Below are 1,153,433 nucleotides of genomic sequence, written 5' to 3'. Positions count from 1 at the left end.
TAGGCCGAGCCTTAATGGGGATCTTCTCTCGAGTGGGCTTCCCCCGGGAAGTCGTCAGCGACAGGGGCACGAACTTTATCTCCAAGTACATGAAATCTCTCTGGCAGCAGTGCGGGGTTACCTACCGGTTCACGACCCCATATCACCCGCAAGGAAACGGACTGGTCGAGCGGTTTAACCGCACTCTCAAGGGGATGATCATGGGCCTAGAGGAGCCCCTACGTCGCCAATGGGACGTGCTGCTCCCGTGTCTCCTCTTCGCCTACCGAGAGGTCCCCCAGAAGTCCCTCGGTTTTAGCCCCTTCGAACTCCTGTACGGACACCCTGTCCGGGGGCCCCTCAGCCTGGTCAAGGAAGAATGGGAGATGGCCCCCCAGAAGACCCCTCCAGACGTGTATAAGTACCTCCTGACCCTCCGCAACCAGACTCGGCGATTCAGGGAACTCGCCAAAGCCAACCTTGAGGCCAGTCAGGAGGACATGAAGAAATGGTACGATCAACATGCCTCCTCCATTGAGTTCGAGCCCGGTCAGCAAGTATGGGTGATGTCTCCAGTCGAACCTTGTGCCTTGCAGGACAAATGGACAGGACCCTTCAAGGTGATTGAGCGCAAGGGCCCTGTCACCTACCTAATAGACATGGAGTCCCCCCGGAACCCCCTCCGGGTCCTCCACGCCAACAGACTCAAACCCCACTTCGTACGCTCAGAGCTCAGCCTACTGATGGCAACAGATAGTGGGGCGGAAGAAGACTCCGAGACCCTCCCGGACCTACTGAGGACCCGTGAAAAAGATGGCTCAGTGGACGGGGTCCGACTCTCCGATGCCTTGTCCCCGGAACAACGCCAAGACTGTCGGGCTCTCCTGCTGCAATTTGCGAACCTGTTCTCCCTCACCCCAGGGGTCACCCCCTGGTGCCTTCACGATGTGGACACTGGGGATAGTCCACCTATTCGACACAGGGCCTACCGAGTACCGGATCGGGTGCGCACCTGCATCCAGGAAGAAGTCTCTAAAATGCTCGCCCTAGGAGTGATCGAGCCATCCGACAGCCCCTGGGCCAGCCCAGTCGTCCTGGTCCCCAAAGCTGCCGCCCCGGGCGCCACCCCCGAGCTCCGATTCTGTGTAGACTATCGGGGCCTGAACGCTGTCACCCGAACCGACGCTCACCCCATCCCCCGGGCAGATGAACTGGTTGACCATATGGGGGCTGCCCGCTACCTGAGCATCTTCGATCTGACAGCAGGCTACTGGCAGATCGGCCTCACCCCCAGAGCCCAAGAACGATCCGCCTTCTCTACCCCGGATGGCCACTACCATTTTAAAGTAATGCCATTCGGCATGAAAAACGCTCCAGCTACTTTCCAACCACTCGTGAACCAGGTATTGGCGGGCCTCGAAGAATTCAGTGCTGGGTACCTGGACGATATCGCTGTGTACAGTCATCACTGGGCCGACCACCTTCACCACCTCCGAGAGGTCCTGCACGCCCTCCAGCAGGCCGGCCTCACCATCAAGGCCAGCAAATGCCAGATTGGCCAGGGGTCCGTGACCTACCTCGGACACCAAGTGGGGAGCGGTCTGGTGGCCCCCCTTCAGCTCAAGATCGCTGCCATCCAGTCCTGGCAACCACCTGTCACCCAAACCGAGGTCCGAGCCTTCCTGGGGCTCACCGGATACTACCGGCGGTTTGTGAAGGACTATGGCAGCATTGTGGGGCCCCTCACGGAACTCACCTCCAAGAAGAACCCCAAAACCATCAACTGGACTCCGGACTGTCAAGCGGCCTTCGAGAGGTTGAAGGCCGCCATGTGCACCGCCCCCGTGCTCCAGGCCCCCGACTACAGCCGGGAATTCATCATCCAGACCGACGCCTCAGATCATGGCATTGGGGCAGTACTCTCTCAACTCAACCCCGAGGGAGTCGATCAACCAGTGGCCTTCATCAGCCGACGCCTGCTAGCCCGAGAGCAGCGCTGGAGCACCATCGAGAGGGAGGCCTTCGCAGTAGTATGGGCCCTCAAGAAACTCCGGCCCTACCTCTTCGGTACCCATTTCAGGGTACAAACAGATCATCAACCCCTGCAATGGCTGATGCAGATGCGGGGGGAGAATCCAAAACTGTTGCGTTGGTCCATCTCCCTGCAGGGGATGGACTTCACTGTGGAGCACCGCCCTGGCCAAGACCACGCCAACGCGGACGGCCTGTCACGCTTTTTCCGCCTCGGCGAGGAGAGTACCCAAGAAGATGGCTGACTCTCCCTGCCTTCAGCTGGGGGGGGACGCATGTTGGACAGGCCTCGTGAAGGGGCCGCTTCCTCCCCGCATCACAAGACTCGGACACCGGCTCTCCCGGTGTCACCAGAAGAACCACCCCGGCAACCCACAGAAGCAACCCGCAACCCGTCCCCAACGGGACGCCTGCTCCCGAACACCCCGACATCGGCCGGCCCGGGGCCACCACCGGCAGCCTTGCCCCGGCCCAGCCGCCATCTTGGACACTGCACCACGAGGCCGCGTGGCCTCAGCTCGACCCCAACCCTGGGCCTGGCCGGGCCCGACATCGAGGCACCACCATCCACCCAGGAGGTGAGCGGACCACTTGGCAGGTCAATGGGAGAAAGGAGTGTCGATGGCTCTCCCCCGCCAGGTGTCGATCACCCCCAGCCTCCCCGGGCACTGGCTCCACCCCCCTGCTGGGTGTCTGGACTCCCTCATCCCGGACCTCCCGACCTCCAAGAGCGAGGGTCCGGATATCAAAGGAGGCCAGACCTATAACTGGGGCAGCTCAAGAGCAGGAAGGCAGTTGTATCCTGGAGTCAAGAGACACCTAGAAGAACTCATCCTTGACAGACTGCTGGCGCTGCCGCAGCCCTGCCTTGTGAATCATCGTCCTGCCTGCTGGCGCTGCCGCGGCTTTCTGCAACCTACATCCTCGTCGGGACCTGCTGGCGCTGCCGCGGCCCTCTGCAACCTACATCCTCGTCGGGACCTGCTGGCGCTGCCGCGGCCCTCTGCAACCTACATCCTCGTCGGGACCTGCTGGCGCTGCCGCGGCCCTCTGCAACCTACATCCTCGTCGGGACCTGCTGGCGCTGCCGCGGCCCATCCTTGTGTGAACCATCGCCTTGGCCGGCTGGCGCTGCTGCGGCCCTTCTCAAGTGAGACTTATCAACCGAGCCTGCTGGCGCTGCCGCGGCCCGACCCTCCAGAGCTCCGAGCTCGAGGATTGTGAGCTATCCATCGTACCACCTCAGTACCGGACCGGTACCAAGACTGTCCCGCTACCCTTTCCCTTCCAGAGACTAGAATTAAGAGGACCCTCGTGTCCCGATCTCCCTGTATCGCTGATATCCTTGCTTCAAGAATCGTATATAAAGAGTGTTAACCTCATCCTTGTGTGGTGTACATCTGTGGGGGGGAAGTTACTTGTCTGTACGATCGCTGGAGACGGCCCTCTCCGGAGGCCTCTCCCCTCGTCCTCGGCCGACCCTCCAGGTCTCCGTCTAACACACCCACAGTTCCGGCCTGGATATGTTCCACAGCAGTGGTCACTTGTCCTAGGGCCCTCGCAACATCCCCACAGAAATGTCCAAGATCAATTTGCATTGCCATGGAGCTCAAGCCAGCAGGGTAGTGGTGTTGCTGAGCTTGTTGGTGGCCCTTGTATTGGCTGACATGTGGATCATGCTCTGGTGATGCCTTCTCCGCTTAGTGCCTTGTCCTGCAAGCAGCGCCCGGGTAAGCTCCTGTAGGCTCCTGTTTGTCTGCCTACTACCCTCAGCAACCACTGTTGTCAGCTCACGCACACTGTCATTGTACTGTTGTTCTTTGCAAGCTTTGATATCTGAAGATTAATTGAGCCCATGTGTCTTCCCTGCAGGCGCTGCACGCGTAACATCTGAGACTCTACGCCTCCATACACATTTGGAGCCTGCTCTTCACGTGCATCAATACGGGCCCTGGACCTGAGCAGTCGTCCCGGTTAGGCCTGTGCTTGTGGTGTAGGTGGTGTTGCAACACAAGGCTGGCTGGACCCTGTAGTGGGTGCAGGAGTCAGCTCTGTTTCCATTGGCTGCAGTGAGGGAACATGTGCCCTGCATTTTGGTGGTGGGGTGGTGTGCATACTGGGGCAACTGGAGTCTCAACATCAGTCTCAGAAGGTGTCTCTGAGATGTGGAGGCGATCAATATCTTCGGAGTCTGCCTCAGATGCATCTGTGATGTCAAACAGTGCAATGTTCATTTTGGTTATTCCTACAATTGTTTTACATTTGGCATACTTTGCTCACATTAAATCACTGACTGCAAACATTAGCTGCCATGCGGAGTTGGTGTGTTTTGCTTGCTATTGTTGCTTTGGGATGCCCACCTGGCTGACATGCCGCCAACTCCCATGATGCATTTGGTGTATGAGGGAAAATGTGGACTGGAGTTTGATCTGTACACTGTGATTTGCCTGGGTGTATGTTCATGATTATACATTACCAAAGGATTATGCTTCCATGCATCTTACCTTGTGGGGTACTTGCTGCACCGAATGTGTCCAGCTGTGGGACTACAACAACTGCCTCAGGCTGGATTGTCACCTCCACAAGGTCCTTCAGTGCTGTATTGTTGTGTGCAGTCGATGACCCCCCTCCTGTGGCACCAGCATCCTTCAGCCTTTCGGCAATGCGTTCTTTGGCACATATCCTCAGGTCTTACCACCTTTTTTTAAGTCATCAATGCTGCGGGGTGTGACAACCACAGCATTCACTTTGGTCTTGATAGACAGCCATATCTTTCTTTTTTCTGCATCTGGTACTTTCAGAGACAATTTTCCAAAGAGCTTGCCATGGCTTCTGCTGACCTCCTCAATGAAATATTCTAGTTCTCTCTCACTGAACTTCATATTCCTCTTTCTGGGCATGGCACTCTCCCCTGATGCTATTTTGTTTATCCTGTGTCAGACAAAGTTGCTGGATACAGATTTGGAAGTGTTTCAGCTGAGCTCCAGTACTCTGCCTCCTCCTCTGAACTCCTCTGGGCGCTGAATGAAGCATGGACTGGATGACTTCTTGGTTGTGATGTCAGCAGCCTGCTTCCAATGCGACATGCTTTTTGCGATTTTCGCTAATAGTGATTTTGCAAATAGCGATCTGGGTAACAGCGATATTGCAAAATGGATTTTTGTGATTTTGCAACTCGCATTTGTGTCCTCGCAAATCGTTTTTGCGATTAGTAGCGAATCGGTATTTATTCGCGATTAGCATCATGCATTCCGGATAGAGATTTTTTAATTGCGGTTCCTTATTTTTCGCAATTAAAAAATCGCTATTTTGGATTTTGATGCATGTGCCTGATGGTGCACTTCTGTTCTCTCTCTTTGACACAACGCAGAGCAGCAACTTCCCTTGCTGCATTGCGTGGCATCAAATTTAAGTAATTCTGAGCCTTAGTTCCTAAATATTGTTGTAAAGGTTTTGATGGCTTTTTTAAGCTTTGTACAATAAAAGTCGTTGTTGTTGTAGTAAACCCCTAAAAGAAGATCCTTCCGAGCTTGCGAACTAACCACAGAAAAGGTCCATCTTCCAAAGCAAGATTTTTAAATATGGGAATGATGACATAATGTGACGTGCTCTTAATGGAATTAATGAAGGGAAGAGTGAGGTCACATATGTGTTATAGGTGTTAGATGGCAAACTGCATAAAACTTTGTGACAAAAGCACAATGCTTTGAAAACTCAGCTCTTGTGCATGGGTAGCCAATGGAGAGACAGGAGATGGGTAGAAACACTAGTGCTTCTGTGTAGCCCTAGGATAAGACAGGCAACAGAATACTGTTTGAATGGTAACTTGTGGAGGAGATAAACAGGCAGTCCTGCAAAAAGAGAGGTTCAATAGTCCAGCCTACAGTTGATAGGTGACTGTACTAATATTTTCCTAGAAGAACTAGGCAGCAAATATAAGATTTTCGCATTGAACTTCTCCATGAAAGGTATTTTGAGGTAAGCTTATTAATGCATGCTTCAAATGAAAGACATAAAAAATAATGCCTAAATTATGTGTGCTGGGTGTGGGTGCAGGACAGGAGCCTAAAGAATGAGGCCACTAGTTTGAAATCCATATAGAAGCTTTGTTAAAGAGCAGGACCTCCGTCTTGTCTGGATTAAGCCTAAGTAAGCTGGTATTCATCTAGCTTGCAGCCAACACAGACTGCTTTTGAACTGATCCTGCAGATACCCAAGCACTCTTTCAAATCGTAGGATATTCTGAGTAATATTGCATAAGTGTAAAAACGAAAAACATAAGTTAAAATGACAGACTGAAGGGAGCCACACAGACGTTAAAAATCCTGGGGCTCAAATAAGAGCCCTATGGGACGCCACAATTGATGGTTTTAAAAGTGGTGCAGAATAGAGTCAACGTGATGGCTTTGACAAATTCATTCAAAAATGGGCTGTGCATTGTGCATATTACACCTACATCAGTTAGTCTGTCCAGGAGGATGTCATAAGAAATTGTGTCAAAAGCTGTAGATAGATTAAGTAGGATGAGGCCCGCTGACCTTCTCATATCTAAGGTTATCCTGATGCTGTTAGCAGCAGAAATTAATATAGCGTTAGAACCCTACCTAGTGGGCTCTACCGGCCATTAAAGGCCTGCTCCGGCGTTCAGGGGCGTAACACAGGCCCCGCATCCCCCGCGGGCCGTGGTGGCCCCCGAGCTGCAGGGGGCTCCCTTAGCCATGGAGCTCCGGTTTAAAATCCGGAGCGGGGGCCCCTATGTGTAACTGGCAGGGGGGCCCCCTCCGATTTCTTTTACACCACTGCCAGCATTACAGGCCCGAGCCGAAGGCCAGGGGAAAGTAGTACACAAGGAAGGCAACTGGAAATAACATGCATCCTTATGGACTGCTTAACCGCTCATAAAAGAAGTGTTTGAAAGCAAGCAGCGGAAGGGCACAAGCAATGATTTCATGGTCCAAGGGAGGTAAAAACAGAAGATGAAGAAGGCAAGGCACACAAGCAAAGAAATACAAAGCAAGCAAGACTGACAGTAAAACCAACCAGTGGTAAACAATGGCAGGCTTTAAGCACACTATAAATTGACATTAGGTCGTTTTGCAAACATTCAGCTTGTCTAGTGTGAGTAAATAGAAATATTTCAGATAGGCATCAGAGAGTAGAAGATGCATGCAGCAAGCATACAGAGGATATGCAGCGAACAGAGGAGATTTTGTTAAGCTTGGCGATAATATAAACTTGATGAAGCGGGGCATAACTGTCCATGACAAGATCAAGGGGCCGGAAGGTGGTAAAGCGAAGAGTAACTAATCCGGTGAGGCTGTGTGTTTATCAGAAAGAGAATTCAAGATTTGAGATATGTTTTACTGAAAAGAGTTAGAGTTGAGAGCAGAGATGCTGAGAGGAAACTACAGAAGTAGCAGCTGCCTCAGGCTGAATAAGGGAGTTGTAAAAAGAAAAGAAAATCGGCAGAGTTGTTGGCAATTGCAATACACTAACGAAAGTACGCAGCGCCAGCTCATTGTGCTAATTTTTTACATGGGCAAAGTTCCCATTGGTGAAATGTTTGGTCGGCAGATGTATGGGGGGCGTGTCTCCACTTCTTTTGACGTTTCTTGCAGCTAATTTTGCTAGAGTGAGTTCCTCCGAATACCAGTGCGCTGCTGATGGAGATGCCCTGTGGCTGTGTTCTGGGTTTTCAGTGGAAGGACGGAGGCAATAGCTGTCTCGATCCATTTATTCCGATGGGGCCAGTAATAGTTGTTTACAGGCCCATCAGAATTATGAGTTTAACAAGAGCACAGCTCCTTAGTGGTAGCCCGCCGGCAGAGTTCATCCACTGCAAGCACAACAAGCATTGGAAATGCAATAGGTCTCGCACTGACATTAGTTTGAGTTATTGACATTGACATTTTTTTTGTTTTATTTGTTTTGTAAAACATAAATAAAATGGACGCTTGATAACATTTGTTTAAGTGAGCCAGTCCCGACCTGTCACTGTGACTTTGGTGGTACTTACCTGCCAGCACCGGTTTGTTGCCGCTGCGCCCCGTCCACCCAGGAGCTATTCAAGTAGCGGGTTGGCCAGAGCTCGAGCTCATTGATACCATTGTACCGGTACTGGGGTCCGTGTGGCTGGGAATGTATGTTTAGAGGCGCAGAGCGCCCCCGGCCTAATGAGGCCCCACAGCTGTCCGTTGGGTCCGGAGTCAGTGACGGGAAGAGGCTAGGGCAGCACCAACCGCTCGGATACTTCGGATTACACTTGTCCATGATCAGGGGTGGAGTATACAACCTTAGAGACCACTACACACTGAATTGTTTCTAGGACTATGAGTAACACATCCTCCACACAGGCAATGAGAAAATGTTACCTCCTTTGCTGACAGCGTCAGAAATATAAACTTGGAAGGGCTTCACTGGGAGAGCACTGAAAATGGACATGGAGACAGACTCAGCGGCCTGTTCACAAAATGGCGGATACACGCAGTTCGGTGGTCCGCCCGGGTGAAATCAGGGCAAAGTAAACACATACATGAGCAGTGAGATGTGTTGAAGACAACATGTGGACTGTGTATCTTTCAAACCTTGCTATATCCTAGTGTCGAACGGAGATGAGAACCAGTGATCCTTGGCAAGTCACTTTCTCTTTCTCTGCTTCTTGTAACCAAAAGCTGGAGTGCAGACAGACAAGCTAAACTACAGAAGTAAGATCCGCAAATAGACTGACTTACATAAACGTAATAAACATTTGTTGCATTATAATGAATGTGTTGTGTTGTTCCGAATATTGAAATGATACAATGGCGCCATGCTGAAATGAGGGGTGCCATGGTGCTTGGGGTGATGGTGGTTTGTGAGAGGCATTGCTTACATTCTACTCCCTAAAACACAGGAGGTACGAGGCGATATCACACAGGAGGTATGAGGCGATATCGGATGTATAACGGTACGACGCGTACCGTCACAACGCGTGATTTAACAACGTGTCCCTTACAACGCAAGTCGTTACCACGACTTGCGTTGGGGGCACGGATTGAGAATAGTATAATTTACTATTCTAACACCAGTCCCCGTGGACACTAGGGAAGGTGTTGGAATAGTAAATACACTATTCTTAATCCTCTAGCGCCCTCCAGCGCAAGTCGTGGTTACGACTTGCGTTGTAATGGACGCGTTGTTAAAGCCTTGGGGAGTAAAATCCGCGTGGTAAAGGATGTTTCCCAGCGATATTTGTTAGATACCATTTGCCAAAGAAAGACAGGCAGCTGCACCAGACTGGTGCGCTTTGGTAAATCCAGATTGCTGTTAAATTAGAAACTAAGGTGCTACAAAGCCTGTGAAGCAGGCACAAAGCCCTACAATTACACAGAGCCCCGACATGAAATGAGCCAGAGCCACTATTGTGGGATTAGTCCCGAGATAAGTGACATCCGCCAGCGCCCTCCCCTGTCTTTCATGTCTGACATCACACACCACGCCCTTTTCCAGCATGGCGCTGGCACCTCAGTGCCACGGTTTGTGCTGCCCAGGGGTGCTTGATGTTTGTAGCGTGATCCCTGAAAGGGCACCTGGAACACTGGCACTGTGTTTACAGCGGTGTAGGTACCTACCTGCCAAACTCATAGCCCTGATATAGCTCCTAGCGACTGCATACTAAGAAATTGAATCACAATTGTGGATCCCTGGTATAAAGACACTTCACACAGAGGCTTTAACAAGCGCGGCCGTGTGGACGCAAAATGAAAAGCACGAAAGTGAAAGCTAATTAGAACAAGCTGTCGGCATTGTGAGAAAAATATAGTGCATCCCGGCTAATGAAGGAGACTGTCTAACGCCGCAAGTGAAAGATCCAGTACAGGTGGGCGGGGGCAAAAGTGAACAGGGCAGTAACAAGGAGGAACTAAGAAGCCTCCTTTTCAATTGTGAGCCAGCGTTTAGCATGGAGGATGACGCCAGCGAATCAAAAAGATGGTCGGGGATTCAAGTGCCCTTGCGAAAGTGTATTGATGGCAATAAGCCTCGCAGAGCGAGGAGCGCATACGCGCTAGGTCTGCGAGCCCTAAAAAGTACTACATACACTTGTACTTTCATGCTAGTGCCCACTTACAGAACCAAGAGAGCAGTGATAAATCTAACAATCCACAAAAAGGAAACACACAGGATTGAGTAGCACACACACACATCCTTTTTGGACAGCTTGAAAGTAAAACTAATACTTGCCAACTCTCATTGTGAGCACTGCCTCTTATCCAAGTTCAATTCTATTGGCCAGCACCATATTGGGGTTGACGCATCTCCCATAATGACATGTCCCAGGTATTCTTTTGAACTCAGCATGTGCTTGCTTTTATTTTTGCAAGTGGTTAACTCTCGCTTCCACGTCACTCACAAAACTATATATATATAATTTGTCATACTCCTAGACAGTCTGCCCATGCATCAGATTGGAAAACTGTATCACTTTTTTTTGTGGGAGTTTTATAGAGAGAAAACTTGACCTGAAGGTGACAGAGTGCTTTACATGAGCACCATTTGCATTACAGATGGACAGATTAATTTTGTTAGGCACGGGTGGATTAAGTGATTTGCCCAGAATCACAAGATGTTGATCGTCCCTGCCCAGAGTCGACTGGTACCCCAGTTTCAAGGTCAACCGCTCTATCTGTTAGGCCACATACTACCTAATCTCAGGCACAATATTGAGTGTCAGTGAAAAACACATATATCAGTCAGATGATGGAAAAATTGTGTTGTTGCCTTCTGTGGTCTGCTAGATATAGTTTTGGCCACTGTGCACAACATGCCATCTCAAACAACATTTATGAAAACGAAGGGGAGTTTTCCCTCAAGGGGAACTCATAGAAATGCTTTATAGATTAGGCATTGGCTCTTTGTGGCCATAATTTGGTTGTGGATAATGAAAGGGCTCCCACCAAAACAGCATCTCGGCGACAAAGTCAACACATATTTTAGTTCTTCAAATCTATATCCCACTTTAGCTTACACAAAAAAAACAATGACATGCATGCTAATAGAGCCCTGGATTCTAGTGGTAGCATATTTGTATATAATAAATCAAGTACTAAAATCCATTCTGTGCATAAACAATGACTTTGTTAACATGCATCAAAGCCTGTGAAAAAGCTCACATTATCAAAAATATAGGAAAACAGGCACTGGCAATGACAAAGCCAGGAGGTCTGAACCACATGAGATCTATTGGCTTTGTCAATGTTTTTAAGCCATATTGTACAACAATACGGATGCTGTGAAGCATGGCTCCAAGTTTTAAAAATGCACTATGACATGGTCAACATTCGCTGCATCAAAGCATCTTTTTTCATTTTGAACATGCTGCGCAGCAGCCATACTGCTGTCCGACATGGCAAAAAAAGCATTGACAAAGCCGATAAATCTGACATAGGTGAGATCTATTGGCTTTTCCATTACTTCGAAAACAAGCATTTACAATGCAATGGTCTCGGCATTATCAAAGGTAGAGCTATTGGCATTGCTCATGACATTTTTTTTAAAATCTTAAATAAATGGCATTGTGTTTTACATTGCCAATAGCTTAATCGTTAAATATATGGCATTGTCATGTACAATGCCAATAGGTTAATCACTCACAAATGCATGACCTATTGCATTTACACTCACACAGAGCCACACACACACAAAGCCACCCACACACACACAGAGCCCCCCACACACACACAGCCCCCCCCACACACACACAGAGCCCCCCCACACACACACACAGAGCCTCCCCACACACAGAGCCCCCACACACACACAGAGCCCCCCCACACAACACACACAGAGCCCCCCCACACACACACAGAGACCCACCCACACACACACAGAGCCCCCCCACACACACAGAGAGCCCCACACACACACACACAGAGCCCCCCCCCCCCCACACACACACAGACAGAGCCCCACACACACACACACACACACAGACAGAGCCCCCCCCACACACACACAGACAGAGCCCCACACACACACTCACAGAGCCCCCACACACAGAGCCCCCCCACACATACACACAGAGCCACACACACAGAGCCCCCCACACGCACACACAGAGAGCCCCCCCCACACACACAGAGCCCCACATACACAGAGCCCCACACACACAGAGCCCCACACATCCCAGTCTTGGTAAACCCAATAGGCCTGGCTTTAATGTGCCAAATAAGTGTTCTTGCAATTCGTGAAAAGCTCAATTCCACATTCTTGTATTTGCACATATTAGCACATTAACACCAGATTACCATTGGCAATGCTTTTTTTTATATATATCTCACAGCACTGTATGTTGAGATTTTAGAACACGTACTTGAAATAATGAAAAATAAACTAGAACTGTGGGAATACAACATGCAACTGTCTAAAACTCCAGGACTGGCTCAAGTAGTCACGACGCCACTCTGCAGTTTAGCTCGCATGCTCACCACACAAACATCTGTTGTTCCTATGCATAGCACAAGCTCTCTCCTCACACACGCAATACACTCCTAATCTACATAACAAACAGATTCACACCTCTGGTTACGCCCCCCTCTTGCAGCGCGCAGTTCTTCGCACGCTATTGCCACAGGCACATTTGCTCCCACATAGACAGCACATGGTGCTCCCGACATTGCACACAGAACACACGCATGAAAACACACACAGATCACAGGGGGCCCATTGCCATGTGATGTGAGACACTTCCAAGTGCTGATGGTATAATCCACTTTATATGCTGGCGTTCCTTTTATGCTCGTCCTAAACATAAAACTGCAAGTCCCGGCATGCAACCCACCGCTCGCTGCAAATCCTATAAAGGGAAAGATAGAGCACATGACAAGAGGTCACATGGCGGGTATGCACACAAAAACAATGTCCCTCAAAAACAGACTCTCATACCCCAACCCCCTGCCCCCACACACAAAGGACGCAACTACCTGGCAACACAGTAAACATATGGCCGCAGCTGCCGAGGCAGTATGTCTGAACGTAGTTACTGTAGATGTAACTTGCTGTACCCTTGTAGTATGCTACTGTTGGAAAGCGCCCCGATGCCTTCGAGCCATGTCCGCGCTATATAAAATAACAAGAAATAAACGGAACGCCCAATGCACGCATTACAACACCGCACGCGGGACACTCACCCAGAAGATGATGTTGAAAGCGAAGAGGGAGTACTTGACGCAGCAGCTCACTTTGGGCCCCCTGTATGGCTGCTGCTTGCTTGACATAGTGCAGGGTGAAATGCAGGTGGCAGGGGGAGGTGGGCGGGCACAGGGGGCAACCAGAGGGCACATACAATGGCCAGTGAAGAGTCGGGGCACACGGTAATGGGGGCAGCAGCAAAGCTCAGCGGAGACTGCAGGGCCCTGGGTGGAGTGCTAGGCTCTGAGGGAAATAGCTGGGCTACAGGAGGAGTGAGAGTGTGCCAAACTATAGAAGCTAAGATTGTTAAACTGCAGGAGGGGAGATTGTCGGGCAATAGAGGAGGAGGGTGTCAGGCATAGAATTTTAGATTGCGAGAGACGTCAGTGTCAGGCTTCAGGGGTGAGTGTCATTTTCTTGCTGGGATGTGAGGCTTGAGGCGAAAGTGTCGGCCTCTAGAATAGAGCGTTCTTCCAAACGGCGAACGCTTCAGGGAGTAAGAGAAGGCTTGCCTATAGTAGAGTGGTCCAGGCTTGGAGAGAAGGAATGTGAAACTCCAGAGGTGTTGGAGTGGGAAGGACTAATGCGAAAAGAGCACCGGATGCGAGGGAGAGGGTGTTGGGTTTGAGGAGTATGGGATGTCAGTCTCTGTGAGCACCTCGTGACAGACTGTAAAGGCAGGGGTTGGCAGTCTTTAAATAAAAGTGCATTGTCGTCTCTCCGATGCGCCACATGCTCAGTCTCGAGTAAGGGGCAGTTTTACGTTGCTTTTTTTGTGGAGAGAGCACTGGCCTCAGCAGTCACAGATGTTCAGGAGAGCAACAGTGTGAGCTTGGGCAAGTGCAAAATACAGGGCGTGGAGGGGAGAGGGCTCCGCAGGCAGCAAGCCGTTTCTGGGAGTGAGGGTCCCACAGGCAGCAGGCTCTGAGCGTGAAGGCTTCTCAGGTTCCGGGCTTGAGGGTCTCGCAGGCAGCAGGATCTAGAAGAGGGACAGATGCAGGAGGTTTGTTCAGACGAGAACAGTCACAATCCGAGCTAAGCAGGCGACAGTCACCGTGGGGTTGTCAGAGCCAGGAAACACTTACACAGGGAGCACGCTATGAGAGGGAAGAGGAGCACACACAAGCAGGAAACGGGCACAGGCGTTCAGGGAACAATCATAAAAAACAGCCACTGCCTGATAGGGAACAGTCACTAACAGCCTGGGAGTACTTAGAGGCACAGGGAGGGTTCGCAGTCAGAGCAGTAACAGGGTAGGAGCCGCAGAGTGCCTGCTGGCTGATCCCCGTGACTCGCAGCTGCCTCCCCAGACGCTGTGTCGTGCGGGCCTCGGAGCTCGCGTAGCTTTGCATGGCGCGGACCTGAACGGCGCTCACCTGCGCGTTTAATTTTAGCCTCGTAGCAGCTCTTGGGGGGCACCCCCCACACTCACAACTGCCGATCAGAGCCCAGCCAGAGGATTAGGAGGGAGGAAAGCAGCGCGCGGCGGCTGGAGTGCGGCGCCGACAATGGGGGGGGTGGAGCACGAGGAGCGCTCTGCGCGTGCTGCCTTCAGGCTCGCGGGCTCAAGCGCTGTTTGCAACGGCCAGGGTAGGCAGGAAAACGGCTCACCTTCACTGTGGTGCTGCCTTCAGGCTCGCGGGCGACTCGAAGAGGAGGCTCTCTGCACTTGAAGACTCAGCGGTGGACAGGCAACAATGGCGGCAAAAAACCTCTGAAAATTTTCGGATTCGGGGCGTGGTTTTGCTGTCCTGAGTGACGGACGACGTCACTGTCTAAAGAACAGCAAAACTTACGCCCCCAAATCCGAAAAAGACGGAGCTTCTTTGGAGGGACGGCTCTCTCCTCCAATGGCTGGCCTCCGTTTAGGAAGCCAGCCAATGGAGGAGAGACAGGGCAGGGAGGCGGGTTCCAAAGCGTTACTAAGGGTCATTAAATCTCCGACCCCAGACTGCGCAAGCACAGCCTTTAGGTCCGAGACCAAAAAAGGAGCATATATGAGTGAGATAAAAGGCCTGGAAATGTCTGGCAGTCGAATAAAGAGGGGGAGGTCGATTCAAGCCCAAGCAGCCTTGACATTTGATGCACTGGCATGTAAATGCACCAGCTGCGGGTCTCAGAGCAAAGTTTCGGGCACTTGCACTTATTCTATTACAAATTAAGCACTTTGCACAGCGGCCACCTGGGAGGGTTTGGTTAAGGGATATGGGAAGGGGTAGCACCTCGAAGAAGGACCGCAGCCAGGCCAGAATAGTCTCTTTCAAAATCATGCATTTGACTTCATTTTAAAAACGGGAATAGAAAAGGACTACAATGTTTAAATAAGTCTAGAACCATTTCAACATTGACAATGTAATAGGGCGGCATTAAAAAGTTAGAAGACCACTGCCCTACAGTTTAGGCCCTACAGCACCTACGTGCAGACCCCCCACCCTTCCCCAACTCCTCCGAGCAGAGTCTGACTCCCTACTCTCTTCAATACCGACAAAACAAACATGCTTTTCATCATCTTTCCTGCATGGTAATTTAAGCAGCCGAGGGCTCACGTGTTGCATGTCTGCAGACATGTAAGTGGTTAATTGCGTGTTAAATTCCTTCCCTCTTTCCCAATTAAACATTTGCGAAACAGTTTACATTCCCCTGTCATGCTGGATTTATTTATGACTGTGTTATAACAACACAGAAGTGTTGTAAAGTGGATCTTTAATCTCTTGTTTGACTGTCTTTACGAAAGTCGCCCACTCACCCTGGCAGTATAGGTTGCGCAGTGCGCGCCCCTCTCCAAACTTGGCGAAACGTGCGATCGCGCGGCGCTGACGGAGACTTTCATCTTCCCACCTAGAAATGTTAGAGATGCGATGCGTGGTTACTCGGCAGGAAAGGGAACTGCTCGTAAACTTCGGGGGGGGGAGGGGGGTTAGGGGAGGGGGGGTCAATGCACAATGACCGTCTGGTTTTGATTCACTGTTGTTCTTAAGTAACATGTCAAGAGGGGCACCTAATTCTCCCATGTATCACATGTATTTATTTGGTCTTGTGCTGACTCCAATCTAACTCCCCACCCCAGGCTTGGAAGGTCCCTGAATTTTTCGTTCCCTCCACCAACCCCCTCCCTCCGCACCCCAGGGATAGAGTGTTACGCCCTTGCTGAATTAGTGTGTTCTAATTGTAAAACTTTTTTTTAAAAATCTTTGCAATTTTATATAGCTCGAAGCCGCGAACTCGACGCGAAGGTATTGGTGTGCTTTGCATGAGCACTAGTTACATTACACAAGGACACGTTAACAGCCTTCGACTTTCTGCCCTGCCCCTGTGCCCCTGTGCCGGTTTGTCTTGTCCAGTCTTCGTGGACCTGAACCGTACAGTACAACACGCAGATGTTTTGCATGTTTTTCCTGTTCGGTGTGTAGCGGGAAGGGGGGGCGGGGGGGGGTCCGCCCTAAAGCGGCACAAGTTTATCTGCAGCATCGCGGCCAACCCCCCCCTCCGCTCAGCTTACATACGGCCGCTGGGACGGGCGGCAACTGTTCTAGCTACGCCACTGCGGTGTGGTGGACCTGTGTCTTTTCGTTTGCATCATGATAAACCAAGGGTTAGACCGCTTACGATTCAGAATGGACTTATCCCTGATCATACTGAAATAGAAAGCAAGCGGTGTCAAAACCAGTAGGTCTGGCTTTCATAAAACAATTGATACCAGCCCTAGTTAATCTATATGTTAAACAGTGCATGCACCACAGCTCTGCAGGAAAACGGCTCACCTTCACTGCGGTGCTGCCTTCAGGCTCGCGGGCGACTCGAGGAGGAGGCTCTCTGCACTTGAAGACTCGGTGGTGGACAGGCAAAAATGGCGGCCAAAAGCTTCTGAAAATTTTCGGATTCGGGGGCGTGGTTTTGCTGTCCTGAGTGATGGACGACGTCACTGTCTAAAGAACAGCAAAACTTACGCCCCCAAATCCGAAAAAGACGGAGCTTCTTTGGAGGGATGGCTCTCTCCTCCAATGGCTGGCCTCCGTTTAGGAAGCCAGCCAATAGAGGAGAGACAGGGCAGGTAGGCGGGTTCCAAAGCGCTACTAAGGGTCATTAAATCTCCGACCCCAGACTGCGCAAGCGCAGCCTTAGGTCCGAGACCTAAAAATGTTGGCTGCTTGTTAAAACGTTTTTTTTGGTGTAGGGTTCAAGCAACAATGGGGGAGGAAATTGGATGGGTACAGGACAATCATCGACAAGGGAGGGGTGTTGGGTATAGGGGAAGCAATGACAATGGGAGGTGGAGGGAGGGGAGGGGTGGTAAGCAACAATGATGGGAGGGGGATGGAGGGGAGGCAAGCAACAGTGATGGAAGGATGAATGGGCAAACAACGTCAGGAGGGGCCAAACAATAACAATGGAGGGTGGGTGCGTGCATGCAACGATGATAGGTAAACAACAACAAAAAAAGTACAAGAATCTGAGCGTGAGAAATGGAATTACACTAATAAAGCAATGAATCAGTACTTGATCAATGCTCCATCAAAATGACAAAAACATGAAGCAGAAAGTGAAACTAACACATGCTGACCGATGAGAAGCAAGGAAATGAAAGTGAAGATGAAGCCAACCAATGGTAAATTGTGGACAAGGTCTGAGGTTGCTTTGAGAGTAAGTTAACTAAATATATCGCTAGCAACAGCCCATGCAACAAAAGAGCGCATGTGCCAACAGAGGTTCTAAGATGCAAAGTAATTGTAAGGAAAGGGGTGGGAGAAACAAGAAAAGAGAAGTTAAAAAAACATGAGAAATGGTAGTAGGGTGCCAGTATAGAGGGAAGTTGAGGGGAGGAAAGGAAATGCAAGAAAATGTGACGCTAGGGCTGGAAAAGAAAAAGGAATGCAGTGAAGCCCCAACAGGAGGAGGATAAGTGTTATGCCCAACATAGTGCTTCCTCTTCAGATTATTTGTCTGTACATGAGGTGCTGCAGACTCTCATTGCTACAGAGTGGAAAGATGTAGTTCAGTTCAAAATCTTTATTCGATTGTAGATTTTACAATCATAAAAGTACAATTTATAAGCACACAATTAAAAACATTACAAACAATTCATTTCAAATGGCAAATAATGACACAGTATACAGTAAAATATATCAAACAATATGAGCATGGGCAATATATGATTAAAAATATAAATAACTGTAATCTTAAAAAGCACCTAAAATTTTTGCAGCGTAGTTAGCCATCCATGCTTTTCCTGAAGCAAATGGCTTTTTTTAAAAAGTTACATACAAATAAAGTGCAATCGCTATTCAGTAGTTGTAAGTAATAAAGTGCGGGTTTAATTTGTGTGAAACTCAATTTTTTAAGGCACGGTTTAAGGTATAATTTCCGTGGGGTAGAGTAATAGGGGCAGATAAAAAGGAAGTGTGCCAGATTTTGAGGAGACTTTCCGTCGCAGCCACAAGCTGGCAACACTTCGCCCCGTTGAGCACCACTTGGGACTGCCAATAGAAGATGATAGAGGTCAAAGCGGAACCTTGTTAACAGAAACCGTTCATAGCTAGACATAGGCCATGTCAGGTAAGGTTCCATTTGCAAACATGTTTTTAATAATAGGTGTTTCCTAACACTGACCTTCTGTATCTCAACCTCTTCTCTGTCGCAACATCTTAACAGTAATATAGCATTCTTAACCGAGCTCACATCAGATTTTGTAATTGAGTTTGGGGCATAGAACAGATCCTGTCGATCAATTGCCGTTAGGCTGTCCTTTATGTACTTCACCCACGGTACCTTAAACCTCCCATCTAGCTGTAAAGCTTCTTTCAGTAGGGCATGTGTTAATGGAATATCATTGTTCAGCCAGCAGTTCAACCAACATATGACTGGGCTTACTGCTATTCTGTCGCCTAAGTAGGGGATCCCCAGCTCCTCATGTACCGAGTAGTTCCCAATGCCCCTGGGCAGTCTCAGAATCTTTTTTAGGAAGTTATTTTCTGTAACCTCTAGGTCTTTAATCTTACGATAGCCCCAGAGCTCACTCCCATAGCAGGCAACAGCAACGCTTTTTGCCTGGTACAGTTTAAGCAATGCGGCCAACGGGCAATTGCCGATTTTTTTTGCAAAGCCAAGGATGGCCGCATTGACCCTTGTTGTTTCTCCCTTCTTCTTGGAGACTGCTGGGCCCCATGATAACTTGTGATCTAGCAGGACCCCGAGGTAAGAGAAGGAGTTGGTTGATGGAATTTTCTCCCCATTTATACTGAAATAGTCAGTTTTCAGAACACCCTTACCTGCTTTCATAACGTAGGACTTGGAGTTATTTATGCTTAAACCACGTGACTCCATGAATTTGTGGAAGGAGTTTAATAGTTTCTGGAGACCGATTGCTGTTCTCGAAATAAGAACAGCATCGTCAGCGTAGAGTAATACAGGTACCCCTTTGCGCTCAACTAAGGGGTAATCTGCTTCTACGTTTAGAAGAAATTCCTCCAGTTCGTTAATATACAGGTTGAATAAAAATGGGGCCAAGATACAGCCTTGTCGGACACCCCGGTTTATTTTGAATTCGTCCGTTACATTAAGGTCTTGGGAGTAACGGACGTTCGCTCTTGTATCTGTATGCAGATCAGCGAGGAAGTTGACAAGGTTCCTCTCTACACCCATTCTCAGCAAAGTAGCCCATAATAGGCTTCTGTCTACACAGTCAAAAGAGGACGACAGGTCCATAAATGCCATGTAGACAGTGCCTTGTCTCGCCAGTGTATACTTGCTTAGGATAAGGTATAGGTTCAGGCACTGCATAATGGTCGAATGACCTGGTCTAAACCCGTATTGTATGGGTGAAAGGATGTTATTATCTTTAGCCCAATTAGATAACCTGTTAAGAATTACACCCCCCACCACTTTAACTACTGAATTTATTAAAGAGATTGGCCTGTAACATAACGGGCTACTGCGATCGCCCTTCTTAAAAATGGGGACTATAGTCGAAAGACCCCAAATTCTTGGGCATCCAGATGTCACCGCTGCGTTTATTTCAGCCGTGAGAACCGGAGCCCAGAAAGGGATGCTGGACTTAAACAGGTCCGGCGGCAATCCATCCGGACCCGGGGCCTTGTTGGTGGTTAGACCCTGTATTCCCCTAACAGTCTCTTGTACTGTGAAACACAGTGGAGTCGCAGTTGAAGTTAAAAGATCATAGTCTTCCCGATGCTCATTACTCTTGAAAATTGTGCTGAAATGGGACACCCACTCCCCCTCTGGGATGTTTGTTCCAAGGGCTGTGTCGTTTGGATTATCAAACACAGGTTTGTTAATTATTTGCCAGAACTTGCTGCTGTTCCCCAACACTGATGGGTCTAAAAGGGATTCAATAACGTTCGCCTTAATTTCCTTTTTTCTAATGGCTGTTTTAGATCCCTACTTGCCTTTGAGCAGTTATGATCAAACCATTTGGAATTATTCTCACTATGACCCTTTGTTGGCGCTGTGAGCATGGAGCCAATTTTGGAGACCAGCCCCTCGAACCTAGACAAAATGTTCGAGGGGATTAAATCAGACGAAAGGCAGACAGACAGCTCCTCTTCACATGCTCTGGTTATTTTAGTATACAGGGTATCTTGGTTTACCATTGACCATCTAATACGACGCCTCCATTTACGCACCTTAGCGTGCCATGATCAATGCGTGACTGTCGTTTTGCAAGTAATGGTCCACCCAAGTTTATAACAAGGGGATTATGATCACTGTATACACTAGTGAGAATAGTAAAGTGCGAGACCCATTGAACAGCATCTGGAGATATTAATATATGATCGATAAAGGATCCCTGCCCGTGCCCTTTAAAGGTTGGGGTGTCAAAGATTTTTGTATCGGGGACCAGCGACATAGCTACAGTCAAGTTGTATTCGTTCACTAAATCGTTTAGGTTCTTACCGCCCCTGCTATGGGAGAAGTGAAAACCTTCCTCATTATTACACCCTAAGGACCCCATTGGCGTACTAGCTGGGTTACCACATGGTTGGACATTAAAATCACCTGCTATCAACAAATACCGTGATACATTGTGAACATTTTTGCTCAAAATATCAATTAGGGAGGCAATATTACAAGCTTCATTACTACTGTTGGCATTATAAAAATTAACCAGTGTCAGCACATTCTTGCCATTTTTTATGTCAATCTTCTGTATGTTCAAGTTAACATTGTGGCAGTTACTTGTATTGCAGCGCAGGCCTAGGTTGATAAAGATGGCCAAGCCACCCTTGGCTCTGCCCCTAGTCGAGGCAACCGCTGGGATAGTAAAGCTTAGAAAACCCTCGATATGGACGTTATTATCCTCTATCCAAGTTTCTTGGAGGCACACAATGCTAAATTTTCTAATGAATGTTAGCCATACTGGGTCTCGTAACTTATTTGCCAAGCCTGCAATATTCCATGAGATTAAATTTACACTATCTTCGAGTGCAGGGCAAATAACAGACTCTCTGGTTAATGGGGTAGATGTTGGGGTAGGCAACACTGCGCCTGCTACCACCAGGCCCGCGGTGCTCAATACAACTGACTCCCGATGCTCGGGTATAGGGACAGATGCCCCATGCTGGGTGTGAGAGTTCTCGATTTTAGATGGAGAATCCATGGTTAACAATAGTATACTGGGGTGGTTTTCGTGATTACCTACTGTGCTTTCTGTCTTTTCGGCGCCACTATCGGTGTCACCATTAACAAACCTTGTATCTGGTAGGAGTGTTGAAGGCACCTCGTTTTCCCCAGAGGGCACTGTAGGTGGTGCTTTAGGGGGACTACTGTTTTTAACAGCAATTGGTAGAGCAGTGTGTGTATCTTTTTCACTGCGACGACACCCCAGCTTCTCAGGTGACCTTATGGTGCATGAAGCACTTACCCCACCCCCGTAGCTTCTGCGCTCCTTAAACATCAGTCGCAGTCCTCCAGGCCGCTAAAGGCCTCGAACCTGTTAGAGAGCTCTAAGGGCGTAAATGGTAACAAGTTTGACATATTCCCATTAAAACCTGTTTTATGATTAAGAGGTATAGTGTTCCATCCATGTATAACTGGTGGTGGAGCCAGTTGGTGCATGTATACAGGGTTCAGAGCAGACTCAATGTTGAGGAACTGGGAAGTGGTGAAGGTATTGTTATTATGGTATTGAGGGGGAAAGACAGTGGATCTGGGGTAAAAGTACGTCAGGGGGCGTGGTACTATGCAGTTCTTTTCATTGCCGTATGGCCAATTCAAGATATGATGTACAGCTTTTCTGTCTCTAAAGTTTATAACCACGACATCACCACCAATGTCCTTCGCTCTGCCCCCCAACCAAGACAGGCGCCGGACGTGGACTATCTCTCCATTTATCGCAATGGGTTTAGGTCTATAAAGAGAGAGCCAATGCGTTATTTTATTTTTTAATTGTGAGTAACCCTCTCTTTTACCATTAGGCAGTTCCGGGACCCCAGTGAGTATGACCACGTACGGTAATGCTTCTGGGGGGAGTTCTGTAGGTGGTATCCTAGACTGGCCCCCTCTTCCCCAGTTATTCTCCTTCCCTTCAGGTCTAGGGAGTCTTTCCGGGAGAGTACTAGGTTCCCTAGATGAAATATTGGCGGAAGTGGTTGTGTTACTGGGTAGTATTGAAGTGGTAGGTCTACCCTGTACAGCAGTTGGGGCTGTTGATAAAGAATTATTACAGGTATTGCCACCATGTGCTTTCGGGGCCACGTTTAAGGGGTTAGGGGCAGCTGGGGTTACTACAGCTGCCTGGCTATTGCTTGTACTAGGTTTAGATGGTGTGGGACCCACAGTATTTTTTAGGAGGGGTTGGGTTGTTGTGATGACCTGTTGGTGTTGTACTTTAGATTGTCCTTGTGAGCGTACAAAATTCCCTAACACAGTCAAGTCCCCCTCAATTTTACCTAGTCTTGACTCCATCCCCTTAAATCTATCTGACAATGCAAGCATGTAGCTACGTATAATCAACTCAATATTGTCCAGAAGTGACTTGGGGGTGGCGGATTGCAAGTCCTCCTCCATCTGGATGTGGGTAGTGTCTGATTCTGTGGATGCTTGAGCTGAAGATGTCGGGGGAGTAGGACTAACTGTTATGGCTTGGTTGGTATCAGGAGCTCCCATTGGTATTATAGTAACAGTGTTCATCTTTTTACCAAACTCGGTGTGACTTATTTTGGGCTTATTCACAGTTGTTGTTTTCCTTCTTCTTTTAGGTGGAGGGGGCCCATGGTTTTTTTGTGTCACTAGCCTCGAGTTTTTGCCTCTTACAACTTTACCAGGCCTTATTGTGGGAGATATCAGGATCTTAGGGGTGTTGTTAAGTTCATTGGTCACTGTTGAAATGGTTTGTTGGGTTTGGGTGGGTGACACTGCCGGAGCTAAACATTCTTGAAGGAGCATGGGTACACTTGGGGTCAGTGAGGTGTTGTCTGCTGGGGTGCTGATCAGATCGTCGTCCAAAGAAACAGACATTATGGGTTCTGAGAATGTTCTGTTTTTAATGCGCTCAATAGAGCGACGGCGGTCTGCCCTCCTCTCAGCTAACAAATGCTCCTTGTTACCATCTACGGCTGGTTTGTGAAAGTAGTCGTCCAGTGTTCGATTGGTGATGTTTTTGTCCGACCCCACAAGAGCAGGGCTTGTAGCCGCAGCTGCCATTCAGTGGTGAAGGGTAAAGGCAAAGTAGAAACAAAACAGAAACAGTGACTTACGTAATCCTCGTGCCAGGACCTCTGGCCCAGCCCAGCCTCCTCTGGCCGATGAGGGCCGTAGAGGGCCCGCCCTTTGCCCGGGCTTAGCCTGGAGATGCCCGTACGTGGTCCCGCGACGCGGGGGCTGCAATGATTTTAAAGCGCCTCCGGGCGCCAACCAGGCAGAGTCACTTCCGGTGCTGGGGAGCTGGGGAGCCTGGGAGATGTGGTCTCCCTCCGCTCGGCGGCCACAGGATGGTGAGCTGCGGCGGCGGGAGGGGGACACAGCAGGGCTACACAGGCACCGGAGGATTGAAGGTCCAGGGTCCACGCAAAGCAGCAGGTAAAACACACGAAATGCCCCCAGTCAGTGTTTCTGCACCGCCCGCTCACCGGGGCTGCAGTGATTTTAAAGCGCCTCCGGGCGCCAACCAGGCAGAGTCACTTCCGGTGCTGGGGAGCTGGGGAGCCTGGGAGATGTGGTCTCCCTCCGCTCGGCGGCCACAGGATGGTGAGCTGCGGCGGCGGGAGGGGGACACAGCAGGGCTACACAGGCACCGGAGGATTGAAGGTCCAGGGTCCACGCAAAGCAGCAGGTAAAACACACGAAATGCCCCCAGTCAGTGTTTCTGCACTGTGGAAAGATGTAGACAAAGCCACTATTCCCTGCTTCATAAACAAAAGGCACTTGTTAAGCAATTGAAAACATTTTTATTACAAGTTCCTACATGTTATCTTCATTATCATTGGCTTAAAAAGAGGCAACATAACCAGAAGTGGTTACAAAAAAGTTGGAGGCTCTCTGAAGAGAGCTTATGCTCTGCAAATTTCTCATTGCGTGCAAATACCTATGCTGCCCATGCAGCACAAGTCCGATTAAAGGAATATAAGACATTATTTGACTGCCCGCAGGACAAATCTGACTCTGTCCTTATTTTAGCTAACTTGGAGCTGCTCTTACAATTTCTATCAGACATCTCATTTGATTCCCTGTGGTTAGCAGAAACATCTGCTGCCATTCAAAGGAGACAACTGCTTTCGATGCGGCACTGGAAGATGGATGCTGGCACTTTTCCTCAGTTCAGAAATTACCATTTCTGAGTCTAAGCAATTTGAGGATGAGCTAAATGGCATGGTCCAGAAATCAGCAGAAGACAAAAAATATTGAGAACATTGACATTTTTGCTGGGGGAAAAATATTTTGTCCAGAAGATGAAATTCCAAATCTAGAAGAAAAATAAGTTGCCCTTTCTTGGCCGGGTCCATGGCTGGGGGCTGCGTTTGGTGGAAAAACTGAGATCCAGCTCTCCCAATCCCAGGAATCACAAAAATGACTATATAATAGTTGGAGGGAGGCTAAAGGATGTTTTCCTCAGTGGGCACAGCTGATAGAGGATACCTGAGTTTCGCTCTATCGTGAGGGAGGGATATTGATTCAGGTTCAAACACGGTCCTACAGTTCCATATTTCAAATGTACTTCATTACCTTTAAACTTACTCAAAAGGGGTGCTCAACTCACAGGAGTACAGGACCTAATGATGAAGGGAACAATAGTATAAATACCGCAATGCCAACTAAAACAGTGATTTTTTTTGGTACTAAAGCAAGATGATTAATTTGCCCAGTTCTGGGCTAAAAGGCTCTAAACGGGTTTCGCAGGGTCGGATGGTTACTCTTCAGACCTTAATCTCTTTAATTGCAATGGATGATTTCCTAGCAACATTGGATCTGAAGGACACTTGTTTTCATGTCCCAATTCACCAGGACAGTCAGAGCTATGTAAGGTTTGCAATCGGTAAGAAACATTATCAGTTCCATGCTTCCCCTTTCAGGTTGGCAACTTCCCCAAGGGTATTCATCAAGGTATTGGAGCCAGTGGTGGCATTATTACATTTGAAAGGAGTTTCTGCTTTTCCTTATCTTTATGATTGGCTTTTATATATTTCTTTGTTTTCTAAGGTGCAGCTAGCGGTGGAGACAGTTTGTAGCCTACTACACCTCTTGGGTCTAATAGTCAACTAAAAGAAGTCCAGATTATTACCAGCCCAACAAGGGACTTTAATATGTGCCAATTCCAATACTCAAGTGAGCCAAGTCTTCTTGCCTACAAAAAGATTTGCAACCCTACAGTTGAATCTGGCAAACCCTCTCTCTCCAGAGTGCCTCATCAAGGACTTGGTTATAGGTCCAAGGTTTCGTGGCAGCCGCGACCGTGGCGGTACCTTTGTCTCGTCTTCACATAAAACCCCTGATAAATCCCCTCCTGGCTCATTGGGATCAGACCTCTCAAGACTTTGATTATCTAGTTTTGGTTAATGTTCAAGCTGCTGAAGATCTCCAGTCCTGGTTAATCGAGGGCAGCATAAAGAAATGAGCCTCTTACCATAGGCCCACCCAGTTGTTACTTACAATGGATGTTAGTCTTTGGGGGTGGGGTGCAGTTCTCAATCATCAGGAGAGGAAAGACAGTGGCCAGACTGGGAAAGGACACAATAGTTCAATTGGAGGGAATTGGTGGCAGTTTTGGAAGCACTTCTATCAATCCAGGATCAGTTAGAAAGTGTGAATCTCATTGTGCCAATAGACATTCTTATAGTCAGATGTTACCTCAAACAGCATGGTGGGACAAGGAATTGGAGACTCAAGGAATTAACAAAAAAAATCTTTGGTTGGGGAGAACACCATACCCTTGCAGTCAGGGAACTCTGTGTACAGGGCAATCTCAACTTGTTATGTTATGTTATGTTGTGTTATGTTATGTTATGTTATGTTATGTTATGTTATGTTATGTTATGTTAAATGAATTTATACCATGCGCAGATACTCAAAGAGTGTCCCAGCATGTACTTGAAGGAGGGAGAACTTCCAAGCACATTTTTTAAATCACAATCTGTCATCGTCCATGTCTATGCACATATCCTAGTCCCACTTCGATCAGATATGTGCCCTATTCGGGATGCCCAGAATATATCTGTTTGTATACCCTGCAATACACCACTTTCTTTCATATGTCCCCGCCTTACGCATGGATGTGTTTTCAATATATTAGCCTGAGAAAATCCTGTATGTGTTTCCTCCAATTCCCCTCCTCCCAAGGTTCCTTAAGGAGATTCGAGAGGAGAGGCAGACAGGGATATTAGTGACTCCATATTGGCCATGAAAGCCATGGTTACCCATTCTCCTACAGATGTCAATCTAGAACCTCTTTCATGTACCATAACATCCTCCTCCTCTTCAGTTTCCACACCTGGATTCCGAATCTCTTTATCACAGCAACTTAGGGACATGGGCACTGAAAGGGACAAGATAGAATTATTAGATTGCTCCAGTCAGGTGGCTCTTAAAATTCAAGCATATAGGAAGCCCTCTACTTTGGCATCATATAGCAAACACTGGCATTCATTCTTTCCACTTGTGGTGTTTGGCCAAAGCTGCAGATCCAAGGACTATAGATCCTTTTAGGGTTCTGCATCTATTGATGGTCGGCTTTTTTAAATGCCTTGAACCAGCTACTATCGCAGCTCAGTGGGCAAGGGAGCTTAGTGCTCCTTCAGATGATTTGTCCATAATCCTACTGTTAGCCAGTTGACTTGGTAGAATTTTAAGCCTAGGAAACCAGTGGTTCCTAACCCTCTTCCTACATGGGATCTGTCCATAGTATTAAAATGTTTCCAAGAACCGCCTTTGGAGTCAGCTAATTTTATTTGGCTGTCCTCAAAAGTTGCATTCTTAATTGCCATTACTTCAGCGAGAAGACTGGGTGAAGTAAATTCTTTGGTTGTTTCTTATCCCTATTTAAGGTTTTTTGTTGATAGGGTAGTTTTTCGACCAGACCCCAAGTTTGTGCCAAAGATCTACTCAAAAGTTCACCTATTGCAGCAGATAGCCCTTACTATCTTCCGGTCTGAGTTGCATCATTCAGAACCATTGTCTCCAGATGTTAGGCGGTGCCTTTCGGTTTACCTTGATCATACAAGTCACTTAGAATGTCAACCCTCTGTTTGTATCCATAAGCTAATCAAGGTAAAAGGGTATCAACTCCAACACTTCGTAGATGGGTGAAGCGGTCTATAATCAAGTCATATAGATCAGCACACATGAAACCTCCAAACAATGTGCAGGGATGATCTACCAGAGCCATTTTAGCAACTTGGGTGGACGCATCCTTGATCGAGATTTGTAGGGCCACCGCCTAGTTACCCCACAATACGTTTTGTATTTTTAACAAAAACTGTATTTGACGAAGAAAAAAAGGTATCTGAAACAGAGGCAAGCAGTTGCAGGACTGTAATAAAGCAAGTAATCAATACTTGGTCCATACTCCATCAAAGGGACAAGCCGGCAAGAAGAAAGTGAACCAGACACACCTTGACCAATGAGAAACAAAAAAATGAAAGTGACAATGAAACCAGCTAATGGTAAGTAATGGGCACCCCCTTTAAGTTAACAAAAGATCTTGCAACCAAGAGCGCATGTTGAGACCCATAGGAGGTCCATGCTTGACACTTTGTCTCATATTGACTAAATTCACAATGGTTTAAAAAAATCGTGGATTGATGAGAAATTTCTTTATTTCTGTGTTTCTTTCCTTGGTGAGTAGATATCATTTATATAGACTGCATTTTGTACAGTGTGACGATTATCTCTCTCAATACTAATCTTGATTGCAGTTATAAAGTGAGGTATAATTTATAGAATAAATCCTAAACAGAAACACTAACAAGAAACAAGGTTGTGCTTGAAAATTTTGTCCAAGATCATACTAGTAGACATGGGTGGCTCCCTCATCATGGTGGAGGAGCACCACACCACTAGGTGGCAGCAGAGATAAACACTTGAAAAATAAAATGATAATAAACTAATTCTATTATCGTTTTATTTTTCTTCTTACCTGCGGCTGGGAGTGAGTGCATCATAGGGTGTAGCCATGCACCCTGCAACAGCAGTGGGGAGGATGGGTGAAGGGAACTACTAAGATGGGCATGACTGTGTGCCGGGCCGTCTTAGGCCGGCCAAACCATCATGCACACTTAGCATTTCTCCACCAGGCGGTGTTGTACAGCTGGGTGGAGAAAATCCACAGGCACCCAGTCTCTGTCTGAGCACCGAACCACGGTGCCTAAACCAATCCTAGTGCTGCTCTCATGCTGGGAATGCTAGTAACGTCAGGATTTGGCATCTGGGAGCCTGCGCAGTGTGATCAGCTCAGGACCAGACCAGCATCAGGATCGGGAAAGGAGCAATGTGGCAGGTAAGTTTTGTATTTTTTATTTACAATGGTTACAGGTGGTGGGCAAAAGGCACATTTTCTTTGCGATTCTGGACTTTAACCAAGAGAGAGAAAGGGAAAAAATGGAGAAAGAACGAAAAAATAGCTTGAGAAAGCATGTAAAAGAGTGAAATAAAGACACATAGGGGATGATATAGCATATGGCAGGCTGTACTCCATTCCAAAAGGGCAGCCGAGAGATGTGCTCTGCTAGACTGGGGGAGTACAACCGCCATGTTTAGAGTTCTCCGCTAGTTAGGTGGACATCTCAGTGCCACTACAGCCGTCTGATGGCACTGAAGCTTTCCTGTGCAGGGGCTTTCGTTTTCAGAAACAAACTCCTAAACCAGGACTTTGTTTTTCAAAAACAAAAAAAGAATTATCCTTAGCACTCAGAGGATAGTCATTTATTTGTTTTCCTGGTCAGGCCTGGCAGGATATCCTTGTGAACCACTAGTTTGGCTGAAAGAGTACTCTGTCGCGTTTGTGGGGGGGGTACCATATCCTGCCATAACATTTAGGTGGTGGGGGAAAGAAGAATGAGGTGGAATCAAGACTAGACATCCTTGTACTTTGTCAGCCCCAGCATTTGTCAGCAAAGGAGGTTGGCTCTTATAAACATTTTGAACCTAAGCAATGGGGTGCTCCAAGGAATAGAGCGACCATCAAGGTGTGACACTGAAACCTTTTTAATGGTGAAGAGTTTTATATCACCACTAGCAGCCCGTCCCGACCTTGTCTGGGAGCAATCTGGCTTCCCCGACCCCCGCCTGCCCCGACATTGCCCAGCAGCCCGGGCCCCCGGCCGCTCCGTCCCCTGCCTGCCCCGACCCCCGCCTGCCCCGACATTGTCCCCCGGATGTCACAAAGGCCCAGTGTTGAGGCGCTCGCATAAATCTCCATGGCAGATACTGTAAGTCCCCGTCCCCCGCCTGCCCCGACCCCCGCCTGCCCCGACATTGTCCCCTGGAGCCTTTCCTCAGCCAATGTAAATTGTACCCCTCTGTTGTGTTGTAACTCCCCGTCCCCCGCCTGCCCCGACCCCCGCCTGCCCGACATTGTCCCCCGGAGCCCTACCTCAGCCGCCGCTCCTCAGTTCACCGCTCCTCCTTCTGTTTTGGTGTAAGTCCCCGTCCCCCGCCTGCCCCAACCCCCGCCTGCCCGACATTGTCCCCCGGGGCCTTACCTCAGCCGCCGCTTCTCAGTTCACCGCTCCTCGCCGCTGGTCATCGCTCCTCCCGCCGGTCCGCTGCTCCTCACCTCCTCCCCGCGCCATGTCCGCCGCTCTTCATCGCTCCTCCCCCGTGCCATGTCCGCCGCTCCTCCTCGCCCTCCTGGATGCCGTACCTCCCCGCGCTCCTGACGTCAGCACGCAGGTCATGGCCGGCGCTACTTCGATGGGACTACTTTTTTTATAATGTAAATATTTTAAATATAACGTATTTTTTAACTTTATATAGCCAATGTCCATCTGCACACCCTGAGGATTACAACGATGTATCGGGTGTGTGGATTGGCGCTGTGGTTCCCGAGTTTACCCGCCTCAAAGTTCTTCCTTTATAATGTATGTATTGGCATTTATATAGCGCACTACTTACCCGTAGGGTCCCAAGGCGCTTTGACCGCTGCGAAACCCTTCCTGGCTTCCCTGAGAGATGGTCCCTTAATGGGTATCTCCAGGGTGAGACCAGGCATCCCCGGCGGTCTGGTGGGGCCGTTAGTGAAGATGAGGCAAGCTAATGCCCAGAGTTGCCGAGTGTGATCGCTGATCAGAGTGGGCACCGAGGCGAGAGAATTATCGAGTCCGCTGACCCTGGTCCAGAAACCTGCCGCGCCGGGAATCGAACCCTGGTCCCGGGCCGTCCTCTGCTCTCGGGTCTGCCGCCTCTAACCAGTGAGCCACACTACTTCATAATAGTAGTATACATATCAAGTTTCACAGTAACAAGCTGCAAAAACCTTTGCTTCAACTAAGTCAAGATAAGCATGACTGGATAAGCATAGATTTACTATTCTTAACTCCACGTTTACAGTACTTGACAATATAGTGGTAGTCGATGTAGTGCTTGCCATATTTTTCTCATGCCTTAAATCGTATGCTTTATAATGACACCACCTGCCCCACTGACTTATCACTAAGGTCAAATCCACATGAGAGGCAAAGAATGTCAACTCCTGTCCCAAGTCAGGGTTTGAGAAGAACAAACTTGGCATGGCTAACGCGGTAAGATATATGTTTCTAGAGACATAAGGTTATCGTGAGCTGCATCTCGTCTTTCACTGGTAGGACCTGTTTACTCCCGAGAGCCGCCCCATTGATCTCTTGGGAAATAATAGTTCTAGGCTGAGGCACGATTATGTGCAATTTATGGAAACAGAACTATCAGAACATAAAAATGGTTCAGCAAAACGAGCGGAGGTCAGGTAGGCATCACCGACTCCATGAAACCTCTGCCATCCTTCTAGGTGGAACAAAATTAAGCTTCAGATAACCTCATAATTAAAGCAGGTGCCAGTTCTCTCTCGGTTATCTCTCGGCTTCTCTTTTTCCTCTCTTCCGCTCATGTTTTGCCCACTCTCTCTTTCACTGTTAGAGTTACACTGCTGTTTGCTTTCTGTTTATCGCTCTTTTTTTGCGCTATGCTTCTTTTCCGTGTTCACTTCTGCACTCTTCGCTTGTCACTCTCTCTTCTCTCTTCTTCTGTCTCTTTCTATCTCTCTCTTTCTCTGCTATTTCTTCCCCAATAAGCGTTCAATGCCAAATGTCACAGGAATACAGACAAAAGTTGGCAGTTCTTGCCTTCAAATTATTTCTGTTCATCTGGGAAGAGGGTTGCACAGAGAATCTGGAAGTTGCACGCATTCCTTTAAAAGCACGAGTCTTTTCACGGTCAGCCCTTTCTCTGCAGGCGACCTTGTGACTTTTACTCTGGTGCAAAAGCACAGTCCTCAAAAGTAACTCATTTTGACCTCTAAGTGTGGAATCACAAATGGTGGAATAATGACATTAATCAGGGATATAATAACAACATTACATTGAATGAAATAGGGATATTAAATTACTGAAAAAATATTTAATAACTAAAATAAAATAAATAAACAAAAATTCCACAAATAAAACTAGCTTAAAGTACCCCAACACTTGAAATTCTGAGTTCATTAAACACAACTTACATATTGATATATTTTGTAAACAGATTTTATTCAGTTATAACAAATCAAGTAAATGCAATACAATGGGATTTTACAGCTTCCATCATGCTGTTGATAACATTTACCGACAGTCATATTTGCTGGTCGCACAGTGCCAGTTACGGATTCTCGCCACATATGAGCCTCTCACAAAAGGGTAACAGTATTCGGCGGTCCAATCAGAGCACTCAGGCAATCTGTGCAATATATTAACATTCTTATACATGTATACCATCCATGTACTTATCTATACTACTATTATAAAGAGAGAACACAAACCTTTGAGCCAGGTAAACTCGGGAACCACAGCGCCAATCCACACACCCGATACATCGTTGAAAATGTCAGGGTGTGCAGATGGACATAGGCTATATAAAATAAAAATTAAATGTAAATTTAAAAATTTAACTTAAAAAAAAAGAAAGTCCCCTGGAAGTAGCGCCGGCCGCGACGTAGCACTGGCCGTGACGTGCGTGATGACGAGGAGGAACGGCAGGCATGAGCGCGGGGAGCAGCGGCAGACAGGCAGGGAGGAGCAGAGAGGAGGGGCGGACAGGCGGGGAGGAGCGGTGACGAGTGGCGAGGAGCGGCGGTGAAGTCAGGAGCGCGGGGAGGAGCGGCGGCTCAGGTAAGGCAAACGGACACGTAGAAAGTCGGGCGGGAGGGGGCCTGGGCGGGAGGTGGCTCCGGGACACGGACAATGTCTGGGCAGGCGGGGGCCGGGGCGGGCGGGGGCCTAGGCAGGCGGTTGGCCCTGAATCCTCATTGCCCCCGGACAACGTCGGGGCGGGCTGCTAGTGTATCTATATACTTATTACTTTGCTACTACTGTAAAAAAAAAACAATTGAGTCTCTCCAATGCACTACCATATGTTTCCCCCTATACCTCTCTCAATATATCCTCTACCTTCACTCTCTGACTCATCCTAAACCTCATTCTACTACTAAGATCTCTAAAATAACCATTTCTAGACTCTCCCCTTCTCTATCCTTCCTTGCATCACCCCAAACCTCATTTTCCTACTAAAATCTCTCAAATAAGCCTTTCAAAATTCTTCCCTCAGGTATTTTTCCTTAGACTCACCTGAGATCTCATTTTCTACCAAGATCTCTCGAATCCATTTCTAGAGACTCTTACCTTCTCCATCTCTCCGTTACTCATCCCAAACCTCCTCCTATTGCTATGATACCCGAATAAAGGCTTTCTAGTCACCTCCCTCCTCTTTTCCTCCATTATCCTTTCAATCCAACTAACAGACTCACATGTCCACTGCTCAAATGAATTCATATTTCACTATACTAATTCCCCACTAATCCTTTTGGGTATCCGATTTGCGGGATACTCGCAAAAATGGAAACGATCTTTACAACACAGTCATCACATTGCACTACATTTACAATGCAGTCATTACATCGTAACATCCTTTACAACGCATATCACTACAACGCAGCCATTAAATTACATGTCACTGCTACGCAAGACACTACAACGCATGTCACTACAGCGCAGGCATTACATCGCATATCATTACAATGCATACCATTACAACGCATAGTACCCCTACACTATCCAACACTTACCCTACTGTTGCATGCCCTGGAGTGAGGATAGTAATTTTACCCCCACACTATCTAACACTTACCCTACTGTTGCACCCCTTGGTGTTAGAATAGTAATTTTTACCCCTGCACTATCCAACACTTACCTTAAATGCAATGTAATGGTATGCGCTGTAATGGTATGCATTGTAAAGGTATAATGTGATGTAATGGAATGCGTTGTAAATGCAGTTTTAAAAAATGTGTTGTAATGGCATGCATTGTAAATGTATGCATTGTAAGGGATGTTGCGGTGTAAAAACTGTGTTGTAAAGGCATGCATTGTAAATGTATGCATTGTAACGTCATACATTCCGCCGAAAAGCACTTTGCCGTCTTGTTGGGGTAGGAAGCGCTATATACATACAATTACAATTACAGCATGTCCTAATAGCTAGCCTGGCTGACTTTTGAACTTGGGAACCAGGTTCGAATCTGGCCTGTGCTCAAAGTCCTGCGATTCCAGGCAAGTCATTTAATATTCCCCTGCCGAGAAAAGGAAAATGCCTAACGCAATTTGGTTTACATAAAGCGATGTAATGCTCTTGGGCCAAGTTAGCGTGATATGAAAAAACATATAAAAACATACTTAAAAATGAGACTGCAAAAGAATGAATAGAGTTTCTACCATGGCACTGAGCTAGCACTGGAAGATTAGCAAGGGAGACCACTTTACAAAATTGAGCACTCGTCCTATTGAGAGACCAATGAAGGTTGCATCTGTACAGCTGGCTCCCAACAGCAGCATGGAGAGGTGAAATAGCAGGAGAAGGTAATTTCTGTTTGTAGTAGAGGGTCACAACCACTGCCAGTTAGATACTGGTTGAATGATTCCAAAGACTTACTAAAATATTAAATTAAAAGATAACAAAACACCTAAACATTATAAAGATGGTGGAAACTGGAACTCACCCGACAGATACAGACTATCTCTACTGGCTGGTTCTGGGCACGATGAAACAAGAACTCTGGATAATCAAAATGTCAGATGCAGCTTGTAAAAGTCTGCAGTGGGTAGATGAAAAGCCTTAATGTACAATAGGGAGGCCCAGAGGGAAAGTACAACACCCTTTAAGTTAAATATGATTGGATTCTAAGCAATGCCTTCACTCACGGGTGATGTTCTAAATGTTTCCTACTCATCAGACAAAACCATCATGTTGAAGCACAAACAGAGCAGCATACTTGACTGATCTAGACACTAAGATCAATAAAGAAAAGTACATGGTAACCCAGATGGGTAGTACCACCAAGGAAAAAACTAACCAGCCTCTATATATCTTTGAGGTCCTCATTAAGAGTAGTCCAACTGGAGAGGTAAAATGTATCGCATATTTTGGAATGTGCTATATACCACAGGAATCAGAATTTAAAAGGTGAGACAATTATTGCTTGTTACAAGTTGCACCCATCAAAGAGGAGCATAAAAGTTGAGATGTGGCCCCTATAACTGATGGATTGCTTTCTGTTCACTTCTGAGCCCGTAAGATATGTGCCATGTGAAGCGCAACTTTACTTGCCGATGCTCGAGTTCATAAATGCTTATTAAGCTCTGCTGTAAAACGCCTTAGCCTTGCAAGAGAGGCATAGTTTTGGTGTCAGGTTTCAAAAGCATCTAGTTCAAATATTGGAGGCAGTAAGACGTCCTTAACCTGATGCACAGCCTTGGTGTCAAGGTGCTGAGCCTTGCAAGACCTGTACAACCTCACGACAAAGTGTCTTGGTCATCAGGAAATCAAACTACGCTCTGGGTTACAAAATGTATACAAGCAAGTTTGTTAATTTAAATTATTTAATTACATGTGCTAATCTGAATTGAATCTGTTACTGCCCCATGTTTACTTTTACTTTTTATATTTTATCCATGAAGAGATAGGATATAATGCAAACACGCATCGTCTTGTTTTCATAATTTGTAAAAGTGAAGTGTGTCCCTTTTTACAACAGAATTGGAGTGTGATAAAATAACATCTAGCTATTTTCTTATGGAACATTCTAAAAGGCTCTGAAGAACTTCATGTACGAATTTTAAAAATTGACACTAAAGAACTTCAGCGTGTCACTGACACTCTTGCCCAGGTGCCTACTTTGACAATGCTTTGATTTTGAGGTTGCAGCTATTGTTTCATAGCTGTATAATGTCTCAATTGAAATGTGGCACATTCAAGCAGTCTTGATATTTAGCCAACAACACGGTGCATTCTGGGACTTGTAGCTTATATTTTGAGTTAACACATTTGGGTTTAACAATTCCAGAGTGCGAGGTTTTCTTGTTTAAAAGGCGTAGGCAGGCACTTGGCAAATGGCAAGTTGGAAAGATTGAGGCCGTATATTAAAGCAATAAAATACCCCCAATTGTACATGAAAAGAAAATTGGAAGGGACCCCGGAGTTCCAAGATCTTGTAGCAGTACTTTCCCTGCATCCTTGTGTCTATAGGTCCATAGAACGCCTCGGTGACTTGCCCTATATTTACAGTGTGGGCATATTTTATCCCACATAAATATATTATGATAGTTGCCATTATTATTGTAAATATTATTATTATAATATATGCTAGTTTGTCTTCCACTTTTGACCAACCAGGTACTAACATATTTTAATACGATGCAATCATTTGTTTAAGAAGTCGCAAACGTTTGCTCTGTCCCTGCCATCATATCTGCGAGCCACAGGACAAAATTCATTTCCCAACTACGCGCTATTTTTCATTCCAGTCTCAGGCCTCTGGTTGCAGATACAGCCATTGATTCAAATGTCCAGTAGATGGCAACACTGCCTCATCAATCAGTGGCAGGCTGGTTTACAAACACCTTTGCATAGCGCATGACCTACACTTGGACATCCTTTTCTGACTGAAATAACTGCAAGGAGCTGCCTCTGCTTAGTATTCCCAATAGAGGAGTTTAACAAGTGACTGTGTAGCACAACACAGTGCCACATGGTAGTATACCTTCCATGTTTGTATCATGTATCTTTATATTCATTACTTTACTCCTGAGGGATTCTGCTTCCTTCACGCGCCCTCGACCTCTCCCGCCATTCTTAAGCACCGCAGGCCTGTGAATGATTTATTCATCACTCAGTCGGGGGTGACCCGAGAGGGGACAGAAATGTCAGCGACCAGGATGTGCTGCAGCTTGGGTTTACCTTCCAGGCCTGATTGTAAAGAGAGGCGTGTCACGGAGAGCTAAATGCTCTCTGCACACAAGTACACATAGACCAGCGAACACACACACATTCAGATATATGAGCACACGTACACGTAGACCTCTGCGCACACATACTCACAGACATGTGCGCACACGTACACATAGACATATGCGCACACTTACACAGAGACCTGTGCGCACAACTACACCTAGACATATGCGCACACTTACACACAGACCTGTGCACACAAGCACACACAGATGTGCATACAGTCATATGCACACATGTACACACAGACACATGTACCCATGTACACACAGACCTGTGCGCATACATGCACACAGACATATAAGCACACATACACAGTGACCTGTGCACACTCATACACGCAGACCTGTGTGTACACATGCACACAGACATATGCGCACACTTACACACAGACCTGTGCGCACATATGCACAGAGACCTGTACGCACACGTGCACATAGACATATGCACACACATAAATGTTGACCTGTGCACACTCATACACGCAGACCTGTGCGTACACATGCACACAGACATATGCGCACACTTACACACAGACCTGTGCACACAAGTACACCCAGATGTACATACAGTCATATGCACACATGTACACACAGACATATGCACCCATGTACACACAGACCTTTGTGCACGCATGCACACAGACATATGAGCACAAATGAGGAAACGTATATAAACAGAGTTGAAGTAAAAGTAAAGATTCCAGAGGAGCTCAAACCGTGGCTGTTTGAAGACTAGGACTTGATAACTAGGCAAAAGCAGCTCTTCTATCTCCCTGCTAAAAAAAAGTGTTGATGCGATTTTGGAGGATTATGCAAATTACAAGAATTCGCGAGGCAACAGAGATAACAAGGAGTATGCAGTGAACAAAGTGGTTGCTGGAATTAAGGAATACTTTAACGTGATGCTCGGCACACAGCTGCTGTACAAGTTTGAGAGGCCACGGTATGCAGAAATTCTGGCTGATCATCCAGATGTACAGATGTCACACGTCTATGGAGCGCCTCACCTTTTAAGACTGTTTGTCCGTATTGGTGCAATGCTTGCCTACACACCTCTGGATGCGAAGAGTCTGGCTTTATTATTGAACTATTTGCATGATTTTCTGAAGTATCTTGCAAAGAATGCACTAGTATTGTTCAGCACCAGTGACTATGAAGTTGCATCTCCTGGAACCACCCCTGCCTGCCATAGACCCTGCTTGGAGCCAGTTGCCAAGTGACCAGAGCCTAGCCTTTACCTTGCCGCCCCAAGCTTCATCCACTGAGCTACCGGAAATAGAGGAAGCAACCACTATCACGAGCACAGCTGAACCTCCGACCCAAACTAACGCAAAGTCTTGCAGAAAGAACAAAAGGAAAGGTAGGAACCGTACCCTAATAGGGGCAAGGTTTAATATAGAAGAACTATCACCATCCACTGCGGTTTCAGACACCGATGCCCGGAGCCCGTCACCCAGTGCCCACAGGTCCTCCTCGCCCGAAGCCCGAGACAGCGCACCAACAAAGTCCCCATCACAGTGCTCAAAATCAACAAATAATCCCATAAAAAAAGATTACATCAAAAAAATGCACCAAACAGAAACTTCTACAATTCAAAATAATTCAGCCAGGTCAGACTCCGGACAACAGCATAATTAAATCGGGTGAAGAAGCCGCAAAAAATAGGCGGAACGCCACCCCTCCGGTTACGACCTCAGAGATATGTTCGGAGTCCAAGCCGAAAACAACTAGTACCACGATTATGACCTCGGAAACTTGTCCTGAGCCCAAGCCGAAAACAAACAGTGCCCTCTGGTCTACGAAACTAGACAATGACCAAGGCGAGGGCTCACTCGCCTTAGGTGCATCATTTTCTAACCATGCCCTTGATCAAGCTTCTCAGGCCATCAAGGGCCTACCGATGGTTCCAATAAAAGTGCAATGTCAGAGCATTCCAACCTCAATCCTGTTTAAACCAGAATATATATCCAGAGGGAATGAAGACACATTGAATAGGGGAACATACTAAGACTCCTGCACTCTTCAACAAATCTAGCAAGCATCAGTTCGAACGATCTCTTACAAATAGGGTTCCAATCCAACACCTTGACCCATCAGCCTGATATTACCAAAACTACCTGGGTCTCGCCGGAGATAGCTAACAAAATCTTGGAAGAGGAGGCAATGATCCAGCAATGGGGAATTGCCTTGAAGCTGGAAAGTCAGCCCCGCTATCCAACTCCGCTTTTACCCACCATCCAACCTCAGCTTCAAAAAAACTCCACTTCAATATTAAAGGGAGCTAGGAGTTGCTCACCGGGGCAATGTTACCAACACATTAAAAGTCCCCAACGGGGTCAATATCGCAATCAAGATACAAACATGTTGTTATCGACAGACCCTAATTGGAGATGTATTCAGCGTACTATCGCGATAACGACTGCTGATGTTTGACAGAATGGGAAAGTGCCCTTTAACCCCTTGGTGGTACGTAGGGCCATAAGAATCTGTTCATGGAACATCAATGGCTTAGTTAATAAAAAGAACGATCCGGAGCTCATACAATATTTAACCTCATTTGATCTCCTGTTAATACAAGAATCTTGGGAAGATAAGGTATTTGATCTTCAGGGGTTTACGTCACTCTGTACGCCAGCAACCAAAACTTCAACCTTCGGCCGTGGTTCAGGAGGACTGATGGTATTCGCCTCTATAACGACAATAGGCGAAATTAGGGCTCTGGACTTTCATATAACCCCCCCCCAAGTGTCATACAGGTGGCAAAGCTCTCACTCCCTCTAACAAAGCAGCACCAGGAAGTCATTATTATAAATATATCTATTCACCCCAAATGGAAACAAAAATCGGTGGAAGAGCTGGGGCACGTTTTACAAAAAATAATGGACTCCGGGGAGTCAGACACCTTCATCCTGGCTGATGATTTTTACATGCTTCTCATCAACAATGAGCAAGGCACTGACTTCTCTTATGAATTAGACACAGCATGGGGCGTTCCGCCGCAAGGTCGAACAAAAAATAACATCTTAACGAAACATTCAAAAAACCTTCTTTGGCAATTGAATATCCATAACTTAAGGGCCCTAAATGGACGTTATGCTGAAGACGATCCACCAGCAGCCACTTTCCACTCTAGCACACAATCCTCGCATTTGGATTACATGTTCATGTCCTTAGACATGTTCAGCTGGATAACTTCATTCAAAATAGACATGAATGATTTCAGCAACCACCAGTGCAAACTTAAAACGGATACGGTGCAATCTTGACAACATCGACCTTATTGGTTCAATCGCGAAAACCCTCTTCCACCAAATTCATTGCTCATCTAAGTTGGCGAATGTCTGGCATGACTTCATCACCACCATCGGGGAACAACTGGGCAGTACCAGGCCTACCGATTCTAGCCTTGTGAGGGGACCCTCAAGCACGAGACAGATGCGGTTAGAAATGAAAACAATAAAACGTTTGATTAACCAAACTCTGAGGCGGATACGAAAGGATCAGGGAAACCCTAGTTTGCAAGTATTGCTGAGAGAAGCAAAAAAGCAACTCAAACGGCTGAAATGGGTAAGCCAAAAACAAAGGAACTAAGAACTTTGGGGGAAACTTGACCACGAAGGAAAGCAGAAAAACAGTTCTAGGTTCTGCAAATGGTGAAAAGAATCCAGAACCCTGACCATCAGGGGCAAAATTCGCACATAGCAGAGGAAGTATGGACCAAATACTTATTGTCACACTTCAATAATGACAATATAGGAGACACCACAACAAAGTCTCCCTGCATGGAAATCACAAAGCTTGGTCGTGATGGTAACCCCAGCAATCAAAGGGGGACAAGCTTGCATGGATTGGGATACACCCCAGCAGACATCGGGCGGCGAATCACCAAGGGACGATCGAATGGGGCCCCGGGACCGAATGGAACCCCCCCATGTTTTACAAATCTGACATAGCCTTTTGGAGTGCATCTTTGGGTCAGGTCTTTAACCAGGCCAGACTTTCTTTATCCCTTCCGGACTCCTGGCATGGGTCCGTCATTAGTCCGATATATAAACATGGGAGCAAGAGCAATCCGAACAGCTACCGTCTCATTGCTTCGCTTGACATAGAAGCAAAATATTTCAGAGGGCTCATTCTGGAAGAACTATCGGCGTGGGCGTCCGAAAAAGCCATTATCCCTCCCAACCAAACAGGTTTCCGTAAAGGCCAAGTGACAACAACCAACATCATGGCCCTGTCCCTTCTGATGGGCGAAGCAAAAACCATCAAGCTACCGCTATTCCTCTCATTTATTGATTATACTGCGGCCTTCGACCTTGTGGACCGAAACAAACTTTGGGAAAAACTATTCAATTGGGGCATTCCGAAACATCTCCTAGACGTCCTAATACTGCTTCACTCTAACACCTGGGTTACAATTAAACTTGGAACTGGCCAGCACATCTCAAAGAAGATTAGGACAACTAAAAGTCTAAAGCAGGGGTGCTTATTAGCGCCAATTCTATTCAATCGGTTTATTTCGGACTTACCGGAAGAACTTGACAAATGCCGCAATCATGCGCCCAAGCTAGGAAAAGTCACCCCCCCTAGTCTGTTATATGCGGACGATTTAGTGCTGATAAGCCGGTCGCCAATAGGCCTTCAGCATTTTTTGAATTGTACCCATGCCTTCTCGGTAAAGAATGCCCTAGAAATAAACCTCAACAAATCTAAGGTCATGACGGTGAACTACAGGAAGAAAAGGATCCCTTGTTGGTACCTGAACGAAGTAAAGCTCGAACGGGTAGCCACATACAAGTACCTTGGCGTCGTGCTGGATTCTAAGAACACGTCTAGGCCTCAGCTCCAGTCCATCTGAGGGAAGGCAACAATGACCCACCTCGCACTGAAATCACTAAAGACTAAACTCCCTGACCTCACCCTTAAACCCTTCCTTGAAATCCTCCGAGTGAAACTTCAACCAACGCTCACCTATGGGAGTGAATCGCTGCATGGGAAGGACGCTGCATTGTTAGACATCGTCATAGCCAATTGTTACAGGGCTATTTTCAATCTTCCCAAATACGCGTCTCCGGCCTAAATTCGTTAAGAATTTGGGGTGGTCAAACAAACACTAGAAAGACGGAGCGCATATGTAACTAACTGGTCCAAGATCCGCGATGCAGACCCTGACTCGTTAAATGCCAGCGTTTGGGAAGAGCTACTTAGATGTCGCACTTCACTGCCTAGGGACTACCTATTTGGATCTCTTGATGTGCTAGGCTTATCCGACATTTGGGAAACCGCCATAGACCACCAGGCCTTCAAAAAGTTGGCAAAAAAATCTGCCCGAATAATTTCGGCAATAGAAGTTAAGAAAGACCTAAACAAGTTAAATTTCTACTATGCTCTGAAAAAATACTAAGAGATAAGTGGGAGGTAAGCAAGTTGCGTAATTTTGAATATGGGGAGAAATGTGGATCATTACTTGCCTGGAAAGCCAGATCTGACAGGTCCAGAAACAGCATTAAAACTCTAATACAACGAGGAACTGGCGCTGTCCTATCTGAGGATGAAGATATTAAAGAGGAGGCCAGGTCTTTTTATGAAGATCTTTATCGTGAAAAAGTGAATATTTCATCGGAGGAAATAGTAAATCTAGACATTCTGAGAAATTTAACTTGTTTGAGCAACGAAGAAATATCTTTTTTAGGAAAAGAAATTACCGAGGGGGAAATCAGATCTCAAGTCGAGAAAATGGCAAGAAAGAAAGCTGCAGGTCCGGATGGGCTCCCAACAGAAATCTATAAGGATAATTTGGATGAATTTATTGCTCCAATGCTTAAACTTTTCAATGAAATCTTCATTCAAGGTCAGCAAATCCCGTCTTCTTGGCTGGACGCAACCATTTCATTAATTGCGAAGCCGAACAAAGACCCACAAAGGATAGAATCATACCGACCCATATCCTTACTGAACTCGGACTCAAAAGTTTATTCAGGTATCCTGGCAAACAGGCTCACTAAGGTGATCAAATCCATTATACATCCGGACCAACGCGGATTTATCCCGGGCAGACAATTAAATGAACTCACATTTCAGGCAATTGGAGCTATTGACTATGCAGTTCAAAATAAAAAAACATTGGCCATAGTCGCAATAGATGCCGCGAAAGCCTTTGACCAAGTAAACTGGAAATATTTATGGTCAACGATGAAGAAATTTGGCTTTCCTGAAATTTATATCAAAAGTGTGGTGTCTTTATATAGAGGTCCCAGGGCCAAGATTCTGGTTAACGGAGGATTGTCAGAATGGTTCAGTGTTGGCAGAGGAACAAGGCAAGGATGCCCCTTGTCTCCACTGCTGTTTGATGTCTACATTGAACCTTTTGTCTGTTCTTTAAGGCATGATTCTATTATTTCTTCGTTTAAAATTGGGGAATTATCAATTAGGACAGCACTATATGCAGACGATCTTCTGTTGTATACCTCAAACCCCCTTGTAGCAATTCCTAGGCTATTTATGCTCGCGGAGAGTTTTGGCTCGGTCTCAGGTTACACTATTAACAAGGAGAAAACCGAGGTAATGTGTTGGAATAACTTACTCCCTATTCCAGAAGCCAAATGTAAGATGAGATATTTAGGTATTTATTTAACCCAGAATATAGATGACACTCCGAAGGTTAGCTGGGAAACAGTGATAAAGGAGATCAAAAAACTTCTGTCTAGGTGGAACACTTTGCCTTTAAACATCTATGGCAGAGTGAATCTTGTCAAAATGATCATTCTTCCCAAGGTTACGTTTTTGTTTAATTCTATTCCCTTAGTTTTCAGTAGAAAAGATATTCTTAATTTGCAAGGTAGAATAGGGTCGTTTATTTGGGCAACAAAATCTCCAAGGATAGCTTGGAAGAAGTTAAGGAGAGGATTAAAATTAGGTGGTTTAGCTCACCCCGACTTATTATTTTACTGTTATGCTTTCCAGCTTAAAAACTTTAGGATACTAGCTAATAAATTGGATTTTACTTCAAATAGTTTACTATTCCAGGCTATGCTGCAGGATCTCCCTTTTGGTACTGATTATTTTCTGTTTAAATTTGGTGACAAAAATTTTTTCAAAAAAGTCAGGCTGAAAGTTTTAAAGGCTGCTTTATACTTTTGGTCGCAGATGTGTAGGTTGCTGTGTATTCAATATTACCACCAATACTCCCCAATTTGGGACTCACCAGGCACCCCGGAATGTTTAATGGACCAATTGGCTCTCCCCTTAAAAAGAGCAGGTCTCCTGAAATGGGGGGACTTATGTGATGAATCGAAAGCTTTAAAGTGGGAATTTCTAGAGGGCGTAACTGGAGGGACGTTAACGAGGTTTAAGTTTTATCAACTATCGGCCTGGTGGGGAAGTCAAAATTGGGACATAAATGACGAGGAACCGTTCTTAGAACTATTTAGTAATTCTAGAGAAATGAAAAGGGAAACGGCACAATGGTATAATATATTATTGAATAATAAAGACAATTTGGAAATAGAGATTGCGAAAATATGGGACCCCTCTACAGTTCAGATAGCCGAGGATGTAGAGAAATTATGCATTGATTCTTTTTCATTATCCCAAAAGATAATCAAACCTTCTAATCTAAGAAGAAATCACTTATACACATTGCACAGAGTATATTGGACCCCAGCGAAACTCTCTAGGATCTCTGGGGCGCAATATTTTTGCCCTAGGTGTAATCTAATGAGCCCAAATGATATTCACATGTTTCTTGAATGTCCTAACATAGCTAATTTTTGGAAACAATTGTGTAAGTTCTTAGAAGAGGTACTGTCGGTCCCAATTCAATGTACATCCAGATTGGTTTTCTTCGGCCTATTGCCTGATTATGTGTTTAACAGCAACTTGTCACAGTTTATTTTCTATGTAATGGCCATTGCTAGAAGAGAGATCTGCAAAGCATGGAAGTCTGTATCCCCCCCGAAATTTGCAGAGTGTCTTAAATATATCGTCGCGGTGAGTAAATTTGATATTTTATGTGGGGGTGATAAAGCTGTCAGGTTGTGGTCAGCATTGAATGCCTGGATCGAAAAGTAACAATAGTCCAATGATTATGCCAGAGGTAAGCGGTCCTGTCCTTCCTTAGCAGCAAGTACCAATCCGAAAGGAAGTTGGACGGGTAACGACCATTCCTCTGGGCAATCTTCTACAGCTATCCACAAACACGAGGGCTGGAAAGGACAGTTTGTGACAGTGGCTTGAAGAGCGCCTACTTTAGAGCAGTCATTAACTGGTGGCATATATGAGGACAAAAAAAGAAGTTAAGAAAGACCTAGCCAACAGGGCGCATGGATGGATAACAGCGGGAGATTACGGCAAAATACGGCCACAAGCATATCTTAATATCGGGATGAAAATAAAAATCAAAGAAAAGTTCCTGAAACTGCGCCTTGGAGCTATCCCGATATTACCGCACCTGCCACCATGGGAGAGAACTCACGCCTCGGCCCTAAGTCGCCTGTGTGAGTATGGCAAGGAGGACATCATTCATGTGATATGCATTTGCCCGAGACTAATGGACCTGAGGCATAAGCTGTTGCTACCATTTTTTAGATCTTAGATCACATGCCGTTCGGACCTGTAGGCAGGCAGTTAAACTGTGTTTTTCCTCCAGCAATATTAAACTGAACTGTCAGGTTGTGAAGTTCTTTGATTTAATGAAGGAAAGACTCAAGCAAACTTGAAAGACTTATCGGGACTTAATAACAACCTTGAATTGACAATAGTAACTGCTGTATTTTAAGTCATTTGTACTGTCATATGGCGTTTTATATTTTGGTAAAGATTTTAATTAATCATATACAAATAAAAATATTACCATTACCATTACCATTACCGAGTGAGGTAAGAGGAGAGAAGCAGCAGATTCAGAGGGGTGGGTGGCTGAGTCTGTGGCTCATCCATGATAGCTGCCAAGGTTTCAGATTGCTATGTGTGGCACTTTCAGAATTACATTGTAATTATGAGTGACATTTCAACGTCTAGAAGTCAAACTTTCTCAGGGGCAAAAATTAAAATCCCTCATGTCTGTGCATGTAACTCGCATGATCGAGGTAACTAGTAGCAGCAATACTTCATGTCTCTCGGACATCTTTCAAGTGCTCACCGGCCTTTTTCCCCAGCACCCCCACCCCCACCCCTCCCCAAGGGGCGGCAATCTGAGGGATAGCCCCGGGCGCCACAAGCTCTAGCTACGCCCCTGCTAACCGAGCTCCCATTAAACCGACCTAGGACAAATACACTAAATAGGTGGAGAAGATCCTAGAACTAGGATTTGCTGTAGCCAAGAAATGCTTAGCTTTACATTGTATGGCAAATCAGCTACCCATGGAAACAATGGCTGTGGGAATACGCAAGATGGTTGTGCACGGAATATGGAGTGAGACACAGATTGGTGGACAGTGGAATGAGGCAAAGGGGGTGGGATGGAAAGGGACATGGTAGAGGTTCGCTTACAGAAGGGAATGGAGGGTCCTGTGGTGGAGCAAGATGAAGAGCCTGTAGATGGGTGATTGTATGATACAGAATTAGAACTGATGTGGTGCAGAATGTTTGCAATTTGAATCTACATGTTTTTATGTGCTCCCTGGATGCTATATAAACAGTTGACAATATGCTACTGCTATGGCATGCTCTTTCTCCTGGTTGGGGGTTGGGGTGTGAAGAAGTTGTGAAGTTGGAATGTTGTACTAATGATGAAAACAATAAAAGAAATATGAAAAAAGCATGTAGTTACATTTTATTATTGAACCGCTATGTCGTTTTTAAACCAGCATAAAGACCTTTAAAATCCTAGCAATCATTCTGATTTACACCTATTTCAAATATACTATGGCCATTTAGTTTCATGTCGTACAATTGAACATTTTCAGCACTGTGTAGTAAGCATAGCCTTGTTCTGAAGACTGGCAAAAAGAAGCAAGAATTTCAGAAAATAGTGGAGTTTGCTCCTGTCTCTGTCTTCTGTATCATGTTGTCAGAGTGTGGTTCTGTGGTACTGCGGTACTGAGGGTCTGTGGTTTCGTAGATTCTGAACCCGTTCAATGAAGGTCGTTGGATATAGACGATTTTGGTATCAGCGGACCGCAAATGACGAGTGCGGTATGTACGAGTGTTTCCGTCATAACCGATCAATGAGAACACTACGTATTCAGGGATTTCGTTTGAACCCTCGGGTTCCATTTTGTGTGTGGCAGCCATTTTGTGTGGTTGCCCTCACATAGGCCGATGACTATGGCCGAACGAGTCCTTGGGACACCTACACCTTAGCTGACTTTTGTGTGACCTGGGCGAACTGACTCCCTTGCCCGAGGCTGACCTCGTTGAGCCAGTTCCTTGTTAAGCAACTGGTCAGATAGAGATCAAAGAGCAGGACATTGCTGAGTTTATGGTACATGCACACACCCTTCTATCTTGCTTCTCATCTGCTTCTGTTCCTTCCTTTATGGCTTAATCATTGATTTGGGTTGAGGTTTTATGATGGGTTTGTCCGGCCCGTTCGAACAAGAATGTTGGCTTTTGCTTGGTCATTTCTGGTGGGCTGGACAACGGAAAGTGGGATTGTCGTCATGCGATATGTTTGAAATGTCATTTTTCTATTGGTCAGTTTGTATGTAATTGATGCTAAGCAGGGATGTGATTTTTGGCATAAAAGACGATGCTCCACTCTATGAATTTGTGCAGTCTCTAGCGAACCACCCGTGTTGTGCTTCGTAGACCTCTGTTCCTGGTTGCAGCCAATAAATTTGGTCTTTGACGTCATCAAGAAGTGTCCCGTGTCTCTGTTTGCCGAGGCAGGGGAATCTGAAGACATCGGGCGTTATCCCTGGCACCGCTGGGTTCTAAAACCCGGTTCTTCAGGTGGCGCCCAACGTGGGGCGACTTCAGCGGTACCGGTCCAAGCCTGAAGATCGTGAGGAGCTTTGTGTGAAAATTCTGGAGGAAGGCCTGCCACTTCATCGACCCCTGTATGTCCTCGTGGTCCGAAAGTCTTTGCTGCGAGGTTCCCCGCTTTCCGACGGCTACGAAGGACTGCTGCCCTGACTGTCGCCATGTCTTGGAGCCATTAGACGGTTTGTAGAGCGAGACAATAGACGGGTCTTCTGGTGACACCATCGGCATTTCAGTTAAGTATGAGTGGAGTGTCTCCCAGTCCTTAGTTTTGTTTTGGTATCCTTCGGGATCGCTTTGATTTGGTACCTGCAGGCCCCAAAGCCGAGGGACTCGTGTATTCATGAGATTATCGTTTTGAGATTTCCCTTGAAGTTTGAAGCTAGACTAGTGAGCGAAGATGCCTGGTCTTTGCAGATTTGGAAAGATATTTGGTTGTGGTTGTACTAGGGATTTCCGATTGGAGGATTCGTGTCCGGTTCCTCCGATTGGAACTCCGACCTATGAGCTCTACGTAAAACATGGAGTGGGCCCCATCGCGTATAATGAAATATGGGTTAAATATACCAGGAAAGATGGTGTCCTACAGTGGCCCCTTTATGGTAGCTTTGAAACGGAGATTTTAGACAAACTCGAAGTTAAACTGTTCAAGAAGAAAGCCCGGCCGGCGATGTTTGACTCTTTCCGCTTATGGCGAAAGGAAGCCAAACAGAAAGAAATTAAGTTAGCGAAGAAAAATAAATGAGAACGAGGTATGTCAGATGCTTAGGCAATGTAAACTAGCGGTAGACAAGTGCTATCCAGCCTTGCCGCCTCAACAGCAAGACGAAAAGAAAGATCTTGTGAAAGATCCTTTAATGTCGCACCTATTGAGTTCGCCACCCCCTTATGTGCAGAATGCTACGCACCTCCGCCAGCTGTAGTTGTGCAACCTCCGGTTGCTTTGCCACCTGTGATTTCTCAACAGCCAGCTCCTCTTCCGTTGGCTCCTATTCCTTTGGTGCAGCCTTCTCAAGGGCCGCCGACTTTGCTAACTCCTTCGTCTGCTATTCCTACGCCTGTCTTGTTTACTCCTTCTGTTACTGTTCCGACTTCTGTTTCCTCTCATTCTGCTCCGTCTCCTGTTCTTTTGTCAACTTCTCCTTCTGCTCGACAGAGAATGACCGATGCTGGTGCTGGTCTCTTTTCTCCTCTGTTGGGTTCTTTGAGTATATCTCCTGTTGTAGAGTGTAAGCAATTGCGTAGTCAGTTGCCTGGTCCTAATGAACGGACAGTGTTAGATCACTTAGCGCATAAATGGATTACGTATCCTTCGCACTATGACCTTGAGGGTGTTATGGATGTTTTCCATCAATGGGAAGCACCGAAACAAAGATATGTTTTCGATATGATGTGTTCTTTCCTTCGTGAAGAATGGGAAGATAGTGAAGAAGGACAAACTCCGCCTGAGTTGGACCGTATACGTTCTGAGTTTGCGAAAGGGACTGTTGTGGGTCTTGAAGTTGAGAAAGCAGTTGCAACGTTGTTGTCCTTTAGGAGTGAATCTCCTTCTCAGCGACTGTTTGAGCCTGATCCGTCAGTTAGGAGGAAGGCACGTCAATATCGATGCGTGAGGTTCCCCCAGTTTGGAGACCTGGTGATGCAGCTGCTCAGCCACCTATTCTTCCACACTTTCAGCGTGTCTGGGTACATGTTCCATGGAAGCGTGCTGAAGTTTTAGCTCTTAAGCAGACTTTGCCTGATCCGCGCAAAAATCCAGCAGGGTTTTATAAGGAGCTATCTCAAACTGCGGATTCATGTATTATGAATCTGGCTGATATAGATATGTTGTTTGGGAATGTTGTTCCACAGCCTATTTGGGGAAAGATTCATCACACGGATTATGCGCATGAATTAGGCGATACATGGAATAATCTTAGAGCTGCAGATACTAGACAAGTAGGTGGTGCTAAGCCTGAAGAAATAATTACTGAACTACTTGGTAGGATTATTGATTATATGAAGACTTTAATGCCTGCGTTGCGTGTTAATTGGGACAAGTTGTCTGCGTGTAAGCAGAAGAAAGACAAGACTGTGTCCGACTTTTTCACTAGATTTGAAGAGACTTTTGTAGACCACAGTGGTCAGGACATGAGTACAGAAGGTGGTCAACGGTTGTTCGTTGACAAATTTGTTCATAATTTGCTTCCAGAATTGTGCAATAAACTGAAGGATTCTGAGAGTGCTTGGGCTATTTCTACGTCAGCGCAGATTTTGGCTACTGCCCAGTACTATGAGAATAGGAACAAGGATGAGATAGAGAAAGCGGCTAGGAAGACTAAGGAATTGAAGACTAAAGTTCTTCTACAGCAAGCTTATCCGCCTCGTAATAATCAGCGCGATTATCAGCAATCTCAGCAATATCAGAGAAACTCGCAGAGGTTCGAGTCTTCTCAACAGCGTTTTACCGTAGGCCCTAATCAATGTGCGTATTGCAAAGAAGAGGGTCATCTCAAGAGTAGTTGTCCGGTTCTGTTACAGCGCACAAATGGTGCTTTTGGTGTGAGAGGTCGAGGTCTTCAACAAGCTCCTAGAGGTAGAGGTCGTGGTCAGAATGCGCGTACTTTGCCTCCACAGAACTCTATGAATAGCTTTGATCAGCAGAATAGTGCATCTGGTAGGATGGCACAGTACTATGCGGACGATTACTATGTTGAAGGTGAGGATGTGGATGGTTATGATTGCTAGGACAGCCATGTACACAGAGGGAGTTGTTTCAGTTCCAGTAGATCAGAGTGGACCCTATGTTGAAGTTATTGCATCAGGTGTGTCAGAGCCTTTTATGTTGGATACTGGTGCTGCGAAGAGTTCTATCATGCACTCTAAACTCCCTGGCGCACCTTTGTCTGGCTTAAAGAATGTTTCAGTAGTTTTTTCTATCGCCCAGGTTACGAATCCGATTTCTAGTCCATTGTCTATTTCTGTTGGACCTTGTGAATGCGAGGCACCCCTCATTCTGACGACTGGTTGTGGTGAGAACTTGTTGGGATTGGACTTGTTAAAGAGATTGTATGTGACGCTATATTGTTCTCCTTCGGGAGTACACCTTACATTGGGTAAGAGAGTGATCTCTCCAATGTATTTATCTAGAGATCGACTTCCACCTGAATTGTCTTCTCTCCCTGATTCTCTTTGGGCTACTGGTCCGAACGATGTGGGTCTTTTAGAGATTCCGCCATATGTTGTGACATTGAAAGCGAACGCTAGATTGCCATGCATTCCGCAATATCGTATTTCCAGTGATGGTGAAAGAGCACTTTTGGCGATCATCTATGATCTGATTGAGAAAGGTGTGATTGAGGAAACGAGAGGTAATGTAATGTGTGCAATAGTCCGGTTTTGCCTGTCTTGAAGAGAACTGATTCTTCACAACCTCCTGTATATAGGTTTGTGATCGATCTACGCGAGGTGAATAAGATTGTAGTTCTGCAATTTCCTGTTGTGCCTGATATCACCGCTTTACTGACTTTGATCCCGGCTACAGCCACGTGGTTTTCGGTGATTGACTTGAAGAATGCTTTCTTCAGCATCCCGATTGCCGTAGAAAGTAGAGATATTTTTGGCTTCTCTTTAGGAGGACGAAGTTTCCGCTTTAAGCTCGCTCCTCAACGCTATTGCGAGAGTCCATTGATCTATAGTCAAGCTTTGAAGCCTCAACTTGACTTGCTTGTTTTACCTGACGGCGCTGCTCTTATTCAGTATGTTGATGATCTGTTAGTTGCTGCTGACAATGAAGGGATCTGTAGAGAGGCTACTTTGTCGTTGTTACATCATTTGTCCGATTTCCATCATAAGGTTTCTCTTTCGAAGCTGCAATATTGTCAAAAAGAAGATACCTATTTAGGTCACCTCTTATCGAAGGAGGGAAGGAAACTGACCCCAGAAAGAATCCAAGCGATTGCGAAAATGAGTGTGCCTACGACACAGAGAGAAGTACGTGCTTTCTTAGGTATTACGTCGTACTGTAGACAGTGGATCCCTAATTTTTCGTTGCTTGCGAAGCCTTTGATAGCTCTTACTGTTAAGGATACTCCAAATCCTATTCCTTGGACTGACGAATGTCAGAAGAGCTTTTCAGAATTACGCGATGAGTTGTGTTCGGCTCCTGTGTTGGGTACCCCCGACTACAGTAAGCCTTTCACATTGTATGTCCACGAGAGAGAGGGATGTGCATTGTCAGTTTTGACTCAACAATTTGGCGATAAGCAGCGTCCATGTGCTTATTTTTCATCGACTTTGGATCCGGTAGCTAGAGCATTGCCAAGTTATTTGAGAGCTACAGCGGCAGCGGCTGTTTCGATTCGACAGTCTGCTGGTTTGGTAATGGACAATACACTGATTGTGATGGTTCCACATGCAGTGGATACCTTGTTGAATCGTACCAAGACACAGCACTTTACTAGTGCTCGGTTGTCGGGGTACGAACTGACCTTGTTAGCGAGTCATATGCATATAAAGAGATGCAACACGTTGAATCCAGCTACGTTGTTGCCGATTTCAACTGAGACAGACGATACCGAACAGCATGATTGTTTCCTTAGGACTAAGGAAGAAACGAAAGGGAAGATAGACCTTAGGGATACTCTTCTTCCAGAGTATGATGGTACTTTGTGGGTTGATGGTTCGTGCTTTAAGCTTCCGAATGGTGATACGACTGTGGCATATGCTGTTACGACTTTGCATACGATTGTTGAAGCTGCATGTATCCCACATAATTCAGCGCAAGCAGCAGAGTTGATTGCATCAACGAGAGCGTGTGTGTTGGCGAAAGGAAAACGAGTGACTGTGTATACTGACATGTAGCAAAAAAGAGCCCAATATCTGGGTTCAGGGACCTGTCTCGTGTGGTGGCTAACTTCCAGATACTATCTTAAGTGTAGCCCAACAAGAAAGAAAAAATGTCTTTCTTATAGTCCCCTCACTCACCGGAGTTTCCTCACGGTGACATGCTTCATCATCGGGGTCCTCCCAGTTCTCTACGAAAAGGGGCGTGCTACGACTTGCGAGCTACGTAGGAGCACTGAGTAGTGAAGGACTATGTGTGGTGTAAGGAATGTGAAGTGGAGTGGATGGGTGTGTGTGTGTTTAAAAATACTGTGCTAGTGGGCCTCAATGTTTTATTCTGCTCCTAGACCAGTATGTTAAAAATGGGGTTATACTGTGTACCAACCAATAATGTAGTTGGGTTCAGTATTTGGTCAACATGTTTCACGCTACCCCCAGCGTTTCTTCAGGACCATACAGGGACCAGCCCTGTATTGTACCACTCCTAAAAAACCTAAAGTTAGGAATTTATTAGTGCAACATATATTTACAGTGATTAACGTTGTCCCTATTCGGTACACACGTGGTTCTACATACATACGCTTGACTTTTAAGGCGAATGTATAGTTCAATGGTGAACTTTTGTTGGCGCTTAATAGCACATCATGGTCTCTTAGGGGGGCGGTATTGCCTCGGTGGAAAACAATGTTCCTAATCAGCAACCCGCGCCGTGTTACCTATCAGCTTCCCCTCGGACCGCGGTCCGAGGGGAAGCTGATAGGTAACACGGCGCGGGTTGCTGATTAGGAACATTGTTTTCCACCGAGGCAATACCGCCCCCCTAAGAGACCATGATGTGCTATTAAGCGCCAACAAAAGTTCACCATTGAACTATACATTCGCCTTAAAAGTCAAGCGTATGTATGTAGAACCACGTGTGTACCGAATAGGGACAACGTTAATCACTGTAAATATATGTTGCACTAATAAATTCCTAACTTTAGGTTTTTTAGGAGTGGTACAATACAGGGCTGGTCCCTGTATGGTCCTGAAGAAACGCTGGGGGTAGCGTGAAACATGTTGACCAAATACTGAACCCAACTACATTATTGGTTGGTACACAGTATAACCCCATTTTTAACATACTGGTCTAGGAGCAGAATAAAACATTGAGGCCCACTAGCACAGTATTTTTAAACACACACACACCCATCCACTCCACTTCACATTCCTTACACCACACATAGTCCTTCACTACTCAGTGCTCCTACGTAGCTCGCAAGTCGTAGCACGCCCCTTTTCGTAGAGAACTGGGAGGACCCCGATGATGAAGCATGTCACCGTGAGGAAACTCCGGTGAGTGAGGGGACTATAAGAAAGACATTTTTTCTTTCTTGTTGGGCTACACTTAAGATAGTATCTGGAAGTTAGCCACCACACGAGACAGGTCCCTGAACCCAGATATTGGGCTCTTTTTTGCTACATTAATCTCTTTAGGAGGATGACCTGTTCTTAAGTACCTCCTTCTCCCCCCTTTTTTGTACATGTGTATACTGACAGCCAGTATGCATTCGGTGTGGCTCATAGTTTTGGACGTTTGTGGAGAGAGCGTGGGTTCCTGACTTCGCATGGGACAAAGATCCAGCATGGTCAGTTGGTGAATGAACTTCTTGAATCACTTACTTTACCGTTGCAAGTTGCGATTGTGAAATGCTGTGCGCATAAGAAAGTTACGGATGATGTTGGTCGTGGTAATACGTTTGCAGATGAAGTCGCGAAAGAAACTGCGAGAAATGTGATGAGTCGAATGTATGTTGCAGGTCCGGCGAGATGGGTTCCAGAAGGAAGTATGTGTGAAGATACGATTGAGATTGTGAAATCCATCCAAGCTGAAGCTACAGAGAAAGAGTTGAATGAATGGAGAGAGAGCAAGGGTAAATTGGATTTGAATGGTTGTTGGATTGATTTGTCAGAACATCAGAGATGGTTGTTACCCGATGCGTATGTACTTCCAGTGGTTACGATGGCTCATGGATTGGCTCATATCAGCGTGAAAGGGATTTGCAAGTTGTTGGCTCCGGTTTGGCAGAATGCTGGAATACCTAAGTGTGCAGAGAATCTGGTTAAGAACTGTATGGTGTGTTTGATGTACAATCCTGGTAAGGGAATTTCAACTCCAGCTGGTCATTTTGCTCCTCCAACGTATCCGTTTGAGGCTTTGCAGCTAGATTTCATCCACATGGAGAGTGCAACAACCTAAAGTATGTATTAGTGGTTGTTTGCTCTTTTTCTAGATGGGTGGAACCCTACCCTTTGAAGGATAACACTGCCTTGTCCACAGCGAAAGCCCTTTTTAGGAATTCTTCCCTAGGTATGGTTTGCCGAGAATGATCTGGAGTGACAATGGGAGTGAATTTGCGGGTCAAGTGATGAAGAGAGTATGTGATGGATCAGGTATTCAGCAGAAGTTCCACGCTGCAAATCACCCCCAATCAGCTGGTCTAGTCGAGTGCTACAATGGCACTCTCAAATTGAAGTTAGCCAAAATTCAAGCGAGCTCTGGTTTACAATGGCCAGATGCCTTGCTTCTAGCCCTTTTGTCCACTAGAATGACTGTGCATTCACGAATGGGTTTGAGTCCGTATGAGGTAGTTTTTGGTCACCCGGCGAATGTTTGGGGAGTGCCGCGGCCGACAAAGTTTAGCGAAATAGAACATCCTGTGTTGCTGGACTACCTGTATGAATTGTGAATTGACGGCTAAATTGCGTGTTTTGCATCAACAGGTTCACGATACATTGCCTCAAGCTTCTGAAGATCCAGGACACGCCATCGAACCTGGCACCTGGGTCCTTGTCAAGAATTTTCAGCGGAGCAAGAACGAGCAGCCCCGCTGGACAGGACCATATTTAGTGTTGCTATCTACCCGTTCTGCAGTTCGAGCGCATGGTAAAAAGAACTGGATCCACAGTGTACATTGTAAGAGGGCCCCTTTGCCTCTGCCGTACGACCGGTGGGTCCAGAAAGGACTTTCTGATTCTGAGACTGAGACCATGCCTCGTTTTCTGCCTTTCAGCGATGCCCGTTTGATTGGGACGAACACTGAGCAAGAAAGTGACGATCTTCTTCAAGAAGCTGTGCCTCCATTGAACTGTTTGAACACTGTTGAACCTGATTTACTTTTCCAAGAACAGAAATTGCCTGGCAAAGAGCGTTATAATTTGCGACCGAGAGTCGCAGGACAAAGAAAGCTTTGAAGTTTTCTTTTACTGATTTTTGAAGGTTAACTCTCCTCCGAGGAACTACTTTGATTTTTGTTTTTTGAACCACCATCCGGGTTCAGCTGTAGGGTCGCGGTTGCCAAGTCTTTGGAGTGCAAGCCGAAGACGTTAGGTCGACGGTTCTGGTTGGTCTAAGGGAGTTGCCCTGGACTGACAGAAGCATTCCTTAGCATAGAACACCCTACCACCGCAAGCAGCAATTAGAGAGGATGGAGTTTTTCGAGATGGAGAGAACTATTGAAAGAATAAGCTTTAAAAGCAAAATCTGTAAATTGATGAGCCGAAAACGATTTTTAATATTGTGTTTGTTTATGTTGCTTAGCTTAATGATGTTTTTAATTGGATATGTAACATTCTCTTTTCAAGTGACGTTCATGCCCACTATGCAACCTATACCTCCTCCTACTGTTCCTTCTCATTCTTTTCACCCTCTGCCTGAACATGAAATTGTTAGAAGATTGGAATTTGCTAATAATTCCTTTATTCAACTTCTGCAACAACACCAGCTAGTAATGAACACAACAAATTGTTGGGTTTGGGGCCTTATGCCCCATACTACCGATAAAGGTATTCCTTACCTGGTTTTGCCTTTCAGCTACAATGGTTCTATTTGGGCATATAGAACGATGTTCATTTATGCTCATGGAGTCTATCCCCAGCATTCCGTGAAAGATAGTCCGAAGACTAGTGCTCTGGTCAAGGGCATAGTCGACATGATTAGAGGAATTAGTTCCTATGAGACTATCCCAAGAGATGAGACACAAGCATACATTGGTTGGAACGTTACTGGATATGGAGTTAGTCTGAGTGTTAACCAGCGAGCGAAAAGTTTTCCACGGATTTGGATAGTGCCCCATCAGGGTCATTATTGTCTGCAAGGTAATGGCAAGAATCCGAGAGCTCAGTTAGGGAAGAGTGTCTGTACTGAGACATATGTATTTGCGTCTCAGACTTCCCCAGCGTTCCTAGCAGCTAAGGGTACCTATTTCATCTGTTACGATAAAGCGTACACATGGTTGCCCCTGACTTCTCGGGCACATGTTTTGTTTCGTTCCTGTCGCCTCCCACTTTTACAGCTGCGGCAGATTACCATAAGACGAGAGTTGCTAGAGGTGTCTTCAGTAAGGAAGATACTGCAGGGCAAGAATTGGGAGATTTCTTTAAGGGTTTTCTGCCGTTCTGGAGACCTATGGCTAACAGCAGGAACATTCAACAGTTGACGAGAGTGGTTGAGTCAACCATAGTCGAAACTGCTGGTGCCCTTAGTAACTTGACTCCTGAGCTCCAGTCGGATCGCCTTATGACCCTTCAGAACAGAGTTGCACTTGATGTCATACTTGCAGATAGAGGTGGAGTGTGTTAACTGATTCAATCGAGCTGCTGTTTTTTCATTCCAGACAACGCTCCGACAGACTTCCAGGCCATTTCCAAGCTACATAAGATCTCCGAGTCTGTACATATAGACAAGGGAGATTGGTCGTTGATTTGATGGTTTTGGGTATTGATATCCACGTGGGGATGGAAGATTCTGATGGTCATTGGGATGGTCATAGCTATCCTTTTCCAGTTCTGTCTCTGTGTACAGTGTGCTCCGGCTATATGTGGCCTCTGTACTACTTCGTGTGCGAGGAGACCTGTCCAGAGAGAGTTGCTAAGTACTACGATGATGCTACAGCAGCATCTTGATGATCTGATGAATGTAGACCTGGATTCAGACTGACATGGGTTTGGGTTTGATGCCTATGTTAGGGCAAAAGGAGGGCTGTGGTTCTGTGGTACTGCGGTACTGAGGGTCTGTGGTTCTGTAGATTCTGAACCCGTTCAATGAAGGTCGTCGGATATAGATGATTTTGGTATCAGCGGACCGCAAATGACGAGTGCGGTATGTACGAGTGTTTCCGTCATAACCGATCAATGAGAACACTGCATATTCAGGGATTTTGTTTGAACCCTCGGGTTCCATTTTGTGTGTGGCAGCCATTTTGTGTGGTTGCCCTCAAATAGGCCCATGACTATGGCCGAACGAGTCCTTGGGACACGTACACCTTAGCTGACTTTTGTGTGACCTGGCCGAGCTGACTCCCTTGCCCGAGGCTGACCTCGTTGAGCCAGTTCCTTGTTAAGCAGGTGGTCAGATAGAGATCAAAGAGCAGGACATTGCTGAGTTTATGGTACATGCACACACCCTTCTATCTTGCTTCTCATCTGCTTCTGTTCCTTCCTTTATGGCTTAATCATTGATTTGGGTTGAGGTTTTTATGATGGGTTTGTCCGGCCCGTTGGAACAAGAATGTTGGTTTTTGCTTGGTCATTTCTGGTGGGCTGGACAACGGAAAGTGGGATTGTCGTCATGCGATATGTTTGAAATGTTTAGGTCGAGTAATTTATTACTCGAAACTATTGTGTTGAAACCAACTCTTAAAGCCAAGGTCTTAGGGAGTCAGATAACGCAAAATGCATGTGCCTGTGCATGTGCTTTTCTCCCGAGACTCGGCTTCACACTTCAAAGGAATTCATTCCACTCCTTATCTCCTCAGGCACTTAGCGTCTACACGTGTCTCCCAGGCTCCTCACAGTGCCATATGTCCTCAGGGCATCACACTTCTAACGTGAACGACCATCTGCTCCTTGGAATACTGGCATGGTTGCCCAGTGCTGCCTGATCTTCTTCAAAGGCAGCTTGTAAACCGAGCTGCCCTTTGCCTTTGCATTCTGAACTCTTTCTTGGATTTCACACACAGTCCATAGCGCTTCCTTCTACCTTTCACCAGGCACACACATACACCACTAGCCATCAGGGCACGCTTTCACCAGGCACACACACACACACACCACCAGCCATCAGTGCACGCATTCACCAGGCATACACACCACCGGCCGTCAGTGCACGCTTTCACCAGGCACACACACACACACACCACCAGCCATCAGTGCACGCATTCACCAGGCATACACACCACCGGCCGTCAGTGCACGCTTTCACCAGGCACACACACACACCACCAGCCATCAGTGCATGCTTTCACCAGGCATACATACCACCGGCCCTCAGTGCACACTCTCACCAGGCACAGACACCATCAGCCATCAGTGCCCGTATTCACCAGGCATACACACCACCGCCGTCAGTGCACGGTTTCACCAGGCACACACACACACCACCTGCCATCAGTGCACGCTTTCACCAGGCATACACACCACCGGTCGTCAGTGCACACTTTCCCCAGGCACACACACACACCACCAGCAATCAGTGCACGCTTTCACCAGGCATACACACCACCGCCCGTCAGTGCACACTCTCACCAGGCACAGACACCATCAGTCATCACATCAGTGCACGCTTTCACTGGGCACAAACACCACCAGCAGTCAGTACATGCTTCCACCAGCAACACACACCACCAAGCGGCAGTGCACGCTTTCACCAAGCACACACACAACCAGCCGTCAGTGCACGCTTTCACCAGGCACACACCACCAGCTGTCAGTGCACGCTTTCACCAGAGACACACACTACCAGCCATCAGTGCACGTTTTCACCAGGCACACACACCACCAGCCATCAGTGCACGCTTTCACCAGGCACACACCACCAGCTGTCAGTGCTTTCTTTCACCAGAGACAAACACTACCAGCCATCAGTGCACGCTTCCACCAGGCACACACACCACCAGCCAGCCAGGCACACACACACCACCAGCCATCATTGCATGCTTTCAACAGGCACACACACACCACCAGCCATCAGTGCACGCTTTCACCAGGCATACACACCACCGGCCGTCAGTGCACACTTTCACCGGGCACAGACACCATCGGTCATCAGTGCATGCTTCCACCAGGCACACACCACCAGCCGTCAGTGTACACTTTTACCAGACACACACACACACCACCAGCCATCAGTGCACTCTTTGACCAGGCATACACACCACCGGCCATCAGTGCATGCTTTCACTAGGCACACACACACACCACCCGCCATCAGTGCACGCTTTCACCAGGCATACACACCACCGGCCCTCAGTGCACACTCTCACCAGGCACGGACACCATCAGCCATCAGTGCACACATTCACCAGGCATACACAACACCGGCCATCAGTGCATGCTTTCACCAGGCACACACACACACCACCAGCCATCAGTGCACGCTTTCACCAGGCATACACACCACCGGCCGTCAGTGCACGCTTTAACTAGGCACACACACACACCACCAGCCATCAGTGCACGCTTTCACCAGGCATACATACCACCGGCCGTCAGTGCACACTCTCACCAGGCACAGATACCATCAGTCATCAGTGCACGTTTTCACCGGGCACAAACACCACCAGCCATCAGTGCACGCTTCCACCAGGCACACACCACCAAACGGCAGTGCATGCTTTCACCAGGCACACACCACCAGCTGTCAGTGCACGCTTTCACCAGAGACACACACTACCAGCCATCAGTGCACGCTTCCACCAGGCACACATACCACCAGCTGGCCAGGCACACACACACCACCAGCCATCATTGAATGCTTTCAACAGGCACACACACACCCCTAGTGCACGCATTCACCAGGCATACACACCATCGGCCATCAATGCACACTTTCACCGGGCACAGACACCATCAGTCGTCAGTGCACGCTTCCACCAGGCACACACAACCAGCCGTCAGTGCATGCTTTCACAAGGGACACACACACACCACCAGCCATCAGTGCATGCTTTCACCAAGCATACACACCACCGGCCGTCAGTGCACACTTTCACCAGGCACACATACACACACACACACCACCAGCCATCAGTGCACGCTTTCACCAGGCATACACACCACCGGCCGTCAGTGCATGCTTTCACCAGGCACACACACACAGAACCAGCCATCAGTGCACGCTTTCACCAGGCATACACACCACCGGCCGTCAGTTCACGCTTTCACCAGGCACACGCACGCACCACCAGCCATCAGTGCACGCTTTCACCAGGCATACACACCACCAGCTGTCAGTGCACACTCTCACCAGGCACAGACACCATCAGTCATCAGTGCACGCTTTCACCAGGCACACACCACCAGCCGTCAGTGCGCGCTTTCACCAGGCACACACACACACCGCCAGCCATCAGTGCACGCGTTCCCCAGGCATACACACCACCGGCCGTCAGTGCACGCTTTCACCAGGCACACACACACACCACAAGTCATCAGTGCACGCTTTCACCGAGCACAAACACCACCAGCCGTCATTGCACGCTTTCACGAGCACAAACACCACCAGCCGTCAGTGCACGATTCCTCCAGGCACACACCACCAGATGTCAGTGCACGCTTTAAGCAGGCACACACACCACCAGCCGTCAGTGCACGCTTTCACCAGGCACACACCACCAGCCATCAGTGCATGCTTTCACCAGGCACACACAGCACCAGCCGGCCAGGCACACACACAGCACCAGCCATCAGTGCATGCTTTCAAAAGGCACACACACACCACCAGCCATCAGTGCACGTTTTCACCAGGCATACACACCACCGGCCATCAGTGCACACTTTCACCAGGCACAAAACCAACAGTCCTCAGGGCACGCTTACACCAGGCACACACCACCGGCCGTCAGTGCACGCTTTCACCAGGCACACACACACACCGCCAGCCATCAGTGCACGCTTTCACCAGGCACACACCACCAGCCGTCAGTGCACGCTTTCACAAGGCACACACACCACCAGCCATCAGTGCAAGCTTCCACCAGGCACACACCACCAGCTGGCCAGGCCCACACACACCATCAGCTGTCAGTGCACGCTTTCACCAGGCACACACACCACCAGCCATCAGTGCACCATTTCTACAGGCACACACACCACCAGCCATCAGTGCACACATCAATTGTTAACGCATCCACAATTAACTATTGTAGCAATCGCAGTATGGTACACTTTACTTTTAAACATATTCATCTAAAGCGCAGCATGCCACCATTCCCTCACACTCAGCACCCTCACACACTCTGCAATGGAACATACACTCCAAATACCACTCAGTGCCACATAATTGCACGCCACATAACTACACTGCACTCAATGCACATTCACTTCAAATACCACTCAGTGCCACATAATTTCACTCCACATAATTACACTGCACTCAATGCAACATACATTCCAAATACCACTCTGTGCCACATAATTACACGCCAAATAATTACACTGCACTCAATGCAACATACTTTCGAAATACCACTCAGTACCACCTAATTACACACCACATATTTACACAGCAGTCAATGCAACATACACTCCAAATACCTCTCAGTGCCACATAGTTATATGTAACATAATTACACTGCACACAATGCAACATACATTCCAAATACCACTCAGTGCCCCATAATTGCACACCACATAATTACACTCTACTGAATGCAACAGACACTCTACACAATACCACTCAGTGCTACATAATTATATGCTGCATAATTACACTGCACTCATGCATCATAAACTCCAAACAATACCACTCAGTGCCACATAATTACACGCCACACAATTACACTCTACTGAATACAACATACACTCCCCGCACAATACCACTCAGTGCCACATAATTATATGCTTCATAATTACATTGCGCTCACCGCAACATAAACTCCAAATACCACTCAGTGCAACATAATTACACACCACATAATTACACTGCACTCAATGCAACATACACTCCTAATAACACTCAGTGCCACATAGTTACACGCCACATATTTACACTGCACTCGATGCAAAATACACTCCAAATACCACTCAGTACCACATAATTACATGCCACATAATTACACTCTACTGAATGCAACACACACTCCACACAATACCACTCAGTGCCACATAATTATATGCTACATAATTACACTGCACTCAATGCAACATACACTCCAAATTCCACTCAGTGCCACATAATTAAACACCACATAATTACACTCTACTGAATGCAACACACACTCCACACAATACCACTCAGTGCCACATAATTATATGCAACATAATTACACAGCACTCAATGCAACATACACTCCAAATACCTCTCAGTGTCACATAGCTATATGCAACATAATTACACTGCACACAATGCAACATACACTCCAAATACCACTCAGTGCCACATAATTACACACAACATAATTACACTCTACTGAATACAACATACACTCCACACAATACCACTCAGTGCCACATAATTATATGCTACATAATTACACTGCACTCAACGCAACATACACTCCAAATACCACTCAGTGCCACATAATTACACGCCACATAATTACACTGCACTCAATGCAACATACACTCCAAATACCACTCAGTGCCACATAATTAAACTCCACATAATTACTCTGCACTCAATGCAACGAACATTTCAAATACCACTCAGTGCCACATAATTAAACGCCACATATTTACACTGCACTCAATGCAACATACACTCCAAATACCACTCAGTGCCACATAATTACACGCCACATAATTACACTGCACTCCATGCAACAGACACTCCACACAATACCACTCAGTGCCACATAATTTTATGCTTCATAATTACACTGTGCTCAACGCAACATACACTCCAAATACCACTCAGTGCACATAATTACACGCCACATAATTACACTGCACTCAATGCAATATACACTCCAAATAATACTCAGTGCCACATAATTTTATGCTTCATAATTACACTGCACTCAATGCAACACACACTCCAAATACCACTCAGTACCACATAATTACACGCCACATAATTACACTCTACTGAATGCAACACACACTCCACACAATACCACTCAGTGCCACATAATTATATGCTACATAATTACACTGCACTCAATGCAACATACACTCCAAATTCCACTCAGAGCCACATAATTAAGCACCACATAATTACACTCTATTGAATGCAACACACACTCCACACAATACCACTCAGTGCCACATCATTATATGCTACATAATTACACTGCACTCAATGCAACATACATTCCAAATTCCACTCAGTGCCACATAATTAAACTCCACATAATTACTCTGCACTCAATGCAACGTACATTCCAAATACCACTCAGTGCCACATAATTACACGCCACATATTTACACTGCACTCAATGCAACATACACTCCAAATACCACTCAGTGCCACATAATTACACGCCACATAATTACACTGCACTCAATGCAACAGACACTCCACACAATACCACTCAGTGTCACATAATTATATGCTTCATAATTACACTGCGCTCAATGCAACATACACTCCAAATACCACTCAGTGCCACATAATTACACGCCACATAATTACACTGCACTCAATGCAACATATGCTCCAAATAACACTCAGTGCCACATAATTACACAACACTCAATGCAACATACACTCCAAATACCACTCAGTGCCACATAATTACACAGCACTCAATACAACATACACTCCAAATACCACTCAGTGCCTCATAATTACACGCCACATAATTACACTGCACTCAATGCAACATACATTACAAATACCACCAGTGCCACATAATTGCACAGCACTCAATGCAACATACACTCCAAATAACACTCAGTGCCACATAATTACACACCATTAATTACAATGCACTCAATGCAACATACACTCCAAATACCACTCAGTGCCACATAGTTATATGCAGAAAGGTATAGGTGTCTTCAAAGGGATTTGTTTAACAAAATATAGTTAAACGTGATTCAATTAACTCTTTAGGACAAGTCAATGGTCCTTTCAAGAATAAGGACCATTGACCTGTCCTAAAGAGTTAGTTGAATCACGTTTAATTATATTTTGTTAAACAAATCCCCTTGAAGGCACCTATACCTTTCTACTTACTCACCCAAGCCCTCAAGGGTATTTTGGGTTGCTCACTGTTCCTTAATCACATAGGTATATGCAACATACACTCCAAATACCACTCAGTGCCACATAATTACACACCACATAATTACACTCTACTGAATGCAACACACACCCCACACAATACCACTCAGTGCCACATAATTACACACCACATAATTACACTCTACTGAATGCAACACACACTCCCCGTATTACCACTCAGTGCTACATAATTACATGCTACATAATTACACTGCACTCAATGCAACATACACTCCAAATACCACTCAGTGCCACATAATTACACGGCACACAATTACACTCTACTGAATACAATATACACTCCCCATATTACCACTCAGTGCCATATAATGACATGCCTCATACCTACACTCTACTCAATGCAACATAAATACACTTTATCTATCTGGCTATATATCTATCACCCTTCTATCTGTCTATCTCTCTATCACCCTCACTCTATCTATCTATCTATCTATCTATCTATCTATCTATCTATCACCCTCAATCTACCTATCGCCCTCCCTCTATCTATCTATCGCCCTCACTCTATCTATCTATCTATCACACTCACTCTATCTATCTATCGCATCACCACAGCATCACTCAGCACCACCAGAGCATCACTCAGGGGTACCACAACATTACTATTCGCTACCACAGCTTCACTGAACGCCACAGCATCACTTGTTGCCACCACATCACTCCGCACCATCACAGCATCAATCTTTGCAACCATTCAACAACTGGTTCAAATATGTTTTCTCAATGTTTCAAGCTTCATTACAAATGTCACAAAAATATGTTAATAGTTCACTTCTGTTCTTGGATTTTCATCACAATAAAATACAATGAACATAATCTTCACAAAAGTTATTTACAAAAGCCATTGCCATTATAAATTACAATAACTTTTAAGTATTAATTATTAAAAAAATTAAAGCCATTTTTATCTGTAATATCAATACATCTAAGTCACGTAAATACAACACATATTGCATTACAAATGCTATAGGTGTCACATTTGCGAAAGTTAAAACTATTGGCATTGTAAATGACAAAGCTATTCAATTCACTATTTTCCAAACCAACACATAAATAAAAAATTTGTCATTTATAATACCAATCGCTCAAACTTTCCTAATACGAGACCTATTGCATTGCAAATGCTTGTTTCTATTGGTCAGTTTGTATGTAATTGATGCTAACCAGGAATGTGATTTTTGTCATAAAAGAAGATGCTCCGCTCTATAAATTTGTGCAGTCTCTAGCGATCCACCCGTGTTGTGCTTCGTAGACCTCTGTTCCTCGTTGCAGCCAATAAATTTGGTCTTTGACGTCATCAAGAAGGGTCCTGTGTCTCTGTTTGCCGAGGCAGGGGAATCCGAAGACATCGGGCGTTATCCCTGGCGCCGCTGGGTTCTAAAACCCGGTTTTCAAGAGTCTTCTTAATGCATGGATCTCCATTAAGTGGACCTCGAGCAGACAGTCCCAGCTATACATTTTAAAATTAATTCAAAGGTGTACTCATTTGTGTATCTTCTTCACAGGAAGAATATACTCATCATAAGGCAGGGTATTGATATTTTATATTTTTCCAATATTATTTTTCAGCTCCTATTTAGCAAACCTCTCAACCTTTACACCATCACTTTAGACCTGTGGTACTCAGAGTACGGCCCGCGGCCGCTAGCTGCCCCGCAGGCCTTCATTGGCGGCCCACGGACTTTGCCTTGCAGTTTCCACGCCGGCAGTAAACACAGAGGATGACCGTAGGAGCATACGTAGTGAATATGTATTAAATAGGTATTCACTGCGACCATCTTCTGTGTTTACTGCCAGCCTCTTTGAAGTTAGGGCACCTTCGGAAAGCTTCCCAAAATGCCCTTTTAAAGTCAGCCGTAATCGCTTTCACCGCTGCATTTTAAAAGGGCCTCTTGAGAAGCTTCCTATTTTAGACAAAGACAGATAGAGGTGCAGAGACAGATAGAGACAGGGACAGACAGAGACAAGGGCAGGGACAGACAGGGACAGACAGACAGAGATAGAGACAGGGACAGAGATAGGGACAGAGATAGAGACAGGGACAGACGGGGACAGAGACAGGGACAGACAGAGACATAGATAGAGACATGGACAGGGATAGACAGAGACAGGGACAGACAGATAGAGACAGGGACAGACAGATAGAGACAGGGATAGACAGAGACAGGGACAGACAGATAGATACAGGGACAGACAGATAGAGACAGAGACAGGGATAGACAGAGAGAGGGACAGACAGATAGATACAGGGACAGACAGAGACAGACAGGGACAGACAGACAAGGACATACAGACAGGGACAGACAGACAGGGACAGACAGACACAGAGACACAGGGACAGACAGACAGAGAAGGGGACAGACAGATAGAGACAGGGACAGACATATAGAGGCAGGGACTGACTGATAGGGACAGGGACAGACAGATAAAGACAGGGACAGACAGATAGAGACAGGGACAGATAGATAGAGACAGGGACAGGCCGATAGAGACAGGGACAGATAGAGACAGGGACAGACACTGAGACAGGGACAGACACAGAGACAGACAGAGACAGAGACAAATACAGACAGACAGGGACAGACAGAGACAGACACGCAGAGACAGGGACAGACAGAGACATAGATAGAGACATAGACAGATAGAGACATAGACAGATAGAGATAGAAGATAAAGACATAGAAGATAAGGAGTCATAGAAGATAGAGAGACATAGAAGAAAGAAACAGCGAAGATGGAGACATAGAGATAGAGATAGAGACAGATAGAAACAGATAAAGACAAATAGAGAGAGAGAGAGAGAGAGAGAGAGAGATAGAAAGAGATAGAGACACAGAGAGAGAGAGATAGCTAGAGAGAGATATAGATAGCTAGAGACAGATAGAGAGAGAGAGAAAGATAGCTAGAGATATGTAAAGAGAGATGGAGAGAGAGACAGAGAGAGGGATAGAGAGAGAGAGATAGAGATAGGGAGAGATAGAGATGGAGCGAGATAGAGAAAGATACAGAGAGATAGAGATAGATAGAGAGAGAGAGAGAGAGAGATAGACAGATAGACAGACAGACAGACAGACAGACAGACAGACAGACAGACAGACAGAAAGACAGACAGACAGATAGATAGACAGATAGATGTGTGTATGTCGGGTCTGGTGGCTCAGTGGACGAATGCGTCCGATGCAGGGGCCTGTGTTCAACCTCATGGTCACAGGTTTTTTATCTTGCTCTAGCCCCGCCCCCCCCCCACTGATCCCGCCCCCACCGTTGTGGCCCTCTGCTACAAACTACACTGTAAATTTGGCCCCCGAGATAAAGTTTGTGAGTACCCATGCTTTAGACTATATTTTGTACTGTGATCATGCCTTGTGAAATTTATGAACAAGAACTTTTATGAGTGTTGCTGCTTGCAGACGTGATGTGAATTACCAGTAATTCCACTAAAGACAAGAGTGTATGGAGCGGATATGTTTTTTTTTAATTAATGAACTAATTTTCTATATAAACATTTGTGTATCAATGTATGTTAACAGCCTTGAAAACTCACCAAGCTTGCCAGCTACTAGGGCGCAAAACGTACTGGCTGTGAATCATGAAGAAATAACGTAAAATAACCAGCTGTAAGCAATCCAGAATCAATGTAAAGAATAACCTCCTAACAGAAACATTTCTTAAGCATTCCGTCCAGGATGTTTGAAAAATAAACAGTTGCTTGATTATCTATGTCCTACACATATGCAGTTCAGAATATTACCATGACGAGCAGAATGAGTCAGTACTATAATGTGTAGACAAATACTTGATACAAAAGATCCAAATGTATTTTTCACATTTTAGGTAGAGTTAGGGAGACTAAGCTCTTCCTTCTCTTAGGATATAACCTTCATGCAGAGCCTAACCTATCTTGGAGGCTTTGGTCAACTGCCATGGAACAAGAAGCCAAACGGTACAATTCCCCACCTTTTCTCTTAGTGACTCAGGTATACACACACTGACTGGGAAAAAATAGCCCTAGCCAGTCAATATATAATATGAAGAATCAGCGATTCGCAATCAAGACATAGGTGTTTATATCACCATCGGGCACCATGCACAATGATCACACTGTACATAACCACCCAACATGCTCAATAGCATCTTAACACTCTTAGCAGACCAGACATAACGATAAGCGACATTCACAGCTCCGATCAATGAGACAGCATAGAACAGAATGGAAACACACATACCCGACCGGGCACAATGCTAGAGGCTATATCAAAGGCGGATGTGCTTTATAGTCCGCAAAAAATGATAGACTCTAAACCTCTGGTAATTATTCTGGGCACATTCCATAACATTGTTTTTAGCTTATCAGGATTTGGTATGCAGTGGGTTCTATGCATGGCTGAGTTGGTGCATTGTGTGTTATGTCAGTTTGTTAAATGCTCCTCCATTCCTGATTCTACCAGTTAAGGGTGGCCCTAGGGGTCTAGATTTGGAGACTGGGCAAGATATGTTTAGCTTCTGTGGGGGCTTCTGTCTGTATCCTGAAAATGAAGTAAAGTATAGCAACCTACATTTGGATCTGCATGATTCCAGCTCCAACAGGCATCTTGAATTTTCACACCATGCCTTACCGTAGCCGGTCAACCATATGCAAATGATTCTTGGCCCTCGTCCAATAGGAACAGTGCAGCCGGAACAGCTAGGCCACATACCTCTGATGGTCATTATCGAAATTATAATACCCTATCTGAAACCCTCCACAGACCATTACTGAGTAGGTTAAGTCGATCTGCTGGGAGGGGTGTCTTATTGCAGTAAGAGGGTGACACATGTCAGTACTAAGATGCAGTAGCAGCTCAAATTGGAGGTGGAGACCTAGGGGCATATGTAGGTAATTTTAATTTTGCGATTCTCAAATTTCGATTTTTAGGGAATCGCATTTAGAGAATCGCAAAATGAAATGTAGGTAGGATTAGCAAATTTTATTGCGAATCCCACTTATTCCTTATTTGCGAATCGCAAATTGAGATTCGCAACTAAGGAATACCTTCTCATTCATTCCTATGGGCTAGAAGGCCCATAGGATTGAGTGGGAAGACATTCTCAATTTGCGATTCTCAATTAGAGAATCGCAAATTGAGAATGTAATTTCAGGGTTGTAAGTGTGTCAATAGGACACCCTTTTGCACCCCCTGAAATTGACACATGTGCACATGTGGCCCACATACATGCCCTAAGGGAATGTATGTGACCCACATGGCACTTTGAAAAAATGCCAAAAAGTGCATTCTTCAAAGAAATCGCAAAATACCACCAACCTGAAGTTAGCAAAATAAGGAATCGCAAATTTTGTGATTCCTTATTTTGCATGTGGGTTTTTGTGTGCTACATAGCACACTGCCCTAATTGCGAATGTCAGCATTTGCAAGCGCAATTAGGCTTCCTACATATGGCCCCTAGTCATTAAATTATAATGAGGGTGGAGGGCGTTGGCTCTGTGCCAGACCTCATGGTTCAAGTAATAACTTTATGTCTAAAAAGGCAAAGGAATTATCAGTAGTAATCTGAACTTTTTGGTTCACCATGGACTACTTTGTAAATATTGATTTAACCAGTTCGACCATTTTTAATAGCAAAACACATGTTTAGGATATGCTAGCTTTAGTAACAGGGTTTTTAGATCGGGCATTAACCAAGGCTGTTCGTTTTTTGCCTAAATCAAATGTATAATATACACACAGGGGCATTCAGCTAACCCTGTTCACCCATTAGCCTGTAATTACATCATTCACGTTTTTCGTCTGCTACCACACCATACAGGGGGCAACAGGTCAGCCCACTTAAGCCATTGGCTAACTTCATTGTTAGTGACAGATGTTTTTCGCCCAAGCCTACATCCTTTGCATTTAACTTACATTGCCATTCCTTTTGCAGCGTCATCATATCAACTCTGAAAGGGGTTCTCCTCATATGTCTGTAGAACCACATTGCTTAATTGTCCTTTTGGCAAAATCTGGGTTGCACATTAAAGTTGATATAATTGGGCACACATTTTTTTCACATTTGTTCCATTCTAAGCACGGTGATTTATTGCTGATACCTATTTCTCACTACTTTATTTTTGTTCGAAGCTTTTTTTATTACTTCCCATTCCTGGTTTATTCTATTTTAGTTTTCGTCTGCAGAGAGCAAATTGTATTATTAATGTAACCAGTCTAGCTTCTCTGATAGCCATCCATCATTAGTCTCAGTGTACGTTTATTATTAGTAAGTGTGTGTATATATATATATATATATATATATATATATATATATATATATATATACACTTTCTTGAATCAGGATTTGGTTTCCATATATATATATATATATATATATATATATATATATATATATATATATATATATATATATATATATATATATATATATATATATATATATATATATATATATATGAGGTACGTGGCGCTCCTTGAACAACACACAGCCAATCAGCCGATCAGTGGACACAGGAACCAGCAAGACCCGTAGTTTGGTGCAAATCTTTTTTATTTTTAGTTAGTGGCCCAGCACCAGTCCGCCATGACGCGTTTCGGCTAGAGATAGCCTTGATCACATGACAACGTCACGAGGGCTGATCACCCTTTTAAAGTGCAATGTGCCATCACATGGTATTAGAAACAGAAAAAATACTATCGATGTTTCTAATTACAAAGATTACGGCATAAATGCCCGTATACTGTTAACGTAGTTGCACAATAAGCATCATAAATTCATGTTACAATTAATGAACAATGAAACTGTACACCATATATAGTATACATCAGGTTTACACACATAGAATAAATGTAAAATACATGAAAATTTACAAGGCTTAGGCAATAATAAACTTTTAAAATTCTTATAAAAGTTAAAAAGGACATATAAATAGTTATATAAATATTAAAATATAACTAAAACATCATTTAATTTATATACACTGTGGGTCAAGGTGTGATATGTTGAAACCCTTGAATCACAATAGTACAATAATGCCCCAGTGGGCAAATCCCAAGGCCTAACATGTAAACAATGTGTATGTGCAAAATATGCTAATTGTGCAACACTAGCTGATGGCAAAAGTGCTACCAAGTATGTGATATTAAATTAAATATGTAAGTTGAATTTTAAATAAAAATAACAATAGTAAGATAACTGTTGGTCATGGAGGGTGAAAGGGATGCTGTGTATTTAAACAGAATGTATAATCCACAGTTCACAGTTAACAATTACTGATTAATTGAATGCAAAACTCAAGTACAGCAGACAGTATCTGAATGACATGAATGACTTGCTCACCAAGGCTAAATCAGATAAATTCAGAGATAGGTGTGGCAGTCCTCCCCTGTGTTAAGGCCAAACGGTGTCTTAGTATCTAGCAAGATTATATAGCGAGTCTCTAGTTTTCTTAAAAGTGACTCCCTATCACCGCCTCTCCTTTGGGGAGGAACACAGTCTATCGCGAAATATCTGAGTAAGGATGCATCCTTTCCATGTTTACTGTCGAAATGCCTGGCCACTGGATATGTTGCATCTGCATTGTTAATCGCACGCAGATGCTGCAGTATGCGCTTATGCACCTGCGGCCTGGTGCTTCCAACATATCTAAGGCCACATGGGCACTCCAAAACGTACACAACGTATTCAGATTTACAGTTAAGTTTTTGTTGGATTTTAACTGGAAAGGGTGAAAGAGGAGTAAAAACCTCAGTCTTACTGATGCCATGTTTACATGCTTTGCAGCTTGAGCATCTTAAAAAACCTTTGCTGTCATTCAGCCATGTTCCTGAAACCACCTCTGGGCTACTCGATACCAGACTATCTTTCATTGAGTGTGCTTTGCGGTAGGTAATGCTGGGATTTTTGCTGATGGCAGATCCAATTACAGGATCATATGAGACTAAAGACCAATTGTCTTTAATTATCTTATGGATACTTTTGTGTTGTATATTGTACGCCATAATGAGTCTAGTCTCACCATCAGTGTTCACAGTGACAGAGCTGGTTGGTACACTACTATAGCTGAAAACTACCCTCAGAGGGCAATGAAAACGCACTCTCTCGTCTATTTTCAGTGATAGCGGTTTTAATAAGTAACCAGTACCCAACGCGTTTTGGGTACTGGTTACTTATTAAAAACGCTATCACTGAAAATAGACGAGAGAGTGTGTTTTCATTGCCCTCTGAGGGTAGTTTTCAGCTATATGCAAACGACTGGCCCAGCCGTAGAAAACTGCACCAAGCCGAGAAAGTGAGCGCCGACACCAATTTGGGCTACAACTGCTTCGCATATATATATATATATATATATATATATATATATATATATATATATATATATATATATATATATATATATATACATATATTACCTACTGGCGGTCGCCAGTAGGTATCTATAGTTAGGATTTTTTCTCTACGGGATTTTTGAAAATTCTATGTCTAATAACTTTGGCGTTTGTGGACGGAATTGGCTGAAATTTTCAGGAAAATGGAACATTTTGTTTCTGAGCAGCCCCTGAAAATTTGGGGGGGTTTCATAAAGGGGGGGCCGAGAAAAAGGGGGGTCCCAAAATGCGTTTTTCCCATGTTAATTTCCATAGGGCGGTTAGCCTCACTTTTAGCTCGAACGGCTGAATGGATTTGCACGAAACTTGGCAAAATTGTAGGGACTGTTAGCCCGATGTGCCTTTGCTAGGTCTCAATATATGTGCTCCAGTGGATTTTGATAAATTAACGTTCAAAAAAATATATATATCTGTGACAGCGCTCCGGGTAGCGCTCCGGTTCGCGTACTTGACGCGTAACGGAACTTTGCGAAGCGAAGCTGATTGGATCTCCGGTGTCTGTCAACATTCTAAACAGTCCGGAGAGGCCGCCATCTTGTCTCTCGGTAGGATCGAGAGACAAGAGGAGGCCAAAACAAAGGGGGAAATGACCATAAGGGGGCATAGTAGATCCTCCCTGACCCCCTAGGTTTGATGTGGAGGCTTTAAAAAGGCCCCGCGGGGCAAAAAAAAAAATCGTTTTTTTTGCGTGGGGAGCGCCCGGTACGCTTTTGTGCAATGGGCGGTGGTAATCTAAATGATGAGGGGGGGCAGCATTCAAAGCACATCAGCGTGCATAAACACGAAAATGTTTTTATCTACCACGTACTTGACTTATCTCTCTGAGATGCATTCCCTTGTGTTTCAGCAATGGTAGTCTGTTCATTACATAGATCGCCCGAGGGCGGTAGTACAGACCGCGCGTAGGAAAGGGTCAAAAGCCAGGGGTATAGGAGTATGTAACAAGCGAGCCATTTAATTGAAAAAACTAAACGTGACAAACGGTTGCAGGATCAGTGAAGGTTGATTTTATAATTGAAAGTATAACAGGATCAGTTAAAATGAAATCGTCCATACGCACACCATGGGCGAGTATCATGGGTAACATTACTTCGAAGCTTTATTAATACAATAATCAATAATGAAAAATCGACATCAATAGGGTTGTCCGTATTCACAGTCAGTACCCTTCCCCGCCCGCCATGTGCACAAAGACCGCATACATCCCCCATAACGTCAAGGCTAAGTAACTAGAACGTCATAAGGAGTTGTAGGTCGCTCCCATACTGGCCCCATTTTGGTCGAGGCCAGGCAGGTCCAGAGTATAGTTCAATGTCTCCAATAAGTAGCAGCAGGACCAGAATCCATTTCGGTAGTTCTGGCTTCGTCATTACGAGCACTAGAAAACAAGACATTCTGGGCAATACCACCCTTGACGCAGCCCTTTATTCTACAAGATGGTGTCTTTCAAAAGCCAGGGGTATAGGAGTATGTAACAAGCGAGCCATTTAATTGAAAAAACTAAACGTGACAAACGGTTGCAGGAACAGTGAAGGTTGATTTTTTAATTGAAAGTATAACAGGATCTGTTACAATAAAATCGTCCATACGCACACCATGGGCGAGTATCATGGGTAACATTACTTCGAAGCTTTATTAATACAATAATCAATAATGAAAAATCGACATCAATAGGGTTGTCCGTATTCCCAGTCAGTACCCTTCCCTGCCCGCCATGTGCACAAAGACCGCATACATCCCCCATAACGTCAAGGCTAAGTAACTAGAACGTCATAAGGAGTTGCAAGTCGCTCCCATACTGGCGCCATTTTGGTCGAGGCCAGGCAGGTCCAGAGTATAGTTCAATGTCTCCAATAAGTAGCGGCAGGACCAGAATCCCTTTCGGCAGTTCTGGCTTCGTCATTACGAGCACTAGAAAACAAGACATTCTGGGCAATACCACTGTTGTAAGCAAGACAACATAGAAGGCAGGAGTTATATTAAAAGGGTTTATTTAGAATAAATCAGGAAAAGTAAACCCACAAGAAAAGGCTAGGAAAAGCAATGCTGTTTTGTCCAGGTAACGGAACAGAATGACACGACAGCAAAACTCAATCATAGAATACAGAACATTGTACATGTCTTGAAGGAACATTATACATGTCATAAAAGAATAATTTAAAGGTACAGATACAACAACCACCCTTGACACAGCCCTTTATGCTACAAGATGGTGTCTTCCATTCAGAAAATATTGTTGGCAGCATTTTGAAAGGAAAGATAAACGGCCGTTCTCCTAGTGAGTCTCACATTGTTACATTTATGAAGAATGTTGAAGAGTAATATGTTGAAAATCTGAAGGCGCAACTCAGCTGGCCGAGCGAGACTTGGGGAGGGGGCAGGAGCTAAGCGCCCCCTCCCAGTCCGCGCCACCACACCGCCCCTCGGGGGCCTCCGTCAAGCGGTTCAGGGAGGCACCGCAGGCAGCCGTTCTTCAGATCAGTGGCTCTCACCGGCAAGGCTCCCCTCCGTCAGCAGCAATCGTTGGCGCTGTGGTTGCGGCCGGAGGCCCCGCCTAGTCAACGCCCCGGCCTCTCCATGTCGTAGGCCGCAAGAGTGGTCGCAACTCAGCTGGCCGAGCGAGACTTGGAGAGGGGGCAGGAGCTAAGCGCCCCCTCCCAGTCCGCGCCTCCACACCGCCCCTCGGGGGCCTCCGTCAAGCGGTTCAGGGAGGCACCGCAGGCAGCCGTTCTTCAGATCAGTGGCTCTCACCGGCAAGGCTCCCCTCCGTCAGCAGCAATCGTTGGCGCTGTGGTTGTGGCCGGAGGCCCTGCCTAGTCAACGTCCGGCCTCTCCATGTCGTAGGCCGCAAGAGTGGTCGCAACTCAGCTGGCTGAGCGAGACTTGGGGAGGGGGCAGGAGCCAAGCGCCCCTTCCCAGTCCGCGCCACCACACCGCCCCTCGGGGGCCTCCGTCAAGCGGCTCAGGGAGGCACCGCAGGCAGCAGTTCTTCAGATCACAACAGAGTCTCATGCTCGATCGATTGAGCTGGGCGAATCAGGCAACAAGAAGGTGTGGGGGGGGCACCTCTTGCTTAACCACCACCTGAGGAGGTGGTACTCTCTTCCTAGGAGGTGGTGGTGGTGGTGGGGATGCAGCAGCTGAAGCTACAACACTTGCTATTGCTAAGTGATGAAAAAAGGTCTTCCTCTCACAAAGATGAAAGTCAGAGTGAGGAAACAAGGAGGGGTTTTCATCATTTGGGACAAAAAATAGTTCTAAACCAATGAAAAGTGTTATTTTTAGGTCACATGACCTAGCCTTGCATCATTAGGAACCCAAAAGTGAAATGAACCAATGAAAAGTTTTATTAACAAGTCACATGACCTGTTATGCTTACGTTACGTGCTCCGCGCCCCGGATCGCTTCCGGGAAGCTGCGCTTCGTGCCTCGCGCACCGGAGCACTTCCGGGTGCGCTAACGCGGCACGTCATATGACGCATTACGCGACAACGTGATACATCACGGTTACGCGACGCGTCACGATGTTGTTTTCTAACACGGCAGTTGCGCAAACAGAACATTTATCGGCCGGGCATATGGAATACATACACATTCATACCATACAATCAGGGCATGTACGCACAGTCACACCATACAATTTTTCACGTTCCCAGTGATGGTCTGCACTCCATGCAATATCTCACAGCGCTTGTCTATGTCTTTCCTTACATGGAGCACGGTGCGGTCCATGTCCACTCCATTCTTCAGTCGGAACTCCGATGTAACCTACAGAGGAGAAAAGAAAGGGGGGGGATACAGCATTCAGCGCGCGCAAACACGAAAAAGCTTCTACTTACCATGTATCAGACTAGCTGCAGGAACGTGTGATACGACAGATCTTGGCTATCCCTTTCGCATTCTTTTTCTGTGTAACATATCCTCCCCTTCTTATAATGCCAAAAAATGTTTCATTTTGTTTGTCTCTAAATTCGAGTTCCCTCTTCGTGTATTTGTTTCTCAATTAGTCTTATTTTATGGGACAAAATACCACACCTTACATTCGGCAGATACCTTAAGCTACGGTCGACCATTTTCTAACAATTCTGGAAAAAGGGCAGGTGTGACGGATACAAATTTCAATCAATCCTAAATTCAGGCAAAGGGTCTGCATTATCTGTCTTCTATTGTTTGGGAATAACAGCCATTATTCTAAAACCTTACCAACCTAGACAATTGTTATGACGCTGATTCCATACTTCCTTCGAAAACTCTTTTTTGCAAAAATGTCAGTATACAAATACGGGCCTACACCACGTGGGCCGGCCATGGAGCAAACTGGAATCGTATATGATGAGGGGACCTTTACACTGTAGAAAAACGTAACGGGCGGACCATTAGGTTGCAGGAATTAAGGTGTCTAACAGTTATAATGAAATTATCTAGATATACATTTGCGGGCAAGTACCATGAGTAACGTTAATTCGAACTTTCAATAGTACAGTAATGAATAATACATCAGAACTTAATATCAATAGGGATGTCCAAATGTTCAATTAGTACCTGTCCCCGCCCGCCATGTGTTCCAAAACTGCATACATATCTCGTGATAGCAAGGCTGAGCAACCAGTACACATCAAGGAGTTGCGAGTCTCATTTATACCTACGCCATTTTGGGCGAGGCCGGGCAGGTCCAGAATATAGTCAAAATGTCTCCACCAACCAGCGGTCGGAACAGAACCCCTTTCAGCAGTCCAAAAAGTTCCGTTAAATGACAACAGAAGGGACAGGCAACAAGAACCATCAGTCAAAGAGGGGAGGGCAAGTTCTTCTCTACCGAGTCACGTTGGGGCTCCACCGGAACTGATCGAATTGGTAGTCTACAGTGTTTCTGGATGTTTCAGACTGAAGCTGGCGTCAGCATGAGCGAACCCCGTGGCTACGTCGTGGCCATTCCGCGAGCAATCATGGCAGTCGCTCCCGACCGGAAGTCTGCGGGAGTCGGGGGCCCCGGTGACTCTTGTAGAATCTTCAAGGCTGAGGGGACGCTTTTGTGAATGGGGCCCATGCCCTAGCAGTCAAGCGTCCGAGTTCCAGGGTTGCCCAGAGCCATCCTTGCAGGCCAGGCCCAAGTCTGTGGAGCCGACCGCCATTTCCTGAGCTCCGTGGCAGCCGCCTGTCGATGTACCGCAAGAGTGGGTGCAATTCAGCCGGATGGCGGGTGAGACGCTGTAATAGCAAGAGCAGGCGCAATTCAGCTGGCCGAGCGAGGCACTGTGCCGCAGGAGCGGGCGCAACTCAGCTGGCCGAGTGAAGCGCTGGGGTGTAGCTGAGAAACCTCCACCTGGGGAGGTGGGGGAGGCTCGTTCGCGCCGCCTCTCCCTTACAGTGCAACCCTAGCCGTCTACTGGCGCAGGTATATATGATGGTTGGACCAGGGCACCACAGGACGTGTCTTCAGGTCAAACGGATTGTGGGACAAGGTCCAGAATGGAAGAGTCACCAAAAGGCAACAAGTTCCGCCTGACCCCGGGAGCCGGCCGCCTATGTCGGGGGCGATCTCAGGCCATACCAGGGCAACAAGACTTGGGGAGGGGGCAGGAGCCAAGCGCCCCCTCCGAGTCCGCGCCACCATACCACCCCTCGGGGGCCTCCGTCAAGCGGCTCAGGGAGGCACCGCAGGCAGCTGTTCTTCAGATCAGTGGCTCTCTCCGGCAAGGCTCCCCTCCGTCAGCAGCGATCGTTGGCGCTGTGGTTGCGGCCGGAGGCCCCGCCTAGTCAACGCCCCGGCCTCTCCATCTCGTAGGCCACAGAGTAGTCGGGGAGAAATCCCGGGAATGGCGGCATGCATTTGGATCGATGTTGCAGCAGGCTTCCATGTAAATAGTTATTTAATAAAACGTTTTACCCTGTTACTTTGCTGGTGTGTTGTATATATTTATAATATTTGCATAGGGTTTGTCGTTGTTTTGGGCGGGGTGGGCGGCGGAGCCGAGCTGTCTTGCAGCCATCATGGCGTCGAGCTCAGTTCCTCTCACTAGTTTCATATTTCTCATGAGGGGTTGTTCCTAATGTTTCTATTTTAGCGAGGTCAAAAAGAGATCCCATTAGTGGCCTACTGATTTTGCTTGATTCCTTTTGTTTTTTCTAACGAATTTTCACTATCTGCAAAGACTAAACAGAGTTTTGCGACTCTGTGCTTGTTTGTAAATAGATAATGAACCAAAGAGAACCAATTCCAAAACAGTAAATGCTTGGATAACAATCTATCAAATGGAGAGGGAAGCAGGCACGACGGATTACAACGGGGGCAAAGGCCTGCGTTACCTACCCTTCACTATCTGCAAAGAGAGAATACTCCTAAAAGAAAAGAGGGGGGGGGGCAGCGTTCAAAGCACATCAGCGTGCATAGACACCATTTTTTTTTTACCTACCACGTACTTGACATTTTAAAGCTTTTGATATTTGCTATTAAAAAAACATTGAAATTCACTGAAAAAACCATAGGTTATAGACCATATATAGTTAGGAATTAGCATTTACAAAAACTTGAAAATTCACTGAAAAAACCATGGGTTATAGACCATATATAGTTATGAATTAGCATTTACAAAACCTTATTTTACTCACACAAAACCATTGAAATTCCATATATAGTTAGTTGCACTAACTATATATCGCGCACCCGCAATCCACTGCTGATGATGTCACATATTACATCATTCATGACATGGTCAGTGACATCACTGATGACATCTCAAATGACATCACTGATGACATCACTGATGACATCATCCAGTGACTGTGTGTTTCTAGCTAGTGGTGAACAACATCTCCCACTTTAGTACCCACGCCGTCCTATGGATAAGATACATAGATGACATCTTCTGCGTGTGGAATGGTACGCTCAAACAAGCACAAGAATTTGAGTCTATTATGAATAACAATGACCTTAATCTTAAATTCACGAGTCAAATGAGCAAAACCTCCTTAGAGTTTCTGGATGTCAGTCTGACAGTTAAAGAGGGTGTACTTATCAGTTCACTATTCCGCAAGAAAACAGCGGGAAATAGCCTCCTTAACGCAGACAGCTGCCACCCAACCTCACTTATACACAGTATACCATTTGGGGAGCTCATCAGGGCCAAAAGAAACTGCAGCACAGTAGAGGGCTTTGAAAAAGAAAAAGAAACAATGAGGAAAAGGTTTTTAAACAGGGGTTACTCAAAGAAAACGATCAAACAGGCAGAACAGAAAGTAGCTCAAATGGAAAGAAAAGATCTCCTAATCCCAAAAGAACGCAAAGAGGAAGAAATGATTCGGTTCATAACCACATATAACTGCCAATCTTGGGAAGTTAGGCGTGGGTTCAAGAAATATTGGGAGATCCTTAGATTAGACAAAGATCTAGAAGAAGTAATAAATGTTACTCCATCAGTTACTTACAAAAAAGCAAGGTCCTTGAAAGACATGCTGAGCACAACATTGATCAAAAATCCCCCCAAACCAAATGCAATACAAGGATTTTATCCTTGTAAAAAGTGTAAAGCCTGCAAAACAAGCAAAAACTGTAAAACAATAAAGCTTTCTCCTGAACAAGATGAACACATTATCATGAAACATCTAAGCTGCTTCACTGATTATGCCATATACGCATTACAATGCCCGTGCAAAAAATCCTACATTGGGTGCACGACAAAACAAGCAAAACTCAGGGTCTTAGAACACCGAAGGGCCATAAAAAACTTGAATCAACAGTACCCAATAGCACGGCATTTTGCCCAAGAACATAATCAAAACCCCAATTTGCTAACATTTGCGGTAATTGACTGTGTAGAAAGCAAGGAGAGGGGTGGCAACAGATGGCTAGACTTGAGAAAACTGGAGTCCAAATACATAATTAAGTACAACACAATCCAACCGGGGGGCCATAACCTCGGAGAAGAGTTAGCAATACATCTATATGATTGAATGCAGTGATATATCCTTCAATCATGTGAACTGTTGCTGCATATTGTGCCTGCTTTTGAAACATATTAATGTGCGCTTGTTTTTAATAATCACTTGTCACTACCTGCTGAGATTATTTGCGAACTTTTAACTGAGTTATTTTTTTTTCACAAGCCAATCACTTTTATTATTGAAGACAATAATACTAAAATATACACGTTGTCCTTTTGTTACAGATCATGGATGCCTGCCCACTGGGGCTTGATAAAGACTGTGTCAAATAAGATCAGCACACCATTTCTGCCCACTGGGGCGTTACGGACTTTGTTGCAAACACAAAGCAGGGTTTAAAAATTGCCAGATCGGTTCACTATGATGTATAGTGCACATGAATATGTTGAAGGTTTCATTGTTTAGCTGGCTAAAACGTTGAAATGACAATGACTCTAAAATTTCACCATTGTGAGACAATATCAGTTTTGGTGTAAATATGAATTGATTGTTTACATAGGCATCAAAAGGAACATATGAAATATTGCATTATTTATGTGCTAAATATGTCACTTGAAAAGACGTGCTGTAACATAATGTAAAACAGTAGCAACAATGTAACTACGTTAGTCTGTCTTCATGTTTAGTTACCACGTGATATGTGCAAGCATAATCCTGTCACTTTAAAAGTTTGGCGCTTTGAATTACACTCCACCCGTGAGCAAGAGGTAGGCGTACCTCGAAACGCGTAGGGTTGTTTTTCTGCCAAAAATAAATCTTTGAGCACTTGAAATCTACCTGGGCTTCGACTCTGGTTCTTCCTACAGGATTGTGGTGCCAGGATTTGGATATATATATATATATATATATATATATATATATATATATATATATACATATATATATATATATATATCAAGTACAACTTGCCCTCTGCATTGGGAAGGCACACTGCAGTGCTCGGCCATCCAGCTATAATGTGCTTCCTGCTTTATCCTCTCTGGTAGTTAATAAGTTTTGCCAACGCGTTTCTGGGCACCACGCCCCTTCTTCATGGGCTTGGAAAAAAGCACACCTGATTCCTGCATGCGTTAGCTTTATTCAGCAGTTTATTTTCCAAAGCATTGTGGGATTTTGAGTTCTGCATTCAGGTTTGTTTCTTTGCAGTCTTCGAGTGTGCCTGTAAATTCCAAATTAAAAGTTCATTATTTACTCTGAGTGAGTTCCAGAGGAATACAGGCAGGAATATATGCATTGATGAGCAGTGCGCTGTGTTTCGTTCGGAAAAGTTCTGAACTGACAGCCTCTTACAGCCCGTGGGTGGCGTGTCCTCAGGCTGCAGATGGTGCTCTTCCCCACGGCCGGGCCGCCGCGTAGACATCAAGTACAACTTGCCCTCTGCATTGGGAAGGCACACTGCAGTGCTCGGCCATCCAGCTATAATGTGCTTCCTGCTTTCTCCTCTCTGGTAGTTAATAAGTTTTGCCGACGCGTTTCTGGGCACCATGCCCCTTCTTCATGGGCTTGGAAAAAAGCACACCTGATTCCTGCATGCGTTAGCTTTATTCAGCAGTTTATTTTCCAAAGCATTGTGGGATTTTGAGTTCTGCATTCAGGTTTGTTTCTTTGCAGTCTTCGAGTGTGCCTGTAAATTCCACATTAAAAGTTCATTATTTACTCTGAGTGAGTTCCAGAGGAATACAGGCAGGAATATATGCATTGATGAGCAGTGCGCTGTGTTTCGTTCGGAAAAGTTCTGAACTGACAGCCTCTTACAGCCCGTGGGTGGCGTGTCCTCAGGCTGCAGATGGTGCTCTTCCCCACGGCTGGGCCGCCGCGTAGACATCAAGTACAACTTGCCCTCTGCATTGGGAAGGCACACTGCAGTGCTCGGCCATCCAGCTATAATGTGCTTCCTGCTTTATCCTCTCTGGTAGTTAATAAGTTTTGCCTACGCGTTTCTGGGCACCACGCCCCTTCTTCATGGGCTTGGAAAAAAGCACACCTGATTCCTGCATGCGTTAGCTTTATTCAGCAGTTTATTTTCCAAAGCATTGTGGGATTTTGAGTTCTGCATTCAGGTTTGTTTCTTTGCAGTCTTCGAGTGTGCCTGTAAATTCCAAATTAAAAGTTCATTATTTACTCTGAGTGAGTTCCAGAGGAATACAGGCAGGAATATATGCATTGATGAGCAGTGCGCTGTGTTTCGTTCGGAAAAGTTCTGAACTGACAGCCTCTTACAGCCCGTGGGTGGCGTGTCCTCAGGCTGCAGATGGTGCTCTTCCCCACGGCCGGGCCGCCGCGTAGACATCAAGTACAACTTGCCCTCTGCATTGGGAAGGCACACTGCAGTGCTCGGCCATCCAGCTATAATGTGCTTCCTGCTTTCTCCTCTCTGGTAGTTAATAAGTTTTGCTGACGCGTTTCTGGGCACCACGCCCCTTCTTCATGGGCTTGGAAAAAAGCACACCTGATTCCTGCATGCGTTAGCTTTATTCAGCAGTTTATTTTCCAAAGCATTGTGGGATTTTGAGTTCTGCATTCAGGTTTGTTTCTTTGCAGTCTTCGAGTGTGCCTGTAAATTCCAAATTAAAAACTAATGTATGCAGGAATCAGGTGTGCTCATTTCCGAGCCCATGAAGAAGGGGCGTGGTGCCCAGAAAGGCGTCGGCAAAACTCATTAATCACCAGAGGGGAGAAAGCAGGAAGCACGTTACAGCCGGATGGCCGAGCACTGCAGTGTGCCTTCCTAATGCAAAGGGCAAGTTGTACTTGATATCTATGCGGCGGCCCGGCCGTGGGGAAGAGCACCATCTGCTGCCAGAGGATACACCACCCACGGGCTGCAAGAGGCTGTCAGTTTAGAACTTTTCCGAACGAAACACAGCGCACTGCTCTACAATGCATATATTCCTGCCTGTATTCCCCTGGAACTCACTTAGAGTATAAAATGAACTTTTAAATTGGAATTTACAGGCACACTCGAAGACTGCAAGGAAACGAACCTAAATTGCAGAACTCAAAATCCCACAATGCTTTGGTAATTATACTGCTGAATAAAACTAATGTATGCAGGAATCAGGTGTGCTCATTTCCGAGCCCATGAAGAAGGAGCCTGGTGCCCAGAAACGCGTTGGCAAAACTCATTAATCACCAGAGGGGAGAAAGCAGGAAGCACGTTACAGCCGGATGGCCGAGCACTGCAGTGTGCCTTCCTAATGCAAAGGGCAAGTTGTACTTGATATCTACGCGGCGGCCCGGCCGTGGGGAAGAGCACCATCTGCAGCCAGAGGATACACCACCCACGGGCTGCAAGAGGCTGTCAGTTTAGAACTTTTCCGAACGAAACACAGCGCACTGCTCTACAATGCATATATTCCTGCCTGTATTCCCCTGGAACTCACTTAGAGTATAAAATGAACTTTTAAATTGGAATTTACAGGCACACTCGAAGACTGCAAGGAAACGAACCTAAATTGCAGAACTCAAAATCCCACAATGCTTTGGTAATTATACTGCTGAATAAAACTAATGTATGCAGGAATCAGGTGTGCTCATTTCCGAGCCCATGAAGAAGGGGCGTGGTGCCCAGAAACGCGTCGGCAAAACTCATTAATCACCAGAGGGGAGAAAGCAGGAAGCACGTTACAGCCGGATGGCTGAGCACTGCAGCGTGCCTTCCTAATGTAAAGGGCAAGTTGTACTTGATATCTACGAGGCGGCCCGGCCGTGGGGAAGAGCACCATCTGCAGCCAGAGGATACACCACCCACGGGCTGCAAGAGGCTGTCAGTTTAGAACTTTTCCGAACGAAACACAGCGCACTGCTCTACAATGCATATATTCCTGCCTGTATTCCCCTGGAACTCACTTAGAGTATAAAATGAACTTTTAAATTGGAATTTACAGGCACACTCGAAGACTGCAAGGAAACGAACCTAAATTGCAGAACTCAAAATCCCACAATGCTTTGGTAATTATACTGCTGAATAAAACTAATGTATGCAGGAATCAGGTGTGCTCATTTCCGAGCCAATGAAGAAGGGGCGTGGTGCCCAGAAACGCGTCGGCAAAACTCATTAATCACCAGAAGGGAGAAAGCAGGAAGCACGTTACAGCCGGATGGCCGAGCACTGCAGTGTGCCTTCCTAATGCAAAGGGCAAGTTGTACTTGATATCTACGGGGCGGCCCGGCCGTGGGGAAGAGCACCATCTGCAGCCAGAGGATACACCACCCACAGGCTGCAAGAGGCTGTCAGTTTAGAACTTTTCCGAACGAAACACAGCGCACTGCTCTACAATGCATATATTCCTATTCCCCTGGAACTCACTTAGAGTATAAAATGAACTTTTAAATTGGAATTTACAGGCACACTTGAAGACTGCAAGGAAACGAACCTAAATTGCAGCACTCAAAATCCCACAATGCTTTGGTAATTATACTGCTGAATAAAACTAATGTATGCAGGAATCAGGTGTGCTCATTTCCGAGCCCATGAAGAAGGGGCGTGGTGCCCAGAAACGCGTCGGCAAAACTCATTAATCACCAGAGGGGAGAAAGCAGGAAGCATGTTACAGCCGGATGGCCGAGCACTGCAGTGTGCCTTCCTAATGCAAAGGGCAAGTTGTATTTGATATCTACGCGGCGGCCCGGCCGTGGGGAAGAGCACCATCTGCAGCCAGAGGATACACCACCCACGGGCTGCAAGAGGCTGTCAGTTTAGAACTTTTCCGAACGAAACACAGCGCACTGCTCTACAATGCAGTCTCACATTGTTACATTTATGAAGAATGTTGAAGAGTAATATGTTGAAAATCTGAAGGCGCAACTCAGCTGGCCGAGCGAGACTTGGGGAGGGGGCAGGAGCTAAGCGCCCCCTCCCAGTCCGCGCCACCACACCGCCCCTCGGGGGCCTCCGTCAAGCGGTTCAGGGAGGCACCGCAGGCAGCCGTTCTTCAGATCAGTGGCTCTCACCGGCAAGGCTCCCCTCCGTCAGCAGCAATCGTTGGCGCTGTGGTTGCGGCCGGAGGCCCCGCCTAGTCAACGCCCCGGCCTCTCCATGTCGTAGGCCGCAAGAGTGGTCGCAACTCAGCTGGCCGAGCGAGACTTGGAGAGGGGGCAGGAGCTAAGCGCCCCCTCCCAGTCCGCGCCTCCACACCGCCCCTCGGGGGCCTCCGTCAAGCGGTTCAGGGAGGCACCGCAGGCAGCCGTTCTTCAGATCAGTGGCTCTCACCGGCAAGGCTCCCCTCCGTCAGCAGCAATCGTTGGCGCTGTGGTTGTGGCCGGAGGCCCTGCCTAGTCAACGTCCGGCCTCTCCATGTCGTAGGCCGCAAGAGTGGTCGCAACTCAGCTGGCTGAGCGAGACTTGGGGAGGGGGCAGGAGCCAAGCGCCCCTTCCCAGTCCGCGCCACCACACCGCCCCTCGGGGGCCTCCGTCAAGCGGCTCAGGGAGGCACCGCAGGCAGCAGTTCTTCAGATCACAACAGAGTCTCATGCTCGATCGATTGAGCTGGGCGAATCAGGCAACAAGAAGGTGTGGGGGGGGCACCTCTTGCTTAACCACCACCTGAGGAGGTGGTACTCTCTTCCTAGGAGGTGGTGGTGGTGGTGGGGATGCAGCAGCTGAAGCTACAACACTTGCTATTGCTAAGTGATGAAAAAAGGTCTTCCTCTCACAAAGATGAAAGTCAGAGTGAGGAAACAAGGAGGGGTTTTCATCATTTGGGACAAAAAATAGTTCTAAACCAATGAAAAGTGTTATTTTTAGGTCACATGACCTAGCCTTGCATCATTAGGAACCCAAAAGTGAAATGAACCAATGAAAAGTTTTATTAACAAGTCACATGACCTGTTATGCTTACGTTACGTGCTCCGCGCCCCGGATCGCTTCCGGGAAGCTGCGCTTCGTGCCTCGCGCACCGGAGCACTTCCGGGTGCGCTAACGCGGCACGTCATATGACGCATTACGCGACAACGTGATACATCACGGTTACGCGACGCGTCACGATGTTGTTTTCTAACACGGCAGTTGCGCAAACAGAACATTTATCGGCCGGGCATATGGAATACATACACATTCATACCATACAATCAGGGCATGTACGCACAGTCACACCATACAATTTTTCACGTTCCCAGTGATGGTCTGCACTCCATGCAATATCTCACAGCGCTTGTCTATGTCTTTCCTTACATGGAGCACGGTGCGGTCCATGTCCACTCCATTCTTCAGTCGGAACTCCGATGTAACCTACAGAGGAGAAAAGAAAGGGGGGGGATACAGCATTCAGCGCGCGCAAACACGAAAAAGCTTCTACTTACCATGTATCAGACTAGCTGCAGGAACGTGTGATACGACAGATCTTGGCTATCCCTTTCGCATTCTTTTTCTGTGTAACATATCCTCCCCTTCTTATAATGCCAAAAAATGTTTCATTTTGTTTGTCTCTAAATTCGAGTTCCCTCTTCGTGTATTTGTTTCTCAATTAGTCTTATTTTATGGGACAAAATACCACACCTTACATTCGGCAGATACCTTAAGCTACGGTCGACCATTTTCTAACAATTCTGGAAAAAGGGCAGGTGTGACGGATACAAATTTCAATCAATCCTAAATTCAGGCAAAGGGTCTGCATTATCTGTCTTCTATTGTTTGGGAATAACAGCCATTATTCTAAAACCTTACCAACCTAGACAATTGTTATGACGCTGATTCCATACTTCCTTCGAAAACTCTTTTTTGCAAAAATGTCAGTATACAAATACGGGCCTACACCACGTGGGCCGGCCATGGAGCAAACTGGAATCGTATATGATGAGGGGACCTTTACACTGTAGAAAAACGTAACGGGCGGACCATTAGGTTGCAGGAATTAAGGTGTCTAACAGTTACAATGAAATTATCTAGATATACATTTGCGGGCAAGTACCATGAGTAACGTTAATTCGAACTTTCAATAGTACAGTAATGAATAATACATCAGAACTTAATATCAATAGGGATGTCCAAATGTTCAATTAGTACCTGTCCCCGCCCGCCATGTGTTCCAAAACTGCATACATATCTCGTGATAGCAAGGCTGAGCAACCAGTACACATCAAGGAGTTGCGAGTCTCATTTATACCTACGCCATTTTGGGCGAGGCCGGGCAGGTCCAGAATATAGTCAAAATGTCTCCACCAACCAGCGGTCGGAACAGAACCCCTTTCAGCAGTCCAAAAAGTTCCGTTAAATGACAACAGAAGGGACAGGCAACAAGAACCATCAGTCAAAGAGGGGAGGGCAAGTTCTTCTCTACCGAGTCACGTTGGGGCTCCACCGGAACTGATCGAATTGGTAGTCTACAGTGTTTCTGGATGTTTCAGACTGAAGCTGGCATCAGCATGAGCGAACCCCGTGGCTACGTCGTGGCCATTCCGCGAGCAATCATGGCAGTCGCTCCCGACCGGAAGTCTGCGGGAGTCGGGGGCCCCGGTGACTCTTGTAGAATCTTCAAGGCTGAGGGGACGCTTTTGTGAATGGGGCCCATGCCCTAGCAGTCAAGCGTCCGAGTTCCAGGGTTGCCCAGAGCCATCCTTGCAGGCCAGGCCCAAGTCTGTGGAGCCGACCGCCATTTCCTGAGCTCCGTGGCAGCCGCCTGTCGATGTACCGCAAGAGTGGGTGCAATTCAGCCGGATGGCGGGTGAGACGCTGTAATAGCAAGAGCAGGCGCAATTCAGCTGGCCGAGCGAGGCACTGTGCCGCAGGAGCGGGCGCAACTCAGCTGGCCGAGTGAAGCGCTGGGGTGTAGCTGAGAAACCTCCACCTGGGGAGGTGGGGGAGGCTCGTTCGCGCCGCCTCTCCCTTACAGTGCAACCCTAGCCGTCTACTGGCGCAGGTATATATGATGGTTGGACCAGGGCACCACAGGACGTGTCTTCAGGTCAAACGGATTGTGGGACAAGGTCCAGAATGGAAGAGTCACCAAAAGGCAACAAGTTCCGCCTGACCCCGGGAGCCGGCCGCCTATGTCGGGGGCGATCTCAGGCCATACCAGGGCAACAAGACTTGGGGAGGGGGCAGGAGCCAAGCGCCCCCTCCGAGTCCGCGCCACCATACCACCCCTCGGGGGCCTCCGTCAAGCGGCTCAGGGAGGCACCGCAGGCAGCTGTTCTTCAGATCAGTGGCTCTCTCCGGCAAGGCTCCCCTCCGTCAGCAGCGATCGTTGGCGCTGTGGTTGCGGCCGGAGGCCCCGCCTAGTCAACGCCCCGGCCTCTCCATCTCGTAGGCCACAGAGTAGTCGGGGAGAAATCCCGGGAATGGCGGCATGCATTTGGATTGATGTTGCAGCAGGCTTCCATGTAAATAGTTATTTAATAAAACGTTTTACCCTGTTACTTTGCTGGTGTGTTGTATATATTTATAATATTTGCATAGGGTTTGTCGTTGTTTTGGGCGGGGTGGGCGGCGGAGCCGAGCTGTCTTGCAGCCATCATGGCGTCGAGCTCAGTTCCTCTCACTAGTTTCATATTTCTCATGAGGGGTTGTTCCTAATGTTTCTATTTTAGCGAGGTCAAAAAGAGATCCCTTTAGTGGCCTACTGATTTTGCTTGATTCCTTTTGTTTTTTCTAACGAATTTTCACTATCTGCAAAGACTAAACAGAGTTTTGCGACTCTGTGCTTGTTTGTAAATAGATAATGAACCAAAGAGAACCAATTCCAAAACAGTAAATGCTTGGATAACAATCTATCAAATGGAGAGGGAAGCAGGCACGACGGATTACAACGGGGGCAAAGGCCTGCGTTACCTACCCTTCACTATCTGCAAAGAGAGAATACTCCTAAAAGAAAAGAGGGGGGGGGGGCAGCGTTCAAAGCACATCAGCGTGCATAGACACAATTTTTTTTTTACCTACCACGTACTTGACATTTTAAAGCTTTTGATATTTGCTATTAAAAAAACATTGAAATTCACTGAAAAAACCATAGGTTATAGACCATATATAGTTAGGAATTAGCATTTACAAAAACTTGAAAATTCACTGAAAAAACCATGGGTTATAGACCATATATAGTTATGAATTAGCATTTACAAAACCTTATTTTACTCACACAAAACCATTGAAATTCCATATATAGTTAGTTGCACTAACTATATATCGCGCACCCGCAATCCACTGCTGATGATGTCACATATTACATCATTCATGACATGGTCAGTGACATCACTGATGACATCTCAAATGACATCACTGATGACATCACTGATGACATCATCCAGTGACTGTGTGTTTCTAGCTAGTGGTGAACAACATCTCCCACTTTAGTACCCACGCCGTCCTATGGATAAGATACATAGATGACATCTTCTGCGTGTGGAATGGTACGCTCAAACAAGCACAAGAATTTGAGTCTATTATGAATAACAATGACCTTAATCTTAAATTCACGAGTCAAATGAGCAAAACCTCCTTAGAGTTTCTGGATGTCAGTCTGACAGTTAAAGAGGGTGTACTTATCAGTTCACTATTCCGCAAGAAAACAGCGGGAAATAGCCTCCTTAACGCAGACAGCTGCCACCCAACCTCACTTATACACAGTATACCATTTGGGGAGCTCATCAGGGCCAAAAGAAACTGCAGCACAGTAGAGGGCTTTGAAAAAGAAAAAGAAACAATGAGGAAAAGGTTTTTAAACAGGGGTTACTCAAAGAAAACGATCAAACAGGCAGAACAGAAAGTAGCTCAAATGGAAAGAAAAGATCTCCTAATCCCAAAAGAACGCAAAGAGGAAGAAATGATTCGGTTCATAACCACATATAACTGCCAATCTTGGGAAGTTAGGCGTGGGTTCAAGAAATATTGGGAGATCCTTAGATTAGACAAAGATCTAGAAGAAGTAATAAATGTTACTCCATCAGTTACTTACAAAAAAGCAAGGTCCTTGAAAGACATGCTGAGCACAACATTGATCAAAAATCCCCCCAAACCAAATGCAATACAAGGATTTTATCCTTGTAAAAAGTGTAAAGCCTGCAAAACAAGCAAAAACTGTAAAACAATAAAGCTTTCTCCTGAACAAGATGAACACATTATCATGAAACATCTAAGCTGCTTCACTGATTATGCCATATACGCATTACAATGCCCGTGCAAAAAATCCTACATTGGGTGCACGACAAAACAAGCAAAACTCAGGGTCTTAGAACACCGAAGGGCCATAAAAAACTTGAATCAACAGTACCCAATAGCACGGCATTTTGCCCAAGAACATAATCAAAACCCCAATTTGCTAACATTTGCGGTAATTGACTGTGTAGAAAGCAAGGAGAGGGGTGGCAACAGATGGCTAGACTTGAGAAAACTGGAGTCCAAATACATAATTAAGTACAACACAATCCAACCGGGGGGCCATAACCTCGGAGAAGAGTTAGCAATACATCTATATGATTGAATGCAGTGATATATCCTTCAATCATGTGAACTGTTGCTGCATATTGTGCCTGCTTTTGAAACATATTAATGTGCGCTTGTTTTTAATAATCACTTGTCACTACCTGCTGAGATTATTTGCGAACTTTTAACTGAGTTATTTTTTTTGCACAAGCCAATCACTTTTATTATTGAAGACAATAATACTAAAATATACACGTTGTCCTTTTGTTACAGATCATGGATGCCTGCCCACTGGGGCTTGATAAAGACTGTGTCAAATAAGATCAGCACACCATTTCTGCCCACTGGGGCGTTACGGACTTTGTTGCAAACACAAAGCAGGGTTTAAAAATTGCCAGATCGGTTCACTATGATGTATAGTGCACATGAATATGTTGAAGGTTTCATTGTTTAGCTGGCTAAAACGTTGAAATGACAATGACTCTAAAATTTCACCATTGTGAGACAATATCAGTTTTGGTGTAAATATGAATTGATTGTTTACATAGGCATCAAAAGGAACATATGAAATATTGCATTATTTATGTGCTAAATATGTCACTTGAAAAGACGTGCTGTAACATAATGTAAAACAGTAGCAACAATGTAACTACGTTAGTCTGTCTTCATGTTTAGTTACCACGTGATATGTGCAAGCATAATCCTGTCACTTTAAAAGTTTGGCGCTTTGAATTACACTCCACCCGTGAGCAAGAGGTAGGCGTACCTCGAAACGCGTAGGGTTGTTTTTCTGCCAAAAATAAATCTTTGAGCACTTGAAATCTACCTGGGCTTCGACTCTGGTTCTTCCTACAGGATTGTGGTGCCAGGATTTGGATATATATATATATATATATATATATATATATATATATATATATATATATATATATATATATATATATATATATATATATATATATATATATATATATATATATATATATATATATATATCAAGTACAACTTGCCCTCTGCATTGGGAAGGCACACTGCAGTGCTCGGCCATCCAGCTATAATGTGCTTCCTGCTTTATCCTCTCTGGTAGTTAATAAGTTTTGCCAACGCGTTTCTGGGCACCACGCCCCTTCTTCATGGGCTTGGAAAAAAGCACACCTGATTCCTGCATGCGTTAGCTTTATTCAGCAGTTTATTTTCCAAAGCATTGTGGGATTTTGAGTTCTGCATTCAGGTTTGTTTCTTTGCAGTCTTCGAGTGTGCCTGTAAATTCCAAATTAAAAGTTCATTATTTACTCTGAGTGAGTTCCAGAGGAATACAGGCAGGAATATATGCATTGATGAGCAGTGCGCTGTGTTTCGTTCGGAAAAGTTCTGAACTGACAGCCTCTTACAGCCCGTGGGTGGCGTGTCCTCAGGCTGCAGATGGTGCTCTTCCCCACGGCCGGGCCGCCGCGTAGACATCAAGTACAACTTGCCCTCTGCATTGGGAAGGCACACTGCAGTGCTCGGCCATCCAGCTATAATGTGCTTCCTGCTTTCTCCTCTCTGGTAGTTAATAAGTTTTGCCGACGCGTTTCTGGGCACCATGCCCCTTCTTCATGGGCTTGGAAAAAAGCACACCTGATTCCTGCATGCGTTAGCTTTATTCAGCAGTTTATTTTCCAAAGCATTGTGGGATTTTGAGTTCTGCATTCAGGTTTGTTTCTTTGCAGTCTTCGAGTGTGCCTGTAAATTCCACATTAAAAGTTCATTATTTACTCTGAGTGAGTTCCAGAGGAATACAGGCAGGAATATATGCATTGATGAGCAGTGCGCTGTGTTTCGTTCGGAAAAGTTCTGAACTGACAGCCTCTTACAGCCCGTGGGTGGCGTGTCCTCAGGCTGCAGATGGTGCTCTTCCCCACGGCTGGGCCGCCGCGTAGACATCAAGTACAACTTGCCCTCTGCATTGGGAAGGCACACTGCAGTGCTCGGCCATCCAGCTATAATGTGCTTCCTGCTTTATCCTCTCTGGTAGTTAATAAGTTTTGCCTACGCGTTTCTGGGCACCACGCCCCTTCTTCATGGGCTTGGAAAAAAGCACACCTGATTCCTGCATGCGTTAGCTTTATTCAGCAGTTTATTTTCCAAAGCATTGTGGGATTTTGAGTTCTGCATTCAGGTTTGTTTCTTTGCAGTCTTCGAGTGTGCCTGTAAATTCCAAATTAAAAGTTCATTATTTACTCTGAGTGAGTTCCAGAGGAATACAGGCAGGAATATATGCATTGATGAGCAGTGCGCTGTGTTTCGTTCGGAAAAGTTCTGAACTGACAGCCTCTTACAGCCCGTGGGTGGCGTGTCCTCAGGCTGCAGATGGTGCTCTTCCCCACGGCCGGGCCGCCGCGTAGACATCAAGTACAACTTGCCCTCTGCATTGGGAAGGCACACTGCAGTGCTCGGCCATCCAGCTATAATGTGCTTCCTGCTTTCTCCTCTCTGGTAGTTAATAAGTTTTGCTGACGCGTTTCTGGGCACCACGCCCCTTCTTCATGGGCTTGGAAAAAAGCACACCTGATTCCTGCATGCGTTAGCTTTATTCAGCAGTTTATTTTCCAAAGCATTGTGGGATTTTGAGTTCTGCATTCAGGTTTGTTTCTTTGCAGTCTTCGAGTGTGCCTGTAAATTCCAAATTAAAAACTAATGTATGCAGGAATCAGGTGTGCTCATTTCCGAGCCCATGAAGAAGGGGCGTGGTGCCCAGAAAGGCGTCGGCAAAACTCATTAATCACCAGAGGGGAGAAAGCAGGAAGCACGTTACAGCCGGATGGCCGAGCACTGCAGTGTGCCTTCCTAATGCAAAGGGCAAGTTGTACTTGATATCTATGCGGCGGCCCGGCCGTGGGGAAGAGCACCATCTGCTGCCAGAGGATACACCACCCACGGGCTGCAAGAGGCTGTCAGTTTAGAACTTTTCCGAACGAAACACAGCGCACTGCTCTACAATGCATATATTCCTGCCTGTATTCCCCTGGAACTCACTTAGAGTATAAAATGAACTTTTAAATTGGAATTTACAGGCACACTCGAAGACTGCAAGGAAACGAACCTAAATTACAGAACTCAAAATCCCACAATGCTTTGGTAATTATACTGCTGAATAAAACTAATGTATGCAGGAATCAGGTGTGCTCATTTCCGAGCCCATGAAGAAGGAGCCTGGTGCCCAGAAACGCGTTGGCAAAACTCATTAATCACCAGAGGGGAGAAAGCAGGAAGCACGTTACAGCCGGATGGCCGAGCACTGCAGTGTGCCTTCCTAATGCAAAGGGCAAGTTGTACTTGATATCTACGCGGCGGCCCGGCCGTGGGGAAGAGCACCATCTGCAGCCAGAGGATACACCACCCACGGGCTGCAAGAGGCTGTCAGTTTAGAACTTTTCCGAACGAAACACAGCGCACTGCTCTACAATGCATATATTCCTGCCTGTATTCCCCTGGAACTCACTTAGAGTATAAAATGAACTTTTAAATTGGAATTTACAGGCACACTCGAAGACTGCAAGGAAACGAACCTAAATTGCAGAACTCAAAATCCCACAATGCTTTGGTAATTATACTGCTGAATAAAACTAATGTATGCAGGAATCAGGTGTGCTCATTTCCGAGCCCATGAAGAAGGGGCGTGGTGCCCAGAAACGCGTCGGCAAAACTCATTAATCACCAGAGGGGAGAAAGCAGGAAGCACGTTACAGCCGGATGGCTGAGCACTGCAGCGTGCCTTCCTAATGCAAAGGGCAAGTTGTACTTGATATCTACGAGGCGGCCCGGCCGTGGGGAAGAGCACCATCTGCAGCCAGAGGATACACCACCCACGGGCTGCAAGAGGCTGTCAGTTTAGAACTTTTCCGAACGAAACACAGCGCACTGCTCTACAATGCATATATTCCTGCCTGTATTCCCCTGGAACTCACTTAGAGTATAAAATGAACTTTTAAATTGGAATTTACAGGCACACTCGAAGACTGCAAGGAAACGAACCTAAATTGCAGAACTCAAAATCCCACAATGCTTTGGTAATTATACTGCTGAATAAAACTAATGTATGCAGGAATCAGGTGTGCTCATTTCCGAGCCAATGAAGAAGGGGCGTGGTGCCCAGAAACGCGTCGGCAAAACTCATTAATCACCAGAGGGGAGAAAGCAGGAAGCACGTTACAGCCGGATGGCCGAGCACTGCAGTGTGCCTTCCTAATGCAAAGGGCAAGTTGTACTTGATATCTACGGGGCGGCCCTGCCGTGGGGAAGAGCACCATCTGCAGCCAGAGGATACACCACCCACAGGCTGCAAGAGGCTGTCAGTTTAGAACTTTTCCGAACGAAACACAGCGCACTGCTCTACAATGCATATATTCCTATTCCCCTGGAACTCACTTAGAGTATAAAATGAACTTTTAAATTGGAATTTACAGGCACACTTGAAGACTGCAAGGAAACGAACCTAAATTGCAGCACTCAAAATCCCACAATGCTTTGGTAATTATACTGCTGAATAAAACTAATGTATGCAGGAATCAGGTGTGCTCATTTCCGAGCCCATGAAGAAGGGGCGTGGTGCCCAGAAACGCGTCGGCAAAACTCATTAATCACCAGAGGGGAGAAAGCAGGAAGCATGTTACAGCCGGATGGCCGAGCACTGCAGTGTGCCTTCCTAATGCAAAGGGCAAGTTGTATTTGATATCTACGCGGCGGCCCGGCCGTGGGGAAGAGCACCATCTGCAGCCAGAGGATACACCACCCACGGGCTGCAAGAGGCTGTCAGTTTAGAACTTTTCCGAACTAAACACAGCGCACTGCTCTACAATGCATATATTCCTGCCTGTATTCCCCTGGATCTCACTTAGAGTATAAAATGAACTTTTAAATTGGAATTTACAGGCACACTCGAAGACTGCAAGGAAACGAACCTAAATTGCAGAACTCAAAATCCCACAATGCTTTGGTAATTATACTGCTGAATAAAACTAATATATGCAGGAATCAGGTGTGCTCATTTCCGAGCCCATGAAGAAGGGGCGTGGTGCCCAGAAACGCGTCGGCAAAACTCATTAATCACCAGAGGGGAGAAAGCAGGAAGCACGTTACAGCCGGATGGCCGAGCACTGCAGTGTGCCTTCCTAATGCAAAGGGCAAGTTGTACTTGATATCTACGCGGCGGCCCGGCCGTGGGGAAGAGCACCATCTGCAGCCAGAGGATACACCACCCACGGGCTGCAAGAGGCTGTCAGTTTAGAACTTTTCCGAACGAAACACAGCGCACTGCTCTACAATGCATATATTCCTGCCTGTATTCCCCTGGAACTCACTTAGAGTATAAAATGAACTTTTAATTTGGAATTTACAGGCACACTCGAAGACTGCAAGGAAACGAACCTAAATTGCAGAACTCAAAATCCCACAATGCTTTGGTAATTATACTGCTGAATAAAACTAATGTATGCAGGAACCAGGTGCGCTCATTTCCGAGCCCATGAAGAAGGGGCGTGGTGCCCAGAAACGCGTCGGCAAAACTCATTAATCACCAGAGGCGAGAAAGCAGGAAGCACGTTACAGCCGGATGGCCGAGCACTGCAGTGTGCCTTCCTAATGCAAAGGGCAAGTTGTACTTGATATCTACGCGGCGGCCCGGCCGTGGGGAAGAGCACCATCTGCAGCCAGAGGATACACCACCCACGGGCTGCAAGAGGCTGTCAGTTTAGAACTTTTCCGAACGAAACACAGCGCACTGCTCTACAATGCATATATTCCTGCCTGTATTCCCCTGGAACTCACTTAGAGTATAAAATGAACTTTTAAATTGGAATTTACAGGCACACTCGAAGACTGCAAGGAAACGAACCTAAATTGCAGAACTCAAAATCCCACAATGCTTTGGTAATTATACTGCTGAATAAAACTAATGTATGCAGGAATCAGGTGTGCTCATTTCCGAGCCCATGAAGAAGGGGCGTGGTGCCCAGAAACGCGTCGGCAAAACTCATTAATCACCAGAGGGGAGAAAGCAGGAAGCACGTTACAGCCGGATGGCCGAGCACTGCAGTGTGCCTTCCTAATGCAAAGGGCAAGTTGTACTTGATATATACGCGGCGGCCCGGCCGTGGGGAAGAGCACCATCTGCAGCCAGAGGATACACCACCCACGGGCTGCAAGAGGCTGTCAGTTTAGAACTTTTCCGAACTAAACACAGCGCACTGCTCTACAATGCATATATTCCTGCCTGTATTCCCCTGGAACTCACTTAGAGTATAAAATGAACTTTTAAATTGGAATTTACAGGCACACTCGAAGACTGCAAGGAAACGAACCTAAATTGCAGAACTCAAAATCCCACAATGCTTTGGTAATTATACTGCTGAATAAAACTAATGTATGCAGGAATCAGGTGTGCTCATTTCCGAGCCCATGAAGAAGGGGCGTGGTGCCCAGAAACGCGTCGGCAAAACTCATTAATCACCAGAGGGGAGAAAGCAGGAAGCACGTTACAGCTGGATGGCCGAGCACTGCAGTGTGCCTTCCTAATGCAAAGGGCAAGTTGTACTTGATATCTACGCGGCGGCCGTGGGGAAGAGCACAATCTGCAGCCAGAGGATACACCACCCACGGGCTGCAAGAGGCTGTCAGTTTAGAACTTTTCCGAACGAAACACAGCGCACTGCTCTACAATGCATATATTCCTGCCTGTATTCCCCTGGAACTCACTTAGAGTATAAAATGAACTTTTAAATTGGAATTTACAGGCACACTCGAAGACTGCAAGGAAACGAACCTAAATTGCAGAACTCAAAATCCCACAATGCTTTGGTAATTATACTGCTGAATAAAACTAATGTATGCAGGAATCAGGTGTGCTCATTTCCAAGCCCATGAAGAAGGGGCGTGGTGCCCAGAAACGCGTCGGCAAAACTCATTAATCACCAGAGGGGAGAAAGCAGGAAGCACGTTACAGCCGGATGGCCGAGCACTGCAGTGTGCCTTCCTAATGCAAAGGGCAAGTTGTACTTGATATCTACGCGGCGGCCCGGCCGTGGGGAAGAGCACCATCTGCAGCCAGAGGATACACCACCCACGGGCTGCAAGAGGCTGTCAGTTTAGAACTTTTCCGAATGAAACACAGCGCACTGCTCTACAATGCATATATTCCTGCCTGTATTCCCCTGGAACTCACTTAGAGTATAAAATGAACTTTTAAATTGGAATTTACAGGCACACTCGAAGACTGCAAGGAAACAAACCTAAATTGCAGAACTCAAAATCCCACAATGCTTTGGTAATTATACTGCTGAATAAAACTAATGTATGCAGGAATCAGGTGTGCTCATTTCCGAGCCAATGAAGAAGGGGCGTGGTGCCCAGAAACGCGTCGGCCAAACTCATTAATCACCAGAGGGGAGAAAGCAGGAAGCACGTTACAGCCGGATGGCTGAGCACTGCAGTGTGCCTTCCTAATGCAAAGGGCAAGTTGTACTTGATATCTACGGGGCGGCCCGGCCGTGGGGAAGAGCACCATCTGCAGCCAGAGGATACACCACCCACAGGCTGCAAGAGGCTGTCAGTTTAGAACTTTTCCGAACGAAACACAGCGCACTGCTCTACAATGCATATATTCCTATTCCCCTGGAACTCACTTAGAGTATAAAATGAACTTTTAAATTGGAATTTACAGGCACACTCGAAGACTGCAAGGAAACGAACCTAAATTGCAGAACTCAAAATCCCACAATGCTTTGGTAATTATACTGCTGAATAAAACTAATGTATGCAGGAATCAGGTGTGCTCATTTCCGAGCCCATGAAGAAGGGGCGTGGTGCCCAGAAACGCGTCGGCAAAACTCATTAATCACCAGAGGGGAGAAAGCAGGAAGCACGTTACAGCCGGATGGCCGAGCACTGCAGTGTGCCTTCCCAATGCAAAGGGCAAGTTGTACTTGATATCTACGCGGCGGCCCGGCCGTGGGGAAGAGCACCATCTGCAGCCAGAGGATACACCACCCACGGGCTGCAAGAGGCTGTCAGTTTAGAACTTTTCCGAACGAAACACAGCGCACTGCTCTACAATGCATATATTCCTGCCTGTATTCCCCTGGAACTCACTTAGAGTATAAAATGAACTTTTAAATTGGAATTTACAGGCACACTCGAAGACTGCAAGGAAACGAACCTAAATTGCAGAACTCAAAATCCCACAATGCTTTGGTAATTATACTGCTGAATAAAACTAATGTATGCAGGAATCAGGTGTGCTCATTTCCGAGCCAATGAAGAAGGGGCGTGGTGCCCAGAAACGCGTCGGCAAAACTCATTAATCACCAGAGGGGAGAAAGCAGGAAGCACGTTACAGCCGGATGGCTGAGCACTGCAGTGTGCCTTCCTAATGCAAAGGGCAAGTTGTACTTGATATCTACGGGGCGGCCCGGCTGTGGGGAAGAGCACCATCTGCAGCCAGAGGATACACAACCCACAGGCTGCAAGAGGCTGTCAGTTTAGAACTTTTCCGAACGAAACACAGCGCACTGCTCTACAATGCATATATTCCTATTCCCCTGGAACTCACTTAGAGTATAAAACGAACTTTTAAATTGGAATTTACAGGCACACTCGAAGACTGCAAGGAAACGAACCTAAATTGCAGAACTCAAAATCCCACAATGCTTTGGTAATTATACTGCTGAATAAAACTAATGTATGCAGGAATCAGGTGTGCTCATTTCCGAGCCCATGAAGAAGGGGCGTGGTGCCCAGAAACGCGTCGGCAAAACTCATTAATCACCAGAGGGAAGAAAGCAGGAAGCACGTTACAGCCGGATGGCCGAGCACTGCAGTGTGCCTTCCCAATGCAAAGGGCAAGTTGTACTTGATATCTACGCGGCGGCCCGGCCGTGGGGAAGAGCACCATCTGCAGCCAGAGGATACACCACCCACGGGCTGCAAGAGGCTGTCAGTTTAGAACTTTTCTGAACGAAACACAGCGCACTGCTCTACAATGCATATATTCCTGCCTGTATTCCCCTGGAACTCACTTAGAGTATAAAATGAACTTTTAAATTGGAATTTACAGGCACACTCGAAGACTGCAAGGAAACGAACCTAAATTGCAGAACTCAAAATCCCACAATGCTTTGGTAATTATACTGCTGAATAAAACTAATGTATGCAGGAATCAGGTGTGCTCATTTCCGAGCCAATGAAGAAGGGGCGTGGTGCCCAGAAACGCGTCGGCAAAACTCATTAATCACCAGAGGGGAGAAAGCAGGAAGCACGTTACAGCCGGATGGCTGAGCACTGCAGTGTGCCTTCCTAATGCAAAGGGCAAGTTGTACTTGATATCTACGGGGCGGCCCGGCCGTGGGGAAGAGCACCATCTGCAGCCAGAGGATACACCACCCACAGGCTGCAAGAGGCTGTCAGTTTAGAACTTTTCCGAACGAAACACAGCGCACTGCTCTACAATGCATATATTCCTATTCCCCTGGAACTCACTTAGAGTATAAAATGAACTTTTAAATTGGAATTTACAGGCACACTCGAAGACTGCAAGGAAACGAACCTAAATTGCAGAACTCAAAATCCCACAATGCTTTGGTAATTATACTGCTGAATAAAACTAATGTATGCAGGAATCAGGTGTGCTCATTTCCGAGCCCATGAAGAAGGGGCGTGGTGCCCAGAAAGGCGTCGGCAAAACTCATTAATCACCAGAGGGGAGAAAGCAGGAAGCACGTTACAGCCGGATGGCCGAGCACTGCAGTGTGCCTTCCTAATGCAAAGGGCAAGTTGTACTTGATATCTACGCGGCGGCCCGGCCGTGGGGAAGAGCACCATCTGCAGCCAGAGGATACACCACCCACGGGCTGCAAGAGGCTGTCAGTTTAGAACTTTTCCGAACGAAACACAGCGCACTGCTCTACAATGCATATATTCCTGCCTGTATTCCCCTGGAACTCACTTAGAGTATAAAATGAACTTTTAAATTGGAATTTACAGGCACACTCGAAGACTGCAAGGAAACGAACCTAAATTGCAGAACTCAAAATCCCACAATGCTTTGGTAATTATACTGCTGAATAAAACTAATGTATGCAGGAATCAGGTGTGCTCATTTCCGAGCCCATGAAGAAGGGGCGTGGTGCCCAGAAACGCGTCCGCAAAACTCATTAATCACCAGAGGGGAGAAAGCAGGAAGCACGTTACAGCCGGATGGCCGAGCACTGCAGTGTGCCTTCCCAATGCAAAGGGCAAGTTGTACTTGATATCTACGCGGCGGCCCGGCCGTGGGGAAGAGCACCATCTGCAGCCAGAGGATACACCACCCACGGACTGCAAGAGGCTGTCAGTTTAGAATTTTTCCGAACGAAACACAGCGCACTGCTCTACAATGCATATATTCCTGCCTGTATTCCCCTGGAACTCACTTAGAGTATAAAATGAACTTTTAAATTGGAATTTACAGGCACACTCGAAGACTGCAAGGAAACGAACCTAAATTGCAGAACTCAAAATCCCACAATGCTTTGGTAATTATACTGCTGAATAAAACTAATGTATGCAGGAATCAGGTGTGCTCATTTCCGAGCCCATGAAGAAGGGGCGTGGTGCCCAGAAACGCGTCGGCAAAACTCATTAATCACCAGAGGGGAGAAAGCAGGAAGCACGTTACAGCCGGATGGCCGAGCACTGCAGTGTGCCTTCCTAATGCAAAGGGCAAGTTGTACTTGATATATATATATATATTAATATATCTATATATTAATATATATATATATATATATATATATATATATATATATATATATATATATATATATATATATATATATATTATCCTTTTCTTTGTTGTACAGGAATTTAATTGGATTTTCCTGAAGAAGGCGTCCAGTATGCCGAAACGTGCATAGAAAATTAACATCTGTCTACCAATAACAACTGTTTAGAGCCACCTTTTGTGTTGTTTTATATGATGTTATTTAGTTTATGCATTTTGTGTATATTGGTTTGCTTATTGTCTCAATAGAAATGTCCTTGTGATAATTTTTCATGTGGTGTTATTTATGTTTAAGAGTGGATATTTATATCCTAAATTTAAGCAATATAAATAAAATGATTGATCATTTTAATTTGTTGTTTAGTACGCTGAGTCCATTCTGATCAATTATGTGTTATGTATAGGACTTAATATTCACTAAGTCCATTGTTGCCTAGGAATGTTATTTTCTTTTGCAGTGACAGATGTTTGCCTTTTACACAAGGAGCACATCCACGCACTAAGCAGTTCTTTTAAGTGCCAGGAATAACTATGGCAAGGTGAACGTTTAAAGACTAAAAATTATTTTTGAATTTATCCAACTTTTTTATTAGATTGAGGAGGGCATGGTAGCTTGTCACACAATATAGTTGAAAACAACAAGTATTAACAAGTAAATGGGTGCATGATGTGTAATATATAGTTATGTAAACACTAATAAACATACCTTACTTCTGCCACTAAAAAATAGATATATAAGATATCTAGGAGGTTCTTCGAAGCTATCTAAAGAACCAGGCACCTCAGAAAGATCCTGATGGACTTTTAAAACCTGATTTTGGATCTCGTGATTGCTTTGTCCACTAATTCGTGCCTCATTATCTGGTTTTTGTATGTTTTATTAATTTTCTTGCAGGTAAATATTGTATGAATTGGGCCCAAGGGCATTAAAGTGTTTTAAACGAGCACCAGATTACATGACACAAATCAGATTCATTGTTTTTTGTTGTTATTTTTTTTTAGGCACAGCAAGATTAAGTGATTGCCCAGAATCACAGGATGTTGAGCTGACAATAGGAACTTGAACATGCTCACCCAGTTCAAAGCAGCCAGGTTCTGCCTGTATCATGATGCGTGCCCAACTGCAGCTGCATGATGTCTAGTACTTTAACCATATAATAATCTATACACGTTGCATATATGTGTAGTGTAACATTTATGTGACCTATTTCTGTAATTTTATTACCAGACTGGAAGCTTTATTATGTAGTCTCTCTTCTTGCTTTATTTTGTACAGCACAGAAAAGAACACTACAACTCCTGTAATCTTGCCGGTATAGGCAGGAAGTTATTAACAGCAAAAGGACCCCCTGCCTATAAATAGCAGCAGTCCATACATCATTTTCTCTTTACTTGCTGTTGGAGACAACTGCATTCGAAAACCGCTATATATTATCATTGGATTGTGATTTACTGTAGATATATTTGTTATTTGTTTGACGTTTAAGCTTAGCTTTTGATTTATTTAGGTAGATTTCACACAGGTGCCTACTTTCTGTTCTATGTGAAATTGTTACTTTGTTTTGAGTCAATTTCACAATGGTGCTTTTTTAAGGCTTGTGTGTGAAATTGCTAATTTGTTTCAATGCACTGTGACTATTTTCTTTATTGAAGGTCGAATTTGATTCTTTTCAAGGCCCATGTGTGAAGAATTTAATTATAACCCTTCTAGGCTTCTAGTAAGTGTTGCCTACATTTATTTCATGGTCTGATACATTGTATTATTTGTTACACGGCAGATGCTTGCATGTGTTTATGCAAGCAACTGCCTGCATTTCTGTGAATGCCATTTAAAGGCACATCTTTTTTTTTGTGTACTTGTTTATAAGTAAGTAACCAGCAGATGGAGGACCGTTTGGACCAGGAGGGTGGGAGAATGAGGGGTAAGGACGACAGGTCGGAATAATGCTGGGAGGTTGAATCCAGCAGTCAGACTCATCCTAAGAAAGGTCTCATTATTTTTATTTTCTGCAGTAGAACAGATGTGACAGACCTGAGATGAGGACTACCCTAGGGGCAGATGCACTATTGTTTTTAGCGGTCACAAACGGGGAATCAGCCCATTTGGAACCGCTAAAACCACCTGTGCAATGTACCAACCCTATTTTACGAATCAGTAACGTATTACCCACTCGCAAAATAGGGTTTACAAATCGCTATTAGGAAGGGGCGTGCCAAGGGAGTCCCTTCCTAGTTGCGAGTCGCAAAGGCATGTAGGACTGTTTTGCAACCGGAAACCAGTCGCAAAACAATCGCAGTTTGCCAACTACTTCAAGTAGGTGGTAAGCCAGTCGCAAACAGGAAGTGGTCCCCAGGGGAATCCTTCACCTTTGTGACTGGCAGTGAAAACGTTTTTTAAAAGCAGGCAGTGGTCCCACAGACTACTGCCTACTCTTAAAAAAATGAAACAGAAATGTTTCCTTTTTCTTTCTGAAACGCATCCCGTTTTCTTTTAAGAAAAATGGGCTGCAATAAGATCAAAAATAGTTGCTTTATTTAAAAGCAAACACAGACAGGGTGGTCTGCTTACCCCAGCAGGCCACCAACCCTGTGTTATTGCCCATTCCCAATGGGTCAAAGAGTGCGGCCTGCCGCATGAATATTGTTGAGGCAGGTCAATTGCGACTCCATTGGGAATCGCTAATGTGTCTGAGACACATTAGTACATTTCATTTTGCGAGTCTCTAATTGTGAGTTGGAAAAAATCTCAATTAGAGACTCGCAAAATGAAATGGTCATACATGTGACCCCTAGTGTTAGCATGCCTTTGCAGAATTCATGTTCTGTGATTACAAAAACATTAATTTGTTCCATTGGGTAGGGTTGTGGGATGTTTACACTTTGTTGGTATTCAGCACAATGTTGCGCTTGTGCACCATATATTGTAAAACTTGAATAAAGAATTGTTGCAAAAGACATGGGAGATGTTTTATAAACAAAATTGTTTGGATCCATTAAGCTAAGCCTGGATGTATTGCATAGAGACTCTCTTCTTAGGGGGGGAGTTAATTATTCATTCATTGTTATGATTAGTATCTTGTAATTGCTTAATGGACTTGGCATTGTAGCATTAAAAAAAACATGCAGATACATTTTCTGCATTCTTGAGAAAGGGAGAGAATGCTTATAGAAGTATTAATGGATAAATATCAGCTATATCAGAAGGACATCAGAAAGTTGAAGACACGCCGGTTTTGAAGTGTATCAGGTATATGCATCGACCTAAATGGAACCTAGGTACTTTCCTTACGGGATGTAGAGCTGGTTTTTCAGCTTTTTCTATAATGGGAAGACACTGAGAGGCTATGTTTGTAACTGTTGTCAGCCAAGTTTGCAATGTGGTTATGTTTTATTTTTCCAAAGGGTATCAGATGTAGAGCACTAGATATTCCTGCCATGCATTTTTCTCCTATGGGGGTTCATTTTACAATATCATGACATACTAAAAAGCCTCTGCTTCCATCGAGTTCCCTGTCTTTTCTCTGCAACCTAAGTTGTATGTGTTCAGTTGTCTTAGGCAATACATAAACGTAACAGAGAGTTTGAGGACATCTGATCTGCAATTTCTGTGACCTTTGCCTCAGCCATTGAAGTATGTGTCTTCGACTACCCTTAGGTTAGAAGCATAATGGCCATGGCATGATTGGAGAATATTTTAAGAATAGCATATAAGTCAAGGGTATCCACATTTAAAACTTTCTATTGCAAATCTATAGAGTGTGCACATTTAGCAGTTGTGAACATTCTTTAAACTTGCATAATAGAGACTCCTATCTTGTACTAAAATTGCAGAATTCCTGGGATTATACTGGAGGACTTTATCAAAGATTAAGGAGGCAAATAGTACCCTGTTTGTGATATTATTTAGCCCTCCCTATGGCTAATGGTAACATATCTGTTTGGTAAGGTTACTTCTTGTGCCAAACTTGACTTGCCAAGCAATGGGTTCAAGCATCTGACCATAATCTGTCTGGATGATATCATGCAACGCAAGTTGAACAATTGTCCTTGGAGAAGGATGCCCAAAGGAAAGTAGTTATTTGCCTGCTTAATGGTTTGCTGTTACTGTTTTTGATTTTTCATATTTATTTTTATGGGCTGGAGACTCTGACTTATCAAGAAAAAGGAAATAGTCTGTGGATTATTGATATTTAAAGGCAAAGCCACTGGAGCTATGTGATTCTCGGGCGCAGCATTTTCTGCTTAACTCTGGATTTGCTGCATTTGCCACATAATCCATTATCTGCTGAGTAATCTGCAGATTTTAGCAAAAAAATAGTTTTTAGGTCAAACGGTTCAAAAGACACTAAAATCGTTGTGGCCCATACTGCCATGCAGTATTTGGCCCTATTCAAAGGCTGACTGCTCATCTTTCAGTTGCTTATTACTATAGTTTGACCGTATACTAGTAATAATTAAGTAAAAGCATTGCCCAGACAGAGTTAATGTGAAAAAAGTAAAAAAAACTATTAATATGATCACAAAATTTGCCACATTAGGTCATATTGTCTGCCTTTTCTTGCTGCATAATTTAGTCAAACCTGCCTCATAATTTGGTCTTCCCCTGCCACTACTCCAGTGGCCTTGTTTATAGGAGAGTGTGTCCTTTATTTGTGTTCATAACTTCCTGCCCAGAGGAGGAGGATTATGGGAATTGTGCTCTTTCAATAGCTGCATAAAAAAAGAACAAAGACTATATCATATTCGCATCCTCTGTTTTTATTATAATCAGGCCTTCCCTTCGAAGTTATCTAGGGTAATCTGCTTATGTTCGCTTTTCTAATAAAACAATAAAAAAACAAAATGGGTTGCTGCCCGGAGGAAATGAATTTGGTCACTGAACTCGGAATTGAGTGCCTCGGTTCGAAGTTTAGAATTTTCACTTAGAAACACCAACTTTTAGCCTCACTTGTTCGAATCGTAACTTAAACAAGCACTGACGTTGCCAATAGGTCTCGCAGTAGGAAAGTTTGAGCTATTGGTTTTCTAAATGGCATTTTATTTTTTTGTTTTGTGATTTACAATGCCCATACTTTTAACATTTCGCATTAGGAAAGTTTGAGCGATTGGTATTGTAAATGACACTTTTTTAATTTATGTGTTGGTTTTGAAAATAGCAAAATTAATAGCTTTGTCAGTTACAATGTCAATAGTTTTAACTTTCGCAAATGTGACACCTATAGCATTTGTAATGCAATGTGTGTTGTATTTACATGACTTAGATGTATTGATATTACAAATAACAATGGCTTTTAATTTTGTAAATAATAAGTTAACTCAGATAGTCCATTTCTGGAGGCTTGGGCTTGATGCCTTTTGTCGAAAATGTAATAAAGATATAGCAACTTGGGGTAAAAAAAAAACGCAATAGAGAAGGACGGCAACTTTGTGCAGCGTGGACGCCCTGTCTCTGCATCGCCAGCACATATAAAATGAGGCCTAACACGTTAGTGTCTGCATGTACACATGATGCATTACCATGCTTGCCAACACTACTATTTCTGTTTTTACGGAAGGTTTGGGCAGACTAATTGAGTTGAATAAAAACACGGGATTTTTATGTGACATCACCCTCTGACCAACAAGTGTAATTTTCTCTGCTGTCATCCTTATGCTAATTAGTAGTTTTAAAACCTGACAGATCTTATTTTTGGTCTTACAACGTTGACAGGCATGTGACTTGAGACTCACTGTGTACCTACAGAAGATGCCCGTATGCAACGAAAGAACCACCATCTGAAATGAGCTGTGTGCAGCTGCAGGCACGCATCAGGCACCCATCTGAAGCGAGGCAGCCTGGCTATGGAGGGGGACTGTATACAGCTGCAGCACATGTGTAACGAGGAAGCCGTCGCCACCTGAAATGGGTTTCATGCTTACAGCCACCCGCAGAACATGACACTTGCAGTTCTAAAGCGCCGCCTGGCAGTAGCTGTCGTGTCAGGCGCTACAAGGACGCGTTCACAGTGCCATCCTGGACAGGGAGTAGTTTGAAGGCAAGGCCGTGGCCCTACAAGGGAGCATGGCGGCTCCCCTTTGTGCCGAGTGAAAGGCAAGAAGCTGCCTAATGACGGGGTATGCGCCTCGTGCGTGTGCAGGTCCTTCGCCGTGTCCAGGGTAGCCTGCTACGGTGCCTGCTAATCACATGCCGGCCTTGTAATTAGGAAGTGGTGTGGCTGCCGTGCGAGGGAGGGGCGTGTAACACGAGCCCGTGCTCAGGGCAGGCTCGAGCTGGCAAGAGACGCCAAGAACAAGTCGGGTGGGGGGCAGGAGGATGAGAGAGTGTGAGGGAAGCGCTGGAGAAGCCCTGGAGAGGAAATGGGCCATTAAAACAGCAGAGTGTCTGCCGGACACACAGCAAGGCTACGGTGGGCAGGCCCATGAAAAATACGTATAAAGCCAAGTAAAACAAGTCGGGTGGGGGGCGGGAGAGTGAGAGAGTGGGAGGGAAGCGCTGGAGAAGCCCTGGAGAGGAAATGGGCCATTAAAACAGCAGAGTGTCTGCCGGACACACAGCAAGGCTACGGTGGGCAGGCCCATGAAAAATACGTATAAAGCCAAGGAAAAAAAGAAGGGACAGAGAGGAGGAAAGGTGGGAGGGAACACGGCCTGGGGGAAGCTGGCTGGGGAGGGGGAGGAGAAATGCAAGTAAGGCTGTGCGCGGGGAGAGAGAGGGGAGGTGCTGGAGCTGGGGAACAGATGGCCTGAAAGTTTATCGCCCAAAAGCGCGTGCCTGTGGCCACGTGAACTCGAAGAAAACCGCACGAAAAAACCAGTGGTTTCACGAGTATTTTGAGCACTTGAATTCTCGCCATTTCCCATTCCTTCGGAATGGAAAAGGCGAGACCTAAAGATGCTCACTTTAATTGTGCCTTTGTGAGACTGAGAGAAGGACCTCTCACAGACATGACTAAGGCACGTCCGTGTGAAGTATTCGCAATGCTTCGAGAGTAATTAAGCCGGTGGACGGAGATGTGGCCTAGCGGACAGAGCTGCTGAGTACGGACGTGCGAAACCACGCTCTCGTCCAGCGTCCACTCAACATCTCATGATTCTGGGTAATTGCTTCATCTGCCCTTACCTGAAAAAAAATCCGACCTGGTGTGGTATAATCTGGTGGACACATAAAGTGCCTTGAATTAAATTATTGCTGTATAACTGTAAAATAATATAATAATAAAATAATTACCTCACAAAAAGGATTGTGCTGACATTTTCAGGCTTTACTTTACTAGGACAGCAGAGGGAGCCACAAGTACAGAAACGCTGAACGGTGTTTCACACCAGTTGCAGCTTGCGGCACTACAAATTACAGAGCGGGGCTGAGTAATTTGCAGTCTGAATCACCTCCATTGGGTGCCTTTTGGCTAAACAAACCTGTATACTCTACACAGCGCCTAATTCAAGCAGTGTTACACCTGGCAGCAAAGAGAGCTCAGGTACATAGGTAGAAAACAAGTTTATTTGGACAATTGTCCATAAAACATTCTAAAACATAAAACTGTTACAGTGTAAAATTAAAGGTACATAGAAAAATAAATAGTTTGCGTATAATGTAAAAAAAATGTAGTGAAGTGGGGATGATTGAATTAGAAAGCAGGTCTTCTGGCTCCATATCAACAATGTAGTCTGTAGACCACAATCATTGAAGCATAACAAGCATTTACAATGCAACGGTCTCGCCTTTGCAAAAGTTAGAGCTATTGGCATTGTAAATGACAAACTTATTATTTATGTGTTGGTTTTGAAAACAGATAAATAAATGGCATTGTCATTTACAATGCCAATAGCTTAATCTCTCGCAAATGCGAGACCTATTTCATTTGCACACAAACACACACAGAGAGCCACACACACACAGACACACACACACCCACACCGAGCCACACACACACAGAACCACTCACACGCAGTGCCACACACACACACAGCCACACACAAAGAGCCACACACACAATCACACACACACACAGAGCCACACACACACAGAGCCACACACTCACACACACACACAGCCACACACACACACACACACACACAGCCACACACAGAGCGACACAGCTCTCTGCAGGCACAGCAATGTCACAGTAGGCAAATTAAAAAATTGGCAGCTATTTGTGGTTGTTATACACCTCTATACGTTGAAGACGATGTACAGCAGAGGTCGACTGAATCAAAACCAAGAGAAATCGCAATGAACGGAGATCCCGAGGTGATCTCTCCAACTTCTCAGTGCAAGGGCGCACCCACTAGTTGAGTTTGCTTTCTGCGTTCCCATGAGAAAGCTGAAGATGAAGTCTGGCACTGTAAATTTTTTTGCTGTACAACAGCTTATGAAAACCCCATTCCTGTGTTGTTACTGTGGTGAATAGGGCTAGTGGGGAATGCCCGGACCGTAAAACCGATGAACCCTGCATATTTTAATTCAAGCTATTTTCTTCAAGCGTATTATTTCTTTTTGCACATCACGTTGTCAGTCATATTGTCGGCACACTAAAGCGTCTCTGTTCCCGTTTTAAAAGGCTGTTTTTTCACAAATTCCAAGACATCCCTTCCTCGACAATACGGAGACACCGCGTTTGGGGCGATAGGGGAAGTGGCGGAGAGAGGCAGTGTTTGGCAGGCGCATAATTGCATAGGCAAGGCATAGGTGAAATTTTAATTACGCCAGAGTAATTTTGCACTACTTCTTTGAAATTAATTATGCCAGTTCATGTAATTATGTGTAATTTGGCAGAAATAGCCTACCAGAGGAAAAATGAATATAGCGAGTACAAGATGCTACTGTTCGCATTCTTTTGCATTTAACGCTATTTACTCAGCGCAGAATACATCCTCAGGTCCATTCTCGACGTGAGATTCATTTTGCACCAAGAGAATAGTACTAAATACTGGGTTACACACTTCGAGCATTTCCAGTTAATCTTCCGCAATTTTGCTGTAATTTTTACATAATTATGCAACAGCAAATTATCTAAGTTACATCCAACCCAAATTTATAGTGGCGTGGAAGCACCAGGTGAGGCAGAACTGTAGAGCCTGAAGCAGTTACCATCCACAGAAAATTGCCTAGTGGGCATAGTGTTTTCGCAAACTGATTCCAACTTAAAGGTCCTTAACTCTGCAAGATCATCTAACACAACTGAATGTGTTTTATAAGTTTCAACAATAACACCAAGTCTAAAGTTAGTAGAATATAGATAAATGTTGTTACATGGTAAAAGAATGCTTTAAATAAGGATTAAGTTACTTTGAAAATGGCAACTCTTACCACCACTGAACACCCAATGTGTCGGGTTATTCGTAGAGCCCAAAACTTTCTCCCTCTCTTCAAATCAAAATAAAAAATCACCTTTTAAAGTAACCCTGATTTGCCTCATTCTGACATGGCGACAATTCTCACCTGCTGATGGTTCTGTTTCTTCACTATCTCAGTCCTGCTAAATATTCAAATGTGTACATCTTGTTTACACTACATGCTTATGTCTCTACCACCACGGAGGTTTGAGCTCACGCCAATGTTATCCCCACTATATTTATATCCTTATGTTACTATTGACTACTAATGTATTTCACAGTCTATGTACTTCATTTTATTGTATGATTATAGCACATTTACACATATCTGTCCTGCTGGTCTACTGCTCACAATTTGAAGTCTCACTGTTGTAATATGGTGAAAATATAAATTTCTTGACAAACAGGGTTTTTATTGTAAAGCACTCCGTCATTCTCAGGGGTCAGCAATATACATTATGAACCAATATACGTATGAAAAGTAGGACAAGTGAAAGACACTTTGAGAAATATTCATATCCCATTGTCGACAGTACAAGCCTTCCTACTTTCATTCAGTTCACTGAGAATTCCCACAGAAAAGAGAAAGTGGTGTGTGTGTAGGAGGGGGTGAGAGAGATCACAGGAAACTGCATAATTCCATGATTTATGGCTCAGAAGACGTATCCCCCTAAACCCACGCCCTTTCCTCCCTTTATAGCCGTGGTCTTATCAGATTCAGTGGCACTTTCCAGTTCTGAAAAAAGATAAATTAGCTTATTCGAGGCCAGAATTATCAGGAACATTTATAAACATAGATGGGTTCTATTTTTTGCCGAGTGCGAAACTCTTTTAGAATCATGGGCCTAGCAGCGTAAGCGGATGATCCTACGTCGTGGTGGCAGCATTACAAGGCTCAAATGCAAAAAGTGAACATTCATGTTTAAACTGCAATGAAAGTATTATATGACAACAAAAAACAGTGGAGGTTGTCTGAGAACGATTAGCACAGGACGTGGACAGTGTTTCCATGGCTCGCACATGCACAGAAACCTTCCGCTGGGAGTGAGATGATTGTCAGATGGTCGCAGGAAGCCCCCGACTGCGAGGCCTTGTTAGCGCCGGAGCCGCCAGCAGTGCAAGTCAGGGGGAACGACCAAAGCCAGCAGAACACGCGACCGCACAGAGGCGGTGAGGCTGGGGAACGCATCTGTAATCAAACCCGCTGCTGGAGGGCCTTGTGTGGTGGGGCCACGAGAGGATGTCCGCACAGCACCCACTCTGGCATAGATTACCCTGGAAGCTCTCAAAGCACTACACGAGCGGTGTGTGTGCCCCCCTCAGCAGTAGAAGGGCCCCATGCCTTGCAGCTGAACAGAGGCCTCCTGAGCTGGAGAATGCAAATCCCATGACCCCCCCTCTCCCTCCCCAGAATTTATGAGGTAAGTGCAGAGCAAGCAGCGAGTGCAGACAGGATAGATTCTCCAGGAGGCGAGCATGTGTGGATTTCTGTAGTTGTTCTAGAATATCACTGCTGTCAATTGTAATTTTGAAAGCCTCCATTTGAGCAGCTAATCAGCGAGGAGTTTACTAATACGATTTTAATTCTGCAAACGTGGGATCTTGGACTCACACGGTCACAATTAATCAAGAAAGTAGTGGGTACTGAAATTTGATTTAGGTTATGTACTACTAATAGCCAGAAAAGCATGTCATTTGTCTCTAAGCCCCGTCCTTTTCGGACGAGGGGGGCGGGGGGGCATGTTTTTGACTGTTGTTTACATCCTAGAAAGAAAGTCAAAAACACGCCCCCCAGTGAACGGGGCTTAGATAGAAAGAAGAACCATTTGTCTCTAAACCCCGTCCTTTTCAGACTGGGGGGTGTAGAAATCAAAAATCCACTTCTCAGGGGTTCCACTAATACAAAGAAGTTGACACAGAAGCTGGAATATAAAATAACATCTTTATTAAACTCAAATGAGTGAGACTACGTCACACAGAAGCCTTAGCAACTGAATGAGGCAGTCTGCTAGAATGGTCTCACTTCACATATTATATACTCTTTATCTTGCTCCAGGCAAGTAAGGGAGTTGTACCAATTACATTCCTAAACAAATGGAAAATCTGGAGGGTCACCAGGTGAATAGCCTTTGGGGTTTAAGCAGGATATTGGCAAAACATTATAATTACATCGTTCACAAAGGTTAATCTGATTTAGATGGCACTGCAGGGCATGGCATGATTACATGTACAGTATACCAACCCAAAAGTTAATCATTAAGAATGTCCCAAATTCAACCTCCAAAAGCCGGACAAACCTATAATTGAAAGCATAACCCATGTAATAAAGAAACAGTAACAGATGATGAACCAGATAAAATTAAAGAATTTATCACATTTATAATCATTAATTACTCAGTTTGAGCCTTCATCCAATTGCTCCGGGTATACAATCCAAAATTGTTTCTAAAATTGCAAGACCCAACATAATCACTTGGAGAATCAGTTAATTTTAATTCTACCAAACACGTATGTTCCTTTTATAATTCAAAGGTTCCAATACAGTTTTTTTATGTTATTATTATTTTCAATATCTGAGTACGAAATTGAGAGTGCTCATAAGAACGTGCATAGAGATAGTGCTCAAGGGTTGACGCGTGTGATTAAGAGGAAGAAGGAAGAGAGGTTTTGTGACAATATAAAAACACACAACACTGGTGCAATAATTTCAAAACAATATCAACTTGTCCACATCCAAATTTCAAAACTTAGTGCTTCAGAATTAAATCCTATTTATTTTACACGTTAGCACATTAGGGTTTTTTTGGTGGTCCAAGGGGGGTTCTACTTTAGGATGTCGACGTTTCGACCCGACTTATTGCTTGTGGGTAATTTGATAACCTCAGCTCGCGGGTCTTCTTCAGGACAGGGAGCACCCTCTGTACTAGAAGAGTATATTTCCCTGATGAGGGTATGGTACACAATATCCGAACAGGGGTGTCTGGGTTCGTGTCCCAGAAAGATTCTGCACCAAGATGATAAATCTAACTAATTATGGTTGTAGTATTCCTCTATTAAACACTTTGTTTTACACAGTTTTCTTTTTATGGATTGGGGTCAGGTGACTCATCCTGATATGTAGATCTACACGAAAAATGGTGAGGTCACTATCTTTTTTACTTGCTTCGGCATTGACTCTCACACTTCCCAAAGCCCGTCTCAGCCGTCTCTGTGGCTGAAGGTGCCTGTCATCGATGCCCGATGTGCATCTAAAATGTACCGGAACTATTGTTTATTATTATTTTCCGGCAGTGGCTCTCCCAACTCTAAAGCAGTCTCGGCCGTCTCCGCAGCTGTCGACACCTATTGCCGAATGCCGACGTGCAGGTTTTGAAATTCGGATGTGGACAAGTTGATATTGTTTTGAAATTATTGTACCAGTGTTGTGTGTTTTTATATTGTCACAAAACCTCTCTTCCTTCTTCCTCTTAATCACACGTGTCAACCCTTGAGCACTATCTCTATGCACGTTCTTATGAGCACTCTCAATTTCGTACTCAAATATTGAAAATAATAATAATATAAAAAACTGTATTGGAACCTTTGAATTATAAAAGGAACATACGTGTTTGGTAGAATTAAAATGAACTGATTCTCCAAGTGATTGTGTTGGGTCTTGCAATTTTAGAAACAATTTTGGATTGTATACCCGGAGCAATTGGATGAAGGCTCAAACTGAGTAATTAATGATTATAAATGTGATAAATTCTTTAATTTCATTTTGGTCAAGGACCATTGTTTTTGATAACGTACTGTACCCAGGTCCAGGACCATTTTGGGTTACCCCATTGTTGATGATGAACCAGATAAGGCATGTGCAAGGAAACTAAAAGTTAACGATGTCCTGAACATTGATTGGCAATCTCAGACAAAGATCGATCAGGGAAATTGGCTTTGCGAGGTCAGTTTCAGGTGAAGAGGTCAGTTTCTTAAAGTTCATTTCAGAGTCAAAAAGAAACCTTAGTTAATGTATACATTAACTAAGAAGGCCAGGCCACTTTATTTGCCAGGCTAACTTCACAGGCCTAAGTGAGGGAAACACAAAATGGTGGCACAGAACAAAATGGAGTCAGACTCGAGAATTACAGAACCTCAGAGGCGTGTTTTTGACTGTTGTTTACAGCCTAGAAAGAAAGTAAAATAACACGCCCCCCCAATCTGAAAAGGACGGGGCTTAGATCGAAAGAAGAACGTCACTAGGACCTCTTCTCCAATGGCTGACCACCGTTTAGGAGGCCAGCCAATGGAGAAGAGGGGCGGGGCTTAACCTCGCTAGTGATGTTCAATCTACTCCTTTAAGTCTCGCCAGCGAGACTGCGCATGTCTGCGCAGCCATCGCAGACTGAGACCTAATAATGCAAAAACCACGAAGAGACTGGATGCAAGCCAGTCAACAGAGATGCGCATCAATGGAGCTGTGCATAGCCCTTCTCACCACTAGGAGGTGCTGAACGGCAGGAGGACTGACGTGTAGCCAGTAGATGTGCAGATTTACTCACAATTGAGGGCTATAGGTAGCATTGTGATACTTAAATATAAGGCATATCTATGCTGTATTTTATGCCTGTGGTGCTCCTGCCAAACAGTAGAAGCAATGCATGCTTTCAATAATAGATTGCTCAGCTGTTGTTTAATTAAACAAAGCATTTAATAAGTAAGATAGTATGTTAACAGCTTTTCACATGTGTTGTCTTCTACTTCCTAGGATGTTCTATGTGTTTGGTGTGTGTGTGTGTATTTGATTGTATAGCTAAGCTCTTATGTTGTATGTCTGTATATTATGTGACGTCATTTATTTAGCATAACATTGCCAATGGTATGCCCATACACCACTAACAGTGTGGGTCCTCGATTTTGAGTGCCCCGGAGGGGTAGGTGATATTTATTGCACCATTAAAACCAGTGCCCTAGGATTCAGCATTTAATGGGTGCAATTAATAGCACCTATTGCAAGTTTAGCCCAGAAAGTGTGGCATAACGTGCAGATCTTGGTACTTTCTGCACCAAAATCAGCCTATTCAGGTTTTTACCAGGCCTTTTTGCCGTGGTAAATGTCAGCAAATTTGACTTGCCAAAATTGATTAGGGATGCAGACTTTATAGCACCGAATAATTACTGGGTGCGGTAAACTCTGACTAACTTCTAATTGTGACCCTGCACAAACAGGTATTGGCACAGGTGATGTCAATTATTGTGGCTCTTGTAATCGAGGCCCAGTAGCTACAAATCTTAACCTTGATTTTAGGCATTCCATCACAGACCTGTATTATAAATGGTGTATTTGTGGTTATTTTACTGTTTCCATAAAGTGTGTCTGTTTGTACTGTGTAAGGAGTATATATGTCCACTGGTAAGTAATTTGTACTGAGGAGATATGTTCTGAGTATATACGAACTGAATCTGTAAATTATTATACTATTTATTTTATTTTGGTATTTTATATGGCAGATGCATATTGTTCAGTTCTATTTCTTTATTCGGTTTATAAGGTAAACCATAAAAGTATCACATCATTACATCCAAATTTTTGCATTCAGAAACATTTCACGATCGTACTTAAAATAAGATAATTAAAGTAAAACACATTAAAAGTAATAAAAATATTATACTGAACTCAGTAAGATATTCTTATCTAAAACCTGGTATCACTCACTTCCAGCTGAACTCTAACAAAAAAGTGTATCCGCTAGGTCTTTTCATTTCTGAGTTGGGACAGTATAGCCACTTAGTGCCTTATTTACGAGACGTGGCGCAACGCTGTGTGAAAACAGCAATGCGCCCTCCTTGCGACATGATGGATGTGTCATATTTACCATATGACGCATCATGTCACAAGGAATTACAGATATGTTAGTATTTCTGACGTATCTGTAGACGCAAAATTGACGCATTGCTGGGGTCTGAAAACAGACGCAACATCAGCAATGTGTATGTTCACATGGGGCAAGCCCCATGTAAATGGGCCTGCATCAGTCTTACGTCTACTGTGAGGCAGGCGTAAGATATTGACGCAATGGTGTCCGAGAAGTGGTGCACTGAAATCTCATATGCTTCAATGCACCACTACTACGAGGCTTTTTCCGGGGGAACGTCCACCCTGGCTTGGAATTGACTTCACAAGAGTTTACAGTTTGAGTGCTTTCTATCAGGGAATAGTTTAAATTGCATGTAAAATGTCTTAATACTGTGCTTGAAGTAAATCACAGTTCAATTCCTTTCTGTTGGAAGATTAACTTGAGAGATTGAACCCAGACATTGAACAATCTATCAGGTTTAGACAGTTAAGAGTGTTTTATGCTTGTTTGGTTAGCTCAGTTGGTGAAAATTTTCTGTGGAGTAAATAATGGTCAAGAATGCAGGAATTCCACTTGATTAATGAAGTTTATAGATTTGCAGACAAAAAGTAGCTGTCAAGGAAGCCCCTCAGCACTTCAACCACACCAAGCTGATATGTGGAAATATAAAATCTGATTCTTTCGTTTTTTAACTAAGCTGTGCCTCATTAATTTTCACCCCTGCCCTGTTTTCAGCCTGGCTCTATCCTTGACACCGCACCTGTATAAACATTTGTAGAGAATCTAAATTGGGACATTGTAGGCTGGGTAAACATGCAACGTCAGCACAAAAGAACAGCTGATGTCTGCACTGGGTATTTTAAACAAAGGTAAAGCCTTAGATACATTTTGTTCAGATAGCCTATCTTGTTGTGTAGCCTCAAAGGTGCAACAGTTACAGAAGGCACCAAGGATGTTGATTCTTACCGATTATCTCATTTGGGTGTTCTTCCCAAAGCTCTATTTACCTCTGGGCATCCCTTGTCTGTGATCTTTGCTATAAAAACCCATGTAACCATCGTTCAGCACTCTTTCTCCTTGAGTATCTCTATGGTGCTTGTCGGACGGAGCCCCATTCATGAATGCTTAATAAATTACATATGGTTTGAACTTAGCTCCAGTGTCGTTTCCTCCTTACTTGTTAAGAACCCATGGCGAAGTGGTGACCATGCACCAGCAGATTAACAATAATCTGCTCCACAGATAATTATCTCTTCTTACCCGTAAGCCTCTGTTTTCCATAGCTTGGAGAACAGCACCCACTCTTTCCGTATGCTTAAAGTCATCCTTGCCATTTACAAGAATATCATCTTGAAAAATCAACACATCATGTGAGCCATGGAAAACATCACTCATAACTCTTTGAAATACTGCTGCAACAAGTCCAAAAGGCATCCTACAAAATTGGTGACCCCACTAGGTGTAAAAAAAGCAGTGAGGTGTCTTTATTCCCCAGTCAGCAGCACTTTATATTACGATAAGCTGAATGCAAGTCCAATTTGGAAAACAAAGTTGCACCAATGAACGTAACAAACATTCCTTCAATTTTTGGTAGTGAGAAACCATCCATCCAAATAGCCTTGTTCAAACTTCTGAGATCAATACACATCCTAAGTTAATTATTCCTTTTCTTGGCTATCACCATGGGAGATATTCAAAGGGAAGACTTGATCAGTTCAATCACCTCTTCCGCACACTTTGTATCCTACAACTCATTAAAGCTCTCCCTGATACTCATTGGTAACCAAGCAACTTGCTCTTGATAGGTATACTGTCTTCCTTGATCTTGATGATATGTTTAAACCCTGAAAGCTTCCCCAATCTCACACTAAAAACATATTTTGCTTGTTTAAAGTACACTCCAAACCCCACAAATTATTTCTGGTATCTTCCACTGTACACAGAACTTGTTGAAGACAACAATGCCGGAGTGTTAAGCCCAAACACCCTTAGTGGTGCCAGCTCAATATGTCAGGACCCACCCTAAACACATAGACCTTCCCTTCCACTTCTTTGTCTTTAAATCTTACAACAGTGTCAAAACAACCCTCCAAATCAATGGAAGAGCCAGTGTACACTTGAGGATGCACATCAGGTACAGGCAAAGAAACATATAATTATTTTTATTTTTAAACTCTCCTTCGAAATAATGGTGATCTTGAAATCAGAATCCGTCAACAGTAGAACTCGTTTATCACTGATTCAAAAATCCTTAATGAGATCCTTCGATTTATGGAAATATTTCTCATTTACTCTCACAGTCAATATTAAATTATCCAAGCTGGTAATTAATCCATAATTGCTCTCCTCCAATACAGTATTTACACCACCAGAAATTGTGGTTTTGCTGCGGACTCTGGCAAAAAAGCCTTTAATGCCACACTTTGCACACTCTTTAACAAGAGCAAGCCAAGTAAAATTTCGATCAACACCATTAACGCATGTTACCTCCACCACCTTGGGACTTATTTCTGACAACAGGCTTGAATTCCTTAACTACACAAATAGCTTCATTAGTGGTTTTGTTGTGGACCATGACTGATTCCTTAGAGTCCTGGATGCTGTTTGCAATGTCAATGGCCTCATTAAGAGAAAGATTTGTGCATATATACGAAGACGCTCTTGGATTTTTTTAAATTGAAATACAGCGTAACAAGTTGATCTCTTATCAATTGATCCATACAAGAGCTAAATTCACAATTCCAAGCAAGTATTGTTAAAGCTGCTACAGACATATCCACAGTTTCCGTGGCATGTTGTTCTCTGGAAAAACATGCATGCCTACGTACCAATAGGTTAGGACATTTAGAAAAATAATTTTCACAGCTTTTCACTGCTTCATCATATTCATCATTCTTCCTCATCCTCCTCGACTCCAATAGGTGGTAAATGTGCAAAATAATTTTTTCCTTTATCCCTAAGTATGTTCTAACAACCATAATTTCCTGTCAGGTTTAAATTTGAATCCATCAATTGCCCCTAAAAATGCTTTAAAGGCTCTTAACTGTTCCTTTCAAAGAATCAGCAGCTCACCAGGGAACTGTAGAAAAGGTGTTGGGCAAAAGAGGGCTTGCATGACTGAATGTAAACACTCAACAGAGGAGAGTACTGAAGTGAGAATAAAAGAATGAGAAGTGTTCATTCACTGTATAATGAAGTAATGACCTTTGGTAAATTAACATTGAAATGAATGCGAAATCTGTGCCTGATAACTGCCTCTGAAAGAATAGTGTTGCTCCACAAAATGAGTTATAAAATATGATCATGTTGTCTGACTTCAGACTGAAGACAGAAACAGGCAATATGCCTATATGACGTGATCAATAAGCAGCAGGATTTGAAATGTGCATTATAGTCTTACCTGCAGAAATGAGGAAATGATTACAATGGATAATACTGTTGTTGGGACCTGCAATTGCCCACAGCTGCCTATTCCTTACATACCTCCAGTGTTCTTGTGCGTGATGCAGCCAGTTATGTTGCTGTCATAATGAAGAACACAGAGAACGTCCTTCAGCTCATCGCCAAATGCAATGAGTAAATGATGACCAAGAACGTAAACATTCCACAGGATCAATTGCGTTTATTTAGTTGTAGAGAGAAGGAAAGTGTCAGGGGAACCCAGAGGCAAATGACCATCACAACGCCTCTCCTCTATCTTCTCAAATGCTCTCAAATTCCAAACCCCGAACACTCCTCATGTCAAATATATGAACATTCCAAATATACCATCACACAATCAAGGAAAGCAAATACAAAAGGTTACCAAGAAGAAAGTCATTTTGTAGTTCGTCTTCAACATAGTGAAGGTGGTTGATGCTCTGGTTACTTCCTTCGCTTCCTTCTTCCTTCAGATTTAATAGCACTGCTCCATATTTGGTTTGTTTGAACATGCCTTGGTGGGCTAATCTGGAACTGCTGGAGTTAAGATGACCTAAAAGCATGTAGCAGGACCAGTTTCTGGTAGTAGACTGATTATGCTCCATCACAGGCTTTGAATAAGGACAAAGGTTCCTAGAATTTCTTCTTTGAGCCACCAACCACCAGTGATGAGATATCAGGATTTGCTGAGCTTGGTAATGAGGGCAAACCTGGTTGTGTTTTTTCAAATCCAAGAAAATATCTTTACTTTGCTTGGGGTGTAGATACCGCTTCATTAGTCCTTGTGGATTGATACAATTACTGCAATGATTTACACCAGATGAAAAGACTGGATCAGCAGGAGTACTCTCTCAAGCATTAATAATGGAAGTTTGTGGGTTTAACTATTGCATTGGTCTACTGCATGGGTACTCACAAACTTTCTCTCAGGGGCCAAATTTACAGTGTGGTTTGTGCCCGAGGGCTGCACCGGTGGGGGCTGGGTCAGATGGAGAGGGGGCAGGGCTAAAGCAAAAACAATGTGTGACCATGAGGTTGAACACAGGTCCCTGCAGCAGACGCCTTCGTCCACTGAGCGACCAGACCCAGCATGCGCACATCTCTTTCTCTATATCTCTCTCTCACTCCCTCTCTCTCCCTCCCTCTCTCTCTCCCTCCCTCCCTCTATCTCCCTCCCTCTCTCTCCCTCACTCTCTCTCCTGCACTCTCTCTCCCTCCGTTTCCCTCCGTCTGTTTCCTGCCATCTGTCTCCCTCCGTCGGTCTCTCTCCATCTGTCTCCCTCCGTCGCCCTCCCTCTGTCGCCCTTCCTCTGTTGCCCTCCTCCCTCTGTCTCCCTTGCTCTCTCTCTCTCTGTCTCCCTCTCTTTCTCCCTCTCTCTGTCTCCGTCCCTCTGTCTCCCTCCTTCGGTCTCCATCCCTCTGTCTCCCTCCGTCTGTCTCTCTCCCTCTGTCTCCCTCACTCTGTCTCTCTCCCTCTGTCTCCCTCCCTACTGTCTCCTTCCCTCCTCTGTTGCCCTCTTCCCTCTGTCACCCTCCTCCCTCTGTCTGTCTCCCTCTGTCGCCCTCTGTTTCCCTTTCTGTCTGTCTCTCTGTCTCCCTCTGTCCCCCTCTGTCTCCCTCCCTGTGTCTCCCTCCCTCTGTCTCCCTCTATGCCTCCCTCCCTCACTGTCTCCCTCCTTCTGTCTCCATCCCTCCCTCTGTCTCCCTCCCTCAGTCTCTCTCCCTCTCTGTCTCCCTCCCTCTCTGTCTCCCACTCTCTCTGTCTCCCTCCTCTCTGTCTCCCAGTCTCTCCCCTCCCGTCTCCATCCCTCTGTTTCCCTCCCTCCTCTGTCGCCCTCCTCCCTCTGTCGCCCTCCTCCCTCTGTCTGTCTCTCTCGGTCTTCATCTCTGTCTCCCTCTCTCTGTCTGCCTCTGTACCCGCCCCCTTTGTCTCCATCCACTGTTTCCCTCCCTCTGTCTCCCCCTCTCTGTCTCCCTCCATCCGTCTCCCTCCCTCTCTGTCTCCCTCCCTCTCTGTCTCCCACTCTCTCTGTCTCCCTCCCACTCTGTCTCCCACTCTCTCTCCCTCCCACTGTCTCCCTCCCTCTGTCTCCCTCTCTCTGTCTCCCTCCCTCTGTCTCCCTCCCTCTCCCTCCTTCTGTCTCACTCCCTCTCTCTCCCTCCCTGTCTCTCTCCCCCTCTGTCTCCCTCCCTGTCTCTCTCCCTCCATCTGTCTCCCTCCCTCTCCCTCTGTCTGTGTCTCTCTCTCTCTCTGTCTCCCTCCCTGTCACCCTCTCCCTCTGTCTCCCTCCCTCTCTGCCTCCCTATCTCTGTCTCTCTCTGTCTCCCTTCCTCTCCCTCCCTCTGTCTCCCTCCCTGTCTCTTTCCCTCCCTCATTCTCCCTCCTTCTGTCTCACTCCCTCTCTCTCCCTCCCTGTCTCTCTCCCCCTCTGTCTCCCTCCCTGTCTCTCTCCCTCCATCTGTCTCCCTCCCTCTCCCTCTGTCTGTGTCTCTCTCTCTGTCTCCATCCCTGTCTCCCTCTCCCTCTGTCTCCCTCCCTCTCTGCCTCCCTCTCTCTGTCTCCCTTCCTCTCCCTCCCTCTGTCCCCCTCCCTGTCTCTCTCCCTCCCTCTGTCTCCCTCCATCTGTCTCCCTCCCTCTCCCTCTGTCTCCCTCTCTCTGTCTCCCTCCCTGTCTCCCTCTCCCTCTGTCTTCCTCCCTCTCTGCCTCCCTGTCTCTTTCTCTCTTTGTCTACCTCTGTCTCCCTCCCTCTGTCACCCTCCCTCTGTCACCCTCCCTCCCTCACCCTGTGTGTGTGTGTCAGCCCCTCAGCCCAGGCTGAGACAGCTTCCTCAGTGCACACACACAGCCTCACCTGAGTACTTCACAGGTCTTTAAAAGACCATTTACATTTTAATGAGGCTTTGTTGTATTTTACCTCCTAGGCCCCTGCATCTCCACTCTGACAATCACTGGAATCCCCCAGCCCCCACAGAGCAGAGTCTCTGAGTCTGCGCTGCTGCGGCGTTGTTTGCTAACACTATTTATTGTATTTTTTTAAAACACAGGTACGATTGCTGCAAGGTTGCGGGCTGCCAAGGAAGGCTTGCCGGGCCGCTGGCGGCCCACGGGCTGTACTATGAGTAACCGTGGTCTACGGAATAAAGGAGATCAGTCAAATAGTTACCAGACCAATATTTGATGTCTAGACTATGGTGTCAGATCTTGCAGACCTTATAGCCCGTTAAACATGCCAGGCTGTATTTCCCGCATGAAAATCTTTGATTTGGAACCACTCAGGCAGAGGTAATTTCCCATCATCCAGATAAGGAAGCGGTATAGACACTCAATGAGGTCGTATTCCATTTCTGTCCTTTCTTCAGATGGAGGTATATTTGCGTATTCTCCTGTGCATTTGTCAAGAGACCTGTGTAATAGTCGAGCAAGATTGGTAGTAATATAGAGCAAAGGTACTCCACCTATCTTCTTTTCAGCTGACAAGAAGGTGACACTCATTCTGATTTATTGACCATGATCAGGAAAAAAATAAGCAAAATTAAATCTGGAAATAGCCTGTTAACCACATGAGAGTACATTTTCTGCTAATAAAGAGCATCCCGAACTAGCTTGCGCTAACATAAGGTTGTGTTTACACAGCTCTCCATCTTGCCTCAACGTCACATTATGCCACATGATGACTACTGCTGATTTCTGTTCTAATTAAAGTATTATAAATGTTCGCATGACCAGGCAGAGAGAGATCTCGCTGTGATGTATCAAAGACGTATCCAATCGTTCCTCGTCTCTTGCTCAAACAATATATCTGTTAAATTTTTCAGCTACAAGCTGTGAGAACGACTGAATCTCAGTATGTTTCTACACTGAGAGAATTCTTGAATGTATTTTGCAGTACAAATGTTTCTTCTAGCTTGTTTCCTATTGGTACAAACCCTTAGAACAATGTATTCCTACAAAATGTATGAGAGCTTTGTCCAGAGCCCAATAAATGGACATGGTGAGGAAATATAAATTTTATGGTCAAGATGTGTTCCCTAGCGCGCACCCCACCGTCTCCATGTACGAATTAAGGTGCATGTAACTTCCCTCCTGTACCAGCTATGAAGACGCAAATACATTTGCGTCCAACGTTAACATGTCCTCTTTCAGACCCACCTTGAATGGGTTGAATGGTCCGTTCCTAAGTATGCTATGCCAACGTCTTTTTGTAGTGTACTTCTACGTTTTTCAGCTCTAGCTGAGTAGGCCCTGAATTTCTGCCACCGAGCCTCTTCCTTGGCTTCTGACTCCAAGGGCCTCTGCCCAGGCTGCCTCTGTACCCGTGAACTCTGACTTACTTTCAGCGCGGCCCCTCGCGCTCAGCTCAGCCTGCTGCCTGCCAAGATTGACTATAACCTTCGAGTTATCTGTTCCGCTCCCCGAAAATACATTCCTGCCTGCTAGTTTCAGTAAACATTCCCCTCAGCTGCAGAGCCAAGGGGCCGGCCTGTCTCTGTGCAAGTAATTCAAGTAATTCATAGCCCTTGTTGCCATGCTCCCACGGAAGGCCCATGCCCCACGCTTCTCATACAGACACTCAGGCGCTTATACACGCACTCACAGCAAGTATAGAATAGCTTCTGCCCTAGAGACCTTTCCGCCCAGATAGCTTAGTTCCTAAACATCAGATATCCGATATGATAGAAGCACAAGTTGATCTGACATGCCAGACTTCTGTCTCTTTCCGTCAGTGTAAATGTCAAGTCCCCTGCACCCTCCAGCTTCACGTCAATCATACGTCATACAGCTGCGCGCGCATCCAAGCTTCCGATTTCTGCTGACACTGCAACATTTCTGGTAGTGCCACCCCTTTTGTGACACCTACCTGTGACGTTTCTAGCACACACCTCTAGTTCACGCCTTCTGATTACGCACTTGTAACACGTGTATACTGTTATCTTGTCTTCTCTCAGCTGTTACGCCCATTACAACTGTTTCTTATGACATAGATTAAGTATATAAGCTATGTAATGTAATAAAGCATTGCTCTATCCCTTCTGACACCCCTGTGGTGGTCAGAACATGATATCCTGGTCAAGACCATTCCTTTCTAAGGAATAAAAAACCCCTAAGAACTCTAACACCACGGACTCTGTTTTCTTTCTTTCCGATTGAGTTATTATTGATTAAGTACTTACCTGCATAGAAATTAAGAGAGTAAATTAATTATTTACGTCATTTGGCGCCCGAATAGGGACCCCTCCCCCACCTCACGCGCCGGTTGGTGCATTTTGCAAGCTGTGTCCCCTGCCATCAGTTAGACGGAATCTACGCGTACTGGCAGGATTTCCTGCATCTCCCTCTGACCCACGGAGGTGACGAAGACTGCGATCAGTACCCAGACGAGGCGGTGAGGAGTGCGGAGGATCCCGATCAGAGCCTAGCCGAAAGAAGCAAGGTCCGAGGTGTCGAGAGGCCCACCAGGTTTCCGAAGTTTTCCGAAGTGTCGAGTCGAGTCCAGTCGAGTTTTCCGAGGCCTTCTGTTTTCCGTGCTTCCCGGTGAGTACCATTGCTGGGACGTATCTAGACGGGTTTGGGTACACAAGTCCGGTCTGCACTGTTTTTAGGCAGTGTATCTGTACTGTTTAGCAGTATATCTAGTATTCTGAATTTCTGAATTTCTGCACTGTTACATCAGTGTATCTGTACTGTTTAGCAGTACATCCGGTATAGGGGGTAGTCATCTATGTCTAAAATATCTCTTTTATGTGATTAATGTCGTGGTATGAATGTGAATGTGACCGTTTTATGTGAATTATTGTGTTTCCTTGTACAATACCCAGTATTAAAGCAAACTAAGGACTGAGCATTCAGTATTAAGTAAGCAAAATGCCGTTTTTCAACAAATTAAAGCAGATAGGAACTAGGAAAGGGATACTAGAGGAAGAAATTCCTATCCCCCCTAGGGACACTCCAGGTAACTTTATGTACCATAAACATGGCATAGACGCCATATTGTATCTAGACTTATGGACTGACTATACTAAACACCTAGACGAAAGACACCGATGGCCCGTTAACGGAACATGGGATGCCGAGTGCATCATGAAGGTCGAGGAAGCACTATGGAAAAAGAAAGCCAGACAATCTCAGAAAGACGCCATAGAATTTTGGCGTAAGGAATCACATAAACGTGCTGAAAGAGCACTCCGTAGAGAAGACAGACTTAAAGAATCAGAGAAAGCACAGGAAAATGAACTAGTTACCGAGGGGATCCGAGTAAAAAGTGAACAGATAGACCGCGCACGACATAATCTTGTGAATGGTATGTATCTTGTGGCCGAGGGTACACCTGAGGCCCTATCAGAAATACCGAAAAACTTACCGTCACCATTAGTTCCAACTAAAGTAATGCATAAGACTACTAAAGATATATTCCTAAACTCTTATCTAGAGGATGTAGCACCGGCTTACACCAATCTGCCTGTTCGCACTTTGCCTACTGACGGGGACGGGGGCACCCCGCCTCCAGAACATGTTCCGCCAGTACCACGACAGACCTCCCCCGTTCCGCCAGCCCCGCCACTTCCTGCACTCAAAACAGACCTACCGAAACCACGTTTGCCTGATCTAACAAAACGACAAATTCAAGTACAAAAACAGACTCCACAGGGAGATAATGCACAAGCCTCCGCTTCAGGGGGTGCGACCGCGGGTCCTCGGACCCCGCCATTGACACACAGATTAAATCTCAGGGATATACAGAGTCCTCTCACGTTCAGGTCACCCCGCTTTGACGCATTCAAGGAAAACATTTCAGTTTGCAGATACGATCCAGTACCCGGAAAAGACGACCTAATGATATTGGCATCACTACGGTTAAGATCTGCTACTGATATGTTGCTATGTTATGTAGGTATGAAGGATCGTCTAGATAGAATATATGAGTTTGTTCAGACAGGGAAAGACCCTGACAGCATTAAGGATGCCATGGAGAAACAGAAAGTTGACATTCAAGCACAGATACTACGATTTTTCATAAACTGTCTAATAAGAGAACGAGATAGGCCTGGAACAGATCAGAGTGAATTAGATGCACTGAACAAGTGGGGTCAAAATATAGCTGAAGGAAAACATGATAAAGGGACCTGCATAGCCACAATGTATAGGAAAATTAGGAAGGCAGTGCTAGAAGTACACCAAAAAGAGAAAGAAAAAGCTTCCTCCGAGGAGGAAGAGGAACTTGAAGAACCAGAAAGAGCTGCAGATACTATAGCATATGTAGGTAAGGGAAATTACCTTAGGAAAGGCATCCGTCCAGAAAGCAAGAGAGTCTTCTTCTCTGCCTTGACAAATCCGAATTCTGCCGAGCATCAGTTCCAGGAAACTGATAAAAGGCTTCGAGATCGAGTTGGGTACCACGTGCTCAATTCTATGGATGAACAAGAATTAGCCCGATCAGCTGTATCATGGGCCGAAAATGCAGACATATATAATGATGACACGGTAGCGCAGACATTTCTGAACCTCTCCCCAGACGAACAGAAATTAGCAGGTGTATACATGATTCAGCACCTCCTCATCAAATACAGAAAACATTATTCTGATCCAGGTCCCTTACACGAAACACTAGAAGCACTACTCATGGATAGATGGAGAGGCTTAAGTACCAAGTTAATACAAATAATTCTAGAACAACGCCGTAGATATGACACGTTCATCAGCTCTGAATATGTTCCCGCCCCGCCTCCAGAAAGGAAGATGTACCACATGCAATGCGGGGGTGGTATTGAAAGTCAGAACCCCTTACGAGAAGTACACCCTGTTATGGGTACGGATCACCTCTTGAAACGCGTATATGTACACACGCCTCTGACCAAGTTAGAACTATTAGAAATGAAGAAGCTAGTACCGTGTCACGATAAAGATCCCGCAGGTTTTCACAGAGAGCTTAAAGACATGTTACTGATGGGGGATTACACATATGATGACATCATGAAAATGTTAAAAGTACTGTTGCCCACGGGCATCTACGAGATACTAAAGGAAAAGGAATGGGAGGTGGGAGACACAAAGATTGCATGGGCAGAAATAGAAGATGAAGAAAGTAAACGGGTCCCAGGGGTAGGCCTTGGGGACAAAACTAAAGCATTACCAGGTTTGATAGTACAGGTCCTGCCAAGATTATTGACGACTAGAAAGGAAGATTGGGACGCGATCTCGTCCTGTAAACAGAAACATGATGAAGATACTAGTGACTTCTATTCAAGATTCGAGAAATGTTTTATTATTAACAGTGGCCTCAAACCAAGTAGCGAGTCATATCCGCATCTTTTTGTATCAAAACTAGTCGAGAATTCCCTACCATTAGTTAAAAACCGAGTGTACAAGGTGGAAAGTACTTGGCAGGCAAATACACCATCCCAGATGTTACAGATGCTCCAATATCATCAGAACAGAATTAGGGAAGAACAAGACCAGGAACAAAAACGCATGAAAGACACGAAGATGAAAATGTTAGTAGCTCAGACGGTCCCAGCCGATGGTCAGAGAAAGGGTGGGACCCAGACAAGTCACACTACAGCCCCCGTTAAAGGGACATGTAACTATTGTAAGCAGCCAGGTCATTACGTACATGAATGCCCGGTCCTGAAACATAATATAGCGACAGGTAAAACAAAAGAAAGACCGCATCCGCCTAGACAAGACCATAACCAGCATCAGTCTTCACAGAATACACAAAATACACAGCCTATGCATGCTTCTTCGCCTCCAGCACAGACAGTAGCGGTACCACAGCCACAGCCCATTGCCGCGTCCCAGCAAGTTTCACAGCAGATGTACCAGTATGCCCAGTCCGCGTATCCAGATTATCCCCGATATACATGAAACAGCCTAGAGAGGGAAGGTGGCTTGCCTCTTATTGAGATTCCTGTAGATCAAGAAGGTCCTTATGTACACAGTCACGTATTGGGAAAAGACAGAAAGTTTTTAATTGACACAGGGGCAAGTCGCACTACGATCAGCCATGATGAAGTCCCAGGGGCACCCCTCTCAGGCTCACAGAATGTTTCCCTGGGTTTTTCAGGACAGCCTATTGTAAATGAGGTATCAGAACCAGTCCCCCTGGCTGTGGGCCCATTATCACGTGTTACAGACCTGTTACTTACAAAATCATGTCCGGAAAATCTGTTAGGGATTAAAACGTTGAAGGCTCTAGGAGCTATAATATGCTGTTCCCCGGAGGGGGTTAGACTCTTTCTACGGGATTTCAAGGGTCATTATGTTTTGCGAGAATTCGATGTCAGATTAAAAAATGTGCCAGATTACTTGTGGGCAAAAGGCCCAACTGATGTAGGTTGCATGCATATCACTCCATACCGCGTTACACTAAAGGCAGGTGTTGTTTTACCAAGAATAAGACAATACAAGTTACCACCCGATGCTGTAGTGGCTTTACTGAAAATTATTGACGAGCTGATTGCCCAAGGAGTGGTCGTAGAGACCGACTCCAATGTCTGTAATTCACCCATTATTCCGATTCTTAAACGTACTGATCCCAATGCACCGCCAGTATATCGGCTGGTGATTGATCTTCGAGAACTAAATAAATGCATTATTCCACAGTACCCTGTGGTTCCCGACATCTCATCCCTATTGACTGCTATTGATTCAGAAGCGACGTTCTTTACTGTAATTGACCTCAAGAACGCCTTCTTCAGCGTGCCTATTGATCCAGAGAGCCAATATCTCTTCGGATTCAGTTTAAATGGACGCAGCTTCAAATTTTCACGCGCACCTCAAGGATTCACAGAAAGCCCCAGCATCTACAGTCAAGCACTGAAAAAACAACTAGATTGTATTCAAATGCCAGTTAACACCGCTTTACTGCAATACGTCGATGATCTGCTGATCACCGCACAAAGTGAACCCGAATGTGAACAAGCATCACTGACAGTTTTACATTTTTTGGCCGACAAGGGACACAAGGTGTCTCCTTCGAAGCTACAATTCTGTGTTCAGCAAGTTGTGTACTTGGGTCACTTGCTGTCCAAAGTGGGGAGACAGCTCACTCCCGATCGCATTCAGTTAATTGTAAATATGCCACAACCCCAGACACAAAAGGAAGTGCGGGCCTTCATAGGCCTCACCTCATACTGCAGACAATGGATTCCTCAATATGCATTTCTAGCTAAACCACTCATCCAGTTAACAACACAGGAGGCCGCGACCTCGACTGCCCTCCCTTGGACTCAGGAACACACACAAGCTTTTGAAGAATTAAAGAAAGCCTTATGCCAAGCACCAGTTTTAGCGACACCATGTTACAGCAAACCGTTTACACTTTTTGTTACAGAACGTGATGGTACAGCTTTGTCTGTCCTCACTCAAGATCAAGCAGGTTCACATAAGCCTTGCGCTTATTTCTCAAGTACATTGGATTCAGTAGCACAGGCACTCCCTGCGTGCTTGAAGTCAGTAGCAGCAACAGCACTAGCCATCAGACAGAGTGATTCAATTGTGTTAGGCCATCAATTAACAGTACAAGTTCCACACTCTGTAGAGGTTCTGTTAAACAGAACCCAGACTCAGCACTTGACTATAGCACGACTGACAGGTTATGAATTAACGCTGTTCCAGCCACACATAGAAATCAGACGCTGCAGTATTCTGAACCCCGCAACACTGTTACCTACAATTATGACAGATCCAGCCCCGCATGATTGTATAGAAATCATTAATGCAGTAACAAAGCCACGACGAGACTTAACAGATGTCCCACTGACAAATCCAGACCTGACACTTTATGTGGACGGTTCATGCATGAGAACAAATACAGGAGAATTAGTGGCCGCATATGCAGTGACCACTGAAACCGAAGTTAAAGAAACACATCGTATTGACACACTGTCTGCTCAAGCAGCAGAGCTCATCGCTCTGACCCGAGCTTGTATACTAGCCAAGAACAGAAATGTCAACATATACACTGATTCCCGTTATGCGTTCGGGGTCGTACACGACTTCGGCATGTTATGGCAAGAAAGAGGTTTTTTGACCTCCCACGGTGCCAAGATACAACACGGTCCCCTCATTCAAGCTCTGCTAGAAGCAATACATTTGCCTTCGGGCATATCAGTCATGAAGTGTAAAGCACATACTAAGGTCACAGATTCTGTTTCCCAGGGTAACGACCTGGCAGACCAGACAGCAAAACATACAGCACTGACTCACACCCAGACAACTGATGTGACAAAGACAATAGTACCGACAAAGTGTATGGCAGTCAAGGATCCCGCTCTAGATGTAATGGACATTCAGGCACATGCTACCCCAGATGAAATAAAGAAATGGATTGAACTAGGAGGGATCCAGACAGATCAAGGTTGGATGACGAAGGGAAAATCTACATGGTTTCTCCCTGACTCTATGGTTCAAGTCATGATTAATACAGCACATAGCCCAGCACATCTAGGAGAGAAAGCGATGTTAGACAGTTTACAAAATCTCTGGAGCAATAAACACTTACGAGCAGCAGCAAAGCAGAAAGTGCGTACTTGCATGATCTGTTGTCAGTTCAATCCAGGTAAAAGCGTCCCGGTAGAACAAGGTGGATTTCATCCTCCCGATCACCCTTTTGAAGTCCTCCAGATGGATTATATCCAGATGGACCGATGTCGAGGATTCAAGTATGTCCTTGTAGTTGTTTGTGCTCTGTCCCGTTGGACCGAAGCATACCCAGTTCCAGACTATACTGCTCCGACCACTGCCCGGCAGTTGGTTCGTGAATTCTTCCCACGATACGGTTTGCCTCGTGTCGTATACTCAGATAATGGACAACCCTTCTCGTCCGAGTTAATGAAGCAGGTTTCTTTACTGTTAGGTTACCAGTGGAAATTCCATTGTGTCCGACATCCTGAAGCCGCAGGCCTTGTAGAAAGGCATAACCAGACACTAAAGATCCGCCTTGCAAAGATATGTCAGGAGAAAGGGGTCGACTGGATAGTCGCCCTGCCCGTGGCACTATTCTACATGAGGATGGTCGCCCACTCGAGATCAGGGCTATCCCCGTACGAAGTGGTTTTTGGCAGACCACCGAATATGTGGGGGACGCCCATTCCGAAAAAAATCACTGATGTTGATTGTAACATGTTGACAGATTACCTTGCCTCCTTGATGTCTGCACTCCAATCATGTCGTTCACAGGTTGCCGCAGCCTTCCCTGACAACACTGATGTAAAGCCGCACGAGGTCCGTCCTGGGGACCTGGTACTGGTCCGAAATTTCGACAGGAAGAGTCCGCTGGAGCCCCGCTGGAAATCTCCGAAGACCGTCCTTCTCACCACGAGGACCGCCGTGAAGATTGAGGGGAGAAAGGGGTGGGTCCACACGAGTCATGTGAAAAATTTTTTCGAACTGAAACCTGATCGAGACTCGTCCACCCCCACCAAAGACTGTGTTGAGCCAAAGGACTTTACAGTAACTGAACGAGAAAAAACTCCCCAAGAAGAGTACAGGTCGAAACTCCGATCTAGCAAGTCAGACAGTTTAATTGTTTAAGTCCTCCCCTAGGTGAATCGGTTAAATAGTTTCTGACATGTATCCCCTAGATCGAGATAGAGAGAGACAAGTTAAAAAAGGTGCATATTGTAAATCACTCCGTAGTCACTGTATAGTGACACTATTAATCATGTTTATTCTAAGTATTTTAGTTATTGTTGCTAGCCTTCTGCTACCTATCTACTGGCCTATTTTCAAGCGTGAACAGTCTGTTTACAATGTCTCTGCTGAACACACTTTTAGTGAATTACCTGCACACGAACTCTCTTACAGACTTGCGCTGCGCAACAATACATTCATTAGTATGTTACACCACTCCCATCAGACGAACAATGCTACAGACTGCTGGATATGTGGCCGACTCCCTCCCTACCAGAACTACAAGGGAGCTCTGCCCCTCTTTCCGTACCCGTTCACTCACAATGGCTCCTGTGGGGCATGGTTTAAAATAATTAATTCCTTAGATCCTGATATTGCTGTTTTCGATGGGGGCTGGGTTTGGGGAAACTTGAACTTAGTCCTGCTCGACGTCTGTTACCCTGATAAGGAGGGACTCCCCACTCGAAGAGGAACTGATCTAGAAAATGAAGTATATAGATTAGGTAACTACACAATTAGTCTTATGATCCTTACTGTTGAATCCGAAGCTGCACCAGTTCTGCCCCATATGCTAGTATTACCAGTCACTGGTGAGTTATGTGTCCGAAAGAAAGGGTCAGTACACTTAGGTCATAGTAAATGCACTACTGTGGTCGAATTCAGTGATCATGGTAAATCATCCTTTAAAGCTATCAATCACTCCTATTTTGTTTGTGGTCATACCGCATACATACGTTTGCCTCCAGATTGGGATGGTACCTGTTATATTGCATTCCTTCTACCACCGGTTTTTCTAGCTCCCCCTGATTACCATAGAAATACAAATCTTGTAAAGAATAGACCCAAAAGAGATATCCCACTTGTTGACTACACAGAAACGGCATGGGAACAGTACACTGACTTTAATAAGGGATTCTTTTTCTTTTTAGGACCTGTCCAAAACAGTAAATTAATACGTAGATTAGCTAGAACACTTGAAGTTGTAGTACATGAAACTGCCTCCGCTTTAGGTAACTTAACAGAGGAGCAATCTGCTATGCGGGTTGTTGTTCTTCAAAATCGTCTTGTTATTGACGTCATCTTGGCAGATAGAGGTGGAGCCTGTAAGGTCATCGGGTCAAGTTGCTGCATTTTCATCCCACAAAATGCGCCATCTGTTTATCAAGCTATTACCCGTCTGCATAAAATTGCAAATCAGATACATCAGAATCCAGGCACCTGGACTTGGTCCGGTTGGTTCTGGACAACGTTAACTGCTTGGGGATGGAAGATCCTATCCTTCCTAGGGTTTGGCCTTGTCATAGTATTCAGCTGCTGCCTGTGCCTACAGTGTGGGCCGGCGATATGTGGACTGTGTGCCACATCGTGCATTGAACATTCCAGTTTCCTCTCAAACCGTCAAAGAAAGAAAGATGAGCAAATGATGTTGCAAGAACAAACTGATCAATTTATGATGATTAATATATCATGAAGGGTCCGTAGGGAACAAGGAGGGAATGAGGAAATATAAATTTTATGGTCAAGATGTGTTCCCTAGCGCGCACCCCACCGTCTCCATGTACGAATTAAGGTGCATGTAACTTCCCTCCTGTACCAGCTATGAAGACGCAAATACATTTGCGTCCAACGTTAACATGTCCTCTTTCAGACCCACCTTGAATGGGTTGAATGGTCCGTTCCTAAGTATGCTATGCCAACGTCTTTTTGTAGTGTACTTCTACGTTTTTCAGCTCTAGCTGAGTAGGCCCTGAATTTCTGCCACCGAGCCTCTTCCTTGGCTTCTGACTCCAAGGGCCTCTGCCCAGGCTGCCTCTGTACCCGTGAACTCTGACTTACTTTCAGCGCGGCCCCTCGCGCTCAGCTCAGCCTGCTGCCTGCCAAGATTGACTATAACCTTCGAGTTATCTGTTCCGCTCCCCGAAAATACATTCCTGCCTGCTAGTTTCAGTAAACATTCCCCTCAGCTGCAGAGCCAAGGGGCCGGCCTGTCTCTGTGCAAGTAATTCAAGTAATTCATAGCCCTTGTTGCCATGCTCCCACGGAAGGCCCATGCCCCACGCTTCTCATACAGACACTCAGGCGCTTATACACGCACTCACAGCAAGTATAGAATAGCTTCTGCCCTAGAGACCTTTCCGCCCAGATAGCTTAGTTCCTAAACATCAGATATCCGATATGATAGAAGCACAAGTTGATCTGACATGCCAGACTTCTGTCTCTTTCCGTCAGTGTAAATGTCAAGTCCCCTGCACCCTCCAGCTTCACGTCAATCATACGTCATACAGCTGCGCGCGCATCCAAGCTTCCGATTTCTGCTGACACTGCAACATTTCTGGTAGTGCCACCCCTTTTGTGACACCTACCTGTGACGTTTCTAGCACACACCTCTAGTTCACGCCTTCTGATTACGCACTTGTAACACGTGTATACTGTTATCTTGTCTTCTCTCAGCTGTTACGCCCATTACAACTGTTTCTTATGACATAGATTAAGTATATAAGCTATGTAATGTAATAAAGCATTGCTCTATCCCTTCTGACACCCCTGTGGTGGTCAGAACATGATATCCTGGTCAAGACCATTCCTTTCTAAGGAATAAAAAACCCCTAAGAACTCTAACACCACGGACTCTGTTTTCTTTCTTTCCGATTGAGTTATTATTGATTAAGTACTTACCTGCATAGAAATTAAGAGAGTAAATTAATTATTTACGTCAATGGATTTCTGTAACCGGGAGAGCCCCTTTAACCTCTATTTAGAAGGCGAATCTATGCCAGATTTTTTGAGAACTGTACTGAATTGTTTGTACTTATGCATTACGTACTGCTGCTAAACATTCTGCTGGCATGTTTATTGTAATGTGAATATTTACCTTAAAATAAACCCCCAAAACACCAACCTTTGTTTGTCCTTCTTATGAGAATGTTTTGGCATTTCTATGTGACTTCTACCTAAACATAGTAGAAGATTACTTCGGTCGGGGAGTACCAAAGTCCATATCGGGAATACACTGCTCAAAGTCCTAGTTGTTGGTGTGCTCCATGAGTGTCCGGGGTACCTTTGTAGGGTGGGAGAGCAGGTCTCTGGTCGGGGACGGTGTCTTGATACCACAATGGAAGGCGTCAGAATGTCGAGGCCCTCATGACGGGGTGAGCACCCGCTCCGCTCATTTTGGCTCAATCAATTCAGTGTCTGAAAAGGGAGACATAATTAAATGGTGGAAACGTCTGGAGGTAAATGAAGGTTTATTTGTAGCTTAATAAAAAACACCAGTTGATTGCATCCTTCGTTGTTGAAGTACAATCTACCAACTGTTAGCGGTAATCGTGACTCAAAGAGGAGTTGGAATGCACAAGAATACACAAGGTTAAATAATAATATGTTATTGTTAGAAATGGGATCTCTGGTTGGCTAAGGCTTGCGCCGAAGCCAGGCAGAAACCACCACTCTAGTCAGGGCAAGGGAGTTACACGCCAAGATAACCCCTGCTCACCCCTTGGTAGCTTGGCATGAGCAGTCAGACTTATCCCGGAGGCAATGTGTAAAGCATTTGCGCAACACACACACAGCAGCGACACACTAGGCACACCACAAAAAGGAACTCCACACAAGGTTATATATAAAAATAGCCTTTGTATTACCATAAACACATTAGATCATAATCACACAGATACACTGTGCCAACTGGCACTGGGCAGTAGTTACAGGGGATTCTTTACACATGACAGGGCCACATGGGCCACTGTCAGAATCAGCACTTAGTAGAAATAGCACTTCTAGAACACTACCAGTGACCACTGGTAAAAGGTAGGTACACATTATGCAATACTAATCACATTAGGCATAGATCACGCAGGGAAACATAAACTTGCTAGCATAAACTATACTAGGCAAAACAACCTCCTAAGCATTAAAGCACAGTTAGAGGTATCACAGGCATAAAAGCATTGCACATTAAGCATAAATCACATTAGGCAATTGTCATCATAAACACAAATCACCAATCCTCTTGCACAAGAATCACATTAGACATAGACACAGTGCACCCCAAGCGGGGGCACAACACAGGCAAATTGTCCCCAGGCCAACTGGCCTCTCAAAGGGCACCAACGCCCTATGTCCAAATGTCAGGGCTGGCTGCGCAGGCAGCCAAAAGCAACAACACAATAATACCAGGCCTAAACATGGCAGCTGCCCACTACTTGATGGGCAGCTGTGGAATGACTGGGGCGAAGGAGTGCACCTCACTCCTGAGTCGAAAGCACAGGTCCCCTCACAAGGAAGAACCTAAATGGCGCAGCTGCCCACTAAGTGCTGGCAGCTGTGCCAAAGAGCATGGGCATCAGCGTGCCCCCCGAGCCCCTCCCTGGGACTTTAAAACCTAGGGCCTCTCAGCAGGCCCTCCGACTGCCCGTTAATGCTCATGGGCTTGGGGGAGTGCAACTCACCCCCCTCTCTCCAAACAAAATGCCCCCAATAGAGCCATGCAAGAATCTAAGAATAAACAAATGTGCCCTCAAGTCCTCCTTGGGACTTCGATAAACAATGTGCCCCCAATGCTGGAGCAGCTGCCTCTGACAAGCGGGGCAGCTGCGAGCACCGACAATGTGCCCCGGAACGAAGATAGCACCAGCAGGAGGAGAGGCGCAGGCACCAGCAATGTGCCCCGATGCCCCTTCTACAAAAATGAACACAGGGGCCCCACTCACCGGCTCTGCAGGACTCCTCCGGACTCGGTTTCCTGGGACCTCTCGGACCCCAGCTGATGCCGCCGTTAACTCCTGACAAGCTGTGTGGAGCCCGCGAGGCTCCTCTACTTCCCATTCTCTGTCGGGCAATGTGCCAGCGGGGTAGGTCCCCGCCTGGCTTCCTCATCGTCACGGGGCTCCTTCCGCACCACGGGAGCCCCTTGCCGCTCTTCCAGCTGGCTTCTTCCTGGCAGTGCATGGGGCCGGCGCTCCAGCCGTGCTCAGGCTGCCATTGCCGACGTCCTTGAGGACGTTTCCTCTGTTGATGGGAACTCCTGGGGTGAGCACCAATCACAGGGCGGCTCCCCTCTGACGTCAGCGGGGAGCCAGCCCGGTGCTCCGGGAACTCCCGGGCCGGCAGCCGTGAAACGGGGCAAATGAGGGATAGGCTCCCTCTAATTCAAGATTTAAAACGGGGTGGGCATCCATAATTAAAATCACAAAAAATGGGCAGCCATAACGCAGGGTGGGCACCCGCGAGGAATTAAAACTATGAATGCAGGCAAAGTTGCGGGGTGGGCACCCGAGCAATAAAACAATTGCATAAGCGGGGTGGCACCCGTAATTTATGTAGAACAGATACCCGGCCAGAATGCAGGGTGGGCACCTGCCAAAGTAAAGGCAGGGTGGCCACCTGCTAGACGTCAAAACATAAGGGGGAATCCCCAGGCAGCCTCTCCGTGCTGCAGGTCCCCAGCAGTCTTCCTGGGCAGAGCACAGCGCTCCTCAGGAAAGCAAAGCCCCCTGTTTGGGATGAACAATAAAGCGCTCCCAGGCGCTGGAGAGCCAAAGTCCAGGAAAAGTCTATTAGCAGGCAGGGGGGCAAGGGCTGGGCCTGGGGGCCAGCTCACAAGTCCCTCCAGCAGGGAGGCAGTCCCCAGTGGCAGTACCTCCTGGAGCCCACCAGCAGCAGGCCCCCTTAAGATAGGATCAGTGAGAACATTTCACATGGGGGGACACCTTTTCCTTTGTCTCCTAGCACAGGGTTAAGGGAAAACCAGATGCAACTGATTTTGGAGCACTTTGTTGTGCTCAGCCCCTCTCCTTATTCACAGGGCAGGCTTGGGACATCAGACGCACCACAGGGGGCGGAGCCAGCATTGTGGAGGGAAGGCCCAGCCCTATTCAGGTCCCAGGTGCACTCCTCCCTGCCATCAACACGCAGATCTCCCCATTCACCACCGGGCAGATTCATCCTGACTCCTGGAACCAGGCACACCAGCCAGCTCCAGCCAATCACAAGCCAGACAGTCAATTCACATTCACTGCACAGACATGCGAACTTCTGGAAGTGGCACTTCTACACTAGACACATTAAATCTGCGCACACCATCGCGCAGCATTTAATCTCACGATTGCGCACAAACCAACTCGCCCTTGCACTCCCCCCACATCAGGAACTACCATGGACACACATATTCTCCCTGCATTCCTATGGGAGGGCAGGCCAATCTCACCACACACACTGAGATTGCGCATGCACTTTACACGGGGACACAGTGTTAAAGTGAGCAGAAGCCAATAACAACTAACACCAGGTCACATCTAAAAGCAAAAGGTTTAGGGGTGAACCTTCAAAAAGGGCCAAGTCCAACACAACCCCCCTTCCAGCCAAAATGCAGGGCAGACCAATCACCACCGTGATGGGCTTCCCTGCTTTGGGCGATAGAACACGGACGCGGGCCCGCAACTGCAGGGACACCCTCCTGTTCTACGCCATGGTGAACCCATGTGATTCCTTCTGAAAAAGCTGTCCGGAGCAACTGGGCTACCCCACTGATACTCCCAAGCTGTCCGCGGCCCGGACCAGGCCCTAGGCCACCCAGGTGCCCCTGGTCCTTGCCCATTCGCAGAGCGGGGGGTAGTAACCCCTGGTACATAGTAGCCATTCTCCACTCTTCCTCTCTCCAGGACAGTTCTAGACTGCCACTGATCCTCCTGCCTAGGGTCTGTACCCTCAGGTTGACCAGAAGTCACGGGTGAGGCTCTCCTTCCCCTAGCTCTCCTTCTAGGGTTCCTCCCTCTCCTCCTTTGAGAGGTACCCATAGAACACCACTCTCCCAACCTAAGGTTTAACCCCTCAGGTTGTACCAGGGTCAGAGGCGGGGACTCCTTCCCTCTGCACCCCTTCCAGAGTTCTGCACCCTCCCAACTGGAGTGGTACCCCTGGAAGATGAACCGGTCAGGACACTGGTTACAGACGTCCTTCCCTCCGGGTCAGGCAGATCCTGAACCTGGTCTCCCAACCTTGGGTCTAAAACCTTTGGCGGAATACTTGCCTGGCACTCCAGGACTTCCTGGGACTCACACACCATCCCCAGAGGGTGACACATGACTCATGTGTCGTGTGACCGTCTGTCTGACGCAGATCCATCGTCTCCTGTCCACCTGACAGTACGCGAAGATCCCCCAGAACAGAAGTGGTGTCACCATGGTCACTCCAAGGGAATGTAGCCCTACTGGCTAGTCCCTTACCCACTGGTTCTTCCGCTGGGGAACACATCCCCCATTTACTCCTCACTTCGGACTTCTGTGCCCTCCCAACAGGAATGGCACGGCTGGACACTAGAACCGTGGGAGCTCTGTTTACAGACACTCCCGGTCCTCTAGACACTAGGAGATCCTCCTCAAATGGACTAACAGGACAGCCTAGGCCCGAACCTGGTGTTCCCTTAAGAAACCATCCAGGTTCTGAGACTGGGTTTCAGGCACCTGGGAACACTCAGTCCCACAATCACTCCTACTCCACTGAGATAAGACATGAGCCCCTACACCCCTCTCACTACACTGGGACCTAGTTGGGCTACTCTGAACCTTTTCCACCACTCTGGGCTGTAAGATACCTGAACCTGAACCACTACTTTTGGGATCACTCACCAATGCCTCTTCAGAACCTCTGGCACTTACCCAGCGGTCTACTTCCTCTGTAAATTCTCCTAGGTCAGAAAGCCAACACTCCAACATGTGTTGGCGCAACCCCAAAGAAAAACAATTGAGCATTTGCTCTCTAATAACCAGGTCGTACAGTCCGAGAAAACCATCCTTTGTGTTAATCCTGATACAATCAACCAGTGCATCATTACATTCATCTGCAAAATCCCCCCAATCCTGGTGAGGCAGCTTCTTACTGTCCCTGAACTACAACCTGTACTCCTCCTCTCGGGAACAAGGTGCCATACTTTGGGAGCTGGGAATGGGACTTCCTGCACTGGACTCTATATGGCTGCCACCACTGGACTCCACCCTCCCTGGGGAATCCAGAAAACTATAACTGCACCCTCCAGAGCTAATTTCTCCCTGGCAAAGGCCCTCTCAGCCTAAGCAATCCTCTCCTGCACACCCAGCTGCGCTATTTCCTTGGCATGCTCTAACCTGAGCTTCTCCAAAGCCAGCTGGTGCTCCCTTTCTTCCCTCCTATTTACCCACTCCTCTGGGGACAGGGAAAGGGATGGGGCGCTGCTCCCGACACTGGACCCAGCAAGGGACTCCCTATCTATAGGGTATTCACTATCTACTGGCGTCCATGTCCTGTCATTTTCTTCCTCCTCTTCAGACTCTTCAGGGCTCCTCTCAGACCCCCCCCCACCGTCATGGCAAGCGGCCCGGGCCCTATCTTCCTCGCTGCGCTCACGTTCCCAGTCATCCTTCTGCCATTGGATTAGGTTGTCCCTAAGTTTGGACGAGGTGTCTGACTCATTCACTGCTATGTCTCTTTCTTCACAAAACTCTACCGACTCATACATACGGTATCTAAACAGACCACAGAAGTTAAAAGCAGACTCCATCTTGGCAGGAGGCTCAGAGACCTGTGCTACACAGGGGGCCTAACTGTCTGAGCTGAAGCAAGAGTACACATTCTAAGAATGACTCTCTTAGGAGAAAAATAAAATAAAACTCAAAAACAATAATCCCCAAAAATGTGATTATCTAAATGCAGAGTTTGCAGTGCAGCCAGTTGTCGCTGTGGTATTGCGCAAACACAAGTCCTATGACAACCAATGTTGGAAATGGGATCTCTGGTTGGCTAAGGCTTGCGCCAAAGCCACGCAGAAACCACCACTCTAGTCAGGGCAAGGGAGTTCCACGCCAAGATAACCCCTGCTCACCCCCTTGGTAGCTTGGCACGAGCAGTCAGACTTATCCCGGAGGCAATGTGTAAAGCATTTGCGCAACACACACACAGCAGCGACACACTAGACACACCACAAAAAGGAACTCCACACAAGGTTATATATGAAAATAGCCTTTTTATTACCATAAACACATTAGATCATAATCACACTGGCACTGGGCAGTAATTACAGGGGATTATTTACACATGGCAGGGCCATGTGGGTGTAGCGACAGGGTAATTTTAGTCTATTTTCAGACTGGTGGTCACTATAACCCACTACCATCTCAGTCCTAGTTGCATTTGCGTTCATTTGTAGGGCTTAACTATGCGCTTTGACAGGGTTTAGTGCCTTTTTCCGTTTTCTTGGGCCTACAGGCCCGAAAGCTAGAGAGAAGCGATTTTGTATTTCTGCCTCGACTGTGCACTAAAGGTAGTGTTTAGAATTCATCCTGTTATTCGCTAGAGAGGAACCGGTCAAGACTGGCCCTTATCAAAGGAATGTGTTTGTCTCCCCGGCTCTAGACGCAATACGCAGGTGGCCACTGGGGAAGGCGAAGGGAGCCGGGGACTGGTACAGGAATTTGGTGGGAGTCGGCCTAATACCAGAATTTTCCATAGAGAAAGTGAGCCCTATATTATCAAGCAGCAAGTAGAGAGGAGAGGGAGAGCAGCGTGTGGAGTGGATCGAAGAAGTTGGTCCAAAGGCTGGTGCATAGAGATAGATACCATCAGCTAATTGAAATCTTGAAACGAAGAAGGAGAGTGATTGAGAATCCTGTAGTGATATCATACAGGAGTGGCAGAGACTAAGTCCAGAAGAGGGTTTGAGTATTTCGGAACCATGGCAGCGTAGATGAGGCGTAGCGGTGCAGACGTGTATTCGTGAGCCATAGAGGGAGAGCAGAGTCCCGAGCACATTGAAGACAAAGCGAGAGAGAGAGGGATCAGCTCCGCTGCTGAAATGGAAAGACACATGTCTAAGGTGAGGCATTCTGAGCTTAGTGTAGAATATATCTAACCATTCATTTATATCCCCTTTTAGGTTATAGGTAGCGACTAACTTAATTCATGTGTCTTTTGCTCATTCTGTCATGCTTGATTGTAGAATAAAGATTTAATGATAAATATCTTTGAATGTTGTTTTTATGAATGAGATTAACCTTTCCTTTTACCCAGGTGCTGACATACAGAAGGATGGGATATGTCCTTCTGCAAAGGTAACTGATGATGAGGGGAGAGTGTGAACTTCATTTGGGAAATAACTCTTAAAGGTGAATCCCCATTAGTATCCCCATTAGTGTATATCGGCGGGTGACGTTAAAGATATCGTCGGGTGACGTTAAAGACATCGTCGCGTGACGTTAAAGATATCGTCGGGTGACGCTAAATATATCGTCGGGTGACGTTAAAGATATCATCGGGTGACGTTAAAGACATCGTCGGGTGACGTTAAAGATATCGTCGGGTGACGTTAAAGATATCGTCGGGTAATGTTAAAGATATCGTCGGGAGACGTTAAAGAATGTAAGATGAGGTAATTATAGGATAAGATATGGAATCCATTAGGTGTTAACACCTTAGCTGCTTGTAAACATCCCTCCCCAGTGCTGCGCTGTCCATTGGAACCAGTGCTGAATGGACGTCCAATGGTCGTGCGCAGCACTGGGGAGGTAGCGCTGCTGACGACCATTGGCCGTCAGCAGCACTTAAGGGGTTAATGGTATCTTTGATTATACAGGCTTGTAAATAGCTTCTTTTCATTTTCTCAGGTGAGTATTCTAGATATCTTGTAAATAGTGGCCCGAGAAGAGTGTCGTTACGTGACGACTGGGTTAGCCACGGTTGGTGAGCTGCCTGTTCTGAGAATCCGGTCGTTACATTTGGCGTCACAAACCGTTTTCGATTGATGGGTGCGGGTATGCCTTCGTGATTCCGTATGGGGGTCCGTTGGTTCTCGTCGTGAATGATTTTGTATATATTTGTTTGATTGTATACTTTTTTGTTTGATATTATTTTTTCATTTGTTCTTGTTTGTTTGGTACGATTGTATGATGTTTTCGAGAAAATCGAAACCGTCTTTTAGGCTGCCTTTGGCAATTCCTGGTTGGGAATCAACTGCTTATGAAGCGCTTGTTCATGAATGCGATAATTCTACTGGTTTGAGTGAGAAATGGAATTCATGTTTCGTAGATGCTGAGCCAGCTCAGGTGGTTGCGTGCCTGCAGAAAGTTCCGGTGGTGAAAGGTGAAGAGCTTCCCATATTGGGACGTAGAGGTTGGATTTTATTAAATGCGTACAGGCTTGTACATGAGAATTGTTCTCGATTACAACGTGAGAATAAAACTTTGGAGGAACAGTTTGTTCAAGTTCAAAATGATGTTACTCTTTTACGATGTCAGAATAAATTGCTTTCTGACAAGTTAGAAACGTATCAGGCTGTTGCCGAAAGGGCTGCTGTGCGCATTGCGAAATACAAGTATCGACACAGATGTGGTAGAGTTAACACCAGGAAAGTGCGTATGGTTGTTGCGAAAGTAGGGACTCGATTGGAACCCTGACGAATGGGATGGTGATATTTGGAATTCGTCGGATTCATTTTCTTCGGCTGAAGAAAATGCTGCGCGTGCGCCTTCTCGCACTAGACGTCATTGTCACTCTAAAGACCGTACTGAGATTTCTGCTCAACCGATTTATCGAAGTAAATTACAGGGCAATCCTAATGTTCCCCAGGGAATTCCTCTTGACAGCTTAGAGGATTATACTCAACAATAATTAAATGACATTTTGGATAGGTTCCGGCAGAAGTCGGGTGAATCCTTGCTTACTTGGATGGTTCGTCTTTTTGATTTAGGTGCTTCAGGTATCTCGTTGGATAAAGGTGATGCTGTGAAATTTTGTACTTTGAGTTCTGATCCTACGGTTCAGGAATGTTTTTGTAATTATAACAGCAATGATCAGACTAATCTGTTGTAGTTGGCCGTAGAAGGTTGTAATCACAAGTACCCTACTGAATCTGATTGGCCTCTTAATGAGAAGCCATACTTTGAGAGATGCTTCTCAGCGATTGAAGGAGGAAGTTATGAAGACCGCTATCTTTTTAGGTACAGCGAATAGGTTAATGGATGGTTTGCTTAATGCCTCTGTGAGGAACAGAATCATTCGTACTTCTCCTCCTGCATACAAACAAGTGATGATGACTTTGCTGATTAATCAGACTGGTAATGCTTTGTCTGAAGTGATTGAGGCTGTGCGTGAACTCGGTGAGTTGGGTGAGTGGATTAAACCTGAACGACAGTCTCGACCGGAAGGTCACACTAATGATTTCAGATTCTCTAGACGTGACATGTTTCAAGCTCTGATAAAGGATGGTGTGAAAGCTGATGACATTCATGATTTGCCTAATAATCTGTTGTGGGCTATGTTTCGTAAGCGTGGCCTGGACAGGAAGGAAGGAGCTAGAAAGGTCAGTAAACAGGACTTTGTTGTTATTCATTCTGATGGCAGTGGTGATGATGCTATGCCATGTCGAGAGATGGGCAGAGAGAGTGGGAGAGAGAGAGAGAGAGAGTGGAGTAGGACACAAGATGAATCGTCCCATTCTGGAAGAGAGCGAGAGAGAGACAGAGAGGAGAAAAGAGATCAGTCTGAACGCAGAGATAGAAGAGAGAGAGATCAATCCCCAGAGGTGAGATTGAGAGACAAAAGATCACGATCCCTTGAACGGAGATCACAATATTTTTCAAATGACAAAAATCCTTTTCTTGAAGAGAAAGGGTATGAACGAGAGGTGACATTATCTAAACGATATGAGAGTCTTTATCCTGATTTGACTTGGGTGACAGAACACAGTAAATGAGACTAGGAAGTAGGTCAAGCTCCAGTCCAAAATTGGGCTCACAAAGATTACAGGCCTTATGTAGACATTGAAATTTATTGGAGACATCGAAATATACAGAGGGCCTGAGCATTGGTGGATACTGGAGCGGAGGCCACTCTAATTTCTGGAAATCCCAAAAAGTTTAGAGGACAAGGCTACACGATTACTTGATTAGGTGGTAAAGAAACCCCCGCAGTACAAACTAAACTCGAATTGAGAATAGGTAGGAACCCCCGAAAAGAGTATCATGTATTGGTGGTACCTCTTGATGAATATATAATTGGAATTGACATTTTGAAAGGTATGACATTGTATTTAGATGACGGATGTTACAAATTTGGACACAAGCATTACATATCAACAAAATCTGTGAGAGTCGGACGTTTAAAAATGCCTCCGATTAAAATTCCCCAAGCCACGAAGGTGGTTTCAATGAAACAATACCGTATTCCGGTGGGCACGATGAGATCAGTGCTACCATTCAAGACTTGATGGATGCAGGAGTGGTAATTCCCATTACTTCGGCCTGGCACAATCCTGTTTGGCCGGTACGCAAAAGTGATAATTCTTGGCGCATGACTGTTGAGAATTGAACAAACATACACCTTCTCTGACTGTTGCAGTCCCTGATGTTATTACTTTAATTGAAAGAATACAGAAACATTCAGGTACATGGTATGCAACCATTGACATTGCTAATGCTTTCTTTTCTATTCCAATTGCCCCTGAATGTCAAGAACAATTCAGTTTTACATGGAATGGCCGTCAAATGACGTTTAGATGTCTTCCCCAAGGCTATGTACATAGTCCGACAATCTGTCACAGGATAGTAGCAGAGCATTTAGATGAGGTGACTGTGGATCTAAATAGTCAGGTGTGTCATTATATAGATGATATACTAGTTCAAGGTGAGACACAAGATCAGGTGCGAATACAGTTAGAACGAATTGTTGCACATTTACAAAGCAAAGGCTGGGAAATTAATCCTGATAAATTGCAGGGTCCAGCGCAACATGTGAAGTTCTTGGGTATTCATTGGCATGAAGGGAATTGAGAAGTGATTCCACAAGTAAAACAGAAAATTGCAAAATTTGCAGTTCCTAAAAAACAGAAAAGAAGCCCAAAGATTCATTGGTTTATTTGGCTTTTGGCATCAACACATTCCACATTTGAGTCAGATTCTGTCCCCTTTGTACAAAGTTACACGTAAAAAGAATGCGTTTGAATGGAACAGAGCACAGCAAGATGCGTTTGATTTGGCGAAAGAAGCGATTCAGCATGCTTTGGATTTGTGGCCAGTGCGTGATGGTGATGTGGATCTGAATGTATCTGTACAAGATATGTATGCAAATTGGAGCCTATGGCAAAAGCATGGTAAAACTAGAGTACCCCTAGGTTTTTGGACTAAAAAGTTACCTGAGGCTGGTGAGCGTTAAACACCTTTCGAGAAGCAGTTGCTTGCATGCTATTGGGCTCTAGTGGATACTGAGCAGTTAACATTAGGACATGATGTGATTTTGAGACCAGAAATTCCAATAATGCAGTGGGTTTTGAGTTCGCCGAAAACTCATATGATTGGCCATGCTCAGGAAGTGAGCATCATAAAATGGAAGTGGTATATACAAGATCGGACTCGCGTGGGCCCAAAAGGAGTTGCAATGTTGCATGAGAAAGTGGCGCAGGCGCCGATGGAAGAGAGAGAGAAAGAGTTCTCCGTACCTATAGTACAGGAATCTCCTCTTAAGTGGGGTATGCCGTTCGATGATCTGTCCGTGGAGGATAGAAAACATGTATGGTTTACGGATGGTTCAGCCAGGTACATAGGAGAAAAGAGACATTGGAAAGCAGTCTCGTATAATCCCACGACTCAGAAATTGTTGAGCACTACTGGTGAAGGGCGAAGTAGTCAGTTGCAGAATTGTATGCTGTGTACCACGTTTTAAAACAAGAATTGCCAGGAACATGTCATATTTTTACTGATTCATGGTCGACTGAGAATGGATTGGTAGTCTGGTTACCTACATGGCAGTCCCATAATTGGATGGTTCATAACAAAACAATCTGGGGTAAAGAATTGTGGCAGGAAATTTACAAATTACTTCCTCAAAGCAATGTCACAGTTTTTCATGTTGATGCTCATATGCCTATTGACTCACTTGACAAGTTATTTAATAACATTGCAGATGAGAAATCAAAAATTTCTGAGGCAGTGGTGGACCAACAAAATTCTGATTTGGCGGGATTGGCGAAATGGGCCCACCAAAAAGCAGGACATTTTGGAGAGAAAATTACTAGCAGGTGGGCTACTGATAGAGGCATTCATATTCCTCTTGATTTGATTAAAACAGCAATACTTCATTGCCCTATATGTCAACATTCCCGACAAAGAAAGGTGCCTAGAATAGTGAAAGGGCAGCTACATCGAGGTAAATCCCCCACACAAATTTGGCAGATCGATTATATTGGTCCTCTGCCCATGAGTAAAAATTGCCAATATGTCTGTACAGTTGTTGACACTTATAGCAGTTTTCTAGTCGCTTTTCCATGCAAGAGAGCTACCCAAATAAATACAATGAAGACATTGGATTTGATTACATTATATTATGGTACTCCACTTCAGGTGCAGTCTGACAATGCCTCGCATTTTAAAGGAAGATTGGTACAAAAATATTGTGCAGAAAACAATATCGATTGGTTGTTCCAAATTCCTTATTACCCGCAGGCTGCGGGTTTGATTGAGAGAATGAATGGATTATTAAAAGACCAGTTGTGCAAATTGTCAGACGGTACCCTAAAGAACTGGAGAGACCATTTATTTGATGCTTTATTGATTTTGAATAACAGACCTTATTTGTATGCAAATTCTCCTTTAATGCGTTTGTTTCCTCCCCACGTTGATGTTCAACCTAATTTAGTTAAAAATACAGTTTCATACTGGGAGATCACTCCCGGAGCTTTGGCTCCACATAGAGCTACCCCTGGATCCACAGGCTTAGACCTGCATTCTTTGAAAATGACTGTTCTAAAAATCAACAGTATTGTGATAATTGAAACAGGAATTGGTGTTCAAATACCAGCAGAACATTTTGGATTGATTGCCCCGAGATCTGGTTTGGCTTTAAAAGGCATCCAGGTGCTTGGTGGGGTAATTGACAGTGATTATCAAGGAGAAATAAAAGTCATCCTGTTGAACAGTGGCGATTCTGAAATCATAATCCACAAAAGTGATTGAATTGCTCAATTGGTCATTATACCTGTTTTCAGTGACGCGATTCAAAAGGGCACTGCCCTAACTCTGTTAACAATGCGCGGAACCGGTGGATTTGGTTCAACTGATAATCCTGGAGCTAGAGTGTGGGTGCAGTCGCCGAAAAATCCCCCTGAACAGGCTGAAATTATAGCAACAGGATCTGACAACACGATACTAGTGATGAGGCCAGGGCAGGAAAGCTGGGATGTAGTCCCGGCTGATAAATGTTATCTGCGAGAATGAGTAATGCCTGTTCTTTTATTGAAGATCATTGCATGGATTGCTGCTGCCGGATGTGTCGTCGTTGGACTCCCTTTGGTCTGCTGCGCCGAGAGTCAAGAGAGCGCGCAGGACCGGACTAATGACAGAGAACGTCGTTCCATTGCTTCGTGGGACATCACTACTAACTTTTGGACGCATCTAGCCCAGACTATCATTAATTCTGCCCACTTTTGTTTAGCATCTTTGAGATCTGTCAACGACCTCCTCACAACGTGCTTTGTGGCTGTACCAATCTCAACAGCTTCCCTTCTACATTTCTTCAATGTATCTGAAGTTTATCCTACATTTATTCATTCTGATTTTTCAGCGTATGATTATTGCATTTCATGTACTGTTCTGAGTGAACCGGAGTCCCCATTGACTTTTCAAATTTTGACATATAATATCACGGAAAGTGATATTTGCTATAAAATGACCTGCGACCCTAGATATATAGGCAAATGTGCCCAATTACGATTAGAACTTTCGAACTCATTTTCTACCCATGAAAATTTTTTATGTATTACCAGGACTCCTGCTGCGTGTACTTCAGTCCAAAATCATATGAGTTGCAAACGTCTTATAGTGATTCAAAGCCATTATTATCATGTGTTATTACCGCCCGGATGGCTCTTTTCCTGTGGCAATGTGTCCTGGTCCTATATTCCTGCAAATATTTCTGGAGGTCTATGTGCTTTAACACGATTAAGTCTTTTGATGTTTTCTTCTGATGAGGCTGCGTCATCCCGCATAGTGCGTGATGCACCTCCACTTTCAAGAGACTGTGATTCTTCCTTGCATTTATTTTCTAAAACTGAATATCTTAGTTTAGCTGCTTCTATTATTGGTGTTCCCGCGTTGTCTGTATATAATGCCAAGACTATAGTCAAACTTGCTTGCTGGATGGTGAAATCCCTGAATAATACTTCTGCTATTTTAACCGACTTATTATCAGACACTCAAGGCGAGCGCCGTGCTATTTTACGGAATAGAGCTGCGATAGATTATTTCCTACTAAAACATGACCATGGCTGTTCAGATTTTGAGGGCCTATGTTGCTTTAATTTATCAGATCATTCTAAATCCATTAGATCTCATCTTAATAAGTTACATGAGCTGACACAAGAAGTTAGGGAACATTTAGATGTAGGGTGGTTTGATTGGCTTTTTAATTGGCTGCCAGATTTCCATTCTTTACGCCAGATATTAGGTAGCATTTTCTTAGCAATTAGTTTTTTAATTATTATTTGTTGTTGTATTCAGTGTATACCATCCTTTTTCCGTATGTTCCGTCCACGAGTTATGGCTAGATCCTTAATATTGTTTCCTACTATTCTTCAACTGATATACGTCCTGTTTGAATTCCCCTTTTGTTTTATTTTTTGACTTTCGATGTTAGTACATTTAGTCAGGAGTGGAATGTAGCAACAGGGTAATTTTAGTCTATTTTCAGACTGGTGGTGACTATAATCCACTACCATCTCAGTCCTAGTTGCATTTGCGTTCAGTTGTAGGGCTTAACTATGTGCTTTGACAGTGCTTAGTGCCATTTTCCGTTTTCTTGGGCCTACAGGCCCGAAAGCTAGAGAGAAGCCATTTCGTATTTCTGCCTCGACTGTCCGAGGCGCTTGCAGGGTAAAGGTAGTGTTTAGAATTCATCCTGTTATTCGCTAGAGAGGAACCGGTCAAGAATGGCCGTTATCAAAGGAATGTGTTTGTCTCCCCGGCTCTAGACGCAATACGCAGATGGCCACTGTGGAAGGCGAAGGGAGCCGGGGACTGGTACAGGAATTTGGTGGGAGTCGGCCTAATACCGGAATTTTCCATAGAGAAAGTGAGCCCTATATTATCACGGAGCAAGTAGAGAGGAGAGGGAGAGCAGCGTGTGGAATGGATTGAAGAAGTTGGTCCAAAGGCTGGTGCATAGAGATTGATACCATCAGCTAATTGAAATCTTGAAACGAAGAAGGAGAGTGATTGAGAATCCTGTAGTGACATCATATAGGAGTGGCAGAGACTAAGTGCAGAAGAGGGTTCGAGTATTTCGGAACCATGGCAGCGTAGATGAGGCGTAGCGGTTCAGACGTGTATTCGTGAGCCATAGAGGGAGAGCAGAGTCCCGAGCACATTGAAGACAAAGCGAGAGAGAGAGGGATCAGCTCCGCTGCTGAAATGGAAAGACACACGTCTAAGGTGAGGCGTTCTGAGCTTAGTGTAGAATATATCTAACCATTCATTTCTATCCCCTTTCAGGTTATAGGTAGCGACTAACTTAATTCATGTGTCTTTTGCTCATTCTGACATGCTTGCTAGTAGAATAAAGATTTAATGATAAATATCTTTGAATGTTGTTTTTATGAATGAGATTAACCTTTCCTTTTAACCAGGTGCTGACATACAGAAGGATGGGATATGCCCTTCTGCAAAGGTAACTGATGATGAGGGGAGAGTGTGAACTTCATTTGGGAAATAACTCTTAAAGGTGAATCCCCATTAGTATACCCATTAGTGTATATCGTCGGGTGATGTTAAAGATATCGTAGGGTGACGTTAAAGACATCGTCAGGTGACGTTAAAGATATCGTCAGGTGACGTTAAAGATATCGTCGGGTGACGTTAAAGACATCGTCGGGTGACGTTAAAGATATTGTTGGGTGATGTTAAAGATATCGTCGAGTGACGTTAAAGATATCGTCGGGTGACGTTAAAGATATCGTCGGGAGTCATTAAAGAATATAAGATGAGGTAATTATAGGATAAGATATGGAATCCATTAGGTGTTAGTGGTATCTTTGATTATACAGGCTTGTAAATAGCTTCTTTTCACTTTCTCAGGTTAGTTTTCTAGATATCTTGTAAATAGTGGCCTGAGAAGAGTGTCGATACATGACGACAGGGTTAGCCACGGTTGGTGAGCTGCCTGTTCTGAGAATCCGGTCATTACAGTGGGTCACTGTCAGAATCAGCACTTAGTAGAAATAGCACTTCTAGAACACAACCAGTAACCACTGGTAGGTACACACTACGCAATACTAATCACCTTAGGCATATATCAGATAGGGAAACATAAACTCGCTAGCATAAGCTATACTAGGCAAAACAACCTCCTAAGCATGAAAACACAGTTAGAGGTATCACGGGCAGAAAAGCATCGCACATTAAGCATAAATCACATCAGGCAATTGTCATCATAAACACAAATCATCAATCCTCTTGCGCAAAAATCACATTAGGCATAGACACAGTGCGCCCCAGGCGGGGGCACAACACAGGCAAATTGTCCCCAGGCCAACTGGCCTCTCAAAGGGAACCAACTCCCTATGTCCAAAAGTCAGGGCTGGCTGCGCAGGCAGCCAAAAGCAACAACACAAAAAGACCAGGCCTAAACGTGGCAGCTGCACCACTACTTGCTGGGCAGCTGTGGAATGACTGGGGCGAAGGAGTGCGCCTCACTCCTGAGTCCAAAGCAAAGGTCCCCTCACAAGGAAGAACCTAAACAGTGCAGCTGCCCACTAAGTGCTGGGCAGCTGTGGCAGGGAGCATGGGCACTAGCGTGCCCCCTGAGCCCCTCTCTGGGACTTTAAAACCTATGGCCTCTCAGCTGGCCCTCCGACTGCCTTGGCGGCACTCTACTGCCCGTTAATGCTCATGGGCTTGAGGGAGTGCAACTCACCCCCCTCTCTCTCTAAACAAAATGGCCCCAATAGAGCCATGCAAGGCTCTAAGAATAAACAAATGTGCCCCCAAGTCCTCCTTGGGACTTCGATAAACAATGTGCCCCCAATGCTGGAGCAGCTGCCCTCTGACAAGCGGGGCAGCTGCGAGCACCAACAATGTGCCCCGGAGCGAAGATAGCACCAGCTTGAGGGGAGGGGCAGGCACTGGCAATGTGCCCCGATGGCCCCTCTACAAAAATGAACACAGGGGCCCCACTCACTGGCTCTGCAGGACTCCTCCGGACTCGGTCTCCTGGGACCTCTCGGGCCCCTGATGATGCTGCCATTAACTCCTGACAAGGAGCCCGCGAGGCTCCTCTATTTCCCGTTCTCTGTCGGGCAATGTGCCAGTGTGAGTAATGCTCCCGCCTGGCTTCCTCGGCATCACGGGGCTCCTTCCGCACCACGAGAGCCCCTTGCCGCTCTTCCAGCCGGCTTCTTCCAGGCAGTGCATGGGGCTGGCGCTCAGGCCGCCATTGCCGACGTCCTTGAGGATGTTTCCTCTGTTGCTGGGCACTCCCGGAGTGAGCACCAATCACAGCTCAGCTCCATTCTGACGTCAGCGGGGAGCCAGCGCAGATCTCCGGGGACTCCCTGGTCGGCATTGGTGAAACAGGGCAAATGAGGGGTAGGCTCCCTCTAATTCAAGATATAAAACGAATTGAAACTATAAATGCGGTAAAAGCCGAGGGTGGGCACCCGCGTAATAAAACAATTGCATAAGCGGGATGGCACCCGTAATTTAAGTAGAACAGATACCCTGCCAGAATGCAGGGTGGGCACCTGCCAAAGTAAGTGGACAAAAGGCAGGGTGGGTACCTGCTAAACGTCAAAACATAGGGGGGAATCCCCAGGCAGCCTCTCCGTGCTGCAGGCCCCCAGCAGTCTTCCTGGGCCGAGCACAGCGCTCCTCAGGATAGCAAAGCCCCCTGTTTGGGATGAACAATAAAGCGCTCCGATGCGCTGGAGAACCAAAGTCCAGGAAAAGTCTCTTAGCAGGCAAGGGGGCAAGGGCTGGGCCCAGGGGCCAGCTCACAGAGCCCTCCAGCAGGGAAGCAGTCCTCAGTGGCGGTACCTCCTGGAGCCCAGCAGCAGCAGCAGGCCCCCCTCACGATAGGATCAGTGAGAACATTTCACATGGGGTCACAGCCCCTTTTAATACACCTTTTCCTTTGTCTCCTAGCACAGGGTTAAGGGAAAACCAGATGCAACTGGTTTTGGAGCACTTTGTTGTGCTCAGCCCTCTCCCTATTCACAGGGCAGGCTAGGGACATCAGACGCACCACAGCGGGCGGAGCCAGCATTGTGGAGGGAAGGCCCAACCCTATTCAGGTCTAATGGTGCACTCCTCCCTGCCATCAACATGCAGATCTCCCCATTCACCACCGGGCAGACCCATCCTGACTCCTGGAACCAGGCACACCAGCCAGCTCCAGCCAATCACAAGCCAGACAGTCAATTCACATTCACTGCACAGACATGCCAACTTCTGGAAGTGGCACTTCTACACTAGACACATTAAATCTGTGCACACCATCGCGCAGCATTTAATCTCACGAGTGCTCACATTCCAAACTCACCCCTGCTCTCCCCCACATCAGGAACTACCATGGACACACATATTCCCCATGCATTTCTATGGGAGGGTAGGCCAATCTCACCACACGTACTCAGATTGCGCACGCACTTTACACAGGGACACAGTGTTAAAGTGCGCAGAAGCCAAAAACAACTAACACCAGGTCAAATCTAAAAGCAAAAAGTTAAGGGGTGAACCTGCCAAAAGGGCCAAGTCCAACAGTTATGCTAAGGTTTACATACAAAGGAACAGAGCGCATGCAGGAAGCATAATGTGCGCATGTAATCCAGTGGTGGAAGCCTGTGTGCATGTACACTTACTAATGAGCTCACTACAGTACCCTAAAAGCCAACGCCACATGTCTGTAGGGCAGCACTGCCCGCTGGCTCAGGCCTACAGTACGGTCCAGCAGGTCCTTAAAATGAGACAGAGATAAGACTGAAGCAGGTCAGAGATCACATCATTACGCACGGCAACATCGCTTGTTCACACCTGTGCACCCAGGCTGATGCAACCCACCCCTCCCACAGCACCCTGCTTTACGCATGTCTGTAGGGTAGCGCTGCCCGCTGGTTCAGGCCTACAGTACGGTCCAGCAGGTTGTTAAAATGAGACAGAGATGTGACTAAATGAGGTCAGAGATCACATCATTACGGAGGGCAACATTGCGTGTTCGCACCTGTGTACCCAGGCTCATGCACCCCACCCCTCCAGCAGCAATGCTCTCAACACATGTCTGTAGGAAAGCGCTGTCCTCTGGCTCAGGCCTACAGTATGGTCCAGCACGTCCTTAAAATGAGAGAGAGAGAGATGTGACTGAATGAGGTCAGAGATCACATTATTACGCACAGCAACATCGCTTGCCTGCACCTGTGCACCCAGGGTGCTTCACCCCAGCACCTTCCCCCGCACTGTGCTCAATTGTAGGTCCTGCACACCGAGGCTTCACTTCTCACCTGCCATCATTGGTGTGTCCAACGATGTGTCGGTGCAAGCTCCGACTCCGGGGTGCCTCTCGCAGGGTGGCACAGCAGGTCTCCGGTCGGGGACGGTGTCTTGATACCACAATGGAAGGCGTCAGAATGCCAAGGACATCATGACGAGGTGAGCACATGCTCCGCCCATTTTTGGGCAATTAATTCAGTGTCTGAAAAGAGAGAAATAATTCAATGGTGGAAATGTCTAGCTGTAAACAAAGGTTTATTACAAGCTTAATGGAAAACACCAGTTGAGTGCATCCTTCGTTTTGAAGTACGATCTACCAACTGTTAGTGGTAATCGTGGTTCAAAGAGGAGTTGGTGTGCACGACTATACACAAGGTTAAATAATAATATGTTATACCAAGGTTCACATACAAAGGAACAGAGCGCATGCTAGAAGCATAATGTGCGCTTGTAATGCAGTGGCGGTAGCCTGTGTGCATGTACACTTAGTAATGAGCACACTACAGTGCCCTAAAAGCAAACGCCATGTGTCTGTAGGGCAGCGCTGCCCGTTGGCTCAGGCCTACAGTACGGTCCAGCAGGTCCTTGAAATGAGACAGACATGTGTATTAAAAGCAGAACGACAATCATAAACATTACCTGCGCCATCTTATCTGGTGAAAGTTCCTAAGTGCACATAAACTGCAGTCATTCTGACCGACCACAGTCATTTTGTATTCTGTTAGTCACCTTTATTTCTCCCTGCCCTTACTAGCATCCCTCTGATCAATCAATCAGGAGTTTGTTAAAGCGCGACTACTCACCCGTAAGGGTCTCAAGGCGCTAGGGGTGGGGGGGTGGGGGGGTGCAGGTTCCATTCCATCAAGGAGGGGGTCTGTCGAAGAGCCAGGTTTTGAGGTTTCTTGCGAAGATGGGGAGCGATGTTGTCTGTCTGAGGTGGAGCGGAAGGGCGTTCCATGCTTTGGCCGCGAGGAAGGAGAAGGAGCGGCCTCCCGATCTGGTCTTTCTGGTGCGGGGGACCACGGCGTAGGAAAGCTGGGCTGATCGTAGGGTCCTTTGGGGTGCGTGGAATTTGAGTCAGCTGTTCAGGTATGCTGGTCCGGTGCCGTGGAGGGCCTTGTGTGCGTGAGTGAGCATCTTAAAGGTGATTCTCGCCTCGACGGGGAGCCAGTGGAGTGTGCGCAGGTGCTGGGAGATGTGGCAGTGTTTTGGCAGGTTGAGGACCAGTCTTGCGGCGGCGTTCTGGATGTTCTGTAGCTTGCGGATGAGGTTTTTGTTTATTCCGGCGTAGAGTGCGTTGCCGTAGTCGAGTCTGCTGGTGACCAGGGCATGAGTGACTGTCTTTCGGTGTTCGAGGGGGATCCATTTGAAGGTCTTACGAAGGAGGCGGAGGGTGTGGAAGCAGGAAGATGAGACAGAGTTGATCTGGCGGTCCATTTTGAGCTCAGAGTCCAGGATGATTCCCAGGTTGCGTGCGTGGTCTGTGGGGGTTGGCGGGTTTCCGAGGGCGGTGGGCCACCAGGTGTCGCTCCAGGCATAGGGGTTTGGGCCCATGATGAGTACTTCTGTTTTGTTGGTGTTTAGTTGAAGGCAGCTGTTTTTCATCCATTTGGCGACGGCTTCCATGCCTTCTCGAAAGTTGCGTCTGGCGGTGTTGGGCTCGTTGGATAGGGAGAGGATGAGCTGGGTGTCGTCTGCATATGACACGATGTTGAGTCCGTAGGTGTGACCAACCTGGCATGTGAGCTGGGGGCTATAAACTTTATTGCTACGACGAACATCAACATCGCTTGATGCCACAAACTCGTTTTTCCTCTCATCTCTGTTTACAGGCAAACTCATGGACACTCTTACACAAACAGGTTCCAAATACCAAACAGACTCTTGCAAACATGGTTTATTGCACTGCACACAGCAAGACTTGTTTTTGCCAACAATGGGACCTGTTTTTATCAACAGAACAGACTGTTAGATCTGTCCGGTCTCACATGTTTTAGACCCTGAAGTAAGGTCCAGCTGCAAGAAAAAATTGTCTGTTTGGCATGGGTGGGATGATGAAACAATGTTGGGTTTGTGTGACAACCTGCCCGGGGCGGGGGCTCAAGCTTGTGTAACCATGTTGATGAAACAATGTTGGGCTTGTGTGACAACCTGCGCGGGGCGGGGAATCCAAGCTCGTGTAACCATGTTGATGAAAACAAATGCATTGTGTCAAACCTGTATAAAAGGAAGAGCCAAAGGTGTTGCCGGCAGAACACCTCCCTGAGACATCCCGGTGTCTGCAGTTGACGTGGTCTCCTCTTGAGAGTAATAAACCTTTTTCTTGTCTTCCAGTTTCCAGCGCTTGCCTCATTATTTTGATAACGAATCCAAGGTGAATTAGAGGTGGGACCCTGCCCCCGGGCAGCATTGGGGGTCTTAGAAGACTCGCTGCTTTTCACATGTGACTGAATGAGGTCAGAGATCACATCATTATGCACGGCAATATCTCTTTTTCGCACCTGCACACCCAGGCTGATGGAGCCCAACCCTCCCACAGCACTGTGCTCAACAAGTGTCTGTAGGGCAGCGATGCCCGCTGGCTCAGAACTACAGTATGGTCCAGCAGGTCTTTAAAATGAGACAGAGATGTAACTGAATGAGGTCAGAGATCACATCATTATGCAGGGCAGCTTCGCATGATCGCACCTGCACACTCAGGCTGATGCAGCCCACTGCTCCCGCAGCACCACACTCAATTGGAGCCGCTATGCACCCAGGCCCCACTGTTCACCTGCTGTCATTGTTGTGTGTTGAAACATGACCGGCAGTAGTGCACACAATTCAGAGCCAGTGTTGATTGCAGGAGGGTGGACACCTCATGGATCCCTTTGGAAACACGACGGGCAGTAGGGTTCACAATTTAGAAGCAGTGTTGATTGCAAGGATGGTGTAAACCTCATGGATCCATTTCTTTTATTGCGCATTGTGATATGCGAGGTGAAGGCGGCCATATCACCTGACAGCCGCGTGGAAGAAGTGGAACATGTGGCGGTGTTATTATACTATTTATACGTACGCAAAGTGGGCTGGGCTTGCGTACACCAGGCCAGCATAGGGGTGTGAATAATTGTTCCAGGGATCTGGGCGTTGTTCAGTTCCTGCCTGGCCAGGAAGTGTACCTATGTGTGTTTCTTTTGCAGTTTCGACGTCGCAGAATGCGCAATTTACATTAATGTAGCATGTATCGGTAGGGCGGCAACTATCACTAATGAGATGTTGTTCGAAAAGATTGAATGGCGAATATCACATGTCGTTGTCAAGGTTGTGGATATTCGCAGACATGCATGTCAATGGTGTGTGGTATTAGCGAAAGTGTTGCCATCGCGAAGAGTACACATGTGAATGTGCTCGGATGGAGGGAAGAGCAGCATTGAGGCTACGTCATACACAGGGATAACGCTCATTACAGTCAAACAATGTATGTCAAACATGAATCTGAAAGTCTCACATATAACACACTACTATATGGTAAAGCCTGACAACAGAGCGTACAGCCATACAAAACTACACATTACTGTTTACTGTTTGTCACATGTGATCTAGGATGTGCACTCTGCCCGTGGCTGATGATACTTCTTAGAGCCACCAATACCCAGGCCAAAAGGCAGCACAATAATGTGAACACACACACACCAGGGGCATCGTGTAACACACATTTGTTTTTTGATGTAATGTTTGAAATGCATGGCCATCACACGTGGAAGGCTAACGCACATGCCATGAATAATGATCAAGATGATCGTTGCATGTTGTGTGTAGTATAAGATAGGTGTATACAGCAAAAAACTTTTCAAAAAAGCTGTTTAAGGTGAAGAGGTGTCTCTCATCAAACGCTGTAGAGAGAATGACTAAAATATGTGGGGTCGTACAACTGTTACAATGAAAAATGTTATGAAGCAATAAAATGCTTTTTTTAAGGTCACATGACAATCGCGCACTGAGCGTGCAGGGAGGCCGTACCCGCGCTATTTTGAAAAAATATATAGCATAATATAAGTTTATTACAGTTAGAAATATGCAAATGTTTAAAATATTTTAGATTATGACTTGCTGCCATATACTGTTTAAAGTTATTTAGATTTACTTTTGAGAAAAAAAAGAGGGTATGGCTTACTTGGCATGACACCATACGTCTGTGATGTAGCACAACGCGCAGCGGGTGCGACCCCATACATACATGACATAACGCGTGGCTTGGTACTGCGTACCCATCGGATACCAGAGTAGCAACTGAGGCGACTTCATGCATATATGATGTTACGCGGGACGCGGTGTCACTAACCCTTCAGATACGAAATGTGCATCATTTACGAGTTTAGCAATATGGTGGATCGGATTCGCGTCGTGATGGAGCTTGGTACGCTACCGGTTTGGGAGTGCAGCTTCCTCAACAACAAAAAAGAAGTATAATAGAGTTCCAAAATATTAAAAAATATAATAGAAATAATATATGTTTTATAAACATTAAAATATGAAATTAACATTTAAAACACCTTTGAAATTTACTGAAAAAAACCATAGGTTTTACAGACGTTAGAGTTAGGAATTAGCATTTAAAAAACCTTAGAAATTCACTAAAAAAACTATAGGTACCCCGCTGTGGGACTCTCGAGCCCTCGGCAACATGAGAAACAGCAAGGGTTTCTCACACTGGGACACAATAGGAATTTCCACAGTGAGCAATCTTTGGGAGAGGGGTGGGGTGACACCCTTCCAGAGACTGAAAGAACTATACGGACTCAGTGACAGTGAGCTCTACAGATACGTCCAGATTCACCACGCACTATTAACGGCCTTGCCCGCAGACACTGACTTGCCTGAGTCCTCCCCGCTGGAAGACCGCCTCCTTACAGACTTCATGGTCGAACGCGCTACATCCCTTACGTACCTCAAACTACTTAATAACCTACCAGACCCAACACTGCCCTTGAAGGAAAAATGGGAGGGAGACACCAGTGAGATGGACGAGCAGGAGTGGAATGAGGCACTAGCCTCACCTAAGGAAGTGGGCATCTCAGCACGGCTGCGATTAGTTCAATTAAAAATTTTACAAAGAGTGTACTACACAAGGACAATGCTACATCGTATTCACCGGACACAACACCCTTACTGCCTACGTGGGTGCGGGGAAGAGGGTACATTTTTTCACACCATATGGGACTGCCCCCGGATTCAGGAATATTGGAGACAAATACTGCGAACGATTTCACAAACACTAGAAACATCATTATTGCCAGAACGAAAAAGGTGCCTTTTAAACGTGTGGGAGCCTACAGATATTTCTAGACATGGTCAACTCTGGGTCACAGTGGGGTTGCTTATAGCGAAACGGGATATTGCACAAAAATGGGGAGTGGCGGAGGTACCAACCAAGTCAGTATGGTGTAGGAATATGGATAGAGTAATGTTAACGGAACGGGTGGTATACTCCAATCGTGCCAGCCCGGGGAAGTGGAATAAAATTTGGACCAAGTGGAATGTGTATAGGGGGGAGATTTGTGATCCTTTGCCAGAAGACGATCAAGATGATTCAGATGAGGAAGAGGCGGAGGGCTAATATACCGCACTTCTTAGAGAAAGAGTGCGCTGGAGGCGGGGTGGAGATATTCAGCCATATTGGGGTGCAGGGAACCCGTGGGTGGACTTTGGGGGTCACTACTTGGGTGAGATGTCCACAATGACAAGTATATAGTAACTGGGATCAGACTGCGGGAAGGGAGGGACTCTGGTGAGGGACGTCTTGGGAAGAAGACTACGTAAGTACGACATTGTTATTTACATGACCGCTTTGATATTCCTAACAGTTATTCTGTTTTCCTGTTGTTCAGGGGGGGAGGGGGAGAAAACACAAAAAAATCACACCAAAAACCAATAATCTTTGAAATGACTTATGCTTGTGCTGCACCTTTTCCTTTCGGCAGCTGTATCATCGTTTCTACTACTGGAAAATGGACTATTGAATGTACACCGTTGCCATTTGATCTAAAGACTACTATAGCGGCCGGCCCATTGGGTTGTAGGCGTTCCACTGTGTACTTTGAAGGTGCAATAAAGGTTTTTGCAACAAAAAAAAACTATAGGTTTCAGGGATGTTATAGTTAGTTGAACATTTGACTAATATAAAACCACAGAAATTCGCCTGTTATAGTTAGTTGAACTAACTATAACTCGCGTGCCCGCAATGCACTGGTGATGACGTCACATATTATAACACTCATGACATGGTCAGTGACATCATTGATGACATCACTAATGACATTTCAAATGACGTCACTGATGACTACACCGATGACATCATCCACGTGAAAATCTGATGCATATACTGATGCCCGAATATAAAGTTTTATACACGCACTCTAAAATACAGACTACTATTTTTGAAAGCATACACACAACAATGCCAGATACTACTTACCACCCACTATTTCCTAAGTCTATACACACATCCAGTCACTTATACATGTAGTTACTCATCAATACAGTGCTATAATATGCATTCATACACCTATCCATACAGTAACACTCCACTACTCATCCATAGAGGTACTCACACACCTAGTCAGTCATGAAAAGAATCAATCACATACCAATTTACTCATGTATATAGTTATACACACCAACTCAGTTATTTATACACACACCACATCCCTTATTTATGCAGATACTAACACATACTTGCTGTCTTCTACAATCACTGATACAAGTAGACACTCATTTATACACACACTTGTCAAATAACTTATTCTCATGTATAGTCATTTATATATTCCAACACTCACATATACTGCCTTAAAACATATGTAGTTACTCACACATATACCACTGAGACATTCATTCACTCACCAACACACCCATACACACACTAACTCACCCATACAGCCCTTCCCAGATGCACTTTTGAATCCGGACAAACAGTGAATCACCCACTCAGACATCTATGCACAGAGTCACACACTCTCCCACCCACCCACCCACACAGACACTCAGGCACCCATACAGATACTCAGACAGCAAATCAATAACCCATATAGACACTCATGTAGCTACTTACCAACCCATGCAGCCGCTTACACACCAACTGAGAGACTAATACAGACTTTCACACAGTATAGTCACTAACCCATGCATTCAGTAAGACACGTTCAATTACTCACTTATACAGTCAGTCACGCACCTAGTAAATAATCCATTCAGGCACTTGTAAATCCACTTATTCTTCAATACACCTTGACATAGATATATATGAAAAATATTTAAACTTTCCAGAAACACACATTCACTGGATGATGTCATCAGTGATGTCATCAGTGATGTCATTTGAGATGTCATCAGTGATGTCATCAGTGATGTTACTGACCATGTCATGAGTGATGTAATATGTGACTTCATCACCAGTGCTTTGCGGGCGCGCGCAAGTTATAGTTACCTCAACTAACCATAACAGGCAAATTTCTCTGGTTTTTATATGAGTCAAATGTTCAACTAACTATAACATCCCTGACACCTATGTTTTTTTTGAGAATTTCCAAAGGTTTTTGAAATGCTAATTCCTAACTATAACGTCTGTAAAACCTATGTTTTTGTCAGTGAATACATATATACAAACACACTCACATATATATGTATATATATATATATATATATATATATATATATATATATATATATATATATAGTACAACAGTTACCGGTAGTCCAGGGCTCTGTCAATGCGGCGGTCCCTTCCAAAAAAACGGCGTTTTTTAAAATATATCAACAAGCTTTCTCCAAACCAAATAGGTTAAGAAAGGGTCGGGACACTCCGAGATGCTTCAAGTAAATTTATTCAGCAACAAGGTTCACCTTGTTGCTGAATAAATTTACTTGAAGCATCTCGGAGTGTCCCGACCCTTTCTTAACCTATTTGGTTTGGAGAAAGCTTGTTGATATATATATATATATATATATATATATATATATATATATATATATATATATATATGTATATATATATATATATATATATATATATATATATATATATATATATATATATATATATATATATATATATATATATATATATATATATATATATATATATATATATATATATATGACACTCCAACTTTCCTTCATTTTGCTGAAGAAAACAAAACAGCACTCGAGGAGTTCGTGTCAACCACGCAAGATTTGATTGTGCGGGGGGCTTACACAGACACGTTTTGGCGTGCTGCCTTCGTCAGTGTGAATTACACATATACAACACATATACAACAACCGGCATGTTAATAAGGCATTATGTGAGTCACGGAAAGTGACAGAGGACTAACCCCACTCAGGTCACTAAGCGCGCCATCTTGGAGTTGTTTAAATGCACCATCTAAGTCTATGTAAGGTGCAGATAAAGCCCACCAATGGGCTGATATACGTAGACAGGGGGTATTTATGACATCAAAATTGTTTAAGAAATAAACAAAACATAAAGTCGTGGATCGGCAAATGTCCTCTATCATTTCATTTTATCATAATAATACTTATATACAAAGATACATATCCTATTTTATACCGAGTTATCATAAGATGCCTCAAATTTCATCCATCAAAAGTTCATATGCATCAGGCAGTTTAAATCACATCTATAGTCAATTTACACATTTTCACATTGTCAGTTCACTGGTCATGTACTATAGAAAAATCTACAAGATTATATATAGAAAATGTTATACTGAAACAACTCAGCAACAATGGCAGATTCATATGTATGGCTATATAGAGCTGATAGGTGTTCTGCTCACAGAGCATGTATAACAGAACATCTATCAAAATTCACAAATCAAGAATCAAAAAATCACAGATTACAAAAGTAGATCAAACAATATGGGAACCGGCTTAGAGTTACATACACTCACATTCACTATTTCTACGGCCTGTAGATTGATCTTGGGCTACTTCATAGGTTACATCTTTATTTTCCCAGATGGAACGCCATCTCTTCCCCACTATTGAAGCCTTTCGGGTGCTTCGTGGAGAGATCTATAATGTACCTCAACTCTAGTCTATGGAGTCATCTCAAACGATCACCGCCCCTTACGTTTGGAGGCACAATGTCTAGGCCAAAGTATTGCAATTGTTGGCGGTCCCGGCCATGAACTTCAGCGAAGTGGCGGGCCACCGGATAAGCTGGGTCTGCTTTGTCTATGGCCCTGAGGTGTTCTAATATTCTCAATTTCAGCTCCTTGATTGTACTACCGATGTAGCGAAGGCCACAGGGGCAGTGCAAGCAATATACTGCATATTGCGTACTGCAGGTGATGAACTTTTTGATATTTTCTTCCCTGGCTCAGATATTATGTATGATAGAACCCTTTTACTGCCCACACAGGCTTTACAGCGGCCACAGGGGTAAAACCCTTTTTGGTCCCTTAAGGTATTCATCTTGGACACAGGTTTTTCCAGATGGCTAGTGACAAGCATGTCTCCCACTGACCTTGCTTTACTGAATGTTAATAGTGGGTAAGATGGTAAGTCCTCTTTTAGCACATTGTCTGTTTGCAGAATGTGCCAGTTTTTCTGAGCATCATTCTGAGATCATTTGCCCCTGCTAAATATGGAGTGATGAGCCTAAATGTCCCTTTATTGGTGGTTGCATCCTTCTCACGGCCACCCATTGCCGGTTTGGCGGTGAATAGAGTCCCTCTTGAGATCTTTTTCACTTTTCTGAGTGTCCTTTGCAACAGTTCGTCGCCATATCCCCTGATCTTGAAACGAGATAGGCATTCAGAGGCAGCCGCCTCGAAATCAAAATCCCTAGAGCAATTCCTTCGGGGCCTCAATAGCTCCCCATAAGGAATGCTGTTGATGAGTTGGGGGATGGCGGCTGCTGGCAAAGAGTGTGGAATTACCAGCAGTCTCCTTTCTGTATAGGGCCGTGTGTAGTTGTTCTCCCTCTATAAACACTCTCAGATCCAACTCCTCAACAAAAACTTTATTTATACAGTTAGCACACAAGCCAGTTACATACAGTAAATCACTATAACTTAAATGCCCATCCTCATAGGTTTATGCAGCAATCAATTCATACATCTCACAAAAATTGCACCTATATCATTTTTATATTTTTTTCATTTTTATGAAAGTAAAGACAAGAAAAAGAGAGAGAAATGGGAGGAAGAAAGGGGATGGTGAAGTACCTTGTTTCTAAAAAGAGCAACAGAAATCATTCTAGTCTGGCAAGCTCTTTTATAATTCCTTCAATTTGTTCAATGTTTCCAATGTTCCCCTCTCAATTCAAAGTGCATGAATGTTCATAACCAAATGTAATCACATTTTTAATCTTTAAATTTTTTAATTCAACATGAGGAGCACAAAAATCTGTTTCCTTTCTATTGTCCTGGAGCGTCATTAAGGAGATATGTAAAACATTTCAATTTAAGTTTTTAAAAAACAGTGCCCAGTTGTTTCCATTAATTATCTAGCAGATAATTGTTACCAATTTCTGTAATAGCTGCCCCTGAAGTTTATAAAGTGTATTATGCAATATTTCACTAAAGTGAATGGTGCTTGAACCTTATTTAAACCTTAAATATCACCTCTCACAATAATATCATCACACATTGCCCAGGTTGAACTACATATTTTTCCACAAATAAGCTTCTCTCGAAGTTTTAGGAAGAGCATTATACTTAAAACTTACTTACTTACTTACTTAAAATATTTTCTCAAATATCACTTCTTGGTAAAATATCATTGCACGTTGCTCATATGGCGATTAATATACCGCACCCAATATGGGCCACAATTGGCCGAAATCCCAATCCAATAAAGTGCTGGTAATAAATAGTTATTCTCTAAAAAATGGTAAGGAAATAAATAGTGCAGTAACTTCCTGAAGCCTATTAATGTGCATTAGTGGCAGAATGAACAAAAGGGATTATATGCATCTCTCTCACAAAAAAGTGTTGAAGTAATAATGGATTCCCAGAAATGAATCCTCCATCATCCTACATTGCATGAGGCCCATAAATAGGTAGAAAATATTGTACCAAATGTTATTGTATTCCACTGTCAGTATGAGACTTACCACCATTGGAATTCGATAAAGTGCTATGTGCTATATATTTCCAACCAAAGTTGAGAAAGGAGAACAGTTTAATATATAGTTTAATATATAGTAGCTTTTTGGATTCATCAAAGTGCAATGTGCAAAAAATGTAAACCATGGGAGGTACATGCAGGTAAAAAATGTGAGGCATGATCCACAATAAGAAAATGTCACTTTGCATTGTACCAAAGTTCTGAAAGATCAGCATTTTTTGTGGAAAAGGGTGACAAATAAATATAGTCTCCTTACACCAAAACTCTGTTAGAGAGCCTTTGCTGTTTCTCAAACCTTCGCTGTATGGGGAGAAAGGGAGAATGGAGGACATGATTATGTGTATTGCATTACATAATGTTCCATGTAACCACCCAAAATTCATTCAAGATGCACATATAGCTCTGCATCTATATTCAATTCAGTACCCATGGAGAGTATCCATCTTGATTCTGCTCCCCGTAACTTCAACTCCCTATCACCTCCTCTTGGGTTCACATATATCTGTTGGATTCCATAGTATACAGATTTACAATATCATCATTGTGATACTCCCAAATGCACGTTGCAATGACTTATGTAAAGTCTTTATTGTAACAGCCTGGATGTGCTGCAGTACTCGTAGCTTGAGTTTATTGATGGTGCTTCCTATGTATGTCATGCCACATTCACATTCATATGCATGCACAACATGGGTACTTTTACAGTGTATATGTTCTTTGATCCTCTTCAATCTTCTATTAACCAGTTTCACTTCTGTTCTGGTGTCTCCCCATTTACAAGCGTTACACGTTGTACATTTATGCAATCCACATTTTTTAGGGAGTGTCCAACCACTAGATTGTTCTCGGTTTGGTATTAAAACTTCTAACCAGATAATCCCCAAGTGAGTGCATTTTTCGATAGGTTATGCTCGGATGATTTTGTACAATAGCTTTTAATTCTCCATCTTTCTCAAAGATCTTCCAGCTGTCTTAAATTAGTGTCTTTACTTCCTTCTCTGAACTACTGAAGTCCATGATATATCTAATTATGCACTCTCCATCACCATTCACTAACCTTTTCCTATTTGGCAGCATGAGGTCACTCCTTTTCTATTCTTTCGTTCTCCTAAGAGCATCCTTCAAGTCTGAAGCTGGATATCATCGTTTCAAAAACCTGTGTGTCATCTCGGATGCTTGTTCCTCAAAAAACTCTTTTCTCTGAGCAGTTCCTTTTCACCCTAAGGAGCTGCCCTTACAGAATACTCAATTTTTAGAGCTTTTGGGTGTGCACTATTTGCAATCAATACATTGTTTCCACTGGTGTATTTTTTTTTTTTTACTTTAGTGCAAATTTTGTCCTTAGATAAGTAGAGTTGGATGTCAAGAAAAGTGAGCTCTGTCTTGCTGATTGTGTAGGTGAATGTAAATCCTTGGGGATTAGTGTTCAATGAGTCCAAGAAGGTGGTCAATTCGGCTTCTTCTCCTTCCATCAGCAGAAAAAGGGTGTCGATAAAACATAACCACAATGCAACATTTTTCAATCTCCCTGCATGGTCTCCTGCGCCCACTGTTTCCATCTCCCAGAAGCCCATCACAAGATAGCCAAAATCCCCCAAACAAGGTACAGCTCAAATGCATATACCTAGATTGTAGAATCAACCGCAATGGATCGCACACCGCTAGCCCCTCCTCCGGATCGTCCCTGAGGGTTCTGGTACATATAGTTCGTAAGTGGTTCACCTAGGTAGGTGCAAGTAAGTACTTGTTGTTGTGAAGATCTCTAGACCCGAGACATGGCCCGGGTTTCGGGATATCTTCCCTCATCAGTAGAGAACGTAGTTGGGGTGGAAAAGAAGGCCGCCAAGCAACAGTCACAGGCCTCGATGCCCAACCGGCATGCAGGTGCGTCGTCCAGAATCTCGTCAGCTTAAAGGCTCAAGGGAGCCCATTTGTAGAAACAACCGCAATGGACCGCACACCGCTAGCCCCTCCTCCGGATTGCCCCTAAGGATTCTGGTACATAAGGTTCGTAAGTGGTTCACCTCAGTAGGTGCAAGTAAGTACTTGTTGTTGTGAAGATCTCTAGACCTTGAGCCGGTGGGACTGATGAGCTCATGGTTACGCACCTGCGTGCCAGGGGCGGTACCGGACCTGAGAACATTTTTCGGCAGCCTACGCAGTGACCCTACATACATGCCTATTACCTGCTGATGAGAGGTAACAACCTCGAAACACGTGTCCAGGGATGGCCAACGCGATAGTGATTTTTGCTTAGAGGCGCACCCGCTGATGCTTACTTCATGAACCACAATGCTTTGGGGTAACACGCTGGTAGGACGAGCAGTGTGAGACCAATTGGACTTTCATATACCTAGATTGGGCAGACAGCCAGGAACTCAGCAAGTCCAAAGCGGGGAGGCTAACAGAAGAATTCTTTAATCACAAGCAGATCAGAAGCCTCAAGCCTTACCTGGACATAATCTAGGTCCCACAAGATAGGGCATTGTATATCCATTTTAGGCTCTGCACACTTCCAGTCCATGCACTAACAACAAAATGGCATCCACCCAAACACGCAACAGAAGGTTGCCCTTGTTGCAGAGCCTCGCTGGAGTGTGTTGCCCATGTCATGTTTGCCTGCCCAGCCTGTAACACCGCGAGGTCCAACTGGCTGAAACCGATCTGCAGACACATGGGCACCCGCGATCATCGGGTTGCTCTGAGCATTTTGAAATCTGACTCAAGAGCTCTGTTTGTTTGTGGGGGGCTAAGTTCTTAAGCCATGCTTGGACAGTTAGGCAAAAAGCCTTGCGAGTGGTGACTTAGTTTTATATTCTAGGTTACATTGAGAAGTTACCTCAGTCCACAAAATCATCTTTATAACGTAAAAGCACTGGCACTTTATACGAGCCCATTGGGTTGCATTGTCAAGTTTTTACTCTTTTAACTATTCACATCTAAATTTTGCATGATTTTAGCAATGAATTTGTAGAAACTTTTATTGTATAGTTTTGTCTTGTGGTGCAACAACATGTTTCAATGCACAGCGCAATCATATTCTTCTGATCAACCATGTATCAACTGATTACTTGAATTATCTCAATTTTGTACCTCTTGTATAAATGTTGCACAATGCTTTTATGATACAAGCTATCGAAATAAAGCAATCGATGATGATGAATATGAATATATATATATATATATATATATATATATATATATATATATATATATATATATTGCGAGGAATATCGCAAGGGGAGAGAGGAGGCGGCATTGTGCTGCCTGACTAAGGGGACGACAAAGGGTACGACGGAATCAACTTACCGAGGTGCTGTGTGGCGGCAGAGTTGTTCAACGCCAACAAAGGGGGCATCCTAGAGGTGCTTGGTAACCAGTCACTGTACTAGGCACCACGTGGGACTACGTCGACCATCATGCAGTTCACTTACAGGAATCAGCAATTAGCACACACCTGCAGCCGGGAGGAGGAGCTTGGGAACTACTTCATAGGAAGCGGTGACCGATCCAAATCCAGGGATGTACGGCGTTCTGTGAGACCGGCACTGAAGACGGCCCACTGAGGCCAGAAACGCGTCTGCCTGCATTCTACAGCGTTTCACAGACTTGAAGGACAAACTAATTGTGCTTGCCACGTCGAATAAAATCCCTTTGTCTAACCCGGAGCATGTGTCCCGCTCATTTGTCAAAGAGGTGAGCATTGGATTTGGATATTTATCCGGTTTTGCTGAAGACCGGGTGGGGGCACGCCCTCTCGTTCTGGTGCTCCGCATTGTTTCAGCAAACAAACTTTGGATATAGTACGGCAAGTGCTAAATGCGGCGCCCCCCCATGCGTGTAATTTGCCAGCTGGCGAGGAATATCGCAAGGGGAGAGAGGAGGCGGCATTGTGCTGCCTGACTAAGGGGACGACAAAGGGTACGACGGAATCAACTTACCGAGGTGCTGTGTGGCGGCAGAGTTGTTCAACGCCAACAAAGGGGGCATCCTAGAGGTGCTTGGTAACCAGTCACTGTACTAGGCACCACGTGGGACTACGTCGACCATCATGCAGTTCACCTACAGGAATCAGCAATTAGCACACACCTGCAGCCGGGAGGAGGAGCTTGGGAACTACTTCATAGGAAGCGGTGACCGATCCAAATCCAGGGATGTACGGCGTTCTGTGAGACCGGCACTGAAGACGGCCCACTGAGGCCAGAAACGCGTCTGCCTGCATTCTACAGCGTTTCACAGACTTGAAGGACAAACTAATTGTGCTTGCCACGTCGAATAAAATCCCTTTGTCTAACCCGGAGCATGTGTCCCGCTCATTTGTCAAAGAGGTGAGCATTGGATTTGGATATATATATATATATATATATATTTATATATATATATCTTTTTTTTTTGTTAACAATGCCGTCCAAAAAAAAGGGCGCACTTTTCACAGCTGGTGCGCGCGCCGAGGCTGGACTTGCCCCGAACAACAATTCTTCACCAAAACAATTATCATGCTGCAGTCTCCCAGGGTTTGTTGTTTCAATAAAGATTTATTCAGGCCATCTCCTGGTCACGGTGTATAGCGTTATTCCCGGAATGGTAGTTTAGATTATCAAAAATCACGAGATTGCGTGCCATCGAAAATTCGATGTAGAACATTTTGTCATATCTATCAAATACATTACTTTTAGAGGTAATTATTCTACATTTGTCCCAATTCATTCGTATATTATATCAAATTATAAACAAGTGTTGATTTTCTAGGCAGTCCATGGGGCATGAAAATACATAGGCAAATCCTATGTTTTGGTATATATATTATATATATATAGAACTCAATTGAATGAAGCCACAAAAGGAGTTTTCTTGATCAGCTTGTTTCTTTATTTAGCATCTTGCTGGCAGGCACCCAGCCCAGAAACACGCCAAAGTTTAAAATGCCAGGACGCGTTTCAAGAAGTCAATCCCTTCATCAGCAGCGTTAGTTCTTGGAGGGAAATGAAAGCGCCGTTAGTAACACACACTTTTATTTCACGCACCTGCCCCAGTGGGCGTGGTCATACACATGGACTTCAGGGATGCGTACTATAGGCTCGTAATCCCCAGTGGGTGCGCTGAAATTTCCCTCATCTTACGAATATATATATATATATATATATATACATATATATATATTCCACAGACGTTACCTGTTGTAAAGAAGGAAGCCGCACCAGAAGATTCGTATTCAGCCACATTTATTCTAGGAGGCAAACAGCGTAGGGGAACACAGCATGCAGCAAATTCAATGTCCTGCCTGATGCGTTACGTGCGCTCAGCACTTCCTCAAAGGCACTGGACTCCACAGGAACTGACACAGCGATTTTCTGGTACCACTATAACATCCTGCCTGGGTGGGCGTAGCCACCCCGTGGCCTGATGGTACTTGTAGTACTATCTTTCACAAGTGTGCTCTTCGTGACAAGTCCCCTTTCTTTGTTCACATAAAACCACAGTGGGTTGTGCAGCAGTGCTCTCATCAGCGCTGTTTCAATTGTTCTCCAAGAACTGGCATCTTCCTCCATATGCAAAGAAGTAGTTGGCTTCTCTGCTGGAGTGCTGAAAACAGCCCCGGGGCATCAATCGCGGCTCAGGCAAGCCGCCATGCATTCCACAGAAGTTGCCTGTTGTAAAGAAGGAAGCCGCACCAGAAGATTCGTATTCAGCCACATTTATTCTAGGAGGCAAACAGCGTAGGGGAACAGAGCATGCAGCAAATTCAACGTCCTGCCTGACGCGTTTCGTGCGCTCAGCACTTCCTCAAAGGCACTGGACTCCACAGGAACTGACACGGCGATTTTCTGGTACCACTATAACATCCTGCCTAGGTGGGCGTAGCCACCCCGTGGCCTGATGGTACTTGTAGTATTATCTTTCACAAGTGTGCTCTTCGTGACAAGTCCCCTTTCTTTGTTCACATAAAACCACAGTGGGTTGTGCAGCAGTGCTCTCATCAGCGCTGTTTGAATTGTTCTCCAAGAACCGGCATTTTCCTCCAAATGCAAAGAAGTAGTTGGCTTCTCTGCTGGAGGGCTGAAAACAGCCCCGGGGCTTCAATCGCGGCTCAGGCAAACCGCCAAACATTCCACAGAAGTTGCCTGTTGTAAAGAAGGAAGCCGCACCAGAAGATTCGTATTCAGCCACATTTATTCTAGGAGGCAAACAGCGTAGGGGAACACAGCATGCAGCAAATTCAACGTCCTGCCTGACGCGTTTCGTGCGCTCAGCACTTCCTCAAAGGCACTGGACTCCACAGGAACTGACAAGGCGATTTTCTGGTACCACTATAACATCCTGCCTAGGTGGGCGTAGCCACCCCGTGGCCTGATGGTACTTGTAGTACTATCTTTCACAAGTGTGCTCTTCGTGACAAGTCCCCTTTCTTTGTTCACATAAAACCACAGTGGGTTGTGCAGCAGTGCTCTCATCAGCGCTGTTTCAATTGTTCTCCAAGAACCGGCATCTTCCTCCAAATGCAAAGAAGTAGTTGGCTTCTCTGCTGGAGGGCTGAAAACAGCCCCGGGGCTTCAATCGCGGCTCAGGCAAACCGCCAAACATTCCATAGAAGTTGCCTGTTGTAAAGAAGGAAGCCGCACCAGAAGATTCGTATTCAGGCACATTTATTCTAGGAGGCAAACAGCGTAGGGGAACACAGCATGCAGCAAATTCAACGTCCTGCCTGACGCGTTTCGTGCGCTCAGCACTTCCTCAAAGGCACTGGACTCCACAGGAACTGACACAGCGATTTTCTGATACCACTATAACATCCTGCGTAGGTGGGCGTAGCCACCCCGTGGCCTGATGGTACTTGTAGTACTATCTTTCACAAGTGTGCTCTTCGTGACAAGTCCCCTTTCTTTGTTCACATAAAACCACAGTGGGTTGTGCAGCAGTGCTCTCATCAGCGCTGTTTCAATTGTTCTCCAAGAACCGGCATCTTCCTCCAAATGCAAAGAAGTAGTTGGCTTCTCTGCTGGAGGGCTGAAAACAGCCCCGGGGCTTCAATCGCGGCTCAGGCTAGCCGCCAAACATTCCACAGAAGTTGCCTGTTGTAAAGAAGGAAGCAGCACCAGAAGATTCGTATTCAGCCACATTTATTCTAGGAGGCAAACAGCGTATGGGAACACAGCATGCAGTAAATTCAACGTCCTGCCTGACGCGTTTCGTGCGCTTAGCACTTCCTCAAAGACACTGGACTCCACAGGCACTGACACGGCGATTTTCTGGTACCACTATAACATCCTGCCTAGGTGGGCTTAGCCACCCCGTGGCCTGATGGTACTTGTAGTACTATCTTTCACAAGTGTGCTCTTCGTGACAAGTCCCCTTTCTTTGTTCACATAAAACCACAGTGGGCTGTGCAGCAGTGCTCTCATCAGCGCTGTTTGAATTGTTCTCCAAGAACCGGCATTTTCCTCCAAATGCAAAGAAGTAGTTGGCTTCTCTGCTGGAGGGCTGAAAACAGCCCCGGGGCTTCAATCGCGGCTCAGGCAAGCCGCCATACATTCCACAGAAGTTGCCTGTTTTAAAGAAGGAAGCCGCACCAGAAGATTCGTATTCAGCCACATTTATTCTAGGAGGCAAACAGCGTAGGGGAACACAGCATGCAGCAAATTCAACGTCCCGTCTTACGCGCTTCGTGCGCTCAGCACTTCCTCAAAGGCACTGGACTCCACAGGAACTGACACAGCGATTTTCTGGTACCACTATAACATCCTGCCTAGGTGGGCGTAGCCACCCCGTGGCCTGATGGTACTTGTAGTACTATCTTTCACAAGTGTGCTCTTCGTGACAAGCCCCCTTTCTTTGTTCACATAAAACCACAGTGGGTTGTGCAGCAGTGCTCTCATCAGCGCTGTTTCAATTGTTCTCCAAGAACCGGCATCTTCCTCCAAATGCAAAGAAGTAGTTGGCTTCTCTGCTGGAGGGCTGAAAACAGCTCGGAGCTTCAATCGCGGCTCAGGCAAACCGCCAAACATTCCACAGAAGTTGCCTGTTGTAAAGAAGGAAGCCGCAGAAAATCGGCTAGAATTTGGCGAAACACTGGCCATACTGAAATGGAATAATTGGGACTTCTACTCCTGGCGTTTTGTTTACTGGAGAATGAACGCCAATAAAGGGACTGAATGCAGAGGTCCGGTCCAGGTCTTGCCACAAGCCGCCCCATGACTAAGATGCTTGTTAGCATTGAAACGCGTCGGGAAGGAAACAGACAATTGTGCAATCATGCCGCTTTTTGAAATAAAAGGTTTTGTGAAACTCACCTTCGTGGGGTGCTGCCTCAAGCTTGGAGCCTTTTGTGAATAATGTAAACGCGGCCTCTCCTGCCGTAGGAGGCTAGCACCGCCACTGAAACCGGACTATGTTCTGAAGGGCTGGTGAATGCACGTCAGCCTTTACAGCACGAGGGTGTTAAAGAATCAAAGCGGATGAGTGGCACAGGGGCCCACTGGAGGGATGTAAAAATATGCAGAAAATCGGCTCGAATTTGGCGAAACACTGGCCATACTGAAATGGAATAATTGGGACTTCTACTCCTGGCGTTTTGTTTACTGGAGAATGAACGCCAATAAAGGGACTGAATGCAGAGGTCCGGTCCAGGGCTTGCCACAAGCCGCCCCATGACTAAGATGCTTGTTAGCATTGAAACGCGTCGGGAAGGAAAAAGACAATTGTGCAATCATGCCGCTTTTTGAAATAAAAGGTTTTGTGAAACTCACCTTCGTGGAGTGCTGCCTCAAGCTTGGAGCCTTTTGTGAATAATGTAAACGCGGCCTCTCCTGCCGTAGGAGGCTAGCACCGCCACTGAAACTGGACTATGTTCTGAAGGGCTGGTGAATGCACGTCAGCCTTTACAGCACGAGGGTGTTAAAGAATCAAAGCGGATGAGTGGCACAGGGGCCCACTGGAGGGATGTAAAAATATGCAGAAAATCGGCTCGAATTTGGCGAAACACTGGCCATACTGAAATGGAATAATTGGGACTTCTACTCCTGGCGTTTTGTTTACTGGAGAATGAACGCCAATAAAGGGACTGAATGCAGAGGTCCGGTCCAGGTCTTGCCACAAGCCGCCCCATGACTAAGATGCTTGTTAGCATTGAAACGCGTCGGGAAGGAAAAAGACAATTGTGCAATCATGCCACTTTTTGAAATAAAAGGTTTTGTGAAACTCACCTTCGTGGAGTGCTGCCTCAAGCTTGGAGCCTTTTGTGAGTAATATATATATATATATATATATATATATATATATATATATATATATATATATATATATATATATACATATATATATACATATATATAGTAGGTAGTTATAGTTAGGACCTAGTTTCCATAGGAAATCTGCAACATTCTATTTGGAATAACTTTGGCACCGGTCGACGAATCTTCGAGAAATTCTCCAAGAAGATAGGGCGCTTCGCTCCGCTCCAATCCTGAAAGTTTCCGGGTGATTTGTCAAGTTGGGGCCGAGAAAAAAGGGGGTCTCAAAAAGTGTTTTCCCCATGCAATTTTCAATAGGGACCTTCAGGCACGCCTACAGCCTGAACTGCTGAACGGAATTACACAAACTTTGGCAAAAAGTTAGAGTTTGGTTCACAGATTACGCTTTTTGTTAAATGTTGTAAATCCGTGCAGCAGTTCCTGAGAAAATCAAAAGTAAAATCATAGATATAGCTATAGACAAAGTACCGTACGCTTATCCTCCCGAGCACGAGCTTTATGCTAATTGGCTGTCAACACTCCAAACCAGGAAGTGGTGGCAGCCATCTTGTGCCTCGGTAGAACCGAGGCACAAAAAAACTGAAAAAGAAATGCGAAAAACAAGAAAAGGAGGCAGGGTAGAAACACCCTGACCCCCTAGGCCTGCTTAGGGGGTCCCACAAGGACCCCCAAGGCCCAAAAAAAAATAAAAATATATTTTTTTTTAAATAGCGGGATGCGCGTAGTGTACGTGTACCCTGCCGATCCCAAAAACAAACGAAACGCGGCTCCCGCGCTTTAATGTAAGTTAGCCCCCGGGCCAAGTCCCGGGGGCTTTATACAAATGAAGTGTGGGGGGACCCCAATCCCCCCCACACTGCCCTAGGGACCGCCACACCCGGGGCAAAGTATGTATTATAGCGGGGGCACACGGGCCCCCCGCAGCCCCGGGTACCGCCACCCCCGGGGCATAACTGTATAATGATGGGGGCCTCTAAGGCCCCCCGGGGACTAATATGAAGTATGTGGGGGGCTCAAGCCCACCCACACGCCCCGGGGACCGCCACCTCCCTAAGGCACATATTTAAATTGGGGGGTCCATGACAGACCCCCCAGCCCCGGTGACCACCACCTCCGGGGCTTTTAAATGTTGGGAGGGGGCCGCGCGGCCCCCCTCCTGGAGCCATATTGTGGCCCTGGGGACAGCCACCCCCAGGGGTGGCTCCTGCAGTGTTCCGGGGTGCCCACCCCGGGACACTGCTGTTTGCTGGAAACCTGGGGCCCGATGTAGGTAGCCCTTTACCAATCGGAATCGGCCGAAAATACCGATTTTCGTCCGTTTCCGATCGGTAAAGGACTATCGAGATGTAGGGGCACATTTTCGGTAATTTAACCGAATCGTAATCATTACCGAATCGGTAAATTTACCGAATCGGTAATATTTACCGATTCGGTAATTATAACGATTCGGTACAATTACCGAAAATGCAATGTAGGTAGCCAATGTTCCATCAGCACATGGCTTACAGAATCGGTATTTTACCATGGAATACAAATCCATGGTAAAATACCGATTCCTGTGTACTAGCCCACCAGGTACCTCCAGTATGCTCCACGGAGCTGCATTGCAGAGTGTTATAAAAAGGGGGCGTGGCCTCTGAACCCGCCTCTCTGCAACACAGCTCCCTGGCACATACTGGAGGTACCTGGTGGGCTAGTTGGCCCACAGGGGACCTCAGGATTGAAGAGGAATTAACTCCCCAACTTAAAACGTGGCACAGGGCGTGTTTGCACACATGTCACCTCAGGCCCCGCCCCCTTCCATCACTATTGAGCAAAATATTCCTTTAAAATCAGCCAAACTTTGATTTCCGATTTACTCACCTGTTATCACGAGAGACATCAGTGCTGCATCTTTGAGCCCAGTACGGACCCTGAAAAGTAAATCTAAGCGTACTTACCAGTAACTTGTATTTCCTTCCATAGGAATCTATTGTGTGGTTTTCACCAGAAAAGTTTCTGACTATTTTTGAAACGTACAAATATTCTTCTAAAATCAGCGGAACTACGAATTCCGATTTACTCACCTGTTATCAGGAGAGACCTCAGTGCTGCATCTTTCAGCCCACTACTGATCCTGAAAAGTAATTCTAACCGTACTTACAGTAACTTGAATTTCCTTCCATAGGGTAACATTGACTGGTTTCACAAGGAAATTCTTCTAAGTGTGGAGTTTTGGAGCTTTAAAAAATTCCTCTAAAATCAGCTGAACTACGAATTCCGATTTACTCACCTGTTATCAGGAGAGATCTCATTTCTGCATCTTTCAGCCCACTACTGATCCTGAAAAGTAATTCTAACCGTACTTACAGTAACTTGAATTTCCTTCCATAGGATATCATTGCCTGCTATATAATATATATAAATCTTTTTAAAAATTACAATTTCAATATTTTTTAAAACATTTTTTTCAATTTATATTAAAAATATGTCATGTAATTTAAAAAATGAAATATCTAAAAATAAATAGTTTAAAACAGTGTAGTAAATCAGTATAAAAAAAGATAACAATTAATACATTTAAAAATTATCATTTACAAAACCTTTGAAATTCACTGAAAAAACCATAGGTTTCAGCCACGTTATAGTTAGGAATAAGCATTTAAAAAACCTTAGAAATTCCCTGAAAAAACCATAGGTTTCAGCCACGTTATAGTGATGTCATGAGTGATGTCACTGACCATGTCATGAGTGATGTAATATGTGACGTCATCAGCAGTGCATTGCGGGCGTGCGAGTTATAGTTAGCTGAACTAACTATAACGGGGGAATTTCAATGGTTTTGTATGAGTGAAATGTCCAGCTAACTATAACATGTGTGAAACTTATGGTTTTTTCAGTGAATTTCTAAGGTTTTGTAAATGCTAATTCCTAACTATAACGTGGCTGAAACCTCTGGTTTTTTCAGTAAATATATATATATATGCATTTTAAATCAAAATACATTTTCGCTGACTGACTAGACAATGTGCACCAAGAAGATGTGTACTGAACAGACGTATAATGAATGAGTGGATGATATGTTCTAAAATGATCTGTACTTCAAGTTGTATACTATGCAGATAATATTTATTAAGAAGGTGCGTCCTGCTCAGATGATGCGTACTCCGTACACGATGTGTATTGACCAGATGTATACTCAGTAAATGGCATGTACAAGCACGACGCATACTGAATATGTGATGTGTACTGGTCTGATACTTACAGACAGAACAGATTTGTACTGAGAAAACAATATCTACTGAATGGATTTGTACTATGTGTATGATGTCTACTGAGTAGGAAATATGTCCTGAATAGAACTGCACTGAATAAATAGTGCGTGCTAGGTAAATTTCATTTAGTGTGTCACTGTGTCCTCAGTGAATGTCAAGTACAAAGTAGATGTGCACTGAGTATCTGATGTGTAAGGAGCAGATGTGTACCAAGAAGATAGTGTTCACCAAACAGATCCATACTGAGTAGATGATGTGTATTGGGAGGGTGTCTACTGAGTAGATGTGTACTGAGTAGGCAATGTGCGCTGAGTAGTGTGCATTGATTACAAGATGTGTACTTAGGAGATGATGTGTATTTTGTAGAAGTTTACTCAGTAAATGATCTGTACATAGTAGACGTGTGCTGCTGTATGATGTTCCCTGGGATGAGGTCAACTGAATATATTAGTGTTTCTCAAACTGTGGGTTGTGACCCGATTTTTGGGTGAGTCCTAATAAATTAAGAAATATTGCTGCACTTCAAACTCAGAGGTCCAATGTCATGCTATGTCTTCCGACAAATTGCTGCTTTTATTGTTTTAACTTGGGGATTACTGTTTACAATCTCCTCTCATTTTGAAGTCAGAGAAAGAAAAGTAAAGTGAATTATGTGACAATCTTGCTGGGTACAGAGAGTATGAAATGAAAGTCTGTAGTAGTTTTTTAAAACACCTTACAAAATGTAAATACCTGTAAATGAACTGTACACATTCAGCAGTTAGGAAAGTATAAACATAGCACATTGTTTTGTAATTCTGAAGTATGATGGAAACAGAGATTTTAATAGGATCAAAACAAATGAAGACATTTGCTTGGTGATGAACAAATGATAATTATTCACTAAAATCTGATCTCAAAACACATATCCAGCCCTTGCTCGGTTAGCGCCCTGGGTGGCAGGGAGGCTCCTTCGCGATGGCGGAGGAGGGCAGCCCCACTGGCTCAGAGCCAGCACCTGAAAAATAAAACGATATACTATAATCATTTTATTTTTCAGTTGCTGGCTGAGCCAGCATGTGTTGGGAGGGGCGGTCATGGGAGGTGGGAGGAGGACTGGTTGTGCACTTTTAAGTGTGCATGTGTGTTTGGCCGGCTGTTTTAGGCCGGGGAAACACACATGCACACTTAGGTTTCTCCAACCCAGCTGTATTGTACAGCCAGGTTGGAGAAACAGCAGAGATTCCTGAGCGGAGCGTCAAACCAGCCGAGTCTGTGAGGCTGTCCCATTGTCTGCTGGGACCAGGAAGAAAAACACGAACGTGCACCGTGGGAGTTGGCTGGCAGCTTCAGATAGGTTTTCCTTTCTTTTTTTACCAAACTCCCACCTACGATCCCATCCACACGATCACTTTTTGTTTGTGGCGGCCTCCACTGCTCGGCAGAAAGATGTTTGTCATCCTCCCTGCAGCTGGTGAATAACATACATTAAAGTATTAACTGACATCTGAACACAAACTTCTCTGCATCTCCTCCAAACATTCTGATTCACGCACAGAATAGCTCAATTACGATGGTGCCAAGTTGATGATGGTGCGAATGATGGTGTTGGTGTGTGTCAGGGGGTGGGTGAGAGGATGATGGGCAAAGAAGGATTAATGATGTGTAACACTGCACCCACAGCCAGTAAAAAGGATTTAAAGCAGTTTAGTCTGAATCAATGGAGTTCAGTAAGTGGGACGCTGCGGTCTGAAGGACTTTAATGCAGACAGATCCATGCACCCCTCTGAAATTTGGCACCCGGGGCCTGCGCTCAGCTCGCCCACATAAACAAAGGCAGCCAGGTCCACTCATTATCATTTGTATAAAATATACTTTAATCAGTAAAACTTATGTCCCTGGAAATTTAGTTATTACAAAAACCAGTGGACCCTAGTAGTTTGGGAGATCAGGATAAGAATAGACACAAACTGGATAGTATGTATGTCCTTTGTCCAGCCGGACAGGAATTTATTTTACCGATGCACACAATCAAAAAGTAATGTCAAGGGGGCAAAACCTGTGACCTACAGTGAACAAGACAAAACAACATATATAGGCAAGAGCGAGCAAATCGTTCTGTATACTTATATTCAGTGAACAGACTTGATTATAGTTTTGAGCGACCATTGTACATAGCATTCACAAGCATATTAAGTACATATGGTCCTACTGTGTCGACGACGTTTCGATGCCGAAAACTAAGATACATGGCATCATCTTCAGGATAAATATATAAATCATGTTTGTCTTGGAATTATAAACAGTTGTCTTTCATACAAGGCTGATCCTTAAAACGGGGAAGGTAACTCAGGTCAGGATGGGCGGTTGGAGTCGGACCATCTGTGGCGCGTACATTTCAGGATATCCCGCGTGTTCTTCAAGGAGACCGTCCAGATCACGGCTCAAGTTGTACCGTTGCAGGATCGCAAGACGCGGCATCTCTGGCGGGGATCGCTGATTTATATATTTTTTCCTGAAGATGATGCCATGTATCTTAGTTTTTGGCATCGAAACATCGTCGACACAATAGGATCATATGTACTTAATATGCTTGTGAATGCTATGTACAATGGTCGCTCAAAACTATAATCAAGTCTGTTCACTGATTATAAGTATACAGACCGATTTGCTCGCTCTTGCCTATATTTGTTGTTTTGTCTTGTTCACTGTAGGTCATGGGTTTTGCCCCCTTGACATTACTTTTTGATTGTGTGCATCGGTAAAATAAATTCTGTCCGGCTGGACAAAGGACATAAATACTATCCAGTTTGTGTCTATTCTTATCCTGATCTCCCAAACTACTAAAGTCCACTGTTTTTTGTAATAAGTTAACGCCCAAGGTCCCTAGTGTACTACCTTCGGGTTCTCTTGTCTCTCATAACAACCAGGAAATTTAGTGGCAGTTTCAATGAAAAATATGCTGTAAATACACAACAGCATGCTACCAAAAGATGCTTTAGTTACATAAAAAATCATATGCCTCATCTCCATTAAAGCTAGGTAGATTGGGAAAGTTTGGCAGTCTAAAAAGTTGGTTGTGGCGCTAAAAAGTTTGGGAATCACTGAAATAGATATTGTGTACTAAGTTCATCTAGACTGAGTTGGTGATAAATATTGAGTAGATATACCCTGAGTAAATTATAGTGGATGAGATATCCTGATGAGATGTGTTCTCAGTAGATGATATGTGCGGGCCCCAAGGGATTAATACATACTGAGTAGATGTGTCCTGCGTAGATATATTCTAAGCGGATGCCAGCTCATGGATGCCACACAAAATTATCTCCTTCATGCGGTCTCCTAGTCAACGGCTGATATCACACGGAGGAACAAAGATGAGATGGAAAACCCTTAAGAGATTGAGTTTCCAGCTCATCTTTTGCTGCCCTACACAGCAAATGTCCATTACAGAATGTAAAACGTCACCAGGACATCATCGAAAGCATTAGAAGCTTTGGCCTTTCTATTTTTTTTGGTGTAGGAATTGGTGGTGCTTGGAACAAGGCCCCACCTCTCCATGGCCCTGCTCCCTCCTCAAACATGGTGAAATGTTGTAAAAATTGGCAGGTATGTGGATGACACTCAGTGGATAATATACAATGAGCAGGTGCTATCTACAGTGCTGTAAGGTGTGCCCTGAGTGGTTGATATCTACTGTGTAGAAGTGTCCTTCCTAAGAAGATGATGTGTGCTAAAAAGATGTGTTCTAAGTGGATGATTTGTAGTGATTAAGCATGGGCGGAAAAAACGTTACGCTCGCGGATTTTGCGGATTTTCGGTAAATTCGCAATCCACGAACGCTCGCGAATTTACCAAAAATCCGCAAATTCACACGCAGCGGATTTTTTTTTCTTGGTGATACAATTTTGCGGCGCGCGGCGTTTACTTACCGTCATTCAGCGTTTGCTGTTTTTCTCAAAATGTTGCTAGTGCTGCGCCATTTTGGATCTTGCTGCGGGATCCCGCGGAAATTTGTCGAGCGCGATTACGTCATCGCGGCTTGCCAACTTGCACAGCGAGAGTTTGTCAACGCGAGTACGCTGTGATCACGTATCGCGGGACTTCGCAATTGCGAGCTTGTAGATGCGGCAAGCAGCAACAATCTCGCACTCGCGAAAATACAAAATTTGCAATTCTGCACAAGAAAACCACCAGCAAGCAGCATAAACCTTCTGGAAATGATGATTTTTATCTGAATAACTCCTCAGGTTGACATTTGCCTGCACTTTTTTTGCGAGGAGTCCATTTTGGGGAGGGGGGGTGGGAGGAAGGAAGTGCCCCACAGTCTTCAACTTCCTGTTCCTGTCCAGCAGGCTCCTCCCAGTGCTTTGTCCATCTCCTGGTCACTTTTCATTTGGATCTGGAGCTGGAAGGATTACTTTTTGTGGATGCTGCTGGATATTTGGATTTGAGGCCTTTTTGACTTTCTTTGGATCACTTTTGGATTAGAAATTTCACAAGTAGGTTTGTTTGGGGCATTACAGTTGCTGCAACTACAAGTTTGGAATTTTCGATTTTTGGGCTGTTTTGGGGCATTTTGCCCAGGGGTACTCAGTGGTGGGTGCACTGAGTCTTTCTGTGGGGTGTTTTGAATTTAAACATCATGGAGGGGCTGGATGGCTTGGGATTGTGCTGATTGTTCTGTGATTTTCGTTTTTTTGGCCTGTTGTTGTGGCCTTTTCACCAGGGGTAGTGAATGGTGCATGGGCCTAGTCTTTCTGTGGGTTGTCTTGAATTTAAACATCATGGAGGGGCTGGATGGCTTGGGATTGTGCTGATTATTCTGTGATTTTCGTTTTTTTGGCCTGTTGTTGTGGCCTTTTCACCAGGGGTAGTGAGTGTTGCATGGGCCTAGTCTTTCTGTGGGGTGTCTTGAATTTAAACATCATGGAGGGTCTGGATGGTTTGGGATTGTGCTGATTTTTCTGTGTTTTTTTATTTTTTGGGGTGTTCATGGGGACAGGCCATGTGGGTGGGGGCCATTTTGAGTGCTGCTACAGGCCCTGGCCATGTGCTGGGAGGGAGGGGGCCATTTTGAATGCAGGCAGTGTTGTTAGGCCTGCAACCATTTTGCCTAGTTTTCAACCTTTATGCCCAGGGGTAGTGAGTGTTGCATGGGCCTAGTCTTTCTGTGGGGTGTCTTGAATTTAAACATCATGGAGGGTCTGGATGGTTTGGGATTGTGCTGATTTTTCTGTGTTTTTCGATTTTTTGGGGTGTTCATGGGGACAGGTCATGTGGGTGGGGGCCATTTTGAGTGCTGCTACAGGCCCTGGCCATGTGCTGGGAGGGAGGGGGCCATTTTGAATGCAGGCAGTGTTGTTAGGCCTGCAACCATTTTGCCTAGTTTTCAACCTTTATGCCCAGGGGTAGTGAGTGTTGCATGGGCCTAGTCTTTCTGTGGGGTGTCTTGAATTTAAACATCATGGAGGGGCTGGATGGCTTGGGATTGTGCTGATTTTTCTGTGATTTTCGTTTTTTTGGCCTGTTGTTGTAGCCTTTTCACCAGGGGTAGTGAGTGTTGCATGGGCCTAGTCTTTCTGTGGGTTGTCTTGAATTTAAACATCATGGAAGGGCTGGATGGCTTGGGATTGTGCTGATTTTTCTGTGATTTTCGTTTTTTTGGCCTGTTGTGGTCTTTTCACCAGGGGTAGTGAGTGTTGCATGGGCCTAGTCTTTCTGTGGGTTGTCTTGAATTTAAACATCATGGAGGGGCTGGATGGCTTGGGATTGTGCTGATTTTTCTGTGATTTTTGTTTTTTTGGCCTGTTGTTGTGGCCTTTTGACCAGGGGTAGTGAGTGTTGCATGGGCCTAGTCTTTCTGTGGGGTGTCTTGAATTTAAACATCATGGAGGGTCTGGATGGTTTGGGATTGTGCTGATTTTTCTGTGTTTTTTGATTTTTTGGGGTGTTCATGGGGACAGGCCATGTGGGTGGGGGCCATTTTGAGTGCTGCTACAGGCCCTGGCCATGTGCTGGGAGGGAGGGGGCCATTTTGAATGCTGGCAGTGTTGTTAGGCCTGCAACCACTTTGCCTAGTTTTCAACCTTTATGCCCAGGGGTAGTGAGTGTTGCATGGGCCAAGTCTTTCTGTGGGGTGTCTTGAATTTAAACATCATGGAGGGCCTGGATGGCTTGGGATTGTGCTGATTTTTCTGTGATTTTCAATTTTTTGGCCTGTTGTTGTGGCCTTTTCACCAGGGGTAGTGAGTGTTGCATGGGCCTAGTCTTTCTGTGGGTTGTCTTGAATTTAAACATCATGGAGGGGCTGGATGGCTTGGGATTGTGCTGATTTTTCTGTGATTTTCGTTTTTTTGGCCTGTTGTTGTGGCCTTTTCACCAGGGGTAGTGAGTGTTGCATGGGCCTAGTCTTTCTGTGGGGTGTCTTGAATTTAAACATCATGGAGGGTCTGGATGGCTTGGGATTGTGCTGATTTTTCTGTGTTTTTCGATTTTTTTGGGGTGTTCATGGGGACAGGCCATGTGGGTGGGGGCCATTTTGAGTGCTGCTACAGGCCCTGGCCATGTGCTGGGAGGGAGGGGGCCATTTTGAATGCAGGCAGTGTTGTTAGGCCTGCAACCATTTTGCCTAGTTTTCATCCTTTATGCCCAGGGGTAGTGAGTGTTGCATGGGCCTAGTCTTTCTGTGGGGTGTCTTGAATTTAAACATCATGGAGGGTCTGGATGGTTTGGGATTGTGCTGATTTTTCTGTGATTTTCGATTTTTTGGGGTGTTCATGGGTACAGGCCATGTGGGTTGGGTCCATTTTGAGTGTTGCTACAGGCCCTGGCCATGTGCTGGGAGGGAGGGGGCCATTTTGAATGCAGGCAGTGTTGTTAGGCCTGCAACCATTTTGCCTAGTTTTCAACCTTTATGCCCAGGGGTAGTGAGTGTTGCATGGGCCTAGTCTTTCTGTGGGGTGTCTTGAATTTAAACATCATGGAGGGGCTGGATGGCTTGGGATTGTGCTGATTTTTCTGTGTTTTTCGATTTTTTGGGGTGTTCATGGGGACAGGTCATGTGGGTGGGGGCCATTTTGAGTGCTGCTACAGGCCCTGGCCATGTGCTGGGAGGGAGGGGGCCATTTTGAATGCAGGCAGTGTTGTTAGGCCTGCAACCATTTTGTCTAGTTTTCAACCTTTATGCCCAGGGGTAGTGAGTGTTGCATGGGCCTAGTCTTTCTGTGGGGTGTCTTGAATTTAAACATCATGGAGGGGCTGGATGGCTTGGGATTGTGCTGATTTTTCTGTGATGTTCGTTTTTTTGGCCTGTTGTTGTAGCCTTTTCACCAGGGGTAGTGAGTGTTGCATGGGCCTAGTCTTTCTGTGGGTTGTCTTGAATTTAAACATCATGGAAGGGCTGGATGGCTTGGGATTGTGCTGATTTTTCTGTGATTTTCGTTTTTTTGGCCTGTTGTGGTCTTTTCACCAGGGGTAGTGAGTGTTGCATGGGCCTAGTCTTTCTGTGGGTTGTCTTGAATTTAAACATCATGGAGGGGCTGGATGGCTTGGGATTGTGCTGATTTTTCTGTGATTTTTGTTTTTTTGGCCTGTTGTTGTGGCCTTTTGACCAGGGGTAGTGAGTGTTGCATGGGCCTAGTCTTTCTGTGGGGTGTCTTGAATTTAAACATCATGGAGGGTCTGGATGGTTTGGGATTGTGCTGATTTTTCTGTGTTTTTTGATTTTTTGGGGTGTTCATGGGGACAGGCCATGTGGGTGGGGGCCATTTTGAGTGCTGCTACAGGCCCTGGCCATGTGCTGGGAGGGAGGGGGCCATTTTGAATGCTGGCAGTGTTGTTAGGCCTGCAACCACTTTGCCTAGTTTTCAACCTTTATGCCCAGGGGTAGTGAGTGTTGCATGGGCCAAGTCTTTCTGTGGGGTGTCTTGAATTTAAACATCATGGAGGGCCTGGATGGCTTGGGATTGTGCTGATTTTTCTGTGATTTTCAATTTTTTGGCCTGTTGTTGTGGCCTTTTCACCAGGGGTAGTGAGTGTTGCATGGGCCTAGTCTTTCTGTGGGTTGTCTTGAATTTAAACATCATGGAGGGGCTGGATGGCTTGGGATTGTGCTGATTTTTCTGTGATTTTCGTTTTTTTGGCCTGTTGTTGTGGCCTTTTCACCAGGGGTAGTGAGTGTTGCATGGGCCTAGTCTTTCTGTGGGGTGTCTTGAATTTAAACATCATGGAGGGTCTGGATGGCTTGGGATTGTGCTGATTTTTCTGTGTTTTTCGATTTTTTCGGGGTGTTCATGGGGACAGGCCATGTGGGTGGGGGCCATTTTGACTGCTGCTACAGGCCCTGGCCATGTGCTGGGAGGGAGGGGGCCATTTTGAATGCAGGCAGTGTTGTTAGGCCTGCAACCATTTTGCCTAGTTTTCATCCTTTATGCCCAGGGGCAGTGAGTGTTGCATGGGCCTAGTCTTTCTGTGGGGTGTCTTGAATTTAAACATCATGGAGGGTCTGGATGGTTTGGGATTGTGCTGATTTTTCTGTGATTTTCGATTTTTTGGGGTGTTCATGGGTACAGGCCATGTGGGATGGGTCCATTTTGAGTGTTGCTACAGGCCCTGGCCATGTGCTGGGAGGGAGGGGGCCATTTTGAATGCAGGCAGTGTTGTTAGGCCTGCAACCATTTTGCCTAGTTTTCAACCTTTATGCCCAGGGGTAGTGAGTGTTGCATGGGCCTAGTCTTTCTGTGGGGTGTCTTGAATTTAAACATCATGGAGGGGCTGGATGGCTTGGGATTGTGCTGATTTTTCTGTGATTTTCGTTTTTTTGGCCTGTTGTTGTGGCCTTTTCACCAGGGGTAGTGAGTGTTGCATGGGCCTAGTCTTTCTGTGGGTTGTCTTGAATTTAAACATCATGGAAGGGCTGGATGGCTTGGGATTGTGCTGATTTTTCTGTGATTTTTGTTTTTTTGGCCTCTTGTTGTGGCCTTTTCACCAGGGGTAGTGAGTGTTGCATGGGCCTAGTCTTTCTGTGGGTTGTCTTGAATTTAAACATCATGGAGGGGCTGGATGGCTTGGGATTGTGCTGATTTTTCTGTGATTTTCGTTTTTTTGGCCTGTTGTTGTGGCCTTTTCACCAGGGGTAGTGAGTGTTGCATGGGCCTAGTCTTTCTGTGGGGTGTCTTGAATTTAAACATCATGGAGGGTCTGGATGGTTTGGGATTGGGCAGATTTTTCTGTGTTTTTCGATTTTTGGGGTGTTCATGGGGACAGGCCATGTGGGTGGGGGCCATTTTGAGTGCTGCTACAGGCCCTGGCCATGTGCTGGGAGGGAGGGGGCCATTTTGAATGCAGGCAGTGTTGTTAGGCCTGCAACCATTTTGCCTAGTTTTCAACCTTTATGCCCAGGGGTAGTGAGTGTTGCATGGGCCTAGTCTTTTCGTGGGGTGTCTTGAATTTAAACATCATGGAGAGCCTGGATGGTTTGGGATTGTGCTGATTTTTCTGTGATTTTCGTTTTTTTGGCCTGTTGTTGTGGCCTTTTCACCAGGGGTAGTGAGTGTTGCATGGGCCTAGTCTTTCTGTGGGTTGTCTTGAATTTAAACATCATGGAGGGCCTGGATAGCTTGGGATTGTGCTGATTTTTCTGTGATTTTCGTTTTTTTGGCCTGTTGTTGTGGCCTATTCACCAGGGGTAGTGACTAGTGAGTGTTGCATGGGCCTAGTCTTTCTGTGGGGTGTCTTGAATTTAAACATCATGGAGGGCATGGGATTGTGCTGATTTTTCTGTGTTTTTTCGATTTTTTTGGGGTGTATAACTGAACTGATGTTCCTCTGTCTTCCATTGCTTTCAGGTGCACAAGACTCAAGAGAACCACCAGTGCCAGGAAGAAGTCCTGCAGCGGTGTGTGTGTGCAGCATAACGTCACGCAACGTCACGTCTGGCCACAGACAACTCTGCAACTCGTGCAACTGAGGCCTGCTGTTCTGACCTGCTCTGAAGAAGATGGCCCCAAAAAGAGTTCCCCTTAGCTCCTCTAGCAAGAAAGTTGCCAATAAGGAGCAGAAGAAGCAAGTTACCAAGGAGGCTGGTGTGCCGCCCGCCACTTTTTTTGGGAGTAAAAAAAAAAGTACGCCTGCAGCAGCAGCGGGATCTGCTGGGGACCAAGCTGGGAGCAGCACCCCCGCTCCATTGGGCTCAGTGCCAACACCACCACCACGCCAACTTAAGTCCAAGCCCTTGAGTGCTGCAGAGGCAGTCAGTGTACTTCTTCAATCACCATCGACCAGTGATGTTCGCAAGAAAGTAGCAGCAATGTCCCTGAATCAACACAGGTTGTTGTAACTCATCTGACAAGTGTTGAACAACCACAGCCGCAACAACAACCACATGTGCAAGTACAAGCCCAAGTACATGTGGAAGGAGAGGCAGCGCAAGGAGATGCGCAAGCAGAGGTGCATGGAGGGTCACAAGTGCCCACAATAGTTGTTCCTCCCGAAGTAGGGGCACATCAGGAAATCGACAATCAAGCCGAGGTATCATTTGAGGAAGCCACTCCTCCTGATGATCATTCATTGTCTTCCACATCCCTAGTAAGGAAAAGATCAAGGGGGGTGTCTACATCTTCTTCAAGCCCACCTCCTTCTGATGATCTGGATGAAGATTGGGAACCATCACGGCCGTCTGAGAGTGAGGCACACCATGATCTGACAAAGGTACTTAAGCGTAAAAGGAAGGTCGTCGAAAAACTCATAGTTATGGAGTGTGATGAGGCTCAACAAGAAGTGGCGGATACTGCTGCTGATGAAGCCTCTCACGACGACGAGCCAGTCATCCTAAAGGTCACTGCAGCCCCAGCGGGCATGCAGCAAAGAGACATTTTGACCCTAGCCCGAGAAGCTGCTGAGCGTGATGATGATGTCGACGAGGAGGCAATGGAAACACAACAATCATTGGAGTTAACTAGTACACCAACACCTACCGCTTCCATATTTCTTCCTCGCAAGAAGGGACCTCCTTCCACCTCGACCTCAATTAGTGGTGGTGAAAGTGCACAACGTACTAAAGTTCGGCAATCCACATCCTCCAATTCATCTGGCATTAGCAGCAAGACCACCGCCACCAGTATCGCCGCCTCCTCCGGCCCCCACAGACAATTCAAGTCCCCAGCTTGGGACTTCTTTAGTGTTTGCCCAAAAAGGGAAAACTTTGCCATTTGTAGCATTTGTAAGGTTGCAGTTAGTCGTGGTAAGTTTGGTACCAACTATGGTACCGGAGGCCAGAGAGGTCATCTTAAGAGACAGCACGCTGTCCAATGGTTTGCACACCTACAGGCGATCAAGTAAGCCCTAATTGCACGTAATGAAAACGTTGATTTTTCATCTGATGATGATGAGGAGGAAGAAGACGTGTCAAACACTTTACTTACACCCAGTACCCCTGTCAGCAGCACACCTCATGTGAGCCACACTAAGAGTGTGGGAGAGAGTGAGACACCAATGCGAAAAAGTTCATCAGCGAGCGTAACTGGATCGAAGATATCATCATCATCATTATCCCATAAATGCTTGGTCCAGGGCAACATTAAAAAGATGTTGTTTACAGAAGCGCAATATGAACGCAACCACCCACTGACGCGTCTGTATAACACTAAGCTGGCTAAAATGCTAGCTCTGGACCTTCTCCCTTTTTCTTTTGTAGAAGGGGTTGGTTTTCTAGAATTAGTGGCAGCGCTCTGCCCTAAATGGAAGGTTCCTAGCCGGTTCTATTTTGCCCGAGTTGCGGTTCCAGCACTACATGAAGATGTTCTGGAGGTGATTGGGGCAGCTTTGCAGAAGAGTGCTGTTCACACTATACATCTGACAACAGACATGTGGACCAGTGGCGCAGGCGCTGATTGCATGTGCATCACTGCACACTGGGTCTCTTTTTCAGGGGTTAAAGCAAAGCTAAACGCAGGTGTTGACCCGGACCAAGTTTTTAAAGCTGCTCGGAAACATGCAACACTAGCCATGTTTGGTTTGGAGAAACGTCACACAGCAGAAAACATTTTGGATGAGTTTAACACAAAGGTCCTTGACTGGCTGTCCCCAAAAAAACGCCAGATTGGTTATGTTTCCACGGATAATGGCGCCAATGTAGTTAAGGCCATGGAGCTGGGTGACTATTTCAGAGTGCCGTGTTTGGCACACTGTATAAACCTGGTTGTCAAAAAATTCTTGAGTGATAAAGACAGTGCAGCGTACAGGGTAGTGGACACCTGCCGAAAAATGTGCAACCATTTCAGCCATTCTTTTAAGACCCGGAAGCATCTGAGGAGCCTGCTACATGAACGTCAAATGCCAGTGAAAGCACTCATCCAGGAGGTGGCAACACGTTGGAACTCAACCTTCTACATGCTTGAGCGTCTGTATGAGCAGTATACTGTACTCAATCACTATTTCTTAACACAGGGTACAGCTCAGAAGGAGGACCTGAGGATGGGTGCGGCGCAATGGGACATAGTTAAAAGCCTGACACGCATGCTTCGTCCTTTTTAGGTCTTCACGCGTGCAGTCAGCAAGGAGGACTGTAATTTGGGAAAAGCTATCCCATTGTGGTACATGCTGGAGCACCAACTGAAGGAGGTGTGTTCTGTGTAGGCGTCATCCTGGATTCTTCACTCTCAATGAACAGACAAGTCAGCGCCGTTTCCTCTTCTTGCTTCAACATTCTTCGCATGCTCAGGAAAACATTTCGCTGGATCCCCTCCGAAACGAGGAAAACAGTCACCCACGCTCTGGTCACGAGCCGACTGGACTACGGAAACACCCTCTACGCAGGTACTACCGCAAAACTCCAGAAGAAGCTCCAACGAATCCAAAACGCCTCAGCCAGGCTCATATTAGACATCCCACGCAACGAACACATCTCCGATCACCTTAAAGACCTCCACTGGCTACCCGTCAATAAGAGGATCACTTTCCGCCTGCTTACCCACGCACACAAATCACTCTACGACATCGGACCAGATTGCCTCAATTCACGACTGTCCTTCTACACCCCCTCCCGCCAACTACGTTCTTCCAGCCAAGCCCTCGCCACTGTACCTCGCATCAACAAGACCACCATGGGAGGCAGATCCTTTTCCTACCTGGCTGCCAAAACATGGAACTCACTCCCCGCGTACCTTCGCCTTACCCAGAACCACCTAGCATTCAGAAAGCAACTTAAAACATGGATATTTGACAAGTAACCCTCCTCTCCTTCCTAAGCGCCTTGAAACCCTCTGGGTATGTAGTGCGCTATACAAATTCCATGACTTGACTTGACTTGACTTGTTTCAAAAAGATGAAAAAAACCAAGACCCTTTTGTTTTGGCGGATGAACGTCTTAAAATGATCCACTCAAACCAGCATTACATTTGTGCTACTATTCTAGATCCACACTACAAAAAGGCGCTGGCAGGCCGAGCATTCTTTCCTTTTGCTGATGAAGATGTTACAAAGTACAAACAGTGGCTAGCCTTCTCAGCCAAGAGGTTTGAAAGAGAACGGCAGAAAATTGAAGGAAAACGCAGTACATCAGCATCAGCAGGCCATCCCCAGTCAAAACAATCCACTTCTGCACCTGTGGCTGTGGCACAAGTGACCTCTCAGCCGTTAAAGACACCGGCAACCGGATCATCTGCACCAGACACAACAGTAACACTGGAGGCTGAAGAAGATTGGCTAGCTCGGCTTGGGTTTGCTTCTCAAAAGGTCACAGCAACAGCTAAGCAAAGTGGAGGAACCTTGGAGGAGGACCTTGAGTCGATGGTGAAGGACTATCTGAATGACTCAACAGAGGTCTATGTTAATGCTGACCCATTGGCGTATTGGCAATGGAAAAAAGAATTGTGGCCACAGCTCTCCAACCTGGCTTTAAACTACTTGTCTTGCCCACTCGCAAGCGTGTCTTCTGAACGTGTTTTCAGTGCTGCTGGTGGCATTGTAACTTCCAAACGGAGCCGCCTCTCGCCCAAAAATGTGGAGAGGTTAACAATGATCAAGATAATCAGCAGCTCAGACCACCAGATTACAGAGTACGAGAAAGCACGCCGGATGAAGACGAGGTGGACAGCAAAGTAGATGAGGGAATTTCTACTCTGTCAGGTGACAGTGAGCTCACCCTGCCTGAATTCGCAGAGTATGATGACGAAGCCTTATTCTTATTCCTGGACCCTGACACCGAGCCCTGAAAATGAGACCATGAATCAATAACTTTCTTTTTCGTCCTTATTCACTTTTATTCCTAGGTGTCTGTCTTTCTTTGTTGTGCACAGTTAATATAATTCAAACTTTAATCACCTAATCACAAAAACAAGCCCATCAGCAGAACTGTATTCACTTGTTTGCTTATTGATTTGAAGGTGCCGCAGTCTGCATTCCTCAGGTTCACAAGTTCAGAAGAACATGCTCCTCTATCCTCCTCCAGACTACTATTTCCATCAAAGCAGAGGGCTGGTTTATGCCCAATGAAGAAAGACTCAGCACTTGTGGGGGTGTTCTACCTCTTTGCGGGTGAGTTGACGGTTCTGGGGCCATTGCTGGGAAGCTCTAATACCGGATAAAAGTGGTTTGGACCAAATCGGAGGCGGAATTTTTTTGTGTGTTTTTGCTGACTTGCTTGCCTTTGAGGTGCTCTTTGGGGGGGTTCCGGCTGTTTGTGGGTGAGTTTTGGGGTCTGGGAGCACTGCTGGGACACTCTAATCTTGATTGCATTCGCTTTTCAGGAAATCCGTGGTGGAAAACTGGAGTTATGGCCTAGCTGCACAGCGTGTTTGGACCGAAGGCCGAGAAATATTGTAAGTATGAGATTTTGTTTTTTTGGCTGTTTGGGGGTGTTGTGCTTTTTGGCGGGTGGGTTGGCGGGTCTTGGGGCATTCCTGGGTGGGTCTAATACCGGATAGAAGTGGTTGGGACAAAATCCACGCTGATTTTTTTTTTGCTATTTCTGACATTTTGCTCAATGTAGTGTTTTTGGGGGCCTGTTTGGGGGCTTCCTGGTGTTTGTGGGTGGGTTTCGGGGTCTGGGAGCAATGCTGGCTATGGATACTTTAGTTTGCAAGAGGTTTGAAGCAAATCCATGGTGGCAGAGGGGAGTTAGGGCCTAGCTGCAGAGCGCGCGCAGAGTGATTTGGGAAATTGGCAAAAAAATGACTGTCCCCATTTTTGTACTTTTGCTCTTTGGCTGTTTGGGGGTCTTCTACTCGTTTTCTCCTGGGTTGACGGCTCTGGGGCCATTGCTGGGAAGCTCTAATACCGGATAAAAGTGGTTTGGACCAAATCGGAGGCAGAATTTATTTTGTGTTTTTGCTGACTTGCTTGCCTTTGAGGTGCTCTTTGGGGGGGTTCCGGCTGTTTGTGGGTGAGTTTTGGGGTCTGGGAGCACTGCTGGGACACTCTAATCTTGATTGCATTCGCTTTTCAGGAAATCCGTGGTGGAAAACTGGAGTTATGGCCTAGCTGCACAGCGCGTTTGGACCGAAGGGCGAGAAATATTGTAAGTATGAGATTTTGTTTTTTTGGCTGTTTGGGGGTGTTGTGCTTTTTGGCGGGTGGGTTGGCGGGTCTTGGGGCATTCCTGGGTGGGTCTAATACCGGATAGAAGTGGTTGGGACAAAATCCACGCTGATTTTTTGTTGTTGCTATTTCTGACATTTTGCTCAATGTAGTGTTTTCGGGGGCCTGTTTGGGGGGCTTCCTGGTGTTTGTGGGTGGGTTTCGGGGTCTGGGAGCAATGCTGACTATGGATACTTTAGTTTGCAAGAGGTTTGAAGCAAATCCATGGTGGCAGAGGGGAGTTAGGGCCTAGCTGCAGAGCGCGCGCGGAGTGATTTGGGAAATTGGCAAAAAAATGACTAAGTCCCCATTTTTGTACTTTTGCTCTTTGGCTGTTTGGGGGTCTTCTACTCGTTTTCTCCTGGGTTGACGGCTCTGGGGCCATTGCTGGGAAGCTCTAATACCGGATAAAAGTGGTTTGGACCAAATCGGAGGCGGAATTTTTTGTGTGTTTTTGCTGACTTGCTTGCCTTTGAGGTGCTCTTTGGGGGGTTCTGGCTGTTTGTGGGTGAGTTTTGGGGTCTGGGAGCACTGCTGGGACACTCTAATCTTGATTGCATTCGCTTTTCAGGAAATCCGTGGTGGAAAACTGGAGTTATGGCCTAGCTGCACAGCGCGTTTGGACCGAAGGCCGAGAAATATTGTAAGTATGAGATTTTGTTTTTTTGGCTGTTTGGGGGTGTTGTGCTTTTTGGCGGGTGGGTTGGCGGGTCTTGGGGCATTCCTGGGTGGGTCTAATACCGGATAGAAGTGGTTGGGACAAAATCCACGCTGATTTTTTTTTGTGCTATTTCTGACATTTTGCTCAATGTAGTGTTTTAGGGGGCCTGTTTGGGGGGCTTCCTGGTGTTTGTGGGTGGGTTGCGGGGTCTGGGAGCAATGCTGGCTATGGATACTTTAGTTTGCAAGAGGTTTGTAGCAAATCCATGGTGGCAGAGGGGAGTTAGGGCCTAGCTGCAGAGCGCGCGCGAAGTGATTTGGGAAATTGGCAAAAAAATGACTGTCCCCATTTTTGTACTTTTGCTCTTTGGCTGTTTGGGGGTCTTCTACTCGTTTTCTCCTGGGTTGACGGCTCTGGGGCCATTGCTGGGAAGCTCTAATACCGGATAAAAGTGGTTTGGACCAAATCGGAGGCGGAATTTTTTGTGTGTTTTTGCTGACTTGCTTGCCTTTGAGGTGCTCTTTGGGGGGTTCTGGCTGTTTGTGGGTGAGTTTTGGGGTCTGGGAGCACTGCTGGGACACTCTAATCTTGATTGCATTCGCTTTTCAGGAAATCCGTGGTGGAAAACTGGAGTTATGGCCTAGCTGCACAGCGCGTTTGGACCGAAGGCCGAGAAATATTGTAAGTATGAGATTTAGTTTTTTTGGCTGTTTGGGGGTGTTGTGCTTTTTGGCGGGTGGGTTGGCGGGTCTTGGGGCATTCCTGGGTGGGTCTAATACCGGATAGAAGTGGTTGGGACAAAATCCACGCTGATTTTTTTTTGTGCTATTTCTGACATTTTGCTCAATGTAGTGTTTTAGGGGGCCTGTTTGGGGGGCTTCCTGGTGTTTGTGGGTGGGTTGCGGGGTCTGGGAGCAATGCTGGCTATGGATACTTTAGTTTGCAAGAGGTTTGTAGCAAATCCATGGTGGCAGAGGGGAGTTAGGGCCTAGCTGCAGAGCGCGCGCGAAGTGATTTGGGAAATTGGCAAAAAAATGACTGTCCCCATTTTTGTACTTTTGCTCTTTGGCTGTTTGGGGGTCTTCTACTCGTTTTCTCCTGGGTTGACGGCTCTGGGGCCATTGCTGGGAAGCTCTAATACCGGATAAAAGTGGTTTGGACCAAATCGGAGGTGGAATTTTTTTTGTGTTTTTGCTGACTTGCTTGCCTTTGAGGTGCTCTTTGGGGGGGTTCCGGCTGTTTGTGGGTGAGTTTTGGGGTCTGGGAGCACTGCTGGGACACTCTAATCTTGATTGCATTCGCTTTTCAGGAAATCCGTGGTGGAAAACTGGAGTTATGGCCTAGCTGCACAGCGCGTTTGGACCGAAGGCCGAGAAATATTGTAAGTATGAGATTTTGTTTTTTTGGCTGTTTGGGGGTGTTGTGCTTTTTGGCGGGTGGGTTGGCGGGTCTTGGGGCATTCCTGGGTGGGTCTAATACCGGATAGAAGTGGTTGGGACAAAATCCACGCTGATTTTTTTTTGTGCTATTTCTGACATTTTGCTCAATGTAGTGTTTTCGGGGGCCTGTTTGGGGGGCTTCCTGGTGTTTGTGGGTGGGTTTCGGGGTCTGGGAGCAATGCTGGCTATGGATACTTTAGTTTGCAAGAGGTTTGAAGCAAATCCATGGTGGCAGAGGGGAGTTAGGGCCTAGCTGCAGAGCGCGCGCGAAGTGATTTGGGAAATTGGCAAAAAAATGACTGTCCCCATTTTTGTACTTTTGCTCTTTGGCTGTTTGGGGGTCTTCTACTCGTTTTCTCCTGGGTTGACGGCTCTGGGGCCATTGCTGGGAAGCTCTAATACCGGATAAAAGTGGTTTGGACCAAATCGGAGGCGGAATTTTTTTTGTGTTTTTGCTGACTTGCTTGCCTTTGAGGTGCTCTTTGGGGGGGTTCCGGCTGTTTGTGGGTGAGTTTTGGGGTCTGGGAGCACTGCTGGGACACTCTAATCTTGATTGCATTCGCTTTTCAGGAAATCCGTGGTGGAAAACTGGAGTTATGGCCTAGCTGCACAGCGCGTTTGGACCGAAGGCCGAGAAATATTGTAAGTATGAGATTTTGGTTTTTTGGCTGTTTGGGGGTGTTATGCTTTTTGGCGGGTGGGTGGCGGGTCTCGGGGCATTCCTGGGTGGGTCTAATACCGGATAAAAGTGGTTGGGACAAAATCCACGCTGATTTTTTTTTTGCTATTTCTGACATTTTGCTCAATGTAGTGTTTTGTTTTTGGGGGCCTGTTTGGGGGGCTTCCTGGTGTTTGTGGGTGGGTTTCGGGGTCTGGGAGCAATGCTGACTATGGATACTTTAGTTTGCAAGAGGTTTGAAGCAAATCCATGGTGGCAGAGGGGAGTTAGGGCCTAGCTGCAGAGCGCGCGCGGAGTGATTTGGGAAATTGGCAAAAAAATGACTAAGTCCCCATTTTTGTACTTTTGCTCTTTGGCTGTTTGGGGGTCTTCTACTCGTTTTCTCCTGGGTTGACGGCTCTGGGGCCATTGCTGGGAAGCTCTAATACCGGATAAAAGTGGTTTGGACCAAATCGGAGGCGGAATTTTTTGTGTGTTTTTGCTGACTTGCTTGCCTTTGAGGTGCTCTTTGGGGGTTCTGGCTGTTTGTGGGTGAGTTTTGGGGTCTGGGAGCACTGCTGGGACACTCTAATCTTGATTGCATTCGCTTTTCAGGAAATCCGTGGTGGAAAACTGGAGTTATGGCCTAGCTGCACAGCGCGTTTGGACCGAAGGTCGAGAAATATTGTAAGTATGAGATTTTGTTTTTTTGGCTGTTTGGGGGTGTTGTGCTTTTTGGCGGGTGGGTTGGCGGGTCTTGGGGCATTCCTGTGTGGGTCTAATACCGGATAGAATTGGTTGGGACAAAATCCACGCTGATTTTTTTTGTGCTATTTCTGACATTTTGCTCAATGTAGTGTTTTCGGGGGCCTGTTTGGGGGGCTTCCTGGTGTTTGTGGGTGGGTTGCGGGGTCTGGGAGCAATGCTGGCTATGGATACTTTAGTTTGCAAGAGGTTTGAAGCAAATCCATGGTGGCAGAGGGGAGTTAGGGCCTAGCTGCAGAGCGCGCGCGAAGTGATTTGGGAAATTGGCAAAAAAATGACTGTCCCCATTTTTGTACTTTTGCTCTTTGGCTGTTTGGGGGTCTTCTACTCGTTTTCTCCTGGGTTGACGGCTCTGGGGCCATTGCTGGGAAGCTCTAATACCGGATAAAAGTGGTTTGGACCAAATCGGAGGCGGAATTTTTTTTGTGTTTTTGCTGACTTGCTTGCCTTTGAGGTGCTCTTTGGGGGGGTTCCGGCTGTTTGTGGGTGAGTTTTGGGGTCTGGGAGCACTGCTGGGACACTCTAATCTTGATTGCATTCGCTTTTCAGGAAATCCGTGGTGGAAAACTGGAGTTATGGCCTAGCTGCACAGCGCGTTTGGACCGAAGGCCGAGAAATATTGTAAGTATGAGATTTTGGTTTTTTGGCTGTTTGGGGGTGTTATGCTTTTTGGCGGGTGGGTGGCGGGTCTCGGGGCATTCCTGGGTGGGTCTAATACCGGATAAAAGTGGTTGGGACAAAATCCACGCTGATTTTTTGTTGTTGCTATTTCTGACATTTTGCTCAATGTAGTGTTTTGTTTTCGGGGGCCTGTTTGGGGGGCTTCCTGGTGTTTGTGGGTGGGTTTCGGGGTCTGGGAGCAATGCTGACTATGGATACTTTAGTTTGCAAGAGGTTTGAAGCAAATCCATGGTGGCAGAGGGGAGTTAGGGCCTAGCTGCAGAGCGCGCGCGGAGTGATTTGGGAAATTGGCAAAAAAATGACTAAGTCCCCATTTTTGTACTTTTGCTCTTTGGCTGTGTTGGGGTCTTCTACTCGTTTTCTCCTGGGTTGACGGCTCTGGGGCCATTGCTGGGAAGCTCTAATACCGGATAAAAGTGGTTTGGACCAAATCGGAGGCGGAATTTTTTGTGTGTTTTTGCTGACTTGCTTGCCTTTTAGGTGCTCTTTGGGGGGTTCCGGCTGTTTGTGGGTGAGTTTTGGGGTCTGGGAGCACTGCTGGGACACTCTAATCTTGATTGCATTTGCTTTTCAGGAAATCTGTGGTGGAAAACTGGAGTTATGGCCTAGCTGTACAGCGCTTTTGGACCGAAGGCCGAGAAATATTGTAAGTATGAGATTTTGCTTTTGGGCTGTTTGGGGGTGTTGTGCTTTTTGGCGGGTGGGTTGGCGGGTCTTGGGGCATTCCTGGGAAGGTCTAATACCGGATAGAGGTGGTTGGGACAAAATCCATAAGGAAAAGCCTTTTGGCACTTTTTGTAACTTAGGGTATGTTAGGGTTAGCCCTAGCAGCAGGATTGTATGTGTTTGGGGTGTTCTAGATTTTTGCAACTGAGTTCTGGGGTCTTAGAGCACTCGTGAGAATGTGTAATTTTGGTTGCAAGTCATTTGAAGAAAATCCATGGTGGGAAAGGGGGGATTTGGCATAGTTAAAGAAAGCTTCTGCCACTATTCTTAACTTAGGGCTCGTTAGGGTTAGCAGTATTTCTATTGCATGTGTTTGGGTGGGGGGGTTTTCGAGTCTTGGAGCGATGCTGGCTATGGATACTTTTGCTTGCTTGCAAGTGGTTTGAATACAATCCACGGTGGGTAAGGGGGTATTTGGGCCTACTTTTACTTTCGAAGTACGTTTTGTCACCAGTTTTCTGCTAGGCCTCGTTTTTTGAGATCTGATTGGGGGTCTTCTACATTTTTGCAACTGGCTTTAGTAAGGGTCTGGGTGGAAGCACTGCTGGGGAGGTCTAATTTTGTTCTAAAACACAGTTTACAGTACACCTAGCTTGAGGGGAAAGATCTGCTAAATTAATTTGCCCATACTTATTTATCCTTCAAAAGGTGACTCAGACAGAGTACGCACTTTCAAAAATGTTGTACTGTCTATTAGGAAAATCAAAGTGTGACTTTTTGCACTACACAGCGTACATACCTTATATTTATTTATCAGTGCTGTTTTTCGTTCAATAATTACAGGCCAGGTTTCAGTCTGTGCAATGGGGAAAAAAGGATGGAGTCGGGCTTCAAATTAGCGAGTCGCAATTCAGCATCCGCCAGGCAGGCAGTGGACAGGGTGTCTTCTGGTCACCAACATTGATGGACGAAGCGTCAGCTGGAATGGAGGAGTGCCGCTAATAAGAGGAATTGTTTGCTGCTTGCAACTTACTTACCAAATTCAACAGGACAACTACAACAATACAGATACAGTATCCATTCTTTTCTTCAATGAGTGTGTGTGACTGCATTTCTTGGATCTCTCTCTGCTTCTAAATTGATCCCTACAGCCATTCTATAGGTTTTACTTCAGCTATTTTTTAAACCTAATTTAATGTAGCCCTGTACTGTCACATTCTGTCATTCACGGTTGTCGAAAGTACTACTTACTTTTCTGTAGCAATGCATTCAGTAGTGCATGCACTTCCTTTATGTCACGTAAAAGATTTATGGTTAGCTTTGTACCCAAAAATGTCTTTATGTTCAATGATTGTTTGTCCATGCTGTGCTTTTTTTTTCTCTCAACAAAACCTACCCAAAAAGAAACCCCCATTCCCATCCATTTTACAAACCCTAACCCTCTTCCCCCGGGTTGTGTGGTTTTGCTTGATGTGTGACTAAATGACATCAATAATTCCACACACTTGCTGGGGAGGATAAGGTCATAGCAACAGGCTGGTGAAGGAATCCGAGGATATATTCTAGACTTACTCAGCTTCAGTAGTATTTGTTGTAGTAGTAGCCAATGTCAAAGAAATCCTACACAAGTACAAGTTATACTATCAATACTTTACCATTTGTTAGGCTACATTGTGGCACTGTTGTAGTCTAGTGTACTGTCACCTGCTATATTCTCTATCGTACTGTTGTAATGCTACAGTAAGGACAAACCAGGTTTCATTTTCTTTTTTTCCATAGCCATGCAACTGCCACTGTGTCACACCACTAGTACCACCGCAATGAGTAGGAAATTTCAGCCGCCCTGGATTGCAACCTTAATCGCCATTTCCCGTGGAGCCAGCCCTGGGCCTAGCCCTACTTTCCAACAGAAATTACAGGTAAGATAAGCGTTTGGTTGGAGGTAGTATAATGGAGTATTAGGAGAGACGAGAGATTGACGGTAGTACTACTAAAGTCCTAGGACTATTCAGGAAAACAAACTTACTGTTAAACCCCCACCCACCAGACTCAAAAGCAGTAAAAAACAGGTATGGTCAGATAAAGTTTCAAAAAGTATATTTTTATAGCCCTAACAAAATAATCTCCCGCAAGACCCTCCCTAACCCCAACGATTGTCCTTCAAAAGTCCCCAAAAAACCCAACTCCCAATTCCCACCCCCCAAAAGTCTCTAAAAAAGGGGCAAGGGACACTACGGCAGGGTACTGTTGACTTTAGCAGCCAGGGCATCATGCTACTTGCGGAGGGTCGCATGTTCGAAGCGGAGGCCCTCCACCAAGTTCTTATAGTTCAGGACCTCCTGCTCCAGGTAGGACAGTCTGAGGGATAAGCGGCGCCGGCGTGCCTTGCAAATCCTGTGGGGGCAGCTGCTGTCTCTGCTGCTCGGCGGTGGCGTTTGGCTTTGGTAGCCTGGCTCCGTACCGCTGGAGCACTGCGCTGGCTGGCAGCCCGCACGGAGGAGGATGCAGCTGTCCCAGGGGACGTTGGTGTAGTACCAGACTGCGTCTCCTCCTCCTCCAGGGCCACCAGCCGCCAATATTCAGCGACAGTGGCATCCAGCCTCCGTTGCCGGGCCATTCCAGCCAGCTACCTCCTCCTTGATGGTCTCTTGGATTTGGAAGGAGCAACTATATGAAGAAAGAAAGACATAGTCTGTAACCAATGCTCCTTAAGATTAACACAAAATGATTGAGCAGAAAGTTGTGTCACAGTACAAGTAGCAAATTGAAAGCACAGTACATAACTATTGAGGACAGTATCTATGTAACCTCCGACTTCTTCATCCTTGCTCTAACATTAGTGGGAGTTTAAGGAACAAATTCTACGAGCACTATGGACTTCCATTACAGTCGACTATGACAGTACACCAGTCTTATTCTTCTTCTTATCTCTTGTTTAGGAAAATTGGTACGTTATCTTATGCAAGCTGGCATAATGCCAGCGCAGTGAACTTGCACCAGAGAAAAACAGACGCACACCATTGTGAGTGAGACAGTCTTGCGTTACTGTACCGGTCCAGTACATGCAGGTGGTGAAGCTCTTACTTTTCTATTACGGGTGGCACTGAGAATACTCTGTTAAAAGGGCTACTGCTTAATTAATTTAGCTTTCACCCTACAGTGCAAATGAGTATTAGAAAAGGAAAATGAAGAAGCTAAATAATCTGATTATCTATCACTTCACATGGGATGTATTTGATGGCATATGGGATGACTTTAGGTGATTTGCTTATTATTGAGTGAACAGTGATACACCCACACATGAATGACGTACTACTACTAAACTAAAGTTATTAAGAGAGGTAGGGAGTGTCCACCGTAATAACCGGATATATGCTGTGCTTGCAGTTGCAATACAAACTACTGCTACTATTCATGGTAGTATTTGGACAAAATTACAACTTCTTTTCCTTGCCTTTCCTACACTGGAATGGACGTGTGGGTGCGGTGTTACATGCTCTTCAAAGTAACACTAAGTTCATCCAGTGACCGTCTACTCTCTCTAGATACACATATGCTATCTAAGAGTCAGATAGTACCATGAATGATCCAGGCATCCATCCATTCAAAGTATATGCACACATACAGTTTCTGTTTCACCCACCCAGGCTGTTCTCCTTCCACCCATCCTTGCTTCATCATTCACCCAGCCATGCACCATGCCATATTCTTTCCTTCCCAGCCACCTCGGGAACCAAGCAAACACATATCATTCTTCTTTGCCAGTCATTATTACATTTCTCGTCCTTCCACATTTACTTACACCCTTCTTTCGCTTTTCGTTCATCCCATCCATCAAGTTCATCTCAGATCTGATTGGGATTCTTCTCGCCAAAAACTTCACAGTTAAGTCGAAGTACATTTAGAGGAGGCTACTACCTGGTTTATTTATAATACACCCGTGCAAAAAGCACACTCTGCAGTCTTCAATGTCAATAAGTAAGGAATATATAGCTTACCTCTGCCCGCCACCACCGTGTCATCCCCCACAGAATTGTCCGGCACTTCCACCGCCTCCTCCCCAGAGTTGTCCTCGTCCAATGCCACCACCACCTCCGCGCTGGCCCCGCCTCCAGATGTTCCACCTACAAAGTACATTTAATAATATACCACTCACTACTATATAATATTTGGTCTAGGAGGAAGAAAGAAATGTGAAAAAAACAGTAGACAATTTAATAATTTGTGACTGTCTACTCTAAAGTAAAAATTTCCCTTTTTCCAGGGAAGGCTGTTGTCTTGCTGCACTTTTTGGCACAACTGATGAATGCTTGCTTTTTATTTTTAACACGCACCACTTTTTCTCCTAACAGACAGAAGCTTGACTTCTAAGAACACGAGCAGGATCAAGTTCAAACCAGGTGAGAGCTCGGCTCGACCACAAGAAATGTGTCCAATTAATCGTCAGCACTAAGCACTTTTCCATTTTCAGTTAAACGTTTACTTTTATGACAAACTTGATTTTAATAAATGTGTTTACTTTTAATAAAGCTTTTAAACTTAAATAGACTCTGTGGTTTTTGGTCCTCCAGACTAGAGTGGATGAGCTAAAGGTTTTGCAATTTTTGCAAGCATGAGTCCGTGCCTCTGACATCATTGGGGAATAATCATCAGTGACTTTGGGAGCTAAATGACTCTGCCACACTATCTAGTCAGTAAGGAGATTGGGGGTTCAACTACAAAGTCTGTTATCACTGAGGTATGTGGAAAGTCTAACAGCACCTATTATAATTGATAAGCTAAGCAATGCATTATTTAGTGTCCATAGTTCTGTTTGTGCAGATTTGTCCCTGCAACAGTAGTAGAATGGATTGTCCTCCTATCCAAACCAAAAGTAAAGTAGTATCTTATTCTTTCTTGGTGGTCATTCACCTTTTTATTGTTGGCAATTGTCAAAGCATAAACATTTAGAAGACTTGAAAAGACATTATGGACAATCCCAGAGTACTGCACTCAGTGCATAGAGCTATTGCTGACTAGAATGGGAGTCCAATGGAATTGCCAAATGTGCAATCTTAGTTAGCTACACAGACAGACTAATAAGAATAATCTAGTAATACCACACGGAGTCATAGTCTAGGCAGAATAAGAATTTAGATCCAGTCTACAAGAAGATCAAAGACGATTTAGAAAAAATCGAATGAGGAACGCTGGGAAAAAATAAGTACTCTATATTAAAATTAAAACTTACTGGGGCCAGCAAAGGAGCCCTCGCCTGCCCGATCCTGGCCTGCATCCTGAACAGCACCCTCCTCCTCCTCCTCCTCCTGTGTCCTCCTCTTGCCCCTGGGGGAAGCTGATGTACAACATGAAAGAAAGAAAAACAGAAAACATGGATGATATTTGTCAACCAAATCAAACATTTCAAAAGAACTAACAAAATATTTTGGTGAAATAGCAAATAGACAACTATTCCACGGGATATATTATTGACCAATCTCATGTGGTCTACTACGTTATTAATATTGCTTGATTTGCGGACCGTCGAATTGGAAACTTCTTATGTAACTCACTAAACAAAGTACTAAAAAGGTTTGCCTAGGATTGGCAGGCAGCAGTCCGCAGCACGCAAAGTGACAGCCAAAGTCCATCGTGATTGCAGATCAGCGACAACACTAAAGTTTCCTACTACATTAACCAGTCATTAAAATACTCAAACTATCAATCCACCACCACTATTTCTTCTTATCGCCATGTGTACAAAGGAAGGACTGGACTTGAGTCTGTAGGGGCTGATTTAGAAGCCCCTTGCGGCTCTTTTGCTCCATTGTTGCGTGACTTTTTGTGACGCAGCGGTAGCACGAAAGAGGCGCAATGGTGCGGCGTATATTAACAACGTGATGCATATGGGAGATGCATCACGTTGTAAAGCCCTGCGCCATTATGGGGCGTTCTTGCGCAAAGGAGGGCGTTCCTGCGCAGGAACGCATCCTAAAAGTGGCTGAGGGAAATCTACAAGATTTCAATCACTCACTTTAACAACAATGATGCGTGACTCAAACCCTGCGCCTGCTTGAAGCAGACGTACAGCTTGACGCAGCATTGGGGAGATAGGGCACCCCAGAGCATTGATGGAGCTGCGCCATCGTTGTGACGTAAATCCAGCAATGCGCCGCCCTTACGGCACAGATGCGTAACGCTTTGGTGACGTTTTGGGCCCATGGTGCGCCGCATTGTAAATACGGCGCACCATGGGTGATAGTGGCGTGGCGCACAATTACTGGCGCATCCCTGCTACTTTGCAGGGATGCGCCGGTAATTAAAAATCTGAACCTTAGTGTGTAGCATTACGCAGTTCTTTAAACTACACTCATACATAATTTCACAGGCCAATGAAATTAACACAAAATCGAAAACAAATAAGCATAGTAGCAACACTACTGAGAAGGAGAGCAGTGCACCTGAAATGCACAGAAGATTTTGAAATATAATTTACCTACAATGTAATGAGCAGGATTATTGCTCTTGGTAAAAAACAAAAATTTGCAATATAATAAAACAGCAGGAGAAAACAGAGTAGTAAAGAAATAGCTGCTACTACTCACCAAGCCTGGGGATCTCGAGGCCAAGCAGGTCGAGCAGATCTCGTTCACGGGTCAGGACATCCATCCAGCGGTGGGCGGCCTGGTTGTAGGTGCGCCGGACCCGAGAGTGGTGGTACATGGCCCGGCACACCTTCTCCCACCGCTTCCGGCGCTCCCGCATCCCGTAACCGCTTCCGATCTTGCCGCCTGCCATGATGGTCCTGGGGAGGTGGCACTGTACATAGAACACTAGTGCGGCCACCTCCTCCGCGCTAAAGATCTCCCGTGGCATCACTAGCTCCCCCCTCAAACGCCCGCACGGGAGCCGGGCACGGACACTCGCAAAATTGTACTGGCGAGCGCACACTTTGCGAGATTACACTTCGCGCCCGGAAACGGAAATACGTCATGCAAACAAGATGGCCGCGCCCTTGAACGACCGCGAGGGTAACTTCGCGCCTTGCGCTACAAGCGGCTTGCGAAAACGCACAAAACCTTGTGAACTAACACGCCGCAAAAAAAGAAATCGCATATTCGCACGAATTCGCGGCTTCCGAATCCGATCTTGCGCGTGTTCGCGCCCCGCGAATCCCGCGAAATTGCAGAAAAACGAGTTTTGCAAAACTGAAAGCACTCGGCAGGTGCAAGAGTTCAAACTCATCATTAGTAACCATTCCCTGTAGTGCCTCCTGACTGGGGCCCCTCCAGAGTTCAGTTGCTAGTTGCAACAATTGTATGACCCTGCTCTGACCATCACAGCAGGCTCATAGAATAGCTACAAGTAGGCCACAAAGGTCCTGGGAAAAAAAATTGCACTGCAACAGAAAGCAAATTACTGATAAGGAAGCAGGTGCCAGACCTGGAATTTTAAAACAGTGACACATTAATAAACTAACCCCAAATTAATTCATGTCAGTTGAAGCAGGGCAGGTGTGCTTGCTTTTCCCCCCCATAATCTACAGTGATGATGAACCAGAGGGTGGCATTGATGTAACAGAGGGTGGCATGGGTGAAACAGAGGGTGGCAGTGGTGAAACAGAGGGTGCTGGGAACCTGTGATGATGAACCAGACGTAGAAACAATATAGTCGCGACCGTTGCGAGCCGACAAGTAAGTTCGCAATTGCGAACTAGTACCAAACCCTCGTGAACTGGCAGAAACCCTTGCGAACACAAAAACAAAAATCCGCTAATTCGCGAGAATTCGCGGATTTTGCGGCTTGCGAGTTCGCAAATTCACAAAATTCGCGAACGCCAGATTCGCAAAATTCGCCCATACTTAGTAGTGATTAGATGCATTCTGAGTAGATTACACTTAGTGAATGATAGGACCAATATGTACTGAGTAGTTGCATACTGAGCGATGTGTACTGAGTTGATAATATATCAGATCCACTGAACCTGGGTCTCTGGCTCAGTCGACTAATGCATCCATTACAGGAAACCGTGCATGCTTGAACTCCTGATCACAGGTTCAAATCCCAGCAGATCCACTAAGCCAGAGTTCTTCAAACTGTGGGGCGCGCCCCCCCACCATCCTTGGGGGGGCGCGAACTCCTCTCTAATTTCACAACTACTCTCTAATTTCACCTTTGTTCTCTGTGGCAAGTCGAGGGAGGAGGGAGGGGAAATCGATGAGGCACGAAGTGCCCATTCTTTTATTATGTTTACCCTCCCAGGAGGGGGTTAATTCATTCAGCTTCAGCAAGGAGGCAGGAAGTCTCCTCTGCTAAACCGAAAACTGCCTTTCGAGGACATTTAATTTAGGAAAAGAGGTCTGTGATGGTTTCTGATGATATTCACAGAAGCCATGGTGACGTGGGAGGCGCTGCTTTAGGTGACTGAGCCCAAATGCAAATTATGGTTCGTGAAAAAATGGGAACAGCAAACAGGAAGCATTTAAAGTTGACACGGAGCCCGGCCCCCCTTTGAAATGAAGTGAATGCATACCAAGAGCACAAAATCGTAAAGAACAGAAATTAGGCAAAGTCACAACATTCAGACCATGAAACAGGACATATTGTTGCAGCCTCATTTTGACACATTTATAGCAATTGATTTGTGGCGCTTGCCAATGGTCCCTTAACCCACATTCCTGATTGTCTGTCCACAGAGGTGAAATACAGAAGCCTCGTTAACATACAAATGGTCTTTTAAAGACCTGTGAAGTGCTTGGGTGCGGGGGGGGTGCCCTGAAGCTGTATCAGCCCGGGCACAGACAGGCAGGATGAGATGAAGAGGGTGATAGAGGGAGGTAGAGGGAGGGAGACAGAGGGAAGAAGGAACAAGCATTTGCAATGCAATAGGTCTCGCATTAGCAAAGTTTGAAGTTGTTGGTATTATAAAAATGGCATTGTTTTTTATCTTTTTGTTTTTAAAAGCGTCCGTGGTGCATTATTTATTATAGTTTTATGTAGCACTATGTTCTAACGTTGCATTAGGGGCGAATTAACACATTCCGTGCTGCTTGACTCCCGCACAATAGGAGCATCAGCTGAGAGGCCACTATTTGAATGGGCACAATAACAAAGCTGTATTTAACTGCCTTGAGGACACCTCTATTTGGAGGGTTGCGGCTAAGTACTGTAACAATTCCTGCATCTCCATGATAGTCATTTTCCTGACAGTGGGAGGACGGTGCGCAGCCGGCCCTGCTAGGGTTCAAACTCACACTCTGCAGCCTGCGAGGACGTTTCTCCAGCAGATGTGTGAACCCGCTCAGTTACCTCCTACCACCATCATGCACTCTGGCTGAAGTTACGAGGGGTCAGCTGGGCTATAGCGCACACAAATTATGATGACCTTGAGGCGCTTTCAGGCAAAGTCCCATCTTAAAAGAGTGAGAAATGCTAAAGCAAGTCAAGGGTCCATGATAGTGCTACAAGGTGTACATCTGACTGTTGAGGCAAGCTAGTCCAGATGCATTAGGGGCGAATTTACACATTCCGTGCTGCTTGACTCCCGCAGAATAGGAGCATCAGCTGAGAGGCCACCATTTGAATGGGCACAATAACAAAGCTGTATTTAACTGCCTTGAGGACACCTCTATTTGGAGGGGTGCAGCTAAGTACTGTAACAATTCCCACATCTCAATGATAGATGTACTTTTTAGTGTGTTTTTGATAAATATACAAATATATTTTTAAACACGTTAAGGAAGCTAACAGAAATGCGTTCTTAAATTATAATATTAAAAGCACCTTACCTTATATTTACGTACTAAATATAGCAAGGCTTTCAGCTTTCCAATTCACCGAAGTGTCTCCGTTGGAACAAATGTTTGCAAATGCTTGCTTGTGTGTGCTTAAGTAGAGGAGCGGGAAAGGGAGGCAGACAGAGGGAGAGCGAGGGAGGGAGGGAAAGGGAGGGAGAGGGATGGAGGGAAATGGAGGCAACAGAGGGAGAGCGAGGGAGGGAAAGGGAGGGAGAGGGAGGGAGAGAAAGGGAGGCAGACAGAGGGAGAGCGAGGGAGGGAGGGAAAGGAAGGAAGGAAAGGAAGGCAGACAGAGGGAGAGCGAGGGAGGGAAAGAAAGAAGGGAGGGAATGGGAGGCAGACAGAGTGAGAGCGAGGGAGGTTGGAAAGGGGGGAGGGAGAGGGAGGCAGACAGAGGGAGAGCGAGGGAGGGAGGGAAAGGGAGACAGAGAGAGGGAGACAGAGAAAGGGAGACACAAAGAGGGAGACAAAGAGAGGGAGAGGGAGGGAGACAGAGAAAGGGAGACAGACAGAGGGAGACAAGGAGAGGGAGGGAGACAAAGAAAGGGAGAGGGAGACAGAGAAAGGGAGAGAGAGGGTGACAGAGGGAGGTAGGGGGAGGGCGACAGAGTGAGGAGGGCGACAGAGTGAGGAGGGTAGGAGAGAGAGGGAGACAGAGAGGGATAGGGAAGGAGAGAGAGGGAGACAGAGAGAAAGGGAGACAGAGAGAGAGGGAGACAGAGAGAGAGACAGAGAGAGAGAGAGGGAGTGAGACAGTCAGAGTGAGTGAGACAGGGAGGGAGAGAGAGGGAGTGAGAGGGAGTGAGACAGTCTGAGTGAGACAGAGGGAGAGATGGAGAGAGAGAGAGAGAGTGAGAGAGAGATGTGTGTATGCCTGGTCTGGTGGCTAAGTGGACGAAGGCGTCTGCTGCAGGGACCTCTGTTCAACCTCTGTTTTTTTGTTTTCTCTAGCCCCGCTCCCTCCCCCACTTACCCTGCCCCCACCGGTGTGGCCCTCAAACACACTGTAAATTTGGCCCCTGAGAGAAAGTTTGTGACTGCCCATGGTTTAACACGTTTGAAACCCTACTCTGCCCTCAATAACATTCAGAGTTACTTCAAGTGTCGTGGAATGCACCTTGCATTCAGACAACTCGCTTCTCATTCTCAAAAATCCATCCACAGATTGAGCGTCTGTGACGAAAAACGGGCACACCCGTAACATTTATTTTCGTGGTGTTATCAATCAATGTCATGTGTAAAACAATTTAGAAAAGGGGGTGGTGATGAACAGAGTGTCTGAATTAAGCAGACCACTCTTACCCAGTCCAAAGATCAGGGCTTGATCCATCACCGTTATTTATCTCACTGCCCCATCCCAGCTCAGAACCTGGCTATATGCAAATCAGTCTGTCCCTGGCCCAGTGCATCATGGGAACAGGGCAGACTAAACTACCAAGCCAATTCTTCACCAGAAAGGAGACAAGCTACCGGGGACCGGTTTCTGGCATTTCAGCCGTCTTCGGCCCGGCTTGCTTGAATCCTGATGGAGCAGTGAGAAAGGGACTCATGTCTGAGTATACCCTGCCTAATTCAGAGACTCTGTCCCTCACCACCCCTTGTTGTAAATATTTTTGTCCACCCTAAGCGTGGAAGGGTATTCTCAGATGTGAGACCCTTGCTCATTGCACCATCAGGATTCAAGCAAACCGGGCCGAAGACGGCTGTAATGCCAGAAACCGGTCCCCGGGAGCTTGTTTCCTTCCCAGTGTAAGAATTGGCTTTTGTAGTTTGGTTTGCCCTGTTCCCATCATGCACTGGGACAGGAACAGACTAATTTGCATACAGCCAGGTTCTGAAACTGGGATGGTGCAGTGAGCTAAAAAACGGTGTGGGATCTAGCCCTGATCTGTTGACTGGGTGAGAGCTTTCTGCTTAATTCAGAGACTCTGTCCCTCACCACCCCTTGTAAATATGTGTAAAACAAAGCATCCTAGTAAAAACAATTTGCGCACATTTTATCTAGGAAAATGGTGGTTTGAGCTATGTAATAATCTGTCATTTCAGCACCCCCACTCACAAACCTGCACTTAACTAAACACTCTTATTATGTTGGACATTATATGCTGGATATGGCCCCGGGTTTGGCGCGGCGGTAAATTATGTAGTGTACCAGATTCCAGAAATTTCTGTCAGGTTTTGGGGGGGGCCCAACAGCTGAAAAAAGTAAGCTGGGGGGCTCAACCTAAAAAAGTTTGAAGACCTCTGCACTAAGCCTTTCATCCTTGAAGGTCTGATAAATAAGCACCGTTGAGCTGGCTAACTCTAAATCAGTGCTTAATTTGAAAAAAATTGGTGCCAGTGCTCTTGTGAGTACGCCACTGCAGCTTGCACCACACATTGCTGCTGCCAATGATAGTATCACACTCTTGTAATTCTGACTATTCCAGGAACCTGAAGCAATAAGAATGGCTTGGGCGGCAAGTAATAGTCATTTTTAATGTATATCAAATTAATAATTCACTGTTGTTGTGGTCATATCAGACAGCTCCGCCTTGTGGTAAACTGTCATAAGAGCCGGTGTTAGCAATTAAGTACAGGTGCAGAGTAAAGGAAACCACCAGCTCAAATAAAATACTGCTCTAAATAGCCGTTAACTGTCTTAACTCTTGATATCACTCACACACTCTGAGGTGATGTGCACTCTACAAATACAGCTGTTATGTCACGTGTCCTGAGTAGATGGTATTTACCTGTGTTTACTAGGTGAGCCCCCAGTAGATTTCTGATGCTAAGTAGATGCGAGCTGAGTGAATCCCCTCTACTGCGTGCTGCGTGGCTGACAGGCGTTCGGCAGCCGTGTGCTGACGTGATGACGTGTTCCCGGCAGATGTGTGCTCATTAAACGCCGGACAGCCTGCTCAACTCCTTCTGCCCCTCCTGCCAGCTGTCTGTCTCCCAAACAAAAGACCATTCCCCCTCATTGCCTGCGCTGATAGGGAAACGTAATGGTTCAAGTGCCTGAATGTGCTCCAGTCCACCCCGTCTAATGACTTGCCCTCTCCCCCATCCCCCCAGATGATTTCGGAGATGACACTAAGGGGCTGCGTGACGCGCATACTTAATCAGGCTTCTCTGGACAGGGGCCCTCCTCATTTGCATACATTTAGGTTCCATGATGCTCCAGTGAGAATAGAGGGAGGGTGTTTGGGCTAAAAAAGGGGATCACAGTCTCCAATCCTCCTCTCCCGCTTCCCGGGTTGCCATGACAGCAGCCAATAAAGAACACAGCTGGTTATCTCATTTCATTTATGCCGAGCATCGGTAATACTCATGCCGAGCATGTGTTGGAAGGGTGCAGGGGAGGGACTGCACCCATTAATTACTCAAACACGTGTCTATCATAATAATAATATGGGTACCACACTATGCCCTATGGCATTATGTATTCCTTATTGATGAGTATCGACCCTGTGTGTGTGTGTGTGATTCTACTATATAAATGTGTTTTTCTCCCATCCCTTTATTGCATCCTCTTTGATTTCGAAATGTGTAACATGGCGCCTTGTCTAAATGTTTATTTATGTCCAGACATCAGCGTTCAGTTACATTAGGAGCAATTATCTTTCCATGGTTATAAGTGATGCCCGTTTACACTATGGTTAGAAGTCTGCTTAAAAAAATTTTATCAGCTAAAATAACTATATATTTCCTACTTCTATTTAGTCTAATTTTGGTGTTATTCAGAATGGTTGATTATTTTTGGCTAAATGAAAGGATTATGGTTTCATACACCCGTGCATCTTCTATTGTGTATAAAATATTGTATTTGTAGTCTCCTCTTATTTAATGTTTTAAGGCTTTTATTGATACCCGGAAGTATAATGCTTGCAGTGCGGCCTTTGAAGCAGAAATGACCTGGCAGTGCTAAGAGAGAAGTGATCAATGTGCCTTGAATGATAAAATTCAGACATAAAATGAGAACAATGCCAAAGCCTTAGGTGCCGCATGTATTCTTTTTTTCTGGTTTAACTTGAATACGTTTTAATGGGTATGAATAATTTATTAGTAACAAATATATCACCGTGGAGGCTTCATATTATATTCAAAGTGGGCGGAGTTTGTAGCCACCCAGCAGCATGATAATACAATCAGTGGCGGCTCATGGGCGCGGCAAGAGGAGTTATGGACTGACTATAAGATGGGTGCGCCGGGCTATTGTGTTCTCAGTAAGTAGCGGGGAAACTTCAGTGGGTGCCCGGGCTCCTCATTCCAGCAGCTGTAGCAGTTTGTGTAATATGGTAATAATAATAATGAAGATAATAGAAGCAATAATATGAAATGGTGTGATTATTATGATTAGTAGTAGCAGTAGTACTAATATCATTAGTAGTAGTAGTACTAGCAGTAGTAGTTGTATCATGAGTAGTTGTAGCAGTAGTATCATTATTAGTAGTAGTAGTAGTAGCAGTAGTAGTATTATTATCATCATTATAATTATTATTATTTGTGAAGTAGTAATAGTATCATTATTTCTATTCTCCTAATTATTATCATTATTATTATCATCGTTTTTATTATCATTAATATTATTATTATGGTCCTTATTATTATCATTATTATTATAAAAAAATTATATGGCAGTCCTATTAATTATTTTCTTATTGACAACACAAATAATACTGTTAAATACTGTTATTATTATTATTAGCACTATTATTATTGCGTAACCATCAGCCCCCCAGTATCAGCTGGAGTATATAGTAAAATAATGTTAATAATAAAAAAAATGATAATAATAATAATAACCATGTGTTATTGTTATTATTATTATTAGTTTTTATTATTATTACTGTTATTGCTGTTATTATTTAACTAGCAGGGGAAACTAGAGTTTCCATACTTGAAGTTGTAGCGGTTAGTATTATAATACTCACACACTTATTCTTGTAATCAGTATTAATAATAATAATCATTAAAAATATTAGTAGAAGTAGTATTTATTATTTACAGTGTTTCTTAATATTATTATTATTATTATTGTTATAATTCCCGTAAAAAACCCTGTCTCTAATTTCTTTATAATTGGCGATTTGCGACGCTCCCAGTCATCGATTATAAAGAAACATTGTCAGAGCTCAACTGTCATAAGTTATTGCAGTCATGTTCTGACATTACAATGCCTGCTGCCATAGCCAGCAGCTGAGGTGAAAGACAGGGTAACTGGACATAATATCGACTACATAATATCGAATGGACAAAATATCGACGGAAAAATATCGACAATACCAAAATATCGACTATAGGAATATCGTTGAACAAAATATCGACTGCAAAAATGACCCAAAAATATCGAATACAAAAATATCGACTCAAAAATATCGACTAGACAAAATATCGAAATATAGTGAAAGTAAAAAATATCGAAAAAATGTTAGAAAATATTGATTTAATAAAATATTATATATATAATATATTAATAAATAGTACCTAATGTTTAGGAGCGGGTTGTGGGTTTATAGGGGAATAGGGTGGGAAGTAATTTAATAATAATTAATTAGTTAATATATGTTTGGTAATTGTTTTAATTAGATTTTAATTGGTAATTAATTAATATTAATTAGTTAATTGTTTAATTGATTAATTAGCATATAAGTTAATTGATTAATTGATTAATTGATTATTAATATTTTTTTTTAATAATTATTTTGTATATGATTTTAATTGATATATTGGTTATTAATTAATAATAATTAGTGATTTTTTGTATTAAGAATTAGTATATTATTGACATTTATTAATTGCTAACACATTAATTATAAATAGTTAATGATGTAATTAATATATTGCATATCATTTAAATAAATTAATTGGTAATTAATTTATAATAATGACTTAATTACATTAATTGTATACATTTAAATGTAATGTGTTAATTTATGTTGTAGTTAATTAATTAATTGGAATTAAACAATATTAATTAATCTAAATTATTATTATTATAGGTAATGTGAAAATATATTTTATAATATTTTTTTACAATAAATATGTATTTTTCATATATATATATGTTTAATGTTGTGTTCATTATTATTTATAGTGTTCTGGCTTAGTTTCATAGTTTTTGTTATAGGTTAATTTTTTAGGGTTTTGGGTCTTTTTTCTAGTCGTGAGTAAAAGTGTATTTAGTGGGATTTGGGAAATTTTTACGTTTGTGGGTAAATGTGTATTTTTGAGTTTGAGGGTCAGTTTTCAGTTCTTGTGTAAAGGGCTATTTGTAGAGTTCAGGGTCAGTTTTTAGTTTGTGGGTAAAGGGGTATTTGTAGGGTTCAGGGTCAGTTTTCAGTTTGTGGGTAAAGGGGTATTTGTAGTGTTCAGGGTCAGTTTTCAGTTTGTGGGTAAAGGGGTATTTGTTGGGTTCAGGGTCAGTTTTCAGTTTGTGGGTAAAGGGGTATTTGTAGGGTTCAGGGTCAGTTTTCAGTTTGTTGGGAAAGGAGTATTTGTAGGGTTCAGGGTCAGTTTTCAGTTTGTGGGTGTAGGGGTATTTGTAGGGTTCAGGGTCAGTTTTCAGTTTGTTGGGAAAGGAGTGTTTGTAGGGTTCAGGGTCAGTTTTCAGTTTGTGGGTGTAGGGGTATTTGTAGGGTTCAGGGTCAGTTTTCAGTTTGTGGGTAAAGGGGTATTTGTAGGGTTCAGGGTCAGTTTTCAGTTTGTTGGGAAAGGAGTATTTGTAGGGTTCAGGGTCAGTTTTCAGTTTGTGGGTGTAGGGGTATTTGTAGGGTTCAGGGTCAGTTTTCAGTTTGTGGGTAAAGGGGTATTTGTAGGGTTCAGGGTCAGTTTTCAGTTTGTTGGGAAAGGAGTATTTGTAGGGTTCAGGGTCAGTTTTCTGTTTGTGGGTAAAGGGGTATTTGTAGGGTTCAGGGTCAGTTTTCAGTTTGTGGGTAAAGGGGTATTTGTTGGGTTCAGGGTCAGTTTTCAGTTTGTGGGTAAAGGGGTATTTGTAGGGTTCAGGGTCAGTTTTCTGTTTGTTGGGAAAGGAGTATTTGTAGGGTTCAGGGTCAGTTTTCAGTTTGTGGGTGTAGGGGTATTTGTAGGGTTCAGGGTCAGTTTTCAGTTTGTTGGGAAAGGAGTATTTGTAGGGTTCAGGGTCAGTTTTCAGTTTGTGGGTGTAGGGGTATTTGTAGGGTTCAGGGTCAGTTTTCAGTTTGTGGGTAAAGGGGTATTTGTAGGGTTCAGGGTCAGTTTTCAGTTTGTGGGTGTAGGGGTATTTGTAGGGTTCAGGGTCAGTTTTCAGTCTGTTGATAAAGGGATATTTGTAGGGTTCTGGGTCAGTTTTGGCCTTTAGGGTGAAGGGGTCTTTTTAGTGTTTTGGGACAGTTTTGGGTATTTTAGAGTGCTGATAGTTTAAGTTAACAGTGATACATTAAATTTATTACACAAACATAGCTATTATTATAACTTTACATTAGTACCCTTTATTTAGATCAAAACTATTTATGTATTAGCATGTTTTCAGACAGTAGCTAGAGTGGAGTTGGAATTCTAATTATTAATTGGTTGGTGTACAGCACCATCAGTAATATTACCAACAGTGGAGTTGGATTAATAAAAATACATTGGTTAGTCTCCACCACATTTTATGCTATTACCTTGAGTGTAGTAGGAATAGTACAATAATTTTTTTAAGTGTCCTGCAGCTTTTATGATTTGAGATTGACTGGAGTAGTAACAATATATATACAATTGGTCAGTGTGCAGCACATTTGTATACATTTGTTCATTACTGTAATTTACAAATAATAATTAATGCAACATAGATGTTTTCTAATAACTTTATTAAACAATTTTTCATTTTTTTATTGTGTACTACAATAAAATCACAAACAAATATAACATCATATTTTTTGAAACTTTTATTATTCACACAATAACATCTTTACATTTATATACATGTGGTCAATGTAAAACATAATTTGGATTACTAGATTTTTTCAGTAAATTTTACATATTCACATCAGTCACTTACAATTTAAACTATTTATATAGAAATATATTAAACAATGATTTTTTATATATTTCTTATATTAATATTTAATAATGTTAATATTAAATATTAATATAATAAAATATATAATACATATTTCTTTTTAACAAGTAACATGAGTAATATTACATTTTTAGGATCAATTCAAATACAAAAAAAAATTTTCTTGGTGTATATTTCACACAATGTTGTTTTTACATAAAACATATAAATCGATTTGGTTGTAAAGTTTATAATTGTATAGGGAAACAATATGTTTAATTATAATATCTGGTATTTATCAAATATTACTAAAGCAATTATATAATTTTGTTACACTTAGAAATAATTATATAACTTTTTTTAATAATTAATAAAAATAATAATTTTTTAATTAATTATTATTATTATTATTATTAATTAATAAACATAAACATTATTTTATTATTAACAAAAATATATACATTCACAGATAAAATAAAGACTTTTTTAAGGCCATTCTTTATATACTAAATGGTTCTACTTGTTATATTAATAACAATAAATAAGTTATATTATTTATCATTATTAATTATTCCCATAAACATTTTTAATGTTTTAGTAAAATTATACACAAATTTATTCATATAAATATACTGATTAACTAAATATTTACATCTTTTATTCAAAGTTTTATATAATTATTTAATATTATTAATATATAATACTTATTATATATTAATTTATATTAAATATATATTTTTTTTTAATTAAGGAAAATTGTCATGAGTATAGTGTATTAATTTGTTACATTATACATGTGTATGTATTATATATTTTACATTTAACATTGTTTATTCTATTATCCTTTTACACAAATGGGTTAAGGGGACTACTTTTTTACCGCGTAAGGTTATTGCGCTCCATTCAGGACTGGAGAAGTTCGCGGTTGGGAGTTGCTTCGCGTGGAGAGAGGTAAGGTTATTTTTAACTACAAATTATAAGTAAGTGGTCATGTTTGAGGGTATAATCAAACTCTGTAGTGTTTTTTGGTGTATGTATTAATAGTTTAATTTGCGTTTGGGTGAAAAGTTTCCGTTATAGATGTGTCGTGCTTTTTTTCCTTCAAGTCTAATTTTAAGTGTTCGGAAATGTCTTCTTACATGGTTAATGTTAATTGTTAGTATATTTACAAATGTGAAGGGGGTATTTGTGGGTAGCTTTCGTTATATATGTTATTTTACAGGTTTCGGTTCCTCGCACGAAAACTACATGGAAGGAAGCGTGTTTTTTAATGGAGAAACTAATGTTTAAGTTATTATGCTTACATTTTGACTTGTATCTCCTATTTTTCGTGTTTGCCAGGAGCGGTTTTTTCACTTTTTAAACCTTTTTCGGGTTTTTTGGAGGGTTTCGAATCGGATTGATACATTGATATGCGTAACCGTTTTTTTAAAATAGTGTGTATATAACTTTAAATCCTAACGTGTACACACTACTGTTTTTGGGAGTTCCTGGAGCGTTTTTTTACGTTTTACAATTTATTTTCGGGTTTTTGAGGGTTTCCCACATTGGAATAGTAAGATATTGGATTGGATTGTATGGATTGATTTTTCCTTCATTGCGTCTCTCAAGTTCAAAAATTGTAAGTATTTATTTTACTATTTTGAATGGGTGGGAAATGTCGATTTCTAATGTTATGTGTATGTTATAAAAAATTATAAACATTGCATATTTGTTACGAATTTATTTACATAAATTTTCTAAGTTTGTCAAACAAATATGTTTTATTTATAATTTATTATATATGTTTATGACATGTGAATTTTATTAGTATTGTAAGAAGACATTCGTACATTTATTTGATATTTTTAAAGTAGACTTTTTGCTATTATTGCCAGGTATTCTAAACCTCTAGTTGTAGGGTATAATGTGACTTGACTTTGAAGTAGTCGGAACATTTGTTGGGTTTGTTTAGTGAGTTTGGGCCCTATTTGTGACACTGATTGTTCCATTCTTAGTTCCTGATAGCTTTGTTCTTTTTTCAAAGCTTCAAGAAGGTTGTGGAATGTGGGTTTGCCTCTGTTTGTAGTTGCTTGGAAAGCATTATGCCACCCTTCAACACTGTTGTTGGTTTTAGCCTCTTGGTTTAAAGTACTGAGATAGACATTCCACCAAGGGATTTGGAATTTGGGCTGGCGTCGATGTCCTGATCTGTGCAACCTTCCCACCCAAGTGTCTTCAAAATAGTCTAGCAATGGTGTTAACTTATCCTCATTCCTCTTATAGTATGCGCTGTCAATTAATAAATTGTAATGTTCAGCAACATCTGTAACAGGGACGTAGGCCAGGGCTATTAACTTTTTAACTTGATAGGCAAAGGTGCTATCTGTAGAGTATAGTACACTTAAAGTAGATTTTTGGAGATGCCTCCATATACTCTGATTAAAATGATAATAGCAACCCTGGATTGCTGTGTGGGGAAATGTTCTCAAAATGCTATTTATCATAGCTAATTCGAAATCAATAATTATTTTTTCGGGAAAATAATTATTGATTTCCGTTTTGAGAACATTTAAAATTTCGGTGTAGGTTGTTTGCTGTTTGTTGGGTAGCAAACAGTAAATGAAAGGTATGTTAGAATGATGGTATAAACCGTGGATGGAATACAGTTGGTAAAAAGGTTTTGGGCAGGGTTTAAAGGTTCCATCCATCATCCATTGGGGACACTGTTGGATTTTTCGTAAATTACTTGCAGTTGCAAACATAATTATTCGGTTTGTACTGCTTTCATTATCAAAAAGAATAAATTTATCTTTATTGTGTGTGATGGCCATTTCGGGTGAAATAATAATTTCTTCAAAAGAAGTTGGGTTGGGTTGGGTTGTGCTAGTGAGTCGTTTGGTGCGTGCAATTGTGCGCTTCAGGGAGTCAATAGAGGGTAGTTGCCCTGAAGCATGGGCAGGGATTTTTACCAGTTCTTCTTTAAGTATTTGTGTGGTGGGGTTGTCACTTTGTGTGCTAGCACTTTTAATACTCTCTAAGGCATCTCTAATTTCAATTTCGGTGACATTTGGGGGATGATTATGTTCTCTAGTAAATAGCACATTACTTTCCTCGGTAGTGGCCCTCCCATAACATTTGTTGGAGTAATATTTTGTACACTTCCAAAAAACCTTTCTGCCACTTTGTCTCTCCTGATTATACACATAACCCATGTAGCATAATAGTAATTTGTTTTTCTGAGACATGACAAATTCTGCACCTTCAGTCATTTTGATTTACTTGTTCTAGGAAAGAGTAGAAAGAAACAAAATCAGTACACATTTTTTTACTTATGTGGTGCTAACATCATTAGTGATGCATTTATACTTACAGTTAATTAAAGTAGTAGTCACAGAAGCAGAAATGTCTTTTCAATGATGTTCTTGTATGTATGTCTTTATTTGCTGTTGGTATGAAAATATTGAAAAACAACATTAATGTTTCTATATAACAAACGTATTTCCTACTCAAAAGCAGTTGTCATTTTTGTTTACTAGTGCATTTGATGTAAACATTACATATACTTACTTGTTTAAATAGTAGAATAGTAGTAATTGCTGGAGTTCATCAATTTAGTACAGGTATGATCTGTAGAGTAGATAGAAGAAATAAAAGCAAAATATTATAATTTTAATACTGAACTGTTTGGAAATGTAACAGATTTAAACGTATACTAACTTCTAAATATGTCGTTTTCTTTGTTGTAGGTAGAATAGCTGTATTATGTATTCAGAATATCTGTAGAGGAAATATAAAATAGATAAGATGTTGTTAAGAACATAGTCTGTGTTATTTTCGGCAGTTTTAGAGAAATGATAAATATACTTACATTTTATACAAGGCTATTCTTCTATATTGGTATATTTTTTGTAGGATGTTTTCATATGAGATGTAGAATAGATGTATGATGTTTTCTGAATATCTGTAGAGGCAATTCAAAATAAATAACATGGTGTTAAGAATATAGTTAGCGTTTTTTGTGCCCACATTGTAGCTAATAACAATTACACTTACATTTTTCTGAAGAGTATTCTTGTGTTTTGCTATAGTTGATCTTGGATCTTTCAAATGATCTATAGGGAAGATGTAAAAAGCAAGATATGTTGTTTAAAAATGTGCATTAATGAAATTGGCCGTTTTATAACAAACACATCTATACTTACATGTGTAATTAGGGTAGTTTTATAGTTTTTGCTGTAGAAATAGCACAATTTCAGTATATCTGTAAATAAAATGGTAATGAAAAATAAATACTCTTGTAAATTAGTGTTTAAAAAAAGCAGTTGGTGTGTAACAGAAAATTATTATATACTTACTATCTGAATTTGCACATGAAGAAATATGACCATGTAATAGGATTTGTGTTGGAGTAGTTTCTATCAGAAAAGTAGGAAGACATGAAAATAAAATTAGTGTAAGACTTAGGAGATGTAAGGAAAATAGTGCACTTGTAATTTATTTTTCTACAAAAATGTTGTGTTACTTACTTGATTAATTAGCTAGTAAGCTGGATCTTTAAAGATGTTTATTCTGCAACAAAATCTTCAAAGAGTTGGCATCTACTTTCCAGAGAGGTAGCAGCAACAAATGGTAGAATGCATGTAGCCCTTTTATAGTATATGTGTTATGTGTGCTTTGATTTGATTGGTTGTAGGATGTAAGGAAGCATAGTATAGGCTAGTTTGAATTTTTTTAAGTTAATTGGAGTGTTTGTTGATGTGAGAATGGTGGTATGTGGTTATTCCCGCATTAAAGCAGGTTCGTGTTTAAATGAAATATATTTATATGTGAAAATAAGTAATGAAAATGTTAGTTAAATGCAAAGATTAATAGAAAAAGATAAAATGCATGTAATAGAATGTATAGCAAATGTGGATTAATAGTAATTTTATGTAAGAAACCGGTATGATATGTGAATCGTTTTTTTTAGTGAGAAATGACTTTTATTGATGATAAAGATGGTATTTTAGAAAGAAAAGTGTGCAAATATGAACTCGATATTTTTTTTTTAACGATATTGTGGTAGTCTATATTTTTGTAGTCGATATTTTTGTAGTGTTAGGGCTAATTTCATGTCCAACGATATAATTGTAGTCGATATTTTTTTAAGCGATATTTATGTACTCGATATAGTTACTACTCGATATTTTGTACTCGATATTTTTGTAGTTTGTGTAATAAGTATAGTAAGTCGATATTTTTGTCGTCGATAATTTGTCAACGATATTTTGGTAAGTCGATAATGTGTCCGTCGATAATATTTCAGTGATCCGAAAGACAGGTCACGTCACTGAGCAACTGTTTAAAGCAACGAAAATGAAACATGCTTTTCTTTCTCCTGCCCTATTTTTCCATCTTACAGTGACAAGTAGAAAGAATGTTGATTTTTTGGCACTTTTAGATAATTATAGAAAAGTTTGAATGTTTTTGCATGTTTCTACACATTACGAACTACTGCAGCTTTGCATCTAACTTGTATTGAACTTTTTCTGACATATTTTTGCAACAAATATCTAATGTTTTTTGATGTGTTTAATTGTGGTGTTGTGTAGTTCCTATAAAAACGTATACAGGATCTGTGCGGTTGAACAACATACACTGTAGGACTGGCGTCAGACTGATTCTAAACACCCCCACCGGGTATGTTGGCCTTCTGTATCAGCTAGCTCACAGTGCCACTAGAATCTCCTCTTACCAAGGAGAGATTAGTTCTTGGCAACCATTGAACATGACAACCCTGATCCCTCAGGACTATGGAAACAGTGCACTACTTTTTGCCTAGTCACTCGTGCTCAATTAGGGGTCTATTAGGATGGCGGTGGGAAAATCACATTGACCGCCTTGGTAGCAAAAAAACACCACCTGCTAGGACCGCAGGAAAACCGCCGGTCCAGTTCCATTGTGGCGGTCCAGTTCCACCCGCTAGGGATGCGTGCTGACTGCTACCGGTGGAAAAGTGGCAGGCGGAAATTCTCACCACCGCGGTCATCACCGCCATGCTCATGGGACCGGCGGTTTTCCGGGTTGCGATCGCTGGCGAATGTCCGCCGCCAGTCCGGCGGTTGCTACCACCGGCCCGGCAGCAGCCATCTGTCCACCATCCTAATAGACCCCTTAGTATCAGAGAGATACACAGAATAAACTGTCTGGACATTTTTCAATAAGCATTTATTGAACAGTTGTTATTCTAGTGTAAAATAGATGAGCTACATTAACCACTAGACAGTAACAGATATAAATGATTAGAAGCACTATGAAAGTAAAAGGATGATAGAGTTCTATCATCTTGCAATAATCATAAAAACATACGAGTATATAAAATACATGATAATAAAAGTGGGAACTCCTACAATGCCTTAACTAGATGTACCTAAGTGTAACTGACATACCTTTTGGACAGTGTTTCTCCAATGAGTAGCACATGAGCTACTGGCAGCTCTCTTGCTACCTGTAAACAGCTCACCTGTGCACAGCCCAGCCTACCAAATTGTCAGCTTTTTTTGGTTTAATTAATATAGGTATATAAAAATTGAAAAGTGTGTATTTCTAGACGAAAATGTGTCTATTTTCAGAACTCATAAGCTGCTGACATTTGGAGAAAAATGGTTGCATTTCCATAATCTATTTAAAGCTGATATTTGAATGATAAATCATGTGGTGTTTGGAAGACTTATTACCAATAATATTAACTTAATGCCGGGGGCATTGCAGCTATCACTATTATATGTTATCCATTTAGAGGCACTGCACGCTGACAAAGCATTTTTTACATTACTGCTGCCTGATGCACTGAAGAAACAGTGCAACAAATGGTGGCCACTAAGATAATCTTGTCTGTTGTGGTCACTATTACAACTCTAATGATATTGGTAGCTCAGAATGATTCATTGAAAATAAGTAGCTCTTATCACTGAAATGTTTGGAGACCCATGCTTTAGAGAGACAGAGGAGCTCCCTGCAGCAGTCTTCATCTGAACTGGCTCCAATGAAAAATGCATTAAAACACTGTTTCTCCAGGCTGCATTTTGACTATTTTTCTTTTAATGGCTCTCCTTCCTCTTGCCCCCCTCACCTTCACCCTATCCCTCTCATTTTTATCAAAATACAGACAGTTAAAAGGGAGTATAGGAGAGGGCACCAAAATTTGATTTCTCCCAGGGCATTCTGAGCAAAGGTAAGCGCTGCTCCTAGCATCTGCAGTGCTGTACCACCTCTCACAGCAGTTACCAGTGTGCCATTCCTTTCCATCACTGTCCTTGGGTGAGGCTCAAGAACATGCCAAAATTGCCTCCCTGGTGTCAATGCCAGCACCACGCCACCTGGTCGGATTTCTGATGTTATAGCTCTTCTCATCTCTATCTCCAATAGACTGGAATTTACAGGAATCCATCATCGTGAAAGAGTATAGTGCCTGGAATGAGTAGACCTGGTTGCATAGTTTCTGGACACATCCAGTCAAGAAATGCATTATGCTCCTTATTCTGTGATGAACCAAAACAGAACCCATTCTGAATCCATTATTTGTTTTATTCTCACTTCAGAGTATTTTAAGGTCTGGCTCGACAGTGCAACCATACTATAATTAAGAAATGGAAAAGGGATTTTTAAGGGTAACTAGTGGGAGATGGACTTTGGCTCCACCCCCTTGAGTACAGCATATGATTGGACCAGCCTGTGCTTCTACTGGGAAAGGGTGCTAGCATTGCACTTTTTTGCTTTGTGAGAAAGCTAATGCCACGTACAGCAGAACTATGTTGGTTATCAAGACAAACGAATGAATGAGGCCATAGGCCATAGGCTTCGTCTGTTTATTATTTAAAGGTATCCCTGACATATTTATATATGATAAGTATTTGCTAAAGTCAATTGGACTTTGAAAGTGGATTGCAATAACAATGAGTAAAGGTTGTAGACCAGTATTTTGTTTTGTAGTTCTTCACAGATCACTATAATAAACAAGCAGTTTGGTTTTACCAGCATCTGACAGACTCTCCTAGGAGAGTGCATTCTATTTTGGCAACTGCACATTTTCTATATTTGTCATTTTAGGATTGTGTGCCAGATGGTTGCCTTGTGTGAAAACTCATGCTCCATACATCAATCCAACGTAAATGCTATCGGTTTGATTGTGACACTGGGAAAGAGTAAGATCTATTTATTATGAAAAAGATTGAAAAAGGCAGTAGACCTCAATTTGGATTTTAAAGGGTAGGTTGTTATTACATTGTGTCAAAGGCTGTAGACAGGTAGTTTGTTACATTGAATCTCTCAAATCAGTTACAAACCACTGCTTGCCTTTGCAGTAAACATGAACCATACAATCTCTCAATTCACCAGGGGCAGCGTGGTTTGATTCTGCAATGTTGAACTCCCTAGGCCTCCAAATCCCACTGGTATTCCTTTTCCTGAAAAAACGACCCATCATCTACCATCCTCTTTTGAGGGAAACCATAAGGTCGAGCTCAAATTTTCAATTGGCCTAAATAAGCTTTCATAATTCCCGTTTTATGCCGTGTCACGTGTTGCATATTTTTCCCTCAAGCTTGTAAACGCTGTTTCGCATCATCTTCAGAAGTGGGAGATTCATTTGAGTAAGAAATTTCTTGCGTGAACTGCGCCTCGAGATACATTTAGAACAAATCTCCCACTGGTATCTCAATGGACGTCGTGTGGGAGGCATACCATCTTGGAGAAAAGCACTGGAGATACCTCCAAACTTCATTGTAATTGATATGTATAATGTCTGGCACAATAATCCTTATTACATTAAATAAACCTTTCACAGTTACTCCCAGCCCTAGAAACCATATGCAGCCAACACTCGTAATAAAAACACATAAGGCAATCAATGCAGCAACCCTTTGGTGTTATCTGACATATGGTGTTAGTAACAGTCTTTCAGATCCAAGATGATCTCAGATTCCTGTTTTCTCTTCCATACCCACAACCAGATAATACCAGGAACCGTTTTACAAACTGTGAAAGTGAAAGGGTAGAAAAAATGGCTACTGGTAGAAAGCACAGCACTTTTTTACAGCAATGGACGAAATCCAAAAATGTTCAAGACAAAATGCACGTTTAATGACTGAACAGAAAGTACATCTCTTGCATTAAACAAGAAAAAATACTCCACTCCTCCCAAGGATAATCCAACTTGAAGGGGCTGATTATGATACAGCCCGTAAGGACTCCGACCGAAGTTCGGACCCTTTAGGGCTGCATCGTAATGGCTGGGTCAGATTCCTTTCCGACCGCCTCATGTTGATGGAGGCGGTCGGAAAGGAATCCGACCGATCATTTCAGCTCTCTTCTGACGAGAGCCCGTCCGCCAGTCGGAATGGTGCCTGTAATCTCAAGGGCAGCTCTCTTCGTCCTTGAGATTACAATGCACACTTTCCGACATGGTTTCCATGCTGGTCTGTCCGACATGGAAACCATGTGGGAAAGTATATTAGGGGACCCCCAGCAGGGCCCCCTTTGGCGCACGGCCTCTGGTTGGAGGCCGAGGGGGCACTTATGGTGTCCCAAAGTTTATCCCTGCACCTTGTGGCAGACACCTTGGGGTGCCTGCCACGGGGTGCAGGGATGAACCGCACCTCCCATTTCACTATGGAAGCATGCATTACGGCCAGTTTACGGCCGTACTGCCTGCTCACATAGTGTAATATAGGAATGCGACCGAACAGTGTTTGGTCGCATCCTAATGGGGTGGTTGGGACCGACAACCGGGTGTCAGTCGGCCCCACGACCAAGTCAGTATCGGGTGGAAATGATTCCCCGACATCATAATGAGCACCGAGTTCAGCCAAATACAGTCTACTGGTCCCAGCAGCGAGTATTTAGCTAAAGCTATAGGTACTGGTGGAAACCTCTTGCCAAAGATGCTAGGTTGTCAGGTTAAAAATTAAAACTCTGGCAAAGAATAGTGACAAGGTCTTGCAATGGCTGTGTTCCATGTCTTTCACAAAGAAGGTGAACAACAGGAACCAGCTAGTGAAATAAATGTTACTTCCATGAGAAGCAGTAAAGACTGATTGAGTTGTGTCACTACTTTGTGAAAGGTCTGCTCTGCAGAACACAAAGAAATGGGTCACAAACAGCTGTACATGGTGTATGTTATATAGCCTGAGCAGAAAAAAGCTATCTCCAAGCAGATAATGAAACAGATGCATGTATGCCAGTCTTTTGTAACTAGGCACAGCTTCGGGCTAAATGTGTACTGCAGACAGAAACCAAAGAAGAGGGAAACGTTATGGTCTCAGTTGTGTAGAACCATAGGCTGCTTCCACAGATGGAAGATGCACTGGCCAGACACTGATCATGAAACCAACTTCATCTTATTGTAGACACATTTAATGCTGTGTATAGTGCATATGCATCAAGCATGTAAATGTAAACACACCACACACTTATGGGGAGCAGAACAACCACAGTGATTCAGTTCTGAGTAGATTTTACTCAGAAGAGCTGTTGGCTTCACTCTCTGTGGGTACATTTTGAAAGGACTGTAGGCCTTAGTAGGATCTCTGCTTCCACCAACAATCATTCTCCTCATAGCCTATGAGGAGTTAGTAGCTGTCCTCATCTATGAGTCTATGAGTTGGTGGTGTGGATTGAGAGACTCACTACTGCATCATCTGAATCCTGGATGGGCTTAGAAACAGACAACTATACACGTTGGAAAAAAACTCAAAGAACTTACCTGCCGCTCAACGCTCTTTTCCATGTCCTCAATGCCGCGAAGGCTCTGGATGCAGTCTACTTTTTCCTCCAGGCGCTCTCTGACCTGCAGGCTGCATTAGTAGTGCAATCACACTAATCAGCCCTGCCACCTGCCATCGCCCTGTAACATTGCAAGCCTGGGACACAATAATAAAATGGTATTTATTACCATTTTAATAATGTGTCTACCTGCTACGAAGCAGGCAGGGCGATGCTCCACCTCCAAAATGGAGCCGCCGCTGTAATATACTTCAAGCAACAGTACAAGTGAAAGAAACTGAAACATAGAATGAAAAAGCACCTTTGAAAGACACAAGATATGTAAACTTCCAGATGCTGAGCTATTCATTTGTGAATCCTCACTTAGCAGTGGCAAGGAAGAGAGAGAGGCTGAATACATCAGAGGTAAAGAAGCAGTATGTGCTATACAGAACATGGGCAAACAAAATGTCAGTAAATGAATCAATGTGGTGTCAGTTTTAACAGTGTTTTCAAAGCAATAAAATGCACTTTCTCACAACACCAGAAAATATCCAAAGAAAGTACTTTAGAAACTACCTGTCAGTGTTCTGGGTACTAACCTGTTTTAGGCACGCCCACTGGGAGCAACTAGCCTCCGGATAGGACCAGGCTCAGCTTACTGTAAAGTAGATTATCATTCCAAGCAAGTTTACAGTGTCCAACAGCATCATTCACTGACCACCTTCACCATTTGATGAAGCCCATCACTCTTTCTAGGCCTTGAACATCTAATCTCTCTTCGGCAGGCAAAAGACCAACAACTTCGACAGCACTGGTGAACTCCCAGGCTCCAAAGTCTGGGGACTTGCATACAGGAAGTTCTTACTACAAAGTTTGAAACACTGTTCCTTGTATCTCTTCCTCAAACCGAAGCCAGTCCCTGATCCTGATGTTATAATTGCCAATGGAAATTGTAACAAGTGGATAAAATGTTCCATAGACCAAGTTCTCCCTATAAAATATACCCAGATGAAAACTGGTATCAACAGAAGGGTATGGTACTCGCCAAAGCTCCAGGCATTGAAGCAAACCTGAAAGAAATTAGAAAGATCCTGAAGGGAGAACTTTTCCGTTAATAAGAAATTAGAATATAGGGAAGTTATTAAACTGTACAAAACAGAAATTAAATCAGCTCAGGCTGCCTACTATGAAGAAATAATATCCTTGGCAGCGAACTCTGCACACAAGATTTTTCACAAAGAGAAGACTCTGCTCAGAGCCCCCACCCCCACCCCTTGTGACCTCCGACAATTTAGGCTCACACTGCAATAAATTAGCAGACTTTTTTTCTTAACAAAATTCAAGACATTTACACATCATTCCCCCTGGCAGACGGCCAAACATGGGATCCTAGTCCTCACAGCTTTGAACCCCCATCTGGAGGGAATCCCCCTGATGAATCTTGAGGCTCTGAAAAAAATGACAGCACAGGTAAAGAGCGGCTCGCCTAGAGACCCAGCACCTCTCTACATTCTGAAACAAGTTGCTGCAACCATCTCTCTCACTATACTGGAAATGATCAATGCCTCACTTGCCTCCGGGGTGGTCCCCTCTCTACGGAAGAAAGCGATGGTGAAGGCACTCCTAAAAAAACCTAGCCTTAACCCTGACTCACTGGGAAACTATCAACACATAACACTTCTATCAGGGATCAGTAAAATAGCAGAAAAATATGTTAATTCAGTGCTGTCTGCTTTCTTAGAGACTCACAACCTCCTCATTCCATCACAGACCGGCTTTCGACCACTCCAAGGAACAGGAACAGCCCTGTTACCAGTAGTCGAAGAGTCTAAAAAAATCTTGGATGCAGGCGGCACTACTGGGATTATCAATTGGAGTAAGACGACAAGCTAACCACAAGATATATATTACACTTACAATGAAAAGTATAAGGCCTTCATCTATGTGAAAACAGTTCACATTAAATAAGCATATGCATAAAATTTACAAACACTTATTATTTGATACAAAATTATATTTCTTTATTTTAGTGATTCGATTTTTTTCTGGTTCATAATCTCTTTATAATTTCATTGCACGTATCAAATATATACTTCTTTTTATATATTTTTGATAAATCTTTTAGTACATTAATAGCAAAACAACACAGATTGTTTTTCACAAACACAACAGAACAATAATATACACAGAAAAAATGTTTTTCCATTAAAAACCTAGAGAAGGAGTTATTGAACAATTCAAAGACTGGTGGTCGTCGAAAAGAAAACACGACGCGTGTTTCAGCGTTAAAGCCTTCGTCAGGTGAACCTGTCTCAACTTTCTCTGTTATCTGTTCTTGAACTCAAGATTAATGACTGAGACCATACTTGAGTAGAGCTTCTCCGTGGACAGGGGCACACCACCAATACTGTGGTATCTGGTTAGAATCGATCTTGTTACGGCATATAGGTGGTAAGGTTTCAGTTATTGCTTCCCGAACAATATATGTAGTAGTATATTTACAATTAGATGGTCAATTCATTTGGGATATTTCCATAAAGATCATTCTGCATAAAATGTGTTCTATTAGGTGCCTTCCTATGCAACACGATGGCAGAAAGATAGAACTTCGATAAAACGAGTCCTCTTAATTATATGTGCTTTTAATGATGACCAGGGTCGCCCTGACATGGCTGCAGTCCTTCTTGGATGACAGATTCCTCCAGGTCTTCGACGCTGAAGTAACCTCAAAACTCTCTGCTGCAAAGTCTCCCAGGGATCATCCTTGAGTCCTATCCTATTTAACATTTATTTAAGCCTGTTAGCGGAGATCTTGCTGCCTTTTGGGGTACACATAGTGGCCTATGCAGATGATGTGCAACTCGTGATGGGACTCAACCAAGCTGACAACTCTTCTCCAAGCCTCTCTCCTTGCCTGAAGGATGTAGCCAAATGGATGAATAACTCCTTCCTGAAATTAAATGGAGAAAAAACTGAGATGATGATTTTGGGAAACCTGTCTCTTTTTGATCCCAATATAATATGGCCAGCCGACTTGGGCCCCGCTCCGGCCCCAAGACCAAAATAAAAAGCCTCAGTGTCTGGCTGGATCGAGATCTGACTTTTAAGGTCCAGGCTCGCAATTTGGCAACTTCCTGCTATAGCATCTTAAATATGCCCCGCAAAGTTGGCCCACTACTCTCCTTCCAGGCAAGGAAGCTCATGGTACAGGCACTCATTCTATCGCATCTTGACTACGGGAACGCCCTTTACCTGGGGGCCCCATGCGCAACCTTCTAAAGACTCCAGACTGTACAGAACTGGGCAGCCAGAATTCTTCTGGATACCCCGAAATGCCAATATGCATAATCAGCCCTGAAATCTCTCCATTGGCTACTCATCAGGGAGAGAGTTCGTTTCAAGGCCATGTGCATTGTACATAGGACGTTAGCCGGAAAGGGCCCTTCCATCAATTTTTCTATTGCTCGGCCTTACCGTGCTAACAGACGCCTCCACTCGGACGTTCTGCATCTTGCTACAGTTCCCAGGTTTATGAAAGCTAGAAATGGGGGTCGTCTGTTCTCCTACAAAGCCGCCAAACTCTTGAACTCTCTTCCTCTCCATTTGCACAAGGAACCCAACCATCTTGCCTTTCGTAAATTGTTAAAAACCTGTCTTTTCCCCTAGTCCGACTGGCTCTTTACTTCTTGCCGCTACTCAGCGCTGGGATGCGCTCGGGTAGCCATGCGCTTAACAAATTTAATTTTCCGTTAATTTCAGTTTCTTAGACACTTGGTAGTTGGTCTGTGGCCGAGTATTTGCTCTGTGTCCTCTCTGCAGTTGCACCTATTCAAGAGGGCACTGGAAGATTTCACTCACTGCTGCCTTTGCAGAACCTGTGCACCACTTGAGATACGTCTTGTGGTCCAATAAGGGGGGTGGACAATAGTCATGCTGAACCCATAATCCAAGAGACCTGGAATAAATTGGATGCAGATGTGAGTGTTCCTGTCATTATTTTGTATGCATTGGCTACCTGGTGACAGGCCCAAAACAATACCCTAATTTTAAAAAAAAAACGGTGGTGAGAGCTGGGACAGAGTCAGTCACATTTTAATATAATGGAACTTGCTTGCAGGAGGCAACCTAGAAGTTATTTACCTTAATTAGGACATCATTTATAACCTTAGGGTGACAGGGGGTAACAGTTGGGTGGGATTATTGGGGTACAGGCTTTCAAATATTGCTCTATTGTCGTTTCTAAAGATTCAGCTCAACTTATTAAAGTGACAGTAGAAAAGGTTCCAATTTAGTGTGGATGTAGCTTCCTTTTCTAGCATTAGCACTTTATTTCTCCCTCACTGGAACTGACCCAAAGTTTCATGCGATGTGAAAGTGACACGCACCTAAACGAGAGTAGGTGCTTGCAGGTCAGGCAAGTGTAGGCTCCACTACTCAGACGTGGATACAACCAAGCATGCTTGATTGTCAGAATATGACGAGTTAAAATATCGACCTGTTATAATATTTTGCCTAACTTATATCGACTACTAAAATATGATGAAGGAAAACAAATACAAGAAAGCATAGCTCTACTATTCTTGTACCCACGTCTACATACGTTGCGATATATATTTAGTTATGGTACATACATGTGGGGATGAGTATGGTCAATCCACACATACCTATATGTGTTTGCCAACATGATTTTCTGATCATCGATATTTCAGGTTGCTAATAAATTACCAATATTCTGGAAGTAAATCACTAGCACAGAGACGGACATGTCAGAGAAACAAACATAAGAACATTCAATGTGTCTTACGCACAATAAGTCACCATAATATACTCATTGATATCCCCCAAATATAAGCACCTTACACCAACATATAAAAAAGAATAATTCAATAATATAACAGATTAAAGAGTAGCCAAAGGAGCAGCTGCCCATTTTAGCTTTCAGTGAGTAGTTCTGATCTGGGTAAAAAGGAGAGAATTAATTGCAAATAAATGTCTGCACAGATCAGAGCTTCTCAGTTTCACAGCTTGGTGCATGTCCATAGAGACCTGATCATCACTCCTCCACTGCTGTATGCAGGCACTGTACTTGAGACTCGCCTATCGCAAATCCTTCGAGTCATCTTCCAACTTCTTCAAATATATTTTACTCTCTAATCAGGCCCTTAAGTCTTTAAAATGGTATAAAGGTATTGGAGCTTTTTACCTGAGCGCCAGTTAAATTGCACAAAGTCACATTCCATATGTTTTGTTTATTTATTATTTTAGCCAATTGGAGATTAATGCCCAGATGCATCAAAGTACTTTTTTGCGATTCCTAATTTGCGAAATTTACCGAATCGCAAATTAGGAATCGCAAAATGGTATGCATAATTTTTCTCGCATTTTTTTTGCGATTCGGTAAAAATCGCAATTTTTACCGAATCTCATAAAAAATGCGATTTTCAAATTGCGAATTCGCAATTCCCATTCATTCCTATGGGCTGAAATGCCCAAAGGAATGAATGGGAATTGCGAACTCGCAATTTGAAATCAGAATTCAACAAAGCATTTCAAGGGTGGAGAGGGGGGTCCAAATGACCCCCCCCCCTGCACCCATGAAATGCTCTTTTACCTATAAGTTACATACACACATGTCCTAAGGACATGTGTGTCTGTAACTTAACAGTTTAAAAAAAGCATTTTTGAGCATTTTTAAACAATTTTGCAAATTACCACGAGGTTCAACCTTGTGGTAATTTGCACTTGCAATTTGTGAATTCGCAATTTTTTTTAAAATGATGCATTGCATTTAAGGAATCGCAAAATTGCGATTCCTTAAATGCAATCGCATTTTAGAAAATCGCAAAATTAGCGATTTTCTACAAAAACAAATGATGCATCTCAAAAAGCATTTTTGGAATCGCAAACGGACGATTTTAAGGAATCGCACCGTTTGCGACTCCAAAAATGCTCGATGCATCTGGGCATATGTGCCTTGCCCAGAATCACAGTATGTTGAGCCGATGTTGAGACTCGAACCTGGTCTCCCGCCTCATATCCCCGTTGCAGTGCTGAATTAAATGTGTGCACAGGTAAGCGGGTACCATATTGTTGTGCCTGATTGGTAGAGTGTGGTAAGCAATGAATCATGTTGTGGTAAGCTGAAGGCTGCGGGTATGCATGACGGGATGCCTAAAGATGTAAGACAGATAAATGCACATTACCTGATTGAAAAAGCAAGGTCTTTATCTTCTGAAGGAAGGGGTGTACAATAATAAGGCCAGGCTGGATTGGAGGATCATTTTTGGCTTTAGATGCAAGAATAAGCTGAATGAAGAGCAATTTTCACATATGGTCCAAGCCTCAAAGGAAATATTCAAACACAATAAGATGATAGACAGAGCTCAGAAACTTTTCAGATACTCACCCCCAGTCACTACTAGATCTGGGTTGAATCCATCATCTTTCTTTAGCTCAGTTAGCCACCCCAGTTCAGACCACCCAGCCATATGCAAATCAGTATTGACCCTGTTCATCATGGCAACAGTCAAGCCTGAACTGCTAAGCCAGGTCATCCCAGGACCGGAAACAAGCATCCTGGGACTGGTTTTGAGGTAACACCCCTCATCAGCCAGGCTAGCTTGTATCCAGTGGGAAAGTGAGCAAGGGACCCACGTCCTCTTCATGCCACTGGAGTCAAGCTAGCCTGGGTGATATGGGGTAATACCCGAAACCGATCCCAGGATGTGTTTCTAATCCAGGGAGGACCTAGCCTGGCAGTTTGGGTAGGACTGTTCCTGTTGGCAGCAGGGTCAAGACTGATCTGCATATGGCTGGGTTTAAACTAGAACGGCATTGGGCGCAAAAAAATATGGATCTAGACCCAGATCTCTGTACTGGGGTGAATGTTTGACATTGGTCAACATTCTGTCCATCAATTGTTCTTTTTGCATTTCTCAAAGGAAATATGTCTGGCCACAGACAGCAAGTGCAGAGTTTTAAGGACTAAAGTGATGGGGCACCTTCCTGCACAAACACAATCCTGAGAGGCTTTTTCCCCTTTCTATGTGTGCTGCAGAATGCAGAACAAACAGAAAGAGGAAAAATCAAGGAGAAATAAGCATAGTTCCCTCATTATGACTCCCCTGGGAGGCTTATCGTTTTGGCACATTCCCAATCTTACAAGATCTTGTAAATCTGGGAATGTGTTAAAAACCATGGGAGTTGTGTGGGAACCCCAAAGCAATGCCTTTGGAACACCTGCCCAGGGCAGAGTAACACAACCAAGCGATTTGCGCTGTGTTGCCTTACTCAATATTTTTGGAGCCACTCAAAGCCATGCAAAGTAGCTGTGCCTGGCTACAAGAATATGACTTAAGGTTTGCGTCACTCTTGCACCACGTTGCGTGGCACAAGAGCGATGCAAACTAGGTTTTTTAATTATAGGCCTTAGACTTCAAGTCTAAACTTAGACTTCAGGTCTGTCAAAATGCATCGGGTGTGTACACTGACAGGCTGAAGCAGTGCGAGGACGGCTGCTCGGACGACATGGGAACTTCAATTTGCAGCAGAACTTGCGTTGAAGACATTATATGCAATATAGTGCGCGACGTCAGGAAACCCAGAAATATCCGGGAAGACTTCAGACGGACCTGCTGTTTATTCGTTTCTCCGACATTGGTGGCCTATTTTCCTGGTCTGATGAGGGTGCTGGATGCACCGTATCTTTTCTTGATTTCTCAAACTAAGGTCCGTTCATTCTTTGAATTACGCTGAACTTTGGCATGTTTGGTATGATCACTGATTAACTCCCCTTGTTGGCGAGTCTAGTTTTCTTGGAGGACTCATGCGGGGGAGTATGTGATTTTGCATGACTTTCTTGAAGTGAGTGCTTCATTGCTAAACATTCTGTCTCGTATTTCTTTTGCGAGAATACCGTTCTTGGTCTTCCCCATTGGCGAGTCCGTTTCTATGACTCATGCGGGTAAGAGTATATATGGTGCAATTACTTATCTGAAAGTTAAGGAGGTAAATGGAGAGTGATGGTAACTCTCAAAGAGCTACTGCATCTCCAAAGTGCTACTGCATCTCCTATCTGTTCGAGATACAACCATAACATTCTGTGCAGTACTGTTTGCAAAAAAGGCTGCTCATTTGCTCGTAAACACAGTCACTTTTTTAAGAAAGGTGGCCAGAGGGGTACAAATGTTCGTTTGGAAAGATTGGCTGAAAGGACATCCTGAATGGAAATTGCAGCAGGGCATTCCAGCTAAGGGAAACCACATCCTAGTTCCCACTCAAAAGTTAAGAAAGCTAGTTTTCCAATGGTGCCATGTTCTCCCCAGCGCAGGGCATAATGGCAGTGAAAAAACAATGGAGAGAATACTGCGGCAATTCTGGTTGCCAACTCTCAGAAAGGACATCATTTTGTGGGTGTGAGGAAACGTACAAAATGTGCTCAGATGAAGACTATCAAAGGTAAACCACAGGGTTTACTACAACCATTACCAACCCCGATAAATCATGGGAAAGGTTCTCTGTGGACTTCATTTTAGGACTGCCCAAAGATCAAGGTCATACTGTTATTTTAGTTGTCATTGACTATCTAACCAAGATGGGACATTTCATCGCCTGTAAGCAGATCCCTTCAGCAGGACCGTTAGCAAAGTTACTGCTAGTCCATGTGGTTAAACTACATGGCCTCCTGCGATTGATCATTTCTGGTCGGGGAACTCAGTTTACTGCAAAATTTTGGAAGGTATGGTGCTCAGCATTGCAAATATCTTCCACACTGTCGACCATCTTTCATCGGCAAACTGATGGACAGGCAGAATGATTGAATTAAACCTTACAACAATTCTTGAGATGTTATGTGGACATTAACACTGAGGCATGGGTGGAGTGGTTATGGCTTGCAGAAATCTCATATAACAGAGCCAATCATTGTTCCACTCACCACACACCATTCTATAGTTCTTATGGGTTTCATCCCAATTCATTCCGTTCTTAACACCATGCAACAGTCAGAGACTCCCTGAGGTGCAAAATCAGATAGCTCATATCCAAAAGACATTGAAAGACACACAGAAAAATCTTCAACACGCAAAAGAACAATACAAAAAACAGGCTGACAAACTTCGAAGGCAGGGCCCTGTATATGCTAAGGGAGAGTGTGGCTCTCCACAAGAATTATTCGCTTTAAAAGATAGATTGTCTTCAACCCAAAATATATAGGTCCCTACAAGGTAATAAAACATGTGAATCCTGTTGCAGTTAAACAAGCCTTGACAACCCACTTTAGGATTAAACCTGTTTTCCACATTTCATTACTGAAACAATCCATAGTCTGGAAAATAAACAGCCAGTTCTTCTGTGGGTAAACCAGGAAATGGAATACGAGGTTGCCGGTATTCTTGATTCCAAAATCCTGCAACAAAAATTGTGGTATCTGGTGGCATGGAAGAGTTATGGTGCGGAGGAAAACTCATGGGAACCGGCAGTATCAGTGCATGCTCCTAGTTTGGTTACTGCTTTCCCTGAACGGTTCCCTGCCAAACCTTGTGCCTGTCAGTGTTATCCGAGGAAGGGATGTACTGTCAGAACGCTTCAGGTGCGTACACTGACAGGCTGCTCGGACATCATGGGAACTTCTATTCTCAGTAGAACTTGTGTTGTGGACGTCATGTGCAATGTATTGCACGACATCAAGAAACCCAGATATAGCCGGGAACACTTCAGACGGAGCTGCCGTTTATTCGTTTCTCTGACATGGTGGCGTATTGTCCTGGTCCGGTAAGGATGCTGGATGCACCGTATCTATTCTTGATTTCTCGACGTAATGTCCGTTCATTATTTGAATTACATAAACTTTGGCATGTTTTGTATGATCACTGATTAACTCCCCTCGTTGGGGAGTCCGGGTTTCTCGGAGGGCTCATGCGGGGGAGTAAGTGATTTGGCATGACTTTCATAAAGTGAGTGCTTCTTTGCTCAACGTTCTAGCTCGTATTTCTTTTGTGAGAATACCGTTCTTGGTCTTCCCCTTTGACGAGTCTGTTTCTATGACTCATGCAGGGAAGAGATTATATGGTGGAATTACATATCTGAAATGGAGAGTGATGGTAACTCTCAAAGTGCTACTGCATCTCCTACCTGTTTGTAAAACAACCATAACATTCTGTGTAGTACTGTTTGCGAAAAAGGGTGCTCATTGGCTTGTATTGTTTGAAGTGGTGAAAACAATCATTTTGGAGCGCAACCCTTTTATTACTTTGGTGGTACTTTGATGTTTTTCTAAATTCATGGAATATCTCAAGAGGGATTTAATCAGCAGTGGCAATTCTTTTGTTCATTTGATAGGAGTTGGTCAGTAGTGGGTGATTGGAAACCAGTGGCTCCTGCTCTTATTGATTCATCTCAACCTGCTACAGAGGGTAGGTGTGCTGGTTAGTATTATCTCTGAAGTATATCAATCAATCATGGCTTTTGTAGAGCACACTACATACCCGTGAGGGTCTCAAGGTGCTGGGGAGTGGGGCATGCTGCTACTGTTCAAAAGGCCAGGTCTTGAGGAGCTTTCTGAAGGTCAGCAGGTCTTGGGTCTGCCACAGGTGGATGGGGAGGGTGTTCCAGGTCTTGGTGGTGAGGTGGGAGAACGATCTGCCGCCGGAGGTTGCTCTTCAGATGCGGGGGACTGTGGCAAGGGCGAGGTTGGCGGAGCGGAGCTTGTGGGTGGGGGAGTAGAGGCTGAGTCGTTCGTTGAAGTACGCTGGTCCAGTGAGGAGCTTGAAGGTTATCCTCTTGTTGACGGGGAGCCAGTGCCGGTCTCTTAGGTGGGGTGTGATGTGGCTGCGAGGGGGATGTTGAGGATCAGGCATGTTGAGGCGTTCTGGATGCATTGAAGCCGTTTTTAGAGTTTGGCTGGGGCTCCTGCGTAGAGGGTGTTTCCGTAGTCCATCCTGCTGCTGACGAGGGCCTGGTTGACCGTTCTTCTCGTTTCGGTGGGGATCCACTTGTAGATCTTGCGGAGCATGCAGAGGGTGTTGAAGCAGGAGGAAGAGACGGCGTTGACCTGCTTATATGAGCTTCCCTAACAGAAGGAGGGGTGTTTACGTTATTACTTGTTTCCTCCTTTAATGTAATGGTGTTGAGAAATCAAATTCACCCGCTCACCTCCCCTGTTACGGGGTTACATCAATTTGTCTTTTACAGGTAGTTATATAGGTGGTTTTCACCTCTATTACTGGTCATAATAGCCTTTCTTGTATCCAAGAGGTATTACAAATTTATTTCTCTACATTCACAGGTCTCCCTCCCTGCAGTCCCAATCTTTTCCTTTCCCGACTTGACCATCCTAAAGTCTACGTAAATATATATTTCCAGACATGGGGCTGTCGAGAGGTGGACCCTTCTGAGCATCGTGCGACCCTGAGGATACACTTGGTTCAAGACAAGGTCTAAGCTTTGATTTTAGGTCTAAACTTAGACTTCAGGTTTAAACTTAGACCTCAGGTCTAAGTTTACCTTTGTGAATTGGGCCTCAGTCCTTAAGCTTGAGATGGTTGTGTCACATTGAATGGTCCACTTCCTTGGAAGCACTGACCTAGGACAAATGGATCAAGGGCAAAAGGATTGTCAAGCATTAGGAAGATCCTGTATCATCTGCATTGTTGATGTTTGTACTGTTGAAGGAACTGAGGAGGACCAGTAAAAGGCCCAGGTATGTGTTGAAGAGGGAAGTAGAGATTGTGGAACGTGGTGCATGACCAGCAAAAGAGTTGAAAAGAGTGATGGAGTAGGATGAAAAGATTGACTGCCATAAATAATTACTAAATCTGACTCTGGAATGTCAAGGGTCTAGGGGGCCCCCTCTGTCTTTTATTGAGCCCGTTTCTCAGATACTCATTTCCTAAGTGCCCAATGATTCATGTTTCTAGCTAAGTCTGTCTATTCCTACTGACTCTGAATGATATTTCCTGCAGAGTCTACCTCGGAAATGCCCAGTTTCTGGAGCCTGATAATTCTGTCTGGAACACTCCTATGTCAAAGCCCCTGTTAATGCATCTTCCTTAGTGTGCCTCATTGCTCAGGCACCAGAAGTCCACTGATGTCTGTTATTCAGTCCTTCTCTGGCAATATATTGGGCCTTATTTAGAGTTGGCTGATAGGTACTCTGTCACAAATGAGACAGTTATCACATCCTCATTATTACAAGTGTCATAGGCTATAATGCACCTGTAATAATGCGGCCTGGATATCTGCCAATATCCAATTCAGGCCCGGATTTCCTTAGTAACAGCAGGAATTCCTTAGTCTTGGCTTAGAATTTCTTAGTGCCCACCCTCTGAACTGAAGCTTAGTGCTGATTCTGCCTCTTATCCCCGTACAAGGCATAAGTCAGGGGTACACGTGGGTAGATATAGCGTGTAAAGGGTTTAGGTATTAACTTACTGGTGGACAGGGCCTTGCTCTAGCAATCCCAAGGTGCTCTTTATGGGGCAGTGTGGTCGAGCAGCCTTAGGCTCATCAGAGAGGAATGTTAGACAGCTGCAAACACACACAATTGTCAAAAAATTATGCACATGACTCAATAAGGAGATTATTAGACTTGGCATCTTTTAGCGTGTTTCTCCTGACTTTTTTGCTTTTTGACCTCCCTGTTTTGACTCTGCTTTTGCTGGCGTAACGTTTCAGCGCACTTTTCGCACTGTGAATCAGTGGTAAAGTGCAGATGCTCTGTGTAAATTGTGCTATGGATTGGTGTTTCTATTATTGGATATTTTATTTACTTGTTAGTACCTAGTAAAGTGCACTGAGTGTGCCAGGGCCTTTGAATCAAATGCTACTCGTGGGCCGCAGCACTGATTATGCCACCCAGGTGAGTAGCCCTGAAAAGGTACCTCAGACCTGCCATTGCAGAGTCTGCGTGCAGTTCGTAACTTCCATGTCGACTTGGCCAGTGCACACACTTGCCAGTCCCCAGCCTTCCCTTTTCTGACACATCAGGCACCCCTAAGGTAGGCCCATGGTACCCCTGTGGACAGGGCGCAGTGTAGCTGAAAGGTAGGACATGTCCTGGTGTGTGTGACTAGTCCTAACAGTGAATTACAGCCTATTTCGTTTTTCACTTTTGCAAGGTTACCAATTCTCCATAGGACAGAAAGGGGGGTTTGTTTATAACATCTTATAAACATAACTGGCCCAGGTAATTAGGTAAGAAAATAACATTTAGTATGCCTGAACTCAGAATCTAAAGATGCAACTTTTAGTGAAGGTGATTTTTACATTCTGCGTTTGAAAATACCACTTTTAGAAAGTGGGCTTTTTCTTGCTCAGTCATCCTGTGTGCCTCTGCTGGAATGTGGATTGCCTGCCTGCGTTTCGGATGACAGAAGGCTGGAGGGGGCGGAGGGGCTCCAGATGGTCTAGGTAGGCCAGGAAAGGGCTGCATAGACCTATGCTACGATGGTAGAGGAAGAGGAGATTTCCTTGCACCTCAGAGGGACTGATCTGCCTCTGACAAATCCCGTCTCAAACTCCTGCCAGGAATTCACACCAGAGAAGCCCAACTGGTCCTGGCCAAGCACAGACACCCTCTGCCTGAAATTCAAAGGATTTGTGGACATAAATACTGGGTCCCAGACCCCTGAATTTTAGAACTCATCTGGATCAAGAAGACTGCCAAGAAGAAGTGCTGGAGAAGCTGCAAAAAGGAACAACAAGTGCTTTGCTGGGTGCTTTGCTGAGCTAACCTGCAGTGGCTGCTTCTGTCTTGGGCAGTGAAAGGCCTGGACTGGACTCTCTGCAGACTAACGTGTGAGTCTCTCCAAGGGCTTGAGGTAGAGCTTGCCCCCTGTTCACGAAGTCTCAGGAACAGCAAAGACTTCAAGTTCTTTGACCCGCAGCACTGGGGACTGTGTGTTGTGTGCTGCAACCCGAAGAACATCAACTCGACGAAGTCTACGACGTCACTGCCGACTCCGTGTCCTGAAGGCACCACAGAGGGCACCGCCGCAGCGCCCCGTAACCTTGGTCTCACCGACAGCGCCTGTTGACGCCGCCGCTTGCACCGCAACCTGTGGGCACCACACTCCGCACCACCTCGCTTCACGCCAAAGCTTTGACACTGTAGAATGCACCGCCGCAACGCGTCTCTGGTCTCACCGATGACACCTGTTGATGCCACCACCGAGCCGCTGCTCGCACTGCGACCTGTGGGCACTGCACTCCGCACCGCCTTGCTTCACGAGGACGCCTTGGCCGGCCTAACATCGCCTCTTCCCACCGAAATTGACGCCACTGCTTGCACGGCGGTTCGAGGGCCCGCTCGTAAGTCACATGACACACAGCCCTCATCCTGCACCGCAGCCTTGGCCTACTGACGCCGTGCCATCAACTCCAATTCGTCAGCTGACGACAGCGCTCCAGCAACGACGACGACGCTGCTTGCACCATGACCTGGTAGCACCGTGACGGGCACCTCCTTCATCTCGCACCCAACCCTGGTCTCACTGACAACATCATCTGACGCCACCACCGAGCCGCTGCTCGCATAACGACCTAGGGGCACCGCATGCCGCACCGCTGCACCTCGCGACGCAGCACCTGATGCCTACCGGCACCAGCGCTCCTGATTCCATCAGAGAGGAGCTCGACCGCAACGCGAGTGACGTCAAGGGCCTTACCGCCCTGCATTACTCACAGGCACTGTTTTGCGGGTCTTCCCAACACCGAAGCTGGCCCGCGACCCCGCGACCAGCCATGATTGTTGGATTTTGTTGTTCACGATGCCATGGTAGCCTGGACGGAGCAATCCCCACAAGGAACCCTTTTTAATCAGCATATTTTTGGAACTGTTAACTTTTAAGTATAGTATTGTGGATTTTTTTAGGTCTCGCCTAACCCATCTCTTAGCGATACTTTGGCGAGATATTTAGTGGGGCTTTCAAACGTGCTACCAAAGTGTTGGATCGGGTACAGTGCATGTGCGCCCGGCGCACGCGCCATTTGTCCGCCTGCTGATCACTTTTGCGGCCGCTTTGATGTTCTCAGTGAGCCGCATGGCCACTTAGAACATCAAAGCGGCCACGAAAGTGATCAATTATCATTTGCCATCAGAAACCCTTTACTACTTTGCTTGGGTATTGTGTTCCACTGGAGTTTTTTTCTGCTCGGAGGCTACATTACTCGCACCATTTCCACTCTACACTAAGTAGCCCTCCACCTCTCAATACCCAGTGCCCCCTCCTCAGTTGTATTCTTGATATGTTGCCCTTCATTTGCTACAATGTACTGTCTGCGGTTGATGGTAACGCTTTAAAATATAAATATCCCAGGATGTCCACATGTCTTTCTAGACTAGAGAAACTGCCCCCATTTCCCCTGTTTCTTGGTTTGCTTGTTTTACTGGGAATTTAGTATTTTAGAGAATTGCTGCATAAGTTCATGGTAGTTTGGGTTTCACTTTTAATGTTACTAGCATATCCACTTAATTGTTACACTCCATGTTACATGCTTATACCACAGTACATGGAGCTAAGTTGTTGCTGAAGTTGGCGACCTTCTCCCAACGTCATATATTTTATCCATGTTGCCAAAGGAATCACGCCTGTGTCACAAGAGTCTAATTTGCCTAATACATCTATATGGGGTGATATGTTCTACGCCTATTGCGTCTTTATTTCTGATGTGATGGAGGTGTTTGTTAACCATAATTGTTTTTTTAGGTGGTTAAAAAGTATATTCGTATCTTCCCACCGAAATTGACGCCACTGCTTGCACGGCGGTTCGAGGGCCCGCTCGTAAGTCACATGACACACAGCCCTCATCCTGCACCGCAGCCTTGGCCTACTGACGCCGTGCCATCAACTCCAATTCGTCAGCTGACGACAGCGCTCCAGCAACGACGACGACGCTGCTTGCACCATGACCTGGTAGCACCGTGACGGGCACCTCCTTCATCTCGCACCCAACCCTGGTCTCACTGACAACATCATCTGACGCCACCACCGAGCCGCTGCTCGCATAACGACCTAGGGGCACCGCATGCCGCACCGCTGCACCTCGCGACGCAGCACCTGATGCCTACCGGCACCAGCGCTCCTGATTCCATCAGAGAGGAGCTCGACCGCAACGCGAGTGACGTCAAGGGCCTTACCGCCCTGCATTACTCACAGGCACTGTTTTGCGGGTCTTCCCAACACCGAAGCTGGCCCGCGACCCCGCGACCAGCCATGATTGTTGGATTTTGTTGTTCACGATGCCATGGTAGCCTGGACGGAGCAATCCCCACAAGGAACCCTTTTTAATCAGCATATTTTTGGAACTGTTAACTTTTAAGTATAGTATTGTGGATTTTTTTAGGTCTTGCCTAACCCATCTCGTTAGCGATACTTTGGCGAGATATTTAGTGGGGCTTTCAAACGTGCTACCAAAGTGTTGGATCGGGTACAGTGCATGTGCGCCCGGCGCACGCACCATTTGTCCGCCTGCTGATCACTTTTGCGGCCGCTTTGATGTTCTCAGTGAGCCGCATGGCCACTTAGAACATCAAAGCGGCCACGAAAGTGATCAATTATCATTTGCCATCAGAAACCCTTTACTGCTTTGCTTGGGTATTGTGTTCCACTGGAGTTTTTTTCTGCTCGGAGGCTACATTACTCGCACCATTTCCACTCTACACTAAGTAGCCCTCCACCTCTCAATACCCAGTGCCCCCTCCTCAGTTGTATTCTTGATATGTTGCCCTTCATTTGCTACAATGTACTGTCTGCGGTTGATGGTAACGCTTTAAAATATAAATATCCCAGGATGTCCACATGTCTTTCTAGACTAGAGAAACTGCCCCCATTTCCCCTGTTTCTTGGTTTGCTTGTTTTACTGGGAATTTAGTATTTTAGAGAATTGCTGCATAAGTTCATGGTAGTTTGGGTTTCACTTTTAATGTTACTAGCATATCCACTTAATTGTTACACTCCATGTTACATGCTTATACCACAGTACATGGAGCTAAGTTGTTGCTGAAGTTGGCGACCTTCTCCCAACGTCATATATTTTATCCATGTTGCCAAAGGAATCACGCCTGTGTCACAAGAGTCTAATTTGCCTAATACATCTATATGGGGTGATATGTTCTACGCCTATTGCGTCTTTATTTCTGATGTGATGGAGGTGTTTGTTAACCATAATTGTTTTTTTAGGTGGTTAAAAAGTATATTCGTATCTACGCAAGCAAAATTATGAGATAATCTAGAAGCCACCACACTCAGCACAAAATATATTTTTTAACCGGGCATTAGTTTATTGCTTGTCACTGCTGTGACACACCACCTCCAAGCCCCTCCTGTCATGCTTTTTTTTTCGCCATGCACAGTTTTAACTCACATTTCATAACGTACTCTGATTTGCTGAAACATCCAACAGGGCTTATCTGCTTTGGAGACGGTCACATACCAGTAAGTATTGAGTAGTCTGTGGCCAGCATAATAAGATGACACTTTTGAGGGAATAGGCCCAATCATTCACCCAGTACAGTTGACTGATTTACCAAGCACACATTGGTGGTATAGGTGCTTAATTTGAGCTGGTGGCTTTTGGTGCTCGTAATCCGCACTTAATTCTCCACAGTGACACTATCGACAGTCCACCACATGGTGGCATTGGCTATCTGTTTATTTTTTTCTAAAAGATAAGCGCAACAACCGTGTTTTATACTTGTTTTAATTTGCGCAGCTACAATTATTAATTAGCAAGTGTTACTTAGAAACCGACAACTGGCACCACTGGGGACAAGGCAGACAGAGCCATTCTTATGGGGGTACCCCCCTCCCTTCTCCCTTAGCAGCGTGTGCATCCGCCTTCTCCAGCTCTTTCCTCTCTGCTTGAAACAGACAACAGGCGCCAGTGGGCAACAACGTAGACAGAGACATCCTGCTTGACGATGGGTTTGTCAATTATGTGTTAACACTAAACCGACCCGAGGTGCAAGGAGAGCACAGGCTAGACAGAGACATCCGCCTTTATTGATGTCCTTAATTCACGCTTTACTCTGAACATTTTTAACCAGCAAAAACATGTACTTTTTAAAGGATACTGTCTTAAACAGTATTGTTAGTGTGATCACATTTTAATATAAACATGGTGGAATACTTTCAGCCTTTCACTATATTGAAATTAAAGTCGGTAGGTCTGCTTAACTCTGTCTGTTTGTCTATCTGGATAACTCTGTCTATCTAACTACGTCTGTCAGACTATGTCTATCTAACTCTCTCAGTCTAACTCTATCTGTCTATATTGCCATCCCGGAAGGATACAAGATCATCCGTAAGGATCGCATCGACCAAACAGGAGGAGGCATCGCTATCGTCCATAAGAACTCCATCCGCATCTCAACCAGCTCAGACGTCAACCTTACCAGCGCCGAACACCTTCACTTCCAGATCCACACCGACCCCAAGACCACACTCAGAGGCACCCTCCTATACAGGCCTCCAGGACCCCGTGCAAAATTCAGCGACGTTATCACTGACTTCATTACCCCACACGCTCTCCCCTCCGAGGAATACATCCTACTAGGAGACCTCAACTTTCACTTGGAAAAGAGCAACGACAGCAACACCACCTCCCTTCGGGACAATCTCGCCAACCTCGGACTCAAACAAATTGTCTCTACGCCCACCCACATCGCAGGTCACACACTTGACCCCATCTTTACCTCCAGCAAACATGTCTCCTTCAGTCACACCACTACCCTCCAGTGGACGGACCACAGCTGCGTACACTTTTTCTACAATAAAACCACCACTCGCAACCAACCCCAACCAACTTTACGAAGAAAATGGAACAAAATCACAATCGACCAGATCTCCTCATCGCTTCTTCAAAACCCCCCTGCCCACTCCTCAAACCCCGACCAAGCAGCGATTAACCTCACCCAATGGCTATCCAACAGCGCCGACATCCTAGCACCGCCGAAAAAACGTCAAATCAAACTTGGCAGCAAAAACGCCTCCTGGTTCAACGATGATCTTAAGAAATCGAAGAAACTCTGCCGCTCCCTCGAGAAGGCCTGGAAAAAAGACCCAAACACCAGCACCAGGGACGCCTTCAAAAACGCCACCCGCATACACCACCAACTGATCCGGACTGCCAAGAAAGCCGCATTCAAAGACCGACTAGAAAACAACGCCCACAACAGCAAGGAACTATTCAACATTGTCAAAGAATTCACCAACCCATCAGCCAACTCCAACGACATCACCCCTTCCCAAGCCCTCTGCGACTCCCTAGCTTCCTTCTTCCACAACAAAATCGCAGACATCCACAACAGCTTCGACAACCGACCCGGAGACCATCCCACCCAATCTTCCGCCGTACCTTCACCCCTCGAACATCCTTAACGACTGGAACCCAATCTCCACCGAGGACACCATCCGCCTGATGAACTCCATCCACTCAGGATCCCCCACAGACCCATGCCCTCACCACATCTTCAACAAAGCAGACTCCATCATAGCACCACACCTCCGAAACGTCATCAACTGCTCCCTCAACTCTGCCACCTTCCCGGAAAGCTGGAAACACGCCGAACTCAGCGCCCTTCTGAAAAAACCCACAGCGGACCCCACCGAACTCAAAAACTACCGCCCCATCTCGCTCCTCCCATTCCCGGCCAAAGTCATCGAGAAAGCCGTCAATAACCAGCTTGCCGCCTTCCTCGAAAGCAACAAATTCCTCGACTCCTCACAGTACGGCTTCCGAGCCAAACACAGCACGGAGACCGCCCTCATCTCAGCAACAGACGACATCCGAACTCTACTGGACAATGGAGACACAGTCGCCCTCATCCTCCTAGACCTATCCGCAGCCTTTGACACAGTCTGCCATTGAACTCTTCTACAGCGCCTCAAAAACATCGGAATCCAAGGAAAAGCACTGGAATGGATCACCTCATTTCTCACCGGTAGAACCCAGAGAGTCCGCCTCCCACCATTCAAGTCCGAGGCCACTGAAGTCATCTGCGGCGTACCCCAAGGTTCCTCACTCAGCCCCACCCTCTTCAACGTATACATGAGCCCCCTCGCGACCATCGCTCGCCAACACAACCTCAACATCATCTCCTACGCAGATGACACCCAACTGATCCTATCACTCACCAAAGACCCCAACACCGCCAAAACCAACCTACATGAAGGTATAAAAGAAGTAGCAGAGTGGATGAAGCACAGCCGTCTGAAACTGAACTCAGACAAAACAGAAGTCCTTATCTTAGGCACCTCCCCCTCCGCCTGGGACGACTCTTGGTGGCCAGAGGCCCTTGGAAAAGCACCCATCCCGACGGACCACGCACGGAACCTGGGCATCATCCTGGACTCATCACTCTCTATGAACAGACAAGTCAACGCAGTCTAATCTTCATGCTTCAACATTCTCCGCATGCTCAAAAAAACATTTCGCTGGATCCCCACCGAAACCAGAAAAACAGTTACCCATGCACTGGTCACAAGTCGCCTGGACTACGAAAACACCCTATACGCCGGTATCACCGCAAAACTCCAGAAAAAACTCCAACGCATCCAGAACGCATCAGCCAGACTCATACTAGACATCCCACGCAAAGACCATATCTCCAGCCACCTGAAAAACCTCCACTGGCTCCCCGTCAATAAGAGGATTACCTTCCGCCTCCTAACCCACGCTCACAAAGCACTCTACGAACTTGGACCCGAATGCCTAAACAAACGACTTTCCTTCTACACCCCCCCTCGCCAGCTACGATCTTCCAACCAAGCCCTTGCTACCATTCCTCGCATCAATAAAACCACCATGGGAGGTAGATCCTTCTCCTACATCGCAGCTAAAACCTGGAACTCACTCCCCACTCACCTACGCCTCACTCAGAACCACCTAACATTCAGAAAGCAACTTAAAACCTGGATATTCGACAAGTAATTCCCATCCCTTCCTCAAGCGCCTTGAGACCCTCTGGGTATGTAGCGCGCTATATAAATTTCTGACTTGACTTGACTTGACTATCTACCTGTCTAACTCTGTCTGCATGCCTGTATGACTCTATCTGTCTGTTTATCTAACTATATCTGTCTAGCTCTGTCTTTCTAACTCTGTCTGTCTAACACTGTCTGTCTGAATATATTTATATGACTATGTCTGTATTCACTGTCTCTCTAACTAACTCTCACTCTATCTCTCTCTCTCTCTCTATACATACCTATCTCACTCTCTACACACCTCTCTCTCTGTCCCTCTCTCTACATACCTCACTCTCTATCTCTTTATACACCTCTCTCTCTCTCTCTCTCTCTCTCTCTCTCTCTCTACACAACTCTATCTCTCTCTCTCTCTCATTCTCTCTATCTAGATACACACCTCTATCTTTCTCTCTCTTTCCTATAAACACCTCTATCTCTGTCTACACACCTCTCTATCTCTCTCTTTCTCTCTACATACCCCGCACACTCTCTCTTCCTCTATCACTGTCTCTCTACACACCTCTCTTGCACTCTCTCTCTCTACACACACCTCTCTCTCTCTCTCTCTCTCTCTCTCTCTCTCTCTCTCTCTCTCTCTCTCTCTCTCTCTCTCTCTCTCTCTATATATATATATATATACATATATATATATATATATATATATATATATATATACATATATATATATATATATATATATATATATGTGCAGGTTCCATATCCAAGCATACAAAACCACAGTCCTCGTGGAAATGAAGATACAGACACGGTCCTCAATTTTGTGCTGAAGTTTTATTTTCGGTGCTCAAGCGCCAGTAGGTAATATATATATATATATATATATATATATATATATATATATATATTACCTACTGGCGGTCGCCAGTAGGTATATATAGTTAGGATTTTTTTCCTATGGGATTTCTGAAAATTCTATGTCGAATAACTTTGGCGTTTGTGGACGGAATTGGCTGAAATTTTCAGGAAAATGGCACATTTTGTTTCTGAGCAGCCCTTGAAACTTTGGGTGGGTTTCGTCAAGGGGGGGTTGAGAAAAAAGGGGGGTCCCAAAACGCATTTTTCCCATTCATTTTTCCATAGGGCGGTTGGACTCACTTTTAGCTCGAACGGCTGAATGGATTTACATGAAACTTGGCAAAATTGTAGATATGGTTTGCCCGACGTGCCTTTGCTATGTCTCAATATATGTGCTCCAGTGGATTTTGAGAAATTAACGTTTTAAAAAATAGATATATCTGTGACAGAGTCCCGGTTAGCGCCCCGGTTCGCGTACCTGACGCATAACGGAACTTCGCGAAGTGAAGCTGATTGGCTCTCCAGTGTCTGTCAACATTCTAAACAGTCCGGAACGGCCGCCATCTTGTCTCTCGGTAGGATCGAGAGACAAGAGGTGGAGAAAAACTAAGGGGGAAATTAATGAAAGGGGGCAAGGTAGACCCCTCCTGACCCCCTAGGAATGATGTGGGGGCTATTAAAGGGTCCCGTGGGGCAAAAAATAAAAAAAATTTAACCTTTCGATTTTTCGCGGTAGAAGCGCTACCCGGTACACGAACCGGGAAGCTCACCGGTAGCGTAACGGGAGTTCGCCATTTTGTGTTTCGCTCAAATTTAATTACAAGATGGAGGAAAAACAATGTGGGAAATGGGTATAAGGGGGCACGGGTGACGTATCCTGACCCCCTAGGTTTTGTGAGGGTGGCTGAGGAAGCTCATATATGTCGGGAAAAAAAAATTGAATTTTTCGCACGGTTAGCTGCCGGTACACGAACCGAGTAGCGAACCGGGAAGCGAACATAAGTGAAAAATAGTGAATAAAGGTACATTCAAAATTTTTATATATACCACAACAATAATGGCGAATTGAGCCCACGCCGCTTTTCTCTGGCGGGTTTCACACCAGATATAGTTAGCTGGAAATTTTACTGACATAAAACCATTGAAATTCCCACGTTATAGTTAGTTGGACTCACTATAACTTGCGCGCCTGCAATGCACTGCTGATGACGTCACATATTACATCACTCATGACATGGTCACAAAAAAGTTGCACAGTATATTTTAAGTCTCAGTTCATATTTTACATTTTTGGGTACTATTTCATAATTTTCACAAAAAAAAGAATAATGTCTCAAACAATTTTAACTTTTAAAATTTAAATTTATTGTTCTGATTTTTCAAAATCTAAGAGAATTTGTAACATTAAATCATCAGGTATGTCCTCCTTTTCATTCCAAGAATCACATTCTTCAGCACATTTTAATAATTCTTGGTCTGTTTCATCCATAAAGTCTAGTTCTTTTTCTTGGTTTGGATTGTTTTCAATCTTAATTTCAAATGAAATTGTATTTTCTTTTTGCTGTGCTTCCATTTTCTTGCTGTAAATTGCATAAAAAATAAATATATCAGTGGAGATAGGGCACTGTTGGGCTTAAGTTCAGACAGGTACTTGTGAGTTTTTAACAGTGAAGTCATCTTTGGGCAGTGCATGGTTTCAGGCAGGAAGTAGAACTATTAAAAAGTGCCTGTGATGAAGCCTAAGTAAATTCATAATTATACCACAGAAGCCTAACTCAATCAATAATTTAAATAATTAAGTCTTTCTCAATGACTAACTCTTATAGAGGGACAGTATGTAACTATCTGAAAACGTTCTCCTAAATTAATTTAAATTGCATAACATAGTTCTCCTTTCAAATTTTTTAAATGATATCTTACCTTTGAAAAAGAAGTTAAAGTTGACAGTGAAAATGCTCTTGAACTGTACTTCAGGAAGTAGTAGTCAAAATGGCTGTGTTTCTCTCTCTTTCTTTATATATATTCAGGTACATAACCAATCAAATGTCTTGAAATAATAGTAGAAAATGAAAGTAACATTTTAATTGGTTGTCAATTCTATCACTTCATATGTGTTTTTGTTATGTAATTTACCTCAGGATATTTAGTCAGGCCTACAGCATAATTTTCTCAATGGAATTCCATGAAATTTGGGTAAATGGTAGGGACTGCTATGTAGTAGGGCCTATTCTATATTTGATGAAAGTGTCTCCAGTGGTTTTTCTGTAAATTACTTTCCCACCTTTTTTTAGCGAGCTCTCACCGGTGCGCGCCCCGGTACGCGTACCGGCAGCGTTACGGGAGTCCTCCATTTTGTGTATTGGTAGAATTGAGACACAAGATGGAGGGGAAACAATGTTCGGAATGGGTAGAAGGGGGCACGGTAGACACTTTCTGACCCTCTAGGTTTTCTGAGGGGGGCTTAGACGCTCATATAGGCAAAAAAAAAAAACATCGCGTGGGGAGCGCCCGGTACGCGCACCGGTAAGCGAACCGGGGAGCGTACTTTGGTGAAAAATAGAGAAAAAAGTTAGAAAAAGATAAACGTTTTGAATGATCAGAGGTAGGGTAGCTCTGAAAAGAGCTATTGGGTTCTGTGGGTAATTTAGGTACCTACAAGTAGGTTTCAATGCACAGTTTTAAATTCAGGAGGAATATTCTATTCCCCTCATCGGAGAAGTGCACACCATCTCCTCTGTAGATGTCTTGCATGTTGTAACGCAAGTTATTGTTGTATATTAAACCCATTCTAAAGTCTCTCATGTAAGCAGAAACAGATTTATTCACATGTTTCCGTGCTTTCTCAAATTGTGTAAAAAAATTGGTTGGACCACTTCCATTTCTGTCTTTGGCATATATTGGAATATACCATGGCAGTTTGGGGGAAAAGTGTCATCAATTGATGAAAGGTGTCCTTTAAAAGCATTTCCAGACCAACCCCAGTCATAGTCCCAAAATCATTTCCACCACAGTGCACTATTAAGAGGTCAGGGTTTGGCAGATGCATAAACAAATTATATTAAAAACATATAAAATGTATTTTTCATTTAAAAGAATTATAAATTTTACAGCTTTTGATATTTGCTATAAAAACTTTGAAATTCACTGAAAAAACCATAGGTTACAGACCATATATAGTTAGGAATTAGCATTTACAAAACCTAGAAAATTCACTGAAAAAACCATAGGTTATAGACCATATATAGTTAGGGATTAGCATTTACAAAACCTTATTTTACTCACACAAAACCATTGAAATTCGCATATATAGTTAGTTGCACTAACTATATATCGCGCACCCGCAATCCACTGCTGATGATGTCACATTTTTTTTTATTTTTTATTTTTTTTTTACTTTTTAAGTCTGTTTATTAGACTTCACCCCACCAACGCGTTTCAGCCACAACTGGCCTTGCTCACGGTCGGTTAGTCCCTCCACAGTGTTACTTTTTATACTGGGGTGAAGTCTAATAAACAGACTTAAAAAGTATCCTGGTTGTGCCGCCTCTTTTGTATGACATATATATATATATATACACCTCTCTCTCTCTCTACACACCTCTCTCTCTCTTTCTACACCTCTCTCTCGCTCTCTCTCTCTACACACCTATCTCTCTCTAACTCTCTCTCTCCCTCTCAACACACCTATCTCTTTCTCTCTCACTCTTTCTCTACACACCTCTCTCTCTCTCTACACACCTCTCTTTCTCTCTCTACATGCATCTCTCTCTCTCACTCTCTCTCTACACACCTCTGAAGAACCAGGTTTTAAAACCCAGCGTCGCCAGGTGCACGCCCAAAGTCTTCGGATTCACCTGTCTTGGTATACAGAGACACGGAATACTTCTGGGTGGCGTCAGAGACCAATTTATTAGCTGCAGCTAGTAACAGAAGTCCTAGAAATACAACACGGTGTACAACTCAGGAAACTGTTCAATTTTGTAAGGCAAGACATCCCTTTTTATGCCAAAATTCACATTACGAATGCACACCCACTGCGCAAAATTCTAGCCAATAAGGTACATTCTCAAAGTATCACATAGCAAAAAACCTCAGTTTACATTGCCCCAACCCACAAGGTAATTATTAGGAATGTCCCAAATCCTATCTCCACAAGCCGGACAAACCCATAATTGAAAGCACAATGCATGTAATAAAAGAGCATAGAAAAGAAACAATGACAGATAACGAGCAAGATAGAGCATGTGTAAGGACCTAAAAGTTAACGATGTCCTGAACATTGACTGGCAATCTCAGACAATGATCAATCAAGGAAATTGGCTTAGCGAGGTCAGTTTCTTACAGTTCACTCAAGAGTCAAGAAGAGGCCTAGTTAATAAGTGCATGAACAGCGAAGTCCATGCAACTTCATTCGTTCGGTTACCTCCACGGGCCCACGGGCCTATGTGATGGCAACACAAAATGGAGGCACGGACAAAATGGAACCCATATTCGAAACAAGGTTTCTGAATACGTAATGAACTCGCTAGTTAACGCGACAAATTCACTCCATATTATCTGCACTTACTAAATACGGTACAACATCACCAAAATCGTGACGGAACCATAACCTCACAAGACAAAACAGAATTTTACAGAACCTCAGACCTCCTTTTGCCATTACTTAGGCAATAACCCAAACTCACGTTAATCTGAATCTAGGTCTATATCAATATTCATTAGATCATCAAGGTGTTGCTGGAGCATCATCCTACTATTCTCTACTTCTCTCGAGGCAGGTCACCGCACACACAAGGTAGCACAAAGACTACAAACGGCGGGACCACACTGGATGCAAAGACAACAAGAGAAGAGAATAGCTAAAACCATACCAAAAAACATCAGAATCTTCCATCCCCATTTGGACAGTAGTCCCCAAAACCATCCAGTCAATGACCAGTCTCCTTCATCCACATGAATAGACTCGGAAACCTTAAGCAGTCTAGAAATGGCCTGGTATACTGTAGGGGCATTGTCTGGTATGAAAACACAACAACTAGATTGGATTAATTTGCATACCCCTCCTCTATCTGCAAGTATATTATCTAAAACCATACGGGTTTGTAACGTCATAAGACGATCTGCTTGAAGCTCAGCGGTAACATTACTAAGGGCACCTGCAGTCTCATTGATAGTGGCCTCAACCACTCTCGTAAGTTGTCGTATGTTCCTGCTATTGGCCATAGGACCCCAAAATGGTAGGAAACCCTTGAAAAAGTCTCCTACTTCCTGTGCTGCAGTATCTTCCTGATCGAGGACACCTCTACCATATCATGTCCTATGATAGTCCGGAGTAGCAGTGTATGTAGGGGGAAGCAAAAATGCCACATAACAAGTTCCCAAAAAATCAGGTGGCAACCATGTGTAGGCTCTATCGTGACAAACAAAATACGTGCCTTTAGCTGGCATGAACGGAGGAGAAGTCTGAGATGAATAAACATGGGTGTGAGCACACACACTCTTACCTAGCTGAGCTCTCGGATTTCCATCACTACCTTGCAAACAAAGGTGGCCTTGATGTGGTACAATCCAAATCGGGGGAGACTTTTTTCGTCTCTCCTTCTCTGTCAAACTGGTACTATATCCAGTCACGCTCCAACCAACGTAAGCCTGCACCTCATCCTTAGGGATAGCATTATATGCATCAATATCTCGGATCATATCTACTATTCCCTATATTAAGGCACTATTACTCGGATTGTCTTTCATGAACGTAGGGGATATACCTCATTCACATAAATAAACATAGTCTGAAAAGCCCATACAGACCCATTGAAAGAAAAAGGCAAAACCAAATAAGGCATACCTCTATCTGTCGTAAGAGGCATAAGACCACAAACCCAGCAATTAGTGGTATTTACTACCAACTGATGCTGATGCAACAGCTATATATACGAATTGTTGACAAATTCCGACCTCCTTGTCTGTTCATGTTCAGGCAATGTATAAAATTGGTGCAAAGAAACAGTAGTAAAGGAAAGCATAGATTGGGAAGTGGGTGCAGATTTCAGTGGTGTAGCATAAACAATCCAACCCACACAAGCTAATGTGATACTTAAAAACATAAAAGAACACAATATTATAAAACGCTTGCTACGTATTAATATACAAAATCTCATCTTAAAATCCATTTTATCAACAACTCTCTCAGTTACAAAAAACTCCATCCTCTAACGTGCTGCTCACAGCAATTTTCCCTCTTCACTTAAGTGTGCGTCCAGGCGTCCTAGACGTCCTTAGAACCGCAGACCTTGTGTGAATACGTGGGTCACCCCTTAAGAACTTATACCGTGACCCTGCAGCTGAGCTAGGATGGTAACTCAAAAAAGAAAAATAGAACAAAAAAAGGTTCTTGTCTGAAAGAGTATAGTTCTCAAAAACAAAAAATTTGAATTTTATTTGTCCATGTTAGATCTCGGATTATAAGGTTCATTACCAGACACCGTCTGATCCTGAAAAAGCAACTCTGGTTGGGTAGTATCAAGTCTCAAATGCAATGGCACAGCTTCTTGTAGAATTTCATCATCCGCACGTTCCGACTGAGTCCATTTGAAACATGCATCACTAAAAGGCACAAATCTTGGGACCCTTTCAGTCTCGGAATCAGCAAGACCATTTCTGACCCATTGGTCATATGGTAAGGGCAAAGGTATGCTTTTACAATGGGTGGCATGCACCCAATTTTTCTTGCCGCAAACCTTGACAGCAGTCCTAGTTGTCAGTAACACCTGGTATGGACCCGTCCACCTCGGTTCCATATTCTTTGTCCTCTGGAAATTCCGTACTAGAGCCCAGTCCCCAGGTTGAATCGATTGACCTGCATCCACAGAAGCTGAAGGTAAAGTATTGTGCACCTGTTGGTGAAGAACACGCAATTTAGCAGTCAAGTCATGTAAGTAATCAACCAACATAGGATACTCGATGTCGCTATATTCATTCGGCCTCGGCACACTCCAAACATTCGCCGGGCGACCAAAAACAATTTCGTATGGGCTAAGTCCCACACGAGAATGTACTGTCGTTCTCGTTGACAAAAGTGCCAACGGCAAAGCATCGGGCCATGTAAGGCCAGTGCTCTCTTGTATCTTAGCCAATTTAAGTTTAAAAGTGCCATTGTAGCATTCGACCAAACCAGCTGACTGGGGGTGATTCGCAGCATGAAATTTCTGTTTGATTCCCAAACCCGCACATACTTTCTTCATAATCTGACCCACAAATTCACTTCCGTTGTCACTCCATACCATTCTCGGCAAACCATACCTAGGGAAATATTCTTTGAGCAAAACCTTGGCTGTAGATAAAGCAGTATTATTCTTTAGAGGGTACGCCTCTATCCATCTGGAAAAGGCACAAACAACCACAAGGATATATTTAAAGTTGTTGCATCTTTCCATGTGAATACAATCCAGCTGTAACACCTCAAACGGAAACGTTGGAGGAGCAAAATGACCCGCTGGAGTTGGGATTCCCTTGCCAGGATTATACATCAAGCAAATCATACAGTTTTTAACCAGATTCTCAGCACATTTAGGAATTCCAGCATTCTGTCATACCGGAGCCAAAAACTTACATATCCCTTTTGAACTGATGTGAGCCAATCCATGAGCCATTGTAACCACTGGGAGCACATACGCATCAGGCAACAACCATCGCTGGTGCTCCGACAACTCAACCCAACAGCCAATCGAATTCAACATTCCCGTAGTCTCTCTCCACACACGCAATTCTTTCTCAGTAGCTTCCGCCTGAATCGATTTCACACTTTCTATTGTGTCTTCACACATTCCTCCTGCCATAACCCATCTAGCAGGGCCTGCAACATACATACGACTCGTCACATCTTTGCCGTTTCTCTCGCTACTTCATCCGCAAACGCATTACCATGACCAACATCACCCGTAACCTTCCTATGTGCACTGCATTTCACAATCGCAACTTGTGTCAGCAAGGTAAGTGACTCAAGAAGTTCATTCACTAATTGTCCATGCTGAATTTTCGTACCATGGGAAGTAAGAAATTCTCTCTCTCTCCACAAACGTCCAAAGCTATGGGCAACACCAAATGCATATTGGCTATCAGTATACACATTCACTCTCTTTCCTTTCGACAATACACACGCTCTTGTCAGTGCAATCAACTCAGCTGCTTGAGCTGAATTCTGTGCAATACGTGCAGTTTCAACAATCATGTGCAAAGTCGTAACCGCATACGCTGCAGTCGTATCGACATTCGGAAGCTTAAAGCATGAAGATCTACCCATAGGGTACCATCTTGATTCTCAAGAGGAGTATCTTTCAGATCAATTCTACCCTTTGTTTCCTCCTCTGTCCAGAGAAAACAATCATGCTGTTCCTGAGCATCTGTCTCTACAGAAATCTGCAACAATGTAGCTGGATTCAACGTGTTGCACCGCTTAATGTGCACATGACTAGCCAAAAGCGTCAACTCATATCCTGACAAACGCGCGCTAGTAAGATTCTGAGTCCTTGTTTTATTCAATAAGGTATCTACTGCATGTGGGACCATCACAATCAATGTATTATCTAATACCAAACCAGCAGACTGTCGGGTAGAAACAGCCGCTGCTGCTGTAGCTCTCAAACAACTCGGCTACGCTCTAGCTACCGGATCTAAAGAAGCTGAAAAATACGCACATGGACGCTGCTTGTCTCCAAATTGTTGCGTCATCACTGACAATGCACAACCCTCTCTCTCGTGTACGTAGAGTGTAAAAGACTTACTGTAGTCGGGAGTACCCAACACCGGAGCAGAACACAATGCATCACGCAACTCAGAAAAACTCTTCTGACATTCGTAAGACCAAGGAAGAGGATTCGGTGTATCCTTAAGGGTAAGTGCCAACAAAGGTTTCGCCAATAGAGAAAAATTCGGAATCCACTGCCTACAATACGAGGTGATACCCAAAAATGCACACACCTCTCTCTGTGTGGATGGCACAGTCATCTGAGTAATCGCTTGAATACATTCTGGGGTCAATCGTCTTCTCTCCTTCGACAAGAGATGACCTAAGTAGGTCACTTCTTGGCGGCAATACTGCAACTTCGAAGGTGACACTTTATGGTGAAGGTCAGACAAATGTCGCAACAAAGAAAGAGTAACTTCTTTGCAAATCTCTTTATCATCATCAGCAACCAACAAAGCATCCACGTACTGGACAAGAGTCGCACCAGAAGGTAAGTCAAAAGCATCAAGCTGAGTTTTCAAAGCCTGACAATAGATGGAGGGACTCTCACAATAACCTCAAGGAGCGCGCTTAAACCGGAAGCTTCGGCCTCCTAAAGAGAAGCCAAAAATATCACTACTTTCTTCAGCAATCGGAATACTAAAGAAAGCATTCTTCAGATCAATAACAGAAAACCAAGCAGCTGAAGTAGGGATCATAGTCAGTAAGGCAGTAATGTCCGGAACAACAGGAAACTGTGGCACGACAATTTTATTGACCTCTCGAAGGTCGATCACAAACCGATACACAGGTGGCTGAGAAGAGTCAGTACGCTTAAGGATAGGCAGAACAGGACTATTACACACATTACCTCTCATTTCTTCAATCATATCTTTCTCAACGAAATCAAGGATAATCGCTAAAAGAGCTCTTTCACCATCACTAGAGATCTTGTATTGGGGAATGCGAGGTAACTTAGCATTCGACTTGAGGGTAACAACATAGGGTGGAATCTGCAAAAGGCCAACATCATTCGGACCTGTAGCCCACAGAGTATCAGGGAGCAAACGCAATTCCAGTGGAAGCCGATCTTTAGACAAATACATCGGAGAGATCACTCTCTTACCCAATGTAAGATGTACTCCCGAAGGAGAACAATGTAATGTTGCATACAATCTTTTCAACAAATCCAAACCCAACAAATTCTCACCACAACCTGTCGTTAGAATAAGGGGTGCTTCCAATTCACAAGGACCAATAGAAAGAGGCAAAGGACTAGAAACCGGATTACGAACTGGGGCGCCAGAAAATCCTACCGAGACATTCATCAAGCCAGACAAAGGTGCGCCAGGGTGCTTAGAGTGCATGATAGAACTCTTAGCCGCACCAGTATCCAAAAGAAAAGGTTCTGACACACCTGATGTAATTACTTCAACATAAAGTCCACTCTGGTCTACTGGAACTTACACTACTCCCTCTCTTTGTCCATGGCTGTCCTAGCTATCATTAAAACCAGCACTCTCGCTTTCAACATAATAGTCATCCGCGTAGTACTGAGCAGACTGAACAGACGGAACATTCTGTTGACCAAAATAATTCATAGAATTCTGAGGGGGAAAGGAACGTTCATTCTGAGAAAACGTACCACGTTCTCTACTCCTAGGCGCTTGTTGAAAACCACCACAACCTGTCTGACCAGACACACCATTCGTACGTTGTAGCAGAACCAGACAGTTATTCTTGAAATTACCTTCTTCCCTACAATAAGCACACTGATTAGGGCCTAGCGGAAGTCGTGGAGGAAAATACTCAGGCTTCTGCAACAATCTCTGAAACTGTAGGGGCTGTGAAACTGGGAAGGTTGCTAAAGTTGACGCTGATTAGAGCGATGCGGATAAGCCTGCTGCAAAAGAACCTTCGTCTTCAATTCTTTAGTCTTCTTCTCTGCTTTATCCTTCTCATCTTTATCTCTATTCTCATAATATTGTGCAGTAGCCAATATCTGGGCCGAAGAAGAAAAAGCCCATGAACTCTCAGAGTCCTTCAACTTATTACAAAGTTCGGGAAGCAAATTAAAAACAAACTTGTCCACAAACAATCTTTGACCACCTTCTGTACTCATGTCCTGACCACTGTGATCAATAAATGTTTCTTCAAACCTAGTGAAGAAATCAGACACACTCTTGTCTTTCTTTTGTTTGCATGCTGCTAACTTGTCCCAATTCACTCGCATAGGAGGCATCAAGGTTTTCATTAAATTAATAATCTTACCAGGTAATTCTGCAACTAAAGGCTCAGGTTTGGCACCTCCTACCTGTTGACCATCTGCAGCAGCAATATTAACCCACGTATCTCCTAACTCTACCACATGATCCTCGTGACGGATCTTCGCCCACAAAGGTTGAGGGACTACATTACCCAACAACATATCCACATCAGCTAAATTCATAACACACGCATCAACTGTCTGGGACAACTCCTTGTAATAACCAGCAGGATTCTTACGGGGTCAGGCAAAGTCTGCTTAAGAGCCAGGACCTCTGCTCTCTTCCAAGGAACATGTACCCACACTCGCTGAAAATGAGCTGGTGCAGCTGCAATACCATTATTAGGATCCGCAGCAACTGCCTCTCTCCATACAGGAGGAACCTCTCTCATCGGGTACTGCTTCACTTTCCTCCTAACAGAAGGATCAGGTTCAAACAACGACTGAGAAGGAAGTCCACACCTAAACGCAAGAAGCGTCTCTACCGCTTCCTCAACATCGGCACCCACTATCGTCCCTTTAGCAAATTCAAACTGAACATCAAGCACTTACTGTGGAATCAGGCCAAACTGATTATTTTCCAATTCTTCACGAAGGAAAGTACACATTACATCAAAAACATACTTTTGCTTAGGCGGATCCCACTGTAAGAAAACATCCATAACCGCTTGTAAATCATACCTAGAAGCATTTGAAACCCATCTTCAAGCCAAAAGATCCAACACTGCCCGCTCTTCGGGACCAGGAAGCTGACTACGACTCTGCTTACGTTCCAAAACCGGGGTCATACTCAGTGACCCAAAGAGTGGAGACAAAAGACTAGCAACAGTCTCAGTCATCCGTTTTCGAGTAGAAGGAGAAGAAGTTGACATAAGGACAGGAGACAAAGTGTTTTGAGGCGACAAAGACATAGGGTCAGTAGAAAAGGAAGTCAAAGGTAAAGGAAGAAGGTAAAGGAGTTTGAGGCAGAACTGGTAGCAAAGCTGGTGGCCCTAGAGAAGGCTGCGCCAATGGAGGAAGGACCAACTGTGGAAGAACAGCTGGCGGGACAACAACAGCAGGGGGTTGAACAACTGGGGGTCTGCACATAAGGGGATGGTAATCTCAACAAATGCGACATCAAAGGATCCTTTTCATGGTCATTTGTCGCATTCAGAAGAAGAGGTGGCAAAGCCGGATAACATTTGTCAATGGTCATGCAATGTTGTCTATCTGACACCTCAATTGCACGATCTTCTTCATCTTCTTTAAACTGCCTAGCAGCTTGCATTATCGATATATTCCTTTCTTTCCTATCTTTCTTAGCTTGCTTAATTTCTCGCTGTTTGGCTTCCTTACGACAGAGGCGGAAAGAGTCAAACATCGCTGGCCGGGCTTTCTTCCTAAATAGCGCAACTTCTAGGTTATCAAAAACCTCTGATTCGAAACTACCATGTTGGGGCCATCGTAAGACACCATCTTTCTTCGTATAACAGATCCATACTTCATTAAACGTAATTGGACCCACGCCATGCTTTGAATAGAGCTCATAAGTTGGAGTTCCAATCGGAGGTATCGGACACAAGCCCTCCAATCGGGAATCCCTGTTACAACTACAACAAAACCATTTCATACATTTGCTAAGATCAGGCATCTTATAGCTCACTAATCTAGCTTCAAACTTCAAGGGGTTATCAAAACGATATACTCGCAAATATACGAGCCCCTCGGCTTTGGTAATTGCAACAACCAAATCAAAGAAACCCAAGAAACCAAACAAAGTTGTGGGAGCGACCCACTTGTACTTAAGCAAAATGTCTGTCACGCCACCAGAAGACCGTCTATCGTCTCGCCTTACAAATCATCACAAACAGGTCCAAGACAGGGCGACAGTCAGGGCAGCAGTCCTTCGTAGCCGTCGGAAAGGGGAAGCCTCGCTGTAAAGACCTTCGGTCCACAGTCGACATACAGGGGTCGATGAAGTGGGGGCCCTCCTCCAGTATTTCCTCACAAAGCTCCTCACGATCTTCGGGCTTGGACCGGTACTGCAGAAGTTGCCTCACGTTGGGCGCCAACTGAAGAACCGGGTTTTAAAACCCAGCGGCGCCAGGGGCACGCCCAAAGTTTTCGGATTCACCTGTCTTGGTATACAGAGACACAGGATACTTCTGGGTGGCGTCAGAGACCAATTTATTAGCTGCAGCTAGTAACAGGAGTCCTAGGAATACAACACGGTGTACAACTCAGGAAACTGTTCAATTTTGTAAGGCAAGACATCCCTTTTTATGCCAAAATTCACATTACGAATGCACACCCACTGCACAAAATTCTAGCCAATAAGGGACATTCCCAACCAAAGTATCACATAGCAAACAAGCATTGGCATAGCCAATAGGTCTCGCTTTTGGGACCTTATAAGTATTTAGTTATGCAGCACAATATCCTAAGTGCAACAACAACTGTTGCATGGCTAAACACTAATAAGGTCCCAGAGGCGAGACCTATTGGCTATGCCAATGCTTGTTCTGTACTGTGACTTAGCTGCCCGAGCAACCCGTGAAAGATCCCAACTTAGAAAAGGAGGAAACAAATATTTATTCGGCAGGATTCCTTTTGCTCAATGCATCATCACAACCGGTATGATAGCTCTGTGAGTTCAGGGCTCACTGCTGTAATTTGTGTGTGATATGCAGGCCGCACAGTAATATACCCTCCGATCATTGTGAGGCTAACAGAGCAAATGCCACTGGGATAATCACAGCAGCAGGGTTTGCTAACAAGGAGTTGCCTCCTCTACGTAAAACATTTTTCACTGTTGTATTTTATCCCGATTTCTAGCTTTCAGCAAGCTCGTGGGCGACTGCGTTGATATCTCTGTATACATAAAGGCTTGTTCAGCTCCCCTCCCATCCCCCTCCCTTTGCCGCCTGCTTGCTTTGTGTGTGAGTGAGAGGAAGGGAGCAGGGCGAGGGAGAAAGAGAGTGAGAGTGTGTAAAAGGACCACATCTTGTAAATGAGATAAACAAATGTTTCTTCTAAGGGACTCCCTTTGGCTGTAATGTTAGCAGGTTATACAAACATGAACGCTGGTGTTTGGAGATATGCAGGGTTATATTACTGCGAGACAGCAGTAATTCACAATCCAAACAGCAAAAAGATCAAATGCTTTGACTTCCAAGCCCTATTTATGAAAAGCCCTATCTGATGGTATATATTATACCAGTAAATGTGCATGTTTAAATGCCTTTTGTGGATAAGCGTTCCATTAAACACCTGTTCAAATTAAGCTCCTTAATGGCTATACGGCAAATGCCAGGAGTGCTGTTTTTTTTTTACCTTCATAATGTGGATATTTTTTAATAGTAAATATAATAACTACTGTACCATAGGGCAACTTGATTTGTGTTAAAAAGATGGCCATTATTATAAAAATATAGACCCATGACAACATATGAAAAAGCCAACACACAGCACGGTACTAATAAAACATAGTTGAAGCGCACTCACATGTGTGCGAGAGGCAGGCGCTCATGTGGAGAAGCGTCCTCGGTTACAAACACCTCGTGTAACTAACAGCGGCAGCATTTTAAAACATTGTTTGCACTTTAAAACAACGAGATTACCACAAACATATGTTTAGTTTAGAAGAAAGTGCCTGTATTTTAGCCCACCTTAACAGTACTATAACAGTGCGCTATTGAAGCCAAAGGAGGGTAGGGCTGGGGGAGAGTCAATGGTTGCAGCGCTACCCAGCGTGAACCCAAACAGCCCATGTACATTATAAACGCACCAAAGAAGACGCAGCCTTGGTTACAAACACCTCGTTTGACTAAGGCGAGAGGGGGAGGTGGGGGTGCAACTCTGTGTGGCTTGTGCTCTCCTGGCGCCTCTGGTCTGTTTACTGTTAACACATGGAATTCCAAACCAATCATTAAGCCGGATGGCTCCGTCTATGTTGTGCACCACTGGCGCCTTTTGTCTGTTTCCAGCAGAGGTGAAGGAGCTGGAGAAGCAGGAAGCAGGCACTCCCTATACAGCCGACTGTGAAATTGTAGGCACAGTTAGTATGCAAGATCTGCAATTGCTAAATGTAAACACATTTTATTAAACGTAAGAAGAGATGTCCACATGTTTGGGGCTATAAAAAAATGCATCCATTGGCTGAGGGGAGGTGAACAGTTAACGGAGTAATGAAGTGGGAATGAGGTCGATTTATTAATATTATTTTGCACCCCATGTACCTGGTTCTGTTTGTTCTTTCTTTACTTCCGGATTATTTATTTTTTTAAATCAGAGGCGATGCTGGAAAGAATGACAGAGGGAATGCTGCAGAGAGTTGTTTAGAAAAGAAAGATATAAATATTGAGGAGATGGACAGGAGGGTAACATTCTAATGATTGATGCAAGTCTTTCTGTGGAAAGCCTGTCACTTTTAGCCAGTCCTTCGTCCTACATCATTTGGCAAGCTGGGATTTATGAGAAGTTACTTTAAAACAAGAGCGGCCGGGAAACTGAAAGTACGGCCGGCCACCGGCCAGCCATAAATAATTAGGGGAGGAGAAGCCGCAGACCGCACGCTAGGAGAAGCCCTTTGATGTGGTGGCGGCCGTGAAAAAAATGCAATTAGGAGGGAGGGAGGGAGGCTGATGCGCGTGCTTGTTTGGTCATGTGATTCACGTGAACTCAAAGAAAACCGCACCAAAAAGCCCTTGGTTTGACGAGCATTTTGAGCACTTGAATTCTCTCCAATTTCCATTCCTTCGGAATGGAAAAGGCGAGACCTAAAAACCTCAGTTTACATTGCCCCAAACCACAAGTTAATTATTAGGAATGTCCCAAATCCAATCTCCACAAGCCGAACAAACCCATAATTGAAAGCAAAATGCATGTAATGAAAGAGCATAGAAAAGAAACAATGACAGATAACAAGCAAGATAGAGCATGTGTAAAGAACCTAAAAGTTAACGATGTCCTGAACATTGACTGGCAATCTCAGACAACGATCAATCAATGAAATTGGCTTAGCGAGGTCAGTTTCTTACAGTTCACTCAAGAGTCAAGAAGAGGCCTAGTTAATAAGTGCATGAACAGCGAAGCCCATGCGACTTCTTTCGTTCGGTCACCTCCACGGGCCCACAGGCCTACGTGATGGCAACAAAAAATGGAGGCATGGTCAAAATGGAACCCATATTCGAAACAAGGTTTCTGAATACGTAATGAACTCGCTAGTTAACGCGACAAATTCACTCCATATTAGCCGCACAAATACGGTACAACATCACCAAAATCGTGACAGAACCATAACCTCACGAGACAAAACAGAATATTACAGAACCTCACCTCGCGTACTCTCTCTTACTCTCTCTCTCTCTACACACCTCTCTCTCTCTCTCGCTCTCTCTCTCTCTCTACACAAATTTTATTTAAGTATTAATTATTTTAAAAAAATACAAGCCATTGTTATTTGTAATATCAATACATCTAAGTCATGTAAATACAACACATATTGCATTACAAATGTTATAGGTGTCACATTTGCAAAAGTTAAAACTATTGGCATTCTAAATGACAAAGCTATTAATGTTGCGATTTTTCAAAACCAACACATAAAGAAAAAATGTGTAATTTACAATACCAATAGCTCAAACTTTCGTAATACGAGACCTAATAGCTGTAAGGCACTTCATTACTGCGCGCTGCGCTTGGCTACGTAGGCGCTTCTGTTAATTTTAAAAATACCAGTTTTTGTCTTCCTTATTTTAATTTTAGTTGCATAATTATCCCCTGCTTTTAATCTCACCTTCCGCATTCTTGCACCATAATAGTGGCCCGCACCGCGACTTTGGCGGATTGTCCATCGCGCCTTACACTAGTTTGAGCGCCATCTTGGGGGTATTCAGGGGACGCTGACGCCATTCACACAGCGCTCTAGCAGTCAGGTTGACTGGCTAGAGGCAATTCGGCGTACCTACTTAAGGGTCAGGAAGAGGTTGGGTCTGCCTGTAAGGCACTTCATTACTGCGCGCTGCGCTTGGCTACGTAGGTGCTTCTGTTAATTTTAAAAATACCCGTTTTTGTCTTCCTTATTTTAATTTTAGTTGCATAATTATCCCCTGCTTTTAATCTCACCTTCCGCATTCTTGCCCCATAATAGTGGCCTGCACCGCGACTTTAGCAGATTGTCCATTGCGCCTTACACTAGTTTGAGCGCCATCTTGGGGGTATTCAGGGGACGCTGACGCCATTCACACAGCGCTCTAGCAGTCAGGTTGACTGGCTAGAGGCAATTCGGCGTACCTACTTAAAGGTCGGGAAGAGGTTGGGTCTGCCTGTAAGGCACTTCATTACTGCGCGCTGCGCTTGGCTACGTAGGCGCTTCTGTTAATTTTAAAAATACCCGTTTTTGTCTTCCTTATTTTAATTTTAGTTGCATAATTATCCCCTGCTTTTAATCTCACCTTCCGCATTCTTGCACCATAATAGTGGCCCGCACCGCGACTTTAGCGGATTGTCCATCGCGCCTTACACTAGTTTGAGCGCCATCTTGGGGGTACTCAGGGGACGCTGATGCCATTCACACAGCGCTCTAGCAGTCAGGTTGACTAGCTAGAGCCCTATATAGCTCCGGTATGATGGTGCGCGACGCCAGAGTCACGCCAGAGTCCAGCCCGTCTGCGCCCGTCCGCGCTGAGGACAGGCTGGACGGCTGGCCGACCGGACATGCTGATGGTGTGTTCATAGGTGTCAGGTATTCTTGCCATGACCTGCTAAAGCTAAAGCCACCTAAGCATTCCTGCCACCATAAGAATGCTCCTGAGGATTTTCTAAACCCCACCCCCCCCCCCACCCCGTTGCAGTTGCTTGCTAGAGGGCCACACAGGGTCTGTCTTTCCCTTAGTTCCCTTTCTGTCTGGACAGAGTGGTAACATGGGAGGTAGTGTCTCGAGGGAAAGTGGCTTCCTTAATAATGCTCGATCATTAATTAAGCATAATGTCGCGTTCAGGGACTTTGTCCTAGATAGAAAACCCTCTTGGGTTTTTGTCACTGAAACCTGGGCAAAAGACTCCTCGGGTCCAGACCTAGTGGAAGCAGTCCCAGAAGGCTACTTCTTTGCCAGGCAGGATATAGTAGGACGTATAGGAGGAGGGCTGGGCATCTTATATAAGGACAATCTCCTATGTCACACTACCCCTCTATCTGACCCTCAGGATGTTTTTCAGGCCCTGTACTTCTCCTTAAAAGGCTCCTCTGAGATTCCTTTCACAGGTGTCCTGATCTATCGACCTCCTGGGTCTAGAGCTGATTTCGGACAAAATATGCTCGATATCTTAGAACCATATTTTGGTTGTGAGCATTTAACGGTCTTGGGAGACCTGAATTATCATTTAGAGAACTTGGAGTCTAGTGAAACTCACTCACTGTTGGATGCTCTATCTGCCTGTGTGCTGAACCAGCTTGTGAGGGGTGCTACCCATCAAGCGGGCCATACGCTTGATGGAGTTTTCTCAAATGATAGCAGGTTGACTGTTAAAGACCCTCTCCCTCTTTCATGGACAGATCACTATGCCGTCCCAATAGAAATGTCCTGTATCATTACGAATAGCAATGGAAAGGGCCTGAGTAAAATGGAATCTCGGCAGAACTTTAAGAACATCTCAAATGACACTCTCGCCCCTAGGATTCCCAGTGTGACTATCTCTCAGGAAGAAGATGTGTGCTTGGCGGTCTTTCCGTTAGAAAAGGCCGTCACAACGGCGCTGGATGAACTTGCCCCCGTCGCATGCGCTGTTCTGCTAGGAAAAAGCCGTCGGCCCCTTGGTTCTCTGAGCCATTAAGACTCCTTAGGCAGGGAGTTAGGAGGCAGGAGCGTCTCTGGTGGGCTAGCTAGGATCTGAGGGAGAAAGAAGCTCATAAAATCCTATTGAGGGGCTATAAGGCTGAGGTAATAAGAGCTAAGCAGGAATATTTCACTGCCCGTACCACCTCACTCTCCTCCCCGAAAGAGCTTTTTAAAATTGTTGATTCCCTTACTTCCCTTCAGATTCCTGATCCCGTTATTGGCTCTCAGCAGCTTTGCAATAACATAGCCCTTTTCTTTCAGGCAAAGATTGTTGACATCTATTCGGCCCTAGAGCTACAGAAGGCTTTAATCACTGATTCTTCCGGTCCTTCTGCTTCTGCCTTAATTCTCTTTAACAAAAGACAAGGGAAACCCTACTCATAGAGGAACCAGGGCCAACAATTATATCAAGAACAATGGTTCCAGTGGTGTAATCAAAATGATAAGAATTAATTATATTGCTCAATGGCGATAAACATTACTACTGAGGATTGACAAGGATGGCAAAAAGAAGTACACTCACAATTATATATATTTCTCTCGTTTTTACTTCATAGTATAAATTTTATGTTGAAATATGTCATACAGTACATTCCATACAAAAAACATAGACAATACATAAAAGTGTGGTGTGTCCCAAGTGTATCAGAAAAACCAAACCAAAATGAAGGACATCTGGTTTCTATTCTTATGTTCACCCATGCATGGTGAGAAGAAGAAATAAAATTCACACACTTACAAGTGACCCAGCCGGGCACACTTGTAGTGGTCAAGGAATATCAATACGCAATGTGCGACCAAAGACAATTGTAATAGAGTTTCAAGGTAGTATCTGTTACACCTGCAATGGGTGTGTAATTGGCTCGGGTATCCAGGTCCTTAAATCAATGTTTGAGTCAATCGAGAAAATTGTCTCGATGCTGTGGAGCACGGTCGCGTCTCACAGCTCTCTTTTTCCGGGTATGCATACCATCGCGTTATGTGAATTTTATTTCTTCTTCTCACCATGCATGGGTGAACATAAGAATAGAAACCAGATGTCCTTCATTTTCCTGTCCAGACGAGACCCACATCTTAAAGGGTCGAAACGCCATCGACGCCACGTGGAATAGAACCCTTAAACAGAGTGCCTACGATTGTGTAGACTCACTCATAACAATCATATTGTCTTTCTTGGGTCTTTTTCCTGTACATATATTCATTTTGAAACCACTGTGCCTTTAGAGAACTTATGTTTTGTTTATTGTTGGTTTGGTTTTTCTGATACACTTGGGACACACCACACTTTTATGTATTGTCTATGTTTTTTGTATGGAATGTACTGTATGACATATTTCAACATAAAATTTATACTATGAAGTAAAAACGAGAGAAATATATATAATTGTGAGTGCACTTCTTTTTGCCATCCTTGTCAATCCTCAGTAGTAATGTTTATCGCCATTGAGCAATATAATTAATTCTTATCATTTTGATTACACCACTGGAACCATTGTTCTGCCTTAATTCTGGCTGAGGATATTTCCTCGGGGTGCTTGGCTTCTTTTCCACCCCTTTCACTTCAGGAATTAGAGAATCTCCTAGGTAAGACCAGGTCGGGCTCCCCTTTAGATCCTTGCCCTCTTAAGCTCCTTAAACAGTGCAAGGAGACTCTTTTGCCTCCCCTCTTGGATATCATGAATAGGGCAATGAGGGATGGTACTTTCCCCTCGCAATGGAAGAGGGCAGTGGTAAAGCCATTGCTTAAGAAGCCAACATTGGACCCAGGGGTACTTAAAAACTTTTGTCCAATTTCGCTGCTCCCCGCTCCTGCTAAGATGCTGGAAACCCATCTCAACCAGCATCTTGCAGTCTTTCTGGAAAACTCTGGTCATTTGGATCATTCGCAGCATGGATTTAGGAGGGGGCATAGTACCGAGTCGGCCCTTACCATAGTGTTGGACAACATCTGCACCCGAGTTGATAGGGGCCAGACCACCCTCCTCATCCTGCTAGACCTTACGGCTGCGTTTGATACCCTCTCTCCCTTGGTGTTAACATCTCGCCTGAGGGAGATTGGGGTGGAGGGGTCCGTACTTAGCTTGCTGACCTCCTTTCTTGACCAGAGGGAACAGAGAGTGAAGCTGGGGGAGTTTCTATCTCAATCCCTGCCTGTGCATTGTGGGGTCCCTCAGGGGTCGGCACTAAGTCCGACCCTTTTCAAGATCTATGTGACCCCACTTGCCAGACTTATTAGATCTTTCGGGATGGAGGTAGTCTCCTACGCCAACGACACCCAGATCTTGGTCTCCCTCTCCCAGCCTGTCAGCTCGGTTGCCTCCAATTTGAGACTCTGTATGGAGGCAGTCGCTCAATGGATGATCTGCAATTCATTGAAATTAAATGGTGAGAAGACGGAGATCATGGTGTTTGGAGGAAAGGAGGACATTTGGTCGGCGAATTGGTGGCCCGCATCATTGGGAGCATGCCCGGTACCTGCTACCTTAGCTAAAAATCTGGGAGTCCTGATTGACCCTACCCACAGTATGCATCAGCAGGTGAATAGAACAGTCTTCACCTGCTGGGGCTTAATCTACCTCTTGAGGAAGATTAAGCATTATCTATCTAAGCAGGCGAGAAAGCAAGTCGTGGTTGCACTTATAGGCTCCCGACTTGATTACTGTAATGCGCTGTATGCAGGAGTCAACAAGGGGTTGCTTCAGCGACTACAAATGGTCCAGAATGCGGCGGCCAAGTTTGTGTTAGACCTACCCAAACGTGCGTCAGCCACTTCTGCTAGGAAATCTCTGCACTGGCTCCCGATTGAGGACAGGATTTCCTTTAAAATAATGTGTCTGACCTATGGGGCCTTAGCAAGAAATAGGTCAGGTGGGATAAGAGACCTTTTGGTTCCTTATATCCCCTCCAGAAATCTGCGTTCCACTAAAAATTCTCTGCTATCAGTACCCCGCGTCCGCAGAGCTAAATGGGGTGGCAGAGCTTTCTCTAGCTTAGCACCGAAAATGTGGAACGCTTTACCTGTGGAAATTAAGTCCCTTCCTACTATGCAGTCCTTTAGAAGGGCCCTGAAGACTCGGCTATTTGCCAAAGCCTACCTGTAGTTTTGTTTTGCCCTCTTTTGAACTTTTTTGATAGGCGCCTTGATGCCTTCGGGTTTTAGTTGCGCAATATAAGTTATTTTTCATTCATTCATTCATTCACCTATTGCATTGCAAATGCTTGTTGGTCTTGTCTTAATTATACACAAATATTGGATATTTTTCTAAACTGGTGTGGTGTCCTTTTGTAGTGCATACACTGTATTACTGTTGGTTATGTGCAAATGCTTTACACACTGCCTCTAAGATAAGCCTGGCTGCCTGTGCCAAGCTACCAAGGGGGTGAGCAGGGGTTATTTTAGAAGTGTAACTCCCTTATCCTGACTCGAGTGGTGGTTTTTGCCTGGCTTTGGACAACGCCCTAGCCTACCAACAATCCCATTTCTAACAGAGATCCACACAAATTTATAAAAATAACATGTATCTTTCTATAACTTTAGGCACAAAGATCATCAAAATCAGCTAAGTACTTTTTAAAATAGCAGGTTTGAAGAAAACAGTTTTATGATACTTTCAATCACAATTGAAGCACTTCACTGCAATGTTAACGACTTACTGGACCAATCTTCAGGATTTAAGGTGGAAACGGGACAAGGTCAAAGGCAGCACCAACAGTTCACTTTGGGCAGCACTGGGGCGCCAGGGAGAGTGATGCCATACAGTGTCAGGCGCCCCTTTCAAGTCTATGGAGATCGGTCTGTCAAAAAAGAAACTGCAAACTTGGACTGGGGTACCAGTCAGGCTGAACCAACAAGGTGGCTCAACTCTTACAAGGCTTGAGGACGTAGATACGCCTTTGGCCTCTTCTCCAGGGGTCAGAAGTGACAGGTGCAGAGGTGTCTTTAAGTGTCGGGTTTTCATCACCGGGAGTCCTTGCGGTAGGTGGGGCCTGCAAACAGCACTTGTAGGCGGTGTTGGGAAGTCCACAGTGGGCATTTCTAAAGTGGGCTTTGTCTATGCTGGCACCATTGGCCCACTTCAGCTTGGGCTAGGAAGCATAGGTGCAGCATTGGGTTTTCGAGGTCCCGGTGTCTCACAGTTTCTTCGAGGTGCCTGCAGGATGCTGGGAAGTAGCTCTGTTGCTCCACTGTAGTCCTCGGTTCTTTGTTGAAAGCAGGCAGGCCTCCCAGGTTTTGGAGGCACAGAAGCTGCAAGACAAGACAACTTTTGGTGCACTCTATCGGAAACAGCAGACAGGCCGGTGGGGCTGGGTTTGGGTCAGTTGCTACTTCCACGATCTCTGCTTTTGCAGCTCTTCAGCTTCCTTCTTCTTCGAAGATTGGCAGAAATCTGGGGACCACCTTGGCACCATTGGCCCACTTTAGCTAGGGCTAGATGGCTCGGATGCAGTGGTGCTTTCTGCTGTCAGGTTTTGGCATCTTGGAGCCTCACAGCTCAGTCTTTGGCATCTCCAAGAAGCAGGGGAGTTCCCTAGTATTTGGAAAAGGGCTGGCAGTCCTTCTATGCTTTGGAGGATCAGCAACTTGCAGGGAGAGATGACTTTGTGCAATTGTCGAAAATAGATGAACAGGTCGGCAGGGCTGATGCCAAGTCAGGTGCTTCTTCTGCAGTTCTTGCTTTCACGGCTCTTCTGCCCTTCTTTTTTTGGTCAGCAGGATCTGATTTCCTGGTGCCAGGGCTCTCCTAAATACTGAATTTAGGGGTGTTAGAGGAGTATAGGGTAGTATCCAATGGACTGCTTATCGCTGGGGTGCCTAGCCCCCCATATGACCACTTCCTGGGGGAAATGGGCATAACCCTGTCCCAGAGATCCTAAATTTGTCATCACCAAGATGGTCACTTCTGAAAGGCTGCATCTACTTCAGGTAGCCCAGTTAGTAGGTGGTGTTCGCCAGAGTGTGGACACATCTATCTTACCTAGATAATGTTAATGCCTGTCCAGGTGCCAAAGGGCTCTGGACAAAAGGGGGTCACTTTCCTTTCCTATGAGAGAAACCAGATTTGCATACCAAATGCGGTGAGCCTCTTTGAAGCTCCCCAGTCTTGGAATGCTAATACGCAGGTCATCTATGGATGGGGGCGCCAATCCCCCTCTGCTCGAGCAGGCTTGGTTTATGGCCCCCAGAGGCCCTCACCCTTGTGGGTCAGTAACCTGTCTCTGGTGGCAGGCTGGCGAATACCAGTCTGTCTGTACTTCAGCAGCTGGTAGGGCTTCAGAGGGCACCTCTAAGGTGCCCTCTGGATGCATGTATTACTAAACCCAACACTGGCATTAGTGTGGGTGTATTAATTTGAGATGTCTGATACCAAACATATCTATTTTCAGTGAAGTCCTCATATATATGGAGAACTAGTTTTCACAAGTGTCTCCAGCACATGCTTTAAAACGGCTTCCCTGATCACTTGTACTGATAGTAATGGAACCGACCAGTATGGGGGCATATCTGCTCATGGAGTTATGCCCTCATATGTAGTATGGTGCACCCTGCCTTAGGGTGGTAAAGCCTGCCGTAGGGCTGACCTACTTATACTGCAGGCAGAGTCGGCAGGCAGGGCACACAGGCTGTATGCCATGTCGTGTTTTCACTTTTGTCTGCACCAAGACACACAGGTTGCTGTGGCAGTTTGCGGAGCTTGGTGAGGGGCCCCTTAGGAGGGCCCAATTCAGCTACCAGCCCCTGGTGACCTTTAATACCTCAGGTCCTAGGTACTAGAGGTACCATTTACTATGGATTTTCAGAGGGCACGAAAGGTACTGCCAAATGCGGAAAAAGATGGCACAGTTTTGGGAAAGAGATCTGGAACTAGGGGCCTGATTAGAAGGAACCCAGTGCACTTCCAGTCGAAATCACATCAAATCTCAGGCAAAAAGTGGGGGGCACCATGTAAAGAAGGGCACTTTCCTACGGTAAGCCAAGAAGTTAGGCCCCACTGAAATATGCTGAACTTGTCCTGATGTCATTTTCAGACACCAGGACAAGTTCAGCAGCGCCTGCACTTGTCTGCTTTCATTCCGAGTATCAATGTGCAGGCAGGGAAGGGACTTTTTGTTTTCACCTCTGGATGGGCAAAAGGTAAAGGCCGAAGTTAAGGGGCCATTATGCTTCCTTTTTTTCCAATATTGTCTTGGCTGGGTGCGTTCTAGAGCCTCACAATTAGATGCAAGAGGGGAAACAAATGCACACAGCTTGCTAACACTTCACAGATATTTAAGAGAGAGGCAAGCTTTTGGCTTTCTTCAGTCTGTGTATATAAGCATAGGTATGCACTGTAAGAAAGTCAGACGTATTTATCTGTTCCAGTTTTTACACAAATAAGAATTTAAATATCACTATTTTATTTCTTTTATAGCGCTACTCATCCCAATGCGGGGTGATGGAGCACTTGACATCACATGTAAACATCATACATTGACAATAAATCATGTTAGTGTGTAAACCAATGTACAAGATGTGTTATATAAGAGTGTAACAAGGTATAGGAGTCACATGTCCTTCGTTGCTCACTGTGCTATATTAGAAGGACTACATTTTATGAATTGCAAGTAAAAAAAGAATTTCTGTGTTAAAAGCAGTAACCCACTTACCTATCTACATAAAATAAAAATCTGTCATCTGCGTGTTGCATGATGTAGTTAGCAGGTGACACCCTCTATGCAACTTTGATTACAAACTGAGAGTATACAAAATGCAAATGCATGAACTTACCACTATTATTATTCCCTGTGATTTACTGGGCATACAAAGATCTCTGCAGCAGGTGCCTTAACCCCATAAGATATTTTGAAATAACTTTGCACGCAATTAAGCAGAACAGATTTACTGCCATCTTCCTCCTTGTTGCTAATTTATTTGCAGCAGAGTTTTAAAAAAAAATGTTTTCGTTGAGGCCCTGATTTTGCATTGTGGATGCACCCCTTTTTTGGCCCAACCCGGACAAAAAATTCTAATTTGTCAAATCTCGTAATAGCTTAAATGTATTCATGATAAACTTGCTAAACATATATGTGAAGTCTTTTATCTGATGACATTTCTTGTCAAATCACTTCCTGTGACGCTCTGTTCCTGGGACGTTCCTGTTGATGCTTCTAACTGGATCGGTTTCGGGAAGCCCAGGAGACGGGTCCCTCCCCACTCCGGTTTCTGGCATAATCCGCTCGCCTTGGCACCTAAACTTCAGACAGCTGTAAAATGACGTTGCAGCTAACATGCGATCTATGCCAGGGCCAGATTGAGGAGCACGTGGGTCATTAACGCTACAGGGCGACTCTGTGGTGCGCCATGTGTGCAGCCAAACCTGACTAATGTGGCAGCCAATGACTTAGAGGCAGACATAGTCATGTCAAAGGTGCGGTAAACAGGATATTATATAGCCTTTCATGCCTGCTTGGGAAAAAAGAGGCCTGGCTGCATATTAGTATAAGGGATTTTTTTGAAGATGTTGCGTGCGCGCAACGCGCTAAAAGCAAAGGGTGCTGATAAAAGTGTTTCCTACCCACACCCTCTGCTGAATGCGTGCTCCGCAACCACAGCGTGTCGGTTCATGAGGGCTGCCGGGTTCATGGTATTTATTTTTTAATATGTCAGTCCGTCTATATTCCTCCACATCTATTTGGTACTCATCCTTTCAGTATTTATTCATATTTGTTTTTAGGTCTCGCCTGTCGATGCGCATGCGCATCGAGCTTGCGAGTCTATGGGGGCTTATCCACTCTTTATCCAACTTGCAAGGAATCGTGGCGATTCCTTGCAGTGCACGAGAAATTTAAGCTCAATGCGCATGCGCATTGAGCTTAAATGCGCGTGCACATGCCCCCAGCCGCCTGCCTTGCCTACTCTCTCTCTCACAGCCTCCCCCAGCTCCGCCCCCTCACTTCTTGATTGCACGGCCGCTAGGCCGTGCCTCCCCTACTCTCCTCCCCCCTCCTCCTCCTACTCTCCTCCCCTGCCTGCCTGCCGTGTCGCACCTCTCCCCTCTCCGCCCCCTCCCCTGCCCGCCGTGCTCTCCCCTCCTCTCCTTTCCCACGCTCGCCTCCTGAAAGTCGTCTTCTTTTTGTCTCACCGCTCTCCGTTTACTTTCCTGCCTCCCCCCCTTTCACCCCTTTCTATTTTATATCTCCAATTTTCTCCTTTTTAGTTTTATTTATTCCAGTTCGTGTGTCGCCTCTTTCTTCCTTTGCCCATCCAACCTCCGTTTTTGTTCTTCCTTTGTCCCTGCTCAGCAGCCCCGCATGCCTTCCCCAGCAGCACCGCACACACGCCCCTCCCCCGCTGTCCCCGGAGCAGCGCGCAGACACCCGCCCCCTCCCCCGGTGACATGTCTCTCGCTGCCTCTGTTTGTGTTGGTGCAGCGAGAAATGTTCTGTCACAATCCCGGGAAATATCACCACCTCCGGGGATTATTTATTAACAAGCGGGCTCCTGCACCGCCTCTCTCCTCTCCTCATTCGATCTCTCTCATTCGGCTTCTTCTGCTGCTCTCCCCTCCTCTCCTTTCCCACGCTCTCCTCCTGAAAGTCGTCTTCCCTCCAGCTCACCTACCCTAAACTATGTTTGCATCAGTACAGCAGATTTGTACGTATTCCCTATCCCATTTCGCCTTTGTATTTGTTCGCTTTGCTTACACCTACGCAGTTTAGTCCAGCAGACCCTTCCCCCAGCCTAGAGCCATTTGCTTGCATTTAGGCACTTCAAGACATCCTTTCCCCCACCCTACAGCCATTAACACGGTTTCGTCTTTCATTAGATTAAAAACTGTTACAAATCACAGGGACACTTTAGAAGATACTTAGCAGGCGCCACCATGTCTGCTTTCAGTTTAGGAACAGTTAGCAAATGTTCAGCTTATTCGCCTTAAGCAAATAAAGTGTCACGATTTAATCAAAATGTAAAAAGAGAACTTAAAGATGCTTCATGTGAAGTCTTTATAAAAGTGTGCCGTCGGCGCGAGAACTAAAGTTTAAAAATGCTCTATGTAAATGTTTTTATAAAAGCTTGCTGTTTGAAAGTACGATAGCCAATGCTTTCACATAATGTATTTTTCTATACTGGGAAGGTGGTGTTAACTACACATTCATTTCGTTAGGCACGAAGAGATTAAGTAATTTTCCCAGAAACACAAGAGGCTTTTTGGCAACATTACTGAGACTGAAACTGGCTTTTCAAGGCTGAAGTTGAGCGCTTTTTACGCAATACATGTCACATGCAGTATCTTCAGCATATTTATTTTGCTAATTTTAGCGCAGCATATGTAATTTGCATCACACAAGGGCACACATTCATTTTGTTAGGCACGGGGAGATTAATTGGTTTGCCCAGAATCACAGTTGATATAGCGCCAAATAGACCTGCACTCAACGTAGTATCGCAGTGCTTTACATAGCACCAGTTACGTTATACAAGGGCACACATTCATTTTGTTAGGCACAGAGGCATCAGACATACACAAGCATCAGACATTCACAAGCATCAGACATCCACAAGCATCAGACATCCACAAGCATCAGACATCCACAAGCGTCAGACATCCACAAGCATCAGACATCCACAAGCATCAGACATCCACAAGCAACAGACATCCACAAGCAACAGACATCCACAAGCAACAGACATCCACAAGCATCAGACATCCACAAGCATCAGACATCCACAAGCATCAGACATCCACAAGCATCAGACATCCACAAGCAACAGACATCCACAAGCATCACAAGCATCAGACATCCACAAGCATCAGACATCCACAAGCATCAGACATACACAAGCAACAGACATCCACAAGCAACAGACATCCACAAGCATCACACATCCACAAGCATCACAAGCATCAGACATACACAAGCATCACAAGCATCAGACATCCACAAGCATCAGACATCCACAAGCATCAGACATCCACAAGCATCAGACATCCACAAGCAACAGACATACACAAGCAACAGACATCCACAAGCAACAGACATCCACAAGCAAGAAGACATCCACAAGCATCACACATCCACAAGCATCACAAGCATCAGACATACACAAGCATCAGACATACACAAGCATCAGACATCCACAAGCATCAGACATCAACAAGCATCAGACATCCACAAGCATCAGACATCCACAAGCATCACAAGCATCAGACATCCACAAGCATCAGACATCCACAAGCATCAGACATCCACAAGCATCACAAGCAGCAGACATCCACAAGCATCAGACATCCACAAGCGGCAGGCATCCACAAGCGTCAGACATCCACAAGCATCACAAGCAGCAGACATCCACAAGCAACAGACATCCACAAGCAACAGACATCCACAAGCAACAGACATCCACAAGCATCAGACATCCACAAGCAACAGACATCCACAAGCAACAGACATCCACAAGCAACAGACATCCACAAGCAACAGACATCCACAAGCAACAGACATCCACAAGCAACAGACAACCACAAGCAACAGACATCCACAAGCATCAGACATCCACAAGCAACAGACATCCACAAGCAACAGACATCCACAAGCAACAGACATCCACAAGCATCAGACATCCACAAGCATCAGACATCCACAAGCATCAGACATACACAAGCAACAGACATCCACAAGCAACAGACATCCACAAGCAACAGACATCCACAAGCATCACACATCCACAAGCATCACAAGCATCAGACATACACAAGCATCACAAGCATCAGACATCCACAAGCATCAGACATCCACAAGCATCAGACATCCACAAGCATCAGACATCCACAAGCATCAGACATCCACAAGCATCACAAGCATCAGACATCCACAAGCATCAGACATCCACAAGCATCAGACATCCACAAGCATCAGACATACACAAGCAACAGACATCCACAAGCAACAGACATCCACAAGCATCACACATCCAAAAGCATCACAAGCATCAGACATACACAAGCATCACAAGCATCAGACATCCACAAGCATCAGACATCCACAAGCATCAGACATCCACACATCCACAAGCGGCAGGCATCCACAAGCGTCAGACATCCACAAGCATCACAAGCAGCAGACATCCACAAGCAACAGACATCCACAAGCAACAGACATCCACAAGCAACAGACAACCACAAGCAACAGACATCCACAAGCATCAGACATCCACAAGCATCAGACATGCAGCAAACACACTCACTGACGCTCACACACCCTCACACACCCTCAGCTTCACACACCCTCACTCACCCTCACACACACACACACACACACACACACACACACAAATACAGCATCCAAAGGAAGAATAGAAATAAACCATCCTAATCCACACTCTAACTCCAACATAGAAATCCAGAGTCCTAATCCACCCTACTAAACTAACAGCCGAATTCACCCTCCAAATACACCCTCAAGATACGCAACCGAAATACATCCTAGAAAACAAAATCCAAAGGAAAAAGACGCCATCCTAATCCACCAGCCAAATAAACAATCAAATTAAACTAAACACAACACAATATAAGTAAAGACTCAAAAAATAGCCTCCTATTCCACTCTATTAAAAAAATGATTGTGCATTTAACAAATTGATAAATTTTATGCCATTTTCTGAGACATAAACAAATTTTAGGACGAAATTAAAAACAAAGGGGGTCAACGGAGTCGTGCATCAGATACGTTACACACAAAATCTACTTCCCAAATGTGAGCTACAGCATGCAAGGATGTTTATCAGGCTTCAGGTCACAAAACAAAAATGATTCGGACAATATAACACCAACAAAACAACAAAAAATATCTGGCAGGAACACGGTTTCGTCTTTCATTAGATTAAAAACTGTTACAAATCACAGGGACACTTTAGAAGATACTTAGCAGGCGCCACCATGTCTGCTTTCAGTTTAGGAACAGTTAGCAAATGTTAAGCTTATTCGCCTTAAGCAAATAAAGTGTCACGATTTAATCAAAATGTAAAAAGAGAACTTAAAGATGCTTCATGTGAAGTCTTTATAAAAGTGTGCCGTCGGCGCGAGAACTAAAGTTTAAAACTGCTCTATGTAAAAGTTTTTATAAAAGCTTGCTGTTTGAAAGTACGATAGCTAATGCTTTCACATAATCTATTTTTCTATACTGGGAAGGTGGTGTTAACTACACATTCATTTCGTTAGGCACGAAGAGATTAAGTAATTTTCCCAGAAACACAAGAGGCTTTTTGGCAACATTACTGAAACTGAAACTGGCTTTTCAAGGCTGAAGTTGAGCGCTTTTTACGCAATACATGTCACATGCAGTATCTTCAGCATATTTATTTTGCTAATTTTAGCGCAGCATATGTAATTTGCATCACACAAGGGCACACATTCATTTTGTTAGGCACGGGGAGATTAATTGATTTGCCTAGAATCACAGTTGATATAGCGCCAAATAGACCTGCACTCAACGTAGTATTGCAGTGCTTTACATAGCACCAGTTACGTTATACAAGGGCACACATTCATTTTGTTAGGCACAGAGGCATCAGACATACACAAGCATCAGACATTCACAAGCATCAGACATCCACAAGCATCAGACAAACACAAGCATCAGACATCCACAAGGATCACAAGCAGCAGACATCCACAAGCGTCAGACATCCACAAGCATCAGACATCCACAAGCATCAGACATCCACAAGCAACAGACATCCACAAGCAACAGACATCCACAAGCAACAGACATCCACAAGCATCAGACATCCACAAGCATCAGACATCCACAAGCATTAGACATCCACAAGCAACAGACATCCACAAGCAACAGACATCCACAAGCATCAGACATCCACAAGCATCACAAGCATCAGACATCCACAAGCATCATACATCCACAAGCATCAGACATACACAAGCAACAGACATCCACAAGCAACAGACATCCACAAGCATCACACATCCACAAGCATCGCACATCCACAAGCATTAGACATCCACAAGCAACAGACATCCACAAGCAACAGACATCCACAAGCATCAGACATCCACAAGCATCACAAGCATCAGACATCCACAAGCATCATACATCCACAAGCATCAGACATACACAAGCAACAGACATCCACAAGCATCAGACATCCACAAGCATCACAAGCATCAGACATCCACAAGCATAAGACATCCACAAGCATCAGACATACACAAGCAACAGACATCCACAAGCAACAGACATCCACAAGCAACAGACATCCACAAGCAAGAGACATCCACAAGCATCACACATCCACAAGCATCACAAGCATCAGACATACACAAGCATCACAAGCATCAGACATACACAAGCATCAGACATCCACAAGCATCAGACATCAACAAGCATCAGACATCCACAAGCATCACAAGCATCAGACATCCACAAGCATCAGACATCCACAAGCATCAGACATGCAGCAAACACAATTACTAACGCTCACACACCCTCACACACCGTCACACACCCTCAGCTTCACACACCCTCACTCACCCTCTCACACACACACACACACACACAAATACAGCATCCAAAGGAAAAATAGAAATAAAACATCCTAATCCACACTCTAACTCCAACATAGAAATCCAGAGTCCTAATCCACCCTAATAAAATAACAGCCGAATTCACCATCCAAATACACCCTCAATATACGTAGCAGAAATACATCCTCAAAAACAAAATCCAAAGGAAAAATACGCCATCCTAATCCACCAGCAAAATAAACAATCAAATTAAACTAAACTAAACGCAATATAAGTAAAGACTCAAAAAATTGCCTCCTATTCCACCCTAATAAAAAAAATTATTGTGCATTTAACAAATTGATAAATTTTATGCCATTTTCGGAGACAAACAAATTTTAGGACAAAATTAAAAACAAAAGGGGTCAACGGAGTCCTGCATCACATACGTTACACGCAAAATATACTTCCCAAATGTGAGCTACAGCATCCAAGGATGTTTATCAGGCTTCAGGTCACAAAACAAAAATGATTCGGACAATATAACACCAACAAAACAACAAAAAATATCTGGCAGGAAGCGAGGACGAGGATGTACAAACACAAATGTGAAACAGCCTACTTTTTATTGGGGGAATAAATAAGCCTTAGTCACCCGGGGAATGGGACGGATTAAAAACAATTGTCAAGAGTTACACAAAAAACCGTACGCATATAACACGAGCATTTATTCACACGAAATTACATCAAATATACCAAAAAAAAATTCGATACTCTACAGTAATGTGGACATAAGTCAGGATTCTGATAGCAACATGGAGAAAGCATATATAAGAAGACAATATTGCTTTACAAATACATCGTAACACAAAGCGGAGACATTGCATTCATTATTAACGAAAAGGAAGTATCACAAACAACAGCACGAAATTTACATACACATCAAAATAAAAAGCTATACAAACATACATTTCTTAATAGCTAAAATAACAGAACGTAGAGTTAAAACAATATAAAATATTCACGCAGATATACAACATACTACACAATTACACACAAAAAACACTGCTCTCATTATTAACACAACTACTAACTAAAAGCAAACATATTAAAAATTATATCTGAACAATAAGATACTATGCATTACATACATAAAGAGCCGACAATTCGAAATAAACATCCTTCGTTGCATTACATATCAACAATTAAAAACAAGACTTTAATTTACATTACATTACAAACATTTACAAATATTACGATCGGGAAAATAAAATTTGTCAAGTTATAAAAACACACTCCTATTCAGTCGTTCACTTAAAGATAGTATAGATACTACATTACATTACATAAAAAAACACTTTGGAATACATTCTTACCTGTCAAACGACGCAGCAACAGCACAGGAACAAGAACACGCCTTCCGCGCACCAACATTCTCGATCTCTGGGGAATTCCACCGTTGACGTAAGCAAATCGGAACGCTACGTCAAAAACGTCGCGCTCCGATTGGCTAGAAAAAAACGTCAAAAAAACGTAAACACTCACAATACAAAAATAAACTAGAACGCTAACCTAGGGGACGTCAAGGTGACGCATTGCGTCGGCCATTTTTCAAAAAAATAAAATAATTACGGGTCTCATCAAACACCTACAACACACATAACACCACACAGTAAGTAAAAAACATACACAGTTCGATTACATACAAATATACACATAAGGCAGGACAATTACAAAGGGAAGATCTATCACGTTTTTTTTTTATTCAACACATATTAAATAATTAATATTAACATACACACACTCATAACATCACCCTCACACACCAAAAATATCACACTCCTTCACACACACTCAATCACCCTGACACAACATCTCCCTCACACACCATCACACACCTTCAGCCTCACACCCACTTACTCACACTCACCCTCACACACACTCACACCCCCTCACACTCACACACACTCACACACCCTCAAAAAATAACACCCCTCACAACAAGCTCACACTCACTACACCGGACAGCTGCACCCACTCACACCCCTCACACTCTCTCACCATCAACAACGCTCAGCCTCACACAGCCTTACCCTCATCCCCTCACCCTCACACACCCTCAATCACCCTCACACACCCTAACTCTCACCCTCAACAACTCACACACACTCACACTCCCTGGCTCACCCTCACCCTCACACACACACACACCCCCTCACCCTCACACCCCATCACCCTCACACCCCCTCACTCACACTCACTCACAATCACTCACACTCAGCCTCACACACCCTCACGCTCACACACCGTCACACACCCTCTGCCTAACAACACCTCTCTCACCCTCAATCACCCTCACACACACTCACACTCACACACCGTCACACACCCAAAACATCACACCCCCTCACTCACCCTCACACACACACACCCTCATCCTCAAACACCTTACCCTCACATACACACGCTGCCCTAAAACACATGGAATGGAATGGAATGGAATGGAATGGAATGAGGATTTGTAAAGCGCGATGGCTACCCAAAGGCGTCCCAGCGCTGTAGACAAACTGGTGGGTTGAACTGTAGGAGCGGGAGTGAGGGGAGCAGAGGGAAAGGTTAAGTGAGGGATTTATTAAAAAGCCAAGTTTTTAAGAGTTTTCGAAATGTGAGCAGGTTGGGTTCTGACCTGATTGCTAGGGGAAGAGTGTTCCAGATCCTGGCCAGGTTGTAGGAAAGAGAGCGACCTCCGCATCTGGCTCTTCTTATACGTGGTACGGAGGTTAGGTAGGAGGTCGCGGATCTGAGGGCCCGGGAAGGATGATAGGCTTCCACCAATCGTTGATTTATGGCGGGGCCTGTTCCCCAGTAGGAGTGGTGCGCGACGCACATGCTCTTGAATTCTATTCTAGCTTTCATTGGGAGCCAGTGAAGGTCCTTTAATCTGGCTTTGACTGAGGATCGGCGAGGAAGGTTCAAGAGGATTCTTGCCGCGCAGTTTTGGATAACTTGCAGTTTGGACAGTGTGGATTGTGGGGCACCTAGGTATAGGGCGTTACCGCAGTCGAGGCGTGACAGGATTAGTCCTTGGACCATGATTCGTCTAGAGTGAAACGGGAGGAGGGGGAGAATCTTGCGGAGCAACCTCATCAGCCCAAAGCAGATAGCAGCTAGTTTGGTGGCTTGGTAGTTGAAGGTGAGATTGTGGTCGAGCCAGATCCCAAGGCTCTTGATTTGATCCTTAGGTTGGGGGGGGCTACCTAAACAGAGGGGCCAGATGGTATCAATGGATTTAGAGATGTTATTTCCAAGGAGCATTACCTCTGTTTTGTCCCCATTAAGTTTTAGATAGGAGATCGACATCCAGGACGCAACAGCTTTCAGGCAATTGTGTAGGCTGTGGTTGGAATTGAGAGGGGGGTCCAGTGCTACCACCAGCTGAGTGTCGTCCGCGTAGGTGACAATTTTCACCCCAAAAGGGCGGACGACATCAGCTAGGGGGCTAAGGTAAACATTAAAAAGGGTAGGGCTCAGGGAGGAGCCCTGAGGCACTCCACAGTTAAGAGGTTTACTAGAGGAGGTGAACTCCCTTTCGAAAACCTGGAAGGATCTGTCTGTGAGGAATGATTCAAGCCAGGTGAGCGCTATGCCTGACACTCCAATCCTACTAAGGCGATGGAGTAGGATGCTATGATTTACAGTGTCGAAGGCGGCACTTAGGTCAAGTAGGACGATGGCCGTGGAGCCGCCACCGTCCAGGATCCTTCTTGCCTCCTCCGTCACTGCAATCAGGGCAGTCTCAGTTCCGTGGCGGGGCCTAAAACCAGTCTGGGTGGGGTCCAGTATGTTGTTGGATTCTAGAAAGTCTGTCAGAGCGGAGTTGACATGTTTTTCCAGAATTTTACTGAGCCAGGGTAGAAGGGAGATGGGTCGGTAGTTGGAAGGGTTGGATTGGTCGAGGGTAGGTTTCTTTAATAGCGCTTTGACCATGGCTCTCTTCCATCGGGGGGGACAAAACCCGTATCGAGGGAGGAATTGAGCAGATTTTGGATGATGGGTGAAATCTGGCTGGTAATTTGGGAGAGAACCCTAGGAGGGGCTGGGTCAGTTGGGGATCCAGATTTGACCATTCTTATGTACTTTTCCAGATTGATTGTATCAAGAGCTGGGAAGTTGTTGAGGACACTGAGTGGGGCTACCATAGGGTCAGTGTCGATAGGGTCTCTGGGCAGGGAGGTAGGATGGGGGAAGGAGGAGTTGATCAATTCTATTTTTTGATGGAAAAATTCCGCTATTTCCTCGCAATGGTTCTGGGTGTTATTGTGGACTTTAGAAGTCTCAGGAAGTCGCAGGAGGGTTTTGGCTATACGGTAAATCTCCTTAGGTTTATTCGCAGCCTTGTCTATTTTTTGTTCGTAGAATGTGGCCTGAGCTTTTTGGATGTCTGCTTTGTAACTTTTAATAGCTGCTCTGTAACTGACTTTATCTGCTGGGCAGTAGTCGAGGCGCCATTTTCTTTCCATCTGCTTACAGGCGCGTTTGGCCTTCCGTAAATCGTCTGTGTACCATGGGGCTGTTGGATTGCCCCGCTTGGGACGAAGACTTTTCATAGGGAGTACCAGATTTAAGGAGTTGGTGATCCACCTATTGTAGTTGTCATTCCCCTGGATAGGGTTCGATGAGTTTGGGGGTTTTGTACATTGTAAGGAAGTTTGCCATTCGGGTAAGGAGATTTTTTGCCAGTTCCTTGATAGCAAAGTCGTCGGAGGTTTTGAAGGAGGGAGATGGGGGGGGGTCCAGGTAAATGGGATGAGAAAATGGTCAGACCAGGGCAGTGGGAAGGGGTTTTTGACAAGAAGGTTGGGACAGTTACTGAAAATGGGGTCTAGGAGATGCCCTTTTTGATGTGTGGGCCCGAGGACAAGTTGATGTAGATCCAGGGCTTGTAAGCTTGATATAAGTTCTCTGGCAGAGGGGTCGGTCAGAACATCCAGATGGATGTTGATATCGCCCAGGATTGTGTAGTTAGCAGAGCTGAGTGCCAAGTTTGCAATTGTTGGAGCAAGGTTTGAAAGGAAAGGACCCTGGGGTCCTGGCGGACGGTATATAAGTATACCAGAGAAGGTATGAATGGGACTGAATTTTATGGAGAAAGAGAGACATTCACTGTCTGGGAGGTGCACCGGGGTGCTGGCAACTTCATAAATAGCTTTGTGGATTATTGCTAGGCCACCTCCAGTTCCCTTTTTGCGGTCGAGGCGACTCACTCTCACACTCACTACACCTCACACACTCTCAGACTCAAACAACCTCACTCATCCTCACCCTCACACACACTCCCTCACCCTCACACCCCATCACACTCACACACGCTCACTCACCTCACCCTCACAACAACACACTCACACCCCCTCACTCACACTCACTCACACTCACTCACAATGACTCACACTCACCCTCACACACCCTCACACACCGTCACACACCGTCACACACCCTCTGCGTAACAACACCTCTCACACCCTCACTCACCCTCACACACACTCACACTCACGCAACGTCACACACCCGAAGCCTCACACCCCCTCACTCACCCTCACCCTCACACCCCCTAACCCGCACACCGCCTAACACTCACACCCCCTAACGCTCACACCCCCTAACAATCACCCCCTAACCCTCACCCCCTCACTCTCACCCCACACCCTCACCCCCTCACCCCTCACCCCCTCACCCTCACCCTCACCTCCTCACCCCCCACCCTCACCCCCTCACCCTCCACCCTCACTCACCCTCAACCCCTCACCCTCACCCTCACACCCTCAACCCTTCACCCTCAACCTCTCACTCACCCTCACTCACCCGCACTCACCCTCAACACCTCAGCCTCACCCTCACTCACCCTCACCCTCACTCACCCTCAACCCCTCACACTCACTCACCCTCACCCTCACTCACCCTCACTCACCCTCACCCTCACTCACCCTCACCCACACTCACCCTCACCCACACTCACCCTCACTCACCCTCAACCCCTCACCCTCACCCTCAACCCTTCACCCTCAACCCCTCACTCACCCTCACTCTCACTCACCCTCACTCAGCCTCAACTACTCCCCCTCACCCTCACTCACCCTCAACACCTCACCCTAACTCACCCTCACCCTCACTCACCCTCAACACCTCACTCACCCTCACCCTCACTCACCCTCAACACCTCACCCTCAACCTCAACCCCTCACCCTCACTCACCCTCACTCACCCTCACCCTCACTCACCCTCACTCTCACTCACCCTCAACCCCTCACCCTCACTCACCCTCAACTCCTCACCCTCACTCACCCTCACCCACCCTCACCCTCACCCTCACTCACCCTCAACTCCTCACCCTCACACAGTGCAATAGGTCTCAGACCATTTCAGTTAGAGCTTTTAGAAATGTTTATGGCTTTTTTTATTTGTAATTCTTTAGCATTGGCTACAGGAAACAAAAATGCTAAACATTTACAAAAAAAAGCCATAAACAATTCTAAAAGCACTAACTCTAATGATTTTTTTTTTTTTTAAATATATTTTTATTGCAGGAATCAGTACAACAATACAGTAACGACCAGCATCATATTATAGCCAACTTTTACCAGATATTGCCCACCGACCCCCTTCCATAGCATTACTATACAGCCAAGCAGCCCATATCCCTGGGGTTGGGCGGCGAATGTAGCTGGGGTCAGTAGGATGCGGGAGCTGGTCCGGATAATACACTGTCCGTCCTCTGCTTTTCTAAACAAACCCCAACCCCCAAAAGGTACTCCCCCCTCAAACTTCCAGTCATTATGAAACTCCCCCCTCCCCCCCCCCCCCACCATCAGCGCCAGGGAGCTTATCGCTTTAGGATCCACTTCTTGACCCACGGGGAAGGTAATAGTGCTGTTAATGCTAGTGTCTAACGGGACTCGGGTCTAGTTGCTTCTTCGCTTTCGGAGTCGCTGGGGGCACAATAATCCCTGAGGGCCTGCACCAGTGTTTCCCATTCTAACGCGGCCTCCTGCGCCTTCTCATTACTTTGCCTCCAAGCCAACTGATATCGCAGCGCGCTCTCCCCCGCCGCCCATTTCAAAAGTTCACCGTGCCATCTGCCGCCTGCAGGACCAGCACGTGCCTTCCAGTTCCTGGTCACCTCTCGTTTAGCAAGTAGGAGCCCCAGGTCGATAAATTTACTGGTGATTTTATTCCGGGGGGTATGGGGGAACCAGTGCAATAGCCCCACCGCCGCATCGAACGATAAGTGCCTCCCCGTCACCTCTTCCAAAGTCGCCGCCACCTCCTGCCAGTAGGACGTCAATCCTGGACAGGCCCATAACATGTGTAGGAGGTCCGCCTCCTGAGCCGGGCACCTAGGGCATTCCGCCGAAGCCGTGGCAAAATAACGCCTGATCTTAACCGGGGTCAGGTACGCCCTATGGAGAACATAATAGTGGACCAGTTGGAAACGGGCGCTACGTGTACCCTTCCATGCTCGCCTCACCAGCTGGGACCAGGTCGTCTCCGGAATCTCCCTACCGATGTCCTCTTCCCAGCGGGACTTCAGTGTAGTGAGAGGGACCAACCCCTCGGTAATCAGCCTGCCGTACAGGCAAGTGACCGCCTTCACTGTGCCCGCCGACATCATTACATACTGGCACACCTGGGACAATTGAGGTTCCTCTAGTCCGTTTTGCCAGTGCGCCTGGATCACTCGCACAATGGCCGAGTGCAGCAAAAAGTCGCCCCGGGAGATCCCAAAGCGGTCAATGAGATCCTGAAAGGACAGGAGCACTCCGTCCTCATACAGGTCCCCGACGAGCTGTAAACCCGAATCCTCCCAGTCCGCCAGTCGTGACCAGTCTCCTCCGTGGGGGAGGGCCGTCAGCATCCCCAATGGAATTTCAGGTGCATATGGGGTCCGCAGGTGACCTCTGTTATGAGCCCGATTCCAACAGAGTCGGATAGTCCGCTCCTCCATCGACAGGTCCCGAAGGGCCAAACGCTGTCGCAGCGCGATAAAGGAGAGGACGTGCCTGGCCATACCCGTCCCTCTACCGTCTTCCGGGCCTCTGAACTCCCTGGCTATCTCCTGGGTGTATGTCTGGAGCTGCGCCGCTAGGTAATACTTCTCGAAGTCCGGCACAGCGAGCCCCCCCTCGCCCTTCGGCCTCATCAGGGTATTGAGGGCCACCCGCCGCCGGCCCGTGCCCCAAAGGAACCCGACCACCATGGAACGCAAGCGGCGAAACGTAGCCGGCGGGACCCAGATCGGCAAAGTCCGAAAGTAATACAATAATCGGGGGAGCGCCACCATTTTGAGCAGGGCGACGCGTCCTGCCACGGAGAGCGGCAGCGTGGCCCAAAAGTCCATGCTGCCTCGGAGTGCTCGTATGCAACGGGCAATGTTTCCGTCTAGGAGGTCGGGCTGGTCGTGGTACACAAATACCCCAAGGTATTTAAAGCAGTCGGGTTCCCATCTGATCTCCTTACTTAGCGCCGGAGTGGGGACACCCCTACGCATCGGGAAGAGGCAGGTCTTAGACCAGTTCACACGTAGGCCTGAGACGTCTCCGAACTCCGTAAGCGCTAATTCCGCTCCCCGTAATGCGTCGACCGGATCCTCCAGGAAGAGCAACAGGTCGACCGCATAGAGCGAGACGTAATGCGGGCCCGCCGCTGTCCGGAAGCCCGTATAGTGGGCTCCCGAGCGAAGATGCATCGCTAGTGGCTCCACCGCTAGTGCAAAGAGAAGCGGGGATAAGGAGCACCCTTGCCGCGTGCCACGCTCCACCGGATATCGCGATGAAATCAAAGGGCCCGCTCTAACCCTGGCTGAAGCGGAAGCGTAGAGAACTGCTGTCCATTTGATAAATCCTTCCCCGAGGCCGAATTTCCGCAATACCGCGCTTAAGTAGTCCCACTCCAGGCTATCAAAAGCCTTCTCCAGGTCCACCGACAAAACTACCGGGGACGGGGCATCCACGAATGGTTCCCCAAGCAAGCGAAACAACCTTCGGATGTTCATGGTCGTATTTCGCCGTGGGATGAAACCGGCCTGGTCCTCGTGTACTAGGGAGCTCATATGTCCTAACAGCCTCGAGGCCAAGATGCTGCTCAATATTTTGTAGTCCACCGTCAGCATTGAGAGGGGACGGTAGGACCCCGGGTCAGACGAGTCTCGGCCTGGCTTGAGGAGAGGAACCACCAACGCCTCACACATCGAACCGGGGAGGCGACCCAGCCTCTTCGCCTCCCTGTAGACCACCAGTAATCGAGGGGCCAGGAGGTCAGCATAAGCTGCATAGAACTCCACCGGCAGGCCATCTAGGCCCGGGGTCTTGTTCCTCGCCATCCGTTTGATGGCCCCGCGGATCTCCCCCAAGCCGATGTCAGATCCCAGGGCGTCCGCCACTTCTTGTTCCACTGTGCGGAGTTCCAGCGGGCTAAGATAGTTATCAAGCCGGTCTGGGTCACGCGCGGAGCGACTGCGGTATAAGCATTCGTAATAATGCCGGAAGCAATTAAGAATCTCCGGTTGGGTGCACACCTCAGTCCCATCCGCCCTACGCATCCTAGTCGTCGTTTGGGACTGGCGCGCAGGGTTGGCCAACCACGCCAGTAACGCGCTCGATCTGTCGCCCTCCGCTATAGAACGGACCGTGTAGGCCTTATAATCGAAACAGCGGAGCCGTTCGACCTCCACCGCCACCTTCTCCCTCGCCTCTACCGTTTGTGTTTGCAATTCCGGGTGTCCGGGTCGGCTAATTTCGAGCTCGCGGAGCGTTCGGTCCGCTGCGTCTAGATCAGCCAGGATAACACGCCGCATGCCCACCTTCTTAGAGATACAGTACCCCCTCACCACCACCTTGAAAGCGTCCCATTCGAACGCCCTAGTACTCGCGGAGCCGCCGTTGGATGCAAAATAATCCGTGATTCTCTCCCCTAGGTCTGCCTTGAAGACACTGTCCTCGAGGATCTCGGGGCGCATCTTCCAGGTGGGTACCGCCGGCGTCCCAGGGAACCAGCGAATGTCCAGCAGGAGGGGGTTATGGTCCGAGATGGTCCGCGATAAATACTCCGATCGGGCCGCTGCCGAGACTAATTCGGACGAACCAAGAAAGCCATCCAGTCTGACATGTAGCTCATGAAGGCTCGAAAAGTACGAATAATCTCTAGACGCGGGGTGATGCGCCCTCCAGATGTCCGTCAAACCCCAGCGGGTCTGCCAATCTTGACGGCCCTTAGCCGTCCGCCGGACCGGGGAATCGGGGAGCGGGGGGTGCGAACGGTCTATGTCTACATCTACCACGGAGTTAAAGTCTCCCCCCAGCAGGAGGGGACCGGCGAAAAAGTGAGCCAACGAGCCCGACAACCTGGAAAGGAAGGCAGTCTGGTCCACATTAGGGGCATACACACAACAAACATTCAAGTCCCTCCCTCCCAGCGTGCCTGATATGGCCACGAAACGCCCCTCTGGGTCCAACACTGTCCTCGTGACCTGGAAGGGGACTCCTGCCCTGATCCATATGAGCGCCCCCCTGGCATAAGCAGAGTACACCGTGGAAAAGACCTGCCCTCGCCACCTACGCTGAAGCGCCGCCCCTTCCGCCCTGTTCAGATGCGTCTCCTGCAGCAGCGCCATTTGCACTCCCCTACGCACTAAATAAGCGTGGACCTTGTGACGCCTGGACATAGTGTGAAGCCCCCTCACGTTCCAAGTAATACATTTCAAGTTAGCAACATCAGCCATTGTCCCAGAGTGTTCTTGCACAGTCTCCCCGTCCGGGTCCCCACAAAAAAAGGACATCAATTCTCCCAGCGCTGACGGCGGCCATTTTCCCCAACCAGATCCAAACCCCCCAAAAATCAACAAAACCCCCTCCCAACCACCCCAGAACAGGACCCAAACTGCGCCATCCAGATCCCATCCAAACTACTATGAAGAACAACCCCAAAAACCCCACTAGTCCCACGGTCGCCACCGTAGGAAGGTCTTATGGGCCAGGTGCGGGCTGAGCGGAGGCAGTGGGCCCTCGTCGCCCAGGCCACCAGGACTATAATAAGCCCCCCCCTGTGTCAAAATCTTTCGGGGCAAGAGCAGAAGCCTCCCAACCCTCCCTCTCCCATTGTCAGCAATAAAGAACGGCAGCCGCCTCCCCCCTGCCGGGCCCCCACCCAAAACAAGGCAACCTATCCCATTACCCTTGTCCGTCCAAAAGGTCCTCCACCGATTTCGGTGTGATCACCGGTGTGTGGGTACTGTCTGCCACTGAGTCTTCCGAGTCCGATGGTGCCCCCTGAGCACCCGGGTTGTCTTCCTCCTCTTCGATGTCTTCGCCCCTCGCTCCCGACAGTTCCGACAGAACTTCCAACACTCCCCTCCGCTCAGATGATGTCTCCACTGTCGAGGGCCCTCCCGTGCGGCCGCGGCGGTTCCTGACCCTTTTAGAGCGCCTCCTTTGTTCCGGCTCCTCCGCCTGATGGGTCGAGGCGTTATAACCATCCTTCCCCGTTCGGTACAGTTCGAGCCAGTCACAGACCTCCTCCGGGGTGTCGAAGAACTGGGTTTTGTCGTCGACAATGACTCGGAGCCTCGCGGGAAATAGGAGTGAATATTGGATGCCCTCACTCCTGAGTTCACGCTTAACCGCCAGGAAGGAGAACCGCTTGCGCTGCGTCTCGTAGGTATAGTCAGGGAAGATATTCACCTGACTGTTTGCAACCTGGAACGGGCCATTGTGTCTGGCGGCATTTAGGATCAGATCTCTGTCCCGGAAATGGAGCAACCGCGCCACCACCGGCCTCGGGGCTCGTCCCAGCTGTGGGGGCCGCGCTGGAACTCTGTGGGCCCGTTCTAGAGTGTAAAAGGAGGACAGGCCCTCCGGGACCACCGTGTCTCGGAGCCAGGTCTCCAAGTAGCGCACCATATCGCCTTCCTCGATCTTTTCCGGCAGGCCCACTACCCGAATGTTATTCCTCCTGTTTCGGCCTTCCGCATCCTCCGCCCTCCGTTCGAGGGTCTCGATTCGGGACATGGCATCCTTGATCGTCGCAGCCAGGGTCCTCTGCGCTGGTTCGATAGTCTTCACCGTGCTCTCCACCTCCTTGACCCGGTCTGAGAGTTTACCATGGTCTGCCCTAAGGAGGCCCAGGCCAGTCGCCACCTGGGCAATGTCCTGTTGTAGAGCCGACCGAGTTGCCTCTATGGCTTCCAGTACACGGTCGAATTGTTGCTGGAGTGGTGCGCCACCAGGTCGTTTAGGATCTCCATGCTCTTCCTTGTCCTGGGCCTCAGAGTCCGAGGTGGCCTGGCTGGATCCCTTGGCTCCTTTAGGTTTCCCCATGCTGCCAGGGGCTCTCCGCAAGGGTCCCGGAGTAGGCGTCTCCGTGTGCAAGTGTCCAGCACGACTTTCCCGGGATTTCGCCCTCCAGTCCGGAATGGGCGACCTCCTTCTCCAGAGCCTGTGGAGACTTCGCCGTTTCGGCTCACGCCACCGCCACGGCGTCCGAGGGCACCGATAAGGGGGTGGAGACACCCATCTCCGAGTCGGGCAGGCCCGTTCACCCACTACAGCTCTGGGGCAAGGGCCACCAACTCCCCCGGTTGTCCTGTGGCGCCCGAGTGTCGCGCCATCCATGTAGTCGGGGTGGCCAGGAACTCGCAGCTAGTTGCGGAGTCGCGGTGCAGTCCACCGCCTGGACCTGAGGGCACCCGTGCCCGGCGCCCTCTAACGCGTGGGCACCCGCCTGGTCGTCCAATCGAGTATGGTCCCGCTGTGGAGGGTCCGATCTAACCAATGTCCAATGCCTAAAGCCACTCCGCAAACTTCGGCATTTCTTCAAAGCCACCCCCGTCCAAACTCCACCAGGGCCCTCGGCAGGGTGTCGTCGCCTCACTCAACCGAATTCGGGGTCTGGGGTGCCCCTCAGCCACCGATGTTCAGGATAATTTCGGGCTTAGTCCCGGAGCCGAGCTCTCAGGCGACCATCGCCATCGGCGCCCAAGCCACGCCCCCAAGCACTAACTCTAATGATGCGAGACCTATTGCATTTCCAATGCTTGTTTGTTCTGTGTTTAAAGTTGCATTAGACTGTTTTTGCATTTAGGTAACCAGTAAAGTGCCCTAAAACTTGGATGCCTGTTGGCGAGTAGCACTACGAAAAGTCACGTATAATACACCAATGCTCACATTAAAACATTCGCATTATTATACAAATCTCCATATCTGTAGTTATTTACGTGTTTTTATATAACTCCCATCTTTGTCAATCTACCCAGATTGTGGTGTAGCAGCTATGATTGACAGCACAGAGAGTCACTATAAAGAGACCAACTTTCTACATTTGTCCATTCCTAAAAATGAATACAAAGAAAGTATCACAGTTTTTTCTGTCACAACATACAACTAGCATTGGCAAAGCCAATGGGTCTGGCTTTGGCTGCTAGACTTTAGGCTTTGACAATTAGTGTTTTCACAAAACTTTGTTTTTGATGAAGCTGCTGGGTCCTCGTCGAACAACAAAAAAAGAAAAACAAATGCTAAAAGAAAAAAATATTTTTGACATCAAATAGCACACTTTGCCATTGTAGTCCCTGGCAGTGAAGGGATCTCCTTTGTGTGTGGATGTTCTCCTGTGGAAAAAGGAGTAAAGCAGTTACTCACAGTGAAGTTAGCAAATTAGTAAGTTGGGTGACCTATCGCCCCATGCTGTATGCTTTGGTGGGCAGTAAAAAAAATTGAATTACACAATTCCAGACCAATTGATGAAGATGGCTGGCTGTAAGACCCTATATTATGCATGTCATTTTAGTAAAATCAAAAGTCTGGGCTAACGCCAGACCTAAAACAGATAAGTAAAAACTGGAAACTGTTAGCCCTATGCCTATCAAATTTCAATCTTGGAATTGGCCTCCCAGTCTGTAAACAAGGGGAAAACAGAGTGTGGAATGAAAGCAGTACAGGTGTCTTTGCAGGGGATAGTCCAGTTGAAAAGTTAAAAATATTTTTATGGATTAATTTGAGGGATATGGCCTTTTGGACATTCGACTGTGTTAGTGCATTTGAAAAGCACGATACTGTTCATTATCCACTGCCGTTTATGATTCAGCTGACATGTTCTCCAAAGCAGGTCAGTAAATGTCCCCAAGCCCATTTTGCCAGTGTCTGGACCCACTTGAGACCATTTGTGACTGGTCAATTAGGATATATTTAGCAGGACCACTTCACATATTCGATATGGTGCTGCATCCTTATTCCATTATGTTTAGATATATTTAAGATAAACATCCCCAAGGGCCATAGTTTGAGTGGACAGGCTGAGACGGCTCAGCCATTAGTGTAGCTAATGTGTCAATGCGCCTTGTGCAAATCAAGGTGATGGCCCCCTATGGACTTCGCATCATAGTAAAATAAAGCAATAATCAGGGTCTAGGAGGCCCCTAGGGCCACTGGGCTGGTGTCACTGTGTCTGCTGCACCTTTGATAGCTGCACCCTAGGTTCACCCAGTCAGTATTTACTTCAGGCTCAAAGGACCCTGGCATTAGGATAGTGAAGACTGCTCTACTATTGAACGGTGTAGCACATCGTGAAACAGTATTTGCCTCTGAATTTGGACAACGTGGAGGCAAAGGTGCATTTCCAGAACAGCCAAGAATTAGTAACACGTTCTCTTCATTGTTACCTGCCAGCTGTATTTATGGGTTTGTTCAGAGAGGGGAAAAAAGTGATTGATAGACAGATCCTGCTTGTGCATCTCGGAAAATTCTTCTTCTCAAATCCTTCCATAGATTCCAGCTGCATTATCCTGGGAAGGTAGATCAAGTTAGAGGTCAAGGTAACTCTCTACATGCTGCATCCTATATACAAGGTGTTCTGCTCAACAACAGAACTGCAATTCCCACAATCCACAGTGTTGTTGGTTCGTAAGCTGCTACTGGCTGAAGGAGACCTTCATGGCAGGGTTCAATTTGGCACTTCTGCCCATCTTCTGTCTGAGCCTCGGCGAGAAAGCCCTCTGGGGCTTCAAGGGTTAGATGGGCACATGACGATCAGGTCACTATGAGGGGTGTCTATCAAATCCAAGGTCACACACAGAATAAAGCTTATCGGTCGAAGCTCAAAGGGGATGAGCTCTTCCTGATATTAAACGGTATCATTGGGTATCTATTTATGTATATATTCAAGCTTGATTTACGCATAAAAATGCAGTTCCTTGGATTATTATCCTATAAGGCTTTTCCATTCGTTCTGGAATTGACAGGCACATGTCCAAATTCTGTGTGCCAAAATTCTTTAACAAGTTGTACCTCAAAACTGTCTTGTGTTTTTAAAGATTGGCATGCTATCCAAAGATATATTGATATTCTAGTAGTAGACTTACTTACTAATGTATGAGTTAATAAAAGGGGGAAGTTCACTGGTGTCAAGGAACAAACAATTAAGGATATTTTGTTTAATGTTGCAATAGCATCAATATGTCTTGATTCCTTGAAGACCTTATGTATTCATTTGCAGAGTGTTTCCCGTGTTTGGAATGAAGCTAAAGGTTTAGACGAGAAATACTTAATAGCCTTCATGGCCACCGAAAAGGCCTTTGAATCCCTGTCCTGAAAGTCCCACCTCCAGGAGCTCCAGTGGAGGAACGTTGAACTCAAACTGGTTGATTGAATTAGGCTGCTATACAACAAGATGACTGGAAGACCAAGAGTCTGAAGAATGGGGGTAGTTGTGCAGTGAGCAACCAGACATGGGTGGCCAATATCTCTATTTTTTAGGTCGAGTAATTTATTACTCAAAACTATTGTGTTGAAACCAACTCTTAAATCCAAGGGCTTTGGGAGACGGATAACGCACAGTGCATGTGCCCGTGCACGCGCTTTTCTCCCGAGCCTCAGCATCACACTTCAAAGGAATTCCTTCCGCTCCTTATCTCCTCAGGCACTTAGCGTCTATGTGTGTCTCCCAGGCTCCTCACAGTGCCGTATGTCCTCAGGGCATCACACTTCTAACGTGAACGACCGTCTGCTCCTTGGAATGCTGGCATGGTTGCCCAGTGCTGCCTGATCTTCTTCAAAGGCAGCTTGTAACCCCAGCTGTCCTCTGCCTTTGCATTCTGAACTCTTTCTTGGATTTCACACACAGTCCATAGCGCTTCCTTCTACCTTTCACCAGGCACACACACACACTACCAGCCATCAGTGCACGCTTTCACCAGGCGCGCACACACACACACACCACCAGACACCAGTGCACGCTTTCACCAGGCATACACACACACCACCAGCCATCAGTGCACCCTTTCACCAGGCACACACACACACACACACCACCAGCCATCAGTGCACGCTTTCACCAGGCACATACACACACCACCAGACATCAGTGCACGCTTTCACCAGGCATACCCACACACCACCAGCCATCAGTGCACGCTTTCACCAGGCGCACACACACACACACCACCAGACATCAGTGCACGCTTTCACCAGGCATACACACACACCACCAGCCATCAGTGCACCCTTTCACCAGGCATACACACACACATCACCAGCCATCAGTGCACGCTTTCACCAGGCACACACACACACACACACCACCAGCCATCAGTGCACGCTTTCACCAGGCATACACACACACCACCAGCCATCAGTGCACGCTTTTACCAGGCATACACACCACCGGCCGTCAGTGCATGCTTTCACCAGGCACACACACACACACACACACACCACCAGCCATCAGTGCACGCTTTCACCAGGTATACACAACACCGCCCGTCAGTGCACGCTTTCACCTGGCATACACACACACACCACCAGCCATCAGTGCACGATTTCACCAGGCATACACACCACCGGCCGTCAGTGCACACTCTCACCAGGCACAGACACCATCAGTCATCAGTGCACGCATTCACTAGGCATACACACCACCGGACGTTAGTGCACGCTTTCAACAGGTACACACACACCCCACCAGCCTTCAGTGCACGCTTCCACCAGGCATACACACCAACGGCCCTAAGTGCACACTCTCACCAGGCACAGACACCATCAGCCATCAGTGCACACATTCACCAGGCATACACACCACCACCGTCAGTGCACGGTTTCACCAGGCACACACACACCACCAGCCATCAGTGCACGCTTTCACCAGGCATACCCACCACCAGCCGTCAGTGCATGCTTTCACCAGGCACACACACACACCACCAGCCATCAGTGCACGCTTTCACCAGACAAACACACCACCGGCTGTCAGTGCACACTCTCAACAGGCACAGACACCATCAGTCATCAGTGCACGCTTTCACTGGGCACAAACACCACCAGCCGTCAGTACACGCTTACACCAGGCACACACACCACCAAACGGCAGTGCACGCTTTCACCAGGCACACAAACTACCAGCCGTCAGTGCACGCTTTCACCAGGCACACACCACCAGCTGTCAGTGCACCCTTTCACCAGGCACACACACACACCACCAGCCATCAGTGCACGCTTTCACCAGGCATACACACCATCGGCCGTCAGTGCACGCTTTCACCAGGCACACACACACACCACCCGCCATCAGTGCACCCTTTCACCAGGCATACACACCACTGGCCGTCAGTGCACACTCTCACCAGGCACAGACACCATCAGCCATCAGTGCACGCATTCACCAGGCATACACACCACCGGCCGTCAGTGCACGCTTTCACCAGGCACACACACACACCACCAGTGCACGCTTTCAACAGGCATACACACCACCGGCCGTCAGTGCACACTCTCACCAGGCACAGACACCATCAGCCATCAGTGCACGCATTCACCAGGCATACACACCACCAGCCGTCAGTGCACGCTTTCACCAGGCACACACACACACCACCAGCCATCAGTGCACGCTTTCACCAGGCATACACACCACCGGCCGTCAGCGCACGTTTTCACCAGGCACACACACCACCAGCCATCAGTGCACACTTTCACCAGGCATACACACCACCGGCCGTCAGTGCACACTCTCACCAGGTACAGACACCATCAGTCATCCGTGCACGTTTTCACCGGGCACAAACACCACCAGCCGTCAGTGCACGCTTCCACCAGGCACACACCACCAAACGGCAGTGCACGCTTTCACCAAGCACACACACCACCAGCTGTCAGTGCACGCTTTCACCAGGCACACACCACCAGCTGTCAGTGCACGCTTTCACCAGAGACACACACTACCAGCCATCATTGTATGCTTTCAACAGGCACACACACACACACCACCAGTGCACGCTTTCACCAGGCATACACACCACCGGTCATCAATGCACACTTTCACCGGGCACAAACACCATCAGTCATCAGTGCACGCTTCCACCAGGCACACACAACCAGCCGTCAGTGCACGCTTTCACAAGGCACACACACCACCAGCCATCAGTGCACGCTTTCACCAGGCATACACACCACCGGCCGTCAGTGCACGCTTTCACCAGGCACACACACACACCACCAGCCTTCAGTGCACGCTTTCACCAGGCATACCCACCACCGGCCGTCAGTGCACACTCTCACCAGGCACAGACACCATCAGTCATCAGTGCAGGCTTTCACCAGTCACACACCACCAGTCATCAGTGCACGCTTTCACCGGGCACAAACACCACCAGCCATCAGTGCACGCTTTCACCAGGCACAAACACCACCAGCCGTCAGTGCACTATTCTTCCAGGCACACACCACCAGATGTCAGTGCACCCTTTAAGCAGGCACACACACCACCAGCCGTCAGTGCGCGCTTTCACCAGGCACACACCACCAGCCATCAGTGCATGCTTCCACCAGGCACACACAGCACCAGCTGGCCAGGCACACACACAGCACCAGCCATCAGTGCATGCTTTCAAAAGGCACACACACACCACCAGCCATCAGTGCACGTTTTCACCAGGCATACACACCACCGGCCATCAGTGCACACTTTCACCGGGCACAGACACCATCAGTCATCAGGGCACGCTTACACCAGGCACACATCACCAGCCGTCAGTGCACGCTTTCACCAGGCACACACACACACACACACCGCCAGCCATCAGTGCATGCTTTCACCAGGCACACACACCACCAGCCGTCAGTGCACGCTTTCACCAGGCACACACACCACCAGCCATCAGGGCACGCTTCCACCAGGCACACACACCACCAGTCGGCCAGGCCCACACACACCACCAGCCGTCAGTGCACGCTTTCACCAGGCACACACACCACCAGCCATCAGTGCACCATTTCTACAGGCACACACACCACCAGCCATCAGTGCACACATCAATTGTTAACGCATCCACAATTAACTATTGTAGCAATCGCAGTATGGCACACTTTACTTTTAAACATATTCATCTAAAGCACAGCATGCCACCATTCCCTCACACTCAGCACCCTCACACACTCTGCAATGGAACATACACTCCAAATACCACTCAGTGCCACATAATTGCACGCCACATAATTACACTGCACTCAATGCAACATTCACTTCAAATACCCCTCAGTGCCACATAATTTCACTCCACATAATTACACTGCACTCAATGCAACATACATTCCAAATACCACTCAGTGCCACATAGTTATATGCAACATAATTACACTGCACACAATGCAACATACACTCCAAATACCACTCAGTGCCCCATAATTAAACGCCACACAATTACACTCTACTGAATACAACATACACTCCCCACACAATACCACTCAGTGCCACATAATTATATGCTTCATAATTACAATGCACTCAATGCAACATACACTCCAAATAACACTTAGTGCCACATAGTTACCCGCCACATAATTACACTGCACTCAATGCAACATACACTCCAAATACCACTCAGTACCACATAATTACACGCCACATAATTACACTCTACTGAATGCAACACACACTCCACACAAGACCACATAGTGCCACTTAATTATATGCTACATAATTACACTGCACTGAATGCAACATACACTCCAAATACCACTCAGTGCTACATAATTAAACTCCACATAATTACTCTGCACTCAATGCAACGTACATTCCAAATATCACTCAGTGCCACATAAATACACGCCACATATTTACACTGCACTCAATGCAACATACACTCCAAATACCACTCAGTGCCACATAATTACACGCCACATAATTACACTGCACTCAATGCAACAGACACTCCACACAATACCACTCAGTGCCACATAATTATATGCTACATAATTACACAGCACTCAATGCAACATACACTCCAAATACCTCTCAGCGTCACATAGTTATATGCAACATAATTACACTGCTCACAATGCAACATGCACTCCAAATACCACTCAGTGCCACATAATTACACACCACATAATTACACAGTACTGAATACAACAAACACTCCACACAATACCACTCAGTGCCACATAATTATATGCTACATAATTACACTGCACTCAACGCAACATACACTCCACACAATACCACTCAGTGCCACATAATTATATGCTACATAATTACACTGCACTCAATGCAACATACACTCCAAATTCCACTCAGAGCCACATAATTAAACACCACATAATTACACTCTACTGAATGCAACACACACTCCACACAATACCACTCAGTGCCACATAATTACACGCTACATAATTACACTGCACTCAATGTCACATACACTCCAAATACCACTCAGTGCCACATAATTACACGGCACACAATTACACTCTACTGAATACAATATACACTGCCCATATTACCACTCAGTGCCATATAATTACATGCCTCATACTTACACTCTACTCAATGCAACATAAATACACTTTATTTATCTGTCTATCTATCTATCACCCTTCTATCTGTCTATCTCTCTATCACCCTCACTCTATCTATCTATCTATCTATCGCCCTCACTCTATCTATCTATCACCCTCACTCTACCTATCGCCCTCCCTCCATCTATCTATCGCCCTCACTCTATCTATCTATCTATCGCACTCACTCTATCTATCTATTGCATCACCACAGCATCACTCAGCACCACCAGAGCATCACTCAGGGGTACCACAACATCACTATGCACTACCACAGCATCACTGAACGCCACAGCATCATCAAAATATGTTAATAGTTCACTTCTGTTCTTGGATTTTCATCACAATAAAATACAATGAACATAATCTTCACAAAAGTTATTTACAAAAGCTATTGCCATTATAAATTACAATAACTTAAGTATTAATTATTAAAAAAATAAAAGCCATTTTTATTTGTAATATCAATACATCTAAGTCACGTAAATACAACACATATTGCATTACAAATGCTATAGGTGTCACATTTGCGAAAGTTAAAACTATTGGCATTGTAAATGACAAAGCTATTCAATTCACTATTTTCCAAACCAACACATAAATAAAAAATGTGTCATTTACAATACCAATAGCTCAAACCTTCCTAATGTGAGACCTATTGCATTGCAAATGCTTGTTCTATGCTTGTGATCAAACCCCTTGTTTGGGCAAAAAAGGAGCACTTTTAGGCAAGAAGGCATCTTTCATGGTATCAACACTGAGGTAGTCCCTTATATGGCATCCCATTCATTATATGTGTCAGAACCTACTGAGTCACTGCTTCTTGTCTTAGAGGAGATTGAACATTTACAACTCATCTCTAGTGTATGAATTCATTGGGCAGAATCTTGACTATTTCATAGGGTAGACTGAGTGGAAGGGACTTAACTAAGAGATTCCCTGAGCTTTCTGCTATCATAAGACTTAAGCACTTTGTGATATCTTGGCTTACATATATGTTATGCTGACTTCTGGGGAAACCACTTTTGGAGAGTTGCACAAGGATACAGATAGGTCGGCCAAGATTTCTTGAAACTAAGGCGACAGAGAAAGAGATTACAATCTGATCTGATTACATTCTGATCATTAATGAACTGTGGAAATGGCAGAATGCCCATTCCTACCTCATACCAATCATCACCGGATAGATCAGGGTCGCTAGAAATGTCTGTTTAAATATATTAATTGTATGTACTAACCGAGTATTAAATAAGGTGAACCCGAACCAATGCCCGCCTCAGAGGCCCCGTGAAGAAGACTGGTGGACTGGGTCACCCTGTCACTCTCTCTCTCTCGTTCCCAACAGGAGAACTGGTCTTGGGACATTGAGCACAAAGAAAAAGAGCAGGGAGCCTTTAACTGGGCTTACTTCTGTGACGAGGCTCTGCCCACAATGAAGGTAAGCAGGGAGTCACTGGATATAATCCCGGAAGCCCAGCAGATGGTGTGCGACGTCACCGACGCGGAGAAAGAGGAGAGTAGCGGAGCCTCTGGAGAATCGAAAACAGTCAGCGTATACAGTCCGAGAAAGAACGAAGGACTGCATGCAGAGTCGGCGGAAGCAGAGCCCAGAGGCCAACGACCCCACTCATCCCCGAGCCACGCTCACAGGAGAGGGTGGCTACTCCAGGTACGAGACCGTCTCTCGGGTTGGGCAGGGAGGCGGGGTCGCCCTTAGTTCGACTAGGAGCACGCCGCTCCGACTCACACGGCTAAGCCTTCCCGACTCCATCTCCTACCTTACCTGTGCCCTGCCACCTCACCCCCCCCACCAAACGCCACTGTAAATACAAGTGCACAGGTGTTACAGGTCTCCTCAGCCCCAGTCCTTTAGTAGTGGGAAACGCTAACAGCCCAACTGGCACCTACCTATTTTTGTCTTGCTTGCATTACTCGGGAGCTGATACTGCCCTCGCTGAAGTGGTCCAGAAGAGGTTGCCCTGGTCTCGAAACCATCAGGAAGACCCGAATACTACACGCCACCACGGACCCGTCACAGTTTGCCGCTGAAAGACTCACCAGCAGACGCAAACGTGTATTGAAGAAAATAAAACCATACCTACCTCTAGCCAGTTTCCGTCCTGTTCCTTCCACGCCCCCACACCCTCCTTGCATCATCTGACACCTCTTTTACTATACCGATACCCCAAAACAAATCTTTCTAAACTCTTCCCTCTGACTCTTCCCCTCCAGAAACCCTTTTTCCTCATCCAAAAGCCTCCTCCTATTGCTATGACCTAAAAAAATAAATCCTTCACTCTTCTATCCCTCCACTATCCTTTCCATTTAAAATAACAGACTAACATGTTCACTTCTCTAATTCTATATTCCACTATACTTATTCACCACTAATCCTTCTTTGGTTCCAGAGTAGTGTGCTACTCACCAACAAAGCGTTTCAACACCTCAGTAGGGGTACAAACGCTATATAAATGCAAACCTTTTTCCCTTTTTTACCCTTCCCCAACCCTTCTCATTCCAAATAACTGACTAACATATCCACCACTCAAACTACTTCATATTTCACTATACTCATTTTCAACACTAATCCTTTATGGGTTCCGGAGTAGCCTGCTACTCGCCAGAAAAGCGCTTCAACACCCCATCAGGGGTAACAGGTGCTATATGAATGCAAACCTTTCTTTCCCTTCTATCCTTCCGCTATCCTCCTCACTCCAAATAACTGACTAATATCCACCACTCAAATTACTTTCATATTTTCACCATACTAATTCACCACTAATCCTTTATGGGTTTCCGGAGTAGCGTGCTACTCACCCAAAAAAGCGTTTCATCACCCCATCAGGTGTAATGATTACATTTTACTCAAAATGGGCATTTTTCAGTGTAAATTTGTTTAATAATATTAGAGATATTTACGTTTCGAAAAAAAGTTAGTCAGGATTCAAAGGGTTATTGTTAAGAATGTCTTAATGATTTATCATTGAATTATTATCAGTTAAGAAGATAATTTAAGGATAAAGAAGGTAAAGATGAATTAAGCCTGATTCGATGAAGGAGCTTTTTCTCCTGCCACCTCCTGCAGAATCTGCAGACCTTCATTATTACCACCGAAACATTTCTGATTTGAGAATTCAACTGACCTCGTAGGATGTCACCGGAGGAACACTTTTGGATCAGAAGGTATTTTAACCATGCAAGGGCTCACAATTTTATCCAGTAGCCATCTTTGTCAGGGTAGAAACAGTCTCCTGAGTTCAACCTCACCCTTAAGGCTGATCAGCCAACACCCTAAAAGGTGGAAAATGCCCTCTCAAAAAATAGCAAAATAAAAAATGTTATTGCAAGAGTCTCATAACACTTAGGGCCTCATTACGATGTGACTCGGAAAGCCTACGACCAAAGGTCGCAGACTTTCTGATTCGCATCGTAGGTTTCCCTTTCGACCGCTGCATTACAATGCAGGCGGTCAAAAGTGAAACCGGCGGTCATTCCGGCTGGATTCAGACAGGCTCAAGGAGCCCATCGGCCAGTCAGAGGCCTCACTGTAATCCCTATGCATGGCGTTTCCGCCATCGGGATTACGATGTTGGTTTTTGATAGGCTTTCCATGTTGGGATTTTGTACATGGAAAGCCTGTAGGAAAGCGATTTTGGGGGCCCCTAGCAGGGCCCCCTTCTCCCTGTGGCATCTGGTTGGAGTCCGACTGGCCATCTATGGCGCCCCACTGTAAATCCCTGCACCGTGTGGCAGGTACCATGAGGTGCTTGCCACATAATGCAGGGATTAACAGAAAGTCCAATTTCTCTAAGGGAGTTTGTACTACGGACGATTTAGGGCCGCAGCACAAGCTCCCATAGAGAAATGGAAGTATGCAACTGCACCATGTGCGGTCACATTGTAATATCGGTGCCAGAAGTCGGTCGGTCACGAGACCACAAAATCGTAATAATGCGAAAAGGTCTTCTTATTATATCCTGAAAATAAATTTTTATAAAATGCTACATTTATCCAGCCCTTCAACATAGGGTGATGGGCATTTGCATTCCCTAATGAGTCAATGACCAATAAGCCAAGAAAATTTAAATAATACCCAGGGATTTAAAAAAGATGAGTGACAGCAGCCTGACCAAAGTGTGTATTCCAGTAACATCTAAGTCACAATATAGCGACCAGGAAATTTTCCTTGCAAAAAGGATACTGCCATCCTTACCCAAGCCTTCCATGGAACAGGGGTAGGGTTGGGGTTTAGAAAATACTCTCAGACTTCTACAAGAGTCAGAGCCCATTTGTAGATGCTTGTTGCCACAACCACTGGTGGATAACCCTCCATAGCCTAGTTCTGTGTCCATGGATGAAAGCATGAAGGATATGTGTTCCTTTTGTAGTCCTCAGACTGCCTCATAGACAAACGGCCCTACTGGAAATTTCCCTCAGCAATCTTTTTTAGAGCTCTCATGTGGCATATAGATCACATACCATACCGAAATCTTTTTGAATTGCACGGTTGTAGTTCAAGCCTTGTGATAAGATGGCATGGTAAATAGTGCAACCTTCAATTGTGCGCTAATTTGGAGTTCCTAAAATCTGTGGGGCAGCACAGTGTACTTGAATAAATAGTTAACCCACCTAGAGAGTTTGCTAATTACTGTATTAGCCACAAATATTGTCTGCCGTCAGCCAGTGAAAGAATATGAAAGGTGGTAAGTAAGTAGGATCTGAAGAAAATGTATATCTTCACTTAAACAAAGCAGTATACCTCATGTAGCAAGTGTGTGAAAGAAAACTATTAACCGTATTGGAATATGAATACATAATCTGAGAATTTAATTGGTAGCATGTACATAGTACACTCCCCACACAAACCCTCAACTCTCGGAGCCCAAGTTTAGTGTGGCTGAAGAGGTTCGCCATCTTGAAAATGACTTGACAGATTGAATTTTGGGCATCTTAGCAGTAAAATAAACAGGAACTTCAACAAAAGTAGGTATGTCAAGGCCAGGGAACTTTTACCTCATTTGTTAGTGAGGGGCCAAGAGTCACCCACACACAATAGCTGGTGTAGGGCATAAATGTGTCACCACCAGCCACCCACTTCAGAACACTCTGGACCTGCAGGAAATCAGAATAGGGTTGTAGTTACTGTTTGTGACCTCAGATGAGCCCTGAAGGACTGGACCTGCTCCCTCTTGTACTCAGGGCAAGGAAGTGGACTCCAAGGGTTCTGTTGGATGGGATGTATGTCAGTACAACGCGATCTTTTAGATCGCAGTACTTTACAACGCTGCCATTACAACGCAAGTCTTTACAACGACTTGCGTTGGAGGGCGCGGATTGTGGAATATTATAATTTTATATTCCAACACCAGTCCATGTAACAGTAGGGAAGGTGTTGGAATATAAAATTACAATATTCCTTAACCAACAGCGCCATCCAGCGCAAGTCGTAGTAACGACTTGCGTTGTAATTGCAGCGTTGTTAAGGTAGTGCGGTGTAAACACTGCGTTGTAAACGATGTTCCCCTGTTGGATAACCTCTTGTGTAGGTATAGAGAGACAACAAGCTGCAGGAGGCCTTTTCCTGGAAGTAACCAGCTGTCCAGTAGCAAATGAACCTGGACTTGACCTCGATGTTAGGCTCAACCTACACCCCTGGAGTCTCTATGTTCTTCCCATGAGGTCCCGGGGGCTAGAGAAGTGTACTCTTATGGTGGATTGGGGCTTAAAGTACCTAGGGCCTTAATTAATTGTGGGTGGATGGCCCTGGGGCCTTATTTTATTGTGGGTGGACTGCCTATTGTTCTGCCAGGGGGGCGGTGTAAATTACTCCATCCTCCTGGTGGAGAAACCGCATACCACATTTATAAATGACCACCAAGCAGGCTGTTATTTTAGGGCATTGGCAGGAACCAACATCACAGCGGTGCCTGCCAATGCATTCTGCTGTTTAGTGCAGGACTACATCATGCTCAAGCAGCCCTCCATCAAACAGTTTTCCTTTTTTTATTTTAAAAAAGAAAAGACAATCCCAAAACAGGATTTTCTTTTTGAAAATAAAAAATGTGATTCTCCACTCACCATGGAAGCTTTATGACCATTTTACTGTCCCTCACTGCCAGGGTTTGCCTGGTGGTGATGAAGAGTAAAAAATGTGGCTATATGTCCGTCCATCATAAATGGGCGGGCAGACCTATAGCCATTTCTCCGACGGCCCTTACTCTGTTGGGCAGTCGGAGAGGTTTGGCTATGGCGGTGACGGAGTAGCCACAGCCATAGCCAAACGTATGGGCCAATTGCATCAAAAGCGGATGTGTTGGTGGTATGCATACACCATCGCTGTTGCGATGGAGTATACATACTGTCAAAATATAAATTAGGCCCTAAGTTTTATGGTAAAGTCTTTAACCTAGATGCACCTGGTTAGTGTCTCCATCAAAGTCAGCCTCAACTTGCACCAAAGTCCAGGTCTACCGTTACCATAGATGATCATTGCTGCTTTGCTTTTGTTGGCTCTATTTTCCCTTAAAGTTTTAAGAACTCTTATCTCGGTCTCCCTGATTGCTTTTTTGCCATCTTTGTAGTTTTATTTCTTAAATTGTAATGTATTTTTCTTACTCAGTTTCAGATTTTCATTTGCTTTGCATTTTGACTTTGTTACTGTTTTGGTAACTCATAAATACTTTACACATTGCCCTTAGTTAAACTTGTCTGCTCCGTGCCACAACTACCTGGAGGTTCAGCTCAGGGTAATTTAGGGACATTGAGGGTTCACTCTGACAAGGGTTGTAATTATTCATTGAGGTGGGTAATCACCCACTGTAAATAATTCCAATTTCTTACAGTTTGCTTTTTATGGTTAGAAACCCCTGCATCCCCTTTCTTCTCCTTTTTTCCTGTCTTGTCAGTGGGTCGAACCCAAGACTCTCTCCTCTTTACTCGCCTCCTAGCCTCATCCTTCTTTCTATACCTGAGTCAGGTCCTCCCCTTTCTCCCCCAACTGTTTATTTTATTGCCCGCCCTCTCCGCCTATTTACTTCTAGTATTTCTCAATGCCTATACCCTAGTAATGCAGCCATTGTCATACCCTATGATCTCTACCAATGGTAATACCTCTTCTGGTCCATAGCTTTACCCAGTGCTTAATTTGTAGATAAATAAGTGCCAGGGCCCTTGCCAGGAGGCCACTGCTGCTTGCCCCACCCATTGCCCTTACCAGCGCTGCAAGTGGCAGGACCAAAACAACAATTAACCATCATACATCTACAAGTGCGACATTTTAGACATATTCCAGGCCCCCAAAGCCATAAGAATGGCTTGGGTGGCATGTATAAGTCCTTTTTAATGTATATTGAACTAATAAACAAATGTTATTGTGCTGATCTTTAAATTAGACAAAGAGTGCCATTATGTGGCAACCTGTCATAAGTTCTGGTGTTGACAATTAAGTTTTGTTGCCGAGCACAGGAAACCACCGACTCAAATTAAGTGTACTGACCCCTACCTATAGCACCTCAAACATTGACAATGCCTGCTTGTATCTACTCCTATCTGTACCCTACTTCCTCTATAGCGAAAAGGTTCTCCAGGCTATGTTTTTGGAGTCACTGCGAACCCTATAAACACTGTGGCATGGTGAAATATGTGTTCTGCAATGGGGTGGGAGAATTCTAACCCAAGCACAGGCATTACTGGTGAGTTGGAGCAATTTTAATCAACTAAGGAAAGAGGGAGTGGAGGAAGAGACAAATGGGCCAGACCCACATATGGAAAAAATACGTATGTGGGAGGGTCTAGGGGAGAGTGTTTATAGACCAACTTTACTCCATATCCCAATCCAAGACTTGCACAGATACCAGGAGAAGGTCAGTCTATTGCTATGACAAAACAACCTTGCCAGCTCTAAGGGAACTGTTCACCAGATGCAGATAGCTTGCTCAATACTTGGCTCGAGAGAAGTCTCCATCAGCCCACCCATTTGGCGGAACTTCGTCATTTGGAAGACTATGAGAGGGAGGTCAGATGTAACCAAATGTTGCACCAAGGCTAACATAAATAGATAACTGACCAAATACTCTCAGTGTTCTCAGCCAAAGTAGTTATTTCAAGGTATGAGACAACTGATGGAGTGCAGTGCTTGTAAAAAACAGGTGCAGTTAAAAATGACTATGAGGACAAAAAAATACGTTTATTGAGTATTGTCCAAATGTCATAAGATAAAAATAGATCGCCTGATAGTGTGTAACAAATTTACTATCTCCCGGCGAGTAGTGAAGTCGACATGTTTCAGCCGTATGGCAGCCTCGCCCGGCTTTCTTCAGGACCTAATGGTTGTTTAGAATGCTACTGCAAGGAAAGCAATCAATGTAGAATTTTGTACATAGTGATTTGCGCGTGAAAGAAAATAAATCAGTGGTTTGTTACCACCCTACCCGACATGATTCTCATGTGTATGTAGGTGAGAACATTATCTTCATTCCTGAAACACAAAAACTTTGTAAGTGCAAGGATCAAACTAATACTGGTGGACAGAAAAAACTTCGAGCTTAGCGGTTAGAAAGTCAAAAAAAGTCGATTTGGAATTTTAATCGACCATTCCCGTTCATTCTGTAACTTTAATAAGGCAATTTTATATTTTAAACAGTAAATTGGTACTCCCCCAGATTTCTGTGGGAGTACGCCTCACCTCAACCGGTGACTGCTCGGTGATAGAGGCCCGCTCTATTCGTAGGTAAAACAAGGAAAAAAAGGTGATTGTCTCATCCTTCTTATATCCTAATGTTTATACTCATAAAATCGAAATTTACAAAAACCTCAATCAAAAAAACTAAAACCATGGCGCTCCACCCCATGAGTAACAACAGGCTGGCATTTGACAAGTGTAGTTAAATCTGAAATAGATTCAGTTGGATAGTGTCTAATCTAAGTTCATATAGGCAGGTGCTCAACACCTATAGCCATGAAATTTGTCTCTATGTTTTGTTGAAATGATTGCCTTCATGGTATGCCCCTTCCTACCATGGAGAAAAGGACCCAAGGGCAATGGGTAGAGACAATGGAAGGCTATCCTTAGCATATATGTTGAAGAAACTAAGGTATAAGCAAGTATTAGCAAAGTCCAGTACATGCCTGTAGTTTCTAAGTAAAGAATATATATTCTAGGTTGGCCCAATACTAAGTCAAAAGGTAGCAAAGACTCCATTAAACATAACAAAAATAGTCAACACACCAAGCACAGAGCCTCTTACCTGTCCGTCGGTGCCTCGTTCCGATCTTCAAGCAGTGGGGGAGGTACCGATGGCAGGCCGAGGTCTCCTAATACACTCCTGCTGATTGGCCCAATTAGTCTAAATTGAATATTCGACCAATCTTTCTTGGCTAAATTAGTAACGCGCCAAAACCGTGGTTATCCGTACGTCATTCCCGGATGCTTTCTCAATTCACTAGCACTTTTGTGCGCATGTGCCGAAAGAAACTGCTGCCCTTGTGAAGAACACCTTAGATCAGACGGAATCGGGATACTCATCTACCGTGCATGCGCATAGGTGAACCACCATTCTTTCGCGCATGCGCGCTCGATGCGGTATTGTCAGCATCGGTTGTGATATGTGCTGGTATCAGAAGCGTAATTGCAGTGCTAGTGTTCGTATAGTTGGACTACAAAGTATTTAATATTGTGATTGCCTAAATTACTAATCAAATTGAAGCCTATAAGTAATTATGGAGTATTATGATAACCTTATTGGTATGATCGGGCTGCAACGTGTGTAATAATATAATTACCGAGATTTCTGGTCAGTATGCAGACTATAATTATTTGTGGAGTGTTCTGGTAGTCTTATTGGGATAGTAAGATAGTCTATCTGCTGTCGTTGATTTATCAGAGATAATTCAAAAGGGATATATTTATAAGAGCAAAGATTAGTGTGGGTTCTGTACCGCCAATAGTACTGAGATTGGTTTCATTCTGATATTGTTCATTATTTTAAGACTATCGGGCCAATCTCTACCCCACAAACAGTTTTGCAGAAGTGTAAAAACGGAGGTTTAAAGCCAAATATGTCACTGTTATTATAGGTATCACTCGCGTTATATGACTATTTACAACTCACATCATATCTATTACATGTACTACAGGTTAGTCAGGCTCGATGTCTTGAGTTAGGGATACCTTCCCTGGCTGGTGTTGTGTCCTGGTAATTTGTGAACTCACTATACAGACAAGTTTGCAGAACATATTTATAGTACAGAGCCAAACTATATGGAGACCCACGGAATATTGTCGTTCAGGCCTGCTGTATCCGTTTTAAGCTTGAAAATCCATTTCTGTTCCTTGATGAACAGAAATCTCGATATATCGTCACATGCTGGGGAATCTTAGGATGTTCCAAGACCAACCACCTCATTTCGTCTGCATGATGTTTCAGGAGTAGGAAATGATTTGTTAGGCACATTGACTGTTTGTTACACCGTATTGTACTCTTATGTTCACTGATGCGCAACTTGATTTTGCGGGTCGTATGGCCGATGTACCTCAATGAACAGGGACATATGATCATGTAGATCACATGGGCCTTGTTGCAATTGGTGTGACTTTTCAGGATCCATGGTCGGCCAGTGCCGATGTCCACGGATTCCGTCTTAGTGGTCTGTGGACACACACTGCATGAACCGCATGGATAGTGTCCACGTACCGGCGGAAGCCCCCAGAGAGTGTTGGTATCCTGGTTCGACTGGAGCCTTGGTCGGGTATGTACAAGGCTATCGCGTAGACTTGGGCCTCTCTTAAATGCAAACAGTGGCGATGGAATGTTCTCTGTTGCGATGTTAAGGATGCGCCAATGTCTGCGTACTGTCTTCTGGACTTGATTTGACAGTGTATAGAAGATGTTCGCAAATGTTAATCTGTCAGTTGTAGGTTTAATGATCTTGAGATCAAGTAGAGCATCTCGATTGGCATTAGAAGCTCTCTTCAAAGCTCTGCGCACGAGACGTTTGGGGTAATCGCGGGCCTGGAGTTGAAGAGAAAGTTCTTGGGCATGTTTGTCAAAAAGTGCTGTTGTTGAGCAGTTTCTACGCAACCTTAAAAACTGGCCCACAGGAAGGTTATCGCGCAGGGCTCTAGGATGAAAACTATCATATGTAAGCAAGGAGTTCCTTTTTGGAAAAGGTGATGGAGTTTCTGAATGATGCAGAATACTCCTACCCAGTCAAGAGATCAGGGCTTGATCCATCACCATTTTTTAGCTCACTGCACCATCCCAGCTTCAGAACCTGGCTATATGCAAATTAGTCTGTTCCTGTCCCAGTGCATGATGGGAACAGGGCAAACCAAACTACCAAGCCAATTCTTATACTGGAAAGGAGACAAGGTACCGGGGACCGGTTTCTGGCATTACAGCCTCGTCGGCCCGGCTTGCTTGAATCCTGATGGTGCAATGAGCTAGGGACTCACGTCTGAGTATACCCTCCCACACATAGTGTGGATAAAATCAATTTTGGAAAAGGTGATGGACAGAGTTTCTGAATGATGCAGAATACTCCTACCCAGTCAAGAGATCAGGGCTTGATCCATCACCGTTTTTTAGCTCACTGCACCATCCCAGCTTCAGAACCTGGCTATATGCAAATTAGTCTGTTCCTGTCCCAGTGCATGATGGGAACAGGGCAAACCAAACTACCAAGCCAATTCTTATACTGGAAAGGAGACAAGCTACCGGGACCGGTTTCTGGCATTACAGCCTCGTCGGCCCGGCTTGCTTGAATCCTGATGGTGCAATGAGCTAGGGACTCACGTCTGAGTATACCCTCCCACACATAGTGTGGATAAAATCAATTTTGGAAAAGGTGATGGACAGAGTTTCTGAATGATGCAGAATACTCCTACCCAGTCAAGAGATCAGGGCTTGATCCATCACCGTTTTTTAGCTCACTGCACCATCCCAGCTTCAGAACCTGGCTATATGCAAATTAGTCTGTTCCTGTCCCAGTGCATGATGGGAACAGGGCAAACCAAACTACCAAGCCAATTCTTATACTGGAAAGGAGACAAGCTACCGGGGACCGGTTTCTGGCATTACAGCCTCGTCGGCCCGGCTTGCTTGAATCCTGATGGTGCAATGAGCTAGGGACTCACGTCTGAGTATACCCTCCCACACATAGTGTGGATAAAATCAATTTTGGAAAAGGTGATGGACAGAGTTTCTGAATGATGCAGAATACTCCTACCCAGTCAAGAGATCAGGGCTTGATCCATCACCGTTTTTTAGCTCACTGCACCATCCCAGCTTCAGAACCTGGCTATATGCAAATTAGTCTGTTCCTGTCCCAGTGCATGATGGGAACAGGGCAAACCAAACTACCAAGCCAATTCTTATACTGGAAAGGAGACAAGCTACCGGGGACCGGTTTCTGGCATTACAGCCTCGTCGGCCCGGCTTGCTTGAATCCTGATGGTGCAATGAGCTAGGGACTCACGTCTGAGTATACCCTCCCACACATAGTGTGGATAAAATCAATTTTGGAAAAGGTGATGGACAGAGTTTCTGAATGATGCAGAATACTCCTACCCAGTCAAGAGATCAGGGCTTGATCCATCACCGTTTTTTAGCTCACTGCACCATCCCAGCTTCAGAACCTGGCTATATGCAAATTAGTCTGTTCCTGTCCCAGTGCATGATGGGAACAGGGCAAACCAAACTACCAAGCCAATTCTTATACTGGAAAGGAGACAAGCTACCGGGGACCGGTTTCTGGCATTACAGCCTCGTCGGCCCGGCTTGCTTGAATCCTGCTGGTGCAATGAGCTAGGGACTCACGTCTGAGTATACCCTCCCACACATAGTGTGGATAAAATCAATTTTGGAAAAGGTGATGGACAGAGTTTCTGAATGATGCAGAATACTCCTACCCAGTCAAGAGATCAGGGCTTGATCCATCACCGTTTTTTAGCTCACTGCACCATCCCAGCTTCAGAACCTGGCTATATGCAAGACGTGAGTCCCTAGCTCATTGCACCATCAGGATTCAAGCAAGCCGGGCCGATGACGGCTGAAATGCCAGAAACCGGTCCCCGGTAGCTTGTCTCCTTTCTGGTGAAGAATTGGCTTGGTAGTTTGGTCTGCCCTGTTCCCATCATGCACTGGGACAGGAACAGACTAATTTGCATGTAGCCAGGTTCTGAGCTGGGATGGTGCAGTGAGCTAAAAAACGGTGATGGATCAAGCCCTGATCTCTTGACTGGGTAGGAGTATTCTGCATCATTCAGAAACTCTGTCCATCACCTTTTTCCAAAATTGATTTTATCCACACTAAGTGTGGGAGGGTATACTCAGACGTGAGTCCCTAGCTCATTGCACCATCAGGATTCAAGCAAGCCGGGCCGATGACGGCTGAAATGCCAGAAACCGGTCCCCGGTAGCTTGTTTCCTTTCTGGTGAAGAATTGGCTTGGTAGTTTGGTCTGCCCTGTTCCCATCATGCACTGGGACAGGAACAGACTAATTTGCATGTAGCCAGGTTCTGAGCTGGGATGGTGCAGTGAGCTAAAAAAACGGTGATGGATCAAGCCCTGATCTCTTGACTGGGTAGGAGTATTCTGCATCATTCAGAAACTCTGTCCATCACCTTTTTCCAAAATTGATTTTATCCACACTAAGTGTGGGAGGGTATACTCAGACGTGAGTCCCTAGCTCATTGCACCATCAGGATTCAAGCAAGCCGGGCCGATGACGGCTGAAATGCCAGAAACCGGTCCCCGGTAGCTTGTTTCCTTTCTGGTGAAGAATTGGCTTGGTAGTTTGGTCTGCCCTGTTCCCATCATGCACTGGGACAGGAACAGACTAATTTGCATGTAGCCAGGTTCTGAGCTGGGATGGTGCAGTGAGCTAAAAAACGGTGATGGATCAAGCCCTGATCTCTTGACTGGGTAGGAGTATTCTGCATCATTCAGAAACTCTGTCCATCACCTTTTTCCAAAATTGATTTTATCCACACTAAGTGTGGGAGGGTATACTCAGACGTGAGTCCCTAGCTCATTGCACCATCAGGATTCAAGCAAGCCGGGCCGATGACGGCTGAAATGCCAGAAACCGGTCCCCGGTAGCTTGTCTCCTTTCTGGTGAAGAATTGGCTTGGTAGTTTGGTCTGCCCTTTTCCCATCATGCACTGGGACAGGAACAGACTAATTTGCATGTAGCCAGGTTCTGAGCTGGGATGGTGCAGTGAGCTAAAAAACGGTGATGGATCAAGCCCTGATCTCTTGACTGGGTAGGAGTATTCTGCATCATTCAGAAACTCTGTCCATCACCTTTTTCCAAAAAAGCAAGGAGTTCCTTGACATCGTTTTTTTGAATAGCTCACATTGTAGTTGTCCATTTTCAACAAATATGGAGATATCCAAAAATGATAGTAGGGGTTCACTGTACTCAACAGTAAATCTCAAAAATGGATTCTGTTGGTTGAGCAAGTCGTGGAACGCATTGATCTCTAGGGCAGTTCCACGCCAAACAACCGGCACATCATCGATGAACCTCTTCCACAGCAACACCCGATGGAAATACGGGCTCCTGTGGTTGAGGACACATTTCTGTTCGAATAGATGGACGTACAGATTGGCGAGACTGGGTGCAAATACACTACACATAGAGGTCCCTGAGATTTGCAGAAAGATCTGGTCCTCAAATTGAAAAAAAAATTCCATCATAGCTATCCTGGCGCACTCCATGATGAAGTTGACCGGGGTGATGGTTTCGAGGTCACGAGATTCAAGGAGGCTTCTGATGGAGTCTAAAGTGTCTTGCTGGGGGATACATGTGTATAAAGACTCCACGTCAAAACTGACTATCAAATCGTAGGATGGATCAAATTCGATATCTGGCAGCATACGTAACAAGTCAGCAGTATCCTTTAGATAAGTGGGCATCTCTGTTACAAGTGGTCGTAGAAAAAATTCAACAAATGTTGATAATGGCTCTAGCAATGAGCCAATACCAGAAATTATGGGACGTCCTGGAGGTGGACGTTGGGCTTTATGTATTTTGGGGAGGCAGTAAAAGTAGGGCATCACAGGATGAGTAGTTATTAAATATCTGGCCTCATGTGGTGTTGTCCACCCCTCAGCCTCTTCCTCTTCAACTAGTTGTTTTATCTCCAGGACTAATCTGGGAGTGTGATCTGTGTCAAGTGGACGGTAAGACTTCCTGTCCTCCAATTGTCTGCGACACTCAGCCCGATATACATCTGTATCCAGCAGAACAGTGGCTCCCCCTTTATCTGTTGGCTTGATGATGATGGAATCATCTTTCGTGAGATCCTGAAGTGTCCGTCTGTCGTTAGTAGAAAAGTTGTGATAATCATTCCTTCTGGAGTTACATAGTGTCATTACATCATGAGTTACTGCCTTTTCGAAGGTAGCAACCTGAGAAGGAACTTGGTGTGCTAGGGGATTAAAGCTTGATTTTGGACGTAGTCCAGTATTACTTGCCCCTGTCTCCAGTGGGTTAGCTTCATTTTCTCTATTCTTAAAGAAAAAGTGTAACCTAATCTTCCTAAAGAAGCATTCAAGTTCACATCTGAGTTTGAAAGGATCTCCTGGGTCAATCAATCAATCAATCAACACACTTGTATAGCGCGCTACTCACCCGGAAGGGTCTCAAGGCGCTTGGGGGAGGGGGGCCGCTACTGCTCGAACAGCCAGGTCTTGAGTTGACTCCTGAAGGCGAGGTGGTCCTGGGTCAGCCGAAGGTGGATGGGGAGGGAGTTCCATGTCTTGGCCGCCAGGTAGGAGAAGGATCTGCCTCTGGTGGTGGCTCTTCGGATGCGTGGTACGGCGGCGAGGGTGAGGCTAGCGGATCTTAGCTGGCAGGTGGGCGTGTGGAAGGTCAGGCGGTCGTTGAGGTACTTGGGGCCCAGGTTGTGGAGAGACTTGTGTGCGTGGGTGAGGAGTCTGAACGTGATCCTCTTGTTGACGGGGAGCCAGTGCAGGTTCCTCAGGTGGCTGGAGATGTGGCTGCGTCGAGGGATGTCCAGGATGAGTCGGGCGGAGGCGTTCTGGATTCGTTGTAGTCTTTTCTGTAGCTTGGCTGTGGTTCCGGCGTAGAGGGTGTTTCCGTAGTCCAGCCAGCTGGTGACGAGGGCCTGGGTGACCGTCTTCCTGGTTTCGATCGGGATCCATCGGAAGATCTTGCGGAGCATGCGGAGGGTGTGAAAGCATGAAGAGGAGACGGCGTTGACTTGTCTGGTCATCGAGAGGGAGGAGTCCAGGATGAAGCCCAGGTTGCGTGCGTGGTCTGTCGGCTTGGGGGCGGTGCCCAGGGCTGGGGGCCACCAGGAGTCGTCCCAGGCGGAGGGTGATGGTCCAAGGATGAGGAATTCCGTCTTGTCTGAGTTCAGTTTCAAGCGGCTGTTCTTCATCCACTCGGCGACGTCTTTCATCCCTTCGTGGAGGCTGGTTCTGGCGGTGTCGGGGTCTCTGGTGAGGGAGAGGATCAGCTGGATGTCGTCGGCGTAGGAGATGATGTTGAGGTTGTGTTGGCGTGCGATGGCTGCGAGAGGTCTCATGTAGACGTTGAAGAGGGTGGGGCTGAGTGATGATCCTTGCGGGACGCCGCAGATGACTTCGGTGGCTTTGGAACGAAACGGGGGGAGGCGGACTCTCTGTGTTCTTCCAGCGAGGAACGAGATGATCCACTTCAATGCCTTCTCTTGGATGCCGGTGTTGCTGAGGCGTTGGACTAGGGTGCTGTGGCAGACAGTGTCGAACGCGGCGGAGAGGTCCAGCAGGATGAGTGCCGCTGTTTCCCTGTTGTCGAGAAGGGCTCGGATGTCATCGGTGGCTGCGATGAGGGCGGTCTCGGTGCTGTGGTTGGCTCTGAAACCTGACTGCGAGGGGTCGAGGGATCCATTCGTCTCGAAGAAGGCGGAAAGCTGTCTGTTGGCGATCTTCTCGATGACTTTGGCAGGAAAAGGGAGGAGCGAGATGGGGCGGAAGTTTTTGAGGTCGGTGGGGTCCGCTGTTGGTTTCTTCAGTAGGGCGCTGAGCTCGGCATGCTTCCAGCTCTCCGGGAAGGTGGCGGTGTCGAAGGAGGTGTTGATGACATCTCGGAGTTGGGGTGCGATGGTGGAGTTGGCCTTGTTGAAGACGTGGTGGGGGCAGGGGTCAGTCGGAGAACCGGAGTGGATGGTGTTCATCGTGCGGGCTGTGTCTTCGGTGGTCACTGCGGTCCAGGTGCGGAGGGTCATGTGGTGGGGTGCGTTAGTTCGACGGTTGGGTGCGAGGATGGTGTGCCGAAGCTGTTGTGGATATCGGCAATCTTGCGGTGGAAGAACGAGGCGAGGGAGTCGCAGAGATCTTGTGAGGAGGTGATGTCGTTGTTGCCGGTGCTGGGGTTGGAGAACTCCTTCACGATGCTGAAGAGTTCCTTGCTGTCGTGGGCGTTGTTGTCCAGTCGCTCCTTCACTGATTTCTTCTTGGGTGGGTTGGAACATATCCTAGGCCTTTATTAAGAATTCTACGTTCGTTCACTGTCAATGTACGCGAGCTAATATTAACCACTAAGTCCACTACTCCACTGGTTGATTGGTTGTCTGCTGTTGGCCTCGCCTGCTCCTCGTGTTGGGGAAGGATTGGTCTGCTTCCTAATTTACTGTTGGTGTACCCCTTCTTTTTCCTCGGCTGCGGCCTCTGCCCTGTCCTGAAATAGACTGGTCTTGAAAAAATTGATGAGGAGGGTATGGTTGCATATGTGGTGCAAATGGAGGGGTTTCATAACCCCATGGGCCCGGTGGCCACCATTGGCCTTGATTCTGGTAGAAGCCCTGCATACCACGCCTCCTGTTTGGTCTACGTGACATACCTCTGCCCCTCATCTGAGATGTCCCTTCATTGGATGAGTCTGAGTCGGACCCTGGATGTGATCCTGATGTTGAATAGTTAGACCCATAACGCCTGCCTTTGTTGTTATATTCTGGGGCCACATAGGTATCACTTGTGTAGGGGTAAATTTTGACAAGGGAAAATTTGGTCAAGTCTTTTTTAAATTTGTCTATCTTATTCAGTAAGATGTTCTCTCTGTACTCTCTGTTGGTTTTGTTGGTTTCATCCAATTTGTCCCTCAAGGACCTGGATTTCTACAAGGATGGCATCTGCTTGACGCTTTGCAGTGCTTATGATGAGAATTAACCAATCACGAGTACAGCGCCATGCGATTTGTGACCAATCCCTCAGAAAGATTTTGTCAGTGAGGAAGAGTAGAGGTGTATTGGTTACTATAAGACCAGTGGGGGCACACTTGCCCCGTAGGTATTCCGCCATAATAACCCCATGAACCGATGTACGAGAATGAGATTTTTTTAGGTTCAGTAGAGTGAGCCAGTTGTCTTTAGTGCCACTTGTTATCTCAGGCAATGAGTCTAAAATGCTGGGATTGTTAGATTGAATAGTGTTGAGAACCTCGTCATCAAATGCCAGGCCTGCAAATTCAGCCATGGTGGAACAGCCCGGTTCCGGTTAATGAAAAAGGTGAGCGTGTACTATAGGCTTCTATTAGTATTTTCAGCCTATGTAATGACCCGCAGCCGTGGCTGCTCTATAAATGGAAAAAATACGTGTGTGGGAGGGTCTAGGGGATAGTGTTTATAGACCAACTTTACTCCATACCCCCAATCCAAGACTTGCACAGATACCAGGAGAAGGTCAGTCTATTGCTATGACAAAACAACCTTGTCAGCTCTAAGGGAACTGTTCACCAGATGCAGATAGCTTTCCCAATACTTGGCTCGAGAGAAGTCTCCATCAGCCCACCCATTTGGCGGAACTTCGTCATTTGGAAGACTATGAGAGGGAGGTCAGATGTAACCAAATGTTGCACCAAGGCTAACATAAATAGATAACTGACCAAATACTCTCAGTGTTCTCAGCCAAAGTAGTTATTTCAAGGTATGAGACAACTGATGGAGTGCAGTGCTTGTGAAAAACAGGTGCAGTTAAAAATGACTATGAGGACAAAAAACAAGTTTATTGAGTATTGTCCACATGTCATAAGATAAAAATAGATCGTCTGAAAGTGTGTAATAAATTTACTATCTCCCGGCGAGTAGTGAGGTCGACATGTTTCAGCCGTATGGCAGCCTCGCCCGGCTTTCTTCAGGACCTAATGGTTGTTGAGAATGCTACTGCAAGGAAAGCAATCAATGTAGAATTTTGTACATAGTAATTTGCGCATGAAAGAAAATAAATCAGTGGTTTGTTACCACCCTACCCGACATGATTCTCATGTGTATGTAGGTGAGAACATTACCTTCATTCCTGAAACACAAAAACTTTGTAAGTGCAAGGATCAAACTAATACTGGTGGACAGAAAAAATTTAGAGCTTAGAGGTTAGAAAGTAGAAACAGTAAATTGGTACTCACCCAGCTTTCTGTTGGAGTACACCTCACCTCAACCGGCGACTGCTCGGTGATAGAGGCCCCGCTCTATTCGTAGGTAAAACAAGGAAAAAAAGGTGATTGTCTCATCCTTCTTATATCCTAATGTTTATACTCATAAAATCGAAATTTACAAAAACCTCAATCAAAAAAACTAAAACCATGGCGCTCCACCCCATGAGTAACAACAGGCTGGCATTTGACATGTGTAGTTAAATCTGAAATAGATTCAGTTGGATGGTGTCTAATCTAAGTTCATATAGGCAGGTGCTCAACACCCATAGCCATGAAATGTGTCTCTATGTTTTGTTGAAATGATTGCCTTCATGGTATGCCCCTTCCTACCATGGAAAAAAGTACCCAAGGGCAATGGGTAGAGACAATGGAAGGCTATCCTTAGCATATATGTTGAAGGAACTAAGGTATATGCAAGTATTGGCAAAGTCCAGTACATGCCTGTAGTTTCTAATTAAAGAATCTATATTCTAGGTTGGCCCAATACTAAGTCAAAAGGTAGCAAAGACTCCATTAAACATAACAAAAATATTCAACACACCAAGCACAGAGCCTCTTACCTGTCCGTCGGTACCTCGTTCCGATCTTCGAGCAGTGGGGGAGGTACCAATGGCAGGTCGAGGTATCCTATTATACTCCTGATGATTGTCCCAATTAGTCAAAATTGAATCTTCGACCAATCTTTATTGGCTAAATTAGTAACGCGCCAAAACCGTGGTTATCTGTACGTCATTCCCAGATGCTTTCTCAATTCACTAGCGCTTTTGTGCGCATGTGCCGAAAGAAACTGCTGCCCTTGTGAAGAGCACCTTAGAGCAGACGGAATCGGGATACTCATCTACCGCGCATGCGCATAGGTGAATCACCATTCTTTCGCGCATGCGCGCTCGATGCGGTATTGGCAGCGTCAGCACTGGTTGTGACATGTGGTGGTATCGGAGCGTAATTGCAGTGCTAGTGTTCGTATAGTCGGGCTACAAAGTATTTAATATTGTGATTGCCGAAATTACTAATCAAATTGAAGCCTTGTGGTTCTGTAATTCTCAAACCTGACTCCATTTTAGTCTTGCCCTCACGTCGGCCTGTGAAGTTGGCCCAACGAACAAGTGGCCTGGCCTTCTGAGTTCGTGCATATATTAACTTGGGTTTTTCTGACTTTGAATGAACTGCAGAGAGAGTGACCCTTTTCACCTGAAACTGACCTTTTGCAAAACCAGTTTCACTAGCTGATCGTTGTCTGAGTTTTTCAATCACTGTTCAGGACTTCGTTAACCTTTAGTTTCCTTGCACATATCTTATCCCAATCAAAATCTAAATTGTTTCTTTCCTTACGACTTTCTTTTCAAACATGGGTTTTTGCCATGCGTCGTGACTGCCATCTGGTGTTGCCTTTTATGTAGGCCTCAGAAGTTAGTCTGCGAGCAAAGCAGTCTGACCTTTTGTGGGTCATGTATACATTAACTAAGGTTTTCTTTGTGCGCTGGAGTTAATTTCAGAAGCTGGCCTTTCACCTGGAATTGACCCTGCCAAGCCAATTTCCCTGCAAGATCATTATCCACTTTCCCAATCACCATTCAAGACATTTGTTAACTTTTAAGTTTCTTTACGTTTCTGTTATCTTGCACATTATCTGAAACTACTTTTCTTTACTGTTTCTTCATTTCATGGGTTACGCTTTCAATTAAGGGTTTGTCCGGGCCTTCCAGATTATTATTTAGATATGCCTAAATATTAACTTGTGGGTTGGGACACTGTAAAATGAGCTTTACTGTATGATGCTGTGTGATGTCATGTATTTTCTATTGGTTGAATTTTGGTGCAGGGGCATGCATTTTAAATGTACCTTTTTGTGTATAAATAGGGATGTCTTGCCTTCGTAAAATTGAGCAGTTTCTTGAGTTGTACACCTTGTTGTATTGCTGGGATTTCTGCTACTAGCTGCAGCTAATAAATTTGATCTCTGACGCCACCTAGAAGTATTTTGTGTCTCTGTGTACCAAGGCAAGGGAACCCAGAGGACTTTGGGCGTGTCCCTGGTGCCGCTGGGTATTTGACATCCCAGTTCTTCAGTTGGCGCGGCCAACGTGGGGCGACTTCAGTGGTACCGGTCCAAGCCCGAAGATTGCGAGGAGCCACGTGAGGAACTTCTGGAAGAGGGCCCCCACTTCATCGACCCCTGCATGTCGACGACGTGGACCAAAGGTCTTTTCTGCGAGGCTTCCCGCTTTCCAACGGCTACGAAGGACTGCTGCCCTGACTGCCGCCTTGTCTTGGACCCTCCGATTGATGTTTGTAAAGCGAGACGATAGACGGTCTTCTGGTGGCGTGACAGATAGTTGGTTAAATATAAGTGGGTCGGTCCGACGACTTTGTTTGGTTCCTTGGCTTTGATTTGGTTGCTGCAGTACCCAAAGCCGAAGGGCTTGTATATTTACGAGTGTATCTTTTTTTATTCCCTTTGAAGTTTGAAACCAGACTAGTGAGCAAGATGCCTGGTCTTGGTAAATTTGGTAATTGGTTTGTTTGTGGTAGTAACAGGGATTCCCGATTGGAGGATTCATGTCCGATACCTCCGGTTGGAACTCCGACTTATGAGCTCTATTCTAAACACGGAGTGGGCCCTATTACTTATAACGAAGTATGGGTTCGCTACACGAAAAAAGATGGTGTTTTGCAATGGCCCCCACATGGTAGTTTTGAAACAGAGATTTTAGACAATCTAGAAGTTAGGCTATTTAAGAAGAAAGCCCGGCCGGCAATGTTTGACTCTTTCCGCCTTTGGCGTAAGGAAGCAAAACAGCAAGAAATTAAGCAAGCAAAGAGAGATAAGAAAGGTAAGAATATGTCAGTACTACAAGCTGCTAGACAGTTTAAGGAAGATGGAGAAGAGCGTGCGAGTGAAGTCTTAGATAGACAGCGTTGCATGGCCATAGATAAATGTTATCCGGCCTTGCCATCTTCTCCTCCGAAAGTGATGGAAGACCTTGAAAAATATCCTTTGATCTCTCATTTACTGAGATTGCCTTATCCCTATGTGTAGGGTGCTACTGCGCCTCTATTACCCCCGGTTGTTCCACCCTTTGTTGTTCAACCTCCTGCTGTTGTTCAGCCACCCGGTGCTCCACAGATGGTTTTGCCTCCTCCTGCGCAACCCATTCTAGGGTCGCCAGCCTTACTACCAGCTTTGCCTCAAACTCCTTTGCCTTCTGCTACTGCATCTTCGACCTTTACTGTTCTTGTCCCTACACCTTCCTTGCCTCAGAATACTTATTCTCCTGTTCTTATGTCTACTTCTTCCCCTTGTGCTCGAAAACGAATGACCGAGACTGTTGTTAATCTGTTGCGACCATTGTTTGGGTCACTGAATATGACCCCTGTTTCGTAACGTAAACAGAGTCGTAGTCAGCTTCCTAGTTCTGAAGAACGGACAGTGTTGGATTTGTTGGCTCGTAGGTGGATTTTAAATGCTCCGAGGTACGATTTGCCAGCAGTTATGGATGTTTTCTTTCAGTGGGAACCGCCTAAGCAAAGGTATGTTTTTGATGTATTGTGTACTTTTCTGCGTCAGGAATGGGAAGATAACGAGTTGGGTCCGATTCCGCAGGATGTGCTCGATGTTCAGTGAGATTTTGCTAAAGGGATGATAGTGGAATCTGATGTTACAGATGCCGTAGAGACAATACTTGCTTTCAGATCTAGACTTTCGCCTCAGACATTGTATGAACCTGATTCCTCTGTTAGGAGGAAAGTGAAACAGTAACCTATGAGAGAAGTTCCTCCTGTATGGAAAGAAGCAGTTCAGGCCAATGTAAATCAGGGTCTTGTTGCCGCTCCGGCTCATTTTCAGCGAATATGGGTACATGTCCCTTGGAAGAGAGCAGAGGTCTTGGCTCTTAAGCAGACCTTACCTGACCCTCGTAAGAATCCTGCTGGTTATTACAAGGAGTTGTCCCAGACACTTGAAGCGTGTATTATGAATTTAGCTGACATCGATATGTTGATGGGTAATGTAGTCCCTCAACCCTTGTGGGCGAAGATTCATCATGAGAATCATGCTGCTGAATTAGGTGATACCTGGGCGAATATTGTTGCTGCAGATGGTAGACAGGAGGGAGGTGCTAAACCTGAACCTTTAGTTTCAGAATTACCAGGTAGAATTATTAATCTGATGAAAACAATGATGCCCACTTTACGAGTGAATTGGGATAAGTTAGCAACATGTAAGCAAAAGAAAGACGAGAGTGTATCTGATTTCTTCACTAGGTTTGAAGAGACGTTTATTGATCATAGTGGTCAGGATATGAGTACTGAGGGTGGTCAAAGGTTGTTTGTGGATAAATTTGTTTTTAATTTGCTTCCCAAACTTTCTAATAAGTTAAAAGACTCTGAGAGTTCATGGGCTGTCTCTTTATCGGCCCAGATATTGACTACTGCACAATATTACGAAAATAGGGATAAAGATGAGAAGGATAAAGTGGAGAAGAAAACTAAAGAGTTAAAGACAAAAGTTCTTTTGCAGCAAGCTTATCCGCCTCGTCAGAATCAGCCTCAGTTTCAGCAACCTCCACAATTTCAGAGATTGTTACAGAAGCCTGAGCCTTATGTTCAGCGATTCTTTCCTGGCCCTAATCAGTGTGCTTATTGCACAGAGGAAGGTCATTACAAGAATAGTTGCCCGGCTTTGTTACAGCGTGCGAATGGCGTATCTGGTCAGAGAGGTCGAGGTGGTTTTCAGCAAGCTCCTAGGGGTAGGGGACGTGGTGTGATCCCTCAGAATGAGGGTTCCTCTTCCCTACAGAATTCTGCGAATTATTTTGACAGACAGAATGTTCCGAGTGGTCAGTCTGCCCAGTACCATGTTGAGGATTACTATGTCGAAGGTGAGAGTTCTGGTTATAATGATAACTAGGACAGCCAAGGACAAAGTGAGGGAGTAGTGTCAGTTCCAGTAGATCAGAGTGGACCTTATGTTGAAGTGATTACATCAGGTGTGGCAGAACCTTTTCTTTTGGATACTGGTGCGATGAAGAGTTCTATTATGCACTCTAAACTTCCTGGCGCACCTTTGTCTGGCTTGACCAATGTTTCAGTAGGATTTTCAGGTGCCCCAGTTCGTAATCCGGTTTCTAGTCCTTTGCCCCTTTCCATTGGCCCTTGTGAATTGGAAGCTCCACTTATTCTAACGACTGGTTGTGGTGAGAATCTGTTGGGTTTGGACCTGCTGAAAAGATTGTATGCGACATTACATTGTTCTCCTTCAGGAGTACAACTTACCCTCGGTAAGAAAGTGATTTCCCCAATGTATTTGTCTAAGGATTATTTGCCACTGGAATTGCGTTCGCTTCCTGATACACTTTGGGCTACAGGTCCAAATGATGTTGGTCTTTTGCAGATTCCACCTTATGTTGTCACCCGTAAGTCAAATGCTAGGCTACCTCGTATTCTCCAATACAAGATCTCGAGTGATGGTGAGAGAGCTCTTTTAGCGATTGTCTATGATCTGGTTGAGAAGGGTGCAGTTGAGGAAACGAGAGGTAATGTTTGTAACAGTTCTGTTTTGCCTGTCCTTAAACGTACTGATGCTTCTCAGCCACCTGTGTACCGGTTTGTGATCGACCTTCGAGAGGTAAACAAGATTGTCATGCCACAGTTTCCTGTGGTGCCTGATATTACTGCTTTGTTGACTTTGATTCCTGCTTCGGCAGCTTGGTTTTCTGTCATCGATTTGAAGAATGCTTTCTTCAGTATTCCTATTGCTGAGGAGAGCAGGGATATTTTTGGCTTCTCATTAGGAGGCCGAAGCTTCCGGTTTAAGAGAGCTCCCCAAGGTTATTGTGAAAGTCCCTCCATCTATAGTCAGGCGTTGAAAACTCAGCTTGACGGTTTTGTGTTACCTGTTGGTGCTACTCTTATTCAGTACGTCGATGATTTGTTGATTACTGCTGATGATGAAAAGATTTGTAAAGAGGCTACTCTTTCTTTGTTGCGGTATTTGTCTGACCTTCATCATAAAGTGTAACCTTCAAAGTTGCAATATTGTCGCCAAGAAGTGACCTACTTAGGTCATCCCTTGTTGAAGGAGGGAAGAAGATTGACCCCAGAATGAATTCAAGCAATTGCGCAAATGAATGTACCATCCACACAGAGAGAAGTGCGTACCTTTTTAGGTATTACATCGTATTGTAGACAGTGGATCCCCAATTTTTCACTTTTGGCGAAACCTCTGTTATTATTATTATTATTATTATTTATTTTTATAAAGCGCATAGTCACCCGGAGGTATCCCAGCGCTGGAGAACCCTAGAACAGTAAAACTGAGGACCGAGGCTGAGATCACGAGGGGGACAAGGAGCTAGGGAAAAAGATGTGTCTTTAACAACTTCCTAAAACGCAGGTATTGGGGTTCGAGACGTAGATCCCGAGGAAGGGAGTTCCAAAGACGGGCCGCTTGTACCGAGAACCGTCTTCCACCTGAACGGGTTTTCCTAAATCTTGGGGCGTTGATAAGATTTTCTGCGTTGGAACGGAGGGATCTAGTGGCTATGTAAGGGGTGATAAAATTGCGGAGAATTGGGGGGCCTTGGTTGCTCAAAGTTTTGTGAACCAAACACAAGGCTTTAAATTTAATTCTCTCCCTTATAGGGAGCCAGTGAAGGAGTTTGAGGGCAGGTTTGGCCGATGATCTGGCCGGGGTATTGGTAATAATCCGGGCAGCAGTATTCTGAATCCTCTGCAGTTTATTCAGTGTCGCTTCCGGTGCGCCCAGATAAATCGCATTACTATAGTCCAGTCTTGATAATATAGACCTTGGACTAGTAATTTTTGCGATTTAGGAGGAAGAAGGGGCAGGACTTTCCTCAAGGATTTTAGGAGACCGAAGCAGGTCCCTACGACCTTCTTTGCTTGTGGGGCGAATGAGAGTTCAGAATCTATCCATACACCCAGACTTTTCACCTCTGTCTTCGGGTCTGGGGGAGGACCTAGACAGGTTGGCCACATGTCCAAAGGAAGTGAAGTTCTGTTAGCATTGACTCTGAAAGATACTCCGCATCCTCTTCCTTGGTCTGACGAATGTCAGAAAAGTGTTTCTGAACTACTCGATGCATTGTGTTCGGCTCCTGTGTTGGGTACTCCAGACTATAGTAAGCCTTTCACGTTGTACGTGCACGAGAGAGAAGGTTGTGTGTTGTCAGTGTTGACACAACCATTTGGGGACAAGCAGCGTCCATGTGCGTATTTTTCAGCAACGTTAGACCCAGTTGCTAAGGCGTTGCCGAGTTGTCTGAGAGCTACAGCTGCAGTGGCTGTTTCTATCCGACAGTCTGCTGGTTTGGTATTGGATAATACGTTGATTGTGATGGTCCCACATGCAATGGATATGTGCTGGTTTTGGAATAAATCAGAAGTTCCATGCAGCGAATCACCCCCAGTCTGCTGGACTTGTTGAATGTTACAATGGTACCTTGAAGCTGAAATTAGCTAAGGTACAAGTGAGCACTGGTCTTACATGGCCGGATGCCTTGCCGTTGGCTCTTTTGTCAACAAGGACGACTGTGCATTCTCGAATGGGACTTAGTCCGTATGAAATTGTGTTTGGTCGTCCTGCGAATGTTTGGGGTGTGCCTCGTCCTAAAGAATACAGCAGTATTGATTACCCAATGTTGGTGGATTACTTACATGACTTGACTGCTAAATTATGTGTTCTCCACCAACAGGTCTATGACAGTTTGCCAACAGCTACTACAGAGCCAGGGCACACGATCCAACCTGGTGATTTTATCTTGACAAAGAATTTTCAGCGATCCAAGAATTTGGAACCGAGATGGACTGGTCCCTATTTGGTATTGATGGTCACTAGAACTGCTGTTAGAGTAGCTGGTAAAAAGAACTGAGTGCATGCCACCCATACGAAAAAAGTTCCTTTGCCTTTACCGTATGATTAGTGGGTGAGGGATGGTATAGCTGACACAGATTGCGAGAGAATCCCCAAATTCGTTCCATTTAATGATGCTCATTTGACATGGACACGGTCAGAACGCGAGGATGATGATGTTCTGCAAGCTACTGTGCCTCCTCATCTAAAAATTGACACCACCAATCCGGAACTTTTATTTAAGGATCCAACTGTACCTGATAAAGAACGCTACGATTTAAGGCCAAGAAAGCCTATTGCCATAGAAAAATAAAACCGAATTTTTTATACAATGAATTACACCTTGTTAGATCAGAAGACTTTTTTGCTTTTTCCTTTTTCGAATCACCATCCGGACTCAGCTGCAGGGTCACGGTAGGACGTTCTTAAGGGGTGAGCCGCGTATTGACACAAGGTCTGTGGTTCAGGGTCGTTAGTGCGATCTTGGCGCACACTTAAGTGAAGAAGGAAAATTTCCGTGAGCAGCACGTTAGAGGTTGGAGTTTCTGGAATCTGATAAATGTGTTAGAAAAGTAGATTTTAAAGTCCGAATATGTATATTGATTCGTAGCAAATGTTTTTTAATAATGTGTTTTCTAATGCTTGTGAATATTACGTTAGCTTGTGTGGGTTGGATTTTCTATGTCACACAATTGCCACTTACTTCTACCTCCCAACCTACTCTTTCTTTTTCAACTGTTTCTCCACATGAGTTTCATACGTTACCTGAACATGAACAGACACGAAGATCAGAATTTGTGAACAATTCGTTTATACAGATGTTGCATCAGCATCAGCTAGTCATAAATACCACGAATTGTTGGGTGTGTGGTCTTATGCCACATACTACAGATAAGGGAATGCCATATTTGGTTTTGCCTCTTTCACCTAACAGGTCAGTTTGGGCACTCCAATCAATGTTTATCTATGCGAATGAAGCCTCTCCTGTATGTTCCGTCAAAGATAATACAAGTAATAATGCCTTGATATGGGGAAGAGTTGATATGATTAGAGATATCGATGCGTATAACGCTATCCCTAGATATGAGGTACGAGCATATGTCGGTTGGAATAAGACGACATATAGTGTTAGCTTGACCGAGAAAGAAAGGCAGCAAAGGTCTCCTCCTATTTGGATTATACCCCACCGAGGTCATCTCTGTTTGCAAGGTAATGCTCAGAATCCGAGAGCTCAGCTTGGTAAGAGTGTGTGTGTTCACACATACGTTTATACGTCCCAGAAATCTCCTCCGTTCGTGCCAGCTAAAGGCAGGTATTTTGTTTGTCACGATAGAGCATACACATGGTTGCCATCTGATTTTTCCGGCACATGTAACGTGGCATTTTTGCTTCCCCCTACATACACTGCAGTTTTCGACTACCATAAGACAAGATATGGTAGAGGTATTATCGATGCGAAAGATACTGTCGCACAAGAAGCTGGAGATTTCTTCAAGGGTTTCCTACCCTTGTGGGGTCCTATGGCTAATAGTAGGATTATTCGTCAGCTTACGAGAGTGGTTGAGGCCACTATAAATGAGACTGCAGGTGCCCTTAGCAATATTACAGCTGAGCTTCAAGCGGATCGCCTTATGACATTACAGAACCGTTTTGTTTTAGATATTATACTTGCAGATAGAGGTGGGGTATGCAAATTGATTAGATCTAGTTGCTGCGTTTTCATACCAGATAATGCCCCAACAGTGTACCAAGCCATCTCTAGACTACATAAGATCTCTGAGTCTATTCATGTGGACGAAGGTAACTGGTCGTTAATGGGATGGTTATGGGAATCGCTGTCCAAATGGGGATGGAAGATTCTGATGTTCCTTGGTATTGCGTTAGCTATCCTTTTCTCGTGTTGTTTATGCATCCAGTGTGGTCCCGCCATTTGTAGTCTTTGTGCTACGATCTGTGTGAGAAGACCAGTCCCGAGAGACGTGAAGGATAATAAGATGATGTTACAGCAACACCTTGATGACCTGATGAGAATAGATATAGACCTAGATTCAGATTAACATTAGTTTAGGTTATTGCCTACGTAATGGCAAAAGAGGGTCTGTGGTTCTGTAATTCTCAAACCTGACTCCATTTTAGTCTGGCCCTCACGTAGGCCTGTGAAGTAGGCCCAACGAACAAGTGGCCTGGCCTTTTGAGTTCGTGCATATATTAACTTGGGTTTTTCTGACTCTGAATGAACTGCAGAGAGAGTGACCCTTTTCACCTGAAACTGACCTTTTGCAAAACCAGTTTCACTAGCTGATCGTTGTCTGAGTTTTACAATCACTGTTCAGGACCTCGTTAACCTTTAGTTTCCTTGCACATATCTTATCCTAATCAATATCTAAATTGTTTCTTTCCTTACGACTTTCTTTTCTAAACATGGGTTTTTGCCATGCGTCGTGACTGCCATCTGGTGTTGCCTTTTATATAGGCCTCAGAAGTTAGTCTGCGAGCAAAGCAGTGTGACCTTTTGTGGGTCATGTATACATTAACTAAGGTTTTCTTTGTGCGCTGGAGTTAATTTCAGAAGCTGGCCTTTCACCTGGAATTGACCTGCCAAGCCAATTTCCCTGCAAGATCGTTATCCACTTTCCCAATCACCATTCAAGAAATTTTTTTTTTTCCTTTTTATTGAAGTTGTATTCAGATTTATGCAGTATAGATCATTAAATACAAAAAATCACAGCAAAGTAAAATTACATTTGTTTTCAATTTAACGTAATATCAAACCAATTTACTCAAAATAACATCCCCAAATTTGATCGAATTTTCTAATACACCCAACTCTTTGAGCGTATAACAATTCGCTTTTCCTAACCCTTTTCATTTTTTTCCAGCCATTCCTGCAGCGTCGGGATATAGGTTGAAAGCCAATTCTGCAATAGTAAAGATCTAGCAACGGCCATTATAATATAGATCAATTTTGCCAAGTGACTTGGAAAATGTACATTCAGGATCATAACTAAATAATAACATTGTTGCATTGCATGGGACTGATAGCATACAATAAGTTTCTAAAAAAACAATAATTTCTTCCCAAAAATGCTTAATTTTAGGACAAAACACTATAATGTGTGACCTATTGGCTTGTTCGCAATTGCAATGTCTAAAACAAAAAGCAGACGCATTGTTATACATTTTAGCAATTATTACTGGTGTACGATATAATAGCCATTTGCTAAAATACAACATCCGGCGCCAATTGGCACCACGCAGTACACAGAAATTAAACTGATTAATAGTTTTCCATATTTCCGGTGATAATATTAAATTTTCCTGAGTGTACCATTTACGGATAGCTTTAGAAGTCAACTCTACCTCCCGACTTTGTATCAGACACTGTTTCCATGCTCCAGGTTTCTTCTCCAAGTTATTAACAAAAAGATCTAAAACAAGAGTAGAAGTATAATTCGAAATGGTACCGGGATCTAATTGCGCCAACATAGGATAAATCAAATTAGTATAGGAACCAATTAGCAAAAAATTGCCAACAATTCGACCTGACATCTCATTGACAGAGAGCCAAGTCCCGCTGACCAAAAAATCAGCTAATGTTCTAAACCCGGCCCGGCCCCAATTTTCTATAACAATGGGATCGATTTTAATCCTTAAAAAGAAAAACACTCCAATTAAAGGAGTTAGTAAATGAAAGGGTGGAAGTGAATATCTCTTAAGCATTGCATTACGTCGTTTAAAAAACCAATTTAGGATTTTATACCGCACAAATTTGGGTGATTTCGGTACAGACAAAGGGGATGGAATTTGAATTTCTAAACATATCAAATCAAAGAAAAAATTTATAAAACAACCAGTTGCTGCATTCCTATTCTTAAATCTCTCTAAGTACTGTGCAAAGTAAGCATAGTAATAATCTTTCAAATTTGGTAAGGAAAGACCGCCATAATCAGTTTCTGCAGTTAAAGTCCGTATGTCTAATCTGGGTGTTTTTTTTTTGCCCAAATAAATTTAGAAAACATAGATTCTATTTTGGAGAAAAAAGTACCAGGCAAATAGACTGGAATTGATGCGAACAAAAAGTTAAAAAGAGGAAGGATTGACATTTTAATTAAATTGATGCGGCCGAGAATAGTTAAAGGCAGAGGGTCCCAACGAGCAAACATTGATTGAACTTTTTTTATTAATGGAACGAAATTGCGTGTATATAAATCCAGAATATTGGAAGAGAACAGAATCCCCAGATATCTTTTAGGTTTTTAATTAATACAACCTTGCAAATCTTTGTGTAAAACTGGGTCTGCACCCCCACAAACCAATATTTCTGGCTTTTTTTTGTTAATTCGGTAACCTCCCAGAGATTCAAACTCTTCAAAGATTTGAAAAATATAAGTCTGTGATTCCAAATAAGGTTTAATAAGTAACATAATATCATCTGCATAGAGTTTGATTTTGGCCATGGAGGTAACTGGTGATGTGATCTGAAAACAATTCCTGATAGCAATAGTTAACGGTTCGATAAAAAAAGCAAAAAGAATGGGTGATAAAGGGCAGCCTTGCCTAGTGCCACGTTGTACTAAGATTGAGCCTGCTAATGATTTATTAATAATTATGTTTGCTCTAGCGCCCACATACAAATTCTTTATCAAATTGATGATGCGTTGAGAAATGGCAAACTTAGATAAAATAAGAAAAAGGGTGTCCCATACCACCAAATCAAAAGCTTTTTCAGCATCTAAAAGTAAAACCAAGCAGGAAGAACCGCTACGGTGGAGTTCCACGCCTCCACGTAGCACCTGAGCGCTCCTGCCTCCTTGCTCCTCCCCCTACCATGAACACGAGCGCAATGGCGTCTATCTGAAGCAGATGCCGGGCCGATGGCGTTTCATCCGGAGTCGAATGCCGTCCTGATAGCCTGATATCGGTCCTCACGCTGCTCCGCTGTTAACCCTACCGCGAAGGATCCGAGGCGACGCTTTGAAGCAGTACCGGCGTGCTTTTGACTGACACTGGTGAAGGGTGGCCCGGAGCCTAGTTTGGGCTGCCGCAGGGGACTACAATATCGGTTCCACCGTCATTCTTTGTATTATTGTACCGGTATACGGTGTGAGGTGGATTCTGCGGGGTCTGGTATGCTGGATACGCTGAATGGATCCTAGTAGGCATTGACTTTCCATTCCTCGATAATAAACGGCATTCTTCAGTAAAGTAGAGTTCTTAGTACGCCTGGATTTTGCCGTTACTATTTTGACAGCGTTTCTTACCCAGCAGTCGCATTGGCAGTGTTTGAATACTGTATGCTGCATACTGGACTACATCTCCCATATTGCCCTGCTTCCCTGTAATCTCGTTGTTGACTCTATTGCTCTATTGCTCTGTTTTATGCGAGAGTGTTTCTATTGTGTGACTTTCCCCATTTTGATAAACTTCTGGAATAACTGCAGTCGTTAATGGGCAAACTAACAAACGTGCGTGCTAAGGCGAGAGCCCGACGGCTTAAGGCTATAGAAGAGGCCGCATCTGAAAAGACAACTGACCAGATGGAAGGCAGGGCGGAGATTTCTTTGGTGAGCTCCGAGGGGGAGACTGAGGCAATTATAGAGTCTCCTGATACTCCTGATACATTGGGGAACGCTCGCCCACTTGAGACTCTTCAAACTGACTCCATTCAACAAGATCCCGTGCCTGTAGTAGATACTAGTGCACAGCTGAAGGCGATGTCTACTAACAAACCTTTAAGACAATTTCCATTGTTTGAGCCTAGAAATAACTTGCTCATGTCGAGCTGTTCTGTTTCCACCCAGCCTAATCCTGGTTTAGTTTGCGCTCAAGATCTAAGTACAGCTCCTGTTGCAATAGTAGTCACTAACTTGAATGATGGAGCTGATAGTCAGGTGGTTCAGGACGCAAGTTATGGAATACAAGTTGGGGAGGAACAAGCGGGAATGGCGAGCCCCATCCTGCCTTTGAATACTAAGACTAACCAGACAATGGGTTTAAATGCACTGCAATTGTCAGTCAAAGACATGCTTAACCTAATTTTGGATGAGATTCGTGAAGTGAAACAGTCTCAAAAAGCAGAACTTGCTGGGATTCAAAATTGTTTGGACAAAATTGAGGATATTGTTACTTCTTTCCCACCTCGTCTTCAGGAGGCTGAAGCCAGAATTTCAAGTTTAGAGGATGAAATCCCCAAACTTCAAAAGGACGTCAAAGATGTTTATAAATCGTCTAAGACCTTGGAATCCAAGCTTGATGAGTTGGAGAATTACAATCGTAGATCAAATCTGCGAATAGTAGGTGTCCCGGAGAAAATTGAGGGCTCGGATATGGTTCAGTGGGTCACTTCTTTTATATCGCACAAAGTCATTCCGGAATTTAAAGGTGATTTGACAATCACCCGAGCTCATTGTGTGCCCGCTCAGCCATTTCCGAACTCCCCTTTTCCCCGTACTATTTTGGTTAATTTCGCTGACTTTCGGGTTAAAGAGACAATTCTGTCAAGGGCCATAAAACAGGGTCAATTCGCAGCAAATGCTACTTCAAAATGCCGGATTTTTTCCGATATGTCTGCTGCCGCTGCGAAGCGCAGAAAGGAGTTTGTGAAACTTTTGCACCTGTTTAAAGCTAAAGGGGCACAAGCCTCTATAGCACAACAGTCGAAATTAAAGGTGCTGATTAAAGGCAAATTCCACTTGCTAACAGATATTGATGAAGCCAATGATTTGCTTAGCCAAATGTCACCCGGATAGATGTTGTAGGCTAACTCTATGTTTTCCTAGTACACTTTTTGCTTGTATTTGTCTCAGGTGATTTTTTTTCTTTCTTAGATGATGGTCATACTATGGTTACAGATATGGTGGATTTGGTGGAGGGGTGAGGGAGCGGGAGGGGGAGGGCTGGGCAGGAGACGGGGTGTTATTCCAAGACACCTCTATGGTTGGGGGCAAGACCCGGTGGCAAGCGTGGGGGAGAGTAGTAGGAGGAGGGCCATGGGTGAAGGGGGGGGGGGGGGGGAAATGGAAAAACTGAGGTTGTTTTCAGTAGATTTGAATGTGGTAAGATCTTACATTATTGGTACTCTGGTAGACATTTTTGCATATATATGTGTAAATTAAGTTTTTTTGAGATTAAAACTTTTGTATTTCTTTGTGCAATTAATTATGCTCCATGTGGTTTAATACGGGGTTGAAATTGATATCCTTTAATGTGAATGGTCTGAATAACGCTAGAAAAATGCGTGCAATAGAGTCCTGCATTAGAACTGAAAATCCTACAGTGATCATGTTACAGGAGACTCATATAGCTGTTGCTAAAAAAGAGGATTTCAAGATGTTTAAAACGTGGGCTTCTTTCCGGGGCTTTTCGTGCGCCATGGGTTCACAACGAGGTGTCGCTCTATTTTCAAATAAAAATTTAGAGATTGAGATAGTCCAGACTGAAAATGATTCTTCAGGTCGTTGGTGCTGGGTTTCATGTAAAGTCAAAAACCATCACTCTTTAATTACTTTTGTTTGCTTCTATGCCACTATAGAGGATAATCCCCAGATTTATGATGCTCTGTTTCAATCTCTTCTATTGGTCGGTGGAGATATCATTATAGGTGGCGATTTTAATATACTCATGAACCCTAATTTAGACTCCACATCATCTCTTAAGAGGCAGTCTAAGCCTAGATCCCTTAAGACTATCCTAAATTATATATCTTTACTTGGTTTATGTGACCCATGGCGTGTGAGAAACCCTCTGAAAATGGAGTATACCTGCTGGTCAGGAAGGTTTAAATCCTCATCTCGTATAGACTTTTTTCTAACTTCTAGACAGCTTAAATTTAGTACTCAGAGATTTTACCACAATGGCTTTTCAGACCATGCTATGGTAGTGATTAATTTTGACTATGCGGAGACTACTAAGGTCTCGAAAAGATGGATGTTTAATAAACTGTATTTACAGAATTTGAATTGGATATCAGCATTAAAGTTGGAGATAGCAGAGTACATTAATCGAAATATAGGCACGGCCCCTCTTCAAGTTATCTGGGATTCGGTAAAGGCTTTTTTACGGGGGATTCTTATTAGTAAGGATGCGGCTGAGTGGTACGTTGTGAAAAGTAAAAGGAACTCTTTGCTTCAAAAAATTCAGGATTTAACATCAAGCTATCAACGTCAACCAAATTATGCAGTTGTAAATCAATTGAGGGAAGCTAAACAAGCGCACATTATTATGAGCAAAGTGAAATGGTGTTTCGGAAACAATCACAAAAAGTGTACGAAGAGAGTAACTTCTCAGGGAAATTTCTAGCCTGGCAAATAAAAGAACAGGCGGCTTCAAATTTGATTCATTCCTTAAAAGACCCTCTTACTCACATCGATACATTTGACCAGGCTGAAATAAATACTATTATGCGTAAACACTATGATAGTATTTACTCTGTAAAACATATTTTTGATCATCAAAAATTATCAGAGTTTTTAGACCGACATGAAATTCCAAGTTTACCCCTCGAAGATCAGAGGCATATGCAAAGACCTTTTTCTAAAGCAGAATTGGAAGAAGTTGTAAAAAACCTTCCATTAGGTAAGGCTTGTGGTCCCGACGGCTTCCCCTCAGAATTCTTTAAAGTTTTCGTTAGTTTCCTCAGTGACTTATTTTTGTTATTGTTGAACTCAATGCTGGAAGGAGGGCAAGTCCCGGAATCCTTCCATGAAGGTACAGTCATTAGTTTTTTTAAAAAAGGGAAAGAATCCAAAGATCCGAATTCTTACAGGCCAATTACTTTATTAAATTCAGATTATAAAATAACTACTAAGCTGCTCTCACTCCGTCTTAATGATCATACGGCGGATTTGATCCATCCAGATCAAAACGGTTTTATAATAGGCAGACAATTATTTACTAATACACACTTTTTAGTTGAAGCATTAGATTATTTTGAAGCACGTGGGATACAGGCCTTGGTTTTACTTTTAGATGCTGAAAAAGCTTTTGATTTGGTGGTATGGGACCATTCAAGACATTTGTTAACTTTTAAGTTTCTTTACGTTTCTGTTATCTTGCACATTATCTAAAACTACTTTTCTTTACTGTTTCTTCATTTCATGGGTTACGCTTTCAATTAAGGGTTTGTCCGGGCCTTCCAGATTATTATTTAGATATGCCTAAATATTAACTTGTGGGTTGGGACACTGTAAAATGAGCTTTACTGTATGATGCTGTGTGATGTCATGTATTTTCTATTGGTTGAATTTTGGTGCAGGGGCATGCATTTTAAATGTACCTTTTTGTGTATAAATAGGGATGTCTCGCCTTAGTAAAATTCAGCAGTTTCTTGAGTTGTACACCGTGTTGTATTGCTGGGATTTCTGCTACTAGCTGCAGCTAATAAATTTGATCTCTGACGCCACCTAGAAGTATTCCGTGTCGCTGTGTACCAAGGCAAGGGAACCCAGAGGACTTTGGGCGTGTCCCTGGCGCTGCTGGGTATTTGACATCCCAGTTCTTCAGTCTATAATTAATTATGGAGTATTATGGTAACCTTATTGGTATGATCGGGCTGCAACGTGTGTAATATTATAATTACTGAGATTTCTGGTCAGTATGAAGACTATAATTATTTGTGGTGTGTTCTGGTAGTCTTATTGGGATAGTAAGATAGTATATCTGCTGTCGTTGATTTATCAGAGATTATTGAAAAGGGACATATTTATAAGAGCAAAGATTAGTGTGGGTTCTGTACAGCCAATAGTACTGAGAGTGGCTTCATTCTGATCTTGTTCATTGTTTTAAGACTATTGAGCCAATCTCTACCCCACGAACAGTTTTGTAGAAGTGTAAAAACTGAGGTTTAAAGCCAAATATGTCACTGTTATTATTGGTATCACTCGCGTTATATGACTATTTACAACTCACATCATACCTGTTACATGTACTACAGGTTAGTCATTCTCGATGTCTTGAGTTCGGGATACCTTCCCTGGCTGGTGTTGTGTCCTGGTAATTTGTGAACTCACTATACAGACAATTTTGCAGAACATATTTATAGTACAGAGGCAAAATATATGGGGACCCACAGAATATTTTCGTTCAGGCCTGCTGTATCCGTTTTAAGCTTGAAAATCCATTTCTGTTCCTTGATGAACAGAAATCTCGATATATCGTCATATGCCGGGAAATCTTAGGATGTTCCAAGACCAACCACCTCATTTCGTCTGCATGATGTTTCAGGAGTAGGAAATGATTTGTTAGGCACGTTGACTGTTTGTTACACCTTATTGTACTCTTATGTTCACTGATGCGCAACTTGATTTTGAGGGTCGTATGGCCGATGTACCTCAATGAACAGGGACATATGGTCATGTAGATCACACGGTCTGTGTTGCAATTGGTGTGACTTTGCAGGATCCATGGTCGGCCAGTGCCGATGTCCACGGATTCCGTCTTAGTGGTCTGTGGACACACACTGCATGAACCGCATGGATAGTGTCCACGTACCGGCGGAAGCCCCCAGAGAGTGTTGGTATCCTGGTTCGATTGGAGCCTTGGCCGGATATGTACAAGGCTATCGCGTAGACTTGGGCCTCTCTTAAATGCAAACAGTGGCAATGGAATTTTCTCTGTTGCGATGTTAAGGATGCGCCAATGTCTGCGTACTATCTTCTGGACTTGATTTGACAGTGTACAGAAGGTGTTCACAAATGTTAATCTGTCAGTTGCAGGTTTGATGATCTTGTGATCAAGTAGAGCATCTCGATTGGCATTAGAAGCTCTCTTCCAAGGTCTGCACACAAGACGTTTGGGGTAATTGCGGGCCTCGAGTTGAAGAGAAAGTTATGGTTCTGGTGTTAAGAATTAAGTTTCATTGCCGAGCACAGGAAACCACCGACTCAAATTAAGTGTACTGACCCCTACCTATAGCACCTCAAACATTGACGGTGCCTGCTTGTATCTACTCCTATCTATACCCTACTTTCTCTATAGAGAAAAGGTTCTCCAGGGTACGTTTTAGGAGTCACTGCGAACCCTATAAACACTGTGGCATGGTGAAATATGTGTTCTGCAATGGGGTGGGAGAATTCTAACCCAAGCACAGGCATTACTGGTGAGTTGGAGCAATTTTAATCAACTAAGGAAAGAGGGAGTGGAGGAAGAGACAAAGGGGCCAGACCCACATACCCTTAAGGGGTAAATATAGCAATACATTACAGTATTTCAACTCTTAGGCCCTGATTATGAGTGGGTCAGTGTTTTCTGACCCTGTGCAAACCCCAGTTTGCGCAGCTGTCGAAATTCAGAGCTAGGTATATTTTAACAAACCCAGTAATCCCTGGGTGCTTTAAATACTTCACCCTTCATTAAATTTCGACTTGCCAAGCCGGCTGACATTTAACAGGGGAAAAGTGTGCATATTTACCATACCATGTGGATTTTGTTGCTTTAAGGACCAAAAATCAGCATGGTATTTCCCAAAAACTCAGAACAGGCACTATTTATTGCATCTGATAAATAATTACCCTGGGGCATCTTTTTTTATGAGATGCGACAAATAGCATCTTGATTCTGAGGAACTAGGAATCGGGCCCTTATTGTATTGATTTTAACTGGTTATTTATATAGCGTTTTCCATATCCTTTGCTAGTCCACAGCATTTATGGTGTTCAGATTATTGGCAGATTATGTCAGATTTATGTAAAATAACATGGAGTGTCAATAAATCAAACCTAATGGTTCTGCAAGTAAAAAACTTTGCGACTGAAAGTCAAATCTTACATACCTCGAGATCAGAAAAATGTGGGGTAGTAGCTCTGATGGATAATTGTCTATCGAATACAAAATATTTTCAAATGTGTTTCTTTTTATAAACAAAAAAGTATCTAATGCTGATATCTGAAATGTCAGCGCGAAATTAAGACCGTGTGAGACCACAAAAGAGACAACATTGAATTTTGGGGAGTGTCTGCATCATCCCTGTCTGTAACTGTAATATTCAGCCTCTCCTGTGGCGCGCAAAACCAGGTTTTTACATAATGTATATAATTAATATTGCCAATAATACAGTCTAATGTTTGCAATAATACACTGATATTTACACAAAGGTAACATTCTAAGCACCATTTACAGTCCTGCAGGGAATCTGACTAATAAAAGACCCAGATGCTATTTTTCTCATTAAATTTGCAGCCGAACATTACCATATAATTAAGCAGCCATTATTTCTGCCTGTTGTTTTGAAATAGAGTATTCCGTGAATGTAAAACCTGGTAAATCAATATTAAATCATCCCCGGCATGCACAGCTTCGAATGTGATTTTTCCACATAGTTTGGCTGAAAGGGATCCTTGCTGCACACTCAATATTATTGTTTTGTTTGAATAGACAGTTGCACCGTGCGATGCATTAATCCAGGTTAATATTAAATGTCCCTTCCCTTTAGTAAATTGGACATCGGCGCTTCTCTTCCCGTTTTATTCTAGGGGACACCAGGAACTGAATTGCTTAATATGAAAGAGGAGCCTTTATCCCCACCCCCTCCTAATCCCCCTGCGTTGCTATGGGAAATGGTAGAGGCCCATAGCACCACTGACCTGCCAAGACTGTTTCACTACAGAAAGGGGGAGGCGGATCCGAGCCCACCCATGCAAGACCCGGATTGGTTCCTGCTGCCATGTGATCCACACTGGAATGCAAATGAATTATGGCATTTTCTTCCCCTCTCGCTCTCTGTTCCCCTCCCCCTTCCCGGCTCTCCCCTTGGTATGCTGTCTGAGGGACGGTGGCCAGATACAGTATGCTGCAGGAGGACAGCGGGGAGCCCGGAAGGACGCGGGAGGCAGCAGAGGTGTGAGAAGCTAAAGGTACAATATAGCACGAGCCGCTGTATGTCTCGCGCCGTCTCATTGCAGCGCGTTGTCGTTAGGTGCGCGCGCTCTGAGGAAGCGTTTTTCATGATTCTAGCTTACTTGCACAGGCACCTCAGGTTTAACCCCTGCAGTGCGGCTCTGTCTCTGAAAGGGGCATAGAACTACTTCTGTATTTCATAGAACTACTTCTGTATTTGAATTAAGCAGAGACTAGTGGGTTTACCTGTTCCACACGTGTGCATGTACGCATGATCTTTTTTAAAATATAGTATTCCTTTTTAATTGCGCCTGAAACTTTCAGATCTTGTTGCAGTTTAGGGATTAGACAAAGGGGGGCAGGGTTTGGCAGTTGACAGGAGTCTTTGAGGCGCTCCTCAGCTGGAGTGAGGTGAGAGCTGCTGCTGAAGCAGCCAGCTCAGTCCTGGATTCTGCAGCCATGCTCTCCAAATTGTAAAACGTCAGGTGTGGGAGAGGCCATCCTTTGTGCGTTTTTAGTCCCTGGTTTAACCACAATCAACGGAATGTATTGGAATCAAACATTTAGGTGCATTGCTTTCCGAGGAAACTTATTTCATTTCCCGAATTGTTTCGACACCTGCGAAATTGTTGAGCTTTTTTTCTTGGTGGTTGTTTGGTATTTTTGTAATTTTCTTAAATTTTAAATTTTGGTAATGGGTCTTTCAAATGGGTGTATATGTCCTGATCGTATCTCCAACTATAGGTTCACAGCAAAATATGTTGTCGCAGGTCAGGTATGAGTAGTAAATCGAACTCTTTTTTTTGCAGTGTGTGAGTTCCTTTATTCCATTTTGGATGCAAATTCCAGAAGGAATTCTAAAACTGCAGATTTGAAATACACATTGAAGCGTCTAATGTAAATACATTTCGAGGCATTTAAAATGTAATTCAGTCCTGATTTCAGCATGCTTGACCAGTGACGGACTTTTCTTGGTATTTATTGTCTCATGAGAAGGTTTAAGGGTACTCGCTGTAGTCTATACACTTTGGAACAGTAGCATTTTAGCTTGTTTCTACCCACTGCATTACCGATGCGTAACACAGTAAAAATGCCCGCTGCTTCTTCCCAACTACATTCTTAAACCCCGGAAGGATGAAAGGCTGAGCTTAACAACTTGAGATTTGAACATATGAACAGCGGACTTTAAGGAGATTATCGCCATAACCCCAGTTTAGGCGTTTTCAAACGAATCGTTATAGAACCATGAAACAAGCAGAAAGTATGGTTATGTAACTGTATTTTCATTGACCGAAGTTTACCCTTTTCTTTCAGTTATTTCAGGCTTAAGCTCGAAATGCATGGTAATATTCATTTAATAGCGGTATATGGATGTCTTGCGCCAATCGTATTTGGGCGCTATACATAGAGCTCTAGATATCAGTCTGATAAAGGAGAGCATGGAACAAAGCAGACTAGACTTAGGAATTTTAAACAAGGAAAGGGGAGTGCGACATAGTACAACTTAATGTAAAATTGTAGTTTTTTTTGAAGGTGGCTTTGTCCATTTTCTTCGCGTCGAGCTCATTGGTCACGGCTTGTCACCCCCACGTCCTCAGAGGTGGTCTCCACAGATCAGAGGAGCCAGACTTGTGCTGCCGCTGCCGGAATGGCGGTCTGGCGTACTTGATATTAAAGGCGCCATCTAGTGAAAGATGCTACAGTCGGTCTTAAAGCTCACAGCTTCATTATCTTGCAAATTCTGAAAGGGGTGGGTGGGGGTGGGTGGTGCTGCTGTTGTGAGACTGCACAAAATCACAACATTAAAGTACTCTCCGAAAAAATTTAGTTTTATCAATTGCATTTATGATCCATACCACGAAATTAAGCATCTCTCTGTCTAACTATATATTATCATGAGAAATGGCTGGAGGTACTCGTTTTAGAGTGACCACCTCATTCCAAGTCATTACTGCCAGTGTCCCCACTGCTACGCTTTTCACCAACAAATCATTGTTTTCAGGTGTGTTGGTCTAATTAGTGGAGAGGTTTCCAACCTTTTTTATGGTGAGGCACTTTTCTTCAATGAAAAGTATCATGAACTACTATTATAAGTGGAATAGTGACCACATCCGACAAGATTACATTAGTGGCCACTCTATGCAAGATTAGCAGTAGTGATCATCACAGTGTATCAGGAGGGTTGCCAACAGTAATGTAAACAAATAAAAAAGCTTTTCCAAGTTGGAATACCTTTCATGGGTAATAGTTACCGCTATTGCTGCAATGACCCCAGCATCAAGGTAATACTGATAGTAGTAAGCCTCCCAATAACCACATGGTTTATCTCTCAAATATCAACTTTAAATATTTTTTTTAATGCTACGATTTCTTGCAAAACATCATCTGAATAAAGACACACGTATAGAGGAAAGAGTGGTTATAAATGCTGTGATCATTCATGCTTATTTCAGGTGTTTTGTGAAGCTCTACATTATTTTTGCCGTCACTTCAGAGCGCTAACCCTCTAGATATACAATGAACAGGTATGATTCTAATAGAAATACAAAGTGTTCTCAAATTTGGCGTGGGGGTGTTTAAAAGCTCCATTCTCTGCCAAATAAGAGCGCTTAAAAGAAGACTTAGCTGTCATTACGAAGCATTTCTATACTTTGTTGAGGCATAAATAATCAGTGTAGGGCCTATTACATCCGTGTTCTTTCTCTTTCAGATAGCTCTGCTAGGCCTAGCAGCAGGGCCCGAGTTCTAAAAAGAGTAGTGGGGGGACGCTGTCACCGGAAGTGACATCACAACAGGAAGTGACGTCACGAAAGGTGTGCTCAGATCTCATCCCAGAGAGGCCAAAGAGTGAAGTCCAGCTGTTTGGCAGGGGGAACGGCATCCAACCGGTAAAATAAGTGGGGGGACGCCGTCCACCCCCGTGCTACCCCGACTCGAGCCCCGCCTAGTAGTTAAAACAGCTAAAAGTACGTCACCCAAACTTCCAGGGACCATTATACTGTATCTGACTAGTGAAAACGAGTTGGGCTGGGGCACTGACTGTGTCCAGGAAACTAAACCCTAATAAATTATTGGTTTCAGAAGCACATAACGGCCTATCTTATTTGGTAGGTTAGATCTAGAGGGTCCTTGGAAGTGGGCGTGATCCACGCCAGACTTCAGCTTAATAACTTTATATCTAAATATGTTAAATTTACATTTATTGTATGATTGGCATGTAATCAGACCTCCTGGACATGTGCTTGACACCTTTGACTTATCTGCACAGGCCTGCAGGACTCTCTCAAGTGATGGCTGTCTCATATGAACTCGAGGCCTTGAGTCTGATTGCTAAAGATTCCTGCGGTAAGATTCTGAGAATCCCTAAAGTCCAATTGGTGCCAAAGACTCTCTTTGGTTGATTCCCAGCTCCTTTTTGGGATTGCTTTGTTGACCATCCCTTCACTACGCAGTGGCTACCATCTTGGGTACAAATGTGGCTCATAGTGTTCATGATTACCCTCTTTCTAAACAGCTCCAATCAGAGCAGAAACTGAAAAATCCAGAACTGGCTCATAAAGGATTTTTCCTGAATCACACAAATTTGTCACCCCAGGATTCAAAATCTGGTCCTCTGGTTGATCGGTTGATAGTTTATCCAGTGTGCCACATCTTGTTCTACAGTACAAGGATGCCTAGGGAGCCACTAAATCTGTGCGATGGGAAAATTGAATATATTTGTTAAATGTAACTATTAAAATATATTTTAGATAGTAAGCAATAATTATTCCATCTTTCAAATTCCGAATACTTCAGTGCAGGATTTTATTGTGTACATTGATTATTTCATCCAACAGGAACCACTCATAGTCAGACCCTTTCTGTGACAAATGCTTATGCATTTTGTAGATTTACAACTGATACACAGATTTACAATCCAACCATTTGAGGGAAGTAAAGTATATTTAGTTCACAAAAAGACCTGCCTTAAAAAAAAAAAATCCTATGTGCAGTGCCTAATTTGTAACTGGGTAAGTCCCTGGTCCCCAAACGTTTTGCTTACAAGCCCGCAACTAGCACTATAGAATGTCGAGTGTGCCGAATACCAAAACTGTTTAGTCTCGATTTCACCTCATGCCTCTTTCATCCTCCACTGAGACATTTTTAGATTGTTTTTCGTCCCTACTTTTACCATCTGTCACTGTTTCTCTTTTTTTTCTTACTCGTCCTCTCTCCTTTTGTGTTTTCATCTCTGTTACTCGGGGTCATTCTTATGGTGAAAAATACGTTCTGGTTCCTAAAAATGAGTGTTGGTGGCCCACCCTGCAACCACAGGCTCAAATTAAGCACTGCTGCACAGAGCTTCTTAGGTTTGGCATGCATATTTTTGGGAAGTTATAAAAATACAAGTTATTTTGATTTTGTTGTCTTTAGGATTATTTCTCATTATTTCTTTCCTTCTTAATCCCTCTGTGAAATTGTGGAACATTGTTGCACCTTGCCCAACCTTACATACCATTTCCAATTTATTCGTAGAAGGGCATAGAAATGCAGAAAAGGCACTACACATATTTGTGAACAGTCATGACTGTGTGCTCCTGATTGGTATTGCATTTCACTGACCACTCCTCACGCGTTCCCTTAGGATGGCCCAATTCTCAGAATTAGGTGTCACTTGCGATTGAGGAAGTTATCTCTACATTATGTGTATCCCGTATACCTAGGCCCCTCTGCGTGTACAAAATAGATACGTCTGTTTTTGTGAAACACATTTAAGTGATGCATGTGTGGCTTACAGGTTTTACATGAACAAATCACTCATGCACAGCCCTTGAAATGGAACAAATAAGTGAAAGCACGCTCTAACTTAGAATAGCTGTTTTGCTGCTGCTGCATGTGCCTTGCACAGACATTCATGTTTGGGGACTAAGAGTAATTTTCATCATCAGACAAAACTGAGAGGAGGAGACAGAAAGGCAGAAAAAAAAGAGGAAAAAATAGGAAAAGAGTGGCTAAGAGTGAAGGCAGTGATGAACAAGCAATGGCAAAGCCATAAAGTTCTGTCTTTCCAAGCCTGAGATTTTTTTTTCCAAGTTCTTTTTTGCACACATTTGCAATAAGCATTGACAGTGAAAAGGTAAAAGGCGACTGTCTAAGGGTTTAGTGTATATGCTTGTAAGAAAATATAAAAATATCTATCAGAAAAACATACAATAAAAATAAAAACAAAATCTGAGATTAAGCTACTAATCCTGGCTCTCAACTGGACTAAGTTTTAGACGTATGTGCACAAATAAAATGCAGTCCCTCGCAGTAAAGAGAGCCAAAGGCTGAAGTGGTCTGACCCAATGCTCCATTCTGTGTCTTTTGGACAGACACATAATGTCATGTGAATGACGTGAAAAGACCAGCAGATGGGGAGAGTAAACTATAGCCCATATATGTATGTATATATGTTGTATTTGTAGTATTAGTTTTTAGGTCTCGGACTAGCGTCCCACGCAGTGGGCAGAGTCCGAGATTTTATGTTTTGGCATTATGGGGGCTTGAACCCGCCCCTCTTCTCCATTGGCTGGCCTCGTAAATGCTGGCCAGCCATTGGAGGAGAGGGGCGTCACTCGGTTTAAGCCCCGTTTTTTTGCGATTCGCGGGCATGTTTTTTGCAGCTTTTAAGCCGTGACGTAATCCGTCACTCAATTGCTAAATACGCGCACCCGAATCGTGAAAATGGCGGCGCTTTTGTTCTGTCATTTCTCCCCGACTGCCGCCGGTGCTACCCGCGGTCTCAGCTGGCCCTATCTGCGCCAGTGGATCTCCATGGCACTGGCAGGGCTCAGCTGTCCGAGGATGTGCGTGCTTCCCCCTTCGTGAACTGTGCTAGTGAAAGCGCCTGCCGCTGTTCGTGATCGGCTGCGGCGCGTAGCACGGTGAGGTACGTCCTGTACCCTTTGACGTACCCTGCAGCTTCGCCCCGCACAGAGTGTCTGCCCCCTCTTTCAGGAACAGTGCTTGCATCCCGAGGGAGAACTGCCCAACAACGCACCGTCCCCGCCGAGTACCGTGACCCACGAGCTCCCCGAGCCGCAGCTCGCACCACAAGGAGGAGGACATCACGACGTACGGCATTGCCCCCCCCCCCCCCGGTTGTCCGCACTGAACCCAAGACCAAAGGTATTGTGACAACTACAATTGGGCTGAGTGCCCTCCCCGGACTGCGGTGTCCGTGGAGCGCACACTCCTGGTGATCGCTTTGCCCCGTGAGTACTGTTCGCAGCATCTCCAACGCGTGCGAGCCGCCTGGCAGCCTGTACGCCTCATCTGCCTTGTTGCCTTGAAAATGCCATATCCTTGGTACGCAAGATGCGTGAGGTTTGGCAAGGCCCGGCGCTTGCAGCCGTACAAGACCTACGAGAGCGCTACGAAGCGCACAGGCTGAAGGCGAACAGCACGAGCAAGCGTAGAACAGTCGGCCATGCAAGGGTTCAAACATGCTACTGTCTATTGTAATTGCATTTATATAGCGCTTACCACCTCTGACGGAGCTATGCTATTGCCAAAACGCGCTGCTCATTCATAAAATATACCTGTCCACCTTTACTTTTAACTTAAGTATGAAACGAAAAAACTTCAGTTTACGGCTGTGGTCAGGCACATGGCCACAGAGGTGCGAGTGACAGAGCAGGCAATGGTGAACGTCGGAGCAACGGCTGCTGGTCCACTGAGTGAGACTCGAGTGAGACATAAGGGCCACAGCAAGGACAACACGGAAAATGCAAGGATACTAAGGATGGAATATCAACCTGTTTTACATAGCGCTTTCTGCCATAGTAAGGCTGTTTCCAAGCACTGTTAATAATAGGTGATAGTATTCCCAACTCCAGGGCGCCCTTTTCTCAGTACCGGAAGAATGAAAGGTTGAGTCGGCCATGCAAGGGTTCAAACCTCTGACCCACTGGTTACATTTGTTATATTGTGTTCAATAATTATCCTTATTATCCTTAAACACTTTCCAGGTGTAAGTCTAACTTGCATTTGTATGGAAAAGGGTGTTACTTGTGCAGACCTACGTTACATCTGATTTACAAAGCGTGAAATTCTGAATTCTGGAACTGGTTTCAGGCATAGTTAAGGAAACCTACACTAGTTTAAAAAAAAAATATTCGATTTTCTCTTTACAATGATTGACATGCATTAATCAATACACTTTTCAGCACTTCTAAGTTATGTCTGCATGACGTAAGTGAAAGTGCCACCGAAAGTGGTCTCCCTAGGTCTCACAGGTTCTGTATAAGACACAGACATATGCAACCGAAACTGATTTAGAAAATATACAAAAAATAATTGTAAAATTCCTCAAATATCATATTGACATCGATTTCGCCCTGTACACTGTGCGAAGAGAGGCCATGCATAGGGCATGGTAACGTGTGCATCCGCTTCTCTGTGCATGCCAGGCACTTACATGGGTAATGCATAACATGCATGCATTTATCACCTGCAAGATGAACTTCTTTCTGGGTGAGCCAGACGTGTGTAAATTAAGACCAAAACCTAGGCGTAAATTATGTGTGTCATAGTTTAAACTTATTTTTTTTATCTCTGACCATGACCTTTAGCAGTGAATTGTATCCCACAGCTAAATGCCTGATCACCATTAATTACAACACCATAATTAGTTTAAGGCTCCTGCAGCTACCTATCACATTTACATGTTTGCCTGCAGCATCCGGTTAACCAGGATACTGTATCTGTTTACCATTCTGCACCTGATACACATATGTACAAAGCGAAAGTGAATAGTATAAATGTGCATTTAATAGATGCTTGCTTGCTCTTGCACAGCTCACCAGCACAGGCACTAGACTAGAGTGTTTAACCTGCAGGTGGACAATCATTCACTTCTGTGAGATATGCAACGGAGCAGGTACAGTTCACGAAAAAAGTCCATTGGGCCTAAGCGCCCACTACTGAGATCTGCGCATAGGTCTCCGAAGCACTACAGGCCGATACGAAGAGGAGTCAACGCAATAACTGGTGCTAAAATCTGTGCAGTCCTCAAGACAAACAATTAACATTTAACTGAAACAAAATAAAACCCCTTGCCTCCAACAAACGGTTCCGGCTACGAAAACTTCAAAATATAATCTAAATTATTTTCCTGTCAATTACGACAATATTAACATTATCATGATATTAATAAAATAGAGCCAAGGAGACCCATATCATGTATGATTTGAAAGTAATGTTCTGATTTCTCCGTACAAGAATTGTTATTATCTGTACTTACAATGCACTTAATTCCACTGAGTTGCAATTAACTAAGAGTAGCAAATGACGTGTTATTGCTACGCATTTTAAAGGTACTGGGTTTGAAATTTGCGACTTTCTGCTCACACTGTGACTCTTTTAAAAATACGAACTGGATTTAATCTTCATGACCCCTTAACGTAGGTTGCCTAGTGAGCGTAGACCCGTGGACGGTGCTATTTTATTTACAGGGATGACGGACATGGTTGTATTGATCATGCAGCAGTAGCTGTAAAATATTCGATGCTGCAGTGCATTAAGCAGATCTGGTCGGAGATTCGGAGTGTGACCACTGTACCTTTCAGGTTAGGGTGTGGGATGAACAGAATAGTGGGGTGGTGGCTAGACCCTTTCAATAGTGCTGATGAGAGGTTGGGAGTTGCTTTGGGCAATTCGTTAGCTCAACATAAGCGGGGCCTTTTGAAGCTCGAATGGATCTTATCGGAAAGCCATATTTAGAAGCCCACATCTCAGTGATGTCAGGATCAGGTTAATGCATAATACATTCTACAGTTATTCATTTGGCCAGCCACGCAACATGCAGTGTACACCAAACGTATGTAGTGGACTAGCAAGTACCCACAGATTTTAATGGCAGTAACATCATTCTGAGCCTAAGTTATCCGTCTCTTTGTTGCAGCTGTGGAGGAAGAGTAGAGTACAATTGAGGCCTTAGTATCTTATAGGAATTTTTCAGATATTCTAAAGAAGACCTTATTATAGATTCTATATCTGCCATGAAAGAATTGTTTAACACCTTCATAGCTGTGATCGTTTTCCCAAAATAAGCAAATGACTAGTTCCAGGTCAAATCCAAGCTAGGTAGACGTGATAGCAACTTAATCGTACTATTCGTTACATATAGACACTTGAAGACCCCACTTAAGTACGGTTATAATGGTGTGCATCTTGCATTGTTTACAGAGGAGAGTATCTTAAACTAGGTGGAAAATCATCACCCAGATCAGATGTGTATAAACAAAATACAAAGTGGCTAGGGCACAGGTTTTTTTTAGGTTTCTATTTGTTATAATATGTTTGTGTGGTCTCTTGATCTATACCTGAACATTTACCCATATATTTGTACGGAGCTCAATAATAGTCCCTAGAAGATGCGAGAAGGGGGCCATAAGGCTTGCACTTTTGTAACAGGTTGCACATATTTATACTGTTGAATGCCGGGGTGAAGTAAATGAAATGTGTATAAGGATGCCTGTTGCCTAAAGACAATGCCATTTATTTAACGATTAAGCTATTGGCAATGTAAATGACAATGCCATTTATGTATATGCTTAAAAAAAAAATGTCATGAGCAATGCCAATAGCTCTACCTTTAATAATGCCGAGACCATTGCATTATAAATGCTTGTTTGTAACTGTGATGCCAGTGTGAGAACTAGAGCTACCACTAGGCCAGACCTAAAAAGAAGAGTGCAATAAATAGGCGTTAAGAGTAGGGTGTGACGGAAGGAGGCATGAGGTGGAGTCTAGGCTCTGCAGCCTTGGCATTCACCACCGTGCCATTTAGCAGCAGTCGTAGGGGCTACGAAGAAAAGCATTGGGACTCAGAATGTATTTATTTTTTCAAATTGATTAACGATATGAAGCTGCAGCCCATGATAAAATAAAAAGGTCTAGTAGTTACCGCTGCGTAACTATCCAAATCCCTATCAAACAGATGTCTCCTCTACACATTTAGCAGGAGACAGGAGCTTCCCCCTTCCATGCTCATTGATCATTTGATTTAATGATTTGTTTGATACATGGACTGACGAATGAATGAGCTGAACTATAACATTCTTCTAACCTGTGATATATTGTCCTGCAGAAGAAAGATTTAGTGTTGAATACAGAACATCTTCTTTTGTCGTTGGAAAAGAGATATTTCCCTTGATCATCTGTATGCCACATCCATCCTTTCTCTCTGCCCTTTTATTGAGTCTCTTAAAACCAGAATCATTGCGCACAAAAGCTGTGGGGGCGCAGGTTTCCTTTGAAGGGATCATCAGCCAAAGACTGACATCTGGCAAGGATGTTCTACAATCATGGGCAGCAGTCACAAGTAAAGCACCATCATTAGCTTCCCCTTCTGACTCTTTGCACCACTTTGCCATGCTGAGCCACGTAAGAGCTGCAGGGTGGGCGCGCATTTAGTGGATGTGATTAAACATATTCTTAATGATCATCATACTGTTCATTAAATTAGTTCCAACTAAATTTCCAGCTTTTATTGACATTGTTAGGCGCTTCATTCCAGAAGGGAACTGTCTTTATATAAATTAGGCATAGCCATGCCCTAGTCATCACACAGATTTCTAGACAATGCAGGCTCTTCAGTTGGTCACAAACAACCCTCAGGGCATTCCTACTTTATTGGGACTGTGATGCAGTTGAGGCTGTGCCCCTAGACACACAGAGCTTGTGATCTACCTCTGGCTTATCCCTGCTACTGGGGAAAATACATGTTTACAGATGGAAATACTTTTATCAAGTGAAGGCACATGCTCTGCAGTCCTTATGACAGGGACTTTTCACACACACACTCACACAATCTTTCTCTCGCCCTCTGTCTCCCCTCCTCCCCTTTCTCTCTCTCAGACTTTAGGTTATTTTGTATAAATCGATGTATTTTGTATAAATCGATGCCCCTTCATATGATGGAGGAGATCATACCTGGGTTACAAGATCCCAGCCAACATTTGTCTGAGTGAAAATTTTCACAGTAAAAAGATCATTCCCAGCTACTGATTATGTATGATACATTGAGTGGGATATAGACCCCTGGGTGCATGTGGAATCTTCCAGTATCGAGTGCCGGCTTTAAGTACATAAGTGGTACTGATTAAACTTAAGAGTACTCCTAAATTCCTTAAAATATCAATCCCCTCCCCTCAAGAAACACAAGTGACCGAACGACAAGGTGAATGTTTAGACCAGAACTGTGATGATTTCTGTTTGACTGGATGGGTCGCAGTTCCAACCTTATTTTTACTTTTTTCCTTCCAGTATTTACTTTTGTGTAGACTGAACCTTTCTGATGGCGCTCCGACTGCTGAACAACAAGCTCATAACACACTTAATCATTCAGTAAACTCAGCCAATTCTATAAAACTGAAAGAAAATTAAAACAGAAGCTGTTCAAACAGAAATTCCTTCACTTCATTTCTAAAATTTAGAAAGGTGGGTGTGAGTCTGAATGTTGGTGGAAGAGAGTTCCAATGCCTGGGGGCATCACTATAGAAAGCCTGATTGAAGGTGGATGCCCTACCTAAATAAGGCGATGCCAAGATAAATGATGCATTCATTGCGAGACCTGCAAAGATGCCCCAGACATCTGTAATTAGGAAGTACAGTTTGTTGGTGAATGTAAATCTTGTACCGAAGCCAAGCCAGCGTGTACTGGATACATGCTTCCATATGCAGTCAGATCTGACGGCAGGCAGGTTACAATTATATTTCCTAATTCTAGTGATATGTGTAGTGGATGAGTGCAGGACGACTCTCAGCAGGAGAGCTCTTCTTGGAAGTCCGGTCGGCTGTATATTTCCACCTTTAACATGGGATAGTGCAGGCGCAGGAAGGTGAGGATTTTATCAACCAAGGATGGAGAGCTGAAATTGGGCAGTCTAGGCCTTTTTGGCAATGTATGCCAGCATAGTTAATTTGGAGTCTAGAAAGAACCCCCAAAGATAGAGCAGAATCAACTTGTAAATAATGATGATGATGCCAATCCAAGTAGGTACAGAAAGCAAAGATTGAACATGGAATTTACCCTGACCTGTAGAGAAGAGAAACTCAGACTTATTGGTATTGAAATCCAGAAGGCTTTACCCAACCACGCCCTGGTAGTTTACAGGCAGCTCTGTTTGAGTATGACATCAACTAGTGATGGTACAATATGGTGGAGTAGAGAGTCGTCCATCTTGTATGGTGACCTCACTAAGTGACTCTTGGCAAATCAATAAATCAATCAATCAATACATTTGTAGGGTGCGCTACTCACCCGTGAGGGTATCAAGACGCTGAAGGGGGGGGGCTGCCGCTACTGCTCGAATAGCCAAGTCTTGAGGTGTCTCCTGAAGGTGAGATGGTCCTGGGTCAGTCGTAGGTGTGCGGGGAGGGAGTTCCATGTCTTGGCTGCCAGGTGTACTGGATAACCCAGTTTCATCAGTTGACACCATATTTCCGTCAGTGCTGAAGTGTATCAAATGTCAGTCTGCACCAGTTTTTATGGTGCTATTTACCCTGCCAGCTCATTGAGGGCCATGGTCTCAAAGATCCAAGGCGTCTTTGTGTCTCTTCAGTGTGTGATGTCCACAGCCCACAGTTGATCACTGATATACTAGGCTTGTGGTAACCGCTTCCCCAGCAGGCCTCTTTTTCAATGTTTAGTTATTATCAGTGCTCAATCTTAAGGTATTTGTGTTTTCACTGCCTCTCCTCCGATTTACGAGGGGGTAGTCGTTGAATGTCCAAAGAAGTGTGTTATTAAAAGTTAGATTGTTATGTAATCATGAACATTGTTCACTATAACAGTAAGTTTCTGCCTTTGAAGTAAATTCACATTTGCTGTTGTCATTCTCAGTCTCAAAATTGGTGCTAAAATCCAACCATCTTCATATGCTCCCCTGGACTTTTCCAGGCGCCAGAGAGCAACTAGCTCTTGTTGCACCTCGATATCTACTTTAGTCCAATGTGATTCTAAGAAGATGGCAAAGAACCTGGTTTCCGTTGTTGGCATTTGCCTTTTGGTTAATCCCATGAACACTTAAAATCAAAAGCACTCCATACAAATTCTCCCAAAGCCCCTTTCTACTGTTTTGGCACAACTAAGAGCCATAGAAACTTGGATGCATGTTTTACGTGTTAACCTGTGGTAGAATCTGCGAGTATCTTGTTGCATTAGAAAAGAGCAAAGGGTAGGGTTTTTCTTCCGTTGGGTTCTCCAGGCAAAGACGACAATTCACAAGAAGATTTCAATCTCCTAATTTGTGCGTTTGCCTAGAAAGTTTAACAGTGGATCAGGCCTTCAACGCTCTCGGATTCTGGAAAGCTAATGTGGAGGGAGTTTGTGATTGAGGATTTATGGAAACGAAGACATATTCCCCAAACCATGTATGCTTGTTTATTTTGGGAAGCCAGCTTTGGAGGTCTGGTTGATCAGGAAAAGTCAGATGAGGTTAGATCCAGAGATCCATTTAAGGCGTAGCAGGTTAAATAGAGTATCTTGGTATCAGCGTCAGCGGATTCTGTTGGTGAAGTTAGATAGTTTGTATTTTTCCCAGCCATGTAGGAGGCATGCTTGTATCCTGCTTTGACATGTAAGAGCTACCCTCGGCAGCCCAGTTGGCTCGCAAGTTAAAAAGATGGAAAAAATAGGAGTACACTTTTGTTGTTGTTGTTGTGTTTGTATAAAGAGATTTTTTGCATTCCAGAGACATTCGAGTTTATTGCCAATTATTCTTCCTCTTTAAGTATGGTCCACTGCTACCTGTGTTTTGCAATTAAGAAATAGAAGAGAATCAGACATTGTTATGGAACATTGTCCCCCACCTTCAACCTTCCGTGCCGACCTACTGCTTCCCTTTTAATTATCATTACACTGTCATTGAAAGGCCCACATTTTCTACTGTGGTCGGAGCAGCAGTAATGGCGAACAAACCAAGTAGATAGAAATACCACAAAATAACAGACACTATCAACCAGTTGTTCCTCCAGGGTGATTGATGTCCTTCCCAGATACACGTGAAAGAGCACACAGATAGTGACAATGCCTAACAGTGGTGGTTTCTACCATTTCAGGAAATGAAGGGGATACAGACAGATTGCAGACCCGGCAGTAAATTTTGAGCCAGATCCCGGATCCAGACTGGCACCAGTGAATTATGCTGAATTTGTCCCGGTGTTATTGCCGAAAATGGGATCCACTCAGAAGCAACCATACTTTGTCAGCTTTCTGTTTGGATCAGCAACTTGCAGGTGGTGGTTGGACTTGCCTATTTTCAATTTCATCTAGGCCCAAAACAAAGGCCCGATTTAAAGGGCTGCTAGCCCTTCTTTTCTTTGAGTATCATAGCGGCTGGGAGCTATTTGGAGCCTACCACCTATATGCCAATGCATTAGAGGGAAACAAAGAGACAAGACTTCACAATACTTAAGAGAAACTATGATATGGAGTCAGGTAATAGACTTTGTTCAACCACTGTATGTAAAGATGTGCATGCACTGTAAGACTGTCAGATGCACTATGATTAATTACACAAATACTGACTTAAATAGCACGTAGTAATTTATTGTAATTTTAATCTTTTATAGTGTCACTAGCCAACATACGGTGTCAGAGTACTTTACATCACACACACACACCCACCCACACACAGACGCACACTGTACAGAGACAATAAATCATACAATAAATCATACAAGTAAATCAATGTACAAGAAAGGTAACATAAGACAATGTAGGTTACAGGATGTAGGAGTCACATATTGTCCATGTCGAGAGAAACACAAAGTCAGGATTTTAAAGGTAATGCAGTGGTTATAGTTGTCTGTATTAATAAGACTTTAATACTAGCCAAAGGAACCCTTTATAGCTACCTTATATTAGCAACAGGTTGAGAAAATAATACTAAGGTTCTAAACCTGTACCTTGCTGTTTATATGATGTACTATTTTTGGAGGATTGCAACTGCCAGTAATAAAAGGATCTCTTTGTCCAAATAAGTTACCCACGTGCCTATCTACATAAAATACAAATAGGTGATTTGCGTATTACACAATGTGCTCTTCAGCTGGCACTTTAGCCCTCCATTCATATTAAGGAGTCAAAATTGCGTCTAAGCAAAACACAGATCTTTCCAGGAAGTGCATTAACCACTAGAGTTATCTTACTGTTTATATATAGGCAACTGGTGTGCTAACATCGTTTGGGGCGGAGCTTGTTTGAACTTTCAAATGGGTGGCAGGACGCTCTTCAGAGCAAAGGACAGCATCCTGAATACTCGGGCGCTGAAGAAGGCAAACCCACGCCGAAATGCATTCGCCCGTCATTTCTTGTGAATAAATGGCTTCCTCGTTCATCTCATGCTGTGGTCTCTGCTTTCTTTCATGTGAAGGAGGTGTTCTTGGAGATATATATATATATATATATATATATATATAGACAACTCTGTCTCTCTCACGCTGAAGCCTTGTTTCCGAACAGCGTACAGGAACAGACACGGACCCGGCAATATAGATGCCAAATGTTTATTAAAGTGCTGCCGCCATAACGTTTCGGCTCCACAGAGCCTTGATCATATTTATATATATATAGATAAAAATTGGAGTGAAGTTTGAGAAAATAATAAATACATAAAGCGGTACAACCTGTTGATTTAAAAAAATTATTTAAATCAGTTTTTATTAATTTTAAAGAACAGTACTGCATTGCACTCAGTACAGTCTGTTAAAGTAATGCCATGCATACAAGATGTTTTGGTACAATTCCTCCAGGACCTGCCCAAGCCAACACAATTGATTTATGCAATTAGTTTCCAGGAACCAACCACCACCCTATTACAGGGCTTCATTTTATTCTGTAATTCTCCCTGGAGGTTTAGTGTGGAGGTTCCACTATGTGTTGATCCTATCTCTTCTCCCCCAAGTCCATAACGGTTTCTCTTTTGGCCTCAGAATTTCTCAGGTTTCCTGGGACTGCCCCATCCCGCTTACGTTACCCACTGTGCCTCTGTACGGAATTATTTTATTCTTAGCCGTGCACTTCAGAGGTCTACAGCCAACACGTGTTTTGCAGCTGATTGTCATGCCGTCTCTGACCCTTTTCAAGGCAAAGAGGGAAGATCATTATGTATAACATAGCAAGCGTGGGAGCCAAGCACAAATCTTCTGCCTCTGTTCGCTGGCAGTTACTAGAAGTGCCTAGCCTGTAGGCAATTTGGCGAGAGAACCTGTGTTGGAGCTTCCTTAGGTGCCTCTCCTTTTGCCTGGCATCTGGAAGATGACACATTGTATGGAGACAGGTGAAGGTGTATAGCACACAGAAACAAGTGCAGGCTGTGGGCCATTTGGTGAGAGAACTTGAGGTTTTATTTTCCCCAGTGCTTCTACCTTAGTTGGATAGTCATGCCATATGATTAGTCAAGGCCATTCTTGCATGTCGATTTCTAGAGTTTTGTGCATGACCCCCATTCCTGTTTTAAGCTGGATCCAGGTACTCTGTAGCTTGAAGAAACTTTTTCAACTATCTCCTGCAATTGACCAATAGTTGTTTCACAACAGCTTGAGGATGAACCCTGCCAAGGAGCTATACGCTTACTATTGTTTGGCGCTCAGGATCCTATGTGGCTGCTGTGATCTCACTCTGGCACCTAAGGTTCCTGGTATGCTTAAGCCTGGTTCATGCCATCTAAAAAACATATCAAGAGACTATTTTAGCCAGACAGTTTCCTTCTTCAACCTCCGTCCGGAATGTATCTGGCATTCAAGCAAATTGAATTGTGCAGATTGAGAATATTATGCTCCCAAAAATATATTTTTAATAATCTGCAAGTAGCTATGAAAACTGACAAATATTGATTCTGCATCTCCATCACAGAAGCCATGTGTCCCCAGTCTTTCAGGCCCTAGACTGGCTGCTGATGCACAGAAGAACTGAATTTAAAGAACTCAACATATTACACCGGACAGCATGGAGGAGCGTAGCGGAACTTCAACTGGATCCAACCCTGTATAACCAGTCCAACAATGGTCGTAAAGCTGTTCAAGAAGACCTTAACAGATGGCAGAGCATGCACAGCTGGCCGCATCCTGTAACATAATTTCCAAGAAATAAGGCAAATCATTTATAAGCATCTCACCTTCAATGTTCTCTTGGAAACAGCTGTGAGCTGTATGACCCAGCGACGCCTCTACTGTTGTATCATCTTCAGTGTTGCTTTTCGGTAAGAAGATTGCAACGCTAGTGCGTACTTTTCACTTTATATAATTTAAAACAAAAGTGGTTTTCATTGGTCAGGAGGGTTGGTGCCGTGCTAGATCAGTAACATGCAAATGCACCTATGATGTCGATATCCTGAAAAATTGGTCTTGATCCGGCCCTTGTGAAAGATGGGTACTCCAAATTATAAAATAAAATAGCTTGTGGTCTTTATACAAAAGTTATTAATGAAGGCTTCTGGGATACCAAACTTAAGCTAAAAACTTTAACTGGTGTTGCAGAAAAACAAAGACAGAAAGATGGAGACTAATGAGTCAAACTTAAGCTAGTTTGTAGTGACATGGCACAAGATTGCACTGGGCATTGCCTGCATGCCCAATGGAGTGAAGGGTGGTACAATTCCCGGTGAGAGTCATACTGCTGATGAATGTTGAAGCTGAGGAAGCCCTTCGTACAGTCGACTGGGTATATGGGACATTAAATGACTGCGGACATTAGTTCAGCCTTTGATATGGTAGACCACAAGGCTGTCACTCAATCCACTTACATTTGGGTTATGGGCGTTTTTGCCAACAGATCTCAGATTTAAACTAGAGCATTTTTGTTCCATTGTGTCGTACTGTCTTGCATCGACGCACTTGGTTCTCCTAGCCTTATGTCTTGTTCAACCTCTGGGCAGGCCATCTTTACTGCTTAGCAGTGCAGTTAAATGAGGGCAGTCCTGTAGTCTTTTTTTTCTCATCCTCTTAAAACAGTCCCTTTGTTATCTGCTAGTTGTTGTAACACTTAATGCAAAGCAGCATTCATCACCCGAAGAACACATAGATCGAGTTAAATATCTTACACTGCAATGGAAAATGGTCTCCACAGGAAACTTCTCCTCCTCTGCTCTTTAACTTACAGTTTCCAACAAAGGCAAAAACCGTAGGGTGGCCTTAGATGCGAGCATGGGTACTCAGAAACATTTGTCATGGGGCCACAAGTAGGGGCTGAGTTGTGGCTGAGGGCCGTACCGTTGCCAGCAGAGTGGCAGCAGGGGGCCTGGGTGGGTCTGGGATTGTGTAAGGTGGTCGTAGGGGAGGCGAAGCATTTACAACTAGTGGCTGAATTTCACAATGTGAAACCAGAAAACCTGGGATCAATCCCTGCTTTCCACTTGACCAAATTGCGTGAACCTAGGCAATTTGTTTTTGCACTTTGCCTCCTTTTTCTTCATTATGAAATATAAGAGGGCTTCGGAATGCAAGAGTTGAGACTGTGCGCGGTGCAAAACCTTCTCCTGTGTTTGATTATAATGCTGTCCACATATATTAGCAACTTAGGCCACCCAGAGGGTGCACCTGACAACTGACTAGTTCACTATTGGCATTGTTGTCAGGGTGGGTTGGGGAAGCATGAATATTTCTAAATTTATGTTTGAAAATAATCACTTAAAAAAATACCTCTCAATGCAGCGGTATGCTAAAACGCTTCTGCGTGTTAATGAAATACACTTTTTTGAATTTTGGAGAAATATAACCCTTTTTTTACACATTTGTTGCAAGATGTCTTTAAAAATAAAGGTGTTCCTAAAGTTAACCCCTTCGCTGCTAGGCCTTTTCCCCTCCTGTGCTAAGCCCTTTTTTGGCGATTTGGGGTAGTGCGCGCTTAGGCCCTTGTAACTTTTTGACCACATAAGGTATCCACGCCAAATTTGCGTCCTTTTCTTCCAACATCATGTGGATTCTAAAGGTGCCCAGGGTTTGTGGATTACCTTGGAGGGGTCCCAGAAATTAACCAAAATATAGTGATTTTTTTGTTTTTTTCAGAAAAATGGGAAAAACGGCCTGCAAATGAAAGCCTCTGGGTTTTTCCATGAAAATGTTATCAAAAAAGGGTTTGTGGGGCTGAAATCTCCATTTTCTCAGCTTTTAGGAAATGACAGTCTTTTGTCAGAGAACCGACATTTTTCACACAGTTTTGGCATTTTTCTGGGACATAGCCTATTTTTGCTATTTTTAGAGCTTTCCACCTCCTTCCAGTTAATGGTAGAAATGAGTTTGAAAGCAATAATGGATCCTAGAAAGCTGTACATTTTCAAAAAGTAGACAAAATTCTGAATTCAGAAAGGGGTCATTTGTCTAAATCCATGAAGGTTTCTTTATAGAAACTAACAGTTAAATATTGGAATAATTGAAAATTTGTTGAAAAAAACAGCCTTTTGTCTCAACGTTTTCACCTATAACTTTTTCTAGTTTTGACAGCTCTTAGAAAGCAATATACCATTACATCCGTTAGACCTTCCTGGTTGTGGGGATATATAGGACTTGTAGTTTCACCAAGAACCCGACGAACCCAGATCCAAAAACTGAGCAGCAACTTGCAATGGTATTTTTTCACTTACTGGGTATATAGCACTTTGTCTTGGAAAATGTATACATGGAAAAATCTGTATGAAAGACACCTATGTATTTCTGAATTGGGTACAAAATATAGAGTTCAGAAACAGTATATTATTGCTAATTTTCAAAATTGGGAATACTCATACTAGCATGAGAATTATTGGTCATTTTTCAAAATTATTTTTTTTTTACACAATGTCTTTCATTGAAAGGGAGAAATGCGCAAAAGCTCAATTGGTAATAACAGTTGATTTACAAATCTGAATTACCCCAAGTCTCCCGATAAAAACGGTACCTCACTTGTGTGGGTCGCCCTTGTGCCTGCGACAGGAAACGGCGCAAAATGCAAAGTGGTGACACCTAAATTTTGCAGTTACAAATTGACCCTTGTTTAGCAAAGTGCCTACCTGTAGTTTTTGCACCCTGGCTCTGCCGGCACCTAGGGAAACCTAGCAAACCTATACATTTTTGAAAAGTAGACACCCAGGGGAATTCAGGATGGGGTGACTTGACTGCCTACCACCAGGTCTTGTTACCCAGAATCCCTTGCAAACCTACGAATTTGACAAAAAAAACACATTTTCCTCACATTTCTGTGGAGGAAAGTTCTGGAATCTGCTTGGATCAACAAATTTCCACCCACCCAGTGTTCCCCCAGGTCTCCCGAAAACAATGGTACCTCACTTGCGTGGGTAGGCATAGTGGCTGCGACAGGAAACAGTGCAAAACGCAACGTGGTCACAACTCAATTTTTCAGTGAAATTGTGCACGTTTTGGGCAAAGAGACTACCTTTTGTTTTTGAACCCTAGCTCTGCCGGCACCTAGGGAAACCTAGCAAACCTATACATTTTTGAAAAGTAGACACCCAGGGGAATTCAGGATGGGGTCACTCGACTACCTACCCCCAGGTTCTCATACCCAGAATCCCTTGCAAAGCTAACAAATTGGAAAAAAAAACGCATTTTCCTCACATTTCTGTGGTGGAAAGTTCCGGAATCTGCGTGGATCAACAAATTTCCACCTACCCAGCGTTCCCCCAGGTCCCCCGAGAAAAATGGTATCTCATTTGCCTGGGTAGGCATAGTGGCTGCGACAGGAAACAGTGCAAAACGCAACGTGGTCACAACTCAATTTTTCAGTGAAATTGTGCACGTTTTGGGCAAAGAGACTACCTTTTGTTTTTGAACCCTAGCTCTGCCGGCACCTAGGGAAACCTAGCAAACCTATACATTTTTGAAAAGTAGACACCCAGGGGAATTCAGGATGGGGTCACTCGACTGCCTACCCCCAGGTTCTCTTACCCAGAATCCCTTGCAAAGCTAAGAAATTGGAAAAAAAAAACGCATTTTCCTCACATTTCTGTGGTGGAAAGTTCCGGAATCTGCGTGGATCAACAAATTTCCACCCACCCAGCGTTCCCCCAGGTCTCCCGAGAAAAATGGTACCTCACTTGCCTGGGTAGGCATAGTGGCTGCGACAGGAAACAGTGCAAAACGCAACGTGGTCACAACTCAATTTTTCAGTGAAATTGTGCACGTTTTGGGCAAAGAGACTACCTTTTGTTTTTGAACCCTAGCTCTGCCGGCACCTAGGGAAACCTAGCAAACCTATACATTTTTGAAAAGTAGACACCCAGGGGAATTCAGGATGGGGTCACTCGACTGCCTACCCCCAGGTTCTCTTACCCAGAATCCCTTGCAAAGCTAAGAAATTGGAAAAAAAACGCATTTTCCTCACATTTCTGTGGTGGAAAGTTCCGGAATCTGCGTGGATCAACAAATTTCCACCCACCCAGCGTTCCCCCAGGTCTCTCGAGAAAAATGGTACCTCATTTGCCTGGGTAGGCATAGTGGCTGCGACAGGAAACAGTGCAAAACGCAACGTGGTCACAACTCAATTTTTCAGTGAAATTGTGCACGTTTTGGGCAAAGAGACTACCTTTTGTTTTTGAACCCTAGCTCTGCCGGCACCTAGGGAAACCTAGCAAACCTATACATTTTTGAAAAGTAGACACCCAGGGGAATTCAGGATGGGGTCACTCGACTGCCTACCCCCAGGTTCTCTTACCCAGAATCCCTTGCAAAGCTAAAAAATTGGGAAAAAAAATCTGCGTGGATCAACAAATTTCCACCCACCCAGCGTTCCCCCAGGTCTCCCGAGAAAAATGGTACCTCACTTGCCTGGGTAGGCATAGTGGCTGCGACAGGAAACAGTGCAAAACGCAACGTGGTCACAACTCAATTTTTCAGTGAAATTGTGCACGTTTTGGGCAAAGAGACTACCTTTTGTTTTTGAACCCTAGCTCTGCCGGCACCTAGGGAAACCTAGCAAACCTATACATTTTTGAAAAGTAGACACCCAGGGGAATTCAGGATGGGGTCACTCGACTGCCTACCCCCAGGTTCTCTTACCCAGAATCCCTTGCAAAGCTAAGAAATTGGAAAAAAAAAACGCATTTTCCTCACATTTCTGTGGTGGAAAGTTCCGGAATCTGCGTGGATCAACAAATTTCCACCCACCCAGCGTTCCCCCAGGTCTCCCGAGAAAAATGGTACCTCACTTGCCTGGGTAGGCATAGTGGCTGCGACAGGAAACAGTGCAAAACGCAACGTGGTCACAACTCAATTTTTCAGTGAAATTGTGCACGTTTTGGGCAAAGAGACTACCTTTTGTTTTTGAACCCTAGCTCTGCCGGCACCTAGGGAAACCTAGCAAACCTATACATTTTTGAAAAGTAGACACCCAGGGGAATTCAGGATGGGGTCACTCGACTGCCTACCCCCAGGTTCTCTTACCCAGAATCCCTTGCAAAGCTAAGAAATTGGAAAAAAAACGCATTTTCCTCACATTTCTGTGGTGGAAAGTTCCGGAATCTGCGTGGATCAACAAATTTCCACCCACCCAGCGTTCCCCCAGGTCTCTCGAGAAAAATGGTACCTCATTTGCCTGGGTAGGCATAGTGGCTGCGACAGGAAACAGTGCAAAACGCAACGTGGTCACAACTCAATTTTTCAGTGAAATTGTGCACGTTTTGGGCAAAGAGACTACCTTTTGTTTTTGAACCCTAGCTCTGCCGGCACCTAGGGAAACCTAGCAAACCTATACATTTTTGAAAAGTAGACACCCAGGGGAATTCAGGATGGGGTCACTCGACTGCCTACCCCCAGGTTCTCTTACCCAGAATCCCTTGCAAAGCTAAAAAATTGGGAAAAAAAACGCATTTTCCTCACATTTCTGTGGTGGAAAGTTCCGGAATCTGCGTGGATCAACAAATTTCCACCCACCCAGCGTTCCCCCAGGTCTCCCGAGAAAAATGGTACCTCACTTGCGTGGGTAGGCATAGTGGCTGCGACAGGAAACAGTGCAAAACGCAACGTGGTCACAACTCAATTTTTCAGTGAAATTGTGCACGTTTTGGGCAAAGAGACTACCTTTTGTTTTTGAACCCTAGCTCTGCCGGCACCTAGGGAAACCTAGCAAACCTATACATTTTTGAAAAGTAGACACCCAGGGGGTTTCAGGATGGGGTCACTCGACTGCCTACCCCCAGGTTCTCTTACCCAGAATCCCTTGCAAAGCTAAGAAATTGGAAAAAAAAACGCATTTTCCTCACATTTCTGTGGTGGAAAGTTCCGGAATCTGCGTGGATCAACAAATTTCCACCCACCCAGCGTTCCCCCAGGTCTCCCGAGAAAAATGGTACCTCACTTGCCTGGGTAGGCATAGTGGCTGCGACAGGAAACAGTGCAAAACGCAACGTGGTCACAACTCAATTTTTCAGTGAAATTGTGCACGTTTTGGGCAAAGAGACTACCTTTTGTTTTTGAACCCTAGCTCTGCCGGCACCTAGGGAAACCTAGCAAACCTATACATTTTTGAAAAGTAGACACCCAGGGGAATTCAGGATGGGGTCACTCGACTGCCTACCCCCAGGTTCTCTTACCCAGAATCCCTTGCAAAGCTAAGAAATTGGAAAAAAAAAACGCATTTTCCTCACATTTCTGTGGTGGAAAGTTCCGGAATCTGCGTGGATCAACAAATTTCCACCCACCCAGCGTTCCCCCAGGTCTCCCGAGAAAAATGGTACCTCACTTGCCTGGGTAGGCATAGTGGCTGCGACAGGAAACAGTGCAAAACGCAACGTGGTCACAACTCAATTTTTCAGTGAAATTGTGCACGTTTTGGGCAAAGAGACTACCTTTTGTTTTTGAACCCTAGCTCTGCCGGCACCTAGGGAAACCTAGCAAACCTATACATTTTTGAAAAGTAGACACCCAGGGGAATTCAGGATGGGGTCACTCGACTGCCTACCCCCAGGTTCTCTTACCCAGAATCCCTTGCAAAGCTAAGAAATTGGAAAAAAAACGCATTTTCCTCACATTTCTGTGGTGGAAAGTTCCGGAATCTGCGTGGATCAACAAATTTCCACCCACCCAGCGTTCCCCCAGGTCTCTCGAGAAAAATGGTACCTCATTTGCCTGGGTAGGCATAGTGGCTGCGACAGGAAACAGTGCAAAACGCAACGTGGTCACAACTCAATTTTTCAGTGAAATTGTGCACGTTTTGGGCAAAGAGACTACCTTTTGTTTTTGAACCCTAGCTCTGCCGGCACCTAGGGAAACCTAGCAAACCTATACATTTTTGAAAAGTAGACACCCAGGGGAATTCAGGATGGGGTCACTCGACTGCCTACCCCCAGGTTCTCTTACCCAGAATCCCTTGCAAAGCTAAAAAATTGGGAAAAAAAACGCATTTTCCTCACATTTCTGTGGTGGAAAGTTCCGGAATCTGCGTGGATCAACAAATTTCCACCCACCCAGCGTTCCCCCAGGTCTCCCGAGAAAAATGGTACCTCACTTGCGTGGGTAGGCATAGTGGCTGCGACAGGAAACAGTGCAAAACGCAACGTGGTCACAACTCAATTTTTCAGTGAAATTGTGCACGTTTTGGGCAAAGAGACTACCTTTTGTTTTTGAACCCTAGCTCTGCCGGCACCTAGGGAAACCTAGCAAACCTATACATTTTTGAAAAGTAGACACCCAGGGGAATTCAGGATGGGGTCACTCGACTGCCTACCCCCAGGTTCTCTTACCCAGAATCCCTTGCAAAGCTAAGAAATTGGAAAAAAAAACGCATTTTCCTCACATTTCTGTGGTGGAAAGTTCCGGAATCTGCGTGGATCAACAAATTTCCACCCACCCAGCGTTCCCCCAGGTCTCCCGAGAAAAATGGTACCTCACTTGCCTGGGTAGGCATAGTGGCTGCGACAGGAAACAGTGCAAAACGCAACGTGGTCACAACTCAATTTTTCAGTGAAATTGTGCACGTTTTGGGCAAAGAGACTACCTTTTGTTTTTGAACCCTAGCTCTGCCGGCACCTAGGGAAACCTAGCAAACCTATACATTTTTGAAAAGTAGACACCCAGGGAAATTCAGGATGGGGTCACTCGACTGCCTACCCCCAGGTTCTCTTACCCAGAATCCCTTGCAAAGCTAAACAATTGGGAAAAAAACGCATTTTCCTCACATTTCTGTGGTGGAAAGTTCCGGAATCTGCGTGGATCAACAAATTTCCACCCACCCAGCGTTCCCCCAGGTCTCCCGAGAAAAATGGTACCTCACTTGCGTGGGTAGGCGTAGTGGCTGCGACAGGAAACAGTGCAAAACGCAACGTGGTCACAACTCAATTTTTCAGTGAAATTGTGCACGTTTTGGGCAAAGAGACTACCTTTTGTTTTTGAACCCTAGCTCTGCCGGCACCTAGGGAAACCTAGCAAACCTATACATTTTTGAAAAGTAGACACCCAGGGGAATTCAGGATGGGGTCACTCGACTGCCTACCCCCAGGTTCTCTTACCCAGAATCCCTTGCAAAGCTAAGAAATTGGAAAAAAAAAACGCATTTTCCTCACATTTCTGTGGTGGAAAGTTCCGGAATCTGCGTGGATCAACAAATTTCCACCCACCCAGCGTTCCCCCAGGTCTCCCGAGAAAAATGGTACCTCACTTGCCTGGGTAGGCATAGTGGTTGCGACAGGAAACAGTGCAAAACGCAACGTGGTCACAACTCAATTTTTCAGTGAAATTGTGCACGTTTTGGGCAAAGAGACTACCTTTTGTTTTTGAACCCTAGCTCTGCCGGCACCTAGGGAAACCTAGCAAACCTATACATTTTTGAAAAGTAGACACCCAGGGGAATTCAGGATGGGGTCACTCGACTGCCTACCCCCAGGTTCTCTTACCCAGAACCCCATGCAAAGCTAAACAATTGGGAAAAAAACGCATTTTCCTCACATTTCTGTGGTGGAAAGTTCCGGAATCTGCGTGGATCAACAAATTTCCACCCACCCAGCGTTCCCCCAGGTCTCCCGAGAAAAATGGTACCTCACTTGCGTGGGTAGGCATAGTGGCTGCGACAGGAAACAGTGCAAAACGCAACGTGGTCACAACTCAATTTTTCAGTGAAATTGTGCACGTTTTGGGCAAAGAGACTACCTTTTGTTTTTGAACCCTAGCTCTGCCGGCACCTAGGGAAACCTAGCAAACCTATACATTTTTGAAAAGTAGACACCCAGGGGAATTCAGGATGGGGTCACTCGACTGCCTACCCCCAGGTTCTCTTACCCAGAATCCCTTGCAAAGCTAAGAAATTGGAAAAAAAAACGCATTTTCCTCACATTTCTGTGGTGGAAAGTTCCGGAATCTGCGTGGATCAACAAATTTCCACCCACCCAGCGTTCCCCCAGGTCTCCCGAGAAAAATGGTACCTCACTTGCCTGGGTAGGCATAGTGGCTGCGACAGGAAACAGTGCAAAACGCAACGTGGTCACAACTCAATTTTTCAGTGAAATTGTGCACGTTTTGGGCAAAGAGACTACCTTTTGTTTTTGAACCCTAGCTCTGCCGGCACCTAGGGAAACCTAGCAAACCTATACATTTTTGAAAAGTAGACACCCAGGGGAATTCAGGATGGGGTCACTCGACTGCCTACCCCCAGGTTCTCTTACCCAGAATCCCTTGCAAAGCTAAAAAATTGGGAAAAAAAACGCATTTTCCTCACATTTCTGTGGTGGAAAGTTCCGGAATCTGCGTGGATCAACAAATTTCCACCCACCCAGCGTTCCCCCAGGTCTCCCGAGAAAAATGGTACCTCACTTGCGTGGGTAGGCATAGTGGCTGCGACAGGAAACAGTGCAAAACGCAACGTGGTCACAACTCAATTTTTCAGTGAAATTGTGCACGTTTTGGGCAAAGAGACTACCTTTTGTTTTTGAACCCTAGCTCTGCCGGCACCTAGGGAAACCTAGCAAATCTATACATTTTTGAAAAGTAGACACCCAGGGGAATTCAGGATGGGGTCACTCGACTGCCTACCCCCAGGTTCTCTTACCCAGAATCCCTTGCAAAGCTAAGAAATTGGAAGAAAAAACGCATTTTCCTCACATTTCTGTGGTGGAAAGTTCCGGAATCTGCGTGGATCAACAAATTTCCACCCACCCAGCGTTCCCCCAGGTCTCCCGAGAAAAATGGTACCTCACTTGCCTGGGTAGGCATAGTGGCTGCGACAGGAAACAGTGCAAAACGCAACGTGGTCACAACTCAATTTTTCAGTGAAATTGTGCACGTTTTGGGCAAAGAGACTACCTTTTGTTTTTGAACCCTAGCTCTGCCGGCACCTAGGGAAACCTAGCAAACCTATACATTTTTGAAAAGTAGACACCCAGGGGAATTCAGGATGGGGTCACTCGACTGCCTACCCCCAGGTTCTCTTACCCAGAATCCCTTGCAAAGCTAAAAAATTGGGAAAAAAAACGCATTTTCCTCACATTTCTGTGGTGGAAAGTTCCGGAATCTGCGTGCATCAACAAATTTCCACCCACCCAGCGTTCCCCCAGGTCTCCCGAGAAAAATGGTACCTCACTTGCGTGGGTAGGCATAGTGGCTGCGAAAGGAAATGGTTCAAATTGTACGGTGGTGAATTTACAATACCAAATTGCAAAACAACCTTGATTTTGGGGGGGGTCACCAGAGTTTTTGGCCCGGGGCTCGGTGGTATTCTTTGGAAAGTACAAAACCCAAACAGTTCTGAAAAGTAGACCCCCGGGGGAGTCCAGGGAGGTATGGCATGCGTGGGTCCCCGAACGTTTTCCTACCCAGAACACCTTGCAAACCTTAAAATTAGGTAAAATAATCACTTTTTCAAACTTTTTTGCGTGGAATCACCGTGCCGGCAAAAATGTCCTACCACCCAGCGCTCCCCTTGTTCTCCCGAGTAAAAGGATACCTCACTTGTGTGGGTGCCCCAAAGCAGAACAGGCCAAAAACGAATGTTGAAAAAAGTAGTATTTCAGTGTAACAAATTAAGCCCCCCTGCCTTAGTCACAGGCCTTTGGCCCACCCACACAAGTGAGGTATCATTTTACTCAGGAGAACAAGGGGAACGCAGGGTGGTAGGACATTTGTGCCGACACGGCGATCCCACGCAAAAATGTATGGAAAACTGTTTTTTTGACCTAAATTTGTGGTTTGCAGGGATTTCTGGGTAGGAAAACATTGGGGGACCCACGCATGCCATACCTCCCTGGACTCCCCCAGGTGTCTAGTTTTCAGAACTGTTTGGGTTCGGTAGTTTCCAAAGATGCCCGCCGAGCCCCGGTCCAAAAACTCAGCCCCCCCCCCCAAAAAAAAGAAGATAATCTTGCTATTGGTTATTGTAATGTCTCCACCGTACGATTTGGACCGTTTCCTGTTGCAGCCACTATGCCTACCCACGCAAGTGAGGTACCATTTTTATCGGGAGACCTGGGGGAACGCTGGGTGGGAGGAAATTTGTGTGAGCCCAGTGACGCCACGCTTTCCCACACAAAAAAAGTGTGTAAAAACTGATTTTTCCATCAAAAATTGAGGTTTGCAAGGGATTCCGGGTAAAGGAACGTTGGAGAATCCACGCAAGCCATACCTCCTTGGAAGCCCCCGGGTGTCTACTTTTCAGAAATGTGTGGGTTTGGTAGGTTTCCCGACATGGCCGTCTCGCACGGGGCCAAAAACCCAGGTAACCCCTCTTGCAAAAGCTGGTGGTATTGAATGTCAATCCCACCAGCTTTTGAAAGAGGGGTTACCTGGGTTTTTGGCCCCGTGCGAGACGGCCATGTAGGAAAACCTACCAAACCCACACATTTATGAAAAGTAGACACCCGGGGGCTTCCAAGGAGGTATGGCTTGCGTGGATCCTCCAACGTTCCTTTACCCAGAATCCCTTGCAAACCTAAATTTTTGCAGAAAAAGTCAGTTTTTTCACACTTTTTTGTGTGGGAAAGCGTGGCGTCACTGGGCTCACACAAATTTCCTCCCACCCAGCGTTCCCCCAGGTCTCCCGATAAAAATGGTACCTCACTTGCGTGGGTAGGCATAGTGGCTGCGAAAGGAAATGGTTCAAATTGTACGGTGGTGAATTTACAATACCAAATTGCAAAACAACCTTGATTTTGGGGGGGGGGCACCAGAGTTTTTGGCCCGGGGCTCGGTGGTATTCTTTGGAAAGTACAAAACCCAAACAGTTCTGAAAAGTAGACCCCCGGGGGAGTCCAGGGAGGTATGGCATGCGTGGGTCCCCGAACGTTTTCCTACCCAGAACACCTTGCAAACCTTAAAATTAGGTAAAATAATCACTTTTTCAAACTTTTTTGCGTGGAATCACCGTGCCGGCAAAAATGTCCTACCACCCAGCGCTCCCCTTGTTCTCCCGAGTAAAAGGATACCTCACTTGTGTGGGTGCCCCAAAGCAGAACAGGCCAAAAACGAATGTTGAAAAAAGTAGTATTTCAGTGTAACAAATTAAGCCCCCCTGCCTTAGTCACAGGCCTTTGGCCCACCCACACAAGTGAGGTATCATTTTACTCAGGAGAACAAGGGGAACGCAGGGTGGTAGGACATTTGTGCCGACACGGCGATCCCACGCAAAAATGTATGGAAAACTGTTTTTTTGACCTAAATTTGTGGTTTGCAGGGATTTCTGGGTAGGAAAACATTGGGGGACCCACGCATGCCATACCTCCCTGGACTCCCCCAGGTGTCTAGTTTTCAGAACTGTTTGGGTTCGGTAGTTTCCAAAGATGCCCGCCGAGCCCCGGTCCAAAAACTCAGCCCCCCCCCCCCAAAAAAAAGAAGATAATCTTGCTATTGGTTATTGTAATGTCTCCACCGTACGATTTGGACCGTTTCCTGTTGCAGCCACTATGCCTACCCACGCAAGTGAGGTACCATTTTTATCGGGAGACCTGGGGGAACGCTGGGTGGGAGGAAATTTGTGTGAGCCCAGTGACGCCACGCTTTCCCACACAAAAAAAGTGTGTAAAAACTGATTTTTCCATCAAAAATTGAGGTTTGCAAGGGATTCCGGGTAAAGGAACGTTGGAGAATCCACGCAAGCCATACCTCCTTGGAAGCCCCCGGGTGTCTACTTTTCAGAAATGTGTGGGTTTGGTAGGTTTCCCGACATGGCCGTCTCGCACGGGGCCAAAAACCCAGGTAACCCCTCTTTCAAAAGCTGGTGGTATTGAATGTCAATCCCACCAGCTTTTGAAAGAGGGGTTACCTGGGTTTTTGGCCCCGTGCGAGACGGCCATGTAGGAAAACCTACCAAACCCACACATTTATGAAAAGTAGACACCCGGGGGCTTCCAAGGAGGTATGGCTTGCGTGGATCCTCCAACGTTCCTTTACCCAGAATCCCTTGCAAACCTCAATTTTTGCAGAAAAAGTCAGTTTTTTCACACTTTTTTGTGTGGGAAAGCGTGGCGTCACTGGGCTCACACAAATTTCCTCCCACCCAGCGTTCCCCCAGGTCTCCCGATAAAAATGGTACCTCACTTGCGTGGGTAGGCATAGTGGCTGCGAAAGGAAATGGTTCAAATTGTACGGTGGTGAATTTACAATACCAAATTGCAAAACAACCTTGATTTTGGGGGGGGGGCACCAGAGTTTTTGGCCCGGGGCTCGGTGGTATTCTTTGGAAAGTACAAAACCCAAACAGTTCTGAAAAGTAGACCCCCGGGGGAGTCCAGGGAGGTATGGCATGCGTGGGTCCCCGAACGTTTTCCTACCCAGAACACCTTGCAAACCTTAAAATTAGGTAAAATAATCACTTTTTCAAACTTTTTTGCGTGGAATCACCGTGCCGGCAAAAATGTCCTACCACCCAGCGCTCCCCTTGTTCTCCCGAGTAAAAGGATACCTCACTTGTGTGGGTGCCCCAAAGCAGAACAGGCCAAAAACGAATGTTGAAAAAAGTAGTATTTCAGTGTAACAAATTAAGCCCCCCTGCCTTAGTCACAGGCCTTTGGCCCACCCACACAAGTGAGGTATCATTTTACTCGGGAGAACAAGGGGAACGCAGGGTGGTAGGACATTTGTGCCGACACGGCGATCCCACGCAAAAATGTATGGAAAACTGTTTTTTTGACCTAAATTTGTGGTTTGCAGGGATTTTTGGGTAGGAAAACATTGGGGGACCCACGCATGCCATACCTCCCTGGACTCCCCCGGGTGTCTAGTTTTCAGAACTGTTTGGGTTTGGTAGTTTCCAAAGATGCCCGCCGAGCCCCGGTCCAAAAACTCAGCCCCCCCCCCCCAAAAAAAGAAGATAATCTTGCTATTGGTTATTGTAATGTCTCCACCGTACGATTTGGACCGTTTCCTGTTGCAGCCACTATGCCTACCCACGCAAGTGAGGTACCATTTTTATCGGGAGACCTGGGGGAACGCTGGGTGGGAGGAAATTTGTGTGAGCCCAGTGACGCCACGCTTTCCCACACAAAAAAAGTGTGTAAAAACTGATTTTTCCATCAAAAATTGAGGTTTGCAAGGGATTCCGGGTAAAGGAACGTTGGAGAATCCACGCAAGCCATACCTCCTTGGAAGCCCCCGGGTGTCTACTTTTCAGAAATGTGTGGGTTTGGTAGGTTTCCCGACATGGCCGTCTCGCACGGGGCCAAAAACCCAGGTAACCCCTCTTGCAAAAGCTGGTGGTATTGAATGTCAATCCCACCAGCTTTTGAAAGAGGGGTTACCTGGGTTTTTGGCCCCGTGCGAGCCGGCCATGTAGGAAAACCTACCAAACCCACACATTTATGAAAAGTAGACACCCGGGGGCTTCCAAGGAGGTATGGCTTGCGTGGATCCTCCAACGTTCCTTTACCCAGAATCCCTTGCAAACCTCAATTTTTGCAGAAAAAGTCAGTTTTTTCACACTTTTTTGTGTGGGAAAGCGTGGCGTCACTGGGCTCACACAAATTTCCTCCCACCCAGCGTTCCCCCAGGTCTCCCGATAAAAATGGTACCTCACTTGCGTGGGTAGGCATAGTGGCTGCAACAGGAAACGGTTCAAATTGTACGGTGGTGAATTTACAATACCAAATTGCAAAACAACCTTGATTTTGGGGGGGGGGCACCTGCGTTTTTGGCCCGGGGCTCGGTGGTTTTCTTTGGAAAGTACAAAACCCAAACAATTCTGAAAAGTAGACACCCGGGGGAGTCCAGGGAGGTATGGCATGCGTAGGTCCCCCAATATTTTCCTACCCAGAACTCCTTGCAAACCTTAAAATTAGGTAAAAATATCACTTTTCCAAACTTTTTTGCGTGGGATCTCCGTGTCGGCAAAAATGTCCTACCACCCAGCGTTCCCCTTGTTCTCCCGAGTAAAAGGATACCTCACTTGTGTGGGTGCCCCAAAGCAGAACAGTCCGAAAATGAATTTTGAAAAAGTAGTATTTGAGCTTTACAAATTAAGCCCCCTGCCTTAGACACAGGCCTTTGGCCCACCCACACAAGTGAGGTATCCTTATACTCGGGAGAACAAGGGGAACGCTGGGTGGTAGGACATTTTTGCCGGCACGGAGATCCCACGCAAAAAAGTTTGGAAAAGTGATATTTTTACCTAATTTTAAGGTTTGCAAGGAGTTCTGGGTAGGAAAACATTGGGGGACCTACGCATGCCATATCTCCCTGGACTCCCCCGGGTGTCTACTTTTCAGAACTGTTTGGGTTTGGTAGTTTCCAAAGAATACCACCGAGCCCCGGGCCAAAGACTCAGGTGCCCCCCCCCCCAAAAATCAAGGTTGTTTTGCATTTGGGTATTGCAATTTCTCCACCGTACGATTTGGACCGTTTCCTGTTGCAGCCACTATGCCTACCCACGCAAGTGAGGTACCATTTTTATCGGGAGACCTGGGGGAACGCTGGGTGGGAGGAAATTTGTGTGAGCCCAGTGACGCCACGCTTTCCCACACAAAAAAAGTGTGTAAAAACTGATTTTTCCATCAAAAATTGAGGTTTGCAAGGGATTCCGGGTAAAGGAACGTTGGAGAATCCACGCAAGCCATACCTCCTTGGAAGCCCCCGGGTGTCTACTTTTCAGAAATGTGTGGGTTTGGTAGGTTTCCCGACATGGCCGTCTCGCACGGGGCCAAAAACCCAGGTAACCCCTCTTGCAAAAGCTGGTGGTATTGAATGTCAATCCCACCAGCTTTTGAAAGAGGGGTTACCTGGGTTTTTGGCCCCGTGCGAGCCGGCCATGTAGGAAAACCTACCAAACCCACACATTTATGAAAAGTAGACACCCGGGGGCTTCCAAGGAGGTATGGCTTGCGTGGATCCTCCAACGTTCCTTTACCCAGAATCCCTTGCAAACCTCAATTTTTGCAGAAAAAGTCAGTTTTTTCACACTTTTTTGTGTGGGAAAGCGTGGCGTCACTGGGCTCACACAAATTTCCTCCCACCCAGCGTTCCCCCAGGTCTCCCGATAAAAATGGTACCTCACTTGCGTGGGTAGGCATAGTGGCTGCAACAGGAAACGGTTCAAATTGTACGGTGGTGAATTTACAATACCAAATTGCAAAACAACCTTGATTTTGGGGGGGGGGCACCTGCGTTTTTGGCCCGGGGCTCGGTGGTTTTCTTTGGAAAGTACAAAACCCAAACAATTCTGAAAAGTAGACACCCGGGGGAGTCCAGGGAGGTATGGCATGCGTAGGTCCCCCAATATTTTCCTACCCAGAACTCCTTGCAAACCTTAAAATTAGGTAAAAATATCACTTTTCCAAACTTTTTTGCGTGGGATCTCCGTGTCGGCAAAAATGTCCTACCACCCAGCGTTCCCCTTGTTCTCCCGAGTAAAAGGATACCTCACTTGTGTGGGTGCCCCAAAGCAGAACAGTCCGAAAATGAATTTTGAAAAAGTAGTATTTGAGCTTTACAAATTAAGCCCCCTGCCTTAGACACAGGCCTTTGGCCCACCCACACAAGTGAGGTATCCTTATACTCGGGAGAACAAGGGGAACGCTGGGTGGTAGGACATTTTTGCCGGCACGGAGATCCCACGCAAAAAAGTTTGGAAAAGTGATATTTTTACCTAATTTTAAGGTTTGCAAGGAGTTCTAGGTAGGAAAACATTGGGGGACCTACGCATGCCATATCTCCCTGGACTCCCCCGGGTGTCTACTTTTCAGAACTGTTTGGGTTTGGTAGTTTCCAAAGAATACCACCGAGCCCCGGGCCAAAGACTCAGGTGCCCCCCCCCCCCAAAAATCAAGGTTGTTTTGCATTTGGGTATTGCAATTTCTCCACCGTACGATTTGGACCGTTTCCTGTTGCAGCCACTATGCCTACCCACGCAAGTGAGGTACCATTTTTATCGGGAGACCTGGGGGAACGCTGGGTGGGAGGAAATTGGTGTGAGCGCAGTGACGCCACGCTTTCCCACGCATTAAAAGTGTGGAAAAACTGATTTTTCCAGCAAAAATTGAGGTTTGCAAGGGATTCTGGGTAAAGGAACGTTGGAGGATCCACGCAAGCCATACCTCCTTGGAAGCCCCCGGGTGTCTACTTTTCAGAAATGTATGGGTTTGGTAGGTTTCCCTAGATGACCGTCTAGCACGGGGCCAAAAACCCAGGCAACCCCTCTTGCAAAAACTGCCGGTATTGACATTCAATACAACCAGCTTTTGCAAGAGGGGTTACCTGGGTTTTTGGCCCCGTGCGAGACGGCCATGTTGGAAAACCTACCAAACCCACACATTTCTGAAAAGTAGACACCCGGGGGCGTCCAAGGAGGTATGGCTTGCATGGATCCTCCAACGTTCCTTTACCCAGAATCCCTTGCAAACCTCAATTTTAGCTAAAAAAAAAATCATTTTTTTCACACTTTTTTGCATGGGAAAGCGTGGCATCACTGGGCACACACAAATTTCCTTCCACCCAGCGTTCCCCCAGGTCTCCTGATAAAAATGGTACCTCACTTGCGTGGGTAGGCATAGTGGCTGCAACAGGAAACGGTCCAAATCGTACAGTGGAGAATTAAGTTTTCAATTTGAGAGCGTGTGATTCAAGGAAATTGTGACAAGCAATTTCAAGTTTGCAGGAGATTCTGGATAAAAATCAACAATAGAATTCACCAGAAAGACATGACCATATACTTCCATGGTTTAACAATAATAACTAAATTTAGTAAGTTATTTATGGCTATAATGTACACCGTAACAGAGTTACTCAAAAGTCAAACATTCAAGGCACGGCTAACTATTCCTCAAAGACACACACATACAGGTTGGATTTGGCACGAGGGCGAGTGATGGTTCAGTACATAAAATTTAATTAACAAGATATTTCAAAAAATGAAATGCTCTGTCAATAAATAAATGCATAAAAACCGAACCAGTGACTCGCAACTCGTGAGCTGTAAAGCCACGACAAGGCACCAACCGTTTTACAGGCCATTCACGCGCCTTTCATACCTGATACAAACCAGACCATTGACACCATCCGGAAAGAACAGCAACACATTACAACAATCACAATAAGGGACAAGGTACACCCTACTTCAGAAAGAGATAAAAGACAAACATTACTGCACAGCCATCAAATCCGCAAGCACACACACATTTTGGTTGGATTTGGCACGAGGGTGAGTGATGATTCAGTACATACAATTGTATTCGCAAGTAATTTCAAAAAATGAAATACACTGCGTATAATTGAAAGTATGATAAACTGAACCACTGACTCACAGCTCGTGAGCTGTAAAGCCACGTCAAGGCACCAACCTCTTTACAGGCCATTCATACACCTTTCGTACGTGTGACACATACAAAACATTCACACCGCCAGCCGCGGACCCATCACATTTCAACACTCACACCAGCAGACAGCGCCATTCAAGGGCCCATCACTTTCACACGCCCACATTTCTGAAATTTCAACAACACAAAATGATGGACTGCGTGGAGTGTCACTCACCTAGCAGTGTGTGTAGTGACCAAAGTAACTACTCACACACCGCCAGCCGAGCGCCAGTCCACCGACACCACCACCCAAGCACCAGACCATGCACACCACTAGCCAAACACCACTCAGCGCACACCGACAGCCAAGTACCACTCCACACACACCACCAGCCAAGCAACACACCACGCACACTGCAAGCCAAGGGGCACTCCACACACAACGCCAGCCAAGCACCACTCCGTGCACAGACAGCCAAGTACCACTCCACACACACCGCCAGCCAAGCGCCACTCCACGCGCACCACCATCCAAGCACCGGACCATGCACAGCGCCAGCCAAACACCACTCAGCGCACACCGACAGGCAAGTACCACTCCACACACACCACCAGACAAGCACCACTCCACGCACACCCCAAGCCAAGTGCCACTCCACAAACACCGCCAGGTAAGCACCACTCCGTGCACAGACAGCCAAGTAGCACTCCACGCACACCACCAGCCAAGCGCCACTCCACACACACCACCAGCCAAGCGTCACTCCACACACACCACCAGCCAAGCGCAACTCCACACACACCGCCAGCCAAGCACCACTTCGTGCACAGACAGCCAAGTATCACTCCACGCACACCACCAGCCACGCGCCACTCCACGCACAACACCAGCCAAGCACCACTCCACGCACACCACCAGCCAAGGACAAATCCAAACACAACACCAGGCAAGCGCAAGAGCACGCACATGGCCAACAAAACACCAGACCACGCACACCGCCAGACAAGCACCAGTCCACAGACACCGCCAGACAAGCACCAGTCCACAGACACCGGCAGCCAAGCGCCAAACCATGCACACCGTCAGACAATGGACACTACACGCAAACCAACATCATACTTTAGTTTTTTTTGAAAATGAAAGAAAAACAAAAACAAATTGCAAATTGATACAAATCTACTAACTCAACAACTACACTAAAAAGACTACACAAATGCAAACTTTGAAACTGAACAATAAGACCAACCAGTTCACTTTACCACTCATTGATACTCCCAAAAATTCTTTGGCGTGTGGTACAATCTATAACAAGCAGGTACACACAGCCCGGGGTTTGAAGGGCAGTCAGGGCAATACATACGAACCTCCTTCCGCAAACCTCTTCGCCAACAGACTCTACATCTCCGACTGGGAAAGTCTTTTGAGGTTGTAGGAGGAATTTGACCAGGAAAATGGCGATCTTTCAATCTGGCAATATCCTCCACCACTCCAACTCTAGGAACACTTGCCTGTTCAACTAAAACAAGGCTGCCTATTACAGACTCCTGAAACTTTTCAAAAGTAATCTTTGACTGGGGACAAGATTTCTGGAACACAACAAAAGCATTAAAGGTTGCCAAGTGGAAAAGATGGATAGCCAACTTCTTGTACCAAATGTAAGCCTTACGAAGAGCAGCATACGGTTCCAACCTCTGATCTACTCTGTCAACACCACCCATGTACTTATTGTAGTGCATTATGCACACAGGTTTGCGCACTTCTGCAACCTGACCCCAAACAGTCACCGGTTCAGTGCTTTCATCATGTATTGTAGTCAACATGTAGACATCTCTCCTGTCTGAAAACTTCACAGCTAGAAGCTCCTCACAACGCAATGCACTACACTGTCCCCGAGCAAGCTTCTGACACACAAGTTCTTTTGGGAAACCTTTACGGTTTGAGCGGATTGTGCCACAAGCAACAGTGTCCACTTTGCCCAATTCCCTGAACAACCGCACACCAGTGTAGAAGTTATCGACATACAAATGAAGGCCTTTGTTAAAAAATCCACGACCAAGTTCCCACACAATTTTCTCAGTCACTCCAAAAGTCGACGGACAACCAGGGGGGTTAATCCTGGATTCCTTACCAGTGTACACCCTGAAATTAGAGACATATCCAGTCTCACTGTCACACAGCATATACAGTTTGATTCCATAGCGTGCCCTCTTACTAGGAATGTATTGCCGAAAAACCAAGCGGCCTTTGAACAACAGCAAAGACTCGTCCACTGCAATTTCTTTCCCAGGATAAAAGATCTCAGAAAATCGATCAACGAAATGATCAATGACAGGCCGAATCTTGAAAAGACGGTCACAATCAGGGTGATCTCGTGGCAAAGCAAGACTATTGTCAACAAAATGCATCATCCGAAGCAGAAGCAAATACCGATCACGACTCATGACTGCCGGAAATATAGCTGTAGCCATCAAGGGACTAGTAGACCAATATGAAGCCATTGATGGTTTCCTAAGCAAGCCCATCAAAAAAGTTAAACCCAAAAACTTTTTCATCTCCTCCAAATTTGTGGGAGTCCACCGGGTAGCTCTAGCGTGGGGCTTAAGGCTGGCACTGTTCACCCTCAAAAAATTTTCAGCATACAAATTAGTCTGCTCTACAATCTCTGCCACAAACACATCATCCATAAACAACTTGAAAAAATCAATAGGCAAAAAGTTTTCTGTGTTCACCCTACACCCTGGAACACCAGTAAATTCAGGCAATGCCGGCTGCACCATGCCTGGTGCAACCCAGAGGTCAGAACTTTCAACATCAAGTCTTGCAGCCGCAGGCTGCCGCCCAGCTGCCTCTCGTCTTACTGCACCAACTGGAATACTAGCAACCCCAGGCTGCAGCCCAGATGTCTCTTGCCGCACTATTGGCACAGGAATGTCCTCCGCAACCACAGACACAACAATGTCCTCTGCAACCACAGGCGCAGCAATGTCCTCCGCAACCACAGGCACATCATCCACACCAAAAGTAGCTTCATCAGCACTCAGAGTGTCTTCATCATCAGATGAAGCCATGTGTAGAGAAAACTCACTACCTGAATCTTCACCTCCCACCTCTGGTTCAGAATCAGAGTCAGACTCTGGACCATGGTCAGAGGAAGAATCAAAAAGCAATCCAACAACTTGCTGAGCAGTAATCCGGCGGCTAGCCATTATCCTTACAAATAAAGGAGTCTGCACAAACAACAACAACCCCAACACTGCGCAAAGTAAGATGAAAAATGTAAGCCTTTTTCAAAAAAAAACTAATTTAGAAAATATATACAATTCACTTACAAGACACAACTACACTCACCAGCACCTACTCTGCAAAGACACAGCAAAGGGGCAACGATATCCCACTAGAAAGAAGAAGAAAAAACACTTACATCTACAGAAGGACACATCAAAAACAAATGCAAAACATGTTTTACAATCACAACAAACAGAAACCAAACATACTCGTATTTTAATACACACTTTTCAAAAAAAATACAATCACAGTACAATTGAACAAAAAAGAGGTCTCTTACCAAACACATACAACTACAGAAACAGCAGAACAACCAGTAACGGAACCGCACACTGCAACACTCTAAAGAGAAAAAAAAACAACACACATTACAACAGGCTATGTCACAGGGTATGTCACAAATGGGGTGTTTGTCCCCAAGGGGGGAAGATTATAAATCATTATAAACGTGGGCCCCCTGGAAGCAACCCTACGGAGGGCAGAGAGGCCAAATAAAGACACGGCAGAACATACTGAAAACAAATGGGCCAAAGGAAGCAACCCTTGGCCAAGGGGTCACCTCCCTATAAAAAACAAAAACCTGGAGTACAGTGGGCTTTTCTACACCCCCCCCCCCCCCCCCCCCCTGGGACCAGAAACTGTAAAAAAAACAGCCACTCCGCCCCCAGGGGGGGGGGGGGGCAGAATAGTCTACAATATTTATAATGCCCCCTGGAAGCGACCCTTGCCCAAGGGGTCGCTTCCGTTATAAATATACTAAAATCCCTGGTGTCTAGTGGGCTTTTCTACCCCCCCTGGGTCCAGATGTGGCCCAAAAAATGGGTGATCTGCCCCCAGGGGGGGGCAGACAAGTCTACAAAAAATTATGGGCCACTAGGAAGCGACCCTTCCCCAAGGGGGTCGCTTCCTTTACAATTAGAAATAAATCCCTGGTGTCTAGTGGGCTTTTCTGCCCCCCCCCTGGGTCCAGATAACGCACTAACATGGGCGATCTGCCCCCAGGGGGGGCAGAAAAGTCTGCATTGAAAAATGATGGCCCTAGGAAGCGACCCTTCCCCAAGGGGTCGCTTCCTTTACAACTATACATAAATCCCTGGTGTCTAGTGGGCTTTTCTGCCCCCCCTGGGTCGAGATCACTCGCTAAAACGAGCGATGTCGACCCAGGGGGGGCAGAAAAGTCTGAATGACAAAATAATTGCCCCTGGAAGCGACCCTTGCCCAAGGGGTCGCTTCCTTTTCAAACATAAACAATCCCTGGTGTCTAGTGGGCTTTTCTGCCCCCCCTGGGTCGAGATCGCTCGCTAAAACGAGCGATGTCGACCCAGGGGGGGCAGAAAAGTCTGAATTATAAAAATATTGCCCCTGGAAGCGACCCTTCCCCAAGGGGTCGCTTCCTTTACAATTATACATAAATCCCTGGTGTCTAGTGGGCTTTTCTGCCCCCCCTGGGTCGAGATCGCTCGCTAAAACGAGCGATGTCGACCCAGGGGGGGGCAGAAAAGTCTAAATTACAAAATATTTGCCCCTGGAAGCGACCCTTGCCCAAGGGGTCGCTTCCTTTTCAAACGTAAACAATCCCTGGTGTCTAGTGGGCTTTTCTGCCCCCCCTGGGTCGAGATCGCTCGCTAAAACGAGCGATGTCGACCCAGGGGGGGCAGAAAAGTCTGATTTCCAAAATAATTGCCCCTGGAAGCGACCCTTGTCCAGGGGGTCGCTTCCTTTCCAACAAAAAACATCCCTGGGGTCTAGTGGGGGCATTACTGGTGCAGGATCGCGACGCTGTGCGCGATCCTGAACCAGTAATGCCCAGCATTGGGACATCAGGGGAGAGGAAACAGTGTTTCCTCCCCCCTGATGCCTCAAGGCACCGAGAAATGGCCCCCCCGCCCCACCGGAGCACCAAACACCGACCTTGTTCCTGGACGCGCTGGAAACAAATGGCTTCCAGCGCGTCCAGCGCTTCCTGATGACGTCGGCGCGCGCTGTGCGCGCTGACGTCACCAGGAAGCGTGGGGGGGCCAGGGGGTGGCAGCGGAAAGCCTTCCGATGCCACCCCAGCAAAAAAAACCAAGATCGCTGCACAGGGGGGGGGAGCGCCAGCGCTCTCCCCCAGGGCTGTACTGATGACGGAGCGGTTCCGTCATCAGCACAGCCCAACCGATGCTGATGACGGAACCGCTCCGTCATCAGCATCGAAGGGGTTAAGTGGTGCGTGACACCACATTAGTTACTTTGTAACGTCAGCTAATCTGCACATAAATATTTGCTGTTTATTTAACATTTCTTTCAGAATACTTGTGCAGAGTAAGTAACCAGCAACCCGTGCTGCTGTTCACCAGGGGGGCCGCATTTAAAGGTCAAGAGGGCCACAATCACTGCTATGATGTCACTGGCTCCACAGTTGAGCGCTCTAGTAAATAGTTGCTTTTTCAACTAAGAAAACTGAGACACTTTCTACCTCTTCAATGCAGCGTTATTTATGCGGGACTTCCAGGCATTATTATAGGTAGGGCTTCCGGTTTTATGGTATTTATTTTTCTGAAACTTCCATCTGTATTTATCCATATTTCCTTTTTGCTAATTTTATCAGTATTTATCCATGTATGTATTTTAGGTTTTGTGAAAAAATTAGGCAGAAATGTGTATATTTCTTCATTTATTTAACCAGTTAATGTGCACTTGTGTCTGAACACCTGACAGGTCTCAATGCTATAAACATACTCTGATGATAAAATACTCACTTATAACAAAACATGCACATTTTAGTATCAAGGTTGTGCAAATCTACTGCAGTTTTAGGTTCTTTACCATAAGTCCTTTATTTTTTTTAACCCCCTTGCCTGTCAATCTGCACAGCGCCTGGCAGTTATGATTGACAGTATTTAGAATCACTCAAAAACAACCCAAATTTCCTTTTCATCCAAATTTGAAAATAAATATAGACAGGAAAATAAATAGGTTTCTATCTCTACTTATGTTTAAAAATCCGTAAAAACAGAAAATAGGGAGCCTTAATTATAGGTAAGCTACAGCAATTTCAGATCTCAGCTGTCGACTGGACAATTGGACTTTACAAATGAAACACATTTCTGCGGCATGTCAAGCCTTGCATTGGCTTCCAGTCAACAACCGGATCCGGGTCAAAGTTGCCTGCTTTCTCTACAGGTGTCAACATAGAATATCACTTTTCTATGTTTCCTATAGTCTTTCTCCTTATATCCCAACCCATGCTCTAAGAAGCATCCATCAATTGCTTCTAACTGGCCCACAGATAATGCTGAAAAAACGCAATAATAGGCATTCTTCAGTCCGGTCTACTGAGGCTTTGAATTCTCTTAACGTAATCCTCCACTACTCCTCATCTTTGATCTGCTCTAAAAAAATCTTTGGAATTTCTCAGAAAAAAATATTATCTCAGACCACTCCACTCCAGATTTGAGACTGTTGAATACGTTTTGGAATGTAAATAATGTAGACACAAAGTCAACTGTTACACACACAAGCGCTACACACCTTGTTGGGGAATTTAAAAGCCTCCCTATTCAAGTTAAGTTAGAGGTGGGGCATATCGTCTGGGACTTTTTACCCCTACTAATAAAACAAATGACTGTTAAAAGTAGTTAGAATCAAGGGACTTCCAGAGGTATGGCAGGAAAAGATGGGCATAAGGAGCACAAGTGCGCTAACCTTTTTTTGGTTGTCTTCTTGACTACTTTTGCATGACTCTATATTTATAGAAAGTTGTCTTTCGAACTATGTATTTGTATATTTGTAATGTGCACAGTGTTTTTAGTATGTTCCTATGTGCAAAATCTGCATATACATTTACACAAATTTTAATGAAACGAGAATTCTAATTTGGAAATTCCACATTAGCACTATTACAAATAACGTTGCACACTTGCTTTAACACATGCACAAAATATTTTGCTTGTGAGCACCTTTCAATGATAATGTAAACGTTTTTTTATGGTTTGTAAACTGTGCCCTAGAAATGGCCTAGATGCAATCTTTATTGCCAGCTCTACAATAGATAGAGGGGCGAAGATCGTGCATATTTTAGCTTGGGCATCGATTCACCAGAATGCCAGGGTTAGCAGAAGTGACGTCACATACCCTTTGACCTTAGTGACATCACAGGAAGTGACTTCATATGACCCCTGACCCTGAGTTTTTCCAGGAAGGCATGTCACAAACCCTGATAAGTATCAATGGGAGAGGGAGGCAGGTCTGGAGCCAGTTCACTTCCTCTGTATGTGTGTTTATATCAAAAGGAACTAGCTCTGGAGTAGGTGCTCCAAGCGTTTGTATGTCTTGAAAGGAAAACATTATGTTTTGAAAAAAGCCCTCATTCACCAACCTAGTTGGTGACATGCTTCATCATTGGGCCCCACCCAAGGTGCCGAATGCACCTAGTGTGTGCTGCCACGCCTGGATACAGCGGAGCGGGTATTGTATTGTGAGAGTGCAGTGATAGTGGGTAAGTGGATGTTAAAAAGACTGTCCTAAGGGTCCCACAGGGTAAAAATTACTATTTTAATATTTAAGCCCTATTTAAGGCAGTGAGTACAAATGAGAGGCAGATATAGTTGGAGAACTCCATTATCCCAGTCGGTCAACATGTTTCAGCCATGTTCCCTTTAAAGATATTGCTTTCTTCAGGACCTATGTGTAGTTCAAAGTGAGTGGGCAAATTTTTTTTATTTAGAAGACCAATTATGTGACACATGAGCTAAGGTGTGCTATGTGGTAGAGGAGTTTTTCCTCTAGCGGCGCATTCTCAGATCGTTTTTGAGAAATGCCCCATGAGTTCCATGTGGGAGCATACCTGTAGTTTCACTTTCGTCAAGGTCTAGAGCCCTGCTTGGTACCTGCAGTGGCCGCCTCGGAGCGACGGAGTTCCATGGCGGCCACAGTATCTCTCTCATACTCACTCATGCCTGCTGAGACCCAGGTCCAGGTTTACTAACGCTTTGCACTGTGCTTGCATCACCTTTGTGACGCAAATCCGGCACAAAGTGGTAGGGTGTGATTTAATATCCAATGCAAATTCCTGATTTGCATTGGATAGTTACCCAAAGGAAGGCAAAATTGCCCTATGAGCTGCTTTGCAATATTTTGACTCATGGGGTGTTCCATGGGAGGTGCTTTGGCGTTCCTAGGAAACCACCCATGGGTTTAAATGCAACTCTCTTTATACAAAAGTTGGTAGTCAGGAAATAGTGGCAACATCTTGAGGCTCCTCGAGGTAGGCGTAACAAGGATAAATGTTTTAATTTCTCCTTGTTTTTCTAACTTTGCAGGTGTTTTTACAGTGTACAGCGCACATGAAGTGTGCAAAACCATAAAGCATAGTTTTTGAACTGGAAGGGACCTTTTAAACGTAACACTGGTGCAGAGAATTTCTGCTCATGTGACACTTACAGTCTTTGCAACAGGTAACATTGGCTCAACCACATTTCCCTCGGGGGGTCTATATTGGGATGCAGAAATAATAGGTTGGGTTTTGTTGATGTGAATGTGATTTGGGTAAGAAATTAATGTTCCTAGAATAAAAGTTTTTTGATGTTTTCATTACCATTAGGTCTTTTAATATATATGGTCTTCCTTGGCTGCAGCTGGGGTGTTCTTGTGCACATCTTGCCGTCAGGGTTTGGGGACTCCAGAGAGGACTCTGGGCCCTTATTTTAAAATCCACTGAACATGGTGATGATTTTCTGTTTTTCTCCATATGGTTTGTTTCTCACTCATCTCGTGGGGAGGCATGTTCCTTAGCTATATCTGTCATATAATTTGTTTATTGGGCCAGAAGCTGCCTTGTGTATCCATGGCTACTCTTTTAGGACCAGGAGACTGCAAGTTGCAGGGGATCTTGAATTTCATCTGGGGTCAGCCAAAAGTGATAGATTTCCCCCCTGGCACTCACAAACCAAGTGGGTACTGACAGACCATTGTTCAATACAAGACCAGGAGGAGATGTGAATGGGTGGAAGAGGAATTGAGACTCACTGCGATGCAGGGTTATTGATACAGGGTACATAGTACCACCAAGCAGGGTCACTGTTTCAGTCTGCTCACCTGCACATTTCTTCTAGTCACTGGGCGCTGGATATCCCATTTCATCAAACAGCTCCTTTGTCCCATGAGGATTCACAGGCTGATCCTGGGATGAGGCTAATACTCTACTTTCACTGAATATGCTTTTGTCTACTTACACACACTTCAGACATACACACACTTTGTTTCTGGCTCAACAGCAGAGCTTCATTGGAGTCTGGCTCTATCTGGAGGTAGCAAGCAAACCCTCATCCAGGAAGTCATCCTTAGTTCCATCAGGACGTTCTGAGAGTCTCTCTTCAAAATTGAAGTCACAGGTTCATGACTTATTCAGTGCATGGGTGGTGTTGACCCCAAACTGAAAGGAGCTTTGTTTAATTTTAGAGGGAAACCTGCACGGAAAAGGGGGTATTTTAGCAGGCACATATTGGGAAGACTGGTTTATTTTGACTTGCCAAAAATGTATATATACTTTGGACATATTCTCTGTTTGGCCTTGCATGGCATGGCTTGGCCGTAAGGCCTGGCCAGTCAGTCAGTCAAAAATACTTTATTCGGTTCAATACGTAAACCACAAAAGTATACAAAAACATGCAAGAGAGGTCCAAAGGCAATAATATACACAGTTACATATAAAAAACCTCGGTTTTGGGTGTAGAAAAAACTCAAAACCTTATTAAGAGATTACAATAAATATACAATTACATCCTATCCGATTTAAAAATACATATTAAAAGTAGTCCATGGTTAAAAATGACGATCAAAACATTATAGATAGTATTTTGTGAAAAAATAGCGGGTATTAAAATATATCTATGTCCAGTTAATCTTTTTACTTAATCTCATTGCAGTGGTTAAAAATTTGGCAACATTGCAAATTTCCCAGATGCTTGGCAGTAATTGAAGGAACATTAAAGCAGGCTTCACTTGGTTGAACCCTTTCCCCTTTAATAAGGGTACAATAAACTTTCTCCTAATATTGGTGAAATTACCACAAAAAAACATGAAGTGGGCGGTATCCATAAGGGAACACCTATCACATTTGCACAGCCCTAGGTCAACAGGTTTCGTCCAACCGGGGCGACCACAGATCAATAGGTGGACTTTATTTAAGCGAAACTTGGTTAACAAATATCTATGGTTTGAGATGTTTACCACTTTTAGATAAAGTTCCAGTTCACACCCAGAAGATACGATCAGTTGATGCATTCTCACTGTGGGCTTTGCCAGTTCCAGGCCTTCTCTATCCATCCCTCTAATTTTCAAAAAGGTACTTTTCACCCACTTTAGGTCACCCTTTACCAATTGAGAAGGCATATTAAACAGTTCTGGCCAACCCAACTTTTTTGATAGGAGTTGAACATATTTCAACCACGGAATGTGGTCCCAATGGTCAAGTGCAAGGCAGTCATTTAAAACTATGTGGTTCACCTTCAATTTAGAGTTCAACCAGACTGAGATCCACTTCAGTAGCGGGGCCATCGCAATTCGGTCCTCCAAGTAATCTATGCCACATTCCTGATGTACTATGTAACTGGCCGTAGATCTTGGCAAGGATAGAATTGTTTTAAGGAAGTTGTCCTCCGCTACCTGGAGAATCTTAGCTGGTCTAAGGCCCCACAGATCTGCACCATACATCGCAATAGAAATACATTTTGCTGTGTAAACCTTCAATACCGCCTCCAGAGGTTTCACCCCTAATTTGCGGGAAAAACCCAGGACTGCAGAGATGGAACGGGCGAAAGCATTTTTTTTCTCCTGCATTTGGGGGTTCCAGGTAGAATATTAATCAAAAACAACCCCCGAGTAGGGAAATCTAGATACTCTTGACAGTTTATGGCTGTTGCAATGTAAAACCAACGCCCTTTTCTGGGGCCTGCTTTTACTACCCACAACCATTACATGAGATTTGCCATAATTGACACTAAGGTCAAGAGATGACATAAAAACATAAAATGAATTTAATAGGCATTGGAGACCCACTGCGGTTCGGGCTAACAGTGCAGCATCATCGGCATATAATAATGCTGGTGCTTGGCGATTCCCTGCCCTGGGTATGTCCTTACATGATTTTTCTAAAGCCGCTCCCAAATCATTGGTATACAGTGTGAATAGTAAGGGTGCTAAAATGCATCCTTGCCTTACACCATTGGAGATACTTATCTTCCCTGTGCTATTACCTTTGCGATCGTACCTCACAGACGCTGTTAGGTCCCTATGGAGGTCTGCCAAGAAGTACACAATGTCAGGGTCTATACCAATTCTTAAAAGCAGGTCCCATAACTTGGACCTATTTACACGGTCGAACGCCGAGGATAGGTCCATAAATGCGATGTACAGGGTTCCTTGCTTTGCTAATGTATACTTCCCTATAAGCAGTTGTAGATTTAGGCTCTGGTCTATTGTGCCACGCCCTTTTCTAAAGCCATACTGAAGGGCGGAGAGGGTGTCAGTTTCTTCCAGCCAATCAGTAAGCTTGCACAACACCACTCTCCCTAGGACCTTTACAGCTGAATCAATGAGGGAGATTGGACGGTAATTGCCCGGGTCGCCTCTATCACCTTTTTTGTAAATCGGGACAATCACCGACTGGGACCATGTCTCCGGAATGCCTATACTAGATATTCTATTAAAAACATTAGTTAAGATTTTGGACCAAAATGCTATGTTGGATTTAAAGAGGTCGGATGGAACGCCATCCGGTCCAGGGGCCTTATTACTTGTCATTTTACCAATTGCGTCGGCCACCTCACCTTCACATACTAATAACGTATAAGGGAGCCTCACAAAGGTGGTCGATGCCTCTGCCCCAGGATTCTCAACCTCGTAGACTGACTTGAAATGCTGCAGCCACCTATCTTCTTGTATTCCGCAATCAAGTTCATTATTACCAGGATCAACAAAATAAGATTGATTGACCACAGCCCAGAACTTGGCGCTATATTTCAGCACTTCAATTGAAGTTAACTCTGCCCAAGCGTCCTCTCTAATCTCCTGTCGCCTCTTTTCCACTACAGCCTTATAATATTTCCTAAGCGTGGCTACAAGCTGCCTATTCACCGGTCTACATTTGAGCGCCAGTTTTAATTTTTTATTGGCCATTGTACACTTTTTGTCGAACCAGCCTACCCTCCCGCAGGATTTACCTTTACCATATTGTGTCAAGTTGGCGGCAATTTCATAACAAACTTTTTGGTACGCCTCCAACACGTCTTTATCCCCGGCATCGGGGTTCATGCAGAGGTCCAACTCCACCGACTGCTATTGTAGAGGTTAGAGAGAAACACACTCGGGACTATCTTACTCCACCTAATTCTGCGTGCTTGGTCAGTAGGCCAAATATCGCCCTTGTTCACCATGTTCGGCTTACTCTTAGTCATTACTATAACCTTTCTCAACCTTAGCAGGACTGGGTTATGATCACTAAAGTGTGACCTCACCACGGAATAACTGATAATGTGACTGCGGCTAATACTGCTTAAAAAAATAAAATCTATCGTAGACCCGCTGCCTTGTCCTGTGAATGTGGGAATATCTTCTCCTTCCCTGCTAGGTAACATCAGCCCGTTTTCGGCCAAAATGGCTTCCAACAGGACACCCTGATCTGAGTGCTCAAAATGTGTGCCAACCTGATCCGGCGACCCCAAAAAGACATCTGGTGGGCATTTGTCCGGGCACTCATGGATGTTAAAGTCCCCCAACAAAAGAATAGTACACTCAGCCTCAGGTGACTCTTTGAAGCTTATAAGAAAGGAGTTTAGCATTCTTAAATTACTGGTGGACTCGATCCTATCAAAGGAGTTATAAAAATTTACCACAAGGACATTATGGCGACCCTTACATGAAATGTGTACTGCCAAGCAATACGGGCAACCAGTGGCTATTTCTTTGTAAGTATCAATCAAACACTGAGAAGGGACCTGCCCGCAATAATTTTAGTCAATGGCCTAGGAGAGGTCCTTTGTATTATAAAAATTGTCCTGAACCCAAGCAACTCATATAACAAATTAGATTTTATCAAAATATATTTTTTATTTTCATGAATTCATTATCATTGTATATAGATATAAATAATTATACGTCCAAATAAATAAACATCTTGACAACAATTAAATAGTGGTTCTGACTTCATACTAACATACCCTTTACATTCTTACAAAAAACATTCACACATCATGCATCCTACAACACTAGGCAGAGATGATTTTTAGATGACAAGGGGACCGATGATCAAATGTCCGGGTTGGTTCAGAAGGTTCCTGAATGGGAACAGACGCCAACGCGCGTTTCGGTGTATGGCCCCGTCCGGGGCAACACCTTCATCAGGGCAAAGTGGGGTAGAGAAGAAGGAACCACACATGTACAAGGAATCTGTATGGGGAAACATATTAAAAACATGTATTTTAGAACACATACTTGCGTGGGTTCAAGGCACAATAAGGCAGGAATATACAAATACTTATACAAATAATGACTAACAGTTTGTATCGTCCAGACTAGGCCCAGAGACAACAGTTATGCAGTAGAGAAACCACACCGATATTTAGACATTTTTAGAAAAAGAGAAGAAAAAGCACTTTAATGCCTAGATGGAAATATTAACGAAGGACATCTCCTTTAGCCTGATATAATGTTGCCGCTGTCTAAAAAGTTTTTTTTACCTACTGGTAGCGGAAGGAGCTGGCGTATGGTTAACCACAGTTGAAGGCAATTTGCTTATGCCTGGGAAAGGTCGTGTGGACGTAGGTGAATGGCTGGGGTAGAAGGAATCCCGTCCCCAATTATATGTGGCGGAGTCAACCCCAAAGGGGGTAACGCAAGGATACGTGAGATTGAGAGTCCCTGGGATGGAACAAAAGGCAAATCAGTAAGCTTGTCTAGCCCTGAATTAGCTTTTGCCTAAAAGTGGAATGGTAAGATACAGTGTCACAGTTTTTAAACGCATACCTTCACATCAGGAGGGAGATACCGTGGAGGACAGTTGGAAGATGCTGACCTTGTCTGCTACCCGTATAGAATAAATATACCTGAAACATCGGAAATGGCAGTTTAGTTTAAGCGCTAACTATCAGTATCGTCCTGACCTCACCAGAGACATACGTTGTAACAACATAGAGAATTATTTCAGGGGTACCTTTTCTAGGTTGGGGCGAAAACCACAATTGGATTCTGGTCAGAGCTGGGGCCGCCGGCTGGGAGTGTGAGTTAGACTTATCTGCAACAAAGGGAAGAGAGGGGAAGTGGGATGAGAGAGGATTAGGCTGCACGGAGCATCGGCTACAGATAAACATCACGATAGGGGCTAGCCTACCACAGAGGATGTCTTGGGTGAATTCGTTAGTACTGCCGTCAGGTTGATTCCGAATTAAGTCGAATCCCTTCTAGATGGAACCTGGGGGATGACAAACGAGTATTACCGGGATGCGGGGATTATGCAGAGGAGGCGGTTAAGGGTTAAAGTTATGACTGCTAATTTTGGTCAGCAGGCTTACCTGGCGCATAGGCGTGGGGCAGTCTCCAATCGGCGGTCCGGGTCGCTCGCACGGGGATGGGCAGAACGTACGGCGTTTGAGTGCGACTATATATACGGAATATGGGCGCCAGTATTGGATTCAGGTGTAGGGGCGCGAGGGAATCCTGGCGTTTGCGCGACATAAAGGACGGGCTTAGAAAGGTATTCGTTCCTACAGTGAAACCGCGGCGGCCATCTTGTAACGGGGGCCCATCATTGCAGAACAGAGGTTGAGATTTAAGGTACTTTAAGACGGTCGATAGACCAGAGGAGTACTCTAGACAAATGGCGGAGTGCAATTAAACCAAAATTTACAGTAGGGCGTTCGCCCACGGGCATTCCTCATTCAGGCCCTTCTCCATGCTATTGAGAAAAAAGATCCAAAAGACCTCACGTTTTTTTCTCAGCGATGTGGGGTTGGTGCCTGCAGGAGTTTGAATTTTTTCCAGTATTGACCACTTGAGGTCGTTTTCGGAGTGTCCCTTGGATGTCCAGTGTTCAACTAGGGGCGCTCCTCTTTTGCCAGTGCGTATGTTGGATTTATGCTCTCCGATGCGCAACCTGATCTCCCTTCCTGTTTCACCAACATATGGTGTTTGGCATGGACATATGATGATGTAGATACAATTGGAGGACCTACAATTACTCATTTTAGAGAGGTGGATGGTACGGGTGGGAGTCACTATTTCATTTCCCACTAGGGCATTTGGGCATGCATGGCATTTACCACATTTGTGGTTTCCCGTCACTGGACCGGTCCCAGTGATGGAGCTCTGTGTTAAGGGTTCCGGCCCTCGCATTTTACCTCTTACTAAATGATTTTTGAGGTTTTTGTTGCGTTTAAATGCAAAAATGGGTTTCGGTAGCGCGCTTTGGTCTTGGTTTAGGTTAAGCAAAAACCAACTGGAGTTGATTGCTTGTCTAAGTTGATTGTTTATGGTCGAGTGTCGGGTGATACAGACAATAGATTCCCTGGGGTTAGGGTCCCTAGGTTCGAACATGACTTCTCGGTTATAATACCGAGCCCGTTTGAAGCTATCCTTGACCAGCCGGTAAGGATACCCCCGTTGCAGCAACTTCTCCTTAAGTACATCTCCCTCCGTTAGGAAGTCTTTGATGTCTGTACAATTCCTTCTGATGCGAAGGAATTGACTGAAGGGGATGTTGTCACGTTGGCAACGGGGGTGGTAACTTCCATACTGCAGTATGGTGTTTCGGGCGGTAGGTTTGGTAAAGAGAGACACCGTGATCTCCTCGTTGTCATGTTCGACCCACAGGTCCAAGAATTCAATCTTGTCTTGACTGAAATGGCTCGTGAACCTCAAATTGGGGTCTGCTGAATTGAGCCATGCAATATATTCAGTTAGGGTGATGTCATCCCCTTCCCAGATGAAAAAAACGTCGTCAATAAAGCGAGACCAAGCTCGCACGTTCTCGTAAAAAGGCGACATCTCGTTGTAGACATGGATGCGCTCGAATTCGCCCATGTATAGGCAGGCAATACTGGGGGCGCAGGCAGCGCCCATGCTGACTCCGCCTACCTGATGGTAAAAGTTGTTATTGAACTCGAAATAGTTTTCCTTTAGTACTATTTTTAGGCAGTCCATAATGAAGTTGGAATTTTGTATCTGAGGATTGGATGTTAGGATGTCTTGTACTACCAATAGGGCACCTTCCTGGGGGATGTTGGAGTAGAGAGACTCCACATCCAGGGTTACCAGGAGTTCCCTGTTGTGATGATAGGAGGTTCCCTCTACCTTGGAGATAAAATGGCCAGTGTCTTTGATGAAAGAGTCTAGCGCTCCGACCAAGGGTTGGAGAAATTGGTCAATGTATTTGGATAGGGGCTCCAGGGCGGATCCTATCATGGATACAATAGGCCTTAGGGGTGGGTCAAGTTGGTTTTTGTGGGTTTTAGGAACCCCGTAGATAATCGGTATCCTGGTGAATGAAGGGGTGAGAAACTCAGCTTCTTGTTCACAAATATCACCGTTCATGACTCCTCTTTCGGTCAGTTGTAGAATACGACGCTTGAGGGCTGGTTCCGGGTTCCTGGTGATTTTTACGTAATATTCAGGGGCAGATAGAAGGATGTTCATCTTATCTATGTAAGTAGGAGTGTCAAAGATAACGATACCCCCTCCCTTGTCACAGGGTTTTATGGTGAGTGAATCGTTAGTTTCTAGGGACTTTAGGGTTTGTTCCTCAGTGTTACTCAGGTTTTTGGGACCTGTAGGGACAAATTTCAAAATTCTGTTAATTTTCAGGGTTACCGTTTTTTCAAATGTTCCTACCTCATGGCCGATTTCTTCCAAACACGGGGTAAAAGTGGATGGAGGTTTTAAACCTGATTTATTATCAGAGTCCACTAAGGTCGGACGGTTGGAAAAGAATTTTTTGAGACGTATTTTTCTGAAAAAAGAATGTAGGTCCCTCAGAAATTCAAATTTGTTGAAGTGGGTAGTGGGCACAAAGGATAGGCCCCTGGTCAGTAGTCCTACTGTCTCAGGGGTCATATGCTTGTTGGACAGGTTAAATACTGGAATGGTTTTCACCTTGTCCAGTATTGTTGGTGTCGGGTTTGTACATATGGCTGAGGAGGACCCTGATGGTAATTCCCTCTGGGAGGATTCCGATTTCTCGGTCTGTAATTCCCCCGGCGGTTCCCTAAAAAACGGTTGGGTCGTGGGGTTCGATCTGTGTTATCCTGTCTGCCTGTCTGAGGGTAATTGGTGTCGTAGTTGGGGTCATAGTTGGAGTTGTGTCCATCGTCACCCTCGGAGTCCGTGGTATCGGAGAACGTGGTTATACGTTGATGGCCCCATCTTTGATAACCACTTTGCTGGTCAGCATTGTTATGAGTGTTGTAAAAATTGCTGGTAAGGAACGGATAGGCTCTCTCTTGGGTGAACAAGCGGATGTCCTTGCGGAACTTATCCGTTTTCCTTTTTAATAGATACTCAGAGAATGAGTCCAATTCTACTTCAATCTCCTCAAGCTTCTTTTTTCCTAGGTCTACGGCATCTTCAGATTTTAATTTGGCCTCCAATGTCTCGATTTCTTTGGCTAGGAGATCTAAAACCTGCCGGGCGGTCTCAATGATGAGCATCATCCAGTCCCTGGAGCAACGGTTCGCAATGAGAGCCCATTTCTCCAGGAACTGTCTGATCTCAACAAAGAGACCCGGGATGTTCCTCACTCGGAGGCCAATAGGGATGGTGCCTGCCTTGAGGTAGTCTAGGATAAACTTTGCATGTAATTCTGTGCGTTTGGATTTTTTGCGAAGATTGAGGAGTTTAGACCAATCCCCTTGTAATCCTTTAGGTAGGGAGAAGGTCGGTTCATTACTAGATGTAGCTCCGACCATTTTAGCAAATTCATCGTCAGAAAAGCCAAACGATTTAATACTTTCCATCTCTGATATTTCTTTGTAAGTGCCGGGGATTTTTGCGGAGATCAATGTTATCAAGCCACCCCGCGCCCGCCCCCCGTTTAGAGGGAACTGCTAAGAGATGGAAGGTAGTGAACCCATCTAGTGTTAAAGCATTTTGGGTGTCCCATGTTTCCTGCATGCCGATGATGTCCATGGAGCCTAGAAAATCCCTCCAAATAGGGTCATCAATTTTGTTTCTGAGACCAGCAATATTCCATGTGGCCATTACACACTCCCCCATCCCTCTTACCTCCTGTTTCCCAATTGTTAAATCATATTTGGCCCCATCCGTGCACAAATCACTGACTACAGGTGATGGGCTTGTGTCTGCATTCAACTCCCCGGAATTTATAACATTGTTTGCCTGGTGTAGTGGGGTATGTATAGTGGTAACTAACTCCTTAGCCAATGATCCCTGTATTTGTCAGTCTACTCAGCCCAGATTAGAAAGACAATCATAACGGTTAGCCATAGGGATGTGAAACAGTTGATCTTGGTGGTTGTTAAAATGAGGATAGCTGTTACAGTGGCCATTTAGTGACTCGGTCCCAAATCCCCCTTGCATAGGTCTACCCCCTCTACCATGAACCGTGCTCCAGCCACCCTCTCCTCCATCTCCCTATCCCTGAGTGTTTGTGTTCCAAGGAAAAACAGTCCTGGTCCTACCCTTTTGTTCATTTGGAGCATTCAGCCAGCTCCATCTCTTGTCCACCTGTTCAGTTCGTTGATAAAAATAAGAAAGTGGTCTAGCAATGACTAGACTGGCTTGATGGCGTGGGGGTCTGTTACAAATATATTCCACCACCTGAGGATTTTCGAAAGTTACCACTATGCAATCACCTGTTAATCTTTTCCTATTGCCACCCACCCATGGGGCTCTCTCCACCATCAAGATATTGCTGGGGGTGTTCACTGGAAGGGGGTAATTGCTTGATAGCCAGTGGCATACCTTGTTCTTTAATGTTTGAAAAGATTCCACGTGGGGTGGTGATAGTTCTATGACCCCGGTCAATACCACAACATAGGGGCTGGCATCTAAGGGGAGATGAATATTTCTGCGGGGCTCAGCCTTTTCTAATGGGGCTGAGTCCAATGTCGGGGTCAGAGGGGTCCGTGATGTCTGGGGTGTCTGATCCTTAAACTTAACCTTAGGAGTAGACTTGGGTTTAGCAGTGACAGGCGTGGGGGTTTTATTAGGGGCAGATGTATTAGCATTAGCATTGGAACCTACCAGGGTTGAGGTATGACTAGGTTTCTTTAGCGTTGGTTTTTTACCCACTGCCACGTTACTACTTGCCACGGGATGCGACCGATTGCTGTTGGTCGCAGTGGATGCCCGGTTCCCAATTGGGCCAGGAGTACTCATTTCAATATGGATATTTTTTAGTACATGCTCAATGCGACATAGCCTTGCCTCCAAAGGTGCTAGTAGGGTTTTCAAGGCCTCGATGAAATACGGGGTTACTTCTCCTCTTTCTTGTTCCGAGACCCCCGGGTTAACATTTCCCCCACTTAATTCTAAGATGTCATCCAAGCTGTCGTCTGCAAGCGTGTCATCAAGCAAACTCAATGACAGGCCCCCAGCCGCTGGCTGTACAACCCCAAGGTCATTGACTCCTGCGGCCATTGTCCCACTAACAGCCGTCATTACTTTGCCACCTGTTGTCTGATTGGAGGTGGATTCCACCTTCCTCGTTGTATTAACTGGTAAATTAGTGGGTCTATTCTTAGGGATCGCCTCCTCTTTCAACCCCCTTACATTTATATCAGGGATATCAGTGATAATAGATTGATTATTCACAAGCGGAGTGCCAGGATCATTACCCATATTAAGGTCTAACACAGGATTAGGTTTAGGATCAAGTGATGCCCCTGGGTTTTGAAGGGGGCTGGGCCTTTCAGGAAGAGTACCACATGCTAAAGTATCTGGGGACTGAGCCTGGGCAATATGGCCTAGAGAGGATATTTTCGCTAATGCCAGGTCTTGAGACACCCTTCTACCCATCAAGACAATCCCTTCATCTATGAGTGAGTTTGTGCGAACTATGAAGTCATCAAGGGTGCCAGTCAACTTTTTGGCCCCTGCTGTCCTACTTCGTGTCTCTCGGCACTCCATTTTAACTCTTCTCGTTATATTGGTATTAGTCTTGTGGCAGCGAATAACAACTTCTTAGCAATTTGCACCCCCCTTGTAAGTATCTGTGGAGCTAAAGTCAAAAGAGAGCTCCAATGCTTACAGTTCAGATGTCCAAGCGTTGGAGGTTGGATGCAAATGGACCAGGATCCGGGGCCCAGGCCAGACTCCTCAGGCCTCTGAGGCCACAGAGGGCCCGCCCTTTGCCCGGGCTTAGCCCCGGGCTGTGTCCCACACGCGTCCCGCTACGCGGAGGGGGTGTTGGGGTTTTAAGCGCCTCCGGGCGCCAGTTCCCGCGTCACTTGTAGCGCCCCCGCAAAGGCTCCTGGGGGTTGAAGTCCCCCCGCTCTGCGGCCGCTTCTGGTATCGAAAGCGGCGGCGGGGGGGACTCTGCTCCGGCGACTCTCCTCCTTTCCCCTAGCTTCCCTCGCTCCACTGGGCAGCACAATAGTCAGCACGGCAGTCCGGTAAGTAGTTAGGTTGAGTGTGGCTCCCAAAGTGCTCCGGGAGCGCTAGCGTCTTAAGCGCCTCCGGGCGCCAGTTCCCGCGTCACTTGTAGCGCCCCCGCAAAGGCTCCTGGGGGTTGAAGTCCCCCCGCTCTGCGGCCGCTTCTGGTATCGAAAGCGGCGGCGGGGGGGACTCTGCTCCGGCGACTCTCCTCCTTTCCCCTAGCTCCCCTCGCTCCACTGGGCAGCACAATAGTGAGCACGGCAGTCCGGTAAGTAGTTAGGTTGAGTGTGGCTATAGCAAGGCCTTGCTTCCAGTCCCCCGCAGGCAGCCAACCCCTCACTGAGAGGTGGCTAACCCACCCGAAGGCAGCCAACCCCCTCGAAGATTGCCATGCCACGCCATGTACAGCATTTGGCGATGCAGCATAGAGTTAACCTTCAGGCCCCAGAGTCCCCATCACCTGGTGCCAATTCGTCAACAAAGGGGAGGGGGGCGCACAGCCACCCCACCTGAGCCTTATTAGGCTTATTAGGACCCTATACCCCGGGGCTGAATTTTAAGGGGAGGGGGCTTTCGTCCCTCCTCACCAAGCGTTATCAGGCCCCAGAGACCCATCCCCTCGGCCGTATGCTAAGAAAGAGCAGAGGGCGATAATAGATTCATACTTGCACGATAAGGGAGAGTGCGCTCACTTTTTTTGTGAATCCAGGAGAAGTAAAGGCTGTCAGAGAGAGAGAGAGAGAGAGAGAGAGAGATAGGTTGTGTGTGTGCATGTGTGTCTGTGTTTGTGTATCAACTCTGGGTAGTTATTGTTAGGACCAGGTTTCTGTAGGAAATGGATTTTTTGGTTTGCTAATAAGTTTGGTGCCATTTGACGAATCCTCAAGAAACTTTCCAAAAAAATGTTCATCCGCCTCAGCTCCTTCCTGGAAAGTATTGAAGTGATCCATCAAATAGGGGTCAAGAATAAGGGGGTGTTCCAAAACATGTTTTTGCCATGCAGATTCCCATAGGAACTTTAGACACTGCTACAGCTACAACAGCTGAACTAAATTACACCAAATTTGGCAGAAAGCTCATTCTTTACCCAGAAAAGGGTTTTTCTGTAGTGTGGTGTAAATCTGTTCAGTATTTTTTTGCCAAACTAAGGTTCAAAATGTATAGATATCTAGAGATGCAGGAGTACTGTAGGCCAGCAGATCAAAAGATAAGATCTGATTTGCTGCTGCCTCACATCAGCAAAGAATTTTGACAGCCATTGTATGACTCGGTTACTCAGTCCCCCTGTCCTGAAAAAAACATAAAAAACACATAGGAGTGCAGGGATACCCTGACCAACTAGGCATTGTGGGGCAGAGAGGCCCCTTCCACTGTGCCAAAAGATTTTTTTTTTCATAACAGTAGTACTGTATTGCAATAGTTCAGAGGGCCCGTTGGTAAATTAAAAATAATAGAGGTCCTTGACTGTTTTCCCCTAACCCTCAGGGTCGGCCATGACCTGTGTATTTGGTGCATCCTTATTTTGAGGAGTGGAAGACGTGAGCCCCCGCCCCCTACTTTCCAGAGCCATTTGATAGCCTGAAGACCCCACACCTCGGGCCTGAGGCATTTTTTTTGTAAGGTACGCGCCCCCTCAGGAACATTTTAAACGTGTATGCTTCCTGGGTCATTGAATGCATGGCCCCCCAGAAATGCTTACCATCATTTTAAAAGCCCTTTCGATCATTCCATCCTTCTCGACCGTGTCGGGGCAGCGGGCATCCATGGCACCGCCCTCTCTTGGCTCACGTCATTCCTCCAAGGCCGGTCGCAGGCTGTCCGACTCTTCGGCTTCTCTGCCCCGTCTCGTCTGGTGTCTTGTGGGGTCCCCCAGGGTTCCTCTCTTTCCCCTCTCCTCTTTAACCTCTAAATCTATCCCCTTATTATTTCTTTGCTTAGCATGGAGGTCTCCGTGTATAACTACGCTGATGACCTTCAGCTAATTTTTGACCTCTCTTCTTCCACGAATTCTCTTCTTAAATTTCAAACCACACTTGTTTTTATTTCTGATTGGATGAGCCTGAATCATCTCAAGCTCAATCCGGACAAAACGGAGCTGGTCCTGACTGGTGGGTCCTCCAGCCCCTGGGCTTCTGCCTTTTGGCCTTCCAGTTTTGGCCCCCCTCCAGCCCCCTCTGCTTCGGTTAAGACCCTCGGCATCAAAGTCAGCCAGGACCTCTCCATGTGCCCTCAGATCAGTTCCGTTGTCTCATCCTGCTTTCTCTCTCTCCGGATTATCTGCAAGATCTCCCGTTTTTTTCCCTCGATGCCCTCAAAATTATTATTCTTGCCATGGTCCTCTCCCGTCTTGACTACGGGAACTGCTTGTATGTGGGCATTCCCGCCTATGAACTGCGGCGACTCCAGACTGTTCAGAATCAGGCTGCTCGCCTTATCTACTGGCTCCCCAAATTTCATCACACCTCTCCCCTTTTAAAATCCCTTCACTGGCTTCCCATCTTGTACCGGACCCTCTTCAAAATGGGATGCATAGTCTTCATGGCCCGCTCCTGTACTGCCCCTCTCTTTATTAACTCATTGGTCACCCATTACCTCCCTGTCCGCAATCTTCGCTCCTCTAGCCAGGCTCTTCTTATGGTTCCCCGCTTCCGCAAGGCTAGAGCGGGTGGCACCAGGTTTTCCATTCTGGACCCTCGCTTTTGGAACAGTCTCCCTCCTACTATTAGATCCATCACTGTCTATTTTCACTTCCGCAAGGCGCTTAAGACCCATCTCTTTGCTCAAGCATTTTCAACTCACTGATCACTGCTGCCTCCCCACCTCACCTGTAATCACCCAGCACCAGGAAACCGCTTGGTCACAGTGCGCTATACAAGCATTTTCAACTTCAACTTCAACTTCACTTTGAGCTGGAACTCTAAGCTCTGCAGAAGGGGTGCAGGTGACACTTTGTGGTTGGTTCTATGGATGCAGGTTTTGGCCTGAAGAGTGTTTAAAAAGGCTGAAACACCCACTTATCTGTGTTTGGAATATAAATGCTTTCTTTTTGCGACAATTATTGTTATGCATTACTATGTGTGTATTCATAAGAAATATTTTGCCTTATGGCTGTTGATACATTTATGTGATGGCTTTTGAGTAAGTCATTGTCTGCTTTATATAGGTTGATGTGAGGACCCCTTGTTAAAGCCAATAGGCCAGCCTTTTAAATGTGTATGTCCTGATCTTTTGACAAAGATAGTAGGTAGATCTGCCTTACTTAAAAAATATCTTTAAATAGTGCTACTCTACAAAAAAAGCATAACCCCTAGAAATTCCCTGAGAAAAACCCAAGGTTAAAGTGACGTTATATTTAGGTCTGGGTACAATAATAATATACTTTACATTAAAAAAACATACACAGTGATGTTAGAGTTACGTGAAAATATCAGTTAAAACATAGCGTTTACAATTTTTAAAAACACTGAAATTCGCTAGTTATATTTCAATGAAATACCTATAACTTGTGCCCTTCCCATACACTGCTTATGACTACAACACTCATGAGGTGCTATGACATCATTGATAACATTACTGATGACAACTGAAATATCATTGATGACATCACAGTTATAGTTACTTGTTTTTTTCAAATGTTTTCATCTTTTTGTCCAACTAATCTGACTTCCTCCCTTTTTTCTTTTTTTCGTTTTTTGTATTAGTGTACATTCCTTGATTCAGGAGCAAAATCACAAGTTACCTTTTTGTTTCAGACACTGGCCTTATGGGCACTCTTAGAAATAATAATCTGAAGAAGGGTCATCATTTTGAAGTTGCTTAAATGTGTTGTTTGTTGGCAAAGTGTTCACATCATCCCTGTTATTCGAAGCACAGGAGTTATGCTGGTACTTTTTACAATAGAGCAAAGTATGGCAGTGACCAACACATTATCTCATGTAGCACATACATACTTTCAGTTCTGCATTCTATTTATCTACCTGGCCATACTCTTTCTGATAGGTTTTTAATGTATTTACTACTACAGATTAATAATGCTCCTGGGTGCTGTGACAGCTTTTAAAGTATCTGATTATTGTTTGAGCTACTTTCCAGAATGCCGTCTTTAATCTGTGCCTTTTTAGGTCTCGCCTTGCGATGCAGGGCATGCGCTGCTCGCCTTGGTGAGACCTATAGTCGTCGGTTTGGTGGCCGAAGGGGGACAGGAATGTGCACACACACAGCGACCGGACAGCCCATGTGCACGCTCACGGCATCTCTTTCAGCGTGCGCCTGGACAGCCGAGATGCACGCTCACGGCGTCTCTTTCAGCGCGCACGACCTCAGAGACTGCAGGCTCAAATATCAGCACATTTTGGGAACAGCAAAGCAGGTCAGCATGAAAAAAAAGATACAGCAAAATACACAGCAAGCAGAACGCGAAGCAGTGCAACATCACTACAAGCAAGTAAGCAAGTAAACATCTTATATTTTCTTTATCTATCACAGACCAAAGAGAGCGCCCCTGAACTGTCCCTGCTGTTGACCCGTCTCCCCAGTCCACCCAGGTCAACTGACTAGCGTCACACCAGCACACAAAAATGTTGTGACTCGTGCCTAGTTTCCAGCTGTGTGCAGTGGTGTTGGGAACGCTCGGAGCTTCGGTCTCTGCGCCTAGATGACTATTGTGTGACTGAGTCCTTCATCCCTGGAACTTCTCACTCCCACTCTCTCGTCCCGCGAGCGCCGCACAGCACCAGCGTCACCCTTGGCGTCACCCCTTCAGCCACCTCAGACTTGTTACACTTGTAACCAGCGCACTCCACTGTGTGCACAAAGAAAACGTGTGGGCTGGCCCTCGTGGAGCACCTACGCCGACGACCAGCTCAAACTCACACAGCCACAAGATTAGATGTTCTAATTTCGTGCTTGCACGATTCAAGGAGCAGAGGGGAAGACATGGAACGTGCTGCTGTTTGGTTGTGGACTCAGACGTTGCTCACAGGTGTCCAGCGCAGTGCCCCAGCCATGAATGGCCCAGCCTGCCTGCGTGCTACTTTTCCTTTTGGTCACTCTAGGGCAACATGCACACAGGATGCATCAAAATGTGTGAAAGAACAGACTTGCCTAGCATTGCGACAGCCGGGCCAGTCTGTATATTCCCAGACCAGTCACTCTTTGGCTGGTTGTGACACACTAACAAACCGGCAGGGCCATACTGGGGACCATAAGCAGTCCATGAAAAAGTACCCAAACCATTCTTGTTTGTTGGTCTGTCTGTCTGACACTCATTTTTGTTTTTTTTTGCTTTCATTAATCCCCAGAAGCTTGACACATAGACAGCAGCTTTCCACTCTCACAAACCAGCCTTCACTGGCTCCAGCCTCCCGGGAAAATGCCGGATGGGATAAATGGTCAATCCGGCACTGAGGCCAGCATTGAGCTGTGTAGCAAAAGCAGCCCCAGAAAATGTTGTCATAGCAGCCACCAAATTGCAGAAAGCAAGAGAGTGCAGCTCCCTTATGAGATCCCTGACCACCACATAAAAATTTTGTACGAGAACTGGTAAAACCAATGGTCTGGCCTTTTTTGATTCTGATATCACACTCACAATAGCTCTCCCACGGTATTCACCTGTTACAACGCATTTTTTACAACGCACTACCACTACAACGCAGGCATTACAACGCATACCATTACAACGCATTGCGCTGGGGGGCGCTCTAGGATAAGAGGTAAGTTTAATTTACTATCCAACACCTTCCCTAGGGTCCACGGGGACTGGAGTTAGAATAGTAAATTATACTTACCACTATCCAGCACCCCAAAGCGCTATGCGTTGTAACGGTATGCATTGTGAATACCGCGTTGTAATGGTATGCGGAGTAAAAGTATGCGTTGTAACGTCATACATCCGCTCTCCCACATATACCAACATCACCCATTTTATTACACACACACATACATTGTCAATCATGCAATGTTCTAACCCACACAAACATAGAACGTTATGGTGGGGGAAATGGTGCTCATGCACACAATGACAGTTGCTCTGAAAGGCTTCTCCCCAGCACCTGCCCCACCCTCCTATTTGATGTAGTCAGCTGAGCTGGGCTGTCAGTTGGTAATCTAGTTCCATCCAGGTAGGGCTCGAGTCGAGGGTAGACGCAGGTAGACACCATCTACCCCGCTGCAAAACTGGCCACTTTCATAGGAGTGCCACATTCCTTTCCTACTTCTCTGGCATTCACATATGCTGAACTTGTCCCGGTGTAATTTTCTGACACTGGGACACTTTCAGCAGTGACTGCACGTTGTCTACTTTTGTTCTGAGCTGCCACATGTAGGCGGGAAAGAGGTTTATCAGATTCCAGCTTTGCCCGTAACAAAAGCCGGAGTTAAGGGGGCATGAGGCCTCTTTTTGTTGGAGTATCCTGGCTGGTAGCTATTGGGAGCCTCACCCCTATATGCAATGGAGGGGAAACAAAGGCTCACATCTTATCACTTCACAGGTATTTAAGAGAGGAATACTTTTGACTTTGTTCAGTCTCTGTATATAAGTGATATGCATACACTGTCAGAATGTCAGATCTGTTGGTCGCCCCAGTATTTACACAAATAACAATTTCAATACCAATTTTCTAATTGTATTTCTTTTATAGCACTTTAAGACCACTCATCCCAAAACAGGGTGTCAAAGTGCTTTACATCACATGTACAGATTATACATTGACAATAAATCATATGTGTGTACATCAATATAAAGGATGTGTTACATAAGACGGTGCAGGTTACAAGGTGTTGGAGCCACATGTCCTTCAGACCCCAAAGTGCTTTATTAGACGGATTACAATTTATGAACTGCCAGTAACAAAAGCATCTCTGTCTTAAAAGCAGTAACCCACTTACCCATTTCCATTAAATAACAAGCATTTGCAATGCAATAGGTCTCGCATTTACGCGTGTTTGAGCTATTGACATTGCAAATAATAAGGCCTTTTATTTTTGTTTTTGTTTTAAAAACATAAATAAAAGGCATTGTTATTTACAATGCCAATAGCTGAAACTCTCCTAACTGCGAGACCTATTGTATTGCAAATGCTTGTTAATAAATATGTATGGAAATTATGCTTAAACGTGCAACGTTTGGTTTGAAATTTTACAAAATGACCTGGCTCACTTAGTGACCTCTGTGATTTATGTGAAACTGAGCTAGTGTCAGTCTGGTAGAAAAATGATGTTCACACTTATCGTAACCTCGAAAGGTCGGGAATTGTGTATGGAAACTTGCACTCCCAGACAAAAAAAATCTGTCTCAAGCATATCCATCCAATAAGTGAAAAAAACACCTTCTCGGCCCTTTTACTTGTTGTGTAGTGCTGCTCAGAGGTGGCCCCGTAAGGCCATTGCTTACTCATGCTTATAGAAATTCTAGAAACGCTAACCCTTTTAAAAGTAGTGTTACCATCTTATAAATCATAGAAAACAGTAATTGTTGCATATTACAAAATGATTTTACATTCAACACAACATCCCCTTGACGATGAAAGACGTATATATTTCAATAGAACGTTGGCATCTCCCTTACAATGATGCTCTACTAGTGGTTCTTCAAATATATGTGACATAATAAGCTCGTAGATCCTTTTTTTTTGCAGAAAACTTGAACCGAAGGTATTGGAGTGCTGTAGAATGAGCGCCAGGTACATTACACTGCGTCACAATAATTTGTAGGCACAGGGAGATTAAGTAATTTCCCCATAATCCCAGGATATTGAGCTGACACTGAGTCTCGAACCTGGTTTCCTACCACTGGTGGAGTCAGAGTCTTTTGTGGAAGTGAAAGTTGTTGAGTGAGGTCTTACTGAACCCTATTCTGCAAGGCTGGTTTCTGCTTTTCCTATTGGCTGTTGGTGATTGTGCTGGTGATGAAGTTGTAGTAGTACTAACTGCTTATAAAACCACTGTATATTTGCACTTCCTGTACTCCGAGCTCGGCTACTTCAAAACTCCCATCTGTTCCTGTTCCTGAATTGCATGTTTTCCATCGCTAGCCAATGAGTACTGTCTGGGTGACATTGTCCAATGAGTACTGCCTGGGTGACATTGTCCAACATTGTCCTATGAGTACTGTCTGGGTGATATTGTCCAATGAGTCTCGGCTGGACAATGCAGATGGTTGGTATATCATAAATCACTCAAAGCTGAGCTGCTTCCTAGGAAAAGAGCACGAGGCAATTCAATACTGCCCCATCCAGTTCGGGAGAGGAGTTGGCTTAACGGCTAGGGCGGTCAACCCCGAACCTGGGGAACTGGGTTCGAGTCTCGGAAATGACGCTGAACATCCTGTGATTCTGGGCAAATCACTTAAGCTTCCTGTGCCTAAAAAAATGTAAAAATGAAAATGAATGTGTCCTCCTGTAATGTAAAGCACTCTGATGCCCGATGTGGGTCAAGTTTGCGCTATATAAAACTCTGTAAAATAAAAAAAATTAAAATAAGTCATACAGGAACCAGACTAGCCTTAGTTCTCGACACCTTAATAAATATTGAGCCAAGGAAAATCGGCAGCCGATACCAACTTTCTGGTCTTTGATGCTGGAAACCCTTGGCCTACAGAACTGCTGATGTCCTTGCCTCTCATCTCAGATATGAGATGTTCATGGAGGCCGGAAGTCGAATAACTGATAGGAAAACATTTAAGCCCAGCGAGCAGATACTTTGGTTCTGGATTCATCCATGCCCCAAAAGGGCAAACAGAAGCACACAAACACACACTCGTCTGACTCACAATCCCCTGGCACTCTGGTCATTCATGTCCATTTGAGACTTGCACTTTTTCATCATCTGGGTTGAGTTGTACTGAACTGATGGCCTAATGAGTTAAGATGGAGAGTTGAATTGCAGGTGGATGAACGTAGTCTGTAGGTACAAAGCAAGGAGGAAGACCTGTGTGCTGTACAGCAAATTAGTTGAGGCAGGCAAAGACTGTGTAGGGAGTGCCGCATGAAGGAGATGGTGTAGTCGCCACCAAGGTTAGATCCTTTTCTCTCAGATTGCCAGCTGGGCAGTAGTGTATCATTATACTTTCCTGTAGGTGGTGGTGGGACGTCACTTGATGCATTTTTTTAAGTTTCTGTTGTGGAAGTGTTTTTGTTGGTGGTGTGGGAGGGTGGCAAGATACAATGTTGGGTGGTTTTTTTTAACACTAGGGTTGGTTGGGAGGGTGTTTTGTATGGGGTGGTGGTGGAGGGTGACGAGATCAAGTAGAGGTAGCGTATGTAGCAGGAGGGGCTGAAGATGGTCGGGAGTACACCAGCTTAATATTATTTGTAAATTACAGTTAGGGGAAGGGCGGAAGGAGGGTTGTCATTTAGTGCAATGTGTGTCCTTGACTCTCCTTCCCCTGCACAGCTCATCCGAGGCATCAGCTGCTCAGGCGAAGTGGATACTGGGGCAGAATCTAACAGGCACAAGACAATTGCTGATTTCACTAGGAATGTATGATTTCAGTTCAAAAATAATTTCTAAACAATCATTTTTTTTAAATACCCACCCTAACATTTCTTAAATGTATTTAATATTGAGGACTTTGATAAGCAATGTGTATCATTGTTTTAAGTAATTGACATTTTTAGAACAAAAGTTTCCTTTTTTTTGTTACATCTAATATTCGCCCCGGTCAAACAAACGCAAATTCCGATTAGATTTTAGGGGCAGATGTATCAAAGGGTTTTGCCCATTATGTGTATATGGAGAGGAATAAAAACTGCGCATCTGTTTTTATATACGGCTTTTAAGACAAGCAAACGGATGTGGCAAAAAGTAAAATGTACTGTAAATAAAGATTCGAGAAGATAGGATTTTTTTCAAGACATCCCAGGCGCATCCCACGAGTGCAGATTCCATTGCTATAGAAGCCGGATCAGGACCGTGGAGAGCAGAGAGGAGCGACCGTCTTTGGTACCGTGGGTTGTGGCCATGAACTCTTGAACCTTCTGATGCGGCCATTGCCCTGCACTTCACCCTTCACCGCCATTTACACTTAACTGTTATCCATCGAATCGCCCTTTGTGTACCCGATAGAGAGGACAGGATGAGTCAGCCATAACAAAGATTTGAACTGGTAGTGCTCACTTGAAAAGATGTTCGATTACATGCCGTCTACTGTTGTAGAGAAGGAAGTGCTTAGTACATTCTCAACACCTACCACTCAGCCTTAGCCCCACCTCCGCTCAAAGCGCCCAATGAGCAACCACTGCCTCTCTTTACATCATAAACAGCATACTTGCTTGGAGACTTCAACCTTTTGTTTCATGCTAGCACTTCGGTTCAGTGACATCGACTTGAAATTACATTTCAACCCCGACAACTCCTTTGCACTTTAATGCATTCTGAACCTTCAAAGCACCTTTGTGCAGTTTCCTTCACGGCGCAATATTAGTATTACGATTAGAAAAATGTAATTTAATTGTGTAACTTTCTGCAGTGTCAACACCTAGCCTCATGGCACATTCAGACCACTGGTGTTCAGTGCTTGAAATTGATAAAGACAAGTGTAGGTAGTCACTATCCGAGAGTTTCTGCTTCAAAGCGGGAAGTGCTGGTACTCGCCCGATGATGCTAACAAATCCCTAACATGGAGTGCTGGTTCAATCCATCAAATGTAGTAAAGTGCAGGAGCTCTGAATGGTGATTGTCAACATCAGCTCAGCTTTACATGAAGTGTATGGTATAGGGCCAACACTGCACATATAAGGTGCTTGCTTCTGTGGGGACGGTTCAGGGGAGGCGGTGGGGCTGAGGCGGAGGGGGGGGGGGGGCGGGTTCTATGTGTGATAGCATAAATGATAATTCTTTATTTTTCTGACCTATTTTGTACTTACTTTCAGACATCTAATGCCATACTTGTTGTAGAGTATTGTCTATGAAGAAGATTGGATGATGTCATCGGTGATGCCATCAATGAAGTCCTTTGAGATGTCAACAGGGATGTCATAAATTATGTAATAGAACATGTCATGAATGATGTAATATATGAGGTCAAAAGCGCGGGGGCACAAGTTAAAGTTAGCTCTGTTGAATTTCTTTTTGTTCAAAACATTATGTTGGGGCGGCATAAGGATGGCCTTCGGACCGCAGGAACCCTATTCGGGGCATTATGTTTGTTAAAGGGGGAGAGGGGAAACCCTGAGCCTTATTCGGCCCTGGGTACCCATTACCCCAGGGCCAAAGTCCATAATGGAGGGGGCATGTGGCCACCCACACCAAGACTTCTCAGGCCCCAGGGACATCATCCCAAAGGTACAAATTGGATAAAAAAGGGGATTGGGACCACGCTGCAAGCCCTTCCCGAGCCTTATTAGGCCTTGGAACTCCATACCCCGGGGCCAAATTTCATAATCAAGGGAGAGGGGTATGCAGCCACCCTTAATCCCTAGGGCCAAATTCCAATGAAAAGGAGAGGGGCTGCGCGGCCCCTCTCCCCAAGCCTTTTGAGTCCCCTGGGACTCCATCCCCCATGGTCGAACTGGATAAAAAGGGGAGGGGCTATGCTGCCCCCTCCCCTTGCCTGGTTAGGCCCTGGTACACCATTGTCCAGGGTCAGATTTAATAAAAAAAAATAGGAGGATGTCCCCCTATGAAAGCCTTAATAGGCCCCGGAAACCCCAACACCTGAGGCCAGATGCAATTAAACAGGGGAGGAGGCATGCAGCCCCCCTCCTCAAGCCTTCTTGGGCCCTAGGGACCCTGTCCCTGGGGTCCCATGTAATTAAAAAGGCGACTTGGGCCGTGCAGCCCACCTCCCTGAGCCTTATTGGGCCCTGGGGACCCCATCACCGAGGTCCAAAACCAGTCAAACAGGGAAGGGAGGCATGCAGCCCCCTTCGGTGAGCCTTCTTTGGCCCCGGAGACCCCAGCCCCTCCCCGAGCCTCAGGGCACCCGTAGCTCGGGTCGGCTCCCTGCATCTTACAGGAACCAGCATTGCTCTCGCCCGGAGGGAGACGTTGTTTTCTACTTGCTCTCTCCGAGCTGGAGCAATATCTGTTTCCCTGCCCGCATGAGCATGTTTACATCTCCCTAAAGCCGGAAGCAGACTTGCCTTCCCGACTCTCAGTCATGCAGGTAGAGAATGTGTGTTTGCTTCCGTTTGGCAGGAGATTTAACAAGCATTGGTAAATGCATTAGGTTTCGCCTATGGGATTAATAGTAAGTTAAGAGGTGTGGGAGCAGTGTTTAAGAGTAGGGAGAATAGTGTGAGTGTTCTCCTGCATGGTGAGTGGTGCATGAATGAAAGTTGACAAGTGTCTGAGTGCATGGTGAATGTGCCTCAATGCATGGTGATTGATGTGTGTTCAGTGCTGAATGAGAATAGTGTGAGTGTTTACGCTGAAAGATGTTACCCCGTACAAAGTAAGAGGTGTGCAAGTATAGGGTGAGTGGTATGTCAGTGGGATAAGTGCAGGATGAGTGTTTTGCGTTCAGGGTGAAAGGTGTGGGTGGAGGGTGAGAGAAATGTGAGTGCTGGGTGAGAGGTTTGTCAGTGGTGTGTTAGTGCAGAGTCAGCACTGTGTTAGTGGTGGATGAGCAGTATCTGACTGCCAGTCTGAGAGTCCGCCTTGCCAGTGCGGTAAGCCTACGCCCTGATCCCCCGTGACTTTTGTTTTGCTCACTCTGACGCGAAGAGTGTTCTGCCTACGATCAACCCGAATCAGGAGTTCTGCTTCTGGATTCTGTCAGGTTCCTGTTCCTGGTTTGACATGTGTGCTGTGTGAGATTTATCACAGTTGCAGGAGCACGACTTTGTTCAACACCTAGGTTCCTGTGTTGGCCTGGTTCTCCTTCTTCGTTCTCAAGCGGCGTGTGAGACATATCACACCCGCCTGATGGTTTACGTTCATCCTATTAGCGCATACTCTCAAGGTGAGGGTACTTTCCACGCAGACATTTGACATTGATACTTACCTGTTGGTACCCCAGTTCCTAGCCTGTTCACTTCCTGGCTGTGTTGTGTGTATGAGTCTCATGGAAGTGGAATGACACGTGGTGGGGTAGTTCAGTAACCTCTCACTGGAAATTGAGTGTTTTTTGTGTGTGTGGTTACGGAATTAATGATGGCGTGCGATGTCTGCGAGGGGGCTCATGTACACGTTGAAGAGGGTTGGACTGAGCGAGGAGCCTTGAGGAACGCCGCAGATGACTTCGGTGGCTTCAGATCTGAACGGGGGGAGGCGGACTCTCTGTGTCCTTCTGGCGAGGAAGGAGATGATCCACTCCAGTGCCTTCTCCTGGATTCCGACGTTGCTGAGTCGCTGCTCTAGTGTACGGTGGCAGACAGTGTCGAAGGCCGCGTAGAGGTCTAGGAGGATGAGGGCCGCTGTTTCTCCGTTGTCAAGCAGAGCTCGGATGTCATCGGTGACTGCGATCAGGGCGGTCTCGGTGCTGTGGTTGGCCCGGAAGCCAGACTGCGAGAGGTCGAGGGATCCATTCGTCTCGAGGAAGGCGGCCAGCTGCTTGTTGACGGTCTTCTTGATGACTTTTGCAGGAAACGGGAGCAGCGAGATGGGGCGGTAGTTCATGAGGTCGGTGGGGTCGGCTGATGGCTTCTTTAGTAGAGCGCTGAGTTTGCCGTGCTTCCAGCTCTCCGGGAAGGTAGCGGTGTCGAAGAAGGCGTTGATGATGTCCCTCAGGTGGGGTGCGATGACAGCGTCGGCCTTGTTGAAGACGTGGTGAGGGCAGGGGTCGGTAGGAGATCCGGAGTGGATGGAGTTCATTGTGCGGACGGTGTCTTTGGTGCTGATCGGGGTCTAGGCGCGGAGGGTGGTGGTGGGGGGTGGTGGTTCGGTCGTGGCGTGCGTCTGTTGAGTGCTGAAGCTGTTGTGTATGTCCGTGATCTTGTTGTGGAAGTAGGAGGCGAGGGAGTTGCAGAGGTCTTGCGAAGGGGTGATGTCGTTGTTTCCGGCGTTGGGGTTGGAGAGCTCTTTGACGATGTTGAAGAGTTCCTTGCTGTTGTGTGCGTTGTTGTCCAGTCGTTCCTTGAATGCGGTTTTCTTGGTGGCGTGGATGAGTAGGTGGTGTTTTCGGGTGGCGAGCTTGAGGGCAGTCATGTTGTCCGGTGTTGGGTCTCTGCGCCAGGTTCTCTCGAGGGCTCGGCAGTTCTTCTTGGAGCTCTTGAGTTCGTCGGTGAACCATGGGGCTTTCTTGCTACCGGGTCTGCTAGGCGGGGTCTTCAGCGGGGCGAGGTCGTCTGCGCAGTCGCTGATCCACTTCGTGAGGTTGGTGGCCGCTTGGCTGGGGTTCGTTGCGCTGGTGCGTGGGTTCTTGCTCAGGGCGGTCGCGAGCTGGTCGGCTGTGATCTTGTTCCAGCAATCTGGGGCACAGGTAGGCTGCAACTCACAAGATGGAGGAGAATGATTTGGGGTGCACCCAGCAATGCCTTGAGGGGCCTGGGCAGGTGTGAGAGGAGGGCTCAGACTTGCCTGGTAGCTGAATAGCCAATGTTCTGCTGGCCTAGGGGTGGGGGCTGGGCAGCTGCTTCTCCAATTCAGAATCTCATAGGAGACAGACAGGCTCAATCCACACTTTGGACTTCAGCAGGTGCTCCCACTAGGCAGGAGGAAACATATGTTTCCATGCGCGCCTTGGTACAGGCACAAAACTACTATTTCCCAGGGGTAAGCTCCCCGGAACACAGTCAGTGAGCCGGCCACAGGAGATGGGGTCTCTAGGGCATTTAAAGGCTCAAGTAGGGGGGCTACACAGCCCCTCCCCTTTTTTTAACTAATCGGCCCCAAGGGATGGGATCCTTGGGCCTTTAAAAGCTTGGTAGGAGGGCCGCGCGGCCCTCTCCCTTTTGAAAAAAATATTCAGCCTTTAAAGGCTCAGGAGGGGGCACAAACCCCCTCCTTTTTTTTACACAACAAAATGTTATTGTCAAAAGCCATAACAGCCCTGGTATATTCAGGGTTTTTGGAAATACGATATACATAGTAGCAGTGCTGATGTTGACATTTGCAATATCAAAATTGAACAGGTTAAGACCTTAGAATATATGAACAATAACCCAAACAATAAACAGAAGTGCAATTTACCTGTTACATATTCTGACATGTTCCCGGCCCACCCAATCGAATGGCTTTACAGTTATATCTTAATATAGCTCTAACCATCTTGTCGTCACAGCGATTCCATACTTGTTGGTGTAAGATATTGTCCACGGTTGTCCACCCACCTCTTCAAAATCTTGGGGTCCACACCTTGATTAATGGTGGAGACGTATCTTTACATACCCTGGGGATATCACGTTTCGCCAGTGTGAGGCCCAGGAGTAGTAGATGGCGCTTGTACCTGTTACCTCCTATTCCTATTCCCTCAGTGATGTGTAATATGACCAATCATGGTGAATATGGAATATCCTATCTCAACACTTCCGAGAGATATGCAAACACCCCCAACCAGAATCTTGATAGCACTGTACATTGCCACACTGTATGTATGAGAGTGCCTTGTGCACTTCTGCGGCGCAGACAAAGAGGAGAGTCGAGTAGTCCGACCCTCGAAAGCCTGTGCCTAGTGAAGTAGACCCCATGAAAGTATTTGAATTGTATGAGTTGTAGATGTGCCGCGATGGAAGCACCTCGCCGCTACTCCAGCGCCTCGATCATCATCGTCTAGTGAACCTAAGTCCTTTTGCCAGACGTCACGTGTTATGTCCAGTGTTGTGGGGCTATTAGTCACAAGTGTTCGGTATATCTTGGTGACCTTGTGGTTGTCCAGCTCCCCCATAAAAGCTTCAGCCTCTATAGAGTTGAATTTGGGTATGTCCTCTTGGTGTGCAATGTAAGGGGAGAATGCATGACGGAATTAGAGATATTTATAAAACTGCGAGCGAGACATGCCATATTCTTTTTGGAGCTCCTGGAATGACTTTAGTGTCTGACTGTGCATGACCTCCCCCACCGTAGATATGCCGATGGCTTCTCAACTCCCAAAACCGGAAAACATCGATAGCTGTGGTAGAAGTCCATTATGCCACAGGGGGGTCTCTTTTGTCAGTCTACCCCACCACCCCATTCGATGCAGCGACTACCTCCAAGTCACAAATACCGTCCTTGTTACTGACGGTAACATTTTAAGCGTTGGTCCTGAGTATAAGACCGTATGTGGTGTCATATTGTCCATTAACCAGCGTTCAACCGTGTATGCTGTATCTCGTCTAGCTCCATACCAGTCATTAAGAATGAGAAGGTGTGAAGCTGCATGATAAGCCTTGATGTCGGGGGTCGCCACACCGCTGCAGTATGTGGACTAAAAATAGGTTCTCAGGGCCACCCCTGCTGAGCTCCCGCCCCAAAGGAAGAGACCCAGGATTGCATTCATTTGTCGAAACCAGGTGGATGGTATTGGATTGCGTGGTTTTGGAGTTGATAGAGAAGGCGAAGTAGGGAAACCATCTTAAATATAGAAGATCTGCCAAACAGGGATAATGGTAGGTGAGACCAGTAGAGCACCTGCTCCTTGACTTGTACCCATAATGGGGCAGAATTTTGTCCCATGAGATGGACTGGGAAGCCGACAAGAACTCCCGCAGGTATTTGAATCCATCCGGTACCACTGTCACATCCCTTGACCATTCACCTCGTATTGGCCATAGGAAGGACTTATGGGCATTCATATAGAGACCAGAGGTCTTGCCAAAGACCTGCATGATCCAAAGCAACCTCGGGCCCGATCGATTGGGGTTTGAAAGAAAAAATAATGTGTCATCCGCATATAGTGCTATGTGATCCGAGACCTCCCATGACAAGTAAAAGCCACAGACCTGGACGTCCATCCTAACCCAAGCTGTGAGCGGTTCCATAGCCAGTGCGAAGATGTAAGGTTAAAGGGGACATCCCTGACGGGTGCCCCGCCTGATAGGAAAAGTCTGCGAGCCCGAATCCGCCACGCGAATAGAGGCAGTAAGGTCGGTGTATAGAAAATGAATATAAGTGTGGGGAACATCAGGAGAGGAAAACTTGCCTGGGACGCCAACGGGCGGTGCCGTGAGGTGAACGGAGGTACTTTGCTTGGCAGACGGGGAGCGCCGGGAGACTCCCCGAACTACAGCCCCCAGCAGCCTCAGGGGCGGCGCGCCCGTGACGCGCCTGGAGCACCCGGAGGCGCTAGAAAAACGCTGACCTCCCTCTCGCCCCGCGAGTCGCGCGCGGGAGCGACCGGGAGAAGCCCCTTGACAAGGGCGGGACAGTCTTTGGCAGTCGTTGGCAGGAGATGGCAGGGCAGGGCCACAGACCCTGCTCCTCGCAATGGGGAAACGCAAGCTGACTGTGAACGGCGGAGAAGGTAAGAAGGCCAAGGTTCCTAGGAAATCAGAGACTATTATAACTTACCTGACATCTGCTGTGGGGGCTCTTAATGACGAAATTGCAAATGCGGAAAAAGAACTGGGACTCGGCCAGCCCGCTCTAGAGCCCGGGGACCTAATCGACCTAGTTGTCCCTGAGTCCGCATCTCATATTCCACTGGAACCCAATGTTTTTGTTAGGGCTCCTACCATTCCTCCCGCACCCAGGATTACCACCTCACCTCCTCAACCAAGTAGTGAAATTGTATATCCTGAACTGGCTAATAACATACCACCTAAAGCTAAAAACAAACGAGGCAAGACAATCCGTAAGGGTGACTCAGGCAGTGCGGACAAACTGATTCCCGAGGATGTTCACGCCAACCTGGCCGAAATGATCGAGGGCTTATTTGAATCGCGGTTGGAACCATTGTTGGTAAACATAGCGAAAGACATTGTGGACACCCTGAAATCATGTGTGAATAACATTATGAGTAAATGCGACTAGATTGATAAATATTTACATGAGCGCAATGCACACAGCGAGACGCACTTTAAAAGTAACTTAACACCTGAGCAACAAGGGAGGGTCTCCATGACAACTAATGAGCCAGTTAGCTCGCATATGCAATCGCATAGCACTAACTGTGCCCCCATGGTCATAGCACATGATGATAGGATTGCATCTTTGCGGGGGGCACAAAAGGCTGACGGTGCGGGGGTTGGGGCACCAAGTGTGGCAGCGACCCCAATAGCCCAGGGGCACCAACCCAATGATCCTTGTAAAAGACTGACCCGGGCAGTGGATCTTCCACCGGATGCAGCCCGTTTAGTCGTTATTTTGACCGGGATCCCGTGCCTTAAACCACACCAGAGTGAATCTGAGTCCGAGCTGCTAAATAGAACTAGAAATTGGTGTTCACAGTTCAGTAGTGGGAGTGTGGATGTGGGCAAACACATTATAGCTGCTCGAAGGGTGGATTGGGTGGGAAGGAAGGTCAAATGCATCCCCGGAGACTGTGTAATTGTTAACTTTAACAGATGTAATATAGCAGATACTCTTCTCTGGGATGGTTCTGATCTAGTTGGTGTTGGTATTAGACCACTCCCACTAGGGTATTTTTATCCCCCTCCCACACACCCTCAGCCAAGATCATCCCACCCGCCTATCCCACACCTGATAGGAAAAGCAGGACGGATAGGGGCTCCGCCACACATAACCTACCAAACCCACCAGGCTCTACTGCGGGTGAGACCAAATCCCGTAGTAGCTCCACCCACCCAAGAACATTACATTGGCAGTCAGGGGACAGGGATCTTACTTAGTAATAGGTTATCCCCCCTTTCTACTGACTCTCCCCTAGATTCCAACGATTGACAACCATCCACCGTGCCCTCTATCACGGAGGTCACCCCTGCACATAGATATCGCCACATACCAGTGGTAAGCTGGAACATCGCAGGGCTAGGGAAGAAAGCCACAGACGCTAGATGGTTAAACTTTGTGTCCCAATAGGAGATTTTGGGTTTCCAGGAAACATGGGATGCCAGTGATAACTTTTTCTTGGACGGGTTCCGGAGTTTTTCAGTCAAGGCAACCCCCGGGGAGGGTGGCAGGCACAAAGGAGGGCTGCACATACTTTTCTCTTTAAAATTGTCGGGTGTCACTAGTAAGATTGATTGTACCATCTTATGCATCGAGTGGGCCAGGCCAAATTCTCCGCTAACTCTGATAGTTAATCACTACAATGCCCCTACAAGGGATAGAAACTGTTCACACTTGAAGTCCCTATTTCTGTTTTTATCATCATATAAGTCAAAGCAACATGCTTCATTCGAGATCCTGTTAATGGGAGATTTTAACGTCCACCCATGTGGCTGGGGTTGTTTGGCCAAAGAGGTACTGGGCCCCCCGGGAGCTGTCAGTACTCACTTTGAGCACATTGCACAGGGGGCGGACTTGGAAGATCTACTCGCAAATCTAAATTTATATGAGGCTGAAGGGTCATGGGGAGATGTAGGCAGGGATGACAGTACGATTATCGATTACATTTTCATTACTCCCGGGCTAATCGATATGGTGGTATCCTATGAAGTGTGTACTTCCCCTTTCAGTGACCATAATCCTGTAGTCTTGACCCTGGACATGGGTAGCAACATTGTCACCCAGGTTGAGCGTCTGGGGGACCGTGGTGATACCCTCGTCCCTAGGGAGCAGGGCCGCAGATTAAATTGGGCAAAGGTCGTCCCGGATAGCTTTATGGACAACCTTCTACATAACAGACAAGCTGACATCACAATTTGCACGGACAGCACATCTGAAGGCACCGCCATCATTAGTTCTTTCACCTCTATATGTACACAAATCAGCCATGACCTGACGACCATAAAGAAACGAGCGGATTCATCTAGCCCTAGATGGTTTGACAGGGAGTGCTCTAAAAAACATAATGCTCTCCTTCAGGCTCTTAAACAGCAGCCAAGAGATAGGGAGTTGGTGGGCCGGCTTAGAAAAGAATGTAGGCAGGCTACCGAGACACGTAAAAAAACAATAAAAAGTGAGGCCTGGGACAGCTTAACAACGGTTAGTGTACTGAGAGACAGTTCCCAATTCTGGATGATTTTAAATCACCCTTACTTTGCCATCTCAAATAACACCGTTCTGGATTGTGTGATTCCCGAGGATGCCTGGGTGAATCATTTTAGTAAAATATATAATAGCGAAAATGGGCCAGCTACACTCTGTCCCCAACAGCCTTTGACTGAAGCATCTCCTCTGTCCTTTTCTGAATTTGAGGTTATCAGGGCAATCGATGAAATGACCAAACATAAGGCCCCGGGACCAGACGGTGTCCCTGCAGACCTATACAGCTCCCAGTCACCATTATGGGCCAAAATTCTTACTAACGTTTTTAATTCAACTGTTAATGTGGGATTCCCAAAAACCTGGTCCACCTCAACCATTATCCCTATATTTAAGAAGGGCTCCAGATCCGATCCGGCCTGTTATAGGCCGATCTCGCTAATCGATTCTGCCGTAAAGATTCTTGGCAGAGTAATTTTACACAGACTAGGCTATATCAGTAAGGAGAAGGGGGTGCTCTCTGACCTACAATATGGTTTCAGAGAGAAACGAGGTACAATAGAGCAGTGTTTGAACCTCCACATGCTGGTCAGTAAATACACTATGGCAAAGGAGGGCCATTTATATCTGGCCTTTATGGACCTCTCCTCGGCCTTCGACCTGGTCAATAGGGCCAAGTTATGGGCCATATTGGCTGGCATTGGGATTGATCCCCCTCTGGTAGACTTCTTGGCCGCACTTCACGCAGACCTATCAGCCACCATTAGAACTAACCGTGAAGGCAGTACCACCAGACCTTTTAGTTCTAGAAGAGGTGTGAGGCAGGGCTGTATTTTAGCCCCACTTCTGTTCACCCTTTATATTAACTCCCTAGATAAAGCCTTGGAGGGGTCCACACCTGATATCCCCTACGTGGGGGGGTCCGCAGTACCCGTACTCCTCTACGCGGACGATGCGGGGCTCTTAGCCCGTACAGGGGTGGGGTTACAGAGGCTTCTCGACGTATTTGGCCACTTCATGACTTCGTTAGACCTCTTGGTCAATAACAAAAAATCACATATCATGCTGGCAGGGAAGCGACCTAGGCCAAAAAAGTTGAAATCTTTTAGCTGCTGCGAAGAGGGATTTCGAGGGTACAAGTGTTTACCTACTTGGGTGTGATATTTGAAGAGAAGGGCTCGTGGACCCCACAGGTGGATGCGAAATCTCTAGCTGTCACTAGATCCACCTCCGCACTTTTGAGTTTCGCTAAGCGTCTTGGGTATCGACCGATGGAGGCATTATTGAAGGTTTACAAAACCAAATGCTTATCTATAGCCTCCTATGGAGCCCCACTGTGGGGTTACTCTCACTGTGGTAAACTACAGACAGTAGAAAATCACTTTCTTAGGTCTTTATTGGGTGTTCCACAATCTACACCAGTCCTATCAATACACACTGAGTTAGGGTTGGGATATATCACTGACTTGCTCCAACTAGCGCCCCTAGTATGTTGGACCAAAACCTGGCTGAACAAGGACATTCCACTAAACCATACTATTCTTAGGGACTGCATGTCCTTGGATAATGCCTCAAAGATTCCGTGGCTGGAATGCGTAAAGGGGGAGATGGGCAGACTTGGCAGGCCTGACCTTTTTAGTCACCCAAACACTATACTTAGGGAAGACCTGAAATGGATTAAAGAAAACTTTATGAGGAGGGCAACCCAAACACGGGAGGAGAAAGAACTAACTAAACCTAGAGCTAGAGCCAACTTCCTCCTTCTGACTACGCCCCAAATTGAACCTTATCTAAAAATCGTGAGCAGACCATTCCATCGTCATTTGCTCATTAGATTTAGGTTCAATATAATCCAATATTCCCTGGGTGATTTCCCTGTGTGGGGTGTTCCTGATGAGTATACCCCGTGTAGCTGCGATAATTTTTCTGAGCAGACCCTCATGCATTTTGTCATGTTTTGTAGCCACTACAAAGAGAGTAGAATGAGGTTTTTGGCACCCATTTTAAGAGACGCAGGTTTTGTCCAGGTACGCCCTGCTCTACTTTACCTGCAGTTATTAGGTAGTACCAGGACAACCCTCGGGGTTGCTAGCTTCCTGGTCGCAGCCATGCGTACGAGGACCAGGATGCTATCCCTGAGGCAACTGGAAGGGTGACCCCACTATCTTGTATTCGCTGCTATTGTTTTTTAACTATATTCAACCTTTTTATACTGTGTATGAATTATATTGGTGTGAACTTTTATATCTACGTACATTGGACATTGTCACAGATTTTGACCCTTGAATGTCTCTTAACTTCATGAACTTTGTTACATTGCAATCAATTTTTAAATTTATGCTGTCTTGTTGCTTTTATGATTTTAAATGTAATCGAATAAAGCTTGTTTTGACTTGACTTGACTTGAATATAAGTGTGGACCCCTCCCTACCCCTCCCTACAACAACAAAAAAAACAGCCCCGGGGATGGGGTTTCCGGGGCTTAGTAACGCTCGGAGTGGGGCCGTCAGTGTCGGATTGGTAACGCGCGCACTAGGGCAATGTCCGAGGGGCCAGTGTCCTGTTCCAGCTGTGGGCTGCTTTTTTGAGCAGTCTGGGGGCCTTTTGGCGGTTTCTGCGGTGTTGGATGCCGCCAGCGGCCAAGTGGGTGCTTGAGTGGCCTTTCTGGAGGCAGATGGGCCTCCATTACCTCCCTTTTATCAAAGGGCAGAGGTATCATTCCCTTTCCCTCGATGGGGCCGGCCCATTAACATATGCATATTAAGCGGGGGCAGGGGGCCGGAGCAAAACTGGCCTCACTTGGATTCAGGTCTGTTTCACCAGTGTAAGCTAATCCATGCATTTTTTTCACCCCCTCTCCCCCACCTTTTTTAAATAAAACTTCGCCAAAGCAGTGTTTTGCAAAGGCAATATGCAAATGTGGGCCACTCTTTTTTTGTGTGCCTGGGCCGATTTCTAATCCTAGTCCAACCCTGGGGGCGTACATTTTCTTTCAATGCAATTTCATCTTCCCAGTGCATCAATATTTGGTTCACTTTACGCCCTCTTATCTGTCATATTCAGTGACCTTCTCAGCATTACCAACAGTCACCTCACATGGTTCTTGGAATGCACCCAAGTCAAGCCCCGCACACTCCTCGCATCCTTATTACTGACCTTATTGTCAGTGCTTGACTATTCCATAATATTTCTTGACAACCATCCTGCACCCTAATACCTGGAGTTCCCCCACTTTCATTCCTCAGGAAGGTGAGCTAGATCTGTCCCTCTGATTCCCACTGACTCCCAAGGCCGCCACTATGCATCTTTTCCCTTGCCATCTTCTTCATCTGTTGCTGAATTTCCAACCACACACTCCCTTTGGCAACTGGTTACTATCAGCCCCTATGTCTTCCTTTCTCGCATATACATCAGCCCCATCATCCATGGTGCTCCTACCTTTGGAATGCTCTACACTGCCTACTTTTCCTGAAACTTCGTCACCATATTCAAACTATTTCTCAAGAGTTGCCTGTTGCACACAGCATTAAAAGTCTTACGTACTACAGTCCTTTTCTGTATTGTGTCAGCCTTTGAGCCACTTCAAACACACTATTACACAACAACTTGAACTGTGCAGTAGTAGTAGACATTACGAAACATGGTGGAGGGATAAGCTCTGCTTAGAACATGAGAATAGTCTTCGTTTCTTATAATGGGGAATGGTGGATAGCAGGGGTGAGGCAGTAATGGAAGAAAGAAAGGAGCCTACCTAAGAGGATACTGGCGTACAGAGTCCATTTGATAGTTATGATAGGACATCCTTAGGCCTTCCTTGGTCTTTGTGATCCGTGTGGAAGGGGACCCATTTGCAAGAGTAAACCTTTGTTAAACGGGGGTGAGGAGTGGCTTATGGATCACAAATAATTGTTCTCTTATTAGGCCATAGTAATAGTTATCTGTCAAAAAGCTGTAAAAATAGCTAGCATGTCTACTTTCCAAGTGCACGTCTATTGGTCGGATGATTGTCTGACTTACTTTGTCTTAGAGTTTCCTAAATTTAAGGAGCTTAGGATCGCCTCTTCAGGATAGTTAGAAGGCATTCCTGATTCAATCCATTGTATTGGATTCCGTCCATGTCTCCAAATGACCGTTCTGAGTACTTCTGTAGTTTGAATCTAGGTTGGGTTAATGTTTAGCTGTAATTTTTCTACCTACTTTTGGACTTGGAAACTGTATGAGTCAGACATCTGACTAATAGTCACAATCACGCATTGATTAGTAGGGAAGCTATGGAAGATCCCTGTGGGACACTAATAGAGATCTTCACACAGACTCAGCTGAACCAATCTGGGGTTGCTGCCTGCAGTTTTGAAGGAATCATTGAAACCACTCCAGAGCCAAAATTCCCATCCACTCTTTCATCCTGTTAAGCTATCAGGGTCTACTGTATGTATCAGATAGATCTAGTAGTGTCTGTGATGCTTTGTGGACTGTGTTTTTTTTTTTTTTTTTTGCTAAAATGTATTTTATTTTATTAGCCAGTACTGTTTCAACTGCTTGCACCTTGATCAGCCTATCTGTCATGGGGTAAGCTGTTAGATTCAATGTATGCTTAAAGTTGTCAGGTGTACTTACTTTCCATGATTTTGTTTTGGAAAGGGGGGGTGCGAGAAAGACTTCAGGACATTTGATGTACTTCCCCATATGAAGGGTGTGTTTGCCATAAAGTTGACCACGTTTCCTCTCATAATACTGGCAAGCCGCTAATGTTAAAAACTGGACAGTGATCCATGTTACAATCCACTGTCATAATATTGGCAAATGAGTCGCCAGCTTATGTTGTTGCCAGTAGTCAGTGCCATAATGTTAGCATAATTTCCTGCAAAGTTGTTGCCATCAGTACATGGTACACTACTCCCCCCCCCAACTTCACGGGCCTGAACTTAGATACTGACTCCATAGGTTGCCATGTTTGAAAGTACAGTATTGCTGAGTTTCCAAGGGAATGTGGGGCTGGGACAAGTTTTTTCGCTTAGCAAGAAGGACTCTAGCTGGAACCTGCTTTCTTCAGGATCCCACAAACACGGACGCACCCGCCCGGTTCTTCTTTTTTTGAGTTATCCTTTTCCTTATCGTGTACTACAGAACCCTTGCTTTTATCAATACCCGCCCCGACCGGGTTGGAATTATCACCGGTCCACCTCCCTGAAGAGTCACGGTTACTACCCAGGTGACGAAACACGTGTCGGTTGGTGTATTCATTTGACAAACTCCAAGTTTTGCATAAACATCTTCTCTCACATGAAACTACCGGTGTCGAACTCTGTAATTTTTCAGTAATCGGACACTACATTTGTGCACTTGACATTGTAAATAACATTATCCTTGAACGTGTGCCCAAGACTTGGTTCTAATTGGCTATGTGGGTTTTTTACTCTCATAATACGCAGGGGTTATTCGGGCTTCCCCTGACCTGGTTGCACCGTAAGCACTTGTTTTTTCTCACATACTTTACTGACTGGCCTGAGCGCCAATCATCCTGCCTATCCAAAACCCATCGCAGATTTTGCATTGTGATATGTGCTGGACCGGTCTGTAAAAATGACTCTTCTGCCAGCACTTAAAGGCAATGGGACGTCACACTTGAGAACAGTGATTTGAAAGAAAGGTAAATCAAGCGTTGGAACGTGACGTTCCTGATGACATTAAGTTATTTGATAACCTTACTTCTGCTAAAAATGTTGGAATTCCAACTGCCATTTCTGTGGGGAATGCCTCCTCATACATCAGATGGTATATCCACACATATGGAATGGCATCCCAGACTGGCCTATTAAATTCAAATAAATACTTATTCGGGATAATTTGTGGCTAACACAACGCAAAAAAGTGATGAATGGAATGCTTGAATTATTTCCCGTCTTTGGTAAACACTCATGATTGCATTCCAGTGCACAATTTTTTAACTCGCCTTTGCCATTACAGACGGGCCAACTATACAATAGGCAAACTTGAGAGTTGATTACTTTGAAGCTTAGCCAACACGTCGAAAATGCACTGATTTTACTGATTCATGATGCCCTCCTCATAGGAGGCACTGTGGATCTCCTAGCCCATGCTGAGCACAAGTCTTCACATGTCACAAATATTTATAATTTATACATATAACATTAATATGGGCACAGTAAGTGAAATGTCTTTTCATAAAGGCCTCTAAGTTTACTCCATTGGCTCAGACAGATTTTTTTTCATTGAAATCTGTTTTTATTGGTTATACTTTTTCACTTTCCCATTTTACAAATACAGCCATTAACTGGAGTAGAATAAAATATCATAAAGTCAAACATGTTGCCGCTTGTTGGGCAGACCCCCAACTTTCATGCAGTCACATACCCTCCCCCGCATTTTTCAAACAAGCCGTACCTATTTTTTTTAATGCTTTCAAAGTTTGCATGTTTTCATAAGCATGACCATGATAAAGTTCTGTTGAGGGGGCATATACACTAGTTTTTTAAAAAAAGGAATCATGTAATAACTAAGGGCCAGATGTAGGTCACCAAATACCGGTCGGTAATGGCCGATTTCGGCCGTTACCGACTGGTATTTGGTGATTGAGATGTAGGGGGCCTAAATTTTACAGAATCGGTAAATTTACCGATTCAGTAAATTTACCGATTCTGTAAAATACCGATTCGGTAAATGTACCGAATCGGTAAATCTATATGTAGGTGGCACTGCAAACAGTGCCACAGGCCCCTAAGAATTAGTTATTTACCATGTAATACTATTGCATGGTAAATAACGAATTCTTGTGTACATGCACATGTGTGCATGTACACCTGTGCCATGTGGCACACAAGCCTGAATCAGGGGTGCAACACCCCTTGTCAATTCGGTAATTTTACTGAATCGGTATTTACCGATTCGGTAATTGCCATAGGTGGCAATTACCGAATCGGTAAATACTGATTCGGTAATTACCGAATATTCCCGATTCGGTAATTGATTTGGTAAAAATACCTACATAGCATTTACCGATTTGTAAATACCGAATCGGTAAAATTCGGTATTTACGAATCAGTAAATACTAATTACCTACATCAGGCCCTATATGTAGTCAGTCACATAACCAAGAACCCGTCAGCAGATCACCTGGATGCCAAGTCGGCCCGCCATGGGAATTGAGGAACTTGACACATCACGGGTAACAAGTGCTATATGAATACAAACCTTTCTTCCCCTTTTACCCTCCGCCATTCTTCCCTCTCCAAATAACTGACTAATATCCACCACTGAGATTACTTTCATATTTCCCCATACTAATTCACCACTAATCCTTTATGGGCTTCCGGAGTAGCATGCTTCAACATCACATCAGGGGTAACAAGTGCTATATAAATACAAACCTTTTTTCCTCCTCTATCCTTCTGCTATCATTCCAAATCCAAATAACTGACTAACCTATCCACCACTTAAAATGTACTTGCATGTTTCACTATACTAATTCAACACTAATCCTCTATGGGTCTCGGAGTAGTGTGCTACTCGCCGAAAAAGCGCTTCGACGCCTCATCAGGGGTAGTAAGCGCTATATAAATGCATTTACAATACAATACAATACACTGACCTATATAGAGAAGAATAACTGAGCATCTCAACAATGTAATGACAAGTCGAAAGAGGAGTCAGTGCTCTCAGGTGTAAGGCATCAAAGGCTCCTCTGCTTCAGAGCATATCAAAAGGCATACAAAAACAAGCATTGGCATAGCCAATAGGTCTCGCCTTTGGGGCCTTATAAGTGTTTAGCCATGCAACAGTTAATGTTGTTGCAGTAAGGATAGTGTGCTGCATAACTAAATACTTATAAGGTCCCAAAAGCGAGACCTGTTGGCTATGCCAAAGCTTGTTGTCATAGTTGCAGTACTACAAGTTCCAGAATACAAAGTTTAAAAGAAAACGAAACTAGGGGGCTTATTTACAAGCCCCGTGCTCCACTGGTACGTCACTTTTCCCATGTTTAAAAATGACGCAAAAGTGGCGTACGAGGCTTGTAAATACGTCCCCAGGTGATTAACAAACTACCTACTGTAATGTTGGACCATGCGAAAGTGTTGCAGAAATAAAAGAAGGGGTTGGTAGGGCGGAGGTTCTTCTGGAGCAGCAAGTTGAGATGTGGGGGGGGCTTATTCAATAGAAAGGGCGAAAGAACGAGAATAGAGTCAGACTGCACGAGGGAGTGCAGCAACGTCGGGTTTATTGAGGGGGCGGAGCCCGAGAGATAATATCCCATAATTGCTTCTGCCCTTGTTCCTGGCAAATTCCGCTCCGTGGGCCCCAGGGGGCTGACAGGAGTGACCCCCACCCCCTCCCCGCCGCCTGGGGGTAGCAGGAGCGCGCAGTGCCTCTATAGCCCGCAGTATCAGCTGTGCCTCGCGCCGCCCTCTAATGGCTCATTTATATGCTAATTACTGAGCAGGGAATCGATGGGAGCCGGTAATCAATATGATATCAGAGCAGCGAGGGACTCGCGCTCAGCCAGTCTGGAGGGGACAATGCAAGGCAAGCAATTATGTGCACACTGGAGGGGTTGGGATGGGACCCGACTGTGGGAGCCCAGCTGCACTCTCTCTCTGAGGCATGCGTTTCCGGGAGCCATCAATGTATACATAGCCTGGTAGGCTAGACTGTAAGAGGCGAGGCCATTGTTACCGACTGTGCAGGCGAACCATTGTTTCAACGTCTGCTCATAGCTTTTATAGCTTTGGAAAGGCTGCGTTTGTTTACATTCAGGCTTGCTGATAATGACGAACATGGTGGCCACTAACGTCATCTTTTCCTATGATTTTCATTGAACAGAAGTAGCTCTTATTACACAAAAGACTGGACACCCCTGGTTTAATGCATAGTTACTTAGGGCGTGACTGAACTTCTCCTAAAAAATGACTGCTAAGTTATGGCTACTTCAAGAGCAGGTCTCCGATTGACCTGTAGCAGGATTTTCCAAATGCTGATGTGGAATATCATAATTTAGGAAGGTGTAAAAACATGTTTAGTTACTGTTCATTCACCTATACATTTCGCTCAGTGTTTTAAGCGCCCATACCAGAGATTTCTGTAATCTATACAGCACTCATGCCTTAACTGCACAGGTTCTGCGAGCGAGGGAAGCTTGCCCCGCTGAATGTGTTCTGTGTGGAATGCCTGGAAATTGGAATATTATTGTATTTGCTGCCTTATGTGAGAGAGAGAAGCTTGCTTTGCTGCTTCCCTGCTGCACCTGCTGTGTGAGGAAGCAACGCTGGCAGAGCTGTCTCCTGGTTTGTACATGTCCAGTGACGGTGAACGTTTGTGGTGCTGCGGTTCTGTCCTTCTAAGCACGGACGTTTGCACAGTTTCTGCCCAAGTTGTAGCTGTTATATGAAGACGTGGTCTTTCCACTGCTGTTACCCTAGTTGATGAAGAAAACAAAGGATACATTAAATGAACTAGTCCACCATACATACCACATGAACCAAGTCCTGTTTCACAATGTTTGATGTGTTAAACAAAGACCCATATTCTTGAGGAAGGCGTGTGACCCCGTGGAGCAATTTTTGATCACCAAAACATTTAAATGGAAAAGATAACCAAAGGTTCATTGTTGTAACTGGCTGTTTTTATTAATCTTGGGGTAGGGAAGCAGCAGTAACAACCGTTTGTAGTTCACCCACACACAATTTTAATATAGGTCTAGCAGTTTACCAATGACATAAATGTCAACATAAGCGACCGTACCATACCAACATAGGGACCCACTTTCAGTTAAGGGGATAAGAGACTGCCTCTGCAGCAAGGTCCCCACCCCTTCAAATGCCGAAAGTCTTCAGGGTCACCAAAGTTAGGCGATAGACCAGCAAGGGTGTGGAGGATCTTTGTGCAGTGGAAGCCTTTGAGGCTCCAGCCTTTTTGATTGTGGGTGCAGGCCCACAGAAATTTAATTTCCGAAGGATTCTGTCGGCCTCGCTCCCTTGTGGCAGCTATGGGAGTGCTTTGCCCACCTTTATTATGTTGCAGCTTCTTTCGCTGCTGATCCACAGCTGTCTCCTGCCCAATGGACCTCTCACGTCTTGACGTTTTCCTGGTGTTACCGCTAGGCTTGTTGCTTCTTGCCATCTCTTGCCACTGACACCTCCATACTTGCTCACCTTCTGGGTCTAGTAAAGGTGTTGGAGCAGGCCATTTTCTTGATAGTGGCAATGTACTGATTGTACAAGCAACATTTCAACTCTCTGGTTTGTCTTATACCCCCCCCCCCACAATCAGGTGGACCTGCCATCTGTAGTTGGTGCTGTGGTCGTTGCTGCCTCTATGGCTGCTAGAGCGATGGTCGGTAATGAGAGTAACATTTCCTCTCTCACGCAAAACTCCGCAAAGTGACAAAAAAAACTCAGCCAAGCTACACGTAGTTCCGCAAGTGGCGGAATGCATTAACTTGTGCAGTTCACACTGCTTTTTAGCCCCTGGTATTTGTCCTAAGCTGTAAAATCAGCATGGACGACATCATGCGCAGCGCAAGAAGGCACTGCTGCTTTCTGCCGCTTGAATAGAAGTTCTACTCGAGCGGCATCTTCCTCAACGCAAATGGAACATTTCTCAATGTGAGCGGCAGCGACCGTCTGTGACTGCCTGTATTGAAAAATCTCGCTGAGAAGCGGTCTAGCATTGGATTTTCTTCACTCGCGCTTGTCAACTTACAGTTGGTGAGTGCGAGCGAGGAAAAAACTCAGCTCTGCGGAGCGTGGAGTGCGAAAAACTCCTCAAATTCCCCCCCCCCCCAGTCCTAAAAACTCTCTATTAGTGTTAATCTACATTATCGGGTTCAACCTGACTCCTAAAGGTCAGGTTGGACTCGACCGTGTTCCAGGGAGCTCTTATTAAGACAACAGACTAGAGGGTTTAGCTGAAAGATAAAAACCTCTCATTCACTCCAAGATATCCCTTTATTTGTGGAGTGGATGGGAACGATTAAGTCTAAACTATGGAAAGGGATTGCAGAAAGTCAACCCAACCCAATTGAGCTGCCATTGCTGCAAAGTGTTATCTCAGTTAGGGTCAGAGGTGTTTTTATGCTTTCTCTCTGTCTGAAATGCAATAAGTGCTGGCCTGATTTCAAGTGAACCAAATAAGGCCTGGTGTCCCAACCCCCGATTCCCCAACTCACTGGGGGTTATGAATACTTGTATTGGTAGTGATTAATTTGTAAAGCAAAAAAGAAGCAGGTGCCGTAGGGTTTTTCATAAGAAGCCGCTGTTGTTGCCCAAAGTTGGGGTTGCCGGATTCCAACACTGCCTAGTTTTGATTCCAGCTTATGCCTCTAACTACAAGCATCTCCCTCTTTCTGTCGCTTTATCTCCCTCTTTCTGGTTATTTTTCAGCCCTACTTTCTTTTCTCCCTTTGTCACTGTTTTCCTTTCTTACTCTCACACCTTTGATCTCCCTTTTCTGTCTTTCTCTGTACTGCTCTGGGTCAAAGTCTGCTGATGAAAATATGTCCTGGGCCCCAAAAAAATACGTTTCTTTGTACACCACCTACCACCACTGGCACACGTTTAGCACTGGACATTGGTAATTTTGGGATATGTGGGAACATACTGTAGAATTATGAGTTTACGGTGAGGGTATCCTCACAAGTGAAGGATTATTGGGGCAATGGGGAAACCTCACTTGTTTCCACTGGTAATCCCTCATTTTCACTTGGAGTTTAACCTGAATTTATCTGCTGGTTTGTGGCAAAAATGCAATCCTTACATGCCTGGTAATTCCTGATACTGCCCCTATCGAGATTAGCAGGGAACTCTTAATCAGACCCCCATAACCGCAGAAATCCACAGAGTTCTACAGGTCATGTTTTAAAGGCAGATTCCGCCCTTACCATAGGTATTAGGTACGCATTTATTAACGGCGACCAGAAACGCATAACGGTCGTATTAAGTATTATATAAATGTTGTATAAATGTTTTTAAATATGAAGGGAAAGCTGAAAATTTGCTTCTGGTAATCATTGTTCAATGTTCCATCCAGGTGTGACAGACAGATCAGCAGAATTTCCCAGAGGCGAGTTGACATTAGTGTAAAGCTGATATGGTGACTACCGCTGCATTACTGTATCATTGACAGGCTTCACAGACAAGGGCCACTGAAATTATGCGGCAGGGGAGGGACAAATTGTGCGTCAGGGTTGAGTTAAGAAAAGTCAAATTGTGCGGCAAAATGCAACACATTTTGCGATAGTATTACTTCATTCTTTATCCATTTTTAGACTTGTTAGCACTGTCTGGGCATTGTTTGCACCCCATTAGTACCAGTTTATCACTCAAATATAGCAATAAGCAACAGAAAGGTGACAAGTCAACCGTTGCAAAAGGCCTTCCAGTATGCGGCAACACGTGTCGCTGTACTTTTGGTAACTTTAGAACCATTTGAGTTAAATTGAAAATGTTTTTGTTAAAATCCGCAGATTATGTAGCAGATGATGGATTATGTGGCAAATCTATAATCATGCTAAAATCACAGCCACAGACTTTCCATAAGGCCCCATTCTGCTTGAGCCAGTCTGTAATGAGGTTGAATGGTGGTGGTGGGAGGGGGGGGGGGGGGGGGGTGGAGACCGGCATATCCCAGGCTGTCCCCTTCATAGTGTGTTTTTTTGTCTCCATTAATGTGTCCCAGGGGGGATGAATGGATTGTTCGGGACTACCCTGCAATTTCTTGCAAGTATCTGCTTGAAATACTACAAGTGAAGAAAAAAAGGAGGTACCCCCTGATTGGTCGTTGCCCGGTAACATCATAATCATCAGGAAATTAGGTTGTTCCTTTTTTTTCTACTCAGGGCGTGCGAATGATTGCAGCACGGAAGAGAAGGGAGAAGGGAAGCCGTTTCTCACGGAACAAAGAGATACACGGGGTGGTGCGACGCCCATGGATCCACAGAAGCAGCCTCAGCCCACGGTAGGCCGCGATTTCCATTTCTGCCTTTTGTCAGTGATTGATGGTAGGCCAACAGAGTGCCCAGCCATTGTTCTTTTCTTGATTATGGAGAACAGAACCCTAATGAAAACACAGGGTTCAGTTTGGGTTGTTCCTGTAGATGTGCATACATTTAGCAGTGTTTTCTACTCTAGGACGTAAACGAGCGTGGTGGTTTTGTTTCTGTGTTCCTGTGTATTTTTCTGCCAACTTATATGTATCTTTTCATTAGGCTGTATGGCTTTCTTGATGTTGTTCCAGAGCGTGGTGTGCAAATCTGTGCTCATCTTCCACGTGGATCTGTATAGGCACATCTTTTGGCATAAATGAGTATGTGTGCGCTTTGGTGGGTGTTTGTGATTATGCACTCAGATGTTAATATGTTGGTCAGTGTGTATATATATATATATATATATATATATATATATATGTGGTTCTCTCTGCGCTCTTATGTTAGCATACTGTCAGTATGTTTCCTATCTGTATACATTGTTCGCATGGCTACATTGAAGCCTGCTTACTCGGTATTCGTAAATTCATCTCTTGGCGTTGGCATGTTTGTATGTATGCTTATCCGTTTACCACGGTTGGCATGTTTTTGAGTGACTAGTGTTTCCCTAGACCCAACTTTGTGTCCAGGTCCCTGTGCAGAATTCAGCCTCTCTCTGTGCATTCCGTTGAGAGTGTGTGATTATTTTAATGCTTAGTTCTTGGTTCATTTGTGGTAGTTTAATTTTCTCTGAGTGTATGTGTGTGGCTTCATTCTGGGTTGTATATGTGTATATTAGTGATCATGCCCTTTTTTGTGGGGGGAGATGGAAGCTTAGGCTCATATCTTATCTCCATGCTTGGGAGACGCTGGCTTGCCTTTTTGTGTGCATTTATTTATTGTTTTATATGTGTACCGTTAAGACGAGGAGAGGTTTAGGGACAGATGGCTATTACGTTTCTGGTCAAACAACACAAGAAAGAACAATACAAAATAATTCATTGGTATGACAAATCTGACAAGTATTGCCACAGTAAGTACAAAGGGTACAATATTTGACAGATGAATAACAATTTGTACATTGCCTTTCCCTGCTGTGAAAGATTCATGTTTTCTGTGTTTTATCTCGTCAGGGGGCATACAGGCGCTTCCTTTGCTTCTCTCTCTGCTGTTGTCAATATTTCTGTGTTAATAAGGCAGATTTTTTCTACTCGGTTGCCCTCAGAGTTTATATTTTCCAAGTAAATGTGGGAAAATTCGAGTTCTGAATGTCTTTGTGTGCAGGACAGTGGAGGAGGAAGTGTCTCGCATTCTTTACTTCTCTCAGGTTCTTGGTGGGTGTTTGGTTTGAGTGGTGCAGCCTGTGTTTATTAATTCACCGTAGGTCAGTCAGCCTGTGCTTGATGCACATTTGCCTGTGGATTATTATTCGGAGCACACACCAGTGGTGTTACATTTTGAATGAGGAGGTTGAATAGTTTCAGTAGGGCGTTTTGGATGCTGAAATCTATTTCAGGTTCAAATTCAAATTATACTTTGGGTCCAAGATATTGTTTACTTTTTTGTGGTCTTTTTAATTCCTCCATTGGTTTGTTTTTTGGTCTTTGGTCTTTGCGGATCATAAAGGATGTGTTCCTCTGTTTTGTTTATTTTTCTGAACATGTGTGAGTTTCAGCAGGGCTGTGGGGATACAGGTTTTAGACGTGGTCAGGCCAGACTTTTCTACAGCAAGGGACTAGTATGGTTTTAAAATTGGTTTTGAATTTCTCATAAATGTTGCAAAATTATTTCTGCCAATTGCAGCTCCTATTTGTTTCAAATTTGTAATAATATATTTCTGGGTTTTTTCTTGATGTATGATTTTGTTTCACATTTTTCAGTTCAGACATTTGGCTCATTATCTCGAATTTGCTGGCTTCTTGTGTTTCAGCTTTGCTAAATGTCTAATAAGCTCGCCTGTTAGTTTAGCAGTCTCTACAGATACCTATTTGTGGAGAGTACATGCATCAGTGCTGCTGTGAATCTTATTTACAACCATGTCGGTTATGTAGTCATTGTGAGCCTTACATCCAAGCAGCCATATATCATCATGAGCTTGAGGCCTCAATTGTGCTTCTGTAAACATCATACATTAGTAACCAATGGGGAAGTAGTTTTGACAGTGCTTCCTCACATCACATGATGTGCAATTCGCTAGCTGCTTGATTAAGTTTTAGGAAAAAAAACAGTATAAGGGCAAGAAAAAAAAAGGTGTTCGTATGTATGCTTTCCAACGCGTCACAAAACTGATATTTCTCACACAACCCACTCATTATGAGTGGCGCGAACTTCGGTATGCTTACCGGTTACAGCTGTTTACCCAAAATGCAGCCTAGTCGCCTGGCTGGGCTTTAAGGAAACTGGCAGATTTTACAACCGAGCTATACCTCTGATAGGCCAGGAGGACTAGGGAAGGGTAAGCAGTATGTCAGTGACGTCTCAGCTTCCAAATATATTCTAATTTCGTTTTGCTTTTACATCATTTGTGTGCTGTTGGCCCATTCTTTCTTTTCTTGCCTTAAGGGAAGTATAATCTGTGAAACAGAAGGAGTCTCTTTACTGCCCATCACCAGCTAAGTGCAGATGCAGAAAGGTCATGCTCCTTGGAGGTAGAGGAACATGCTCCTGCTGTAGGGTTCCCCTTTGGGTAAGATGGAGAAGCAGGTGCCAGAGCAGAAGCGCGGACAGCACCAATGTGCATTGAAAGTGCAGTGCCTGCACCTACATTTCTTATGAATGCGCCTTCGCCCTGGAAAACCGCGCTTTCAGCCCACGCTATGGAGGCCAGGATGCTGTCGAATCGGCTGCAGGTGCTTTGCCTGTCCCATGTAAACCATAAGTCAACAAAGGTGTACAAAGCAACCCAAATGACTGCAAAAGTCAACAAATGGCATCATTGTGTATGAGGAAATTCCCAACATGAGGAGCGGAGCGAGGGTGCCATACTTTTTTCCTGAAGACTGACCCCTACTTTGGGTGCTTGTCGTTAGAAAACTAATACATATACTGACATGTCTGGTGGACAGTGCGTTCCTGCCGTTGCTGGTTTTAGGCCTTGCTTTTGCCTAGTTGACAGAACAAGCTGTCTGTTTGTGAAATAGCTATTATGAACTTGCAAAAAGGGCTTACAGCCCAACCATTGCTTACTGATGACTGGCTGTATTGTCACTCTCATTTGTTTTCTTTGTATTTGATGGCTTCCCTTATCTTGTGTTTGCCCCTCAACTGCAGTATACCCTCTTTACAATTCTTTTGATTATCAGACTTGTATCCTCCCACTGCTCAATTTTAGGGAACATTTTGTTTCATTTTCCTTTTGCACTCCATGAAAGTGCATGCGTTTTCTAGCTCTCTCCCTTTGGTGTTCTTTCCCCCGCTTAAATACCCAGCCATCAGCGCTGTGTTGCTCCCCAATCCTCCCTCCTTGTCTGTAAAAGCAGAGCACTAGGATATTTTTGGTAAGTTATATATGGCTTAAGAATATACTTTATAGGTTGTTTTGTGTTTTCTCCTGAATTTCACGCATTGCACAAAAGCACAAGCTTTTGCATTGAATACTTTTATAGTGCAGGGACTCAGCTGGCATTTGAGGCAGAATGTGTACTTAGCATGACCCTTCTCTTAGAGGTCCATAAATCTGCTCCCCGTGCTATGGCAGATTACCAATGTCTGGATCTTGTGGAAAGTGAATTAGGCATTGCCAAGCCTTTCCATTCTGACAGTTCCTTCTTTTTACATTTTGTTTACAGTTTTCTGAATGAAAAGTTTATGGAAAATAAATGAGGCCATTTATAAAGATAACATTGATTTCAGTGCACAGTTTTGAGATACCAAAACATACGTTTGCTTTTCCCCCAGCATTTTGAAAAAAGTTGTCTTTTGCATTTTTTAAACAATACTTCACTCACAAAAATTGGCAAAGCCAACAATTTGGCACTCACATTATAAAAGAAACACCTACTGCATTTGTCAATGTTTTTGTTTAAAATGGCTCTGGGCATGGACAGGAGCTGTATCAGGGTAAAAAAGACACTGCCATGGTAATGGGCAAGCCATGAGAAGGATGACTGATTTATCACTGCTAGTCCAGTTGGGACCAAAATAGGCCATCGATTCTTACACATGCTTTTTTGTGTCACCTATGTGTCTTCTTCTCTTCCAATAGGATTTCACTTGAATCAAATCGGAGGCCACTCGTCAAGTTGCCAAAAAATGAGTACAACTGCACAGAAAACATGCATTGTCCTTCTCCGCTCTTGCCATTTAATGAAGGCTGCTCTTTCGTGATCTCAGGCCCATCTGAGTGTCAGATAGGGGTTGCTCCGTGCAAACTTTCGAGAGCTGACATCATATTCACAAGACATGACATCTCTGCTTGTGCAACCAATGGAATATCATAATAAAATGTAATATAATAATTCAACCTTCATCCCTGAAAGGGATTTACAGACCTAACACTATAAATAAGGAAATGGTATAAATCCCTTTGAAAATGGAAGGATTCCAGACAGTGACCTCCTCGTAGATATTTGCGGAAGTGGAGTTTGACTGCCATATATCACCCGCAGTGATTTAACATGGCATTTACTGCTCCATCCTAATAATGAGACATTGTACTTTAAAAAAAACAAAAAATTGAAAACTTGAGGCAGCCGAATGGTAATTAAAAGGACGCACACACAACAACAGTGGCGGCCAGCACAGATCGGGGGTGGCGAGGCGGGGGGAGGGGAGAAGCGTGTTAAAAAAGATGGGGTAAAAACATACCTCCTCACCGCGCCTCTCCTCTGTCGTCGCCGCATCTCTCTTCCGTCTTTGTGCCGCGTTTCTCCTAGCTAGGAACAGGAAGCACATCCAGGCTCCCCTGACCAATCACAACGATGCAATGCAGCGTTGCGATTGGTCTGAGCAACATGGTTTGGTGCTCAGCCAGGGAATGGGAGCCTGGGCATGTCCTCCACCCAGACTATAGTGCAGCCTGGGTGGTGAACATGCAAAGTACGCATGACTGTTTGACCTGCCCAAAAGACTGCTGCTGTGCCTCAATTTTGTGTGTTTTTATTCTTCCAGCTCTCCTAATTCTTACCCTCTCTCTTTCCCCCTACTGCTCTAATTTTTTCAACACAACACCAATTAAAGATGGAATGTGGGCGTGGGTGCTACATTTTATTTTGCCCAGGGAGCTATCTGCACGAATGCCAACTCTGAAGTCATTTTAATAGATGAGATAACTAGACAATGAGTCATTAGAAATGGAGAAACAAAAATCCTCCTGGTGTTCAAGCGAGTGAGAAAAGCATGAGCAAAGAGGTAGCAAAAGGGGAAGGTGGCATTGCATCCGGACTGCTACGTGCAAGTCAAGTCCTGGTCGGTTAAACCACACAAAATAATCCAAGATATCCTCCAGAAAGGGTGTCCACAAATATAGAGGTCAAATATATATGATATAGCTGTTATTGAGTGTGTATTGATAATTTCTCAACCAGAGTAGCCCTAAGCTAGATGTGTTCAGTAATCTCCTTGGCAAAGCAGCAAACTCTCTTGTCCCAGAAAGTGAGACTGAACAGCATGTCCATTATAGCAAAAACACCAAACCCAGGACTGTACAACTCCTACTCACCTAAAAGCAAATTACTTCCATCCCCAATTGACGTGTACTCATCAGTTTTGGAACATACTGAAATTATTATCAGTCACCTGCTGGAAGACAACAGAAAAGAAAGTGCACAGGAAACAGCTTCCTTGAATGCACTCGGGGAAGTCACAGGATTGTCTTCTCAGACGAAACCAAACTCTGCTACATTACCTGACATCCGGAGAAGCTAAGTGGTGGATATCAAGCCATACATTTTACAACTTGCAATGAGAAACTTATAAGAAAGTTACTTAATCACAGGTTCCTTCATAACCCTGCCAAAAAAAATGGAAAAACAGTTGTGGCATCTGAGAGATATGAACCTAAAAGGGGGGGCGAACAGAGGAAGCTGAGATCATAAGAGGGAGAAAAAGGAAAACAGAACTTTCTTTTTATGAAGTGCCATTCAAAAACGTTTATCATATTTACAAACTCAACTAAAGTACCAAAATGATGAAGAACAACTTGTTACTTTGGCTAACGCAGAAGTTGTGATCAGTCACGGTTCCTGACTAATGACCTGAAAGTCTAAAAAAGAATCTCCCAATCCTAGAATGATCAATGCAGAAGGATTGCATTATGGTCTGAAAGGCAGAGTTTGACCCTGGTTCTTCAGTCTACTAAATACTGCGAGATGCACATTCTCACATCTTAAAATTTTCCTAAAAGACATGCCGTACCAATTCCGAGCCACAAAGCAACATAACTTTGTAGATGTTCCTTGCAAGAGATAAGAAAATTCACCTGAGCTGAAGGTCAAATATAAATAAGGAAATAGCTAAATATTTGCCAAAAATCTTAAGCATAAAGGACAAAAAAAAAGATAAAAATGTGCCTATACCACCAAGAAACGCCCATCTATAGACATGGGTATAAGACGCAGTTGACCGACGTACTGTGGGTGGGACAGTACAATTCACGGGGCAGTAAGATACAGCCTTTGTGTAAGTTCGGATTGGCACTCCATGACAACACAGAGAAGGCATACAATCCTTCTTTTTATTTGTGTTTTTTTGTGTACCACGAAGTTGATAAATTATTCACTTTTCTATGTTATACTTCCCATTGCATTATTTATAAAAGAAAATTGTACTGCCTCTAGAGTCTGGCTGAAAGTATTTTGAGAATCATGTGAAAAACGTAAAACAGGAGGATTCCACTTGGCACCGTGCCCAGCTATTAACTTTCGTTCATTTTGCAAAGGAATTCATTAATTTCCTCAGCTTTGTGCACAGAAATATTTGGAATTTCAAAAAAGTAGAATGATTTTGAAGTTGAAGTTAAAACATTTATAAAGCGCTCGTATACCGAACGGTTTCTTGGCTTTGAGGACAGACATACCGGAAAAAGGCAGAAAGGGGGCCGCCTATTGTGAGAAAGCGCGTGAAAAAAGCTGGGTCTTGAGAGCCCTGCGAAAGATCGAGTAGGAAGCAGCTGTCCTAATACTGAAGGGAAGAGCATTCCAAAAGACAGGGGCCACGGTGGAGAACCTCATGCCGCCAGGTTTTTTTCTCCTAAATCGGGGGACGCACAAGAGAAGCATTGGATTAGGACCGCAGATCCCTGTTAGGAACATAAGCTGTGATTTTTGAAGCTAGAAATGCTGGCCCGGTGCCTGCTAAGGCCTGAAAGATCAAGCATCTCATTTTGAATAAAGAGCGTTCAGAAAGAGGGAGCCAATGTAAGGATTTTAGCAATGGAGTGGCGTGATGATGCTTGGACAGTTTAAAGATTAGACGAGCAGCTTGATTATGGATCAGTTGGAGACGGCGCAGCTCGTATGCGGGAGCCCCAGCATATAGCGCATTGCCGTAGTCCAGGCGCGATACAATCATAGCTAGTAGGATGATTTTCAGAGCTGCAGTGGAGAAGAAGCGAGAGATCTTGCATATGACACGGAGCTTGAGGAAACAAGATGATACCACAGCGCTAATTTAAGAGTGCATCGAGAGATCAGAGCTGACTCTTATCCCAAGAGTTTTAACTGAGGTAGAGGGAGGGGGACAGGGGCCCATGGAGGGGGGCCAGAATGCAGAGGACCAGGTGCTGGAGATGTCACCCGTGAGTACTAGCTCGGTCTTATCGGGGTTCCGTTTAGGATAATTAAAATTCATCCAGTCCCTGATAAAGAGCATTATGGGTTGAACGTAGAGAGCAGGAGCAGAGGAGGAGGAGAGTTTGAGTGAGTTTAAAATATTTCTTGAGCGCGCGTACACCAAGCGGTTTCATGGCGCTATACAAGTACTACGACTCCCTGAGGGTCGGAGATTAAAGATACTTTTAAGTATTGAATTTTATGACAGTTCCTCCAAAACAGTTAACTGGAGAAGGATTTGCAAATCAATACATAGATGTCGGAAGCACCAATAGTTCTTTTCGGTCTCTCAGTTATAGTCCTTAATTAATTACCCAGTGCCTAAGCAAGTCACAAATATGTTACCAAACAAGCATTACGTTTCTAACCGCATAAGCATAGTAAGATTTATAAAAATGTCATATTAATATATCCTGACTGCTGCATGAATGTGAGAACAAACGTGGTTCTCCGTGTTTTACTTGGGAACAACAAATAGCCAAATATTTTTGTGTTTATCGTTTACTTATGTGGCAAAACAATTTTCCTGTCCTTAAGTGTATGGGGGAGAAAACAAATACACATTTGCAAAGATAGTAGATTTGAAGTTTGCACTCAAGCTCAGAGAAAAGCAATACAAAACTGCTTGCTGCTGTGCAAAATTTGAGGGGCAAGTATGTGAGGGAGACTGCTGGAAAAGACATGCACTCTAGTCATGTGCTTAAACATATGAAAAAAGTAGCTCCCAAAAAGGAGTACTTGAAGCACACAAGTAACGCGTCCATGCACCAGGGGAGGAACAAACAGTGGTATAAAGCCCACAAGGAAGACAACCAATGGTAAGTAACGGGCGGGTTGTCAGCTTACAAAATATCTTGTAAGCAACAGCACTGTCTCAGACGAGACCTAAAAACTCTGCCTTAGAAGATTAATTTGAAAACTCTGGAGCTTGCTCCCAGCTTGGCAGCCTCCATAGGAAGGAATTGTTGGCTGATAGCCATTAGGAGTGCTACCTGTATTACTGCAGCCTCGTGGAACATGGCTGGGTGTCTTAGATGTCTTAGACATCAGAAACAATGGCAGCTCAAGGTAAACGAGCCACTAAAAGCTTGAGCCAGATGCGCAGATTGAGGGCCTGTTGGTCCCTTGAGTTCAAAACAAGCAGAGCGTTGATGTGGATTGTACCTGTGTCTCACATGCCAAGAATTAGGGGCAAGCAGTGACATTTTGATGTAAAAAAGGGCTAGAGAAAGAGACACCCATATAGTGGCCGAATTTGCACAATGTGAATCCTGAAAATCTGGGATCAATCCTGGCTTCCCCACTTGACCAAGGTGTGTGATCCTAGGCAAATACTTTATTATTAGCCTCCTTTTTTTTCATTATCACATATGAAAGCACCTTCAAATATGTGAGCTCATGATGTGCGATGTGCAAAAAACTTTAGGGTTTGATTTAATAGGCTGTACGTTGCTTCACCTTTGATAAACTAGGAAACCTGTAGGGTACAGATGACAACTCGCTTGTATCTTAGTAGACTGGTGGAATTGTACTCAGAGCAGGGCCTGAAAGTTTTTCAAGTTTGAGTTTAAAAAGTGTCACTATTAGTAAATACCCCTCAGTGCATTGATATAAAGTGATGTGTAAAGGTGAAACACTTCCATGTGTTAAACCAATACACTTTTTTAATTTTAAGGAGATGTTATGATATTTGTACTGGGTTTTTGTTGCAGGATCCTCTTAAAGCCAAGTCAGACCAGTGGCTCAGCTCTGGTTGGTCGATTCTCCCAGTTATTTGCTGGCTCACCAACCTCTAGTGGCGGCCCTCAACATATTAAACAGGTCCAACACCTAGTCTGGGACTGCACTGCACCTGTTGAGTGCGCATATAAAACTTTTTAAAGAGGTTGGCACCTGTATGCCTGTCTAGTGCATATTTACTCGACTGGGACTGAGGTGCTCCAAATAACAATGACCTGGTAAGTTATGGCTACTTATCGATATGATGATAACCAAATAATCAACTCAAACATCATGTCCCTGGATGAGAGTCAGGGCCGGACTGGCCGTAGCGGGCACCAGGCGTTTCCCCGGTGGGCCGCTAGGGTGGGGTGTTGGCAATATTGGCCTCCGTAACAAAATTGGCTGAAACTGGCCCTGGCAAACTGCTCAGCTGCACCCCCCACCACCCCAGGGGCGTGCCGGCCGAGCAGTTTGCCAGGGCCGGTTTCGGTTCCCAGTTCGGCCCTGATGAGAGTAGCAGGTCCTTCAGGATGCTGATGTTGATTGTCACCTAACGGAGAACAGTGTCAGAGCCATGTCATATTCACTCACTCATCGACCTTTATATGCTTTTAGTAAGTTAGGCACTAACTCCAGAGAGCTGTCTGCAGCCCTATGTCCTCATAAATTAACCTCTCATGTTCTGTGAGGGATTAAACTTTGTACTAGCCTGTCCTGCTGATTCTCCTCTGGAGAATCGAAGATCACATTTGCTGCATTCTGTTAGAGAGAGATGCTTGATTTTCTGCTGCTGTGCTGCATCTGTTCTGTGAAGGAGACTACTGATGAAAAATAGTATACTAGGTAGATAAGGGTTCATTATCTTCTGTGAGTACATGAATGTATGGTAATTCCTTAAGAGGTTTGACTGTTTCATGCAGGAATGTTGTACTATTTGTATGTTTGTTTGTTTACGGGAAGTGTACAACAGTTCTTTGACCCCTCTAACTCTCTCTTTAGTTTAGTGTGTTATCTGTTCTGTATGTGCGAGAGAATCGTGTTATTTTCCTCCTGCCACTGCCACCTATACTTTATGTAAAAGTAAAAGGTAGTTCTGCTGCTACCCATGTAGTACTATGCTAGCTCTGTACCTAAATCACAAGACAAAATATGTTAAGCATAACAATTATCAAAAAATATTAGCTGAACAAATCTCAGTATTTTGGCCTACAGTTTCCCTTTTTGTCCCACAAAATGTTCTAGCCCATTGCATAATATCCTTGGGGGTGTCAGTGAAATCTTAGAGTTTGGGTACCCATCAGTCAATGCATACTCGCTCTCTGGCAATGTGTAAACGGTTTTACTTATGCGCTTTGGAGAACAATTTACATATTTTTGTCCTCCTTCAAAACCAGGCATACCTTGCTACTTGGTTCACTTTAAAAGCAGACTTTGTTATGTTCTCAGTATTTTTATATTTGATGTTGTAGAATATAGAATGTTTATGTATTCTATGCTGGGTGCATTCCTGCCTCAGCCAGTATCCTGCTGCATCTGGTGCGGACGGACCTGTTTCCTTCCTACCAATAAAGAAGCATTAATTGAATAATTGTTGTGTATCCTAATACAACAGACTTTTAAGGTACACCTCTGTAAGGGTGCAGTTATCTGATGACCACCGACGTTGAACTTCAATACGATGTTGACCTGCCTATCACAGCGTCCGTTTCAAGTGATGCACGCATCTTCACTCAATCATCTTGCCTATTGGTTCCTATGGCTTCACAACATAGATTTAATGACATCCAGGTAGCCACAGTAAAGCAGACCTGCCCACATGTAACTCGGATTCTATTCCTTTCCCACATCAATCAGACCCTTGAATTATCCTTTATTGTTGATACAAAGTTGGCAGCAGAAGGGAGTTTATAAACTTTGGATGTCAGAAGACCACCCCGTGCCTTGCATTGACAATATTTTTTTTTGTGAAAAATATTTTTATTGTGAAACATAAAAGGCACAGGTATTTATGACTTTGCAGGCCAATTAAAGGCAAGATCATTTACATGCAAGTTACAGGACAGTACACAGCCATATAGGCCCACATCCCGGAGGCTGGGCGGCGTAGAATTGGAGCATGTGTCAGGGAAACTTAGCCATGCATTGAAGATACGTATATATCATTGTATTCGCTGTTTTTACAATATACTCCTCTTCCTATGTCCTTCATGTAATCCCACCTCTATTCCTCTGGAGAAGCATTTTTCCTACTGTTTATAATAAAACACTGTTTTAACATAGAACAAAAAACAAACCCCCCCGTGCGTGGCATCATTAATATGTTGCTTACAGAATCAGGTTATCCATGTGAGGCCCAAGAAGGTGCAGTCATTATATCTAGGAGAAGACCTTTAGGGATCACAGCTAATCATAGTTATATTGAACAAGGAACATTAGTGTGCAGCTAGTGGGGCACTACACCTGATCCGGGTCCTCCAACCGGACTCCCTCCCCGGCACTCTCAGACTCGGCGGGGGTGAACAGTTCAGCGCTAGTGGCATCCGAATCATCTTCTGTGAGCCCCTCCATACACATCAACCTCCAGGCAAGGAGGTCATCCTGTAGCTTCCCATCTCGGCGAGTGCGCTGCATGTGCGTCTTTTCAGCTAGTGACCATTCTCTAGCATCTCGCAGCCAGAGGGACACCTCGGGAGCCCTCTGACCCATCCAGGTTATAGCTACGCGCCGCCTTGCCAAGACTAGTGGTAATTGTAAAAACTTATAGGACAAAATCTTCTTTTTAGGTTTGGGTACCAGGGCCAAAAGACAATGGAGTGGATCCAGCGCCATCCTGAGTTTTGTAGCACGACCAATATGGTCCACCACCTCCCTCCAAAAGGCACTGACCTGAGGACACTCCCACGCTAGATGGAAAAATCCCACCTTCTGCGCGCCACACCTAGGGCAGGTGTGTTTCCTATCCGCAGAGATGCGATTCAGGGAGACCGGAGTCATATAGGTACGGTGAACAAAGTTAAAATGTATTAGTTTGAATCGGGCATTACACAAGACTTTTCGGGTCAGAAGCCCAATTCGTTTACGCTGTCCCGGCTCCAACTCCACCCCCAGGTCTGCCTCCCAAGCCGCCCAGGATGGTGTGGTCGGAGGGGTCGAATCCCTATGCATGGCCAAATACAGCAGGGAAATCAGCCTTCTGCCCCTACCACATGACAAGATGATGTCGAGGGTGTGGGTCAGCGGCGGTGCCTCCGGGAACTGAGGCCACGTCATTCTAGCTATGTCTTGGAGCCCTCTGTAGTGGAGATACTGTCCTCTACCTAACCCAAAGAACACTGTAGCCCGTTCAAAGGACACAAAAGAGTCATCTGGATAGAGGTCCGCCAGCGTCTCGCATCCGCCGCAATGCCACTCTCGATAGGACATATTCTCCTCCATTCGGAGCACCGGGGCTAAGATCCACACCGGCAGTTTCCTATGGAAGGGGGCCCTTCGTAGTATTTTCTCAACAAACCGCTGCCAAATTCCTGCTGTGTGTCGTACCACATAGGGTAAAGCCTCATCTGCACCCCTTCCCTGCATCAGGGCCTCCTTCAGAGCCTTCTTGTTCACTGTGCCCGCCAGTAATGTCAGTTCCCAATTCTCCTCATCTGCGAACCACCTTGCGGCAGGGAGGAGCTGCGCCGCATAATAATATAAGTCAAATCTCGGGGCCTCAAGGCCTCCCTCCTCCTAACAATGGGTCACTGTGCGCAGAGCTACTCTGCTACGCCCGCCTGCCCAAAGTAGAGACATAAGGAGCGAGTCAAGTGTGCGAAACACGCGGGGAGGAAGTGGACACAGGGTATTCTGCAACACGTATAAAGTCCTGGGGAGCATCACCATCTTGGCGATTGCTAATCGCCCCATAAGAGAGAGAGGGAGGGTGTTCCAAAAAGTGATAGACTTGTGAAGAGCCCAGAGCACTCGATCGATGTTGCAAGTCAGTAGGGCCTTGTCAGTTGAGGCCACCTGTATGCCGAGATAGCGGAACGCCTCCTGCTCCCACCTGAGGCCTAAGCACGAGAGATCTGCGCTCGGGCCAGGGGCACAGCCTGTCAGTGGGAAAATCAAGGATTTATTGAGATTAATACGTAATCCAGAGGCCGCGCCAAAGCGGTCCAGAATTCGGATCAACGCAGGGAGGGATGCATCAGGGGACGTCAAATAGAATAGAGCGTCGTCGGCATAGAGAGAGATCACGTTCGTGGTGTCGCCTACCCTGATTCCCCATTGCTCCAACTCGGCGCGGACAGAAACCTCCAGAGGTTCTATGGCTAAAGCAAACAGGAGAGGGGAGAGAGGGCAGCCCTGTCGAGTGCCCCTCCCCAAGTACCACTCCCCCAAGCCGGCCGACCCCAGTCGAACTCTAGCACGGGGTGCCCCGTAGAGCACTCGGATCCAATTGCAAAACACCGGTCCGAACCCTGTCCTCTGGAGCATCTCCATCAGATAACCCCAGCTTACCGTGTCAAAGGCCTTAACCAGGTCGATCGACACAAGCACGTGAGGGTCCTCTCTCCCCCTCACCTCGTGGAGAATATGATTCAGGCGCCGTAAATTCATCGCCGTATTACGGCCAGGGATGAATCAACACTGGTCCAGATGGATCAAGTGGGTCATGTGCGGGGCTAGGCGAGTGGCCAATAGTTTAGTAAGGATTTTTGCGTCCGTATTGATCAGGGTGATAGGTCTGAATGCTGCGGGGTCCGAACCGTCCCCGCCCGGTTTCAAGATCATGCAGACTTCCCCTTGGTTCATGGTGGGTGGAAGAACGCCAGACTCCAGGGCCTCATCATAAACCTGCAGTAATAGGGGGGCCAGAACGTCTCCGAACGAGTGGTAGATTTCAGTCGGGAAACCGTCCCCGCCTGGGGTCTTAGCTCGGGGCAGAGCGGCCAGTGCAGCGCCGATCTTGCTCAGCGTCAACTTCGCATCAAGTTCCTTCGCTGCCTCCTCCGAGAGGGTATGGAGCTCCAAGTCCCGAAGATAGGGCCGATAGGACTCCTCCGTGACCGAGGGGTCAGCTGCGTATACGGACTGCAAGTGGGACCGGAGGACCTCAAGGATAGCAGACTCGGAGTGTACCATATCACCACCTGAGTCTCGCAGAGCAACAATCCTTTCAGGCTCAAATTCACGTCTAAGGATCCAGGCCAGTAGTCGGCCAGATTTGTCGCCCTCGCGATGAAGACGCTGTCTGTATTGGCCTAATGTGTATTTATCAAGGCTGGTGAGGATGTCATGTACCGAGACCTGTGCCTCTCTCTCTGCCTCCTGGTCTGAAGCGTCAGGGTCTGGTCGAGCCTGGGTATGTTGAAGCACAACCTCCTCATCTCGCAACTCAGACAGTAGCTGTTTTCCGGACCCCGTATGTGAGGCCCATACAGGCTCCACGTACCACTGCTTTCAGGGCCTCCCACTTAGTGGAGTAGGGTAGATCTCCGCTCCCCCAGTTCAGATCTATGTAACCCGATAGGGCAGTTGCCACGTGATCCTTACCCACCTGGTCTTGAAGGATGTCCGTCGGCATCCGCCAGGTGCAGGGACGGGCAGCTTGAGCAGCCCATTGTGCCATGCATGACACTGGGGCATGATCCGACAAGTATCGGGCCTGATGCGTAACCGTCAAGGTAAGAGAGGGGGCGAGATTAGCCGCAAGTAAGCGGTCCAATCTACTATGAGTGCCATGGGTCGGGGTATAGCAGGTATAGAGCTTCTGAGTTGGATGACAAGTACGCCACACATCAATCGCACCTAAGTTGTGCATTACTTCCTGAAGACGCACCGTCATACGGGTCTTCGTGCCTGGCCTAGGGGGGTGTCGGTCCAAGTCGGGGTCTAAGACGCAATTGAAATCTCCAAACCAGAGGAAAGGGGCATCTAGATCCGAAGCAACAAGATCTTGGAGATGAGAGAAAAAGGTCGGGTCATCAATATTCGAAGCATAGGAGTTCAGGAGTAAGAATTCCCTGTCATCTAGCCTGATCCGCACTAGCAGATATCTGCCTCCAACATCAGCTTCAACATACTGGACAGCGCAAGGGATCCCTGGCGCCACCCAAATGAGGACCCCCCTGGCGTATGTGGAGCAGGAGGAGTGAAAGAGCTGATCTCTCCATCTCCTAGAGAGTAGCTGGGCGCCTTCTTCATCTAAGTGGGTCTCCTGCAGGCATGCTACAGAGACCCCATGTCATTTAAGGAAGGAGAGGACCCTGTGTCTCTTGGTGCAAGTACCCAAACCGCGCACATTCCAAGTTAAGAATTTGAAACCCATGGTCGGTGATTGCGCCCAGCCGGGCCATAGCATATATACATTGCGACCTGCCACCTCCGGGCCCCCACTCCAGCCAGACCGGATGGAGCAGCCCACCCAGTAAGCCACACATAAATCCGATTCATCATACATTTAATGCCAATAACATTTTCCGCACGAACCCCACCCCGCCCTCCAAAAACTCTGGAACGCAAAACCTCCCCAAATACACACTCCCCCCCCCCCCACCCACGAGCAAGAGGACAGCAACAACCAAAAACGCTACCCCGCCCTTCCCCTGCCAGTGCCAGGACGTACACAGCCACCCCATACAATCCACTCAATACACACTCACACACACACAGAACCAACCAGACCCACCCACCCTTCCCCCCAGCTCCCCAATGTTCCAGGACAGTCCCCGTGCATGTCCACTGAAGACAGTTTCTAGTCTGGGCGGCGTCCCGCCAGGAAAATGTGGACCCCGCACCCCGTACCTTCGTCCAGTGGGATGCAAGTCCTCTGCTTCAGCCAGTCATCCAGCGCCCCCAGCACCAGCCAGGGACCACTTTGGACCAACACAGATCCAAGAGGAGGCCCACCAACTCAGAGGACAACAAATCATTAACAAAACAGTACCTCAAGTCAGCGCTTACTCAGGTCGTGGTTCAGAAAGGGCGGTCTCCGGGATCACAGGAGCCGTGGAGTCCGTATCCGGCAAAGTTTCCTGTAAGGTATCTGGGACCAAGACCTCACCAGGGGTGGACGCCCTAGGAGACTCCGGAGCGGCCCCCGTCGACGATGTTCTCATGTGGAGTGCTCTATCCGCTCCCACAGTAACCCGAGGCTCGGCAGAACCCCGGGATCCAGATCGGCGCCTTCCTCTGTCTCGACGTCGCCGCTGGGGTCGGGTTCCCCAGGTCTCGCGGGGGGGGGCGCGCTCACCAAGGGGTAGGTCGTCTCCCCGTATTTCGAGCCACTCCCAGACCTCCGCCGGAGACTCGAAAAAATGAGCACGGCCCTGAGAGAGCACCTTGAGCTTGGCCGGGTATAGAAGCATATATTGGAATTTCATTTCCCAGAGTTTTTGCTTAACTCCTAAGTAGGACTTCCGCTGCTCCTGCACTTGTTGGGTATAGTCAGGATAAATGGAGACTCGGCTGTTCTCGATTGTTAGGGACTCCGCTTCTCTTGCGGCCCTCAGGATACAGTCACGATCTTTATAGTTCAGGATCTTTGCGATTAGGGCTCTAGGAGGCTCGCCTGGGCGTGGAGGGGGGACAAGGGCCCTGTGCGCCGGCTCAATGACAAAGACATCGGACAGTGCAGTTGGGCACAGTTGAGTGCGGATCCAGGTCTCCAAGAAGCGTTCTGCATTTCCCGCCTCTAAGCTTTCCGGTTCACCCAGGACCCTGATGTTACTTCGACTGGCCCTACCTTCCGCGTCCTTAGCTCTTCTCTCCAGCGCACGGGTAGTGGATGTAAGGTGCGCAACAGACTTTTGCAAAGAAGCCACCTCACTCTGCATTTGGGTGATATTACCCTCCGCGTTGGAGACCTTGTCCGGTACTTTGCGAAGATCTGTTCGCAGTAGATTAACATCTATGGATACAGTCTCAATCAGCCTCTCCAAGGCAGTATGGGATCCCTGAATAGCCTTCAAGATCTCTGCCCGGGACGGTTCCGCTGGGCCATCCCATCCGTCCCCCGGGCCCGTCTGCCGTGTAATCCTCTGTGAAGGCAGACGTGGAGTAGTGTGCTGCACTATGGTGTTGGGTTGGGAGGACTTCGAGGACCTATCCTTGCGGGTCGCCATCGGGAGGGGTAGAACGTGCACCCTCCCACTATGTTCCAGAGGGTTCCCCCCAGACACCACCGGATAGGCACAGAACGCAAGAGTGGTCGAAAGAGAGGATTACCAGGTGAAATGGCAGTGCTAGATAGCTTCAGACACCTGCGCTCCAGCTGGCATCCAACCCAGGCAGGGGACCAGATGGAGGAAGCAAAGGCGGAGGAGTAGACTCCCTCTCTCGGTGTAGATGTACCTATAGAGGCAGGAATCCAGTACCCCCAACGGTAACGATCAACTGGGCGGCCAGCAGTATACTATGCACCCCCCCAGGGCAGGCAGTGGGATCTCAGGTGATCGGGACGGTACAGTCAAGCAGGCTCCCCCATCAACCAGGGGACTCGAAGCGGCGCCCCCCACCTCCAAAAGGTAGCAGCAAGACCTCCAAGTCTCCAAGGGCGCACCCCCAGGGGAGCGCCCGGCTGCAGAGTAATGTGGGCCAGAGATTCTCCAGGTTGTGCGCTGCTGCGGGGTGTGGAAATAAGCGCCTCAGGACCCGGACAAGATGGCGGGCGAGCGGGGGAGGGGCGCCAGTGGACTGGAATCACAACCCCACGGACTGCCGCAGGTCCCACAGCTATAACGGGCCCCCAGCGGAAGGTCCGCCACAGTCGATTGTCTAGAGGGGGGCAGGCGCCGTAAGCTCCCCGCGCGGAGTCAGGTCGGATCAGCCCAGCCAGGCCGCTCTGCAGCTCAGGGGTTCAGGTCGGCCGCTGACGGTCACCGCCTCCGGTGAGGGGAGAAGCGACCTCCGGCTCTCAGTACCGCTGCTCGGCTTGGCCCTCCGCAAGTCCCCCAGGGTCTCAGGGAGCAGGTAGGCACTCACCCGGGGGAAAGCTCCCCGATCGGCGGTTTCACTTCAGCAGGGCATCAGGGGGAGGGGCGGGCGCTGCGATCTCCACGCAAGGGCCGGCGCGACTCGCCGAGGCCCCAGATCAGCCGCCAGCCCCTCCTCAATGGTCGCCAGCCGCCTCCCCAGCAAGCAGAGGTCCGTCAAGGATGTGGCCAGTCACGGAGCGGCGAGATACCCCGTTCGGACAGGCCACCCGCACCGCCACACTCCTCCGCAGGCCCAGACCCCGGCCTCGCGTAGCTCAAACGGAGCTCTCGGATCGCCGAGAGGATCTCCGGCAGTGTTTGCGGAGGTTCCACGGGTCGTCCCAGCAATGTGAGGGTCTCGATCATTGCGGGGAAGTTTCCGGCCCATCCACTCTCGATCAGACAGCCCGGGCAGGATCTTTTTACAGGATTATCGGGTCCTCGGGACGGAGCTGGTGGAGCTCACGTCCTGTCGGCCATGCTGCTTGGCCACGCCCCCCTGCATTGACAATATTAAGAAGATAAAGACATCTGTATTAAATGCCCCACATCTGGTGTGATCTGCAGGTCTCTATTTTACATCCCTGCAAGGACAGCACATCCTTTCTTTCTTCTGAGGTCAGCAAATTGATTACCAATAAATTGGGTAATAATACCTCCTGTTCTCTCCATTTGCTTAGTCTCCCTACCATGTTGTTCCCTTTCCCTTCCTTCCCCTCTTTATGATGCATTTCTATTTTTCCTTCCAGTGTAATATGATTGCAAAGTTTTATTGCGTTTCACAACTTTTATCCTTATTGAGTTAGATTTGTGTCATTTTATCATATTGTTGTTTATTCTTTTCCGTTTCCTTAATAAACTCAAACTTAAAAAAAAATAATAACACCTTTACTTGGTAGCGCTTAGAAATGTCGGAAACTGTTGTAGACAGTTCTAAATGAAAAGCAAGGTTTATTTTTAAAAAAAATCACAATTTCTGTATCTTTCATGGTGTTTCTGTCCTGTTGGGTGGAAATGAAGTACAGGTGCCAATGGGTGTATTTGCAGTCTTAAATTTGCATCAGTATATTCAGGTGCTATATATGTGCCAGGGGTTTAGATGTGTGTGGTTGCAGTAGTGCTACAGTGCCGTGGCAAATTGAGATGCAGTTGTGGTATGAGTAGCCGCGCGTGTAGTGATCCTGTCTGTGGGTACAAAGCAAAAACTTGAGCATAGGTGTAATAAAGGTGTCTTTGGGTGATGTTACTGTTCAAGTGTAAGCGGACGTTGTGTCCTTGTGGGTGCAGGCAGGTGACAGCCCAGTGTTCATCTTTAGGCTGTCAAGTGCAAGCACCCAATCTCTGACTGGCAATTGAGGCCAGTGTTTATCCTGTTGGCGGATTCCCCCTTGAGTGGTGAAGCCCACTCGCATTGGCATGATGAGTAGAAAGAGCTCCGGGCAGGATCTCCAGGACAAGTAAAAAGTATAAACGTGATGGCCCATTGGAAAGGCGATGTAGCCTATCCCTGAGGCATGATAGCCAGGCGGGACTCCTGACTCGGCAGGAAAGAGGTGAAGCCTTGTAATGGTAGCTTAGAGTGAGAGTGTCACAGAGGGTATAGAGCTGAGTGATGAGACTCCAGGGTAAGTAATGAGGGTATAGACCGAGTGGAGCAGTTTGAGGCAGGGGCATCCTCCAGTTTAGCATCACAGTTTGTTTTGTCCTTGCTGCTGCGGTGAAAATAGGCAGCTTTCTAGCGCTTAAACGTAAGCAGTGGCGGCTGGTAGGGAATGGTGGCACGGGGAGTTAGAAAATAAAAAAATAAAGAAATAAAAAAGAGAACTTAACTGCAGGTCGCGTCGCCAGTCACTGCTCTCCTCGTCCCAGGAAGCACCTGGGCTCCCAGGCTCCCTAAGCCAATGACAATGATGCTATGCAGCATTGTGATTGGTTCCCCTAAGCCAATCTCAATGCTTCATTGCAGCATTGAATTTGGTCTGAGCGCTGTGGTTCAGCACTCAGACTGGGACAGGGAGCCAGTGCATGCTGCCCGCCAGGCTGTGTAATGCAGCCTGGGGGGAACATGCAAAGAGCGCATGAATGTTTGGCCGGACAAGACGAACGGTTAAACATTCATGCGCACTTCAAGTGTACCGCTTTTGGCCGCCATAAGTGTGGCAGGGTATGCTCAGACGTGAGTCCCTACCTCACTTTGCCACTGGATTCAGGCTGTTCCCATGAGGCACAGGGTCAGACTGATTTGCATATAGCCATGTCTGAACTGGGGTGGCAGAGTGGGCTAAAGAACAGTGATGGATTAAACCCAGATCTTTTGACTGGGTGTGAGTGTTTGATTGGTTCAGATGCTCCGTCCATTACCACCCCCTTTTGTACCGCTTTTGGCCGCCATAAGTGTGGCAGGGTATGCTCAGATGTGAGTCCCTTGCTCACTTTGCCACTGGATTCAAGCAAGCCGGGCTGAAGACGTCTGGAATGCCAGAAACCGGTCCTCGGAAGCTTGTTTCCGGTCCAGGGAAGGCATGGCTTGGCAGTTCCGGCTGGACTGTTCCCTTATAGCCATGTCTGAACTGGGGTGGCAGAGTGGGCTAAAGAACGGTGATGGATTAAACCCAGATCTTTTGACTGGGTGTGAGTGTTTGATTGGTTCAGATGCTCCGTCCATTACCACCCCCTTTTGTACCGCTTTTGGCCGCCATAAGTGTGGCAGGGTATGCTCAGATGTGAGTCCCTTGCTCACTTTGCCACTGGATTCAAGCAAGCCGGGCTGAAGACGTCTGGAATGCCAGAAACCGGTCCTCGGAAGCTTGTTTCCGGTCCAGGGAAGGCATGGCTTGGCAGTTCCGGCTGGACTGTTCCCATATAGCCATGTCTGAACAGGGGTGGCAGAGTGGGCTAAAGAACGGTGATGGATTAAACCCAGATCTTTTGACTGGGTGTGAGTGTTTGATTGGTTCAGATGCTCCGTCCATTATCACCCCCTTTTGTACCACTTTGAGTGTGCTCACCACTCCTCCCCCAGTCCCTTCTCTGGCCAGTCACACCCCTCTCCACACCTAGGAATAGAGAAACTAAATTATAATAACGTTTTGTTATTATCATTTTATTTTTCCTCTGCACTGTTCTTAAAGCAATGGGGCGGTGTTCCTCCGCCTTAGGGAATGAGCCGCCCCTGAACGTAAGCTGATCGGAAGTTTTCAGAAATTATCTTGCATTAATGTCAGTGCAGAAGTCCCTACAGACAAGGATTTTCCTTTGTTTTCATATTTTCTCTACAACGTTTCAGGTCCATATTCAGTGATGGCAAGAGGCAAGTTAATTTGACCTGCATAGTCATGGCCAAAGGTTTGGTTTTCAGGACTTCATCAGATTTTGCCATGTGATGGGCTCACTGGTCTTTCTCATCAATGTGTAGTTTCCAACCTTCTCATTTTGTATCTCGAAATTTGTGTGTCCCGCCCCTAAAAGGTTACGGTATGAGGATGCAAATCTGTTAAATTACTGTTTAGAACGTCTTGAGACACCGCCAAATTATCTAATGAGGGGGATTACTGTATAAAACAGAAAATATTGTCTGTTGCTTGTATTAGGAAACCATTAAGTCGTCACTCAAGAAGGAATATATTTATTATTAAAATATGTCAGCAATAAGATGTGCTTTTGGACATTTTCTATTAACGAATGTACTGCCTTTGTAGTTTGTAAAAGAATGTGAGTAACTTCAGTGGCCTATTTGTTTTACACAATAATATAACAGATTAAGAGGATTTGTTTCCTAATATTGATGAACTCCCTTTGACAAAACTTCTTGATCGATTATGGGTATTATAAATCGTTGTGAGATAGTTGACCAATGTGACTTGAACCTGGTCACTTTCGAAGGTGAATTGTAGTTGTCAATCATTTATACAAGAGAGGTTAGTGAGATTCAACCTTCCTACACAGCCCAAGAAAATCCTGTATTCTGTCAGGATAAAAGTGTTGTGTACAAATATAGACTCCACATTCAATGGTGTTAGGTATTCTACTGACTCAGTCTGGAACACCTACACTTTCATATTGGAGACAAAAAAACACCAATGAAATAATGTGCCACAAATTGCCTTTCCATAAAGAGTGAATTGTTTGGATTTTCTGAAAATATTCAGGATAGCTTGAGCACATTTGCAAGTGACAAAGGAATACATAGTCTTTCTCAGAGTACCAAGCATTTATCTGTCATCCTTGTCGAAAAGACATGACCTTATCCACTTTAGGTTTTCTCTTTAAGATCCAATCAATATCAACAATGTTAACCTTTTTGTTTCCTACCTTCGAAATGTGAAGCACTGACGATGTATAAACTATTTTCGTATAGCAAAGATTATTTCTGTGTAAATCATGACACCAGAGTTGATGGCACGTTTGGTACACCAGTCTACAGATATGTGTGCTACAGCATTTAGAGGTTTTTGTTTATGATCACTTTTATTCCTCATCTCACACCATCCATTTTATAAACTGGTTGTAAAGCCTTTCAGTGATCAGAATTTACCCAAATACGAAAATGCAGTAAAAAAGTTACACAGTAGAGTGATGGCTATCGGAATTCTATTCTTTATTTTAATATTGCAGAATCTAGATGAAGGTGGCTTTCCATGAACCATTGTGGACATACCCTTGCATGATATAGGAGTTATCTATAAAGTTAAACCTTTGAAGGATGTGGTTGCAGCAGCTTCCCATTGCAGTGCCATCATTTGATTGAAAACAAAAATGTCATTGAACTTACACTGGTACGTTTCCAATGTTGGTTTTAGGTATGCAAGCTCTTTCACTGAATATTGTTCATCTTGCCATGCAGCATTCTGCTGTTGACACCTTAAACCCCAGCACAGAAGCCATGGATAGTATTGCCTTTCTGGCATGGTCCATGGTTCCTGCTAGATGTGCAGTGTTCTTTCAGATTAAGTCATTCGTCATCCTGGCCATTCTTTCTACAGCCTATCAGATCTGACTAGTTTTCTAAGCATCTCAAAGTTATTAATGATGTGTTATTCCCAAGTTTGATATAAATAGCAATAAATATTGGATTTGCTTTGCGTTTCTTAAATGTAAGTTAACTGTAGTGATTCAGACAGCTTTCATGATTTCTCAGTGTGGGTTTTGGGGGTTCCGTCTGAGTGTTTGGGTGAATGGCTGGACACATATATCAGAAAATATCAACAGCATTAGACTGTGCTCAAAAAAAGCAGTTACGTCAAGATCATAGCAAAGTGAGGAAATATGTGTGTAAAAAAAATCAAACACTGAAAAGGAGTTTCTGCAGATGCTGGACCAGATATCTTTTGACATTCATCCTCAAGTTTAACTCCCAGTATTTTTTTTTATAATCAATTTTATTAGCATTTGAAGAAATAAAACATACAGAGACAGCATGGGAGTGCATATTATATCAAAATCCATCATCTGGAGACAATAGGAGACCTGGCCAAAATGTAAGACCCCCGAATAAGCCACCTCGTAGAAGGAAACATAGAAGGAAACAATGTAGTGATACAGGAGAAAAACATGCATAGAACTCAAAACAGCAGATTTAGCCACTTGCCCCAGACCTTTTCAAAATGTTCCGGACATTCCCGGGCCTCAAAGAGGGGTTCCTCTTGGGCCGCGCACCAATCCACCCCCGACGTCACTTACGTACGGTAGGGGGTTTGGCCAGTGACCAGGCCGCTGCAATATCTCGTTTAGCCACTGCTACCGCAGTGGCCAAGAAGCGCTTGTTGGCTGTAGAGCTGTCCAGGCCATGAAATACTCCCAGGAGAAGGCGTATGGGATCATGTGGGACCCGCCACCCCAGAGTCTGTGTGAGCTCCGACTCCACACCCGCCCAGAATGTAGCGAGACCAGGACACAGCCAGACCATGTGGTAAAAATCGGCTTGGGCGTGGCCACATCATGTACAGTCTGGGGAGGGAGGGAGTCCTTCCCTGTGTAGGCTCGTGTTGGTGAGATATGCTGTGTGAAGGTAGTATAGTTGGATGAGACGTAATTTAGAGGAGGTCGTCTGAGTTTTGGGAGCCATGAGGGCATCTCTCCAGTCTGCCTCGTCTAGGGGACCCAGCAATCCCTCTCAGCAAGTTTGCAGCGAGTCGAAGGTAGCCGGGCCATTGTTCACAAGAGGCGGAACTCTCCTGTGAACAGGCACCTGTCAGGGGTCACAGCCAGTGGAATTCCCATAAGCTCTAGCGCGCTTTGCCGCTGCAGTGCCTTTTTGCAGCGCCCTGCCTGCTGAGCTCCTTCTTGCCACTCATAATTGGTACACTCTGCTTCTTCACTTTCAAACGTGTAATTATTACATTGCAACACATGTTGCAAAAATAAAGTTTCATCAAGGACTACGAATACAAGAATGTTGAAGGCCAGGAGTGGGAGGAAATGGGGATTTACATGGCCACTTGTGTTAATTAGTTTTGAAATCCTGTTCATTTCTCAAATTCCATATTCAACAATACAAATTAAACCACTAAGCCTTTATGGGTTCCGGAGTGGCGTGCCTCAACACCCCATCAGGGGTAACAAGTGCTATATGAATGCAAACCTTTCTTCCCCTTTTATCCTTCCGCTATCCTTCTCACTCCAAATAACTGACTATTATCCACCACTGAGATTACTTTCATATTTCACCATACTAATTCACCACTAATCCTTTATGGGCTAACAGAGTAGCGTGCTTCAACATCCCATCAGGGGTAACAAGCGCTATATAAATACAAACCTTTTTTCCTCCTCTATCCTTCTGCTATCATTCCAAATCCAAATAATTGACTACACTATCTACCACTTAAAATGTACTTGCATGTTTCACTATACTAATTCAACACTAATCCTCTATGGGTCCCAGAGTAGCGTACTACTCGCCGAAAAAGCGCTTTGACGCCTCGTCAGGGGTAGTAAGCGCTATATAAATGCAATTACAATACAATACAATATAAGCCAGAGGATGAATTATCATACAGTCACCTCAAAGGGAACAGTTAACTAATCCCTACTCTACTCTAAGTTATGTCAAAAGTGGACAAAGCATGTCTGCAAAAAGTTTCTGAGCTATCTTGTACATTGCACTCGCTTAAATCAGCAAATCTAACAATTGATACACCTGCTCATGGTTCCCATAAAACGCTCAAATGAGGTTAAAGCATAGAGATAACATTTAGAGCTCCGTAGCCTCCAAAATACAGCTTCTCTAAACGTCCTTCACACTTAGTTATCTGCAACAAAACAAGACTCATTAAACTAGCTTGCAGTCTGCAGGTGTACTGGTGCAACTAAATAGGTCATTCTATAGTTATCGCGTAAAAGAAAACAATTCACACTGGAATGAAAACAAAATACATTGTGTTTGATAATTCGTACTTTAGCTTCTCCCAGAAAACAAATGCGCACGTCTATGTAACAAAATGGCAACCGGACGTTAGCTATTTTAAAATGCAGGCTGTATTAGCTAAGATGAATCTATTCTAAACATGAATAATACACAGTCAATACATTTGTGTGTTTACATATTAATGACGATAAAATCCAAAACATTTAATATGAACAAAAAACTTTTAGGTCTTTGTTGAGCTGTGCACTCTACAAATCCCCACAACATAATGTAACAAGTCTGCCAGCTCCCTCTCATTCCAGTTTGCCAACTCCCTCTCATTCCAGTTGTCTTTTGTCTGAGTGTCCTCGGGTTATCCGCTTCCTCGTGTCAGGTCTTTCCTTCAAAAGGATTTAACATTGCTTTCGTATCTGTGCGCACATGGACACACATGTTGGGAACGCTTAAACCCATTCTGGAATTAGTAAATTAATTATGGACATATGACGTTTTCCCTTTTTGTCGTGAACGCGGTCTGTCATATCTAGCGCCCTGAGGCTGTCTGTGTACACGAGGTGCTGTGCAAACAGCAGGTCGGCTCCACTGAGTGCGTTTGTGCCGTGTTACTTCCCGCCTTCAGCGCAGCGGCGGTGAGGTGAGCCAGGTGGCGCTCCAGAGAGTGCTAATTAGGTGCAATGTGGCACGAGGCGCAGCGCAGTCTTCGTGTCGGTATAATCAAGTGCTTGCACGAGCCCTCCCGCTCCCCCTCCCCCATGTCTCTCCTCTCCTCATCCTATTTCTTCACCCGTCCAGGAAACCGCTTGTTTGAAGGGGCGGTCTTTGATGTGTGTTTGTTTTAGGGAGGCAGAAGGCCTCGTGCCCCATTTGTCGGTGGGAGGGGCTTCGACAACTGCTCGACATGAAGGGGTTTGTTAGGGAGGTGTGAGGCTAGACCTCCTAGGGTTGTTGTGGGGGAAAAAAAGGGGGGGGGGGGGGTACAGGCGCAGAAAGGTGGGAGATAGGCACAACACACTCACGAGATCGGAGCAGCAAAACACCCGTGGCCAGCTCCATTCAGCCGGTAAGTGTAGCCGAAAATTGGGTCTGGGGAGATGGATTTAACAGGCACCCATGAGTTCCCCATCCTGTTGCCAAAGTTGGAGGGTAAAGTGAGCCGTTGGGAAGGAGAAGGGAGCTGTTTGTATTTTTTCCAGCTAGAGTGCAACACAATGAACGTTTATTGGCTTAACGTGCAGACATATAGGATTTAATGCATTTAAAAGTGTTGCTGGTATACACGGTGCTGCTGTGAATGAAGGCGTCTTGCAGATTTTGATCGTTGTTTGTGTTTCTCTCCATCCTAAATAATACGCAGTACTGTTGTGCACTTGTTTCTTTAAGGTGCCCCTTTTAAAAAGCTGGCGAGATAGCTCCTTGGGTTTGCCACAGAGAACAGTATGTCTCCCTCGTGTCAGACTAGTTAATTCCTAGCCCGATGCACGTTATAACCTGGCTTAGAAACAGTACTGTCCAGACAAAAACAGAAAACACACAAACAGTTTACTAGCAAAGCTCTTACGCAACTATCTATTTATATAGAATTTTAATAGAGTGCTGCGATTCTCCTCTTTGTATTGTTTTTTCCACTGATTGCAAATGAAGGGGAAAAAAGGCCCATTTCTAGGGTTCTTTTCAGTATATCAACTATTAAAACCAAGTATCAGCAGAAATATCAGAAGGCACTTTAAAAATACAAGTTCATGGACAGTAGGACTTGTGCCAAGTGAGTGTTCTTTTTTTCTTTCTTAAATTGTAGTACTTTCAGAATATATTCCACTTTAAACCAATAGTTTCTATTCAATCTGCGGCAAAGGCTCTTCATTGGTTCCCATTATACATCCGCATTAAATTCAAGGCCCCGCCTTCCCAGTTCATACCCACTGCCTCCTGTTAACCCGCAGGTGCATATTACCAAGCAATAGCGATAATTATCGCTATTGCTTGGTTAGAGACAAAAATTTACAGCTGAGCTGCGGCGATTTTTACCGCAAATAAACCTTTGTATTACCAAGGTTTATCGCAAATGCGATAAAAATCGCTGCAATGCATGAATATCGCTGAAAAGTCAGCGATATTCATGCATTACTGAGCTAATGCTCTTAGCCATGTTATCCACCTCTCATTGGATAACATGGCTAAGAACTGCTCAGGGCAGGTGTTAGCTTTTGGAGATATTCGCGCTTAGCGCGAATATCTCCAAAAGTTGGTAATAGGAGATAGCGATGGGTCGCTAACATCTTGGCACGCCCACTTTCCATGCCATTAGTGATAAATATCACTGACATGCAAAGTGGGGCCTAAGATGGTCGCTAACTCCTACTAGCTGTCGCTAACTGGTGTTAGCGACAGCTAGGTAATAGGGAGATAATTTTATCTCCACTTTCTTGGCTTTTAAAGCCAAAAAAGCAGAGATAAACCCCCTTGATAATATGCCCCTCTATTCGTTCAAGAAACCGTGTTACAGATGTAAATTTGTCTCCCAATGAGGGCTCTTCTTACGAAAATGAATCTTATTCCCCAGTCAACGCCAATCTCCTCAGAGAAGAAACATTTCAACACTGTAGACACTACAAACGAGTCTTTAATATATGACAGCTTTATGGCTCCCCATACTCTGGAAATTTCTATCATATGAATTTTAAAATGTTTTATTTAGTCGTAATACAATTGATAGTAAGTGAGTTAAAGACAAGTGTTAACCAAATGTTAATTATGTATCGATGCTGAATGCACCGTCATTAAACCATTCAAAGTTTAACGGGTGAGGGAAGACCAATTGTCTTACAAGAATGTGAGAACTGTAACCAAGCCATTTCTCGACCGATGTCTGTCTTTTTTAAGATGTTCTGTTGAGGGATAGTGTATGGTTGTTTTAATGGACAGTGCTGTTGAAGGCACTTCAGTACCCATCTATAGGGCATGCTTGTGCTGTTTTGGATGTATATGCCATGTTCAGTGTGCTGTTGGCAATTAAGCATGTGATCCATTACATGTAATTAGTGATGTATGCTTTATTAATAATCAACTACATGGTGTATCTGAGCTGTGTTGAATATGTGTGGTATGTTCTGTCCAAGGTGTCCTGCTGAGCTAAGTACAGACATTAAACTTTGCATTGCTATAGTGAGAGAATGTAATATGTCGTTATAACTGGATTGAGGCTGAACCAGATAGTCGGACAGGCCCTTTCATATGAGAAAAGGACAGTGAATGAGATCAGATTGTACTGGTGTCCTTCCATATACTACTGTTACAGCTTCATTCCTATTTCATCTACTGTTAAACTTATGCTGGTCCGGGGTTCACTGGCATGGTATCCTAATGTTTGGGCTTAAGGTGCAGTTACAGTATAAAGTGAGGCCTGTGTGATGGAAGGAATTCCTATGGTGGTAATTGAAGGTAGTTGTAAGAGGTATACTTCTAGTGGGTTGTTGTAAATTAAAGCACTTAAGCTTATGTCACTGGTTTAAAATAATTTCACGATTTAAGCAGTTCTCACCCTTGATAGTTACAGTTGTTTTTAGGTTGCCCCTTAATAGTTTTCACAAAATCTCTAAAATAGTGCAGTCAAAATATTTTTCTTATACTCCATTTCCCTCCCTCCTCCCACCTGAAATCACAGATGTTAACAATAGTTTTTTTTACATATTGCTTCTTACAATTCTACGATTTCTAAGCAGCACTGAAAACGAATAAATATTACTATTATGGAATGGTTTTCCATTTGTTGACCTTCCAGACAATGAAGAGTTAAATCATCCTTGCCAAGTTTCGAACTTGACCACCGACTTGTTAAAAAAACACGTTTAACTCAAGGTATTCCTCTGACTTTCAGATACAGGCCCAGAAACTCAAAAAATAGTATACTTTCAAGAATGCCCTGTGACATGCCAAGAGACTATGGCAACCTGGTTTTCTTGCATCTTTGGTTTTAAGTCCTTAAGCCAGAAGGATTGCTTGGCGGCTCTCCAGTTAACAAGTGAGTGTAACTACATTGATTCTTGCTGCATGAAGTGAGAAAAATCCTGTGTTCTGCAACCTTCTCCTGTGGGGGAATCCATCCTCGCGTGGATGTCCAAAATCAAGGACAGAAGAAGTCCAAGGTGAATCAGGTTTGTTCCTGTTAAGTCCAGGAACGGGCCACGCAGCCACCACTTGGTGAGACCTCAATCTTCTCTTAACCCCTTGCATGCGGCCACGATTCTGCGCCTGTGCGGTGCTTTTAAAGAGTGGGCGGGTTCATGACGGCCCCCAGCCGTCATCCGTACATGAGCACTGCGCTGCATGACGGACGGGGCCGTCATCAGCACGCAAGGGGTTAAAGCACATTGAGGTGAACAGCTTCACATTGGGTATGCTACAAATCACTTTTCAATTCTGTTTGTCATGATTCAGTCTTGTACTATTTGCTTCTGGCCAAGAATATGGGCTTGACTACTGTGTGTTTCTGGCTGCTCCTAGATTAACATATACTTGCTGTCTCGTTCTCTAGTTTTGCTGGCCCTATGACCTTCAAGGCTGCTGTATCCTGTCTGAGAAGGTGTTGTAGAAGCTGCATGACCTGACTAGAATCCCAGTTGTATACCACTGTGTTAAAATTATCTGATGATCAATAACAGAGATTTAAACAAAATGAGCTATTTTGACGATTAGAGCAGGTCGGGCCTCACCAGAGTTCACAACTGCAAATATAGTAAATCCAGTGCACCTTATTAGTTATGCCAGCAATGCTCAGGCATGATCAAAAATGTATGTAAAGTCATATCTTAAACTCAAAGTCTGACAAGTTTGAACCTGCCTGTTGCCGACGGTAAGTGTGTCAGGACCCCTGTCTACTTTATCAAACTGGTCCATGGAAAAGGAACTGGAGCTTTGGACGCCTGAAATCATGTCAAGCAACAGGGAGGTGGTGAGGAAACCATAACTGACTGGGATTAGAACCCTTCGCTGCGTGCTCAGACTGTATTCCTCTTCTCCCTCAGCCCCACCTATTTTCAATTGGGCTTCGGGTTTTCTCCCCTCCTTCACTGCCTTGGTAAGATTGGGTAGCTGATCCACCCTACTGATGTTCCTATTTCTTCTTCCATCCCTGAGCATACAGATCTGATATCCAGGCAAAGGGGTTGAGAATTTAAATTGTCTCCTGTTTTAGCTCACCTATTTGGACTTGTAAGGGCTCGGAAGGGCCAACAGATCGGATCAGCACCCTTGCATGGTTCCACGCACTCATATCCTTTTATGAAGGACAACTTGTAGATCCCCATCTCTTATTCAGTTACAAGACATGCATTCTTTCTACAGAATTTGAGTGACGCTCCATCTCTTCAGGTCCATAATGTCACACACTCAATGATTGATTTGTGCTGCTCCCACTGAGGGAGGGCGTTCCCAATTGCAATTGGGGACGCCCTCCCTCAGTGGGATATATTGAAGTATATTCTTTTCACATTTTCTGTTGTTATATTGTGCCGAATGCATTTCGGGCCTTGCCCTTCATCAGAATAAAGACAGTCATGTATGGTGCTTTTTTCAAGCTACGGCAACAGTGGAAACCATTCCTTTTTTCCTCACGGTGCTTCAAAAGGTCATGTCATAGTTGGCCCTTTAATACATTCCAGACTGGACTAGTCAGCTGACAGTGGGTTTCTCAGATAGAATAGATGCTGGTGGTTAACACAGTGGCAAGTCTGGGCTTGGAAATGGAAGACATTCTGCTGCACTCAAGCAGAAGGCCTCGCACTGGCTCTCATTTGGAAGCAGATAGATTGTGAGATCAGACACTTGTCGTACAAGTGCCTCAATGCTATGGCTCCCAAGTACCCGAAGAAGTAGATTGCCCCCTCTGCACGTTTACCTAATTCACACATTCCTGATCCCAAAACCTATTAGTGGAAGGCTCTGAATGTCTCAGTTCGTACACCAAAATTATTGCGTATGCTTCCGTATGAAATTAGGTGGCTTCCTGGCTACACTGCTTCAGTTCTGTAAGACTTGGCATACATTATTGTTCAACTCGATGGTTCTTTTGACGCCATGCAGTAACGTGACACGCATCTCGGTGTTTGAGAAAATAGACGAAATAAAAATAAACTTCGAAAGATGTATGCTGTTTTATTTATATAACTTGACACGTGCAATCTTCTGCTTATTGAATGTTATCTTGTTACTTGCCGTCAGCGATTTCTTAACTGTCTCTCATATCTCCCTTTTCATCCACATCCTCTGCACCCTAAAGTTTTCCTAGTAACTTTCAGATTCGAGGACTGTAGACATAGCTGATATTTTAAAAGTCTCATTGATTGACTCGCTCTTCAATGTATACCAGTGTAAATTATAGATTAAGTTGTTTACCGTATCATTTCTGAATGAAAACAATAGTGGACACTCAATCCATCAAAAAGCCCAGCCACCCACTGTCGGCTCATAAGCCAACTCTTTGAAGTTTAAGTGACTGCCATGAGGCACATTTTCCCGGGGTCTTCGATTTTGTTTTGACTGGTGCTAATTGGTGCGGGACAGCTGCAGTGAGGGTGGCTGGCGGAAGCGGGGAAGGGGGCACAGTTACAAGCGGATTTAAGTTTGCATTAAACATGAGTGCTAGAGACATGCCGGGATCGGTCGTAGAAATCATGTAGGTGATCTTGCGAACGATGTACTTTGAACTGGGTTTACCTGGACCCCCCTCCATGCCACTGGAACGTCCAAGCCTTTCTTAACATTGCACTCGCTAAACAAATGCACCAACCACGATTATTCTTTTGTGATTTGTATATAGTAAGATTTTTTCAAGTTTGAGTACGACTCATACCACGTGCGTATATGCAATAGAAGCGTCTGTGTCTCTCATGCACCGCATTAAACTGAAACCCAAATGTTAAAGATATACACTTTAATTTTTTTAAAAAATGCTATCTTAATATGCCCGGGGCAATAGTGGCGTGAGTTACATGCCAGGTCTTGTGATCTGACTCGGTTCTCCCTCTCCGTGGATTTGTACGTCTCTTTGGAAACAGCAGTTCACGCACACCTTCACCACTTAAAACTTCCTCGCAAGACAGATACAGGAAATGTCCCTGACAAATACAGCTACCTATTGTCTTTCTTCACACTTCCACCAGAATATTTTTCACTTAATGCATTAGTAGGTTATGTTACATTCTTCTTTGTACACACCTAGAGAGAAGACTTCAAATTCCAGCGGCTTGCTTTGTGCTTGTGGTGTTTGGTTCTTGAAAAGAGAGGAAAGTGAATAGGGTGTCAGGAAAAGGTGTCAGTCTGACCACATCTTCCTCTCCTCCTTCTGAAGGCCCTTCATACACCTGCAGCGACATCTTCCTTCTTTTACGACTGACTGAGTACAAGTAACAACGTCAATAATTCTAGACCACTTGCTAATCCCTCGAGGAGAGAGGCCTACAGCTGTGGTGCTGTGAGCTGCGGCCAGCATCGTATTTGCCAACTTGACCGAGAGAGTTTGACATTAGTAGTGATTTAAAAAGGATGAACATGTTTCAGCTTGGAAAAACAACCCTTTGAAGATTGTGCTTCTGGATAGTTTAAAAATGCAGACAGAGATTTCACAGTCTTGCTGTGCTCAGTGTTATGAAGATTATGCTGACCTCCATAATCAAAGCTGTCTCACTTATGGCACATAATTTATGTTTAATGATGTAATCTGGGCAGAGGCCACTTGATTTTTTTCTCTCTGAGCTAGATCTGAATTCATATCGTGCTTTCCTGTGATATTTCTTGCATAATGGTCTTTTAATGTAATTTGTGGTGAATGCTAATTAGCCATTCTCATGTCTGAAAGTTAATAATTTATTTTGGTCATTGAATGTTGGCAAGTAAGCAGCATTCTGGCTCCTGCTTCACGATCTCTTGTATAAAGAACCTGATGCATGAATAACGTTTGCTCTCAGGGCATACATGTTTCTGAGGGATACTTCTAACTGCAGATTCTTCACCTTTTTGAATAATTCCCAAGCGCCATACTGAATCCAGATACTTTAAACAGCAGTGCCTCCACACACCAGTAGGTGGTGTCACGTCGCTCTGCATTGGCTTTGTTCTGTCTTGAAAGTGACCGATTCGTACTAATGTGCTCCCTGACGTCTATTCCCTTCTTTCCGCACCTTCACTTGGTTCTCAAGCTCTGCTTTTTGTTTTCGTCTTCGTTTTGACAAGCTTTTTGCCAAAGGTTTTCATTATTAAATAAATACTTTAGACCAGTGTGCAAGGTAAGTATGTCCCTTACGAGGACTACAGGATTTAACCCATGCAGGGACACCTATGAACACAATGCATGTGTTTTGTGTTTGACCTCAGGACATGGTTCCAAATCATGTGAGGAATGCGCTCTCATAAACCCTAAAAAATTCCAGGAATGTGAAGCGAAGCATCTCAGGAAACCGCCCAAGTTTGTGCCCCTCAAACCCACTTTGAATTCTGTCCGGCATTGGTACTGAACCTCTGCTTTGGTGCTAAAATCTGCGCTAGCGACATTGACATTGATGTCAGTACCAATGGCACTGGAGGGAGACCACATACCGATTTCGGCATCTGAGTCCGACTCCAAGCAAAACTTGTCTTGTTTTGACTGAGGTTAAATCGGGAATCCACATTGAAGCACCCTGTCCGCACTCATTCTGATTCCGGCAAAACATTACCCCTGCATCAAAGCCGAATTCAAGTAATCCATCAGCTCTTAGGTTCAGACTGATCAGAGTTGCAGATGGCAATTCTGATTATGAGGATGTTACCCCCCATACTCGCTACGATTATGACAATTTGTATATGGACTTGCAGTAGGTCAGTGTGTAGTGTAGTGTCTATATTCCCAATAGGCTCTGAGCATTGGAATAATATATCTTATAAATTAGACGTAGGACTGAGGTCTATTAGGTCTCTATCAAATAGACTAGACTTAATTGTGAGTGCCCGCTAGCTCAGAGGTCACTAGAAACTTTCTCGAATGAACAAGAAGGGATTCGTTTCTGACACCGCATAAACATGACAACTTTGTTTACCCAAGATAAAACTGACCTTCAGAGTTGTGGAAAGAATAGATAGATATTTTACTCAGTCATTCGTGCATGCTTCGTTTCACCAGAGGTGCAGAGAAATAGGGAGACAGGCGTTTTCAATAAAAAGTGTTTATTGAACAGTCTTCTTTCTCATGCAGAAGAAATGAACTGCTACAATCGTAATACTGGCTGTAAAGTATAATGCGTAGAGCAATAAGAGTATTATAAAATAATACTGTAAAAGCATGGTATGGTTTCTAAGCCATAGAATACATACATAAATAACAGAAGGTTAAAAAGTACTCAACTGTTGCTTCTAAAATACGCCTACCCCGGTGTGCCTAACCTAAGTCTGGTACGAGGGAAGGAGTAAGTGAGGTGTAGTATAAATCTAGTGTTCTTTTTGCCAAGAATCTATGCAAGATTTCTTTAAGGGTCTAATCAGCTCCGTACCTTGGTTTAGAATGAAGGAGGTCTGGTATCTCTCTGTCTCAGGACTGACTCGATTTCCCAACAACCCGCAAGGGTAGCTTGAAAACACTGGAGCTGGATTTCTCGGCAAGAGAAAAGCCAGTGTCTCTCTCAGTGCATCTGCTGGAGGGTCGGCTTCCATCGGCAATTGCTGTAACGATCTGCGTCGGGCAAGTAGATAGTCGAACTGCTCCAAACCACCGTGTGTTTGCTAAGGCAAGTGTGGGCATATTTATACCTTGAAGGTGCAGAGTTTGACGTAAAGGTGGACATAATAATGTAATAAAAGAGTCTCAGTTCTTTGAAAACTCCATGAGTTCATGAACAAATCAATATTCAAGCAAGGGGAAGTCCCTAACTTCTGAAGCTGAGTTTTTCCAAGAAATCGTTGTGGCTTTTCAGAACTAGTGGAAGTAGCCATGCCGTATTGGGACTGCATGAGCTATGTCTAAATAAGGGTATGATTTCTATGCCTATATAAGGATATAGTGATTTATACCTATATAAGGGCATGAATCGGGAAAATTACACTGGGGTCCTAAAACGCTATACAACACCTACTCCATTTTATTATGTTTAATATTACTAAATCTTAAGCACTAAAACATATCTAAAGCATGTGTTCACAATTCAACCCAAAAATACATAAAATGCATTTGAAAGTGGTTGTACACATAAAATGAGCATTTGTACAGTACGCATTAAAAAGCAATCAATCCATTGTAAGCATATATTGCGATATCGACAATGCTAACTGAATGAATCATGAAATTATATTTATGAAATGGCTCTTAGTTACAGGAAAAAAAGTCTAGACCATCCCATGGCAGAATATATAAAATGTTTTGGTTTGTGGATAAGGTCAATATTGTTTCTAAGAAGTATTCAAAGAATTCTTGTTCTCTACGAATAGATCTACTTTAACCCCATCGCTGCTGCCGACGTTCAGAGGTGCTGCGCACTACTTCAGTAGTGCTGCGCACGTCCGTTGAACGTCACGGCCCCGCCCGCGCAATAGAACGTTCCGCACTAGCGCGGAACTTTCAGCGCAGGCAAGGAGTTTAGCAGATTACTTTGTGCCAAAAAAAAGAAAAAAAATTAAATTTTTGGAAAAAGTCAAATCAAATCGTAGGAAGATAGAGTTTCAAAGTTAGAAGTTTTGTTTTGAAAAAGCGAAGGTCGAATTCAGAGTTCATAGAACACTGTGTGCTAATTTTCAAAAGTTATTCTCGGTGTCAGGAGAAAACATTAAATCGTCAAGGCTGGCAAAGAAGTCGTCTACCACAGTAGATGAAAGTTGAACCACTTCATTAAGTAGATCAATTGTACACAGATGAGAAGCATCGCCGTCAGCGTCAGTCGCATTAGCAATGTTCGCAGTAGATGGTACCTGTGTGCCTGTTGGTCCACGTATCTCACCCTCAGCTGGAATTGCTTGTGAGACCTCAATGAATGCCGTCATCAGGATTGGTAGCCGTTGGGGGCAACACAATGCATGAGCCGTTACAGAACCAAGCAAAGCGTCAACGTCCGTTGGCAGTGCTGATGGAAGTGTCAGACAGATATCCAACACGCAATCCTCTCCACAAAGCAGGCATTGTAGAACAGGTAAGATGCAATCTTGCCAGATTGGTCTGAACGATAGGAACCACTTGGTATTCAGATCTCTCAAACGAGCCAAGCCAAGAATCTGTGTTATGCGATCACAATACTGCATTGCCAGAAGAGCGTTCTCCATGGTAATCTGGGTATCGCTGGTGAATGTACTTGCCACAATGGAGCAGGAGGAATAAAAATAGTATCCCTGCTACGAGTCCCAAGGTGAGAGGCAGACCGCCGAACACAGGGTGCACGAAGTTTGGAAAAATGCCTAGGACTGCTTTAAAAGGTGCTTAGAGTCCCGAAAAAATAGTCTTAAATACATGTACAATACCACTGGTATCAGACATGTTTAAGATACGACCTAACATTTCTGCGAAATGTATTGGGCAATTTGTTGATAATAGGGCATGTATCTCTGCAGAGGACCTTGCAACTTGCAGATCATACCTCTCTCTGGACGAGGTCAGTGGCACAGTTTTTTTGTAAAAGAACGGCTTTCATTCTGCTTAAAGTATCAATTCGTATAGAAGAGATGTTCAGTGAAGGCCATAGCGGTGACTCCCCGTCTGTCTTACTTCTAGGAAACAATACTTGCATATAAGTGACCCTGGCTGACACACTTACAAGATAGGCTATTCCTGGCATCATTCCACAACAGCTGTGATCATTCAACATTATGTAGCTCCCATTGTAAAGCTGCCTAAAAATTGGATCTATCACTGCTGCCGGGGAACCCTGCAGGTGGCATGATAAGTTGTTTAAAGAACCATCGCAGGCTCCATGCCGATTAATGCCCTGATAAGTGTACCGCTCAATGTGGTTTTGCAATTTTACCACTAAGAAATACCTCCTTTTCCCCACTCCAACATTTGTGTGTGTATGGTAAATCCCAGGGCGACTTTATGTATTCTTTACCCAACCTTTCATACAGGCCCGCTGGTATGTGTTTTAAGCAATACTGAAACTGGAAAATCGCCACTGGTATCGTGATGGTGCCATGTATTATCCATTCAACGGCTGGTTTCTCAGAAACGGTTAATGGTAATCTCTCCAGTTTTTCTATGCTCAGCACCGTATAGTCTGCTCCTCTCTGTGCCAAAGAGATTTGTTTATCTGTAAGGTTAACTCCAGTAAACAATGACGTGGTGTTGATTAGACGCCAAGGCACATAGCCTGAATGAAGGTTTTGTAACGTCCAGCCTAGCAGCATTATAGAGCGCGATTGAGACTGGCCATGTTGTAACATGAGCAAGTCCTGTTCCATTATGTCTAAGGCAGATGATACAATGCTGTCCAAGGAATACATTCTGGATGACAGTGTTGTTAACCCATTGTCAACTACAGAGAGAGCTTTCTCTAAATTAACACAATCAATTTCTCGTATTCATTCTGCTGTTTCCATTTGCGTGATTTTCCATGCTTCATTATAAGCAGCGTATATACCGGTGTATATGAAACATTTATGACGTTGTTTGTGAGGTCCTAATAAGAATTTTCTCAAATCAATGCCATCTTTAAGTAAAGTTAAGTGTTGTTTTATATTTGGGAGTGTGGATTTTTGTAGCCATTCAAGGCACAGTTTTTCTACACTATAAGTTGTTATTATCCCTGGATGGTGTCTCTGGACATATCTTGGATCTGGCCTAGTTACTGTAAACCCTTGTGTCTTGTTCAGTAAACTATCTTGACAGTTATTCGTGTCTGTTGGCCAGATTAACCACTTTTTTCAATCAGGATTAGTTCTGTTCTGTTGTAAAATGTAGTTTACGTCTACCTCCTCATCTGTAGTTCCATTACTATCAGGTGTGGGTTTAGGTATCAACAGTTTGTTTAAATCTTTTATCTTAGCCAGTACAAGATAAGAAGTCTGTTGAACAGTTTAATTTAAAAACAGAATTTGTTCTGGGATGATGCATGCTCTAAATAAGGCTTCTAAACCTTGCACTTGCCAGTCTTTTGTGCCCCAGACATTTTTTGTCTCAATGTTGTCTTTTCAAAAGTTAAAACCAAATGTGGACAATTGAACATAAAAGGCCGCAGAATAAATTTGATTCGTATTAGTCATCATACTTTTCATTCCTGTATGATTAATATTTCTAAAATAAAATGTTTCTGGATCAGTGGTATTGAAACCTGAAAAGTACGGAAAATTTTAATAAAATGTTTTAGAGCTACCCTTTGGTAGCGCTGGACAATGTTCCCATTGATTATAAGTTAAAACATTTCTAGGATTTGCAGATTTGTGCAAATAATGATGACCAAAATGATTAAAACAATACATTTGTTCAAAATATGAGAAGCCTTCTAAATGTTCATATTTTGGAAATGTTGCTGACATTTCTAAGTCTGCCATCATGTTATTAACAGTCTCAAAATCCCAATCATCAGAAAATGTACTGGGTGAAACAAAATCACTCAAGGAAACCTTAAATTGTTGTGGAATCTTCAACAGCTCAACAAGAACATAAATGTCATAATCAGTTCTGTCCTATGCTATACCACCAGGTAGAGGAATGGCTGAGATGTTCACTGATGACAGGTCTCTTTGTTCACGATGAGATGAATTGTGTCGCTTCAGGAGCAAGTTGATGTTCTTACTTGCTGTGTCCATTTTACTATATTTTTTGTCTATCAGCTTTCCCAAACTTAAAACGAGAATCAGCCATAATAAATGTAAAAGTACACCTAACACAATCCAAAATTCAACCTAGGGTGAAACCAGATATGTATTTGCAAGCTGGTGACAAAGTTCCGTTAACTGTTCCTTGAAAGTTTTATTTGCTGGCATTGTTTCGGACTCACTGGGATCCTCAGAAAAGTTATCAAAGTTGATAAAGTAGCCAGAGTTTCTTGACGAACTGTTATTTGGGTTTCAAGAGGCACACATTATATGGCTTTGTTGCATAGTCCTTCTTTTCTCACTGCAGATTCTTCAAAGGTGATCAGTCTTTCAGTTTGAACCTCTTGGATAGTAGCAAGATTTGGTCTTCTGCTACATCTTTGGAGTCCACTGGCCTACTACTTATTATTGGCCATATGATGTGGTTTTACCAGGTCGATGGATACGGACCTGTTCTCTTTTCTTCCAGCAAGGGGCGGCAGTAATACTGCTCTTGATCCGTGGACTTCTAGTACAGGTACTGGTTTTCTGTAAGAAGGCCCAAATTCCTTCTTATCCGCAATTTTTTCTCTGACTAGATCCCCAATCTTTGGAATGCAGACAGGTCTTGCGGGGACAGATGTTTTTTCTTCAGTGGTCGTTGGCCTTTGTATGGTGTTCCTTAGACTTTCTCTTGTTTCATTTAAGTCCTGCAAAACAGCCAAACGGTCTTTGATATTAAACCGTTTTTGTTTTACCACTGAAGTATGATGATCGAGGTTTTCGACAATCATTCTAGTACCAAACAGGATTTCATATGGAGTGATTCCACCCAGAGAATTTCTTGGCAGGTTATTAAGGCTACGTTGGACACTTATTATCACCCAAACCTAATACTCTTGCTGTTATAGATTGCTTTATGTCACAGTTTTTTCTTTCCACTACCGAATTTCCCTCAGGATGGATTGGACTCGAAAACCACAATGCAACGCCCAAGCTGGCCATGGCCTCTTTATAAGCTTGGGAGCTTAACGCAAGACCCTGGTCAGAATGTAGCGTGCCGATTGCGCATGTGCTGATAAAGACTCGCAAATCTTTTATAACAGTTCGGACGTCAGCCGAGCGCTGAGACCACATCCAAATTAATCTTGTCCTAATAGCTGTGAGACCACATTCGTCCATGGTGACGTCTGCGTGACGTCTGCGTGATGAAGAGCAGCGAGACTCCCAAGACTTTCGATGCCGCTTGGTGCAAACCACCTCTAATTCACCCTAAGATTAGCAATCAAAATAACGAGGCAGGCGCTGTAAATTGGAAGGCGAAGAACAAGTTTATTTCTCCAGAGGAGAACACATCACATCAGACACCGGGGCTATCGTCAGGAGGTGCTCTAACTGCATCTCTGTGGCATGGCCTTTTATATGCTTTTTAGTCAGTTTATTACATGGTCAAACATCCTTGGAATCCCCGCCTCAAGCTAGTTCCCACACAGACCCAGCAACAATCTTCCCTCCACCCAGATCTAACAGATGATCGCTATCTCGCAGCTGGACATTCCAACAGGATCTAAAAGTACGGGGGATAAGTCAGATCTAAGGGTTCGTGTCTTTGATTAGATCAGGCCCCTTTGTTGGTGAAACAAGCCCTGCCGTGTACGGGTAATAAACTATGTCCACAGGGGTTGGTTAGTGCCTGGGACCGGATTGAGTGGCCAGGTGCAGGGAAGTGACTCCGGGGCATTGTCATGCTGACAAGGTTTTACAACCCTGGTACATGTGTTCAGGCTTGGTCAGAGCGCGGGGGATGATAGCGAGGCCGGGGTGACTCACAGGTGACCAGCAGAGTATGAAATGGCCGCAATGTCTAAAATGGTTGCTGTTTACGCGCACATAAAGGCCCTCACTAAGCAAGATGGCGCTGGCAATGTTCATATTTGTCGTTTTATTTTCTACAGACCTCCCTTTGAACATAGTCCCGCCAGCTTGCTAGTCTATTTCAATGTCCATAATGTCCTGTATCTCTCTATCGCTTATTACTCTCATCTTCGTGAGCTCAGTGTCCATAGTCTTAGGGTGCAAATAGTTTAGGCAAATAGAACACAAAAGTGGTATACAATGTATCCCCAAACAACAACCACATATTATGAATATTGGAATCAAGAGGATCATCATTATTTTCCAGACCCATTCTTTCAAAATACCCCAAAACCAGCTTCCAAGTGTCCAAGTCTCTGACTCCTGATGAATTTCTGACGCCAGCCTGTGGAGGTGTTCAATTGCCTTGAAAACAGAGGGTGAGTTGTCAGGGACGTAAGTACAGCAATTGGCTCCGATGATGCGGCATGCTCCTCCACGATCTGGTAGTAACACATCTAGAACAATGCGGTTCTGTAAAGCCACCAGGCGGACCGCCTGAAGCTCAGCTGTGTTGTTGGTGAGGATGCCAGCAGTGATGTTCAAGGCTGTTTCAACTGCTTGAGTTAGGTGCCGGATGGCTCGACTGTTTGCCATCGTACCCCATAGCGGGACGAGTCCTTTTGCCGCGTCAAGGAACTGTGATGTGGCGGAGTCTGCTTGTTCTGTGTCTTTGGAACGACTTTCTCTGTGGTGATCTGCAGGTGCTGTGTAGGTTGGAGGCAGAACAAAAGCGATGTAGCACGTGCCCCCCAGCCTTTTGGGATCCAGGTGTAGGATTTGTTACCACAGATGAAGTGTATGTTGGGTGATGCAACAAATGAAGGGGGGTTGGCAGTGTTCAGAGTCTTCGTTATTTGGCAAGAGCTGTGACCCACGATCTTAGTCCCATGGCCTTCGATGCAGACAAGGCCTGAGACGTTCACCACAGATAGGGCCACTGTCAGAGTTGCGCCAGTTCATTTCTTTAGATAGGAAAAGGTAGGTCTGGGGGGGTTGTTGTGCACTTGCATTTCAACTCGTTCTTTGGCGGGAATGTTCATTGGAAAGGTTGCATTCGAAGTTAGAGGGCAGAAGGGAGCGGATGTTCTTCCCGTTTTGTTCAGCCAGAACTCATTGTAAAATTGTTTGATTGTCCCATCGGATGTGGCATTGTCTTTGTAGCTCTCTTGCAGGAGCATTAAACAGGCAAGGCAAGATCCATGAACAGAAAAGGGTAAAGGGATGAAAGGAATGGAATGTTCAGTGGCATGAGGTAGCAACCCACAGATCCCACAGTTCGCGGCATTTGCGGCAAGATTGTTTTGGTTCAATAATTGTACGAAATAGCGTTTCTCCTGGTAGCATTTGTAGTGTTAGCTACCGATCTGAGACTTTTGACTCAGTTAGTGGCCTGCTTGTCGAAGCACTCTCCTTTCGTCGATCTCAAATTGTACCCTTTCTTGGATGGTACTGTGGGGTCGGGAAACTCTGCCAATTCAAGTGTCTCTGTTTGTGGGTAGCAACTCAGGGCTGGTAGATCCGTCGTCAGAAGCTCTTCATGGACGTCCACTTCCTCGCAGGTTGTCAGCGTTGGGGAGATCTTCTTACAGTGATGTGCGTGCAGCCAATTTCGCTTTCCTTCCACTCGAAGAACAGTTCGGGTGGTTATCAAGACTTGCCAGGGGCCCGTCCAACTGGGTTCCAGACTCTTTGTCCTTTGGAAATTCTTTGTCAGCACGAAGTCTCCAGGCTTGATATCATATCCTGGGCCCCTGGACACGTCTGGTATGGCATGCTGCACCTGTTGGTGGATAAGCGTTAGTTTGTTCGTTAATTTGTAAAAATATTTGGACATTAGTATGTGTCCGGGACATCATTAATGGAGGTTGACTTTGGTGCCGCCCAAATGTTCATAGGCCTGCCGAAGACTACTTCGTAAGGGGTCATTCGGTGTTTGGTTGGGGTGTAGCGCATTGACAGCAATGCCATGGGAGGGCGTCGTGCCATTTCAACCTAGTCGTGGCGACTATTTTTGCTAGCTTCAGTTTTAGCGCAGCGTTGTGTCTCTCTACCAGGCCCGCTGATTGGGGGTGGAAAACGGCATGGAACATTTGCTTTACCCCCAACCCTTTCAGTATGTTCTGTATAACTTCTGCTACGAAGTGGGGGCCATTGTCGCTCCATAAAATTCTACAAAGGCCATATTGGGGGAATAACTCTTTCAGTAATACCTTCGCAGTAGCTAAGGCGGTGTTGTCACGGTTGGGGTAGGCCTCCACCCATTTGCTAAAGGCGCACACGATCACTAGTACGTATTTTAGACCATGGCACCTCTCTAGCTGGATGTAATTCATCTGGAGGGCTTTGAAGGGGTGATCAGGGACTCCAAAGCCTCCCCGTGGTACTACGGTTGCTTTCCCTGTGTTGTGTTGCAGGTATGCTATGCATTGCTGTACTAGGCGTTTTGCTGATTCTGCTATCTTGCTGTTATGCCATACTCTGGTGATCAATTCGGTCATGGGGGCAGATCCTATGTGTGCTGGTAAATGTGCCATGGTCAATATGGGGATCAGATAGGCATTAGGTAGCAGCCATTTGTTTCTGTCTTTTGTCCTCCAGCAGCCTTCCTCATCTCGCAGACCCACCCGAGCCCATTCATTCAGTTCGTCCTGTGTGCCTGTCGTTTGTATGTGCCTTATAGTCATTCTAGCGTCAGTTCATTGTTCCGCTTGTGACCCGGTCAAATACATTCGTGTCGTGGTTATGTCCTTTGCTGTGGTTCGGTCAGTAATGTCGGCTAATGCGTTTCCCTGTCCAATGAGGTCGGTCACTTTCTTATGTGCCTGGCATTTAATCACTGCTAGCTGCTTGGGAAGGAGGACTGCTTCTGTCAATGCGGAGACTAGATCTCCATGTAGGATGGGTTTGCCGTGTGAAGTCAGAAATCCTCTTTCTCTCCACAGGAGCCCAAAATGGTGAACCACCCCGAAGGCGTACTGGCTGTCGGTGTATATGTTTACTGTTGTACCAGCTGCTAAAATACATGCTCGTGTGAGGGCAATGAGCTCTGCTGCTTGGGCGGGTCGATGGGCAATGCGGGTTGTCTCTAGGATGGTTCGGGCTGTGGTGACGGCATATGCAGCTGAGGTGGTGCCATCGGGAAGTTTGATGCACGAGCCGTCTACCCATAGTTCCCCATCTGGCTCTGAAAAGGCAGTGTCTCAGAGATCTACTCTACTCTTTGTCTGTTCGTCAGTGAGGGTCACACAATGGTGCAGTGGAGTCACACCAGGGTCATTTTCGGGTAGAGGTAACAATGTGGCTGGATTGAGAGTGGTGCATCGCTTCAGGGTGATGTGTGGTGCTAGCAGGGTCAACTCGTAACCTGTCAGTCGTGAGCTAGTCAAGTGTTGGGTTTTGGTCTTGTTTAGTAGCGTGTACTAACACAGTGATTGGATTGGAGAGCCCTATTCCTTCGCTCTTGCGTATGGATACTGCTGCAGCTGCCACAGCGCGCAAACACGCTGGCAACGCTCTAGCTACTGGGTCGAGGATGGCAGAGAAATATGCACAAGGGCGATGTTTGTGACCAATTGATTGCGCTAAGACTGACAATGCACATCCCTCCCTTTCATGTGTGTAGAGGAAGAATGGTTTGGAGTAGTCCGGGGTTCCTAGAACAGGTGCTGAACAAAGGGCATCTCGCAATTCTTTGAATGCTGACTGGCATTCGGTTGTCCAGGGGAAAGGTGAAGGGGTGTTTTTGGCTAGGAGGAGGAGAAGGGGTTTGACAATGAGGGTAAAGTTCGGTAACCACTGTCGGCAGAAGGAGGTGAGGCCTATCAGAGAGCAGACTTGCTTCTGATTCTTGGGAACGGGAGTGTCTAGAATTGCTTGGATCCTGTCAGGTGTGAGTTTCCTCCCTTCTTTCAATAAGAGGTGACCTAAGTATGTTACCTGTGGTTTGCAGAACTGCAATTTCTTTCGAGAAACTTTGTGGCCATTTTCTGCAAGGAAGCGTAGGAGTTGGATGGTGGCTCTGACGGCTAGTGGAGTGGTGTCTGCTGCTAGGAGGATATTGTCTACATACTGTATCAACACCACCCCGTCTGGTAATTGAACGGCATCTAACTGTCTTTTGAGCGCCTGGCTATAGATGCTCGGGCTCTCGGTGTACCCCTGGGGTGCTCGACAAAATCTATATGAGCGGAATCTTAGAGTTAATACGAAAAGATAGTGACTGTCTGGGTGAATGGGTATGGAGAAGATGGCATTTTTTAGATCAATAACGGTGAAAGTGGTAGCAGTTAAAGGAATTAGGGTCAGGATGGTGTTGATGTCAGAAACTACTGGGTACTGTGGTACTACTATTTTGTTTATCTCCCGCAGGTCGATGATGAAGCGGTAGGCTTTTCCATCTCCCTCTCCCTGTCTCTTTATGATCGGTAAAATAGGACTATTACAAACATTGCTCACTACCTCTTCTACCACTCCTGCCTCTACTAGTGACTGTATGATTTCAGTCAAAGCTTTATCGCCCTCTGGTGATATCTTATACTGGGGTATTTTCGGTAAGGTTGCGTCTTGTCGTATTGTCGCGTGTACTGGGTGAATCATCATTCGTCCTACGTCTGAATCAGCCCTAGCCCACAGATGCAAGAGTAAAGTGTCTAGTAGGGATATGTCTGTCTAAGAAATGGGATACATGTGTTGGGATGGATTACCTCTCGGGTGTTGGTGATTGTCGTATAAGATGACTCGTACTCCGTCTGGTGAACATCTGATAGTCGCACGGAAATGCTTCAGTAGATCGAGACCCATAATGGCGTCTGGAGTGTTGGAGGAGAGAAGGAACGTTGTGTCGATAACATTGTTTTCAAGTTTGAAGGGGATCGGTCTGGACAAAGGGTTGGTGGAGGGCGTACCGTGAAATCCTATTGAGGTTATATGTGAGCCAGACAAGGGTGCACTTGGAATCAGTCATTCGGATAGCGCACTACGTGTTGCTCCTGTCTCTACCAAAAATGGCGACTCTGTGCCCAGGACCTTTGCGGTAACATAAGGGCCTTGCTGATCAACATAGAGCTCGACTGGATCCCTCCCTTGCCCCTGGCTGTCCTATGCAAAGTCATACATGTTGTTGTAATCTGTCTGTTGACACTGGTTCTGTCTAGGGTGGTCAAATGCGTTCACTCTTCCTGGTCTTCCTTCGCTAGCTTCACTTGCGTACCCTCTCCCACGTCCTCTTCCTCTCTGTTAATTTGTTATTTCCCTTATCCCTCTGCCCCTACTAGCTCCTGATAAGGCTGGGCATTGGGATTTCCAGTGTCCGTATTCTTTGCAAAATGCGCATTGATCCTGTCCTAAGTCCTGGCGTCGTACATATGGTGTCAATGAGTCATTTCTAGGAGGCTGTACTCTAGGGACATTCTGTTGGTATCCTCCTTTATATTGTTCCCATCCTGTATTCACCCCTTAGAGTTGGGCTATCATTACTCTTTCCTTCAAGTCCTTCTTTTTCTTTTCTGTGGCTCTGTCATTCTTGTTTTTCTGATGTTCATAATACTGGGCCATTTGGAGAATAGCCGCTGGCTTAGAGGCTGCCCAACTACTTTAGCTAGTTTGTAATTTCTGTGATACCTCCGGCAGCAGTCCTTTGACGTAATTTTGCACGAATAAGTGGTGTCCAGTTGCGGTGGACATATCCTGTCCACTGTAATCGGAGAACACTGTTTCGAATCTCGAGAAATACTCAGAGACATCCTCTTGTGGTTTCTGGCGGCACGCTGTTACTATGGACAAGTCTATCTTTTTCTCTGGTATCAGTGTTTTTACCTTCTGCACTATTTTATCAGGAAGGTCCAATATAGCTTTAACTGGTTTTTGGCCAGGATTCCGCTGTTTATCTATTTTGCTGAGTTGTTCCCAGGTATGGCCGAGCAATTCTGTGTGGTCTATCCTCCTAATCTGCTTCCACACATCGGCTGGCAAACATAATCCGAAGAACAAGTCAATGTCGGCAAGTGTCATTATTGTGGACCCCAGAGCAGTACCTAGTTCTGTGTAAAAGGCAATGGGATTCTTTTGCAAATCTGGAATAGATTTACGGACTGTCATGATGTCCTGTCTGTCCCATGGCTGATACACCCAATTGTAGACCACCCTTTCTTTCGCATCCTGGTGGTTTATGTCATCATTGTTCCCTTGTCCTCAATAAGGGGCAGCTTCTTTTATTGGCATTGTGGTATCCGGTTTTTCTATCGAGGGCCCTGTCATTGTAGATGTCTTATCCTTAACTACCAGTCCTTGTTCTATGAGATGGTGGAATACATCTAGTGTGTACGAGAAGAGTTCCTCTATATATCAGTTATTTTCATCTCCTGTATCTACCTTTCTATAAAGAGCCATTAGTCGCTCGGGCCCTACCTCTCTGTACTTTTCCTCGTAAGCAGTGAGTGTGTGGTAACAGAGGCGTACAATGAAGTGTCGCTTATGGTTTTCGACATAGGAGTTGCATATGTCGGTTATATACTCTTTGGTCTCTTTCCTATCTACGAGCGTTTTAACTATTTTATCAATACCTGCTCGTTCGTTTTTACTTAATCGTGGGATCCTCTGCAACCCTTTCTCTTTTGATTCAGCTTCTACTGACCTGCCTTTTGATGAGGCATTAGGCACAAGAGACTCTGTTGGTGCTGAGGCTATGGTAGTCAATGCAATGGTGCTGCCTTCAACTACGCTTTGGGATTCCTGACGTTGTACTGCAGGATGGGTGGGGCATAAGGAGGTGGCATGTAGATGATCGGAGGGCCTAATAACAAATCATCATCTACTTTCTGTTTAGTTGGTAACTCAGGTTAAAGAGTCAAAGGCGTTCTAACAGGGCACTGGCCTCATATTTTTGATTCTTGTTCATTTCTGTCAGTCTCTCTTTCTTTTATATCTTCTAACTTTTTACAAGCTTGGTGAGCTGCTTTTCGCATCTCTTTATCTAGTCTAGCTTTGTTTCTTCTCTTTCATTGGGTTGCTTCTTTTTGCCCCAGACCAAAGTTGTCAAGCATGGCTGGCGTAGCTTTCTTTTTGTGGAGCGCTATTTCTAAGATTTCTATTTTAGCAAGATCAAAAGATCCCGTCAGTGGCCACTGATTTATCCAGTCCTTTCTCGTGTATTTGTGCCATAGTTTGCTATAAGCAACGATGGCTACTCCATATTTAACATACATGTCCTTGTTAGGGTTGCCTTCCGGCGGTGCTGGATGACTGACCTCTAACAAACGGTCCGGTCCCAAACAATCAAACAATTTTGAGAAGACAGGCATGAAGTACAAGCGGTCAATATAAATATCTCAATAGGTCCTGGACAAAGGTCCGCACTACTTGCCCTTCGCTGCCTGCAAAGAGGGAATATTCCTATTCTACGTTGTTTGCAAGCAGGGAATGTCTCAATTACTACCAATAACTTCAAGAACGGAATACTAGTGTTCGAGCAAACAATTTCAATACAATCAGACAATCAGTTTTGTCGTATATCACGACCTTACCCGGACCGTTATGGACAGTTTCCTGTCGTCCCCTTCCAGCGCCCATTTGTCCTCTCACTCCAAAAATGCCGCGTTCCTGTAAGGTCCCAGTCAGGACAGCAGGTCACTCGAGAGAGGTCTGTTCGGAACTGGTGAAGTTCAGTTGATCGGCCGCCAGACGAGGGTGTCTTTCAGGCAGGTGCACTTCCTGATCGTTTAGATGTTCATTCCGTCGTTAGGACCTCTCTCACCGGACCCACGTGTTGCTGATGGGCCCTACATTGGGCGCCAATTGATGAAAGGCAGAGAGACAACCAAGACTTTCGATGCCACTTGGTGCAAACCACCTCTAATTCACCCTAAAATTAGCGATCAAAATAACGAGGCAGGCGCTGGAAATTGGAAGGCGAAGAACAAGTTTATTTCTCCAGAGGAGAACACATCAGATCAGACACCGGGGCATCGTCAGGAGGTGCTCTAACTGCATCTCTGTGGCATGGCCTTTTATATGCTTTTTAGTCAGTTTATTACATGGTCAAACATCCTTGGAATTCCCTCCTCAAGCTAGTTCCCACACAGACCCAGCAGCAATCTTCCCTCCACCCAGATCTAACAGATGTACGCTATCTCGCAGCTGGACATTCCGACAGGATCTAAAAGTACGTGGGATAAGTCAGATCTAAGGGTTCATGTCTTTGATTAGATCAGGCCCCTTTGTTGGTGAAACAAGCCCTGCCGTGTGCGGGTAATAAACTATGTCCACAGGGGTTGGTTAGTGCCTGGGACCGGATTGAGTGGCGAGGTGCAGGGAAGTGACTCTGGGGCATTGTCATGCTGACAAGGTTTTACAACCCTGGTACATGTGTTCAGGCTTGGTCAGAGCGCTGGGGATGATAGCGAGGTCGGGGTGACTCACAGGTGACCAGCAGAGTATGAAATGGCCGCGATGTCTAAAATGGTTGCTGCTTACGCGCACGTAAAGGCCCTCACTAAGCAAGATGGCACCGGCAATGTTCATATTTGTCGTTTTATTTTCTACATGCGCGTAGAAAGTCTAATGCTGTCTAACAATGGTGTCTGTACTGGACTGACTATACTTTAGTCAGGTATCTGGTGGCACTCCAAGCTGTGATCGCTGTACAGACATCGCAATGAATTCCAAATTCGTAAATATGGGCGCTCATCCCTGGCCACCAGTACATCTCTTTTAATTCTAGTAGAGATTTTGACATCCCTTGATGTATCCGACCCTCTCCCTTTTGCATCTTTGAAACCGTTTTGAACCCTGTTCTGCAAATATTCATTGTAAGACTGGACGCAATAATACGAATCAACACTATGAGTGTGGGGAATTCGCGATCGGCATTTTCAAGCTCCATCTTGAAAGCCTGTAGGTCAGCTCGCTGCGCTGTACGGTCTCCGAGAGATTGTGTTTTTGTGACCATAGGTCTGAATTTACTATCGCACCAGTGACCTTTAACAATCGCGTACGCAGCACTATAAGCTTGTTTACCCCCAATTGCGGGCTGTGCTGATCCATCTGTATAAATTATACATCCGTAATGTTCTAGAGGGCTCTCTCTTTTGCTACTGCAGTTTGAACTGCTGTCAGAATTTTTTCAGTTGAAGTGAATTTCATTTCAGCTTGTGTGTACAAGTGTGATTTGTGAGCTATTGGTACCCTTTCACCTTCATTAAAGGTCAGGTATGTGAATCCGCATCTTCCTGGAATGATTCGGATTACAAGGTTGCATACGGTTTCGCGTGTCTGTAAATGTGTTGTTGCTAACATGTCTGTTTGCACTGAACCCAAAATTTCTGTGTGTTTTTGAGTCCAATTAGTTGGTTTGAAATCAGGTTTGATTAATTCGTCAAGAGGTTTAACCCTTTCTGCGTAATTTAGAATGTAAGTTCTTCCGAAATTCAGGAATCCTAGAATCAACTGTAAGTTTTTCAACGTTTTTGGAGGTTGGAGCAGCGCACATTTCTCTAAAAAGTTTGCTGCCAGGCTTTTTCCTTCACTTGAAAGTTTGTATCCTAAGAATAGGACGTTGAGGTGGGCAATTCTTGATTTCTTAAAATTGAATTTGTACCCTTCAGATGCGAAACCTAGTATTATGGTGTTCACTCTGTTCAAGTGCCTGTCCTAGTCGTCGTCCGTAAGATAGATGTCATCGACATAAGATAAAGCCTCATCATCATACGTTTGTATTAACTCTGTTACTCTGGCTGAAAATAACCCAGGACTGTTCTTGAATCCCTGGGGAAGACGACAGAAGTGATGCTGTGTCCCCATAATTGAGAAAGCGGTCAAATACCTGCTTTCCGGTGCAATGTTTTGACAGAAGAAACCGTTAGAAATGTCTAATGTTGTTTTATATTTTTTGCGCACAATGTTATTCATCAGTGCTCCACTGTGTGCATTTTGTACTGCAAAGGTTTTGCAACAGGAATTTAAATGTCTGTAGTCCAAAACTAGATGATATGTATTGTCTGGTTTGGAAACAGGAAACAAAGGATTGTTCATTGGCGTGGTGCATGTTTCATTCACCCCTTGGTATTCATTCATTTTTCAAAATGCTTTATTCGGTTTGTACAAGTACAACCATATAGCAACATACATCAATACAGTTTGAAAACATATTTGTGTAAGTTAAATAATGAAACTTATTAAAATTACATCTGTATCCATGTCAGTCTTGTTAAGTCCATAAGATATATCTCGTTGATATACAGAGTTAAATTTGGTCACTGTATATTATTTAGCAGCAATTAAGGTTTAGTGCAAAACACGTCAAGTATAATAGTGCAAATCAGAAAAGACCTATGATGGGCATAAAGTGCAGTTGGTATGTGCAAAATATGCAAAGTTATAAGTAAAGTGCAACGTCTGTTTGGACTCTTAGGTATTTTAGCAGCGGTTTGTTTACAAAGAATTTGTAAAAAACGTTAGTGCAAGGAAAAGTGCAAAGCCGGAAGATAATCATTATCAAGGGTACAATCAACAAGTAAAAATACAGAGTGGATAAAATTCATATAAGAGAAATGCACATAGTTGAACAGTAACTCACAGTTGGTCATTAGATGTGTTTACCAACGGGGGGTAAAGGAAAAAAGGGGACTCATATAATAATTGATTTCCTGTGCCCAATGCATTTAAGAATATAGATGGCTACACGGTAACACACATTCGGGGAGGACAAGTCAAACAACAATTGCATTGCAGCTCTTATATTGCACGTGCTGTATTCCAAAAATAGTTGCTTCAGATAAAACTTTCTAAAACCAGTATAAAAATTACAAAATAGTAAAAAGTGGCAGATACTCTGTTTAGATTTCCCGTCGCATGGGCACGGACATAACCCGGGTTTTTTTACAGTAGGGAAAGCCACCAGATGGTGGACTATACCCAACCTCAGGCGTGCTAAAACAAAGCGATGGGAGTTAATATTAACAAATGTAAGATAGGATGAGAATCCTATGCTTAGATTATACTCCAGATACAGTTTAAACGTACTTTGCATAGCATACTCCTTCATTCTGGTCCCTTTTGCGTGATCCATAAAGGCGGTTTTAAGGTCACGCTTCGTTAAAACTGATTCTGTTAAAATATCTTTAAAAATGTCCTGATCAAAAAGGATCTTGTACCAGGAGAAAATGTGTTTTAACCAGGGGATTTTCGAATGCTGATCCAGTTTAATACAGTCTAAAATTACTTCCTGGGTGAACTTAGTTTCTTCTTTAGCCCATATGGATCGCCAAAGGGAAAGAGGACGCAGTGCGATCAAATCTGTGGCATGATTTAAACCTAGCTCTCTATGAGTGATCTCATTTGACGCTGAAACAGGGAGACATAGTAAGCGTTTCAAGTACCTGTTTTCCTCTTGCTGGATGTATTGGGCAATCTGGGGATTATATCCCCATATCCCTGCTCCATATAGGGCAGAGGACATGCACCTTGAGTTGTAGATGGAAATCATCTCTCTTATTCTGCGACCCCCCAATTTAGAAGCGAATCTGAAGATACAATTTGTATTTCTAGTCATCTTCATGCCTACACAGGATTGCTCGTTTACCCATCTCCCATCTCCTGAGAAGGTAATACCTAAATAGCAAAAATGTTGAACAGACTCAAGTTTATCCCCATCTAAAAAGAATGACTTGATTTTCTTTAGTTTCTTTCCACAGGTCATGGTCATAGTCTTGCCCTTGTTAATTTGAAGCTTTCTGCCCTTAATAAAAATGTAAAATTTCTCAATTAGCTTTTGGAGCCCATTCGCGGTCCTGGAAATCATGACCGCGTCTTCCGCATATAAGAGGACGGGTATTTGTTTTCCATTAATAATGGGGGCATCAGCAAAAGATTCTTGTAGGGATTGGTCAACCTGATTTATAAAAAGGGAGAATAACAAGGGAGCAAGCACACACCCTTGTCGGATCCCTCTACCGATATTAAAAAAGGGGGTGCATTCTCCGTCTGATCCGAATCTGACTTTGCTTGAAAGGCTGCTATACATTCTGGCCAGTAGGTGAATGATCTCTGGGGGTGCGCCCATAGCGAGTAGTGTTGGCCAGAGCAGTGCATGTTCCACTAGATCGAATGCAGAGCTTAGATCGGCAAAGCACATAAATAAATTCCCCTCCTTGGCTCTTGTGTACTTGCCGATAATAAGTACAAGGTTCACGCACTGCTCCATGGTTCCTATACCTCTTCGGAACCCATACTGAATAGGTGAAAGGACATTTTTATCTTCAACCCAGGATTCAAGTCTTACCAGAAGCACGCGACTCAGTATCTTTAGCGACGAGTCTAAGAGAGAAATTGGGCGATAGTTTTGTGCTTCAGCCCTTGAACCCTTTTTGAAGAGTGGCACCAAGATGGATTGACCCCATGAGGTTGGTAACTCATCCTCGATAGCAGCATTAAAGTAGCGTGTTAAAATAGGGGCCCATAAAGCGATCTCGGATTTGAAGAAGTCCACAGGGACCCCATCTGGGCACGGGGCTTTCCCCCCCTTACTCTTCTCAATTGCCTCAATCACCTCATTTAAAGACACCGAAAACAATAATTTCTCCCATTTAAAACAGGTTGGCATATCAGTTAAGACATTAAGATTTGAAACGGAAATAAAATCATGAGTAAAATCAGAGTTAAAAATCTCAGTAAAGTGTACAATCCAGGCCTGACAGCTGACATGTGAGGTTAGTTCAGGAATATTGTCGTTCTTCAAGAACGGACTATTTACAGTGTCCCAAAAAAGTTTATGATCTTTGGTTTCTGCAGCCTGATCTAATTTTGCCCAGGCCTCGTCCTGTAGTTCTTTCTTCCGGGTGGATAGTGCAATGTTATAGTTATGACGCTCTTCCCTAATCCTGCAAGAGTCTCTTGGTGTGGCATCAAGCGAAATTTTTAACCTTTTTAATGACTGAGCACAATTGTCATCAAACCACGCCGTCTTGACTTTTCTTGGTTTCCGGATATTGCGTGTCAGTGATTTCTCAATAGTTTTTGTTATAGTTAAAAATTTAGATAGCAGGGTTTGTGGGCGTGGTGTCGGGGATAAGCAGTACTCCACCTCTCCGCAGCAGTTTGTGATTACATTGGTAACAAATTTAACGGGGTCAACTTTTGTCCACTTCACCCTCGTCCCGTTCGGTCTTCCTACAGCGATGTCCTGGATTGGTTGACCATAGGTATTCCTTTTGGTCCCCCAACCCAGCAGTTCGACAGTTACACTGTTGTGATCACTGACCGTTTGTTCAATCACCCAAACATTGATATAGGTTACAGAGCAAGATACCATGATATGATCAATAAAAGATTGGCTGTTCCTTCCATGGAATGTCGGACATCTGGCGTTGTTTGCATTCTTATTGCATTCAAGGAGTTCCAGGTCGTATTTAGCCAATAAGTTATTCAGAGCGCTGCCAAGGTTGTTATGAGGGAAGTGATTGTATACACATGTTGTTTCCCTTCCCGAGTACTCCTCCCTATGGCCGCATGCCCCCTTGAGTGCATAAGTACATGATTTGATATTAAAATCTCCTGCCCACAGTATGGCAGCTGGTTTAGGTGTACTTAGTAGCATTGCATCAATGGCCTGCTCAATATCAGAAATAAACATTCCCTGTTTGTGCCCTGCAATATTGTTATAAAAATTCACTATTATTAAGTCTCTATATCCGCTGTGGGCCAAACGCAGAACGGAAGCATGTTCTCCTAAGACTACCTGATCACTAACACAGAACTCAGTCAATGCGGTAGATATCAGAGTCACTAGCCCACCCTTGGCTCGACCGGCCTGGGAAGCCACGGCCAACACATTGAAAGAGGTATATCCCTCGACGTGTACTTCAGCCCTATCCCAGGTTTCTTGCAGGCAGATTATGTCATAACCCTGTTTAATAAAATCGGCCCATATGGGGGTGTTTACCTTAGAAGCTAACCCAGCTATGTTCCACGTAATAGCCCTCAAGGTCTCTTCCAAGGCTGCTTGAGATGGATCAGTAACAGTTGTGGCTGATGGTATTATTGGGTTTCCCAGGTGATTTTCAACAGTACATGTGATATTTTCTATCACGGTTAAATCATTTGGGCTTATTACAGGGATGTCTGTTGGAGGTTCCCCTGCTGTATTACCGGCCATTAACCTAGGGGCCTCATTTGCCGGAGGTTCTTCAACCGGGGTATTCTCGAGTCAATCATTTTCGTCTAAAGAATTAAATATCTGGAATCTATTTGATGTTGGGACTGCAAATTGACCATAAATGTTCGTTCCGGACCCAATGGCATTGTGGTTGTTAAAGTAGTTGGGGTTTGGCATACTATATAGATTCATAGGATGTTGTGGAACATACTGATTATTGGGGTCATGAAAGGTCAGGGGGTACCCAACTGATTGCGCTGGAGCCTGCTGTACTAGAGGATAAGGCGTGTTAATTACTCTGGGGCGTTTAAAATTCTGCACCGGAATCTTGAAGCCCACCAGATTTCTATAAAAGTAGTCCAATGGGAACAGGGTGGTATTGTAATCGTTATCTGAAGGGATGGGCGCGTTCAAGATGGAATCTCTTGCCCATTCAGTGGTTTTGTAGTTTATGATTACACAGTCCCCGCTAATTTCCTTTTTACTGGGGCCCACCCACCCTACCCTTTGAGTTGAAATGATCTGGCCTGCCCCACTTAGGGGGAATCCACAATTGTGGACAAGCCAGTGTAAAATTTTGTTAGGTCTCGCCTGTCGATGCGCATGCGCATCGAGCAAGGCGAGAGTATTGGCACTTATCCGCTCTTTATCCACACTGCAAGGAATCGTGGCGATTCCTTGCAGTGCACGATAAATTTAAGCTCAATGCGCATGCGCATTGAGCTTAAATGCGCGTGCACATGCCCCCAGCAGCCTACTCTCTCTCTCAGCCTTCCCACAACTCCGCCCCCTCACTACTTGATTGCACGGCCGCTAGGCCGTGCCTCCCCTACTCTCCTCCCCCCTCCTCCTCTCCTCCCATGCCTGCCTGCCTGCCTCAACTCTCCGCCTCCTCGATCTTCTGTAAAGAATAATTGAAGTATACTCATTAAACCAAACAAGGAACTTACACGTCTATCAAAGCTAAATTAACCCGTAAGAATAACACACAGCGTGTCATTCGTATATTACCAATCCTTACCGAATAATGGGACCGTCTGATTTAAAGCGTCCCGAGTCGATCACATTTTTTCAATGGGCTCTACACAGTCAGCGCAACTCAAGTCACTGCTGGGTAGAAGATTAAATCCAACGGGGAAGGATCACACGGTAAGAGGATTCCCTCCCGTCAACAATCCAGAGTAAAAGTTTGCGTTTAGGCGTTTGTCTCTCGCGCCATATCAGGGCTTAGAAATAGAGGGCGGACCAACTAGACTTAAACCGGGGCACACAATCCCAACTTTAGAGCGGAAACTAAAAAAGGACTAGCGCCGCGAATACCTCTAAACTCACTCATCATGGCAGTGCTCTAAGTAAAGTAATATATCCAAGTTTATAACACGCAAATACTCGAATATGCCTCAGTTTACCCAGAATGAATTTAAAAAATCTGAATTATACCAAATATAAACACATAAAAATAAAATGTTTGTCCTAGTATCTTATTTATATACTTTCAACACAGCGAAGTGTAAATAATAGTCACCCCTTATAACCCAGTGTGTTGCCTCAACCCCTTACATTCTGCAGATTTTGTAATACATTTGTCAATTGATCAATACATAAAACGATTGATTTCAAGTACAGCAGTAGTGCAAAATATACACACAAACAGGTATATCTATATTAATATTCAAGACCCTCAACCCCTCACCCTCACCCACCTTCACTCACCCTCACCCTCACTCACCCTCACTCACCCTCACTCACACTCACCCTCCCTCAACCCCTCATCCTCACTCACCCTCAACCCCTCACCCTCACTCACCCTCAACCCCTCACCCTCACTCACCCCCACTCACCCTCAACCCCTCACCCTCAACCCCTCACCCTCACTCACCCTCACCCTCACTCACCCTCAACCCCTCACCCACCCTCAACCCCTCACCCTCAATCCCTCACCCACACTCACCCACACTCACCCACACTCACCCACACTCACCCACACTCACCCACACTCACCCTCACTCACCTTCACCCTCACTCACCCTCAACCCCTCACCCTCACTCACCCTCAACCCCTCACCCTCACTCACCCCCACTCACCCTCAACCCCTCACCCTCAACCCCTCACCCTCACTCACCCTCACCCTCACCCTCACTCACCCTCAACCCCTCACCCACCCTCAACCCCTCACCCTCAACCCCTCACCCTCAATCCCTCACCCACACTCACCCACACTCACCCACACTCACCCACACTCACCCACACTCACCCACACTCACCCACACTCACCTTCACCCTCACTCACCTTCAACCCCTCACCCTCACTCACCCCCACTCACCCTCAACCCCTCAACCCCTCACCCTCCCTCACCCTCATTCACCCTCAACCCCTCACCCTCACTCACCCTCAACCCCTCACCCTCACTCACCCTCAACCCCTCACCCTCAATCCCTCACCCTCACCCACACTCACCCACACTCACCCCCACTCACACTCACCCTCACTCACCCACACTCACACTCACCCACCCTCACTCACCCTCACCCTCACTCACCCTCACTCACCCTCACCCTCATGCTAAAGATTTACAAAAAAACCCATTAACAATTCTAAAAGCACTAACTCTAATGCTGCGAGACCTATTGCATTTCTAATGCTTGTATTTGTATATGCTGACTGGGGGCCGCCTGGAACCTTACATTTAAAAGTAAATGCCACAGAGGGAAACAAAGACACACAGCTTGCCTTCTCTTCACAGGTACTTAAGAGAGGCCTTTGTTCTGTCCCTGTTTATAAAAGCAGACACTGTAAGACTGTAATATGGGTTAGTCTGTCCCAGTATTTACGCAAATAATTTAAAATTAGCTGGTTGAAAGCCATTAGATCCCTTCTAGGGAGAATGGGTTTGATTGATCTGTGGGATGATCCAACAAATGCTATCTTCCCTTCTAAGGTTGAAATGAAGAGGATATATTGGGAGATGATTATCTCAGAGAAATGTGCCATTTGCTCCTCAACTCACCTCACAGAGCGCTTTCTTGAATTTAAGGCCTATCCAGCTTTGGAACCATATTGGGATGCAATTGAGAAACCATTAGATCGTAAGCTCCATTTCCAATTTAGGGCAGGAACCCTTCCCATAAGGTCATTCACCGCAAGGTGGGCAGGGATCACTGAGGATAAATGCCCTAATTGTAAGGACAAGAAAGAGTCTATAAGTCACTTCATGTTCTTTTGTCCTTCATATGCAGCACCACGTGATAAATCGGTGAAACCAATATGTCGTCTAATTGGCTTACGGAAACATGATGAGGAATTGAGAATATTATGTACTGATCCTAGCCTCCCGATTGCTATTGCTATGGCAAAGTTTTTGAAATGGGCATGGGTAATTCGACTGAAAGAAGATTGTCAGTAGTAAGGGATGATGTGTAATACTATGATGTGGGGTCTGCCCCTGGTGTAATTAACTGAGCCTATGTGATAACTAGATGAACACTGGATATATCTCCCATCCCCTATTTTTAAGGAAAATTCGACATTAACTTTGTGGTGTTTAATTACTTTTTAAACATTTTAAATATTTATATTATTTTTTTTTTAAAAAAGGTTTTGTATTGTGAAAAATGTATGCTTGTGATGCTTTTATGACCAATTTGTCGAATAAAGTTTGAAATTAATTTAAATAGCACTATTTTATTTCTTTTATAGTGCTACGTCGTGACGTCATGAGGTAATTTGCATATTGTATTACGCGGTCAGTCCCCCCACTTCTTTTTAGGTCTCGCCTCCTAATGCGCATGCGCATTGAGCGAGACTATAGGGGCTTAAATAAGCTTTACCTAGACCTGCGATTGACTGGCGATTTGATGCTGTGCCCGTGGCTTTTAGGTCAATGCGCAAGCGCATTGACCTAAAATGCGCGTGCACAGCATCAAATCGCCATCTGTTCCCCAGCAGCACTCCACCCACACCTTAAAGGCCCCTGCTGCTTATCACCCTCCTCGCCGCTCTCCCTGCTCGGCCCCCTCCCCTGCCCGCCGTGTCGCATTTCTCCTCCCCCCTCCCCTTCTCTGTCTTCCCTCCGTCTTGTTTCATGTGTTAGTTTATATGTTAGTTAGTAGGTACTGGTCCACATTTTTCCCACACTCGTTCTGACGAGACAGCCCATCCTTCCACCCACACACTCGTAGGGGACATTTTTTCACAGTGAGAGACAGCCACGTGGTGAGCATTACTCTCTGTTTTTCAGTAATTACGTAACGCTCTGACACGTGGCAAATATATTTACAGCAATTTCCCACACTCGTTCTGACGAGACAGCCCATCCTTCCACCCACACACTCGTAGGGGACATTTTTTCACAGTGAGAGACAGCCACGTGGTGAGCATTACTCTCTGTTTTTCAGTAATTACGTAACGCTCTAACACGTGGCAAATATATTTACAGCAATTTTTGAAGAGCCCAGAATGGACACGTTACAAACTCAATTAAAAGTACATTGAAAACAGGTGGACGTTTAACCCTACAGCAAAAAGCGCGGGGAGACACAGGGGGTGGGTTCGATTCCCCGCCCACCAGAACCGCCCAACTATTCTCGGGGCAAATTACCAACTGTAATAATTAGAAAGAGAAGGAAGCGCCCGTGACAGCACTTGACAGAGGATTAAGCTAATTGTTTCCGATTGTTCCATGCAATTGCAACAAACCCCGAGACAAAAACAATTTGATCAGCAACCCAGGAAGGTACAATGAAGCAAGTGTGCTGTGGGTGTTGTTTGTTTGACTGCGAATTCCCCCTGCACCCCAAATGTTCTCATTTGTTTCAGAGTGCAATTGGTTAATTATGCAACTCTAATCTGTTGAGCACGGCGCATCCAATGGCTCAAAACCACCCAGGATGACAAGCGCTCCATTTTCTTGCAAAGGAGACAAGCCGCCCCAGGTGTCAGAGGTCACAATTGATCCATCCAGAACACATAATTAGTGCCTATGGCATGTTGGAAATAGAAGGCCTACACTAGTCGCGCGGGCAGGTGAAATTCCACGCTAGATGAACCTGGCAGTCTAAATCTGCAGCTAAAATTAATTTCTGAGTACAATGCCGATTTTTTTAGTTTCTGCAGATTTTGGGTGTTTTTGAATTATATTAAAGTGTTTTATTTTTAGGACATTTACAGCAGATTTTTAGATATTTTGGAACGTTCATTAAGATTGACAATTTCTGCTGAATTTCCAGAGTGCAGAAGAAATGGAAATTAAGGCAGAATGTCTGATGCTAAGAAGTGCAGCAGCCACTTTATAGTTAGCTGGCACTGCTGACCCTCCCTTTCCCTCTCTCCCTTTCCCTCACTTCCCTCTCCCTCTCTCCCTTTCCCTCTCTTCCCTCTCCTCTCTCCCCGTCTCCGCCTCTCTATACCCGTCTCCGTCTCTCTCTCCTCTCTCCCCTCTCTCTCCTCTCTCCCCTCTCTCTCCTCTCTCTCTCCTCCCTCCCTCTCTTTACCCTCTCCCTCTCCCTGCTCTCCTTTTTCTCCCTCTCCCCATCTCCCACTCAGCACCACCACAGCATCACTGGTTCAAATATGTTCTTTCAATGTTTCAAGCTGTTTTCAAGCTTTCAAGCATTATTACGATGTTAATATTTCACTTCTGTTCTTGGATTTTCGTCACAATAAAAAACACTGAACATAATCTTCACAAAAGTTATTTAGAAAAGTTTAAGCTATTGACATCACTAATTAAATAAATTATTTAACTATTAATTATTTAAAAAAATTAAAAGCCATTGTTATTTTTAATGTCGACACTTCTAAATCACGTAAATACAAAACATGTTGCATTACAAATGCTATAGGTGTCATATTTGCAAAAGTTATAACTATTGGCATTGTAAATGACAAGGCTATTATCTTAGCTATTTTAAAAAACAACACATAAATAAAAAAATAGTCATTTATAAGACCAATAGCTCAAACTTTCCTAATGCGAGACCTATTGCATTTGCAATGCTTGTTAAGTGTTTCACTATTTTCAAATTGGGAGGGTTTAAGTTTTGGGATGTTGGCAAGAATAGCCACGTATGGCCTACTTTCTGGTGGGAGATTGATCACAGCAGGAATAATATTATTATAGTAACTGCGCGCTGGTGGGTTCCCACTTACTGAAGAGTGACCCGTGTGCATCTCTCCTCTTACCCTAGAGGAAGAGGATGTTGAAGGCCCATTGGAGGTATTGGCTGGAGTATTGGTATGTGAATTTGCAGGCTTTCCAGGAGCTGCCATAGGGTTCACATTTCTGGCGAGTGGAACCTGAGGTTTAGATGTGTTGTTGACAGTCGTATTAGCCTTATTCGCAGTCGGTACATTCAAGATGGTTTGGGTAACTTGTGGGCCCAGATGTCCGAGGATGTCTAATTTGGCTAAGCCCAATTTCTCCAGGTTTTCCACCTTTTTACATATTTGCTCAAGCTTGTCATTGAGAGGAGCAATAAGGAGCTTCATAGCATCCATGATGTGACCCATTATAGACTCCCCGTTGACTGTGGTTCCCAAATTTGACTGTGGTGGTTCACTTCCATTAGTCTGTTCTGATAATGCTGGTGGTAAGGTTGCCTTCTTTCTTCTACCCCTTTGTTTGGCACACCCCCTAACAATGGCAGGTAGTTTTCTATTATGCATGTGTCTGGATCTACGATGGACAGTGCCATGATTAGTCGTACTATCGAAACTGCTGTTATTAGGAAGGTCAATTGTGTGGATGGGATCTTCATTGTCACAGGAAATCAAGATTGCACTAGGCGCCTTGCTGGGCCCCGGTTCCTCAGATGATGTTACATTAATCTGTAAATTAGGAGTTAGGGACAGCCGGCTATCCCTATCTTGAAATACTGCTGGAAGTGTAGGAGGATCTTCCATCGGGGGTGGCGCAGCCCCGGGGAGACCTGTGTAAGATTGCATCAAGATGGAATCATTTGATAATGCTGTCACATTTATGTTATGAACATTACTGTCGGCAGGTTGTGCTATCTGCTGAATTAGGCAAGTGCTGGGTGGTAGGGACAATCGTCTCTGGGTATTTTCGATGGCGTTCGCTACCACCACGATTGTCTGTTGGAGCATGCGATCAATTGCAGTTAATGTTGGTAACGGTGTTTTAGTTTGAGTGGTGTTCCTTGTGACGGAACGTGTATTAATGGGCGTTTTTTTTGCCGTGCTCTTAGCGGTGGATTTGGACTCCATGGGGGCCATTTGTAGTATGCTTTAAACAACCGATATATAATACCTTAGTGATCAGTGCTAAATTGAACAGGGGGTAGTGCCCAGCCCAGACTCCTCAGGCCTCTGAGGGCCACAGAGGGCCCGCCCTTTGCCCGGGCTTAGCCGCGGGCTCAGTCCCGCGCGTGGTCCCGCGACGCGGGAAGGCCAGCCCCTTAAACGGCGCCTCCGGGCGCCAAGCCTCGACGCGACTTCCGCTCGTGTCGCGGAGGCTTCTGGGGGTTGTAGTCTCAACTCCCCCGCTCTGCGGCAGGACCGGTGTTGGAGGGCTGCGGCGGGGGGAGGAGACAGCAGGCGCGGTGGTGGAGGCTCTGGACCCCTTTCAGGCGAGGCTGGTGGCAGATCTGGGTCCCAGGATGTGGACAGGCGAGCAGGAAGGCGGACAGACGAGGAGGTAGGCTCGCGCGCTGAAACACAGTTAGGCGCCAACACCCGCTCCCCAGCAAGGCCAGCCCCTTAAACGGCGCCTCCGGGCGCCAAGCCTCGACGCGACTTTCGCTCGTGTCGCGGAGGCTTCTGGGGGTTGTAGTCTCAACTCCCCCGCTCTGCGGCAGACCCGGTGTTGGAGGGCTGCGGCGGGGGGAGGAGACAGCAGGCGCGGTGATGGAGGCTCTGGACCCCTTTCAGGCGAGGCTGGTGGCAGATCTGGGTCCCAGGATGCGGACAGGCGAGCAGGAAGGCGGACAGGCGAGCAGGTAGACTTGCGCGCTGAAACACAGTTAGGCGCCAACCTTGGTATTCAAGTTCATCTAGGCTCTCTCTGACCTGTTTTTTAGCTTCCTGTTTAACTGGATACTGCCTCTGATCAGTAGGTTGATTCTTTAACTGGATCTTATGGTGTGGAGAGTCCTCATCCCATATGATTTTTATATAATGCTGGAGCCTGTTTTACAGCCCATTTTCCGGCATAGGTGTATTTTTTATGAATAGGAATATGATTTGAGAAGGCTGGCATAATGATGTCTTCACCATGTAGGCACTCCCTGACAAATGCAGGTGGCCAGTCTTTTTCAGCCAGAAGAATGTCATAACCCGTTGATCACTAGAAAAATAAGAGCACTCTTTTGGGAGAAGCTATGTCCCCCTCTATGCGGAATTTTATTTCATATAACTTATGTGGTGCGCTAACCCTGGTATCAGCAGTTTCAACTTGAATTTATTCATTCAGTTCCGCTGTCTCCAGATGATCCTTCAGGATCCTGCGAGCTATGGTAACTTCTGCTTCGCTGTCCAGCATTGTCAGGGTCCACGCCCCGTTCTTAAGTTGTGTCCTCAAGATCTTGAGCATGTCTGATTTTTAAACTTGCTACCTTCTTTTTGGTGAGTTGCGTTTTCTTATTTTTTGGAATGTGTTGATCGTCTTTGGACTTCACGCGTTCTTCCTTGTGTTCTGATCGCCCTCTTCTTTCGGATTTCTGCGAGGAAGTCTGAAAGGTACGAGGGTAAAGTGTATCAGTATCTTGATATCTATCAGGTTTTCTCAAGTTTTCCCTATTTCTGAGATTATATCTCTTTTCAGAGTGCTCCTTTTGAGAATTACAAGGTTGCATACGTTTTCGCGTGTCTGTAAATGTGTTGTTGCTAACATGTCTGTTTGCACTGAACCCAACATTTCTGTGTGTTTTTTAGTCCAATTAGTTGGTTTGAAATCAGGTTTGATTAATTCTGCGTAATTTAGAATGTAAGGGGCAGATGTAGGTAAAATAGATTTACAGATTTTTAATTACCGAATTTTACCGATTCGGTAATTAAAAATCGGTAAATCTAAGGGGTGGATATGTAGGTATTCCAGATGTGCTGGAATACCGATTCGGAAGAATTCGGTATTTACCGATTCAGTAAATACCGAATCGGTAATGCCCATTCATAGGAATGAATGGGCATTACCGATTCGGTATTTACCGAATCCGTAAATACCGATTTTCACAAGGGTGCAGGGGGTGTCACTTTGACACCCTCTGGCACCCCCAAAACAGTCTCGGGTGCCATATGGCAGGCATACATGCCCTAAGGGCAGGTCTGCCTGTCACATGGTATAGGTGTGCATGCACACATGTGCATGCACACCGGAATCGGTATTTTACCATCAAATTGGATTTGATGGTAAAATACCGATTGGGTAAGGCCTCTGGGACTCTGAAGAGTCCCACCTACATCTGGGTGCCTCAGAATCTGTAAAATTACCGAATTTTTATTTTACCGAATCGGTAAAATTACCGAATCGGTTATTTTACCGATTCAGTAAAATAATACCCCTACATACCTGTCACCCATTTACCGATCGGTAACGGCCAAAATTGGCCGTTACCGCTCTGTAAATGGCCTCAAACGGCCACCTACATCTGGCCCTAAGTTCTTCCGAAATTCAGAAATCCTAGAATCGACTGTAAGTTTTTCAACGTTTTTGGAGGTTGGAGCAGCGCACATTTCTCTAAAAAGTTTGCTGCCAGGATTTTTCCTTCACTTGAAAGTTCGTATCCTAAGAATAGGACGTTGAGGTGGGCAATTCTTGATTTCTTAAAATTGAATTTGTACCCTTCAGATGCGAAACCTAGTATTATGGTGTTCACTTTGTTCAAGTGCCTGTCCTAGTCGTCGTCCGTAAGACAGATGTCATCAACATGAGATAAAGCCTCATCATCATACGTTTGTATTAACTCTGTTACTCTGGCTGAAAATAACCCAGGACTGTTCTTGAATCCCTGGGGAAGACGACAGAAGTGATGCTGTGTCCCCATAATTGAGAAAGCGGTCAAATACCTGCTTTCCTGTGCAATGTTTTGACAGAAGAAACCGTTAGAAATGTCTAATGTCATTTTATATTTTTTGTGCACAATGTTATTCATCAGTGCTGCACTGTGTGCATTTTGTACTGCAAAGGTTTTACAACAGGAATTTAAATGTCTGTAGTCCAAAACTAGATGATATGTATTGTCTGGTTTGGAAACAGGAAACAAAGGATTGTTCATTGGCGTGGTGCATGTTTCATTCACCCCTTGGTATTCAAGTTCATCTAGTATCTCCCTGACCTGTTTTTTAGCTTCCTGTTTAACTGGATACTGCCTCTGATCAGTAGGTTGATTCTTTAACTGGATCTTATGGTGTGGAGAGTCCTCATCCCATATGATTTTTATATAATGCTGGAGCCTGTTTTACAGCCCATTTTCTGGCATAGGTGTATTTTTTATGAATAGGAATATGATTTGAGAAGGCTGGCATAATGATGTCTTCACCATGTAGGCACTCCCTGACAAATGCAGGTGGCCAGTCTTTTTCAGCCAGAAAAATGTCATAACCCGTTGATAACTAGAAAAATAAGAGCACTCTTTTGGGAGAAGCTAGGTCCCCCTCTATGCGGAATGTTATTTCATATAACTTATGTGGTGCGCTAACCCTGGTATCAGCAGTTTCAACTTGAATTTATTCATTCAGTTCCGCTGTCTCCAGATGATCCTTCAGGATCCTGCGAGCTATGGTAACTTCTGCTTCGCTGTCCAGCATTGTCAGGGTCCACTCCCCGTTCTTAAGTTGTGTCCTCAAGATCTTGAGCATGTCTGATTTTTAAACGTGCTACCTTCTTTTTGGTGAGTTGCGTTTTCTTATTTTTTGGAATGTGTTGATCGTCTTTGGACTTCACGCGTTCTTCCTTGTGTTCTGATCGTCCTCTTCTTTCGGATTTCTGTGAGGAAGTCTGAAAGGTACGAGGGTAACGTGTATCAGTATCTTGATATCTATCAGGTTTTCTCATGTTTTCCCTATTTCTGAGATTATATCTCTTTTCAGAGTGCTTCTTTTGAGGAGACCTCCCTCTGGATTGGGAACACTTCTCTTTAGGAAGTGTGTGTCTAGTATTTTCCCACTTCTTTTTAGGAGTAGTGAGTGTGTTTTTTAATGAAACCTTTTTCAGGATTTTCTGTTAGTTCAGGCTTTGCTGGTTTCCCTCCAAAACTATCTCTACCTAGTTCTTCATACGATTTTTCTGTTATTCTGGCAAGTTCATACGGTTGCTCAGTTACATCAAGTTCTTTTAGTTTTTGTCGGATTGCCACTGATGCTGCTTCACCTTTAATATTAGCTAATATTATAGCTGAGACCTGTTTGAAATCTTTCAGTAATTTCATACCAAGATTTAAAGCAGGCTCTGCCCCGTATTCATTTTGAATCTGTTTCAGGACATCTGGTATCATCGCCATAGATGGTACACCATTTTTTTTTGTGTAGATTGCAGCAAAGACTGTACCCCAAGTGTCACAGTCCTCCAGGTGTGGTGCGATCCCCATTGGTAAACAGATTGCTAGAATCCTGTGTTTCTCATGAGTTTTACTATCGGGAAATACTGACTTGATCTGAGTAATCTTTTGAGCTAACCAGAATGGAATTTGTTCCCTTTTTGTGGGTAATTTACCAATGACCGATTGTATAGTCTGTGGTGTAATTGTGTTTGTGTTCCCCTGATGAGGGGAGTGCTGTGGAATTCTTATAGGAGGTTGGACTGTTAGAGTCCGCATGACATATTGAACCAATTGTCTATGTATAGGCTTTCCTGTTTTCAGTTTCTATTTTTGGCAAATTCTGGTGGTGTTTTTTCAGTGTTTTCCAGTGATTTCAATACCTTTCAAAAACAGTGCTTTTCAGTGGTTACCCATTTTCGCGCCATAAAAAACAGCAGAAACAGTGTTTTACCGGTGTTTATGGAACGCTTTGCTTTTATTATTGCTTGCTTTCTTCACTGATGCATGGTATGTAGACAGTGTACGTACAGTGTATATGAGGCTCAAATATATTTTTATAAGTCAAACTTATTGTAGTACACTATGCAATACTTCTTCAGTCAATCTTTGGAAAACAGACGATTCACAATAATGAAAGACAAGAGCAAACTGAATTGAAAAATGTGATCATACAATTTCTGCCACAACAAGGAGTCCAGAAGCTACTTGTTTTCCCATCAACAATGGTGATGAGGTGCATTTTACCTAACAAATGCAGGTCTAGCAAAACCACCACAGTAGTCCTACATGTATTAGCAGCCTGCTGCATTTGAAAACGCATGGGGATTGGGGTTGATACTAGAGCAGAAATGTTTAGAGTTAAAATATTTTATAAAATATCAAATATAATTTGGAATGTCTAACACTTTGGCGCTTCATTAAGGCAACTTCTGCATAACCAGAGTAAGGTTTAACAGTTGCTTTTTGCAGCATATATATTTGTTTTGGGGTGTGTGCAACCTTTGATTTATTGCGGGAGGAGAACTATCTACGTAATTGTGGACCCTGACCTAACTGCTGGTGTCCTCGTACGTGTACCCCCAATGATTGGTGCCACAAATAGGCCAAATTAGCCTCTTATGCAGCCCAACATTACACCCCCACCATCCCAGTGTAGCACTGGCACCACCCAGACAATCTTCCTTGCTCCTTGTCTGTCAACAGAGGGGACACAATTAGCCATCTGTAATCTTTTTGCTTCTGCCATGCCAGATACTCAAATTATTGCACGCTCCGCCACCTGTGTGCCCACCAGCGTACCACCGACTGTTCCTTCCATCTCCAGCATCATCCCCCTGTGTCCTTACTGCCTCGTGCCATGAGACCCCCCCTTTCATGAAGGTGATCACCCGCTCCCCCACCACCTGCGCAAACTACTTCCAGCCTCCCTTGCATTTCTCCCTGTAGTGCGCCCCTTCATCCCACCCCAGACAAGTCCCCTTGAGCACCACCGTAGGCACTGTGGTTATTGGCAACGAGTTGTAACTTATATAATTAGTCTCAGAAGGATGAAAGCTGTGGAATAAAGACTGGGCCCGAAACCGCTATCCAAGGAAACCAGTGGCTCCTTGAATCCACCCTGCATCCAAGTTGGAGCCAGCCCAGCATTAGATTCGAGGGCGGAGAACAGACAACCTTGCCCTATGTAGGTGGCCTTTGGCGATTAATTGAGAAATCTGCTCCGGTCAGGAGTGTGGTTAAAAATTTAATCTAATTCTTCTGGAACAAAAATAAATGCACCCTGAAAAGTATTTTTTACCTTTTCCGAGTTTGAAAACGATGGGGGATATTTGATATTTTTGTAAAGTGAATTCCCAGAAAATCTGGAGTAACAAAGAAAAAGGCCATGGGTACATGCTCACCTTTACCTTCCTTAGCAGGTATGCAAGCACAGCTGTGGCCAGCGTGAGAGGATTGCGCAGCTCCTTCGAGATATATTCTGAATGGCCATGTCAGCACGACATGCCCTTTTTATTTGAAAACAGGAGCCTATCTTCTCTTCTCAGTGATAACATTTTTTGGAAATCTGAGAAAAAACACCCAAGCACTCAATCTGCCCTACAAATCAGCTTTAACGCACAGTGAAGAGCAATGTGGGAAGTTTGCACTTCATTGCTTTCAACATGGCAATTTATGACCTCCCCATGACCTCCCAATGCCCTGCAAGTAGATAACACTGCCAGAGGGCTACATCCAGAGGACACAGGCAATTCTTAAAGCAGGTGCTCAGACGCCTCTCTATTGGGCTCTCACCCTCATGGCGATTTTTTTTATCTCTGCAGCAGTGCCACTGCTCAAAGCATTTAATGTAACTTCAGTGTCTCATCAATTTAGCATGGAAGCATTTTTAATATTATATAAACAAAGCCGTGGTTGCTGCTTATTTATCTTTTGCTACTGACAACCATTTGACTAAGCCAATAGTGTAATGGATCCGAACCGGCCAGACTCAATTCTTACCTTACAAAAACCTCCCCGTGGCAGCCTGGTTCCCTGCATTAACTTAGTAATTAGACCCCTATCTGCCCTGTCTTAACCTGGTGAAACGAGAGCCCCCTATGCACCTCCCTTCTCGCCAACCCCACGTACACGCTTTGTCTCCCTCCAACCCGCCTCTGATATTGAAGTGTTTTGCTGCCCCTGTTGCGTCACCCCATTGCAAATACATTCTTTGCAGTATTCTGGGACATATATCATCCCCCCAGGCTCACAGGATGTTGAGCTACATCGAGATTCAAACTTAATTCACCTGCTCCTGAGTCAGCAGGCCGAGCCCCGGCCCCCCTCGCCTCCCTCATTTACAACTATTGCCTTGCGTAACAACCTTGTGCTCCTGCGCCCAATTACGATGTGCACAACTCCTTAAATGGACCTCCTGCATCCCCTCTCGCTGCTCCCATTCGCACCCGCTCTGTCAGCCCATCAATCCGATACCGGAATTGTAAATCGACTCCACACTGAAGCTCTCCCCCCACCAGTCAGTGCTTGACCCCCAGGCCAAAGACCTCGTTTGCGATCGCCTGAGGACATTAACCTATCTACCCAGGATCACTATGTTGAGCCGCTCTGCGCATAGGGCCGCATCGCTTTTCCCCTTGGTCAACACGGAGACCAATAAATCTTATTTTACTTAAACTACCAGTCTCCTGATCTTACACTCCGCTATTGCCTGCTGTTGTCCAGCGGGCCCCATTGATCTGCACTAAGCTTCCAGATAAATATTCGCCCTCACGAGCGTTACACCTACCCCAAGCGTTTCTCGACCCCCTGCCGTATTAAGTACCGAAGTACCGACCATTACCCCCCCCCCCCGCTCCCCCACCATATCCATATTAGTGCCTGGACGTCCCTCCCCCGCCCAGCTATCCACGAGCAATTCACCACTTTGAATTATCCTTATCCTCTGCTCTCCCTTTATATCTTACGTGTTGCAGCTTGTTAGGACCCAAGTACCCATCCCACACCTATGAATGGCACTTGAATCCCCGCTGTGCCCTTCCCACTTCTCTGCCCATTTATAACCCCTATCAAGCCAGCCCCAGACAACAGTTCCGCCCTACCATTATCACACGTCGTTACCTCCTCCCCTGCACATAACTCCACTGCTGCGGCCATGTGAACTTCAATCGGGCGGCCATTGTACTGCTTTGGCGCCACCAAGTGGCCAAAAGGTTCAACAAATTGTGCAACAAATAAGAAAATCAGTGACACTCGGTTTAAACCGGGTCAGCTGATTTTTAGCCGGTAGGGTATTTTCGAGTACATTCAGTTTTAACCGAATTCCGGACAGCCTATCTATGTATTTTAATTAATTGTTTTAACTGAGCTAACAGTTCTGGACCTGTCATTTGTTCAATGGCAGGATGTGGTGTATAGCTGGCTATTACCGGCCATGTAGCTCCTGGTCTACCTAGTGGACCGAGCCTGGTAATGTGATTTTGATGTTGTAGGGCGCCTTTAAACCAGAGCTGATGCTCTTGGTATGTTAATGGAATTTCAACGTCCTCGAAAGGAGCGTATTCCGCTGGAGATTACTCTATCTTGTAGAAGTGGAACACATGTGTTGTTGGATTTGCTTCTGCGAAGATAATCCATGAATAGAATACCTCTGTCTGCCGATATTCTTGTGCCTCTATGACAAAAAATACCCTACCACCTCTCAGTGATAGGCCATTTTCTATAAGCTTTATAGCTATTGTTTTACTTAAATGTTCCGGGATGATTATAGCATCCGAGTCATCTTGTTGGAGACCTGTAACGTCTAAATCCGGTCGGGCATTATTGCCTGCGGATCTACCGTTCTCTTCGTCGGTATCCGACATTTTGTTGAAAGTCTTGCAGAGCAAGTTTCAAGGAAACAAAGATAAGGTGCACAATATTTTGGAACACTGTATCCTTCAACCAAAAACTAATACATAGGATTTTTCGTCTTACTTAGTTATGGCGGATATTTTATCCTTTAACCCACTCCAGACGTCTATCGGAGTATTTTATGGGAAAAAGGGGTCTCTGTGAAAAGCACAACTGAGTTACTCTAATATCTAACGTTTAATTAGTGCCTTACCAAATGTTGGGCGCCATGTAGTGTAGTTCCTATATTCCCAATAGGCTCTGCGCATTGGAATAATATATCCTATAGATGTGACGTAGGACTTATGTCATCTAGGTCTCTATTGAATATATTAGACTTAATTGTCAGTGCCATCTAGCTCAGAGGTCACTAGAAACGTTCTCGAATAAACAAGAAGGGATTTGTTTCTGACAACCGCATAAACATGCCAACTTTGTTTCCCCAAGATAAAACTGATCTTCAGAGTTGTGGAAACAATAGATAGATATTTTACTCAATCAATCGTGCATGCTTCGTTTCACCAGAGGTGCAGAGAAATAGAACGACGGGCGTTTTCAATAAAAGTATTTATTGAACAGTCATCTTTCTCATGCAGAAGAAATGAACTGCTGCAATCTTAATACAGGCTGTAAAGTATTATGCGTACAGCAAGAAGAGTATTATAAAATAATTCTGTAAAAGCATGGTATGGTTTCTAAGACATAAAATACATACATGAATAAATAAAGACTAAAGGTACTCAACTGCTGCTTCTAAAATATGCCTACCCGATGTACCTAACCTAAGTCTAGTACGAGGGAAGAAGTTGGTGTGGTGTAGCATAAGTTTAGTATTCTTTTGCCAAGAATCTATCCAAGATTTCTCTTCGGGATTTCTCGGCAGGAGAAAAGACAGCATCTCTCTCAGTGCGTCTGCTGGAGGGTCGGCTTCCTTCGGCACTTGCTGTAGCAGGATGCGTCGGGCAAGTAGATAGTCGAACTGCTCCAAACCACTGTGTGTTTGCTAGGGCGAGTGTGGGCATATTTATACCTTGAAGGTGCCGAGTTTGATGTAAAGTTGGACATAATAACGTCATCAAAGAGTCTCAGTTCTTTGAAAACTCCATGAGTTCTTGAACAAATCAATATTCAAGCAAGAGGAAGTCCCTAACTTCTGTAGCCGAGTTTTCCAAGAAATTGTTGTGGATTTTCGGAACTAGTGGAAGTAGCCATGCCGTATTTGGACTGCATGAGCTATGTCTAAATATGGTTATGATTTCTATGCCTATATAAGGATATGGTTATTTATACCTATATAAGGGCATGAATTGGTAAAATTACACTAGTGTCCTAAAATGCTATACAACAGTCTGGGACATGCATTTAGGGTAGAATGGAGCGCAGGACTTCTGTATGCCTTTCTGCCACTACCTCTCCTGCCTCGAGTTTTGAAGATCAGGAACAACCGAGCCTAAGTCATCCTAGTGACTCTGGACTAGGCCAGGAGACTGTGGTACCCGGAACTTTTCGGAATGAGCATCCGCCCAATCAGGCTACTTCCTCAAGAGGACCTTCTCTCGCAGCAGCAGTGTAAGGTTCTGCACCCAGGCCAGTGCAGTCTACACATCAAGGCATGGAGATTGAGTGTTGGCATTTGCCTGCATCTAGTCTGCCTCCTGAGGTTGGGAAGATCATCCTTGCTGCATAGCACACCTTTATAAAATCTATTTTTGCAGGGCACTGGGACAAGTTTGTAGCACAGACCCATTACAGGCTAAACTTTCTTATGTGGTATTGTTTTTGTGTCTTTGGCACAGCAAGGATGTGCAGTGGTCACAATTAAATGTTATCTGTCAGCGCCTTTGGTCATTTTCTATTTGCCTTTCCAGCTGTTCTTGTTAAGTCACGTGTCGTGATGAGTTTTTTAAAGATTTGACACACGCTTCCTTTGTGATGCCACAGTGGGATTTTAATGTGGTCCTGATTTTTCTTATGTGCTCCCTTGTTGCCAAAAGTTGCAGCATCTTTTCACAGTGGGCAATCTGGCACCCTCCCAACTTTCTTTGTTCCACCTCACCTCTATCGACCGGACCCCCAGAGAGCATTACGCCTTTACATTGATTGCACCACAGACCATTGGGTGAATGATCAGCTCTTTGTTGGCTTTCTCTGGGGCAAAGGAAGGCAATATGGTGCAAGAAAGAATTTTTTCCAAGGGCATAGTTCTCTGCGTTAAGATACTCTGCACGTTGGCCATAGAAGAGAGATTGAGAGCTTACTCCACTAGGGCTCAGGCTACTACTACTGCATTGGCACAAGGAGTTCCTATTGTTAACTGTGACGAGGAGTGTCTATTATGAACATTTGTCTAGCTGTGATGTGAGCATCAGTGCACACGTTCACAAAGTGCTACTGCCTACACAGACCCACCACCTTTGGGAGGTGCTGATGTGGAATTTATTCTAAACGTGAGTAATGTGCAGTGAGAAGTATCCATCAGAAGAAAAAATTACTTACCTTTGGTAATGCTCTTTCTGATGCATATACGTTTTACCACTGATTCTTCACTGACCTTACTGTTTTGGGAAATGGTCTCTTTACCCATGTAAAAAGGTGCCAATCTACAGATCTTCAAATTGGTACATCTAATTTTTGGGCTATGTGTCTGAGGGCACAGACAGAGTCAAGAAAGAAACTGATGTCCATATGCAGGGGTGGTGCCTGTATTGCCTCTTCTTTGTCACTTCCGGGGTGGAACGAAGACAGTGCAGAGCCGCACAACGCCACCAACTGGTGTGTGGAAGCGATACTGTGAAAGGGCTTCAGTATCCTACCTGGGGAATTATTCTAAAGGTGAGGAGTCTGCAGTTAGCAGACTATCCACCAGGAACAATGTTCCCAAAGGTAAAGAACTTACTGTTATGTAAGCAAAAATATAATAAGTTGCAAAGGAAAATTATGTGACTCATAAATCATTTGAGGGTCACACGTACAGTGTAAGCATAGCAACGTCTGTGGGAATGTAGCTTGTGAATTCAAGCTCACACAGCTTTGTGTGGGGGATGTCGAGCATCAGCAATGTCGTGCTACATTGTGGCATTTTCAGTGGGCTGTGAGAAATCACAATGCCTTCTGGTGACCCCATGGGAGATTCTGCCTTGTTATGGGTGATTGGCTGACAGGTGGAGCATACCTTCTTCAGCCAAACAAGAATTTTGGACAACAGTGTTTTAAAGCATAGGGTGGGGCGATGCACAGATGATTCACACAAGGTATGTTCACCACAGAGGCTCATGGTGTGAACTGGCCCAGTCAGGCAGGCAACTGTGTGCGGCCTTATGTCAGGTCTGTAGTAGAGGGGTGTCCATGCGGGTGGTAAAGATCGGGCACAGCCTAGTTACACTAATGCCCCTGTTGGGGAAATTCTACCACTGCGTCACCTTCAACATGATCTCACTGCCGTAGTTAATTATTCTGAGTGGCATGTGTCATTCACTTAAAATATTGCGCACATAATTGGTTTCTCTCAGTAGAAGGGATGAGATTTCATATCTTCCATTTGGCGCAGCCCAGGACATACTCGCTAAGATGGCACCCGTCCTAGTGCTGGCGTTATTTTTTCAACAATACCACGGTGAAGTGACTTATCCGAAGGCGGCGTGCGTGACTCATTAAGCTGAGCACTATCTGTGGACTACCACCACACCTGAAGTAAGGACTTTACATTACTCTGCCTCTGGGGCCTTCCCTATACTCGGTTTACAGAGATGGCTTGTTAATACAACAGATGTATCAGAAGAGGTCATTAGTTAGAGGGTTTGACATTTTCTGAACTCTGTGTGGAATGGAGGGACACGAGGAGATAGAAAGAATTAAATTGTAAGTTTATTATGATAAAACAAAAATCAGCTTATGTTGCATGAAGTACCACCCACCAGATCTTCACGTCCAGCATTCTGTGAGTGAATTGTGCAGGGTGCTACTAGTCACTAGTTACTGGGGCCGGAATGGGACAGAGTGAGTGTATGGAAGAAAGGAGAGGAAAGAGCCTCGGCCTGTGTGAATCTCTCCCCGCCCTATGGTCGTATTGTAACCTAAACTGCTACCACAAACCAAGCAGGACATGTCAATGAAATCCCATGATATGCCCTTATCCCATTTCACTATCCTTTCGCCTTAGGGACAGGCCTCCACCTGAATACCATTTTTTTTGTTGTTCATTTGCTGACAGGCTCTTTTCCTCCAGTTGCTGGTCAATGGTAATTGTGCCTGGCGCCATGCATGCGCTTTGTATTAAACGCTGAATCTCCCCAACGACTGATTTTATTTTAATTGTATTATTTTAGTTTTGTATAGCGCAATCTGGAGCCGAAAGTATCTGAGCGCTTTTCATGAGCACCAGTTGCGTTACCCAAGGACACATTCTTTTTTGTTAGGCACAGGGAGATTAAATGATTTGCCAAGAATCACAGAATGTTCAGCATCTCTGCCGAGACTCGAACCCGGTTCCCCAGCTTCGTGGTCAACCGCTCTAGGCCTAATCCTCTACCCAAAACAGGTGCCTTTGCCAGGGTACATGTGAGATAGAAAAAGGGGGTGGTGATGAACAGAGTGTCTGAATTAAGCAGACCACTCTTACCCAGTCCAAAGATCAGGGCTTGATCCATCACCGTTTTTTAGCTCACTGCACCATCCCAGCTCAGAACTTGGCTATATGCAAATTAGTCTGACCCTGGCCCAGTGCATCATGGGAACAGGGCAGACCAAACTACCAAGCCAATTCTTATACTGGGAAGGAAACAAGCTACCGGGGACCGGTAGCTTGTCTCCTTTCTGGTGAAGAATTGGCTTGGTAGTTTAGTCTGCCCTGTTCCCATGATGCACTGGGCCAGGGATAGACTGATTTGCATATAGCCGGGTTCTGAGCTGGGATGGTGCAGTGAGATAAATAACAGTGATGGATCAAGCCCTGATCTTTGGACTGGGTAAGAGTGGTCTGCTTAAGTCATACACTCTGTTCATCACCACCCCCTTTTCTGAAGGGTACATGTGAGGCAGAGGATTAGGATTATAATACGGTTGATGCCCCTTTTCTCTGTACTGTCCTGTTTGGGAAGAGGCAACGTCTGATAACATCAGCTCTGCTGAGGCTGTGTTTATTTCCACAACTGTGTCATTAGCACGTTGAACAAAATGTACAAAAGGCCAAGTGGCATATGTATCAATCCCTTTTCCCGTGAGCAAATGGGCCAATTTTGAGAATCGGCCCATTTGCTAACGGGAAAAGGCCTTTTGGGATGTATCATCCCAAAAGGGCATCGCAAATTAGAGAATCGTAAAATTTGCTATTCTCTATTTTGCGATTGCATTTAAGGAATTGCAAATTGCGATTCCTTAAATGCAATGTATGAAGCACAGAAAAGGTGCAATTTGGCCTTAAGAAATCGCAGATTACCACCAACTTCAAGTTGGTGGTAATTTGCGGTTTCTTTGAAAAATGCACTTTTTTGCATTTTTCAAAGTGCCTTATGTGTACACATACATATTTCAGGGGTGCAACAGGGTGTCCTTTTGACACCATGGCACCCTTGAAATTGCATTCTCAATATGCGATTCAATCAATCAATCAATCAGTGACATTTATAGAGCGCGCTACATACCCGTAGGGTCTCAAGGCGCTGGGGGGGGGGGGGGGTGCCGCTACTGCTCGAACAGCCAGGTCTTCAGCTTCTTCCTGAAGGAGAGGTGGTCTTGGGTCAGGCGCAGGTCGGGAGGGAGGGAGTTCCAGGTCTTGGCGGCCAGGTAGGAGAAGGACCTTCCTCCTGTAGTCGCTCTTCGGATGCGGGGGACGGCAGCGAGGGCGTGGTTGGCTGATCGGAGGTGGCGTTTGGGAGCGTAGAAGTTGATCCGGCTGTTGAGGTAGCTCGGGCCTTGGTTGGTCGTGTAGGGCTTTGTGTGCGTGGGTGAGGAGGCGGAAGGTGATTCTCTTGTTGACGGGGAGCCAGTGAAGGTCTCTCAGATGTCCGGTGATGTGGCTGGTTCGTGGGATGTCGAGGATGAGTCTGGCTGAGGCGTTCTGGATCCGCTGGAGTCTCTTCTGGAGCTTGGCGGTGGTACCGGCGTAGAGGGCGTTGCCGTAGTCCAGTCGGCTGGTGACGAGGGCCTGGGTGACGGTCTTCCTGGTCTCGGTGGGGATCCACCAGAAGATCTTCCGTAGCATGCGTAGGATGTTGAAGCACGCCGAGGAGACGTTGCTGACTTGCCGGGTCATGGAGAGGGAGGAGTCCAGGATGAAGCCCAGGTTGCGTGCATGGTCTGTCGGTTTGGGTGCGGTGCCCAGGGCAGGAGGCCACCAGGAGTCGTCCCAGGCGGAGGGTGATGAGCCCAGGATGAGGACCTCCGTCTTGTCCGAGTTCAGTTTCAGGCGGCTGGTCGTCATCCACTCGGCTACCTCTTTCATCCCTTCGTGCAGGTTGGCTCTGGCGGAGGCAGGGTCGTTGGTCAGGGAGAGGATCAGCTGGGTGTCGTCGGCGTAGGAGATTATGCTGAGGTTGTGTTTGCGTACGATGGCCGCGAGGGGGCTCATGTAGACGTTGAAGAGGGTGGGGCTAAACGAGGATCCTTGAGGGACGCCGCAGATGACTTCGGAGGCCTCTGACTTGTACGGTGGTAGGCGGACTCTCTGTGTATTTCCGTCGAGGAAGGAGACGATCCATTCCAGCGCCTTGTCCTGGATTCCGATGTTGCTGAGGCGCTGTACTAGGGTGCGGTGGCAGACCGTGTCGAATGCCGCGGAGAGGTCTAGGAGGATGAGGGCCGCTGTTTCTCCATTGTCCATCAGGGCTCGGATGTCATCGGTGGCGGCGATGAGGGCGGTCTCGGTGCTGTGATTGGCTCGGAAGCCGGACTGTGAGGGGTCGAGGGATCCGTTCGTCTCGAGGAAGGCGGCCATCTGCTTGTTGACGGTCTTCTCGATGACTTTGGCTGGAAACGGGAGGAGCGAGATGGGGCGGTAGTTCTTGAGTTCGGTGGGGTCCGCTGTTGGTTTCTTGAGTAGAGCGCTGAGTTCGGCGTGTTTCCAGCTCTCAGGGAAGGTGGCGGTGTCGAAGGATGTGTTGATGATGTCTCGCAGGTGGGGTGCGATGACAGCGTCGGCCTTGTTGAAGACGTGGTGAGGGCAGGGGTCGGTCGGTGATCCGGAGTGGATGGAGTTCATCGTGCGGATGGTGTCATCGGTGCTGATCGGGGTCCAGGCGTGGAGGGTGGTGGTGGGGGGTGGTTGTTCGGTCGTGGTGTGCGTTGGTTGGTTGTGGAAGCTGTTGTGTATGTCCGCGATCTTGTTGTGGAAGTATGAAGCGAGGGAGTTGCAGAGGTCTTGCGATGGGGTGATGTCGTTGTTTCCTGCGCTGGGGTTGGAAAGCTCTTTAACGATGTTGAAGAGTTCCTTGCAGTTGTGTGCGTTGTTGTCCAGCCGGTCCTTGAATGCTGTTTTCTTGGCGGCGCGGATCAGCTGGTGGTGCTTCCGGGTGGCAAGCTTGAAGGAGGTCTTGTTGTCCGGTGTAGGTTCCCTTCTCCAGGCTTTCTCGAGGGCTCGGCAGTTCTTCTTGGAGCTCTTGAGTTCGTCGGTGAACCACGGGGCTTTCTTGCTGCCGGGTCTGCTGGGCGGGGTCCTCAGCGGTGCGAGCTCGTCCGCGCAGATGCTGATCCACTTCGTGAGGTTGTCGGCGGCCTGGCTGGGGTTCGCTGAGCTGGCAGGAGGGTGCTGGCTCAGGGAGGTGGCGAGCTGGTCTGCTGTGATCTTGTTCCAGCTTCTGCGGGCGGCCTGTTGCTGGTGGTGGTGGGTCGTCGTTCTCTTGAAGGTGAAGTGGACGCAGCTGTGGTCCGTCCATTGAAGCTCTGTGGCGTGGCTGAAGTCGATGTCTGTGCTGGAAGAGAAGACTGCGTCGAGTGTGTGTCCAGCGAGGTGGGTGGGGGTGGACACCAGCTGCTTGAGTCCAAGATTGGCGAGGTTGTCGAGCAGGGTGCTGGTGTTGCGGTCGTTGTTGTTCTCCAGATGGAAGTTGAGGTCCCCCAGGAGGATGTAGTCAGCGGAGGGGAGGGCATGCGGGCTGACGAAGTCGGCGATGTCCTCGCTGAATTGTGTGCGTGGTCCAGGGGGTCGGTAGATCAGGGTGCCTCTGAGGGTGGTGTTCGGGTTGGTGTGGATCTGGAAATGCAGGTGTTCGGCGCTGGTCAGGGTGTTGTCGGTGCTGGTTGTGAGACGGATGGTGTTCCTGTGGATGATGGCGATGCCTCCTCCCATCTGGTTGGCGTTGCGGTCCCTCCGAACGATCTTGTAGCCCTCTGGGATAGCGATGGCGATGTCGGGAGCTGAAGAGGTGTTCATCCAGGTCTCCGTGAGGAAGGCAACGTCAGGGGCTGTGGCGTCTAGAAGGTTCCAGAGTTCGATGGCGTGTCTGTGGACGGAGCGGGTGTTGAGCAGGATGCACTTGAGGTGGGTGCTGCTGGTGTTCGACTTGGCGGGTGCTGGTGCGAGGCAGGTCCGGATGCAGGTGAATTTGCAGGCGTGGCAGCTGAAGGGTCCGTGGGTGCGTCGTGGTGTGGCTTGGTGGCATTCTGGGAGTCGGCCGGTGTTAAGTGCGATGAGGGTGGCGGCGGAGTACGTCAGGCGGGTCGATCGGGGTCTTCGGGGGCCAGGGGTCCTGGCGCTGGTCGCGATCCGGTCGCGGACGGGCGCAGACGGGCTTACCTTTGGCGCGCCTTCGGCGCACAATCGGCGCGCCCGCTGCGCGTTCGCACGGTCGCCATATAAGGCGAAGTGCGCGGGTGGGCGGAGCAGCTGGGAGGCGGGAGCGGGGAGGGAACAGAAGGAGAAAAGGGGCGGGGTCGGCGGTGTGGCGGGAAGCGGGGGGCGGCGAGGGAGGCGGGAAACAGGACGGGGAACGGGCAGAGACTGCGAAGAAACGGCACAGATGGTAAACAGAGCACGCTTAACACGGGAAAAGGACTATGAAATAAAAACAGGCACAAATGAGTGACAAGTACGCTTAACACGGGAAAAAGATTATGGAATAAAAACAAGCACAAATGAATGACAAAGCACGCCTAACACGGGAAAAGGACTATGAAATAAAAACAGGCACAAATGAGGCACAAATGAGGCGAATCGCAAATTGAGAATGTCTTCCCATTCTTTCCTATGGGCCTCCTTTCCTATTCATTCCTAGCCCATAGGAATGAATGGGAAGGTATTCCTTAATTGCGAATCGCACTGCGAATCAAATCAAATATTAAGGAATCGCAATTATTATTGCAATTCCTACATTCCTTAATGGTAATTCGCAAAAAATCGCTATTAAGGAATCGCAAAAGAGCTTGTTCATACATGTGCCCCGAAGAGAGGTCCATAACATGATAGGCAGATTGGATGATTAACTCCATAAACCAAAGTAAACGACTTAGGTATTTTGCAAAGGTGATGCTGGTGTCAGATAAACGGGTGAATAAAAAACAATAAGCAAGCAACATAATTACATTTCATTAGTACCTGTCCTTAAAGTTTAAATAAATCAGCCCCCTCTTCTCAAAATCTCTCTGTGTGGTGTCTCATAAGCTCAGCTTTACCCAGGGTATGAGGAAATGCCTCGATCTCAGTCCTTCATGGCTGTTCCCACAGCGTCTGTCTCAGCAGTACTATGCACCGTGCCTACAGAGTCTTTAAGACAGTTATAACTGGGTGGTACCAGAGCTGGGAGCTGTGCTGTGAAGCTGCCTTGGTATTGATATCCCAGGTGAAGAATCAACTTGACTTGTTGAAATATATTCCTTTTATAATCCTATTTCTCCATGCGGTTACTGCACTATCACTGTGTACAAATGAATACCATGTAGAATGCAGGATTTAGTAAGGCAGTCCACATTCTCTGGTTTTATCTTTTCTGACACCGTATCTTTGCCTTATAAAATACATATATCTCCAGCATTAGTCAATGGCAGCCCCTGAGGGTTGGCAGATAAAAGATGGGCCCAGGTCCCTCTCTCTTACTTGTCGAATATCAGAATGTCACTAGTCACACTACTGAAAGCTAATATAATTTTGAACATAGTGTACGAACAAGGTACTCTGAAACTTGGCAGCAAAAAAGCACTAAGTGAAAGTCAATACGCTAGAATTGATCAAGTTTGAGAAATCATTTCAAGATGGCTCTGGCAGTAAAGAGTACATTTCCACAGCGGTTGTTTAATTCCTCCAAGAAGGTAAGTTCTGTCTAATGTTCAACGTTATGTTTAAGGGAGACTGTCATTCATCTAATTTTCAAGGCATGGCAGAATAGTTTTTTTCCCTTTTCAGAACGACTTAACATGCTGAAGTTCATTTTAAGTCAATACCAGAGGATCCAGGTAGATTAATGGCAAGATAACAAATGCTTGTATGCCCTATAGCAACATACTGTTCAATCAGAAATGTTGCACATAACATCTGTGGTGGTACAGAGCTCAAGAAGTATGAATGATTCACGCATATATTACATTTAACAGATTGGTCTAATAAAAATAACCCGTGCCAATATCCAGATGTGAGTTTCAATGACTTGTAGTGCCCGACACAAAAACGTGCAAGAATGCATCTAGGAATTACTATATATATGGACCAGCGAGCAAGGCGTCAGGTACGCCGAAACGCGTTTGGTTAGGCACGGTAATGCATTTGGAATAATTGAAAAAATAAAGAATCTCAGCGGCTGCTGAATTTGAAAAGAGTCTCTCTTGTTTTTTGTGGACGCCGTATGGATGTTGGCGTTGAGAGTGGAATCAGGATATATATATATATATATATATATATATATATATATATATATAGTAGTTACTTATCCAGTTTGCATCCCTTATCGTAATAGACGACCAATCAATATCGAGCACTTAGAGTGCATTAAGGCCTCCCAACAGCTTGATTGGCATTCCTAGCAGATAAAAGGCACGAAAATTGGAAACGACACATGGTGGTTTTGGTGTAGTCAAAATATGGTGATCAGTGGACCGAAGGTTACATAATGGAAAGAAGAGCGTATCAGCTAGATAGCAGGGGCAAGGTTGTTTATTGGTTTGTATACTAGTATTAGTAATTTATATAACTTCCTGTTTTTGATTGTTAGTGATAATACTGGGTGGCAGTAGGTGGAGGTGTGGGTGTTCCTGGGAAGATTAAATAAAGTTTGGGTTGCATTGCTGGGAACCTTATCCAGGGAGAATGGAAGGAAATGGGGAGGTGAACCCGAAGACTAGTGCAGTAATCTAAACTGCTAAAAATTAGTTAGAAGATGAGTGATTTGGCTAGGGATGGGGGGAATTTGCGTATTCGCGTTACGCAAATCTCCGCGAAACTGTAAAATATCTCTGCAAACACGCAGAAATTCCGCGAACACGTGGAATTGCTTGTTCGCGATGCTTTTTTACTGTTCGCAATTGCTGTTTGCGTGCTCGTGGGGAAATATCTTGCAAACACGCATTTGAGAACGCGAACAAGCAAAACATTTCGCAAAATCTCGCAACACAGAATTTTGGGCAATTCCGCGTTCTCCGCGGAACGCGAAATTCCGCAAGTTCCATTAGCAGAACGGAAGCTATCCCCTTAAAATGATCAACTTAGAACTGGTACAATATGAAAGTTTTAAAAACTATCTTTGCTCAACAATTACGTAAAAGCTATTAGAAAGCAGGATGCCTTGCGGGTTTCTTGGTACTTGTGATGAAAATAAGGTGATATGTATGTACCTTTCAAAGCAGGCCAGTTTTGTCACACTCGCCACCTCCAAATCTATAAATGTCTCTCTGTGAGCCAGTGAAATACATATAAAGGTCAATCTATTAGTCACAAATTAAGTTTAGCAGTAGGGCTCTTTATTTATCCAAGCAGAATTCAATCAATATGTCTGGTCTCTAAAATCTGCTTACTGACAAATCATGCACCCTTCTCTTTAGACTGGAAAGAAATGTCTCTATGTCTCATATGTCCTTGTGGAAAGATACAGAACTCCCCCTTTCCGTGTATTTTTAGTCCATGCTGTCTCTTCTAGACCTTTAGTTTTCTGTCAGTGGGCTTAGAGATCACCTCTTGCCTACCATTGGTTGGCTTCGAAGTCACTCTAATTTGTTTCATTCTCATTGGTCAGTTGCCATAGGCTTCCTTCTTCTTTGTATGTTTGGCCTTCCCCTGGAGCATGGATGGATTAACTTGTGTGCTTCCACTTCACTGCTTATTTTTGTAAGTGGTACTTTTTTCTTTGTGTTTAAACACTGTACCAGAGTGCGTCTTTCTCAGCTGGCTTCCTCGTAGTTCTTCCCCCTCTACTGTTCATCTTCTGGCCGCATCAAAGCACTTATTTAGGTTTAGCCTAGGCAGTGCACATGCGCTGTCATCGAGACATTCTGTTTTCACTCTGTAGGCTTACTGCCTGCCCACAGCTTTTGTTAGTGTCTTTTAAAAAACGTTGCTTCTAAGTGGTAAATGTTTCATGTTTATCCCATCTTTTTCACAATTGTTAACTCCCATGGAGTACCGCCGCAAGACTTGTCCTCTTCCATGGGGGGGAGGAGGGGGGGGCGGGGCATGGGGCTTGTAAATAAGCCCTCTAGAGTAAAGCAACCCAGCGCAAATTACTGCATTGTGGTACTTTGCCCCAGGGAGGTGTTCCCTTGGTGGACTGGGGGTGTTCCTGCGCATCTACCCATTGATTTTAGCGCATTCCTATATTTACCATTACTGGTAGACCTGGGAATGTGTCAAAATGCTACACCTCCCCAAAGGAGGCATAACGAGGAGAAATATCTTTATTTCTTCTCATTTTGTTATTTTTATTTACATGTGCTGCATTCTGCAGCACACATAGAAAGAGGAAAATACCTCAGAGAACACAGGCCCTCTTGCACCACAGCCCCAGAGTGCCTGCGTTGAAGCTATGCAGTACATTGTGTGCCAGCGCAAAGAAAGGACAGGGATGTGCAGTATCATGTTAAATACAACGCATTCCTGCCCTTTACCTTTCACACAGTGGAGCACATCAAGGTTGCTTTCTGCGCTGAGTGAAATATTGATATATATTGATATAGAGGGGTCTTGCAGATAGAGCTTGCATTTTAGGATCGTGATTTTCATCTGAGGTAACCTGTAAATTTGAATAACAAGCATTGTCAAAACCAACTGGTTGCACTTTTTAAAAACAATTGCCCAAGCATATGATTTTGCAAATATTTGTTCAGTTATAGAGGTAAAAAATATAATGAACAAGGATTGACAAAGCTAACAGCCTCACCTTTGGGACCTATTGACTTTGGTCATGGTTTTAGAGCAAATGTACATCATCTTCAATGCTGTGTAGCACGACTTACCATCGTGGACTCAGCGAAATCGCTGGGAATAACTCTTGACAGTAACCTCAATATGCAAAAACACATCAGCAACACTACAAAGGGTGCAAACTTCCAGATAAACACACTAAGGAAGATGAAACCCTTCCTGCCAATCAATGACTTCAAGCAGGTGTACAAGCTCTGGTAATCCCTAGAGTGGACTACGGGAATGCCTCTCTTTGTGGTCTACCCATAGCTACAACTTCTCCACTAAGAGCTTCAATCAATGCTGCAGCAAGACTCATAACTGGTTTTAAAAGAAACGCCCACATTTCACCAGACCTAAAATCCCTGAATTGGCTACCGCTGGAAGCCAGAATTAATTTGAAAATAGCGTGTATGACGCATAAAGCCATTCATCAAGAAACGCCCAGCTCTGCCGCAGAAACTAACGATCTCGGGTGGGATCACATCTTCAAGAAGTGCGGAAAACCTACTCTAAAACTGCAAAAATTCAACAAGAAGAAAACATATAACAGATCCTTCTCAGGGATGCCGCCCAGAATTTGGAATGCCTTACCACCAGAAACCAGACTTAACTCCTCCACTGCCTCTTTCAAAAAGGAAGTAAAATCGATTCTCATGGCCAAATTCACCTGAGTATGGTGTAAAGAAATCTCGAGATCAAATGTATCCTCATTACATACCCTTTTTTATAACAAAGGACCACCTAGGCAACCTAGTCTTTATATCTTCCCTTTATTTAACGCTATGTGATAGTTTCATGTTGTACCTTTACATGATCTGATATATTCGTGCTCTGACCTGCCTTCAATTGATGTATAAAGAACTTTATTTACTGTAAAGCGCTCTGATATCCGCAAGGATCTTGTTTGCGCTCTATAAAATGTTCAAAATAAAAATAAAATAACATATATAATTGTTTGTGTTTGTTTCCCTGGCTCATCGTGGTACCTGCTTCACATCTGCTGTGCTTTATCTTTTTTTCGTGTGCCTCATCCTTTAAGTAATAATGTCAGCTTGACAGCATAATGCTGCACTGCGTACCTGTGTAGTGTTCAGGAATCAGAGGGTTTTTCCGTAGTACTCCCCATGCCGTTGACAGAACTGGCAGGCGACCACTGAGCACCGTATCTCTCCCCACCCTCGAGAGCAGACCGGATGGCTGCATGCGGCCAGTTCTTTGCGGGTCAGTGCAGCCCTGAAGAAGTAACCGGAGTAGAGTTCCTCCCCTCGATGGATCGGCGTCGCGCCAGCAAGCTCTCTTTGTGGCTAAGGCTGGAACTGTGTGCAATGGCAATGGTGCGTATGAGAGTTACATGAGAAGCATGTGCTGACCTTGTACCCCCTCCTCCGAATCACTTTGGTTACCGCACTTTTAGATTCAATCTGAGTTGGGATAACTTTAAATTGCAAACTTACTGGGTTTGTTTTTATGTTATTTTTAAGACCTGCCCAGTTGCCCATAAATGCAGTTCTTATATTATCAGCATACCTTGCCACAAAAAAGTGCAGCCCTGGAGTTACTGTAGCCATGACACCACTGCCACTTGACATGTAGTAACAGTGTCCTAGTTTTATTGCTAAACACTCATCCATCTCCAACATTTACATGCAAACCCTTCTAGAGCAGACCCCAGGGCACGCCCTTGTCAAAGAACGTTGTTTTTGGTTTTGCAGCACTTAACATCACACCTCTCCTGTTTGTAAGCGTTATAAATAACACGTGATACTATCTTCCATGTACGTGGTACTTCGCTTAACAATCTGTGTAGAATGATAGGCTGTGTTACTGTTCGAACGCACAGTAGAAGTAAGCAGTGAGTATAGCTTACCTAGCTGTCTGCTTCCTGTAGGGAAACATGACCATAATAGCTAACCATTGTACCAGGTAAAAAACATCAGATTTTTCTGTAATATTTTTTTCAAGCTGTAATGCACATTATATATCTTTGTGGTGGTGTGGAGTGCAAAAAAACGATGGATTTAGGCCCAGATCTTTGTACTGGGGTGAATGTAAGACATTGTTCTGCATTGTGTCCATCAACTGTGTTTTTTGCATTTTTCACCCCGAGTGGGCTGGGTATGCTCAGACGTGAGTCCCAGGCTCTCCACATCACTGGAGTCAAGCTATCCAGGCTGAAGAAGGCTGATAGCCAGAAACCGGTCCTTGGATGCTTGATTCCGGTCTAGGAAAGACATGGCTTGGTAGTTCGGGCTGGACTGTTCCCATGAGGCACAGGGTCAAGGCTGATTTGCATATAGCCATTGTCTGACCTAGGGTGGCGTGGAGTGCAAAAAACGATGGATTTAGGCCCAGATCTTTGTACTGGGGGGAATGTAAGACATTGTTCTACTTTCTGTCCATCATCTGTGTTTTTTGCAATTTTCACCCCGAGTGGGCTGGGTATGCTCAGACGTGAGTCCCAGGCTCTCCACATCACTGGAATCAAGCTATCCAGGCTGAATAAGGCTGATAGCCAGAAACCGGTCCTTGGATGTTTGATTCCGGTCTAGGAAAGACATGGCTTGGTAGTTCGGGCTGGACTGTTCCCATGAGGCACAGGGTCAAGGCTGATTTGCATATAGCCTTTGTCTGACCTAGGGTGGTGTGGAGTGCAAAAAAACGATGGATTTAGGCCCAGATCTTTGTACTGGGGTGGATGTAAGACATTGTTCTGCATTCTGTCCATCAACTGTGTTTTTTGTAATTTTCACCCCGAGTGGGCTGGGTAAGCTCAGACGTGAGTCCCAGGCTCTCCACATCACTGGAGTCAAGCTATCCAGGCTGAAGAAGGCTGATAGCCAGAAACCGGTCCTTTGATGCTTGATTCCGGTCTAGGAAAGACATGGCTTGGTAGTTCGGGCTGGATTGTTCCCATGAGGCACAGGGTCAAGGCTGATTTGCATATAGCCATTGTCTGACCTAGGGTGGTGTGGAGTGCAAAAAAATGATGGATTTAGGCCTAGATCTTTGTACTGGGGTGAATGTAAGACCTTGTTCTGCATTCTGTCCATCAACTGTGTTTTTTGCAATTTTCACCCCGAGTGGGCTGGGTATGCTCAGACGTGAGTCCCAGGCTCTCCACATCACTGGAGTCAAGCTATCCAGGCTAAAGAAGGCTGATAGCCAGAAACCGGTCCTTGGATGCTTGATTCCGGTCTAGGAAAGACATGGCTTGGTAGTTCGGTCAGGACTGTTCCCATGAGGCACAGGGTCAAGGCTGATTTGCATATAGCCATTGTCTGACCTAGGGTGGTGTGGAGTGCAAAAAAACGATGGATTTAGGCCCAGATCTTTGTACTGGGGTGAATGTAAGACATTGTTCTGCATTCTGTCCATCAACTGTGTTTTTTGCAATTTTCACCCCGAGTGGGCTAGGTATGCTCAGACGTGAGTCCCAGGCTCTCCACATCACTGAAGTCAAGCTATCCAGGCTGAAGAAGGCTGATAGCCAGAAACCGGTCCTTGGATGCTTAATTCCGGTCTAGAAAGACATGGCTTGGTAGTTCGGGCTGGACTGTTTCCATGAGGCACAGGGTCAAGGCTGATTTGCATATAGCCATTGTCTGACCTAGGGTGGTGTGGAGTGCAAAAAAACGATGGATTTAGGCCCAGATCTTTGTACTGGGGTGAATGTAAGACATTGTTCTGCATTCTGTCCATCAACTGTTTTTTGTGCCGGAATTATGTGGTGCTGCTCAGTTATGCCACTGAAAGCTGCTGCTACTCAGATATCCCATGGTTTCATTCAATTATGCCCTGTAAGGCAGATTTGTTCAGTTGCTGTGCAAATTAATTTCCCCATGTGGTGCAGCTCAGCTACAGCTCTTTGACCGTTAAAATATCGGAACTATACCATGTGTTAATGGTAATTTATGCCCCTTTGGTGGCTCACTAACTCCTGTGGCACTGCTCCGTTATGCCAAATGCATTTACACCTGTTTGATTTCATTGTGCAGTTCAACTGTGAACCTCAGCACAGGTCCTGTAGTCATCTGTTCAGACTAACAATGCCCTGTGGTATGGCAACGTATAACCTGGATATATTTGCACTGGGAGTATAGGTCGATATGTGGAAAAGCGTGCACGTTTCGGTAAAACTGCATCCGCGTGTTAAATGAAATTAAATGAATTTGTACTTGTAAAGCGCTCTTATACCCCAACCAGGGTTTCCTGGTGCTGTATGCATACCGCTGTGGAACTCTTCCTGGCTTTTCCCTGTGAAATGTCTACTCCTGGGCACCCCTAAGGTGAAGCCAGGCATCCCAGCGCTGTTGGGGCCATTGTGGAGATTAAGCAAGCTATTACCCAGAGTTGCAGAGTGGGACCCATGATTAGAATAGGCACTGAGGCGAGAATTATCAGGTCCGAGGAAATTGAGCCCAAGACCCGCTGAGGTGGGAATTGAACCCTGGTCCCGGGCCAGACCTCTGCATCAGTGTCTGCCGCTCTAACCATTGAGCTGCACTCATTATTCTCCATTGCAAACTCAAGCCATGGTCCATGCTCCAGTCCGGTGTGTAGGCCAGTGTGATATTAAGCTTTTGGCTTTCAAGGGCTTTTTGGAGGGTTGGTGGAGCTCATTGGTGCAGGATATCACATTGGTGTCACATGGCATATTTCAGATATGTACGTGGATTGGAAGAAGGAAATCTTTACTTCTCAGTGAAATTCCAGACGGTCAGCTTAATAAAACTTGGTGCCAGATGTACGAATGCATTTTCTGGTCACAAACTCTGTGATTCGAAAACGTGTATTTTTGACTGCACGAAATCCATTTAGCAATTCAGTAAAATGTTATCAAATCACTAAATGGGTTTAGGAAACTGTTAAGAATCACTATTCGAAACAGGCATATATAGGGCTTCATTTCTAAATAGCAATTTACTATGGTATGTAATAATGTTTGGGACCGTAATCCGGAATCAAAACATTAATATTTTACTGACTACTGAAAGGTAGTGATAACCCGTTCTTAAAATGGACGCGGCCCTGTAAGAAATTGGATTATTAATTGGCATAGGTGACTACCTACTTCAAGGAATATTCACAACTCTTTTAAGGGTAAACCATCAAAGTCAGTTAATTAACTTAAGTTCAACATTGGCACAGAGCAGACAAGCTTAAATTAGGGCAATGTGTAAAGTAGGTATGCAGTATCAAAACAGTAATAAAGTCGAAATGCAACACAATAAAAATCCCAAACCAAATTAGCAGACTAAAGTAACATTTAATAAAACAACATATAGATGACAAAAATCCAATAAGGGGAACTGAACATATGAATTTTAAATGTTGTAATTAAGAATAGCGCAAAGAAGCATAAAGTCCCAATGAAAGTTAATGGCTGCAATAGTCTGGACCTAGGCGTAATTTGAGGCTGAACATGATGAAGTGTGGTCAGATACACCAACTAGGTTTATCCTGGTCAAAGATTTTACCTACTGACTTTAGTCCTTTATCCACCACAAGATTACACTTCTAAAGCCCCTCAGGCCCTTAGGGAGGCACTTAGAGACTCACAGGGTCTCAGACAGAGGCCAAACAGGCAGGGTCTAGTCGCAGGAAAACGCCTCTTGTAGCTTGTTGTATCTCTTTAGCTTTAACACGAGGTCAGCCTTATGCCCTTAGAATCCACTTCTTTGTCCTGAGGAGAGGGGTTCAATTCCAGTCTTCTTGACTTTTCTCACTTCTCAGAGAGCAATAGACATCAAGTTCATTCCTCTTCTGATTTTACACGTCAAGAAGTGTTCTTAAGTGGGTGCCTGGAGGTGCCTCATTTATGTCTGACATGTGTTGGTGGGTGGGAATGACCAATTGGCATACCCTAACCAATCCAGTCAAAGATCTCGTGGCCACCCCTACCCAATCTGGGCATTTTCAAGATGGTGAACGTCCTTGGCTACACTATATTTGGCTTGTGACGGCTGAGGGTGTGTTTGGGAAGTATACCATGGTAATCTCTTTCACATTTAACACTAAAATCCAGTTTGGGGCAACAACTGTACCCCTAATAAACCCGGACACAGAAGTGTGGTAGAAGAAAGCGTGGATTTCCAGCAACCATACAGTTGATACACAAGAATTCCTTCGACATTCTGTTCTCATCCTTTGTAGCACACCCCCAATGTTATATGTAATCCCAGCATACCTGTCAAGCAGGATTTGACACTCCAACAGGATTTGACACTATATTATCAAAAAAAGGCCCACTGTGAATAGTAGAGCCTGCCTGGTTGGGAGGGACAAACGACGGACCCAGCCCAGGTGTTGGCTAACATTTGCCTATGACAGGGGTGGCCTCTTTGAAGTGTGCCCTAAGTATTGTATGTAAAACCCCAGCATACCTGTCAAGCAAGATTTGACGTTAAAACAAACTTTGATGCTGTAATGTCAAAAAGGATGCCCCCAGCTCCACCCTGCATATTCTGTCAAGCAGATCAATCATCTCTTCCCATTCAGGTCAGCCTATTAATTTCTCAAGGAAGGCTTTTCACACCCATTTACACCTATTCAAATTCTACCTACTGGCTGGCAGAAGTGGGAGAGCAAATGGGCGTTCAGAGAAACGGGCAGGGAAAAGGTAACTTCCAAAAGGTTACTTTTCCTTTATATTTATTAAAAACACAACTTTAAAAAAAGTTATTTCATTATTTTGTAGCTAGTCCCATTATTCGACACAGTATTAGGATTTTAATCTGTACTCTCTATTAGGATATTAATCTGTTTCTACGTTAGACAGCTATGACTATCACAGTGAAAAATAGCTTTTGGGCAATAACACATGTAGAGGCATGTTAACATTAAATTTCTACATCTCCTACTTTTAAATAGCATGCACCCAGCCTTTTCGGTGACCAGGCCAGCATAGGTATGTCTTCTTCATATTTAAAAGGGAGGTTTTAAACTGTCAAAAGCATTTATTTTGACATGTCAAATTTGATGTTTTACACCGCTACAATTAGGCTATGCTGGTCTGCCTGATGCCACGTTTTACACTTTCACTATAGTAGATGGCACAATAGGTGCTGCAGTCCACTAAGGATTTTTAACTTACAGGCACTGGGTACACTTTGTACCATATGCTAGGGACTTTTAGGTAAGTTAAATATACCAGTAAGGTATGTGACAATTCAACCATGTTTAGAGGAGGAGTACTGACCCTTTCTACTGGTTGTCAGGGATGAAGTGTACAGAGTTCTAGTACCAGCAGAAATATAGAATGCAGCAAAAGAGGAAAAAATATGAGGTGACAACGTAGAAGAGGAAAATTTCATACAGGTCCCCAAAAGACCCTTTGCAAAATACAATAAGATTTGCCAGTAGTCGTTGCACTAATAGCGTCCACTTTTTGGGAATTCTGTCTTAGTACATCTGGCCCTTAGTTCTTCACTTAATGTAAATAAGCAGTTATTCTTGTGCCCTATTGGGACTCTGGCCCACTGGAAGTACCTGATAGGTCAATGGTCTAATCCAGGCTTGATAGTGACAATCTGTTATAGCTACAGAGGAATAAATATAATTGTGTGCAGTGCACACCAGACAGCTCAGGGATATGGTAGAATCAAATTTGGATGGGTGCCAAGAGGCAAAGCAGGATCTGGTGATTGCTTTAGACTCAACAAAGGCTTTTAAAAATAGAATGCATACAAGGATCTGGATGGGGCAGACGCAATACAAGCAGAAGAAAACCAAGCATTGGCAAAGCTGATAGGTATCACTTTTCTGACTTCCTGGTTTTGCCGATAGTTTTAGCAATATGTTATTGTATATATGCTGCAAATTTTGCATAAGTAAAGACTTGAATTTGATAACATTTGAAAGCTCTCTCCTTGCCTTAGTGTAATTTTGTATTTAAATTATAATTTACTAAATTTGAACAAAGCAAAGATTTCTGGTCCAAGATTTGCTGAACTATTGTGTTTTCCAATGCTTGAATGGTACATGTGAGAGTAGTACAATTTAGGTGAGTTCTGGCTGTGAGACGGTGTTCATATTAAGGCATGACTGGAGCTCTGACTGAAGGCAGTGTGAGTCAGTGGGCCATAACATTGTTCATATGATTTGATCCCCCAATCCTTAGCATCGCTCCCATACGCACATAGTGGTGGTCACATATGTCCCATTAATAATTACCATTTCTAATTAATTACAACAAAATTATGGTTGCTACATCTTCATATCTAACACTTAACAATCACTCAGAGAGCCAGTAGGTCGGCCTTGTTCTAGGTGCATGTTTCTTGTTATGTGATATGTCTTGATGCAATAGCAGAAAATCATGAATAGGCACATAAATACTGGTCAGGCAAAATGACGTAAAGAAAGCACAGGATTATAGTGCCCATGTTTTAAGCCACACTCTTCAATACTTTTAGAGACCCCTTCCCAATCCCACCTTTTTCATATTACTTAAAAGGAATGTGGGACATATTAGGCTGTTGCCTAGGGACAGCTGAAAGCTCTCTCTTCTCTTAGGTGAGACCTAAAAATTGTAATGTTGTACAACTGTTGAATCCTTGAAGTCACATCTAAAACATGTGGAGCAGAATGAGGTGACCATTTTACAGTGTCTCTGAGAGGGCAGGAGCACAGCTGGTGCAACGTATCAGACGGGGTGAGTAGTTCACTTCAGTTAAAGAAAGAAAGGAGCCTGACCTCCTCCTCTGTGACACCCCTGGCAGTGATTGTATGTCTTGGGGCTCTTAGTGCCTCTGTACCCCTTTAGAAATTGTGCTGCTGTATTTGTTCCCCAGCGTTGTTGATCCAAAAGTTTTGCAGTTTATTTGTTCTCCGATAAAGCTTATCCAAATATCCTCAGCTTCTTTGGGAGTCCAGCGCAAAGGAAGACATACAGGTGAGAGACAGCAAAGTGGAGCGCCGGGGAAGCTGGGAAGAAAACGATGAGCAGCGGTGGAATCACGGAGAAGAAGGAGTTTGGGAAGCGGCAGGAGGGCATGGGGAAGAAACAGAGTGTGGTGCGGATGCAGCACAGAGGGCCCTAGTATGTTGGAAGCAAGACTGAGGGGCGCAGGGTAGAGAGCAAAACAAAAATGGGGAGGTTGAGCAGCATCGAGCTCTGGTGGAGGAAATGTAAATGGGTTAGAGAGCAAAGGAGCGGGTCAGTGAGAAACACAAGGGCACAAGCTAGAGCGCAACAAGGAGTGCAGAGGGTAAAGAAACACCTGGAAAACACATACACTCTTTTGGCATGGTTAAAGAAAGTAAATCATAGTTCCTGGAAAGTGAGCAGTGGAGTGGCCAAAGTAATGCGTCAATGCTCCAGTGGAGGGACAAACATGAGAAGAAGTAAAACCCTCTCAAGGTCACAATTAACAACAATTAGTGACAATAAAGCCAACCTATGGTAAGCAATAGGCAGGCTCTAAGCCCCCTGTAAGCAAACAATACTTTTTGCAACAGACAGCACATGTGCTGTCTAGTGTAGGGTAGACCTATTGAGAGACACAGATGTGATTAGGTCACTTCATTTAGACCAATTTGATTTCTCATTTGAAGGAAACATGGCAGACCCTAACCCTTCCTAGAAAAAAGACAGAGATTGGACCAGATATGTTTTCCAATACATGTTTTTGCCTTTATTTGCATGTTCCTCTATAACAGATAGTAACACTCCATGAGGACTGAAAAGGAGAGTCAGGGGATTTATGAACAGTGCAACCCTATCGCAGCTACAACAGAATGTGGACTTCTTGGTACGTGAAAGCTTGTCAGATGTATAGTAGCAAGAAGAATTTTATGGACCATAGCCCCCCTCAAGAGTTCAAAGAAAATTAATGTTCAGCAGAAACACATGATGACAGACTTCATTGAGGTCGAAACCCCTTCTTGCCTGTAACAAGTGGGAGTCAATGGTATTTGATAATCTATTAAGGCTACTCCATCAGTGTGTTTCATAGACCGAAGCTACTCGTGAACAATATAAAGGAAAAGCCTAATAACTCATAGACATCAACACACCAGCATGCTGAGAATGGGCTGTGAAGTTTGTGGAGGGTGACCCATAAAATGTCTATAAGAGATTGGTAAATGGACAGCAGCGAAATGTGAAGAATAGCTGGGGTGTGGAATTCCCAGTTTATGACGCCCTGTCAATGCTACAGTCATGGTGAAGTTCATGGACTAGAGCACCTTGTCAAGGCTAAAGTAGGAGGATGCAGTTTACAGACCAGGACCTCTCTGAAAGATAAGACGGCATGCTGGAAATGAAAGCGAGCGACACCCCGCCCTCGCGGGAGAAGTTCATGAATAGTGGGACATCTCATCAAACCTACGTTTGCTTGAAGATGGCTACGGTAAAGGAAACGATACAGCCAACTATGGGAGATGCTAGCTAGCGAGCTTGCCTCCCTCTCTTTGCTCTCACTTGCTTCATTGTAAAGCAAAAAAGTTCAAGCAGCTTGCTGCTGAATGAGTGAGCGTTGCGGTAACACTGGCATGAATAAAATGGGAAATATGTGTTCTCCGCTTCCTCTGAGATTGCTATTTAAAATAAAGGAATAGAGAGACATCTTAAAATATGTGTAGGGACCACAGCTTGGCTGAACTTACCATATCTGCTGCATGAGGTAAAGTCATGTCACTTTCGATGAATTTACTGTTAATGAAGAAGGCACCTTTTTATAGAGCGGAAACGTTAAATAGGTCAACGACAGCAACCCACTGGTCAACAGAGCAGGAGGCTCCATGCCAAGGTGTAGAATGTACCTATGTAAACCTACTCCGCGTGCCACAGTTCTTTTGTTGTTTTCAAATATTTGTATTGGAGAAAAAGCATCAGCATACGATACAGTAATATTGGCACATACGGCGAGTTATCTACATCCAATAAAATATATACCAATTGAAGATATAAGTAAATGAAGATATATGTATGAGTTAGGTCCCTTACAGCAGAGTAAGGAAGAGAGGGAGAAACATGAAAGAAAAAGCTTGAGAGCAGTAGCCACCACAGCAGGAACATAAACTCGGCGAAGCTGTAAGCAGTACACGAACATTAAGGCATGACATCACTGTCTGTTTCATTTCTACCTGGTGGTAGGGTGCACCCTCAAATAGCTTTATTTCTAAAGTCCAGGAAGGCCAGCGATATTAATATTTTAATAAACTGCCACAGCTGCCAATTTTCAGTTTGCTCAAGTGTGCTTAGTTTGCCTGTGTGAGACATTCCAATGCTTTATGTGTGACACTACGAGTGATACTTTATCACAGGTATACCAAGGCAGTGCGTCATCGTAACGAGGTAAATTTCACAAATTAAACCATCCTTTGCAATTTAATATGGTAGAACAAGTCTTGGAACGTTGTCGTGCTTTTGAAGTATTCATTCTCTCGAGGGCTGGGGACCATGTCTATTCCGTAGGCGCACAGAAGTCCGACAGCCTGCTTCAGATCACAAGACAGCATGGTGTGAAGGATTCACCGGAGAGGAGAAAAAGCACAGGCTACCTCACAAAAGCATGTCCATGATATGATCTTAATCCACTGTTCCAGTATTTACCCAGCAAACACAGCCTTCTGTTGACTTTACCAATATATCTGCAGAGGGAACCAATTCAACCACTGAGGAAACAGCATGTCTCTTTTCCCTGACTCGTTACCCCATCACACTGGTTTGTGCGCTGCATTTATACCAAAAGGTTTCTGAGGGTGCAGCCTACCTATGCAAATGCAATTTGTTGAGCAACTGGAACCTACTTCCATATTGTTGGTGCATAGCAATTTACTTAATTATGGGATTTTCTTTCTAGGACAGCTGGGGCAACACATAAAGTTGCTCGACTATTACCAAATGTTTCACCTAACAAAACACCAGACCTATTGACTTTGTCAATACTTATGTTTTAAAGCTGCTCTAAAGGCTCAAACACATAGCTGTCTTTTTGTGCGTTTTTTGTTGATTTTTAGGTTAAGCCTGGGCAGCGCACGCGCTGCTCTGCAAGGCATGCTGTTTTCAGGTAGGGACTTGAAGCTCCGCCCACACTCCACCCATATTTTTAATCGGCTTGTGTCATTGTCCCCTGTAAACTGAGGCAGTTCATTGGTCAATAGGCTTAGTAGTCCCTCTTCAGTACTGCCTTGTCTCATTTTGTAACCTCCCATGGCGATACCCCCTGTTGCTCAGTAGGCTTTAATTTACAGCCTCCGAGCACTATTTTCTCAAATAGCTTTGTCATGCCTGTTGTTGCAGGCAGTACACACCCTCTATCCAAACGCTTTAAAAAAATGTTATAGCCCCAACGCATTTGCAGTCCAATAGGTCTCCCATTTGCGAGAGTTTAAGATATTGGCATTGTAAATGACAATGCCTTTTATTTATCTGCTTTAAAAACAACACATAAATGAAAGGCATTGTCATGTTCAATGCCAATATCTCAAACTGTTGTAAATTCAAGACCTATTGCAAATGCTTGTTTTACATCTACCTAAATTGATGTTAAGAAAGTGTGGATTTCAACATGAGATTAGGCGAATCAGTGTAATCTAATGGATTAACTGAAATTTAAATTAAAAAAAACGAACATTTGTTAGATTTTTGAAAAGTCTTTCCAGATTTTTACATGACATTTGTTGCATGATTTATATGGTGGGTCTTTGTGTGACTTGGCTCTTACCTTGTCCCTTAAGTCCAAGCCAGACAAAAGCTTGAGCCTTCCCTACATACACTTTGTGTTTTCCCATCTCTTTTTAAACTGCCCTGGGAATGCCCACCTCAGCTCTTACCTGTTAGATGCAGTGTAAGAGCTTACTCTTGTAATGATATCAGAACTGGAATGAGTGTTGCCCTTTGGGAAGCAAGCGTCCCTAAAGACTCAAGACGAAATTACCATAACATTAAACCGCCCTATTACAGATCTACCAGATATACCAAAAAAATGCGTATTTTTTTAAAGCATTTCCGTACATTATTGAGTGTCTCTGATATCCATCCTAAAAGCGTCTATTGGATTATGTTGGCTAAATTCTCATGCCTGTCCTCTATTTCCATTTTAGGGCGTATGTGCTTATCAAGAAGAGATGTAAATTATTTGTAATTATTAAACAAACTGAACATAGACCCGTGTTGTTTTACTTGCTTCTGTTCACAGTGTGGCAAACTCTTCTGTGACTAATGGAAGAGCATTTTGTGACAGCAAATGAGAAGAACATTGATCATGCTTCCTGGGTGTTAATGTCCTGTGCTAGGGAGAGACCTCCAGGAGGAATTATTGAAAAAGAAAATGTGCAGACCATGGCCACTTTTACTGTGATGAAAGATAAACCTCTTTCAATAGTATTTATACGATAATTTACTGGTCGCGCTAGATGACCTCTTTTATTCTTGACTGCCACTTACAACATAACACTTTAGCTAATTGAGGGGGTAAACAACGTTTATAGCGAAACGCTATCCCCGCGGGGAATCACAACGCTGTCGTTATCACGACCACGTTGTTATTCCCCATACCATTACTCCGCAAGTCGTTCCGACTTGCGGGGGAGGGGGGGGGGGGCGGTGTTGGATTTAAAATTCAACACCTTCCCTAGTGTACGCATAGACTGGAGTTGGAACAGTAATTTATACTATTCCAACTTCCAGCGCCCCCCCCTCCGCAAGTCGTTGTTGCGACTTGCGGAATAAAGGTATACGGATTCGTGATTCCCCGCGGAGAAAAAGGCTGCAGGATTAGATCATACATTCAATTGAGGGAGAGACACTCTCACTTCTGGCCACTCTTGAAGAAAATTGGTATTTCTTGAAGACAATTGGCTGATTTTTTAAGTAGAAAGAAACCTTTTAGGTCAAAAGATAGCTCGAAAATCCCCATTAGCAGTGAGGAAAAGTTAAGACACTGGAGATTCTAAATTCATTAGGCAACAAGGGTTGGCGAATCCAATAGGTTTGATCTAGGCAGGCTACTGAGAGGATTATTATCTTTAAATTTTCATTTAGCAAGAAAGTGTGGCAAAGTTAAAAAGAAAAATAAACATGCAGTCTAATTGTGGTGGCCGTATACTCCATTTCATTTCAACAGTAGGAGTGCTTCCTAGTAGTTAGATGTACCTACAACACGTATAGAAACTCTTTTCCGATTTAATGAGGAAAATGTGGCTCCTGTGGTGCTAGGAAAATGGACTATAGCTTGTGAATTACTGTTACATGAACGCATACTTTAAACGCACAAGAATGACTAAAAATAAAATGAAAAACCAGGCCTGGCTCTAAAGCAAGCTTCCTTTTAGGATTATGTGCACATGTGATCGGGCAAAATGCTGTCACTCATAGTGCAAAAAGCCAGGGGTTGAATAGGGAGGCAATTATTGCCCCATGCTGGGTGGGTAAAGATCTACATTTTTAGGTCTCGCCTGTCGATGCGCATGCGCATCGAGCAAGCGAGACTATAGGGGCTCATCCACTCTTTATCTAACTGCAAGGAATCGTGGCGATTCCTTGCAGTGCCCGTGACTTTTAAGGTCAATGCGCATGCGCATTAAGCTTATGCGCATGCGCATTGACCTTAAAAGTCACGGGCGCGTGCACGTCCGTGTTTGTTTACCCTTGCCTACTCTCTCTCTCCCCTCTCCGCCCCCGTTCCGCCCCCTCCCCTTCCCGCCGTGTCGCATTTCTCCTCCCCCCTCCCCTCTCTTCCCTCCGGCTTTTTTTTTGTTTTGTTTATTTTACCCGCCGTGTCTCCGATCCTTTCGCTCTCCTCCCCCCTCCTCCTCCCCTCCCATGCCTGCCTCAACTCTCCGCCTCCCGATCTTTTCCTAGCTCCTGATCTTCCTCTCCCCTCTCCGCCCCCGTTCCGCCCCCTCCCCTTCCCGCCGTGTCGCATTTCTCCTCCCCCCTCCCCTCTCTTCCCTCCGGCTTTTTTTTTTTTGTTTTGTTTATTTTACCCGCCGTGTCTCCGATCCTTTCGCTCTCCTCCCCCTCCTCCTCCCCTCCCATGCCTGCCTGCCTGCCTCAACTCTCCGCCTCCCGATCTTTTCCTAGCTCCTGATCTTCTCCTGCCGGGGTTCCGATTTCCCTTGCACCCCCGATCGTCCCCTGATTTCCTCTTGTTGGCTCCAGAGCTGCATCCATTCCGGAGACGAAGTGAAATATATAGCACATCACTAGAGTCAGTGGGAGCTGTAATGTGTCCGTTAGACCCCTAGGAGTCCTGCATTGATCTACATGCCGCTTTGCACATCCATGAGAAATGTGGTATTTTTTTTGTTCTGAGATGTTTTCTTGTGTTTTTCTCACGTGTGGAGCTTTCAAATGGGGAAATGTATTGCAGTAGTAGTGGAAATGTGATCGAAGGGCTTTCTTTGGTTCAACTTAGCTGTTGTGTGGCAGCCTGCCTTCAGCATAACTATTTGCTGTTTAGTCGAACTGCCTGGACACGTGGCTTTCTTCCATAAGCATTGTTCATAGCGTCTCTCGTTTTGTTGTTCAGTTTTGCATCTAGGGACTTTCATGTTTTGTTCGTGTATGCTGATGTACTAATTAATGGCTGTGGTCCTCAAAGTGCCTACATGCGCATCCCCTCCGCTCCCCCATGTTGTCGTCACTTACTTTGTAGTGTTCTAACTTTCTGAATCCTTCTTCTTTCTACCTTGATCGTTTCTCCTCCGCGATCTGTTGTCCGCCTGCTTCATTCTGCCTCTCCCCACCTCACCCCCCACCCCACCCCAATCCCCCGCCCGCCTTCCCAGCCCATGCCGTCTTCTTCCAGCCCACAGTCGCCCCTTCAAGGCCGTGTTTCGAAGCTGTGGCCGCCTCTCTCCCGGTGAACGCACTTGGATGTTACGGTTTGACTAGAGCGCCATGAACACATCCCCTCTCTGGCCCATGACGTAAGCTGGATTCCTTGGACGGACCACAGTGTTCTCGTGCTGCTGTCTCCATGTGGCTGTTGCTTAGCGACATGGCAGATTTCGCTTCTCAGCAGACAAGAGCAATGGACGTTTGCAGCACCACAGGCAACTTGCAGGGAGGCTTGCGCACTTCAAGGGGTCTCTTTGATGGTTCAAGGTAGGTTTTTATCTGAAACCTCCCGTGTATCTGCTCCCCTAGCATTAGATTGCTTTACTAACCTCTCTCTTGTGGGAAGCTGCACACCGCTTCCAATTCATCACTTTCTTCCTTCCCCAACCTGCATCACGACTCGCAGTGACCACAGTCCCCCAGCACTTGTCTCCATCCCCACACTCGTAGTGAACCATTCCACTCGCAGTGACGGGATCTGCTCGTCAATATATATCTCACATTGCCAGGGAAGTTTCCAGGCACTAAGCATAGTAGATAAATGAAAACATCTGTATAGTGCCCTTAGAGGAAACGATCCCTACGTTCTATTCATTGGAGCGACTGCGGGTTAATAGGTGTGACGTCATAAATACGGCACTCAGTTCATTTAGACATGTTGGCGCCAAAAGCTTTGTGCACTAGCGTCTCGGGAATACTGCAATCTAGCGCTCAACGAGGCCGGACAGCTGTGTTTCATCCTCTCGAGCACAGACCATATGCACAAACACAGGGGCAACCCTGACACCCAAAAGCTCACTTACGTACATTTGTAGTAAAATCATACATTTTTAAGGTAGTAAACTCACTCACTCACCCTCACTCATCCCACACCCTCACTCAACCCCTCACCCTCAACCCCTCACCCTCAACCTCTCACTCACCCTCACTCTCACTCATCCTCACTCTCACTCATCCTCACTCACCCTCAACCCCTCACCCTCACTCACCCTCACCCTCACTCACCCTCATCCACCCTCAACACCTCACCCACACTCACCCTCACTCACCCTCAACCCCTCACCCTCACTCACCCTCAACGCCTCACCCTCAATCACCCTCAACCCCTCACCCTCACCCACCTTCACTCACCCTCACTCACCCTCACCCTCACCCACCCTCAACCCCTCATCCTCACTCACCCTCAACCCCTCACCCTCACTCACCCTCAACCCCTCACCCTCACCCTCACTCACCCCCACTCACCCTCAACCCCTCACCCTCACCCTCACTCACCCTCAACCCCTCACCCTCACCCTCAACCCCTCACCCTCAATCCCTCACCCTCACCCTCACCCACACTCACCCTCACCCACCCTCACTCACCCTCACTCACCCTCACCCACCCTCACTCACCCTCACTCACCCTCACTCACCCTCACTCACCCTCACTCACCCTCACCCACCCTCACCCACCCTCACCCACCCTCAACCCCTCACCCACCCTCAACCCCTCACCCTCACTCACCCCCACTCACCCTCAACCCCTCACCCACCCTCACCCTCACTCACCCTCAACCCCTCAATCCCTCACCCTCACTCACCCTCAACCCCTCAGCCTCACCCTCACTCACCCTCAACCCCTCACCCTCACTCACCCTCAACCCCTCACCCTCACTCACCCTCACTCACCCTCAACCCCTCACCCTCACTCACCCTCACCATCACTCACCCTCAACGCCTCACCATCAACCCCTCACCCACCCTCAACCCCTCACCCTCACTCACCCCCACTCACCCTCAACCCCTCACCCTCACTCACCCTCAACCCCTCAATCCCTCACCCTCACTCACCCTCAACCCCTCAGCCTCACCCTCACTCACCCTCAACCCCTCACCCTCACTCACCCTCAACCCCTCACCCTCACTCACCCTCACTCACCCTCAACCCCTCACCCTCACTCACCCTCACCATCACTCACCCTCAACGCCTCACCCTCACTCACTCACCCTCACTCACCCTCAACGCCTCACCCTCAACGCCTCACCCTCAACGCCTCACCCTCAACGCCTCACCCTCACTCACCCTCAACACCTCACCCTCACTCACCCTCAACACCTCACCCTCACTCACCCTCAACACCTCACCCTCACTCACCCTCAACACCTCACCCTCACCATCACTCACCCTCAACCCCTCACCCTCACTCACCCTCACTCACCCTCACTCACCCTCAACCCCTCACCCCCTCACCCCCTCACCCCCTCACCCTCACTCACCCTCAACCCCTCACCCCCTCAACCCCTCACCCTCACTCACCCTCAACCCCTCACCCTCACCCACCTTCACTCACCCTCACTCACCCTCACTCACCCTCACCCACCCTCAACCCCTCACCCTCACTCACCCTCAACCCCTCACCCTCACTCACCCTCAACCCCTCACCCTCACCCTCACTCACCCCCACTCACCCTCAACCCCTCACCCTCACTCACCCTCAACCCCTCACCCTCACTCACCCTCAACCCCTCACCCTCACTCACCCTCAACCCCTCACCCTCAATCCCTCACCCTCACACTCACCCACACTCACCCACACTCACCCTCACCCACCCTCACTCACCCTCACTCACCCTCACCCACCCTCACTCACCCTCACTCACCCTCACTCACCCTCACCCTCACTCACCCTCACCCTCACTCACCCTCACCCTCACTCACCCTCACTCAGCGCAACCACAGCATCTTCACTAAATATATGTAATAAACTTTAAGCTATTGGCAATATAAAATAAAATCCATTTTATTTACTTATTAATTATTGATTGTTTTTTAAAGCCATTGATTTTTTTAATATCAATACATATAAGTCACAGATAAGTCCCGTTAATACAAAACATGTTGCTTTACAAATGCTAGAGGTGTCACATTTACAAAAATTATAACTATTGGCTTTGTAAAGAAGAAAGCTATTAATTTAGCTATTTAGAAAAAACAACACATGAATAAAAAACAAAAAAATAAATAACACCTATAGCTCAAACTTTCCTACTGCGAGACCTATTGCATTTCCAATGCAATAGGTCTCGGAGCATTTGAGTTAGAGCTTTTAGAAATGTTTATGGCTTTTTTTTTTAATTCTTTAGCATTGGCTACAGGAAACAAAAATGCTAAAGATTTACAAAAAAACCCATAAACAATTCTAAAAGCACTAACTCTAATGCTGCGAGACCTATTGCATTTCTAATGCTTGTTCTGGTTGTATTGTCTTTAAAAGTATGCATCCGTGTGCTCTTTGGTTCAGTGCTCTGCGAGTAGAAGCTTTGCATCTTTCTCAAACATGCATTGGTAGAGTCAATTAGTCTTGCTTTAAAGTGCTAAAGCCTGCAAGCATAGCCGCCCCTTTCTCAAACGCAGTTTACAAGTCTTGCGTAAACAAAATGCTGCTTAGCATGTTAAAGCCATACCTTTGTCTTTGCCGTTACTAAGGAAAAAATAGGAAAAATAGATCGCTTTATTTATAGACTGCATACAGAAGATATAGAATTGAATGTGACTAAGTGATGCTTCATTCTACTCTTTAGATGTAAAACTGTCCCTCATGAAGTCCATTTGAAACTCTTCTTAGAGTAAAGAATGCACACCAGCCAATAGCATGAGGCGAGAGAGAAATACGTCTGGGAATGGAGCCGAAGCCCACTCTTTGTATATGTTAAAAGTTGGTGAAGCAAGGCGTTGCACAGAGTTGTGCTTCTTGGCTACTTGCACCATGCCTCTATATTTCTTTTATGATCTAGTTTTGACCTGACTTGTCAAATGGAATAACAAAATTACATAGCTGCTCAACTGTAATTGCTTATTATAGTTGAGTTGTGATGTTACAATGCTGCTGTCAGAGTCAGCAGAGGGCCTGTAAGGCAGGGCATTGAAGCAGAACTACAGCTGCTGTTTAAACAATGAAAATGAAAACAAGCTTTTCAGCTCGCCTGAACTGTTTTCTTGAAATGATTTGTTATTAGTAATTTTTGAGGGACTTTCATTGAACTACCGATAATATATCAAATACTTTTTACAACATATTTCTAGCTGTTTATTGGTGTGGGTAATTTAACACCACAGACTCCACATTTATTCTACCTAGTGGCAACCATTCTAATTCATATTATGGAGCATGAGAACAAGGATTTAAGCTTTTTGGCTGAACTATAATGGTGTGACTATGAATAGTAAGGACTACAATACCCCTACCTTATTTTAAAAAGCTCTTCCTGTGCAGATAAACTCTGTCTCATCTTCCTGCTTCCACACCCTCCTTCGTAAGACCTTCAAATGGATCCCCCTCGAACACCGAAAGACAGTCACTCACGCCCTGGTCACCAGCAGACTCGACTACGGCAACGCACTCTACGCCGGAATAAACAAAAACCTCACCCGCAAGCTACAGAACATCCAGAACGCCGCCGCAAGACTGGTCCTCAACCTGCCAAAACACTGCCACATCTCCCAGCACCTGCGCACACTCCACTGGCTCCCCGTCGAGGCGAGAATCACCTTTAAGATGCTCACCCACGCACACAAGGCCCTCCATGGCACCGGACCAGCATACCTGAACAGCCGACTCAAATTCCACGCACCCCAAAGGACCCTACGACCAGCCCAGCTTTCCTACGCCGTGGTCTCCCGCACCAGAAAGACCAGATCGGGAGGATCGGGAGGCCGCTCCTTCTCCTTCCTCGCGGCCAAAGCATGGAACGCCCTTCCGCTCCACCTCAGACAGACAACATCGCTCCCCATCTTCGCAAGAAACCTCAAAACCTGGCTCTTCGACAGACCCCCTCCTTGATGGAATGGAACCTCACGTTTACACAAAAGCATTCATACTGGCTTTTATAAATCGCACTAAAATTGCCCCTTCTCTTTCAATATTCTATGTCGGTGTCACCAAACGCAACAGTATTCCTTTCATCCACTCCCAAAGAGCAGGAGGCTGCGCAGTTCCTGCCTAGATTTGAACCTTCCACAGGCACTTCACACACACATCTCTGCAGCATGCACTGTCACCCACTGAGCCAGCTGTCCAAAACAAGGGCAAAAGACAAGAACAATTCTATCATGCAAGAGAGCTTCTGCACCTTTCAATGACGCACTCCACACAAAAAGTAATGTTTCCTGGCCCTTTAAAATATAAGTTGTTACTCAAACTCAGCGATGCTTCTTTTACCAACGTTGGGAGTATGAAATGCTGTGCTGTCCCTTTCGAAAGTACAACCAGTGACATATAATTTACACAGCTATCTCGGTAGGTGCATCAGCCCATTCAGCTATACAAAGTTAAGAGAAATAGTGACTATTTATGAAGACACAAAGGCGTGAGACATATTAACAATTTAGAGAGAAAACAGTTCACACTAAATTGTATCTTGACTTTTGTAAATATAGAATGCTATTATTATCAAATTTATTGTGTTACTAATTTTGAGCCACTATCCTCTATTGTTGTATGAATAAATGTTGTGACGATCATTGCACGCCACTGCAGTCCTTACACTTAGAACATGCAATGCTGTTGTTTTCTTGATTGCAGTGGTATGTATGTTCAGGCTGTGCATGGTTACTTTGAGATGGACCCCCTTTTTTTGATGTATGTAAATATATAATGTATGTACATATGGTTATACTGCCTCTGAATTGCAGACGAGCCAAGCATTGCACCATTTCAGTAGTCAACACTTCCGGACTCGAAGATGGGGGGCGTTAGTTGAAGCTTCATCGTTAAAGACCAGAACCATCGCCCTGGTTCGCAAAAATGTCAAATAAAAAGTTCAGACACCGATGTTATCTTAGGTTAAACAGCTCTTAACACAGGCTTCTGTCATGAAACAGATCTTACAGGCTCAAAGATCAAAGAGGAAAACTATCCGTTACTTGACACCGATCTCACAGGCTCGCGCCCTTTGCAGCAGTTCTCTTGAAATCGCGGGATTCAGGCTGCTGCCTCCAATTTACCAAGTTTTTAGAAGGCTATTTATGTGTCTGACAGCAAAGCTTTCCTCAGGTCACACCGATTATTCATGTTCAGGGCTTTGACGGCTACTGCACAAGATGTTACAGAGCTTTTAGACACACAGACGTATAACTGTAAAGTATCCATCAGATTTCACTGAATCTACAGATACGTTTCAGACGACAACCTATGACTTGGTGTGTACACAAATCTTACAACCTAAGCAATCACAGGAACATTCTATGCAACGGGATACTAACATATAACATGCACAGGCTTTCAGACAGCAGAGCTATATTCACATGATACATTAGTCAGTGCAGCATCGCTCCGGTGGAAAGCAGGAAAACATCGGACAGTGAAGCTGCCGAACACTCGCTGCATTCATGGCCCGAAGCGAAGCCTTTCGATGCCCGGTTTGGGACCCTATGCCAAGAAAGGACGCAGCATGTAAACAGAGGGGCTGCTGCGCAGTGAGAACATAGGCAGAGTGGATCAAACCAGCGTCAGTGTGTTCAGAGCGTCGCTGCAGTTACTGGGACTGATTTATTTTCGGCGCTCACTGAAACCTCGAAACTGTGATAAAGTGATTTTCCGCAATCGTGTTGAAAATGAAGCAGCCATAAACACAACAAGCACTGGGGAATGCAGTGCAGATCTGCGCAGAGCGCTGGAAACCGGATGCGGGCCTCACTCAGCTCTAGTCTAGCAAGAGAATGCACTGCACCCTTTCGGTGCTGGTGCCGGGAAACTTGCACACTGCTGTTTTGATGGCAGGCGGATTAGGGAGATACGCATGCTTGTGTGGTCACGTGACCCGCTTTTGTGGTCACGTGACTCACATGCACTGTGAAGAAACCGCAGTGGTTTCACGAGTTGATCGAGCCCTTGAATTCTCACCTATTACATTCGCAAGCGATGATAATATGCGAAACCTAAAAATAAATACATACATACTAACCATTGCTCAGCCAAGAGCCTGCCACGGCATCAGACATAGCAGTTTTTTTGTAACTAAACCGTTCGATCTAGAACAAATATTTTTGTTAAAATCTGCAATGTATGCAGACGATGAGGGATTATGTGGCAAGATGGGCAGATCCATAATTATTCGGAAAACACAGCAGCAGCAAAAATGCATAATTCCAGTTTCCCCGGATATTGTATTTGAACGTGGAGAATGTACCTTCTCACATATTGATCTGCATTACAGTCAAAATATTTATAGTATATAGACCTTTATATAATTATGATGAATGCGGTTTACAATGTAATGATTTATGATGCATTTGCACAACTAGGTCACATGTATGCAGGATAGAACTCTATCAAAGGGATCTTCTTGCACACTATAAGAGCTAAAAAGTTTTTTTTTAAAGAATAATTGATCTTTGTGAATCACATAGTCATTTGTTCAGGGCGTCCCTCTAAAATGATTAGATAAGGTAGGATCCTGTGTAAGAGGCTAGACCCCAATTTATATTCTGCTAAACATGAGTTTCTGGAAATGGTCCCATGAGCTTCACATATAGAATACAAGAAGGTGCTTGGCTGAGCTCAGGATGATGTGAGAAAAAGCAGTAGAATGAAAACGTGAACACTTTTTGGCTGAGCAAGTTATTCATTTATTTCCCACCCTGAGATCCAAAATGCAAGTGGCTTAAAAGCTGGCGATGAATTCTGTACCTCACTGCGGGAGAATGCATGCCCAATTGGGCGTTGTGATACTGCCATGAAATGTGTACTTAACTGGGACATTATGAACGTGGCATGGAGGGTGCACTTACCTAGGGCAAGGTGGCGTGGCACTGTGTACCCAGCTGCTTTGTTTTATGACTCTCAGATGGCTACATTAAAGTAAAACAAGAACCCACGTCCGTGCATACCAATAGACTTCCACGTGAATGTTACAGTAGCACACAGTAAACACCATTTCTGAATATCGCACAATCATCCTACACAGCATCACCACAATACGCAACACCCCACCCCATCATCATGCAGTCACATCACACACCTTAACACACTCTATGCACCATCATCCGAACAACGGTACACAAACTGAATCGGTGAATCTTGCCGCTTCTGAACATACTAAATCTAATATATACCTGTGATGACAGGCCTACTGCTGCTACTCATAGGGTAATGGGTCTGTGTATACTATGGAAGTTTGAACTGCGGCTGCACATGCAGTACCTGTTCCGTGTGTGCATTGGCATGTCTAGATGGGGGCTAGACCTGGCCCATGTCCCAGCTCTGTTTGTCCTGGAACCCCACGCCCCACCCAGTTGGCCCTTTCACCGTTGCTGTTGAATTTGTTGGGAGCTGACGAAGCAAAAAAAAGAACAGTCAATGCACTTTGCCATACGCTATTTGTCCAACTAATGTTCACTGCAAAGCAGCAATTCGTGTTGGTAATATATGAACCCACGTGTTCTTAAAATGTTTAAATCGGACATATAATGTACATGTGTATATCTATATATAAATACACACATGCATACATATATGTTAGTCAGATTTAAACATTTTAACCTAATCTGTATGTATAATACATATAGATATCTGTGTGTGTATATATATATATATATATATATATATATATATATATATATATATATATATATATATATATATATATATATATATATATATATATATATATATATATATATATGTATGGATATATAAGTGATAAAATACCCCATGACCTACATTTTAAGGATATTGCAAGTCTCTGTGGAATTCCATAACCATATAGAGGAAGATCAAGTTCTTTTCTAAGGTTATAGAACCCCAAGGTGACTTGCAATATCCTTATCATGTACAGCAGGGTGTACTTTATCCCATATAATACATGGTCACACCATCACCTTTCCCATAAGTCACTTAAAACCTTGGTGCATAGCTCTTTCATACGAAAGACAGTATGTTTGCAAACATAAAGAATAAAAATAGAACCTCTAGTGCAAAACTAAACACATCGAAATCCTGTTAGGTATTTGTTGCAAAAAGATATTTCAAACAGTTCAGTTACAAGTCAGTATAAAAAAAGCTACAGTAGTTTAGAATGTGTAGAAGCATGCAAATATTATAACTTTTCTTTCATTTTTTAGAGAAAGCCAAAAATAATCATGTTCTTTTCTGCCAGTCACTGTATGCTAGAAAAAAGAGCAGAAGTAAGAAAAACAACTTTTATTTTCGTTGCTTTATATAGCTGCTCCGTGACCTGACATTTTTTCACCTCAGGTGCTGGCAGCAGGCATTGTCATATCAGGTCTCACCTGCAATACCTTATTACAATTGAGTTCTGATGTAATTTCTATGTAATCATGTAGGTAGTTATAGTTAGGACTTTGTTTCTATTCAAAAAGCGTTTTTTCTTTTCCAAATAACTTCGGTGACGGTTGACAAATCTTCGTGGACTTTTCAAAACTAGTGGGGTGCTCCGGTCAGCTCCTATCTTGAAAGTTTTGGGGTGATTTGGCAAGCGGGGCAGAGAAAAAATAGGGGCCCCAAACATGTTTTCTCCATGTTAATTCCCATAGGAAATTTTAGACACGGCTGCAGCCCGAACTGCTGAACGGAATTACACCAAATTTTGCAAAAAGGTAGCCTTAGTTTCAGAAAGAACTCTTTTTGTTAAAGGGTGTAAATCCGTTCAGTAGTTCCTGAGAAATGTAAATAAAATGGTGAACAAATGCATTTCAAAATCAATGGAGGGGGATAGGAATACGTGATCCAATCAGTTTCCTATATTACTAGCAATTTATGATCAATGAGAAAGGATCACTTGTCCTGCATAACATGGGGTATGTATGGATGGTTCCTACTATTCCCAATAAAAACCCTCATACACGTGTTGGAAAGTTACGATGTTTTAGCGGTATATCTTGGTTCTCCGCTGTCCCTCACACGTGTTTGCATAATCACAGGGTTTGGTAGTTTATGCGGCCTCCAACCAGGAGGTATTACCCTTGTTAGAACAGTAGTGATCAGAAATCGTGATTGTGGAGTGAGGTGGTGAAATTATAAAGAAAATAGATAAAAATTGTTCTCTAAAACAGACAATAATTTTAATAGTTCTGGTCTTTAGAGGACAATATTAAAATTAAAGTGAGTGAATTTAGAGCGATTATGACTCTTTTACATTAATTACGTGGTATAGGTCGACATGTTTCAGCCCTCTAATTGCCAACAGGTCAGTGGGGCTTTCATCAGGACCACAGTGCTCAAATGACTAGAGACTTACTCACGTCTCTATGGGTACAAGAGAATTCAACATCTGGTGACGCTGTTCTCTGACAAGGTCAGTTAGTACCTGTAAAAATTGAAAGGACAAACCAGACAAGGGGAAGGGTGTAGGGAAAAACAATTAAAAAGGTTGACTGGTATTCAATTACCAGACTTTCATTGCACAATGGCATTGCAATTAAAAGAATGACAATACTTTTAAACTGAACACTTTAACACCCAGAATGGGTCAACTCTCTCATGATTGGCGTATTCTTATTGCAGATCTTATACATTAAGTGTCGCATTTAATGGGATAGTCAGGCTGATTTGAGGTGTAACTTTTCGATTAGCAAAGAGTACTATTAGACTCTGTCTGTTCCATTACGTGGCTTACTGCATGTTTGTGCATTAGTAAATTATCACAGTTATTCATGCATCGCTATGTATTTATCAAATACGTTCGAAAAATAGACAAAACTAGTCCGATTGGTTGTATAGCCTCAACGTGATTCACACGGGTCAGGGAGAATAACTTAAGTGCAGGTCTAATGCAATGAGTTGTGTGGCCTGTGTCATATCGCATTTAGCAGTTTAGGGAAGGATATGTTTCAAACAGACTCTAATTGGTCGGGCTCGCTGCGCAGTGAAACATTCAACATTATGGAAACTACCCATTTTTTTTTTTTAATTTGTTTTTATTGCAGAATTACAAGCTCGACATCGAAACAGGTCACCCATCTCCCTCATAGTATTGCATAACACATCCATTCGCCGTTAAGATTGTACACAGCCATTCAGCCCACATTCCGGAGGCTGGGCGGCGCACCAATTCGTTCCTGCAATCCATCATAGTGAACATCTCAGAGTTGACTGGGTGTCAGCACAATCTAGTATCTGCTTTTTACCCCAAACTCCCCCCCCCCCACTGACCGTTGATCTAGTCGGTGAAGCCCCCTGTGTGAGCAACCCCAGTGGCACCAGTGCGCACTGGAGCGGGTCCGGTCTATACCGTACTGCAGTGGTTAGCTCTGATGACCGCCGACCGTAACTCACTACTATTCCCAGTATGCCGCTCAAAGCCTTATATCCCGTGTCCACAACCCCGAACCCTCGCCACAGGCACTCCCCCTAATGGCCCCACGGTATTCTAGTAACTCCCCTATAAACCCCACCCTCCCAACTTGCTGCTGATACTGGTTACAACTGTCAATCGGGAAAGAAGGGTTCACTATTAGTCGAGCATGTGCAATCTACCATCCTATCTCCACGGAACTCCTCGCTCCGAAAATGCCTATTCTTCGTCCTCAATCAGGTAGTCTCTCAAAGCCTGCACAACCACTTCCCAGGCCCTTGCCATCTCTAAGCCCTTCTCATTGTCCATTCTAGTAGCCTGCCGCATTCTGATCACACTCTCATAGCAGGCCCACTTCAACAATTCATTTGTCCATCTCCGCACTGATGGTCCCTCCCTAGATTTAGGCCAGTATAAGTCCCAGTTCAATAAACTTACTCGTAACCTTTGTCTTCGCTGTGTGGGGGAACCAGAGCAGCAAGCACGCTGCCATATCAAATTCCACCTCCCGGTCGGTAACTGCATTCAGTAGCTCTCCCACCTCCGGCCAATAATCCCCCAACTTTGGGCACCCCCACAACATGTGATCCAGCTCGACCTCCGATGCCAGACACCTCGGGCAGACCGCGCCTTGCACTTGAAAGTGTCGCCTGAGTTTCCCCGGGGTCAGATAGGCTCTATGCAGTATGAAGAAGTGTATCTGTTGGAAACGGGCGTTCCTGTTACCCTTCCATGTCCGTTTCAATATGTGACCCCAGACTGTATCCGGTATGGGCTTGCCTATGCTCTCCTCCCACTTCGATTTCAACGTGTGCAACGGCTCCAGACCCTCGTTCAGCATTCGGGATTGGAGGCAGGTCACTGCTTTAAATGTGCCCGCAGCCATCACCACGTACTGACAGGCCATAGTCACATCCGGTTCAGCCAGCCCACCCTTCCAATACTTTTGAATCGCTGCAACTACCGCTGCATGCAGGAGAAAGTGCCCCTCCGGGAGACCGAACTGATCTCGCAATTCCCCAAAGGGAGCCAGCTCCCCATCTACATAGAGGTCCCCCACCATCTGTAGTCCCAGCTCTTCCCATTCTAGTAACGGAGACCAATCACCCCCGTGTGGAAGTGCCGTCAGCATCCCAAGAGGGATCTCCGGAGCGTACGGCCTGGCCACCTTCGCCCGCTTCAGACTCCTCTGCCAGCACAGCCGAAGCGTCCTTTCCTCCATAGTGAGGGCTAACAACTCTAGCTTCTGCTGCATCACGATATATGTTAAGACATGCCGCTGAATACCTGTCCCCTTCAAGTGGTCCGGACCTCTGAATTCTCTAGCAATGCTTTGGGTCAATACCTGTAGTTGTGCTGCCAGGTAGTATAGTTCAAAGTCCGGTACCGCCAGTCCCCCCTCCTGTTTGGGCCTGACCAGGGTGTCCAATGCCACCCTACGTCGCCCCTGTCCCCAAAGGAATTCTATGATCATTGACCTCAAATCCTTAAAAATCCGCTGAGGAATCCAGACTGGTAGGGTACGGAAGTAGTATAGTAGCCGTGGTAGTGCCACCATCTTCAACAATGCCACTCGGCCTTGCACTGATAGGGGGAGGGAGGCCCAGAAGGACATGCTACCTTTCAATGCCCTTATGCTTCGTCCCACATTCCCCTCCAACAGGCTGGCGGCGTCGTGGTAAACTCGGACTCCTAAATACGTGAAGGACGTGCCCTCCCAGACCACCTCCACCGCAAGAGGAGGGTACAGTACACCTACTCGCAGCGGGAACACGCAAGTCTTGTTCCAGTTCACCTTGAGGCCCGAGAGCCTCCCAAAGCCGGGCAACATCTCCACTGCCCCTTCCAGTGCCCTCTCCGTGTCTTCCAGGTAGAGCAACAGATCATCTGCATATAAGGAAATATAATGTATTTCCTCGCCCCAGCTAACCCCACTGTACATTGCTCCCTTCCGTGCTTGCCCCGCAAGCGGCTCCATCGCCAAAGCGAACAACAGAGGAAACCGAGAGCAACCCTGTCTCGTCCCTCTACACACCAGGTAGGCCTCGGAAACCACTGATCCCAATCGCACCCTGGCCGTTGCAGAGGAGTACAGAACTCTCGTCCAGCGCCCAAATCCATCCCCCAGTCCGAATTTCTTCAGGACCTCATCTAGATACTTCCATTCGAGGCTATCAAAGGCCTTCTCGATATCCACCGACAGTACCGCTGGTTTATGGTTAGAATCCTGGGCGGCATCTAAAATACGGATCAGGCGGCGTATGTTTATGGAAGTGTTCCTCGTCGGGATAAACCCCGCTTGGTCTTCGTGGATCAGAGTGGTCATGTGTGGCAGCAGCCTAGTAGCCAGTATATGACTCAATATCTTATAGTCCACAGTCAACATGGATAGGGGCCTATAGGATTTCACATCCGAAGCCACCTTGCCGGGCTTCAGCAGCGGCACTACCAGGGCCTCCCTCATTGATTCAGGCAAACGGCCCAACCCCATAGCCTCAGAGTACACTGCCAGTAGATGGGCGCCAAACTATCTATATATTTCACATAGAACTCGATTGGAAGGCCATCCACTCCCGGCATCTTATTTCTAGCCATTTGTTTAATGGCCACTCGGATCCCCGATAGAGTTATTGAACCTCCCAGAGCCTTCGCATCTTCACTATCCAGCACCGGAAGACGGACTGTCTCAAGATATTCACCTATCTCTGCTACCTCCACCCCAATCTGACTCTCATACAGTGTGGTGTAATACGTTTTGAAGCGTTTCAGAACAGCTGACTGAGAGTAGACCATCTCCCCTGATTCCTCACTAAGGCTCAAAACAGGACATCCCCTAGGTTCCGGCGTAGCTAGTTTCGCCAGCAATGTGCCCACCTTATCCCTTTCTGCATGCACCTTGACATTGTAAAGCTTGTAGTCGTAACATCGCAGCCGCTCTGTCTCCTTTGCTACCAATTCCTTCGCCTCCAGCAGCCGATCCTGTCATTCCGGTCGCTCAGGTCTATGTCTCTCTAGTTCCCTTAGCTTGCATTCCGCCTTTTCCAGATCAGACATTACCACCGTCCTCGCATTCGAGAATCTGCCCATGCAGACACCTCTCACCACCACTTTCATCGCATCCCATTCTATCGACCTCGTAGCAGCTGAACCCTCGTTCTCAACAAAATAGTGCTCAATACCCTGCGGGATCATGTCGCTAAACACCAAGTCCTCCAGCGTGTCAGGCCGCAGCCTCCATGTGGGGACCGCCGACCTCGCCTGTTGCCATTGCATCTTCACCAATAAGGGGTTGTGATCTGAGATGGTCCTAGCCAAGTACTCTGTGTGTGTGATCAGTGCGGCCATCGGCCCAACGCACAGTACCGAGTCTATCCTGACATGCAATGCATGAAGAGCCAAATAAAAGGAGTAGTCCCTAACTTCCGGATGCTGCGTTCTCCATACATCCACCAGGCCCCACCGCTTCTGCCAATCCCTCCTGTGTGTGGCTAATCTGCGGACCGGGGAGTCAGCCAATGGCGGATGCGACCTGTCTAGCGCCACATCAGTGATTGAGTTGAAGTCCCCTCCTATAATGGCGGGACCCGCTAGGAAGTGTGCAAGCGAACCAGTGAGGCCATCAAAAAAGCGGGCCGGATCAACGTTGGGAGCATACAAACTGCATAAGACCACATCCCTGCCATAGAGTCTCCCCTCCACTGCCACATACCGCCCCTCAGGATCCACTAGCTGGTTCGTGACCTCGAACGGGACCCCTTCTCTCACCCAAATCAGCACCCCCCTAGCAAATGCAGAGTACGTGGTGCCAAACACCTGCCCATGCCACCGTTTCTGTAATGCTGTACATTCTTGTTTAGTTAGATGAGTCTCTTGTAACATTGCTATTTGGACACCACGCCTCACCAAATAGGCATGTACCTTATATCGTCTAGACATTGTTCGAAGTCCGCGGACATTCCATGTGACACACTTCAAATTAGGTAATGTCCCCATAGCAGTAAATTCCCCTCCAGTTCCGCCATGTCCGTTGAGCACCCATATCAAAGCAGCATGACCCCCCACTCAAAACACCCCAGAAAACTTCCCAAACCCCACACCCCAGAACAGGACCTAATAGCGTAGCATCAGCCCCCATCGAAACCTGTAATACAACACACATTCTACTATCCTGTAGTCGCCACTACAGAAAGCCTTAAGGGCAACAGGAGGGTACTTCAGGGCCGACCAGGGGCAAACCCGGCACCCGCCCCGCGCCCACGAACCCATACTGCTGTTGCAACACAGCACCTGTCAGTACGCCAATCTTCAAGGCAAGCCAGTCCCACAGGACCAACCAACAGAGTTCTCACCCCAGCTATCATTCATTAAACAGTCCATCCGCTGTCTGTGGGGTGACCTTTGGACCAACAGAACTGTCCACTTCTGAGACGTCACCTCCCGATTTCCTGCTGTCGTCTTCTGTGTCCGAGCCCATCGATATACTCCCTTGTTGCGACCACGTGATGATTGCTGTCGCCGCCACCGCTCCCTTCCTGTCCGCTGCCAGTTGATCGTCCCGCATCGCTCTTTTGAGTCTGTTTTTCTTGCGGATACGTTGTGATTTCCGAATAGGGACTGATTTCGGGCGCTCTCTCACCCCTGTTCTGTCTGTCCGTGCCAGAATGGTACAGTTCAAGCCACGACCAAACTTCGTTAGGCGTCTGAAAGAACTGGGTCTTGCCATCCAGGATCACTCTTAACCTAGCTGGAAAAAGAAGGGAGTATTGGATACCCTCTTCTCTCAGTTCCCTTTTGACGGCCAAAAAGGACGCTCTGTTCTTCTGGACCTCCTGGGTGTAGTCTGGCAAAACCGTAACTGAGCTATTGTCCACCTGGAAGGGGCCCTCTGAACGCGCCCTCCGGATCAGCAGGTCTCGGTCTTTAAAGTGTAACAGTCTGACAACCATTGGTCTGGGAGGGCCACCCGGCGTGGGTGGGCGGGCCGGGACCCTGTGCGCCCTCTCCAGGGAAAAGAAGGGCGAGAGGCCCTCCGGGGCCACTACTGTTTTAAACCAAGTTTCCATGTAGGCCACTGCGTCCTCCCCCTCAACTTTTTCCGGCAGGCCCACGACCCTCACGTTATTTCATCTATTGCGACTTTCGGAGTCCTCCACTCGTTTTTCCAGCGTCGACAAGCGTCCCAGGATATCCGATAGTTTATGTTCCGCGGTCACCACCGCTGGTTTGAGCTCCTGCAGCAGCTGTTCGGAGTTCTTCACCCTATCTGAGAGTTTGGCATGGTCCGCTTTGAGTAGGCCCAATCCTGTGGCGACCTGCGCGATATCGTGGTGCAGTGACTCCTTGGTCGCCGCTATGGCCTCCAGTATTTCATCCAGTCTTTTGTTCAGCCGCTGTTCCTGTGCATCTGTGTCCGGGGCACCCTGCAACCCACCTCTCGCTTCCAGAGCGCGTGTCATGTCCGTCCTCTGCTGCTCTAGCAGGTCGCCTCCCTTGGCCGCCATCTTGGGCTCAGCGTGCACCCGCAGTTGCTTGGCCCCCGGAGGGATCTCGTCCCCGCCTCCAGCCGCTGGACGAGCAACGGGCCCCAGTGTCTGTAGTTAAGGAGACTGTCACTCCCCGCAGCCACCTCCCTTCCAGGAGTTCAACCACCACTGATCCGGCGCACCTAATTCAAAATGGCCTTCCGTTATATTCCAGCTTATCCATCCTCCCTGCAGCCCTGTAGGTATCGCCAGCATGGTCACATCTCAACCTCACAAGGGGGTCGCAAGGGGCTCTTTTCTAGTTCGCGGAGAGACTTACTGCGTGGGGCCGGAGCAACCGGCAGCGTCCAAGAGCACCAGTGTGCAGCCCTCACTTAGGCACCATCCTTCTCACACTCAGTCCGATGAGTCGCCCCTCCACCGCAGTGCCCGTGCACCACCAGGGATTGTCGGGCTATACCAGGCAGAATCAGCCGTCGGATCCGTGTCCCGAGCACCGCACGCCCCTTCCAGGAGCACCCACAGCGGCCAACACCTGCTCAGGAGGACCCTCTCCCCCACTCAGGGCTCCTGCTCGGTCGCTGCGGGCAGCCCCCACATCGGGTGCAAGTCCACGTCTTCCGCGGCTTCACTCCCTGCTCGCCTAATCAGCTCCACGTCGGTGGTCCGCTTGCGCGAGGGACTCGGTGTGCCAAGGGCGCCCCTCGGTTGCGGGGCCGTGCATAAGCCTCCGCTACGGCATTGATGGGGGAAGGGCGTCCCCTCCGCCGAGAGGAAAGGCGGCATCGTGCTCCCCCCGACTCTCTTGTTGCCTCAGTAGGTCGGACTGCCGGGCTCTCCTGCCGCCCGCTCCCAGCTCGCCTCCACCGTCACTGCAATCCCGCTGTGGGCCGCAGCTCCTTTGTGCTCCGCTCAGCTGCCGTAGATCCGGGCCGCCGCCATCTTAGCTCGTCCGGTCAGTGCCGTCCGCCTCCCAATCTCGACCTTCCGCACTGTCCTCCGGCCCCCGCTGGCTCGCAATCTCGGCTCCGCACCTCTAGGACGCCGCCGGCAGAGATTCCGGCCCCCGACCGGTGCTTGTGTGGCGGATCACAGGATAAGTTTCGGGATCAGGCTCAGAGCTTCAGGCTCACGCCGCCATCCTGATCGGCGCCCAAACCACGCCCCTCATGGAAACATACCCATGCACTCAAAAGGTATTGGTTATCTCACACACGCTCGTATTTTTAACATACCTTATCGTGAGGTTATACTAAACCTCAGCGGGATCCAGCCGGGTCAGGGAGGTACACTAAAACCAAATGGTAATGCTTTTAGTGGCTTCTTAAAGAAACAAAACAAAACAAAACGGGGAAATACGTTACGGTTTTGAAGTTTACTCGCTACCTATGACGCTCCGTAAGGCTGCTTGTTCTGATTCTGCCGATTCTGGTCCCGAAACCGGGATGTTCTTCCGGGGACTGATTTTGTATTATCGGTATGGAAACTGTAGACAGACTTGATTCTCGGGCGTGCACTGTTATTTTTACGAAGTGGATCGTATTATATGACACTAATTGTCTAGGTACACAGATTTTCTAACAATTAATAACAACGGGCTAAAAAACGAAAGAATGGCGATTTACAAAATTAAACATTATTTAAAAATTAAATATACACTATTTTGTGAAGCCCAGTGTGTATCAACCAATTATTCACGTTGTTGTGGTACGGAGTCTGGATTTGTCCAAGTATATCCATAATCTATGATATTGATAAGACTGCGGAATAGATGTAGGATAGCGCATTACGAATGGCTTATCATATCTAGTCAGATTCTTTTGCTAAGTAATAGTTTGTCATATGATCATCTATAGATGTTCCCCAATGGGATATTATCGTTTAGTCCATTTTGATCAGTGCCAAGTCTGTGGACCCACCTTTGCTCCTTTTCGAAAAGAATCCTTTCTTTTCGAAAAGGCACAAGAAAGCAGTAAGCAAAATGCGTAAAATGAGAGAAGGGGCAGAATAGAAACACCCTGACCCTTTAAGCATGCTCAGGGGGTCCCACAAGGAACCCAGGGGGCAAAAAAGCATTAACAAAAAAAGAAATCGGCCAAATTCGCGCTGGGTGTGCGAATCCGGCCGAGAAAATAAAAAAAGCAAAATGCGTGCTCCCGCGCTTCGTTTAATTTAAGTCCCCGGGTGGGCCAGGTCCCGGGGGCAGTGAAAAACATGTGTGGGGGAGGCCCAATCCTCCCCACACTGCCCAGGGGACCGCCACCCCCCCCCCCCTCCGGGACTCTCATTAATTAAATTCACAGGGGAACACTACCCCCCTGCAGCCCCGGTGACCGCCGGTGATTAAAACATTTTTTTTACCCGTGTGGGGGGGCTCGAGCCCCCCCACATGCCCCGGGGACCACCACCTCCCGGGGCACTAATATATAGCCCTGGGAACCACCACCTGTCCGGGGCTGTACCATAGGTGGGAGGCGGGCCGCACGGCCGCCCTCCTGGAGCCAGTGATGGCGCTGGAGACCGCCACCTTCCAGGGCCGGCTCCTGCAGTGTCCCGGGGTGCCCACCCCCAGGACACTGCTGTTTGCAATGAGAGGTCCGGAGCCTCGCGGCTCCCGCCTTGACATTGCAAACTCTGGTTTGGTTTTTGGGAGAGAGAGCAGGGAACCTGCTTTCTCTTCCAAAAACCAAACCAGATTGCTTTTCCACACGGGGAGCGGCATGTCAGCAGCTCCCGTGTGGAAAAGCAATGCCGGCTCCCGCAGGAGGCAGGGAGCCGCAGGGACTGTGGGGGAATTGGGGACTCTCCCACGGTCCCCAACGAGAGGCCAGGCCCTAGGGCTGGGGTCCCCGGGGTCATGATTGGCCCGGGAGGGGGCCACGCGGCCCCCCTCACTCATTAGAATTTTTTTAAACCATTCAAAGGCCACCCCGGGGGATGGGGTCTCCGGGGCCATAAGAGTACAGATTCTTCGAGCTTGGCGAAGGGGAGCTATTTTATTGTGTTTGACTTGTCCTGCATATCCGCCTGCCTACAGCCGTCATGATCATGTTTATCATTTTAAAATGTGTGTTTTTTCAAACTATATATATTGGGTTTTTTATTGTAACATAGTCCTGGCATTACAGCTTTCTGAGGTAAGTCTTGTTGCATAAGAAAAGGCTTTTGTCCTCAAAAGTAGCAGAGAACATACCCGAGTAAATCTTGTAGCACACGACTGAACTCAAAACAAACAATGAATATGAAGGTCGTATGAAAGAGTCAGCAGTATAGAATGTAGATGTAAAGGCTTGGACCCCCATAGATTGCCTAATGTATTTTGGCTGGTTTTGCGTGACATTTCCTTAGTTGGTCAGATGGCTCCAGGAGTTAAACATATGCTACTGATATCTGCTGTGACTTGCAAGTTACAATTTTGAATCCCTGAAAGGCCACCTCAGCCCTCTATCGTAACTTGAGTAACATTATATGGGATAATAGTAACTCCTGATACTTACTCTGTACGTACTCTGATCGCAAATTTCACATTACTGGAGCTTTGGTAAAATGGAAGTGACCTTAATACCATGCAATTAGGAGTTGAACTCCATGAAATGATAAATGATTGCATGGAGTCAGCCTTTCTGGTTGTCAAACTACACTTAATGTTATGGGATTTTACCGCCTACATGTACCAGCAGCTCTGATCAAGTTGTAAATGTATGTGCAGACTTGTGAGTGCAGCGGGGATGAGGAAGGTTTTTGGGGACTGAGAAAGGGAAGCTTTTTTCTAGCAAGGGAGTATTGTATGACCAGTTTTCCCCACATGTAGTAAAATTGGATGTGGAAACATCAAACAAATCCTAATCAGATTGAGCGAAATTAATGCATAAAAACATGAATTCATTTCGATCCATTTAATTTGTAATGAGGCCCATAAACTTGAAAAAATGTGTGATATTAAGTGCTATATTGTCACGAGTTGTTGTAATCTGTGTTGAAGTCTGCCGTCTAGGAGAGTGGCGTTATGACTGTCTGTAGTTGTTCAGTGCCGTGCAATGTTGAGTATGAGCCTCGCTCTCATGATTTAAAGACAGCTTTCCTTTTTGCACTGTTCTTCAAGTGACCAACAGCACATCTTTTGCCTTGATTACATGTCTCCAGGACCCTCGTGTGGTCAGATTCTGTGTGCCTAATGAACACGAGGAAAGAGTAACTAATATTCAGCACTATATGCATGTGTGAATGTTGCAATATTTCTGTAGCGCAAGCCTAAATGGAAAGCAAGGATGCATTATTGACATCACCACAGCGTGCTCCAGTGACTCTGAGTATGTCTAGTGCAGAGTTGGATTATCAGAGTAAGGTTAACTTGCCACTTGTATTTGTCGGTCTTGTGGTTTGTTGTGTGTTGTGCTCGTCCTGCTGGGTGACTGTTCCTCAGTTTACTAAGAATGAGAGCATCTTTCATCCTTTGCCTGTCCGTGGCCACATCATCACGTCCTCATGCCAGCTCCCCCTACGAGTGTTTTCCTGTCCAGCTTGCTTGCTGTCTGCTACCCTCTGGTGATTGTCTACCTGCAACCCTCTGTGCCTTCTCTGCTCGTGTAATGCTCTTTTTTCCCTTTTCAGCCCTCTGTTTTGCATTTTCAGCTCGTTTCTTCCCTCTTACTGTGGTTTCCTTCCTCCTGCTGTTTCCCTCGACTGAGTCAGCACCCCAACGCCCAGATAAGATGGTCCCATGGGGTGACAGTGCGGTTCAGAGGAGATGACCCCACTGTCCGTTTAAACGTAGGATTTTGCGATCACCCTTCACTGTATTCTGCTTAGCAGCAAAATATAGTGTTGCTAAGATTCCACTCTGTTGGACTCCCTGTAACAGACACTAACCTGCCTCTTGTAAAAATTGAATAACAAATGTGGTCTCTAAATCCTCAAGACAGTTTGGCCTATGTCCCCCACGTAACCAGTGTAGCATTCACGCCTGCGGCATATAGTTTTCACTAGGAAACGCCAACAAATGCAGACCAGTCAAATAGTACTTAGCACTTGATTTACATTTGTTTTCCACGGTAGTGCTGAAGGAAATATTTCAAAAATCATTGTTTCACAAAGCTACCATGCAAGCTGCAAAGCACAGTGGATTCTACACTTGAACGCCCAAACCTGTCTACCTTTCAGCCAATGCATTACATGTTTCACTCACCAACCTTTCTTAAAAGAATGTTTTAGCTAGATAAATGGAAGGTAAATGTCTAAGCGTATTGTTAACTGGACTGGGTTGTCGCCTCTGGATCTTGAGCTGGGGGCAGATAACTTTTGCAATGTAGAGTACTTTTGACCGGATGACCCGGGAGAACTTGGTAATCTACAGGGAAGAGATAAGGTAACTGACTTACACAATTTGTATATCTGACTTTTTTGTATTATCTTACAGTACTCTTGATTTCATGTCAGTTAAAGCAAAGAACAAATGTGCGAATATGACCAGGTGACACATCTGATATTTATACTTGTCTGTTTTAAGTCTGTAGCTTTCTAGGGTCATATGCTCATTCTTTCTTTCTCCCCCAATGAGTTCTGGTGCGTCCTGATCGCAATAATTATACTTTAGCCACCTATCTGAGGCACCTCTATAACTAGCCTATGTTGGAAATGCTAAAACAGTGATGTCAGTGGCTTTAACAGAAAAACACTCTGGATGCAATTTTTTAATCCCTGTGTGTAACACAGGGATTAAACACATAGTATTTTACTTGTAGTATCTTTAGAACTGCAGAGTCTCAACCTATAAAACAAGCATTTGCAATGCAATAGGTCTCGCATTAGTGAATGTTTGAGCTATTGGTGTTCCATTATTATTAGCCACGCCAATAGCTCAACCTTTAATAAGCTAGACCTATTGCATTGCAAAAGCTTGTTCCTTTTTCAACCACTCACAGAGCAGTGGGCGACGCTCCTCCGACTTAGCAGAGGAGCTGCCCCTGGGCGCATGGTAGTGCTCGCTACCCCTCTGCTAACTTCTACTGTATGTGCAATTCTGCACTGTGGGAATACACCAAATTCTAAAAAAGTCACACCGCATGGATTTGCAGTTGCATGACAATTCCAGCAGCATGCCAGCTGTGACGGGCACATATATTTTGAGCACTACAATGTGTGTGAATGGCAGAAGATAGTAAATCTGCATCTGCTAGTCGAGTATCTGTTTCTACGATTACAGATCTGTGATTCAGGCCCTCAGAAATTACTGGAGACAAGGAAAGAGTGGAGGTTATACGCTTATACTGGTTGCTGAAACCTGGATTTATTACAGCAAGTTTCTGGTGCGTGCGCAGTAAATAGAACCAATAAATGCGGAGGGATACAGTAAAGCCGAATTCTTAAACTGTCAGACCGCGCCACCTTAGCATCTACCTTAGGATGCTGGAATGCTGGCTGGCTGCCAGGCAGGGCACATGGGGTGCTTAACACAAACCAAGTGAACCCCCAAGAATTAAACAAGTCAACACACTTACACCATGTTCTTTTACTTTTATTTTTCTGCAGAATTTCCCCTGATGAAGGCACTCCAAAAGTGCCGAAATGCATTGGGCTCAACAAAGGAATATTGATTATATGTGTCATGTACAATATTGAAAATGTTGGAAAATATGATGAAATGGAATATGCACTGAAATAATGTATTTTATAGCAAATTGTTATGAAAATGGTGAATAACAAAACCATAGTTTATATGAAGTGGTGAACATAAGCACAAATTAAAAACTAAAGAAAAAAATAACATACACTGTTGGTTTAAATTGAGTTTAAAAACGTAAAGACAAAAAGGTGCGGCAGCACTAAGTGAACAGTGCGCGATTGGGTGGATACTCTTATCCACCATAACGAGTGCTTAACACCTCAGCAGAGACGTTTTAAGGCATGGCCAAAGAGGGCTCTGGCACAGGGCCGAACATTTTATGCCCCACCTTTTAGTGACGGAAAAAGGCTTGCATTTCATTTAAACAATTTTTTAAATCGTGCTTATGTCATGTTTTGCCTGCCATCCAGCTCATCATCTCATGCCTCGTGTATTCTTGCAAACTGGTACAGCCTGGGTTAACGATGACGTTGTGTCAATACCAGATACCAGTTGCTTTGTGGTTAAGCTGGGCACGCATAGTGGTGCACTACTGTGGCTATGCCAAGGACAGTCTCTTGACTGCCTTTGGGGACCATGAAATGTCTGGCTGATCCTTTAAATTGGAATAGAGTGTTTCCCTTGGCACAGTTTATTCGTTAAGCCCACATGTTAACTTTGGATATTTAAACATTTAAACACTATAAAACAAACCAATACGTATATAAAAAGGCTGATATAAATTTATTTTTCTTAAAAACAATGACAGTCACAAATTTAAAAAATATGGTGTTACCATATTACACATGATAAAAACAAAGGGAAGAAAGCAAAAAACCTTTTCTTCTAACAATTTATAATGCAACTGAACACAATTTTTTAATTCGTGCTTATGTCATGTTTTGCCTGCCATCCAGCTCATCATCTCATGCCTCGTGTATTCTTGCAAACTGGTACAGCCTGGGTTAACGATGACGTTGTGTCAATACCAGATACCAGTTGCTTTGTGGTTAAGCTGGGCACGCATAGTGGTGCACTACTGTGGCTATGCCAAGGACAGTCTCTTGACTGCCTTTGGGGACCATGAAATGTCTGGCTGATCCTTTAAATTGGAATAGAGTGTTTCCCTTGGCACAGTTTATTCGTTAAGCCCACATGTTAACTTTGGATATTTAAACATTTAAACACTATAAAACAAACCAATACGTATATAAAAAGGCTGATATAAATTTATTTTTCTTAAAAACAATGACAGTCACAAATTTAAAAAATATGGTGTTACCATATTACACATGATAAAAACAAAGGGAAGAAAGCAAAAAACCTTTTCTTCTAACAATTTATAATGCAACTGAACACAATATCAGAAGGAAAATCAATGACGAGCTCAATGGACAGTACAGGATAAATAAATCAAATTCTGCTACACCACAACAAAGAGAGACACATAAAGACAATACAATTTTGTCATTCCAGCTATGGCACACCGAGTGTATCAATCTCAGACTGACAATCTTGGGTACATATACTTATTGTACTTTGCAAAATTGACACGGTTACTCAGTTGTGCAATTCGTTTTGCGTCGACGCGTTTCGATGGCTTATTTCATATTCTTGCCATCTTTTTCAAGACTGTTGTATTTTCGTCTCCCTTTATCAGCGGCACTGGATGGTTGCCTTAAATTAGAAGTTCCTATGAGCAAACATATGGCCATCAGTATCTATTTTATATTGCCAATTTAATCATTACATTACCGCACCTATCCCTAGTGCAATCAAACTTTATACATCCAAGGTAGTGTACATCTTGTTTAAAAAACCTCTCAATTTCATTTCTCATTTGCTATGTTAGAACCATTTTTCTAACCACCCTTAGCGACTGCATCAGGTTATACCAATGTCTCATCATTAGTAGCCAACTTAGTACCTACAGTTATCCAATCTTACCATGTGTGCTACTACAATTCAATGTCACCCACCCGCATATTGGCAGTATAGACTTATACTTGGACTGAATTCAATACACACGGGTTAGGGTCAGTTTTTACCTTTTATGTCATATTTAGGAAGAATTTCTCTGTTTGTCCTGCACAGGCATATTATAGGGCAGGGCTAGTCTGAAAGATAAGGAGATATTTACAGCTCCGCATTTTACACTATTGTAGATCCATTACTTAGATCTCCTAGAGTTGGCTTGCTTTTTACATTTTATACCTGCTAGGGATTTCCTTGCTGCTTATTCTTTCCACGTGATAAAATCAAGTCAACAGTCCTGCGCAGGGGTTATCTGTAAAAAGTATATATTGGTCCTTCACTGCCGCTTATCATTAAACATTTTAATTTATCTTAATCATTAGGACTTCTAATCCGGATTTACCTTTATTTATTGTTATCTAGTTGGCGGTAACCCCCTGGTCGCGTCTGCTGGAAGGGCACGTCCCGCCTTATTTAAAAATTGCTTGTCTCTAGTGATAGATAATGCATATTTGTTAAATTTTGCCACCCCATTTTCCTAGGATGCCTTCTTAGGCCCTTTCAACACGACCCACCTTGCTCATTCAGTCGCAGTGTTTGGTACGGAGCGGATACTTGGCCGGGTCAGTCTTTTAATCTGAGGGGCAAAGAGAGGATAGCAGGAGCAAAAGTTAATGTCTATTCTTCCTCCCTCTCACACCTTCCAAACGCTACATTCTAGCCTTCTTACCTTGCAAAGCGGCAGCACTTGTCTCTCCACTCCCGGTCCGTTGCAATCCTACGTCTGGTTTCCCGTAGCGTTCTGAATTACCCGCGCTTCGTTCCTCTTTTTAAGGCCCACTGATTGGTTACATCCAAATCAGCTGGGTAACTATAATGAGCGGACGGATGTTATTAGACCGTGATTTCCGCTTTTTCCTATGCGTGCCTCGCCTCTTTTTCATTTATTGTGTGCGAGCCAGCCCACTGGGCGGATCCCATAGTTGTTTTGTGCACGCATCCTAAAATGCGTGCTAAGCCTCGCTTTGGTGCGACTTTCGCGGCTCGTTTTTTTTAATATATTTGTATTATTGGGTCCGTACTTGTTTGTTTATATCCACACCATTTGCGGATTACTGATCACTCCTATTACTCTATTTAAATAGGGCATGCGTGCTCTTTAATGCTCAAATACTTAAGCACGGCTCCTGTGAGTCGGAGAGGTTTCTGAATATATAGCCCCAGTAATTGATTCAATCTGAGTGAGCTATTGAGTACTAACCACCGAATATTAATCTTTGGGGTTAAAAAATAGATAAAAAATAGATAAATTTATCACATTTGGATATACAGAAGATCAGCTGAGCAAAATGTTAAATCATAACCCTCAAATTAGAAGTACTGTAATTAATAGTAAAGATGGACATGAGGAACTACTAAAAATCTTTAACCTAAAGAAAAAATTAATAAGAACTGAACTGCACGCCGAGTTTCTTACAGGGTATCTAAGAGCCGGGGTTATACCCCTAGGGCTACGAATCCGGAACGAACCAGGCCTGTTCACGGATAATCAAAAATTCTTAGAAATATGGACTCACATCGCGAATAGATGCAGTCGTGATTGGCTGATTCTCATAATTGAGACAGCCCAAGGTATCATGATCCTTGAAAGAAAAGAACTTGAGGATCTAGAAACAGCATTTAAACAAAATTCACTAATTGAGGACATAAAAAAGAAACTAGATGAATTAACGCAGGAAACTGAAAGCTATCAAGAGTATCTAACAAACAAAAAATCGATCAAACTTAGGAAAGACATTGAAAAGTTCAGTGCTGAACTTGTATATCCCTTTTTAAATAAGGATTATTATACAAATAAAAATGAACAAAGATGGGAAAAACCTCAGTACTCCAAACCAATTTACTCTCGAGGTGGCAACAAAAGAATCACATTTTCTGAGACCTCTGGGTCCAGCGATGAGGATGAGCATACCAATGACCATACAGGAAGAACAGTCCCAAATTACCAGCAGGAACCTAATTCTACTTTTTTAGGGCACCGTCCCTACAGAGGGAGACGAGGTTATCGGAATTTCCCCAGGGAAGAACCGATGAGGAACCATGTACCTCAAAATCAGAACACTCCCAACTTTCTGAAAACAAGGAATGCGAAGTACTGGAGGTAAACCAGTTTCCCATCATAAACCTTTCCGACAGAGAGCTGTCAAAAGAAGAAAAGGAGGTTTTAAAATTTGGTTTTAGTTTTGCCCCAACTGCCCCTCCTAATAAATTTGAATTAGAGAAGGATATGAAATGCTTTTTCAGAAAAATCAGGTTAAATAGGTATTTTGCAGACAAGGAGTATGAACCCAGACTCAACATAACAGGCTTTAAACCCAAATCAATTTTTACCCCAAATTTAACGCAAGTAGATAAAAATGTGGAACTATTTGAAAGAATAGTAGAATTAGAGATTAAAAATAGTCTTGATAACACCCGACCACAGTCTAACAACTTATCGAGAGCACATAGAATTGCTCTGAAGAATTTACAAGATTCTGAATGTATAACAATAAAGCCCGCAGATAAAGGCGGAGGTGTGGTGATTTTTAATACAAGTGACTACGACAACAAAATGAAAGCACTACTTGATGTCAAAGAACATTACATATCGGCTTCATTTAGAGAATTTGATGGATTGAAACGCGAGGTTGCCACTTTTCTTAAAGAAGGCAGGGACAATGATCTGATCTGTGAGGATGAATATAAATTTCTTTTAAATAATAACCCTATCACCCCGGCAATCTACGGGTTGCCCAAAATTCATAAAAATACATTAGACCCACCAATGCGGCCCATAGTTAGCAGTCTGGGATCCTTATTGGAACCTCTCAGTAAATATGCAGACTTTTTTTTAAGGCCCCTAGTCCAACAACAACGGTCATACTTAAAAGATACTGCACATACCATTGCAATAATGGAGGGCATGAGCTTCGATAAGGTGACCCAATTTTTGGTCACCTTAGATATCGAAGCTCTATATACCAATATCCCCCAAGACCACACCATCCAAGTACTATCATCTATTTTGGAGGGGAAGGATCTTGGTGGAGGAAATAAAGATTTTATCATTGGCTGTGCAGAACTGGTATTAAAAAACAACCTCTTTTTATTCAAGGATGAGCTGTTTAAACAAGTCAAAGGGACCAGTATGGGGGCTAAATGTGCCCCCAGCCTGGCATGCCTATATGTCGGGCATTTTGAAGACAAACACATTTACAATGAACTGGCACCCTATTTTGAAAATGTGTCCCACTGGCACCGTTTCATAGACGATATCATCTTTGTCTGGAACGGTGCCAGGGAGGAACTACTGTCCTTTCTGGAGTGGCTAAATCTGGGGGACAGTAACTTAAAATTCACTGCACATTATAGTGCCCACTGTGTAGACTTTCTGGATATAAAAATTAAAGAGGTTGAGGGTTTTTTGGAAGTCGAATTATATACTAAGCCGACAGACAAAAATACCCTCCTCCAGTACCAAAGCAATCATCCAAAGTCCCAAAAGGACAATATTCCCTTTGGAGAATTTTTAAGATTGCGTCGAAATTGTACAAGTCTAACAGATTTCTATGAACATGCAGAAAAAATGAGCAAAAAACTGGGTGAGAGAGGGTACCCAAAAAAGTTAATCAAACAATCCATGAAGAGGGCCAGATTTTACAACAGAGAAAATCTATTAGAGATTGATAGGGCCAAGAAAAACATGGCGGACAACAGAATTGTGTTTGTCAGCCAATATTCGGGTCTCAGTAACAAAATAAAAAATATAGTAAATCGGAACTGGAAGATCATTAATACGGGTCTCCCAGCACCGATACCAAAGCCCCTGTTTTCGTTCAGACGAAATAAAACAATTAAGAATGCTCTGGTCAAGACATACAAAAACCCGTCTACCTTGGTACAAACCACCCTGGCTAATAAGAACAAAGCAACAGGAAACCACAAATGTGGAACCTGTTCAATATGCCCGAACTGTATTGAAACAAAGAAACTGGTATTCAATGGCAAAACTTTGGTACCAAGGACTCTTAATAATTGCAGGAGCAAAAATCTAGTCTACTTGCTAGTCTGCCCTTGCGGGTTAGGCTATGTAGGCGAGACAGGCAGGGAGCTGCGTACAAGATTACTGGAACACAGATCCTCACTGAAAAATAAGAAAGATAATGCTCCCCTAGTACACCACTACCAAAAAGAAAACCATGGGTGTAATGAATTTACATGGTACATTCTAGAGAAAATAATTGTAAGCAGAAGAGGAGGCAATATAGATGCCCTAAGAAAAACACGAGAACAATGGTTTATGTGTTTTCTAGACACAGTGGACAAGGGTTTAAATTCCAAAGAAGACTGGATGAAAATTGTAGCCTATAATTAAAAGTAACCTGGAATAACGAGACTAACTAATAATTAAAAGAACCAGAGCCTACAAACCTGTAAAAATAATTGAGGAAATCCGCTAATTACTTGACCTCTCTAGTAATAGGATGAATGTAAGAAAATCATTATGCCCGTGTGTTTTGCCCCTTTGTTATACTCTGAGATTCAAACTGTATACTGCGGTGCATTAGTATCACATAAAAACAATGGTGGCAAATAAATTAATAGGTACATGCAAATGGAGCATTAAAGAGCACGCATGCCCTATTTAAATAGAGTAATAGGAGTGATCAGTAATCCGCAAATGGTGTGGATATAAACAAACAAGTACGGACCCAATAATACAAATATATAAAAAAAAACGAGCCGCGAAAGTCGCACCAAAGCGAGGCTTAGCACGCATTTTAGGATGCGTGCACAAAACAACTATGGGATCCGCCCAGTGGGCTGGCTCGCACACAATAAATGAAAAAGAGGCGAGGCACGCATAGGAAAAAGCGGAAATCACGGTCTAATAACATCCGTCCGCTCATTATAGTTACCCAGCTGATTTGGATGTAACCAATCAGTGGGCCTTAAAAAGAGGAACGAAGCGCGGGTAATTCAGAACGCTACGGGAAACCAGACGTAGGATTGCAACGGACCGGGAGTGGAGAGACAAGTGCTGCCGCTTTGCAAGGTAAGAAGGCTAGAATGTAGCGTTTGGAAGGTGTGAGAGGGAGGAAGAATAGACATTAACTTTTGCTCCTGCTATCCTCTCTTTGCCCCTCAGATTAAAAGACTGACCCGGCCAAGTATCCGCTCCGTACCAAACACTGCGACTGAATGAGCAAGGTGGGTCGTGTTGAAAAGGCCTAAGAAGGCATCCTAGGAATATGGGGTGGCAAAATTTAACAAATATGCATTATCTATCACTAGAGACAAGCAATTTTTAAATAAGGCGGGACGTGCCCTTCCAGCAGACGCGACCAGGGGGTTACCGCCAACTAGATAACAATAAATAAAGGTAAATCCGGATTAGAAGTCCTAATGATTAAGATAAATTAAAATGTTTAATGATAAGCGGCAGTGAAGGACCAATATATACTTTTTTACAGATAACCCCTGCGCAGGACTGTTGACTTGATTTTATCACGTGGAAAGAATAAGCAGCAAGGAAATCCCTAGCAGGTATAAAATGTAAAAAGCAAGCCAACTCTAGGAGATCTAAGTAATGGATCTACAATAGTGTAAAATGCGGAGCTGTAAATATCTCCTTATCTTTCAGACTAGCCCTGCCCTATAATATGCCTGTGCAGGACAAACAGAGAAATTCTTCCTAAATATGACATAAAAGGTAAAAACTGACCCTAACCCGTGTGTATTGAATTCAGTCCAAGTATAAGTCTATACTGCCAATATGCGGGTGGGTGACATTGAATTGTAGTAGCACACATGGTAAGATTGGATAACTGTAGGTACTAAGTTGGCTACTAATGATGAGACATTGGTATAACCTGATGCAGTCGCTAAGGGTGGTTAGAAAAATGGTTCTAACATAGCAAATGAGAAATGAAATTGAGAGGTTTTTTAAACAAGATGTACACTACCTTGGATGTATAAAGTTTGATTGCACTAGGGATAGGTGCGGTAATGTAATGATTAAATTGGCAATATAAAATAGATACTGATGGCCATATGTTTGCTCATAGGAACTTCTAATTTAAGGCAACCATCCAGTGCCGCTGATAAAGGGAGACGAAAATACAACAGTCTTGAAAAAGATGGCAAGAATATGAAATAAGCCATCGAAACGCGTCGACGCAAAACGAATTGCACAACTGAGTAACCGTGTCAATTTTGCAAAGTACAATAAGTATATGTACCCAAGATTGTCAGTCTGAGATTGATACACTCGGTGTGCCATAGCTGGAATGACAAAATTGTATTGTCTTTATGTGTCTCTCTTTGTTGTGGTGTAGCAGAATTTGATTTATTTATCCTGTACTGTCCATTGAGCTCGTCATTGATTTTCCTTCTGATATTGTGTTCAGTTGCATTATAAATTGTTAGAAGAAAAGGTTTTTTGCTTTCTTCCCTTTGTTTTTATCATGTGTAATATGGTAACACCATATTTTTTAAATTTGTGACTGTCATTGTTTTTAAGAAAAATAAATTTATATCAGCCTTTTTATATACGTATTGGTTTGTTTTATAGTGTTTAAATGTTTAAATATCCAAAGTTAACATGTGGGCTTAACGAATAAACTGTGCCAAGGGAAACACTCTATTCCACTTTGAACAAGTACCTTATTCCCCTGGTCTAAGGGGTCTCTCTCTTTTAAATTAAATGATCCTTTAAATGACATCTCCTTCGATGTCTAGCATTTCTGGAATGATCCCATTAAAAGGTGAGAATTTCACAGGCTATTCTAGTAGTAGGGATGCACCGCCATTTGCAGAAATTGCTTGATTTCCCAGCATGTCAAAGCCTCTGAAAGGCCATAGTGCTGGGACAGATTCATTCACTTGTCAGTCTAATGTCATGTGAATGGCCTTGTCCGGACCTTGGCACCAGTCTATTGGGAAAGTACCCAGTTTCCTCATGGGCAAGTCTAATATTGATCAACGAGGTGAGACCCATGCTAGCTTTTTCAGGATTACTAGTAGTCTTGTCAAATTAGTTAAAAAAATGGGCTAACCTAGAACTAATTGCAATACAATTTCTGTGAGTTGATTCTTATTGAAAATTTTCCGTAGAAAACGATGGTAAATAGTCTACCACTCTATCATGACGCGTTAATCCAATATGGGGGATTTTCAAAATGGCTGCCCATTATTTGAGATATAGGGTATAACTGTTTATATGCCCATGTGTGGTATCATTTTATGTTTTTAAGGACGGGAATGTCAAAAATAACATCAAAAATTGTTTCTGATGACTATAACATCAAATTGGGATTAATACAATAAACAACGATAATTATATGTCGTTATGCCAAACATAGTTTTGAAATTATTTTTTATTTACATTTTTTCTACATCATTTGAAAAGGATAAACAAATATTTAGCACTTCTCAATACACTGACAAATGAAAATTGTTAGAGATAAATTCAAACCGCACTCCTTTGTATAAGAATAGCATGATTTCAATCATCGTCCATGTCCACTTCCATGGAATTGCAACAGCCTAGTCCTCGACAATCCGTGCACGCATCTGTGCACACTATTCCCTGTCTTTTGCATATACATTGCAGAGTCGCACATTGACTCTTGATACAGCCACATTTCAAAAATTTTAATAAATGATCTGGTGCTGATGTTTGACTCATTCTAATTGGAGCCAATCTTCCATCTTTCACTTCAAATCCCCACTGTAATGGATCCATATGAATACCCATCCATTGCTGCACCTGATGATATACTCTGAGCGAATGAAATTTGCAGGCATCCTCTGTAGGAAGCAAGACTTCCGGTTTCACACGTATTGTTGATTTAGTTGCCTTTGAAGTGAAAGTTCGAAGTCTCATATCATGTAGTGTGCTGTCTCCTGTTATTCCTCCATACAACGATATATTAGCATTAAGACCAGCATTTTCAATTTCTTCTGTTGAATTTTGTGAAGTTTGGAATTTCTTTGAGCTGCCTCATTTTCTTAGCAACTTTATGGAGTCACGTTTTCCTAATCCAAATGGTTTGGAGGTGGTATCGCATCCTAATACGGCGTGAGCAAATAAGATGTGAGAGCAGAAGTCATTACCTAAAGCTTTTGCTAATTTCCAAATATCATACACAGTTATGTTTTTGGAAGATGCCTTAGGTTCTGGGCAAAGGAAAATATCAAATTGGTTTTCTTGAAAATGATGAAAGAGTAATGTGAGAAGATCGGTGTCCTCGCCAACAATGGCTGTAGGATGTGTTTTGGCCGACTCAATAGCCTCCAAAACGACCATGAAGTCTGCATCATTATGAGCTTGCATTGTTTTACACCCAGCTTCTTTTAACTTTTGCGATAATTGAGCAATGAAGGCTTGTTTATTTTCATTATTACTCAAAAATAATTGTTTCTGGATGGCGATGAAGGTAGAAGTTATGAAATTTACTTTAGGTCCTACAATACCTCCGTTCTTTTTAGATGGGCTTCTGAGTTTGTAGAAAACATATCTCCATATCCGTCGAATACTATTATTGCTTGGCCATACTTTGTTAGCACAAATCTCTCATAGGCACAAAGCAGCTCATGGAATGTCTGATTTGGACTCCAAGGAAGGTGATGTAGTAACCACCCACCATCAATGACGAACTGCATATTTTCGGGCATGTTAGCAATGGCTGGTACTTGCTCTTTAATATAATTGGCAAGCTGCGACTTGCCAGATTCCCTCATAAGTCCAAGCTTATTGAATAAACTAGCTGGGTACGAGAAGCTCATAACGAAACACCTAGTGCAAATCCACGCCACTAGTCTGAGCACAAAGCAACACACGCTGAAACAATAGTTCAGGATCCATAACAAAGGTTTCTTCTTTCAATTTAACAGATTGAACTGATTTCATTACCTTCACCTGGTTGCTTTTTCTGAAAGAGAACTCAGAGACTCTTTTGTCCGTCATCTCATTAAGAATTCTATTTCCAATTTCTTCGGCAAGCTCAGGATTAACATCACTGCCATAAGTAACTCCTGTGACAATGTTACGCAGGTTGCTCTCTCGCTTAAAAACATTGAGTTCTACATATACCAGTACTTTCTGTGTATCTCCTTTATCGCGTTCAATTCTTAAACTAGTCATAGTAACATGATGCTCACTTGCTGCGTGCTTCACTGAAGCAAAGTCCTGCATGCATTCATTCAAATGGGCGCAAATATGGCGTGACATAACCTAGACAAGCTGCTGCTGTTCTGCCATACTTTTTCCATGGGTGATTCTGCCGAATCCTTTTATATTCTTCATTAGAACTTGTTCAATTACCAAATCAGTGGAAAGGCCACCCCAAAACCTATCACTTCTTCGGACAACATGCAGACCATTTGTAAATGCTGTGTATACATCAGGAGCTTCAAATTCAAGCTCAACCATTCTCTCATAATACAGTCGTGCAGAACTGGCATATAAATTATGGCCACATGCTGCAAAAAAAGGTAGCATCTCCTTTACCATTCAAGATGTAGATGCCAATTTCCTGTTCTTTCAGCTTTTAAGAATTGTTTCAAGATGTTGACCATTTCCAAATATTGCAACCAAAGTCGAGGAGTCCTGTAAAATGTAAGTTCATCTTTGGCCTTCAGCAGTTTGGTTGCAATTTCGACAACAGCATTATGTGTAACATCCTCAACAGAAAGCTCCCTATTAAGAAGATTATTAAACAATGACCTAGCTGCCTGTAAATCGTCGTTATTATCTAGGGCTTGCGTTGCTAAAATCGTGTTGAAAACTGATGAAACAATAAGATGACCACGAATCGCTCTTGCAATAGCTTTATCAGAAAGCATGTTCTTTACAGCATTTCCTGCATATATGATCTCAAGTATATCAACCAAGCATGCTCCACTCATCAAAAAAACGATACATCCAAGAAATCACACGATTGTGTGCAGGCCTCCTAGTCTAGGAATGACCTTCTTTAAAGGACTATCCTGTGATTCATTGGCTATGATGTTAAGTGCTTTGTGGAAAAGCGGCTGGTCGAACGTTATAATAGGGGTCTGGCTGTATCTCTTGGCATGGTCAGAAACAAAAAACTGTGTTGAGAGAATACACGTCTCATTTGTTAGATCCTTCACACTTTGTCATATAAGTCAACAAATATTATGGTCATAAGAAACAATTTTTGATGTTATTTTTTAACTTTCCCGTCCCTAAAAACATATAAAATGATACCACACATGGGCATATAAACAGTTCTACCCTATATCTCAAATAATGGGCAGCCATTTTGAAAAATCCCTCATATTGGATTAACGCGTCATGATAGAGTGGTAGACTTTTCACCATTGTTATCTGCGGAACTTTTCCAATAAGAATCCACTTACAGAAATTGTATTGATATTAGTTCTAGGTTCCGCAACAAATTGACTAGTCTATAGCCATGTAAATGATTCACCTTTAGAATGAATGGGTATACATCTGTTACATGGATAGTTAGGGGCATTTGGCTCCAGCCCCCATAGCTCAAATTAGAGACCCCTGCGAGAAATACTCACATGTAAGACCCATAATACCTAATACTCGAAAGCTCTAAAATTGGGGACAACTCAAATAATAACTTGTACAGTGTTTCAAACCACACTTTCTAAGCACTGTATGTTATTGTTATCCATGCTTAATTTACTGACGAACGAAGAACGGACAGCTGCATCTGTCTTACTGGGATTCAAACTTATGGCCTTCAGAACTTGGCAGATGTCTGCATTTTTCCTAATGTAACACTGGCCGGAGTAGAACCAAGGGCTCTCACACTAAGACTCCTAATGACTTGGGGTTCAGTGGACTAATCTACAAGCTCCCTGAATCCATCATGGTCACAGATTCCACTCCAGGGGTATATCCAGTCTTTGCTCTTTCTGAAGTCGATGAAATGAGCAACATTGAGTTAAGTAGCAATACACATATGTTATTCAGCACCAAGGTGTGAATATATGTTTTGCAGATACACATTATATGAAGCACAGCACAATACACCTGATGTGCTTATGCCCCAGTGGTCACTGTGCTTAAGCTCCTGCTGCTAGTGACACCTGTTCTGTATCCTGCTGGGGGCGTTCCCAATTTCCCCTGCTGTGAAATCTGGTACAGAGAAGTTGGACACACAAACCTAAATCTTAAAAACAGAAAAAAGTGTGAAGTTTGGGGTGTTCACAAATGCATTTGCACCAGTCAAGGTCTGAGTAAGCATGTCTATGCTGCATCCTAATGCTACATAACGGGGCTAATGGAATTGTCCCAATACATAGCTTTGAACTACACCATATTTTTTCTGTATTGATAACAAACAAGCATATATATTCTGTCTTTAAAAACTGTTGCTGCATGATTGAAAAAACATTCCTACTCAACTTAAAAGATAAGCAAATTAACCATACAACTAACACTTGTCCATAACGGGAACCACTGTGTATTGCCATTTCTATGTGAAACCTGTTTCACTTAGTAAAAAGGAGGGACTGTACAGGTCACATGAACCTTGCATGTTTGAATATACAAATGGCAGTCCTACAAAAATGGCCTTTGAGGAGCTACCACAAATAATATTTATTAAGAAAAGGTTAGTGAATTTAATCTCAGTAAACAATGTCAGCTGTGGGTTTAGTACCAATATGTGATGTAACACCACGTGGTGTTACCACGCGGTAGGTAACAACAGTCGTTACATCGTCCACATTGTTACCACGCATGGAATTACATTGCAGGTTGTTTCAACGACTTGTGCTAGATGGCGCACTGGATTTAGGAATAGTATAAATTACTATTCCTACTCCAGTTAGCGCGACAGCAGGGAAGGTATTGATTTTTAAAATCCAACACATTCCCTGGTGTTGCACGCCACCTAGCGCAAGTCGTTGAAACAACTTACGATGTAATGCCATGCGTGGTAACAACCTGGACGATGTAACGTCTACGTTATCAACCCACATGGTATTACCAGCGTTGTAAATACTGTCTCCCATTTAGCACTACGAGAGTGAGCTCATCAAATAAATAATAGGACTTTCAGCAAAGTGAACCATTGTGGTATAGAGGTAAACCGCTTCCTGTTGTGTAAAGTGCCTGAAACACACCACCACCCCCCAAGTCATGAATACTCACAAACTTTTTTCTAGGAGCCAAAAAAGTACGGTCTGTGATGTGACCAAGGACTGCAAAGATGCTAGCAGGGTAGGGTTTGGGGGAAGTGGAGGCGTCTAAGGTAGGTATAGGAAAAGTGAAGCACGTGCATGGTGTAGATAGCTTCAGTTAAAATAGCGAGTGCTATAAAATTCCTTGACAGAGGTGTGCAATGCAAAAAGAATAAATTGTGGTTTGCAGACACAAACACCCAACTACCATCGCTAGACTTGGGTCATTAGGAGTGTTTTAGCCATAGCATTAGGAGAGCTGACATTTAATGTTGGCTTTACAACTTTTCCAAAATATGCTGGGTGTGAATTCTGTATTTAAAGTCTGGGCAGGTATCATGGCATGGTGGCATTTCTTTGGTGGAAGTAGTCCCTGAGTCTCACCCGCAGAACCACTGATACCCCAGTTATTTTGTAATGAGCAAGATGGAACTAGAAGCCATGTTTTTTCATAATCTCTGCCTCCCCTTCTGACCAAATTTTGGAGTCCTGCACTGTGGTGTTAAAACCGTGGTTCCATGGGATCCTCGAGCCTGAGCTGAGTCTTTAAGTGGCTTCTGTCTCCCCGCCACACCCTAAACTCATCCACCAAGAATTAAAGACAAAGCATTTGATTTTGATGTAAAATGAGTGCAGGAATTAGATAAACATCTAGTGGATGAATTGCACAATGTGAATCCAGAAAACCCGAGATTAATCCTGGGTTCTCAACTTCGCCAAATTGTGTGATCAGTGGCAATTGTTTTATTTCACTTTTGCTTCCTTTTTTCAGGATCACATATAAGAGCACCTTGCAATGAGGACGTTGAGGATGTGAACTCTACAAAACATTCTCTTGTGTTTGATTTAATACATTATCATGTTCCACCTGTAATAACAATCAAGCACAGCCATCTCTAATGATAGACAGCACTGCCAACTACAGTACCTGAGAGAGTAACACTCTGTAGACTCTGAAAGTACAGTTCTGTAGGAAAGTAGGATCTGCTTCTATAGCTACCCCTACTTTGTGCCTAGTGCTAAGCTGTTGTTAATTAGTCTGACTGGGATCCTGCTAAACAGGACCCCAGTCTATCTGCTTTATCTTTAAATCTCCAAGTAGCCCGAACCTCAAGCACCTCCAGTGACCAAAGTCTTCGTCCACATCACATTGTTTGCACCGTGGCCTGCATCTTTTAGTGAGCTGCTCAAGGTCCTGTCACGACTCCTTTGCATCCTGCCTGTGGGGCCCTTTGAGGGTCACCTTTGTTTCTTTTGGGCTTCCCTGATTGCTCGGGCCTGCCCTGACTCCCCGGCTTGTGGTGAGTCCCCTACACCTTGGGGGTCCCTACTTTACTCCTTCAACTCCTGCATTGATTCATTTGCCAAGGCTTGTTGGTTCTCTCACCAGACTCGACCCCCTCAGCACTTCACATCCTTTGTGGGACAGCTTGTGCACTGCTCCTGGTCTTACTCAGCGGTGCCTAGTCCTCACAGCTGTAGAGTCAAGGACATTGCCATCTCTCCTACAACACCCGACATCGGAGCGCATTCATCTTCCAAGTCTCCTGGTCACTCCTGGGTGACATAGACTCTGTCCCCTCAGCTTACTGGTACCTCTCATCTAGAATCCACCTTTGCATTCCACGGGACACTTTCTCCTTCTTCAGCAGTGGCACTTTTCTGAAGTTCTCCATTGGGACCGAGGGCGGTTGCTGACACCACTTCACACCTACGCACCTGGCTTCCCTGGTTTAGGTAACGTGGGTACTAGGGTATCCACGAGTAGGGTGGCCTCCCCAACCTTCTGTTTTTTACGGTGTTTCTTCAAGGTCCACTGGGAAGGGGCCTTAATCTTTAAAAACCCAACAGCGACTCACACATAGAGTTGTGCGGAACACACAATCGTGTTCCCACACCTCACAAGCTCTCGGTGGAGTTCCTAGTCACTCACCATGGGTGGTTCCTTGGGTTCCCATCACTTCTACGTTCTCTCGACACTGTCTTGATCCGGGTTGTGGTTCTTATACTACTTTATTAGTATATGGTTTGGTCCCCCATGGGGTCCGCTGTGTATTTCATGCTGTGTACTGTAATTTCTGTGCAAATTATTGTGTGCATTAGGTTTATCTGCATGTAGGAGATATCTAAATGTGTCAAAGAGTATGATATAATAAATACATATTTTTATAAATACCTTGTGTGGGTCTTTTTCACTTAATCTATACTATAAGATGGCATTCTGGTAAAAACAAGCTGCTTTACACTGCTTCTGGGCTAAGCCTGGAGGCTGCTCTCCACAGCTACCACTTAGAGAGCTTTCTAAGGTTGTCTAAGACCTCTTAAATCACCATATGGGTTGTCTGGACTGGTGCAAGGTGCCCACTTATATAAGTAAACATCATATACCAGGCCAGCTTCTTACAAGTTCCAGGTAATGCTGCATTTGCAGTACTTAAGGTTCAGCCATGCTTAGTACCCGAGAGCACGGTATACAACGGTTACCACGCATTTTTTACAACGCGGTACCGTTACCATGCTACTTTTACCACGCAGGTCGTTACAACGAAATGCGCTGGGGGGCACTCCAGGATAGTAAATACTTTAATTTACTATCCAACTCCTTTCCCTAGAGTCCACGGGGACTGGAGTTGGAATAGTAAATTAAATAATTTACTATCCTGCGCCCCTCCACGCAAGTCGTTGTAACGACTTGCGTGGTAAAAGTAGCGTGGTAACGGTACGCGTTGTAAAAGTACGCGTGGTACCGTCATACATCCTGAGAGCACTGCCTTCTAGTTCCTAAAAACTCTAAAATTGCTTGAGTACAAGAGTGCTGCCACCTTTAATACTTATGCGCCCTGACATTGTTTGCCACCGGAAGCCTTTTATGTTTTTGTGCTATAGTGTTGTAATATATAACTGAGTGAAGTTATCTCTAGTTCCAAGAACTCTATAGTTCGGCAACCCAACCATCTGTAGTACTTAGAGTACAGTTGCCATTCTCACCTGTCATTCTCCCCTTTGCAATAGACTATGTATTTAATATAATCTGTGCAGTTTATGATTTCTGAAATTTCCACATTAAATTCAATATAGCTTGCTATCATTGGGGTGTGAATGAGCTGAAAGTAATGAATTGAAAGTTGTTCCAAACAAGGGTCCCCAACATATGTTTGGCCCAGGGCCCCCAAAATCCTTAAGATGTCCCTGCTCCTTAGCGGTTGCTGTGTGAAGGAGGCAACGTAGATGTGTCACACTGCCTTTTGTTAACCAACTTTATTCATACAAATTTTGCACATTATTGCAAATATATCAGTGTGGATGTCAATATAGTTTGTTTCCTTACATGCTTAAGAATACTGAAGCAAGAAAATATTTTCAGAGGATTGATACATTGCAACAACCGCCTTTGATACAGTTCTATCAATACAACATAAATACAGTGTTATCTGTCATTACCAATGCAGTTTCATTTAAGTCATCAGATGGTAGTGTTCCATAGTTTAGATCATCTCTAGGGCTATGTAGGCTGCATGTCTGAACTGGGGTGGCAGAGTGGGCTAAAGTACATTGATGGATTAAATCTAGATTTGTTGACTAGGTGTGAGTGTTTGATTGGTTCAGATGCTCCGTCCATCACCACCCCCTTTCATACCGCTTTGTTCGCAGGGTATGCTCAGACGTGAGTCCCTTGCACACTTTGCCACTGCATTCAAGCAAGCCTGGCTGAAGACGGCTGCATTGCCAGAAAACGGTCCTAGGAAGCTTGTTTCCGGTCCAGGGAAGTCATGGCTTGGCAGTTCGGGCTGGACTGTTCCCATGAGGCACAGGGTCAGACTGATTTGCATATGGCCATGTCTGAACTGGGGTGGCAGAGTGGGCTAAAGAACGGTGATGGATAAACCCCAGATCTGTTGACTGGGTGTGAGTGTTTGATTGGTTCAGATGCTCTGTCCATCACCACCCCCTTTTGTACCGCTTTGTTCGCCATAAGTTGGCAGGGTATGCTCAGACTTGAGTCCCTTGCTCACTTTGCCACTGGATTCAAGCAAGCCTGGCTGAAGACGGCTGTAATGCCAGAAACCGGTCCTAGGAAGCTTGTTTCCGGTCCAGGGAAGGCATGGCTTGGCAGTTCGGGCTGGACTGTTCCCATGAGGCACATGGTCAGACGGATTTGCATATGGCCATGTCTGAACTTGGGTGGCAGAGTGGGCTAAAGAACGGTGATGGATTAAACCCAGATCTGTTGACTGGGTGTGAGTGTTTGATTGGTTCAGATGCTCCGTCCATCACAACCCCCTTTTGTACCGCCATGTAGGCTGCAACATTTCTATCCAATGCTCATGTTTTACATGTGTGGCAGGCTGCCTCCATAGCCTCAAATACCTTTCCTTTCTGACATGAACAGTTGCTGCTTGTTTTTATGTTGCATACGTTGTCCATGTCGTAGTCTGCCATAAACTCATCAAACATGATTCTTCTTTTTCCAAAACTGAGCTGTTGAGAGCTAGCCACTAACAGAAAATGTGTAATGCAGTGCTGATATTAAACATAAGCGGGGTAAAACAATCACTAATGTGTATCCAAACATTATCACTAGTGGGTTCAGATCAAATGTGATTTCTATTCTGTCTTTACTTGTATTACTGTTGCCCAATATTTTGGATTTTTGGATATGCCCACCACATCCGCATCCATGGTTTGTTAAATAGTACAAACTTTCCAGCATCACTCAGAAGACCTAAACATAGACTTAGTCTTACCTACGAGATATACCTCTCATTAATTTTTTTATCCATTTTATTTAAGTTATGAGCATATTAAGGTCTGTGCAGCTTTGATACAGTTTATTATTATCAATGTGCTTTCAGGTATTGCTAAGTTGAGCTCTGTCTCCCACTTTTCCATGACTGTGTTTGTGTAATTGAGAAGATCGATTCAGTATTTTTTACTGTTTTGAATTACCTTTATTCAAGCAGAGTTGAAAGAAAAGTCCCACCATACATGTCCTTTTAATCCTGCAGCCCACTTCCCTTCATTATTATCAATGTGCTTTCAGGTATTGCTAAGTTGAGCTCTGTCTCCCACTTTTCCATGACTTTGGGTTTGTGTAATTGAGAAGCGTGATTCAGTATTTTTTTACAGTTTTTAATTACCTTTATTCAAGCAGGATTGAAAGAAAAGTCCCTCCATTCATTTTTTTTTAATCCTGCAGCCCGCTTCCCTTCATTGATTTGAATTGAGTTACCCTTAACTATCCATGGGAGAAAGATCAAATACCTCAACACATTTGTCTCTACATTTACCCTCCCCATTTTCAAAGAGTTTGCCCAAGAGAATTGGGATGGACCATCTCCAACTGGAACCTGGGAATCTGTCACTCCTGGGGGAAACTCTAGATTGTGGGCTATTAAAGTCACTGGGAAGGGGTATTAGGTAATATTTCCTCTTCTATTTACTATATCCCAGTGTTATAGAATAATTTTTATTGCTGTGTTCTTGTTTGTGCATTTTGGCAAAAACCATAGCAGGTGAGGTAGTGGGTCTGTACAGCTGTGTTCCATTTGGGCCCCTGCTTTTGAGTGAAGCCATCTAGACCATTCAAGTGCCAACCATGTCTGGGCTGCTCCTGATATATAGATCTGTCCTTCTAAATCGTACCTCACTCTCTGCAGCTGAGTTGAACAGCATATTTCTGGGAATTCAATATATCCTGATTATTGTGAGTTGTAGTTTCTGGTATTTCCAAGGGTTGTGTTTGTACTAGCTATAGATATTGTTGGTTAAAATGAGCTGTTTTGCCCGGGGATATCTAAATCGGAACTACAAAACCTGATGAGGCGACAGAACTTACTAGCCCTACATAGATCAGCAACCCTGGGCAGGCTGTCTGCAGAGTTCCTCTTAGTAAAAATGGAACCCCGATTTGAGGAATTCTTAGATACAATACAACCACCTCTTTCAAGGAAGTTGTACCTTCAGCTAAGGCATGGCAGTCTACCACTCAGGGCATTCACCTGTAAATGGACAAAATCAGATAAGAAAGCCTGTTCGGCATGTAATTATAAACGTGAAGATGTCTCCCATGTCATGTTCTTTTGTCCTGCGTATGTAACAATAAGGAAATGTTGGCTAATCCCGCTATGCAGGATCCTTGGATTTCGACACTTTGTTCAGGCTTGTCGGGTCTTAATTTATGAGACCCACCCCCCTATTGTTTTCGCTGTATCCCGCTTCCTATTTGGCATGTGGCATAAAAGGAAAAGTTTTGTATAATATATGTAATCAATTATGAATTTTATATTGTTGCTTTCTGATAACTCTTGTGTTTAATTCAATGTTACCTCTAATAGCGACTTGTTTGCTATTTATTGTTTTAATGTCTTGTGCGTTGTATGTATTTTATCTGCACTTTTATGGTCTTTCGACCGAAATAAAGTTATCAAACGTAACGTTAAAATTATTTTTTTTATTACTGAAACCATGAGATCTCAAGTTGGCCCATCTACCCAATTCCCAGTACAGTGTATCCAGGTCATGTTTGCATCTAGGCAGATTTCTATGTTTTAGTTTTTTTTGTTGGGAGGGGGTTCCCGGGTTCTTATCCTAAGAATTTTATTGGTCCTTATTAGTGGTCTTTTCCAAAGCAGTGTTCGTGAATTAATATCCTGTGGATCTGCTACACTCATTTCCACTGATTTGGCATGGTAGATTTTAAAACCCTAAATTTCTGAGATTAACTGACGGAGGTCTCAGGGTGAGTTATAAAATAAAGGATACTGTCTGTAAATACCACTATTTTTTTGTCCGCTTGCGGTGCGAGTTCCCTGATTTTCTATGCTTTTTTTGTATTTTTGTAATGACTGGCTCCATTGACGGGGCAAAGAGGAGTGATGAGAGGGGGCACCCCTATCTAGTTCACCTCAATTAAGTTATCCTGTCTGAAAACACCCCATTACCTCCGGTCCCTCCCTCGCCTTCCTTCAACACAATTGAGGCCCCGCCTCCCACCCAGACCCACCCCCAGCATAAAAACTCTGCCCGCCCCCACCTCCACCTGTTTTTTTCTGTCTCCCTAGTGGGACTTACCTTTCAGCTCCTCCCTGTGGCGGTGCCGGGGAGTCTTCGGTCTGGTTCTCTGCTACGGCGTTGCCTTCAGCAGCGTTCTCCTGGCGGTGCCTCCTCTCATCGTCTCCCTCGTGGTGTGGGGGCGGGGCGGTGGCTCAGGAATCCTCGGCGGTGTCCGGCGGTCCTCCTGTGGCTGGGGCTGCGTTTCCGGGTCGGGCTGTGTGGCTGCCGCCTCCCGGTATGCTGTCTTCCCGGAGGCCAGGTAGGGCGGGTTTCGGCCCGTTTTTCCTATTTTGTTCCTGCTTGGGTGGTTCTCTTGCCCTGTGGGGCGGCCCTTGGTGCTGTGGCTTGGCGGCTGTTCTCGCGCCTTTGGTGGCTCGGGCTCTCGCTGCCTGGGGTGCGTCTCCGGCCTCTGCTCCATGTTTCCTTGGGTGGTGCCCTTGGCGCTTGTCTGCCCCTGGGTCGCTGGGGGTTGTTGGCGCCTGCTGCCTCTTCCCTGCTGCTGGTTCTCCGGTCCCCCTGGGGTGCCCTGGCCGCATGGGCTCCGTTTGGGGGTGTTCTGCCTCTCGTGTCTGCTTCTGTTGCTTGACTTAGATGAGGCTGCTCTGTCCAGTGTTCTGGGGTTCGGCGGGTGGCTTCTGTGCCCTCCCATCTTCGTCCTGCGGCTCCTGTTCGGGGCTGGTTCCTGGGATTAGGGGGGTCCTTCTGCCGCCTTTGGCGTTGCGTAGGGCTCTGGGTTCTTGTCATGGATTTTCGCTGAACTCCTGCGCTGGTCGGGGGTTGGGGGGGCTTTGCTCTTTTCCTGCCGGGCTGAAACTGTGGGGTTCTTTCTTTGCTGTTCCCGGCCCTTCTGGTTAGGGCTTGACCTTCATGCCCGGTGTGGTATGTGGTGCTGTGGGTGTGGCGTGCGTTGCCCGTGCGTGTTTTTTTCCATGCTGTTCCCACTGTTGTGCGCTGCTCTGTCCACGGTGGCCTGCCCGGCTGGCGGTTGCCTGTGTGACGTGCCGGGGCGGTCTCTCCTCTGCCCTCTGTGTTCCTTCTGCGCTGTGTTGGTTCTGGAGGGTTTTCAGGTTTCTTTACGCGCTCGGTTGGTGTCTGGGGTTTCGCTTCTGTGCTACTCTTCCCTCTCTTCCTCCAGTGGCTTTGCTTCTTGGTGGTGGTCGCCCCTTTCCTCCCGTTGTGCTGCCGGACTCTGTCCTGGCCGTGCTGCTTTGTGGGTCTGATGTTCTGCTTGGCTGCTGCTGTTGCACTGGTTGGCCTGTTCTCTGCTTCTTCCGGCCCTCCTTGTTGTTGGGTTTCATGGAGTTGGCGTCGGCGGCTCGTGGTGGCTGGGTGTCGCCGCCTTGGGCCCTCTGTTTGCCTTTCCTGGGATGGGGCGTCCTGCCTTTCCCGCGTGCCTTGCACTGGGGCCTTTCCATTTTTCCCCGCTGTGGGTGTCTCCTCTGGCTTTCGGGTGTTCGTGGTTTTGGCCTTTTGTTCGCCCTGGATTGCTGCCTCCTTTTCTGGGTGCCGTGCCCTGTTGGGTTCCTGTCACTGCTGTCTGGTCGATTCAGTGGGTGGTCGTCTTTGGCATTTCCTCCTCTGTGGCTGCGGGACGTTTCTGTTATCGGGGTCCTGTGTGCGGTGGTTCATGGGTGCTGGGTCACCTTGGTGTCGGTTCCTCCGGTTCGTTGAGGGTTCCTCTGCCGGTGCCCGTCTCCGGTTCCTGCTGGGTGGCTCTCCTGGACTGGGTGTCCTGTTTGCTTGCCTTTTGTTCCCTCTGCTGGGTTCCTGTCGGTGGGGCTCGGGTTTGTGGCCCGCTCCATTTTCTTGCTGGGGCTGGGGTGTCCGGCGGCTTTGTGCCTGTTCCGGTTCTCCTGGGGGTCTGCTCCTGGCTTCGGCCCGATTTTTTGCTGGGGCTGGGGTGTCCGGCGGCTTTGTGCCTGTTCTGGTTCTCCTGGGGGTCTGCTCCTGGCTTCGGCCGGTTCCCTTCCGTGTGTTGGCCTTTCGGGCGGCTTTTCCGCGGGCTCTGCCTGGTGGGTTTTGGCATGCCCTGGGTTTTTGAGGGGGGGGGGCGCTTCTCTCCGCTTCCCTGACGCTGCTTCTTTTCTGCGTTTCCGGTGGTTCTCTGTGTGGTACGCACGTTTTCTGAGTTGCGTCCTTCCCCTTCGGCCTCGGGCCTTCAACCTGGGTCTTCCGGCATGTCCGGTTGCTCTCGTGGTTCTCCATCTTACAGCAGGGGTGTTCCCTCTTCCTTCTCTGGTCAGCCTCTTGCGACTTGCAGCTGGAGTGTCTTTTTGCTCGGTCTGTTCAGTAGGTCCTTTGTGGTTCTTCTATTGATCGGGTTTTTGGTGGCCCGGGGTGTGTCTTCGCTAGTCCCCTCTCTGGGCCTGGGGTTTGTCGGGGTGCCGTCTTCAGGCTGTGCTCGGCCCCGTTCCCTTGTTCGGGTGCCTGGTCTCTCTTCCTTCGTGGGTTTGGGCCTTTTTGTCCCAGGGCTCCTCGGGCGGTCCTGTGGCTGCGGGTGCTGGGGCACCTGGCTTCTGTGGTGTTTCTGGTTGCCTGGGCTCGTTTTCTTCTTCTCTGCCTGTCCGTCTGGCTCCTGTTGGGTTGGTCTCCGGGGTCTGTTGTCCCTGCTGCCCTTGTCGGTCCGTCCCCGGGGGTGCTCTCCTGTTGGCTCGGCCTCTGTTGCCTTCTGGATGGGTGTTCGCTGGCTCTTCCGGCTCCGCTTGTGGTGGCTTCGGTCACCGGCCTGTTCTGGGCTTGGCTGGGGTCGGTTAGGGTTCCGGTTCTGGTTCCTGCTGCTCTCCCGAGGGTCCTCTTGCTGGCGACTGTTGTATCGTTGGGGCTTGCCCTGGTGCCCTTTCGGGGGTCTCTGCGGTTCTGTGGGTGTTGGCTCCGTGGTCGTTCCGGTGGCTTGGTCCTCTGCCTCGATTGGATGGGTCCTGTTTCTGGTCCTTGTCCTTGGTTGCCTGGGTCCTGTTTCTGTGGGCTGGGTGCTGGATCTGTCGGCTCTCTGCCTTGGTGGGTGACCTATGTGCTGGCTGTTCTGCTTTGCTGGTTTCTTGCTTCGTCCTGGGTTTTCTCACGACTTCCCCTTCCTGGTTTTTCCGCTGCTCTGGCCTTTCCTGTGCGGGCTCCCTGGGTCTGTGCTCGGGGGTTGCTGCTGCTCCTCGTTGGCCTTGGGCTCTTTGTTTTCCTCTCCTGTCCGGGCTGTGTTGCGCTCGTTGGAGGTTCCTTCCGGTGGCTCCGTGCCCTTTGGGGTTTCGGGCTCTTCCCCTGGGTTCTGTGCGGGGTTTGTGCCTGCTGCCTGGTGGTTGTGCGCCTGGATTCGACTGTGTTGGGGGTTCCGGTCTGGTGGGCGGTGGCTTGCGGGCTTCCCGTCGGTCCTCCTCTTAGCTGACCTGTGCTTGGTGTGTGTGGGCCTTTTGGGCCTGGTGTTCTGCTCTCGGTGTTGTTCCCTTGCTGCTGGCCTCCTGCTGGGGCTCTTCTGAGGTTGTCGGTGGCCCCTCTGCGAGTGCGGTGGGCGTCTTTCCGGCTTCTTGGTGCTCCTGCCTTCCTTGAGTGTTGCCTGGGGTCTGTTGCCTGGTTGTTTTTCCGGGTCTGCTGTGTTTGTTTCCCCTCCTTGTCCGGTCCTTCCCTTCGGGGTCTTTGCTCCTGGGGTTGGTTGTCCTGTCCGGTCTTCCCTCTGGGCCCCTTGCGGGTCTTGGGTTTCGGCTCTTGCTTTTTGGGTTTGCCCTCCCGCGTGGGCCTGGTCGGGTGGCTGTCTGGCCTGCTGCGTGCACTGTGGCGGCCTGTGTTCCGGTTCTTGGTCCCGGGTTCGTGTCCTCTTGGCCTTGCCTCCTTGGGGGGTCGGCGTGGTCGGCGACTCTGCTTTGGAGTGTCGTCGTCCCTGTGGGGAGCTTGGGGGTCTTGTGGGCCCTGTCTGGGGCGTTTCCCTTCTGTCTGGGCTGTTCGGACCTGTTGGTTTTGGGTCTTGTTCCGTCCTCTGTCTCTACGGTGACTCGACGTTTTGGCTCTGTTGCGGGTTGGTTTTGCCTGTGTTCGGTCCTGCTCCTTCCTTGGCTGTGGCTCCTTTGGTCGTTTTGACTGTCCGGCCTCTTTTTCTGTGATGCCTGCTGGTTGTGGTGTCCTTCCGGGTGGAGGTCTCGGTTTGTTCGTTTTGGTCCGGCTCTGGTGTTTGCCTTCCCCCGCTCCGTGGGGTTGCTGGTTTCGTTCCCCTGTCTTGGTGGCTTTTCCTCTTGTGGGGGTTCGGGCTTCGGAGTCTTGTCCTCTTTGCGAGGCCGGGGATGTTGATCTGCTGTGTTTGGGGCACTGTTTTGTGTTCTTTGTCACTCAGTTGTCCGTCTCTGTTTTCTTCTGCTTGCTATGTCCTCAATTGTGTTGAAGGAAGGCGAGGGAGGGACGGGAGGTAATGCATCCATTTCTAACGATAATGGCATTACTCCTAGTCCTACTCCCTCGCCTTCCTTCAAGGACCCTCCCTCCCTCCCGGCTCAGTACAACTGAGTGCTAGCTCGGCTTGTTTGTGTACAGGTGGAGGTGGGGGCGGGCAGAGTTTTTATGCTGGGGGTGGGTCTGGGTGGGAGGCGGGGCCTCAATTGTGTTGAAGGAAGGCGAGGGAGTAGGACTAGGAGTAATGCCATTATCGTTAGAAATGGATGCATTTCCATTGACTCTTGCTTTTGGTTACATGTAACTGGCTCTAAGGAATAGCTTCAGTGTTATGCCTCACCCTGGTTTTATCAGGCATGCTTTTGCCCAGTCAAACTAATTCAGAGCGTCCAATGTTAGAAGGAATACATTAGTGTTCATTTGCTAGAAATGTATATAAAAACGCCCAATTTAGTGTAAATTATCCCACATCTGCATATTTTTGATAAAACTTGTTTGGTAGCCTAGCCATATTGGATTGAGAATTGTGACAAGCATTCTAGTAAATACTTGTCAATCTGTGTTCAGTAGGCCAATAATTCTATAATAGGTTCATTTGGGGCCTGATTTAGATCTTGGCGGATGGATTACTCCATCACAACGGTGGCGTATATCCTTTCCGCCAAAATATAAATCCCATAACATACAATGAGATTTATATTTCGGCGGGCGGGATATCTGTCACTGTTGTGACAGAGTAAGCCACCCACTAGTATCTAAATCAGGCCCTAAGTCTAATCCTTGTCAGATTTCAATATCCACGAGAGTCAATCCATCATTGTTTCTGTTATTTTTCCTGACTGTATAAACAAGGTAAAACCTTTGTCAGGGGCTTTGCTAGTATCTAAAAAAAATGCTTTATAAAACATGGCCATTAAGCTGTCTAGCTCCTGGGGCCTTATTGTTTGGTAAATATTTCAATGTATGTTTCACCTCAATTGTTGTTATAGTTTCCTCCAGTTGTGCAAGATCTGTTGTGTTTACAGTCAGGATTTGGAAATCTACTCCTCAGAGGATCACCACCCTGAAGTGATCGAGGGGCTAGCATGTCTCAGTGACCTGCAGAGCTACACCGGCGGGAGCTTAGTCTCCTGGTAGGGTTGCCCAAGCCAGACAGGTCAAAGGGTACAGACCAGATGAAGCGCGATTCATTGGTCCTCCAGGTTGGGGGTTGGGCAAAAGGCTGACAACCTTGTTCCATAAAAAGTATTTGTTACCGAAACAGAAGCTAGAACCACTAAATATTCTGGGCACGCTGGACTCTCACAGTCACAGCATGAGGCATGCATAAGTGACAGTAGTCAAAGCCGCAAGGAAACTACTGGCAGGATGACGGAAGTTCTGAATACCAAGTGCAAGACCTGAATCAGGTTCCGATATTGCACGGTTTCTGGAATTTGGACTTGGTCATGTCAGATTCTAACATTCTACCTCTTGTTGTATTATAGGCTACACTCCCTTCATTGGTAATGCTTGTGTATGTAATTTATTAACTTTGAATGCTAACAGCCAATCAGCTTTTTTTCCATATTCATAATATTTCTGGTAAGCAAATAACTGTTTAGTCATTCATCTAGTTCATCTCTAGCCTGAAGTAGGGGTGTATAAGCTTGTCTCAGTCTCTTGTATTAATGTGGGTCTTCTTACTGGTGTATTTTATTTTTTAAAGCATTTTCTCTTTCTAAGCATAGAAAGTTAGTTGTAGGTGATATTCATTATCTCCCAATTACTGCTTTTGCCATATTCCAATCTTAAATATATCACATACATCAGCACCACATTGTTGTTGTTATAGGTGAGGCAGGAAACAAAAGAGCAGTTCGAACCCTTTGCTCGTTTGGCTTTCACCTTGCTCACATTCACCACTCACCGCCTCTTGCAATCCTTCCTCCCTTTTCTCGGGTCCGCTCCACTCAGCTTTCCTGTACCTTTGGTCGAGACAGCACCATTGGTTCTTCGCTTTCGGCTCTGCTTTGCCCGAGAGCACTATGAAAATATTCAGCAATGGAAAAGTTAGGATACAGGCAAATGCTAAAAAACTGGAAGAGTTGGACTGCAAATTTAACTTCCTCAAATATACAAAACACTTTGGACTGAACAATACAATCCCAAGGGATGTTATCCCAATGTTCCAAGTGGCACAGTCTCTCAATGTCTCCACTAGTCTAATCAATACCCAAGCATCCAATGCTTCTCGTTCCTGTTACACAGAAACCCTGGACCATAACTAATTCAACGTGAACCATATTTAAAGATTCTGCACGTAAAAGTTTATATGTCCTCTTTCCTCCCCTTAAATAACTAAGCCTGTGTAAAAATAACCATGAAAACAGAAACCCCTGCTATCACCCTATTGTTATTTTACCCCAAATATCCTAATCGCACCAAATTTAGTTAGTATTGTTTCCATTGCATTCTTTGGTTTAATCAAGCCCACCTGTCCCCTGGTACAATTACACAGGTGACAAAAACTCCCTCAAACCCACTTACACCTCGCACGTTAATTACTCCCAACTCTATACTTTTGGCATTAGCTGTAATATCCATCCGTGTAGATGTGTACCCCCATATGCCTCTGAAGCTGACCCCGATGAATGTCTGCTGCCTGAGTAAGAGACTAAGACAAAATATTCCCTAGACATTTCCCCCATCATGGAAATTGCCGACTCTCAAACTTTGCATACACTCTCAACGCCTAGGCCACACCTCACTAGACACCTTTGCCCCCCTCTTAAACTTAAGAAGAAATGCTGAAAATTCACACAAAAGAAGGAAATTCCAAAAGCATAGAAACGAGTAATGCCAGTGCCACCTTTCACTGCACCAGCCCTCTTGGTCTTACATTTGACCTGCCAGATAAGGTTCACAATGGCTGTCTTCAAACAGCTACCATGAACACATTGATACACAGGACACAGGTTACGCAAGACCCCCTCACACAATATTACACAAACTAAAAAAAAACACTGTGAATGATCTAATAAGCATACAGAGGAGCTTGCCCAGGGGCTACCCACATTCCAATCCTATAGATACCCGAGCATCATTGTGCTATACAGTTCAATTTATCTCTTCAAAGACCACAGTTGAAACTCACATACTAGCTATATCGAGCTGTTGAAGGACTTTCAAAACCCAAGAACGGTGCCATGAACTCAGACTTCTCTAATATCTATGCAAGACAATTTCGAACCAATGGGTATTTATTTATTTATTTATTTATTTATTTATTTATGTATTTATTTATAAAGTTTTATATAGCGCGAACTTGATCCCGAAGGATATCAGAGCGCTTTCCCTGTTACAGAAAGATATAATATGTGAGGCATATGTGTTGTGTGTGGATGGGTTTAATCTTGCAAACTGATCCAAACCAAACAACTATCCATGACGAGATCCGTACAACTAGCATATGGAAGGCCATGTGATACCTTCCACAAAACTGCAGACACCAGGGGGTCACCACTTTGAACTATCTGCAGAAACAAACTCCATCTCATTATGCTAACTAAAAGCTGGGTCAACGCATCTTATAAAGGCTATGTTACTGTATGTTATTCACTGACTTTTCCATTTTTAACTGGATTGGGTTAAGTGACACAGAAACTAGTTTGCACTGATTCACAGAAACTGATTCACCCAAACACAACTTTTCTTTGACCTACTTGCCTTAGATTGACTTGTTGTATGCATTTGTCCTATTAGGCAATATATTATTTATGGAAATATGGAATATGCTATATATGGACAAATTCAATACCCTCTGTACAAAAACGTTGGTCAAGTGCTGATGACAGCATCTTCATCAGTGACTTGGTATTCTCAGGGTGACGGTTCAGCTCTGATAACAAAGTTCTCATCGTTTGTGAATGGGAATGACTTGACCCAACATTATAAAACAAATGGACAGGCAATTGTAAAATGGCCAGTGCTATAACAATCTGTCATTGATATAAGTATATCCAAATCAGCCTTCTTCATATTAACTCTTTTTGAGTATACTCGTTAGTCCACTTCCTCATTGACCCTGGACATTCCAAAAATATTAACCAATAGTTAGCTAAAGTGCATGAAAAGTTAGTCCAACACTTCAAATTGACTGCAGATTTTAACACATTTCAGGTCTCCTCCTGCCTTCTATAAGCAATAGTGATGATTTAAATCACCCCCATACCTGCCGTAACAAAACTATGGATGACAACGCAGATAAATTAGTGCCAGTAACCATAAAGTCTACTCATCGATTCTCTGTTAAGTTATTTAATTATTTATTTGTTAGTATTTATGTAGTGTGGACCTAGCCACAAGGGCATGGGAGCGCTTTTCATGCAACTGGAGAAGGTAACATATTACATACACAGATTCAACAGAGGATAAAGGGAACTGTTAATTCGGTAAATACATTTTAAAGAGATTGGTTTTTAATGCTTTTGTTGAAGAGCAGGCAATATAGGTTAAGTCTGTTATGATCAGGGATATATTTCCACAGCCTGAGGGCTAGGGAAGAAGACAGCCTGTTTGGGTGTTTTTGTTTTTCTGAACCGTAGTATTTTCAAGATTAGTTGGCTTCTGTTCCTGGTGTTTCAGCTTCCTACAGTGATTTGAAGGTTTTTTTTCAAGTATGGTGGTTGGGCAGTATAAAACGCCCCGAGTTAAGCGGGCAATCTTGAAGTCAATTGTTGCTACCAAGGGGAAGCATTGGAGGTGTTTTAGAATGGGTGAAATGTTATCAGACTTTCTAGGTCTCAGGACCACGAAGATCTGAAGGCGCTTCTGCTCAAAAGACACACTGGTGAAAGGCTCACACCCTGATCTACTTCCAAACCTTTACTCACTGATCAGAAGAACCAAGAAAAACGATAAAGTAGAATCCAAAAGGACATGCATCAAGACACACATTGATAGAGCTGGTAGCCACCGTAACAAAATATTGAAGATTGTTAGACACAGACCGTCCACCCCCATGATTTGTCAGTCGTCTGCGAAGTTTTAAGACTTCACAGAGTTCACTGTGTGTATTGTAGAGGGTCAGGTGAGAGATAGCACTCTGTCTGTTCAAAATCTTCTCTGCCCATGCAAGCAAATATTGTGCTGCCTGGTTTAAATTCTCCCCAGTCTACGATTGACTTACAACAATTGATGAACTGTTTAAAACACTTGAGCTTCCGGATGTACTCTGTACCTTCCTGCTAGGTAAAGTCTGTATTTCGGATCATAAGTCTAACATAACAATAATAATACTTCGTTGCACCAAAGAGAATTTCATGACAGCTAGAAAATTGAGATAGGCTCTGCTTGAAAAACATAAAAGTGTGCATAGTAGACTTAAGCAACTCCTTTCCTGTAATGGCAAACAGAATCAAAAGTTGTGTATCCACAAAATTCAATATCTTGATTATTAACCTCTTTAGGATGTACCATTCCAGTCGTCGACCAGGATATAGCACCAAAATAGTCACATGGCACATTGCAGAAGAGGCGCATTTCATTGTTGTCATAGGATACTTCTTGACCTCTCAGTAGCCTTCCGCACAGTTGATCTATTAGTATTTATCAATGGCCTAAAAGGCAGGTCGGGCAACGTGGCAAGGTGCCCAAACGGTTTAAATTCTTCCTGCAAGTCCAAGATTAAATATCACAGATCCCATATCCACACCATCCCAATAATATGTGAAGTTTCGCAATGCACTGTACTATCCCCAATTATTTAATGCTTACATTGAGTCTCTAAAAGGCTGGCTTTGAAAACTAGGCCTCTGTGGGTATCAGTATTTGGATGTTACTCCTCTCTTTCTCTCAGAATTAAACATTCCCCACCCATACTAACTCATTCATCCATGAATGGATGTTCATAATTTGTAACTGAGGTCATAGAAACTAAACTTCTGATCCTGACACCGAACTCTATCTCTTTAGTTAACCCCCTTATTGTAAGTAAAGATATTCAAAACAAATATGCCTAGAATAAAATCACTGGGATTCTTGCTGGACAGCAAACTCCTCCAAGATTTCCGTATTAATAACTTGGCAAAAAAGCATGTTATTACATGTTCAGGAGTCAAATAGTTCTTGTCCCCATCAACTTCATGTGAAGTACTCCCATGAGTGGGAAGAGCTGCTTTCCACATAAGAGGGTGACACTGGCAAGATGGCAGGGAGGACCCAGACAGTGTAGTGGGGTGCCAAACTACGAAGGCAGCTTACACCCTGTTCTGTGGTTGTGCGGCTGTCTTTAGGTGGGTTCTTAATTACTGTGGAGGCTTTTCCGGAACCTTCGCAAGCATTTTCTGTCAGATAATGCAGTTACAAGGTGGTTTGCTCTAGCAGTTATCCCTCACCATTCTAATATAAAGCTCATCCCTCTAACCACACCATTAATTTCAACTTCCATGTGGCTAGTTCATCCTACAGGCCTAACCTGAACAAGAAAAGACTAGATCTACTGAAGCCAGATATCTCTGAATGAATTTTCATTACCAGATAGAAGATGCTCAGCTGAGAAAGACTCAACCAGACATCCTGAATCCCCTCCTCTTGACAATATGTATGCAGAAGGGACCAGGAATGCATTTGGTTGATAAAAGCTGGGAACATTTGAGAAATAAGATAAGACCAGGAGATATAGGGCTGCGGACCTAAATAGTGCCAGACCGCATTGTGCATGAGGGTTGATCCCCTAGTAAAATGGGGGCACATCTGTGCATATGATCACATTCCTCCGTATTAGAACACTGGAATGTTGGAAGCTTCTTTGAAGATAGCAGGGTGGATGAGGGCCAATAATGGTTATAGGGAACTTCTGCTTCAACAGTTCCTTGTTTGTCTAGTGTTTCTTCCTATGTAAATTACAACATTCTACCCTCAATGGATGGATTGTTCTAATAGCTATATAGCCTTTTGCTTTTTAAAAGCTAACCCTGGGGGCGTGGCCAAGATGGCGGTGTGAGCGGACGTGCTTTGCTGAGCTCCCGCCGCCGGCCGCCGATTCTAGCATAATTACAGCACCTACCCGGCCGTGACTGGTCCCGAGGATCTCCTGGCGCCGACAGCGCAGCAGCGGTGATCTGCAGGTCCGGTCCTGGGCCCGGGGACGGCCGGACTCGTGACCGGTTGGACAGCGGAGGTGACGACCGTTGGGGCCTGGCGCGCTCAGTGTGCCGAGAGCGTGGCCGAAAACGAGGCCGAGGTGGGCGGGGCCACAGCGCCGCCTGAGGACGCACGGAGCAGGCATCGGCTGAGGCGGCGGGTCCGGCCCGCGCGGCAAAGCGCGAGGCTTCCCACGGCTCTGCGTGGAAGCTACTGCGGACCTGCCAGCCACAGCACGCATTGGAAAGGGACGCTGCCCGGACTGCTGCCGGCTCCCATCGCCGGACCTGGTGCCACTGGAGCCCCGGCCTGCAGCTCATTGAAACGGAGGTAAGGGGGGGGTTGGGACAGAGGTACCAGGCGCCCCCCCCCCCTCGCCACACACACGCGACCCAGCCCGCCGAGCCGGGCTCCACCAGCATATTAGGCGCGCTCACTGGCAGGAGCTTCATCGGCGAGTGAGGGGTGATTGCCAGCGGCAGCCCGCCCTTTTCTGGCGCACCGGCGCTGCGGCTCCCCCACCTCCTGGACCACTGACCAGCACGACGACGCGGAGGCGTCTGGGGCCTCGCCAGGCACAGTGCCACCACGCAAGCGGGGAGCCTGTCCACGTGGCCTGCGCTGCTCCCATTCCACGGGCCCTGCGGCGCCCCGACACTTGCCCGGACCCCCGAGGAACAACGCGGGCCCACCCCGCACCTGGTTGGCACCCCTTGGCGGACCCGCTCACCTATAACCGCACTGCGGAGGCCGCGCTGCGCCCGGAGCACCGCCTGGACTCGCAGAGAGCAGGCGCAACGCACCGCCTTCCCCAGACTGGGCGCCAGGAGACACAGCGGCGTCGGCGGCCTAGGCCTGCGGTCCACCACCAGAGTGTTACTGGACAGGAGAAGCTACACGGACCATGTCCACCGCCAGGACGAGGAAGGACCGCTCCATCGCGGACCTCTTCACCCCCGGCGCTCAGGGGAAGAAGGCGGACGCCTCAGCAGCCAGCCAACGCGGGGGCGCCGAGAAGAAACAACAGGCCTCGCCAGCCCAGGGGCAGCCGGACACTGAGGGCCCCATCACGCGCTCCTTCCTGGAGTCACTCTTCATGGGACTTCGCGAGGACATTCAGGACTTAAAGAAGGAACTCCAGGACGAGATAAAAGAGGCGCGCCGCGATACCGACGCCATTGGTGAGAGAGTGGCGGAGCTGGAAACGAAGAGCGACGCACGGGACATGGAGATCGAAGCACTGCGGCAGGAACTGGCGCGCATTCACGACCAACAGGTGGACCTTCAAACACACGCCGAGGATTTGGAGAACCGCTCCAGGCGGCACAACATAAGGATCCGGGGGGTGAAGCACTCCCCTGACACGGAGGACCTCTTCCAGTTCACCCGGGAGCTGTTCAACCACATCCTGGGACGACCGTCGGAAGCACCCCTGGGACTGGACAGAGTGCACAGAACGGGCCCGCCTAGGGTGGCCACGGCTCATCCAGCGGACATCCTTGTGTGCGTCCAAGACTTCCGCACCAAGGAGGAGATCCTTGCTAATGCGCGCAGGATGGCGCCGGTGTCCTTCGGCGCGCACTCCCCTGCCCTCTATCAGGACCTCGCAGCACTGACCCTGGAGAAGAGGCGCCTCTTCCGACCCGTCACGGCGGAATTGCGGAAGCGCAACATCTCATACAGCTGGGGGCACCCCTTTCGCCTTGTGTTTAAAATGGGCAATAACCTCCACCAGATACGCTCCCTCAAGGAGGCCTGCGCCCTTCTAGACATTGAGGAGCCGTCGGAGGCCGAGAACCCCGGAGCGGGAGTTGCACCCAATGAGGACGCGCCGGGGAAATGGCGGCAACAGCGGAGGCGACACAGGCCACGACGTCCTGCCACCAAAGAAATAACAGAGGGCCAACGAGCGGCGGTGGAGACGGTCGCGCAAGGCCTGGCGAATAAAGAACATGATTGAACTCTGCCACGGCCACACGGCGCTGCCACGACATGGCCTGGCCGGGACGATTCACCCGGCGGCGGGGGCGAAGCCTCGCTGACCCGCGTTGTGTCTACGCCGTCCCCTTGATGGCTGACCCGCGTGGAGAGGCGCGGTGCCCGACATCACCGTCGCCATTGCCCACACACCAAGTGTTTCCTTCACCACGGGTCCAGCGGACTCACACCTGGACCTGGGACTATGTTGATTTGGACTTCTTTTTGGTTGCAGGGGCGAAGGGAGGGAGTGGGGGGGGGATTCCACAGGTGCTTGCACCTGTAAAGAGAATCGAGCGTTGCACTGTTGGGGTTTGGGGGGAGGGGGGAGCTGCACCAGTTGGGGTTGGGGGGGAGTTGGGGGTAGAGGGGGGGGTGGGGGGGTTCTCCTGGGAGGTTGGGGGGGACAGTTGGGGATGGGGGGGTGTTGGGGGGGGTGGGGGAGGGGCGGGTGGGCTCTCCTTGTCCAGGGGACTGTGGCATCAGGGTAGGAGTCGGTAGGACCCCCTGCGCAGCGTCTCTTGCGGCCTGTTGGTCTGTGGCGGCCACCTCCGGGTGGGGAATAGCATCTCCCTTGTTAACCCAGACATGACACGTCACCTAACGGTGCTCTCACTCAACGTGCGAGGTCTTAATAGCCCGAATAAGCGCAAAGCAATCCTCTCCTGTCTCGAGCGCTCCAAAGCGGATATCTGCCTCCTCCAGGAGACACACCTTGTTCGCAGCGATCAGCACAGACTCAAGTCACGCGCCTTTCCCTGGCAGTTCTTCTCCTCCTCCCCAAAGAAAACGGCGGGGGTGGCGATTCTAGTGGCTAAATCCTTCGAGGGGAGGGTCCTCCAGAAAGAGGCCGAAATTAAGGGGCGACTTCTGCTTTACAGCTTCCAGGTTGCAGGCCTTACCTTGCTGGTGGGCTCAGTCTATGGCCCGAACGAGGGTCAGGAACGGTTCTTGCATACGGCACTAGAATCCGCTACATCCACCACACACACGCATTTGTTGTTAGGGGGGGACCTTAACATTGTTTTTCACAACACGGCGGACCGCTCAGGCCAGAGATCCGGGCAAGTGGGAGCGCTCACGGCAACAGGACACACGCACGTGGCGGACCTGGGCCTCATAGATTTATGGCGACACATGCACCCCCAGACCACTGCATATACGTACTACTCGGCGGCACACAAGACGTATGCGCGGCTGGATTACTTCCTGTGCTCCACTCAGCTAGCGCAGCACGTCGAGGAAGTGGAGATTCTGCCGGCCGCACTCTCGGACCATTCCCCAGTTGTGACGACGCTTCGTATAGGCGCTATGCCAGCCCCGCAACGACACTGGAGGCTGCGAGACGGCCTCCTGCAGTTGCCCGACACCCAAACACGCCTCACTGCTGCGATCGACCGCTTCCTGGAACACAACGCCAATGATGACACTTCAAAGGCCACTCAGTGGGCTGCCCTCAAGGCGGTCCTCCGCGGGGAACTCATCTCCATAGCCACCGCCAACAACAGGGACAGGGCGCTGAAGCGTGCTGAGCTTACCCAACGGGTGGCGGAACTAGAACAGATGCACCAGCGCACGGGAGCAGCGAGGGCATGGCGCCAACTATGCGCCGAGCGGAAAATGCTGGCGGCTTTGGACCAAGATGTAGCAGAATACGCCGCTATGCGCCTTAAGCACGCCTATTACACCGGAGGCGACCGGTGTGGGAAGCTTCTGGCGAGCAGGCTACGGGCGCAAACCCAACGGCAACAGGTGCGATCCCTCCGGTCGGCCGATGGCAGCCAGATCACGGAGGACGCGGCGATTGCGGCGACCTTTGGCACCTTTTATGCGGCGCTATACGACGCGGACCGCCTAGATCCACTCGCCGGCCCGGCATACCTGCAGGGCGCGGAGCTCCCCTCCCTCAACCAAGCCCAAGCGGACTTCTTGGAACGGCCCATTGGCCTGGAGGAAGTCATCTCTGCTATTGCCCGCCTCAAGGTGGGGAAATCCCCGGGACCCGACGGCTATACCGCGGCCTTCTACAAAACCTTTTGCCAGCAGCTTGCCCCCCTCCTGCGAGACCTGTTTAACACCTTTGACACGCCTGGGGCCATCCACCCCGACCTGCTGGAGGCATCCATCTCTGTCATCCCCAAACCGGGCCGCGACCCGGCGACGTGTAGCTCATACAGGCCCATCTCGCTGCTGAATGTAGACTTGAAGCTCTACACGGGCATTCTGGCGGGCCGCATTGCACCTTACATGCAACAGCTGGTAGACCCTGATCAGGCGGGCTTTATCCCCCAACGGCAGACTAGCGATAACACCAGGCGAGTGTTACACCTCATTGAGGCCGGGTCGCGCACTAAACCGGGCTGCATGCTCCTCACCATTGACGCGGAGAAAGCATTCGACAGAGTGCATTGGCCCTATCTCGACCAGGTCCTCCGCCACTTCGGCTTTGGCGAGAAGCTCCGCCACCGCATCTTCAATTGCTACCGCCAGCCCAACGCCACGGTCAGGGTGAACGGCCACACCTCCCCGAGGTTCGACATTGGCAGAGGCACGCGCCAGGGCTGCCCCCTGTCGCCGCTTCTATTCGCCCTATACATGGAGCCGATGGCTCAGAGGGTACGGCAGCACGCGCTCATATCTGGTATCAAATTCGGTGCCGATACGCATAAGATCAGCTTGTACGCTGACGACGTCCTGCTATCTCTCACCAACCCAATGCAGTCCCTGCGTGCTCTCTTTGTAGAGCTCCACACCTTTGCCCTGGCCTCAGGTTTCAAAATCAACGAAGCTAAATCTGAAGCCCTGAATATCTCCCTGAATCCAGACGTGGTGGCCGAGATTAAGTCAGAATTCAAGATACAGTGGTCAGACGCAACCGTCCCGTACCTGGGCGTCCGCCTGGCCCCCTCTGTTAGGAGCACCGCGCGTGTCAACTACGAGGCCCTCACACTCAAACTTCGGGAGCAGCTCCGGCGTTGGAAGCCGCTCACACTGTCATGGCTCGGCAGAATTGCCGCAGTCAAAATGACTCTGCTGCCGCAGATTCTGTATTTGTTTCAGACGCTCCCCTTGAACCCCCCGCAGGGTTGGCTTCAGCAAACCCAATCGGACCTGTCACAGTTCATCTGGAACGGCCGGCGGCCCCGGTTTAAGCACGCTCTCGCTACCCTACCCCCGGCGAATGGGGGGGTCGGCGTACCCGACCTCACCCTGTACTTTCAGGCAACGCAGCTGCGCACTTTGGTAGAATGGTTCCAGCTGGAGTCCGGCAAACACTGGCTCTTCCTGGACCAAGCAGTGGCCGGCCGTACCCTCCAGGGCGTGCCTTTCCTGCCACGCCGCCACCGCCCCCCTAACCTGTACGCCTCTGAAATCACTAGCACCGCCCTGCGAGTGTGGGACAGAGTGGCCGTGGCCAAGGGGCTGACCTCCTTCCCCTCGCCTATGACTCCCATCTTTGAGAACCCGGACTTCTCGCCGGGCCTGGTCCCCGGAACATTCACAACGTGGCGGACGACGCCCTGCAGGGCGGCGGGACACATGTTCGACACAAAGGGAGTCCTCCCGTTCCAGCAGGTCAAGGCGGATTATGGCGTGGCCGAATCGGAACGCTTGCAATATCTGCAGGTGCGCCATTGGGTGCTCCACCCCTCGATCCGGCCCGGGGCCCAACGGCACCTCACACCTTACGAACGGTGGCTGCTGACGCGCACCTCCGACAAGAAATTGATTTCAGACCTTTATCAACAGCTACTCCTCACCCAGGCACACACATACAACGCAGGTCAGGCCCGGTGGGAGAGGGACCTGGGGAGGCAGCTCACTAGGAAAGAGTGGGAGGGGGTGTACCATAGGGCCAGACACTCGGCGCACCACACTGGGCTCACAGAGACAATGACTAAAGTAGCCATGTACTGGTACCACACCCCTGAGCGACTTCATCAATGGGATGCCCGGGTAAGCGACAGGTGCTGGAGGGGATGTGGGGAACAAGGGACACTGGAACACCTGCTTTGGAGCTGTAAGGCGCTGCGCCCCTATTGGGACCCTATCCTGGATCTTATTGACGCACACCTGGACACTCAGCTGCCGCGGTTCCCAGCATACATTATTCTAGGCCTCCCGAACGCCCTCATGTACCCCCTGAAATCCTGGAGAGGCCGCTTGATCGCTCTGGCACTCGGGGCTGCAGTCCAAAACATTGTGGCCCACTGGAGGGCGACTCAGCCCCCGCAGCAACTGGGGTGGCTTCACCGGCTATGGGCGATCCTGGGCATGGAGAAGCTGTCACTGGCGGCGGCAGGGAGGGGGGCGGACTTTGCGGAGCTCTGGCGACCATTCCTCACTCTGCTTACCGGGGAGTTTCGGGAGGTGAGCTGCCCACGCTACCTGCGCCTGCTACGGCTGGCAGAAACACCGCTCCCGGACCCCAAGACACACACCCGCAAGCGCACAAACACTGCGCGCGCAGCACCACCTGATTGTTAGGCAGGGACCACATCCGTTAGACTACGCCCGGAAATGGACAAGGAGAGGGGAGGGTTGGGGTGGGAAGGGTAGGGAGTTGTTTACAGTTCTTTGTTTTATGAATTGCACTAGCGCTGATCAGCTTGCACCGTTGTAGCACCTCTTATGACGCGGCCGGCCCAGTGGGGTTGTAGGCGGCTTGCTGTGTTAACACATGATGTTCCCGCTGGCCCCGTGTTGGGTGCCAGTGTGGTCGCTGACCTGGGTCCCCCGGGAGTGGGGCCGGCTCTACAGATGCCTCGGAGGTGCATTTCATTGCCTATGCTCAATAAAATATTTAATACATAAAAGCTAACCCTCCTGGCTACCTCCCACCCCATGGCGATACCACTTGTCAAGACTCTCTCCCTTGCCCGTTGCTTGGACCTGTAACTGAGATAGACAGCTTATAATGGCCAGTATAGCTCTTGGCAGTAGACTACTGTGCTAAATTGATATCACTAGAGATGAACACTTTTCTAAAGCCACGTTGTGCATTACACCTTCTGTGCTGCGAGACCCTTCCCTCCAGGTCTACCATTTAAATGTTGCTGGTCTTTGACAGGCGCTCTTTTTGGGTCATGTTGACAGTGTGTGAGAACATGCAAAGGGCAATCTTACCTGGGCCAGTCTAGGAACCCCAGTCTGTTCCAGTTGGGCCTAGTTTCCAAGACCTGCTTGTAAAAGACAGAAATCTTCTGCTTTCCCCCAACATTTAGATTAGATTTCCAATAATGTGCTTCTACTTCCCATAATTAAATCCTGCCAATTCTCCATTACAATTGATACTTACTTAAGTAAATCTTGCAGGAATGTTAATTTGAATAGTTGACTTTTTAAATTTGTTTTTCACCATGTGGAAAATATATTTCCTTTGGCAATACCCATACTCAATTAAATGTGGTGGAGTTTTCTTTCTTTTGCTATCCTGGAAAATAACTTGATGTTACCTTTAGAAAGAGTACATTTTATGTGTTTTCCCACAGGAACAATCTAAATATGAGGGAATAGCCACAAACCAGTGAGTTAGTGCTTTCACCATATGCCTTCATTTAATGAATGCCCCTTTTCACAATTCTCTATTCAACTCAATCCAGTCTGAATATAGTTGCCATTCAGTGAGCTGTCTGAGGCTTTTAATAAGTTGCTTGGCTTTCTTACCCTTTGCCTCCAACATTTGAGACCTTTAAGCGGGAAGTTGTAGTATGTTACCTTTTTCTATTTACACACACTAGCAACGTTATTCTTGATCAGGAAAGTAAGTGGAAACATCGTTATACTTTATAGAAAGTATGCAAAAGTAGAAAATGCATTTGAGTGTGTCTATTTGAATATCTTTGTCTAAAACGAATATGACAATTTACAACGCACTTGTTACAACATGTGTCATTACAACACATTTTTTAAATTGCAAAATCCATTACAACCCATGTTGTTACATCGCATGTCGTTACAACGCATAATCCATTACAAATCAACTACTATTCTAACTTTGCTGGGGCGTTTCTTTGGGGAATACGTTGTAATGGATTATACGATGTAATGACATGGATTGTGATGGATTTTGCGATGTAAAAAATGCATTGTAATGACACGTGTTGTAACAAGTGCGTTGTAAATGATGCTTCCCGTCTAAAACAGAAGGTGAAATGTTTTAATACTGAATGACTCTCAAGTGTAATGAGTTTTTATGAGAATCCGTAAACTTGTTCTAATGGTGTTCTGTTCTCCTGTTTCTCCCTAGCTTTAGTTTGGATATTCCACATTCTTAAAATAGTGGCACAGACGGATTTGTTCCATCCAACATCTTACCTGGTGCTGCCGTCATGGAGAATGAGCAGCAGGCCCCACCCCCAACCAGCAGTGCCGCCACCACCACACCCAGTCGCCAAACAGCCCCTCAGATATCCGTGTATAGCGGAATGCCAGATCGGCAGACAGTCCAGGTAACATCTAACACATCTGAAAAATTAAAGCCTATTAACTGTTTAACACCCCAGTAATGTATGACTATAACTTATTGTTATGGGTACTTTTGATGAAGTTCAGTTTTTAGGTCTCGGATAGCGTAGGCTGCGCACATGCGCGGTCTCGCTGGCGAGATTTAATGAGTTCGAGTAAGTTTCACTAGCAAGGTTAATCCCCCGCTTCTTTTCCATTGGCTGGCGTCACCGTTCATGCTAAACGGTGGCTAGCCATTGGAAAAGAGCGTCCTGTGATGTACTCTTTTCTCTTTTAGAGCCGTCCCTTTCAGACTGGCTTCCTTGACTTGCTGCTGTGGTAAAAGGTTTCTTATTTTCTTTATGGGTCCAAACAGATGGCCCCATAAAGAAGATAATAAACCTTTTACGCCAGCAGCAAGTCAGCCAAGCCCACCAAGTGGGACAGCTCTAAAAAAGAAATTTCTTTCATTTTAGTATAATCGCGGCACCCGCGCTTTACTTTTAAAATTGTTACAAGTAAAGCGCGGGTGCCGCGATTATACCAAAATAAAACAAATAGAAAAAACATCTATTTCTTTCATTTGGTATAATCGCAGCACCCGCGTTTACCGCGATTTTGGTCGAATGGGCGGACAGGCATGTCCTTTTAAATACCTGATGGAGCATGCGCAAACCCGCCGCACCGCGTTTACCAGTGCCGACCACCACTTGCGCTAACCGTGGGAAGGGGAGGGTACCTAAACAGAGTAAGACATATATAACCAAGAAATTCTTAAAGGCGGCCAAGTTCGCAAACACAGGCCATTTGTGTTATCTTTCTAATTCACTAAAGGGGTGAGAGGGGGGCTTTTATTTTAATGGCCGGGTCTATTGTCTGTCCGAGTCGGAAAGTTCAGAGCTCCATCCCTTGTCAGCCACCCTACACTTCCTCCCTCCTCACTTCACTTCATTTGTAGTGGGGCAGTGGTTACACTACAGGATACTACTATCCTTGTTCTGATGAAGAGGGTCTGCTGAACAACAGAGCAGGAGCCTACGGCATTGTGGTGCCCCCTGCACACGAAGATGAGGGGACCACATTTGGCCATATGAATTTTTATAGTCAATGTCACCCTGATTCTAACTCTGGCACACGTCCGCAACATTTACTAAAATTTTGACAAAGTGAAATCATATTTTAATATTAGTCCTACAGTGATGAATTGGGGTTAAAGCTGCTGTCTCTGGTGTAATAAAAACGAAGAGTTTGGACTCAATGTACTCCCATATGTGAACACCGGATTACATTGATTTCATCCCGCGGACTTCTGACACGTTGTCCCAGAAAACCACTTGCTTTATCGACAAAGCCCACATTTTTAAACCGAAAGTCCTTATTTTTGTTCTATAAACCCACCCAAGTGAGTCGCAAAAAATCATTATCTGACATCTCGAACACCCCTACACTTACCGTCCAGAGATCCCTTTTTGGTGTCTTTGATAATCTGCTGATGAACCCAGCGGTCCCTCCCTTGGGAGTGTGACTCACCCAACAGCTCCACCAATCTGTAGGTCCGAGACAAAGAACTTTCACGTTTTTTATTAGATCCACGACCACGCCTAGGTCATGCAGTTCATGGTTTTTCTTTGCTTGCAGTCTTGTTTATCTAATTATTACAAATTCAGGGCTATAATGCAGATGAAAAGCAAGGACTGGATAAGTTTGTTGTGGATGTGGGACCCTTCAAAGCTCTGCAGAAGCAGGCCAGCAGCCATACTTCTGAGTCAGTGGCTACCAATATCCAGGCACCGAGAAGTCCTGTTCTACTGTGTCAAAGACCTCTAGTGTGCACCTTAAAATGTCACACCAACATCTGAGGTCCAAGACACCATCTGGGCATGAGCATACAGAATCTAACCAGAACTTCGTTTCTGGAAAAAAAAGTTAAACGTGGGTAGATCACGGTTTGAGAGAGCCCTTCCACCAGAAAATTAGAGTGCAACAGTCACCGTCAAAGAAAGGTGGTGGCTTGGTGTTGTGTGTGTGTCTGGCTCTGTGTGTGTGTGTGTGTGTGTGTGGGTCTGTGTGTGTGTGTGTGTGTGGCTCTGTGTGTGAGGCTCTGTGTGTGTGTGTGGCTCTGTGTGTGTGTGTGGCTGTGTGTGTGTGTGTGTGTGTGTGTGTCTCTCTGTGTGTGTGTGTGGCTCTGTGTGTTTTTGTGGCTCTTTTTTATGTGTGTGTGGCTCTGTGTATGTGTGTGTGGCTCTGTGTGTGTGTGGCTGTGTGTGTGTGTGTGTGTGTGTGTGTGTGGCTCTGTGTGTGTGTGTGGCTCTGTGTGTGTGTGTGTGTGCAAATGCTTATGCGAGAGATTAAGATATTGGCATTGTAATTGACAATGCCCTTTATTTATCTGTTTTCAAAACCAACCCATAAATAAAAAGTTTGTCATTTACAATGCCAATAGCTCTAACTTTTTCGAAGGCCAGACCTATTGCATTGTAAATGCTTGTTTTTGTCGAGATTACATTCTCCCCTGACCAGTGTTACCTTGCACTTTGTCATCAGAGAATGAAACACATGTAAACATGATCCAGCATAGAACTCCTGTATTGTCATACTCCATATAATGTCATAAGTCTGTGATTGCTTATACAGAGATGTACTTTGGTTTTATTAACAAATGTATGCCTTGAGAGCCACAGTAAATTCTTTCCTTTCTTGTTATATTGTACATAGGGACGTGAAATATCTATTAGAAAACACATTGGCCTGCTATATAAAATTGTTCATTATTATTGCATGATACAAAGGAGTAATTTAGGTACATTGTTAAGTATCATCTAACCATTATTTAGTATGTTGTCCTTACTGAGGAATGTGTTCCCAGAGGCGGTTTTCGCAAAACCAGCATAGAAAATAAAAATCATAAAACATATTGAACGTGACAGAGCACTTTAGGTGAGCTACTTTAGTCAGGCCAACACCACCATTTTCAGTTCCATTTAGAATGTGATCTGCTTGAACTGGCCAAGATGTTCACGTTAGGCGAGACAGTTGGAGACACGCTCGGAAGTGAGGGTCTGGGAAAGTCACTCAGAAGATAAACTATGTGAATGCAAACCTGTTGAAATAAAGTTATGACGAGAAAGGCATTCACTGTGTGCCTACAGGATACGCTAATGCATTATACAAAAAATTGACATTCTTCACTTAAGCCTCCTAAAGTAACGGCACGGCAAATATGCAGATTTGGAAGCTCTTTGGGGCTCCGGTCTTAATACAAACACTACAGAGTTGCCTTGAAGTCAGTGTTTTATGGTTAAAATCTCTTTATTAGTTTCAATACACAGAAAAAGAAACATAGGCTCCCTGCTCCGTAACAATGCTTGTAAGCCCAGCGGGCGCTATGAGAAGTTTTACCAAAGGCAAATAGCAATGAGCGGGCCTTCAAACAGAAGACAGTCAGAGACCGCCCCAACAAGGAAACAAGGAAACACCCTCTCCCCCCCCACCTTCCGTCCCCCCCTCGTCCACCATGGATTAAAAGGAAATGGAAAAGGGAAGAAGCTCAGGAGCCAAAGTGGTGTCCTCAGCGTTTTGTTTGACGTGGCTTCAGGGTGTGGCATCCGGAATTGGCGTGTCAGGGAGACGGAGAAGACGTAGATATCTAGGACACGTCAACTCCCGGAATTCAGTTGTTAACAGTGTGAAAAAAGGTCGCCAGGGCTCCGGAATTTCAGACCCCTCTCCCTGCCATCGTCAGTGTAAGTTTCTCCATACCCAGGACTAACCACAATCTGTGAAGCCATCCGATGTGTGTCTGGGGTTGAGTGGAGTGCCAGTTGGCTAGGATATTCTGGGTCGCTGCTCCCAGAGCAATGGCAATCAGGCGGCCTCTATGTGATTTAAGAGGATAGGTCAGTGGGTTGGGAAGGCCCAGTAGGACATATGATGGAAAACGGGGGATCTGGGTGTCAAGGTGTTTGTCTACCACATCCAGGATCTGAGTCCAATAGGCTTGTATGGCTTGGCAGCTCCAGAGGATGTGTTCTAGCGTGCCCGCCTCCCCGCAGCCCCTCCAGCAACGGTCGCTTCTACCTTTGTCAGAGTGATGAATGCGCTCGGGGTGTAATACCAGTACGTGGCGACTTTGGTAAGCGTCTCCGTGAGACCCATCTGATGCGCTGAATGTCTAGCCCTATAATATACTCCCTCCCACTCTTTATGACTTAGAGTCCTACCTATTGCATAGCAAATACTTGTTTTATATTGTAGTCTGAAAAAGGTATTTTTAAATAATCATGGAACTCCTACCTATGATCATGATTAGAGGTGATTTAGAAGATCTGTGTAGTCCGTTTCAGTAGCTAGGTACATTTTATTTAATTTCTCTGGCAATTAAGGCAAGGCAGGCCCTGATTATAGAGTGACTTAGAAATCATTAATCTATTGGTAACGTTTTATAGTGTCCACATCTAGGCTTTAACTAGGGGGAGAGCCGTTAAGGTTGAGGTCTAGAATACACATAGAATAGCTCATTTGTTTTGGTTTCTCTAGTAAAACGTGCAGCGTTAATGGGTTTCACTGCTGTTATCCACGTAATATTTGTACAATCTTGCTGCCACCGTACAAACGCGGGGTACAATTACCAACCGTGCTTTTTAAAAGACAGCAGGAGACATTGTGCTTATTTTACCCCATCCCGACCCTTTAGTTTTAAATACAAGCGCATTCGTTTGTCGGTACTGACCGCTTTTACGTTAAAAAATACTTTTACAACCATAGACTGTCAAGTTGTATCAGCAGAGACCTGAATGAGTCTGGTGGGAAATTACACACTGAGGCTGCAACAGCAGGTAACTGCAGAAATATTCAGATAAAAAAAAAAAATAATAATGACTTCTACATAGTACGTCATCTCCACGAGGTAAACACCACTGCCTGTAATAACAAATGTTCCTGACACCTCTGGCCCGCCATGCGACCTTCGGGCAGGGCGTAGTTTTCTGTTTCAGTGGATTAAACCTCACCCAGCCTTGCCAGATCCCCTCAGAGTCTTTGTTCCACCATTTCTTGGCTGTAATTACTGTCCAGCCCCCCCCCCCCCCCCCCCCTCTTTAACGTCACCCCAGTCTGTGGCTCTCCCGATCAATCAACATCAAAGGCTGAGGCCCTCTACCTCGGTTTGTCTTCCGGAAGAAGTGACCGACCCAAGGGGTATTTGGGGGAGACTCTGTCCAGCCTGTTTAGCGGGGCCCTCCCGGGCTTCAGGCCACGTGGTATAAATTAAATCTTAATTGAGAGGCTAATGAAGGAGTCGGCGCGTTACAGACTTGTCTGGCTTTTGTCCCTGTGAGCTGGAGTGCAGCCTTATTGAGCCTCGGGGGTGCGCAGTGGACAGGAGCCTAAGTGACCTCCAGACACATCACGCTCCTGGCGAGACTCGCGGGTCCTTTGACTCTGCTGAAGCCCCGCACACGAGAGTCGCCATTTGTCTAGCTTTTCAGTTTTATTTAAGAGTCTCAGAAGCTTGCCCTGGTGCGGTGTAGTGTCCGCTGCCAGGAGATATACAATACAAATAGATGCCAGAGAAAGTTCTTTCAGCGCAATACCTGTAACCAGGAACCACTAGATTTACGCAACTCTGTGGCTGTGGTATATCCCACATATTATGGAGTTGCCTTATTTGTCACATAATCCATCATATTCTGCATAATTGGCAGATTTTAACTATAAACTGGTCTCTAGCTTAAACGGATCAAATGTTACTTAAAACACTACCACACAAGTTGCCGCGCTTTTGGCATGCCTAGGCATGTGATCTTTCAGTTGCTGATTGCTGCATTTAGAAGTTACACTCATATGTACAAGGTGAAAACCTTTGCTTATACACTGTGTAGGAATTGTGTAAAATCTAAAAATAGTGAATTAATACAGCTTCAAAATGTGCTGCATTATGGCACATAATTTGGCTTTTTTTGCTGCCTAATTTAGTCAACTCTGCCACAAAATGTGATACTCCCCTGTTGGATAATTCCATTTGGATTTCCAATAATATTTACGAGAAAGAGACAGGGTATCCCTATATGGCATGCCTCTTAATAACAGTTAAAGGCACATAACGTGAACTCGAATCCTAGTGGAGGCTGTTTGTTAACCAGTGAGATGAAACCAACATACACCGATGGTGCCCTGTCGATGCCAGAGATGTTGCAAATGGCATCTACTGGTACTAATTCTATGGTCATACTAGTCTGGGCATTTAAATCAGAAATGCTCTGTTGCAAGTAATTTTACCGTAGATAAAGACGCAATCCAGGTAGATTTCTGGTAGATATGTTCTAGTCAACTAAAAAGGTATCGACTATTAACCATTGTTTAGGGCCACTCATCTCCATCTGTCAAACGATAGACTCCCCAGCCCAGATACACTCAATGACATCCTTAATATTTCTGTACATGAGGATGGCATAAAGATGTAAATGAACTAACGGAAACGATTATCAAAGTATACATCCAAGACATATGCTCTACTCAGAAGGTACCACACAGTGCTACCTCTGTGTTTTATCATGTATAGAATGTAATTCGCACTTTGTCACTCTGTGCTTGGCACTTCAGTGGCATAATCATCTAAGGGTGCAGTGATCCAAACACTGAATACCAGATAGTGCCGTACACACACATTTGTGGGCATAATGTTACAGTGTTTGTTTGCAGAGGCTTTTGTCGACTTCATGGATGTCAGCGTGAGGTTCATTATATGTGTGCTGCTCTACCTAGATCATTTTCTCATGGTTGGGAAAGTGCAAAGGCGAGTGTGCAAGGCTATTAAAAACCTTTAAAGAAGTGACTGAACATTTGGGGTAAACGATTCACTAAAGAGCCGACAGAGGGCCTGACGACGTGACTACCCTACTTAGGCATATAACTGAACCTGCAGATGAAATAGAGTCCTCGGGAGGCTTGCTTGAGCCTTCACAGAGAAAGTTGCATCTAATTTAATAGATTTTGGGGCATCTACATTTTGCGTGCAGAGTGGGGGCCCTGGGTAATGCTTTTACCAGACACTTGGAGTTCACGATGAGGAGTGCCCCCTAAGCCCCATCATTGCGTAGGAATAACTGAACGAATGAGGGACAATTTTCGGATGTGGCAACAATTTCTGGTGTCAAAAAATGGGGTGACAGTGTGGCAACACGTTGACCAGGTTGACTGAACAGTGGTAAAATCTTCTGATGCATCCGGCGAGGGATGTGTTGAGCTGGATTGGAAAGGGAAATGGTGTGTTGAAGGATGGCTGAAGAGATGGAGGACACAGCAGAACCTTTCTGGAATTTATTCCAGTATCGGTGGCCATCAGACTATGGGGCAAAGTTTTGTCGGATACAAAGATGCTTTTCTGGAAAGAAAATGATACAATAGTAAATGCCATAAATAGGCAAATTATGATGGACCGGTGGGTACTTTGTCTGTTGAAAGAATCTGTCTTAATGAGCTTGCACTGTAACACTCGTTTTGGAGCAAAGCATATTCCTTGGTTGGAAAATCAGATAGCTGATGCTCCATTTCATTTATAATGAGAGAGGTTCTGTGGTTTCGCCCTGGTAGTGGGTGCCAAGGCAGTAGCAATGCCAGCTGAGATGTGGTAACCTGTGGAAGAGCGAGATGTCTATTGGAGCTATCAACCCAGAACCTCATAGGGCGCCATGAAGTGAGTTTGTGCAATCAGGGATACAACGCGGAGATCATATGAGCTAGAGACTAAGACAGTAGTACACTATCCGTTATGTGATTGCGTCGATAAAGAATTAATGCTCCTTGGTCACCATCCCTTAAAAGATAGCCAGGGATAGTATTTTATGGAAAGTGCTCCTTGGGAATATGCACCTGGGAAAGGCGTATTGGTAATGAGAATATTGTAAGGTTGTGCTAGAGAGCATGGAAGAGAGAAAGATAAAAGAAGGCCAGCAAAAAGCAAAACAAATCTGGGGATAATGGTGGTTCAGGTGAGACATCCACTTGAGAATGATTTCTCTTCTTATCAGTTTTTGCAATTATGTTTTTTGGGCCATTGAGGGTCTCGGAGGTGGTGGGATCATGGGTCTTTGGCAGAATTAGAATGTAGGACGTGTGGCTACAGGAGCATAAGGTGTGGATGCTCATTTGGAGGAGGAACACTGATCAGAGGGAAAGGCACATGTGTGTAGATAGGTGTAAGAAGAGGCGCTGTTACATGTGCTTTGCGGGAATTAAGAAATGGTTGAAGGGGAGGGGTCATTGAGATTGCTCATTGTTTGAGCCAGTGGACATATGTTTGGTGCTGACTTTTGCTGGGAATTTTACGACTTGGTTTACATTGTGGGGGTTTGAAGGGAAATTACTTTGGGATACATTCTTTTCTGATAAGGGTTGCTATGGAAGGTTTTCAGAAAGATATCCACAAGAGGGGGATAACAAGATTGGGTTGTGGAGTAGCGATTTTATTTGGTGATATGTGAGACTGAATTACAAGTAATAGATAAAGAAGATTTTGTTCTCACAATGCAAGGGAGCATCAGATATGAAGTAGAGAGCAAGAACTGTGGCTATTGGGACACTCCATGGAAAAATAGGTGGAGTGCAAGTGGAACATTTGCCGGAAGGAGTACAGCTGGGAGTAGGCAGGGAAAAGAGAATAGCGAAATGGTTTGCCAAAAAGGAGTTGAGGTTGCAGCCGTTGATGTTGAAGCTATTGAATATCAAATGGCTATGGAACCAGCCAAATGTTTTAATAATACGTGCAGGGAAAACCATCTTATGCAGATCACAGGTTTCGAACTCTTAAAAATAATAAAGAGACTTGGGGGCAGTGAGAGTATGGTGGCCAGAAGCTCATATATGGTGGACCCAGTAGTTGCCAAGAATGGTATGGCAACAGCCTAAAAACCCAGCTGCTCTCAACAGAGACATGTGGGAGGTTAACAGTAAGGTTTCAGGGTTCTGCAAGGCATAAGGCATTGACGATTTGAAACACTAGAGAATAGTTTGACATCCCAGAACTATTTAGGGGGGCACCTATCCCCTTTGGGTAACTGTTAGGAACAGGGTCTCTAGTTGGCAGAGGTATGCACCCTATCCAAGTAGGGACCACCACGCAACTCAGAGTAAGTCATATACACACTAAAAGATAATCCGTGCTCACCAACTCTTAGCTTGGCACAGAACAATCATGCTAATCTAAAAAGGCAATGTGTAAAGTATTTGTGCAACACACTCACACAATGAAAACACAACGAATAGACTACACACTGCCTTAAAAAAATAGACAATATTGTAATAAATAAATCAAGACCAAAATGACAAAAGTTCAATTAGGAGAAGTTGAGTTATGAATTTTAAAGAGTTCTAATGCTTAGAAGCAATAAGCGCTTATGGGGGTTGTCTGTTTGCGCTGGAACCGGGCAAAGTCTACAGTTTAACCGCATGTGCGCTAGCGGGTTTTCCCGCTGCGCACTGAAATTTGAAAATCGCGGCTTTCATGACAAAGTCAGCTCGTCATGCGCGCAGCGCAGGTAACGCCCATGACGAGCTGGCTTTGTCATCCGCATCAAAGGGGTTAAGCTCACTGTGTTTGGAATGCAGGCCAGGGACAAGAGCCATACAGGCCAGTTGAATAGAGTACTTGGATCCTCGCTGCAACAGTGAGATGTGGGATGTAGACGAGCAATGCATTGATTTCGAGCCCGCAGTCAAGGCTATGCATTTCCTTCACATAGCAGTGGTGATGTGTTGAGTCCTTTGAGTGAAGCGCTGGTTCGGAGTGTGGCGGTTCCGAAGAAGATGTGCCAGGTCAATCTGCGCTGGAAGACGATGCCACAATCTTCTCCACACAGTGGCGGATGCATTGATTCTGAAGTGGAGGTTCAGGTTGCGATGCAGCAGTTCTGAGTGCAATGCGCCAATTCTACTGCGGCAACAGAGTCGATGCACTAGCTCTGCTACACGCAGACTGGAGATGAGTTGAATTCTCTGGTGCAAGTATCTAGGTCCACTTCCATTGAACCAGGCACAGGAGCGGGGGTAGAGACTTTTGATAGCCCTGAGTCTCAAGCAACAGAAGGCATTCTAACAAGCCCTTGGAGATCACTTTGGTGCAATGCAGAGTCTAGCTCGCCTCAGCAAGGTCAGAGAGAAGAAGGCAGCAGGGCAGCTCAAGAGCAAAGCAGGACTTCCAGGTCAGCAGTCAGAGTGTCAGTCAGTCCTTGATGCAGGAACAGCAATTCTTCCGACAGAGTCCAGTTGTAGGTCCTGAAGTGTCTGCTTTGGTGGGATCGAATACCAGTTGTGCCTTTGAAGTGGGGGTGACTTCAAAGAAGGGTCTTTGAAGTGCACCAAAGCCCTTTCTTTCCAACCCTGCCTCCAGACTAACTGTAGAGTGTAATCAGCCCTTTGTGTGGGGCCAGGACACTCCTTATTCAGTTGTGTCACCTTCTACCTCCCTTCCTGCTTTGGAAGAGCCATCAGAATGCAGATGAGTGCTCAGTCACACATAACCTTCCTGGGTTTGTGGCAGTCTAGAGGAATTTGGTATTTAAAACAATTTGTCAAGCCTTAAACTCCCCTTTTATTACACATAAGGTAGCCCATAGGGTAAGGGGCTGTGCAAGTAAAAGGTAGTATATCCTACGATAAGCCATGAATTACCACTATTTTGTCAGGGTGAGCATTATGTAAGCAGTGGGCATAATCCTACCATTGAAGCCCAAACTCTAAAATGAATTAGCACCTTTATACTGGGGTCAGAATAATTCCATATATGAGCATTAACATCTCCGGAATACCCTACCAGTTACCACTGTTATGCCAGGGGCCGGTAAACTCATAAAGATGGTAACCACGATTATGTCAGGGCAAGCATTATTCTAGGTGTAAGCATCATCATAGCATTATTGACCAAAATATGTCTTGCCTTATCACCATTATGCAAGAGCCAGCATAATGACGAGATGGAAATCAACATACCATGGATGCAACTACTTTGCCAAAAAATTACCTCCATTATGGAGGGCCAGTATTATCCAAATTGAGTACCAGCATCCCATGACAAAATGCAGATAATTATCACTGGTATGTCATGGCCAGTAGGATACAGTGTATGAGCACCATCATGCCAAGGATGTTCAACATATGGCATGACCCTGTGCCTCATGGGAACAGTCCAGCCCGAACTGCCAAGCCATGTCTTCCCTGGACCGGAAACAAGCTTCCGAGGACCGGTTTCTGGCATTCCAGCCGTCTTCAGCCCGGCTTGCTTGAATCCAGTGGCAAAGTGAGCAAGGGCCTCAGGTCTGAGCATACCCTGCCACACTTATGGCGGGCAAAAGCGGTACAAAAGGGGGTGGTGATGGACGAGCATCTGAATCAATCAAACACTCACACCCAGTCAAAAAATCTGGGTTTAATCCATCACCGTTCTTTAGCCCACTCTGCCACCCCAGTTCAGACACGGGGGAAGCTTGTTTCCGGTCCAGGGAAGACATGGCTTGGCATTTCGGGCTGGACTGTTCCCATGAGGCACAGGGTCAGACTGATTTGCATATAGCCATGTCTGAACTGGGGGTGGCAGAGTGGCTAAAGAAGGGTGATGGATTAAACCCACATCTTTTGACTGGGTGTGAGTGTTTGATTGATTCAGATGCTCCGTCCATCACCACCCCCTTTTGTACCGCTTTTGGCCGCCATAAGTGTGGCAGGGTATGCTCAGACGTGAGTCCCTTGCTCACTTTGCCACTGGATTTAAGCAAGCCGGGCTGAAGACGGCTGGAATGCCAGAAACTGGTCCTCGGAAGCTTGTTTCCGGTCCAGGGAAGACATGGCTTGGGAGTTCGGGCTGGACTGTTCCCATAAGGCACAGGGTCAGACTGATTTGCATATAGCCATGTCTGAACTGGGGTGGCAGAGTGGGCTAAAGAACGGTGATGGATTAAGCCCAGAACTTTTGACTGAGTGTGAGTGTTTGATTGATTCAGATGCTCCGTCCATCACCACCCCCTTTTGTACCGTTGTTAAAAGGGTGAGCACAACAGACTTTACTACTGGCTAGCAGTTGTAAAGTGTACAGAGTTCTAAAGCCAGCAAAAATATAGGGTCCTGCAAAAGGCTTAAAATCTGGGGTGACCAATCAGAACATGTTGACTTCCTACACCAAGTTACTTGCATTCAACCAGGACACCAACCTCACCCTAAAGGAATACAATGTAAATGTAAATGTAAATGTAATTGAGCTTATATAGCGCACAGCTACCCGCAGTGGGTGTCCCGGCGCTTGCTTAGGGAACCCGTCCTGATATTCCCCTGTGTGATAGCCCCAGCGGGTATCCACAAGGTGAAAGTCAGGCATCCCGCCGCGAGGGGCCGTTGTGGAGATTAAGCAAGCTATTGCCCAGAGTCGCAGAGTGTGAACCCGTGAGTCGAGAAGGCACCGGAGCGAGAATTATCGAGTCCGTGGAATTTTTTTAGCCCAAGACCCGCCGAGGCGGGGAATTGAACCCTGGTCCAGGACCGATCTCAGATTCCGGGTCTGCCGCCTCTAACCCCTGAGCCACACTTCTCCACTGCCTTAAGTGCAAAGAAGGCATTGTAGCAGTTCTCTCTTCTGAACGGATTAAAGCTTCTTCTTCCGTATAGCGGCTTCAGAACTGCTGTTGAACCCTCATACTCTGGATGGTGGCCCCAGACACCACAATGGCATCTACTATGGCTATCCTACTTGTCAAAATAAGTATAATCTAGGGCGTGGAGAAATATTATCACATCACCTCCATCCTGATGGATTTCTATCAGCTCCCCTTGCTGGCTTGCACCATCTTCAGAATCAGCTGCATCATTTACAATTCCATCACTACCAACAGACAAGCTCACCCTCTTTCAAGATTGTTGGCTCCTCTGCAGCCTGGACACTACCAAACTGCAGACTAAGAAATATAGAAAAGAAAAAACAAGTCAGCAGGCCTTTTATATTTATGCGCCCATCATCTGGAGCAACATTCCTGTATCCAACAGGAATGCCCCAAATCTGCTCCAGCTTAGGAAATAGTTAAAGACGCACCTCTTTAAAGAACACTGCATCATAATACATGTACCGTCCACAACCCAGCCACCTCTCCCAGCACTTGTTGACTTCTTGCTTGCCTTTATGCTTTTCTTCTCTATCTTTTAGCTAGGTTTGTGCTGCAGAAATATGTTCCACATAGATACTGATCTCTCTGCGCGAATTATTTGTCTGACAGCAAAATGGCTTTTACAATTCACAGGTGTTGTGGCGCCACGAGGCCCATTTAATATTGTATCCCTTTATCTCTATGCACGACCTTGGGTTCTTTTTCTTGGTCCTTCGATGGATCTTGAATCGTGCCGAGAGGGTCGGAGATAGGGGACCCAACTCCAGTTGTCCAATTAGGACCAGGATTTGGGTAACTGACTTACAAACCCGTAATTAGATTCATATATTTAACTCTCAGAACTAAGCTATACAAGTAAAGTATTCTCACTGCTAGACCAAAAATCCCGAAGAAATTCAGTCGAACTAAGATCAAGCAAAACAATAATTCTGTTCAATTTATACAGAATAATAACATTAGTATCTGTAGTACAGAGAACTCTTTATTAGAATGTCCATCCCTCATTAATACCCCTGTTGGAATACATAATCAATTATTGGAGACAAGTCATGGAGAGACGGAAACAGAGTTTTAGCTAAGGTTAGATTTTTAACAGAAATTAAGAGTAGTAAATACATCAATATTAGGAATTTATTTTTAAGACTGCAGGATCATAAAAAGAATCTCTTGATTGCCATTAATTACCAAAGCTCTGGAGGAGTTCAGGAAGGAACATAAACAATATCAGCTCAAAGGTGCTCTCCCATGAGGGAAAGAAGTCTGGGAATAGGACACATCACGTATGCGTCAGCCAAAGGAAAACTAATAGAGTCTGCAAAGAAGAAGCAAATGATGTGTCTCTCAGTCTGCGAAAAAGAGCAGATGAAGAATGTGGAATGTCCTTCCGTCTCCTCATTGTATAATATCCTCAAGTTCCGGGGTGACACTTCCTGGTTCACCTCATCTGGTCAATCCATTGTTAAGTTTGTATAAGGTGATTGTCATGCAGCATTAAGAAGACACATATTATAGCAAAAAGGTGGTGATCATCACGTAAGCTGCTTAACCATCCAGATGAAGAATGTGGAATGTCCTTCTGTCTCATCATTGTATAATATCCTCAAGTTCCGGGGTGACACTTCCTGGTTCACCTCATCTGGTCAATCCATTGTTAAGTTTGTATAGAGTGATTGTCATGCAGCATTAAGAAGACACATATTATAGCAAAAAGGTGGTGATCATCACGTAAGCTGCTTAACCGTCCAGTGTATATAATTCCCAAACAATAGTCTTTTTGCAAAAGCGCATGAGTAAGTTCAAGAGGACAGTTACTCATGGCAGAGGTTCCCAAAGTAACAAAATTGTTGCGAACTGCCCTAGTATGCGAATCGGAACCTTCCAAATGAGACATAGTTACACTTCACATTGTAAGTTTATGGAGCCTTTCAAAGAGAAGAGAGTCAAGCAAAGTAAGGAAAATGCAGGCCTATATTGAATTTGGTTAATAAAATACAGAATATTAAAATAATGGAAATATATATGTAATTTAGAATCGTTTAAAGCCTTATATGTTTCTTTCAACATATTTGCACTCACTAAGCATTTTAGTTTTGTTGTAAATATCACATGCAACTATGACATATAACTGCATTCTCAAAGTATAAACGTGTAAAATTATCTCAAAACATAAATGATTAACATTGTTTCCAGTAATTTACATCAGTACATGTATGGAGATTATACCCTAAAAGTTTCAGAGCATGTGGTTTCAGTATAAACTTGCAGCACCCTTTTCTCCTTTCTCACCTGGTGCACAATCTCACATATACAAAAGATGAAGTTTCAGAACAGAACCTTTCGATGTCACACGTAAATATCTCTAAAACATGTTAGATTTAAGTAATTCTTCACACACATTATTATTTTGATCAAAATCTTATAACACCTAAATAAATCATATTAGATACTGAAACAGATTAAACTATGAATTTATATTACTTAGTGTATATGTTTCCATCTGTCCTACAATTTATCTGCATGCTTTTATGATGCTTTAACTTAGGGCCAGATGTAGGTGGCCAAATACTGAGCGCTAACGCTGAAATTAGCAGAATTTCAGTGTTTGCGGTCGCTATTTGGATGCGAGCAATGTAGTTGAGTTTAAACCTACTAGCAAAATAAGGAATCGCAAAATTGTGATTCCTTATTTTGTTCTTGCATTTAAGGAATCGGAAATTGCGATTCCTTAAATGCATTGTAAGCACCACAAAAGAATGTGCACTTTAGCCTTAAGGAATCGCTAATTATCACCAACTTCAAGTTGGTGTTAATTAGCGATTTCCTTTTAAAAAAGCACTTTTTTGCTTTTTAGGTCTCGCCTGTCGATGCGCATGCGCATCGAGCAAGGCGAGAGTATTGGGACTTATCCGCTCTTTATCCACACTGCAAGGAATCGTGGCGATTCCTTGCAGTGCACGAGAAATTTAAGCTCAATGCGCATGCGCATTGAGCTTAAATGCGCGTGCACATGCCCCCAGCCGCCTGCCTTGCCTACTCTCTCTCACAGCCTCCCCCAGCTCCGCCCCCTCACTACTTGATTGCACGGCCGCTAGGCCGTGCCTCCCCTACTCTCCTCCCCCCTCCTCCTCTCCTCCCCTGCCTGCCTGCCGCTAGGCCGTGCCTCCTCCTACTCTCCTCCCCTGCCTGCCTGCCGTGTCGCACCTCTCCCCTCTCCGCCCCCTCCCCTGCCCGCCGTGTTACGGTGAAAGGCTTGTGTATTGATGTTGACAGGAATTGTAGTCCAGTCTCTCCCGGGTGCAGCAAACCAGAAACAGCCATACAACCGCACCACAGAATTCAAAGACACCCCCTGTGGTGGAAAGGGGCTGCTCCCACAAATTCAGACGCTCCTCTGGAATTTTCTGGGGACACGTTGAGGGCCCTGATAGCCTCTAGTCTGCTGCTCTTCTAGGTACTACGGGCTCCGAAACGTATCCCAGTGTTCAAACATCCCCCAAATCTCTGCATCTTTTCAGGGACCACCATCCCACTCTGGCGACCTTCTCGTTCCTGGCTCCGACTTTCTCCCGACTACTGCCCTTCTCCTGCTGTCGCGCTACTCCTAATTTTCTCCTAAACTTCCCCTGGTAGGCAATCTTCTCCTGATTTCTTCCGGACTCCTAATCTTCCCCGGACTCCCGATCTTCTCCTGCCTCCTGATTTTATCCTAATCTTCCCCCGGCAGACAATATTCTCCGGATCCTGCCTTCACTCTCGATCGTCCCCTGGCTCCCGATCTTCTCCTCAACTCTCCGCCTTGATGTAAATAATTAATTTACTCTCTTAATTTCTATGCAGGTAAGTACTTAATCAATAATAACTCAATCGAAATGAAGGAAAACAGAGTCCGTGGTGTAAGAGTTTCTAAGGGTTTTATTCCTCATAAAGGAATCAGGATATCATGTTCTGACCACCACACAGGGTGTCAGAAGGGATAGATGAGCGCGCTAACGTTTATTGACAATACATAGCTTATATACTTGATTTACATCATAATGTTCAATGTAAGAGGCGTAACAGCTGAGAGAAGACAAGATAACAGTATACACGTGGTGCTAGTACATCATCAAGAGGCGTAAGCTAGGCGTAACTAGGCGTGTGTGCTAGAAACGTCACTGATAGGTGACGCAAGTGGGTGGCACCAAGGGGTGGTGCTAACAGAATGTTGCAATGTCAGCAGAAATCGGAAGCTTGGATGCGCGCGCAGCTGCATGACGTGTGATAGACGGGGTGCAGGGGACTTGACATTTACCCTGACGGAAAGAGACAGAAGTCTGGCATGTCAGATCAACTTGTGCTTCTATCATATCTGGTATCTGATGTTTAGGAACTAAGCTATCTGGGCAGAAAGGTCTCTAGAGCAGAAGCTATTCTATACTTGCTGTGAGTGCGTGTATAAGCGCCTGAGTGTCTGTATGAGAAGCGTGGGGGCATGGGGCCTTCCATGGAAGCATGGCAACAGAGGCTATGAATTACTTGCATAAAGACAGGTCGGCCCTTTAGCCCTGTAGCTGAGGAAGGATGTTTACTGAAGCTAGCAGGCTGGAATGTATCTTCGGGGAGGAAAACAGATAACTCGAAGGTTATAGTCAATCTTGGCAGGCAGCAGGCTGAGCTGAGCACGGAGGGCCGCGCTAGAAGTAAGTCAGAGTTCACGGGAACGGGGGCTGCTTGGGCAGAGGCCCTCGCAGTCAGAAGCCAGAAAAGAGGCTCGATGGCAGAGATTCAGGGCCTTCTTTCAGCCAGGCTGAAAAACGTAGGAGTACACTTCAAAAAGACGTTGGCATACCATACTTAGGAACGGACCATCAAACCCATTCATGGTGGGTCTGAAAGAGGACAAGTTAACGTTGGACGCAAATGTATTTGCGTCTTCATAGCTGGTACAGGAGGGAAGTTACATGCACTTTTAACTCGTACATGGAGTCGGTGGGGTACTCGCTAGGGAACACAACATGACCATAAAATTTATATTACCTCATTCCCTCCTTGTTCCCTACGGACCCTTCATGATATATCGATCCTCATAAATCGATCGGTTTGTTCTTGTAACATTATATGTTCGTCTTTCTTTCTTTGACTATTTGAGAGGCAACTGGAATGCTCAATGCAGGATGTGGCACACAGTCCACATATCGCTGGCCCACACTGCAGGCATAGGCAACAACTGAATACTATAATAAGACCAATGCCTAGGAAGGATAAGATCTTCCATCCCCAAGCCGTTAACGTAGTCCAGAACCAACCGGACCAAGTCCAGGTGCCTGGATTCTGATGTATCTGATTTGCAATTTTATGTAAACGGGTGATAGCTTGATAGACAGATGGTGCATTTTGTGGAATGAAAACACAGCAACTTGACCCGATGACCTTACAGGCTCCACCTCTATCTGCCAAGATGACGTCAATCACGAGACGATTTTGAAGGACAACAGTCCGTATAGCAGACTGCTCCTCTGTTAAGTTACCTAGAGCGGAGGCAGTTTCGTTCACTACTGCTTCAAGTGTTCTCGTTAATCTGCGTATTAATTTACTGTTTTGGACAGGTCCTAGGAAGAAAAAGAATCCTTTATTGAAATCAGTGTACTGTTCCCATGCCGTTTCTGTGTAGTCGACAAGGGGAATATCTCTTTTGGGTCTATTCGGTGCTAGGTTTGTATTTCTATGGTAATCAGGGGGAGCTAGAAAAACAGGTGGCAGAAGGAATGCAATGTAACAGGTACCATCCCAGTCTGGAGGCAAACGTATGTATGCGGTATGACCACAAACAAAATAGGAATGACTGGTAGCTTTAAAAGACGATTTACCATGGTCACTGAACTCGACCACAGTAGTGCATTTACTATGACCTACGTGTACTGAACCTTTCTTGCTAACACATAATTCACCTGTGACTGGTAACACTAACATATGGGGCAAAACTGGAGCAGTTTCAGATTCAACAGTGAGGATCATAAGGCTAATTGTGTAATTACCTAATCCATATACTTCATTTTCTAGATCAGTTCCTATTCGAGTGGGAAGTCCCTCCTTATCAGGATAACAGACGTTGAGCAGGACTAAGTTCAAGTTTCCCCAAACCCAGCCCCCTTCGGAGACAGCGATATCAGGATCTAAGGAATTAATTATTTTAAACCATGCTCCACAGGAGCCATTGTGAGTGAATGGGTACGGAAAGAGGGGCAGAGCTCCCTTGTAATTCTGGTAGGGAGGGAGTCGACCACATATCCAGCAGTCTGTAGCATTACTTGTCTGATGGGAATGGTGTAACATACTAATGAATGTATTGTTGCGCAGCGCAAGTCTGTAAGAGAGTTCATGTGCAGGAAGTTCACTAAAAGTGTGTTCAGCAGAGACATTGTAAGCAGATTGTTCACGCCTGAAAATAGGCCAGTACATAGGAAGCAGAATGCTGGCAATAATAATTAGAATACTCAGAATAAACATGATTATTAGTGTCACTATGCAGTGACTACGAAGTGATTTGCAATATGTTCTTCTCTTTTCCTCTCTCTCTCTAACTCGATCTAGGGGATACATGTCAGAAACTATTTAACCGATTCACCTAGGGGAGGACTTAAACAATTAAACTGTCTGACTTGCTAGATCGAAGCTTCATACGGTAAAATTCTTGAGGAGTCTTTTCTCTTTTAGGCACAGTAACGTCTTGTGTTTCAACACAGTCTTTGGTGGGGGTGGACGAGTCAGAGTCCTGTTTCAGTCCGTTTTTTAGTTCATTGCATAGCTTGATGTGACTCGTGTGGACCCACCCCTTTCTCCCCTCGATTTTCACGGCGGTCCTGGTGGTAAGCAGAACGGTCTTCGGAGACTTCCAGCGGGGCTCCAGCGGACCTTTCCGGTCGAAGTTCCTGACGAGTACCAGGTCCCCTGGACGGACCTCATGCGCCTTTACATCGGTGTTGTCAGGGAAGGCTGCGGCAACCTGTGAACGACATGATTGGAGTGCAGACATCAAGGAGGCAAGGTAATCTGTCAACATGTTACAATCAACATCAGTGATCTTTTTCGGAACGGGCGTCCCCCACATATTCGGCGGTCTGCCAAAGACCACTTCGTACGGGGATAGCCCTGATCTTGAGTGGGCGACCATTCTCATGTAGAATAGTGCCACGGGCAGGGCGACTATCCAGTCGACCCCTTTTTCCTGACAGATCTTGGCAAGACGGATTTTTAATGTCTGATTATGCCTTTCTACAAGGCCAGCTGCTTCGGGATGTCGGACACAGTGGAACCTCCACTGATATCCTAGCAAGAGGGAAACTTGTTTCATCAACTCGGACGAGAACGGCTGTCCGTTATCTGAGTACACGACACGGGGCAAACCGTACCGTGGGAAGAATTCACGAACCAACTGTCTGGCAGTGGTCGGAGCAGTGTAGTCTGGGACTGGGTATGCTTCGGTCCAGCGGGACAGAGCACAAACAATTACAAGAACATACTTAAATCCTCTGCAACTATTCATCTGGATATAATCCATCTGGAGGACTTCAAAAGGGTGATCGGGAGGATGGAATCCACCTTGCTCAACAGGGACGCTTTTACCTGGATTGAACTGACAACAGATCATGCAAGTACGCACTTTCTGTTTTGCTGCTGCTCGTAAGTGTTTGTTGTACCAGATATTCTGTAAACTGTCTAACATGGCTTTCTCTCCAAGATGGGCAGGACTATGTGCTGTATTTATCATGACTTGAACCATTGAGTCGGGGAGAAACCATATAGATTTTCCCTTCGTCACCCAACCTTGATCTGTCTGAATCCCTCCTAGTTCAGTCCATTTCTTTATCTCCTCTGGAGTAGCATGCGTCTGGATATCAATTACGTCTAGGGCGGGATCTCTAACTGTCATACACTGTGTTTGTACTATTGTCTTTGTCACATCAGTAGTCTGGGTGTGAGTCAGTGCTGTATGTTTTGCTGTCTGGTCTGCCAGGTCGTTACCCTGGGAAACAGAATCTGTGACTTTAGTATGTGCCTTACATTTCATGACTGATATGCCCGAGGGCAAATGTATTGCTTCTAACAGTGCTTGAATGAGGGGGCCATGTTGTATCTTGGCCCCATGAGAAGTCAGAAAACCTCGTTCTTGCCAGAGGACTCCGAAGTCGTGTACAACTCCGAAGGCATAGCGGGAATCTGTGTATATGTTAACATTTCTGTTCTTGGCTAGAATACAAGCTCGGGTCAGAGCGATGAGCTCTGCTGCTTGAGCAGACAGGGTGTCAATACGATGTGTTTCTTTAATTTCAGTTTCAGTGGTCACGGCGTACGCGGCCACTAATTCTCCTGTACTTGTTCTCATGCATGAACCGTCCACATAAAGTGTCAGGTCTGGATTTGTCAATGGGACATCTGTTAAGTCTCGTCTAGGCTTAGTTACTGCATTAATTATTTCTATACAATCATGCGGAGCTGGATCTGTCATAACTGTAGGTAACAGTGTTGCTGGGTTCAGGATGCTGCAACGTCTGATTTCTATGTGTGGCTGGAATAGTGTTAATTCATAACCTGTCAGTCGTGCTATAGTTAAGTGTTGAGTCTGGGTTCTGTTTAACAAAACCTCTACAGAATGTGGTACTTGAACTGTTAACTGATGACCTAGAACAATTGAATCACTTTGTCTTATTGCTAACGCTGTTGCTGCTACTGACTTTAAGCACGCAGGGAGTGCTTGAGCTACTGAATCCAATGTACTAGAAAAATAAGCACAAGGCTTATGTGAACCTGCTTGGTCTTGAGTGAGGACAGACAACGCTGTGCCATCACGTTCTGTAACAAAAAGTGTAAACGGTTTGCTGTAACATGGTGTCGCTAAAACTGGTGCTTGGCATAAAACTTTCTTTAATTCTTCAAAAGCTTGTGTGTGTTCCTGAGTCCAAGGGAGGACAGTCGAAGTTGCTGCCTCCTGTGTCGTTAACTGGATGAGTGGTTTAGCTAAAAATGCATACTGGGGAATCCATTGTCTGCAGTACGAGGTGAGGCCTATGAAGGCCCGCACTTCCTTTTGTGTCTTGGGTTGCGGCATGTTCACAATTAACTGAATGCGATCGGGAGTGAGCTGTCTCCCCACTTTGGACAGTAAGTGACCCAAGTACACAACTTGCTGAGCACAGAATTGTAGCTTCGAAGGAGACACCTTGTGTCCCTTGTCAGCCAGGAAATGTAAAACTGTCAGTGATGCTTTTTCACATTCGGGCTCACTTCGTGCGGTGATCAGCAGATCATCGACGTATTGTAGTAAAGCGGTGTTGACTGGCATTTGAATACAATCTAGTTGTCTTTTCAGTGCTTGACTATAGATGCTGGGGCTTTCTGTAAATCCTTGAGGTGCGCGCGAAAATTTGAAACTGCGTCCATTTAAACAGAATCCGAAGAGATATTGGCTCTCGGGATCAATAGGCACGCTGAAGAAGGCGTTCTTGAGATCAATTACAGTAAAGAACGTTGCTTCTGAATCAATAGCAGTCAATAGAGATGATATATCGGGGACCACAGGATACTGTGGGATAATGCATTTATTCAATTCTCGAAGATCAATCACCAGCCGATATACTGGCGGTGCATTGGGATTAGTACGTTTAAGAATCGGAATTATGGGTGAATTACAGATATTGGAGTCGGTTTCGACGACCACTCCTTGGGCAATGAGCTCTTCAATGATTTTCAGTAAAGCCACTACAGCATCGGGTGGTAACTTGTATTGTCTGATTCTGGGTAATACAACACCGGCCTTGAGGGTAACGCGGTATGGTGTAATGTGCATACATCCTACATCAGTTGGGCTTTTTGCCCACAAGTAATCAGGTACATTTTTCAATCTGACGTCAAACTCACGAAGAACGTAATGACCCTTGAAATCCCGTAGAAAGAGTCTAACCCCCTCCGGGGAGCAACATATTATAGCTCCTAGAGCCTTCAGTGTTTTAATTCCTAACAGATTTTCCGGACATGATTTTGTTAGTAATAGGTCTGTAACGCGTGATAATGGACCCACAGCCAGGGGAACTGGTTCTGATACTTCATTTACAATAGGCTGTCCTGAAAACCCAAGGGAAACATTTTGTGAGCCTGAGAGGGGTGCCCCTGGAACTTCGTCATGACTTATTGTAGTGCGACTTGCCCCTGTGTCAATTAAAAACTTTCTATCTTTCCCCAATACTTGACTGTGTACATAAGGACCTTCTTGATCTACAGGAATCTCGATAAGAGGCAAGCCACCTTCCCTCTCTAGGCTGTTTCATGTATATCGGGAATATTCGGGGTAAGCAGACTGGGCATACTGGTACATCTGTTGTGAGACTTGCTGAGTTGCAGCAATGGGCTGTGGCTGTGGTACTGCTACGGTCTGTGCTGTCTGTGCAGATGCATGCATGGGCTGTGTATTCTGTGTAGACTGATGCTGGTTATGGTCTTGTCTAGGCGGATGCGGTCTCTCTTTAGTTTTTCCTGTCGCTATGTTATGTTTCAGAACTGCGCATTCGGGTACGTAGTGACCTGGCTGCTTGCAATAATTGCATGTCCCTTTAACAGGAGCTGCAGTGTGACTTGTCTGGGTCGTACCTTTTCTGTGACTGTCGGATGGAACCGTCTGTGCTACTAACATTTTCATTTTCGTGTCTTTCATGCGCTTCTGTTCCTGATCTTGTTCTTCCCTAATTCTATTCTGGTGATATTGTAACATTTGTAACATCTGGGATGGCGTATTTGCTTGCCATGTACTCTCGACTTTATACACTCTATTTTTAACTAACGGTAGGGAATTCTCGACTAACTTTGATACGAAAAGATGTGGGTACGACTCGCTACTTGGCTGGAGGCCACTATTGATAATAAAACATTTCTCGAATCTTGAATAAAAGTCGCTAGTATCTTCATCATGTTTCTGTTTACAGGACGAGATTGCATCCCAATCCTCCTTTCTAGTTGTCAATAATCTGGGCAGGACCTGTACTATTAAACCTGGTAATGCTCTAGTTTTGTCCCCAAGGCCTAACCCTGGAACCCGTTTCTTTTCTTCATCCTCTATTTCTGCCCAGGCAATCTTTGCGTCTCCCACCTCCCAGTCCTTTTCCTTTAATTTCTCGAATATACCCGTAGGCAATAATACTTTCAACATTTTCATGATATCATCATATGTGTAGTCCCCCATCAGTAACATGTCTTTGAGCTCTCTATGAAAACCTGCAGGGTCTTTATCATGGCACGGTACTAATTTCTTCATTTCTAACAGTTCTAATTTAGTCAGAGGCGTGTGTACATACACGCGTTTCAAGGTTTTATCCTCACCCATAACAGGGTGCACTTCTCGTAAGGGGTTCTGGCTTTCAATACCCCCGCACTGCATATGGTACATCTTTCTTTCTGGAGGTGGGGCGGGGACATATTCAGAGCTTACAAAGGTGTCATATCTGCGTCGTTGTTCTAGAATTATTTGTACTAATTTAGTGCTTAGACCTCTCCATCTATCCATCAGTAGTGCTTCCAGTGTCTCGTGTAAGGGACCTGGATCGGAATAATGTTTTCTGTATTTGATGAGAAGGTGTTGAATCATGTATACACCTGCTAATTTCTGTTCGTCGGGGGAGAGGTTCAGAAATGTCTGTGCTACGGTGTCATCATTATATATGTCTGCATTTTCGGCCCATGATACCGCTGATCGGGCTAATTCTTGTTCATCCATAGAATTGAGTACATGGTACCCAACTCGATCTCGAAGCCGTTTATCAGTTTCCTGGAACTGATGCTCAGCAGAATTCGGATTCGTTAGGGCAGAGAAGAAAACTCTCTTGCTTTCTGGACGGATACCCTTCCTAAGATAAGTTCCCTTACCTACATATGCTATAGTGCTTGTAGTCGGTTCTGGTTCTTCAGATTCTTCTTCCTCCTCGGAGGGAGCCTTTTCTTTCTCTTTCTCGTGTACTGCTATCACTGCTTTCTTAATCTTTTTATACATGGCCTCTATGCAATTTTGTCTGTCATGTTTTCCGTCGGCTATATTTTGACCCCACTTATTCAATGCATCTAATTCACTCTGATCTGTTCCGGGCCTGTCTCGTTCTCTTATTAGACAATTTATGAAAAATCGTAGTATCAGTGCTTGCATGTTAACTTTCTGTTTCTCCAGGGCATCCTTAATACTGTCGGGGTCCTTTCCCGTTTGAACGAACTCATATATTCTATCTAGGCGCTCCTTCATTCCTGCATAACATAACAAACTATCAGTAGCAGATCTTAACCGTAATGACGCTAATATCATTAAGTCGTCCTGTCCGGGTTCTGGATCATATCTACAAACTGACATATTTTCCTTTAATGCGTCAAGGCGGGATGAATTAGAAGAACGGGGGGATCTGTGCGTAAGAGGACTCTGCATACCTCTGAGATTTAATCTGTGAGTCGGTGGCGGGGTCTGGAGACCCGCGGTCGCACCTCCTGAAGCGGAAGCTTGGGCATTATCTCTGTGTGTAGTCAGTATCTGAATTTGTCTTTTAGTAGGATCTGATTGGAGTGGTTTCGGCAAATCAGTTTTAGGTGAGGGAAGTGGCGGGGCTGGCGGAACGGAACTAGCCTTTTTCGGTGTCGGCTGAGCGTGATCTTGGGGAGCAGTACCACCCCCGGCCCCGTCAGTAGGCAGGGCACGAACAGGCAGATTTGTGTAAGCTGGCGCTACATCTTCGAGGTATGAATTTAGGAATATGTCTTTAGTAGTCTTATGCATTACTTTAGTTGGAACTAATGGTGACGGCAAATTTTTCGGTATTTCTGAAATGGCGTCAGGGGTACCATCGGCCAAAAGATACATGTTGTTCACTTTGCCATTTTGGATACGATCTATTTGTTCTACCTTTACTCGAATTCCCTCAGTAACTAATTCGTTTTCTTGGGCCTTTTCTGATTCTTTAAGCCTGTCTTCTCTACGGAGTGCTCTATCAGCACGCTTACGTGATTCCTTACGCCAAAATTCTATGGCGTCTTTCTGAGATTGTCTAGCTTTCTTTTTCCGTAATATTTCTTCTACCTTTATGATGCACTCGGCATCCCATGTTCCGTTAACTGGCCATCGGTATCTTTCTTCTAGGTGCTTGGTATAATCGGTCCATAACTCGAGATACAGGATGGCGTCTATGCCATGTTTATTGTACATAAAATTACCTGGAGTGTCCCTAGGGGGGATTGGAATCTCTTCCTCTAGCATCCCTTTCCTAGTTCCTATCTGCTTTAATTTGTTGAAAAACGGCATTGTGCCTACTTGATACTGAAATGCTTGATCCTTAATGCTTAATTTCGCCTGTAACTATTTAAACAAGAAAACACAATAATGCACAAAAACAATCACATTCATACCACGACATTAATCACATGAAACATTTAAAGACATAGCTAACTTCCCCCTACTCTGAATGTACCCCTCAACGATACAGATACACTGCTGTAACAGTGCAGAAATTCGGAATACTTTATATACTGCTAAACAGTACAGATACACTGCCTAAAAACAGTGCAGACCGGACTTGCGTACCCAAACCCGTCTAGATACGACCCAGCAATGGTACTCACCGGGAAGCACGGAAAACAGAAGGCCTCGGAAACTCGACTGGACTCGACTCGGAACTTCGGAAAACTTCGGAAAACTTCGGAAAACTTCGGAAAACTGGTGGGCCTCTTCACACCTCGGACCTTGCTTCCTTCGGCTGGGCTCTGGTCGGGATCCTCCGCACTCCTCACCGCCTCGTCTGGGCACTGATCGCAGTCTTCGTCACCTCCGTGTGTCAGAGGGGGATGCAGGAAATCCTGCCAGTACACGTGTTGTCCGTCTAACTGATGGCAGGGGACACGGATTGCAACGCACCTTCCGGCGCGTGAGGTGGGGGAGGGGTCCCTGTTCGGGCGCCAAAATGATGTAAATAATTAATTTACTCTCTTAATTTCTATGCAGGTAAGTACTTAATCAATAATAACTCAATCGAAATGAAGGAAAACAGAGTCCGTGGTGTAAGAGTTTCTAAGGGTTTTATTCCTCATAAAGGAATCAGGATATCATGTTCTGACCACCACACAGGGTGTCAGAAGGGATAGATGAGCGCGCTAACGTTTATTGACAATACATAGCTTATATACTTGATTTACATCATAATGTTCAATGTAAGAGGCGTAACAGCTGAGAGAAGACAAGATAACAGTATACACGTGGTGCTAGTACATCATCAAGAGGCGTAAGCTAGGCGTAACTAGGCGTGTGTGCTAGAAACGTCACTGATAGGTGACGCAAGTGGGTGGCACCAAGGGGTGGTGCTAACAGAATGTTGCAATGTCAGCAGAAATCGGAAGCTTGGATGCGCGCGCAGCTGCATGACGTGTGATAGACGGGGTGCAGGGGACTTGACATTTACCCTGACGGAAAGAGACAGAAGTCTGGCATGTCAGATCAACTTGTGCTTCTATCATATCTGGTATCTGATGTTTAGGAACTAAGCTATCTGGGCAGAAAGGTCTCTAGAGCAGAAGCTATTCTATACTTGCTGTGAGTGCGTGTATAAGCGCCTGAGTGTCTGTATGAGAAGCGTGGGGGCATGGGGCCTTCCATGGAAGCATGGCAACAGAGGCTATGAATTACTTGCATAAAGACAGGTCGGCCCTTTAGCCCTGTAGCTGAGGAAGGATGTTTACTGAAGCTAGCAGGCTGGAATGTATCTTCGGGGAGGAAAACAGATAACTCGAAGGTTATAGTCAATCTTGGCAGGCAGCAGGCTGAGCTGAGCACGGAGGGCCGCGCTAGAAGTAAGTCAGAGTTCACGGGAACGGGGGCTGCTTGGGCAGAGGCCCTCGCAGTCAGAAGCCAGAAAAGAGGCTCGATGGCAGAGATTCAGGGCCTTCTTTCAGCCAGGCTGAAAAACGTAGGAGTACACTTCAAAAAGACGTTGGCATACCATACTTAGGAACGGACCATCAAACCCATTCATGGTGGGTCTGAAAGAGGACAAGTTAACGTTGGACGCAAATGTATTTGCGTCTTCATAGCTGGTACAGGAGGGAAGTTACATGCACTTTTAACTCGTACATGGAGTCGGTGGGGTACTCGCTAGGGAACACAACATGACCATAAAATTTATATTACCTCAGCCTCCCGATCTTTTCCTAGCTCCTGATCTTCTCCTGCCGGGGTTCCGATTTCCCTTGCACCCCCGATCGTCCCCTGATTTCCTCTTGTCTCTGCCCTCGCCGGATCCTCGGTTTCCTACTTCCTGGCTCCCTTTTCCCGGCTTCCTGGTTGCGCCTCACCGAACCCGGGGCATCTCCCGGGCGTTGCACCCTCCGGTCGGCGGAGCCTGAAAGTGAAACCACGCGGGCTCTTCCTCCTGACGCTGCTTTCGGTTCTGAAGGAACACGTGTGCAGACTACAGATGAAAGCCATCTGCCCCGCGCCCCCTCCCCCTAGCACCCCCAGCCCGAGGCAGCTTCCCCTGCACAGACCTGCTCTCGGAGGTTCAATTATCGATCCTGTTTCCGGTGCCTTTGTGTGTCTCCGAAAGTGGGAATTGTACTGAACGTGAGAAACACACACACAGCTACTGCTGCCTTGGAAGACTGCCAAAAGGGCGCTGACGCTGGCCACAAACTTGCACCTCTGCATTTTCTATTCTAGTCTTTTAGTTTCACTTTCATCAACGCGCACGACAGCTGGGACAGAAAACTTTCTTACAACTACATGGCCGTGCGTGTTCTTGCCGCCTTTCAGTAGCAGCAGCAGCTGCGTAATGTGGTTGTAGTTCCCCACCCACCTGCAATGCTGGGAACTGCAGCTCGGTTTACATGTGAGCAGCGGCGCGCGGGGCTGCAGCTCGGTGCACGCGGCTGGAGAGGCGCGAGGCCCGTCCCTAACGCTCAGAAAAACAGGAAACTGTGACGTCTACTCGTGTTCACGCCTTTGGTCCATGTACTTTGTAGCTACGCCTGCGTATGCAGCACCTCTTGATTGTCTCGTTTTGTATTACGGAGAACAAGCCTTGCGCTCTTAGGTGTAGGGCTGTCCGCGTTTCATTCTACTTCTTTCTTTGTTGCGGTAAAGTGTTTTGGAAAACTGTAAGATGGAAAGGCAGTAGTGACCAGGATCTCTATTTTCTAATGAGCTGACGAGAACAAAAGGGCGTTTTTCATTAAATGGACTGTAAAATGAAAGCACCCTGATACCTTTTGTGATAGACTGAGGGTTCTATTAATTATTGGCTTCAGATTGCGGCAGCGGAAGCACTTTTAAACGGTCGTTACCACCGGGCAGATAGGACTGCTAAAGTTTCGCAAGCTTCTCGCTATACTTTGCTACAAAGGCATTGGAAAGAACATTTGAATGTCGTTGTTGTTTTTGGTGGTTTTGTCTTAATCAGAAAAATCTTTATTTTGGCGCTGACATGATCAACCAGTGACAACTCCAAGTTTTATGGAGTCAATTAGTACTATTTTTGTGCCACCATTCATCACTTTTTTAAATAATTGCTTTGGTAATTGAAGTATAAATCTGTGTTCTGTGTGTTCGGAATTGATGGTCTTTAGAATGCAAATGGGTCTGCTGGAACCCTAACAACCCCAGGACAGCGTCCCCGCGGGGCGTATTTAAGTTCGGGTTCACACTGCTCTGTTTACTCTTGCTTTGGCAGCTCACCGTGGCGCCCTGCTGCCAGCCTTTCTCTGCGCTCTGAAAACAGGCACGTTGCTGACATGGCGGTCATCGATCGCCCTCCGTGGGGCAGGCTCCGCCCACAGCACTGCTCACAGACAGGAGGCGCTGGGGTCTGCGCCGACTGTGATAAAACACCCATGCCCATAAAACTCGGCTCTTTCTTCAAGGCCTAGTTGCAGAAAACAAAGGAACATGCAAAAAGAAACTTTTATCGTTAACTTCTTCAAATTATAGTAAGATTTCAATAACCCCATCTTGTATTCCTCGCTGTGTGCCTCACATTTAGGACAAATACATGCATATATATTTCAAGGGGCCGCAATCGCAACCCCTCAACCCCTCACCCTCAACCCCTCAACCCCTCCCCCTCAACCCCTCACCCTCACTCACCCTCAACCCCTCACCCTCACTCACCCTCAACCCCTCACTCACCCTCAACCCCTCACCCTCAACCCCTCACCCTCAACCCCTCACCCTCAACCACTCACCCTCAACCCCTCACTCACCCTCACTCACCCTCCCTCACTCACCCTCCCTCACTCACCCTCCCTCACTCACCCTCACTCACTCACCCTCACTCACTCACCCTCACTCACCCTCACTCACCCTCAACCCCTCACTCACCCTCACTCATCCTCACTCACCCTCAACCCCTCACCCTCACCCTCACCCTCACCCACCCACCCTCAACCCCTCACCCTAACTCACCCTCACCCTCACTCACCCTCACCCTCACTCTCACTCACCCTCACTCTCACTCACCCTCAACCCCTCACTCACCCTCAACCCCTCACTCACCCTCACTCACCCTCACTCACCCTCACCCACCCTCACCCTCACTCACCCTCAACCCCTCACCCTCACACAGTGCAATAGGTCTCGGAGCATTTGAGTTAGAGCTTTTAGAATTGTTTATGGCTTTTTTTATTTGTAATTCTTTAGCATTGGCTACAGGAAACAAAAATGCTAAAGATTTACAAAAAAACCCCATAAACAATTCTAAAAGCACTAACTCTAATGCTGCGAGACCTATTGCATTTCCTCACTCACCCTCAACCCCTCACCCTCACTCACCCTCACTCACCCTCACCCTCACTTACCCTCAACCCTTCACCCTCAACCCCTCACTCACCCTCAACCCCTCAGCATCACCCTCACTCACCCTCAACCCCTCACCTACCCTCACCCTCAACCCCTCACCCTCACCCACCCTCAACCCCTCACCCTAACTCACCCTAACTCACCCTCACTCACCCTCACTCACCCTCAACCCCTCACTCACCCTCACTCACTCACCCTCACTCACCCTCACCCTCACTCACCCTCACTCTCACTCACCCTCACTCACCCTCACTCACACAGTGCAATAGGTCTTGGAGCATTTGAGTTAGAGCTTTTAGATTTGTTTATGGCTTTTTTTTATTTGTAATTCTTTAGCATTGGCTACAGGAAACAAAAATGCTAAAGATTTACAAAAAAACCCATAAACAATTCTAAAAGCACTAGCTCTAATGCTGCGAGACCTATTGCATTTCCAATGCTTGTTTTAAAGTGCCATGTGGCACACATTCATGCCCTTAGAGCATGTATGTGCGCCACATGTGCACACATGCACATTCAGGGGTGCAACAAGTTATCCTATTGACACCCTGGCACCCTTGAAATATCGCCTATTTGCGATTCATTAATAACGAATCGCAAATAGTTAATATCTTCCCATTCATTCCTATGGGCCTCCTAGCCCATAGGATTGAATGAGTAGGTATTACTTATTAACAAATCTCAATTTGCAATTCGGTATTAAGGAATATTAAGGAATCGCTAATATTTTAGCGATACTTACATATATTCAATTTTGCGAGGACTCGCAAATTTGATTTTACCTACATCTGGCATCTACATCTATCTTTTCATAATTTTTCAACCTATAATAAGCACAGTTGGTGCACGTTTGTCATTTTTTCTCTCAGATGTGTCATAATTGGTTTTGTGTCAGCTAAGGGATTCAGCCGTTTATCAGCTTCATCATGGGTGTCTTGGTCTTGTCATTAGCTCCCATATTCAGTATCTTTTTTTCAAAGAAGAATGTCTTTCCCCACATACTATATGAACCTTTGTGCATGAAAAGTCTGCAAGGTGTTATAATAATACAAAACGAATAGAAAATATGAGCTGGATTGCACCTGAAATGATCATGGGTGTAGCGTTGCACTGCCCCTCCCCCCCTCATGGTAATGAAAACCGCATGGATTCCCCAAGATACAATAAGCAGGTCATCCATTCCAGCACTGGGGGCTTACAAAAATGTCTTGCCTGTCCACTCAGTGCAGAACTGCCAGCCTCCATGTCAGAGGTCATCCTTGTGTTTCTCAGGAAAAAGAGAAGGGTGGACAGGGGGTGATTGAGTCAGAGGCATCACTTGTGTCAGCCCTGAAAGAAGCTTGGCCCACTGCGGCCTCAGTATTCGGCAGCCTTAGGCTCCCTGGCAGCCAATGGATGTGCGAGGCTGCCAAGGCTGTTGTGTGATGGTGCTTGTATGAGGTAAGATGAAAGGACCCCTTCGCTGGCTGAGCTGCCCCGGCTCCATACGCAAAGCCACACTGGACCAGGCTGGGTGACGCAGGACAGCTGCTCCGCATCTGGACACTGGGTCTTTCACCCCCGAGTGCCTCGGCACGTCAGCTGTTCCCGCCGTTTTTATTAAGGTAAGAACACAACACAACACTGGCTATTGGCGGATACTGATGATGCGTTTACATTTTACATTTACATTCATTCCATGTTGTGCATGCACCTCCCATCTCTCGCTTTGCTGTAGTAGAATATAGTCAGTTGTTTCTCTTCTTCTCTGTACTGAAGAAGGTTGTTTCTTATTGAGCAAAACATTGGCCTGTTTTTACAAAAAAAAACGTTTTTGTCAGCAAATTATCACCCAGGCGTTAACAACGTTAACAATGTGGGACTGGTTCTCCCAACCCTCTAGTTGTTTGCTCTGTGGAAGCTATTCAAAAGGATACAGCAAAGTGGCCACAAAATGAATGTTCTCTCACTGTATTTCTTAGGCTACTGATTTCTGGTTTTAGCAGATGTCTTAAAAGGACATTATTTGTTGTTTACCAGCCACACATACTGTGTTGAACCACATTCACAGATATAAATATTTACCATTACTGCAGGAAGACGTGTGGACGCTTACAAAGAGAGCAAGGCCAGCAGTTATGGGCAAGGTACATTTGATGTTTGTGGAAGAGTGACCGGGATAGGCCGATAATATACTAATCACGCAGTCGAGGTCACGGAGCGAGGTTGATATCACATACCAGAGAAAGAACCGTCTTGTCACAAAGAGAGACAGTTGGTACACTTATCATAGAGAAAACAAACAAGCATTTACAAAGGCAAAAGGAATCTGGTTCCAACCTGTTGGGGTTGTCAACACTTATTTTGTCATTTTTTTTGTAAAACTTTATTGATGAAGGATCGTCCGAGCCCTCACCAAAATAAAAACTAATTGGCTAAAAGGAAAAAAATTTTTGGACTCAAAAAAGCTCACAGAGTCCCAGGCAATGAAGGGAAATTCTTACGGGCAGATTTACAATTACTGGCGCATCCCCAGGGATGCGCCAGTTATTGTGCGCCACAGCTCACCACCCATGGTGTTATGCGGCGCACCATGGGGCAAAAAACGTCACAGATGCGTGACGCATCTGTGCCGTAAAGGCGGTGAATTGCTGGAGTTGCGTTGCAAGCGCGATGCAGCTCCAACAAGGCTCGGAGGTGCCCTATCTGTCCAATGCGTCGTCAAGCCTTACGCCTGCTTCAAGCAGGCACAGGGTTTTGACGCAGCATTGCCCTAAAAGTGACTGAGTGAAATCTTGTAGATTTCACTCAGCCACTTTTAGGAGGCGTTCCTGCGCAGGAACGCCCCCCCCCCCGGTCCCCCTCCCCCCCCCCTCCGCCGGAACGCCTCCTTATGTGGCAGGGCTTTACAACGTGACGCATCTCCCAGATGGGTCATGTTGTAAATACCCCGCACCATGGTGCATCTTTTGCGCCGCTGTTGCGTTACTTTTGTGACGCAACGGCGGCACATAAGATGCGCAAGAGGCTTGTAAATCTGCCCCTCATTGTGCAGATGTGCTTCTTGTGAAAGGGCAGAGAGCAGTCACTCTCGGTGACCTCAGCCAATGGCTGAAGTGGGCTTACCCAGTGCTCATGCTGTATGCTTTGGTAGGTGGAAGAAACTCGTGAGTGACACAGCAATTAATGCAGAGGGTTGGTTATAGGCTTGATGACTGGCAAAGACGGGAAATAAGCACTTCTGGTTTGTAAGTCCATTTGTACGTTGTATCTCAGTTTTCTTACTCGCACTTTTAAAACTTGTAAGTATAGTAGAGGAAAATTCTGTTAAACAAAACAGCCAATAAATACTACATTTCTGAAAATCCCAAACTCTTCATATGTGAGTTTATAGTTGCTGAACCTTCAGCAGAGATTTAGTGGGTGGACATTCTTCCATTAGCAGGGCCTTACAGCGCGACTTTGTTCATTCCTTTCTTGCCCAGACCTCAATGATTATATTGCAGACCCGAGTCTCCTTGTGAGTTGTACCGGACTGTGTGTAAATACAGTACCATAGCGAGTGTGGCATGGGCCCCAGTGCAAGGAAGGAAAAGGGCCCTCAGCTGCTGTCTGAAGCATACAATGCACCTATAATCAGGATTCAGGGGTCCCATCAGGCCTCTGGGCGCCGGTGCCACTGCACCTGCTGCACCAATGGAAGCAGGGCAACCATCACATTCTTAAGGAAATGTGTTAAAATACTTCGAAAAGTCTACCTGAATCAAAAGGTTAAAAGATTGTTATACACTGAAAATAATGCTACAATTTAAAGGTTTATGAAAATATTGGATTGTTTTGACGGGCCAGATATTAACAAGGCATAGGTTGAAGGTATGGTGTTGTACGCTTGAATATTTAGTGGCCAGCTGCCCTGATTGGTATAAGCAGGACGGGATTCATCTGTCCTTTACAGTAAAGAAGATCTGAAAATGGGAGGGGCCAGGGTATCTGCCCCACCGAACTAGAGAAGAATACATGGCACATCAATTAATATTATCATCGGCCAGTATTGTGACAGCTTGTCTGGTATTTCAATGCGAAAGCTATTTAAACAGTTGGAAAAAACAGCAAGTCCCCGTATTTTAAGGTTTTGCCTGCCAGCGCTTGCACTGTGCTTGTGAAATCTCTAATATTTAATACATCTTAAAAGGGGGTTCTCATCAGTTCCCAATACCGAATTAATGTGCTCAGAAGAAGACCAAGTTACACTAAGCACCCTCTTTGAAGTCCAAAGTCAAGGAACAAACATTCTTTTTTGTTTCCAAATACAAAATTGATATTATAGTTCTTTTTCACCAGTTTCGACAGTCAGTTCATAAGTAATAGGGAAGCTTCAAAGCATGGATCCAAAACCGTATGTAGTTCTTTCAAGATCTTTATTTCAAACACATTAAAAAGTTTTTTCCAGCTTTGCACTGCCGACACGTGTTTCGCCCTCTGGGGGCTTTTTCAAGGCAATCTAGATGTGGATGGGCAGGTCTTATTTTCGAAAGGTTCTTGTTAAATGGGCGAAGCAGGTACGATGTGGCTATATTAACAATCCTATTAGTTCAGATGCTGACAGTTACGCTGATATAGGTGTACGTTCCAGTTTGATTGTCAAAAGGGTCGCGTAAGTCACTTTGTGGAGATCAGTTCCTTATGTTCATGTAGTTTGGAGTCCCGTAGACCATGATAAGTCTTGTTAGTTGAGCTGGTATGGCTCAGATCTCCACTGCTGGGCGCCCATCGTACCTGCTTCGCCCATTTAACAAGAACCTTTCGAAAATAAGACCTGCCCATCCACATCTAGATTGCCTTGAAAAAGCCCCCAGAGGGCGAAACACGTGTCGGCAGTGCAAAGCTGGAAAAAACTTTTTAATGTGTTTGAAATAAAGATCTTGAAAGAACTACATACGGTTTTGGATCCATGCTTTGAAGCTTCCCTATTACTTATGAAGTGACTGTCGAAACTGGTGAAAAAGAACTATAATATCAATTTTGTATTTGGAAACAAAAAAGAATGTTTGTTCCTTGACTTTGGACTTCAAAGAGGGTGCTTAGTGTAACTTGGTCTTCTTCTGAGTATTGATACAAGCATTAAGTTGCTCTGTGTAACACCCCGGGTGGTGGGTGTCTTACCAGGTTCTCAGTGCACCTCTTCCCTTGACATTATACACACGACCTGCCCAGAGGAAATAGTCTCCTACAGAAGGTGCGGACGTTTTCTCTCACTGAGAAACGCTACCACCAACATTACTGTATTACCGAATGAATGTTTTCATTCATTTTTGCGTGGAACTTTGTTTTTGTTAACTTCCCCTGACTGCATGCATTTACAGTACTTCTGCTCAAGCTGTACAAGCTGTTTAAACCCCATTCACTGTCAAGACAAGAGCTCTTCCCACATAAAAGGCAGACAACTTCTAACAGTATTATGGAATGCTTGCTTTTTATTACTTTGTTGTGTAAAGCAGATGTTTTTGCCTTATAACATTTGTGGCATTTCCTTTTCATGCCTCAGTACCTTTCTTTGCATTTTGTAGGCATTATCGGATTTCTTTTTTTCAACTTAATCTATCTGGTCATTATGATCAAATTCTAAATGTTGTAATACACATTGCACGTTAAAAATTAAGTTAATATACCAGAGCTATGCTATATTTTTCTAATAAACAGGCAGCCACAAGTGCAATTACCTTGCAGACAACAGGGTCATGATTTGAATGGTGCAGTAGCACCAGGCCCAAAAGTTGTCAGAACTCCTCCAAACACATAGTATTGCTATATTTGACTACTAAACAGCAGTCACAATTGCATTTATCTAGAAGTTAAAAGGGACTTGGTTTGAATGGTGCTGCATGTGCACTGGCACCAGGGCCAAAAGCTCTAGGGACTCCACTAAACTCATATTATTGCAAAAATGTTAAATTAAACAGGCATTCACAATTGCAGTTACCTTTAAAACAACCGTGTTATGATTTCAATGGTGTAGCAGGTGCAGTGAGCCCAGGACCAAAAGCTCTAGACCTCCACTAAACACTTACAATTGCTATATTTTACTACTAAACAGGCAGTCACAAGTGCAGTTACCTTGCAGACAACAGGGTCATGATTTGAATGGTGCAGCAGGTACAGTGGCACCAGGCCCAAAAGTTGTCAGAACTCCTCTAAACAACTAATATTGCTATGTTCTGCAACTATACAGGCAGTCACAATTGCAGTTACCTTGCAGTTAAAAGGGGCTTGATTTAAATGGTGCAGCAGGTGCATTGGCACTGGGGCCAAAATTTGTCTTAACTCCACAAAGCACCAAATATTGCTATAATTTACTACTAAACAGGCAGTCACGTGTGCAGTTATATATCAAGCGCTTGGGTCGTGATTTGAATAGTGCAACAGGTGCAGTTGCACCGGGACCAAAAGTTCCAGGCAGCCCACTAAACACTGATTATTGCTATATTTTACAACTAAACAGGCAGTCACAAGTGTGGTTATCTTTCAGGCTTTAGAGTCATGATTTGAATGGTGCAGCAGATGCAGTGGCACCAGGCCAAAAAGTTGTCCGAACTCCTCTAAACACCTAATATTGCTATAGTCTACTACTAAACAGCCAGTCACAATTTTAGTTACCTAGCATTTGAAAGGGGGTTGATTTAAATGGTGCTGCAGTTGCAGTGGCACCGGGGTCAAAATGTCATAACTCCACTAAACACCAAATATTGCTATATTTTACTACTAAACAGGCAGTCACAAGTGCAGTTATCTTGCAGGCAACAGGGTCATAATTTGAATGGTGCAGCAGGTGCAGTGGAACCGGGACCAAAAGCTCCAGGCACCCCACTAAACACCTAATATTGCTATACTTTATTCTTAAACAGGCAACTATGAGTGTCATTACCTTGCAGACAACAGGGTCATGATTTGAATGGTGCAGCAGGTGCAGTGACACCAGGGCCTAACGTTCTAGGAACCCCTCTAAACACCAAATATTGCAATATTTTACTACTAAACAGGCAGTCACAAGTGCAGTTACCTTACAGGGAATAGGGTCATGATTTGAATGATGCAGCAGGTGCAGTCGCACCGGGGCCAACAGTTGTCATAACTCCTCTATGTAGTATTCCTATTTGATGTCATTTCTAGAACTCTTGATGTCACTTAGAATGCTGCTGTGTCTTGAGCTCTTTCTGCTGTGAGCTGCTCCTGTGTTAACTGCCTGTTCATACTTGTGGATGTCAAGTTGTCATTTCTTCATTAAAAGCTGTAACTCAGAACCTGCGTTTGGATTGAATTACTACATAATTTCTGGCGACGACTGGGTAACTACAGCTACAACTTTCAAGATAAAGACTTCTTTTTATGACAACGTTCACTCTCGCTTATGGAAGTTTGTTCCCTGCCTACAGCTCTACACCGCTGGATTTGCGTTTTATTGCTGCCATTCTCCGATGCAAGAAAGCGACCCGTGAGTTCTACAATTATTTCTTCATTTTTGGCGCTTATTGCTCTTACCGGGTATTGGATTCCGTTACACGCATCTTTTAAATCGCGTGGAATCTCTGCACCCGCTCTGCCTGCACCCGCAGCATCTAGGCAACTCAGAAGCGCCTAGCAACACCCAAAGCTTCCATCTTCGTCTTCCGATCCTCCGGAACGCGCTGCATTGTGGGTATCACCTTCAACCTTCTGACGGAACGCGCAGCATTGTGGGTATCACCTTCAACCTTGTGACGTCTGACGTCACGACGTGCCGCCATTTTGTTTATTTACATTCTACATCGGAAATCTGTACTCACGAAGACGCTCTTCTTTTCCTCATATCTTCTTCGTTTTGCCTCGTTTTTCAAGCGGATTCATTTTCCTGCAGTTCACTAACATTAAGGTACTGGAATATAACCTTACTTTATTTATTTTTTTTTTTTTTTTCTCTTCTTATTTCACTTATTTTACCACCGTTCTCCAGACTGTTACAAAAATTATTTAAACATGTCCAACATTGCTGCGCCACCTCACTTTTTACAAACTGCTGGTGATCCTAATATTGAATGGGATCTATGGCATCCAATGTTCTTAGCCTATGTTGAGGTGTTGGAGAAAGATGGGTGCTCCGCTAAACGCAAATTAGCTCTTCTCAGACACTGTCTTGGTGGAGCTGGCATTAAAGAATTTGACAATCTTCCATCACTTGATGATGCTGGAGACTTAGATGTGTTTGAAAAAGCATGTGCACAAATGAAAATTCGTTTTGGAAGGAAGATTAATACAGTTATGGAACGTTTTAAATTTTATTCCCGAATTCAAAAACAGGATGAATCCATTGAGGATTATGTTTCTGCTTTAAGATCTCTAGCCTGTTCTTGTGCTTTTGAGACCATTTCTTACGAACAAGTGCTCAGAGATCAGATTATGATGCGCACCAAGAGTAAGAAAATCCAAGAAAGACTCTGGTTAGGTACTGAATCTTCTTTAAGCTCTGTCATCAATATTGCCAAAGGCATTGAACAATCCGAATTGTTTGTTTCAGAAATCAGAGGTCAACCACCCAAGCCTCAAATCACTGAAACTGAAGTCGCATTAGTAAGAAATCAAAATTTTTCATCCAGTTCCAACAGGTCATTTCCCAAAAAAGACAATGAGAAGAAAGTAGTTGAGAATAAAACTATTGCTGAAAATAAATTTTCCTACAGGAAAAATATTTACTGTTACAGGTGCGGTAGCTCTAACCATGTTGGAAACTATAGAGGATGTCCAGCTTGGGATAGAGTATGTGTAAAATGTAAAAGAAAAGGACATTTTTCAAACGTCTGTCGTTCTTCCCAAAGAGTCAATTACATCTCCCAAGAAGAAGAAGAAGTTTTACAAAGCTTTAATTGCATTTTATCTGTTGATGACTCAGAACAAAAAGAATTTCCTTCTTTTACCATTCTAGTTGATAACCAGCCTATCCTTTTAATGATGGATTCTTGTTCATGGTACTCCATCATTGGTTTGAATCTATTTAAAAGTCTCTGGGGGGATAGGAAATTATTGACCTCCGACATATCTCCAGGGGGTTATACTGGTAAGAGAATAAATATCGAAGGTTTCTTCTGGGCTGATTTTCAAGTTGCTGATCGTTTTGCTAAAGGGAAAGTTTATGTCGCCACCAAAGGTGTTGCAATTTTTAGTTGGCCACATCAACGCCTACTCGGCATTAAACTTGATCCCAATGCAAACCCTCCAGTCTACTTGGGAGAACCCTATGTTTTAAGTATCTGCGATGCTGAAGATAATTCTTTGTTTGTAGAGAATACAAAAAAATGTTTTCCTGATGTTTTTAAAGACACTTTGGGTAAATTTGTTGGCTTTCAGCATAAAATTATGCTTAATGACAATGCCATTCCTGTAAGACACAGGGTCAGGAATGTTCCACTAGCCTATCGGGAGAAGTTAAAAGACATTTTGAGTGACCTTGTATCCAAACAAATTATTGAACCCATAGAATCATCCCCTTGGGTTTCCCCCATTGTTTTATCACTCAAAAGTTCTGGCGAGCTTCGTCTATGTGTGGACCTCCGCAGCTTGAATAAGGAGATCTGGGTAGACAAGCATCCCCTTCCCAACATTCATGAGTTAATTTCTTCCCTCACTGGCGCTACTGTCTTCTCAACCATCGATTTAGCTAGCGCCTATCATCAGGTGGAGTTACACCAAGACTCGAAGAAACTCACAGCTTTTGTCACTCCGGAAGGCATGTTCCAGTATTTGCGCATGCCTTTCGGTCTCGCAAGTGCTGCTTCTGTGTTCCAACGCCTGATGAAAGAGGTTCTTCTTAATTGTAAAGGGGCTATTGCGTTCCAAGACGATATTTTAATCTTTGGTGTTGATGTCGAGGAACATGATCATAATTTGCATTGTGTACTGTCCAATGTGCAGAAGAAAGGTCTCACTCTAAAGTTCAACAAATGCAAATTCCGACAATCTAAAGTTGAATACCTAGGGCATGAAATCTCCAGTGATGGCATAAAACCCAAACTAAATCATGTAAAAAGTATCACTGATGCCCCTACCCCCCTTTCGAAGGAACAACTATTATCCTTCTTAGGACTTACCGAATTTTATGGAAAATTTGTGAAAGACTACTCTACCATTGTACATCCCTTACGCTCTTTGTTAAAGAAACAAGCCAAGTTTGTGTGGGGTACAGAACAGCAAACCTCCTTTGATTTGTTGAAAAGCAAAATTGTTAATGCCCCTTTCCTCAAACCCTTCTCTGTCCATAAAGACTGCATTGTATGCGTAGATGCCAGCAATGTAGGACTTGGTGCTGTTTTGATGCAAAGAGATCGTTTTGGTGAATATGTTGTTTCCTATGCTTCTAGGACCCTGAGAGATGCCGAGTTTAATTACTCTACAATAGAAAAGGAACTCCTTGCTTGCACTTGGGCTACTCAGCATTTTCGACAATTTATTTGGGGTACGAAATTCACTTTGAGGACCGACCACAAACCCCATGTCAATATGTTGTCAGCTGGGGGTGGCAGAACTCTCACCGCCCGATTGGCCCGTCTTGCTGCTAAACTGCAGGAGTACCAGTGTGAAGTGGTCTATGTTCCAGGACGACTTAATGTACATGCAGACTGCATGTCACGTCTTCCTGTCAAAGAAATTTCCAATACGGTTATCTCTGACGAATGTGATGTTGCTTTCTCCCTCTCTGATGTTAATCTAATTTGTGGTAAGGGTTCAGATAATTCCATCACCGAAAGTGTTTGGTCTGATGCCATGCGTAACGATGAGGTCCTCACCAAAGTTAAGTCCTTTTTGTGTGCTGGTTGGCCTGAAGAGCGGAAGTTGTGTGGTGATTTAGCCTCCTTTTTCAAAGTAAAAGACGAACTGTCAGTAATCGATGATATGGTTTACAGAGATGACAAAATTGTCCCGCCCCTTGACGTCCGTGAATCCATTTGTAGGTTGGCCCATGAAGGTCACATGGGTATGTCCACCACTAAAAGAAGAATCCGAGAGTATTATTGGTGGCCCAGTTTAGACGCTATGGTTGATAGGTGGGTAAGGAATTGTTCCCCATGTTCTTTAAGCGACAAGTCTGTAAAACCCATTTCCTCTGGGTTTTCCCCTATTGAATTTGTTTGTGGACCTTGGAGGAAGTTGGGTATTGATATCATCGGCCCTTTTAATTACCAGTCAGGAAAGGACATGTTCGCTGTGGTACTTGTGGATTACTTCTCCAAGTGGCCCGAACTCAAAATTGTTGATAAAGTTAATTCTGAAGTTGTTGTTGAATTTCTGAACGAAGTTTTCTGTAGAGAAGGTCTACCTGAAGAGATTGTTTCTGACAATGGACCGCAGTTTGCCAGTGAAGTTTTCTCTGCTTTTCTTGAAACTTGTGGTATCCTCCACAAAAGAGTTTCCAATTATTCTCCCCAATCTAATGGCCAGGTAGAACGCTTTAACAGAGTTATTAAGGAATCTTGCCAGTTGGCCCTACGGAGTGGTTTAAAATGGAAAAAAGCTCTACAAGCTACTCTGTTTACCTATCGTATGTCCCCCAACTCTGTTACTGGCTTGTCCCCTTTTGAAATGTTGCGTTGCAGGAAACCTGGTACCAAAATTTTTCCTTGGTGGTTGAAGTCAAAGGACTCTGGATATTTAGAACTGGATATGAGTAGAATTAGAGACCGCGTTGGTAAATATCAAAACAAAATGGTCAGGTACTCTTCCCCCAAATTTGTCTCGCCCAAAATCTCTGTTGGCGATTTAGTCAGAGTAAAGTTTGGTGGCATCATCCCTAAAGGCATTTCCAGGTGGTCTTCCCCTGTCAAGGTTACGGAAGTTTTCAGCAAAGCTGTCAGGGTTGAGGGCGGTAAGATTTGGAATTTTAGGCGTGTCTCTGTTTGCAAGTCGAATGGCATAAATGAGAAGCTTGTCCAGTCTGACCCCAACCCATCTGGATCTGGTTTTCAGGGTTCCCATGAAGCTTTTGACAATCTGCATTTTTCCCAAGTTCCTCTTCCCCTAATTTGTCCTAACAATGTTCCTTTTCAGACTGCCTTGTCCGACACTCATGATGATGTATCCCAAAATACTCACGATACTGCTTCTCAAAATACTTCTAATGTTGTTCCTCCGAATTCTGTTTCTCAGGCGTGCTCAGCCCAACCTGTTAGTTTACGATGTAGTTCTCGTGTAAAGCATGTTCCCGTAAAGCTCAAGGACTATGTTTGCTCTTAATGTTCTGTTTTTCTGTTTCTCTCTCTTTTTGTTTTTGGGTTTATTGTTTTTTTTTTTTTTTGTTTTTCGGTGGGAGGTGTGTAGTATTCCTATTTGATGTCATTTCTAGAACTCTTGATGTCACTTAGAATGCTGCTGTGTCTTGAGCTCTTTCTGCTGTGAGCTGCTCCTGTGTTAACTGCCTGTTCATACTTGTGGATGTCAAGTTGTCATTTCTTCATTAAAAGCTGTAACTCAGAACCTGCGTTTGGATTGAATTACTACACTCTAAGCACCAAATATTGCTATATTTTACTACTAAACAGGCAATCACAAATGAAGTTATTTTGCGGGCACTAAGGGCATGATTTGAATGGTGCAGCAGGTATAGTGGCATCAGGCCCAAAAGTTGTGAGAACTCATCTAAACAGATAATATTGCTATTACATCAATTAATTCTATTATTTCCCTCTTTCATTTCATTTTTCAAAATTTTGCTATTACTTACCCGCAGTATACCACTAGTAACAGCACAATATATTGACTTGTACTTAAACAAGTCATAACATGTTAAAAGACTTTCTGTAACTTATATTGTACAACTACTCAGCAAGCTACAAATTATAACAAAAACAGCTTATTATTTATCACATAGGTGAAAACTAATGCATTTACCAATGTTTGTTTCCCTTTTAAATGTAAACTGAAAATTACCAAAGGTAGATAAAACATTTGAAAAGTATTTTAGGGCAATCCAAACTATTTAAATTAATACCAAAGCAATTTGAGTCAGTTAAGAAATAGTAAAGAGAACTGTACACAAAATCTGGAAATTGCAAGGCTTTATCTGGAGCTCTTCGTGGAAAGAAGAGGTGGACTGGCTGCTGGCTCTGGATTGGCCCCTTCAATTAGCTAGTCTTATGACATCACAGAATTCTGTTGTAGTTGTTGAATGTGTTGTTTCCTTGGCAAGTGTATTATGATGTTGTGAGATTCCATGAGATCAGCGGCTGGGTCAGTTTCAGTGATTGCTGTGCTGGGAAGCAGCTTATCAGGGTTATCTTTAGTTACACTAAAGCTTTACAGTCCAGCTCCCCTTGTTTGCTTCAGATCCTTCCAGGACAGAAAAAAACAACTTAGGAGTCAGGGGTCCTGCCTTCCTCACTATCATTTTCTCAGAAGTAAGGTGCTCAGGTAAGGTGCTTAAACATTCATTGGACTGTAAAGCCGGAATTTACTGGGACTGACTGTCCCTAATGAGAATCATTCCTGAGGAGATGAAAGTTTATGAAGACTGCCCCTGCCAAGGGTTCTGTCTTCTGCTGGTGCACTTGAATTGAAGACCCAAAGAAGGATCCAGTTACTGTGACTGTAGGGCCTGCCTAGGTCGGTTCATATTTAACAGCAGAGGTTGCCTGTGTGCCCCCAGGAAGATGGACATCTTGGGTAGGCACAATTGCACTAATGCCCTCTCAGTGCCTGAATACAAAGACCAGTTACTTCTCAATCTATATTGAGCCACCACACTCAATCCATCCCAGCTAAGCAGATTCCTGCTGCTACGACCCACTGGACAATTAAGGGAGGTCTTTTGTTTCTCTTAGGGGGATACAGTGGGGATCTTATAACCCCATAACCCAGCCCATGGGGACTTGTTACACACCCGTCTCAGGCCGTGCCTGACAGCCTTAGCAGTTTGTGCCTCAAGTCCCCGAAATGATGACATTTTCTCATCTGGTGACCATTTCTGGTGATCTAGGATTCCAGCATATACCATGCTTTCACAGCCTGCCTGTTTATGCCCATTGTAGTGTAATGTACTCGTGCTAATAGTGTAATGTACTCGTGCTAAGCTCGTGGATGCAGGTCCTATGCTGGCATGCGACCGGAATGTATGTATGTGTTCTTTTGAATGTGGGGAGCCTTCAGAAGCCAGGTGTCCGTTGTGGTACTTCAGTTGCTTCTTGGACTCCTGGCTGATGAGGCTCCTCCTGTGTTGGAAACCTATCTTGGAATAAACCTTTCTTTGGATGTAAACGTTGTCTTGGACTCATTTGGATCACCACCAACTTTACATATTGGCGACGATCGGGATTGTTTCCTTCACCAACCCACGCTAAGATGATTTTTCTTATTTTTTTTTAATTTGGTAATTGAGAATCTTCGTGGCAACTCTGGATTTTGGCTCTGGGTGACTATACTGCTGGAAGTTCATACGGATGTGTTCATTTTTGCCAAGATTTTCATCGACGTGAGGAGCGGATTTTTGGTGAAATTTTAATTTATCGCTTGTCTCTTTCATTCGAGACTCTTTGCAGTTGTCGGAGGTTGTTTTCTGTTCACCTTTGTCTTTATCGCAACTGCCTTTGGTTTAACAATTAGCTGATTGCTGGCTCGATTCTATGACTTTGGGTCTTCGCGTGAGAAGCACTTGCACATTTCAAATTGCGCGCTTACCGGATTTTCTGTGGATGGATTCCTGAACGTGAAGTTCTTCTCTGCCATTCCACCGGAATCTTCATCGCTTCATCGCTGGACATTCGCCTGGAACCTCGATCTCCTCGTGACGCATTGAAACTTCTTGGAACTCCGAGTTACACTGCTACACTGCTGGCTGCAGCGCGTCTGTTCTTCTCGCTTGGGATTCTGGGATCTGGGATTCACGTCTACGACGCTACGCATTACGCACGGCGGCCATTTTAGTGAAGTCGGAAGCTTCAACTATTGGCGCTTGCACTTTACCGACGATTCACACGTCTTACTTTATTATCTGCGTGTGACCTCGGCGATTCACACGCCTCACAGACAAGCGTTAACAGCTGTTACTAGAAGCTGTATTTCGAGACATTAACGAAACCTTTTTCTTTCCAGCAAATCGTGTTATACAGGTTTTATATTTTACTTATGTAAGAAGTCTTGCACGTTTATTCACTAGTTCTATTGCATTCTACTTGTTTGAAATAAGCCTTACTAATTTTATTGTTACTCATTCTGTATTTTATCTTCTAGCATTTACTGTTTAATATTCATAACATGGCTTCTGTTAGGGAGGTCACTCAACCCCCTCCTTTCCTTGAGAAACCTGGAAAGCCTACTTTGTTATGGTCTGAGTGGTTTGGCTTGTTTGAAAATCCCATTTTGGCAATTGATGCATCTGACTATTCTCCTCCTAGGAAGTTTGCTCTTCTCTTTGGCAGTCTTGGGTTAGCTGCTCAACGCATTTTTAAGAGTCTAGTACCCATTCCACCTCCAGCCGCTGATTCAGGAGATAGGGAATGGAATGTTTATATAGAGGCTATTGCTAGATTAAAAAATCAGTTTGAAGAGTCTCCTAATATCATGCTGGAGAGACACAATTTCTATAAAAGAAAGCAAAAGGAGGACGAAAAAATTGATGAATATATTTCAGCATTAAGGGTTTTAGCGATTACTTGTGATTTTGGCCCTTTGCTAGATAATTATATTCGTGATCAATTCGTATTCAATTGTTCATCTACCAAGGTCAAAGAAAGAATTCTTAGTTGTAAGAATCCATCGTTATCTGAAGTTATTGACCTTAGCCTTAGTATTGAAAGATCAATAACTTCTACCAAAGCCATGTCAGTAGATACTACAACGAAAGTTAATTTTATTTCAGACGAATCTGAAGATGGTCTATATGCTGTTTCTAGTAAATAAATTAAGGAGAAATGGCAAAGTAAAACTAACGGTAATCTGAATAAACAAAATTTTTGTTTTAGGTGTGGATCCAAATTCCACATTGGAAATTTTAAAGGATGTCCTGCCATGAATAAACGCTGTGTCTTGTGCAAAAAAGTGGGGCATTTTCAAAAGGTTTGCAGGTTACAAAAGAAATCTGTTAAGGTCAACTATGTGGATATGGATGAATGTTGTGACAACTTTGATAATCTCATGTTAATGGTGGAGTGTGAAGATTCCGAGCCTATTAAAGGGCCTTTATGTGAAGCAATAATTGACAATGTTAAGTTACAAGTAATGGCAGACTCTGGAGCCCCCATTACTATTCTCAGGGACTCTACATTTTTTGATAAATGGGGAAATGATATGAAATTAAATCAATCTGATGTTAACTCAAAAGCTTTCGGATATTGACATGTTAGGCTTTTTCTTGGCTAACGTTCAAGTCTTAGGTAGATCCATCGTTACAAAAGTCTATGTGGCAATTAAAGGGAAAGATATTGTGGGTTGGAAGGACCTCGCTAAGATGGGCTTATATCTTGTCCCGGGTGATGAGAATCCAATTAAAGTGCGAGATTTCCCTATCTGTTTTGTAGAGGATGCAAAAATTGATAGATCTGACCTTTTAAATGAGTTTAAAAATGTGTTTAGCAACAAAATTGGTCTGGTTAAAGGGGCGGAACACAAGATTAGACTTATTCCAGGAGCATCTCCTGTTTGTCATAAGGTTCGCCCTGTTCCTCTTAGTGTCAGGGCTGAACTTAAAAAGATGCTTGAGGATTTGGTTAAAGACAAAATTATAGAACCATCGGAATCCTCTCAATGGGTTGCGCCCATCGTCGTAGCACGCAAGAAAAATAATGAGATCAGGCTATGTGCGGACCTCAGGGGTCTCAATAAAAACATTAAAGTTGACTGCCACCCTCTCCCTAAAATTCAAGAGCTGTTAGCAAATCTAGGTGGAGCTAGATGGTTTTCATTGTTGGACTTAAAGTCCGCTTACCATCAGATTCCCTTGTCTAAAGATTCGCAGGAGTTAACAACCTTTGTTACCCCATTCGGGGCTTTTAACCTCCTAGCTGCTATTAAACATTCCTCCCCAGTGCTGCGCTGTCCATTAGAACTAGTGCTGAATGGACGTTCAATGGTCGTGCGCAGCACTGGGGAGGTAGTGCTGCCGTCGGCCAATGCACCGAGGCAGCACTTAAGGGGTTAAGTTTCTGAGGCTTCCATTCGGGTTAGCGTCAGCAGCTAGCGTTTTTCAAAGGTTAATGGACTCTTTGTTTGGGGATCTGGTGGGGGTACAAGCTTATTTGGATGACATTTTGATTTTTGCAAAGACAATGGATGAACATAATATTCTACAAAAAAAAATTCTGTCCATTCTGGGTAGTAGAGGTATGACTGTCAGGGAAGACAAATGCAAGTTCGGGGTGTCTGAATTGGAGTACTTGGGTCATTCAATTTCGGAATCTGGCATTAGACCTAAATTTTCTGTGGTTAGGGCTCTGATGGAAGCTAAACCTCCAAGCGATAAGGATACTCTGCGTTCATTTCTGGGACTGGCAGAGTACTATGCCAGGTTCGTGGAAGGGTACGCTCAGGTGGTGGAACCTCTGCGGTTACTCCTTAAGAAAGGTCAAAGGTTTGTTTGGACCAAAGATTTAGATGAGACTTTTACTAAAGTCAAGGATTTGATTGTCTCTGCACGTTCTCTTCAGGCGTTTAGGGATGATTCCATGTGCATTATTGCGGTAGACGCGAGCATGAAAGGTCTTGGAGCTGTGTTATGTCAACAGGTAGAGGGCAAAGAACACACTGTAGCCTTTGCTCTAGATCCTTGAAGGATTTTGAAAAGCACTACAGCACAATTGAGAGAGAGGCGTTGGCCTGTGTGTGGGCGGCACAAAAGTTTAAGATGTACATCTGGGGTCGCAAGTTTGTGATTTTATCTGATCATAAACCCCTTTCATTTATTTTTAGCAAAGTCTCTGGTACTAATAGTCTTTCCCCTAGGCTAACTAGACTAGCTTCTAAGCTTCAGGAATTCAACTTTGAGTTAAGGCACACTGCTGGGGGGGAAAAACTTCAGAGCAGATTGCTTGTCCAGAATGTTGATGGACAAGGATGATGAGGATGACATGGTGGAGGAAGATGTGGAGTGCGTGTCAGTGGTGGACGCTGTTGAGGAATGGAATTCGGTTGTGTCGGAAAAGGATTGGAAGGAGGCTAGTGAAAAAGACGGTATTTTGTCGCAAGCTTTGAAGTTTTCTACTAATGTTTGGCCAGAGGTTAGAAATCTTTCTGGGGATCTAAAGAATTTTGCTCAGGTGGCAGAGAACTTTCTGTTAAGGATGGAGTTTTGTTGAGAGGTGATAAATTCGTTCCTCCCAGTGGGTTAAGAAACACTATTGTTAAGTTAGCCCATGAGGGTCACCTTGGAGTGACTAAAACTTGTATGAGAATCAAAACTCATTATTGGTGGCCGGGTATTGATTCCCAGGTAAGAGCTACTGTTGACAATTGTGAGGAATGTTTATTGTCTGATAAACATTGGAAGACTCATCAGACTCCATTACAACCTTCTCAATTTCCGGGGATGGCTTGGGAGAAGGTTGCTTTAGATTTCTCCGGTCCATATAAAGTTCTTCCTGAAGGGAAGAGATACCTTATTTTAGCAATTGATTATTTCTCGAAATGGATGTACTATAGATTTGTTGAGGCTCCGGATTCAGATAATACTATTTCTTTTCTAGATAGATTGTTTCTTTTAGAAGGAGCCCCTCGGGTCTTAGTGACTGACAATGGGACCCACTTTGTCTCTGACAAAATGTGTAAATGTTTGAAAGCTCACGATGTAAAGCAGCTGAGGTGGCTCTTTATTCGCCCTCTTCCAATGGACTGGTAGAGCGTGGTAATAAGGTTTTAAAAGAAGGAATTCAAACGGCTATTGCCTCTGGTGTGGACGTGTTTAAGTTTTTGGAAAAGAAAATTTGGAATTATAATGTCTCTCCTCATTGTACGACTCAAGTGTCCCCTTTTCAATTGTTGAGGGGTAGGGAACTACATTCTCCGTTGTTTCCTGCTTGGTTAAAGAAGGTGGAGAGCAAACAATTCCCTACTTCAAGTAGGGATAACATTGACGTTACAGTTAAACAGAAGCAGGCAGTAATGAAGGAGAATTTTGACAGGGTGAAGGGTGTGAAGGACGTACAAATGTTTGTGGGGGATTGGGTTATGATCAAAAAACCCTATAAAGTTGTGAAAGGGTTGTCTATGTTTTCAAGTCCTGTTCAAATTGCTAAAGTCAGTAAGAATGCTGTTTTCCTGGGGGACAAAGGCTGGTGGAACGTGAGACAACTGGCAAAGTTGACTGCGGACCAAGCAGACTTAATTTCTAGGAGGAAAAATGTATCTACCCAGGAGGGGTGTGATTGGTCCCATTGGTTACAACCAAATGTGGTTCAATCAAATGTTGGTTTAGATACTTCTGGGGGTCAATCAAATGTTGGTTTAGATTCCTTCTCAAAAGGTTCCTCCCTTGTGCAAGGTCCTACAGTTACCCCTGCAATTCCATCTTGTAGTCGCAGTGGCCGTATCAGAAAACCCCCTGCGAGGTTTAATGAATTCATTGCTTTTTAATTTTGTTTTTCCTTTGTGCTTTGCATAAGGGGGAAGGTGATGTAGTGTAATGTACTCGTGCTAATAGTGTAATGTACTCGTGCTAAGCTCGTGGATGCAGGTCGCATGCTGGCATGCGACCGGAATGTATGTATGTGTTCTTTTGAATGTGGGGAACCTTCAGAAGCCAGGTGTCCGTTGTGGTACTTCAGTTGCTTCTTGGACTCCTGGCTGATGAGGCGCTCCTCCTGTGTTGGAAACCTATCTTGGAATAAACCTTTCTTTGGATGTAAACGTTGTCTTGGACTCATTTGGATCACCACCAACTTTACACCCATGTTCAGCCTTGAACCTAGTTTTTCATCTACATCAACTCACACCACTTTTGCGCCCCCCGCCCCCAAGTGTACCCTTCTTGCACATTCTTTGCTGGACTGGGGATCAAACTGCTCACTTTTGCCTCATACCCTTCCATGGACCCAGACGCTGCTGTTTGCCCCATACATACAACCTACCACCAATGTACCACACATCCGAGGGTCATTATATTCTAATACAGTTTTCCCATTTTGGACCACCAATGTGCTTGAACTCATGTGTTTCCCCAGTGGTGAAGTAATTTGGTTCCATAAATGCCTTTTACATTTCTTTTTTCTGTATGCTATGTTGTTTGTTCCATGTGTGTGTCTGTTGATCCATCTGGCCCAGCTAGCATATATCTAGCACCAGACTGGTAACTCTGCAAAAACGAACTCTGGATGCACTATTCTTTCAGTTAATGGTTTCATGACTTATTAATTTATTTATCTTTTACATGGCACTAGTTCGTCAACAAAAGGCTACTCCAAAGCTCTCAGAATCCATATCCATTCCAGGGCCCTTACAATCCCTTGCTGGGCCCTACTTTCTCCAGTAGAATTCTCAATTGCTCCTAAGTGCCCAGAAACCGGCAAATCTTCGCTTTTCACTCATATGCAAACACATTCTTGTTCTATGAAATCTTATAGCTCTTGTGGTCTGTTACTTTCTAGCGGATGTTGGGATCTTGGTCGGTCTTACGGTAAATGTGTGTAATAAGATGATCGGTAGCCGAGTAGTATTGATTGATGATGGTTTATTGATGGATTTCAAGGTTAAGTCATGTAATCATTTAAGTATCATTCAAGTCTCTCCTAAGCCCCCACACACTCAACATTTTACCATTCACCCAGATAGGCTGAGTAGCAAGACAGGTTAATTAGAAAGGCACATGGTATCCAAACCAGGATACTACAATGTGATGATTATTTTATGCGACTGTTGTATGTTGCATTTACCTTTAAGGTTATTTATTATGTCATGATGTTCTTTTGAGTCTTAGGATTCCACTGTTTTCCAGGAAGCCAGTCTTGCTTGGTTTTCTCACTGAACAACAGTTGCTCCTTGGGCAAATAGTCTCAGGAATAGACATCTCTACAGTCATCTCATTTTTGGACAGGCAATTCTTGAGTGAAGGGTTACCCAAATACGTGTTCACCGACAATGGTCCCCTATTTTCCTCTGAGGCATTTAAGTAATTTCTAGAGAGGAATTGTATCACCCACCAAACCACCTCACTCTATCATCCTGAAGGTAATGGCCTCATTGAACGCTTTAATCGTGTCTTGAAAGGACACTTACAATTGTCAAGGAATGCCAACCTCAACTGGGAGGAAGAAGTGTTCAAACTCATCTGGGCCTTCAGGATCTCCCCTTGTGCCAGCACCTGTACAGCACCTTTTGTCCTCATGAGAAGCAGGCAGCCCTTGAGCAAAGAGCTTGTTTGGATGTCAGTTTCCAAACAGTTGGAATGGTCACCAGCCATCATTAGAAATAACATCATCAAGGCTCAAAAATGCTATAAAGATTGATACGACTCTAAACATGGAGTAAAAGAACACTCCTTTAAGGTCGGCGACCTAGTCAAAGTTCGCCTGGGAAGAAAAGTCAGAAAAGGAGAAAGCAGATTCATCGCTCCTCTCCACATCAACAAACTTTACAACAACGCGGCCAGACTCAGTGATGGCAAGGGCTGGCACATGAACAGATTGGCCAGATATCATCTTGAATCCAATGTACAGAATCAATTTCAACATAATAGTTCCAGCAAAGACTTGTGGGTCGATTTCGATAAAACTAGTATGGACCATGGTTCCATGCTCAGAAATGAGATAGCACATGATCCCCTACCTATCACTGACTCGCTGTTTGTCACACATCAGACCAGTCTCTTGATGTCTGTCCTTGCGCTCCGGTGCTCAACCGGAGTTTTGATGGTGACTCACACTCTGACGCTGAAGCCATGTCAGACAGTAATAGTTTCAGTGGTAGGTCCGGTAGAACCTGTAATGATCCACACTCCGACACTGAAGCTGTGCCTGACCCCCACAGGGTCATGGGTAGGTTTGGCAGAACCATCTACAAACCTAAACGTTATAATGATATTGTTTGTGAATAATTGTGCATAGTTAAATATACATGAACGCTTAAAATGTTGCATTGCATTATTTTTGTTGTTAAACATTCAAGAGAGTGTTGTAATGTATTATCGCAATACACACGAGGTGCAACCAGCGCATGACAGCTAATGCCCTCGAGCTCTCCGGCATGAGAGCACCCATTGTCTCTTCCACCTCCCATTGTTTCCCCAACATTCTATCGTCCCAACTGTTCCACAACCAACTCCCAACTATCATTCTTGAGATTCCTCCCCTGACGTGCGCACCGCACTAGGTGTGGGGCTGTATTGAATAAAACTTTAGAATCCTTTCCACAAGTCTGCTTCATTCCTACAGGCTCCTCATTTTACTCTCTTCATGGGCTAATTTACATCTTTGCCTGGATAGTTCAATACATATTTCTTTACAACTTTACTTTTGTCATTTGGCTTTGTGGATTACGTCATATTTTGGCGAGGAAGACTAAAAGGATTAAGAATTTAAGCCCACAGAAGGATTTTAACACTCACTGTTGCCAAACCGTGGATAGAACTATCTCAGGAAACCTTGTTAGTGGTATGTTTATAGTTTACATCCATACTACGTTGTGACGGGGTGGACTCGGGTCCGCCAGGCTTACCTGTCTCCCCTCTCTTTGAACAGCACACAGGCACCTGGCGGGGACCTACTGAACTGGACGACACTGACACGGAAGAGGTCGGAGACCACTGTTTCTTTAATTGGGCGGAGCTAGACAGCGAGAGCCCCATCGGACACGCCTCCGGGACGCAGGTAAAAGCCGCCCAGGAACCCAATCAGGTGTGTTATACACTCGGAGGTGAGAGAGACGGCGAGCGAAGAGAAGGTGAGGACGAGAGGAGATCGGGAGCGGAGGCGGAGGAGAGTCGGGAGTGGAGTCGAGCGGAGGCGGAGGAGAGTCGGGAGTGGAGTCGAGCGGAGGCGGAGGAGAGTCGGGAGTGGAGCGGAGCGGACGTGGAAGGAGAGGAGAAGAGGGAACATCAGAGGCAGGAGACAGGAGAGGAAACGGGAGAGGATCGGAGGCGGGATACCGAAACAGGACCAGCCGAGAGAGGACGACGGAGAAAGCCAGGAGGCCAACAGGAAGGCTCTTCGCCCAGCCACACTTCATCGAGGGAAGTGTGGCTACCAGAGGTACGGTCACGGCTTGCGGGCTGGGCGGGCTTTAAGTGGGCGAAACCGCCATAGGAGTCTCACACTCACACCCTGTGCACTACCCCACCCCTCACTATCCGGCACCTTAAAACCTAGCTGTGCACGTGTGAGTCCTCACCCCCTTTCCCTGTGATAAAGGTCTGAACAGGAGGCTAAAACATTGTTTCTTTTCCTTACACGTTGACGAGACGGCCCGACACCGTGGAGCGGAAGATTCGGACTCCCAGTCCCAGAAGACACCGGGAGGAGAGGAAAACAGCAACGGAGAAACGCTTACAAAGACTCACGGAGGAAGCAGAGACAGCGCTTCCTTACTATCGTAAAACCACGTATCGGAAGCGTACTTTAAAAGCAATAAAGCCTGCGTTACCAAGATTCCCAGTGTCCGTGAGTCTACTTGAAGGGGCAGTTCCTACCCCCACGAACCCGTTCATTCCCCTAGCTATAGTCCAGGACCAGGTTGATCCCGAGGCGTCACAACTGGTGGAGAATGCGGGCAACTCGATAGCCATCTGTGACACTAAGATGGAGGAATTATTGCAACGACTAGTCAAAGGACAGGAGCAGCTAGGCTGGGCGATAGAACAACAGATAGCCACTGCCCAGGCGGATAGAGACGCGCTCAGAGACTCGGTGGTCAAAACCTTGGGGGAGTTGCAACCGATCAGGATTGATCAAGCCGGCAACCCGGTGCGAGAAGTGCGACCAAACCCCACCCCATCAGGCATATCATTACAAAAATATATTGCGGGTGAAGACCCGGATGCCTTTCTGGTAAACTTCGAGAGGGTAGCTCTCGCCTGCGGATGGCCATTGGAGAAATGGCCCTTTTTTCTGGCCCCCCTTTTGACAGGTGAGGCCCAGGCCGCATACCAGGTGGCCAATGGTAACGGTCAAACACCCTATGCCCAGATAAAGGTCATCATCCTTGACCACCTGGGACTAGACGCAGAGGCCTATCGTGTACGATTCCGCAAGGAAAGAGGGAACCCCGGCGAAAACCCTAAGACTCTCTTCTTTCGTCTGAAGGCAGCCGCCGATAAGTGGCTAACACCCGCCCAGAGCAGTAAGGAGGATATAATGGACAAAGTATATTTAGAGCAATATCTAGAGGCTCTGCCATTCGGCACTCAAAGATGGCTTAGGCAACACTCAAACTTGACCACGGCACAAGCCATTGAAATGGCCTCAACCTTTTCACGGGCCCAACCCCGGGTACATCAGGTGGAGCCCGAGAAGAATGTCAGAGCTCCACTGCGAATCGACTGGAAAATCCGACCACCCCCGGGATTACCTGCACCCAGACCGCTGCATTTAGACCCGGCTCCCTTCAGAGGCCCACAATGCTTCGACTGCGGCACTTGGGGGCATATAGCCCGCTTTTGCCCTAAGAAAAGGATTCAGGAAGAACCCATGGAGGTCGGCTATCTACCCCGACCGGTGATGTTTTCAGCGGAGCTAGGAGGGGCATACCACGTGAGTGTTCAGGTGAACGGTAGGAGCGTTAAGGCTCTGTTGGACTCCGGGTGCAAGCAGTCGGTGATACAGAGTAAGTTTGTGTGTGTTTCCCAGGTAATACCAGAGTCTCTAGTACACATAAAATGCGTCCATGGCGATGTAAAGAGCTACCAGGTCGCATATGTCCCCTTAGGGTTAGAGGGGGGGCGGCAGATAGTGGTGAAAGTAGGCCTATTGGATTGCCTACCAGAAGAGCTTATACTAGGGACCGATAACCCACACTTTCTAGACCTTTTTTCTGAAACCTTGCAAAGAAGAGGGGGGAACTCGAAGATAGTACTTATAGCCCCTGAACCCTGGGAGGGAGACAGAAGCTTTCAGTTTGCCCAAGCCAATGACTCCACCTTGCTTAATGCCTGGGAACAAGCTCATGCCGATCAAGTTAACCCCAATCCCAGATATCCCCGATTCCTGATACAGGAGGACCTGTTATACCGGCAGGCGAAGGCAGATGAGCCTAAACAACTACTCGTCCCGGTATGCTTCAGAGAGCAAGTCATGTTTTATGCCCACACCCACCTCCTAGCTGGACACATAGGCAGTGAGAAAACCACACAGAACATCCTAAAGAATTTCTACTGGCCCGGAGTCTATCAGGACATCAAGACACACTGCCAGACCTGTGACGTGTGCCAACGGAAAAACGTACACCGACCACCGGCTGTTCCCCTGCAACCACTCCCGATCATTGGGAAACCATTTGAAAGAGTAGCGATGGATCTCATCGGACCCCTCCCGAAGACAAGCAGAGGAAACCAATACGCCCTGGTCATTGTGGATTACGCCACCCGATATCCCGAGGCGTTTCCCCTCAAGTCACCCACCTCCAAAAACATCGCGGAGAAGTTCCTTGAATTATTCTCCCGGGTAGGATTCCCGGTTGAGATACTTACCGACCAGGGCACCCCTTTTATGTCTCGAGTAATGAAAGAGGTGTGCCTCATGTTAGATCTTAATCAAATTAAGACATCGATCTACCATCCCCAGACGGACGGTCTGGTGGAGCGATATAACGGAACTCTAAAGCGTATCCTGAAGAAAATGCTTGCGGCCAACCAGACCGATTGGGACCGTTTGCTTCCCCTGGCCCTCTATGTGATTCGTGGGCAGAAACAGAGTAGTCTGGGTTGTTCTTCCTTCAAAATGTTATACGGAAGACAACCCAGGAGCCTTCTGGATATGACCAAAGAGTATTGGGAGGCAGAACCCACAAGAAGTACAAAAACCCTGTTAGAATATAGCCAGGCGCTCAGAAACCAGATAGGAAAAATAAGGGAACTAGCCTATTCCCAGCTAGAGAAAAGCCAAACCAAGCAGAAAACCCATTATGACAAGGGAAAGAAATGGAGAAAACTTGAGGTACACGATTGGGCCCTGGTACTGCTGCCCTCAACCACGAAGCGATTTCAAACGGAATGGCAGGGACCATATCAAGTCCTCGAAACCATCGGCAACACCACCTACCGCCTCCAATTGCCGGGACGAAAAAGTCAGATATTTCACATCAATATCCTAAAAAAGTGGCTAGGGAGCCCTCCCCTCACAGCGTACACGATGCCAGAGGCAGGACCCAAGAAAGACAACTCTTTACACCACCTGATCATTAATGAGGAGATCTTCCAAGACCAGCGAGAAGGGTTACAAAGGGTCCTCAAAAGATGTGCGGGCGTCTTCTCGGACCTCCCCGGATCCACGAACCTGGCGGAGCACCGGATCGAAACCCCAAAAGGTGTCATCATCAAACAGAGACCCTATCGGATACCGGCGGCCAAACGGGAAGCTATCAGCAGGGAAGTGAAAGAAATGATCCGTCTAGGAGTCGTCCGTCCCTCAAAAAGCGAATGGTCATCCCCAATCGTGATGGTGCCTAAACCCGACGGAAGTAGCCGGTTCTGCATGGACTTCCGCGCCCTAAACGCGGTATCATCCTTCGATGCCTACCCAATACCCAGGATAGATGAACTAATCGAGAAGTTGGGGGAAGCTAGATACATCAGCACCCTGGATCTTAGGAAAGGCTATTGGCAGGTGCCATTGCGCGAAGAAGACCGCAAGAAAACCGCGTTTTCTACACCGGACGGATTATACGAATTTACCGTGCTCCCCTTCGGACTTCACGGAGCCCCCGCGACGTTTCAGCGATTAATGAATGAGGTGCTCCGGGAACATCAGGCCTACAGTTCAGCGTATCTGGACGACATCATCATATTCAGCCCCAACTGGGAGACACACCTCAGACATCTGGAAACCGTCCTACATCGGTTAAAGACAGCCGGCCTGCTCGTCAATTCAAAAAAATCCAGGATTGGATTTCAAAAAGTAAAATACCTGGGGTATGTGTTGGGCCACGGACTCATCGAGCCCCAAGATGAAAAGGTCCGCGCTATTGCAGACACCCCGTTCCCCACAACCCTCCGAGACATGAGGGCCTTCTTGGGGCTGGTGGGGTATTACCGGCGGTTCATACCCTCCTTTTCAGACATTGCAGCACCCCTAACGGATACGTTGAAGAGCAAAACCCCAAAAGCCAACTTCCTGAATCCGTCCCCTGAAATGAGACAGGCATTCGTATCCCTCAAAAAAACAATAACTTCCCACCCGGTACTCGCCTCACCCGACTTTTCCAAGCCTTTCATATTACACACGGACGCCTCTGATTTCGGGATTGGAGCTGTTTTATCCCAAGTGACGGGGGAGGGCATAGAACACCCAATCTTGTACATAAGCAGGAAATTGTTCCCCAGAGAGGTGAGGTATCCAACTATAGAAAAGGAATGTCTGGCGATTAAGTGGGCCGTGGATAAGCTACGGTATTATCTGGAGGGACACACATTTAGCTTGTATACTGATCACGCCCCTTTGCTATGGATGAGCCGCAACGCCTCCAATAACCCCCGAGTCATGAGGTGGTTCCTCACTTTGCAACCTTTTTCCTTCCAAGTACTGCACCGTAAAGGGAAGGACAATGTTAGCGCGGACTTCTTGTCCAGGTATCCTCTCCCTGATCGGGAGAATCGTGGGGGGGAGGTGTGTGACGGGGTGGACTCGGGTCCGCCAGGCTTACCTGTCTCCCCTCTCTTTGAACAGCACACAGGCGCCTGGCGGGGACCTACTGAACTGGACGACACTGACACGGAAGAGGTCGGAGACCACTGTTTCTTTAATTGGGCGGAGCTGGACAGCGAGAGCCCCATCGGACACGCCTCCGGGACGCAGGTAAAAGCCGCCCAGGAACCAAATCAGGTGTGTTATACACTCGGAGGTGAGAGAGACGGCGAGCGAAGAGAAGGTGAGGACGAGAGGAGATCGGGAGCGGAGGCGGAGGAGAGTCGGGAGTGGAGTCGAGCGGAGGCGGAGGAGAGTCGGGAGTGGAGTCGAGCGGAGGCTGAGGAGAGTCGGGAGTGGAGCGGAGCGGACGTGGAAGGAGAGGAGAAGAGGGAACATCAGAGGCAGGAGACAGGAGAGGAAACGGGAGAGGATCGGAGGCGGGATTCCGAAACAGGACCAGCCGAGAGAGGACGACGGAGAAAGCCAGGAGGCCAACAGGAAGGCTCTTCGCCCAGCCACACTTCATCGAGGGAAGTGTGGCTACCAGAGGTACGGTCACGGCTTGCGGGCTGGGCGGGCTTTAAGTGGGCGAAACCGCCATAGGAGTCTCACACTCACACCCTGTGCACTACCCCACCCCTCACTATCCGGCACCTTAAAACCTAGCTGTGCACGTGTGAGTCCTCACCCCCTTTCCCTGTGATAAAGGTCTGAACAGGAGGCTAAAACATTGTTTCTTTTCCTTACACGTTGACGAGACGGCCCGACACCGTGGAGCGGAAGGATCGGACTCCCAGTCCCAGAAGACACCGGGAGGAGAGGAAAACAGCAACGGAGAAACGCTTACAAAGACTCACGGAGGAAGCAGAGACAGCGCTTCCTTACTATCGTAAAACCACGTATCGGAAGCGTACTTTAAAAGCAATAAAGCCTGCGTTACCAAGATTCCCAGTGTCCGTGAGTCTACTTGAAGGGGCAGTTCCTACCCCCACGACCCCGTTCATTCCCCTAGCTATAGTCCAGGACCAGGTTGATCCCGAGGCGTCACAACTGGTGGAGAATGCGGGCAACTCGATAGCCATCTGTGACACTAAGATGGAGGAATTATTGCAACGACTAGTCAAAGGACAGGAGCAGCTAGGCTGGGCGATAGAACAACAGATAGCCACTGCCCAGGCGGATAGAGACGCGCTCAGAGACTCGGTGGTCAAAACCTTGGGGGAGTTGCAACCGATCAGGATTGATCAAGCCGGCAACCCGGTGCGAGAAGTGCGACCAAACCCCACCCCATCAGGCATATCATTACAAAAATATATTGCGGGTGAAGACCCGGATGCCTTTCTGGTAAACTTCGAGAGGGTAGCTCTCGCCTGCGGATGGCCATTGGAGAAATGGCCCTTTTTTCTGGCCCCCCTTTTGACAGGTGAGGCCCAGGCCGCATACCAGGTGGCCAATGGTAACGGTCAAACACCCTATGCCCAGATAAAGGTCATCATCCTTGACCACCTGGGACTAGACGCAGAGGCCTATCGTGTACGATTCCGCAAGGAAAGAGGGAACCCCGGCGAAAACCCTAAGACTCTCTTCTTTCGTCTGAAGGCAGCCGCCGATAAGTGGCTAACACCCGCCCAGAGCAGTAAGGAGGATATAATGGACAAAGTATATTTAGAGCAATATCTAGAGGCTCTGCCATTCGGCACTCAAAGATGGCTTAGGCAACACTCAAACTTGACCACGGCACAAGCCATTGAAATGGCCTCAACCTTTTCACGGGCCCAACCCCGGGTACATCAGGTGGAGCCCGAGAAGAATGTCAGAGCTCCACTGCGAATCGACCGGAAAATCCGACCACCCCCGGGATTACCTGCACCCAGACCGCTGCATTTAGACCCGGCTCCCTTCAGAGGCCCACAATGCTTCGACTGCGGCACTTGGGGGCATATAGCCCGCTTTTGCCCTAAGAAAAGGATTCAGGAAGAACCCATGGAGGTCGGCTATCTACCCCGACCGGTGATGTTTTCAGCGGAGCTAGGAGGGGCATACCACGTGAGTGTTCAGGTGAACGGTAGGAGCGTTAAGGCTCTGTTGGACTCCGGGTGCAAGCAGTCGGTGATACAGAGTAAGTTTGTGTGTGTTTCCCAGGTAATACCAGAGTCTCTAGTACACATAAAATGCGTCCATGGCGATGTAAAGAGCTACCAGGTCGCATATGTCCCCTTAGGGTTAGAGGGGGGGCGGCAGATAGTGGTGAAAGTAGGCCTATTGGATTGCCTACCAGAAGAGCTTATACTAGGGACCGATAACCCACACTTTCTAGACCTTTTTTCTGAAACCTTGCAAAGAAGAGGGGGGAACTCGAAGATAGTACTTATAGCCCCTGAACCCTGGGAGGGAGACAGAAGCTTTCAGTTTGCCCAAGCCAATGACTCCACCTTGCTTAATGCCTGGGAACAAGCTCATGCCGATCAAGTTAACCCCAATCCCAGATATCCCCGATTCCTGATACAGGAGGACCTGTTATACCGGCAGGCGAAGGCAGATGAGCCTAAACAACTACTCGTCCCGGTATGCTTCAGAGAGCAAGTCATGTTTTATGCCCACACCCACCTCCTAGCTGGACACATAGGCAGTGAGAAAACCACACAGAACATCCTAAAGAATTTCTACTGGCCCGGAGTCTATCAGGACATCAAGACACACTGCCAGACCTGTGACGTGTGCCAACGGAAAAACGTACACCGACCACCGGCTGTTCCCCTGCAACCACTCCCGATCATTGGGAAACCATTTGAAAGAGTAGCGATGGATCTCATCGGACCCCTCCCGAAGACAAGCAGAGGAAACCAATACGCCCTGGTCATTGTGGATTACGCCACCCGATATCCCGAGGCGTTTCCCCTCAAGTCACCCACCTCCAAAAACATCGCGGAGAAGTTCCTTGAATTATTCTCCCGGGTAGGATTCCCGGTTGAGATACTTACCGACCAGGGCACCCCTTTTATGTCTCGAGTAATGAAAGAGGTGTGCCTCATGTTAGATCTTAATCAAATTAAGACATCGATCTACCATCCCCAGACGGACGGTCTGGTGGAGCGATATAACGGAACTCTAAAGAGTATCCTGAAGAAAATGCTTGCGGCCAACCAGACCGATTGGGATCGTTTGCTTCCCCTGGCCCTCTATGTGATTCGTGGGCAGAAACAGAGTAGTCTGGGTTGTTCTTCCTTCAAAATGTTATACGGAAGACAACCCAGGAGCCTTCTGGATATGACCAAAGAGTATTGGGAGGCAGAACCCATAAGAAGTACAAAAACCCTGTTAGAATATAGCCAGGCGCTCAGAAACCAGATAGGAAAAATAAGGGAACTAGCCTATTCCCAGCTAGAGAAAAGCCAAACCAAGCAGAAAACCCATTATGACAAGGGAAAGAAATGGAGAAAACTTGAGGTACACGATTGGGCCCTGGTACTGCTGCCCTCAACCACGAAGCGATTTCAAACGGAATGGCAGGGACCATATCAAGTCCTCGAAACCATCGGCAACACCACCTACCGCCTCCAATTGCCGGGACGAAAAAGTCAGATATTTCACATCAATATCCTAAAAAAGTGGCTAGGGAGCCCTCCCCTCACAGCGTACACGATGCCAGAGGCAGGACCCAAGAAAGACAACTCTTTACACCACCTGGTCATTAATGAGGAGATCTTCCAAGACCAGCGAGAAGGGTTACAAAGGGTCCTCAAAAGATGTGCGGGCGTCTTCTCGGACCTCCCCGGATCCACGAACCTGGCGGAGCACCGGATCGAAACCCCAAAAGGTGTCATCATCAAACAGAGACCAGGTTGATCCCGAGGCGTCACATACGTTCATGTAGAGACGAGCCGTAGAGCTTCTGAAGTTTGTATGTTCTTTATTCAATTATTACAGGCCCCAACCGCAAGATAGTAAAGGAGCAACCTACTCCCTTCTATATCTTCTCCTCCAATTATCTGCCCCACTCACCACATTCTAAACTACATCACATTGCTTACCTGATGACCTAGTAAGACTATGAATGCCCATAAGGGACAGTCCTGACTTGACTTTACATCACAACAGTTTTTTTGTTGAATTTGCCTCTTCTCCCAATCAGTACATTGATACCTGCTGAATGGGCTGCCATTTTGGAATACCTGGCTCTTGTTCCCTGTAATTCTCACTTCGGCCGCATTCAGTATTGTATATTACATGGAGCTTATTTCTCTCCAAACAAGATAAACCAATATTATTCTCATACTGATACAGTTTATCCTATATATACCCTGCCAGATCCTACTCTTATCCACATGCTCTGGGCCTTCCAATCACTTCACAGTGATTGGCAAGGCATGACCACACACTTGTCGACTTGCACTGGGCATCCCACACTACATACAAGGGAGATGTGCCTCCTAGACCTGCATTGCAAGATTAAAAGACACATTCTTACAGATGCTGGGAACTCTCCAGTCACTCGCCCTCCATCAGATGTATCAGACACTAGGCCCTGAACACCACTCCACATATTACACCTCTTCACATATTACACCTCTCATTTTATAGGTCATTGCTCTGTAACACTGCCTCTTTTTCCTTTTTTCTTGTCATGCTATGGAATGGCGTATGCTTGTTTTTATGATCTCTCCACATATTACACCTCTCGTTTTATAGGTCATTGTTCTGTAACACTGCCTCGTTTTCCTTTTTTTAGGTCTCGTTTAAGCAGTGCGCATGCGCTGCATAGGAGACCTTTAGCCGTCGTTCAACTCTTTTTCGAAGCAAAAACTCGTGCTTGTGGCGGCATACACCTTGCGGGAGCGCGCATGGGTGCGCCACAAGTACAGGTGTGTGCTTTGAAAAAGAGCAGGCTGCTCTCCCAATCGCGTGCGCCTCGCTCTGCCTCTCTGTCTTGCTTGTGCTTCTTGTTAAAGAACTGTTGGTGTTTAAAACCTAATTACTTTCCTTTTTTCATAAGCTGAGTTTCCTATTCCTATGAGTGCCTTAAACGGAATATTTGTAACCGCTCCTATTTACGAGCTTAGTAATGGCAGAAGTGTGACATTTAGAGCTACATAAAAAACAAGTTGCTAATATGACGGTCTGTTACAATTTCTGATGTGCTTACCACTACCCAGAACCGTACATTTATAACTTTTATATTAATATATAACGACTGCATGCTGGATAATATTTTTTACTATTAATGGGCCCTGAGTCTCACTTTCATTACTGTTTTTGTTCTTTCGACGTGAAGTTTTCCTCATGGAAAGAAAGTTATATACCCCACATATTTGGTCTTAGAATTAATAAGCTACAGTGCTTTGTTGTATTGAACTCGCGTCGCTAGGAAACAGAACTTTTTCTGTTTACATGCTGCATATTAACGACAGCGCACATTTATGAGGCACTTTGTTAGGTCTACAACTTATTGACATAGGTCCCACACCTTAGGCTCTAGTTCCACTTTGGCAGAATGAGGAAGTCTCCTCCCTCAGTCACAGCTTTGCAGCTGATGCTGCACTCATCCAAAGGACATTTCCCACTAGCCCCCCATGAATGCCTCCTGGAAATACCTTTATTTCAATGCTTCCCCCCAGAGGACTCGGGGGAGAGGAAGAGACGCATCCCAACTTTTCGATGAGAGGGTAAGTTATTATCCTACTCCTGGACTCAAATATTGGGGAAGGCGTGTTTGTGAGCCTTGCCGTACTTTCAGCAAATGGGGAGAGTATTATTTGTAAACCTTTTATTCGATTTATAAAAAGATACATCACCAAGGTACAAAATAAGCACATAGTCCTTCAACAATAAAAATATAACTCAATCAGCACATTGAGTTCAGTACGTCTCAGAACAACCCATATGATAAAAAAAACTCTTGGCCACGTTTCAAAGGAACAAGCATTGCCATAGCCAATATGTCTCGCCTTTGGGACCTTATACGTGTTTAGCCATGCAACAGTTGATATTGTTGCACCAAGGATATTGGGCTGCATAACTAAATACTTGTAAGGTCCCAAAGGCGAGACCTATTGGCTTTGCCAATGCTTGTCTTTTCATGCTATGGAATGGCGTATGCTTGTTTAGGTCTCGCCTAGGCAGTGCGCATGCACTGCTCTAGGAGATGCCCTTTAGCAATCGGTCTTGACTTTTCAAGCACCCACACTCGTGCTTGTGGCGGCATCCACCTTGCGGAAGTGAACCGCGGCCACGTTAATTACAAACAAATGGCCCCTGCATGCCTCTGCTTGCTCCCGCAAGGTTCATTCTGCATGCCTTGAAACATGACACTTCTACCGTTCTCCACTTCGTCAGCGCCTAGCAGTTACGAGCAGCGCTGCTCGCTCCCGCGCTCCCTAGGACTGCACTCCTCACCTCCCACTCCATCAGGCCATGCCGTGTCACCTTTTCCTCCAAGTCTTCTAGTTTGAGTGGTTCCCCTACTTAGTTGTCCGCTGAACAGAAGGGCCCCATTGATTTCGCCATATTGTTGTCTTTGTTTATTTATTGCAGCATGTCGTCTGCTGCTTTTACAAATAAATGTTTCCCATCGAACGGGCTGTTGACAATGTTACCCTGTACTTAATTCTTGAATCCTAACATAGTTACCCATACATGGCGTCTTAATGTTGTGCCTGTCACCAACTGTTTTGATGCTGTATCTTCAGCTTCTAGTGCTGACTTTAGGCATGTGTCTGCAATGCCTTTTACCTGTTCAGCTAGGGTGTTTGCTCTTTTCTAATATTGCTCAGGCGGTTGTCTCATTTGCTCCACCATCTCTTCCCATTTGTGATGGGCATATCTATTTAGCACATTTCCTGGGGTTTAATTTCAAGTAGGCTTAAGGCGTCCACTTGAGTATGATGGAGGCGGTATCTCATGCTGTCAATGCTGCTGTCCATTGAGACCACTCCCATAAATACTGCAACCCACAGAGGAGGGGTTTAACAGGGCAATAGGGCACAGGGGTAACAGAGCAACAAAGCAACACAACTAACATATGTTCGCTATCAAACAAACACCATCACAAATACAGTGACGGTGCTGCTGTCGTTTGTTTTGGTGCAAGGTAAGCATGCACTGCTGCTGCATTTGTTCCGTGTACGTGAGGAAGCATGCACTACTGGGGCCTTTACCGCTACTATGCTGTTTGTGTGGAGGAAGCTTGCACTAACGCTGCACACGGATCGTGCTCGGTCTCCATCTTTACCCCTGGCTGACTCAGTTCTTTTGATTTTCGGTTCTACACCACCTGCTTACAACAACAAGCATTGGCATAGCCAATAGGTCTCGCCTTTGGGACCGGATAATTGTTTAGCCATGCAACAGTTAGTATTGTTGCACCAAGGATATTGTGCTGCATAACTAAATACTTATAAGGTTCCAAAGGCGAGATCCTATTGGCTATGCCAATGCTTGTTTTATTATAACAGTTTTCTGTTTTATTTTTAGCAGTATTTGAATCACGTGTTAATTTCCCTATAACTGTCTGACCCGAACATCCAACGATTATATGAGCTATGTGCATGTTGTACTATTTTGGAAATCTTGAAAAACTCAATAAACAGATTCAAACAAAAAAAATCACTACATCGTTACCTGCTTCATGCGCAGATTTTGAACCCCACATCCTGCTGCCTTGAGTCTGTTGAGCGCGCTATTCCAAGCTGTGCACGTCAGCCTCCTGAGAATGCGTGCTGTTATGGTTGTGTGACGTTTTCTCCATGCATGCTGGGAATGTCCTCGCCACCTAATCATACCCTTCCCGCCCCAATTGTTCCCGTCCCGTCCCAGGACACACTTCTCTTCCTTCCCTCCCCCACTCTCCCCACCCCTATTCCTCTCTGCTCGCCTTCCCTTCCCTCCACCCCTTCCCTCCCCTCACCCCTGTCCCATCCCTCCTCTGTCCGGCACCCTAACCTTTCCCCTTTTCGCCCCACAGCACCCGAAACAAGACAAACTTGTCCTGAAGATGGTCCACATTGGTTAAGGACCGAAACGTCGTCGACTCCATAGCGCAAATTATAGGCGCATCTTGTTGTGACTCCATTGAAATTGCGAATTGTGCAATATAAAGTCACTGATTCTGTGTCACATGTTGAGCTACTCACTGTAAATACTTCACTTTGCTCACCTTGCGCCGTCCATCGCTGTTCACTCTCTCACTTGCGTTGCCACACATCACTTGTACATATTGAGCACCAAGCCCTATCGGTTGTCATTTGAATTGTCTAATTGTGTGCTGTACATAACTATTTCTATATGAATTTTCCCTTCCTTGTTTGAATACCAAAATACAAAAATTAATTTTGACTTTAAATCATTTGAATAAGTGTCTCCTTTTTCTGGTCTATGTAATGCCTTGTGCATGCAACATAAATTGCCTTTTCATTCATACCTTTTGGGATATTGTTTTACCTTTATATGCTGGGAATGTCACACACGCTCAGTATAATGTGCTTGAGTACAGTGCGCTGTATATAGACAACTTTTCACTGCTCACACAGTTTATTATTGCAACAGAAGCTTATATGCAGGAACGCATTGAGGCAATTTTCAAGACTTTTAACTATCTTTGAGGTGTGTTTCCTCTGCTTATTTCATTGTGAACATTATTTGACTTGTTAAAGTATGGCTTCAAATCAGTTATTTAATCATTAACCCAGTCCATTTCTCCAGATTCCTGGTAAACCGCAGGTCAAATGGCAACTGTGATTTAGAGCATTTGAGAACTGTATTATCGCAAATGATGGAAAAGATATCTCACCTGAAAGAAAAAAAGGACTTTTGTGTGGCATGCTTGGAGGTGCTGGTCAGGAGATTTTCGATAATATTCTTGAAATCGATCCTCCTGCTGAGCAGTTTATCCTTTGGGATGTTTATACAGACTCTATTAAGGATCTGGCAAAGCGTTCTACTGAACAACAAACCATAATGCTGTAGAGAGACAATTTTTTTCCCCCAAAGAAAACAATTTGCTAATGAGTGTATTGAGTACATTTCCAGCGTACATGTTTTAGCATCTAAAAGCGAGTTTGGTGAAAACATTGACAGATACTTGAGTAACAAATTCGTCTTTAAAATGTTCTGGAACATTTATTAGTTTTATAAATTAAACTGAATGAAGTATTAGACACTGCTAAAAGCATTGAACGTTCTTCCATGACTACTAAAGCTATAGCTGGCATTAAACTAAGTTATAATGCCGTTTGTATAATTTCTGACAAAGTGAAATGCGTTGGATCAGACAGAGGAAACATTGTTCTTCACAAAACAAGATGTCCTCGTGTTTTAGATGGGTTTCTCAATCACACATTGAAAAAATCCTAATTGTTCTTCACTGGGTAAAAGATGCAATAAGTGTAAAAGGTTTGTACATTTTCTGAAGGTTGGCAAACCTATAGGAGCAATTTATCTATAAAGGTGAATGTTGTGGAAAAATTGGAAGATGACGTTGTTAATAATTTGGTGCTAATTGATGACATCGAGAGTGGTGCCACCGATTTCACACCTTTTAAGGCACCATTAGGGTTGGTTCATATTGGTGAAATTGTTCTTAAAATTATGGAGGACTCTGGCTCTCCCATAACTATTTTCTCTGACATTACTTTTTATAAAAACACATTCTTAAAAAATTGATTGCGCTAAATGTTCACCATAAAGCATTTGGTGGTCAAGCCATCAATATGTTGGGCTATTTTCAAGATACATTCAATTTCATGGGGTGCAGCATTGTTACAAAGATTTATGTAACTGTGAGAAATTGTTTTTTTTGTTTGATTGAGGGGGTTGAAACCCTACTCAAGCAACACCTACAGGCCTTGTCAGGGTGGACCACAAAAAGGCACTAAATAAACCTGTGCTTAACAAGCTGGTAGCTTGTAACCAAAGTGTTGAAAGTTAATCTCGATAAAATGACAAGGTGTAGCCAAGAGGTCTTATCATGTAGAGGTTTATTTGTTGTCCAAAATAGTTCCAGGGAAGTCCATAGTAGGTCTCAATAGTATAGCTTAGTTGGTAAAGGGAATCCCCCACAAGCAAGCACTCTCACACATTCCAATCACACTGTCATCAGGCATTCTAACATTCTACACACACAACTCATTCATCCTTGCTGAGCAGCTGTCTGAGAGAATGTACTAAGATAAATTAGATCACAACACAAAGCAGTCAGGCTTAACTTAGAATAAATGTGTGAAACATGTGTGCAACACTTTAACAGTAATAAAGTGGATACACAACACAAGAAAATTTTAGAAAATTAGAGTCCATTATAATTTATTATTGAACACCAAAATGACAAAAATCCAATCAGTAGAAGCAGAGTTATGGATTTTTAAATATTAAAGTGTAAAATAGTGCCTATAAAGATCAAAGTGCCAACCGCAAACATCTAGACCAGTGAGACCAGAGCAAATTCGAAAGGTATGGCTGTCCGCAATGGAGTGCATTTCGGATACAAAAAAAGATTTGGGCCCATTCTCCACTTACCTACGGACTAAGAAGACCTTTTCTAGAAGCATGTCTGAGAAGGTAAAGTTCAGCAGGGCGAGGTAGCAGCAGTGTTAGAGGATGAGGTGTCATCGTTTGGGAGCCACGACAAAGTTGTGGTGAAGTTTTCTATGTTTAGATATAGTCTCCTTTATGGAAGTCGAAAATCTCTGGTGGGATGAAGCTGCAGGCTGTAGCCAATGAGGACTCCACAAGGCCGGATACCCCTTCTGCAAAGAGCCACTCAACAGGATTTGCTGCTGTGGAGAAGAACATAACGGGAGCTGCAGTGAAATCAGGCCGACGTGCGATACACTTTGGGCGGATCAGCGGGCAGGTAGGTTCCGGTCTCCTTTTGGTTCTCAGAGAACTTTTGGGATTTGGGCTACGTGGGCACCTTTAGCACCACTTTGAAGAGTCCAGGAATAGAGAGGCGCCAGGCTGGGTCCAGGATGGTGAGCACTTGAAATAAATCCCACCGTACAGCCCAATAGCCCGTTAACTGTCAAAAGCAAAACCTTTTATTCACATCTTTTTTGTAGAATCAATCACATGATTTGCATAAGCTTTTAGCTTGTTTACTGCTGCAACAAGTACGCAATTAATCTCATAATCACCCCCACCTGTCTCAGCTGCTTAATAGCCCTTCCTCAGCCTCTGTGGTGGTATTTCTACCTCAGAATGTATTCATTTTTGCAGTTTTCCCAACTTTGCCTTTAGACAGTGGCATCATTTCTAACTGACAATCTATTAATTAGATAATTATGATGAATGGGAAAACTTAATAAATGCATGTAGGTTTATTGATATGCATACACTGGCGAGTCCTAGCTTCCTTAGATCACTTGTCTAGGATTATGGAGCAGGTCAGGCCTCAAGCACTAGTATGACACAGTTGTAGACAGTCAATAGAACACAGTTATGAAAAAAGTCAGTGAACAAGATTGTACAGCCAGAGACATTATTTGTAAAGGAAATAGCTTTTTAAACGAGCGTCAAGCCTAAAATGCGCAGGCAATAAATGGATTGAAGAAAACGCAGCATTTCAAGCTCTGAATGTATCACCTGAAACAGGTGGAATAAAGCTGGTGACCCTGCAATACAGGAAATTATAAGAACTGTGTCATTCTCTGTGTGCAATGCTCTCCAATGGCAGTTTCGCAGAGAGAAAAAGTGAATGGGGTGTTCTGATTGTTACAGTGCTGTGCAGGCCAGCACCAAGGTGTGCACTGACAATATGCATTCTTAGAGGAAGCAACTTTGGTAATTGAGACTGCAACAGAGAGCTCCCTAAACAGCGCAGAGAAGACCTTGAAGCACTTTAAGGCGACCCCACACAGCTGTGGGCTGCACATGGACAGCGTCGAGAACCCCCGCACACTGGTTTCAGCACCCTGCATTAATAGCATAACAACATCACCTGGGGGCGAACATACAGGGGCCTCACAACCCTTGAGTGGGGACCCTATTCAACCCCAGGCCAATGAACGAATATCTGTGAGCTACTGGAGAATATGGGCCCCTCCTGACATTCTGCATGGGGTGGTCAGCTGCGTCACACCGCCCCTCCTATTTTTATTTATTTATGCATTTTTATATAGCGCAGACTTTACCCGAACGCGTCAGAGCGCTTCACAATAGGAACAGTAATTATACATGAGGAGAAAATTACAAGTGAACAAATTACAAAAGCAGACGTTAAGTTACATGAGGCAAAAGTGACAATTGTGAGCAAACAAAATACAAGAGGTAGAAAACTGTGCATTACAGGAGGAAAAGTGACAAGAGTGCAGGTTACAAGAGAAAACAAAGTACAATTAGAGGTATAATACTTCAATATATGGCAGACACTCAGGCACAAGAACAAACGTTACGTAGGCAATGGTGGCACTTGTGGAAGTATCAAAAGCCAACAAAATGTGAGAGGTAGCAAACAGTGTGTTACAAGAGAAAAGTGGCATGTGCATGTTACAAAATAGTCTTTTCAAGCAGGTATAATGACACTAATAAGAACTGAGAAAATCTACCAAGCTCCAGTTCCCTCACTGCCTACATTGTATTCCACCGTCCTGCCACTCACAGCTTGTTTAATGCTAGGCAGACATTGTCCAGAGCAGGGGGCCCTCTCAAGGCTAGGCCCCGCTCCACATCTCTTGCCCACCAGTATCAGGATGTACAGTCCTTGCTCCCCCATCACTTATTCATATCTGCCCTCCTCAAGACGTCTTTGCCAGGGTGCCCAATGAAGGCTGAAGGAAAAATGGCACATTCCCTGTTTACTCCTGTTGAGACTGGACAAGGGAGCTAGTCATTCTACATAATATTTTTTATTCCAAAATGGTATAGTGCCTCGGAAGTTATGAGTGCTTTACCAGATACTTCAATCATGCTATATGAGGGCTCCTATTCAAAGTCTCAACAAACCACAGTATGTACCATGCTATTTATTTTTGAGTGTGCTGCCTGTTCTAAGCTAACAACCTGCTCATTTGCTACACACTCCGATAACCTACCTACAATCCCGCTACTTAGTATTACATAATGCTTTCAAAATTATGTTATTACCAATATTATTAATTTTCCAGATAGATCTTCAGTGTTAGGTATTTAAGGTTTATTTGAACATTCCCTCCATCCACTGGCGCATGATCTCCCTCTACTTCGCTTATTCTCTACTTTAAATTGCCTCTTGCACATTAGACACAATTCTATTGCACCAAAGCAATAATTCAGTGCTACCTAATAAAATGCGCTAATGAAACAGCCTGATTTTGAGCCACCCCGGCATCTCTTCTACCCACAGGACAATGTGCTTAACGTTGCTACCAGGCACTTGTTCAACTTGTCTAGACATAATACCCCCCCTTTTCTCCCATGGTTGTTAATTTTAAACTTTATTTCTCATTTTATACACATATTATGCATAGGCAATGGTGGCACTTGTGCAAGTATCAAAGCCAACAAAATGTGAGAGGTAGCAAACAGTGTGTTAAAAGAGAAAAGTGACGTTTGCGTGTTACAAGAGAAAAGTGACGTGTGCATGTTACAAAGGAGCACCAAACACAGGTACAAGGATAATACTGCAATAAATCAATGGCAAACACTCCAACCACAAGAACACACTGGGAAGGCATTTTCATAGTCATGGAGTCGGACAAAGGTTGCCACATATTTCGTTGGGCGCCATCAAGCGGCCTCTGGCAGCGCCCACTGGGGTCTCTGGACCTACAAATCAATTCAGCCTCACCTGGCTTGTTGTACTGGATGTCCGGCACCGGGATGGCCGCTGCTGCAGCCGAGAAGCTGCGGTCCGGGTGGGGCCTCCCCCCTGGAACAGTCCCACGAGCTGCGCACTACAGTGATTACTGATTGACGCCCTCCCCCCTGGAGGACTCTGAGGAAGGCTGGGCGGGGCGTGGGGGAGGGGAGCAACAACCACACGGACGGACGAGGACGTCACTAATGCGGCGGCGGTACTTAGGCCGCGCCCGCTCTGCAGCCTGCACACTCCTGGCCTACTTGTAAGTTTTTTTTGAGGTGTAACTGCAGCAGTCAGGCACAGTGGGTGAGTGCAAACAAACGCGGGCGGCGGCACTGGAGGCCCGTTGCGGCCGCCTTAATAATTTATGTGGGACACTGTGCGCCTTGTCGTTAAGAATCCCAAATAAATTATAAAGGCGGCCGTGGCTGCAACGGGCCTCCAGTGCCGCGCGACTGCGGCCGCCTCAAAAATGGTGCTGCCTGGGGCGGACCGCCACCCCCACCCCGCCTCCCCCTAGCTACGCGGTTGAGTAGGTGATCTCACCTTCGTCTCTTTCACCTCAAAGACCAATGGTCTTGAAGGGCCCTGGGCTTCACAGACTCCATCACCCACACATTCTGGCCAGGTTGAAATTTTTCCAGAGTGGCCTTCTGGTTGTACCAGAGCTTCATGACTCCTGGCTTGCTTATAGATTTTCTGAAGCCTTTTCCTAGAATTTGTGTCTGATTCCTGAGGGCCAGCATGTAGCTGACTATATCCTGGAGGGTTTTCTTGGGAGCTTTCTCCCACCTCTTGTTATCCAGACTGAGAGGTCTCCTAATAGGGTGACCATAGAGAAGCTTAAAGGGATAATCTCAACTCCTTTCTGTCTCACCTCCCTGTAGCCAATGAGCACCCATGGCAAGAGGACGTCCCACATCTTCCTCATCGGCTCAGGCAGGCCCATAATCATGTGCTTAAAGGTTTTGTTGAATCTTTCAACAAGCCCATTTGTTTGAGGGTGTTAGGATGTGGAGAACTTGTAGGTTACTCTACACTCAACCCACGTGGATTTCATGTAGGCAGAAAGGAAGTTGGTGCCCCTGTCAGACACCACTTCCTCTGGGAACCCCACTCGGGTGAAAATCCCCATCAGGGCTCAAGCCTCTGCATGTGCAGTTACAGATCGTCGCGGTATGGCCACTGGGTATCTCATGGCATGGTCCATCAAAGACAGCATGACCTGGTGGGCCAAACTTATGACTGACTGCATTATAATGCCGTTTGGATACTCAAAGTGAATTCGGCCTGGTCTCCACTTATCTTCAGACTTAAATATTTTTTCTAGAAAAATGTCCGAGAGGGTAAAGTTTAGCAGGGAAAGGCAGGCGGTGGTGTCTGAGCAGGAGTCGTCATTGCTGGGGAGCTGTGGACAAAGTCACAGTGAAGATTTCCATGTTCGGCCGCAGTCTTATGGAAGTCGAAAATTTCTAGCGAGACGAAGCTGCAGTATGTAGCTGACGCAAGGCCAGATACCCTTTATGTAAATTTCCTGCCTCTCTGTCCTGCTCCCAGTCTGTTTGGTGGCACAGTAAAGTAGTGTTAAGTTCTTTGTATGTGAGATGAAGCAGGGTTTTTGAAGTGCAAGTAGGGCTGGGCACTGCTTCCCCCCTCCATCCTGCTGATACCCAGTCCCTCTATTGTGTTGCTGTCTGTGAGGAATACACAAAGGCCAACTACACATAGTACCCAAACTAGCATGTGAATTAGAGGGCATTTTTCAAAATGTCTTTTTTTCTACAAAGTGTGTTACATATGGAAGGCAGAAATGCTTGGAATCCAACCTCAAACAGTGACTAAAAACAAATTTTCCCTCACATTTCTGTGATGGAAAGTTCTGGATTCTGCAGGGAACCACAAACTTCTTTCTTCCCAGCATTCCCCCAAGTCTTGAGATAAGAAGGGTATCTCACTTGTGTAGGTAGGCCTATTACCCGTGACAGGAAACAGCCAAAAGTGCAACATGTATACGTCACATTTTCCCACTCAAAACTGACCCTTTTTTTTTGCAAAGTGGGTAGCCGTGGAATTTGAACCTCAGCCCAGCTGGCTCCTAGGCAAACATGAACCGTTTAGAAAACTAGATGAGCAGGGGAGTATTTACTGTATTAGTTTCTGATCCTGCCTCAGAGCTATCCTCCATAACCTGGGTTAGGGCCTGGGCAGCAGTATTCCACTGAGACACCATCCCTTCTACTGGCTAAAACTGTCCTTCTAAAACACCATCCTATGAAGAAGCCAGAAGTATTGTTCTAAATCAGTCGGTGGTTGTGTGCGTGTGAGATGTGTGCACAAGTAAATAAACACAAAATTACTTATCTGGTTTCCTTAATCTGGAGGTTCTCCAAAGACATTGCTGAATCCAAAAGTCTACATTTGTAATTAAAAAGCGCACATTCACTGAGTAGCCCCTGCAACTTTGCGCGCAGGCGAGCTCCTTGTAAAAACTCACAGAACTATCACCAGGGTCACTGGAATTATGTGGCCAGAAGAGCACCAAATTATGCAACAAGGTGGACTAAATTATGTGGCAAGAAAACCCAAATTATGCAACACAGTGCTGCACTTTTTTGACAGGATTACTTATTTAGTGATTGGAACACATAATACTAACTAGGCAAACATTATGTGGCATTTCTTTTCTTTTTTTTAAATGAATGTGTGTTTTTCCCCGTGGGAAAAATAAAAAAAAATGCTACATAATCTATAATTTCTGCATAGTTTGCATATTTACATAATAAAAAATGTTAGCATATCAAATGGGCCAAAACGATTCCCTGACTTTGAAAACAATTTTTTTAGGAAATTTGTGGATTCCCATGTGGGCCACGATTGCCCCCTCCTCCGTGGAGAACACTGAGAAAAATTAGGGCCTACCGAAAGTCGGTCCATTTCACAGTATGGGCGAACCACTAACAATTTCTTTTTTTTTGTCTTTTCCTTCCCTCCGGGACTCAATCGCATACCCAGGAGAAAATGACTTTTTTTTATTTTTTTATATTTTTTTATATTTTTTTTAAATTTCTAGCGAGACGAAGCTGCAGTATGTAGCTGACGCAAGGCCAGATACCCTTTATGTAAATTTCCTGCCTCTCTGTCCTGCTCCCAGTCTGTTTGGTGGCACAGTAAAGTAGTGTTAAGTTCTTTGTATGTGAGATGAAGCAGGGTTTTTGAAGTGCAAGTAGGGCTGGGCACTGCTTCCCCCCTCCATCCTGCTGATACCCAGTCCCTCTATTGTGTTGCTGTCTGTGAGGAATACACAAAGGCCAACTACACATAGTACCCAAACTAGCATGTGAATTAGAGGGCATTTTTCAAAATGTCTTTTTTTCTACAAAGTGTGTTACATAGTGTAAAGTGTGCCCCAGAAAGGGGAGAACAGTACCGGGGGGGGGGGGGGGGGGGGGGGGGAGGGGGGGGGTACTGTTCTCCCCTTTCTGGGGCACATATTACAAAAAAAAAAAAGAGTTTTCACCCACTCCCCGCCCACCCTTTCCAAATATGATCCCTAGTGTCATAGTGGTTTTCCTCTCTGTGGACTACGGTCGCGTGAGATGACCGTGCTAAATTTCGACCCTGTAACCTGCTTCAAATTCTCCCACATTTACCAACCGAAATGTAATGTTTTCAGAGTTCCAGTCATTTGCCAAATTAGACGTCAACCTGTTTTACGTGGTTTAGGAATATTATGTTCCGATGAAAGCAAACACCTTAATTGAAGGAAATAGAAATTGTAAAGAATTTGTGAGCTTCAGAAGCCTGGCCACGTTTGTCGCAAAATGGTATCCGATTGTTAATGTGTGTGGCCCGCTAATGGCCCACTGCAGCGTCAGCAACTCATTGGTGGACGTCTGCAGCATCAGTGTTTATTTTGTTATTCCACGGTTGTTTCCAAACTGCGCAGCGCCTGTGTTTGTTTGGGTGAAGGCTGCACGTACTGAAACCCGGGAAGGCCAATGTTTAGGGACGCGGCGGACTTTTTTTGTCAGGGCGTGATGGATTGCCCTGGCAGAGGAAGAGAACTGCCCGGCACTTTGATCGATGGCGTGTTGGGCTTCTTTTGACAGTGCCCAAATAGGGGTGGAGTGGGGGGTTTGAAGCAGTCTCAAAACAGGGAAGCATTAACTTTGTGGTACAAAGGCTGGGGGGAAAGGGGGTCACAGTTCCGTGTCTCTTTTGACCTTTTTTAACCTTTTGTCATTTACTTTAATAAGTACTAGTTAATATGTTCCAGCTGGGGTAAAGTGGCGCACCTGAAAGAAACATACGTTCATGAGTGATTGCTGACGAGTGGCTAACAAATGAACGAGTCCACATGGCCCCCCCAGCTAGTTCTAGTCCCAGAAAATGCTGAGATTTCTAAATTAGTATTTCTTGCCGATTCAAAAGTGAGCCTGTGATGGGAAGGTTTGCAACCGTATTGTTCCTTTCTTTCCACCATTGAAATCTAAAGATTTATCTATCTCACGTCCAAAATCTAGAGCAGAGGGAGAGCTCTGTCATGCTTGGGGCCACTACTTTGGAATAAGCTTCCGTTGGAGATTAAATCTATTGGTCCTTTTATGTCTTTTCGGAAAGCCCCAAGGAAATATTTATTCTGTTAATGGGGTATTTAGTTATCTTACCCCTGTGGCTCTAATAGGTTATTTGTCGTCTTAGCTCCAGAATGCCTTTTGGGTTCAACGTTTGCGCTCTATAAGTGTTGAGATCTCTTTATGCTCGTTGGGGGGTATACTTAGTTGGTATAACTAGACCTGGATGTAATTTAAATGAATCCGGCAAAAGAAGATGTGGTTCTCCTAGGAACTTGGAAGTTGTAAGCTATTTGGTTCCAACTGGAAGGGAGTTCATGTGCAAAAAGATGTGGAGTATGAAAAGAATTAATTCTTATTATAGATCAAAGTGGAATACAAAGGCAACTGATCAAGTTTTGCCCTCTGAACACATTTATTGACCCTGGCATTAAGGTGATGCTAAGGAACACTAAGCAAGATTGACTAAATGCACATTTCTGATCCGGAATCTAGAGATAGCGGATATCTTTATTGTAGTTCATCTGAGGGCCTCTGGCCTTAAAAGACATGACTGTGTGGTAGCTATTTTTAATCTCTGTCATTGACTTAAGGTAAGGGCATAAACGTGGCTGGATAATGATTCACTTGAGATTCCTATTCTGAACCACAGATCCTTATTGAGAAGTGAGGGACAGGGGAATGGCAGTGGAGGATTGGCTGTGATTGGAAGAGTAATCTAAGAATTCATCAGTAGGTCTCACCTTCTATGGGTCATTTAAGAATATAGTTGTTAAAGGGCAACCAATCCAATGGAATCTATTATTTTTGTTGCAATGTATGGGCAATCTGGGGGACCCCCATCATTTGAAACAGCTGTCTTGGCCTACTACTTACTTCTTTCAATTGGAATGTTAGTGGTACAGGACAGTTCAGGGTATGGCCCCAGAACGCTAAGAAAATGGGAAATGTATGGAAGCTGTTAAGCATTTGCAGTCCCAACAATGTTTTTTTTTTTTTAATCTCAAAATATTTTTATTGAAAATAAATTTGACATATACAAACAGTTTGTCACAATTCTTGACTGCTTAGACCAAAATATAATGTCTGGCTTGTGGTGGAGCACGAGAGAGGAAGAAAAGAGAGAGAGAGAAAAGTGGGGGGGAACGGGGTTATCGTTCCAGGTGGGCATCCAGGGCCGCCCACATGTCCCCTCTGGCCGTGTGATTCGCTGGGTGGTGGTTGGCGCTAATGTTGTCGGCCCCTCGCAGAAATGTTACCCAGTTGAACCAACGTTTGAACGTGGCTTTACTCGTGTTTTTCCAGTTACCTAGAATTGTTTTGGCGGCTGCGGTTAGCAAGACGTCAACTAGTTCGCGGTTCTCTTTGGAGTCGAGCTCTGTGGCCAGGAAGGCCATGGTTATGCCTGGTAGGCCGTGTTGTATGTGGCAGCCTGTAAGCGTGTCTATGAGTTCGTAAACTTTGCGCCAGAAAACCTTGACCATAGGGCATTCGTATAGGACGTGAGCAAGGTCCCCCCTTGCTTTGTGGCAGTTCCAGCAGGTGCCGCTCTCGCTGGCTCCTGGTTGGCTGGGGTCCAGTGTAGTCTGTGTAATAGCCAGTATTTTGTTTGGGCTAATTGTGGGGTTATCTTGTTTTTGGATGCAGAGATCCATAGTCTGGCCCTTTCATCTTCGTTTAGTGGTCTCTGTAACTCCCCTTCCCAGAATGCTAGTGTTTTGTTGTTTAGTGTTGTGGTGTGGGGGTGATGAGTTTGTAAATGTGAGCAGTTTGGTGGCCTGTCTTGTTTAGGTTTTGTGAGTACTGTATGATGGATGGTTTGTGTTTCGAGAGGTTAGCTTTGGTGATGGTTGCCTTGATCCTGAGGAATTCATAGAACTCCTTGTTTGGTAGTTTATGCGTGCGCTATAGTGCTTCGAATGTGAGCGGGTTGCTGTCTAGCTCTAGTTGGGCCGGCGTCGTGATGCTTCTGCTGTACCACTCTGTGTTCTCTAATGTCCCCCCTTTGTATGTCACCTTGGAGTTGTACCATATTGATTCCCATTCGGACCCTTTGATGCTGACCTCCAGTTCTCGGTCTACTCTGAGTACTGCCGTCTTTGTGTTCCTGATGATTGCATTCTTTGCTTCTGGGTGTCTGTTGGCCGTCAGCGCCATGATTGGGTCGGCCCCCCCCAGGATGCATCTTTCCAGGTCGAGCCAGACCGGCATGTACTCTGGTGTGGGGGAGATCCAGTGTATGCCCTGTTTTGCTAGGCAGGCCATTTGGAAGGCCTTGTAGTTCGTAAGGTTTAGCCCACCTTGGTACTTTTTTAGTCTAAGTTTCGATAGGCTGATTCTGGCCTTCTTGCCACCCCAGAGGAATGAGTTGATTGCTTGATCTTTTTTTTTGTGAAAGTCCGTAGTTAAGGTTAGTGGTAGCATGCTCAGCAGATAGTTTAGCATTGGTGTGATTATCATCTTGATCGTCTCGACTCGACCCCACCAGCTGATGAATTTGGGGCTCCAGGCTTCTAGCTTGCTCCTGATCTTCCTCAGCATTGCCTCCTCGTTGTGGTCTAGGGTCGACCTAAGGTCTCTTCTAAAGAGGAGACCCAGGTACTTCAGGGGTTTCCTCTGCCACGCAAGTCCGGACGTGCCTAGTACTGTCCTTGTTGTGTGGCAGTTCATTTGCTTGCATTCAGATTTGTCACGGTTTAATTTATATCCTGAGACCTGCGCATAGTCCTCAATGGTTTGCATCAGGGCTTCTATTGATGTTTCTGGGTTGTTAGTGGTGATCAGGATGTCGTCGGCATATGCTGCCAGCTTGAAAGCTTGTCCTCCGACTCGTACTCCTGTTATTAGCGGATTATTCCTGATCATGTGAAGGAGTGGTTCTAATGCGAGTAGGAATAGTCCCGGTGATAGAGGACACCCCTGCCTCGTCCCCCTCTCCAGGGTGAACATCGCCATCGTGGTTGTGTTGACCACCTCTCGTGCCCGGGGGTTTTTGTAGAGTGACATGACCATACCTCGGTATTTATCCCCTAGGCCGAATTTGCGCATGCATTGTCAAGGAAGGGCCACGAGACTCTATCGAAGGCCTTTTCTGCGTCAAGCGCAATCATGACTGCCACCTCCATGCTGTTAGCTGTGCGGTTTATGAGGTGGCAGAGTAGTCTGGTGTTGTCTTGTGAGAGTCTGTTTTTTAGGTAGCCTACTTGCGATTTGTGTATGAGGTGAGGTAGATATGTGTTTAGTCTTGCAGACATTACTTTTGCGTATATTTTACAATCTACGTTTATTAGTGAGATCGGGCGATAGTTTTGTGGGAATTGTGGGTCCTTCCCCTCTTTGGGGATGACAATGATGTTTGCCACCGCCATCGAATTCGTCATGCTCCCCCTGTCAGCGCACGTCTGGAAGACTCTGACCATGGTCTCTTTTAGCAGGGGCTGAAACTGTTTATAGAAGGCTGCCGTGAATCCGTCCGGCCCTGGCTCTTTATTTGGCTTCAGTGAGTCTATTGCCATCCCCACCTCGACTCCAGTTATGTCCTGCTCTAGTGAGTCTCTTTGTTCGTTGCTTAGTTTGGGCAGATTGAGTTTGTCTAGCAAGTTTGCGCCGCCGTCTGCCTCTAGTGATTTGTCCGCTGTGTACAGTTTCTTGTAGAAACCCCTGAAGGTTTCAAGGATTAGCTTGTTGACTCTGTGGGTTCTGTTATTTTTGTCTGTAATCGCTACGACAGAGTGCTGCCTTTGTTTGGCTTTCAGGTATCCTGCTAGTGCCCTGCCTGCTTTGTTTGCTGAGCATAGGTTTATGGATTTGTATTTGTTAATCCAAGTGCTTGCCCTTTCACTTAGTATCCTGTTCAATTCGTACTTCATTTTTGTGAGTGAGGTGAGGGTGTTCCTATCCACCAGGTTCGTGCTATGGTTCCTTTCTAGGTCCTTTATAGGGCCTTCCAGTTCTGTAATTTATTTGTTCCTACTCCTGTTCATCCTGGCTTTGATGCTCAGGAGCTTCCCTCTTATTGTGGCTTTTAGTGCTTCCCAGAGGGTGATGGTGTCAGTGTCTGCGGTGTCGTTGAACGTTAGATATTCCTTAATCGCCTCTTCTACCTCAGTTATGTTTGTCGGGTTCTCTAGTATGTCGCTGTTGAGGCGCCAGCTACGGTTTGGCTTCTCGTTGTGCTTCCCGCTTATGGAGAGGGAGATGTGAGCGTGGCCTGAAATTGTTATGGGCCCTATTTCTGTTGTTTCAGTCAGATGTGTGTGAGTGGAGGACATGAGTATGTAGTCAATTCTGCTATATGAGTTGTGTGGGTTTGAGTAGAATGTGTATTCTCTGGCGCTGGGGTGTTATAGTCTCCATGGGTCTGACAGTGCTAGCTTGGAGCATAGGTTTTTGAGTGTTGTCTGCTCTTGCGTTATGTGGCTGGGTCTATGTGGATGTCTGTCCGTGGCATTGTCCATCGCTTGGTTCATGTCTCCCACTGTGATTAGCAGCTCTCCCAGGGGGATGCTGTTGAGCTCGCTTTCTACCTCTTCCCAGAATTTTTTGTCTGTTGAGTTCGGGCCATAGATGTTGGCTATGTGTATAGTCTCTTCCCCTCTTTTGATACAAGTGAGTAGCCTTCTGCCCTTTGTGTCTGCTTGGTGGTCGTGTACCCTGAACTTTGCTTTCTTGCTGATGATGGTGATCACTCCCCCCTTCTTGTTTACGGCTAGTGAGCATACTACCTCGCTTATCCAGCCTTATCCAGCTCGCCTTTAGTCGGTTCGCGTCCTCTACTGAGACTCTGGTCTCTTGGAGGACATATATGTCGACCTTGAGTTTATTTAAATATTCTAGTTACTTCCGAATTTTAACGGGATGGTTAAGGCCCTTGACGTTTAGGGATACTATCTTGATGTCTGCGGCTATTTGCACTGGGGTCTGTGTGGTGAGTGTGGTCATGGCGGTCTGTGTTTTTCGCTTGTGCCTACGCAGGTACTAGAATTAGTCCTTGGTGTCAGACTTGGGCCCAGAGAGGCTACCCCCGCCACATGTTGTCGCCCCCCCCCCTCTGGGATCTGGGATTTGTAGTAGGACAGAAAGAGGGAAAAAGAGAAAAAGTGTCTCCACAAGGTTACGATTGTCCATGCCGCTTGGCTCCCCGCCCTGCCCACTCCCCCCCTCCCTCCCCACCCCCTCCCCCCTGTCAACGTACTGTAAACGTGCGTCAGCAACGGTCCTCCCCGCCCCCCGAGATCGATACTCCCCTGCCCCCTGCTGTGCTGTACACATCTGGTAAAGGATATTCTTTTCAGACTGCTGGAGCCTGCACGTGGTCCGGTCTTCCCTGAGAGATACATAATACCTTAGGTAATAGTTCGAGTTCCGAGTTCAAGTTCAAAGTTCAAAGGTCCGTTAAGGTAGATGCGTCCTTCAGAGTGTTCTGTGGTGTCGCTGCGGTGTGGCTGCAGCCTTTCTGAGTGATGCAAAATACTTCAGGTGGTAAGCCTAGGTAACTGGCCTATTCAAACCCTGAACAGGATCAACCTGCTCTAGTGTGCACTGTACCTAATGAACACAACGTTCACAATATTTCAAACATTGATTATTTTCAAATTATACTCGTTGTACCACAGTATCAGTTTGTTGTATACTGGTGTTTACATTTTGTTTTATAACATAATTTTATAGCTTTTTCACATGCATATTCATAGTCATATAACATTCATATGCTATTTCATTACTTGCAATAATTGTCCATATTATTTTTACTAATACAAATTCTCCTTTTGAAACTTAAATTCTTCTACAATCATTGCATCATAGCTACTGAACCATATTTAATCTCTGGCCCAATGCATTTCGGAACGCAGGTTCCTTCCTCAGGGGCTGTATTCTGTAAATAAAGATTTATAATTACTCTACATATATCTAGACATCAATATATACATTTCATAAACTCATTTGAATCTACGGGGTCTAACATACCAACCAACAATTATCTTTGTAATATTTGTTCATAGATGTACAATCCTCACTCTGGACATTGTCTGTATGGTAACATTCATCCTATCCGGTCTTATGATCATATTCACAACAAAGTGTAATATATTAGTTGTTAACTGTTCTACAACATCATTAGCAACCATCCTAGTGCTGAAGTGGAATCTCATGGTGCAAAAACAGATCCTGCTGTCGATACATATCATTGACTATTTTTACAAGGAGAGAGCATCTCTTCACTCATACATTTATTGTGGAAGCTCAAAAATGTAAACCCGCACAAACATCATGTCATGTGCAATGTTTGTCTCTCTAAATGATTCCATTTACTCAAACTTCATGGCAAATCGCGGTAATTCTATTCCTTAATGTGGTGAAGTATAAAATTTTTACACATCCTGAATTACCTGTATCAATACCCATGTTCTTATGGTTTAGCTCACCTTAATTATGGTAAGCAAAGTTTCCTTCCGTATGAATGTTAACTCGGTATATGTTCAGGACAATACGTCTGCCTTCTCTGCAACTGAAATAGTCACCATTAATCTATTTACCTACTCTATATTTGCTCGTAACAATGTTATTAGTAGCCTCCGGACTCACCTGTCAGAAAAATTGCTGTCGACCTTCCTTAATATGTGGGACTACTTCAGATTCACGTGTAATGGCCCGTTACTAAAAGGTAAATAAATAAATAAAGGACCGATTGGAATCCTCAACTTAATGTTAGTTGAGGATTAACTGGAGTCTCAACTTACTCGGAGTGTCGCAACCCTGATCATTATTTGTACGCCGCAGAGACGGTGATTGAAGGAAGTTGGCTCGGATTAAACTTCCCCTTACGCTATGAATAAACAAACAAGGTACTGTTATTTCCTAATCCTGCAATCCATAACTACTACTGAACTCTGTGCCACCCTCGTTTCTGTTAGCACTTACTTGTAAGAGAAGCGCTGCTCTTCTAGACCTTATCCGTGACTTCCGACATTAACAAAGGGATTCTCCTGTTTATTATTTTTCGCGCCAAACGCTTTTGACTCGAACGCTCCCAATTGATGTCATGTGACTAAAGAACGCTGGGATTTGTAGTTTATCTCTATATCCATAGTATGAACCCTTTCTGTTAGCTCAATAGTATCACTAAAACCTTTCTTGTCAAACGTGATCCTGAAAACCTGTAGTGCTCCGTAATCACAGAAATCCTACCTTCTAATACGACATATTTTCCGGTCCTCTCTATGCCCTGTTGTTAAGATTTGGGCCCAGAGAGGCTACCCCCCGCCACATGTTGTCGGTCCCCCCCCCGGGGCAAGTTGGGGATCTGGGATGTGTAGTAGGACAGAAAGAGGGAAAAAGTGTCTCCACAAGGTTACGATTGTCCATGCCGCTTGGCTCCCCGCCCTGCCCACTCCCCCCACCCTCCCTCCCCTCCCCCTCCCCCTGTCAACGTACTGTAGACGTGCGACAGCAACGGTCCACCCCCCCCCCCCGAGATCGATACTCCCCTGCTGTGCTGTACACATCTGGTAAAGGATATTCTTTTCAGACTGCTGGAGCCTGCACGTGGTCCGGTCTTCCCTGAGAGATACATAATACTTTAGGTAATAGTCCAAGTTCCGAGTTCAGAGTTCAAGTTCAAAGTTCTAAGGTCCGTTAAGGTAGATGCGTCCTTCAGAGTGTTCTGTGGTGTCGCTGCGGTGTGGCTGCAGCCTTTCTGAGTGATACAAAATACTTCAGGTGGTAAGCCTAGGTCACAGGCCTGCCACGCTTTAGCGGTCATGAGGTAGATACGTGTTTGTAGTGATCAGTGGTGTCGCTGCACTGTGGCGTGGTGAGGTAGACGTTGTTTAGGTATGCTGACGCTGCTGTAGTGTTGGCCTGGCTTGTGTCTTATTGTCCGCCTGCTGCGCCTGTTTCCGAGCCGTCTGATGATGCCCTCCTTTTCGCTGTCCCTGGGCTTGTTTCTTCCATTTCCTCCAGTTCGGGTCCTTGGAGGTATCTACGTAGGACGGCTGGGCCGTCAAAAGTGCGCGTGCCTCTCCTGTCCGTTATTTGCATTTTTGTAGGCCCTGCAAAGCTGCACGTGATGTTAGCTTTCTTTAGCCTTTCCCTGAGTGCTAGGAAGCCTTTTCTAGTTTTCGCTGTCCCTTTCGAGAAGTCTTGGGTGATTATTATCTTATGGCCATTCCACTTGACTGTTTGGCCTTTTCTCGCAAACGCAAAAATGGCGTCGGTGTGATTGGCTCGCAAGGGTTTGCAAATGATTGTTCTCGGACCTTTTGTCTGCTGTTGCTTCATCGCCGGTACTCTATATGCCTTGTCAATCTCGAAGGCTCTTTCGAATTTGAGGCCCGTCAGTTTTGGAATTAGGGTTTCTAGCATTGCTGCGCACGACCCTGCGGCCTCTTCTTCATCCTCTGGCACTCCCAGGATCCTGATGTTCTCGTTCCTGTTTCTGTCTTCCTGTTCCGCAAACATTCTCTGAAGGTCGCTGGATACCTTGGTGACATAGCGTACATCTCTGTCAGTGCTGGCTGTTCTATCTTCTATGTCGCTAATTCTCCTCTCCGCTTCACCTACTCTGCTGGCGATTTTGTTTTGGTCCGCTCGTATTGCAGTGAGTTCTAGCTGACTGTTATCCATGGAGTTCTTAGTGGCCTTGGCTAGGTTGTTGGCTTCCGTTATCTTTTTGAGGAGCGTTCCATCGCTGCATCAATGGTGTGGTTGTTTTTCATCTTGATTGGAGATTCCACCATATCCTTCCTTTGGTTTTTATTGTCATTGGCAGATTTGTCGTCTCTGCCGGCCATCTTATCAAAACCTCTTCTTGCGAGGTATATGGACAGCCTGTCCTTCTTCTGTTGGTCCGTCTGTTGGTTCTCTTGTGGTAAATAAATATTTACCGTCGAATTTCTATGCGGTAAAGTTCAATAAAATAACTCACTCGGAAATGAGAGGCAGAGTCCGTGGTATCTGAGTTATAAGGGTTTTATTCCATAAAATGGAATGGTTCGAACCATGGTATCATGTTCCTTTCACCACTAAGGTTCAGGAAGGGATAGACAATACTTTATTAACAGAGTACAATATATATAGTCAATGCATATAGCGGTGATGGATACAGAAGGCGTAACAGCTGAGAGAAACGAGATAAGAACACATGTGCGTAACAGAAGGCGTGCACGAGGGCGTACACAGAGGTGTGTGCTAGAAACGTCACATGAAAGTGTCACAAGTGGGTGGATACATAGAGGAATCTTGCAGTGTCAGCAGAAATCTGTAGCAAGGATGCGCGCGCAGCAGCATGACGTGTGACTGACGTGAGGCTGGAGGGTGCAGGGGACTTGACATTTAGCACTAGAGGAAGAGACAGAAGTCTGGTATGTCAGATCGACTCGTTCCTAAATCATATCTGATATCTTGTGTTTGGGAAACTATATTATCTAGAAGGAAAGGTCTCTTGGGCAGAGGCTACTCTATACTGACTATTAATGCGTGCATATGTGACTACGTGTCTGCGTGTAATGCGAGGGGCCATGGGCCTACCATGGTAACGAGAGCAATGAATTACTTGCATGGAGACAGAAAGGCCGGGCCCTTTGCTCTGCAGCCGGGGATTGTTTATCTACTCTGCTAGACTGGAATGTTTTTCGAGGAGCTGAGCTCGGCTATACTGATAACTTGAAGGCAAAATACTGTCTTTGGCAGGCAAGCAGGCCGAGCCGGGCACCGCTCGCCACGCAGGGAGTAGGACAGAGGTCAGGGATGTATCCCACGTTGCAGCTTTCAGGAGGCAGAGAGCAGAAAGGGCTCGATGGCAGAAATCAGGGCCTAGCTCTGCAGGGCTAGGAAAACGTGAAAGTGCACCATGAAAAGACGTTGGCAAGGCATACTTAGGAACTGAATTATCAATCCATTCATGGTGGATCTGAAAGAGGACATGTTAACGTTGGACACAAATGTATTTGCGTCTTCATAGCTGGTCGAGGAGGGAAGTTACATGCACTTTAAGCACGTACATGGAGACGGTGGGGTACACGTTAGGGGACATTTCTTGACCATAAAAATTCAAATTCCCTCCTTGTCCCCTACGGACCCTTCATGATATATCGATCTTCATTAATCCATCTATCTGTTCATATAACATCATTTGCTCATCCTTTCTCAGGCGGGATGTAGAGCGTGAACTTGAACGGGGAATGCAGGCTGTGGCACACAAGCCACATATCGCTGGCCCACATTGAATGCAGAGACAACAACTGAATACTATGGCCAATATAATCCCTAGGAAAGAAAGTAGCTTCCATCCCCAGGCTGTTATCGTACTCCAGAACCAACCGGACCAAGTCCAGGTGCCTGGATTCTGATGAATCTGATTAGCGATCTTATGAAGACGGGATATGGCTCTATATACTGACGGTGCATTTTCTGGAATGAAAACATAGCAACTCGATCCGATGACTCTACAAGCCCCGCCCCTATCGGCCAGGATGACGTCAAGGACGAGACGATTCTGAAGAACAACAAGTCTTATAGCAGACTGTTCCTCCGTTAAGTTACCTAGGGCGTAAGTAGTTTCATTCACTACTGCTTCAAGGGTTCTGGTCAATTTTCGTATCAATTTACTATTCGAGACAGGTCCTAAAAAGAAAAAGAATCCTCTATTGAAATCTGTATATTGTTCCCATGCTGTTTCAGTCTGATCTACAATTGGGAGTTCTCTCTTGTGTCTAGATTGTATAAGCTGAGTATTTCTATGGTAATCAGGAGGAGCTAGAAAAACAAGGGGCAGTAGGAATGCAATGTAACAAGTACCATCCCAATCTAGGGGTAAACGTATGTATGCGGTATGACCACAAATGAAATAGGAATGACGGGAAGCTTTGAATGTGGACTTGCCCTTATCACTGAATTCGATCACAGTAGTACATTCACTATGATCTAGGTGTATTGAACCATTCTTTTTGACACATAATTCGCCTTTAACGGGTAGCACTGACATAGAGGGCAAGTCTGGTTCGGTTTCAGACTGGACATTCAGAATCATAAGGTTAAGTGTATAATTACCTAATCCATATACTTCGTTTTCTAGATCGGTACCTGTCCTTTGTGGGAGACCCTCCTTGTCTGGGAAACATGCTTGATGCATGACTGTGTTCAGATTTCCCCATACCCAATTGCCTTGGTAAACTATGGAATCAGTGTCTACAGAATTAATTAAGCTGAACCAGGCACCACAGGAACCATTATGCGTAAACGGATACGGGAAGAGTGGCAGAGCTCCTTTGTATTTCTGATAGGGAGGGAGTCGGCCACATATCTAACAATTTGTAGCATTGCTGGTCTGATGGGAATGGTGTAACATACTGATGAATGTATTGTTGCGCAGCGCAAGTCTGTAAGACACTTCATGTGGAGGCAGTTCACTGAACGTGTGCTCTGCAGTGTTATAAAGAGTAGAGTGTGCAATAGGAAAGAACATATGCAATAATACACTTATGCCAATAACCATAAGACTCAGAAAAAACATAATCAATAACGTAATGATGAAATAGCTCCGGAGAGATTTACAGTGTTTCTGTTTCTTGATCTGTTTCTGTCTATCTCTCTCTCTATTGGGGTCTAACTTGTACATGTCAGGAACCTGTCTAACCGCTTCACCTAGGGGAGGACTTCAACAATTAAACTGTCTGACTTGCTAGACCTTAATTTCAGTTTATACTCCTGCTGATGAGTTTTCTCTACCAGGGGGAGTTTATTATCAGTCTCTGGAATGGGGCAGGGCTGAGAGTCTGTTTTTGGCGGCAGTCCATAGTATTTCTTGATGTGGCTGGAGTGGAGCCAGCCTTTGCGGCCCTCCACCTTCACTGCTGTCCTTGTGGTCAGTAGAACAAGCTTCGGCTCCTGCCAGCGGGGCTCCAGCGGACTCCTCCTGTCGAAATTCCGGATAAACACCAGATCTCCAGGGACGATCTCGTGTGGCTTCACCTCGGTGTTGTCGGGAAAGGCTGCAGCTACCTGTGAACGACATGATTGTAGTGCAGACATCAAGGAAGCAAGGTAATCTGTCAGCATATTACTATCAACATCGGTTATTTTCCTCGGCAAAGGCGTCCCCCACATATTCGGTGGCCTACCAAAGACCACCTCGTACGGGGATAGCCCTGTTCTAGAGTGTGCGACCATTCTCATATAAAACAATGCAACTGGCAAGGCGACTATCCAGTCTACCCCTTTCTCGGCACAAATCTTAGAAAGACGTGTTTTCAGTGTCTGATTGTGGCGTTCCACGAGGCCTGCTGCCTCGGGATGTCGGATGCAGTGGAACTTCCACTGATATCCTAGCAGGAGTGATACCTGCTTCATTAGCTCGGACGAGAATGGCTGACCGTTATCTGATTACACGACACGAGGCAAACCGTACCGTGGGAAGAATTCACGAACCAACTGTTTGGCAGTGGTCGGAGCAGTGTAATCTGGGACTGGATATGCTTCTGTCCAACGGGAAAGTGAACATACAACTACGAGGACATATTTGAATCCTCGACATAGTTCCATCTGGATATAATCCATCTGGAGGACTTCAAAAGGGTGATCGGGAGGATGAAATCCACCTTGCTCTACAGGAATACTTTTGCCTGGGTTGAACTGACAACAGATCATGCAAGTACGCACTTTCTGTTTTGCTGCTGCTCGTAAATGTTTATTGTACCAGAGATTCTGTAAACTGTCTAACATGGCTTTTTCTCCTAAGTGTGCTGGACTGTGTGCGGTGTTAATCATAACTTGAACCATAGAGTCGGGGAGAAACCATGTGGCTTTTCCCTTCATCATCCATCCCTGGTCTGTCTGGATCCCTCCTAGTTCAGTCCATTTCTTTATTTCGTCTGGAGTAGCATGTGTCTGTATGTCAATTACATCTAGTGCGGGATCCTTAACTGTCATGCAATGAGTCGGTGTCGGAACTATTGTCTTTGTCATATCAGCTGCATGTGTATGAGTCAGAGCTGTGTGTTACGCGGTTCGATCGGCCAGGTCGTTACCCTGGGAAATAATATCTGTAACTTTAGTATGTGCTTTGCACTTCATGATAGCTATGGCTGATGGCAAATGTATTGCTTCTAACAATGCTTGAATGAGGGGACCATGCTGGATCTTGGCTCCGTGAGAGGTCAAGAAACCTCTTTCTTGCCAGAGTACACCGAAGTCGTGTACGACTCCAAATGCATATCGTGAATCTGTGTATATGTTAACGTTCCTGTTCTTGGCTACTATACAGGCTCGAGTCAGGGCAATGAGCTCTGCAGCTTGAGCAGACAGTGTATCAATACGGTGTGTTTCTTTGACTTCAGTTTCAGTGGTCACTGCATATGCGGCCACTAATTCTCCTGTGCTTGTTCTCATACATGAACCATCCACGTAAAGTGTCAGGTCTGGGTTAGTCAGTGCAACATCTGTCAAGTCTCGTCGGGGCTTTGTTACTGCATTAATGATCTCTATACAGTCATGTGGAGCTGGATCTGTTATGTTCGAGGGTAACAATGTGGCAGGATTGAGTATATTGCAGCGTCTGATTTCTATGTGGGGCTGGAACAATGTCAATTCATAACCTGTCAGTCGTGCTATAGTCAAGTGTTGAGTCTGTGTTCTGTTTAAAAGAACTTCCACAGAGTGTGGAACTTGTACTGTCAATTGGTGTCCTAACACTATGGAATCACTTTGTCGGATTGCTAGGGCTGTCGCTGCAACTGATTTTAAGCACGCAGGCAAAGCCTGGGCTACTGGGTCTAATGTACTCGAAAAATAAGCACACGGCTTATGTGAACCTGCTTGGTCTTGTGTGAGGACAGATAATGCTGTGCCATCACGTTCTGTAACGAAAAGTGTAAAAGGTTTGCTGTAACATGGTGTTGCCAAAACTGGTGCTTGACATAATGCTTTCTTTAATTCATCAAAAGCCTGTGTGTGTTCCTGAGTCCAAGGGAGGACAGTCGAAGTCGCTGCCTCCTGTGTTGTCAACTGTGTAAGTGGCTTGGCTAGAAATGCGTACTGGGAAATCCATTGTCTGCAGTAAGAGGTGAGGCCAATGAAGGCCCGCACTTCCTTTTGTGTCTTGGGTTGCGGTAAGTGTGCAATTAACTGAATGCGGTCGGGTGTTAGCTGTCTCCCCCTCTTGGACAGCAAGTGCCCAAGGTACACCACTTGCTGAACACAGAATTGTAGCTTCGAAGGGGACACCTTGTGTCCCTTGTCAGCCAGAAAATACAAAACTGTCAGTGATGCTTGCACACATTCTGGTTCACTCCGGGCGGTGATCAACAGATCATCGACGTACTGGAGTAGGGCAGTGTTAACTGGCATGTGAATACTGTCAAGTTGTCTTTTCAAAGCTTGGCTGTAGATGCTGGGGCTTTCTGTGAATCCCTGAGGTGCGCGTGCAAATTTGAAGCTACGGCCATTTAAACAGAATCCGAAAAGATATTGACTTTCCGGATCAATGGGGACACTGAAGAAGGCGTTCTTGAGATCAATTACAGTAAAGAACGTCGCCTCTGAATCAATAGCAGTCAAAAGGGACGAAATGTCGGGGACCACGGGATATTGTGGTACAATACATTTATTCAGTTCTCGTAAATCGATAACTAATCGATAAACTGGAGGTGCATTTGGATCTGTACGTTTAAGAATTGGAATGATAGGGGAATTACATAGATTGGAGTCGTTTTCTACAACCACTCCCTGTGCAATGAGCTCTTCAATGATTTCCAGTAAAGCCACTACAGCATCTGGTGGTAACTTGTATTGTCGGATTCGGGGTAATACAACTCCTGGCTTGAGTGTAACTCGATATGGTGTAATGTGCATACAACCTACATCAGTTGGGCCTTGCGCCCACAAATGTTCTGGTACATTTTCCAATCTGACATCAAAATCTCGTAATACATAGTGACCCTTAAAGTCACGCAAAAACAGCCTAACTCCTTCCGGAGAACAACATATTACAGCTCCTAGAGCTTTTAGCGTCTTGATACCTAACAAGTTTTCTGGACATGATTTCGTGAGCAATAAGTCTGTAGTACGTGACAATGGACCAACTGCTAGGGGAACAGGTTTCGATACTCCATTAACAATAGGCTGTCCTGAAAATCCAAGGGAAACATTCTGTGAGCCTGAGAGGGGTGCCCCTGGAACCTCGTCGTGACTTATTGTTGTTCGACTTGCCCCTGTGTCAATCAAAAACTTTCTATCTTTTCCTAATACTTGACTATGTACATAAGGACCCTCTTGGTCTACAGGAACTTCAATGAGAGGCAAGCCAACCTCCCTCTCTAGGCTATTTCATGAGTATCGCTGATAATCAGGGTAATCGGACTGTGCATACTGGTACATCTGCTGTGAAACTTGCTGTGTCGCGGCAATGGGCTGTGGATGTGATACCGCTACTGTCTGTACTGTCTGTTGTGGAGCAGGCATAGGCTGTACGTTCTGTGGAGTATGTTGCTGGACCTGATGTTGGACCTGATCCTGTCTAGGCTGACGTGGTCTCTCTTTAGTTTTGCCTGTTGCTATATTGTGTTTCAGAACTGTACATTTGTTCACATAGTGACCTGGCTGTTTACAATAGTTGCATGTCCCTTTAACGGGAGCCGCCGTATTATTAGACTGTGTCATACCCCTTTTCTGACCGTCAGCTGGAACTGACTGAGCAACTAGCATTTTCATTTTCGTATCTTTCATACGTCTCTGTTCGTGATCTTGTTCTTCCCTAATTCTATTCTGGTGGTACTGTAACATTTGTAACATTTGGGAAGGCGTATTTGCTTGCCATGTGCTTTCGACTTTCAAAACACGATTCTCAACTTGAGGCAAGGAATTCTCGACTAATTTTGATACAAAGAGGTGTGGGTATGACTCGCTACTTGTTTTCAGGCCACTGTTAATAATAAAACATTTCTCGAATCTAGAATAAAAATCCCTAGTATCTTCATCGTGTTTCTGCTTACAGGCTGAGATTGCGTCCCAGTCTTCCTTTTTAGTCGCTAACAGTCTAGGCAAAACCTGTACTAATAAACCTGGTAATGCTTTAGCTTTATCCCCAAGGCCTAACCCTGGGGTACGACCTCTTTCTTCGACTTCTAATGCAGCCCAATCAATCTTTTTGTCTCCCACCTCCCATTCTTTCTCCTTTAGTTTCTCGTAAATTCCTGCAGGCAACAGTACTTTTAACATTTTCATAATATCCGAATACGTGTAATCGCCCATGAGTAACATATCTTTAATTTCTCGGTGAAAACCTGCAGGGTCTTTATCATGACTGGGCACTATTTTCTTCATTTCCAATAATTCCATTTTAGTTATGGGTGTGTATACATACACACGTGTAAGGGTATCATCAGCATTCCTGACTGGATGTACTTCTCGTAAAGGATTCTGTCTGTCGAAGTAAAGCATTTTTCTTTCTGGGGGTGGTGGAGCTGAAATAAACTGTGGTTTCAGGAAGGCACTATATTTGTGTCGATGTTCTAGAATTTCTTTAATTAAATCAGTACCTAGGCCTCTCCATCTATTCGAGAGTAGTTCTATTAATATATCCGGTAAGGGACCTGGATCAGAATGTTGGCTTTTGAACAACGTAATGAGATGCTGAATCATGTATACACCAGCTAATTTCTGTTCATCAGGGGAGAGGTTCAAAAACGTCTGTGCTACTGCATCATCATTATATGTACTAGAATTGTCAGCCCATTGTACTGCGGACCGGGCTAGTTCTTGTTCATCCATGGAATTGAGTACATGGTACCCCATTCGATCTTGAAGTATTTTATCGGTAGCCTGAAACATATGTTCAGGAGAACTCGGATTTGATATAGCAGAGAGAAAAAGTCTTTTGCTTTCTGGGCGTATTGTTTTCTTAAGGTATCTTCCCTTACCTACATATGCTATCATGTCGCTAGTTGCTAATTGCGACGTTTCTGCTGTGGTCTCTGGTTGTTCTTCCTCCTCTGATGTTTTCCCGTCATCTGACTCTAGTTGCTCTTCAGGTTCTCTGCGGGCATGTATATCTATTATTTCTTTACGGATCTTTCTAACCATAGTATGTACACTGTTCTCCTTATCATGTTTACCTTCCGCCATATTCTGGCTCCATCTATTCAGTCTATTCATCTCACTTTGTGGAAAACCTGCCTGATCTTGTTCTCTTATTAGACAATTAACCAAAAATCGCATTATTAAACCTTTGTTCTCAACTTTCTGACGTGACATGGCTGCAGCAACACACTCCGGTCCTTCTCCTGTTCTAATAAAATAATACAATTTGTCTAGATGTTCTGGCATTTCTGGTAGTAACATCAAATAATCTGTAACGCGTCTCAAACGTAGGGACGCTAACAACATGGGTCCTGTCGTACCAGGCACTGGGTCATATCTGCAGTCTGTAAGTTCTCTTCTAAGTTGTTCGGCCGGTGCACCTTTAGGTGTCCGAGCCTTTGCTAACTCTCTCATTGTCACTCGGTGTAACGGTGGGGGTGTTTGATAACCTCCTGTAGCACCTCCTGAAGCGGAGACTTGAGCATAACCTTGCTGTAGGGTCGGTACCTGCTGTAGCTGGGTTGGATCCTGGACCACGCCAGTCCCAAAAGGATTAGATGGATGCAGTTGTTGAATACCATGGGGAACAACGGGAGCGGGTGCAGGTAGCGGACCTGGAGGGATCTGCTGTTGCGGACCTGGGGGCTGATGATCATGGGGTAGGTGGACGTCAGCAGGTGCAGGTGGTGCGGGTACATGGGCAGGTGCAGTAGTATATGTAGGAGCTACATCATCCAAGTAGGACGAAATAAAAATGTCTGCTGCGGTCTTGTGACGTAATTTAGTCGGAACCAATGGAGGGGGCAGATCTTTCGGTATTTCCGGAGTGGCCTTAGGTAAACCCTCGGCCAAAAGAGGATACATACCATTCACAAGAGTGTTTCGTTGTCGGTCTACTTGTTCTGCTTTAACTCGTATTCCTTCTTCAACTAGTACGTTTTCTCGAGCTTTATCTGAATCTTCTCTATGTTTTTCTGCTTTTCTGAATTCTTTCTCTGTACGTCTATGCGATTCTTTACGCCACAATTCTATGGCGTCTTTCTGAGATTGTCTGGCTTTCTTTTTCCATAGCGCTTCTTCTACTCTCATGATGCAATCGGCATCCCATGTCCCTGTAACGGGCCATCTATATTTCTCGTCTAGGTTCTTAGTATAATCGACCCATAAATCTAGATATAATATGGCATCTAAGCCGTGTTTGTGATACATAAAATTTCCCGGAGTGTCCCTAGGTGGGACAGGAATCGCTTCCTCTAGTATCCCTTTCCTAGTTCCTAACTGTCTTAACCTTGAGAACAATGGCATCTTGATACTTTGGCACTTGACACTTACTCGAACTTGAAGACAATTTTTACACAGAAACACAGTAATGTAGATCAAACAGTCACTCATACCACGACATTAATCACATAGAAACATTTTGAACACATATTGACTATGCGTGAATTCTATAACGAAAACAAAATCGAACCGTTGAAGACACGAATTACTTGATATACTGCTAAACAGTGCAGACCGGGTCTGTGTACCCAAACCCGTCTTGACCGGATACATAGTAATGCACCCGTCTAGATGCGTCCCCAGCAACGGTACTCACCGGGAAGCACAGAACGGAAGGCCTCGGAAACTCGTCTGGACTGGACCGGACTGGACTCGACTCGACTCGTGACGTCACAGGTACGTCGGAACTGGTGGGCCTCTAGACACCTCGGACCTTGCTCTCTCGGCTGGGCTCTGGTCGGGATCCTCCGCACTCCTCACCGCCTCGTCTGGATGCTGATCGCAATCTCCGTCACCTCCGTAGGCCTGAGGGAGATACAGGAAATCCTGCGGGTACGCGTAATTGTCCGTCACGGCTGTGGCAGGGGGCAAAGCCTGCGACGCGTGGGGTGGGGGAGGGGTTCCCTATTCGGGCGTCAAATTAATGTGGTAAATAAATATTTACCGTCGGAATTTCTATGCGGTAAAGTTCAATAAAATAACTCACTCGGAAATGAGAGGCAGAGTCCGTGGTATCTGAGTTATAAGGGTTTTATTCCATAAAACGGAATGGTTCGAACCATGGTATCATGTTCCTTTCACCACTAAGGTTCAGGAAGGGATAGACAATACTTTATTAACAGAGTACAATATATATAGTCAATGCATATAGCGGTGATGGATACAGAAGGCGTAACAGCTGAGAGAAACGAGATAAGAACACATGTGCGTAACAGAAGGCGTGCACGAGGGCGTACACAGAGGTGTGTGCTAGAAACGTCACATGAAAGTGTCACAAGTGGGTGGATACATAGAGGAATCTTGCAGTGTCAGCAGAAATCTGTAGCAAGGATGCGTGCGCAGCAGCATGACGTGTGACTGACGTGAGGCTGGAGGGTGCAGGGGACTTGACATTTAGCACTAGAGGAAGAGACAGGTGTCTTGCTTGTAACCTGCCACAACCTGCCTGGGGGTGCCGAGCTATCAGCTTCCAGAGTCCTCAACGCTCACCTGCTTTGGCGCACTTCGGTTTCCTTCCCGCCGCCGCTCGAGTCTCCCTCGCGGCCGCTGGGTGAAGGGAACTACACTTCCCAGACTGCACTCTGACCCTTCCCTGGGGTCACCGCGCCCGGAGGCGCTTGAAATTCCCGCCGTCCTCGGTGGAGCGGGTGTCTTGCTTGTAACCTGCCACAACCTGCCTGGGGGTGCCGAGCTACCAGCTTCCAGAGTCCTCAACGCTCACCTGCTTTGGCGCACTTCGGTTTCCTTCCCGCCGCCGCTCGAGTCTCCCTCGCGGCCGCTGGGTGAAGGGAACTACACTTCCCAGACTGCACTCTGACCCGGAACACCTTCCCTGGGGTCACCGTGCCCGGAGGCGCTTGAAATTCTCGCCGTCCTCCGCGTCGCGGGACGCGAGCGGGACGCCCGGACGAAGCCCGGACAAAGGGCGGACAGTCTAAGACTGGCCACGACTGGACTGGACCAGGAGAATAACTTCTTCAGCACCGTGAGTCTTTAGTCGCAGTGCTTACTTACAATTGACGGTTTACACACGCAGGGGCTTTTTTGTGACTCTCACTTTGCCTTCTTGACTAAGTATGTCAAAACAGAAAACACCTATTACCCCTGCCAATACCATGGAGAACTATCTAGTACACAGGGTGACAAAAATAATTAACGATCGGAGGTCCTCTTTAGGGCTTAATGACTCCCCTCCCTGTGCTCAAACAGAAGCTATCCGTTTAATCGATCTGGACACAGAAGTAATGAATCCCAGTGATGCTGAAAGTGTGGAAAATGTTGTTTGTTCAGCATTAAATGCTTCTATAAATGTTCCACAATCTGCTATAAATATTGAATTGCAAACGGGAGATGAAACACACTCGCTATGTAATGACTTAGTGTTAGTTGATGGCAGCATTACCTCGCCAACGCCAGTCCCTGCTCCAAGAGCAGCTAAGAGGTCTACTAAAGCTCCCTCTAAAAGACCAGGACTACGATCTAATAGTAAAAAACCATCAACTCCGCCTAATACTAAACACAAGAATGTAATTGATGACATAAGGGAGGAAGGGAGTAGCTCTATAGATTGGGATGATTTGTTATCGAACAAATTTATGGGCATGTTAGAATCTAGGATTGAACGAATAATTAAACCGCTTATATCCAAAATAGATCACTTGTCCGACAAAGTACATAAACTGGAGTCCCTTATAAAATCAACAAATGATAATATGGGGGATATTCCGAACCCGATCATAAACAAAATAGATGAGCTTCAGGTGAATATGATTGAGAACATAAAAGCTACATCTGTACCAACGCAGACTGGTGCAACTAGTGCCAAAACCGATCTTAACAACCACACAGTTGCAGTTCCCCCTCCAACACAAGAGAATGTTTTTACATCTGATTCCCTCCCAGAATTAAATCCTGTAGAGCTGATAGTGGAAGCGTCACCTCTAGTTTTAGTACTTGCTAACGTCCCAAAATTGAAAAAAGATCAGATTGAGACTCCAGATTCCCTTTTAAATAAATCATTGCAGTGGTTAGGCAATAATATTCAAGCAACTCCTTGGGGCAAAGAAAAGTTGTCTGATGATCTGTTAACTGCAAGAAGAGTAAAGTGGATAGGGTCCAAACCTAAGAAATTTGCCGGGGATTGTGTGGTACTAAACCTAAAGGGTCCAGATGTATTACCAGACATCCTACAAAATATTCTACCACCCCAACGCAGAACGGCGGAAATAGTGCCGCTAACGCTGGACTTCTTCTACAGTAGAAGAGGCCTACTGGCAAAACCAAGTATCCTTAGAACTAAGTGGTCAGTGGTTGGATCTAGAAGGGCTAGGGGTGGTCCTAGTGGTGACTGGGGGTTAAATTTGGAAAACTGCTTCTCGGCTTTATCTGATTTAAACGAATGTGATTGACTCAAGAGCCCCGATCCAGTCTCTCATATTAGGCCGATGCAGCAACCACATGTAGGATTAGGAAATATAAAATGCACCAATCTGGCCAATCAGAATATAGAGAATCAGAAATTATCACACTTGGTATGTAATAACCCCGCTTCAAATGAGCCAAAGATAGCAACCGATGTTTTTGTATGTGCTACTAAGGCGAAAGAGACCAGGATTATCCCAAGGGAGGGAAAAACATAATTATTAGAACTGACAGCCAATGTAAGCGGCCAGAAAGAAGACCAGTTATTAGACCAGCGCCAACCTAACACACTATCCCTTGTATCATGGAATATTGCAGGCATAGTAAGTAAGATAAACACACTGGAATGGGCTGAATATATCAACCAGCACGATATTATTATGCTGCAAGAAACCTGGTCTCTTACCCCAACATTTAGAGTGGGATATTTAAATTATCATATTCCGGCAATTAGAAACCGCCTCGGACGTCCTTCCGGAGGCTTGTTAATATGGATACGACAATCCTTGAATGTCATCATAACACAACTATCAATACCATCTAATGACATTATGGCCCTTACTGTCAGATGGGATAACGGCCAAGAGCTTACCATCTTTAACGTCTACGCCAGGGGAGTGGCTAGGGGTCAATCTTCTAATACTTTAGTAGTTTTAGAACAGAACATCGAATTGTTACCACCACAAAATCAAATAGTAGTAGGTGGTGACTTCAATGTAACTTATGAGCCCCTGGGTGAGGAGGACAGGATTTTGTCTGAGGAAGAGGATGCCAAGTGGGGAATCCCCCAGTTGGAGCTGCCTGCCATTAAAAAATGGAGTAATGTGGCAATCCAGTTAAAAAGTCTTTGCCTAGCCAGAGGGTTGAGAGCGGCAAATGGGCGCTCGCCATCCGACCTAATAGGTAATAATACGTTTGATAATGGGCGATCATCCAGTAGAATCGATTACATACTAATAGATGTAAGATTTTGGAGTAAAATGCTAGACATGGTTGTAGAACCTAGACTAGAAAGCGACCATAATCCCTTGCGACTAACCTTCCTTTCCTATCACAAGTCCTCACCGCATTCTAATGATAATGGAATGGTGACGCAGGATGTAGTATGTTCAAATAACCTGCGCCACCTTAAATGGAGAATGATGATAGAAGATAATGTAAAATTAGAGGCACTTAAAGCATTAGTAGTAAATGAAGTAAACAATATCAAGTCTAAACAAGGGATGCCTAGCTTCCAAGACTACATGATGGAGGCTCATGACAAACTTTTCTCTAAACTGCACAGTTTTTTTATCAAAAGAGTAGATCCTAGCAAAGAGGGTAAAATCCAACCGAGGCAAGGTTGGTATGACAAAAGTTGCAGGTTGGCACGACATAATCTGAGTTTAGAGCTAAAAACAGGTAATACAACAGCAATTAGGAGAGCAAGAGATGCATACAGACAAACCCAAAAAAGGGCCAAGAAACGATGGGATGAAGAAGGGTGGCAGGAATTGAAGGAAGCTTGCGCTGCCAAGGATTCCAAGCGCTTTTGGGCTATAGTAAAATGGGAGAGGGGAGGAATAGCTGCCCAGCCACAAAATAATGTTCCAATAAATAAATGGACTGAGTTTTTCAAACCACAGTATGCCCGCAACCCGGTCCATGCTTCTGTTCAACCTCCGCCATCTATTTTCTTCAAAAATCAAATATTTGATGAGAACGAAGTAACTAAAGCATTGGATGGTATAGCAGGAGGAAAAGCGCCAGGCATGGATGGCATTCCGGCCGACGTATTTTTGTCGGACCGGAATGCCTGGTGCTCATATTTTAAAATGCTGGCAAACGCTGTGGCAATGGGGGGGGAAGTGCCCCACTCATGGAAGGGAGCAGAAATAATCCCCATATTTAAAAAAGGAGACAAAACACTAGCCCAAAACTATAGACCGATTAGTCTCATAGACACAGCGCAAAAACTGATGGGTCGTCTAGTCCAGAACAAGTTACAACAATGGATTGACGACAAAAATATACTATCCCCATATCAGGCAGGGTTTCGTCCTCTGACTAGTAGTGTTGACCAAGTTCTCTATTTTTTAACCATCTACTGGAGAAATGTCACACTCAAAAAGGGTTCGTTGTACGCTGTCTTTGTAGACCTAAAAGCAGCCTTCGACCTAGTCCCCAGAGAAAAATTGTGGCAGACCCTGGCTGATGTAGGTCTAAGCCAGGAATTCATCACCCTCCTTGTCCGCCTCCACGACAATAACTTTGCCAAAATTAGATGGGGCAAGCAAGGAGAAGCCACAGACCCCTTCCCAGTAGAACGAGGAGTCAGACAAGGCTGTGTGCTAGCTCCAACACTATTTTCAATTTACATTAACGGAATTGTTGATCATTTAATGAAATCCCCAAGTGACGCCCCAATTATAGCAGGTCGTCGCGTCCCAGTTCTAATGTTCGCGGACGATACGCTCCTACTTTCACGCACTCCGAGCGGTCTCCAAAAAGTGGTTGATGCCTTTGGGGAATTTTGTGATAGTAGAGGACTTGAATTGAATACCACTAAAACTAAATTCATGTGCCTAAACTATCAGTCCTCTTTTAAAGGAGTAATTAAATATAAAGGTACCCCCCTAGAGAAAGTGGACGCTTTTACCTATTTAGGCATCACCCTGCAAGGAAACATGAAGTGGAAATCGCATATTGATAATACTCTATTAAAGTTTAACCAGCTTGCTGGTGCAGTAGCACTGAAACATCGCAAATCACTAACAAAACCGGTTAAATCTGCACTTGAGATATACAATATGAAAGTATTAGGCGCCTGCTTATATGGGTCTGAACTGTGGGGGTTTTCAAATCTGAGAGAGCTGGGACGTGCAGAAAACAGGTTTTTGCGTGGGCTTGTTATGGTTCCTCAAAGCACACCCATGCTTCTTCTGAAACTGGACCTCGGCAAGAAAAATATCGAGGATATAGCTAGACTACGGCCACTCCTATACTGGAGGCGCTTGATGGTGACCCCAGAGCTGAGTCACTATGCTGAAGCTCTGAAGGATGTCGTTGAGTTTGACCGTTTCCATTGTATCGAATGGCTAAAGGAACTCCAGGGGCTTCTTGTATCGTTAAAATTGGATCATTTATGGGGAAACTATGATGTGGCTAGCTTTCCCTCGAAAGCAAAATTGAAAGAACTGTACTGGGAAATGGTGTACGTAGTAACGTTTTGTAAAGGTTCCCAATCAGCATTGTCAACTCGCTTTTGGGACATTAAAATGTATCCGTCCTGTGAAACATACTGGGATATTATAGAACGTCCATACGATAGGAAATTGTATTTCCAATTCCGCATTGGAACCTTACCAGTAAATGCATTTAAAAAACATTGGTCTCCCATGTGGGATGATCATTGCTATTTTTGTAAGGACCAAACTGAACATATTTCCCATCTGCTGTTTTGTTGTCCACTATATGTTACCCCTAGACGTAAATGGCTGAAGCCAGTGTGCCAAAATATCGGCACACGTAGTCAATCGATAGCCCTGAGAATACTTGAAACGGATTGTTCCACACCTTTTGTAGTTGCCGTAGCTAAATTTCTTGCCTGGGCATGGTCAATACGTACACGCACTTTAAAGTCAAATGTGAATATGTTATGAAATAGTATTGTTCCATCAAATTATCCTATTGCATTGTATGAATTGTTCTTTTATATAGAAATTAATTGAAATTTTAACTTTATAGTACTTACTATGTATAATATTCGGCTGTCAAATGTTTAATATGTGTTTTAAAATTATTTTTAAATGTAGTATTTATTGTATCAGGGATAGGAGAATGCTTTTATGACAATTGTCGAATAAAGCTTTAAAATTGATTGACAGAAGTCTGGCATGTCAGATCGACTCGTTCCTAAATCATATCTGATATCTTGTGTTTGGGGAACTATATTATCTAGAAGGAAAGGTCTCTTGGGCAGAGGCTACTCTATACTGACTATTAATGCGTGCACATGTGACTACGTGTCTGCGTGTAATGCGAGGGGCCATGGGCCTACCATGGTAACGAGAGCAATGAATTACTTGCATGGAGACAGAAAGACCGGGCCCTTTGCTCTGCAGCCGGGGATTGTTTATCTACTCTGCTAGACTGGAATGTTTTTCGAGGAGCTGAGCTCGGCTATACTGATAACTTGAAGGCAAAATACTGTCTTTGGCAGGCAAGCAGGCCGAGCCGGGCACCGCTCGCCACGCAGGGAGTAGGACAGAGGTCAGGGATGTATCCCACATTGCAGCTTTCAGGAGGCAGAGAGCAGAAAGGGCTCGATGGCAGAAATCAGGGCCTAGCTCTGCAGGGCTAGGAAAACGTGAAAGTGCACCATGAAAAGACGTTGGCAAGGCATACTTAGGAACTGAATTATCAATCCATTCATGGTGGATCTGAAAGGCGACATGTTAATGTTGGACGCAAATGTATTTGCGTCTTCATAGCTGGTCGAGGAGGGAAGTTACATGCACTTTAAGCACGTACATGGAGACGGTGGGGTACACGTTAGGGGACATTTCTTGACCATAAAAATTCAAATTACCTCACTCTTGGTGTGGGCCGCTGTTTGTTGATGTGGTGTCTTTGTCCCTCGTGTTGCCACTGAAGGTGAACCTGCTAGGCCACCTTACTGTCCTGGTTCTTGTTTTGCTGGATGCCAGGACTTCTCTGTGCACTGCTGTTGCTTGCTTCCCTGTGCTCGCTGCTGCTGCGATTGTAGCCGTGTGTAGTGCTACACTGCACCTTCTACGAGGTAGGACCGTTTGTTCCGTTGGCGTTGGCTCTGACGAGCTGCCCGCCGTGGGCTGGTAACACTACTTGCTGTGTTGGCTCTGACCGTGTCCCTTTCCACAGACTGACTTACGGTGCCGTTGGGGTTTGGCTTGCGGCTTGTTGTTATACTGTGTCAGTTCGGTGTGCTCCCCTGGCGTTTGAAGCTAGTTCCGTAGTGTCGTCTAGCGCGCCTGGCGGTTGAGCTTAAGAAGGATAATACCACACTTCCCGGCTGGGTCGCTACCTCTTGGTTGTTCTGAGATGGCCGCCCACAGCGAGGAATGAGCTCCGGTGTCTGTTGTGTCGCAAGCTCTGGGTGGTGGCATACGTTTGGGGGCTCACCTCCAACCACTGTGGAGTTGCTCTGGGCTTATTGCGCCGTGCCGCCAGCCTCCCTTTGCAAGGTGGCCGCCGTGTCTGTGTGTCCTGTTCTGAGGTCTGTGCCCCCGGCCCTTTCTTGTTTCGCTTTGGTTTTGGGGAGGCCAGGTGTCGCGCGCTTGAAGCTCGATACCGTCCAGCGGTCGCCTCCCGTGTTCGTATTGCTTGCGCTTTAGTCACCGACTGCCCCTTCCAAGATGGCCACCGTGTTGCTATCCAGCGCCTTTATACGCCCTTCCGGCTTGGCCACTTGGGCAGTCCTTTTTGTTTCTTTGGCTCGGGGGTTAGGGGTGGTGCTGCACACGCCTTGGGGCTTGCTCTCCCCCCCGGCGCGCTTGCCTTCCGTGCTCGTTGTGCCGCCGCCTGCCCCTCTCAAGATGGCTGCTGTGTTCCGGTATCAGCCTCTGTGACCTTCATAAATGGTGCCTGGTTAGCGGTTCCTTTTTTCGGTTAGGTCTTTAATTGCTGGGACTTTAAATGGCTGGGTGGTGGCGCGCCTTTACAAGTTTTACCCCCGCCTTCCAGTGTGCTCACATCTGCTGCTGTCCGTGCTTGTGTGCTGCCAGCGCAAGATGGCCGCCCTGGAGTGGTGAGTTTCGGTTTCCTTTCTTCCGTTATCGGGGAGTTGATTGCTCGCGGGTAGCTCCGAGAGTTGTTTCACCTTCTTTTGTGGCTCTGAAGTGGCTGCTTCTCCTGAGCTTCGACCCCTTTTGTTTCTGCTTGTTGTTATTAGGGAGGGGTTCTGGCACCGCAGTGTGTGGTGGTTGCTGTAGCCTTCTTCAATGCGCCGCCTGTGGGAGCGCAGGTCGGATAAACAGGCGTGGAGGCAAAAGATAGTTTCGGATGAGTAAATGTTCGTGAATCAACGTGAATGTCCTCGTCCGTTTCTTCCGCTGGTAGAGGGGCTGTGTTAGAGATGTTTCCCGGCTCCTCGTCTTCGGAGTCTTCAGGGTTTCCCCGGAGGCTCATAAAAGAAGCGGAAAAAGAAAGGGGCCGTCAGACTACTGATTCTATATAACAAGTATAGGAGGATACCGTCACCACACCACGTGTCTTGCTTCTAATACTTTCGGTGTCGATTTAAGAAAAAAGGATCAATTTAACGGAGAACGTAACCTGTGTTAAACTAGCTAAGGTTGAAATGAATGGAGTTGCAATGGTCATACTAACACCATCAAGTAAAACAAATATGGACCATCGGTCACCACATCCTATTGGGATGCGTAACCTACAACAATCAATGAACTGTGCAAAGCGATTTAACACTTTCTCAAAATAACCACCCGGTTCACGAGTTACACTAAACTTCTCCGCTTACCAAAAGAAAACCACGTTATGTCAGGACAACTGAGTTAGGTGGTCGTTAAGTCAGAGTACCAGTTTATCTAACATCACTGTTTCGCATTCTACCCTCAGACCCTTGTAACACCCCACTCACCGGCCCTGCCGTAACTCTCCAGAGTCACGGCCGCTCTCCAGCATCCTCCGGGGGACTCCACCAGTCCTCGCACCACGGTTCGTCCGATTCCTCTTCGGCGCCGTCGTCGTTCCGGAGTCTTGTTCCGCTGGTCTGGTTCCGTTGCAGAGGTTCCGTCTTCTCCGCTGGCGTCTCCTCCGCTGGCGTCTCCTCGGCTGGCGTCTCCTCCGCTGATTTCCTCTTCCAACCCAACGCGCCTTCGTCCCTGTAAACTCGCCTTTTCATTGGTTCATTAGGTGTACCTCCTGGGTCATGTCCAACCCCTTCCGGGTCCTGACTATCGTTGGCTCTCTGTAAGAACACGGAAAGACGGCATGGAGTTTCAGATTTGGGAGTGGAATTTTCTGTGTCCGAGTAGTCCGTTGACGAATTATGAGGCGTAACTGCCCATGGAGCTACAACGGTGAGTTCTTCCTCACACCGCCATCTTAGGTGCGCCTTACCGCTTGGCAGTGCTAGAGATCTTTTAGCTAGTTGCTGTTCCTTCTTGTGTTGCGTTAGGGAAGGCTCGCACCACCTTCAGCACCAGGTGTTCCCACATTGTTCGATGTGCTTCTTGTGGGGATTGGGGCAGTTCTCGCTGTATGGCTCGCTGTTGTTGTCCCGGGGTTGCGGAGCTCTTGGACTTAGGCGACTGCCTGCGTCGTCATCCAAGCCACGCCCCCACCTGCGTTGCCATCCAAGCCACGCCCCCCCAACAATTCTTACTCGCTTCTTACTCGAAATATTAGTCCACATAATATAACGTTTCTTCATTCCAATGGCAATGTCACACACTACTATATTTCCACTTGCCTTGGTGCTTCTAGTAAATCAGATACCACATCTACACCGAAGCAAAGTATAGATTTTAAGCTCATGACTAAGAATCCTTGGGATTTTATTGAAGGGTCTAATAACATGCTGTTCTCTACAGTGAATGAAATAGTCCTCATGAAACTTTGCAAAGTGAAAAATACTACAACAATTCATAAACCCTTCTCTCCCGAGTTCAAGAGCTAACAAAGCTACTTAAGGAAAAGCCAGACAAGTGGTATGAATCGCCAACTGACAAATATTTAGTGGCAGTAAAGCAAGATTGTATGAATGATAATTCTGTTCATGAGGTAAAAAAAACTTTGGTCATGCACTCTGTTCTGAGAACTGCTTGGCAGGCGTGGAAGGGCGGATGTAGTTGTTCTTTGCCTTATTTTACTATAGGCTGTATTGTCGCGTTCTAATCTAGGACCCTGATCGATACTGTGAACCTATGCCCCTATACAGCTATAATCCCTTTGTACCCCTATATTGGCATAACCGATCAATGTAATATTCAGAAACTCGTCTCTGGCCTCACACGAACAGAGCCACATTTCAGAATCGCTTCCTCTGCAACTTCCTTTGCAGCTCATTAGTGCAAATGACACAGCGGAGGCCACTATCTAAGATTCCTAGATTAACACTCCGAGTTCTTCAACAAGATAAAACTCAGCAACCTGGGAAAGCCCCGCTTGCTATGTTTTGATTAGTAATAGAACTCTAATGAGCACTGATAGACGATCACTTCCTAGTGACATCTTTATTGACGTCTTATGTCCAAAAACTTACGTCAAGCAAGGCACCTTTCAGGTATAAATATTACCAACGTTGCCTTAAGCAAAGGCTGAAGCTGCTGCTGATGATACCATCGCTGAAGCTACTATCGCTACTGCTATCACTGCTAATGAGCGAACGATGGTGTGGTGAACTTAGGAGCTGTGAGCCGTCCCCCTGCAAGAGCCCAGCAGATGCAAGCTGCCCGCGGACGCTGCCCCTCCTCTTCCTCGACGCGCTGAGAGAGACGCTGTCTTTTCTCCTGCCGAGAAATCCAGCTCCGGCGTTTCCAGCCTACTCTTGCGAGTGACTGGGATATCGAGTCCCTGAAAGGAGATACCAGACCTCCATCATTCTATTCCAGAGGTATGGTGTTGACTAAACCCTTAGAGAGAATTCTTGAAGCAAACCTTGGCAAAACCAACTTAACTTAAAGCTACTTACTTACTCCCCTCCCAAGTATTAGGCTTAGGTCAGGTACACTGGGGTAGGCGTAGTTAGAAGCACCAGTTGAGTACGTTAGCCTAATGTATATATGAATGTATATATGTTTTATTAATTTTAAACCATTGTATGGCTAAGAAACCATATCAATGCTTTTACAGTATTATTTCGTAATACTCATTTTACTGTACGTACTTTTTATAGTAACAAGTCTTGTAATTGTGGCAATTCATTTCTCTTGTATGAGAAGAAAGACTGTTCAATAAATAATACCTTTTATTGAAAACGCCCGTCTCTCTATTCTCTACATATTGTGAAAGTAATCTGCACAACAACTGACTTAGTAAAATTACTGTCTATTGTTTCACACGACCCTAGAGATTGACTCTTATCTGAGGAGCAAAGTTGTCATGTTGCACGGTTGTTGGAAAACTGAATCCCTTCTTGGCTGTGCCAGGGAAGCTGATCACTTCCTATTCATTCAAGAAAGTTTCCAGTGACCTCTGAGCTAGTTGGTAACAAACCCAATTAAGTTTAGCATAGTCAGTAGTGGCCTGGAAGATCCGCACTTCTACGTCGATACTACTGTTTATGTTATTCCAATGCGCAAGGCCTATTGGGAAAATAGGAACTACACTACATGGCGCCCAAACGTTTGGTAAGGCGATAAACTAACGCAAGAAGTTAGAGTAACTCAGTCGTGCATTTTTCACACAGACCCCTTTCTCCCGTAAATACTCCAATAGACGTCTGGAGTGGGTGAAAGGTGAAAATCCGCCCGAACTCAGTAGGAAGAGATTCCTATGTAAAGCTCTGGTTTATTCAACGTTGAAGGATAGTGTTCCAAAATATTGTGCACCTAATCTTTGTCTCCTTGGAGACCTACTCTGCAAAACCTGCATTTATAAAATGTCAGTGGAAAACAACGGAGCTGATGCCGCAGTAAATGCGACTCAGCAGGGTCCCGACGGGACTACTGAACCGGGTGCAATAATCATCCCGGCACATTTAAGAAAATCTATAACGTTAAACTTATAGAAAATGGACTGACCACACAAGGTGGCACAGTCGTCTTCGTGATAGAGGCACACGAATATCGGCAGACAGAGGTATTCTATTCATGGATAAAATTTCCAGCGGCAAACGCCGCAACACACGAGTTCCACTATTACAAAATAGGGGATCCACCGGGAGAGTACGCTCCTTTCGAGGAGATTGAAATCCCATTAAAATTCCAAGAGCACCTGCTCTGGTTTAATGGCGCCCTAAAACACAATGATCATATTACCAGGCTCGGTCCACTAGGTAGACCAGGAGCAACGTGGCCGGTTCTAGCCAGCTACACACCACATCCGGACATTGAAAAAATGTCTAGAGAAGAACTTTTAGCACAGCTAAAAACATTAATTAAAATACATAGGCAATTAGTCCAATATGTAATGCGGACTGCTACAGTCCAATCAGCTGTTAATGTACCACAGCTGACCCCTCATCAGGGGAACACAAATAAAATTACACCACAGAACATACAGTCATGTCTTGGTAAAACACCCGTAAAACGGGAACAAATTCCTTTCTGGTTAGCGCAGAAAATCACTCAAATAGAGGCAGTATTTCCGAATACTACCCCTATTGAGAAACACAGGATCTTGACCATCTGCCTTCCTATGTGGGTCGCACCACATATGGAGGACTGTGACACTTGAGGTACAGTCTTTGCTTCCATTTACACAAAAAACACATGGTGTTCCGTCTATGGCGGTAATACCAGAAGTGCTAAAACAGATTCAAAATGAATACGGTCCAGAACCTGCTTTAACTCTTGGTATAAAATTACTGAAAGACTTCAAGCAGGTCTCGGCTATATTATTAGCCAATATAAAAGGAGAAGCAGCATCTGTGGCAATCCACCAGAAGTTGAAGGAAACAGATATAACAGATCAACCAATTGAGCTTGCCAGAATAATAGAGAAATGCTATGAAGAATTAGGTAGAGACAGCTTGGGTGGAAAACCAGTAAAGCCCCAACTGCTCGAAAATCCCAAAAAATTATTTATTAAAAATAATTCAAACACTCCTAAAAAGAGCTGGGATCGAAATAAACAATCCACTCCCAAGGAAAAAGCTTTCCAATCCAGAGGAAGGTCTCCTTGACGGAGGGAAAGAACTCCGACTCGAGAACACCAGCCTCCCCAGAGGGAGCCCTCTGAGAAAAGATATAACCTTAGAAATAGGGATAATTTGAAGAAGCCTGATAGATATCAAAGTATTGATACACGTCCCTCTCAATCTTTTTCGCAGAAATCGGAAAGAAGAGGACGGTCAGACCCAGGAGAGCACACCCAGTCCAAAGACAAGGAACCTGCTCAGAGTAAAAAATCTCAATTTCCGAAAAAGAAGGTAGCCAGTATTAGAGTAATCAACCATGCCGAGAATACTGAGGACACAGTTGAAAAACGGGGAGTGGGCACAGACAATGCTAGACAGTGCAGCAGAAATCAGTATAGCCCGCAAGATCTTGATGAGTCATCTGGAGACAGTGGACACGAATGAATACATTCAGGTTGAAACTGCCGACACCAGACTTAGCGAGCCCCATAAGATATACGAAATAACATTGCGTATAGAGGGTGATAAGACTAGGAAAATAAGGGGTCTATTTTGGGATAAACTCTCAAAAGGCTATGATATTCTGTTAGCTGAAAAAGATTGGCCCCCAGAGTTTGTCAGGGAGTGCCCCCGTGGCGAAGAAATGATTATGCCTGCCTTCTCGAATCACATTCCGATTCACAAAAAATATACTTATGCAAGGAAATGGGAAGTGGCCCAGGCACCGGCATTATATAAAAATCATGTAGGATGGGATGAGGACTCTCCTCCTCACAAAATCCAGTTAAAAAGTGAACCAACTGCACAAAGGCAGTATCCCATTAAGCAAGAAGCTAAAAAACAAGTCAGGGAGATTTTAGATCAATTTAAATACCAGGGGGTGATTGAAACATGCACCTCTCAAAGACCAATCCTTTGTTTCCTGTCTCCAAGCCAGACAATTCATATCGTCTAGTTTTGGACTACAGACACCTTAATGCATGTTGCAAAACTTTTGCAGTACAAAATTCGCATAGTGCTGCACTAATGAATAACATAGTTAGGAAAAAATACAAAACGACATTAGACATATATAATGGTTTCTTTTGTCAAAACATTGCACCAGAAAGTAGATATTTGACCGCTTTCTCAGTAATGGGGGTCACAGAAAAATTTCTGTAGGCTCCCACAGGGGTTCAAGAACAGCCCAGGACTATTCTCAGCTAGAGTAACAGAGTTACTACAAATATATGATGATGAGGCATTATCTTACGTAGGTGATATCTATCTCACAGACGACGACTTGGATACTCACTTGAAAAGAGTGAACACCATTATACTTGGGTTCGCAGCAGAGGGTTACAAATTCAACTTTAAAAAGTCTCGAATTGCCCATCTGACAGTATTATTTTTAGGATACGAATTATCAAGTGAAGGAAAAAGCCTAGCGGACAACTTCTTAGAGAAGTGCGCTGTACTCCAAGCTCCAAAAACGCTGAAGAATTTACAATCGATTCTAGGCTTTCTGAATTTCGGTAGAACTTACATTCTAAATTACGCGGAGAGGGTTAAACCTCTCTACGAACTAATTAAACCTGATTTTAAACAAATCAATTGGACTCAAAAACACACAGAAATTTTGAGATCACTGCAAACAGACATGTTAGCAAAAACAAAATTAGATACACGTGACAATACACGCAATCTTGTAATCCGAGTCATCCCAGGAAGATGCGGATTCACGTACCTAACCTCTAATGATGGAGAAAAGGTACCAATTTCAATTAAATCTCACTTGTACACACAAGCAGAAAAAACATTCAGTCCCACAGAAGGAACTGAGAAAGCAGTAGAAACTGCATTAGCGAATGAGCGAGAACTAGCACATGGCAAAAGGATTAATATCCTCACAGCGGAATCCGCCTTCGAGGCGCTATTCAGCCCAGTAAACCTGCCTACAGTGTCACTGGATCCGAAATGGATACAGTATGTAGATTCTCTAGGAGCGGAAGATGTGAAATACTATTTCGCCTCGCAATTCGAAGAACTGAATGATTTAGAATATGAAGAAGAATATCCTCTGCCAATCGAACTTCTGCCTCTCCCACAGTACGCCTGTATAATCTATACAGATAGATTTGTACAGCATTTCAACGTAGAGAACAAATCCTACGATGCAGCCTGTGCGATTGTTAAAGGTCGTTGGCTGTGCGGTAAATTCAGACCGAAAATAACAAAAACTGAATCAGTAATATACTTTTCAGCTCAGAGAGCTGAAATCAGATCTTTAAAGATGGCGCTTGAAAATGCAGAACGTGAATTCCTGACACTAATCGTGTGCGATTCTCATTTTTGCGTCAATTCTTACAATAATAAGTTGCAGAGCTGGATTGAAAACGAAAAGATGACACAGGTGCCACAATCAAGGTAGCTCTTTTTCAGAAAGAACTACAAAAGACTCATGTGATACACGCACAGAGTCTTCAACGTGATGGCGTTCACGTTGCAGGGAATTCATTGGCTAATGCAGCCACAGCGGAAGCAACTAAACCGGCTTCCGTAGCCACAATAAAGCGTGCAGAAAAACACATAGACGGGGAAACTATGCTGGCAGTAAAAACAACCATAAAAGGCGACTGTGCGGCACTACCCGTGAACTATCCACTCAATTATGCATACGTAATCGATGCAAACTCCGTTCCTTTTGCTTGAATCCCTGGAGTGGGGGATAGGGCAATTCCAAACATGAACAGGAGAATATTTTTAATAGCAGACGCACACATGGGATTGGGTCTGAGACACCAAACAATCAGGGACTCTCTGACTGAATTACAATCAGTATACTGGTGGCCGGGAATGAGCGTGCAACACCAAATATATGCAAACAACTGTGAAAACTGTAACAGGGATCGCAGTAGTGAACTACGCTACCGGCTACCAATCAGAAACAGCGTAACACTGTCTACATCCCATCCTGCGTCCTATTAATCATTAAGGCTAAACCCACTTAAAAAATGTGGCCCCAGCGCTCGGCTGACGCCAGAACGGTTATAAAAGATCTGCGAGTCTTTATCGGCACATACGCAATTGCCATGTTCCATTCTGACCAGGGTCCTGCTTTCAGCTCTCGAGCTTATAAGGAGGCCATGGCCAGCATGGGAGTTGGGTTGCGGTATTCTTGTCCATCACACCCCGAAGGGAACAGTGTGGTAGTAAGAAAAAACCGGGACATAAAGCAATCTATAACAGCGAAGGTATTAGGTTCGGGTGCTGGGTGGGTCAAACATTTAATAAGTGCCCAGATCAGTCTTATTAATTTGCCAAGAAATTCTCTAAAAGGTTTCAGCCCATACGAACTATTGTTCGGAACTAGAATGCGAGTTCAGGACTTAGATAGTCAGGTATCAGTGGTACAAGATAAGAAAACAGACTTTGACATCAAAGATCGTTTGGCTGTTTTACAGGACTTGAACGAAACAAGAAAATCCTTAAGCAACATAAAGTTAAAGCAACAGCCAGCTACCACTGACGAGGCACCACAAGCACCTGCCCCAGCAAGGCCTGTCTGGATTCCAAAGATTGGGGATCTAGTCAGAGAAAAAATAGCGGTGAAGAAGGAATTTGGGCCTTCTTACAGAAAAGCAGTACCTGTCTTGGCAGTCACCGGAACAAGATCAGTAGTACTACCGCCCCTTGCTGGTAAAAAGGAGAACAGAGTTGTATCAATCGACCTGGTAAAACCACAAGCATGTGGCCTATAATCAACAGTAGGCCCAGTGGACTCCCAAGAATCAACAGAATACCCAAACTTGCAACAATCCAAGAGGTTCAAACTGAAAGACTAATCACATTCGATCAGCCTGCAGTGCACAGAGAGGGACTATGCAATAATGCCATGGAACTCGTGCCTCTTGAGACACAGATTGAAACAGTTCGTCAAGAAACACCAGTCTACAATGATGTGGCATCTGAATGTGCTACCGAAAGACAAATTGAAAGAACAATCCCAACAATTGACAGAACTGCCTCTGGCTATTTCATCAACTTCGACAACTTTTCCGAGGATCAAAGTAACCCCGAAGTGATGCCAGAAACAAAAAAGACTTTTAAAGAAAAAGCAACAGAACTCTTTCAACAAATCAAAGAAGTATATCTGGATGCACCATTGATTGAGCATTGGATTATTTCAGGGGTATTCATACTCCTACTATGCCTAATTTTAGTTTTAATTTTGGGGAAGTTTATTACAATACAATGGACACAGCAAGTCAGAACATCAACTTAGTCCTCCAACCACACAGATCATCTCACGTAAAGAAAAGAGAACTGTCAACAGTAAATGTCACAGCCATTCCAATACCCGGTGGGGTAGTATGGGAGAAAACTGACTATGAAATCTATGGTCCGGTCGAGATCCTGAAGTATCCTCATCAATTCAAGGTTTCCTTAAGTGACTTTGTAAAACCTAGTACATTTTCTGATGATTGGGACTTTGACAGTATTAATAATATGATGTCTGATTTGGGAATGTCAGCTAGATTCACAGAACATGATTATTTACAAGGTTCGTCTAGTTATGAACAGATGTTCTGCTTCACACATTATGGTGACCATTACTTGCATAAATCAGCACAGCCTAGAAAGGTTTTTAAGTATAATCAATGGGAACATTGTGCTACACCACCTAAAAGCAGTTCTAAAACATTCTATGAGAAATTTCAGTACTTCTCAGGGTTTAACACCAGTGATGCAGAAACGTTGTATTACAAACTATTAGATAAAACAGGATTGAAAACAATGCTGACAAATACTAAATTGATATATTCAGAAGCATTTAATGAAAATATGATGACATTTGGTTTTGATTATTGGAAAAATAACATTGAAACAAAAACCATCTGGGGTACAAAAGATTGGCAGGTACAAGGCATAGAAGCATTATTCAGAACCTGCATGATCCCAGAACAAATTATGTTTTTAAATGACACAATTCATCAAACATCCTGTCTTGGCCTAGCTAAGATTAAAGACCTTAACAAACCGTCTATTCCGAAGCCAATACCTGAGAATGCAACAACAGATATTGAGATAGACGTAACTAAAATTTTACATTTAAACAGAACACATCCTGATTGGGAAAAGTGGTTAATCTGGCCCACTGACACAAACAACTGTCAAGATAGAATCCTGAATAAAACACAGGGGTTAAAAATGACCAGACAAGACCCTAGATACTCCCAGAGACAACATCCAGGGATAGTAACAACATACAGTGTAGGGAAACTCTGCCTCGAATGGCTAGGATCATCCACACTGGCTGAAATTAAGCAACACTTATCTATACTTAAAGATGGTGCTGATTTGCGCGATTTTATTATGGGACCACGCAAACAGCGTCAAAAGCGTTTCATAGCGACCAGTATCTATGCGGTATACAACGAGGCTTGGAAAGTCACACAAATTGAAACAGCTGAAAAAATACGAGAAATTGATCTTATTAATTTGGAAAAATCACTTTCTGTAGTAGACAATGGGTTAATGACTCTGTCCTCCAGAATATATTCGTTGGACAATATTGTATCATCTGCCTTTGACATAATACACAGAGACTTGCTAATGTTACAGCATGGCCAGTCACAATTACGTTCTATTGTACAGTTAGGCTGGACGCTGCAAAATCTTCGTTCACGCTATGTGCCTTGGCGTTTAATCAACACAACGTCATTATTTTCCATTTTTAACCTTACTGATAAACAAATCAGCTTGGCACAGGAAGGAGCAGACTATACAATCCTGAGCATCGAAAAACTTGAGAGATTACCTTTGACAATGTCAGAAAGTCCTGTCATTGAATGGATAATACACAGGATTATCACAATTCCGCTAACAACTTTCCGATTTAAAAAGTGCCTTGAATACATACCTACTGGCCAGTCTGAACGATTAGGTAAAGGATATGTTAAGTCAACATGGAAATTACCATACACACATTCATGCTATAGTGACAGCAACAAAAATGTATTTCTTAGTGGTGAAAACTGTAAACGTTCACTAAGCGGTATACTTTTGTGCCAGGGTATTAATTTACGTGGAGCCTGTGAAGGTAATTCTAACAACCTTTCATGCCACCAGCTTGTCACACCTGCAACGCAGATAGAGCCTTTCTTTATGCAACTCGCAAATGGGAGTTACATTCTAAGAACGGATCACAGATGTTGTGGCCTTTTGCCAGAGAAAGCCTATCTCGTAAGCGTAACTTCCATGGTCAAATGCTGTATGCAAGCATTGTTTCCGAGCGGGCCTGGAGACATGGAGACTCCCATCTGGCCTCGTCTGAATTTCTATTCTATACGAATTGATACTTTAAGCAGAATGAAGTCTGTGCTTTTGCAGGCAACAGTGCCCATCACGTCATCAAAAGAGACGTATGATCTCCTAGTTGCAAGGACAGTTACAGAGATCCATGACCTTTTATCAACAAATTGCCCCGTGCATTTCGTAGAAATGCTTAGCCAACTCCTTAACATGTCTAGTGCCACAGGCATCCCAGGCATATTTAACACGATGTTTACGGGACTGCTAACACCATTCAAAGCAATTCTGGGAATCATTCCTAATTTTGTCCATTCAGTCTTTGGCGGCATACCCCTATTTTTGGGACTTGTAGCAGGCATTTTATTTTTGACCCTCCTGCTCCGATATGGCAAGCCAAAGCTCAGACATGACTCCTACGAGGATGGAAGAAACAATCCTAGCAGTGCGCTACCGGGACAGAATAACTAAAGTCCTTGGATTGGCCAGGCTGAGAGATCTAAACATGACCTGGTTCCTTTCATTCAGACCGATATGGCAATCCTGCATCTTACCTGTGCTACGATGTATGCTATGCGGAGATGAGTGCGTGTTGGACATCTGTCTTGCACTTCCATCAGCAGTACCAATGGATATTGATACTTTTCTCAGTCCAATAACGGCTCACGCATTGTGTTGTCCCCAGCGGCTACCAATCCTGATGACGGCATTCGTTGAGACTCCTGTACTACGACTAGGTGGTAACAGTGGAGCGAGTGACAAAAGCAACATCACCCAGGTACGACCTTCTGTGAGCATTGCTGATCCAGACTTTGATGACAGCAATCATTCTCACACCTGCCAAGTCTCAGCACTATCGAATTTGGTCGAACTGTCACCTGATTTTGTAGACCAATTCTTTGAAAGCCTGTCTGATATGAAGTTCTCACCCGAACAGAAACAATAACTTAAGAGAAGCATTCCGACACACAGCGTTCCCATGAACTCTGAATTCGGCCTTCAGTTTTGAACAACAAAAACTGCTAAAAGCGTTGGAACTCTATTCCCCCGTTCACCAAGAATTTTTTTAATTGAACACTTTTTAGAAAATATTCACCTTTTTTTTTTGGCACGAAAATTCTTTGCTTAAAGTAGACCTATTCATAAAGAACAGAAGCTTCTACTTCTATTTTTAGGTAAATCTAGAGACATAATAACTTTACACCAGCCTCTAGCACATTTACTGCAATGCATTTCTATGTGATGAAATTATCTCGCCCTTCTTTTCTGTATTAAGAGATATTTCATGTGTAATATTTTCGCAAAATCGTTCATTGATTACATATGCTATAATTTTGAATGATTTCTATGCTTAAAAACGTACAGTACCTATATTTTCACGTATTTCAAATATGCCTATTTCAAATGCATATATGTATTTTAGGGTGGGGAATGTTACACATGCATCTTATTGCTCTAGTTTTAGTAATTTGATGGACATAAATTCGTGGAGTGGGTGTCGCGTTCTAATCTAGGACCCTGATCGATACTGTGACCTTATACCCCTATACGGCTATAATCCCTTTGTACCCCTATATTGGCATAACCGATCAATGTAATATTCAGAAACTCGTCTCTGGCCTCACACGAACAGAGCCACATTTCAGAATCGCTTCCTCTGCAACTTCCTTTGCAGCTCATTAGTGCAAATGACACAGCGGAGGCCACTATCTAAGATTCCTAGATTAACACTCCGAGTTCTTCAACAAGATAAAACTCAGCAACCTGGGAAAGCCCTGCTTGCTATGTTTTGATTAGTAATAGAACTCTAATGAGCACTGATAGACAATCACTTCCTAGTGACATCTTTATTGACGTCTTATGTCCAAAAACTTACGTCAAACAAGGCACCTTTCAGGTATAAATATTACCAACGTTGCCTTAAGCAAAGGCTGAAGCTGGTGCTGATGGTACCATCGCTGAAGCTACTATCGCTACTGCTATCGCTGCTAACGAGCGAACGATGGTGTGGTGAACTTAGGAGCTGAACAGCCGTCCCCCTGCAAGAGCCCAGCAGATGCAAGCTGCCCGCGGACGCTTCCCCTCCTCTTCCTCGACGCGCTGAGAGAGACGCTGTCTTTTCTCCTGCCGAGAAATCCAGCTCCGGCGTTTCCAGCCTACTCTTGCGAGTGACTGGGATATCGAGTCCCTGAAAGGAGATACCAGACCTCCATGATTCTATTCCAGAGGTATGGTGTTGACTAAACCCTTAGAGAGAATTATTGAAGCAAACCTTGGCAAAACCTACTTAACTTAAAGCTACTTACTTACTCCCCTCCCAAGTATTAGGCTTAGGTCAGGTACACTGGGGTAGGCGTAGTTAGAAGCACCAGTTGAGTACGTTAGCCTAATGTATATATGAATGTATATATGTTTTATTCATTTTAAACCATTGTATGGCTAAGAAACCATATCAATGCTTTTACAATATTATTTCGTAATACTAATTTTACTGTACGTACTTTTTATAGTAACAAGTCTTGCAATTGTGGCAATTCATTTCTCTTGTATGAGAAGAAAGACTGTTCAATAAATAATACCTTTTATTGAAAACGCCCGTCTCTCTATTCTCTACATATTGTGAAAGTAATCTGCACAACAACTGACTGAGTAAAATAACTGTCTATTGTTTCACACGACCCTAGAGATTGACTCTTATCTGAGGAGCAAAGTTGTCATGTTGCACGGTCGTTGGAAAACTGAATCCCTTCTTGGCTGTGCCAGGGAAGCTTATCACTTCCTATTCAGTCAAGAAAGTTTCCAGTGACCTCTGAGCTAGTTGGTAACAAACCCAATTAAGTTTAGCATAGTCAGTAGAGGCCTGGAAGATCCGCACTTCTACGTCGATACTACTGTTTATGTTATTCCAATGCGCAGGGCCTATTGGGAAAATAGGAACTACACTACAGTATGCTTCCCACATCAAAAACATGAATTGCATGACTGGAGTTTACATTTTGAGTGGGTTTGTCTGTGTGAGGGATCCATATACTTTCATCTAGGGAACCTTCTAGGGCCAGTCAGAGTTGCAGTGTTCTGTGACATCACCATCGACTGTTGGGCTCAATCTGACTGAGAGCTGGTCAGAGGCAGTTAAAGGTTGAACCCTTGGAAATTTCTTTACCAAGTCTCTTGACTAGCCTGAATTTAGAGTGGTCCCAGGAGGTTTCCTTGAAAAACCTACCTCATGTTAAAACGTGTGAAGAGGCCCAAGTGTACTGATTGTGACCCCACGTTTATGTAACCACTGTCTTGCTGAGGTGCAGTGCTGTGATTGGTGGGCCTAGCAATAATATAATTGCTGGTGAACCATCTGGATCTACATTTAAGCAGCGTTATCATAATATTTTTCTCCTGCCGTAGACTGATATAGCACTCAGGTAAAATTTAGTAAGGAGCTAAGGTGGATGTGTGTTTCTTCAGAGTCATTTGTATGTAGTACTTCAGAACAGCTAACAGTTCAGGCTGCAAAGTACGCAACGGTATTCAGATAAGTTCACACCCTCAGCAGGGGAACACTTAAACCTGAGAATTAGAAACCACTGTAGAAGTCAAGACAAACTTACATGGCGGGCCGAGAAGAGAAAATGTAATGTAATGTATGTGTCTTGTAAAGCGCACTGCTGCCCTGAGGCGTCCTGGCGCTGTAGACCGTTGGGGAACCCGTCCTGGCTATCCCTGTGAGATGGTCCCTACTGGGTATCTCCAAGGTGAAACCAGGCATCCCCGGCGAATGTGGGGGGCCGTTGTAGAGATTAGGCAAGCTAATGCCCAGAGTTGCCGAGTGTGATCACTGGTTAGAGTAGGCACCGAGGCGAGAATTATCGAGTCCGCTGACCCTGGTCCACGACCCTGCCGCGTCGGGAATTGAACCCTGGTCCCGGGCCGTTCTCTGCTTCCAGGTCTGCCGCCTCTAACCAGTGAGCCACACCACTCCAAACCTGGGCTATTCATCAAGGTAACTTGCACTTGTGAGTAAGTTACACATGTGAGTTTACTTTACACTTTTGAGTAAGTTTACTACTTTTGGCTGTTCACCATTTATGAGTGTAAAGTTAAAAAACAGTGTAGACTTGCACGTCTCCACCTCCTGAAACAGGGGGTGGAGTCACATTAACAAGTGGAAGTTACTACTACCATTAAGGCGCAGTAGTAAACCCAGCACCACACATGACCAACCACTGATACTGCAACATCCTTCTGTAGAAAATAATGGGAGAAGGTAATTAAAACAGAACCGCATGGGAAATTATGTTAAATTAAATTAATGTATGTAGAGTTTTTAAAAACACTTATATGCAATGTTAATGTTAAACTTAAATATAATTAAAAAGACATGTTATGTTATGATAAAATATTTTAATAAACATTTTTTAAAAACAAAATGTAACTTTAGTTTAAAACTTACATTATTTTTAATGAATTCTACACATAACCTTTTGCAAGTTTTAGTACATAATAAATATAAATATTTTACTTTAGGTGAAATGTTTTTAATACATCTTTAAAAAATATTGATAATTTAATATATTTAAATTAATTAAATATTTAATTCAAAAGTAAGTTAATGGTGCTGTAGAGTTTTGGTGTACATTTAAAATAAAATGTATGATTAAATTACATTATTATTCAACCCAGAAATATTGTCACCATTTTTTTTTAATTTAATAAACTCTTTGCCTTTCCAGTAGACAAAATAAATATAGATATTTCAGAGGTAAATGAATAAAAAATAAATACCATAAACTGGGTAGCATAAATGTGGTAGAGACAAGATGGTTCTTTGATATTGATTTACCACAACTGAGTAAAGTCAGGCAAAAATATGTGATAACATAGTGTTCCAGATGGTACCAGTTTTTCGCTTGTTGCTGCCAGCTACTCGAGCTGGGGTAAATAGTAATGGTACTTGCTCTTGATAGGAACAAGAGTACCTCTGTCAAAAAATCTGTTAGATGTTTACATTTACCGATAAGTGAGTGTTACCTAAAGCTGGTAACACTCTTAAATTTAAAGGAAACACACACACACACACACACACACCCACACACACACACACACACACACACACACACATATATATATATATATATATATATATATATATATATATATATATATATATATATGTATGTATGTATGTATGTATATATGTATGTATGTATATATGTATGTATATATATAATCAAGAAGGTTAGGTTAGCGTGCATAGTTTAGCTTACAATAAGTGGAGTGATTAACACTCTCCAGTGTGCCCTTTTAAACGATTGAAAATGATACCTCTGCCCACACTTATGCTGATAACTAAAAACTGCTTAGAAAGGAGAATAGCACAAATAAAAATCACAGCCACTTTCCCACTTGTCCTAAGAGCTCTTTCAAAGCTGTTACAAACGTGAAAAGCTTGCAAAGAGGAAGGATTACAAATTTAAAAGCATCAATTAAAGCATATACAAATATTTTCCAAACTGTTTGTGTAAAGTTAAAAAAAATTTCAACACAACTTAGCTCATGGGTAACTGTTGTATTTACATTTGCCCTCGTTTCATTTATTGGACGTAGTGAGATTTTTGTCCGAAAAATCCTAGTTATGAATTTTTGGGTTTATATCTGAATGGTTGCAGACCACAACTAAGTTTGAAAAATGACTGTACATTCTATTTTTCACCTTACTCAAAATGACTACATTCTAATAACCCCCTGACTCACTGGTCCCTTTCAAGGCTGCATATTGGTTCAGAAGCGAAAAAACTCATATGCCCCCTTTTGACTGCACATCATGTTTCCCAGTGTTTGCCCCACTGATTTATAGTCCACTACACAAGATAGGTACAATAGCTCTCATTAGGTCTACTTAGAAAAGCACCTGCAGCTCATTGGCAAATGTGACAAAAACCCTTAACCTAACCAGGGTGAAGGTCCTAAGTTTGGGACTATAACCATCCAAGTTTGGCAAAGTTTGCTGTGTCAGAATCTTCAGAATTGACATCATCATGTTCCTGGCCCCGAAGACCAGATGAAGACTGTAAATATGTTTGTGTCCTTGTCTCTCTCTCTCTCTCTCTCTCTCTCTCTCTCTCTCTCTCTCTCTCTCTCTCTCTCTCTCTCTCTCTCTCTCTCTCTCTCTCTCTCACTCTCTCACTCTCTCACTCTCTCACTCTCTCTCTCTCTCACTCTCTCACTCTCTCTCTCTCTCTCTCTCTCTCTCTCCTTTTTGGGGGAACTAGAGAAAGGGGCAGATTACATGCCTAAACACTGGAGAATCACTTATGTTCTGCCTGCTAGTGTGCCCCCAGCATACTAGTTATACTGACAAGGACTATTCTGAATGACTTTTAGCAGCCAATTGGAATGGGCGAACCACAGAGAAACTAGCTTTAATTGGTTATCAATCAGAAGTAGTCTATGGTATTAGGGCGTTCCCTTTGGCAGCTTGAAGCTATTCAGATTGGCTCTGTCGTGGTGTTCCAGTCCCACGACAAACAGTCATTGACAGGATCAGTGCCGTTTTAACTCATGGGTACACTCGGCAGTTGCCCGGGGCCCCACGAGCATAGAGACCCCATGCAGACCAGAATTTAACAAAAAATTTCCGTTAAACATTTTTATTCCCTTGAGTGGGTGTGTAGACAGGGCCTAGTGCACTGCTTTGCCCAGGGGCCTATATTGCTGTTAGGACGGGCCTGGGCAAGATGCGAGGGCCACCAGTCTCACAGTGGTTTGTGGGTCATTGCGAGATAAGTTTATGATTTTTCTCTTTTCGCGTGTGCTAAGCAAATCATGAAAACAGTGGATTCGCTTGATGATTTGAGTCTGTTTAGCGCAGACAGAAAAACTAAAAAGTGCCCTTCTCGTTCAACAATTTGTTCAGTGTAAAGGTGCCCTTCTTTTATTATGGAATCCTTATTGTTGTCGATTCTTAGACATGTAGGACTGATCCAAGAAAATTAGATTGCTTTACAGTATAACCCCTTTAGATATAATTCTAGCTGAAGTATCAAATTTGTATTTGTTACTTGGGGAAGTCGGGATTTCCCTTTGCCCTTCTTTCCCTACTTTTATACAACTTCCTGGAGTACCTGCCCTAAAACGATGGTGGTGATTGGCTTCTATTTTTAGGTCTCGCCTCTCAATGCGCATGAGAGAGACTGTAGGGGCTTAAACAGAGGTTTACCTAGACTGGCGACTGGCGATTTGATGCTGTGCCCGTGCGCTTTTAGGTCAATGCGCTTGCGCATTGACCTAAAATGCGCGTGCACAGCATCAAATCACCAGCCATCTGTTCCCCAGCAGCTCTTCCCGCTCCGCCCCACAAGCTTCCCCCAGCGTGCGCTCTGCCTCAGCCGCACTCCTCCCACACCTTTGAAGTGAAGCTTAGCTTCACTTCAAAGGCCCCTGCTGCTTCACACTATTCACGGCCGCCAGGCCGTGTCTCTCCCTCATCGCCGCTCTCCCTGCTCCGCCCCCTGCTGCAGGCCGTGTCGCATTTCTCCTCCCCCCTCCCCACAGCAATGCCCTCCGTCTTGTTTTGTTTAATTGTCGACTACTAGATTTGGTTATGCATTTTCCTGTTCGTTTAGCATGGTCTGGTGAGCCAAGCATGTGCTTGATACGTGCAAAAAATTATAAAACTCGAATTGTTGGTGTCCTCTTTTTTTGCATCATTGACGGAAGCCAAGTTGCCTCAAAAGTTGTGCGATTTGTTGCTATAAATGAGGGGTTTGTTTTTGAATTTTAAAATATGTTTGAAATGAAATATATTTGGGTTGAATGTATATTCAGTTGTGAAGGACCGGGTTTTAGAACCCAGCGGCGTCGGGGAAAACGCCCGATGAAGCAAGCCCTGATCTGTTGACTGGGTACGAGTGTTCTGCTTAATTCAGATACTCTGTCCATCACCACCCCCTTTTCTGAATCGTTTTGTCCACCATAAGCGTGGAAGGGTATGCTCAGACATGAGTCCCTTGCTCATTGCCCCATCAGGATTCAAGCAAGCCGGGCCGAAGACGGCTGTAATGCCAGAAACCGGTCCCCGGAAGCTTGTTACCTTCCCAGTAAAAGAATTGGCTTGGTAGTTTGGTCTGCCCTGTACCCATGATGCACTGGGCCAGGGACAGACTAATTTGCATGTAGCCAGGTTCTGAGCTGGGATGGTACAGTGTGAGCTAAAAAACGGTGATGGATCAAGCCCTGATCTGTTGACTGGGTACAAGTGTTCTGCTTAATTCAGATACTCTGTCCATCACCACCCCCTTTTCTGAATCGTTTTTTCCACCATAAGCGTGGAAGGGTATGCTCAGACATGAGTCCCTTGCTCATTGCACCATCAGGATTCAAGCAAGCCGGGCCGAAGACGGCTGTAATGCCAGAAACCGGTCCCCGGAAGCTTGTTTCCTTCCCAGTAAAAGAATTGGCTTGGTAGTTTGGTCTGCCCTGTTCCCATGATGCACTGGGCCAGGGACATGCTAATTTGCATGTAGCCAGGTTCTGAGCTGGGATGGTGCAGTGAGCTAAAAAACGGTGATGGATAAAGCCCTGATCTATTGACTGGGTACGAGTGTTCTGCTTAATTCAGATACTCTGTCCATCACCACCCCCTTTTCTGAATCGGGTTTTATAACCCAGCAGCATCAGGGAAAACGTCTGATGCCTTCGAGTTCCCCTGCCTTGGCAAACAGAGACACAGGACACCTCTTGATGACGTCAAAGACCAAAGTTTATTGGCTGCAACCAGGAACAGAGGTCTACGAAGCACACACGGGTGGTTCGCTAGAGACTGCACAAATTCAATGAGCGGAGCATGGTCTTTTATGCCAAAAATCAAGCCTCAGGCAATATTCCAAATTAGCATTGGGTTCATACAAACTGACCAATAGAAATGTGATATTTTAAAAGTAGCGTATGACGACAATCCCACTTTCCGTTGTCCAGCCCACCAGAAATGACCAAGCACATTCCAATATTCTTGTTCGCTCAGGCCGGACAAACCCATCATAAAACCCTCATCCCAAATCAGTAATTATGTCGTAAAGGAAGGAGCAGAAACAGATTGGAAGTAAGATAGAAAGGTGGGAGCAGTGTACCATAAACTTCAGCATGTCCTACCCTTTGATCTTTATCTGACCAGCTGTTTAACAAGGAACTTGCTCAGCGAGGTCAGCCTCGGCCAAGGGAGTCAGTTCGGCCAGGTCACTCAGAAGTCAGCTAAGGTGTACGTGTCCCAAAGACTCGTTCGGCCGCAGTCATCGGCCTATGTGAGGGCAACCACACAAAATGGCTGCCGTACACAAAATGGAACCTGAAGGTTCAAACGAAATCCTTGAATACGTAGTGTTCTCATTGATCGATTAATGCGAAAACGCTCGTACACACTACACTCGTGATTTGCGGTCTGCTGACACCAAAATCGTCTATTTCCGACGATTTTATTGAAGAGGTTCGGAACCACCGAACCTCACCCACAAACTACGGAACTACAGTTGCTGTAGGTAGTGTAGTATCCCTGTCTGGGAGTAGTTGTCCCTCATCTGTGTACACGTACCACTGTCCGAGACGCAAACTCCCCATCCTGACCACCCCGCACCCACACATTAAGCCATGTTTCACAGCAAGGCAAGAACTATTGGCTCTGTCAGTGTTGTTTAAGAGTGCAGGCTTTTTTGCTGATTTTCAGTCTGTCCCCTAGGTGAGATAGACCGGCACACTAGTGATTGTCGATGCACCCCCCTCTATCTGAATGTTTTCTTGGGCACTGTGTGTTCTTTTGTACTGCAGAGTACTTCTCTACGTCTGGGTTAAGGAGGAGGAACTGCAGTGAAGTGATGCTTCATGACCTCCGCTGTGCTGTATTTGTATAGATTAAATCGCTCTAATGCTTGGAGTTCCCTAGCCTGGACACTCTCCAATGCGTATCCCTCCTTGTTCCCGCCACTGCAGCTGCAGGCGGGCGGGAAATTGACGAACTTCACTCCTGGACATATATATATATATATATCACAGTTAAACCTTCTTTTTTAGTGTTCCTCAGTGAAATATATATATATATATATATATAGGTATATATATATATATATATATATATATATATCTTCTAAGCGCCATGTCACCCAAAGTAAGGCGATACAGTGAGAGCTGCATCAGTGATCACATGTGATCAAGATCCGATGTGGGTAGAAATGCATTGCGTCTCCCTTAGGCATTTCTTGGTAATGAAATGGATTGTTCAGCAAGTCCTACATGTCTCGCCGTATCGTCCACACCTTTGAAGTGAAGCTTAGCTTCACTTCAAAGGCTCCTGCTGCTTCACACTATTCACGGCCGCTAGGCCGTGTCTCTCCCTCATCGACGCTCTCCCCGCTCCGCCCCTGCTGCGGCTGTGTCGCATTTCTCCTCCCCCTCCCCACAGCAATGCCCTCCGTCTTGTTTTTTCATTTAATTGTCGACTACTAGATTTGGTTATGCCTTTTCCTGTTCGTTTAGCATGGTTTGGTGAGCAAAGCATGTGCTTGATATGTGCAAAAAATTTTAAAACTCGAATTATTGGTGTCATCTTTTTTTGCATCATTGATGGAAGCCAAGTTGCCTCAAAAGTTGTGCGATTTGTTGCTATAAATGAGGGGTTTGTTTTTTGAATTTTAAAATATGTTTGAAATTAAATATATTTGGGTTGAATGTATATTCAGTTGCTGTAGGTAGTGCAGTATCCACATCTGGGAGTAGTTGTCCCTCATCTGTGTACACGTACCACTGTACGAGACGCAAACTCCCCATCCTGACCACCCCGCACACACACATTAAGCCATGTTTCATAGCAAGGCGAGAACTATTGGCTCTGTCAGTGTTTTTTAAGAGTGCAGGTTTGTTTTGCTGATTTTCAGTCTGTCCCCTTGGTGGGATGTAAATGTATTTGAGCTTATATAGCGCACAGCTACCCGCGGTGGGTTTCCCGGCGCTTGCTTAGGGAACCCGTCCTGGTATTCCCCTGTGAGATAACCCCGGCAGGGTATCCACAAGGTGAAAGCCAGGCATCCCGCTGCGAGGGGCCGTTGTGGAGATTAAGCAAGCTATTGCCCAGAGTCGGAGAGTGTGAACCCCTGAGTCGAGAAAGCACCGGAGCGAGAATTATCGAGACCGTGGAATTTTTAGCCCAAGACCCGCCGAGGCGGGGAATTGAACCCTGGTCCAGGACCGATCTCAGCTTCCGGGTCTGCAGCCTTTAACCCCTGAGCCACACTTCCGGGATAGACCGGCACACTAGTGATTGCCGACGCACCCTCTCTATCTGAATGTTTTCTTGGGCACTGTGTGTTCTCTTGTACTGCAGAGTACTTCTCTACGTCTGGGTTAAGGTGGAGGAACTGCAGTGAAGTGCTGCTTCGTGACCTCCGCTGTGCTGTATTTGTATAGATTAAGTCGCTCTAATGCTTGTTCTCCCTCTCCCCATCTCCCCCTCTGACTGCTCTCCTCTCTCTCCCCCTCCCCTCTCTCTCCCCTCCGTCCTTCGCTCTCGTCCTCCCCCTCTCTTCTTACCCTCCCTCTCTCCCTCTACCCTCTCCCCCTTTCCCTCACTTCCCTGACCCTCTCTCCCCGTCTCCGTCTCTCTCTTCTCTCCCCCTCTCTCTCCCCTCTCGCTCCTCTCTCCCTCTCTTTACCCTCTCCCTCCTCTCCTTTTTCTCCCTCTCCCCATCTCTCACTCAGAACCACCACAGCACCACTCAGCACCACCACAGCATCACTCAGCAACACCACTGCATCACTCAGCACCACCACAGCAACACTCGGCACCACCACAGCACCACTCAGCGCCACCACAGAACCACCACAGCACCACTCAGCACCACTACAGCACCACTCAGCAACACCACAGCATCACTCAGCAACACCACAACATCACTCAGCACCACTCCAGCATCACTCAGCACCACTCACCATCACCACATCATCACTCAGCATCACCCCAGCATCATTCAGCACCACCACAGCAACACTCAGCATCAACACATCATCACTCAGCGCTACCCCAGCATCACTCAGCACCACCACAGCACCACTCAACACCACCACAGCATCACTCAGCACCACCACAGCACCACTCAGCACCACCCCAGCATCACTCAGCACCACTCACCATCACTACATCATCACTCAGCTTCACCACAGCATCACTCAGCATCACCACATCATCACTCAGCGCTACCCCAGCATCACTCAGCACCACCACATGATCACTCAGCACCACCACATTATCACTCAGCGCCACCCCAGCATCACTCAGTGCCACCCCAGCATCACTCAGTGCCACCCCAGCATCACTCAGCGCAACCACAGCATCACTCAGCGCAACCACAACCACAGCATCACTCAGCACAACACAGCATCACTCAGCACAACCACAGCATCATTCAGCGCAACCACAGCATCCCTCAGCGCAACCACAACATCACTCAGCGCCACTCTAGCATCACTCGGCGCTAACCCAGCATCACTCAGCACCACCACATCATCACTCAGCGCTACCCCAGCATCACTCGGCGCTAACCCAGCATCACTCAGCACCACCACATCACCACTCAGCACCACCACAGCATCACTCAGCACAACCACAGCACCACTCAGCACCACCACAGCACCACTCAGCACCACTACAGCATCACTCAGCACCACCACAGCACCACTCAGCGCCACCACAGAACTACCACAGCACCACCACAGCACCACTCAACACCACCACAGCATCACTCAGCACCACCACAGCACCACTCAGCACCACCCCAGCATCACTCAGAACCACTCAGCACCACTCACCATCACTACATCATCACTCAGCTTCACCACAGCATCACTCAGCATCACCACATCATCACTGAGCGCTACCCCAGCATCACTCAGCACCACCACATGATCACTCAGCACCACCACATTATCACTCAGGGCCACCCCAGCATCACTCAGTGCCACCCCAGCATCACTCAGTGCCACCCCAGCATCACTCAGCGCAACCACAGCATCACTCAGCGCAACCACAACCACAGCATCACTCAGCACAACACAGCATCACTCAGCACAACCACAGCATCATTCAGCGCAACCACAGCATCCCTCAGCGCAACCACAGCATCACTCAGCGCCACTCTAGCATCACTCAGCACCACCACATCGTCACTCAGCGCTACCCCAGCATCACTCGGCGCTAACCCAGCATCACTCAGCACCACCACATCACCACTCAGCACCACCACAGCATCACTCAGCACCACCACAGCATCACTCAGCACAACCACAGCACCACTCAGCACCATCACAGCACCACTCAGCACCACTACAGCATCACTCAGCACCACCACAGCACCACTCAGCGCCACCACAGAACTACCACAGCACCACCACAGCACCACTCAACACCACCACAGCATCACTCAGCACCACCACAGCACCACTCAGCACCACCCCAGCATCACTCAGCACCACTCAGCACCACTCACCATCACCACATCATCACTCAGCACCACCACAGCATCACCACATCATCACTCAGCGCTACCCCAGCATCACTCAGCACCACCACATTATCAGTCAGCACCACCACATTATCACTCAGCGCCACCCCAGCATCACTCAGTGCCACCCCAGCGTCACTCAGCGCCACCCCAGCGTCACTCAGCACCACCCCAGCATCACTCAGCACCACCCCAGCATCACTCAGCACCACCACAGCACCACTCAGCACCACCAGAGCATCATTCAGCCTCACCACAGCACCACTCAGCGCCACCACAGAACTACCACAGCACCACCACAGCACCACTCAACACCACCACAGCATCACTCAGCACCACCACAGCACCACTCAGCACCACCCCAGCATCACTCAGCACCACTCACCATCACTACATCATCACTCAGCACCACCACAGCATCACTCAGCATCACCACATCATCACTCAGCGCTACCCCAGCATCACTCAGCACCACCACATGATCACTCAGCATCACCACATTATCACTCAGCGCCACCCCAGCATCACTCAGTGCCACCCCAGCGTCACTCAGCATCACCCCAGCATCACTCAGTACCACCGCAGCATCACTCAGCGTAACCACAGCATCACTCAGCGCAACCACAGCATCACTCAGCGCAACCACAGCATCACTCAGCACCACCACAGCATCACTGGTTCAAATATGTTCTTTCAATGTTTCAAGCTGTTTTCAAGCTTTCAAGCTTTATTACAAATCACAAAAAGATGTTAATATTTCACTTCTGTTCTTGGATTTTCGTCACAATAAAAAACACTGATTATAATCTTCACAAAAGTTATTTACAAAAGTTTAAGCTATTGCCATTACAAATTAAATAAATGATTTAAGAATTAATTAAAAAAAAAAGCCATTGTTATTTGTAATAACAAATACATCTAAGTCACGTAAATATAAAACATGTTGCATAACAAATGCTATAGATGTCAGATTTGCGAAAGGTATAACTATTGGCATTGTAAATGACAAAGCTATTAAGTTAGCTATTTTAACAAACAACAAATACATTTAAAAAAATGTCATTTATAAGAACAATAGCCTCAAACTTTCCTAATGCGAGACCTATTGCATTTCCAATGCTTGTTTAATCACTGTAGGTTTTCGGTTTCCTAATCAGCACCAGCTTCAAGGGACAAAGTCACTAACGGTATTGTATCTAGCACAGATCCCTTCTGGGTTATTTATTTATTAAGCAACTTGTATCGCGCAAACTAAACCCGAAGGTGTCAAGGCGCCTATCAAAACCAAATCAGAAAGTTTGCAGAGCACCACTAGGGGTATGCACGTGTAAAAAGGTGGGTCTTTAGAGCAGATCTAAAGGCTTGTAGAGTGGGGCAGGACCTTACTTCCAAAGGGAGGGCATTCCACCATTTAGGTGCCAAGTTAGAAAAGGCCTTGCCTCCCCATCTTGCTTTTCTAACACGAGGTACAGAGAGCAGAAGTTTGTGAATAGAACGAAGATTCCTGCCGGGGTTATATTGAGAAAGGATCGATCCCATGCCTGTCGGGCTGGATTTAGATAGGGCTTTGTACACCATACACATGGATTTAAAAAGGATACGGTCCTCAACGGGGAGCCAGTGAAGCTGTTTTCGGGCTTCGGTGGCAGAGGCACGTTTAGGTAGGTCAAGGACAAATCTCGCTGCCGCGTTCTGGACCACCTGCAAGCGCTGTAGCTGACTCTTGTTCAGTCCTGCATACAGCGCATTGCAGTAATCCAGTCGCGAGCCCAGAAGTGCGACAGCAAGTTGCTTTCTCGCCTGGGGTGACAAATAGTGCCTGATTTTCCTTAGAATGTGGATAATCCCCCAGCAGGTCGATACAGTCCTGTTGACCTGTTGGCACATACTAAGGGTGGGGTCGATCATGACTCCCAGGTTTTTTGCTGACGAGGTGGGCTCGGGACATAAGCCCAGCGAGTTCGGCCACCACTCAGCCGACCAGATCGTTTCTTTTCCTCCAAAAACCATCACCTCCGTCTTCTCCCCATTCAGTTTTAGTGAGTTGTGAATCATCCACTGGCCAACTGCCTCCATACAAGATCTAAAATTGGCAGCAGTTGACGTAACTGACTGGGAGAGAGAGACTAAGATCTGGGTGTCGTCCGCGTAGGAGACTTCCTCCATCCCAAAAGATCTAATGAGTCTGGCAAGGGGGGTCACATAGATATTGAAAAGGGTAGGACTAAGCGCTGACCCTTGAGGGACCCCACATTGCACAGACAGGGATGGAGATAGAAACGATCCCAGCATTACCCTTTGTTCTCTGTGATCGAGAAAAGAGGAAAGGAGTCCCAGGGCGGACCCGCAGACCCCGATCTCCCTCAGGCGAGATGTTAACACCGCGGGAGATAGGGTGTCGAAGGCCGCTGTGAGATCTAGAAGGATCAGGAGGGAGGTCTGGCCCTCATCAACCCTGGTGCGGATATTATCCAGCACTATGGTGAGGGCAGACTCGGTGCTATGCTCCCTCCTGAATCCATGCTGGGAGAGATCCAAACAGCCCGGGCTCTCCACAAATGCAGCCAGATGTTTGTTCAGATGGGCTTCTAGCATCTTTGCGGGAGCCGGGAGCAGAGAGATGGGGCGAAAGTTTTTTAACACCCCAGGATCCAGAGAAGGCTTTTTAAGCAACGGTTTTACTGCAGCATTCTTCCACTGCTGGGGAAAAATGCCTTCCTTCATCGCCCTGTTCATGATGTCGACCAGAGGGGGAAGGAGAGATTCTCTGCACTGCTTTAGGATCTTTAGCGGGCAGACATCCAGCGGAGAGCCAGATTTGGTTTTATCAAGCAGGATTTCAAGATCCTGACAGGAGAGAGGAGGAAAGGATACCAGATCCTGATGTTGAGATGGTTCAGCATCAACGGGCTCAGAAAGAGCAGGCAGCAAGGGTACGGCGGTCAAGGATTTTTGGACCTCCAAAGCAGTGTAGATGTCCGCGATCTTTGACTGAAAGAAGGCAGCTATCTTGTTGCACAGGTCCTGTGAGGCAACCACAGGATCCGGGGTCTGGAGGGAAGTAAGGGAATCAACAATCCTAAAAAGTTCTCTAGGAGATGAAAGTGAGGAAGTGAGTGCCGTGAAATATTCCTGCTTGGTCTTAATCACTTCCAATTTGTAGTTTTTAAGCAGGACCCTATGAGCTTCTCTATCCCTAGGGGCCCAGCTAGAGTGCCATAGGCGTTCCTGCCTCCTTACTTCCTGTCTACGAAGTCGTAGTTGTTCAGAGAACCAGGGAGCTGAAGGTCTTTTCCTGGCAGAGTAACAAGACCTAGCTGGAGCCAACTCCTCTAGGGCCTCCGAAATGGTGTTTTCGTATATAGAAACCGCTGTGGAGGTGTCCACCTCCAGAGGAATGGACAGACTAGATGTCCATGGATGGAAAGAGTCTTCCCTGATCTTTTTAAGGTTCCAAAAAGGAATACCCGCTTTCAAATTTCAGTCACTCCAGGCAAAAGTGTGTCACTTGCATAAGACTTATGAGCGCTGGCTGAACCATGCCTGTGTTTAATAAATATCTTTGAGAGTAGTGTTAGTGAGCAAAATTTACATTGACACTGACTTTAAATCATGAAATCACTGAGATTTTCTTGGAATTTATTAAGCAAAAGACTCGGTGGTCCATGTTGGAAACTTGCCTATCTACGGTTACTACATGTGTCTCGATTCAGGGGTAAAACCATAGCTGCCAAGGTTTCAGGTTGCTTATGTGTGATATTTTTATGTTTGTGTGTTTTTATGTGTGACTTTCAGTGCCATATGTGCGCCATTTTGAGTGACATTTTATTGCGAGCAGCATACAGCAGTTTTGTCCATGTTTCTAGATGTTTCTGCATATTATCCCTTTCTTTGCTATATAATTGGTTTGGAAACAGCTGTATTGCATTCTAACAGCTCCTATGAGCTACTTTTGCTGTTCTGTTTCTCACTCAGAATATCAACGATGAGGTGTGAATATGTGGGTAGGCCCAGGAAATACAAATCAGAATTGCATACTACACTAACACTAACAAACATAGGGGCCGATTAGGATGGCGGTGAATCCACATCCTCCGGGCCGGCGGAAGCCACCGCCGGCCTGGAGGATGTGGATTCACCACCGCGGCCACAGAAAACCCCCACCGCCAGATTAGGATGGCGGTGGGATTGCGGTGGAACCAGCGGCGGACGGCGGGTCCGTCCGCCGCTGATCCGCGGGGTGTGGAGGGCTATTTGGTGGCGGTGTCTGCAAGACACCGTCAGTCAAATTACGATGTGCATTTCAACATGCTTTTCCACGGCGGCTTTTCCGCCATGGAAAAGCATTTGGTGTTTTGGGGCCCGCTGCGGGCCCCCAGGGTGTCGGGGGGTGGGGGGTGCACATGGGGGGTACCTATGGTACCCCCCAGCATTTACATGCACAAAGCGGCAGGCACCGCAGCGGCAGGCACCACGCGGTGCCTGCCGCTTTGTGCATGTAAATGTAAAACATGCATTTTTAACCTTGCGGCGGGTGCTGCTTCAAGCTGCATCCACCGCAAGGTTAAAGATACAGGATGTGACCGCCAGGGTGGCAGTCACATCCTAATTGCACCGGAGAAACCGCCGCTGCCCCTGCGGACGGTCCCTCCACCTCGGGGGTGGCGGACGGACACAGGTCTGTCCGCCATCCTAATAGGCCCCATAATGTGGTCCCCAATAGGGCTACCTTACATGGGGTGAGCAAAACCTAAACACAGCTCACCACACTGACATTCGATACCTCATTACTAAAAATGCACACTGGGTTGGAGAAGTATCTCAGTGGCCAACCATTCCTTAAACAGGGATATCCGTGTGACACGTCCCTGCAAAACTGACTTTTTAAGCCAACATCGCGTGAAAATGCCTTCTGGGACTTGCAGTTTTGCTTTCCACATGGGCTATTGGGTAAAAAAACTGCAAGTCACTGAATTTGGTCACTTGGTCCTTTCTCTATAAAATCCAGAACTTCAATCTAAAGCAAGTAAGAAGCTTGGTGAGTCTTGGTTTCGTAGTTGGTGGGGCGGGGGCATCTGGAGAAGGTTGCAGATTCCTAGGTTTCATGGGTGTAAGCACCTGTGTTCTTATGACCCACAATTATCTAAAATGCAAATGCTAGTCTTCTACAGGCACTGAAAAATCCTCTATAAACTGTTGTAGGAGAAGCATAAGGGTTTTGCACTGCAGTGCGCATGTGTATTTATTCTTCTTGACATCTTGCATATCTGACTCTTCGTACTGGATCTAGTTCCATGTTACACTGCCCACATGTTCTGTTGTTTTGCTCCTGTCGCCAGGTTATCCAGCAAGCCCTGCACCGCCAGCCTAGCACCGCAGCGCAGTACCTCCAGCAGATGTATGCAGCGCAGCAGCAGCACCTCATGCTGCAGACAGCAGCCTTGCAGCAGCAGCAACAGCAGCAACAGCAACACCTGAGCAGTGCCCAGCTGCAGAGTCTAGCAGCCGTGCAGCAGGTACCTTGCTGTTTCAGCAGTGCTGTGTGAGTGCCCAGTGCTGTGGCGATCCTGTTGCAAGAAACGGGCAGTGTGAACGTGCAGTTGGATGGGCGGTTTAAAGGTGGGCAGTGACAGGTTCAAATGTATATACAGGGGCTGCGTTGACTCCTTGTAGGACAGTGGGCAGACTTCAGTGATAGACACACTTCACAAACTTTGGAATCACAAACAACCTTCTTCTAGGGGTCAGCATTGGCTTTAGTGTCACCAGACATTGTCTCATTGACTAGCCAGAGGATTAGTAGGGAGCGCCCCTTCACGCTGACCAGGCCCTATTCTTTACTTCTTCCACTGGCCACCCCACCCCTTCTTTCATGTACTATGGCATTGGTCGGAGAATTTGTCCCATCATCCTTTTTCGATAGGTCGGCATTGTTCGTAGAGATAACTCACAGTTAACAAAATGCTGTCACGCCAACTTCATTGAGTTACTAGTAGAAGACGCCCCTACACCTTTCACACTCCTCAGATACTAGCATCCCCTTCTTTGCCAAGACTTGCTACCCTCTTTTTTCCCTTACCATCCACTAATTCCCATTAAAATAACTGTGGTGTGCAGTGCAGTGCTGGAGATGGATGGCAGATGAGGGGACGCTTTTGAACTAGGGGTTTCATTTCCACCCAGTGAATTTGTGGGGCTCCCTGGTTACCCGTATGGAGAGGTTGCAATGCAAAGCCTGGCCCTGACGAGAGCGGGCTGACACTGCTGCAGTCGGCAGAGGGCAGTGATTCTTTTCCTGCTGTGCACGGTTGGATCACTGGCAGCACGAACATGGCTATGGTTTATTAATGCATTGATGCCAGAGCAGGAAATATTCACTTCTCTCTGTTGTTTTTCAGGCCAGCTTGGCTGCCAACAGGCAGGGGGCCTCACCCAACAGCAATGCATCACCACAGACCTCAACCCAGTCATCGGCGGCGGTAAGTGGTCCAACAGTCTGAGGGGGTAATGCATAATGAAGCATTTCTTCCCAATTATTTTTTGATTTAAACTATTGTATCAAACCCAACATATTAAAATAGAATGACAGGTGTGTGTTTTGCTTGTTGCAGAAATCTGAGATCCCTGATATGTTCAACTAACAAAATGGAGAAAAACATTCACTGGATCTATAACATGCAGTAGAAAACGTAATCCTCGTAGTTACTTTGCACAGCACAGCGTTCTGTGTTACCAGGACATTGCTGTATGCAGGCTGCGTTAACTGATATGAATTGCCGACCTGCAGTTATGGCCCACGCCCCACGCTGAAAGAAAGCGGGTGTAAGGTCCCCAGTGGCTTGGTGTAGGGCCCCCTTTCTCAAATCAGGGATGAGCAAGTTGCACACTGGGACCCGGGGTGCTGTGTATTAAGAGCATCATATATTGTAATCTGGCTGGAGGGATGGTCGCAAAATGGCCTACCTAATTAATATTAATTAGTACCACTGCGATTGTTCACCCCCTGTGATTGGCTGTGATCGAAGGAATGAAGACCTGCCAAGGACAGCAGACCTAACAGGTGCCTCTTTTAATAAAACAATGTTTCCGAGTTGACAAGACAAAGGGGCGAGCAGGTAGTGGCCCTGTGGCCTATGACCACTTCTGACTTCCTCTGAGGTCGCCGACAGCAACTACAGGGACCTGCACCCTTTCCTTTGCCAATCAATTTGCACCCCTGTTCGTGGGTCGCCATCTGATCAGAGATTTGTAACTGCAATTGCAGACACTAACATTTGATGCATACCTGTCCGAATCGCAAATAAGAGGAGGATGCTCTTTTTACATCCCCTCCTATTTACAATTTGCAAAGGATCACGGTAGCCCTTTTACAAGCCTGAAATACTTACCTGACTTGAAAAAGGGCTTCAGTACATTGTGGAAAGACCTTTCTGGTCGCATACATTGTGATTTTTTGAGACATCAAGATGTGCAACCGCAAAAGTGTTTACTACATTAGGCTGTCTAACTCTGATGCTAGCGGAAACTTCAAGGACATTGTTTTAATTTCTATAGTTTTCAATAAAATAACTGAAACTGCAGCCAAATGGGTATTTTGAGGAGTAGCCAGATATACTGTGTTCTGCAAAAAAATGAACTTCTTTGTCACCACTGTCATGATTACTTACTCTCCATTTGCATGCAGCAACGATTTCACTTTAGTGTAATTTCTACTTCTTGTCTTGGAATCATATCAGAATGGTTTTCTTGGAGAGAAACACCAGTACTGGTGCAGCTCCGACACCTAGTGGCTAGTTAGGGTAATGAGTGATCTCGATGGAGCATGCAGACCGCTTCATTTTCCCAGGAAAGGATGTTAGCAGACTTCCACCTTTTATGAATCACCGACAGCACCAAGAACTAGTGTATTTTCTAAAGTGCCTTATCTTATATATGCTTCATGCACAGTTAGCTATTTCTGTTTTATTTTCTTCTGCAGGAGTGTTTTTTAATGCTTTTTAGTTCGGACTGAAATACAAGCAAGACCTGTTGGCTTTGTCAACGCTTGTTTTCTCTCTCTTGGTATGAAAATACCGGTGAAGCTGGTATAGGACCAGTCAGGTAGCACCCCTATTTATAATGCCTTTTTGTGCTTTATAGCAGATCAACCTATCAACGTCCCCAGCGGCTGCCCAGCTAATGAATCGGGCGCAGAACGTGAACTCCTCTTCCGCCTCAGGTATTACCCAGCATACAGTGCTGCTCGGAAACGGCAGCAGCCCTGCACTTACCGCCAGCCAAGCCCAGATGTACCTGCGCGCCCAGATGGTAAGTAGGCCCACAGGCCTTTCCTGCTAAGAGCAACTATGGCACAATAGCTGCATTTAAAGAGAGGCAGGTCATTGGTCAAGTGGATTAATATATATATATATATATATATATATATATATATATATATATATATATATATATATATATATATATATATATATATACGAGAAGGATGCAGGAAGGCGGGGGAGGGGGGATATCTGAAAAAATATTTTAGCGAGACGTCTCCATGGCAGTGGTTTAAACGGGCAGTTACAGTCAGGCTCAAAGTACCTACACCAGTGCCTGAAAAGGAAAAATAGAAGTGCAGGTTCTTGTTTCTGAGAAGTTCCCATTCTCTCCAATTGAAAGTATAGAATTTCTCTTGAGAAGTGCCAGTACTGTCCCTCTCAAAATAAAAAAAAGTGCTGGTACTCTGTACCGGCCAGTACCGGACCATTTTAAGCACTGACCTACACTTATTTTGATTTCGAGATTAGCATCACTTCTTAGCAGGGGATATGTTGCTATCAGTGGGAGAGTACCAGCACTCAGTGTAAAGCATGTTATCAAGGACACAGTGTGCCTGCACTTCTCGCCATCCATTACAAGCACTGATTACACTCGTTTGTAGATAAAAAGCAGTCACTGTTACTGTTGTAGTAGTGTACCTAACTATCATAATAATTCCATTCTTGTGTGCTCACAAGTTCAGTCTCCCGCGTTGAAGGCCTAGTGAGTGTGAGATTGGTGGAATAAAATAGTGTGTACATATTGTCTGTCTTCAATTTTGTGAAGACAAATGTGGATTTTCTGTCTGGTCTGGAAGCTTTTCTATTATAACAAATTACTGTTTAAAACACGCAGAGATTCTCCTTGAGACTACTTGACGAGGCTAAATATTCAGTTTCTGCTTCTGTAATTTTTAAAGGGGACATCCAGTGTAGAGAACATACAAGGAGTCATCCAGTTAGAGGCATACATACATAAATAAATACACAGATGCGCACATGCATACATGCATAGAGGAAAAAACAGTTATCTTCAATCAGTCCTGCATCTGTCACCAGTTACCAACACTAGTTATTCGACAGTGTTGCCTAGTTTGATGATGTCAGCTGGAGGGGAGGGGGTCTGAGATCTATTGTGAAATCATTCACTAAGCTGCTCCTTTAAGATAACTTTTTAAAGTACATTGGGGCGTGCCGTGAGAACTCATTCAAACTTTAAAATGATGACACCTTCTGCCCGAGTCCTGAATATCAACCCAGCTCATTCGTGATCGGTGCAGCAGTGTGGTGGCTTGCTCAAGAGCTTGAGGTAGTCATTCTTGAAGTGTCCTGGCAGGCATAGCGTCCTCACCAAAACCCTTTCATGGTGCTTTTTTTAAACCTTACATGACGTAAATCGATGGAATAAGTAGCTCTGTTAAACTATAAACTTTCCAGATGTCGCCCTGTCACCAAGGACACAATGATCTTGTCCCCGGTGTTATTTTACACTAGTAGTTTAGTACAGTAGATTTAAGTAATTGGAACTAATTGGAAAAAATACTACAACTTTCAGACTGCATTTGTCAAATAAAGTTGCCTTTAAATCTTATAAAGTAAGAGGAGTTGCGTTTATAAACGTTTCACTGGAGTTCCCTCTCTTGGGTGATTCGGAGCAGCTGGGTGCGACTCGCAGGCTGGCAAAAACATGCTCGAAGTGGAGTGTGTCTCCAGTTTCAGGATTGTTCCTCGCCTTTGGGTAGCAGGGTGGAGGGAGCACCCCACCTTTGCTGAAAAGAAGGAGCACTCTTTATGGAATCTTGAGGTTGCTCATTCAGTCAACAACTTCTGTTGTTTGCCTGCATTCTAAGTTCAGTAACTCAGACATGTTTATTTGCTTGTGGTGGGTGAAAATAGCCTTATTACCCACAAGCTGTCAGGATCTAAAAACTTTTAATTATACATTCATGCATCAAGTTGTGTCGTCTTCGGCATCAACCATAACAACAGCGCGGCTAATAAATACCAAGACCTTCTGCAGATGTTAATAAGAACTGTGACGTCCCTAAGCACATGGCAGTGTCTCTTAATTGTATTTTTAATAAGCCTCATCCCTTCTCTGCTTCCAGCTTTGTCTGTATGTGTGCATTCTGCAGATAATTAATACTTAAAACAGAAGAGCTTGTAAGCAGGCTTTTGTAACAGCAAATCGTGCCGCACAGGGCATTTCAGAAACAGTGTTTGTGCTATTTCACAGCAGACAGACGTAAAGCAAAAGTCTGGGCTAGAGCCTCATACAACTAACAAGGGATTCCTTATTTGTAAACAGTGCAGTGGCTCTGTAGACTGGTGCATCCACTGCAGGGGCCTGTGTTTGGATCTAAATAGTCACAGAGTTGAACCCCAAGTCGTTAACTGAGCCTGGCATTCTTCTGTTAAACTATAACGTGCACGAGTGAGTTTGATAACAGCTAGACCACTTAATTTGTGTGATTCTGCAGTACCTAATTTTTGTGCCTGAATCTTTGATTGTTGTACTTGCTACACAATCTACCATCTGTTACCTAATTTACAGTTAAGACAAAAAATATTATTTTAGATTTGGTGGATCAACAGTTATAAAAAAAAGCTGCACCTCTGCACTATCAAGCTTTGCAAAGGGTAATTGATCACTTTTCAGGTGCAGATTGCTGTATTCAGAAACTAAACTTCTACATCTCGTTCAAGGCTTTGATCACTTGAATCTTTAAATGCCTCCCCTAGATAAAAATTAATAAATATGTAGTTTACGATACTGCAAGAAAGGTCTATTTCACAATATGAAAAAAGGTGCTTCATGATATAAAATAACATAAAGAGATACTCTTTAAAATGGACAAAGGAGAAACACAAAATCTGTTGAAAATGTAAGTGGAATTCGCTGAATAAATATAGCACATATTTTATTACAAGGAGTGTATACAGTAGGTGTGTCTTCTGCTAAGACCAACATTGTGCTTGTGGCAGGATGCCTTATGGTCTCCTCATGGTGGGAGTCTTTCATATTCTCTCCTGATGTTGGAGGCAACCTATTAGGCATTACCCCAAAAAATGTGTCTTTGAAGGAGGGAATGAGTTGTGTGACTTTCGCTTAGGAGAGAGGCTGTTGCTGTCATGAGAGTGGATGATTCTAGCTAGAGGGATTATATGTGTTGAAGAGGTTCTTCCCACCAGGAAGATGCTTGAGGAACTCCGCAGATGAGGTTGCTGGTCTCGGGGGTGTACAGTGCCAGGCTGGCTGGGTCCTTCCAGTCAGAAGGAGCAGATCTACCGGGCTGCGTGTCCTTAAATTCTGAGGTCATATAGGCGCTGGATGAGGATGGGGTGGGAGACTGTGTCAAATGCTACAGCGAAGTCTCAGTTTACCAGAGTCACTGACAGACTTGCAAGGGTTACACACTAATCAATATCCACTCCAAGTCTCTTACATTCCCTCACTCGCACACCTATTCTCACTCACTTCTCATTCTAACTCACACCCCCTCTTCTCACAATGCTTTACACTCATTCTTAAACATTCATTTAAACTTACTCACTCTTGCTCATATTCACTTGCACTCGTACTGTTAGTATCACTCTCATTCAGTCTTACATGCGCTCTCTTACAGTTACACTCAGTGTCATTCACTTATTCTCAATCTCTCCTCTATCACTCGCTCACACACACATGTTCACACTCGTGTGTTTTTGCTCACACATATGTGCTCTCACTCATTTATGCTCACTTACATTCAATCAGATTCTCATGCACACTCTCACACTCTCCCTCCTTCACACTCTCTCAATAATTCTCACTCTTCAGTCTCACTCTGTCACTCATGCTCAGCTCACTTGCACTCACTCATACTTCCCATTTTACTCTCTAATTCTCAGTCAGTCTCACTTATTCTGACTCACTCATTCTCACTCACAGTTACACTCACTGTCTCTCAGTCTCGCTTATTCTCACTTCCCTAGCCACGGCCCGTGGAGGGAGTTTCTTTGGGCGGAGAGGCGGGCGGGGGAGGGGCAGGGTGGGGATGTTAAAAACTGGAGTATGGACAATTGAAGGTAAGTAAACAATTTAATTAAGAAAACCTCCAGCAGTATTGTATATTTAATGTGAGGTGGTAGTAGTCAGGACTGGTCCACCATGGAAAGAATAGAACAAAATATGTAAGTAGCATGTTCCAGTTGTAAGTAATCCTCTAGAACATAATCAACATCCCACCAATCGATCTCTCTTTAACAGCAGCTGTTTGCATGTACGTTCATTTGTGGCATTATCTGTTAAACTGTTTATCCCTGGGAGATGCAGCTTCCCTTTTCTGTTAACGGGTAAAAGAAGGAGGTATCACCTAGTGTACATACATAGCCTTTGCTAATACGTGCCTTTGAGAGACTGCGGTACCCGGCAGTCACATAAATGATAATGATAAATTTATTGTCAGATTAACAAAAATCCTCACAAAATAGCACTTCACAATACATTAAATACACATATAGAAATAGGTACCCGGTAGTCACATATACTTCCATTTCTAAGGCCAAGTGTTGTCTGTTTGCCTGGCCCTCCTCTCCCTGCAGGGTGTTTCATTCTACACTGGTGTTGGCTCTCTTGGACCATTGAGGCGGGACACCCCTGCTGTCTTTTGGTAGCCAAAACACAGGCACAGCGTGCCTTGTGGCATGCCAGCTGCTGATAGTCTTATGAGAGAACATGTCCAGTGCTGTGCAAAGCAAGCACTCTGTTCCCTACAAAGATCAGAGAGCTGAGGTACAGTAAGTGGTCTGTGTCCACAGAGCCATCATGAGCTTTTTATAAGCACTCACTTCACAAACAAACCTGCACACTGCTGCCATTTTCGCATCCTTAGAAAATCTGTATCTAGTTTCCAGTTGTTACATAAATGTATATGTGTGAAAAAGGCACTGCATATCTACGTGTATGTAATGGGGTTGCCACTCAATGGTGAAAAGAAAAGCCACTATAGAGATGAGGTATCAGTTCCAGTAGCCTTGCTGATGAGATCTTGCTGGTGTCTCAGGCGATTTTATGCAGACTGTGACAAAACATATAATTTCTTTAAAAAGAATAGTAATGCCTCTAAGTTTTGGGCATTCTGAGTTCTCAGAGAAGGACACAACCCAGTGTCTGCATTCAAGCAGATCGTAAGAAGGGTTTTCTTTTTAAACAGTGTTTTTTATGGCTCCTGCTCCTTCTGTTGCTGGTAATGCAGTCTGCTGCGGAGTTTTTCATATTCCCTCACATGGCAGAGAGGTTTATAGCATGAACTCCCCAACATGGAGTAGACTTAATGTCTGAGGCTGTGCACTGCCATGCGCATGTGCTTTCTCTGTGTCTCTGCCCTTGTGAATACGGCTACACTTATTTTGTGTGGTAGACCCAGTGTAGACAGGGCTCTTGTATCCCACTTTAATAATGAGCCCCCTGGTGAGAAACGTTTATCTATTGGACTGCATTTATCCTGTCTCCTTGAAAACAACAATCAATTTAATAGTGCTACATCTTCATTTGGAATATAAGAACCCTCAGAATGAAATTGTGTGGGTAAATTCTTTAATTCTGGGCCTTTACCTGTTCACACTTCTGTCATCTAGTTGATTTAGAGGCGATTGGGCGTATACTCTTGATGTTGCTCTTTGTATGAAATCTGTTAATTTCAATCTCACAATGTCTAATGGTATGCCCTTTGAGTGTGCCAAGGCTCACATCGCAGGAATGCATCTTCTTCTCTCTTTGGCTTGCTTTAAATTTGGCAACCTTCCTATATGCACGTGTTTGTTCATATTGCATTATATTTGCTTGCACTGTGCTGTATTTTTGTATATACTGTTTGCTTTGCCACGTTGCTGATCATGCCTGCTGACCGTGTTGTTGTGTTCCGTGTTGCTGTGCCTCCACTGGTTGTGCAATGTTTTGTAACAAAGTCTGTGTTCAAACATGGCCTCCTTCAGTCAAATGCAGTCAAAAGTCTAAGGTGAAATCTAGATTGACCACACCGTGGAAGCAAATTCTTTGTAGCAGAAATGACAATCTAGGATTTCCCCTGATGTCAGACTGTGGTTTTGGGGAAAAAAGAGGTAGAATGTCCATAAAACCAAATTACATACCTGTTTATTACAATGTTTGGTCCCCACAGAGTCGCAGTGTACTCAGTTTTATTGTCTGAACCTCCTCGTTGTTATCACTACGCACCGTTTTTGCTCCTAAGTAAGCTTTTTTGAATATTTATTTTCCTAACAGTTATCTTGTCGTTTGTCATTATGTATACCTGCGCCTCCAAGGAACATGCAGTGTGGGGCAACAGGTGGACTGAGACTCTCCCAAAGATTATTTGAGAGAGAACCCTTTCAAAGCATTGTAATAGCTAGAGAAATACACATAAAATCCTTGTAATTGTGCTTTGTCACCGTCCTAGATGTGAGATGTATTCATGCTCCACATACACCCTGTGGTCCCAACTCTCAAGAAGATTCTGCAAATTAAACAAACATTTGTGCAAGTCCTTCCTAGATGGTCGACTCCGCTCTTTGGTTAACTATACAAGAGAAGTCCTGCTTCGGCCTCCTTGCGGAAGTCCTACTAGGTATGCAGGAGTGGGGAGGCCAGCTTGGACTGCACACCTGTTGACAATCCCTCTGTCACTGGAGTAGGCTTGAGGCTGAGGGAAGGTGGGGAGGGACTGCCCTCTAATCCCTGCAGGACTGTAGAAATGTTGGTGAGGTGCCATAACAAGTAGAGAAAGGGCAAATTTTGGGACGACCTACTAAGTCGGTGCACAATGGCGTCATGACACTGCGCATGCTGACAGACTTGTTTGTGACTCCACTCACCTTACTTTCCAATATAATCACCAACCTCTAGTACATCCTCTTGTGGAAAAAGTAGTGTGCAGAAGTATTGTAGTCACCAACCACTAGTACACCCCTGTAAGTAAGTGCTGCATGGAGCCTAGAAAATACCCTGGCAGTCCATCAGAGTAAGATGTCATAATATTGTGTCCTGTTTTATTATATTGGAAAGTAAGGTGAGTGGAGTCACAAACAAGTCTGCACCCAGACCATTCCCTATGACTACATATTAGCAGTTGACTGGTTGGCCACTGGCTTTTGTCAAAGCTAAGAAACAAATGAGTCAAGAAACCAAAGGTCTCATTAATCAATCAGACTCCCCCCCCCCCTTTCTTCCCCCCATATGATACTATGGTGCTGGGACTCTTGCCACTGGATCTACAGAATTAGGCAATTAAAAAAAAAGAACCCTTATATGCTCTGAGAAGTAGGGATGCTAGTGGTGTGGCCTGAAAGGCGGGGTGGCGCTGGCCGGCCTCTGCGGAGTGCGGCTGCCATGGAGCGGCCCTATGTGATTTTGGACTTGCGTCCTGTGCTGGCAAGGATGCTCGTAACCCCATGAGTAGCGGCGTTGTCCGGCCCAGAGCTGCATGTGCCCTCTGCAACTGCAGACGCCGGATCTCAGAGAGACGCAAGCTGCTTTGGATGACTGACATTAGATTGCCAGGCCTGGCCGTCCTTGTGAGTAAGACTGATACAGCATACTGTAAAAATGCACCAAGCAAAGGGAAGCACAGGCCTACTGAAGAGCCCACACAAACTACGATTGCTGCCACTAGGGAACCGGCACTCGCTGGGAACTAGAAAAGTGCAGGGGTGACAATAGGCCACTTGTTCTCCAGATTGATGCAAGTTCTATGATGTAGAACAAACACTGCGATGGGCAAAGAAACACCCGCCCGGGCTAGATAGCATTTAAAACTAAAAAAAGCTCTTGCACCATGATTGCAGACACTGAGGTGGGTCAACATGCCTCAAGTAGGTGGAAGGAGGGGTGAAGGCACTCCTAGAGGCTATGAATAAAAACTTAGCATGAGCAGCACTTAGATATGTCGGAATAGCGGATGATGCCTTGATGGATGTGAACAAAACAAAAAAGGACATCTGGCGGAACTTGCAGCAGTGAAGAGGAAAAATGAGGACCTCAAAGCCAGATACAGCAGAAGCAATACACGGATCATGGGGGTGCCACAATCCACAGCAACGGGTAAAATGGAAACCTAGGTGGAGAAGCTGATCATGGAACTCTTTGATACGGCACAGCTGTTATCTGCGTTTGCGGTGGAGAGGGCACACCTCGCGCTGGGCCCACGACCTGTGTAGGGTGCCCCACCGTGACCCATACTGGGCAAACTACTGAACTTCAAGACCTTGATGGCAAGAGAGCGAAAGGATATCACCTACGAGGGATCTTGGGTAGCGTTCTATTCTGACTTCACACTGGGAATGCAGGAAGCCCAGCGGAAATTTGCTCTCTTAGGCCACCCCATGGCAGATACTGTTTTAACGTAATGGGTATTGGCATTGGGTGTTCTGTTGTTGATTAAGTTCTGGTACAGGGGATGAGTAGCTAGCTGGGTATCTGGGACTCGGCATAGGTGGGGGTGGAGGAAGTCATGGAAAACAGAAAATGTTTACATAGGTGGGTGCATGGCTGGGCATTACATAATAGAGGCATCTCACACGCAATTGAACACTAGGGCCCTCTGCCAGGGATGTAATCACAAAGACACCATTAGATTCATGGCGTGGAACGTGCAGGGTCTAAATAAGAAACCAAAATGCATCATGCGATGGCCTATTCTAGTAGACATCATTTGGACATATTACTATTACAGGAAATCCACATTTGCCCAGGGACGTAATGGGTATTGGCATTGGGTGTTCTGTTGTTGATTAAGTTCTGGTACAGGGGATGAGTAGCTAGCTATGTATCTGGGACTCGGCATAGGTGGGGTGGAGGAAGTCATGGAAAACAGAAAATGTTTACATAGGTGGGTGCATGGCTGGGCATTACATAATAGAGGCATCTCACACGCAATTGAACACTAGGGCCCTCTGCCAGGGATGTAATCACAAAGACACCATTAGATTCATGGCGTGGAACGTGCAGGGTCTAAATAAGAAACCAAAATGCATCATGCGATGGCCTATTCTAGTAGACATCATTTGGACATATTACTATTACAGGAAATCCACATTTGCCCAGGGAAATCAAAGTGGGTGGCGTGCACTCGGAGTACACATCGCAGACTATTCTGCTTACTCAAGAGGGGTAGCTATAGTAATCCCCAATGGGGTCCCCTATCACCACATTACTGCCATAGCGGACCCAGACAGTAGATACTTGTTCGTCCAGGGAGTGCTTTATCACATACTCATATCACCATAGCGAATGTGTACTGCCCACACCATGTGGACTCTCAGTCCTTCCGTACTGTGGGGGTGTAGTGCAGCAGAATGAACCACCAAAGGATTATATGGGATGGAGACTATGTCACACTGGACAGTACATTAGTCTGCACTAATGTGAAGAACAGGCAACAGATGGGGATGAGAAAGACCCTAATCAACCCTATGCAACAATAGTCTTTTTGATGTCTGTAGAGCAATACAATGTGACAAATGAATATACACATTCCACTCCGCTGTGCACAGGACCTCGTCCAAGCTGGACTATTGGGTGGGTTCCCAAGATATGGTGGGGTGCACGGAGCGGATAGAACATCCTACACGCTTACTCAGACCACGCCTCAGTGGTGTTGACACTATACTTCCCTGATTGTCCACAGGTGACTAGGAGCTGGAGATTCCAACCGTCCATTCTTCTGCATAGTGTCTTCAAAGAAGAGAACTAAATAAAGACTCAGTGGAGAGCAAAGGGGTCCTTTGGGCTCAAGGTGGTAACCAGGGGAGAGTGTATTGCTAAAGGGCACAGTATCCTCAAATCTATTAGGGTAGATTGGCCACGCTATAACAAGAGCTCGGGGGCCTAGAGCACAGTCAAATTGCAGACCACCCCCCCCCCACTGCAAGCGACCATATAAAACACTCTTCTGGAGTCCAAGGGAGAGGCAGCGAGGGAAGCTCATTACCTAGGGAAATATGTGACTTCAAGAAAATCTGGAGGGGGAGCTCCTTGGGCGCACACTCGCCGGCCTCTTAAAGCCGAAGTGAGCGGCTGACCACATTGGTACCATTGATAAAGGAGAGGGATGCGCAGCCCATTGCACAACTGATATTCTGGCAGCTTTTACTGACTATTATACTAGATTAAACATCTCCTCATGCAGTGAAAAGATGGGTAACATGGGCTTGTATCTGTTTGCAGCAACATTAGCATGGGTGGAGATGGCTAAAAGGGAGATTTTCTGTTCCCCCTTTATGGAGGTAGACATTAAAAAAGCAATCAAGAATCTGAAAGTGGGCAAGGTGCTTGGCAGCGACAGTCTGACGAGTGAGTTTTATACAGTGTACGAAGATTTGCTTGCGCCACACTTGTGAGAAATGTATGGAGAGGCCATGCTAAAGGTTGCATTAACCTCAAAGGTACAGGTGGCGAGTGATAATTCTTATGAAACCAGGGAAACCTGCGCACAAGTTCGGATCATATAGACCGCCGTCACTTATAAACTTGGATAACAAGATACTGGCTAAAATACTGGTGGCTCGCCCTTTGCCACTGATGCATGGACTAGTTCTACCGGACCAGTACTGCTTTATACCAGGATCCTCAACAGCGTACAACTTGCGAACCCTGTTCACCACAGGGCATCAGCTTGATTAGGAGCGGAGAGTGGTGGCAGTGTTCCTTGATGCAGCCAAGCATTCAGTTCAGTAGAATGACGTGTTCGAGGCATGTGGGCTGCTGAATTCATATCTTTGCATAGATCGCCGCCTAGTGTTGGGTTAGGATGATTGCACTTTGTTGTCTTCGAAGTATCACGAGATAGGTGACTCCTCCCCTAGACTACAGTGCGCATGGGCATCTTCTCCATCCTCAGATTGTTTTTTCCAGGAAACATCCTTTACGACGCAACTTTTACCACCCAGTACCTTTACAACGCAGGTTTTTCAACGCAAGTCATTACAACGACTTGCGCTGGGGGGCGCTCTAGGATAGGTAATAGTTTAATTTACTATCCAACACCTTCCCTACTATCCAAGGGGACTGGAGTTGGAATAGGAATAGTAAATTAAACTATTCACTATCCAGCACCCCCCAACGCAAGTCGTTGTAACGACTTGCGTTGAAAAACCTGCGTTGTAAAGGCATGCGTGGTAAAAGCATGCGTTGTAACAACGTACATCCTTTTTTTCCGCCATTGGGTTCGGATGCTAACTCCTATACTCCAACTTCGGAATCGAAAACAAAACTTTTCTAAAGGCCAAAAGGCCTTCGACTTCGACGGTATTGTCCTCATTCGGTACCTCTCTACTCGATCCAGCCTTCCATCTTGAATCGGTCATCGACGCGGGCCGTTGGGCCTTTTCGACGCCACGTGAGCCGAACGTCAATGGAAAGAAGCCAGTTTAAAAGGTGCCCACAATGCCATTCCAAGTTCCCACATACTGATAAACACTCAGTAGGCAACAAGTGCCTTTCCCCAGACCATAGGGAAGAAACCTGCCCAGCCTGTGCCCAGTTTTGATCTAAGAAAACAATACGAAACCGACGGGCCGCTAGGCAAGAAATGCAGCGACAGGCACCGGAACCGGACAACATCTTCGATGATAACCAGGATCTACCGGAAGCTCCAGACTCGGACCTAGGAATCGTCACCGTCAAGGACTACTCGGACTCCGATGACGAGATCCCACCGGGACAAATCGTGAGTACCCTGCCCCCGACACCAATTAGTCTGTTACCAAAGGCTCTGGTCGAGGCATCGCCAAAAGGCCTTAGCCAAGATCATAAAAAAGTTTTGCCAGCCCCGCCATCCGGCTCGGCTCCGAAACCTTCAGAGACCCCAGGGCCCAGTACCATCGTCCCGAAGAAGGTTCCAGAGCCACAGAAGGTCGTCGACCCGAAGGGCGTCGATCCGAAAAAGGCCGTACAACCAAAGAGCGTCGAGCCAAAAAAGACTGTCGACCCCAAAAAGGCCGTTCAGCCAAAAACTGTCGACCCCAAAAAAGTAGTCGAACCGAACAAAGGCACGCTGCCGAAGGGCGCCGAACCAAAGCAGGTTGCCGACCCGAACAAGCCCACTGTTCCGAAATCCGTTCACCCGGCAAAGGGTACCGTACCGAAGCCGTACCAAGGCCCGAAAAACCTGTCGACCCAAAGATAACTGCTCCAAAGACACTAGTCGATCCAAAAAAGAACATCGACTCGGAAAAAGACACTCATCCAAAAAAGCCTACGGAGCACAAAAAACGTGTCGAACCGAAAGTTCCAGTCGACCCAAAGACACTCGTCAACCCGAAAAAAGGGTCCGAGCCGAAATAATCCAACAAAACACCAAAAGTCGTCGAAAAACCAGGTGTTATTGACCCAAAAAAGTCTAACACTCAACCCAAGACTGTAGAGGAAGAACTCTTCCACCCAGATCCATCAGACGACCAGGCAAATATATATATTAATCCAGAGACTGGTAAAGTTACCATCCTGCATAGGAAAAAGAGGCCTTTGGACCTTGGCTCTCATTCCCCTATTCCATTGAAGAAAAAGGACTTTGGGACTTCTCCCTCTAGACCCTTCATCGCTTTTCAGCCTATCATGCCTACTACACCTTTTGTTCCCTACTCTCCTTACTCTCCTTCTCACCACGGGGACAATGAGGGTAACATGGGGGATGAGCCACAGTCTCAATATGATTTCCCACAAGATCCTCAACCACAAGAGGAACCATGGGAGGAGCCAACTGACCCTTACAACACCCATCCCATCCCTGATGTAGCCTCTTATCCTACTAAGCCGTCACCAACTGATGACACCGTAGTCTTCAATCAACTCATAGACAGGGCAGCACAATTCCACAATGTAGACATGCATAATGACCCCGTTGAGGAAGACTTCTTATTTGACACCTTCCCTACTGCAGAAAAAAGTGTCAGAACACTTCCCATGTTAAAGGGAGTTCTAAAACATGCAACTGACATATTTAAGGCTACAGCCAGGGCACTGGTAATCAATCCCAGAATAGAAAAGAAGTATAGGGCAGCTCCTACAGACCCTACTTACAGCAAAAGGCAGTTACCACTAGACTCACTGGTAGTGGCTAATGCACGTAAAAGGGCCAACTCCCAAACAACAGGGGAAGCACCTCCCCCCGATAAAGAGTCAAAAATACTGGAGGCATCAGGCAAAAGGGTAGCAGCACAAGCCTCCTACTCATGGAGAATTGCTAATACACAAGCCCTACTGGCTCACTACGACAGGGCGCACTATGATCAGCTCGAAAGGCTAATGCAACACCTACCTGAGCCTTTTAAAGGACAAGCTGATGACCTCATTCAGGAGGGAAAATTCATAACAAACGCCTCTATCAAATGTGCGCTTGACGCAGCAGACACCGCAGCTAGGTCAATTAACACTAGCGTCTTACTACGCAGACATGCATGCCTGCGTATTTCTGGTTTTAAGAATGAGGTGCAGTCCACCATTCTTAACCAACCTGTCAGTCAGGATTTTCTATTTGGCCCTGCTGTCAACACCATTTTGGATAAAATGAAAAAAGACACAGAAACCGCGAAATCAATGGGGGCATTGCAATTTCAGCAACATAGAGGCTCATTTAGACGCTCCTCATACAGAGCAACTACACGAGGAAATACCTCTCAAACATCTGCCTCATACAAAAGTAGCACACAAGGTTCCTTTAATAAAAACACAAACAGAGGAGGTTACAGGGGCAACAATAATAAGGGAAGAGGACGTGGAGGCAATAACACCAGAGCCTCCACTGCCACGAAACTGTAACTTCAATACGCTACCTCCAGACCACCTAACACCGGTCGAAGGCAGACTCCAACAGTTCCTACCTGTCTAGAACGCAATTACCTCGGACAGGTGGGTGAGAGAAATTATCCAGTTTGGTTATTGCCTAGAACTGACTTCTACACCACCAAACATACCACCCAGACATCGTCCTATGTCCACAGAACACATCACCCTGCTACAACAAGAGGTGAAATGCATGCTGGAAAAGAATGCCATAGAGCAAGTCCCTTTCCACCAGCTAGGGACAGGAGTATACTCCCTATACTTCCTTATTCCCAAGAAGGACGGTTCCCTCAGACCAATATTGGACCTCAGACCCCTAAATCAATATATACTATCGGAGCACTTCCATATGATCACACTACAACAAGTGCTCCCGTTGCTACAACAAGGAGATTTCCTAGCAACACTGGACCTCAAAGATGTGTATTTTCACATACCCATCCATCCAGCCCACAGAAAATACCTCAAGTTCAGAACAGAAGGTCAACATTACCAATTCAAGGTTTTGCCCTTCGGGGTTACCACGGCTCCAAGAGTGTTTACAAAATGCTTAGCGACAGTGGCAGCACATCTCAGAAGGCAACACGTCCATGTGTACCCTTACCTGGACGATTGGCTAATACAAGCAAAATCGTACCAACAGTGCGCAGCACACACGTCTCAACAATTCAGTTGCTACACAGCCTAGGCTTTTTAATCAACTACACAAAATCGCATCTGCAACCATCCCACGTACAGCAATACCTGGGAGCCACTATAAACACTTCAGTGGCAAAGGCATATCCAAACTCAGCAAGGATAGCCAGTAGGTAGATACTCATTCGCAAATTCCTGCCACAACACTCTCTACCATCTCGAGTCTTTATGCAGCTCATAGGCATGATGGCCTCCTACATATTCATTGTCCCCCATGCCAGACTTCAAATGCGCCCATTACAGGAATGCCTAGCACAGCAATGGAACCAGGCTCAAGGACAACTAAAAGACCTAGTGTTGGTAGACAGTCGCGCTCACAACTCTCTGCAGTGGTGGAACCCACAAAACCTTTCTAAGGGGCGACTGTTCCAAGATCCGGTTCCACAACTAGTACTAACAGCGGACGCATAACTGACAGGCTGGGGAGCCCATCTCCTTCAATACACAGTACAAGGGCTCTGGACAACCAAACACAAAAAGCTGCATATCAACCTACTAGAATTGCTAGCAATATTCCTAGCCATAAAAAAAATTTCAGAAATACATGTACCACAAGACGGTGTTGATCCGGACGGACAACATGACCGCAATGTACTATATCCAGAAACAGTGAGGAACGCACTCTCCACAGCTGTCCCATCGGGCACAAAGCATATGGAAGTTGGCTATTCCAAAAAACATTTTTCTCCTAGCAGAACACCTTCCAGGGAAGGACAATAAGATTGCGGACATGCTCCGCAGGCACAGCCAACAACTACACGAATGGGAGATTCATCCCCCAGTTCTCAAGCCATTCTTCAAAGAGTGGGGTCATCCAGAAATAGACCTGTTTGCCACAAAAGAAAACTCAAAATGCCAGTACATTGCCGCCAGATTCCCACATCCGTTGTCACAGGGCAATGCGATATGGATGAAATGGTCAGGCAGATTTGCGTACGCTTTCCCCCAGCACCGCTGATCCAGCTTGTGGCACTCAAACTGCAACAAAACACTCACTCACGCTAATCCTAGTTTTGCTCCCACATGGGCAAGACAAACGTGGTACACAACGTTCCTGGAACTTTCAGTAGTTCCTCATCAAAGACTGTGCCTTGCACCCCATCTTCTAACTCAGAACCATGGAGAAATCAGACACCCAGATCCCAATCAGATGAACCTAGCGATCTGAGGTCTTAGAGTTTGGATACCTTAACTTGCCCCCAGATTGCATGAACATCATTAGGGAGGCAAGACGACCAACCACACGAGCGGGCTATGCAGCTAAATGGAAGAGATTTGTTATTTACTGCAACAATAACCAAATCAACTCTTTAGACGCTTCCATACAAAACATTATATGTTACCTGCTGCTTCTACAAAGATGTAACTTAGCCTACTCTTCTATACAACTACACCTCGCTGCTATAGCAGAATACCTTCAAAACAGGCAAAACCTTTCACTGTTTAGAGTACCAGCAATCAAAGCCTTCATGGAGGGTTTAAAAAGGGTGATCCCACCAAGGCACCCCCCTTCCCCAGTCTGGAATCTAAATATAGTACTTACCAGACTTATGGGCCCTCCTTTCTAACCTCTACACTCATTCGAACTACAATTCTTAACGTGGAAGGTTGCATTCTTGGTTGCCATTACCTCACTCAGAAGAGTGAGCGAATTACAAGCACTAACAATTCAAGAACCTTTCATGCAGGTACATGCCAACAGGGTGGTTCTTAGAACCAACCCTAGGTTCATGCCTAGGGTTGTATCCAATTTCCATATCAATCAATCTATAGAACTGCCAGTTTTCTTTCAAAATCCACAGTCGGTAGCTGAGAGAGCCCTACACACATTAGATGTAAAAAGAGCTCTACTTTATTATGTGGACAGAACTAAATCATTTAGAAAAACAAAACAACTATTTGTTGCTTTTGCACCACAACACAAAGGAAAATCCTATTTCAAAATCAGGAATAGCCAGATGGATAGTTCAATGCATTCAAATATGTTATCAAAAGGCAAAACGCACTTTAACCGTCCCCCCAAGAGCAAACTCTACAAGGAAAATGGGGGCATCCATGGCTTTCCTAGGAAATATTCCTCTTGAAGATATCTGTAAGGCAGCCACATGGACCACCATACACACTTTTACAAAACACTACTGTGTAGACGTACAAGCAAAACAGCAAGCTGCTGTAGGCCAGGCTGTCCTCAAAACTCTTTTTCAAACTGCTGCAGCTGGCACAGGTAGCCACCGCTAAAGGAGATACTGCTATACAGTCTATGCACAGATATGAATTCAGCAGCCCACATGCCTCGAACGGAATATGCTACTTAACAGTATGCATCTGTTCTTGGCATGTAGGGCTGCTGACATTCATATCACTCGCCCTCCTCCCCGGTGCCTGTCGCAGCTGCAGCATTATCTCTGGCATGGCCATCTCTTTCTTTACTTATCTCCATCTCTGCCACAATGGCGAAAAACAATCTGAGGATGGAGAAGATGCCCATGCGCACTGTAGTCCAGGGGAGGAGTCACCTATCTCGTGATACTTCGAAGACTCTTCCAAGACAACAAAGTGCAATCATCCGGACCCAACACTAGGCGGCGATCTATGCACAGATATGAATGTCAGCAGCCCTAAATGCCAAGAACAGATGCATACTGGTAAGTAGCATATTCCTTATGTTAGCGACGCTTACCAGTATGGGACTGTGTAGAGCGATGATGTGCTGGATTTCTCTTTTGTATGAGAGCCCGACGGTGCATATACGGATTAATAGGCAAATATGGTATCGCATAGCCATCCAATGTGGCACACGTCAGAGATGTCCCTTGTCACCTCTGATTTTGGCATTGGCAATTGAACCGCTGGCGTGCCAACTATGTGAAGCACACTGCCATAGGGATATATGGTTTGACACGGAACTCCTACTGATATCCCTTTGCATGAATGATGTACTCCTGATAATGAAGGACTTGGAGGTAAATTTACAACCAATAACCGCAGAAGTCATGCAATTTGGGGAATGGTCTGGCTTGACAAGCAAAAAAGGCAAAATCTGCTATGATGCAGTTAACAGCTAACACTACACAACCAAATTTAGACCAGCCAGTACAATGGCAAGAATCACTGATCCATTTATCTCGGGATCCACTTTCACAGAGACCTGGGGTTATGCTGCGTGAAAACTATGGCACCACAATCGATAAAATTGCGACCAGTGCTGAAAACTGGATAATACTGCCACTGTCAATGGAAGGTAGAATCGCAATAATGAAAATGGTGGTATAACCACAACTATTATACTTTTTTCCAAAACGTCATATACCTCCCAAAACGGCATTTTTTCTGCAGCTTAAGTCTTTGATGATAAAACTGGTATGGTGGAGGACAACAGCACAGTTTAGGTTGAAATGTTCTGCAGAGGCAGTTTAACTAAGGAGGATTTACGGCACAAGATTTTGAAGTACAGTACTTCAGTACAGTTTGCCTCGCATTGGTTTCATGAGCACCGTAAAGTCTCACATTGAGGTTAGGAGTGAGCCCTGGTAAACCCCGATAATCTCAATACGGTAATACTGAAAGACCCCAAAAGACCCAGAAATTAAATTAACAACGTGAATTGTACAGTGTGGGCATGGCACAGACTAGCGACTGTGTGTGATATCGAAAATATATATTCCCCGCACGTTCCTCTGGTCAGGAACCCTCAGTTTGAAATAATATTTGGACCACTGTCCACTAAACGCTTGGCGGCAAAGGGAATCCGTAAAATGGGAGACCTTTATAAGAACAATACCTTCCTCCCTAGGGCAGAGAGCATCTGACATAACTGATGAGCAGTGATCATTTTGCTCTATGCACACCAAAGAAGTATTGGTAACCCAGTTTAATTCACTACAAGTTTTTACACAGGCTATACTATATGCTTGTATTGCAGGCACAGTTCACTGGGAGCCGGGATGCCCAATGCTTACGGTGCCGGGCCCAGAATGAGGATTTTCTGCATCTGGCATGGGCGTGACCCTGATTAGAGATTATTGGAATGAGGTGTTCGGACACTAAAAGCAGTGACTGGACTGTCGCTGACCACGGACCCACTAATGATGCTGCTGGGCTATTGTTAGAAATTGGGTTTCTGGTTAGCTAGGGTATGTACCTAAGCCAGGCTGAACTCACCATTCTAGTCAAGGCAAGTAAGTTACACACCAAAGATAACCCATGCTCACCGTCTTCGTAGCAGAGCGTTTGGGCAACACACTCACACCAGTGATACAATAAATACACAACTAAAGAGACTCCACACAATATTATATGAAAATATAAGATATATTATACATAAATAATAGACCAAAATAACATGAGCCATTAATTACTTTGCCAATATACAATTGTCAAGTATCACAATGAGCGCAATAAGAGAAAGGTTTCTATGTCGCATATGTCCCAAAAACACCATTACTATGCATATTATGCAGGGCCTGAAGTAATACTTGTTCTCCTGACAGTACAGGGCAAAATGATACATATTATACATTTAGGGAAGGTAATGCAGCATGTGATGGCTCTACGACCTTCCGGACCGATGCTGTTGCCCACACGGGCCGCTCAACAGGAGAAGTCTCACGGTCCCTTTGTGTACCTTCCCAGGGCACCTTCTCTCTTTGGAGCTCCGTTGCTGTAGGCCAGAGAGGGAACAGCCGGGGTACCTTCCCTTGTCATGGGGTGAGGCGAAAGCGAACCAAGAACACCTGTAAGCAGGCCTCGAAAACGGGGCCAGCGTTTGAGATTCTCATGATCCTCTTTGCACACAGCACTGCTCCAGCAGGGGGCGTGGCCGGACTCCACTGCTGAAGGAGCAAGCCTCCTTGCAGCCGAGGCAACACTACCGGATGTGTGAGCAGCGCTGGATTCTCTAGCGCCAGTGTTCCTGCAGGACCATGGCTTCACCGGGTCACAGTGCTCAACACACGCTAATTGCTGGCATAAGGGGCACCCGATGAGACAGAAGAGAAACAAAGCACTCACCCTGCAATTCTTCCTGGGGCAGATCCAAAGCCAAAATCACTTCCCCATGAAGCACTCTATAAGCGCTGGAGGGACAGGTTCAGGTGGCCAGTCTCCTCGTCCCACAGCCAGTTCGGGGCTACCACTGAAATCCTGGTTACAAGTCCCATGCAGTGTCTAGAAACATGGGGTCACAGCCCTTATACTTATATTCAAAATGTCTTTGATATGGGGGAACTTAAAAAAGAAACAACCCCTTTCAACTCTATTCCACACTATTCCAATCATAGCCACGCTACTCCTTTCAGGTCAGGAATTACCACTTAAGTACCTTAAGGCAGTTCCCAATTTTAGCCTTTGAGAGGAGTAGGACTCACAGCAGTGAGAAATCAAATAGCCTGTTTGTCACTACCAGGACAAGCCACATAATAAAGGTACATATCCTACCTTTTACCTAGACAGCACCCTGCCCATAGGGCTACCCAGGGCCTATCCTAGGGGTCACCTTTATGTAGTAAAATGGGAGTTTCAGGCATGGCAAGTAACTGTAAATGCCAATTGAATGTGGCAGTACACTGCGCGTGCAGGCCCTATGGTGGCGGAGCCGAGACCCGTTTGAAAGGATACTTCTGTGGGTGGCGCAAGCAGTGCTGCAGGTCCACGAGTAAGATTTACTTTACATGCCCCAGGTATAGAAGATGACACTGTACAAGTGACTTACAGGTAAATGAAATATGCCAAACAGGAGTAAGCCAATCAAACCATGTTTTATAGGAGAGAGCACATGCACTTTAGCACTGAATAGCAGTGGTAAAGTGCCAAAAGTCCCATAGCCAACAAAAAGAGGGTCAGAAAAATACAGGGGGAAGGTAAAAGGTTTGGTGTTAACCCTGCAAAAGGGTCAGGTCCAACTGGTATGTTAAGAAGGTCCCCAGGTCCCCAAGAATGTGCAAAAAATTGTGGGGTTGTGCTTTTGATGAGCAAATGAAGAGTAGCCATGCACTGGGGTAGTGTTAAGGGGACCCACAAAAGCAAACTGGATCCCAGCCATAGTAACATATCGGTCACATGGCAAATTACTTCATACAACATCTTGCTCGAAAAAATATGGGGACCCCTGAGATCGCACCTCGCAGAGGCTGTTGCTATCCCAGATGGTGATACATCAAGCAATAGGGACATGGTGGTATAGTCACAACGACTACATAACATGCCGGGTGCAACACCTACCTGGGATATCAATCCTGTTGCTTTGTGATGACATGGTGAAGTACAAATATATGTTTAAGTCTATCTGGCTACAATATGGTAACTGTATCCTGTGTACAGCATATTGATCAGTGCTGTTTTGCTAGTATTGTACAACACTTATGCGATAAAGATACAAAATAAAAAGCAGGGATGTTTCTGCGTTGATTTCCTTCTGTACAGTATATAACAGAGAATGGAATGGCTCAGATTGTTGTACCACGATTCCATTTATGATGTGTGTATTTATATGGTGCACATCCTTCTATTGGTACGCAACCTTTGTCCGACAGAATCCCAGATGGCTGGGATTGATGCAGTCACTATGGACAGGCAGGAATTCAACTTATGTGGCAAAGTTGTCATTGAAGGATTCCCCAATGTATTCGCTGAATTGGAAGCCAATTACAGAGAGAGACTGGCAGCAATGAAGCATTTCGCAGTTATTTTTGAACATATTTTTCCATACTGTTATCAGTCATCTTTACGGGGTATAGAAATGGCTACCAGACAAAATATATGGCCAAAGCGGAAACATTGGAATAATTTTCCACTTTCCAGGCACTCTCCATATGCTCTTGAAAATTATATTTTCCATGCCTTTTGGTATATTTTGGCACAATCAATTGGTGGTTCCTTAGTTATTCTTCCTTATCTCACTTTATGAAAGTGATGTATGTTGGTCAAGAATTGGAAACTGATACAAACCTGAGAAACCTTTTACTAAAGTCATAGTCTGTGTGGTGCCAAATTGGAAGACATGTAAATCTAGCTCCGAGTCACCATGGTTTCATCTAAACACATGTGGATTTCAGTCAGAAGCCAACAAATTGTCCCAGCGTCGGTGGCAGTACAGGTAAAGGTTGTTTATAAATCAGCATGGAAAGATGTGATACATTCAAGATTAAATGGACGGCCTGTAGTTCCGTAGTTTGTGGGTGAGGTTCGATAAAGATCGTCGGAAATTTTGATGTCAGCAGACCGCAAATCACGAGTGTAGTGTGTACGATTGTTTTCGCATTAATCGATCAATGAGAACACTACGTATTCAGGGATTTCGTTTGAACCTTTGGGTTCCATTTTGTGTGTGGCAGCCATTTTGTGTGGTTGCCCTCACATAGGCCGATGACTGCGGCCGAACGAGTCTTTGGGACACGTACACCTTAGCTGACTTCTGGGTGACCTGGCCGAACTGACTCCCTTGCCCGAGGCTGACCTCGCTGAGCCAGTTCCTTGTTAAGCAGCTGGTCAGATAAAGATCAAAGAGCAGGACACGCCGAAGTTTATGGTACACTGCACCCACCTTTCTATCTTGCTTCCAATCTGTTTCTGCTCCTTCCTTTACAACATAATCACTGATTTGGGTTGAGGGTTTTATGATGGGTTTCTCCGGCCTGATCGAACAAGAATATTGGAATGTGCTTGGCCATTTCTGGTGGGCTGGACAACGGAAAGTGGGATTGTCGTCATACGCTACCTTCAAAATGTCACATTTCTATTGGTCAGTTTGTATGAACCCAATGCTAATTTGGAATGTTGGAATGTTGCCTGAGGCTTGATTTTTGGCATAAAAGACCATGCTCCGCTCATTGAATTTGTGCAGTCTCTAGCGAACCACCTGTGTGTGCTTCGTAGACCTCTGTTCCTGGTTGCAGCCAATAAACTTTGGTCTTTGACGTCATCAAGAAGTGTCCCGTGTCTGTTTGCCAAAGGCATCGGGCGGTTTCCCTGGCGCCGTTGGGTTCTAAAACCCGGTCCTTCAGGCCAATCACTGCCAGCTCTCTAAAGACAGGAGCACTTCAGGATGGAGTTTAGAATTTTTCTAGTTATCATCAAGGTACCACCAGATGAGTAAAAATGTTGATTGTTTCACATTTTTGCAGTAGTGAAGATGTCAGGATGTTTTTAGCAAGTGGGTGACTGCAGGTCAGGTGAGGATGGAAACTTTGGAGCAGAAATTCTGTTGGTGCATCCAAGGCACTTGAAGTGTAGGACATGAGCTGCGAAGCACATAAGTACTAGTAACAGTTTGCAGTGTTGTTATTTAGTTTCAAGTCAACATCAGGTTAGCTTACAAGGTGATGAGTCCAGTAATTGGACTGCTATGTGCAGAATGTAAACAGATACTCCCGTACATAAATAGTTTGCATCTATGCATAGCAACATTCACTGAGGATGTGAAACCGGGACGGATTTGGGCCTCGTGATCAGTTAAATTAAGACCATCTACAGCCAGCCCAGAGATTGAACTTCTCTTATTCAAGATGAATGTCAGACAGGCTATCTTCTGGTAAGAAGGACACAACGGTTGATGGAGCATCAGGGTGGACTACTGAAGCAGGAAGCAGCCCTTGATCTGACTCTGACTCTAAGTCTAGAGATACCTGCAAGCATCTTTTTTTCTGGTGCCTTTGGCTAATGTGCATTGAAATAGCCATTGACGCATTATCTTCTAAAATGCTGGGATTCAGTGTCACAAGATTTTGAAAACCGATAACCAGTGTTTTCTCAGATTTGCATAGATTATCAGTTGGCTGCCTCTTGAAAACTTACAGGATGGGCCACAGCTGTACTCCCATCCCCATTTCGAGAGTGGTCATGGCAGATGATGGAGCCAAAATGATTATTACACTGACATCAAAAGTGGCACATGGCCCATCTTCTACAGCACCAGCAAAGGCGTGGCCCATCTGGAAAGAGCTGGAGGCCTTCAGGTCATCTCTAGGATTCCAAGCTGACCTGAAAGGTTCTACTCTGTAAGTGCACACCAGCAGTGTGGCACATAGGCATATGTCAGCGCATAGGGGTGCACCAGATTTCTAGTTCTGGTGAAATTGGCTACTTTCTGGTGCAGTGGGCAAAGAGTAACATGGTCTGTCATGCTCAATATTGTATGTCAGAGGAATTCACCATCAAGATGTAGACTCTCTTTCCCCCCATTGCAGAGCCCTTGTTTTTCACAGATATTCAAGGACGTCTCAAAGCAGTTCTGCTGACTTGTGATAGATCTCTTTACAGCCAGAGGCAACAGAGTATTTATAAGGATGTGTCCCCAGTCCCTGGACTTAGTTAGCATGGAAAACTGACTACCAATCATTTATCTAATCTGTTGGTCTCCCATCCCTGTAACACAAATGTGGTTACAAATGTCATAAGGGATTTAGGAATAGTGCTGATAGACGCCTTTTCCACTTGCAAGCATGCTTATGTTGCTGAATTTGATTTTCATTTCGGATTTCATAAGGCGCTGGGTGACTTAAAGCCTTACTTACTTACTTATTTCCACAATTGCCATCAGTTCTTTGTTTCCCCTGAAAGTATTTTTGTCCTTCCATTAAGCTCAGAACTAGTGTTGCTGGCATTACAGTCAGCTAGTCCACTTAGAATGGTAGATACTTAAATGGTCTGAATGCATGATTTGAAGCAGTGGTGTTTGGGTGACGACTGCACTGTTACACCACTATGATAATCTATTTGCGGAGTTTGATGTACAGTATAGGGTTCAAAATCTAGTATCTGTGACATTAAGTAACAAGATATATCACATTACAACAAAGGCTTGTCAGTTGTCGGGCATTCAATTGCTAGCCATTACTAGGGCCGGACCACTTATTGAGTAGTGGCATTCTTAGACAGAGGCTTTAAGTATTCCAGTTTAGTCAACAAATAAAAAACCCAGTCAGGGAGAAGAAACAAAACTCTCCACCGCAATGGAAAAAAATCAGGAAAACTTAATTCTTCCTAGAAGAACCCTCACCCAACAGGTTTGCCCCTTGGTGGCATGCTTCATCATTGGGGTTCATCCCGATCCACTGCGGATCAGGCCGTGCTGCGACCAATATGCGGGAGCACTATAAACATTGCGTCTATGATAAAGACTGAAGTTGGTGAGGGAAGTGGAAAGGATGTGCTAACAGGTTAAAAATGACTGTCTATTAGCACTCTTACTTCATTCCTGCCTCTAGTCAATATAGTTAAAATAAGGGGTTGCAGTTTGAAGAGGTAATGGTAATGGGTTTACCTCTTCAAGGTGGTCAACATGTTTCGAGCCTTTCCCCTAATGGCTCTTCTTCAGGACCGATAGGAAACCTGTTCCTACTGGTGCCACTCCGTGCTGTCTTCTAATAGGATCACTTAATTATTCATGCAATGCGCAATTCACATAACATACATATGATTGGTTAAGCCTGTAAACGTCATTCCGTATATTTTAAACGCCTTCTTAGTGCGTCATGGTCGTGCCCAGGAGGAGGTCGTGCTTTGGCAGATTATGCCTAACTGGAGCCCCGGCTCCAGGGTTCCAGTTAGGCATAATCTGCAGAGGGTGGCCTTGATGAAGGTGTGACTACAGGCCCCCAATAACCCCCCCCCCCCGCACCCCCGGGCAAGACCATTACCTCTTCAAACAGCAACCCCTGATTTTAACTATACTTACTAGAGGCAAGAATAAAGTTAGAGTCCTACTAGTGAGGCCGTTTTAACCTGTTAACACATACCTCACACTCCCCTCACCAACTACAGACTTTATCATAGACGCTATCTTTATAGTGCTCCCGCGTATTCGTTTGGTTGCATCACGCCTCGATCCGCAGAGTATCGGGATGAAGCATGCCACCAAAGAGCAACCCTGGTGGGTGAGGGTTCTCTAGGAGAAACAAAGTTTTCCGGATTTTTTTCCATCGCGGTAAAAAGTTTTGTTTCTTCTCCTTGACTGGGTTTTCTATTTGTTGAGTACATAGTTACAAGGAGGGTGAACCCAGTTTTTCCTCTTTCTCCCCCCTTTATTTTGGATAAGTATTCCAGTTTAGGATATTTGCTGAGGAGCTACTTGAGTTTTCTCATGGAATTTCATTACACTTAGTCGCCTCTCCCTTGCCATGTTCCTTTTGCCTTGCCTTCAGAAAAGGCAGGCATAGAAGCCCTAAGGAAACTTATATAAGCCCGGGAGGTAAATGGGGGTAGCTTAACCGAGAGCACAATGTCACAAGCATACTTTGTGGTAAGGAGGAGCGACTCGCCATTGGCTTATACTCACTGTAACTAGCACTTTACTAAATGATTTGGGGATTGTGGAAATACTTTGGAAAGACTTCGGGCCAGCTTGTTCGTGCTGTTTCTGCACAGCACTATTGTTGACAGCCATGCAGCCTCCAAGCAGCACCACAACTCTCCTTGTTCTTTCAGCCAGAGAATCTGACACAGGTGAGACCAATACCGCTCATAATGTCAACAAACCTAAAACAATTCAATATTTGTGCATTGATTGAAGGCAGACCAAGAAACGGGTAGACTGTCCCCCACATCCCGTTTGCTTCTATGAGACCAAAGGTTCACAGGTAAAACCTGCAAGCAGAATTTGGAAGGCCGAAAAAAAACACAGGTGAGGTGAGCAGGTATATTAAAGAAGCGCAGTAAACCTCCTCTAGAGTAATGCCTAAGACTTTTGACTGCAATCTGAAGGAGGCGTGGATGAAAGGGGCTTCAGGGACCTACATCACCGCCTCAATCAGCATCGAGAAACGTTGTGACTGGGAACAATCATAAATAATCTGCTATGTACGTTTTATGCTCTCGCGTCTTCACATGGCTGTCAACTGGTACCGGGTCACGGCGGTGATTTTCACCCAGTCCTGTTTTTTCAGCAAAAAGAAGTAAGCATGCTTGGACTCGTGAGAAAGGTGAAACTACAAGATCCATCCTGCTTAATGCTTTCGGCTGAAACCCGGGCCTGCTGTAAGTCTTCACAAAGGAGCTACAGCCCATGACAGCTCGATCCCAGTTTCCCCTCTTACGAAGTTTTGTGACACAGCTGTGCTGATTGTTTGGCTTCTTGGTACCTGAACATTGTGCTTCAAACTAGTGCTCTCTGTGAGTTGTAGTTTTGGTGGGTCACTTCCCTTAAATCAGGAGACTAGAGGATGAGATTCTGCAGTTTTTAAAATGTATGTCCAGTACTCTAAACATTATACACAAGATGACTCAGGGGTCTTCTTTCATAGTAAACCAGAACCGGTCAAAATGGGTCTGATGTTAGGCAATTCTTTGTGCTCCAGTAAAAATCATTCAGAACATGAAAAAAATTAAAAATGGTGCTTCAGAACTGTGCACACATTACAGAAAGCGCACTTTGTTTCTGAACAAAAAGGATTTAAGTTTGCTATGAAGTTTCGAGCTAAGTTAAAAACCTACCTCTACACTAGATAATTTTTGACCTGCCAGCACTGTTTCCTTGTCTTATGCTTTTCTCACTGTCAGCGCGGGGACACGCCGGTGCGCATAACTCAGCGCTCTACAAATGCCCCTATTATTATTATTATTATTATTATTATGTTTTAAAATGCATTTATTTTAGAAGTTTTAAGTTGAGTAGACCAAACCATAACAGACTCATGCAGCCTACAGGCTACAAACAGCAAGGCCTCAGTTGATTGAGTTATATTACATTACCTCCTCGTAAGTCTTCCTCACCACATGACTAACGTAGTGAGCTTCAGCTCCCCAACAGAACCCTCCAAGCAATTTAGTGCACTAGTCTTCCCATCCCTCCCTAACATGGCCGACCTCCTTCATTCCTGACCTAATATAAGAGGAGGCATGACCCACCCCACTTACTGTGTTTTTTTGGTTCTGCTCTGCAGGCTCTCCAAGAGCAAGTTTCAGGTAAATGGGACAAGGTTGTGCCATAACCAGCCCTGACGCCCAGGGTAGAAGCCTTGCTAGGCGGGCTCATTGTTAGTGCCATTGCTGTTTTTTGTTTTTAGTCTTTTGTTGGCAGCTTTGCCTGAGCAGGCTCTTACTGTATTTGGAAGGCCCTGCTTCAGCGGGCTCATGCTGGAGGGCCGTTCGTCACAGAAGTTGCGGTTCTGGCCCCTATGGTCACTTTCCAAGTTCACATATGCACTACTGGGAGTGCGCTGCTGGTCCGGCTTGGCTGAGGGCCTGAGAGCAGGGTCACTGTGGGGACATTCTTTGCCTGTTGATTTGCATCAGGATGGAGCCTGATGAGAGTCTACACATGGAGGCAGGCTCTAGTTTGCAGGCTCCTGCAGAGGCGTCTTCCTTGCAGGCCATCCAGCAGATGATCCATGCTGCTGTGGCTGCGGCATTTAAGGAGCTTGAGGGCCCTTCTTCCCCAAAGAAGCAGAGCATTGAGCCTTCCACCGTTGCTGAGGCTGACAGTGAGGCGGATGATCTCCGGGGCAGATATGTGCAGGGGCAGTAGCTGAAGGAGGTCCTGCAACATATCAAGGATATCCTGGCATTTTCTGTGCCTTATCTTGAGGATGATTAGGAAGATTATTTTCATGCAGTACCAGAAGCGTGAGCCTGAGTCTCTTCCTTTACACCCAACGATCAGGACGGTGAATAGTAATGAGTGGCTGAAGGTGGAAAACCAGTTTCTTGCTCTATCTACCGAAGCGTTATGCCATTCAGGACTTTGCCACAGACTTTCCCGCCGTTGTGAAGGTTAAATCTTTGATGGCTGAGTTGTCTTCTCAGGAGTCCATCATTTTGGAGGATGCCTCTCCTTCGGACCCAGTTGACAAAATGGTGAAGGGGGTGGTAAAAAGGTCTTACACCGCAGCCACCTTCTCTATTAGGGCATCAGCTTACCTCTCCTACTCCATCCAGTCTCCTTTGAAGGAATGTTGGTCTCTTGTTGAACTTATGGAGCAGGGGCCGGACATCATGTCTACCCTGAGTGTCATGAACAGCAGACAAGGCTGTTGTCAGACATTTCTTTTGATACCTTGAGGGCCGCGGCTGCTTCGGCAGGCACTGCTATTCAGGCCTGGCGCCAGATCTAAATGCGCCATTGGAAGGCCGAGACGGTGCAGAAGTCCCTTCTGATGAAGCCAAAATGTTTGGCGCTTCCCTGGAGGAGATGGTGGAGAAATCTGCAGAGGATAGGAAACTTTTAGCTTCCATCTGTCCTTCTATGGAAGATTCTTTGGCCCAAGGGGGCCTCCAGGCTGTCTTCTGCTCCTAGGGGGAACCTGCCCTTTTGGGGGAGGGGTCACAACCTCTTCAAAGTCCCGGCTATCCGAGGGGCCCCTGGGGTTGATTGTTGAATTTCGTTGAGACTTGGGAGAGTTCAATCTCCGTTCAGTGGGTCCTACTAGTTGTCAAGGAGGGCTACACAGTTGTCTTCGATTCTCCGCTCCAGAGTTTTTTGTTCACACTCCTCATCAGCTGCACCAAAGAGGGAGGAGCTTTTGGTCAGTATTTGGTATCTTCTCGAAAGAGGGGTAATTCGTCCAGTTAGGCCTGTCAGAGGGGTCAAGGTTTCTGCTCTATTCTTTTCCTAGTAAGGAAGGTCTCAGGGGACATCCGTCCTGTGCTGGATTTGAAAAGGCTGAACTCATTTATCCCTCATGTTAAGTTTAAGATGCTGTTTTTGCAGTAGATCTACTGCAAAGACAGCATCTTAAACTTTCTTTGCTGCTTCAGGGGCACATGGTGGTTTCCTTTGATCTGCTTGATGCCTATCTGCACATGGCCATTCACCCGGCATCCCAGCGGTTTCTCAAGTTCTGTGTGGGGCCTGTTCATTTCCAATTCCCGATATTGCCCTTTGGTTTGTCCTTTGCCCTGAGGGTCTTTTCAGAGGTCCTGGCTCCCTTGGTTGGGCTCATCCATAGGGACGGGATTCGGGTGTTCGGTACCTTGATGACTGGCTGAATTCTGTCTCTTTTTTTTCCAAGGGGACTCTTCATGTCCAAAGGGTCTTCGAGATTCTGGAGGTTCACGGCCTCCTGATCAACCACAAAAAGTCGCATCTGGTTCCCACCCAGGACTTGGTGTTTATCGGGGGTCACCTTGACATGGTAATGGGTCTGGTGTTTTTGCTGGCCGAGAGGAGGGAAACCTTGAGGAGGGACCTGGGTTGTCTGCTCACTCTTAATTCAGCCCAGGTGCAGCTGTGGTTGAGGGTACAGGGTTTGATGTCGGCGGCAATCAATGTGTTGCAGTGGGCTCGGTTACACCTGTACCTATTGGTGAAGCATGACCTGGCCCACTGGTCCCCTTGTTCCACCGATTACAATCTTCAGGTGGTTGTGTGCCCTCAAATTCGGATCATCCTGGGTTGGTGGATGAAGGAGTCCAAACTGGCGAGGGGTCTTCCATTTCAGGTGTCCTTCTCCCGGTTGGTGACAACGAATGCCAACCATTTGGGCTGGGGGGTGGCGTTGGATTCTTGGTCTGTGCAGGGTCACTGGGTTCGTCTGCAGGTTGATTGTTCATCCAACTTGCAGGAACTGAAGTTGGTTCAAATGGCTTGTCTGTAGTTTACTTCAGCCCTCCGGCAGCATCATGTTCTGGTCTGAATGTACTATCAGGTTGTGATTGGTCATCTCAATCACCAGGAGTGTTGCAGGGTTTTGTCCTTGTGGCTCCTGGCTCAGGAGATTCTGAGATGGGTGGCAGGCACTGTGTTGTCTCTACAGGAGTTGTATCTCCCGGGGAGAGCGAATTATGCGGCGTACCACCTGAGCAGGGTTTCCACACATGAATTTGATTCTTTTGTTGACGGGGTGTTTCATGTGTTGCAGACGAGGTTTGGGTGTCTGCTGGGGGACAATGCTCTACTGCTCTGCTTCTGCATAATAACTCCCCATTCTGAGGCGTGGCGAGTGGATGTGATTTCATTCAGTTGGCCGGCTTTACGCATTTCCTCCGACCCCATTGATTGCCAAGGTCCTATGCAAGATCCACCCGGAGAAGGCATTTGTTCTGTTGAATGTACCAGGCTGGGTTCATCGCCCCGAGTATCCCCTTCTGAGAGTGCTTGGGGTTCAGGAGTGTTGGGCGAGTCCCGACCATCCGTATCCTCTGAGGGGTTTGCATCTTCCGGTGGGGGTTCTATGTTGGCTGCATCTCCAGGCCTGGCTCTTGAGGGGGTGAGCCTATTGTCCTGTGGCTGCTCAGCGGAGGTGGTGGGCATTCTTCAGGGTTCCAGATGTCCAACAACTCTTCTGTCTTATTCTCCGCATTGGGGGTCCTTTTCTAGGTGGTGTGTCTCTAAGGGGCTGGACTCTGGTTCGGTGGATCCTGTCATGATACTTGATTTTCTGTCTGATGTTTTTTCATTCGGCCTGGCTCCATCTACTCTTCGGGCACAGTGGATGGCTTTGCGGGTGTTTCGTAGTCCGCCTTTGGATGAGCTGGACCTATTGGTGGCCCAGTTGATGCGTAGTTTTTTTTTTCATCGTCCTCTGGTGATTTGTCCTGTCCCGACCTGGGATCTCCCTTTGGTTTTACATGCTCTACAGGCTTCTCCTATTGAGCCCTTGGGGTCGGTTGATTAGAAGTTCTCGACCTTGAAGGTTGTGTTTTTGGTAGCCATTCTGTCCACTGGCCGGGTTGGGGAGTTGGGGTCGTTTTTGCGGTCTGCTCCTTTCTTGCGTGTCTTATCGGATCACGTTGTCCTTAGCCCCGATCCGAAGTTCTTGCCCGAGGTCTCCTCCATTACCAATCATTCCAGGGAAGTCCTTCTGCCTACCTTCTTTTTGGTGCCTGGGTCTGGGGTGGATGCTGGTCACCCTCTATTGGAGGTCAGGAGAGCGGTGTTGGTATATCTGGAGAGGACCATGGCATTTTGCAAGTGTGATAATCTGTTTGGCACTTTTGGCTCGGTGAGGTTGAGTCATTAGCCTTCTCTTTCCACCTTGAGCAGCTGGATTAAGCAGGCGATCCATCTGGCCTACGCGTAACAGGGGTCCGAGGTGTCTGCCTGATCAGGGAAGTCTACCCATGGAATTTCTGTCTCCTGGGCTTCTTTCAAAGGCTGTCTCAATTGAGGATATTTGTAAGGCCACAATGTGTACCTCGCCTTGCATGCTCATGGACCTCTATTGGGCTGGCTCTGCCTGAAATTGATTGCCGCCCGCAAAATAGGCATCTGTTTTTCCTCTGTTTGGTGCTTGGGTTGAACTTTGTTTTTGCCTCGCACTTTGGTCTGTGGTTTCTTTTTGCTGGACATGAAGCAGTGTTGTCTCTGGTATCTGCTCACTACGTTAGTCATCTGGTGAGGAAGAATTACCAGGAGGTAATGCCCCGGTTACTTACCGTTAATCTTCATTACTTCGAGTGTAGTCTTCCTCGCCAGATGAAATCCCTTCCCTGTTAAGCTATCGGCTTCATGTTGTTGGATGCTGAGGCTTGGTACTTGAACAGGAAGTGGGGTGGTTCGTACCTCTTCTAGGACTAGTTCAGGGCGAAGAATGTTGGACATGTTAGGGAGGGAAGGGATGACTAGAGCGCTAAATTGCTTGGAGGTTTCTTTTGGGGAGTTGAAGCTCACTACAGTAGTCCTCTAGCGAGGAAGACTACACTCGGAGTAATGAAGATTATTGGTAAGTAACTAGGGCAACACAGCTAATCTCAGACACAGTGAGGCCCGCATATACATAGCCTTCACATTGTGGCGGGATAGACATAACAGTGCATATGGGCACATATATACACAAGTGGGTTCCTGCTGAAATTCCTATCAGCAAGGATTTTCAGGTATTCACCCAGTCCAAAAAAGGCTCTCCAAATTACTGGGGCCTCTCCAGCACCTTCTCTTTGGGCAGTTAATTAATATACATTTTTTTGTATTGGAGAGTTTTGGTGAAATTCCTTAGTGAGAAACAGAAATCTTTTGAGAGAAGTAAGTGGGTGTTATTTTGGTAAACCAACTTCATTGGCCATGATCTGATTCAAAGAGAGACTCAACCTAAGGTATAATTGGTAGATTTCTTGAAAGACGGTGCAAATGAAAGGCCAGTAGGAATAGAATTGAGTAAGTCACCTGTCTGCATGGCTTTACAGGTGACTGACCGTGTAATTGCCTCTGACCTAGAGATATTTCAGAGGAGAGGCTCTACGGTTGTTTCCCAATGTCCCGTAGACCTGCCTTCCTCTACTCAGGGTTCGATCAGAATCCCAGCACTTGAATCTCAGCCCTATGTTTCTCGATGCAGGCATGGTGATGTGGCCATACTCTCTGGCATGGGCTGTTTTTTAGGGCAGGTTCAGACCATTAGCTTTCTAACGATGACTGAAACCAGTTGAACATCTGTTCATAACTGACTTCAGGGACACTTTTATAGGCTTACATGCACAGGCCTAATAGTGTCTATTCCAGGTTATAGTATCTGTTTTTTGGCTTCTGTGGTTAAGGTAATTGGAACAACACTCAAACCATGCCCTCCTAGCTTCGCAGACAAAATAGAACTCGCTATGCATGCACCAGTTTTTTTATGGGAAGGATTCAAGTAGGCAGGCAAGGTGGGCTAATTTCACTGAATGGACTGAAGTTGAGTTCCCCCCTGTGCACTCTCTCCCTGCCCCATGCCTCCTCCCCTAGTAGCCAGATCATCACAAACTATCAGATGCGTGGCTGCAGTCGAATAGATTAAACTGGAAAGCCAGCCGGAATGCCCAGAGTGTAAGTACAGTGGTAGTCAGGAGTTTACTGACCTCCACAGAAACTGGGAGATTTTATGACAGGCCTAAACGAGTGCCCGGCCTTTAGTACTTGTTCAACTCCGATGTCTGATTACGTGCCTCCATCCTCCTGGCGTTCCAAAGGCACAGGAGCATCTCCCAGTATCCCTTTATAGCAGACTGCACGATGACTGGTATCGTGTTTACCTTTCTTTGTTGTTTATCAACAAACTGATTTCAGAACCTCCATCTGCTACCTCACATAGTACCAAGATTGTATCCCTGAGAGAAAAATGTCTTTACTAAATCTCAGCAAGATGTAAGTACATGCTGGTGTACCACATGGAGAATTTTAGGCAACTTTGATCATGTTGTTATTGCTAAGTAACTCTAAAAATGTGGAGCTTTCAAAACCAGTGACAGTCTACGAGGGTATTCATAAGCCCTTTGTATGATCCCGTAAGAGCAATCAAAGTAAAATGTCCAAAATCTCAACATCCTCAGTTTGGAAACTTTACATGACATCTACAAGTTAAAAGGAACTGAGGTTCTGCTGCCTACAATGCATAGCATATTCATAACCTGCCCAAAGTGTGAATTAAGGGTCACATACAAATACATACTCAACTTGTGGATGCCAACGTTGCCAAATATAGAAGTACCGAGATAAATACAGGTCCTTGTTTTAAACTTTGTTCCAACTACCTTAAAGCACAGCCTCCGAAGATCTAATGCTATGAATCTGCCAGAACAATTCAGCCCTTGCCTTTTCTTTCTACTCTTCTTTGCCTGCCCAGTGCTTGGAAGAGGCAAAATCGGCAACATGCATCTCATGTGATTTACAGGCCCAGCAAAGTAACCTTGTGCAAGTAGCTAGGAGCCTAGGACGTGCTGTTCCTTTATCCCCGCAGCTCATCTTCACGCCCACAGCCGCTGTCACCACCATGCAGTCCGATGTCAGCACTGCACCCACATCCCAGTCACCGTCTACCACGACATCTCAGGTAAGAGCATAAATGGGCTTCTGCTTCTGCTGCTTATGTCTATGTCAATCTGTTTGTCTACCAGTCTGTCCATCTTAATTCTGCTGCTATTTTCAGTTTTCCAGATGAGAGAGCGCGTGATGGGATGCTGATGGGTTGAAAGACAGAAAGGTCGCTCTTGTACCGGGACAGGCCACTGTTTCATTTTGTTGAGCAAGAGCACTAATTGGTGTTAAAAATCCCATCTGAGGGAGAAGTGGATGCAAGAGACTACTTTTTAACTCCTATATACTACTATCTTGCAGTTAAATCTGAAGGTGTATAAAAAAAATTCAAAGAACACACTCTTCTTTTTAACTGAATGTTTTGGTTTTCGTCCTGGTTCTGGTGCAAGTTAATTCAGTTTTGATCTAGCTACTGTAATACTAAGCGGAAGGTGGTCCGAGGTCCCATTGGACATGACATAGCTACCTCTCGGTGGGTTAAGATTTCCCCAAGGGTTAGTATGTAAATGTTGTCTTTCTGTACGACCACAGTATCGACATTTGTACAACGCCCTATTGCAGTCGGAGAGATTGCTCCGCAATGCAAAGTAAAATATAACAAATAGGCGCAATGTCATACACATAATATTGTTATGTAAGGATGATTCTCCTGCTTAAAATGTGAATGACTGCTCCATCCCTACTGGACTTTGAAACGAGAACACCAGTTCTTGAGCACCTCCAGTGCCTTTTGATCTGACAAAGAATCAACTTCATGATCCGTTGCCTGACACACAATGCTTGTTTGGTGTAGCCTCCCTCTACTGTCGCAACTGGTTATGACTACCCCAAACTCCTGATCCTAGCATCCAAGCAAGTAGGGAATTGATTCCGACCCATCCTCATCCTAGCCCTTACGTTCTGGTAAACCTCACAGCATGCATACAAACGTGTCTACACTTCTGTCCTTGAGGCTTTGATTTTCATTCTTCAAAAGGCTTTTGCTGAGGCCAGTGAAAAATGGTATAGAGCACACTTAGAGAAGATTATGTTCACAATGCATGCGCTACAAGACATTTAAAAATGTAGTTGTGTGCATCTACCTCCTCTACTGGAAAGCTGTTCCCCCATCCACCAATTTTGTTTATAGTGTGCCATGCTCCCACTAGCTCTACTGAAAGGCTAATCTTCTGCGAGGCTGCTTTATTAATGCATTCTTTGTGTTGAAAAGTTGTTTCAGCTACCACAACCTCCGTTTAGACACTATTCCAGATATTAACTAGTAAGGCATTTTTGACATTTGCCACTTCTATAGGTAAGTCCATCAGCAGGTCCTTAATAAATTGTAATTTGTTCAGAATGCTGCTGCTCGGGTGCTGTGTAAAAATTCCAAGACCTCAGTCTGTTTTCCAACCATGTCCAAACTCCATTGGCTCCCGGTGAAGCAGCAGACTACATTCAAGGCTTTGTGCAGTGTGTTTTATGGCACTGCTCAGGACAGGCCCTAACTTCCTGAGGAGGAGTTCCAATTGATTACTCTCGCAGTCGGTCCTTGCGCTCTACTTCGGCCCATTTGCTGGCAATTCCCAGAATCCGATAGGCAAATTGGGGATGCTGTAGCTTTTTGCACTGGCGCATCTAGGGCATGAAATGCTCTTCTATTACACATTAAAACCCTGCCCAATCGTTTGGCCTTTAGGAAGGCGTTAAACATTGTGCTTCTCTTCCTGATTTTATTTTGTCTTTTCTCGAGCTTCCGTTTACTCAACTAGCGCTAAGACTCCCTTTTTGGGTATATGAGCGCTTTGCAAGATTTATTCATTTGTTCACAGGCAGGTGGTCACACATCACCTGTTCTTCTTGATTTTGGTAAATTACATCAGTGACTGAATAATACTTGACAATGCACCAGTGTGAGGCTTTTCCATCTGGTCCTGGGGAAGTGAGACACTATTAGGCATTACCTTTTGTGGGTAATGCTATTTGTCGCTTATTATGTAAGACCACAGAACTAGTGCACCTAAAATAGGATAGACAGGGGCTATTTTGTGTCATTTCACTCTTATCAGGGTCGGAACGAGCAATTTACAGAAGTACCAGTAGTCACCGGACTGGTAGAGGAAATCTTTGGAACCGTAGGGGCTAGAAGTAGGATTTAATTTTTCTGGATCCTCCAGGGGCCAATGTGATGGGGTCTCATTAAGGGGATGAAGACATTCTATTTATTTCCTGGCCATACTGAAGTAATAGAGTAAGCAACTCCAACTATCTCGCGTGCATGCAGAGGGTCAGAAACCATGCAGGCTCATTCGTCTTATCTTATGAAGGTGCTGGAACACCCCGACAACTTCGAAGCATCTCTTAGGGGCATCCGGACTCGTAGGTCTTGGGCGCCCCTGGTTTCATGGGCTGTGCTTGTGATAAGACTGGACCTTGGTCTTACTTTCTTTGGATAAAGTCACTCCTCTTAGCAGTGCAATCCAGCTCCTCATGCAGATAATGTCTTCCTTCACTCCTAAGGTTATAGAGCAATGCAATTCTGCAGGCTTCCTCTTATTAAGCCTAGCATGGAGGAAGAATTGATTCCACACATACGTTCCACTCCTGGTTCTTGTAATCTTCTGTATACTGGTGCCTAGTCCTCCTTGTTCTCACTGTGTTGAATGAAGTAATGGCAAAGTAGGCCAGGCCTTTCCCTCCTCTTATGTCCTCTTATGTCCAAAAGTGGACTGTCTGGCTAATTAAAAAGGGATACAATTTTTAAAAGTCTCAAAGCGTCTTCATCCTTGGGAAGCTTTTTCCATGTTGTTGTGAAGATATTTGCAGGTTTCCTACCCCATTGTCCTGACTGAACCTAGTTAGGGTCTGGCCTAGTTAGGGTCTGGCCTAGGTGGGGCTTTCTTTGCTTGAGAAAATGGACACAACACCAGGAACAGGAGAGGGGTGATTTCACTCTGTCAGGGGAGAACCTGCTCTAAACAAAGTTTCTGGGCTCCCACTCTTCTCCACACTCCAGGTATATCAGCGATGTGAAGGGATAGAGTTGTACTTATTTGCAGGCTGAAATGTCTGAACTGGATATGGACAGTTCAGAACAAATTTGTCTTTAATATTCCTAGTGAATGATCCAGACACTAGTATAGGTATTTGCCCATACGATAGAGAAAATAATAAAATTGGGAAGAACGCCCGGGACGGTCTGCATCTTGTTGCCCAGCACCAACCTCAAACACTGCTAATGTAGCATTGTAAGTTATTCTAACGGGTTTCTAAGCTACTCTTTTAGAAGTTTAGGCACGTGATCCTTGCCAACCGGTCTGAAAGCAGAGGTGAATGCAAATAGGACGAATTATGATAGACCCAACATGATCCTTCACCAAATCAGGGTTGAAATTATCATTGAGAAGGGCGCCCAAGGTCATCCCAGCTTCGCAAGTGAATGATCGCCCATGAATGTTTGCTTATCACAAACATTGTCATTAGAATATGAACGCTCTATTGTACCTGTGAATGAGAGCTTGGAGAAAACTGTACTCAATGTTCAGGTTGTCTTCTATTAAGGCTTCTGGGCGTGGGGGGTCTTTTTGTGCCAATTTCAGACAACTTTCTTATGGGGGCGTCACCTCTCTTTTCATAAGAATCAATTTTGTGTGTAATCGCTATGAGATTTGCCACATTTCCTGTGCAATTTCTTTGACTTTCAATGAGGTTTGACACACATCATATTCATCTCCCTTCTTTTAAGCTCCAGGGAGGTGGCCTCCTCGTCAGTCAGTGAGGTACCTGCACTACTGATTATAAGGCTCCTCTAGAGAAGGATGGGCCATATGCTCTATGTGAGGAGGTATGTGAGCGGACAAGGTGTGCTTTAATACCGCCTTCTCTTGGCAGTGGTCAAAGTTTGCTGTCTTTGAAATTTATCTGTGTCCCCTCATCAAAATCAGAATTGGTCTGTAGAGCACCTAGGCAATCAGTAGCTGATGCCATCGTGGTCCACATTTGGTTTCTATTCAGTCACATTTTCTAATTTCACTTTCCACGGTTTTCTTTTTACTTTCAAAGATTGCAATATAGTAGTATTATTGTATTGTTGTTTAATGAAAAATTCAAATACATTTATCTGAACTAGCCACTAATTTAGATGGTCTCAAACATGGATGTCTCTATCAGTAGTTTAGCAAACACAGTACTACTCTAGGAGAAAAGGGGCCCATTGTCCTTGCTTGCATTAGGACCAATGGCGTTTATACTCTACCAAAGGCATCAAACCAGACCATGTCATAAATTTGAATGCCATGGACCTTGCCAGCAGCGGTCATTAAGAAAGCGTGTGAAAAAATCATTGTATGCAGGCTTTCCTCTTAGAAGAGTTTGAAGTATATGTAGCCCAAACAAATATTACTCTCCATCCACATGGAGAGGTAGCCCTAATTGGAAGGTATGCCACTTCTCTCCGACCTCAAAATAGTCGGAGTCCTTGCAAGATTATCTAGGGACACATGAAAAGTGCTGCAGATTGTATTCACAGGCCCTGCCATCGAAACATTCCCTGTCTTTTTGGCAATTCGAAAGAAAAGTGGTGGAGTGGGTACAAGGAGGATTCCCTTCCACACTTCTGCTGTGGCCTCTATTTTCAAAATCAAATTCACGCATTTGCAATTGTAATGGAGGTTATGATTCCTCCAAATTAATAAGAGAAAACAACATCAAGTTACAGCAAACATGTCAACCTAAACCAACTCCATCCCTAAAAAAGCTCCTCAATTACACCGGCCAGAACTAGTTGACTAATGAATAAAACCCCACTATTAGACCAAAGACTAACTTACAACGTGTTTCCCTTCTTTGCCCTGCATATCTCCCCTTCACCAAGATCTTTGGATTAACACTTGCTTAGTTCTACACAACCACCCCATGGATCTTGTCCACTTGTGAGATCAGGTACAGTGTAGAAGTGACCGGGTGTCTGAGTCCGATGTTATACACGGTAGGTGTGCATTTGAGTGTGCTTTTTCTCCTTTAATGCCAATTCCTCTCTCTCTCTCTCCTGCAGACACTTTGATGCTATGGTGGTTATTGTAATAACTCTGGGGGGTTGCCTTATCCTCATTGTATTGTGGTTTATGCCAGTAGTTGGAGAATAGGATGATCCCCTGCCTTCGTCACGACATGGGGTATTGACAAATCTTTGTATTTTCTAGTTAGATCCCTCTTATATCAAGCATGCCCTTGAGATGTCCAGTATACAGTTCTAGGTTCCATTTTGTCTGACTTTCCTTCACTAATCAGATTCCAAAATGGCCTGAAGGGCGATCTAAGATTGAAAGCTATCAGCACTGGCATCAATCCAGCCTATCGCAGCAGAGGAAGCCCATAGTGCTTGGCTGGTGGCTGTGCATAAAGTATACAACCCTCGCTTTTAACTTTATTTGTACAATAACCCTGTTTTTTTAATTTACATTGTGAATGAAGGGGGGAACATTATTCTTACACTGCATTTGTCTTCCTTTCCTTTCATCTGTCTTTTAAATTCATCTCCCAAATATTATCTAGCAAATATTAAAGGAGTATGAAACAAGAGCACTCCCATATTATAAGGAGAGCATTAGCACGTAGAGTAAATCTGGACTAATGCGCACTGGCCTCAGCATGTGGCGTTCACATTATAAAAAAAGATTGTAATTAGTTACATGAGCTAAAACAGAACGAGATGCATTGAGATGAACAAATGCATAAAACTGTGTATTGTGTACTTGTGCCCACACTAATTCAAGGGCTACTTCTGTTTGCTAGGAAGGCAACATGAGTGTCTAATTGGAACCCAGCACAGAACCACCGATGCAGGTTCTCAGGCATTTGACTCTTCACCATCTCAAATCTTGGTTTCAGGTACAAAATTTGGCCCTCAGGTGCCAGCCGACAGCTTGTGTCAACTCTTCCCAGTCACAGCTCCCCAGTCTGGCCATGAAACCAGCTCAACCAGGTCCCAACTCTGCTCAGGGCAAGATGGCAGGCCACAGCCCAACACAGGGAGCTAAAGGGGGCCAAGCTGATGGGCCCGACAACCTCAAAAAAGGAGATCCACAACAGCATCCCAGCAACGGCAGCCTCAGCAGTGTAGAAAGCAGAGGGAATTCCACGAGCCGAACGCCAGTCCCTGTGACCACACACTCACTCATTGCACCCGGTAAGGAAACTCATGCTTATACGATGGGCATAAAATGCCACCGTTGAGTAACTGTGTTGATTTATGTGAGCTCCGTTTTTCTACTATGGGGTAAAAGTGGCCTCACTATTTGTTGAATGTTTTGTTGTCTATTGTCGCACTCTGTTTTCCACATTCAGAGCATCTCATTCTCACTCTCCACCTCCTAAGAATGTACTCTTCGTCGTCCTGCCTTTCGCTTTATAACTCCAACTACCTCTCTCCTTCCATACCCGATGCCTCTCTGCCCTGACTTGGCCCTCACACCCAGTATTGCATCCTACTTTCGCTCATTCATTTCCATTTTCATTATCGATCTACTTCCTCCCACTCTGCTTCTCACTTTTAACCCACCCTCTCCAGGTCTCTGCATTCTCTCTTTCTCAATTTTCTCACTTTGCACCTGACTCGCACTCGCCATGCTTCAGTCTTTTTATTTTTTTACTTCCTCTTGCAGTCTATCATTTTTATTTCCACATCCCATATATTGATCTTTTTTTTTACTTCTTACCACTTGACTCTTACCTTCTCTGTCTCTCTCTCTCTCTTCATGTTAGTCCAACTTGTCTCTCACTTTGCTGACAGTCCTCATGACTACAATTTCACTTGTGTGTTTTGCTCAGATTCCTAGCTGAGAGACCATCCGGAGAGAGGCCTGCCGGTCATAATTTTGTAAACTGGCATGGTTGGCTCAGTCTTCCATTGTTTCAACATTGCCTAATTGTTACTGGTTTGTCATGCTTCCATAGTTATCACCTTGTCGTTTACTGGTCTGTCTGGATGATACTTAAGAAAACAGACATAGGATTTCTGGCAAACAGGAGTATAATTAATGAAAATGTTGGACTCTCACGATTCTAGCATGACTGTCTCCCAGTTTTAAGCTTTTGTGTCTTAATATCCCTAGTGTATTTCTGCCACTTGTGTCTCTACCTGTCTGTAGCTGTGTGTTTTCCTCGGTGCCTGTTTGTGTCTCATGTCACATTATACTCGTTATTCAAGCATCTCACAGTACCTGTCTCTTCCAGGCCCTGTGTTTCCCTCTCCGTGCCACAGTTCCCTCACCCCCCCCTTTTTTTATTGAGGCTTCTAACCACAGATTACTCACCTTAACATACTCCCCAGTTGTCGACTGGATTTAGTAAACTTTGAACCAGTACCACTACACACCGGGAGTGGGTTCCTGCGACTCCGTATTGCTTCCGTCCTCACCAGATGTGATATGCTCAGGCCTATATAGGTACCAACTATGCACATAGACATCGGTTCCTTTCTTTTTGTGCCTACAGACGCAGTTCCGGACCTACATCTTGTCTCTCAGGACCATTTAAAAAAAAATGTTTCCAATATGTGCCGCCGATCAAAGTTTCTCCTCCTATTGACGTCGAGGCATCGCCTTCTCGATGTCAATCGGTGTCGGGCATGGAGCCGATAGAGCAAATTTGGGGGGAATGTGGCATGTTCACTTCCTTCTCAGGGTGAGACTTTGAGGGCCACCTTGTAGCGGTTGATGCAAGGAGGCCTGGACCCTTTCAGCCCATTTCTGAGATTATTCCATCTCTGGTGGAGGAGAGTTGGATCTCGGCTCTTGGTGAGGATAGTGGGCTGGTGTTCTCACCAGTCTCAGGGCTTCTTTTCCCTCCTAGTCTTGCTACTGAGGCAAGTTCCTACTTTACAGATATGTTGAGGAGAGCGGCAGCAGTTTTGGAGTTGTCACTACCTACGGTGAAGAATTCCACCAACCCTCTAATTGATGTACCGTACCAAGGTCAGTCAGCATAAGAGCCTGTTCTTCCTTACAGTGAAGCCCTGTTTGGCATATTGTTAGGAACTTTGGCCAAGGCTGATTCAGGGGCCTTGGTGGACTGCACTATATCTCGAGGCATCTGCCTGCTCGAGAAGATCCATGTTGTCTCCTCAGACATCCTACCTCTCGTAGCCTGGTAGTTCAGGCGGCTACAGCCTCTCCAGATATGGATTCTTTGCCTCAGACTCCATCAAATAGGGACTCTAGGAATCAAGATGCATGTGGTAAACACATCTTTGCTTCTGCAAGTTCTGCGTTAAGGTCTACCGACACGTCTTGTGTTCTAGAACATTTTCCCCACACTCTATGGGATTCCTTGTAGACTGTGTTGCCTTCGCTTCCGGATAGACTCCGTCCTGATTTTGAAAACTTGATAAGAGATGGCTACCAGGCAGCTAAGCTAATAATCAGATGTGGCATGGATGCTATGGATTCAGTAGGGCGAGCCGTGGCATGTTCGGTGGCGCTCCAGCGTTGTACATGATTAATACCTTCAGGCTTTTCAGAGGCGGTGCAGGTGACTTTAGTCGATATGCCCTTTGACGGCACCCATCTCATTAGGGCTCAGGCTGATTCAGCAATGAGAGGCTTCCGAGAAGTGTTGCAGAGTTTTAATTACTCTTTCTCTGGTTACATGTTCCTTAGTTTTGTCCCTATACTTGGGTTGTATAGGTGATACAGGATTTTTATTTTGTCAAGGGACTAGCCCTGTTAGGGCATTGACATGTCCGCCTTTTGGTTACACCAGATTGATATCCCTGTGTGGAGCCGATGTTTTTGTTTCAATACTGTCTTTAACAGTTTATGTGATACAAGGGTACCTGAGGTATGGTTTTTCAATTTTTTCCTCTGAAAATGAGCTTCATGCTCAAGAGCTCATTTGCAGGTGTTGTCTTCTGGTTAGGAAGTTTACCTTTTAACATGCTTCTTCAAAACAGTTTGATATGCTGGTAAGCATTGCTGTTGGCGTACAGTATTTTTTATAAGAGATGTACTTATGCTAATTATGAGACCTTGTACAGAGTGTATACATGTTTTTTGTGAATAATCTGAATTTCCACTTCAGGGTAATTTTGGTCTCTGGTTTGTCCAACAAAGTGCTTTTCGCTACTCTAGTGGAGTTCACTTTTCATTAAATTCAAGTGGTATATGGATAGCTTTTGCGGTGGATAATTTTTAGGGTTTGCTTCCCGGCACTAGGGTCAGGCCAGCTTTATTGTGTAATGGGTTCCTTAACTGCACATAGAAATGTGTTTCATGGAAGTGTGCTCCTTTTTACTAGAGACATTATGTTTGGCACTTCAAGGTGTCTGATTGGTATTCTTCCATTTTTGGAGGTGATATTTATTCTTATGTTCAATTTTGGATCATAGTTGTCCAGTGAGCTCTGCTTCTGAAGTTATCCGCATATTTACCCTAGGGTTGTACATGTTTGAAAATATTTCTGTTTTATCAGAAGAGAAAGTTCGCTTTTTGATTCTTCTTCACTTTAAGGACATACTGGATATTTCCATATTCTTCGGCACTATTGATACATACATTTCCTATCGGGAATTTGGATGTTCTCTGTCTCCTTAGAGACATTTCTCTTTCTTTATTAAGCATTTGTTATTTTCTGTACCTTACAGCCTTGTAAGGGATCATAGTGTGAACGTATGATCTCTTGCTTTGTGTGTTCTCACAGAACTAAAAATGTATACTTGAGCCCTTGTCTGTCTTATGGTCAGATTGGATGTTGGCTCATTTTTATGTGGGTTTTCTTAAGGGTAGTAACAGTCTGTTAAGATACTTTTGACAGGCAGCATTATCTGAATGCTTTGTCACCCAAGGTATTTCTTTGAGGGTGCAATATCACTCTTGATTTTATATTGTATGATATTTTGGGACAGATTTTTCAGTTCCTTTTTTATCCATGTGTGTATACAGACTTCACAGAGGTGTGTTGCATATGTGTTTACACATGCTGAGATATAGGGCCCGATGTAGGTAGGCCGTTACCGATCGGTAACGGCCGAAAATACCGATTTCTGGCCCTTACCGATCGGTAAACAGCCATCGAGATGTAGGGAACCAAAAAAATAAATAATCGGAGTGAAAACCGAATCGGAATGTGTACCGAATGGGATAGAATCCGATACGTACATACCGAAAATCGGATATGTAACGAATCGGCAACACACCGAATCGGATGCAAACACCGAATCGGTCCATGTACCGAATCGGTAGTAACACCGATTCGGAAAATAACCGATTCGGTCCATGTACCGAATCGGTAGTGACACCGAATCGGAAAATAACCGATTCGGTCCATGTACCGATTTGGTAGTGACACCGATTCGGAGAATAACCGATTCGGTCCATGTACCGAATCGGTAGATGGACCGATTCGGACATGAGCCGAATCGGAAAACATACCGATTCGTATGAATCGCCGATCGGGAAATTCCCCGATTCCGACAGATGGGGAGATGTAGGGAGGCACAAAAACACCGAAATCGGCTCAGAATCGGTAGAATGCACTCGGTATTTACCATGGATTCCAATCAGGTGGTAACCAACTCCCACCCATATAAACAGTCCCAAAATGCATTGCAAGTTGCAGGATGGCAGCTTTTTATGTCATTGCGAGGCGGCTACGGCTACAGCAGGAAGGACAGAGGGAATGGCTACGAAATGAACAGGTCTACAGACAGAGGATAACCCTGTTCATGCTCACAGAGGCAGAGATCCTACAGAGATACAGGCTGGACTCTGACACCATACTTGAGCTCATCAGGGATCTCAAACCATTCTTGGACCACCACACCCCAAGGGCACACGCCATCCCTGCGCACATCCAGGTGCTATGCAGCCTACACCTGCTAGCGTCTGGTAGCTATCAAAGTGGAGTTGCAGCGGCAGGAGGGGTGAGCCAGAGCAGCCTGTCAAGGTTCTTCCACACATTCCTTGACGCCATGATACACAGGATGGACCAATACATCTCTTTCCCTGCAACCCACGCAGAACTGCTACAAACTAAAGCTGACTTCTACCAGATGGCACAATTTCCCCAAATCATTGGTTGCATAGATGGCACGCACATTCCGATTTGCCCACCAGCGGACACCGAATACATATACCGCAATCGGAAATCTACACACACCATCAACGTGCAGGTGATCTGCAATGCAAAGTGCACCATCACAGACCTGGTTGCAAAATTTCCAGGGAGTACCCATGACTCCTATATTTTCCAACAGAGCGGCATCTATGCACGGCTGATGGCTGGCGAATTTGGTGAAGGATACCTCCTAGGTGAGACACATCATCAGACCCCCATAACACATAGTAGCTAGGTGGAATACATGTATGCATGTGTGTAATGTAACCCCTTTCTCTTGCAGGCGACAGTGCATATGCCCTCCGCTCATTCATACTCACCCCCTACCTCAACCCCTCCACACCCAGCCAAAGGAGGTATAACCGGGCCCACATACGCACAAGGAATGTTGTCGAACGGACCTTTGGCATCTGGAAAAGTAGATTCAGATGCCTGCACAAGAGTGGAGGTGCAAGGCAGTATACCCCCATCACCTGCTGCAAGATCATAGCTGTATGTGCAATGTTACACAACCTTGCGGTGAAGAAGGGCACTGAGGTGGAGTTGTCTGACTACGAGGACCATGACGACGACGAAGCTGTGCCACTGACACAGCCAGCTGGGGTGTGTACGCCAAGTGATGGCAGATACAGACGTGAGGAGATTACTGAAAACTATTTCTGAGTGAGTACAGATGCAAAGACAGCTAAATGGTTGTTGGGTAAAAACACATTTTAATACTGTTGCAACACAGTTACTGCACTGATGTGCAACAAAAAAATGGTGTAATGTAAAAGAAAACAAAAGTCCAAGTTCTAGGTTGCCTCACCCGCCCTTGCAAGTCTATTTCTTTGCCCGCTTGCCAGCCCCACTGGGGTGTCCCTCAGCCCCCTCTGAATGACCAGCAGCATCTGCCACCGCCTGGTGCTCCTACGTGGCTCAGACGCTGCGCTGGCCGGGCTGCTGCGGCTGCTGCTGTCCCCAGCATCCCCCAGGTCCAGGGCAGGATTTGTGGCTGTGTTCGAAATGATCATGGCCTCCATAGCAGTGGTGATCCGGGCCATTCCCCTTGTGAGCTCAGCCGTATTCTGACTCAGGCTAGATTCCATGTTTGCGCTGCGCTGGCACAGTTGTGCCGTTACCGCAGCAAGGCGGCTCATGGCGCGGTTCAGCACCCGGGCATCCCGCCTGCGCACCAGCTCATGCTCCTCCTGTCTGCTACATGATTGGGTTATGGCAGTGGTTAGCCTGCCTAAACCTGCTGCCACCTCCTTGTTTGATTCCACGAAGGCCTGAAATCCCTTTACCATTTCTCCCATCTGCAGGTTGTGCTGCAGGAGCTGGCGTTGGCAGGCCATCGTGGATTTTGCCTGCTGCCTCTGTATCCTGACCATCTTTCCCTCGAGGCCCAGGAAGACACTGCCCTCCCGTGCTGGTGCAGCAGTGGTGGTGATGGCACGGCGCCGGGCACTGCTGCTGCCGGCCTGCTGAGTGGGCTGGGGTGCCACTGGTGGGGGTGTGGTGCTGGCCGGTCCCTGAGCCCCTGCTCCCAGGACAGGTTGTACTGGTGGCAAAGCCATGGTTGTGGCAGCAGGAGCTGGTGTAGTTGGAAGGGGGTCCCTTGTCGGGGAGTTCTCTGGGGAGAACTGCAAGGGGGGTGTGCTGGCCATTTGTGGGGAGTGCAGTGCATCGAAGTCTATCACCAGGTCTCCCTCCATACCAAGCCCTAGGGTGTTTCCGTCCTCCTCCTCCTCGGCAGCCTGGCTGGTGCTCGGCCCTGCGAGTGCAGTGTCAGATGGTGCTGCTGCCTCTGATGACAATGTTTGTCCGCCTGATGGTGCCCCTAGGTACAAAGAAGCATTTGTAAATTGGGTGCCGATGTATTACAGTCAGTACAATTAAAGCATTCCACATGTCCTTGCATCTCCTTAGACTGTGTTACACTGTTTCCTGTCTTGTGATTCTGCACTGCCATATTTTGCTAACTTCTGCTGACTACATGTACCATGATGCTTGTCTCTTGTATGTTGGTTACAGTACTGTGCTGGGGTTTGCCTATGCATTGTGTCTAATGGGGAGGTGTCTGGTAGGGTATGTCATGATGCGCATGCTTCTTACCTGTAGCTGTAGCTCTGGCAGAGCTGTCCAGGGTCCCAATTCCAGTGACACTCTCCCTCTCAATGGTGGTGGAGACCATTTCCTCGAGGTCTGTGAGGGGTGGCGCCGGGTTCCTGCCTCCACCAGTGCCTCCAGCCTGCCTCTGGATCTCTGCCATCTTCCTTTTTGTGAGGCTGCGGATGTCGTAGAATCTCTTCTTGAGCTCATCCAGGGACCTGGGGGTGACACCCACAGCATTCACCTTCTGGGCGATTTCGCTCCAGATCCTCCTCTTGGTGCTGTCTGGCACATTGAGGGACAGCTTTCCAAACAGCTGGCGGTGCAGCCTCACCACCTCCTCGACCAACACCTGAAGTTCGGTGGTGCTGAACTTAGGCTTCCTCTTTTGGGAGGACTTCTGGCTCTCGCTCTGGTTTGCCATGTTCTTCACTACAGTTCACAACCTCCTACTCCCACTGCTGCTAACTGTGATTGTTGAGCTCAGGCTGGCTCTCCAGAAACTTCTTAATTAGCTGCACCTGCCAGGGTTGCCACTCCCTGTTTGGGTGGGGGAGGGGGAGCCACCTCATTGGCTGAATCGGCTTTTGACGAATCGGCTTTTACCGAATCGGATATTACCGAATCGGTAAAATCCGAATCGGTAATATCCGATTCGTATTTTACCGATTCGGTTTCTTCAATGCATTCCTATGGGCTTTTTCGCCATGGGTGTGTTTTCATAGCTACGATTCTATGATTGCCGAATCGGATTTTACCGATTCGGCTATTTCCGAATCGGTGTTAGCCGAATCGGCTATTTCCGATTCGGTGTTAGCCGAATCGGTACTTTCCGATTCGGTCCGTGCCGATTCGGAACGTACCGATTCACATTACCGATGCCGACCGATTCGGAATTAATTCGCCTTTTTTTACCTACATCTCGTTTTCCGATTTCAGAATACCGAATCGGACCGCCTCGGTATTTTGAAATCGGAAAATCACGTTTACCTGCATCGGGCCCATAGTTCTGTTATCTGTAATAAAATGGACATTACGTTGCATTTAAAAACATATTAAAAAAGATTTCATGTTGAGATACGATTGCTTCTCTCTTAGCTGTAAATTTTGGATCTATATCCATGCGTGGAACTTGGATATATAGAGCTGGTATAATTGATCAATATTTATAGCAGATTCATATCTGTTTAATTGCCATCTTTCTGTCTCTACGGGCTCTATGCATTGTAAACCTTAGGGTGGTAATTTTGTTTAAATAAACAAAAGAAGAAAGTTTCTTTACTTTAGGGATGGACTATGGCGTTCATCTGCCTAGATACTTGGAATAATCTTCCTGACCTTGGAAGGATTGGGTTATTTTCTTGGTTTTAATGGGAAAAAGATTTGGTTTCCTTAACATATTTCTTTACTGCAATAAGGATCCGGGTTAAGTTTCTTTACTTTAGGGATGGACTATGGCGTTCATCTGCCTAGATACTTGGAATAATCTTCCTGACCTTGGAAGGATTGGGTTATTTTCTTGGTTTTAATGGGAAAAAGATTTGGTTTCCTTAACATATTTCTTTACTGCAATAAGGATCCGGGTTACAAAGTATTCGCTTTGACTTTGACCCTTCTAGTCCAAGGGCTCACTTACACTTTGGGGGTTAAATACTATTGTTTGACTGTTTTCAGATGTCTTCTGACAGGGTATTATCCTGTTCCCCTTGAGGCTTTGTTTTTTTTGTGGCTGTGGGGTTGCTTCTTATTTACATTGTCTGTGGTCATTGCCATGGTTATTATGGAGAGCCATGCTCTTTTTCTTTTAATCCCTACGTACATATGGTCTGTAGTCCCTTTCGACCAGCTGGTTCTCTTTGAGAGTTTTGGTAGGATTAGTTCCAAGACCCTCTCCCGGGTGAGTATAGCTATGGTATTCAAAATTTAAGGAATCTGCGGCCAGATATCTCTGTCAGATGAACTAATTACTTACCTAAGACTGTTTTGCCGCAGATTTCTTAACGATGTGCCCCTCCTCCCCGCTCTGCAAACGATATGTACTATAAGGCTTATACCCTTTTCAGTACTGGTTGTATATACTAGTGATCGCTGTTTCACGTAATTGTGTAACTCAATGGACCATTTGGTCGTACCTCTTAAATCTTGACTTGATCTTGCCATACATTTCATTTCCAATAGCTTTGTCACAACATTGGGTCTTTCCTTATGGACCTTGTCTGGGTATTAGCATACCTTTTATTTACATTTTATAATTATGGTTTAAAGATAAATTGATCTTTTTTGGCACACTGTTTCCACAGCCACATTTTGGTGTGGAAGATTTCACAGAAGAAACTGATGTCAGAGTGCCGGGAGAGACTTATATGACTCCACTGGCGTCACAACCAGAGTCGAATTAATCACAGATGTAAGGTGCCGAAACCCGGTGTGCAGAGGGACTGCTGAAATATTTCCGGTTACAATCTGACACCTGGAGAGAATTCAAAATTTAAAAGGAATATGCGGCTAGACTGTGTCTCTAGCAGATGATATGTTACCGAAGGTAAGTAACTTGTTAACTAGAACTAAAAGGCAAGTCAGGGGTCACTTGTACCCTATATGTGGGCTACATTCTTATTATGCAAGGAGCAAACATTTAGTTTATTAAACCAAACCAAATCAAGTTTTTTGTACAGCAGGAATGCTGAACTCACAGATTGGAATGTGTTGTCATATGTGATAACAAAGAAAATGGGGCTCTGGAAAATAAAATATTTGCCTAGGATGACATTATGAGACCACTTTATGGGTCAAGTACATTACAGTTTAATTGAGTAGATTTTTCAAGTTACTAGACTGCAGGTCTCTAGACTGCAGGTCTAGTGACATTTTAATGATTTTTCGAGGCCTGTGATGGCCTTCTGTAATCCTGCTGATCAGGCACGCTGGTTGGCATATCTTAATATTAATGTTATGGGAACTTATATAGCGCACGGCTGCCCCAGCAAAGGGGCGTCCCGGCGCTTACAGAAAGAAGGAGAGTAAGCAACAGCGGATGGTGATCAGGGATTAAACACCTAGAAAATTAGCAGAAAAGGTGGGATTTTATGGCCTTTCTGAACGACCGCAGGTCGTTAAGCCCGCAAATTTGAGAAGGTAGAGCATTCCAGAGCCTGGCTGCTAGGTGCTGGAAGGAGCGACCGCCCATTCGGGCCAGCTTGAAACGGGGGACGACTGCCAAGTTTTGGCCCTCCGATTGGAGGGCACGACAGGGTGAGTATGCTGTTAAAAGAGGGCTCAGCATAGGTGTCGAGGTAGTTTTCAAGACCTTGAATGCGAGGCATAGGGTTTTAAAATGGATCCTCTTCTCCACCGGGAGCCAGTGAAGTTTAATGAGCGTGCTACTCACAGATTTGCAACGAGGGAGGCCTGTTAGGGCTCTGGCCGCTGCATTTTGGACTCGTTGAAGTCTGGATTTTTTTCGGCCTGGTTCGCCCCTACAAGTAGAGAGTTTGCATAGTCCAGTCGTGAGAGGATAGCTGACTGCACGACTAGCTGACATGTCTGGGGGTCGAAAAACTTTAGTATGGGCTTAAGGTTCCGAAGGATCCCATAGCACGTTGCCGCAACCTTTTTTGTCTGGTGGGTAAAGTTAAGGGCAGAGTCTATCCAGACTCCCAGATTTTTCACCTGGCTTTTAGACTCTGGCAGGTTACCAAGTGCCTCGGGCCACCATCTGTCATCCCAGGCCGCCGTCTCTTTTCCCACCAGTAAGACCTCAGTTTTGCCAGCATTAAGCTGTAAGTATATGCAGCCACAGCAGTCTCAGCACCAGGTATCTCTCTGAGTTAGTCAAAATTTGGCAGGAGACGACAAAAATCTACAGTTATGGCTACTAGACTGCTCTTCGGTCAGTGGCATGTCCCTTTCGTTTCCCCATCCAGAGTTGACAATAGTGCATCACTTAGAGGGAGGTGCAGACCTGAGGCATCTGGTAACTGGTGGAGGCTCAGCTCCACCTTGGTCTGTTGGAGCTGCGACCAATCCATTTGGCATTGAAACCTTCCTACCATAAATCAAATGGAAATTGGTCCAGGTGTTCATGGACAACTTTACTGCCATGTGGTACTGCAGCAAACTGGGACGGGTGGATCATAGACTCTGTGCCAATAGACCCTGCATCTCTGTACTTGCCTGAAATGCCAGGAGATTTTGCGGGTGTTCAGCACCTGGCATGATATTCAAACATCAGGGCAGACAGACTCTGCTATTGACACCTTGGAAATCATGAATGGTGATTGCATCTGTAGGTGATGCAAGGTCTCTTCCACAAATGGAAAGAACCTTGACTTGACCAGTTCACCACTGCCAAGATTGCGCAATGTCACCACTTTTGCATGTAGGAGTTTCCAAAACGGCTCTTGCTTGGACACACTTTTTCTTATAATGGAACTCAGAACTCCTGTACACCTTCGCGCCAATACCTCTCTTGCTCTGAGTTTTGAGGAAGCTCAGACCTGATGAGGCCGAAGTTATTCGAATGGCTCTGGATTGGGCACACAGAATATGGTATCCACAACTCTTGGGCTCGAGCATCTGTCCTCCATTCAGGCTGCCGCCTGATGGAGGACCGCCTGTCGCAGCAGCAGGAAAGTATCCTCCACCCTAACCTGCGCATGCTCAACCACCATGATTGGAGATTGAGCAGCGGCAGTTGAGATCCTTTGACCTCCCTCCTGAGGACGTAGATGTCATTCTGGCAGCCAGACATCCCTCAAACAAGTCTGTATACGCCTGCTGATGGCACACGTTTGTGGCCTGGTGCACTATCAAGCAAGTGAAACCACTCCATGCCTTGGTGTCCGAAGTTTTATGTATTGGCAGTGTCCCTAGCCCAACAAGGCTGTGCTTTGGGCTGTGTTAAAGGGTAGCTTTCTGTTATTTCTGCCTTTTTACTTTTGAAGGACCAGGCCTCTTTGTTTAAGCCATTTGTGATGAGGTTTCTTAAAGGGTTACTACATTTGTTTCCACCGTCTACTTTTATCAACCCTAGTGGGACTTGAGTTTAGCTTTGACTTTTCTTTGTTGTTCCACATTTAAACCAATGCCAGCTGCCCTCTGAGGTTACTGGCCCTTAAGACTCACTTTCTGGTTGCTGTGACGTTGGCATGGAGGACGGGTGAGCTTTAGGTTGTCTCAGATACCCCCCTTACACTACTTTCTACCAAAACAGGCTAGTTCTTCGGACTCATGCCTCCATTTTGCTGAACATGGTGAGTCATCTTTTCATTGGACAATCTATTACCTTTCCGAGGTCCTTACTCATTTTCACCCCTATAAGGAGGAGGAGAGACTACACTCCTTGGATCCAAAAAAGGGTTGCACCTTCTAAATCGATCATACCAGAGAACAAGGAGTGGGTGATTGGCTGTTTGTCGGAAGATCTAAGAAAGTGCAGTGCAGAAACGGACCAGCTCACGCTGGATCATACTCTAACTAAGATCTGCTACGCTTTCACTGACAAGCTGTCTCTGAAAGGCTACAGGCTCATTCTACCAGAGCCAAGGCTGCTACCACTGCATTGGTTCAAGGAGTGCCTGCCCAAGGCATTTGTCAGGCGGCTATGTGGGCACCTTTCTGTATGTTCACGAAGCGCTTTTGTCTGGACAGCCTGGTCCGTCAAGATAGGCCTTTTGCCCGCTATATTCTGCAGAACCTTTTGGTTTTAGCCAGTTCATTGAACCACTACCTGTGAGGCGTCGTTTGGGTATCTATTTTAAGGTGAGAAATCTGTGGTATAAAGGCTCTATCAAAAGACCAGGTTACTTTGCTTCGGTAATGACTTTTCTAGTAGAGACTCTATCTAACCGCAGATTCTTCCCGTCCTCCCCATTCCGTGAACTGGTGGCTTTCACCTAAAAAGATCCCTGTCTAGGAATCTGCACACTAGTCACAACCAATTAGATTTTTGGCTCTGCATCTGAGAGCACAGGCAGTCCAGAAAGTAATTGTCATTGCGCCTGTATAGGCCTGTTCAAGTGACAACTGGCGAGGATGGTGTCAACACTAAGTCGCTTGGACAGAGCTGGGTTTTGGGAGGACCCATTGTCCATTCCAGCTAATACAGCCTAAATGGAAAAACGAAGGCACTGGGAGATGTTCGCTGTAATAATGAACAGTCGAGTTATAGAGGGAGGCTCTCGCTGTGTTTTTTATTGCTCAAAGCAGAGAAATTTCATGAATATATTCACCCAGTGCATGCTCATATTTTGTTTCTGCAGTCTATATGGGCGTCTGCCAATAACTGCTTTTACCGCACTATGGGATTCCTCTAAGGCAGGTTCGCCAAGTTGCAGCTTTTGTCCCTCCACTGATGAAGCTGAGGAACATTTCATGTTCTTTAGCCCCAAGTATGGAATCGCCAGGCGCAGGTGGCTTGTTCCCCATGCCGGAGTTTATCACTCACAGATCGAATAAATGCCATTACCATCTGTAACAGCTACTCTTCCCCTGTGGTTGTGGTGGCAGTCTCTAAATTTCTCTATGTGGCAAGGTCTCTCAGGCTAACATTATTAGCACAAGTGCAGCAAACAGATATGGAGAAATTATTTAAGCAATATATTTGGACTATTATTAATCAATTAACTAACTTGTTTTATGAGACATTGATTTTATTGATTGTACCTTTTTTGACGATGACATTATTTTTCATCTGTCAATTAACTTTCACAACAGAACGTAGAAGCGCTAAACATCAGCAATATTTCCTCAGGCTTTAAACAGCAGAGCGATCATTGCGAAGATGAAAATATACGGTTCAGGCGTCAGAAAGCAGAGTTATCCTTCAGGCAACAAAGATTTTACAGATTTAGGCTCTGCGTAGGAAACGAGCGCCAAAGGTTTATACAGTTTGAATTTATACAGCAGACGTAACGCATGTTACGCAGACCTTTGTTATGCTTGTTTTAGGTGGCAAAGCTAGCCCTTAGGCTACACCGAACAGTTTCAAATCTGTGATAGCAACTCTATAATGTTCCAAGCTCAGTCCTCAGGCAGTAGACATACCTGTTAGGGTCAGGCCTCGGACAGAAGAACTATCTCGTGGGTTATACTGATCCTTTTACATGACTTGCATCAATACAAAGGGAGTTATATGGATCACAAAGAGTGTCACCATGCAATTGGGATCTCATTGATTGAAGCGCAGTCCCAGCGTTGCATGTCCACTCTCCACCCTTCATTTACTTGTTCTCTAATGGGATAGTGCACCATGGCTTTTCAGTATTCGCAGTTTACTTTGGTTATTTTAATTTAGTACTAGTTTCAGTTATGCAGCATCTGCTATACTGCACTGGGTCATTTTAGAGCTGGTGTCCTGCTAGGGCAACAGAGTCACTGCTCTGCCTGCCTCACAGGTGACAGACAACCGTATTTTAAGATCCAGGCTGCTCGGCTGAGAATATTTTTTACTGCCAGCGCATCTACTGACGGGGCAGGAACACTTTCATTAGAAATATGATGTCTGATGGGCTATCGTGTCATTTCAGCCTACTCAGCGTAATTGTTGTTTCTCAGAAATAAACCCCTATTTTGTGGGGTAGGGTTGTTTCTAAGACACAAAAAATCATTGGCCCTAGCTTGTAGCGAGTTTTCTACAAAGATTACAAGATTTTTCACTTTTATTCTGTTAAAAAAAAACTTTAATCGAGGTCAATGAGTGAAGTGAATTCTTTCACATGAGTGCCAGCATTTGGAGATACTAAATGTATTTTGGTCTACTCGTAAAATTATATGGCCTGGGAACATCAGGGGCATAGCTTCATTGGGGGTGTTACCTCCTCCCGCTAATAAATATATTTAGTGATAAGTATTTGGGTGCGGATGCTTTCAGTCAGGAATGGTGAGGTGTCTGTCGCATTTCACTAGGAATTTTTACACCCAGACAAAAACGCACACACTCTCTAGCTGTCTGTTTGGAAAGACTTCAAAAAGGTTGGTTAGTTCACAAACTAATGTTCTTTCTCTCACTTAGTACCACTACCAATCCACATTCCACATTCCTCTCCCTTTCCGCTGCCCCAAAGGCCCCTCTTGTGCACCCTGCGTGTCCTGTTATAAATTATAACAATATATGCCAGCGTGAATGTTGGGAAAATCTGAAGCTCCCCTCCACCCCCCAAGTCTTAGTGACCAAGCTACGCCCATAGGAAACATAGGAAACATCCAGATGCTAATTGGCGCACTGAAATTTCACATATGATCACTTCAGGTGCCAACTCTAAGTGAGGAACCTGTTAGAACGGTATTTCACGTCCAGCCCACTTGAAGGCAAAATACAGACCTGAAAAGTCAAACGGTATTTGGAGGTAACATTCCTTGTTATCCATCGCCCAATGTTTCTAGATTCTCTTTGTCTTCTCTCCCTGAACCTCTTTGAGGTGTGAATGGCTAATGGCCAGGTTTGTTTTCCCTTCTGAATGTACAAAGTTCAATTAGCCAGCTATGTGGCCAACAGGCACTGACTGCATTACCCTCGTTGAAATTAAGGCAGGAAACACCCTCATATGAAATTTGGTGCAGTCCATGCACCTGATTTAGAGTGAGGCAGCGTTTGCACCTAAACCCTCAGCATTCATGTTGTTATTTATGTGTTGGCGAGCGCACTCACTTATTTGAAGATGTGGCAAATGCTTAATTCAGATATACCCCCGAAATAATGGAGATATATGGTTCACTTTTATTGCCCCCCTAGTGGTGCCAAAAATACTACCCAGTGTGCTTCATATGTTGGTTTTTTAAGGCATTTTTAATTAGTTCTTTTAATGAGGGTGATCATGGTGCCAGACACCTGAAATCTTACTCACTCTGTATGTGGCTGTGACTCCTTAGAACACAGTCGAATCTTGCCCACTCTTGACAGCGCATTGGATTTTATCAATTCTTCGTCCTAAAGCCATAAAGTGGCAAATCTTTTGTTTGGTAGACCTTGTTAAAACTTTAGATCCGATTCACACAATTTCATGTTTAAATTTAGAATGTCAATTTCTTAATTTTAAATTCAAAAGATTGTTATAGTCCGAAACCCTGCAGAGTAAATCATGTTGCTGCAAATCGCACTTATTACCACTAGAGGGCCTACTAATAGTCTTGAATACTTGTTTTCTCTGTGAAGCATTTTCATTCTAGGCCCATGCACACCCAAGCCACATCGATATAGGAGAAATTAATATGGGTTAATCCGGTCTGGGCTTAATATCCAGTGATCTTGGATCTTGTACTATCCTTTAGATGTTTGCAACTGGAATCATGTACCAGAATTCCCTTAAATTCCTAAAAGAATCCTTAAATAAATACAGTCGATGCTGTTACTGGTGTAGTGATGTTTGATGTGCAGCATCTGCCTAAGAAATGCAAGCAATTCCAGGAAGGCAGGCAACCTTTGAACTTGCTTTTGTGCACTATAAACGCAGACTCCATTTTGGCACCTTACGCCTAGGTTCTATTGTATTTATGCAGGAGAATCGTAGCGAACTCTAGGCGCTTATACCATTGGTTGTTAGTTAATCAATGTAGTTTCCAGTTTCAGAAAAATCATACATGCAATCTTCAGTCATGATAACAGTTTTAAAACGCTCCTGACATCGTAATTTTGTAAAAACTCACGCATATTAAATCAGGCTTAGAAATACTGCGTTTACTCATAGTGGACATGAGAATGAAGAATAGTATGCAGCCTACAAGGTCTACTGAGGCAAAGGACCCTGATGCCTCCAAAAATTTGTACTGCAATATACCCCACACGAAAATCTGCACTACTCGGCATCAAGCCTCATCACTCACCTAGAGGGACATTGCGCGGAGTAGAGACCTTAGCCTGTGGAATGCACTGAACCTGAATGACGGCAGAACCCAACCTTGCCATTCTAGTAAGTCCTGAAAGCAGAACTAGTCAGGAACACTCCTAGTCTTGTCAAAATTGGAGGGAAGCAATTGAAGACCATTGGATCATGACTCGTGTGCCGATAGGGCTACACTTACCCCTCTAATTCCTCCCATTTACACCAAGACTGTTTCTCACTTCTACCACTCAGAAGTATCGAAAGATGACAGCCCGCACTTGATAGAACTCTTCCCTGTAATGTACACCTGGCAGGTTGAAATGCATGTACTAATGTACCATAAAGGCAGATAATTCCACAGTAGTAAACCTCGCTCAAGGGTGCGAAGTTAGTGAAAAAGGACATGCTTAGCCTTGTAATCTTGTAACATGTATGTATGTGAAAATTCACAAACTGAAATCCAACGCACTGCGGAAATGGTATGAAACTACTGGCCTAGGAAGAAAAGGGGAATGAATCACCATGAAATATGCCGGGGCGTGAGGGGGAGGGATAAAAACCTTTTCCCTCCAGTGCACATGAAAAGGGGGTATGCTTGCATTTGCACAGGCGGCTCCATTCCTCGTGTGCCGAATGTAATACTTTGTAGAAATCAGCAAAGCAGTAATAGGAAGTATGAGAAAATATGCATTACATTCACAGTGCTAAGCAGAGAAACTAGCGCGGGTGCAGTTTTTGAGTCTACAACTGGGAATGTTGGTGGGTTTCAAAATAATTGTAAAAGTATGTTCAGGCGCACACATAGCTCTCCACCTGTACTTCTGTTATTTTTTTTTATTTAATTTGTGCCGATTGAGTCTTTTTTTTTACTGATCCATACTGTTTCTGATCTGCCACCTTCTAATGTCATGCTTCACTGGTCAGGGATGCTTCCTAAGGCTGTATTCTCGAAAGTGATACGGTGCACAACTGGTTTATGCGGTTGCTTTTTGTACCCCCTGGAGATCTTTGGCATTATAGAAAGTGTCTGCAGACACTTATTTGGCGCTTTTTTTAATACAGATTGCGCCATTACTAAATTTGCAAATGAGTACATTCTGAACCTTGCGTGTGTGCCACATTACAGATGCAGGTGCAGACACAAAAAGAACGTCAGGCGGGACAATGACGGTTGGTCGCACAGAGGTGGGACTAAGTTAATGCACCTATTCCCCCACCAAAAGTGCCCCTTTGAGAGGATGGTACTAAGTTCCAGGGAACCCCACACATACATCCTTGTGCAGGCAGATGCAATCACTCACTGCCCCATTTGAAATGTGTTCCAAGTTGCTACCTGCAGTGAAAGATGGGCCAGAGACTTTGCACTGACTCACATAAAGTGTGTAACGTGTGCTTGTCTCTGGAGCACAAAGAAGACAACTGCAACACTTGTAAATCATTTCAGTCCAAAAAGACTTCAGGATCGACGGGCTCGATGTCTTGAAATGCAACGTCAGAATATTCAACACACTCATGAAATCTTCGGTGAAGAATCTGAGCGTGAAGAATTTTGAAGCATCAGCTGCAGCAGAAGAAGGAGAGGCCACCTCGGTTCCAGAGTGGGATTGGGAACTCAAGATAGACATGGTGTCTCAAGATGGGCCTCTGGGACAGTGTGCCATGAGTACCAATAACCCCATTGCCCCTTAAGCCCATACCCAAAACTCCTAAGGGTTCGGCACCACCTGTCAAGGATCCCCTTCGAGAGAGGAGGTAGTTCGTCCACAGGAGCAAAGATGAATGTCCCACACACTTCCAGACAACAACTACCCCAGCGAGAAGGTATAACGTCGCTAACAGGCAGCTGCTACCTAAAAGTGTGGGGGGAATTTTCCCAGGGAGTATACCACTCTCCCCCAGCAAGGTGGCGTAGCTGCAGTCTTGATGGCAGGAGACTGGAAAATAAATAGACAACAATACTAACCTCACCTGTACTTTACAAGGCTGATACACAAGTGTTCAACATAACATTCCACTTACCACATAGGTGAGTATCAGGGCTTTAAGCTAGAAGTCCAGGCAAGAACCAGGAGATACAGCAGAGAATCTGGAGGACAACTAGCCAGGATATCTCCAAGGTAGAATGCACCAATGCCCGTTCTACTCATAAACTTAAGACAGAGCAGGACTGGGCGCCACAAGTGCAGCTGATGACAATAGTATCACTTATAAAGCTAAAGGCAAAGTGATACAGATCTTCCCACTCCAGCGCATAAACTTAAGACAGCGTGGAGCGAGTGACAAACATATAACACAGACAATTCCTTCCTCCGACTTATAAACTTAAGACAAAGTGGAGAAAGGAAACAAACAACATAAAATGCGGACAATAGACACACCCCGTCTGAATGGGAACTGAGGATCAGAACGGAGTGGGCGTAACTACAACAAGACGTGTGAGCCAAAATACGCTCCACTCGTAAGCTAAGGACGGAGTGAAGCGCAAATCACAAATATACACAAAACCTCCTCGATCACAATTGACCGCTGAGAAAACACACGGTGAAGGACATTGACACTACAGAGGAGAGAAGGGCAGGCGGGGTATCCAGGAGGAAGGGGACGCAAGGCACCGGGGAAGGGCGTGCCGAGACGAGGAAGGGCAAAGGAACAGGGCGGAAGGCAAAACAACAGGCAGGACACAAATCCAAAACAGAAAAATACCGTGACCCAAAAGGTGGAAATGTCAGGAACTGGAAAGGAGCACAAACGGGAACAAGAGTATTCAGCAGGAGCTCTGAACACTACGGGAACCTCACGGAGCAGAACGCTGAGTAGAGGGGGCGTGGTCACTAACCGAACAGTAAGCCAAGCACTGATTCGTGGGTGAGATTCCTCTTTAACCTGCCTAGGGAGCGTCAACAAACTCCATACCATACACAGTAAGAGACTTTAGGGAAAGGAGCAAAAGTCTGGTAGGAACACAAGAGGGCTTCTATACTTGCGCATTCTACGCCCTGTGGAATTCATCTTGAACACTTATGATTAGGGTCTAATTCGACCACCCCTAACACCACCTCTGCCTTCTGGCCAAGGTCGGCACTGAGACGATGTTTCTGACTCCCCACCTTCTGGCTTGGCGCCGAAACAGTTAGTCAAGCCTGTTGGTTCAGGACTGAGTCAACTGAAAACCACTTCGGATCCGAAACATTCCAGTTCAAATCCCAAACCTGGTTCGTAGCCGAAATCCTCCACGCCGAAAGGAAAGCATGTTACAGAGCTGAAATCTTCTGCTCCTAAAAATAAGTCCATCCCGGCATTGAAGCCTTCAGTTCCAAAATCAAAAGAAAGCAGCTTTGAACCTTCTGACTCTAACTTGGACATTGTTCATCCCAAACTGGATCCCCAAAAAAAAGAAAATGTATACCCATCCTGATAGAGGACATATTCATGCTAAATCTTAAGTTAAACGCAAGCTTCCTTCTGAGGACTCTCACTATAAGATTCCTTTAAAAAAAAAAGAAAGATGTGGCTACCATCCCTGTTAATCCTGCTCCACCATCCCCTCCATTTCCACCCTCTTCTTCACATTTAGATCCTTTACACATTTCACCTCCGGGGTCTCCACTTTCACAGCATGAAGAGTAAGATATTGATGAAGAAGATATTCAGTTGCCTGTAGACTCATGGAAGGATCACACCATTGGCCATCCTTTAGAGAATGACCCAGACCTTTACCCTGCTAAGCCCTCCCTACCTGATGATAATGTGGCTTACCAGGAACTCATTGCTAGAGCAGCAGAGTACCATGGAGTGGAGTTACATAAAGAGTCGTTAGATAAGGACTTTTTATTTGAAACACTTGGGGCCACACACAGGTCAAGTCAGACACTCCCTATGCTGAAGGGCATGATGAGGTATGCAAATGATATTTTCAAAGACCCAGTGCGAGCATGTATTTTGGATCCATAGAGTCGATAAAAAATACAAACCTTTGCCCTCTGATCCTATCTTTATTAAAGGTCAGCTGCCTCTTGACTCCCTTGTAGTATCCAGCGCTTGCAAAAGAGCTAATTCACAAAATTCTGGTAATGCTCCTCCCCCTGATAAAGAATCTAGGCTCATAGGTGCTTCAGGCAAACGTGCAGCAGCTCATGCTGCTAATCACTGGTGCATCACAAATACACAAGGCCTGTTAGCTAGGTATGACAGAGCACATTGGGATGAGATGGAGCAACTGCTCCAATATCTCCCAGAAGAACACAAAACAAGGCAATAAAAGTTAGTTCAAGAGGGGAAACTTATTTCTAACTCTTCTATTAGATGTGCCCTAGATGCTGCTGACACTGCTGCTAAGGAAATAAATACCAGCATTCTCGTCAGAAGACATGCTTGTCTTCGGATTTCAGGTTTTAAACCTGAGGTACAACAATCCATTTTAAACACCCCTTTTGACAAAGAACACCTGTTTGGTCCTGTAGTCGACCGATCCATAGAAAAAATGAAAAAAGATACCGAAGTGGCAAAGTCCATGGGAGTGCCTTAGTCCCCATCAAACAAAGGCTCCTTTTGTTGCTCTTTTTACAAAGGAGGATCCAAAACCATATCTTCAGACCCAATGGCTTCCACTTGCAAAAGAAATACCCAATCCTCTCCCTCTAGAGGTTCTTTTAGAGGGGGTTATAGAGGAAATAATTCCAAAGATAGGGATAGAGGCGCCTTAACAACAGTGACTTGCCCACACTTTCCACCAATCACTTAACACCTATCGGGGAAGACTTCAACAGTTTTTCCCAATTTGGCAATCCAGAACAACAAACAAATGGGTGACTGACATTATCCGTCATGGTTATTGCCCTTTAACTTACAACCAATCCTCAAACATTCCACCTCGCACTTACAAACTGTCAACAGACCACTTAAAGTTACTCATACAAGAGGTGCAAACCCTCTTACAGAAAGGAGCTATAGAACCAGTTTTGGTAAACTACCAAGGTTCACTGATTTATTCTCTATTTTTCCTAATTCACAAAAAGGACAGCTCCTTAAGAACCCATTCTGGAACTCAGAGTGTTGAACCAGTACATACTCTCCGAACATTTTCATATGGTAACACTTCAACAGGTGCTTCCGCTTCTACAGCAAGGCGATTTTATGTCCACACTGGACTTAAGACGCATACTTTCACATTCCCAGCAAAATGTGGAATCAGCACCCATCAAAAAGTACCTTCCATAGCCTCTAGTATTCTTCAGTTAAAGATAAAGTTGTTTCCAAATGAACAGGTCCGTACTTGAATGTGGTTTGCTTTCAATTCTTTATTGTGGTATTCAACAGTAGATAAAAAACGATCCAGTATTACAGCAAATTTTTCTTTTTTTGCCTCTTTGCTGTAATACTGGATCGTTTTCTATCTACTGTAAACAAACAACTTTATCTTTAACTGAAGAATACTAGAGACTATGGAAGATTCTTTTTGATGGGTGCTGATTCCACATTTTGCTTTGTATTTTGGGTTTTGCCCTGAAAGGAACAGACAGGGTTGTGTTCCTTGGTTTCTTGAGCACCATCGCGACATTTCAAAGTCACAGACTATAACAGGTGCAGGTCTTTTGCCTCAACCCATGTGTGTATAAGTGTATTTCCCTTTCACATTCCCATACATCCAGATCATCGCAAATTCCTCCGATTTGTGATAGCAGGCAAACACTACCAGTTCAAAGTACTTCCATTCGGAGTAACTACTGCCCCAAAGTGTTCACCAAATGTCTAGCAGTAGTGGCAGCTCATCTCAGAAGACAACAGATCTACGTCTTCCCATACCTAGACGACTGGCTCATCAAAGCCAGCACACACCAAATGTGTCTACAACACACTCGGGTCACGGTAGACTTACTCCACCGGTTGAGCTTCACAATAAACCCATCAAAGTCTCATCTGCAGCCTTCACAGACACAATCTTATCTGAGAGCCACTCTCAACACTCGAAAAGCTCTAGCCTCTCTCAATACAGCCAGACTGTGCAATATCCAAGCTCTGTTACTTCAGTTTCAGGCCAACCAAATTTTACCAGCTAGAACCTTCAAGCAATGGCTGGGGATGATAGCGTCATGCATATCAATAGTGTTTCATGTAAGACTTCACATGCGTCCCCTACAAGAGTTCTGAGCACGTCAGTGGAATCAATCACAGGGTCAATTGACAGATCTAGTATTGGTAGACAGCCGCACCCATCGCTCTCTGTAGTGGTGTAATCCACAAAATGTATCAAAAGGGTGGCCCTTCATCGACCCTATTCCACATTGTGCTAACAGCAGCCGCATCTCTATCAGGTTGGGGTGCCCATCTCCAAGATTACACAATCCAGGGTCTCTGGGATACCAAGCACAAACATCTACACATCAACTATCTAGAGCCGTGGTACTTAAAGTACGGCCCGCGGGCCAGTGGCGGCCCGGCAGACCTTTGTATGCGGCCCGCGGACCTTTTTCACCAAACCACATTTATAGCAGCCAGGCTCGCTCAGTTTAAACAAAAGGGAGCTGCTGGAATATGTGCGTGAAAATAACTTCCCTGCTTATTCTCCAGTGCCCCTCTTTTGTGGTTCTAGAGAGCCTCGGTGACTTTGCACGCCTGGCACTGGTAGGAAGCAAAGGCCCCTTTAAAGGCAACTGTTGCACATTCACAGCTGACTTTAAAAGGGCCTTTTGGAAAGCTTCCTGCTGCTTCTGCCGATGACGTTGCCACCCAGAGCCTGCTCTTTTCAATGGCGTATGCGGCCTTTGAGGACTACAGCAGGGGGCATCCCGTAGATTTGACCAGCCTGCAACCCCCCCCTCACCCTCTCTTGGAATCACCAGTAGAAGACGGCGCAGAAGCAATTCCTATTACTCCTCTGCACTTAAATATCACATTTCAGATACAGTTCGAAGGCGTTTTTGAATAAAAGTTCCCCTGGATGTAAGGTTTGGTTTGTATCCAGTTGCTTTTCACTTCAAAATGTTTTCTGCTTCAATGTGCTTTCAGGAATCAGACCTTCTCTTCCGGAAGTCATGTTTAAACAGCCTTGCAGTTAGCAAAACACTCTGGTTTGTATAAGCAAAATGCAAAGCTATCCTTCATAATCCTTTTGCAGATCATTCCACGCATAAATCCAGTTACATGCTACTGTATCTAGACAGGGTCTAGCACTAATTATCATTTCACACAACTTTGAGTCGATAAATCACTGATCACTGTCATCCGACCATACACAGAAAAGGAGTAGCACCTTACTCAACCAGCCATAAAGAGCTTGGTGCTCAGTGCAGAGCCCGGAAAACGGTTTAAAAGTTCTGACTTCAATATGCTTTCTATTTAAAAAGTGCTTTGAACTCTGTGTCAAGGTATGCTTTTATCATGTCATATTATCAACGGCATTCTTTAATGATATCTAGGTTTACACGGGCGACCATTGATTCTGTTTTAACTGTAATAGACATTTACTTCCATATTGTGATAATATACACTGACCCTCATTATGGATGAGCCTGTATGGATACGATAAATACTCTTATTCTAAGTTTATCTATGGAAAATTAAGAATAACAGGAGTGTTTCATGCTTTCCATACTACTGCATGTATTGAAACTTAATGCATATTGGGTTGGCGTGTAATCAGATTTCCAATCCCTGCGCAAACTAGAATTTGGCTAAGGTTTCGAGTTAAATTCCCCCTTGTGATGGATGCCTCTGTTTCAAGACTACCTTGGGCTTGATTATGAGTAAGGCTGGTGGTGGTGGGGTATTTACTGCGCCTGGTCAATATCAACACCTGGGAGGAGGGCCGGCCCTACATCAGAATTGACCGGGACAGTGCCCTGGTCAGTGGGTCATTGCGGTGTGACGGCTGAGGTATGCGGAAGATTGGGGAGAGCAGGGGATTGATGGGGGGCTAACAATTACGCTGAGGTACATTGAAGGCTGATTACAAAGTCTTTTTAGGGAACCGATGGAGACCAGGTGGGATGAAGGAACTGCTGTTTGCATGACATTGTCAGGTAGCTCCCTGCTGCACCCCTCAGAATATTGGCGCCCCGTTGCCTGGGCCCAGCTCCCCTATACCCAGGGCTGGCCCTGTGGGGCACTTATCAGATGAGTGACATGCCCCATATTCTGAGTATGCCCAAGAAAATGGTGAATTGTACTGCAACATTTTCAGTTCTGTACTGAAGTCTGCATTTATTAGAATTTGTCAGATATTTACCTTCACCTGAAGGGAAGCGTCTGGCAGATGAGAGCCTGCCCATCCCTCCACCTCTCCTGACCCCAAAGATTTCTAATCCAACTATCCTTAGCTGGCCCCCAGAGGCACTCCTGTCTATCCCCCTTTCTTTACCATCCGCTCAGCCACTTGAAGTACTCTTAGTGGCCCCTTTGCTCCCTTTTCACAGTTACAGCAAGCACACCCAATGGAGCCCTTCCATATCCTTTATTGGCTGTCAAGCACAGTGTATGACCCCTCCGCCCTTCCATATCTTACCTATCAAAGCACGCACAATGTCCCCCTTAATCCTTTGTATAAACTGAAACACATCCAATGACCATCTCCATTCCTCTCTCGGCTTCTGAGGCCCATCCAGTGGCTCCCATCGCCTTCGTTCCACATCCAGAAAGAACATGTGATGCCCCCTTTTCTGTCCTCTCAGTTGCTCAAAGCACATCCAATAACCCTCTCTGCTTTTTTTGTTAACTGCCTAAAACTCAATCTATGGTCCTCTGTGCCTCCTTACCCTGCTCACGCAACCCACACACAATCGCTCCTTCACCCATTTGCTTGAGACATGCACATATTTATCTCCCTCCTCCTTAGAATGCCAATACTAACTTTGCCTGCAATATTCCAGCCATGAGCAGGAGGGGAGATGCAATCCCTGGCAGTGGGAGTGAAGTATGAAAATAAAAACTGGAATGCCTCAAATACTTTGTGTATGTATGTGAGTGAGTGTGTGCATATACACAACATGTGTTTGAATGCTTGTGTGTGTATGTGAGTGTGTATCAGCCTTGTGCCCATTCCCACCATGGTGCAATAAATAATTCTGAATGCATTAAAGTCAAAGTAGGCGGAGAGAAGAGAGGAACCAATGGAGGTGGATACATGCAACATTACACTACAGTACAGACTTAACCAACCCTCTTGCCTCTTCCTTGTAGCTTTGTAGTTACATCTGCCTTTGAAATACAGCGCTTTCAAGTAATGTTTTGAAAAGGTGGTGATTTGTCTTGACTCTAGTAGCCCCGCCCCCACTGCCCCTGCCCCACCTAACCACGCCCCCACCTGCCGGCCCATCAGTGCGGCCCTCGGCCACATACCAGACTGTACTTTTGGCCCCCGAGATAAAGTTTGTGAGTACCCATGATCTAGAGCTTCTAGCAGTATCTCTTGCACTCAAAGCTTTTCACTCTCACCTGATAGGCAAAGTTGTCTTAGTCCGCACAGACTCCAACTGCCACGCCTCTTTCAGACCATTTGAAGTTGGGCAATCCATCTCCTGTCAGAACATCTTCCAGGGGTGAACAATCAGATTGGCGACCTCCTCAGCAGAAGGAGATAGCAAATAAATCAGTGGGAACTTCATCCCCAAATTCTCCTTCCATATTTTCAAGAATGAGGATTCCCACAAATAGATCTGTTCGTCACAGTGGACAACGCGAAATGCCCAAACTTAGCCTCCAACACCCTCTCTCCAAAGGCAATGTCCTACGGATGAATTGGTCATGGATATTTGCCCATGATTTTCCGCCTCTCACACTCCTTCCGTTTCTGGTTTGGAAGCTCAGGTAAACATCACTCACTGATTCTAATAGCCCCCACATGGGCTCATCAACCTTGGTTCACCACATTGTTAGAACTATCAGTGGTTCCACATCAAAAGCTGCATCTCAACTCTAGCCTTCTCGCACACAGCCATAAAGAATCAGGCACTCAAATCCAAAGGAGCTCAATTTTGCGATTTGGCTCCTGAAATCGCAGAGTTTGGAAATTTAAATCTGCCACCTTACTGTATGCATATTTTAAAGAAGCAAGAAATTGTTATGCAGCAAAATGGAAAGGTTTTGTTATCTATTGTGTAAACAACAAAATTAATCCATTAGATGCTTCCGTTCAAAACATTTGTTACCTTCTGCATCTACAACGTTCTAGTCTAGCTTATACATCTATTAGATTGCATCTTGCAGCAGTCGCTGCATATGTGCAAAACATACAGATTTGTTCCTGTGATTAAAGACTTTATGGAAGGCTTAAAAAGAGTAATTCCATCCAGAATACCTCCGGCACCAGTGTGAAATTTTAAAATTGTACTTTCAAGACTCATGGGTCCACCTTTTGAGCCTTTACACAAATTTCATTTGCAGTTCATTTCATGGAAGGTTGCCTTCCTCATTGCAATCACTTCATTAAGGAAAGTTGGAGAGCACAGGCATTAACTTTAGAAGAACCCTCCTTTCCGCTTCATGAACATAGGGTAGTTCTTCGCACCAATCCTAAATTTCTCCCTAAAGTCGTTTCTGCGTTTCACATTAACCAATCAGTTGAGTTGCCTTGTTCTTCCCTCAACCGGATTCGGTAGCAGAAAGAGCGCTCCCCACACTTGATGTCAAAAGAACATTATTGTATTATAGTTATAGGACAAAACATTTTCGTAAAACAAAACAACTTTTGTTGCGGTTAAATGCATTCAAACCTGCTATGCTAAAGCTAACAACTTTATCTATACACCCTAGAGCGTTTTGAACTCGCAAAATACGGGCATCCAAGCAGCGGCGTAGCAAGGTCAGGTGGTACCTGGTGTGGAAAATTTCTTGTGATCCCCGGCTTGACAAAATGGCAAAAATATGTGTTTAAAACACATTTTTGCCATTTGTCACCCCCCTCAGTAATGACACGCAGGGCGGCCTGCACCCACTGCACCCCCCCTTCCTATGCCACTGTATCCATGGCCTTTTTAGGTAACATTCCTATAGCTGACATCTGTAATGCAGCAACATGGTCTACACCACACACACTTACCAAACACTATTGTGTGGATGTGTTAGCAAGTCAACCAGCCAATGTAGGGCAAGCAGTGCTAAAAGCACTTTTTCAAGCAACTGCAACATCTACTGGTTAGCCACCGCTTTGGGAGAATACTGCTATATAGTCTATGCATAGCATGTGTATCTACAGCACACATACCTCGAACGGATTATGTTACTTATCCAGTAAGCTTCTGTTCTTGGCATGTAGAGCTGTAATGTTTTGAAAAGGTGGTGATTTGTCTTGACTCTAGTAGCCCCGCCCCCACTGCCCCGCCCCCACTGCCCCTGCCCCACCTAACCACGCCCCCACCTGCCGGCCCATCAGTGCGGCCCTCGGCCACATACCAGACTGTACTTTTGGCCCCCGAGATAAAGTTTGTGAGTACCCATGATCTAGAGCTTCTAGCAGTATCTCTTGCACTCAAAGCTTTTCACTCTCACCTGATAGGCAAAGTTGTCTTAGTCCGCACAGACTCCAACTGCCACGCCTCTTTCAGACCATTTGAAGTTGGGCAATCCATCTCCTGTCAGATCATCTTCCAGGGGTGAACAATCAGATTGGCGACCTCCTCAGCAGAAGGAGATAGCAAATAAATCAGTGGGAACTTCATCCCCAAATTCTCCTTCCATATTTTCAAGAATGAGGATTCCCACAAATAGATCTGTTCGTCACAGTGGACAACGCGAAATGCCCAAACTTAGCCTCCAACACCCTCTCTCCAAAGGCAATGTCCTACGGATGAATTGGTCATGGATATTTGCCCATGATTTTCCGCCTCTCACACTCCTTCCGTTTCTGGTTTGGAAGCTCAGGTAAACATCACTCACTGATTCTAATAGCCCCCACATGGGCTCATCAACCTTGGTTCACCACATTGTTAGAACTATCAGTGGTTCCACATCAAAAGCTGCATCTCAACTCTAGCCTTCTCGCACACAGCCATAAAGAATCAGGCACTCAAATCCAAAGGAGCTCAATTTTGCGATTTGGCTCCTGAAATCGCAGAGTTTGGAAATTTAAATCTGCCACCTTACTGTATGCATATTTTAAAGAAGCAAGAAATTGTTATGCAGCAAAATGGAAAGGTTTTGTTATCTATTGTGTAAACAACAAAATTAATCCATTAGATGCTTCCGTTCAAAACATTTGTTACCTTCTGCATCTACAACGTTCTAGTCTAGCTTATACATCTATTAGATTGCATCTTGCAGCAGTCGCTGCATATGTGCAAAACATACAGATTTGTTCCTGTGATTAAAGACTTTATGGAAGGCTTAAAAAGAGTAATTCCATCCAGAATACCTCCGGCACCAGTGTGAAATTTTAAAATTGTACTTTCAAGACTCATGGGTCCACCATTTGAGCCTTTACACAAATTTCATTTGCAGTTCATTTCATGGAAGGTTGCCTTCCTCATTGCAATCACTTCATTAAGGAGAGTTGGAGAGCTACAGGCATTAACTTTAGAAGAACCCTCCTTTCCGCTTCATGAAGATAGGGTAGTTCTTCGCACCAATCCTAAATTTCTCCCTAAAGTCGTTTCTGCGTTTCACATTAACCAATCAGTTGAGTTGCCTTGTTCTTTCCTCAACCGGATTCGGTAGCAGAAAGAGCGCTCCCTACACTTGATGTCAAAAGAACATTATTGTATTATAGTTATAGGACAAAACATTTTCGTAAAACAAAACAACTTTTGTTGCGGTTAAATGCATTCAAACCTGCTATGCTAAAGCTAACAACTTTATCTGAACACCCTAGAGCGTTTTGAACTCGCAAAATACGGGCATCCAAGCAGCGGCGTAGCAAGGTCAGGTGGTACCTGGTGTGGAAAATTTCTTGTGATCCCCGGCTTGACAAAATGGCAAAAATATGTGTTTAAAACACATTTTTGCCATTTGTCACCCCCCTCAGTAATGACACGCAGGGCGGCCTGCACCCACTGCACCCCCCCTTCCTATGCCACTGTATCCATGGCCTTTTTAGGTAACATTCCTATAGCTGACATCTGTAATGCAGCAACATGGTCTACACCACACACATTTACCAAACACTATTGTGTGGATGTGTTAGCAAGTCAACCAGCCAATGTAGGGCAAGCAGTGCTAAAATCACTTTTTCAAGCAACTGCAACATCTACTGGTTAGCCACCGCTTTGGGAGAATACTGCTATATAGTCTATGCATAGCATGTGTATCTACAGCACACATACCTCGAACGGATTATGTTACTTATCCAGTAAGCTTCTGTTCTTGGCATGTAGAGCTGTAGATGCACATGTGCCCTCCCACCTCCCGGGACATCTGTAGTTGTTGCAATTCTCATTATTTACATTATATACACATGGACATCTCTGTACTAACTCACATACTCCATTCTCACCCTCTTGCGGAGAAAAACATCTAAAAATGGTGCTGATGCTCTTGCGCACTGAAAGGAGGAGTCACCATACCTCGTGACTGGAAAGACTTTTTCAAGCAAAAACAACTAGCATACATCCGGACCCAACACTAGATTGGCAGGAGTTTGCAAAGCATGTGAATCTACAGCTTTGCATGCTAAGAACAGATGCTTACAGGGTAAGTAACATAATCCTTCTGTTTCCACAATCATTTGACCCATCAATTCATGGTTTCCCAATGGAGAGACCGATTTCCCATTCTCTGCCATCAACTCAATGCCACTCTTTGGCAAGGAAGAAAACAGAGGTTTGAGTAAAACATGGAATACAATGCAATTTGAATGTAGGTGCAAATGGCTCCATATGAGTAATTCATTTAGTCATGTTTTTCAAACTGATCAACGACTGCTGTAGTTTTACATAGGGAACCCTCATATACAAATAAATGAAACTGACATTGTTTCTTAAGTTCCATTTAAGGACACATTATGAATAGTTGCCCCAGTATTGGAACTTTCATAGATTCCCATGCTTTGTATCATTCCCCGTCGTCGGAATGGGAGCCTCAGTAAATAAAAAAAATACCATAGTAATAGGTACAAAAGAGAAAACAAGGCCTAGGCCTCATCTCATTTTGTAGCTTATCAGCCTCCTTTTGTAAAAGAGACCAAACTTTCTGCAACAACCAATCAGAACAGCCTCACACCTTGGAACCTTCCTGAGAGAGCCTCAGAGCCTCAGATTTTCTAAGTCACGTTGTGCTGAGGGAGTCTCCACTGGGCTTTGCTCAGTTTTTTCTTCTAAAACTTTAAGATAACCTTTTTTCTTGAAAAATGTCTGATAAGGAAAAGAAAGCTTTGTTCAAGGCTTGTGCTACTTGCTTTAAAATGCGTCTGCATGTAGATGACAAGCATACAGATTGCATTTATTGCTTGTACCCAGACCACAAGGCTACAGAGTGTAAAATCTGCAGGACCTTCTCTACAAAAACTTTGAGAGACAGGGAAGGACGTCTTTTGACCTGGCTCCAAAAGATGAAATCGAGGAAGGAGGTTGTTTCCAGTGATGATAAGGATTCTTCTTCGGCTTCCTCTTCAAGGAGAGCAATGAAAAGAAGTAGGTCATCCCCTTCAACCTCTACTGAGCCTCCTTCTAAATCCACTCAAAAGATCTCTGATAGGTCTGGTGGTTCTGGTCCCCTAAAATATCCTCACCGAGGTGTAAAGGAGAAAGTGGGATTGAGTGCTGAGGGGATTTCTACTCAGAAAGGTCCCCAGGATCCTTCGGTGGCCTCTCCGCCTTCAGAGAAACCAAAAGGTTTTAAAAAACCTGCTTCTCTGCCTCAGGACTTAAAATCCGTGAAGAAAACCCGCTCGTCGACGATGACATCATCAGGTACGTCGACGAAGAAAATCCATCATACTGCCAGTTCTGCCCCATCGACGGGACCATCGACGGTGGCGTCAACGAGGTCGTCGGCGACGGCAGCTTCAACGTCGACGATTGGACTATCTTCCTCATCGACGAGATTGGTATCCTCGACAAGGATTGCGCCGACGGTGGTGTCGACGATAACATAGACGATGTTGGCGACGATGTTGCTATGACGACGGCAACCTTCATATTGACGCTGAGCTAGTCGACGGTGCCGTCAACGCTTACACCTTCGTCAACGATGACTAGTTCTCCATCGACGGTGCTCTCGTCGACGAAGGTTCCATCGACGGTGTCCGCGTCGACGGTGGGAAAAGTACAGATTGTGATAAAAAAGACGGCAAATTACGCCTGAAATGACGTCCCCGCGAAGGGTGACGCCCCTACCTCCTGCTTTACTTTTTGATGAGGATAATTCAGAGGAGGATGAGGATGAAGACAATGATGGTCCTTATGGAGATGCTTATAGTCCTTCGCAGCTCCAGGTGAAATATCAGGACTCGGATTCTGATGGCTATTATGAGGAGGTGCGTCAACCTCCTCCCAGAGAGAGACTGCAGGAACAATTCCAGCAAGGTATGGTGGCAATGCCTTCTTCGCTTATATCAGACCTTCAGATGATGCTCATGGACTACAGGAAGCGATTTCCTTCACAGCCTCCTGAAACCATTCACATGCCTCCTCCTCTTGTACCACCTCCCACTACAACGGAGATTCGGCCACGGAATCCAGAACCTGAGGAGGTTCATCAACCATCGATTCAGGTGCATACAGTTCAGGATGATGATGATTTCTCAGACGGTGGGGATGTGATGGAGGTCCCTAATCCGAATAGAGAATGGGACGATTACGTGCTACCAGGTCCATCTTCTCCTTCACCCGATCCAGTGAATTCACCACCTGCAGACATAGGTGGTTTCCATAACCTCATGGAGCGGGCTGCCAAACGGTTTGGTTTGCCAGTTACTACAGTTCAAACGGACTGTTTTTTATATGATTTCAAAGAGCCATACAAAAGATCCGTCCACTCTATTCCCATCATAGACCATGTGTGGTCTGAAGGAGTGAAAGCTATGCAATCACCAGCAACCATCATCCCGGTCTTACAGCGACTAGAAAAGAAGTACAGGGCACCTGATGGTAGTCCTGCGTGTCTGGTTGGAAAGCCAAGGCCGGACTCCGTGATCTCCCAGGCGACCCAAAGGAAGTCAAAGAACCCGGCGGCTCCTCTGACCTCTCCACCGGACAAGGAGGGTAGACGCCTGGACAATGTGGGGACGAGGTTTTCCTCTAAGTCAAGTCTAGTTCATGCCTCCAATGCGTTGGCGATCCTAGGCCGCTACGATCGCCAGATGTGGTGTGATATGGCTCCGTTGATAGACCAATTACCAGAGCCTACTAAGATGGATGCACGGAAAATCTTGGATGAAGTAGATCGGTCTTCTGCAGAAATAATTGACTGCGCCATGGACATAGCGACAGCGGCTTTCAGAGCCCTAGCAGGTTCGGCTGTCCTTAGGAGACAAGGCTGGCTTCGGGTGACCTGTTTTGGCCCTGAGGTTCAGAACAAGAAATTGGATTTGCCTTATGACAGTGACATGCTTTTTGGAAAGCATATCGATGAGGCCTTACAGGATATCAAAAAGGACACTGAAACAGCCAAGTTCTTAGGCACTCTTCAATATCGTAAAGTGCCATTCCGAGGAGCGAGGGGGAAGAATTTTAACAACAGAGGAGGATACCAACAACGTTACTCCTCGTATTCTCAGTCATCACAGTCCTACAGACCCCAGTATACTCAGAGGCAAGGTCAATCTGCTTCTTTCTCTCAGCAGCAAGGCAAAAGCCGTCAAGGTCGCCAGGGAAGAGACAATGCTAAGCGTCAATAGCGGCATCCTGGCTCTTTCTTCTGTTCCTACCCCTCCGATAACATCAGTGGGTGGCAGGATCTCTCAATGCCTGAGAAACTGGAAAGCGATTACATCAGACCAGTGGGTCTTGAATATCATTTGGTGTGGCCACACCTTGGAGTTTCAACAGCTTCCTCCAACCAGAGCTCTGGGCGCCAGCGAGTCTAAACATCTACGGCTCTTACGTCTCGAAGCCCACCAACTCTTCATTAAGGGGGCAATAGAATAGGTCCCTCTCTCACAAAAAGGGAAAGGTTTTTATTCCAGGTTCTTCCTGGTTCGCAAGACGGAAGAGAAATGGCGTCCAATATTAGATCTACGGGAGCTCAACACCTATCTCATAAAACTTTCCTTCAGGATGGTCACCCTGCAAGATATTCTGCGTCTTCTGATCAAAGGGGACTAAATGGCGACACTGGATCTGGAGGACGCATACTTCCATGTTCCAATCCATCCAGCTCACAGGCAATACCAACGCTTCACGGTAGGCAAGAGCCATTTTCAATTCAAGGTGCTTCCGTTTGGTCTCAGGTCGGCACCACAGATATTTACAAAGTACTTGCTCCAGTAGCAGCATTTCTCAGAAAGCAATCTCTAGAAGTATTTCCCTACCTAGACGATTGGCTTATAAAAGCTCTGACCTTTCAAGCAGCTACCAGGGCAGTCTCAAGTTACATCCAACTTTTCAGCCACCTGGGCCTGCAACTCAACAAGGAAAAATCGATCCTCTGCCCATACAAGTCAGCAAAGTTTCTAGGATCTATCCTGGACATGGATCAATGCAAAGCATTTCCAACAAAGAACGTCAGAACAAACTTGTACTGTCAGCTGAAATCTCTGTCTGTCCGTCTTTACAAGTCCCTGCTAGGATCGATATCATCCTGCATATCATTGATTCCGCACTGCAGACTTCGAATGCGCCCGCTGCAGGAACAGCTGAACAAGCAGTGATACCAAGCGGAGGGCTCGTTCGACGACAGGATAACGGTCACACCAGCAAAGAAAAAAGCGTGCAGCTGGTGGCTGGTAAAGGACAACATCTCAAAGGGTTTGACCTTCACGCTTCCTCTGTCTCCCATGGCTCTCACCACGGACGCCTCATTAGAAGGTTGGGGAGCTGTTCTGCAGGAGCTACATGTGAGTGGTCATTGGGATCCAGATCAGCGCAGGTTCCACATAAACCTATTGGAACTCAAGGCTATTCGCTTGACCCTACAGGCCTTTCTGCCACGGATTCAAAATCGTGCAGTGCTGGTCGGCACGGACAACACGATGGCCATGCACTATGTGAACAAGCAAGGCGGGACGAGATCCCGAACACTTTCCAAAGAAGCTCAAGAGATTTGGAGCTGGGTGATTCTCCACAACATTGCTCTTACAGCAGAGCACCTCGCGGGGCTGCTCAATACAGCAGCGGATGCGTTAAGTCGCCAAAGATCGATCAGTCACGAATGGGATTTGAACCAAGCCATTCTCGACGAGGTCTTCGCATGCTGGGGAACCCCAACCATAGACCTGTTTGCGACTCCAGAGAACGCCAAATGCCAGCTCTACGCAAGCAGGGATCACCATCGGGGATCCATGGGGAATGCGCTTTCGATTGCCTGGTGCAGCGCATTTCTCTATGCCTTTCCACCAATACCCCTGATCCGGAGACTAATCAGGAAGATCAAAGCGGAACCTTGCTGAATGATTTTGATTGCACCTGCGTGGCCCTGACAGTTCTGGTACACAGAACTCCTCCTACTTTCTCGGGATCTGCCAATTCATCTGCAGCCGGTTCCGTCTCTCTTGACGATGTCTCAAGGTTAGGTGCTCCATCCAGATCCGAGCTCACTCCACTTGACAGCGTGGCTCCTGAGTACCGAGAATTTCAGGACCTGAACCTCACCAAGGAGTGTGAGGATATTCAGTCTCAGGCCAGAGCCCCAAGTACGAATACGACCTATCGGGCTAAGTGGAAAAGGTTCTGTCTCTGGTGTCAGAGACATAGCCTCACCCATACACTTCAGCTCCGCATCAGATTTTGTCATATATTCTTTCTCTGGCTAAATCGGGTTTGGCTCATTCTTCGATCAAAGTACATCTGGCAGCCATCTCTAGATACAGACGGACATCTTCAGGTCCTTCGCTGTGGTCTGCGAGGATTGTGAAACAGTTCCTGAAGGGCCTTTTCAGGGTTTTTCCTCCAGTCTGGCCTCCTCCACCAGTATGGCAGCTTAATTTGGTATTGGCTCATCGGATGAGAACCCCTTTTGAGCCCATTCATAGGGCGGACCTTAAATTTCTATCATGGAAGCTAGCTCTTCTCTTAGCTTTGACATCGGCTAGAAGGATAAGTGAGCTCCAAGCGTTTACAATTGGAGAACCTTTTCTACAGTTTAAGAAGGACGTTCTGATTCTGAGAACAAATCCAAAATTCATCCCGAAGGTTCCATCTGAATTCCATCTGAATGAGCCGGTAATTTTAAAATCTTTTTTCCCACAACCTTCTACACCAGCTGAGAGGTCTTTACATTCTTTGGATGTTCAGAGATGTCTGAAATTTTATATGGAACGCACAAAACCTTTCAGGAAGTCTCCTCAACTGTTTGTCTCTTATAGTGCCCCGTGGAAGGGACTTCCGCTGTCAAAGCACAGTATCTCTCGTTGGATTTTCAATGCTATCCAATTTTGCCATCAAGAAGCGGGCTAGCCGCTGGAAAGACGAGTTCGTGCTCATTCAACGAGATCTATGGCATCGTCACTGGCTCTATTTTCAGGAGTCCCTATCAAGGACATCTGTAGGGCAGCTACGTGGAGCAGTACCCACATCTTCCCGAAGCACTACTGCCTGGATTCTTCTATGAAGAATGATGCAGCTGTTGGACAGGCTGTCCTGAGAATCTTTTTCAATGAGAGGTGAGCTTTCCCTACAATCCCTCCTTCCTGTATTGCACATTTTGTATCACTTGTTGTATTCCTGGCTATGATAACATTTATGGTTTGTTTCCTGTGAGGATTACTATGTAACATGTAATGCTATTCATGTAACAAAATTTGCTTTTATGGCTTACTGCTAGCTATTCTGATACAAAGCATGGGAATCTATGAAAGTTCCAATACTTGGGCAAAAAAAAAATAAGTTACTTACCTGTAACTTTGGTTCCCCAGTATTGGTAACTTGCATAGATTCCCATGCGCCCACCCTTCTCCCCTGGGAAAGCTTGGCCTCTTTTTCATGTTATGATTGCTGTTATACAACGGCTACGAAAATCAGAGGCTCTGAGGCTCTCTCAGGAAGGTTCCAAGGGGTGAGGCTCTTCTGATTGGTTGTTGCAGAAAGTTTGGTCTCTTTTACAAAAGGAGGTTGATAAGCTACAAGATGAGCTGAGGCCTAGGTCTAGTTTTCTCTTTTGTATCTATTACTATGGTATTTTTTTTATTTACCGAGGCTCCCATTCCGACGACGGGGAATGATACAAATACTGGGGAACCAAAGTTACAGGTAAGTACCTTGTTTTCATTTTGAACATATAGCTCTTCAAGGATGACTTCACTTCTTGAGATTGGCACTTGCAGTAGTTTTTGTCCAATCAATAAAGCCTGCGTTGATCATCCTAAGTGGAGTACGGTCAGACCACAAGTTAGTATATATTTACAAAAAGGTTCATGGGTCATAGAAGTCTAGTACTGAATTAGTCTACACATGTATGTGTAAAAGATGCAAAACTCAGGAATAGATATAAGGAGCCAAAGAACCCAGTGATCCCACTTTCTTTTTTTCTAATTCAGAATCCAGTGGCTTCGAGATTTTCTTGTCCGTTTCTCTGTTTGGAGAATTATTTAGCCTTAACTTTTTACCACCAGGTTCCGCCAAAGTCTTTGGGCTTTTAATCCATGTGGCCAGTGTCAGAAATAAATGCCAGTCATTGATCCACGTAAAAACTGCCTCTAGTGCCGTGGTTCAGTGAGTGACTGAACTGTCAACTAAGAAAGAGAAATTTCATACATCCTACAAATCCTACTTCAGAGCCTTTCTCTTGAACCATACCATAGAAAGGCCTCATCTAAAAAAATTAGGAAGCACATGCGCCCTAGGAAGCACAGTTAGGATTTGTATTCCTTTTCAGAGTCACCTAAACTTGTCCTTTAGCTGATCAATTCCCCTCTTCTGAGGCCTCCCAAGTAATGGAGGCATTTGAGAAGGCTATATTGGTTATCTTCTGGGAGAGTCCCTCTAGTGTGCCTTCTTGAGACACCAGGGTTGGGCTATATTATATGAAGAATATTTACATATCAAATAGAATTGGCCTCATTAGTTGTACTTTAACTGGATTTAAATTGGTTAACATCAACTACTCAGTGTATATGGGTACAGAACGTCAGCAAAGTCTTCAGCAGTGACTGGGACATAGGCATGTCTGTCCTGACTCCAGTAGTTTATTCCTTGATTCAGGGAGTCTCGTTTAACCCCTTTTCAGCTTCCTCATGCTCATTGGAGGTGGGGGGCCCACAGGGTTTGGCTCTGAGCCCAACCCATTATAACATCTACCTCACTCCTTTAGCGGAGGTGGCTGAATCCTGTGGAATTAAAATTGTGTCCTATGTAGGCGACACTCCGCTGTTTACATGGAAGGCTAACGATCCCTGTCAGGGTGTTCTAATCAGTTACTGCCTCACATCTGTTTTTGGGTGGCTGGCCTCCAACGAGTTGAAATGTAACACTGCTAAAACAGAACACCTCTTCTGTGGTAAAGCGCCATAGACCCCTCTACATGTCTTCTGGCCTGCGGAGGCTCCGGCCCCCTCAGCGAATTGCCTGTTGGTGAAAAATCTGGGGTTCAAACTGGACAACCAGCTGCTCTTTCGCGCTCAGGTGAATGCAGTAGTTGGCACCTGTTTTGCTCTTCTGCGTCTTTTACGGAAATTCCTGTTTTTTCTATCTGAAGAGGCCAGACAACAGGTGATCCAGGCTTTGATCATATCAAGGCTGGATTATGGGAACGGGCTCGATCTGGGGATGCCTGGCTTTCTGCTGGTCAGGCTTCAACTGGTCCAGAATGCAGCAGCCCGGACCATTTTTTAGCTCCCCCGAAATTCACTTGTGTCACAGCTTCTGAGGAGCCTACATTGGCTCCCATTAAGGAATAGAATAATTTTTAAAACTCTGCTTATCACACAGAAAGCTCTCTACGGGGAAGGACCTAGCTACCAAACGTAGAATATCTATCTACTCTCCTCGTAGACCGTTACGCTCCGCCGACCTGCTGTTGGCCAGTGTCCCTCGATTTAAAAAATCTAGGTCAGGAGGCAAGTTTGTCTCCGTCCTGGGACCATGCCATTGGAATAAAATGCCACTTCAGCTGAGACACATCAAATCCATTCCCCTGTTTCGGAAAAAGATGAAAACTTGCCTGTTTTCCTGCCCCTAAGCTTTCTCTCTCGTGTTGCTACCAGCCAGTCAGCTCCAGGACACTCTTTGGAGTAACAGTGCGCTTTACAAATACTCCCACATAGACATACAGAGGCAGCCTGAGGCAGTGTCATTCGCATTGGTGATAAATGAGATTCATGTTCTTTTGGAGCTGTCAACAGCTGCTGCAGGATTTTTTGTCAGATCCCACCCTAGTTTTGGCAAAATTGGTGGCACCAACGATGACTGGCCTCATCTTTAGAATTGAGTGAAAGTAGTCTACTAAATACTGGGTAGGTCAGGGTACCCCCAATGCCTATGGCTAAAAAGTATTGCATATTCCAAGGAATAAATTAGCTCTTTGGGTCAGATTCCAGTGCATTATAAGTTGTTAGGAGGGCAGTAACACAGGTAGTTTAGTACCTCACAGACAGGCTAGTGAGTTGCATATATCATCTGAAGTAGAATTTCCAACAAGCGGGCTGAATCATTGCTGTGCAAGGCCACATTTTAAATATCATTCAGCATGCAGCATAAACGCATGAAATTCTGCTGCCTTTCAACCTTCTCCAGTCTGCTCTCTTAAATAAAATCCTAGCAAGCCTTAGAACGAATATTTTCTTTTAGTGAGGATCTACTTTCTATCACTAAAGAAGTCTTGCCGAAGCCTCAATCCTCTCCCCCGGTAGGAAGATTTACGTCCAGGAAGTAACAACCAGCTCTGTCAGATCCAGTAATCCTCTGTGCATAACCTACCCTGGAGTGTCTGGGATGGAAGCATCTTCTGTCAAACTTATGCCAAACAGGTTCCCCACCTTAACCCCTTCACTGCTGGGTACATTCCCCCGCTGTGCTGGGGGAGGGGGGCGCGCGCAGCGCTCCCATGCTCATGACGAGCACAGCTCGTCATGAGCTACAGTGCTCCTGTGCTCATGACGAGCTGAGCTCGTCACGGCCGCACCCGTTTCTTTAGAACGCTCAGCACAGCAGGGGAATTAGCCCAGCGTGCGAGCGTTCTAAAGGCCATGACGAGCTCAGCTCGTCATGAGCACTGGAGCACTGTAGCTCATGACGAGCTGAGCTCGTCATGAGCATGCAAGGGGTTAACATTATATATGTAATCTTAATAAATGAGTTGCCCTAGGGTGTAAAGAATTGCTGCTTAGCTTCTTCCTCACTTGTGCTATTTATTTATTGGCCAGTTGCATCTGTGATCTCTGGAAGATAGTCATATTGGAAGTGCCCAGTCTTCCCATGCCAGACCATGGAAATAAACCTACCTGCTTACACTCCCACAGACACATTTTTAGGTTTCGTCTGGACCGGAGCACTAGCTCCGCCCAGGCGAAATCTTATGTCTACAGTGTGGGGCTTAGTCCCGCCTCTGTCTTCCATTGGCTAGCTCCATAAATGGAGGCTAGCCATTGGAAGAGATTAGCTGTCAGTAACTATTTCCCCGTCGGAACGCGATTCGGGGGCGTTTCCGTGTCTTTTTTTAAGTCCCGCCCTCTCCTCTTCCCATTGCCTGAAATTTTACCTTCCAGCCAATGGGAAGGGGAGAGCACAAAAAACACGCCCCCCGAATCCCAAAATGACCTTGTGTTTGTATTCCTTTCCATGCACTTCGTTGCTTGTTTTTGTGTGTCATGCCTCTCTCTGCTTTTACTTAAACAGTTTTCTGCTGCCTTCTATCTCCTGATTCGTGTTTTACTGCAGCATGGCTCTGCTCAGTGAACAAATCTTTCTCGTTTCTTCCCTGGTTAGTATTGCTGTTTCATGGTTGGTGGGACATGCCCGTCCTGCCACTTACACACTTTTCATCTCCCTGTAACCGTGGGGGCATTTTGTTGCAGTTTCCTCCTCTGTGTGTGTGCGGTTTCCTGCTGCTTCCTGTGCTAGGTGTCTGCAGTGACACAGTGCTGCCTCGGTGCTGTTTACCGCTGGAGGCGGCATTTTCTCAGCACCCTGTCCCCCACCCCCGGCGGACCAGGGCGCCTGCTGAGAGCCTTAGTGCAAGAACAGTGCAGGGGGGCTGCCGCTGACACCCTTACCTGGACCCCCCCCCCCCCCCAATATTGTAAATGTGGGCGCCCAACCGTCTCACACATGTAACCTCGCGCCTCCGCGGCTGCTGTTTTGAATTAGGGGCCATGGGAACTAAAATAACCTCCCTGTTGTAAACAGACCCTACAAACCCAGGGCACTAATAGAGTTTGAAAGCCAAACAGCTGAATATTACCAGCTCGCTGCACTCCGATTGGCTCCCATCTGGCGAGGGCTGACCAGGAATGTTTACAGCCAGGAAAGGATAGATGCCTTGTTACAGACAGGCCACGCTGCTCTGCCTGCAAACACGTGCCTGCGAGCAAGCACGTCATTCTAATGAAGAACTTGAGACAGGCTGCGGAACACAATATCTCTTTCATCTGCATACGGCGGTATTTGCATTGAACATGCAGATTAATTCGTTTTTTTTGTGCAGCTGAAACCCCCATAAGTAGGGAAACACGTTATGTATCCTTTAAAAAATTAATCAGATCTATGATCGTTATTTTCATCTAGAGAAATGTTTATTTAAAAGCAGCGACCTTCTCGATAGTCACAATGGCACACTTTAGCTTCTGTACCTGTAAGCAAACACGTGAAAAGGCTGTGGGTTACACAATATGATTATTTATAATTTTTTATTATTAAATAACGTTTCTATTTGCTATTAAGAATGATTAATTAAGCTGCATAGAGGTAAAAAGTGAACCGAACGCTGCGTGGGTCATTTAGGATTTTGTAGAATGGACTGCGTTCCACCGGGGGCAGCAGAGGCATGCACTGGTGGTGTACTGACAGCACACATTTGAGAGAGCTCTTGCATGGCAGGCATTTCTAGATCTTAAGAGGAGCCGTTGCCATGGCGACCCCTCTCAAGGCGCGGTGCGTTTCTTGAGTGGCTGCAACGTTTCCCGCAGCTGTGCAGCAAACGTTTGTTTTTCAAAAGCGAACTCCAAAAGCAGGAGTTTGTTTTTGTGAAAAACAAAAAACGAACGGCCTGGACACCCTGTGAGTTTTCTCCGTTCAAAGCCCGCCAGTATTTCCCTGTCAGTCCCGAAAAGGAAAAAAAAAAGATGTCAGGCCTGGTCTGAGGTACTTAGAGCAATGAATGCAATAGAGCAGGTGGACCGCCCGCGTGGAGGACAGTGTACCCCATCAAGTCTGTGGGGGAGTACCTGTCTAACAAATACTAAAAAAACACATCATGTACTATGCTTGCAGTATCATCAGCCCATAAACCTAATTAGTATACAACCGTGAGCGAGCATGGATTTGAATGTTTGTTGTTTAAATATATATGCAGTCATTCATGCAATCAAGAGTGTAAAGTACACACCAGTACAGCACCATGAGATAAAATACTAGTTGATGTTTTACAAACTGCGTTGTAATTAGAGCAGCCTTCAATGGAATGGAGGCGAGAAGGGTGGAAAGTGCTGGAGTAGAAACTAGGAGGTTTACGCTTGAGAAACGCTGTAGCAAGACTTTAAATCACCTGTGCGTTTCTGTGTTGTAACTGACACAACCATGATGCTTGACCAAAACACCCCTAAGTGAGCAAGGATGCTTCTTATTTCAACACACTCTTGTGATTCATACCTTTGTATAAAGTGTGGCAAAAGACCTCCTTCAGACCCATTTATAAACATCACTCCGTTTAGGATTGCTGATGTTCATATCTTGCATTTTATTTACAATTAAAAAACAGTGCAGTTTCATGCATGGGGGCATCTTAAAGGGCACAAAATGGGATAGAATGAAATCGACTATCTCCAGCCTCTTTTTGATGGCCTGCCATCCTTCTGAGCACAGGAACTGGTCTTTCTCAACACAGGATCTAACTACAGATTCCCAAACATCTAAAAATCTATTCAAGGAGGTATAATGGATCTGGTAAAGCCTTCTTTGGCTCCCAGAATGCACTTCGTTATAATATGCATTGAAACCACAAACATTAAACCCCTTCTTATTTAGGTCTTACAGCTTGCTTCACAACAGATACAAAGCCAGATTCATGGAGTCGGTAGAGCCTTACCTGTGTCTGCATTAAAAGTTTCTATTCGCTAGTTGCTCACCAGTACTCTGGTGAAACTACATCTGAACACAATAGAATCAAATGACGACTGACTACTGAAACATAAAGCTGTAAGGGAGGAAGACTCCTGCCCTGTCTACAGTCCGACAGCCCCACCACTGACTGAGCAGCCTGGTCTCTGTGCAGATGAGTTTACCTATGCTGGCCAGGGTGGAGGATTCAGCGCTATTGCTACCAGCAATAGTGTAACAAACGCAGCTTCAGCCCCCACTGAAGAGATAGGGCTCAGTTTAATCATGTAAAGTGTTTAATGTTAGGGGATAAAAAGCAACCTAAATCACCCTGAGCTACTGTCCTGGCACCCTAAAAAGCCACTTGGCACAGTGTACCAAGCTGTCCTAAAAGAGTTGATCTACACATGCTCAATGCGTGCAACTGGGCCAGATATTCACATTTCCCATTGTGGGTTTGGACTGCCTGCCCAGTTGTATTTTTACCCAGCCTTTTGAACAGCATTCATTTGTGTCAAAGTGCTGTTTATTTTAGGAGGATTACGGAAGAGGTGTACAGTCGGATGAAGTTGTTTGCTCAAAATCACATAGTTTGGTCCAGAGGGGAACCTGGGATTAGAATTATTCTCTCCTGTTTCAAAGTCAGAAGCATAACCACCAGTTCACATCGCCAAGATCTGGACCGGTTGGCTTGGCGCACAGATCTTTTCTTGACTGTCAGTGGATCTGGTGTCGTCTGCATCCGGAAGGTCCAGGTGGCTAGTTGTTATTTTATGTCCGTCAATGAAGTAATATGGACGATGATGATGTCTGAGGGACTCTGCGGCACTTGGAGATATTCTTCAATATAAATAGTCAGATGAGATTCTGATGGATCCAATAGATGAAGGACGGGTCCTCATAATTTCAGGCGGTCTCTGAGATGTCTACCATGTGATGCGGCCGCCCGTGAAAAAGGATGGTTCACCATGCAACACTTTCCAGAAACTTCCAGTAGTGTGACTGCTCCAGAGTGTGTGTGTGTATGACTGCTCCAGTGTGTGTGTGTGTGTGTGTGTGTGTGTGTGTGTGTGTGTGTGTGTGTGTGTATGTGACTGCTCCAGAGTGTGTGTGTGTTTGTGTGTGACTGTTCAAGTGTGTGTGTGTGTGTGTGACTGCTCCAGAGTGTGTGTGTGTATGTGACTGCTCCAGTGTGTGTGTGTATGACTGCTCCAGTGTGTGTGTATGTGACTGTTCCAGAGTGTGTGTCTGTGTGTGACTGCTCAAGTGTGTGTGTGACTGCTCCAGAGTGTGTGTGTGTGACTGCCCCAATGTGTGTGTGTGTGTGTGTGTATGTGACTGCTCCAGAGTGTGTGTGTGTGACTGCTCCAGTGTGTGTGTGTATGTGACTGCTCCAGTGTGTGTGTGTGTGTGACTGCTCCAGTGTGTGTGTGTGTGACTGCTCCAGTGTGTGTATGTCTGTGTGTATGTGACTGCTCCAGAGTGTGTGTGTGTGTGTGTGATTGCTCCAGGGTGTGTGTGTATGTGACTGCTCCAGGGTGTGTGTGTATGTGACTGCTCCAGCGTGTGTGTGTGTGTGACTGCTCCAGAGTGTGTGTGTATGTGACTGCTCCAGAGTGTGTGGGTGTGTGTATGTGACTGCTCCAGTGTGTGTGTGTATGTGACTGCTCCAGAGTGTGTGTGTGTGACTGCTTCAGTGTGTGTGACTGCTCCAGTGGGTATGTGACTGCACTGGGTGTGTGTGTTTGGGGGGGGCTCTGGGTGTGTGTGTGGGGGGGGGCCTGGGTGTGTGTGGCTCTGGGTGTGTGTGGCTGGCTCTGGGTGTGTGTGGCTGGCTCTGGGTGTGTGTGTGTGGTAGTAATTGCTGTCTGCTGAGCTCGTCCGTAGGGTACAATAGGTCTCACATTTGCGAGAGATTAAGCTATTGGCAATGTAAATGGCAATGCCATTTATTTATCTGTTTTCAAAACCAACACATAAATACAAATTTTGTCATTTACAATACCAATAGCTCTAACTTTTCCAAAGGCGAAACCGTTGCATTGTAAATGCTTGTTTATTTTGCTGTGACATTAGCACGCTTCCATTTACAGAGGACTGATGACATATTTATTGGCAAATGACCCAACTAGATTAGCAGACGGCAAAAAAAACTCTGCCACTGCTAGGATCACTCTCGAGCTAGGATTACAAAAATTTAGAATTGCATATATCCACTAACAAGGTGCCAAACATTAAACATAATTTGTAGGTATTGGCATTTATTCAGGTGTGGAGAGACTCCCAGTCTAGTAACCCCTCTTGACTCCTTTGATTTTGCTCCTCAGCTTATGTATCAATACCAAAACAATGCCCCATCAAAGAGGTGGGTCTGAGAAGTGGACTTTACAACTGGAAGGATCGTGAGGAAAGTGAGGACTAAATTCAGATTCCACTGCGGATAATGAAGGGGACTGGAGAAACATGTGAAAGTTCTGTGAGAAGTTGGCCTGGTACATGCCGTCCACTAATTAAAGTGAGCACCTTGCACCAGTCCAAACGACCCTTATGATGTTTGAGGTCAAAGATAACCTTTAGAAATCTATCCTAGTTGTAGCTGTGAAGAGCAGCATTCAGGCTTAATCTTGAAGGACTGTAAAGCAGCTGCTTTTACCAGAATATCACCTCTTGCGTTAATTAAATGGAAGGAGAACCACACAGTAGTTATATAAAAATATGTATTTATTAATATATCACTCTCTAGTATCCTCTACCAGAGGATAGAACACAAAGCACACAATACGAAATCAATATAACAGTTGTAAGTAGCACAATACACAGTGGGCTCCAGGGGTAGACCAAACCATATACTAAAATAGTGGTATAACAACCACGACTGTGGTCAAGACAAGGTCTGGAGCACGTAGAATCATTGAGACCCCAAGGAACCACCCAAGGTGAGTAGATAGGGACCCCACGGAGGATGGGTGCAGTGTGCTAACACGACCGCCGGCTTCGTACAATTCGATGAGGAAGTCACAGTTGCAATTTTACAGTTTAAGGATCCTTCTAGGAGGACTTCAAGAAAACCCTTCAGAACTTAAGAGGTTGGAGAGCCACCCCACCCGTGGATACCGAATTACCAGAGTTACCTATCCCAGAGGAGCTGGTGCATATGGTTGAAGTGGCGTTAGAAACCGCTGTCGTTCTCTATGAAAGGCTTAGAAGAAGTGCTCCTGCCCTGAAGGTGAAAAGGGTCTGATGGAATCAAAGGATGGATTCTTGAAGAAAGGAACCTGAAAGCAGAAGGGATGGAGTCTGGGTCACTTCCGAGTGACCAGAGGCTCGGGAGACGAGTGCCCAATGATGTTGGGTGCTTCAGGTGCGAAGAAGGGATGTTTGAATCTGCAGCCACGAGGACCAGGAGATGTCGATGATGACCAGAAGCCAGATGTGAGCTGTCCCATTAAGGATGTCGAGTGCTGAGGGGTCAGTGTCCGGCTGGAGCACCAAAAGCAACCCACGCAGGAAGGTTAAGCAGGTTACAGTGAGGACCAGTAAGGTCCTGGGGATTCTCCAAGCAATGGAGAGTCAGGGAACGTCTGGAGCAACCAGGAAAGCCCAAGAGAAATCAAGAGGACCTTCAGGAGGACACCCAGGCCGAATGACCTGTAGTCACGAGGAGACCTTGAGCAAGATCACAAAGTACCAGCCCACTGCTCAGGGTCAGGACTACACTGAGTCTAATGCACAAGCTCAGCAATCGCCAACAAGCATTTGCACTTGCAATAGACGCAGTGCACAGGCGTTCGGTCCTAAAGCCAGAAAAAATAAAATCCAGCACACAGTCTAAAACAGAAGGTCAGAGGCAAAAGGAAACCTGGAAACCACACCAAAAGATGCCAGGTCTACCACTACAAACAAGCATTGGAAATGCAATAGGTCTCGCAGCATTAGAGTTAGTGCTTTTAGAATTGTTTATGGGTTTTTTGTTGTAAATCTTTTGCATTTTTATTTTTTGTAGCCAATGCTAAAGAATTACAAATCAAAAAAGCCATAAACAATTGTAAAAGCGTTAACTAAAAATCCTCTGAGACCTATTGCACTGTGTGAGGGTGAGGTGTTGAGGGTGAGTGAGGGTGAGGGTGAGTGAGGTGTTGAGGGTGAGTGAGGGGTTGAGGGTGAGTGAGAGTGAGAGTGGGTGAGGGTGAGTGAGGGTGATTGTGAGTTAGGGTGAGGGGTTGAGGGTGGGTGAGGGTGAGGGGTTGAGGGTGAGTGAGGATGAGTGAGGGTGAGTGAGGGGTTGAGGGTGAGTGAGGGTGAGTGAGGGTGAGTGAGTGTGAGTGAGGGTGAGTGAGAGTGAGTGAGAGTGAGTGAGGGTGAGGTGTTGAGGGTGAGGTGTTGAGGGTGAGGGGTTGAGGGTGAGGGGTTGAGGGTGAGGTGTTGAGCGTGAGGTGTTGAGGGTGAGGTGTTGAGGGTGAGTTGTTGAGGGTGAGGGGTTGAGGGTGATTGATTGTGAGTGAGTGAGGGTGAGGTGTTGAGGGTGAGTGAGTGAGGGTGAGGTGTTGAGAGTGAGTGAGGGTGAGGTGTTGAGGGTGAGGAGTTGAGGGTGAGGGGGTGAGGTGTTGAGGATGAGGGGTTGAGGGTGAGGGCGAGTGAGGGTGAGGGGGTGAGGGGTTGAGGGGGTGAGGGTGAGGTGTTGAGGGTGAGTGAGTGAGGGTGAGGCTGAGGTGTAGAGTGTGAGTGAGAGTAAGAGTGAGGGTGATTGAGGGTTTCAGTGTTAGTGAGGGCGAGGTATTGAGGGTGAGTGAGGGGAAGGGTGATTGAGGGATTGAGAGTTAGTGAGGGTGAGGTGTTGAGTGTTAGTGATGGTGAGGTGTTGAGGGTGAGTGAGGGTGAGTGAGGGGGAGGGGGAGGCGTTGAGGATGAGTGAGGTGTTTAGGGTGAAGTGTTGAGGGTGTGGGTGAGGAATTGAGGGTGAGGGAGGGTGAGTGAGGGTGAATGGTTGAGGGTGAGTGATTGAGGGTGAGGGGTTGAGGCTGATGTTTTGTGGGTGAGTGAGGGTGAGATGTTGATGGTGAGTGAAGGTGAGGTGTTGGGTGAGGCGTTGAGGGTAAGTGAAGTTGAGGGTGGTTGAGTGAGGATGAGTGAGAGTGAGGGTGAGTGAGGAGTTGAGGGTGAGGTGTTGAGGGTGAGTGAGTGAGGGTGAGGTGTTGAGGGTGAGTGAGTGTGTGGTGTTGAGGGTGAGTGAGGATGAGTGAGAGTGAGGGTGAGGGGACAGCGGGTTATATATCCTCCTGGTGGTAAGACCAAGGCTGAAAACAGCGTACTTTGGTTTTTCTATTAAAAAAAAGGAAAAAAAGGAAGTAGATTCTTCAGTTGTGATCCCTTGAAGATGACAGCCGCTGGCAGGCTCGGACACTGCACTTCGGTTTCAGGGACGAGTGTCGGCACTTATTAGTTGTGTTGTTGGCACAGGAGGCGCTTCTCTGCGACGAGGAAGTATTTTAAATTGGACAGTTCTTGCATTTCTCACCCGGTATATCACACTCATCAGTGGGACAGGTGCTAGATTTTCTCAGCGTGGCTGCTTGCTTTTAATGGGAGAGTTTGCATTTCTCGATGTAATACAAGCACTTCACCAAGGCTGCTCTATTTCTGACGGGGCAGTGCCGGAACTGCTCTGAAAGGCTTGTACTTATAAAGGCACAGTATCACCACTACTTATCTTGGATGCTACACTTTAACTTAGGCATGACATGCACTTCTTGGGGCTAGCATACTGAGGCTTTGGGTCTGTACTGGCAGTACGTAGCAACGCTCATATACGTTTTACCTGAAAATGATATCACTTTGCATGACTGTTCATCTAATGTTATGGTACTAGCACTTCTCGGCGAGGCTTCTGTACCTTTAAATTGGCAATACCACTGTCACTGCATGGCTGCTGTGCATCAAATTAGAAAGTAATGGCTCTTCTCAGGACTGGTTCATTTTATTCTCTGGTACTGATGCTTCTCAGCAGGGCTGCTGCGCTTTTACAAGGGTAGTAACTGCGCTTCTCATCAGGACATATGCATAGGAAACAGTGTCTTATTACCTCGCTTTTCTCAGCAGGGTTCACGCATACTCAGTCGAACCGCACTCTTGCTTCTCAGGAGGGTTCAGGCATACTCAGTCGAACAGCACTGGCGCTTCTCAGCAGGCCTGCCAGAAGGAGACGCGGCGCAGCGCCGTTTGCTATAATAGCTGAGTGGGTTTTGCACCTGCTGGGTGTGATCTACAAACAGCGCACGCGAGAAACAGCGACGAGGTCGCTCTTCCGTTTAAACTTCCAGGGTCGTTAATAAGTAGGGCCGTGTGCCAGGTTACAATGCCACCTGATATTGTCGCTGGAAGTTAGAATGACGCAATATCAAAACCCGCATTATGTACAATAATGTCTAAACCCCTAGCAAAGAGGCGCGTGCTTAAAACCGGGACCGGCACAGGGCGAGGGAGGGAGGTTTTCGACGCCGTTTATTCCACAAACGGAAGGGATATTTATTGCTGCATTTTCCGTGCTGCAAACGTGCCGGGCGCTTACAGGCTTATGCATTATGTATCGAGGGCTGCGAGTTGTGCCTGCCTCTGAACGCAGCTCTGGCGTTGTGAGCACAGACGCTGCCTAGGGTGCCGGCTCTGGAAGAAACCTGCGCACACTACATACATGAATACTCCGTGCCCTAGGGATTGGCCGACGGATGCAGGCAGCATAGGCAGGGACTGTGCAAGAATTCCGACCCTCACACAGCAATGATGCTGCCTTCTCCACCAGTGAGATGATGTGATGGGGAGAGAGACAGAGGGAAAATAGGGAAGAAAGATAGTTGCATGCTCGGTGCTGTTGCAACAGAAATAAAAGGCGCTTATGGGAATTAGTTGAAACAGGGGTTCCCTGGGAGCACATGCCATTAAGTTAGCTCAGTGGGCTGCGCACATGCTGCAGAAACCCGTGTTTCTAACACACTGGTCACACTGTAGCTCGAATCCCAGCAGGCCTGGCTGAGGCGTTCATTCTATCTAGGTCTATCGCTGTGAAGTTAGAACACTTGTTATTCAGAGCGCCAAGAGGCCCTTCACTTTACTGTTGTGTGCGTGTGAAAGGCCAGTACAGCACCTTCTCTAACGCTGCGTCTGAACGACTGATTCAGCTGAGGATACGTTGTTCTGACTCCTGAACGCATATGAACATCTATTGCATTCTGGGAGTTGTAGTTAGTGCTTCGAAAATGAACGTTCTGCATTGCAAGTGTGGGGTGCTAGAAATGCAAATCTGTGCTGGCTGCGCAGGCGGTGACGCAGTCGCCTGGTAATCCTGTTCCTGGTTCACACGAGCAGCGCCTCAGACATGTTCTCTGAGAGGATGAGCAAACTTGTTTTCTGTCATTCCTGCCTGAGCCCGGGGTGGGACCTCGTCCTCTCCTCTCAGAGGAATGCGCCACACAAAGCGACGGCTCAGAACAAAGGCGGCCCTGCGCGCGTAGGCAATGGTTATTTTTAATTATAATCCTCGAACAGGGCAAGCGGATATTTTAACCGAGCAGTCGGTGCCGCCGCAGCTTCCTGCGAAGCTCTGGGCTCGGATTGTGGCGGGAGAGCTGGCGGCGGAGACACCAGGCCGCTGCCGAGGGGCACACGGTGCGACAGAGGAGGGCTAGAGGGACACGGGGACAATCTAGATCAGGGGCATGGCAGGGGAGGAGGGGGGAGGAGAGTAGGGGAGGCACGGCCTAGCGGCCGTGCAATCAAGTAGTGAGGGGGCGGAGAGGGACACGGGGACAATCTAGATCAGGGGCATGGCAGGGGAGGAGAGTAGGGGAGGCACGGCCTAGCGGCCGTGCAATCAAGTAGTGAGGGGGCGGAGAGGGACACGGGGACAATCTAGATCAGGGGCATGGCAGGGGAGGAGAGGAGGAGGGGGGAGGAGAGTAGGGGAGGCACGGCCTAGCGGCCGTGCAATCAAGTAGTGAGGGGGCGGAGCTGGGGGAGGCTGTGAGAGAGAGTAGGCAAGGCAGGCGGCTGGGGGCATGTGGCAAGAGTTGTCAGTCAAAATCATCCTCTGTGGCCATGGTTGATGGAGCGCTTCCCTCTGAAAAAACGATGCCAATGATGTGAACAGGTAGGTTTGAATTTCCATCTTGACCTTTATGGAGGCCACCATTTTAACCACTTAATTATTCAGAGAGATTCCACAGAGACCACACTTTTGGGAGTTACTGAGAATTTACGGCACGGTATCGATAGCGGAGATACATCTGCACTTATCCTTTTGGACTTAAGTGCGGCGTTCGATACCGGGTCCCATTCCATCCTTCTTCCATCTCTCCAATCTCTGGGAGTTGGGGGGCTCAGCTCTGGCTTGGATAGCCTCTTTTTTAAGTGATCCTACCTTCCAGGTTTTTTCAGCCAAAGCATCCTCGAAAATATGTGCATCGGTGTACGGCGTTCCCCAGGGGTCTATTCTTAGTCCACTACTATTTAATATCTATGTTAGACCCCTGGCCACCATTGTGGAGGAAGCCGGCTTGAAGTTATTTTCTTACACCGATGACACACAAATCATCTACTCCCTCTCCAACAGGGAAGGTGATAACATCTCGGCTCTTAAGCAGGGTCTGACTCGAGTGGCAGAGTAGAAGCAGGAGAATTTCCTTAAGTTAAATGGGGATAAGACCGAGGTTGTGATCCTGGGCAAGGGTAAAGATCTATGGGGTCCTCAACATTGGCCCGAGAGCATGGGTCCTACCCCTCAACCCGTTGCTCAGGTTCGCAATCTCGGATTCCTCATTGACGAAAAGCTCACAATGCGGCAACAGGCCGTCAGGGTGGCTTCCATCTGCTTTGCCACCTTAAGATGGCTTCAAAAAATCTTGTGGATGCTTCCGGCCTCTACACAGAGGACTGTGGTCCAGGCATTGGTAATATCTCACCTGGACTACGGGTATGTCCAATATCTTGGTGCCGATGTAACAACAGTGAATAAACTTCAGGTTGTTCAAAATGCGGCCGCACAGCTGTTACGTAATGTTCCTCGGAGAACATCTGCCTCTCAAGCCCTTCGCGATCTACATTGGCGGAGAATAACGTGTAGAATTAAATTCAAGGCCTTATGTTATATCTTTAAGATAAAACAGGGCTCTGCCTCGAGGTACCTACAGAATCTCATTCATTCTTATAAGCCCAGTCGCAGTGTCATATGGATACTTCATTACATATATTGCGTTAAGTTAGCATGAGTGTATTACATGTTTAAACAGCCGCTTTGCCTTCGGCTTCAGTTTTGCACACGACACGTACTTGTTGTTGTAGCTTTCACCCTAGAAGCGGTGAGGTGTTTTATTTGAGAATAATATGTTATTCCTATGCTATCAGCTTTGCCTCGTACACTTGGTACAACTGTCTGCACACTGAGAGCTGCACACTCTAAGATTAACCTAACACAAGGTTGCTGGGAAGTCTGATCCTCGCACCACATTAGACATTAGACATAACACATATAATGTTGATGCCAACATTTTGGGCTCTACGCGGGTTTAAGATAGAGTTACACGGAATGAACGTAGACACTTGGTACTGCGCATGGAGAGAGCTGGTAGCTGTTGATGTGAACTGCTCCTACTGACATTGAGAGGTATGGGGCCGCCCTGCTAAAGCCCGAATGAGACCTTCTTAGATATAAAATAATATACTAGATAGGGTGCGCGAAATATAGGTGATATCGATTCTATAGGTTTTTGCATTATAACATGCTAGCACCTTTTGCTTACTATGGATTAGTGACTATGCTGCTAACTCTGATTTTTATAATCTGCATTTTGGTATTATACAAGATACTGCGTTTGAGAACTTTGCATTGAATAATAAATATTTCAAACTTGCATGTGTGTTCTTTGACTCCCAGTTTTGGTTTGAAATGATTGTATAACGAAAGAGTGTTCATGTGTTCCACGACTCCTGAGGTATTCTAAAGATCATGTTCTGGTTTGTCTAATACATGTATCATTTCATAATGATCCATGAGACACTGTAGCTAGCTAGGTAACGAGATTTCTGACACTGAGATGAGTTTTGGATCATCCTAACTCACTGAGGTTCTAGATCTCTATGCACAGTTCTGTGGGAGAACGGAAACCCTGCTACATGGCGCCCAACGGATTGGTTGGCCGTATTTCATGACACTCGAGTAGTATATCATTCAAACCTTAACACCTTCATTCCCGTTTCCGGTAAACGGTGGTGTCGGAAAAACCTACCTATTTTTGAAATAGGTCTTTTCAAGCTTGAATTCTACTTTAAACGGTTTCTTTGAATTACTACCCAGTTGTGCTACAAAGTGTTCTTTGTCCTTTCTTCGCTTCCGGTGCTACCATGGCCGTGGAAATAGCGCAGCATAGCCGCGTCGCGGTTCGCGACCACTTGAGGGCATATAATGTCCCTGCGGAAGGTTTGGCTGTGGTTCTAGTGGTGAGTGCGGAACATGCGTACCCGTACGAATTGTTTTATTCCTGGGTGACGTTTCCGGAAGTAAACGCTAATTCGGGCGTCTACCACTCGTACACTGCCTCGGCTGTTCCGGCGGCTTATGCTCCGTACAGAGCACTGGAAGTACCTATCGATGCTTGGCAGCACGGAGTTTGGTTTGGTGGCGTCCTACCCCACTCTTTAACGGCTCCGAGGTTAGGTCCGTTGTCCATTCCGGGCACAGCCTGGCCCGCCTTGGGCGGATTTACTCCTCATCCTAATCGCGCCACTTGTAATGTGGGTGATTTGCGGCGTCTGCATGATGTCGCGGTTGACGTGATTAGAGCGCTTGTTCATTACATTGGTCGTAATATACATGGCGCAGCCCCCGCAGGTGCGCAGCTTCGAGCGGAACAGGCTGGTTTGAAAATCAGTCCTGTCTTGGTGAATTCCGTAATGGGCAGAAAGCCAGACAATAAGGATGATTTTCCTTACTGGCTTGCCGAGAAATTCGACCAGCTGGAGGCTGTGTTTCCTAATACGACTCCGGGTGAAAAACACCGGATTCTTACGCTTAGTTTACCGAAGGATTTAGCCCCTGAACTTGCTGACTGTGAAACATGGGGTAAGACTTTTGCAGCGGTTTACTCGAGGTGCTTTGGCACACCGACAGTGTCGAACCTGTCTGCGATCCTCAAACGTGTTCAAGATGATCACGGACCTGAGTCGGCGGTTGAGTTGGGTATGCGCCTGAACGGTTCATTTGAGACAGTTTGCGGTATTATCCTTGCCAATGTAAAAGGGGATGCTGTGAACTTTCAAGTGGCCAATGGTCTGGCGTTAATTCCCGATGCCGAGAAACCCCGTCAGCTGGCAAAAATTATTGTGGCAGCTTATAAAACGGTTGGCCGCAATTCTAAGGGCGCAAAGGTTTTTCTTGAAAAAGAAAGGAAGCAGCCCCAGGGACAGTCTTCGGAAACAGGTGGACAGCCCAAGTCCAAAAAACAAAATTGGCCTAAAAAGCAGAATCAGGGTAAGCAACAACAACAACAGACACAGGTTTCGAGTCCGGCGCCTTCACAACCTGCGCAGTCAGAGCGAGTTTATGAATTGCGCGATCGCGCTACGATTAAATCGCCTGATAGATATCAGGCAACTGACCAACGCTCTCCTCGTTCCTTTCAGGACTCATCGGCTCCGTCAACCGGTGGTGGAGGGGGCGGCAGGGGCAGGGGTGGCCAGCAAGGACGTGGCCAGCCCCGCACACGAAGTGAAGGGGATCAGCGGGACGACTCTACGCCAAAGAGACCGCAGTTTGCCAAGAAGAAAGTCGCTGCCTTAACGGCGCATCGATATGCCCCAGATAGTGAGAACGCGGCTTCGGAATCTGACGTGGGCTCTGACCTTGCTGGACAGCGCGGCGGAGATTACCATAGTGAGAGAGGCCCTCCGTCCACTGTTGAAGGTGACAGCGACTGAGACTTTTATTGTGATTGAAACAGCTGATACACATGTTGCTCCCCCTGAAAGACTTTTTGAAATTGTCCTGTTAATTGAAGGTGACATGCAGCGAACTGTAAAAGGGGTATTTTGGGAAAATCTTTCGGATACGTATGATATTTTGCTTTCGGAGGCTGACTGGCCCCCACCTTTTGTTCTCGCAGCTCCGCGAGGGGAGGAGGTAATCCTCCCCAGTTTCGCGCACACTGTGCCAAGAATGGAAGCTCTGCAATTTGCAGAAGAGTGGGCTCTGGCGCTTGCGCCGGCTGTGTACCGGAATCAGTGTGGCTGGGATAAATTGTCCCCGAGCCATGAGATTCCGTTACGGTCACAGCCGCAGCCACAACCCCAATATCCCATACGGCGTGAAGCTAAGGCTTCGGTCGCGGCTATCCTTGAACAATTGGAATATCAAGGTGTAATTGAAACGTGTGTGTCACCGATGAATAATCCCCTTTTTACTGTTAACAAGCCGGACGGATCATATCGTCTGGTTTTGGATTACCGGCATTTGAACTCGCATTGCCGTAACTGTGCAGTACAGAATACTCACGGCTCTGCCCTAGTGAATAGTCTTGAGCGTAAACGGTTCAAAACCACGCTTGACATTTCCAATGGTTTTTATGCACATAGATTAGATGGTCTAAGTTCCCAATGGACCAGTTTTACATGCGGCGGCGTACAAAAAATGTTTAAACGACTCCCAATGGGATATAAAAATAGTCCTGGGGTGTTTTCCGCCCGCATAGTCTCTCTTTTGGAGAGTTTCGATCCAGTTGCATGTTCGTATGTGGATGACATTTATCTCACAGACGACGAACTTTGGGTGCATCTGTGTCGTGTAAACAGCATCATTTGTAACTTTGCAGACATGGGTTACAAGTTTAACTTTGCAAAATCACACATTGCGGAGTACACAGTGTTGTTTCTAGGTTATGAACTTAACCATGAAGGAAAGGGATTGGCTCCTCACTTCCTGGAGAAGTGCGCGCAGTTGCGCTCTCCGACAACGCTGAAAAAATTACAGTCTTTACTGGGTTTTTTAAATTTCGGGAGGACATACATTCCGGAATATGCCCAGCGTATCAAGCCTTTATATGCCTTGGTACAACCATCTTTTTCCAAATCATGCTGGCTGCCTGAGCATTCAGCCATTCTGCAGTCCTTGCAGGCTGATTTGCTCACTTCTGACTACTTACAGACCCGTGATAACCAGACCAACCTGGTGATAAGAATTATCCCTGGGACGGTGGGTTTCACGTACCTGACTTTTAATGAGGGGGATACTGTACCTATTGCTTACAAGTCACACTTGTACACTTCGGCTGAATTGCGATTTTCCACTGTGGAGAAAGTTTTAACGGCTGTGCAGATGGCAATTCTTAAGGAACGTGCCCTGTCGCAGGGAAAGCGCATGTTGGTTGTTACCCCGTGTCCGGCCTTGGAGGCGGTCACGAAAGCCAGTGTACCAAATTCTAAAGCTTTGCACCCTCGGTGGATTCAGTGGGCTACATCCTTGACATCTCAGGATGTCACGTTTATTTTTGACGCCGCTTTACGGTCGCAGGAGTATTTACAGTATGAATTTGTTCATCCTGCGCCTTTAGCAATGCGGCCGTTGGAGGATTTCCACTGTATCATTTACACGGATGGTTCGGCGCAGGTTGCGCATGGCTCTAAACATGCCTACGTTTCCGCTTGCGCCATTGTGGTCGGTGCCATGGTGAACGATGAGTTCGAGTCCAGCGTCGTGCACACGCAGACGCTTGGGGACTGCACCGCACAATTAGCTGAGCTGCGTGCTCTAATGCTTGCATTGGAGTACGCTGATCCTTGTGTGACGACTTTAATCGTAAGTGATTCTTACTACTGTGTCCAGTCTTACAATGAGAACTTGTTCTTTTGGATTCAGAATGATTTTCGTGATTCCAAAGGTAGCACAATAAAACATAAAATGATCTGGGTCCGAGTGGCGGAACTTAAAGAGAAACTGCCGCTCGTGTTTGTGATTCATACTCTCGGCCACCAGCGCGTGGGAGTCCACGCTGTTGGCAACTCGCTTGCTGATGAAGCAGCGAAGTCAGCGGTATCAAAATACTTAGTTGCAGCGGTCACGAGGTCCAAAAGCAAAATAGATGATGACATCTTGGCGGCTGTTGCTGCCACAGCGAAGGGAGGTAAATATCCTGCGGGGTTCCCTTCGAAGTACACATACCACTTAAGTCCCGATAAGGTTCCTTATGTGAAAATTCCTGAGGTTGGAGAGCGTTTAGTTCCCAACTCGGATCGCAGAGCTTCTCTGATTACAGCGGCTCATGAAGGTGTGGCGTCTGCGCATGCGGGCGTCTCAGCCACTGTATCTCAGCTACAACAGAGGTTCTGGTGGCGGGGACTGTACAAACAGACGCGCGATTATGTCCTTATGTGTGACATTTGTCAGCAGATTAAGCCTTCTACTGCTGCGCGTCCGCCTCAGACACAGTTGTGCATCTCTAATAAACCGCTTGGTTGCGTTTATTTGGATCACTGCGGTCCTTTTTCTTCTGATACTGCTTGTAAATACATCTTAGTAGCAGTTGACTCATGCACACGCTTTGTATGGGTATGGCCGCATCGAAGCGCTGATTCGCGAACTGTCATTAAGGATTTGCGTGTCTTTGTGGGAATCTTTGCTTGTGGTACTTTCCATTCGGACCAGGGTCCGGCTTTCGCCTCTAAGGCGTATAAGGATGCTATGGTTTCGTTGGGAGTACAGGTGAAGTTTTCAAGCCCCTACAGGCCTGAGGGCAATTCTGTAGTAGAAAGAATGAACCGCGACTTAAAGCAATCTTTGACAGCCCGTGTTATAGGCACTGGTAGAAACTGGCTGACCCACCTCTATGGCGTGCAGCGTGCGCTTAATAATCTCCCTAGAAGGTCTCTGGGTGGGCGGACCCCATACGAAATGCTCTTTGGTATCAAGATGTACGTCCCTGACCTTGATGGTGCAGACTGCCAGGCCCAGGCCGCGGCCTTTGACGTAGATGAACATTGCAATGTTTTACAGGATCTACAAAAGACCAGAGACAGTCTTGCAAAGGAACACTTGCCCTCCACATCGGATGATGCGTTGCAGATCCCGGTAGTTGGCTGGCTACCCCAAGTTGGAGAACTGGTTCGAGAGAAGATCGATAACAAGAAAGAGTTTGGTCCCTCATATCGACCGCCGGTTCGAGTCCTTGGAGTGAAGGGCACAAGAACAGTCATTTTACCACCACTTCCAGGTCGTAAAGAAAACAGATTTATTTCTATTAACAATGTCAAGACACACAGGGTGGCCGATTCTTCATAGCATGACACCGGCTGCATCCTGTCCTTCCATGGTGAGGAACTCTGTGCTGGCTATTACATCTGGTACAGATCAGGAGGTGTCCCTCGAGATGCCTGCTTTATCCAATCCTTTATTAAATACTATTCCTCTTGCTAACATTGATGAGCTGACCTATGCAGATCCTGCTGATTTATCTATGTCCGACCTACATGCCCGTTTGGCTAACCAGTCCAGATTCTCTTTTGACTCTGATTCGGAACTTTCAAAGAAACCATCGACTATTGCAAAATATGCCACGTTGTTTAAAAAACATTTTCTAATTCCACCTTGGACATACGTTTGGCTGATACTATTTTCATTTTATCTTTTTATGTCAATTGGTTTTGTGTTTTATTTTTTCCGCATGATCGATGGCCATTATGTGATAGAAAGAACAGGAATTCGGTACCTTAATGGAACATTGGCCCCTCTGTCCTCCTCACATTCAGTACACAGACTAAAGAGAGACTTACATTCAGTACAGATTACTGCTTGGCCAGTCCTTGATGGGATTGTGTGGGATGCGGTTAGGTTTCAGATACATGGCCCCACAGAAGTTATTAATGTTCCTAATGTGCTTAGAGTAAACATGGGAGATGTGATTAAGCAAAATATTCATTCTGATGACTGGGATCTTCAGGCTGTAGAAGCATTATTCTCTGATTTGAAATATTATGCGGCCTTTGATGCTGAGGATTTGTACTTAGATTCTGTCAATTATGGGGATTTGTTTTGCTTTCAACATTATGGGAATCATTTCTTACACAAGACAAGTTCCAGGAGGGTTCCTGTGAATTACACTCAGTGGGAACATTGCCCTGCTCCTTTACAGGGGAGCTCAAGTACGTTTCTGGGAAAATACTCTTATTTTACAGACTTTAATCAATCAAATCCTGAGTCGTTTTATTTTAAAGTAAACCAGAAATTCATGCCCAAAGTCAGACTTACTGATACAAAATTGCTGTATTCAAAGTCCTTTCTAGAAAGGTTATCTGTAGATGGCTATGAGTTATGGAAGGATACTATTGACCTTAAATCGGTTTGGGGTACCAAAGATTGGCAGGTACAAGGCACTGAGGCTTTGCATCGTGCATGTCTCATCCCGAATCACATGTTGTTTTTAAATTCATCTATTTCCCAAACAACATGTTTTGGATTGGCTACATCTAAAAAGTTAAATACCCCTGCTATCCCTGATTTGGAAGAATATTCAGGTTGGAGTAATTTCAGTACATTGTCCATCAGTGAGATACAAGCACTTTTGCAGAACTCCTCCTTTAATGTTTCCCATTTCGACCCGGAGGGGTGGCTCTTGTGGCAGAGGAGCTCTGATGCTTGCCAACGTCGTTTTTTGGGTTTGTCTGAAGGGTTTACACACGTCAGGCCAGATCCCAGGTTTGAAACAGATCACACTGTTACTACTTATTCAGTAGGAAAATTGTGTCAGAACTGGTTACAACATTCCACTTTGGCTGCAGTTAAACTGCATCTGTCCCAGTTGAATGAAAATATAGACCTAAATGATTTTATAAAAGGCCCAGCTAGGGGTAGATCTAAACGCTTTCTTTATGCTATATACAATGAGATTTGGAAATTTTCACAAGTTGAGGCAGCAAAGCGCCTGAGAGCTATTGATCAAGCAAATTTGGAAAAAGTGCTTGCAGTGGTCGATAACAGTATTAACATGCTTTCTTCCAGAATTTACACATTGGATAATATTGTTTCTTCTGTTGTTGATATTGTACATGATGAAGTGTCCACGTTATACCATGGTCAAAATCAATTGCGTTCTGTGATGCAGTTTGCATGGACGCTACAGACTCTTAAGGCTGGTCGAGTTCCCTGGACCTCATTGAACGTTTCATCCCTTTTTGCTCCTTTTAATCTTACTGAGAAACAGCGCATGCTTTCAATGCGTGATGCTTCATTTTCTATGCTACATATTGAAAAGCTAGAGTCCTTGCCTTTCTCTGTTGCTGAAACCACTACTGCCACGTGGCTTATTCATGGATTAATTACATTACCATTCCCTTTATATAAATTTACTAACTGTATGCGTTATATTGCTATAGGACGATATGAACCGCTAGGCAATGCATTCCTACATGAGGCATGGTCATTACCATACACATACAGATGTCTGAAAGATGGAAAAGAGGTTAATCTTAATGGTGAGGAATGCACACAGTCACCTGACCATTCATTAATATGCAGACACATTCAGTTACACGGTTCTTGTAATCAGGACCGCCCAAATTTAGCATGTGTTTTAAAAGGCACGCCAGTTCCAGCAGTAGTGCCCACATTTACATTATTAGCTAATGGGAGTTATTTGCTTTTAAACAACGAATTATGTTGTGGTTTATTAATTGGTGTGGCTTATATAGTTACTGTATCAGAGCGTGTAGTGTGCTGCAAGAACGTGCTATACCCACCCACGCATGGCTCTTCAGATGTCTCCATTTGGCCACGGATCCCAACCTTGGAAGCGAAATTCAATGGTTTAAGCAGAATAAGGGCCCTTTTGTCTCAAAAACAAGTGACCCTGAGTTCGGCCCGGGAAACTTATGTCCTTCACATAGCCAACACCCGCACAGAGGTGCAGGCGCTCTTAAACACTGATTTGCCATTTCATTTCTGCGAGCTGGTACACCAGATTTTTAATGCTTCTTCAACGACTGGCCTTGCACATTTTTTTAAACTAGTAAGCAGTGGCCTCGTGACTACGTTTGAAAAAGTTTTTGGTATCATTCCCACGTTTTTCCACACTATTTTTTCGAGTTTGTTTGGTGGACTACCTGTTTTGCTGGCTGTGGCCGCAGGCTTTCTGTTGGTGTTTTTCTTCATAAAACATGGATGCCCATCCTGCGCAAGACGACGTTCAACGCCTCCTGACCCTGTGTCGTAATCGGATGCTCAATTACTATGGAACATTGCCGCTTGCAGCATTAAGCACGGCCTATAGATTGTCATTTCGGTTCACCGACTTCACGTGTGTCCAACCTGTCTTTCACTGCCTGAGCTGCGAGTTCGATTGGGCCATTGATTTATGCCTATGCTTGAGGACTGCTCCTGACGTCGATTTTGATCAGCTAATGCGTCCCGTTGTGGCTCACGAGCTGATCTGTTCTGGCGAGAGAGTTATGGCCTTGGCAGCAATAAATGGAGTTCTGGGCCAATGGGAGATCTCTGCAGCGGCGAATGCCTTTCTGACACACAGCGAGCTGGTGAACCCACCGAGTTGTCCTCTGACGTTGCAGGAGGATCCGATGCTGGAGGAGCACGTATGTTCTTTCCCATTGCTAAATTGGATGGCTGAACTATTTTCGGATGATGGCAGTGATTTCATACTGGAGGCTGTTGCAACTTTCTTTGCATATACTTTCCAATCGTGAGATGCCTGGAGGGAATGCTTTGTGGTGATATATAACTTTCCCCTCGCTGAAGTGGAGGGATGGACTATGTTCAGCTGATGGAAAGTTCACTCACGTGATGTCGCTGGAGATAACGTCTAGGTGGCACATGACTTTGGATATCGGATAAGTGCCTTGGTTTTTTCTCTTACAAACATTTGAAAGGATGCGACCTGGTCATACATTTCATAATTTTTGGACCTGGCGGTGGACTTTTGGTTCAAGACTTTTGTTCTTTTTTTTGATTTGAGGCCACTGTAGGCATTCATACATATTCATTCATACATATTCATTCATACATATTTTTAGCTTATTTTAGCTCAAGATTATTGAATTTTGCTTTCAATTTTTGTATCTGATTTAGTATTGCCTTTTCCCTTATGATTGGCGGTGCTCGGACCAATGGGGGGGTGTCATATGGATACTTCATTACATATATTGCGTTAAGTTAGCATGAGTGTATTACATGTTTAAACAGCCGCTTTGCCTTCGGCTTCAGTTTTGCACACGACACGTACTTGTTGTTGTAGCTTTCACCCTAGAAGCGGTGAGGTGTTTTATTTGAGAATAATATGTTATTCCTATGCTATCAGCTTTGCCTCGTACACTTGGTACAACTGTCTGCACACTGAGAGCTGCACACTCTAAGATTAACCTAACACAAGGTTGCTGGGAAGTCTGATCCTCGCACCACATTAGACATTAGACATAACACATATAATGTTGATGCCAACATTTTGGGCTCTACGCGGGTTTAAGATAGAGTTACACGGAATGAACGTAGACACTTGGTACTGCGCATGGAGAGAGCTGGTAGCTGTTGATGTGAACTGCTCCTACTGACATTGAGAGGTATGGGGCCGCCCTGCTAAAGCCCGAATGAGACCTTCTTAGATATAAAATAATATACTAGATAGGGTGCGCGAAATATAGGTGATATCGATTCTATAGGTTTTTGCATTATAACATGCTAGCACCTTTTGCTTACTATGGATTAGTGACTATGCTGCTAACTCTGATTTTTATAATCTGCATTTTGGTATTATACAAGATACTGCGTTTGAGAACTTTGCATTGAATAATAAATATTTCAAACTTGCATGTGTGTTCTTTGACTCCCAGTTTTGGTTTGAAATGATTGTATAACGAAAGAGTGTTCATGTGTTCCACGACTCCTGAGGTATTCTAAAGATCATGTTCTGGTTTGTCTAATACATGTATCATTTCATAATGATCCATGAGACACTGTAGCTAGCTAGGTAACGAGATTTCTGACACTGAGATGAGTTTTGGATCATCCTAACTCACTGAGGTTCTAGATCTCTATGCACAGTTCTGTGGGAGAACGGAAACCCTGCTACAGCAGTCTGAGATCCTCAGGAAAAGGAGATTTTATCGTCCCTAGATTTAGGTTAGTGAAGATGGGCGGCCGCTCCTTTTCTCATCTAGGCACCAAATCCTGGAATGCCCTGCCTGTGACCCTGAAGTTGGAGACAGATCTTCGCTTCCGCAGGGGTTTAAAAACTTGGCTCTTTCAGCAGTAATTTTGAGCAGTTTTCTTCAGTAGCTTCATTTACAGATGCCTGATAGTTCATTCTTCTTCAGTCTATCCCTTGGCGCCGGGAAACCCACTGCGGGTAGCTGTGCGCCTTATAAGTTTAAATAAATAAATAAAAATAAATAAAATTGTCAAATACAATTTTTAACATGGAAGGTGGCTGTCCTTGTAGCAATAACCTATCTATGAAGGGTTAGCAAAATACATGCGCTCACTGTGAAAGAACCATACTTTCAAGTGTTCCCAACAAGGTGCATTTACCCACAATTCCAAAATTCTTACCTAAAGATATATCTCCTTTCCATTTAAATAAAACTTTTTCTTTCCAAAACCAGAGACAGCCACAGAGCGCGCCTTGCATACACTTGATGTTAAATGGGCACTTCTGTACTACTTGGAACATACAAAGCCCTTCAAGAAAACACAACAGCTATTTGTTTCATTTTCAAATCCACATAAAGGAAAGGCTATTTAAAAAGCAGGGAAAGCAAGATGTATTGTCAAATGTATTCAAATGTGTTATGCTAAAGCAACACTGACATTAACAACTATGCCAAGGGCTCATCGAACAAGGAAGAAAGGAGCAACCATGGCTTTTTAGGAAATATTCCTCTTAGTGACATTTGTAAAGCAGCAACATGCATGAACCCACATGCATTTACAAAACATTGTGTGGATGTTCAAATAAGACACAAAGCTCTAGTTGGACTAACAGTCCTCCAAACATTATTTCAAACAAACTCGCCATCTCATGCCTAAAGCCTCCGTAAGAGGGGTACTGCTTTACAGTCTATACATAGCATGTGTATCCGGAGCAAACACATGCTACGAATGGAGTATGCTACTTACCCTGTAAGCATCTATTCATAGCGTGTAGTGCTGCAGATTCACATGCACTGTCCCGCCTCCTCTGCAGATATTAGATGGTGAGAAGAATACACACAAATACAGCATGTTCAACAACAAATGCCCACTTAGAATTTATTCTCACTCCGTTTATGGCAGGGAGAAAAAAAATTATCTAACAAAGGAGCCGTTGAACATTTGCAATACTTCGAGGGGAAGAGAAACGACGCACAACACCAATCATAAAACTTCCTTGAGGGAAAACAACATCAGAGTGTGGGCCCAACACTAGATGGCAGGAGTTTGAATAGCATGTAAATCTGCAGCACTACACACTACGAATAGATGCTTACAGGGTAAGTTACACTCATTTTCTAAACTGGTGTGGAGTACTTCTGCTGTGTTTTCACTGTGTTAATGGGGGTACAAATAGTTTACACATTTCATCTGAGCCTGACTGCTCTTGCCAAGCTACCATGGGTGTGAGCATGGGTTATCCCCATTTCTCACATTGGTGTTTAGTGGTGAGGATAGGACATGTATTTGTATACTTCATACAGTGATTGGTGTCCACTACTTCCATATCGTAGACCATTACATCCCAGAATACAGTTTTTCTTTTTCTCTTTTTGCAACTCTTGAACTTTTTGCCACTATCAGGTCTCAGTCTGGAAAGCCTTCAGCTGCACCTGCAGATTTGGAGTTTGAGCAGGAGAGGTTGGAAACCTATACGGTGCCCCAGCTTAAAAAAATCTGCAGGGATTTCAAGTGTTCTTTTAAAGGCCTCACTCGGAAGGAAGAGCTGCTAAAGGCACTGAGGGCTTGGTTAGCAGCCAGAGAGGCTGTGGAGCTCCCAGACGATAAGAATGGTGAAGTGCAGGGGGACGAACAGAGCCTGAACAGTTGATTTTTGGAAAATCATGATCTGCCTAGGGGGAAGGCACCCTCCAGGGCAAGTAGCAATGTTTCTTCAAAAAGTCTAGCCTAAGAGGAGCTGAAGGGCAAACGGGAAGCTAGGAAGCTTAAGTTAGAACTTGTCAGTCAGTCAATCACTTTTATTCGATTAATAAAAATCAGAAAAAGACACAAGATACAAGTAATCACAATTAATACAATACAACGATACATATGAATACAATCAATTACAAAGATAAAGGGTAAAGACATATCAAATTTAAAATGAACATATCTCATGTGTTCAATAAAACATTTAAAAAATATAAATATTTCCATTTAAAAATCAGCTTCAAAGTTTTAAAAAGGCACCAAGGCTACTAAGATCAATTGATTGCAATGAGTCTGGGTCGTAGATTAGAACGCTTCTTATTAATTCGAACAGCTGCCACTAAGAAGCTTGCCACGTGAAATGTTATGCGTGCACTAGATAAAAGTTGTAAAAACAGGAGTGCTGGCCTGACCTGTAGAAAGCCCGCCTCCCGTAAGATAGGTAACAAATATTTTTTCCTAATCAGTGCATAGTGTTCACAGAACATAATAAAATGGAGTGGGTCCTGTATAGAAAAGTGATTGCAATCGCATGGATTAGCATTTGATAGAGTATCCCAATTAGGATAAGATCCCAACATAAAATGTATCAAACTGAGACGGAATCTAGTTAGGAGAAAACGATGAAATGGTCTAGTTACAAAAACATGATAGGGTTCAGGCCCTGGAACAGTTATAAGTGCATAGTTCCTTCTAACAAGTGGTTTTCTCATGTCTAACTCCTCCCGCTCTACCATGAAAAGGTTTACCAGTACGCATTTTATCTCCAAGACATCCTCTTTTTTTATACGTTCTGGAAAATGAAACAACTCAATGCGCCCCACACTCATAAGCATTGCTTTAACATAAACCAACCATGGGATTCTATGGGCTCTATCCAGAGCAAGGCAGTCTTTAAGAATCAGGTGATTTAAGGAAATTTCCTGGTTAAGCCATGTTTTAACCAGCAAATTACAGGTGCGGATTTTATTAAGTCTGTCACAAACTCCATACCTAGCTCTGAATGTATTGTAAAAGTGGGGGTGGACTGGGGAACAGAAAGCAAAGGATCTAAAAAATATGTTCTCCACCTTCTGGATGTTATCAGATTTGCTGTAACCCCAAATAGCTGAATCATAGGAGGCTATAGCCAAACATTTGGCTTTATATACTTTAAGGATAGCCTCCATTGGTCGGGCCCCCATCCTTTTAGCAAAGCTTAACAGGGCTGCAGCCGAACGTGCTACTGCGTTGCTTTTTAACTTGTGTTGTGGGCCCCAGGATCCTCTATCATTAAAGATGACCCCCAGATAGGTGAAAATTGGAACCCTCTTTACTTATTTACCTGTGCAAGAAAAAGTCATTTGTTTCCTTTTACTGCTAGTCGGTCCGACAATCATGACCTGGGATTTTTGAGTATTAATTTTCAGGTCTAATAAGGTCATGAAGTCTCCGAAAGAAGCCAATAGTCTATTAAGGGCCACACCTGTGCGTGCCAGGAGAATGGCGTCGTCCGCGTACAAGAGGACCAGGATATTGGTCTCCCCTGCACGCGGAACGTCCACCGTTGAGACAGCCAGGGCTGGCTTGAGGGCATTTATATATAATGTGAAGAGGAGGGGGGCAAGGATGCACCCTTGCCGCACCCCCCTCTCCGAATTAAAGTGGCTGGTGCACCTCCCCTCACGAGTGACTCTGACAGAAGCCTGTAAACCGCAGTGAAGGTCAGCTAAAAAACCAACCAGTGGTGGGGGGATGCCCATGTCCAAAAGGATCCTCCACAGCCTCGACCTGTTGACCAGGTCGAATGCTGAGGAGAGGTCCATAAAGGCCATGTACAAGGACCCCTCCTTCACAATTGTATATTTGCTGATAAGCATTTGAAGATTTAGGCATTGATCCAATGTACTCCTTTTAGCCCTAAAGCCATACTGGGCATTAGACTGGGTTCCTCTGCCTTCTAGCCAAGATGTCAGTCTACCTAAAATGACTCTGCCCAAGATTTTAACGGCAGAGTCTATTAGGGAAATAGGCCTATAGCAGGCAGGATCACCCCTTTGGCCTTTTTTAAAGATTGGGATAATAGTGGACCTTGCCCCGTACTCAGGAATGTTGTTTTCTCTTGAGGCATTAAAAACATTGGTCAATATCTTGGCCCAAAATTTCGGTGCACACTTATATAAGTCCGCCGGGACCCCGTCCGGGCCCGGGGCCTTATTTTTAAGTGTCTCATTTATAGCTTTTTCCACATCTTCCTCTCCGAAGGCCAAAACTGGCCCTACAAGGTCGAAAGATAGAGACTCCTGTGTGGATCCCGTGTTTGGCTGGCTATAGATACTTCCAAAATGGGCTAGCCACTGCTCATCTGGAATGATACATTCCACACCTTGATTTTCCACCCCGAGAAATCGGGCTGATTTATAACCGCCCAGAATTTAGAACTGTCCCGCAGAACTTCATCTGATTGCAGGTCGGTCCAGGCCTGTTCCTTAATCTGGGTTTTACGAACCTGAATGGTCTGTTTATATTGCTTCCTAAGGAATGCTATGTGTGATCTGTTTCTAGGTGTTTCCTTAAGTGCTTTTAAGAGAGCGGAGTGTGCCTTAGTACAGTTTGAGGCAAACCACCTTTTTTCACTTAGCCCACCTGGTTTGGATTTAACTGTTAAGTCTATATTCACTTGTTGGCATATTTTGTTAAATGCATTAACTTACTTGATATTGGAGCAATCATGATCTAAACAAATACCAACCTCCACTTCAACCTTAGCCAAAACATCTTGTAAAAAAGTGACCGGAGTCACTTTGGACCATTTCAACCTCCTGCCCTGATCTCTTGGTATCAGGTTCGTTACACAAGAAGCCTGAATGTCTTTAAAATCCAATAACCCCCCTCGGGCAACTTCTAATGTCACGGGGTTATGGTCATTAAAAGTAGAATCTTCTACCCTATAGTTTAATACCATAGGCAAAACAATAGAAGATAAAAAAATATAATCTATAACTGATCCTGTGTCTTTTCCTTTAAACGTGAAGGGTCTAGACCCATCTACGCAGCAGCCTGATTCTTAAAGATTGAAGGAGGCTCTCCAAAGTCTCCCCTTGTTTTGTATGTTCAAAGTGCGTGGGCAGCGAGTGAGGAGGCCCCCCGTTATCATCCATGGTCCACTCTAATCTGCATGGATGTATATTTAAGTCACCCATAAGGATGACCTCAAAGCTATTGTGTGAAGCTTTATATATATCTAAAAATTCACCAAGGGATTCTAAGTGTTGATTTGGACTGACAATATCTGGTGAATTATAAAAATTAATGAGTAAAAAAATAGGGAAGTTAGCGACCAACAGTTCTACTGCTAAGCAGTGTTGGGAACCTGACTCTAGCTGCTTTGCTGTACCTTTCATATTCAATGAAATTAGTAGGGCCAGACCTCCCTTCGCCCTCCCCGCTAAACTAGGTTTGGCAGGAATGCTAAAGTGGACGTACCCGTCTAAGAAAAGGCTATTTGCTGTATCCCAGGTTTCTTGTAGGGCTATTATATCATAACGTGTAACGAAACCCATCCAGTTCTCATCCTGGCTTTTCAGTCTGCTACCTGCGGTATTCCAACTGAGGATTCTCAAGAATCCCTATTGCGTAGATTAGAAGCAACCAAGTTTGTAGTGCCACATTGAGTTTGTAGTCAATCAGAATTTTCTAACTGAAGCAGGGGTGAGAAACGGTTTGACAAGGACAAGCCCCCACTCTCTGTAACTTCAGGGATTTGTGACGCTATGGGAAGTGAGGGGGGATACTGAGGTGAAATAACAGAGACGCTACTCTCAGGATGCCTAGCGAAGTCACACGGTCCTAAAGTGGGAGTATCTCTTTTAAGTGTTAATCTCTGGGTTCGGAAACATGTTTTCGGACTACCTCGGGGGGGATAAAAATAGCCAAGAGGTAGTGGTCTGATTCCGGTATTTGTAAGGTCAGACCCATCCCAGAACAATCTTTCAGCAACATCTCTCCCACAGAAATTTACAACAATACAGTCCCCTGTAATGTTCTTGACTCCGTGTCCTACCCACCCCACCCTTCTGGCCATAATAAGGGGGGGATATGTCGCTTTCCCCGCTTGAATAGTGTCTGCACCATTCCCTAGATTTCTCCAAGAGGTCCTCAGTTGTCTCTCTCCCATTGTGTTCAAGAGGTGGGACCCCGGTTAATACTGCCACAAAGGGGGCAGCATCCGGCGGAAGGTGCAACCTAGGGCCACTAGGGTTAAATGCAATATTGGTGGCGTTAGGGAAAAGAGCTTGTTTCTTATGAATAGTCAATTTAGCTGGTGCAACTCTTGAATGAACCAAGAGACTTCCTGTGCCAGATCTTGCAGTATCCAGGTTTCTTGATGGTGACAGAGATTTGTGAGACACATGCGGGCGCGGACTCCCTGATTGTACCAAGGGCTCTATATCTTGATTCCCAACAGTCTTCAGATGAATTATCGGGTTGCGCTCTAGGTTTCGAAATTCTTTTATAAAAGAGTCAATTCTTTCGCACTTCTTAAGTAAACCAGCTACGCATGTATTCATACAATCAATAATGTCTTTGCCAATACCCAAAAACAGAGGCTCTATAAGTGCATTGAACAGTTCCTTCATCCTATCCCCCAAGTTTGTAAGAATTACATGATCCTGTTCATTGTGCAGATGGTTAGCTTTGCGAGCGCGTTTTTTGGTCTTTGGTCTGTCTGAGCTTGAGGGTTCACTAGAGCTGGGACCCTCTACGGGTCCTAACAAAGAAGTGTGAGGCGCAAAATCCTGGATGTTTGGCACTTCAACGAGTGAGCGCTCAGATAAGACCTCTGTAGGTACAAATGGTGGATCTAGTGTAGGTGATTCATTTGCTCTTTCTAGTTCAAGCTCCTTTTCTGCATTAGCAATTTTTTGATTGATAGCACCGACTGCAGACGTTGGGTAGGAGATTATAGTATCGCCTTACGAGGAACTTTAGTATTTTTGGCCCTTTGACCCTCATTGCCCAAATGTTTGCGCTTACCCATGTCTGTAGCTTAGTGGAGTGGCCCAGCCCGGCCTCCTCTGGCCACAGATGACCCGCCCTCTGCCCGGGCTCAGCCCGGCGCCTCCCGCGTGCGTCCGCGACGCGGAGGGAGCTTCCTGTGCTTAAGCGCCTCCGGGCGCGAAACTGCCGGGAAGTGGGCGTGGACGCCGCCAAGCGTGCTGGGGCTGTAGTTCTGTTCAAGCCCCGGCCGCGATGTGAGAGCGGCTGAGTGGCGGTATGGTGTCCCGCTGCCCCAGCGCCGTGATCAGGTAGGACCTGCTGCCTGCTGCCGTTAATTGTTCCCCCGCTCCACCGAGGGAGCCTCCTGTGCTTAAGCGCCTCCGGGCGCGAAACTGCCGGGAAGTGGGCATGGACGCCGCCAAGCGTGCTGGGGGCTGTAGTTCTGTTCAAGCCCCGGCCGCGATGTGAGAGCGGCTGAGTGGCGGTATGGTGTCCCGCTGCCCCAGCGCCGTGATCAGGTAGGACCCGCTGCCTGCTGCTGTTAATTGTTCCCCCGCTCCACCGAGGAAGCCTCCTGTGCTTAAGCGCCTCCGGGCGCGAAACTGCCGGGAAGTGGGCGTGGACGCCGCCAAGCGTGCTGGGGGCTGTAGTTCTGTTCAAGACCCGGCCGCGATGTGGGAGCGGCTGAGTGGCGGTATGGTGCCCCGCTGCCCCAGCGCCGTGATCAGGTAGGGCCTGCTGCCGTTAATTGTTCCCCCACTCCACCGAGGGAGCCTCCTGTGCTTAAGCGCCTCCGGGCACAAAACTGCCGGGAAGTGGGCGTGGACGCCGCCAAGCGTGCTGGGGGCTGTAGTTCTGTTCAAGCCCCGGCTGCGATGTGAGAGCGGCTGAGTGGCGGTATGGTGTCCCTCTGCCCCAGCGCTGTGATCAGGTAGGACCTGCTGCCGTTAATTGTTCCCCCGCTCCACCAAGAGAGCTTCCTGTGCTTAAGCGCCTCCGGCGCGAAACTGCCGGGAAGTGGGTGTGGACGCCGCCAAGCGTGCTGGGGGCTGTAGTTCTGTTCAAGCCCCGGCTGCAATGTGAGAGCGGCTGAGTGGCGGTATGGTGTCCCGCTGCCCCAGCGCCGTGATCAGGTAGGACCTGCTGCCGTTAATTGTAACTTGAAAATTTCAGAATGGAGCACGAAAGAGAAAAAGATTTGGAGGAAAAGAGACTAGCCATTGAGGAGGAGAAAGTTCTTTTGGCTCATGAGCTTGGTCTAAAGGAACTGGAAGTGAAAGCAAAGAGGGTTGATTCCAGAACAGGTGGTGGCAGCATAGCTTCAGTGCAGTCTGAGGGAAAAGTGCACCTACCCAAGGGCCTAGTGAAGGATTATACCAAGGAGGAGGATATAGATAGGTGGTTTCAGAGCTATGAAACAGCTTTACACATGAACAGGGTCCCTGATAGAGATTGGGACAGGTTTGTTGAAGCAATTTGAAGTGGAGGAAAGGGACACCCTGTTGGCCCTAGGTACTGCAGAGCATCTCAGCTACTCCAGCATGAAGGCATCCCTGATCAAGAGGTGTGGTCTTACTCCAAGCTGAGGAGCTCATTGATTGGGTTCTGGCTGCCAAGTTTCTCAGCACGTTTGACCTAACGTCTGGGAGCTGGCAGATTTCTTTGATCGAGAGGGCACAAGAGAGGTCAGTGTTCTCAACACCAGAAGGGCACTCCCAGTTCTGGGTCATCCCTTTTAGGTTGAAAAACGCCCCTGCCACATTCCAGAGGTTGTTCAACCAGGTCCTGGTTGGTTTGGAGAACTTCAGTGTCTCCTACCTTGACGACATTACAGTTTTCAGCTTCAGTTGGGAGGACCATTTGTACCACCTTCAGGAGGTGTTTAAGACCCTACAGAGCACAGGCCTCACTATCACTATCAAGGCAAGTAAGTACCAGATAAGGCAAGGGTCTGTGGTGTAGTTAGGACACCAGGTAGGGTGCGGCAAGGTGCAGTGTATTTGAACGGTAGTACATGTACTGTTGTGTTCTACATGTCCTGGTAGTGAAATACTGCTAATTTTGTTTTTTTCCCTACAGTGAGGCCTATCTACCCCATGGGTTAGCATTCGATCTGCCTTGGAACCTCTCACAAGTGTATCTTCCAATTGGGAGCTGATAAAAAAATTAGAGTTTGGTGTCTCTGGACTCAAAATTTAAAAATACATATTTTAGTAAAGTTGGTTTTTAAATTGCAGGTCTGAAAATGCCACTTTTAGAGAGTGGGCATTTTCTTACTTAACCATTCTGGTCTCTGTCTGTCCCTAGAATACATGTCTGGGTTAGATGACAATTGGGCTTTGTGAATTCGTTTTAGACAGTCACACACAAAGGGAGCTGAGGTGTGCTCTGCATATCCTGATAGCCCATCACCAGGCTGATGGATCTTCCTGAGCTAGAGTAGTGGGAGGAGTTGACACTTGCACCTCAATGGGATGTGCCTGTCACTTCGCAAAGCAGTATCTGCCCTCCTGTAGTGTGTCTGGAGCCAGGGCCAGGAAGGGCAGGGTCTTATGCACTACAACAACCTTTATTTGAAGTTTGTCTACTTCAAAGGCTGAAATGGGTATACGTACTGAACCTCTGACACCATATACTAGGAGCACTTCTGGATTGAGGACATTCTTCCAGAAAGAAGAGCTGTGTTGCTGTCGGGAGGGACTGCCACTTTGTTGTTTGCTTTGCTGTGCTGGCCTGCTGCTGCTTCTCTCCTGGGAGATAAAGGACTGGGCCTTGCTTTCTACATCCTGCTTTCAAAGTTTCTCCAAGGGCTTGAGTTGAGCTTGCCTCCTGTTAAAGTCTCAGGGTCACCAAAGACTTTACCCTTAGCAGCTAGACTCTTCTGCTGAAAGCCCTACTCTTCATAGTGGTGCTAAATCCAGTTCCTGGGCCCTTAGAATTGAGTTTCTGTGTTCAACAAGAAGAAACCAGCACATCGACTTTGAGTTGGACTTCGGAGCCTGCCCCGCTTTCCGACACTGCGCCGCTGCTTGCACCAGAGCTGTGGTCCCCGCTCAATGCAATGACCGCGACCTGCTGCGCAGGTCCCGATAAACAAAAACAGAGGGAATCCCAAGTATCAAGTAACCAAAGTACATGGCTCCCGCCTCCGCCGGCGCACCGGTGGCCCCATGGTGTGAAATCGGCGTTGTGTGGCTTGACTCTTCAGACTTCAACTCCACACCACCAGTGGAACCGATGCCTTGCTGCCAATGCCGCATCACCTCCCCTGTGCCGTGCAACGTCCCGAGCACTGACGTGCCAACGACCTGCACGGACATTAAGGAACTGACACTGCACCGACCCCAGCGACACCTCACCTGCCCTGTGCCTTGCAACATCTTTGTTTCATCATCGTTTCCAAGGTACTCTCACCGTGGTCTGTACGACTCCGTAGTGGCCCATGCTCCATCGCAATCGACCCCGAACTTGTTTTTCTAAGTGCTGCAACTGCTTTTAATCTTTGAGAATTCGTATTTTGATTTGTGTATGTCGATTTTTTGTCGTTTTAGTCTTGTTTTATTGAGATAAACTTTAGCTATTTTGTAAACTTGTGTGTGTTTGTGTTTTCTACACATTGCCTCTCAAAATAAGTATGACTGCTCTTGCCAAGCTACTACGGGGTGAGAACAGGTCATTCTGAGTGTTTAACTTACTTACTCTGACTAGAGTGAGGGTTCCTGCTTGGACAGTGGGCAAACCACAGCCAACCAGAGATCCCATTTCTAACTCTACGCCCTTCCTCCAGGTAAGAGTGGAGAGTAGAATCTGTGATGAGTGAGACCTGGTTATTAGCAGCTTTACTGTGACCGTTTTTTAGCTGCTGGTGACATATAAATTGGGAGGGCAGGCTGGTTGAATTCTTCACACAGAGCCTTGAAAGATTTGGATATGCAGTCAGAGAGGACATGACATACTACTTGTATAACCCAGTCATGCCTTTAGCAAAATGATATGCCAGTCATATTAGCGTACTATTTTCGGGAGTCTCCATCTGCGTGAGGCAGTAGTAATATATAGCTAGGGCATGACCAATCTCTGTGTCTCGTCTGGCCAAATTTATCATTTGATAGCAGCATTTATTGGCCAGAACTGCGATATGGGTACTGGTGATGGTAGCATACTAAAGAGGTAATTGTATCTCAGAGCCACCGACATCTTTATAGTTGGGATATGACCCCACGATTACAACTGCAGTTTGCTCATTTTTAGGTCTCGGCGTCAACGCGCGGAAGCGCGTCTCCGCCGAGATCTTTTGTCAGCGACTATCATTCCCAGGAGACAGTCCTGGCCACGCGCATCCTTCCAGGCGATTTGTAACTGGAACGCGCGCTGTGGCCAGGCGCTGTCTCCTGGGAAGCGCAAGCACCACACGCATGCGCATACACACACACACGCGCCCATGCACGCACGCACATACATACATACAGAGACACCACCCCTGACTCATACACACACGCGCGCACACACACAAGTGCACCGAGGCCCCCCCCTCCCCCTCCCCCGCCGTCACCGTCGCACACATACATACACACACACACACACACACGAGCATACACACACACAAGTGCACCAATCGCGCTCCAGAACTTACCTTACCTCAGCACGCGGCGCCCAACCTCCTGCTGGCGCGGCCCCGGGGCTCTACACCGCTCACAGGAGCCCCGGGCCGCGAGACGCTACGACTCCGCCTGCCTCCTTTTCCGGTGTGAACGTGGCCCCGCCCCCGTCACAGGCGACCGTGCCTGACTTCCGGGGCGGCCGCGAGTTCAATGAAATGCAACAAATACCATAAATGCAATTGTATTCAATAGCTGATTAATAGGTTTTCCAAGCCCTCACCTAACGGTGTTTAAACAGGATTTAAATTAATGCTTACAATTCTGCCCGGAGCATCCTGCTCCTACTTCATTCTAAGAACAAAGTTACCATAACTCCTTGCTAAGCAAAGCTCAGCAGTTGTATGCACCCGTGTTTCATCTGCCAACAATTTACATGTTTAAATTATGAATGGTTGAGTATGCAATCATCCCCTTTTGCACAACACAAATACAACACAGGCAACGTTCCAGGGATTCGCTGTTAGTTCTCAAAATGGACACTGATGAAAGACGCTTTGTTTACATCACCCATTGATTGAACTCATGCAAGAAAATCGATTGCCGTACTGCCAAATTCTGTCTCTCTCTCGTTGAACCCGCATCAACATTTTGGATTAAAGCATACAGTGAATTCCAACAGCCCTCAAGCCAACGTGCGATAGAATGTGAACGTTTATATTCAAACATATTCAGAAGGACGCGACCACAGAGTTAAAAACAAGCATTGGAAAAGCCAATAGGTTTCGTCTACATAAGGTATTGGGTTTGTCAAAGCTTGGTGGTGGTGAGTGGTGAGTGGTGAGTGCAGAGTGGTGAGGGCAGAGTGGTGAGGGCAGAGTGGTGAGGGCAGAGTGGTGAGGGCAGAGTGGTGAGGGCAGAGTGGTGAGGGCAGAGTGGTGAGGGCAGAGTGGTGAGGGCAGAGTGGTGAGTGAAGAGTGGTGGTGAGTGCAGAGTGGTGAGTGCAGAGTTGTGAGTGCAGAGTGGTGAGTGCAGAGTGGTGAGGGCAGAGTGGTGAGGGCAGAGTGGTGAGGGCAGAGTGGTGAGGGCAGAGTGGTGGTGAGTGCAGAGTGGTGGTGAGTGCAGAGTGGTGGTGAGTGCAGAGTGGTGGTGAGTGCAGAGTGGTGGTGAGTGCAGAGTGGTGGTGAGGGCAGAGTGGTGGTGAGGGCAGAGTGGTGAGTGGTGCAGAGTGGTGAGTGGTGCAGAGTGGTGAGTGGTGCAGAGTGGTGAGTGCCGAGTGGTGAGTGCCGAGTGGTGAGTGCCGAGTGGTGAGTGCCGAGTGGTGAGTGCAGAGTGGTGAGTGCAGAGTGGTGGTGAGTGCAGAGTGGTGAGTGCAGAGTGGTGGTGAGTGCAGAGTGGTGAGTGCAGAGTGGTGGTGAGTGCAGAGTGGTGGTGAGTGCAGAGTGGTGGTGAGTGCAGAGTGGTGGTGAGTGCAGAGTGGTGGTGAGTGCAGAGTGGTGGTGAGTGCCGAGTGGTGAGTGCCGAGTGGTGGTGAGTGCAGAGTGGTGGTGAGTGCAGAGTGGTGGTGAGTGCAGAGTGGTGGTGAGTGCAGAGTGGTGGTGAGTGCAGAGTGGTGGTGAGTGCAGAGTGGTGGTGAGTGCAGAGTGGTGGTGAGTGCAGAGTGGTGGTGAGTGCAGAGTGGTGGTGAGTGCAGAGTGGTGGTGAGTGCAGAGTGGTGAGTGCAGAGTGGTGGTGAGTGCAGAGTGGTGGTGAGTGCAGAGTGGTGGTGAGTGCAGAGTGGTGAGTGGTGAGTGCAGAGTGGTGAGCGGTGAGTGGTGAGTGCAGAGTGGTGAGTGGTGAGTGGTGAGTGCAGAGTGGTGGTGAGTGCAGAGTGGTGGTGAGTGCAGAGTGGTGAGTGCAGAGTGGTGAGTGCAGAGTGGTGAGTGCAGAGTGGTGGTGAGTGCAGAGTGGTGGTGAGTGCAGAGTGGTGAGGGCAGTTTTATTTTTGATTTAAAGAAAAAAAATGTCATGAGCAATGCCAATAGCTCTACCTTTAATGATGCCGAGACCATTGCATTGCAAATGCTTGTTGTAAACTTTCTGTACATCTGCTCATCACCATCGACATATTGTCCTTGATCATCATGTGTAAGTTGCATCTAATAGAAGTTCCCAGATAGTTAATCTTGTGGGCATCTAACAAAACGGATGCATGTTGAAAGCGCTTATGTTGGTGTGAGCCGTCATGGATAAGGCTTTGCTTATAGTCCAGTTAATTTTATAACCAGAGGCCCCAGAGAAGGCAGATGCATAGAGTTCCATGATGAGACTATTGTAAGAAGTATGTAATTTGAATAAAGAATTATCTTGAGGTTGCGGGCTGGAATGTCAATGCCTTGTATTTTGTCTGCAAAAAAACTGAGTTTGGTCCTGGGACAGGGGGTCAACTGGACCGTGATATAGTAGAACAAAAACAATGTTGTCCCCCAGGATAATTTTCTCTCACAACTTTGAGAATACAAACAAGGGAAAGAAACCTATTGTTTGTATGGGTTATTTTATTTAAACCCTTTTAGCAATTTTTTGTTAAATCATTTTGAAAGGCATTTTAAGGTTGAGAAAAACACTACTTACACACATTTACACTATTTACAGCTATCATACAAACAATTCTATACACAAGACAATATCAATATATACAAATGAATTCACAGTTATAAGCAAGCTTCTTTTACAATAAGAAAAACAACAATTTTGTTCACACAAATAATCAATCTTTGTGAAAAATTCAACTTATTAGAAAGCCCAACCAGGGTCAAAACAACAGGAAGAGGCAACAGAAAAATCACTTTGTACTCAACAATCAGTTACAGTTGACAAATGACTGTTAACTTTGCTTAATCAAAAGTGCCTATTCGCCGTTATGCCGTATTTTGTCTGAGCAGCGTAATGCAATCTCGAGTGGTTCCAGGGCCAATATAAAGAGTAGTGGTGACAGTGGACATCCTTGTCTCGTCCTGCAGCCAATGGTGATATTTCGTAATAAAAAAACTGTTGCAGTCAACCACGGCTGCGTCCCAAGTGCCCTGTACTGGCACTTCAGAATCTTGAAACAGAGAAGATATATATCGCAACTACAACAAATTCCTGCTGCTGGATGTTCCGCCCATGTTACAAGGGACATGTGATGAGGAGAAATGGGTGAATATTAACTACTCCACTCGAGGCAAATGCAGTACGCTTCGTTCTTCATGATTTCTGAAATTCCCTGAATTCACACAGCTATTGCCCACATCTCAGTGAGCAACAACCTGCTACAACTTCCTGCAGCAAGCAACCATGGAGGTGAAGGCCAAGAACGGTGGTGCACCGTCGACAACAGCACTCGCCCTGCAATTATAAATCCTGCTTTGATAAGGGAGCATTAGAACTGAGCTTGCCACAACCAACATGGATTTTTCACTATTGCCTTCTCCACTTTAGAGTGATGATAGTAGACAGAAGGTCACAAAGATATGCTTATCCGACTCTTCAAGGCATTCAGAGCTAAGCATTCCTGCACAATGCTGCCTGCATCCTTAAGACTGTGTATGGGCTGCATATTACTTAATCGAGTATGATGACTTAGTAGCTGGGTCTGGTGGCTTAGTGGACTAATCACTAATGCATCCACTACAGGGGCCTGTGTTTGGACTCATGGTCACAGGTTCAAATCCCGGCAGGTCCACTCAGCCTCTCATCCGTTCTGAGGTCGACAAAATAGGTACCGGTGGGTTAGAATAAACTCTGTTATTAAGCGCCAAGATGCCCCATTGGGGGTGAACGTGTGCTTCACAAATACATATGTTATGTTGATATATTATTACTTGTTGATCAATTTATGAACTCCCCAGTCTCTCGTGGTGGTGCTGCATGCTATGTTTGCCTTTACTTTTCCCAGGTCTTTGCATTCAAGAAGTCCTTATTGCATTATGGTAGATGTAGTACTTGCATCTTCCATTTCATTTTCAATCTTCATTTAACTGTAAAATACTGACCAATTTTCAATGAGGTAATCTACTTCCATTCGAATTTTTATTTTCACCAGAGTACTTTTCGGGCATTATGATGTTTCCTTGCTATTGAAGCTGTTCTTGGGACCTTATTGGGTTGTGCTGACCTTGAATGCAGCAGAACAATTCCAATGGCATTCGTCCAGCGTGGGAGCAACCCCTCTGCACAGACCAATGGCCCCATTTTTAAAACCCAAATAAGGAATTGTTAATAAAGCACTTGCTCGCTGAGGTTTCATGCCAGTTGTAATTACGCCTCTGCACTGTGCAACTATGAGTTTTTGTCCCTGGAATTTCAGGTTACAAATTCCAATCCCGGGGACAAATCAGCTCCTGTTTTCCACCCTCTCGGAGGAGGAGACAAAGCAAAACCTGGGATGGATGAGCTAAACCCACGCGAACCTAAGGAACTTGAGAGCTCCGGCAGGCGGGCGGGGGGAGGGGAATGGAATCTACATTTGGATGGGTCTTTGGGAGAGACCAAGTAGTTTGTCAGGGTCAAGCATTGTATTTATTTTTTTAAGCACCAAACACGGTATAACCGTTCCGGTTTTAGAAATATGTGCTGCATTGCTCCCCTGATGTGCTTTCAATGAGAGAGACCTGTAATTACCTTTGTAGGCGATAACTCGCACATTATTGTATTGTCACTATTTCGCACACTTCCGAGAACCGTGAAAAAAAGCGAAGTGACATAACGATAGGTACAAATTTCACCTCAGAACACGAGACATTTTCCACATTGTAAATAAAAAGATCCTTCTGTTTTTCTAAATCCGCTTTCCTTAATTAGAAGCCAATTACGTGTGTGGCCAATGCTCTGCTCACAGTGCTGTTTAAAAATAATACAGTCCATGGAGTTAAAAACACGTGGACACGCATCCTTCCTGTGGGTGCTAGAGAAGCAGACCTTTGTGGGTAGAAGTTTCACTCGTGGGAGTTGGCAAATATGGGCATATTTGTCAGCCTTGGATAAGAAACCCTGAATTATAATGGCGGTTTCACCCATTTCACATCTTGTGATCTTGCTCAATGTGTATAATTTTTGTGTACCTTATTTCTACTGTCTGCCCTGACAATGAGGATCTACAACGTCTAGCATACTGAGCCATCTGTGTGCCTCTATATAAAAACGGAACATTTACGCTTAAATCCTTCCTACTCCATTCTGAATTACACGTTGAACGTTAAAGGTTTGGCACGCCGACAGGAAATGGCTTGTTTAATTAAAGAATATGTTAACCGGTAGGCCGGTCATGTCGCTCTGGATTTTTTTTTTTTTTATTAGAGTCTAGACACCATGTCGCTGGATGGCTGTTAAGATCCAGAGTGCCAACTTCAACATAATATAACAGGGTACCCACTTCCTATTTCAGTAGCGAAAGTACAGCTCTCCACTAGAGGAGAGCGCAGGACAGGGCCATACCAGGTTGATTCCTTGCTGGCATGTGGTTTTCTACAGCCTGTGTTTGCCGGAGGCCGCAGAACCAGCACAGAGGAAAGCTTTGTGTTTTTTTATGCAAATACAATAAGCTTCTAATGCCAGCAGCCCAGGAGGCAGCAGCATGCTTGAGTGGCAGAGGTGAAAGAGCAGGAGGAAGGGCCTTCCCTGCCCCCTTCAGTCCCGGGGGTTTTCGCTTAGTTGCCGCGAGATCAGGGGTAGGAATGCTCATTTGTCTCCGATGTTCGCCAGACAGCAGCACGGAGAGCTGGAATGGGGGGACGAGAGCACGGATTCAAGAAAGGGTGAACTGTGCCAGGCCTTTGCTAGCCCTTTAAATGTCCCAGGAGCCGACAAGATATGTCTGCTGCAGGATGTGAGGTAATTCTGTCGGTTTTTGTTTTCAAACTGCAAAATTATATAAACTTTACTTTTTCTAACTAATAAAGGGCTTAAGTTTGGGCTACTGGGAAATGCATTGGTAGATCGTGTGACTAATGTGGATGAAAGTTCACAGGAAGAAGTGGGCTGGTCAGTGGAGAGATGTCCTGGCATGCTGGTGCGTGTGAAAAGCCCGTGTGCACAGTCACTGAAGTGACTCTGCTTGTGATGTGACGCACTCATCCTCAGACCCGCTTGCCGTTTAGAGGCTATGACCTCCAGAGAAAACGTCACATTTCCCACGGCCACGCCTGCTTCTTCCCAATTCCACGCTAAAAACATTAAATGGCGTGACGGAAGAGCGACTCTACTTATTGGAACACCCAGGCTCACTTGAATTCCCCTTTGAAAGGCTGTGATGTTTTGGAGGATCAACACTCGAAATGTATTTGATTTGATGGAGAACAAGAATTCCCATGGCTGCAGCTTGCCACGCTGTACTTCGGCGTGTGTTGCGCCACCCGCGGACTGCAGCATCTCCTGTGTGTCCGGCGGGGGCCGTGGGAGTCAGGATGTGTGTAGGCGAGCTGCTCTCTTGTGGATTCCACGCCCTCTCGATGCTGCCAGCCCCGGTCACGCGGGAGTACGCGGAGGCGCGTCAGGCCGGGGTAGCTGTGGAGAGTCCAGTCATCTGTTTTCAAGCAAGGCATGGTTTCAAGAAAACCATGGACGGAAGCCAGGAAGCCTCTCTAAAACCTAACGTGATTGGCCTTTGGTACGGATGTGATCTGAACCCATACTCTCCAATCCCCGGCCGCCAATTCTCCCTCGCTCATTACTTTTGAGAATATTTTTTTTTACCCCCATCTCTTCATTCCGCGCATTTATTTTTATTTTTTTGTGGCCAAATGAATGTTTACAATAACTAGAATGCAGAGGTAGCAGAGCGATGTTTCCTGACACACCGCGAGAAGCAGGAAGTCTCACAAGAAAACCTAAAAGGGGCCTAGCTATCATTGGTGCAACAGGTGCAGTTGCACCGGGCTTTGATGTGTGACCGTGTGAGGCCCACTGCACTTACATTATGTTATTTTTACTAACCTGTAGGGGCGGCGAATGGAATAGTTGGCCTTGTTTGTATTATCGGGTATGGCATTGTCCCCCTTTCTAAGCGTCTGAGAGGTGGGGAGGGGTGGGATTGAAGGATGTTAAGAAAATCGGGGACTTGTTGTGGTGCTGCCAGCACCGATCCACTTTGATGGATTGCAGATGGAGAATTACGAAGAGACCCTTTTTTCATCAGTCCTGGAGCATTTACAGTACCTGTAAGTACAAACTGCTCGTGGTAGTTATCTTCATGTGAAAAATTTAGGATAATACTTTTAAGGTGGAGAGCTGCATCTATCTCAGATTGCATGTTTCACGCATTTGTAATTTGAACTAGTAACACACTTTGCTTGGGAACAGGTGGGGGAGAATGCATACATAAAGATCGCTTGTATTACAAAGTAAAGCACAGCACAGATATCACAAAATACATTTCCCCAGCATGGAAAGTGCAATTGAAGGTACTTACGTCGGATACTGTCGATGGCCACCGCCACACCCACCTAAAAATTGTTTCAGCAGCACTGGGGGGATGGGTGTCCAAAAATCCAAACTGATACCGTCTTAAGTACCTTCGATTATACTCCCATGCTTTTAATATCTATATACAAATAAGTAGTGGATACAAAGGGCGTTTGGAAGACCCTACTTTTAAGACTGGAGTGTATATAGCATTCATTTTGGTATTTAAAAAAAGCACCCAAGCCTCCCTCTAAAGCCTCACTCGGGAGCTCAACAAAAAGTGTGACTGATTGGGACGCCACCCAGCCTTGAACCGACTTTCAGACTTTATAAATGTTACTCTGTGGGGCGTGATAGCGTTGGAGCCCTTCACCCTCCTCCAGTAACGTCTTGTTCCTTTCTCGTGCGAGTGTCTGCTTGAGGTTCCCATTGTCGCTGAAGATGGTAGCGGGGTATGGCGAATCTTCATTTTGCATAAAATAAGCAGCCCTTTGGCCTCGCTTGCCGCCCTGTTCTCCAGGGATCTTTTGTGAGTTGGGAGAATGACTGCAGTTGTTAGGGACGGGGGCGTCTTCACAAATAGCTACGCTTTGCTCATTAATACCAGTCAGGCAAGCTCACACGTGTAGCCCATTGCAGGGCCATGACTGCAGATAGGAAGAGGCTTCACTGAAGGTTTTCGCTTGGTCATGGATATAGCTGTGTTTGTTGTGAAGTCGCTGATACTTGTGCGCTCCGGTCAGGCTGGTTACTCAGTAGGATGTCATAGAAAATGACAGTGATCATTTAAAATGAACATTCTGGCAGAGCGGAGTACATTATTGTGTCTACGGCATCCACGCCGCGAGACCTAATTAAGAAGGACAAACTCTCAAGACGTAGACGTAGACTTGGAACGTTCTGAGTGATGTGCAAGAGAAGGGTGTGTAGGGTGTAGTCTGCTCTTTTGGTGGGTGATCACATTGCAAACCTTTTTATTGAGAGGCACTTAAAATCAGTTTTGTGGCTGTCGGGAAAACCATCAGAAAAGAAGATGGAGGGTTTTCTTAAAGAGCAGTGACCACTGCCATTCATACACCAGAGTCTGCAAGGACTCAGCACCGACCCTTTCCCCTACCACACACAGTTATTCAGGACATCTGTCTTTTGTGTTTATAGAAAAATCCCTAGCCTAGCCTGTTGTTCCTTTAATTTGAGATTATTCTATGCGGTGGTAGATACTTTCTAGGTCTCAGCGAAGCCTGGGATAGCCGGTCTTCTTCTCCTAAAGCGACCATAAAGACCCTCTACTGGAAATGGGTCACCACTAGAATTAGCACTGATCCAACCCTTGGCAGGCTAACAGAAGAGTTCCTAAGACATAAGGATGTACCATCCCGGGAACTCTACCTAGATATGGTTTGGAAATCTCATGATAGGGCTCTATACTTTAGGTTCTGGGTAGGGGCCCTTCCAGTGCGCGCCTTAACTGCTTAACTCCTTAACCCACACAGAGTACCTCAGGGCTCCATCCTGAGCCCGCTGTTTTTCAACCTTTACCTCAGACCCTTAGCTGACCTAGCTGACAGCGTAGGACTCACCCTCATGACCTACGCTGATGACTCCCAAATTATTTTTTCACTGTCTGACTCAAAACCTTCAGCTCCTTCCCTTCTCAAACATGGGCTCCATAACATTTTCAGCTGGATGTCCACCAACCAGCTGAAATTAAACGGTGATAAAACCAAGATCCTCCTGTTAGGAAAAAATAAAGAGCTATGGAACTCTTCCCATTGGCCCCCCGAAATGGGAAATCTCCCCACTCCAGTAACCCAGGTAAGAAGCCTAGGGGTCATCATTGATAATGCCCTATCGTTGAAACAGCAGGCTCATAAAGTGGCAGGTCTTTGTTTCACCCTCATGAAGTGGCTGAAAAAAATCTTATGGATGCTGCCCCTTGCCACCCAAAAGACCGTAGTCAACGCACTGATTACATCGCGTCTTGACTACGGCAATATTCTCTATCTGAGCTCAAACCAGGCAGTCATCAAACGGCTACAGCTGGTTCAAAACTCAGCTGCGAGACTCCTGTGCAGAATTCCAAAAACGGCCAGGGTGTCAAAACATCTGAACGATCTACATTGGCTCAGGGTGGAAAAACACATCAGTTTTAAAGCCCTGAGCTACATGTTCAGGATAAAATCAAAAACGGCACCGGAATATCTGCAATCACTAGCCACTCCCTACCTACCAGCGAGAAATCTGCGCTCCCTAACAGCAGCAAACTTCGCGGTCTCCAGGTTCAGACTGACAAGAATGGGAGGAAGATCTTTCTCTGTCAGAGGGCCTATTCTGTGGAACACACTTCCCCTACACATACGTAAAGAAGAAAACTACGCCAAGTTCAGAAAGAACATAAAGACTTGGCTCTTCCAGAAACAATTATGTTAAATCATGCTCATCACATACCTTGTGCTCAACCATATGTCATAGGCGCCGGGAAACCCTTTTTGGGTAGCTGCGCGCCATACAAGTGTAAAAAATAAAATAAATAATAAAAATAAACTGCTCACTGGAAGCCCCCGTCCCAGACAACCCCTTTTTGCCCCTTCTGTCAAACTAGCATAGAGACTGTATTACACATCCTGTTTGTCTGTCCGGCCTATTTGCATTAACACTTCGACTTCAAAGCCTTCCAAAATGTACCATTTGGACAGTGGCTGCTTCACTTTGTTGTGAGTGGCAAGGGGGCGCAGTGAAATGGTCTTGGAAAAAACGTTTGATTTTAAACCCATCCGTAGCAGTATTCCAGTGCTGTAAATTGTATCTCCGAATGATGTAAGAAAAATCATGTCTAACAGTAAAAAATATACCTTTCTGAGCAATTTCCTTAAGTAGTATGAGTAGGGGAAGAGAAGGGTGAGACAAACCAAAAGGGAAATAAAAGGGGAGGGGCAAAGCTGCAGCCTGATTGTGCTTTCATTTTAGCTTTAAATCGTTTTCTACCAATGTTATTTCATCCTAAATTAACCTGGGTTTATATAGCATTGGGTAGATGTTGTGGAATATGTCTTGGGTGAATTTTGTGGTTGGCAGACTCTGGGAGAAGGCAGGCGTGCCTCTCAGCACAGATGCAAATCACATCATAGTTTTTCGCCTACCCTAAACCTTTCTTGCTACTGTATATTTTATTTTGAAAGCAGCCTCTATTAGTTAGGCATGGAGGCTGCAGTTTTACTAGCTGATTACTAGATGAGATTAATTTTTAGCATTTACTAAAACCATGGCCACTGCTTGCGTTTGTAAAGGGAACTTGGAAAATCCGAAGCATGTTTATGGTTTTCTGTCGCCGCCCTCTTTTTTGATGTTAAGGCTTTGCTGGGTGTACCCCAAACCATTCTTCTCCATCTTGTGAGCTGCAGCCTACGTGTACCCCAGATTGCAGTGAGCAGAGTCCAGGAAGTGGTAAGGAGGCAGACTAGTGCTGTCTCTTCCCTAAAAAACGATTTTCCCTACCTGTGATTGTATTATCTTTTCTTTTTAAAATGTATTTAACTGTCTTTGCCTGTGGTTTTACAGTTGAAAATTGTAGTTTTAACCTGCCTGTGTTTGCATACATTTATCACCTGTTTTATGTTTAAACTTGTGGTTTTTCCTGCCTGTGACAGCTTCCATTTAACCTGTTGAATTGTGGGATTTGCAGTCCAAACTCTGTAGTTTTTCCCTCTCATTCCCTGTAACTACCAGTTTCCCCTCCAAATTTCTCCCTTTGCTCCGTGCTAAGTAAGACCTGTATGTTAAGCAGTGCACCCCCTGCCACCCTTTTGTGTTAACAAGTCAGTGACCCCCTCCCCAGCAACAGGGATATTCTAAATCAGAGAGTGCTCTGAGAAAACAGTAATCTGCTGTGTGCTGTTTAAACTGTATTTAATAGGGACTGTGCACTTCGTTTTTTCGAAGGAGAGGGAGTACAGTTTTATTCAAACAGTATTTTTAAAGGACAAGTGTGTTAGGCCCTTACCTGCAGAAGTCCAAAGTGTGGATTGAGCCTGTTTGTCTCCTAGGAGATTTCTGAATAGAGCAGCAGCTTCCAACTGCCTGAACAGAAAACCTTGTCTGGGGTAGCTGGCACCTTATACAGTCTGCTATTGTTTGGTACATGTGTACCCTGATTGGTGGTTGTATCTGGTGTTTCTATTGGATTAGGGTTAGTGTCCTCATTGGTTGGGTATTTGAGGGTTCTGATTGGTTTCTGGGTCTGTGATTCAATCAATGTAGGGTTCGGACTAGGGCTAGGGTTAGGGTTAGGATTTCTATTGGAAGTAGGGGCTAGGGCTTCCTGTGTTATTGGTTGTTGGGACTAGGGTGGGCCTAAGGCTAGCGTTAGGCCTTTAATTGGAAGTAGTGATTAGAGCTTTTGATGTGATTCGTTGCTGGACGAGGTGTGGGACTAAGAGTAGGGTTAGGCTTTCTATTGGAAGTTGGGACTAGGGCGTCCTGTGCGATTGGTTGCTTGGACTTGGGTTGGGACTACTGGTAGGGCTAGGGCCTCTATTGGACGTAGCGATCATGTTTTTTTGTAACGGATTGGTTGCTTGGACTAGGGCTAAGATTGGCTGTAAGGCCCTGGTCTCCTACTGGTTCCAGATTTTAGGGGTAGTGTTGTGAATGGATAGTGTTAGGGCTAGGGTTCCCATTGGCTGGAGGGTTTACCTGATTACTAGGGCTATAAAAGGCCAGGGTTAGGGCGTCTCCGCTAAGAGCAGAGAGGACAAGGGCAGTTGCCTGTTTGAGCCTGTTAAGGGCTTAGAGGACATGGGCAGTTGCATGTTTGAGCCTGTTAAGGGCGGAGAGGACAAGGGAAGTTGCCTGTTTGAACCTGTTCGAGACTGGTCGGTACCAGGGCCAGAAATGCTGCCCATGTTCCTATTCAGTAATACCTACCACAATTTATTTTCACTATAGATATGTACCTATCTTTGTGTACTGCTTTGTATAAACATGTAGCATAATTATGTTTTTTTAAAAATCTATGTACCTTCATGTTCTTGGATCTGTGTGTTACTTTTCTCCTGAAAAGGCATATCCAATGCACTACCCTATTTATCATCCTGTACCTCTATCAATATCTTTAAACTACATATACTTACCTTCTTTATGCCTCTATATACTTTCAATGTACTTATGGATCTATACATTTATTACTTTCTTCTAATTTGTTATTTTCAATGCACTACCCTATATCTCAGCCTATACTTCTCTCAATATATCTTCTTGACCAACTTTCTGACTCATCTCAAACTAATTTTCACTACTCCTTCCAATGCACTACCCTTTTCTCGCCCTATACATCTATCAATATATCCTCAACATCCACTCTCTCATTTATCTCAACCCCCATACCACTACTATGATCCCCAAAATAACCCTTTCTAGACTTTCTCCTACTCTACCCCTCTTTGCATCACCTGACACCTCTTTTACTATACTGATCCCCCAACACAAACCTCCCTGAACTCTTCCCTCTGACTCTTCCCCTCCAAAAACCCTTTCTACTCATCCAAAAGCCTGCTCCTACTGCTATGACCTAAAAAAATAAAAAATCCTTCACACATTTAACCCTCCCCTATCCTTTTCAATCAGAATAACAGACTAACATGTTCACTTCTCAAATTCCATATTCCACTATACTAACTCACCACTAATCCTTTTGAGTTCCAGAGTAGAGTGCTACTCGCCAATAATGCGTTTCAAAACACCATCAGGGTTACAAGTGCTATGTAAATGAAAACCTTTTTCCCTTTTCTACCCCTCCCCAACCCTCCTCAATCCAAATAACAGACTAACCTATCGACCATTCAAATCACTTCATATTTCACTATATTAATTTTCAACACAAATCCTTTATGGGTTCCGGAGTAGCGTGCTACTCGCCAGAAAAGCGATTCAACACCCATCAGGGGTAACAGGTGCTCTATGAATGCAAACCTTTTTTCCCCTTCTATCCCTCCACTATCCTTCTCACTCCGAATAACTGACTAATATCCACCGCTCAAATGACTTTCATATATCACCATACTAATTCACCACTAATCCTTTATGGGTCCCCGGAGTAGCGTGCTTCAACACTTCATCAGGGGTAACGAGCGCTATATAAATAGAAACCTTTTTTCCTCTTCTATCCTTCTGAATCCAAATAACTGACTGACCTATCCACCACTTGAAATGTACTTGCATGTTTCACTATACTAATTCAACATTAATCCTCTATGGTCCCGGAGTAGCGTGCTACTCGCCGAAAAAAGCGATTCGACGCCTCGTCAGTGGTAGTAAGCGCTATACAAATGCAACTTTAATACAATAAAATATTCGAAGAACTCCATATTGATTTTTTAAACATTAACTATTTCGTTAGGCAATGAGATTAATAGTAGAACACTTGTGTTAGGCTACCATGGAAACTTTGTCACGTACATGCAGTTTATCAGGCTGTTGACAAATAGTGGAGATCCTTCAATAATTTATCAGGATGCCAGCATAATAAAAAATATATTTTTTATTTTATCCGATGGAGGAGAGGTATCCAGGTGGGACATGAGTTTCCCAACTGAAAATAAGCATTGGAAAAGCCAATAGGTCTTGCCTATGTGAGATCTACTAGCTTTGCCAGTGTCTTTTTAGCCATGTTGTAAAGCAGCATGTCTAAAAGTTATAACAAAAAAAAGTTATGTGCGTTTTTCTTTTTAACTTCCCACGCATGGCGGTGTTTTTAGATAATTTTTATAGCATGTTTTTTTAATAACTTAATCATGTTGCTCTACAAAATGGCTAAGAGACTATGGCAAAAAGCCATAGCTCTCAAATAGGTGAGACCTTTTAGTTTTGCCAGTGCTTGTTTTCTAATTCCCTGCAGCATGATGTCCTGCTAAAGGCCCTATTTGGGAGAGAGGTCGGTACACCAGTCTTTATCACACCTAAAGCTCAAATGTTTTTTTTTCCACTTTCATCAGAGAATCATTCAGTCACAGTCGAAGAATAAAAACTATTTAGGTTTGGCTTAGACTCATTCTCATTAGCCTGATGTAAGGTAAAAAAGAAAACATAAAAAATATAGATTTAGAAATCAGAAGAGGAGCTTTGAGTAAACCATTCTCCTTCCTTTGGTCTGTTCAGTTGTCAATCGCAATTTTCTTCCACTCACTGCAGCATAGAGTAGAGTCAATGCATTCCAGCCACTGGCTCTCTGGCACTGTGCATGATAACTATTTCCCTGCTCTTATGTACACATTCACTCATAGAACTGCATTTCAGGGCTGGTGGACCAATGCTTTTCCGGTGCTTTTTTATTTCCATTCTTTAGCCTTTATGTATTTTAGTCATTCGCCAGTGTTTAAATTAAGTTTTCAGGTGCCATTAAGACAATGGTACCTTTTGCTTGCACCAATAAGAATCGTATCTTCCTACGATGCACATTAAAAGTATAAAGGGATTCTATGCTTACTCTAAATATACCTGCCTTCTATGAAAGACCCATATGTTCTAATAAAACGATATGGCTTTTTTTTTTTAATTGAATTTTAAATTTGTATTAAAAAACATGTCCACCATGTTTAACAAGCGTCCTTTTTGCCTTTCTAATACAGATAAATGTACGCAAATGTGTAAGGTTGTCTGCAGGGAGCGAAAACACAAAAGGGTAATCTGTTATCCTAGATAGCAGACACTTGATGCCAAAGACAGGTTTCTAGTTTTTATTTCTATCTCATGGCTTCCGGGAAGCTCTGTCAGGGCCGGACTGGCTCTAGTGGGCACCGGGCATTTCCCCGGTGGACCAGAGGGGTGGGAGCGGTTTTGTTACTGGGGGTCGGTTTTGCAGCAGTTCTGCAATATCGGCCCCCTGAAACAAAAGCGGGAGCGGTGATTCTCACTGCTGCTCAGCTCACATTTGCACAAAAAGTCTTCTTCAGAAGCATAGCAGTTGGTGGATGAGTCGGCATCTTGTCTGGCTAGCAAAAGAGTAGTTTCCATAAAAAAATAAACTGTGATCTTTGCCTTCCCAAAGCCACAAGGCTCCTTTGGGAGACAGGCAGCTTATTCCACACCCTGTGGTCCAGGCGGGATTGGGGGTTGGGGATGAAAGCCACATCCTGTTGAGAGAGTAAATGGTGCGACCATTGCTATCCCAGAATACTCACCAGAGAATATGGACACAGAGTTTACCCCCACCCAAAAAAACGGTGACAGAAAGGGAACATGAGCGTGGAAATTTGTTCATCCCAAAGGCGTTAGACCAGGCTTTTGTTTACACACACACACAAAGGAATTTCCAGATTAACGCAAGGTTTAGACTTGTACAGTTTAATCTCAAACTACTGTTACCCAAAAGTAGAATAACAATCCATGGTCCGGGATGTAGCTATTGGTTGTATAATGGTTGACCGATGAGAAGGCACACCTCAAACTGGTAAGAGAAGATGAAAATCTTAGGGAAGATCTACTAGACTGCCACAGTGATGACCAAGGCCTCCTATATCACCAGACCAACTTCAGCCCTGAATACAACAGTAGAATTATTCTCTAATGTTGCTGGCCAAATGGGCACAACAGTCAAAACCAACACTGTGCCATATTGAATCCGGTCAATTGCAACAACTTCACTGGGATGTTGATGGGATTTTGAGCTATGCCATATCACCAGAACAATGGCACATCCTACCATCAAGTGCTGCTTGCATGTCTGGAAGTTCACTTTTGTAGTACCAGTGATAGCCAGTTGCACCTTTTTGTATGTAGTTTTGTTTATTTTTACTTTGTTGTTGGGTTCAGTGTTCAGCCATGTGTGGAAACAGTTCTGAGTGTGGTGTGAACCTAATAACGCCCAAAAGAAAAAAAACATTGGAAGGGAAAAGCCTGAAGAAAATGTGAAATCATACGTCATAGTTTCATACGTGGAGGCAGGCAGAGCTTACTGATTCCTCTGGATAGCTGGCTCAGATTAAGGAAGAGGACACTTGGCTGTGGCAAGGGTTTTTCTCCTTAAGTCTGTGCCCTCAGCACAGTGTAGGTAGATGGTAAAAAACTGTTTGATGCATAGGAATTGCAAGTCCATGTTTGAAGGGAAACATGTAACTATACTTGTTGAACAGAAACGATATAATATTTGAGTATATGTTCAGTGGAGAAAGACGTGCCACTGTTAAGATAATTCCTCTGACATAGTGTCTGAATGTCCTCTATTCTTTTCATGTTTCTCTGCAGCCTACACCAACCTTCAGTCTCACCATCTCCTGCAGCAGCAGAAGCAAATCCAACATCAGTTTGTGATACAACAACAGATTCAGCCACGGCCTGCCTCTCAGCTCCTGCAGACCAGCGCCCCATCGCAGCAGCCATCACAGGCCCAGAGTCTGGTCATGCCATCAGTTACCCTGGCCACGTCCATCCAGTCCCATCATGCCCCTCTCTCCTCTACAGCCACATTGCAGCATCCACCGCCTCAGTTCCACCTCTGTAGTGCCCAGAAGCAGGGTACCATTCACCAAGTGCCACCTTCTCCTCATCCTGCAACAGGCCTTCAACCGATGGTACTGGCAGCGTCACAGGGGCACGAGACAGGGACTCTGAATGGGCATGCAGCTTGCCTGAACCATACTGCACAGCGAAAGTTTCCTCAGGCCTCAGCTGTTATCCTGCAGATCCAGCCTGCGCCTGCAGCGGTGAGTTCCTAACTCTGCATTTACGGTACTGCAACTGTTACTTACTTTATTGTAGCCACTATATTGGAATCCACCAGTGACATCCAAGTCCAATCAGCTAAGTTTTACATAGAACGGGTGGGTGCAAAAATGTATGCAAGCCTTCATCTGCAAGCTGATCAAACGTGCCATGATAAAATCTATTGCTGGACAAATCAAATATACTCTGATAAGCATTATTCTGCTAAGCAATTACTTAGCACATTCATGAGTAACACATAGCTAATTGTCATTTCATGGCATAAGTTGCCTGTTCATTCTTGGCATCAAACGCATAAGGTATATAATTGCAATCTAACTAGTTTGATTTTGTTGTCTGTTGCATTTAACTAATGTGCCCCAATGTATCCGTGTTGGTTTTATCTGTACATGCTTCGGTTTTCCTTTTTCAACACATTTGGCTCTTCATGTGAGGAAGTTGGTTAAATATGGTCCTGAAGTGCATATAAATGACACTATCAGCCATCTGTACGTGTAGACCTAGCCGTTACCTACAACAAATTCTGATTTTAGCCTAACACTAACCCAATGCCAGCCTTGAAATGTGGTGCTGATCTGAAAATGAACATTTACTCTTTTAACAGACGCTCAACTGACCACTAACTCAGACACATAAACCTACACCAAATGTAAAACTTGTGCCTAAGCAAAGACCATAGTTATGCCCCTAAACCACAAGAAATAACCTTGCAAGTTACATATAGTCGTTCAAATACAGTTTGCAAAAGACTTGGATAATAATGTCCGCATTAACATTCTATTTGCAAATGTTTTCAATTTCTGTGAAAAAGAACTGCCATGTTTTAAACACAAATATTTTAAAAGTCCACCAGCTCTATATTCGAGTCTTAGTTTGTAAATCATGCCAGTATACTGGTGGGAACGCCATACAAGGGTGCTCCTTTGGTAGCTGCTAGACGTATCCTTATAGACGAGGGGGTGTCTCTATGAGTGACCCAGATTACTTATAACAACAAATAAATCTATTGGGCTCCTGCAAGACAAGTACCCCTGTGAGGTCTGTTGCGTTCTTCCTTCAGGAAGTTTTAGATTGAATTATCGGATACAGCAAGATAACATTTAACTGCAATAGGCCCTAAATTACATGTTAGTCTAGAGGTGCAACCTGCTGATTGCTAGAGGAGCACATACTAGTCAAAACACAAAATAACAAGTGTATGAAAAGCTATGAACTAGGTAAGGCCTTTGTGAAATCATAAACAACCAGGAAGCCATGAAGGAATCGCCACACATGTAGAATAATGAACGAGCCCAGCTGCCATGCAAAGCAATGGGTATTAATGCTCACAGTAAGTCATGAGGTAGGACAGTCAGAAACAGATAGCTAGTGCATAAGGTAGTATGACACAAAGCAGTCCAGACAAAGAACATTAGAGCTGGAACTCCACTCGTAAGCAAGCTGTTGGGCAGTCAAGATGCACTGGAAGCAACAAGTGCAGGTGGTGAACATGGCCATTTACAGAGCACCCAGCACTAGGTTTGTCAGAAGCTTTTTTTGGGCCTGGGTCCCAAATGCCTTGCAAAGACCCTCTCTGGTTTCATGGTAGTATTATTGTCTCAACAGTTCTGGCCTGGAGGAAAGGTCTTAAGATACTGGAGAACTCTACACCATTCACAAGGGGTAGCCCATTTGAGGCAAACTGAACTTTCTCTTAGCAGATGACCGCTGGAGAAAATTCACTTCCTGGGTATCAGAACAATCGACCATGTGCTAGAAGACAATCGATTAAAGACCTTTGCCGAGATGCAGGAGACTTACAAACTCCCCCATCGCTGATTTGGGACTATCAGACCGTGCAACATTACTTGAGAGGTTCCCTATTGCCCCATCTTCCCAATATATCTGTTTCTACAATCTTTCAATGCATCTGCAAATAGGGAACATTCAAAGGAGTAGTATTGGCTATTTACAAACTGCTCAATGATCACTCTCACTCGACCTCCTACAGAGCACTAAGGTCCTGGTGGTCAACTCACTTGCGCTCAGATTACGAGGAAGATGATTGGTTCGACCTCTTGAGAGATCCCCATAAGACCCTTAGGGAGGTACGCCTGAAACTGAGCTATTACAAGATCCTCCACAGATGGCACTATCCACCCCTCCCACACACCTACCCAAAGATTAGCCACAACCAGGATGCTGTCTGGTGCCTCATGCTGAAGGTGCAACGACCCAAGTAGTGATGTAGTTCATATCTTGTGGGAATGCCACAGCTTGTCATACTACTGGAGATCCGCCTGGGACAAGATTAAGACCGTCCTAGAATTCACAGGTCAATTAGGCAGGTATGCAGGACTACTACATGAACCCGGCATATAGCCCATCTCACACATCAGACACTCTGATGCTTTTCAACAGTATTAGTGGTGGCCAAGATATGTATACTGCGACAGTGGAGAACTAACCTTCACCCTACAGTACAGACAGGGACCTACAACACGGTAGAGTATGAATGGGGGATTTATCGTTTAAATTATCAAATGGAGTAATTTGATGCAACAATAGTCAGGGTCTCCACAGAAACCACAGACTGAATGCTCATCCCTGTACACCCCAAAGCTGATTCGTGCATAGCCACTGACACTGGTCCAGCCCAACTGGGAGGTTCAGGATTTGCTGGCAAGAGCGATACAATGGACACATGCTGGAGAACCAATGGACCGCAATGCGCTACAAACCGGCAGTATTGGACTGGGATATGTATCTCTTGCTTTTTGGGCATAAACCTGTTCAGGGTACATAATTCAGGCCTAATATCTTCTAACTGTGGGAGAACGAGACACCTTCCCACACCTTTTTGCACTACAGAGGGTGCTACCCACAGGGGAGAGACAAGGCAATGGGGTCAGGGGACCTATGGTGCACATTACACCTATATGCCAAGGTACGACACAGGTCTTTAAGAGAGAACTAAGCCAACGTATATAGGTAGTTCTAGAGCAGCCAACAACCGGAGGAAATCATATAAAAGCTTGCAAAGGAATTTGTGTACATCAGAAACACTCTGGGAATCCTAGACTAGCCACAAATCCTAAATACGACAGAGAAGTGGGCAAACATATGAAGTCAAGAACAGCATACACCTCACAGAAAGTCATGTAATATGTACACAAGTATGGGAAGATGGACAGATTAGTCACCAGATAAATCCAGAGATAAAACAGAAAATGCTATTGGTGAAGTTGAAGTTAAAAACATTTATAGAGCGCACTGACACCGAGCGGTTTCATGGCGCTATGTTCAGATATTGACACAGAGAGGGGAAGGGAAAAAGAGGGAAGAGGGCCAGTAATTACGAAGGGAAAGCTAAAAGAAAGAGATGAGTTTTGAGGGCTTTGGTGGACGTCAGGAGGCAATTGTAAATAAGGGAGTTGACATAAATTATATGAATTGAATACCATTATGCCTGACTTCAGTGAGGGCACTTTCAACCTTATATTTTTCTCTTCTACTCAGCCGCAGTCCCACCTACAAGAGAACACAAGGAAGGATCCTACTTTGGGAGAAAAGAATCTCACTGAAAACCTATCTGCACAAAGTCTCACATTGCATCCCCAGTCATCCACAGTACCAACATCCTTACCCCCTGCTGAGTCTGAATTCACAGGCTGCAACAGGCCTTCCATGCATGGTAAGGCAAATCGACATCATAATCTGTTCATTGAACTATTAGTTTGTGCTTCTCTGGCTTTTGTTGGAAAGGACTTGTCTACACAGAGTCCATGAGAAGACCTCTGCCAGTTCTTATTTGTCCACAAGTGTGTGGTTAATGCATAGACTTGCGTGCTTTGCAGAGCGGCTGAAATGTTCCATACGACGTAAGTTCATGATGTGGAATTTCTATTTATCTCAACTTTTTTAAAGCAGCTCAGGCCAATAAAAACGCCCTTGAAGATGCGCAGTATTAACACCTTTGACGCTCATGACGAGCTCAGCTCGTCATGAGGTACAACCCCTTACACTCATGACGAGCTGAGCTCGTCATGAACAATGGGGAAACCAAAAGCTCAGCACAGGAGGAAAATAACACCAGCATTGATGGTGTTAATGCTTTTTCGCTGCAGAAGATAATGCCTAAACAGCTTTGACAAGAAGCTGGTGGTCCATCAGGATATTGTATATAATATTTCTCTGTGTCGTATTGTCATGGCCTGAATGATTAAGTAACTCGGTTATAGAGCTGTTCACTTGAAAAGGCAACGATGGGAGGTGAGTTGTAGTCACGGGTTTTGCTAATGACTGGGTACTTTTCTGACCATTCCTTCCTCTAATATAAATTTCCTCTAATTTTCTGGTAAGAGTAATGTTAATACTCATAGCCCCAGGAATGTGCAGCTGTTAGAGGTAAAAATATGTATATATATATATACAAATGTTATTTCTGGACAAATTGTGTTCTTTGATAAAAGTGAGAAGCTACTTAATGTATATGTTTTTATCCTTTTGAATATGATGGAGCGCGCAGGTCACCCGACTATTTTATTACCAAATATGCACACTTGGGCCCATCATTTATATTTCACACTTATTTAATCGGGTAACCTACACTCTGCTACCAATAACCCTGTTCCTTTCTATATATTTCCAATGTACCTGACTTGCCAATCCTCGTCACAGGTACCTAAGATCACAATGGATCAAGGAGCTAGCTGAAAAGATAAGCAGTCATCACAATACAATATCAATTAAAAAAAATGTTGCACTCTTTATAATAACCACAGACTCAGGAAGTTTGGAAAACCTTTATCTAATCATCATCGTCATCATATGTCATGAGCATAAGATTAACACAGATAAGACTATCTATAACTAGAATTAGAAATAACGTATAGCTATGAATAAGGCAGAGAATACTAATCATTTAGAAATCGGAAAATAAAGGGAAGATGAAAATAAGGAACATGCTAATTTAGATCAACAGACTTTCACAACTTCACTAAAGGTGGGTCAAAAAAAGGGAACATGCTAAATCAAAGTAGACTTTTGTAATTCACTAACTGTTAAAAGGAAATGAAACTTCTGCAATTTGATTTATCCAGATTTTGCTTATTCACTATAGGGAGGGTAAGATTGGAACATAAACTATAAAATAATGATTTAGCATTTGGCTAAAGGTAGGTAGAAAAGTGGAACATGCTAATAGACAAATAATACATGAAAATCTCATTTATAAAGGGACAGGGGAGAAAAAGGAACGTATGCAATTATGCTTTGCAATAGTCGAGAATTAGAAATGCAAATATAGATAAGCAATCACCCACACAGACTTTATATTCACCTAGGATAGAGTGAAGACTAACCCTGGCCACGGGTCAGTTGGAAAAGACAGGAAAGGACCCTCAGGGACTTAGGTGCCAGTAGGCGAGCAGGTACAGCTCATGGACAGTCAGGACAGGATAACCCCAGAAATTGGATCAGGACCGGGTTCACCAAAGGGTACGACCAACACCCGCAGCTTCGGTTGCAAAGCCTGCGCTACTCCCTCTCTGCAAGGAATCTGCCAATAACCCCGATTGAGTTCTCGAACCTCCAGGCAAAGTGCTTTGCCAGCACTTTAAGTCTGCATAAACCGCAAATGGGTTTCTCGAACCTTCCAACAGAGTGCTTCGCAGCTCTCTGAGTTCAGTCACCTATAGAGTGCATTGGGTCAGTGACGGGTCAGCTATTCAGACAAGTCGGACAAATTCTCTAGCTAAACCTACGCTAGTTATACTGTTTTTCGGGTCAGTGTACCACCCCCCAATTTTGCAAGTGTAAGGATCCCCAATTTTGATTGGACAAAGGAGGAGGTTAGGTCATCACACCACCTAAAATTTAGACTTTCTCGTGCTCCTTATTTGAATTTTCTACCCGCCTCTCAAATTTTACTTTCCCATGACTTATCTTTTCACATAACAATGGTAAATGCAATTTTCATATACAATTATTACAAATGTAGTACAGTTCGGCTTCTTCGACTAGGTGAGAAGGCTTTCTCCCAGGCTTATCTTGGCTTGGGTTGCCATCTGGCTTCCGTCCAAAGGTCATTTCTGTGGAGACTCGTAGATCTCGCGCAGACTCAGATTCAAACAAGATCACGTTAGAACAGGCCAAGTTTTCGAAGTGTTACATGAAATGGAAAAGAACAGTTTTAGTACATTGGAATAAATGATTTCACTGTATACCATGAGTTGCTATATTATTCCCATTACTTTATAATAACTAAAGCATTAAGTATTAGGCAGAACAGACAGCTTTGCGAAAGCGGCAATGCAAGCTCGGAGCATGTGAGAACACAAAGCGGCCATGTCAGCTGTATTGCGCATGAGCAAACACTTTCCCACCAGAACTGCGAGCAAGTCACATCACATGGGTATGACCGACGCATGCGCAGTCTAAATTCCGGCGTAGCAGCAACCATTTTAATGGCAAGCGTATTAGGTTTAGTAAACACATAGGCAAGCGTCACTGGGACACCCTGTGTAGTGTAAAAATGTGCAATATTTGTAAACATGAACATGTTGATTTAGTTTATTAACATTATTTGAGGTTCTTGATACAAGCAAGTCGCTTAACATGCGAATCCTTGCTCCATCAATCCCCTCTTTGATGATATTTCCAATCATCAATATTAATGGAACCAGATGCCAACTTTTCACATTTCACCCGTTTCAATCTCTTCAAATTTTCTATTCAGCTTTTTCTCTGCATCTTTATTAGGATGAGAATGTTTCATCTTTTTATATATTGTATTATTCAATTCTTCTAGTTCGAGTTCTTCAACATTTCGTTTCACTCCTCTCTTATTCACAGCATTCTTCTTTTTGTGTTTTCAACATTTACAGCAAATTATTATGATGAGCACAAATAAGCCTATTCCCGCTATTGGCATCAGTATTTTACTCACACAACTTTTACCTAGATTAGAAAAACAATTACCTACAGAGGAGAGACCATCAGTTAGTCTCTTCCAGGCACTATCAACCTCCAGTGGTTTGAGCTCTTTTTCCAAATTAGTAATGTTTCTCACGTATTTCTTAATTCCAACACTTTTATCTGTAATATAGTTGCAACAATGTTGCGCTTTCAACATTCTACAGACTTCGCTCTCTTTTGCCAATAAAGTGTCAAGAGCAAGTCGATTTTGTAAAACCATAGATCTGATCGCAACAATTTCGGTATTAACCATTAGGAAACCTCCAGCAGTGTCAGTTGATAACCGATCTACTACTGTAGACAATTTGCAAATTCTGTGTGTATTCAGAGCCACTCCCACTGTAGGTATCATTGCACTAAACATATCTCCTATTATTTCTCCTACACTTTCTCTTTTACTACGTATTAATCCATTAGTGTTTTCAGTGCTTCCAGTGATATTCCCCATATGGTATATCTTTGGGAAGACGATACCAAAATAACAACTTCCGTACCAATAGGCGGGCAATTTGAAGTAAGCCTTGTTCCCACATATATAATAAATTCCAGGAAACACAGGCTCTGACCCATCTTTGAAACCCCAACTTCCAATTACCTTGTAATTGTGTTCGCATTCACTGGAACCAAACCAATGAATATGTTATTATAGTAACTAGTCTTTTCTCTGTGAAGACAAAGTTTCCCTTTCTTTTCGAAATCCAGCAACTATGCAGCATTAGCTCCACCATTTGAGGTGCTCTCTATATTTTCAGCCCACTTGGTAATTTTCTGATTTTTGTCCTTTGCTTTCTTTTGGAAACTCTCTCTTCTTTTCGCTACCATATTTAGAAACATTTTTTCTTGTTCGTGTAATATACAGGTCAAGTTATTTCTGTGTGCATCATCTATACTGATCTTACCTATAGTTAGAAAATATTCACTCATGTATTTTGCTACGTCCCTAGTAGTATGTACAGGATTCAGATTTCTTCGCACAGGAAGTTCAGAAAATATCACATCTGAGTTAGAGTAATAATACTGTAAAGGTCCTTTTTTATAGAATAAACTAGCTAAAATACTACAGGAAATTCCATATGTTAGTGGCAAGTGATGGTAGGTCACACCCTCAGCTACTGAAGTAGGTAGCTTCATACAGACGTAACAGTCTTCTATTTCCATTGCTTCTACATAATGTACTAAAAGGTTTGCAAATACATTTAAATTAGTTTTGTTCTTGATTCTATGATAATGTAGTCCTTCCTCATCTGGTGTATCTAAGTCCATTCTAGTTTGTTTAAGGCTAACTGCTTTCTCTAGTGTATCTACTCTTTGTGGTGCGTATTCTGTTTGTAGCTCTTCTGTGTCCTTTGTCACTGGTTTAGTAGGGTACAAATTAGTATCTTTACTCATCATGTAAGGAATAGTTATTGTTAGTCCTATCCATAATATCAGTACTAATGCTATACTACACAAACCTACTTTGCAGCATGTTTTGCAACAATTTCGTCTTGATCTTCCATTCACAGAGGAATCAGACATTTTGGCTCAAAAGAAGCTTCAACCCCTCTTTGTAACGTTACACAGGTTGCTTACACAGGGTAACTTTCAGGTTGGTTTCACTTCTTCCTCAGTCTGGTCAGCAATCAATTCTTCATCACTTTCGTCGCTTATGTCAAGGTTTTCAAAGTCTTCCAACACCAGATAAGTCCATTCAGGACTCTGATACTTGTTGTTTAGTCTTTTTATTCGGGCACTTCTTCTTTTAGGCTTTGTTCCAGACTGGTCAGGTTTACTGGAGTCTTGATTTTCTTGCTCAAGTTCTTCGTCGATAGTTTTTATTCTTAGTCTCAGTCTTTTGACAAATCTCGGTACTTTTATCTCCTTTCTTGAATCTCTTAACTGGCCCTGTGCTTTGGCCCTCTTCAAAGGCTCTTTTATTTTCACTCAGTAGTGGCACATCTACTTCAGTGTCTTCTTCCTTCTCTGTCTGACTAGTTCCAGGTCTTATTTCAGTTTCTTCTGCCTGGTTACTAAACTGGCCTTGTTCAGGTATTTGCTGGATTTGGCTTTGTTTTGTTTCAATTTCTTCTTCCTGAACACATTTATCTAGTTCTATCTCATCTTGTTCAAGCACTTCGAACTTTTGATTTTCTTCCGCTTGAACTTCCGCCCTAATTTCTATCTGTCCCTTTTCAGGCTCAGGAGTTCTTGGAGGTGTATCGATAACCTGCTCTGTCCCTACCTTGCCTTCCTCATCATCAGATTTGATTTGGATTTCGATGATCTGATTATCTTCTTCTATTCCTGTCTCGTCCTCTCTATCCCACTCTCTATCTAAGTAGGTTTGTCTTCTGGTTCTTATTGGATCGACAGTCAGATCGATTACTGGGACCCAATCATCTTGACTGGAGCTCGGTTGTTCTTCTTCAGCTACTTCAGGACCAACTTCAGGAGACCCTTCAGCTGCACAACCTTCAGCCTCAGTTTCATCTGGTTCAGTCACTTTTTTCGTATGACTGGCATGAATCCACCGTGGCACACCTGCACACTTCACCGTTGTTGTGGTAACCAGAATCACCTGTCTTCGTTTTCCCCACTTCGGTGCAAGGCAGCTCTTCCGAGTATGTTTCTTTATTACAACCCAATCACCTGGGTTCAAGTCATGGGCTGGAGTTGCTGGTCTAGCGACGGCGTCTTCCCCAATCTGGTGAGAGATAGAACGCACTTGGTCACCCAGTTGCTTGCAGTACTCTAGCACCAAATCATCAGATATGTTCATCAGTTTGTGTCCTGGCACCCATGCTTGCTGCATTGCTCTTCCCATCAGAATCTCATGGGGACTCAGGCCTGTCTTCCGGTCTGGAATACTTCTAAGTCCCATCAAGACAAGGGGCAAAGCGTCAGGCCATTCCATTTGAGTAGATTCACACATTTTTCCCAATCTTGACTTGATAGTGCCATTCAGTTGTTCTACCACTCCAGAAGCCTCTGGGCGATATGCACAGTGTAGTTTTTGTGTAATTTTGAATGCTTCACAGATTTGTCTTATTATTTCGCTATGGAAATGTTTACCTCTGTCTGATTCAATTGTGACTGGAAAACCGTACCTTGGTATCAATTCCCTCAGTAACAATTTAACTACAGTGATGCTATCGTTTCTGCATGCAGGATAAGCTTCTACCCATTTTGAAAATAGGCAGACAATGACGAGGACGTACTTCATTCCTCGACGGGGGGGTAACGGAATAAAGTCAATTTGTAATCTTATGAAAGGACCTTCTGCTTTTCCAATTGTACCTGGTAAAACTACTGTTTTCTTTCCGGGATTGAATTGCTGACATACTAAGCACCTCTGGCAGAGTGCCTCTGCTATGTTTCTCAATTTCGAATTGAACCATATCTGTCTAAAGACACGAATCATTGCGTCTCTTCCTAAATGTGTATCTCCATGTATCAATCTAGCCATAGGAGCAAGCAAGCAGTCTGGCAACACAGGCATATCATCAAGGTAAACAATGACACCATCCTCATTCCTTCTCCGACAACCAAATTTTTTCCACCTTTCCTTTTCCTTTGGTTCTGTTGCATTCTGCAAATCTCTTAGTTCTTCCCATGTTTTTATTTCATCAAACACCATAAGTTGGCAGCTGTTTCCGCCTACCCCCATCTTTGTATTGATTGCTATTTTGTATTTGGCACAATGTTGGGCCAGTTGGTCAGCACATCGATTACCTGCTGTCACTTTGTCACCGCCAGATTTGTGAGCAGCACACTTGACCACTGCCAATTCTTTTGGTAACTGGATTGCTTCCAGTAATTCTTGCACGCAATTTCCATTTCTGATAGGAGTACCTGAAGAAGTCAGGAACTCTCTTTGCAGCCACATTTGGCCAAAGGCATGCATAACCCCATAACCATACTGGCTATCAGTGTATATGGTTATTTTCATGTTCCTCCCAAATTTACAGGCTTTTGCCAATGCAACCAATTCGGCTACTGGTGCAGACTTGATTCCATACAAATAGGATGCTACCACTGGACCTCTTAAAGCGCATACTGCATAAGCAGCACTTAAGCCTCCATCCTCATGTCTCGGGCATGAGCCGTCTATAAACAGCTCGTAATCTTCATCATTTAGGGGCACTCCCTTTATATCTGGGCGTGGCAGTCGGATCAAAGCAGTCCTGCTCAACTTCTCCCTTCACTCCTGCTGTGAGTGAATTTGGTAGGAGGGTAGCTGGATTCAAGATATTACATCGGACAATGGTTACATTTCCTGCACCTACAAGAATTCTCTCATACTTAGTCAGCTGACTAGGTGTGAGGTACTGAGTTTTGGTTCTGGTCAACAAGATTACAACTGCATGTGGAACATACACAGTTACAGGATGTCCCATAATAATGGATTCACTCTGTTCAAGACTCAAGAAAGTTGCAGCTACTGCTTTCAGACTTCCAGGTAATCCAGCAGCCACTGGATCTAAAGTAGAGGAAAAATACGCTACAGGTCGTCTTGTTAAACCATGACTTTGGGTCAGGACTGAAAGTGCACAATTGTCTCATGTGTCACAAAACAGTGCAAACTCTTTTGAGTAATCAGGCATTCCTAATGCGGGAGCTGTACACAGACATTCTTGTAATTTTATAAAAGCTGTCATGCTTTCATCAGCCCACTCCACTGGGTCTTTTGATCCTTTCTTTGTTAATTTTATTAATGGTCTTGCTAGGACTGCAAATCCCACAATCCACTGCCTACAGTATCCTACAACTCCAAGAAACATTCTGATTTCTTTCTGGGTATTGGGCAGTTGCATGTTTCGAATTATCCTAATTCTTTCTGTGGTAACCTTCCTGATACCTTTCTCTATCTGGTGCCCCGGATATTTCACTGAAGAGGTACAGAACTGTAGTTTATCTGGTGACACTTTATGTCCCCCTTCACCTAAATGGTTCAATAAGGCAATGGTGTCAACAACAGTCTTTCCTGCTTTTAGACGCCACCAAGAGGTCGTCTATGTATTGCACCAGGACTGATTATCTAGGCAATACCAAGGATTCAAGGCATTTTTTCAGAATTTGATTGAAAATCGAAGGACTCTCTGTGTACCCCTGAGGGACACGATTCCAGACGTAAACATGACTGTCGAATTCAAATGAGAAAAGAAATTTGCTGTCTGGATGCAATGAATTGAAAAGAATGCATGGCATAGGTTGATGACCGTAAACCATCCAGCATTCCATGGTATTTGGTACAAGATCACTGCAGGGTTCGGCACAATAGGACAGCAAGGAACAACAATTTTATTTACCTTGCGCAGGTCCTGTACTACCCTGTACTTGCCACTTGGTTTCTTTATTTCAATTATAGGTGAATTACAAGAACTGCTCAATACCTCCTGTAGGATGTCTGCTTCCAGTAATCTTTTTATTTCAATAGCAACCCCTGCTTTCACTTCTGCACTCATTTTATACTGTTTAGTATTCGGGTAAACTGCATCTTCTTTTATGGAAATTTGAATTGGGTCAACATTTGCCATTAATCCTACATCTTTTCGAGTAAAATCCCATACTTCTGGTTTCACTGTCTGTTGGAGTTCTTCCTGTAAGTCTTGTATTGTTAGTCTTTTAATTTCTGAGTCAGGTCTTATTAGCATTAATTTGTAAATTCCGTCTTCATCTGGGGTCTGAATTTCAACGCCATTTGGTGTGCAAAAGATGGTGCAGTTCATTTTGCACAGCAAATCTCGCCCTACCTAGTAAGTTCACAGGACTTGAATCACAAACAACGAATCTACGCCTCTCTTTGAAATTCCCTATTTTAATTTCCATGGGTTATGTGACTGGGGTACTAATTAATTTATTAGAAACGCCCTCTACTTGGATCGCTTCTCCCGAGAGGGGTAGGTTTGGAACGTCTGGTGTTCTCACAGTAGAACAGGTAGCACCAGTGTCCAACAGAAAGGTGACGTCATTTCCTTCAACCTTTCCTTCAATGTATGGCCCTGACTGGTCCACCGGCAAGGAGGCGCCAAGCACGCACTCCTCGTCCTCCCCCCTCAGGCACCGTCAGTAAGGTTCATCACAGAGGAATGTATCATTTAACAGAAATTGCGAAGTTGCTGCATTTCTATCCTCTCTTCCTTCCCAAACCTCTGCTTCCTCACCCTGTTGTGCTTTGCTCCTATAGTTTGGCCTAGGTGCACGGGGCAACTGATTCTGTTTTACCTGTTGCCGTGTCTTCCGTGGTCCGTCATTCTGCGCCTGTGGATATAAATAATTAATTAGCACATTATCATTCTGCACAGCCTTACACTCGTCCCTCCAGTGCTCTATCTTTCCGCACACATGGCAGGGGAACTTCTTCCTGGCCTCCTCTCTGCTAATTTTCACTCTTGGTTTTCCTCCACCCCCAGGGTTCTGATTCTGAGTATTCGTCATTTTGCTTAACTGCTGTTCTTGGTGCTCTGATAATTTTACTTGTGCCACATGACTTTTTCTTTTAGTTCCTTTTTCTTGTTTTCCAGCTCATCTTCACAATACTTTGCCTATTTCAGGACATCATCTATAGGTTTAGCTTGCCAACAGATTTTATTGCCTTTAATCCACTGTGAAATTTCAGGTCTTAATCCTAACACAAATCGATAAATGAAGTGGGTCATGTCCTTCATCTCAATATTATTTAAGCCACTGTATGTCTTGAACACCTGTAACAGTCGTTCATAGTATGAATGTACAGTTTCATCTCGATTCTGGGTAGTTCTATCTATTTGTGTCCAATCAGTTTCTTTTGCAGGCACCTTTCCTTTCAGGTACAGCATTACCTGGTTGTACTTCCTCATCACCTCCCCTGAGGGAGCTCCTGTTTTTGGGTCTCTGGCGTATTCTTCACTTGGCCAATCAACAGCAGTTTTACATTCTGTCCACAAATCTACGGGAACTACAATATCAAAGAACCCATCTAGATCTTTCAGGAGGCATTTTTGAACTTTAACAAATCTCTCAACTTGTCTGTACTACTCTACAGGTTTCTCTCGTAATTTTGGGAAATCATTTGTAAATGACACAATATCTTGTCTGGGCCATGGAACATGTACATATCCTCAACCTGCCACTTCTCTCATAGGATATCATTTTTCTGCCTTGTCAGCTTCTTTTAAGACATATTCAGAAGTCTTTTGTTTGGATCTACTATCTTCTTTTTTCTTTGCCCACCTGGCTTTCCATTTTTCTAAGTCTCCCCATTTCTGTAACAGGTTCAGCAATTCTCTTATCTGCACCTTTTTTCCTGATATGTTCATGTTTTCTAAATCCTTATCAGAAAATTCTGCTCTGTAGGGTTTTTGCAACACTTTAGATCTGCTGTCGTCTATTCCCATGCTAGCTGCGGTGTCCATTAACTTTTCATGGAACACTCTGGTGTTTCGAGTAATACTTTTGCAAATGAATAGTAATTCTTCCTCACTAAGGGTGTTCAGCCTGTCCAATCCCACATTCCCAGCCATTAATTCTTCCAATTCTATTCTTAATTTGTAAAGATCTAATGGTTTTGGCTGAGGATTTATTTTCTCTAGTTCTCGGGTCCATCGATCTATTTCTTCAGGAGTCACTACTGTGGCACTTCTAGTACCAGATGAGGACTCAATCTGGACTTCTTTTGAACTAAAATGAGTTCTTTCTCTGTGAACTGCCTTCTGGTTCCCTTATGGGTAAATCCATCAGGGAAATTACAGATTCGCATTCACTTGCCTGGTCATCAACTATTAAGGGCTCTTTTCTTTGCTGCACTACAGATGGAGTAATAACTGGAGTTTTTTGACTGGCTTGCTTATCCCCGTACAGAGGAACAACTGGGCCAATAGTTACTGGAATTGTCAAAGCCTCAGGACTTGTATTTAACTGGGAAATCTTTTGGATAAGGTCAGTTCTCTGTTTAATTAAAGCCTCCCTCTCTCGGTCCAGTAATACCTTTTCGATGGTGGTTTCATGTACTATCTGTGGAATTAAGGGAGGGTAAATATTCGGTGCACTCGGATTTGCCATACTTGGTCCCTCATCATAATTTGATTTCAGGAATGGATTTCTCGTATTCAGGAACCTGGGTTCCTCATTATACGGTGGTGGATTTTTCATTAATAAATCCTCCAGGTATTCATCCTCAGACTCACCAGCAGTCATTAAATGTCTAGTTTTCTCAGTCCTTTTACCTCCCATAGGCTCCTCTACGGTTAATACTGGGTAAAGTCCTTCCACCATCATGTTCTGTCTCCATTCTTTCATTCTTTTCTCTCGGGTCCCTTTCTGTACTTTCGGATAAAATTTTGCTAACCCTTTGTCAATTCGGGGTCTGTCTCGCTCAAAAGCCTCTATTTCCCATTCTTCTAAGGCCTCATATTGCATTAGTCTGGGTCTGGGATGTAATTCATTCATTCGAGTCCTCAAATTAAACAAAATCCTACCATTAAAGGTACCTTCTAAGGGAAATGCTAAAATTCTGTCATCTTTAGTGTATTCCACCCAATTTTCCAACCATATGCAAGCATGGTAGCCTCTATCAAACATCATAAATGATGCAGGAGTATTAGGTGGTGGAATAATGACTCCTTCTCTAGTTTTGATTTGCTTGTCTTTCTTAAAATAATTCTTTACTCTGTCTAACAGTCATTTTTCTCTTTCTTCCGTGCATAGCGTTTAGTCTACGGCCTTTCCACTGATCTCTCACAAAATCTTGATATCTTGGATGAGGTCGAGTCTCGGGATGAGTTGAATACCACATATATTTCGCAAAGACTTAGATCGTGTGAAAAATACGTACTTCTATTTACTATATTCTTCCAATGCTAGCGCGTCTTTCAATTTTTGACAACCAATCAACACTGTGGTTGCAAATAATTTCGACCAATGGATGCGTGACTTTTCTCGTGAGAAAAGTTCTCACGCTCCTGCGCTCACCCCTCCTTTACAATGCTATCTCAGCTACACGCCTGCTGTTTCGACCAATACCAGCGCAGCACAGAGTGACGTCAGAGCAGCTCCGCGACTGACTCCCTCCTTCACAAGGTAGCGGAAACTCAATTTTTTTTCTTAAAGTGCAAGTGCTTTATTTAATTTACAATGTAAAACATTTGCCACTGTACTCGAGTGTCTAAAAAGGAAAGATTTGTTTCACTGCAAGTAAACCGGTTCTGTCTACTTTTCATATACTGCGGATAGATCCCTTCTGCCTATCCTTCACACAAGCATTAGATAACCTGCTACTTCTTCGACTCAATTCAATTCAACGAATCTTTATTCGGTGATTAAAAAACACCATAAAAGCACACACATATTTACATAAGTAAAAAGTCATTAAACATTTTCAAGATCCTTATACAAAGTGTTAGTGTTAACATAAAACACAGGCAGTAAAAATTATATAACACTTTAAAAAGATAAAATCGGAAACATTTCATTCATCTCCCCTAGTTAGCCTTAAACGGACCGCTATCTTGATGAAATTCATAATACAACACAGTGTTAGGGGGTCCGAAGCTTTTTGTAAAAAGACTAGTGCCTCCCTAGCGTGTTCCAGTTTGGCTTTTTTTAAGAGATTTACAAGAAATCTACGCCTAGGCATTGAGAAAAAAGGACAAAGTAAAACAAGATGAAGGGAGTCCTGCGGAGACCTATTGTCGCAGCCGCAGGGTCCCTTCTGTTCAATTGATGTTACAAATCCGGCTGGTGATGCCAACATGAATGGGAGTAAGTTCAGTCTAAAACGGCACATCAAGAATCTATCCTGTGCGTTATGCATGAGGTACAAATATGGCTCCATACCCTCCACACTCTTCACCAGGTTGTGGGCCTTCACTGTCTTTTTACACCCTTCAGCCTCGGCTCTGCATAGGTTTTTCCGCTCTAGGAAAGTTTTCCCTACTTGCATCTTATGCTGGGCTACAATTGTTGCGGGGTTAGTGAAGAGGTTCCCAAAGCTTAGCTCCTCTAGGGTATTCTTTACGTAATAGAGCCAGGGAATGCGCATACATTTGACCCTCTCTAAACAGTCCAATAAGATTTCTCTGCTAAGAGACGCATCAGGATTAACCCAGATTTTTAACCAGGCCACAATTGGCCTAAGTTTTACCAAATCATCTAGGTATGGCCTCCCTAATTCCCTATGTGCTACAAAACCAGCAGTACTTTGGGGTGCCCTCAGGAAGGATTTCAAATATTTGTTTTCTTCCTGTTGGATTCTAGTGGTGTTAGCGAAGCCCCATACTTCTGCCCCATAAATTACTTTAGAGCATGAAACAGAGCTGTACAAGTTCATCACCTGTTCCGGGCACCATCTACCTAGCGTCCTGCCGTAGCTAGCTATTGCCCCGTTAGAGGCAATCATTTTACCACAGCGCTCCTCCACCAGGGAATTAAACTGTAAGTTGCCATCAAAGGTTACACCAAGGTAAGGGAACGTTTTGACCTCTTCTACTATGTGGCTTCCTATTGTGTAAGTGAATTTAGAGGAGGTCTTTTAACCAGCCAGAAGCACATAGGATTTACCCAAGTTAACAGAGAGATCTAAGGCACCCACGAACTTAACAAATCCGTCGATCAAGATTTGTAAGCTCCTGGGTGTGCGTGCAATCAGGACCGCGTCATCTGCGTAAATCAGAACAGGAATATGACGCGTCCCCACCCTTGGGCAATCTGCCTTTAGCCCTAACAGAAACTGCTCCAAATTATTAATATAAAGGGAGAACAAAAATGGGGCGAGAATGCAGCCTTGCCGGACACCACTCATACAGGGAAAAGAGTCGGTCAGTCCCCCCTCCCTGTTGAATCTAACCTTAGCCGTGGTGTCACTATGCAGTTCCCTCAGTATATTAATTAAGCCACTCTCTATTCCCATACTGGACATCATAGCCCACAGTTTCTCCCTGTTGACGTGATCGAATGCCGCTGCCAAATCCATGAATCCCATATAGATCGATTCATCGCTGGCCTTGGTATATTTGGCAGTCAGCATGTAAAGGTTCAGGCATTGATCGCTAGTGGACCTCCCTGTCCTAAATCCATATTGAGTGTCTGAGAAGATGTTATTTTCTTCGGTCCACTCGGACAGTCTATTGAGAATTGCCCTACCCAGGAGTTTAGCCGATACGTCAATCAGGGAGATAGGGCGATAGCACTTGGGATCGTCCCTATTGCCCTTCTTAAAAATCGGCACAATTATCGCTTTGGACCAGGACGGTGGCAAACCACAGGTGATGGCAGTATTTATAACCCTGGTCATTAAAGGGGCCCAGAGTTCTACGCTGCTCAGAAACAGGTCGGGGGGTATTCCGTCAGTGCCCGGGGCTTTGTTTTTAGTCAAACCCTCTATCTCAGCAGTGATCTCCTTGATGGTAAATACAACCGTTGAAGCCTGAGTTGGAGTAACAGGTAACTCTACAAGAGTACCGGGCTCATGGTTGTACAGACCCCTATAATGTGTGACCCACTGTTCTGGGAGGATGTTAGACCCTATCTCCGGGGTGTCGTTTTCCTGGAAAGTTGGATTATTAATAATTCTCCAGAAACCCGCTAAATCCTTTCTTTCCCCTGTTTCTCTTAGGTCTGCCCACGCTTCTGCCTGCAGGGTAAGTTTCCTCCTCTTAGTCTCTTTTTTATAGTTTCCCCTACACACCTTGATTTTATGGGGGTCCCTTGGTTTAAGTTTAAGGCAGCTTTTCATCTCCCTCAGTGCTTTGGAGCAATCTTTATCAAACCATCGAGGGTTACCGTGGTTCCTAATGGGCGCACTAGTTTTTAATAAGCCATCAATCAGGTTAGCAATCTGATCGAATGCTTCCAGTAACCTCGATCCGTGGACTTATGTATCTAAACAGTCATTAATGGCAGATTTGCCAGCGTCCACCAAGGCCTTATAGAACTTTTCCCCATCTATTTTAGACCACTTTAATCTCCTGCCTTGATCTATTACCATCTCCATGATTGTACAATGGTCTCTATTTCTTGGACCCACCCTATACATCAGGTCCAAGACAAGTGGGTTGTGGTCACTAAAACTGCTCCATTCAATCCCTACACTGGTTGTCTTATTTAGCAGAGATCTTGAGACCAGGATGTAATCTATGAAGGATGAGCATCCTCTGCCCTTAAATGTGGGTGGGAGTGTACCATCCTTCTGTGTGCCTATCATATTAATAGTATGCTCAAGATCATACTTGAGCCGGAGCATACTAAAAGCTGACCCTGTCGGTGTATGGGAAAAATGCGGTCCCTTCTCCATGGGACATTGGGACCAGTCTGTATTTGTTTGGACCAATGCCGGGCACAGGTGGCAGTTAAAGTCTCCCATGACCAGCAGCGCACATGACTGCCCCTTTTTTTGAACAATTATTTCCTGACCCAACCTGTAATCCAATTCCGCTGCAAGTGAGGTATGGTTTCCCGCTATCTCATTATTATATATGTTAAAAACTACAAATCTTAGCCCTTTCCCGGAGAACCGAACTGCCTGAATCCCATGGGAATTCCAGTCTGGGGAAGACCAACTGCCCGGGAGGTCTAGATCAATGTAAATGGATAATCCTCCCATGGCTCTCCCTGATCTTGATTTTTGCGCCGGTACAAAGAAACACTTATACCCCTGCAAGTGAAAGTTATTCTCCGTGGCCCATGTCTCCTGCAAGCTAATTACATGAAATTTTCTAATGTAATCAAGCCACTCTTTATTGTTAAATTTACCTGCCAGGCCAGCTATGTTCCAAGAAATCATTCTTAGTGCCTCACCACTCAGCGCTAATCCCCCCTGGGGCCCCGTTTGCGTCTCACACTCTGACTCTTGTGTGTCCAGCCCGTATCCCCCTCCTATGCATTCAATATCTGCACCCCTAGGTCCGTCTAGCACAGACTTCCCGACACAACTCGATGGAGTTTGCTGTGCAAGGAGACTATGCTCCTCCATCTCCTCTGCCAAAACCCCTTTTTCCCCATCTCCCAGAGGGACAATATCTTTTTGTCAATCCACCCCCTCGAGACCGTTCAAACAGTTGAACCGGTTGAAAGTATGAAAGGATGGCTCTGGGCGGCTAAATAATGGCCTGGGGTTAGATTCGTAATGTCTTCCCCTCCGACCAACCCTCTCCCAGTTATCATAGGTTTGATGCTTATATACAGGGGCAGGGATAGGGGGGAAAGAAGAAGGACACTTGAAGGGCTTGAATGGTTGATTCCCGGGATCAATTTTTTCCTTGGCATATGTGAGACACAGTTCCAGCATCCCTGAAGCTCACCAATATGCAGTCCCCTATTATGGATTTGTGTGTTCTCCCCACCCATGGCACCCTTCTAACCATTATAATTTCGTTGTTTAGATGTACCGGGAGGGGTCTGTTCATGTTTAGCCACTTAATTACCCTGCTTTTTAAGGAACAAAAATCCTCGGCTTCACCCACTTCAAGTGGGGGGACACCCGCCATAACTACAGTGAAATCATTTGCCTCTGGTGGTAAATTAGGCCTACATGGCCTGGGGGGAAGCTTCATTAAAGGTGTTGGTACAACACTGTCTATGGGCTGTGGCAGAGGGACAGAAACTTTGGGGGAAGTGGTCCTATTGGGATTAAGTGACTTAGTTGGTACAGGGTTAGACCTCAGTGGTTGTGGAGGGGCCACCGCATTCGCAGCCTGTGGGGGGGCTAAGCTCGTTACGCAATTTGGAGGCTGGTGAGGGGCCATTGTGGTGGGAATGAGCTCGGGAGGGCTTCCCTGGAGGCCAGCCAAAATTTCATGCTACTTATTGTGGCCTCCAGGATGGTAAGTCTAATTTCGACCTTTTTGATGCACTCGCTGATTGGTAATAGTAGTGACCTGAGCAGGAATTCCAGGTTGCCTAGCGGAGCAACAGAAAGGGGGACATTAGCAATGTTATTTCCTATGTCTTTAGTCAAAACGGGGGCCAAGTCGTCCTGTGCAATAGGTTTAGGATGTAATTCATCCACTACTGTCACAGTCGGTATGGAGGGTTTTGATGACCTCCCAAACTCAGAGTGAGGGGTTTTAGATTTGTTTTTGCCCTGGACACTCCTCGACTTCCTCCTACGTTTGTTTGGGGGGGGGCCCAAATACTCCTTGTGCAGCGGCTGGCTTAGGTTTAGCTTTCCTAGCTTTCGGAGCTGGGGGGGGGGTTGTGAAATTAGGTCAATAGTCACCCTGCTAGGGCTTAAACGGGTCGCTGGGGTTAGGCTCGTAGATGGGACTGGGGGGGTGCTCGTACAGTCCCTTAACAGGAGTGGGACATCGTCTATAGAGGTCGACTCCTCGCTAGGAGTCGTGGGAAAATCTCCAAGTGGTCTGTTTTTCAGGTTATCTATAGAGCGTCTCCGCTCTGCCCTGAGCCGAATTAAAGTGCTCTCCTTGTCCCCATCTCCCACGGCCCGGGAAAGTAGTTCTCTAGAGTCCTGTTTTTAACTCCTCCCTGTTTCATGGGGGTACCCTCCTTTGCCAGGGACGGCATGTCAGCTAAAGTTGATGGTAGTCTATGGGGCGCTATATCAGCGAGTTGGAACGGGACTCAGATAACCAAAACAAGAGGGTAGGCCCAGCCCAGCCTACTCCGGCCTATGACGGTCCCGCCCTTGTCCCGGGCTGCTCCCGCGAAGCGGAAGCCCAGATCCCCTTTATTCACTGCTACTACTGCTACAACCCCCTCGTGGGCTGATAGGCGGGTGGGCGTGGCCAGCGGGGAGAGCAGCCCAGATGTGACCGATTGGGCGCGCAGGGACTCCTGGACGCTGGAGTCCCTGCCTCTATGCTCGCAGCCCCGCCGACACACTCGCCTGCCCCGCGCTCCCAACAAGGGTGTACAACAACCAGCAGCAGCTTCCACAGTCAATCAAGCGCTGCGGGACCCGCGAAGCGGGTCCGGCGAGGCGCTAGGCAAATCCTCACGTGCTGGGATACAAAGGCTTCCCACAGAGTTCCAAAGTCCTGAGACAGGTCGTCGTAATCCGCAGAGGGGTCCGACTCATCCACTTAGTTTCGATATATATACTAAGTCTAAAGTTTCACTAGCGAACCCTTTTGCTATCACTCAAGCTCAGACGAACCTACTACTCCTTCCGTGTGACCCTTACTAGGTTATATCACAATAGAAGTTTTGCTAGCGAACTCGTTGCTATCATTCATTCAATTATTCATACAGAAAACCCTAATTAGCGCTTCCAGTTCTGCCCAACCATGCACTAATTTTCCTTGAGCCACTGACCTCACTGCGAGGTGGATTCTCCTCACCACCTGCTATTCTGCCCCCAGGGATTCCAGACAACATATAACAATTACTAACGAGTTGTGTTAATACATGAATCAATATGACAGCATTTCATCGAAAATATTTCAAAAACATTTCATAATATTTCAAAGTAATTTTACATTTGATCGATCGATACTTTTAGCAGCAAAAAATGTTTTCACCGTTAGCAGCGAATAACCTAGCTACCTATCTTTAACTAGTCCTTAACCATCATTCTGCTACCAGAAAATTACTGATAGAGTGCGTAGGTCACCCAACTATTTTATTACCAAATATGCACACTTGGGGCCATAATTTATTTTTCACACTTATTTAATCGGGTAACCTACATTCTGCTACCAGTAACCCTGTTCCTTTCTATTTATTTCCAATGTACCTGACTTACCAATCCTCGTCACAGGTACCTAAGATCACAATGGATCAAGGAGCTAGCTGAAAAGATAAGCAGTCATTACAATACAATATCAATTAAAAAAATGTTTGCACTCTTTATAATAACCACAGACTCAGGAAATTTGGAAAACCTTTATCTAATCATCATCATCATAATCATATGTCATGAGCATAAGATTAACACAGATAAGATATCTATAACTAGAATTAGAAATAACGTATAGCTATGAATAAGGCAGAGAATACTAATCATTTAGAAATCGGAAAATAAAGGGAAGATGAAAATAAGGAACATGCTAATTTAGATCAACAGACTTTCTCAACTTCACTAAAGGCGGGTAAAGAAAGGGAACATACTAAATCAAAGTAGACTTTCGTAATTCACTAACTGTTAAAAGGAAATGAAACTTATGCAATTTGATTTATCCAGATTTTGCTTATTCACTATAGGGAGGGTAAGATTGGAACATAAACTATAAAATTACGATTTAGCATTTGGCTAAAGGTAGGTAGAAAAGTGAAACATGCTAATGGACAAATAGTACATGAAAATCTCATTTATAAAGGGACAGGGAGAAAAAGGAACAAATGCAATTATGCTTTGCAATGTTCGATAATTAGAAATGCAAATATAGATAAGTAATCACCCACACAGATTTTATATTTACCTAGGATAGAGTGAAGACCAACCCTGGCCTCGGGTCAGTTGGAAAAGACGGGAAAGGACCCTCAAGGACTTAGGTGTCAGTAGGCGAGCAGGTACAGCTCATGGACAGTCAGGACAGGATAACCCCAGAAATTGGATCAGGACTGGGTTCACCAAAGGGTACGACCAACACCCGCAGCTTCGGTTGCAACGCCTGCGCTACTCCCTCTCTGCAAGGAATCTGCCAATAACCCCGAATGGGTTTCTCGAACCTTCCAACAGAGTGCTTTGCAGCTCTCTGAGTTCAGTCACCTATAGAGTGCGTTGGGTCAGTGACAGGTCAGCTATTCAGAAAAGTCGGGCAAATTCTCGAGCTAAACCTACGCTAGTTAGACTGTTTTTCTGGTCAGTGTACCACCCCCCAATGTTGCAAGTGTAAGGATCCCCAATTTTGATTGGACAAAGGAGGAGGCTGAACTGGGGTGGCGGAGTGAGCTAAAGAACGGTGATGGATTAAACCCTGATCAGTTGACTGGGGTGAGTGTTTGTATTGTCAACGCTCCGTCCATCATCCCCTTTGGTTTTTCTTTGTTCGCCCTAAGTTGGCAGGGTATGCTCAGACGTGAGTCCCTTGCTCACTGGATTCAAGATAGCCTGGCTGATGAGGATTATGAATCCGAAACCGGTCCCAGGATGCTTGTTTCCGGTCCAGGGAAGACATGGCTCGGCAGTTCGGGCCGGACTGTTCCCATGAGGCACAGGGTCAGACTGATTTGCATATGGCCATGTCTGAACTGGGGTGGTTGAGTGAGCTAAAGAATGGTGATGGATTAAACCCAGATCAGTTGACTGGGGGTGAGTGTTTGATTGGCTCAAACGCTCCGTCCATCATCCCCTTTTGTATCGCTTTAAGTTGGCAGGGTATGCTCAGACGTGAGTCCCTTGCTCACTTGGCCACTGGATTCAAGATAGCCTGGCTGATGAGGATTATGAATCCGAAACCGGTCCCAGGATGCTTGTTTCCGGTCCAGGGAAGACATGGCTTGGCAGTTCGGGCTGGAGTGTTCCTATGAGGCACAGGGTCAGCCTGATTTGCATATGGCCATGTCTGAACTGGGGTGGCTTAGTGAGCTAAAGAATGGTGATGGATTAAACCCAGATCAGTTGACTGGGGGTGAGTGTTTGATTGGCTCAAACGCTCCGTCCATCATCCCCTTTTGTATCGCTTTGTTCGCTTTAAGTTGGCAGGGTATGCTCAGACGTGAGTCCCTTGCTCACTTGGCCACTGGATTCAAGATAGCCTGGCTGATGAGGATTATGAATCCGAAACCGGTCCCAGGATACTTGTTTCCGGTCCAGGGAAGACATGGCTTGGCAGTTCGGGCTGGACTGTTCCCATGAGGCACAGGGTCAGACTGATTTGCATATGGCCATGTCTGAACTGGGGTGGCTGAGTGAGCTAAAGAATGGTGATGGATTAAACCCAGATCAGTTGACTGGGGGTGAGTGTTTGATTGGCTCAAACGCTCCGTCCATCATCCCCTTTTGTATTCGATAAAAATGTATACCATCCCTCGACAATCTCTACTACTGTAGAGCACGAGTGTGACATTGGCTTCAGACAAGAGTAGTACTTGAATCATTTCAGCAACTGTAATACCACGCATGTGGTGTACCGACTGCTATGCCAATGCGGTTTGCAATATATCGGGCTCACGTCTCGCAAAATCAAGGTTAGAGTGCAAGAACACTTGAGCACCATAGGAGCAGGGAAACTGACGACCAAGCTAGTACAGTACTGCTTCAATGAAAAACATAGCTTCACTTGGACTGTCTTAGAAAAAGTCAAGGGGACTACACAAAATATGGATAAGCTGCTGTTAACCAAGGAAGCGCGATGGATCTATAGAGAAAAAAGCGACCAAATTGGGCTGAACGAGATCATAGAGTGGAATAGAATTAAGCTATAGGCACCTTTTGGTTCATACGTTCTGCTACTTGGTGTCCACTGGGGCTTCAGTGGACTTACCTGCTGTTGTGGGTAGGAAGTGCGGCCGTGTAATTGATTATATACTCCTTTGCATCAGCAACCTTAGCCTTCTTTGAATGCATTAATACTACTATCCAAACATGTTCCATAGGTATATCTAGGTAACTGGGTTGGTGTCATATTTTACAGTCATTATGGTGCTTCACTGCTGAAACTGGCAGCTCTATCTTTAAGAAATTCTAAAATATTGTTAGGATGTAGCACACTTTTCGACACCACTACAAGATGGCTGCTCATGAGGATTACCAGTTGCGTGGTCCTCTCTGTCTTTTTTAATCTTGTGCCTTTTGGGCCTGTATCCCCCTTTATCTAAGTTTTTTTGTGCATGGACCTATGATCAGGACTGCATTCAGTATCAGAACATTGAAACTACACCTTGCTTCATTGCACTTTAACTCGCCTTTGGCCATCTTAAGATGGCGGCCACCCATACTACCGCTGGTCATGTGACCTATTTCCATTGGCGTCTCAACGTAGTGACGCTTTATTAAGGAAAAGCCGGGCGTGTCTCCGAAATCGGTGGAGACAACTCGCACCGCGTTCAAGAGTACGGTGAGCAGTAGGGGATCCGGGACCCGGGGGCTCTGTATTGATCTTTTACTTACGGGCTTTCTCGAGGCACGAGCGACATGACAGCCCCGCGTCTATATAGTAGTAGAGATTGTCGAGGGACGGTATACATTTTTAACATACATTTTTAATCAACAATTGCCGGTATGTTTTCTCTATCGACATTCAATTGCCATCACTGTGGTATCACATCATAATTAGTTGCGTGAAAAACTAAACTCTGCCATTGCATACCTGTGCTACCGAGTTCACGTAGAATGAAGGAGATAAATGTGCTAGCTCCCCGTGCTTGAATACTATATACTATAAGTGTTGCGCTCGTGTGCATGTTGGAAATGGAGATACAAGTACTTTGTACAATGGAGGTAGGCGGGCTTACATTTTTTTAAGTACTCACGAGTCCCTGGTATACCTGCATTAAACATGGTGTACAGCGCACATGTGGAGTGTGGTCGGGTACTAACTCGAGCATGGTCGTTCAGTAACAGCGATGACTTGGATAATTTGTAATAACAAGTTTTAAGGAATACCCTTCACTTGTGTTCTGGCTGTTCTTGAATTCGTGAACCTATGAGTGAGCCAAAATACTAATGTGAGATTGTACAGAAAGGAGTCAATCCTCTGTGACCGTAGAAAATTGGACAGTTTGTTTTTTAACAGTCTGACAACGAGTATTGATGATTGTGTTGTCCGTGTGGTGTCTTGTCCCTTTTCTTTCTTCTTTTTTATATGTGCACTTCAGATTGATGATTACAATTGTGAGGGCCAAAGTGTATTTTAAGAAAACCGCACTGTTGGAGGATCATGTTGGAGCCCATTTCCCTCGACAGCCGGTATGATTCAAGAGAGCTGCTAGAGGGTAATTACCGTAGATGGTGCGATTTGAATTAGACTTTGAAACAAGGCAGTCTGGTCCTTTTTAATGTGTTGTATTGTTTTCTTCTACTTGAGTCGCTACAGAACAATGTGTCCAACAGTGGTGTGGTGAAAAGGTGTGTTGCCTTGACGAATCTGCTGTTACTTTTGAGGCTGAGAAACATGTTGGCGATAGGCAATGGTATGCGAGGTTAGCTACCAGCCTTTTTAATTCGACAGTCCACGGCAAAAAACTAGGAATAAAACGGTTGCGAATAGGTGTGCCCAGGGCCGGCGCTAGGCATGGGCAGTGTGTGCAGCTGCCCAGGGCCTCGCGCTCGGCTGCAAGAGAGGGGGCCACCACCGCTTCACTGTGAAAGGCCACACTTTCACAGATTGCCCATCTGCTCCTGCTGGGCCCCCTCCCCGCACAATCACAATACAATACACATGGTCTGGAGTCGACCTTGCTGATCACCGCGTGTTGGCATTCCTGGGGGTGCAGGGGTGCGGGGAAGGCAGAGCAGCCAGCCAGCATCACAGTGTCAGGGGCGGAGCAGCACCTCTGTTAAGTACCGGCCATTCCCTGTCTGCATTTTGTTGCCAGGTTACAGAAGGCCCCCTTTGTTTTCAGGACCAGCCGGGCTCAGGTAAGGGAGGTGGGTGAGGGGAGGAGGGAGCAGCCAGATCAACTGGCTTTTGTTAACTTAATGTATGTAGAACTGCCAGTGCTAGGGCAATGTTTTACGAATTGACTCGCAGCTTCAAAGGCCCAGGGGAGGGGGGCCCCTTTCCCTGTGCCTCTAAGCACCATAGAAAGCTGCAAGGTACAGATGTGGGGGCCCCCTTTCTCTGGGCCTCTAAGCACTATAGAAAGCTGCAAGGTCCAGGTGTGGGGGCCCCCTTTCCCTGGGCCTCTAAGCACTATAGAAAGCTGCAAGGTCCAGGTGTGGGGGCCCCCTTTCCCTGGGCCTCTAAGCACTATAGAAAGCTGCAAGGTCCAGATGTGGAGGCCCCCTTTCCTTGGGCCTCTAAGCACTATAGAAAGCTGCAAGGTCCAGGTGTGGGGGCCCCTTTCCCTGGGCCTTGTAGCCAGTACTACTTTATTTGTTCTCAAGTGAAATGAATCCAAAAAATAAAAACAGTTGCTGGAAAGGTCGTCTTTTTTCTGACATTTTTCTCTTCCAACCTGCAGCATTGGGATGGAGAGAAATAAAAAGTTCAAAATGTAAGTTTCTCCCAGTGGGGCAGTATGGTGTTCAGTGAGGGAGAGGATGTGGCACTATGGTCAGAGCGGCCAAATTTGGAACTGGGGAACCAGGTTCAACCTTCATGACCAGTCCACCAGACCACTCTCCCAAGAGAGCACATTTAGTAGGCCCCGAAAGACTTTAGAAGAATGGTGTCTGAACACCAGCAGGTGGACCATAGCGGTGGCAAGTGTGGGTTAAACTTGAAGGCCTGTCCATTACAACCCTTATTGAAGCTCAACTTGAGTCTTTTGGGCAGGCCTTCGAAGCAGCACACCCTAGTGACTGGCATTGAGGTCATAGGACCCTTGAGCAGGAAGGCTCTAGGGCGGTTCGACCTATGAGATCGCACTGAGTGCTGACTTCGGGTGGGGGAGTCATGTTTGTGAGTATATTATGTTTCTAAAAGCACTTGTTGCCTTCTTCCTGGCCTCCAACAATTTTGGCCACAATAAAATTGTCATGAATACTCCGATGATTAATGTTCTTCCTAGAGAGAGATGGAGTTTTGTCAAGTGGAAGTTTTGACTTCTTTAAAAGGTAGCGCAGAGGGTTAATGTGCCTGCTGCAAAGAAAATGTACCATGCAGATCACTAAATCCACATAATTTAAATAGGCCAATGGGTTACTGCTTTTGTCGGAGAGATGCTATTGTTACTTGCAGTTTATAAGTCAAAATCCTAACATTGAACAATGAGCTATTAACTGTCATAAGAGCTGCATGCAAACTACAAGGTATAAATTACAGCGTTATGGTTTTTTCCCCAGTCTTTGAGTATCCCAATGTTGCAAAAAGACAGAAATCAATTCTAGTTATTAAATAGAACCCTGAACCATGGTATTACATTCTAAATTCAGAGTTTGTGTTTTTCCTGATCAATCACTAATGCACCATACTGCCTACTAGTATGATTGTAATGTGACTCCTAGTCCTTTGTCTTATGTTACATTACCTATTGTGATTTACACACGTAGGATTGATTGTCTCCATGTAATGTGTGATATAAAGTTCTCTGAAACCCTACACTGGTATCAGCGGCTCTGTAAATTAAATTAAATGTATCTGAGAGAGAGTGTGGTTATGGAGACTTGAGTGGCACTGTTAAAGGGTGGCACTCCATGGCAGAGTCATTGAGGGTCACCAACATTGTCGCACAGGGCTCCACCGGCGCTAAAGGCGGCCACTTCTACTTCCTACAGTTCTACCACCAAATCAAAAACGTTGATTTGACAACCCCTTGAATCTGAAGTTTACCTTCAAGTCAATGTATGATTTAGCAGTGGTCTTGGTTTTTTCAAGTCTTTTTTTATTTATGTACAATCATTATTTGTTTGCAATGGTGTCTTGTAATTTTGTACTAGGCGTTGTGTTTTTGCACTTAACACAATTCTGGCGAGTAAAGATCCCACACACAAAAAAGATTGTCCTACATCTCTTAGCATGTGTATGCGGGATACTGGTGAGAGGATTTATGTTAAAACAAATTAAGAAGTATTAATATCATCCTAAGGTAGCACAATAATGGCACAGAAAGATAAGGGAGCCTTTTCAAATTTGCAATTATTTCCATGGTGTGAGAGATTTTCTCTTGTGTCATTTTTTGAATGATCCCACCCCTCATTACCTCAACAGGATCTCCCCCCCCTTTATGAGGCAGAACTGGAAATTGAATCTTGCACTCATCTGGAAACAATCAGTTAACGAGGAGTAAATAATATACATTTTTGTGAGAACTGCACCTAGCTTTTCCATCCAATGTGACAAATGTAATCCATTTAATACAGTTTTAAAATATATGGACTTATTTTATATGTATATTGATCTTTTTGTCCATGTTACTGGTATCCAAGTTAGGTCTCTTCGGGATGCCAAATAAGATCAATTGTGCTGAGATGCCAATTTCAGTGATGTCACTTCTTGTGATGTTACCAAGGGCGGCTCCTCCACTCGGGCGGAGGAGTGCCGCCCTACTGCTTTCTCACAGTGCGAGAAGCAGAAACACAAAATTCTAAAACTCCCATTTTATGTTTCTGCTTGTCGCACTGCAAGAAAGCAGAAGTGTTTGGTTGGGGGTGGGCGGGTCTGCTTTAGGGCAGGGGAGGAGTCCCTTGCCCACTGCTAAGGGCGCTGACTGTTTGGTCGGCCCTCTGGGCCGACCAAACCAGTCATGGGCACTGCACCCTACATGGGGAAAAAGGCCTCCCCATAGGCGCCTGGCTGGTCGGCGTATCGACCAATCACAATGCTGCCATTGCAGCCTTGTGATTGGCTTAGGGAAAGGAGGCTGCCTGCTTCCTGTTCCTGCCAGAGGCAGGAAAGCAGGAGAGCAGAACAGGAGCTGAGACGACTACGAGACCTGGGAAGGTAAGTTTATTTATTTTTTTAATTACCCCCGCGCCGAACCCCTATGAGACCCCCCTCCCGTGCATCATGCCGGCCGCGACTGGATGTTACATAGAAATTAGGGGGGCCTCACATCTTCCCCTTCGCCCGGGGCCCCAGAAGTTCTAGGACCGGCCCTGGGTGTGCCTGTTGATTTTAATCACACTATACTGTCACTAGCAGTTCCAATGGTTCTGCTTTAGCGCACTTTCACTTTGTTGGGTTCTGTTTGGACACACTTTTTTCTCTTTTTTTTTTTTTAATTGAATGACGACCAGTGATGAGAAAAGGGGCCCGGTCTGGTGAGAACTCTGCAGTTTCCCCGAGGGTGGTGTTCCCATGAGGTGTCATTCTTTTCGCCACACATTTTTTTGACAAATGATTTTTCTGCTAATGGTGCTTTAACACTTTTCTAAATACTTTTGAGGGGTTAGCACTGTACAGACTGAATTTTCAGTCATCGTGTGTTCCGTGCGACTGCCAAGAGATGTTAACCAATATACCAAATCTTCCCTATTTTTAATAAGAAATAACATTTTTTTCAAGAAAATAGTTTAGGTGTTGGTTGCGTTGCAGTAGATACCCATGAAAATACGATAGATGAGAGGGTATTGCCAAGGCAAACATTGATACAAGACTGATCTGTTGCATGGCACACTGACTTGATCTGCGTCCATAAGACAGGGTTTCATTGGTATTGAATAGATATATTTGAAAACTATCTACTAGCCCTAGATGGCCACAGTTTTAGTGCAGGGAGAATAAAAAAGTGTTATTGTTAAGTGTATTGGGGAGTGAGGGTCAACACTTATTTAAGTACCTACCAGACATTTTAGATCCTGTAAATCAGCCCATTGAAGATGAGTTTACGGGAACGAAGTCACGCCTGAAGCTTAGGTAAAGGAGACTAAGATAGCAATGTTGAGATATAAATTTATACGCACCCTCAGAAACCGGAAGAGTCCATAGATGACTTTGTTTCAAGATTACATTAATTATTCATGAAGTGCCAGTTTGGTCAAAGGACTGATGAACTAATAAGGGACCAACGTATAATACAGTGTAGATCTAAAAGAAAATCGGGAAAGATTGCAAGCAGCGACAAATCCCTCGTTGACAGATGCTATACAGATTGCTGAAACAGTGCAAGAGTCAGATTTTTGTATTTGGGAAATGGGGAAAAGAGACGCGGCTGAAGAAGGAGATGTGTCCATCGTACATAAGGAAGAAGGGCAACAGGAATGTGTTGGTGTGTTAAATAAGTATTGGGAAAAATATAGAAGAAAGTCGTTGCCGAAAGACAAGGTCAAAGGACCTGCTTTAGGTGTGTAAGCAATTTTCACTTAGGTGATTCCAAATCCTGTTTTGCCACAAATAGTGTCTAAAGTGTGGACGTTGCAGGCATTATACTCAAGTGTGCAAGGGAATTGCTAAAGTGAGTATAGCCGTAACAGAAATGGGAGAAGTTCACATAGACCGTTATGAAGATCGCATTTAAATGGTGGGGCACAATGGTGATTGTGAGGGCAGAAGAAACCGTCCTGTAGCTTCTTTCTTGGTAAATGGTAGGGAAATGGATTTGATGGTGGATTTGGGGTTCATGTTTAGCATAATTCCTAGAACATTGTTTTGGGAAAAATGGCCAGATGTTGCAGAGTCCCCCAAAGATATCAATCCTGTGGGGGTATCATCGTAGACATGTTTGGTTACTTTTCTACGCCTATCAAATTTGAGTTGTGCGAGGTAATGGGCAACGTGTATGTGGCAGAGAGTGGACCTCTAATATTGTGGTGGGTACACCAATTCAATTTGCATACTAACCAAAATCCCACCACGCCTAACCAAGTGATGGTGGTGGGGGACACTAATCTTGAAAGTATATTTGAAGAAGTCAAGGATGTGTTCAGAGACGAATTGGGCCAGCTGAAAGGTTATGTCCATGAGATTAAGCTCAGGCAGGAAAGGAGCTATCCCAATGAAACATAAAGTGAAACATTGTTGGATGACATGCTTTGGGAGGGTGTAATTTAGCCAGTGGAAGCTTCTAGTTGGGTGTCTCAGGTGGTCATTACAGAAAAACCAGATGGTTTGTTAAGTTTCTGTGGGGACCTGAGAAATGTGAATCGTGAGATAGTAACAGACAACTTCCCATTGCCTAATATAAACAAGATGTTTCTCTAACTAAGATCTTGAAAATGCATACAATCAGATTCGCTTACATGAAAAGTAAAAAAATATAACAGCTTTTATAACGATGCAGGGGTCATAAGAATTGTAATGCTGTTTGTCCTTTCTTCTGTGGCCATTGTTTGAAGCTTGCCTGCACATTGTAGTACCAAAGGCATCAGTGGGTATATAATGATGGAAGACAGTGACTTGATTGGTAATAGGAGGGAGATGAAAGGTTATGTTCGTAATGGTCAAGGCCACTGGAATTATGCGATTGTGCAGCCATGGTGATTTCTTTTTCATAATTATAGATTTGCTGTGTGGGCCACATAATCTGCAGATTTTAACAAAAATATTTGTTGTTGCTAGCTGAAATGGTTCAAACGTTACTAGAAATGCAGCAGCACATGTGGCCATGCAATGGAAAGCCCTTTCCAAAGCGGGACTGCTCACCTTTTTGTTGCTTATTGCTATATTTTGGTGTTAAACTGGTGTAGGAAAGTTCTCCTTTTTGCATGGTTACCCCCCCACTTTTTGCCTGATACATGATGCACTTGGTGTGCCCGGGGTCCTGTCAATCAGGTTCCAAGGGCCTGTGTTCTTTGTCAAAGCTGTACCTTTGTACCCACAATTGGCACATCTCCGGCCACAGGTAAGCCCCTTGTAAAAGGTACTATGGGTACTAGGGGCACTGTGACCAGGGAAGGCATCTAAGGACTGCAGCACCTATTGTGCCACCCTTAGAAGCCCTGTACCTTAACACCCACAAACTGCCATTGCAGGCGGCGTGTTTTGGTGTAGAGAAACGTGGAGTCGACATGGCACACACAGGGGTGTGGAATTTAATAAAATATCTACTTGTCCATGGAGCAGGGTGCTTCATAAATCTACTTGTCCTGTTACAAAATCCACTTGCCCACTTGGTGTCATGTACTACAGCGACAAATTATTGCCGCAATCTCATTATATAAAAGAGTTCTGATATAGCCTCCTTGATTATGCCGGGGCTCATACCATAGTAGTGTTTGAATACTTGCAATCCCCTTATGTTGCCACGTTTCCGCAGATCTACATACTGGGGCTGAAGGTAGTGATAAGCAATAGTTCCAGGGTCTGAGTGCCCTTTTGAGTCGGTGCAGACCTACTAACTTGCATGTTTTAAGGGTATCAAAAACTCTTTTCTAATATATTCCCATACAGAGAAATGTTGGAAATTTACTCCTGACAATGCTAGACGTAAACCTACTTCCAGGGTTAGGAAAAAAGTGGTTGGCGGGAAAGTGAACTTGCAAACACTCATATTTTTGCATGAGCAAATCTACACATGCATATTTGCCCATACAAAAATGCAGTTCACAAATATTTTCTAGGAGTACTATTTATTGTCCTACTTCTGTAAATTCTTGGGAATTCACGAAAGCCACATAACTACCCTTAATGCAAGGACATGTACCTTGGGTGCACTTTTGAGATTTTATTTAATAATTGGGCCCCTAATATGGTCTGGCGTTGACCATGACCTTTTGTGTTTCTTAAAGATCTGCTTCACTGTGAGTTGACAGCATTCCGTTCTTTCACAAGGAGCATATCAACACACAAAGTATTTTTGTTCATTGCCAGTTACTACTGTGGCAGTGTGTGCTTTTTGAGACCAAAAAAATATTTTTGCTTTTGCCAATGTTTGTTATAATGGTGAGGGCCTAGCAGCTCGCACCCCAATAAGGTTTTACAAATACCATGCATAAACAAGTGACACATTGACATAACTAAAAAGCTGACTACTAATTTCAGACCCACTGGCTTTGCCAATGCTTGTTTCCCCCCCATAATCATATTGAAACTGGTTACACTGATCTTCCATTATGAATATTTTTGGGAAACACTAGCATGCATCAACACGTTACTAAATGATAATGCAAAGAAAGGGTACCTGAAACTTTACAGTAGTTTAGCTAAATATTTTTTTTTCCAGCTTTCATTTTTTTAATGAACATTTTATTTTCAAAGCAAAGAATCAATTGTGATTTCAGGCTTTTGCAAATATTTGCATCAAATCAGAGAGCATTATACATAGCTTCATTTTGCTAAAATTTGAAAATCGTGTGCATACATTTTTGTACTGGAACCACTGTCAGCAGTGTAGTTGGCGCTTACAACATTTAATTAGAGCGCTCAGCCTAATAATAAAGGCTTTCAATTAATGAACCATAAATAAAAGTTTGAACAGCAGTAACATATGGGCAAAAATATTACCTTAACTGCAGATAGTCTCCTTCCCTGATCCATAATGTGGTACTGCAAACTGGCAGCCAAAGGGTTTGTGCTGCAAGGGATTGGGCCTACTTGTCCCAAGGACAAAATAAACATTAAAACTTGTTGCCCTTGACCCCAAACAAAGTGTCCTGGGAGTCGGGCTATAGGAATTCCACATCCCTGCACACATGCCTGCAACCCACTGCCTGGGGCCTAGGTAAGTTACCCCTCTAGTAGGGTGCAATAGCCCTCAGGTGAGGGTACAGTGGCATTAGCCCTGTACCCCTACAATGTCTAAGTCCATTCTTAAACATTGTAAGTGTAGTAAAGCCCTAAAGAGTATATGGACTGGGTTTTGGTCATTACAAACTCCACAGCTCCATAATGACCTTACCCAAACCTGGGAAGTTTGGTAGCAACGTCTCAGCATATTAAACTCACACTGATGCCATTGTGGGATATAATGCAAAATGTACTCAGAGGGCATCTTAGAGATGCCCCTGGAAAACGACCAGCCTTGGTGTGGTTCCTGATGGCTGCCCGCTATTTGCCACCACCAGATAGGTTTCTGGACCCCTGGGTAGATGTCCTCCGCTCTCTGGGTCCAGAAACAAAACCCACCCTGGGCATAGGTATCATGCCTCCTCCCCCAGGATGGCCGGGACCACGAATGGGAATCTTCAAAGGCCTGCCACCTTTGTAATCTGTCCCTGCCTTTTGCTACCCCCAGCAACTGGCTCCCACCTGTTCTGACCGCAACTTTGAGTGGGAGAATAGGCAGGAAAACCAAGTTAGGAGGAGAGTTATACCCAGGTGGGGGAGGAGAGGTGAAGCACACATCTCAGTCCCCTCCATCTTGAAGATGAGGGGACCCAGCCAATTAGGAAGAGGCTCATTCCCCTCCAACTGAAGGGTGGTATAATAGGGGGTATCCACCCCAAGGAAGGGACCCATTGGTCCCGTTCTGCACACCCCTTTAATGCCCCTAAATTTAGTATTATGGGGCAACCCTGAACCATGTCCCCTTGGATTCAAGGATGAAAGAAGAAGGACCAAAGAGTTGTGCTATCCCTGGAAGAAGAGGACACCAACTGCTTTGGCTCAGTCCTACCGGGATGTCCCGTCTCTGATATGACAACAGCTCAGTCCTACCGGGACGTCCCGTCTCCGACATGACCACAGCGGAAACTCCTGCAAGTCCAGTAGCCCCCCAGAGCCTGGAGGACCAGCCCTGCACTCAACTTAAAGACTCTGTCTCCCGCAAGCAGCGGATTTGCTCAACAAAGACTTCAAGACCAGAACGCAGATCCAGGCGGCTCCGCGGTTCTACACCACTCTGCACCAGACGCCACGGCCTGAGTGGCCCAACACCACGAGGAGGTCTCCTCAGCGATCCTAACCTGGGATCTGGTGATCCCTGACCTTTCTCAAGCTTGAAGCTGACGCCTGCAGCCTCACCCTGAAGGCCCCACCTCCGACCAGAGCTGATAAGATGACCCGATGCCAAAAGACACCCCTGCACCTGACACCCCACGGCCTTGGGTGGCCCAACCGATGGTGTCCATGCATCCCCCAAGAACACCTATTACATCTCCTGCTGGTGGTCGCCTTGAGGAAACCTCCCTGCCCAAACCTGTAGCAATTTTGCCAAACCAGAGATCTCCATTGAAATCCAAAGGCCCCCGATATCGCTTTGGCACTCTGCACCCAGCCGCCCCTGTGCTGCTGGTGGTGCAGCCCCTGTGCCGATTGTTGGCTCCTACAGTGCTGATCTTAAACCCATGAGCTTTGCTCCCCCAGCCAAGTCTCCTCTCATAAGCAGTCCTTGACCGAAGGCCCCCTTAGCCCCATTGTCTAACCTTGGGCCCCTGCCCTCTGCATCCGGCCGCCCCAGTGCCGCTGGCGGTGGAACTTGAGTGCCCAACTGGACCTTGGTCCTAACCCCCAAAACTCCAACTTGTAAGTTGTTTGCTTACCTGAGAACTGTTAATCCTTTTTCTCCCATAGGAATCAATGTTACAAGTCTTGTATCTAAAAATGTTCTGTCGAGCTCAACTTTTGTATGAAAGAAAAGTAACTATATTGCAAACCTGAAAAAGTCTTACTTACCTTGTATTATAGAATCCACAGTGTGGTATCTAATCATACCACCCTGAGTAGTTGATGTAATGCAAAAGTAATCAAAAGTAATTTCTACGAGGAGGAGCCTAGCCTGCAACCATGATGGCCGCCTGACTCCTCGGCTCCGCCGACCCGCCCGCTTTCCTTCCGAAACGCCGTTCATCCTGATGTCAATCCTGATAAAGCGTCGGCGTTTCGGACCCGGGTGGCGATCCTGATTCCGATGGTGTGCTTCCCGCTGAATATCTTGCGGCAGAACTGGCGATGCGTCCCTGCCTTCGTTCCAACATGGCGCGCTGGTGACCGGGTCTTTGTTCCCGGAGACTGCTGTTCCAGAACTCGACGAATGCGGATGCTTGCAGCGGAGGGACGGGCGACTGGCGTGCTACTGTAGCAATTCCTTCCTGGCTACATTGTATCGCCCGGCCCTGCGCACCACTACGCTTGCTACCTTGCAATTGTGGCCGATGCCTTCTTGTACTTCCAAATTGCCCTGTGGCTGACACTGGGAGCCTTATTGCCCTTCAGCGCTACGTGGGTGCCTTCTTCACCGAGCGCCCGATATTTGGAACGGCCGACCCCGGAGGACTGATCGGATAGCTCATCGAGGTGCATGCAACATTGTAGCCGGGTCTTGGTGACCAGGGACAGATTCGCTGTTGTTAACCCCGTGGCTGCGGTGCTTCGTGGATCTACCATTGGCGCTTTGTAATGGAGATGGGCACCGGTGGACATTTTCGAAGACGACAATATGGGGCGTCCTCCGGGTGCATGAAACTGATGCAGAGGATCCTCCTGGGATTGCTGTTGTCCTGGGCGCTCTGAATAACCTGCGAGCGTCTATGCGCTTACAAGCCCAGGACCTAGAGGGCCGACTAGATGCAATACTGCTCGGCGGTGCTACCCATCAGGCTCTGTGCGCCTTGCCCTATCCTGTGCCCGACGGAGGAGGCCAATCTACCCAGACGTATGTAACGACACTGGACGCCCAGGAGCTAGTGGCCGCCGCGCTATCCATTCAAGATGTGAAGAATTTGCTGACTCTCGACCCTATCCGTCGGCTGGAGGCATTTTTTTGGTCGCCATGTATAGGGTTTACTCTATGGCCCCTCAGTGGATCCCTTTGTCTCATCATGGGGTTGCTGCTATGGCCCTGGCCGGTCAACTTTCTGGTATGGCTGCCGTGTTTCCACCGTTACTGGGTAGCTCTGCTCAGTTTGGCTTCGCGTTGTACAGACCACTGTGGATGGTGTTATGCTCGGTCATGGTCCTTACATTTGCGATTCCCATCTAAGATGGCTGCTGCTCTACTGGACTTTATTGACTGGCTGGAACGACAGGGACAAGGCTGAAGCTGTTTTCTCTTTCTCTTCTTGGTTCTGCTGTGGACAACGCTGGTGATTACATTGGACAGCTGGGGAGGTGAACGTTGGTGCGGGGTCCGGGTGGGGCCTGGGGAGGGGCGGCCGAGGTGCGAATCCATTGATTGCTTCTTTGTTTTCTCTGGCCCTCCTCCGGTCTTCCTTCCTCTCCGGGGGTTGTCTTTCCCCCCGGCTTTCCCTTATGTGGGTACTCTTGGGGCGACAGGCACGTTAGTAGGGGGGGGTGGGCCATAGCCTCTTCGACGTGCAGGGTGGGGGGGTTGGGGCTATATTCCTTTCTCTTTTCGTTTCTATGGCCTTCCTTTTATCTTTCTTCTTATTTTTCTTCTTCTTCCTATATATCTTGGGTCAGACGGGAGGTTGGGTTTGGTTCTTTATGAGAAGCCTTTTTTCTCTGTGTTTTGCGTCCACGTCCTTAACACATGGTTTATTGATTCTATGATTTAGATATCGATTTTAATACACAGTCATCTAATGATTACAGAACTTGCTCTTCCTTCCTTTTTCCTCTATCGATTGAGGGCGCATATCCTGTCACGAATCTTGTCATGCAATAACTGTTCTATTTATACGTCATTTGATCCTTTATTACTGCTATATAATGATCCCTTCTATATCCCATCATACCGTAGGCAAGCTAGATGTAACTCCTGATGTATACATTGATTGGGTGGGCGCTAATTGGGGCGACATCTACCTCTGTGATTATGTATCCTTGTTGTGAATGATTCACGCCAGTATTTCGATAAAGATGAAACACTGTTGGATATCCTTCATATGGCTCGCCCACTCAGCTACCCTGTCTGACTTTAGGACGACTCGTCAAAATTATAAAATGAAACCCTCGTTATCCTTTTCCTGGGGCTCCTTGCAAATCCATCGTTGTGTTCTTATTTTTATCTGCTGCATCGCAAGGTACCTCGGAATGGTTGTATATTGTCATAGCGGCCGGCCCGCAGAGGTTGTAGGCAGACGCTGTGTACTATGTTTACGGAAAATAAAGGTTTTCAAAAAAAAAAAAGTAATTTCTATGTAATTTAATGTTTTAAAAGCATATACAAACCTGTAACAATTGCAAATCCATTTCCACTTGCATTACCTTGTAAAGTCTTACGATTGAGAGTACATTTTACCTACCTGTACCAAGTCCTGCCTAGTACCAAAAATAAAACATCATTATACCTTTTTTATACTTACCCAATTGGTCTTGATTCGGTCTCTGAGTGTGTGAAATCAGTCCTTGATTGAGTGAATACAATAAATGCTTAACACACCATTCTGATAAGCCTAATTGCTCACCCACACTACCACAAAGAGAGCTGTTAGGATATGTCTAATTTAGCCTCTGCTATACCTCAGGGGACTCCCTGCACACTATACCGTACGTTGGTATCGTCAATGCAGAGACAGCTTTGTACAACTAGTACTATTGAGGTGCAGCCAATGCCCAGAAATTGTTACTAAGTTCAAAAAGGATGAAACAATGGAGTAATACTGTTATGATATGTGCCGCATAATTTGTCTTTCTTCTGCCGCATAATTTGGAGCTGCCAATGCCCAGAAAGTGTTACCAAGTTCAAAAATGATGAAACTACTGAGTAAAACTATTACGATATGTGCCACATAATTCCAGTGGCCCTGGTAATTGTATTAGAGAGGACGTTGGGGGCTTGTTGAGTAGGAGTCTTGAGTATGCAGACCACCTATTTATCTGAAAGATTATGTTGAGAAATTATACCTATTTTATACTGGGTTGCAAAACGTGAATTTTATAACTGTTTAGAAACTTACATTGGTATTTGTGGTTAGGGGATTTCTTTTCAGCATCTTTTTAAGTTTCCTTTGCATTTTAATGCATTATATATATATTTTTTTCGTAGCATCATTTTTATTATTATATGGGTGGGAGCTGTTTATGACTTTAAGGGACCCTTGTCTGCTTCGAACCATACCTGCTGCCACTTTTCCACTCTGCAAGCAGCTTTCTGCCTCCCTCCCGCCGCCGCTTCTTCCCGCCAGCGGCCGCAGAGAGGAGGGGGCTCAGAGGGCACCAGGGTCCAGGAACTACACATCCCAGACGCCCCGCAGCGGAAGCCGCACCCACCGCTATTTGCCGCGCCAGGAGGCGCATTAAAAGGAGGTCAGCCCCGGTGGAGCGGGGGGAACCTAGTCTGCTTCGAGCCATACCTGCTGCCACTTTTCCACTCTGCAAGCAGCTTTCTGCCTCCCTCCCGCCGCCGCTTCTCCCCGCCAGCGGCCGCAGAGAGGAGGGGGCTCAGAGGGCACCAGGGTCCAGGGACTACACATCCCAGACGCCCCACAGCGGAAGCCGCACCCACCGCTATTTGCTGCGCCAGAGGGCGCATTAAAAGGAGGTCAGCCCCCGCGTCGCGGGACCGCGCGCGGGACTGTGCCGGACTAAGCCCGGACAAAGGGCGGGCCGTCTGTGGCCGTCCGGGGACGGTGGAGGCCGGGCTGGGCTAGCCCCTTAAGAACTCGCGCTAGAGACTGGGACTATAGTCAAGATAAGTGACCTGTGTTTGCATTGTCTTTGTACTTTAATCTTTGGGCTGAGCTTTTGTCTTGGGACGATTGGGGATTCTTTTTGAATTTCACATAGTGAAGGTTAGCTATGAGTAAAATCAGTCGTAAAGGGGGAATTGGGACACTTGATGCCTATCTCCAACGAGCAGAGATAGCTGTGGACAAGGAGATCGAACTTGTAGAAAGAAGGCTCTCAATCGACCCGCTTTGTTCACCTTCAATTATGGACCCTGATCCAGTTACCAGGAGTAGTAATGCTCCACAGAGCCCTAGGCAGGTCTATTTACCCCCCCCCCCCCCCTAGAAAATGATGCTGCTTTGACTAATAACTTAACTAACTTAGCTTGTCCGCCTATAGTGAGCCCCACAGCTTCTCTTCCCATCACCAGTTCCAGACAGCTAAGGGGTGCACCAGGTACCTAGGGTCGGGACCCCCCGGGGAAAAGGAAGGCAATTAGTGCCCCTAAAGTCCCCAGACATAGTGCTAAGCATGCTAAAAAAGGTAACTCCACACCTGGGTTGGGAGTAGAACACGACCAAGAAGAAGGCCAACTGACCGTCCCTGTTGTTGTTGGTGGGAATAATCCTGCCATTTTCAATCTAGACGAGAACAGGGGTGCCTTTAATTCAGCACTTCTGACCCAATTGGAGGACAGGTTGAGAGCTTTACTCTCTCCTGTTATGGACAAGCTGGTTTCGATTGAACAGAGACTGTGGGCCCTTGAGGAGCTCTTTCTTACAGAACGACCACCTCAGACCAACAGATCAACTCCTGATGATAGCCCAAATCATGTCGCAGTATCACAAAGCTCTGGTCTAAGTAAAGCTCCAGCGGTCCTAGTAGGGTCATCTACTGATACTGTGGCCTTGGGTATGTTAAATTAAACCGGAGTTATGCCCAGGGCCAGAGACCAGTTGTGAGCCAGGGAAATCTGATTAACGTTCACACAGATGAACCTCCTCTCCATCTCCCTCCTGAGGCATGCCCATACACCATTATTCTGGCTAATGTACCAAAAGTTTTAAATGGCAGGCCTGAGAATTGGGTGCCTCTTAAAAATAAAGCCCTTCATTATCTGAACACCAAAACAGTTCTGGGACAAAACCTTTACAAAAGTTTTTAAGATGGTGAGAAGAGTGGCCTGGGTGGGGAAAACAAGGAAAAAGCCTGTTTGGGGATTGCATTGTGATAAACTTTTCATCTCCTGCTCTGGTGGAACATATCCTTAGACAGGCAGGCTCTTTTAGGTTACATAACGATTCCATTAACGTTCTCCCACTAGGCTTTTTTTATCCACCCAAAATTGCTTCAGGGCCGGCCATGTTAGAGGTTAATACGCAGGTTCCAATGTGTTTTGCATTCCAACACAAAATAGATATGAGTCCCTCTCTAACCTTGAGAGAATGATTGACTGGATTACATGTCATCAGAAGACTCTAAAATATCCAGCGAGCCTGTAGTGAACATAGAGACCTCTGGTACAATTCCTCCAGCGAGGGCTCCTCGACCAGGAACTAGGATCCTTAGCTGGAACAATGCCGGGCTAAATAATAAGGCAAATGATCCTAAGTGGAGGGACTGTCTTACTGATTGTGACATCATTTGGCTTCAGGAAACCTGGGACACTAAAAAGACTTTCCTTTTGGATGGGTACGCAGCATTTTGGTCTCCAGCAGTTGCCTCCCCTATGGGGAGGGCGATGGGTGGACTTTTAACCCTTATCTCACTAAAAACTGAGGGCACTTACACTAAAGAGGAGACTGGTACGCCTTACTGCTTGGCCGTGGAAATTTCAATCAAAACCACTGGTATTTGGCTCATTCTTAATTTTTATAACTCTTTTGACAAGGCCGTTTTTAATGAACAATTAGTCAGTCTATATGAATTTTTAGAATTGTATAATGTTAATAATACAAATTGCTATTCGGTTATAGTGCTTGGAGATTTTAATGTCCATTGTTGTAATGGAAATTGTTATGTCTGGGACAGTTTAGGACCAGCTAATCAAGATAATATTCATTTTGAACACTCCCCGCAGGGATCATATTTAGAAGAAGTGGTGGCTGGAAATGATCTGATCTACCCAAATCAAGCTAAAGGGGATGTCCCTACTTTTAGAGGCTAAGGATCTGGATCAACTATTGACTATATCTTTGTCAGCTCAAATGTGGCAAACAAGGTATGCCAGTACAATGTTTCTTGGTCCACTTATAGTGACCACAACCCGGTTATGCTGACCCTGGTAGATGACCTAAAGCAAAAAGATAAATTTAACTTGACTGCTGGTATGTTAGATTTAAGACCCACCGACCAAGCACGACGATTGAAATGGTGCCGGGTGGTGCCTAAGGAGTTCGAGGACAACTTGCTGGTAAAAGTTGGCCATGAAATGTCTATCTGCTTGACAGACGGCATAGTCGGTGAGGAAGTCCTAACGGCCTACAATAGAATTTGTACCCAGATTGATAGCGATCTTAAAAATGTAGCTAAGGGTCAACCAAATAATGGGGAGAAATGGTTTGATCACAACTGTTCAACAGCCCATCGGAAGTTGCTGGCAGCATTGAAATCCAACCCTCCCGACAAAGCAGAAGTAGCTACCCTTAGGAACTCATACAAAATAGCACAAAAAAAGCGGAAAAAGGAAATCAGGGAGGAGGCTTGGAATGACCTTTTATCTATCGATGTGATCAAAAATAGAACCAGATTTTGGGCTGTGGTTAATATGCCATTTTTCCAGGACAACAGCAATAGTGAGTTTGACTGTGGTATTCAGGAACATGGCTGGCACAGTCATTTTAAACAGGTTTATGATGGGGAAGGGATGCTCGCAGGTCCAGACCTAAATATGGAGAATTACTCATTGTCATTTACAGAGCTAGAGGTAACAGAAGCAATAATGCAAATGACGAGCAACAAGGCCCCGGGACCAGATGGTGTGCCGGTAGACCTTTTTAAAGCAAATGTTAAGATCTGGACAAAGATATTGTATAATGTCTTTGTCAATGCTTTTCAATTGGGCCTGCCATCCACATGGGCAAGATCTGTCATTATCCCAATCTATAAGAAAGGGAACAGAGGGGATCCGAGTTGCTATCGTCTGATATCATTAATTGATTCCTCTGTAAAAGTACTAGGCAGGGTGGTGTTAAGCCAACTAACTGGATGGCTAGAGGAGACGGGAACACTTTCTGTTGCCCAGTATGGCTTCAGAAAAGGGATGGGCACAATAGATCAATGCCTAACTCTGCAACTATTGATAGGCAAATATACTGTGGCGAAGAAGGGAGCACTATTTTTGGCCTTCATGGACCTGACCTCGGCCTATGACCGAGTAAACAGGTCAAAGCTGTGGTCCAATCTTCTAACCATAGGCGTAGACAAAAACATTGTCTATTTTTTAGCGGACCTGCACAGGGATCTATCTGCAACAGTGAGGTATGACCAGCAGGGTATTTGTACCGATGGTATACCCATTTCAAATGGAGTTAGGCAGGGGTGCATCCTGGCGCCCCTGCTTTTTACATTATATATTAACAACTTAGACTCCTTCCTAACTGCCTCCTGTAAAGATAGCCCCTGTGCAGGGAAACGCATGATTCCCGCACTTCTTTATGCGGATGACGCCGCACTCTTAGCCAGAACGGCAGTGGGACTCCAGTTACAGCTAAACTCCTTTTAGCCTTTATGAAGTCATTAGACTTAAGTGTAAACTTTTTGAAATCACATATAATGGCCATTGGTCAGAGATCCCTAAAGATTAAAACCCTTTACTGTGATGAGCATATACTAACCAGGGTGTCATCGTTCCCATATTTAGGAGTATTATTCGACGACCAAGGGTCCTGGGGAACCCAAATTACAGCGAAAAAAACTGTTTTGATCAGAGCCACATCGGCTGTTTTGGGTTTCGCCAGGAAATTAGGAGCTAGGCCAATGAGGGCGCTACTCCAAATATATAGAGCGAAGTGTATATCACTAGTAATGTATGGGGCCGATTTGTGGGGCATTAAAAATACGAAGGCCATCCAGACTGTTGAAGACAGGTTCTTAAAAAATCTTTTAACCGTCCCAAAATCAACAGCCAATTACATCGTCCATCAGGAATGTGGAATTGGCTATGTTGAAGATGCAATTGCCATGGCACCTCTACAGAAATGGATAGCCACTTGGCTAAACCCTGATTTAGTGCTAAACCATGATATATTGAAAGATTGCATGTCACTTGATCGTGGGCTGTGTATACCCTGGCTCAAATATGTCCAGAAGTTGTCAGTTAAGCTGGGTAGACCAGAATTATATAACTCCCCTGAAACATTAGAGAAGGGAGATATAAAATGGTCCAAGGAAACATACCTGCGCATAGCCACCATGGACAGAGAAGAGAGAGTATACTTTTAAGGTTGTAATTAACCAAATAAAGTTTTCTTACTGACTACTGAGAGAGAGCTGGAAAAGACGACAGTAGGGGGCCCACCAGTTATGTAAAACAACATTATCCATGGAACCATACTTAGGCTTTGGCACAAATGCCAATCACCGATTTGTATTGATCAGATTTAGATTTAGTCAATTTCATTTTCTTCTCGGTGAACAGAAAGGCTGGAAGAAGGTAGATGACCTTGGGCCATGCACCTGTGACAATTTTTCGGGGCAGGCCATCATACACTTTAAACTTTTCTGTGAGCACCTTACTGTCATTTGGAAGCGTTTCATTTTTCCAATTCTAATTAACAAAGGTTTTATGCAAGTGAGACCAGCCCTTCTCTATCTGCAAATGCTGACAAATGAATGGGAAACTTTTAACATTGCTAATTTTTTATCTGGAGCTGTAAGAACCTTGAGGAGAATAACCTAATATTTTACAAGTGTGTATATCTTAATTATTGTGCTAAAATGTAATTAGTCTGTACTATTTTTTATTTATTGATTCTATAAGTATTTATGAGCACTAACTGTATTTTATACATCATGGTTTTACATTTGCTGACACAACTTGTTTTTTAGAATTCTTTTATGGTTTGCACGTAAACCGAATAAAGATATTTGACTGACTTTAAGTTATCCCTTTCATGTATGTTCCACTGTTATATTCATTAATACTGTTGGGATTCGTGGATTCCATGTGTCCCTTTTATGATTTTTAATGAAATCAAATAAAAGTATTTTGATCATGTGTGCCAGGAGGTTTGCAGGAGGGAAGCCACGTGCATGGAAGGCTTTCCTAGAATGCAGTTTACTTACCCTGTCGAGTGTCTTCGTCTCATTTACCACTAATACCTAATACTAGTGTTTAAATGCGCTGCTTCTGCAGAATGGGTAAATGCTAAGGGAATATTACTAACTAAAGCTTCCTTGTAAAACTCTAAATACTGTATTGTATTCTACAGTTCTATCTTGGTATTTTCAACTAACTCCTTCCTCCACTAGATTTTTTGTTGACTCTATTAGTTTATTACTCATACTGTTAGAGGATAAGGGTCTGTTTTAGTGGAAATGTCCCCATTATGTGTTCTCCGAGAGGTATGGATTTTGCTGCTTCCTAGCGCAGCAAATAACCGGTGTTATTACTTGGATCCGTGGCACTCGTTTTGTCATTCTCAGACTCATGACAAGTTGAGGTAAACAGGACATATGCCCTGCAGGTTACACAGATCACAGCGCGTCACCGCGGGTAGTCCGGAGTAGCTGTCCCCTGAGAGCGGAAAAACAGCGCACCAAGAAATGCAAAATGATTACAGATGCCATAAAACTGACTACAAAAAGCAGTCCTGCGTCTTTCTTTTTCTTCGCCCTGGGATACTTGTGCGAGGATTGATTGCTGTCACCAAGGCGTGCTCAGGGTACCTCGCATGCTGGACAGACAGCCTTCCTTTTAGGGAGTTGTTCGTATATTTGGGGAGTGGCAAATGTGCGGGGAATTTGAGTTTGGATAACTTCCCCGGAAGTCCTCTGGCCCATTTCTGTTGGCGCTAAGAGCCTTCAAGCCTGTTCTGTGCAGCAGGGATCTCTGTCGAGTGCAGTTAAAGCTGTGTGCGCTTCCTCCCGTGCTGGCCAACATGGCAACGGGACAGCTGGGCCCTTCCCATGTGCAGCTGCCGGCTCGCCTCGGCCCTTCTGCTTCCCTCTCCCTACCTCCTCCTCTCTGTAATCAGGCCCCTGCCCGCCGTTCCGTTTCTAAAACTGGCGTTCATTGGCTTCGAGGGCAGGCGGGGGAGCCAATGGGCAGCCGCGGCGCTTCTCAATAGAGCCCGTACAAAGACTCCGGAGCCCACGCCCGCCCGCCCGCCCTCCCCGGCTCTTACGCGTCCTCCTGAGAGGGCTGGACAGACGGCGCTGTGGCTGCATTGTTTGTGCTGGCCCTGCGCTGAGCCAGGCGCTAAATACAGGCAAACAAAAGCTGCCTGCGATCAGATGCCTGCTCACTCATTTTTTTTATCCGCATGTTTGAGCTGGGTCTGGAAACGCAACTTTCAACTCCTGCGCTTGAGTGCAGTCTGCCCTTTCCATCCTGACTGTCGAAGCAAGGCAGAACTCGAAGGGAAGCGCTGGGTCGCCGGACGGGTACTGTTCTACTTTGTGGAGGGCAGCCTTTTGCGTTCTTCTTTATTCCCATAACCGAGTTTTGTCGTTGGACTAAGAAGTCAAACTTAAATGGGACGATTGACGTCCAAACTGGAAGTTTCAGGCGTAGAATCGGTCGCAGAGTTCGCTTGGATGTTCGGGAGGAACAGGTGTTTTGTTCTGGCGGTTTTCTGCTTTGTGTTCATTCGTTACTGGGTCGTTGCCTGAGACTTATCGTTTAACGAAGCAGGGCTTGTGTCAGCAGGCCATTGCCTCTTTCTTAATGAGTGGTAGACCCATATGTGCTGAGTTGTGGTCCCATTCCAGTTAGTCACACTGGGCCTGTACGAGTCCGTTATAATTGGGATTTCTCCAACAGACGGTGATCTGCTAAGCTCTTTCGCATCGCCTTGTTTTATTTTTTCCCCGCGCCCCTTGGAGTTGGCAGCAGTATTTGTAATGTTGAACCCGCTTAACCTGGCTGCGGTGTCAGGAGTAAGGGAAAGATACTGCATGTACCCTTTCTTCTGACTCTTATGGCATGGGATGCATTGAAGAAGCTTTGGTCTAAAGGATCGTGGACTGGTGACGAGGATCTGCTGCTCATCAGAGGCTGCCCTTAGTTGCCAGGTGAGTGCATGTTACATTTTCTGGCTTTTCTGTAGTGCAATGTTTTCCTTTGGCTCTGATGGTTGTCTTAGGTGGCACAGCCCCTTGGGCCGAACGACAGACACAGTGAGTGTCAGGTCTCACCACTTGCTCGCAATCTACTGCGCTAAAGGCTGCTTTAATGAAAACAACCTGCACATTGTTAACACATTGCAGCACTTATCTCCCCCATCCTATTGACTAAATCCAATTAAAATTCTAATATAATCAACTCTTGTCCCACATCCCTCAAAATGGCCATCAAGGTGGGCTCCTAACTTGGACCCCCTATTTTTTTCCATTTTTACTGTGTGTGCAAGAGACGGTACCCCCAGAGTTCTGCATGCCCCTCTATTTGTACCAACTTGTGCTTTATTATTTCCAATATCTATCGACCCATCCTTTCTAAAGACATCCCTTAAACTACTTTGACTTCCAGATCACTCCTTTTGGACCCGTTGGCTAACATGCTCCTAAACTCCACCACCCTAAAGCTGTGCTGTCTGCAGAATGCCCCCCCCCCCCAGACAATCCCTCATGCCCCCCACAACTCTGTCAGCCATTTCATTGTCACGCTTGTGACAACCTAATCTATTCTAGATGCGCCCTGAATTGTCCATCGCCCAATCAGTGCCCAGTGGCACCAATACAACCTGGCTATTGTTCGTATGATTACTGAATATTGTGGTGTCTTCCCTCAGTCGGAGTGGCTACTGAGGGGATTTCTAGAGGAAGGAGATTTGTTTGTACAGAGACCTACACCCATCTGCCTACACTTCTCCAGGCACAATGTCGTCACTAGGCGTAGAGGTGCCTGCAGTAGCTTTTTTTTAATCTGAGTGGAGCAGAGTCGGAAGCCCATAAAGTTCCCACAAAGCTCTCACTCATAGCCCACAATATACTAAGTAGCTTGCTATCCTTCCACTGGATTCAAAATGGGAGTTGGCACCTGGTCAGGGTTATAATGCTCTATATTAATGTAGTTGAAAATCAGTGCATAGTTGGTGTTGTGCTACTGACTCTTATGTATAGTATCGAAAGACAATATCAGTTAATCTGCTGTACATGTCCAGTTTTTATATAGCACTTAATACGAGCATTATCAGTAGTAATGAATTAGAACTTTGGAACAACCACTAGTAGATTGTTAGGCAGTAAGTCTTTTAAAATATTGTTTTATGGGAAGTTAGCATACAGAGTAGGGATGTGCGAAGTTGTCTGTAGTTTCTCCATAACGTCATTAAGTTTTTTTTTTTTTTAATTGCACATTAAAGAAGTTTTCAAAAATTATATTAAAATTCAAATATTAATCAGTTTATATAGATAGATGGCAAGAGAAAAGTTATGCTTTGGTTGTGTTTGTGGGAGGAAACCTAGAAAAAGCCACCTTCTGCTAAAAAAAAACCTCAATGGGTTTGTGATCAATTTCTCCTAAAAACCTTTTTTTTTTTTTAAGATAATCTCCTGAAAGTGAAGTTGGGCAAACCCCAAACGTTATGGAGTTTACTACCTTTTCACAACTTTGGGAGCTAAGTGTGAAACTGTGCCCGCACCTAACGCAAATATCTTCTAATACTTTTTGCTCTCCCATACAAAATTAATTGGATGATTCATGCATGTTTTATAGACTTTGGCCATACGAGACACTGTCGCTCCATTTTGGAGGGATTTTAACGTGTGAACTGTATATCCTTATGACAGGGGTTCGGTCTGCTGAGCTAGCTTAAAGCATCAACTCATTTATTTCTCAGCTTTATTAATACCCATACCAGTGATAAGAAATCCTAGCCTGTCCCATGTTGTTATGCTTCCCATCTTGGTTTCTACCACCACTTGCTTCTGTTGTGTTTCTCCCTTACCAAGGGGTTGACATGCTCTACAATGGCCAAAAATTGGCACATGGAACGCCGCATAAACACATATGTAAATATTGTCTGATTATGCAAGCTCATGGGGCATGGAGGTATCCAAGATGAAATTTGGACTTGAAGTCCATGGGGTCTAGTCCAAGCTCATTCCCTGAATTCTTGTGTAACCTGGTTGAAAGTGATGGAAAAAATAAGCAAAGATTCAATGTCACATAAGTAACTTACCACACAAATAACTTGCCACACAGTGTCGCTCAAGAAACTTGCCATTGCACGAACAATGCATGCTAATTGTGTAGCACACGTCACAAAATGCGTTGTCCCTTGCTATGAGACACATTTTCACGAAAATATTTGAGGTAGTGGATTTGAAATCACCCGGCCTTTAACCGCTTTTGGATGGCTTTGCATGGAGTGCCTTCGCATGGCCTTTAGCTGCATTGAATGGGTAATGTTTGTACTTAAAAAAAAAAGAAAGAAACATGGAATGTCAAGGATTAACATGATTATTTGAAGATATTCATTCACAAAAACATTGAACAGTAAAGAAATGAACAAATGCCATATGTGATTAGTCAGCTTGAAATAAATAAGGAACGTTAATGTGAGAACATCGCTGTTGGCCCGAATATACAACCACTCAAACTAGTCAAAGCTACAGAAATATTTTCTGTTTAAAAATCATGGATCAGATTGATTGCTGTTTGCTAAAACTCCTATAGCGTACAGTATGTCTTTAGTATGGCATCGCAACGGATTTTGGTTGTCTGGACGATGATTTTCCTTAACTTCTTTATCGCTGACCAGAGTCCGATTCGGTTTTGGGACAGAGCGTAGTTTGTGTAGGATGCGGATGTTAATGAGTTGTCCGTGACGTTTTTGGGTGGCTGAGGTCACACGACCGAACCAAAGTGCTTAAAGTATTTCCTCTGTGGGTGCTGGTGCCCTTTGCCCGGAAAATGTAATTGTGACAAGTAGCTGATGCCAGCATCAATCACAGGTGTTGCAAGCATGCCTTACCCCTCAAATGACTCATATCCTTTTGGTGCCTGTGTAACGAAAGTTATTACAAAACTCGGTTGGACTTAATCGTATTCACCACACCATATGCTGAGTAAATCGTACTTGAATTCTGACTTGTAGCTCACACAGATCTCTTCAGTTTGCTTTTACTGCAGGTAGCCATCTCACTAGCCTGTATTGATGGACCAGAACCCAGCCCCACAATTATAAAAATCAACACTTCTGTAGGCCCAGTACTTGTACATTTTATTGCGGGCTATTAATCTGCATAATGGAGGCAGATTGGCCTTCGGAGAGGATTGATGTCCAGTTGGCAACTCTGAAAGGCCCCCAGTGATGGGTCAGTTTCATTCTTATATCTAGCATCCTGTGTTGAAGCTGGCTCGGCACTAGCCCTACTTGCCTTTCAGAATCACTGCCAAGATTGCCTTCTGATTTCCTCGTAGGGCAGTCTGAATCCCAACCCCTCCCGTGTTAATTTATTTATGGCGCAGAACAGCCGTTCTCCTGTGCCTCCCCGTCCTTTGTTTGCATTCGGTCGCTGGGAGTATACTCTTTCGCTTTGGTCTGTAACTCTTTACAGCAGCACAATATGATATGTGTGCCTGCACGCGTGGTACATCCCTGGTGGACAGGAGGATGCTGAGGAGCCTGAGGTAATTTTGGTCCAGATAAGCCACTATCGGCCCAGGACAAGTACGTTGTTTGCTTCAGAGGTCTCGTTTCTTACTGCTGTTTTTGGAAATTTTATGTAAGAGTGTGCTATGGACGTGGATTTGTCAAAATGCCAGTGGTGGTATCACATGACCTTTGATTTCCAAAGTACATCACTGGGCTGACCACTATAAGCCTGTCAGAAACTACTGAAAGTAAGCAGGGTTCTTAGCCCTGTTTATTTTTTGTTCCTGCTACTTCCCTGGTAGCCCCTGAGGGGACCGGGGGTAGCAGTGGAACCAAAGTGCAAATCGGAGGTAACCGCTCCCCCAAATGACGTCAGTATGTGTGAATCTATCTTTTTCTGCAGGGGGGGGGGGTGTATGTTGATAGCATTTTGTAGTCAGAAGCCACGTTGTGCCATTTTACTGCACCTCTGAGTTACAGTAAGGTCAAAATCGGTCTGTTTTTGCTTGTTCCCTGTCAGAGGGTACAAGAGCTGGCAGTTCTGTTGGACCATTCTCTTGGAGCAGGGCTAAGATTGATTGGTTCCCCTTAAGCAATATCACAATCACAAATTATGTTAACAAAAATTCTGTACACGTAGTCACATTAGTTACGTGGGTAGTCAACTTGGAAGCATGTTGGCCATGAGTTGTCACGCACTGCTTTGGGTCATCCATGCTCTATACATGCAATTCTTTTTGTTATGTAGATAAGCTATGCAAGTAGTCTGTGTACAGCATTTAAGATTGTGGGATTGGGAGCATGGTGCGGGTGGCAATGTGACCGCCCGCCACTGTGATGGAGAGATGTAAACTAAAATCCAAAATGCTTTCTTACATTCTTAGTTGCTGTACTTCAGAGTACTGAAGAAAGTTAGATTGTCTTCATGCCAAAAATAGATGACAGGCTTTAATGTGCAAATTCGATCAATAAGCTCTTAAGAAGGGCTTCCAGCAATTCTGTTATCTCCTATGTTTTTCTCTAAGACTACTGTACGGACTTTGAGAAAGTTAAACGGGTGGTTTAATTTAATTTCCCAAAAGCACTGGGTTTGAAACCTGGGGCATTGCATTAATGACTATACAGGGTGTTGTCTGTCAATTCTTTTGATTGGTAGGCCAGTGTGCCATTACTAGGCTATGACACGGTATCCAGATATCACGAGTCGTGATCCATTTGGTGATGCTGAAATTAATTGTCATGGTCCCAGGATAGTAAACCTAGCTAACAAAAGAAAAAAACAACTTTCTAGTAAAGCTCCACTAGGATTACAAATAGTCACTGGCACTGTAACCCACCATTCACGGCTGAGGCATACCTTTGGAGGAGGGGGGCAGGAATAGTTATGTGACTGGGCACATCACCTTACAAAGTAGCCTGATGGCTGTTACTAACATTATCCCATCCTTCCTGAACCCCACTGACCCTGCCCACGTTGGCACTCCTTTGCTGCACCCCTTTTGAACCTAGTAGTAGTGGTTCTCTGTACCTTGGCCTACAACTTAATTATTTCCCCCCCTGGACCTACCAGCTTCCTAAAGCACTAATGCCAATAATTGGAAAGAAACATGGAAGGGGGCATTTGGATACAAAATAGCATAATAATAATAGTTTCCATTTACTTGCTTTGAATAGGAAAGCGTTTTAAAAGCAAATGTTTTTGGCAAAAAAAAAACATGGGAGTCTTCTACAGAAATCAAGAATATATATCTTCTGTACCTCCTGTTCCACCACCTCCCGATTGAACCCCTTCCCCAAACACCTGATCGGCCTGCCCATGGCCAGCACTTTGACATACGTGAATCCAAGTGAACAAACACATTTTGGCTGTGTTCTTTGTGCACACACATTACACATGTTTAAGCAAGTACATTAGTGTAACTCAAGCGACTTGTCTTCAGATCCAATTGTGCTTCCTCGATAAGCCCCACTCCTACTTCCCTTCAGCACACGTATTACACATGTCTGGCTGTTCATCAAAGGATGATGTAGCTCCAGACATACTGCCACAGTTTGGATATTTTTATTCGTTTTTGCGTAAATTAAGTTCCTGGTGGCAGAGAGGTCACACTTATTTTAGTTGACTTACTGTGCATGTTGTCTACGCCTCGCCATTCCAAACACATCTTCGGTATTAACGGGCGAGGCCCTGGTTCACTGGGATTTGTTCTGGTAACACCAAACACGTCCTGTAGTTCTCAGAGGCCTCTGGGAACGTTTTGAAACCATAGAACAGCCGTAAGATTCTTGCAGAAACCGCGTTTTCCGCTTATTTCTCGCATCTAAATATGACTGAAAGAACTTCAAGTAACTGTATTACCGGTTATGCCTTTTCCACTATTTCCCACAAAGTTCATAATCTGTTTATTTACCCGGAAGTCACGAGTTAAAGGCTAACTGCAGCAGGGTGAACGTGTCGTTCAGAAAGATCGCTTTATTGTTCTTCCCTTAAGTGTTGACATTTATATAGCCTCTTGTCCCCACTTAGTTGATTAAGGACCTACTCCGTAGATCGAATTCATACAGGACATTGGTGCCTTTATGAGGGCCTGGAAGTGCTCTGATTTTTCATCAGCTTCCTAGTGCCACTCTGGTGTATGATTAAAAGCGTGTTGCTGAATTTCTGGGTGAGACTGCACTAACAAAATGTGCTGTTCCGGTGTGTGCATTAATCATTGATGTACTGAAATTGAAATGGTCTGTATTTATGTGGTTTGTTTGCAAACCCTGTGCCCAGCTGGGGCACCACTGCACCTGTTGCGCCTGTACTTGAAATCCAAATAGCTTTTTGAAGTTTAATTGTATATTAAAATGAGATTAGCATAGTAAATAATATTCATCCGGTATTATTTTTCGAACTTGTGAAGTTAGTTGACGCTGCTTGGATTTGTTAGTACATAGAAAACTATTTCTGTCTAGGCAAAATGTACTTTTCATTCCTTTTATTTAACTTCATAGCGATTGCCCCAGGCTCCACAAAAAGCAGTTCAACACGCAGCAGCTAATTTAGCCTCTGGGTATAAATGGAATGACCATATCTCATTAGTACTTTTAACGCTTTGTTGGCTTCCCTTTGAGGCCAGACCTATATTCAACATGGCCTGCATCACTCAAAAGGCCTTCACACCTCAATTGCACTATACCTGGCTCCTCAACTAAAGAACTCTGGTGGGGGTAGACTTTACGTTATGCTGAAGCACTGCTTCTAGAACCAGTAACCTTTAAAAAGGAACAGTATATTGTTTTATCATTTTCAGAGTGCGGCCCAAGCCTGGAACTCTTTACCTTCTGGGGCTTACACACCTCTACCTCACTGAAAATGTGTACATGCAAAACGGATAGCTCCTTTGTTTAAAAGGCATTTAATGTAATTGTTTTTCCCTACCACCCCTCAGACTTAAATTCTCTACTATCTCCCGAACCACCCCCTCCCATGCTGCAGAGGTCGACCTCGCAAGAAGTCCTATTGGGGCAGACAGCTGCAAGCAGTTAATGGTTAACACTTCACGCTCTCATTCCTGCAAGAAACATTAACTTGGTGTGAGCAAAGAAATCTGGGCTTTTGACTGGATTCTTTAGAACCACGCTTTAGCCCCTGCCCAAGTGAAGTTCGATTGGGCAGCATACGTTGGGGAATTGGTGGGTGTGATAAGTGAATACAGAGCCTCATCAGCCTAACTAAAATGTTATAGTTTAAGAAAGCATTGGCATTGTTTAACAAAAATTCACAATGATCTCAGTAGACATTTCTCTGAACATGGCAAAGTCCGATTGCGCAGGGAAGTGAGATCTGCAGCCTTTGGAGTCATTTGCAAGTGATTACAATTATTTAGTGCTGCATACATACTTTTCTCATGCACAGAACTGAATCCTGTCTTGCACAGACCCGGGAGGTTAGGGTATGGTAAGCTCATAATATTTCATTCAGTTTGACCTGTCACTTTTCTGTGCCTCAGTGTGGCACATTCTTGCATCCCTTTCCTTAATGGAATTCAAACTCTTCTCATGGAATATTGTGAACCATATCTCTTTGTTGATCACATTCGGGCCCTCTAAGAAACTCTGAGTATCTTTACTCTTAATCAAACGTGCATTACAAATGGCTGTTGCGACACCAGTTACACATGTTTATGATAGAATATTTGATTCTCATAAATGATCTCTGATGAAGTGGAATAAGAGGCAACCTGTTAAACACTTGTGGGCCAATTAGTTATGATCAAACACTAGGAGATTATGGACGGAGCGCTGAAACTTTTCAGACACTCACCCCCGTTCACAGATCTGGGTTAAATCCATCATACTTCTTTAGCTCCCGTCGCCACCTCAGTTCAGACCCAGCTATATGCAAATCAGTCTTGACCCTGTGCCTAATGGGAACAGTCCAGCCTGACTGGCAAGCCAGGTCTTCCCTGAACCAGAAACAAGCATCCTAGGACCTTTTTTGGGGTATGTATGTGATATTTTTATTTATATTGCACAGTTACTTAAAACCATTTACAATACATCTTAAAAAGAAAGGCAGTCCTAAAAAATGCATTTGTATACGAAACTTTCAAAATCAGTATATAAAAATCAATATATATATTATTTGTATCTGTGAATAAAAACAGCAAGCATTTACCAGTGTGTCCACATTAGTGACTTGCTTGCTTAAGTTAAGATATTATAGTTATTAAAATGATGTCTTATCCGTCTGTTTTGTGGGGCAAGTTGGCTTATTGGTCTAAGGTGACTTTCATCATGCCTGACCTTTCATTTTCCCAAAGCCTGTTTCGAAGCTTGGCCATGTATTTCCCAAACTTGGCCAGGTCTGATGGAAGAGTGCAGGAGAAAAGTACCGATACGGCTTCTTTTACTGTTCAAACCCCGTGTCGTAGCCAGATTTGTTTTAAAAAGATCCGTCGGGGCAGGAGCATCTCGGGGCAACAGGAAATCATGTGTAACAGAGATTCGTTTTTACAGTTGCAGAGTCTGCATCTTATTTTGTATTCCAGGGACCTCCACCGAGGGTTTAGCTCTTTAATTTTGAGGAGCACTAGTCTGGCCCATATGATGTTTTTTGAGTGCTTTCCTTCCAAGTGCTTGGCTGAGGTTAGGCTGTGTTTTATGCCCTGTATATGATGTTGCCAACCCGGGTGGGCCCCTTTCTGTTACGAATTCTGCTAGATCATTTGTAATTAACGAATAAAGACACTGTTGGTTTATTGCATTTTTAATCGCCAGGTAGCTTGGGGTAACACCCCTCATCAGCCAGGCTAGCTTGAATCCAGAAGCAAAGTGAGTAAGTGACCCACGTTCAAGCATACCCTGCCAACTTAGGGCAAACAAAGCAAACATGATGATAGATGGAGCGCTAACTTTTCAGACACTCACCCCCAGTCACAGATCTGGGTTGATTCCATCATCATTCTTTAGCTCACTCGCCACCTAAGTTCAGGCTCGGCTATATGCAAATCAGTCTTGACCCTGTGTCTCATGGGAACAGTCCAGCCCGAACTGCCAAGCCGGGTCTTGCCTGAACCAGAAACACGCATCCTGGGAGCGGTTTCGGTGTAACACCTCTTTTCAGCCGTTATGATGGCTGGCTTGTTACCCTAAAAATGTATTTTGTCTGTGGTGACAATACCCATTACTACCTTCATTTGGAAGATATTACCTCTTATACTTTGTATTTGTTGTGAAGTGAAATTATTTTACTAGTCCTTAACTTGGAAATACACAAAGAGAACTGCTCAAATTGATTTAAATATTGTGACCTTCTCATCTCTTGAATATTTAGAATGGGCCTTTATCTGTTTCATATTTATAAATTAAATTCTTTATGTAGAACTGTGACAATTGGATTGATTCTAATCTTTTGATAAACTTCTCATAAAATTAGAAGTTGAAAATATGTTCCTAATCCGGATATCTCTGCATATACAGCTAGCCTCCAATCGCTGCAGTAGTCTTTTTTGCTTTCTTACATTACCTTATATCATGGCTATTTGAGCTAACAGCTATATTTGGGTACTGTACGTGAGGCATTAGGACTAAAAAGAGAGCCACTTTTGGCCTCTCTCTTTCCAACAGATTTCCGTGTGAATATTTTTGAATATTAATAAAGTCTTCTCTTCACTTTGGGATATACTTTTCAATATTGACTACATTTCTTTCAATAACGTAACATGTAATACTCCCTTCCCTTTGAACATCATTACATTTCCATTCAGCACTGCTATTGCTACCAAGTAAATTGCAGTATACAATTTGTAGTTAATATATTTCTCGATACATTTTAATTCGTTTTTAGGTTAGATTATGTGTCAATTTGAATTCAAGTCTATATTGCCTGTGCTGCTAGTTTATTATGTAGTTTCTGTTAGTCCCTAGTGGCATGAGTTCTCCAGGCTCTGGCACAGTTGGTTATGCCTTTAGTGAAGACCACATCTGGTACAACCTGTAATGGTGAACCGCTGAGGCGCTCTCTTGTTTGAAGAGTGGATTACAGTGTGCATTGTGTTATGTGATGGTCCTTGGGTCTGTCCCTAGGGTAGGGCTTCCACATGGATTTTACACAGTCTCTGAACTGACTCCCCTGCTCCTATGGGAGGCAGGGGCTCCATCTCATGTGTGCTTAGTTACTTTAATGAGAATTTTTAGAAATGGGGTCTCTAGTTGGCAGTTGTTTGCACCCAGTCCAAGTAGGGAAACTCTCACTCTAGTCATAATAAGGGAGTCACGCAGCTAAGATATCCCCTGCTCACCCCCTTGGTGGCTTGGCACGAGCAGCCAGGCTCATCTCGGAGGCGATTCGTCAAACATTTGTACATGTGCACAGTAACACAGTAAAAACACTACAAAAGAAATCCACACCAGGTTATAAAAATTGCCACTGTTTATCTGAATAAAACATGACCAAAATGACAAAAATCCAACATACACAAGTCGATATATCACTTTTAAAAGATTACTGTAAATATATATAGCTCATAGAAAACAGTAGCTCCAACCGGGGCTATCTTGCTGTCATGACGGGTATAAATCCAGCAGTTCGGCGCCGATCCCCAGAAGTGTGGGCCAGCCTCACATGTACCCCTAGTGCCTTGAAAAAGATGAAAACAAAGGACGCTGCACGGCATCTGGAGGAGACGCGTCGCTGGTTCCTTAATGCTGCGCGGTTTGGGTGCTATAGCGTTGGCAGCACAGTGTCGATTAGTTGCAACAGTAAGGTGTCGAATTCAGGAGGTCATCCACATCGGTTATCTAGTCCTCGATGATGCGGTTGAGGCGCTGGCCTCGACAGGCGTCAGGGCTGCAGTGTAAGTTGGGGGGGGGGGGTCGTGCTCTCGTTCCAGTGCAGGCAGCGGCATGGCCTCGGTGGGAAGTAATGTTGTCTGAAAGGTTGGGGCAGTGCGTCAGGCACTTTACGAGTGTCGCCCTAGCTGCGATGCAGGCAGCGGCTTTGTTGATTGCGTCAACGTTGCTCTTCTTGGATTGCAGCACTAACCGTTCGATTCCAAGGGTCCAGAAACTGGATTTGGGCTCACTTGGCAATCAGGAAACCCAGCATAGAGGTCCAGGTGCTATTAGCAAGAACCAGGTGAAGACTTTGATAGCCCTGAGACTTCTTAACAGGAAGCATGCACACACAAGCCCCTGGAAGCAGGATTCAGAAATCAAAGTCCAGACCTTTTGCTCCCAGGACATAGGCAGCAGGCCAGCACAGCATTGCACACAGCAAAATTGGCTGTATCTCCTGACAGCAATCAGGCTCTTCTTCCTGGCAGATTGCCCTCAGTCCAGAAGTGTTCTGATTTGAGAGTGTCAGAGGTCCAATACTTATACTCCTTTCTGCCTTTGAAGTAGGCAAACTTCAAAGGAAAGTCTTTGTAGTGCACAAGACCCTGCCTTTCACTGACCTGGTTCCAGACACACTACAGGGGAATGGAGACCGCTTTGTGTGAGGACAGGCACAGCCCTATTCAGGTGCCAGTGACAACTCGTCCCACCACTCTAGCTACGGAAGGCCCATCTGCCTGGTGATGGCCCATCAGGATATGCAAGGCACACCTCCGTTCCCTTTGTGTGACTGTCTAGAAGGACTGCACAAGAGCCCAACTGTCACCCTAACTCAGAAGTGGATTCTACAGACAGGCAGAGGCATAGAATGGTTAAAAAAGAAAATACCCACTTTGTAAGAGTGGCATTTTCAAACACTCAATTTAAAAATCCACTTCCCTCAAAATATATACTTTTAAATTGTGAGTTCAGAGACTCCAAACTTCAAAGCTCTATCTGCTCCCAATGGGAAATTTAACTTCAAATGTAACTCTGCCCAAGTAAAGGCATATAAAGCTGTGCTCCATATTCCAAGGTCAGCCAGGAACCAAGGCTAAGACTGGAGCTAGGCTTAGCAAGGCCAGACCTGACATGCCAGGGGAGATTATAAAGTTATATTTAAGGATACGGAGGGCCTGAAACACCACCTTAGAATCATCTTCGATGGGTCAGGCACAGCCTGGCATAATTTCCCAGAAAAGCGCTTAAAATATTGAAGATCAAGGAAGACAGCATACCACGGCTGGACATCCCCCTGAACACTTGGAAAAGATCCATAAACCAGTAAATTTCGAAACCTCCTTTGATCTGGACATTAAATCTTGCAGTTCAAGTGCCCACCTAGATCCTCTGAATAACTCCTACAAAGCAGGCAAAGCACAACCCTACCTAAGTGAGGCTCTCACTCAACTGGCCCAAAGCAAAATACTCTACATGAGGCTAACTACATTAGGAATTGCCAATTTCAACCCGCATGGGCCCATAAGGGGGAATCTATGAACTGCAGACTATGCTCCTATACGAGGGAATCCTGGCTGCATCGCCTAAGCTGCTGCCCGAACATTAACTATGACCGCTGGCGACTCCTGCATCCAATCTGCATTACGAATGGAATAGAGACCTGCAGTGAGGCGTCCTCTTTGTGCCTATCCAACAACGACACTAGCAAGACTGGCAAAATTCATCCTTCAAATCAGGGTTGCCCTAAAAGCTGCTAACGAAAGCACCAAAACTCTGGTGAAGGGTACCACAAATCGGGTGGAAGGAAGCTCAGCAGCCCTAAACATCACCAGCCCGCCAGCATAATGACAGCGCTAACATCAGCGAGGGCCAAAAGGAATGTAAGAGTCGATGTTCACTATTCTGTATAGCTGTATACCCAGCAAGGCTTAAAGGGGACTTCATGAAAGCGCGCATGGCCACACGGCACTAACTATAATTCCCGGGAAGGGGCGATCTTGTTGGCACAGGGGTGGGGTGCTCAATTTTATGTAAGATAAACCAATGTTTTTAGTATCCTGGGTTGTAGCTTTTATATGTCGATTGTTTTACTGTAATGCTTTAAATTAATTGACCAGTTAATAAATAAATATAAAATACAAAACGTAAAATATATGCCAAGTCAATCCCCATGTTACCCTACGGGAGAAGTAGTCCTTGCAACAGTGAAAAACGAAATTAGAAGTATTTCACTTCGGATATGTAGAACACACCAGTACATGTTCTACCTTTAATATACACTGCCCCCCTGCCCTTAGGGCTGCCTTTGGCCATCCTTAGGGAGGACTTGCATGTAATAAAAGGGAAGGTTTGGGCGTGTAAACAGTTGCATTTGCTTATAAGGTCCCAAAGGCGAGACCTATTGGCTATGCCAATGCTTGTTTCAAGATACAAAATAGATGTATAAAATGGGCTTTGTGTCAGCGCCTGCTTGGATGGTTTTCTTGTCTGTCTTTTTCTTATTCAGTGGCTTTCCTCACTAGTGTTTGCCCAATCCCTGGAGCATTTTTTTATCACCTTTTGATTGGGTGGCAATTGTATGTCCACTGCTTATGTTCCCAGAACAACCTTTTTTAGGTCTCGCGCCTAGCGTTCGCCTCGCTGCCGCTGCCTCGCTCCCTCTCCCGCGCCCCCCCTCCTCTGTGGTGCGCGTGCGCACCACTGGTTGGTTTGGCTGTCGCGGTTTAACATGTACATTAGGGGCCGGCTGATTGGGACTTTCACCTTGAGTCCTTATTGAGACCTGTCAAAAGGTCAGCTGCAGATTTCACCTGGCTGTTAAATGGTCCCATGTCAATGGTTGGCTTCAAAACAATCTTGACGTTTTAGCCCACAAGCATGTTGGGACTTGTAGTTTATTGTTTCCAGGTAGTGGGTACAAGTCTACAGGAAGCTTACTGCTGCCGTAATAAAACAAACTCCACAGAAAGCCTTCTCTGTGATGTGACTCGGTTTACAACTGTCTTGCGTTCCTTAAACGTCCATGCTGCCCGACCTGTTTTGCAGCGGAAACAGGAACATGTAACATTTCACCTCCAGTATCTCTGGATGATGTGCACGTTTTACTCTCACTGTAAACACTGCTAACACCACACGTCCCTTCACCCGCACCACCCGTATGAGTTCAGGGGCCCAGCGCACACCAGTTAAAACCACAATAAGTTTAATTTTCTCATAGGGTCGAGGCTCCCCCGACCCCATCCACTGAGGCAGGCTTCCAGCCACAGTATGTCAAGGATGAGATGCTGAGCTGTCCGCCCCCCTCTGGAGTCTTAGGAAGTGCTGGGGATGAGTTAAATTACTCAGAGGAGGAGACCAAGTGCCAGGTATTTGGAGAGGGGAGGTGGAAAACGGGTAAAACCAGTAGAACAACCTGGACAGGTTGCTTGCATATAGGTGAGGGATGGGGCTGGCTGCCGCTCTGCTAGAAGCGGTTCAAGCGGAAAATGCAGAGAGCCGGGTGTTCTGTACGTCACTGAAGGCGCAGATTCACAGGTAGGATTTGTAAGTTAAACCCTGGCTTTGCCAATCTTAGTGATCTTGGGCAAATAATATACAGACTCAGGATGCTAACCCAAAAGTATTGATTCATGAACTCAGTCAGGCATTTACATGAATGTTGTTGTAGGAGCCAACCTAGAGCAGACTGTACTCCAACATTTTTAGGTCGAGCCTGGGCAGCGTATGTGCTACTCTGCTAACTATGATGTATTGGAGTACGTACTTGACGCCCCACCCACTCTCCGCCCATATTTGTCATTGGCTTGTGTCATTGTCCTTCTTAAATGCTGGCTTCTGATTTGTTATTAGGCTTGTTAGTCCCTCCTTAGTACTGCATGTCTTCATTTGTTCTCTTCCATAAGGACTGGCCCTTTTACTTCAGTTGTTACAAGGTACGTCTTTAGTTTGAAAGCACTATATTCTTTAATGAGTTTCTCTTACCTCAGGAGGGTCTCTCGTGTGCAGTTGTGACCCCCAGCTTGTTTGTTTAACTCGTACCAAACAGGGAGTTCTTCAAGGGCCATGGGAGACGGAACTCGGCAATGCCTTCCAGCATTTGAAAGGCAATAGGTCTCGCATTTGCAAGCATTTAAGCTATTGGCATTGTAAATGACAATGCCTTTTATTTTTTATAACTTGTAACGATTTGATGCACACACTAGTTACTATAGCGAGAGAACTCAAATTCACTTTGCACGCTTGTGCAGTGTTCTAATTGTAAACGTTTTACCTCCGTAATAAGTAAAATACATTTCACATTTGTATTCCCTTTCTCTTCATAGAATAATCTTTTATTTAAATGTTTTCCATTCCTGCTGCCACCTTGTGGCAGTATGGAATATTATTACTCTTTCCTGGATTGTTCAGGTGTACCCGTAGAAGTGCAGGTAAGTGCTGGAAAAGCAGGGTAGGTGCTTTTGAATAGCCACAAATGTAACATAGTCACCCTTTTTCCACTGCATGGCCTTGAGCTCAGTGTTGGCATTACAGAGAAGGCTTGTCTACTCATCTTAGTGTCACGCTCAGAGGTATAGGATGTACGTACATTGTGTGACTTTTTGCCTGAGTCTCCGATCACAAACTTTTTAAATGAAGAAATTACACAAGAACGTCCACTGTGAATTATTCCCCCAAAGTGCATGCTTCTGGGATATGGCGACAAACTCATCTCTTGCCTTTGCCCCAGGCAAGGTGGAATGCAATAGTTCTCGCATTACTGAATGTTTGAGCTATTGGTGTTGCATTATTATTAGCAATGCTAATAGCTCAAACTTTAATAATGCAAGACCTTTTGCATTGCAAATGCTTGTTTTTCTTGTCTGTGAGCCCTCCACTCTTGATCTCCTCTGTGGGCTGCTTCCCTCGTCAGAACATCGCCCTTCTCATGCTTTCTGTGTTGGTGACCCAAAACAGCTCCCGTTTCTAATAACACTACTTTGTGCATTGTTATAATTTTTTAAAATGTAAACGGCCCATAGCATCCTCAGTCTTTGAATGGTAACTTTTGAGGGAGAAAATGGTTGCTCGATCATGATGTGTACTTGTGCCTGTTTGGATGCATTTATGCTCATTGAACATGGTGACTGACGAGGAATGACTGCTGCAATTGAGTGTTTCAATGAAGTCATTGCCACTAACCTTCAGGTTGTGTACCCTCTTGCCCATCAGGATGCAGCCATCTTAACAGCTCTGTGCTTGGAGGTTCCCATCTTCATCACTTTTCTCAACAGTCCTCACTCAGTGGCTCTGTCAGTATATCCCACAGCGGCACCTCCAGCAGAGGTACACCGTCCTCCACAGCATTGCATCTGTTCTCAGCAAATATTACTGCTCTTGGTATTCTCCAGCCAGCCACTTTGTTGTACTTCACTACATTTAGCTTTTTGAGTTAGGGTGCTAGGTTCCTGAGAATGTGTATGTCATAGTCCTTCAATATCTGATCTAAGTCTGCTCTTGATACCTAGTTGTTGCCTCAATTTATCAGACTCTGTCCCTAAATGTTTGGTCTGCTGTTTAGATGTGGCGCTCTGGCTTCCACTGCTCTTGCCATGTTTTTTCAACCACTATTTGCGACCTCTCATGGCCTTCTTAGTAGACCACTTGTCATGTGATTGGTCATGACCAGTGATGGTTCACCAGTATTGGGGATAGTTTTTTTTTGTTGGTATATCCAAACTCTTGTCCTCCTCACCCAAGGGGAATGAGCAGTAGAACTCTAATTTTGAAGAAGATAACTTTGAACAGGCAATGTGAGAGAGTGTGCATTTGTTAAGTTCATTTAGAAACCAAAAATGTATTATCACAACCGCTTTTGCTGTTACTCTATAAACATAAAAGGACACGTTTACACAAAACTAGAAAAGTTTACCGATAGTGTACCAATACATGTATTCCAAAAGTAACACAATTGTGGACCGTTGTGTACAGCGACATAGTCCCGTATTTGGTGTTGAGGTCAGTGGTAATAAGTATCAAAGGACACCACTGCTTGAACTTTCTTAAAAATGTTTCATCACTGCTCTGAAGCTTCGAGGGGCCGATTCACAAACTTTTTTGTGTGAGTAGGTGCAACTTGCTCCTAGAGAAATGTTCGTGAATCGGCCCTGTAGTCGGCTTTTAATATATTTGTAGCTCACATTTACTCGCTGTTTTATAGGACATTTTGTTTATAGCTGGTACTCGGTCTCTTGCTCTTTTTCTCACTAGCTGCTAAGGTAAAGTAGCCACAGGTTATGGGGAGCTCTCAACAGACCAGTGCCTCTGGAAGGTTTGCAGAGCTCTACCGGCCTTCCAGGAAATGTTGGTTTACCAGTGAATGTGTATGTCTCCTTTCGTGCTATCAAACTGTTACTACTCTTCTCTTTCAATCTCCTTCTCTATTGTCTCTTTCTGGCTATTGTAATACTTGTACTCTTAGTCATTCTGGTTTTCTCTACTTTGTACAGTACTGCTACTCTTGTGTCATTCTGCTTACTTTGTTTTGTCTTTCTCTTGCAATAATTTCATTCCCAGTACTATTGCTTCTGATGTGTTTGTTTTGTTTTGCACTGGACTCCTGTCCTATAGTCATTGCTCATGTCTTACATTTTTTGCTTCCTTAATACAGAGGTGGCCAGAGAAGTTGTTCATGCACATAACCTCAACAGCACCGGAATGACATCAGGAAACGGAAATTCCTCCTCGACCGTTGCTGGCACCACACCGCAGAATGGTGAGAACAAACCACCCCAGGCCATTGTGAAACCCCAAATCCTGACGCATGTCATCGAAGGTTTTGTGATCCAAGAGGGTGCAGAGCCCTTTCCGGTAGGAAGTTTTTCATTTCTTATTGTCCATTTGTATTTAATAAACCTATTTGTAACCAGAAAGAGTATGTTCAAGGCACATGGGCTGTAGATTGTATACTTTTGCATATATCGCCATCTGGTGTTGAGCTCGGATGTTGCACTTTGTTATTGTAGAAGTCTTTGTAGTCACGAGATAGGTGACTCCTCCATTAGTAGTGCGCATGGGCATCAACTCCATCTCCAGATTTCCACCATCAGGTTCGGATGTTATTTGCTGCGCTCCGGGTCGGTGTCGTATTCGATCTCCCTTCGATGCGCAAGATCTCTATTGTTTCTATCGCGATCTCCCTCCGTGCGTATCCCAAGTACCAACAATATCTTTGAGTCTGGTCGTCGACGCGGGCTGTTCGGTCAAAACCAGCATATGGAAAGGACCCATTCAAAAAATGCAAGTGTGGTGCTAAATTCCCACACACAGATCTTCACGAGGTCTGCAACCTTTGCCTCTCTCGAGAACAAGAGAGTCAACACTACCACTGTGATTCCTTCAGGTCCAAGAAAATCAAACATGATCGCCGGGCTCAACGTCACGCAATGTCTAAATCAACCGTCTCGGCGGCGGACAACATCTTCTATACTGGCTCGATGATCTAGAACCAGAGACAGGAGATGTTCAAGTCAGCGCCTCCGAAGTCGATAAATCAGACTCAGACGATTACTCAAGGTCAACGGAGCGTGAGTACTGACATCGACGCCACTGCCCCGAAAAAACACAAGGCTAAGGTAACACCTTCACCTTCACGTCTAGGTCGACACATTGACAATACTTCAGAAGCCCCGCCTTCAGGCCCGGCTCCGAAGTCCTCAAAGCCTTCAGGCAGCTCGGGATCGAGCCAGCCATCTTCGGCCCCGAAACAGAAACCCAAGGTACCGTCAACACTAGACTCTTCGGCACCGAAGCAAAAACCCAAGGTGCCGTCTACGCCAGACTCTTAGTCACCGAAGCATAGTCAACCCAAGGCTTCGGATTCCAAAAAACATTCTAAACCTTCAGAGCTGAAGAAAATTTCGGAGTCAAACTCCACCTAAGCAGAAAGAGACTAAAACCCTCCTAAAGCTAAAGACTACAAACTAAAGCACCACTCGGAACCAAAGTCCTCGGTGCCGAGAAAAGACAGTGGATCAAAAAAACTGTTTCATTCAGAGCCACCGCATCCTAAACAAAAAACACTCAATATCGCCCGTTAACGGTCAGGTCACTTCTACACCACCTAAAAAGAGGAAATTGGACACCTCAGAGACACCCGAGATACCCTTGAAAAAAAAAGACTCCGCCACTTCACCTATGAGGCCTCTCTCTCCATCTTTAAAGCTTCCAAACATAGGGGCGTGGCTAGCAGCCGCTGAGAATGGCAGCTGCCTAAGTAAGCTCCAGTTTCCCCGCTCAATATCTTGCACTATCCTGTGTCATCCATGGCCGTAAAGTAGTTAAAATCGAGCTGTGTCTTGCTCATTACCCCCGGGGGGAAATTCGGCAGACTCGGTGGCCGGGGGACCTCATTGAATTTCTGCTGCCATCATTTCACAGCGGGCGGGACGGACTTACCTCCTTTTGCGTGCCGAAGCTAGGGACTGCTTGTTGCCCTGCGGAGGACTCTGTCTCCCAGCATCCCTGTGCGGCGCCCTTTGACCGCGTCACTCACCAGCACTCGGAGGCGCTAAAACAACAGCATGCCTCCCGCAGCGGGGGACCTCATTGAATTTCTGCTGCCATCATTTCACAACGGGCGGAACGGACTTGAACCTCCTTTTGCGTGCCGAAGCTAGGGACTGCTTTTTGGCCTGCGGAGGACTCTGTCTCCCAGCATCCCTGTGCGGCGCCCTTTGACCGCGTCACTCACCAGCGCCCGGAGGTGCTAAAACAACAGCGCGCCTCCCGCAGCGCGGGCCAAGGTCGGGCACGTCCCGCCCCTGTCGATGGCAGGGCAGGGCCACCCCCCTTACATCGGACTCGTCAAGGACTTGGTTAGTGTGAACCTAAACATTACACTGAATATTGTTTGGGAGTCACTGCACTAATTGCTATTTTTCTGTTTGTGCTATTTAAATTTAAACTAATTCAAGTATGGGTAAAGGTATTCGTAAGGGGGTAGGAGGTCCCGGGGTTGTGGGCACCTTAGATGCCTTTCTGTTGCGGGCTGAGTCTGTTATCAATCATGAGATACAGCTCACCGAAAGGAGACTTTCCATGGAACCTCGATTTTCTTTAAGTAAAGATCTTATAGCTGGTCCCCCTCCCCTTACTGATCCCATCTCTGATCGCATGTTTCCCCCGGGTCGCAACAATTACAAGAAGTTATCCTATCGCCTGCACTCACTATCTCAAATACATCCATAATACCTACTCCCACTCCTCCTCCAGTAGGGCAGATTCGCACACGTAAGCAACATTTAGTGCAGGAGAAAGAGAGGGAGGGTGTCACTCGAGCCACTCAGGCAAAAAAAAGGAAAGCGGGCACTTTACCCCTATCTTCACATCAATCAAAACAAACAGCAAAAATAGGAGGGGTGGCTAGAGGGGAGAAAAAAATTGTTTTGGTGGACACAGAAGCAGGCTCCTCTGGTAATTGTGTCCAGGTACCCCCAGGTCAGACAGAGCCAGCTTCTGAAGACTATATGTTAACAAAACTGGAGGGGAAGATTGCGCAATGCTTAAACCTGTACTAACCAAACTGTTCAACATTGACACAAGGCTGGAAAAAATAGAGAAATATATTTGTCCTTTGAAACCGAATGCAAATAACGATACCATTAGAGGTTCACAGAAGTTTGGGCCAGTAGCAGCACCTGCTAAAGTGACATATTTTGCTGACGCTGTAGCTAGCTCTTGTAAAGTAGTGGGTTCCCCCTCTGCAAATAGTTGTAATGCGCAAGCTACAACAGTTAGGGTGAGGACCCCTCTAGAGCTGGGGAAGGGTAATGACCCAGGAAAGTTCAGGGATGATTTTCACCATGTTAAGGTTTTCCTTAAATTACCACCAGAATCCAAGCCCTATACTGTTATCCTTGCCAATGTTCCACCACTTAATTCGGGTCTGGAGGAACATTGGTCAGCACTTAGAAACAAGGACCTTCACTTTTTAAACAGTAGAACTGGGCTGGGGTAGCTGCCTCTTCCAGGAATTCAAAATGATTCGCAGAACTCCTTGGGTCGGGTCTTCCCAAAAAGTATGCAATGGTGATTGCGTGGTTCTGAATTTCCGGTCCCCGAAATTTGTAAAAACCATTTTAGAAAGGGCAGGTGCGAGACATTTGAGTAAGGATGGAATTTCCATATTGCCACTTGGGTTCTTCTATCGCAATACAATGTCGCATATTTCTAGTAGGGATTACTGTAGGAACGGGCCTCAGACGCAAGAGCCATATGATTTCAATGTCCCTGTTTATAACAGATTTGATCTTTTCTCAAGCTTGGAGGAAATAGATTGACTGAGTCATACACTATCAACTTTGGCAATGTCACCCAAACAACAAGTTTTATTTTCTGGGACTCAGGCAAATCTTGCTTTTTGCAGGCTGACAGCTTAGAGATCATTATAAACCCTAGCTCATATGTACCACATATCATATCTGATCATCATACAGAGTTTCAGACCCCTGACTCAAACAGAACATTAGCAGATGTAGACTTGGCCCGCATACTATTACGGAGTATGGTTTAGAAATTTTGGGGATTGATTCAGATATTCCACTGAGGCAGAATGTCCCAGATTGTAATCACCTGGAAGAAACGAATGAAGAAATATGGAACATTTTATTTTGGAATGTAGCGGGGGCGGCGATCAAAAACTAGTAACGATATATGGCTCGCTTTTGTTGCCAAATTTCAGGTGCTTTGCTTACAGGAGACATGGGCTACTACAACAATCCATATTGAGGGGTTTAAGACTTATTTTTCGTCTCCTGTTCCTTCGACCTCTGGTAGGGCTAATGGAGGTCTGATAGTCTATATCTCAAATCTTTTGGGGTCCAGGTCATTAACTTGTACGAAATGTGATCCTAATTACCAAATTATAGTTATTAACACAAACAAGCGAGAACAGCTAGTCCTGATTAATTTTTATAATAATAAGCACAAGGAACACCTGATTCCAATCCTAAAAGAAGTTCGCTTCAGCCTTCTGGAGATTCAGGATAAGAGTTCTAATCCACCTTTAGTGATATGGGGGGGCGACCTTAACTTATCGCCATGTAATCAAAGCAGCAATTTAACATGTGGTTTATCTGATGAAAACAGTGGTAATGTAACTCATTTCCCCCACACTATAAGTGGTGAATGCCTAAACGAGACACTATTTTTTACTGGAAATGGGATTTGCTAATGAATTAATCTCACCACCAATTCCTTTCTCGCAAACATTTAACGGAAGAGGTGCCAGTACCATCATAGATTTCATCTTTTTAACGAGTAGGGCTGCCCCCTGTTTGACGAACTTTAAGCCCCACGAAAATGCAACCAGTGACCACTTTCCAAATAGCATTTCTCTCTTCTGCCATTCTAATATGGGTAGCAATAAATCTGAAAGAAAGTTAGGGCCAATAAATGTGTCCATTGATAGAATTAATGGATATTCCCTCGGATGGGCTAAAGTTGATCCACAGAAAACTACTAAAGCAGTAGTAGTGAACTCCTTTGATTCAGTAATTAAATGTTTAGATCCCTCATCCTCACACCAGGAGGTTCTAAGTAACTTCTTGGTAATTACTAAGGAGATAAATAAAATACTGTTTGTAAAACAAAAAAACAATAATGGGAAGAGCAAAGGTTGGTTTAATCAGACCTGCATCAAGGCATATCATGCGCTAAAAACCGCCCTACATGCTGTGGAGAGGGATAGAAATCTTATTATACAGCTAAGAAGAGCCTACAACCAGGCCATAAAATCACGAAAAGCTGAGCTGAAAAAAGAACTCTGGGATGAACTACATAAAAGCTGCAGAAATAAGGACAGTGCTGCCTTTTGGAAAGTTCTTAAAACCGCATTTTTTTCTGAAGGGGGTCAAGGGCCGACAGTCGAAATTGCTATTGATGAAAATCACTGGATCGAACATTTTTCCAATATTTTTAGCTTAAATATGGATGTAAATTCTGTGATAGACAATAACTCCACGTCAAGCTGCCTTCCTAGTCCTGTATCTTTCCCCGTAGACCTTGATATTAATCTATCGGATTTTGAAAATGCCCTGCTGGCCAGTAAAGGAGGAAAGGCCCCGGGCCCTGATGGGGTTCCAGTGGATCTCTTCAAATGTAATATGGACTTCTGGTCACCAATACTGACAAGAGTATTACAAGCTACTTGTTCCGAAGGGCTTATCGACTCATGGTCAAATTCAATCCTAGTCCCAATCTTTAAAAAGGGAGATCTACAGAATCCGGCCTGTTATCGTCCCATATCCTTATTGGATTCTCTGGGTAAGGTGGCAGGCCGTATTCTTCTTGAACGCCTACAGCAATGGGCAGAAGATAGCAATGTACTGTCTGATCTCCAATTTGGGTTCAGGGATGGCCTGGGCACCATGGAGCAAGGCCTCAATCTGTCACTCCTGATGGGAAAATATGTGAAAGCAAAGGGGGGAAGGCTTCACATGACCTATGTAGATTTGACAGCTGCCTTTGATTTTGTTAGTCACACCAAACTTTAGAGTATCTTAGTAGAAATGGGCGTGGATATCTCTATAGTTAATTTTATCAGAGACTCTTACACAAATGCTACTGCCAGGGTGCGGTTTGGTGCAGGTGGGGAGCTCACGGCATCGTTCAAAGTAGAGAGGGGGGTTAGGCAGGGTTGTGTCCTGGCTACTTTCCTCTTCACACTCTATACCAATGGTCTTGAAAAAGCCATGCTGGAGGGGAGCCGGGACCTGCTGCTGCTAAAGAAGCGTCCAATACCCGCCCTACTCAACGAGAACGATTCTGTGATTTTAGCACGAACATCCCTAGAACTACAACGCGCCCTTAACAGGTATCATGTATTTATGGCTAACCTAGAATTAAAAATCAATATAAAAAAGACATTTGTAATGAGCTGTGGGGCTGGGTGAAAAAAGCAGAAGGACATCTTTGTAGAAAATGAAAAACTACCGTTACATACCGCTATTTAGGCTTTTTAATTGATAATAAGGGCTCCTGGAGACAAGCTATAAATGCCAGGAAACTCCTTTTTGTGAGGGCTACCACCTCATTGGTCAATTTTGCACTGAGGCTAGGCAAGAGGCCCCCGGCAGAAATGCTTCAGATATACCAAGCCAAATGCATTAGTACGGCAATATATGGGGCTGGAATCTGGGGCTTCTGTGGGGTAGACGCTATACAGAATGTGGGAAATGCTTTTTTGAGGAACTTTCTGGCAGTTAAGACTTATTTAACCGCACGCATAAACAACGCGACTAATTCAAGTAAATAATTATTTAAAATATTTAAAGAATTTACTTCACCCAGGGCCGAAGAGCCTCCTTTTGCACCCACTCAAGAATGGGTCGAGTCCATGGCTATTTTTTTTAATAATATAATTAAATCAATTTATTCCTCCTTCTCGAACATTGACTCTAGCCCATTCACGCAAAATAACTACCCACTTACAAAGTCCCCTTCTACTAATTGCAAGAACATTCCTTGTTTGACTAAATTTGATCCTATTACTGTTACTGAAATACTTGAGGGCCTAAAGAAGGTAAAATCTGGTTCCCCTCTGGACCCCTTCCCAGTCGTCGTAGCCCCCCCACCAGCCGCTGCACTAAAATTACCCCATTACTGGCTGACTCGCATGAACATTTTTAACACCGCACTAGAGCAAGCCATTTTGCCAACCAAATGGAAACATGCACAAGTCAAACCTATCCTAAAAAAACCTCCACTGATCCCACATTACCAGTTCACTACCTGCCTATTTCACTGCTACCCTACTTTAGTAAAGTGTTAGAATATCTAGTCAACAGACGGCTTACGGCCTTCATAGAATCCCACGGGGTTCTAGACCCCTCTCAGTCTGGTTTCCGTGCCGCTCATGGCACGGAGACAGCGGTCATTGAGATCGTGGACAACATCTGGCTCGCGGTGGACAGAGGTGATTCAGCTATTCTCATCCTTTTGGACCTATCCGCTGCTTTTGATACCATCTCCCACAGCATCTTGAAACATCGACTGTGGGAGATAGTTCTCAAGCCAACGGAGGGCCCTTCCTCTGATACCTATCTCACTGACTGCCTCACCACTGTGCGAGTAGACACTCTGGTCTCAAGTAGCCGCCCTGTAACCGTGGGGGTACCCCAAGGATCGATTCTTAGCCCTTTACTATTCAATGTATATCTCTCCGTTGGCGAAGATCATCAACTCATACGGTTTTATAACCGTTTCGTACGCTGACGATACCCAATTGCTTATCACATGCGGTACAGATTATTCTGGTACCCGTTCTCGTTTTAAAAACTGCATGATTGAGATTAGCAACTGGATGAATAACAACAAACTGCAATTGAATGCTAGTAAAACCAAAGTCATTCTGTTTGGCAATGCTGAAAAATCTTAGTCGCAAGATTGGTGGCCTCCTGAACTGGGAGCATGTCCCTTCCCAAAACCAGCAGTACGCAATCTGGGAATAACGAGTGACTGTGCCCTATCCATGAAAAACCATGTTAACCAGGTCACTGGAATCTGTTATGGTATCATGCGGAATCTTCGGAAGATTTTCAAATGGCTTCCTATTGAAGCCAGGAAATCTCTGGTACAGGGCCTGATTATCAGCCATTTGGACTATGGCAATGCCCTGTACGCCACACTCAACGAGGACCTGATTTCAAAGTTGCAGACCCTCCAGAATGCTGCAGCCAGATTGGTTTTGAATCTCCCTCCCAGAACTGTCTCTGCTCCATGCTTGAAAAAACTCCACTGGCTCCGTGTTCGTCTGAGAAGCCATTCTAAGATCTTGAGTATGACCCACAAGACTTTGTACGACACCGGTCCTGAATATCTTCGAAAAAAACTCAACTGGTATGTACCCAAAAGACCCTTAAGGTCTAGTAACAAATCATTCCTGATTCAACCACGGGTCCGTACCTCCCGTTATGGCCATCGTTCCTTTTCCTATCTCGCTCCTCTGCTTTGTAACAAATTGCCCCCCCCCCCCCCATCTTGCTATCCATTACCGAGCACAAACAATTCCGTAAAACTCTCAAAACTTGGCTGTTTTCTAAATAACCCTCTACACTTCACACAACAGCTCTTAACGTTGTCTACCGTTTTTGCTGCAAGCGCCTTGAGACCTAACGGTGTAAAGTTGCGCTATATAAAAACATGTGACATGACATGACATTTCCCCGAGGCACATCTACGTATAATTGCCATGTGGAACTAGGAATAACTTAGATCTCTGACACAATAAAAGCACAACCAATTCTATTATGGCATCGTATATGATCATCTCCAACAACAGAATTTAACTGGGAGATACTGAAGGATTGCCTCGTCCTTGAAAATGTTGATAAGATTGGGTGGCTCATGTATGTGAAAAAGTGTCTATTTGACTTGGGCCTTTCAGCGTACTATTATAATCCAGCGCTGATAGCTCAGATCCCAAGGAAATAGTTTAAAAAGCAGTGCATGGGGCATCTGGAAGGGGCTTAGATTGCTTACTGAAGCAATTAAGTGTTCGGAACAGTATAATCTAATGATCCAAACCACTCTAACAATACAACCATACCTGACCTTCACTTTGAATGGTAGGTTTGTGCTAATACGGTTTAGGCTGAACACATTCCATCATTTGACATCCTTTCCAAAAGTGAATGTCTGGACAAAGGTTTTGTCATTCTGCCCTTGCGACTACATATCAGCTCAGTCGACAATGCACGTAGTCTTGTTTTGCAAGTTCTATAAGGAGTGGAGGGGAAGATGGATAAAACCAATTTTAAGAATTTTTGGTTTGAGATCCTGTCTCCCAGCATTCTCTGCCTTACAATGTCTGGAAACAGAGTGTTTTGCGAAAAATATTGCAAAATTCCTGAAAATCTGCATTAGGCATAGGAAAAATCTTGAATAGAAATCTACACTGTATATTCTTAATGTGAATAAGGTTCGTTTTAAACTAGCTGTTATTAGCTTTTAACTATATCTCCTTTTTAACCGTTAAAATAATTTCAATTCCTGAATAAGACACGTTTAAATTATTTATTGTACATAGCAAATTAAGTCTATTTTTTGAAATGTAAATTTTATTTTTTACTGTACTTTTATGGTTTTTCTATATCCTATGAAAATCGAATAAAAGAATTGATTGATTTAAAGTGACCTGTTGGTATCGTCGACGGAGCAGCACTGGCGGTTTTCCGGTGCCCTGAGGCGGAGTTCGGGCCTCCAGAAGATAGGGGCGCTCCTGTCCCGTGGTGCCCGTGAGGTCCGTAGGTGACTCCAGATTAGAGGAGGACTCGGCGACTACAGTGAGGACGATCGGACAGGACCATGCCCCACGCTGGGACCTGAGAGGTGTGAGCCCAGGGGCTGCTGCAACTAATTGAGGTCCCGGCTCAGCGGCCTGGAAGATACAACGCACTACAATAGACGCCGGAAGCCTAGCGAAAGAAGAGGGCGCTGAAGCCGGTGAAGGGTGCTAACAGTCTGCTTAGCACCGTAGGGAAGGAACTGGGGCGCAGGGCTCGGCGCCTCGGCTTGGAAGAGGAAGTACGCACAGCTGCGGCCGCTGTCCGGTGGCCTGGTGAGGAGAGGGCGGCGTGCTTGACTACCTGAGCCCCCGGCTTCCACGGTCAGCTGGGCCATGTCCGGCCGGATCGCGGCCAGAAGATACTGGTGGTGCCTGTGGCTAAAGTGTGGGCCCGACAGCACTGAAAGATCTACAGTGCTGGGAACAATGGACCCGGTGCGCGCCTCGTAACCAGGCGCGTTAATACAGTGGAGCCTGCAGGAGCAGGGACTCGGTGCAGCCCAGGAACCTGGATGTAGGGGAACACACCCAATTGGCCTACTGGACCTGACTGAGTGCCCAGAAAGTCCACATTAGGCTACACACTGGCTTGCGTGACTTCCACTATAAATCTGGGGACCGCAGATAACACTTGCCCCCGGCTTGACTCATAGGTGGGGAGTGCAGCGATCTACAGCCCCGCTAGGAGGTAGAATACCTCCGCGGGAAAGGACAACCTATTAGGGTGCCAATTGAAGGGGGGTCGGCATTGGAGCTGCCGGTGTGGCAACAGACGCAAGGCGCCTGGCCTGGCCTGCCCAGGTGGGGCCGGAGGTGGGCCACTACCAAGCTGTCCTAAGGGCCCACGGCGACGGCTGGATACTGTTGGTGGAGAGTTCTTGCCTGTAGTATTTGAACTCACGTGGTCAACGGAGTGGTGGCGATCCCGGAGGGGGCATTTACAAGCAGACAGTGACATCTGCATACTCGCTAAGGAGGCTGCCGGTAACCTCCAGTTTTGTCCTGGACTTTTACCCGACATATGTGTCGTCGCCCTGCATACATGGCGACAGGAGGAAAGGGTCCCAAGGCTAAAGCTCAGAAGCAGCTGGCCAAATTTGCCTGGTCCAAGCGGGAGACAAAAGTGAGCCACCACCAATGGAGAAGGACTGGGTACATACTGCCCCTAAACAGAGGACGGAGCCAACCCTGCATGATGTCATGGCGGCGATTAATGGTGCAAGTACCTCGCTGGATTTGGTCACAGTGGAAGTTTCCCTTATCAGGGCAGACTTTTGGAAGGTGGATGAGAAAGTCAAAGAGCTAAAGATAGTTACCAACGCTTTGCAAACGGATATGTCAGAGCTTCAAACGCAGATGATCGAATTACAAAAGAAACAGGAGCGAATGGCATAACAGCTTGAGGACTATGAAGGCTGCGCACGCCGTAACAATATCCATATCTTAGGGGTTCTGGAGAGGGCCGAGGCGGCGGCTGCGTATCTACATGTGGAGGAACTATCACCAAACACCGCATACCCAAGAACTTGTCCAGCTACTTCTCGATCGATAGGGCTCACAGAGTGCCAGGAGGTAGGCCAAAACCTGGGGCACCCCGAGGCCCCTTATAGCCTGAGTATTCAACTACAGGGATCGAGATATTATCCTGCAGACTGGGAGATCCAGTCCCCCACTGAAAACGGACAGTATCGAGGTGGCCTTCTTTCCTGACTTCACGGCCAAGGTTCAGGCCCAAAGTCATAGTTTTCATGCAGTGAAGAAGGAACTTCGCGACCGTGAAATAAAATGCGCAATGCTATTTCCAGCGAAACTGAGAGTGGAGTTGGACGGTAAAACTTGGTTCTTTGAGTCTCCTGAGGAAGTGTGGGACTGGATGGAGGGGTGGAGCAGAGTGGGAAGCCAGAGGAGAGACCGCGCTGGCAGATAGGGCCAGCTAAGAGGTGGGCATACTGAAACTCCTAGAAGTGGCTCAGTGGAGAGAGATGGTAAGACGAAGGAGCTGGAATTACTACCCCTTGAGGACGTCGCAGAGAGTTGGAGTCTCACTGAGAGTGCAAGTATGGGGGGGGGGGGGGATAAGGTTCCCGATAATAATTTGTGCAAGACACTGCCGTTGGGAACTGGTGATTTGGTCGCGACATGCAGGCCTAATTGATGTGGATTTGACCAGGACTAGAGTAACCACACATAGTGGATAGCTGAACTTATACAAATCAGATATGTACATGCGAGGATGGGGACTGACTAACCCCGTGCATTTTCAGCATTTCAGGGAGGGGGTGAGGCACTCTGCCATGTTTGGGAGTGGGTAGTTCAAAATCTACAGGCAGGGAGGGGGGGGTAACCGTAGGGTGGGAAGAGGGGAGTGTTCAGTTGTTTATTGTCCTTTTGGTGTGCAATGTGGTTGTTTGACTTTGATGCACAAAGCGGCCATACTGAAGTGTAGACTCGCACAGATGACTTGGCAATTACGAGCTATTTCTCAGTTTTAATTGATCCGAACATTGGGGAATGGTGCTAGGGACGGCTATGGGGGTGGGGGGATAGAGATCGAGTACTTTCTGTCCTAACTTGGAATGTCATTGGTATGGGTGACAGGATTAGGAGGAGTATAGTGCAACAATATCTAAAGAGGCATTCCCCTGATGGAGTGCTGCTGCAAGAAACGCACCTTCTGTGTCAGAAAACTAAGCCCTCACCAGGTGAGGGTACAAACTCTTGGTTCATGCAGACTATACCACCGGTTCGAGGGGTACGGCAATCCTGGTAAAGAAAAGCACACCCCTTATGGTTCACAAGACATGGACCGACCGGGGGGGAAGGTTCGCAGGGGCAGAGGCTCAGTGGGACGGAAGGGACATTAACATACTCTTAGTCTATCTGCCACCGGCTCTGGGTAAGGTCGCCCTGGGACGTCTGCTGACAGGACTCCAGGCGGGCTCATTAATCATGGGTGGGGTTTATAATATAACATCAGATGGCACGACTGATCGACACCCACCAAGGTCAAAAGCAAAATCAAATGGGCTAATGGCTGAATTTACGAGGGCACTAGATTTGACTGTTGTAGGTCGGGCGCTCCAACCCACTGACAAATCATTCACGTATTTTTCTAATGTACATCAAAGCTTTTCTCGTATTGATTATTTCCTCACACACTCTGCCTCAATAGTGACTTTTGGACAGATCCGAGTTCTGCACAGAGGTATATCGGACCACTCCCCAGGAATACACACACTGGAAACGGCAGGCACGCACCACCATCACCCTTAACCCGTGGCTCCTACACATACCAGACATTAGGGAGGAACTCCGTACACAAACCGAGAACTACTTCACAGAGAACGTGGGCTCCGTTGACTCCGCGCAAACAATTTGGGAAGCCTAGAAGGTGGTTTTGAAAGGGCAGGCCTTATCTTTAAAGACGGGGTACATCACCAGGAAACGCGAGCTCTTGGTTCAGGTAGAGACGGACCTCTTCGCACTGGAACGGGAACATGCACAAAATCCCTCAGCTAACACTAGTCATAGACTCTTAATGAAGCAAGATGAATACCGAATAAAGACTAGGGAACACATGATGGCTAAGTATCGCCATACCCAGCACAGAATTTACGAAATGGGAGATAGGGCAGGTAGGACTTTAGCATGGCTGGAGAGTCGGGAACAAGGATCGAGGTGGGTACATAGACTGACAAAGCCAGGGGGTACAATAGTGACACATCCACGGGAAATAGCAGAGGTATTTGCAGATCACCTGGAAGAGGTGTATTCCCCCTCTACCCGATACACAGCTGATGATTCACATCAGCTCCTCCAGGACAGTGATGTACCAGTCCTCTCAGACGCTGAAAGAGAAACTTTAGACGGGGATCTATCGAACGAGGAGATTAGTAAGGCTATAGGACAGATTAAATCCTGGAAAGCAATGGGGCCATACGTAATACCGGTTGAGTTCTTAAAAGCCACTGCCTCTCGGACTGTGCCACATTTACGAGCCATGTACGAGGAGAGCTTGGAGGCGGGTAGGCTACCTGTGGATCAACGGTTGGCTTCTATTGTAGTTATTTACAAGCCGGGAAAACCAGCGGATAGCTGCGGCTCTTATAGGTCGTTTCGCTGATTAATGTGAAGCTATGGTATTGGCGAAAGTCCTGGCCAATCGGCTGGTGACGGTTATTTTTTCACTGATCAATCCGGATCAGTCCGGTTTTATGCCAGGGTGGAATACGGCATATAAGACGTCTAAACAATGTGATGGCGCGTAGGGAGTATATTGAAGAAGACGCAGCGGTGTTGTCGCTTGATGCCTCAATGGCATTTGACTCAATAGAATGGCCCTATATGTTCGCAGTCCTGGAAAAGGTAGGATTGGGCCCTAAATTTATATCCTGGGTGAATTTGCTATACACCAATGTGTTGGGACAAGTGAGGGTCAACAGCTACACATCTCGGACATTTAGGTTAAACAGAGGTACTAGACAGTGGTGTCCATTATCCCCGCTGATATTTTCTCTCATGTTGGAACCCCTAGCGGCATGGGTGCGTCGATATGTAATGCTGCGGGGGTTGCGATGGGCGGATGATGTGGAAGATCGTATATCCCTCTACGCCGATGACTATGCGATAAACTGGCATAAATCCAAATAGCGGTGGCAGAGGAGGGGTTTCGATATTTGGGGGTCTTTGTCTCTTCGGACCCGGCTCTTTTTTATAGCTCCAATATAGCTCTCCCACTTGCTAGACTACGCGCTGATGTGAAGCACTGGAGGTCTCTGCCTCTTTCGCTGTTGGGTCGAGCCGCCCTCTTTAAAATGTTGGCTCTCCCTCGTTTACTGTATATTCTCCATAATTGCCCGTATAGAGTCCCTGATTCTTATTTTAAAGCTGTAGAGGGCGAAATCCGGACACTGTTGTGGGATGGAAGGGTCCCCAGGGTGGCAATGAAGAAATTAACAAAAGGCTGGTACGACAGAGGCATAGCGCTACCTGACCTGCACTCTATTACTGGGCGGCTCAGCTTTTTACCATTAACCATTGGCTATACCACCCCCCTGATGACCTGGCATACGCTCTTGATAGGTTTCAAACCGACCGGTTATCTTGGGGCCTTATACTCAGTGGTAGGAAGAATAAAAAGAAATACTTTGGGCCCACCCTACATACACTTGAAATATGGAGCATAGAAATTCTCGTCTGGGTTGGGCGGGAGTCCTTTCTGTTGCAACGCCGCTGTCGTATACACAGAAGCTGGGCATGCTGTGCTATCAGCCTGAGTTTGACAAGTGGGACCTTATTGGTATATCAGCAGTGAAAGACCTGGTGAAAAGAGGTTCTGCACTTACTTTTGGAGAACTTCAGAGCCAATATCACCTGGCCCAAGGAGAAATATACAGATACTTGCATATAAGACACGCACTTCAGGCTGCGTTTCCGACCCTTAAGGACATACCGGAGTCCTCCCCATTGGAGGACCGCCTATTGGATGGGCCTTTGGTCGCCAAAGCTATATCTCTCACATATAAAAAGTTGAGTAATAACCTGCCAGACACTTTTCCAAAGCTTAAAAAGCAGTGGCAGGATGACTGAGGCCCGATAAGAGACGAGGATTGCAACTGTTCCTTATGTCCCCTAGAGAAGCAGCAATCACACTTATATTTAGGCTTATACAGCTTAGGATACTTCATCGATCATACATGACACGGAAGACTTTGGCGAAACTGGCGTCCAGACCTGATGACCTTTGTTTGAGGGGATGCAGACAGCAGACCACCTTTTATCACACTATTTGGAGTTGCCCAGCCATACGTATCCTTTGGGAGGGAGCCTCAAATCTTATGCAAACGGCTTTGGGAAAGGAGGTAGTTTTGACTCGGTAACTGGGGCTCCTGAACATATAAGCTGCATCTGATCTCACTGAAGTCGAACAGCAATTTACAACACTGGGGTACACGTTGGTCAAACGGGAGCTGGCGAGAGGGTGGGGGGGAGCGAACACGCCGTTGACTACCTTGTGGCGAAAGAGCTCGACAGGTGCATGTTGGCGGAAACGAAGGTCTTTGTAGCTAGGGGTTGCCCCAAAAAATGGGATCGAAAGTGGTTAAAGTGGAATGTATATCGTGGAGATATATGTGTGTCCCCTACGGTAGAATAGGAGATGCGCAGAGCAGCTGATAGAGATGGGAATGTTTGATGTATAGCTTGAATCAATATATGCACATGTAATGTACTGAATAACCTGAAAATTGTTGTCTAACTGTTTCTGTATGGCTGTCATTAAAACCAATAAACACATATATATATTTTTTTTAAAGCACGCTACGGCCTGCTGCAGTATAGAGAGGTTGGGGGGGGGGGGAGTGGAGGCCAGCAGAGTGATGCGATCTGTGGTGGGGGAGGGAATTGAAGCGCTGAGAGAGGCTTAATGAGCCTTGACAGAAACCCACATGGTGGCTGCGCGTGTGCACACACATGTGCACGCAAGCTTGAGGACAGGAAAAGCCTGTGGTAGCACATAGAGAAAGGCCTATCATACTACTCCAAAACAGCAACTCAAAGCTGTAGTTGTCTACACTAGAGGAATCACAGGATCCAGTTTCTTAAAAGTACCAGTCCTCAAAGAGTTCCTGGAAGGGTCAAAGAGAATAGCCCACCGAGAACAGTACCTGCATTGCTATGGAACCGGAACCTGATACTAACCCAACTCATGACTATCTCATTCGTGTCCATGCCAATACTCCAAGCAGATGTTAAGCACCTAATCCTCAAGACAGCCTTTTTAATCGCTCTCATTTTTGTTATGAAGAGTTACTGAGTTGCACGCACTAACACTAGAATCCTGCTTGCAAGCGCACAACAACAGGGTGGTTATGAGGACAAACACTTTAATGTCAACCAAACATAGCAATTGCTAGCCTTCTTCCAAGTCCCAAAGACACAAGCCGAAAAGGCTTTACACTATGCTTAAGACAAGTAGTGGTGTACTACTTACAAAAAGCAAGGGATATCAGGAAAACAAGCCAGTTCTTTATCTCATTTGCAACAACCAACAAGGGTGCATCAGTCACCAAGGGAACCTTCGCAAAGTGGATAGTACAAACTATCCAGGCATGTTACAATACGGCTGGCGTACCATTAACACAGAGATCAACAGCCCATGAGGTAAAGAAATAAGGGCCACACTGGCATTTATATCCAGAGAATCCATTAAAGATAGATTTTAGGCACATAGTCTTCCAGACACACAAAACATTACTGCGTGGACATCCAAGCAAACAAGGAGGCACAGGTGTGACAGAAAGTAATTAAACAGATGTTCGCATCTTCTCTCTTTTCAGCCCAGCTATCTGAGAGGGGACAATACTGCTACGTAATCAATGCACCTTGTGTAAATCCAAAAAAGAATTGCAAATTGAAATGGTTACTTACCTGCAGGAGTAGTTTTGCAGCTTGAAGAATTTGGTGTATTCACATGTGACTCACCCACCTTCCCGTAAATGAGGAGGAACTGAAAACAAGGAGACGGAACAGGAGTAATGGAAAATACAGGGAACCCACAAGGAAAGAGTTGGCAAGAAGCAAGAGAAAAGTGAATCTGAAGAGGGCAGCCAAACAAACAGATTTCAGGAGTAGGCTTCCGATAACACAGAAGAAGGGACTAGTACAGCAAAAGGTCAACTCTACCCAGCAAAAAAAAAAAGGCTAACAGAAGAATTCCGGGCCCAACTACTAGATAGCTAAATAATGCACAGCATGTAAATCCAGAAATATTCTTCAAGCTGCAAAATTATTCCTACAGGTAAGGCCAGATATATTTATTTGTATACTTTGGTGCTTCTAAAGTGTAAGCATAACTGGGAAGCAGTGAGCACTCTGTTATACTGGGAGAGGCTTTACAGTTGTATAGAAGTAGGTAGAAGGTTTTTCACATAAATGCTATAGGACAAGAGAAGCTGGAAGGTTTGTGTGGACAGCGAGTGATAGTTTTTGTGAAATTTCATAACGGAAGCATAACCAGTTTGCTTGTAAGTATTGTGTTTTTCTCCATCTCAGTGCCTCGAGCAGATGCATCACAAATGAAGGTACTTTCAGCTGATGCTGCTTCCTTTGGGGCATTTATGTTACAGTGATACTTTTTGATGTTCAAGGCTTTATAGCACACTCATATTAATATGTTTGTATGAGGCCCTCCAACTCCTAAAAGAGTTTTTTTACATAATGATTTTTTTATGTCTGTCACACTAGTGATTTGAGGTTTTATGACTTGACAATCCCTCTGTTCTGATGAAGTAATATCATACCACTCCTTCTTCAATAGACGCACAAGACATCAAAATCAGCTGTTGGGTCCGAAAAAAGGCACAAAAAAGGCGGTGACTCCTTAGTTGATGGGGTAAGCATTATGAAATATACTGAACCAAGCAAAACTGGAAATGAAACACATTTTAAACAATTCAAGTGGTTTTAAAACTGACTCATGCTCTGTGTTGTCTGCGAAAGCAGGTTCTAAATACTGGAATATGTGTGCCTCAGTTTAACAGAACTCAGACTCACTGCAGGTGTGCTGCCTGCAATAGCATATTCAAGGTCATATATCTTATCATGTTTAATCTAGGAGGCGCTGTGCTACACAAGTGAAATATAATAGAACACATGTAGAATAATTTTAGATTAGTCTCTGAAGTGAAACAGTTTTACAAACTTTGCCCTCTGTATATTTTTTCTACAGTTGTAGAATGGCTGGGCAGTGCTAATTTCAACAAATATATTTATAACACGGTTGTATGCATAACCATTTCAGATTCATATAAAACAAGAACTACACCCAGAACATGAGTATTCGGCTCCATGAGTGTTAGGCTCCTCACACCTTGCTTAAAATTCAATGGACCAATGACCAGCTATATTAATAGTATTTTCTGGGCTGGTTATTCTGCTAGCACGTTGCTGTTGCTTGAGTCACGATTCTTCATTATGCTGGCTTGCTGCTGTGTGTCAGGCAGAGGCCAGTTTTGCTCTGGCAGTGAAAACTGCAGTTCTTTCTCGAGGCAGGGTGTTTTTTTTTCCTTTTTAGAAATAACATGATAAGCAATGCATTGAGACTTTTCAGAAATATAGGTAGATCTGATTTCAAGCAGAATTGTTTGAATGGCATTGCCCAATTTTGTTTGCACAAACTATTAATCCTTCATCTTGCCTTCATCATAAAGATAAGCTGAAGAGTCATGGTGGTGACTGTAATTCTGAACTCCCACCTTGCTTTCCTAAGTTTCTTGAGAAGGCAGACTAGGGCATATTTGGAAATGGACTTTGTGGCTGATGAAGGGTCTTTAAAGGAGTAGTTGACATCTAGAGTAATCCAATCTGGGATTTTTTAGAAGAGGTTTGGATAGTAGAAGTTATGTGTTCAGATGACTAGCCTAAGGGCAGCGTGAAGGACTCAGTCAGTCAAATTAACTTTATTCGATTCAGTTAAAATCATACAAAGGACATAAAAACAAGATTATTTACAATTAAAAATTATTAAACAGTTTCTTTGCAATCGAATTAATTTGACATGATAGTTAAAAAAGAATTAAAAAAATTATGCATACTGGTTTGACTAGTTCATACATTTTCTTGTTCTGGACGCTGCCACTAGGAAATTTGCCATGGCAAATGTGATGCGTATGTTTCCCAGGGATTTTAAATAAAGCATGGCTGGTCTCACCTGTAGGAAACCAGCTTCCCTTAAAACAGGTAACAAGTGTTTTTTTCTTACTACAGAAAAGAAATCACAAAACATAACAAAGTGCAACGTGTCCTGAACTGAAAAATTGTCACATGTGCAGGGAGGTGCTAACTCAGGTTTCATCCAGGAATTAAATTTACCCAAATAAAAATGTATAAGATTAAACCTAAATTTGGTTAACAAAAATCTATGAAAGGGGTTTGTGACAAAACATAAATAGGGCTCGATTGCAGGGGAATTGAGTGAGAGATAATGCAATCGTACTGTAGGCTTTTGCAATTCTGATTCTTCTCGGAGCAAACGTTCCCTTGTCATAAACTGTTTTTTAATTATGTCCACGTCCTGCTTTGTTATACCAGAGGGAACAGTGAATAAATCTGGGCGACCCAGATCATTGAAGGATTTTTTTACATAGACCAACCATGGGCACTTAAAACAATTCTCCAGACTCATCACATCCCTCATGATCATATGATTTAACGTTAATTCTGGGTTTAACCAAGTCTTAAGCCAATATATCAAGGGTGCCAGTCTCAATTTATCCTGAACGTAATCCAGGCCAAGTTCCATATGAATGGAGAAAGTCGGGGAAGATTGGGGGAGGGACAGGAGAGAGCGTAAAAACCTATTCTCCGCTAGTTGGATTTTATCTATGCATGCATAGCCCCATAATGGTGCACCATATAGGGCCACGGGAAGGGATTTACTATTATACACCTTTATGATTGCTTTCATTGGTCTATGTCCCAACCTTTTGGCAAAACCTAGGGTAGCCATAGATGTTCTTGCAACCGCTAAACTTTTAGCTCGTATCTGAGGACCCCAGGTCCCCCTACTATCGAAAAGCACTCCCAGATATGGGAAGACCTGCACTCTCGACACTACCTCACCTCTGCAACAAAATGTTTTTGCTTTGGCCCTTTTCCCCTGGTGGCCTAAGACCATAGTGTGAGATTTAGTGGCGTTAACCCTCAGGTCGAGCCGGTCCATAAAGGACCCAAATGCGTCTAAAAGCTTTTGGAGGCACACCCCTGTACGTGCTATGAGTACAGCATCGTCCGCGTATAGGAGAGCAGGGATCTTAGCTTCTCCTACACGCGGAACGTCTGTAGCTGCCCCTTCTAGGTGCTTTCCTAAATCATTTATGTAAATTGTAAATAGCAGGGGGGCTAGTATGCAGCCCTGCCTGACTCCCCGCTTCGAATGGAAACGGGTAGTACATCTTCCCTCTTTTGTTACCCTAACTGCGGCGAAAAGGTCCCGGTGTAAGGACGCTATAAACGCCACCAAGTCTTCCTCAATGCCCATCTTTAGTAAGATTTCCCATAACTTGGATCTGTTGACCAAGTCGAAGGCCGAGGAGAGGTCCATGAACGCTAAGTACAAGGACCCCTCCTTGACCACCGTATACTTGGCGGCCAACAGATGCAAGTTTGAGCACTGTTCTATTGTGCCTCTCCTTTCCCTAAAGCCGTACTGAATGTCAGCTAGACCCCCACATCCTTCCAGACTGTCCCTCAGCCTTCCCAGAAGGACTCTGCCCAAGATTTTTATTGCAGAGTCCAAGAGGGATATAGGGCGATAACACCCTGGGTCGTCCCTTTGGCCCTTTTTAAATATGGGGACTATTGTGGAGGTCACCCATGTACTTGGAGGGGGTGATCGGTTTACAGCTGTAAACACCTTTGCCAGGATTCCAGCCCAAAGTTTGGGGGAGTGAATATAAAAGTCGGCTGGTACCCCGTCTGGGCCTGGTGCTTTATTCTTTGTAGTGGCACGAATTGCCTTTTCCACCTCCTCACTGTTGAAATATAGGGGTATGGCCACCGGACCCGGAGTGTTTTGTGAATCGGTGCAATCGCCCATATCGCCATACACGGTACTGAAATGAGCCAACCATCTCTCATCTGGTATCACACAATCAATATCTGTGTTGGGTGAATCCGAGAAATATGTGTGGTTAACCACTGCCCAGAACTGCCTACTATCCCGCAATATGTCAGTGGAGGTAAGTTTTTCCCACGCCTCTTGTTTAATACTGTCCCGTCTGGTTTTAGTAGCCTTCCTGTATTCTTTTCTTAGATTTGCGACCAAGGCTCTATCCCTAGGAGTTGTTTTAAGGGCAGATTTCAAAGCTTTAAGGGCCTTGGTGCAGGCTAGGTCAAACCACCTGTAGGGCTTTGACTCTCCCCTGCCACTATGGGCCGTAAGGTTAGAGGACACTGTATTACATATTGCCTGAAAGGCGTCCATGATGTCCTGGCCTTGAGAGGTCTGATCTAAGCAGACCATAATGTGATCATCTATCTGTGGGCCGATGTCCAAGTAAAAATCGTCTGGTACCACGTTACCCCATTTTAGCCGTCTACCCTGATCTATAGGGCGTAGGGTAGGTCCGGGGCTGGTCTGTCCTGGCATAGGTCCCATAAGGTCCCCCCAGCAGATGGTCAGAAGGATAGGATTGTGGTCACTAAAGGGGGATGGCACAGTGCGATAAGAAATAATGTAATTAAAAATACCAGGTGTCACAAAAATATAGTCAATAACAGTCCCCGGGGATGTCCCCTTAAATGTTGGTATTATAGGTTCCTCCTCCCGTGCTGTAGATTCGAGGAGGTTGAGGTTGGCCAAAAGATCCTCAAGTTCCTCGCCAGCCCTAGTATGTTCAAAATGTGGCGCCTCCTGATTCCCTGTCTCGGACCCTCCAATTGTAGTACAACCGAGGTAGCAGGGGTGGATATTAAAATCGCCCATTAATACAATTTCATAACTTGTTAGGGTGTTTTGGCAAAATGAGTTTAGAAAGGCATCCAATTTTGAAATATTATCGCCCCCAAACTCCATGTTAACAGAATTGTAGAAATTAATAAACAGGATGCTCTTTGCCGTACCAATTTGCCTTTCCACTATTAAACAGTTTGGAGATTCATAATTGATCTGTTTCAGAGATCCACTAAGGTCAAGGGAAAAAAGAGTCAAAAGACCACCCCTCGCTCTGCCCGAGTTACTGGGACAAGCTGCGACTGAAAAGCCTGAGTAGCCATCCAGCCAAAAACTTGAAGACATATCCCACGTTTCCTGCAAGGCAATGACCTTATGGTCTGAAACAAATGAGACCCAATCAGTGTCACTGATTTTTGAGGTGATTCCCGCAATGTTCCAGCTGAGTATTTTGCAGCCTGCTTCCTTCGTAGCTAGCATGTTGGTCCTTAAGGTCTCCGGGGGCGTAATAGGCTCATCCCTTGTTAGTCAGTCCATCTCATCCAGACCAGATAGGGGGGAAAACTGGTTGCTTATGCTCACGCTTATCCCCTCCTCCATGGGTACTACCTGTGGAGCGTGGTGTGGCGTAGTGGAGGGGGCCGGGCAAGATATTACTGGTTGCAGTTGAGTGAATTCTTTTGGGCTTCTTCTTGCCGCTGCTAACCTTCTGTCCTGCCATCTTGCTTGGTAAGTTATGTAAGGTTTGTGGCTGGATATTGGTTGATAGAAAAAGCCCAAAGGCACGGGTCTTATGCGATCCCCATATGATATTATTGAGCCATCCCAGAACAACTTGTTCGCCACATCAGCCTTACCAAAATTTACAACCACGCAATCACCATAAGTTGTTTTTGATTGTTTGCCAATCCATCCCACCCTCCTTGCATGTATGATCAAGTCTGCTATGTTTCCTCCGCAACATTTCTCACCAGCCCACCACTTAGCTTTGGCCAGTAATTCCCTTGCTGATTCCCGTTCCCCCTCACCCAGAGGGTCAACCCCAATGAATACTGCTACCAAAGGGGCCGCATCCGGTGGAAGATGCAGCTTGTAAGTACTTGGTAAAGCCTTCTCTTAAATGATTGGGGCTTTTCAGGCAGCACAATTGGATCAGGTACTATGCTGCGATTACTTGTTGTGGGTTGCTGTGGGGGTGGGCAGGAGTCCTGAGGCCTAAGTTGTCTTGGCAGAGTTCCTCCTATGGGATTAGTCATATCCCTGACCCCCTCGACTCTCTTGTCTCTGCACATCTCCACCAAGTTGCCATCGCTCGCTTGTGTATTGTTAGGGGGAAGCGAGTGGATAATTCTATCTATAAGGGAGCATTTTTTTAGTAATCCTTCTAGGCATGTATTTAGGGTGTCCACGATGTCTTTGGCAATACCCACCAACAACGGTTCAATCCTCGCCACAAAGAGTTCCTCCAGTTTTTCCTCCAGGATAGCTGGTGTGTCTCCAGTCACTGGTAAACTATTGGGTTTTTTCCCTCTCTTGCGAGTGCTAGTTTTAGTGGCCGGCTGCAATTGTTCTCTGGCCGGAGGTTCCGGTGCTTGGTCATGTACTAGTTGGCCATGAGGTGGAGGGTTGACAATGGACACAATGGGTTCCAGGGGGACACTAACTAAAGTGCTTGGGGGGGGGGGTTCCAGCCTCCACAGTAGGTAATGCAACTGATGTTAAACTTGGGGATGTCATTGCGATGCCGAGCTCTTGCTCGGCGTTTGCTATCTCCTTCGTTAAAGCCCCCACAGCCGAGGAGAGGTAAGACATGATGGAGTTAGAGTGCCTGGGCATTTTCGGATTTTTTCCCTCCTCCTCCACATTTGCATGTTTCTTTCTCTTACCCATCTTTGTTATTTGCTGTTAGCGGGTTGGCCCAGCCCAGCCTCCTTCGGCCCCGGACGGCCCGCCCTCTGCCCGGGCTCCGCCCGCGCGCGTCCGCGATGCGGAGGAAGCTGTCTCCTTTTCTGCGCCTCCTGGCGCTGTCTGCAGGAAGTGGGCGGAGTTGTGTCCAGGCAGGCTGGGAGTTGTGGTCCGCCCCGCTCTGCAGCCGTGGGGTGGTGCTACATGGCAGCGGGGGCGACCACAACGTCAGGGGCCCAGCGGCGCTGTGCAGGTGAGTGCTGTCCCAACCGGCGTCCCGAACGGCGTGCTGTTCGCCGTTGCGTCCCCTCCTGAGGCCGGTGACCGAGTGTCAATGCTCCCGCTCCGCAGTGGGAGCTGTCTCCTTTTCTGCGCCTCCTGGCGCTGTCTGCAGGAAGTGGGCGGAGTTGTGTCCAGGCAGGCTGGGAGTTGTGGTCCGCCCCGCTCTGCAGCCGTGGGGTGGTGCTACACGGCAGCGGGGGCGACCACAACGTCAGGGGCCCAGCGGCGCTGTGCAGGTGAGTGCTGTCCCAACCGGCGTCCCGAACGGCGTGCTGTTCGCCGTTGCGTCCCCTCCTGAGGCCGGTGACCGAGTGTCAATGCTCCCGCTCCGCAGTGGGAGCTGTCTCCTTTTCTGCGCCTCCTGGCGCTGTCTGCAGGAAGTGGGCGGAGTTGTGTCCAGGCAGGCTGGGAGTTGTGGTCCGCCCCGCTCTGCAGCCGTGGGGTGGTGCTACACGGCAGCGGGGGCGACCACAACGTCAGGGGCCCAGCGGCGCTGTGCAGGTGAGTGCTGTCCCAACCGGCGTCCCGAACGGCGTGCTGTTCGCCGTTGCGTCCCCTCCTGAGGCCGGTGACCGAGTGTCAATGCTCCCGCTCCGCAGTGGGAGCTGTCTCCTTTTCTGCGCCTCCTGGCGCTGTCTGCAGGAAGTGGGCGGAGTTGTGTCCAGGCAGGCTGGGAGTTGTGGTCCGCCCCGCTCTGCAGCCGTGGGGTGGTGCTACACGGCAGCGGGGGCGACCACAACGTCAGGGGCCCAGCGGCGCTGTGCAGGTGAGTGCTGTCCCAACCGGCGTCCCGAACGGCGTGCTGTTCGCCGTTGCGTCCCCTCCTGAGGCCGGTGACCGAGTGTCAATGCTCCCGCTCCGCAGTGGGAGCTGTCTCCTTTTCTGCGCCTCCTGGCGCTGTCTGCAGGAAGTGGGCGGAGTTGTGTCCAGGCAGGCTGGGAGTTGTGGTCCGCCCCGCTCTGCAGCCGTGGGGTGGTGCTACACGGCAGCGGGGGCGACCACAACGTCAGGGGCCCTGCGGCGCTGTGCAGGTGAGTGCTGTCCCAACCGGCGTCCCGAACGGCGTGCTGTTCGCCGTTGCGTCCCCTCCTGAGGCCGGTGACCGAGTGTCAAAACTCTTTTTAAGGAGTTTAGTGTAGATTTTGCCAGCACTGCTTGAAGGGGGTTGCTGTAGTCAACAGCTGTCAGTTCTGGAGCTTGGATAGTTAGTCAGTGTAGGTGGATGATATAGATATGAATGTGTACATCTTCAAAAGGAGAACAAACCTACAGTTTGAAGCTTTCACTGCTTCAGGTCATGATTAAAGCAGTGGATTGTAGTTGTCTAGGTGAACCAGAAGGAAGTTTCTTGGTCTAAAATGGTGACGTGGCTCCAGATATTAGAAATTGGTGCAGCCAATTATCACCCACTAAATTCCTAGTGTAATAGTCCGTGATAAATTATTCACTCCTTGATGGTTATTGGTTTAACAGACTTCTCAGGCATCCAGCTTATGGTGTGAGTGAGGCACTTTTTAAATTGGTGGCCAGAGATGCTGCGACTCACTGAGTGCTCTCCCAATAGCTATCTAAAGGTTGAAGAGTGTAAGGGAGCTTTGATGAGCCTACTGAGTCATTCCCAAGTCGAGCCTGAGGTTTCCATTCCTACCGGCTGGCAATTGATAAAGAATGGGGGAAGCACATCATTCCAATCCTGGAGGTCAGGATCTTTTCTGTTCCTTCCCGGAGTATAGCATTTTTACTATCTTTTAATTGGCTGACTTGTATCCTGCTAATGCTCACTGTTGAGGAGATACTTTTTTATTAAGTGTATCTGTTTTACAGCTCTCTCCCTCATGTGATTTCTCCCCAACCCCACGGTCTGTGTAGCACCCTCCCTCATGTGCTTCTCCCACTGGAATCACCGCCCCACCTGCGACCTGTATTGCTTTCTCCCTCTTGTACAACCCCCACAAAAATATACCAGTCCTCCACGTTGCTTTCATCCGTCAATGCCCATTGTCCTCCATACTTTTTTCTCTTTTTATTGTGCTTCACCGCCAAACAGCCCAGCTACTGTGCTTCATGTTCCTCTCCCCCTCATGTGTTTTCCCCAACAAACACCCCTGCCCTTGCACTATGCTCTGTGTTGTTCTTTCTCTTATGTTCTTACCCCCGCAAAACGCTTCTGTCACCCGTGCTCCATGGTGCTCTCTGTCGAGTGCTTCTCACTACACTCTTGCACTGTGCTGCATTCGCCCTCCCCATAACCCTGTATTGCTCTCTCCCTCGTTAGCTTCTCCTCTACCCAAGACCCTGCATGTGTTGCTTTCTCCCTCATGTGCTTCCTCCCTGCCAAATAGCCAAACATGCTCCTACCCCATCTCCATCTTGGTAGCTTCCTCCTGTGCTTCCTTCCCCCTGCGAAGGACCCATGATCTCAATCTTGCTCTCTTGCTTGTTGCCCCCACCACAGCACCTTCTCTCCCCCACACCTCAAAACATCTCCCTCACCCTGCAGTACATTATTGTCAAGAGGCATTGGCAAAGCCAAAAAGGTGAGCTACCTCATGTCAAAGTCGAAACATATTGGCTTTTCCGATACTTGTTATTATTGGTTGTGTTGACTAAGTGGCGGCATATATGCCCAGCATATGAATCTTGAGGCGTGAGTCACGTTTATCGATGAGTGATTTGTTTCAGATGTTTTATTGTTTTCAAAGTACTTTTTAGAGGAACCTTATTTGAAGCATGTTACATTGTGACGATTTTGTGCGAGCGCTTTTTCATGGTACAGTGAATATTTCTGCCTGTTCAGTCTCCAGTTTCAGTTGGGTCGATAACTTCACACTGTCTTATGTATGATTGAGACACCTTTGTCAATTCATTAAGGCTTGTATTTGTGGTATTTATTGGCTAGAATTTGTATGTTTCCAACTTATTATTGGTGGTAGTCTGGTGCCTTCTAAAACCTCATTAGTTGTTTGAACAACTGTCACTCCTATGGTTGAGTGGTCGCTAGGTGAATTATTAGGAGAGGTAGATGTATGATTAACTAGAATGTTGTTGGACAAGGACCGCTTTGGTGAGACGTGGATATGTTGCAATAATTACTTTGTATAGATGATATGCAGGGATTGCTTTAGCGCTGGTGGCGTTCGGTTCGACAATCTTTGTTGGCACCCACGATTGACCTACTTCTCCACGGATTCCCTCCTCCGCCACCCTCCAACTGTCACCCTCATCTCTCGATATCCCTTCTCGCATGTATTTAACTTTGTTTATGGAGCTAATCATACCAATGTAGGGTGTCAGAGCACTTTACATCACACAGGCAAATTATACAGAGACAGTGATTCAAACAAGTACAGGAATTGTTACATAAAACAAGGAGGACTACAATTTGTAGGAGTCACATGTCCTACATGTAGAGGGTATATTTTAACAGGGCTAGGTTTGGAGAAGCAAAAATACTGACTTTAAAACAAAATACAATGATTAGAGTTGGCATTACAAATAAGAATTTGTTTCTCACTAAAGTAACCCCTTTTAGCAACATTAAGATAATGAAAGGCTGGGGTAAAAACGTAACCTTTATACGTATACCTTGCAGTTGCATGCAGCTTTTTGATGACCGTTCATAGCTCATTGTGCTGTATTGGGATTATAATTTACGAAATGTAGGTAATAAAAAGATCTCTGTGACAAAAGCGTAACCCACTGAACTATGTATATAAAGAACAATTATGTGATCTGCTGGTGACACGTTTTTTGCAATAGACACATTAACTCCTTAACCACAGCGCGAATTCCGCCGCAGTGCCTGAGTTTTATTGAGTGGGCGGGGCTGCGTCGGCCTGCGGACGTGCGCAGCACTAGCCAGGTAGTGCTCGCGACGGCTGTTGCGCCCACGGAAAGGGTTAACTCTGCGCTGCTTTGTTATGAGCTATGTGCGTCGCTGAACCTGAAGGCCATATAGGACTGCAAGGTGAAATTGTACGTCACTAAGCAGTGTCAAGATTGGTCCAGGTCCAAAAGTAGTTTTTAGTCCCATCCCATCCCATCACCACAAGGATTATCCCGTATATTACATTCCTTGTTTAGTGCCGATTATGACGCGGGTGCTGAAAATCAGGCAACCTTACCATGAGGAGAATTGGTATGATGACCTCTGAGAGGCCAGTGGCCTCGACACCTCCCCTGATTCTGGTCTTTTTATACCCGTAGGTCTTGCCACTCAAGAGTGCTTCCTTCGCAGTGGCCATGCGGAGGGTGTCAAGTTCTCGAATTTCATCTTATAGGTCAAAGCTATTGTCCTGACCAAAAATCCTCCAGCCGGAGCAAACCACAACTGAGCCCCTGCTCCCTTTTAATGAGGCACTCACAGGTACTCTGCTAGGGGCCTGGGCCAAACCTTGCTGTGGCCTCCCAGTATATAACCAATTGCAAGACACCCCTGCTCCAGGTGACTCCATATATTTGTCCCAGCAGCTTTCACTCAATAGCTTAATGGTACTGTTATTTCCCAGTAGAACAAACCAAAAAACTTTTCCGAACACTCCCCCAGATAGGGAGTCTAAGAGTGAAGACCCTTAGGAAGAGGGTATTTTTTCCGCCAGTTTGGTCTATAGTTCCGTTAATGCCAGTTGCCTGCTGGTCTGCTATTCCCACGCTCTTTGCGATCTGGTGGCTCAAACCCTATCGGGTGTCCCAGAAGACCTCCAGCGTGTCCTAACCCAATCTGTAGAGGGCGGCCGTTATGCAACCAAGTTCACAATTTGTTGTGGCTTGGATATGACTGATTCCATCAGGCAAGCCATTGTCACAAGTGTCTCCATTCGCCACCATGCCTGGCTGCGGTCACAGATTTTTCAGGTGATGTCTAGTTGTCTGTTATGGGTATGTCCTTGGACTGTAGTCGCCTCTATGGGCACAAGGCAGATTCTACTCTGGAGAGGTTCAAAGAGAGCAGGGCACAGCACTCTTCCTAGAAGGCTTATTTGCCCTGCCTCACCAGCCACATCAGCTCAACTGTTCCTTTCGCAGTTTCGGCAGAGGTACCCCCGTACCTGCTGCCAATTCAGCCTCAGCAAGGGCCCGAGGGCAGCGGATGGAGGACCATCTGTCCATCTTATGGCAGGAAGTGCAAGCCCTTATGGCAAAAGGGGCTACAGAGAGGGTCCCTGGGCCAGAAATGGGTTGTGGTTGTTATTCCTTTTGCCAAAGAAGAACGAAGGTCTTCATCCAATTTTAGATCTGTGCCCCACTGAACGCCTTCCTCCCTCCAGAAGGGCACATTTTAAATACTTACACTGGCCCAGGTCTTGTCTGTCTTCACCCCTGAAAACTGGATGGTGACGTTGGATCTACAGGACACCTGTTAGAATATACCCGTCCTGCAGACCCATCGGCGCTACCTGCAGTTCGCAGTGGGTTTTTTCAGTTCACTGTGCTCTCCTTTGGTCTCCAGTGTTATCGAAACTAGTGGCAGTTATAACAGCATACATTTGACGTTCGGGTGTCCCAGTCTTTGACCGACTACCTGTTGAAGGAGAGCACATTCCAGGCAGTCATCAACCATCTCCAGACAACGACGAACCCCCTGTCATCTTTGAGGTTCACTGTCAACATGCCAATTTCGTGCCTTTCCCCCGGAGAGAAGAGTAAAGGACATTGTCTATTATCTGAATGTATCGGCCTTAGTCCTGGATCTCAGTGAGGTTGACTCTGAGGCTACTGGAACTGATGGCCTCCAGCTTATACGTTATGGACAGAGGGGTCCCAGACTAGAGAAAGCAGTCAATATGCAGTATAACTGCGTCTCTCGTAACCGGGGAGTTGTTACGGGAGACGCGTTAATCTTTTGCCTCGAGACCTCGTACAAGCCCAAAATTTGGTTGGAATAGATACAGGCAGTTGAATGATCCTCCCCAACCCTTCTCTCCTCTGGAATATAAGAATAACTACGGAGCGATTTTGGCCCGACTCAGCGGCACCTGATTTGTAAATACGGCTGGCAATAAATTTGTAATTGTAACTCCCCGGTTACGAGAGACGCAGTGATTGACATCTCCGGGACCTCGTACAAACCTTGAATTTTCGTTTAAATAGATACGGGTAGCGGAACGGTCTTTCTCAGCCCTCCCCCTTCCTCTGGAAGATAAGGAGGTTTGCTCAACGTTCAAATCCCCCTACCTCCCTTCACCCGTTTGTCCTGATGAAGACCCGCGTTGTAAGGGAAATCCACCCTACATACCTCTAGGGTCGAAACGTAGACTGCTGCCTACTGTTATCAACTCCTATCACTAGCAGGATATATACAGCCGTATAGGAGTCTGATTATGTAAAAAAACGTATTGATTTTTGCATGTGTTGTGTGGCCCTGAACCTTGGGGACCACTCTGAAGAATATATACATGAACTAAAATGTATGTTGTCTATAGTACATATTAGTGAATACTGAGTCACAACTTTTCCTTGACCCTCACCCAGCACTCTCCTCCCCTCCCCTCCACTCCCCTCCCTCCCTCCTTCCTATATGGGCACAAAATAATGTCTCCTTTTGATATGTTTAACCATAATAAGGTTGATATAAGTACAGTGTGAATAATGAACATTGAACTTGTGATTTGTTCTTCCTCTTCATTTATCTATAAACTTTTGTTATACTGCATATTGACTGCTTTCTCTAGTCTGGGAACCCTCTGTCCATAACGTTTACTCACCCAGGTCCCTTTGACTGCATGGGTACAACCCTGTTGTTTGCAACACACTCCAGCTTATATAGCATGCCAGGTTGCATATGCGGATTCTGCAGTGGGATTTGAAGTCTCAGTGGGCTCATCATCAAGGGGACCTCTTTAACCTTGTCCAGATTTTGGAGTAGACTGCAAGAGATCTGCGGTGGTGGTTACTGGACTACGATTGGGTCGACAGCAGACCTCTCTTCCTACATCTCCCAGAGCCGACAGTGGTGACCGATGCATCCCTTCTGGGTTTGGGTAGCTACCTAGGAGAGGTGGAGCTCAGAGACCTCAGATCTCCAGCAGAATTCTAGCCCCATATCAATCTTCTGAAACTGAGAGCAACTACTTGGTGTTGAAAACCTTCCTGTATCCATCAAGGGCAGGCTGGTACAGGTGCTTACGGTCACCACCATCACATTGTGGTATTGCAATAAACAGGGAGGGTGAGGTCGCAGACCCTTAACCGAGAGGCCCTGTGCCTCTAGAAATGGCTAGACTATCAAGGACTTTTTTCTGATGGTGAACCACCTGGGAGGTTCTTTGAATGCCAGGACAGGCGGGCTGAGCTGTTCCACTCGGAGGTGAAGCTAGGGCTCTTCTGCGATTGGGGAGAACCCTGGCTCAATCTATTCACCACTACAGAGAAGCGCAATGTCAGCAGTTCTGCTCATTGGAATTTCCAAGGCAACTCTCTCTAGAAGACGTCTGCCAACTAGAATGGAACTTGGGACTATTGTATGCCTTCCCTCGGATACTTCTCCTGCAGCAAGTCCTAAAGCTCAAGAAAGACAGGGCCCAAATCATCCTAGTGACCCTGATTGGGCACAAAGATTCATCCTCGGCGCCGGCTGTGTGCATCAACGCCGGAGCCGATAAGACGCCGACAGGACACGGCCCAAAGGGCCTTCTCAGTCGCCCGTCCAGCCCACCCCTTCAGTCACCGCATAGCCCTGAGCGGCTTCCTGCGCTGACGTTGGAGGCGGCACCAGGCTCAACACCCTGTCAACCTATTTCTTCCCCACATGTTGCAGTGAGATCAACGTCAGACGGCACCCATGCCGAATCCCCTTTAAAGGTCGTCGACGTCCAGACAACTCAGACTTAGCGTCGGCGTGCTCTTTTGCATGAGGTTGGTGTCCCATCCGACTCTTCGGACGTCGATGCGACTCCCACACGGCATCGGTTGACGCCGGCTCCTACGCCTCCTCTTATGCAAGAGGGTGACGCTACTCTGGACTCCCCAGACCTGAGGTCGTTCGGTCCATGGAGCAGGTACCTTGTGTTGCGTGGCCTTCGGATCAACCTCCGGCTCCTCCACTTTTGCTGTCTAGTGGACGGGTTAGTCTTCAACCGTCTCCTACCGATGGTTTATTGTCACCTCCCCGGATGGAAACTGAGGCTAGTGCTGCCTATGCACGGGCTATTCACAGGGCGGCAGCTTTTCTTCGTTTTCAGCCCCCTGTGATTTCCCTGCCTTCTGATCTTTTGTTGGATCTTCCCCACATGGAGCCGGTTGAGGTGGAGCCTTTGCTGCCCCTTGGGGTATCTTTGTTTGACATCATGCTTGGCACATGGGTGAGGTCTTTCTCTGGTGACCCTGTTGATCGGGCCATTGCTATTCTACACCGTCCTGCCCCGGATGATCCGCTCTGCCTGTCCCTTCACCCTAGAGCTCAGGGCCTAGTTGTTCAGGCAGCTTTTGACTTGGTCTTCCTCCTCCTTGCCACTGTTACCTCCCACTAGGGAGTCTAGGTGTTTGGACACATGTGGTTACCAGCTTTTCGCCTCAGCAAGTGCTGGCATCCGCACATTAAATGCGACTTGCGTGTTTGCACGCGCATCCTCTACCCTTTGGGACTTGGTTGAGAGCCTTCTTCCTTCTATTCCAGAAGGTCCGCGGGTAGAATTACTTTGCCTTCTGCATGATGGCAAGGGAATGGCGCAATTTTCCCTCCGCTCTAACCTTGACGCCACTGATTCGGTGGGACAAGCTCTTGCTCGGTCTGTGACTTTGCGCCGCCATGCATGGCTGCACGACAGTCGTTTCCCTGACAATGTTTGGGATGCTCTTAGGGATCTGCCATTCAATGGCAAGGAACTTTTTGACCGCCACGCGGATTCAGCGGTCTGCCTCTTGTCTGGGATACCGTAAATCTTGCGGCACAACTTCCTGCCCTATGTTTTTCTATGGTATAGGCAATGTTGCCTTGTTGGTTTGATTTAAAAAAATAAAAATAAAAACACGGACCCGGGTTCTTGCATAGTGCCTGGATAGTGTAAGCGTTTGGTCCGTCATTTCAGTATTCGTTCAGTACAGCTGGATGGCTAGTTCTGTCATCCTTCCTCTCCTCTGAATGTGTCTTTTACCCAAGAGGACCCCCCTTGCAGGGGTTGAGACCTACCCTATGTGGGGTATTTGCTGGCTATGGGATGACAGCCTTAACACGATCCTATGGAGTCTTCTTCACGGACATCCTTCTAGGGGTCAGGCTGTCCCTATTTTTCTGCTGCAATCCTTCTGTTAGCATCACTCTATTGCACTTCGGTTGCAATTGGCTCCAGTTGTCTGTAGTGCTTCTAGATCTAGACATGGATTCCTTGTTGTGCGGCCTCTACCTCGCCTGCCTTGACGAGGTCTTTATGTTTTTTCAACGTTGCAGTGATCCTCTTGTCTATAATGGCTGCTCTTCTTTTGACAGCCACTGTCTCTCGGGGCCCTTGTTCCCTTCACTTCAGGCACAGTTCTTTCACGGCTGAGGCCCTTTCCTCGCTTTGTGCCAGGGACAAAACTGCTGTGCGGCACACTCATTACTATTGGTGCAAACTTGGGTACACCCTGGTATGTTTGAGTTGTTGTTTCTATGGTCAGCCCTTACTGGGCTGGTCTTTCAAGGTAGCGGATTTACCATGTCCGTCTCTGCTGTACATTATCTTATGACCTCATTTTCTGGCCAGTTTCCCAAAAGCAGTTTTTCTACATCCCCTGCTGCTTCCGCACAGGTGTTTTCCACGCTTCTGCTTTGGGTTCATTCTGTCACACTCGTAACGGGAGTGTTCTCTTCGGGATACTCATTTCTTGGGTCCTGGGACCTTTAAGTTGGTCCTGACTGTTTTCACTATCATGCCTAACTCCATCTCCTCCACTGTCTTGCGGGGGACCGTTGTTCCTCCCGAGCGAGGGGCAGATGTCGCTTATGGGCCTGGACATTGTCCTGTCCAGTTATGTCTGTTGGTACTTTTCACGTGCCAAAGTCTATTCCTGTGTTACGCTTCTTTTTTGAGCGTCTTTCTTCTTATTCGAAATCTGCTGTGCTCTTGCACAGTAGAATCTTGCTGGCAATGTTCCTTCATGTGGTGTCCGTGGTCTTTGACCCTGTCTGCTTGTGCTACAAGTTCTTATATGAGTGTCCGGCTTGCCTGGTTCCTTTTTTGCTGGTTGCCTTCTTGCTGTTGCATCTCACGCATCTGGCCTGCTCACACTGCCCTACAGGAGGGTCTTTGCTATACTATGTGTGGTTCTAAAGTCCACACGGTCTGCTTATGTACCTTCCAGTCTTCCACTTTACTATTGTTCTTACTGTAAGTCCTGTTTTGCGTGCATATGCTGGTTGCCGTCGGCCCTTTCACATATCTGTGACAGACCGACTATGTACTGGTGCGTCTTCTGTTTCTCGTACCACCAGCATTTTCTGGCCGTGGTTTGGCATCCTGCCACTGCTGTCACACGTATTCTTGCTGGTGCGGGTTTCAACAGTGCTTCTTTCCGCTGTTGTGCATACTTCACTGGTATGCGCTAACTCTGTCATACCAGTTGCCATCTCTCTGGGTCTTACCTACGGTCGGCACGCCGAATCCTGTGGATCTATCAGACCCTAGGTTCAGTTCCACTTCTTCCGAAGTGCTGCACTTTTCCTTTTCACACCTACATATCTAGTATGTGTTTTCTTTCTTTCACCTGGTATACATATGGGGTTTTTTATGCTGTTCTTGGACGGCTTGTGGTGCCTTTGCCTCCCCATGTTTTCCGCTCTTTTATGAGCTTCAATGTCTGGTATGGCTGCGCTGGCTTGCGAATCCCCACCGTGTTTTGTCACCTTGCTGACGGCTCCGTTCCCCTGGGAACTTCATGGGGTTCAGTCGCAGACCCGCCTCCTCTATGGGTATGGCTTTGGTATCTATTCTAAGTTAAGGAATCTTCGGCTAGATGTCTCTACCAAATGGACGAGTTACTTACCTTCGGTAACAATGTATCTGGTAGAGACAAAGTCTAGCCGCAAATTCCTGAACGCCCTCCCGTCCTCCCCGTTCTGCGAGGACCTTTTCAGGTGGGGTTTTCTATACTCCCCTCCCTCCGGGGGGCTTGCTTTTCTACAGGGTGATTTTTTCGCTTCACTCCGACACAAAGTATTCTTTCTGTTTTCATTGCTCTACTCCGCCCGTTCATGTGATTTGGCGGTATGCTTATATGGATTGTACGGTGTGGGATCTATTCAGGTTTATTCCCACCCTCCGCTCTCCCCTTCTCCGTCGTCTTGGAGTCTCTTACCACACCTCCGACCCTTGGTTCAAGTCTGTCGGCTCTGCCACATTCTATTGGTCTTTTATTGGGGTTGCAACGTCTCTTCTGGTGAGGTCTTATAGTGAAATTGTCCTTGATCCTATGTTCTGGACTTGCCGTACTTCACGGTTATACATTATAGTTGCAGGCTTCTGTCGTCTGCCATGCTGTTTTTTCACATCTTCCTCTACCTCCACAGGTGGTTTGGCCTTCGCATTTGTGGGGGTGCTTCTCAGAGCAGTGCTCTGCCCTTCCTTCTACTAGTTTGCAGGATACAGTGCCTGGCACTGTCCTTAATGATTCTATTTTTCTTCAGTTTTTGCACACTGTTCCCGTATTCTACGTTTTTGGTGGTGGTGGCTCCGCATTGTGGCGCGGAAAAGTTTCTCCAACGAAAAACTGACGTCAGCTCGCCGGTAGGGGCATATATGGCTCCGCTGATTTCACGTCTGCGGACGACGTCAGGGCGGAGCCATGCAGCGCCGCCCCCGGCGTGCAGGCGTGCTGCTGGGGAAAGTTTTCCGGATCCAGTCTGACGCCTGGGGATATTCTAAGTTAAGGAACCTGCGGCTAGTCTGTATCTCTACCAGATACATCGTTACCGAAGGTAAGTAACTCGTCCGTTACTGCTATTGAAGCTTGGTTGACTCTTGGGCCTCCAACTACCTCCAGCAACACATACCTTTGTCTGTTTAGTGTGTAAATGCTACAGATAGGGACAGTTTTGCAGCATGAATCATTTATGGATTCACATGCTGTGCCATATTCTGCTATCTAGTGGTACCTAATTCTCCAATATTATAGTAGTTCCTTTTCTATCGGGTGGTGTTGATGATTCCACCATTTAGTGTCCTATCCTGTCACTCGCCCTGCCCGGAAGCTCCCACTTGTGGTCACCATCTTCAGATTCTTTTTTTCCACCGTTGGGTCTGGATTCTTAGCTGAGGGCTCTCAAATTAAGGAAAAGGAAGAAGGTCAGATGAAGTTTGTCAAAGAAGTCGAAAAAAACTGAAGATCACTGAATAAAGGTACCGGGGAAGATTTCTGTCATCAGAGGAGTTTTTCAATGTCGATTAGAGACTGCCCAGACAGGAGATTGCTTGTTCTGTGACAGAGAAGTCTCCATTTCAATTCTGCTCGAAATGCCATCATAAATTTGAGTAGAATGACCAACATCAGATGTGTAACCTCTGTCTACCACTCAACCATAGAGGCTACAACTGTGAACTGTGTGGGGTTTAAGCAGAAGACCTTGAAGGCAATAGAGAAGCAGGAACTGGGGCAAACACCAGCTTTAAAAGACCTGGGTCTGTCGAGCGACAACCTCGCAGAAGAGGCAGAGGATGAAGCTTCAGACGCCGACCGAAGAATCATCTAAGTCTAAGGAGAATTTCGCAAGACAACAGAAAAGAAATAGGTAACACCTAAAAAACATTCATTATCAGAGTCTCAAAGACCAGACTCAAAAATAAAAAAGGGAGCCTCAACGTCAAAAAAATCGCTGAGCGAAGGCAGACCTAAAGACAGAGTGTCCTTTGGATTTTTCCACAGGGACACCACAGGAGGCGAGTGCCCCGAAAAGGCTAGTGCATCAAAAGATGTTAGAAATCGAGATATAAGCGTTTCGGAGGATTCAAAAACCTCAACGATCAACATATCATCGAAAGATTCCTCGACGACAAAAAGAAAGTAGATGCTGACGCTCGACCCCGAAGAGCGCTTGGCAGAAATTGCGAGGATAAAAATGCAACTCGAGGCAGAGATGACAGCTTTAATTTAGAAGAAAGGGGATTTTGAAGCTACACTCGGGGAATTGCACAAAAAACTTTGACACCAAAAAAACAAGTTAAAAAGGAGGTCGACAATCTGATCGTCCCATGACACCAGAGCCTCTAGAAGAAGAGGAGGAATCCTTCTATGAGGAGGAGGGTCAAGATTGTTTGGTATAAAAAAATGGAGAGTTTGGGAGGATTCAAAAACCTCAACGACCGACACATCGCTGAAAGAAATACTCAATATGAAAAAGAAAGTAGACACTGATGCTCAACCCCGAAGAGCGCTAGGTGGTAATTGCGAGGATAAAAATGCAACTCGAGGCAGAGATGGCAGCTTTAATTCAGAAGAAAGGGGATTTTGAAGCTACACTTAAGGAATTTCACAAAAAACATTGACACCAATCAAAAAGATCGACAAGTCTGATCCTCCAATGACACCAGAGCCTCTAAAAGAAGAGGAGGAAACCTTCTAGGAGTAGGAGGTTCAAGAAGGTTTGGGAGTGTTTCAGGGATATGAGGGCTGAACAAAAGTGTAAACATTCATCAAAAGATCCGTCATAAATAAAGCAAACAATGTCTGCAGACTCAATCATTACGTCCACGGCAAGGAAGAAAGAAAGCCAATATCCCAACATCAGACAAGGAAAGTGAGAAAATCGATCTAATGGCCAGGAAGTTTGAGAGGAGCGCAGTCACTCAATGGCAAATATTAAATTCCAACATCCTTCTTAACATGTATGCGCACCAACATTGAGAGTAAATGGCGAAATTCATGAGGCACCTACCTGACTAATAAAAGAAAAAGAGAAAGACTGCAGCGGAGCACACACACAAAATACCAGGATAGATGTCTGGCTAACTTTGAGGATCAAATTCTTTTTCTCCCGAACCAGCTGATTATTCCTTCAACAGCCAGCTTACAACAGCATTCACTTAGATCTTAAAGACTGCCTCACTTGATTTGCATCAACAACTCAGAGTTTTCCTGACATTTGCAGATCAACAGCAACCTTCACTCATCGAGGGACGTCCCAGGGAATTCTACCCTGCGTGGGGCTGTCTCCCTTACTGTTGTCCTGAAGAAGACCCGCCACAACACATTAATAATGGGTTGTCAGGGTCGAAACAATATATGGCTTAGATCAAGTCTCTTGGTTCAAATCAATAAGCGCTTGTGCTAACCACCAGAGATATTGCTTTCTCCTGACCACCCTTAGTTCTTTTACTTTGTTAAATCTGTACATAACTCAAATCGGCATCAGACGTGGCAGACACCGCAAGTCGCAAATGATTGCAGGAACAACCTTAAGACGCTACTCTTAGCCGCGAATCTCCGGATTCAAACCTGAGGTACAGGCAAATATTAGAAATACACCTTTCAATGGCGAACAACTTTTTGGCAGCACAGTGAATGAAACTCTGCAACACCTCAAGAAAGATAATGAGCTGATAAAATCAAGGCGACCAAAGATAAAGGATCGATCAAACGAGGAAATGTCACATCTACTCAAGAAAGTAGAGGAGTTGCTGGTAAAGAGGGCAATAGGAAGGGTGCTCGGAGAAGAGATCAAGAAAGAAATTACTCAACATATTTTCTGATCCCAAAAGTAGACGGATCTCTATGCCTTTTTCTAGACCTGATTTATAAACAAGTTTTATAAAGCCACAAAGATTCAAAATTACAACATTACAGGAGGTAATACCACAGTTACAAAGAAGGGATTCCATAGCAACTATAGATCTAAACTACGCTTACTTGCACACCCCAATAAATCCAAAATTCAGAAAATATTTGTGATTTGTAGTGAATGCGACTTACTATCAATTCACGGTGCTGGCTAACAGGATAAAATCAGCTTCAAGAGTGTTTACAAAGTGTTTAACAGCAGTAGCGACACACTTGAGTAGACAGGGGATCCGGTCTATCCTTACCTAGACAATTGGTTAGTGAGCGCAAACTCCTTCAGTAAATGCAATGCACATATACAAGACTTGATGTGGACTCTAGTCACACTGAAATTCTCTATAAATATAGAAAAGAAAAGCACCAAATCCAGAACAAGAATAACAGTTTCTAGGAGCAAATATCAATTCAATAGTAGGGAAGGTATAACCCAGCAAAAAGAGGATAGTGTCTCGACTTTAAGAAACTTGCCTTGCTAGATGGGGCAAGCTCTGTGGGGAAAACCTTGTGGAAGATGGCCTAATGCATCCCTTTCATTACCTATGCGAGATTACTTATGAGACCAATTCAGGAATGGCTTCAGAAACAATGGTCATAAGTTACAGGGAGTTGGGAAAATCTAGTGGTCGTCACACAGAAACTACAAGAGGAAATGGAACAGATCACATATAACAGAAGTAAGGCAATTTGCACAACCAACTCCCAACAGAAATCATAACTTCATATACCTCACATATGGGTTGGGGAGATCTTATGGACTCGTATCAAGGTCAGAGGTGTTTGGAAGAACAAGATTCAATCCAGCATATTAATGTCCTGGAACGAAAGACTGTGTTCCTAGCCTTAAGTGCTTTTCAGAAAGAGCTGTGGGGAAGAATAATCTTAATTCAAACAGACAATACCACTACAGTGTGCTATATAAACATACAGGGAGGAGCTCAATCCTTTGCCCTATCAAAGCTAGCCTAAGAAATTTGGAAGTGTGCAATTCAGACTCAAATAGATCTAACCGCTGTAAATCTACCAGGGAAAGACAATGTATAAGCAGAAAAATTGAGCAGACTAGCATCAAGCGCCCCCGAATAGGAACTCAATCAAGCAGTACTCAAACAGATATTCAGGCCATGGGGAACTCCAGAAGTAGATCTATTCGCAACTCCAAGGAACGCAAAATGCCAATACTTTGTGTCCAGAAAGCCAAATCACCAATCACTTTGGAATTCTCTGTTAATAAACTGGACAGGGATATTTGTCATACGCTTTTCCCCCTATACCACTGTTACAAAGTGATCAACAAATGCAAATAGGCCGAAATCACACTAATACTGATTGCCCCTCTGTGCGAGGCAAACGTTGTTTTCGGAACTAATAGAATTAGTGCAGGTCAATATTCTGAGATTACCAAAACAACAAGACCTGCTGTCAATGGTGAGGGAGGAGAGTTCTACAACCAGAGACTTTGAGTTTGGCAGCATGGCTCCTGACGATTTAGAATGCAGACATCTAAGTCCACCGGAAAACACAATGGCTGGTCTCAGAGAAGCAAGAAGGCCAACATCAAGAAAGTGTTACATAGCCAAATGGAAGAGACACTCATTGTGTCGTAAGATTAAAAATCACTACACAATCAATGCACAGCACATGAATCCAAAAAAGATTCACAATTCCAAACTAAATGGTTTCTTGCCTGTAGGAGTAGTTTTGCAGCTTGAAGAATTTTCTGGATTTACAAGCGGCCCACCCACCACCCTTCGAAGAATGGAGAAGAAAACAAAAATCTGAAGATGGTGACGATTGGGAACTTCCGGAGAGGGCATATGACATCAGTAAAGGTGGGATAGGAGACCAAATGGTGGAACCGTCGACGCCCAACAAAAACAAAAAACATTGAGAAAGGACTACCACTATTTTGTTGAATTCTGGACCTAACCCAGTAGTTGACAGAATAATGCACAGCATGTAAATCCACACAATTCTTCAAGCTGCAAAAGTACTCCTACAGGTAAGAAACCGTTTCGTTTTCCCTGTCTTTCCCAAATTTACCAGTACCACTAGATATTATTTTGTCGTACGTCCCAACTGAGGCCTTAGGCTCTGCACGGCCCCCTTAAACTGCTGTGACACCGCTAAAACCATGCCTCCAGTCAAACAACTATGCAGTGGCATCCAACACCTTTTGTTCTCATCGTTTGTCTAGTGTTTCTAGATCTATGTGTCTGTGGCAGACATACTGTCTAAATGGTCCAAATACAGTATCTAGTTTGATACTGTTATGACATGCTAGGAATGCATCTCTAAAACATTACAAAAACTTTAGTCACTCTCCTTCCACACCCATGTTAAATCATATATATATATTCCAGGACCTCTGTATCATCCTTGAAGACATACATTTCAAAACTATGTACCTGGTACACAAACATCCCATTCTTCAAAGTCCACACCATGAGGGCCACTATTATGACACTATCATTGCTGGCCTTTCTTTCGAAGTAATCTCTCGGGTATCTGGAGCTCGCATCTGGCTAATTTTGGGGCCAAAGCAGTTCCGGTAGCTGTGTGATGCGCATCTGTTTACATAAACTTTCCATCCGGTGTTCACCAGCCACACAAACCTGACCCATCTAAAAAGTCACCTCAAAACCATTTCAAGAACAACCGACGCATATTTTTCTGTATGGGAACTATTTCTTTGTGAAACACAATAACAATATAAATGCAGTCTGTAGTGTTATGTGCATTGCATAGTATTTAAATAAAAATAAAAAGGACTTGGTAGATGAGACAAGATTTCCTTTCAAAGGATAGTGGTGCCTCCTGTGCTAAGAACTGCATAGGAATGCCCGGCATATGAATAACTCTGCCTGTCAGGCACCATTTAAACCAAACAAACACCTGTTTTCTCTTGCAGGTAGGACGTTCATCTCTGCCAGTCGAGAACCTGAAGAAGAAATACCAGCAGGCCCTCTTGGTTGAGAAAAGCCCGCAACAGGACACTACAACTACCACCACCACTACCACCACAACAACGGACTCCGAGATGGAGGAACCTTTCCCTCAAGGTAAACTTAGTTGGCACCATGCACCCTATTCCTATTTAGCTAGAGTTTGAATTTTTTCTTTTGTTTCGTCCAATTAAGATTGCAAAGAAAAGAAAATATTTACATCTGCCCTGTCTATCAAAATATTAGATTTCACACTTTTTGTTTGACCCTTGAACATCTCAGTGCATGTTTCCTTATGTTCAGGGCATGTTACCAGAAATTTGGATACAATTCTAACTTGCAAACTGTGGTATCAGGACTTGTGAAATTCTGCTACACTTCTGAAAATGCTGAGGTTAGATGTATCATGTGTCCAGTAGTGTTAAATGGGAAATATTTTGAGGTTTTCTTATTTCTTCACCAGGTTTCACATGCCACCCTTAACTTTGACTTACACTTTACCAAACCCACTTTTGTGTACACTGCTTCCAGTTTATTTTCAGTTTAAAAGATGTGCAGAGTTACCACTGTTGTTAAGCCTCTACTCATCAGGGTGGTAGCTGTTTTAAATTGAGCCAATGCCCTGCTTGGGTCTTTCAGCTGACTCCTTCTGGAATCCTGGATTAGTACAGTCCTGCTCCTATGCTCTTACGATCTTGATCTACTAAGACCTATTGGGGCGTTTCAATCTTTCAAACTTGGCCACCAGTTGACTTGACCAGGAGTATCCACACATTAAAACGCAGGAAATCTCCGAATTACCATTTTAACAGTACCAGCCTATGACCTATTAAATTCCTTAAGTCCACAAGGCCAGGTACTTTTTAACCCACTCACCTCATCCACCCCTGACCCTTCCTCTCGCTACCCATACATCACACATAGCACTACAATAACAGTGCTCCAGCGTAGTCGCTAGTCGTAGCACGCCCTGTCCCACAGCGTGGCAGGAAGACCCCCCATGATGAAGCATGACACCAAGGGCCCTTTTGGTGTGTGAGGGGTATTTAAGCAAAAAGTGTGGGTGACCATGTCAAAAGGGGCTACTTTCCTACAAGAACTACTTCACGTACTCCTAAATGCAAATTAATATTTTGGTTTTGATGGGTTGCAGGGGTAAGGGGCATTTCTCTTGGGTTTCTGCACTGCTACCGTCACAGAAGACGAGTGCGGATTACCTTCCTTTCAAGTTGGATATGAATGTCCTGAATCAGATTTGTTTTAATCAGAAGTCCTTAATTGATACATTTATATGATCTTTTTTTTTTATTCTGGATATCATGGAAACTTATAATGGATGGATAAATGCCAAGTGTGTAACTGGTCCCATGCAATTCTCAATTCACACTCAATAAATATAGACGAAATCAGATCTATATTGTTAGAATGATATGTCCAGCCGGACAGAGGTCATTCATGTTTACTTAATAAACAAAATTCAAACATAGAGCAAGGATACCTTCCACAAAGCCCCTGTGAGGTGCACAAGCCTGTGCCCAACACTAGCGGGGTGATTTACAGTTGGAGAGGATAGGAAAGGTTTTAAGGCAAACAAGCGTTTTTCTGTTTACATGTACATTGCACAGAAAATATCAGACAGCACCATTACATCAGTTTCATCAACCAGATATATATGTATAAGGTGCATGAGCAAGTCGACGGCGTTTCGGTTCCCCTTAAAGGGTCATGGGAACCATCATCAGGACAAATAAATAATTGCCTTATTACACTCAACCTCTAATTGCCGAGGCAGTGCGTTGTTTACATGGGGCAGGTCGATGCTCGAAAATTAGCCCGGACCGAAAGCCCAAACTGGGGCTCGGGATTTCCGTGTTACAGAGTCGTAACCGGACGGCGCCAGGGAATTCCTCCATGACCGCCGATTCTGGCTACCCTGGCGCCGTCCGGTTACGACTCTGTAACACGGAAATCCCGAGCCCCAGTTTGGGCTTTCGGTCCGGGCTAATTTTCGAGCATCGACCTGCCCCATGTAAACAACGCACTGCCTCGGCAATTAGAGGTTGAGTGTAATAAGGCAATTATTTATTTGTCCTGATGATGGTTCCCATGACCCTTTAAGGGGAACCGAAACGCCGTCGACTTGCTCATGCACCTTATACATATATATCTGGTTGATGAAACTGATGTAATGGTGCTGTCTGATATTTTCTGTGCAATGTACATGTAAACAGAAAAACGCTTGTTTGCCTTAAAACCTTTCCTATCCTCTCCAACTGTAAATCACCCCGCTAGTGTTGGGCACAGGCTTGTGCACCTCACAGGGGCTTTGTGGAAGGTATCCTTGCTCTATGTTTGAATTTTGTTTATTAAGTAAACATGAATGACCTCTGTCCGGCTGGACATATCATTCTAACAATATAGATCTGATTTTGTCTATATTTATTGAGTGTGAATTGAGAATTGCATGGGACCACTGTTGCTTTAGAAAATTGTTCCCCGAGGTCCCTAGCTGACTGAATTGGGGTCCCTTGTTGTTAAAAAAGATAAGTGTGTAACTGGTGCCTATTTCAGGGTAATTGTGAGGACTTGTGAAAAGACTACTGAAAATGTTGCCAAAAAACACAAACTTTGAAAGAACCGTTTAGCTCTCCCTGCAATGACCGCTGGTAAATTCTAGAATTTGAGTTCTGTTGAAGAGATGTTTAAAGCTGAAATCTCTGAAGTGGGTGAAGATAGCAGTTAAAGCTGATGCACTTTCTGATCCGAAATAGCTTTAGGTTTAGAAAAAGAGGAAGGTCGTTTTAGTGCTTAAGATCATCATCCTTACACCAGCAATCGCCTCAAATTTGGAGGAAAAAAAAGCAGGCACAGAATGCTTGAAACGGCAAACCAACAGACTTCAGGATAGCAAAGAATCTAACTCTAACTTGACCAGCAAATCCTAGACCTTGAAAGAGGAAAAGCAGCAGTCTGGTGCAGAAATGCTTTTTGTGTGCACTGCAGGTACAAATGGGAAATGCCAACGCCAAAAATGGAGTAATAATAACTTTTGCCCATTTCAAGATCTTTTAAGATAGACATTTTGGCAACTAGAAAGAAAATCCATTCAGAAAGACGGACAAAGCAGAGACTGCATGACTCGTACATTTTGCAAGCCTGTAATTTGAGCATTTTACCCCACAGTAAGTACAATAGGAAGACACTAAAGACCTCTCCACCCTAGCAAAAATTGTTGGACGCCAAAAATATTTCAGAGGGCTAAATAAAGGGCACACTTGAGATTTCAATACTAGGATAGTGTCAACTACTTAAATACCAGAAGAAATTAAAATGACTTTCGAGTACTCACTCAAATCTGCTTCAAAAGGAGATTGAATAAGAAAATCCAGTGTCTGGGACCTATAATGCTGGTCATAATCCCTCCAATATCTCAAATAGGCGTACCCACTGTAAAGGAGGATCCTGCTCATCTACTAAAAAAACTCAATCCTATGATATGAAGTATACATGTAAAGAACTTATTGCAAAATCTCCAACATAATTGATGCAGGATACAGATATTTGATTGAGTAACTGCACCAATAATAGATATCAGGCCAATGCTTACTGATTCTGAAAAGGCCCTGTGCTTGCTAAGAGAGCGCGAGCATGAACGTGACACCAGCAAGGGCCACTGGAGAGGAGCGCTGGCATTTAGCAACCATGGGGGCAGAAGAGTAAAGAATTGAGCAGGGCACAGATGGGGACCGAGGAGGGGATAAATAAACACATGCAAGCACCATTGGTGGAAACATGACACAGATGATGAGAAAGGACATGTTGCTGGGCATTTCCTAGTGGACCCTATGTGTAGGTGGTGAAACAAGGACCCTCACTTAAAACTAGTGTTCAGCACATAACTACATTAAGAGCAAAACTCACATAGCTTGTGTTAGGGCGTAGATCTTCTGCTGTTTCAAGACTGTGAAGCAGCACTTTGAATAAAGGCCATCTTTGTGTCACATAGCATAGAATCGGTACTACTATCAAGACAGAACAGTGGAAATACTTATTTGAAAAGCAAGGATATGTGATAGCTCTGGCTATTTCTGCTGTGTAGTCCTTTCCTTCAAAGATAATATACGGGAGACCAGTTGAAAAGTGGCCAATGCTTCCTCTTACGATATGAAAAAAGTTTGTGCAAGCACATTTTTGGCAACCAAGAACTAGGTAGGCCCTGTAGTGTGGAGAACAAAACTGCTGAAGTCTTCCTTAATGCCAAAAACCCTAGGAAATTAGAACTGAATGGCAGCATATAGCTCATGGCTGCATCAAAGATCCCAGTGCTTAATGCTGCTTACTGTAATAGTATGAAAATGATTGTTTCTAAGCGTATCTCGGTACTGACCTAACGCACAATTAAATGTGCACAAAATGCTTTTTGATGGCTCATCCCTACTTGGGAAGCAAGCAGGTGCACCTTTAAAGAAAATAAAAAAACAGAAAAGTACTCTGTTCTGTGGCATTGAGGGAACTTCAAAGCATAGGCAACCGTTAATTTTCAAAACCCCATTTACGTAGATAGAAATTTTAAGGCCAAGGCTAAATTTAACAGTGGCAGGCTACATCACAAAACACAGTTACCTCCTTAAAGTGGAGGTGCATTGCAGGTCTGTCAAGAGGGTGTCACAGAATAAGCACTGCCATACAAAAGTAATGATTCTCAAAAAGACACAGCATGCTTTGATAACATGTCCCCAGTCGTGGAGGGGCTGAAATATTTTCCCCACAAATTAGTTACCTAAGATAGATGGTTATGTGACCGTGTGCTTTAAGTATTGTATAGACTTTGCTAACAAAAACTCCACTAAAACACACACCGCCAAATTAAAGGGTTCCAGAACATGTGTTGGATCGCTTGCAAGGAAGTTTTCTTTCATATGCCTATAATCCCAAAACACAGGGCATAGGTACAGTTCAGGGTTTGTCAAATTATCTTCTAGCATAAAATTCAGTATGTTCACGTATATAGTTGTGTAGGCTATTGGACCGTCAGAGGAAAGTGTGTTCAGGAATGCTGTAATTCCATATATGGCATTATGAAGTTATTGCAATGAGCCTCAAGAAATAACATTTAACAACAGTAGAGTTAAATATCTTCCTGGTAGCCTGTGCATACATCCAAATGCCATTGCATTTCCTTATGGGATAGCTTCCATCCGGCAGAATACTGCCATCTAACAGATGTCCGTCTAGGACAGCAAGGTAGGGAGTATAATTACTGATGAAGATACCGTAATGTATCAACCTAGCCCCCCATGCCAATTACTTATGAGACCAACACAAAATTTGTTACCAAAAGGGCACAGATAAAGGAGACATGGCAGATCTATGGTGGTTAGTTCCCTAAAATTGCAGAACATAAGGTAATGTCTTGCAGTACAGCCATTCAGAAATCCTCCGCCACCATCCCAATGAATGAGTCCCTGACAGTTGAGGAACACACATGCAGTGACTGAAGGCACAAGGTAAATATACTGTGCACAATTACAGTTGCACAGTAAAGGTTGTGGAACTGAAAACTAGCAGTGAAATTATTTCTGCCAATCATACAGAACAACATGATACCTGTCCCAATGTACAATACAAACAGGATGCACTACATTGTAAATTAGTGGGAACAAATGCATCCCGCTAATCATAGAGAGCACTGATATTACGGGATTGAACATTACAAAGAGGGATCAATATAATGGTACAGCATATCCTAGGTGTTGAAAACAATATGACAAAAACAATAAGGCACAATGTTAAAAAGAGCCACAAATGGAAAATAAATCAGGGGCACTTTAAAAAATCTGTTTTTTATTCAGGATTCTTGTACACTGACCTAATTGCAATAAAAGACTCAAAATTCCCTACCAACAAAAGGGGCGTTGAGGAACGTGAGATGATGAGCGTGCCCAAAGTGTCTCCTTGCCCCTTTAGCCCTAGCAGACTAGAAATTAGACATGGAACCAACATACCATATCTAGTCATGTATGTTGCTTGAATACATTTGATCTTTAGCCACATTAAGAATCTACAGACAGATCAGTCCCTTGTAATTTTGTGATTAGTATACTCTCTGGTGTTATTAATTAAATGAATCTGAATCAGTATTCCTTCAAATGTCATAGTCTTTGCACTAAAGGATGACTTTGAACCAGAAGTTAATTTTTAGCTTGCCTTCATGCAACATGAAACTACAGGAAAAGGGCCCATGGGGTGATATACTGGAGTGCACTGGTAGTGATACCATCCAGAACATTGGAAATATTCCTTGTTGTCACATACACTTCACCCATTGCTGGCAACTGTTACGTTCCTTTGCTTGTGAGTAATTGTTTTCATTACTTTTTTCTCTCAGAATCCAAAGATGATGCGAACACCCCTAAACTAAAATGTGAACTTTGTGGTCGTGTGGATTTTGAGTACAAGTTCAAGCGGTCCAAACGTTTCTGCTCCATGGCTTGTGCAAAGAGGTAAGAAAGCACTGTCCCCCACACCCCTCTTAGACATAAACTGGTTGCACAAAACCAGCGGAATGTAGACTTCCACCATTTCATTATATCTACTTTTTTATGTACTCTAGACATCCAATGACTTGTTGGGGATTACTCTTATGCTATAGTACGGTTTAGAGACTCCTGTAATGAACATTCAACTGTACAATCTACAGGGACACACTGCAAGGACTCTCCATAAATATTTACTCTCAAGTAGACACTGTAAAGACATTGGAAGCATGACCTCTGGTTCGAAGCCAGGTTTCTCGCTTGACTACATTGTTTATTTTTAAGTAAATTACATCATGTTTAGGGTCTTCTAATTGACAGTGCATAGTAATTGGCTAAATGGTCAAATGGTGCCCTGTGTAAATTACTGACCGTATACATACTGTAAGGTTAGGCTTCAGATACCAGCTAAGAAAATTTTCAAATTACATGCTACATGCACTTGCCATGTTGACAAGCTACTTCTTAAGGGCATTCTATAATATTGTGCCTTTTGATAAGGATGTACTCTAATCACTTACTCTCCTTACATAACATTATGGTATACAGCTTCAGGAAGGTATGTGATATGTGCATGGGACTGTATAAGAGAATGCTTTAAGATGATATTATACAAATATACTAAAGGAGCTACTTTAAGACATGCTCTATCAAGTTCTGGATTAGAAAAATTCCAAAATGTATTGAGTTGATTAATGAAAAAATAAACTTCATATATCAAGATTGCTATTTATGGATATCAACACCATCTTGTCAATACTTCTTCCTCTAACTGCCAGATTATAGCAATCAGCAGCTCAGAGATGCACCCAGTAAAGGTCCTATGTTTCTGGCACTGTATTGGTCTCTGGGTGGAACATTTAGTGCCTTTTGATCTGAGAGAACATGGAGGAAGAAACATGTTTTTTTTAAATCTGGCAATCATGCTACAGGTGGAGGATTATATTGTAAATGCAGAAAATATTTAATGAATCCAAAAATGCTACTGCACAGGAATTGTGGGAATTCCAGTGGCCTTGGCTTTAGTTTGATTTCCCATTGGTAATCCCGAATAGACCAAAGGATGATCAATAAAATATCAGGCCTGTGCGAAGCACACTCCTCCCAAATGCTGCAGTGTGCCTCTCACTGTGACTCTAAAAATGTAACCATGTACATAAGAGGAATAACGCTTACCCAGAATAATTGTAATACATTAATCCACCTTGAAAAGGCAAAATGATGAGTGTATCCTGCCAAAATTAAAAAAGGCTAGACACCGATCTTAGTAGGAGGCAGTTAAGCCACTGAGATATACAGTTGGTAAGTGTGACTTTTGCCACACACCCCTGTTGGCCACCAACGTTTATCAAACATTGCGTGCTAAATCTTCGCTTTTCTCCTAAATGAAGTTGACACATACTGGGCGTCTTATTGACAGTGTCTTCCGTTTGCTTAAAAAAAAGGTGGGTGGGGGTGATATTTCACAAACGCATGGGAATTAACGCACTTAATTTTCATTCTGGCTTTGTATCTTCCATGACATAGTGCCCTTAAGTAGGTAGATTTTCTGACCATTTGTGCAGGAGGCTTCCTTGTGATTTCAACTAATGTCCTTTTCAACACCTATTTATGGGAATATGGCCCCTATTGAAAGTTCCACGCCAGCTCCTTACTTCATAAAAAATGTAAAGTTATTAATGGTACAGTTTTCTAGATACTAGATGACAAATGGGCCAGAGAGAAAAAAAGACTAAGCAAAAGGAATAAAAAAAAGTCTGCTTAAGATTTGTCAGTAGTTTCTTAATAAATATTGCTGGAGTTTGTATTTTGAGAATTTGGTGCCACAAATCTTACAGTGCCTTATCCATTTCTGCTTCTTATTTGACCTTAGCACAGCTGCTTGGCTTGCTGCTCTAGAGATTTCCTTCTAGCTGGCCACCTCGGCCAATAACTGGATAGCTTGTTTAGCCTCAAAGCGCATTTAAAGATTGTGTCATGGAAAACACAATGTCACCTAATGAATTCTTCGTAATGTCAAACCGTACAATTTTGTTTTAGAATGATCACGTGCTACTCTCAAACTCTGTACAAGCACTTGTAGTTCTTATTTTGATTATGATAATGCCTCTCTTACCGGCCCTCTCCAAAATTAGAGTCATCCTCTTATAAACACCTTTTCATGTGTCCGCTTAGCTCCTCTCAGTCTCCCACAAATCTAATCAGACTGTCTTTTGGGGTGGGGGTCTGGCGTGTAGGTTTTCTGTAAGAATTGGTGCAAGACCCATTGCTAAGGATTCTCAACTCACAGGACTCTACTGATGGAGTATGACACCCCTGCCCAATGACCGCGCTGCTGTCCTAGCTTTCTGAGTTTGACAGTGGTCACCACTGCCAGAGTTGTTCCCGTTAATGTATCTGTGGTTGCTTAGTTTAACGCACAAATAATCTATAAACCATCTTACAGCTAAACTTTATAGAAAGTGCAGTTTGAGATCCTACCGTCTCCATATTACCCAATCTAGGTCTCTGCATTCCAAATTATTAGATGTTAGCCCAGTTGGTCCTTGGGGAAAAAAACTGTTCCTATAATTGCCAGGACAAATGGAGGTCTTGGGGGAAAGCCCTTGGCTACGATCTAGACTCCCAATAACATGGGATGTGACCAGCAACCTTAACAAAGATAGTGCTCCTCTTAATTTACTTAGCAAGTGCAATTTAACAGTTAATTAATAGTTTGTGTGTATTCCTTTATACAGCACCGTTCTGCATGCACATCAATGAACATGTGACTCAAGTCATAAATCGCTGTCCTAACCAAAACGTTTCTAGAAACTTTGTTTCACTGTTTTGTATTTGGGAAATCACTTCTAGAAATGAAGCCTACAAAAAAACAAGGATTTGTAAATCTTTGGTGGAATAGGTCTTTCAAGGCTGCACTTTAACTGCTGGTTCCTCACCTCGTAAATACCCACAGGTGTCCGACCTGATGCAAAACTAAAAAAGCTGCGCTCCTGCGGGGCCAGTAGGTTGCATTGTGTGGCTCTGTGCCAACTTAGTTCCATGCCGAAAGTAACAATCGGAGTCAGATGTGACATCAGTTCCTCTCTTTGCACGCCTTCCTTTGCAGATGTGGAGTGCAGCTTCTTGTTTTCATCTCTTGAAGATATTTTTTCTCTCAAATCCAGCAAAGTGCAAGGGACCATGTTACTTCCTTAGACCACAGGGTTAAACCTTGTACAGACTGCCACAAACAGACGAAATGTGCATCTGTTGTTCGGGTTCAGCGCACCACTCCAAAGCCAGCAACAGCGGCACCCAAATGAACCCGAAAAACATCAGAAAACACGAGGGAAAGCTCTACTTGACAACACTGTGAGACTCCACACGGGTCCTGCTGCTGTTCAAGTGGGACTTGGCTCCTTCCTACTACTCTCAATCACTATAAAAGGCTCAAGGGTGTCGCCTGCCTCTCTAGCTTCCTCCTATCCCACTGAGGAGTTGATTTCAATCCTGATCCCAATACATCCCGACTTTCTGGGTCTGTTGGCGACGTTGCAGAAGATAAAAGCGTTCAGGGAGGCCATGTTGCACTTCCTCTGCATTCTTCCTGCCTTCGGACCCCAAGGGCCTCCAGTCGGGTTACCCCCAGTAGAGCTGTCCACTACAAAGTTTATGCCACTCAAACCTACTTCGGGTTCTGCACCGGCATACAAAATCTTAGCCTCTCCCTTGGACATCGCCACTGAAGGATCCATAACCTATTGTGCCATCTGACTCTGAGCTGAATTCATCTCGAGTGAGGCTGCACCATGATTCTGACGTGGTACAGTAAGTATTCAATCCTTCTGACTCTGGCACAATACCATTAACACGCAGTTAAGCACAGATACCATACCAACTTTGACTCCGACCTCAACCAGAGTCAGCTATATGCAGACAAGAACGGTGCTGATGGGGACAAGTTTGCCCCACCCTATGATGAGGGAAACTTGATATGTGGACCTGCAATATCCTTGAGGACTGGGCACCTCACCAGCAGCTGAGGAAAGAAAATCTTTTGCCATGGTTATCTGGAGATATATAAAGAAGTGGTTCTGTCGGGAGAGCGCCAATTCATTTTTTCAATGTATGTAATACAACCTGAATTTTTAATTTTCAATAGCAAACATTACAAACTTAATGTAAAAATGTAGAAAATGGTTCAACAACACTTTTCAAGAACTAAATTGAGATAAATGGAACACACCAAAAAGACGACATTTTTGGTCAAAAGTTACGATTGTATTGTATGAATATTATGTACACATATCAATGCATATAAATGTCAATAAAGCAATAAAATACACAGCGATAAAGTGATTGAAGTGCAGGAAAGGTGACTTGTGGCGATAGCTGAAAAAGTGCTATACATATACTATACAAATGGGTAACATATACGACAATCCAAAAAACAGTTATGTTGAAAAGTCCATTCCTACAAGCATGAATACTCGACCTAAGTGTGACTTTATAATCAGGTCAGGGAAGCTGCATGGATTAATGTGACTGCAACTTTGACGTTTCGGCCCTGGGCGCCTCTGACGCATATTAAGGAGAAGTGTGGCTCACTGGTTAGAGCAGGCAGACCCTGAAGCAGAGGTCAGACCCGGGACCAGGGTTCAATTCCCGACGCGGCAGGGTCTTGAGATCAAATGTCCACAGACTCGATAATTCTCGCTTCGGTGCCTGACCTAATCATGGGTTCACACTCTGCAACTCTGGGCATTAAGCTTGCTTAATCTCCACAACGGCCCCCCGCGGCGGGATGCCTGGCTTTCACCTTGGGGATGCCCTGTACGGGCTATCTCACAGGGAAAATCCAGGACGGGTTCCCAAGGCAAGCGCTTAGAGACCCCTGGGTGATAAGCGCTATATAAATCTAATATACAATACAATACAACTCTGCCTAGGGTTGAAACGTGACCCTTGTGAAAGAGCAGAATGCTGGTACTCACAGTGAAGCCAGCCAAAACAGAGAGAGAGACAGAATTGTAATAGATGCAAAAGGTCATGGTCAACGCCAGACCAAACTAGGGGCCACATTATTAAAGAAAGTCTGAAAAGTGCACCCTTTGTATATGTCCTTGCATTAAGTGCAGCTATGTGTAGATTTGCTTATACGTAAATCTGAGTGTTTGCAAGTTCACTTTCCCTCCAACCACTTTTTTCCCAACTCTGGAAGAAGGTTTACTTCTGTCATTGACAGGAGTAAATTTCCAACATTTCTCAGTATGAGAAAAGATTAGAGAAGAGTTGTTGAAGACCCTTCAAACGTGCAAGTTAGTAGGTTTGCACAGACTCAAAAAGGCATTCTAACCTGGGAACTATTGCTTACCACTACCTTCAGTCCCAGTATGTAAATCTTTAGAAAAGTGCCATTATAAGGGGATTGCAAGTATTCAAACACTACTATGGTATGACCCTGGCATAATCAGAGATGCTATATCAGAGCTCTTATATAATGAGATTGCTGCCACAATTTGTCACTGCACTACATGGCACCAAAGGGACAGGTGGATTTCGTTACAGGACAAGTAGATTTATAAAGCAACCTGCCACATGGACAAGTAGATATGTTATGAAATCCCACACCCCTGCATGCATCTCAGTTATACGCCCCTGTGAAAACCGCCTCAAAACCACTTCAATATGCCCTTAGTGTCACATTGTATGGGAGGCTGGATCCTCCCCTTCCTTCTGCTGTGGCACAGCATCACACCCAAAAAATTAGCTCTTTCAAACAATTCAATTTGGTTACGCCGTGCCATTAGTTTGCAATCCTCCACATCTGCCACCTACATCAGAACAGCTTTCAGAGGACCACCTGTCTGTTATAGGGCAAGAGGTGCATGTTTTTTGGCAGAAGGAACCATAGAGTGAGTACTGGACTCTGAAATAGAGACCCAATGTTTTTCCTGCTACTTCCTTGTGACTTAGAAGGACGGAAGCCATCATCCTATTTTTGGAATTTCGCTCTCTCAATGCCTTCTTGCTGAAAGACAAACTCAAGATGATCATGCTTGCATAGATATCTGCCCTAGATCCAGGAACTGCAGGACACCTACTTGCATATCCCCATCCTGCAGGAACACATATGCTACCTACATTTCAAGGTGGGCCAGGAGCATTTTCCATTTGATGTGCTCCCTATCGGCCTCACCAGTGCCCGATGTAATGGCAGTGCTTGCTGCCCCTGTTCGGAGGTTAGGGCTACCAATCTCCCCCTACCTTGATGACTGGCTGTTGAAGGCAGGCTCGCCACAATCCGACATGGACCACCTCCAGATGACGGCGAACCTCCTCATATCGCTGAGGTTCACAATTGACCTATCGAAGTCGCACCTCACTCCTTCGCAGAGACTTGCTTTAATCGGAGACATCTGGATATGGTGCGATTTTCGGGCCTTTCCTCTGGATCACCAAGCCCGGGACATTCATTCTCTGATCCCGATATTTCAGCCTGGCTCCTGGGTCTAAGGAATGAAGGCTATGAGGCTTCTTGGCCTGCTGGCCTCCTGCATCCTGCTTGTTGACCCTGCCAGATGGCACATGCACGCTCTGCAGTCAGAACTGGATTCTGAATGGGCCCAGCACCAAGGGAATTCATCGGATTCCATCCAGGTTTCACAAAGACTGTTAGAAATCTGCATTTCTGACTGATTGACCACAGTTGGACCAGCAACCTCACCAGGTCTTCCTACCCCATCCAGATCTAATTGTAGTGAAAGACATGTCCCTGCTGGGCTGGGGAGGTCAAATGGGCATGGTGGAGATCAGAGGATTCAGTCTCCGGCTGAGACTCGGCTCCACATCGATTTGCTTGGTGTTGGAGGCTTTCTTGTCATCTATTGTACAGAGGCAGGTTCTCACAGGCAACGCCCCCGCCATGTGCTACTGCAACAAGCACGGCTACTTGGAGTCCAGGGTTCTGTGCCAGGAGGCTCTGCAGCTCAAGAACTGGCAGGGTCGTTAGGGCATCTCCCTGGTCGTGCACCACCTTACAGGATCTTTGAACACCAGGGCAGAATAAGTCAGTCAGTGAGACCTAGCAGATCAAGAATGGCAGCTATATCCACAGGTGGGGCACAGCATCTTCCAGCAGTGGGGAGAACTGTGGCTCAATCTCTTCCCCACCTCAGAGAAAGAGCAATGTCAACACTTATGCTCATTCCCAAGAAGACTCTACCTCGGAAACTCATTCCCTCTTGAGTAGAGCTTAGAACTCCTATATACCTTCCTGCCGCTACCCTTCCTACCCAGAGTTTTGAAGATCGGGCATGACTGGTCCCAAGTCATCTTGATAGCTCCTGTTTGTGCTAGTAAAGTATGATGGAACCCAGAAATTCTGGGTTTGACCATCTGTCCTGTGATAAGGTTGATGCTTCTGGAGGATCTTTTGTTGCAGTGGCAGGGCTGGGTATTACACCCGGGTCTCCACAATCTGCACCTCCATGCATGGAGATTAAGCTTTTTCAGTTAATTCCCCTTAATGTTCCTTCGGAAGTTAAACATTTGATCTTGACAGTCCGGCACCACGAAATCGGTGTACAGCAAGCCGCTGGGATAATTTTTGGCTTCTTGCGACATTCTCCAGAGGAACTCATTGCAGGCCAAACTATTTTGTTGGTTCTAACTTCAGCCAGGCAAAGAACTGCAGTGGGTACTGGTAGAGGTTGCTTGTCGGCCCTTTCAGCATTTTTTCGTTTGTAAGACCAGCTGTCCTTGTTCAAATCACTTGCTGTGATCAGATTTCCTAAAGGTTTGCAATATTTATTTCTCACAAGACTCTTTGTGATGCCACAGTGGGAATTACATTTGATTCTCACTTAATTAAAGTCTTCCATTACACCTCTTGACCTTGAAAAGAGTTTGTTCGAGGCATATGACCTGCCGATTACACACTGTGCATAGATCACCACCTAGTATTAGGCCCGGATGTTTGCAGTTTGTTTTTGTCCTGAAAAGTTCTTTGGAAGTCACTAGATAGGCGACTCCTCCTCTGGACCATACTGCGCATGGACATCTGCTCCATCCTCAGATTTTTTTTTTTCCGCCATCAGGCTCGGATGTGTTTCCAGCGCTCCAGTTTGGAACCGATTTTCCTTTGGCGCGCAATTCTCACCCAGTTCGACGGTATTGTTCTGATCGCGCTCCCCATCGACACAACTCTTCACAACTTCGAAGTTTTCGATTCCGGTCGTCGACGAAGGCCTTCGAGCCTACCTTACCTTCTGGCTCATGGAAAGGACGCCATTCATGAGGTGTCCTCGATGTAGATCAAAGTTTCCCCACACAGATCTACATGAGGTGTGCAACCTTTGCCTCTCACCGGAGCACGAGGCAAAAGACTGTTCCGCTTGTCCCTCCTTCTGCTCCAAGAAGACGATTCGGGATTGACGAGATCGAAGAACAATGGCTTGCTCGTCCGCATCGATCCCGGACGACATCTTCCAAGAGGGCGTCAACATGCCTGAGCAGGAGCGAGCCGAAATAAGCGCTGAGGAAATCACACCAGCTCAACGGGTTGTAAGTAAGAACGTCGACCCGACCCTTCCTCGACACCCTCCAAAAAGGCTTCGGTCACACCCTCACCTTCGGGCAAGGGTGCACACCGAGAGACTGCTTCCCACGCCCCGCCCTCGGGCTCGGCAGAGAAGCCTACTAAGCCTTCAGGCGGCTCGGACTCTAGTCCGCCTCTTCCCGGGTTCGATCCTACACCAACACCAAAAAAAGAAGCCATCTTTCTCATCCACGCTGACCGCTGCTTCGACACCCAAGCACTTGGCACCGAAGATTGGCACCAGCTCATCAACGTCAAAACCGCACTCTGAGCCAAGTAAAAACTACCTGAAGGTCCCGACTTTCACGCTTCAGAACCGAAAAAACCCAGGGAACCGAAAAAATACGTTCCAGTTAAAGACAAGGGTCACAGTTCTAAGCCAAAAGACTCTAGACCAGCTACTGAATCGGTGTCAAAAAAACTTCCGGAACCGAGACCTTCAACACCGAAAGACTTGCCATCCACAGATGAGCCTTTCCTACCAGATCCTACTCAAAAGACTCTTGTAAAGGATCCTAAGACTGGACAACTGTCTTAGCTCTAAGAAGAGACCACTAGAGCGGCCTGCACCTCCTCTTCCTCCTCCATAGAAGAGAGACATTGCAACCTCTCCATTAAAGGTCCCTTCTCCACTTCCCCACACTCTTCCACCTCCTCCACCACATCATTCTCCTACACCATCCCCTCAACCAGATGATGATGTAGACACAGACTCTGATGACACAGGTGGGGGTGCTTATGAACATGTAGGGGACAATAGTCCCCCTCAGTCACCTAATCCATGGGATGATTATAACACCCCTGATGTGCTTTACGTCCCTCAAGACGATGTATATCCCTCCAGGTCTTCCTCCCCAGAGGACACTATAGGTTTTAACCTACTAGTCCAGAGGGCTGCCCAGTACCATGGGGTCGATTTACACACTGACACCCTGGAGGAAGATTTCTTATTGGACACATTCGATAATATACAAAGGTCCACTGCCATTCTGCTAATGCTTAAGGGGGTCATTAAGCATGCAACAGAGGTCTTTAAAGATCCTGTCAGGGCTTGAGTCCTCAGCCCCCGCATTGAGAAAAAATACAAAGCTGACCCTACTGATCCAGCTTACATTAGAGGCCCAGCACCCCTAGATTCCTTGGTAGTGTCTAACACAAGTTAACGTGCCAATTCACAAACATCAGGTGAGGCCTCACCACCAGACAAGGAATCTAAGCTCCTGGACGCCTCCGGTAAGCTAACAGCGTCACAGGCAGGTGACATTTGGCGCATTGCCAATACCCAAGCGTTGTTGGCAAGATATGACCGGGCACATTATGATGAAGTGGAGTCCATAATGCAGCATCTACCAGACACGTATAAAAATAGGGCCAATGAACTCAAACAAGAAGGTAAAAATATTACTAATACTTCCATTTGTTGTGCCCTAGATGCCGCAGATACTGCCTCAAGGGCAATCAATACCAGTACCCTTTTGCGTAGACATGCCTGGCTACGTATTTCAGGTTTTAAACCTGAGGTACAAAATTCCATCCTCAATCAGCCATTTGATGAGACACATTTATTTGGCCCTAATGTCGATGTGTCTTTTGAGAAAATGAAAAAAGACACCGACACAGTGAAATCTATGGGAGCCTTGCAGCTGCAAGCTCCCAGACGTTCTTTATGTCGCTCATCATATAGAGGCAACGCAAGAAGCTATTACTCCGAAAGTCCTTCCACGTCCTACAAGACCCCTAGCCAATTCACATTCACTAGGGGCTACCAGAGAGAGGGTTACAGGGGTAACAACAAAGGCAAAGGCAAAACCAACAACTCCCGCTCTGCCTCCACCCCTACCCAATGACTTTCCTCCCCTTCCCCCCAGCATTCCACTCCTGTGGGGGGAAGACTGCAACAATTCCTTTGTGCCTGGACCAACATCACATCAGACAAGTGGGTGCTACAAATTATTCAGTCAGGTTACTGTCTAGAACCAACATCTATCCCCCCCAAACATACCACCCAAACAGCGTCCAATGTCACAAGAACATCTATCACTGTTAAAGCAAGAAGTAATATCTTTGCTAGAAAAAAAGTGCAATAGAACCTGTTCCTCTGCACCAACAAAACAAGGGGGTTTACTTCTTATACCTTCTTATCCCAAAGAAGGACGGCTCTCTATGGCCTATTCTGGACCTCAGACCGCTAAACATATACATACAGTCAGACCATTTTCGCATGGTCACACTCCAACATGTCCTTCCTCTCCTATTACAAAACGACTTCCTTGCTACTCTAGATCTCAAGGACACATACTTCCACATTCCCATTCACAAAGCTCACAGGAAGTATCTCAGATTTGCAATAGACTGGGCAGCACTATCAATTCAAAGTACTACCATTCGGAGTCACAACAGCACCAAGAGTATTCACCAAATGCCTAGCAGTAGTGGCAGCACATTAACAGAGACAGCACATCCACGTCTTCCTGTACCTCGACGACTGGCTCATTAAAGCCAGCTCATACAACCAGTGTGTAGAACACACTAATGCCACGATCCAACTGCTCCACAACTTGGGGTTCACAATAAACCACACCAAGTCGCTTCTGCAACCATCCAAAGTACAACAGTACCTCTGTGCCAAAATAAACACCTCAACATCGCTAGCTTATCCCACTCCAGTAAGGATAGCCAGCATGCAAACTCTTCTCACAAAGTTTCAGCCACAACACTCCCTTCCAGGCAGCTCATAGGGATGATGGCCTCTTGCATTTTCATAGTGCCCCATGCAAGACTTCAAATGCGTCCTCTACAAGAGTGCCTATCAAATCAATGGAACCAGGCTCAAGGTCAATTATCAGACCTAGTGTTGGTAAACGGTCGGACTCATCGCTCTCTGCAGTGGTGGAACACCAAAAACCTTTCCAAGGGGCGACCGTTCCTAGAGCCAGTTCCCCAGATAATCTTGACAGCGGACGCATCGCTTTCCGGCTGGGGGGCCCACCTACTGCAACACACCATGCAAGGTAGGTGGACTCAGCAACAAATGTTACTCCACATCAATCATCTGAAGTTAATAGCTATATTCCTAGCACTGAAAGCTTTCCAACAGCAAGTATCAAACAAAGCTGTGTTAGTCCGCACGGACAACATGACAGCCATGTATTACATACAGAAACAGGGCGGAACACACTCCCTGCAACTCTGTCATCTAGCACAAAACATATTGCTGTGGGCTATACCTCAAAACATATTCCTCTTAGCCCAGCATGTCCCAGGAGTACAAAATACCATAGCAGATCCACAAGTGGGAACTTCATCCGCAAGTTCTTCAACCATTCTTTCAGATGTGGGGACAACCTCAGATAGACCTTTTTGCCACCCACAAAAACTCCAAATGCCCAAGCTTCGCCGCCAGAGATCAACACCCACTGTCCAAAGGCAATGCGATATGGATCAACTGGTCAAACAAATTTGCGTACACTTTTCCACCTCTACCACTCATGCCACTAGTAGTACGCAAACTACAGCAGCATTCCCTGACCCTCATCCTAGTTGCTCCAACGTGGGCCAGACAGCCGTGGTACACCACACTGCTACAACTGTCTGTAGTGCAGCACCAAAAACTATACCTGTCTCCACGCCTTTTAACACAGAACCGTGGAGAGATCAGGCACCCGGACCCAGCTCAGCTCAACCTTGCGATCTGGCTCCTGAAATCCTAGAATTTGGATGTCTTAACCTTCCTCCAGACTGCATGAATGTTATAAAAGAAGCTAGACGTCCAACCACTAGAGCATGCTATGCAGCTAAGTGGAAACGCTTTGTAATATATTGTCACAACAACAAAATTATTCCCCTAGACATGTCTATTCAACACATCATAGGATACTTACTGCACCTCCAAAGATGTAACTTAGCCTACATGTCTATTAGACTACATCTTGCAGCCATAGCAGCATATCTTCAAAACAGACAGCATCTATCTCTGTGCCGAGTGCCTGCTATTAAAGCCTTTATGGAAGGCCTTAAGAGAATAATTCCTCCCAGAGTACCACCTTCACCAGTGTGGAATTTGAACATTGTTCTCACACGACTAATGGGACCTCCCTTCGAACATTTACATAAATGTGAACTACAATTTTTAACATGGAAGGTTGGGTTCCTAGTAACTATTACTTCTCTACGGAGAGTTAGTGAACTACAAGCACTAACCATTCAAGAACCTTTCTTGCAAATGCATCATAATAAGGTCGTTCTCCGTACTAATCCAAAATTCCTACCCAAGGTCATTTCTCCCCTCCACCTCAATCAATCTGTGGAACTGCCAGGTTCGAGGCATGTGGGCTGCTGAATTCATATCTGTGCATAGATCGCCGCCTAGTGTTGGGTCCGGATGATTGCACATTGTTGTCCTGGAAGAGTCTTCGAAGTATCACGAGATAGGTGGCTCCTCCCCTGGACTACAGTGCGCATGGGCATCAACTCCATCCCCAGATTGTTTTTTTCCGCCATTGGGTTCGGATGTGTTCGGTTCCCTCTGTCGGAATCGATAGTTGTTAACTTACTTTGTTTAAGACCAAAAGGTCTTTAGGACTTGCGTCGGTATTGTCTCTCGTTCGGGTTCGTAATTTCCTCGGCTCCGAACCGACATTGCCCTTCCACGTGCTTTCGGCGCGGACGAGCCTACTCGACGCTCCAACCTCTTCCATCATGGAACGAAGTCCATTTAAACGGTGCCCGGTGTGTGCCTCGAAGTATCCGCATATCGATGTACACCCGGTGTGCAACAAGTGCTTGTCGCCGGACCACGACAAGGCCAAGTGTTTGGCCTGTTCCAAGTTCCGGTCTAAAAAGACACTCAAGCTCCGCCGAGCTGCGCGCCTGGAGGCCCAGCGATCTGCACCACCTCCTACGGACATCTTCGACGCTGAGGATGTCGAGGACGACGCTATCCAGGAGATCACGGAATCTAACCCAGCGTCGGAGGTCGAGGAGGACTACGACGCGGAGGACAAGGATTTCGGTGAAGTCGTCGAGGAGGTAGGGGACGACGACGGGGCCCTTGCCACCGTGGAGGATAGCTCGGACGAGGAGCTTCCTCAGACTGACTCCGGGGCCATCCGCCATTATGAGGCCCAGGTCGAGGGATCGCCTTCGGGCCTTACCCAAGACCTTGATTCCCGTCCCACGGCTCCGCCTTCCGGCCCGGCCACGGACATTGATACGGCGCCACTCCCAGTGCCGCCAAAACAGAAAGTGAAACCAACGGTCTCGACGCCAGACGTATCGAAACCGAAAGCACGGATACCACTGGTCGGGTCGAACACTTCGGAGGCCTCGGCGCCGAAGAAATCTAAAATGGCCGTCGAGCTCAAGAGCCACGCCAAAATGGCCGACCCAAAGGCTACTGCATCGAAGCCGAAGGTTAAAGGGACCGACGCAGCTGCATCGGCGCCGGAGACGGTCGACGCAAATAAGGGTCGACTCGATCCCAAAAAGAAGGTCGACGACCATAAGAAGTCCACTCTCGACCTGAAGAAGCGGCAGGACGACCCCAAGTCCCTCACTGCCTCGCTTCCACTCGACAAGGCCAAGGGGGCAACGGCGTCGACTCCAAAGAGCGCATCGTCGGTCGCCACCCCGAAACCAGCTGCGCGTCTCTCCGCCTCGTTCACTAAGAAGGTGACGGAGTCCCTTCAACGTATTAGGGAGGGGACCGCAGCAGTCGAGCCAAAGGACCCTGTGCCGCCCAAGCCTCTAGAAAAACCGGCGAAGGTGCCGACGCCGATTCTTTTCACCTTGCCACCGAAGACGGCGCCGAAAGCTTTCGCAGCAAAATCAGGGGCCGGAGTACCCGTGAAGGTGTCTTCGACGCCGAAGCTAGCGTTGGTGGTCCCTGGCCCGCGGCCACGACAACTGACGGAAGAAGAGAGTCAAGAAGTTTTCATCGACGCCAACACGGCAGGCTCTCTCTCCTCAAAAGAAAGATCACCCCTGAACCACAATTAGAGCCTTACAAGATTCCACTTAAGAGAAAGATGGACTCTGCTGGTGCCTCTGCCCTTATGGAGCCCGTATCACCACAGGCTCAAGAACTTTCACCCACTCATTCCCATGTCGAGGAAGGTGACGGTAACGACGAGGATGAGTATAGCTACCCCGTCTACTCAGACCCAGAGGATGTGACTGAACCATGGTCTGCAGGTGGCGATCCTGGGGACCCGCATTCAGGGCAGGAGCCTCAGCTTTTCTCAGCCAAAACTTCCCCAACAGAGGACTCGGCGGCTTTCAATGCCCTCATTGAGAGGGCGGCAGCCAATCACGACGTCTACCTCCATGCTGACCCAGTGGACGTCGACTTCCTCTTTGACACCTTTTCGGTCTCTGAAAAAACTGTAAAAACTCTGCCGATGCTAAAAGGGGTGTTGAAACATGCGGCTGAGGTGTTCAAAGAGCCCACCCGGGCAAGAGTCATCAACCCACGAATCGACAAGAAGTACAAGGCAGCGCCCACCGATCCTACTTATATCAAAGGACAGTTGCCTTTGGATTCCCTGGTTGTCTCCAAATCACGCAAGCGAGCCAACTCACAGACTACGGGTGATGCGCCTCCCCCAGACAAGGAATCAAAAGTCTTTGAGGCTTCTGGGAAGAGGGTGGCGGCGCAGGCAGCCAACATATGGCGCATATCCAACACACAGGCGCTACTAGCGCGTTATGACAGGGCACACTATGATACTCTAGAGACCCTTTTACAGCACTTACCCGATCAATATAAGGAAGCGGCAGAGATGTTGATACAGGAGGGGAAGCTTATCACCAATGCTTCCATTAAGTGCTCTCTGGACGTGGCTGACACCGCCACGCGAGCAATTAACACTAGCGTTCTGCTTCGTAGACATGCATGGCTAAGGATATCTGGGTTCAAGCCGGACATTCAAACTACCATTTTAAACCAGACGGTCAACCCAGACCACCTGTTTGGCCCCGAGGTTGATACCACCCTCGAGAAGATTAAGAAGGACAACGACACTGCGAAGTCTATGGGTGCCTTTCAATCCCAGCAGTTTCGGGGTGGGTCCTTTCGTCGCTCCAAAACTAGAGGCACCTCAAGGGGTCAACTTTCACAGTCAACGCAATTCTACAAAAGCAACACCCAAACTTCTTATACCAACAAAGGTCGGGGTGGATACCGTGGCAACAACGTCAAAGGCAGAGGACGTGGGAACAACAGCTCCAGGTCCTCCACCGCCAACAAACAGTGACGCCTTGTCACTGCCCCCCGACCACGCAACACCGGTCGGGGGGAGACTCCAGCAGTTCCTGCCCATGTGGAAGTCCATCACCACGGACAGGTGGGTCAGAAAACGTATCTAATACGGTTATTGTCTGGAGCTCACATCCACTCCACCCAACATACCCCCAAAAAACCGTCCTATGTCCGGCGAGCACTTGCACTTATTGCAGCAAGAAGTCAACGTCATGCTGCAAAAAGGGGCAATAGAGCTCGTGCCCTTGCAGGAAAGAGGTGCGGGAGTTTACTCCCTGTACTTCCTAATTCCAAAGAAGGACGGATCCCTCAGGCCCATTCTAGACCTCAGGCCACTCAATTTTTACATCCTCTCGGAGCATTTCCACATGCTCACGCTGCAGCAGGTTCTTCCACTGCTTCAACAGGGGGACTACCTGGCAACTCTGGATCTGAAGGATGCGTACTTCCACATTCCACTGCATCCTTCACACCGAAAATACCTCAGATTCACCATACAAAACCAACACTACCAGTTCAAGGTTTTGCCTTTTGGGGTCACCACGGCACCCAGGGTTTTCAAAAAGTGCCTAGCAACGGTGGCGGCGCATCTCAGACGTCGAAACATTCACGTCTACCCCTATCTGGACGACTGGCTTATTCAAGCGAAGTCGGCCCAGCAGTGTGCCGAGCACGTGTCCCAAACCATTCACCTTCTGCACGATCTGGGGTTCTCACTAAATTACCCAAAGTCCCATCTCCAGCCCGCTCACATACGGCAGTATCTGGGTGCGACCATAAACACTCTGGCGGCTACAGCACAGCCGAATTCAGTGAGGATCAACAGCATTCAATCACTGATCCAAAAATTCAGACCTCAACCCTCCCTTCCAGCAAGAGTGTTCATGCAGTTGATAGGCATGATGGCCTCCTGCATCTCCATTGTTCCGCACGCGAGACTACATATGCGTCCGCTTCAGGAGTGCTTAGCACGTCAGTGGACGCAGGCTCACAACCAGTTGAAAGACCTAGTGTTGGTGAGCGGTCGGGCATACAACTCTCTGCATTGGTGGAATCCACGAAACCTTTGCACGGGCCGACCGTTTCAAGAGCCTGTGCCACAGATTATCCTGACAACGGACGCTTCTCTCCAGGGGTGGGGAGCTCATGTACTCCAATACACTGTGCAGGGACTATGGACGCAAGAGGGAAGATGCACATCAATGTTCTGGAACTGATGGCGATCGTCATGGCCTTAAAGGCATTCAAAGTACATCTGTGCAACAAAGTCGTGTTGATCCGGACGGACAACATGACGGCCATGTACTACATTCAGAAGCAGGGAGGCACACACTCTCCGCAGCTGTCTCATCTGGCTCAGAGCATGTGGAAGTGGGCCATTCAGAGGAACATTTTCCTCATGGCAGAGCATCTCCCAGGCAAGGACAATCAGATGGCGGACCTGCTCAGCAGGCACAGCCACCAAATGCACGAGTGGGAGATACATCCATCTGTACTCCAACCGTACTTCCAAAGGTGGGGTCATCCGGAGATAGAACTGTTCGCCACAAGGGAGAACGCAAAATGCCAAAGCTTCGCCGCCAGGTTCCCACACCCACAGTCGCAGGGCAATGCGATATGGATGAACTGGTCAGGCAAATGTGCGTACGCTTTTCCCCCAGCACCTCTGATTCCGCTGGTGGCACGCAAACTCAGGCAGCACTCGATGACTCTCATCCTAGTTGCTCCAACTTGGGCTCGCCAACCATGGTACACCACGTTTCTGGAACTGTCCGTGGTACCGCGTCAGAGGCTACATCTCACACCCAGCCTTCTAACGCAGAGCCATGGCGACATTCAGCACCCAGATCCGCAACAGCTCAACCTGGCGATCTGGCTCCTGAAGTCCTAGAGTTTGGCTACCTCAACCTTCCTCCCAATTGCATGGACATCATTCGGGAGGCTAGAAAGCCCACTACTAGAGCCTGCTATGCGACGAAATGGAAGCGGTTTGTCATCTATTGTGCAAACCACAACATTGATCCGCTGGATGCTTCTATTCAGAACATCATCTGTTACCTGTTCCATCTATACAAGTGTAATCTGGCCTATACTTCCATTCGCATTCACCTGTCTGCGATGGCCGCATACCTCCAAAATAGACAGCACCTTTCACTTTTCAAGGTGCCTGCCATCAAAGCATTTCTGGAAGGCCTCAAAAGAGTCATTCCGCCACGGACTCCACCAGCTCCTGAATGGAACCTCAATGTGGTTCTTACAAGACTGATGGGTCCTCCCTTTGAGCCACTACATTCCTGCGAGATTCAGTTCTTGACATGGAAAGTGGCTTTCCTTGTAGCAATTACATCGCTACGGAGGGTTAGTGAACTGCAAGCCCTCACAATCCAAGAGCCTTTCTTCCAAGTTCATTCAAACCGGGTAGTGCTCCGCACTAACCCTAAATTTCTACCCAAGGTTGTGTCTCAGTTCCACATCAACCAAACCATTGAGTTGCCGGTGTTCTTTCAAAAAAAATCCTGAGTCACTGGCGAAGTGGATGCTCCACACCCTTGACGTTAAGCGGGCCCTAATGTATTACATTGATAGGACCAAGGATTTTAGAAAGACTAAGCAGCTTTTTGTCGCCTTTGCGCCACATCACAAAGGTAACCCTATTTCCAAGGATCGTGAAATGTATTCAAATCTGCTATGCGAAGGCAAAACGCACTCTTACCATTCCACCAAGAGCCCACTCCACCAGAAAGTTGGGGGCCTCTATGGCTTTCCTTGGAAACATTCCCTTAGAGGACATATGTAGAGCAGCCACATGGTCTACCACACACACATTTACTAAGCATTACTGTGTAGACGTGCACTCCAAACAGCAGGCAGCTGTAGGGCAGGCTGTTCTCAAGACACTTTTCCAAACTGCTGCAGCTGGCACGGGCCGCCGCTAATGGAGGGACTGCTATGTATTCTATGCACAGATATGAATTCAGCAGCCCACATGCCTCGAACTGCAAATGCTACTTACCAGTATGCATCTGTTCTTGGCATGTAGGGCTGCTGACATTCATATCGCCCGCCCTCCTCCCCGGCGCCTATAGCAGCTGCAGTATCCACATATATGCTCATAGCATGGTCATCATTCACTGAGTTTCACTCCATCTTGGCCACAATGGCTAAAAACAATCTGGGGATGGAGTCGATGCCCATGCGCACTGTAGTCCAGGGGAGGAGTCACCTATCTCGTGATACTTCGAAGACTCTTCCAGCACAACAATGTGCAATCATCCGGACCCAACACTAGGCGGCGATCTATGCACAGATATGAATGTCAGCAGCCCTACATGCCAAGAACAGATGCATACTGGTAAGTAGCATTTGCATTTTCTTCTCGCAGCCACAAACAATAGCAGAAAGAGCTCTTCGTACCCTAGGTGTCAAAAGAGCGTTGCTATACTACATTGAGAGAACACAACCCTTTCGTAAGACCAAACAACTTTTTCTGTCTTTCTCACCACCACACAAGGGTAATCCCATATCAAAATCTGGGAGAGCTAGATGGATTGTCAAATGCATACAGATTTGCTACCACAAAGCTAAACGTATGTTATCTGTTCCTCCTAAAGCCCATTCTACAAGAAAAGTAGGGGCTTCCATGGCATTTTTAGGAAACATTCCCCTAGATGACATCTGCAGAGCAGCTACATGGTCTACACCGCACACATTCACAAAACACTATTGTGTAGATGTGCAAACCAAGCAACAAGCTAACGTGGGCCAGGCTGTTCTCAAAACATTATTTCAAACTACTGCAACAGATAGAGGTGGTCGCCGCTAAGAGTGGGTACTGCTATACAATCTATGCACAGAGTGTAATCTGCAGCTCATATGCCTCAAACGGAAAATGCTACTTACCAGTATGCATCTGTTCTTGGCACGTAGAGCTGCAGAGTTACACTCCCACCCGGCTACACTTGTCTGTTTCAGTATTATCTTAATTACAAACAGCTTACATGGACATCCTTCCTTTTCTTACAAAGCTCCATCATTTCCCTAATGGCGAAAAACAATCTGAGGATGGAGCCGATGTCCATGCGCAGTATGGTCCAGAGGAGGAGTCACCTATCTCGTGACTTCCAAAGAACTTTTCAGGACAAAAACAAACTGCAAACATCCGGGCCCAACACTAGGTGGTGATCTATGTACAGTGTGTAACTCTGCAGCTCTACATGCCAAGACCAGATGCATACTAGTAAGTAGCAATTTCCTTCTAGTCATGATAACATTAGCGTGTCGTATCAGTGAGCTTCAGGTCCTCTCGGTCCAGCCACCTTATAGCACCTTTTGTCTGGCGAAACTGGTATTGAGACCATGAGATGCGTTCCTGCCGAAGGTAGTAATGCCTTTCCTTGTTAGACAAGCCATCACTCTTCTGACATTCTTTGCTCTGCCTCTTCCCTCCAAAGAAGAAGACCGGGTTCATCACTTGGAACCCAAAAGTGCTTTAAGCTTTTACCTCAAACGATTCAAGGACGATTGGGTGGGCGACAAGCTCTTGGAGTTCTCTGGCGCAATGAAAGTTAGAGTGGTGCAGAAACCATATCACAGTGGATGGTCCTTTGTATTAAGATCTGCTACGCATTGGCTAAAAAGCCTCCTTGAGTTCTGAGGGCTCATTCACCAGAGCCAAGGTTGTTAGCACTGCGTTTGCATCCAGAGTTTCTGTCCTGCATATCCTTGAGATTGCTCCGTGACACTATTGCCTCAACAGTCTGGTCCTTCAGACTGGGCATTTTGCTCAATCATTTGTGCGGTATTTTCTGATCCGAGCCATTTCACAGAACCACCACTTTGGGGGGTACAGCTTTTGAAATCTGTTCACAAAGTGAGGAATCTGCTTTTACATCAGAATCCATCGAAACTACAGGTTACTGACCTTCGGTAATGCTCTATCTGGTGGATACTGCAGGATTCTCAATGCCTTCCCACTTCTTTCTTCTGTAGAATGGTCTCTTTTTCCATGTGAAAAAGGTCTAAATATAGGAATCTGCACACTGGTCCTTCCAGTTTACTGATCGTTCCTCTCCTGAGGACGTGAACAGATCTGCGAATGCGTGGCGCTTACATGCGTCTCCAGATGTCACTTCCAGAGTGGAGCAAAGTCAGCACAAAGCCCCATAATGTCCCCTGTCGGTCCGCCTGAGCTCTGCTTATGTTATATCTCTAGGTCTAGTCTGGCCCCTAGGGATTTTCACACGGTGAAAAATCTGCAGCAAGGTAAAGTATCCATGAGAAAGCGTATTACCGAAGTTTTTAAGTAACCTGTTTCGGTGCCAATTGCTCTTATCCATTCATAGATTCTGGAAGAAGTGAATCCTACTAAGAAGCTTCCTGCAAAGAAAAAGCAAATGTTTAACTATTTTAGGAGGAGTTTTTCGACAAGGTCAATTAATATGAACGGATTACTCTTTCTCCAAGTGTCCTTCAGAGCTAAGAAACAATCCATATTCATGTGGAAATGTCTACCGCTTGGTAGAGATGACCAGTATTGCTTGTACATTTACCAAAACTTGGTAATCACATACATAGCAAGATTATATTTCCTGCACTAAACAGTTTGTGGCATCCAATGGAAGAACATGATTGGTATCAAGTTGTTTCTCTGTGTGCAGAGGAGACTGTGGCGTGGTGGTCACCTCACCTCCTGCTGTTCCTACCGTACACACCCCAAGCATTTTTCGAATTCACCCTTTCCAAATTTCAGAAAAATCTCAAAATACTGACTTCAGATTTCTTCTAAATCGATCCTGGATGCTTGTTTATGAAGTTTCCTATTTTTTAGACAAAGAGCTTGTTGATGTTAATCTATCCCCATTACTTTTTCTGCATGCAGGTACAATGTAGGGTGCACAAAGAGAGTTGGTCTCTTTCACCCCGACCGGAGCAAACTGCAGAAGACTGCAGGCACCAAGCATGACCGCAGGCGATCGCGGAAAGGCAGTGTACAGAACATCAACAAAGACACAAAGAAACAGGTAAATAAGATATATGAGAATATAAAGACTCCGTTTCCTAAGCAGATTGTTTTTATTAGTATACATTTGCACTGTGAGTATGAGTGGGAACCTTGAGAAGTTGTCATCACTGGGTACCTCACTTTACATTTACTTCATGTGTCTATAACTAAACAATGTACTGAGGAAGTCTCAAGAATTGAATAAATCTAGAAAAAAAATATTTTCCCTTACTCAACCTTAATAATTAATTCAGAGAAACAGTGCAAAGTCTGCATTTCCTTACCCATATTAAACAGGTGTTTGTAAGTAACACAACATATATTATATTGCTGGGTCTGAAATGCCAAAGTGTTACTCATTTAGATGTTGGCCTCCCATACACCACCATTTTTACAGGTATCACTAAGAGTTTTCCTAGGCAGTGTGTAGTATAGGAAATATACATCTAAACCGTAGAGTGCTTTTCAAATCATGGTTATGTCTAAATGAGGTAAAGGTTTACTACACCAGCCTACTTTCCTTAAAATTAAAACTTGTATCTTATCTTTTCAGCTCTAACACCAGGCCATTGGTCGATTGCAAATCCAATAACAGCTCTACTGAGCATGTCAGGCTGGCCATCAGTTAGCAATCTCATGTGCACATATGAAGATGGTCTACCTACAGGCAAGCCCTGTCTGTGATGACAAACAATGAGTTTAATCTCTGCTTCAGCACCATGAACGACATGATGATAATAGCTTGCATTTTATATAGCACATCATTCAGCACTTCTGCTGTTTGAGGCCTTTAAATAATAGATGTATGTTAGTGTTGTCCTATTTTTTGGTACTTAATACACTAACCACAGAAGGATGAAAGTCTGTGTTAGCTTGCTGGCATGTGAACGCATATTTCAGCAGTGACCAGTAGATTATTGTGTATTGCAACATTGAGCATTAAACTCACTGACAAAACAGCTCCTCCTCTAAATACTTCCCAAAATAGCATTAGTTATGCTGCAGACCTTCTCATGGTGCTACTTCCTAGACATATCTAAAGTTTTTTTTCAGCGAAATGGAGTCTATTGAAGCAAGTCACATTTTAGGTATGAAAGATCCATGAATATGCTATACCAGAATCCCCTAAGAGTGATTTTCTTGTAAGTCTTCTATGCGGGTTTCTTATTTGAAGGCTTCCCTTCTCTTTGTTAGGTTTCACTTTCCTGAAGCATAGCTTTTTTACAATCCTTTTGATTAGGTGGCTTGTATCCTTTCACAGCTCACATTCAGGGAACTGTTTTTATTCTCCCTTGAAAGTGCATGTGTGTTTTATTCTATATTCCCTTGTGTTGTTCCCCTTCACTTCCCGATACCTTTTTCTACCACACTACCTCAGAGCTGCTCCCCATCCTTCCCAGTTCGTTCATAAAAGCACAGCAACAGTCATATTTTTCCTGGGTTTTGACTAAAGACAGACTTTCTCAGGTTGTTATTTTAGCTCTCGCCGTTTACAGTGTTGCTTGACCTTTCCGACCTTGGCCCACAAAACAGCATTCATGGTTCTGTGGGAAGGATGGGCTACCCCCCCCACCCCCCCCCCCTCAACCCCCCCCCCCACACACACACTTTGTGCCTGGTATTTGGTGCAACTTCAACTGAAAGTGTGCTGGGTCCCTGCTAATCAGGTCCCCAACACCAGTGTTCTTTCCCTAAAACTGATCCTTGTTTGGCACCACTTCAGCCACTGCTGTAAACCGTTTGTAAATGGCACCCCTGGTACCTGGGCAATTGGGACTGAAGGGGGTACGTTAGGGCTGCAGCACAAGTTGTGCCACCCTAGGGACCTTTCACCCAGGCCATACAAACTGCCACTGCAGACTGCATGCCTGGGTGAAGAGAAAAACCAAAAAAATGGCATGGCACACTATCCTGTGTGCCATGCCAAGAAGCACTTCCTAAAGTATATGTAAGTCACTCCTCTGGCAGGCCTTACAGCCCTAAGGCAGGGTGCACTATAATAAAGGTGTGGGCATATCTGCATGAGCAGGTATGCCCCTAGAATATTTAAGTCTTTTCTTAGATATTGTAAGTGCCAGGGAAGCCATAGAGATTACATGGGCTGGAAATCCGACAGCCCGAGTTCCCCAGCACCACAATGGATTCCCTGAACCCAGGAGTGTTTGGTACCAAACAACACCTCTTAATAAACCAACATTGATGCCAGTGTTGGATTTATTAAACCATGTACTGAGAGGGCACCTTAGAGGTGCCCCCTGAAAACCTGCCAACCTTGGTGTGGTCTCGGACTGGCTTTAGGCCCCTCCACCACCAGACATGTTTCATGACCCTGGGTTGGGAGCCTCTACTCTCTGTGGCCAGAAACAAAGCACATCATGGGCAAAGGTGTCACACATCCTCCCCCAGGATGGGCACAGTGCTTTGTAATGCGACCCCCAGGCTCTGCTGCTAGCACTTTGGGTGGCAGAACCGGTGGGAAAACTATGTAAAAATAGGAGGTGTGCCCTTCTTCCCAAACTCCACCCCTCAGATGGAGATGGGGAAGTAAATCACACTTTTCAGTGCCCACCGTCTTGCAGATGGTGGGACCTATCCAATCGGCGCAAGGGCTTTGCCCCCTCCCACAGGGGGTCCCTACCTGCTACTCCCCTGTGACGCACCTAAATCTCGTATTTGGGTGTGGCAGCCTGAAACTAGTTCCTGCCAACCTAAGAAGAAAGAGAACAAAGAAGACTGAAGACGCCCACTGACCTGGCTCAAGCACTACCAGCCTGTCTGCAGCTTCGAACATCCTGCAAAGAAAACGACACCTATTCTACAGTCAGAAACCTCCAAAACCCTTGCAAGAACTGGCTGCCTTTGAAAAAGACCAGAACTCCTGAGGACATCAGCTCTGTCCCCAAGAAACCAAGATAAAGGACTCTGGTACCCTCCAAAACCACGATTCCTGACCACTCTGCACCCTACGCCTACGGCTTCTGTCCAGGTGGCTCACTGATGCAGTGTGAATCCTAAGACACCCCCCCCCCCCCCCACACACAAGTGCGACCGGCTCTGGTGTAGAGAAACCAGACCTCAAAGGACACTCCTGCACCCTAAGCCCCTGGGCGTTAGGAGCTCGATCAATTGTGTCCTTCGACCCACAGCATCACAACTTACCTCTGCTACTGTTCATCGTGCAGTCTCTGGTTCAAGGCCTGCAGCCTATTTCCAAAACCAAGTCCCTCTATTAACTTGCATTGGGCGCCCGACACCATTTTGCACCGTTCACCCGGCCGCTCCTGTGCCGCTAATGGTGTATGTTTGGGGCGTTACAACAAAAGCGTAGCACGGAGTCAAAATGAACTAAGTAAAACCCTAAAAGGTGCCTCAAAAGAACAACAAACATGAACTACTAGTGTGTGAAAGAAACAACCATGGGACCACTAAACTCATTAGGAGAAAATTCCCATCAGTCACCATCCGATTCCGCCCTTCATCATCTGGGAACTGTCACCCTCAGAGACAAAGGTAAGGTACTCACAGTGGACTGGTCAGTTGTTAAAGACCTAATCTCACCTGCATAGTCCTAAAATGAGAGAGAAAAAAACTCAAAGAAAGTTGTATGGTGACTGGAAGCAGTGCTAGAACTAGTGAGGTGCAGTGTGCAAAAGTGAAATGTGAAATGTAAAATTAGGTAGGGAAGTGAAAAAGAATTATTTATTAAAGAATCACTTCACTCCTAAAATAAAAACATGAGTGCGTAGGTGGTCTAAACAAATAACCACTGATGGAACAAAAAGGTCGGCATGTTTCTGCAGACTGACAAGATCAACATAGTATCCAGCTGCTTCTTCAGGACCAAAACGCTACTGCTTTAAAGACATGCAAAAACATATATCAAAAGGAAGTAAACAGATATCACCTGCAATCCAGTGATTCTATCCTTCTCCTGGCTTTGTTGTTAAATGCCAAGACAGGTTGAACGTGAGGCACACAGCAAGGGAGAAACAAAGTACAAAGAAAGAAATTATTAAAGACAAGGTGCTGTGTTGAAAAACGTTTATGTCTAACACAATTCACTGTCATATGTCAGGAAAGAACCAAAAGTGTTCCAACCAGTCCTGACAAAACATGGTCATATACTCATAATTGCTCACTCACCAATTGGGCAGGAGAGAAAAATCTCACCTCACCTGGCATACAGCGCAGGTAAAACAGGGCACCGCTCTGAAAAGTAGCGAGAAAAAGTGTATGAGAAAGGAAACTGAGCAAACCCAGAGTGTCACGATACTCCAGCAACACCTCCAGACCACAAAACATTGTTAGAAGTATAGTGGGGAGAGTACACCGGCATTGATTGTTATCGTCATGCCGAAAAAAGATTTAGTAATGCATAGTGCTCGTAGTTTAAGATGTAATCGAGCGTTGACATACTCTCCAAAATGCTAACCATCTCACTAGTAAAATGGCGTTAAACAGAAAAGCGGAATAAGCCTAGGAACAAGTCATGCAGCAGGGCGTAAGGAACTAAGACTCGCCCCTGCTTGGCGGAGGATGACATTAGCGACAAAGGCGGTAGTTCACCCGGCATGGAGAAAGGATCGGGACGCCTACCTGTCCGTCGGTACCCCGGGCGTCCCTCTGGGCTGTCGTGGGAGGTACCGACGAGGCGCCCAATCCCTCCTTATGTTTCCGCTTTCTCCCTCAGTCGCGGGGCGCGATCGTGTGACATCACGAAAACGCGCCCAAACGCACGGCTTCATGGGAGTTGAAGTTTCAAGGAAGAAAATGGGCAGAATGAGCGCGATGTAAAATATGTGTCTATAGTCCGCCAGTAACCTAAACACACAGAGTTTTAAGGTACATTGATGCTCAAAAGAAAGAGAAATGACTCTTAAGGGGTGCGGGCAAAAAGAATACCAAACCGAGTTGCCCCTTACAAAGTATTACAGCTATACTTAAACAACAATAATAGATAGCGGACAAACCTCATTTAAGTGCCATCCAAGGAATGTCCTCATTAAGGCCCTCTTTATCAGATTTGAGTTTAAAAACCCATCTTTGTTCCTTTTTGAATAAGAACCCACTGATGTCAGTGATGTGTGGTGGGATTGCAGGCTGTTCTATCACTGTCCATTTAAGTTCTGTTGATGAGTGGCCAGCTTCTATATAGTGAGCAGTCAGCCTTGTAGTCTGTTTATTACATCTAATAGAACTCCTATGTTCGGATATTCTTGTCTTAATCTTGCGTGTAGTCATGCCCACATATCGCTTATTACACGGGCAAGTGATCAAATAAATGACATTCTGGCTATTACAATTTGTAAAACGTCGCTGTTCCCAGGGGCGACCTGTGCCGATGTCAATTTGTGTTGATTTGGTTGTCAGGGGGCACGCTACACAATTCCCACAGGGGTGGTGTCCTGTGACTGCTGGCATATCCCATAGGGTGCCAACTGCTCGTGAACAGGTCTGTTTTGGTCTGGTATGAACCAACTGATCTTTTATATTGCGTCCACGTTTGAATGCAAAAAGAGGGGGAGGCAAGGTGGTTGTATCTCTACCAGTGTTTAATATTGCCCAGTGCTTCTTCACAATCTTTTGAATTTGGTTGGACTTTGTGCTAAAAGTATTCACTCAAGTTATCCTGTTGGATGTAGGCTTGGGGGGTAGTAGTTCAAGTAAACCCTCTCTGTTATTGTTTGCGGCACGTTTTTTGGAGGCTCTCACCAATTTAGTCGGATATCCCTTCTCAAGTAGCTGTTTGGGGCGGCCTTGTGACTCCCCGTGCTCCTCTGAATCTTGAACCCAGCAGCCACTTTACTTACCTGCAAGCAGCTTGTCTTCAAGTCACTCCCGATTTCTATTGGTTAACATTGTGCCCTAACTCAAGATTTGACCTCAGCACCCGGCCGCCCCAGTGCTGCAGGTGGTGCTGAGTTGTGCTTACCTGAACCTTTCCCTCTGCTGACCCTACACCCCGAAGACAGGAACTGTAAGTTGTGTACTTGCATTCAAAACCACATTATTCTTTCCTCCTATAGGTTAACATTGCAAAAACTGGAGATTGCACTGTGTTCGTTGTTGAAACTGAAAAGTATTTTTATTTTAAAAAGTATTTGCTTCTATGATAGTTTTGGGGTCTTAGTAAATAAATATACTAAAGTACTATTTTTATACATTTGTCTCCGATTTATTCATTGAGTGTGTGTTTTGTTTATTGCCACTGTGTGTACAACAAATGTATTAACGCAGCCCTCTAATGGCTCGCCCACACTACTATAAAAAGGAGCATTAGTGTTCTCTTTAGCCTTTGTACAACCTCTGGAGACCCATTGGAATCACTACACACTATACCCTTTTGTGGTATAGTATATGGTGAGCCCGCCTCTCACACAAGAGCTGTCCTTCTTTATTCTTTGTAAATTCTATTCACAGTCTCTAAAAAAATATACAAACCTATTTATCAAGATTTCAAATATTGAAATCAGTGTACAGTTTTGAGATACGTTAAGCTGGGTTTGCTTTTTATACAGTGTTTCTTTCTTTTAAAACTTTTGTACATTAATAAAGCTGGTTTTAATACTGTTTTTAAGGACATTTCCTTATGTCGATTACTCACCTTCAATGCTTAAAAAACATAACCTACATTACTGTGTCCTGGCAGACCAATAAGGATTACGTTGTTCCCTCATTTGAGTGAATCGCTAATGGAATGACAATGAATGCTCTCTTTCTGTGTACTTCCAGCCGCCCACTAACCTTCCATCTATGAACTCTGTGGCAGTTGCCATGAAATTGAACCACAGTCAGGAAGACTCCAGCCGTGGATCTGACAACTCCAGCTACGAGGAGCCACTGTCCCCAATTTCAGCTAGCTCATCTGCTTCCAACCATCGCCAGGAGGACCATTGCCTGGAGCTGCCGGACATCCACATAAGAGACCTGATTGAAATGAGCGACAACTTCCTGCCCAGCGATCCCATCAAGTGGAACGTGGAAGATGTGTATGAGTTCATACGCTCTTTACCAGGTGCGACAACATAAGTTAGCAGAGTACTTTATTGTGAAAAGATAGTAAGCAAGCTATGTGCAAAGTAACAATAATCTGAAGAACTATGATCTTATTGGTTCACCAAGTCCAGGCTGGTAATGATTGCAACTTGTGGTATGTTGATCAGTTTGCAGCCTGTGTGAGATTGGATGGACTTTTAATTGGGCATATTTGTAAACTAATGTAGTCACATTGCAAAGGGCACATTCTTGATAGTAGATTCTACAGGTAAGCTGATGCTTTGGTGCCAGCCCGTAAAAATGTGGTAACTGGGCCAAATCGTGTTTTCATAATGTTGACATTATATACTGTAACCTTGTTGTAGCAAGCGAAACCTGCAAACCTCTGTATCTGTTAAACAGAATATCACATGCTCCTAATTGGAGTTGTGTTTTCCTAGTGTCATTGAACATTGCTCTTGCAGTCCTGGGGCTGAGCTCTTCTATTGTGTCTGAGCCCCTTCTGATTCTAGTATTTAACACTTGCTATTTAAAATATGCATGCCCAGTTTTTACGTCTGTACATTGATGAACTACTTCTAAAACTAAAGTTGGATCTTTGCATGATCTCTAAAAAGTTATTCCCACAAAATGCACGAAAGGAAGGAGTAATCTGAACATAATTCTACTCATAGGACAGTTCGGAGTCTCAACACCGTTCCTCGTTCCCAGACTCTTCCTTTGAGAATATCCTGACTTTGAAGAAAATGAAGCTAGAGTTCTGACTCCATCGCCGACCCAGAGTAGCTTTTCTGAATTTGTTCAGGACTACTCCTGAACCCTCTAGGCCAGCCGTCCTTAACCTTTTGACTTCTGTGGATATCCACTTAATCACTACTGGAACCCAGGTACCCCCACTGAATCATTATTGGAATATGGTGCTGGCACCCCCCACCAAATCATTAGTAGAAACTGGAGACCCTGTCCGAAGCATTTTCCGATCATTTGCTCCACAAAACAGCTACACAGAAAATTACAGCATTACAAGCATTCATCAAATAAATACACAAATTATGAAATATTTTATTTAATTCACAAATATAAAACAAATCTCAGTTTTAATTTAGTGGGGAGCTTGGAGTTTTTCTAAATTCAATTGAGGCCACTCATCTATACTATAACTTGTTTGATACACTTGCACTGGTCACACAAATCAATCTGATGATACTAACTTAATTTTTATCCTCTAGTCTTACATTTTACTTCTTTATTTACATAACTTTATTAGTGTGTGTAGTATTTAATTTTCTAAGTAGGCGCAAGCCTCCTGAGTAGGCTTCTCGCACCCACAGTGGTCCCTGTACTACAGGTTAAAAACCACTGCCCTAGGCCAATTACAAAGGATACATCTACATGCTGGTGACTGCACCAGCTTCAACCCCAACAGATCCCAACTCTGCACCTCCATGTGCTCTATTGGCCATGAAAAAGACACAGCCTACCAATGTAACATCACCTGTTCGGTCAGCGCCACCTTCAATGACTCTGACTCCCCTCGTCCGTGCTCCATCTTTGATGCCCAGAAATTGGTTGAAATTATCCGAGTGGTGAAGGAAAACATTTATGCATGTTTCGATGATGAACCCATGGGAAAAAGCCTCTTTGCAGGGCCCAGAGATTTTCCCGGATTGAAGAACTGTTTAGTTGACTTGGAGGCTCCGCCATTCTTGATGAAAATAATGGTCACGCTCAAGATAGTGACTCTGAGGCTGATAAACTCGATTCTGGCTTATATCCTGGTTTACAAAATGCAAGTGACTGGGCTACTTTGACTGAAGGGAACATCCTCTTCCGCTCTGGCCCTCCTTTAGAACAAGTCTCTTAATTTGTTATAAAGGTATGAAAAGGAGCTAAAGCTTAGGAGTTGAGAAATACAAAATGTAACATTTTGACATGAATCTTTCAACCAACCTAGTCAGTTGCAAAGCCTGCCTTTTCCTCTAATGAGGCTCTTCCAGAACCAGTTCTGTATGTTTTAGAGAAACCTTTTTCAGACCCTCATTCCAATGACAAATAGCCAGATGCCATAAACCTGCTTCGAGTAACCCAAATATTGTGTCATCTTATCCTTTGCCAGAAAGGCTAATGGTACAAGCTTGCTCCTCAACAAGAACTGGCAAACCAGTAGGTCTCACAGGTGCCTGGATACCCCTCCTTGGTGATTATCTGCGCTTCACAAATCGACTTGATTGATTGATGAATCCTATTGGCAATGCTTTTTAGCCATGTCAAGCAGCAGCACAGGTGATAATAATGTATTAAAAAAAGAGCTCTATGATGCAGCCATAGCATCATTTTGTTGGCACGCGCCATCACAGAGTCTCATGCCTCCATAACTAGGTGAAAGACACACCGATGATGGACGGAATGTAGAGCAAATCAAACATTCTGGGTTAAAGCCATTGTTCTTTTGCTCACAATGCCACCCCAGTTCAGACTCAGCCATATGCAAATCAGTCTCGACCCTGTGCCTTATGGGAACAGTCCAGCCTGAACTGCCAAGCCAGGTCCTCCCTGGACCGGAATCAAACATCTTGTGACCGGTTTCGGGGCATCACCCAGGCTAGCTTGAATCCAGTTACACAGTGAGCCCGGGACCCGCGTCTTTGCGTATCCGGCACACTTAGGGCGAGAAAGCAAAAGACACGCAGATAATGGACGGAATTCAGAGCAAATCAAACATTCACCCCCACCCCAAGGGTCCCCCCGCCCCCCAGTCAATAGATCTGGGTTAAATCCATCGTTCTTTTGCTCCCCATGCCACCCCAGTTTAGACCCAGAAAGAGGCAGTTCGGGCTGGACTGTTTCCATGGGGACTAGGTGGGGTGAGTGTTAGACATTGTTCAGCATTCTAACCATCAATTGTTCTTTTTGCATTAGTCACCCCTAGTGGGACGGGTATGCCCAGATATGGGTCCTGTGCTCTCCATACCACTGGAGTCAAGCTAGCCTGGCTGATGAGGAGTGATGTCCAGAAACCAGTCCCAAGATGCTTGTTTCCAGTCCGGGAGGACCTGGCCTGGCAGTTCGGCTGGACTGTTCCCATGGGGAACAAGGTCGAGGCTGAATTGCATATGGCTGGGTCTGAGCTGGAATGGCATGTGGAGCACAAAAACGATGGTTTTGCAGTGTGAATCTTTTCTGGATTCACATGCTGTGCATTATTCCACCATCTAGTGGTTGGGTCCAGAATTGTTGTATTTGTTCCCTTTTTAGGTCGAGGACCGTAAGGCTGCGCTTGTGCTGCCTTCGTGAGAGATTTAATGTTTTCTAGTATTGGGGCTTGAACCCGCCTCTCTTTTCCATTGGCTGGCTTCCTAAACGGAGGCCAGCCATTGGAGGAGAGGTACAAAAGGGGGTGGTGATGGACGGAGCATCTGAATCAATCAAACACTCACACTCAGTCAAAAGATCTGGGTTTAATCCATCACAGTTCTTTAGCCCACTCTACCACCCCAGTTCAGACATGGCTATATGCAAATCAGTCTGACCCTGTGCCTCATGGGAACAGTCCAGCCTGAACTGCCAAGCCATGTCTTCCCTGGACCGGAAACACGCTTCCAAAGACCGGTTTCTGGCATTCCAGCTGTCTTCAGCCCGGCTTGCTTGAATCCAGTGGCAAAGTGAGCAAGGGAATCACGTCTGAGCATACCCCGCCACACTTATGGGGCCAAAAGCGGTACAAAAGGGGGTGGTGATGGACGGAGCATCTGAATCAATCAAATACTCACACCCAGTCAAAAGATCTGGGTGTAATCCATCACCGTTCTTTAGCCCACTCTACCACCCCAGTTCAGACATGGCTATATGCAAATCAGCCTGACCCTGTGCCTCATGCGAAGAGGAGGAGAGGGGGGTCACTCCGTTCAAGCCCCGTCTCTTTTGGATTCGGGGGCGTGTTTTTTGCGTTCTTTCGCCCTGTGACGTCATCCGTCACTCAGAACGCCAAAAACACGCCCCCGATTCCGAAATTTTCGGAGCTTTGCGGCCGCCATTTTGCTGCTCGGTAAAACCAGGAGAGCAGCGTCTACCGAGGTCATGAGGTAACTATCCCTTGTTTATTGTGTTTTAGTCTCGCTGCAAGCTTTCTGTGCAAGGCTCCTCCTCGCGACATGTCAGCAAGACCGGCCGTTGCGGTGCCGCCTGCTGGGTCGCCGAGCGCATAATGGGTCTTATTATGACGGAGCGCCTCTGCGGCCCCCTCCGCGCACGTGGGTTTGCTTCAGTGAGCGAGCTACGGCATCGCCGTCCCGAGCCGGAGGTGCCAAGAGGGCGGAGGCGGGTCTCAGAGATGTCACCGTGGTCTCCGGGCGCTTTAGGGAGTCTGGCTCACCGCTCAACAACCCAGCAGCTCTGACTCATCACCCTGAACATCCCCGGCAAGTACGGCTAGTAGGTGACCAGCCGCAGCGGCTCTAACTTTTCCGTGAACACCTAGGGCTGGTATAGCTCACCCATGAATTATAACTCACCCCCGAAGAGGCCAGCAGGTCTACCTCAGTGTTGAACACTCCAACGGACCCAGCCCACCCCGGAACACCCCAGCAGCCAGTCCAGCTCACTCTTGGAGCTAGCCCCAAATACCACCAACCGGTACAAGCGAAGGCTTTCTGCTGAATTGGACAGAGCGTCCCAGTCAAAGGATCTGCAGGGCCCACTGGTCTAAAGTTCCAATCCCCCATTCCCACGGCAGCCCCTGCTCCTCCCTGAACACGTGTCTTCTTTTTAGAGGAGTTAACTGTTAGGCACGAAGAGGAGGTGTGGCTGCTGTCTCCGACAAATACATTGTCAGCTATAGCTACAGAATTTCCTATAATGCGGATGAAATTGCTTCTGACTCTGTCGCCTCCTCACGGTCTCCCACCCCCTCAGTATGCCGGGGAGCCCTGTCGCCTGTCTCCGCCCCCTTCCGTCGCCCCCCATTATTTGCGCTGATCCCACTCGGAGCTCGCACAAATCCCTTCTCCGTGTCTCATTACTCTGCGCACTTGCGCTAATCCCCTGATTCTTGCTTCCTTTATCCGTGTCTCTTCCTCTCGCTCGTGTTTTCTCCGCTCACTCTTCTTTCCACTCTTTCCTGTCCTTCCCTCTTTTCTCTTCAATCTCCTTTCCCTTCTCTCTCCCGCGCACCCTCCCCTCTTCATGTCTCACTCTGTCGCCTCCTCACGGTCTCCCACCCCTCAGTATGCCGGGGAGCCCTGCCGCCTGTCTCATCTCCCTTATCTCACTCGCTCCCCCACCTGTCCCACAGCTCACCTCTTTCTCTCTTTGTTAAACAGTACAAGACCCCATTCACCAGTCTGTTCCCCCTCACCAGCGTTTGTTGTTTAGTGTCCACCCCTCCCCCAATATCTGTCCTTCATACCAGTGTCTATCCCTATGCATGTCCCTCCCCGTACATCTGTTGCCACCTACATTCATTTCTGTCTCCCGCCACCAGTGTCCACCCTCACCGCTGATGTCTGCCCCAAAACCAGTGTCTGTCCTCACACAGGTGTCTGCCTGTTCCCATACACTAGTACCAGTCCCTCTGCAGCAGCGTCTGTTCCCCTTCACCAGCGTCTGTTCCCCTTCACCAGCGTCTGTTCCCCTTCACCAGCGTCTGTTCCCCTTCACCAGCGTCTGTTCCCCTTCACCAGCGTCTGTTCCCCTTCACCAGCGTCTGTTCCCTTTAACCAGCGTCTGTTCCCTTTAACCACTGTCTGTTCCCTTTAACCACTGTCTGCTCCCTTTAACCACTGTCTGCTCCCTTTAACCACTGTCTTTTCCCATTAACCACTGTCTTTTCCCATTAACCACTGTCTGTTCCCATTAACCACTGTCTGTTCCCATTAACCACTGTCTGTTCCCATTAACCACTGTCTGTTCCCATTAACCACTGTCTGCTCACTTTAACCACTGTCTGCTCCCTTTAACCACTGTCTGTTCCCTTTAACCACTGTCTGTTCCCTTTAACCACTGTCTGTTCCCTTTAACCACTGTCTGTTCCTCCCTTTAACCACTGTCTGCTCCTCCCTTTAACCACTGTCTGCTCCTCCCTTTAACCACTGTCTGCTCCTCCCTTTAACCACTGTCTGCTCCCTTTAACCACTGTCTGCTCCCTTTAACCACTGTCTGCTCCCTTTAACCACTGTCTTTTCCTATTAACCACTGTCTTTTCCTATTAACCACTGTCTTTTCCTATTAACCACTGTCTTTTCCTATTAACCACTGGCTTTTCCTATTAACCACTGTCTTTTCCTATTAACCACTGTCTTTTCCTATTAACCACTGGCTTTTCCTATTAGCCACTGTCTTTTCCTATTAACCACTGTCTTCTCCCTTTAACCACTGTCTGCTCCTTTAACCACTGTCTGCTCCTTTAACCACTGTCTGCTCCTTTACCACTGTCTGCTCCCTTTACCACTGTCTGCTCCCTTTACCACTGTCTGCTCCCTTTTACCACTGTCTGCTCCCTTTTACCACTGTCTGCTCCCTTTTACCACTGTCTGCTCCCTTTTACCACTGTCTGCTCCCTTTTACCACTGTCTGCTCCCTTTTACCACTGTCTGCTCCCTTTTACCACTGTCTGCTCCCTTTTACCACTGTCTGCTCCCTTTTACCACTGTCTGCTCCCTTTTACCACTGTCTGCTCCCTTTTACCACTGTCTGCTCCCTTTTACCACTGTCTGCTCCCTTTAACCAGTGTCTGCTGCCTTTTAACCATTGTCTGTTCCCCTTCACCAGTGTCTGTCGCTTAGTGTCCACCCCTCACCAATATCTGCCCTAACCCCAGTTATCTTTCCCTCTTACCAGTCTCTATCCCCATACATGTCCCTCCATGTACATCTGTCGTCACCTACACAAGTGTCTGTTTGTGTCTGTTCCCCTTCACCAGTGTCTGCTGCTTAGTGTCTACCCCTCCCCCAATATCTGCCCTAACACCAGTATCTGTCCCTCATACCAGTACTATCCCCACACATGTCCCTCCCCATACCTCCGTTGCCACCTACACTTGTGTCTGGCTCCTGTCGCCAGTGTCTGTTCCACTTCACCAGTGTCTGTCGCTTAGTGGCCACCCCTCCCCAGTATCTGTCCCTCTTACCAGTGTCTATCCGCATACATGTCCCTCCCATACATCCGTCGCCACCTACACTTGTGTATGTCTCGCACCACCAGTGCCCATCCTTCACCACTGAGGTCTGCCCCAACACCATGTCCTTCCTTACACCAGAAAGAGTCTGCCTGTCTCCCTATGCTGGCACCAGTCCCTCAGCAACAGTGTCTGTCCCCAAATGTTGCAGTTTCTGTCTCAGCAAGGAGGGAGCGCATATTTGCAGACTGTAGACAGACATTCAGGAGCAGTTAGAAGTGTGAGCGCATGGAATGGAATGTGGGATCTGCCCCTTAAGGACACCAACTGCTGGTTTCGGTATCAAAGCGTCGCCTCTTCCGCGCTTTCCAAGAAGCAGACTCAATTATAGGTGAGACTCTATGTGTGGGTGGCTCTGTGTGTGTGTGTGGCTCTGTGTGTGTGTGTGTGTGTGGCTCTGTGTGTGTGTAGCTCTTTGTGTGTGTGTGTGTGTAGCTGTGTGTGGATAGCTTTTTTGCAGGTGGCTCTGTCTGTGTGAGGGTGGCTCTATGTGAATGACTCTGTGTGGGTGGCTCATTGTGGGTGGCTTTGTGTGTGTGGCTCTGTGTGGGTGTAAATGCAATAGGTCATGCATTTTGCAAGCGATTAAGCTATTGGTATTGTAAATGACAATGCCATTTATTTAACGATTAAGCTATTGGCAATGTAAATGACAATGCCATTTATTTATGATTTTAAAAAAAAAGTAATGAGCAATGCCAATAGCTCTACCTTTAATAATACCGAGACCATTGCATTGTAAATGCTTGTTTTTTGTTGTTGTCTGAACTGGAAGGGCATGGGCGGCAAAACAACAATGGATTTAGGCCCTGATCTCTTTACTGGGGTGAATGTTTGACATTGTGCAGCATTCTGTCCATCAATTGTTCTCTTTGTACATAATTAGGTGAGCATGATTTTTTATTTTTTATTTACGGAACCAAGTTACCATAGTAAATACAAAATTGATAGAAAAGCATGGAGTTAAGGCACGTTTTTGATAAATTGCTAATGTGCTCTAGAAACGAACAAATGAGGGACTGGATTGGGGGTGAGTAGCGTAAAAGGGATGAGGGAACACTGAGGGCGAGTGGGTGGGATAGAAGGATCTGGGTGAGGGAAAGAAGGACAAGAGAGAGACCACAATGAGGAAGCACACTCAAAGAAGCATGAGCGGCAATGAGGAAGCAAACAGACAACAGAGTGGATGGATTCGGGAGGGGGAATCAAATGGACAATGAAATGAGTATAGGTGCAGCTGGGGATGCAAATGGACAACAGAGGGGAGTGGGGAAGCAAAAGCGGTTATAGAAGGTGGATATGGAGAAAGGAAAAACAAATGCGGGAGGGAAGGTAAGAGAAGACGTGGGTGCAAAAGAGAATACAAAATACACAAGGGAAACAGCTGGAGAACACACAAATTCTAGTAGAATACCTGAGCTGAAAGAAAAAAGTGGGACCTGAAAAGAGGGCATTGGAAAGGACAAAAGTAATGGATCTATGCTAGAAGCGAGGGACAAATACCAAAACGGTAGGGAAACCAATGGAACTTGCCGAATAATCAACAAGCAAATGTGAGTGACAAAGCCAATTCGTGGTAAGCCATGGGTGGGTCTAAGCACTCTGTAAGCCGACACTATGGGGTAGATTTACTAAAATCACACACAATGCAGCGCAGCAGGCAAAAAAGCTGCGCTGCATTCCAAGAGAAGAATATAGCAGGAGAGCGCCATATTTACAGAAATATGGCACTCTTCTCTCCTCTCCCTAGCGCTGAAATTAGCTATGGTGCGCCAAGCACACATCTTTGCACCATAGTTTAAGGGTGTCTGCGTGAGTCTAGCATAGGTATTTTACTGGAAGGATAGCCTTCCAGTACGAAATACTGCGCTCAGACTAACTGCAAACCGTCTCCCAATTTGTATGTGTGTGGCACAGTGCAGCACATAAACAAAGTCAGAAAAGGAAGAAGAAATTGAAGCATTTCTCGGTCATAGCGCCTACTTGAAATGGGTGCTATTTTCTGACGTCTAATCCTGTCTTCTTTTTTTAAGTAAATACGGCTTAGCATCAGAAACCTTGGGTGGTAGCTTGGGAATGCCCATGCACCACCCCTGGGACGCACCCTTGGCGCTAAGTAAAGCAAAGCAGCACTATGCACTGCGTACATTACTTTCAACGGAACTGCCAGAGCTAAACATGTTTAGCGCTGAAAAGTAAATCGATAAAAAAATATTTTGCATCACTTTAGGGACACAAACATGGCTAAAAATTTAGTAAATCAACCCCTATGTCTCGCAAAAGACAATTAATTTGCTGTCTTAGACGAGACCTGAAAAATTAACCCAAATGCCTTTTTTCATGGTACCTCTCTGGGCCTTGAAGTCATCACTTTGGCAGCCTTGCAATTCATAATGCGAACATCACCCTTCTCCTGGGCACTATGTCCTCACCATATGGGAGGTAGCAGAACCTATAGTTATCATTGCAGTTGGTGGAATTTCACCCAGAGCGACAACTTGGAATGACATGCTGCCACCTGCAGTTGTCTCTGGGCTGGGAATTCCCAAATCCGTAAAGTATTTACCAGAAGATTCGGAGCTGTAGACACTGGACCTGTCATATGCTGCAGGGACTGTGGGCAGCAGCATAGCCTATCGTTGTTCAACCCCAGCAGCAGCTCACAATTGGGATAGAGCAGCAAAGGCTGTGATTTCCCAGGACACCCCTCCTGCTTGCACTTTCTTCCTGCTAAGAGCAGGCAAATGGAAAACCACTGACAAAGGGGACATTATCTCTCAGTCTGCACTGTTATTCTCCACTCCAGGGAGAGAATTTGGATCAGTTTTTGGTGCAGGTCATATTCAGGACTTCTCGCCTCCAGTATCTCCCCCACCAAAATCCACCAAACTTTGAATGAGGTTATAATCATCAGCCTACCAGACAGACTACCTAAGAAGGATATTTTGCAATTTGGTCAGTGATGACCTGGGTGCCTCCAAACAGAGCCAGAACCACAGGTGTGGAATTCCTATTGTCTGATGCAAGACATATTTTTTGGGGTCAAAGGCAACAGTTTTCAGTTTTTTTTTCTCCAAACAAATAGGCCCAAGTGTTTAATGCTTGAAAACGAACTGGTTAATTTTCATTTTTTCTGTCATTTCAGCATCAGCACTACCTCTGATCATCCACTCCATATCTTTTAACCTGTTGTTTGCAAATGGTGCATAAATGCAGCTAAAAGCTGGCCTCAGGCACTGCAACATTGAGTTGTAATCATTGAATTAAGTGACACATCCTAAATTCCTTCCAGGTCATATCCAGACTCTTATGGTCACTTGCAATGTACATTTGGCTTATAAAATTAGATAATTTAATCCAATCTATAACTGCAGAGGAATCTATTGAGGCCCATTTCTTTTGCAGATTTACCTCCTCGCTAAGAGTATTGAATTAAACACTAGTCTATGCTGCGGTGTCATTGAAAGATGGATCAGCTCCCATTAAAATTAATGTAGGGCTGACCTTGATCTTATGTTTCATGATCTCACTTAGAGCTTTACTTAGCTTGCCAGTATGCATGGATTGACTAAATGTTGACACGCATATGCCTATTGTCCGCTCCTGAATCCCACTATATCGTCCATAGTGGGCGTGAGATGGCGCTCCCTTTTGACTGCCTTGTTCGGGAGGCGCATGTCCACGCACAATCTTATCGCGCCTGGTTGTTTGGGTTTGGGCGTTAGAATCCTCTTACACCTCGGATCAACTTGAGTGAACTTAGCAGGTCTCTGGGGTGTCCAGTATATCCTATGTAAAGTGAAGAAAAAACTCCTCTTTAAGGGAGTAGGCTTCATTGTGGAATAAAGTAAGGTTAAAAATACTTGCCATTGTTTTTCCGCTGTTAGTACTAGCAAGTCTGGACATCACTCTCGTTATGGCTCGATCAGATGCTCGTCCTCAGCGCTGATGATCTCCCAGTACCCGAAAGTGAATTCTTTTTATAGCCTGACTTTATTAAGATGTCATCATGTTCCCAACCGGCCTTCGCTGTCCCTTTTCAGCTGACCACCATGAGTTTAGCTGGAGGTATTTAAATCTTGAAAATGTTCCTGTTGTTCTAAAAATGTCCTCCCAATCGATCAGCCTCTTTCTCTTTCTAAGGTTGACCCATCCTGTTGGAGTAGTTTTGCTGCTTCAAGAACTTTCCAGATCTGCATTTGACCCTCCTGCCTCTCAGAGAGGTGTGAGTTGGAACTAAGGAGAAAGGAGTATATAGATTTGAAAAGGGAAGCTCAAAAACTGTACTACTCGCCAAAAGGGGGGGGGGAAAGAATCTGAAGATGGTGACCATGCATGTGGGTACATCTGATGTCACAAAGGGATGGTCATATCTGCCAAATGGTGAACCACGCCCAAAGAGGAGGTGAGAGGCCGTTCTGAACCCCACCATTAGATGGTACAATAATGAAGAGCATGTGAATCTATAACATTCTTCAAGATTCAAAACTACTCTTACTACAGGTAAGTAACCATTTATTTTCATCTCATAATCTTGTTCAACAAACATGAATAAACAATTTCTTTAGAACATAAGACCTATTTGGAATAAATATTACACCAATATTGAGTGACCACATTGCGAGGCGCACTAAAGCAGACTTTTTCAGCCACCAACTAGATCAAGCAAAAAAAGTCCCCAAAAACTTTTTGAATTAATAAAAACCCAATGTAAGGATGAACCTCAGCGACTACAAGACATTGTTCATACACAACCCTCTTGTGAAGAATTCTTTAACTTCTTTAATCTAAAATCGGATAACATCAAGAAAGACCTCCTCAATTACCTAATCTTACATTCAAGTGCTCACACCAAAACACCCCTTACTCCTCCAATGTCGTCACCACAAACCACCTCAAAACCTGAACTAAAAGACAATTCTGCTTGGTCTTCCTTTGATACCTACACGGAAGATGCAATACGCAAGATTCTCAACACCCTGAAGCCGTCCAATAACACCACCGATCCTCTCCCCGCTAACGCTGTTAAAGACCTAACCCCACTGATTCTGCCGCTCTGGACCAAAATCATCAACAGCTCACTCCTTCAAGGCTGCATCCCGGACACCCTCAAAGTAGGACAGGTTTCACCCATCCTAAAGAAACCCACACCTGATCCCACCGACCTAAACAACTATCGCCCTATCACCAATAGCCCTACCCTGGCCAAGCTTTTGGAAAAATGTGTACTCCACCAATTGACAAAACACATTGATCACTTCGACCTTCTAGACAAACATCAATCAGGCTTCAGAGCAGGGCACAGCACTGAATCAGCTATAACACATATCATTGACTATGCTTTACAAATACTTGATCAGAATGGTTCATGTCTACTCATCCTATTAGACCTCTCCTCAGCCTTTGATACGGTGAAGCACGAGAACCTGATAGATCTGCTCAATCACAGAATGGGCTTATCAGGGTTTACCTCTTTCTTCAAAACCGGACTCAAAAATTCAAGGTCAACAACTCTCTGTCCAAAGCCGTGCCAGTAACTTTGGGAGTCCCACAAGGGTCCGCACTATCCCCGACATTGTTTCATTTGTTCATGGAACCACTTACTGTTCTGCTGCAAGCATCCAACGTGCAATTTCACATGTACGCAGATGATACTCAACTATACCTTAAGATTCACACACACCAGAAGACCTCAAATTGCTTACCACACCAACTTCTGAACACCCAATCATGGTAAGCTGAGAACCATCTCAAACTGAACGCATTAAAAACTGAATTCCTCCTTATAGCTCCTCCCGCCAAAATACCCCTCTTACATGAATGGTTCAAACATCTTATGGCATTCAACCTTCAACCAACCATTGTGGACTCAGCAAAATCATTGGGTATAACCCTAGATTGCAACCTCCACATGCATAAACACATTAGCAAAGCAACTAAGGGGGCAAACTACCAGATAAATACATTGAGGAAACTGAAACCTTTCTCACATATCAATGATTTCAAGACGGCAGTTCAAGCGCTAGTTATCCCTAGGGTGGATTATGGAAGTATCTCGCTCTGTGGCCTCCCCAAAGTGACAACAGCATCACTAAGAGCCTCCATCAATGCTGCATCGAGACTCATCACGGGCTCAAAAAGAAGGTCCCACATCTCCCCTGACTTAAGATCCTTGAATTAGCTACCATTTGAAGCCAGAATTCACCTGAAAATTGCCTGCATGACCCATAAGGCTATATACCACAATGCACCCAGCTATCTCACTCAGAAATTGACTTTCTCTGTCGGTACTAGATCCCCAAGAAGTACTGAAAACCTATTACTGAAACTACACCGATTCAACAAGACAAAAACGTACAAACGGTCCTTCTTAGGGATGGCACCCAGGATTTGGAACGCTATACCCCCAGAAACCGGACGTATCACCTCTACGGCATTTTTCAAAAAGGAAGTAAAAGCGATACTCATGGAAAAATTCACATGATCGATACCTAAAGAAACTACGAGTCCACCAGTACCTCATCCAGTTTCCACGTTTATGACACTGTTCCAACCAGACAACCTTGTCACCACAGTTGGCACTACCTTGTCCCAACAGGGCTCTTCTGTTTTGCACCTTTTTGCTTTACTTTGCACAATATGTTTTGTATACGTAATCTACCTGTTTCTATTTTGTGTATAATTTTCTTCACTGATTGTAAAGCGCTCTGATATCCGCAAGGGTCTTGTTCACGCTCTATACAACTTTCAAAATAAATAAATGCGCTATGCCACCATTCTGTTAGACCGTACCTGTGGATGTACAGTGCAGGACCAAAAGTATCCAGTTCTGTATCTGTAAATTAAACATAATTGGTTTATCAGTACATATGGGGTTAAGTTTTCAGCCACTTAGCAACTAATGATTACTTAGTGAAACTAAAAGCAAAGGCTGCTGTTTCTGCAAATGTCATGGCTAAACCTTTTAAGATTTGCCACGCTCCTCAACCACTCTATAGTTTTAAAAGTAGGTGAAGCCAAATTTTAGCCTGAAATGCTTTATGGTCTGGCAATGTTTTGAGAGGTTCCATGGTTTTTGGGTTAATCCCCAAACTGGTTGGCTCTGTATCATGTTTAAACTGCTTATGTCTATACCACAAGTACACATTCAGTTGGAATGTGGAACAGAGAACCACTCTTTGCTAGCTGAAGTAACTTATGTGAATTGTTTCTTCAAAACTGCATAATAACTTATCTGGCAAGAAATTGTCTACAGGCGACAAGATTATGGAACCCTTGATCTGCTTGCCTGGAACATTTGACTGCTAGGTTTGCATTGATAGTAAATTGGAATGGCCTTCCTTTCAGTGTTACATTTCAAAAGAAATATACTAACAAATAAAGGCAAAGCCAGTAGGTCTCACCTTTGAAAGTTGATTGTAGAGCAAGTGGCTTTGTCAATTATTGTGGCATTCGAGGAGGAACCTGCATTGGTGGCCTCCAATGCTCACATGCCTAAGAAGCATGAAGACAGGGGAACCAGCCACCTCCTTATGCTCCACCTCAAACCCTCCCGCCTCCCCCACCACCCCATACATTACCTCTATTGCCTCCACACCAGTCACCAGAGGGATCTTCACACTCCTCTAATGATCCTGGAAGCCCATTTGGCCCTGCTGACCCCTATGAAATACCCTTTGAGCCACAGATGCTCCCTAAGGAATCTGGCATCGGGCCCCATGCCCAAAGTGCTACAGCTTCCAGGGCCCCTGTTGCCTTCAGGCTTTAGTTAGCACCGAACAGAGGCCTCAGATTAAATAAAAAGACCTAATTAAGGGTGTCGAGCCCCAAGACCGCAGACCAGGGTCGACTCCACTCAAAGCCGGATGCTCCGCCAATGCTGGCACCTAGGTCACTCGCGACTCTGAAGCATAATTTCCATCGAGAACACACTCGACGACTAGCTCTGTTGGCTCAGAACAGCCGATTATTCAAAGACTGTAGGAGAACGCAAAGCAGTAGCACCTTTTTATCTATCCCCTTATTGGAAGGATATCGTCGAAGCCACCCCGTCCAAATCCCACAGAGATTCTGCCTCGAAAGAGGAGACTGGCATGCAAGGAGGGACCCGCACCAGACGTCTCCCATGCCCAAGAAACAAAAAGATAAGGGCACCAGTCTCTTTGCTCCACCTCCATCACTGCCTCCACCACAGTCACCAGGGCATGCTCAAGCCTGCCCCAGGAACATTCAGGCAACACATTAAGGTCAGGCTAGTAAGACCAAGGATGGAGAAGTATAAACCCTGCCCTATTGGCCCAGTGTACATCAGGACCATGTCTTGTCTGATGGCCTGGTTGTATATGATGTCTGCAAGTTGGGTTCTGCTCAAGCTGCAGGTGGCACCCGCCATCTGATAAGAAAGTTGCACCTGGCAAAATGGTGGCAGTAGAGGTGGTGACCCTCTGGCAGATTGCCAACTCCACAGGTTTCCTTTCTTGCTACGATAGGGCCTAGTGGTAAGAAATGCTGGAGTTGGTCAAACACCTCCCAAAGAGTTAAAAAAGAGGGAAAGAGGGAGGAGAAGCTAGTGTAGAAGGGCAAGACCATCTCCACCATCCGTTGCACCATCAGTGTCATTGACCTCACCTTGAACCACTGACTTGACCATTCTCCCCACCCAAATCACATATCAACTGTTTAGCTAGGGGGGGTGGGAGCGACTAACTTCAAAAGCAGGGCAGCACACACACTTACCCCTGCTTTCAGCACAATTGCAAGAGATCTGGTACTGGCTGTAATCCACAGCATTAATCTTTTTGCGTAGTACCTTCCAGGAATGGACAACGACTTGGGACACCTGCTCACCAGGATTTGTTTAACACTCCTGAAAATGCAAAATGGCCTGGTACCACAATCCATGGTCAATGCAAAGTTGATGAACTTGTCCAGGATCTTTGCCTATGCTTTTCTGCCTCTTCACGTCCTTCCGTACGGTTCAGAAGGTGCAGCAAACATCTATAAAACTTATTCTGGTCGCCCCCCACATGGCCACACAGGCTTGGTAGACAGCACTCCTAGATGTCCATAGTCCACATGAGAAGCTCCTCAACAAGCTGGGCCTTCTCACTTGCAACCAAGGCCAGATCAGTTATCCAAACATTATTCCTGCGCGATCTAGCAACAGAGATCTACCTACGGTTCTCACAGGAATGGATGGACATTCTGTGGGAATCTTGTGGAACTACCACGTGGGCCTGACATGGTGCAAAGTGGAAGCTGCTTGTCCACTATTGGCATCGCCAATCATCTGAACCCTCTTAATCCCATGTCCATGACATCACCTGCTGTCTTCTTCATCTGAAAAAAAGAAGGCTTTTCTTACACTTCTGTGTCACTGCATTTAGCTACTAGGGTCGGGTGCATGCATAATGGGAAACATTCCTCCCTCTTTTGCATTCCAGTAATCAATGCATTCTTCATAGAGGACCTCAAGAGGGTTATTTATCACAGAGTCCCTGCTGCACTGATATGAAACCTTTTAGCTCTTACCAGACTTGTACGCTCCTTCTGCCTCCTGCTCCTCCCCCCCCCCCCCTCTCATCTTTGAGCCCTTGGATTCTTGTCTATTGCAATTTGTCTCCTGGAAAGAAGCTTTCCTTGTAGCCATAACATCCCACAGAAGCCGCAGTAAGTTGCAGGCTGTCACACTCCAAGAACCTTGCATTTATGTCCACAAGGACAGGAGAGTTCTCTGAACCAACCCGATGTTCTTCCACAAATTTCCCCTTTCCACCTTAACCAAACCATAGCGCTGTCAGTTTGTTTTTTCTGAAACAGTCTAGGTCGTACAAAGAGCCCTTGACACCCTAGATGTTAAGCGTGCTTTAATGTATTACATTGACCGCACCAAACCTTTCTGCAGACCTGATCAGCTATTTGTACCCTTTGTGAAACCTCACAAAGGCCAGCATATTTCCAAATCTGACAATACCAGATGATAGTCAAGTGCATCCAAACCTACTATACAGCTAAAAGAGCCCTCCGTGCCTCCCCCAGGGTACCCTCTACATGCAAGGAGGCAGTATCCTTGGCCTACCTTGGTAACACCCCGATAGCCGACATGTAATCCAGCCTCATGGTCAACTCCACACACTTTCATTAAGCATTTTTGCATGGGGATCATAGCCCACCCACAGGCTTTGGTTTGCCAGACAGTCTTTAATGCTTTCATTTCAGACAACTGCATCATCTACACGCTAGCCACCGCTTGTAGGGAGTACTACTTTACAATCTATGAAGTGTGTGTATGGACAGCTACGTGCGCTATGAATGGAAAATATTATCCTGTAATCATTTGTTCGTAACTTGTACAACTGGAGATTCACATGCGCCCACCTTTCTCCCTGGAAGCGTGCAGCACATTTGCATTTATTTTTTTTGGTACTTTTTAAAAATGTAACTTCTACAATACAATGGTACGCCATATTATGAAGTGAGTTATAGAGAAAACCATAATAGAAGTTTTGGCATGTTAGTAATGTAGTAAAACGCAGCCAAGAGTATTTGTTCTATGAAAATGTTCTGCATTAACAAGCTTTGTACAACCATGACATGAAATACTTATAATGATTTGGCTGCTGTGTGGCAGAAACATACCAGACTGATGTGAATCTGGAATGGGTAATGGGATGCACAAGTACAGCAGAGGTAAGTAAGTTCTGTTTGTCTTGTTGCTTTCTAGTGGCATTATGTCGTCACAAGCCTTTTGTTGTGCTGTGTTTTTACCTCAATGTTTTCTTTGCATTCCTACTCACACATCTATCTTTATTCTGTCACCCAGGGTGCCAAGAGATCTCGGAAGAGTTTCGGTCTCAAGAGATCGATGGGCAGGCACTCTTGCTGCTGAAGGAGGATCACCTTATGAGTGCCATGAATATCAAGCTAGGGCCAGCACTGAAGATATATGCCAGGATAAGCTCGCTGAAGGACTCCTAACAAGCGGAGGAACTGCCCTCGTGCAATGAAACCTTGTATTGCGCTGAGAGAAAAGTCGGCTCGTGTTGCCCATGCCTCGCATTGGTATGGCTGATCAGTCTGACAGCAACTGTGCAAAGGAACACCAGGGCTTCACAGCTACAGATTATAAAAGCTAACTTTGTCAGAACTGACATTGGGTACTGGTACATGCAGCCCTGGTCACTCGTGGACTGAGAGGTTTATGAGGAAGTGGAACCATCAGTCTTAAACCGCACTAATGTTGAGGGTATCTGCAGCTTTGTATACATGTGGTCTGTCCACACAACTTCAGTTGGTACTTTTCCCCTCACTAGCCTCAAATCTTTCAGATTTTAAGTTGTAGGAGTGGCCAACGGGTAACCCATTGGGTTCTCACAAGTGTATTCCAGTGATTTAAATTATCTGAGTATCTTCAGTAAAAAGGTAGCAACGCACACAGTACTAGGAATGATGCAATGCTGTCAGTGCCTGACTATTTTCAAAGGTAATGTGACAGGACTTGTGTACACAGCTCAGGACTTGTAATAAAACAGTAGCAGCACTTCTCTGCAGGACTTATATTTAATAACACAGGGCTGACACATCTGTGCAACATCCAAAATTTGTAAAAAGGGTCCAGTGTCACAATTCCCATGATGAGAAAATCACTCCAGGAAATGGACTGTCGACATAGAGTTGGAGACCTTGATCACTACCTTGTGCGTGCATTGATATTGGGGTGATTTTTCTAAATGTTACACTTCTATAAATGGATAACAGAACATGACTTTAACTGTCATCAAACTATTTATTTTTCCCCAAAGCTTTGCCACATAAAAAAGGTATTTGAAGTTGCACCACAAATTATGTAAAAGTTGACCTTTGGTATCTGAGCTAGACTATGAATTATCATTATAATGTGCTCAGTGGTGAGCAGATATTGTTTTTACTGGATGATGTGGGCACGAGCATTTTCCTTCTCAATGATGAAACTAGCATTACACAAAGAGTAAATATGAAATATGTTTATTCAAAAGAAATACCTTTCTTTTCCAAGATCTGGACACTGGTGGCTTTTTCCAAGAAAAGCATATCTGAAAACATATGCTACTCCAAACCAAATACATATTATCCCAGTTTTTGTCAATTCACGTCCAATTTGACTCTTTTTCACTTCTTGTTCAGAATTGCTTACTATTTTTCGGACACTAGGATCTCTAGTATTCACCTTTCAATACTTTCTTGATGAACGAAGCCTACATGGTCCTTCACGTATCCATTTCTTGCTGAGCTTTCTCATTCACATGTGGCTCTCAATGTCTAAGGATATCTATTTTTGCATCTATTATTTGCTTTTTTCACTTCCACTCTCCTCTGTTTTTGAACTCCCTGAGTGGCGTCATCCACCAAAATATTCGATTCAAGTGCTAAAATCTGTAGACTGCCAGCAGATGATGTATATAGCGGCATATGTTGATTTATGGTCTAAAGAACAGACTTTCTTTTTTAGAACTGCAGACATAGTAAAAAAACAGCATGTCTTATATCGAATAAAAGACCTTTAAGCTCCAAAATAATGTGGAGACTTGTAAACGTCAAGCAATTTCCCCCATAACAAGCACTGTATTTCGCAGGCCAGATTATGTAAATTAACCAGTTTAGAAAAAAAGAAACCTTTAATATGTTTACAAGAGTGAAGAATTAAAACAATAGACATTGAAAGCATGTTGAGAAGGTATGGGCTCATTGCAGAGATTATAAACTTTGATGATGGGTCCTTACAGCGCAGATCTGTAGCGTGTAAAAATGTGACCGTAATGGCATATAGTCTTTAGGATGGATTGTTGTTCGAGTGCTCAGGCTGTTGTACGTTTACAACCATTTTGTAATCTGTAGTTTGGGGCTAAAAATCCCCTGTGCTCTGTAAATTGTGTGGGTCTAGGTTTTACAACCTCGGGGACATTGGTACTACCAGTGCTAGCAATGCAAAAGCCTTCCTCCTTTGCCCCTCACCTGGATTAAGTGGCATGGAAGAGAGGATAGTTTGCCAAACTCCTGACAAAGGAACCTGCCTGTCTTCCTAATCTCTTTCTTTTATTTGCGGTGGCAGACAAAAGAACAAGTCGTTTCTCACTAGAAAAATTAAGGGTGGGAATTATGCAACAGGTTCAAAGAATACAGAATTATTCTGGTCAGGCCAGGAAACTACAGTTCAATGGAATTTTGAGTCACCTAGTGCAGTGCAAGGATATTTGGTGCTCCAGGCAAAATAAAAAGTTGCTGCAGGACTGGACCACTCTCAATAACAACGAAATGTTTGGGCTTTCTGTTGTTATTGGGTGCCAACGTAAAGTGATGACCTTAATCTACTGCCTTGCTTCTCCTTCTGGAAGTGTCTGCAATGAACAAAAGCCCACAAAAACCACAGTCCTCGTGTTTTTTTGCCCAGTTTCAATAGGCCTGCTGGTCCTATTACATTATTGCAAACAATAAAGGCAGTGTTACTTCCTAAGAAATATTATGGTCGCCCTGTGTTTGAGACACAGATTTTAGGTTTTTGTTTCAACATCCTTCATTTTGCTCTTTGGAACAAGAACCTTATCTGCCAGTGACTCCACTCATTGGTAGATTTGAGGCTTCTCAGAATTCTCAATTCTGCAGGACAGTCTTACATATGTGGAATTTGTTCAGAATGCCCTGGTAAGAATCATATGAAATTAGGACTCATTGGAAGTATAGCCGAAGTAGAGCAAAATTTGAAATGCATGTTCTTATTATATTAAATTAATTATGATTAAAAATGGGGGCATTTGAGCTTCAGTAGATTGTTTAATGCGCTCCACCAGGTATGCCAGACAATCAAGGGTCAAATATCTATTGGTCAGTATTTTTTTTTATCCTCTTCTCATCAAAGGTTGACGTGTTCATGCATTCAGAATTGCAAAAGCAAAATACTTGTTTTCTCCACAAAACACAACAGCCAGAGCATGTTCAAATTCCGTGGTTTTATGTCCATTGGCAGCAGGTCTGGCCTTTGGTACTTGACACTTTTTGATCACCCTAAATTTGATCCAGCAGAAAATATCTTCACCTACAAGTGCTCCTGTGATTAGAATAGAAATGAATATTTGCAGCGAAGCTTGTAATACATTGTACCACACCAGCAATGTATTGGGCATAAAGCTGTGGGCATTTTTTTTTTACCCGTGAAGATGACGCATCATCTTTATTGGAAATATTTAAGTATCTGTATGTAAAGGCTAAGAAAAGAGCCCTATGTTTATAGAGGCCTGCTTTTCTTGCTCTTGGAGATATTTTAACTGTATGTCTGTGTGTAGGGACACCCAACGGTTGCCTTTACATGCACAAGGGTTGCTTCCAGAGACTGACTCCATCTTCTTTTGAGACTAGATCTCGGTTTTGTTGTGATTTTTTTATTTGTTTGTTTAAATGGCGGGCATCTACAGGGAAAAGCACCTGTTACCCATTCTTTTTTAGTGGGGGCTACAGCTGAATGGCTCCTTGTCGGAAAGGGTTTGCAGGTGAAGGGAGAGGCGAGCAAGTCATCTCCACTTGTAATTCTTAATTTAAGAGAGCTGATCATTGAAATGTACTGGTCCATCTGCAGGTGAGAATGAAGACATCATTTTCCCTGTGAAAATGTATAATAGAAGTATTGTGATCTCGTAAAGGAAGTAAATTATAAGAGGTATGGATTTTGACCATGCTATCTAGTGTACTTGCATTTAATTAAAAATGTTAAAAATATTAAATAGACCATAATATGTGGCATACTTGGAAAGAACGTCACACACCACGTACCGCGTGATATTGCTGTTGTTCCATCTACTGAAGGGCAGTGTGCAATGAGGTGTAAAGGCGCTTGTGCCACACTTGGTCGACATACCATACACATAATCCAAGGGGTTGTGGTTCAGTCTTCCTGGCTTTGGCTCGGGAACCTTCAGCCATTAGCCTGATACCTTTTCAGTAACATCTGGGTTTAGCCCACAAGAGTGTTTTGTGTGTATCCTTTAATTTATATCGACATGCCTGAGGGATAGGGAAATGCAAAAAGCAGTTTTTTAAAATCCACTGCAAAAAGGTTTGCATCCACTAACAATTTCACAGATTTGCATCCTTCTTCCCAAATTAAAAATGTCGAAATGCTGGCAGAATCGCAGCTGCAGGAGGAATCATTGCTCTGTGCAGCGAGGAATGCATGAAATGAACATTTCTTGTGGTGCCCGCATTGTCAGGGGCCAGACAACTAATTACCATAATTGTAAAGGCATTTAGTTAACTACATTGTCCCCTAACGTATCGGAGCATGTTCCCTTGTGACGTCTGCCTCCCACGAGGACTGTGCACTCAGGCGCTGCGAACAGGCTTCCCTCTTCGGAGCATTACTTACAAGTGTGCTATCAGGGCCCCGGGAATGTACTTACCTTAATGCATATATTAAACTATTTACTTTGCCAATGCTGGCTGTGGCTTGCCACAATATTTGCGACTGTCATGTATGGCCAAATTTAAGGGTGGAGTTCAGTGGCAGAGAAAAGGCAAATAAGTGATTACTACTGCAAAGGACTGGAAGGGCTATGTGAGGCATATCCTTTTCTGCACTGTATCCAGTATTACACATGTAGGTCGGTCCCAGCAAAAGAAAATTCAATTTCTGTTATGAACATGCCTATATCTGTAGTAAAGCAGAAAAGACATCCTAAGTATTGTTTTGTGGATTTGTGGTAGAAGACTGAGCCCAGTACTGTTGCCCATATATTGTTACTTGTACATCATCTCAATATGGCTGTTGGTCCCAACACTGAGTCTAGGAATTGGATTGGCTTGGAAATGAATATATCTCTCACACATCTTGTAGAAGGTTCACCTTGTCATTAACGAGAAAGTATGCCTGGGGTAGAGTGCCACCCTCCAAATAGCGCAACACACATAGTGGTTGCACATGGCTTGCGTGCTCTTGGCCTGGCATACTTCTATCTGTTCCCTGCTACCAGACATAGGTAAATGATGGATTATTTTTAAAGACTCTATCTTATGTAAGACGGGGCTTTAAAAATAAATAAAGTTTAACTGTTTTTAAAGGAAACATTCCCTTTTATTGGTGGGCAAGTTAACATTATATCTTGAAACATGTTTTATTTGCGAGAAAGCTTTGTGTATCTTTCAAAGCAACAATAATTTCTTCGATGTTGAGTCTGTTGTAGGTCCTGTTCACTACCTGGAAATGTCCTGGTATCAATAGTTTTGTCTTCTTACCAACATCAGTATTCTCCTTCAGTTGGTATTGCAATCACTGGACTGATTAGTTGTCCAGCCTCTGATCCTATGAACGTTTTTTTACCTATAAAGAGCTGGTAACTCCACTGGTGCTATCCTTTCTGGACTCATGTCAGGGTTCACATGAAAGTTCTTTATACATTTTTTTCTAAATAAACATGTAAAAACCCTCAAGTTTGGTTGTTGTGCTTTTGGTCTTTTGTCTTGATGTGCTGCTGTGGTGATTGATGTTAATTTCACTGCAGGCAGTTTCTTTTGGAGAATGACAAAGGAACATGAACAAATTGTATACCAGCTGCAACATATCCTGTACAACTTCTTAAGGGATACACACTTATTTTTCACTGTGCCACGTGTCAGTCTTTTGAAATTATAGATACCTATGTGTTCTACTTTGGTACTTGGTGCAGGTCACTTGAAGCTGAGATGGTTCATATGATCGAAGAAGTGGAAATGTGTCCACTTTACTAGAATCATAAAGTTTATATGAATTTGTGTTGCACAAGTTCAAATAATTTTGGCACAAGTACTAAAACTCACATTATTCATTAAAACAACATTCTCTTCTGCGAGCATTCATAGTGGCTTTTGCATTAATGGGGTGGTTCTTATAAGGTAGGGATGCACAGACACCAGGGTTCTTAGTGTTCTTGCTTTTTCTGGCTAGATTGACAACAAATAAGATTTATTTTATAGAAAAAAAACTTGCACTCCACTAAAGGCATAAATGGTACTGGTTCTGCAGTTTTCTTTTTTAATGACCAGCATCATGGGTGGGTGAAGATATTTACAACTTGTGTCTTATGTCCACACTCAGCTGCAGTGAAACTTGATAAACAAGCAGTCAAGCCTTACTGTTAGAGATAGTAAGAGTTAGAAAGCTGTATAGAGTGTGACACGTAAATAACACTCAATAAAAGCAGTCAAGGGGCGTGGCCTGCCTAGATGGCCAGGTGGACGTAATCACGGTGGCTCCTATGCATACGCCCTACATCTACCCTGCCCTGCCCGAAGGGATGACCCTGGCATGTCACAGAGCAGTTTTTGAGCCAGAGCAGTGACTTATGGTGGCAGATCTGACCAACACCGATGCAGCCTCGAGGACGGTGGGCACCCTGTATCTATCACCCCCAGTGGACCTGTTGAGATCCATTAAGGCACCCAGAATGAAGTCAGCGACGATTCCCCATAACCAAAGAGTGCACTGGTGAGTGTGACGATTCAAGTACTGGGAACCTATATTCATCCCTGCAATTTGGCCTCAACTGTTAATGGCTGCCCTTAGCCTACCTGGGGTGAGGGAGGGGGCGACACTAGCGGCAGCGGAAACTTCCAAGATGGTGCAGGACTGACATCCGGCACACATGTCCACTACTGGGTGGGGGCGTAAGTTAATTAAATTACTGGGGCACACTTGGATCCGGTGATGAAGTCAATGGTGAACAGAGGAGCAGTCACAATTGTCTAATAGGGATATGGTACAAACCAGTGGCGGCTGGTGGCTTTAAAAAGTGATGGGGTGTAAAGGTTGCTATACAAACCATATCAGCCCTAGAGTTATGCCAGCTACTGAAGTCTGCAGTGAGATGCCTGCCTCAAGCTCAGCTTGAACCCCAAATGAGCCAAATTTGCAGGTGGCGTCTGCCTCGCAACCTGCCCCATAACCTCATTTTCCAATAATTGAAGACCATACCACCAATTGTAACATCCGGTGTTGCCTACGTACCACTGAGGCATGGGTGACGGGGCCCTGTCGGCATCCTTCGTCAACCCACATAATCTACCCCACTGTGAACCAGACAAAGCATCCGCAATGTCATTGTCCACTCCCAACACATGCAATGCTTTGAAAGAAATGTCATAACACAAGTATGCCAGCACAAATACTCATCAGTTTTAGGACCTGCACGTCACTGGCAGACTGACAATTCACTATCTCCGCTACAGCCATGGTATCCACCGGAAACAACACTCTCTTGTGGGCCCAACTCCTCCCCCCAAAGCGCCACTGCCACCACCAGGGGAAAAAGCTCCAGAAATGCTATGCTCCTGCCGCCGTTGAAGTAGGAATGTACCTAGCGCACTCCGATTCTGTTAAGTGTCTATTTTTCGATATGTGTGCAATGTTGTGATTAATGCCTACTGAGCATATAGAACAATACATTTTGGAGGCCCAGCCCCGCAAGGGCGACCAAGACTACAACATGCACCAACGTTTGGACTATTTTTTACAATAAACAAATTAACTCCATTTTCTCATTTGCTTATTCATAATGTTTTATCTGTATCTTTACATCAAAACTGTCAAAGTATTTTACATGAAAAAACTTTTTAACAGCTGCGTTATACAATTCAATGTTTTACATACATAAAAATATATACATTTTGATTTCACACCCAATGCATTTCGAGACCATAGTCTCTTCTTCAGGGGTACAGCTGTAGAAGAAAATATATTATGAGACCAAATCACTCAAATAATGTTATTATCATAAGTAGATGCTCAACTTCTCCAACCAATTAGTGTCGTGACCCAAACACCAACACCTGTGTATCACACTTAATAAAACCACAACTTACTTGAAACCCTTAATTATTCTCTAAATGAAACAACTGCGGAAAAAACACAATGTCAACCAAAGTCCAGAGAGTCAATTAATCTCTTATATAACTTTATAAAAAATATTGCATCCTTCACTCAACTTACCTTAGTTTCACAAAGCCGATTTCTTATCAAAATAGGATAGCCATTTAGTTCCTCAAGGCTGGTAATGCTGCAATATTATAAAATATATCAATAGGGGGGTTTTGTCCTACGGGTCCTGGCTGGACAACAGAAAAAAAGCAATATTATAAAAGCCTTTGTAAATAACACAAATTCCCAATTGAATATCTTCAAAGAGAACGTCTTACTCTTCTCTCACCTAAGATCGTGTTCAATGGTTGATCCCAGAGTAACAGCTTGTGTGTTCAAGGACGCTCTAAAATGTAAATACAACAGCCCGCCAAGACTGTGTCCTATTACGATGCTTCAAGGCAGTATGATGAAAATTATGCCTCTCTATGCTTCAACAAGTTTATTACCTATGATACGACTGGTATTCTCAGTAATCCTCCGTACAAAACGCTATCCCGACTCGCCATGACAGTCTTTGAATTTCCACCATTCGAAGCATACTCCCGTGTCACATGATCGCGAACTAGATTCATGAAACTAGAAAGCGGACTATTTTGTAAAAACAAAGCTCCGTTCTAGTCAAAGAAGCAAACAAGCCTCAATGTCCATATATCACGGCTCGTGCAGATTAGTAGACTTAGAGCAAATAATTACTCGAACACCCAATAATATTACGTGCATCTATATTATATGGGAACAACCTAAATCAAATATCCAAACTCATATCTGAAGATTCGTGAAAGGGTATAAAAATTATCTATCGATGAAATCTGTAAGCCTATCCCGAGAAAGAATTTGCCCTCTAAAAATTGTTATACGAAGCATAGGCCACCTCACTAATTATAAAAATCTGTAGGTTGTAATCCCAGCGAGATCAACAAAGGACTAATACAGCCTCTTGAATGGTTCCAAAGTATTTCAACTTAGAATATCAAGCCAACGACAGTAAACAAAACACTCATCTCGTGCCTTCTAGGCCTGGAGTTAATCATGAACATAAACACAAGATTGTATTAAAAGCAACAGCGTGAATTCAGATTTTCAATCAGAATGATGATGATTAAAAATGATCAATAAACTTTTGTAAAAACAAAAAATAACTTTAGGAATTCAATTGCGTCCATTCACAGTACATTACATCAAATGAGTAATCCACATGAATATTAAGTGACTTCTGGTTGTGGGTGTTATGTTAATGTGTGAATAGTTGTTAAAACTAAGATCTGTTGGAGTGGAAAGAACATATTTAAAGGAAACACGACATCTCTAATTTGTCATTGAGTCCTGTCGGATTTAGAGTTTTCAAACATTTGATCCAATATACTTCACGTTGGAGAAGCTTCTTAGAATTGTCACTTCCAGGTATTTTAGCCACCTGTTCAATAATTTAATATTTAAGTTGTGCTATCGTATGTCTGCTTTCTTTCCAGTGTGTTGCCAGTGGAGATGTCACATTTCCTCTTATCCTGCTTTTGTGTTCCGAAAGCCGTGTTTTCATTTTCCTTTCAGTCTTTCCGACATACAAAAGTCCACAAGGGCATTTGATGATGTATATTACGTTCTCTGAATCACAAGTACTCTGATTTTGTAAAGTAATACTTTCTCCTGACTGTGGATGTGAAAGTATATCTCCCAGTATAGCATTATTGCAATGAATGCAATTCCAACATTTAAATGTTCCTGCTTTTTGCAATTTTTCTCTTTTCTTGCTTGTTAATAGTTTTTTGAGATTTTTAGCCCTGGTATACGTGAACAATGGTTTACTTTCAAATAGTTTATGGAAATCTTCTGTCTCTAATATTTCCCAACGTTTTAGTATGATTCTTTTGATATCCCAAGATGCTGTAGAGTATTTGGAAACCAAAACAATTCTCTCGTTAGTTGATCTTGACATTTTCCCCATTAGTTTTTGTCTGGGAATCAAACGTGCCTTCTGCATTTGATTTTCTATTAACTTCTCAGGGTATCCTCTGGTCAGATAATTCTGTTTTTGCTGTAAACAAGATTCTTCACATGTTTTTTAATCGGAAGAAATGCAACAAATACGCAGAAACTGTGAAAATGGTAAATTGTTCACCAATGAAGGGGGATGAAAGCTGTTATACAGTAACGCGTTGTTTTTATCTGTGGCTTTTTTATACACGCTTGTGTGTATAGTTCAATTTTTCAATTCTATTTGTACATCTAAGAAGGAAACTTTCCTCTTGTCCATTTGGTAGGTGAACTGAATCCTTGGGTCTGCCAAATTTAGAGTCTTAATGTTGTTTTGTAATAGTTCTACTGAGCCCTTCCATATTCTGAATATATCGTCGATGAATCGACGAAAACATATCAATCCTTGCTTCCATGTTTCATCCTGTAGAATGTAATCATTCTCAAACCTTGCCATGAAGGTGTTTGCGTATACCGGCGCTCCCAGAAAACCCATACTCGTTCCATTCAACTGGATGAAAAATGTATCCTTCCACATAAAGAAGCTATTTTGCAAGCAAAATTCTAGGATCTGTAAAATTAAGCTTTTAGGTGCATCCACATTTTCTTGGTTCAGTAGGGCCCATTCTACCGCCTCTATTCCACTAGCATGTGGAATTGAAGTGTATAATGTGTGTAAAGATAGGAGGTATCCCCGACTATAGTTCCTAAATCGGGTTCAATATACTGTGTGTTAAGACAAAAATTTAGGAACCTGTGTGGCAGGTGGACTTAAACTGACAACAAATAGTGCTAGATATGGATACACAATACAAACTGGAACATATATTCATAAGAATTTCTTTATTAATATTGGGGTTATATTATTATTGTGCACATTATATTATTCGTGTGTCACAATATATTACAATCTATGTATACAGTACATGAAAGTATCACAAAATACAAAATTGCATAAATACAGAAGTTAATAATTCAATAAATATTCAGAAACATGGCTAGAAAATAATTATAAATGCTACGCGCGTTTCGGCTTTCAGCCTTCATCAGGAAGCCATGATGTGTATTCCAAAAGTACCACTCTATTATTGCAGCCGCAATACGAGGAGGGGAACTGTAGATTCGCCTGATCGATCGTGCGATTCACCTGGGATTAAGTGCGGTGAGAAGCGCAGAGAGGATGCCATGCGCTGGTGTTTAAGGGAGTCTGTTCCTTCAGCAATGTGACGTCTGGGGGGCTGGTGGATAAGTAAAGTTCGGTAGAACTAAACGGAAAAACAGCTTATGGTATTTCGGATGGTCAGTGATTGTGCAACAGGGACGGGGAGTAAAGATGGTGGCTTAGGGTATGGGTTTTCTCAGCTTGAATTCAAGCTCTGGTTAAGTACATCTGAATTGGTACATCTTAGATTGTAACGGCAGCGTCCTCCGATCGGGGGTCTGGATATAGGCTCTCAGGCGTCTGGACGAGTTGTCAGAAGCTCTCCACACAGGTTCCTAAATTTTTGTCTTAACACACATTGAAGTGTATAATGACACTACATCAATGGTGCACAAGATCCAGTTTTCAGTTATTTCATCTTTGATGTTATGTAGACATCTCAAAAAGTCAGATGTATCCTCAATGTATGTCACCCACTGTTGGACAAATGGCTGCAAATAATAATCAATAAATAGGCTGTCCTGTTTTCAGTTTCTATTTTTGGTCAATTCTGGTGGGGTTTTTTCAGTGTTTTCAATATCTTAAAAAACAGTTGTTATCAGTGGTTACACATTTTCACGCCACTAAAAACAACAGAAAAAGTGTTTTTCCGGTGTTTATGGAACCTTTTGCTTTTATCATTGCTTGCTTTCTGCACTGAAAGAACATGGTATATAGACAATGTACGTATAGTGTATATGAGGTCCAAAGAGATTTTTAAAAATTAATCTTATTGTAGTACACCATACACTACTTCTTCAGTGAGTCTTTGGTCATGTGCGCTTGCGCTTTCCTTCCCATGTAAACTACTGTGAAAAGGCCCTCTCAGCATTCATAGCCCCTTGGGCTGAGAACCGTCAGCTAAGGGGCACAGTTGGGATGACTCTTTCTTTGATGCCACATAAAGCACAAAATGATAAATATTTGTTTTTTAGTTTCTGGGCATAAGAAAACAGTGCACCAGAATGGACTAAAAAGTCAATAGCATCCCTCATTAACTCTGAAGATTGTAAAGATGCTTTCAGCATACCATCTAACAAGTGGCAAGGATCTCTTACAGGGAATCACTTCAGCTCGGGTATCAATTTTGACAGGTCATCACACATTTTTTATATACGTAGCTGAATCACTAAAAATACAAACAATATCACTCCAATCTTTGTTGAACTTGAAAAGAACATTTTTTGCAGAGCATAAGTGACACTGCGTTCCATTTTTTCCAAAAGTCTGGTGTCACGTTTTCACCACTATCCCAGATGCTTGGTGATATATATACTTGTCACTATACCTTGCATTTAATTCAATTCAAAATCTTTTATTCGATTACTCGTGTTGATAATCATAAAAAGTACATCATATAATTAAATACATCATCATAAAAAACACATTACTAATATTACATTATTACATTACAAGTTAAAGTTATATAAAAAAAAAAAGGAATACTCTTTGGTTCATTAGCAGGCTTAATACAGATGATCAAAAAGTTCAGCTAGGCATCACTTCAATAGCTTTACGAATTGTTAAGCATGATTTCAGAAACATGGCTACATTCTTTGCCACGTATTGTGTTTCTAGCTGTTGTAGTGCTAGAAATGCCGGGCGACAGGTCCTCAACCCCATCTGGCGCAACACTGGTATAACCCAGCGTTTACGCGGTTTGACATAATGATGACAAAAGAATACCACATGCATAGTCGTTTGAGTGGATACCTTATCGCATGGACATTTAACTAATTTGTGTGACCAATTTAACGTGTTTGGAAAGGTGACTAGTCGAAAAAACAAGTTAAAACGGAACCTGATTAATAGGTATTTTTCGTAATTAGATAAATAGAATGTGAGATAAGGCTGTATACCCGGGGACACTTGGGCCATCAAAATATGAGCGTTTGATTGCTTGGATATTTCGCCAGACAAACGCAATTCCCTTAAATGGTTGAGACATTGATGTTTCAGGGCTTTTCTGCTTATCTCATTGATGGATGATGGCTCAATAACATACTGAGTGAGGTCCAGGTCTTTCAGGAAGTTGGTCACATACACCAACCATGGGATGTTTTTCCAGGAAGTCAGATCTAGGCATTCTAAGATCAGGGCATGTGTAAGATGGCATTGTGGTTTAGTCCAGATACGGTGCCATAGCAGTATTGGTTGACATTTGATGTAATCTGCCAGATAGTCAATCCCAAGCTCGATATGGCACCTTGCATTTAATGTTTAAAGCCTGAGGTGTTGGCAATTCACCTACTATGAATACTGACCCACTAGAAACTATTGTCTGACGTATTAAGGGTTTTTACCCATTCTCTGTGGGTAAATGTGATGACACATATTAGGAAAGATTTTTATGAAACTAGCCATTTTACCTATAAGTGAAAGAATCAAATGCAGCCAAAATATCAAATGTGAGTTTGATATGTCCTGATTCTCTACAGTTTATTAAATAATTAAACTAAACCTAAAACGTGAAACTAAACCCTGCATCTTTAGACCAAAGGCCATAAAACTGAAAAAAGTAAAAGGAAGAAGAAACAATATTTTAGTGGCATCCCTAAAGAACAAAACTCAAGCAGAATAATGTTAGCCAGTCTTTCTTACTGCTAGCTTGTATAACAAAGTTACATTTTATTGCCCCCTTCAGTAAGAACAAAATGACTCTTTCACTTTCTTTTTCCTTTCTTTGAATGTTATTTATTTTGTAGTTGTGCAGGTGTTTTTTCAGTGTTTATATGTTTTCACAGGTGAGGGCTATTTTTCTTTCAGTGGGGTTTTATCAGTTATTATAGGTTTAAACCTAAAACCCCACAGCCTATCAATAAATCTACCCAGATTTTCAAATACAGAACCGCATCCTGCCACAATGGGTCTGAACGGGGGATCTGTTTTATTTTTGTGAATTTTTGGTAGAAAATGTCAGTTTGGACAAGTCACCTTTCAGATTAAATATTTCCTCCTCTAATTCATGTATTGCTCTAGAAAGTTCTTCCACTAGTAATAGAATTAAATCCAATGACCATTTGTTTAGGATGCTAAACCATTTATCCATGAATTGTTGATTGTCCTGTAGTCTGTATAATATAGGTCTGATAGATAGTCGCAATCCTCTTGGTATTCTTTTCACTCGATGATACTGGATCAGCGTTGAGGCATGTAATCCTGATTGAGTTCTCTCCTAGTTAAATATTCTAATTGTCGTAGTTGTTGAGCAATCTGCCGCCGTTGAGCGATTGTTCCGGCCATGGTTCCGCTCACCAACTTCCTTACTAATAGAGTCCAAAACCTAGACTACCTGCCGCATCTGAAATAATGCGGACTTCCCACTCCAGATCACCTTCAGCAGAACCCCATTGAAAGACCGTAGAAAGAAACACGCCCCACATCCACAAGTCTTCATTGACCCCTGATAATAGCCGAACGTAATGGTGGGGCACGTTTTTACCCGGCCAAGCACGGCCCAACCTCCTGCAGAAAGTCCTCCCTGCCCTGACTACCCTACAGGCGAAATTGAGGTGCCCTAACAGGACCTGTACTTCTTTGACCTTGACTTTCTCTTGTGGTAGCATGTCCCCCAACAAGGCCAACGTCTTGTCCCAAGGCAGCTGCACTTCCATTTTTACAAAATCAATTTCAATTCTTAGAAATGCCAGCTCTGTGCTAGGGCCCACTGTTTTCTCTGGTGCCAATGAAACCCCGGATTCTCCTGTTAGCTCTTGGAAACTTGCCAGCGCACCTGGCAGTCCGCAGAGCTGGGTAGACCCACAAAAAAAGAAATCATCCAAGTAATGTGTCACCAGCTGATGCCCTCTACACCATGAAAATAGCCCCTGCAAAAAAGGAGCTGAAACATTTAAACAACGTGCAAGATATAGAGCAACCCTTCAGCAGTGCTTTGTCTATGTACCACTTTCCCTCGAAGTGAATGCCCAAGAATTGAAAATCCTCTGGGTGGCCTGGTAGCAGCCTAAAAGTGGATTTTACATTGCACATTACCATGGGTGCCACTGTGCCCGCCATCACTACCAGTGACATGGCTAAATCAACCGAGGAGTATGGCACTGTGGCTTTTTCCTATGCAATTAAATCATTCACTGGCCCACCTTCCGGCCACAATAAGGGCTGGATCAGTCTAAATTGGCTCTCCTATTTCTTGGGGACGGACCACCCCTATTGAAGACACAATTACATTCTTCATGGGCCAATCTGAAAAGGGGCCTGCCATCCTACCTTCCCTCACCTCTTTGTCCTGCACTGCCTGCTTCAGTTCTTTTGGTGAGCGCATTATCCGCCCACCTCCTGACCCGAGTAACCCAACTGAAACCCCTCCCAAAACACTTTCAATAAGACCCCAGCCAGAACTCGAACCTGCCTAACTTAACCGGAGTACGAGCCCTTTGGCCCAGCCCCCTGTGTTTCCCTACCTCCCTGTGCGCCTGCCAACTGCTGCTGCCCCCAAAATACCCCTGGGCTGCTGCCAGTGATTTCCTCCTTGGTGGTATCCAACCCCGCTGCAAAACAGGTGACCATGGAGTGGCACCCCCTTCATTTTGAGCACTGTGGCGGCACTTACAATATTCACGTGTGTAAAGCACTTTATTGAAGTCCAAGAAAAGTCCTCCGGCCCCCTGTTGACCTACTCGTGCTACCCACCCCTCCCCTGGTGGAGCGCCCTCGAAAGGGGCAGTAGACTATGGGCAATCTGCTGGCAGTGAAAATTGTCTTACCGCCCTTCACTGTCCCATCCTGTGTAGCCACAGGTCACTGTCTAGTACCCCCCCATTTTGCCTCAGGGTCACATGCCAATCGTGCCCTAAATTCTTCGTCGTACTGGCTCATGCATATCCTCACCCGTTATTTGTGCCTTTCAGATGACGTCCATGAATTTAAACTCATCGATGTAACGCTCAGGGTAATTGTTGCAATATACGCTTGCGTAAATTAGGAAGGCCCATGTCCAATTCTCAGTCGTAATGGGAACCTTCGGCCTCTTGGCCAGATCGTACTCTTCCTCCTTGGACCCTTCTTTGAACCTCACCTCCCGATGCAGCAATTTGAGCATCTTTACACATTCCTCTTTCCATATGCGCTCCTTTGTGGACAGCATAGGGTGCGCCTCTAAAAGTTTGGTCACCCCATATAAGCTAACTTCTTAAACTCCTTGCTCTCAGGGCATCCTTCTTATCCCCCTTATTAGGCTCCTCCCCTTTGTCCTTCCCCATAACGGAACTACCTTCTTTTTTACTTCCCCTCAGGCCCTCCACCTCACTGGTGCGTACCCCCACGTCCGACACATATTTCCCCTTCTATAAATGATCCCCCCACCATGAAGCTCCCCGGCATTCAACCTGATGGAAACCATCTCATACGTTCCCGTCATGCATTTGGCCTTACCTGGTTCCAAGGACAGTGCCTGTAAAAATGCAGTATGCCTCACCAGGTGCCTTGATACTTTCAGCACTCTCGCTGGCCTCGCTGCAGGCCACCATGCCCTTGCTGGTCTCTCCGCACACCCTGCAACACACTAGGAACAACATTAGAGCTCCCCCGTCCCCTTTGCTATCATCCTCCCTTAGCCCACCTTCTTCAAGGCTATCATCAAAATCCAGCACCTCAGTTCTATGCCCAGGTCCGCGTGTACATCTGGCAGCAGTGCCCCTTTGATCGCTACGCCCTTAACTGTACTCTGGGTGTCCTGGGGAGGCTGACTAAACCCTTCCATGGTGCTTTGGCACTCCTACCCGACGACCGTCCATCAATCTCTCTCTAGAGGCCGTGCAGGTCCCATCAGATGCTGAGGCCAGCCAGGACATTCTGAGCCTACTTGTGCTGGCCACAACGGGCTCCTTGGCCGATATCTGACGTGGTGTTCTGTGCCCAGCTCTCTCATCGCCTCAGCGCAAGTGAGCCACTCCCAGCTCTGACGAGCCAGCTTCCCTGCGCCATTCGTTGCCCTGTAATAAAAATGGCTGGACTGGTGTGCTGGTTCCCGACCTCATTCCCGATCTCTGTGCCATACTCTTCCTACCTCTTCCCATCTCCTTGCCTATTTACACCCGCCTCAACTCCATCACTTGCTCGCCTTCCTCCTCCCCGCTCCTTTGCAATATAGCTGCGTTGACCGCAGACGCAGGCCTCTGAACCAACGCTGCCTGCCGACTTACCAGCTTGCCCTGGCCTTGACCCAGGAAAACCCCCTGCTCTCCTCTCTGTCACTAGGGCCCCCTTGTCCCACTGCAGGGATCCCTGTTATGCCAAATAGGCATCCAAGTGGGAATCCCTGTCCCCATGACTTAAAGATATCAAGGCCCTCCAAGCCCCTGGGTCCCAAACCAAATCCTGTTCCTCATGAGCCTCATCCTCCAACCCACTCCTGTCCTTCTACCTTCCCATAGATACCCCCTCCTGCACCCTATACAACTCAGGTCCAGCCTCCAACCCTCACTTTCTCTTTCGATGCCGCCTGCCTCCCAATGCAACTCAAACACCACCCTCCCGCTGAAGTCCTCCTCTACTCCCCCTCCCACCTGGTATTCCTCTAGGTGTTCATTACATGCTGCCCTAGCGAGACCCTCACATGAGGCAGCCTGCTGGGCCCAGCCCCGGCCACTCCTTGACTCAGAGCGGGTCAGCGATATAGCTGACGCCGCTCTGCATGAGCCCCGGCTCTCTCTCGCTGCCCTATTGACATGAACACCACATATTGGAGCCGCGCATAGCTCTCCCTGCTGAGAAGCTGTGTGCAGCCTCACCCGCTGGGGGCAGGGCTTGACCATGCCCCTGCCTCGACTCTGAGCCGGAGCTTCAGAAAACAACCCTACCCCTGCTTGCCGCATGTCCCATGAGGCCGCTCTCCTCGCATATTAGCGGCTTCTTACACTTACTCCAGCATCGTGGGCACCAGCTGCAGCCCTCCATTTCCTCGGCAGGGAGCATGCCGCTATCGCCACGGCCACCCTCACCGATGCCTGCTGCGCTCGGGCGTGCCGACCCCGAGACCTCCGCCACCATGAGGGCCATGCAGCCAGCTTTCAAGAGGCGCATCACTTCAAGAACCCTGGCATCCTCCATCGTAACATCGTAATTTGAAATCAGGCTCTCCTTCAGACATTGCCCCGCCCTCTGCCCTAAAACAAGTCTCTGAGGTGGTAGTACCAATTATGAGGGACGTAATCAACTCCTCCCTTTCCACTGGAGTGGTTCCCCCACTGTGGAAACAGGCCAGAGTCAAAGCTCTTCTAAAAAAAGCCAATCTTGACCCTGAGGACTGGTCAAATTACCGCCCTATTTCCCTGTTGCCAGGGATGAGTAAAATCACAGAAAAGCATGTTAATCTTGCTTTATCCGCCTTTATTGAGAACGAGGCAGTACTTCACCCAACTCAAACTGGCTTCAGAACAAAACAGGGCACTGAGACCACCCTGGTGGTAGTAGTGGAGGAAGCGAGGAAGATTGTAGATGCCGGAGGCTGCGCTGCGGTGGTCCTTTTGGACCTCAGCGCAGCCTTCGATACGGTCAACCACTCCCTGTTGATCAGCCGCCTCGGCGATGCTGGCATCTCCGGTGTTGCCCTTAAATGGCTTCAATCTTTCCTAGCAGAAAGAACATTCTCTGTCTTTGAAGGGGAGCACACTTCAAGACAGTTCCCCCTTCACTACCGTGTTCCCCAGGGATCCTCATTAAGCCCCACCTTATTTAATATCTATATGAGGCTCTTGGCCGAGGTGGTTCTTCCCTGGGGAATAAAACTGGTCACCTACGCCGATGACACCCAGCTGGTGGTCTCACTCACGAGGTCTGAAGACGGTACCTCTGGACCAAACAATCTGTCCCCCTGTCTCACTAAGGTCTGTGAATGGATGGAAGCCTCAATTTTGAAACTAAATGGGACTAAAACCGAGAGCATGATCATGGGTTTCAAGGCTCCTCTGAACCTTAATCCATGGTGGCCGAGCTGCCTGGGTCCCCCGCCGACCCCAAAGAAACAAATCAAGAGTTTGGGAGTCTGGCTTGACCCCTCCCTCGGCTTTCAAGTGCAGGCAAAGAAGGTAGCCGCAACATGCTTTGGCCTGATTAGGACATTAAGGAAGGTTATTAACCTCCTTCCTCCCGATTCCAGACGGCTCCTGGTCCAGTCTTTGATCATCTCCTGATTGGATTATTCCAATGCACTCTATCTTGGCTCCCCGATAGGCACTATCAAAATTCTGCAGTCAGTCCAGAACTGTTGCTGCTCGACTGCTGGTCAAAGTCCCTAGAGACAGCTCGGTTAAGCCTGCTCTGCGTGCTCTTCACTGGCTTCCGATTCAGGAGAAGATAGGTTTCAAGGCCATGTGTATGGTCCACAAATCCATCACAAACAACGGTCCAGATATTCTTTACCCGCTGGCGGAATGGCTGGACTTGGGGGGGATGAGAAAGTACCCTTGATGCTATAAGAAAACCACTCGGCAGTTGAAAGAGCCAAAAAGAAAACAAATGGAACCTAATGGATCCAAAGACAGACTTCAGTGCAGGCTCTAAATTGTTTATCATGATAAGAGGAAAAAGATACTACTCCCCCATAGAAAAAAAATTAGCTCAACTTATGACATCGAAGCATAAGCAAGTGTGCTTGATATGTGAAACAAAAGCAATGCCTCAAAGCGGAAGTAGCAGCTTTAATACAGCCAAAGAAAGTTTGTTGATATACTTAGCACTTGAAAGCATTCTCATAAATTAGAACACAAAAGATCGAAAAAGGACTAGATGAAGAGTTTGAAGAATATGCATAGAGTGACCAGAACAGGAAGTGGTCTATACATACTTTGAAGAAGATATTTAGGTATTGTGTCAGGGAGACCTTGACATCGAAAAGGGTATATGGCAGCAAATTCAGGCAGATTGACAGCAATCCTTCAAAACAATTTCTGAAGGATGACCTACCCACATATCATGCAGTGATAAGGGGAGCAGAAAGAATACCTGAAGTCAAGTTTGGAAGAACATACAGAGACATGCCTTCTTTTAGTGACACTAAACCCAATACTAAGAAAACATACTCTATGTAACTATGGTATTCGGTATTACCCAACAGGAGAGAGAAGCATTGTAAGAACCAGCATGTCTAAAGCAGTAACGCCTAATATGGAAAAGATACACAAACCTTCTTAATATATATTTTTAAAAACAGTGTTCCTGCTGATTTTTTTGTGGCCACGGCAAGCAACTCATCACAGGGCCCTTTCCCAATAAAGACATTAAAAAGTTAGATGGGGCAGGGAAACAACTGACCGATCAGCAGCCACACATTGGAGAACTGTGAATTCTTCGCACTCCGCAGTAGGTACAGTGCCCAAAGTTGGAGCAAGTGGGAGTTAATACAGTATCTCTCAGAGAACTGTATGAAAAGGATAATAGCTGTTATTCAGGAGAGGAAAGCAGTATCTAGCAAATCTCCTTTGGATGCTGCTGACATGACCAGCAGACAAATGTGCATAGGTGCTATACTAAAGAGGCACGTGTGGTTAAGGATGTCAGGGTTCACACCAGAAGTTCAAGCCAACATTATCAGTACATCTTCATAGAGGACAGCCTGTTCATTACTATTGGTGGCGAGTGCTGCAAAAATGAATGAAGACCATGATGGCGGTTAAGGGAAGCTTTGACAACAAAGGCACCCTTTCTAATGTTAACTACTTTAAGCAGGAGCGGGTTAGAGAAGATTCCCCCTTTAGTCCACAACCTTATTCAAGAACTTAGTCTCCAGTGATGCAGCTAAGGCAGAAGGAGCCATGATAACGACTGCACCCTTTAAAATGGCAACGGCCGCAAGCAGTAAAGGGTCAAAGAACATCCCCTTTTCATCTACGGCAGGTTACAAGAACATAGCAGCTAATTTATGAGATTGTGACGCAGTGCAGCAAGTCACCTTGCTGCGCTGAGCTGCTTGACAGGAAAAATGCGGGAATGTACCGTAATCTGAAAGAGACAATTAGTTATGGATTCCTCAATTTAGAATTACCCCCTCGCATCAGACTGGATCCGGAGAATTTTTCTTAAGCAGTACTCCTGCGCGTCGGTAGGTGGTGTCAGTCGACTCTGCGTTCGTCGTTAGCGTCGTGGTCGCCGGAATGACATTGCGGTATCCCCTGCACGTTGACGTCCATTCTTTCTTTTTCTCCGCAAGCCAGTCCAGATCCAGAGAGAGCAGTACCTCGAGTCACTTTTTGACTCTCTTTTTGCTGACATCCTGGTACACGTAGGGATGTCCCGTCCTCAAACCGGCCTCAAGGCTTGCGGCTCCTGTTGCAAATAGATGTCAGTTATGACCCGCACCTCGTGTGCCTTTGGTGTTTGGAGCGCGACCACGACCCGAAGTCGTGCTCTGATTGCCGGGCCATGAACCCAAAGTCTTTGCGGGAGCTGTCCCGAAATCTTCTCGAGGCCCGGTAGTCTGCTCCGCGCCACTCGAGGTCCTTGTCGAGAGGGAGGTCGCGGGACCGGTTGCGGAGCCATCACCACCGCTCATCGTCGAAGTCTTCGACTTTGGGTAAGTCGAAGCACAAAAAGAAGACTAAGAAGCATCGTCACTCTTCGCGCTCTCCCCGTCCGTCAGCCGAAGCAACGCGGGTAGCGGAAGGTAGCCGTCCGGCTCGGCCTGCGGAGACTGCTGGGTTGACCCCAAGCTTCCCTCCTTTTCCGGGAGCCGGGGCGATCCCTGCCCAACTTTGTAGCTTTTATGAAGCCCGCCACTTGATCTTTGGGCAGCCTGACTCCGCTGGCGTGCCTTTGGGCCCCGCAGACTTGGCTGGGGGCTCTCGGCCTTCGATTTTTCGGCTCCGGCACCGCAGGGCCCCCAGGGATCCAGGCCTGGATCCGGATCGGTGCCGGTCAACCTCGTGACACCTCCTCCAGCCCGGAATCCAGTTGTGACACCTCAGCCTCCTCTGACGCCGGTTGTGTCCCCAGCCGACGTCGACCCCAGCCTCCCCATCAATGTGGTCAGGGAGCCGGGCCAACATCTGGACCGGTGCCAACCGGTACTTTTGTACCACTGTTCTCCCCTGGTGTTCCCTATCACACTGAGCGGCTACCAGAGGAGGGTGAGGAGGACTAGGAGGGGTCTGTTGACCCTCTAGAAGACCAGTTAGAAGAACCGGATTGGAGAGAGGAGATGGGTGAGGCCAGTGGTGTCGACACCTCCCCAGAACTTGGCATGCTATCTCCCCCTACCGTGGCTACGTAGTGGTGTTGCGTAGGGCGGCTGTGGCCTTAAACCTTAAGCTTCCTACGGTGGCGGCTAGCATTAACTTCCTGACAGAGGTGCTTCAACCGGCAGTGGCATCTTTAGAGCCCCTGCTGCCGTTCAATGAGGTCCTCATGGACATCCTTTTAAGCACCTGGTCCAAGCCCAACACTGGGGCTCCTGTAGATAGGATGATTGCCCGGCGCCACCGCCCAGCCTCAAGCGACCCCATTTACCTCTCCCAACACCCCACCACTGAGAGCTTGGTGGTCCAAGCCTAGACTTCCAAGGGCGCATTCCCGATCGCACCACCTGATAGGGAATCCAAGAAGCTGGACCACCTTGTGAAGAAGATGTTTTCTTCGTCCAGCTTAGGACTGCGGTCGGTGAACACCGCATGTCTCTTGGGCCGTTACTCCCACTTGGTGTGGGACCCGGTCGCACAGATGCTGCCACAGTGCCCAGAGGAGGCCTGGGCCGTGCTCTCCTGTGCAGTTGCCGAAAAGGAGAGACGCAGCGAAGTTCGCCATCAGATGTGGAATGGACACTGCTGACTCACTAGGCAGGACGATTTCAATGTCAGTAGCCCTGAGACGCTACGCCTGACCGAGGTCCACTGGCTTTTCAAGTGATGTCCAAGCAACCGTTTTGAGCATGTCTTTGATGGCCGTCGCTTGTTTTGCGACAAGGCAGACAACGCGCTCGAGCGCTTTAAGGACTCTAGGGCTACGGCCAGATCCTTGGACCTTGCTTCCACCTCCCGCCTAGCGCAGTCTGCTTTTCGCACCTTTCGTGGCTACGCAAGGGGTGCTGAAGGACTGGGTTCTTTTGGACCCAGCGGTGCCAGGGCACAACACCTAAAACCTTCGTGGGTAACCTGCTCCGGCGTACAAGTCACAGAGACACGGGACACTTCCTCTGACGTCAAAGATTCAAGGTTTATTTGCTGCAGGGAACACAGAGATCACGACAAGTACACAGCGTGCAACTTGGGGAGACTGCTTCAAATTGGTTCTGTGGATCGCTCCTTTTATACAGTTTTTACCCATAGGGTAACATTGAACACAAAAGTTTACAACCCAGTTCCCACAATTAGCCCACAGAGGGGTCGCTTTGGTCACTTTGAAACATATGAGGTCCGGAACATGAGTGCGGAAACATTTGGCGGTTCCCAACTATAAAAACCATCTTCCCACCATTTAGCAAATTCCAATCGACAGTAAAGTAGATCGAAATAGGAATGAAGACAGGTGCAGAGGAAGACGGAGACAGTGGGGAGATTGGAAAGGGTGTAAAAAGGGAGGTAACGGGAAACACGAGATACAGGCATCAAAGAGACGTGCCTAATGAGATGTACGGCTGAGACAATAAGTCCGTGCGGCAAGATGAGCCTCGAGCGGCGCCATTTGCCTTACAGTAGCATCCCCCTCGTCATAAAGACACTTACAAAGAACATGTGTCTTCCGCAAATATCTTGGGAGTCCCAGGGTCGCGAAGCGGACAGCGTCCGTTCGCTGGCTACTTGAGGGCAAGAGACAAAATGGATGCCGTATCTAAGATGGAACCCGTGGGTACAGATGAAAAACCCACGTAACAAACGAACGGTTTAAGTTAGCACAGCGAAACTGCGCACACTTACTAAACTCGTCATTTGCGGTTCATAGATACCAGACTCGACCATATTCGTGCGAGTCGAAAGCACCACTTACAATTGTCACGGAACCTCAGACGCTCCTTTTGCCCTCATGTAGGCAAGCACTAGTCGGAATCATATTCGATATTCATCAGACCCTTGAGATGTTGCTGTAGCATAGCTCTGTCCAATCGAGTCCCCTTGGTAACAGATGGTTGTCTCATACACGTTGTAGCACAGAGGCCACATAAGGCAGGACCACACTGTACACAAAGGCAACACGTGAACAGGAACACTACCACAACTCCAATGATCATCAGAATTTTCCAACCCCAAGTCGACATCAGGCCCCAAAACCATCCAAGTAGCGTCCAATCCCCTACATCCACGTGTATGGATTCGGAGATCTTATGCAACCTCGAGATGGCTTGATAGACAGTAGGAGCATTATCTGGAATGAAAATGCAGCAGCTCGAATGGATCACCTTACATACCCCACCGCGATCTGCTAGGATGACATCTAAAACCATTCGGTTTTGTAACGTCATAAGCCTCTCCGCCTGAAGTTCTGTGGTGATATTACCAAGGGCACTGGCAGTAATATTAGCTGTCGATTCTACCACTCGAGTCAACTGCCTCAGGTTCCTACTATTAACCATAGGTCCCCAAAACGGGAGGAAACCCTTGAAAAAGTCTCCTGCCTCTTGACCGGCAGTGTCCTCTTCGCTAATTACGCCTCGCACAACTCTAGTCTTATGATAATCGGCATCTACAGTGAACGTCGGAGGCAACAGATTTGCAATAAAACATGTGCCCATGAAGTCTGCGGGCAACCATGTGTATGCACGATCATAACAGATAAAGTAGGTACCCTTGGCAGCCAGAAACACAGGGGATGAGAACATCGGCAAAATGTAATTTTCGATGCAACCACTTGCTCCAAGTCGGGCTTGCGATCTTCGGCCACGACCCATGATACAAAAATTACCAGTGTGGGGTACGACCCATATTGGAGGTGAGCTTTTGAGCTGCTTTTCACTAGTGAACACACTATATTCACCTCTACTTAGGACCTTATAGGCTCGTACCTCTTCCTCAGGGATAAGCGAATAGTCATGGATCTCACTCTCCATATCCTCTATTGCTATCGATAAAGGCTTCTGATACGAGGTGGGGCCAGAGTAGGGGGAATGTGGTTCTCGAATGGGGTGGAAACCCAGTGCGCTTCGAAACATTGTTTGAAATGCTCGAGCTGACCCTTGGGAACTATACGGTAACACCAGATATGGAATTCCCTTATCTGTAGTATGTGGCATCAACCCACACACCCAACAATTAGTAGTGTTAACCACTAACTGATGCTGATGAAGGAGCTGAATAAAGGAATTATTGCGGAATTCTACACGTCTAGCCTGCTCGTGTTCCGGTAACATGTGAAAAGAATGGGGAGAAGCAGTAGTGGTAAGATTAGGGTAAGGAATAGGAGTAGGTGTAACTGGTAAGAAGTAGGACATAGTGTAATACACCCCACCCGCCAATAATGCAGAAGCAGTCAAAAACAACATAAACAACTGAAATATGAAGCATTTAGTACGACTGAGTTGCTGCAGCTTGAGTCTGTAGTCTTGAGCTCCTTCCAAATCATTCAGCTTCGAGAATGCCATTCCCTACGACCGTCCGCAACGTTTCTTGACGCACTCCGTTCTGTGCAGCAATAGTCAATCCCTAGGGGTTCCTAGGAACCGACGGCCTTTAACCTAGCGTCAAGACCTACTATCCAGAAGGAAGTACGCGCGCGGCCCTACGGCCTTCAATACACAATACGTATATTCAAGCACAAAGTCTCTCTGCTGTAAAATGAAAAAGGTACAAGGAGGAAGCTCAATATATGTACAAAAATTACAGTGATACGAATGTTCAAAACTGATCACGGGAAACGGGGATAATGCAGTTTTCGATTTCAGCAAAGTAAGAAAATTTTATTTGTCCTTAGTGTGAGATCGCAAAGAATATCGATGTTTCCCGGGACGTGTCTGCTCGTCGAACAAAGGATCCGTTGAAGAGACAGCGTCCTGCTGATCAGTTGATTGATCTGGTCTCGAGTCTTTTGCTGACAAATGTTCAACAGTGGCTGTCTGCTGCGCTGAGGATTCTCCAACAGGCTGTGCGTCGCTGAAAGGCACAAACACCGACAATGTTTCTGTCTCTGATGATGCAATGCCTTTCCTTACCCACGGGTCTGCCGGCAAAGGAATAGGGACTCGCTTACAATGGGTAGCATGTACCCAATTTTTCCGCCCCTCAAGACGAACGGCAGTCCTCGTGGCCAGGAGCACCTGGTAAGGTCCGGTAAACCGGGGGTCCAGATTGTTCTTTCGTGAAAAGTTGCGTGTAACCACCCAGTCTCCGGGCTGGAGCTGGTGGCCTGGACCCTCCGTCTGCGTCGGCAATGCGTCGTAAACCTGTTGGTGAATTAACCTCAGTTTAGCAGTCAAGTCATGTAAGTAGTCAATCAACATTGGATACTCAAGATCAGAAAATATCCCTGGCCTAGGAACCCCCCACACATTCGCAGGACGGCCGAACACTATTTCATAGGGACTAAGCCCTATTCGGGAGTGTACAGTCGCCCTTGTTGACAGTAATGCTAAGGGTAAAGCGTCAGGCCACGAAAGACCAGTCGTAGCCTGAATCTTTGCTAACTTTAGTTTAAGGGTGCCATTGTACCCTTCAACCAATCCAGCTGACTGGGGATGATTGGCGCTGTGGAATTTTTGATTAATTCCAAGGCCCTTACACACACTCTTCATCACACTTCCGACAAACTCACTTCCGTTATCTGACCACACGACTCTAGGCATTCCATACCGAGGAAAATATTCCTTCAGTAGGATCTTCGCAGTTGACAAAGCAGTATTGTCTCTGAGAGGATAGGCCTCGATCCATCGGGAGAATGCGCAAACCACAACTAAAACGTATTTCAGGTTATTGCATCGCTCCATATGGATGAAGTCCAATTGAATCACCTCAAAGGGATGCGAAGGAGGAGCAAAACTGCCAGGAGGAGTTGGGGTTCCTTTGCCAGGATTGTACATTATACACACCATACAATTCTTCACCAGACGTTCAGCACATTTCGTAATTCCATCATTCTTCCACACAGGCGACAACAACTTACAAATACCTTTCGCGCTAATATGTGCCAACCCATGTGCCATTGTCACAACGGCCAGTACATACGCGTCAGGCAACATCCATCTTTTCTGATCCGACAAATCAATCCAACAACCATTTGCATCCAACTTTCCCGTACTTTCTTTCCACTTCGTCTTTTCAGTGTCGGTGGCCTCATTCTGAATTGCTTTCACGCTCTCAACAGTATCTTCACACATACTTGATTCTGTAGGCCACCTGACCGAACTCGTCACATACATTCGAGTGCTAAGGTTCCGGGCAGTCTCCTTAGCAATCTCATCTGCAAACGCATTACCACGACCAACATCATCCGTCACTTTACGATGTGCACTACATTTAACAATCGCAACTTGCGTAGGCAAAGTCAATGCATCCAAGAGATCGTTCACAAGCTGGCCATGCTGTATCTTCGTACCGTGCGACGTCAAGAAACCACGCTCTCGCCACAATCGTCCAAAGCTATGCGCTACACCGAACGCATATTGACTATCAGTGTACACATTCACACGTTTCCCTTTCGCTAACACGCATGCTCTAGTAAGAGCAATCAGCTCCGCAGCTTGGGCAGAATTCTGATTCAATCTTGCAGTTTCAACAACAGTGTTCAGTGTTACAACAGCATAAGCGGTAGTCACATCGCCATTCGACAACTTAAAACATGACCCATCCACATACAGAGTGCCATCCGGATCGTCCAATGGGGTGTTTTTAAGGTCCACTCGACCTTTCGTTTCCTCTTCTGTCCGCAAGTAACAGTCATGTTCTGCTACTTCATCTGACTCTGAGCTAATTGGTAACAAAGTTGCCGGATTTAGGACATTACAACGTTTTATCTGAATATGGCTTGCCAAGAGCGTCAATTCGTACCCAGACAACCTCGCACTCGTCAAGTGCTGAGTTTTCGTACGATTCAACAAAGTATCGACTGCATGCGGAACCATCACCGTAAGCATATTATCCATGACCAATCCTGCTGATTGTCGGATGGAGACCGCAGCTGCCGCAGTTGCTCTCAAACAACTCGGCAATGCTCTAGCTACTGGGTCCAAGGTCGAGGAAAAATATGCACATGGACGTTGCTTACCACCGAAAGGTTGCGTTAAGACACTCAAAGCACAACCTTCCCTCTCGTGAACATATAGTGTAAACGGCTTACTGTAGTCAGGGGTACCTAGCACAGGAGCCGAACACAATGAATCACGTAATTCAGAAAAACTTTTCTGACATTCTTCCGTCCATGGTAAAGGAGTTGGAACATCCTTGCACGTAAGAGCCACCAATGGTTTCGCTAGCAATGAGAAATTAGGAATCCATTGCCTGCAGTACGACGTGATACCTAGAAAGGCACGCACATCTCTTTGGGTTTGTGGCACAGCCATTCGCGCAATCGCTGCAATCCTCTCTGGGGTCAACCTCCTTCCCTCCTTTGACAATAAGTGACCTAGATAGGTTACTTCTTGACAACAATATTGGAGTTTAGAAGGTGACACCTTGTGATTTAACTCACAGAGATGTTGCAGCAACGACACCGTAGCAATTTTGCAAATGTCCTGAGTATCAGCAGCCACCAATAAGTCATCGACGTATTGGATTAAGGCCGCACCAACCGGCAACCGAAACGCATCCAGTTGACCCTTCAAGGCTTGGCTGTAAATAGATGGACTTTCACAGTAGCCCTGAGGAGCGCGTTTGAACCGGAAGCTACGCCCACCGAGAGAGAAACCGAAAAGGTCCCTACTCTCTTCGGCAATCGGGATGCTGAAAAACGCATTTTTCAAATCAATCACCGAAAACCATGATGCCGTAGCTGGAATCAGAGTCAGTAGCGCCGTGATGTCGGGCACAACAGGAAATTGAGGAACCACAATTTTATTTACCTCCCGTAAATCGATAACAAAACTATAAACAGGCGGTTTGGTAGGATCAGTACGTTTAAGAATGGGCAGTACAGGGCTATTGCACACGTTTCCCCGCGTCTCTTCAATAACATCTTTCTCGATCAAGTCATAAATGATCGCTAACAGTGCCCGTTCACCATCAAGGGAGATACGATATTGGGGAATACGTGGCAATCGCACATTCGATTTCAACTGAACAACATAGGGAGAGATATCAAGTAGGCCCACATCATTTGGACCCGTCGCCCACAAAGACGCAGGAAGAGAACTCAATTCCGGTGGAAGCCTATCGAGAGACAAATACATAGGAGAGACAACCCTCTCTCCTAACGTAAGCTTCACACCCGCAGGAGAACAGTACAAAGTTGCATACAGACGTTTAAGCAAATCCAGGCCCAATAGATTTTCACCACAACCCGTGGTTAAAATCAACGGAGCTTGGAGCTCACGTGGCCCAATTTGAAGGGGCAAAGGGCGAGAAACTGGATTGCTAACGGGGGCGCCAGAAAATCCAACGGAAACATTTGTTAAGCCAGACAAAGGTGCGCCAGGGAGTTTCGAATGCATGATAGAACTTTTTGCTGCACCAGTGTCCAACAGAAAAGGCTCAACGACGCCCGATGTAGCAACTGCGACGTAAGGCCCTCTCTGATCAACCGGAACTGATACCACTCCCTCTCCTTGTCTATGGCTGTCCTAGTAATTACTGTCGTCAGTTCCCTGATCGACGTAATAATCGTCTACAGTGTACTGCGCCGATCGCCCTTGCGACGATCCACGTTGATCGAAACAATTATAAAAATTAGATGAGTTGTCTGAGCGATCATTTTGAGCACCACGACCTCTACCACGTGATGCCTGCTGTGAACCACCACGGCCTCCTTTAGACGAATTACCACTATTACGTTCATTTAGAGCAGGACAATTGAATTTGATGTGTCCCTCTTGTCTACAATAGGCGCATTGATTGTACCCTAACGAGGACCTTTGGAAGGAGGAATCATTACGCGACTGTGATCGATTCGATTGCGACTGCGACCTATTCTGTTGAGGCGCATTCTGATTGGAACGCGGCGGGTACGCTTGTTGCAGCAACACTTTAGTTTTCAGCTCTTTTGTCTTTTTGTCAGCACGGTCATTCTCTTCTTTCTCCCTATTTTCGTAATATTGTGCCGTAGCCAATATCTGAGCCGAGGTAGAAACGGCCCATGCACTCTCTGAATTCTTCAATTTATTGCTCAAATCGGGCAACAAATTCGACACAAATTTATCCACAAACAACCTCTGTCCACCCTCAGTACCCATATCCTGTCCACTATGGTCAATGAATGCTTCCTCAAACCTCGTAAAGAAGTCGGAAACACTCTCATCTTTCTTTTGTTTGCAAGCGGACAATTTGTCCCAATTTACTCTCATAGCTGGCATAAGCGTTTTCATAAGCGTTATTATTCTTTGAGGGAGAGCAGTAATCAATTGATCGGGTTTAGTAGCAGCCACTTGTCCAGCATCTGCCGCTGTAATGGCAGCCCAATCACCACCTAATTCATTTGCGTGATCTTGGTGACGAATCTTAGCCCATACCGGCTGCGGTACGACGTTGCCAAACAACATGTCGATATCGGCGAGATTCATCACCGTAGCATCTACGAGCTGCGATAATTCTTTATAATACCCTGTAGGATTTTTACGAGGATCGGGCAAAGATTGTTTCACCTGAAGCACTTCCGATCGTTTCCATGGGAGGTGTATCCACACTCGCTCAAAGTGCGCCAATACCGGAGGATTAGCATTAGCATCAGCTGGTATCCAAACCGGCGGAACTTCACGCATAGGATATTGGCCAGACTCGTCTTGTTTTTCAATATCCTCAACAAACAGTGCATGAGGAATAGGAGCGGGACGAAGAGATAGCAACCGCTCAATAGCACGTCGGACATTAGTATCCACTATCAGCCCAGTTGCGAACTGAAGCCGAAGGTCAGACAGGGCGGTCAGCACCTCGTCAGGCGCATCGGCCGCTATCTGATCATGTAGGAACTTGCACATCTCATCAAACACATACCTTTGGGTCGGTATGTTGAATTGATTAAACGTTTCGAGAACAACACGGGGTGGATTTCTAAGGGGGTTTACCATCCAACCCATCGCCATATTATATAGTGCAACACGTTCTCTGTTTCCAGGAAGCTGGCTACGTCTCTGAGGACCATCAGAGCTAGCAGACCCATGAACAGGTCCGAGCGACTGAAAGAAACTAGCTGCAATAGGAGAATTACGACTACGAGTAGAGGGAGAAAGATAAGACACAGGACTAACAAGAGAAGGAGTAGAAACAGTAGCAGCAACAGGGGTTAACAAAACAGGAGCAGTAGCGGGAGCAGGAGTATGTGGAAGCGGAGGAGCAGTAGGAATAGAAACAGACAAAGGAGCAGGAACAGTCGGAAGAACGGGTGCAGGTTGAGGAACAGGTGGAGGAACAATAGGTGGAAGAACAGGTACGACAGGGACCACAGGAGCTGCGGTACCCTGAACGTACGGAGGTGGCGACTTCATTAGGTAGGACATTAAAGGATCCTCAACTGCCTCTTCCTTCTTATCCGACTCCGTAGGTAAAGCAGGATAACATTTATCTATGGTCATACGCTGTAATCTCTCAAACACTTCCTTATCCTTATCCTCCTTATCACGCTGGAACTGCTCTGCTTTCTTCACTATGGTAGCAACATTATCTCGCTGACTACGTTTAGTCTGTCTGATTTCTTTCTGTCGGGCTTCTTTGCGCCACAACCGAAAGGCATCAAACATGGCCGGCCTTGATTTTCGTTCGAACAACTTCATTTCTAGATTATCTAAGATTGACGCCTCGAAGCTACCGTGAGGTGGCCAACGAAGGTCGCCGTCTTTCTTGGTATATTTAACCCAATAATCATTAAAGGTAATCGGGCCTAGCCCATGTTTGCTATATAGATCATAAGTAGGAGTTCCAACCGGAGGTATCGGACACGAGTCCTCCAGCAGGGAATCCGCACCACAAGGTCTGAGACAACTAAACAAAGTACTGCGACCAGGCATCTTGCACACTAGCCGAGTTTCACAAACTTCAAGGGTTACGGGATTTACCAGGTCCCAGCAAAGAACAAAACCCTCGGTTTTTGGCGGCTGCAGTCGTCAAATAATACAACAACAAAGTACGCTAGCAAAGTGTCACCGACAAAAACACTCACACAGCGTGAACAACAAAAACACTCGCTAGAGTGTCAACAATCAAAGACTATGGGAGCGACCCACAAATACTTAACTCAAAGATCGATGGCGTCACCAGGAAGGCCCGTCTATCGTCTTGCTCTACCAAGGTCTACGCCAGGCGCCAAAACAGGTCTACAGTCAGGGCAGCAGTCCGTCGCAGCCGTCCGGAGGCGGGAATCTTCGCGGGAAAAGTCTTCGGGCCACTTATTTCGACAACAGGATCGATGAAGCGGGGTGCACCTTCCCTCGGAGATTTCACACGAAGTTCCTCACGATCGTCGGGCTTGGACCGGTACCACTGATGCAGCCCCACGTTGGGCGCCAACTGAAGGACTGGGTTCTTTTGGACCCAGCGGTGCCAGGGCACAACACCTAAAACCTTCGTGGGTAACCTGCTCCGGCGTACAAGTCACAGAGACACGGGACACTTCCTCTGACGTCAAAGATTCAAGGTTTATTTGCTGCAGGGAACACAGAGATCACGACAAGTACACAGCGTGCAACTTGGGGAGACTGCTTCAAATTGGTTCTGTGGATCGCTCCTTTTATACAGTTTTTACCCATAGGGTAACATTGAACACAAAAGTTTACAACCCAGTTCCCACAATTAGCCCACAGAGGGGTCGCTTTGGTCACTTTGAAACATATGAGGTCCGGAACATGAGTGCGGAAACATTTGGCGGTTCCCAACTATAAAAACCATCTTCCCACCATTTAGCAAATTCCAATCGACAGTAAAGTAGATCGAAATAGGAATGAAGACAGGTGCAGAGGAAGACGGAGACAGTGGGGAGATTGGAAAGGGTGTAAAAAGGGAGGTAACGGGAAACACGAGATACAGGCATCAAAGAGACGTGCCTAATGAGATGTACGGCTGAGACAATAAGTCCGTGCGGCAAGATGAGCCTCGAGCGGCGCCATTTGCCTTACAGTAGCATCCCCCTCGTCATAAAGACACTTACAAAGAACATGTGTCTTCCGCAAATATCTTGGGAGTCCCAGGGTCGCGAAGCGGACAGCGTCCGTTCGCTGGCTACTTGAGGGCAAGAGACAAAATGGATGCCGTATCTAAGATGGAACCCGTGGGTACAGATGAAAAACCCACGTAACAAACGAACGGTTTAAGTTAGCACAGCGAAACTGCGCACACTTACTAAACTCGTCATTTGCGGTTCATAGATACCAGACTCGACCATATTCGTGCGAGTCGAAAGCACCACTTACAATTGTCACGGAACCTCAGTGCGCCGCCATGTTCCGCCCTAAGCCACAGGCCTGTGCAAGCTGTTCAGCCTCTGCGCAGCCGGGGACATGGGTCCCACTGTCGTGGGTCAGGGGGCGGGCGGGCCAGTCCACCAGCGCCCCCTCTGCAGCAGCCTCCAAGCCCTCCTAGTCCAACCTTTCAGGGCTACCATTCGCCAGTGGGCGGCAGGATTCGCCAACACCTCCTCCACTGGCTCAACATCACGTCGGACAGGTGGGTTTTGCAGATAGTCCAAAGGAGCTACTCCCTCCCCTTCAAGACTACCCGTCCATCCATGCCACCTCATTTCCATTGCATATCGGAGGATCACTTGGCCCTTCTCCAACAGGAAGTTACGTCTATCTTGGCCAAGGGAGCCATCGAGCGAGTTCCTGCACCAGAAGTAGGTCATGGTTGTTATTCCCACTACTTTCTGGTGTCCAAGAAGGACAAGTGCCTGCGTCCTATCTTGGATCTCCGGAACGTCAACCACTTTCTCCGGAAGGAGAAGTTCAAAATGTTGACACTGGCTCAGGTCCTTCTGCCCTCGACCCTGGAGACTGGATGCTAGCGTTGGACTTGCAGGATGCTTATTTTCACATCCGCGTTTTGCCCACCCATCGACGTTACCTACAGTTCACGGTAGGCAATGAGCACTTTCAGTTTACGGTGTTCTCCTTTGGCCTTACCAGCGCTCCTCGGGTGTTCACGAAAGTGATGGCAGTGGTTGCAGCTCATCTGCTCAGATCAGGGGTTTCAGTCTTTCCCTATCTCGACAACTGGCTGTTGAAGGCGGGCTAGCACCAGGCTGTCGTCTCACACCTCCTGACTACTGCTGACCTCCTGCATTCACTGGGGTTCACGTGCCAAAGCCACACCTGATTCCATCTCAGAAGCTCCTTTTCATTGGGCGGTTCTGGACACAGTTCAGTTTCGGGCTTATCCTCCTGAGCAGCAAGTCTTGGATATTCAGGCTATGATTCTGATCTTTCAGCCTCTATCCTGGGTTTCGGTCAGAATGACCCAAAGGCTACTGGGCCTCATGGCCTCCTGTATCCTGCGCCAGGTGGCATTTGCGGGCTCTGCAGTGAGACCTAAAGTTCCAGTGGGCACAGCGTCCAGATCTCGGCGGGCACTGCACATCAATTGCAGTGGTGGCTAACGAACCAGGATTCGGTTAATGGCCGGTCCCTCTCCCTTCCCCAGCCACAGTTCAGAGTGGTGACAGATGCATCACTTCTGGTGTGGGGCGGCCACATGGGAGAGGTGGAGATCAGAGGCCTCTGGCCTCTGGTGGAGTCCGGGCTTCACATCAACCTTTTAGAGCTTCTGGAGATCTGTCTTGCACTGAAGCCATTCCTTCCTTCTGTCAAAGGGGGAGTAGTACAGGTGTAGAGCAGGTGTTCATGGACAACACCACCACCATGTGGTACTGCAAGAAACAGAGCCTGGTGGGGTCATGGACCCTATGTAAGGAGGCACTTCGTCTCTGGAAGTGGCTGGAACGTCAGGGAATGTCCCTGGTGGTTCAATACCTGGCAGGTTCTCTGAACGCCAGGGTGGACGAACTCAGCTGCCGGTGCTTGATGGATGACGAATAGCGTCTTAACTGGAAGGTGGTGCAAGGTCTCTTTCAGCAGTTGGGAGAGCCTTGGTTAGATCTATTCGCCACAGAAGAGAACGCGTAATGTCAGCAGTTCTGCGCGTTGAAATTTCCATGGCGGCACGTACTCGGTGCTGCTTTTCATCGCAAGTGGAGTTGCGGTCTTCAATAAGCTTTCCCGCTTAAACCACTTTTACCCAGAGTGCTGAAGAAGATCAAGCGCGACCGGGCCCAAGTCATTCTTGTGGCCCCGGACTGGGCACGAAGAGTCTGGTATCCCGAATTCTTGCACATGGCCATCAATCCTCCGATCAGACTGCCCCTTCGGGAGAATCTTCTGTCACAGCAGCAGAAGACGGTCCTCCACCCGATCCTGTCCAGCCTCCACCTCCTTGCGTGGAGATTGAGCAGCAACAGTTGACAGCTTTCTCCCGAAGTCTGTAATGTTATCTTGGCAGCCAGGCATCCCTCCACCAAAACGGTATTCACCTGTAGAAGGAACAAGTGTGTGGCATGGTGCGCATCAAAGGCTGTGGATCCTCTTTCTGCTTCCATTTCAGAGGGTCTCCTCTTCGTTCTTTCTCTGGCCCAGCAGGGCTCTGCTCTGGGCACTCTAAAAGGCTATCTTTCAGCCTTTCTTCGGATTCCTGATCAGCCTTCTCTTTTCAAGTCCCCTATTGTAAACCGCTTCTTTAAGGGCATTACTCACTTGTTTCCTCCAATTCCTTTCATAATGTCCCAGTGGGAATTGAACCTGGTTCTGAGTTACCTTATGTGCGCTCCTTTCAAGCCACTACATAACTGTCCTCTCAGACTTCTGACACTTAAAACAGCCTATCTGGTGGCCCACTGTCCTCTGCTCGCTGGGTGAGTGAGCTTCAGGCTCTTTCTTCAAAACTTCCTTTCCTGGCTGTTCATCCGGAAAAAGTTGTCCTTCGCACTAGGCCTTCTTTCCTCCAAAGTGGTTACCTCTTTCCAAATAGGACCGACCATCCCTTTGCCCACCTTCTTCCCACCGCCGCTCCCTTCTAAAGAGGAGAGGCCTCACCGTCTGGATCCAAAACGTGCGCTTTTATTCTATCTGGATCGCACAAAACAATTCAGAGTGGATGACCAGCTCTTTCTTGGCTATGTGGGCGCCAAGAAAGGACAGGCGGTGCAAAAACGAACCATCTCTTAATGGTTCGATGGGTTCTTTGCATCAAAATCTGCTATTCCTTGGCAAAAATGGTACCTCCAGGTGGGTTGCGTGCCCATTCCACATTGACGACGACAGCTACTACTGCTTTGGGACGTGGAGTCTACCTTCATGACATCTGCCAGGCAGCTACGTGGGCTTCATTGCACACATTTACCAAACACTACTGTCTGGGCAGCCAAGTCCGGAGAGATGACTTCTTTGGCCGATAAGTTCTCCAGGACTTTCTGGTGTGAACTTGGTTCGCAGACCCACCTCTGGGGTTGGTATTACTGGGGTATCTATTCTAAGGTGAGGAATCCATAATTAATTGTCTCTTTCAGATGAACAAATTACTTACCTTCGGTAACAATATATCTGTAAGAGACATAGATTAGTAATGGATTCCTCACTGCCCCACCCATCCTCCGCTTTCAGCAAACTGACTTCTAGGGTGAGGTATTTCCCCTCAGGGCCCTAATTTTGTGCACCAGTGGTCAGTGTCTTGCATGGCTCTGCGATTCTGGTGTGGAGTGTCATGTAAAAAACTGATGTGAGCACGCAGGGGCGGCGTCTAAGTAGATACCACAATGTCATTCTGGCGACCACGATGCCAACGACAAATGCGGAGTCGACCGACGCGCAGGGGTACTACTGAAGAAAAATTGTCTGGATCCAGTCTGACGCCTGGGGTCAATTCTAAGGTGATTAATCCATAACTAATCTATGTCTCTTACAGATATATCATCACCGAAGGTAAATTACTTGTTCTTTAAGACAATACTGTGCATTCCTGTCCTTTCCCTTGAACTGGCATCCTTTCGGCAGCCTAGCGCCAAAACAAGCACCCTTTCACCATGGTGCAAGGGTACCTGTGTTGCATGCAGGATTGTTTTTGTGCAGGAAGGGGCACTGTTCTGCATGAAAACAATCCTGGGAGGCAGAATGCTGCACACATAGAAACAGGAAGAAAAAGGAGAAATAAAATATATGTTCGAGGCATATGGGCTGCAGACCACACAGTATTGCATAGATCACCATCTGGTGGTGGGCCCGGATGATTACACTTTGTTGTTGTCTTGGAAGAGTCTTTGTCTGTTGGATGACTCCTCCTGTAGACCGTAGTATGCATGGGAATCAACTCCATCTTCAGATTGTTTTTTTCCGCCATCGGGCTCGGATGTGTTTATCGTTCGGTCCCATTACTGATCTCTTTTCGACTTCCAGTCCTACATCATACCATCGATATCGTCTTCAACAGTAATTCCAGTTACCCACGTCGAAGAAAGGCTTGCGCTTCTCGATTCCAGCGTTCGTCGGGCCGTCTGGCCCAACTGCGCCATTGGGCCTTTGGCTCATGTGAAGAACACCCTTCAAGAAGTGCCCTCAGTTTGGTCACAAATTTCCTCAAACTGATCTTCATGAGGTTTGCAATCTGTGCTTGTCTCCAGAGCACGAGAGTCGAGATTGCGAGGCTTGCGCTTCATTCCAGTGGAAGAAGACCGTCAGGGACCGTCGAGGTTGAAGAGTCATGGCGCAGTCATCTTCATCAACACCAGACCTCATCATAGACAAGGCTCCGATAGAGGTAGAGTCCGAAGAACAACAGCAGGACGATGTCGTTTTCGAAGCAGAGGATTCAGCTTTCAGAGCCGAGGATCAATCAGAAGATAGCAATATTCTTCCAGCTGGTCAGCAGGTCGTGAGTACAAGCGTCAACCCTGTTCACCCCCCTATACCGGGACAGGCTTTGGTTCCACCTCCACCTCCGGGTCCAGGTGCACACCGACCAAAACCTTCTGACGCCCCGCCTTCTGGCTCGGCAACAAAGATTCCAAAGAAGCCTCCAGTCGACTCGGGCTCGAGTCAGTCTGTCGGTACCGACAAGCAAAAGGTCCTCAAACAAAAATTAACACCGGCACCGAAGCAGCCATCGGTACCAAAACCAGTCGAGCCGAAAACAAGCTCAGCACCGAAAGACATTCCCAAGTCTACTGAACCGAAGCCAACTCCGATTCCGAAAAAGTCGACCGAAGCCTGCTTCGGCACCGAAACACACTTCAGCTCCGAAGGTGGATGATTCCAAACACACTTCGGGAATAATTCCGGATCCAAAAAGCTCAGATCCGAGAAAGAAACATGATACCAAGTCTTCGGAACCGAAGCCAAAATCCGCTCCAAATACACAATAGACACTGTAAAACCTAAGCATTTCGGTCTCAAACAGGATAAATCAGCACTGAAAAATTATTTTTCAGCAGAAGAGCTTTTCCACCCAGACTCAAAGCAAAAGACTCTTCGTATTAATCCAAAGACTGGACATAGCATTACAGTGCCTGAAAAGAGGAAAATGGACTCTCCCAAACCACCTCCAGTTCCACTCAAAAAGCATGCTCAAACTTCCCCCATAAGAATTCCTTTACCATTGATAGAGATACCAACAGATATTTCTCCTGTACACTCACCATCCAGCACACATAGCCCTATATCGCAGGATGATGATGATGAGGAAGACAATTATTCACAGGGGGTAGAAAGTGAGCATCACACAGATGACCCAGACAATATCCCTGGGCCATCAGATGATCCCTGGGAGGATTATAATGCGCCAGATGCACCAGATCTGCCACAAGATGACGCACACCCTTCTAGACCATCTCCCCCAGATAACACTATTGGGTTAACACAGCTCATTCAAAGAGCAGCCACTTTTCATGGAGTGGACTTACATACAGATCCAGTGGAAGAGGACCTCCTTATGGATACACTACTGTTGTCACATAAAACAACAACCACATTACCAATACTTCGTGGAGTGGTGAGACATGCACCAGAGGTATTCAAAGACCTCGTCAGAGCCAGAGTAATTAACCCCAGACTGGAAAAAAAGTATAAAGTGGCTCCAATTGACACAGCATACATCAAAGTTCAGCTGCCATTGGACTCATTAGTAGTATCAAATGTGAAGGAAAAGAGCTAACTCGCAGACAACAGGGGATGCTCCACTCCCTGATAAAGAGTCCAAGCTTTTAGATGCTTCAGGAAAACACACCATCTCACAAGCAGCCAATGTCTGGAGCATTACTAACACTTAAGCTTTGTTAGCGAGATATAATCGGGCTCATTATGATGAGTTAGAATCACTCATGCAACATTTGCCACAGCAATATAAGACCAGGGCTTCTGACTTAATACAAGAAGGCAAGGTTATTACAAATACCTCAATCCTCTGTGCATTAGACACTGCAGACACAGTCTCTAGAGCAATAAATACAGGAGTACTGGTGCGTAGACATGGGTGGCTACGCATCTGTAGGTTCAAGCCAGAAGTACAGGCCAGTATCTTAAATCAACCCTTTGACCAGCAACATCTCTTTGGTCCAACAGTTGATAATGCACTAGAGAAAATGAAAAAAGATATGGATACGGCAAAATCCATGGGAGCCTTACAAACTCAGACCCATAGAGCATTCTTTTGTCGCTCCTCATACAGGGGTGCCTCTAAGGGTTTTCAAACTGACAACACCTCCTCCAATTATAAAGTGCCCACCCAAACCTTTCCCAGTAGAGGGTATTACAGAGGACGATGTAGAGGTAACAACAATAAGGGCAGATGCAGTGGCAACAACAACCGCAATGCCTCTACTCCCAAACAGTGACTTCCCTTCCATCCCCCCAGAAGATTCCACTCCTGTCGGGGGGAGATTACAACAGTTCCTACCTGTCTGGAACTCCATCACCACAGATAGTTGGGTAAGACAAATAGGTCATTCCGGTTATTGCCTGGAGCTCACTTTCACTCCTCCAACAATACCTCCCAGACAATGTCCCATGTCATAGGAGCATCTCACATGCCTAAGACAAGAGGTTGACTCTCTACTGCAAAAGAATGCAATAGAACCAGTCCTAAAACACCATTAAAACACAGAAGTTTACTCCCTATACTCTCTCATACCCAAAAGGACGGGTCCCTCAGACCTATACTATATCTAAGACCCATAAACCTGTACATACAATCTGACCACTTTCATATGGTCACACTACAACAGGTTCTGCCGCTGTTAAAACAAGGCGACTTCCTTGCCACATTAGATCTCAAGGACGCCTACTTCCACATTCCTATCCATCAATCTCACAGAAAGTACCTACGATTTTACTAGCAGGTCAACATTACCAGTTCCAAGTACTCCCTTTCGGAGTAACTACAGCACCTCGAGTGTTCACAAAGCGTCTAGCAGTAGTAGCAGCACACTTAAGAAGGGACAACATACATGTCTTCCCATACCTAGATAACTGGTTAATAAAATCCAAGTCATACCACCAATGTGTACAGCACACGCGTCAGACCATCTGCCTGTTACACAAGCTAGGATTCACAGTAAATCAAAAGAAGTCACACCTCTAACCATCCCTGCCTCAACAGTATCTAGGTGCCACAATAGATACCGCCAACGCAATTGCATACCCCAATCCAAAAGGATACAAAGTATGCAAGCTCTTATACACAAATTCCAGCCACAACACTCACTACCAGCTTGAGTGTTCATGCAATTATTCAGAATGATGGCATGCTGCATTTTTATAGTACCATACGCAAGACTACAAATGCGCCCCATACAAGAGTGCTTAGCAAGTCAGTGAAATCAGGCTCTGCAACAAATAACAGATATGGTGGTTGTAGACGACCGGACATATCGCTCTCTGCAGTGGTAGAACACCAAAAATCTTTCCAAGGGCCGGCTGTTCATGGAGCCTGTTCCACAAGTGGTTCTAACCCCAGACGCATCTCTCACAGGATGGGGAGCGCATTCAGAAGAACACACAGTACAGGGTACATGGACACAACAACAAAAGCTACTCCACCTAAATCATCTGGAGTTGTTAGCAATTTTTCTAGCTCTAAAATCGTTGCAACATTACCTATCAAGCAAGGCTGTTCTAGTCCGTACTGACAATATGACAGCAATGTATTATATCTAAAAACAAGGAAGAACACACTCCTTACAGCTCTCCCGGCTTTCGTAGAGCATATGGAGGTGGGCCATTCCTCAAAAAAATATTTCTGTTAGCAGAACATCTACAAGGAGTTCACAAGTTGCAGATCTGTTAAGTCGTCAAAGACAACAGATACACGAGTGGGAACTTCATCCTCAAGTTCTTCAACCGTTCTTTCACAAGTGGGGCCAACCAAAGATAGATCTGTTCGCCACACACCGCAACTCCAAATGCCCAAGCTACGCCGCCAGATACCCACACCCATTGTCCAAAGGCAATGCGGTATGGATCAGTTGGTCAAACAAATTTGCGTACGCTTTTCCACCTCTCCCACTAATTCCGTTAGTGGTACGCAAGCTACAGCAACATTCCCTCACATTGATTCTCATAGCACTAATGTGGGCAAGACAACCGTGATACATCACACTACTAGAGCTCTCAGTAGTACCACATCACAAATGAAAACTCTCTCCACATCTACTGACACAGAACCATGGAGAGATCATGCATCCAGACCCAATGCAGCTCAATCTAGCGATTTGGCTCCTGAGGTCTTAGAATTTGGATACCTCAATCTTTCGCCCGATTGCATGAATGTCATAAAAGAAGCGAGACGCCCCACCACTAGAGCATGCTATGCGGCCAAGTGAAAAAGGTTTGTTGTGTATTGTACAAATAACAACATTAACCCATTAGATGTTTCCATACAAAACATCATATGCTACCTGCTCCATCTACAAAGATTTAATTTAGGGTACTCCTCAATCAGGTTGCATCTTGCTGCTATAGCAGCCTACCTTCAAAACAGACAACATTTGTCATTGTTTAGAGTACCTACCATCAAAGCGTTTATGGAAGGACTCAAAAGAATAATTGCTCCCAGAATACCACCCTCTCCGGTATGGAATTTAAATATTGTTCTCACTAGATTTATGGGTCCTCCATTTGAACCACTACATGAAATGAATTCGTACTTGTATAGCGCACTTATACCCTGAGGTGTCTTGGCGCTGTACGCATACCGCTGTTGAACCCTTCCTGGCTTTTCCCTGTGAAATGACCACTCCTGGGCACCCCCAAGGTGAAGCCAGGCATCCCAGCGCTGTTGGGGCCGTTGTGGAGAATAAGCAAGCTATTGCCCAGAGTTGCAGAGTGGGACCCATGATTAGAATAGGCACCGAGGCGAGAATTATCAGGTCCAAGGAAATTGAGCCCAAGACCCGCTGAGGTGGGGATTGAACCCTGGTCCCGGGCCAGACCTCTGCATCAGGGACTGCCGCTCTAACCATTGAGCCACACCACTCCACATAAGTGTGAGTTACAGTTCCTTACATGGAAAGTTGCTTTTTTAGTTGCTATTATCTCACTCAGAAGAGTAAGTGAGATCCAGGCATTAACAATTCAAGAACCATTTAATACAACTCCATCACAACAAAGTGATTCTTTAAACAAACCCGAAATTCCTTCCAAAAGTCATTACACCGTTCCACCTCAACCAATCTATTGAGTTATCAGTATTCTTTTCTCAACCACAGTTGCGGAAAGAGCTCTACACACATTAGATGTAAAAAGAGCGCTCCTCTACTACATTGATAGGACAAAAGATTTTGGTAAAACAAAACCATTGTTTGTGTCCTTTTCTCCTCCACACAAAGGTAATCCCATTTCAAAATCGGGCATTGCAAGGTGGATTGTTAAGTGCATTCAAATCTGTTACCAAAAAGCAAAACGCACTCTATCCATTCCCCCCAGGGCTCATTCCACCCTTAAGTTAGGGGCAACTATGGCATTCCTAGAAAATATACCCCTAGATGATATCTGTAAAGCAGCTACATGGTCTACATTGCACACATTTACAAAACACAACTGTGTAGATGTGCAGTCAAAACAACAAGCTAGAGTGGGCCAGGCTGTACTCAAAACATTATTTCAAAATACTGCAACAGATACGGGTGGTCGCTGCTGAGGGAGAAAACTGCTGTGCAATCGATGCAATAGTGTGTGGTCTGCAGCCCATATGCCTCAAACGGAAAACGCTACTTATCAGTATGCATCTGTTCTTGGCATGTAGGGCTGCAGAGCCACACAGGCCCTCCTGCCTCCCCGGCTACCTATATCTGTTCCAGTAATATCTTAATTAGATACACAAGACATGGACATTTTTCTCTGTACTCATACAACTCCATAATTTCCCCAATGACTAAAACAATCTGAAGATGGAGTTGATGCCCATGCGCACTACGATCTACAGGAGGAGTCATCCAACAGACAAAGACTCTTCCAAAACAACAACAAAGTGTAATCATCCAGGCCCACCACCAGATGGTGATCTATGCAATGGTGTGTGGCTCTGCAGCCCTACATGCCAAGAACAGATGCATACTGGTAAGTAGCATTTTCCTTCTCCTTGTTATGCCTCCCCTGTTAAGGTGTAAGTTTTCGGCAAAGTCCCAGGTTTACAAGTTCTTATAAATATGAGAATGCGTAAAAATCCATGGGTGTTGCATGGGAACACCCACGTAACACCCATGGAATGCCTTCCCAAGGCAAAATAACGCAACGCAGAAATTTGCGCTGCATTACTCCAGAATTTTAGGCCGCTCAGAGCCAAGCAAAGCGACATTGTGTGGCTTAAAGAATCTGACTTAAAGGTTTGTGTCATGCATGTATCATTTTGCGTGGTGCAAACGCGAGGCAAGCCTCTCATAGATATGTCCCCCAATCTCCAAGGTGCCAACAATTTACCTTTCCATGGCAACAGGTCTGGCTATGGGAAAATACCTTCCGAGGTGTGAAACAAACTATTACCTTAACGTAACTGTACTACAGTAGCCGTTTTCTTGGCTAAGCTACCTTTACCAAAAGGAAGTACATGTCTGGAATTTAAAACCATATCTTGGCCTTTTCTTTGTCACATTTGCATGCCCAAAGTTGTTACAAAGAAAAGATAAATTTTTGCAGTTTCAAATGTTTATCGAAAAGATCTAATCCTTGTAAATAAGACATGAACTGCGATTATTGGACAGACGAAACACATCATTGTTATAAGCATTATATATATATATATATATATATATATATATATATATATATATATATATATTTTTTTTTTTTTTCTTTTCACTTTTAACTTTGGACATCACAGGTTTATACACCTGTATTTGTCACTCCGATGGTTTGAATGCAATAAGATGGTTTTTAGGCCAAAAACATCCCAAATTCACACAACACAATGATATGCTATTGCAGATGGTCTCATATTGTCTTAATAATAACATCTTTGTTTTTGATGGACAACTGTACCTACAAAACCGGGGTACTGCGATGGGTACGTGCTTCGCCCCCAGCTACGCGAATCTTTTCGTTGGCTGGTGGGAGAAGCACGTAGCCTGGGGGGATGCCAATGACCAATGGTTAGATAGTATCGTGCTTTGGACACGATACATTGATGACCTGTTTATTATATGGAGAGGCGACCAATCCTCAGCCGAGGAGTACATCGCATCTCTAAATAATAACAACCTGAACCTCAAGTTCACAGGGAATATCAGTAATAGCACGGTCAACTACCTGGACCTGCAGGTCTATATTGAAAATAATGTCCTATCAACCTGTCTCTTTAGAAAACCGACTGTGGGTAATGCAGTTTTGCATGCAGACAGTCATCACCCCATAAGACTAATTAAAAGTATACCTTATGGGGAGCTTTTGCGCCTTAATCGCAACTGCTCCACGGAGAAGAGTTATGCAAGTGCTAAAAACGACGCATTATCACGCTTTTCAGACAGGGGCTATAGGAAAGGACATTTGAAAACTGCTGAACTGAAAGTGCAGAAGATCGAGAGGAAAACATTACTATCTTCCAAAAACAACAAAATAACTGAACAAACTAAAACTGAGGACAAGACTGTACGAATGATCACAACGTACAATGAAAAATCTGCACAAATCGTCCAGATTTTCAAAAAGAATTGGCATATCCTCCAAACTGATAATGTACTTAAAACTCACATACCAGAGCGCCCATCTATCACATACAAAAGATGTCCATCTAGACCATCTTATACACAGCCACTTTACTAAATCAAAAGCGACACAGAATAAACTAGGAATAAATGGCTTCTTCCCTTGCAAGAAATGCAGGCTTGTAGATTTAGTAAAAAAATCACTACTTTCGAAGGTGGGCCTAGGCCAGTAAGAACTATTAATAAGTTTTATAATTGTAATTCGGAATATACCATATACTGTCTCATCTGTCCGTGTAATAAAAGGTATATCGGCAGCACCAAGAATCTCACCAAAAAGCGAATACTAGAGCACATGCGGGCCATTTCTAACAAAGACCCCGCCTACCCCGTCGCAAGACACTTTGAATTATACCATCAAATCAATAGGGACCTGTTGCAATATTATTGTATCGACGGGGTGGATAAACATGAAAGAGGTGGAGACAGGTTAAGGAAACTCAGAGCCAAAGAGTCCCGTTACATTATAGAGCTCCAAAGTATGAGTCCGGCTGGACTCAATAATAATGAGGAACTTTGGACACACCTGGAATGACTTAAGGCAGTGTTATACCAATAAAGAAATAGCTTCATAGTATGAAAAAGAATGTAATGTAAACTTGCAATATACACATTTAAAAAACAGATACATCCTTCCATTCCATCAAACCTTGTATGTTATTGCTGCTTTACATGAAAGAATAAAAATAGGAATGTCCTACAGCAACATACTTCACTAGACATATGTACATAATAATTATGAGCCCATTCAGGGCACAATTTTGCTACCGCAACAGGCTTAGTAATAACAAGATATTGAATTTAATGTTAACGAATTTAGTGGACATTTATTTAATTTTCTTTGTTCCTGCTGTGGCTAAGATTTATAACAGGGAATATGTATTGCATGTAATGAATTTTTCTTGCTGACAAAAATCTTACCTGTTTGTTGAAAATGTTTTTAACCCTTAAATTTGGGTAACATTTATGTAAAAAACGTTCAGCACTTGCACTTTACAAATGAAATTGATATTATTGCATTTTATTAACCCACTATAAGATGGCCACCGCACAACTGATATTTTTGGGGCTGGTGAAATGTCCATCCTTTGTTTTCATGGCTATGATGACGAATGGAGGGTTTATAATGGTTGTGTCACTTAATGGAAATCGACATTGAGAAAGCCGCGAGGCGAAACGCGTCTGTCGATACTAGGGGGGGGGGGGGGCGGTGGGGGGGGAGAGGACTCAAGCACCGAATAAAGCATTCTAGCTTTATATATATATATATACATATACACATACACAATTCAACCATGTTAATTGTTCCTAATATGGCTCCTATCTATTATTTGAATCCTATATTAATGAGAGCGATTTGGGGGTACCCTTCTCTACCAGACCCTGTTGGATTGATCTAATCCCATACCTTGGTGTAATGTCCCAGGAAGCCAGTCTCCATGCATTAAGGAATGCACACCATCTCAGTGTGCAAGCCTGCACACATTTCTGCTTGGGCAGCTATCCTCCTTCTGAAGATGAATGTCGGGAGCAGCGAGGCTGAGTCTCATTCACAGCTCTCTGCAGCATTTACGATAACTCCAGTGTGAAGTGCTGATCACCGACTTCACCATGGAGACCGTTTGAATAATAAAACATCGGCCTTATCGCATTCTGCTAGAGACGCAGAATAACAATCTTACTTAATTTGAAGGGATAGAGTTGTCTCCTATAAACACATAATAAGGCAAGGCCATTGAATTCTGATATGTGTCTCCCTGGAACTAACAGTGCAGACTAATAAACAACAATGTCTACTAACAAACGCGTACATGACATAAACAGCAATGTCTGCTAAAAATAAATGCATACTTGACATTTTCACGTGTTAATAAAAAACATGTGCTAACCATAATTTCAAAAAGATGCTAAGAAGGAAAACTAAAATGGAGACCACATATAATCCCTGCAACATTGGGAGGACTACAATATAGACCTCCCCTCTCTCAAACTCATACTTAAAACATATTTCAGTCAGGGCCTCACCCTCTGAAGAAACTAGGGCATACCATAGTGCCATTCAGTGTGCCACTGCCTACCAGAAGCTAGATTTATAGACCACCCCAGAGGAAGAATATTTATTCTTAGAGGCCCTCTCCAAGGGTGAACGCTCCATTCAGTATTTCCCCATCCTTAAAGGAATGTTTGAATCGTCTCCTGATGTTTTTAAAGAGCTTGTAAATATTGCGTAGTTACACCATGTATTGAGAAAAAATATAACCCAGCACCCTCTGACCCACTCTACATCAGAGGTTATGTCTCTCTGTATTTCCTAGTGGTCCCCACTGCTATGAACAAGCAGCAGTCATAGGCTACTGGTTATGCTTCACCTCCTGATAAGGAGAGCAAGCACATAGATGCTGCAGGAAAACGAGAAGAGGTAGGTGCAGCTACACACTCATGCATCACTAAATTGGTAGGTCTCCCATCTAGTTACAACAGGGCCTGTTCGGAGAAAATGGAGGGGCTCTGGCAAACACCTCCATCATTTGGTGGACCAATTCCTGGCTCCAAGTGTAACAAACATGCAGGCTCAGACAATTTTCTTGTGACTACAGTGAAAGCAATCATGTCACATATGTCATACAGTACCAATACTCATGTACAATAACAATGGTAGAAATCATGGTACTATTGACAACATTTTGTTCCCACCATATGACATGGAGACCATCATCAGGACATAATGGTTTATGCCCGAGACAAAAGTGCCTACGAAAGACGGCAATTGGCATGCAAGGTTGAGTTTCAAGATGGGGCAAGAGCCCTAGCTAGTCCGTCGTGGTATAATACCATCTGCATAAATCAGAGCGGCGGAACCAAGTTGTACGCACATCACACTCACTGATAGGTGAAGCGATCTCCTTTATCTGCCTTGTTGCTCATGAGCCTCATTGTATGGCTCCAGTACAACTTGGTTCTGTAGTAGGGGATCTCTGTGTATAGTCATAATCTAGTGAATAGTCCCGCCCATGTGCGTGGACCCCCGGAGCAATCAAAAATAATCTCAAAGTGTCGAAAAAATGTAGAACTGCACAGACACTTAAGAGAGAATTAAAGGCAGATAATGCCTATAAAACCAGGCTACACTGTCCAGTACTTCAACTAGAAATTCCACCAAAAATCCACAAACTGCAAAGCCTGTCCAGATTTACCTTGCCTCAGCAGCAAAACCCCTCTGGAATGATAGAGAGGAAGACCTGGACAGATAAGCCCCATAGGCTGCCATTATGTGGCTCCGAACAGGATACTGTGCCTTTAAGAGAACCTTCCAGAACTTCACAGTATCCCAGAAAGCACTGCAGGTCCCTTTTACTCTCAGTTCTTTTTGAAGGCGTAACACGTCAGACCTGTAGCATCCCTTACATGAATATCTCTCTCCACCGGGGAGGAGGGCGGGCGCTTATGACAGCTCTGAGTTCCAGGAAATTAATGTGGTACGTGGCCTCCATCAGGGACCACGTTCCTTGAATCTGTAAGTCTCCGGAGTGTGCCCCCCAACCGTGGAGAGAAGCATCCGTCACGATAGTCTGTGTGGGAATGTCCTTGTGGAAGGGGACCCCTCTGAGGAGATTCCTCGCTGAACACCACCACTTCAGAGACTGAAGAGCATGCAGAGACAGTCGTATCTTGTCGTCCCAAGACCCTCTCTTCTGATCCCACTGATCCTCCAAGCACCTCTGCAACGGTCTCATGTGCAGCCGTGCGTGTGGCGTCAGCAAGATACAAGAGGCCATCGATCCCAGTAGAGAAGACACCGTCCTCACTGTTGTAGATGGAGTGGTCATAAGAGCCTGAGCCTTCCGAAGGAGTGATAACCGTCGCTCCTCCGAAGGAGACACGCTTGCTGACAGCGTATTTGTAGGAGAGTAGGGTCTGCAGTCCTATGATCACCCCAGATTTTTGCTTTTTGCTTCACTGGTTTACGACTTCCCTGGCTGTGGGCCTGCTAATCAGACCCACAGCCTAGCTGTTCTCTCACTAAATTGACACGTGTACCTTAGGTGCTTTTACCAATTGGTACTGGGCCACCTTATCAGACCCTGTAACTCAGGGCATAGGTGTACCCAGGGCCTACCAGGGGCTGCAGCATGTATTATGCCACCCCTGGCTGGCCATCTAAATATGACACAACTGGCTGCATGACAGCTGGGGCAAGGTGGTGTAATCACCCTTTGCTTTAGATATAGTATACCTATATCTAACCCTAAAATAGACGCATATATTCCTATCAGTCACTCCTATGGCAGGCCTTGACAATCCTGAAGGCAGAGTGCTTGGAATTATGTGAGATGGTGCTCTGGCATGAGCTGAGCCCGTCTGCAGCTTGCGGAACCAAGTCCTAATAGCTGTTCTATGATAACGTGTACCATATACTCTTAAGTGCATTATAATCCTCGCGGTTATATGCCAACTCTGGTATCGCTTTATCAAAACATGTCGAGTAAGGTGTCATACGAATTGGAATACTAACCCCTCGCCAATTCTGGCGATGGGGTTAGCATTCCACCCTTCTAGAGGGACACAACATGTATGTAACTGTGAACCCCGGTTAAAGTTAACTCGAGCCTCAGCATCACAAAATGGATGCAGCCACCACAGACACAAGTCTGACCTCCTGCTGCTGGGAGTCCTTCCAGCGAGGAGAGCTTGGACAAAGGGTTTCCTGTCAGGGGCGGTGCTAGCACCATCCCAGACAGGGTTTTGTGTATCCTGGGTAGGCAGGGCTGAGTAGGAAGGTGACTGCAAGTGGCACCCCGGTGCTCACTATGCATAGGCCGGCTTGAACCAGTTCCAGGGGCACACCAGCCCCTGAGCTGGGGAAAGTCCGGCATGGGAGAGGGGTGTAACCACCCCCCTTCCTGGTCCCACCCATGGGCAGGACCTAGTCCCGTACCAGCCCCTTTCTTTAGTATAAAGGTAGGAGCGGGGACCCTTCCAAATTAGATCATCTTTGAATCCTGAAACTACTTTCTACGAAAGGAACTCAAGACTTCTTCCTAAGATTTCTCCCTTGTGACTAAGGAGTAGTCACCCTGCATCTGCGGGCACCAACTAAGTAACCTGCGGTTTGCTGCACGTCCTTCCTCCGGAACCAGACCGACCAGCACGACGAGACCCGGCTTCCCTGGCACCTCTGACCTCTACCTGCATCATCAGCCCAGCTGAGATTCGTGGGTGTGGCGAGACCTCGAGGGACCGGTCATCTTCAGAACTGCACTACACTCATCCAGCACGACCGCCGAGGGATCCTCGAGTGAGTGCTTTGGGGTTTGAGAAGCCCTAACCCTGAGCAGCTCCAGCACCGAAGTCCAGACACCCAGCATCCACCAGATCTGCGTGGGGCCCTTCTGCTCTATGCTGCTCACTGCGTTGTCCGGCTACTTGCCTGCTGGCTTGTAGCCCTCTTGACGACGAACGACGACACTTCCATCGCTGGTCTGGTTGCTCCAGACTGGCCCTTGCTCCCCTCCAACAGAGGAGCACCCCGGACCCTCCTGGTCCACTCCAGACGCAATTTTGAGTCCACCGCGTGGGCTTGCATTTGCCAAGAGTTGTTGCCCCAATCCTGGGTCACGCATTGCCGACAGCAGATACCTTCGTGGGACAGCTCGCACCTCCATCGTGGTCGCCGACAACGCCTCCTGGTCCGAGAGACTGCAGAGCCCAGCGTCGCCCACTCACCTGGTCGAGGTGACTTCATCCGGTGCCATCCTGGTGCCCATCTAATCACTGGCTAGTGATTCAGAACTTGGTCCCCTCTGCTTACAGGTACTCTTCTTCAGCTGACCCAGTCCTTGGATCAGCCCGGAACATCTTCACTGGTCGCCTGCCAGCAACTTCCACTTCAGGCTCCTGGTTCGTCAACGAGGGTTTCCGACGACACTTGAACCCTATGCAGCCGCAGCCCCTGGGCTAGGTAAACCGAGTACCACGGTGCTCCAGCGTAGAACAACTCTCTAAGTGACTAGATCCACTTTTGTTTATGACCTACCTAGTTGGGTTCGCCCGAGAACACTAACTTTGTAATTTCTAACAACCATAGACTTTGTCCCGCATTACGCGTGAGAGTTTCCACTCTGCACACGACGTCCCTAGGCCTCCTGCTTCTAATCCAAGGGTTCAGCATTGTAGGTCCAGAGTTTCTAAAGCCTATGAGAGTAGTACTTACCTGCTAGTAATTTCGCATTCCACTTCCAGAGTATATGGTTTTTTCGTGCCCCTCAGGCATTTGTGTAAATTGTGCGACTTTCAGTATTTCTTTAAGAGCTTTGTATTGTGCTTAGCGCCCTGTCCTCATAAAGAGTCCAGGGCTGTTGTGTTATAATAAATATCCTTTTATTTTCATAACAACTTGTGTGGTGTCCTTTCACTTGGTGTTCAAGGGGTATTTGTGATGGTATAACAGCTGGCTTAACACACCCTCTAGAGTTTAGCCTAAAGACTGCTCTTGTCCATGCTACTAGGATAGCTGGTCTAAGGTTGACTTACAACCAATCATCAATAAGGGTCATTTGGACTGATACATAGTGATCACTAGAATAGTGAGCACTGCATATCAGGCCAATTTCTCACATTGGTGAGCAGCGGTTGGGATTTGAGCTTGCTGTTGTTTTACCACACGTATCCTAAGAATATCATTTGAAAGATCACATAAGTACCAAGGTACATATAACTTAGCTTAGAATACTCTGAGTTCTACTGAACCAGCTATTGTAGTTCAACAGGGCCTAGCACACCCTGACTACAACTCTTAGCAAGGGATCAGTAGGCAAACAAATAGTGTAGGTAGGTGCATCACTTACACCACACTAGAAGCATGTCAGACAAAGGAGGGAACTCAGAGGCCCCCCTTGTGTCAGTTGACCATCCACAGGTCATTTCAAGATATGCTGCTCTTAGCTTCCAGGAGATGAGACAAGCGTGTACCTCCAGGAAGCTAAAACAGGGTTATAACCCTACAATCCCATTCCTGATTGGTCTCTTAGAGACTTATGATGCCAGGAGGGCTTCTAATACAGGCCCTTCTAATCCAGATCGGAACATGCCCCCCTTAGAGGGAACCCTGACCTCAACCTCAATGAAGCAGTCAGTGAAGGTGAGGAAGAGGAACAGGAGTTGTCAGGGGATGAGGCAGACAAGGGTCAGGTAGAAGTCAGTAGACTCACCAGGACCAACTTAAGCAGGCATGAGAATGGATTTGGGGGACCCCCAGGGCCACTCTCAGGCAGGCTTAACATTGGGAGTGGACGAGTTAGGTCTCTATCCAGAGGCTCTAACAGATCCATTCGAACCAATGGCTCTCAGACCTCTTCTCACAGAGGGATGACATCCCCTCAGAGGAGAGAGCATGAGGCCAAGATGAGGGAAGTCAATCTGAGGATTGAAAGGGAAGAACTTGCCCTGGCCAAAGAGAGACTTTGCTAGAGAGCAGAAATTGAGTGGGACAGATCCCACTGGTGGCAGCATTTTACCTAAAGAAAAGGACAGGAGTTTAGACACTAGACACCTGAGTAAGATTGTGCCCCCCCTTTAAACAAGGGGATGATATCCACAAATGGATAACTGCTTTGGAGAGGGCCTGCACTGTCCAGTGCGTCCCCCAGAGTCAGTGGGCAGCTGTCTTGTGGCTCTCCTTTGAAGGCAACGGTAGAGACAAGCTCCTCACTACTAGAGCTGAGGATGCTAACAATTACCAAGTCCTGAAAAATACACTGATAGATGGGTTTGGCCTAACCACTGAGCAGTACAGGTTGCTGTTCAGGGATACCCAGAAAACTCAGTCTCAGGATTGGTCTGATTTTGTGGATTGTGCCACTAAGGCTTTGGAGGGCTGGTTGCTGGGCAGTTAGGTTACTGATTACACAGGATTGTACAATCTGATCATGAGGGAACAGATTTTAAACAATTGTCAGAACCAGTTGTTGCATCAGCACCTTGTTGACTCGGATCTGACCTCTCCCCAATAATTGGGAAAGAAGGCAGACAGATGGGTCAGAAAAAGGGTTAAGCAGAACCAGGGCCAGAACCAGGGTGGTCAGAAGAAAGCAGACCAAAAGGGTAATGCTAAGAATGAGCAAAATGACCAGAAGTCTTCGACAGGCCCCCAACAAACCAAAGAGGGTGGGGGTCAGGCTTCACAGCAGAAAAAGAAGACTCAAGAAGGCCAGTCTAAAAGTTGGTGCCAATACTGTAAAAGTAAAACTCACTGGTTTAGTGAGTGCACCAAGAAAGGAGGGCAAACTCCTGCCACTGCAGCCCCTAAGGCACCTGCACCCCCTAGTATAGTCAGCAGTGGTAGTGCACCTCCCAAGGGATTAGTTGGGTTAACCTTGGGATCTGAGGGGTATGACAACTTAGTTGGCACACTCACTCAGGCAGTCCTTGTCTGTACAGGGGATATGGATATATCCCCTGATGCAAGTCCCAATACTTTGGGCAAATACAGGCAGACACCTTTTATAAATGGAAAGATGGCTCAGGCCTATAGGGACACTTGTGCCAGTGTCACAATGGTGACACCTAAGTTTGTGGACACTGGACAGATCATACTAGGTACAGACTACCTAGTGACCAATGCCAGCAATGTCACTACCCACCATAGTATGGCAATTGTGGCTTTCTCCTGGGGAGGGGTAAGTGGCCAAAAGAAAGTTGTGGTTAGTTCAGACCTCCCAGTTGAATGTTTGTTGGGCAATGATTTGGAGTCATCACTATGGTCAGAAGTGGAGCAGAGGACTCACATGGAAATGTTAGGTGTGCCAGCACATGTCCTTGTTGTGACTAGGTCACAGGCCAGAAGATGCCCCACTGAACAGGTGCTGGATCCTGGAACAATGGACCAGACACCTTCCAAGAAGAAGAGCAGTAGGGTTAAGGCATTGCCTTCCCCCTTGCCCCAGGTTGTGGATCAAGTCTCAGAGGAGGCTGACCTCAAAGAGCGGAGGGAAACTGAGCCTAAAGAACTTGAACCTGATCAGGTTGAGTTTCTGGGTTCAGGGGGACCCTCCAGAGAAGACCTGGGGAAGGCACAGTTAGAATGCCCTTCTCTTGAACCCCTCAGACAGCAGGCTGCTGCTGAGGCTGCAGGGAACGCCACAGGTACCCACAAGGTATACTGGGATGATGGACTCCTGTACTCTGAAGCAAGAGACCCCAAACCTGGTGCAACCAGGAGGCTGGTCGTCCCCTTGTCACAGAGAGGTTTCCTTCTTACCTTGGCCCATGAGATTCCCCTTGCAGGACACTTAGGCCAGAATAAGACTTGGGACAGACTTGTCTCACACTTTCACTGGCCTCACATGAATGAAGATACCAGGGAGTTTTGTCGCTCCTGTGTCACTTGCCAAGCCAGTGGTAAGTCAGGTGGCACAACAAAGGCCCCCCTTATACCAATGCCTGTGGTGGGGGTGCCCTTTGAAAGAGTGGGGATTGACATTGTTGGTCCAATGGAACCCCAGACAGCATCAGGGCACAAGTTTATACTGGTGTTGGTGGACCATGCCACCAGGTATCCTGAATCTATTCCCCTTAGGACCACTACAGCACCTGTTGTGGCAAGAGCCCTAGTTGGAGTGTTTTCCAGAGTGGGCTTCCCTAAGGAGGTTGCCTCTGACAGAGGTGCAAACTTCATGTCAGGATATTTGACTGCTATGTGGAAGGAAGGAATGTGGTGTCAACTACAAGTTCACCACACCCTATCATCCACAATGCAATGGGCTTGTTGAAAGCTTCATCAGGACCCTAAAAGGGATGATTCATGGACTACCTGAAAAGCTCAGGCGTAGATGGGATGTCCTGATACCCTGCCTTTTGTTTGCTTACAGAGAGGTCCCACAGAAGGGGGTTGGTTACAGCCCTTTTGAACTTCTGTATGGGCATCCTGTGAGAGGACCCCTGTGTTTGGTGAAGGAAGGATGGGAGAGACCTCTCAAAAAGCCTGCAACCAACATAGTGGACTATGTACTTGGTCTCCGCTCCAGGATGGCTGAGTATATGGAAAAGGCTTCTAAAAACCTTGAGGCAAGCCAAGAACTCCAAAAAGCTTGGCATGACCAAAAGGCTGTCCTGACTGTGTACAAGCCTGGACAGAAGGTGTGGGTGTTGGAGCCAGTGGTCCCAGCAGCACTCAAAGACAAATGGTCTGGGCCCCACACAATCATTGAGCAAAAGGGAGAGGTCACCTACCTGGTGGACCTTGGAACTCCCAGGAGCCCCCTCAGGGTGTTCCATGTGAATAGGCTCAAGGCATATGTCGACAGGAAGGACATGAGCTTGCTCATGGCCACAGATGAGGGACAGGAGGAGGAGAGTGACCCTCTCCCAGACCTGCTCACTCAGAACCCTGATGATGGGTCAGTAGATGGTGTTGTCTTTTGTGGCAGCCTCTCTGAACATCAGCAAAAGGATTGCAAACAAGTTCTTCAATCCTTTAGACATATGTTCTTTCTGACACCCAGTCAAACCAATTGGTGTACCCATGAGGTTGACACTGGTGACAGCCTGCCAGTTAAGAGTAAAATCTACAGGCAGCCTGATCATGTCAGAGACTGCACTAAATCAGAAGTGCAGAAAATGTTGGAGCTGGGAGTCATTGAGCCCTCAGATAGCCCTTGGGCTAGTCCAGTAGTTCTAGTGCCTAAACCTTACACCCAGGGTGGTAAGAAGGAGATGAGGTTCTGCGTAGACTACAGGGGCCTCAATGCAGTCACTAAGACTGATGCCCACCCAATACCAAGGGCAGATGAGCGTATAGATAGATTGGCTTCTGCCAACTACTTAAGTACATTTGACCTGACAGCTGGTTATTGGCAAATCAGGTTAGCTGAGGAAGCCAAGCCCAAGACAGCATTTTCAACCCCTGGTGGGCATTATCAATTTGTGGTAATGGCCTTTGGTCTGAAAAATGCACCTGCCACCTTCCAAAGGCTGGTGAATCAAGTTCTCACTGGGCTGGATGACTTCTGTGCAGCATATCTTGATGATATATCGGTCTTTAGTTCCACCTGGGAGGATCACCTGGTCCACCTGAGGAAAGTGTTAGAGGCACTACAAGCAGCAGGTCTCACTATCAAGGCCACAAAGTGCCAGATAGGGCAGACACAGGTTGTATACCTGGGCCACCTTGTAGGTGGAGGCCAGGTTCAGCCACTGGAGAGCAAGATACAGTCCATCAAGGACTGGGCTCCTCCAACCACCCAGACTCAGGTTCGAGCTTTCTTGGGCCTGACTGGTTATTACAGGAAATTTGTCAGAAATTATGGATCAATTGTGACTCCACTTAATGACCTGACAAGTAAAAAGATGCCAAAGAAAGTTCAGTGGACAGCAGGCTGTCAAAAAGCATTCAATGACCTAAAGCAGGCCATGTGCACAGCACCTATCCTAAAGAGTCCAGACTACTCCAAACCATTCATTGTCCAAACAGATGCTTCTGAGTTGGGTGGGAGATGTTCTATCTCAGCTGAATTTTGATGGCCAGGACCAGCCCATTGCTTTTATTAGCAGAAGGCTGACCCCCAGAGAGAAAAATTGGTCAGCTATTGAGAGGGAGGCCTTTGCTGTGGTTTGGGCCCTGAAGAAACTGAGGCCATACTTGTTTGGCACTCATTTCAAGATTCAGACCGACCATAAGACCCTCTTGTGGCTAAATCAGATGAAGGGTGAAAACCCCAAACTGCTTAGGTGGTCCATTTCCCTACAGGGGATGGATTTTACAGTGGAGCATAGACCTGGCACTGATCATGGCAATGCAGATGGGCTCTCCAGGTATTTCCACTTAGAGCAAGAAGACTCACCTGGTCAAGGTTAGTTTATTGTCCCAAAGTTTGGGGGGGGGGTCATGTAAGAGAGTAGGGTCTGCAATCCTATGATCACCCCAGATTTTTGCTTTTTGCTTCACTGGTTTACGACTTCCCTGGCTGTGGGCCTGCTAATCAGACCCACAGCCTAGCTGTTCTCTCACTAAATTGACATGTGTACCTTAGGTGCATTTACCAATTGGTACTGGGCCACCTTATCAGACCCTGTAACTCAGGGCATAGGTGTACCCAGGGCCTACCAGGGGCTGCAGCATGTATTATGCCACCCCTGGCTGGCCATCTAAATCTGACACAACTGGCTGCACGACAGCTGGGGCAAGGTGGTGTAATCACCCTTTGCTTTAGATATAGTATACCTATATCTAACCCTAAAATAGACACATATATTCCTATCAGTCACTCCTATGGCAGGCCTTGACAATCCTGAAGGCAGAGTGCTTGGAATTATGTGAGATGGTGCTCTGGCATGAGCTGAGCCCGTCTGCAGCTTGCGGAACCAAGTCCTAATAGCTGTTCTATGATAACGCGTACCATATACTCTTAAGTGCATTATAATCCTCGCGGTTATATGCCAATTCTGGTATCGCTTTATCAAAACATGTCGAGTAAGGTGTCATACGAATTGAAATACTAACCCCTCGCCAATTCTGGTGATGGGGTTAGCATTCCACCCTTCTAGAGGGACACGACATGTATGTAACTGTGAACCCCGGTTAAAGTTAACTCGAGCCTCAGCATCACAAAATGGATGCTGCCACCACAGACACAAGTCTGACCTCCTGCTGCTGGGAGTCCTTCCAGCGAGGAGAGCTTGGACAAAGGGTTTCCTGTCAGGGGCGGTGCTAGCACCATCCCAGACAGGGTTTTGTGTATCCTGGGTAGGCAGGGCTGAATAGGAAGGTGACTGCAAGTGGCACCTCGGTGCTCACTATACATAGGCCGGCTTGAACCAGTTCCAGGGGCACACCAGCCCCTGAGCTGGGGAAAGTCCGGAATGGGAGAGGGGCGTAACCACCCCCCTTCCTGGTCCCACCCATGGGCAGGACCTAGTCCCGACCAGCCCCTTTCTTTAGTATAAAGGTAGGAGCGGGGACCCTTCCAAATTAGATCATCTTTGAATCCTGAAACTACTTTCTACGAAAGGAACTCAAGACTTCTTCCTAAGATTTCTCCCTTGTGACTAAGGAGTAGTCACCCTGCATCTGCGGGCACCAACTAAGTAACCTGCGGTTTGCTGCACCTCCTTCCTCCGGAACCAGACCGACCAGCACGACGAGACCCAGCTTCCCTGGCACCTCTGACCTCTACCTGCATCATCAGCACAGCTGAGATTCGTGGGTGTGACGAGACCTCGAGGGACCGGTCATCTTCAGAACTGCACTACACTTATCCAGCACGACCGCCGAGGGATCCTCGAGTGAGTGCTTTGGGGTTTGAGAAGCCCTAACCCTGAGCAGCTCCAGCACCGAAGTCCAGCCCCCCAGCATCCACCAGATCTGCGTGGGGCCCTTCTGCTCTTTGCTGCTCACTGCGTTGTCCGGCTACTTGCCTGCTGGCTTGTAGCCCTCTTGACGACGAACGACGACACTTCCATCGCTGGTCTGGTTGCTCCAGACTGGCCCTTGCTCCCCTCCAACAGAGGAGCACCCCGGACCCTCCTGGTCCACTCCAGACGCCATTTTGAGTCCACCGCGTGGGCTTGCATTTGCCAAGAGTTGTTGCCCCAATCCTGGGTCCCGCATCGCCGACAGCAGATACCTTCGTGGGACAGCTCGCACCTCCATCGTGGTCGCCGACAACGCCTCCTGGTCCGAGAGACTGCAGAGCCCAGCGTCGCCCACTCACCTGGTCGAGGTGACTTCATCCGGTGCCATCCTGGTGCCCATCTAAGCACTGGCTAGTGATTCAGAACTTGGTCCCCTCTGCTTACAGGTACTCTTCTTCAGCTGACCCAGTCCTTCGATCAGCCCGGAACATCTTCACTAGTCGCCTGCCAGCAACTTCAACTTCAGGCTCCTGGTTCGTCAACGAGGGTTTCCGACGACACTTGAACCCTATGCAGCCGCAGCCCCTGGGCTAGGTAAACCGAGTACCACGGTGCTCCAGCGTAGAACAACTCTCTAAGTGTCTAGATCCACTTTCGTTTTTGACCTACCTAGTCGGGTTCGCCCGAGAACACTAACTTTGTAATTTCTATAACCATAGACTTTGTCCCGCATTACGCGTGAGAGTTTCCACTCTGCACACGACGTCCCTAGGCCTCCTGCTTCTAATCCAAGGGTTCAGCATTGTAGGTCCAGCGTTTCTAAAGCCTATGAGAGTAGTACTTACCTGCTAGTAATTTCGCATTCCATTTCCAGAGTATATGGTTTTTTCGTGCCCCTCGGGCATTTGTGTAAATTGTGCGACTTTCAGTATTTCTTTAAGAGCTTTGTATTGTGCTTAGCGCCCTGTCCTCATAAAGAGTCCAGGGCTGTTGTGTTATAATAAATATCCTTTTATTTTCATAACAACTTGTGTGGTGTCCTTCCACTTGGTGTTCAAGGGGTATATGTGATGGTATAACAGCTGGCTTAACACACCCTCTAGAGTTTACCCTAAAGACTGCTCTTGTCCATGCTACTAGGATAGCTGGTCTAAGGTTGACTTACAACCAATCATCAATAAGGGTCATTTGGACTGATACATAGTGATCACTAGAATAGTGAGCACTGCATATCAGGCCAATTTCTCACAGTATTGATGGTGGCTCCCAAGTACTGAATGCACTAGACCTGAGTCGGGACAGACTTGGACATGTTGATGTGCAACCCCAGCTTGTTCAAGAGAGCGCACGTCTTCTGTAAGTGTGCCTGAGCTTCCGAGAAGGAGGAGGCCTTGATCAACCAATCGCCCATGTACGGGTAGACAAACACCTTGTTTTTCCTTAGGTGTGCTGCTACCACTGCCATGCACTTCGAGAATGTTCTGGGTGAAGACTTCAGCCCGGAGGAGGTAGAATGTAACTTCCTGGCCGCCGTCACTATAACAGAATCAGGCACCGGATCTATCCGCAGAAAAGCCGGGTCCGAATCCGGGGCCCTGTACTTCTTCAGAAGTCGGGAGGGAGCGGCCTTCACCACCGCTGGAGTGAGGAACAGCTCCTCCGCAGGCTCTACCAAACCAGGCACCAGTGGAAGTAGAGGGCGAGATAAATGCTTCTTGTCAAGCGTTTCAAATATCACAGACGTCGTGGCTGTTGGAGCCGTCACCGTGATTCCCAATTTCGCAGCCCCCCTCAGGAGAACCTCCTGGAACGTGCTGATGTCGTCCACTGGAGACACCCTTGTCCCTGGGGATTCCGACAAGGTCGGAGAATAGGTCCTGGTCCTGGACCTGGAGGAGTCCGTGCGGGACCTAGATCCCCGCCTCCTATGGCAACGTCTTGACCTGGTGGAGGATCTATGTCGACTCCTCGTTCTCCCTCTCCGTCAGTAGCGTGATCGTGACTTCCTTGGCTTCGGTCGATCCGCCGGTTCCACCGGAGCGGGCGACTTTGGTCTGGCCGGGGTCTTCGGCTTAGGGGTCCACTTGGGAGGGGTCGGAAGTCTGGGAAACGAGACCGACCTCTGAGGGACCGGAGGTGGCTTTTCTGGCAACTGAGGTCGAGGTACAGGTTGCGGAAGTGGTGGTAGAGGAGGAGGAGTAGGGGCCTCGGAGGGAGACCCCTCGGCAATGGAGGCGGGGGTGTAACCGGCCTCTGTGACGGGATATACACCTCGGAGTACACCGAGCCCGGTGATCCGCCTTCCTTTCCAGCCTGGGACGTTGGCGAACCTCCCATGGCGTCAGACCTCCTTCCACGTCTCTTCGGCGTCGAAGAACGGCGAGCGTCGGTCCCTCGACGTCGAGCATCTTTTCCTCGGTCGTCGACCGTCTCTCCCTCCACGGCGAGTGCCTTCGCCTCCACCTCGTCCGCCTCGACGACGACCTCTTGCGCCTCGACGCCGACCTCCTGCGCCTCGACGGTGACCTTCGCCTCGACGGCGATCTGCGCCTTGACGGCGATCTACTCCTCGACAACAAGGATCTCCTCGACGACGATCTTCTCCTTTTCGCGAACGGCGGTGTCGCCTCGACGGCGAGCGCCGACGCCGGGCCTTTCGAGGTCGATCACTCGATGACGACTTCGACGAGGAGGAGGACGAAATCGTCACAGGAGATTTTGACGGCGGTCTGTTCAGTTCCTTCGACGTCGAGCGTCGACGTCGCTTCGTCCCAGACGACAGGGAACAGACTGTAGTCATGCCTCTCGACGCTGTAGTCAGTGCAATTGACCCAGACGGAGAATGGGGACGCTTGCTGGTCTTCCTGCCCCTGGGGAGCCCCCCAGAGGCCTCAGCACGGGCAGAGGAAGCCCCTCCAGACCCACCTTGCACCTTCAGACTTCTTTCCTCAAGGCCCTGAAGCCTGATCTTCTTTCTGTCCATCAGGGTCCTGCCAGAGAAGCCCTAACAAATCACACACTCCTCTGGGACATGGGAAGAGGGAAGGCAGAGGATACACACCTCATGGGGATCTGATTTGGCCTTCTTCCTGGAGCACTCCGGACATTTTTCAAATAATGTAGGCATATTTGACATCAAAAGGCTCCAAAAACCAAGAAGAAAAGCACCAAAGTACTTTAGAAAGCACTCACTTGAAACAAAAGTGAAAAATCACCAATAAACCCTTGAAAAGGAAGAGCTCAATGCTCCAGGGTCCTGCTTGCAGGAGCCGGAAAAAAGAACTGAAAGTAAAAGGGACCAGCAGTGCATTCTGTATCTGGTGCAAGTCCAAGAACTATGACCCGACGACATGCAAGGAAGACGTCATCCTTCCTTACCTTCTACATTTGGCGCAGTCTGGCCTTAATGTTCATTCCATTAAGGTTCATCTCGCTGCATTGACTGCCTACAGGAAATGCCCTTCACAGACTTCCTTCTTCCAGATCCCTGTGATCAAAGATTTTTTGGAAGGCTTGAAGAAAGTATTTCCTCCTGTCCGGCTTCCTTCGCCTTCATGGGAATTGAATGTGGTGCTGTCCATATTGATGAAGGAGCCTTTTGAACCTATTCATAAGGCTTTGCTGCAGCACCTGTCCTGGAAGGCTGCGTTCCTCGTGGCAATTACATCGGCCCGCAGGGTGAGTGAAATTCAGGCGTTGTGTTGCCAAGAACCTTATACTGTATTTCATGCTGCTAAGGTTGTTATGCGTACTCACCCTAAATTTCTTCCCAATGTTATTACTGATTTTCATGTCAACCAGACCATAACTTTGCCTATGTTTTTTCAGAATCCTTCATCTCCAGCGTAAAGGTCTTTACATTCCCTGGATGTTAGGAGGGTGTTGAAATTTTATCTGGATAAGACCAAAGATATTCGTAGGTCAGACCAATTGTTTATCAATTATGGATCAGTCAGGACGGGTCTTGCTACCTCTAAACAGTCCATCTCTAGGTGGATAGTGTCCTGCATACAGCTGTGTTACCAAAAGGCGAATAAGACCTTAGGGGGTAAACCTAAGGTTCATTCCACCAGGGGCAAAGCTGCCACGACAGCTTTGCTCCGTAACGTTCCCATTGCAGAAATATGCAAGGCGGCCACTTGGAAGTCGGTCCATACCTTTGCTAAGCATTACTGTCTGGACACTGATGCCAGGGCAGATGCTCAGGTTGGGCAGGCTTCGTTGCGCAATTTGTTCGCACAATAGTGGTGTTATTTCTCGTTTCTCCACCGCCGCTTTGATGTGGGGATGGGCTTGCCATTCTATTCACTAGACTATGACTATACAAAGAGATCACCTACTACAGAAGGAGTAGTTTCTGTCCTGTAACTCCAGTTCTGTAGTAGGGGTATCTCTGTTATAGTCATAAGCGCCCGCCCTCCTCCCCGGTGGAGAGAGATATTCATGTAAGGGATGCTACAGGTCTGACGTGTTACGCCTTCAAAAAGAACTGAGAGTAAAAGGGACCTGCAGTGTTTTCTGGGATACTGTGAAGTTCTGGAAATTTCTCTTAAAGGCACAGTATCCTGTTCTGAGCCACATAATGGCAGCCTATGGGGCTTGTCTGTCCAGGTCTTCCTCTCTATCATTCCAGAGGGGTTTTGCTGCTGAGGCAAGGTAAATCTGGACAAGCTTTGAGGTTTGTGGATTTTTGGTGGAATTTCTAGTTGAAGTACTGGACAGTGTAGCCTGGTTTTATAGGCTGCATTATCTGTCTTTAATTCTCTCTTAAGTGTCTGTGCAGTTCTGCATTTTTTCGTCACTTTAAGAGATTATTTTTGATTGCTCCGGGGTCCACGCACATGGGCGGGACAATTCACTAGATTATGACTATAACAGAGATACCCCTACCATAGAACTGGAGTTACAGGACAGAAACTACTCCTTCTGCCGCTCCGATTCATGCAGATGGTATTATAGAGGCCTTTGTTCATTACCATTGTAATCAGACGGGCAGCCGAGGTCTCCGATCTATGGTCGCCTTCTGTTGAGGTAAAGACAAACGGACTCACAGAGGTTCCACATTCGAGAAAATCTTCCTCTGAAACACTACTGCCATTAAATGAGTCCCTGATATCCTCCTAGGCACTTGGGCCAACCCTGCTCCTGTTAACCCATAAACACAGGTGGTACATCATCCCAAACCAGCTCCTGTTGACCCAGCCTTTCTCACACAACCTGCAACCTTTCAGAACTAGGTAGCAAGCTCTGCTAGCAAGGATAGCACCAATTGTTTTCCCACTACTCCTCCTGTCAGATTCGAAAAGAATGGAGGCATTTAGGATGTTTTTTCAGCTTGCCTCGCCCTCAGATCAGTCAGTGCCAGCTGTTTGCTGGATAGATACTCTCATGCTTCATGGGTCCAGGTCTCAAATCTTACCAACATTCTCAGGGGACCACCACGCTAATTTGGCTCAAACCATTCAAGATGACCAGGACAATGTCAAATATGTATTTTGGTCAGGTCTGGAAGTGACCGATTGTTTAGGCATAGCATACAGAACTAGTGTAGTGCCATACATGTATGCGCTTCTTGGGTGATGCTCATACGTAACTCATGGACATGCCTTTTGATGGATCTCAACACTTTACTGAGAAGGCTGAAAGCACCCTTGAGCAGTTCAAAGAAAGTAGAGCTACTGTGGGCTTCTTCAGTATTTCCACACCCGCAAGGCATTTTTCTCAACAATTTTGTCCACTCTGAGGCATCGCTTTCAGGCAACGTCAAGGTCCATCACCCCACCAACAGGCATCTCAATCCTTTTGGGGTCAGGGTAAGGGATCTGGCTGATAGCATCTATGCCTGCAGATGCAACAAGCTTCTTAACTGTTCTGGCAGCAGCTTTCAAACCGCTTTAGTTTGTCCTTTGCAGCAGATGACCACCCTGTGGTTAAGGAGCACTCCTTTATTACACGGGTGGCAAGCCATAACATCTGACAGGTATGTCATGCAGATAGACCCCTGGGGCAGCTCTCTCCCAATTGACGCTTCCCTGTTCTATTCCACCTCAATCAGAGCAGCTTTCAGAGGGCGATTTGTCAATTTTGCAGAAGAAAGATTAGGCTCTTTTGGAGAAATAGGCCATAAAAAATGTTGCAGCCTCGTAAATCAGAAATGCTTGTTATTTCCACTATTTCCTAGTGCCTAATAAAGGTGTTGGCCTTCACCCCATTTTAGATCTTTAATCCCTCAACTCCTCCCTGCGGAAGGATGCTAATGCTGGCCTGGGTTCTCTCTGCCCTGGATGCAGGAGGCTGGATTGTGGCATTGGCCCCGCAGGATACCTATTTCAATATCCCCATCCTATAGGTCCACAGGTGCTACCTGGTGATCATGGTATGCCACAAGCATTTTCAGTTTGCTATGCCTCCCCAGTACCTCTAGAGTGTAAACAAAAGTGATGGCAGTGGTCACAGCATACCTTCGGAAGTACCTGCCTTCCCATACCTTGATAACTAGAAATTGAAGGCTTCTCTCTATCAGATGTAGATCACCTCCAGTCGGAATGAACTCTTCTTATATCTCTGGGGTTCACACCAAACTCTTTCGCAGAGACTTCCTTTTATATGAGCTGTCCTGGATACACTGCTGTTCAGGGCCTTCCCTCTGTTGAAAAGAGTCCAGGACATTCAGGCTATGATCTTGATGTTTCAGTCTTTTTCCTGGATCTCTGTGGGAGTGGCTCTGAGGCTTTTTTTGGCCTTTTGGCCTCCAGCATCCTGCGCATCCACTGTGGCAGACGGCATATGCAGGCTCTGCAGTGGGATCTAAAGTCTCAGTGAGTACAGTATCACAGAAACCTATCGGACTCCATCTAGGTATTAGAAGAGATTGTAAAAGAATTGCAGTGGTATCTGCCTGACTGGAATTGGACCAGGTGCAGACCCCTCCAACTATCCCACTGAGAGCGGACAGCAGTGACAGCTGCACCAGTACTGGGTTAAGGAGGTCATCTGGAAATGATGGAGATCATAACATTCTGGTTTGCAGTGGAAACCTGCCTTAATATCAACCTACTGGGGTTGCGGGCTGTTGGCTTGTTGAAGGCCTTGCTGCCAACCATCAAGTGAGGCAGGTTTTCAAGGACAATACCACGTGGTACTGTAAAAAAAGCAAGGAGGTCCTGGGTACTGTACCAAGAGGCACCTCACTTCTCTAACTGGCTGAATCGTCAGTGCATTTTACTTGCTTGTGAACTATCTGGTAGGTTCTTTCAATATCTAGTGGGAGCTTTAAATACCAGAGCAGACAAATTTAGCCAGCGATGCCTAATGGATTATGAATAGCAATTACACTCAGGTGGCACAGGGCATCTTCCATCAGTGAGAGTCCTTTTGTGCACTGGAGTTCCTGAGACAGTTCTCTCTTGAAGACATAGTCCACATAGGATGGAGCATGGGACTACTGTATGCCCTCCCTCCACTCCCTCTACTGTCTGAGCTCTGAAGAAGATGAGGAACGATCCACCCCAAATCATCAAAGTGGCTACGGATTTAGTCAGGGGAGTGTGGTACCCAGAAAGTCTAGTCTCGAGCATCTGTTCTCCAATCTGGCTGCCACTTTGGGAGATCTTCTGTTGCAGAAGCAGGGCAGAGTCTTGCAACCGGCCCGTATAATTGACACCTCCATGAATAGAGATTCATCTGTGGCAGTTGACTGCATTTGATCTGTCATCCTGGCAGCCAATTGTACTACAAAATCTGTTTAAGCGGAACGCTGGGACACGTTTGTTCGATGGTGTGGCCCTCGTAACACAGAGCCAATACAAGCTAAATTGTTGGATACATTGCAATTTGTGGCCTTTGGCGCAGCAAGTACTTGCAGTGGGCCCTATTAAAGGTCATCTGTCAGCCCTTTTTTGGGACCTTAATTTTGTCCTTAGCTCACTTGAGTGTACCACTTTTGAGCAGTAGCACAGCTGTTTCCTAACAAGTTACTAACATTCTGTGATTGTCTTTCTGGTGGATATTCTATCTTACTCTAGATTCCTCACTGCCCTATTGCCTTCCCGTTCTGTGGAATAATTACTTTTTTCATCTGGAAAGATCCCAAATGAAAAATTTACACAATGGCATGAACAATAAATTTTTGGGCTCCGCATCAGAGTTGTCCAGAAAGAAACTGATGTCAGTGTTTTTGGGTGATGCCAATATGGGCTCCAGTCGTCACTTCCAGGGCAGAGTGGAATTGGCGTGGAGCTGCATGACACCACCTACTGGCCCGCAAGGGCTGCTGCTGAAAATGTTCCAGATCTAATCTGGTGCCAGGGGATATTCTAAAGATAAAGAATCTGCGGTTAGAGTATGCAACAGAAAGAGCTTTACAGAAGGAAAGTAATTTGTTCAGCAGGGTCAAAGTGAACCCTATGTAAAAGTTACCCAGAATAACTTAGGAGCTCACTGTGTCCTGAGGCAGAAGCAGTCTTCTCCGTTTTAATAAAAACAAGGTGTATTCGTTCCTACATTATGTGTGCCCCTCTTGTCCTTCCCCCAATTTTATACAGCAAAAATCCTGGTAAAGATACGTAACATTTTATACCGACTGTATCCAACCCAGCTACTATTCTGCTTTGCATACCAGCCTCAGAATTAGCATCAAAGTATGGAAAAGTTACCCAGAATACCTTAAGCACCCACTGTGCCCTGAGGTAGAAGCAGGAATACGTTGTCATCTCTGTTTTAATAAAAACAATGGGGCATATTATCAAGGGTGGCAATAGTGAATTATCCATTTTCGGACGCTAAGCGGCGATAATTCTATCGCCCTATTAGCAAGTTGTCGCTAACAGCAGTTAGCGACAGCTTGTAGGCGATAGCGAGCAGTTTGGTGCCCGCCTTGCATGTCAGCGATATTTATTGCTAATGACATGCAAAATGGGCATTTCCAACCTGTTAGCGACTGACAGTAGTCGCTAAAATCGCTATCGCCTATTACCAACACAGGCGTAGCTTTGGTAATATTCACGCTAAGCGCAAATATCTCCAAAAACTAACGCCGGCTCAGACCAGTTCTTAGCCATGTTATCCAATGGGAGGTGGATAACATGGCTAAGAGCATTTTGTCGCTAATGCGTGAATATCGCTATATTCTCAGCGATCGCTGGAAAATGTATCGCTTTGGAGATAAACGTTGCTAATAGCACGTTATCTCAGCGATAAATTCCGGCGATGTTCAGCGATAAAAAAATCGTCGCTAATCCTATTTAGCGATAAATATCGCTATTTGTTGGTAATATGCCCCAATGTGTTTTAGTTCCTACTGTATGTGTGTGCCTCCTCTCCTATCAATTGCAAAAAAGAACAAGTGCACAGCGGGTGCTTCGTAGATTAAACTAATTTGAGGTTTGTTGGTAGGTGCTCCCGTGGTGTTGTCTCCTGTCCACGTGACGAGTGAATCTTGAAAGTATTAGAAGTGCATACAATTGAAAATTGATTGCATCCCAAGGGCACTCTAGAGATCAATGTTCTATAAGTTGTAAATAAGTTTCTTACGGCCACATGCATCAATGTTGCCGTTTGCGAATCCTTAATTGCGAAAATTAAGTAATAGCAATTAAGAATTCGCAAACGGCAATGCATCAAAATTTCGCAGATATTTTTGCGATTTCTTATTTTTCCTTAATTGCGATTCTCAATTTGAGAATCGCAATTAAGGAATTCCATTCCCATTGATTCCTATGGGCCAAGAGGCCCATAGGAATCAATGGGAAGGCATTCACAATTTGCGAATCGCAAATTGAAAATGCAATTTCAAGGGTGCAGGGGGTCCAAAGAACCCTTCCTTGTGCCCCTGAAATTAATCTTAAGTGCAATTTACACACACACATGTCCCAAGGACATGTGTGTGTGTAAAATGCAACTTTCAAAAATGCAATTTAGTGCATGTTTGAAAGTTTTCGGTAAATTAGCATGAAGTCCAACTTCATACTAATTTACCTCTTCCAAATTGCGAATTCGCAATTTTGAAATGATCATGCATTGCATTTAAGAAATCACAAATTGCGATTTCTTAAATGCAATCGCAATTTTAGAAATCGCAACATAATTGCGATTTCTAAAATTGCGAAAAAAGCAGAAAAGCTTAATGCATCCCAAATCAATGAATTGCATTCGCAAACGGCCGAATTTTGCGATTCGCACCGTTTGCGAATGCAATTCAGTTTGATGCATGTGGGCAAAAGGCTCAATTGATATGGTAGAATTCCATGTATTCCATCACATTCTATTTAGTCATTCCTTTTTCACCAATACATATGTTTGTTGCACACCAAATTAATATGGGCTCCAATGCATTTCGGGCTGTCGCCCTTCATCTGGGAGCATATCTACAATTGAAAACAACATAACTCTGTTGAATATGTTAGCTCATCATATCTTCATAGTGAAAAACAATCTCTACAGTGCTGATATGTAGGTGGAGTGTGATAAAAGGTATAAACATGCTCGAGGTGCTGTAAGCATGCGGTGACAAAAATGTGTAACTGAAAGAATGTACCGGGTTCCGATAAGGGAGACTTACTGAATCAGCGAGTTCGCGGTTTCAAGGCGTGGGAGTGTCTATACGTGAAAAAAATACGGGGTAAATACAATAATACTGAGTGCTATGGGTGTGTTACGTAGTGTAACACAAAGGTTGCTAAATGCTAAACTCACGAGTGAATATGCGAAAAAAATGTGACGCTTGCTTTCTCTTTTGTGACTCGGAGTGAAAAATTGTCTAGCAGACGCGACAAAGAATTTTCAATTCTATTAAGGACACGGAGGCGAGGATTATGCTTCTCTTCACTTTACTGACATAAACAGCAGCCAATAAAAACTTTAAACTGGCATGACCCCGGAAGGACAACCCCCTCCAACAGTATGCACCAATCACTATCAAGTCCAATGTATAACTGTCCATGTTTATCCATACGACCTCCTCTTTCTTTGCGACACATCATCAGTCCAACAAGACCGGAGGCCAACGTGGCAACCATCGCATCCAACGTCGAGGAAGGCACCTCCTGCACCTCGGCATAGATTTCCAGATCATAGACTGTTCATCTCATGTCTGCTTGTGCTGATCACCTGAAACAAGAACATAAGTCGTAATGGCCATTCCCAAACTTGGAAATACAACAAGCCAATAACAATCATTCGGGTGGGTACAATAATTCATCAACCATACAATATTGCATGAAATACCATCCTGCAAGCCCGGGTGGGATAATCCTCGCCTCCGTGTCCTTAATAGAATTGAAAATTCTTTGTCGCGTCTGCTAGACAATTTTTCATTCTATGTCAGTCCACGGAGGCTCAGATTATGCTAGTTTAAAGTTTATCCACCACCACCGAGGCCACATCCACAATAGGCTTATGATAAAACACTTTAAAGGTGGAATCAGAAGACCAATCTGCCGCAGTCATGATATCTTGAAGCCGAGAGCCGGCACCAAAGGATTTTGAGGCCATAGCCCCTCTCACAGAATGAGCCCCAAATTTAGAGGTATCAATACCCGCCAGGTCCAACAACCAGGTAACCCACCTGGCCAGAGTCGCACTGGTGACTGGGCGGAAAGGTTTCTGTAATGAAATCAACAGTTGACCAAAACCAGTTCTAAATTCTCTAGTACAATCCTCATATACCTTCAAACATTTGACTACACATAATTTACTGTGATGAGGAAATGCAGGATATGCAATACACTTTGTATGAGTTTTCGTACGTCTAGAGATCGTAAAAGAAACTCCCGTGGGAGTGAATACTCTACCTGATAAATCCAAGGCTCGAATATCCGACACTCGCCTGCCTGAGACCAAGCAGAGGAGAAGTGTAAGTTTAGCTGAGAGCTGTTTGCGAGACAGACCCTCATTAGCCGGCCAGGCCGCCAAAAAACGTAGGACCACTGACACGTCCCAGAGTTCAGTATACCTGGGTTGAGGGGGCTTCACTAAGCGGACCCCCCTGACTACTCTGCACACCAAAGGGTGTTCCCCAACGGGCTTACCGTCCACATGCGGGTGCCCCGCAGAGATCGCCGACCGGAAGTTATTCACTGTTCGATAAGCCAGGCCAGATCGCGCCAGTTCCGATAAGAAATTCGCTATGACAGTGATATCGGATCCCACCAGATCTCCCTGCCGTTCGTTAGACCAACCAACCCATCGTCTCCAAGCTGACTCATATCGTTTGTGGGTGGAAGGTGCCCATGCCTGAGATAAGAAAAAGAGAGTGTCCTGTGAAACTCCCGGCATTTGCCAACGTCGCCGGAAAGTCTCCACGCCATGAGGAACAACTGATTCTGAAGGACCAACGGGTGGGGAAGACCCACCGGGTCCGTGAGAAGATCCGGAAACGATGAAATCCGCACTGGCGGTGCACAGGTGAGACTCATTGCCACCGGGAACCACGCTTGAGCCTTCCAGCACGGTGAGATCAAGACCAGTTCCGCTTTCTGCCTCCGAACCTGAGCCAGAACTCTCGGGATCATGATAAACGGAGGAAACGCATACAGAATGCCCGTCGTCCACGATTGAAGGAAGGCGTCCGAGCTGATCGCCAAGGGATCCGGGCGCCAGCTGTAAAATTGGGGAAGTTGCCGGTTGAGCCGAGAGGCAAAAAGGTCCATCACACACGGACCCCATTTGTGGTTCAATGCCCCGAAGATCCGAGGGTGCAGTCTCCAATCGCTCGCATCTCTCAAGTACCGAGAGTTCCAATCCGCCGTCACGTTGGCAGACCCCGGAATATATTCCGCCGTCACTGAAATTTGATGGGCCAGGCAGTAGTGCCAGAAATCCTTCGCTATCTCCGCCAGGAGGCGAGACCTGGTTCCTCCCAGGCGATTTATGTATCGCACCGCGGACACATTGTCCATGCGTAGGAGAATGCAGCATGACACTTTCTGAGGGGACAGACTGCGAATCGCAAAGGAACCCGCCAGAAGTTCCAGGCAATTGATGTGGAGACTCAGCTCGTCGCTGGACCATCGACCCCCCGTCTCCACCGAGCCGCAGCGGGCTCCCCAGCCCCAGCGGCTGGCATCTGACTCTATCACCACCTCCGGGGTGGCCGCGAAAATGGCCCTGCCATTCCACGCATCCATATGCTCTAACCACCAGTTCATCTCCGTACGAGCCTCTGGCGAAAGGGAAACTTGTTGAGCGTAAGTCAGACCTTTGCGCAAGTGCAATGCCTTCAAACGCTGCAAGGCCCTGTAATGTAAAGGGCCCGGAAATATCGCCTGGATAGATGACGCTAGAAGTCCGACCAGGCGCGCCAAAATCCTCAAGGAGATTGTCGGAGAGGCAAGCGCTCTCCTCAACTCCTTCCTGATAGCCACTCTCTTCTTGAGGGGCAAGAGTAGTTGAGCCTTCACTGAGTCGACCTGGAAACCCAGGAATTCCATCACCTGAGAAGGTTGCAAGATGGACTTCTGTAAATTCAGAAGGAAACCCAAGTCCTGAAGAAGTTGAATCGTCCAGGACAGATGGAGTGACACCATCTCCGGCGACCGACCTAAAATCAGTATGTCGTCGAGGTAAATAATGAGGCGAACGCCCCGTTCCCTCAAGTTCTGTACCACGGGTCTCATCAACTTGGTGAAACACCATGGGGCGGACGACAGCCCAAAGGGCATGGCCGAAAACTCGAACCACCGGTCGCGCCACTGAAACTGTAGAAAACGCCGGTGTGGGGGGTAAATGGACACCGCCAGGTAGGCGTCTTTTAAGTCCAGGCGTACCATCCAATCTTGTTCTAGGAGGATGCCGCGCAGTAGGTGTATACCTTTCATTTTGAAGTGTCGATACACCACCCAGCCGTTGAATTCCCTGAGGTTCAACACTAGCCGATACCCCTGGTCCTTTTTGGGGACCACGAAGACAGTGCTCACGAAGCCCAGGTCGTGTGGAACGGTTTCCACAATCGCGCCCTTCTGGAGTAAAGAGCATATATCTACGTCGATGAAACTCTGCTCTGTCTGGGAAAAATGCAGGGCATTCGGTCTCCGCCGTTGGATCGGGGAGGCATAGAACTCTATGTGAAATCCCTGTACTGTCTGCAACACCCAAGGGTCGCTCGTGAGCGTGCGCCACCTGTGGAGAAAAAGAGACAGTCTGCCTCCCACCATATGTTCTGACGGACACAAAAGTCGTACCTGAGTAGGAGTTGTCTCCAGAACCACTCTGCTGGCCACGATAGGTTCCTCTCTGTCCTTTGCCCCTGCCTCCTCTATCGCGGGAGGGGTAGAAGTTGGAGCGTCTGTTGCCTCTGCCTCTCTGATCTGCTCCACGTGAGGTCTGTGCATAACCTCGGCCGGACCCTTGACCTCGTGGGCGTCCGTCCCTATCAAAAACACCAGTGTGGAATACCTTCTTGATATTTGATTGCGCCCGGTCCAGCGCGGAGAAGGTGGCAACGTACTTGCCCATTTCTCTAACAAATTTGTCTCCAAAAAGCATACCATTGGCGAGAGAACCAGGTTCGGAAGGGGCCATTTCCACCAGCTGGGAGTCGATTCTCATAAGAAAGGAGCGCCTCCGCTCCGTAGACAGGGCCACATTTGCATTCCCTAAAAAGCACATGGCACGTTGTGCCCATTCAAGGATCTCTGACACATCCAGTGGCACCTTCCTATCCTCTGCCTTGACTGCTGCGTCCAGAATCTTTGTGAGGGGTCCAGCTACGTCCAACATTTTGTCCTGACACCCCCGCCAGGCTCTATCTAATCCCTTTTTCGGATCTTTCGCAAACTTTCTCATAAAGGCCGCCATCGTGGGGTCCAAGTCCGGCGTATCTGCCACCTTTCCCGTCAAGGATGGCCTGGGACATTCAGATCTGAGCGTGGCTCTGACACTACTGTCGAAACCCTGTCGCAGGTTATTACCCACATAGTGTGCCACCTCCGGGCACGGCACCCATTCCGTGGACCTAGGGTGTACAATGTTGTTTGGATCAAACAGAAGGTTCTTCGGCGCTTGACTATCATCAGCCTTATAGGCGGTGTGTTTCACCTTCTTCGATTTCTTCCTGGACGTCACCGAGTCCACCTCAGAATCAGAAGTGACAGGCGGGGTCGGGGACGAATCCCCAGACGTATCCATAACCATCGAGCCATGATCCTTCATAACATTCCTGGCCATCTGTGCTAACACCTGGGCCGAGGCTTGAGTAGAGGTATCACCCTGTCGGGCTGACTTAAACTTCCTCTTGCCATAATTCTGAAGGGTGTGAGTAAAAGGCTTGAGAGCCTTGATCAATGCCTTATTCACTGACCCTTGGACATGGGTATCCAGGGCCTCAACCAAATTTTCCTCCAATTGTTCTTCCTGTGGCTCATACTCTTCGTACTCATTATATTCTGCCCATTGGTTATCCTCCTCGGCGTAGTACGCCATAGCGCTAAAGCAGGGAGGTGTGGAGGAACTTCAACAGGGGGGAGCAGCCCAGGGGTGCCTCAAACACACACACACACACAGTAATCCAGAAAGTTCACCACGCTGAGAGGCCAAGATTTAGGTGGAAGGAGACCCCTTTTTTCACACAGACGCTCCCCTAGAGCAAGGCTCTGATCCGGACACGCTCCGGTAAGCGTTCACTGAGACCAGGATTGATGCAGTCGGAAAGACGCACGATGTGCGAGGAGCCGGCACTGCTGAAAACGAAAGCGGCTCCTCGCGCATGCGCGTCGCTCGTGGGGCCGAACTTGACTGCCTCCTGAGCGCGAGAGGCTCGCGTCTGTCTCCTCCTGCTCCACCGCCCCCTACCGAGCGAGACACGCGCACCGCCGACTCGCGGACACCGGGCAAAACAAACGCGCGGCACAGACCCGAGCGGGCCACAAAATAACCTGAGTCAAAAGGCGAATACTTAAAAACACACCTCCGCAACGCGAAAGTAGCGTGCGAGGGATACACAGCACAACGGAAGACGTTGCAGTCAATGAACGCTAAGGCATGAAATCACATCAACATTAACAAAGTCAAGGGCACGAACCCGCGCCGTTCACAACCACCGCCCTCCAACCATTAACCACCATAAAGTAGAAAGGTAAAGGGCACTTAACTCGCTGCTGCAGCAGCAAAGAAAGAGGAGGTCGTATGGATAAACATGGACAGTTATACATTGGACTTGATAGTGATTGGTGCATACTGTTGGAGGGGGTTGTCCTTCCGGGGTCATGCCAGTTTAAAGTTTTTATTGGCTGCTGTTTATGTCAGTAAAGTGAAGAGAAGCATAATCTGAGCCTCCGTGGACTGACATAGAATTACCGGAGCCTCCTGGTAATCGGTGTATCTGTGTGTCTATTGGATAGTTTTACGTGCAGCGTGAATGTCGCATGATCGGCCCGATGGTGCGCGGAGGTAAAAAACGGACTACTGGGTGATAGTGAAAAGTGAATGCTAGCTGGTATAAATATAAAAAACAGACTATGTGAATGTAAGTTACCGAGGTGTGAAGGATGAAGGTGAAGCTAAGGAAAAAATAAACATAAACTAGTCGGATAAAGGCCGAAAAAAAGCGTATGAAACGGCTATGTAAGCGATGAGCGTTAAATGTGTAAAATAAGCTAAACACAATCAGGTCAATTATACAGAACATAAATGCCCGAATTGGGCTCAAAGGAGGTTCCTAAGTAACAAGAAAATTCAGTTTGATCATTTAATCCATGTGTCTTCATGGTATTCAATCTGTAAATCCAGTGGTTTTCACGACGGAGCAGATATTTGCTATTGTCTCTTCCTTCAATCTTCTGTACAGTTTCTAGCACCATGAATTTGAGTTGCGAAATGTTGTGGTTCATCTCTAAAAATTGTGCTGCTACTGATGATTTCAAGTTTTTTGTTCTTATGTTGGACTTATGTTCATTGAGACGAATTTTTAATTTCCGTTCCGTATTTCCTTTGTATGCTTTGCCGCAAGGGCATTTCAATAAATACACCACATTGGTGGTGTCACAGGTTGCTGTAACTTTTACTGTAATTTCTTGACCTTTCATGGGATGCATGACTTTGTTTCCCGGTATTATGGTATTGCAATTATTACAATTTGCACATGGTCTTGTTCCTTTTGGAGTGATTTCTATTTGGTTCTCTTGTTTGAGAATTTCCCCGAGATTTTTACCCCTGGTGTAGGCAAACATCGGTGATGATCAAAGATTCCATTGAAGTCAGGTTCTAATTTTAGCATGGGCCAATGCTTCCACTTTGTTGTTTTGGAGCAGACTGTAGTAGATCGTTGCGATTGAAATTATTCGTTTGTGTTTTGGCTGCTTCTACAATGTGTTCTGGATACCCTCTTTCTCGAAATCTGTCGCCCATTTCGTTATTTGCGTAGCATTGCTTTCATAGGGTCTGAGGTTGTGCGTTTCACTCTTAACATTTGAGATTTTGGAAGGTGTCGTTTTAGGGATCCCTGGTGGAAACTGGAATAATGCAATACATTCTTCCGGTCAGTGGATTTCCGGTAAATGTCCGTGGAGATTTGGTTGTCATGCAGTTCGATTGAGACATCTAGAAAAGTAACTGATTTGGGATTGATTACCCACGTGAATTGGATGCTTTGGTCCACAGTGTTTAAAGTATTGAGTACTTGTTCTAGACTTTCTTTGGTATTGTTCCATAAAATAAAAAGGTCGTCTATGTATCGGGCATACATTTTTATGTTGGTCGACCAATCTGGATTCGTCAGAATGTTTTTTTGTTCATATTCCCCCATGAACAGGTTTGCGTAGACTGGGCTGCGCAATTGCCCATAGAAGTACCTACGAGCTGGCATCAGGAAGCCAAGCTACTGGCTCAGCTCCTGTTTTAGATCAGGCCCCTGCCTTGCCTTAGCCCCCTGATACTAACACTGCTGAACATTCTAATAAGACCCCATGCTTTCTATATCCGGCCACTACTGTGCCCTGCTTTAACCGATTTGATCCTACTCAACCTACGGATGAACTGGTGGGAGTGGAATTATCGGAAGCTCCATTACAGGACATTCCCTCCACTGCTTCCTTGGCAAAGATCGCAAAGGGCCCACACAGTTATGATGATTGTTTTATAGTAAAATGAATGAGTTTTGCATTCAACTTGGGTTACTATCAGCGAATGTATTGACACTTAAAACTAAGCTTTTGTGTAGTTTTTGCTGTAGTTGTAGGAGCTCTGGGGAGTCACACATTGGGAAGACTCCTCCATCTGGGGAGGCCAGGGATACAGAGCTGGTTCCCGTTCCCATTATAAGGGGTACTGAGAAATGTTATACTGAGGGTCCTACTGGTCCCAGTACCCTTTAATAAAAACACTTATCCAATGTCTGTAAAACAGAATTGGTATAGGGAACTGCCTCCCTCAGGTGCTATTCCTGAATCTGTTCATGCGAATCCCCCTACATTATTGCCCCAGTGGGTTACCAACCAGAAGACAGTGAGTAAGTGTCTCACTAGAAAACCACCCCATAATGCTGTCCCTCATGGGGTCTCCTCTCTTTACACTATGTCTACTGGTCCTGCTCCCTATCCATCCACAAGGAGCTTTCCCCTGAAGCTTGATCCCAAACTATCTAGGGAAACACAGAAATCTAATAGGTCCATATACATGGTACAGGTTCCTAAACTGAACACAGGTGTCTGGGAGGATACTGAGGCACTGATTAATAAGGTGATCTATTGGCTAAGATATGAGCGGAACGGCCTACCTATAATTAGATCTGATATTGTATTTGCAATAGGCGCTCAACTCCATCCTCACATTATGATCACATTTATGTTGTCCTATGTTCCAATATTTTGGTTAAAAATGTAATTGATTTTGATTTATGTACCTGCAATTGTGCTGGGAAAAAACAAACAGGAATACAACTAAAAGCACTCTCCCCACTATCGAGGGATTGGATGGGCCAACAAAATGAGGGTTTTGCCCAAGCAACTGATGTCTCTAATGTCTCTATTCCTCGTTCTCCTGCTCTGTTATCTCCCATAAATACACCAGACTGACTACATAAAAGGCATATGTGTCTAAGTAACAGTACAGGTCGTATGAGATCCGGGGCAACGGGGAATGTAACGATTAATTGTGGTATATTCTATTTAGAGTGTCCCTTCCAGGTATTAGTAATAATAAGGATGCTCTACAAGATGAGGCCAACGTTTACCTGAAATATATGATTATGATGATTGTAATATTTTACGACCACCCGACGAACTTACAAGACCACAAAGCCTCTCAGGGCTTAATTCTAACACTAATACAATTGATGGCTCTGATATTCTCCAGTGTTTAAATTTACTGTCCTGGAATTTAACAGGTATAAATCAGAAATGATGTGACCAGGATTGGTTAAGGTATATTACAAGCTTTGATGTGTGTCTGCTACAGGAGACTTGAGCTACTGAGAGAGTCTACATAGATGGGTATACATCTCTTAGTGAAGACACTATACCTGCATTGCACTTTGGCAGAGCTAGTGGAGGGCTTTTAATTTTGGTGAAGTATGGGCGCTTTAGCACTTTAACTCCCCTGGAAATAGATTGCCCAGACCTAATGGGGACTCTAGTTACCCTACTCTCTGGTTTCTCTCTGGCAATATTTAATATCTATGTTAGATCAGTTAAGCACAATGACACATCCACTATTTTAGCAATGTTAGATACCATACTGGATGATTTACCCTCTGATATGAGAATAATAGTAGCAGGAGATTTCAACACCCCCCTTTAAACCTTGCTCCTTTTTAACAGAGATCACAGCAGAGGAAGATGAGCACCTGGGAATTCCAAAACTGATAGCGCCCACAAGAAAAAATCTCACTTCCTGTGAATTACAATTAGTCTAGGTGGTTACTAGTAGAGGTTTAAGATCCCTTATTGGCCATACCATCTCAGACTCTCTGCGTGCACCAACATTTAAGAGGGGTCTATATGCCAGTGTAATTGATTTGGTATTAACAGATGTGAGAATGTGGCCTTTACTAGCTGATATGGAAATTAATGTTAGGTCTGATAGTGATCACAATTCACTTGAGGTGATATTTGTTGGAGAGCCCTTGGGACAAGGGTATGCTGCCCTGCATACGGTTGTCCCCGCACCTCCAGTAACCAACAATCAATGCTCTGTTAAATGGCCCAAAGTTATGGCAAACCCAGAAGTCTATTCAGAACTTTATAAACAGTTTGTTTCCTCCTTTGATCAATATCAGGGGATAGACCCAGCTAGAATACCTATTCTAACAGTTCATAGCCAGTTGTTTGGTGAACTCCAAAAGATATTTTATAAAGAGGTAACAGCTACCAATATTACTCATCCTAGATATAACGTATGGTTTGACTCTTCATGTAAAATAACAAAGAATTCATTAAAACTGGCAATTATTGAGGGTGATAAAGGCAAAATTTGTACTGCCAGAGGTATTTACAAATCCCAACTTAGGCTAAAAGAGATTGGAGAGACAAGTTTTGGCAGGACCTACTTGTAGCTAGTAAAACCACGGACAGTAGATCCTTTTGGAAATTAGTAGCGCAAAACAACCATAGTAGTGTCAAGTACCCTAGCTTTAATATATCACCTGAAAACTGGGTGGCCCATTTGTCATCACTCTTTTCACTAAGAAAACCCGATGACTCAGCTAGTGTGATTAACATAATCGAAGATATAACTATTCCTCCTTCAGAGCAAAAGTCATATAACAATTCTATTTTGTTTAGTCTTGAAGAGACAAATAGTGTAATAAATTCTCTTAAATCAGCTAAGGCACCTGGACCTGATAAAATTCCAGATGACCTTTAAGTCAGAACCACTTATCTGGCCAATCTATTTTAGCCTATTATCAAATGCCGCCTCGGCTGTGGGAGATGTCCCTGATTCATGGAAGGGGGGCCGAGATAATAACTATATTTAAGAAGGGAGACGCTAATAATCCAGCCAATTATAGGCCAATAAGCCTGTTAGATAAAAAATATTGGCGGTAAGTCCTAAATAAACTAACAAAATGGATGGATGAAAAACAAATACTTTCTCACTTCCAAGCCGGTTTCCGATAAAAAAAATAAGTACTATAGACCTAGGGGCAGATCTACGAGGAAGTGCCGCAGTGTGGCACCGCAAGCCCTTTGGCTGCGGCACTTCCGAAGCACAGGGATGCAACATATTTACAAGAATATGTTGCATCTCTGTGCTTCCCCCTGCACTGGTGCACAAACTGCAGCCATGTGCTGGAACAGGCACCCTTGCACCATGATGCAAGGATACCTGCATCGTGGGATGATTATTTTTGTGCAGGTTGGGGCCCCTTCCTGAACAAATACAATCACTACACGCATTTTTCTCCTTCAATGCGTGCTGTAGAATGCAGCATGCATTCCAAGAGGTAAAAACGAGGAGAAATTAAAACATTTCTCCTCGTTGCGCTTTGCTATGCCACCTCTAGGGTGGCGTAGCATTCACACGCATCTCCAGATTCACAATTTCTCGTAAATCTAGAGGTGTGTCTTGTTCCATGGGTATTGAGTGGGAACACCCACAGCAACACCCATGGAACACGCCTTCAACGCAAAGTGCTGCGTGTGAAGGGGCCATATTTAAAAGGAGAGGAAAAGCCATGCAGGGTGGCTTTTCCTCTCCTTGTAAATATAGAGGAGCCCCCTGTGCCACCGGTACATCACAAAAAGTGACATACTGGTGGCGCAGGGGGCTTGTAAATCTGCCCCCAAATTTTTGATTCTCATTATTGCACGGGAAAAATTCGCTTTTACATCAGGGTAAGCTCTATGTCGTGTTTATAGATCTCAGAGCTGCCTTTGATCTCATTCCCCGTTCCAGTTTGTGGCAGGTCCTACTCAAACTAGGTGTCCCCAGCGACCTTGTATATTTACTGAGTAAATACATGAGAATAATTATGCTCAAGTTCGCTGGGGACCAAGTGGCGAACTATCAGAACGCATTCCAATTGAATGGGGGTAAGGCTGTGTGCTTGCCCCTACTTTGTTTTCTCTCTGCTTGAATGATGTAGTTAAGGTTTTGGAAAATTGTGTAAATGACTCCCCAATGCTGAATAATAGGAAGGTACCAATTTTATTATTTGCCGATGACTCATTACTCATTTCAAAGTCTCCCATGGGTCTGCAGACCCTGGTAAACACATTTTTAGGCTTTTGCACTTAAAGGGGTCTTGAGCTAAATGTTAATAAAACAAAATTTATGATACTGGGTAAGGGGGTCAGGAAAGGTAAAACAACTATTCGGGTCGGCAATGAGGTCCTCGAGAGGGTTGACAATTTTGACTATTTAGGAGTACCATTCATGGACAGTTCTAAGTGGCTCGACCAGATTATGAAAAGTAAACTCCTTATCGAGCATAGGTCAAATGCCATTCTGAGGACGCAAAAGAGAGAGGTGTCCCACGTAGTATGCCCAGTCTTGGGATTTATTGTGCCAAGGCACAAGGGGCTGATCTCTACAGGGCTGAAGTCTTGGGCTATGTTGATTCCAGCCCTTGGCACTGGTAGAAAATAGCTTTGTTTGGAAAGCATTCGGTCTACCTCATAGTACACCCCTTATCCCATTGTATTTAGAACTGGGACTGAAAAGAGTAACTGATTTGGTTGCCTTGAAAATACTGGTTTATTGGGTCCGTCTTTGGTGTATGATGTTCTTAATCTATCAGGTGCTAGATCACGTTCATGGATTAAACATGTGTCTTCATGGATGGGAAAGCTAAGTCTCTATAGATTCTGGGCTGATCCTACCAAATAAAAAAAAACTGATATACACCAACTTAAAACCACATATTGGGATTTTATCAATGAATGTATACTAAGAAGAAGTTCTGTAGGATCTTTGACCAATACATTTTAGATTTTAAATCTCTCCAATTTCTTGAGGAATACCTACATTCTTATACCTTACGCTTTTCCTAAAAGTCTTTTTATACGGTTTCACCTGGGGACCGTACCTGTAAGATCGTTTACCCGTAAATGGAATATAGCACAGTCAATATTGACCTGTCCGATGTGCAATCAGGCTAATAAAAATGAATTACACTACTCTTTTTCTGCCCAGAGTACTCCTCCCCTCGTAAGAGGTGGATAATTTCAATTTGTCGTGAACTGGGGGTTATACGTTATCAAGTAGCCCTAAGGATCCTAAAGACCGATCCTTCTTTCAGAACTGTTTTAGCTGTTAGTACATTTCTAGAGGCAGTTTGGCATAAACGCAATGCAATTTTTAAAATCAAACAAGTATAATGATTACGAGCTCTATTTGATCTTATCCTTGTAATAATGAACAGTTATTTTATGTATTGATCTTATGGCTTTTTTCGCAGCTTACTTATATATATCTATTGTTGTTTTTATCTTATATTGATGCCATTCATGGTGCTATCTTTTAGACTTTTGTAAAAGTAATGTGGTACTCAGTGCTATATCAATTTTGAAGTATTTGGTACTTTAAACCCAGGTATGTCCCTGATGAGGGCAGATACCACACTTTGCGGCTACCATTGTATATGGATACTTGTTTTACCTATGATTTATCTTTTTACTGCTTAGCTTTAATTATTATTGTACATTTTGTATTGGAAGTGGCACTTGAAATGAGTTATATTCCTTTTGCGCTGGAGTAGCTTATAGTTTTTAGCCCTGACCGATAATGGTGTATTTGGCAATATTATGATTTATTTCCTGTGTACTGTTACTGATATTTGAATGTTTTGTTTGTTTTGTTGCAAACGTTGATTGTTGTAATAACCAAATAAAGTAAATTACTACTTCAGAAGACAGTAATCCTGCTGTGTATGTCCTGGGCAGGGGATTAGGATATGATACCAGAAATCCTCATGCATAATAAATGAGAAAAGTTTCGGAGAAAACTGATCGACATTTATTCAGCACATAACAAGATAAAAGGTCAGTGCCAGAACTGTTATGTAGAGGAAGGTAGTAAAGATGTAGGTAAAAGTTTGTGTAGCTACCTAGGCCTATATTGGGGGACATTGGGGCTCAATAAAGCATCTCTGCTGAGGCAGGCACCCCAAACTTCTTAAGAGCTTTATTATAGCAAGAAATTGCATCAAGCACGCCCCCAAATCCAAATTCCCAAAAGGAGAAAATAACGGTGTCAGTTGAACAACTGAAGGCAGAACAAGTGTGGGAAAAAATACTGCCTCACCAGTCTTTCAAGCTAGCACTGAACAAACAAATCAGGCAGCTCTCCTGGTGTGAAGACAAAGCACAATTCAGACTGCGCAGCCATGCATTGATGACCATCAATGCATTGAAATGCAAATAGAAGAATGCTGAACAATGTCAAACATTCAGCCTGAGATCTGAACCTAAATCCATAGTTTCTTTGCTCCTCATGCCATTCCAGACTAAACCCAGCCATATGCAAATCAGTCTTGACCCTTATGCCCATGGGAACAGTCCAGCCCAGACTGCCAGGCCACATACTCCCTGGTGCATAAACAAGCATCCTGGGACCAGTTTCGGGATATCCCCCCTCATCAGCCATGCTAATGTGATTCTAGTGGCATGGAGAGCAGGGTACCCGCTCTGGCCATACCCATCTCACTCGGGTGACAAATGCAAAAAGAGCCATTGATGGACTGAGTGCTGAACAATGTCAAACATTCATCCAAGTCCACAGATCTGGGCCTAAATCTATTGTTTTTTTACTCCCAATGCCTTTCCAGTTTAAAACCAGCCATATGCAAATCAGCCTTGACCCTGCTTCCAATGGGAACAGCCCAGCCCAAAATACCAGGCCAAGTCCTCCCTGGACCACAAGCAAGCATCCTTGGACCGGTTTGGGGTAGCACCTCTCATCAGCCAGGCTAGCTTGACTCCAGTGGCATACCCATCACACTCGGGGTGACAAATGCAAAAAAAAAAACAATTGATGGACAGAATGCTGAACAATATCATTGTGTAGATCTCTTTATCCTCTCCCAATCTGAATCTGAAATTTCCATTTCATCCATCTTATCTGGTATCGCCATTGCGATGTGTATTGCGGTTAGCCGATCAGTCTTTATAGTCCAGAAATATATACCTCAGTCTCCAAATAGCTCCTAACAAACTTCTCTAAGGCGATTACTCTTGTGTGCCAGCTAGTTTGTTCAAATGGTGCAGTGCCCAGTGTCTCATTTGCACGTTTTGCAGTTTAACGTGTTCGCTGAACCCAAACTCTTTTACATACATAAAGGACAAATCTAGGCATTTGAACAAATAAGTCAGGGGCGTAAATTGGTCAGTAAGACTGGGGGGTGTGAGTGTAGGAAGCTGGCTCTGTATATACTATACCAAAATGAGGTATAGTGTGCACAGAGACCAGTGGAACCCCAAAGGTAGGCAGTGGTAAAAGTAGATAATACCTTACTCTCTATTTGTGGTAGTGTGGGCGAGCAGTAAGCCTTTATCAGAGGGTAGTATTAAGCATTTATTGTACAAACTCAGGCAAGAAATGATGTCACACACTCAAAGACTGAATTCAGGCCAATTTGTTTGTATAACAATATTATTCATAGAAGTGGGCATCAAATTCCATTCCGCTCGTAGAAATTGCGATATTTTGACATTTTCGCATTCCACAGAGAGTGCAAAAACGCAAATATTTCCACGATTCGCAGCGTAGCGGAGATTTTTTTCATGTTTGCGCTTTGAAAATGCGTTCTCACAAGCGCGATCACCTTACTGGGATCTCCGCGTTCGTCAACGAGTTTTCCAATCCGTTCGCGTGCTCCACGAGATGTTGGTAGCCGGTCGCGCTATCTCGCGAGAGTTCGCTATCGCGAACACCTCATTTGCCTTGCCCTCAGACACCGCGAGAGTCTGAGATACCGAACATGTCATTCTCCATCGCGAGAGAGAGCGTGAGGTCGCGAACACATCATTTTGGACGTGCCATCGACATTCGTCGGAAGTGTGGCGAAGCTCACGGTCTCGAACATGCAAAATTTTCAATCAGGAGAAGAATATTATCTCTAGCAGCATATAACCTTCTGCAAATGATGATTTGGATGAAAAAAACTCCTCAGATTGACATTTGGCTGTCCTTTTTTGTGCAAGGAGGCCTTTAAAAAAAAAAACTTTTTGGGGGGAGAGGGAGAAAGTGCCACAGAGTCTCCAACTTCCTGTTCCTGTCCAGCAGGCTCCTCCCAGTGCTTTGTCCATCTCCTGTTCATTCTGCCTTTGGATTTTGAGCTGGAAGGATCACTCTTTGTGTCTGCTGCATCATTATCATTGGATTTGAGGACTTTTGAATTTAATATTTTACAAGTAAGTTGGAGTTGTGGCTGTTTCATTGGGGGCATTGCAGTTGCTGCAACTACAATTTTGGTACTTATCATTATTTTTTTTTAAATTGTTGTGGGTAGCCAGTAGGCCCAGAGCTAGTCATGGGTGGGTGCATGATGAAGCAACTGTTCCTTTGGTGTGTGTTGAATGTATTTCAAACATCATTTAGGGCATGGATGGCATTGGATTGAGTTGGAAAATGTGTTTTTTGGGGGGTATTTCTGTTTTTGGGTGTGTATTAAAGAAATTCCTTTGTTGTGTGTGTCTGGTGTGTTGGTGTGCACCCTGCAGACCTTGTTTTGCCCTGTGGATTTTCGTTTTTGCATTTTATTGCATTAAAAAGGCAAAGCAGTGTTGTTTAGCATGCATCCTTTGCCTGGCTTTTATAGGCATTTTGTCAGTTCATTGTTTCCCAGGCCTCCTGTTTGTTGCTTGTGATTTGTGAGTGTCCATGCGGATGGTGGCCTTTTCTGGTGAGATTTATGAGTGTGCTGCTTTTGCCATATAGGCCTGCATGGTATTCCTTTGCGGCCTAGGCTTCTTGTTGTGGGTCTGGCCATGAGGCTGGCGGCCATTTTGAAGGCAGGCAGTGTGCTTTTTGCTATAGGCCTGCATTGTCTGTCTTCTGTTTCTTGTAGTTGGGTGGGCCTGGCCATGTGGCCGGTGGCCATTTTGAAGCCTAGGCCTGCAAGCTTGTGTGGCCTTGTCTGCCACCATGCCTGCTTTCATCCAGTAGGCTCAGAGCAGGTAGCCACAGGTGCATTAAACTAGTGTTTCTGTGTGTTCTGTTGAATTTAAACATCATTTAGGGCATGGATGGCATTGGATTGAGTTGGAAATGTGTTTTTGGGGTGTAGTTCTGTTTTTGGGTGTGTGTTAAAGAAATGCCTTTGTTGTGTGTGTCTGGTGTGTTGGTGTGCACCTTGCAGACCTTGTTTTGCCCTGTGGATTTTCGTTTTTGCATTTTATTGCATTAAAAAGGCAAAGCAGTGTGGTTTAGCATGCATCCTTTGCCTGGCTTTATAGGCCTTTTGTCAGTTCATTGTTTACCAGGCCTCATGCTTGTTGCTTGTGATTTGTGAGTGTCCATGTGGACGGGGGCCTTTTCTGGTGGGGGGTATAAGTGTGCTGCTTTTGCCATATAGACATGCATGGTTTTCCTATTGGCTTACTGCTTCCATCCATCCCCTTTGCCAGCAGCAGCTCCCTGAATGATGTGATGGTCAAATAATTTATTGCCAAACAGGGTCCACTCCACTTCCATTACATTTGTATTTTGGTTGTTCTTCTTATTCTTTCGTATGCTTCCAGAGAGTGTAGTGTGTACACAGTAGTATACCATAGCACTTGTTGACAAAGTCTCACAAATAGCTACACTATAGCTTTTATTTATTTGTTTGTACTAGTAGTAATTGAACCACAACAACAAAATGCAACATTTCACAGATGTTCTTCTCCTGGCTTATTTGCTTTTAGGTGCACAAAAAGACAGAGGAGGAGGTATCAACATCACCCGTTGTACTGCCAGACAGAAGTCCTGCTGCGCACCACATCACGTCCACGTGTGACCGCAGACATCTCTGCAACTTGTGCAAATACGTCCTGCCTGACATCTGAAGAAGGTGGCCCCCAAATAAAGGTATCAGGTCCTAAAGTACCAAGAAAGTTGCCGCTGAGAATAAGAAGGAACAGAAAAAGGAAGTGGCACTAACTACGACTGGTGTGCCGGCCAATGTGTTTTTTGGAATCAAAAAAATTACGCCTGAAGCAGTGTTCTCCGGGAACCAAGCAGGGAGCAACACCTCCACACAAGCGGGCCAACCCCACCAACCTAGGCCCAAGCCCATGAGTGTTGCAGAGGTAGCCAGTCTACTAACTAGCAGCAATGTTGAAATGTCATTATCGCAAAGTAGTACACAATGAATGCAGGTGGAAACTCAGCAGTTAAGTGTGCAGCAGCAGGTGCAGCCGCAAGAACAGCAGCAGCCGCAAGAACAGCCACAACAACAGCCCACAGTTGTAGTTATTTGTCCTGAAGTAGGGGCATTTCAGGAAATGGAGCTTCCTGTGGACAAAGTGGAGCAAACCACTGTTTCAGAAGATCAATTGTCTTCAAGACCCCCAGCAAGGAAAAGGAGGATTAGTCCATCATCATCTTCTTCAAGCCCCGCTTCTGATGATCGAGATGCCAGTTGGAAGTCACCAGCTCATTCTGAGAGTGATGCACGCCACAAGACAAGGCTAGTGAAAAGGAAGGTTCCAGAAAGCCTTAGAGTTATGGAGGTAGATGTACAAGAGGGGGATGATGATGACAAGCCAGTCATCACAAACATCCCTCCCGGCCCAAAGGACATGGAGACCAACATTATTACCCTATCCAAAATGGCTGTGAGGGATGTAGCACGGATACCACCAACACAGGTAATACCACCACGACCTCCAGCTTCCAGATTTGCATTTGCAAAGGTTGCGCAGGGACCTACATCCAGCTCAAGCACCACCTCAGTAGGTAGTGGTAGAAGTCACAGTGTAGCTGCACAGAGTCACATTCCAAGCACACCATCCAGTTCTTCTGGTATTGAAAGTGGCACATCCAGCAGCTCCAGAAAGTTCTCCTCCCCAGTTTGGGACTTCTTTTCGGTTAGCAGTAAGGAGGAGAACATTGCTATATACTCAATTTGTTGACATGCTGTTAAGCGGGGTAAGGTTTATACAAACTATGGTACCGGAGGCCAAACAAGTCACCTCAAAATACACCACACTATCATGTGGTTAAAGGTTAAAGGGATTTATTGCACAGTTAATAAAAACTCACAATTATTAAAACAAGCAAATTATAAGACAATCACTAACTAAAGTGTTTGTGATTAAAATAACAGGCGAGTTCTCCTTGTTAGTTAATAAAACACATTTTGGTTTGTTGCTGTCCATTGGGGCGACTGGATGCTAACAGTTTTTTGTTTTAAGCAGTGCTTCCAGTTGGCCCGGCAGCTGTTTCTTTTAGTCTGTCAGCCACAATGTCAAAGAATTTTGTTATTCTACAGTTTAACTTGGTTTCTCCAGGGTTAAAGCAAAGCATCACAGCCTGCCTGCAGCTTGTTATTCCCTTCTGAATCCATAGAGGCCGAAGCAGGTAGCGTCTTATATCCAGAAGTTTTGTGCAGATGCAGATTATGTGCGTCAAGTCCTCTTTTCCAGTAGAGCAGAGTCGGTAGCAGTTTGCTACGTTTTCTCTTTTCCAGGGTGCTAAGTGAGGCATTATGGGTATGTTGCCAAGGCGCATATTGAGGAACTTATTTTTTGTTGTCTGTGTAAGACCCGTTGTTAAATACTGTTGTGGCTTAAGAGCTGTGTAGCCTTCCAATACCACCCATCCATGTGCTCTCTTAGCAAGAGTTGCTTTGACCTCGATAGATGAGACCATCTTGGTGACCTTCGATACCATTTTTTAAAAGTCTTGGGGTCAGTTGCTGACTCCCATAAGCTTGTTAGTCCTAGGGTCTCCAATGATTCCTTTAGATATTTTCTTGCTGGTGAATTTTCTCTAATGGATAGTTCAGTCCACAGGTGGGTGTTTAGGGATCCATACTCTGCGTCTCTGATTTTCCACCAGCTTTTAATATATGCGCCTCTTCTCTCCACCGTTTGTTTCTGCAGCCCGAATTCAAGGCGGATTTGGGCAGGCGAGGTGTAAGTGGGCAGATGGAATATTGCCCTGTAGGCTCGACTGATGGTGTTGTCTAGTGTTGTTGCGTCTTTACCACGCATAGGTTCGCTGCGGTAGGTGAGCATTGGCTGTAGGCGAGCTCTTATTACCTGTAGGAGGGGGCCCAGTGTCCGGTCAGGAAGAGCTTTCTGCAACAGCTTTATCGACAGATGGAATGTCGTGCCCTTACGCCGGATAGCCTCTTGTTGTTGTTTAAATGAGCAATTGCTGTCTAGTATGATGCCTAAGTATTTATAGGAGGTTACCTGCTCTAACTTCTGTCCATTCAGTAGCCATGTAAAGTTCCGTTTTCTGTGGTGATTAATTATCATGATTTTTGTTTTGTTTAGGTTAATTGTCAGTGAGTTATTTTTGGAAAATGTGTTAGTTTTGTCCAGCAGGTGTTGAAGGCCTATAGGGGACCGGCTAATGAGTACTAAATCGTCTGCATAAAGAAGATTTGACAATGTGGTGTTGCCCAGCCGTGGTCCATGAGATTTAACTGCTTCTAGCTCTCCGGGGAGATCTGCAAGGAAGAGGTTGAACAACATTGGGGCTAGGACGCAGCCTTGTTTCAGTACTTTGCTGGTCCCAATTTCTCTTGAAAGGCGCGTCCCAGGTCCCAGTTTTATCCTGACCCAGGTGTTGCTGTATAGCAGTATTAACTGCTGTAGGAGTGGGCCTGGGATTCCCCAATCGCTCAGTTTCTGCCAGAGTTTGTGATGGTTTACGTGTTCGAATGCAGCGCTATAATCGATGAAACACAGACACAGAGGAGTCTTGGTGGCTTTTGCCGCGTCTGCCAGGAGGGTTAGCGCCACGATGTTCGTCGTAGTGCCCTGACCACTGCGAAATCCAGTTTGGGTTGCTGGGATGATGTTCTTTGCGGTTGCCCAAGCTGTCAGATCTTCTAGGATGAGGCCCGCATAGTACTTTGCCTCTGAATCCATCAGAGCTATGAGGCGATAGCTGCTTGGGTCGTTCCTGGGGCCCTTTTTGTAAATCGGGCTTATTATCGAGCCTCTCCAGGATGTTGGTGTTGTTGTTATTTCCCTTATTTTGAGAAAGACCGGTGCCAAGATGCTGCTCCAGTAGCCAGCATCATTTTTATATAGTATTGGCGGGATCTCATTTGGGCCTGGGGCTCCCTCGAGTTTGCCTTTTAGCATTTTTTTCTTGATCATATCTGCTATTTCTAGGTGTGGGTTATTCTCTGTGTCTGCTGTTATGTTGGTGGTTGATTTTGAGTCTGTGCACGCGTTTCAGTTGTGGGGCGGAGAACATTTCCTTATGTAGGCTGAGGTCTCGTTGTTTGTGGGTGTACCGAGATGTTTGAGGTTCTGGTCAGCGTCGTCTGACCAGTCTCCCCCTCTGGGGCTGGTCGTTCTTGAGTCATCTGTGTTAAAGTGGGCAAATAGGTAATTGGCCCAGTCAGATTCAGATATGTTGGAGTCTATGCCCTTGTGGCCCGGCTGTTGAAGGGAGTGGATTATTTTCCAGAAACTGGAGCTATTCTTCTGTTTTGAGCTATGGACGATTTTTATCCATTGATCTTCACATTGTTGTCTTTTTAGTTCCCAGGTCATCTTTTTTAGTTGTCTTTTTAGAGTCCGAAGCTCCTTTTGAGTGCCTTCATTGTTGGGTTCATTTCGGAGCTGTTTCAAGGTCTTTTTTATTTCGCGTTTTATTCTTTTTATCTCTGGTGTTGTACTTTCTCCATGTGAAGACCGAGTGATGATCCCTTTATGGGTTTTCAGCTCGGTAGCATGTTTGGCTCCCAGTTCTGTTGTAAAGCCTTCCCAGGCGTCTAGCGGATTTGTGTTTGAGCAGGATGCCCAGTGCATGATTGTTTTTGCACTAATTGATAGTTCCTCGATCTCTGTGGTCTTACACCTTATTCGTTTGTAATTGGCGGTGTATTCTGTACCAATATGGCATTTGACCACGATTTTATTCTCGCTAGACACGCCTAGTGTGGCTTCTAAAGGCTGGTGATCGCTTGAAGCACTTTCCCCGATCTTGAACGAACTGATTTTTCCATACAGCGGGAGTGTCATCAGCATGTAGTCAAGGTGTGACGTCGTACTCGTGGAGAAGTGTGTTGGTGCTGGTGGGAGGTCGTCTTTAAATCGTCCGTTAAGGACTCTAAGGTTTAGCTGCTCAAGGTCTTTCAGTAGCTCGATTGAGGTTTTTATGTGTTTGTTGGGAAACAGAGTTGTTTGGCTTGGGATGGCCCAAACGGTGTCCAATTCCTTGGTCATTTCATCTGCTGGTTTGATTCCAAACAGGTGAAGGTTAAAATCTCCTGCCACTAGTGTGTTCTCCATTTCCCTGTCCACCATGAGTCTTGTCAGTTCTTTGGTAAGTTCTTTGGAGCCCAAATGTCTGTGCTTTGGGTGTATGTATACATTGATAATGTACAGCTGTTCGGTTGCCTGATTGTTTGTGATTGTTACTGATAGCGCCTGTATCATGCTTGGAGGAGTGAGGCTTACTTTTATCGTTTCCGTTGCCCTGATTGTTGATGTCGAGGCGAAGATTGCCAAACCTCCTGAACTGTGGCCATATGGAGAGCTTCTGATTGCCGGGTGCGTTTGAGTTGTGAAACCTTGTAGTGGGATGTCATTTGTTTCCCATGTTTCCTGAAGGAGGATCAGGTCGAAGGATCTTAAGTAATTTAAGATCTCGGGGTCCTCCAGTTTGTCTAGGAGGCCGTTGATGTTCCAATTACATATTTTTATTTTGGGGGTGGCTGTAGGGTTGACGGTTGAGGCTGATGTTCTTCGTCAATAAGTGTCTACACCGGGTATAGTGTGTGTTAATAGTTGTGCTCTATTTGGTTCTAGCTGGAAGAAGCTTGGGTGTCGGAGTGGTGGCAGATGTATTGCCGGTCCCGGTGAGTGGTACCGTGCACCTTTCAGGATTGATTTAGCCATTTTAGGGCGTTCTTGTTTTATTTCTTCAAGGAGCAGAGTCGGGTAAGCGGGTCTGATTTCCACTTCTAACTTTATTCCCCTCTGGGAGAATATAAGTGTTTCCTCCATGATTGAGCTTGCAACATCATGTGTTGCCCATCTGGTGTTTGTTGTTTCGTTACCACATATGTGAGAAGCTGGAAGAAATTCAAGTTCAAGCAGGTCTGTGGTCTGTATATTTTTTAGGTTGTCGATTGAGTTGATCAGCTTTAGTATGTTACCCCTGTTTAAAGTGTCCACTCTTCCTCTGGATTTAAATTCGGCAATAAAAAGAATTATGTTGGGTTCCTCTGTGGGCTGTAGTGTCTGCTGTGACTGTCTCGCCAGTTCGCTTGGCCCTTTTAAATGTTGACTGGTGGGTATTGTAAGGTTTTGGTTGGAATTTGCCCACCGGAGTTGGTCTTTAGGCTGGCCGCTTTCTGTTTTAGTGATGTTTGATGTCATGGGGTCCCCCTTTGTCTCACTGCTGGTGGTCTTGATGTTTTTGTGGGTAGTGGTGGTTAGGTCCGTCGGTGGTTGTGACTTTAGTTGTAACTTTTGCAGGCTCATCATGGGCCTGTTTTCCGACCGCCCAGGTCCATTGCTTTTTTGCGGCTTGGCTACCGCTTTGGCCTATGTGTGTCGGTTCTGATGAGTTGTTAGTTGTTGAGTTTTTGTTTGGCCGGAGGGGAGTTCCTCTGTCCGTTTGTGGGTTTTCTCATTTGGAAAGGACGGAGTTCGCATGCCCTCTCCGGCTTGCGTCTGTGGATTTTTTAAGTTGAGGTGAAGCGCTGGAGTGGTGCTTATTTGCTTCTAGCGGTACACACCCCCCCAGCGTGCTTGGCTGGCGGTTCTCTTCTGTACTGTGGTACTTGTTTGATATTGGCGGATCAGGGCCCCCCAATGTAGTTAGCTGACGATTCTCTTCTGTACAGACTACATCAACTTGATCCTGTTCCTGCCCTTTCTTTTTTGTTTGCGTCAAATGCACGCATTCATTGGGCTGCCCGATAGCTCGACGTGTTTTCTTATTGAGATGTTATGGGGGGACTCTTCTATTGAAGTGTTGGAATTTGCTTGTTGGCGCCGTTGCATTCTGGCTTTATTTGGGTTGTTGTCAGTCCCTTGTGGGCTTTTGTTGTGGAGTGGTGTGACGGGCCTTTCCTTTGTTGTGAGGAACTTTGAGGTGTTTAATTTTATGTCCTCCAGAAGATTACCCAACATAGTGGGTAATGATGATAATTTGTCGACAATAGATGAGCAGACACAGTCCGTTCTTACGATCTGGGATAGTTTTACTGACTCTTGTCCTCTTTTTATAAGGCCATTAAGATCTGCGAGTTTTCTATCGATCCCCATTGTGGCCTCTGCCAGCCTTTGCAGCACAATTAATTGTAGATCTAATTTGTCAGATTGATACTGGAGTGCTGTTGAGGACAGTTGGATAGTGTTGAGTAAGGTTACCCAAAAGGTGTCAGTGGTATCCCTTGCCCCCGCGTTGGAATAAGTTAGACTCTCTTTGCTGATGTTGTTTGCGGGGTCCTTTGTGTTGTATGCGGCCTCAAGTTCGATCCATTCTTGATGTTCCAAGAAGGTCATGTCCCTGTCTAGGGAGGGTGTGATCTTGTCGGCCCTTATTGGAGAGGAGTTTGCGGGTTCTATTTTCGCACCCTGGTTTACATGGGCCTTGGTTTTGTCTTGAAGTTTTGGTTCGGTTTGATGGATGACTTCGTTACCTTGAGCCAATGCTGTTTCTTGGTCATGTTTTACTTCTTCCCCTAGCGGCCGGATGAGTGAAAGAGAGAGTGTTAAAGGTGACGTACCGCTTTCTTCGTTGTTACTAGGGTGTCCCTGTGACTCTACCGGCTCTAGGACACGAGTGCTCAGTTTTTCTTTCTCCAGCGGAAGACTGGTTTGGCTTATTTCCTGATTTTCTTCCTCTATTATTGAGGTGTGACTGGATACGCTTTCTTGTGTCGTAAGGTGGCTATAATCTTGTCCCCATTGTTCTCCTGCTCCTGCTATGCTTTTGATGTTTGCCGTGGTCTCTTTTGGGTTTGATGGCGTGTGTATTACAGCTACTGTGAAATTTGAGGTTTGGGGCGAGAGGTTGTTTGCATCAACTGGTGGTAAGGGAGTTTGAAGGCCTGTAACCGAGTCATTTGACGAGTAGATCACGTTTCCTGGGTTTTTTAGAAAGGCAAATTTTGTGTAAATTTTCGGTTGATAATTATATTGCGTTTTCGCTGGCTGATCTGCTAGGTTGATTAGGTCTTTAGAGTGTTTCCTTTTGTTATCTTTATTACTTGTGGATTGATCTAAAGGTGAAGTTGATGTTGAAGTTGAGGTTGAGGTTGGAGTGGGAGTGTGGGCTGTATTCGTTAATAGCCCCTCTTTTGTGCCGCAATTGCTGTCTTTTTGGTTGTTATCCAGTGAATCTGAGGTGCTCGGAGAGTTGCTAGAGTCCTTATGGCTGCTTACTGGTCGCTTGTTTTCTCCCGCTGTCTCTAAGCTCATTGATGTGTTGTTCCTTTTCCGTTTTGTCGGTTGCCTTGTTGGAGGTCTTCTTTCTTTCCCTTACCTCATGGTGGTCCTCCTATGTCCCTGTCAGCGTCTCCCCCGTGTTTGTTATTCGTCTGCCTCTTCTATCTCTTCTATCTCTTCTCTCTCTCTTCTATCTCCTTTCCAACTTATACGTGTCGTTGTAGAAGAGTGAGGTGGGATGGACTGGATAGATGCTTATCTTTTGCTTATCTTTTGGAGGCAGTTTTGTTGTCGGATGAGTCGCTGCTGGGGGGGGCTCGAATGTTGGGACGTAAGAAATCTGATCTTCTGACGATGCTCTGCGCTGCAGACTGGAGACTGGAGACCGCGTTACTGGGCCTCCAGGCACAAGTCGGTCTCTCTATCACTTTTGGGTAAGATGTGAGATGTGATCATCCGGTGATCATCCCATCTTTTATACGTCTTTTGTACATTGCAGGATGGCTTGCTAAATGGCTAATGGCTTGCTGCCTTTCTGTGCCTTTGGATGCTTGGGAGCCTCAGAGTGAGGTTACTAGAAGTTTAACATTAACACTAACACTTCTATGCAGGAATCTCACAGGTAGTTTACTATGATGGCTTAAGACCACCTTTGGGCCGTTTTCAGAACTGGCGCAATGTTGGGGGGTAATTCCTAGGACTGAGAAAGGGGCCTTTTTCTCCAAATTTGTTAAATAAGTTTCAGGAGAATCTGCCAGTTTTGACTTGGAAATTTCTGTGTTTTTATGGTAGCTTTATTGTGGCTTTAACGTGGCTCACGGCTCGCTGCTTTTAGAGGCGCGTGCTGCTCTCACCTCTGCCGCTTGGTTTAGCCGCTTGGTGTAGCCGCTTGGTGTAGCTGCCTCCTCGGCCACCTCCGCCGCCGCCGCCGCCGCACCCTTGAGCTGGCAGCGTGAGTAGAGAGTGGGGGAGTGAGGAAGCAAGGAAGCAAAGGTTTTCGGCCGGGGCAGCTGACCGTCGCCTCTCGCCTCTCCCGGCCACCGGTACCAGTGCCCTGCTCCCGGCTCCCAGCTCCCTGCAGCCCCCGATGGCCCGCGGGGGCGTGGGCTCCATCGGACTCAACTCAGCTCACGGCACAGCTCACGGCACTTGACCCGCTTGGACCGCGGCGTGCGGTTTACTCAGCTCGGCAGCTTGACAGCACAACAGCTCAGCTCAGCAGCTCAACAGCGCCACCTGAAGTTCCGCTTCGAAAACAATGCTTCAGCACCAGGTAATGTTTCACTATCATGTGGGAGGCTCACCTACTTCGCTTAGAACAAAGTAAAACTCAACCCATTGTTGTTAGGCATGAAGAATCAGGGGACGATATTATTGCGGTGGAAGGTGAACAAAAGGGAGACATTTCTAGCCCTGTCCCCAGTAGTGTAGTGGTACCGCCCACATCCTCAGCAACATCTCAGTAGCACCACAGTAAGAGCCATACTCAGGGTCAGGCTGAGACACCAAGGTGACCGAGTACTGCAATGAAAGAAAGTGCGCTGTTGAGCCTAAATGGGTTAAAGAAAACAACTGCACCACAAAGTAAAATAATCCAGCCTACCATTGAGAACTTGATTAGGTTGTAGGAGCAGTACCAACGGAACCACCCAATGGCACGGTTGTACAATGCAAAGCTGGCTAAAATGTTAGCGCTGGACCTTCTCCCTTTTTCATTTGTGGAAGGGGTGGGTTTCCTTGAATTTGTGTCAGCCATCTGCCCTAAATGGAAGGTTCCCAGCCAGTCCTATTTCACAAGAATTGCAGTTCCAGCACCACATCAAGATGTGCTGGAATTGTTTGGACAAGCTTTGCAGCAGACTGCTGTTCACAATATCCACCTGACAACAGACATGTGGACCAGTTGCCAAGCCACTGATTACATGTGCATCACTGCACACTGGGTCTCTTTTGTGGGGGTTAGAGATAAGCTATTTGAAGTAGGTGCTGTTGACACAGCTGAGATTTTTAAAGCTACTCGGAAACATGCAACTGTAGCCATGTTCGCCATGGAGAAATCTCATATGGCTGTAAACATATTGGAAGAGTTTCACAGCAAGGTTTTTGAATGGATGCGCCCAAGAGGGCTTAAGATTGGTTTTGTTTCCACAAATGATGGCAGTAATGTACTTAAGGCCATGGACCTTGGGCCCTATTTCTGGGTTTCGTGTTTGGCGCACTGCAAAGGCGGGCCCGTCTGCGCCCGTCCGCGCCCGACCGGGACCAGGGGCCACCCCCCCTGCTCCTCTCATTAAAAATAGGCTGATGTATAACGGGGATTCGCTACTCCAACTTCGTCCATCTAATACAGCAAGCTGTCGTCATCATTTCCACCCTCTAGAAACCCCTCATTGCTGCCCGTTTTGTAACATTGAGATTATCAATCCTCCCACCAAACCTACCCTTAGAGACTATCGCATGTTTCTCCTCAACTGCAGGTCCATTCCAAAACACAGCGTGGAAATAGCTTTACTGCTGGACGAACTTGCCCCCGACGCTATGTTCATGACCGAAACCTGGTTGACCCAAGATACCGAACCGGACGTGGTCCAAGCCCTTACACAAGGCTATCAAATAGCTCGCTTAGACCGCCCTAAGGGTAAAGGTGGCGGTGTCGCCATTATATTCAAGGATATCTACACATGTCGTTACTCCCCGGAGTCTATCTCTGACTGTGAAAGCCTATTCTTCACTATCGAATTCTCCCCCAACGATAGTTTTACGGGCATCCTCATTTACCGCCCTCCAGGGTCCTGCAGAACCTTCCAAACAGCACTTCCCACTGTAGTGGCAGAATTGGTTATTGCCCCCTCTAATTTTACGCTGCTTGGAGATTTTAACGTCCATTTCGATAACACTTCAGACACCACCGCCACAGAAATCACAGCAAGCCTAGCTGCAATGCAACTAGAGCAACGTGTTTCCCATCCCACACACAACAAGGGACATCTTTTGGACCCTATATTCAGTAACTCTGAACGTCTTAAGGTGGGCACAATTAACCACCTCCCCTGGACAGATCATTTCCTGGTACCATTTAGTTGGGCCACACACAATGCCCCCACTTCTACCCCTGCTCCTTGCCAAGCACGTAACTGGCCTAAGCTACACATAGATAATTGGTCCAATATCCTTAACACTACTAGACCCATCCTTGTCACTGACCCCTCTGTCAATAGCAACCTAGTCGACGAATGGATTACTAACTCTCTGGATATTGCTCTTCCCCTTCGCACACCGGGCCCAAAAAGACAGAAAAAAACTGCTCCTTGGTACTCGGAGGAGCTTAGGGAGGGGAAACGTGTCTGTAAGAGACTGGAAAGGAGATGGCGCATGACCTTTAATGAGGCAGATAAATCTATTTACAGAGAAGCCATCAGGAAGTACAAGTCTGAAATTAAAGCTTCTCAAGCTGCCTTTTACAATGGCAAAATAATGATGGCAAAATCCAAACCAAAGGAGATATATAGGATACTAAAAACTTTGACAACGATTCCACCTCCTCCAACAGACAATCATAATCCTACTCCTCGCTGTAATGAACTAGTCGACTTCTTCTTTCATAAAATAAATACCATCTATCTTTCTTTTCCGGATCCGGCAATTGAATCCTCCACTTCTAAACCAGACCCTGGCTCAAAATTAGAAAATCTTCCTCAGAACCATCTGGTCAATTTCACCCCTATGAATCTCGACACACTTGGGCTCCTGATGCATCAAGTAAAATCCGGCTCCCCTCTGGACTCTGCCCCTCCCAGTACACTGATCCAAGCTGACAACATCATCCTTCCGACACTCTTGGAGCTCTTGAACTCCTCAATAAAGACAGGGCTGGTGCCATTGGCTTGGAAACATGCCATGGTGCGGGCACTCCTAAAAAAAACCACTCTGGATCCAGGCAATTTGAGTAATTACCGCCCAATATCACTGCTTCCCTGGTTTGCCAAGATTCTCGAGAAACATATCAACATCCTTTTAACTGAGTTTCTCGAACGCAACCAGCTGCTTGACATCTCCCAGACGGGCTTCCGCCCTAAACATGGGACGGAGACTGCCCTGTTGGCAGTGACTGAAGAGGCAAGGCGGATTTTGGATCGGGGAGGATCAGTGGCAGTGATCCTCCTCGATCTAAGCGCCGCCTTTGACACGGTAAACCACAAAATCCTCTTAAATCGCCTTTTCGATCTGGGAATCTCAGGAGAAGCCCTGGGCTGGTTCAAGTCCTTCTTGAGTGACCGCACCTTTCAGGTGTTTGAAGGTTCCGCCATCTCCTCCAGCAGACCGCTGGGATGTGGGGTGCCGCAGGGCTCCTCGTTGAGCCCTACACTTTTTAATGCATATATGAGGCCGCTGGCTGGGATTGTTCGTCCGCATGGTATTAACATCATTACCTATGCGGATGACACCCAGCTAGTGGTCTCCCTTGTGCAAGGGAACACCTGCCAACCACAAACCAACCTAGCGACATGCTTGGAGGAGGTCAAGAGCTGGATGACCATGTCCTGCCTGAAACTCAACGATGATAAAACGGAGCTCATGCTCCCAGGCCCCGCAGCCCCTTCCACCTTGGAGCTGTTATGGCCTCTGAGCATGGGCGCTCCTCCCACTCCCAGAGATAACATAAAAAGCCTGGGAGTGTGGTTGGACAAATCGTTGACCTTTAATACCCAGGCAACCAAGGTCTCGGCGGTCTGCTTTGGCCTCCTTAGGTCAATCAAAAAAATCCTTCCTCTTCTCCCCTTTGAGGCCAGGCAGATAGTGATCCAAGGACTAATACAATCTCGCCTCGACTTTAGCAACTCACTGTACCTCGGGGCTCCGGAGTATAGCCTACAAAAATTGCAGCGAACACAAAACTGTGCAGCCCGCACTCTGCTGGGACTCCCACGCAGAACCTCGATAAGACATGGCCTAAGGACCCTACATTGGCTTCCCGTCAGGGACAGAATAAAGTATAAAACTCTTTGCATCGCCCACCAAGCCTTTTGGAAGACAGGCCCAGAAATTAATCATACCCTAATTCTCCCCTACCAGCCCAATAAGTCACTTCGCTCCTCAAACGCCTTCTTGGCAAAAGTCCCTAGGATCTACAGAGCCAGATCAGGAGGCCGCTCTTTTGCCTACAACGCGTCCAGACTGTGGAACACTCTTCCAGGTCATCTGAGAAGCAACTCCAATCTGTCAAGTTTCCGCAAACAGCTCAAGACCTTCCTGTTTAACTAATTGGACCCCTCCTGGATTGCCTCTCTGGAAGACACTGTTCTAGTTCAGCGCCTCAGGGCAACTGTTGCGCTATATAAAATTGCTTTAAAAAAAAAAAAAAAAAAAAATTAACATTATAGTTCAAGACTTTCTGAGAAAAGAAGCCATAGTCCACCACTTACTGACCACCTGCCGAAGAATATGCACTAATTTCAGCCATTCTTTTACAGCTCGGGAACAGTTGAGGATCATTCAACGTGACTATAGAATGCCAGTCAAAGCACTCATCCAGGAGGTGGCAACATGTTGGAACTCAACTTATGACATGCTTGACAGTCTGTTTGAGCAGTACAGGCCAATCAATGAATATGTCATGCAAGTAGGGGATGCTACTGTAAAAGGCATGACCCTTCAGAGGGACCAATGGTGCCTAGTTAAATGCCTGACTGAGATACTTCTTCCTTTCGAGGTCTTCACACGTGAAGTCAGCAAGGAGGACTGTGCTATTGGCCAAGCTATCCCATTGTTGCAAATACTAGAGCATCAGCTGAAGGAGGTGTCTGAAGCATATAAAGGTGTAGAGGAAAAAAAGAAGCATATGAGTTAGTGGAGAGCTTAGCCCGTCGCTTAGCTGACAATACAAGGGTGCTAAATAAGATTTTGTCATAAGACCATTACATTTGTGCCACAATTCTGGATCCATGGACAAAATGGGCACTGAAGACATTAATTCCTTTTTCAGAAATGGATGTTGCCCTGTACAAAACTTGGATAGCTTAGTCAGCGAGTAAGTTGGAAAATAAACAGCTGCTAATTAAAAGCCCGGTAGATAAACCCACAACAAGTACTGCAGCAGGGCATCTGGCGTCAAGTTCAACTTCGGAACCTGAGGGCAGTGTGTTTGGCTCAGAACACTCACCAACCCTATTGACAACAGCAAGAACTGGATCATTAGTCCCAGTAAAATCGTTAAACGATTGGTATTTACATTTAAGCATTAGTGAGTCCAGTGCTGATGCAAAGAGAAAAGAGCCTGAAAAAAGTTTAGCACCCCTGAACATTGAGCGGATGGTCCAGGCCTATCTGGACGACCCAACAGAGGTGTACATTGATCAAAACTCAATGCGGTATTGGTATGGGAAAAGGGGTCAATGGCCACTGCTCAGCAGGCTGGCGATAAAGTATCTGGCTTGCCTTGTCGAAAAGTGTCTCTTCTGAACGTGTTTTCAGTGCTGCTGGTTCCACTGTAACAGTGAGATGGACCAGTCTCTCACCCAAAAACATGGAGAGGTTAACCATGATCAAAATGAATCAGCACTTTATACCACCGAATTACACAATACATGAATCAAGGGAGGAAGATGAGAACAGCGGCTCAGGTGAAAGAAGTACTGTGTTAGATGATGATTACCTACTTCTAGTTGAATCCCCAGAGTTTGAGGATGAGCTATACTTCCCTGACAATTCGGCTTGCACTTCTTACTGCCTTCCTGCCTTATTTTCTTTTATTTGTGTGTCTGTCTTTCTGGTTAGAAACTTCGAATCACAACAAATCCATCACCACCGTCTTCTACTCTTTTTATTGCCATATACAAGTCGTGCATGAAGTGAAGTCAAAGTGTACTAGTATTTACTCTACACACTAAGAGCGACTCAAGTCAATATTTCCACTCTTGTTGTTTAATAACAAAATTGTGCTTCTACTGCAGGCCGATCCATTGCATTTTTGAATATGGAATCTGGACTCACTCGGTACACTGCAGACTGAGTTGAACAACACCATAATGATGACCACAGTGACATAGTATATTCACAGTCACTCAGTACAAGGATCGGAGATGATTGATGGAATAAGTCAGGGCATTTCATGAGTGGCATAAAAGGTAAATAAGTCAACAACAACCACAGCAGACCTAAATGTCTGTGTAGTGGTGGAGTCAAGTGTAGCAGTGGTATGACTGCGGTGCATTGATTTAGTCACTTAAATTGCAAAATGCTTTGTTTCTGAATGTGCTTTGTCCAACTCTTTTAAAAAATGTACGCTAAATGGAGGATGTGCAAAGGGTGCCGTCAATGTGGGCCTGCTCTGTCCTGTTGTTGTTGTAGGTTAATGCTGGAAACAGACTAGAGTAGAGATGATGCATCCAAGCCGCCTCAGAAAGTGTTCTTGTTGCACTACACCATAACTTGTGCATTTTTTTCGACTTGGTTTCTCAATATCCCTTTTGTTTTTCCATCTACAATTACAGGCTGAGCCTTACCCTGTGCTATACTTGGGAAAATAATGCACACTTACCTTACCAATTAATCTACATCTGCCAGGCAGGCAGTGGCGGCACCCAAGATTGATGGACGGAGCATCTATGGAAGAGAGGATCAACAGAAATGCCGAGATGCAAATCCACATTTTGATCAGGATAACACAGTAACAGTATCAACTTTCATAATCTTTTCAATAATTGGATTCTTTTTTTGTCTACAATCATTCATTCATTGAAACTTTATTTCGGCTATTACACCCATAAAAGAACATTAAAAAAGAACACAATTTTGTACAACCTCTTAAAAAAGATCAAGAAAGTAGTCAATTGGCAAGTACAAAGATAAATAGTACAGAAACAAATGTGAGCTCACTTTTAGGGAACTTGGCCAATAAATAAACATCACTATGGGAAATATGGTTTTCTATAAATATCTTAAAAATATAATTTAACATCTAAATATTAAAACCAAATAAAAATTTCATATAAAAATATATCTGAAGCCCATCACCAACTAGCAGCCATTTAGTATATTTCAGTCAATTGATCAACCAGTACCTACACAAATAACCATAAGTCTTGCGTGATCCTTGAACAGAAAGAAGTGGTAAGCGACAGGTGTTATAAATTCTCATCGCAATTTTCGAGCAGATGCCTTCGCTTAGACCACATTGCAATTAAAAATTTTGAGATCACAACAACGAAAACCGGGTCAGTGTCTGTTTTTAATATCCTAAAGAATGCTGTAAAATTTCTAATACCCAGGTTTCTGCAGAGTTGGATCACCCACTTAGATCTGGGACTCTTATAAGCCGAACAGAAAAAAAACATGTGATTCACGGTTTCTTCCTCCACCAGACACCCAGGGCAGGGGCGGCCTATACAACCCGCCCACCTATTAGTTCGGGCGTTAAGTGGGAGCGTTCCATATCTAAATTGCAGGAACAGTTTTTTTTAGCTAAAACAGGTTGTATGGTATCTATCACTTGCTCAAACTTATACTGGCACTTAATATCAAGAAACCCATATGTTGGACTGGATGGGTTAGCGGTCTGTACAATGCGTGACAGGTTATATTCCTTCATGGCACTTGCTAGAGATTTTTTTGATATTTCTGCACATGTTATTTGGGTGCAGTCCATAAGTCTTCCCTGCCCATTGCTCTAAATGAGTCCCTAATGAAGGCCAACCAGGGGATTCTACCCACCCCCAATGTGGACAGTACAACTTTTAGTTTGTCCCTATATTGGGCTAATTCTGGGGTGCTCCACAGCCGGCTACAATCATTACAACAGTGTGTTCTTGTTGTTATTATTATCATTAGGTTTGCTCTCTCTTTATAATTCATCCCTACAGATATTGTAAAATGTTCGTTGCTATATGTAAAAGTAAGCCCGGTACATCTGAACACAAACTGTATGTAATCCGGGTCTCCTTATCAATCATCATCATGCATGCAATTCCTTTTTCTCCCTTAACATATTGATATGGATATGGTAGTCTACAAAGATTCTGTTGTTTGTTGTTTGTCCATGCGTACTGTTTTTCTTTGTCAAACCTTTCCCCTTCCCAACCATTCAACAAACCCTAACCCTCTTCCCCTGAGCTGAGTGACTAATTGAGGTGTGACTAAATTAAATGTACGCCAATAATGTATCACACACTTGCTGGGGCGGATGTGGCAAAAGCAACAGTACTTCAATTTCAAGGCAGGGCGAGGAACTACTTCTGCTTGCCCACCCATGAGCAGTATATTTGTGAGGTAATTTCTTTTTACCAAAGGAACCTAATACATCAGCATTAATTACTGGCATCGATTGGATTTGTTGGCATCCTCCTACACAGCACTAACGGTTATGCTTGTGTCCAGTGTACTGTAGGCCTAATCAAGTGACTCGACACAACTATAGTTTGTAACTCTGTGTATTAGGCTATCCCCACCACCATTATGTTTTGTTGTACTTTTGCATATTATTGTTTTGCAGTTCTGTCCTGTACTTCATTCTACTACTCTTCAAAGAGTCTCTCGCAGGCGACTGACTGTCTTGTTTTCTTTTTTTGCAAATGCTGCTGCCAGTGTCTACTACTACTACTACAACCACAACCAAGGCATGTTAGGAAAGAAAACCATCTTCCCCATGCAGCCATCGCTGTGCCTAAGTTAAACATGAAGCAAATGTAAGAGAAGTTTGGGGAAGGCATAATTAATAATGGACATGTTTTCATTAATTCAATTTCACACACCCCTTTGAGTCCAGTTGCAGAATACATAGACTAGAAGAGACTGATAGGTCTAGTAGGACAACTATGTGTTTGTGTATTACAAAGTCAGCCAATTATTTAAATCAAACACTAGCTGTGAGCGGCCCTGCACCAGCAAGGAAACAGTGTGATGGAAAACAGTAACCCCACCCACAAAACATTAACAACATCGTATGTAAAGTAGAAATATATAATTTAATCCCCTAACAAAAATAAACTATGTAAAAAAATCCCACAACACCTGACTCACCCCTCTCCCTAAACCCAACCAATGTCCGTAAAAAGTCCAACCTAATGTCCAATTGTCCAAAGAAACCCCAACGCCCGATTCCCACCCACCAAAAGAATAAATAAAAAAGGGACAATAAACAGGAATAGGGTCTTATGCTCGACGGGCTCGACTCTGGAGGACACGTACTTGCTCCTCTACGCGGGCAACACGGAGCTTCAATGTGTGGCAGTTGCATCCACAGGGGGGGCCAGCAGTGATGTTAAAGGAGGGGCGGCAGCGGGCGGCTGCCAGACGGTGGCGCCGTAACACTGGAGGGCGGTGGCTGGGGCCCGGGGCATTGGAGGAGGCTGCAGCTGCTGCCGCCTCCTCCTCATCCTCCTCTTCCAGGACCACCAGCAGACAGTATTCCCGCTGTATGGCCTCCAGCTTCCAGGGCCGGGCCTTGGTGGCCAACTCCTTCCTGTCAGGTTTCCCACTGGAAGGAGTAGCTATATATTAAGAAGAAAAAACAAGACTATTGTAAAATATACTCTTAGCAAAGCAGTAAGGCAAATTAATTTTACACATAGTGGCATGGTACATAACATTTGTGGTATGTATCTATCCTCCCACTTCCTTAGCCTTTAACATTTGTGGGAGTTTCAGGCATTCAACCAACCATGCATCTGATTCCTATCAGCCACCTATGCATTCATGCATCCCACGGATCCTTCTCTGTCAGTCATAAATATTAAATCTCGCCCGTCCTTCTTCCTTCCACCCTTCTTTCCCTTTTCGTTGAACCCATCCATCAAGGTCATCTGATCTGACTTTTAGTCTTCTCCATAAAACTTTCACAGCTGAGTTGAAACCAGATAGAAGAGGCCAATGGTTACTTAACACTCCCACCACTAATGCTTTTACTAATGCTAAGTAAAGTTGTTGTTGTTGTATAGCTTTATTTCGAAATATTTCATTTCATAAAAGCATTACAGTAAAAATCAATGTGAGATAAAAACAGTTATACATCAAAACTGACAAAATTTCAAGAAGGGTGCTAAAAATATACAACCTAGTAGATAACATCCTTTCTAAAAACATTTGTGCAAGTATAAAATTATCAATTTCTGATAGGAATAATGGTGAAGGGACACATACAAAAAGCAACCAGGCCACTGGAATGTATGTTGGCATCCTTACTGGAGGATCTTCCTCCTCGCGGTTCTTATCCTCCAAGCCCACCCCAGAAATTTTGCCAGGCCACAAGCAAACAGTGGGTGAGGGTCTGATCTTAATAGCTGTAAGGCCTCCAAATGTGACCGAGTACCCAGCCTCGCGCAGAGCGGTTTCAACCATCTGCGACGGGGAGCAGCGTAGGCTGGGCATTCGAACAGCAGGTGGGGGATAGACTCAGCCCTAGTTGTACAGAAAGGGCAAGTTTCTACAGTTTGCCATGGTGGTTTCCATTTTGCTGTTCTTGTGCCTAAGGGCAGAACCCCGGCCCTAAATTTGAAATACAACGCCCTATCTGATGGATTCAAGATCACATCAAGGTAGGGTTCTCTGAAGGGACGGGATTTGGTAGCCAAAAACTCCTTAGCTGCTCTACACAGATTAGGTTGGGTCACTCTCTCGTTATCCACCCACAACCAGAATATTTTCTTTAGCAGCTGTTTGGGTGGCGAAGATCTACTGGCCCAAGCATCATCCAGGCCTAAGTCACAAAGGAGGCGCTTTACACCAAGGAGCCAACCGATCTTATGCCAGCCCGGGGTTGAAAGAAGTTCGCTTAGTGCATCAGCATAGCTTGATAGTTCAGGGACATTCCATATGCGGGCCCACAGAAGGAGGGGACGTAGCTTGGCCTGATCAGCTATGGATCGTGTTCCTGTATCGAGTAGAAGGGGTAGAGTGGGAGAGCTATGGGGGAGCCGCATTAGATCTTTGTGGAACTTATTCTCCAGATGGAATAGGGTATCAGGTTTCTGGGTACCCCACAATTCAGCCCCGTATAATGCCGCACTCACAGCCTTTGCTTTGTAAATGTCGAGTATCACCCCGATGGGTTTAAGGGGTGAGGCGCGATGCTCTTTTAGGACAGCGCCCGTGACCCTCCTATATGTCAAGATGGATTTTTGGTGATGCGCCTTCCAAGACATGGTATCACAAAGTCTGATTCCTAAATAATCGAATTCCCTGACCCTTTCTAAAGGTACTGCGTCTATAGATGGCGGGTAGACTGTCTTCCTGGGGGGATTCAGCACAAGGAACTTGGTTTTGCTGATGTTAATAGCCAAGCCCCTTGTGTCGCAGAAGCCCTGGAACCTCGTTAACAGAGTTTGGAGGCCCTTCGGGGATTTTGAAATCAGCAGGGTGTCGTCTGCGAACAGGAGCGTTGGTATCTTCCTGCCCGCCAGGGAGGGAGCATCTGCTGGTAGTTGGAGAAGGTGCTCTACCACTCCGTTTAGATATAGAGAAAACAGAGTGGGAGCTAGCACACACCCCTGCCGGACGCCCCTGTGAACAGGAATCCGGGATGTTTTTTGGCCCTGCTGACCCCATCTAATTTGGGCAAAGTTGCTTTCGTGGAATTTGATAGTTAAGGCTAACAAATACGCGGGCATGCCCATGCCCTCAAGTACAGTCCACAGTTGGTTGCGTGGAACAAGGTCAAAGGCAGTCCGTAAATCGATGAAAGCGAGATACAGACTGCCCTTGCCCAGTTTGACCACTTTCCAATAAAGCATTAGGAAACAGAATGTCTGCTCAATCGTGCCGGTTCCAGATCTGAAGCCGGCCTGAAAGTCAGACAAAACCTTCATTTCCTCGGCCCACTGCAAGATCCTACCCAGAACTACCTTCCCTGCTGCCTTCTGGGTAGAATCAAGCAGACTTATGGGTCGGTAGTTGGCCGGATCGTCCCTGCAGCCCTTTTTGAAAATGGGGACGACTTCCGCACCCCTCCAAGAATCCGGGAAACCGCCACCCACCATTGCCTCATTCAGGAGTTTAGCAATGTATAGGCTCCAAACCTCTACGTTGCTACGAAGCAAGTCACCGGGGACTCCATCTGGGCCTGCCGCCTTGTTGGGGACGATGCACCTGATTGCTAACTCCACCTCCCTAGATGAAAAAGTGGGGCCAGGATGAGAGCTATCAGCTGACACTATATGACTAGTAATCCTACTTGGGCCCAATACCCCCAGGGAGTTAGAGTAGAGTTTGGAAAAGTGGGCCAACCAAACCTCCCCTGTGATATTACATGTAAGCAGGGAGTCAACAGGCCTGTCCCTACCTCTAATCAAAGCCCAGAAAGCCCTTGAGTCCTTTCTAGAGCCAGCCTCCATTAAATCGCTCCAGAAGTTAGTTTCGTGAGTGACCTTTGCCGCAGCTTGAGTCTTCTTGTAGTTTTTCCTAGCTAGTGAAATCAAAGCCGGGTCTTTGGCACTAACCGCCACGATTAGTTCACTTTTTGCTTGGCGGCAAGCGTGGGTGTACCATTGATCTCTACCCCTAGTCTCGTTTCTCCACTTGGACCCCCCCCTCCCCACAGGAACCAGAAAAAGATTGCTAAGAGATACAATAGTCTCCACAAATGGCACGAGGATAGGAGAGTCAGAGTCCAGCGTGCCTGCGATACATTTGGCTTCCATCATTATGGACTGAACTTGGGCCATTCTTGTGACATCAGAAGCAACCTTAGCCCACTTCAGTCGCCTCCCGCAGTTAGATGGAACAACTTCGTGGGATGATTTCCAAGTTGGCCGGGATGATACTGTGGCCCCTAGATCCCACGGGAGAGCAAGCGAGAGGATCAAAGGGTTGTGGTCACTATCCGTGGATTGTTGGACAACCATATCAAGGACATATTCCCACAGGTTATAGTTTAGCATCACGTAGTCGATTCTGGAGGTGTGTCCAATCCTGTTAAATGTGTGTGCACCCCCAGTATCTGACTTGCAACGGCCATTAGTGGCTCTGAGGGCATATTCCAGGCAAAGTGCGTTAATATCAATAGCATTCTGTGTCCATTTCCTGATGGGGTCGAGAGCAAGCAAGGGAATGCCTCTCTTGGCATCGTCCTCCCATGTGTCCAAAATGTCATCACTGGCCAGAGGCTCGAAACAACAATTGAAATCCCCGGCCAGAATAGTGAAGGAGTCAATGTTGCAGCCAGTTAGCTCCTCTTCAACTCCAGTTAAAGACAAAGGGCTCGAGTTCCCTGCCCTGGCCCCCCTTAAGTACAGGTTGAAAAGCTCTAGGGTCTTGCCCCCGGGCATTGAATGGTGAGTCTCAAAAGATCTGGGGATGGTGAATTTATTTGTTTTACTGTGAGCCCCAGCGATACACTAACCCAGATGAGAAGGCCGCCAGAAGGACGACCTTTACTGCCTTTGGACCTGGTGGCCGGCACAGAGTAGGTGGTAAAGCCGACCCTGTGCACGGGCTCCAGGCACCAAGTTTCTTGTAAAAGGCAGATCTCAAAAGGCTCCATAAAGGAAATCCAATCGGGTTTATCAAAATTCCGAGCAAGCCCTGCCACATTCCAGCTTAAGATTTTAAGCTGGGGAACACCTGTCAAGGTCTTACCAGACTGTGGCTCAGAAACTGGAGAGATGACATGGATAACATCGACCCTGGAGGATTGGAGAGAAGCTGTAGGTGACGAGACATCAGGGGCAATCAGATTTAAGGCTAGGGGAGTATTGGGAGGACATACAGCTGAGGAAAGGTGCACCAAATCCAGTGTAAAGGGGGCCTGGATTGGGGACTGGGTAGGAGGGGAAGTACTGATCACACCCACGGTAACCGCCAAGGATGAACTCCCCGTCTCCAATACAAAACCATTGGGATTACTTGGTAGTGTTGTTGCTGGGGGCGTTAGGAGTCAATCGACATCCTCCAGGCTGCCAAACCTATCTGAGGTTACATTTCCAGGCCAACCGCTGTTTGGGTTAGACGGAGTGGGAAGGAATCCCCAACTAGGCTGTTGGGGGACTGTGGGCCAAAAACCCCCCTGCGAACATACAGCATGGGGGGGATAGAAGAATGACAAAGGCCTCGGGGCAATAGAGGAACCCCAATCTTGGTTCCCAGGAGACCAGATGTGTCTGGCCGTATACACGTCATCAAAAGTTACGACTATACAGTCACCGGGGGTCGATTTCCTCGCGGTGCCCACCCATGGAACTCTTCGTGTCGTTAAGACTCTACTCCTCCTACCATTGGGGATAGGTCTATAAGTGTTAAGCCAGTGCATAACTTTATTGCGTAGGGAATGCTGGTCTTCGTATTGGCCGTTCACCAATTCCGGGACACCCGTCAAAACCACCATATAATCATTTGCTTCAGGAGGAAGGTCGATGTAACCTCCTCGAAAGTTGCTCCTGGTATGAGGACCCCTAGCAGAATGAGTAGGGGGTTTATTCCGGGGGGCCTGGACGGGACGGGAACTAGAGCTAGCTGGGTTCTGAACTCTCGGTGTGGCTGGTGTAGTGTTGTTCCGAGGGGCCTGGGCAGGGCGGGAACTAGTGCTAGTTGAGTTCTGGGCTCTCGATGCAGCTAGTGTATTGCCAATATAAGATTGTGTTGCTGGAGCATTTAAGGTGTTAGCCCTGGCCTCGGGGGGCAAGTTTGCAGTAATGAGACTCCTGGTGCGGGGTTTAGGAATAGGGTGGGTAGGACAGGGCAGAGTGGGATTAGGGGGCAAACCAGGTATAGCTGTCGGGGGTGGGGTAGGGACCTGTGTAACCATATTACTATCAATCAAACCCTGGCGTTCAAGGCCTCTCAGGCCAAGAGTGGCCAAGGCGATAATACTTTTCTCCATCTCAAGGAGATTGTTCTCTATACGAGAAAGCCTTAAATCCAGGGGAGATAGGAGATTTTTTAGAGACTCCCAAACCACTCCTATAAATTCCCTCTCCCTCCCTTCTTGATTTGTCCAACCCGTGTCTGATCTCTCAGGTTGTGGAGTGCCTCCAGGATCTAAAGTGACTTGCCCCACGATATTTTCACCACAAGGAACCAATGGAGAGAGGAAGGGCATAGCCGGACTGACATCAGCTATTGTGTTATCACTGGTGAGCAGGTTGGAACCCTGCATTGGCAGTTTTTTCCGGGGGGAAGTTGGGCTAGGAGAACGTTTTCTCTTATTGGAATTCACCGGAATGTTGTCGAGACCGCCATATGAGGTGGAGGCCAGAGATATATCAAGTGATTGTGGGGAAGAAATGGGGGGAACAAGAGGACTATCCTCAACAGTAAGCGGGCCGTCAGGCGGAGCAGGTAGACCTAGAAGTGGAGAGGGAGTGGGCAGAACAGGCATATCGTGGACATCGACCACCGCTATAGCACCCTCCCGCATGCAAATGCGATTAGGGGAAATAGCAGTAGCTATGTGTCCAAGAGAGGATTTCTTATGGGAGGCAAATTCGAGTGACAGCTTCCTGGCCGCTTCCAGGTCAAGGGACACTCTAGTTTGGAGTTTGACAATTTCATGGTCTATCGCCTTGGTTGTCCGCGTAATAAAGTCGTCCATAGGCCCGTTGTGGGCCAACCCTCCCTTGGCCGCCCTGTTGCGTGTAACGCGGGTACACATGTGGACTTACTGTGGCTAGCAACCTGGGCAACAAAGATAGGCAAATACAGAATGCGAGGCAAGAGTGTAAGAGAGGGGGCCCAGACCAGACCGCTCAGACCTCGAACGGCCTCAAACGGCCCGCTCTTAGCCCGGTCTTTGCTCCGTGCTGCGTCCCGCGCTGCGGGAGGAGTGGCTCCAGATATAGCAGGGGCTGAGGGCGGTGGGCGGGCCGGCAGGGAGAGCGGACCGGGAGTGGTCAACGGTCACTCAGGGACTCCTGGGATTTGGAGTCCCTGAAACGCTCGCAGCCCTGCAGCCCTCAGATGGTGTTAACCTCCCGCTCCTCCTCACTTGTCCACGAAGCGGCACCCGCGGAGCGGGTGCGGCGAGTTGCTGGCTAAAAGTCCTCCTCGCAGTCAGCAGGCAAAGGTGAGCGCGTCCCAACAGGCGCTGTGCAGAAAGGTTTCCCCAGCTAAGTAAAGGGTGTCTTCAACCGTTCATAACAACTTCATACTTATTAAGTCTCAACAGTACAGTATACAGTACACCCTTGCAGTGAGTGTAATGTCAATAAGTAAGGATTAGGAATCTAGCTTTCCACCGCCCGTCACTGCTGCTGGGTCACCCCCTGCGGCTCCTCCTGAAACTACTGCATCCTCTCCTCTGTCACTAGCCGCGTCGCGTTTGCCGCTTGCCCCAGCACTGGTGGTCGGTAGTGCACCTAGAAAAAACATTACACATTTTTTAGGTGTCATATACACCTCCCCCTATTTTTCACTAGCAAGATTGAAAAATGAGTTAATAGTTATTCATACACATATACAACATACATCACTAGTACAAATCAGGTAGTAGTAGAGTAGACACTAGTAGTTATATGGTCCCTAGGGTCATTCTAGTCTTTGCTTAGTTAGCTCGAGCCATGCAACCATTTTACCTTTGTGTCTTTGAATTTTTGCACATGTTACCTCGCAACTTGTTGTATAAGACGCCTTTGAGCCCACATGAGCTCATACTGCTACTGTCTAAGATCTGCGTACAAGGTAAACCAAAACAAGCCACTTTGTTATGGAGTTCTGGTGTGAGTCCATATTGCTTATCCATAAAAATGCTACACTTTTTCGCACGACTGAGAAATGCTTGCTATATACTAACGCGCACAATTTTTCTCATAACAGACGGAAGATTCTCTTCTACGAAGCAGAGGTTTGCAGAGCTTATGATGTAACCAGGACTAGGTTCTTCTAAGGTGAGGGGTCCCCAGAATTCGCTCAGATATCTTCATTTATAATTTTATATAAACTACATTCCTACCAAGGGGATTGTGGTGCTTCCACCACTGTTCAGTTATTATCCTGATTTAGCATTTTTTTCCATCGTTCTATGGACTTGTAGTTGTTGTGAGTGTAACTAAGTGTAACAATGTTTATAGTTTTAATCTTATGCTTTTTCCTGTTGGTGCTGCATTATAGAAGAACGTACAGAGCTTGTCCGTTGCAAATAAAACTTTTGAACTTACATAGACTCAGTGGTATTTGGTGTGGATGGACTTACACCAGTGAGCGAGCGAAGGAAGGGTGTGCATGTGCATTGCTTCCACGACTGAGAGGTCGGGAGTGTTATGTTGGGTTGTCTACTCATTGGGTATCTTGGGGGGGTTCGGAGAGCTAATAGTTATGAGACACTACCATAACTAGTTGGGCAGAGGATTGTGGTGGGTTCTGCTTGAGGTGCGAGGAAGGTCCAACCTCCCATCACCAACATCCTATTTTCTTGTGCAAATGTCTGTATATGCAAAATCCCTACAACAGTAGTAGTATGTCCTATCCTATCAAAATAGTAAAATTTGGTTGGGCATTCTGTTGGTGGGAATTGTCGAAAAGCCTCAAGATTAATAAAACCTCAAGATTAAGAAGACTAGAAGGAGTACAAGAGGACAACCCAAAGGACTGAACTCAATGGATAGAGCTACTGGTGAATCTGAGTTTATTTAAAAATCTTTTAAGTAAAGACTGGCCAACTGGGCAAGCTTAACTACAGACAGACTAATTAATTGTGTGCTTATATTGTGTGCTTATATAGCGCTGGAATCACTCCCGAAGGGGTACCTCCGCGCTTCGACCGCTGCGAAACCCTTCCTGGCTTCCCTGAGAGATGGTCCCTTAATGGGTATCTCCAGGGTGAGACCAGGCATCCCCGGCGGTCTGGTGGGGCCGTTAGTGAAGATGAGGCAAGCTAGTGCCCAGAGTTGCCGAGTGTGATCGCTGATCAGAGTGGGCACCGAGGCGAGAGAATTATCGAGTCCGCTGACCCTGGTCCAGAAAGCTGCCGCGTCGGGAATCGAACCCTGGTCCCGGGCCGTCCTCTGCTCTCGGATCTGCCGCCTCTAACCAGTGAGCCACACTACTTCACCCAATAGTAGTAGTACAGAAAGTCATAGCAGAGGCAGTTAGAGGCAGGGATAACAAGAATTTAGAAACAGATAGTCTAGATCAAAGGATAATTGTTAGTAAAAAATAGCATTAGGAAACAATAGTTCTGAAAAAATACAGTGCAGTAAAAATGAGCGAATAAGAATTATTAATATTAAAAACAGGAAGACTTACTGGGGCCAGCAGAAGAGCCCTTGTCCTGATCCTCCTGTCCCTGGTGTTCATCTGCTCCCGCCGACTCTGACCCTGTCTTCTTGATATAAGAAAGAAAGAGACAAACATTGATGATTGGTGTGAAACAAATAAAATATTTTTAAAAGACAGTCAAAAAAATATTTATGTAAACAACAATTGCAATAAAATTGACCTATCTAATCTGGTCGACAAGTAGTATTGGGGGATTCGCGGACGGCTAGTTATTATTTATCAATACTGATCGAGTGTTCCATTCTGATTCCAGAATACTAATTAAGCCTAAGTAGTCCGTACCACCTGACCTAGCCTACCTATTCCAGGCATGCCAATTGTACATTAAGTAAGCATTTCCACTTCTTTTAGACCTCAAAAATGCATAAATGGAGGACACATGCCTACATTTCTGCATACACCAAATTGTTGGTTGGTTGATGCTGATGTTCTGCTAGTGCTAAGCCCATTACCACTCACTGAACAAACTACAAAAGGTTCTACTAAGGACTGGGGTAAGCACTAGCAGCACTCAGCAGCTAGGGACGTAACAGAGGGGGCATCACGCAGACGACTACAAAATTACAAACTCATATTAAGTAACTAAACCTAAGTATCACTCCACCCCTATCTCTTAGTGAAAGGACAAAGGAAGGACTAGAGTCACTCTAGCATTACCTAACTTAAGTTCTCTAAAATATACTCTTACATAATCACGCGAAACGAGCGCAAACGCAAAGTTGCAAATGAGTAAGATTAGTAGCGCAGAGCACCTGTGTCAGAACAATCACAGAGGACTTTTAAACGTAATTTACCTGTAATGTAAGCAGCAGCCTTCTAGCTGGTCGGAAAAAATATATGTTCACAATATATAACACAGAGCAGAAGAACAGACACAAAGTAGTAATAATTAAATAGCTACTCACCAAGACCCGGGAACTCCACTCCTAGCAGGTCCAGCAGGTCCTGCTCCCGGTCCAGGATATCGGACCACCAGTGCGTCAACTGGTTCTGGGTGCGCTGGACACCAGAGCAGTAAAACCCTTCCCGGCGCACCTTTCCCCACCGCTGCAGACGCTCCGGGAGCCCGTACCCGGAACAAGGCCTGCCGCCTGCTGCCAGGGTTAAGGGGGGGTGGCGCTGCACAAAAAAAAACAGTGCAGCCAACTACAACTCCCCAAATAAGGCCCCTGCCTACACTCCTTGTGGGCGCCACCTTCCGTAAGGAAGGCGGTCGTGGCTCTGGCTGCGATGAGCCCTATGGCCCTTTGCCATTATTCTGTGGTAGGCGAGGGGTGGAAAAGAAAAGGTAAAAATTTAAAAAGTAAGTAAAAGAAATTAACTAACACACAAAAAGTAGACAAAAACTATAGAATCAGGAAAATAGAGAGAGAGATAATAAACAAAAAAGATTAAAAAAAGTTTTCAGAAACAAAGGATTGAAAAGATAGTAAGAGGATTGAAAAGCAGGCCCCAGAACCATAGCAATAGGGTGAAAAACAAGATGGCCGCGCCCATTGTGACTGCATGGGCAAGTTTGGCGCTATTTTCCCCCTGAGCACGCAGAAAGTGTTGCGAAAGCATAATACGCGTTCCTGAACAGGAAATACTTATCGCTAACGGGCGCAAGCATGCATTGCGCGACCCGGAATAGGAAATAGCATCGCAAGCGGGTGGGACAAGTGGAAACAAGATGGCCACGCTCATTAGTCACCGCATGGGATTTTTGACATTTTCGTGAAGATTTGCGTAACACCAGTATGCAAATTCCACTCACCTCTAGTTATTTAGTTATTTTATTTCTAGAACCAAGCCAGGCCTGGTGCAGGTAAGTCAAATAATACTGTGCTAAACGTATGCAATAAATTAAAGTGGATTGCAGGTTCAAATGCAGTTGGTTGATTTAGAGGTAATTAAAAAATCAGAATTACTTTTCAGTTACTTTGTAGATTACAATACTCTTACTTCTTGGATTGCTTTTTAAGTTACTTTTGCTAATCATTGTGATATGCCTAGATCTCACACGGAGACATTCCATAGACAAAAGGTAAGTAATTCACTTATTTTTTTGCAAGTAATTTTGTAATTTTTGCAAGTAAATTTGTAAGTAATTCACTTTTTTTTTGCAGTTTTCTAGTTTTCATACTAACTAACTCCACACTTAGAAGAATGTTCAAAGAAAAGCAGTCAATGCAATCCTATTGGAGGAAATTAAGTTATATTGGTTTACAGGTAAGTACTTGTCTGTGGGAGTTGGTTTCTAATATTAGAATCAGGGTTCCCCCAAGGTTGAGGATGCACTCTCAGAACACCCTCAGCAGCACTAGTGGGGCTGGGTGCAGAGTGCTGAGGCCCAAAGTTATCCAATAGGGGATAGGGGGCCTCTAGTTAGTGGTTGCTCATGAGCAGGCCACACGGTTGTGGGAGCAAAGCTCCTGGGCTTCACCTCAGAGCAAAGGGGTATCCAGTATAGCACAAAAAGTGCACCCACAGCGGCACAGGAGCGGTCAGGTGCAGGGTGGTGTTTTGGTGTTGGGCGCTCTGTTGTTTTCAATGGGAGTTGCCGGGTTTGGATTTTGGCTGCAGGCTCAGTCTAGGAAGACTTCCGGGAGGAACCAACAGCTGGGCAGGTAAACTGGAGGGCTCGGGGACATAGGTGCACCTCGGATTCTCTTCTGCAGTGCGGCTGGGTGAAGGGGTGTCTTTTGAGGTCAGATTTCACAATACTGGGCCACTCACTGTTGGGGGGGTATACGTTTCGAGGCTGCAGGCGACATCGGGGAGTCCTGGAGGGGTCAACCCACAGTGGACTCAGACTCTGGAGAGCCGGGGGAGCTTGCTGGGACTGGTGGGCCACTCGGATTCGGGCCGTAGGCGTCGGGTGCAGTGTGGTTAATGGCATCTTTGTCCTCAGCAGGCTCAAAGTCTGTCTTGGGAGTTTCTTTTAAACAACGCTGCTGTTCACAGGAGATCCGGTCTTTGTTGAAGGCAACCAGTCCTCCCAGGGCTCTGGAGGTTGCTGGCTGCAGGACAAGGTGACTTTGGTGCAGTATCTCTGGAAAGTGCAGAGGGGCCAGAAGGGCATGGTCCAAGTCAGGTGCTCTCTGCAGTCTATTCTGCTGGGTGTCTTCTTTCGTCCTTCTTCTTCGTAGGTTGCAGGAATCTGTCTTCTTGGTTCAGGACTGCCCCCTAAATACTATATTTAGGGGGCAGAGGTGGGCACACCTTCTGGGCTGTGCTAATTTTTCCCGCCTGTCTTCCAGCCGAAAAAGAGGGGAGACAAGAAAGGGGCCTGCTCCTGATAGCAGGAGAGGCTGGGGGTCACGTTACAAAGGCAGCAAGGCCTCTGAAGCTCCCCTGCCACAGATGGCTCTTACTGGCCTGGGGAAGGTGTGACCACCTTCACCCAGGAAAGGCTTGGTTTCTGGGCTCGGGGAGCAAAGGCTCCCACCCCAGGGATCCAGAAATATGTCTTGTGGTGGCAGGCTAGTGTGTACCAGTCAGGGAACCCACCAGAGGCTGGTCCCTTTTTTTTTTAACACATTTTATTAGATTATTTTGCAAAGTTTTAGGGTTGCAGCCCCACACTGACCAAAGAGATGTCATTTGAATTTGTATCAATAACCATATTTCTAATATATAACAATACCTACCAAACATGTAGGCATCATAAACGAAGAACTTACAGACAGGTTCCGGTCTCCATGTTCGTACAAGCAGTGCAATCGTCATAATGTGCCACATTAAAGATATACATACACATTTTTGTTAAACTCTCTCTCGATGGGGATATACCAATGCCTAAAAGAAAAACCCACAGCGAAAGAGTTTCAGGGGTCCGACTCGGGCAGGGGGGTGCAGGTCGATTTCACGATAGGCTGCCCATCTAGTCCAGATTTTGCGGTGTTTTGCTGGGCATCCTCGGGCCTCGAAAACAGCAATCTTAGCCCCCCATACATTTATCTAGTTCAGTTTTCCATTTACACAAGGTCGGGGTGATGTTGCCTTCCCCATTTGCGCAATGTCTCTCTTGGCCACTGCAAGTGCTAAAAACAGTAGGTGCTGCTTATACCTATTTGCCCCAATCTCCTCTGTGGAGTATAATAAGAAAAGGCGGGGATCGAGCGGGATATCCCATGACAGCACCTCGTGGAGAAACAAACGAATTTGACGCCAGAACAGCTGTAACGCCGAGCAGCTCCAAACCGTGTGCAGGAATGACCCCTCCTCCCCACCACACCTCAGGCACATGGGGGATTGAATAACACCCATCCGCCATAAACGTACCCTAGTGTAATGTGTGTGGTGTAGGTATTTAAATTGGAAAAGCCGAAAGTGCATGTACACCGCCGCACCCCTGGGGCTGGCAATAGCTTTGGCCCAATCATCGTCGTGAGTTCAGGTATATCTGCTTGCCATGCAAGCCTGGTCTTGTACAGTGTGGTGGGTGTATGTGTTGTTAGTATCTGATAGACCTGTTTGATCTTGTGAGGTCCTAGGCCCCCTGTAAGCAGTTGCCCCTCTAGGGGGTGAAACTCAGGGAGGGATTCTAATGTGTGGATCAGGGGTTGAAGTGCTTGTCGGAGCTGAAGGAACTTATAGAATTGTGATTTATGTAGATCTAAATCAGTCTGCAAATGCTGAAAAGATTTCATTGTGGTGCCATGCATTACATCGCCAAGGGTCGAGATCCCGACACAGTCCCACCCTTTTGAACGCCGATAGTGTCGCCACGGAGCGTAGATATGTGCCCTGCCATAAGGGGGTCATCTGAGTGAGAGTCCCCCGCCAGCCCATCTGTCGGGTCATAGCCCGCTAGAGTTGTATCACCACTCTGCCGGCCGGTGGTAAGTGATCGAGGCCTACCGTACTGTATAATAAGTGAAGGAGCGGGACCCTATTCATAGCAGCATGTTCCGCCGAATATGCTGGATCAGTAGGGGAGCAGTGCCACCATTCATTTATCACCATCACATGGGACGCAACATAATAGGCCTATACATCTTCTGTGGCAATCCCGCCGCAGTATGTGGATTGTGTACACGTGCAGAGCACCAATCTGACCGCCCCGTTTTTCCACATACATTTATTTTGTAGGCTGCTACTTGTGCAAACCATGTGCGTGGAATGGAATATGGATAATCCTGGAGGCGATATAGAATACGGGCAGTGATACCATTTTAAAAATGGCTGAGCACCCGTACAGGGAGAGAGGACCACACAATGGTTTCATTTTGAAGGCTAGCCAATAAAGAAGATATAATATGTGCCCAGAAGACTTTCAGACATGAGGAAATATATATGCCAAGATATTTGAAGCCCTCCATCGCTCGGGAAAGCTGCGATGGCCAGGTATCGTGTCCCTGATGTCCGCACACTGGGAATAAAATAGATTTGGTGGGGCTAGCATGGAGGCCCGAGGTGCCCCCAAAGACCCTGAGGATTTCCAATATACTGGGACCTGAGTTCCAGGGATCGGTCATGAAAAAGAGGACATCGTCCACATATAAAGCTATCCGGTCCGATCGTGACTGGGACCAGTCGAAGCCCCCTAAGAATTATTGCAAGAGCAAATAATAACGAGGACAGGGTGCAGTGCTGTCTGGTGCCCCGCTGAAGAGAAAAGGGCTGTGAATGGTGTCCCGCAACTCGGATCGACGCCGTCAACTCTGTGTACAACAGATGCACGTAAGCCAAGAGGCGAGGCCCCAAATTTATCGCCTCAAGGAGCTAGAATAGATACACCCAACTCAGGGAGTCGAACGCCTTATCTGTGTCGCTGAGAAGCAAAGCGGCTGGCCGACCCAGCGTCGGGGCTGCCGCTATGGCATTGTGTACCCGTCGGATATTATATCGGGTAGCCCTGTGTGGCAAAAAGCCTGATTGGTCCAGGTGGATCAATTCACAAATGCAGCTGCGCAGGTGATGAGCCAGCACCTTCCCAACAACTTTGGCTCGAAATTTATGAGAGAGATGGGGCAATATGAGGAAGGATCCTCCGGGGGTCTGCCCGGCTTGTGAAACAGTACAATTTCCGTGTGCCGCCAGTCCCTGGGCAGAACGGGAGACTCTACAGCCTCCTGGATTGTCGCCTTTAGATGGGGCCCGAACACGTGTTCGTTTGGCCTGAGGAATTCCATTGGGAACCCGTTAGGCCCAGGAGCGCGGCCTGGATGAAGGGATTTAAGGGCCCTAGTGAGTTCCTCCGTGATAATGGCAGCGTCCAGTTGTTCCCGGAGGTGATCAGAAAGACGACGAGGAGGGATATCTACCAAGAACTCAGCAAACAATTCCAGTGAAATTTGTTTGAATCTAGTATAGAGGGTGGTAAAGAGTTTGACGAATTCTGAGGTGACTCTCTGTGGTGACTCTCTGTGGTGTCGTGTGGAGGGATCCGTCGGTACCGGGGATGACAGGGACAATCGCTGGTGATGCATCCGACCTGCGAGTCTGTGGAGCATCTTACTGGACTTATCGCCCCATTGATAAATTCGGTGCTGGGACGCCACCCATATCTCTTTCACTTCGCCAAGGAGGTACTGCTGAAGATCCTGTTGCGCCTGCAGTAACTTTTGATGAATAACTGGGCTAAGATCAATATTGAGTTGTGAAGCTAGTGATGCTAGGCGTGCCTCTAGAGCCTCCAGCTGCTCCCGTCACGCCCACTTTTCATTCGTGCGGGAACTGTCGGTTTTAGGGCTTCCCATAGAATAGTCAGAGAGTGAGCCGTTATCCTCCAAGTATGTAGTAACTGCACTGTGAATCATATCCTGGTATGCAGAGTCCCGGAGATGCCATGGTGACATCCGCCACCGGAAGGGGGGCTTACAGAAAAGGGTGTGGAACTGTAATCGAAACTGAGAATGGTCAGAAAGCCCCCGGGGCATATGAGTCGCATGCGAGAATCTGTGCATGTGTATCCGCGGGGCAAAGAAATAGTCTAGCCGTGATTGTGAACCATGTACCGTGGAGAGATAGGTAAATTTCAGTTCAATGGGATGATAATCGGGCCAAATGACTGTCACGGTTACACATATTTCTAATCATGCAGTGTGTTCCCAAAACATATTGGTTAAATGAGAGCTGGAAATCATGTGTTCGTTAACTACCAGAAATATTCCAAAGTGCCGATGGTTGTATGAATGCCTTTATACCTGTAATTATATGACTATGATTTAGTACGATGTTTATAAAACATGTTTAGGCTGTGGAATAATGTATTGTTGGAGGTTTGTTCATATCTTGCCATTATCTGAATCATTTGTACCATACTGCTCATAATTCTCATGTGCGAATTAAGCACTTCAGTTTACACATGTATTTTCATCGGTTGCTGGCACACGCAGCTCCCGTGTTTCTGAAAACCTATTCAAGCCGCGCACGTCAGGAAAACAGTGCTTAGTCTCGTCTGATCGTAACTCTTACCTGCTCTCCCACCATCGCGTCTTGTCCGGATTGGCTCCCAGCATCGCGTCTTTCACCTAGGCGCTTCCATGACTTCCTGACCTTCCCTCGTCACTTCCTGGACTCCGCCGGCTCCCTGACCTTTTCTCATCATTTCTGGACTTGTCTGAGATGTTCCGCGCTGAAGGATGCACGTTGCCTGGTAACCCTGAATAACAAGGAAACAACAGATAAGTGAATACATTTTTAAAAATACAACGCGTTGATGTTGAGTTAATTCCTGACTCTATTGTTCACATGGAAATAGCGAATTAAACCAGGAATCAAAGGAAAAGTAAATACATGAAAACAAACATAAAAATTGTTTGTAATTTGAAATGAAAGAACAGTTTATTTACAAAGACATTGTGAAGAGACTGTAAAGACTTATCAGTACCTTCTAAATTATTGAATAGTGTTAAGAAGAATTACCACAAAACAAAGGTAAAGGTTGTTTAAAGAACTATTTAGATTAAGTGACAAATGTGTATTGAGAGCATCTATATCAATGTTTATTTTTCTATGCTTAGGACAAGAGACATACGTTATGCAAGTTAAACCATAAGGTGAAAACAATAACCTTGAGGTTGTGCATACAAGCAAGAGAAAATCCCTTTGGGCATACCAAGCAATATTTGTAGGTAAAAACCATATAAGGTCTAACACAATTTGTGCTAGGTGTGCTTGGTGTATTGTTACTAAAGGTTTTTGTTATTTAATTATTTTCTAGATTGACCAGATCTGCCAGATAGAAGGTACAGACTGATAAAGAATTAAGAAACCCAGGCAGACAGCGAGGTTCAATCATCACTCCGAACAAGAATTCTCTCTTGTCTCTTTGTCTCCTAATTCCCCTTTCTCTTCGGAGACCTCTTGTTATAGCAGAGTTACTTACCTCTGTTGTGCAGTAGGTTTTCGAAGAGATTTGGGATCGTTCATCTCACAAGAGAAGACACAGGAGTCAGGTGAGTGAAGTCGTGATAGAAGACTAAGCCACACACTCCTTCTCTTTGAGATCAACGAAATGGAGCTACCTGAAGACTCTTCTGGGTTTTCAGAAATAGTGAGAACACTCCAGATTGAAATGCAGCAATTAAAACAAGAGACTTATGTCCTTCGGGAAGAATTGTCAAAAACCAGAACAGGTTTTACGCAATGGAGCGATCCTAAAGGGGTCGAAAAAAGACCTATTCTGTCTCCACCAAAGTTTGGTACTACTTATTTTTCACCAGAAGGGTCAATGACACAGAAAGCAGATTCCAACGTCCATGTGACAGTGGTTACCCCCACACCAGTCTCTGTAGCCAACCCAGATCGTTTTTTAGGGGATAGCTCTCATTTTGCAGCATTTCTAAACCAATGTCAATTACATTTCCTTTGCAAGCCCTAGATATTTAATGCAGACTCCACAAAAACTGCCTTTATAATCTCTTACCTAGGTGGGGTGGCAGCTGATTGGGCAATTCCATTAGTCGACAACAATGACCCCTTTCTGCAGAAATACAACGACTTCAAAGATGCCATGACACGACTTTTTGCTCGTCATGTTTTCGTTCAGTCAAGTGATAATGAACTTTTAAACCTTCATCAAGGAACCAGGGATTTACTGAGCTATATTACCACCTTTAATAGACTCCTCTCAGAAACTCATTGGCCAGAGGAGAAACGTACCTCTTTGTTCTATCGTTGCTTAAGAGAGAAACTGAAAGATTATTTGGCCCATATAGTTGATTTGTCAGCCGATTATGGAGAGTTTGTTGATCTAGTAGTGCGATTGGATCATCATTTAACTGCGAGAAAGGGAGAGAGATCAAAACCAGATTTTAGAGTACAAACAGAGTTTAGGTCAGTTACTTTTAGAAATGAAAAAAGAGAAAAAGACAAGGAAGAAAAGTAAACCGAACCAGAACCAATGCAGATTGGGGGAATCAGGGGGGCACTTTCCTCGGAGGAAAAAGAAACACGCAGAAGAGAAAAACTATGTTTATATTGAGGCAAAAGTGGACACTTTGCCAGAGACTGTACTATTAGGCCCCAAAAGAAGAAAGAGGCGGCTCTGATAGAACAGACTGAATCGGGAAACTAGAACTCTCAAAGAAAGAAGAGATCATTTCTTTGAGGGAATCTGAACCAGAGATCTCTAAAAGGATTCCTAATACTAAGACTAGTTTGGCTAGACATATGATGATTCTTATGACAGTCATCATAACTGTACAACAAAGACAAGTTCTACCAGTTCTTCTTGATTCAGGCGCTACAGGGAACTTTTTTGATCTTACCTTGGCAAAAAAGTTAAATATGTCACATATTGTCAAGGAAGAACCTGAATCGTTAGAGCTGTGGATGGTTTAGCTCTATCATCAGGTTTAATCCGGTCTCACACAGTGCCTCTAACTTTAGTTAGCGAAAAAAGGCATACTGAACGACTGATGTTCGACCTTATTGACACTCCGGTTTTTGGGATTATTTTGGGCATTCCTTAGCTAGAGAAACACAACCCCAATATTGATTGGGTTAAGAGAACGGTGAGTCTTGATTCCACGTTCTGTAGAACTCACTGTTATCAAGAAGCCAAAGATCCTATATTCCCTTTACACTGTGCTTCCACAACCATTTCTGAGAATACTCTACCCAGTAGATACAAGGAATATGCTGATGTTTTCCATCCAGTTCAGGCTAATCAACTCCCTCCTCACAGGGTTTATGATTGCCGAATCGACTTGATTCCGGGAATGCCTTTACCTTGTAGTCGTATCTATGCCCTTACCGAGCCCGAAAATCAATATCTAAAAGAATATCTGGAAGATCTATTAGACAAAGGCTTTATTCGGCATTCCACTTCTCTGGTTTCTTCTCCTCTTTTCTTTGTGGCAAAGAAGACAGGTGATTGGAAGGGCTTGTATCGATTATCGCTCTGTCAACAAAGCCACTATTAAAAATCGGTACCCCTTGCTATTGATCCCGGTCTTATTAGACCAGGTAAAAGGCCCCACTATTTATACCAAGTTAGATCTTCGTGGTGCTTATCACCTGATACGAATGCGTGAGGGTGATGAGTGGAAAACCGCATTTCGTACAAAATTTGGATTGTTTGAATATACCGTCATGCTGTTTGGGCTTTGTAATGCCCCAACGGCTTTTCAGTATTTTATGAAGGAGGTATTTCACTATCTTCTGGACGTTTGTGTTACTGTCTATATAGACGATATTTTGATCTTTTCTAAAACAGAAGAAGAACACGTAGAACATGTGATATTGGTACAACAAAGATTGAGAGAATATTCTTTATTTGCTAAATTGGAAAAATGTGTATTTCATGTCCGTTCAGTAGATTTTCTTGGTTATGTGCTTTCACCCTGAGGAATTGAAATGGATCAAAAGAAAGTTGATGCAATAACAGTTTGGCCAATTCCGACTTCTGTAAAGGAAGTTCAAAAAGTGTTAGGATTTGCTAATTTTTTATCGAAAATTTGTGGCTCACTTCTCATCCATAGTTTCACCCATTACACAATTGTTAAAAAAAGGACAGGCCTTTCTATGGACTAAAGAAGCAGATGTAGCGTTTCAGGAATTAAAAAGGGCTTTTACCTCAGCTCCAGTATTGCGACACCCAGATTCTGAGCAACCTTTTATAGTCGAAGCTGATGCTTCCTAAACAGCAGTGGGAGGTGTTTTGATGCAAAAAGATCCAAAGACCGGTTATCTCCATCCTTTGGCATATTTTTCACAAAAAACTCCTGTCCGCAGAACAGAACTATACCATAGCTGAACGTTAGTTACTAGCCATAAAAGATGTATTTTCGGAATGGAGGAATTGATGGAGCG

The 1,153,433-nt window shown here is 45.4% G+C and overlaps 1 protein-coding gene and 1 pseudogene across 7 annotated transcripts; both read left to right on the top strand.

Annotated features, from left to right (window-relative positions):
* Nucleotides 1-37,776: 37,776 nt before the first annotated feature.
* On the top strand, nt 37,777-38,350 carry LOC147711514 (mortality factor 4-like protein 1 pseudogene; annotated as a pseudogene).
* Nucleotides 38,351-343,831: 305,481 nt separating this feature from the next.
* PHC2 (polyhomeotic homolog 2) lies at nt 343,832-1,034,323 on the top strand. Of its 7 annotated transcripts, none has more exons than XM_086922215.1 (17): nt 343,832-343,946; nt 433,220-433,338; nt 598,311-598,512; nt 732,516-732,692; nt 733,575-733,655; nt 735,319-735,483; nt 769,509-769,667; nt 775,520-775,817; nt 867,315-867,772; nt 871,290-871,464; nt 933,329-933,528; nt 951,321-951,395; nt 975,295-975,445; nt 981,717-981,831; nt 1,003,582-1,003,723; nt 1,010,437-1,010,719; nt 1,028,694-1,034,323. In XM_086922215.1, the coding sequence occupies exons 3-17, from the start codon at nt 598,393-598,395 to the stop codon at nt 1,028,846-1,028,848; spliced, it is 2,754 nt and encodes a 917-aa protein (XP_086778341.1). In that variant the 5' UTR covers nt 343,832-343,946; nt 433,220-433,338; nt 598,311-598,392; the 3' UTR covers nt 1,028,849-1,034,323. The 7 variants fall into 7 exon arrangements, with proteins under 7 accessions (XP_086778341.1, XP_086778342.1, XP_086778340.1 ...); XM_086922216.1 differs by having other exon boundaries at nt 735,316-735,483; nt 769,575-769,667; XM_086922214.1 differs by having other exon boundaries at nt 735,316-735,483.
* Nucleotides 1,034,324-1,153,433: the final 119,110 nt, after the last annotated feature.

This window comes from Lissotriton vulgaris, chromosome 5 (assembly GCF_964263255.1).
Source record: "Lissotriton vulgaris chromosome 5, aLisVul1.2, whole genome shotgun sequence".
NCBI classification, from domain to species: Eukaryota; Metazoa; Chordata; class Amphibia; order Caudata; family Salamandridae; genus Lissotriton; species Lissotriton vulgaris.
This window is presented reverse-complemented; position numbering and strand designations above follow the sequence as displayed.

Coding starts and splice junctions, on each gene's coding strand:
- PHC2 (XM_086922214.1), top strand. CDS start 598,393: ATGGAGAATGAGCAGCAGGCCCCACCCCCAACCAGCAGTGCCGCCACC. Junction 735,484..769,508: donor TGTACCTGCGCGCCCAGATG/GTAAGTAGGCCC, acceptor TGTGATTTACAG/GCCCAGCAAAGTAACCTTGT. Junction 1,010,720..1,028,693: donor GTTCATACGCTCTTTACCAG/GTGCGACAACAT, acceptor TCTGTCACCCAG/GGTGCCAAGAGATCTCGGAA.